General features: G+C 38.9%; 5 protein-coding genes, 2 long non-coding RNA genes, 2 other non-coding genes and 4 pseudogenes across 25 annotated transcripts; 11 read left to right on the plus strand and 2 right to left on the minus strand.

Moving 5' to 3' along the window:
* The first annotated feature begins 9,510 nt into the window (after positions 1–9,510).
* Positions 9,511–9,989, plus strand: LOC143661505 (superoxide dismutase [Cu-Zn]-like; annotated as a pseudogene).
* A 96,607-nt stretch (positions 9,990–106,596) lies between these two features.
* On the plus strand, positions 106,597–107,105 carry LOC143661096 (thioredoxin domain-containing protein 17 pseudogene; annotated as a pseudogene).
* A 9,638-nt stretch (positions 107,106–116,743) lies between these two features.
* PPM1B (protein phosphatase, Mg2+/Mn2+ dependent 1B) lies at positions 116,744–264,446 on the plus strand. 11 transcript variants are annotated; one of them, XR_013164240.1, is made up of 8 exons: positions 197,805–198,289; positions 203,485–204,344; positions 212,438–212,555; positions 214,178–214,289; positions 214,675–214,732; positions 236,225–236,331; positions 250,094–250,177; positions 264,225–264,339. XR_013164240.1 is itself a non-coding variant. In XM_077134123.1 (7 exons), the coding sequence occupies exons 3-7, from the start codon at positions 203,499–203,501 to the stop codon at positions 223,690–223,692; spliced, it is 1,440 nt and encodes a 479-aa protein (XP_076990238.1). In that variant the 5' UTR covers positions 116,744–117,243; positions 117,774–118,066; positions 203,485–203,498; the 3' UTR covers positions 223,693–225,253. The 11 variants fall into 11 exon arrangements, 10 of the variants coding, with proteins under 10 accessions (XP_076990238.1, XP_076990241.1, XP_076990237.1 ...); XM_077134123.1 differs by lacking the exons at positions 197,805–198,289; positions 236,225–236,331; positions 250,094–250,177; positions 264,225–264,339 and adding exons at positions 116,744–117,243; positions 117,774–118,066; positions 223,387–225,253; XM_077134127.1 differs by lacking the exon at positions 250,094–250,177 and having other exon boundaries at positions 197,803–198,289; positions 264,225–264,446.
* LOC143661875 (U6 spliceosomal RNA) lies at positions 132,270–132,371 on the minus strand. Its single transcript, XR_013164910.1, has one exon. It is a non-coding gene; the product is annotated as a U6 spliceosomal RNA (small nuclear RNA).
* A 2,234-nt stretch (positions 264,447–266,680) lies between the features above and the next one.
* LOC143660767 (dnaJ homolog subfamily A member 1 pseudogene) lies at positions 266,681–274,340 on the plus strand (annotated as a pseudogene).
* Positions 274,341–278,425: 4,085 nt separating this feature from the next.
* On the plus strand, positions 278,426–341,929 carry SLC3A1 (solute carrier family 3 member 1). The gene is made up of 10 exons (XM_077134121.1): positions 278,426–280,908; positions 284,137–284,316; positions 284,455–284,609; positions 288,547–288,672; positions 328,306–328,425; positions 330,361–330,485; positions 331,793–331,988; positions 333,204–333,371; positions 334,811–334,927; positions 340,905–341,929. The coding sequence occupies exons 1-10, from the start codon at positions 280,479–280,481 to the stop codon at positions 341,343–341,345; spliced, it is 2,058 nt and encodes a 685-aa protein (XP_076990236.1). The 5' UTR covers positions 278,426–280,478; the 3' UTR covers positions 341,346–341,929.
* On the minus strand, positions 341,928–417,083 carry PREPL (prolyl endopeptidase like). Of its 4 annotated transcripts, none has more exons than XM_077134118.1 (15): positions 416,526–417,083; positions 414,754–415,282; positions 399,899–400,021; positions 399,205–399,271; positions 398,433–398,636; positions 397,091–397,226; positions 363,341–363,557; positions 362,526–362,711; positions 351,238–351,435; positions 350,118–350,293; positions 348,700–348,916; positions 344,827–344,976; positions 344,322–344,445; positions 342,504–342,577; positions 341,928–342,134 (listed from the first exon to the last, which is right to left on the minus strand). In XM_077134118.1, the coding sequence occupies exons 2-15, from the start codon at positions 414,970–414,972 to the stop codon at positions 342,045–342,047; spliced, it is 2,181 nt and encodes a 726-aa protein (XP_076990233.1). In that variant the 5' UTR covers positions 414,973–415,282; positions 416,526–417,083; the 3' UTR covers positions 341,928–342,044. The 4 variants fall into 4 exon arrangements, with proteins under 4 accessions (XP_076990233.1, XP_076990232.1, XP_076990234.1 ...); XM_077134117.1 differs by having other exon boundaries at positions 398,433–398,639; positions 416,526–417,082; XM_077134119.1 differs by having other exon boundaries at positions 398,433–398,639; positions 414,754–414,853; positions 416,526–417,081.
* Positions 389,270–414,840, plus strand: LOC143660769 (uncharacterized). 2 transcript variants are annotated; one of them, XR_013164244.1, is made up of 3 exons: positions 389,270–389,441; positions 398,406–398,479; positions 414,820–414,840. It is a non-coding gene; the product is annotated as an uncharacterized LOC143660769 (long non-coding RNA). The 2 variants fall into 2 exon arrangements; XR_013164243.1 differs by lacking the exon at positions 414,820–414,840 and adding an exon at positions 404,513–405,222 and having other exon boundaries at positions 389,271–389,441.
* Positions 416,192–958,364, plus strand: CAMKMT (calmodulin-lysine N-methyltransferase). 3 transcript variants are annotated; one of them, XM_077134132.1, is made up of 11 exons: positions 416,193–417,303; positions 427,925–428,097; positions 439,875–439,939; positions 823,497–823,557; positions 825,460–825,514; positions 826,582–826,645; positions 835,256–835,322; positions 891,470–891,544; positions 900,094–900,157; positions 910,928–911,059; positions 916,561–917,163. In XM_077134132.1, exons 1-11 carry the CDS (start codon positions 417,166–417,168, stop codon positions 916,636–916,638), a joined length of 972 nt encoding a protein of 323 aa, XP_076990247.1. In that variant the 5' UTR covers positions 416,193–417,165; the 3' UTR covers positions 916,639–917,163. The 3 variants fall into 3 exon arrangements, with proteins under 3 accessions (XP_076990248.1, XP_076990247.1, XP_076990249.1); XM_077134133.1 differs by lacking the exon at positions 910,928–911,059 and having other exon boundaries at positions 416,192–417,303; XM_077134134.1 differs by lacking the exons at positions 910,928–911,059; positions 916,561–917,163 and adding an exon at positions 958,284–958,364.
* LOC143661652 (large ribosomal subunit protein eL39-like) lies at positions 932,646–933,771 on the plus strand (annotated as a pseudogene).
* A 100,469-nt stretch (positions 958,365–1,058,833) lies between the features above and the next one.
* On the plus strand, positions 1,058,834–1,059,024 carry LOC143661815 (U2 spliceosomal RNA). Its single transcript, XR_013164861.1, has one exon. It is a non-coding gene; the product is annotated as a U2 spliceosomal RNA (small nuclear RNA).
* Positions 1,059,025–1,063,244: 4,220 nt separating this feature from the next.
* Positions 1,063,245–1,079,153, plus strand: LOC143661506 (uncharacterized). Its single transcript, XR_013164645.1, has 3 exons — positions 1,063,245–1,063,384; positions 1,067,772–1,067,918; positions 1,078,181–1,079,153. It is a non-coding gene; the product is annotated as an uncharacterized LOC143661506 (long non-coding RNA).
* An 18,518-nt stretch (positions 1,079,154–1,097,671) lies between these two features.
* SIX3 (SIX homeobox 3) lies at positions 1,097,672–1,100,538 on the plus strand. Its single transcript, XM_077135086.1, has 2 exons — positions 1,097,672–1,098,477; positions 1,100,346–1,100,538. Exons 1-2 carry the CDS (start codon positions 1,097,672–1,097,674, stop codon positions 1,100,536–1,100,538), a joined length of 999 nt encoding a protein of 332 aa, XP_076991201.1.
* The last annotated feature ends 52,895 nt before the right edge of the window (positions 1,100,539–1,153,433 follow it).

Below are 1,153,433 nucleotides of genomic sequence, written 5' to 3' on the forward strand. Positions count from 1 at the left end.
TGTACAGTGTGCAGAGATTAGCTCATTTAACTGTTCGCCACAGGATCTCAGGAAATGTGAAGAAAATTCCACCTTTGAGTGACTATTAGATGCCTGAGGCTAATGGGAGTTTGGAGAAGAGACAGTTAGGTAGCTAAGGGGGAAACACTGGAGAAGGTACAGGGATATTCTCCAGTCTGCCTTGCCCACCAGCTCCAGGAGCTCTCATTACTCAGATGCTGATATTCATCTCTGGGTCTTTATGGTCAATTGGCTCTTATCATTCCTCTTTTACAAGGGAAGAATCTGGAAGCAGGGAGGAGCTGGGATTTAGTAATTTCCTCAGTCAGGGTCATATAAGGAGAGGCAGTGCCTTGATATAAATCCTTCCCTTCCCCATGCGTGTCCTGCAGTGCCACCAGAAAATAAACTCTGTCTACAACGTCATCTAAGCCTTTACCTGAATCAATCATCTCATAAGGAAAACAATCTCAAACGTGAAAACAGACCTTAGTCCAAGAGCTTGGAGCCATTATTTTTTTCTATCTTTACTGGGTGCAATGTTTTTGTATACTGGGGAAAGTGTTTGGGGCAAAGGGGGATTGAGGAAGGGCAGAGGCAAACACAGGAAACAGGACTCTTGTTAACTTGTCTGCAGAGACTGTGTTATGAATATTACCAACAGGATGTCCCCAGGGAGAAATTCTTATGAGAAGCCCATGTTGGTCCTTTACAAATTCTAAATGCCATGGCCAGTTTGTAGAACCAACCTGGAGGCCCAGTGTCAAAATGTCTCAGGGAGTTCCCATTCCTCCTTGCTTGAAAGTGGCATCCAGAACTTCTGATTACAGCTGTTTTGAATAAGGACAGTGGTTTCATTACCCATCCAGGCAGTTTCAGGAAACGAGATTTCTGTTCCTTTATTCCTTCTGTGCCATATCATTGAACCAACTGGCCTTCCCTTGGATGTCTCTCCTCATCTCTTCTACCATGTCTTTAAAAGGCTAATGAGAGATGGAATATAGAGAACATGAAGTCAGCCTAAATCTGAGAGAGAATCTGTGTTGCTCTACACAGTAACCGAGCAGCATTGTATAAATTCACTCTAAGAGCCTCAGTTTCCCATGCATAAAATGCAAATAATAAAAATCACTTTATGGAGTTATTGTGAGGGTTAGAGTCAAAGTCTAGGGGACTGAGGCATGGTTGGTGTTCAGTAAGCACAAGTTGATATAACAAAGTTTCCAGTATGCTGGACTTCTACTTAAATCTCTCCTATACAAAATATCTTATCACTTACATCAATTAAGATACTTTCAGCTAGAGGCAACAGAAAATCCAGCCGAGAATGATTTAAACAATAAAGAACATATATCACCTACTTAGCAGGAAATCCAAAGGTAGCTTCAGGTTTGGCTGATCCATAGTTTACCATTGTCATCAAGGACACACGTTCTTTGACCTCTCTGTTCTGCATTTTCAACCTGTTGACTTTGTTCCCAGGTAGCTCCCTCATAGTTTCATGATGGTGGCCACAGTTCCAGGTGTCACATGAAAACAAAAATCCCTTACAGATTTAATTTTGTCTTCCAGAAAGACATGCTAAGGTCCTAACCCCCAATCCTGTGAATATGGACCTATTTGAAACTAGATCTTTGAAGATGTCTTAAAGACCAAACTGGATTAGAGTGGGTCCTAATCCAATATGACTGGTATCCTTATAAAAGCAGAGGAAACTTGGACATAGTCAGTAGAAGACAGAGGCAGAGATGAGTTATACCATAAGCCAAGGAACATCATGGATTGCTGGCCACCCCAGAACCCTACAGATGTCAAAGAGAGCATGGCCCTACGAACACTGATTCATTTGGACTTCTAGCCTCTAGAACTGTGAGGCAACAAATTCCTGTTTAAGCCAACTAGTCTGTGGCTTTATTACTGCAGCCCTGACAAACAAAGACAACCTCTAACAGTAGGTGAGGACTCTCTTCCTGTGTATGCCTTTTTTAAAAAAGAAATCTTTCTGAAACCCTCCATCTAGCAGACTTCCAATCTCAGCTTATTGCCTAAAATTGGCTCATGTGTTATGTTTAGCAAAGGGGAATAGGATTACTACAACTGGTTTGTTTCAATCAGATTTTATTCCTGAAGCAGGGAGGATGGTTATTGAGTGGGCAGCCAGCCAATTGTCTGTTCTACTATTTGTTTGGCAACATCCAACAAGCATTTACTGAGTACCTACTGTGTGCTCAGGCTTTGGGAGTACTCAAGGGACATTAGGGGTATAAAACTTTACTGTCAAACACTGCAACTACAGAACCTACATGCTGGAGAGCTTTACACACAGAAAAGAGGAGACCTAAACTTAATTCCCAGCTGTGAAATTCTCTGTGGTGCTCTGGAAATGTCCTCTGAAGCAAGGTGCTAAAAGACAAGGCCCAGGTGCCTGGGTCAGCTTCATAAAGCATTTATGGCCTGGAAACTGCTGTCTTGGAAGCAGGGCTTGCCAAGGAGATGAGGGAGCTCCCCCGTGCTTTCAGCTGACAATCAACCTCCAAATATGATTCCAGAATTACTAGCTTTGATTCTGTGAGAAAGGAGCACATCAAAGCCAGAATCCTATGAATTAAAAACGTTGACTAATCAAGCTAATTATAGTTCAGTCGTCTGAATTTTCACATAGTGAGCTGAGTTCTTATAAAAGACTTCTCTTGGGCAGGAGGCTTTGATGATGAAACAGCTATTTATGTCCCAGTCCCAGTCTTCCTCACTCTGGCCGAAGGATCCTCACTGGAGTGCCTTTTGCCCATTCAAACCCCTCTAGGTTCCACTCCAGGCTTCTTTTTCTTTTTTTTATTAATTTTTAAAAAATATAACAACAAACAAACATTCTTAACATATAATCATTCCATTCTACATATATAATCAGTAATTCACAATATCATCACATAGTTGCATATTCATCATCATGATCATTTCTTAGAATATTTGCATCAGTTCAGAAAAAGAAATAAAAAGACAATAGAAAAAAATTCATACATACTATACCCCTTACCCCTCCCTTTCATAAATCACTAGCATTTTAATCTACTAAACTTATTTTAACATTTGTTCCCCTATTATTTATTTTTATTCTGTATGTTTTACTTGTCTGTTGATAAGGTAGATAAAAGGAGCATCAGAAACAAGATTTTCACAATCACACAGTCACATTGTGAAAGTTATATCATTATACGATCATCTTCAAGAAACATGGCTACTGAAACACAGCTCTACATTTTCAGGCTGTTCCCTCCAGCCTCTCCATTACATCTTGACTAACAAGGTGATATCTATTTAATGAGTAAGAATAGCCTCCAGGATAACCTCTCAACTCCGTTTGGAATCTCTCAGCCATTGACACTTTATTTTTTCTCATTTTGCTCTTCCCCCTTTTGGTCAAGAAGGTTTTCTCAATCCCTTGATGCTGAGTCCCAGCTCATTCTAGGATTTCTGTCCCATGTTGCCAGGAAGGAGTCATGGCCCACGTAGACAGGGGAAGGGCAGTGAGTTTGCTTGTTGTGTTGGCTAGAGAGAGAGGCCACATCTGAGCAAGTAAAGAGGTTCTCTTGGGGGTGACTCTTCGGCCTAATTTTCAGTAGGCTTGACCTATCCTTTGCGGGGTTAAGTTTTATATGAACAAACCCCAAGATAGGGGGCTCAGCCTATTGCTTTGGTTGTCCCCACTGCTTGTGAGAATATCAAGAATTCTCCACTTGGGGAAGTTGAATTTTCTCCCTTTCTCACCATTCCCCCAAGGCCACTGCAGATTTCTTGATAACTGAGGCAAGCTCAGTTGAGACAGATTATGAAGCTGTTGGGTGCAAGATTTGAAAAATCTAACCAGTGCGTCAGTATATCAGGAAGGCATTTTCTCATTTTTTCAATTTTATTTCAAATTTTAAAATACTTAGGCAATTTACATAACCTAATTATACTTTAGGGAGAACCTTCTCTCCTAATGCATTTCAGTTATCAGATGCAAAGTGGTATAATAAATTTTAATCACTGTTTGGATGTTCTTTGCTTAGAGTTAATAATACAGCCTAAGTTAAATCTTTGATAAGCTAGAGTAAGTGAACTCTTGAATGTAAGGTAGCTCTTTCACAAGAAGAGAATTCACTCACTTTGAGTGCCAGTTGGGCACTAAAAAAAAAAAAATGATGTAAGTACAGATCTACAAAGGGGGGCAATTTTACCCATCATGGGAAATTTGGCAATGTCTGGAGAAATTTTTGTGTCATAACTGAGGGGTGTGGGAGAAAGTGCTACTGGCATCTAGTGCTTAGAGGCCAGGAATGCCGCTAAACATTCTTCAATGCACAGACCCCACAACAAAGAATTATCAACCTAAATGTCAATAGTGCTGAGACTGAGAAACCCTGTGTTAAAAGGAGAAGGTTTTCTACTTAACAGTTTTCATCCATTCAAAGCAACAGCATCTTGACTTGAATGGTGTTACCTGCCACCAAAAGACGTATTTAGGCATACTCCTTTACATTTAACATTTCTGAAAGAGACCTGGGAATAATCAAACAGATTAAATCCATGCTAATCATAGTATCAAGTCTTAAGGAAGATGATTAATCCCTCCTAGTCACCATGCTTGCTCTTCAGGTGTAGTGATGATGTCTGTTGATAAATGCACAAGCCCGTTGGATGGCATTCTTCCTGGTGGATAATTAAAAGAAGCAGGTATATAGGACGTGATTCATTCATTATGTTTCTGTCCCCAAACTACCTCTTTACAAAGGAAGTTTTGAGTAGTTTCTAATATATATTTTATAATATGTATGGAACAGTGAGGTTTAAAATCATGCAAGACCTAGGTAAAAGCAGTATTTAAAATACTCAAGCATCAACACTACCATTTTTATGTATCACAAATCTTAGATCAGTCATTAAACACTTAACACCTGTTCCAGCTAGTCTGGTTCCAGCACAGGTGATCTCAAACCTAGCAGCCTCTAGAAACTACTAATGGGCAGTATCCACACATGGCCAACTCTAATAAAACTTTTTTGTTTTGTTTTCTCTCTGACTGTATACCATTGTTAGCTGCCCTTTGGATCCAAGATCCTTAGACTACCTAACTAGAACAATCCTGGACTGTGAACAATCCAGGGGGGTTGTACTGAATAGTGTTTAAAAAGTAGCAACCCTATTCTGGATTCTCCTTTAACTAAGCATGACTATCATATCCCTGGTCCTTAGTGACCTCTTGCCCTGTCCCTGTTCCTCTTGACAAGGATCTGTGCTATTGCGAGCACCTGGTACCCCAGGCTGCTGTTCCTGTCCCCAAGGTGAGTGAGTCTGTCACAGAAGATGAGAAATTCAATGTTGAGGAAAGCAAACCTCACTGAGAATATGCATGATTCACTTCATCTAGAGGAAGGGCCTCATTCAGCAGTAGGTCTCCATCAGAGAAGCTTCTCTCCAGAAGTCTACTGGCCTTTCCAGATGGTGATGGCAGCTCCCTGGCTTAGCTGATTTAGCCCTTGTCTGACTGCTTGTGGAGGATACTTGATCATTTCAGCTTCTTGGTAATAAGTGGCCTTATCCTGCCAAGCCTTTATCTATTCTTGTACCCTTTCTCATGGGATTTCTTCCTGTCCAAAACTGAGCTATTATGGAAGAAAATCAGGCCATCACCCCATAAAGACTTGACGTCTCCAGATCTCTCCCCAAATTCAACGACCCCTACTTTTAACAGAAATGCAGGCAGATGCACACACAGATCTCGAAACACAAGTGTACAAGTACAGTCTCAAATACAGCCCTAGCTTTCTACCTTTGTGTCTCTCTTCACTTCTCAACAGAGAACAAAGGGATTGCTGTGGGGGCAGACACATTCCACATTCCCAGTTTACAGAATTCATTTTTATCTAGAACCACATTTAGAAATATATGAGCAATTCTCCTAGAGTTAATAGGAGGAAGATGGGAAGACGTGTGTGTATGTGCATCCATCTTCCTAGTAATGTGTGACTCGGTTTAATATTTAAAATGGTCTCATGTTCTCTGTGCACATGCTGACTGTCTGCTGGGAGAGGTGGTGAGGAGGGGGTGCAAGCATCAGTGGGAAAGCTAACCTAGGATTAAAAATTAATCGTCCTCAATATGCTAATTAGATCATTGTAGGCAGATGGTTTTGCGTTTAAATATGATTTCACATTTAACTTTCTTTAAGGAGATTTAAACTATTAGTCTCCAATGGGTAACGTATGAACTTCCATTTTGGCTTTAATTCTACCTCATCACAAATAGAATTATAGGGCTGGAAAACCTCTACGAATCATCTTGCAAACAACCACACCCAAAGTCAACCAAGGCAACAGGGATCCCTAACACACTTTTTTTTTTAAGACTTCTAATTTAAGATATTCCATAGTCAGTCTCCTTTGGGAGTAAATTCTGGTGTTCTACTTTTCTATTCTGTCAGCCTGTACTGTTTTTCTCTTTCCCTGCTCCGTGCAGCTCTATAGACAGAGAAATTCCCCAAGGCCTCATCAACTTCAGTCTCAGCCTTAACATCCGCATGGGGCCTGCAGTCCCATTCTTTGGCTGTGAAGTGGGGAATCCTGAATCAAGCCAGAGCTCTGGGCCAAAGGATGAGGAGAGTAAGCAGGGAGAGCCTTGCCCAGTGAGGGTGTAGAATTTGGGGATTTGGGCCGGAAGGAAATAACCCAACTCCAGAGCCTGGCCCCACAAGAACTTCTGGTCTATTCACAATTCACAAAGCCGAAATGGAAAAGAAAGCCTGGGCAAATAATGGGTGTCAAATTTGGAAGGTAGTATGTGGAATGGAGAGGTTTAGGGTGGCAGCAATAATGTAGGGATTATATCTAGCAGGGTTGTGGTTCTGGAAGAGCTGAATATTGATGGCGGGTATCAGTAAATGGATGAGAGTACAGAGAAGAGTGTTTTCTTTCAGAGAAAGAAACTCTCAGGAGTTAGGCAAGGTATCAGGGCCTCTTCTAGTTTGCTAGCTGCTAGAATGTAATATACTAGAAACAGAATGGCTTTTAAAAAGGGGAATTTAATAAGTTACTGGTTTACAGTTCTAAGGCCAAGAAAATGTCCCAATTGAAGCAAATCTATAAAAATGTCCAAATTAAGGCACCAACAAGAGGTTACCTTCACTCAAGAAAGTTCAATGATGTTCCAGGTTTCTCAACTGGAATGGCAAATGGCGAACATAGCGAGGTGGTCTAGCTTCCTCTCCAGGCCTCTTGATTCACGAAGCTCCCCCAGGGGTGTTCTCCTTCATCTCCAAAGGTCCCTGGCTGGTGGACTTGGTAGTTCTCGTGTCCCTGCTGCTCTCATCAATCTCAAGCTTTCTCCAAAATGCTTCCTCTTTTAAAGGATTCTGGTAAAGTACTCAAGACCCACCTGAACTGGGTAGAGTCACATCTCCCTCTATTCAAAAGTTAATACCCACAATTGGGTGAGTCACATCTCCATGGAGATAACCTAATTAAGTTTCCAACTTAGAAATGGTTGCTCCCACAAGATTGATTAGGATTAAAACATGGCTTTTCCAAAAAATGTTTATTTGGTACAAAGTTTATATTTTGACTAGTGCATTTCCTAATATAACTTATATGGACAGGTTAATTGAACACCATAAGTACATAGAACTTTGAATAGGGCATGAGATTTTGTAGTGTGTCCAAAGTGATGACCCAATAAATCCCAGAGTGATTTGAACAGTAAATAAAAAAGTATTTGCAAAGTCCCTTGGGGGAATGATGAGAAAGGGGGAAAATTCAACTTCCCCACTTGCAGAATTCCTGATATTCTCACAAGCAGTGGGGACAACAAAAGCAATAGGCTGAGCCCTCAATTTTGGGGTTAGTTCATATGAAATAGCCACACAAAGGATAGGCTAAGCTTACTTAAAATTAGGCCTAAGAGTTTCCCCCAGGGATCCTCTTTTGTTTCTCAAATGTGGCCTATCTCTCTCTCAACCGACAGGGCAAGCAAACTCACCGCCCTCTCCCTTTCTACATGGGACATGACTCCCAGGGGTGTAAACCTCCCAGGCAACATGGGACAGAAATTTTAGAATGAGCTGGGACTCAGCATCAAGGGACTGAGAAAAACTTCTTGACTGGGGGAAGAGAGAAATGGACAAAATAAAGTGTCAATGGCTAAGAGATTTTAAATAGAGTTGAGAGGTTATCCTGGAGGATATTATATAGATAACCCCTTTTAGATTAAGGTGTATTAGAGAAGCTGGAGGGAAGTGCCTGAAACTGTAGAGTTGTGTTCCAGTAGCCATGTTTCTTGAAGATGATTGTATAATGATATAGCTCCCGTAATGTGACTATGTGATTATGAAAACCTTGTGTCTGATGCTCCTTTTATTTATAGTATGGACAGATGAGTAAAACACATGGATTAAAAATAAATTTTAAAAAATTAATAGAAGAAAAAAACAAAAAAAACATGGCTTTTCTAGGGCACATAAATCCTTTCAAGCTGGCACAGGGCCCTAGATAAGCAAGCTGGGGATCAGAATAGTCCTAAAATTCTATAGGGAGAGTAGAGTCTATTCTAGAGGTCATGTCAACACAGTTCTCCTCATCTTGTCCACTGTCTCTGAGCAGCTTTTCACAGCTTTGGAGTTCATGACCACCTTGATGACTTCCTGTTTTACCTCTCCAGTCTAGACCCCTTTCCCGTACTGCAGACCTTCATATGCAGCTGCCCACTGGACCCCTCTACTTACATATCCAAAGAAACATTTCAGCTCACGCAATCTGTTCCTCTTCCTCTGTTCCTTGTCTCAAGGAAGGGAGTCATTCTTGACTCTTCCCTCTCACACACCTTAGTTTTTCATCAAACCCAGTGGCACCTGTCTTCTAAATAATTCCTAATTCTCTCCTTCTTACCTCATAGTCAGATCCTTTGCCAGTCCTTTCTCCTAAATTGTTCTTTGATTTTATCTCTTTGCTTAAAATCCTTCAATGGTTCCCATTGTTCTCAAGATAAAATGCAATACTTAGCATGACTTAAAGGCCTACATCTATCTGTTTATCTTCATCTCTTGCTTCCTCCTACCTTCATCTTTCAGCCATATTGAACTTCTCAAAGGTCCTGGAAGAAGCTGTGCTTTTTCTAGACTCCACTGCTGTGTACCAGGGGTTCTTATTCTCTTCATCTGAGTAACTTTCATTTTTTGGAATTCAACCCATACTATCATATCTTCCAGGAATCCTTCTCTGAACCCTTCCAGTCTGGGTAGGTGTCCTTCCCATATGCTCCCACAACCCTCTGAGTCTCCTTTTAGTCTCATCCCTGTTACTGCATTAGGTCCATTATTTTGTGTCTTCCCAATTAGAACGTGGACTCTGAGGTCCTCCTTTTGTCTGCAATGGGAAGACTGGGTTTTGGAATTGCCCAGATCTGTGTTTAAAAATGAAGTAAGAGGCACTGGTGTCTCCCGCATCTTCCGTCCCCGCCAAGTGTTGGGCCTTCCCGGGAGTCATGGTGACCAAGGCCGTGTGTGTGCTGAAGGGTAAAGTCCCGGTGCAGGGCACCATTGAGTTCAAGCAGGAGAGAACCAGGCCAGTCATAGTGTCCGGAACCATCACGGGATTGACTGAAGGCCTCCATGGATTCCATGTCTATCAGTTTGGGGTAATACACAAGGCTGTACCAGTGCAGGTCCTCATTTTAATCCTGAATCCAAAAAACATGGTGGGCCAAAGGATGAAGAGAGGCACGTTGGAGATCTGGGAAATGTGACTGCTGGTAAAAATGATATGGTCAAGGTGGCTTTTAAAGATTCTATGATTACACTGTTTAGAGAGTATTCCATCATTGGCCGCACATTGGTGGTTCATGAGAAAGAGGATGACTTGGGCAAAGGTGGAAATGAAGAAAGTACAAAGACAGGGAATGCTGGAAGTTGTCTGGCTTGTGGTATAATTGGGATTGCCCAATAAACATTCCCTAGGATGCAGTCTGAGACCTAACTCATCAGTTATCTTACTAGCTGTAGAAATTTACCTTGATAAACATTAAACACTGTAATCTTAACATTTGTGTGACTTTTTTTTAATTGCTTTAAGTACTTGTGAGAACTGATTTGTTGGAAGATTTGTATATTTTATAAAACTCGTGTTCAGTTTGTTCAATTAAAATGCCTTTGTTTTAATTATCTCTGTATTTTGCCAAACTTAATCACACATAGGTATTAAACTTGTCTGAATTTCTTCAATTCTCATTGAAATCTGAATAAACAAATACTCCATGTGGCATTATATTTTGAGCCTATTTGAAATTCTAATTTGGCTGATATTTAGTATAGACCTTGAATGGAAAAGGTTTAGTAATATGTTAACAGTTATTAACTATTTCACAGTGCTCTTTGGAAACAGCATCAAAATGTATAAATTTTTCATAGCTGGTCTTAGATCAAACTGAACTTTACCAGTTTGATCTTAAATAGCTTTTCCCACTTAACAACTTAGTATTTTGACTCTTGCGAAGTAAGTTTATTTTTAAAAGATGTTATGGTTTAAGAGGACCCCTTGATAATGCAATGAAATGGTCAAAGATAAGCTGTAGTTTCCGCTAAAAATGAGATTTACCTACCTGCTAAAGTGGCATGCATTCCACTTTTGTACACTTGTGAATATTTATAATAAAAGTGGAGGTTGGCACAATCCTTCAGATTAGCCTGTTAAAGCAATTAACAACAGCACTGTAACATGGAATCAAGGAAATGTTTATGGGATATCTCGTCAGTAAAAAATAATTGATTTACAAAATTAAGTTATTCAAACCTGAAACAGATACCACTGCAGAGGTCAGAAATCCTAATTAAGTTTGTAGATAGAATATTATATACTAAAAGTAGTGAGATACCATCATGGAAAACTTTATCCAGTCCAATAATTTTTTTGTGGATGGTATATGATGTTTGAGAAACTGTTTAAGTAGAGAAAAGGACATGGGAAAGGTGAGGAATATTATTTTCAAAGGGAAAGCTGTATAATGAACATGGTAAATGCATTAAATAAAAACAAAAAAAATTGATTTATATACTCAAAAAAAAAAATGAAATAAGATACCCTGAGAAAGAATTTTATCATGTCAGGATCTCTGTCTCAACAACTATTAAATAATATCACTTCCTCATAGGCTTTCCTGAGGATTAAATGTGATAATAATATCAAGCACTTAACATTGAGCCTGACACATTGTAGAGGCTCAATAAATGTTGGCTGAATGAAGTGCAGGGAGAGAATCTCCACATAGGCTTATGGGCTTATGGTCAGTTGTGAGAGAGGCCTGTGTAGGGCCCCACAGCCTTGGACACCAGGCAGAGGGACTGCAGGGCTGAGTAGAGTAAAGGTCAGTCTGTCTAGAGAGGGAGCACTAACTCTGATCAGGAAGGAGACAACCACCAGAGCTTGAGGTCAAACTGACATCAGGGCTGAGTAAGACAGACAATGAATGCAGGAGGTCTCAGTAAGATCGCATGGGCAGTTGAGGGCTTTTACTGGAGATCCTGCTCAAAGGAAGAGACTTTGCCAAGTGCTTTAGGCTGGCATTGGGTATTACTGAGCAGATTCTAGATAACAGTTCACATTCTTAACTCGAGAGCTGGAAAAACTCCTATGTCTGGCCCCACCTCCAGAAGTTTGGTTTCAAGTGCTCTGAGGTAGACCTAGGATTTGGGCACTTTTAAAAAACTCCTCAGAGAATTCTCATGCATCACTTTACAAGGAAGACAGGCCAGTCCAGAGGGAGGCAGGGGTCGCTGTACCTCACTGGATCCCTGACTCCATTCTATCTGAGCCTAACCAAAAGAATGATGGTGGGGAAGAGTCTGCTGCTCCCTAACCTGCCCGTTGAGTGTTGGCTTAGCACCAGGCCTGGCCCATCCACAGAGCGCATGGTAGGGAGCTGGGGAAAACAAGGGTAGAAAAAATGAGACAGGAGGGACACATTCTCCCTGTTTTTAAAATCCCAGCCTGCCTCGGCAGCCCCTCCCTGGAGGAGACTAGCTGCTATTTGGGAGGAGGGAGGTCCCTTGGGTGGTCTCGGGGTGGCTAGACACCTGTTTTTTGTATATTGTCACTCAAATGGCAAAGGAAGAAGCCAGTGGGGAGCTGCCATTTGCATCTCCTGAGGAACAGTTAGAGATGGCGTCTTAGAACTCACGGCCATATGAAGAATTCAGGAAATTTTTGTAAGATAAGAAATGAACCCCCAGCCAGCTGTAGGGAACTCTTAGTTTGAAGAAGTCATAAAAGAAGACTGAGAAAAAAAAGAAAGGAGGAGCTTTTATTTAAAAATTAGAATCAGCTGACATTTATTTGATACTTGTTTAGTTTGCTACTCTGTGGATTTCTATAATCTGTATATCTGTTCTTTAAAAGGGTAATCGCGGACTTCCTGGAAGATGGCGGCTTAGTAAGACGCGCGGATCTTAGTTTCTTCTCCAGGACACCTACTAGGGGAGTAGAAACGATACAGAAAGCGCCCAAAGCCACAACAGAGATAAAAAAGACAGCGTACCCCATCCTGGAACGGCTGGCTGGCTGAGAGAAGCAGCTCGGGTGAGATCGCCGAGGCGCGCGGGCCTTACCGGGCGGGGTGGCAAGCGGCTGGAGTTACTCCCTTTCCCCTTCCCGGGCCGGCTGGGAGAATTGGAGAGGCGGTCCCCTGAAACCAAGGCGACTGGCGCCCACACCACGCGCAGCCCCCGGACCAACTGAGAGAATTGGATCGGAAACCCCCAGGCCGCGGAGAACGGTGACCCCGTGACTCCCGGGGAACGTGCACTCTCTCGGGCGGGCCGCTGCCGCTGGCGCCCTCCCGCCACGCGTGTTGCCCAGGGCCGACTAGGAAATTCGGACGGGCTCTTTCCCGGGCTGCGGCGACCAGCAACCCTCCCTGCGTTCGGACCGCGGGCCGGCTCAAGCCGCTTCGGCTAGCGAACCCCCAGGACGGCGAGAGTTTTCCAAAGTTTAAGGTCCCACAGCACCTTTTACTGGTGGGACCCGCAGACAAACGTGTGCCACGAGCGCCACCTACTGGGCAGGATAAGAAAAACAGAACCCAGAGATTTCACAGAAAAATATTACAACCTTGCTGGGTCCAACACCAAGAGAAATCTGAATAAATGCGCAGACGCCAGCAGCAGAAGATAACTGTCCACGCTCAAAAGACTGAGAATATGGCTCAGTCAAAGGAACAAACCAATAGCTCAAATGAGACACAAGAGCTGAGACAACTAATGCTGAATATACGAACAGAAATGGAAAACCTCTTCAAAAATGAAATCGATAAATTGAGGGAGGACATGAAGAAGACATGGGCTGAACATAAAGAAGAAATAGAAAAACTGAAAAAACAAATCGCAGAACTTATGGAAGTGAAGGATAAAGTAGCAAACATAGAAAAAATAATGGATAGCTACAATGATAGATTTAAAGAGACAGAAGATAGAATTAGTGATTTGGAGGATGGAACATCTGAATTCCAAAAAGAAACAGAAACTATAGGGAAAAGAATGGAAAAATTTGAACAGGGTATCAGGGAACTCAAGGACAATATGAACCGCACAAATATACGTGTTGTGGGTGTCCCAGAAGGAGAAGAGAAGGGAAAAGGAGGAGAAAAACTAATGGAAGAAATTATCACTGAAAATTTCCCAACTCTTATGAAAGACCTAAAATTACAGATCCAAGAAGTGCAGCGCACCCCAAAGAGATTAGACCCAAATAGGCGTTCTCCAAGACACTTACTAGTTAGAATGTCAGAGGTCAAAGAGAAAGAGAAGATCTTGAAAGCAGCAAGAGAAAAACAATCCATTACATACAAGGGAAACCCAATAAGACTTTGTGTAGATTTCTCAGCAGAAACCATGGAAGCTAGAAGACAGTGGGATGATATATTTAAAATACTAAAAGAGAAAAACTGCCAACCAAGACTCCTATATCCAGCAAAATTATCCTTCAAAAATGAGGGAGAAATTAAAACATTCTCAGACAAAAAGTCACTGAAAGAATTTGTGACCAAGAGACCAGCTCTGCAAGAAATACTAAAGGGAGCACTAGAGTCAGATACAAAAAGACAGAAGAGAAAGATATGGAGTAAAGTGTAGAAAGAAGGAAAATCAGATATGATATATACAATACAAAAGGCAAAATGTTAGAGGAAAATATTATCCAAACAGTAATAACACTAAATGTCAATGGACTGAATTCCCCAATCAAAAGACATAGATTGGCAGAATGGATTAAAAAACAGGATCCTTCGATATGCTGTCTACAGGAAACACATCTTAGACCCAAAGATAAACATAGGTTGAAAGTGAAAGGTTGGGAAAAGATATTTCATGCAAATAACAACCAGAAAAGAGCAGGAGTGGCTATACTAATATCCAACAAATTAGACTTCAAATGTAAAACAGTTAAAAGAGACAAAGAAGGACACTATATACTAATAAAAGGAACAATTAAACAAGAAGACATAACAATCATAAATATTTACGCACCGAATCAGAATGCCCCAAAATACGTGAGGAATATACTGCAAACACTGAAAAGGGAAATAGACTCATATACCATAATAGTTGGAGACTTCAACTCACCACTCTCATCAAGGGACAGAACATCTAGACAGAGGATCAACAAAGAAATAGAGAATCTGAATATTACTATAAATGAACTAGACTTAATAGACATTTATAGGACATTACATCCCACAACAGCAGGATACACCTTTTTCTCAAGTGCTCATGGATCATTCTCAAAGATAGACCATATGCTGGGTCACAAAGCAAGTCTTAACAAATTTAAAAAGATTGAAATCTTACACAACACTTTCTCGGACCATAAAGGAATGATGTTGGAAATCAATAATAGGCAGAGTGCCAGAAAATTCACAAATACGTGGAGGCTCAACAACACACTCCTAAACAACGACTGGGTCAAAGAAGAAATTGCAAGAGAAATTAGCAAATACCTCGAGGCGAATGAAAATGAAAACACAACATATCAAAACTTATGGGACGCAGCAAAGGCAGTGCTAAGAGGGAAATTTATTGCTCTAAATGCCTATATCAGAAAAGAAGAAAAGGCAAAAATTCAGGAATTAACTATCCATTTGGAAGAACTGGAGAAAGAACAGCAAGCTAACCCCAAAGCAAGCAAAAGGAAAGAAATAACAAAGATTAGAGCACAAATAAATGAAATTGAAAACATGAAAACAATAGAGAAAATCAATAAGGCCAGAAGTTGGTTCTATGAGAAAATCAATAAGATTGATGGGCCCTTAGCAAGACTGACAAAAAGAAGAAGAGAGAGGATGCAAATAAATAAGATCAGAAATGGAAGAGGAGACATAACTACTGACCTCACAGAAATAAAGGAGGTAATAACAGGATACTATGAACAACTTTACGCTAATAAATACAACAATTTAGAGGAAATGGACGGGTTCCTGGAAAGACATGAACAACCAACTTTGACTCAAGAAGACATAGATGACCTCAACAAACCAATCACAAGTAAAGAAATTGAATTAGTCATTCAAAAGCTTCCTAAAAAGAAAAGTCCAGGACCAGATGGCTTCACATGTGAATTCTACCAAACGTTCCAGAAAGAATTAGTACCAATTCTCTTCAAACTCTTCCAAAAAATCGAAGTGGAGGGAAAACTACCTAATTCATTCTATGAAGCCAACATCACCCTCATACCAAAACCAGGCAAAGATATTACAAAAAAAGAAAACTACAGACCAATCTCTCTAATGAATACAGATGCAAAAATCCTCAATAAAATTCTAGCAAATCATATCCAACAACACATTAAAAGAATTATACATCATGACCAAGTAGGATTCATCCCAGGTATGCAAGGATGGTTCAACATAAGAAAATCAATTAATGTAATACACCATATCAACAAATCAAAGCAGAAAAATCACATGATCATCTCAATTGATGCAGAGAAGGCATTCGACAAGATTCAACATCCTTTCCTGTTGAAAACACTTCAAAAGATAGGAATACAAGGGAACTTCCTTAAAATGATAGAGGGAATATATGAAAAACCCACAGCTAATATCATCCTCAATGGGGAAAAATTGAAAACTTTCCCCCTAAGATCAGGAACAAGACAAGGATGTCCACTATCACCACTATTATTCAACATTGTGTTGGAGGTTCTAGCCAGAGCAATTAGACAAGAAAAAGAAATACAAGGCATCAAAATTGGAAAGGAAGAAGTAAAACTATCACTGTTTGCAGACGATATGATACTATACGTCGAAAACCCGGAAAAATCCACAACAAAACTACTAGAGCTAATAAATGAGTACAGCAAAGTAGCAGGTTACAAGATCAACATTCAAAAATCTGTAGCATTTCTATACACTAGTAATGAACAAGCTGAGGGGGAAATCAAGAAACGAATCCCATTTACAATTGCAACTAAAAGAATAAAATACCTAGGAATAAATTTAACTAAAGAGACAAAAAACCTATATAAAGAAAACTACAAAAAACTGCTAAAAGAAATCACAGAAGACCTAAATAGATGGAAGGGCATACCGTGTTCATGGATTGGAAGACTAAATATAGTTAAGATGTCAATCCTACCTAAATTGATTTACAGATTCAATGCAATACCAATCAAAATCCCAACAACTTATTTTTCAGAAATAGAAAAACCAATAAGCAAATTTATCTGGAAGGGCAGGGTGCCCCGAATTGCTAAAAACATCTTGAGGAAAAAAAACGAAGCTGGAGGTCTCGCGCTGCCTGACTTTAAGGCATATTATGAAGCCACAGTGGTCAAAACAGCATGGTATTGGCATAAAGATAGATATATCGACCAATGGAATCGAATAGAGTGCTCAGATATAGACCCTCTCATCTATGGACATTTGATCTTTGATAAGGCAGTCAAGCCAACTCACCTGGGACAGAGCAGTCTCTTCAATAAATGGTGCCTAGAGAACTGGATATCCATATGCAAAAGAATGAAAGAAGACCCATCTCTCACACCCTATACAAAAGTTAACTCAAAATGGATCAAAGATCTAAACATTAGGTCTAAGACCATAAAACAGTTAGAGGAAAATGTTGGGAGATATCTTATGGATCTTACAACTGGAGGCGGTTTTATGGACCTTAAACCTAAAGCAAGAGCACTGAAGAAGGAAATAAATAAATGGGAACTCCTCAAAATTAAACACTTTTGTGCATCAAAGAACTTCATCAAGAAAGTAGAAAGACAGCCTTCACAATGGGAGACAATATTTGGAAATGATATATCAGATAAAGGTCTAGTATCCAGAATTTATAAAGAGATTGTTCATCTCAACAACAAAAAGACAGCCAACCCAATTACAAAATGGGAAAAAGACTTGAACAGACACCTCTCAGAAGAGGAAATACGGATGGCCAAGAGGCACATGAAGAGATGCTCAATGTCCCTGGCCATTAGAGAAATGCAAATCAAAACCACAATGAGATATCATCTCACACCCACCAGAATGGCCATTATCAACAAAACAGAAAATGACAAGTGCTGGAGAGGATGCGGAGAAAGAGGCACACTTATCCACTGTTGGTGGGAATGTCAAAGGGTGCAACCACTGTGGAAGGCAGTTTGGCGGTTCCTCAAAAAGCTGAATATAGAATTGCCATACGACCCAGCAATACCATTGCTAGGTATCTACTCAAAGGACTTAAGGGCAAAGACACAAACGGACATTTGCACACCAATGTTTATAGCAGCATTATTTACAATTGCAAAGAGATGGAAACAGCCAAAATCTCCATCAACAGAAGAGTGGCTAAACAAACTGTGGTATATACATACGATGGAATATTATGCAGCTTTAAGACAAGATAAACTTATGAACCATGTAATAACATGGATGGACCTAGAGAATATTATGCTGAGTGAATCCAGCCAAAAACTAAAGGACAAATACTGTATGGTCCCACTGATGTGAACGGACATTCGAGAATAAACTTGAAATATGTCATTGGTAACAGAGTTCAGCAGGAGTTAGAAACAGGGTAAGACAATGGGTAATTGAAGCTGAAGGGATACAGACTGTGCAACAGGACTAGATACAAAAACTCAAAAATGGACAGCACAATAATACCTAATTGTAAAGTAATCATGTTAAAACACTGAATGAAGCTGCATCTGAGCTATAGGTTTTTGTTTTGTTTTGTTTTGTTTTGTTTTGATTTTACTATTATTACTTTTATTTTTTTCTCTATATTAACATTCTATATCTTTTTCGGTTATGTTGCTAGTTCTTCTAAACCAATGCAAATGTACTAAGAAATGATGATCATGCATCTATGTGATGATGTTAAGAATTAATGATTGCATGTGTAGAATGGTATGATCTCTAAATGTTGGGTTAATTTCTTTTTTTCCGTTAATTAAAAAAAAAAAAAAAAGAGAAGGGATAATTGGAGATGAAGGGATACAGACTGTACAACGGGACTGGATATAAAAACTCAGAAATGGACAGCACAATACTACCCAATTGTAATGCAATTATGTTAAAACACTGAATGAAGCTGCATGTGAGGTATAGGTTTTTTGTTTTTGTTTTTTTTGTTTTTTTTTCTTTCTATTATTGTTTTAATTCTTATTCTGTTGTCTTTTTATTTCTTTTCCTAAATTGATGCAAATGTACTAAGATATGATGAATATGCAACTATGTGATGTTATTAAGAATTACCGATTGTACATGTAGATTGGAATGATTTCTAATTGTTTTGTTAATTCTTTTTTTAATTAATAAAAAAAAAAAAAAAAAAGGGTAATCGCAATTATAACAACTACTATAGTCCACAAGGGGTAGACCACCAAGATGTGGCATCATGAAGTGACTTTTAATAAAAGCCACCCTTTATTTCTTCACCCAGGTCCTCACTGAATCTATCCAATGCAAACAGCCTCTTTCTCAACCCTGGCCTGGAAGGGAATAAGAAAGGGCCGTGGATTAGTTTAGTAAGAAGAACCAAATGGCATCTCCTTCCATTGACTTTCAGTGCAGAGGCATGGCCCAAGGGAAGGAGAGCAGATGAAATGAAGCCAGTAACAAATGGCAAGTGATCTACCTGTTCCTGTCCTTTGCGTGTCCCCATCTCCGCAGCCCTGAGCCCACCCTCACCACCCTTCACCTACACACACCTACACCCCTTCCTACCTTATGCTGAAATCAGTGCTGACCAAAATTAGTTTTTGTGTCAACAAAACATTTCTTAAAAGAATGTAGGAAATTTTGGAAAGTGGTTCATGATCTTCCTGAAACTCACCTAATTGTAAAAAGACCTGAAATTAAAGGGACTTCTGTTCCCTATGGGCAGAGAAGCAACATAAACTATTTTAGTTCAGTCATCTCTTCCATTTTGGAAATTAACAGCTCAAGTCTCTATTGATTTAACATGCTGTCCCTGTGAGGCAGTGGGGGTTTCACACAAGTAATGAGGACAGACCGTTCTGTGATTATTTAACCCTTCCTGGCCTTTATTTTTTTGTTTGATTTTTCTCTTAAATGAAAATAACTCCAAAATATGGAAGAATCTATTAGAGGGAACAAGTCCAACATCTGCATTTCCTCTCGTACTTTAAAAATATCTTGAATTAGGCGGTGCAAGTGTAGCTCGGTGGTACAATTCTCACCTGCCAGGTGGGAGACCCAGGTTCATTTCTCAGACCCAGCACCTCCAAAAAAAAACCCAAAATTATATTGAAATATACTGTAGAAATAAATGAATTTCGGTCCTTAGCTTTGCAAAATGCTTCTGAATCATAGATATTCTTGTCAACGAGCAGGCTCCACAGTGCTTTAGGACAATAAACAAATGTCTGGGTAGGGAAGGGAGAGAGGGATGAATATGCTCAACTTTCTTTCTTGGGTGTCTGCCTCTTTGTCTTAGAGTAGTCTGGAGCAGTGCTTCTTGTGATGATATCAGCTTGCTGTGGTTCTACATTATGGCAATGGCCTAAATTAGGCACCATGACTTCAGAGTAGGGATAAGGAGGAGGAGGAAAGGAGGCCAGAGCTGCAGTTTAAAGTACAATAAATGGAGCAATTATCAGGATGGATCAATTGCTGGATACAAAATTCATTCATTGGGGACGATTTTTCCCTTTGTTTTGAAGAAGGGAGAAGCAAAGTCCTTTATGCTGCCTGGTTATAAGAGCAGAGAAAAGTCCTCCAAATTATGAGAAACAATGAAAAAAAAAGAGAAATCTTATTACTCAGGTCATTTGGCAAATGTTCAATGAGCATCTACTTTGTGAAGGGGCCTGGGCTGGGCCAGGTGCTGGGCCACCCCTGCTGTGGACTGGGAAATGGGGAGGTCAGTGCAGCATCCTGGCTGGTGCCATGCTTAGACAATAGCCTCCTTTCACAAAATTTGTCTGTAGAATTCTCCTCCCGGCCCCTCCCTTGTCTGGAGATCATCCCTGCGTGGCCTTCAGGTTTTGCTCCTATGGCTCCCAGCCTGGACCCTTCCCTTTCATTTCTCCCTCCCCAAATGTATCTGTCCTAGTTCCTTCTCCCACTTAAGCACTGAATGTGATGGTAGAAGGACCGCTGGTTCTGCCCTTACTAAGTAAAATTTGGTAAGTCATTTTACTTCTCTCAGGCTCATTTTTTAAACAATAAATAAGAGTAGTAGTACTTATCCTCTGTTTTGAGGGTTAAGTGAAATAACGACAGTGAAAATAATTATAGCTAATTTTCATTGAGGATGTAGCCCCTGCCGACACTGTGCTCAATGCTTTATGTACAATATCCCAGTTCATCCTTCCAAAGTCAGCACTGCAGGTATTCTCATCCCATTGACAGGTGAGGAAACACAGAGATTAAGTAACTTCCCCCAAGTCACACTGTGAGTTTGGCAGTGGTGCCAGGATTTGAAACCAGTTCTGTCTTACCCCAGAGTCCCTGCCAGTAAGCACAATGCCACACTGCCTCTGAAATGCCCCTGTAAAAGGCTATAGTCAACCTAAGATAATTTTATTAGAATCACAGCTAATACATAGTACCATTCATTATCAGACAGATTTGAATGTGCCAAAGATCATGCTATTTGCAAATAAAAAATGCAGGGCATTAATTCCTATAGAGCCTTGGGCTTGTGCAGGGGAAAGAAACCTTTTAAATGATTGTGGCTAAGGACTCTCAAATTTCACTTCTTGGAGGCCCCATACCAAGCTCCACTTTTACCTGTTTTAAAATGAATTCTTTCGTTATGATTTCTAGGTAACATTTTGCCTGCAGAATGGTTCTAAGGCTTATTCTTTTATAAGTCACTCACTATTATTTTACAGTAGCCTTTTTTTGTGTCACTTTATTGAGGCTTTTAAAAGATAAATGAGACTCAAGTTTTCCTGACTTCAGGTCCAGGGCTCTCCTAGCTCTTCAGTCCTTTCTCTTGCCATGGTGTGTCCAATGTAGTAAAAGATTGAGGATATTAGAAAAATTATTTTAAAAAGGGACTTTTTCAAAGAAAAATCTTAAGAAGGCAAATAGATCTGGTTAATTTAAAGGCAGTGAAAGACTCGACCCATGCAAACTAATGAAGTTTGGTAATAAAAATTAAAAATATGTGCATCGTTCAAGGGGAGATTTAGAAACTCTGGCAGTGGTGACTGTTATGAAGTTGTCTCTGATAGGAACAAGCAAAAAAACACAATTCCACGAGATGCTTAAATTCACTCATTCACTCATCATTTACAGAACATTTACTGTATGCCAGGCACTGTACTAGACAAAGGAACCACCAAGGTGAGTAAGACACTGTCTCTGCCCTCACAGGTCTCAAGGACTGGAATCACCAGTGAGAAAGCAGAGGCGTTAGTGCAGTGAGAGCAGCGATAGAGGTTTACCAAGAGCCTGGGGGCACTTAGAGAAGAGACATCTCAACCAACCATTGGTGGGGAGACTTCTTGGAAGATGTAACCTACCTAAGAAGACTTTGATACTATGGGAGCTTGACATAGGAGCCTTGTTCTGGTCTTAGGTTGAATAGAATTTAGTATCTTTCTGCTTTTTCTCATGAGGTAGAGATGGGCCATCCAGCAAGTCTACTTGACCATAAGCCACAAACTGATCAAAACCCCAACCACATTGCCTCCTGGTTATTGCTCACTAGAAGTTCTGCTTTCAATTACTATAGTTTCTTTAGATTATTTCTCCTCATGAAGATGAAAGCAGTTATTTCTCAGTATCATAGCAAGGTGGCATTTTCCTTGGTAATCACTTAGATCTCACTTCCTCTGGATGATTTTGAAATAGGTATGTGCTGTGGTAGCCATAGTATGTACCTATTGGATATTTGGGGAAAAAATAAGAAGAAATTAAACTGCACTAGTTATAGGAGACTAAGTTGCTGAAACTAATGGGCCAAAACTACAATGGCACATATCCAATAGAAGTTTATCACTCATGAAACAGGGTGAATGTTCCAAATCAGCAACAGCTCTCTTCCACGTGGGGAATCTGGCCCCAACCTCCCTCTGCCTGAGGTTCTGCTTTCATAAGATCTTGATGCATCTCAACGTCAGGTCAGAAGAAGAGAAAAGAAAGTGTGGATACTTTCTTCTTGTATTTTGTTGGCCAAAATTAGTCACATGGCAATATATAGCTGCAGGGAGGGGTGGGAAAAAGTAATTCCAGGTTGAACCGTAGCTCTATTTCTATGGCTGAGGAAGAATTTGGTAGGCAACTATCTATCTCCTTCCCATAAAATGAAAGAAAGGAATCATCCTAGAAAATCTAAGTTAGAAAGCTACTAATAAGAATGCCTCTCAGCTCCAGAACATTTTATAATTAATTGCCTGGTAATAGCAGTACTTGATCATATCTGCCCTTTTTAAAAGCTTCCAATAATGTCCAAAATGGGACTACAACCAGATGGTTGCATATTGCCTACGTTTGTTAAAACCTTGATTAGTTTATAAACATTTAAGGAATCTGACAAACAGAAAAGTCATGGGAAGCTGTCAGATTTTCCCAATCAGAGCAATTTAATTATATCAACAAATATATTCCAATGCTTTTCCTATACTCAATACTTTGGGGCAATATAAAAAATGACGATGTCATTAATATACATATAATCTACAATTATGACTGTAACAGAAGTGATATAACCCAATGATACAATGATGCTATTGAATGTCTAATAGATTTTGCAGAAACAGCTGCTGTAGATATGGTCATGTTGTCATTGAAACATTCTGAGACACTAATTTAAATATGTTACATTACATTGTGCATTGAAAATACTATATCTTTTCTTCTTTTTTTGTTTTTAGTCTTGATAGACTGTAAGTTTTGAAGCACCTGAAAAATCTTTCATACTAAAATAAGAGTCCATCAAGGTAAGTCATGAAACATAGAGGGCCCAGTCTCTCCAGAACACCAGCTAGTTCCATCTTCTTACCCTACATTATCGACAGCCCCTTCCAACATGAAAAAGTTAGAACGGGCATAGCCCAGCTACCCCTACAGAGTGGGAGAAAAGTCAAAGGTGATAGTGGACTTATACAGAGAAGGTAGGGTTTAACAAACCAGTATGATTGTTGAATCATTATACTGATGTTTCTTTTAGTCTCCAGTATCTTAGAACAGCTAGAAGTAAAAGCCTAAAGTTGTGGAATTGTAACCCATACCAAACTCTGAAATCTGTTCTGCAGCTAATTGTTGTGCTGTGCTTTGAAATTTATTGCTTTTTTGTATATACGTTATTTTTCACACAAAAAGAAAAAAATGTCAATTGTGATGATAAAAAACAATATTTATTCCTTCTAACCTCCAATGTTCTGGAGCAGCTAGAAGAAAAAATCTGAGATGATGATATGGTAGCCCATGACAAATTCTGGGATCTCTCCTGTAACCACCTGTTGAAGAATGCTTTGAAAACTATTGTTTTTTTCTTTCTTTGCTTTGTATATATGTTATATTATACAATAAAAAAAAGTTAAAAAAAATAAGAGTGCATCTAGGATGACAGTGAATAGTGCTATGCATTAAGTAGCCAACAGATAATTGTTTAATTCATAATTGATTGATAAGCACCTTAAGTTAGTTCCTGGAGTAACTGTGTGGTAGGCAGAGTTCTAAAGATTGCACCCCAAGATTTCCTCATCTGGTTACTCATTCAAACATGCATATAAGTAGCACTGTGAGGGGATTTTTGCAGATATAATTAAAGGCCCGAATTATTTGACCTTAAGATATGGAGATTATCTGGGTACGCCCTTCAAATGCAGAGTTTTTTCTGGCTGTAGTAGAAGAAGGGGTCAAAGAAATTCAAAATATGAGAAGGACTCAAGGTATGGTTGCAGGCTTTGAAGATGGAGGGAAACTCATGGGAAAGGAGAGTGTCCTTTAGGAACAGAGAGTGGTCCCCAAATGTCAGCCAGCAAGGAAATGGCTCTGAGACATATGGCCACAAGGAACTGAGTCTGCCAACAACCTGCACGAGCCTCCTGATGAGAGCCCACCCTGGCCCACAGCTTGATTCTGACCTTGTGAACTCTAAGCAGAGAGACCAGCCAAGCCTGCCCAGACTTCTGGTTTACAAAACTGAGAGCTAATAAATTAATGTTGTTTTGAGCAGCTGCCTTTGAGGTAATTTGCTACTTAGCAACAGAAAACTAATACAAATGAATACCTGAATTCAATTTAAGCAGAGATAATATAAACTTCAAAGCCCAGTTTGAATTCTCCATGAAAACTTTCCTGATCACTCCAGAGGGATCTTTTTCTGCTCTCTAAATCTATGAGAATTAAGTTTGTTTGTTTTTTAATCATTCTGGAGTCAGTAATTACATACTGTCTCAGTCTCTGTGCACACCGATTTGTTTTATCCCCCCTAGATAGTAAGTTCCTTGATGGCAAAAACCAAGTTTTTACAGTTTCTGTTTCTAAGGGGGGTGAGGAGGGGGGAGGGATAGAAAAAGGTAGTGTGAAAGCCAGATATTTAAGAATTTCCTATCAACAAAAGCAAATGAAACATTCTTGAGAAAGAGTAAATGGTTATAATTTTAATAAATAAGAACCTGGGAAAACATTCAGTTTCTAAGATCAAGGTTAAAGTTCTTTGAGGGCCAGCCTGACGAACACAACATCTCTGCATAATAGGCAAACAGGACTGACTAGTCTGACTCATGAGAGTATAATTGAGACTCTTCCAGTTTGAGTCTGTTTTATTCTTAGTACTAGTTGTTATTCCATAAGCATAGCTTCACCCAGTCCCTGTTTGTTGCTGAGGCAGTGACCATGGCAGGGTTTTAAAGCCTGGTTTACAGATTACAGTGTTCTTTTCTCAGGAAATCACATGAAAGGAGAGTCCTACTAGCTTCCAGATCCAATATCCCTTATTTCTGAGGAGCTCCCTAATGCACAAGTAGTTCTAACGTGAGTGGATTTTGGCCATTCGCCTTGGTGCGTGAGCCACTAATTCAAATCATTAACATTCTGAAAGTGTTTAGCACACTTTATATACCTCTAAGCTGATTCTGTAATGTGTTGGCAATGACTTCATATAGTTTTGGGGGAAGAATTCTGAGAGCTGGCTCCAGGACAGAGAATTCATTTCTCCTTCTTATTCCTACATAAGTAGGAAAGGAAAAATTGGTCCCCTTTAAGGGGCTACGCAGTGCCAGAAGGAGTAATAATTCCTAAAATAGAACAATTTTGTTTGGGACCACACTTTAACCTGAGATTAGAATGCCTGGCTTTAGAAAACTGTCTTGATACTCAGTGGTGATTTGACCTGTCAAGTTTCAGAAAATAAATCAAATGTGAGGCTTATTTTCTTCAGTTAAAAAATATTTTAAAACTTACTAGCAATAATTTTTCTGGATTCCTCAACCTCATGGGTGCGGCAATGGTTTCTCAGTTTTAGGCAGAACTATCCACCCCTTTTCTAGTTTTGCACTAATTTAGGAAGACTCCTGAATTTCTCCTATTCCCCACCACCCCGCTCAAGTAGTGGACAAATCCAGGATATTCTACCTCCAAAATCTTTCAAAGCCATTCTCGTTTCTCCATCGTTACTCCCACTGCCGTGCCTCCCAGCTTTCTCCCCAGCCAACTGCAGCTAGGATGACTTTCCCAAAGTCTAAATCTAATCATGGCATTCACTGTTTTCCTTAAAATCCCCTGTCCCCTTTACCATCAGCTATACTTCAGACTCCTAATCAGACCTGGTGGCCATACCTTAGCCTACTTCACCAAACTTACCTCCTACTTTCCCCCACGTCCATTACTTCTTCAATATTTCTCTTGGACTGTCCCCAAGAGAATTACCATTTATTAAAATTACAGATTCCCAGACCCTGCTGAAGTCTATAGAATCAGAAACCATAGCGTAGGAGTGAGAAAATTTCCTTTATTAACAAGGTCTGTGGTGATTTTCAGGCAACGTAAAGTTCAACAGCTACTGGTAGCCTTTCCAAACTAGTTCTTCAATGTCCCCGATTCTCTTCCCCTTATGCCTTTTTTTTTGGTACTACATGACTTGCACCCACACACTCTTTTTTTTTCTTTTTTTTAGCCTGGCTGAGTCCAGACTGCATGCCTGCAATAGTTCTATATCCTCTGAGAGAGTCATCTATGGCAAGCCTTCCCTGACTATGCCAAGTGAAGACTAGATAGTACGTGACCCTTAGCGTTTATTGCTACAAGTTGTTATTGTTGCTGCTGTTCCATTGTCTGTCTCTGCCACTAGGTGAGCTGTTTACAAATGGAATGTTCCAGAACCTTGCTGGAAGGTAATGTTCCCTATAAGTGTGTGTAAGCGCATGAAAAAAATTTACAAATGCCTAATTTTAAGATTTTGTCCTATTAAGAATGCACAATATTATATAAAAGAGAAAAATAAAGGGGGGGGGGTCTTAATTCAGGAAGTTTGCTTTTCTCTGGTTGACGGCTGTGGGTTATAACTTGTAGCATCAATACTTCCAATAACTCTTATTGGTAGATTTCGGTCTTATACATGGAAAGACCTGCTTCTCTGAACTTATTGCTTCGTGACATGTCTGAGCTCTGCTTATACGGAATTGGAGAGATCTGAGTTCAAATCCCAGCTCTGCCCATTAATAGCTAGCTGTGTGAATTTGAGTAAGTTGATCAATTTCTCTGAGTCTACTTTCTCAACTAGGACAGTCAGAAAAGACTTTTCACAAATACCCAAAGGAAATAATAATATGCATAACACCTTTGGTTCATAGCAAGTAGTGATAAAGATGCCAGTTCCTTACCATGTATGTTACTGGGTTTTAGTTGTATTTTATTAGGTATTGAGGATGGAAGAGGAATGCAAAAAGAAAAAAAAGAAAGAAAGAAGAAAAAGAAAATACCTTCTAATTAAAGAAATAGTGTTTTGACAGAGCATACAATGTATTGAGAATATAGACAAACTAATAGATCTACCTCATTAACTCTTATAGGAAAAAAAGAAACTCATTCTACAGTTATAGACTGCCCTAATTTTAAGCCAAGTACATAGCTACCTGGAATAGAGATTACATTTTACATTCTCCCCTGCAGTTAGATGTGACCATGTGCTTAAGTTTCCAGGAGTGGTATTTGAATGGTTATAGTGTGAAAAAATTCCAGGAACTATTCTTTAAGAGAGGAGGCATGTTCTTCCCCTTGTTTTCTCTTTCCTGCTGAAGGAATTGGATTTAATGGTTGGAGTGAGAAGAGTTCTTTCGGGTCTTAATGTAGAAGCTGCATGTTGAGAATGAAGAAGCAGCAAAAAAAAGGGGACAGGTCTCTGATGATGACACTGTCATTGCACCAGCCCTAAGTCGTCTGTTTATTTGAGAGACAAATAAACTTCTATCTTTCTAAATCCACTGTTGTTTGGGAGGAGTGGGAGAGTGTTCCTTTATTTACAGCTGAAGTCAATCCTCACTAATACAAACTATCACTAATTTACAGAACCTTAAATCGTCTTTGAGGGTTCTTTTGTTTGTTTGTTTGTTTTTTGCATGGGTAGGCTGAGCCACTGTCATACCACCCCGTCTTTGAGTTTTTACTGAAGAAAGGTTTATGTCACAATGATGAGTGAAAACAAAGTAAGAGACAAAATTGTGTATGCAAAAAAATACATGAATGATTTATAGGAAGGAAATATACCAAACTATTAACTTGTTGGTTTAAAGGATAGTAAAATAATGGGTGGGCTTTTTCCTTGTTTTATATTTGTCTGTACTTCCCCATCTTTTTAATAAAAAAAATTTCCAATCTTTTTTATTGGGCATACATTTGAGCTCAATTGGTAGTAACCTCTGTACACACTATTTTTAAAATCTTTGCATAATTCTCTATATCTATAGGAGAGAACAACATTGTAACTAAGAATATGACTGAAGAGTCAGCTAGTCCTGGGTTTAATACTGCTTCCTGACTGTGTGAACTTGGGTAAATTGTTTCTTTGCACCTCAGTTTCTTTATCTATAAACTGAGGACGATAATTTTACCTACTTCATGGGATGATAGCCTGAATTAATAAAAGATAATGGAAAAAAAAAAGAAGATAATGGAAATAAAAATCACTTAGCACCATGCATATAGTAAGACATCAGTAAATGCTCCACGGTATTATTAATCTGTTTGTATATGTTGACAGGTGTCCTTGCTAGCATTTTCTTTAGCCACATAATGTCATTATTTTATTGCTTGGTTAGCTATGCCCTTATTACTGGAAATTTATGTTGTTTTTACTGTTTCATTAGTAGATGTGTTAGACTCAAATTGTCTAAAAGGAGAGGTTCTCTTAGGTGGGAAGCTTTCTCAATAACAGTTAAGGTGGCCCTATCTGTAAAATGACGGTAAGAGAACTACAGTATTTAAAATCAAGACTGTCTCAGAAAATCTGGACCATTATCTCTACTAATGATTTAGCAAGTGTTTAATGACAAATGACATGGTATCCCAATATTTGTTAGTTTGTTTTAAATTAAAAATAGTTTTGATGGGAGCAGAAAAACTGTTTACAAAGAAGTAAGAGAATAGGCTGGCAGTCTGTGTGTGTGTGTGTGTGTGTGTGTGTGTGTGTGAGTGCATGTGAGTGTGTGTGTGTGATGGGAGAGGGGCTGGGGTGATAATTGAGGGAAGGTCTTCAGGATTAGTCTGAAAAATTGGGGGTTGATACAAAAAAACACTTATCTGGAATAAATGATCAATTCAAGCAGTGAGTTTTTCAGTTTTCTCTAATATCCCCTTAAGTGTGGTCAAAAATTTATTTTTTGGGGAAATTATATTTCAACAGAAGTGCAAAGTAATACATGTACAATGATGAAAGCAAAATCATAAAAGAAATCTCTAAAATCATAAAAGAAACCCTAGAATGAGCTGAGAATTAACATCAAGGGATTGAGAGAACCTTCTCGACCAAAGGAGGAAGAGTGAAATGAGACTAAGTGTCAATGACTGAGAGATTCCAAACAGAGTTGAGAGGTTATCCTAGAGGTTGTTCTTATGCAATAAGTAGATATCACCTTGTTGTTCAAGATGTAGTGGAGAGGCTGGAGGGAACTGCCTGAAAATGTAGAGCTGTGTTCCAGTAGCCATGTTTCTTGATGATGATTGAACAATGATATAGCTTTCACAATGAGACTCTGTGGATGTGAAAACCTTGTGTCTGATGCTCCTTTTATCTACTTTATCAACAGAAGAGTAGAACATATGGAATAAAAATAAATAATAGGGGGAACAAATGGTAAAATAAATTTAGTTTGAAATGCTAGTGGTAAATGAAAGCGAGGGTAAGGGGTATGGTATGTATAATCTTTTTTTCCTCTGTTATTGTTTTATTTCTTTTTCTGTTGTCTTTTTATTTCTTTTTCTAAATCGATGCAAATGTTCTAAGAAATGATGAATATGCAACTATGTGATGATATTAAGAATTACTGATTGTATATGTAGAATGGAATATCTTATTGTTTTGTATGTTTGTTGTTAATTTTTTTAATTAATAAAAAAACAACAAAAATAAATAAATAAATACCAGCTGAGTGGAAAAAAAAAAAGAAATCTCAAGAGAGCTAAAAGTAACACAAGGAAAGAAATCAGCACATATTTTGTTCAAGTTTTGTACCTTTATAAAAGTATAAAGGCTGCAGAAAAAGTGGGAAAAACAGGCAGATACTGACGGCACCAAGCTAGAGGTAGTTCAAATAGAGCTGAGAGAAGCTTAAGGGAAAACATAAAAATATTGTGAAGTGTTTTTATGACTGTTTTTGTTGTGAAATATAATATATACACAGGGAAAAAAAGAAAGAAAAAGCAATAATCTTAAAAGTACATTTTAACAAGTAGTTACAGAACAGATTTCAGGGTTTGTTACAAGTTACTATTCCACCCTCTCAGATTTTTCCTTCTAGCTCCTCCAAAACACTAGAGGCTAGAAGAAATATCAGTGTAGTGATGCAGTAGTCATACTTATTTGTTAAATTCTATTTTCTCTGTTATAACTCCTCCTTCTCCTTTACTCCTTCTAATATATAGGCATCTTTGGGAAATGCCCCTCCTAACTTTTTCATGTTTAGAAGGGGTGTTAACAATAAAGGATAGGGGGATGTAATTAGTTGATGGTCTTGGACAGGCTGGGCCCTTTGGGTTTCATGATTCATCTGGCCTAGGAATCCCTCTGGAGGTTATAGGTTTCAAGAAAGTAAACGTAGTACATGCAGCTTTTATAGAGTCTCAGTTACAGTCCGCAACGCTCTTAAGGGTTTACAGGAATGATGTTGTTTGGGGTTTGGCAAACCAAGGTAATTAGCAATACCTAGCAGAAGCTCACATAAGAGTGGCCTCCAGAATAGCCTCACAACTCTATTTGAACTCTCTTAGCTACCAATGCCTTACTTTGTCATATTTCTTTTCCCCGTTTGGGTCAAGAAGGTATTATTGATCTCCCAGTGCCAGGGCCAGACCCATCCCTGGGAGTCATGTCCCATATTGTCAGGGAGACTTTCACCCTAAATATCATTTCCCATGTAGAGTGGAGGGTACTGATTTTCATTGCAGAGTTGGGCTAAGAAAGAGAGAGGCCACATTTGAGCACCAAAAGAGGTTTCCTGGAAGCAACTCTTAGGCCTTATTATAGGTAGTCTTAGCTTCTTCAGTACAGAAATAAGTTTCAAAAGGACAGGCCTCAAAATCAAGGGCTTGGCCTATTTTCTTGGGAGTCCTTTATGTTTAAGAGGGTACCAGGGGCTGTTGAAGAAGTCTGGAGAGAAATCTAGATGTTTCCATGTCCTTTTCTAGCTAAGAGACAAACCCTGAACATCATTAGCCTTCTTGAACCAGGATATCTTTACCCGGATGCCTTAGTTTGGGCATTTTCATGGACTTGCCTTAATTTGGGCATTTTCACAGCCTTAGAACTGTAAACTTGCAACTTAATAAATTCCTCTTTTTAAAAGACATTCCATTTCTGGTATATTACATTTCAGCAGCTGTTACAAACTAAAACATCACCTTTCTTGAGGAAAGGTGTCTTTTGCTGGCTGCTTTAGTTTGGACATTTTTCTGGCCTTTGACCCTGTATTAGATTATATTTTTAAATCCATTCTGCCAATCTGTATCTTTTGATTAGTGAATTTACTCCATAACTTTTAAAGTTATTACTGTAAAAGCAGTTCTTGAATCTACCACTTATCCTTTAATTTTTATTTGTCAAATCTATGTATTCTTTTCCCTCTGTCTCTTTTTATCTTTTAAATTCCCCTTACTAGTACTCTTCAATTCTGTGCCCTCCTCCAGACCTCCCTCTCCTGTCTTTTTTTTTTTTTTCTTCCAGCTGACAGGACTCCATTTAGAATTTCTTTTAGGACAAGTCTCTTGTTGACCAGTTCTCTCAGTCTTTGTCTTTGAAGGTTTTTCTCTCTCCCTCAGTTTTGAAGGACAACTTGGCTGGATAAAGAATTCTTGACTGGAAACCTTTTTCATTCAAGATCTTAAATATATCATGCCACTGTCTTTTTACCTCCATGGTGACTGTTGAGTTGTCTGAACTATCTTATGTGGTTTCCCTTGAATGTAGTGATTCACTTTTCTCTTGCTACTTTCAAAACTTTCTGCTTGTTTTCACCTTTTGACAATCTGATTTGTATGTGTCCTTCAGTAGGCCTGTTTGAATTTATCCTATTTGAAGTTTGTTGGGATTCTTTGATTTGCATATTTGCATCTTGTATATGGGTTGGGAAGTTTTCCCTCATTATCTCTTCAACTAACCTTCCTAGCCCTTTACTCTTCTTTTCTTCTTCTGGAACACTGATGATTCTTATATCTGTGCACTTTACATTGTCCATCATTTCCCTGAAATCCACTGCCATTTTTTTCCATCTTTCTTGCCATTTGTTCTTTTGTGTGCTCAAAATCAGTTGTCCTATCTTCTAGCTTGCTTATTCTTCCTTTCACTTCCTTGAATCTGGTATCGTGTGTCTCTGTAATTTCTAATTTGCCTATGGTATCTTTCATTTCTGTGAGATCTGCTATTTTTCTGTTTATTCTTTCAAATTCTTCTTTAGCTCTTCTAATGTCTTCTTAATATCCTTTATGTAATTATGAAAGCATTTATTAGTTATTCCAAATTCTATGTCCCCTCTGGCAATTATATTTTGTCATTTGCCTGGGCCATGTCTACCTGAATCTTCACATGCTTTGCGATTTTCTGTTGTGTTTGGAGCATTTGATTATCTTAAGTTATTTTTGCAAGTTAATTTCCTCCACTAATCTTAGGTTTTGTATTTGGTTGGATTTGCAATGAAGATTTCTTTTTGCACTTGCTATGGCAGTAATTCCTTGCCAAACCAAGGGCCAGATCTCATGGCAGGAATGCAATTCTACTTGAGGGTCTATTAAAAGCTAGGTAGGGTGCATGGGTAGTTTAGTAGCCAACACCCACCTGCCACATAGAATAGCCAGGCTCAACTGCAGGGCCATGCACCAACCCCCCCCCACACACACACACAAAAACCACTTCAACAGTAGTAAACCCTGAAGCCAGAAAGAGACACCCCAAGATATATTGGGAATGAGCTCAGGCTGATGCCCAAAGAAGGAAAAATAAACAAAAAAACAACTAGGTAGAAAAGGAGTTTGCCAGACTGCACTTACCACTTCTTCCCAGAAGATGATGGTCTTGAGCCACCTCTTCCCCTCAGATCTGCCCTCCCCCCTACTGTGGCAGCCATTTGAGTGAAACAGCACGCACAGCAGAGGGGCTGTTTCCAGTGTGCAATGGAATGGGTGGTCCTGGTGCATTGGATAGGGCAGCTGGTCACAGCACCCAGTGGGGCAGCTAGTCACAGTGTCTGGCAACCAGTGGAGCCACCCTTCATGGCACCCAATCAGCTGGCTATTTGAGGCACCCGACAGGATTGCTGATCTCAGTGCCTGGCAGAGCAACACTTCATGGCAGGAGAATAGGTGCCCCATGGGTGCAGTGGCTACAGAGTTGTGCCAGGAAATTTCACCAGTCAGCAGCTGGGGCAAGTTGGACCAGAGGGCTGGTCCACTCCCTTGGACCCATGCTTCCCTGTGTACCACCTCATGCCCCATTCTTCCCATCCAATCTCACCCCTTCTCTTGTTCAGAACTTCCCTGGGAAGTGTAGAAAATCAATTCTGATTGCTCACACTCTGGGACTGCAGTCTTAGTCAATTTTCCTGTCCCCTTTCTTTTTGTTCCATGGAGTAGAGGGAAATTCAGCTTACCCTACTCTGCTAGCTTCCTAGAAGTCTAGCATATATATTTTGTAAACAATGGAAAAAATTCCCATTTTTATTCGTTGAATACCAATAAATCCTTACTTTCCACAAAGAGATAAATAGGTCTGTTTCTACTTTTTTTAAAAAATATTTTTATTGTAAACAACAAACAAACATACATTCTTGACATACAAATATTCTTGACATGGTTACAATCAATGACTCACAATATCATCACATAATTGTGTATTCATCACCATGATCATTTTTTTTGAACATTTTCATCTCTCCAGCAAAAGAAATAAAAAAGAAAAAAAAACTCATACATGCCATACCCCTTACCCCTTCCTCTCATTGACCACTAATATTTCAATCTACTTAATTTATTTTAACTTTTGTTCCCCTTTATTATCTGTTTATTTTTTTTCCATATTTTTTACTCATCTGTCCATACCATAGATAAAAGGAGCATTGGACACAAGGTTTTCAGAATTACACAGTCACATTGTAAATACTATATCATTATACAGTCATCTTTAAGAAACACAGCTACTGGAACACAGCTCTACAGTTTCAGGTACTTCCCTCTAGTCACTCTAATACACCATAAACTAAAAAGAGAAATCTATATAATGCCTAAGAATAACTTCCAGGATAAACTCTTGACTCTATTTGAAATCTCTCAGCCACTGACACTTTATTTTGTCTTATTTATTTCTTCCCCCTTTTGGTCAAGAAGGTTTTCTCAATCCCTTGATGCTGAGTCCCAGCTCATCCTAGGATTTCTGTCCCACATTGCCTGGGAGGTTTACTCCCCTGGGAGTCATGTCCCACATACAGGGGGGAAGGCAGTGAGTTTGCTTGCCATGTTGACTGAGAGAGAGAAAGGCCATATTTGAGGAAAAAAAGAGGTTCTCTGGGGGTGACTCTTAGGCCTAATTTCCCTCTAGCCTATCCTCTGCAGGGATAAGTTTCATAGGGGCAAACCCCAAGATTGAGGGCTTCAGCCTATTGATTTGGTGTCCCCACTGCTTGCAAGAATATCAGGAATTCTCCAGGTGAGGAAGTTTAATTTTTTCCCCTGTCTTCCTATTACCCCAAGGGGACTTTGCAAATACTTCTTTATTCACTGTCCAGATCACTCTGGGTCTGTTTCTACTTTTATCAAGTGATAATCTGGATAGCTAGAAAACTACACTTATTTTAACCAGATCCTAAAATAAATTAGTTTTGTGGCAGAGTAGTATTCACCCAATATTCCATATGCTCCCCTATATTAACCAGTCTCCTTTGTAATCAGGTTAGGGCTGATTCCCAGTAGGCAGTGAGCACAAGTGAAATGTTTATGCCTCTTCTGGTCCAAGGCACAAAAGAGTGGGTAAAGTGGGTCTACAGTAGAATCTACTGGTGATTCTACTGAAATCACTGTTTGAAATGGTGGTTTCACCAGAGTCGGAACCCAGACTCCTGAGTCAACAAACAGGAGAGAGCTTCACCAAACTTCTTTGGACTTTGTGGTAGTTAGATTCAGTTGTCAACTTGGCCAGGTGAAGGCACCTAGTTCTGTTGCTGCGGACATGAACCAATGGTACATGAACCTCATCTGTTGCTCATTACATCTGCAGTTGGCTAGGAGGCATGCCTGCTGCAATGAATGACGTTTGACTTATTTGGCTGGTGCTTAAATGAGAGAGCTGAACGTAGCACAGCCCAAGCAGCTCGGTATACCTCATCTCAGCACTCACAGCTCAGCCCAGGCCTTTGGCGATGCAGAAAGTAATCACCCCGGGGAAAGTTTTTGGAACCCAGAGGCCTGGAGAGAAAGCCAGCAGAGATTACCCTGAGCCTTCCCATGTAAGAAAGAACCTCAGATGAAAGTTAGCTGCCTTTCCTCTGGAGAACTAACGAAATAAATCCCCTTTTATTAAAAGCCAATCCGTCTCTGGTGTGTTGCATTCTGGCAGCTAGCAAACTAGAACAGATTTTGGTACCTGAGTAGTGGGGTGCTGCTGTGGTTTGCAAATACCAAACATGTTGGAACGGCTTTTTAAATGGATAAGGGGAAAGTTTTGGATAAGGGGAATGGATAAGGGGAAAGTTTTGGATAAGGGGAATGGATAAGGGGAAAGTTGTGAGGTGCTTGATGGAGAAGGCCTAAAATGCTTTGAAGAGACTGTTGGTAGAAATGTGGACTCTAAAGATACCTCTGACCAGGGTCTATACAGAAATAAGATGTGTCATTACAGACTGGAAGGAAGGCGATACTTGTTTTAAAACGGCAGATAATCTGGCAAAGTTGGAAGGCTTTGGTTGGAAGGCAGATTTAAAAACCATTCTGATCCTGGTATATTGCATTCCAGCAGCTAGCAAACTAGAACAGACTTTGAGTGAAAAAGAAATAAACTTCTGTTGTGTTGTCACTGAGATTTTCAGATTTATTTTGTTATTGCAACCTGGAATAGCCTATCCTGACCAACATAGTTTTCCTGGGAGCAGGAATGAAGATGTGTTTGTTTTGAAGATATGAAGAAGACTTATGTGTGTGCATGTGTGTAGTGCCAGAGCTTCAGAGCTTGTGAATAAGTTATGAGATACCAAGATATTGATCCCCCATCTGCTGGGATCAGTGGGTAGGTCCTGGAGAGTGGGAGCCTCTAGGAATCTCAACTCAGGTCATGAGCAGCCTCTTCTGTTTACCCAGTGTGCCAGACACATGTTGTTTTCTATGTATGCAATGGTTGTAAAAAAGGTTGAGATGTACGTTTATTCACTACAAGTAATTATATTTATTTTTATGAGTTTCCCCCAATTTATAGCATATAGGGGATATTTATTGAGAATTTAATCAAATGCCAAAGCACTCTTCTGAATGTTTTCTATGTCTTAACTCGTTACATTCTCACAAAAATCCTTCAAAGTAGATACTCTAAATATCCCAGTTTACAGATGAAGGGTCCAAGACACAAATTAAAGACCTGCCCAAGATTACGCAGATGGTAAATGGTAGAGTCAGAATTTGAATCCAGGCAACCTGACTCCAGTCTTTCCAGAGCAGCACTTTGTAGTCATTGCTAATTTCATGCAATTTTTCAAATCTATGAATTTTATTGTTGGATTTTATTTGCTTCCCTTCCACCAACACCACACCCCCCATGTCCAGCAGATAGTGGCTGCATTGTTTCCTCTTTTTTGCTTTGAGGAGTGACTGTTTTGGGTGATGAACATTAAAATCCTTGCCCCCTCAAATGCTGTACTTCAAAACATGAGTACACATGGTGAGAACTGAAGACCAGTGCTTTAATTCCACTCAATTCAATATAACAATGTCTTTATTTAGTAACTACTGTGTGTCAGGCTTTGTGTTATGTGCAGGGAACATGGAAGAAACTAAAATGAGGCTATTCTCTGCAGGACCAAGCCACCATTACTGAGGGGTGTATGGTATTTCCTCAGATGTGCTAGAGAGACAAAGGGGTTAAGAACCATGGTGGTTTAGCTCTATCATAAACTACTAATGTGGAGCTAAGAAAATCTAATGATCTTTCCTGACCTTTTCAGGCCAATATCATAGAACAGCAATTCTCAAACATTTTGTCCTCAAAGACCTTTTAAATTTTTAAAAGTTATTTAGGACCTGAAAGAATTTTTGTTTGTATGTATTATATCTATTCACATTTCTGAATTAGGAATTAAAACTGAGAATAAAAAAAGTATTCATTCATTTAAAATAACAGTAAAGTCACTGCATGTAAATATAAATATTTTTCATGAAAAATAATAGTTTCCAAAACAAAAAAGATTTGGTGAGAGGAGGAGCATTGACTTTCTTTTTTTTTTTTTTAATCTTTTTAATGCCATGCATAATAGAAGACAGGTGGGCTTTCATATTTGCTTCTGCATTCAATCTGTTGTAATATGTTGTTTTGAGGGAAATATATTAAGAAAATATGGCTTCACATAGATAGGTAGTTGAGAAGGGAGGAGAATTTAATAGTCTTTTCAGGTAATTGTATATCTTCTTCTTTGATATTACGACAAAACTTGACAATTTGTAGTTTCTTAAAAGTTATTTATGGTCTGCAATCTGAACTTTTCATACTCTGTTACATTAAACTCCATTTATCTATTTTGTTTTTCACCCATGCATGATTTTATAACATTATACATTGGTCATTGGGAAATTGGTTCATTGATTTATGCAGCTCTTCTAAATGTTTACGCATTTCATTATACAAAACCAAGAAAGATCTCTAAATACTGGAAAACTGTGAATTCCACAGTGGAAGAGATGGATTTTCCAGAATTCTAATTTTTACTTGAAAAGTTCCAATTTTATCACTAACAACAAGCGCCATCAGTTTTGCTTTGAAATGGCTGGCCTACTTTGTTCATTTTCAAGAAAATATCTGCCAAGTAACCAAGTTTGAATAACAATAATTTTGTCCACATTTTTCTTTTTAGGGAATAATAGTATTCCATGAAAAAAAGGCAGCTAATTCAGTGTGCAACCCAAACCACAAGTGATTTTCCTGAGGACTCCCCCTTTATTTTGGTATGCATACAAGGGCTTTATGCGACTTTCATTTTGTCATGCAGAATATTAAAAAGACATGCACTCAAGGGTCAAGATTTAACGAAATTAAGAATTTTTACTGCTTCACTAAGGACTTTCTTAAGTGAAACTGTCATTTTAAATTTTATTTATTTGTTTGTTGTTTGTTTATATACTGCAAGTGCTTGCCAGTGAGCAATATAATGAAACTTACTACAATTTGATACAAATGCCTTTTTTTTGTGTTAGGCCACCACAATTTTACCCACCATTGTTTTTGCACCATAAGTACAAATGTCAACACAGTAAAAAAGGCAAATAGTATCTTGGTATTATTAGAAAAATAGGTTTGACGTCACATATGTCCTGAAAGCATTTTGTTGATGCTCCATTACCACACTTTGAGAACCATTATCACAGAAGATTACCATGATGCCTCAATATCTGAAACAGAGTGCTGGGGTGGATCACTAATTAATATTTTAAATAGGTTAACCACACAAAATCACAGCCATAAGAAGACAAAATTTTAGTACTAATTTAGTTTTTCTAATGAACGTGCTTAAAATCAAACAGGGTCAAAAAGCTTAGAGACTGAAAAGTTAGATTAGTTATTTCCAATTTTGTTTTCAGGTATTAGAAGATCTATTAGTGGGATAAGCTTTCTCTCTCTCTCTATTTATTTATTCTCTAACAGTTAATTCAATTATAGGAAGAAAAAAAAACATGGAAGGTATTTTAGAGAGATCGCTCATAGATGGGAGGACTGATTGATGAGAGGAGTAACCTAAATCACACAGAAGCTGGAACAAGCACCCAGATTTCTGTTTCCTGATGTAGAATGCATTTCAGACCCCAGGATATTATTACAATGCCCCTTTCACTTTTGAGCAAAAAATTTCAATGAGCATACCAAATGCATTCAAACTGATGTCAGCTTAAGAGGTAAAAAGAAAATATCTACAAAAACAAGTACAAAACCTACCATTTTTCTCAGAACCTTGTGACCCATTACAGAAATAAATAGGAAACTGCAGAAAAACTGAGCAGAATAAAAGAGGAAAAATACAATTCACCTTCTGGTTTTAACACTAAACCATTTATAGACGGTCTTATAAATGTAGTCATACCTCTCGTATAGGCTTTTACCAAATCTTTTGAAAACTGTTAATGAAAGTAGAAAACACAAAATGTAGAACAAGCATTTTGGTAGTTCTATTGGGCTAATAAATATCATACCCATTCATTGTCACATACATTGTTGTGGACAGCTTGGTGCTTTACTCAAAAATGTTTTGGTTCCAATGCTTATCAATGCTAGACAGAACTATAGTAATGTCTCAGATTTGTATACTAACCGTGACTTTCAACGTGCTTTCACATTTTTACATCTGATCCTCAGAACAACCCTGTGAAATCAATAGGGTATGTATTATTAGCCCCATTTTGCAGATAGAAAACTATTTTTAGGAAAGTAGGACAAGGTAATATTATCATCTTCATTTTATGAATGAGGAGATTTATTTTACGCTAGCAATATGCTATAAATAGCTGCAGGAGTGAATTTAAGTCTGTAGCTGGTACATGAAATTTTATAAACTATTTAAAACTAGGGAACAGTATGTGCAGCTGGGACACTTATGGAAGTGACAGATTTATTGCTGTTTTTTATAATTATTACACTTCCATAAACTACTTCTAGAAAGGCTGACCCTGGACCATCAACTCCTGGTATTCATCCTAGAGAATGACCGACACGGCTGCCCCGTGCACAACTCCAGGGTTGTTTGTATGGAGGCGACACCATGGATTCCCATAGCATACCAGTGTGAGTGGTGGGTATACCATGGAATCGGTAAAGTCGAGTCTTGTACCTAAATCAGAGACTCTTTGTAAATAGCACAGGCAGGAATCAGGCAAATCGCAAGGCCCATCACAAAGCCCACTTCTATGAAATCTTCTCCAACAATTTCTCCTGTCCTATCCATCTATTATCTGCATTATATTTTGGTATTCATTTATATTCCATTTATGACTAAGATTATTTATTTAGCTATTCTTCCATGCTTCATCTTGACTTGTGTATGTCTGACCTCTTTCAAAAGACTATAAGTCTTTGAGGGCAGAAACCATGCTGTGGACATTTTTATACCCCGAAGTTTCTTATGCATAGTGATAAGTACAGTCATCAGTAATTCAATTAACTTGGTAATTTGCCTTCAACAATTGTAAGTACAGTAAGAATATACAGGTAAATCCTGAATATCAGTTATTTCATTATTTTTCCTTTTTAATTTTTTATATTTCCTTTTTAATTTGTTAATTCACTTGTATTTCATGTATGTAGCTTTCTGATATTTGAATCATCCTTAAATCTAAAATCTTAATTATTCCTACTCATTCTCTCAAGTCTCTGTTCCAGACCTCACAATTTTACTTCTTTCATTGTGGGTCAGTTACCCTTGTAAACTACATGGATTTTCTACCATTTGTTCACAGTGAATCCTATTTTTTGATCAATGATTGATCCCTATGAAAGATCAAAAATATATATATAAATTCTGTTAACAATATTATTACATTTCAAAGCCAACTACCTGTAGAACAAATACTTAGTTATTCAAAGCTATATCTGAATTTTGTTTTCTAAGAAAAAAGATATTAGACAGCTCATAATTCCAAAGAGTTAATCTGAAAGTCAGGACTCTAAGGAAAGATCTAAAGTAATGTAAATAAATATTTTTAAAAGTTGTATCATGTAAGGATTGACTTTAGCTGCTTGTAATAGAAACTTGACAAGTAGTAGCTTAACCAAGTAAGATTTTAATGTTTTCAAATAATATGATATCTAGAAGCAGGTAGGCTTGCTGTCTTTCACATGACCAAGTACAAAGCACCCAGTTAAATTTCAATTTCAGATAACATAATTTTTTAGTATAAGTATGTCCTATGTACACATTTTCTCTGGCAACTCTAGAAGCTTGTCTGGGGCTGGTGCAACTGCTCAGCGATGTCTGTAAGCTCCCTCTAGTTTCCTACCCACTACCTTTCTGTGTGGCTTTTGTCATCATGGTGGCAAGCTGGATGTTCTTCTATCTTCAGGTCATCAAATCCGTGTCCAGGCAGGGGAAATAGAAATGCAAAAGGACAAAAATCCTAAGCCAGCTGACCCTGACCTTTCGAATCAAGAAAACAAAAGCTTCTTTGGAAGGTCCATCCAGTAGACCTGCGCTTACATTTTATGTGCCAGGAGTGGCAGCCCTAGCTACAGAGGTGACCAGGGAAATTAATATTTTTAATTGGGTACTATGCCACCCTGAACAATCTAGGTTTCCATTAGAAAGGAGGAATAGGAGCATAGACATGTGGGAGACAATTTTCAATATCTGCAATGCAAGGTAACAGCAATTTTTAATGTCCATTTTGAATTTTATGTTGACCATACAAAATGTTCTGTGAACTTTACAAGGTGAAAAAAAACCCAAATATAGAATTTCCAGTGTTAATCTGAACTATTCTCAGAGTCCACCAACTTCCTGAGAAATTGCAACCAATAGTTTAAGGACAGACTTGGCCCTAGAAAGTTAATGAGGAAAACTAAGGATTTGCTTGTTGGTATAGCCCAAAAGTAGAAGTGAGAACTGGGTTTCTTGGAACCATAGCCCAAAGGCTATTTCTGGAAAGGTGTGTCTTGACTTAACTATACATAATGACTATGCTAATTTGGTAAAGCTTATTAAAGGAAATTCATTTAAAATATCAATAGTAAATCCCATCTCCATTGGCCCAAAACTCTAAGACCTGATAATGCCCTTTCTTTCTACACAGTTTTACAATGAGGCTTTGTCTCTGATCTCAATCTATTCTGTGCATGATTTTCTTACCAATAAACAATTTACTAACACTAGACATCAGCATCTTTCTCTAACCTCTTAAAAACAATTAGCATCAAATTATTTCTTTTCTTGTGGAAATGGAAAAGGAAATCACTAACAAATTGTTCTCAATTACAAGATTGGTAGTGTTTTTTCCTATTCAATAATGGTTTTATGAATACTACCTGTTCTTTTTTTCCTAATTAAACAAGCAGAAGTTTCATAATTTTGCACCAATAACAAAGCCAGTTCTTCATCTAATTTAGCCCTATTAAAAGTAGTATCATGTGGTGATCTCTGTGGATTTCATTTTTCTGCATCAGTATAGAAGTATATGTAAAATGAGAATTGTCACCAAGATGAATACATTTCCAACATTATTACATTAAAGATAAATTCTCAGAGAAAAATATTTAGTTTTGCTAAGCTTTTTCACTTTGTTTTGGCTATGCAATTTGACTGTCTTTATTAAGAGAATAATTATTTGTTCTCTAGTTAAAATAAAAGATTTATGTCTAATTGAATAAACAGGCTAATTGTTTTGTCAGGGAATAAGGAAAATGAACATTTCCTCCATTTATGGAGTGGAATAGTTTTTTTAAGCTCCACAGAAGATATCATTCAGATAAGGTCACGCCAAATAGAAGTTTCGCTCATTGGATTAAAAATAGATCAGCTCAGTGACTCAGCAGTTGCCCACTGAGAACATCCTAATTCTTCCTTGAACTACATCACCATGGAGTGCTCATGTGGCTTTAAGGGGATTAGTTTATTCAGCTATTAGAAATAAGATCATAGTATATCTAGGACATTCTGTGAGATAGAATGGCACTGAGAGTATTATGGGTCAAATTCTGGTTAAGAATATGTAAGCACGTATTCAAAATGACGATTTAAGTTCCTTTTAATAAACTGACAGTAAGATTATGGCTAAAGTGAAAGTACATGGTAGAATCAGGTTACTGAGAGTACTTGATTCTGCTCTGATTTCTAGAGAAATGCCTGCTTTTTTCAATCCAAGCACCTTCCTTCCTTGACTCCCCTCCCCCTGCTACCTGGGAAATTCAGGGGAATATTATTTCACGTCTCATTATTTTACTTATTTCATTGTGGGTTCTTCCCCTCTAAGTACAGCAGAGTATAAAAAAAATAGGTGAGTTGATAAGTTTTCTAAGCATTATTTAAAGATCTATTAAATAAATAAAGTATTACTTAGTAACCACTATTGAGGTATATTTGAATATGCCCTCTATTTATATATTTCTTTGAAACATAATTTTCATAACTTCCAAGAGGGAAGAGACACATCTATTTTTCTTTAGGACCCAGCACCAGGCTCTTGTCTGGCACTAGTCTATTAATGGATTGAACCTCAGTAACTTCACAATTACTCCTAAGTTCTTGAGAGCCTGCTATGTGACCATCTACTATAGTCAGTGAACAAAATAGATGAAGAACTCAGACATTTGCATTCTAATATGGGGTGGGTGGTGGAGATAGACAATAGAAAAATAAATACATATATTAGAGAGTGAAAATGCCTAAGAATAAAAATTAAGTAGGGGACAGGGACAGAGGGTGATGGAGGATTGCTATTTTAGGTAGGATGGTCAGGGAAGGCCTCCATGAGAAGGTGCCATTTGATCAGACACTTGGAAGAAAATGAGGAAACCAGCCAAAGGAGTCTGCCAGGAATAGCATTCTAGGCAAAGGAAATAAGTGGAAAAGCCTGATACTGTTTGGTGAGTTCAAGGAATAAGAATGAGGCAAGTATCTCTGCGGGAACAGAGTGAGCAAAGGGCAGAAGAGCCAGAGGAGATAAAAAGGGCTGACTCCTGTAGAATTTTGTAGTCTGTGGTTGGAAATGGATTGTTATGCATCTATTCCTCCTCCTGCCTGTATGCCTTCCAATACTGGAAAAGCTAGAGAAATTTAAAACCTAATTTCCCTGACTCCTTGCAGCTTGGGTCTATTGTGCTTTAGGTTTTGCCAAATAGCCATGCAAAACTTGAATTTACAACTGAATGGGGAGAGAGTTGATGTGAAAGGCATCTGGTTTGATGATGCAGGTCATAATGAAAACAAAGCTCTGGCACCAATAGTTCTGGAAGTGGCTTTTTGATACCCAAATTGTAGCTAAAGTGGTATGTTCCTGGGACTATCAGCTTCCTGATCCCAGGTCCTCAAGTTATCATTGAGGTTGTGTGATAGTGGAAGATGTTTTCTTGTCTCTCCACCTTCTTTATTGTGGCTCAAGCAGCAGCTTCTTGGTGGTCCAACTCTATGATGTTCTGGGATTTCTTACTGGAGGCACAACCTAGAATTTACACCACCAGCCCTTTCAATAGTTGTGTAAGCACCTAATTCTCATATTCTAGTCTATTTCATTTACTATCAATTTACCACCATGTACTAGAAGAGTGGCTTTAGTTATCTTAAATGAATCCCAATTTATTCATAGGTGATGTAAGAATTTTGGATTTTATTTCATCCAAGGGAAGCTATCTGAGGAAATGACTCTAAAAGGTACATATTAATGTACAAAGGCCCTGCTTTTTAGGAGAGAGCTTGGAGAGAAAAATAAATAACTTCAAGAAGCCTGTAGCTGGAGCATAGAATAAGAGAGAGGGTGGTTCAATGATCTGGGAAATAGGTAAGGGTCAGACAATCATTGGCAAAGTCAAGATGTTTACTAGGAACAATAGGAAATAAATATGGGAGGAGGAGATAATCACATTTGCTTGCATTTGAAAATATCATTCTGGCTTGGTGGAAGAAGGGATTGGACATGGACCTGAGAAGATGAAGATATATCAGTGAGGAAAATATTGAAGTTTCTCAGGAGATACATGATGAAATTTTGGACTAGAGGGGTGGTGTGCTGGTTTGAAGCTGTTAGGTACTCCAGAAAAGCCATGTCCTTTTTCTTGATCCAGTCTTGTGGGGGCAACCATGTTTCTTTTAATCCTGATTCAATATTGTGGGTTGGAAACTTTGATTAGATTGTTTCATGGAGATGTGACACACCCAGTTGTGGGTGTGAGCTTTTGATTAGATGGAGATGTGATTCCACCCATTCATGGTGGGTCTTGATTAGTTTACTGGAGTCCTTTAAAAGAAGAAACATTTTAGAGAAAGCTCAGAGACGAAGACAAGATATATGAAGATGCTTGAAGTGTCAACAGAGAGAGCAAACACCTAGACACAGACATGTGTAGATATAGAGCCAAACATATGTCGCTATGTGCTTTCCCATGAGATGCTAAGCAAGCTAGAATCCAGAGTTGTGTCCTGGAGGAGCTAAGTGAAGGCTTGCAGATGCTTAGAGAAGAAACCACTGGCATCAGAAGCTGGAAGTAATAGAACCAGGAACACAGATCAGCAGACAGGTACTTTGCCAAAGTACCAGCTAGGTACGCTGCCATATGACAGACATTGGCCTTCCTTGAGTCAAGATATCCTTCTATGGATGCCTTAGTTTGGACACGTACATAGCCTTAGAATTATAAACTTGTAACTTAATAAATTCCCTTTTTAAAAAGCTGTTCCTCTTCAGGTATATTACATTCTGGGAGAATTTTAGCAAACTAAAACAGATGGTAATCAGAAAACTTGATGCTTGAGGAATTTTGACAAAACCTGGTGATGGACTAGACTTGGGGGAGAAGGAGAGAAAAGTATTCAGGTTAACTCCTTGGTCTCTAATTTTCCAGCTGGATGGAAAGTGGTGACATTCACTGAGACAGAAAACCCTGAAGGAATACAGGGTTAAATCCAAAAAGGAATTTGGGACTAAAGTAACTAAGAATTTCAAGGGGCAAAATTGGGATTTTCTTCAGCAAGACTGGAACCAGGGGATTAAATAATTGCATCAGGATACATTCTCTCTCTCTCCATTCCTCAGACAGGGTTTCTCTCCAGGCTTCAAGGACTGTTGTCACCATTGTCCAATACACCATCTAACAGCTTGGTAACCTTTTTATACAGCAGAAAAGTTCAAAGTTTGCATTCTGACTGGCTCAGCTTGAATCACAAGCCCATTTCTGAACCCATCACTGTAGTCAGAGAGAAAGAATCCTTAATTGGTCAGGCGTGGAGTATGTGTTCATTCCTCTAGTGGTGGGAGAGGTAGGAGAGCTTTACCCGAACCTCGTGAAAAGGATCTCCCACAACAGAGAGACTCTGTTACTGGAAGATGTAGGAGGGAAAAGTAGGTAAGCCATAACAACTGATGTCCAGACCAGTTAATCCCCTACCACTCAGTGCTAAGCTCCTTGAGGGTTGGTGCCATGTCATACTTTAGAGTCTCAATGCCCAGCAAAGTACTTGGTACTTAATAGGTTGTGCCAGTTTGAAGCTATTGTGTACCCCAGAAAAGCCATGTCCATTAATCTTCATTCAATGTTGCTGGATGGAATCTCTTTGATTGTTTCCATGGAGGTGCAACCCACTGAATTGTGGGTGGTAACTGTTGATTAGATGATTTCCATGGAGATGTGTCTCCACCCCTTCAAGGTGGGGTTGCTTGCTGGAGCCCTTTAAGAGGGAACCATTTTGGAAAAAGCTTTAGCGTCACCAAAATCAACAGAGCCCATACAGGCAGAGACCTTTGGAGATGCAGATGGAAGGTGTCCCCGGGGAAGCCTTATGAAATAAGGAGGGAAAGCTAACAGACACTCACTGTGTGCCTTCCCAGCTGAGAGAGGTGTCCAGAACCCAAAGACCCCAGCAGATGCCAGCCACATGCCTTCCCAGCAGACAGAGCTGTTCTGGGCCGCATCAGCCTTTCCTGACTGAAGGTAACCTCTTGTTGGTACCTTAATTTGGGCATTTTCACAACTGTAAACTTGCAGCTTAATAAATTCCCTTTGTAAAGGCTGGTCCATTTCTGATATATTGCATTCTGGCAGGTTTTACAAACTAAAACATAGGTGTTCAATAAATGTTTGTTGGCTGAATAAATATCATAAGCAAAGGTTCAGTAGTCCCAAAGCTAGAGCAGGAAATAGAGAGTAACAGTGCAACATATGATGTAGATCTAGGTTAGGGCCATGTAGGAGGGAGGCTTCTATGCAAAGCTGTGTATCACTCTGTAGGCAGTATGGAATAACTAAAAGTTCATGGGCAGGGAAATCATATGATCAGAGCTATACCTTAGGAGGACCAACCTAGCAACAGTGTCTGGAATGACCTGGTGGTGGGACCTAGCCTAGATGGGAAGAGCTTTCTTATAGAAGGCTATGGCAGTCATTTAGGTTAGAGCAGTGGCTCTTGACTGGAAGTGATTTTTTTCCCTCCAGGGGGATAATTGGCAATATGTGGGGACATATTTGATTTTCACAACTGAGGGGGTGCTACTAGCATCTAGTGGGTAGAAGCCAGGGATGCTGCTAAACATCTTACAATGCACGAAACTGCCCCAACAACAAAGAATTATCCAGTCCAAAATGCCAATAGTGCTCTGCTTGAGAAACTCTTGATGAGAGGTCATTGGTATAACTAATGAGGATAGAAAGGATAGGGCAGACTTGAGCGGCGCTATGGAAATAAACTACACAGGATTTTGAGAATGACTAAATATGTAGAGAAAAGGAAAAGGAGGAACTGAAAAATCATTTCAAGATTCAGAACAGATAACTGGGAAAATGATATCAGTAACAGGGACAGAAAAGTCAAAAGAAGGACCAAATTTTAAAAGGGGAATGACGAATTGTTGTTGTTTTTTTTTTTTACTTTTTTTATTATCATTTTTTTTTTTTTTTTTTTTTAAAGGAAAGACAGAGAGAAGGAAGGAAGGATAGAAGGAAGGAAGGAAGGAAGAAAGGGAAACATTTTTAAACATTTTCTTGTTTTATTGTATTCTGTTTCTCCGTTTTTTGTTACATGGGCTGGGGCCGGGAATCGAACCGAGGTCCTCCGGCATAGCAGGCAAGCACTTTGCCCGCTGAGCCACCGCGGCCCGCCCTATTATCATTTTTTAAATGCCAAAAACACATAACAAATGCAAACATTCCTATTTTGATCATTCTGTTCTACATATATAATCAGTAATTCACAATATCATCACATAGTTGCGTATCATCATCATGATCATTGATGAATTGGTTTTGAGTTTGAGATATCAATTGGATATCTTAGTGCAATTCCAGAGGCAGTTGAAAATCGACTTGTGGAGTCCAGCAAGAAGCTAAGACCAGAGATGAAGATTTTAGGAGACATTTGCACTGAGATGTTGGTTAAAGAAAGGGGAATAGATGAGAGTGCCAAAAAAGAGCAAAGAAGATAACAGATCTGAGAACAGAAGTTTGAAAGACTGGGAGGGAAATGCAAAGGTCTATTACTATAAAACTTAGTGACCTTTATAAAATCATATTTTTTAAAAAATCATTTTATTTTTCAGAATATTTCTCTACTTTACCAATCAGTTTCTCCAAAGTACAGTATTAAATAGACTACCTCCCTAACTGCTCCTAAACTCAAATCTCTATCAAAGAGCCTTTTGTTCTCTAGCTCTCGCTTTTAAATAACTGTTTCATGGTTTTAGATAATGAGGTTGAATTTACATGTATGGGAATGGTTAGAAGTGAAGGCAATTTATTAATGGGTTTATAAGTAATACTGCCAAAGTGAAGGTGAACATGATTGAAAGGGGTTGTATGGGGCCATGTATCCCAGAGATTAACACTGCAAATATAAAAAAGTTATTGCATGAACTACTTGGAAGGTATGACTCTTGTATAAAGAGTCAATAATAGAAGGGGAGAAGGGTATAGGAGGAAAACTGCTATTGCATGCTATGGCTTATATTTAACAGGAAAACATCAACAGTACCACAACTGCAATACTGGGGGTAAATAATTGGAGGGGGGTGAGGGACAAGAGTTAAGGGGAGGTTTGAATTTTCTATTTGATGAGGGTGTGTTTATCAGTTATTTTTCTCTTGGGAGCAATGAAAATTGTCTAAAATTGAGAGTGTTGATGATTGTACAAATAAGTGAGGATAATGTGAAACATGGATTGTTTACTTTAGACATGATCCATGATGCCCAATGGATGGAGGTGACTGAAGGATGCATTGACTGAAAAGTAGAAGGTGAACTGTGGCATAGACACATGATGGAATATTGTGGCTACAGAAAGGAATGAAGTCATGAGGCATGCAATGAGGTGAATGAATCTTGGGGACATTATGTGGTGCAAAATAAGCCAGAAACAAAAGAACAAATATTGTATGGTTTCTTATAGGAAATACTTATAAGAAAATTGGGGCCTAGATTGTAAGCTCTTATAGCAGCCACATTTAGTCTGGACTTGTAAATGTTATTTCTAGATCTTCAGATGCTGGGCTATATATATATATATATATATATATATATATATATATAACCTGGTACATCCCTGGAATTTTGGATATCTGTGTGACACCTAAGACTTAGAGTTGGAGTTCTGTAGTTCTGAAAGTCAGCATTGCTACATTCAACAGCTGTTAAAGAAAATGAAGAAGAGAACAGGCTTCAATTAGAAATTAGAAGAAAACTGATCTGGTTGAGACTAAGGTAAATCAGAATACAGTATAAAGGATAACATTGTCTGTATTTTAGAACTTCACTACTCTATGAGACCAAAGGAAGAGAGTTTTATTTTGTCCAAAACCTAAATTTTCTGAGGCACTTAACCTAACTTAACCTGTTTGGATAGATGATTTAAACAACCCAAACACAAGAAGCCCAGAATGGGAATGAGGGTTTGTAATTCTCTACAGCTTAACGTAATACCTGGATACACTCCAAAGTATGTTGGGCAGATCATTAAAAAGTATTGGCAAAGTTCCTTGAGGGACTGGAGAAAAAATATGGAATTATTAAACTTTCCCACCAGGGAGGCCCCTGATACTGTCTCAAACATTAGGGACTTCCAAGCCAATAGGCCAAGCCCTCGATTATGAGGCTTGCACTTATGAAGCTTATTTCTGTAGTGGAGAAGCTAAGTATACTTATAGTTATGCCTTAAAGGTACTTCCAGAAAACCTCTTTTGTTGCTCAGGTGTGGTCTGTCTCTCTCTAAGTCTAACTCTGCAAGTAAAATAATTTCCCTCCCCGCTATGTGGAACATGACATCCAGGGGTGAAATGACTCCAGGGAATGAGCCTGGCCCTGGTACTAAGGGATCAACAATGTCTTCCTGACCAAAAATGGTAAAAGTAATGGAACAAAATAAGGAATCAGTGGCTAAGAGAGTTGAAATAGAGTCGAGAGGCTATTCTGGAGGCTACTCTCACATGAGCTTCAGTTAGATATAACTAATTACCACAGTTTGCCAACCCCCAACCAAAACCATTCCTGTTACCCCTATAGAACACCTAGGGCTCTAGCTGACATCCTATGAAACTTTCCCACACTGCTATTACTTTTCAGAAACCTACAACCCCAAGATGGTTCCCAGGTCAGATAAGTCCTGAGACCCAGAGAGGTAAGCCTCTCCAGAACATCAACTAGTTCCACACCCCTATACCACATTATCAAAACACACCTTTCCAACATGAAAAAGTTAGAATGGGCATGCCCAAATACCCATAGAGATTGGGAGAAGGATCAAAAGAGAAATAGGAGGTATTACAGAGAAGTTAGGATTTAACAATGAGTATGACTGTTGAATTATTATACTGATATTTCATTTAGTCTAGTGTCTTTAAGCAGCTAGAAAGAAAAACCTGAAATTGTGGAAATGTAACACATGCCAAACTGTGAAATCTGTAACTACTTGTTGCAATGAACATCGAAATTTATTGCTTATTTATATATATGTTATATTTCCTTCCATCTCTCAAGGGACTTTGCCATTGTATTAGTTAGGGTTCTCTACAGAAACAGAATCAACAGGGAACACTCACAAATATAAAATTTATAAAAGTGTCTCACATGACCACGGGAACGCAGAGTCCAAAATCCGCCAGGCAGGCTGTGAAACCGATGATTCCGATTGAGGGTCTGGATGAACTCCACAGGAGAGGCTCGCCAGCCAAAGCAGGAAGAGAACCTGTCTTCTGAATCTTCCTTAAAAGGCTTTCAGTGATTAGATTGAGGATCACTCATTGCAGAAGACACTCCCCTTCGCTGATTACAAATGGAATCAGCTGTGGATGCAGCTGACATGATCGTGATCTAATTCTATGAAATGTCCTCATTGCAACAGACAGGCCAGCACTTGCCCAACCAGACAGACAGTTACCACCACTTGGCCAAGTTGACACATGAACCTGACCATGACAGTCCACCCCTTGTCAACTTGGCAGCTATATAAATCACTTTAAACCATATCTAATTTCTAAATAAAAAAACATTAAAACACACATTTCTTTTTTTCTTTCACCTAACAATACACAACTGTCCTGCATATAACTGGAAACACATTAACTCTCTCTCCAGAATAGGGTGCAAGTCCTTGGGTAATATTCATTCTAAAACTTGATATCTTACAACTTAAATAGTGTAACAGGAACAAAACAGTATCACAGTCCTTGTTTCTGTAACTGATCACATGGTCGTAGTTCATATTTATCACTACCTTATTCCACTACCCATTCCATGTTCCCTTTACCCTCAGCAAGCACTTCAGCTGGCCGTGGTTCTTTTTCTGGTGCAGTGACCCAAACCTTCATTCCTGAAGTTCCAGAGCCATTGGTAGTCCTACCTGGATTGGGTTGTCACAGTTTTCCATTGATTAATCACAGGGCATGGTAGAACTAAAAGACTCCCTAGGGGATCTCCTATATTCCAAGAAAACTCTTCTTTACCTCCATTGTGTAGTTGCAGTCCTACTTCCCCCTGATAGTCAGGGTTGATCACCCCAGACAATAATGTAATCCCCATCTTGGCTTGTTGATCCAGAGGCATAAGCAGTCCAAAGTGACCGGGTGGCAGTCTTAGATTACAGTTCAATGGAATTGTTGTTTCTCCTAGTAGAAGCACTTCCCCTTTTGGAACTAAAACCTGTAGACCAGCAGAACACAGGGCTCAGGGACGGGAAACAAAAATTTTCCTAGTGGATCACTAAGGGTAATAGTGAGTGGTGCCACTCACATTTCCACCCCTTGGCTGTTGGGCCCAAGGATCCTGGCTATGGGAGAAATAGCACCATACAACAGATGCTAATTCAGAGCATATACAGCTTCCTGGAAAATATTACTCCAGCCCTTCAAGGTATTGCCACCTAGTTGGCACCGTAATTGAGTTTTCAAAAGGCCATTCTGCCATTCTATCAATCCAGCTGCTTCTGGATGATGGGGAACATGGAAAGACCAGAGAATCCCATGAGCATGTGCCCATCCCTGCACTTCATTTGTTGTGAAGTGTGTTCCTTGATCAGAAGCAATGCTACATGGAATACCATGACAATGGATATGGCATTCTATAAGTTCACAGATGGCAGTTTTGGCAGAAGCATTGTGTGCAGGGAAAGCAAACCCATATCCAGAGTATGTGTCTATTCCAGTTACAACAAATCGCTGCCCCTTCCATAAAGGGAGTGGTCCAGTATAATCAACCTGCCACATGTAGCTGGCTGGTCACCTCGGGGAATGGTGCCATATCGGGGGCTGAGTGTGGGTCTCTGCTGCTGGCAGATTGGGCACTCAGCAGTGGCTGTAGCCAAGTCAGCCTTGGTGAGTGGAAGTCCATGTTGCTCAGCCCATGCCTAACCTCCATCCCTACCACCATGACCACTTTGTTCATGAGCCCATTGGGCAATGACAGGAGTTTCTGGGGAGAGAGGCTGACTGGTATCCATAAAACAGGTCATCTTATCCACTTGATTATTAAAACTTTCCTCTGCTGAAATCACCCTCTGGTGCACATTCACATGGGACACAAATGTCTTCATGTTTTTAGCCCACTCAGAAAGGTCTATCCACATACTTCTTCCCCAGACCTCTTTGTCACCAATTTTCCAATTATGTTTCCAAGTCTCTGACCATCCAGCTAAACCATTAGCAACAGCCCATGAGTCCGTATACAAACACACCTCTGGCCAGTTTTCCTTCCAAGCAAAATGAACAACCAGGTGCACTGCTCAAAGTTCAGCCCACTGGGAGGATTTCCCCTCACCACTGTCCTTCAAGGACACCGCAGAAAGGGGTTGTAGTGCTGCAGTTGTCCACTTTCAGGTGGTACCAGCGTATCGTGCTGAACCATCTGTAAACCAGGCCCGAGTTTTCTCTTCCTCAGTCAATTCACTGTAAGGAACTCCCCAAGAGGCCATAGCTCTGGTCTGGTCAGAAAGAGAAGGTAATGTGGCAGGAGTGGAGACCATGGGCATTTGGGCCGCTTCTTCAAGTAACTTATTTGTGCCTTCAGGATCTGCTCTGGCCCTATCTCGTATATACCATTTCCATTTTACAATAGAGTGCTGCTGTGCACACCCAGCTTTATGGCTTGGTGGGTCAGACAACACCCAGCTCATGATAGGCGACTCAGGTCTCATGGTAACTTGGTGGCCCACGATTAAGCATTCAGTCTCTACTAAGGCCCAAAGGCAGGCCAAAAGCTGTTTCTCGAAAGGAGAATAGTTATCTGCAGCAGGTGGTAAGGACTTGCTCCAAAATCCTAAGGGTCTGCATTGCTATTCTCCTGCCAAAGGCTCCAGACAGCATCTTTATTTGCAACTGACACTTCCAGCACCATTGGATATGCTGGATCATATGGCCCAAGTAGCAGAGCAGCTTGTACAGCAGCCTGGATATGTCACAGAGCCTCCTCTTGTTCAGGTCCCCACTCAAAATTAGCATATTTTCTGCTCACTCAATAAATGGGCCAGAATAGCACACCCAAATGAGGGATATGTTGTCGCCAAAATCCGAAGATCAACTAGGCATTGGGCCTCTTTTTTTGGTCATAGGAGGGGTCAGATGCAGCAACTTATTCTTCACCTTAGAAGGGAGATCTCGACATGCCCCACACCACTGGACACCTAGAAATTTCACTGAGGTAGAAGGCCCCTGCATTTTTGTTGGATTTATCTCCCATCCTCTGATATGCAAACACCTTACCAGTAAGTCTAGAGTAGTTGCTACTTCTTGCTCACTAGGTCCAATCAACATGATATTATCAATATAATGGAACAGTGTGATGTCTTGTGGGGGGGAGAAATGATCAAGGTCCCTGAGGACAAGATTATGACATAGGGCTAGAGGGTTGATATACCCCTGAGGTAGGACAGTGAAAGTATATTGCTGACCTTGCCAGATGAAAGCAAACTGTTTCTGGTGGTCCTTACTAATAGCTATTGAGAAAAAAGTATTTGCCAAATCAATAGCTGCATGCCAGGTACCAGGGGATGTACTGATTTGCTCAAGCAATGATACCACATCTGGAACACAACTGCAATTGGAGTTACCACCTGGTTGAGCTTACAATAACCCACTGTCATCCTCCAAGACCCATCTGTTTTCTGCACAGGCCAAATAGGAGAGTTGAATGGAGATGTGGTGGGATCACCACCCCTGCATCCTTCAAGTCCTTAAGAGTGGCAGTAATCTCTGCAATCCCTCCAGGAATCTGGTATTGCTTCTGATTTACTATTTTGCTAGGTAGGGGAAGTTCTTGTGGCTTCTACTTTGCCTTTCCTACCATAATAGCTCTCACTGCACAAGTTAGAGAGGCAATGTGGGGATTCTGCCAGTTACTCAGTATGTCTATACAAATTATACATTCTGGAACTGGGGAATTAACTACAGAATGGGTCCAGGGGCCCACTGGACCCACTGTGAGATGGACCTGAGCTAAAATCCATTGATCACCTGGCCTCCATAAGCCCCCACTCTGACTGGTGGACCAGAGTGATGTTTTGGGTTCCCTGGAATTAATGTCACTTCTGAACTAGTGTCTAATAATCCCCAAAATATCTGATCAATTCCTTTTCCCCAATGCACAGTTACCCTGGTAAGAGACCTTCAGTCTCCTTGGGGAAGGCTTGGAGGAAGATTAACAGTATAAATTTGTGGCAGTGTAACAGGGTCTCCCCCAAAGGGACCTGGCTTCCCCTTCATTCAAGGGGCTCTGGGTCTGTAAACCGTCTCAAGTCTGGAAATTGATTAAGGGGCCGTGACTCTGTGTTTTTGTAATTCAGATTAGACTTCTGTTCACTTGACCTAGAACTCTTTTGTTTGTAAAGCTTGAACAAGAATTTAGTAGACTGCCCTTCTATTGTGTTTCTAGGTTCCCCATGACTTACTAGCCAATGCCACAAATCTCTGCATGCCATATAATTTTGATACCTGCTTTGAGTTTGCTATCTATTATAATAGCCACATCTACCCTGTCTTTGGCGATTAAGTGCTGCCGCCTGGCTTCTGCCAACTCGGGATCCTGTCATCCCCATTGTGTTTAAGGATTCCAGCTTAGTGACAGCAGTTCCTACAGTAATATCTGACCTACAGAGAAGTGCAACCACAGAGCTCTTCAGGGATGATGGCACTAGTCTCACAAATTTATTTCTCACTGTTCTGGTAAAAGGTGCATCCTCTGGACATTCCTGGGATGTAAGAGCAGGCCTTGCATGATAAATCCACTCTCACATTCCAATCTCTCTAAGCCTCTGGATCCCCTCATCTCTATTATACCAGGGCAGTTCTGGCATTTCAACCTCAGGTAATGTCAGCCACCTTTTGATCCATGTTTCAACCAACCATCCAAACAAACTTTAATACCTTTTCTAACCCCTTGAGCTATAACATTCAATGCAGAATCTGTGCTTAGTTGGCCCATATCAATAAATTCAGCCTGATCCAGCCTTTATTCCTCCCACCATTATCCCACACCCTTAAAATCCATTGCCACACGTATTCCCCTGATTTCTGTCTACACAAATTGGAAAATTCACATGGTTCTTTTGGAGTATAACATACCTCCTCATGTGTGATACTTTGTATCTCACCTTTAGGGGCCTGTTGGGACTTTAGTCTAGTTATAGGTCTGGAAGAAAAAAACCATGCAACATTGAGATTTCAGTTTGCATTGCAAACTTGCTACTCTAATAATAAGATTCTGAGTCTGATTTTCAGAGATCTCAAGTCTACAGCTACAGGAAATAAGATTTTCCTTCAGGATTCTCATAGGAACTTGTACATCTGTCAGACGGTGCATAAGCTTCTCATTTGAAGCCTTAAGCCCATCCCTTTCAATCCTTAATGTAGCCAGTGTATCTAACAACAACCAGCCAACATGTCTATACCTCTTATTTCCGCAAAACTCTGTGAAGATGTCAAAAACATTATCACCCAGAGCCTGTCTTCGTACAAGTGAAGTATGAGGAGAATCAAATGGTGACATTTTGACTATCTCTTTTGCCAACTCACTCCATGGATTGGGAGTGTCATTCTGATTATGGGAATCAGAGTCCTTAGTGCCTTTGAGTCCAGTCAGAGTAGAAAACCATTCATAAAAACCCATTTTTAAGATTCTTTTTCTTAAGAACCACTCCTAGTACCAAGATCTATTAGTTAGGGTTCTCTAGAGAAACAGAATCAACAGGAAACACTCGCAAATACAAAATTTATAAAAGTATCTCACGTGACCACGGGAACACAGAGTCCAAAATCTGCAGGGCAGGCTGTGAAGCCGACGATTCTGATGGAGGGTCTGGACGAACTCCACAGGAGAGGTTCTCCAGCCAAAGCAGGAAGAGAGCCTGTCTCTTCTGAATCCTCCTTAAAAGGCTTCCTGTGATTAGACTGAGCACCACTCATTGCAGAAGACACTCCCCTTCGCTGATTACAAATGGAATCAGCTGTGGATGCAGCTGACGTGATCATGATCTAATTCTATGAAATGTCCTCATTGCAACAGACAGGCCAGCACTTGCCCAACCAGACAGACAGTTACCACCACTTGGCCAAGTTGACACATGAACCTGACCATGACAGCCATCTAGGTTAGCTTTTTTGGGGGTGGTGGGGGGTGGTGCATGGTCCGGGAATGAACCTGGGTATCCCACATGAAAGGTGGGCATTCTAACCACTGAACTACACTTGCACCCTATATGTTATATTTTACAATACAAAACATTAAAAAAATGAAGTAACTGTTTTATTAAATTCTTCAAATCCTCTTATAAATCTCAAACATATTCTCAAGGTTGGCTCAATAGAACAGTGTTTTAAAAAGCATTGTCTTTCTTGTATTCTGTGACAATCTTAAGCATTTAAGAAGTATGTAGAAATTATTTTCAAGGTTGGCCCTCTGCAAAATTGGGAAGTAGGTTATTTGATTTTAGAACGTAACAAGCCTCTGGCTACTTTGCTCTCCACAGAGGAAATAGTGTGAGTTTATAGCTCAGCTCTGCCACTAGTAAGCTATATGACCTTTGGGATTTTCTTTCTCCTTCTCTCATTTTTAAAACTTTTAATTGAATTATACCATGCCTACCAAAACTGCATGTTTTGTCAGAGACTAATATAAACATTGCCCTAAAATCCAGCCCATTGTAATTTATTACCCATATCTTCTGTGTACATTTGAAAGATTTCATAAGCAAAGTTCACAGGATTACAGATGGTTTTTCTTTGAATTTTCACGTTTTTATTTTGAAAAATCTACCAAAAGTTAAAAAAAAATAGTACAATGTACCCTTCACCTACATTCACCTATCATTATGTTTTGTGATATTTGCTGGCTTTCTCTATCTATCTGTCTTTCTGTCTGTCTACATATCCATCTATCTATCTATCCAACCATCCATCCATCCATCCATCCATGTATCCATCCATCCATCTATCTAATCTGTCCGTCTGCCTACCTATCTACCTGTCTTTATTTTTTGCTAAACCATTTCAAACTAAGTTGTAGATATGATGAAACATTACCCCTAAATATTTAGTATATACCACCTAAAAACAAGGACATTCTGCTCCATAGCCACAATATCCTTATCTCATGGAAGAAATTAAAGATTGAAACAGTAGTATCTAATATGGGGTACATGTTCAATTTTTTAAGATTTTTGCCCAAATGCCCCTTAAAACAGCACCCTCCCAACCTAGGATTCAATCAGTGTTTACATCTTTCTAATATCCTTTAATTTAGAAAATTTCTTTGCCTATTTTGGTCTTGTGACATTTGTATTTCTGAAAATTACAAGCAAGTTGTCTGGTATAATGTACCACAATCTGGATTTGCCTGTTTCCTCCTGATTAGTTTTAGGTTCAAGACTTTGGCAATACACTCTACAGATGATCACTTCGTTTGTATCACAGTTCAGTGATCACTTTAATACTGAGAGAGGCTCAAATGTCAGTTCCTGGCATTACTAGTGATGTTAAATTTGATCCCTTAGTTAAGGTCATGTCTGTCAGATCTCTTCTTTGTAAAAGTAGCTTTTTACCTTTTTAGTTAATAAGTATTCCACAGGTTCATACTTTGAGACCTTGTAATTAGCTTTTCCCCCAACAACTCTTCACCCAATGGTTTCAGCATTGATTAATGTTCCTGTCTTTATCAATTATAATATTAGTGATTACAAAATGGTGCTTGTATCATTCAATCAGTAGCTTCTAGCGTTCTTCTAGAAAAATGAACTTTTATTTCATCTGTTCCCTTGTGTTAAAAAAAATTGATATCACTAAAAACTTGTGGATTTTTTAAAAATTCAGTATATTTAATCTATTATATTCTCTTTGATACTCTATATTGGCTAAAGGGAGCTTCCTCAAGACTGTTCCTTTGCCTTTGAGCACCTGCTCTTGTATCTATATGATGTTACATGCTCACCTTGTGCATTCTCACCTTGTGCAACCAATCAGCTATTTCTCCAAGGAGCTGAAGAGAGTTCAAATAGAGTTGAGAGGCTATTCTGGAGGCTACTCTCACAAGAGCTTCAGCTACATGTTGGTAATTACCATGATTTACCAAACCCCAAGCAAAACCATTCCTGTTAACTCTATAGAACACCAGGGATCTGAAGTTTCACATGACTATGATTACTTTCCAGAAACCTACAATCTCCAGATGGTTCCTAGGCCAGATAAATCCTGAAACTCAGAGAAGCCAGCCTCTCCAGAACATCAACTAGTTCCATCTCACTATCCCATATTATCAACATTCCTTTCTAACATCAAAAAGTTAGAATGGGCATGGCCCAAATACCCCTAAAGATTGGGAGAAAGTTCAAAGGAGAAAGAGGAGTTATAACAGAGAAGATAGGATTCAACAACGGAGTTTAGAATATGGAAACTGTAGGTATATTCATTTTTACTTGAGTATCATTACTTCTAGGTCCTTATAGTGGGCAGATGCAGGAAATAGATATGAGTATAGATATAAATTCTAAGATCAAATCCATACCATGGGGTTCTTCCTTATGGAAGTCTTCCCATTCTATTTTTGTATCCCCCTTTTCCCACAGTGAGAACTCTGATTCTCAACAATACAAGTAAATTTCTGCATGCAAAGTAGCTTCAGAATTGTTATACCAATCCTATTACCAGCAGTCAAATTACCAAGTGATGTTCAAGGTTTCTTTGTAGTTCCTTAGGATATGTCCCACTAAGAATATACGGTCAGAGCTGTTTCAAAGCTAATTTAATTAATTCTTCTTCTTTCTGTATGGTTGTGTTATCAACTTGATACACAGTAGAGTTCCTTGGCTTTCAATTTTAGGGTATTCTCATTTATCTTTTCTTATTTAATATTGTATTTTGAATATGTAAAAATACACTTGGTTCAAAAGTGAAAATTATATAAAAATATATTCACAGAAGTCTATATTGCTATTTATATATATATAATTGCTGTCTGTATTGCTTTTACCCCATTCCCACTCGCCCTCCATGTAGGTAACCTTTTTTCATTAATTTCTGATTTATATTTCTTGTGTTTCCTTTTGGAAAGCTAAGCATGTATTTAAGATTCCCTCTTCTTTCTCATATAAAAGTACAAACTGTGACTACCTAATCATACCTTGCTTTTTCACTTGTGTCCTAGAAATCATTCTATGCCACTCCATTGAGCTCTCCCTCACTTTTTTACATAGTACTCCCTGTGTGACGATCTCATCATTTAGTCACCCATTCTCTTAATTTGTTATTTACAAATAATGTTGCAATAATGCATTTGTGCATATATTGTTACATATTTCTGGAGTGTATCTAAAAGGCACATTTTTAAAAATATTTTTTATTGTGAAATATAACATATGTACAAAGCAAAGAAAGAAAGAGCAATAATTTTCAAAGTACACTTCAACAAGAAGCTGCAGAAGAGATTTCAGAGTTTGCTATAGGTCACCATTTCACTATTTCAGATTTTTCCTTCTAGTTGCTTAAACCACTGGAGGCTAGAAAGAACATCAACATACTGACTCAATAGTCATACTCGTTTGTTAAATTCTATTCTCTCAGTTATTACTCCTCCTTCTCCTTTGATCCTTCTCCCAGTCTATAGGGATGATGTTGAGAAGGGGTGTCGATACTAAAGGATAGGAGGACATAATTAACTGATAATCTTGGAGAGGCTGGTCCCTCTCGGTTTCAGAATTTATCTGACCTAGGAATCCTATGAAAATTATAGGTTCCAGGAAAGCAAACTTAGTGTATGAAAGTTTTATAGAGTCTCAGTTTGAGCCCTAGGTATTCTTTTTTTTTCTTTTTTAATTTTTATTAATAAAACCAATCAACATACAAACATGAGCATTCTTAACATATGAGCATTCCATACTTGGTGTGCAATCAATGGCTCACAGTATCACGTAGTTGTATATTCATCACCATGATCATTTCTCAGAATATTTACATCACTCCAGAAAAAGAAAAAAGAAAAACTCATCTCTACCATACCCCTTATCCCCCCTTTCATTGACCACTAGTATTTCTGTTAACCCAATTTATTTTAACATTTGCTCCCCCTATTATTTATTTATTTATTATTGTTTTGCATGGGCAGGCACCGAGAACTGAACCCGGGTCTCTGGCATGGCAGGTGAGAACTCTGCCTGCTGAGCCACTGTGGCCCACCCTTATTTATTTATTTTTAATCCATATTTTTTACTCATCTGTCCATATGATAGATAAAAGGAGCATCAGAGCAAAGTTTTCACAATCACACAGTCACTTTCAGAAAGCTTTATCATTATACAATCATCTTAAAGAAAAATGGCTACTGGAACAAAGCTCTACAGTTTCAGGCACTTCCCTCTAGTCTCTCTAGTACACCTTAAGTTAAAAGGGGTTATCTATATAACGCTTAAAAATAACCTCCAGGATAACCTCTCGACTCCATTTGAAATCTCTCAGGCACTGACACTTATTTTGTCTCATTTCTCTCTATCCCCTTTCAGTCGAGAAGGTTTTCTCAATCCCTTGATGCTGAGTCCCAGCTCATTCTAGGATTTCTGTCCCATGTTGCCAGGGAGGTTTATACCCCTGGGAGTCGTGTCCCATGTAGAGACGGGGGTGCTGTGAGTTTGTTTGCCATATTGACTGAGAGATAGGCCACATCTGAGCAACAAAAGAGGTTCTCTAGGCGTGAGTCTAAGGCTTAATTTTAAGGGAGCTTAGCCTATCCGTGGCGGAATAAGTTTCATATGAAAAAACCCCAAGATTGAGGGTTCGGACTATTGATTTTGTTGTCCTCACTGCTTGCGAAAATATCAGGCCTTCTCGAAATGGGGAAGTTTAATTTTCCCCCATTCTCACCATTCCCCCAAGAGGACTTTGCAAATACTTTTTTTATTCACTGTTCAAATCACTCTGGGATTTATCAGGGCAGCACTCTGGACAAACCTACAAAATCTCATGCCCTACTCAAGGTTCCATGTGCTTATGGTGTTAATTAAACTGTTCATATAAATTATATTAGGAGTTGCCCAGTCAAAATATAAATTTTGTACCAAATAAAAATTTTTTGCTTTAGTCTCACACATAAGTTGAACTTTTAAAATATGAATTATCATTTGTTTTCAACACCCTGCAATACTGACATTCCTTTGTTCTTCCTCATACAAAAACATTTTTTCAATTAATACATTTAGTCACTATCATTGTACACTCTAGGCATTCCTAGATTATACCATCTCAGTCTTTATTGTCTATCTTTCCTTCTGGTTTCATTTGTGCCCCCAGGCCTCCTCCCTCTATCATTATCACATTCAGCTTCATTCAGTATACTAACGTTGTACTACAGTTAGGTAGTATTGTGCTATCCATTTCTGAATTTTTACAATCAGTCCTGTTGCACAATCTGTATCCCTTCAGCTCCAATTACCCAATATCTACCCTATTTCTATCTCCTGATGGCCTCTGTTCTTAACTGAAATTCTCCAAGTTCATTCATTAATGTTAGTTCATATTAGTGAGAGAGACCATACAGTATTTGTCCTTTTGTTTCTGGCTAATCTCACTCAGCATAAAGTCCTCAAGTTCCATCCATGTTGTTTTATACTTCATAACTTTTTTCTATCTTACAGCTGCATTTTATTCCATTGTATGTGTATACCACAGCTTGTTTAGCCACTTGTCTGTTGATGGACATTTGGGCTGTTTTCATCTCTTGGCAATTGTAAATAAGGGTGCTATAAACATTGGTGTGCAAATGTCTGTTTGTGTCCTTGCCCCCGTATTTTCTGAGTAGATACCTAGCAGTGGTATTGCCAGATCATTCTATACTTAGCTTCCTGAGGAACTGCCAAACTGCCTTCCACAGCGGTTGTACCTTTTGACATCAGGAAATCAGGAAAAGGCTTCTTTTAAGGCAGAAAGTCATTAAGGTCATGCTTACTATATAAATATTATCTAACTTTATCCTACTTCAGTTTTAATTTCTATTGATACTTTTACCATTGCAAATCGAATGCATTTTCTTAGTGAAAAAAAGTGTTCTGTTTTCTTTTAGATCCATAAGAGAGTTTCAGGAAGCAAGGAGGGCCAGAGGTTCCCAAACAAGGGCTCAGGCAGACTTAACGTCTGAAGGGCTCAGAGGCTTTTTGATTTAGTTGAAACATTGACAAAGCAGAAGAATTCGCATAAAAATCCAGATTTCCTGCTCTTTTTGAGAAGATGTTCACGACTCGAGCTGACTTTAGTCCCCGGAGACCCTCATGCCCAGGGGCCCCTGCTCCTTGAAGTGACAGTTTGACACCGCTACGCACCCCACCCCACCCCCCCACCCCCCCACACCCCACCCAGGGCAGCCCTGAGCACAGGCCTAAGGAGTTGGTTTCCACTTTAGCACCGGACGACTTGGGGGATTTGTTTGAAATGTCAGTTCCTGAGCTCTAATCCCAGAGGTTCTGACCCAGTAAATCTAGATCGAGGCCCAGGAAACTGCATTTTATTTAGAAGCCCTTCAAACAGTAGTCAGGAAAAGGTACCAATTTCTAAATGTAGCATCTCTGTCAAAGTCTCCTGAAGAACTTTTAAAACATACAGATTCCTGGATCCCCCTCTCAGAAATCTTGAGTCTGCATAGAATCCCTGAGTCTCTCTTTTCGACAAGGTACCAGGTGACTCTGACACTGCTGGTCCAGAGATCTCAGAAACCTGTCACAGACTCTCCCATTTGGTGTAGGTAAGAGGATGAAGTGGAAGGCCATTTGAGGGCATCTTTTACATTTTTAAATATTAATATACTTTGATCCTGAAATCCTACTTCTAAGAATTGTCTGATGGAAACACTAGCACATGTGCTTAAAGACAGGAGCTTACGCTCATGGCAGTACTGTGTGTACCAGAAAAAAATGTCGAAACAAGCTAAATGTTTATAAACCAGAACCCTGCTTAAAAATAATTAGCTATAGATCTAGGTGAGTGCACATGGAAACGTACTCAAGGAGCACTGTTAAATGAGAAAAGCAAGTTACAGAATTTCATATGTCATTCCCATTTATACAAGAAATACATTTATACAATTCTAGTATATGGGAAAACAACCTGTAGGAATTTACTATAAAGAAACAGTAATTTTTGTCTCAGGGAGGAAAATCAGAAAATTTTCACCTTTCACAATGAATATTTTGGTGTTTTAATATTTTACAAAGAACATGCATTACATCTTCAGGCATAAAAATAATAATTTTTAATATAAAGAAAGCAGCCCCTCTTGCTTCCAGGAAACATGATATCTAAGTAGCCTATTACCATCCAAGCACCTGCCTCTGGCTGAGATAGGATGGATGCCTGTCTGATTTTTATGAGCAGTCTGGAATAGCAAAGTCATAGGGTCCCCCTTTCAAATCTTGCTTTCTGGTATCTGAGATCTCACTTTTATTCCCTCAGCTTGCTCTGTCTGTTGAAGGGCAAATACCCCCACAGGAAGCATTTAAAAATGAATTGTTTTTAGCTAGATATCGCCCAGTTACCAAATCATTTCCTGGTTGGAAGAAGAGAGGCAGAAAAGGGAAGGGAGTGACTGAGCTCTAAGAGCAGAGAGGTGGCATGAGGTCGCCACCAAAGGAGGAAGAAAGGACTGAACTGGGGCCAGAGGTTGGTGGTGCTTCCCTGACTGCCGAGGCCTCCTTTCAACAGTATATGCCAGACAATCAGTGGTACGTAGGAGTTCAGCATATTTTCTCACCCACGCAACCTTTCTGGGAAGAAAAAAACAGATACTTGCGAATATGTTCTAGCTAAAAGGAAAAAAAGGATTAAGAAAACTGCATCACCTGAGATACAAGAAACAGTTATAAACAAAAATTCAATAAAATATATTAAATTAAAATAATTGTTTGCAGTTTTTTTAATTAATGGACTTGCTAAGAAAAGAGTAGAGGCATAATGTAAAATAAAGTTTAATAACAATCTGGAACTAAAACACTAGAGGACATTAACCAACTGTAAAAAGGGGTCAGGAAAGAGAAACAAAATCATATTTAAAGGACTGGTCTTGTTTGTATCTATAATTATTGATAAATTCGCTTGTAAATAATTTATTGTAAATAATGCTGCTATAAACATTGGTGTGCAAATGTCCGTTTGTGTCCTTGGCCTCGTGTTTTCTGAGTAGATACCTAGCAATGGTATTGCCAGATCATATGGCAATTCTATACTTAGCTTCCTGAGGAACTGCCAAACTGCCTTCCACAGCGGTTGTACCTTTTGACATTCCCACCAATAGTGGATAAGTGTGCCTCTTTCTCTACATCCTCTCCAGCACTTGTCCTTTCTGTTTTATTGATAATGGCCATCCTGGTGGGTGTGAGATGATATTTCATAATGGTTTTGATTTGCATTTCCCTAATAGCCAGGGAAGTTGAGCATTTTTTCATGTGCCTTTTAACCATTTGTATTTCCTCTTCTAAGAAGTGTCTGTTCATGTCTTTTGCCCATTTCGTAAAATTGAATACAAAATGGAAAAACATGATTGAATATTAAAGTTAAAAATGAAATACTAATAAATAGAAATTTAATGAAAAATTCCAGATTGCCAGGGAAGAAAAAAAAATGAGAAAATTTGCTCAATTCAACAAAAGGCAGAAATGGAAATATGCACACAAAAAAGCATTTGAAATAGAAAACATAAACTAAGATGGCAGGAACATGTCTAGACCTGTTAACAACCACTATAATTGTGAATAGGCTAAACAACTCTATTAAAAGACAGAGAGTCTCATCCTGGGTAAATAGAGACAATCCAAATAACAAGTGGTTTATACAAAACCCACTTAAATCACATGACATAGGGTGAATGGGTGGTTCAGTGGTAGAACACTTGCCCATCACGAGGGAGACCCAGGCTCAATTCTGGGCCCATGCACCCACCCATCCCCCCCAAAAAAGACAAATCACATGATGTAAAGGATTAAACAAAGATAAACCAGGCAAATACAAAATGAAGACTGTTGTGGCAATATTAATATGAGATAGAAGAGAATTCAAGGGTAAAAAGTATTAAATGGGGCAAGAGGGATATTTTATGTTGCTAGAATAATTGACTAAGAAGACATGAAAATCGCTTTATGTCTGAACAAGATAGCATTAAAATATACAGAGCAAAATCTATTGAAAATATCTAGTGCTATTGGCCACCATTGGTTTTTAAGAATGAGGTTGAAGCTGATTGAAAGCTTTGCATACAAAGCTGGAAAGTTAAAACTGGTGGGATGCACTGTGGCACACCAGGTGGGGGAGGCGGAGGGACTGAAATACAAAATCTGTAGTCTCCTCACTGTGAAGATTTAATTACTTCAGAGTTTCCAGGCTAGAGAGTATAAGCCTGACTATGCTATTTTGATTAAAGTATTTTTGAGTGGGATGGGGTGTGTGGGGAGGCTGGGTGGGTGGGGGAGAGGGGAGCTCACAGTTCAATATGCACTTTCACTTAATTCCCTGTTTTCAGCACAGTTGTTTCCCTTATGCGTCTCACTACCTGGAATCGCTGAGACCAAAATCTTTCCGGTTCCATTTCTTCAAAATTTTATTCCTGAGAGGATTGTGTGATCATGTGGTTTTCAGTAAGGAAAAGGGGTGTGCAGGATGCTGCTGTGGCAGAGGAGACCGGAGGAGTAAATGTAGAGGTGAGAATGGAGAATGCAGATGGGGGAGGCTTTCAGCAGGTGAATTGAAAATGATGGGCACAGGAACCAATAGCTGTGGTCGGCATTTGTCTTTTGTAATGTGTGAGAGATTATGTGGCTGCTTATGCAGTTGTGTGTGTGTGTGCGTGTGTGTGTGTGTGTGTGTGTGTGTGTGTGTGTGTGTGTGAATAGGGGTAACCCAACATCTGAAAACCTTACTTGGAAAAACTTCCATTACGGAAATCAGAAGGAACATGGATATACCCCTTGCTCATTATCTGGAATCTAGGCATGAACCTGTAACTCATCAAACCAAATTGGATTTTACTTCCATGATTTTGAGTCCTGAGGAGGAATGCAGAGACTGTGAGTGAGCATTCACTTCCAGCAATGCAGAGTCGGCATTGACTGGTGAGCATCAACTTGGGCACACCATGAGAAGACCAGCCCGATGTTGTGGTCTTGGCAGTCTCACCTGGCCAAGCCCTCAGTAGTCCCTTCCAGTTTATTGAGTATGGTTAATCAGCATTTGTTTTTGCAGTCTGTACTACCCAATGTTCTTTCAAAAAATAGTATTTTTGCTTGAGTTAGACAGAATTGGTTTCTGTTATTTCCCACCAAGAAATACCCTGACCTCTACAATGTGAAAAAGCATTGTATAAAACTCTGACTTCACTCCTTTAAGGAAACCTAGAGTAAAAATCAACATTATCTTTGATAGTTCTGAGTTTAGAATGTTTGTTTGTTTTTTTAATGTGTCTTTGATACACTGTGCAAAGGCTGATCCATGTGGGAGCTCAAGATTTATACAGGTTACAGATAGGAAAGAATTTATTGGCATGTTTAACTGTGGTGAGTCCTGGCAAGGCTTACTTAGCTCAGCCCATCCTAGGCCTCATAGATAAATTTCTGCATATGCTTGCAGACAGATCATTGTTATCTAATTGCAACGAGACTACACATTTGTAAGCATAGTTATTATCATAACTCTCTGCAGAATGTAGCATTATGAACTAGTGACAGAGTGAAAAATGATGTCCAAATCCTAGTTGCTAGATCCAGATGATTTGGCTTGTTAGAAGCGGGTTTTGCAATCACATTAGGTAATTGTGCTGGAATTTCAAAGTGACATGGGTTGTGTTCATTAATACAATAGTTGTGGTAACAGAAAAACGCTAAAATTTCAGTGTCTTATTGCAATAAAAATTAAATTTCTCTCTTGGTTAAATTCCAATTGGTGTTTGGCAGATGTCCTTCTGTAAAGCGAGGCAGGCTCCCAGATTTCTTCCAGCCCATGGTCTGCCAGCCTCTGGAGGCTTGGAGTCCTTTGCTTCCACTGTCAGAAGGGAAAGATCATGCATATGGTCTTGTTTCTTTTTTTTTTTTTTTTTCAAATTACATGATTTATTGAATCCATTTTAAATACACAGTATGAAGCAAGGGAAAAGAGAATGTAGTAGGTTATTATAGTTAAGATAAGTTGCTAGCAGGGTGGATGGGACATCTGAATTTTGTGCTATGCAAAGTTCCTATGACTATGTCTCTCTGCCACATCAACCTTCTTTGTTGTTGGTGTGGTTGAATAAAGGGGCTCTGGAGATGGAAGGACTGGCATAAGCTACCTCTGTTAGAGAGATGCCGGGCAAGCATTTTCTGGGTACTAGCTGTAGCTCATCAAAAACTAGGAAGATTTTGACCGACAGATTTGATGTGCTCCATATCACTTCTGCCGGCATTCCGTCAGCTAGAATTCAGACCATACCAATTTCGAAGGGAGGCTGAGAAATATGTGTGACCAGTAAGAAAATGAAACAAGTTTGATAAGCAGCCAACCTTTTGCTCCCACAGAGGCTAGGCTATAAAAGGTTTTGTAAACCCTCACTTGGGACTATCTGCAACAATTTGAGGGATTGTAGATAGAAGTTGCAGTCACTAAACATCCCCAATTTATGTTTTCTGTTGTCTTTGGTTGGGTTAGCCTCACTGTTGGAAACTTTTACTAGAATTAAATATATGATTCATTTACAATAGTATTGTCATGGTCAGGTTCATGTGTCAACTTGGCCAAGTGGTGGTACCTGGTTGTCTGGTTGGGCAAGTGCTGGCCTGTCTGTTGCAATGAGGACATTTCATAGAATTAGATCATGATCACGTCAGCTGCATCCACAGCTGATTCCATTGTAATCAGCCAAGGGGAGTGTCTTCTGCAATGAGTGATGCTTAATCTAATCACGGGAAGCCTTTTAGGAGGATTCAGAAGAGATAGATTCTATTCTTGCTTTGACTGGCGAGCCTCTCCTGTGGAGTTCGTCCAGACCCTCCATCGGAGTCGTTGGCTTCACAGCCTGCCCTGCGGATTTTGGACTCTGTGTTCCCGTGGTCACGTGAGACACTTTTATAAATTTTATATTTGCAAGTGTTCCCTGTTGATTCTGTTTCTCTAGAGAACCCTAACTAATAGATCTTGGTACCAGGAGTGGTTCTTAAGAAACAGAATCTTAAAATGGGTTTTTATGAATGGTTTTCTACTCTGACTGGACTCAAAGACATTAAGGACTCCCATAATCAGAATGACTCTCCCAATCCATGGAATGAGTTGGCAAAAGAGATAGTCAAATTAACACCATTCGATTCTCCTAATGCTTCACTTGTACGAAGCCATGCTCTGGGGGATGATGTTTTTGACACCTTTACAGAGTTTTGTAGAAGTAAGAGGTATAGAGATGTTGGCTGGTTGTTGTTAAATACACTGGCTACATTAAGGAGTGAAAGGGATGGGCTTAAGTCTTCAACAAAAAGCTTCAGCGCCGTCTGAGAGATGTAGACATTTCTATGAGTATCCTGAAGGAAAATCTTATTTCCTGTAGCTGTAGACTTGAGGTCTCTGAAAATCAGACTCAGAATCTTATTGTCAGAGTAGCAACTTTACAACATAAACTAGACTCTCAATCTTGCATGGTGTCTGCCATTAAAGTGAGAGGATTGATTGGAAAGGAGTGGGACCCTGAAAAATGGAATGGTAACATATGGATTGATAATGATGTCGGAGGTGAGGTTGAAACCCTAGATCATACTGAGTCTTCTCTAGATAACCCTGTAATAATTTGCCCTGAGGACATAACTGCCCCACCTCCAACCTGCCTTGAGGAGTTGGCCACCCAACCTCCTCCTGAAGGGATGAGCCCTAGAGTGACTAATCCTGTTTCACCAGATGAAACTGCAAATGAAGGCCCAGAAGCAAATGGCTTGGAAGATATTTCTAATTCTTTTCATGACCCACCACCACCACCCCTCATTTCTTCCAGACCTATAACTAGACTAAAATCCCAACCGGCCCCTAAAGGTGAGGTACAAAGTATCACACATGAGGACGTATGTTATACTCCAAAACAGCTGTGTGAATTTTCCAATTTATATAGGCAGAAATCAGGGGAATGTGTGTGGCAATGGATTTTAAGGGTGTGGGATAACGGTGGGAGGAATAAAGGCTGGATCAGGCTGAATTTATTGATATGAGCCAACTAAGCACAGATACTGCATTCAATGTTATAGTTCGAGGGGTTAGAAAAGGTATTAAAGTTTATTTGGATGGTTGCTTGAAACATGGATCAAAAGGTGGCTGACATTACCTGAGGTTGAAATGCCAGAACTGCCCTGGTATAATGTAGATGAGGGGATCCAGAAACTTAGAGAGATTGGAATGTGAGAGTGGATTTATCATGCAAAGCCTGCTCTTACACCCCAGAAGGTCCAGAGGATGCACCTTTTATCAGAACAGTGAGAAATAAATTTGTGAGACTAGCACCATCATCCCTAAAGAGCTCTGAGGTTGGACTTCTCTGTAGGTCAGATAGTACTGTAGGAACTGCTATCACTAAGCTGGAATCCTTAAACATAATGGGGATGACAGGATCCCGAGTTGGCAGAAGCCAGGCAGCAGCACTTAATCACCAAAGATAGGGTAGACGTAGCTATTATAATAGACAGAAAACTCAAAGCAGGCATCAAAATTATATGGCATGCAGAGATTTGTGGCATTGGCTAGTAAATCATGGGGAATCTAGAAACACAATAGAAGGGCAGTCTACCAAATTCTTGTTCAAGCTTTACAAACAAAAGAGTTCTAGGTCAAGTGAACAGAAGTCTAATCTGAATTACAAAAACATAGAGTCACGGCCCCTTAATCAATTTCCAGACTTGAGACCGTTTACAGACACAAGGCCTCTTGAATGAAGGGGAGGCCAGGTCCCTTTGGGGGAGAACCCTGTTACACTGCCACAAATTTATACTGTTAATCTTCCTCCAAGCCTTCCCCAAGGAGACTGAAGGCCTCTTACTAGGGTAACAGTGCATTGGGGAAAAGGAATTGATCAGATATTTTGGGGATTATTAGACACTGGCTCAGAAGTGACATTAATTCCAGGGGACCCAAAATATCACTCTGGTCCACCAGAGCAAGCCAGGTGATCAATGGAGTTTTGGCTCAGGTCAATCTCACAGTGGGTCCAGTGAGCCCCTGGACCCATTTTGTAGTTATTTCCCCAGTTCCAGAATGTATAATTGGTATAGACATACTGAGTAACTGGCAGAATCCCCACGTTGGTTCTCTAACTCATGCAGTGAGGGCTATTATGGTGGGAAAGGCCAAGTGGAAGCCACTAGAACTGCCCCTACCTAGCAAAATAGTAAATCAGAAGCAATTCTGATTTACTAGAGGGATTCCTAGAGGGATTGCAGAGATTACTGCCACTCTTAAGGACTTGAAGGTTGCAGGGGTGGTAATTCCCACTACATCTCCATTCAACTCTCCTATTTGACCTGTGCAGAAAACAGATGGGTCTTGGAGGATGACAATGGATTATTTTAAGCTCAATCAGGTGGTAACTCCAATTGCAGCTGCTGTTCCAGATGTAGTATTATTGCTTGAGCATATCAATACATCCTCTGGTACCTGGTATGCAGCTATTGATCTGGCAAATGTTTTTTTCTCAATAGCTATTAGTCAGGACCACCAAAAACAGTTTGCTTTCAGCTGGCAAGGTCAACAATATACTTTCACTGTCCTACCTCAGGGGTATATCAACCCTCTAGCCCTATGTCATAATCTTGTCCGCAGGGACCTTGATCATTTCTCCCTCCCACAAGACATCACACTGGTCCATTATATTGAAGATATCATGTTGATTGGACCTAGTGAGCAAGAAGTAGCAACTACTCTAGACTTACTGGGATATCTGATATGATGTCCCTCCCATATCAGAGGATGGGAGATAAATCCAACAAAAATGCAGGGGCCTTCTACCTCAGTGAAATTTCTAGGTGTCCAGTGGTGTGGGGCATGTCGAGATTTCCCTTCTAAGGTGAAGGATAAGTTGCTGCATCTGACCCCTCCTACGACCAAAAAAGAGGCACAACGCCTAGTTGCTTTCTTTGGATTTTGGCGACAACATATCCCTCATTTGGGTGTGCTATTCTGGCCCATTTATCGAGTGAGCAGAAAGCTGCTAATTTTGAGTAGGGTCCTGAACAAGAGGAGGCTCTGGACAGGTTCAGGCTGCTGTACAAGCTGCTATGCCACTTGGGCTGTATGATCCAGCATATCCAATGGTGCTGGAAGTGTCAGTCGCAAATATAGATGCTGTCTAGAGCCTTTGGCAGGCCCCTGTAGGAGAATCACAATGCAGACCCTTAGAATTTTGGAGCCAAGTCTTACCACCTACTGCAGATAACTATTCTCCTTTTGAGAAACAGCTTTTGGCCTGCCTTTGGGCCTTAGTAGACTGAACGCTTAACCTGGGCCACCAAGTTACCATGAGACCTGGGTTGCTTATCATGAGCTGGTTGTTGGCTGACCCATCAAGCCATAAAATTGGGCGTGCACAGCAGCACTCTATTGTAAAATGGAAATGGTATATATGAGATAGAGCCAGAGCAGGTCCTGAAGGCACAAATAAGTTACTTGAAGAAGCGGCCCAAATGCCCATGGTCTCCACTCCTGCCACATTACCTTCTCTTTCCCAGACCAGAGCTATGGCCTGTTGGGGAGTTCCTTACAGTGAATTGATTGAGGAAGAGAAAACTTGGGCCTGGTTTACAGATGGTTCAGCACAATATGCAGGTACCACCTGAAAGTGGACAGCTGCAGCACTACAATCCCTTTCTGGGGTGTCCTTGAAGGACAGTGGTGAGGGGAAATCCTCCCAGTGGGAAGAACTTTGAGCAGTGCACCTGGTTGTTCATTTTGCTTGGAAGGAAAACTGGCCAGAGGTGTGTTTGTATACAGACTCATGGGCTGTTGCTAATGGTTTGGCTGAATGGTCAAGGACCTGGAAAGACCATAATTGGAAAATTGGTTCAAAGAGGTCTGGGGAAAAAGAATGTGGATAGACCTTTCTGAGTGGGCTAAAAACATGAAAATATTTGTGTCCCATGTGAATGTGCACCAGAGGGTGATTTCAGCAGAGGAAGGTTTTAATAATCAAGTGGATAAGATGACCTGTTTTATGGATACCAGTCAGCCTCTTTCCCCAGCAACTCCTGTTTTGCCCAATGGGCTCATGAACAAAGTGGTCATGGTGGTAGGGATGGAGGTTATGCATGGGTTCAGCAATATGGACTTCCAGTCACCAAGGCTGACTTGGCTACAGCCACTGCTAAGTGCCCAATCTGCCAGCAGCAGAGACCCACACTCAGCCCCCAATATGGCACCACTCCCCAAGGTGACCAGCCAGCTACATGTGGCAGGTTGATTACACTGGACCACTCCCTTCATGGAAGGGGTAGCGATTTGTTATAACTGGAATAGACACGTTCTCTGGATATGGGTTTGCTTTCCCTGCACACAATGCTTCTGCCAAAACTGCCATCCGTGAGCTTACCAAATGCCTTATCCATCGTTGTGGTATTCCACGTAGCATTGCTTCTGATCAAGGAACACACTTCACAGCAAATGAAGTGGAGAATGGGCACATGCTCATGGGATTCTCTGGTCTTTCCATGTTCCCCATCATCCAGAAGCAGCTGGATTGATACAATGGTGGAATGGCCTTTTGAAAACTCAGTTACGGTGCCAACTAGGTGGCAATACCTTGAAGGGCTAGAGTAATATTTTCCAGGAAGCTGTATATGCTCTGAATCAGTGTCCGCTGTATGGTGCTGTTTCTCCCATAGCCAAGATCCATGGGTCCAGGAACCAAGGGATGGAAATGGGAGTGGTACCACCCGTATTACCCCTAGTGATCCACTAGGAAAATTTTTGCTTCCTGTCCCTGAGACCCTAAGCTCTGGTAGTCTACAGGTTTTAGTTCCAAAAGGGGGAGTGTTTCCACTAGGAGAAACAACAATGATTCCACTGAATTGGAAGTTAAGTCAGCCACCTGGTCACTTTGGGTTACTCATGCCCCTGGAGCAACAAGCCAAGAAGGGGACTGCATTATTGTCTGGGGTGATTGACCCTAACTCTCAGGAGAAAGTAAGACTGCAAGTACATAATGGAGGTAAAGAAGAGTTTTCTTGGAATATAGGAAATCCCCTAGGGCGTCTTTTAGTACTACCATGCCCTGTGATTAAAATCAATGGAAAACTGCAAACAACCCAATCCAGGCAGGACCACCAATGGGTCTGAAACTTCAGGAATGAAGGTTTGGGTCACCACACCAGAAAAAGAACCATGGCCAGCTGAAGTGCTTGCTGAGGGTAAAGGGAACATGGAATGGGTAGTGGAAGAAGGTAGTGATAAACATGAACTTCAACCACATGATCAGTTACAGAAACAAGGACTGTAATGCTGTTTTGTTCATGTTACACTATTTAAGTTGTAAGATATCAAGTTTAGGAATGTATGTTGCCCAAGGATTTGTGCCCTATTCTGGAGAGATTTAATGCATTTCCAATTATATTCAGGACAGTTGAGCATTGTTAGGTAAAAAAAAAATGTGCGTTTTATTGTTTTTATTTGGAAATTGGGTATGGTTTAAAGTGATATGTATAGCTGCCAAGTTGACAAGGGTGGACTGTCATGGTCAGGTAATGTGTCAACTTGGCCAAGTGGTGGTACCTGTCTGTCTGGTTGGGCAAGTGCTGGCCTGACTGTTGCAATGAAGACATTTCATAGAATTAGATCATGATCATGTCAGCTGCATCCACAGCTGATTCCATTTGTAATCAGCCAAAGGGGAGTGTCTTCTGCAATGAGTGATGCTTAATCTAATCATGGGAAGCCTTTTTTTTTACATGGGCAGCCACCGGAAATCGAACCTGGGTCCTCTGGCATTGCAGGCAGGCATTCCTGCCTGCTGAGCCACCATGGCCCACCCCACGGGAAGCCTTTTAAGGAGGATTCAGAAGAGACAGATTCTATTCCTGCTTTCAGCTGGTGAGCCTCTCCTATGGAGTTCGTCCATACCCTCCATCGGAGTCGTCGGCTTCATAGCCTGCCCTGCGGATTTTAGACTTTGCATTCCCATGGTCATGTGAGACACTTTTATAAATTTTATATTTGCGAGTGTTACCTGTTGATTCTGTTTCTCTAGAGAACCGTAACTAGTACACGTATCTATAATAGCAAAAGAATAAAAGATCTATGAATAAATTTGAATAAGGATGTGAAAGACTTGTACACTGAAAACTACAAAATATTACAGAAAAAAAAGGAAACACCTAAATAAATGGAAAAACATCCCAGGTTCATGGTTTGGAAGACTTAACATTGTTGAGACATCAGTATTACCCAAAGCAATTTTCAGAGCCCTGATCAAAATCCCAGCAGCCTTTTTTTGCAGAAATGGAAAAGCCAATATTCACATTCATGTGGAACTGCAAGAGGGCCCAATAGCCAAAACAATTGAAAAAGAACAAAATTAAATATCTCACACTTCCCAATTTCAAAACTTACTACAAAGCTACATAATCAAAACAGTGATACACTGGTATAAAGACAGACATATAGACCATCGGAATATAATTGAGAGTCCAGAGATAAACTCTCACATCTACAGCTAATTAAGTTGTATAGGGTGCCAAGTGCATTCAATGGGGAAATAATTAGTCTTTTCAACAAATGATGTTGGGAAAACTGGGTAAACATATAAAAGAATGAAATTTGACTCTACCTCACACCACACACAAAAATGAACTCAAAATAGATCAACAACCTAAATATGAGAGCTGAAATCTTAAAAATTTTAGAAGAAAACAGAGAGAAAAATCTTTAGGACCTTGTATTTGGCCACGGGCTCTCAGATATGACATCAAAAGCATAAGCAACAAAAGTTAAAAATAGAGAAATTGGACTTCATAAAAACTGAAACCTTTTGTACATCAAAGGACATTATCAAGAAAGTGAAAAAGATAACCTAGAGAATGGGAGAAAATAGTTGAAAACCATATATCTAATATGGCTTTAATATCCAGAATATGTAAAGAACAGCTACAACTCAACAACAAAAAGACAAACAACCCAATCAAAAAATGGACAAAGGATTTGAACAGATATTTCTCACAACTCAACAACAAAAAGACAAACAACCCAATCAAAAAATGGACAAAGGATTTGAACAGATATTTCTCACAACTCAACAACAAAAAGACAAACAACCCAATCAAAAAATGGACAAAGGATTTGAACAGATATTTCTCCAAAGAAGATATACAGACAACCAATAATCACATGAAAAGATGCTCAACATCATTAATCATTAGGGAAATGCAAATCAAAAACACAGTGAGTTACCACTTCACATCCAGTAGGATAGCTTTTTTTTTTTTAATGGAAAATAAATGTTGTCAAAGATATATAAAAATTGGAACCTTCCTGCATTGCTGGTGGGAATGTAAAATGGTATAGCCACTGTACAAGACAATTTGGAGATTCCTCAATAAGCTAAGCATAGAATTACCACATGACTTGGTACTTTTATCCCTAGGTATATCCCCAAAGGAATTAAAATCAGGGACTTGACTAAGGTGTACTATGGAGGCTAGAGGGAAGTACCTGAAACAGTACTGAACACCGTACCTGAAGCTGTGTTCCAGTAACCATGTTTCATGAAGATGATAGTATAATGATACAGCTTTTTCAATGTGACTGTGTGATTGTGAAAACCTTGTGTCTGATGCTCCTTTTATGTATGGTATGGACAGATGATTAAAAACAAATAAATAATAGGGGGAACAAATGTTAAAAAAATAATAGATAGATACATGGGGAAAAATGTACCTATTGTAAATTAGGACTATGGTTAACAATAATACTTTAATATTCTTTCATTAACAGTTAACAAATGTACCACACCAGTACTATCGGTCAGTGGGTGGGGAGGGAGAGGGATAAGGGGTATGGGAAGATTTGGGTTTTATTTTTAATTTTTATTTTCTTTCTGGAGTAACAAAAATGTTCCAAAATTGATCATGGGGATGTATGCACAACTAAGTGATGATACTGTGAGCCAGTGATTGTATACTTCAGATGGTCTGTATGGTGTGTAAGTGTATCTCAATAAAACTGTATTTAGAAAAAAAAAATCAGGGACTTGAACAGATATTTAAACACCAATGTTCATGGAAGCATTATTCACAATAACCAAAATGTGGAAGCAACCCAAGTGTCCATCAAAAAATGAATGGATAAACAAGATGTGGTATATACATGCAATGGAATATTATTCAGTCATTATTAGGAATGAAGTTCAGATATACACTATGTCATGGGTGAACCCTGAAGATGTTGTACTAAGTGAAAGAAGCCTGACACAAAAGGACAAATATCATATGACTCCACTTATATGTAATGTCTAGAATAAGCACATTTATAAAGATGGAAATTAGATTTGAGGTTATAGCATCTAGGGGAAGGAAAGACAAGAACTTGTTGCCTAAAGGGTAGAGTTTCTATTTTGGGTGATGAAAAATCTTGTAACCTAGATAGTAGTGTTGTTACCATGACATTGTAGGTGTAATTAATCCACTGTATTATACACTTTAAAATAGCAGATTTGAAGATACACATATATATGTATACAACTGCAACTAAAAAAAAATATGTTGATGAGAACCATATTTCACAGCACCTCTGCAAGATTATTTCAAAAGCTTAGAATTCTTTAGAACTGTTAGTCACCTAATTATAAGGAGTGTGATTGGTTTTATGAAGAAGCTGTGCTTAGCAATGTGCAAATATTAATGTTTCTCTATTCTTCATCACCAAATTCAGTTAAACTTCCACGCCCAGGTTAAAACTCATGTTATATCCAGTTACGCCTAAATAATAAAAGTCCTATGGTCCTTTCAGACATTAAGGGGTCTAATCCAGGTTTCCAGAAATACATATTCCTAGGAGGAAAGGGACACAGGATTGGTGAGCATCCAAAAGGCTGGAAGAAAATTGGTGAACCCCCACTTGGGGTTTTACCCAGAAAAAATTACTGAAAAAATCATTTTAATGTGTTGCTGTGTGGCACATTACAAAGGACCTCCTGAAGCCTAAAATGAAGTGAAAACAGAAATCCTAAGAGATGAGTGCTGAAGCTGACTTAACCTAAAGTTTTCTGAAGACCCCTGGAGACCTTGAGATTTACGCTGATGGTTGCACAAGATTTGGGGATAACAGCCAGGACCTACCCAAGGTAGAGAGTCTTCTAGAAGACCCTGATAAAGTTGGGACACTAAAGATCTTAAAGAACAATAAACTTATCACTCAGAAGTGTATACCAAGAAATCTTGTCTGTCTTGAACTTGGCTCTGGGTGAAGGGATTAAGATAGAAAAATCTCCCCTGAGGATTTATTACAGTAAACTACCCCCAAGGTGGATTCTCAGTCTAAAACCATGCTCCCCATGGGGCATGAAGATCTCAAATTATCATTGAACTTGAAGTCTTCCCAGATGGGTAGTTCCTTCAGGCAACAGGCAGAAGCAAGTACGAATCTGGTCTGAAGAACTGCAGTTTCAGCCTGGACCTCAAAGACTTCCCTCTGATAAAATGCCAAGGCCATTAATTCAGCTCACACTCAAAAATCTAGCAATACGAGGAAATAAAACAGAAAGAAAAAGCAAAAATAGCAGAAACAGAAAGCAAAATCAGACCTGCAAAGACCTTCAGATATTGCCATTATCAGACCCACCCTAAAATTGCTATGTTTAATATATTTAAAGAAATAAAAGAGTAACTTGAAAACATAAGCAAAGAACAAAAGACTATAAAAACAGTTAAGCAGATATGATAAAGAAACTAACAATTTCTAGAAGTGAAGATTTTAGTAACTGAAATTGACAATTCAATGGATGGATTAAACATCAGAATAGAAACAGCCAGAGAAAGAGTTTATGGAAGAGGCCAGGCCAGGGTGATAATCACATAACTCTAGTCTCATAGAAAGCAATTTCAAAATTCCAAACATGTTCAAAGCTAAGCTTTCTCCCCTGCTCTAGCTCGGACCTGCTTCAGGTATGCGAGCATGAGGTTGAGGAGGCGGCATTGTCAGCTGCTTCTCTCTTCCCACACTAACTCTCTGCTTGTTAGCTGCTGTTTCTGATCTCTCTACTGCTAGCTATGCCAGGGGGAAAGAGGATTAAGGGGAAAGGGCAACAGTTTTGTATGCCTGGAATTGTGTCATATGGCATCAGTGTCCTCTGGGTATGGAGAATATCCAAGAGTCTCTTTCCAGATTTTCTCTAAGAAGTTCCCCTCTCCCTCCACATGTCCTATCTTTAGCTCCTTCAAAGAGTTCAACTCTTCTCTTGCCCTGACTGCTTTTTTACTCCCCAATTTTATTGAGATATATTCGCACCCTACACAAACCATTCAAAATATTCAATCACTGGCTCACAGTATCATCACATGGTGTGCATACATCCCCATGACCAATTATAGAGCATTTTCATTACTCTAGGACAGAAATAAGAATGAAAAAATAAAACCCAAATCCTCCCATACCCCTTATTCCCCTCTATTGTTGACCCATAGTATTGGTATAATAAATTTGTTACTATTCATGAAAGAATATTAAAATATTACTGTTAACTATAGTCCATAGTTTGCAATACCTGTGTTTTTTCCATATACCTCTCTATTATTTTTTTGACATTGGTAGTAGTTCGTGCAAGAACTTATTTACATATGCGACTTTAAATAACCACCTTCAACCAAATTCACCTACAATACGGCACTATTTCTTATATTCCAAATAACGATCTACCGACACCTCTATCCTTTCCCAAACATTAAGTTCAACCTCGTTAACAATTCTGTACATATTAAGTAACTGTTTCCCCTTCTCTAGCTTTTATCTATCGCTAGGTACATTATATTTTAATTTTAAGACTTTGAGTTTACATGTTCTAATTAGTTTTACATTAGTGAAATCATACAATATCTGTCCTTTTGTGTCTGGGCTTATTTCACTCAGCACTACGCCCTGATTGCTTTGGATGACTCCTTCAAACCTGGCTTCTGGTGGTTCCTCCACCCTTTTTTGTTGGTGGTGTAAGATACTTTTCAGATGATCCCAGGCCAGTCCACTTTGTGGATTTCACTTTGTTCCCTGGGACAAACTCCACTTTGCTCACTAAAAGTGAAAGTCCAGTTTATGCCCAATGTGGTTCCGTAGGCAAGTGGGGCTTTGGCCACACTCTCCAGCCTTTATCCTTGAACAAGATCAGACTCATGTCCTTGTTCCTGAAACTCCAGGAGATTACTCCTTAAAGGTACCCTTGAAGTATCTGTCATTAGGCTTGAGGTCTAGGAAGTACTCCTTCCTTTCTGTCCCCATGTGAAGGTACGGGAGGGGAAAGCACTTTCCAAAGAAATCCTCATTCTCCCAGTCACTGTGACCTCAACTTCCTTATATTTTCAAGGTCAGTGGTGGGTTCATGAAAGCCAGAAGTGTTGACAATCTCTTAGCAGATCTAGAGTAACTGTGGGAGTACTGTTTTCAAGTTTGGGGTTCCCAGAGGAAACTAGGCAAAAAAGTGCCATTTGAGCATCTTGTTTCATTGAATTTTTATCCCAAATACTTGATATCAGTGTTTTAAATAATGCTCTAATTCCTTTTATGTCAAAAATTCAAGACTGAAAATGCAAACCACAGAGGGAGAAAGGACATTATTTGCAATGCATATTACAGAGAGCTTATTTCAGAATATATAAAGAATTCATACAAATCAATAGAAAAATGGGAAAATCTTGAACAAGGACTTCACAAAGAGATGTCCAATAAATATAAAAATGTGCTCAACCTCATTGGTTAGTAAGGAAAAGACAATTAAAACCTCAATGAGATATGTCATTACACACCTACCAGAACAGCTAATATTAAAGACAAAAAAGACCAACTATTTATGAAAATATGGAACAGCTGGAATTTTCCTATACCCATGGGATAGAAGTATAAATGGATACCATCACATAAGAAAACTGCTTAGCAGTGGCTATTAAATCTGACCCAGCAATTTCATTCCTAGGTATTTACACAATAGGACATATATATGGTACCCTAAAAGATACGTTCATGAATGCTCATAAAAGCATTATTCATTATAGCCTAAAACTGGAAACAATCCAAATATCTATAAATGATAGAATAGATAAATTGTGATATGCTTATAAAATGGAATACTACACAGGAATCAAAATAAAGGAACTACTGCTACATACAACAATGTAGATGAGTCTCACATGAGGAAAAGAAGCTGGACAAAAAAGTATCCATGCTATACAATTTACATAAAGTTCAAAAAACAGTCAAGAAAGTGATTTCCTTTGGGGAGGAGGGAGGTGACAGTGATTGGCAGTAGACAGAAAAGGGCCTGTGGAGTGTTGGTCATGGCCAATTCCATGCCCGGTGGAGTGGTTACATGGTGTGTTCATTTTGTGATAATTCACTGAGCTGTGCATTTATGATTTATGCATATTTCTGTACATATTTTATGTTTCAATAGAAAAGTTAGTTTTAAAAGGCAAAACAAAAGCAACAGACAACAAAAATGAAACAACCTCTCTATCAAAAGACAAAGACCAAATATGGGCTAGAAATGTATAAAGAACACTGGTACTGAGTTTGTGTTGAAGCCTTCCTAAATTTATGACATTGAGCAAATCACTTGATTGCTCTGAGCTTCAGTTTCCTCATCTGTGAAATAGGGACGATTTCATAATACTGCTTCAGAGGATTGTTGTAAAGATCAAATGAGACAACGTGTGTAAATGTGCTTTGAGAACTCTAACAAACACTGGTTATAATAACTGTCTTATAAAGTATATTAAAATGACCAAAAATTTCAAGACCTGTTTTCCTTTTATAAACTGCTCTTTTTTTGAGAAATCATATAACTGAGAATCAGGTAACAGAGGTCTCCCATACTGTTTAATCCACATGAGTCACCAACAGATGTATTTTATAGCCACAGACACGTGAGTCTACAAAATAAATTTAGAAGATTTTCACAGCAACAAAATATTAGCATCCCAACCTGACTGATTTATCTGAATGGACAAGTGTAGGAAATACTCTTTTAATCTGGATGTCTCAGTCACAACTATTTTGGTTGCAAACAAAAGAAACCAGGTTAAGCTAGTTGATCTTTTTCTTTTCTTTTTTGTATGCTGTATGGCAGGCGCCATATTTCATTCTTTTTCCATGTGAGTATCCCATTGTTGCAGCACCATTTGTTGAATTTCTGTTTGTTTTTCTTTCTTTCTTTGCTTGTTTGTTTTGGGAAGTGCATGGACCAGGAATCAAACCCCGGTCTCCCTCATGGTAGATGAGAATTCTACCACTGAACTACCCTTGCACCCCCCAAGTTAGGCTAATTTAAGCAAAAAAGAATATGGAGATGTCTCACAGAACTCAAGGGCTTCTGGAATCAGACACTATTAGTCTGGAAGAGCTCAGGCAGAACTTGTTCCCTCTCTCAGCCCAGCTTCTTTCAGGGTGTGTGCTTCATTCTTCTCTCGTGTCAGACTGGTTCTTTCCTTTTCTGAGCACAGAATGGGGAAAGGTGGCCCTTTCACAATTCTGAGTTGACAGCCTTTCCTCTTGAAGGACCAGCATTGGTTAATGCTTTTTGACTGCAATAGTAATGTTAAATAGTCACAGTTTCTGTGACTCAAATCAGCTATCCCACGAGAAAATCGGTTTGACCTGGCTTGGGAAGAATGGCCACCCCAGCCTGACCAACTGGCCAGAGGCACAGTGTCATTTAGTACAAATGTGACTCTTCGGGACCCATCCCTCTGGGCAAGGGAAGAAGTCCTCAGAAGAAAAGAGTTGGTAAAGAGCTGAGAAGAGCCTCATAGAAACTTTTCTTGCAATTCCCTATAGATTTTAACTGTAGTAGTTGCACCATTCAATTTGCTTGCCTCCTGTGCCCTTCCCCTTTGAAAGTTTTTTCCACAGCTCTGATAAGAATAGTTTATCAATCGCACAACCCTTGCTATCCTGGCATAGCTGATTGTGCCAAGGGTTAGCATATTACCCAACATAGATAAATCATATTTTCTTTGCCAGAAATTTGGAAAGAGGATGTGAGGCCTCGGCCAGTACCGTGGGCCTGGGTTTCTAAGACCATAGAAGGTTGCTATGGGTATGCTAAGACACACACAAGCAAGGGAAATTGGCCCATACCCACACAATAAGATGGAAGCAGCTGGCAAAGAATTGGTGAAAAGCCGTTAGAAAAAGAGATAATGACTGGTTTCTGGCTTTCCAATTCTCAACTCTAGTCCTCTCTGGCCTTAATCACCAATCTGCAGTCAGGTTCCATGAAATCCTCCTGTCTGCTTATTATAGATCCCAATCTAGTTAAGCCAACTTTAATAGATTTATGTTCACTGTACCAGAGGATGTGAATGAATTTGAAAACATCTGTGCCCCGTAACTACCTCTTGTACATCACACAGACATGAAATCTTTCTCTTTGAGCTCTGGCTGCAGTTGTCCAAAAACAATGGCTAGTATTAGATTTATCTATAAACAATCAATGAGACATTACTGTGTGCCTACTATGTTAAGCATAAAAAGCAATAACAAAGAAATGTGACACATGGTTTTAGCCCCAGGAACTGCAATCTAGTTGAGAAGAGAATATATAACACACCTAAAACAATTAGAGACCAGCACAAAAGGTATGTAATTAAATATTAAATTGTATGGCACAGAAACATCACTATTGCAGTTAAAAAGAAAGAGGGTGAGATCTCTGAGGCGGAGATGAAATGGGAGGGGTTCCTTAGTGAACTGGAGAATAGAGTTCAGTTTGCTAATGGGTGGGAAATTTGCTTAAAAACAGTCCTTTTATCTCTGATTACTAACTTCTAGGTAGTGTTGAGTTCCGTTGTAATGTTGGGAAATTATAAAAGCATACTGCTTTAATTGAAGTTATTCTTTGCTCTAATCCTCTACCTTTTCAACGCACAAACCACTTTCATTCACTTCAACTTGATGTAAGATTAGGTTTCCTGGGGCCAGTCAGCTACTTGTCTTTCTTGGTGAAGTATTTTGCAACAAACATTAACACTTGTATCTAATACCTCATGCTAGTTATTCTATGTTAATCTATGATGGTGATTAATGGCAAACTATAATACAGTAGTCTAAATATGAACAAACACGTGCAATCGAAATACACAGAAGTGCTTTACTTTATGATATAATCACCCTACAATAAGTAAACAGAATTAATACCATGAAGTTACAGTAAAAGAAGATTGTTACGGTTATATATATATATATAATAGTTGTATACAATCTTCTAAAATATTAAAAAATGCAACTGGGGGAATGAAACAAACAAATACATATATTCTTTTATGGTGTATTATAAAATTACGGAAATTCTAGAATTGCCCTATATAATTAATGAACAATGACCCTTATTTGGTGTTACCTGGCAATTGTATTAGCTTAGTATTAAAAATACCAAAATAGATGTCCTATGTGGGTAGATGACTATATAATAAGTTTGAAAATTATATGTAATTCCTTATTTACAACCACTTGTGTTACAAAATAATACAATGAAAACCATACTTTAAAAGATGGCTTTTATGTTAAAATAAATTTAGAGTGAAATGCTGGTGATCGGTGAGGGGGAGGGAGAGGGGGTACGGTATGTATGAATTTTTTTCTGTTTTCTTTTTATTTCTTTTTCTGAATAGATGCAAATGTTCCAAGACATGATCATGATGATGAATATGCAACTATGTGATGATATTGTGAATTGCTGATTATATACATAGAACAGAATGATCAAAAGTTACGAATGTTTGTGTTTGTTTGGTGTGTTTTTTTTTGTATTAAAAAAGAGATGGCTTTTAAAATTTTTTAAATTTTTACCTCTATAGCTCTTTACTATTTCAAACTGAGCCTTAAAGGGTAGTGATGTAAACAAGAGAAATCTATTTAGAGTATTTATTTTCACAACCCATTTGATCTATTGTTCATCCTTTAAAAAATGATGTTCTGAAAAAGAATTTTCTCTTTTTTTATTGTGAAATATGTATACAAAAAGGCAACAAATTTCAAAGTACGTTTTAACAGGTAGTTATAGAACAGATTTCAAGGTTTGGTATGGGCTACATTCCACAATTTCAGATTTTTCCTTCTAGCTGCTCCAAGACACTGGAGACTGAAAAGAATTATCAATATAGTGATTCAGTAGTCATACTCATTGTTAAACCCTAACTTCTCTGTTATAACTCCTACTTTTCCTGTATGGGAGAGAGGGATAGAACTGGTTGATGTTCTCAGAGAGACTGGCACCTCTGGGTTTCAGGACTTAGCTGGTGTAGGTACCATCTTAAGGTTTTAGGTTAAGATAATCTACTTTGACTCATTAGTGTCTTATTTGATCTTTTCGCTTCAAAGATAGTTATTAGTGTTTTTTCTAATTGTTTTTTTCAGAATATTATGATTTTATTTATCATTTATTGTTTATTTTTTTAGAATGAACATATGCCAAAAATTTACTGATTCCCACATTTTTTAATGAGGGAACCAGCAAAATGGTAAAGCTTGTCCAAAATGTATCTCCCCCTACCTTTCTGTTTTTGACTTTTTATTTTGGAATACTTTCAAACTTACAGGAGAGTTTCAAAAATAACATAAACCCCATACCGAGAACTCCAACATACTCCAACTACCCCAAATACACAGATACATCAATTTTAACATTTTGCCACATTTGCTTTATTAGTCTATTTGCCTCTCTCTCTCTCACTCTCTGTCTCTACCTACCTACCTAGCTACCTATCATCAATCCTTTTCTGAATATTTGAGTACTGTACACATCATGCTCCTTGAACACAATGCTGCTATGTACATTTCCTAAAAACAAAGTTATGTAACCACCTTAAGTACATTTTTAAGAAATTTAAAAATTATTCAAGATGTACAGACCATATTCAATTTTTTCTATATCCCAATAAAGTCCCTTAAAACCTTTTCTCCTCCCTTATTAGGTCCCATCAAGGACGATGTATTGGATTTACTTGTCATTGCCTCTTTAGTTGCTCTTCCTTTTTTAAATTGTGGGAACAGATTTATAACATAAACTTTCCTATCACAGTCACTCCCAAGCATAACATTCAGTGGGATTAATCATATTCACAAAATTGCAGTACCCTCACTACCTTTCATTTCTAAGACTTTCCCATCTCCCCAGACAGAAACCCTGCACCCATTATGCATTAACTCCCCATTGACCCTGCCCCCCACCCTGGCAACTGGTACTTTTATTCCTGCTCTATAAACTTGCATATTCTCCAATATTTTGGGGCTTACATTTAACATCCTAAATCTACAACAGTTTTCTTTGCTTTGATACCAATTTAAATTCAATAGTATGCACAAACTATGTTCCTATATCCCCTGGTCCTCCACCATTATGTAATTGTCACAGATTACATGTTTATACATCTTAAAATCCAAAACCACTCATTTAATATTATATTTTATGAATTTTCCTTTTAGATCCTGTAAGAAGTAAAAAATGGAGTTACAAATCAAAAATACAGTAGCCCTAATATATATGTTTACCTATGTCTTACTCTTACCAGTTATCTTTATATCTTTATGCTGCTTCAATCTATTGTCTATTGTCCTTTCCTTTCAACCTGCAGAACTCTCTTTAGCATCTCTTGTAGGTCTGGGGTAGACCTACAAGAGAACTTCTGAACTTCTGGGAAGTTCATCCTCGGCTTTTGTTTATCTAGGAATGTCTTAATCTTTTCCTCACTTTTTTTTTTTTTGGCTTTTATAAAGGGCATTTATTAAGTTACAAGTTACAATTCTAAGGCCATGAAAATGTCCTAAGTAGGGCATCAGCAAGAGGATACCTTCAGTCAAGAAAGGCTGAGTACATCTAGGATTTCTCTGTCACTTGGGAAGGCACATGGCAACATCTGCTGTCCTCTCCTGGCTTCTGGTCTCGAATGGCTCTCTCAGTTTCTGGTATCTCTTTCAGCATCTCCAAATGTCTGTGTTCTCTTCAAAATGTCCCTCCCTTAAAGGACTCCAGTTAGCAGATTAAGACCCACTTTGAATGGGTGGGGGTCATATCTCCATGCAAACAACCTACTCAAAAGTTCCCACCCCACAATAGCTCTGCCACCACATCATTGTATTAAAACAGCATGACTTTTCTGGGGTACATAGTAGTTTAAACTGGCACATATTACTTTGAGACTCTTGGGGTAGCACTGTCCATGTGAATAGGATAGGAATCTTATTTTTTAAGTTCCTTCCATTCAATAGCAACTAGATATTGAAAGTTAGGGTGAAGAGGGATGCAAAAATGCATTTTGAGGCGGGCCACGGTGGCTTAGCAGGCAGAGTTCTCACCTGCCATGATGGACACCCAGGTTCAAATCCTGATGCCTGCCCATGCCAAAAAAAAAAAAAAAAAAAAAAACATTTTGGAGATTTAGGACTGAAAACTTGCATGCAGTCAGGGGTTACTCTCAAGTTAGCCCTGAGATGCCTTCATCCCATATAGATGAGTTTACTTGCTTTAGGATTTCCTTTGTGATGCCAAGAGGCCTTGATTTAGTAGGGGCCTCAAGACAAAGTGTAAATACTATTTGGGTTTACTAGTTTTAAAGTGGCCCCCAGGGAGTGAAAAGATCCCTCCCTAGAAGTGTAACTGAGAAATTAGAATTTAAGGGATGTTTTTGATTACTAAATTATACAGATATTCCTTTTTGCATTCTGGTATATTGGAGTAGACGGAGGGAAATACCTGAAATCTCTAAATTGTAATCCAACTGCCTTGATCTCTGACAATGATTGTATAGCCCCTGTGATTGTAAAACTCTTGTGGCTAACCTTCATTTGTCCCCATTTATCCAGATTCTCAACTTTAGAGTCTTGTAATCGCTAAAGACAGCTTCTAATGTTTATTAATGAAGGGTCTTGAGTCAGCCCAGAACTAACCCACCCCAAGTCCAAAGTTATCTTGATAACCAAAACTGGATCTAACCAAAATGGGTCTGCCTGAAATGCTCAGTAGCTTCCACTTTAACCTACAAGCCTCATTATAATACTAAAATTATACCCATCTTCTTCTCTGAAAATCTATGAGAATTACTGCAGTTCACGGAGACAAATTTTGGGCAGATAGGCCATCTCATCTCCTGCTACGTGCCTGGTAATAAGCTTTTTCTCTCTTTGAAACCCCTGTTGTCTCAGGAATTGATTATTTGAACGCATGGGGCAAAAGAATCCACACCCATTGTCTGGTAACAGAAGTGAGAGTGAGACCTTCAGGGCCAATGAGAAATTAATGGGATACCAGAATGTCTCCAAGCTTACAATGGAGAGGGTTTAGTGAAGGCTTTAGTTTGGGCTTTATCGTCAACTCCTATACCTAGGCAAGTCCAGGTGGAGGTAGGCTCAGAATGGCAGTTTAGAACAGAGTAAGTGGTTTTATTATTTAATTAAGAAGTTAATAATTTTACCTGCCACGTTGAGTGTCACTCGAGGCTCCTCTATGTCGATGTTCGGATCTGAAGTCAGCAGAGCCATAAGCAGCCTCGGGTACCTTCAGTCTTCTTCATTTGCCTGAGCAGGGCTTTAGGGCCTGTCCCACCCCCTCCCCCACTCCCCAACTTGGAAGTCGATGCAGTCCCTGGGCCCAATATCATGCTGATGGCACCTGGGGCAAGGCCCAGTGGATCCTGGGATCGAGGGTCATTTTGAGGTTTCTGGCACTCTCTCTGCTTGTGGCCATCTAAACCACAGTTGAAGCAAGGTCCTTGAGGCCGGGAGCCATCATTCAGGTGACCTTACGGGGAAGGGTGCCTTTAATAATGACTGCAGTAAGCCAAGAGCCTGTTCTCTGGTCTTTTGCTTACCTCTGTTGATCTTCACCTCCTCCTTGGCCTTGTCTTGATTGCCAAAGACAGAAAAGGCAGTTTTATAGGTCATTAGTTGGAGTTTACAGGCCCATGGAGAGCTTTTGCAGCTTACTGTGAATGTCAGGGGCAGACTGGCTGACGAACAAAATCTGACTTTTCCAGGAATCCAGGCTTACATGAGTATATTTTGTAGGGTTTCCACTAACATCCCCTGGAGTAGTGCTGGGTTTTCTTCATTCTCCTGAGTGATCTCCCTTAGCTTATTACAATTAACTTGCTTGGTGGTAAATTTTCTCATGCCTTTTAGCAAAGGGGATTATTAAAAAGATTTCTTAATGATCTTTCATTTTTCTCATGCTTTTTTCCAAAGGGGATCATTTAAAAATCTTTTCCTTTAGTGGAAATTGAGACATGGGCATAACACAAGCAACAATTCCTTCTCATGTCCTTGTCTTTATAGCAAATTATAAATAACTGGGCACAGGGAATCTTTGATTACTTTTCCTGTCTTTTACACACTGGAGGATGGTATTGTAATTGAAAGTCCATTGCAGGTGCATCTTCTTCTTCTTCTTTTTTTTTTTTAGCTTATATTAACCGTTGGCATTTCCTCTTTTCTTTGGAAAAGGAAAAAGTAGATCTTATGGATACAGGTCAGGGACTCTAACCCCACCCTTGTCCAGAGGAATTCCGGATCATGCTCTTGAGAAGCTGGGGACTGAAACCCCATACCTTCCTGAGAGATATCTGGACCTGTGCTTCTGGGGCATTTCCAAACACAGGTCACGGGCTCTAACTTTGCCCTGCCTCTCCACTGGCCCAGTGCTTTGGGAGCATGGAGAGTGAAGTCACTGGGTGTTTCTGGAACATTCTTCCCTGGAAAATGTCTAGAGCTATGCTCCAGAGAGTAGGAAGGCCCCATCCAAAAGAAGTCTAGAACCATGCTCCTGGGAATAACTTTGTCCTCTAAGTTTCCTGTTCCCTAAGGGCTAAAAAGCAAGCATGCTCTGGAAGGGGAGCTTTACATTCAGTTGCAGAGGGTCTCAATAGAGACAAAACAATTAGGACCTGATGAGGAGACACTCCCATTGGAAAGTACCTAATTCCCGTGGGAATAAACCAGAGGTGACTCGCTACAGTATTAAACAACTTGTTTGGTGCAAGAATCCTTAGCCCAGAATCCTGTGTTACAAAAGATACAGGTTTCAGAAGGCACTGAAAGCTAGACAGAGGAGAAGGGAGATTCTCACGGAAGTAGGGGAGAGGACCAATGTCAAAGAGGTAAAAAGAGGAACAGATTCAGCAGAAGGAAGGGTCTGGGTCCTCAGAGGGGAGGAAAAGAGAGAGTGTGGGAATGTCTCGGAAAGCTGAAGGAGAGAAAGATGGGGATTTGATATGGCTCCTATTTGACTCCTGCACAACATGGGGAGAAGCCCCCAGTGAGGTCCCAAAGGACGATATCACCTGCTGCCCTTAGCCTCCTGGGATTGGCATAGTATGGAGATGGGGTTTCTGCTACCTCCAAGGAGGGAGCGGTGGTTCAGGGTGAATTGACTTTATATCCTGGGGGAGCCGCATTTGAGCCCCTAGATTAAGCCAAATGAGTGCGGAAATCTTGGAGAGCTGAGGAGATAGAAAGAGAGAGAGAGAGTGAGAGAGAGAGAGATGCAGGGGATGAGAGCCAAGTGAGAAGAAACAAGTGAAAGCATGTGGCCGAGCTTCCTGATCAATAGCTATGACTTACCATTCCAGACAGTCAGAGAGAAGTGTCTCTTGACTGGCTCTCTAAAATAGGTTGCTGAATTTTGGCTCCCAGGTTTTTGGCCATACTGTGAGAAAGAATGCAAGGGCACAGTGCAGCATAGAGTAAGAAGGCAGAAAATTTATTGAGAACACAGTGAGAGGAGATGCAGGCCCTCTTGCAAAGGCTGAAGTGAGAAAGATGAGACACCCCCTCAATTTTTTTTTTTTTTTTGCATGGGCAGGCACCGGGAATCGAACACCCCTCACTTTTTTTTTTAAAAAAAAACATTGTCATGGTTAGGGACACGTGTCAACTTGGCCAAGTTGTGGTACCTGTTTATCTGATAGGGCAAGCACTGACCTGTCTGTTGCAGTGAGGACATTTCATAGGATTAGGTCATGATCACGTCAGCTGCATCCACAGCTGATTCCATTTGTAATCAGCCAAAGGGGAGTGTCTTCTGCAATTAGTGATGCTAAATCTAATCATGGGAAACCTTTTAAGGAGGACTCAGAGGAGACAGTTTCCATTCCTGCTTTGGCTGGTGAGCCTCTCCTGCAGAGTTCATCCAGACTATCCATCAGAGTCTCGGCTTCACAGCCTGCCCTGTGGATTTTGGACTCTGCATTCCTGTGGTCACGTAAGACACTTTTATAAATTTCATATTTGCAAGTGTTCCCTGTTGATTCTGTTTCTCTAGAGAACCCTAACTAATACAGACATCAACATATATAATCAGTAATTCACAATATCATCACTTAGTTGCGTATTCATCATTTCTTAGAACATTTGCATTAATTCAGAAAAAGAAATAAAGACAATAGAAAAAGAAATAAAATGAACACAGGAAAGAAAAAAAAAAGATTATACCTACCATACCCCTTACCCCTCGCTTTCATTGATCACTAGCATTTCAAACTAATTTTATTTTAGTATTTGTTCCCCCTATTGTTTATTGTTATTCCATATGTTCTACTCCTTTGTTGACAAGGTAGATAAAAGGAGCATCAGACACAAGGTTTTCACAATCACACAGTCACACTGTGAAAGCTATATCATTATTCAGTCATCCTCAAGAAACATGGCTACTGGAACACAGCTCTACATTTTCAGGCAGTTCCCTCCAGCCTCTCCATTACATCTTGAATAACAAGATGATATCTACTTGATGCATAAGAATAACCTCCAGGATAACCTCTCAACTCTGTTTGGAATCTCTCAGCCATTAATACTTTGTCTCATTTCACTCTTCTCCCTTTTGGTCCAGGTTTTCTCAATCCCTTGATGCTAAGTCTCAGCTCATTCTAGGGTTTTTCTCAATCCCTTGATGCTGAGTCTCAGCTCATTCCAGGATCTCTGTCCCACGTTGCCAGGAAGGTCCACACCCCTGGGAGTCATGTCCCATGCAGAGAGGGGGAGGGTGGTGAGACTGCTCGTCGTGTTGGCTGGAGAGAGAGGCCACATCTGAGCAACAAAAGAGGCTCTCTTGGGGGTGACTCTTAGGCCTAAATTTTAAGTAGACTTGACCTATCCTTTGTGGGGTTAAGTTTCATATGAACAAACCCCAAGACTGGGGGCTCAGCCTATAGCTTTGGTTGTCTACACTGCTTGTGAGAATATCAAGAATTCAACTTGGGGAAGTTGAATTTCTCCCCACTCTCACCATTCCCAGAAGGGGGCTTGCAAATACTTTTCCACTCACTGATCAAATCACTCTGGGATTCATCGGAGCATCACTCTGGCCAAACCAACAAAATCTCATGTCCTACCTGAGATTCCACGTACTTATGACATTCAAGCAAACTATCTATATAAGTTATATTAGGAAATACACTAGTCAAAGTATAAATTTTGTAACAAACATTTTTTGCTTTTGTCTCACACATAAGGTGACATTTTAAAATATTAATTACCATCTATTTTCAGCACCCTGCAATAATGACATTCCTTTGTTCTTCCTCATGCAAAAACATTTTTAAAATTTGTACATTATACATTTCACTATTATTATACACTCTAGTCATTCCTAGATTATACCATCTCGATCTTTAACATCTATCTTTCTTTCTGATTTCATTTATATCCCCAGCCCTCCTCCCTCTATCATTCTCACATGCAGCTTCATTCAGTGTTTTAACATAATTGTATTACAGTTAGGTAGTATTGTGCTGTCCATTTCTGAGTTTTTGTATCCAGTCCTGTTGCACAGTCTGTATCCCTTCAGCTCCAATTACCCAATATCTTACCCTATTTCTATCTCCTGATGGTCTCTGTTACCAAAAAAATATTCCAAGTTACCCCCTCACTTTTTTTTTCTTGTCCTAATACTTTTTTTTTATTACAATATTCAAAAAACTGGGTATGCAAGTTTATGGGAATCTCCAGACACCTTCTTCAATCTTAGGAATGTGCCATCTCAAGACTGTATGTTTAAACTATAGTTCATATGTAAAGAAAAAAAGAAAATGCAATTTCTTCATAAACATTCTGTCTCTTACTACCAATCACATATTCTTTTGTAAACCCTGAAAAATATCCCTGTAAAGCAAATAATATATATATATATATATATGTATATATATATATATATATACATATATATATATTGTGGGTGTGCATAGATATGTAAAGTGTTCGTAGTTCCCCTTCCCCAAAGATCAGCTGCTCTCCTTAATCATCTGTATTAGTGTCAACAAACAGCCACACTCACATGTCACTTTGAGAATTCAAACCATAACCATGAAATCCAAACAAGCAGAAGGGCAAGCGGAAAAAGCACTCTGTGGATGGCACATCTGAAGGGGAAATTACCCGAATATTTGCCTTTATGATTTGCCAATTCCCTCTCTTGCAAACTGCCTTTCAAGGAAATTCTTTATTGCAAGCACAGTCCCAAACGCACTGGCCAGGTTTCCTTCACCCTGATCCTGCCTGGCAGTTAGGGAGGCACTCCCACCCCCTCACTTTTGAAAGGTAGTTTCGCTAGATATAAAATTCTTGGTTGGCAATATTTTGCTTTCGACACTTTAAATATGTCACCCCACTGCCTTCTTGCCTCCACCGAGTCCGATGAAAAATCTGCACTTATCTTATTGGGGGTCCCTTGTACATGACATGTTGCTTCTCTCTCTTGTGGCTTTCAGAATTCTTTATCTTTGGCATTTGACAGTTGGTGATTATAATATGATGCCATATAGGTGTATTTGGGTTTGTCCTATTTGTTGAGTATCTTGGACATATCTCTCATTACATTTGGGAAGTTTTTGGCCATCATTTCTTTGAATATTCTCTTTGCCTCTTTCTCTCTTTTTTCTCCTTTTGGGGCTTACATAATGCATATATCAGTGCACTTGATGGTGTCCCACAGGTTCCTCAGGCTCTGTTCACTTCTCTTCATTCTTTCTTCTTTCTGCTTCTCAGACTGAAAGATTTCAGTTGTCTTATCTTCAAGTTCTTTCTTCTGCCAGATTCAATTTTGCTATTGAACCTCTTTAGGGAAATTTTAATTTCTCTTACTGTGGTCTTTAGCTCTGGCTCTTTTTCATAATTTCCACCTCTCAATTGGTATTCTTCATATGGTATTCATCTGTAACTTTCCTGATTTCCTTTAGTTCTTTGTCCATGTCTTCCTTTAGCACTTTGAACATATTTAAGACCCTTTCTAAAAAGTCTTGTCTTTTATGTCCCAGGTTTAGTCCTCCTCATTGATAGTTTCTAATGCTTTATTCATCTCCTTTGCCTGGGCCCCTGCTTCCTATTTCTTTGTGTATCTTGTAACCTTTTGTTGAAACCTGAACATTTTGATATTTTAATATGTTTTTGCTGGAAGTTAAACTGTGTCATCTGTTCCTTAAGCTTGTATCCAACTAATGTTATGACAGAGCTTTCTTTGTATGCCAGCAACTAACAAAAATAAGAAGAATGAGGAGGAGAAGGAGAAAAAGAAGAAGAGAAGGGATGAGAAGGAAAAGGTAGGGGGAGGGGAAGTAAGAGAAGAAGGAGAAAGGAAAAAAAGAAAATACCCTTCCAGTCTTTGCAGATTAACCTATGAAATTGCTCTCTTCAGGGTTTATCCACACACTGAGTATAAAGAATATCTCCATGCCAAAGCAAAGGGGCTTCTGTGATCCTTTCTGTATCTTGTCTTGTGCATTTGTGTGTGACCATAAGAATTCCTGCTAACCCAGTTTCAAATATGTCTTCTTCCCTAGAAAACAGTTTCGTAAGACCCCAGCAGTGCACTGTAAGGCTTAGAGCCAGCAATCCTTTGCCCCGGGCAGCCACGACTGGATTGCTTGTCCACGGTGTTCTGTAGGAGAGCTCTATCACCTGACTCCTACCTACAGAACAAAGGATGGAATGGTAAGTTTCTGAGCCCAGCACCCATCTAACTAGGCCAGATGTACATGTTCCCAGTGTGTGCATGAAGGTTGGGCTGTCCCCGCTGGACCCGGGACTGGTGGCCTGCTAGGGGCATGTGGGCCTGCCCTTCACCAGGCTGGTGAGGGGTGGGGGAAGGGACAATGAGGGTGCATTAAGAAACTACTGCTTTTATGTGCCTTTTTCTTGAAGTCACTCTGCTACTGCAGTCCTTTAACTGTTTTCTGGAGCTTTAAGAAAGATGCTTCTGCCAGTTCTTGCCGGTTGTTCAAGCTTCTGATGGTGGGACAGAACCCTGCCATCTTGATCAGTGTGGACTAAAGTATATCACTTAAAAAACACTTTAAATGTTTAAAAGTACTTCTTAAAAAGCAGTTAAATGTTTAAAAGCACTTGTACTAGAAGTTTGACTATGCTTTCATGCAATTAATTTGGAATTGTATTCTATTTTTTTTTAAACTTTTTGTATTTTAAGGATACAATGCTGGCAGAAATATAATCTCAAAGAAACTGAAAACATTAAGATAAAAATGGCCATTTAAAATAATAATGATTTTGTTTTAAGTCGTTTTTAGAAATGTTTTTTTTAGTGATCATTTTACTCAAAATGAAGGTACACAGATACTATTTTTCAAAACACAATCCAAAAGTAAAATGTAATGTAAGACTGCAATCTGGACTTTCTGCTTTACATTTGAGTTGCAACACAATGTTCAACAAAAATTTCTATTTGGGAAAGTATACCAACCTGGAGAGTACCCCATTTCAGACAAAAAGATTGGGGCTTAAGGGAAAGAAATCAGCATTTATTAAGCTTCTACTCTATGCTAAGCATTTTTTGTAGTGTCTTATAGTAGCTTTTACTTCACAAAGTATGTATGATCTCCCTTTTATGTAGCAGAAAATTAACTCATAGCAAGTTGTCCTAGTTGTGAAGTAATTTGTCCAAGTTGTCCTAGCTAGCAATTGTTGGAACACATTCAGTTTCCTGTGAATTCATCCTTTTTTCTTCACCCTGCAGTGCCACTTTCATGTGTAAGCAAATCAAATAAGTTAAATTTCAAAATCTCTTAGAATCGCAGGACAGAATCTTCTTTTTTTTTTTGTAAACAAGAGAAACTGAAAAATGTCTTTCTATGAAGTTTTTATCATCATTAAAACTCTGTTTCTGGAATTGCCAATCTCTTCAAAATGTTAACATCATAAAAAAAAGGAGGAACTGTTTTATAGTAAAAGGATATAAAGAGATATTACAATTAAATGCAATGTATGAAAGCCTGATAGGATTCTGGTTAGGAAAAACAGACATTCTTGGAATAATTGAAGGAAAGTTGAAAAAAGACTGGATATTAGATCATATTATGAAATTGCTATAAATTTAATGGCTATGATAATTATACTTATGTAGGAGAAAGTTTTATTCTTAGAGATGCATGCTGGGGCAGTGTTGTGGTTTTGTAACTTATTTTCAAATGATTCAGCAACAAAATAAAATAAGGATAGATAGATAACTGGAGAATGGTGAAATAAATATGGTAAAAGGAAAACAACTGTTATATCTAACTGGAGGATTCATTAACCTTTTCTTGTAATTTCTCTTATGTACGAAAATGTTCATAATAAAAAGTTTGGAGGGAGGATAAAAAACCTAATCTGTAAATTTGTTTGACTCCAACTTTTTTTAAGATTATAAAACTTTTTTCAACATTATAAAAGTTATGTAAATTGAACAGTTTAACTTTGATCAGCTGTCCTACCAATTCAAATTAGTTTTATTAAAAGAAGTTTAATTCATTTGGTGAGTGTCTACCAAGTTGAGAGCATTGTATTTATGCAATGCCGGTTCTAAAGTGCTGTAGCAAACAATTGCTCTAGTTTGCTAGCTGCCAGAATGCAATATACCAGAAACGGAATGGCTTTTAAAAGGGGAATTTAATAAGTTGCTAGTTTACAGTTCTAAGGCCAAGAAAATGTCCCAATTAAAACAAGTCTATAGAACTGTCCAATCTAAGGCATCCAGGGAAAGATATCTTGGTTCAAGAAGGCCGATGAAGTTCAAGGTTTCTCTCTCAAATGAGAAGGCACATGGTGAACATAATCAGGGCTTCTCTCTCAGCTGGAAGGTCACATGGTGAACACAGCCTCATCTGCTAGCTTTCTCTCCTGGCTTCCTTTCACGAAGCTCCCCGGGAGGCATTTTTCTTCTTCATCTCCAAAGGTTGCTGGCTGATGGACTGTGCTTCTCGTGGCTATATTGTTCCACTCTGCCCTCTCTGAATCGCTTTTTCTCCTAAATGTTTCCTGTTTTACAGGATATCAGAAACTAATCAAGACCCACCCAAATGGGTGGAGACACGCCTCCAGCTAATCCAGTTTAACAACCACTCTTGATTAAATCACATCTCCAGGGAGATGATCTAATTACAGTTTCAAACATACAATGCTGAATAGGGATTAGAAGAAACAGCTGCCTTTACAAAATGGGATTAGGATTAAACCATGGCTTTTTTAGGGGACATACATTCTTTCAAACCAGTGCAACAATGATCCAGCATTTTGGGTTAGATTAGCACATGATAAGAGATTAGGATAATAAAATAACCAACAAGTGCTGAGGAGTTTAAGAGAAATGGGAGATCCCTGAGGGCTGCTGTAGTCGCAGTTTGAGTTTATCCTTTATAAATGAGGAAGACTTGAATAGAATCTTTTCATGTTCTTATTGGCCATTCATACATTCTCTTTGGAGAAATGTTTACCCAGGTCTTTTGCTCATTTTTAAAGTGGGTCATTTGTCATTTTGTTGTTGAATTGTAGGTATTCTTTATATATTCTGGACACACATCCCTTATCAAATTTGCAAATATTTTCTCCCATTCTCTAGGGGGCTAGTAACTTTTCTTTCTAGGAAGTGTTAGATCCTTTTGGTGTGAGATGTGGTCTGGACTAATATGGTAGATAGTAACTAGTGCCAGTTAATAAAACAGGCCCATGGAAAGGCTGATCTGGGTTCCTCCTTGAGAGGCTCCCAGTATATGAGTGAGAAGGTGACTTCTTTGCACATTGCACTTATCTAGGCAGACCATGACCTCTTCGAAGTCATATAAAATTAAGGCCTACTTGAAACCTACCAAGGTATTAAGGGTTATGATATTCTGATATTCATAAACTAAAATTAATGTGTTATTAGAGTTTCATGAGCAATTATTCAGTGTTCTAGGAATCCTGGATGCACACAAAGCTCTATGGCACATGTGCATATAATGTTGGTAGAAACTCCTGCAATTTTTCAGAAAGGACACTTTTATCAGTGCTTTATTTGTATTATTTTAGATCAGTTGTGGTTTTCAAAAGTTGCTGTTCTTACTTCCATGCTCAGTTAAACTTTATCATTATCAGTTTGCTATCAGGTTTTGGTTAACTTATAATATGCATCAATATATATTTGCATCAACAGTGTTCCAATATGGAACTTTCCAGTACTTAGATTTTTAAGATGTGCATTAATATATATTTGCATCAACAGTGTTCTAGTATGGAATTTTCCAATGCTTAGATTTTAAGACATGCTCACATTGTTCAAATATAAATATGTCACACTAGAATTGCAAAAATAGATGCACATATAATATCCCCAAATATGCCCCTTTCTGCCTAAAGCTGTCATTGGTAAAAATAGTCTGAGACCACTTGCTCTTTCCATTTACCTGTTATTAACAAATGGCTGAGTTTTTTCTTTTTTTGACAAAACAGTGAAGTCTAATTTATGCAGGATAAATTTGACAAATACTATGATCTATTAAAATGCCCATCTGTTTACATTTCTTTCATGTAGTAGAAAATCATTTATCTGAGAATCAAGATATTGATGGTCTCCAGACAACAGAATTCCTGTAAAAGTATTAGTTTAATGATTATCCATTTTTTTTTATTAATTAACGGAAAAAAAGAAATTAACCCAGCATTTAGAAATCATACCATTCTACATATGCAATCAGTAATTCTTAACATCATCACATAGATGCATGATCATCCTTTCTTAGTACATTTGCATCGGTTTAGAAGAACTAGCAACACAACAGAAAAAGATATAGAATTTTAATATAGAGAAAAAAAATAAAAGTAATAATAATAGTAAAAACAAACAAACAAACAAACAAACAAAAACCTATAGCTCAGATGCAGCTTCATTCAGTGTTTTAACATGATTACTTTACAATTAGGTATTATTGTGCTGTCCATTTTTGAGTTTTTGTATCTAGTCCTGTTGCACAGTCTGTATCCCTTCAGCTCCAATTACCCATTATCTTACCCTGTTTCTAACTCCTGCTGGACTCTGTTACCAATGACATATTCCAAGGTTATTCTCGAATGTCCATTCACATCAGTGGGACCATACAGTATTTGTCCTTTAGTTTTTGGCTGGACTCACTCAGCATAATGTTCTCTAGGTCCATCCATGTTATTACATGCTTCATAAGTTTATCCTGTCTTAAACCTGCATAATATTCCATCGTATGTATATACCACGGTTTGTTTAGCCATTCTTCTGTTGATGGACATTTTGGCTGTTTCCATCTATTTGCAATTGTAAATAACGCTGCTATAAACATTGGTGTGCAAATGTCCGTTTGTGTCTTTGCCCTTAAGTCCTTTGAGTAGATACCCAGCAATGGTATTGCTGAGTCGTGTGGCAATTCTATATTCAGCTTTTGGAGGAACCGCCAAACTGCCTTCCACAGTGGTTGCACCATTTGACATTCCCACCAACAGTGGATAAGTGTGCCTTTTTCTCCGCATCCTCTCCAGCACTTGTCATTTTCTGTTTTGTTGATAATGGCCATTCTGGTGGGTGTGAGATGATATCTCATTATGGTTTTGATTTGCATTTCTCTAATGGCCAGGGACATTGAGCATCTCTTCATGTGCCTTTTGGCCATTTGTATTTCCTCTTCTGGTAGGTGTCTGTTCAAGTCTTTTTCCCATTTTGTAATTGGGTTGGCTGTCTTTTTGTTGTTGAGTTGAACAATCTCTTTATAAATTCTGGATACTAGACCTTTATCTGATATGTCATTTCCAAATATTATCTCCCATTGTGTAAGCTGTCTTTCTACTTTCTTGATGAAGTTCTTTGATGCACAAAAGTGTTTAATTTTGAGGAGTTCCCATTTATTTATTTCCTTCTTCAGCACTCTTGCTTTAGGTTTAAGGTCCATAAAACCGCCTCCAATTGTAAGTTTCATAAGATATCTCCCAACATTTTCCTCTAACTGTTTTATGGTCTTAGACCTAATGTTTAGATCTTTGATCCATTTTGAGTTAACTTTTGTATAGGGTGTGAGAGATGGGTCTTCTTTCATTCTTTTGCATATGGATATCCAGTTCTCTAGGCACCATTTATTGAAGAGACTGTTCTGTCCCAGGTGAGTTGGCTTGACTGCCTTATCAAAGATCAAATGTCCATAGATGAGAGGGTCTATATCTGAGCACTCTATTCGATTCCATTGGTCGATATATCTATCTTTATGCCAATACCATGCTGTTTTGACCACTGTGGCTTCATAATATGCCTTAAAGTCAGGCAGCGCGAGACCTCCAGCTTCGTTTTTTTTCCTCAAGATGTTTTTAGCAATTTGGGGCACCCTGCCCTTCCAGATTAATTTGCTTATTGGTTTTTCTATTTCTGAAAAATAAGTTGTTGGGGTTTTGATTGGTATTGCATTGAATCTGTAGATCAATTTAGGTAGGATTGACATTTTAACTATATTTAGTCTTCCAATCCATGAACACAGTATGCCCTTCCATCTATTTAGGTCTTCTGTGATTTCTTTTAGCAGTTTTTTGTAGTTTTCTTTACATAGGTTTTTTGTCTCTTTAGTTAAATTTATTCCTAGGTATTTTATTCTTTTAGTTGCGATTGTAAATGGGATTCGTTTCTTGATTTCCTCCTCACCTTGTTCATTACTAGTGTATAGAAATGCTACAGATTTTTGAATGTTGATCTTGTAACCTGCTACTTTGCTGTACTCATTTATTAGCTCTAGTAGTTTTGCTGTGGATTTTTCCGGGTTTTCGACGTATAGTATCATATCGTCTGCAAACAGTGATAGTTTTACTTCTTCCTTTCCAATTTTGATGCCTTGTATTTCTTTTTCTTGTCTAATTGCTCTGGCTAGAATGTCCAACACAATGTTGAATAATAGTGGTGATAGTGGACATCCTTGTCTTGTTCCTGATCTTAGGGGGAATGATTATCCATTTTAAAAATCAATCCATCAGAGTAATATAAAAACTACTCGCTATAATGATGGCTAGAACTGACATTATGATCTACTTTGGATGCAAACAATGGCTTAATTTTTCTCAGTAACAACTATTCGAAAGTGTTAAATGCAATTTTATAACTAAGTATATATGTTACACATAAATGTGTAAATGTATATGAATATTTACTATTTGCATATGCATATATATGGATAAAATTATAAACATGTCCTTTTTCCCTCCACTATGCATTTTAGAATATCTAAACTCCAGAAAATTAGTTGCTCTGGAACATGTTAGGCCACAAAATTTCAGGGTGAGTGAACTCTCCTTATTTTATATTATTTGAGCTTACAATTGTAGATACAGTTATGAGGGGGGACCTTAAATGATGCTGTTGATAGACTGGTGTAAAACACACTAAGCATATGTTTGACCCAGGTAATTTTTTTTTTTTTTTGTATGCTGTATGGTGGTGTCACATTTCATTATTTTTCCATGTGAGTATCCCAGTATTGCAGCACCATTTGTCTATTTTGCTTGTGTGTTTGTTTTTCGGGAAGTGCATGGACCGGGAATCAAACCCGGGTCTCCTGCATGGCAGGCGAGAATTCTACCACTGAACTATGCTTGTATCCCCCATGGAATATTTTTTGAAAACCTGAATGTAATTTCCTAACCTTTAAAAGCTAAGAAGTTAACATAGGAATCACATTTGACAGTTTTCTTTAAAAAGAAATAAAAGAAAAGAAACATTCTTGCCTCACTGATCCCCCATTCACTACTGGGCCAAATCTGTGAATCAACTGGTGCTTTATCTTGGTACCTGTGCTGGTTTGAAAGGAAGTATGCCCCCTAAGAAAAGCCATGTTTTGATATAAATCCCATTTCTAAAAGGTAGAATAATCCTTATTCAATACTGTATATTTGAAACTGTAATGAGATCATCTCCCTAGTTGATGTGATTTAGTTAAGAATGGTTGTTAAACTGGATTAGGGGATGACATGTCTCCACCCATTGAGTGGGTCTTGATTAGTTTCTGAAGTCCTATAAAAGGAGAATGAGAGACTCAGAGGGAGCAGAGAATGCTGCAGCACCACGAAGCAGACAGTCCTTCAGCCAGCGATCTTTGGAGATGAAGAAGGAAGATGCCTCCCGGGGAGCTTCATGAAACAGGAAGCCAGGAGAGAAATCTAGCAGATGACGCCGTGTTCGCCATGTGCCCTTCCAGCTGAGAGAGAAGCCCTGACTGTGTTTGCCATGTGCCTTCTCACTTGAGAGAGAAACCCTGAACTTTATCGGCCTTCTTGAACCAAGGTATCTTTCCCTAGATGCCTTTGATTGGACATTTCTTTAGACTTGTTTTAATCGGGACATTTTCTAGGCCTTAGAACTGTAAACTTGCAACTTATTAAATTCCCCTTGTTAAAAGCCATTCCGTTTCTGGTATATTGCATTCCAGCAGCTAGCAAACTAGAACAGTACCCATATTCCCTGACACTGGAAATGACAGTCAATTGCCTTTTTTTTTTTTTTTTTCTTATGTGCTGTATAGCAGGGATCACATTTCATTCATTTTCTATGGAAGTTTTCCATTATTGCAGCACTATTTGTTGAATTTTGTTTTTTTAGGTTTTTGTTTGTTTGTTGGGGAAATGTGTGGGCCAGGAATTGAATCCAGGTCTCCTGTATGGCAGGTGAAAGTTCTACCACTGAACTGCCTTTGCACTCCCTCTATTGTTTTTTTTTTTTTGCATGGGCAGGCACCGGGAATCAAACCCGGTTCACAGCATGGCAGGTGAGAATTCTGCCACTGAGCCACCGTCACACCGCACCCTCAATTGCTTTTTAATATCATGTTAGTGCTGTACATTTTAAAAATATATATTCACTAGATTTATTCATTTATTTCCTGGCTTCTGTAGGCTTATGACTTTGAGATTTCTGGGATAATTTATAGAGGCTCTGAGACATTTATGGAATTTCACCCACTGTATCATCCTCTAGGCTCAGGGACATGTAAAGATATGTGTTTCATATTCAAAATACTACCTCTATATTTTTAAGAATTTCCAGCCAAAATTGAATTCTATTCGAGTATAATTTCATTTGTTAGCTGATGATATCAAGCTCTTAAAAAATACATTACTTTGCGGTGCAAGGGTAGCTCAGTGGTAGAATTCTCACCTACTATGCAGGAAATCCGGTTTTGATTCCTGGTCCATGCATTTCCCCCAAAACAAATAAACAGAACAAAAAAAAATGCAACAAATGGTACTGCAGTAACAATGAGTAATTCATGGGATACTCACACGGAAAAATAATAAAATGTGACCCTACATACCAGCATGCAATATATATATATGTATATATATATATATATATATATATTACCTTGGCATTTCTCCAACTATACTCTGTGGAACCCCAGAAGATGGTGACTGGAGAACAAACTGTTCTCTGGTCAATTAAGCCTGGATAGCACTGAATGATACTTGCCCCTGTTGAATATTCCTAATACATGGTTGCATAGTGAAGGCTCTGAGAAGTTTTGACGCAGCTTTGCTTAATCGTTAGTCAAACAAACACACTTATTTGACAGAGGAAGATTTTTTACTGAAAAAATTATTCCCTGAAAAATCTTCACTTGGAAAATGCCTCTCATCCAACAATCCATTCACTATCCATCCATCCATCCACTCATTCAACAAGTATTTACTGTGCCTACTAAGTGCTAGATGCTGTGAACAAGACAGAGATGGCCATGACAAATACTTTCAATTTATATGTCACTTCTCATGAGAGCTATGTCAAAGCATTTTGTAACCAAGAAATCAGGATTTAAGATATGATTTTGATTAGTGAATCATATTCCTTTTTGCTTTCTGGGATATTGGAGTAGACAGAGGGGAATACCTGAAATCCCTGAACTAGAATCCAGCTACCCTGATATCTGAAATGATTATAAAAGCTTTTATCTTGTGCCTTTGTGACTGCAAGAGCGGTTACACCCTTTATCTGGTCATTTTCTTGTAGGGCAAAGGCCCTAATGCTACTGAAGAATTTGAGGTCAGCCATTAACTAGCTTCAGCCAGACATCTGTAAATTGTATCAGCTAGACACTGCAATTGAGAGATAACTTGTCTGCCTTCGTTTTGGCTTCTACTTTTACTATTGAAGTGATAGTGCTGCCTCCCCTCCTTTCAGCTTATGCTCTCCTATTGAAATGATACTGTCTCCTTTTCCGCTTTGAACTTATTTGAAATCACCTCATCTCCCCTTGCTAAAATCCTTAAAAACCTTGAACCCCCTAAACTTGGGGAGACAGATTTTGGGCCACTAGGCCATCTGCTCTCCTACTACACGTGTAGTAAATAAAGTCTTTCTCTCTTTGAAAGCCCAGTGTCTCAGGAATTGGTTACTGAGCGCCTCCGGCAAAAGAATCTATGGCTTTTATCTGGTAACAATTATATGCACTTTTTTTTTTTGTCTTAACATTGATGGTGACTTTGTTAATGGAGAGAAAGAAAAATTTGGAAGGAAACATTGATAAAACTGACTATATATGAGGAATTGTAGAGGAGGCTAAATGAGGAAATTGTGATGCCTTGGCAGAGGCAATAAACTTTAACAGAGAACTTTCCAGGAGAAGAAATTTGGTTTGAGGCAGATATAGAGAGTAGGATGGTTTTGGCTACAAGTAGTAGAAAATCTAACCAAAAGAAGCATATAATACCAGGGAAATTATCTCAATGAGAAATTCAGGGGTAGTGATTCAGTGGTTATTTAATTCAGTGGCTTGACAGTCACATCAGTGATTAAGGCCCTTTCTATATGTCTATTCTTCCATGCATAGTATGTTGGTTTTTGTCCCTAAACTTGTCCCTTCTTGGGTACAAGATGGCTACCACAGCTTCAAGCATCATATCTTTACAAAATAATAATAATGGCTGAAATTTACAGAGCACTTTTAATAGGCCAGACACTGTTCTACTTTACATAGATTAACTCATTTGATCCTCACAACAACAATATAAGCAAAATGTTGAGAATTGTTTAAGCTATGTGATAGGTACATGGGGTTCATTATATCATACTACTATCTATATTCATGTATGTCTGAACATTTCCCTAATAAAAGATTTGAAAAAAAATGTAACCAATTACAGAGCCTTTGGAAACTCTCTCTCTCACAATGAAGGAGTGCCCCCAACCCCTCTGCAACCTCCAACCCTTGCATATTTGAACCCAACCTCAGAATTTGGGACAAATTCTGGCCCTAGGGCTCAATATAGAAGGCCCTAGCTTGGCCCTCCACAGTTCAATTCCCAGCCATTTCTACTGTTGGTCTCCTGGCTTCCTCTCCTGACACCATTTCTACTTAGCCTCAGAGCCTGAATTTCTTACCCCTGAGACCTAATTTTCCTTGTCCTGATATGATGCTTGTCCTCAGACCATATTTTAAGAGTAGTTGATTAAGGTCTCCAGACTGTTCCCATGCCAGATAAGCCCTGAAACCCAGAAGTACCAGCCTTTCAAAGAACATCAACCAGTTTCTTTCCTCTACCCCATAAGGTCAAGACCCCTTTCCAGCACAAAGAAGTTAAGACTGTCATTGCTCAGATATCCTTGAAGATTGAATGATCAAATAAGAGGGAGGAGGTGTAACTGAGAAATTCGAATTTAACAAACGATTATGACCACTAAATCATTATATACATATTTCTCTGTAGTTTCTAGTGTATTAGAATAACCTGAAATTGTTAAACTGTAATCCAGTAGCTTTGATCTTTGATAATGATTTTATAACTATATAGCTTTTATCATGTGACTGGGTGATTGTAAAAACCTTGTGATGATACTCCTTTTATCCAGTGTATGGGTAGGTAAGTAATAAAATGAAGACATGCATGAAAAAAACTAACAACAGTTTGGAAATATGGGAAATATACCCCTGTGTAAACTATGGACAATAATTACAGTGCTACTTTAATAATCTTTCATCATTGTAACAAATGTTAAATTTGTTACTGTTAAAAAATAGCAGAATTACACAAAAAGTGTTATCATCAACTATAACAAGCTTTCTGCACCAATGCAAGTGGTGGTGTTGGGGTGGTATATGGGAATCCTGTATTTTACACATAATTTTTCTGCAAAACCACAACTTCTCTAATAAAAAAATTTTTAATTGAAAAAGAAGAACTGGCCTTCCTGAGAAAGCTTGACCCCACTGCACGTGGAGCCCAGCACCACAGCAGCCGAACCCAAGGACTCCTCTCACAGTCCCACAGCAAAATTCCGAGATGGCCCACTATGAGGAGGTACGCATGTGGGCTTCGAGGAGCTCAACCAGGCCTTGGAGCAACACAATGGCAAGATCATATCTGCCTACTTTACTGGTTCTAAGGACGCTGGAGGGAAAAGCTGATGCCTGGAATGTGTACAGGCTTAACCAGTTGTGCGAGAGGGGCTGAAACATATCAGCGAAGGATGTGTGTTTATCTACTGCCAAGTAGAAGAAAGACCTTATTGGAAAGATCCAAATAATGACCAGAAAAACCTGAAAGTAGCTTCAGTGCCTACACTACTAAAATACAGGACTCCTCAAAAACTGGTAGAATTTGAGTGTCTTCAGGCCAGCCTTGTGGAGATGCTTTTCTCTGATTCCATTTGATGATGGCAATTGTACCTTGATTTCCTGACCTTGCTACAGTATAAATAAAACTGTGTAATTGCTTTGATTCATGTTAGCAATAAATAATGGCGGTATTAAAAAAAAAACCCTAACATATGTCTAAACAAGAGTGTTATTAAAATGTTTATGAACCTCAAAAAAAAGCTGTTGATTTAGGAATTTCTCCTAAATATTTCCATTATTTGCTTTGATAACTTGAAATTTCTTTCAAGTTATCTAAATGCTGCGTTCTCTATTATTTGCCAGAAACATATGCCCTTTATCCAAGAGACACTAAATAAACCCTTTAAACTAACAACCATCAAATTCTGCATGTCCCTTTCACTGTGAGTTTTTCTCACAACTTTATCCCTACATATTTGTTCTTAGAATAATAAACTTGTGACTTTACTCCAATATTCATCTCCCTGATGTCTGTTCCATCCTGAGGGTCTGTTTAGAGCCTTAAGATTAGTATCTTCAATGACAGGAGAAACAAGAGCTTTCAGACAACAAGAAAGGAGTCGTTGCCAATGTGGAAGGAAAATAAGTGAAAGTACCACAGTTTCCTTTAGATTTTTGAAGCATGAACAAGCCTACCATATTATATGACCAAATGGAAATTCTAAGAAGCAAAGATGAAATGTTGGCAGAAATGTAGAACTTATTGTAAAAAGAAAGCAAATCATAATAAAGTGAATGAATAATGTAAATGAATTTAGGCATAAACACACAACTGCATATTGATCACTTAAATGACTGTTATTAGAAGTTTCCACAATCAAGTACATGTAAACATTTTGTTTATTTTCCAGAGTTTATAGCTGGGCTCCAAGTGAAAAGTTTTTCTGATGCTGTCCACTACGGTGTGACCTTAACCTCAATTATCTCATGTACACAATACTTACTTAAAAACATGAAAGATATGGCTCCAAGACAGCCAGCTTTGCACCCCAGGCTGAGCAGATTGCATGCAGGATGGTGTCAACTTCCTCTCTTAGGAGAAAGTGGAGTTGGGATACAGGCCCAGCCTTGGGGTGGTGGCACTGAGGAAAGGGAAAACAGAGTGAACAACTTGAGCTCTTCTGAGCCTCTGCCCTGTGTAGTGCACAACAGAATAAATATTGTTACCCCTAAAACATTTTATTTTTCATAGATCCTGTGGATTCTTTTTTATAATAATGTTTTTAAATACATGGAATATATAAAATAAAATTCATAAGATTATAAAGGAAACCAATTACTATGAAATACAGTTATAAAACTTAAAAACACAAATATTTGCTATAGTAATATGGAGGAAGATTAGATAAAGAAGGAGGGTGGGGGAAGTGACCCTAAACCCCATAACAGAAAGTTCTTTTTGGCATACCCCCCCCCCCCCACCACCACCACTTAGCCCTCATTCAGGTGGGCTGAAAAAGAACCAATGAAAAGTGCAATTTAACAATCCCTTATTAGCATAGCCAGAGGGGGAAAGGCCTCTCCATGTCCTTATAATGGAAGGATCCCAGCCTCAAACTGCTTCTCCTCCTTTGGAGAAACGTCTGTGCTCAACTTTGACAGGATACCTTCACTATGCATTAAAGTTTTGAGCCGAGCATAGTGGCTGGTCTTTGGATTCTTTGGCTGTATGCACTGACTCGTCCTTGAGTTCTTTCCTGCGGCTGAGTCAAGAACCTTCACGGCGTCAGCCCCTGATCAGGGTCTAGACTTCTCTGAGAATTCCCACAGTTCTCCATTATCCAGGCAAAAATTCCTGTTTCTCCAGCATCCCGTAGAGAATTTCCAGAGCTTTATGGCATCCAGGCTAGAACTCCCAGGGTTCTCTGGCATCGAGTTTCTTAAACCATTTGGCTGTACAACCTGGCTAGTCCTTGAATTCTTTCATGAGACTGAATCGAGAACATCATGGAGCCAGCCCTTGGTTGAGGTCTGTTTCTCTGAGAACTCAAGAAGCTGTCCGGCTTCAATATATGTGAATCTTTATTAATGCTCTCACCTAGCATATAAGAAGATCTAGGGGCAGATCTAACAATTCCTATAATTTCAAAATAGTGATGAGTGTAAATGAGATTTCAAGAGATTTGCAAAAACTCTACTGTGGTATTTCTGTTGATGATATTACTGTGGCTTGTTGTCTCCATTTGTAGTTGAAAGAAATGTTAACTTTTCAGGTAGTAGATAGTAAAAATAGATGGTTAATACTTTTTTTCCCCATCTAAATTCATAACCCCCTGAATTCAATTAATAGATTACCATTGGACTCTATGGGCCCCAGGTTAAGAACAACTCATCCAATGTGTGTACGTGTGAGTGTACATGCTTGCAGAGAAGGTAGAAGATTGGAACAGTAAAATTACCAAAATATTTAAAACATGAGTTAGAGTAGGATAAGTTCTCTAGGATTGGAGCAGCAAAGTGCTACAGGGATTAAAAGGATGCTAAACCTTGATTTTGAGGCTTGCCCTTATGAAACTTATTTCTATAGCAGAGAACCTAAGTCTACCTATAATTATGCCTAAGAGTTGCTTCCAGGAAACCTTTTTGGTTGCTCAGATGTCCTCTCTTTCTCTGTAAGCCCAACTCTACAAGTAAAATCATTACCCTTCTTCCTAATTGGGACATGATGTCCAAGGGTGGAAGTCTTCCTGGCAGTGTGGGACACAACTACTGGAATGGGCCTGACCCTAACTCTGTGGGATCAACAATGCCTTCTGGACTAAAAGCGGGAAAAGAAATGTAACAAAATAAGGTATCAATGGCTAAGAAAGCTCAAATAGAGTCAAGAAGCTGTTCTGGAAACTACTCTTATGAAAGCTTCAGCTAGATATTGCTAATTGTCATAGTTTGCCATACACCAACTAACATCATTCCCATTAACCCTAAAGAATGCCCAGGACTCTGAGACTTAACAAAAGTTTCATGAACTAAGTTTACTTTCCTGAAACTTACAACCTCCAGAAGGTTTCTAGGCCAGGTAAGTCCTGTAACCCAGAGAGACCAGCCTCTCCAAGAAATCAACTAGTTCCATTCCCTTATACTATATTGTTGACATCTCTTTTCAACATGAAAAAGTTAGAATGGACATAGCCCAAAGACCCCTATAGACTGGGAGTAGGATCAAAGGAGAAAGAGGGGCTACAACAGAGAAGACAGGATTTAACAAACGAGTATGACTGTTGAATCACTATATTGATATTTTTTTTAGCTTCCAGTGTTTTGGAGCAGCTAGAAGGAAAACCCTGAAAATGTGAAATGGTAACCCATGCCAAACTTTGCTATCTGTTCTGTAATTGTTGAAATGTACTTTTGAAAATTATTGCTTTTTTTTGTATGTATGTTATATTTCACAATAAAGACAAGAAAACAAAACAAAACAAATATGTTAGGAGCCCCTGTCGTAGCCCAATTGTGCTGTCATCCTTTGTGGTGGGTTGAGTCCACCACAGCAGTGTCCCAACAACAGACAGGTTCTTAGTCTTAATCTGTAAAACTAACTCAATAGGACCTTTTGAAGTCGTTATTATTAAAGGTGTAGCCAAACTGAAAAAAATAATAATAAAAACACCCTTTGGAGCCAAATCCATGCCAGGCTAAAAAAAGGGTAAATGGGAAATTAGAAAAGGTTTAAAAGAGGTAAATGGAATAAAGAAAGTGAGGCAGGCATTTTACTTTCTGGATCATCTTTCTCTCTTCTCCTACACCTCCCCCACCATTAATTCATTAAAATGACTAAAGCTGGTTTACCTTTGGAGCTAGCCTTAACTGGAGTATGATTTAGGGCTGTTCTAAAACATCTTGGGACCCTGAAGAGGTTTTCTTTATGTGGGTTATATCTATAAACATTTATTGTATTAGAAATTAAAATAGAGCAAATTTCAAAACATTTATTAATTCAGAAAATTAACAACAATAAACCCATTACATTTTCACATAAATAATTTTTCCGTGTGAAGCATATTTTTCAAAATAAAAAATTAGTGAGGTGGGAAACATTGTTTTACATTTTTGCAAATCTCCTTAATATCTGGTTTAATGAAGAGGTTGGATTCTGGTATCTGCTTTTGCATTTAATATTTTGCTACAGAACATGCCATGTAGGCCTTGGACAGCTTCACCGTATACTTTTCAGAGAATGAATGTGAAATAAACAAATAACATCTTAGTATTATTGGGAAAATCATTTTGACCCTGTAAAACCTCAGGAATCCTCAGACTGTAGTTTGAAAACTATTGATTTAGGATTTTCTTCTAAATATTTCCCTTCTTTGCTTTTGTGCCTTGAAATTTCTTTAACTACAGAGAAAGACTAGTTGCATAACTAGAAATAAATGGTTTAAAATTCAAATATGTGTGTGTTAGATATCTACTGTTGTTTCTACATTATCCAGCTGTCCCTTCGCCTTTTTCCATCCTGCCCTGTTACCTGGATAGGCACAATCAGCAGGTCTTCTAGCTTCCAGTTGGGTTAGACAGTGGCTATTACCAGCTAAGCCAGTGGTTCTCAAAGTGTGATCCCTGAACTTGCATCATCAGCATTACCTGGGAGCTGTTAGAAATGCAAATTCTAAGACCCCATTGTACTGAATTAGAACTCTGGGGGTGGGGCCCAGCAACCTGTGTTTTAACCAGCCCTGCAGGTGACTGTGATGCTTAGTAAAATTTGAGAACCTCTGCTCTAAGCAAATCATGGCGCCACAGTTCTCTAATTTCACGGGGCTTCCCTGCAACTAGGGATAGCCATGTGATTCTTTCATGCCCAATTGTCTTGAATTTGGACATCTTATCTGAAACTGTAGCAACCTTCCTGAAATAGTGAGGTGACAAGATAATTTTAGATACACTGGCCCAGAAACCATTGCCTGCCTCCAGAATTATGTACAAAACATACACCCCCCATCCCACCCCACATTTATTTAAGCAACACTGTTTTGGTTTTCAACTAATCATACCAAACATATTTCATACCAAACATTTGACAAGGACTTGAAAAAAAGATTTTTTTCCTCTGCTAAAGATAAATATTTTAAACTTTATTTTAGTATTGAAATAAGTATTAACAAATATGAAGTAGAGGGCAAAATTCTTATTGTAGTCTTACTTCATGTATGGCCCACTTCTTGCTAAATCCCAGGAGAACCTGGGATAAAAATTTAATTTCCTCAGTCCTAAAGAGTCTTCCTCTGGAATTATTTGAGAAGCACTTCTGAGGGAAACTATTTTGTGGTTTCATGAAAGTCAGTGTTGAACATTTCCAAGGACATAGTAAGGATCGAGTTATTTCAAAGGCAGAGTGTCACCTCCTAGTACCTGGGTGGCAGTGGATGTTTAATAAATATTTATAGATTTGTACTGGTTCCATTTTTTTAATTGAAGAAAAAGATTTATTAGCCAAACATTTCCAGTGATTAAGAAGTGGATGAGACAGAAGCTGAATCAGACTACGTGGAGTTTGACATTGAAGCTCCTTGTCAGCAAGAATACAGCGACTGGCATGTAACAGGCAGGTAAAAATGTTGAATGAATACATGCACCTTTTGGTATATGACTGTACTGGTTTGAATCTTATGTACCCCAGAAAAGCCTTGTTCTTCTAATCCTGATTCAATATTGTAGAATGGGACCTTTTGTTTAGGTTGTTTTCATGGAGATGTAACATGCCCAATTGTGGTGTGACCTTTTGATTAGAGGAGATGTGACTCTGCCTATTTAAGGTGGGCCATGATTAGTTTACTGGAGTCCTTAAAAGAGCTGATATGGAAATATTGAGGAGAAAGCTTAGACAGAGAGGTTTGAAACTGCAGAGATATGCCAGGAACTGAGAGAGATGACAGAGGCTGATCAGGAACTGAGCCCAGCAGAAGTAGCCATGTGCCTTTCCACGTGATGCTAAGCTAAGAGAGGAAACCCCCAGAGCAGCTAAGTCAAGACCCACAGACAGCTAAAGAGAAAGTCATGGAAATCAGAAGCTAAAGGCAAGCGAACCGGGAACAAGGACCAACAGATGCCGGCCACATACCTTCCCATGTTACAGTTATTGGCTTTTCTTTGGAGACAAGATATCCTTCTCTGGATACCTTAGTTTGGGCATCTTTATGCCCTTAGAACTGTAAACTTGTACCTTGATAAATCCCCTTCATAAATGCTGATCGATTTCTGATATATTGCATTCCATTAGTCTCTCACAGGACATGTTCAAGCCTTAACCTCTGGTCTGGCAGATGTGAACTCATTTGTAAATCTTATTAAGATGAAGCCAAATTGCATCAGGGTGGGTCTTAATCCAACATGCCTGGAGTCCTTATTAGCAAGGGAATTTTGGACATGGATGTTCTAGCCACAGGAGAAAACAGAGTTTACCATGTGATGGAGTAAAGATTGATTGCCAGCAAACCACTACCAGAATGCTACAGACTTCAGAGAAGGCACAGCCTGCCAGTACCTTAATTTTAGACTTTTAGCCTCCAAACTGAGTCAATAAATTCTTGCTGTTTAAGCCAACCAGTTTGTGGTATTTTGTTATAGCAGCCCTGCAAACTAAGACTCAGAGAGCTTAGTTATTAACCAGTTCAAATCACACTGCTAGCTAATAGCAGATGCCACTATGAAGGTATGCAATAATGTTTATGACATATTCTATGTTTATGATGTACTCAATAATAGTAAATTAGGGCCCTAATGATGGAGTTTTGTAGATGTTTATGACCCAGATGAATATTTGAAGGCATAGGTAAACGGGGCCATTGAATAAAAATCTCCTCAAGGTAGGGAGAATAAACCAAGAGACAGGCAGAGAGAAGATTCTGGGAAATGATGAGGTGATAGGTATGAAAGATGATTCCTGATGGTTAAGAAAAGATGGATTCATGGGCATAGATGGAAGATTTACAGCTCAATGTTTTTCAACTTTAGCACAATAGAATCACTTGGAGTGCTTGTTTAAATACAGGTGTCTGTGTATGTGTGCGTGTGCGTGCGTGTGTGTTTGATTCAGTAGATCAGGCATGAGACTGTGAATTTGGTCTTCTATGAAGTCTCAAGTTATGCTGCTGCTGCTGATTTTCGGACCACTTTGAGAATACTGCATGGACTGAGCTTGGAAGAGAGATATGCAGAGGTTGAATTGCAAACTGAGTGTGGACCAAGGGGAGAAAGAGAAATGAGGCAAAGTAAAGTCTCAGTGGTTGAGAGATTTCAAACAGAGTTGAGAGGTTATCCTAGAGGTTATTCGTATCATTATATAGATATCCCTTTTTAGTTTATGGTGTATTGGAATGACTGGAGGGAAGTACCTGAAACTGTTGAACTGTGTTCCAGTAGCCTTGATTCTTGAAGACAACTCTAACTATACAGCTTTTACAATGTGACTATGTAATAGTGAGAACCTTGTGTCTGATGCTCCTATAATCCAGAGTATGGATAGATGAGTTAAAAAAAAAAACAGGATGAAAAATAAATAAATAATGGGGGCAGGGATAAAGGGTAAAAAACTGGGTAGATTGAAATACTGGTGGTCAATGAGAGGGAGGGTAAGGGATATGGGATGCATGAGTTTTTTCTTTTTCTTTTGTTTTCTGGAATGAGGCAAATGTTCTAAAAATGATCGTGGTGATGAATATACAACTATGTGATGATATTGTGCTCCATTGATTGTATAATAAGGTTGGATTGTATGTGTGTGAAGATTTCTTAATGAAAAATATTAAAAAAGCAAAAACAAAAACAAACTGAGTGTGAAGAGGGTAGATGGTTGAGATTGGGGGCTATGGAAGAGAGAGGACAGTATGAAAGTCCAAGACCGTTTACATCCCTTTGGCAAAAATTTTCCTTTTAAAATTATAAATGGTTGATCATGTTTGGGCCTTCTTTAATGATTTAGTGCTTCAATCAAATAAAGCATAAAGGAAAGTTAAACATCTGTTCAGTTCCTGTTGATTCTCCGCACCTAGAACGGTACTCAATACATCTTTTTTTCTAATGGGTTGAAAGAGTGAATGGTATGCAATCAGTAGTGTTCTGCTTAGCAATTAGGCACAAATAGAAAATGCAAAGTTGTGTTTTGTAAGAGTTTTGGGGTAAACCAAGGGATAGGGAGAAGGAAATCAAGCAGGTCAAGAAATTGCTCAGATGCCCTTCTGAAGTTCTTTGACTTCTCAAGACAAGGGTCCAAGTTGTCTCTATTAAAAAAAATATGTATATATCATTTGCATGGTTCTGTTTTGGAAGCTGGGGCATCTGACTGCCTTCCCCTTAAATAAGGTGTGTTAGGGAAAAGAATATGAATTAAGGAAATGTATTCTATAAATCAGTTAAGAAGTATTTCCTGAGAACTGCATGATACTGTACTGATAATAAAAGGGATAAAGGAAAGGTGAGATCTAAATATGTCTGTTTCTTTATCTTCTTTATTTTTTTCTTCCCAACATGAGAAAGGTAATGCAGAAGAGTGAAACTGAATTTTAGTTTATGCCTCCCCCCAATACCCTGTGCCAGAGGATCTCAAACACTAGCGTTCATGAAATCACCTGGGGAACTAGTTAAAAATTTTTATTTCTGCGACTTGTTGCTGGAGTCCCCGATTCTGTAGGCATGGGTGGTTCTGAGGCTGGTGGTTAGCCACCATGCTGCTAGAAACACCATCCTTAGGCAAACTTGAAAAGGGGAAAAAAATCTGAATTAGAAACAAGTATTTCTGCCTTATCACCAAGATAGGGCAAATTGTCCTATTCCTAAATTTGCTCTTCTCTCCCAAACTTGGCTAGCTTCTAAACTGAATAGCACTCTACTGAGTCTTAGATTGTTTGCCCAAACCAATTTACACCCAAATATGAGTGAGGTTTAAATCGTCTTTCAGGGAATTTGCAATTTAAAAAAGGTAAGTATTAAAATTTCTCCATTACACTTTAGTTTTCTTGGGGGAATGGGTGGGTGGGTGGATTAAACTGTATGCACCTTCTAGTCTAATTCCATTGCTGAAGGAATCAAGTCCACTTCGTCATCTGGCTGTTGAACTGCTATCATTCATTCAAGGCACACCCTATATCTTTATGACGCCTTCCTTGGTAAACCTATCCATAGAGAAGAACCTCTATGTCACCGCCATCCCTTGCACATATCTGAATTATAGTACAAACCATCTTGTATTGGGGTACCTAACCCTTGCACATATCTGAATTATAGTACAAACCATCTTGTATTGGGGTACCTAATTTATGTTTTATCCCTAGCTCTGTGTACAGTGCCTGGAGATTAGCAGGTGTGCAGGAACCGTGGAATGAATGAATGAATGTCAGAGACGTGGTCCGGGAATTTTTTTTTTTTTCCTTTTTAAAAAGTCAATGCTGATTGAGAACAAAATATGAAAATAAGCTGAATGCCAGACAGTAATGGGCTAGAAAGAATAAAAATAATCCCTAACAGCATAGAAACCTCCTGAGGGATCAACTGTCCCGTTTTCTTAAAATGCTTTGCAGCTTCACTCCCTCCTCTGTCGCTTCTGGCGACAGGTCAGGCAGGTATCCCGGTTCAGAGGTTCTCATTGGTCGGCGATGATTTCATTTTAGGGAACATCCGGGCTTTTCCCCACCCCGTAACACCTCCCCCCCCGCAGGCCCTGCCCCTGGAGTTTCCCTTTTCCGCGGGAGGCCCGCCCACTCGCTAAAGAAAACCACCACCCCTCTCTAGACTGCTTCTTATCATCGCCTGTGCTGTCCCTTCCAGTCTCTACTCCTGAGAGGCGTTAATAACCTCCAATGAGAGCCTAGGAGGACTTTGTCAGCCAATCAGTAGCCAAGCCCTGCAATTCCGGTGGGACTAGACCTCACCTATAACTGGACAGCCCTTTGGGTCCTTTATGTCGCGTGTTTTACGCAAGGCTTAAGGTAAAAAATAAGGGGGCACGGTCCTCACAGAATAGGAAAGATCCGCACAGAGTCTCTGGGTTGGACTGTTTTCGAAGACTGACCAATCGTAATTCGGATAGTTGCCCGCCTTTTGCGAGCTCGTTTGAAAAAAGCCGGTGTGACGGACTTGGAAATTGGCTCAGTGACGGACATGTAAAGTAAACCAATGACTGAGGGTTCGGGCCACTCTTTGGGCCAATAAGAAGAGGAAATCGTCAGAGTTCGGAGCGCAGGTGGGTGTTATTTGATTGAAGGAGCCCTCTACTTATGGTTGGTGGTGTGGATTGGTCCATGACGTCCGGGAGGGTATGGCTGAGGCGGGCCTGAAAGAAGTAAATGGTAAGGAAAGGTTGGGTCTCACTCAGTGGGCGGTGTTTGATGGATAGATGACCTTGCCAATTACAGGTGGTCATTGACACCAAATGGGAAATTAGGATCTCAGAGGCGGGGCAAGGTGGGCGGGGAAAGCTAAGCACGGAGGTACAGAAGGCCGTCGAAATGGGCGGGAGACTGATGACTGACAGGTGCCCCAGCAAACCGGATGCACCAAAGGACGTGCGGCGTTCCTCCCCCCGATGGGTGGGTGTTGGGGGCGGGGCTCGCTGAGGGGCGGGGAAGAACGAGAGTGCGGGGTGGAGGTTGTAGAAGGAGGCCAGCGGCTGCTGCTCAATGGCGGAAAAGCCGCCGGTTCTCTGACTTACTGGCCCCCCTAGCAGTTGCGGGGGAGTTTCCTGCCGTCGCGGCTGGACTTTCTGTTTCTCAGGGCTCGGTGGTTGGAAGATGCTTCAGAGAGACGAGGTTGCGGCGGAGGAGGTGGCGGCGGCGGACTCGGCGGCGGCGCTAGGGTGGAGAGAAGGCGGCAGCGGCGGCGGCGGCGGCGGCGTGCGGGGCCCAACGGTGTAAACAGCTCCGGAGGCGGCGGCCGAGGCCCCGAGGGCTGGCCGCGGCGGAGGCAGGGTCGCGCCTCGGTTGGAAACCTGGGCTGAGTGCAGCAGGGGAACTTTGCGCTTGGCGCGAGCGAGACGCCCTAGTTCTCGCCTGCCTCTCCCGCCCCAGGTAAGGCCGCTTGGCGTCCGGGGCGGAGGGGAAACGGTTCCCGGCCACCGCCGAGGTCCGGGGGTTGTTTTCGTGGCGCCGCCGAGCGATGGTCACGGCCTCTGACTTTTCTAATCCTTGCCTGATCCCCGTCCTGCCGCCGAACCTGGGGGAGCGGAACGCCGCCCGTGGCACCTGGGTAGGCCCTTTTCGCAGCCGCCGCCTTAGCTGTCCTGAAGACTTGGGAGAGGCGCCGAGCAAGGCATGTTAGTTTGCTCGAGCGCCGTGAAATGAACTGCTTCTTCCTTTTCTCTGCCTTAGTCTGTAAGTGTCCCTTTCACACGAAAGCATTGGGGCTACCTCAGGCCTTAACTCTTTCTTGCCTAGTGCTTGTCCTATTTGAGAACACTACCTTTCTCTATTTGTTTCCTCATTGGCTTCTGTCCGACCCTGCGCTTCACTTCCTTGTTAAATCTTGCTCTTCTGTCTATACTGCTCATCCTCGCCTTCGTCCTTAATGGCTTTAAATCTTTTCTCTTTCTTTTCAGGGCTTCTCTTCTCTCCCTCCCCCAGCAGCGTCCTTTTCGGATGTCATTCTTTTAAACAGTGAGGTTAAGGAAAGCTGGTGTCTTTACTGTTAGTTCGTGACGAATGCCGTACTCCAGTCTATTAAGACGCCCATTAAAGAGTGGCCTGGCCAGCTTTATTTGGCAGACCACTTTATCCCTAATATAATTGAGCCTAACGTCCTTTAAAAGAAATAAATTGTATTATTAAAGGTAGAATATGAAAATATTGGAAGGCTTTTTAAAGTGAGGTGTTTCAGTGAGGGTTAAAAATAGTTGTTTCTTCATTTTTAAGTTGCACGACTTTTAATATCAGATTTAGCAAATTGAGAACATTTGCCCTTTTGCGGCCCAGACTCATCAGTATTCAAGTTGGTCTAAAAACGCCTTGAAAACTTTAAAAGAAGACATATGAGCAGCTAGGAAATTGTTTTGATGAAGTCTTAAAGACCTTTTAAAATAGACTTCACGTGTTTAATGTATCAAAGTAAAGTTGGTAGCAGTTTTGTAAAAGGGTTATTTAGGAATTTGAGTAGTCCTTAGCATTTTATGTTGTTTTAGGAAAATTTCTTTTTTCTGTCACATTTACAACTCCGTCATGTGAGAATTATTGAGGTTTATTGTGGGATTAACGCAGGAACTCACTTTATTTGAGCTACTGCATGGATGTCAAAGTGGTAAATTGTTCAGGGTGGACAGTACGTTCTAGGAGATGGAGAAACATGCCATCCACACGTGAATGCCGATAGACATTATTTCATTTACTTTCTCTGTTGTGCAATGGCGAAGTTCCTATTGTTGGCCTACTTTTAAATAGAGCATTTCTAAATAAATAATGAGGCAAGTTATTCTGATTATTACATTAGTCATTTCCAAGAGTACAGACTTTTTTTTTCTCCCTAATATAGTTGAAGTTATAGGAAAGTGTAACTTTTTAAAGAAATGTTTTTGTAGGTCTTCAAATGGACAATATGTGGTTTAAATAGAACTTTAAAAACTTAGTATTTAGAATAGATTTTTTGGTCAACACCTTTTCTTTCAGGAATAATCCTGTTTTATAAATGTGCCTTCTCTCAATGCCGTCTTTGTCCTTTTTTTTAATGGTTGTGTTTTTCCCTGTTCATTTGTTTTTTGCTCTGAGAGGCATATCACAGTTACTGCTGTGGTTCTTTGTGTTGTATTATCTGCTTGAAGTAGTATATTATTCAAACCTTCATACCTATTAAGAGTTCCCCAGTTTTTCGGTTTTTTTTTTTTTTTTTTACTTTATCCTTTTAATTTTTTAGTGTGATGATTCTTAGATGTGACTGTCAGAGCTTTTGACACCTGCTTTCTCACACTGGCTAGCTGATTTCTACGAAGACCCCAGTAATAGATGGAAGCCTTTTTTAGTTTGTTTAATAGTCATGTTAGTAGATACTGTTTTTATATTAGTAATTCAATATTACTAAATCCCTAAGATTACATTAACTAAAGGGATAGTGTGATGTCTAAATAGCTGTACATTTAAAAAACCCTGATTCACAAGTTGACGAATTCAGAAAAAGTGGCTCTTTTTGAAAGTTACAATATTTTCCTGTAACTTAGATCATTTGTGGAGTCCTGAATAAAAATGTGATTGCCTGTCTGTTGGCATTCTGGGAAGAGTAGAATTTGCTATGCTACATTGCTTAGTGATTGTGAAGATTCATCAAAAACTGTTTGAGTTAGTAGTGAAAGAATTGTGAACTCTTTCCAGGTAAACCACCTCTCATAATTGGGTTGGTAAATGTTTCTTATATTGTGCACAGTACTGGGAGTGAATGTTTTTTTTTTCCCTGTACCTACTGGTTCTACTTAATATATTACTTGTGCTATATGATTATCTATATATTATATAAAACTATCTTAATTTTTGTGACAATACCAGCATAGAAAGTAGTAAGAATATAATTCTACCTCTACAGTCCTTCATAAGATATTAATAAAGTGAATAAAATGGACTTATTAAAGTACAGCACTTGAAAGATTTTATTTTGCCTGTGAAGCATGCCTTTCACTGTTCACTGATTTAAGCAGAAATTACTTGGCAGACAACTAATAGACTAATAATAAATTTTTTTTTCAATTCCAAAGTTCTAGTAGCAAAATTTCCTAAGTAATAGTTGAAGTATAAAACCAATTAGTGGTAAGAGAATTTTCTGGAAAATGGTGTTTCTGGATTTTCAGTGATTTTTCACATTGTATTTGATTATTTTTTTTCCGTAGTGAACTCATTTCTGAATTTGAAATGAATACTGATATTTATATTAACAACTTTAAAGTTTTATTTTAGGTCGTATTTTACACATCATATCTGCAGTGTTGTCGATTAAAAAAACTGATTAGTGATTTGGTAAAACGATACGATTCCTAGAAATGGGATAGAGCCCACCTGTGTAATCTTCCCATTTCACTATCCTGTACAAAAACTAAACAGTGAAGATAAGGTAGGGTAGGTTTTGGGAAAATTTATTTTTTGTGTTTTTTCTTGACTTCCATAAACTTTTTAAAATGACAGAGTTTGGGTGGGCAACAGTGGCTTAGTGCCAGAGACCTGGGTTCGATTCCTGGAGCCTGCCCATGTCAAAAAAAAGACAGAGGTTGCCATCATCTTCTAGCAGCTGATCTAATAAGAATGGATGAAGAAGAAAGAGCTCATTGAACTTCATAATCTGTCTTTATTTCATCCTTGTTTTTGTTGGTGATGCTTGCTTGAATCAATGCATCAATTTAAAATAATAACCTTTGGTCTTTTAGGCCAAGTTTAGTATATTGGAATGATTTCTGATTAGCTATTTTGGAACCTTTTCTCAAATAATATTTTTCTACTGTGATTTAACCTATTTGTGCAAATGTAGCTTAAGAAGATTAGGATAGAATTTTCAACATCCCATGTATATTCTCCCCATGCAGGAGATTGCTATTTGTAGTAACTTGAGTAATGTGACTATTAGTTGGTTTAATGTTATATAAAAAGAACCCTTTACCAAATTGTTAATGATGTGAAGTTTTCCAAAAGTATAGTGTTAACAGAGTTTTCAAACTATTTGAAAATTTTTTTTTAATTGATACCTCTTTTAGTCTCCAGTATTTTAGAGCAGCTAGAAGTAAAAACCTGAAATTGTGGAATTGTAACCCATGTCAAACCCTGAAATATGTTCTACAACTAATGTGGTGCTGTGCTTTGAAATTTATGTCTTCTTTTGTGTATATGTTATTTTTCCCCCCAAAAATAAGGAAGAAAACGCAATTGCGATGATAAAAAAATATTTAAAGCCTCTATATTGTGGAGCAGCTAGAAGGAAAAATATAAGAGGATTGTATGGTAGCTAATGAAAAACTCTGAGATCTGTCCTGTAACTACTTATTGAAGAGTGCTTTGAAAACGATTACCTTTTTATTTCTTTGATTTGTATATATGTTATACTCTACAATAAAAAAAAAAAGTTAAAAAAAAAGAAGCAGAGAGAAACAAGTGCTAGAGAAAATGCAAAGAAAGAGATGTACCTATTCACTGTTGGTAGGGAAATGGGAGGTGTAGCCTCTTGGAGGGAAGCGTGGCGGTTCCACAGGAGGCCAGAGGTGGGTTTGTCATATGATACTGAAAACCTGATGCTCAGCATATACCCGGAAGAACTGACTGTGGGGACATGAATGGACGTCTGCACACTGGTGTTTCTGGTGACATTGTTCAGGTTCCACAGTGAATGAAGGTGACCGAAGGGTACAGAGATTGAGGAATGGAAGGGGGAAATATGGTGTATACATACAATGGACTACTGAGTGCACAAGAAGGAATGAAGTTGTGAAGCATGCAATTAGATAAATGAACCCTAAGAGCTGTATGCAGAATGAAATGTCAGGGACAGAAACAAATATTATCATGCCTCAATCATGTGAACTAACTTTAATATAAAAATTCAGTGAACTAAAGTCGAGGGTATTGCTTTTCAGGTTGGGGCGTATTGTAAAGAGTCCTAGATTGTAAGTTTTTACATCAGTCACATACATTTAGGAGGTGTAACTGTTAATTCTAAATTCTGAGATACTGGGCTGTTTGTATATAACATGGTCTTTTCAAGAAACTTCAGGTGTATATTTGACACCTGAGACTCAAAGGTAGCGCTCTGAAGCTAGGAAAGTCAGCAGTACCCATACAGAAACTGTTTAAAAAGCTGAAAAAGTGATCAGACGTTGAGTAGAGATATGAATGAAGCTGATCTGGATATGACTAAGGTATATCAGCAGACTGGGTAAAAGATATCGTCCACATTTTACAACTTCAATTTCTGTGCGAGACTAGAAGGAGAGATGTTCATTTGGTGCAAAATTTATACCTTGGATAGTGTACTTCCTAATCCAACTTGTATGGACAGTTTATTCAACACCACAAGCACATGTAATCCTGAATGGGGCATGAAATCCTGCTCGATAGTCCAGGTTAGTGTGATGCTCCAATAAACCCCAAAGGACCTGGACAGTGAGCAAAAGAAGTATTTAACAAGTCCCCCTGGGGGAACGGAGAGGAAGGAGAAAGTATTCAGCTTCCTCATTTGGAGAACCTCTAACACTTTTGCCAACATTGGAGACCACCAAATCACAAGGCTGAGCCCTCGATCCTGGGATTCGTCTCTACAGCACTTAGACTCACAAAGGACAGGCCAAGCCCACCCAAGATTAGGCCCAAGATATTTGAAGATTTTGAGATTGACTTTTTAGTAGCATCTAGCATCCTAGGAAACATAAATACCATGTGGCACCTCATATATTTAGTTTTTCATTCAAATTTCGAGGTGATTTATTTCATTCCTTCAATTAGTTAATTAATATTTTTATTAGAGAAGTTGTAAGTTTACTGAAAAATCATGCGTATAAAAGTTACTAAATACTAACCTATTATTAACACCTGGCATTTATGTACATTTGCTACAATTGATGAAAGAACGTTTTTATAATTGTACAATTTACTGTAGTCCACAGTTTACTCTAGGGTTCATGGTTTGTATTGTACATTTCTGTGGATATCTGTTTTTAAATTTTGATTCTAGTAACATATTTACAATCTGCATTCAGACATGTTTCAGTGCTACCATCATCATCATCCATTACCAAAAGTTGTCCATCATCCCAAATAGAAACTGTACAATTTAAGCATTAACACCCTATTCCCTACCCTCACACCTGCTCTCTGGTAACCTATATTCTAGTTTCTAACCCTATGAATTTGTTTATTCTAATTATTTCACATTAGTGAGATCATAGAATAATTGTCCTTTTGGGCCTGGCTTATTTCACTCAAAATGACATCTTCAAGGTTCATTCATGTTATTTGTGTAACAGAACTTTTTAACATTTTTTATGATCAAATAACACACCATTGTACACCATTGTATATATACCACATTTGTTTATCCATTTATGTGTTGATGAAACTTCGGTTGCTTCCATCTTTTAGCAATTGTGAATAATGCCACTATGAACATTGGTGTGCAAATAATTCTTCAAGTTCCTGCTTTCAGTTCTTTTGGGTATATGCCTAGAAATGGGATTGCTGGATATAGATCCTTCAGTTTTGAGGTTAGATTTCCAATGTGAGGTAATCTTTTCTTCCCCCCCTGTATGCTGTATGGCAGGGCCACATTTCATTATTTTTCCATATGAGTATCCTGTCATTGCAGCACCACTTGTTTAATTTTTGTTTGTTTGTTGTAATTGTTTGTTATTTGGGAAGTGCATGATCTGGGAATTGAACCTGGGTCTCCTCCATGGCAGGCAAGAATTCTACCACTGAATTACCCTTGCACCCCTGAGATACTCCTTTTTAATGTAAGTGTTTAGAGAGCTGTGACTTTCTCATTGTCTTTGCTGCATTCCATAAATTTTTGTGTGTTGTGTTTTCATTTTCACTTGTCTCAAGATATTTGATAATTCCCCTTGTAATTTTTTCTTTAACCTGTTGGTTGTTTGAGTACATTGTTTAATTTTCACATATTTGTGCGTTTTCCATTTCTCACTCTAATAGATTTCTAGTTCCATTCCATTGTGGTTGGAGAAAACACATTGTGTGATTTTAATATTTTTTAATTTATTGAGACTTATTTGTGACCCAACATACAGTCTCTCCTGGAGAAGGATCCATGTGTGCTAGAGACAAATGTGTTTTCTGCTGCTGTTGTATGACGTGTTCTTGATACATTCGGTTTAGAATATCGTTCAAGTCTTCTGTTGTTACCTTATTAGTCTTCTGTCTAGGTATTAGATCCATTATTTATTTATTTATTTTGGTGTTTGGTTTTTACATGGGCAGGCACCGGAAATCGAACCTGGGTCCTCTGGCATGGCAGGTGAGCATTCTTGCCTGCTGAGCCACGGTGGCCCACCCTCGATCCATTATTGAAAGTGATATATTAACATCTCCTACTCTTAAATGTCAAATGACGGCATTTCTGCCGTCAAATCTGTCACTCTTTGCTTCATGTGTTTTAGGGCTCAGCTGTCAGGTGCATCTATATTTATAATTATTTCTTTATCTTTAATTGATCTCTTTATCATTACATAACCACCTTTCTCCCTTTAACAGTTTATCTGATATTAGTATAACTACCCCAGCTCTCTGTTGGTTACTGCTTGCATGGTATACTTTTTCTGATCCTTTCTGTTTCAACCTGCTTGTGTCTGAATTTGAACAATCTCTTGTAAACAGCATAGAGTTGAGTTGAGTCCTACTTTTTTTATCCATTCAGCCAATCTCCGTCTTTTGAGGGGTGAGTTTAAGCTATTTACATTTAAAGTAACTACTAATAATGCAGGACTTTCGCCTGCCATTTTGCTGTTTAGAATTTTCAAGTCTTATATATTTTTTGACCCTCAATTTTTCCATTAATGCTTACTTCCATATTTATTTCATTTTGGTTTTTAGTATTGTACCATATTGTGTCCCTTCTCATTTCTTTCTGGACATATTTTTCATATTTTCTTTGTGGTGACCATGGAGTTAAAATGTAGCATCCTAAATATTTAACAATCATTTTTTATTTGATACCAACTTAACTTCAGTAGCATTCACAAACACACTGTTCCTATATTCTCTGTCCTCTTATTTTTTTTGTTAGTTGTTATAAATATCTTCATATACTGTATGTCTAAAACCATAGATTAGACATTACCTTTTTAAAAATTATTTTATTTTATTTTTATTTATTTATTTTTTTGCACGGGCAGGCACGGGGAATCAAACCCAGGTCTCTGGCATGGCGGTGAAAGCTCTGCCACTGAGCCACCATTATCCGCCCTAATCATTACTTTTTATTATTTGCATTTTAACGCTTGTAAGATGTAAGAAGTGGAGTTATGTATGAAAACTTTAATACAGTAGTACTGGCGTTTATAATTACCAAAATGGTTACCTTTACTTTTTTTTTTATGCTACTTTGATCCACTGTGGAGTGTTCTTTCCTTTCAGTCTGAAGAGCTCCCTTCAGCGTTGCTTGTAGGGCGGGTCTAGTGATGAACTTCCCTCATCTTCTGTTTGTCTTGGAATGTCTTAATTTCTTCTTTATTTTTTTGCATGGGCCAGGAATCAAACCTGCATCTCCCACATGGTAGGTGAACATTATACCATTGAACCACTGATTTTATATTATATGTTATTATATATATTATATCACTGGATTATATCACTGAATATAAAATTGGTAGGCAGCATTTATTTTCTTTCAACACTAAAGTATTTCAACCTAGTGCCTCCTTGCCCCTGTGGATTCTGTTGAGAAACTGGCCTTAATATGATTGAAACATAACAAGTTGCTTTTATCTTGCAGCTGTCAGAGCTCTCCTTATGTTTTGGATTTGACAGTTTGACCACTGTGTCTGGATGTATTTTTCTTCAAGATTATCCTGTTCGGTGTTTGATGGGCTTCCTGAATGTGCATGTTGAGTCTTTTGCCAAATTTGGAAAGTTTTATGTTATTATTTCTTTGGATATTCTTTCTGCTTTTTTATCTTTCTCTCCCTCTGGGACTTCCTACCTCTGTGTTGGTACTTGATGATATCACATAGGTCTCTTAGGCTTCTTTTGCTTTTTCTAATTCTTTTTTTTTTCTTTCTCATCCTCAGCCTGACTCAGTTTCACTGATTATTCTGTCAGCTCCAGTCCACTGTTAAAACCGTCCTGGAATTATTATGTTTCAGTTATTGTGGTAGTCTTAAGTAGTTTTGGTTTCTTTTAAAATTTTCTCATTACTGAGATTCTGATATTGTTCATTTAATGTTGTCCAGATATCCTGCAGTTCTTTGTCTGTATTTCCCTCATCTGCTTGAGTATACTGAAGATCATTTTTCTTAAGTCTTAGTCTGGTATGCCCACAGTTTGGTTTTCTGGCTTTTTGTTCAGAAAGATTAGAGAGAATATCTCACTTCCTTTGGATGAGCCAATATTTCCTGTTTCTTTGTCTTTGTAATATTTTGTTGTACACTTTACCTTTTACTATTTTGAAATATCATCTCTGGGATTTAGTTGCACAACTGTTTATTTTTTAAGTTTTTAGCCAGTAATATGACAGATTTTCTTGAGTACCAAGAGCTAACAAACCAATCAATCAAATGCGAAATGCCAAGTACAGGGTCCTCCTGTCTTGTTGGCCTGGGTCTTTTCCTGGACTTGAGCTTGCTAGTGTCTTAGGAGTTCCTTGTTTACAGGAATTTGACTATTGCTCCTCAGGAAACAGACCTTCTCTCTCCCTTGGGTCCTCCACCTCAGGAATTAAAGCACATAAGCCTTTGCCCCAGGCCCACTCAATTGTTTCTTACATAGCTTTCCCTGTCTCGAACTATTTTTGCTTAGAAGGCAAATTCTGGGAGGGTCTGCAAGCTGGAGAGGAATTCCTAAATTGTTCTTTGTCAGCTGGAACAAGGTCAGGGACCCACAGAGGGAATACTTTTGTTGTCTCTCTACTGCCTTGGGAAATGGCAGAGGGGCCAGTATAAGTGCCAGGAGCTTGTCCTGTGGCTTTTTGAAGTTGGTTTTTCTTTATTCTGCACTTGTCCAGTAAATGTAAAGTTTTTAACTTTAAAAAACTTTAACTAGTTTTTCTGTAATTTTGAGGAAGGATACTATCTTTAAGTTCTCCTTTGTTGTTTTTTGCCTGAGGCAAGTTGGAACAATGAGCTGCCCTTCTAGTCTGGCACTGCAGCTATCTGAAGTAGCAAAACAAAAGCAGTGATTAGACTGTACTCTTCTGGATCTTGGGGAACTAGGTTTTTATATCCCACCCTGGCACCTGCAAGCTGCACCAAGGGCAGTGTTGAGTATCTCATTGCTGCTGCCTGCCTTGAGAGCTGGGAGATGGGTGATGGTGGTCAATACTCAGAGTACAGTTCACTAATATTTACTGCTATTTACCAGCTCTTTTCTCCTCTTCCCTAGATATTGCAGTATTCTCCTAGACTCTGGGATTTTTAAATAGTTGATTCAGACTGTTCATGCTTGTTTAATAATTGTTCTGGTAGAGGGACTGATTGCTGGAGCCTCCCTGATCCACTGTCTTCCCACAATCCTGTCAAAATTTAATTTTTTCCCCCAAATTTAATTTTAATAGCAAACATTTTGCTTCTGGATTATGGGATGTCATGACATAGAAGAGTTCTCAATTTTATTTTTCCTTTATCTTAAAAAAATTTTTTTTTTAAATTTCTGCTCTAATCTTTGTTATTTCTATCCTTTTGCTTGCTTTGGGGTTAGTTTGCTGTTCTTTCTCCAGTTCTTCCAAGTGGACAGTTAATTCCTGAATTTTTGCCTTTTCTTCTTTTCTGATATAGGCATTTAGGGCAATAAATTTCCCTCTTAGCACTGCCTTTGCTGCATCCCATAGGTTTTGATATGTTGTGTTTTCATTTTCATTCGCCTCGAGATATTTACTAATTTCTCTTGCAATTTCTTCCTTGACCCACTCGTTGTTTAAGAGTGTGTTGTTGAGCCTCCCCGTATTTGTGAATTTTCTGGCACTCCGCCTATTATTGATTTCCGACTTCGTTCCTTTATGATCCGAGAAAGTGTTGTGTATGATTTCAATCTTTTTAAATTTGTTGAGACTTGCTTTGTGACCCAGCATATGGTCTATCTTTGAGAATGATCCATGAGCACTTGAGAAAAAGGTGTATCCTGCTGTTTTGGGATGTAATGTCCTATAAATGTCTGTTAAGTCTAGCTCATTTATAGTAATATTCAGATTCTCTATTTCTTTATTGATCCTCTGTCTAGATGTTCTGTCCATTGATGAGAGTGGTGAATTGAAGTCTCCAACTATTATGGTAGATGTGTCTATTTCCCTTTTCAGTGATTGCAGTGTATTCCTCATGTATTTTGGGGCATTCCGGTTCGGTGCATAAATATTTATGATTGTTATGTCTTCTTGTTTAATTGTTCCTTTTATTAGTAGATAGTGTCCTTCTTTGTCTCTTTTAACTGTTTTACATTTGAAGTCTAATTTGTTGGATATTAGTATAGCTACTCCTGCTCTTTTCTGGTTGTTATTTGCATGAAATATCTTTTCCCAACATTTCACTTTCAACCTATGTTTATCTTTGGGTCTAAGATGTGTTTCCTGTAGACAGCATATAGAAGGATCCTGTTTTTTAATCCATTCTGCCAGTCTATGCCTTTTGATTGGGGAATTCAGTCCATTAACATTTAGTGTTATTACTGTTTGGATAATATTTTCCTCTACCATTTTGCCTTTTGTATTATATATATCATATCTGATTTTCCTTCTTTCTACACTCTTCCCCATACCTCTCTCTTCTGTCTTTTCGTATCTGACTCTAGTGCTCCCTTTAGTATTTCTTGCAGAGCTGGTCTCTTGGTCACAAATTCTCTCAGTGACTTTTTGTCTGAAAATGTTTTAATTTCTCCCTCATTTTTGAAGGACAATTTTGCTGGATATAGGAGTCTTGGTTGGCAGTTTTTCTCTTTAAGTAATTTAAATATGTCATCCCACTGTCTTCTAGGTTCCAGGGTTTCTGCTGAGAAATCTACATATACTCTTATTGGGTTTCCCTTGTATGTGATGGATTGTTTTTCTCTTGCTGCTTTCAAGATCCTGTCTTTCTCTTTGACCTCTGACATTCTAACTAGTAGGTGGCTTGGAGAACGCCTATTTGGGTCTATTCTCTTTGGGGTACGCTGCACTTCTTGGATCTGTAATTTTAGGTCTTTCATAAGAGTTGGGAAATTTTCAGTGATAATTTCTTCCATTAGTTTTTCTCCTCCTTTTCCCTTCTCTTCTCCTTCTGGGACACCCACAACATGTATATTTGTGCGCTTCATATTGTCATTCAGTTCCCTGATCCCCTGTTCAAATTTTTCCATTCTTTTCCCTATAGTTGCTGTTTCTTTTTGGAATTCAGATGTTCCATCCTCCAATTCACTAATTCCAGCTTCTGTCTCTTTAAATCCACCATCGTAGGTATCCATTGTTTTTTCCAGCTTTTCTACTTTGTCCTTCACTCCCATAAGTTCTGTGATTTGTTTTTTCAGATTTTCTATTTCTTCTTTTTGTTCAGCCCATGTCTTCTTCATGTCCTCCCTCAATTTATTGATTTGGTTTTTGAAGAAGTTTTCCATTTCTGTTCGTATATTCAGCATTAGTTGTCTCAGCTCCTGTATCTCATTTGAACTATTGGTTTGTTCCTTTGACTGGGCCATATCTTCAATTTTCCGAGTGTGATCCGTTAATTTCTGCTGGCGTCTGGGCATTTAATCAGATTTCCCTGGGTGTGGGACCCAGCAGGTTGAAAGATTTTTCTGTGAAATCTCTGGGCTCTGTTTTTCTTATCCTGCCCAATAGGTGGCACTCGTGGCGCTCGTCTGTCTGTTGGTCCCACCAGTAAAAGATGCTGTGGCTCCTTTAACTTTGGAAAACTCTCGCTGTAGGGGAGGGTCGCCAGCCGAAGCGGCTTGGGGGAGTGCCAATCCGAATCTCCCAGCCGGCCCGGGGCACCAAGCGTGGTGGGGGGGCGCCGGCCTCCGCGGCTTGGGGGAGTGCCTATCCACCGTTCCCAGCCAGACCGGGAAGCCACGTGTTTGGAAAGGACCCTGGTCGCCGGTCTCCACGGCTTGGGAGATCTCCGATCCAATTCTCCCAGCTGGTTCGGGGGGCCGCGCGTGGGGTGGGCGCGCCAGCCGCCGCGGCTTGAGGGGACCGCCTGTCCAATTCTCCCAGCCGGCCCGGGAAGGAGGGAGGGAGGGACTCCGGCCGCCTGCCACCCCGGCCCGGGGAAGCGCGTGCCCCTCGGTAATCTCACTGCAGCGGGTTCTCCCAGCCAGTCAGCCATTCCAGAATGGGGTACGCTGTCTTCTTGGTCTCTGTCGTGGCTCCGGGAGCTGTTCTGTACCGTTTCTACTTCCCTAGTAGCTGTTCTGGAGGAGGAACTAAGACCCGCGCTTCTTACTAAGCCGCCATCTTCTCTGAAAGTCTGCCCATTTTTAAATTGGGTTGTTTGTTTTCTTGTTGTTGTGTTGTCAAGTTCTTTACATATTTGGAATATTTCATCCTTTTTGGGTATATGATTTGTCTTCTTCCTAACTTTATTACAAAAAAACTCAAACCCTCAGGTTAGCCTGGAGGCCCAGACTCTTGGCCAGGTTCTGCAGGTCACTGTACTTGAAGGAGTCCAGCTCCTCTAGGGAGGGGACGGTCATCGCGATCTGCAAACCAGACGACCAGGCAGTCTCAGTCAGCACTCCCTACAGCACAGTTCAAAACTCTGGTGCCACTCTAGGCGTTGACCAAAAAAAATTTTTTTTTTTTTATTATCTAGTATAACATACAAAGCACAGAAATAAAAAAGCAGTAGGTTTGAAAGCACTCTTCAAAAGGTGATTACAGGATAGATCCCAGAGTTTGTCATGGGCTATTGTATTATTCTCTCATATGTTTCTTTCTAGCTGCTGCAAAATATAGAAGGCTAAAAGGCTTAAATCCTTTTTTATCATCACAATCAATCTTTTTTTCCTTCCTTTTTTGTGAACAATAATTTGTATACAAAAAAGCTATAAATTTCAAAACACAGCACCACAATTAGTTGTAGAACATATTTCAGACTTTGACATGGGTTACAATTTCACAATTTTAGGTTTTTACTTCTAGCTTCTCTAAGATACTGGAGACTAAAAGAGATACCATTTTAGTGATTCAGCATTCATATTCATTTGTTAAGTCCTGTCTTCTATGTATAATTCCACCATCACCTTTGCTCTTTCCATACCTTTCTTTGGGGTTTTTTGGGCTATGGAAATTCTAAATTTTTGATATTGGAAGGGTCTTTCACTAATACGGGGTAGGGAGATGGAACTATATGATGTTCAGGAGGGGCTGGGCTTGGGGACCCATCTGGAGGTTGTAGGTTTCTGGCAAGTTACTCTAGTGCCTGGAACCCTTGTGGAATATTATATATTGCCCTAGGTGTTCTTTAGGATTGGCTGGAATGGTCCTGGTTGGGGGTTGACAAGTGATGATAGGTAGCAAGGTCTACGTGTAGATTGCGTAAGAGAATTTCCTTTATCTTTTATCACAGCTAACAATATCTTGATATTGCTTGGTGTGCATAGTTCTTTTTTTTAAAGGAAATTTATTAAGTTGAAAAATATGAAACGCTTCATAAATTTACCTGTCATCCTTGCACAGGGGCCATGCTTATCTTCTCTGTATCATTCCCCAGTTTCGTATGCTGCTGAAGTGAGCACGGCATGCATAGCTTTTATAATGATATCTTTTGTAATAAGTTGTTAAACTTCAAGAGCTGAGTAGCTTGTCAATTGTAGTATCTTAATTTGTTCAAAATTAGACATACATTTAACATGGTTTATAACATTTATAAAACAGTTTACCAATTTAAAGCTTTTATGGCTCACCAAATAGTTTAATGTTAACTTGCCAAAAATAAATGGATTGAGTTTTCTTTAGGACTATTTTGAAATACCAGGATTATATTTATTAGCTTTGATAACTTGTTTGTTGGAAAATTAAAGTTTTTAAAGTTTAAAATCACATCACTAGTTGGGGAACATGATTTTTATCCTTGTGAGTGAAAGACAGTTCAGTATAATATGGTCTGATATTTAGGGAGGAGAGACAAAGATTTAAAGCCTTCTTCTGGATATGAAGGAACTTGTCTTAATCTTAGAGATAGGACCAGTTAGTGGTAGTGATATAGAGGGGATAAGACCTGTCTCTAGTTTTGCTGTGATTTTTGTTTATATGGAATGTCTTCCACCTCAAAATAGGTAGTGAATGAAAAGTACATTTATATGATTGAAATATGAAAAACTTCACTCATGAGAAACTTAAAATGTGCTTATAGTATTAAGGATCATCAAATAAATAAGGTGAATAGGTTTTATTTGATATGTGATGCATACTTGAGCCTTGAAGAAAGGGTATACAAAGTCATTTGTGAATTTATGAAGGATTTCAAAGCACTTTTAACCTTGAGAATAAGTCACTGGTTCTTAAATATAGTTGTGTTTTACTTTCTTAATAAAGTCATGTAAAAACACTTCTAACATTGAAAGGGGATAGTTAATAGATGTTCTGTGAGTAGGAGTAGAAGCTTTCATATTATTCATTGGTACTTAACCTATCTTGGCAAAGAGTTTTTCTTTTTCCCTTTCTAATTAAAGCAATCAGCTGAGTTAAGGAAATTTCTTAATCTACTGAACACAAGTGGCCTCTCTTACTCCCTTACAAAGAAGAAATAATCCAGAGCAATGCCAAATGATAGCATCTTTCGGGGATCCAGTTTAAATATGGGAGCCTCTCTGTTATTTTTACTTATCTAGGTTGTCAACCTACTGAGGAGTAAAGAATTCAGTATAGTTTAAAAGTATTTAGTCTGCAGCTACCCAACCATTATTCGTATACTCACTGGATGTTTTCTGTATGCAAGGCACCATTTCAGGCTGGAGTCTGAACAAAATAGACAAAATCCTTGTCCTCCTAGAACATAATATTCTGATAACATTCTTCTTTAATTTACATCATAGCTGTGCTCTCTTTGTGGATGGCTTAAAAAATTATGAGTGGAAAATTTGGAATGTATGTTGTTTTACTACACTGTGCTTAGAAGCTGTGATTAAAGCTTTTATTTTTAACAAGTGGAAGGAAATGTGAAGAGGAAGGAAGAAGAGGGAAATATGGTAGTACCTGAAAAAAGGATGAGTTAATAGTAAAAGGTGATCTTCAAAAAGTTATAACTAGAACTACCATGTGACCCAATAGTCCCACTTTAGGTATATTCCAAATAATTGAAAGCAGTCTTCAAATACATATTTTTACACTGATGCTTGTAATAGCGTTATTCGTAATAACCAAAAGTGGAAATAACCCATATGTCCATTACAGATGAATGGGTAAACAAACGTGGTGTATACATGCAATGGAATATTGAATCCTAGAATGTAATGAAGTTCTGATACATGTAACAGTGTGGATGAACCTTGAAGGCATCATGCTGAATGAAATAAGCACAAAGGAATAGATACCGTGTGATTACAATTGAATGAGATCACTATATGCAAACAATAAAGACAGAATAGATTGTGGGTTGGGTTGGGGGAGAGTTGGGGGAGTTAATGCATAATGGGTTTCTGTTTGGCAGGATGTGAAAGTTTTGGTAATGGATGGTGGTGCTGAGGGTAGCATATCATTGTGGATGTGATTAATTCCACTGAATTTTATGCTTGAGAGTTGTTGAGATGGGAAAATTCGTGTTTCCACAACTGAAAAAAAAAGGGAAGAAAGAAACTTAAGAGATAACAGTTAATGCAGTATATGATCCTGAATTGGATTGAATAATGGGAAGAATGTCCAAAAGAATGTTATCGGGACATGAATGGAAAAAAAAAAAAAGAATAGATTGCTTTATATCAATGTTAAATTTCCTGAATTTGTTGGTGGTACTTAAGGTGGTTCTGTATGTAACCTTATTCTTAGAGAAAGTACATGAAAATATTAAATGTTCATGGTGCATGATGTATACAAACTACTTTCAAATGTTTAGAAAATAAAGTATGATACAGCAAATGTGACAAAATCTTGTAAGATGGTAAGTATGGGTATATCTGTGGGGGGGTTATGTTGGAGTTGTCTGTGTGGGTTTTTTTGTAACTTTCCTGTTTGAAATTATTTTAAATAAAAATCCTATTAGCAAAAAAGATTAAAAGATGAGCCAGTGAGAGAAAGAGAGCTCTGCATTGGGCATGAAGGAAGATGGGAACATTAGGTGTTTCTATAAGTCTGACCTTCAGCTAATGAGTTCTTGAAAGGGAGGGAGCATGAGAATGTGGAACAATGGAAGGAGGAGAAACAAGACTTTAGGAAGTTTGGGTTAGATAACTTGGACTGTGCCTGTAAAATATGTATTTTTATTTGTTTGAAAATGTCCCGATTGCTGTTTCTATTTTTATGTTGGTATAGCTGAAAGAGAAGTGGTAGATCAGTAGAGTTGTGACTGCTATTTAAGTTCTATGTTTATTTGAAAACCCTGAAGAAGAGGGCTGTTGGAGTCAATCTGTCTTTTGGTTTATTGTGTTCAAATTGGTCTGTGTATTTATCTGCTTCCCTCAGTTCCATAGTTGTATTATTTGAAGTTGTGCCTTTGTTTTTCCTGCTTTATAAATTTCTGCATGAGGCTGTCCTATTGCATTTAGATTTGAAGCAGGTACTGAGTTTATACTTTCTGTTCTGTAACTTTCCTAGTTTGGTAAAGATGTATTTTCCTGAGTTTACATAAACATTGCACACTTAGGATGAGCATGAGGTATCTTTAATCTTTTTGCTTTTATGACCTTTTGCTTTCATTTGAGTCATTGAGCCAGAGTCACGTGTGATTGCTGTGGTGTTTTGAGTTTTGCAAAGGACTTGTTTTTTTCAATGCCCTGTTATAAAAATGAACATTAGTTCCATTCATTACCTAAGGTGCCTCATTTATTGCACCCAAATGAGCCTTCAGTTTACTAGTTTTACTTTATTTTTGTAACTATTTTATCACTTTATTAGAATGCTGATGTACAAAACTTGAACTTTTGAATATAAATTTACTACTGTAATTCAGACCACACAGTCTCATTAAGCTGTTTGTTTAACATTTGCCTACCCTTGAGTGCCCATATTTTAGAGATATAAAAGCAAAACCAAAAACAACCTTACTTGGGTTTCGTAAATTAGCTCTTGTATCTGGTTTTGCTTGTATAATTTAAAGCTTTTAAAGCTTTGGTGTTTTGTTGGTCCTAAGCTTAAACTTAGTTTCATTTCTTTCTATTAGACTGTTTTGAATAAAAAATGGAAGTGAAGTGGTAACTTTTAGCTAAATGTGTGATCATTTTTGCTAAATCTATGATCATTTTTTGTTATACCCCCTGCTTAAAAAAATATCTAACTCCAATTTGTAGGGAAAGTTGAAGTTTGTTAGGATTAGTGATGATTTAGATTGCATTACTGCCCTTACCCCTATAACTTGAGTCTTTTCCTCTGATAAGTTTGTATTTTAATTTAAGTTCATGTTATATGTGCTTCTCCTGAGCTTATTCTGTAGTTGTTGTTGGAGCAGTTATAGGTTTACAGAAATTCATGCAAAAGTAGCGTTCCCATAACTCCCCTTTCACACATAGGGTTTTCTATCTTATTAACAATTTGCGTTAGTGTGGTGCCTTTGTTACAGTTCATGAAATAATATTATAACAATGCTATTAACTTGAGCTCACTGTTTACATTAGGGTTCACTCTGTATTGTACAGTTCTTTGTGTTTGTGTGTCTATGTGTGGTAACATATGCAACCTTTTTTTCCCTCTTTGAATGTACAGTTGAGTGGTGTTAATTACATATGCAAAGTTGTGTCTGCATCACTTTCATCCATTGCCAAAACTTTTCCATCACCCCAAACAGAAAGTCCGTACCAATTAAATTTTAACTCTCCATTCTCTTCCTTCACTTGGCTCCCAGTCACCTGTATTCTAGTTCCGACTTTATGAATATATATATTCTCTCTCTTTCATATAAGTGAGATCATACAATATTTGTCCTTTTGTGTCTGGCTTCTTTCACTCAATCTGATGTCTCTAAGGTTCATTCTTGTTGAGGCATGCATAAGAACTTCACCCCCCCCCCCCCTTTTTTTTTTGGCATGGACAGGCACTGGGAATCAAACCTGGGTCCCTGGCATAGCGGATAAGAACTCTGCCTGCAGAGCCACCAAGGCCCACCCAGAATTTCATCCCTTTTTACAGCCAAATAATATTCTATTGTATGTATATACCGCATTTTGTTTATCCATTCATCTATTCATGGAATTGGATTGCATTCACCTTTTGATGATTGTGTATAAGGCTGCTTTGAGCTTCGGTGTGCAAATGTTTATTCAAATTCCTGCTTTCACTTCTTTTGGTTATATACCTAGAAGTGGAATGGCCGGGTCATTATGGTAATTCTTTATGCAACTTTCTGAGAAGTTGTCAAAATTTTTCCACAGTGGCTGCACCATTTAACATTCCTACCAACAGTTGAATTGAGTGTTCCTATTTTTCCACATCCCGTCAAACACTTATAGTTTTCCTTTTTTGAATAGTAGTCATTCTAGTGTGTGTGCTTACATTTTTTATTGTGAAATATAACATATAAACCAAAAAGTGATGAATTTCAAAGGGCATTTTAACAAGTAGTTATAGAAAAATATCAAAGTATGGTATGGGTTACACTTCTCCAATTTCGGGTTTTTCCTTTTTTTTAAATAGCTATCAATATAATGATTCAGGAGTCATACTCATTTGTTAAATCCTAATTTCTCTGTTACAACGGCTCCTCCTTTGATCCTTTTTTCAATCTTTAGGGATATTTGGGTAATGATCATTCTAACTTCTTCATGTTGAAAAGGGTTGTTGACATTATGGAGTAGGGGGATTGAACTGGTTGATGCTCTTGAAGAGACTTGTACCTCTGGGTTTCAGGACATTTCTGGCCTTGGAACCATCTGGAGGTTTTAGGTTTCTGCCAAATAAACTTAGTGAGTGAAACTTTTATTGAGTCTCAGATAGGGCCCTGGTATTCTTTAAGGTTTACAGAAATACTGTTGATTGGGGCTTGGCATACCATAGCATTTAGCAGTGTCAAGCTGAACTTGAGTTCAGAGTTGCCTCCAGAATAGCCTCTGCATTCTATCTGAACTGTTTAGCCATTCTTATTTTGTTACATTTCTTTTCCCCCTTTTGGTCACGTGGGCATTGTTGGTCCCATGGTGCCGGGATCAGGCTTATCTCTGGGAATCATGTTCCATGTTGCCAGGGAGACTTGTTTCATATATTAGGAGGGTAATGATTTTACTTGTAGAGCTGGGCTTAGAGAGAGAGGGGCCACATCTGAACAATGAAAGAGGTTCTCTGGAAGTAACCCTTAGGCATAATTGTAGAAAACCTTAGCTTTTCTGCTACAGAGGTAAGTTTCATAAGAGCAAGGACTTGGCCTATTAACTTAGGAGTCCTTAATATTTGAGAATATGAGGGATTTCCCAGGTGGGAAAGTTTAATAGTTTCATTTTGTATCTCCAGTTTTCAGGGGACTTTGCCAGTAGTTTTTAATTATCTACCCAACGTACCCTGGAGTGTATCTGGGTAGTACATTAAGCTGTACAGAATTGCAAGACCTCGTATAGGCTCCATGTGTTTAGTTTGTTTAACTGATGGCCGGACAGGTTAAGTTAGAGTGTGTACTACAGAAAATTTAGGTTTGAGACAAAATAAACCTTTCTTCCTTTGGCCTCATATAGTAGGTGAAGTTGTGAAATATAGACAGTATTATTCTTTTTTTTCATGATCATCATTTTTTTTTATTAATTAAAGAAAAAAACAGAAATTAACCCAACATTTAGAAATCATTCCATTCGACAGTATTATTCTTTACCCCTTATTCTGATAAAGTCCTTTGATGCACAAAAGTTTTTAATTTTGATGAAGTCTGATTTATCTATTTTTTCTTTTGTTGCTTGTGTTTTTGGTAAAAAGTCTAATAACTCCCTGCCTAGCACAGTCTTGTGTTTATTTTTAAAATATTTTTTGTTATTATTGTGAAATACGGCAGATACACAAAAAAGCAATTTCAAAATACATTGTAACGTGGTTATAGAACAGATTTCAGTTTCCTGTCAGTTACAATTCTACAATTTCATGTTTTTCTTTCTAGCTGCTTCAAGATACTGCAGACTAAAAGAAATATTGATATACTGATTAAGCAGTCATACTCATTTGTTAAATCTTAACCTTCTCTATTGTAACTCCTCGTTCTCCTCTGATCCTCCTCCCAATCATTAGGGGTATGTAGGCTATGCCCAGTCTAACATTTTCATGTTGGAAAGGCGTGTCAATAATGTGGGAGAGGAGGGTAGAACTAGTTGATTGATGTTCTTGGAAAGGCTGAGCATTGTTTCTTTTTTTTTTTTTTTGATCTGTATTATATATTCACACGTCATGTAATCATCCAAAGCATAAAGTCACTGGTTCACAATATCATCATATAACTGTTCATTTATCATCACAATCGACTTTTTTCCTTTTTTGTGTAAAATTATATATATAAAAAGCAATAAATTTCAAAGCACTTTGGAACAATTAGTTGCAGAACAGATTTCAGAGTTTGGTGTTGGTTACAGTTCCACAATTTTCGGTTTTTGCTTCTAGCTGCTCTAAGGTTTTAGAGACTAAAAGAAATATCAGTATAACGATTCAGCAATCATACTCATTTGTTAAGCTCTACCTTCTCTGTATAACTCCTCCATCACCTTTGATCTTTCTTCCACTCCTTCCTATGCTCATTCTAACTCTTTCATGTTGAAAGGGCTGTTGTAATATGGGATAGGGGGATGGAAATAGTTGATGTTCTGTAGAGGCTAGCCCCTCAGCGTTTCAGGACTTATCTGGTTCAGGGACCCATCTGGAGGTTGTAGGTTTCTAGAAAATTACCCTAGTGCATGGAACCTTTGTAGAATCTTCTATAACTCCCTATGTGTTCTTCAGGATTGGCAGTGATGGTTTTGGTTGGGGCTTGGCTAGTTATGATAGGTAGCAATTTCTAACTGAAGTTTCTGCAAGAGGGGCCTCCAGAGTAGCTTCTTGACTCTATCTGAACTCTCTCAGCCACTGATACTTTATAAGTTACACTTCTTTTCTCCCTTTTGGTCAGGATGATATTGTTGATCCCACGGTTCCAGGGCCAGGCTCATCCCTAAGGGTCATCTCCCATGCTGCCAGAGAGACCTTTACTCCTGGATGTCATGTCCCAGTTAGTGGGGAGGGTAATGATTTCACTTGTAAAGTTGGGCTTAGAGAGAGGCCACATCTGAGCAACAAAAGGGGTCCTCTGGAAGTAACTAAAGTAACTCTTTAGGCATACCTACATAGGTAGGCTAAGCTTCTCTGCTACATAAATATACTTCACAAGAGCAAGCCTCAAGATCACAGGCTTGGCTTATTGACTTTGGGAGTCCCTAATGTTTGAGACAGGGGTAATGTTTGAGACAGGGGTTTCCCTAATGATAAAGTTTAACAGTTCCTACATTTTTTCTCCAGCCCTCACGGTATTTTGCCGATACTTTTTAATTAATGACTCAACATACTCTAGGATGTATCAGGGCATTGCATTAAGCTATTCAGAGTTATAAGCTCTTTTTCCCTATTCTGGGTTCCTTGTGTTTGGTTGTTTAAATGATCTATCCAGACAGATTGAGTTAGAATACCCAGCCAGGCCAGCAGGATATTCTATGCAGGCTAAGGCAGGCTGGTGGCACCCCACAGTGGCAGTTCAATGCACACTCTGCATTGAGCTCTATTGTGCACCTGCATTGAGATCTCTTGTGCACATAGGTTACTACAGCAAAAGAAGGTATTTGCTACAAAAGAATGCAAGCTAAATTTCTGCTAGTAGATAGGTACCAGTTTTTCCTCCTGCAGTTTCTGAAGTGAAGTCCATAGTTAGCCTGGGTATAAGTACCCACAGAGTCATACATACCCCCTTTGGATGGGGGTGGTGGTGGTGGTGGGTGATTTCCTGGTTTGTTTTCATATACAACTTGCCATTTTGTGTATAAACTGTGTCTAATACTTAAATTTTGGGTGATGTCAATACCCCAGGGACGTAGAACTCCCAACCAACATATAAGATAGTAGATTACCCATGAGTTTAATTAGGGGTTTATGGACAAAAATGTTCCCCAGTGGCGGCTGGTTGGGAAATGAAAGTCTGCGCTCCGCCCAAATCCAAGAGAGGAAAAGAACAAAACCTTTTATTTTGAAATAAAATTTAAGACTTACAGGAAAGTTGCAAAAATAATAAATAATACCTAGAACTCCACAGTACCCCATACACAGATATCCAGATTTACCATCTGTTAGCATTGTCACACTTGTTCCTTGATCTTTCCATCCATCCATTTTCTAAACATTTTAGAGTAGGTTACATGCATCACGGTGCTGTAATAATACTTGCATGTAATTTCCTTTGGACAAAGATGCTCAGTTATGTAACCACCTTAAACATAGATATCTGGTTAAAGACATTTGACATTGATCTAAACCTAGTCCATATTCCAGTTTTTCACAGATCTCAGTAATATCCAATTAGGCATTTTCTTCTGGGTTATTAGTAGATCCACTTCGTGATCCTGCATTTTTAAGAGGACTGAAAATGGTCTAAACAAGGTTGAAATAATTGTTCTATTTAATCAGTTGTCAGATATTTTGGCTAAAAATGTTTGGGAGGTGCTAGATAGGTCATTTTAGTGATTTATGAGTATACTTGAAAGATGGTCAGAAGGGCTGCTAAATCGTAATAATATTAAAGGAGTATGTTTTTAGGTCTTAACTTTATTATTATTTGAGAGTAATACCCCAGTCTTGATAAAATTCTTCACAGTTACATATATGAATGAAACTGTTCTATATCCACTGTCCTAGGTGAGAATTATTCTGTTTCACAAAATGTGCCTGAGGCATTTTCTCAATGATTTAAATGTTTCTGAATTATTGCTAGTCTGAGCTTTTGGGTAATGCTGTAGGATGCATGACACTGTTTATAATTACATTTTAAGTATAAGTAGCCTTTATACCGGGAGTAGGTTTTGTTTCTGGAAAAAGCTACAAAAGTAGGGTCATGAATTGGAAATACAGACTGAAGTCATACCAGTTGAATTTGAGTTTCTGCTCCACTACTCCATAGATGGATAGTAAAACAAGTTGCTTAATGTTTCCAAACTTCAGTTTCCTCGTTTGTAAAGTAAGGATGATAATAGTATATTTCATAAAGTTGTTGGATTGAGGCAATCCATGTGAAGTTGTTAGCATAGGGCCTGGCACTTTTGGTAACATTTATTATTATTACTACTCTTGTGCCACAACTAAATGATACATGGTGTGTTGAAAAGAATACTCAAATTAGGGAGCAGAAGACCTTGTTTGAAGTTTCCAATCAACCTTTTCATGATTCTGTGATTTGTGAGTTACTTATTTTTTCTCAGATTCAGTAGCCTTAATCTATAATGTTACATTTTTACATGATTTGAGGCAGAGGATGGACCATGTGGTATCCTTTGGTCCTTCGACTTTGAGATCAAGATTCAATTCTAAGATTCTAGTTTTCTACCAGAGTATAAACAGATAAGGACAAAAGCTGTGTTAGTTTTGTATGCTGATTTATCTATGTACCTGTATTGGGCTCTATAAATATTTCTTGGGGGAACTTTCCCGTGGGACCATTACCTTTTAATGTGAGAACAGGAGTAGAAGGGAGTATATGGGGAAATATTTAAAATTCTGTATCGAGTCTTTGATATTTGTTAAAAGGAACTGCAAATGTTTTTTTTCTTTTCTTTTTTAATGAGATTTTATTGAGATATATTTACACAGCATAGAAGCAGTCCAAAGTATACAATCATTGATTCACACATCATCACATGGCTGTGCATATAGTCCCATGATCAAATGGAGAACATTTTCATTACTCCAGAACAGAAATAAAAATTAAAAAGAAAACCCTAATCCTCCCATACTTGCTATCCCACCATATTATTGACCCATGCTTGTTTACGTGGTGTTATATTTGAAAGAATATTAAAATATTACTATTAACTGTACTCCATAATTTTCAATGGTACCTTTTTTCCCCATGCATTTCTCTATTATTAATGTTTACATTGGCTCTAGTTCATAAAATAACTTTTTTATATTTGTACAGTTAATCACAGACATTATCCACCAGAAGATTCACTCACTGTTCTATGTTCCCATGATTTAACCTCCACCTGTCCTTCTGATGACATACATGACCCTTCTGGTGATAGACATGACTCTGAACTTCCCCTTTCTACCACACTCACACATCATTCAGCACTGTTCATTATTTTCATGATAACGTGCTACTGTCGTCTTTGTCCATTTCCAAACATGTAAGTTCACCCGAGTTAAACATTCTGCATGTATTAAGCAACTGCTCCTCATTCTATAATCTAGTAACCTATAGTCTATATTTTACGTCTCTGAGTTTCCATATTATAATTCGTATCAGTGAGATCATAAAATATTTGTGCTTTTGTGTCTGACTTATTTCACTTAACATAATGTCCTCAAAGTTTATCAGTGTTGTTGCATGCTTCAGAACTTCATTCCTTCTTACTGCTGAAAAACATTCCATTGTATGTATATGTCACATTTTGTTTATCCATTCATCTGTTGTTGGACACTTGGTCTGTTTCCATCTTTTGGCAGTTGTGGATAACATTGCTGTGAACATCAGTCTGTTTGCGTCCCTGCTTTCAGATCTTCCAGGTATATCCTAAGTAATAGGATTGCCATGTTGTAAGGCAGCTCTGCACTTAGCTTCCTGGGGAACCGTCAAACTGTCCTCCACAGTTCTTCAGCAGTGGATAAGTGTCCCAGTTTCTCCACATCTTCTCCAACATTTGTAGTTCCCTATTTGTTTAATAACAGCCATTCTAGTAGGTGTTTGATGATAATCTTGTAGTTTTGATTTACATTTCCCTATTAATAGTGAAGGAGAGCATCTTTTCATGTCTCTCTTAGCCATCTGTATTTCTTCTTTGGAGAAATGCCTATTCATGTTCTTTGTCCCATTCTTAAATTGGGTTGTTTGTCCTTTGATTGTTGAGTTGTAGGATTTCTTTTTATATACTAGATATCAGACCGTTATCTGACTTGTGTTTTCCAATATTTTCTCCCATTGAGTTGGTTGCCTTTTTTGACAAAGTTGTCCTTTAAAGCACTGAAGTATTCAATTTTGAGGAGGTTCATAATCATTTGTGATTGTTATTTCTTCCTGGTGGATTGCCCTTTTATTAGTACGTAGTGTCCTTCCTTGTCTCTTATGGCGTCTTTATATTTAAAGTCTAATTTATCTGTTAGCATAGCTACTCCTGCTTTCTTTTAGTTACAGTTTGCGTTGAAGCTCTTTCTCCATCATTGCACTTTCATTCAAACTGTGTCCTTGTGTCTGAGATGCATCTCTTCTAAACAGCATAGTAAGTAGATTATGCTTTTTTGATCCATTCTGTCTGTATCTTTTAATTGGTGAGTTTAGTCCATTAATATTCAAAGTAATTAATGTGAAAGTGGTTCTTGACTCTACCATCTTGTCCTTTAGTTTTTATTTGTCGGATCTATGTATTATTTTCCTTCTCTCTCTCTTTTCCTTTAAAATACCTTTACTCATATTCTTCAATTCTGTGTCTTCCTCTAGACCTCTCTCCTGTCTTTTTTTTTTTTTTATCAGTTGACAGTGATCCCTTTACTATTTCTTGTAAGGCTGGTCTCTTGTTGACTAATTCTGTCAGTCTGTTTTTGTCTTTGAAGATTTTAATCTCCCCCTCAAGTTTGAAGGATGACTTGGCTGGATAAAGAATTCTTGGTTGAAAGCCTTTTTCATTAAGGATCTTAAAAATATACCACCGCTTTTTTGCTTCCATGGTGCCTGTTGAGTAGTCTGAAGTCAGTCTTATGTGTTTTCCCTTGTATGTAGTAGATTGCTTTTCTCATGCTGCTTTCAGGACTTTCCGTTTCCCTTCAACACCTGATAGTCTGATTAGTATGTGTCTTGGAGTGGGCCTGTTTGGATTTATTCTATTTGGAGTTTGTTGGGCCTCTTTGATTTGCTTATTCATGTCTTTTATAAGGGTTGAAAAGTTTTCTCCAATTATATCTGCAACTAACTTTCCCTATGTTTTACTCTTCTCTTCTTCTGGGACATGAATGATTCTTATAATTGTATGCCTCTTGTTGTCTGTCATTTCCCTAAGATTCAGTTGCATTTTTTCCCATCTTTCTTGCCATCTGTTCTTTTGTGCACTCTAGTTCTGTTCTATCTTCTAGCTCACTTTTTCTTCATTCTGCTTCTTTGGATCTGCTATTATGTGTCTCCAGTATATTTTTAATTTGGTCTGGAGTATCTCTCATTTCTGTGAGAGCTGCCATTTCTCTATTTAACCTCCTGAATTCTTTATGCTCTTCTAGTGTCTTCCTAATATCGTTTATATCTTTATAAATATCCCTTGGGTAGTTTCATATTCTGTGTCCCCTCTGGGATTTTGATTTGGTTGTTTGGCTGGACCATTTCTGCTTGGATCTTCATGTGCCTTGTGATGTTCTGTTGTGTTTGGGGCATTTGATTATCTTGATATGGTTACTTGCAAGTTGGCTTCCTTCACTCTTCTAGAGTTTTGTATTTACTTAGTTTTTGCTGAATGTTTCCTTTTGTGCTTTGTCAGTTATTCTCTGCCAAATCGAGGTCCAGATCTCATGTAGGGGATACAACTCAACTTAAGGGTCTATTAGAAGCTAGGCTAGGGTGCATGGGTACTCCAGTGGCAGAATGACTGCCCACTACGTGGGAGACCCAGGCTTGACTCCCAACTGGTCTGGCCAGCAGATGGCATGCTCGAGTCTTCTCTTCCCTCTGACCCGCCCGTACTAGCAACTGGAGGCTGATGTGCTTAGCAGAGGTGCTGTTCTGCCAGGGGTAGTGGGCTGGCGGGTCTCTGCCAGGGGGACGGGGGAGTTGACCAGCGCATTGGGCCTGCCACATGCTGCAACTGCAGGCCTTCTATTCCTGCATCTGACCGGGTGATCACTTCCTGTTAGGAGATTTTTGATGACTGCTTTAGTCTCTTTACTTGTGATTGGTTTGTTGAAGTCCTCCATTTCTTGAGTCAGTGTAGGTTGTTCATATGTTTGTAGGAAATTGTCCATTTCATCCAAGTTGTCTAGCTTGTTGTCATAGAGTTGTTGTGATCTTTTTTACTTCTTTTGAGGTCCATGTTTCTGATTTTATGTATTTGCAGCTTCTCTCTTTCTGTCTTTGTCAATATAGCTAAGGGTATGTCAATTTTACTGATCTTCTCAAAGAACCAACTTTTGGTTTTAATGAACTCTATTTTTTAAAAATTCTCCATTTCACTAATTTCGGCTCTCATCTTTGTTACTCTCGCTTGCTTCGGGATTAGTTTGCTGTTCTTTCTCTAGTTTCCGTTATTGTTCAGTTAGGTCATTGATTTTAGCTCTTTCCTCCTTTTTAATGTTGGCATTTAGGGCTATAAATTTCCCTCTAACCACTGCCTTCACTGCAAACTGTAAGTTTTTTTTTAATGCAGTTTTATTAAATCAGTGGTTCACAGTATCATCATATAGCTGTACATTCATCACAGTGCATCCCATAAGTTTTGATACATTGTGGTTTTGTTTTCATTTGTCTCGAGATATTTACTGATTTCTCTTGCAGTTTCTTCTTTGACCCAGTAATTGTTTGAGTGTTTTGTTTAGCCTTTATATGTATTTGTGTATTTTTTTGTTTTCTGTTTGTTACTGATTTCCAATTTTGTTCCATTATGATCAGAGAAAGTACTTTGTATAATTTCACTGTTTTTAAGTCTGTTAAGCCCTGTTTTGTGCCCTAGCACATGGTCTGTCCTTGAGAATGTTCTGTGAGCACTTGAGAAGAATGTATATTCTGTAGAAGAATGTGTATCCTGCTGTTTGGGGATGCAATATTCTGTTTATTTCTGTAAGTTCTAGTTCATTTACCATATTATGTAGATTCTCTGTTTCTTTATTGATCCTCTTTGTAGTTTTTCTATCTACTGGAGAGAGTAATGTGTTGAAGTTTCCCACTATTATGGTAGAGTTGTCTAATACTCCCTTCAGTTTTGCCAGTGTTTGCTTCATGTACTTTGGGGCACCTTGATTAGGAGCATAGATATTTATGATTGTTATTTCTTCTTGTTTAACTTGCCCCTTTTATTACTATATAGTTTCCTTTTTAAAAAAAATCTGAAAAAAAAGTCTGATAACATTTTTGTATTTAAAGTCTATTTTGACTGATAATAGAATGGCTACCCCAACTTTCTTTTGGTTACTTCTTGCGTGGAATATCTTCTTCCTTTTAGTTTCAACCTATTTGCATTTTTGAGTCTAAGACTGGTCTCTTGTAGACAGCATGTAGAGGGATCATATTTTTTAATCAGTTGTGCCCATGTGTGTCTTTTGATTGGGGAGTTTAATCTGTTGACATTTTAAGGTTATTAATGTAAAGGCAGTTCTTGATTCAACCATCCTTTCCTTTGGTTTTTATTTGTCAGATTTTACTCTCTCTCTATTTATCCTTTAAAAAGAGGATAAAAATAACCCTTACAGCTAGAAAAAAAAGAAAAATCATAGAACTGTAACCCCTACCAGACTTTAGAGACTGTTGTATAACTGCTTGCTGGGATGTATGTGGAAATTTATTGTTTTTTTGTATATGTTATTTTTCATAATAAATTAAAAATTGCCCTTACTACTATTCTTCAATTTTGTGCCCTCCTCTGGACCACTCTCTCCTGTCTTTTCTTCTGGCAGGATCCCTGTTAGTAGTTCTTGTAGAGCCCGTCTCTTACTAACACACTCTTTCAATTTCTTTTATGTGTCAATATTTTAAGTTCTCCCTCATATTTGAAGGGCCGCTTTGCTGGATAGAGAAATCTTGGCTGTCAATTCTTCTCTTTCAGTATCTTATATATATCGTAGCACTGCCTGCTGGCCTCCAAACTATCTGGGTGAGAAATCAGCACTTAGTCTTATTTGGCTTTCCTTGTATGTGGTGAATAGCTTTTCTTTTGCTGCTTTCAGAATTTTCTCCTTTTCTTTGGCATTTAACCATCTGATTACTATGTGTCTTGGAGCAAATCTGTTTGAATTTATTCTATTTGGAGTACATTGGGCTTCTTGGATTTGCATATTTTTGTCTTTTAGAAGGGTTGGAAAATTTTCAGCCATTAATTCTTCAAATATCCTTCCTGGCCCTTTTTCCTTCTCTTCTCCTTTTGGGACACCCACAATGTGTATGTATGTGTGCTTTGTGTTGTCAGTCATTTCCCTGAGACCCTGTTCAAATTTTAATAAAGCATTCTTTATTGGTGATGCTGCTGCATATTGGGAGGCACAAAGTGTTTTACTGCTAATGGTATTGTTTGGCCATTGAGTTTAGGTAGCAGGCAACTGGTCTTCACAGAAAAGGAATATTTTCTTTTTTCTTTTGTGATTACCAGGTACTCCATGGTATGATAATTTTATTATGCAGATAGATTTCCCCTTCAAATTTGTACTTTTGAATTTTCTGAGTTCTTTTTACAAGATGAATCTAGAGAGGGGTCAGCAAACTAAGGCACATCAGACAGATTTAGCTACAGCTTGTCTTTGTAAATAAACATTTACTGGAACATGACCAAACTCATTTGTTTACATATTTTCTATGACTGCTTTTCCACTGCTGTTGCAGAGTTGAGTAGTTGTGACCAAAAAACTATATGGTCCTCCAAGCCAAAAATATTTACTGTCTTTCCTTTTAAAGAGGCAGTTTGCTGACCCCTAATCTAGGATGTTTGTGTTGCTCCCTTTTTCTTTATGTAGTAGTTTGAAATTGATGTTTATGTATTTGATATTTATATAATTAGTGTTTATATGTAGTTTCTCCCGTGCCCTGATGTTATTCAAAGCATATCTGCTTTTAACATGATCGAAACTGCAGTTAGTGGTTGTTATGTCTCCAAAATTATAAACTATACCCTGATAGTATTATATATGGAATACAAAATCATGTTAAAAACAGAGAAATATTTCAGTCAAAAGGTAATAAAGATGAACCATTAAATTACCTCTTTTAATCTCCACTATTTTAGAGCAGCTAGAAGTAAAAACCTAAAATTGTGGAATTATAGCCCATGTCAAACTCTGAAATCTGTTCTACATCTAATTGTGGTACTGTGCTTTGAAATTTATAGTGTATATATATATAGTATTTATAGTATATATATATATTTATAGTGTGTATATAGGATTTTTTGTATATTTGTTACTTTTCACTAAAAAAAACGTTGATTGTGATGCTAAAAAATTATTTAAGCCCTCTAGCCTCCTATATTCTGGAGCAGCTGGAAGGAAAAATTTTGAGAGAAAAATTTGTATGGTAGCCCATGACAAACTCTGGGATCTGCCTGTAACTACTTGCTGAAGAGTGCTTTGAAAACTATTGCTCTTTTATTTCTGTGCTTGGTATATATGTTATACTTACTGTACAGTAAAAAAAAGTTATAAAAAAAGGTTATAAAGAGTAATGAACACCAAAGTATCTTCAACCCAGCTTAGTTTGGGATATAGAACATTAAAGTACGGTTGAAGCCCCTCTATAACCTTCCTGGATTCCATTTCTTTCCTTTTTCTTCCACTATCCTGAAATTTGTACCTATCCTCTTATATGATTTCCATGTATCTGTCTCTAAATAATGTGGTATTAAGTGACTATGTAACACCTGTTACAAAATTTGCTTTTTTCCCTTAATGTTTTTTGCAGAGTTCTTGCTGAAACATGTAGCTCTGTTCTTTTCCTGTTATATAGTATTCCGTTGTATGGTTATAAGACAGTCTAGACTTCTGATTGGATGTTTTGATTAGTTTTGTAATTACAGGCCATTCTAAGATATAATTTTGCAACACTTATTGTGTATATGTATGAGAATTTCTCTAGTGTACATAGCTAGGCATGAAATTGCTGAATTATAGGCTATTCCCATCTTTCAACCTGCTTAGTTACTTTCACTCTTCCAAAGTGGCTGTACTGATTTAGTCTCCCACCAGTGGTATATAAAAGTTCCTATTGCTCTGTATTAGTACTGTGTAATATAAGTATAATGTAGGCTTTGTATGGGCAATTTGAAATTTTCTGGTAGCCACGTTATAAAAAACCAAACAGATGAAATTAATTTTAGTAATATATTTTATTTAACCCATTTTAGTGTATCTAAAATATTTTAATATGTGAGCAATAAAAGTTAATGAGATATATTGCATTCTTTTTTTCATATTAAATCTTAGAAGTTTGGTGTGTATTTTGTACTTACAGTACATCTCAATTTGGACTTCCCGCATTTCAGATGTTTATTTAATAGCCATATGTGGCTGGTGACTATTGGGCAGAACAGAATGGCACTTTATCCTTCTTCTTATTTGATGTGGTTCTTGACCAGTCTAATGAGAAAGAAATGGTATTTCATTGTGAGTTTAAATTTGCATTTCCTATTAATATTTCGTGTTTGTTGTTTGTATATTGCTTATCATATGATTTTTCTTTTGCCATTTGAATGTCTGCTTTTGTGTGTTTGCTACTGTTTTGCCCTGTCTTCTTTTTTTGTCAATTGTGTTTTTAAGAGTTTTTAGATGGATAGAGTTTTAGAGTTTTTAATTTCACATTAATTATATGATATGTCTCTAAAATGATGACACTAATTAAAGATTTAACATAAAAGCAGTTCTAAAATTATCTTAAGTATATTTGGATTAAAGTAAATTCTTAAAATTGGATGCTTAGAAGTATCAATAGTATTTAAATGGTAATAAAGGGGGGATGAGTGTGATAGCTTATACTTACTCCTGGTACACAATCCTTTGTATGTGTTTCTTTTTCCTCCGTACATTCATCCCTTTGCTCAGCATAGTTTTGCTCCTTCTTTCTATAACCCTAAGACCAAGCACCTCTAAGGAGAGCTAGGCTAAGTGGATTCTGGCCTAGAGCCAGAGCTGTTCTTAAAAAAGGCTATAGGATCAGACTGAGGTGGGGTGGGGGTGGGGGTTGAATTCTTCATGTGGGGCACCAGGAAACAAACCCAGTGATAGAAAATCATTAGTGTGTCCTCTGCTCTAAGTCGGCAAAATTGGTTGGGTGCTTTAAATGTGAACCACCAAAAGTAGAATTGCTAGAAATCAAGGTCTGCTTGTACTTAGTACACGTTAAAGTATATGATAGGAAAAAAAAATAGATTTTTAGGTTTTTACCAGCGTAAAGTTTCTGGGAATGTTGGAATGCTTGACTAGTAAATCCTTTCTTGAAGTATTGTCTTGTTTTAATTACATGTATTTTATTCAGTACTTGCTGGGTACTCAGGTAAAGAGTGAGTGTAGGAGATTAGGAGGACAACAGTATTAAAAGGAATATGGATATAGGTGGTTAAAGGGTGGGATGAAAAGTTGGAAATGGCATCAAGGAGAAGGTATTATTTCATAGGCAGCTTAAAGGTTTTGGGTCATTAAATAAGAGCAGATAGGAAAAATTGACTGAGATAGGAATGAGAATATTCTGCTTAAGGACCTATGCAGGTTAGAGAGTAAATTCAGACTGAATGTTTTAAATTTAATGTCCTTTGGGGAGTGGGAAGACACTACACCTTTTTGGGACAGTTAAGGTATGTTTTAGGGAAACCAAGCAGGTCATAATTTGCCCAGTAGGTTAGAGGACGAAGAGACAGAAGTTAGGGAGACCAGTGATGATGTGCATCATTAGGGTAGTGGTGGGAAGTGCAGTCCAAGAACAGTAGGATGAGAGACATTTAAAAGGGTGATTTGATAGAAATAGTAAGTATAAAGTTTGAATATATATCAAAGAATATTTATGGTTTCTAGCCTGGTTACTAGAAGAGGGATGCTGTTTTTAATAAAATTAGGCAGATTGGAATATGAAGGTAGTTAGGGTACAGAGATGAAGCTTGTGGATATGTTTTTATTGAAGATATATGTAGAACAGCCTAAGCTTAATGATTAAAATCTAGACTAAAATTCATCTGTAAAGTCAGTTTACAAGTGATAGCTGAAGCAATTTGAGATTTGATCAGAAGGCAGAATGTTATGGTTTGAAGGCTAATCGCTGTTTTGGTAATCCCTTTGTTCCTTGAATTAAGGAGGTTGAAGGAAAAAAGAATAAACACTAATGGTTGTGAGTATTTTGAAAGTCAGTGTGGTGTAAAGCGTTTAAGATAGGAGTTAATAGTATGAAGTACCATAAAGTACCTTTGCCGATTTGAAACTGGTTTGTTCCCCAGAAAAGCCATGTACTTTAATCGTCATTCAATATTGCTGGGTGGGGTCTTTTTGATAAAGTTGTTTCCTTGGAGATGTGACTCCACCCATTCAAGGTCAGTCTTGACTAGTTTACTGGAATCCTTTAAAAGAGGAAACATTTTGGAGAAAGCTCAAAGCTCATAGGCCACAGAGAGAGCCTATGTAGACTTTTGGAGATTGAACACAACAGAAATAGCCCAGGTGCTAAGCAAGGACTAACCAGAACCTGAAGAGAAGAAATCTCCAGCCCTGGCAGATGCTAAACTAAGAGGCGAAACCCAGAGTTTTGTCCCAGAGCAGCTAAGTGAATGCCCATTGGTGCTTAGAGAGGAAACAACTAGCATCAGAAGCTGGAAGCAGTGAAACCAGGAACAAGGACCAGCAGACACCAGCCACGAGCCTTCCCCAGATCACCCTTCTTTGAGCCAAGATACATTTCTCTGGATGCCTTAGTTAGGCATTTTTTTTAGGGAATACGTGGTCCGGGACTCGAACCCGGGCCTCCCTCATGGAAGGCAACCATTTTACCACTGAACCACCTGTGTACCCCAAGTTAGGACATATTTATGGCCTTAGAACTGGCAACTTAAAATTTAAAAGATATTCCATTTCTGGCTTATTGCTTTCCAGCAGCTTTAACGAACGAATGTAGTACCTTACATTGAAGAGACTCCTTTTTAAGACCAGATTGGATATGGGCTAATTCTACTGAGCTGGGCATTACTATTTGAATTGTTTGCCAGGAACTGTGGTGTTTCATATACTGAAGTGGTCATATATATATATATATTTTTTTTTTAACTTTTTTTTGGTGTCATATAACATATATACAATGCAAAGAAAGAAAAAAGCAATAGTTTTCAAAGCACTCTTTAACAGGTAGTTACAGGACAGATCCCAGAGTTTGTCATGGACTATCATACGATCTTCTCAGATTTTTCCTTTTAGCTGTTCCAGAATATAGGAGGCTAGAAGGCATGAATATTTTTTTTTATCACCACAGTCAACTTTTTTTCCTTCTTTTTTGTGTGAAAAAGTATACAAAAAAGCAATAAATTTCAAATCACAACAACGCAGTTAGATGTAGAACATATTTCAGAGCTTGACATGGGTTACAGTTCCACAATTTTAGATTTTTACTTCTAGCTGGAGACTAAAAGAGATATCAATTTAACGATTCAGCAATTATATTCATTTGTTAAATCCTATCTTCTCTGTATAACTCCACCATTACCTTTGGTCTTTCTGTTCCTCTCTCCAGGGGTATTTGGGCCATGGGTCATTCTAAGTTTTTCATGTAGAAAGGGTCTGTCACTAATATGGGGTAGGAGATGGAACTATCTGATGTTCTGGAGAGGCTGGGCCCTCTAGGTTTCAGGACTTATCTGGTCCAGGGACCCTTCTGGAGGTTATAGATCTATAAAATTACACCAGTGTGCGGAACCCTTGTGGAATCTTACATATTGCCCTAGGCGTTCTTTAAGATTGGCTGGAATGGTCCTGGTTGGGATTGGCAGGTTATGATAGATGGCAGGGTCTAACTGAAGCTTGTATAAGAGCAACTTCTTCCATAGTAGCCTCTTGACTCTATTTGAACTCTCTCTGTCACTGATACTTTATTAGTTATGCTTTCCCCCCTTTCGGTCAGGATGGAATTGTTGATCCCACAGTGCCAGGGCCAGATTCTTCCCTGGGAGTCATCTCCTATGTCACCAGGGAGACTTTCACCCCTGGATGTCATGTCCCATGTAGTGGGGAGGGCAGTGATTGAAGTGGCCATATATTATATCATGAGAAATGTTCTCTATATAAAACATTCTAGATATTTTGGTATGATCATGTTCCAGGGTAATGTAAATTCACTTTTATGAGAATTGTGACTGTGACTATATTATAGTATAGTTTTGTTCTGTCCCAGCTTACTAACTGCTCATAAAAATAGCACTAAAATTATTAGACAATAAACTTGTGAATTTCCTCTAAAAGCCTTATGAAACCTTTGCTGTCTGATTCCTTTCTTAATTTGATTTTTGTAATTTGTAACTATTTGGGAGCAGGGGAGAGGACAGAACAATTAGAAACCAAACTATGTAGCCCTGGACTTATTTTATTCTCATTGCTCATTGAAAAACTATTGGAATTAGGAAGAACAATTGTTTTCTTTTTTGAGATTCTTTGCTGAGGTTAAGTAAGTGAGCTCTTTTAATAATGTTTGAAATCAATATCTGTAATAAAATGATCAAGCATAAAATCATCTCAAAGGCCAAAGGTCACTCTAGTCCTTGTTTCATTATCCATGTAGTCAAATACAAATATAAGCATGAACTCCTTTTGATTTCAGCAACATTTGCTTTAGAAATATAGTGTTACGGTCAAGAGAAAAAAAATTCCCTTTTGTTTTTGGGTGCATGGTCCAGGAATCGAACCCCAGACCTGTATGTAAGGCAAGCATTATACCACTGAACCACCCATGCACTTCCTTTTTTTTTTTTTTTTTTTTTTTTTTTGCGTGGGTTGGCACTGGGAATTGAACCTGAGTCTCCGGCATGGCAGGCAAGAACTCTGCCTGCTGAGCCGCTGTGGCTTGTCTCTCCTTGTGTTTTAATAGACATGTGCCAGTAGATAATAAGTTCTTTACACAGGCCTAAATTACTTTCTTTAGGCTTTGCCTTATTTTTGCTCCAAATCTGTTATTAGGCTTCAAAGTTTAAAAAAGCCATGGAAGCCATAAAGAGGAATGTACTGAAGATGAATGCAACAATGTGGATGGATCCCAGAAACATGCTAAATGAAAAAAGCCAGGCACAAAGGAGTATGGATTTCCCAATTCCATTTACTTTGAATTCTAGAAAAGGCAAAACTACTCTAACAGAAAGCACAACAGTGGTTGTCCAAGTCTGGAGGTCATAGGGAGAGTCATAGGGAGATTGACTTTAAGAGGGCATGAAGAAGCTATTGGGAGTGACTGAAGGAAATGTTCTTGATTGTGGTGGTAGTTACACAAGTGTATACATTTGCCATAATCTGTCAAACTGTATACATAATATGGATACTTTTATTATATGTTAAAGTCAGGGAGTCTTCATCTACAAGGAAAAGTTGGACAGCAAAATAGGACTTTATGTATTGAGTTCACACCTAATAATGTGAATTTTTCATAATTAATTGAACTTTCTTTTTTGGCAATAAAGCTGTCTAATGCTGCTGATACCCCTTCATGTCTCTGACAGGGAGTTATACTTAAGAGAGGATAATTCATTAAATGCAGTGATTTTACTGCATTTCAAATAAGCAGGCAGGATTTTTAGTTCATCCTCCAGAACAACTACTAAATAACCAGAAACAGTACAGAACAGCTCCTGGGGCCATGTTAGTAACCAGACACACAGCGTACCCCAGTCTGGACCAGCTGGACCGGCTGTGAGCCCCCCCAGAACCGTGAGTTCCCCAAGCCATAGCGGCCGGCGCCCCTCCCCCCACAGGCTGCTTCCCAGAGGGAAAAGGAAAGAGAGTTTACCGGCAGCAGGGGCTGAGCCCATCCAAATGCCAATGGTAGAATTAATTAACAAATTCTGACTACTAACAATAGGCCCCCAGCTCAGGTGAACCTGGTCAAAGTGGAGGTCGCTCATTTTTGTCCCAGCGCCAAGGGGCAGGGCTGACGGAAAAAGAAAAAAAAAAGTAGGAAACAGAGGTTTTTGTGGCTGTGTTTCTACAAAGGCTTGACTGCCTATGGATACAGCGGCAGGGCTTCTCAGGCTGCAACTGCTCCAGGCATAGGCAGAAACAAGCTCGTTTGAGGTCTTGTCTGGAGCCTGTGCCTTCCCCAGGGGAGGGGAGAAACCCAACTCAGGTGGAACCCCTCCCTTGAGGAATTCAGACACCAGGGCTTGGTAATTTGAAGCCATTAAAACCAACTTACAACCCAACCTTTCCTCTGTCTCCACCACGCCCCAGCAGGGAGAGTCTGCCAAAGTTAAAGGTACAGCAGCATCTTATGCTGGTGGGACCTGCAGGCAGACAAGCACCACATACTGGGCAGGATAAGAAAAACAGAGCCCAGAGACTTCACAGGAAAGTCTTTCAAATTGCTGGGTCTTACCCTCAGGGAAAACTGATGCAGGTGACACTTTTCTCCTGATAGGAGGCCAGTTTGGTCTGGGAAAATCCGGTTGGGGTCTGTAATAATAAGTAGACCCTCCTAAGGGTGGGGAGAAATAGGCACCATACAAGCAGGGCAAGAAACAAGAAAACAAGAACTGAAAAATTCTCCTCTCTTAAACAAAACTTAAGCTGGAGGTCCAGAAAAAGCTGAACTGAATGCCAGTGAACAGATAGACAACAAATTCATCCAGCAAGAAAACCCTAGGTAAAAGAAGTGAAAGCAATCTCCATAACAAACTAATTAAGGTAATTAAATGCCTAGATGCCAGCAAAAAAGAACAAATCACACTAGGAAAATTGAAGATATGGCCCAGTCAAAGGAACAAACCAACAATTCAAATGAGATACAGGAGCTAGAACAATTCAGAATATATGAACAGACATGGAAAACCTCATCAAAAAGCAAATCAGTGAATTGAGGGATGATATAAAGAAGGCAAGGAATGAACAAAAAGAAAAAATTAAAGGCTGAAAAAACAAATCACAGAACTTATGGGAATGAAAGGCACGGTAGAAGTGATGAAAAAAACAATGGACACCTACAACGGTAGATTTCGAGAGACAGAACATAGGATTACTAAACTGGAGGACGGAACATCTGAAATCTGGCAAGAAAAAGGAACTGTGGGGAAAAAAAATGGAAAGATATGAGCAGGGACTCAGGGAATTGAAAGACAATATGAAACACATGAATATACATGTTGTGGGTGTCCCAGAAGGAGAAGAGAAGGGAAAAGGAGGAGAAAACTAATGGAGGAAATTATAACTGAAAATTTCCCAACTCTTATGAAAGACTTAAAATTACAGATCCAAGAAGTGCAGTGTACCCCAAAGAGAATAAATCCAAATAGATGTACTCCACGACATTTACTAATCAGAATGTCAGAGGTCAAAGAGAAAGAGAGAATCTTGAAAGCAGCAAGAGAAAAGCAGTCCATCAAGTATAAGGGAAGCCCAATAAGACTATGTGTAGATCTCTCGGCAGAAACCATGGAGGCAAGAAGACAGTGGGATGATATATTTAAATTATTAAAAAGAAAAACTGCCAACCAAGAATTCTGTAGCCAGCAAAATTGTCCTTCAAAAATGAGGGAGAAATTAAAACATTTTCAGACAAAAAAATTACCGAGAGAATTTGTGACCAAGAGACCAGCTCTGCAAGAAATACTAAAGAAAGCACTAGAGACAGATATGTAAAGACAGAAGAGAGAGGTGTGGAGAAGAGTGTAGAAAGGAAGAGTATGAGTAAAGGTAAAAAGAAGGAAAATTAGATATGACATATAAAATCCAGAAGGCAAAATAGTAGAAGAAAGTACTACTCATGCAGTAATAACACTAATGTTAATGGATTAAACTCCCCAATCAAAAGACATAGACTGGCAGAATGGACTAAAAAACAGGATCCATCTATATGCTTTCTCTGCTCAAAGGACATGAGGGCAAGGACACAAATGGGCATTTACACACCAATGTTTATAGCAGCATTATTTACAATTACAAAGAGATGGTAATTGTAAAGTGTGCATCAACAGACGGGTGGCTAAACAAACTGTGGCATATATATACGATGAAATATTATGCAGCTGTAAGACAGATTAATAAGTTCTGAAGTATGTAACACCATGGATGGACCTTAAGGACATTATGCTGAGTGTGATTAGCCAAAACAAAAGGACACATACTGTATGGTCTCACTGATATGAACTGACATTAGTGAATAAACTTGGAATATTTTGTTGGTAACAGAGACCATCAGAAGATAGCAATAGGATAAGATATTGGGTAATTGGAGCTGAAGGGATACAGATTGTGCAACAAAACTGAATATAAAAACTCAGAAATGGACAGCACAATACTCCCTAACTATAATACAATTATGTTAAAAAACTGAATGAAGCTGAATGTGAGAATGATAGAAGGAGGAGGCCTGGGGGCATAAATGAAATCACAAAGAAAGATAGACGATAAAGATTGAGATGGTGTAGTCTAGGAATGCCTAGAGTGTATAATGATAGTGACTAAATGTACAAATTTAAAAAATGTTTTTGTGTGAGGAAGAACACAGGAATGTCATTATTGCAGGGTGGTGAAAATAGATGGTAATTAATATTTTAAAATTTCAACTTATGTGTGAGACTAAAGCAAAAAATGTTTATTTAGTACAAAATTTATATTTTGACTAGTGCATCTCCTAATATAACTTATGTAGATGGTTGAACAACATAAGTACATGGAACCTTGGGTAGGACATGAGATTTTGTTGGTTTGTCCAGAATGATGCTCCAATGAATCCCAGAGTGATTTGATCAGTGAGCGGAAAAGTATTTGCAAAATCCCCTTCGGGGAATGGTGAGGAAGGGGGAAAATTCAACCTCCCCAAGTTGAATTCTGTGGACAGAATTTTAGCTGACTATATAGATACCTGTCTACTTATTTTTTTTCCTTTTTTTTTTTTTTAATTTTTTATTAGTTAAAAAAAATGACAAGAAACACATTCTTAATATATGCTCATTCCATTCTAAATATATAATCAGTAACTCACAATATCATCACCTAGTTGCATATTTCTCATCATGATCATTTCTTAGAACATTTGCATCAATTCAGAAAAAGAAATAAAAAGACAATAGAAAAATAAAACGAAAACGGAAAAAAAATTTTTTTATAATACCATACCCCTTACCCATCCTCACAAGCAGTGTGGACTACCAAAGCCATAGGCTGAGCCCCCAGCCTTGGGGCTTGTTCGTATGAAACTTAACCCCACAAAGGATAGGTCAAGCCTGCTTAAAATTAGAGTCATCCCCAAGAGAACCTTGTTTGTTGCTCAGATGTGACCTCTCTCTCCAGCCAACACAATAAGCAAACTCACCACCCTCCCCGTCTAGTGGACATGACTCCCAGTGGTGTGGACCTTCCTGGCAACGTGGGACAGAAATCCCAGAATGAGCTGAGACTCAGCATCAAGGGGTTGAGAAAACCTTGACCAAAAGGGGAAAGACTGAAATGAGACAAAATAAAGTGTCAATGGCTGAGAGATTTCAGAGTTGAGAGGTTATCCTGGAGGATTAAATTTAATTCTTAAGCATTAAATAGATATTAACGTTGTTAGTCAAGATGTAATGGAGAGGCTGGAGGGAACTGCCTGAAAATGTAAAGCTGTGTTCCAGTAGCCGTATTTCTTGAAGATAATTGTATAATGATACAGCTTTCACCTTGTGACTGTGTGATTGTGAAGACCTTGTGTCTGATGCTCCTTTTATCTACCTTGTCAACAGATGAGTAGAACATATGGAATAAAACTAAATAATAGGGGGAACAAATGTTACAATAAATTTAGTTTGAAATGCTAGTGATCAATGAAAGGGATTGGTAAGGGGTATGGTATGTAAAAAAATTTTTTTTTCTGTTTTCATTTTATTTTTCTGTTGTCTTTTTCTTTTTCTGAATTAATGCAAATGTTCTAAGAAATGATCATGATGAGGAATATGCAACTAGGTGATGATATTGTGAATTACTGATTATATATTTAGAATGGAATGAGCATATATTAAGAATGTTTGTGTTTCTTGTAATTTTTTTAACTAATAAAAAATTTAAAAAGAAACAAAAAGGAAAAAAAATAAGCAGGCAGGTATCTATATAGTCAGCTAAAATGTACTTATAATGTAGTTAATTATTTTTTGTTTCTTCCAGATTTGCTGGCTACAGGAGTTGTTGAAAAGACTTCTCAAATTATTTTTTAAAGGATATTTAAATATAGTTGAACCTAATTGAAAAAACTTGAGGATCATGATGTTGTTTTCTATAGGGCAGTCATTTTCAATGTCAGATATTTTGTTGATATGTCAATGCAGAAAGTTGGTCTTGGGACATAAATTATAAAATTTTTTTGGCTGTTGAAATAAGTCTGATTTCATTTATGTATTAGGTTGGTTTTGCTAGATTAACCTATGACTTATGGATTATAATGAGAACGATAGATAATACGTTAGAGCACTTACTCTAAGTCAGACATTGACCTAAGCTGTTGACCTGCACTGTATCATTCAGTTATTACAAAGATGTAGATGCCCTTATCACTTCTGTCTTTAAGATGAATACAGCAAGACTTTGAGAAATTAAATGATTAATCTGGAATTACACAAAAAATGATAGAGCTGGCATTTGAATCTATTTCATGCCAAAATCCATATTTTCTCTTTTAATGTTAAAAAAAGAAAATGTCATCTAGGGAGGAAGGGTTGGGATTTGAAAGAGAGGAGCATACTTAGGTTTCTGCGGATTCTATGACCTATAATATATAATAATTGGATCTTTGATAATATATAGTCTGCTGTTTCTAGCTTTTGACATCCCATGATGGCAGGCTGCAAGGATCTGAGCTAATAGTCATACTTACCTGTCTGACTCTGCTTTCATTAGCCACTTCTTTATCTTTCTTATCTTCAGCCCTCACATCCTAGATTTTTATCAGTTGTTATGTCATTGTCTCAAGTCAGGTTTTTCTGGAGGACCTCATGGTAACAGTATTCCCTTTGTTCTTTCGTGTTTGTTTGTAACATTTTACACCCTTAATAACTTGAAGATCAGTGTAGCTGGATGCAAAACCTGTGACAAATATTCTTTCCTTGCATATCTTAAATATTACTGTCTTCTGGCATAGAGAGCTTTACTGTCAAAGTTTGACAATCTGATTTTCTTTCCCACATATGTAAGGTGGTTTTTCTGTCTGGATGCCAAAGGATTTTTCTTTTTTTTAAGCCTAATAATTTAACTGGGTTGTCTTAGTGTTCCTTCTAGGTCAGTTTTTCCCAGGTACGTAGTGTACCTTTTCAATATGTAGTTTTGGGTGGTTTTATTTCAGGAAAGCTTTCTTGACTTGTAGTTTTTTAGTATTCTGTCACATTGCTTTAGTTTTCTTCTGTGAATTTCTCTTACATTTATTTATATTGGCATGGGCAGCCTCCAGAGATTGAACCCGGGTCTCTGGCAGGTGAGAATTCTGCCACTAAGCTACAGTTGCGTCACTGTTCTGTTATATTTAATGTTGAATCTATTTTGCAATGATTTGAAAAAATCTTAATTCTTTCCTTTTTCTTCCTTGATTACCTATTTTCTGAGTTTTCTAATTCTAGTTTGTTTTTCTTTCATAACTTTGTTTTTAATTTCTTTTGGCTTGTTTTGAAATACTAAGTTATAAATTTCATCTATTTAATTGGCATTTATTTTTCTGGTACACTTTCTTTGACTGTAGGGACTTTATTTCCTTATTTTATTCTTTTAAAAAATTATATTTAATTATTTTTTGTAATTATTTTTATATTTATATTTTATAATATAGTATATAATTTATGTATATATTTAACTTATATAATTATAATTTATAATTTATATATTTAGATTTTATAATTATTTTGTATAGACCTTGATATCTTTTGTTGGTCATTTTTATGGAAAATTGGTTTTCTCGAACTTGAGGCAAGTGTGGTGGACACTGTCTTTTGCAATTTTATTTCTTTTCCTGGCAGTTTTTCATCACTCTGAGAGTTTATCTGGCAAGGGTGCTTTTATTTGTTAGTTTTCAGTGTTGTAGGGTCCATATTGCTCCAGCACTATCTCATCAGTTGGATCTTGCAGAATCCCTTCCCAGTTTTGGCTATTATTAGATTGGCCTATCATATTTTCCAGTAACTTGCTATTGGTGGTTTTGGGGCTTCTCTTATTTCAGGATCTTCAGACGCTTAATTGCTTGCTGTATGCTATCTCTCGCACAGATACTTAAAACACTCGGGACTTACAGCTGTTAGTGGTTTATAGGGGAAAACTTTGTTATCTAAATGTGGAAGATTTTGTCCATGGGTCTTTTTTGGGGTGGGGGGGGGGAGGTTGTGCTCAGTGGTATTAAACTGTGATGCCATCTTCTCAGAATTCTTCCTATGTGCATGTCCCTAACTACTTTACTGTATTTTCTGCTGGGTAGTATAATGAAATCAATCCATTTCAGTGAAGAATACCAAAGGTCTGCCCTAGAATTTCCTTCTCACGTGGTTCTGGTAGAAAATAACTATGTAAAGTAGGATAAATAAGACAAAACTAATGCTTTATTTACTCATTAAAGGCTTAGCCACCAGAATCAAGTGCAGCTGGATACTGCATATACGTTTTAAATGTTAGGTAGGCCTGAATGGTCTAGAACCAAAGGGGGGGGGTGTCAAAGGCCTGCTTTCTTTACTACCACCTTACAAAGCCCAAATCTGCGGCTTCTTTATCACTTAAATATAACATAAGACATTTCTACCAGCCCCAGAAGAAAGAGAGAATTGGCAAGAGACCTTTTTGACCCAATTGTGAGGTGCAGGGAGTATGGATTGTTGGTTAAGAGATCTGACTTTGGAATTGGACTATGTGAAAATAGTGTCATAGTTTTACCACTTGACTATGTATCCTTGGTAAATTTCTTAACCTGTTTATATTCGCTCATCTGTAAAGTGGTGACTACAATAGTACCTTACAGCATTGTTGTGAGGATTAAATGAGTTAATGCATGTAAATATGTAGAATAATTCCTTCTACATAAGAAGCATATAGTGAATTGCTGCTCTAGTAATTATCCAGTGGTCATTCTATGTGATAGGACAGTGCCCTATTAGCAGCATTTGACGTAGTTGATCATTTCTTCCTTTGTAAAAAATACTTTTCCTTTTTCTTCAAGTGTACCATATTCCCTTTTTCTTTCTACAACTCTGGTTGCTGTTTTTTAATCTCCTTTATTACTCCTTTCTCCTGTCCTTACCTTTAAATGTTGGAGTGTTTTAGACCTTAATTCTTCGTCCTCTTTTTTTTTTTTAACTTACACTCATTCTCATTCTCAGGGGGTTTAATTACCATCTGTCTTAATGTGCTAGGGTTACTGTTATAAAGTACCACAAACCAGTTGGTTTAAACGATAGGAATCTAGAGTCTCGATGTTTTGGAGGCTAGTAGTCTGAAATAAATGTGTTGGCAGTCATGCTTTCTTTTTTTGTTTTTCCAGTTACAACTCCTGAATATATGTGACTGCTTTAAGAATTTACAATCTAGGAACCCTTACAGTAGGCCTCAACCTGATAACCCATGCTCTCGACTTCATACTTTCTCTTAAAGGGGAGAATGCCTTCTGTGTCTCTCCCTTGAATCCTGGTGGTCGTGGGCAGTCCATGATGTTCCTTCATTTGTGGCGGCATAATTCAGTTTCTTTCTTTGTCACATGGCTCTCTTTCTCTCTGTCTCTGACCACATTTTTTTCTGCTTGTAAGGACGCTAGTCATGCTGGATTAAGGCCCTGTCCTATTTCATTTTCAACCTTAACTAATAACATTTTCAAAGATCTTATTTACAGATAAATTCACATTCATAGAGCTAGGGGGTTGGTTAGAACTTGAACTTGTCTTTTTGGGAGACACAATTCAACCTCAAAGTGAAGTATTTGAATCTGAGACTAGAAGCCATAACATAAATTAATCAAATTATATGCTGTTTCTTTCTTTCTTTTTTTGCTATTGGATTTCAGACTTTTAGTATTTTGGCTAATTTGAACATAACAGACCAGTACAGCTATTTCAGATCTGTAATTACTGTTTGTTATCAGCAAGCATTTTTTCTTTAAATTTGCTTTGTACTAGAGCTCTTCATTTCTAAATGCCATTTTATTAGCTTTAGAAATGATTTTTTTTTTAATCCAGGGAAACGTAATTTATGTTTATAGTGGAAGGCAATTAGAAAATGAGGTTAATTTAACTTTTTTTTTTAGTGGTCATTTGAGTGTAGTTCAAAGATTTTTTCATATTTAGCATTTTTTAAAAATCAAAGAAACATGCATTCAGCCTAAAACAAAAACCATTCATATAGAAAGTTTTATAATGAAAAAACAAAGTAGCCTTCCCAGAAAAAAAAAGCATTTCTGAGAATATCTGTTGGCTTTTCTAGAAATTACTTCTATTATCTTTATAGTGTTTATATAACTATTTACCTCTATTATCTTTAAAGTGTTTATATAACTATCTAATGATTTTTTCTCCCTCATTTTTGAAGGACAATTTTGCTGGATATAGAATTCTTGGTTGGCAGTTTTTCTCTTTTAGTAATTTAAATATATCATCCCACTGTCTTCTTGCCTCCATGGTTTCTGCTGAGAAATCTACACATAGTCTTATTGGGTTTCCCTTGTTTGTGATGGCTTGTTTTTCTCTTGCTGCTTTCAAGATCCTCTCTTTCTCTTTGACCTCTGACATTCTAACTATAAGTGTCTTGGAGAACGCCTATTTGGATCTATTCTCTTTGGGGTGCGCTGCACTTCTTGGATCTGTAATTTTAGGTCTTTCATAAGAGTTGGGAAATTTTCAGTGATAATTTCTTCCATTAGTTTTTCTCCTCCTTTTCCCTTCTCTTCTCCTCCGGGACACCCACAACATGTATATTTGTGCGCTTCATATTATCATTCAATTCCCTGAGCCCCTGCTCAAATTTTTCCATTCTTTTCCCTATAGTTTCTGTTTCTTTTTGGATTTCAGATGTTCCATCCTCCAGTTCACTAATTCTAACCTCTGTCTCTTGAAATCTACCATTGTAGGTTTCCATTGTTTTTTTTTTGTCTCTTCTACTGTATCTTTCATTCCCATAAGTTCTGTGATTTGTTTTTTCAGACTTTCCATTTCTTCTTTTTGTTCATCCCTTGCCTTCTTCATGTCCTCCCTCAATTTATTGATTTGGTTTTTGAAAAGGTTTTCCATTTCTATTCATATATTCAGAATTAGTTGTCTCAGCTCCTGTATCTCATTTGAACTATTCTTCAATTTTCCTGGTGTGATTTGTTATTTTTTGCTGGTTTGTGGACATTTAATCAGATTTCCCTGAGTGTGAGACCCAGCAGGTTGAAAGACTTTCCTGTGAAGTCTCTGGGCTCTGTTTTTCTTATCTTGCCCAGTATGTGGCGCTTGTCTGTCTGCGGGTCCCACCAGCAAAAGATGTTGTGGCTCCTTTAACTTTGGAAGGCTCTCCCTGCTGTGTGTGTGGTGGAGACAGAGGAAAGGTTGTAGGCTGGTTTTAATGGCTTCAAATTGCGAAGTCCTGGGATCTGAATTCCTTGAGAGAGGGATTCCACCTGAGTTGCATTTCACCCCTCCCGTGGGGAAGGTTCAGGTGGTAGAGAGCCCTGAAAGCAGCCTGTTTCTGTGTTTGGGGCAGTTGCAACCTGTGTAATCCCGGCGCTGAGCCCAGAGGCACCAAGCCTCCATAGAAACAGCCGCAGAAGGCTCTGTTTCGCCCCCTTTCCTCTTTTTCAGTTAGCCCAATAGGCGACTTCCGCCTTGATCAGTTTCGCCTGAGCTGGGGGCCTATTTTTAGTAGTAAGAATTTGTTTATTAATGCCACTATTGGTGTTTGGTTGAACTCAGTCCCTGCTACTGTTGGAGACTCTTTCCTTTCCCTCCGGGTAGCCGCCTGTGGGGGAGGGGCGCCGGTCGCCGGCCTCCACGGCTGGGGGATCTCGCTGATCTGAGACTCGTAGCCGGTCTGGGAAGCTGCCCGCGAGGGAGGGGTGCCGGCTGCTGCGGCTTGGGAAACTTGCCTCTCCGAGACTCTCAGCCGGCCCGGGAAGGAGGGAGGGAGGGGCGCCGGCAGCCAGCCGCCGCGGCCTAGGGAAGCGCGCGCCGCTCGGGGATCTCACCGCAGCAGAGTCTCGCAGTCGGACCAGCCAGTCCAGACTGGGGTGTGCTGTGTGTCCGGTCTCTGTCGTGGCTCCGGGAGCTGTTCTGTACTGTTTCTGGTTATTTAGTAGTTGTTCTGGAGGTGGAACTGAGACACACGCACCTTACTAAGCCGCCATCTTGGCCCCGATCCGTCTATCTAATGATTTTTTCAATTGCACATTATTTGATTTTCCAGTATAGAGCTTCAAAGGAATTTTCTGTGATTTAGTTTTGTTGATGAGAAGTCTCATGCCATTTGGATTCTTGTTTTGTGCAGTTAACTTTACAGTCCCATTCTTAGCCCCCTGAAACTTCTAAGAGCTTCTCTTAATTCTTGGTGTTCTGGAAGTTCACAGTGATCTATGTAAACATGGGTTCGTCCCCCACCCCTCTGCTTCCCCCTTTGCAAGTGGTAGACCTTTAGAGATTGAGTATTTGCAACCTCAGCTCTGATAACTAATTTTTCTCATATTATTTCTTTGATAATTTCTTCTCTTCTGTTTTTTGTTCTCTGTTTTGGAATACTTTTTGGTTGGGATGTGTACTTCCTAGGTTGAACTTACGTGATGTTCACATTTCCTTTTTATTTGCTATACAGTTTGGGTTTGGCTTATTTAAACTTCCAAAAATCATCTGGCAGGGTTTTTCTTGAGGTGGCATTGAGGCAGTCATATTCTATTTTGATAGGATCCTACTTTTGTTTTATAGAAGCAGTATACATTATTTTTTGTTATTATTGTTTCTGTGAGGATTCTGCTTACTGGCTTTCTAAAAGTTTTCTTTCGTTGTTGAAGTTCTCTTTACAGTTGGACCCCACCCTAGACTGAATTCCAAAATTTTTATTCTCTATGGAGTCTCTTGTTTGTGTTTTTGGGGTGCAGGGAAGGAGGGTGTAGGGGAATTCTACTTTTGGGGCAGTTTTTCCTGTTTGGTTTCCTAAACGTTTATTGGATTTAAAAAATTTTTGTCATTTTTAATTTCTGGTGCATTTCTTTTCTCTGAGTTTTTTTCTATAGCATTTATTCTTGTTTTATAAATACGGTACTATTTTCTCTTAAGGATATTTTAGTTTCTTCTAGTCCTGTATTCTTTCTGATTCCTTTTAGCTTGTTTGATTTATTCTGTTTTTCGTGTACAGTATTTTCCTTCGATATAAGGTAGTCCTTCGATGTCTGTTCATGTAAAGTTTATGATGGATGCTTTATGTGGATAGAGACTGTCATCTGGTAGGGTCATTAAGGAGACCTGACCATTTTGTGGGGTATTTCTGTGTCAGTAATCTGGACGTGTTTTTCTCAGGGACTATTGAATTTCCTCAGATTGAAATCTTAACTATTGTCTGCTTGAAGAATGTTAAGATTTCTTTGAGTTGAGTTGGGAAAGAGGGCTGAGGGTTTTAGCATTCATTATGCAGATTTGTAGCTTAATCCCCAATTTTCAGTAAGCGTTCTTACTCTTGGTTTTACCTAAGAATGGTATCTCTAGGTCTATAGCCTTTCTTTTCTAGTTCAGCCTTTTCAGAATAAACCTCCAGTCTTTTACTATGTGTCAGGTTTTAATATATGCCCGCAAATTCTTTTTTTAATCTTCCCCTTTAAGAAGTGGATTCTGTGTTCCTCCTTTTGAATCTGAACTGGCCTTTAGTGGCTTGCTTGTAACCACTATGCAGTTGAAGTGACACTTTGTGACCTTGGAGGTTACATCAGAAAAGGCCATGTCACTTCTGCATGGTTCCCTCGGGACATTCCTTCTGGGGGAAATCAGTTGCTATGTATTAAGTCTGGCTACTGCAAGATCGTCATAATGGAAGGGCCATATATAGGTGCTCCAGGAAACAGTTCCAGCTGGATTACCAACCAACAGCCAGCATCACCTGCCAATCATGTGAGTGAGCCTTGAGATGACTATCTCCCCAGCCAGTATCTGTGCAATGATATGAGAAACCTCAAGTAAGAACTGTCTAGATGAGACTTTACGATTTTTCAGATCCACAAAATCATTAGAAAAATAAAATGTTTGTCTTAAGTTATTGAATTTTGGGATAATTCGGTATGAAACAAAGTAACTTGGATGCCAACATAAGGGAGAAACAGTTGAGAAGGTGAAGTAAGAGATCTGTAACCATATTTTCACCCATTTCTAAAGTTTTCAGCTCTAACTTGCCTTCTCATGCCTCCAGCTTCTGTCTAAAGTACTATGTCACAAATTGCCAATTACCATTTGTTTCTATGCTTTCCAGTTTCCAAAATTTTTGTAGACATCTTTCATCTGCTATCATCTTCTCTTCTTTTCTCTTAGACAGTCTTTGTCACTTACAGTTTCTGTTTTTTATACTTTAATTTTTAGCCTGGTTTTGTAAGAGAGTGTAGAGAAATTCATGTGCTTAACTTCCTAGGTGCGATAGTTATTATACATTTCTACACTGCTTTGTATTTCACGTTTTTCTCTCATTCCAAATCAAATATTCTTTGGAGTAAGGATTTGCCAAATGAAATTTATTGACGAATGATATTTTGAGATATGTTATCTGCAGAACAGGCATTTGTTTTGAGAAAAGGACGTTTTTAATGGTTTTCGTATGAAAAGTATAGTTTAAAAAGTTATGTAGCAGTATGGACTTATCCAATGAGTTTAAGAGTGACTTTACAAGATATTTTGTCAGTATTGATAGTTTTTCTTTAATTTTAATCTCTTCTGGTCATTGAAATTATGGAATCATGTAAAAAATTTGGAAGATACAGGAAAGCATCGAGAAGAGAACGACAACAGTTTATAATCTCCCCACGTAAAAGTAGCTAACATTTTAGGTTCATCAATTAAAAAAAGATTCTTTTCTGTGATCAACATTTGCCAAGTAAGTTCAGGTTACAAGAGATATGATGAAAATATACAGACCTTTTCCTAAAACAGCTAAGATAGATAGGCCAGCAGTATACACTTAAGTTTTGTTTTTGAGTATTGTTTGTCTTCTACTTTATATTTGTTTTGCTTATCATTCCAAAGTTTACCAAGGTGATTAACAGCTTTCTTTCTTTTTGGCTTTTACAATGGAAATTTATTAACTTGCAATTTACAGTTCTTACTTAGGCCATGAAAGTGTGCAACTTATGGTATCAACAGGATGATACCTGACTTCAAAGATAGGCTGTGGCATCTGGAATACCTCTGTCACATGGGAAGGCATATACATGGGCAATGCCTGTTGGTCTGCTTAACAGCTTTTTTTTTTTTTTATGTGGGTAGGCACCAGGAATCGAACCTGGGTCTCTGGCATGGACAGCTTTGCTTTGATTAATATTGGTATGGAATATCTTTTCCATCCTTTTACTTTTTACCTATAGGTGTCTTTACATTTGAAAGTGCATTTCTTGGAAGATAGAGGAATAGGATAGGTCAAGTTTACCCCTGCTCTAAGGAACAGCTAGAGAAGGGACCGAAAGGTGACTGGGATGGTGATTCCAGGATTTAAGTCACCGGGGAGGGTTTCTACACCACAAAGGGAATCCCTGGTTACAAAAGCAGAAGAATAGAGATGCAGAGAACCGGAGACCATACAGCTAGTGCAAACAGCCTAATGTGCCCTTTTCGAAACTGAAGCCAGGAGCCCTCAGGAGTACATGGAGAGGGAGACTGGGAAAAGGGAATAAAAATAAAATATATATAAAAATATGAAGATCAGAACTAAAATATGGATAAATGCCATTATGAAGAGTCTTAATAACTGTGCATTGTATGCAAAATGGAACAAAGGACTTGATGCTCAGTGAGTTTTGAAACTTGGATGAAATTCAAATGGAAGGAGTGATCTGATTGATCATTAGTTTGCCGAGGGTAGAAAAAGAGATGTGACCACATAGTATCTACAGAAAAATAACGGTTTGCTTGTTCTATTTTGTCTGTGTTTGTTTTAATAATGTTGCCCTGCAACTATGATTTCTTTTATATACTATTCTCTATACATGCCAATTTATTCAGGTGGTTTAACTTCCCAGCACTTTCCTGAGAGCAGCAGCCACATCTTTGTTTTGAAGACTTGAGAGTGTGTTGAGCACTACTGTGAGGATACTGTAGAAGATAGAGACCATTTCATACTGCTCAGCAGTATGATAGGCTTTTGGAAGAAAGACTTGATGATGGTTGTTAGATAGAAGAGAGACACTACAGTCATATGGGAGAAAGGCCAAAGCTTTTCTCAACCCCAAATTTGTCCCTAATCTCACAACAGTGGAGAGGGTCAACCCATATGAGGCCATGATGGCAGATACTGGAATGAGGAGGACACAGTACCACTGACAAAAAGCAGACTTTCATAAAGGGATGCATCAGCACAACAAGTTTCAGCCGAGCTTGGATCTCACAGAAGTAATGATGAATTTCTCATGATGCACAGTAGGAGAGATTCAGGGTATATATGACGTGGATCAAAGCATTGAGCAGAACACTAAGCCCGATGCCAGCCATCATGGAAGCACAGACAGTAGGGCTCATGAGAACTGAGTAATGGGAGAGGATGTCATATAACCACATAGTGGTCATAAGCCATGATGCCAAGAGAAGGCACTGTTCTCCCATAAGGGTCATGAAGAGGAAGAACTGAATTCCAAAGTTAAAGGAAATTTTGTTCCTTCCAGACAAGAAGTTATTGGCTATCTTGGGGACAAAAGTGAAGCTATTATATAAGAGATCCACAAAGGAAAGTTGGCTGAGAAGGAAGTACATAGGTGTATGGAGTCAAGAATCCAACAAAATGAAATTATCATCATGATATTGCCAACAGAAGCCACAAGGAATACCAGGAAGATGGATGTGAAGAGGAACTTCACTGTTGTAAAACAGCCCCAGGAGAATAAAGTCTGTTCCAGTGGACCCGTTGCTCCATCTCTCCATCCTTTCTTTCTGATTCGTTACCCTGGATAGAGTGGACAAAAATCTTTAGTCCTACCATCCATCCAGTTTGGTCCTACTCTCGTTTTACAGTGTGCCCATCTCCATTTTCTCCCTTAGTCTTGCAATTATATATATTATGTGTTTTGACTGTATTCATTTCTAAGTCTTTACTACACCATAATTTCATTGCTATTACATCAGTGTTACGTGTGTTTATTTATAATAGATTTATTTAAGATATCAAGATATTATGTTTCAGTATTTTAAGAAAATATGTTTATACCTCTTGAAATTTTGATGCTTTTATTATGTGAAATTTGATTTAGAGAATAGAAAATTCATATATCAGTATATAATCTCTCTCTTTCTCCACATATTGGTTCTGCATTATCGGAAGGCTCTTGATATGATAAACAATACCAACAGACAGAAACAAATATTGATGTTAGTGAACTATTCGAGTCAGGGATTTTGGTGATGTTTTTCATCTGTGCTGTGATCCAGTAGAGTTCAGTAGAATGCGGGGAAACATTCAGAGCCTATCCAAGAAGATCAGTAACCCGGTTACCCAGACACAGGCAGTATTGATGAGATCAAGTACAGGCATATTCAATAACTTTAGCAGAAGGTAATTCAAAAACTAAGCACGCTGGAAGCTACTTTTATGCAAGCTTAAATTGGCTAGTGCTGATTGCCTCGGTTTGCCAATCCCCAACCAACATCACTCCTGTTAACTCTTAACAACACGTAGGGCTCGAACTGAGACTTTATAAATGTTTCATGCACTAAGTTTGCTTTCTTGGAACCTATAATTTACAGAAGGTTCCTAGGCCAGATAAATCCTGAAACCTAGAGGACCAGCAACTCCAGGAATATCAGCTAATTACATTCTCCTATCCTTTGGTGTTGGTGCCCTTTCTCAACATGAAAAAGCCAGAACAGGCATTGCCTGAAGATTCCTATAGATTTGGAGAAGGATCAAAGGAGAAGGAGGAGTTATGACAAAGAAAATAGAATTTAACAAATGAGTATGACTGCTGAATCACTATATTGACATTTCTTCTAGCCGCCAGTGTTTTGGAATTGCTAGAACGAAAAATCTGAAATAGTGGAATAATAAGCAATGACCAACTCTGGAATCTGTTCTGTAACTGTTTAAGTGTACTTTGAAAACACATTACTTTTGCTGAAGCTCTTCGCTGCTTTGAATTCATGTTCATGAATTCTAAATTGTGTTCAAAGGGATAATTTTTTTCAAAATTAGGTTTTATAAATTTATATCACAGAACTCTTAAATAAAAACAATTAAAGTGTAAAATATATAGTATTTAAAATGTGCGTGATTCTAGCTTCAAGTTTTTATTTTTATTGATAATTTTGAAAATTCTGTACTTACTTAAGCTACTGAAGAATTTTCTTAAAAGTTAGTCAACTCATTTAATAAAAGCAGTGCCTTACTCAGGAAAAAGAAGTGCATTTCTTACATGCAGCATATAGTTGGTTCTTTTTTTTCTTTTTCTTTTTCTTCTAATCTGACAATTTCTGTGATTTAATTGAGGTATTTATACCATTTAGACATTTAGAACTTTTTTGGGGGGGGTGGGGAGGGATGCATGGTCTAGGAATTGAACCTGGGTCTCCCACATGGAAGGCAGACATTCTAACCACTAAACTACCCGTGGCACCCTAGAACATTTTATATGATTGTTGATGTGGTTAGGTTGCCTCCATTTGTATTAATGTAATATTTTAAATTATTTTCTTTGTTGGCTTGTAGCTATGATGCCTTGTTACTTTAGGTTTTATAAACATGTGTCTTTAATTTACCTAGTCTGCCTTCATGTGATAGTTTTACCACTTCACCTTTATCCTCAGAACCTTACTTACTAGTATGCTTCCAGTTCTTCCCACCTGACATTTATATTGTTGTCTCACATTTTACTTGTTTTACCTGATTTAAACTACACTCTAGATTGTTGGTTTTGTTTAAAAAGTCAGTTATCCTTCGAAATTATTTATCCATGTAGTTACTGTTTCCAGTGTTCTTTTATACTGTTTTCTAGATTCAGATTTCTATTATAATTTTCTCTTATCCTTAAGAGAACTTTAACATTTTTTGTTGTATATGAGCTGCTCAGTTTGAAATTTTCAGCTTTCATATATGTAAAGCCTTTATATCATCTTTGTTTTTGAAAGTTGTCCTCACTGAAAAAAAATTAGGTTGACTTTAATTTTAGTACTTTAAAGATGTTGTTCTTCCATCTTTCATTTGCATTGTTTTTGACAGATAAATCTGTTGCCCTTACCTTTGTTTCTCTACTTAATGAATCTTTCCCCCCTTCTGTGGCTGCTTTTAAGATTTTCTCTTTGTTACTAGATTTTAACAATTTGAATCTGATGTGCTTTAGTGTAGTTTTCTTCCTGTTTCTTATGCTCAGAGTTTCATTGATTTTGGGTCTGTGAGTTTATGGTTTTCATAAAATTTGGAAATATTTCTGACAACCATTTCTTCAAAATTTTTTTTCCATATGCCTCTCCTCTGGGGACTTCCGTTTCATTCATACTAGGCAACTCAAAGTTTTTCCACAGCTTATGGATTCATTTATTCTATATAAATTCATTTTTTCTGTGTTTCATTATAGATAGTTTCTTCTGTTAGGTTCTCAAGCTTACCTGTCTTTTCTTGTAGTGTCTAATATGCTGGAAATTTGATCCAGTACATTTTTTGTTTTAGGGTTTCATCCTTTTTTTTTATTAATTAAAATTTAAAAAATTAACAACAAAACATTAAGATATCATTCCATTCTACATATACAATAAGTAATCCTTAATATCATCACATAGTTGCATATTCATCGTTTCTTAGAACATTTGCATCGATTTAGAAAAAGAAATTAAAAGACGAGAAAAAGAAAACGATAACAGAGAAAAAAAAGATTATACATACCATACCCCTTACCCCTCGCTTTCATTTACCACTAGCATTTCAAACTAAATTTATTTTAACATTTGTTCCCCCTATTATTTATTTTTATTCCATATGTTCTACTCTTCTGTTGATATAGTAGCTAAAAGGAGCATTAGACACAAGGTTTTCACATTCACAGAGTCTCATTGTGAAAGCAATATCATTGTTCAATCATCATCAAGAAACATGGCTACTGGAACACAGCACTACATTTTCAGGCTGTTCCCTCCAGCCTCTCCATTACATCTTGAATAACAAGGTGATATCTACTTAATGCCTAAGAATAACCGCCAGGATAGCCTCTTGACTCTGTTTGGAATCTCTCAGCCATTGACACTTTATTTTGCTTCATTTCGCTCTTGTCCCTTTTGGTTGAGAAGGTTTTCTCAGTCCCTTGATGCTGAGTATCAGCTCATTCTAGGGTTTTTCTGAATTCCTTGATGCTGAGTCTCAGTTCATTCTAGGATTTCTGTCTCACATTGCCAGGAAGGTCCACACCCCTGGGAGTCATTTCCCACGCAGACAGGGGGAGGGTGGTGAGGTTGCTTGTTGTGCTGACTGGAGAGAGAGGCTACATCTGAGCAACAAAAGAGGCTCTCTTGGGGGTGACTCTTAGACCTAAATTTTAAATAGACTTGACCTATCTTTTGTGGGGTTAAGTTTCATATGAACAAACCCGAAGGCTGGGGGCTCAGCCTATAGCTTTGGTTGTCCACACTGCTTGTGAGAATATCAAGAATTCAACTTGGGGGTGTTGAATTTCTCCCTGCTCTCACCATTCCCCAAAGGGGGCTTGCAAATACTTTTCCACTCACTGATCAAATCACTCTGGGATTCATCGGGGCATCACTCTGGACAAACCAAGAAAATCTCATGTCCTCCTGAGATTCCAAGTACTTAGGACGTTCACTCAAACTATGTACATAAGTTATATTAGGAAATGCTCTAGTGAAAATCTAAATTTTGTAACAAATAGTTTTTGCTTTAGTCTCACACATAAGGTGACATTTTAAAGTAGTAATTACCATCTATTTTCAGCACCCTGCAATAATGACATTCCTTTGTTCTTCCTCATGCCAAAACATTTTTAAAATTTGTACATTGTACATTTCACTATTATTATACACTCTAGGCATTCCTAGATTATACCATCTCGATCTTTAACATCTATCTTTCTTTCTGATTTCATTTATGTCCTCAGCCCTCCTCCCTCTATCATTCTCACATGCAGCTTCATTCAGTGTTTTAACATAATTGTATTACAGTTAGGTAGTATTGTGCTGTCCATTTCTGAGTTTTTGTATCCAGTCCTGTTGCACAGTCTGTATCCCTTCAGCTCCAGTTACCCAATATCTTACCCTGTTTCTATTTCCTGATGGTCTCTGTTATGAACAAAATATTCCAAGTTTATTCACTAATGTCAGTTCATATCAGTGAGACCATACAGTATTTGTCCTTTAGTTTTTGGCTAGTCTCACTCAGCATAATGTTCTCAAGGTCCATCCATGTTGTTACATCATAAGTTTATTCTGTCTAAAGCTGCATAATACTCCATCATATGTATATACCACAGTTTGTTTAGCCACTTGTCTCTTGATGGACATTTTGGCTGTTTCCCTCTCTTTGCAGTTGTAAATAATGCTGCTATAAACATTGATGTGTAAAGGTCTGTTTGTGTCTTTGCCCTTATGTCCTTTGAGTAGATACCTAGCAGTGGTATTGCTGGGTCATATGGCAATTCTATATTCAGCTTTTTGAGGAACTGCCAAACTGCCTTCCACAGTGGTTGCACCATTTGACATTCCCACCAACAGTGAATAAGTGTGCCTCTTTCTCCACATCTTTTCCAGCACTTGTCATTTTCTGTTTTGTTGATAATGGCCATTCTGGTGGGTGTGAGATGATATCTCATTGTGGTTTTGATTTGCATTTCTCTAATGGCCAGGGACATTGAGCATCTCTTCATGTGCCTTTGGCCATTTGTATTTCCTCTTCTGAGAGGTGTCTGTTCAAGTCTTTTTCCCATTTTGTAATTGGATTGGCTGTCTTTTTGTTGTTGAGTTGAACAATCTCTTTATAAATTCTGGATACTAGACCTTTATCTGATACGTCATTTCCAAATATTGTCTCCCATTGTGTAGACTGTCTTTTTACCTTCTTGATGAAGTTCTTTGATGCAGAATGTGTTTAATTTTGAGGAGCTCCCATTTCTTTCTTTCTTTTTTCAGTGCTCTTGCTTTAGGTGTAAGGTCTATAAAACCGACTCCAATGATAAGATTTATAAGGTATCTCCCTACGTTTTCCTCTGGTTTATGGTCTTAGACCTAATGTTTAGATTTTTGATCCATTTTGAGTTAACTTTTGTATAGGGTGTGAGATATGGGTCCTCTTTCATTCTTTTGCATATGGATATCCAGTTCTCTAGGCACCATTTATTGAAGAGACTGTTCTGTCCCAAGTGGGTTGGCTTGACTGCCTTATCAAAGATCAAATGTCCATAGATGAGAGGGTCTATATCTGAACACTTTGTTCGATTCCATTGGTCAATATATCTATCTTTATGCCAGTACCATGCTGTTTTGACCACTGTGACTTCATAATATGCCTTAAAGTCAGGCAGCGCGAGACCTCCAGGTTTGTTTTTTTTCCTCAAGATACTTTTAGCAATTCGGGGCACCCTGCCCTTCCAGATAAATTTGCTAATTGGTTTTTCTATTTCTGAAAAGTAAGTTGTTGGGATTTTGATTGGTATTGCATTGAATCTGTAAATGAATTTAGGTAGAATTGACATCTTTACTATATTTAGTCTTCCAATCCATGAACAGGGTATGCCCTCCATCTATTTAGGTCTTCTGTGATTTCTTTTACCAGTTTCTTGTAGTTTACTTTGTATAGGTCTTTTGTCTCTGTAGCTAAATTTATTCCTAAGTATTTTATTCTTTTAGTTGCAGTTGTAAATGGAATTCGTTTCTTGATTTCCCCCTCAGATTGTTCATTACTAGTGTATAGAAACACTACAGATTTTTGAATGTTGATCTTGTAACCTGCCACTTTGCTGTACTTGTTTTTCGCTCTAGTAGTTTTGCTGTGGATTTTTCAGGGTTTTTGACATATAGTATCATATCATCTGCAAACAGTGATAGTTTTACTTCTTCCTTTCCAATTTTGATGCCTTGTATTTCTTTTTCTTGTCTAATTGCTCTGGCTAGAACTTCCAACACGATGTCGAATAACAGTGGTGATAGTGGACATCCTTGTCTTGTTCCTGATCTTAGGGGCAAAGTTTTCAGTTTTTCCCCATTGAGGATGATATTAGGTGTGGGTTTTTCATATATTCCCTTTGTCATTTTAACGAAGTTCCCTTGTATTCCTATCCTTTGAAGTGTTTTCACCAGGAAAGGATGTTGAATTTTGTCAAATGCCTTCTCTGCATCAATTGAGATGATCATGTGATTTTTCTGCTTTGATTTGTTGATATGGTATATTACATTAATTGATTTTCTTATGTTGAACCATCCTTGCATAACTGGGATGAATCCTACTTGGTCAAGATAAATAATTCTTTTAATGTGTTGCTGGATTCGATTTGCTTGAATTTTGTTGAGGATTTTTGCATCTATATTCATTAGAGAGATTGGTCTGTAGTTTTCTTTTTTTGTAATATCTTTGCCTGGTTTTGGTATGAGGGTGACGTTGGCTTCATAGAATGAATTAAGTAGCTTTCCCTCCACTTCAATTTTTTTGAAGAGTTTGAGAAGGGTTGGTACTAATTCTTTCTGGAATGTTTGGTAGAATTCACATGTGAAGCCGTCTGGTCCTGGACTTTCCTTTTTAATGACTGATTCAATTTCTTTACTTGTGATTGGTTTGTTGAGGTCATCTTATTTCTTCTTGAGTCAAGGTTGGTTGTTCATGCCCTACTAGGAAGTTGTCCATTTCATCTACATTTTTGTAGCATAAAGTTGTTCATAGTATCCTATTATTACCTCCTTTATTTCTGTGGGGTAAGTGGTTATGTCTCCTCTTCCATTTCTGATCTTATTTATTTGCGTCCTCTCTCTTCTTCTTTTTGTCAATCTTGCTAAGGGCCCATCAGTCTTACTGATTTTCTCACAGAACCAACTTCTGGTTTTATTGATTTTCTCAGTTGTTTTCATGTTCTCAATTATATTTATTTCTACTCTAATCTTTGTTATTTCTTTCCTTTTGCTTGCTTTGGGGTTAGTTTGCTGTTCTTTCTCCAGTTCTTCCAAGTGGACAGTTAATTCCTAAATTTTTGCCCTTTCTTCTTTTTTGATATAGGCATTTAGGGCAATAAGTTTCCCTCTTAGCACTGCCTTTGCTCATCCCACAAGTTTTGATATGTTGTGTGTTCATTTTCATTTGCCTCGAGATATTTACTGATTTCTCTTGTAATTTCTTCCTTGACCCACTGGTTGTTTAAGAGTGTGCTGTTGAGCCTCCAGGTATTTGTGAATTTTCTGGCACCCTGCCTATTGGTTGATTTCCAGCTTCATTCCTTTATGATCTGAGAAGGCGTTTTGTATGATTTCAATCTTTTTAAATTTGTTGAGACTTGCTTTGTGACCCAGCATATGGTCTATCTTTGAGAATGATCCATGAGCACTTGAGAAAAAGGTGTATCCTGCTGTTGTGGGGTGTGATGTCCTGTAAATGTCTGTTCAGTCTAGCTCATTTATTGTAATATTAAAATTCTCTGTTTCTTTATTGATCCTCTGTTTAGATGTTCTGTCCATCGATGAGAGTGGGCAATTGAAGTCTCCAACTATTATGGTGGTAGGTGTGTCTGTTTCCCTTTTCAGTGTTCACAGTGTTTGCCTCATGTATTTTGGGGCATTCTGGTTCGGTGCATAAATATTTATGATTGTTATGTTTTCTTGTTGAATTGTTCCTTTTATTAGTACATAGTGTCCTTCTTTATCTCTTTTAAATGTTTTACATTTGAAGTCTAATTTGTTGGATATTAGTATAGCTACTCCTGATCTTTTCTGGTTGTTATTTACATGGAATATCTTTTCCCAACCTTTCACTTTCAACCTATGTTTATCTTTGGGTCTAAGATGTGTTTCCTATAGACAGCATATAGAAGGATCCTGTTTTTTAATCCATTCTGCCAGTCTATGTCTTTTGATTGCGGAGTTTAATCCATTAGCATTTTTTTTTTTTTGTTTTTTTTGTTTTTTTTTTTGTTTTTAAAGGAAAGACAGAGAGAAGGAAGGAAGGATAGAAGGAAGGAAGGAAGGAAGAAAGGGAAACATTTTCTTGTTTTTTTTTTTATTGTATTCTGTTTCTCCGTATTTGTTACATGGGCTGGGGCCGGGAATCGAACCGAGGTCCTCCGGCATAGCAGGCAAGCACTTTGCCCGCTGAGCCACCGCGGCCCGCCCAATCCATTAGCATTTAGTGTTATCACTGTTTGGGTAGTACTTTCCTCTGCCATTTTGCCTTTTGTATTTTATATGTCATATCTAATTTTCCGTCTTTCTACACTTTTCTCCACACCTCTCTCTTCTGTCTTCATATCTGTCTCTAGTGCTCCCTTTAGTATTTCTTGCAGAGCTGGTTTCTTGGTCACAAATTCTCTCAGTGATTTTTTTGTCTGAAAATGTTTTAATTTCTCTGTCATTTTTGAAGGACAATTTTGCTGGGTATAGAATTCTTGGTTGGCAGTTTTTCTCTTTTAGTAATTTAAATATATCATCCCACTGCCTTCTCGCCTCCATGGTTTCTGCTGAGAAATCTACACATAGTCTTATTGGGTTTCCCTTGTATGTGATGGATTGCATTTCTCTTGCTGCTTTCAAGATCCTCTCTTTCTCTTTGACCTCTGACATTCTAACTAGTAAGTGTCTTGGAGAACGTCTGTTTGGATCTATTCTCTTTGGGGTGCGCTGCACTTCTTGGATCTGTAATTTTAAGTCTTTCATAAGAGTTTGGAAATTTTCAGTGATAATTTCTTCCATTAGTTTTTCTCCTCCTTTTCCCTTCTCTTCTCCTTCTGGGACACCCACAACACGTATATTTGTGCTCTTCAAATTATCATTCAATTCCCTTAGTCCCTGCTCATATTTATCGGATTTCAGATGTTCCATCCTCCAGTTCACTACTCCTAATCTCTGTTTCTTGAAATCTACCCTTGTAGGTTTCCATTGTTTTTCTATGTCTTCTACTGTACCTTTCCTATAAAGTTCTGTGATTTGTTTTTTCAGACTTTCAGTTTCTTCTTTTTGTTCATTCCTTGCCTTCTTGATATCCTCCCTCAATTCATTGATTTGGTTTTTGATGAGGTTTTCCATGTCTGTTAGTATATTCTGAATTAATTGTTTCAGCTCCCGTATCTAATGTGAACTATTGGTTTGTTCCTTTGACTGGGCCATATCTTCAATTTTCCTGGTGTGATTTGTTATTTTTTGCTGGTGTCTAGACATTTAATTACCTTAATTATTTTATTCTGGAGATTGCTTTCACTTATCTTGCCTAGGGTTTTCTTGCTAGATGAGTTTGTTGTCTATCTGTTCTTTGACCTTCAGTTCTGCTTTTTCTGGGCCTCTAGCTTAGGTTTTGTTTAAGAGAGGAGAATTTTTCAGTTCTTGTTTTCTTGTTATTTGCCCTGCTTTAAAGTGCCTTTTCCCTCCCCACCCTTAGGAGGGTCTGCATAGGTATTAATAGACTCCAACTGGGTTTTCCCGGACTAGACTGGCCTCCTATCAGGGGGAAGGAATCACCTGCATCAGTTTTCCCTGAGGGTGAGACCCAGCAGGTTAACAGACTTTCCTGTGAAGTCTCTGGGCTCTGTTTTTCTTATCCTGCCCAGTATGTGGCACTTGTCTGCCTGTGGGTCCCACCAGCAAAAGATGTTGTGGTTCCTTTAACTTTGGAAGACTCTCCTTGCTCGGGGAGTGGTGGAGACAGAGGAGAGGTTATAACTAGGCTGATTTTAATGGCTTCAAATTGCCAAGCCCTGGGTTCTGAATTCCTTGAGAGAGGGATTCCACCTGAGTTGGGCTTCACCCCTCCCTCTGGGAAGGCACAGGCGGGAGACAGCCCTGAAAGCAGTCCGTTTCTACCTATGCCTGGGGCACTTGCAGCCCGAGTAGTCCCGCCACTGAATCCAGAGGCAGCCAAGCCTCCATAGAAACAGCCACAAAAACCTCCATTTCTTCCCGTTTCCTCTTTTTCGGTTAGCCTGATAAGTGACCTCCGCCTTGACCAGGTTCGCCTGAGCTGGGGACCTATTTTTAGTAGTAAGAATTTGTTTATTAATGCCACAATTGGTGTTTGGTTGGACTCAGTCCCTGCTGCTGTTAGAGTGTCTTTCCTTTCCCTCTGGGAAGCCGCCTGTTGGGAAGGGGCGCCGGGCACCGGCCACTGCGATTTGGGGAACTCACGGTTCTGGGGAGACTCGCAGCTGGTCCAGACTGGGGTACGCTGTGTGTCTGGTCACTGTCATGGCTCTGGGAGGTGTTCTGTACTGTTTCTTGTTATTTAGGAGTTCTGGAGGACGAACTAAAATGCACACATTGCTAAGCCACCGTCTTGGCCCCTCCTCCTCCAGTGCATTTTTCATTTCATACACTATAAATGTTATCTCAAGTTAATTTTGGGTTTCTTATATATCTTCCAGTTTGCTATTTAATTTTTTTAGCATGAGGAATGTAATACAATAAGTGTTGGAAAATTTCTTCTGTAAAGGATCAGTTACTAAATATTTTTGATGTTGTGCGCCAAATGGGCTTTGTTGTGACTTACCAATTTTGCTGATTTTGGTAGAGTCATTTGTCAGCTTGGGCAGGTGAAGGCACCTAGTTCTCTTGCTGTGGACATAAGCCAATGGTACATGAAACTCATCTGTTGCTGATTTACATTGACAGTGGGATAGGAGGGGTGCCTGCTGTAATGAATGACATTTGACTTAATTGGCTGGTGCTTAAATGAGAGAGCTCAAGGTAACCCAGTTCAAGCAGGTCAGCATACCTTATCTCAGCACTCGCAGCTCAGCCCAATCCTTTGGAGATGCAGAAAGAAGTCACCCCGGGAAAGGTTGTTGGAACCCAGAGGCCTGGAGAGAAGGCCAGCAGAGATTACCCTGAGCCTTCCCATGTAAGAAAAAACCTCAGATGAAAGTTAGCTGCCTTTCCTCTGAAGAACTAACAAAATAAATCCCCTTTTTTAAAAAGCCAATCCGTCTCTGGTGTGTTGCATTCTGGCAGCTAGCAAACTAGAACACTGATGTAGTGCATAGAACAGTCGGTGTGATTTGGAGCTTCATCTTTCTAACCTTGTGTCCTTTGTAAAATGTGGATATTTCTTTTTAACCAGTTAAGGATATGTAAGGAGAGCTTATATAAAATACTTGATACAGATGCTCAAAACTGTTGCTATTGGAGTTCTTTTTTTTTTTTTTGAAGTATTTTGAAATTAACTTAGAAATAAAGTATTAAAAATGTATGCAATAAATAATTCAGTGTATCAGAGGGATAGATGGATAGCGAACAAGTTTATAAGCTTCCTAGTCCCCTTATTGTCCTCTCCAGAGGCGAATATTTGTTACTAACTTCTTTTAGAGTTTCCAGAAATATTCTGCTTATGTAATAATATATATGTGAGTTTGTATACTTATTTTAAAAAGAAAAAGTACACAATTTAAAACTTTCCAAATTTTTTAGAAAAGTTCACATATACACATAGGGCTTTAATTCATTCTTCTAAGGATGACACTGTATACTATTGAATATGAAGTATAACTTTTTTTTTTAACCGGTTCTTGACTAATAGTGGATAATAATCTTGACTATTAATGTTCTTTCTAGTCTCTGGGCATTATAGATAATGCTGCAGAGAATATTTCTTTCCTTCTGTACACCTTTGAGTACTTCTGTAGTATGTTGGATAAATTTCTTAGAAGTGAAATTGCCAAAGAGGTTTAAGCCTGTGCTGCCCAGTATAGTAGTCATGAGGCTATTGAGCATTTTCAGTGTGGCTGATTTGAGTTTAGATGTGCTCTAAGTGAAAAAAAAAAAAAGCACTGGATTTCAAAGACACTACAAAAATAAATCTTATTAATATTTTAAATACTGATTTCATGTTGATGTTATAACATTTAGATTATTCTTGATGATACAAAACATTATTAAAATTAATTTGATTTGTTTCCTCACTTTTTAAAATTTGATCACTTGAAAATAAAATTTGTAAGTTGTTTGCATTATGTTTCCATTGGAGAGAACTAGCCTAGCATTTTAGGTGTTCATGGACATTGTCAGTTAAGCCTCTAAAGAGTTTGAATTAAATTTCAATCCTAATGCGATCTGTGATTTTTCTGTTAACCTACAATTTTGCTAATAAAATTGTATTCCTAATGACTCTGCTAACACTATTATGTATTTACACTTTAACTAGTATTTCTTGACTATTTCTTGACTTTAAATAGGTGGAATATCATATTATGGATTATAAGCCATTTGTATTCCTTCCTTCCTTCCTTCCTTCCTTCCTTCTTCCCTCCCTCCCTCCCTCCCTCCCTCTCTCTGTCTCTCTTTCTTCCTTTCTGTCTGTCTTTCTTTCTTTCTTTCTTTCTGTCTTTCTGTCTTTCTGTCTTTCTGTCTTTCTGTCTTCCTTCCTTCCTTCCTTTCCTTCCTTTCCTTCCTTTCCTTCCTTTCCTTCCTTTCCTTCTTTCGCATGGGCCAGGAATCAAACCTGGGTCTCCTACCTGGCAGGAATACTGAACCAGCCAAGTGCCCTTGTATATTTTTTTGATTCCTTACAACTTTTCAGTGACTTTGCCCATGTTTTCCCTATAACGTTGACAATTGATTTTTATTGTAGTATCATGTACATATATAAAATTTTCTGTTTTAACCATTTTTATGTACACAATTTAGTAATGTTAATTACTTGTATAGAATGCTACCATCATCACCTTCCATTACTAAATCTTTATTACCCAAAACAGAAACTCTCCATCCATTAAGCAGTAACTCCCTATTTCCCTACCCTAACCCATGATAACCTATAATCTACTTTCAGTCTCTGTGAATTTATTTATTCTAAGTATTTCATATAAATGGACTTCCATGGACTTATCTTTTGTCCATTTTATAATTGGGTGCTTTGTCTTCTGTTCTTGAGTTGTAGGATTTCTTGATATAGACTGGATATCAAACCCTTATCAGATATATGGTTTTCAAATATTCTCTCCCACTGAGTTGGTTGCCTCTTTAACTTCTGACAAAAGTCCTTTGAAGCATAGAAGTAAGTGTTCGTTCTTGAGGAGTTCCCATTATCTATTTTTACTTTTGTTGCTTGTGCTTTGTGGTCTAAGAAGCTACCTCCTATCACTAGGTCTTGATGATGATTCTCTATTTTCTGCTAGTTTTATGGTACTGGCTCTTATATTTAGTCATTGATCTACTTTGAGTTAATTTTTGTATGAGTGTGTGTGTGTGTCCTAGTTTGCTCGCTGACAATGCAATCTACCAGACTTTTAAAAAGGGGAATTTAATAAGTTGTTTGTTTACAGTTCTAAGACCGTGAAAATCTCCAAATTAAAGCAAGTCTATAAAAATGTCCAAATTAAGACACCATCAAGAGGTTGCCTTCACTCAAGAAAGGCCAGTGAAGTTCATGAAACAATGAAGTTTCTTGCTCAACTGAAAAGGCACGTGGCAAACATGGTGACATCTGCTGACTTTCTTCCCAGGAATCTTCTTTCATGAAGCTCCCCTAGGGGCGTTTTCCTTCATCTCCAAAGATCTCTGGCTATGTGGGCTCTTATGGTTCTTGTGACTCTGCTCTCTTGCTCTCCCATCATTCTGAAGCTTTCTCCAAAATGCTTCCTCTTTTAAAGGAATCCAGTAAACTAATCAGGACCCACCTGGAATGGGTGGGGTCACATCTCCCTCTAATGAAGGTTAGTACCCACAATTGGGCAAGCCCTACATCTCTGTGGAGATAACCTAATCAAGTGCCCAACATATAGCATTGAATAGGGATTAAAAGAAACATACTCACACAAGATTGGTTCCGGATTAAAACATGGACTTTTCTAGGGTACATAATCCTTTCAAGCCAGGACAAGGAGTGAAGTGTATCCTCTTTTATTCCTTTGGCTGTGCATACCCATTTTTCCCAGCCCCATATGGAAAATACTATGCTGTCCCCGTCCATTGGATTTGGGGGTCTTGTAGAAAATGACCACAGATCTGAGGTCTGTCCCCAAACTCTATTTGATTTTATTGATCAGTATGTTTTCTTTGTGCCAGTATCATGCTCTTTTGACCACTGTGGCATTATAGTCTACTTTAAATCAGAAAGTTTTAAGTCCTTCTACTTCATTCTTCTTTTTAAGGATGTTTTTGCCTATTCAAGGCCCCTTTCCCTTCCAAATAAATATGATAACTAGCCTTTTTAAATCTGTAAAGTAGGTTGCTGGAATTTTGATTGGTATTGCATTGAATTTATGTATTAATTTGGGTAGAATTGACATTTTAATGATATTTAGTCTTCCTATCACTGAACATGGAATGTCTTTACACCTATTTAGGTCTTTTAGCAGGGTTTTGTAATTTTCTCTACAGTGGTCCTTTACATCCTTGGTGAAGTTTATTCCTAGATACTCGATTATTTTAGTTGCTATTGTGAATGGAATTTTTGTCTTAATTGCCTCCTCAGTTGGGTCCTAGTGTATAGAAACACTGTTGATTTTTGTAAATTAATCTTGTGTTTTGAAACTTTGCTGAATTTGTTTATTCACTCAAGTAGCTTTGGTTTAGATTTCTCAGGATTTTCTAGATATAGGATAATGTCATCTGCAAATAATGAGTGTTACTTCTTCCTTTCCAATTTGGATGCCGTTTTTTTTTTCTTGCCTAATTGCTGTAGCTAGAACTTCTAGCACAATGCCAAATAACAGTCGTAAACCTTGGTTGTGGATGGTTAATTCAGTCTCTACTTGTGATTGGTTTGTTGAGTCTGTATAGGTTGCTTATGTATTTCTAGGAAATTGTCCATTCCATCTAAGTTGTCTGTTTTGTTGGTGTACAGTTGTTTATAGTATCCTCTTTTTTTTTTTTTTTTTCATTTTATTTCTTCAGGGTCCCTGGTAATGCCCCCCCACCCCATGTTTTATTTGTATCTTCTCTCTTTTTTATTTTGTCAGTCTAGCTAAAAGTTGTTCAGTTTGCTGATCTCAAATAACCAGCTTTTGGTTTTATTGATTCTATTGTTCTTTGTGTTGTTGTTCCCCAGTTCATTTATTTCTGATTTAATATTTGTTATTTCTTTTCCTCTACTTGCTTTAGGGTTACTTGCTACTCTTTGTCTAGTTTCTCCGACTGTTCAGTTAGCTCTTTCTTCCTTTTTAAAGTAGGTGTTCAGAGCTATAAATTTCCCTCTCAGCATCACCTTTGCTGCGTCTCATAGATTTTGATATGTTATATTGTTTTCATTCGTCTCCAGGTATTTACTGATTTCTCTTGTGATTTCTTTAACTCACTGATTGTTTAAGAGTGTGTTGTTTAACCTCTATATGTTTGTGAAAGTTCCAGTTCTTTAGTGGTTATGGTTTCCAGCTTCATTCCATTATTGCCATAGGAGGTGCTCAGAATTATTTCTATCTTTTAAAAATTAAGACCTGTTTTGTGTCCCAGCATGTGGTCTATTCTGGAAAAATGTTCCATGTACAGTTGAGAAGACTGTATATCTTGGTGTTTTGGAATGTAATAATCTAATGTGTCTGTTAGGTCTAACTCATTTATCATACTGTTTAGGGTCTTTGTTTCTTTATTGGTCTTCTATATGGTTGTTCTATCTATAGAAGAAAATGGTGTATTGAAGTCTCCCACTAGTATTGTAGAAATGTCTATCCCTTCATTTTTCCCAGCATTTGCTTTATGCACTTTGAAGCTCCTTGATTGGGTGCATACACATTTATGATTGTTATTTCTTCTCGGTGAATTGTCCCTTTTATTAATGTAGAATTTCCTTCCTTATCTCTTGTAACATCTTTGTATTTAAAGTCTGTTTTGTCTGATGTTGTTATAGCTATCGTTGCTTTCTTTCTTTTTTGTGTAGTAATTTTTAAATTTTTATTTATTAAAAAAAATTTTTTTAAACATACATGCAGACACAAACATTCTTACCATATGATCATTCCATTCTTGGTATAAATTCAGTAACTCACAATATCATTACATAATTGTATATTCATCACCATGATCATTTCTTAGAACATTTGCATCAATTCAAAAAAAGGAAAAAAGAAAAAAACTCATGCATACAATACCCCTTACTCTTCCCTCCGGTTGATTGCTAGTATTTCCATCTACCCAATATATTTTCCCCTATTTTATGTCTGTACCCCTTACCACTCCCTTTCATTGATCACTAGCATTTCAATCTACTAAATTTATTTAACATTTGTTCCCCCTATTATTTACTTATTTTTAATCCATATGTTTTACTTATCTGTCCATACTGCAGATAAAAGGAGCATCAGACATAAGGTTTTCACAATCACACAGTCACATTGCGAAAGCTATATCATTATATAATCATCTTCAAGAAACATGGCTCCTGGAACACAGCTCTACATTTTCAGGCACTTCCCTCCAACCTCTCCAATATATCTTAACTGAAAAGGTGATATCTACATAATGTGTAAGAATAACCTCCAGGATAACCTCTCGACTCTGTTTGAAATCTCTCAGCCATTGACACTTAATTTTATCTCATTTCTTGCTTCCCCCTCCTTTGTAAGCTCCGGCCTCTCCCCTGCTTTCTTTTGGTTACTTAGGTGGAATATCATTTTCCATCCTTTCACTTTCAACCTATTTGTATTCTTGGGTCTAAAAGCAGTCTCTTATAAACAGTGTATAGGTGAATCATATTTTAAAATCCATTCTGCCAATCTGTCTTTTAATTGGGGAGTTGAACCATTAACATTCAGAGTTATTACTGTAAAGGCAGTTCTTCATTCAACCATCTTATCCTTTGCTTCTTATTTGTCAGATTTTTTTTTTCTGTTTCTTTGTCTTTTGTGACCCTTACTAATGCTTTTCAGTTCTGTGCCGTAGTCCAGAACTTTCCTGTCTTTTTTTTTTCAGATGACAGAACTCCCTTTAGTATTAACCAGGTGTCTTGTTAACTAATTCTCTCAGCATTTGTTTATCTGTGAAAATTTTAAACTCTCTCTCACTTTTGAAGGACTGCTTTGCTGATAAAGAATCTTGGCTAGCAATTTTTCTCTTTCAGAATCATAAATACATCATATCACTGCCTTTTCTCCTCATGGTTCCCGATGTGTAGTTAACCCTTAGTCTTATGTGACTTCCCTTGAATTTGGTGATTCACTTTTCTTTTGCTGTTTTCAGGATTCTCCTTTTCTTCAGCATTTGACAGTCTGATTCGTATGTGTGTTGGAGTGGGTCTGTTTGGATTTATTCTGTTTGGAGTTTGTTGTGCTTTTATTTGCAAATTAATGTAGTTGAATAATGGTTGTGAAATTTTACCCAATTATGTCCTCAAATAATGTTCATAATAAGCCTTTACTCTTCTCTTCTCCTTCTGAAACTCCAATCATTCTCATATTTGTGTACTTCCTATTGTCAGTTCCCTACGATCTAGTTCAAGTTTTCCTATCTTTTTGCCATTTGTTCTTTTGTGCATTGGAATTCAGTTTTTCTGATCTTTAGTTTACTTATTTTTTCGCTTGCCTGTTCAAATCTGCTCTTGTGTGTCTCTAGTATATTTGTAATTTGATCTACAGTATCTTTTATTTCCATAAGACCTGTTTTTTTTCTTTTTAGTCTTTCAGAGTCTTCTTTATACACTTCTGTTGTCTTGATATCCTTTATATCTTTAACCAACCCATTGAATTTATTTATTTGAACATCTTTGATTAGTAGTTCCAAATTCTGTGTGCTCTGATTTTTGCTGGCCAGCCAAGACTTGGGTTTGTTTTAGGGCACTGTTTTGATAGATGGGTCATCTGTATTTTTCAGCTAAAACTCAAAGTTTAAATCAGTTCCAGTGGGCCTGGGATAGGGTCGGGAGAGGCTCTGAAAAGTCCTGTAATTCCCCTGCACTTGACAGCCTGCCCAGTAAATGTTGGTGACTTAATCATCCACAGAGGTTACCTGTCTCTTGGAGCCCAGACAGTGATGAAGCGGGGCTGAAACTGTGGGGATCTTGTGCACTCACTTTGCCAGGCAAAATCTGACTCAGTGTGGGACTCTTCTATTTGTCCCAATCTGTATCTGTTTCCCACGCAAGGATTGGGCCTCCAACTGCTGTTTCCCTCAGTGGGGGATGGATATTAGGACCCAAGTCTAGAGGCACAGTCTTTGTATACGTTTTCTCAAACTCTTTGTCCGTCACTGACTTGGGCCTTGAAATGTCCTCTCCTGTGCCCCAGGTCTCCACATAGTGGATTTGGGTAGTCTCTGCCTGGTTCCTTGATGCTTTTAGGGAAGATTTTGTGGTCCTCCTTAGTTCTCCATTTTGGAAAATCCTCCTTACTGTTCTTTTGTATTCTGCCCTACCCAGTGGCTTAAGTCCCACTGTGAGACTTAGTGGATTTTGTTCTCTGTGTATGAATGTAGGTGGGGATCTGTCTCACTGCTGTGAGAGATTTTATAGCCTGTGCCACTGGTGAAAAGTGGGAGGAGTGCTGCCTCTCACCTAGCTGTGTAGGACTGAGTGAGGGGGAGGGGAGAGGATGGCTGGATCCAAAACGTAAGTTTCCTACCATATTTTTCTTTTCCTTTGATTCTGCATTTGTGGAGTATTTCTCTAGTCTCTACCTTCCTCCACAGTTCTGAATGAGCGAGAAATTGTTCTCCTTTTCACTGAATTTCTGGGAAGTGGTTTTTAGCAGCTGTTTATGTCGCCATGTTTATGATGTCACTTCTGTATTATTATTTTAATGTATGTTGGATTGGTGCTAGTGCTTGGTTGAGGATATTTACAACTGCATTCATTAGGGGTATTGAGCTATATATGTATATATTTTTTCTTGTAAGATCTTTATCTGGCTTTGGTATTAGAATGGTGCTTGGCCTTATGAGTTGGAAAGTATTTTTAATTGTTTAGAAGCGTTTGGACAGGGCTGGTGTTACTTCTTGGAATGTCTGGTAAAATTCACTTTGTAGGGTATTTGATAACTGATTCAATCTCTCAACTTGTTATTGGGCTTTTTGAAATCATCTATTTTTTCTTGAATCATTGTAGGCAGTTTGTTTCTAGAAACACAGGTTATCTAATTGTGGATAATTTCTTTTTCATTGCATTTGCTGCTAGTCTTTTTTTTTTTTTTTTTTTTTTTTGATTGGTTCAGGGTGGTTCCTTAGTTTTAGTACATTAAAATCATGTAATCCAATTTATCTCTTGCATCACTTTCAGAAACAGTGCAACTGGAAGTTTTTTTGCCATTGCTGTGGACATTTCTAAAAAGCAAAAGCAGGTTTTGTGTATGGGTGTTCCTGCACTTTCAAAATATAAGGAAAAGGCACAGGTACCACAGTTCTCTTAAAGATGGCTATATTTTGACACATTGTAAAAAAACAATAAAAATAGCCTTTAAGAGTCTCAGTAAAGGTTATAACAGGACAGATTTCACCTTCTGATTGCTTGCTGACTTCTTAGATCACCTGATCACCTGATTAGAAGCCTGTTTTCATTGCTTTTTTGCTAACTGCTATTGATACTTTCTAAGCTATACATTTTAAACTTCTGTAAAAGGTATTACAAGGTTTTTTATGTAATTTAATTTTGTGCTGAATATTCTTCAAGGAATTTTTAAATAATACAGTATTTCAAATGAATCTTCATTTCACTTTTTGGTGTCTCTTTGTTGCCAGGTGGGTTTTTAAATTGTAGTACTTGGTGTCCGTGTGCCTCCAGTTTCTAATGACTTGAGGGTTGTGGGCTTCTTGTTATCTGTATTTCCTCCAAGGTCCTCAGGCAGTTCTTTAAAAATGTGCAGTATCAGCAAAAATATTGATGTAAGGAGCTCCAGTGGCTTATCTCTAAGAATGTAGAGAATGAACCAAATGGGAACCACAGAAAATGACGGTTTTATGCTGGGTGGACATGACCTGAGTTAGTCTCAGAACTGTGTTTGCCTCTTCCGTGGGTCCTGCAGGTCTAGTAACATCCATGGGGCTCTTATAAAGTTAGTGTCCAGGGCAGCAGAAGAGATGAGGCAAAAAATATTTTTAATGTGGTGTTCAAAAATTTTAAACATTGAATGAAAGTATGACCACAGACTGTACAGAAGCTGGTCCCAGTGAATCTCCTGCTTCCAATTTGGAGACAATGATTTCCGATCTCTATACTAGAAGTGACAGAAAGGAACTCTCCTTTTTTACCGAACTGAACATAGAGGAAATAAATTTTCAGGAAAAAAGATTTTGGCCAAAAGCCTTCAGGGAATTGGAAGTCGGGAGTCAACTTCTGCCCGACTCCACCTGAAGTACATCTGTGCTTCATTGGCTTTCCTTTTTTTATTGTGGTAGTGATTGACCTCATCTCAAAGCCCTCACTTCCCTCTGCCTCAGAACATATTGCTTATCGGAGTTGTCACTATCTCCCTGAAACACTGGATGGATATGTTGGTCCTGGAGGCCCTAACCACCCTTCCAGTGTCTTGAGTCTTCCCTGTGCCACTCTTTGTGCCATCTCAGGGATGGACACATTCTAACTTTTATTTCCACAATAACTCACACAGGAGAGAAACCATATATTTGTAATCAGTGTGAAGGGGCCACCAGTCATCCAACAAACTTTAGTCAACAGAAGCAGATCATTCTGGAGAAAACACACAGGATTATCATCTATGTAGGAAAGTCTTTGGTCAAAGCTTTTGTGTTAATATAAGAACATTAATTCTTGAGGGAAAACATATGCATAACCTTAGATGGCATGAGAGATTATACTGTTTTTTATACTAAATATAATAAATGTGGAAATTTGGGCCCACAGCCCTAAACTTTAAACTAATCACTGAATTCACACATGGAAGTATATCTATGTCAGTGTAATTAACGTGGAAATGTCTTCATTATAGTTTATCCTTAACATAAGAAAACTCTGCTTGAAGGAACCCTATGTTTGTAATCATTCTGTGGGTGACTTCACATCAACTCCAGTCTTGATATGAATAAGAAAATTCAGAGTAGAAATAATCAGTAAAACAGGAAATCAGGCAGGAAATTCTTTATACCATTTAGAGGTGATCATAGAAGAATAATAGGTTATCAGTACTGGATGTTATTCCATGAAATAAACATAGAAAATCCTTACTCTAAACTAACTTAGATTTCCTGACTGCGCAAGCAATGGAAATTGGTTTAAACAGTGGGACTGTTTGGCTTATGCTTATGAATCTGAGAGAAGAGCCACATCAAATCATCAACAATGTGATGGTTTCTTCCCAAGGACTGCCATTCTGGGCCTGGCTGTTAGCAACAGTTGATGCTTGTCACTTCTGTCACGTGGTAATGTACAGGGTGGCCTCTCCTAGTTTCTCTGTTCTCTTTCAGATTTTATTGATTTTTGGCTTTTTGCTTCCCATGTCTTTTTCTCTGAATTTCATTCCACTTGTAGGGGACTCAGGGGTCGGCTGTCCCTTGCTTGAGGTGGCCTCATCAGAAAGTTCTGCATGCAGTGGGTTCATACCCGCCGGAATGGATTGTTTGATAGCATGTTTTTCTGGGGTACATACAGCTCCAATCCACCAGAGTAACACATATAGAATATTTGATATATCAACTATAAAACCCTTTTAGTGTATGAAAGTCTGAATGAAAATCTTCATTGGTTTTTAATTTTTTAGGCACAATTGCATTTCTTAAATGTGACTGTAACAATGCTAAATCACAGTGAAAAACTGGACATGACTCCCAGGGGTATAAATCTCCCTGGGAATGTGGGCCCTGACTCCCAGGGATGAGCTGGGTTCTGGCATCATGGGAATGAGAAAGCCTTCTTGACCAAAAAGGGGAAGAGAAAAATGAGACCAAATAAAATTTCAGTGACTGAGAGATTTCAGAGTTGGAAGGTTATCTTGGAGGTTATTCTTACACTTTATATAGAATACTCCTTTTTAGTTCATGATGTATTGGAGTGGCTAGTGAAACTATGGAGCTAGTAGCTTTGATTCTTGAAGAAGGTTGTATAACTATATAGCTTATACAATGTGTGTGATTGTGAAAACCTTGTGTCTGATGTTCCTTTTACCCAGGGTGTGGACGGATGAGTAAAAAAATATGTAAGGATAGTAAATAAATAAATAATAGGGAGATAAAAGGTAAAAATTGGGTGGGTTGAAATACTGTGGGTCAGTGAGAGGAGGGAGGGTAAGGGGTATGCATGGCTTTCTTTTCTTTTTTATTTCTTTTTCTGGAATGATGCAAATGTTCCAAAAGTGATTATGGTGAAGAATACACAACTATGTGATGATATTGTGAGCCATCAATTGTATGATGTGCTTGGACTGTCCGTGTGTGGATATTTCTCTATAAAAATATTTTTAAAAACTTTGATTGAGACAATAATGTGTATGCTTTTTAGGCCATTTTGTTTTATTGATTGATGATTTTTATTTAAAAATCCACAAGATCAGAAATCCAAATTGTGTTTGTGGTGGCATGAAATTTTTATTGATGAAACAGAAAAACTTATGCTACTGAGAAAAAAAATAGAGCTTTTAAAAGGAATGCTGGGGCGGGCCGCGGTGGCTCAGCGGGCAGGAGTGCTTGCCTGCCGTGCCGGGGGGCCCCGGTTCGATTCCCGGCCCCAGCCCATGTAGAAAGCAGGCAAACAGACAAAATATAATAAAACAAGAAAATGTTTAAAAATGTTTCCCTTTCTTCCTCCCTTCCTTCCTTCTATCCTTCCTTCCTTCTCTGTCTTTCCTTCCCTTCCTCCCTCTCTCTTTAAAAAAAAAAAAAAAAAAGGAATGCTAACTCTAAAAAAAAAAAATAGTAGAATTACAAAAAATGTGTTATCATGAAATTTACCAAATTTTGCACACCAGTGCAACTATTGATGTGGGTGTTTTTTTGCAAATTTTAAATTTTATGTGTGATTGTTTTGTAAATCCATAACTTATCTAATACTTTTTTTTTTTTTTTTTGCATGGGCAGGCACCAGGAATCAAACCTGGGTCTCGGGCATGGCAGGCGAGAACTCTGCCTGCTGAGCCACTGTGTCCCGTCCTCTAATACTTTTTTTTTTTTAATATACATTTAGCTATATTTATTAAATTAAAACCAGGATTTTTCACATATCCACTCACCCATAAGAAAACAGCAACAATAACTACAACAAACTCTAAAATGATAGCAAATCTTCCTCATTGGTATTTTTTAAACTTTTGTGGCAAACAAACAAATCAATAGACCATAGACCAACAACATAGACCAAATAGACCAACAAACAAACAATAAATGTTCATAGGTGGGAAACAAATAGTGTTTGAAATGATGAAATACTAATGCTTATGAGGTATAAAATGCAAAAAAAATGGAAGCAAATTATTTATGCATGCCAGAAGAATGAAAAAAGAGCAATTAGGGAAGGAATAAAATTCCCCCAAAGGATAAAAAGCTATAACAGTGAACCAGAGATCTGATTTAAAAATTCACAACAAAATGTGATCCCTGATTCTCTAGTAAATGTTGATTCAGCATAGCTAAACATCATTGCGTTTTGGGAATATCCAGGGTAAGAACTTCAGGGAAAAATTATCAGCTAGCATGAATATCAGTTTTGAAACTGAGTGCACTATTGCCACCATTAACTGCCCTGCTCTTATTTGAGTGAAAAACTGCATCTTGTAACAACACTCAACTCTCTGTGAAGCTAGCATGAAAGTTGGTTTTGGAAACTGAGTGTAGTACAGTCACCACTACCAACCCTGCTGATATTTGCATGAAAAGTGTCATTTTAGTAAACACTCACCTAATTCTCTTAGAAACTAGCCTGAAAATCAGTTTTGAAATCTCTGTGCGATATTTCCAACATTAACTGTCCTGCTGTTTTTTTTTTTTTAAAAAAATTAACTAACACAACATTTATAAAAAACAAAAAATATATATAGCATTTAGGTTGATGGACTTTTTGAGTGTTCCAACTTAAGAATCCTATGTTTTTAAATAATAGATGAATTTATATTGTTAATATGTTAATCCATTTGATCTGAGTTTTGTCATTGTTTTGGGTGCTTTCTGTGTTTAATGTTTTAGTTTGCTAGGGCTGCTACAACAAATGAGATATACCAGTTGGCTTAAACAATAAGAATTTACTGTTGCACAGTTTTGGAGGCTAGAATTCCATAATCAAGATTTTGATGGACCATGCTGTCTCCGAAGTCTGTAGCATTTTGATGTGGCTTACTGCCAGTCAGTCTCTGCCTCCTTCATATGATAATCTATCTTCTTCTGTCTCCTCCTGTGACTTCTACTCCTTTTGCTCAAGGGTCTGATTCTCTGTCTATGTTTCTTCTCCAGTCATACTGAATTAAGGTTTTCCTGATTCAGTTTGGTCTCATCTCAGTAGGACCTTTGAAGATTCCATTTACTAATGAGTTCACATCTACAGGACCGGGTTAGGACTTGACCATGTCTTATGGTGGACATGATTCAGTCTGCAACAAATGTTTTAAGAAATTAAATATATTACTGTCTTATTTTCTTTTCTTTAATTTTGATATGTGTTCTTTTCCTGTAATTTATATATTTTGCAAACCATTACTCCTATAACTTTATAATAGAGTGAATTCTGTATATTTTAATAGAATCTGAGAGGTGAGGAAATTAGTGTACTTCTAATATGTCCCCACATTATCTTGACCATCTGATTTTGGTCATCCTCCTCTTCTTTTTTATTACTTTTGTTTTGAAATGATGTCAGACTTACAGGAAAGCTGCAAAAAATAATACAAAAAACAATACATAGAACTCCAGTATAACTCCTCACTTGAATACCCAGATTTATCAACTTTTAGCATTTTGTGACATTATATTATATCATTTCTATCTGTCTTATCTAATAAACATTTGAGAGTAGGTTGTGTAACACTAACGCTGAATACTTCCAGGTACATTTTCTGAGAAAAAGGTCACTCACTATGTAGTCACCTTAAGTACCAGTTCAAGAAATGTAATGTTGATACAAAGCATGCAGTGCATATTCCAATTTTTATAGTTCTCCCAATAATGCCCTTGTTTTTTTTACTTTCATTTTAGTAACTTAGATAAAAACGGAAATTTCCCCCTTTAACCATATTCATATATATAATAATTTTGAGATGATAATTACGATCACAATGTTGGGTAATATCACCATCATCCATTACCAAGACTTTCCCATCACCCCCACTCGAAATTCTCTACCAGTTTTGCTTTAAATTCCTCCTACCCCTTCCCTAGTCCCTGGTAACCTGTATTCTAATTTCTCACCATATGAATTTGCTTATACAAATTATTTCATACCTGTGGTGTTATACAATATTTGTTTGGTTTTTGGCTTATTTGGCTCAATATGTCTTCAGGGTTCATCTGTGTTGTTGCATATATCAGAACTTTGTTCTTTTTCACAGCTGCGTAATATTTCATTGTATGTATATAACACATTTTGCTTATCCACTCCATATTTTAACAGAGGTGAATAAAGATACTATGAACATTAGTGTGCAAATGTCTGTTCAAGTCTCTGCTTTCAGTTCATTTAAGTGTATACTAAGAAGTGGGATTGCTGGGAAACATGGTGTATTAGTTTGTTAAAGCTGTTGGATAGCAGTATACCAGAAATGGAATGATTTTTAAGAAGGAAATTTATTAAGTTGCAAGTTTACAGTTCTAAGGCCGTGAAAATGTCCAAATTAAGGCACCGATAAGAGGTTCCCTCCCTCAAGAAGGGCTGATGTCTTCTTGACACCTTTGTTAGCTGGGAAGGGTTATGGTAACATCACCAAAGGTCTCTGACTAAGTGGGCTTAGAAGCTTTTTCTAAAATGATTTCCTCTTAAAGGACTCTGATAAGAAACCCCACCTTGAATGGATAGAGACTGCCTTCATGGAAACCACCTAATCAACAGGTCCCACCACAGCTGTGTAGGTCACATCTCCATAGAAACAGTGTAATCAAAAGGATCCCACCCAGCAATGATGAATGAGGATTAAAGAGCATAGCTTCTCTGGGATACCCAGCAGTTTTAAAATGGCACACATGGTAATTAACTTTCTGAGGAAACACCAAACTGTTTTCCACAGTGGCTGCCTCATTTCATATTCCCACCAACAGTGAATGAACATTTGTCTCTCTATATCATCTCCAACACTTGTTATGTATTTATTTTTTAAATAGTAGCCAATTTTAGTTGTTGTGAAGTGGTATCTCAATGTGGGCTTTTTTTAAAAGTCTGAATTTTTTTTTTTTTTGGTTTGCATTAGGTTTATTTTTTCCCTGTATACTACCCCATCATCAACACAATGCACTAGCTTTATACATTTGTTAAAATTCGTAAAACAACTTCTTATACTTGTACTGTTAATCCCATTCCATCCAATACAGGTTTACTGTGTTATACAATCCCATGTTTTATCTTCTTTCATTCTAGTTACATATATGGCCCAAAACTTCCCCTTTCAACAACATCCATGTACATAATTCAGCACTATTATCTTTACCACTTTTTAATTAATATACTTGTCACTATTTAATAGCTTTAGACAAATCTGACTGTTGTCCCCCATGAAATAAATCCACATGCTTATGCTACCTCTTATCTTCATTTTTTTGCTATGCATTCAGTAATGTATTAGTTATTGTTTCTAATTGATGGTTATTCATGTTTACCACCAATTCTTCTGTAGTTACCTCTTGTTTAGCTGGAATTTGTTCTCCTATTTTATTTACTAATAAATAAACAATTATTAGAATAAAATTGCAGTCTTGTATGTGTGTTTATGTAGTGAGATATAAAATACTTGTCTTAGTCTTTGCTTCCTTGAAGTGTTCAGACAGAAGTGACTGAATTTCAGTTTGGGGGACTGAGACTAGCCTGATATATTTACTTCCCTCTTCTGCTGTAAGTGGTTTTATTTAGAGTATTAGGAATCGAGGGTTTGGATCCCTATGGAATTCTTTGTTTACCTTTAACGTCCAATAACTTTAATAGATTGTGCTATTTTCCATGAACCCACATTGTGAATATGCTTTCCCCATGCTTTTAAAAATTTTAGCAACCTTTTAAAATGGTTATATAATACTTCTCCCTGTAGGTCATGGTTTCTCAACCGCTCTATTGACAGTTTGGATCATTAATTCTTGTTGTGGAGGCTGCCCTGTGCATGGTAGGATGTTTAATAGCATCCATGCTCCTTACTGACCAGAGGCCAGTGACACTCTTCCCGCTTAGTCCCCCAGGTAATGATAACCACAATGTAAAAATGTCTTGAGGTTGCCAGATGGCCTCTTAGATGTGAAATCCTCTTTGGCTGACAGTCACTGCTGTGGATTTACTCCACATGCAAGTTATTTTTATCTTCAATATAAAAAGCTCTGTAAAGAACGTGATCATACACAGTTTTTTCTCTTTTGATCTGTTGCTATTATGGTGAATTTTATCACCGATTTCCAAATATAGAACTATTTTTGTACTGCTGTTTTGTTATAGAGGATTATTTTTTAATATAGTAATACTATTAGTATTTTTGACATTTTGGCATAATACAGTAATATTTGCTTGCAATTTAAGTTGTTTCTTTTAGGTAACTTCTCAGAGATAGAAGCACCAGCTCAGAGTTTCTGAATTATTATGTTATCTTGGTTTTTTTAGAATAAATTTCTAGGCCACATTAGCGTAATTGGCAAAATCGTAGGTGGCTAGGTTTCCCATAGCCAGTTTAACCCTTGCTGTTTCCAACACTTTGATAGGAATGATGCTTACCTCTGACTTAAAATTTTTTTATTAAACTTTTTATTTTGGAATAATTTTAGATACATAGGGAAGATGCCAAAATAGTGCAGAGAGTTTCCGTATACCCCTCACCCAGCTCCTAGTTTTCTTTAAATTAACCTACATGACCGTGGTATGTTTGTCATAAGTAGGGAACCAAGATTGGAACTATTCTTTTAACTAAACTACAGATTTTGTTTAGATTTCGCCAGTTTTTCTGGTAATGTCCTTTCTTTTCTTTCAGGGTTTAGTATAGGATACTACATTGTTCAGTCTAGGATACTACGTTACATGGCCATATATGTTACTACTACATTTAGTAGTACTCTTGCCTTTTGAACCCTAAACATTTATTTAGTGATTTTTGATTTTTGAAAAGAAGAAAACATGTTAATGCATTTGTCTGTGTTGTACAGAATTTAGGGATACAGGCTGTAGACTAGTCTTGCTTATATCCTTACTCATCACTTAACATTATATGATCAGATACGCAGGTGACACCAGTTATCTATAAAATATAAATACTAATAGTGCTAACCTTACTAAGTTGTAATTGGAATTAAATATGATATAATACATGTTTGTCTATTAGTACAGTGCCTGTCATATAGAGCTCATGGAAAAATTAGACATTATTATTATTACTATTTTAATTAAAAAACCATAGCATACTAGTTTTCAAAAACCCTTAGGGAAAATCTTATCTGTGGTCCTGAGACATGCCTAATGGCACCTTGTCTTTTTGATAGGAAGCAGATGGTTCTGACAGATTGTTCTAATAAACAAGATTTGTGCACTTGAGATAGCATGCCACTTGTAAGGGGAAGGAGAATTTGACGAAATCTGATGTCATTTGGTAAAAATATTATGTTTACAGATTCTTGGTCTGTGTATACAGATTCTTGGTCAAAGGTCTCTTTGATACTTGTTTGCTTTTTTGATATTTGTTTTTCTATAAGGTAAAATTTAAATGAGTTAATGTTCATAAAGCATTTAAAATAATACCTGGCACATAGTAAATTCTGTAGAGGTATTTCCTTATTGTACAATGTCTCAAATAAGATGAAAGAATATTATGATTAGATGTTATAGTGATTCCTTAGAGCAAAACTTAAATAATAAGAGATAGGAGGATTATTAACCCTCTCAGATTAGTCACCTGGTTCCCTCTGCAGGGGGTTATTTTCAGATCAGACTTCTTTGCAGTCTGCTATATCATGCTATTTATTTATAGCTCTATCTATTTATTTTTTAGTCTTTTTAAAAAATATTTTTATAGAGAAAACAACATACAAACACAAACATTTGTAACATACAAATATTCCGTACGTGGTGTACAATCAATGGCTCACAACATCATCTCATAGTTGTGTGTTCATCACCATGATCATTTTTTTAGAACATTTGCATCACTCCAGAAAAAGAAATAAAAAAAACCTCATAGATTCTATAGACCTTACCCTTCCCTCTCATTGACCATTATTGACCCAATTTATTTTAACCTTTGTTCCCCCTATTATTTGTTTATTTTTGTTATCCTTATTTTTTACTCATCTGTCCCTAGATAAAGGGAGCATCAGATACAAGGTTTTTACAATCACACAGTCACATTGTAAAAACTCTATCATTATATACAATCATTTTCAAGAAACAAGACTACTGGAACGCAGCTCTACAGTTTCAGGCACTTCCCTCTAGCCACTCAAATACACCACAAATTGAAAGGGAATATCTCTAATGCTTAAGAATAAACTCCAGGATAACCTCTTGATTCTGAAATCTCTTAGCCACTGACACTTGATTTTTCTCATTTCTCTCTTCTCCCTTTTGCTCAAGACGTTTTCTCAATCCCTTGATGCCGGGTCCTAGCTCATCCCAGGATTTCTGTCCTATGTTGCTGGGAGATTTATACCCCTGGAAGTCATTTCCCACGTAGGGGTGGGGAGGGCAGTGAGTTCACTTGCCATGTCAGCTTAGAGAGAGAGGCCACATCTAAGCAACAAAACAGGTTCTCTGGGGGTAACTCTGATTTTAAGTAGGCTTAGACTTCCTTTGCGGAAATAAGTTTCATTGGGGCGAACCCAAGGGCTTGGCCTGTTGATTTGGTTGTCCCCACCGCTTACAAGAGTATCAGAAATTCTCCAAATAGAGAAGTTGAATCTTTCCCCCTTTCTCCCAATTCCCCTCAGGAGATTTTGCAAATACTTCTTTATTCACTGTCCAAATCACACTAACCTGGACAAACCAAGAAAGTTTCGTGCCCTACTCAAGATTCCCTGTACTTATGGTGTTCAGCTAAATTGACCATACAAGTTAAATTAGGAAATGCGCTACCCGTAATATAAATTTTGCACCAAATAAACATCTCTCCCTTTAGTCTCACACAGAAGTTGGAGTTTTAACATATGGATGATAACATCCTTTACCTAGTCTTCTGATATACCTTAGTCCTATCCCCAGCTTCATTCATATTTCTATTCGATGTCTGACCACTGTTTCAACTTCTAAAACAGTTTCTCTGTGGGGTACTGCTGACTTTCATAGCTTCAGGGCTGTTAGACTCTGAGTCTCAGGTGTCACATAAATACCGAAAGTTTCTAGGAAAGATCATACGAACAGCTCGGTATCTCAGAATTTAGAATTAACAGTTACACCTCCTGAATGTATGTGACTGCTGTAAGAGCTTGCAATCTAGGACCCTTTATAATAGGCTCCAACCTGATAACCCATGCTCTTGACTTTAGTTCACCAAATTTTTATATTATAGTTAGTCCATATAACTGAGGCATGATAATATTTGTCTTTTTGTTCCTGACATTTCATTGAACATATAGCTCTTAAGTTTCATTCATCTAGTTGCATGCCTCACAACTTCATACTTTCTTGCAGCAGCTCAGTAGTCTTTCAAAATTGCTGTTTTTTTTTAAAAAAATAAACATGTATGTAGTTATTAGAACAGTATTATATATAACTTACACATAAATATAAAATTTATGTGATCTGTAAATAGGGTATGTATATAAAATTGATGCTTCACAAACTCTGAAATCTGTTCTACAACTAATTGTACTGTGCTTTGACATTTATTGTTTTTTTGTGTATATGTTATTTTTCATGAAAAAGAAAAAAAGCAGATTGTGATGGTAAAAAAATATTTATTCCTGTTAGCTTCCAATGTTCTGAAGTAGCTAGAAGGAAAAACCTGAGATGATGGTATGGTAGCCCATGACATACTCTGGGATCTGTCCTGTAACTACTTGTTCAAGAATGCTTTGAAAACTATTGCTTTTTTCTTTCTTTACTTTGTATATAATAACTAGGTGGTTCATAAGGTTTTTATAAATGGGGACATAGGATTTTGAAAAGTCAGGTAAAGAGAGATACTTAAATCTAAATGTAAGCCTGTTGATCTGGACTAGTGTCACAAAATGTGATTCTTAGATCACCAGATGTGCTTTTTTGAAAGGTCCTATCCAAGAGTTACCGAAAGTCTTTGGAAGTAAGGATGGGTCTATTAGACTCTCCATTTTTGAGCAAATATTAACAGCATTTTATAGTGTTCACTATTTTTCAACTACTTCACATTTACTCTTTGTTCACAAAAACCCTGTAAAGTAGGTACTATTATTACTATACCCGTTTGACGAAGGAGGAATTTGAAGAACAGGTAATTAAGGAACTTGGCCAATGTCACGTAGCTGGTGAGTGTTAGGGCTAAGGGTTTGGATTTAAGTAGGAAGCATACCAGGTCATTGTAATTTTTACATGCACCCTTGAGAACCACTATTCCAGGATAAGTTATTTGAATGTGGAAAAGTTTTATTCTACCTTAATAGCAAAGTTGGGTGGGGGTAGTAGGGTGTTGCTGTTGCATAGTATAGTACTTACAGTTAAAAACACAGACAAAAACTTAAAAACCCAAGGTGTTTTTTAAGTTTTTGTCAGCTGTCACTGAGCAGAAATTGTCTGAGTGCTATTTTATGAATTATTCTTTAGCTCTATATTATTATCTTAAAAAAAATACAATTCAAGTAATAAGTTTGCAATTTTCAATTTGATGTATGATAAGACCTTGATTAATTAAGCCAAAGGTTTATTTGGAGCGTTTTTGTTTTAATTGAATTTTGGGCTTGTCTTCAGGATCACTAGGCAAAAAAATTTTAATTTCAATACTTGTTTTTGGAAAGCATTCTAAAATATATTACTATACTTTTCTACTTAAGTACGTTGAATAAGATGTTGCACCATTCTGAGTATTCTCATTGTTTAGTCTATTGAACCATGACTTATCTTGTAAATTGAGTTTAAAAAAAATTCTTAACTAAGCTAATTATCTTAGTTTTCCTTTCCCCTAGAACAGTGTTTCTCAACATTGGCTGCACATTGGAATCACCAGAGGGACTTTTAAAAAATGCTGTCATATTTCTGCCACCTCCAGAGATTCAAATTTAATTGGTCTGGTGATTCTAATGTGCTAGAGTTGAGAAGCCACTGTTGTAGAAGAAGGATGCAGGGGAAAAAAATTCTTGATTTTTGGGTTCCATTAAATTTTAAATTTGTAAAATATACTGGAGCTAAGCATTAGTAGAGAATAGGTGGAATATTGTAGATAAAGTTTTTATCAAAATTAAATAATTAAACACCCTCATTTTTTTTCTTTCAGATTCATTACTAAACATGGGTGCATTTTTAGATAAGCCCAAAACTGAGAAACATAATGCTCATGGTGCTGGGAATGGTTTACGTTATGGCCTGAGCAGCATGCAAGGATGGAGAGTGGAAATGGAAGATGCACACACAGCTGTTGTAGGTATTCCTCACGGCTTGGAAGACTGGTCATTTTTTGCAGTTTATGATGGTCATGCTGGATCCCGAGTGGCAAATTTCTGCTCAACACATTTATTAGAACACATCACTAATAATGAAGACTTTAGGGCGACTGGAAAATCAGGATCTGCTCTTGAGCCTTCAGTGGAAAATGTCAAGAATGGTATAAGAACTGGCTTTTTAAAAATTGATGAATACATGCGTAATTTTTCAGACCTCAGAAATGGGATGGACAGGAGTGGTTCAACTGCAGTAGGAGTTATGATTTCACCTAAACATATTTACTTTATCAACTGTGGTGATTCACGTGCTGTTTTATATAGGAGTGGACAAGTCTGCTTTTCTACCCAGGATCACAAACCTTGCAATCCAAGGGAGAAGGAGCGAATCCAAAATGCAGGAGGCAGCGTAATGATACAGCGTGTTAATGGTTCATTAGCAGTGTCTCGTGCTCTAGGGGACTATGATTACAAGTGTGTTGATGGCAAGGGCCCAACAGAACAACTTGTTTCACCAGAGCCTGAGGTTTATGAAATTTTAAGAGCAGAAGAGGATGAATTTATCATCTTGGCATGTGATGGGATCTGGGATGTTATGAGTAATGAGGAGCTCTGTGAATTTGTTAAATCTAGGCTTGAGGTATCTGCTGACCTGGAAAATGTGTGCAATTGGGTAGTGGACACTTGTTTACATAAGGTATGTAAATTTTTTCCTTATAGTTAAAATGTCCTATTGATTTGAAAAGGCATGGTAAGTAAAATGAAACAAACTTAATTTTTGTGTATGCAGATTTTATTGAGATAAATTCACATATCATATATTCCATCCAAAGTATGCAGTCGGTGTCTAATAGTATCATCACTAGTTGTGCAGTCATCATTACACTCAATTTTAGACTGTTTTCCATTAGGGAACACTTGTATATTTTTATTATTTTCTTCACCAGAATTGAATGCCATCTGCATTGCTCTCATCCTTGTCATTTGAAAATTAGGTTCAGTGAGTTTGTGGTGTTTGCTGTCTCTTAAGTACTTTATTAGCCTTTTTTAAAATTCAGATTCACGATATTGACTATAGCCATCTTATGCCTGATTATTAAGCAGCTTGATAAAAGATATATGATAAATCAGACATACTAAAAGATCTGTAGCCATAGAAAATACCAGAAGATATGCCAGAAATCTAGACTATTGTAGTTTGGGAATTTAGTTCTGAGCCTCCTAGCAGCTAAGACAAAAACTGAAATAAAGGTGCATTGTATATTTCTCATTGTCTAATAAAAGAAGTTTTTTCTTGGCAATAATATCTAAAAGGAATTTATATGTCACTTTGTATGTAATGTAATACTGTAAGACAAAATACCTTATATGGTACTTTTGAAGAAGATAAAAAAAATTGTTTTCATAGATTATAAAAAATTAGAGGTTGTAAGTTTACAGAAAAATGTAGAAAATACAGCATTCCCATGTCAGCCCTTCTCCTCTATCACTAACAATATGTATTAGTTTGATACCTTTATTACAGTTGACAAAAGGATATTATAATTGTAGCGTTAACTACAGTCCATAGGTTACATGAGGATGTAGCCAAAGGCTTTTATAAAATGTAATATTGTGACAAATTCCTGTGGAACACTTAAGTTTAATTTAAATTTTTAATTTCCTATGAATGTTAACTTGATACATTGATAGAAAAATATCCAGAGTAACCAATAATTAGCAATTCCCTTGATGGTCTTTAAAAAATTGATTTGTTTCGTGTGGGTTTCTGATGGCAATGTCTACTTCTTTTCCACAGACTGGAATGATACAGCTTCAAAAAAGAGAAACTTTAAGGGCTGGTTGCCAGTGGGGATCTTTTTCTGAAAGGATTTTAATGATAATACCTCTAGCTCTGCTGATTTTTATTTTATTTTATTTTTCATTTTTAAGAGCAGTTTATATTTTACTTCTCAGGATGAGTTAAGTACAGATGATTGTCGGTGATCAAATAATAAGTGGTACTAAAAATTTCTTTCTCTTTAGACACTAAAATGCAGTGATTGTGATCTGTGGCTTATTTAGATGGAAGCAGGGATAGATTTTTTGCTTGGCTACCAAATGAGAGCAGTATTTTCTCCCTGATATAAAAGTAATAAATGCTTATAATTGAGAAAAAGGAAATCTACAAAATATAGAAAATTTGCCACTTACCCAAGTTGGCTACTTTCATTATTTTGCCTGCCTTTGAATGTGTTTGGCTTTTTTGTTGGTTTGCTTTGTTTTTGTTTTTGTTTTTGTTTTTTGGGGTGCATGGGCCAAGTATTGAACCCCTGTCTCCTGCATGGCAGGCAAACAATCTGCCACTGAACCACCTGAGCACCCCTTTGTTTTTTAATAAAAAAGATCATTTTACTTGTTCTGCAACTTGCTTTTTTCATTCAACATTATATTATAGAAAGATCTCCATGTTTGTAAGTGTTGATCTACATTCTTTTTTGTAATTGTGTACCATTCCATTGAATGAATGCCATGTAGTTTTGAGGGACTAGCCCAAAATTGTTTGTACTTTGGAGTAAGGAGAGAAGTTTGTCAAGTGGGTAAACTGTACTCTCCCTTTTTTTAAAAGGATATTAGTTTTCAGTACTTTTGACCTCATTCCTTTGAATGGGATTTAAATTATTATGGTGTCATATCTTTGCTCAGTAGCTTTTTTGTTCACTGTCAGTGGTGTTAAAAGATTCTAGATGGAAAGAGTTCTGACTTCTCTGAAATGAGGAATTTATAAAATAACAGGAACAAGTTTGGGACATGCAATTCCTTCTATTTTTGTTCCTCTGAATGGAGCTGCATTCAAATTATAATGAGTTTTGAGAAGCTTAGCTAGTTATTTTGTGTAGAAACATTACAGATCATTATGAATACTTTGAGCCATTAGAAGTCACTTTTGTAATTAAAGAAACCTTTTTTCATTTTTGTAGAGAAAAGGGTAACAGTGTTATAAAAAAGAATGTGCTTATACCTTATACTTAAAAAACAGAATGCCTTAGTAGTTTACAGAGCACTTTTTTTTAACAGAGTTTTATTGACATACCATACAATACTGTCCATCCAAAGTTTACAATCAGTGGCTCTTAACTTGCCACAATCAATTTTAAATGTCTTTATAGCTCCAAAAAGAAAAACCCCATGCTCCTTTATATAACCCCCTATTAATAACACTTAGCTTCAGTGTGGTACCTTTGTTACAACTGGTGGAAGAATGTTAAGATACTACTGTTAACTATAGTCTAAAAGTTTGCATTTGGTGCATTTTTTCCCACTATATCACCCTATAGTAACATCTTGGTAGTAGTGATATGCATTTGTTCTGATTAATGGAAGAACATTCTTGTATTTAAACTGTTAACCACCCTCATCATTCACAACAGGGTTCACTTTTTTATACAGGCCCTTGTTTCATCCTCTGGCTTTCCTTCTAGTGATATACACTACCCTAAACTTCCTCTTTCAACCACTATCACATACAAGATACAGCACTGTTACTTACACACCCAATAATGTGCCACCATCACCTCTCTGTTTCCAAACATTTGCAGTTACCCTTATTAAATGATATTGTACGAATTAAGTATCAGTTCCTCATTTTCTACCCTCATTCTATCTTCTTGTAACCTATATTCCAGATATTAATTCCACAAGTTAGTTCAAGTTAGTGAGATCATACCATATTTGCCCTTTTGTGTCTGGCTTATTTCACTCAACATAATGTTCTCCAGATTCATCCATGTTATCTCATGCATCAGGACTTCATTCCTTCTCACAGGCAGATAATATTCCATCATATGTATATGCCACAGTTTGTTTATCCAGTCATCGGTTGATGGAAACTTGGGTTACTTCCATCTTCTGGCAGTTGTAAGTAATGCTGTTATGAACATTGGTGTGCAAATGTCTTTTCACATTCCTGCTTTTGTTTCTTCTAAGTATATACACAGTAGCGGGATTGCCAGATCATATGGCAGTTCTATATTTAGCTTCCTAAAGAACCACCAAAACGCCTTCCATGATGGCTGTACCATTATACAATCCCACCAGCAGTGAATAAGTTTTCCTATTTCTCCATAACCTTTCCAACACCTGTAGTTTTCTGTTTGTTTAATAGTGGCTATTCTGTAGGTGTGAAATGATAATCTCATTGTAGTTTTGATTTGCATTTCCCTAGTAGCTAGTGATGTTGAACATCTGTTCATTTGCTTTTTTTTTTTTTTTTTTTTTTTAGCATGAGCACCAGGAATCGAACCCAGGTCTCTGGCATGGCAGACGAGAACTCTGCCTGCTGAGCCACCGTGGCCCACCCTTCATTTGCTTTTTAGCCATTTGTATTTCCTCATGGGAAAAATGTCTATTCATGTTTTTGCCCATTTTTAAAGTAGGTTGTTTGTCTTTTTATTGTGTTATGGGAGTTCTTTATATATTCTGGTTATCAAACCTTTATCAGATATGGTTTTAAAATATCTTCTCCCATTAAGTATACTGCCTTTTCACCTTTTTGCCAGTCATTTGGAGCACAAGTATTCAATTTCGATGAGGTCCCATTTATCTGTTTTCTTTTGCTTGTGTTTTGGGTGTAAGATCTTACAAATCATTTCCTACTTCAGAATCTTGAAGATGCTTCCCTACCTTTTCTTTTAGGAGTTTTATGGTAATGGCTCTTATGTTTGGGTCTGTCATCCATTTTGAGTTAATTTTGTATAGGGTGTGAGATAAGAGGTCCTCGTTCATTCTTTTGAATATGGATATCTAATTATCCCAGCACCATTTATTGAAGAGACTGTTCTGTCTCAGTTGAGTGGACTTGGGAGCCTTGTCAAAAATCAACTGACCATAGATTTTATAATCTATTTCAGAATTCTCAGTTCGATTCTGTTGATCCCTTTGTCTTTCTTTATGCCATTGCCATGCTGTTTTGAGCACTGTAACTTTGCAATATGCTTTAAAGCCACAAAGTGTATGTCCTCCTGCTTCATTATTCTTTTTAAAGATGTATTTTGCTATTCAAGTTCCCTTAACTTCCAAATAAATTTAATAATTGGCTTTTCTTTTTCTGTAAAGTAGTCTGTTGGAATTTTGACTCCAACCTTCTTTCAATCCATTTATATCTTTGGGTCTAAAATGAATCTCCTTGTTGACAGCATATAGATGTATCATTTTTTTTTGTCCATTTTGCCAGTCATTGTCTTTTGATTGTAGAGTTTACTCCATTAACGTTCAATATTACTACTGTAAAGGAAGTACTTATTTCAACCATTTTATCCTCTGACTTTTACCATATCTTATTTTTTCTCTTTTTAACCTTGAAATCGCCCTTACTGACAATCTACATTTTTACACTCTCCTCCAAGTCTCTCCTGTCTCTTCTTTTCAGCCTACTGAAACCCCCTTTAGTATTTCTTGTCGGTCAAGTCTCCTGCTAACAAAATTCTTGCAGCTTCTTTTTACATGTGAATGATTTAAACTTCCCCTTAATTTTGAAGGACAGCTTTGCCGGATAAAGAATTCTTGCCTGACAATTTTTCTCTTTCAATGTCTTAAATATATCATACTACTGCCTTTTTACATCCATAGTTTCAGATGAGAAATCGGTGCTTAGTCTTAATTAGCTTCCCTGGTATGTGGTGGATCACTTTTCTTTTGCTGCTTTCAGAATTCTCTCTGTCTGTCTTTGGCATCTGATAGTCTTATTAGTCTGTGTCTTGGAGTGGGTCTTTTCAGATTTATTCTGTTTGGAGTACATTGTGTCTCTTGCATATGCATATTTATGTCTTTTGTAAGGGGAGGTTTTTGACCGTTATTTCCTTAAATATTCTTTCTGGCCCTTTCCCCTTTTCTTTTCCTTGTGGAACACCCATAATGTGAATGTATGCTTTGTGTTGTCAGTCATTTCCCGGAGGCGCTGCTCAAATTTTTCCATTCATTTCTCTATGTACTGTTTGAATTTGGATGTACTGTCTTTTAGCTCACTGATCTTTTCTTCAGCTGCTGCGTGTAGTGTCTTTTAATTTTATCTGTTGCACCTTTCATTCACATAAGTTCTGTTATTTTTCTTTGTGTACCTTCAAATTATTCTGTACACTCACCCAGTGTCTTCTAATATCCCTCATCTTTTTAACCATTTTCTTGAATTGGTTTAGGAGATTTGTTTGATTAGCTCGATTCTTTGTCTACTCCACCTTTTTAATTTGTTGCTTACTGTGGGCCGTATTTTCCACAGTATGGTTTTTGCTGACATTTGGGCATCTGATTCTCTTGATGGGCTTATTCTGAGGGCCAGTTTTTCTCTTTTGTATAAGATTTTGTTGTTTGGTTTATGTTGAGGCTCTTCTTAAACAGTTGGTTCATCAGCATTTCCCAGACAGAACTGTCCAGGAGGCACAGACCAGAACCAAAGAACCCTTGAAAAGGGTCAGGAAAGACTCCAAAAAGCCTTTTTTTCCCTTCCATGCCACCAGGGTGCACTTTCTGGCCTGGCCAGGAGATGGCGCTCTTTTGGCAACCTATTCCTCTCAGCTTTACCAAGGTAGGCTCTTATGTTTACATATCCTTAGTTATGCCTGGGGTACTGCTGCTTTGACCTATCTATTACTGCTCTAATTCCTTAGAGTATTATTACTGTGTTACTGTCAAAATTAAAAGGTAAAAAGAAAAAATAACCAGTCTTATAATATAGATGCTAATTATTTTAGTTGCCCAAGTTGTTTTTATTTTTTAAAAAACATTTCTTTTAATTCTCTAGGTATATTGAGAAATTCATACTCATTATGCAAAGATTATGTGTGTCTAGCGAAGTGAAGTGACATAAAGGGGAGGACCTTCTTCACTTGCTATATATAAACTACTGAAAAACATTCGTAGGTTGTATTTGTGGAGGGAAAAGTCATATTTATATAGAAATAAATGCAGCATCATTGAAATCACTCATCCTGGGGTATAAATGTAAATTATTTCCTTTAATTTCTTTGGAAGCTTTGTAAACTTCTTTAATTTTATTTTCCAGTGGAAGAATCTGTAATTTATAAGTTATAAACATTGAGTGGACATTTTATATATATTAATTAGGAAATATTAAACAATGCTCATGCTGTTGTTACCAGGATAAAAAATGGTTAAAATTAACTGGATTTCTAGAAAGGTTTTAGTTCTACTTATTTGTGAAATTGCCTTTCAAAAGATCATTATTATAGTGATTTTTTATTATTATTATTTTTTCCAATGGGCAGGCACCAGGAACCAAACCCGGGTCTCTGGCATGGCAGGCAAGAACTCTGCCACTGAGCTACTGAGCCACTATGGCCCATACGTATAATGATTTTTGATTCTTGAATATCTGTGGTATAATTTTAAATTTTTCTCCACCCTAATATATATGGTAAATGCCTGTGATTCCTGAGGAATATATTAATTCCTTTTTTTTTTTTTTTTTTTTGCTTTTTGCTTTTTGCAGCTGTACATGTTTATACAACCAAATGCAATATTCCTAATAAGTCATTATGGAAGTTTTGGTAGGTTTCAAGAAGGAATGAAAATAGTTTGGGTTAATTTATACATCCTAGTTTTCCACATATTTGAGAAGCTGGTTTTATACCGTAATGGTTCTTTCTATCAAGGCACGAGAGTCTGTGGAAAGAGTGTGTGTGTGTGTTTAAGCTTTTTAAAATGTAACATCCACTGTCTTTGAACCTTGATTTATTGAGTGGTAACTGAAGTTCTTCAAGGCCTGTCTGCCCTCTTGGCTGCATCCTAGATGTTTGTGTAGATTCTAGAAAGGTGGAAGTCTCAACCAAGCAAGCCTTCCTAGATTATGGCTATTATGACCAAAAAAGTTTGAATGGGTGTGTCCTGACTTCTTTCATTGTGGTTGGCAAACTTCATTGTCAGATAAAATAGCCTACCTACTCCACTGGGCTGGTGAAAAGAAAAAGTGTTTGAAAAAATTAACTGTCTACAAAAACAGTTTCTTTGAGTTTTGTTGAAGTAACATAACTATAGAAAAAATGAAGTTCTTATTGCTTGTAACTTTTTAATTTATTGCTCATAAAAAAAGCAGTATATAGGTTATACTTCCAGTTTAATATAGATCATTTGTGAGAATGTTAATTAAAAGGCAGCAGTAAAATTTGTACTTAAATTAGCATTTTCCACTGCTGTCAAAACCATGAAACTATTTTGATTTTGTATAATCGTCATATCTGACCAGTTATAGCTTACCTATCTATTTACGTGCAATTTGATGCTGTACCCGCAAAACAGTTTCAAATTTAACTCTTTTCTTCTATGTTTGTAGTTCACTTTAGCTGTTTGGGTATCCTGCTGGTCTACATTTTTCAGCTATGTTAAATTCAATAGAGTTTTGTAATGCATTGTGCTGATGCAGGTTAATTAGCTGGAAAAAATTTGTACATGTGATTGGGAGGATGTTTTCAGTTTAAGCCACTCTGGGACCATGTAATCTTGAGTGGGAAACGGTTGGAGAAGTTTAATATATGAGAAGCTGTCTTTATTTCTCAGACCGTGAAATGGTGGTAGCTAAGAAGAATAGAACCAAAAAAATCAAAAGATAAGATTGACCCATACTTAGAGACCATGTTTCATCAGGTTTGTATTTATTCTTTGGAATCGGAATGTATGTGTTGATTGTGAACATTTTGAATGATTAAACTGCATTGCTTAAAGTAATTCTTTTGAAGTAAATATAGAAAGTTGGTAGACTATAGAAATTTTTTTTTTCCTTTTTCCTTCTTTAATATACAGGGAAGTCGAGATAACATGAGTATTGTACTTGTTTGCTTTTCAAATGCCCCAAAAGTCTCAGATGAAGCAGTGAAAAAAGATTCAGAGTTGGATAAGCACTTGGAATCACGGGTTGAAGGTATGAAAGTTGTTTTTTTATTTAGGAGGAAAAATGTTCTTCCTTGTTTATCAAATAATTCTCTTTAAATTTCCATAGTAAAAATATTCTAAAACCAGGCCTTACAAACAAGCATCTGTCTGCCTAATATTTACCATCCCATCTTGGACCTAGGTTTGGGGATTTACTGGGCAGGAAGAAGAGAAGACAATTATACCATCAAAGAGATACACAGTCTGAAGATAGTCTGTTAAAACTTACCCCCTACTCCCTGGTCCCTCTTCTTTCCCTGATTACGTTCCTGTTAGTAAGTGAAGAAATCTAGTGAAATTTGTCTCAGGTTGTCATAAACACCAGGTGCTGTAATTCTTAATCCACCATTCTCTCTTCTCAAGTTAAGCATCAGAATTCATTGCCATATATCTTTCTGTCTTACTGATAGAATTAGCTTTGATGTTGCGTAAGGTGGTTGATGGTAACTTATTTATTTATTTATTTTTTTACATGGGCAGGCACCAGGAATCGAACCCGGGTCCTCTGGCATGGCAGGCGAGCACTCTTGCCTGTTGAGCCACCGTGGCCCGCCCAACTTATTTTTATTTTGCAATATTACAAAGAGCCCTCAGGTACAAGTACCCTTTACCTAGGTTCCCCATTTAGTTATGTTTGTCTAGAGGTATGATGCCCTACTACCCATTAATACAACAAGTAACAGACCCCATCCAAATATACCCAGTTGTCCTGCTAATGTTTTTTATAGGTGTAGGATCCAATACAAGAGTGTTTGCTGCATTTAGCTGGCATGCATCTTTACCCTCCTTCAGTATGAAACCATTTTATAGTCTTATGTTACCTTCACTTTGTTTTTCAAAAGTACGGGTTACTTGGAGGAAAGGTCCCTAAATTTAGATTGGCTGGAGTTTACTTTTGTTAAGATTCAGATTATGCATTAGCAGGAGTAGCACATATGTGGTGCTAGGCTCTTCTCAGCACATCACATCAGGAGGCATGAAATGTGGATTTGTCCCCTTAGTGGTAATTTTAACTGTTATTACCTGTGCTAGGTTCTGTCTTTCAGGTACCTCCATTAAAAGAGTAATTAATAAGTATGTTATTAATAATAGGTATTCTGTGGAGAGATACTTTGAGATTAGCTATTTATTTCTTATCAAATTTCTACCTATCAGTTTTCTTTCTTTTTTTTAACATGGGCGGGCACCAGGAATTGAACCGGGTCTCCGGCATGGCAGGCAAGAACTCTGCCACTGAACCACTGTTGCCCGCCCTCTACCTATCAGTTTTAAAATCCACTGCTGATTCTTACCTGAATCAGTTACTACTAGGGTGATAGTCAGTGGTGATTTTTCTAATTCAGTCATTCCTTCTATATTTATTAGCGTTTTACTGTAAGGAAAAACTTTCTTATTTTTAAATTTATATATATGAGCATGGACTTAACAGATTCCTGTTATTTTCATTGTGTTATAATCTGTTACTGTTATTTTGATGCTCATTTTGTCCTAGATTTGGCCAGTGAACACCTTTTCAAGCTTACTCCATTGACTCTTTGACCTGTACCCATCATCTTTGAGCACCTTATTTCTTTTTTCTTACCTGGTAATATTTGTTTTTTAAACTTACAGAAATTATGGAGAAGTCTGGTGAAGAAGGTATGCCTGATCTTGCACATGTCATGCGCATCTTATCTGCAGAAAATATCCCAAATTTGCCTCCTGGTGGAGGTCTTGCTGGCAAGTAAGTGGAACAAAAAGAACTACTTTTGAGTTCTTTGGTAATTAAATCATTTTGGATAAGAAAATACATTAGTCCTCTAAGGATGAAGTGTACTGATGATTCTTACAGTAGAAAAGAACTCTAAAACTTTGTTGCAAAAAGATTTTTAGAAAAGAAATTATTTGCTGCACTATTTGAAGGTGAAGGTACTTCTTTCCTTGCTAAATAAAAAAATGGATTGTGTAGGATCACATTCTGAGTGGAATCTAGAAATGGTTTTGTGTACATATTTAATTTGGCAGTGAACTTTTGAGTATATTCAAGATGAAGTATTATTTCAAATAATACTCCACAATTAATAATTGTATGCAGTTTAATTAAGCTTAACATAACTTTTTTTTTTTAGGCGCAATGTCATTGAAGCTGTTTATAGTAGACTGAATCCACATAGAGAAAGTGATGTGGTAAGTTTCGTTTCCTAAGCATTTAAAATAATTTTATGATGTAAATACTAAATCGGTTTATAGTCACATAATAAAATCTATAATAAATTATTGCTCCTTTTTATTTGAAGTAATACGTTAAATTTAAAGGAAATGTTTTGAAATGGAGGTAGAGATAATATTCTTTGTGGTTGGTCTGTTGTCACTTTTGGTCATTAAAAGCCCTTTTTATTTGCATTATTCTTCTTCCCTGTTTGTCTGCCTTTCCTTCTTCTTTCCTTTAAATCTTAATTTTGAAGCAAAAGTATGCTTTGAAATATCTCATTTTCTTCTAGAGCAGGCTGCTATCATCAGTGGAAGTTAGTGGTTAGTGATAGTGAATGAGTTAGTGTTTCGAAGACTATACCCTCCAGTGCCTTTGTGTGCCCAGTTGAATATCTGGAAATAATCCTTTCTAATTGAAATAAAAATACTTTCCAAAAATATTATGGAGATATAAAATATTATATATTTTTTCCAAAAAAATAGGTGAGTTTTGAACTGAGATAATCACTTTCATTGTAGCCTGCTGTGCTTTATCAAGCAAAATCCTATCCGCATACCTTTTATAATTAAGCCATCCTTAGAAATACTGATTTGCTGCCAACTACTCATCTGCATAGAATATATATTTTTTTGGTACCATTACCAGGAAACAATTCAGTGTCTTTTATTTTGAATTGCCCCAAATTTCAAAGTCAGTAGCAATTATGTATTTTTTCTTGGGTTTTGAAATGTATGCTTCAAAGTTTTAAGGTAGCCAAACTTAGCAGTGAAAATCTTACAGAAGAAATAGGCACACTGTCCAAGTCTCCAGTTCCTCTTGGCAGGTTTTGAGAGATACAGCAGTTACTGGGTAGAAATTATATATCATCTGAATTGTGTTGCTTTCCAAGATTTATTACTGCATAACAAGGTCTTATAATTTCTTTCTTCTTAGTAATAAAATGTGAAAAGGAATATTGTACAGTTAATAAACACAGTTTTAGTGAGTTGAATAAAAATGATGCTGTATATTGCTAATAATAGCATTTATATCTTGGTGTAGAGCAGTGATTCTGAGTCTTTTGTGGCAGGTGGCTCAAAGTATTAAAAATTATCCCTAAGACAAGGAGAATTAATAAAATAAAGATATGTTGTGGTAACATTCAGAAAGCAAATGAGTATAGATGTTGACATGACTAAAAAGGCTGTGGTGATTTGGAAGGTAAAGTGTCTCCTACTTCTTCAGATAGAGTATGGGTCCCACCACCAAATTTGGAAGAAATAAGCCCTCGAAAGATATTGATTTATTATCAGCCATAGAAACACTTCATTTCCTCATGTGTTTCAAAATGGGGCCCTGGTGTTATTTAAAGCAGTACTGTAATCATTTCCCAAAAACTGTATCTTTATTATACCTTGCTGAATTTCTTAGTCCCTCAAGAAAGTAAGCTGCTTTTACTCCAAACAAGATTTTGACATTTTTAAAAACTCTAAGTTTCTGTTTAATATAGACCAAGGAAGACTTTTATTTTTTAATCTTTTTAAAATAGAAAAGAATTATACATTGTAGCTACATAAAGAGTGAATGAACAGGCAACAGAACCATGAAACTGAGGGGAAATGTGCAGTATATAAAGCTTGCCTTAAATAGATTATTATATAGCTGTTCAAGTTAAGGATTTTTGTGTTTGTACAGTGTCATATATAGTTTTCTGTTAATGTCAGCAGGTCAAACCCTAACAGTCTACCCTGTGGTGAGTTGATAGGGGAGGAGACTACAAAAACCTGGTCCCAACCCTACTGTTAATGTAGCTTACAATGTAGTTTTACAAGTTAAACAATAAAAATGCTTCATGTAATTTAATAAAGAATAAAAGAATTGACAATATGGAATGTGATTAATTGCCATGTGAATTGTACAGTGATTGCTGTGGAAGTTCAGTTAAGGACAGAAAGTTAGGAAAGATTTTCAGAATAAAAATGGGACTTGAAAAATGATTTAAATAGCAAAAATGGGATGAGGAGGATGCCATTTCAAATGAATGGGAAGCAAGAACAAAGTATAAGATATATCTGAAAGGAGGGACATAGTTTTGATTGGAGCAGAAAGTGCTATTGTGAAAAATAAGAATTTGTACTTCTTTCAGAAGTGAAAGGCCCAGAATAATATTTTGGGAAATAATACTCTACCCTTTCAGGTAATAACTACCTTAGAACTGTAATGACAAGTAGCAGAAATGTACAAAAAAAAATTATAGAGAAGCAGACTTCAGAAAAAAATTGACATAATTAAAATTTTATCTCTTAAGTTACCCAGTATAGCAGTGAGTTAGGCAGATATGCTCCATAAATGCTTCTTGACTTAATTAGATCTCTGCAGTATGGGAGGTGTTGTCAGGAAGTATAGTGGCAAGAGCTGGTAGTTAACTTGCAGAATGGGGAATATGAAAGTGTGATAGTGTTCTAGTTTGCTAGCTGCTGAAATGCAACACACCAGAGACGGATTGGCTTTTAATAAAAGGGGATTTATTTTGTTAGTTCTTCAGAGGAAAGGCAGCTAACTTTCCACTGAGGTTCTTTCTTATGTGGAAGGCACAGGATGGTCTCTGCTGGTCTTCTCTCCAGGCCCCTGGGTTCCAACATCTTTCCCCGGGGTGACTTCTTTTCTGCATCTCCAAAGGCCTGGGCTGAGCTGCAAGTGCTGAGATGAGGAATGCCGAGCTGCTTCGCAGTGCTATGTTGCGATCTCTCATTTAAGCACCAGCCAATTAAGTCAAACATCACTCATTGCAGCAGACACGCCTCCTAGCTGACTGCAGATGTAATTGGCAACAGATGAGGTTCACGTACCATTGGCTTATGTCCGCAGCAACAAGACTAGGTATGCTCACCTGGCCAAGTTGACAACTGAATCTAACTAACACAGATAGAAATACAGAAGAGGAGAAAGTTGGCAGGTACTATAAAAATTAAGTAGTGTTAGCTTAGATATAAAATTAAAAATAATGCTAATTAGAGTTCAAGATTTATTTAGAACCCTAAAACTACTACTTTATATCAGGGAGTAACTAGAGGTTGTTGTGCTGTGAATACTTGTAAGTAGTATCGTTGGAAATAGAGATTCATTTAATTTTCTTATATTTAAAAAATATCTTTGGAAAGTAAATGTATTTTGAAAATATTAGTTGAGTATAAGTCAGAAATTAAACCATTTAAAATATACTCAAAGTTCACTAATATTTAGGGGAATCTTAAGTTGTTTGCTATATTTGGTTTTTACTTCCGCTTTTTGGAATATGTTCAGTTTTCTTAATGCAGGCAATATTGATAATTTCTCAGTTTTTAATATAAAAACCTGTGGAAGTGAATCTAGCAGGTATTCTTAATCAAGGGGTTTATGAATCCTCAGAAGTTATTTGAAAATTTATGTATGAACTTACACATTCTTTAATCATGAGTAGGTCGTGGTTTTCATGTTTCTCAAAGTATTCTGTGATCCCCAAAAATAATTGCTCAGAGAAATTCCCCCATCTACCATAAAATCTCTAGGAAAAATAAAACTACATATTTCTATAAGTAGTTCTTATATTAGGTAGGGCTATCATTCTTTTAAAATACTAACTTGTGCTTTGTATTTCCAATAAGAATATAAATTCTTTGAGATTTAGGACATCTGATTTATTTGTGACTTGTCTCATCATCTATAACAATGGCTGGCATATGGTGAAAGCGCAGTAAATTTGTCACATAAGAAATATATACATTTATTAATGTCCTAGTAGTTGATATAAGATTCTGAGTCATATTTTAAAAAATAATTTGTAGTTGCTAATTGATAAAAGTCTATATTTTTAGAGCTTTATATTTTCCATGCAAAAAATGTAAAGTTTTCCCTTGCAGGAAGACTCATAATGCTTTTGAATTAGTATACCACTGCTCAAGCCATATGAGTTGAGTTTTCAAGGGTAAAGAGCAAACTCACATTTACCTAGTTCCTACTTGTGCTGAGCCCTTGATATATATTTTCAGATGTAATCTCCTCAGTACCCTTCTTTTACAGCTGAAACTAAGAATCAGAGAGTAAAGTAGGTTGTCCAGGTTACAAAGCTCAAAAAATTTTACAGTCAGAATTTGAATTCGGGTCAGGCTAACTCCAAGACCTAGTCTCTCTACATTGTTCTTTGCTGTCTGTCTAATATTTAGAACTTCTGTATTATAGTCACATCCCCACTTCTATCCACCATCCAAAAAAAATTATTTTCATTCTTTTATGAATCTCGTGTTTACTGGTCTTAAAATACTGTTTTTGATGAGGAATATTTTACATAATTGTTGACACTAAGTTGTCAGCCCATTTCCTTATCGGTTATTTTTCACTTCAATGTATTTTTAAATTTCTCCTAATACATAAAAGACTTTTTAAGATATTTGGATTTGTTTTGTGATTTGAGGTTGGAGAGACAGAAATGATTAGGCTCTTTTTAATCCTGAAAGAATCTTCATATTCTTGTTATGCGTTATTAAATTTTATATACAGTCCTCTTTTTAAAATTTTACCCCAAATAAATAAATACAATAGACATAGCTGCTTTTACATTTTTATACCACTGTTTTAGGACTTTGTGAATACTAGTTTTTGTAAGTTGTTCTTTGTTTGCTTTTTATTCACTCGTCAAAGTTTAATGGAGAAGACTTATACTGTTTGTACCTGTACTAACTTTAGTCACTTTTATTATAGTATGATTCAGCATACCACTTCTCTTAACTGTGTGACTTTGACCATTTAAATGACTGTCTAAAATTATTCCCCGATACATTAAACTTCACATAATCCTTGCAAGTAACCTTTAATTTATTGGATTCATTGTGACATTGTTAATTAAATTCTATCTCATGAAATCACATGTGAAAACTTTTAGTTCCAAAAATTATTTTTAACTGATAGGGCAAGGCATAGGGCTCCACATAAAATGCAACAAATATTTATATTAGCATTCTCTACTTTTTCTCTGTTTTTAATAATTATTCAAATAATTTTGCATATATGGCAGCTGCATTGAAAAAAACTGCCGCTGCAAATAAACATTAGCTGATTAAATTTTATATTTTAAATGTGCTTAGAATTCCCCCCCTCTTTGGGGGGATTTATCTGTATTTCAACATCTAATATATTTCTATGTCTAAATATCACCTGGTGGAGGTGATATTTTCATAGTAAGAGTTGAGTGGTTGATAATTTTTAAGCTGTAGTCTAAGATAGACGATAGAACTTCTAAACAACAGCAAAATAACTGGGGAGAAAAAGTTCTAAATTCTCATCTTAGTAATTTCCTTTGACTTATTTTACAGGAAAAGTGAGAACATCCTGTCTGATTTTTTTATCAATATATAATTTTATTGATCTTTGAAGTATCCAGGAAATGTATTATCAGCACTTAAATATGAAATACTCTGATCTAGTTCTACATTAATTTTCACTAATACTTCTTTAGTAAGTGCCCTATTTATTTGGAGTTCTCAACTGTGCAAAACAGTCATCATAGGAGCATTCAGATACATGTGTTCCGATTTCATAGATCTGTGATCAGTAAATGTATACAAAGTTACTAGTACTAGCAGTTTTCCTTTTCTACATGGTAGAATATAGAAAGGAATATGACATCATCTTTACTCTCAAGGAGCTTACTGTCTTAATTGGAGAGACTTGCAAACAGTTGGAAAATGCAGTTACTTGCTATAATATATGTGTAAACATGGTGTGCTTTATTAACCTTATGAATTTGTGGAAAGAAAGTACAGCTAGGTAGTAGATTCCTCTTCTGATACTGATGAAAACCCATGAGAGAATTGTGTAACAGTATTTTGAAGACTCATATGAAATGTCTAGGGAAGAGGTTCCATCCATCCATTGTCTATCAGCATACATTTAAAGAAAATGTAATTTGCCAAAAATTAAATGACTTTTAAAATGCTTTTTGGTACTGTGTCTCTATGATGCCAGTCATTGTAAATCCACCCTTATTTTATTGCAGATTTGATTTTAGTGTACTCTTTAAAGAGCAAGTATTCCTCTCCAACCACCACTACTACAACAATTCACAGAAATAGAGATGATTCCTATAATATTAAAGGTTGCAGATTGAGAGTGATAGTTCTTTATTTGTTGAATCCTCCAAAATTGACTCAAATACAACAAATATAGCAACCTTTGTTCCAACCTTATCACTGATCAGTAAGTTCAAGTGAGTAGAATTATACTGTTAAGTCTATAGATCAGTTCGTTCTCAGCCTTAGCTGCATGTCAAAATCATCTGTCAAGCTTTAAAAAAATAATCCACACCCACTGAATCTATCTTGAGAAGGAACTTTGGCATCTATGTAATTTTAAAAGTTCACGGGTTATTCTGATGAAATCAGGGTTGATGACTTTTCGTTGTAAAGTTTCAGACAACTAACTGCCCATTTGAAGTAGATATTGTTTTGATGTCCTGGAATTTTTTTTATTTTTTTTTTTAAGAAAGAGAGGTTTGGTTTTTTTTTTCTTTCCCTTTTCCCTTCTTTCTTGACTACATTAAACGATATTTGCGATATACCTTTGAGGCAGAGAAAATTTATTTTGGAAGACCTGATTAGGAAGACCTGAGGTTTTATTCTTTGAGTGCACTGATCTCATTGTTCCATCTTAACCCTTCCTGAATAGATCCAAATGAAAAATTTTAGGTATAGAGAAATCTTTATTTCATACAGGAAGAAAGATAGGGAAAAAAAAAAAAGAAAATCGTAATAGTACATTTAATTGGTTTCTTACATGATAAAATTTGTAAATTAAAAATTATTTTTGTCAGTTAGTATGCTTCCTGTATAAAATTGGAAAATATGGAATATATAAAGAAATTAAAGAATCCTATAACCTCACCACCCATTATCATTAATTTATTGCTTTATTTTCTTTATTTCTAGGCATTTTACATATAAAATCCTAAAATGAACAGATGCACAGACATATTCATCACAAAAATCACCTGCTATACACACAGTATCATCATTTCTTGATTTTTTTGCCATGAGGGCACTTTTTATTTTTTCATCATTCAGGTGCTCTCATTTTTCTAATGAACATTTCAGTTTAATATGTGGTTATATTAGTGTTTGAGGCAAAAATTGTAATCATCTCAAAAGATTATTAAGATCGTCTGTATAAGATTTTTAATACGTTTTTCAATATTTTATGATGAAAATGGCCAAAAAAATTGAAAAGTTGAAATAATCATAGTGAACACCTGTACTCTGTCTGCCTAGATTCAGTTATTAACATTTTGCCATATTTGCTTTATCAGTGTGTGTGTGTGTGTGTGTGTTCCCCCCTCCCCCTTTGGTTGAACCATTTGAAAGTAAATTGTAGACGTCATAATATTTCACCTCTAAATATCTTAACATGTAGTTCTAAGACTCGACATTTTTCTGCATAACCGTAATACCATTATCATATCTAAGAAAATTAATACTAAATTCTATAATATCTAATATTGAGTCCAGATTTCCCCAGATGTCTCTAGAATGGCTATTATAATTGTTATTTTGAACCACTGTCTAATCAGATTGTCTTTTAGATTTTTTAAATCAAGCAGCAACCACTTTTCTTTAGTTTTTCTTGCACTGACTTTTTGGGAGTCTGAGTCACTTATTTATAAATTATCCCATGTCCTGGATTCATGATTTTTTCCTCATGATTTCCTTTAACTGATCTTCTTCCCTGTTTTTCCTGTAAACTGAAAATTAGCTTTATTAGATGCATATTAAACATTTTTAGCAAGAACACAGGATATGGCTTATATACTTCATAATTCATCATCAGTCATATCAGAAGGCACATAATGTAAGATTTTAGTCTCCTAGGTTAGTTTATTAGGTTTTAGTCTAGGTTAACTGTAACCAGCTTGAATTATTAGAGCTTGTTCTGTTGGTAAGATAAAGTAGCTACTATTATAGAAACCTACAAATTTTCCAAAATTTGATAAAACATAAAGGGATTCAGGAGTTTACATATCTTATTCTAATGTTTGAAATAATTTTCCTATCTAGAGATACTTTTATGAAGATATTTAAAGGCAAAAAAAATTTTTTTTATCCACAGAAGAATTAAAATAGCCCAAAAATCAGTTTAAACTAATGTAGTTCTACATTTTGTATATGCTCTCCTACCTATTGAGGAACTAATGTTCTGATGGCCTGCTTTTCTTTCCTTTTCCTATTGCTTTAAGCACTAATTTCCTTTTGCTCTAAATCATTATGGTCGTTGTCGTTTGTGTGGTGGTGTTTTTTTTTGACGTAAGCCAGTTTAGGAAATGAGTGTATTCCTGTTGATTTCCAAAAGCACAATAAATTTCAGATTAAACTTAATGTGGAAGTATGAGATAAGATGTAAAATAGTTAATGATAATTTGTTTACTAAAAATAACTTGTGGAGATATGATAATATGGAAGTTTTTATTGACACAGGTAAGAGTGGATGCTTATTTAATAAAATGTATTCATGCTTAGACTTATAATACTCATTATAGAGAAATGAGTGCTTTGCTGTAATATGTTATGAAATACATGTGATATCCTAGTTTGTCTACTGACACTGGGGTCTTAAATCTTAAAAAAAGGCCTCCGATGAAGCAGAGGAAAGTGGATCACAGGGAAAATTGGTGGAAGCTCTCAGGCAAATGAGAATTAATCATAGGGGAAACTACCGACAACTTCTGGAGGAGATGCTGACTAGTTACAGGCTAGCTAAAGTAGAGGGAGAAGAAAGCCCTGCTGAACCAGCTGCTACAGCTACTTCTTCGAACAATGATGCTGGAAACCCAGTGACAATGCAGGAAAGCCATACTGAATCAAAAAATGATCTTGCTGAATTAGAGAGCTCTAATGAAGATTCAGGGACAAAGATGAGTGGTGAAAAAATATGACTTTCTTTTTTGGTAATATTTTTGTCATCTTTGATTTGGTGGTTTTTATGTAGGAAGTATGATATATGCATTTATATATAACCGTTTTGTTACTTAAATCTTGGAAAACTAGTTTATTATATTCATATAGCCTTGTTTTTAACAAAGGCCTTCTTTGCATACACCTTTATCAGATAGTTTAAAGTTGACTATTTACAGTATTTTGAATTTAATAAAATTATATATTATTTCATATGTATGCCAAAATCAGGGTACCAGTTATTAAAAGTCAGTCAAGTTCATACAAAACAGGATTAGAGATTACTGATTATAGATTGTTATATTGTGGAAAAAAATTGTTAAAAAATTTGCTGCTTCACATTATTTCACATATTAGTACACTCATAGATAGATTTGTAATTAATTTGTGTTTTCTTTAATAATTTTAGTTCTTCAAAGAATGGCTGAATCTGGCCTGTAATTTTTTTCCAATATGATAATTTGTGTGTTGTTTGACTTGTTTATATTTTACACCTTTGTAGTTTTATTTTTAGAAGTTGTGAGACATTGGATGTGTGGTTTTCTTTTCTCTGTATTCTTTATGAAATATAATTTTTGAAAATTCTGTGTATTATTCATACAGCTTTGGTTTGTATATTCTGTATAGCCTAAGTACACACATCAAAATGTATGTCAACCAAGTGTTTAGAATGAAATGATAAGTGTTTAAGTCCCAATAAAGCATGTGATGTGGAATAATCTATGCATGTTGTACTTATTTTTAAAATTAATTATTTTAAACAACTAAGTTCGGTATATTGCAGAAAAAAACATTAGATTTCATTTGTTCTTTATAAAATTTTTAAAACTTTTGCCTTGGCTTTTTTCATTAGCTAAAAGGAAAACTTTTTATGTAAAAATGGAAAAGTCTAAGCTGATACTATTTAAAGGCTTACTCAAAGTAAGTCTGTTCTATTTCTTATTGCCTTTTCATGGTAGAAAATATTAATCCTTGAAAAGTATAGGCACACATAGATACGTGAGAAAGTTACCATGATGAGCATTTTAAAGATTGTAAAATCAGTTTGGCTACTTATTATTCATCACTTATTATAAATATAAGAATTGTGGGCTATTAATGGCAGATGTGAATTTTGATTTTGTTAAAAAAAATTTTTTTAAATACGAATGGTCACATGGGAAAATATTTTTTAAAACAATTATTTTGTGACTGTAAAACATTGACTTTTCATGTCTATATTTTATATAGTGTTTTGTTTAAATAAGTTGATTAAGTAGGTTGACACTGTCGAAACTTTGGATGTAGTTGATATTTTGATCTGTTTCTCCAAAGCCAGGATGATTTTAAGTGATTTGAGAAAGAGGAAGGCATTTGGTGGAGAGTAATCTATCTATTTTAGATAGATAATGCACACATACACAATGTACAAAACATTCATCTCTCTGTAAAAGTACCTTTTTCAAACAAAGAAAGGAAGGTAATTTTGTTCATCTGATTTTGTTTTCTTTTAAAATTCAATCCAACCTGGAATGTAGTCTAGGTAAATAATAATATTCTTCCTTTTCTCTTCCTGTAGGGTGCTGGAGATCTAGAAGACCCATGGTAGCCTTATAAACCTTCTAAAATGCTTTTGATTCTGAAAATTGGGGGAAAAAACTTTTAATCACAATTTTCTTCAGTACAAGGGGAAAATATTCTTGTGGATTCCCAGTGTTTTGTGATATGAGCAGAATATCATTAGCATTTCCCATCTTTGTTCATAATTTGTGTTTTTTGATCATTGCCACTTGTAGCATTGCCTGTACTACAGTATTTTTTGCTAACCTCAGGCATACCAGTTACATCTGTATTGAACTTTTGGCCTTAGAAACCAACTGGAGTTACTTCACCACAAATCAGTGAATGTGCCTGAGGTGCATGGAAATAGTTAGTTGTATTCCAAAGATACATTTTTTTTTAAACACACATATGACACACACAGCATATAAGCATGTAAGAGTAAAGAATTGTATGAGGTACTCCTTTTTTTAATTCACCAAGTTGGAAGCCTTTTGCAGCTCTGTGGCTTAGAATTTCATTTGAGCAATTTACTATAGGGTATGTATTTATTAATTGATATTTAATTTTTTCAATTTTACCTGTATTACCAAACTGGTTCTCCAATAATATCCAAATTGTAATGTTGCCTTGCTTCAAGATAAAGTGTATTTGGCAATAATATTATAAACCCTTATGAATTGTATGCATGTATTTACTGTATCGTTCAATTTTTACAAGAAAACCTTTGAAACCAAATGGATTAATTTATGCCTTTTTTTTGTTGTTGGTGTTTTTGCTTGGGTGCATGGTCCAGGAATCAGACCCAGGTCTCCTGCATGAAAGATGAGCATTCTACCACTGAACCACCTGTGCACCCTAATTTATGGCTATTTATAATTTGCTTTGACATCTCACTGCTGCAAATTTCTTCAAATGATGAAATTTGTCTTTATAATGTAAATTGTGATTTTTGTTTTACGTGTGGGTTTCTATAGTTTATTTTTTTCAGCTTTTAAAATTCAGACAAGTTTTGTGTAGTTTGATAGAATTTTTAATTGTTTACATTATTTTGAAAGCTCAGAATATCACAGTGAAATCACTATAAATACAATTAAAATTCTCTAGATCTAGAGAAATATTACAGAGATATTTTCATGGGTTCAGTGACTTTTCATTTTATAACATTGGGCACGGTACACAGTGGCTGTCACATATAAGGTACTTAACAATTATTAGTTTAATTCTATTTTTACAATAACCTTGATTTCTTGAATTCTTTTGAGTTTTGCATGTATTAAATTCAATTAATGCTAACATGAAGACTAAAGTATCTCAAAGAAGCTTTTGGGATAGGAGAAGAAACGAATGTATCCATTTGTACATGGTTTACATGTTGTGGATGCTTTGTAAACATTTTCCTATGTGTTTAAACTGTGTTTCAGCAGGATGTAATTGCCCTTGTGTGTAGTTAAAATAATGAGTCATCCTCTGGTCCTGTGTGAAATGAAATTCATGGTATTTTCTGTAACATTTTCCTCAAGCTGTTTCTGGAGAGCCATTTAAACACAGAGAGCTTTCCTGATCATTTGATTCATTGTGCACCTGATTTTTGATCTAAAAGAAATTACCACAATATATTTTATTTATTCTTTAGATTTTAGCCTTGTAAGTTGAAGTGCTTCACATGATGATGTTAAAAGCTATTTGTCCCTTTATTGGGTATGGGAGGGTGGGGTTGAATGGTAGGGAATGAAGAATGCAAAGTGGTTTATTGTTCAAACTGTCCAGTTCTGATGCAACCCTGTACTGATAGTACCTTCCTGGTATGATATTGTAATGTTTCATACAATGCAGTGAACATAACCAACTTGTTATCTAAATAAAGAATTGATTTAAAAAAACAGTGTGATATACTACTTGGTATGATTTAAAAAATAAAAATATGATTGTGAATGTTTTAAACATTTTATGTAGTTTACATACTTATGCTGAAATTTTTCATACAAAACTTGTAGATGAATTGTAAATTCCAAGAAAAACTTATACTGCATAGGACACTGACTAATACCCCTTTGTCGGTCCAAAAACAGTTTTTACACTATTCTTTAAAAACTCTTTCAGGGACTTGAGTGGCCCTTGAAATACAAATAATGTATGAATTAGCAAGAAAAATTCATGTTGGTGTCTATTCTGAATTCCCTAGTCTAGCTGCTTTCAAAACATTTTGGTCTCAGGACCTGTTTTATACTCTTAGAAATGGAGGTGATCCCCAAAGAACTTTTTGTTTATATGGGTTCTATGTGTGATATTTATTGTATTTGAAATGAAAACATAAATTTTGCATACTAATCTGATTCATTAGGAATAATAAACCCATTATATATTAACCTAAATAACATGATTTCATGAAAATTGTATTCCAAAAAAAAGTGATTAATGTGAATAGTGGCATAGGTGTATATTTTTGTAGCTCTCTTTAAGGTTGAGCTAGATTGTCTACTTGTATTCACTTGGTTACAATTTGGTGCTTTAGTTGAAGTATATGAAAAAAATCCAGCCTCACACAAATACGTACCTGTAAAAGAGAGGAGCGTTTAATTTAGCTTCAGGTAATTGTGAATGTTCCTTTTTGGTACAGTATCAAAAGTAGACAACAAGTAGTTTTTTGAAGGTTAATGCGATGTGAAAGCTGCAGTCTTACAATGGACTTTTCTTTAAAATTCATTGGTCTGTCTTGCATAAATGGGTCTTTAACCTTTCCTTGATTTTGTAACATGCAGCAGTCATTTGGAAAATAACTGGTTTGTTGGATTATGCAGTTCTTCCAAATATTGACATTAAGACTATATTTTTAAAAATTTGTTAGTATGAGTAATCTTGTCAGCAATCTTTTAAGTATTGGAAATCTTTTTGGGGCACTTAAGGTGATGAATGTATATTTTTCTAAATGTTAATTTTCCTTTGAAAACATTTTTATTTTGGGCAACAAATATTGTTGATTGCTTTCCACGAGTAACAGGCTCACTTCATCATTTGAGATAAAATATCTGCTGGATAAACATGATCTGTCAGTTACTGCTTCAAGTAAAAATGGCTGGTTTAGTGTGCATCTCACGAGTGGTTTCCTGGAGACAACCATCAAACTTGAATATGTATCAGAATCAGTATCCTCATTTCATCATATAGTATATTAAAAAGATGTCTACTTAAGGGTAGGAGTTTAATGTAAATACTTCGTACTACTCTTATCAAGGACATTCTTAAGTGAAATTGTGTTGTTGTGGTCCCCCTGCCCCCCCACTCCCCTGTGGGTGTATGACAGTGAAGATACAATGGTAACTAATAACAGTTTGGCGCCACTGTCTTGATTACTGCTAAAATGCCTCTAGTTTTGCTCACCATTTCTTTTGTACAGTCTGTTTGAAGATGAACGTCTTAAAAAAGAAAATAGTTTTCACCTCAGAGACCTCCTGAATACTTCTCGGAAGCCCCCCAGACTGCTCTTGTCCTTTTGGACCACTCCATTGTGTGAATATCCCAGTGTAATGATAAATATATCTTAAGACGCAGGTCTGAGATAAAACTTACTCAGGATGCTAGTGGTGTGATTGTCACTGTTCACTGTAATTTTAGGAGCAAGTTAAAGTGGAATCTTTTAATATTCTGTTTTTTTCCCCAGAAAATTTATGTGATGTATGCCTACTTGGGAAACCCATGATTTAAGGTTAGACTTCACAAATGGCATTTGTTTTTTATGTTACGTATATTCAGATCATTATAGTTTTTTATTAAGTTGTCTTCAGTTATCAGTCTCTGGTTAGATTTGTGTTATTTCTTTGAAAAGGTCTAACTCAGAATTGAATCTTTTAATTAGTATTTAAATAAAATCATTTTACCATAACAGATAACATAACACATCAGTTTCGCTGGATAAAGCCAGGAGTTTTACTCATTTTTTAAAATAAGTGGGTCAGAATCTTATGCTCCTGTTTTTTTTTTTTCCACATGGACAAGCACCGGGAAACAAACCCGTTATCTCTGGCACGCCAGGCGAAAATTCTGCCTGCTGAGCCACTGTGGCCTGCCCTCCAGTCTTTTTTTTAGGGTTTTCAATACTCTGAACCTTTAATAGGGTTGGGGAAAAGAGCCCACTAGTTGCTATTTGTTGTTTGCCCAGTTATGAGTCTTGGTGGTTAAGAATTTCGTTTATTACTTGAGTCTTTGGTTTTAAATGTTTTGTCTTTTCGGATAGCCAGAAGTGACTGTAACTAATTTCCCCTTAAGTCAACTTTTTTTTTTTTTTTTTTTTCTAGATGATGAGGATTCAGTTGGGTTTTGATGTCTTCATAGTGCTTTCAGGTCCTCAAACCTTAACCTGTACAACAAATACAGTAACAAAATAGAATACCCATTTAAAAGCTTTGGTTATTTGGCTCTTTTAAGATTTAATTGAAATGTCAAGTTGCATATTAAATTTATTTTTTAAGTAACATCTCATTTTGAAGCAGAGAATCTTTGTAACATGCCTCCAAGTTTTCTTCACCATTTATCAATCTGAATTCAGTTTTTGTCAGTACTTTCTTCATACGAAATTTCTAGAATACATTGGCAGTTACACTGTCATTAATAAAAGTTAGAATGTACTGGTCTTATATATGAAAATGACAGTATTGCCATCTTCCTTGATGTCCTTTTTTTTTTTTGCAAGACCACAAAATGTCTTTTAATAACAAGGAAAATAGTATCATTGTAGGAAAATATTTCTATAATATTATTAGCCCAACATGTGAGCCAGAAATTAGAGAGCCTTGCTAGTTCCAAACTAAGCTGCCAGAAATGTTTGATGGAATGAGATCATGCGTAAATAAGTATTCTGACATTTATTCTGGACAAAGCTTTTGCTTTCCAAACAACAAATTAGTCATCCAGAAATCAAATGTGTTTCTAAAAGAGTCTTTGAAAATGCACAGTTGAGCCAGAGCAATACTGTATCTTGCCTGAGTCAAACTGAATTTTTATTCAGATCGTTACTGAAATTAACCAAGACTCTATCAGATTTCTTTTGCTAACCAAATCTTATTCTTTCTTGGCCTTAATTTAGATAACATTTTAAAAATGATATCTGCCTCAAATTTACATTCTTTCTTCCAAGTTACTTTCATTTGCATTTTGAAATTAGTCTGTTTTAAGTAATAAGTGAAAATATTTGATAAAGTTTTCTTTTGGAACACATTTTCTTTTGGGTAGCTAAGTTGTATAGTGAAAAGTAGCATAATGCACTTTTTTCTGCATATTCAATTTCCAGGTGTTCAGAAAATCCTTGTATTTAGAAGATATTAGAGTGCTAGTATAGTTGTACATATTAATCATATTCACTAGAACTATGATTTCATTTCAAAACAATTCTAAAAGTAACTTGTTTCACCAGAATAATTTAGTGGTCATTGTAGCAGTTCCCCCTTAGTCTTTTTAAAATGGTAAATTGCTTTAGCAGCCATTTTCTATTCAGTTTAGAGATTCTGTAAGCCCAAAGCCCAGGTATTTACTTTTGCCCTTTGTTTATGTTACGTTATGATCTAGAAGTAAAACAGTCTAGATACTAATACATAATAAGTTGCTTCTTCAGGCAGCATTACCACCTTTTTGTTGCTGTCTTTATTGGGTATATTGTTTTCTGCCTCTTATTTTCTATTTTAGTTTTATTCTCCAAATTCTTATACTAGCTATGTACAATTGCTTTTTTTCTAGATATAACTGGTAGATACGCTCTTCTAATTCAGTGTGAGGGGTGAATAATCTTGGTCTTAAGAGGTTAGTTGTATTTCTGCTGTCTTAACAGTATCTAAATGCTAGTGGGACATTTTTATATATGGATAGACTCATAGGTTTGGGATTACTTATATTCTTTTCTTGACTAATAGCCCTATTCTGTAATTTTGGCAACAGTGACTTCTTTAGTGAATAAATCTGTACAACAAATTTACCTTTTGATTCTTTTCACGTGATATCACCTGTAATGAAAATATTTAGGCATGTATTTGAGGTGAAGACGACCAGAACGTTTCAAGAGTTATTCTCTTTGTGGGTCTGTTGCCTTCTTTCTCTCCTAGGTGGTTACGTTTTTTTTTTACTTGTATAGCCACTATGCATTTCATGCTTTATTCCTAAGTCTATAAGGCATGAAATGCAATTTTTTGTGACAAAATCCAGCAGTAAGGTGATTCAGAGGACTAAGGAGTTTATTCTAATAACATTTTGCCTACAAATAAGTGTCTTAGTGAACTGATACAAATATATTTGTACTTAAAATTTACTATTAAAATTGATCTTATGTTGGCTGTAATTGATATTAGCTCTATTGAAGTATACTCCTGAATCAGAAGTTAATGGATTTAATTAATTCTGAGTTACAGTTTTTTTAGGAACCTACGAAACTTATCATGAAGCTTCATATTTTTAAATTACATATGCTATGAAATAACCTAACAGTCTTAAGAATTTTCCTGTAGTTCAAGCCTTTTCTTTCTAAAATGTTAAAATTATCAGAGAAAAGTGCTGGGGTACCACTTTTCAACCTCCTGCTGACCAGACTAGTTCTGCTTTTTTTTCTTTTGTATATATTAGAAAAGTTAGAAAATCACTAGACTCAGAGAACATGTAAATGTCTACGCAAATGAAACTGGACAATTACTCTCTTACAAGAAAGGAAGCTAAAGAATATACTGGTTGGCTCAGCTGTGAACAATATTTACAGTTTTTTATTTGGTGATATGCCCAAGTATTGTGATTTAGACATTTGGAAGGTGAGAGATCAGAAATGGGATTGGGGCATTTCACCATCTCATTTAGTTACCACCCTCCTATATAAACCCCTACAGTGTTTGCTTATTTTGAATTTTGGCAGAGGGTATTATGAGGAAGGGAGGGTGTTATCCTCAACCTCATGTTTGAATTCATCTGCTCACATTATGATCTCTACATCCCCCTCTTTTAAAACAAGCAGTAGTTGAATGAATGAAAGTATAAATGATGTATCATATTGTCTGACCACATTTATGTTATATTTTCCTCATTCAGAGACATTTAGGTTGTGTGCAATTTTTTACTATTACGAAAACATCTGTGATGAATAATTTGGCACATGTCCTCTGAACACACGTACAGTGTTTCTTTAGATTTGATTTCTATTTACCGAGAAATAAAATTACTGAATGAGTCTTGGGGAAATGCACATCTTCAACTTCACGCCGCCTCCACCAGCAGCATATGCAGAAGTTTGAGTTCTCCATTCCTCCCCAGCCTCAAAAACACTTGACATTGTCAGACTTTAAATTGACTGGTTAGATGAATATGAAATAGTATTTCATATAATTTGCATTTCTGATTACATGTGAGAGAACATCTTTCCCTACATATTTTAGCTGTTAGAATTTCCTCTGGAATGTTTACATCCTTTTCCCATTTTCTTTTGTTTGATTTTTTGTCATTTATTTGTAGTTTTTTGTTTATTTTTAAAGATATAATTGACATACTAATCCAGTTGTGTTTTGAAAACCTCTCAATTGACTTTTTCTTTTATATTTGTATGGTCTTTTGTTATTTATCAGTCTTTTTCTAATATGATTTTTGCTGTTTTTCTTATGTTCCCATACCGAGTTTATATATTCTCTAATGTTTTCTCCCAGGAGTTTTAAAGTTGTCTTCCTATCTTTCAAGCATACATATTTTTAAATAAAACTTAAATTTACATCTATATACAGTGTATATTTTTTATATACAGATAGCTAGTTATGACAACACCTTGTCGTGCTTGACAACAATTGTGTATGTATATACAGCTATTTATACATATATGTGTGTCCATTGTCTTTTTGTCTAAACCTATGCAAATATCACGCTATTTTAATTACTGTAGCCTCGTAAGTGTTGATACCCAGTAGGCATGCATTGTAGTTCATCTTAATGTAAATCTAGTTCCTTTTCATTAAAATACAGTTAATCTAAATCCTTTCTGATTTGTAACAGTCTGCGTCTACTTTGGTTTTCAGTAGTAGAAATAGTTCACCCTGTGATAACATGTATATTCCTGTTACACATTTACATTTTAAATTAATGCATAACACATCACTTAATTATTTTATATTTTTATAAACTGTAACTACTTTCCCCTTCCCTATAAAACTGGATCAGCAGCAGAGCCATGCCAACATATATTGGAGCCTGAGGCAAAAGGGAAATTCAATAATACTGATAGTCTTTATTTAAAATTCTTCTATTTTGTCATTATCTACACTTTGCATTTGTTTTGTTTTTTAAAAAATGTTGCACAAATATTTTCCTTGATTACTGAGTTGTCACCTTAAATTTTCTTCCCAAGGCAAATGGAAACCTGCCTCACCCTAGGTTCAACCCATAAGTATGCTAATTCCTGGGCCTTTGAAGTGACTCCCTGTTACAACAGTTCTGATTTAAAGCAGATGTTTCTAAGGAGGAATAATCTCTTTGTCTACTAGTACCCTTTAGTGTAAAATAGTTTTTCTGCAATGGTTTGGTGAAATAAAGGAAGAGCTGGACTAAGAAGAAAGAGTTCTTTGCTCCAGCAGCTTCCCAGTTGCTACAGGCTACCTTAGTCAGTGGGTCAGCTTTTGGTACTTTAAAAATATTAGTGTTGAGAAAAAACAAGTTCCAAAATGCTGTTTATATAAAGTTTAAATCCCCCAAATCTATTCCAAATGTCCTTTCCCCCCCTACATTTTAATGTTTTTGAAATTGGGAACCCTTGTAGATCAATTGTTAAGATAAGCATCTTACAACTCCCGATGCTAGGCAGTTGCTATTAATATTTTAGTTACGTAATTGGCTTTTTAATATTTTTTGAGACTACATATGTTAAGTTTAAAGGCTGCTTAAAATGTCTTCAAAATGATTATGCGATAATTTACCAACGAAACGAAGTTATTGTGTAAGCAAAAAGCACAAAGCAAAAAACTCAAAAAACATTTATCGAGATTAATAAAAAGTCTAAGTCTTAAAGTCTTATTTTAGTAAGTATAAATTCTAAATGTTGATAAAATAGTTTCATTGTTTAATTGGCAGCATTATTTTCCTGAATGGTACTTAAAATAATGGCATATCAGTGTTGATGAAATATGTATGATTTATTTATCCAGAATATGTATTTATAAAATATACATGGGAATAATACACAGTGCCACTGGATAATAGTTCAGAGGAATTGGGGAGAATGAGATTAAGAAATAAAACAACAAAAAGGAATGATAGCAAAATAGTAACACCTGTTAAATCTGGATTCCGAGTAAGGATGTCTATTATATTCTCTTCTGTAATTTTCTGTGTTTGAATTTTTCACAAAATTTTGATTTGTGTAACAAGATACAGAAACAAAATGAAATCAGTAGTCCTGAATTGCCTCCAGGAAGATGATACCAATTTGTAATCTCAACAGTGTATAAGAATTCCTATGATTTGCTTTCTCACAGTGTTGCCCATTGCCATTCTGGTGGGTAAAACTTAGTAATTAATGTGCTTTTCTTGATTTAATGTCCAATTATTTATATACTGTGATATTGGATATTGTCTAGTTATATGTCTTTTTTTTTAATTAAAGGCTGTTTATATATGTTGCTTATTTTACTCTTAATCCATTTATGTTTTTGCTTATTGATTTGTGAGAGCTTCTTAACATTTAGGAAATGAACCACCATTCTTTCATGTCACAACTTATTTCCCCCAGTTCAACGTTTGATTTTCAATTTTTTTCTTTTTTTAATAAAGGATATTGAGGAATGAGGATAAGAACAAAGGGCAGCTAAACGTACCGAAATGTCCCAATTTCTTGAAAAACTACAAGCTCAAAATCATAGTTCTTTTCCCCAAATCTTATGTTATGCTTCTTTTTCTGTGTTTCTTGCTTACACAACTCTTTGTTTCTGTGCCAGCTTTCCTACAGGCAGAATAAGGGCTTTTTACTTGCTATGATTGGAGAGGACTAGAGAAGGCTTTGATTCTCTGATCTGAAGAGTTGTAGACAGAATTTTGCCCTCCATATATCTTGTTAAATAGAATATGGTGGAGTTTGTTTTGAGGTACAGTTTACAGTAAACTGTAAAGATGTTAAACGTACAGTTTGATGAGTTGAGAACTGCTTGTTTCGTTTTTTTACATTCAAAAGTTTTAGAATGTTATTATTTTCCTTAACAGTTTCAACCTTCAGTTCCATACATAGACAATTTTTTCACATTCTGAGTAAGTAAATATTTATATTTTCTTCTACCACATTGGTCTTTTCTATTAGAAATATTTAATACAACTGATACCTTGGGGTATTGCTATGGGGCAAACATGATGTTACAAAAACATAATGTTAACATTGTTCCATAACTTCCACGAGTATCCCCTGACACCAGCTATTATATTATCCAACTTTGCTCATCTATTTGGGCATTTGAAATGTCCTTTATTATATATTCTTGTATATTTCTGTCTTTTTAAGGGCAGTCAATTTAATTGGTATGTGTTGTACATCATCATATCTTAATTAACATAGTTTTGTTATACATTTTATTATCTGATAGATAAAGTGCCCAGACTACTTTATAAAAAATTGTGTTTATTCATCCAGATAAACTTCTGAATAATTTGGTCAATGTTTCCATGCCAAATAAAATATGTTGACTAAATTGCTCCATACGTGGATTAATCTGGGGGTTGTTGGTATCATTAGCAAAGGTAAGTTCCATTCCAGGAATAAGCTACATCTTTCTGTTTATGCCTTTTGTATGCCCTTTACAGTGTGTAGCTTTCTGCATATGGTGTACATATTTCTGATTAGTTCCTTGTTATTTTATATTTCTTATTGCTGTTAAGAGTAAACTTTCTTCCCTCAATATATTTTTATTTCATACCTTCTTAGTAGACGACTGGCTTTGCTCATTTATAAAAATTCATTTCAATTTCTATCCTTTCCACCAGATGGCAGTCGTGGGCACAATCATTTGTAAACCTGCTGAGAGCTCTGGTGACAAGAAAGGCTGTGGCTGGCAGACCTCCCAAGTCCCCAAAAGTACCAGGACAAAAAGGTTTTTGTTTTTTTTTTTAATCTGAAAGAAAAATGAACCCAAAATTATGTAATTACAGTATTTATACTGCTATTAACCTTTAATCATATAGTGATTAGTGGAGGCAGAGAAGAACTGTCACTGTATCCTTCAAAATCATATTTTTCCCTGTCCATGTGATCAACACCTGTGGCTTCTTGGCAGTGCTTTTGGTTTTATTCCAGGGACTCTCATGTTTAAAGACAGGCTTTAATCTGTCATTGTTGTTTCTCTTCTCCTAAAAGCACCATTTAAATCATAATTTGCTGGATTTTTAAATGTTTGTGTAAGAACGTTTTTCAACTCTTGGTTGAGATGTTTTTTATCATTCACAGGTTTCCTCTAAAATGAGGTAAAATGTTAATAGGAAGGAAAGTAGGCATTGAAACTGGCCTATTCCATATGAATATAAATCTTAATAATCCCCTTAAGTTAGATAATTTTAAGCTTAGTTTAGAGAACTTTGAAAATTTAGAGAGCTTGGTTAGGGTTATAAAGTGGCAGGAAAAAAAAACCCACATCATATTTTGGACAACAGTATCACCTAAATAAGCTCTCTTCTTGTACTTTTATTATGAACCTATTTGTTAATCAATTTTGCTTTTCTAATTAAGGAATTATATAACAACTGTAACTATACAGTGAGTGTGCATATTCCCTTTCTGAAAGTTTATATTTCCACTCCACTGTTGAAAAGCACAAGAAGGTATGGCAAACAAAAATACAAACACCTGCTCAGTCCTTGAACACAGAGGTATGCCAAGGCTAATTCTTGTTTTTCCCAATAACAATTGAAATAAATGTTTTAGAAGTCCATGTAGCAAAAATCTTGAAGTAGTAGTTAATCTTTTTTAAGGAAAGCCCTGGGAAAAATTTCATTTTTGGATCTATGGATAATTTCATGGTATGATTTTGTGAAATAGCACATTTCTTTAATGTGTTGCATGGAATTTATTCATATTTTGTTGTATGTCTGAGAATGAATGTTGAAATAGATTTATCAGAATTTCACCATGTAGTAGTTATGCCTGGAACTTACTTGTAGTGTTTTAAGACATTCCCTCAACTAAGAGATAATTGGAATTGGTTAGACATAGGTTCATGCCGTGTGTTTCAGAATACTTAGGGATAACCTGAATTTTTTGTTTGTTGGTTGGTTGGTTTTTGCTTTTTTTTTTTTTGCATGGGCAGGCACTGAGAATCAAACCCAGGTTTCTGGCATGGCAGGTGAAAACTCTGCCTGATGAGCCACTGCAGCCCTAACCTAAATTTTTTTTAAAGTGATACTATAGGCTAAATGCATCTGAAAGGTTGGTTGTGCAGAATTACTCTATGAAAAGGGAAAATTTTCTTTCTAATAACCTATGCTTTTATTTTGTAAATGTGTTTTTCTAGGGCTTTTAACTTTTTCTAGATGGGATGCACATCAGTCTGGCAGCTAAGATAGAATGTTGTCTAGTGTAGAGTACTAGCCTACACCAACAGTACTAGCCTATACCACACTGGGAAATGTCTTTCACTATTAAAAACTTATATCAATGCTAATTGTGCTAACACACACCCAACAAACCTAAATAAACTACATGTTCTAAACTGATTTGACATGAAAAAACAATACACAATACTCCTTGTCCATTTGAGAGATGAGTGGCTGATAAATCAAGCTCTCTGAATAATTTGTAGCTTATTACCCCCCAAAGTTTTAACATAATAGTACTGAAGAATTGTCACTTCTACGTTCTTCAAAAATGGAGCAAAAAATTTTGTGACTATATTTTATTTATGGAATCTCAAAATTGAAAAACTGAATGCCAGATGGTCCTGTAGTAACTGCAAGTCTGGCTCCCCAGGGACTGGAATCCACTTCCATCTTTGGACTATTGTAGTTCTCTCTGTTTCTTCCCCTAATTTGTCTTATTAGCCTTTGGGGCCTAACATTTAACCATAGATGTATGATGATTCCCAGTATCTTCTCTTTTCTGTCCCCACTTACTTCACTCATCACATGTTGTCTGCAAGTGTGCTCTTGTTTTCTAGATCTTCCATAAGGTATACATCCCAGATCTGAACATTTACAGATAGAAGAACTGTCACTCCTTTGTTCTACTTAGTATTCTTCTCTTCTGTTTAACACTCAAATATTGAAATAGCTTTTTTGACACCCACATGCATTTTGAGGTTAGTTATTTTTACTTTTAAGACTGCTTTTAAGCAGTCTTTCCCCAACGCACATGTATGCATGTGGTGTTTTGTTTAGCCTATTTTGGAGAATCATCATTTGCTCCTATTAAAGTTTTCTTGTGTTAGAGTCATTAAATTTTTAAATGCTTTTGGATTCATGTAAATCTTTTTCTTTTTGGTCACTTTAAATTTTGAAATGTAAACCGTCTACATGGATAAATAAATATACTGAATGAAATAAGTCTTAGAACAGGGCCCCATAGTAGGCTTCAGAAACTTATCTTCAGATAGATACAAATTGACCCATTTATCAACACTCCTTGGGAAAGAGTTATTAATTTACTAATCCATGTATCTGCCCATATATCTCTAAGAACTTTGCAAGGAATGTGAAATCCCCATGATATTCCTTGTGAGGTCCTGCATTTCCCAAATAAGTTTAGTCAAGACCTTTTGAGTTCATGAGTTTAAGTCTGATCTTGTTATTCTTAGTGACCAATGTTTTCTTATCTAAGAATTTAAAACACGGTATCATTATAAGGATCTATTTTCGACCCTTTCCTAAGGTCAGTATCAAGTTGTCAACATCTTTTGTCTCTTCCAAAAATTGGAATGGCACTCTGGCCTGCCCTCCCCCACATCACCTTCATTCCACACTTCTGAATTACTTACAGTGGGCTGCTCAGAAATATACTTAGATTTTCTGCATGGTTTCTTGTTTTCCATCAGCAAGAAATAGGAAATTAATTGTTTTTTTTTGGTCATATCATTTTTGTGTAACTCCGCTTATTTGAAGTTTTCACTTTGACTCTAATTCCCATAAAATCCATGCAAATATCTGATATTCATTTTGCTAATGTTGTTTCTTGCAAGAGTAATACATTTTTGACATTGTGATCTTGTATTTTTTTTCTGTGCAAACTGGTGGTTTTCTTATTGTTGTTGTTTTATTCTTTTTTAGGCACACGTCCTATTTTGTATATATGTTGTGTTTCAGTTTAAAAAATAATAAAAAAATAACCCTGACCTGATGCATTAAATAAAAACAACCAAACTACAACTTGATCTACAACCTAGGGGCCAAGTGCAACAGTCCCAGGTTGTATAGTGCAAGATATTGCCTCATCCAGCAAGTGGCAGGAAAGTGTTCTTATTGCAATAAAATTAGTTTATTTATATTGCAGTGAATTATCTGACAGTTGGAAGTAAAGTGACTTGAACGGAGTGCTTTTGGGGGCAAGTGCATTTTTCTACTTTATCAAAGATGCTACGTGGTCTAGTGGCAGCCATGTAGTGCTGAATTTGGTCTGGATAAGGAGATAGTATGGCATCTTTATTTACATTTTTCCCTATCTGCTTTATATACTCTTTACTTTAAAACATGTAAAAAAAAAAAAAAAAAAAAAAAAAAAAGATGGCACTGTAGGAGTGTGGCAGAGGAACTGAACAGCACATAGGCAAACTTAAAGGAACCCCCACCTTGGCACTGTATCCATCAGTTCAGATTTCTTGGTAATACACTTGTTTATACCCTTCCAGTCTTATTTACTTGACTTCCTCAGTTACTCGGGCTCAAAAATAGCAAGTAAGAACGAAATAGTGTAAAGAAAGGGAATGCCCCAAATGTAGGTAACTTTAAATTTCTGCTGATATATGTATTTTATATAGTGTATATATAGATAGAATATTTATTTGTACACATCTCTATATGTATATTATGCTTCAATAAAAATTTATTTTTAAAAAAAGAATCTTGACTGATGCAGTAACCTTCATATATATTTATTTATATTTGTATGAAGTTTCTGTATTCACAAAACACATGAAAATAATTGAATAGAATTTTACCACATGTAGAAATTATGCTTTGGAAAGTGTAAAATAAATTACATGCTGTATGAAAAACTCACTTTCAGAGATGTGGGGTACCTTAAAGGTATAGGCAGTATTTTAGTTATAGTAAGCTAAAAACTGCTGTAACAAACAGACCCAAACTGTTAATGGTTCAGACATAACAGAAGTTTATTACTTGTTTCGGTGACTGATCAGAGTGGGTGTTTTAGATCATTGGACTCCCTCTTCCATGTGGTAATTCAGGTCTCAGGCTCTTTCCACCTTGTGGCTATGTCATCACTCAACCCATGTCTTCATTTGCGTTCAACCAGCAGAATGGGAGAGAGAAGAGAGCATGGGAAAGGGCTTCTCTGCTTCTTAGGATGGTGCTTCTGACAGTGGTGTACTTCACTTTTATTGACAATTTAATTCATGAGAACTAGTCATGTGGCCACACATTTCTGTGTAAGGGAGGCATGGGCCAAGAAATTATAATCCCTGTTTGGGCAGTTACATCCCAGCTGCAACTCAATTACTGTGGAAGATAGCAAGCACAAGTGTGAGGACAATTGGCCATCTCTACCACAGGCAATCATTTTCCAGAGCAGGTGAACTGAGTTTGCTGTTTGGGACAGATGTGTCATGTGTATTAAGGTCCTATGGACAGAGAAAACTAACAATTGTTTCAAACACAAGTCAACAATGAGATACCTCCATATACTCACCAGAACTGCTAAAGTTAAGAAGACTGACAAAACAAAATGTTGATGAGGATGTATGACTACTGGAGCTATCAGCATCATTGGTGGAAGTATAAATAATACAACTACTTTGGAAAAAGTTTTGGAGGTTTCTCATAAAACTAAACATGCACTTACCTTATGACCCAGCAGTTTCATTCCTAGTTATTTACCTAAGAGAAATGAAAATATATGTTCACAAAAAGTCTTGTACAAGAATGGTCATAGCATATAAATATCCTAAAAATGATCAAGGTGATGAATGCACAATTATGTGACAATATTGTGAGTCATTGATTATACCATTTGTGGGCTGTGTGTGTGTGAAGATTTCTCAGTAAAAATGTTTAAAAATATATATATGTTGAAGTCTCCAGTGTCTTGAAGCAGTTAGAAAGTAAACCTAAAATTGTGGAATTATAAACCCATACCAAACTGTGAAATCTGTTCTGTAACTAATTGTTGCAGTGTGCTTTGAAATTTCTTGCTTTTTTTTGTATATATGTTATTTTTCACATTTTTTATTGATATATTGAAGAAAAACCAAACATAACAAACAAAAAGAATGCTCATAGCAGCTTTATTCATAAAAGCTGCAAATGAGATACAGCCTAGGTATCCATCAGTAGGAGAATGAATAAACCATGGTATACGACAGAATGCCATTCAGCAATAAAAAGGAAAGAAGCACTGAAATATGCAACAACGAGGAGGCGTCTTAAAACATCCAAAGAACTCCAAGCAGAATCAACACAAGATGATCACATCATAATCAAATTGTGAAAAAACAGTAATAAAATACCTAAGGGAGTTAGGACAAAAAAAGACAAATATATTCAGAGGAACAAAGCTAAGAGTGGCAAATTTCTCATCAGAACCTATACAAACCTGGAGACAATGAAAAGATATCTTTAAAATATTGGTGGAAAAAATCTGTTGACCTAAAATTCTTTACTCAGTAAAATAAACTTTCACAAGTTAAGGCAATGGGCAGGCCATGGTGGCTCAGCAGGCAGAGTTCTCGCCTGCCGTTCTGGAGACCCAGGTTCGATTACTGGTGCCTGCCCATGTAAAAAAAGGCGAACTAAAGACTTTCAGACAAAGAAAAGCTTAGAGAATCGTTTGTCAGCAGATCTGCAGTACACGAAAAGTTAAAGGAAGTTCTTTGCACAGAAGGAAAATTATGCCAGATTCAAATGTGTTTACAAAGGAAAGATCACCACAATTGATAAATATATTAATAATAAAACTTTTTTTTTCTCATTTTAAACTTATTTTAAAGATCCACTATTTTTTTCCAGCTGATAACATGGAAGGTGGTGAAGAATAGAGAAAGAATGTCCCTGCTACACCAGAAACACTTAAGAAAAAGCAAAGGAATTTCACAGAATGAAGGTCAAGTGCCTGAAGATTGTGGAGTGATGTATTGCTTTGGGGTACCTGAACCTGATGTCAGTGGATGAACTGATATATAAGCAAGCATGGTTATGGCAAAATCAAAAGGAAGTGAATTGCCCTGACTAGTACCTTTTTTTTTGCATGGTCTCTTGGTAAATATGGTATCTGCATGGAGGACCTAATTCATGAGATCTGTATTGTTGGGAAATGCTTCAGAGAAGCAAAAGACTTACTGTGGCCCTTCAAATGATTTGAGATGGAATGAAGAAGACGACCACTCATTTTGTAGAAGGGGGAACTGCTAGCCACAGGGAAGACTAGATCAATGGACTTATTAGATAGATGAACTATTATGTCCACCATGCAGTGTAGTCAATTGATAAACAGTGATTGCTTTCACATTGGAAAAAAAAAGTTGGGGGGTAATTCATTGCTCAAAATAAACTGTGTTGTGGGGTTTATAGCATATTTAGAAGTGAAATATTTGACAACAGTGACACTAAGAATAGGAAAGGTGAAATTGAAGTATTGCAATATATGTGAAGTATAATTTTTTGAAGGTAGAGTGTGATAAGGTCAAGATGTATTTTGTAAAACTCATAGTAACTGTGCTAGTTTGAAAGGATGTATGTCTCCTAGAAAAGCCATGTTTTAATCTAAATCCCATTTCATAAAGGTAGAATAATCCCTATTCAATACTGTATGTTTAAAACTGTAATCAGATCATCTCCCTGGGGATGTGATTTAATCAAGAGTGGTTGTTAAACTGGATTAGGTGATGACATGTCTCCACCCAATTTGGGTGGGTCTTGATTAATTACTAGAGTCCTATAAAAGAGGGAACATTTTGAAGAATGAAGGAGATTTGGAGAGAGCAGAGAATGCTACAGCACCACTAAGCAGAGAGTCCACAGGCCAGCGACCTTTGGAGATGAAGAAGGAAAACGCCTCCGGAGGAGCTTCATAAAACCAGAAGCCAGGAGAGAAAGCTAGCAGATGACACCATGTTTGCCATGTGCCCTTCCAGCTGAGAGAAGCCCTGACTGTGTTTGCCATATGCCTTCTTACTTGAGAGAGAAACCCTGAACTTCATCGGTCTTCTTGAACCAAGGTATCTTCCTGGATGGCTGCCTTTGATTGGACATGTCTATAGACTTGTTTTAATTGGGACATTTTCTCGGCCTTAGAACTGTAAACTAGCAACTTACTAAATTCTCCTTTTTAAAAATCATTCCATTTCTGTTATATTGCATTCTGGCAGCTAGCGAACTAGAACAGTAACCAGTTTAAAAGAAAAGAGGTATAGTTATAAAGTCACTTAATGTAGATGAAATGAAATCTTAAAAACTCAATCCACAGACATGCAGGGAGAACACCGATAGTGTTGGACGCAGAAATTGTGTGATGCATCTGTAAGCCAAGGAATACTGAGGATTGCCAGTAGCCCCCAGAAGCTAGAAGAGGCAAGAAAGGATTCTCACTCAGAGCCTTCAAAGATAGCATGGCCCTGCCAACATCTTGATTTTGGACTTGTAGCCTTCAGAAGTGTTATAAAGACTTTCTGAGCCTCAAATTGGATTCTTCATATTCATCTGATTCCCATGTGAAGAATATTTTGAGGAAATGAACAATCTCTTCAAAGATGTAAACTGCCAAAGCTCACTCTAGAAAAAACAAATAACATAAATATCTTTATTTCATTCCATTCTTTTTGCCTCAGAGTAATATTTAGTTCATCCTTCTTAAATAGAATTCATCACATGCTATGGTTTATGATTGCCTGTGTAAAGACAGTTTCTTGAAAATAAGAAATGTCTGCTTCATCTCCATATTCCAGTGTCTACTGGAGATTACCATGTATTAATTAATTAGTTCCTGTTAAATTGAACAGATTAAAAAATCTTGGGCGGGCCACGGTGGCTTAGCAGGCAAGAATGCTTCCCTGCCATGCCAGAGGACCCGGGTTCAATTCCCGGTGCCTGCCCAAGTTAAAAAAAAAAAAAAAAAAAAACTTACCTTTTTTTTGTGGTAAAAGGGGTGGATTTAATTCTACTCTTATTAAACTTTATATGGATATGTGATCAGCTCCAAATAACCTTTTCTATATTGCAGAAAAGGAATTCATAATTGTGCTGATTTGAAAGGATTATGTAATTTAGAAAAGCCATGTTTTAATCCTGATCCAGTTTTGTGGGAGCACCCTTTCTTTTAATCCGTATTCAACAGTGCAGGTTAGAATATATTGATTAGATTATTTTTGGGTGTGGTTTGATTGGTTTACTGGAGTCATTTAAAAGAGGAAGCATTTTGGAAAAAGCTTAAGAGCCCAGGAGAGCCCATGCAGCCAGAGACCTTTGGAGATAAAAGAATATGCTCCTGGGGAGGCCTTCATGAAACAAGCTGGGGAGTATGTTGTTGTATCAATTAAACAAAAAAAATGAAGCTGAGTGAGAAAGCTAGCAGACAAGGCCAAGTCCACCATGTGACTTTCCGGCAGAGAGAGAAACCCTGAACGTCATCAACTTTCATGAACCAAGATATCTTTCCGTGGATGCCTTAGATTGGACATTTCTGTCTCCTTGCTTTAATTTGGACATTTTCACGGCTTTAGAACTATAAACTTGTAACTTATTAAATCCCCCCTTTTAAAAGCTCTTCTGTTTCTGGTATATCATTCCGGCAGTTAGCAAACTAGAACAATAATTAATTGGCTAGCTCTATATCTCTTAAATAATTGAATCTGTAGATTTTATACTAATTATTCAGAGTCTTCCATAAAATTGAAGAGCAGGGTGCATTTCTCAGACCAGTTTATGAAAATGCCATTACCTTGATACAAGATCAAAGTCATTACAAAAAAATTACTGAGCAGTGTTTCTCATGAATATTGTTGCAATAATCATTAATAACATTTCAGCAAATTTAATCTAGCAAAACACAAAATGAATATTGCATCATGAACAACTGGAGTTCTTTCCAAAAATAAAAAATTGTTTTTTTGAAAATCAGTTGATGTAATTCAATACATTAAGGGAGTATAAAAAGAAAACCCCTATCAATCTCATTAGATTCCAAAAAAAATTTGGCAAAATTCAGGACCCATTCATGATAGAAATTCCTACCAAACTTAAAATGGTATTTGCTCAGCCTGATAAAATGTATGTAACACCTAAAGCTAACATCTTTTTTAATAGTTAAGACTGAACACTTTACTTCTAATGTAGAGAACAAGGCAAAGATATTCAGTCTTACCGCTTGTATTCCATTGTACAATTTATAGCCAGTGCAATAAGGTGAACAAACAAAAAAGACAAAAATGAGATACAAATTGGAGAGAGAGATGCATAAAATTGTCTTTATTTGTAGATGATGTCATTGTGTAAGTATGAAGTCTTAAGGAAATCTATAAGTGAGCTAGTATAACTAATAAGTTTGCAAAGAATTCAAGTTCAGCATACCAGAAATAATTTATTTCTATGATAATTGAAATTAAGAAAGCCATCATAATATTTGCAATAGCATAAAAAAACGTGAAATACTTGTAAATAAATTTAACAAAATATGTGCAAGCCCTGAACACTGTGAACTATAAATCATTCAGAGAAATTTTTAAAAACCTAAATTAATGGAGAGAAATACCATATTCTTGGATTGGAACACTCAATTTTGTTAGGATTTTAATTATTTCCAAATTGAATTATAAATTAAGTGTAATCCTAATCAAAATCCTAGCAACCTTTTTTTTGTGTGGAGTTTGATTAAACTGATTTATATAGAAATGCAAATGAATTAGACTAGCCAAAACAACCTTTATAAAGAAGGATGAAGTTGGAGGATTCATACTACCTGATTGCTACACCTGCTTAGAAAGCTACATTACTCAAGATAATGTAATTTTGGTGTCAAGCTATATATGTCAATGGAACAGAACAGTAAGTCCAGAAATAAACCCACATGTATATGGCCACTTGACTTGAAAAGGTGACAAAGTATTTCAGTGAGGGAAGGGAATATCTTTTCAATGAATGTTTCTGAAACAAATGGATAACCATGGAAAACAAATCAACATTGACACCCTTACCTTATGCCACACAATTTATCTTGTAATGAATCACAGACATATAAATATAAGACCTAAAACTAAAATTTCTAGATTTAAATGTTGGAGGAAATCTTTGTGACCTTGAGTTAGGCAAAGTTCACATAAGGCACAGAAAGCATAAACAGTTAAAAAAAAATTCATGAATTGGACTTCAACAAAATTGAAAACTTCTCTTGAAGACATACTTCAGAAAAAGAAAAGACAAGATTTAGGAAAAGCATATCTGATAGATGGACTCATTTAGAATGCAAGAAGGACTCTTACATTGCAGTAATAAAAAGTAAGTGACAATTAAAAAATGGGTAAAATATTTAAAAATTGCGTGATTCACTAAAGAAGATATACAAATGGCCAGAAAGCACTAATGCTCTTCCCGGTGCCTGCCCATGCAAAAAGGAAAAAAAAAAGCCCTAATACTCATCATTGTGCTGGTTTGAAACTGTTGTATACCCCAGAAAAGCCATGTTCTTTAATCCTTTTTCAATATTGTTGGGTGGAATCTTTTTTTTTTTTTTTTGTATGCCGTATGGCGGGGTCACATTTCATTCTTTTTCCATGTAAGTATCCCATTATTACAGCACCATTTGTTGTATTTGTTGGTTGGTTTGGTTGGTTTATTTGGGAAGTGCAGAGGCCGGGAATTGAATCTGGGTCTCCCACATGGCAGGCAAGAATTCTACCATTGAACTACCATTGCATCCCTGGGTGGGATGTTTTTGATTAAGTTGTTTCCCTGGAGATGAGACCCAATTGTGGGTGGGGCTTTTTGATTAAGTAGCTTCCATAGAGATGTGTCAACACCCATTTAAGGTGGGTTTGCCTACAGGAGTCCTTTAAAAGGGAACCATTTTGGAAAAAACTTCAGAGCCGACATGAAACCCAGACATTTGGAGATGCTGAAGGAGAATGCCCTCAGGGAAGCTGCTTGAAATGGAAAGCCCAAAACCCAGCAGATGTCATTCACAAGCCTTCCCAGCTGACAGGTGTTAGGACCCATTGGCCTTTTGTTTTTTGGAGTTATAGTATCTGTCCCTGGATGCCTTAGTTTGGTCATTTGAATGGCCTTAGAACTGTAAATTTGCAACTTAATAATTTTCTTTTAGAGAAGCTGTTCCATTTCTGGTATATTGCATTCTGACAGCATTAACAAAACAGTCATTAAAGAAATGCGAGTTGTAATGCCATTAACGCTTCCACTGGAATGGCCAAGTTCACAAAAACTGCCATTGCCAAGTGTCAGTGAGAATGAGGAGCAAATAGAACTCTCACACATTGCTCCTGGGAAGCTAAAAAGTTTCCATTTCTTAAAAACTTAAATATATACTAATCCTGTTACCCAGCAATTCTTCAGTATTTGCCCAAGAGAAATAAAAACACAAATAAAATACCCAGAAACAACCCCAAAATCCATTAACTGATGAGTAGATAAGTCACGTCTATTCAATGTGTGCCATTCTACAACAAAAATGAACGAGCTCCTAATTTATTCAACATGGATGAATCTTATCAGCATTATGCTAAATGAAAAAAGCCAAACAAAAGACTATATACTCTATGGTTCCATTTATGTGAAATTGTAGAAAAGGCGAAATTACACTGACAGGCTGCATATTAGCCTGTAAAAGGCTGAGTAAGGGGGATGGAATAGACTACAAAGGGGCATAAGGGGAATTTTGGAAGTAATAGAATTGGTTTTTTTATCATGAATATGGCAGTTATGTGACTGTCTTCATTTGTCAAAATTTATCAAATTTTACAACCTTAATTGGTAAATTTTGTATTCCTCGTTAAGCTTGACCAAAAAAAAGAGTAAACGTGTTCATTTAAATGGTGGGTTTATGGGTGTTTGCTGTAAAATCCTTCCTGTTGTGTGTTTCATAATTTTTGTTGAAAACATTCCAAAATTATGAACTTGAGATGACTATCACAAGAAAAGATGCTCCAAATTTTATGTCCTGAGTTACTTTTCACATCAGTGACACTATGCAACCTGCTCAAGGGTAAGTACCATCAGGAATTTCCTATTTATGTATTTATTTAGTATTTATGTGTATATGTGTATATATATATTTGCTATGTTTAATTTGTTTAATATTCTCTTGTACAAATGCTAGGGTAGTGGGGTAGGATTGAAGAGAAATGCTAGCAGAAAATGGTTTGCAAAGTAATCAACTTAAAAGGGCTGAGTAATATGATACTCTTGGTTATAAATTGATCAAGGCAACTCTATTTCATTATTCCCTTCTGCAGCCCTCACCCAACAATCAGGAAGACTTATTAATAGAACATAAAGTGTTGTGAAAGTAATTAATACTTACTTGAAATCTGGAGGAAGATGCCCATAGTTGATTTTCTCTTCTCAAGAGCCAAGGTTCTGTAATTTTGTAGAATAGTTCCTGTTACAAGGCATCCCTAACTAATGCAACACTTTCATTACTGTGTATAAGGAGTAGAGTGCCTTCATTTTAATTGGGACTTTTCTTGTTTATAATTTTAACTATGACATTTCAATGTCACTCAAAACTTACATGTTAGTTGCTGTGTTTGTATAGTCAAATAACATCAGTACTTGTCTGAAGACAATACTGAGTGATTAATAAAGTGTTCATTAGGAAGCCCCTGTATTGTAAATTAGAAAACACATATCCTGGGACTCTGTGTGATTAACTGGTATACGAAAATATCTTATTTCCAGAAGGTGTGAAGATACTAGCCCCATATAGCTTATGGAATGTTTCACATATTAGGTTGTGAATTTGGTTAATAATCAAAGGGTAGTTTTAGTAAAATTTGGGGAGTAGGTTTTACTTTGTCTCTCCTTTTTTAGATTATGCTTTTTAATATTTAGCAAGTAATCTAAAATGACCACTGTTCTTGTTAAAAGATTCTAATAAATCAAACTCACCCCTATTGAAGATTTTTCTGTCCACAATGTTTTACTCTTTGTTGTAAGGAGAAGATAAGGGCATGGCTAATATTAATGGCCAGAATTAATGCTATTTGTGGTGGGCCCTATAGTTCAATTATTTTTCCTGACTTAGAGCACAGTGACTAATTAAGAACTTCCAAATTATCAGTTGTGATTTAGATAAAAGAAACTATTATTTAATAGAATATGGAAGAGCTAAGGGTCCTTGTCCTCATGGTCTTATTTTTCGTGTTAAACATATATATTTTAAAAGGTGGAAATAGAAAAAATAGAAACAAAAAGGTCATTATGCTCTATTGTTTCTAGTCTCTTCTGCCAAAGAATACTAATATGTAGTTCTTATTTAGTGAGAGAAGTTTTGAGCTGCTTCTTGGAATAAATGAGAATAGAAGAATTACCTCCAAGAAGGTAATTTTGTGAGGAATGATTTGAGAAGTTCTCTTTAGTTCTGTAAATGTAATGAGTAGGTCCCATTGTCCTGAGAGATGAGCCTGAAAAAATAATAGTAGTTGTGATTATAGTTAATAATATTATCAATAACAGCTTTTATCAATTACATAGGCCTCACTAATCAAAACTTTTTGTTGGGGAGGAAGCTGACCAATTTTTCAAGAGATGTTGGAATCCTCATGACAACCCTGTGAAGTAAGTGTAACAGTTGAAAAAGCTAAGATCCAAAGTGTTGAGTAACTTACCAAAGACCATTACATAGCTTGGAAGTTGGGAGGGCTAGATCTGTATTGGTTGGTGTGAGGGTGGTGGGGATGCGGGGTTGAGTGATGGGTTGGGACTCAAAGAGAGGCAGAAATAAATGTCTGGAATGAGGCCTTCATAGTCTGCAACAAAGGGGTGGTGAGACTCGCTCATTGGCTGGAAGAGGTCTGATTTAGAGATATTAAGACAAGTAAGATTGGGAATGGAGTTTAGGCCTAAATTGTAGCTTAGACTTTTAGGCTAAGATATTTGGATTTTGTCTTTCTTTGCCATTGAAAGCTTTTGAGTTGAGATATGATGTGGATGAAATTTTATTATTAGATCTAGGAAGATTAATGGTCTGACAGTACAGTATGAAGGGGCTTTATCAAAAACAAACATTCAAATGGTTTTATGTACATAACTACATGTGGGAAAAGCAGTTTGCTTAAAATATGACATTTTGTATCTTTTCTTCCTAATATATTGGCATTTCTTCCTTTAACATATGTTCTCAGGTTTTAGAGATGTTTCATCATTCTCAGCCCACTGCTTAGGTCAGTTCTAATAATAATATTTCACAGGGTAGTATTTATTTTGACTTTATTGGGACTATGGCTTGGTGGGTGCTGTGATGCTCCGAGCTGCAGCCATGAAGTTGATCCTGTGTAATACACCCAGCAACCTGACCAGGCTGAATATTTCCTGGCTTTGAATTAGTCCTAGCCAAGAAAGATTTTTGTAAGTTCTGCACTTATAAGGGAATGTCCAATAAAGGTCAGGGAGTTGTAATGCCTCCCTCAGGGATACTGTGTCTGGCCTGGGAATTGAGGAATTCACTCAACATTGGAGAACTCACATTTCCACTGCTGTAGAGTGCAGAGACTAATGTTTGTGTCCCCGTACAGCACATTTTCACATGGTGTTCTCAGATTATTGATAGCATTTTTAAAGTTGCGCATGACTCTGTGATTCGCACAGTTTGAATTTGAAGGGAGACTGTTTATGGTGGTACACTGTCAGTATTACTAATGAGAAGTTTTCCATTGCAGCTCAGTATGCCTGAATTTGATATGTTTGTCACAGGATGGGTAACTTGTAGTTAGCTTTTGGGTGATTTTTTTCAATAACATTTTGTTATCAAGATATGTCATTATTTCTCATGATTCTGGACTCGTTTTTGAGAACAAAGTCTTGAGGAGTGAGGACAGCCTATGGTTAAAATCCTTTATCAGTCAACCTATTACTCTTGGATTCAATTACGTTGTGGGTCAGTGATATCATATCAAGACCTAATTGTGCTTGTATTTATTCTTGCATGTATTTTCTTTTGTTTTGTAATGGGTGGAGGATTTGCCCTTAGGAAGGAACAGTGATGAAGTGTTGACTCCTATGATATACAGTGTCTCTATTAAAAACAAGTACACTTAGCCTGAATTTATCAATATGTGAAGGGATAGAAAGGGAAATAATTCAGACATACTCCCAGTCCTTAGGGAGGTTATTCATTGCCTACTAGGTTATAGACAACAAACAAGTAAAAATTAAACAGAATAATTATAATATGTGGTAAATGGTGAAAATGAGAGAATGGGTGCTGTGTTTGAGAATAGTGGTAGGAGGGTGAAAAGGTGTGTTAAATTCTCAATGGTTTCTTTAGGGCTTATAATACACATGCTTAATTTATCATGGTCTACCTTCCAATCTTCTATCACTTCAAGTATAGAAGTGTACAGTTACAGTAGTATCTTCCATTTACCACCTCCCATACTTCATGCTGTTCTTGTCATGTATTTTACTGTAATGAGAGAGTTAGCCAACTGTACAGTTGGCAGGAGCACAGTACACCCAAGATCACACTCATGTCTAAAATCAAGTTCAGGGCATTCCCAAAACTACCCTCAGATTTGATAATTAGTTATAAGTACTCACAGAACTCACTAAAAGGTTTTATTTTCATGGTTATGATTTGTTATAGGGAAGGATACTGATTAAAAATTAAAGGAAGAGAAGCATTGAGCAGAGACCAGGAGGGCACCAAAGGTGGAGTTTCCAGTTGTCCTTTCCTGTAGAGTCAGAACAGCATTACTCTCCTAATATAGATGTGTCCTAATACACATGAAATATTGCCAACAAGGTAAACTCACTTCAACCTTATTAGCCAGAGTTTTTTTTTTTAACTTTTTTTATTAATTAAAAAAAATTAACAAAACATTTAGAAATCATTCCATTCTACATATATAATCAGTAATTCTTAATATCATCACATAGTTGCATATTCATCATTTCTTAGTACATTTGCATCGATTTAGAAAAAGAAATAAAAAGACAACAGAAAAAGAAATAAAATGATAATAGAGAAAAAAAAACTATACGTACCATACCCCTTACCCCTCGCTTTCATTTACCACTATTTCAAACTGAATTTATTTTAACATTTGTTCCCATTATTTATTTTTATTCCATATGTTCTACTCTTCTGTTGATATAGTTGCTAAAAAGAGCATCAGACATAAGGTTTTCACATTCACAGAGTCTCATTGTGAAAGCTATATCATTGTTCAATCATCATCAAGAAACATGGCTACTGGAACACAGTACTACATTTTCAGGCAGTTCCCTCCAGCCTCTCCGCTACATCTTGAACAACAAGGTGATATCTACTTAATGCGTAAGAATAACCTCCAGGACTCTGTTTGGAATCTCTCAACTATTGACACTCTGTCTCATTTTACTCTTCCCCCTTTTGGTGGAGAAGGTTCTCTCAATCCCTTGATGTTAATTCTCAGCTCATTCTAGGGTTTTTCTCAGTCCTTTGATGCTGAGTCTCAGCTCATTCCAGGATCTTTGTCCCACAGTTGCCAGGAAGGTTCACACCCCTGGGAGTCATGTCCCACGCAGAGAGGGGGAGGGTGGTGAGACTGCTCGTCATATTGGCTGGAGAGAGAGGCCACATCTTAGCAACAAAAGATAGCCAGAGTTTTTATTGGGGCTCAAACATGTAGGAACAATTGAACTGCCCACTTAGCTTGTTGGTTTCCAGCCCATCAGAAGGTCAAGCTGCGTGACTCACAGCCTTCACCTTCCGTTTTTCTCGGGCTGACCCAAGGTCCCAGCCCTAAGTCACATTTGTTGGAGTGGCTCAGAGTCCCCACTCTAAATCACAGTTTTACTATCTGCCTTGTCCAAGGAAAACAAAGACATTCCTATCAGGTGTGACATTCTAAGGGTTTAGAGATTACCTCTAAGTGGGGGGAAAAGGCCAGACCACTTTTTTGGCAAGAATGAATTCTTTACTACATAACATCTTATAAAACCCACCATATATTGTAATTATTTTTTGCTTTAAACAACCATTTTTCCTTTAAATAAATTGAAAAGTGAGAAAAAATGTTTTACCTTTGCCCACCATTTGCTATTTCTGGTTTACTTCATTCTTTTTTTTTAATAGCAGTTTGTTTTGGTTTGTAAGCTGCCAGAATGTGATATACCAGAAATGGAAGGCTTTTAAAAAGGGAATTTAATAAGTTGCAAATTTATAGTTCTAAAGCTGCGAAAATGTCCAAATTAAGGCATTGAGGGAAAGATACCTGAATTGCAAAGAAAGGGCTGTTGAAGTTCAGTGTTCTCAGCTGGGCGGGCACATGGCGACATCTGCTAACTTTCTCTCCTCATTTCGTAAAGCTTCTCTGGGGGCATTTTCCTTCTCCTCCAAAGGTCTTTGGCTGCATAGGCTCTGTTGGTTCTGGTGGCCCTCACAGTTTTTCCAAAATGGTTCCCTCTTAAAGGGCTCCAGTAAGCAACCCACCTTGAATGGATGGAGACACATCTCCATGGAAACCATCTAATCAAAAGTTACCACCCACAGTTTGGGAGGTCACATCTCCATGAAACAATCAAAAAGAGATCACACCCAGCATTATTGAATGAAGATTAAAGGACATGGCTTTTCTGGGGTACATAATAGCTTCAAACGGGCATACAGTTTTATTGAGATAAATTCACACACCATACTATCCATCTAAAGTATACATTCAATGTCTTCTAGTAAGTTCAGAGAGTTGTGCATTCATCACCACAATCAATTGTAGAACATAGTCATCCTCAAGAGGGTTTACTAACTTACAGTGAAAGCTTATAAGGGAACATACAGTCCCATGTTTTATCCTCTGGCTTTCCTTCTGGTGACATACATCACCCTAAACTTACCCTTTCAACCGCAGTCGCACCCATATATTATCACTGCTAATTACACTCATCATATTGTGCTACCATCACCTCTGTACATTTCTAAACATTTGCAATCAACCTATTCTGCACAAATTAAGAATTTACTCTCCATTCTCTGCCCTCATTCTATCTACTGGTAACCTATGTTCTATATATTAACACCATGAGTTTACTAGTCATATTTAGCTTATATTTTTGAGGTAATATAATACTTGTCCTTTTGTATCTGACTTACTTCACTCAACATAATGTCCTCAAGGTTCATGCATGTAGTCACATGCTTCATGACTTCATTTCTTTTTATAATTGCATTATATTCCATTGTATGTATATATCACAGTTTGTTTATCCATTCTTTAGTTGATGGAAACCTGGGTTCTTTCCGTCTTTTGGCAATTATGAATACCATTGGCACGCAAATGTCTGTTGGCATTCCCGCTTTCAGTTCTTCTGAGTATATACCTGATAGTGGGATTGCCAGATCATATGGCAGTTCTATACTTAGCTTTCTGAGGAACAGCCAAACTATCTTCCACTGTGGGTGTATCATTGTACATTCTTGCCAACCATGAATAAGTCCTATTTCTCTACATCCAGTTTTCTCTTTTGTTAATAGTGGTTATTCTAGTAAGTGTGAAATGAAATCACATTATAGTTTTGATTTATATTTCCCTAATATCTAGTGATGTTGAATATCTTTTCATGTGCTTTTCAGCCATTTGTATTGCCTCTCTGGACAAATGTCCATTCGTGTCTTTTGCCCATTTTTAAATTGGGTTGTTTGTATTTCTGTCATTGGGTTGTAGGATCTCTTTATATATCCTGGTATTAAACTCTTATCGAATCTGTGGTTTCCAAGTATTTTCTACAATTGGTGAGACTGCCGTTTTACCCTATTAAAGTCCTTTGAAATACCAAAATATTCAATTTTGAGGAAGACCCATTTATCTGTTTTTTCGCTCATTGCTTGTGCTTTGGGTATAAGGTCTAAGAAACTACCTCCTACAAGATTTGAAGATGCTTCTCTATGCTTTCTTCTAGGAGGTCTATGGTTCTGGCTTTAATATTTGAGTCTTTGATCCATCTTGAGTTAATTTTTCTGTAGGGTGTGAGATAAAGGTCCTCTTTCATTCTTTCTGATATAGATATCCAGTTCTCCCAGTACCATTTATTGAAGAGTCTGTTCTATCCCAGTTAGGTGGGCTTGGCAGCCTTGTCAAAAATCAATTGAATGCAGATGTGAGTGTCTACTGAAATTTCGATTCTGTTCCATTGGTCAATATATCTTATCTTTATGCCAAATACCATGCTGTTTTTTTTTTTTTTTTTTTTTTTTTACCACTGTAGCTTTGTAATATGCTTTAAAGTCAAGAAGTGAGAGTCCTCCAACCTCATTTTTCTTTTTCAAGATGTGTTTGGCTATTTGGGGCCCCTTCCCTTCCAAGTAAATTTGGTAATTGGCTTTTCCATTTCTGCAAAGTAAGCTGTTGGAATTTTGATTGGAATTGCATTCAATCTGTATATGATTTTGGGTAGAATTGACATCTTAACAATATTTAGTGTCTTTCCATTTATTTAGGTCTTTTTTATTTCTTTTAGTATTGTTTTTGGTTTTCTGAAACTTGATTAAGTTTATTCCTAGATATCTGATACTTGGTTAAGTATATTCCTAGGTATTTGATTTTTTAAATTGCTACTGTAAATGAAACCTTTCCCCTTAATTCCTTGTCACCTTGCTCATTACTAGTTATTACTAGTGTATAGAAACACTGCTGATTTTGGGGTCTTAATTTTCTATTCTGCCACTTTGCTGAACTTGTTTATTAGGTCTAGTAGATTTGTTGTAGATTTTTTAGTATTTTCAATGTATCATCTGCAAATAGTGAAAGTTTTAATACTTCTTTTCTGATGTGAATGCTTTCTATTTCTTTTTCTTGCCTCATTGCCCTAGCTAGAACTTCTAGCACAATATTGAATCACTGGGCCTCCTTGTCTTGTTGTCGATCTCAATGGGAAAGCTTTCAATTTTTCAGCATTGAGTATGATGTTAGCTGTGGGTTTTTCATATATTCCCTTTATCATGTTGAGAAAGTTTCTATTCCTGTCTTTCATAGTGTTTTAATCAAGAAAGGTTGCTGGATTTTCTCAAATGCCTTTTCTGCATCAATGAAGACAATTATGTGGTTCTTTTCTTGTGATTAGTTAATGTAGGTAATTTATTGCATTAATTGATTTTCTTATGTTGCATACCCTTGTATACCTGGGATAAAACTCACTTGATCTGGTTTATAATTCTTTTAATATGCAGTTAGATTTAATTTGCCAGTGTTTTGTTGAGGATCTTTGCATCCATATTTATTTGAGAGATTGGTCTGTATTTTTCCATTCTTGCAGTGTCTTATCTGGTTTTCTTATTAGGGTAATGTTGTTTTCATAGATTGAGTTACACGGCATTCCCTCCTCTTCACTCTTTTGGAAGAGTCTGAGTAGGATTGGTATTAGTTCTTGGAATAATTGGTAGAAATCACCTGTGAAGTCATCTTGTCCTGGGCTTTTCTTTGTTGAGAGGATTTTTATAACTGTTTCAGTGTCTTGTGATTGGTTTGTTGAGTTCTTCTGTTTCTTTTGGAGTCAGTGTATCTTGTTTATGTTTTTAGAAAATTGTCCATTTCATCTAAGTTGTCTAGTTTGTTGGCATACAATTGTTCATAGTATTCCCTTATGATCTTTTTTCTTTCTGTGGGGTCAATGGTAATGTTTCTCCCCCCCAACGCCCTCCCATATCAGATTTTATTTGTTTGCATCTTTTCTCTTTTTTATTTGTTTTCTCTGATATGGGAGAGCCAACTTTTAGTTTTATTGATTCTCACTATTGGTTTTTTTTTTTTTGTTCTCAATTTCATTTATTTCTGACTGCTCTAATCGTTGGTATTCTTCTTTAGGATTAGTTTGCTGCTCTTTTTCTAGTTCATCCAGATGTTCTGTTAGTTCTTTGATTTTATCCTTTCTTCCTTTTCAATATAGGCAGTTAGGCCTATAAATTTCCCCTAGCACTTAAGTCCCTTGAGGGATGGGAGAAAAAATATGAGACTATTAAACTTTACTGTGTCAAACTTTAGGGACACCCAAATCAGTAGACCATGCCCTTGATCTTTAGGCTTACTCTGGTGAAACTTATGTATGTAGCAGAGAAGCTTAGCCTACTGATAGAGATACCTAAGATTTACTTCTGGAGGACCTCTTTTGTTTCTCAGATGTGATCTCATTCTTTCTAAGCCCAGCTATGCAAGTGAAATCATTGCCCTACCCCAACATGGAGCATGACATCCAGGGATTAAAGTCTCCCAGGTGACGTGGGAGATGACTCCCAGAATCCGGCCATGGCACTGTGGGATCAACAATTCCATCCTGACCAAAAGGGGGAAAAGAAGTGTAACTAATAAAAGTTATCAGTGGCAGAGAGAGTTCAAATAGAGTTGAGAGGCTACTCTGGAGGTTGTTCTTATGCAAGCTTCAGGTAGACCTTGCTACCTATCATAACCTGCCAACCCCTAATCAGAACCATTCCAGCCAATCCTAAAGAACACCTAGGGCAATATATAAGATTCCACAAGGGTTCCATGCACTAGTGTAATTTTCTAGAGACCTACAACCTCCAGATGGGTCCCTGGTCCAGATAAGTCCTGAAATCTAGTGGGCCTAGCCTCTCCAGAACATCAGGTAGTTCCATCTTCCCATCCCATATTAGCTATGGGCCCTTCCAACATGAAAAAGTTAGAATGGCCATAGCCCAAACATCCCTAAAGAGAGGGATAGAAAGATCAAAGGTGAGGGTGGAGTTATGCAGTGAAGACAGGATTTAACAAATGAATATGATTGCTGGATCATTAAATTGGTATCTCTTTTAGTCTCCAGGATCTTAGAGCAGCTAGAACTAAAAATCTAAAATTGTGGAATAGTAACCTATGTCAAACTCTGAAATACATTCTACATCTAATTGTGGTGTTGTGCTTTAAAATTTATTGCTTTTTTGTATATATGTTATTTTCCACCAAAAAAAAGAAGGAAAAAATGTCAGTTGTGATAAAAAAAATATTTAAGCCTTCTATCCTCCAATATTCTGGAGCAGCTAGAAGGAAAAATATGAGAGGATCATATGATAGCCATGCCAAACTGTGGTATCTGTCCTGTAACTACTTGTTGAAGAGTGCTTTAAAAATTATTGCTTCTTTATTTCTTTGCTTTGTATATATGTTATATTATACAATAAAAAAGTTAAATAAAAGATTTCCCCTACCACTGCCTTCACTGTATCCCATACATTTTTATTTTATTTTGCTTTTTATTTATTTTTATTTTCATTTTTTATATGCTGTGTGGTGGCAGTCACATTTCATTCTTGTTCCATGGAACTATCCCATTATTGCAGCACCATTTGTTGAATTTTGAGGGGGAGTGTTTAGGTGGGGAACTGTTTGGGCCAGTAATTGAACCTGGTTCTCTCACATGGCAGGTGAGAATTCTACCACTGAACTACCCTTGCACCCCTATCCCATAAATTTTGATATATTGTATTCTTGTTTTCATTTTTCTCAAAATATTTACTGATTTCTCTTGCAGTTTCTTATTTGACTCAGTAATTGTGGGTCAAATTTATCTCCATAAATTTGTGCATTTTCCAGTCCTCTGCCTATTGTTGATTTCCTTCTTGATTCCATTATGATCAGAGAAAGTGCTTTGTATAATTTCATTCTTTTAAAATTTGTTGAGACCTGTTTTGTGCCCCAATATGTGGCTATCCTGGAAAATGATCCATGTGTACTTGAGAAGAATGTATATATCCTATTGTTTTGGGGTGCATTGTTCTGTATATGTCTGTTAGGTCTATTTCATTTATCAAATTATTCTGTTTCTTTATTGATTCTCTTCTGTCTGTTGATGTGAGTGGTATATTGACGTCTCCAACTATTGTTGTAAATGCATCTATTTCTCCCTCAGCTTTGCTAGTGTTTGCCTCCTATATTTTGGGGCACCCTGGTTAGGTGTATACATATTTATGATTGTTATTCATTCTTGGTGGAGTGCCTGTTTTATTAATATGTATGTCCTTTTTTTCTCTTAAAACTGCTTTGCATTTAAAGTCTATTTTGTCTGACAATAGTATAGCTACCCCAGTATTTTTTTTTATCATGTTTATGTAGAATATTTTTCTCCAGCCTTTCGCTTTCACCCTATTTGTATCTTGAGGTCTTAGGTGAGTCTCTTGTAGACAACCTATAAATAGCTCATTTTTTATATCCATTCTGCTAATCTATATCTTTTGATTGGAGAGTTTAATCTATTATTCATTGTTATTACTGTAATGACAGTACTTACTTCAACTATTTTATCCTTTGGCTTTTATATCTCATATCTTATTTTGTCTCTTTTTATACCCTTTTAGTTACCTTTGCTGATATTCTTCATTTCTATAGTCTTCTCCATGTCTCTCTCTCCTGGTCTTTCAGCCTGCAGAACTCTCTTTAGTAATTCTTGTAGGGCAGGTCTCCTGTTAATAAACTCTGTCTGCGTCTGCTCATCTGTGAATATCTTAAAATCTCCTTCATTTTTGAAGGACAGTTTTGCTGGATAGAGATTCTTGGCTGGCAGTTTTTCGCTTTCAGTATCTTGAGTATATCCAACCACTGCCTTCTTGCCTCCACGGTCTCTGATGAGAAACCAACACCCAGTCTCACTGGGCAAACCTTGCTTATACTGAATCACTTTTCTGTTGCTACTTGCAGAATTCTCTTTATCTTTGGCATTTGACTTTCTGATTAGTGTATGTTTTGGAGTAAGTCTATTTGGAAATTTATTCAGTTTGGATTACGTTGTGCTTCTTAGACATGGATACCAGCACCTTTCATATGAGTCAGGAAGTTCTTGGCAGTTATTTAATCAAATATTCCTTCTGCCCCTTTTCCCTTCTCTTCTCTTTCTGAAACACCCATGACATGAATGTTTGTGCACTTCATGTTGTCATCACTTCCCAGAGACCCTGCTCAATTGTCTTCTCTATCTGTTCCTTTGTGTGTCCAAATTTGGGTGCTCTGTCACCTAGCTCACTGTTTGTTTCTTCTGCCTCATCAAATCTGCTGTTTTGTGCTTCTAGTGTATTTTGATTTCATCTGTTGTGCCTTTCGTTCCTGTAAAATCTATTTTTATTTGCATGCTTTCAAATTCTTCTTTGTGCTTACCTATTTGTCTTCTGAATATCCTTCATATCTTTTTGCCTCTCCTTGAATTGATTTAGGAGAATTGTTTTAACATCTTCATTTAGTTGTTTCAGATTCTGTATCTCTTCTGACTTTTTTATTTGCTCCTTTGACTGGAACATATCTTCCTCTTTCTTAATAAGACTTGCTAGTTTTTGCTGCATCTGAGCATTGGATTATCTTGCTAGTTTTTGCTGCATCTGAGCATTGGATTATCTTGGTGAGTTTACTCTGAAGGTTAGAGTCTCTCTCGTGAGAGTTTTTTTGTTGATTAGTCTGGTGTTAGTGTTCTTTTCTGACACTTGATTCGTCAATATTACCCAACCATTGCTGAGCCTGGAACCCTTGTAGAGGGCACATATCATTTCCGCAGGACTCTGGGCAAGAGTCAGGTAAAAAGCCTTTCATTTTTCTCCCCAAGGGTGCACTTTCCTGGCCTGCCCAGTGTATGGCCCTGCTCACCTAAAAGCTTTTTAGACCTCTTTCTAGAGGTGCACCTTCCTCACCAGCAGATGGTGCTCTTTGGCAACCTATTCCCCTCAGAAGGCTGTCTGTTCTTAGCGGTGGACTCCAGGCAGCGGCACAGTCACACAGGATCAGGTTAATTGAATCTGCCAGCCGCCACAGTTCAGATTTGTCATCCAAAAACTGGAAAAGCGCTAGACCAGGTCCTGTCCTGTTCTTGGGAAAGTGGGCCTCCACTGCCCTTTCAGTCTGCCTCTGCCCTCTAGCCAGGGATCAGAGACCCCAAAGCTTTCTGTTCCAGCAGTGCAGGATGGGCAGATTTGCTGGGGCTGAGGGGAGTTAGACATGATCTCTCACTACAGCTTCTCCATCTCTTCGTCTCCTACTTTCCTGGGTGTGGGACAGCATTCTCCAGAGCTCCAGACCTTTGCTCCGTGCAGTTTCTGCCTCTTCCCTCAGTGTTTTTCTGGGACAGAAGTAAGCCCACCCTCCCCCTAATCAGCCAGCTTGGATTTGATTCATTCCTTTTTAAATTTAAGTTTCTATTTTCTTTCAGTCTGAAGAAGTTCCTTTAGTATTTCTTATGGTACAGGCCTGCTATAAACAAATTCTCTTGGATTTTGTTTGCCTGGAATGTTCATTTCTGAAATGTATTTTCACTGGACAAGGACTTGTTGATTTGCAGTATATATATATTTTTGATTTCTGCAACTTAAAGGTGTCATTCCATTATTTCTGAAGAGAAGTCAGCATTTATTCATACCATTGGTCCCTGTGTGTAATTGTCTTTGAATTTTTTCTTCCAGCTGTTCTTTTAGTATTTTTCTCTTTTTCACTCGTTTGTGGTAAATTGATTATACCAAGTCTTTGAGTAGTTTACTTTTGTTTATCTTTCTTGGAATTTGAGTTTCTTGGACCTGTAAGTTTAGAGTTCCTACCAAATCTGGAAAAATTTTGGCCACTGTTTCTTCAAATAACTTTTCAGTTTCTCCTTTGGAGACTCCAATTATGTGAAGGTCACATTGCCTGATAAGTGTTTCACTGGTCACTAGTTACCTTTTTTCTCTAGTCTTTTTTATATCTGTGATTCAGTTGGGATAGTTTACATTACTATATCTTCAGATCCACTGACCTTTAACTCTGAAATGACTAATCTGCTGTTAAGGCCACCCAGCAACTTAAAACATTTTGGATATTCTGTTTTACAATTCTAGATGTTTTGTTCTATTCTTTTAATGTATTCCATATGCTCCTCATTATGTTCATGTTTTTTTTGAATCTTTGAACACATATGTCCCAGCATTTAAGTCATCTGAGTATGTTTCTATTGATGGATTTTTCCCCTGGTTTTGGGTCACCTTTTCCAGCTTCTTGGCATGTATAATAATTTTTTTGTGGGAGACCAGGCATCAAGTACGTTGTTTTCGAGTATTTAGATAGGTTGTTTTCCTTTAAAAGTATTAAGCTGTTTGGGATGATCTAGCTAAGAAAATTTTTATACATAGTGTTGGAGAGGCTGCCTGGAGTCAGGATTTGCTGAATTTGAAGATAAAACTTTGTCATTCCAGGTTCTTTATAATTCTCACACTTAAGATTATCAAATGTTTAGGCAGCAAATGACCCTCCACAAGGTCACGCTTGCTTCACAAAGTCTTTCCAAAAATAATAAGGCTTCTAAGTTGCCTCACTGGAAGCCCAAAGTGGACAAGGTCTTATCTCAACAGTACTTACTATTTGTAGCTTTATGTAATGGAGGAATGTCGATAATATAGGAAACCTACAGTGCTTTTAAAAGTCTTGTATAAATCAAAACATTTCTAGTTTGAACTGAAAAGGCCAGTGATAGTTTGAAATGAAAGAATCTTTGAAACCTGAACTACCGCAGGCAGGAAATAGGCTAATACTACTTGTGCAAAACCCAGCTATTTCTCATGGGAAAGAAAGCATGACTCAGAGCTAGGAACCAAAAGCCCAGAGTTTGGGGCCAAGAGCCATGGAGAATTATTCCCTAGAAGTATGATTAAGCTCTCGTCAAGGAATTTTTATATACAGATGATATCTGTGTGCTTCCTATATTCTCTTTTGAATGGGAGTTTCTATAGCAATTATCCTGTGCCTGTCTCACCATTATATGTTGGGTGTCAAAGGGTCATATAACTTTTCTCTTTAGTTCACTGGTCTTAGCTCAAAAGAAACTGTACTGAAAGACCTATATTTGAGGAATCACACCTGAGGAGCCTCAGCCACATGTACATCAGATTTAGATGAAGAAATCCTGAAACTCCAGACTGAGCGTGTTGCCATCTTGGAATCAGAATTTGCGAAGTTTTATGTAAGGGGTCGAGTGTATTTTGTGTATAGGAGTGATGAGGAATTGCTTTGGATAGAAGGAAAACTGTTGCAGATGGTCTTTGTGAAAAATGACCATGGTGATATTTCTAGCCTTTCGTGCTCTTCCATAACACTGCCACTCCCTCGCAAGAGTGGAGTCTTAATTTTCCTCCACTTCATCGTGGGTGGGCTTGGGACTTACCTAAAAAAGAACAGTGGGAAGGATTCTGAGACTGGTTCACAAAAGGGCATAGTTTCTGCCTTTGTTTCTTTCTCTTGGGACACTCACATTTGAAACCTAGCCTGCATGCTGTGAGGAATCCCAAACCAGTCATCATAGTGAGACTGCATGGAGAAGTCCACATGGAAAGAAGTGAGATACCATCACTCCACCCCGAACCAACCCACAATACTCCACCCACAGCTGTCTTCCAGCATCAGCTTACAGATTTGTAAATGAATAAGCCTTTAGATGCCTCTAGCATTTATCCTTTGAGTATTTCATCTGAGGCCTCAAACATCATGTGTCAGAAACAAGCTATCCCTGATGTCCAAATACCTGATCCACAGAATCTGAAAACATAACTTTTTTTATGCCACCTAGTTCTAGAGTGATTTTTTCTTAATTAGATAAGTGAGATTTTTAGAAAAACATAGTAGGAATTTTGGACAATGCTGAATCCCTAACTTCTCTGTCTTCCTGTACATTTTATCCATAGGAAAAGAAAACAGCTAAAAAGAGAGAAGCAAGCCTGCCCTGATCAAGATAGTGGAGTGAGATGTTTCAGGGCTCTGTCCCCTGCAGAAGCTTTGAACAACTAGCAAGAACTGGCAGAAACCTCTTTCTCAAAACTCCAGAAAACAATTCAAGGACTGTAGTAACATGGTATAGTTACTAGGTTCAGCTGTCAACTTGGCATATGATGGTGCCCAGTTGTTCTGTTACTGTGCACTTAAATCATCAGCATGTGAAATCCATCCATGGCTGATTACATATGTGGTCAACTAAGGGGAGCGCCTTCCATAGAGTGGCCTTTAATTTAATTAGCTGGAGGCTTAAAAGAGCTCAGCAGCTCAGAGCTCAGCTGGCTCAAAACCATATGTTTGTAGATGCACTAGGAAAGCCATTTGAAGCTGGAAGCTGGAGGGAAGGTCAGCAGACATGCCATGTGCCTTTCCTCTGAAGAACTGTAAATTTGTAACTAAATAAATCCCCTTTATAAAAGCCAGTCCATCTCTGGTGTATTGTATTCTGGCAGTTTTAGCAAACTAAAACACAGGCGAGCTCCAAATCACGAAAAAGGTCCTTAAAAAGTGATAGCATTTCCCCCATTCCTTACCAACCTGGCATGGAGCTGGCCCGCACTTCCAGTAGGGTCCCTGATCCTATTTCTGGAGGGAGTAGGGTAAACCTCATGCACGTACTGGGAGCATGTATGTCTGGCTCATTCAGTCTGGTGGTGACTTGAGGGACTTGCTACCTAGACATTGCTTGCTTGAGATCGCCTATAGAACACTGTGAGTGACCAGTCAAGTCAGGCCTGCCTGTAGCAAGGGATAGCTGGCCGTAAGATACACAAGCGTGGTACCCTGAACCATAAGAAAACTGTTTGCTAAGGAAGAGGTGACATTCATATCTGTGTAAACATTTGAATTCTTGGGGCCACGTATGAATCCTCAAGGTAATTCACATGTTCAGAAAGCATCAAGGCAGCTCCTAGGCTTTGGCCTCAAGCTATAATATAAATTTATTGTATGGATGATCTCAGAAGGAAAACATTCATAAAGATTAATCTTCTAAGGCTAGGAATGATGTTTTCTTTTTCTGTTATTTTTTATTAGCTCCTTGCTTTCAAGAAAAGTTCTGTCATGGCACTGGCTGGATTCAAGCTTAAGGAAAAGACACCTGAGAGTCCGAATTCCAGTGGTAACATTAAAATACCAGAATTTCCAGGTTGCAACAAAAGATTATATAATATACAAAGAAACAGGATATGATGGCCCTATAAAGGAGAAGATGAAAGCATTAGAAACCATTGAGGAGGTGGACCCAAACTGGCACATAACAGATAAAGACTTTTTAAAAGTGGGACTAAATATGTTCAAAGAACTAAAAGAAAAGGTGGAGTAAGAACTAAAGATATCAGGAAAAAGATAGGTAACCACAAAGAGAATATCAATGGAATGATGGGAGTTATGAAAAGGAACAGAAAACATGGTTAGAAAAACCATATTCTTTTCCTAATCCACTCTTGTGAGATAAGACCACTGTTTAGGGTGAAACTTGATTAGATTACTTCCAGAGAGATTGATCCACTCAGTTTTGGATGTGGCCTTTTGATTAGGCCGAGATATGACTTTGCCCATGCAAGGTGGGTCTTGATTACTAGAGTCCTTTTAAAAGGGAAACATTTTGGAGAAAACTTAGAAGTGATATAGACATGGACATTTGGAGATGCTCAGAGTGATGACAGAGAGAGCAGATGCCTGGACACAGACGTCTGGAGATGCAGAGTCCAGCAGACATCGACATGTGCCTTCCTATGAGATGCTAAGCAAGCTGGAACTCAGAAGGATCCCCAGGGACTGAGAGAGCCGTTTGAACCAGAAGCCTGGAGAGGATGCAGACACCAGCCACGTGCTTTCCCTGTGACAGACATTGGCCTTTTTTGAGTCAAGTTAACCTTTCTCTGGATGCCTTAGTTTGGATATTTTTAATGCTTTAAAGCTCTAAACTTGTCACTTAATAGATACCCTTTATAAAAGCCAACCCATTTCTGGTATATTGCATTCTTGCAGCTTTAGCAAACCTATATAAAACAGGTCTAAAGGACTTATACATAGAAACTACAAAACTTTACTACAAGAAATCAAAGAAGATCTGAATAAATGGAAAAACATTCCATCCTCATGGAATGGAAAACTAAATATTTTTTTTAACATTTTTATTGTGAAATGTTCCTTCTAGTTGCTCTAAGATACTAGAGATTAAAAGAAATATCAGTGTATTGATTCAGCAGTCATTATCATTTGTTAAATTCTCTCTTGTCTGTTATAACTCTTCCTTTTCCTTTGATCCTTATTCCAGTCTTTAGGCGTATTTGGGCTATGCCCATTCTAACTTTTTCATGTTGGAAAGGGGTGTCAATAATACGGGATACGGAACTTTCCAGAACGCTCAGTGAGAGGTGGAGGAGCGGTGGGTGCCTGAGCTGCACACAGCGACGCGCTCCTTCCCGCTCCCCCTCACCGGCCTAGGCCCGCTCATCGGCTGTAGAAAATGGTGAAAGAAACCACTTACTATGATGTTTTGGGGGTCAAACCCAATGCCACCCAGGAAGAGTTGAAAAAGGCTTACAGGAAACTTGCCTTGAAATACCACCCTGATAAGAATCCAAATGAAGGCGAGAAGTTTAAACAGATTTCGCAAGCTTATGAAGTGCTCTCTGATGCCAAGAAAAGAGAATTATATGACAAAGGAGGAGAACAGGCCATTAAAGAGTGTGGAGCAGGAGGGGGTTTTGGCTCCCCTATGGACATCTTTGATATGTTTTTTGGAGGTGGTGGAAGGATGCAGAGAGAAAGGAGAGGTAAAAATGTTGTACATCAGCTCTCAGTAACCTTAGAAGATTTATATAATGGTGCAACTAGAAAACTAGCTCTGCAAAAGAATGTGATTTGCGACAAATGTGAAGGCCGAGGTGGTAAAAAAGGAGCGGTAGAGTGCTGTCCCAATTGCCTAGGTACTGGAACGCAAATAAGAATTCATCAGATAGGACCTGGAATGGTTCAGCAAATTCAGTCTGTCTGCATGGAGTGCCAGGGCCATGAGGAACGGATCAGTCCTAAAGACAGATGTAAAAGTTGCAATGGAAGGAAGATAGTTCGAGAGAAGAAGATTCTAGAAGTTCATATTGACAAAGGCATGAAAGATGGCCAAAAGATAACATTCCATGGTGAAGGAGACCAAGAGCCAGGACTGGAGCCAGGAGATATTATCATTGTTTTAGATCAGAAGGATCATGGTGTTTTTACTCGACAAGGAGAAGACCTTTTCATGTGTATGGACATACAGCTTGTTGAAGCATTGTGTGGCTTCTAAAACCAATATCCACACTTGACAACCGAACCATAGTCATCACTTCTCATCCAGGTCAGATTGTCAAGCATGGAGATATCAAGTGTGTACTAAATGAAGGCATGCCAATTTATCGTAGGCCGTATGAAAAGGGTCGCCTAATCATTGAATTTAAGGTAAATTTTCCTGAGAATGGCTTTCTCTCTCCTGATAAACTGTCTTTGCTGGAAAAACTCCTACCAGAGCGGAAAGAAGTAGAAGAAACTGATGAAATGGATCAGGTAGAACTGGTGGACTTTGATCCCAATCAGGAAAGACGACACCATTACAATGGAGAAGCATATGAGGAGGATGAACATCACCCTAGAGGTGGTGTTCAGTGTCAAACCTCTTAGTTGGGGCCAGTGAATAACACTACTGGCACCTTATATATGCAGTAGTGAATAAGTGAAGGACTGTAACCATAATATGCTCACTACTTGCTATTGTTTTTTGTTATAATATTCAGCTATAATAGTGTTTTAAAAGTTAAAATGAAGAATAATCTCAAATATAAAAGCTAAAAATAAATAAATAAATAATACGGGATGGGGGATAGAACTAGTTGTGTTCTTAAAGAGGCTGGCCTCACAGTGTTTCAGGTCTTATCTGGCCTAGGAACTGTGCTGGTTTGAAATGATATATGTACCCTAGAAAAGTCATGTTTTTAATCCTAATCACATTTTGTAAAGGCAACTGTTTCTTCTAATCCCTATTCAGTATTGTATGTTTGAAACTAATTAGATCATCTCCCTGGAGGTGTGGTTTAATCAAGAGTGGTTGTTAAACTGGATTAGCTGGAGGCATGTCTCCACCCATTTGGGTGGGTCTTGATTAGTTTCTGAAGTCCTATAAAAGAGGAAACATTTTGGAGAATGAGAGAGATTCAGAGAGAGCAGAGCAGAACTACATAGCCATGAGCAGCAGAGTTCACTAGACAGCAACCTTTGGAGATGAAGAAGGAAAATACCTCCCGGGGAGCTTCATGGTTCTTCATGTCCCCTTCCAGATGAGAGAGAGGAACCCTGACCGTGTTTACCATGTGCCTTTCCAGAGGAGAGAGAAACTCTGTGTCTGCCATGTGCCCTTCCAGCTGAGAGAGAAACCCTGACCATGTTCACCATGTGCCTTTCCACTCGAGAGAGAAACCCTGAACTTCATCAGCCTTCTTGAATCAAAGTATCTTTTCCTGGATGCCTTAGATTGGACATTTCTATAGACTTGCTTTAATTGAGACATTTCCATGGCCTAAGAACTGTTAAATGCAACTTATTAAATTCCCCTTTTCAAAAGCCATTCCGTTTCAGGTATATTGCATTCCGGCAGCTAGCAAACTAGAACACCTCATGACTGGAAGGCCAAATATTGTTATGATATGTATTCTATACAAAATAATTTACAGATTCAGTGCAATCCCAATAAAAATTCTAACAGCCTGCGTTGTAGAAATGAAAAAGCCAATTATCAAATTTATTTGGAAGGGTAAGGGTCCCCAAATACCCTAAAACATCTTGAAAAAGAAGAACAAAGTTCAGGACTCATACTTCCTGACTTTGAAGCTTATTACAAAGCTACAATGGTCAAAACAGCATAGTACTGTTACAAGGATAGACACATAGACTAAAAGAATTGAATTGTGAGTTCAGAAATAGACCCTAACATTATGGCCAATTGATTTTTGACAGATCCAGTCAGTTGGGAAAGAATCATCTTTTTAAAAAATTGTCCTGGGAGCCCTGGATATCCATATGCAAAGAATGAAGGAAGTCTCCTATCTCACACTGTATACAAAAATTAACTTTAAAAATAGATCAGAGACCTAAATATAAGAACCAAGACTATAAAACTGCTAGGAGAAAATGTAGGGAAGCATCTTCCAGATCTTGTATTAGGGAATAGTGTCTTAGACCTTACAATCAAAGCACAAGCAGCAAAACTGAAAATAGATGTGTGGCAACCTCATCAAAATTAGATGCTTTTTTGCAACAAAGGACCTTTTCATGAAAATGAAAAGACCACCTATTCAATGGCAGAATATATGTCAAAACCATATATATGATTATGGTTTAATATCCAAAATATATAAAGAAATCCTACAACTCAATAATAAAAAGACAACCCAGTTTAAAAATGGGGAAAAGAATTGAATAGACCTGTCTCCGAAGAGAATATGCAAATGGGTAAAAACACTTGAAAAAGGTGCTCAATATCATTAGGTATTAGAGAAATGCAAATCAAAACCATAATGAAGGAGTTACTTCTGGAGAACCTCTTTTGTTGCTCAGATGTGGCCTTGCTCTCTCTAAGTCCAACTCTGCAAGTGAAATCATTGCCCTCCCTTCTATGTGGGACATGACGTCCAGGGGTGAAAATCTCCCTGGCGACACAGGAGATGACTACCAGGGATGTGTCCGGCCCTGGCACTGTGGGATCAACAATTCCATCCTGACCAAAAGGGGGGAAAGAAGGTAATTAATGAAGTATCAGTGGCAGAGAGAGTTCAAATAGAATTGAGAGGCTACTCTGTAGGTCACCCTTATAGCAAGCTTCAGTTAGACATGGCTACCTATCATAACTTGCCAAACCCCAACCAAAATTATTCCAACCAATCCTAAAGAACACCTAGGGCAATATATAAGATTCTACAAAGGTTCTATGCACTAGGGTAACTTTCCAGAAACCTACAACTTCCTGATGGACCAGATAAGTCCTGAAACCTAGAGGGCCCAGCCTCTCCAGAACATCAGATAGTTCCATCCCCCTACCCTATTTTATTGACAACCCCTTCCAAATGAAAAAGTTAGAATGGCCATAGCCCAAGGACTACCTAAAGAGTGGGACAGAGAAGGTAGGGTTTAACAAATGAGTATGATTGCTGAATCATTAAATTGGTACCTGTTTTGGTCTCCAGTATCTAAGAGTGGCTAGAAGTAAAAACTTAAAATTGTGGAATTACAAGCCATACCAAACTCTGAAATCTGTTCTACAACTAATTGTTGTGCTGTGCTTTGAAATTTATTGCTTTTTTTGTGTACATGTTATTTTTCATGCCCACAAAATTTGGTTGTTATGATAAAAAATATATATTCCTTCTAGCCTCCAATGTTCTGGACCAGCTAGAAGGAAAAATCTGAGATGATGGTATGGTAGCCCATGAGACTCTAGGATCTGTCCTGTAATTACTTCTTGAAGGGTGCTTTGAAAACCATTGCCTTTATCTTTCCTTGCTTTGTATATATGTTATATTATACAATAAAAAAGTAATAATAAAAAAAAAAACCACAATGAGATACCATTTCACACGCAATAGAATGGCTGCTACTACACAAATGGAAATAACATGTTGGAGAGGATATGGAGAAGTAGGCATGTGAAATGACATAGCCGCTATGAAAGACTGATGGTTTCTCAGAAAGCTAAGTATAGAGATATGTTGTAGTTCTCTGTATGGGGTTCATATTATTTTTGTAACTGTTGTTAAGAAAGTTTGAAAATTTTTCAAAATAATATGTTTAAAATTTAAAAAGAAAAGAGAGAGGTAGAAGAAGAGAATGAAAAGGTTGGGTTATCGCACATCAGAGTAAATGACCATGTCTGGAATTGCTCTTGGGGTTTAAAAATTTCCTTTGTTTTTGTTTTTAATAACATTAACTTTATAGAGCAGAAACTATATTACATTAGACCATTTCTTACATCCCTCCCTATTACCTGCCAAAGTTATTAAACTACATCTCTTGTACATGCAAATAATTGTAATATAGTTAATATTCTCTGTTATGGTTTGGGTTCATGTGTCAACCTGGTGATGATGCCCAGTTGTTTGGTCAAGCAAGCACTGGCCTAACCCTTACTGCAAAGACATTTTATGGATGGTTAATAAACCAGAAGGCTGGTTTATTAAATCATCAGCACATTGATTGCATCCATGGCTGATTACATCTGCAAGTTGGCCAAGGGGAGTATCTTTCACAAATTAGCGATGTTTAATCAACTGAAGACTTTAAAGGAAAAGTTAGAAAAGAAAATCTGTCTTTCCACTTCAGCTAGCCAGCCTCTCGGGAATTCATTAAGACCTTCATCAGAGCTGTCAGCTTACACCTGCCCTATGGAATTTGGACTTGTGCATCCCCACAGTTGCATGAAACTCCTTTATAAAATCTCCTATTTACAGACATCTCTTGTAGGTTCTGTTTCCTTAGAGAACCCTGACTTACACGTTCTCCTTTTCAATTTTAACATTATTTCAAAGAAACATTTCTAGGATCAATACAATGCACATACGTAGAAATTAAAAATTGCAGTTTAGATTTTGATTATGTGGCCTGAGATTTACCATCTGCTTAGAAGGTCTAGATGGACGCCTATGCTGATTTGAATCTGTTATGTACCCCAGAAAAGCCATGACCTTTAATCCTCATTAAATATTACTGGGTGGTATCTTTTTATTGTTTCCATGGAGATATGACCCACCCAATTGTGGGTGGTAAATTTTCATTCAGTGTTTCCAATGGAGATATGTCTCCACTCATTCAAGGTGGGGTTGTTTACCTGAGCCCTTTGGGAAGAGACCATTTTGGGAAAAGCTCAAGAGCCACCAGAACTGACAGAGGCCACAGAAGAGACAGAACCCCTGAGAAGCCATTGAAGAGGTCTGGAGTGAAATCTAGCAGACATCATCATGTGCCTTTCCAGCTAAGAGAGAAACTATGAACGTCATTGGACTTCTTGAACCAAGGTATCTCCCTGGATGCCTTTGATTTTATATTTTTGTAGTCTTGCTTTAATTTGGACATTTTCATGGCCTTATAACTCTAAACTTGCAACTTAATAAATTCCCCTTTTTAAAAGCCATTTCGTTTTTTGTATATCACATTCCAGCAGCCTTTGCAAACTGAAACAACTCCTAATTCAGGTTACCTAAGTTAATTTTTTTCCAATTGAAAGAGTAATGCATATTTATTCATAAAAAGATGAATATAAATATAGAAAGTTAAAAGAACAAATGAGTACCACCCATAATCATACATCCCAGAAGTAAATACTCTGAACAGATTTTTTAATAGTACTTGCAAATATATATAAAAAATTTTCACTTATTTTAGATAATTTCATTATATCCTGCATTTTCCACTCAACATGACAATGTGAGATTTTTCCCATTAATTAAAACATCTTTGAAAATACATTGAATAACTATCTAATATTCCATCACGATTGTACAATAATTTATTTAGCTTATCTCTTATCATTGAACATTTAGGTTGTTTTCAGTGTCTGCTCTTCTAAATAGTAATGTAATTAATAAATGTTTTTGTACATTAAGTTTCACCTATCTGAAATTATTTCCTTAAGATAAAATTTTGGAAGTAGAATATATAAATTAAAAGCTATGAACATCCACTCCCCTCTCCCGCCTTTCTTTATTACAAAAGTCACAAGGCTGCAGGCAAAAAATTCAGTCAGAATACTTAGTGAAAAGTTCAGTGTCCATCTTCTCATTTTCTTTTTCTGTCTCCAGTCAACCACTAGTTGAAAATTTAATATACATACTTAGATGTGTGTGCCATTTTTCATACAATGATTATTATACATTCTGTTCTGAAACTTTGTTCCCGACTTTACACTGTATTTCAGATTCATTCTTTGTAGGAACTTTGTGGTATTCCATGGCAGACATGCCATAATTAAATGATTATCTGCTGTTGCATATTTAGGTTGTTTTCAGTTTTGTTGCAGTGGACATCCTTGTGCATATATATATTTTTGGTGGTTGTATCACCAAGATAGATTTTTAGCAGTAGAATTTCTGAGTAAACAGTCATGTGATTTATGCAGTCTTGATATAGACTCCTAAACTGTTCTACATAGAGGTTGCATTAGTTACACTCCCATTACAATTTATGAGGATGTTGGTTACCTGTATATTTTTTGACATTGGTATTATCAAACATTCTTATTTTTGCCAAAATGATAATTTAAAAATGGTAAGTCTTTTAATTTTTGGACTATATTTATTTAATTCTGAGTGAAATTTGCATTTTATGTTGTTATCACGTATTTTTTCCTGCAAACTACTTGTTTATACCTACTTGTTCTCTTTTCTGTTGTTCTCTGTTAATTTGTAAAAAGCATCCATTTCTATATTATGGAAATTAATTTGTCATAAATGATACAAATCTTTTTCCTAGCTTGTCACTTGCCTTTTTGTGGATTGTTCTCTTTTTAATTTTTTGGAATCAAATTTATCAATCTTTTCCTTTATGGGGCCTAAGTTTTATGTTATACTTAGAACAGCTTCTCAGCTCCCTGTCTGGAAATATTGTGGTTTCATTTTGTACTTTTAAATCTAATCTAAAACTTATTTTGGCATAAGAAATAAGGTAATATTTTTCAGAAAATATTAGAGCTCATGATACACATTGCCAAATTCTTTTCTAGAATGATTGTATCAATTCATACTGGGCTCTTGCCAACACTGTGATCTTTTTAAACATCTTTGCCAATGTGGTTGAAAACGCCTACTTCTTTCCTTGATATTAATGAGTTGACTTGTGAGAATTATCTGTTTATATTACTTTTTTCTGTTTTCTACTGACAGTTGTGTTTTTGAATTGATATTAAGAAATACTGTTATGTATATGTAATGCCTAACCATTTACACATACCTTTAATATCAAAGAATATGTGTTTGACATATCACAAATATATTTCTCAGTTTATCATATGTCCTTCAGTTAGTATGATTTGTGATATAATAAATTAAAAAATCTTATTTGATGAATCTAAGCAATCTTCTTTTGTAATTTTTTTTGTTGTTTTAAAAGTCCTTTCACCAGAGATCAGATAATGACTACAGGTTGTTTTTTGCTTGTTTGTTTATTTGTTGTCATTGTTTTCTCAGTTTTTTATTTAGAAAAAAAACCTACGGAGACTCTTTGAGAATAGTGTAACGAACAAATAAATACCCTTCACCCATATTCATGAATTGTTAACATTCTGTCACATTAGCATCTCTCATGCACACACCCATAGACATGCACACACACACTTTTCTGAACCATCTGAAAGTTAGTTGCAGATATGACACTTTCATCTTTAAATGCTTCTGTATGTGTCTAAGTACAAGAACTTTCCTTTATATAACTGCTATACATTATCAAACCCAGGAACTATAACCATTATTGAACTGTTATCTAATATACAATCAGTATTCAAATTTCCCCATGCCCCATTAATGTCCTTGTAGCTGTTTACTTTTTTAATTATTATTTTTTATTGTGGTCACATATATCCAGGTTGTCTTTTTAAAAAAGCCTCCAGTTTGCATGCCCTAAAAGCTCAAAGTATTATTGCTGTTCTTGTTTTTTTTTTTTTTACTTTTTAAAAAAATTTTTTTAATTAAAAAAAATTACAGAAACACAAACATTCCCAATATGTGATCATTCCATTCTACATATATAATCAGTAATTCACAATATAATCATATAGCTGCAGATTCATCATCCTGATCATTTCTTAGAACATTTGCATCAATTCAGAAAAAGAAACAAAAACAACAGAAAAATAAAATGAAAACAGGAAAAAAAACCACACACACCATACACCTCACTCCTCCCTTTTATTGATCACTAACATTTCAAACTAAATTTATTTTAACATTTGTTCCCCCTATTATTTATTTATATTCCATATGTTCTACTCATCTGTTGACAAGGTAGATCAAAGGAGCATCAGACGCAAGCTTTTCACAATCAATCAGTCACACTGTGAAAGCTACACCATTATACAATCATCATCAAGAATCATGGCTACTGGAACACAGCTCCACATCCTCAGGCAGTTCCCTCCAGCCTCTCCATTTCCTCTTAGATAACAAAGTGATAATTACTTAATGCATAAGAATAACCTCCAGGATAACCTCTCGACTCTGGAATCTCTCAGCCATTGACACTTTGTCTGATTTCACTCTTCCCCTTTTTGGTGTAGAGGATTTTCTCAATCCCTTGATGCTAGGTCTCAGCTCATTCTAGGGTTTTTCTCAATCCGTTGATGCTAAGTCTCAGCTCATTCTACGATTTCTTCCCACATTGCCAGGAAGGTCCACACCCCTGGGAGTCATGTCCCACGTAGACAGGGGGAGGGTGGTGAGACTGCTCGTCATGTTGACCAGAGAGAGAGGCCACATCTGAGCAACAAAAGAGGCTCTCTTGGGGGTCACTCTTAGGCCTAATTTTAAGTAGACTTGACCTATCCTTTGTGTGGTTAAGTTTCATATGAACAAACCCCAAGACTGGGGGCTCAGCCTATAGCTTAGGTTGTCCACACTGCTTGTGAGAATATCAAGAATTCAACTTGGGGAAGTTGAATTTCTCCCTGTTCTCACCATTCCCCGAAGGGGGCTTTGCAAATACTTTTCCGCTCACTGATCAAATCACTCTGGGATTCATTGGAGCATCACTCTGGACAAACCAACAAAATCTCATGTCTTACCCAAGGTTCCAAGTACTTATGGTGTTCAATCAAACTATCTACATAAGTTATATTAGGAAATGCACTAGTCAAAATATAAATTTTGTACCAAATATACATTTTTTGCTTTAGTCTCACACATAAGTTGAAAATTTAAAATATTAATTACCATCTATTTTCACCACCCTGCGATAATGACATTCCTTTGTTCTTCCTCACGCAAAAACATTTTTTAAATTTGTACATTTAGTCACTATCATTATACACTCTAGGCATTCCTAGATTATACCATCTCAATCTTTATCATCTATCTTTCTTTGTGATTTCATTTATGCCCCCAGGCCTCCTCCTTCTATCATTCTCACATTCAGCTTCATTCAGTTTTTTAACATAATTGTATTATAGTTAGGGAGTATTGTGCTGTCCATTTCTGAGTTTTTATATTCAGTTTTGTTGCACAATCTGTATCCCTTCAGCTCCAATTACCCAATATCTTATCCTATTGCTATCATCTGATGGTCTCTGTTACCAACAAAATATTCCAAGTTTATTCACTAATGTCAGTTCATATCAGTGAGACCATACAGTATGTGTCCTTTTGTTTTGGCTAATCACACTCAGCATAATGTCCTTAAGGTCCATCCATGGTGTTACATACTTCAGAACTTATTAATCTGTCTTATAGCTGCATAATATTCCATCGTATATATATATGCCACAGATTGTTTAGCCACCCATCTGTTGATGGACATTTTACAATTACCATCTCTTGGTAATTGTAAATAATGCTGCTCTAAACATTGGTGTGCAAATGTCCATTTGTGTCCTTGCCCTCATGTCCTTTGAGTAAAGACAGCATATAGATGGGTCCCATTCCCTAATCCATTCTGCCAGTCCATGTCTCCCAATTGGGAAGCTTAATCTGTCAACATCAGTGTTCTTACTGCCTGGGCTTTTTGCCTTTTGGCTTTTATATGTCCTTTTAATTTTCCTTCTTTTTACCTTTACTCATGGTCTTCCTTTCTACACTCTTCTCCACACCTCTCTCTTCTGCCTTCGTATCTGTCTCTAGTGCTCCCTTTAGTATTTCTTGCAGAGCTGGTCTGTTGGTCACAAATTCTCTCTCAGTGAGTTTTTGTCTGAAAATGTTTTAATTTCTCCCTCATTTTTGAAGGACAGTTTTGCTGGATATAGAATTCTTGGTTGGCAGTTTTTCTCTTAATAATTTAAATATATCATCCCACTGTCTTCTTGCCTCCATGGTTTCTGTTGAGAAATCTACACATAGTCTTATTGGGCTTCCCTTGTACTTGATGGACTGCTTTTCTCTTGCTGCTTTCAAGATTCTCTCTTTGTCTTTGACCTCTGACATTCTGATTAGTAAATGTCTTGGAGTACATCTATTTGGATCTATTCTCTTTGGGGTACGCTGCATTTCTTGGATCTGAAATTTTAAGTCTTTCATAAGAGTTGGGAAATTTTCAGTGATCATTTCCTCCATTAGTTTTTCTCCTCCTTTTCCCTTCTCTTCTCCTTCTGGGACACCCACAACACGTATATTCGTGTGTTTCATATTGTCCTTCAATTCCCTGAGTCCCTGCTCATATTTTTCCATTTTTTTCCCTATAGTTTCTTTTTCTTGCCAGATTTCAGATGTTCCATTCTCCAGTTCACTAATCCTATATTCTGTTTCTCGAAATCTACCATTGTAGGTTTCCATCGTTTTTTTCATCTCTTCTACTGTGCCTTTCATTTCCGTAAGTTCTGTGATTTGTTTTTTAAGACTTCCAATTTCTTCTTTTTGTTCATTCCTTGCCTTCTTTATATCCTCCCTCAATTCATTGATTTGATTTTTGATGAGGTTTTCCATGTCTGTTCGTATATTCTGAATTAAATGTTTCAGCTCCTGTATCTCATTTGAATTGTTGGTTTGTTCCTTTGACTGGGCCATATCTTCAATTTTCCTAGTGTGATTTGTTATTTTTTGCTGGTGTCTAGGCATTTAATTACCTTAATTAGTTTATTCTGGAGATTGCTTGCACTTCTTTTACTTAGGGTTTTCTTGTTGGATAAATATGTTGTCTCTCTGTTCTTTGACATTCAGTTCAGCTTTTTCTGGACCTCTAGCTTAGGTTTTGTTTAACAGTGGAGAATTTTCAGTTCTTGTTTTTTTGTTTCTTGCCCTGCTTGTATGGTGCCTTTTTCCCCCCACCCTGAGGAGGGTCTATGTAGGTATTATAGACCCCAGCTCGGTTTTCCCAGACCAAACTGGCCTCCTATGAGAAGGAAAGATTCACCTGCATTGGTTTTCCCTGAGGGTGAGACCCAGCAGGTTGACAGACTTTCCTGTGAAGTCTCTGGGCTCTCTTTTTCTTATCTTGCCCAGTATGTGGTGCTTGTCTGCCTGCAGGTCCTACCAGCATATGATGCTGTACCTTTAACTTTGGCTGGGGGCATGGTAGAGACAGAGGAGAAGTTGTAGGCTGGTTTTAATGGCTTCAAATTACCAAGTCCTGGTGTCTGAATTCCTTGAGAGAGGGATTCCACCTGAGTTGGGCTTCACCCCTCCCCTGGGGAAGGCAGAGGGTCCAGATGAGCCCTCAAAACGAGTTTGTTTCTGCCTATGCCTGGGGCAGTTGTAGCCTGAGGAGCCCTGCCGCTGTATACAAAGGCAGTCTAGCCTTTGTAGAAACACAGCCACAAAAACCTCTGTTTCCTTATCTTTTTTTCCTTTTTCCGTCAGCCCTGCCCCCTTGGCACTGGGGCAAAAATGAGCGACCTCCACTTTGACCGGGTTCACCTGAGCTGGGGGCCTATTTTTAGTAGTCAGAGTTAGTTAATTAACGCCACAATTGGTGTTTGGTTGGGTTCAGCCCTGCTGCTGGTAAAGTCTTTTTTCTTTCCCCTCTGGGAAGCAGCCTGTGGGGGAGGGGCGCCGGCTGCTACGGCTTGGGGAAGTCACGGTTCTGGGGGTGCTCGCAGCCGGTCCAGCTGGTCCAGACTTGGGTACGCTGTGTGTCTGGTCACTGACGTGGCCCCAGGAGCTGTTCTGTATTGTTTCTGGTTATTTACTAGTTGTTCTGGAGGACGAACTAAAACGTGCACATTGCTAAGTCACCATCTTGGCCCGGAAGTGTTCTTGTTATTTTCAATGAAATATAGAGAAGCCAGGGGAACAGTTCTTCCATGAAGGCATTTTGCTATCATGTGGAGTTTCTCTGCATTTTTATCAGTGCATACTTAGAATTCAAAGGTGTTATACTTAAAAATAGAATTTATAATTAAAAATAATTTTAATCTATGGGTGATTTTTTCCCCCCACGTACTAGCTGAATTTCAAGAATTAGCTCCTGTTTTAAGAAGTACTGTTTCATTGGAGAGAGAAAGCAGTATCAAGGTGCAAAAGTTACATTCTTTTGATTTTTTTTAAATAAACATTTGCCTAATTAGTAATGATGTGAGCCAATACTTACAGGATACAACCAATGAGCCAGTAATTGAGTTTTACTCATTTAAGAAAAGAATAGTATGTTGGAGAAATCAAATAACTCATTCCTCTGTATAATGAGTCTCTAAGTCACTTTACAAAAGGTCATCAATATTAGAGACCCAGATAATTTTCCCCATTCAAAAGCAAAAAATGGAAATGTCTTGTTAATTGATCAATTGATTCATATGTGTATATAAGTGCCTCCAATTAAATGAAATCTAATCTAATGTGAATCTTCACATTCTTTTCAGACTTGCATAGTCCTCTAGGAAGAGCACACCTAACTATAATGGAATTTCTTCAGGGTTGCAAATGTTGACTTTTATACTTGTGAATGATTGAATAACTCTAGTGCTCATATTAAATACTGTGTGCTTATAGGAAATCTTGAACTTTCTAAACATGGTATTCCCCCAACCTTCTGAAAGTGCTTTCAAGAATATGTAGGCTTCTTGCTTTTCTGAAAATAGGAAACAAGGTTAAAGGTACCTGGGGTAGAACTGAGAATACAGATGTACATTTATTGGTTTAACTTGAACTGAGATAAAATAAAAATAGTTTCAATAACAGAGAATATATTTACTTGCCTCTTGGAGGCTTCTCTATTGTTTTTTCTCTTGGGTTTGTCGGAAGAGAGGAGGACCTCAAAATCAAAAACAAAGGAAAGTTATTTGCCCTTGAAAAATTGAGTAGGTGTTTCTTTTTCTTATACTTAGCTGACAAGAGAATTCTTTATGAGCTCTTTCACCTTTACCCTTTATTCCTTGACTGGACTTTGTCCAGCCAGGTTTCTTTATAAACCATGGAAAGCTAATTACACAACCAAGCATTTCAGCAAGCTACCTTTCCACCTCAGATACTGCAGGAAGGTACTCGGAAGGGACAAGACATTGAGGAATGGCAGGGAGCAAAAGCAAGACAGATTCTATCCAAATGAGTATGAAGGGATGCCGGACAAATGAAGGGTGTGTCCAAAATGAAGACAACCTGGAAAAGGGCCCAGATCCAGACAGCCTAACAGATGACCTGCAGCGCAGCACCGTGGACCTCCTCAGCCCCATGGAGCCTGACCTCAAGATTATCCAGCCCTTTGCAGGAATGCCCAAGGAGGTGCTGCTTCAGTTCTCAGGGCAGGCCCGCTACCGGGTGCCTCGGGAGGTCCTCTTCTGGCTCACTGTGGCTTCTGTGCTCATTCTCATTGGGGCTACCATAGCCATCATTGCCCTCTCTCCAAAGTGCCTTGACTGGTGGCAGATAGGGCCCATGTACCAGATCTACCCGAGATCTTTCAAAGACAGCGACAAGGATGGGAATGGAGACCTGAAAGGTACGTTCCTGGTGGGGGTGGTTCAGGAAAGGAGTAAGAATAAGGTTGGTTTACGGCTCTTATTTCCTGAAATAGAATTGCACCTGGATTGGGCACATTTCAGTATGACTGGTCACTTCACTTGCTCAGTGGAACCCAGGAAGGAGTAAGGATGAAGTTGGTTTACAGCTCTCATTCCCTGAAATAGAATTTTACCTGATTTAGCACATTCCAGTATGACTGGTCACTCCTCTTGCTCAGTGGAACCCAGCAGTCTTCCACATGATAAAAGACAATTGCTCAAGGCCTGTGAATCAAGAGTTATTTAATTTACTGCCTACTAAACATATATGTATGGTTGTTTGACCATCAGTTCTAACTTCTTACGTGGAACAGTCTTCCCCCTAAAATTTGCTTTCTTCTTCTGTGCAATTTATAATTGAATATCTCAGAGTAACAGTTTAGAATTATTTTTTTTCCAAGTGTATGATATGACTAGTTCGGTAAACTGTGTTACCTGGCTAAGAGTTTTTTATTAATGATAAGGTGTAAATAATATTTTAGAAAAAAAAGTGGTAGTTTAAAAGGTATAGGCAGGATCTTTGAAGTTTAAATTCTGAGAATTGAAGAGAAGAGAAAAAGGCATAACTGTGTTGGTCATTAATTGAATTAAGGATTATTTCAAATTATGTCTACTTTAACAGAAAATAGAAGTGAAACTTATTTTTTTACATTAAATGAATAACTTCTTGGTGAGTCATTGACAGTATTTTTATAATTTGTCGTTTAAACCAAAACTCTTTTAAGAGTGGATTTATGCCAGACAGCAGACATAAACCAGAAGGAGGTATGGTCACCTTAATTAAGAGAACAATATAGACATAAAAAATAAACTAACAAGGTAGGTTTTGATAATGATAATTGGTTTGAAAGAAAATAAAATAGGATGATGCGATAGAGTCTAGAAAGTAGAAATAGACTGAATCCTTAAAATATTATAAATGAACCCTTGATCCATTTATCCTTAATAACTGATAATAAAGTCTTTTCTTTTTCACATTCATATTACCTCCTCCTCCTCCTCCTCTTCTTCCTATATCTTTCGGCATCTTCACAACTTGAAGTACTATCTGTGCTTCAAAGTACAGCTCAAACTCATTTCCTTCATTAGTCGTTACTTAACCTTCCTAATCAGAGAGTCGTCTTCCCCTCTCCTGAGTCCCTGTGGCCCCTGCCATCCTCTGGTACTACTCTGTCACTTAGCTGGATGTCTCTTCCTGCTGCAATATGATCCTTCAGGGTGTGAAACGTCTTATAGGGCTTTCTCACCGCGTATAGCACCCACTTCCTTTTACACAGTAAGTGTTAGCAAAACTGACTAAAATTCCCAAATCCATGGGTACGTGCCCCAGTTCTTCTTGGCCTTCCCTATGTAATCTTTCTAGTTATACCTGAAATTGTAAACATGGCAGCTTCTAACCAGCAGGCTTATTTTGCCCTTCCCAAATAACTTTTCCTTAAGATATTGGTTACTTCTGATGGTCAGTAGTATTTGTCTCTGATATTGAGATGGGTTGTTGTTATTCACAGGTTTCAGTTTGCTTTTATCCTGGCCTCTCTCCACTAGAGTGTGGGGCTGGGAGCTCTTGTTACTTTCCATCTGTCTAGCTCCCTTTGTTTCTTTGATAGTCTTAAAATATATGGTATTGCCTTGCTGGTTTAAGCCAAAAGACTTTTGTTGACTGTTGAGGCTCTGTAAGGTCTTGTAGCCATTGTATGGGGGAAATGAGGCCCAAAGAGGCCCAAACTAAGCAGCCTGTCCTAGGGGAAGACCTGGGAGCCCAGGTGCCATTGTGTTGATTCCAGTAGCCTCCAGCCTGCTGTGTGGTTTCTGACCGCTCTGACTGTAGGAAGCCTTAAGGGAGGTCGCAAAATAATTACTGGAGATTGAATGCTAACCTCAACACTAAATCTGCATTTAGGACCTTGAACTAGAAGCAGAACACACATTATCTCTAATTATCCTACAAGCTTCCAAGAACAAAGAGTGTCATTTCCATATCTCTTCTCTGCCAAGTCTAGGATTTTCTTCTGAATAAATTCTTGGTATTCTGTGTAAGTGAATAAGGGAAAAGGTCCAAATTTAGCTAGTTCAAAGGCAGTATGATAGTGTAACTGAAGGCCTCTGGAATTTTGGCATGAACCTACTCTCTTCATCTCTTGAGCTCCATCCCTGGTCCCAACACCCTTACAGGATCATTCCTCGTTTCCAGACAGGCCCTGTCTGTGTCCAGTCACAAGGTTTCCTTTCCCTAGAACCCTTTCCTTTCCCTAGAAGCCTTTTTCTCTGTCTTCCCTATTGCCCACACCCTCCTGTGACCTGCTCTGTCACTGCCCTCGGGCTGCAGCCTCCAGCCCTCCTCAGCTTCCCCTGCCCCAGGCAGTCAGGGACCCTTAAGGCACTTGCAGCAGCTCTTCTGGGGTACTTCCCCTGGGGCCCTCATCACCCCTTCCTGCCCACTTGCGCTTCTAGATCCTGCTGTCCAGTAGAAATAGAACACGAGCCATACATGTAATTGTAAATTTTCTAGTAGCTGCATTAAAGTAAAAAAGAAACAGGTGAAATTAATTTTAAATAGTATGTTTTGTTTTATAGCTAAAATATCATTGCAATGTATAATTGATATTAAAAAAATAACAATGAAATATTTTACATTCTTTTTTTGATGTGGGGTACTAGGCCATCAAGATCTGGTATGCGTTTTTTACTCAGAGTGCATTTCAGTTTGGACTGGTCACACTTCCAGTGTTTTTTAGCCACATATGGTTAGTGGCTGCCGTACTGGACAGCGCAGCCCAGACCATATGACCTGAGGGACCATAGTTATTTCCCTGTGCACCTCGCCACTTAGCCCAGCACCTGACCTACAGCCGGTGCTCAAACACCATGTGTAATGTAAGTTAACCATACTCTAGTCTTGGTTTTAAATATAAAATGGGATCAAGTGGCAGATTGATTTTTTTAAGTATTATGCACCTATGTTAAAGGCTACAGTTTACTGGTTATTAAAAGACTAATTTGATGTTATTTATAGAGATAGACCTTTTATTTGCATTTTACTCAGATTCAACAAAATTCCAAGTGTTTCTGATGTCAATATAAATGCCTCTATTGCAGGCCTGTTAGTTTTATATTTTAATCCTTTGATTTAAAAGGGGTTCATTCATAACCTCAATGTTTTTCTTCAGGTATTCAAGATAAACTGGACTACATCACAAATTTAAATATAAAAACTATTTGGATTACTTCATTTTATAAATCATCCCTTAAAGATTTCCGACATGGTGTTGAAGATTTTCGAGAAATTGATCCCATTTTTGGAACAATGAAAGATTTTGAGAATCTTGTTGCAGCTATACATGATAAAGGTAAATTAAATGGAAGGTGGGTGGAGGGTGAAAAAAGCACTTCTCCAAATGCTGACCTAAAGCATTTTTTTCCTTAGCTGCCATGTATTGATTTTAAGATAATCTTTTTCTAACATTTGAAATGTCTTCACTCATAAGGTTTAAAGTTAATAATCGATTTCATACCAAACCACACCAGTGATAAACATGCTTGGTTTCAATTGAGTCGGAACCAGACAGGGAAATATGCTGATTATTATATCTGGCATGACTGTACACATGAAAATGGCAGACTCATACCACCCAACAACTGGGTAAGTGCCAATTTACCTGATTTACAAGGGAAAGTGGGCAGATTTTAAGTAATAAGTTGTTTTTTAGTAAAGCCTTTTTAAGGAAAAAAATAGTAATGGATTATTTTATGGGAAGGAAAAAAGTTTCCCAAAGAAATAGAAATAAGAACTACTGATGTCATTTAGAGTTCTGATTTCATTGTAGAGCTGATATGTCCTAGCAAATTAAAGCCCATATTCTCCATTTGCCTCTTTCCCTCCTTACCTCACTTCCCACCCTGTCCAACTTAGATTCCAGGTCCATAACTTGCTTTGCTACCATCTAAATCCTTTTGCCTTTCTGACTTTGACCCTTCTGTCCAGCAACAACAACAAGGAGCCCAGACATCTGCTTTCTCTTTGCCTGAACCTTGGTATGTGGACCTCTGGAGACATCACATAGTCATTGTCCCCCCTCCCCGAACTGAGCTCTGCCATCTTCTTAGGAATTTTAGTAAATCTAGCTGATCAATTTGCCTGCCCTCCTTTTCCTCAAAGCTCTTCCTGCGTCCTCCCTATTTTACCACTCGCAGCTTCAAACTCTGATAGAACAAGAAACCATCAAATCTGCCTACCGTCTTCCTACTCTCTTCTTGGACAATAGAGGCCATCTCCCTCCTGTCCAGGGTTACCACATTTAGCAAATACAAATTCAGGCCATCCAGTTAAATCTAAAGTTTAGATAAGCAGTGAATAGCTCCTCTTGACCTTCTTCATATACATTTGAACGTGCAGTCTCCTGGGCATCAACTTTTTCAATGACCCAAGCATTCAAACTGCACATGTTACAAAGTTCACTGTGTGCTCTTCTCCCCTACCTCCCCTATCCCAGGTTCAGTGTTTGGTACCACCATCCAGCTTGGCGAATAGGCCGTCACTGTCGATTCCACCTCTTTAATTTTTCCTCTCCTATCCACCCACTTGTTAAAATGAGAATGATAGTAGCAAACATTTACTAACTGCTTACTATGTGCTTCACTCTGTGCTAAATGTTGTATATTCATTAATTCATTTAATCCACCCCATGATCCAGTGAATAAGGTTTTAATCCTTGTTTTTCAGATAAATAGATCGAGGCACAGAAACCTTAAGCACCTTGTCCAAGGTCACACAGCTAGTACATGAAAAAGTTAAGAACTGGTTCTAGTCAGTCCAACTCACAATCTGCTCTTAATAGTTGCCACTCATACTTTAAACCAAATCATCTCTTACCGATATGACTGCAGCAGCCACCTCTCTTGGCATCAGTTTTTCCTTCCTTCTATCAGTTCTTGACTACAGCCAAGATTTTTTTTTAACTGTGATATTTGATATGTAGAAACATATACAAAATATATGATGAATGAATAAGTGTCTTATGGCATAACCATAAATGGAAAACCACTCAGCAATAAAAAGGAAAGAACTAATGACACATGCAACAACATAGATGACTCTCACAGTAAGTATACAGAGTGAAAGAAGCCAGACAAAAACGATGCCATTTATATGAAATTCTAGAAAACACAAACTATTCTTATAGTGGTAGGAAGTATATCAATGGTTATTTAGGGAATGAAGGGAGTGGAAAGGGGTGGTAGGAAGTGATTACAAAAAGACATGAGGATGCTTTTTGGGGTGATGGATATGTTCATTATGTTGATTATAGTGATGGTTTTCATGGGTTTATACCTGTGTCAAAACTGATGAAATTGTACATCTTAAATATGTGTAGTTTATTGTATGCCAATTATACATCAATAAAGCCGTTTAAAATATATGTACTATATATCTCAGCTAGGAATGATACAGTAAGCTCCAACAAACCCACCCTCACATTAAGATCATGAAGCTTCCCCATGTAGCTGAGACCCTGGGGCCTCCTCCTGTGCCCCTTCCAGAGGCCTTTGCCTGGAAGTCACCACTAGCTTGAATTTTGTTTATTTCCAGGTCCTTACTTTTTGTTTTGTTTATATCAAAGACGCTATGTCTTTTTTAAAATTTAATTAGAAAAATAAATAAATAAATGAAAATTTAATTATAGTTTCTTGTTTTTAACTTTATGAGAGCGTCATGCTAACTGTAGAGTCTTCCATAACTAACTTCTTTCAGTCATTGACTCTAAGATTCATTCATGTAGTTTGGATAGCTCTAGTACATACATTTTCCCTGTTACACTAGATTCCATCATGAGAATGGCCCATGATTTTATCTGTTGATTCATTGGTTGATGGGCGGTGGGTTGTTTTCAGATGTTTTGCTGTTACTGACAATGCCTTTGGGAAAGTGTCTTATTAATCTGTTTCTCCCGGGTATGTCTGCAAGAGCTTAGTTACTAGGAGATTTGCTGGGTACAGGAAACCACATGTCCTACTCTCTCTAAGGTAATGCCAAATTGATTATCAGCATGGTTATACAAATGTATACTCCTCTCCAGCAGTATAAAAATGTATATTCTGGCGGGCCGCGGTGGCTCAGCGGGCAAGAGTGCTTGCCTGCCATGCCGGAGGACCCCGGTTCGATTCCCGGCCCCAGCCCATGTAAAAAACAAACAAACAAACAAAATATAATAAAATAAGAAAATGTTTAAAGATGTTTCCCTTTCTTCCTCCCTTCCTTCCTTCCATCCTTCCTTCCTTCTCTGTCTTTCTTTCCTTCCCTTCCTCCCTCTCTTTAAAAAAAAAAAAAAAAAAAAAAAAAAAAAAAAAAAAATGTATATTCTCACTAATTCCTAGTACTGCTAGACTTTGTGATTTTTTCCTATTTGTATCCTATGATATCACTTGAGGTCTTAATCTTATATTAACCTAATTATTAGTGATGTTGAACATTTATTCTTTGTGCTTCCTTTTCTATGAAACAGCTGTTGATGATTTCTTTCCCCAATTTTCTTTTGGATTGTTTGTCCATTTGAAATTGCTTTTTGGAGTTCTGGGTTCCAATTCTTAGTTGATTATATGCACTGTAATGATCTCATCCTGGTTTATGTGCAGGTGGGGTGTGTGATGAACTGGGGAGAGCGTGTTTCCTCTAAAGGTAGCAGCTAGCGCTCAGCTTCAGCCATCTGTCGCCATGTAGAAATATATGCCCAGTGTACACCTGGTCTTCAAATTAAAAATAAATAAATAAAAATGTCTCTCTCTGTGTGTGCATTTGTGTGTTTGCAAAATCTCCCAATTTTAAAATGCTGTCCAGGTAATTCTCTTTAGCATGAAATAAGCAAAAGTCTGAGGAACTCCAATAATCAAGGGACTGCAGAGAAGACTGAGAAGGAATGGCTAGAGATAGAGGAGGGCAGCAAGAAGAGTGGTAACGGAGCCAGAGGAATGAGTATTTCTAGAAGAAACTCAGTAACAGTGTCAAACGCTGCAGAGAAGCCGCCCCTAGGCCTTGGCTTAGAGGCTTTTGCTTGTTTTTGTTCTACTGCTAGGGATATCCATACTCAAAATTTGCTAGATTTTTTTTTTTTCCTGAGAACAAATAGAATTTTGGAGTTAACGATTCTAATCATAATATTCTGAGGGTACAGTTTAAATATTCAGTCTGTCTAGATTGAAGTCCAAGACCAGTGGTATATTTTTCTCCCAAATTGGCGATCATTTGCTTTTCTTCATAAGCAGGAGTCCAGAGTCTGGACAGAAAGTTCAAGAGAATATGTTAGAAATGTATGCTCCTTAAATTGGCCTTATCCCTAATTTGAGAGCTTTGTTCTGGTGTTGTGGTTATTTGAACTGGATCTGCAGTACAAATACATCACAATCATATTTATAGGACAGCAAGCCAAGGGTGGCATTTTAGGGAGTTAATTTAGGCTAGTGTTTGCCCTCGGAGGAAAGCTGCATGCCCAGGGACCAGGGATGGTGATTATCATTTCTTTGTGGGTAGTACTATCGTGCGAATAATGTTAAGTGACTGATGTGTTGTCTTCTCTGTTTGCCAGTTAAGTGTATATGGAAACTCCAGTTGGCACTTTGATGAAGTGCGAAAGCAATGTTATTTTCACCAGTTTATGAAAGAACAACCTGATTTGAATTTCCGCAATCCTGCTGTTCAAGAAGAAATAAAAGTGAGTATTAGACACCCACATAGACTTTTCTCTATCACATGGAGGCTTAATTGGTTATTTTAAATACTCATTTATGTTGAAGAGTAATTGTGCAGACATAATCAAGTAGTGCAATTAAATTCCAGGATTAAAGTGTCTGATGCAAATACAAATACTCAGACTTGTTGGCAGCTCCTTCTTCCGTCTAACCCAGAATAATGAAAATGGGAGGGGGGCAGAATCACCTGCTACCTTGACTCCCAGTTGCCCCTCTGCTGATGGCAAGGAGCTGGGACAGTGAAGTGGGTGTGAACGTGGGCTCCAGCCTTGGCCCTGTGTCAGCGCAGCTCCTCTGCTGGCTGCAGTGGGCTGCAGGCAACTATGTGCTTTTTTCTGTCTCAGATCCCTCATGGAGGAAACAGTTGATAGAAATAGCTGTCTCATAGGGCTGGTTGGAGGATTAGTTGATATAATCCAGGCACAACAATTCTGTTTCCATTCAATAAATATTTGTCATCTGTGAATGAAAGAAGCCCTGCCCTCAAGGAGTGTCCAGTATACTGAAGGGAAGGCCGATAAATAACAATTAAAAGGGTGAGGGGGCATCTGAGGGCTCTTTTGTATGGGGTGTTTAGGAAAGACCAACCTGTGACAAGGCGCTGTTTAAGCAATGACCTAAAGTGTGAAACAGAACCATGTGAATATTTGGTGGGTGTGCTTAGGGTGGTGCGGATGGGGGTGGGAATTTGAGAGAAAGGAAAAGTAAATGCAAAGATCTTGAGGCGAGATTATGTTTCATGTGTTTCAGGAACAACATGGAAGCCAGGGCTTAAAGTGACCAGATTTTGCAAACAAAATTAGGAATAAAAATTAAATAGGAAAAAAAATAAAAGTAGGATATCTAGTTACATTTTAATTTCAGATAATAAGTAATGCAATATTTGGGACATTCTTGTACTAAAAAACTGGCTGTTCCTTAACTGAAATTAAAATGTAACTGTGTGTCCTATATTTTATCTGGCAATCCTACCAGTGCTGAGGGAAGTCAGGGAGCTGAGGTCTGAGAAGTAAGGGTGGGGCCTGATCATACAGGGCCTTGGATGCTATTGTCAAGGGTCCACACTGAGCCACTAAAGATCCCTCTGTGGAGAGGCTGCAGGTGGTGGTGGAGGGAAGCAGAGGGATGAGCAGGGGACTACCATAGCCACCCAGGAGGGTTCTGACAGTTGACACGTGGCGGCAACTTCCTAATAATATCTATGGTAGTTAGATTCAGGTGTCAACTTGGCCAGGTGAAGGTGCCTAGTTCTATTGCTGTGGACGTGAGCCAGTGGCATGTGAACCTCATCTGTTGCTGATTACATCCGCAGTTAGCTAAGAGGCGTGCCTGCTGCAATGAATGATGTTTGATTTAATTGGCTGGTGCTTAAGTGAGAGAGCTCAGTAGCACAGCCCAAGCAGCTCAGTATACCTCTTCTCGGCACTCAGCTCAGCCCAGGCCTTTGGAGATGCAGAAAGGAATCACCCCAGGAAAAGTCGTTGGAACCCAGAGGCCTGGAGAGAAGGCCAGCAGAGACCACCCTGTGCCTTCCCATGTAAGAAAGAACCTCAGTTGAAAGTTAGCTGCCTTTCCTCTGAAGAACTATAACTAAATAAATCCCCTTTTATTAAAAGCCAATCCAACTCTGGTGTGTTGCATTCCGGCACTAGCAAACTACAACAACATCTGATAGGTGAGTCACAATAATAATAAATATTAGCTGTGCCGTTTTTAGGATTCTTGCTGCTGCTGTGGCTATAGTGGAGAAGAGTTCAGATGATAGGATAGTACTCTGAGGTGAGTAGGCAGGAGAGGGTCTGGACAGAACAGATAGCTGGAGTTCCCTTCTGTAGTTTGCAATGTCAGCTAGATACAGAGAATGAGGGCTGCTATGCCCAGGTCACTGAGGATACCTAGACCCCTTTGTTTTTGTTTTGTTTTAGTTTTAAAATAGCAGCTTTATTAAAGAGACAGAATTCATATACCATAAAATTCACCCCTTTATATTATACAATTCAGTGGTTTTTAGTATATTTACAGAGTTGTACAACCATCACCACTATCCAATTTCAGAACGTTTTCATCACCCTAAAAAGAAACCTTGCACCCATTCTATCAGCGATCACTCCTCATTGCCCTCTACCCCCAGCAACTCCTAATCTGTTCTCTACTTCTATGTACTTATCTTTTCTGGACATTTCATACAAATGCAGTCATTTATTATGTGTCCTTTTGTGACTGGCTTCTTTCATTTAGTTTAATGTTTTTAGGGTATATCCGTGTCATAGTATGTATCAGTACTTGATTCCTTTTTATCAATGAATAATCCATTATATAGACAAACCACATTTTATTGATCTACTCATCAGCTGATGGGACATTTGGGCTGCTTCCACAACTTAGAGTGTTATGAATAATGCTATGAACATTTGTGTACAAGTTGTTATGTAAACACATATATTCAGTTTTCTTGCGTATATACCTATAAATGGAATTTCTGGGTTATAGTACCTGTGTTTGACATTTTGAGAAATGCCAGACTGTTTTTGATAGTGGTTGCAGCATTTTACATTCCTACCAGCAATGTATGAGGGTTCCAATTTCTCTACTTCCTCACCAACATTTATTGTTTTTTTGATTATAGCCATCCTTATGGGTATGAAGTTGTATCTCACTGTGGTTTTGATTTGCATTTCCCTGATGGCTAATGATGTTGAGAATCTATTCATGTGCTTATTGGCCATTAGTGTGTCTTCTTTGGATAATTGTCTATTTAAATCCTTTGACCACTTCTAAATTAGGTTATTTGTCTTTTCATTGTTTAGTTGTAAGAATTCTTTATGTATTTTGGATATACTATTTGCAAATACTTTCTCCCATTTTGTGGGTTGTCTTGTCACATTCTTGATGGTGTCCTTTAAAGTGCAAAAGGTTTTGTTTTGATTAAGTCCAATATATCTATTTTATTAGTTGTGCTTTTGAGTATCATATCTAAGAAACTGTTGGCTAATCCAAAGTCATGAAGATTCATATCTATATTTTCTTCTAAGAGTTCTGTAGTTTTAACTTCTCAGTTTAGATTTCTGATCCATTTTGAGTTAATTTTTGTGTATTGTGTGAGGGAGGGGTCCAACTTTTTATTCTTTTGCATGTGGATCCAGTTTTCCCAGCACCATTTGTTAAAAGGATTATTCTTCCTCCCAGCTTTGTTGAAAATCAATTGGCCATAAATGTTATGTGCTTGTTTCTAGACTCAGTTCTGTTCCAATGATCAATACCTCTCTCCTTATGTGAGTACCACATTGTCTTGATTACTGTAAGTTTGAAATAAGTTTTTAAGTTAGGAAGTGTGAGTCCTCCAACTTTGTTCTTCTTTTTCAAGATTGTTTTTAGCTATTCTTATGTCCGAGATTGTCGTATGAATTTTAAGATCTACTTGTCAGTTTCTTCAAAGAAGCCAGCTGAGATGTTGATAGGAGTTGGATTGAATTTGTGAATCAGTTTGGGAGTTATTGCCATCTTAACAATCTTGTCTATCCCATCCATGAAAATGGAATATCTTGCCATTTATTTAGGTCTTTAATTTCTTCCAACAATGTGTTTTAGTTTTCAGTATATATGTCTTATCTTCTTTGGTTAAATATATTTCTAGAGATTCCTTAGTTTTTTTTTTTTTTCAGGCCTTCAAAAGGTATTTATTGAGCACCTACCATGTGCCAAGCATGGTGCATGCTGGGGATGTAGGTAGCTATGTACTATCCTCATGGAACTTACAGCTTAGATAGAAAAACAGATTTTAAATAATTTTTCTCTTAAACAATGCTAAAACTGCAGCTCTGATAGTAGTGGAGGGATTTGAGTGGGATTCCTTAGTTTTAAGACTGTTTTTATTGTATTCATTTGCAGTTCTCTAGAATTTAGATGAATTGCTTTGGGATATGTTATAGAAGTAGGAACTTTTGAGAGAGGGCAGCTTTGTCTCTGGGGAGAAGGGATGACATGTTTAGCAGACTAAGAAAGGGTTAGTTTTAGACTTTTTCAATGGAGTTGTAGACTCCTCTTCTCTATCACTGAAGATCATTTATACACACATGCTCTCTCTCTCTCATACGTATGCATAAACACACACACACACACAAGTAACTTTCTTTATTCTCAGTGCTTTACCTGCAGTCTCTCACTTAATGCTCAGAACAGCTTAACTTATGAGTTTTTGTGACCATTTCATACAGAGAAGGAAAGCCAGACCTAGAGAGGTGAAGCGACCCACGTTGGGTGTGTTGAACTCAGAATCCAAAGTTCATGCTCTTAACTATAACTCCACACCTGCTTTCAAGCAAACTAGCTCTCTTTGGGCTCTGCTTTTCCTACACAGCTTTTACAAGGAGGTTTTCAGTTAGAGATTTATTAATGTGAGTATAAACTAGTCGGTTCATCAGGTAGTAGATTTCCCTAGCTTCTTGTGGAAACAATGATGGACTGTCTGACGTTGTTTAGACAAACTTGATAAATTTTACCAAAATGTGCCAGCCAACAAATTATTTACTTTTTTTTACTAACCCAGCAGTTTCCTGTAGGCATGCAAGTAGTGGAGTATGTAAATAGGAGCCTTATTTACTAGTCCTCCAGGATGAAATCCCTCTTGGGATGAATCATTACTGTCTCTGATTGAAAGATTAGATATTAATTGCATGGTTGGTTTAGAAGATTTACTATTAGAAGTTAATATGAAAGGTTGAGAAGTTGGGAGGGAAGGCTCTTTATTCCTGTAAATGGACCTTTTGCGTGAAGGTTATGTCCAACCCAACCACCCCAGGAGAGCTTATCTCTGCATATAGCTAAGCAGGTTAATAATTTGCAAGCCAGAGAGTTTGTGGGTAGGAGGCATCTGGAATGACTTCTGGTTTACATGCCAACTTGCACTCACTGAGCCTGAGCTTTCTTCCTCCTTACTCTCATCAGATTTCAGTTCATCTGTACAGAGTAATGACTTGGCCTTTTCACTGGGAGGCTGGGAACTCACAGGGCATCCAGCACAGGGCACTCTCCCCACTTCTCCTCTCATTCCTTCCCTTTGCATTGGCCATCAGAAGATTTGGTTCTGCACTGAACTGCTTGGGACTTCACTGCTTTCAGCGGGGGAGTCAGGAAACTTTCTTGGAGGAGGTAGGGACTTAACATTTGTACAGTATTTTGTAATTTTCCAGTCATTTTGGTTTTTTATTTCCCCTCATAACCCTTATTTGACAAATGAGGGTACTGAGGCCCAGAGGGATGAAAGTGGCCCATTGGGTCAGCAGTCTGCTTTAGAAACCAACTCTGTGCTCAGTGACAATAACTGCACAATTTATGAAGCACCTCAGGTGCTTTATTATAACTGTTCACTCATGTAACAATCCATACTGCATACTGACCACATGCCAGGTATGGTAGTTAGTAAGATGGTTGTGGCTGTTATGGGCTTATAGTTTGAGGGGGTGGTAGACAATTAAACAGACAATCACAGTAAAGTGTGCTGGGTGGTCGGGACTGTGCAAAGTGTGGGGAGCTGTAGGAGCACATAGGGCAGGCGTTTAACTTGGGACATAGAATGGGGAGGTCAGGGAAGGCATTTCAGAGGAAGCTGTGATACCTGATGGATGAGTAGGAAGGAGCCAAGTGAAGGGGCATGGGTGGGAGCAGAGAGAAAGCATGTCTCATGGCACATTGGAGGTGCTGGGAGACATCTAGAATGACTGGGCCATGCACATGGAAAGGTGGAGCCACCCAATAAGATTGGAGAGGTCATCAGAGGCCTAATCGCAAGCAGCCCTGAAGCCACTGTTTAAGATTTGGATTTCAAAGGTCTTAATCAGGAAAACAACTTTTTATTTGCATTCTGAAAAATCACTGTGGTTGTGGAGAAAGGGGTTTGTGTGTAGGGCAGGTTTGGAGGTAGAAGAACCAGGGAAGAGGGTGGTACATTAATCAGGAAAGAAGTGCTGGTGGCTTAGACCAGGAAGAGGAGCATGGAGATGCAGAGAAATCATGAGGACTTAACCCCAAGTTTCAGATTTGATGTTGGCTGAGTGGTGGTGTAGTTTACTCAACTGGGAGACACAGGACGGGGAAGGTGGGTGCCTTTGTTATATCAAGTTTGAGTCACCTATGGATAGTTAGATATAAGGATATGGAGCTCAGAGAACAGTATGGTCTGGATATAAAACTTAGGGGTTTCTTGACTCATGGGCAATGCCTACAGGGGCCAGGAAGGTAACATCAGCAAGAGAGATAGGCTGGCTGAGGACTGTGGCAGATGAGCAAGGGGTCAACAGCAACTTCTCTCTAGCCTATTTTTGTCATGTGGAAATGAGGTCCAGGTGTTGGTAGATCTTACAATTTAAAAAAATAGAGGGAGGCAACATAGTGCAGTGGGTAGCACAAGGGGTAAGAATGTTGTAGGGTTCTAGTCCCAGTGTCACCACTTACTAAGTATAAAACCTTGGTCAAGTTACTTCATCCCCTGACCCTCAGTTCCCTCTCAGTAAAACAGAAACAATAATGGGACATAAATCATAGAGTTGCTCGAAGATTAAATGGGTTAATATTTGTAAAGCACTTAGGACAACATGCTCCATATTATATTAGAACTTACTAAATATGAATAAATGGCTGGATAAATACTATTGTGAAATAAAATGAACAAAGGGGGTAAGGTGGACCCCTGAGGAATACTCACATATAAAGGACTTCAGAGTAGACAGGAATGGCAAACCAGGAGGGGAGTATCATGGAATTAAGGGTACTAGTATTTCTAAAAAGGTTAGTCAACGGGGTCAAACATTGCAAGAGGTGAAGAAATATCAAGACTCTTGACGCGTTCGCTGATTTTAGCAACATAACCACATTTAATCTTCAGAGACCCTGCAGCCTTGCTGTGAGAATTACTTTATTGACCAGGGAATCAAGGTTTGGCAATTATCAAGTGGATACCTCAACTTGTGCAGCTGGACAGTGTGGGGGACAAGGTGATCTCCAGATGGGATAGGTTCTGAAGCCTGGAGGAGTTAGCAGAGAATTTTACCAAGAGTAGGGTCAGTTTTCATTCTATTTATTGCCTGTAAAAGGAATAGAACCTCTGAAATATCCTATTCTTTCTCATTCCTTCTTCAGATGGACAACCTGGGGTTTATGTCTTATCAAGAGGATCTCTTATATATCATCACATGTTAGAGCTTTTCTATGTCCCATATTTGGCTTTTAGATAAAAAGGCCCAGCAACTTTAGCTATCTCAGAAGTACAGGCTTGCCTCAAGGTGGAATTTTAATATCATTAATGTGGATGCAATTCCTTTTTTACTCAGAGCAGAGAGTTGTTTTAGGAGAAAAGAACTGAAAGGTTCCTGGTGGAAAAACGAGGACTATGTGATGTCATGGGAGTTAGAAAGGGATCGGGGGCGCGGTGTGCGACCCCTGGGGTCTCATGGCACTTGCAAGGGCCACCCAGATCTGGTACAGCCAGGCTCTGGGCCCATTTCCACAGCAGGCGCCCTGGAAGGTTTGATGGAAGTAAAGAGAAGGTTAACAGTTAAAATCCAGAGCTCTGTTTTCTCACTTGGTTGAGAGAATAAATAGCAGGAAGCAAATACGTGTGAAGAACAAAGTTTGGATTATCTGGGTGAAAACCTCAGTATTTAAAACAACTCTCAGAAACTAACCATCCAGTTTTTGCTGCTTTGTCTCATCAGACAGTGGTAATATCTCTGACTGGATTAAATAGAAAACTCCTGCCAGAGCCATAAACTGCTTAGAATAACCATTTTTTGTTCTTTAATTTCAGGTCAGTGTTTAGCAATGCTGAGACCTTGAGGTGAATGAGGGCTCCTTGAAGAAAATGACTAGTTTTAGTCTGGAAAATTAGTGTCCAAATGCCTAATGTTTGCAATATCATGGTGTTGAATGTTTTTCCATATTTTTTTTTTTTTTCTGACCCACTGCCCCAGTCCCTGAGCCTGCCCTGGCCCCAGTGGGCTGTGCACCCCTGTTCGCAGCCTTTGGTTTCTCTCTACTCCGTGTACTTCGCTGGTTCAGAGTTCAGCACAAGCTGCACGGGGGGGGGTTTGCCTTTGGTTAAGTGATCCCCACGAAACCCTCCTTCTTGTTCAAACTTTCCCTTAGAAACCCTCTCCAATCTATGTAAATCATTATCATTTCCATTGCTTGCTGTTCCTACTCACCCTTTCTTTCTTGCTAAATTAGTGGTCCTGCACCTCTACCCTCCTATTACTCAGTCTGTCAATTCTTTCTACTTTCAAACACGACCCTTAATTGTTCCCCACTCATTACCCCTGTATCTTTCCCTACATGTGTGCCCAGAATTTCTTTTTTTTTTTTTTTTAATTTTTTTTTTATTAATTAAAAAAAGAATTAACAAAACAATTAGAAATCATTCCAATCTACATGTATAATCAGTAATTCTTAATAACATCACATAGTTGCATATTCATCATTTCTTAGTACATTTGCATCGATTTAGAAAAAGAAATAAAAAGACAACAGAATAAGAATTAAAGCAATAATAGAAAGAAAAAAAAACAAAAAAAACAAAAACAAAAAACCTATACCTCACATGCAGCTTCATTCAGTGTTTTAACATAATTGCATTACAATTGGGTAGTATTGTGCTGTCCATTTCTGAGTTTTTATATCCAGTCCCGTTGTACAGTCTGTATCCCTTCATCTCCAATTATCCCTTCTCTTTTTTTTTTTTTTTAATTAACGGAAAAAAAGAAATTAACCCAACATTTAGAGATCATACCATTCTACACATGCAATCATTAATTCTTAACATCATCACATAGATGCATGATCATCATTTCTTACTACATTTGCGTTGGTTTAGAAGAACTAGCAACATAACCGAAAAAGATATAGAATGTTAATATAGAGAAAAAAATAAAAGTAATAATAGTAAAATCAAAACAAAACAAAACAAAACAAAACAAAAACCTATAGCTCAGATGCAGCTTCATTCAGTGTTTTAACATGATTACTTTACAATTAGGTATTATTGTGCTGTCCATTTTTGAGTTTTTGTATCTAGTCCTGTTGCACAATCTGTATCCCTTCAGCTTCAATTACCCATTGTCTTACCCTGTTTCTAACTCCTGCTGAACTCTGTTACCAATGACATATTTCAAGTTTATTCTCGAATGTCCGTTCACATCAGTGGGACCATACAGTATTTGTCCTTTAGTTTTTGGCTGGATTCACTCAGCATAATATTCTCTAGGTCCATCCATGTTATTACATGGTTCATAAGTTTATCTTGTCTTAAAGCTGCATAATATTCCATCGTATGTATATACCACAGTTTGTTTAGCCACTCTTCTGTTGATGGAGATTTTGGCTGTTTCCATCTCTTTGCAATTGTAAATAATGCTGCTATAAACATTGGTGTGCAAATGTCCGTTTGTGTCTTTGCCCTTAAGTCCTTTGAGTAGATACCTAGCAATGGTATTGCTGGGTCGTATGGCAATTCTATATTCAGCTTTTTGAGGAACCGCCAAACTGCCTTCCACAGTGGTTGCACCCTTTGACATTCCCACCAACAGTGGATAAGTGTGCCTCTTTCTCCGCATCCTCTCCAGCACTTGTCATTTTCTGTTTTGTTGATAATGGCCATTCTGGTGGGTGTGAGATGATATCTCATTGTGGTTTTGATTTGCATTTCTCTAATGGCCAGGGACATTGAGCATCTCTTCATGTGCCTCTTGGCCATCCGTATTTCCTCTTCTGAGAGGTGTCTGTTCAAGTCTTTTTCCCATTTTGTAATTGGGTTGGCTGTCTTTTTGTTGTTGAGATGAACAATCTCTTTATAAATTCTGGATACTAGACCTTTATCTGATATATCATTTCCAAATATTGTCTCCCATTGTGAAGGCTGTCTTTCTACTTTCTTGATGAAGTTCTTTGATGCACAAAAGTGTTTAATTTTGAGGAGTTCCCATTTATTTATTTCCTTCTTCAGTGCTCTTGCTTTAGGTTTAAGGTCCATAAAACCGCCTCCAGTTGTAAGATCCATAAGATATCTCCCAACATTTTCCTCTAACTGTTTTATGGTCTTAGACCTAATGTTTAGATCTTTGATCCATTTTGAGTTAACTTTTGTATAGGGTGTGAGAGATGGGTCTTCTTTCATTCTTTTGCATATGGATATCCAGTTCTCTAGGCACCATTTATTGAAGAGACTGCTCTGTCCCAGGTGAGTTGGCTTGACTGCCTTATCAAAGATCAAATGTCCATAGATGAGAGGGTCTATATCTGAGCACTCTATTCGATTCCATTGGTCGATATATCTATCTTTATGCCAATACCATGCTGTTTTGACCACTGTGGCTTCATAATATGCCTTAAAGTCAGGCAGCGCGAGACCTCCAGCTTCGTTTTTTTTCCTCAAGATGTTTTTAGCAATTCGGGGCACCCTGCCCTTCCAGATAAATTTGCTTATTGGTTTTTCTATTTCTGAAAAATAAGTTGTTGGGATTTTGATTGGTATTGCATTGAATCTGTAAATCAATTTAGGTAGGATTGACATCTTAACTATATTTAGTCTTCCAATCCATGAACACGGTATGCCCTTCCATCTATTTAGGTCTTCTGTGATTTCTTTTAGCAGTTTTTTGTAGTTTTCTTTATATAGGTTTTTTGTCTCTTTAGTTAAATTTATTCCTAGGTATTTTATTCTTTTAGTTGCAATTGTAAATGGGATTCGTTTCTTGATTTCCCCCTCAGCTTGTTCATTACTAGTGTATAGAAATGCTACAGATTTTTGAATGTTGATCTTGTAACCTGCTACTTTGCTGTACTCATTTATTAGCTCTAGTAGTTTTGTTGTGGATTTTTCCGGGTTTTCGACGTATAGTATCATATCGTCTGCAAACAGTGATAGTTTTACTTCTTCCTTTCCAATTTTGATGCCTTGTATTTCTTTTTCTTGTCTAATTGCTCTGGCTAGAACCTCCAACACAATGTTGAATAATAGTGGTGATAGTGGACATCCTTGTCTTGTTCCTGATCTTAGGGGGAAAGTTTTCAATTTTTCCCCATTGAGGATGATATTAGCTGTGGGTTTTTTTTGTTTTTTTTTTTAAACATTTTCTTATTTTATTATATTTTGTTGTTTGTTTGTTTTTTACATGGGCTGGGGCCGGGAATCGAACCGGGGTCCTCCGGCATAGCAGGCAAGCACTCTTGCCCGCTGAGCCACCGCGGCCCGCCCTAGCTGTGGGTTTTTCATATATTCCCTCTATCATTTTAAGGAAGTTCCCTTGTATTCCTATCTTTTGAAGTGTTTTCAACAGGAAAGGATGTTGAATCTTGTCGAATGCCTTCTCTGCATCAATTGAGATGATCATGTGATTTTTCTGCTTTGATTTGTTGTTATGGTGTATTACATTAATTGATTTTCTTATGTTGAACCATCCTTGCATACCTGGGATGAATCCTACTTGGTCATGATGTATAATTCTTTTAATGTGTTGTTGGATACGATTTGCTAGAATTTTATTGAGGATTTTTGCATCTGTATTCATTAGAGAGATTGGTCTGTAGTTTTCTTTTTTTGTAATATCTTTGCCTGGTTTTGGTATGAGGGTGATGTTGGCTTCATAGAATGAATTAGGTAGTTTTCCCTCCACTTCGATTTTTTGGAAGAGTTTGAAGAGAATTGGTACTAATTCTTTCTGGAACGTTTGGTAGAATTCACATGTGAAGCCATCTGGTCCTGGACTTTTCTTTTTAGGAAGCTTTTGAATGACTAATTCAATTTCTTTACTTGTGATTGGTTTGTTGAGGTCATCTATGTCTTCTTGAGTCAAAGTTGGTTGTTCATGTCTTTCCAGGAACCCGTCCATTTCCTCTAAATTGTTGTATTTATTAGCGTAAAGTTGTTCATAGTATCCTGTTATTACCTCCTTTATTTCTGTGAGGTCAGTAGTTATGTCTCCTCTTCCATTTCTGATCTTATTTATTTGCATCCTCTCTCTTCTTCTTTTTGTCAATCTTGCTAAGGGCCCATCAATCTTATTGATTTTCTCATAGAACCAACTTCTGGCCTTATTGATTTTCTCTATTGTTTTCATGTTTTCAATTTCATTTATTTGTGCTCTAATCTTTGTTATTTCTTTCCTTTTGCTTGCTTTGGGGTTAGCTTGCTGTTCTTTCTCCAGTTCTTCCAAATGGATAGTTAATTCCTGAATTTTTGCCTTTTCTTCTTTTCTGATATAGGCATTTAGAGCAATAAATTTCCCTCTTAGCACTGCCTTTGCTGCGTCCCATAAGTTTTGATATGCTGTGTTTTCATTTTCATTCGCCTCGAGGTATTTGCTAATTTCTCTTGCAATTTCTTCTTTGACCCAGTCGTTGTTTAGGAGTGTGTTGTTGAGCCTCCACGTATTTGTGAATTTTCTGGCACTCTGCCTATTATTGATTTCCAACATCATTCCTTTATGGTCCGAGAAACTGTTGTGTAAGATTTCAATCTTTTTAAATTTGTTAAGACTTGCTTTGTGACCCAGCATATGGTCTATCTTTGAGAATGATCCATGAGCACTTGAGAAAAAGGTGTATCCTGCTGTTGTGGGATGTAATGTCCTATAAATGTCTATTAAGTCTAGTTCATTTATAGTAATATTCAGATTCTCTATTTCTTTATTGATCCTCTGTCTAGATGTTCTGTCCCTTGATGAGAGTGGTGAGTTGAAGTCTCCAACTATTATGGTATATGAGTCTATTTCCCTTTTCAGTGTTTGCAGTATATTCCTCACGTATTTTGGGGCATTCTGATTCGGTGCGTAAATATTTATGATTGTTATGTCTTCTTGTTTAATTGTTCCTTTTATTAGTATATAGTGTCCTTCTTTGTCTCTTTTAACTGTTTTACATTTGAAGTCTAATTTGTTGGATGTTAGTATAGCCACTCCTGCTCTTTTCTGGTTGTTATTTGCATGAAATATCTTTTCCCAACCTTTCACTTTCAACCTATGTTTATCTTTGGGTCTAAGATGTGTTTCCTGTAGACAGCATATAGAAGGATCATGTTTTTTAATCCATTCTGCCAATCTATGTCTTTTGATTGGGGAATTCAGTCCATTGACATTTAGTGTTATTACTGTTTGGATAATATTTTCCTCTAACATTTTGCCTTTTGTATTATATATATCATATCTGATTTTCCTTCTTTCTACACTTTACTCCATATCTCTCTCTTCTGTCTTTTTGTATCTGACTCTAGTGCTCCCTTTAGTATTTCTTGCAGAGCTGGTCTCTTGGTCACAAATTCTTTCAGTGACTTTTTGTCTGAGAATGTTTTAATTTCTCCCTCATTTTTGAAGGATAATTTTGCTGGATATAGGAGTCTTGGTTGGCAGTTTTTCTCTTTTAGTAATTTAAATATATCATCCCACTGTCTTCTAGCTTCCATGGTTTCTGCTGAGAAATTTACACAAAGTCTTATTGGGTTTCCCTTGTATGTAATGGATTGTTTTTCTCTTGCTGCTTTCAAGATCTTCTCTTTCTCTTTGACCTCTGACATTCTAACTAGTAAGTGTCTTGGAGAACGCCTATTTGGGTCTAATCTCTTTGGGGTGCGCTGCACTTCTTGGATCTGTAATTTTAGGTCTTTCATAAGAGTTGGGAAATTTTCAGTGATAATTTCTTCCATTAGTTTTTCTCCTCCTTTTCCCTTCTCTTCTCCTTCTGGGACACCCACAACACGTATATTTGTGCGGTTCATATTGTCCTTGAGTTCCCTGATACCCTGTTCAAATTTTTCCATTCTTTTCCCTATAGTTTCTGTTTCTTTTTGGAATTCAGATGTTCCATCCTCCAAATCACTAATTCTATCTTCTGTCTCTTTAAATCTATCATTGTAGCTATCCATTATTTTTTCTATGTTTGCTACTTTATCCTTCACTTCCATAAGTTCTGCGATTTGTTTTTTCAGTTTTTCTATTTCTTCTTTATGTTCAGCCCATGTCCTCTTCATGTCCTCCCTCAATTTATCGATTTCATTTTTGAAGAGGTTTTCCATTTCTGTTCGTATATTCAGCATTAGTTGTCTCAGCTCTTGTGTCTCATTTGAGCTATTGGTTTGTTCCTTTGACTGAGCCATATTCTCAATCTTTTGAGCGTGGACAGTTATCTTCTGCTGCTGGCGTCTGGGCATTTATTCAGATTTCTCTTGGTGTTGGACCCAGCAAGGTTGTAATATTTTTCTGTGAAATCTCTGGGTTCTGTTTTTCTTATCCTGCCCAGTAGGTGGCGCTCGTGGCACACGTTTGTCTGCGGGTCCCACCAGTAAAAGGTGCTGTGGGACCTTAAACTTTGGAAAACTCTCGCCGTCCTGGGGGTTCGCTAGCTGAAGCGGCTTGAGCCGGCCCGGGGTCCGAACGCAGGGAGGGTGTCCGAACGTAGGGAGGGTTGCTGGTCGCCGCAGCCAGGGAAAGAGCCCGTCCGAATTTCCTAGTCGGCCCTGGGCAACAAGCGTGGCGGGAGGGCGCCAGCGGCAGCGGCCCGCCCGAGAGAGTGCACGTTCCCCGGGAGTCACGGGGTCACCGTTCTCCGCGGCCTGGGGGTTTCCGATCCAATTCTCTCAGTTGGTCCGGGGGCTGCGCGTGGTGTGGGCGCCAGTCGCCTTGGTTTCAGGGGACCACCTCTCCAATTCTCCCAGCCGGCCCGGGAAGGGGGAAGGGAGTAACTCCAGCCGCTTTCCACCCCGCCCGGTAAGGCCCGCGCGCCTCGGCGATCTCACCCGAGCTGCTTCTCTCAGCCAGCCAGCCGTTCCAGGATGGGGTACGCTGTCTTTTTTATCTCTGTTGTGGCTTTGGGCGCTTTCTGTATCGTTTCTACTCCCCTAGTAGGTGTCCTGGAGAAGAAACTAAGATCCGCGCGTCTTACTAAGCCGCCATCTTCCAGGAAGTCCATTTTTCCATATTTTTGTTAAAGGCTGTTTGGATGGTTAACATCAATTCCTACTGTGCCCCAACTCTGATCCTCTCCCAGTGTTCTTTCTGGCAAAGAATAGCACCTGGAAGTGGTCCCATATTGTGTGAGACCTGAAACAAAAATTGGGAGACCTTCTTAAAACAAAAAAAGTTCAAAATTAGGTACACAAATCAATAGGCCAAGCCCTCAGTCTTGGGGTCTGTTCATATGAAACTTATCCTTACAAGGATGGGCTAAGCCTACTTGAAATTGGGCCTAGGAGTCACCCCCAGAGAACCTCTTTTGTGGCTCAGATGTGGCCTATCTTTCTCTCAGCCAACACACAAGCACACTCACAACCCTCCCCCTGTCTACGTGGGACATGACTCCCAGGGGTGTAAACCTCCCTGGCAATGTGGGGCAGAAGTCCTAGAATGAGCTGAGACTCAGCTTCAAGAGATGGAGAAAACCTTCTTGACTGAAAGGGGGAAGAGAGAAATGAGACAAAATAAAGTGTCAATGGCTGTTGAAACAGTCAAGAGGTTATACTGGAGGTTATTCTTATGCATTATATAGATATCCCCTTTTCAGTCTAAGGTATATTAGAGAGGGTAGAGGGAAGTGCCTGAAATTGTAGAGCTGTGTTCCAATAGCCATGTTCCTTGAAGATGACTGTATAATGATACAGCTTTTGCAGTGTGGCTGTGTGATTGTGAAAACCTTGTGTCTGATGCTCCTTTTATCTGCAGTAGAGACAGATGAGTAAAACATGGATTGAAAATAAATAAACAATAGGGGGAACAAATGTTAAAAAAAAAAAAGATGAATACATGTGGAAAATGTACCTGTTGTAAACCATGGACTATGGTTAACAGTTTTATATATATATATATATATATGTATGTATGTATGTATTTTTCAGTTGTAGTTTATTCCTATTCCTGTTTTAATGAACACTTTTTGAATCAAATAAATGTAATTTCATCTACTTAAGTATATTCTCCCTAAATTTATGCAAGTTTACCAATAAAATAATCTAGCATCATATATAATAGATTTTTTTAACTTCTTTATTGTATAGTATAACGTATATACAAAGCAAAGAAATAAAAAAGCAATGGTTTTCAAAGCACTCTTCAACAAGTGGTTACAGGACAGATCCTAGAGTTTGTCATGGGCTGCCATACGATCCTCTCATATTTTTCGTTCTAGCTGCTCCAGAACATAGGAGGCTAGAGGGCTTAAATACTTTTATCATCACAATTGACTTTTTTCCCTTCTTTTTTTGTGAACAATAACATATATACAAAAAAGCTATAAATTTCAAAGCACAGCACCACAATTAGTTGTAGACCATATTTCAGACTTTGACATGGGTTACAGTTTCACAATTTTAGGTTTTTACTTCTAGCTTCTCTAAGATACTGGAAACTAAAAGAGATATCATTTTAGTGATTCAGCATTCATATTCATTTGTTAAGTCCTGTCTTCTATGTATAATTCCACCATCACCTTTGCTCTTTCCATACCTCTCTTTGGGGTTTTTTGGGCTATGGAAATTCTGAATTTTTGATATTGGAAGGGTCTGTCACTAATATGGGGTAGGGAGATGGAACTATCTGATTTCTCGAGAGGCTGGACTAGGTTTCAGGACTTATCTGGACCGGGGACCCATCTGGAGGTTGTAGGTTTCTGGCAAGTTACTCTAGTGCCTGGAACCCTTGTGGTATCTTATATATTGCCCTAGGTGTTCTTTAGGATTGGCTGGAATGGTCCTTGGGGGTTGGCAGTTTATGATAGGTAGCAAGGTCCACCTGAAGCTTGCATAAGAGCAACCTCTCCACTCTATTTGAACTCTCTGTGCCACTGATACTCTATTAATTACACCTCTTTTCCCCCTTTTGGTTAGGATGGAATTGTTGATCCTATGGTGCCAGGTCTGGATTCATCCCTGGGAGTCATCTCCCGTGTCACCAGGGAGACTTTCACCCCTGAATGTCATGTCCCAACGATTTCACTTGCAGAGTTGGTCTTAGAGAGACTGAGGCCACATCTGAGCAACAACAGAGGTCCTTCAGAAGTAATTCTTGGGCATGCCTATAAGTAGTCTAAGCTTCTCTGCTATCTACATAAGTTTCACAAAAGTAAGCCTCATGATCGAGGGCATGGCCTATTGATTTGGGTATCCCTAAAGTTTGACACAGTGTCAGGGGATTCCCTGATGGTAAGGTTTAATAGTTCCATATTCTTTCTCCTCTCCGTCAGGAGACTTTGCCAGTTCTTTTTTTTTAATACAGTTTTATTGAGATATACTCACACAGCATGCAAAACACCTGGTGTATGCAATCACTGTCTCACAGTAGCATCACATAGTAGTGCATACATCCCCATGATCAATTTTGGAACATTTTTATTACTCCAGAAAGGAAATAAAAATAAAAATAAAGCCCAAATCCTCCTATACCCCTTATCCGTCCCCCCCACCACCCATTGACCCATAATATTGGTTTGGTACATTTGTTAACTGTTAATGAAAAGAATATTAAAATATTACTGTTAACCATAGTCCATAGTTTACAATAGGTACCTTTCCCTCCTTGTACCCATCTATTATTATTTTTTAATTTTCTATTATTTTATTATTTGTATATTATTTTTTAGCATTTGTTCCACCTATTATTTATTTATTCTTAATCCATATGTTTTACTCATCTGTCCATACTGTAGATAAAATGAGTATCAGACACAAGGTTTTCACAATCACACAGTCACATTGTAAACATTATATCTTTGTACAATCATCTTCAAGAATCAAAGCTACTGGAAAACAGCTCTATAGTTTCAGGCACTTTCCTTTAGCCACTCCAAATACACCATAAACTATATAACGCGTAAGAAAAAACTCTGGGACAACCTCTCAACTCTTTGAAATCTCTTAGCCACTGACACTTTTATTTTGTCTCATTTCTCTCTTCCCCCTTTCAGTTGAGATAGTTTTCTCAATCCCTTGATACTGAGTCCCAGCTCATTCTAGGATTTCTGTCCTACATTGCCAGGGAGGTTTACACCCCTGGGAGTCATGTCCCATGTAGAGAGGGGGAGTTGCCAAAACTTTTTGATTATCTGCTTCATATACTCTAGGATGTTTCCAGGCATTAGAATAATCTATACAGGATTAAAGGACTTCTTTCTTACTCTGGGCTTCCTGTTTCAGTTGTTTAAATGAGCTATACAGATAGGTTGAATTAGATAATGCACTACAGAAAATTTCAGTTCCAGATCAAATAAACCTTTCTTTCATTGGTCTCAAAGAGTATGTGTGGTTCTAAAATATAGACACTGTCTTCCTTACCCATGTGTTCTGAATTACTTTAACCCCAACCTGTTTGGCTTCGTTCTTATCTCTAAATATCAGGCTATATATATAAAACAGCCTCTCAAAATCCAGAAATAATAATCACCACTCCAGAATTAATGTGTCTGGTCTAAAAGCTAGGCCCCTGTTTTCTTATAAGCATTTTCTAAAGGTGACCATACCATTGTTGCTTTTTTGTTTCTGGCTTATTTTGTCTCACCAAATGTCCCACATTTTCATTCACATCATTGTATGTCTCACGACATTGTTCCTTTTTGTAGCAGCACAACCTTTGCTTATAAGTATGCATCATTGTTCTCCAATCTACTTCTCCATCAGTGCATCCTTCAGCCACCTGCATTCACTGGGTCTCATGTAGAAGGCCCAAAGTCCACAGTCCTTCAACATTCTCAATTTTAGATAATTTCTTTGTTCCCAAGAGACAGAAAACCAATAAGCACACCCTTGCCAAATAGGAAATCTAAACCTCCTCTTAACTCTTGTCCCTCATCCTATTATTTACCTGTGCCATTGCTTCGGTAGTGCTGATGGTTTCCTTTTGAACATAGCGCACAGCATGCAATAGCAGTTTTCCCCTGTACCCTGGATTTAAACCCTCTTTATACAAAAATCATATCTTTGAAGTAATTCTTACGAGAACTCATTCATATTTCTAGTGTGAGTCGGTGGGACACATAGGTCTATACAACCCCTTTCATTTTTGTTCATCTTCAATATGGTAATATTACTTCTAGACCCCTAGAGAATCACCTTTGTTCCTATCTATTCCCTTACACTGGAGTTCAACCTCATTAGCTAATGGTTCACCCATCTCTAGCTTCTATGTATCTCTAAGTCTCCTATGTTCTGTATTATAAGCCTCTGATTATACCTTTATGCTGGTCATAAAAGTGGAATCATATAGTATCTATCATTTTATGTCTGGCTAACTTCACTCAGCATTATGTCCTCAAGGCTCATCCATTTTGTCATGTGCTTCAGGACATCATTTTGTATTGCTGCTGCATAATATTCCATCGTATGTATATACCACATTTTGTTGATCCACTTGTTATGTTGATGGGCATTTGGTTTGTTTCCATCTATTAGCAATTGTGAATAATGCTGCTATGAACATCGGTGTGCAAATGGGTCATAGGGCAGCTCAATATTTAGTTTCCTAAGGAACCACCTAACAGTCTTCCATAATGGCTGCATCATTATACACTCCCACCAGCAGTGCATAAGTGTCCCAGTTTCTCCACATCCTCTCCAACATTTATAGTTTCCTGTTTGTTTAAAAGCAGTCATTCTTATAGGTGTGAGGTGTTATCTCATTGTAGTCTTGATCTGCATTTCCCTTATAGCTAATGACAATGAGCATCTCTTCATGTGCTTTTGAGCCATCTGAATTTGCTCTTCTGAAAAATGCCTATGCATAACTTTAGCCCATTTTATAATTGGATTGTTTGTTCTTTTGTTGTTGAGTTGTATGATTATTTGTATATATAGGAAATCAAACCTTTGTCTGATATGTGATTTCCAAATATTTTCTCCCATTGAGTTGGCTGCCTTTTCACCTTTTTGACAGTCTTCTGAGGTGCAGAAGCATTTGATTTTGAGGAGTTCCCATTTATCTATTTTTTCTTTTGTTGCTTGTGCTTTGGGTGTAAAGTTTAGGAAGTACCTCCTATTACTAGGTCTTGAAGATGTTCCACTATATTTTCTTCTAGAAGCTTTATGGTGCTAGTTCTTATATTTAGGTGTTTGATCCACTTTGAGTTAATTTTTTGCATAGGGTGTAAGATAGGGGTCCTCTTTCATTCTTTTGGCTATTGATAGCCAGTTCTTCCGTGCCCAATTATTGAAAAGACTAATTTGTCCCAGTTCAGATGATTTGGAGGCCTTGTCAAAAGTCAGTTGACCATAGATTTGGTGGACTATTTCTGCACTCTCGATTCGATTCCGTTGGTCAATGCTTCTGTCTTTGTGCCAGTAACATGCGTTTTGACCATTGTGGCTTTATATTAGGTTTTAAAGTCAGGGAGTGTTAATCCTCCCACTTTGTTCTTCTTTGTTAGGATGCTTTTAGCTATTCGGGGTCTCTTTACCTTCCAGCTGAATTTGGTAGTTAGCTTTTCCAAATCTTCAAAGTAGGTTATTGGAATTTTGATTGGTACTGTGTTGAATCTGTAGATCAACTTGGGGAGAATTGACATCTTAACTATATTTAGCCTTCTTATCCATGAGCAGCGAATGTCTTTCAGATCTCCTTTGATTTCTTTTAGCAATGTTATATAGTTTTCTGTGTACAAGTCCTTTACGTCCCTAGTTAAGTTCATTGCTAAGTATTTGATTCCTTTAGCTGCTATTTTGAATGGAATGTTTTTCCTTAACTGACTCCTCAGCTAGCTCGTTGCTTGTGTAAAGAAATGTTACTGATTTTTGCACATTAATTTTATATCCCACCACCTTGCTGAATTTGTCTATTAGCTCAAATAACTTTGCTGTAGATTTCTCAGGATCATCCAAGTATAGTATCATGTCATCTGCAAATAATGAGAGTTTTACTTCTTCCTTTCCAATTTGGATGCCTTTTATTTCTTTGTCCTGCCTGATTGCTCTAGGTACAACTAGCACAATGTTGAATAAGAGTGGTGACAGCAGGTATCCTTGTCTTATACCTGATCTTATGGGGAAGGCTTTCAGTTTCTCTCTGTTGAGTACGATGCTGGCTATCAGTTTTTCATATATTCCTTTATCATATTGAGGTCGTTACTGTTGATTCCTATCTTTTGGAGTATTTTTATCAGAAAAGAATACTGAATTTTGTTGAATGCTTTTTCAGCATCAATTGAGATGATCATGTGATACTCCCCTTTTGATTTGTTAATGTGCTGTATTACATTAATTGATTTCCTTGTAATGAACCACTTGCATTCCTGGTATAAATCCCACTTGGTCATGGTGTATAATTCTTTTAATGTGCTGTTGGATTCGATTTGCTAATATTTTATTGAGAGTTTTTGCATCCATGTTCATTAGGGAGATTGGCCTGTAGTTTTTTTCCTTTCTTATAGCATCTTTACCTGGTTTTGATATTAAAATGATATTAGCTTCATAAAATGAGTTAGGTAGAGTTCCTTTTTCCTAAATTTTTTGGAAAACTTTGAGCAGAATTGGTGTCGGTTCTTTCTGGAAAGTTTGATAAAATTCCCTTGTGAAGCCATCTGGCCCTGGGCTTTTCTTTGTAGGAAGATTTTGATGACTGATTGAATCTCTTTACTTGTGATTGGTTTGTTGAGATCTTCTATTTCTTCCTGAGTCAGTGTAGCTTGTTTGTGTGTCCCCAGGAATTTGTCCATTTCATCTAAGTTGTCTAAATTTTTTGGCATATAGTTGTTCATAGTAGCCTCTTATGATTCCTCTTATTTCTTCAAGGTCTGTGGCAACGCACCCCTTCTCATTTCTGGTTTTGTTTATTTACATCCTCTCTCTTCTTTTCTTTGTCAGCCTTACTAGTGGCCCATCAATTTTACTGAGTTTCTCAAAGAACCAACTTTTGGTTTTATTGATTCTTTCTACGTTCTTTTGGTTTCCCATTCATTTATCTCTGCTTTAATCTTTGTTATTTTTCTTCCCCTATTTGCTTTGGGGTTAGTTTGCTGTACTTTCTCAAGTTCCTCCAGGTTTGCTGTTAAGTCCTCAATTTTTGCTCTTGTTTTTTTTTTAATATAGACATTTAAGGCAATAAATTTCCCTTTCAACACAGCCTTTGCACATCCCATAAGTTCTGATATATTGTATTTTTGTTTTCATTCATCTCCAGATAGCTACTGATTTCTCCAGCAATTTCTTCTTTGACTCACTGGTTGTTTAAGACAATGTTATTTAATCTCCATATATTTGTGAATGTTTTCATTCTTTGTTGGTTATTGAGATCCAGGTTCATCCCATTGTGATTAGAGAAAGTGCTTTGAATAATTTCAATATTTTTAAATGTATAAAGACTTGTTTTGTGCCCCAGCATGTCATCTACCCTGGAGAATGTTCCATTAGCCCTAGAGAAGAATGTATAACCTTGTGCTTTGGAGTACGATGTAGTATATATGTCTTTTAGGTCTAATTCATTTATCAAGTTATTGAACTTTTCTATTTACTTGTTGATCTTCTGTCTGGTTGTTCTATCTGTAGAGGAGAGTGGTGTGTTGACATCTTCTACTATTATTGTTGAAACATCTATCACTCCTTTCAGTTTTGCCAATGTCTGTCTCATATAATTTGGTGTTCCTTGATTGGGAGCATAAACGTTTATGCTTGTTATATCTTCTTGGTGAATTGACCCTTTACTTAGTATTTAGTGTCCTTCTTTGTCTCTTATAATGTCTTTACATTTAAAGTCTATTTTGTCTGATATTAGTATAGCTACTCCTGCTTTCTTTTGGTTAGAACTTGCGAAGAAGATCTTTTTCCATCCTTTCATTTTCAATCGAAGAAGATCTTTTTCCATCCTTTCATTTTCAATCGAAGAAGATCTTTTTCCATCCTTTCATTTTCAATCTATTTGTATCCTTGTGTCTAAGATGAGTCTCTTATAAGCAGCATATAGCTGGATTATATTTCTTAATCCATCCTGCTAATCTATATCTTTTAATTGGTAAGTTTAGCCCATTAACATCCAAAGTTGTTACTGAAAAGGCATTTCTTGATTCCACCATCTTATCTTTTTAATTTTGTCAGATCTATATATCCTTTTCCCTCTTTCTTTTTGTATTATTTAAATTACCCTTAGTGGTACTCTTTAATTCTGTGCCCTCCTCCAGACGTCTCTCTCCTGTCTTTTTTTCAGCTGGCAGAACTCCTTCTAGTATTTCTTTTAGGACTGGTCTCTTGTTGACAAATTCTTTCAAGACTTCTTTGTCTGTGAAAGCTTTAATCTCTCCCTCAGTTTTGAAGGACAGTTTGACTGGGTACAAAATTTTGGCTGGAAGTCTTTCTCTTTCAGGATCTTGAATATATCATACCATTGCCTTCTTGCCTCCCGGGTGCTAGTTGAATAGTCTGAGCTCAGTCTTACTTGATTTCCCTTGTGTGTAGTAGATTGTTTTTCTCTTGCTACTTTCAGGATTTTCTGCTTCTCTTCAACACTTGACAGACTGATTATAAGTGCCTTGTGGAAGGGCTATTTGAATTTATTCTGTTTGGAGTTCTTTGGGCTTCTTTGACTTGTATATTTATGTCCTTTATGAGAGTTGGGAAGTTTTCCCCCATTATATCCTCAATTACTCTTCCTACCCCTTTACTCCTTTCTTCTCCTTCTGAGACACCAGTGATTCTTATATATGTGTGCTTTGTTTTGTCTATCATTTCCCTGAGTTCCCATTCAATTTTTTCCATCTTTTTTGCCATTTGCTGTTTTGAGTCTTCGAAGTCAATTATCCTGTCCTCTATATCACTTACTCTTTTTTCTCTCTCTTCAAATCTGGTGCTGTGTGCCTCTAGTATGTTTTTTATTTGGCCAACAGAGTCTTTAATCTCTGTGATTTCTACCATTTTTCTATTCTTTCAAATTCATTTTTGTGCTCTTCTGTCTTCTTGATGTCCTTTATGTCATTTGCTATCCCACTTATTTTATTAAGTAGAGTTCTGTGATCATCTTTGATTAGTTGTTTCAACGTCTGTGTTCAGGAGGTGTGCAGGAGAGGTGGGTTGGGCTGTACTTGGGGTAGGGGTGTGGGGCAGGTACTTGCACTGGGAGCTGGTGGGGTGGGGGCGCCTGGAGCATGGGGAATGGGAGCACGTTATGGGGTTCAGGTATGTGGGGTGTGGGGCTGCGCCGGTGAGGGTAGTGCACCCAAAGGACACGGCCTGGTTTACTTCCTAGTCCTGCGCTCCAGTCCGTGCACTCCTGGGGGCTGCATGGCTTCAAGCCTCTGCGCCAGGCTTCAGCTTTCTGCCTCCCAACTCCTTGGCTGCATGTGGTGCAGAAAGCTCTACCAGGTCAGCTGCACTCCCGACTCGCTGCCTCAGTCACCCTCCTGTCCCCTCTCCAACCTTTCCGTGAAGCAGGGCTAGTCTCGAGCCACTCTAGTCAGCCATCTTCCCCAAAGTCTCAAATGTTGCAGAAACACCCAGCTTGTCTAAGCCACAAAAAGTAGACACATACTGAGGTGCTGAAGACAGCTCTGTCTTGGTTTCAAAGCACTTGGAATGAAGTAGCCTCTGTCCTCCCTTGGAAATTGTGTGTCATCTACAAGTTTGTTTAAACTTTCTCAGTCTTCACCCAAGTCACTGATCAACACAGCTTCAGAGCAAAAGGCTGTGCCACCACTCCAGCTATTAACAGTAATATTTTAATATTCTTTCATTAACAGTTAACAAATGTACCACACCAGTACTATTGGTCAGTGGCGGGGAGGGAGAGGGATAAGGGGTATGGGAGGATTTGGGTTTTATTTTTTTATTTTTATATCCTTTCTGGAGTAATGAAAATGTTCCAAAATTGATCATAAGGATGTATGCACAACCACGTGATGATACTGTGAGCCAGTGATTGTATACTTCAGATGGTCTGTATGGTGTGTGAATGTACCTCAATAAAACTATATTAAAAAAAGATTAGGTACAGAAAAATGAACGGGTATTTAGAATGAGAAAAGAAGGGGCTTGCAAGAGACCTGTGCAGGTGAGAGGCTTTGAGTCTTAAGCTTGGTTAGCTTCATGGTAAGTCTGCCCTTGACACCACCGAGACCCAGTTCTACAATTGAGGAGCCTTTGTGTGGCCTTCAGGGCCCTGTATGAATCACTCTAGCAACCTCCCTAGCCAATTCTCAAACCACCTGCCCTTCACTTCCTCCTCTCTTTCTGTGCTGACCTCCCCAGGGCAAATCCTGCTGTTTCACCCTCTTGTATTACCCTGGTCTTCTCGTTTAAACTTTGATCTCATTTTATGATTTAAATATTTTTGTATCACTCATTGATTGTCAAGCTGGAGATTCTAAAAATCCAAGTGAACTAGGACTGTTTGTTGTATTTTGTGCATGGTTGTGATTCCTGTGCTTAGCTAAGTGCCCTGTGTAGTAGGTATTTATTCAATGAATGAATGAAGTGTTTATTGAATGAATAAATTAGTAAGAAGTAAAAGTGTTACTAAGAACAAGTGTGTGGTTTTATGTCCCAAAGAAAAAAAATAAAACCTGTTTGGGTCAATTATTTCACACCAAAATTTTCCAGCAAGAGTCCTGCTCTCAGGTTTGAAAAATTTGTTCAAACTTTGCCATTCAAATCTCAGCTTTTCTTATAGGGAATTGACATTGGCACTATTTACCCTTGCATTTAGCCTATAGAAACCTTTGAGACCCTTGAATTGCTTGCCCAGCACATTAGAGACCCCTGCATTCTATAAGTAAATACAAAAATACGCTTCAAATCAAACAGGTGATTTGGGGGATAATTGCCATTTTGAGTCATCCATGCCTCTTTTTCTTTCCATAGAGGAAAAATAGCTGCTTAACACTAGTACTTTAAATTTTAGGCAGTTCTGTGCTGTGATAAATACATTCCTGAAGAATCTTCCATTCAGTGGATCCAAATCCACACATGCAGAAATATAATAGGGTTTATGAGAAAAGTAGATAAGGTTGCTAGATTTAGCGATAAATAAACAAACAACTAAATAAAACTAAATAAAATTACACAAGATCCAATTAAATTTGAATCTCATATAAACAAGGAGAAATTTTTCTCACTGGCACATATTTATAGTAAAATATAATACTAATACTAATACTATACTATACTAAAATTAACACCAGAAAATTATTTATTGTTTATCTGAATCTCAAATTTAACTGGGAAAACTGTTTATTATCTTACAACCTAGAAGTAGATTTAGAGGTAATTCACCCAAAACCTATGCAGTTTTGTAACTAAAGCATTAGTAAAAATGACTACTGGCCCCTGGAGAGATAACTTGGACAGCCCAGGGAGGCTGCTCAGCATGGCTGAAGTTTTTGCAGTGGATATTAGAAATACAAACAACAAAAAACAAATAAGACCCACAATGGAATGCAAATGCTGGCAGCCCTTTAATTAGAGCAGGGCTGGTAGATGCTAAAATAGGGAAAAGGAGTTCTGATCTGGTGGGACTGCTAAGTGGGCATGGGGAGGCTGTGCAACCAATTTTGAATTGAGAGGTATTCAGAGCTGGGGAGGAGGTGTGTACCTCTGTGAGGTGAGGGAAGGGCCTGATGCAGACCTTGTTTTAAATTTTCTTAAAACATAGCTGAAATGACCCTAGCTGATGGTGCAACAGTTAAAAACTGAGATTTTTTGCTTTTCTTAAATTGGGTTATAATTTCCTTGCATTCCCTGACTTTCTTGCCTAGAAAAAAACATGAACCAACGTGACTTCTGCTTAAATAATTTCCTTATTTACCAATCACACATGAGTTTATTTGCATTACCAAACATCCATTATAAGCAGAACCTTACTTGATTCACTTATTTTGCAATGGCTGGTCTTTCCTAGTCTGGGTTCCACCCCAACCAGTGGTTTATTATGAAGGAGAGCTCCAGTCCCTCTTTGTCACTCTTCTCAGTAGGGAGGCTCAACATATAGGTTGTGGCAGTTGGGGGTAGGGATGAGCCAAAATGAAAGTGGGGAGAGCCACTGTCCCTTTACTCAGGTGCAGGAGTAGGCCCAGCTGAGAGGGGTTGGATGAGATGCTTGAGGCCCAGTCCCTAGGCTTTTCAAGGTCACCTGGTTCTCAGCTGCTCAGTACAGGCCAAGTCCTCCCCTTCCTCCATGCTTGATGCTGTCCCACATAGTCCAGAATGCTCTTCTCAGTCTCACTCCCTGATGACGTCCCACCTGACCCTCTTTCACTTCAAAATTTTTTAAGATTTATATTGTAGCATGTATCAGTTTTTTATTTCTTCTTATGGCTAAATAATATTTCATTGTATGGGTTTAACACATTTTATTTATCCATTCATCTACTGATGGACATTTGGGTTGTTTTCAGTATTTGACTATTATAAATAAAGCTTCTATAGACATTAATGTACAAGTTTTTGCATGGACATATGGTCTCATTGCTCTTGGGTATATACCTAGAAGTAAAATTGCTTGATCATATGGTAGCTTTATGTTTAACTTTTGAGGAATTTCTGGATTGTACAGTTTATTCTTCACATATCAAATCCTTTAAAAATGAAATCAGACCATAGTGTTTCCTGTGTAAAACCATGCATGGGCTTCCCATCACCTACACACAAATCTTACCTCTTTTCTATGACCTACAAAGCTTGACATAATGAAGCCAACCTCACCTCCTTCCACTCGCACTTACTCACTCTAGCCTCATTGCCAGCTTTGTATTCCTCAAGGAACCTGTTGATTTCCACAGCTGTTCTGTCTACCTGGAATGTTCTTCTAACAGACCTTCTTCTGGCTCCGTCCCTCATTTCTTATTTTCTCTGCTGAAGTGTTACCTCTTCAGTGTAAACTAGCTTTCTAGCCTCTCTGCCACATCCCATTACTCAATCTCTTTATCCTTCGTTTTCTGGTTACATATTTTGTAGGGCTCCAGGCAAAATGCAAATGTAGGGACCCTTGAAAATGATGAAAACTAAGAAAAATATGAAGATGTTAAAACGAAGGGCAGAGCATTAAATTAGGCTTGGGTCCCTTCTGAGCATGGCATCCTGATTGAGTGCACGACTCAGATACCCAGGAAGCAGGCCCTGCATCTGTGACTACCTGAATTAAAGGAAATCCAATTTTATCATTCCCTTTCCTCTTTTCTCATGTTTTGTTATTTATTTATTTATTGTATAATATAACATATTTGCAAGGCAAAGAAAGAAAAAAGCAATAGTTTTCAAAGCACTCTTCAACAAGTAATTACAGGAAAGATCCCAGAGTTGGGGCTACCATACCCATCATCTCAGATTTTTCCGTCTAGCTCCTCCAGAACATTGGAGGCTAGAAGGAATAAATATTTTTTATCACAATCAGCTTTTTTTTCTTTATCATGAAAAATAACATATATACAAAAAAGCAAGTTTCAAAGCACAGCACAGCAATTAGTTGTAGAGCAAATCTCAGAGTTTGCTATGGGTTATAATTCCGCAATTTTAGATTTTTTTTTCTTTTTTCTTTTGCATGGGAATGCACCGGGAATCAAACCCATGTCTCTGGCATAGCAGATGAGAACTCTGCCGGCTGAGCCACCATGGTTCACCCCCCAATTTTAGATTTTTACTTCTGAAATATTGGATACTAAAAAAACTATCAACATAATGATTCAGCAATCATACTCGTTTGTTAAACTGTACCTTCTCTGTATAACTCCACCATCATCTTTGGTCTTTATCCTACTCTTTAGGAGTATTTGGGCTATGGCCTCTCTAACTTTTTCATATTGGAAAGGGCTGTCAGTAATATGGGGTAGGGAGATGGAACTAGATGATGTTCTGGAGAGGCTGGGCCCTCTAGGTTTCAGGACTTTTTTGGTCCAGTAACCCATCTGGAGGTTGTAGGTTTTGGAAAGTTACCCTAGTGCATGGAACATTTGTATAATCTTATATATATATTGCCCTAGGTGTTTTTTAGGATTGGCTGGAATGGTTTTGGTTGGGGTTTGGCAAGTTATGATAGTAGCAGTGTCTAACTGAAGCTTGCATAAGATTGACCTCCAGAGTAGCCTCTCAGCTCTATTTGAACTCTCTCAGTCAGATGACTTATTTGTTGCACTTCCCCCCCCCCCCCCCCTTTGGTCAGGATAGCATTGTTGATCCCACGATACCAGGGCCAAATTCATCCTTGGGAGTCATCTTCCATGCTGCCAGGGACTTTAACCCATGGATGTCATGTCCCACATAGGGTGTTGGGCAATAATTTCACTCGCAGAGTTGAGCATAGAGAGAGTGAGGCCACATCTGAGCAACAAAAGAGGTCCTCCAAAAGTAACTCTTAGGCATAACTATAGGTAGGCTAAGTATCTCCACTACCTACATAAGCTTCACAAGAGCAAACCTCAAGATCAAGGGCTTGACCTATTGATTTGGGTGACCCTAATGTTTGACACAGTATCCCCTGGTAAAATTTAATAGTTCTACATTTTTTCTCTCATCGCTCAAGGGACTTTGCCAATACTTTTTGATTATCTGCCTAATATATTCCAGGATATATCCAGGCTTTACATTAAGCTATACAAAATTAAACACCCTCATTCTTATTCTGGGCTCCCTGTGTTTCAGTTGTTTAAATGAGCTATACAAACAGGTTGAGTTAGATTATGTGCTACAGAAAATTTAGGTTCCAAACAAAATAAACCTTTCTTCCTTTTGTCTCAAAGAGTAGGTGAAGTCCTAAAATATAAACAATGTTTTCCTTATCCCTGTTCTGAATTACCTTAATCCCAACATGATCAGCTTCATTCTTATCTCTAAATACCAGGTTATACATATATTAAAGTCTCTCAAAATCCAGAAATAATAATTACCACTCCAGACTAAATGTGACTGCTATAAAAGCTTACAGCCTAGGCCCCTGTTATAAGGATTTTCTAAAGGAGACCATACAATATTTGCTCTTTTTTTCTGGCTTATTTTGCCTCACCAAACGTCCCACAGGCTCATTCACAATGTTGTATGCCTTACAACTTTGTTCCTTTTTGTTGCAGCACAATATTTGATCATATGTATGCACCATCGTTTGCCAATCTACTTTTCCGTCAGTGCGTCCTTCAGCCACCTGCATTCATTAGGCATTATGTACAATGCCCAAAGTCCATAGTCCATCAACACTCTCAATTTTAGATAATTTCATTGTTCCCAAGTGAAAGGTAACCAATAAAAAGACCCTCACCAAATAAGAAATCTAAACCTCCTCTAAACTCTTGTCTCTCCCATTATTTACCCTTGGTGTTGCTGTTGTACTGCTGATGTTTTCCTGTTAAACAGCCCATAGCATACACTAGCAGCTTTCCCCCTGTACCCTGGACTTAAACACTCTTTGTACCAGAATCATACCTTTGAAGCAGTTCATGCAGGAACTTATTTATATTTGTAGTGTTAATCAGTGGGATACGTAGGTCTACACAACCCCTTTCAATCAGGTTCACCTTCAATATGGTCATATTACTTATAGACCTGCTAGAGAACTTCCTTCACTTCTATCTATTCCTTTACATTTGAGTTCAACCTCATTAGCTAACCATTCACCCACCTCTAGCTTCCGTGTATCTCTAGGTCCCCTATATTCTGTATTATAAACCCGATTTTACCTTTACCTTTTTATGGTGATAAAAGTAGAGTCAAACACTATCTGTTCTTTTGTATCTGGCTCATTTCACTCAAATTATGTCCTCAAGGCTCTTCCATCTTGTCATGTGCTTCAGGACGTCATTTTGTCTTACTGCTGCATAATATTCCATCATATATATATATATATATATATATATATATATATATATATAGTGGTGTGTATATATACCACAATTTGTTAAGCCACTCGTTTGTTGAAGGACATTTGAATTGTTTCCATCTTTTGGTGATTATGAATAATGCTGCTATGAACATCAGTGTGTAAATGTCTGTGTCATTGCTTTCAGCTCTTCTGGGTATATACCAAGTAGTACTATTGCTGGGACAAAGGGCAACTTGGTATTTAGTTTCCTAAGGAACCACCAAGCTGTCTTCCATAACAGTCGTACTATTGTACATTCCCACCAGCAGTGCATAAGTATCCCAGTATCTCCACATCCTCTCCAACATTTATAGTTTCCTGTTTGTTTAATAGCCATTCTTAACAGGTGTGAGGTGGTATCTTGTTGTAGTCCTGATCTGCATTTCCCTTATAGCTAACGAAAATGAGCATCTCTTCATGTGCTTTTGAGCCATCTGTATTTGCTCTTCAGAAAAATGCCTATTCATATCTTTAGCCCATTTTATAATTGGGTTGTTTGTTCTTTAGTTGAGTTGTGTGACTTCTTTATGTATACAGGATATAAACCTTTGTCCACTGTGTGATTTCCAAATATTTTCTCCCATTGAGTTGGCTGCCTCTTCAGCTTTTTGATAAAGTCTTTTTTTGGGTGCATGGTCCGGAAATCAAACCTGGGTCTCCCTCATGAAAGGCAAGCATTCTATCACTGAACCACCTGTACACCCTGACTAGGTGCAGAAACATTTGATTTTTGAGGAGTTCCCAATTATCTATTTTTTCTTTTGTTGCTCGGGCTTTGAGTATAAAGTTTAAAAGCTACCTCCTATTACTAGGTCTTGAAGATGTTTCCCTACATTTTCTTCTAGAAGCTTTCTGCTATAGTTCTTATATCTAGGTGTTTGATCCACTTTGAGTTAATTTTTGTATAGGGTGTAAGTAAGGGCCCTCCATTTTTTTTTTTTTTTTTTTTTTTTGGCTATTGATGTCCAGTTCTCCCATGCCAATTTATAGAAAAGATTATTTTGTCCCAGTTCAGTAGATTTGGGGATCTTGTCAAAAATCAGTTGACCATAGATTTGGTAGTCTATTTCTGTACTCTTGATTCAATTCCATTGGTCAGTACTTCTATCTTTGTGCCAGTACCATGCTTTTTTGACCATTGTGGCTTTATAATAAGTTTTAAAGCCAGGAAGAGTTAATCCTCCCACTTCGTTCTTCTTTTTAAGGATGCTTTTAGCTATTTGGGGTCTCTTTCCCTTCCAGATGAATTTGGTAAGTAGCTCTTCTAAGTCTTCAAAGTGGGTTTTTGGAATTTTGATTGGTACTGCATTGAATCTGACATCTTAACTATAGTTAACCTTCCCATCCATGAGCAGGGAATGTCTTTACACCTATTGAGATCTTCTTTGATTTCTTTTAGCAATGTTATGTAGTTTTCTCTGTACAAGTCCCTTATGTCCCTGGTCAAGTTCATTCCTAGATACTTCATTCTTTTAGTTGCTATTTTGAATGGATTTTTTTCTAACTCCTCAGTTAGATCATTGCTTGTGTATAGAAACGTTACTGATTTTTGCACATTAATTTTATATCCTGCCACCTTGCTGAATTTGTTGATTAGTTCAAGTAACTTTATTGTAGATGTCTCAGGATTTTCCAAGTATAGTATCATGTCATCTTCAAATAATGAACGTTTACTTCCTCCTTTCCAGTTTGGATACTGTTCTAGTTTGCTAGCTGCCAGAATGCAGTACACTAGTAATGGAATAGCTTTTAAAAGGGGAGAATTTATGAAGTTGCTAGTTAACAGTTCTAAGGCCATGAAAATGCCCCAATTAAAGCAAGTCTGAAAAATGTCCAAATTAAGGCACCAACAAGAGGTTACCTTCACTCAAGAAAGGCTGATGAAGTTCAAGGTTTCTCTTTCAACTGGAAAGGCAGATGGCGATGTCCACTAGCTTCCCATCCAGGCTTCTTGTTTCATGAAGCTCCCCCAGGGGTGTTCATCTCCAAAGGTCTCTGACTATGTGAGGGCTCTCAGCCTCGTGGGTTTCTCAATTTTTCCAAAATGCTTCCTCTTTTAAAGGATTCCAGTAAACTAATCAAGACCCTTCAGGAATGGGTGGAGTCACACCTTCCTCTAATCCAAGGTTAATACCCACAACTGGGTGAGCCACATCTCTGTGGAGATAACCCAATCAATTTTTCAACCTATATTATTGAATAAGGATTAAAGAAATGGTTGCTCCCACAAGATGGATTAGGATTAGAACATGGATTTTGTAGGGTACATAAATCCTCTCAAACTGGCACAGATGCCTTTTATTTCTTTTTCTTGCCTGCTTATTGTAGCTAGAATTTAGTACAACGTTGAGAATAATAGTGGCGACAGAGTGCATTCTTATCTCATTCCTCACCTTAGGGGAAGCTTTCAGTCTCTTTCTACTGAGTACAATGCTGGCTATCAGTTTTTCATATATGCCTTTTATCATATTGAGGAAGTTACCTTTGATTCCTATCTTTTGAAGTGTTTTTATGAGAAAAGGATGTTGAATTTGTTGAATGCTTTTGCAGCACCAGTCAAGATGATCATGTGATTTTTCCTTTTGATTTTTTAATGTGCTGTAGTACATTAATTGATTTTCTTGTGTTGAACCATCCTTGCATTCCTGGTATAAACTCTACTTGGTCATGGTGTATAATTCTTTTAATGTGTTGTTGGATTCAATTAGTTAGTATTAGGTGACAATTTTTGCATCTATATTCATCAGGGAGATTGGCCTGTAGTTTCCTTTCTTATAGCATCTTTACCCAGTTTTGGTTTTTAAATGATGTTAGCTTCATAAAATGAGTTAGGTAGTATTTTTCCTTTTTTTTTTTTTTGGAAAAGTTTGAGCAGGACTGGTGTTAGTTCTTTTTGGAATGTTTCATAAAATTCCCTTGTGAAGCCATCTGGCCCTGGGCTTTTCTTTGTAGGAAGATTTTTGATGACTGATTGAATCTCTTTACTTGTGATTAGTTTGTTGAGATCTTCTATTTCATATTGAGCCAGTGTAACTTGTGTATGTGTGTTTCCAAGAATTTGACCATTTCAACTAAGTTTTCTAGTTTGTTGGCATATAGTTGTTCATGGTATTTTCTTATGATTTATTTTATTTCTTCAGGGTCTGTGGTAATGCACTCCTTCTAATTTCTGACTTTGTATATTTGCATCCTCTCTCTTTTTTCCTTTGTCAGTTTTGCTAGTGGCACATATCTGTTATATTGATTTTCTCAAAGAACCAACTTCACGTTTTATTGATTCTTTCTGTTGTTCTTTTGTTCTCCAATTCACTGAAATCTGCTTTAATCTTTGCTATTTCTCTTTTTCTATTTGCTTTGGGTTTAATTTGCTGTTCTTTCTCAAGTTCCTCCAGGTAAGCAGTTAAGTCCTCTACTTTTGCTCTTTCTTGTTTTAGAATATAGGCACTTAGGGCAATAAATTTCCCTCTCAGCACAGCCTTTGCCACATCCCATAAATTCTGATATGTTGTATTTTTGGTTTCATTCGTCTCCAGATAGCTACTGATTTCTCTAGCAATTTCTTCTTTGACCCACTGGTTGTTTAAGACTGTGTTATTTACTGTCCATATATTTGTGAAAATTCTTGTTCTTTGTTGGTTATTGATATCCAGCTTCATTCCATTGTGATCAGAGAAAGTGCTTTGAATAATTTCAGTGTTTTGAAATGTATAAAGACCTGTTTTCTGCCCCAGCATATGATCTATTCTGGAGAATGTTCCATGAGCACAAGAGAAGAATTTATATCCTGGTGTTTTGGGATGTAATGCCCTATATATGTCTGTTATGTCTAATTAATTTATCAAGTTGATTAACATCTCTATTTCTTTGTTGATCCTCTACCTGGTTGTTCTATCTATAGAGGAGAGTGATGTATTTAAGTCTCCTACTATTATTTTTGAAACATCGACGGGTCCCTTCAGTTTTGCCAGTGTCTTTGGAGCTCCTTGATTGGGAGCATAAATATTTATGATTGTTATTTCTTCTTGGTGAATGGTTCCTTTTATTAATATATAGTGTCCTTCTGTGTCTCCTATGATGTCTTTACAATTAAGTCTATTTTGTCCGATATTAGTATAGCTACTCCTGCTTTCTTTTGGTTACAATTGCATGGAATATCTTTTTCCATCCTTTCACTTTCAATCTATTTGTATCCTTATGTCCAAGATGAGTCTCATGTAAGCAGCATATAGCTGGATTATATTTCTTAATCCATTCTGCCAAACTGTATCTTTTAATTGGTAAATCCATTAACATTCAAAGTTATTACTGGAAAGGCATTTCTTGAATCTACCATTTTATCCTTTGGATTTTATTTGTCAGATCTATATATTTTTTTCCCTCTTTCTCTTTTTATCCTTTAAACTTAAAGGATACCCTTACTGGTACTCTTCAATTCTGTGCCCTCCTTCAGACCTCCCTCTCCTGTCTTTTTTTTTTTCAACTGGTAGAATTCCCCTTAGTATTTCTTGTCGGGCCAATCTCTTGTTGATAAATTTTCAAGATTTGTTTGTGAAAATTTAAATCTCTTGGCAGTTTTGAAGGACAGTTTGGTTGGGTACAGAATTCTTGGGTGGAAGTCTTTCTCTTTCAGGATCTTATATATATCATACCACTGCCTTCTCACCTCCATAGTGCCAGCTGAGTAGTCTGAATTCAGTCTTATGTGGTTTCCCTTGTATGTAGTAGATTTTCTCTTGCCACTTCTTAAACATTTGACAGTCTGATTAGTATGTGTCATGGGGTATGCCTGTTTAGATTTATTCTATTTGGACTTCATTGGCCTTCTTTGATTTGCATATTTATGTCTTTATAAGTGTTGGGAAGTTTTCCCCCATTATATCCTCAACTAATTTTCCTAGACCTTTACTCTTCTCTTCTCCTTCTGGACACCAGTAATTCTTATATTTGTGCATTTTTTTTTTGTCCATCTTTTCCATGAGATCCAATTCAAATTTTTCCATCTTTTTTTTTACCATTTGCTGTTTTCAGTGTTTGAAATCAGTTATCCTGTCCTCTAATTTGCTTATTCTTTCTTCTGCCTCTTCACATCTGCTGTGGTGTCTCAAGTGTATTTCTTATTTGGTCTATAGCATATTTAATCTCTGTGATATCTGCTATTTTTTCTATTTGTTCTCCCAAATTTCTCTTTATACTCTTCTAGTGTCTTCTTGATCTCCTTTATGTCATTAGCCATCCCATTTATTTTATTTAGTAGAGTTTTATGAACATCTTTGATGTTGTTCCAACGTCTGTGTCTCCTCCAGTGTTTTAATTTGGTCATTAGACTGGGATATACCTGTCTGCATCATGATATGCTCAGTGATCTTCTATGTCTTTGAGGGATGTAAATATCTTGATAGGTTTACTTTGTAAGTTGATTTTCTTCAGTGTCTAAAGCTTTGTTGGATGTGGAACAGGATGTGGGGTGTGGGGCAGGGCACAACAGTGTGGTGATGCATTGCAGTCAGGTATAGGCACAGGTTGGGGATGCTATGCTGGTGCCTGTGAGCATGGGTTGCAGGTTTTGGGGTTGTGGAGGTGTGGTGCAAAGCCAAGGGTATGGGGTGCAGTTCAGGCAGACCTTGAGGCACAGGAGCAGGCTGTAGTGTGGGAGACACAGAGGTGGAGTGTGATGTGAGGCATTTGGAGAGGCTGAGTGAATGCATGGGGGCTGTTGTGTAGGTAGGATGTGGTTGCATGGAGCATGGGGGTCGTGGTTATTACGGTACAGGGTAGGTGGCACAGAGGTCAGAGCATGGGGGGCAGGGTGCAGGTATGTCCTTGTGCGGTGGATGGGGAGGTCCAGAGGGCCCTGGATGCAAATGTGGGAGTGTGTAGGAGTGGGCACAGGTCACTGGGGTTGGGAGATGTGGGTTGGGGTAGTGTGGTGGTGTCAGGTGGGTGGTGCCCTGGCGTGGGTGTGCAGGTGTGGTGGGGATTGGAGCAGGTGTGCAAGGTTGGGCTATGTAGAGGATGTGGCTGTGCAGGTGCATGGGTCTGGGGGGCGAGGCCCTGGTGTGTGATGGTCTAGGGGGCAGGGCCCTTATTTGTACATGTGCAAAGGTCGGGGTGGTCTGGTGTTGCATTTGCATGGGCTAGGGGTGAGTATGGCCCAGCTGTACAAATCAGCACTTGCCCAGAGCTGGGGGCATGACTGGGTGCTATGCATGCAAGGGTCTGGGAGGGCTGTAAACTGATGTACACATGTGCAGAGCTCAAAGGGGACAGGGAAGGCTTGTGTGACTGTATGCCTGGGGGTGGGTGATGCCTGGGTATAAAGATAATTGCCCACAGCTTTTTTGTGCTGGCGACTGACTATAAAGGGCAGGGAGGGGAAGATGGATCTCGGGAGGGGTGGGGCTAGACTGCGCTTGTGCAGAAGAGGTGGATTGGGCTGGAGGCGGGTTGGGCTGAGGTGGATGTGCATGCGCTTGGGGTGTGAGGTGGATACACTTGAGTGCAGTGGGTGGTGGCAGTGCCGGGCACTTGGAGCATGGGGGGTTGGGTGACAGGGTTCAGGTGCATGGGGTGTGGGGTGAGTCACAGGTTGTGGGGCTGCGCCAGTGAGGGTAGCACATTCAAGGAACAGGGCTTGGCTTACTTCCTAGTCCCTGTCTCCCCATGAGGGCTTCAAGCTTCCATTTGGAAAGCGGCATTTTAAGCTGTTTGCACCAGCTAGGCTAGTCTACAGTTCTCTGCATCTCAGTTCTTCAGCTCTTGCAACCAGGACCTCCCTATGTGGTACAGACCCTCCCAGGTCACTTACACCCTGGAGTGTCTCAGGTGATCTCAGTTACCTTCTTGTCCCTTCTGTAGCTGTTCTTGGAGCAGGGCTGAACTTGACTTATCCTATTCCACCATCTTCCTAGAACTCCAGTTTTGCCATATTTTTAGACTTAGGAGCTGCCTTATACATCCCCATCTCTGAATTTCTCTTTTCTTCTTCCCTCTCTTTCCTTGAAGGCCCCTAGTCTATTTGTCCACCCCTTCAGATGAGTCTTCATCTACCCATCCTTTGGATTCAGTAAAAGCTTGGGAATCAGGGCATGGCACTTTTCTCTGTAGCAGGTGGATAGGGGGAGGCTGAACAGAGTAGACTAAATTCTCTCCAGCAGGGGTGTGTTGGGAGAGTGGGTAAGGGGTAGAAAGAAAACCAGGGATAGTCACATGATTATTTTGATCCCCATCACACACCTTTGCTAAGACTACCTATAACAAGGCCTATGAATTGTTTCCAGGAAATCTCTTTGCTCAGATGTGGCCTCTCTCTCTAAGCCCAACTCTGCAAGGAAAATCATTATCCTCACTGCTATGTGGGACATGACATTTAGGGGTGAAAGTTTTGCTGACAATGTCAGGTGTGACTCCCAGGTATGAGTCTGGCCCTGGTACTGTGGGATGGATAATGTCTTCCAGACAAAAATGGGGAAAAAGAAGTGTAATAAAATAAACATCAGTGGCCAAGAGAAATAAAAAAGAGTCAAGAGACTATTCTGGAGGCTGCTCTTATACACACTTCAGTTAGATAGTGCTAATTGCCATGGTTTGCTAAACCCCAAGCAATATCACTCCTGTAGACCCTTTAGAACACCTATGGCCCAAACTGAGACTCTATAAAGGTTTCATGCACTAAGTTTGCTTTCTAGAAAGCTATAATTCTGCAGGGTTCCTAGGCCAGATAAACCCTGAAACCCAGAGGGACCAGCTTCTCCAAGATTATCAATTGATTACATCCCTCTCTCCTACAGTGCTGACACCCTTTCTCAACATGAAAAAGTCAGAATGGGCATTGCTTAAAGATCTCTATAGATGGAAGAAGGATCAGAGGAGAAGGAGAACATAGAGAAAATAGGATTTAACAAACATGTGTGGTTGCTGAATCACTATGCTAATATTCCTTCTAGCCTCCAGTGTTTTGGAGCAACTAGAAAGAAAAATCTGAGATGGTGGAATGGTAGCTAGTATATGACAAACCCTGTTCTGTAACTGCTTTTTGAAGTGTGCTTTGAAAATTACTGCTTTTTCTTTCTTTGCTTTGTTTTTTGTTATATTTTACAATAAGGATCATTTAAAAAGTTTTGTCATCAAAGGATAAAATGAAATGTATGAGAACCTGTATTTTTAGGTTTAACTAGTTTAACTTGGGAATGGTTTCTTTCTGAAGTTAAAATCAGTAGAATAATGACTTCTTAGAATAATATAGAGTTGATCTAACATTTGCTTCTGAGTTTAACTATCACAACTTCATTAATCTTCCTCGTTATTTGCTTGGTTGATGGTCCTTCTGTTTTCTCTCTACTTCCTTTCATATTAACTCCCGACTGGAAATCCTTCAGTACCTAACAATGAAATATTTAATGATTAAACAAACAATTGATTGTTTTCTCTCAATTTGGAGTGACCTTCAAAAAGGAATTAGGCCTGAGAGAGATGAGATATATTCCCAGTTTCTCTGATTCAGATCTTTTGTTATAATTTCATTCTTTTGAGTGAATTCTCTAAATTTTGGGAACATGCTCATAAAAGATATTACAAATAGAACATTCAAAATTCAAATATGAGTGAAGTGTGGGAGTCTATAAGTACAATTACTTGAGAATTCATTATACTTCAACATTTCTGTGCTTAGTAGATAAAAAAACACTATGTGGATACTGTGCTTGTTTTACATGCAGATTACTGTTTTATGATGTAAAGTCATTAACAGACAAGACTCTAATTAGAAATTGTGATAAAATTGTATAGTTAATGTAACCAGGCATTTTGCTTCTTTGTGTTTAGGAAATTATACAGTTCTGGCTTGGAAAAGGTGTTGATGGCTTTAGTTTTGATGCTGTTAAATTTCTTCTAGAAGCAAAGCATCTGAGAAACGAGGCCCAAGTGAATAACACCCAAAGCCCGGTAAAGTTTTGTTTTAAACATTTTTTTTCTTCGTTTTAAAATGTCATCAGAGTGTTTCCTTTTTTTAGCCCGGGATACCAGTTACTAGGGATGAGCTCTGTTCTGCGTAAAGGATGTGCTTTGAATCATTTTCTTCTGGAAGTACAGAAGAGTTTCAAATGCATTTGTCCAGATGTTTCTTTCTACTGGTTCCCTACAGAGCGAGGCCTCCTTTAGGGAGTTCTGCAAGGGACAAACGTTCTGAGGACATGGACAGGGTGAACTCCACCAAGAGCTGTAACAGAGGACATCTGCTTACTGTAGTCTACTTAAGCTGGACTGAGGAGACCTCAATTGCCCAGGTGCTCACCTAGTCATTAAAGGACACACAGATGGAAGGGAAGGGAATCACATTAGCCCAGTCTCTCTAGTATGCGGTGTGCTACTGACTTACATTTCATTTCTCTCTCTCAACATCCAATTAGAGAGTTTCATTATCCCCATTTAGCAAAGGTTAGAGAGGTAAATTTATCATCCGATCAAGCTGCAGAATCAGGGCTCTTTGGACTTCCTTCCACTAGGGGTACTCAACCTTCCCCCCACATTTCATATGAGAGATGATGCTCACTCGTCAGCTGATTCCTCTGGATTACTACCATTTTGCGGTCATTTTACTTTCAAAGGCCAAGTAGACAGTAATCCTGAAATGTGTTCCAAAATGATGGAGTTGTATGTTTACATAATGGAATGTTACATATCAGTGAAAACAGTTGAACTATAGTAACACATAGCAACATGAGTGAAACTTAGCTATGTCATGTTTAGTGGGGAAAAAATCACACAGCATGATGCCCTGTTTATCAAGTTAAACAAATACATTGATTATCATATGGTTAAATATTTTGTCAAGCTTCTGATTTCTGCCCTGAGTAATAGGTTGAGTACTTATCAGTTAACTATCTATCTTTAGCTGCATGCATGGGCCAATGATGACAACTTGTCATGATTCAAAGTTTATGATTAAGCCAATTTTTTTTTTTGCACATTTCCAATATAGAGGAAAAGTGAAGGAAAAAAAAAAAAGGTAATATATTATTCTGTTGGCCCAAAGAGAAGAAGTATGTAAATGTTCTTGCTAATTAGATGTCACAAGGCAGGCATAAGTTTCCAGCCATTCCAGATGTTCAGAGCAATGAATTCTGTGCACTACCCAAGAAGAACTTAACGAAGTTGTAATTTTTGGGGGGGCTGGGGGGAAGAACAGATTTCAAGAAGTTTACTTAAAAATAGTGGGCCCAGCTTAATGGAAAAGTGTCTCAGGTTTGGATGGTCCAGTTATGTCCCAATCCACAGTTTACAACCTTGGCTTGTATGAGATGTATGCATTTGCTTTGAGTTCAAGGAGATTACTGTAACCTTAGGAAGGCATAGAAATGAGTTGCAAGAAAAATTACTGAAATCCTGGGAAACTATAACAGTTAAGAGAAGACGACAGGGGTAGTGGAAAAACAAATTCAAATGCAGGATATTAATGTTTTTGTAACCAGACTAAGTACAAGTATAATAATGAACTCTAATCATGCAGCAACGTGTCTGAAGCATTTAGAACAATATTAGATTGGGTTTTTGATGTTAAATTTCTCAAATGTTTAAATACATTTGTAATCAGCATTTACATGGGAAAGTTTAATTTGCTGAAATGGATAAGTAGTAGTTAAATCAGAGAAATGCTGTTTAATAGATTTATGATGTTAATGATATAAGCATGAAAATAAGTATTAATAGTCATGAGTGTTCTTCTCCATACCCAAAATCTCTTGAGCATGGAAGGTCCTATGACCATCTTTGAGCATGTGTCTCAGACTGAGTGCTTTGAAGATACAGTCTATATTTATGTAAAGCCAGTGGGCATTTGACATGTGGAATGATGGTGACCATGCTGTCCTCTTTCCAAAGGACATGGCCACACAATACTCGGAACTGTATCATGACTTCACCACCACTCAGGTGGGACTGCACGACATTCTCCGGAGCTTCCGAAAGGTGATGGACCAATACAGCAGCGAGCCTGGGAGATATAGGTAACCACAAGACACATTTTTATTCTTCTTCGGTGCAGCATATGATCTGCACATTATCCTTTACAACCAGTCATACTCAGAGGTCAAAGGTATAATTTAACAGTGCTGAATAATTATAGTTTATTATAGCTTGGGTTTGCCAGGCCCTTGTATATTCCCTCATTTTGCTAAACTTTGCTAATTTTCAGTTTTAGTTATAGTACTTATTTCACAGAAAATGATGTGAAAATGAAATTATTTGAAAAGATAATATATTTGCAAAATATTAGCCATTAATTATTATTGTTATCATTATTATTTGACCTGTAGTGTCCTTGTATACCATGAATCCAAATGTTTAAACTTAAGCTGTCAGTAGAGCACAATGGTGAGGAAAATAGCTTTATCAGATAGACCTGAGTTGGTTCTTGCTCTACAGATGTATTTGGGCCAGTTAATTAACAAAACTCGCAGTTTCCTCACCAAAGGTGTAGCAAAACCCTTCAAAGCTTTTGTGAGATTAAATAATGTATGCTAAGCACTTAAAACAATGTCTGGCACATAATAAACACTCAATAAATTTAGCTAATATTATTCTTATATAGGTCACCAGATAGAATCAATAGGAGTTAAAGAAACTTCCCCTCTTTAAAGTAGATTCTCTGATTACTATCCCCAATTTACAAATGAAGCTCTGAATGTGTAGGAAATGGTCACATAGGTAGTGATGGCAGAAATGGGATTTGAACTGAGATATCTGAGTTCCAAGGACTGTTCCTTACCTAACAGTTAAAGCCAGTATTAATGAGGGTCATTTCAGGCAAACATATCTTGCGCAGAGAGGATATGTTTTTCAGTAATTAAGAGTACAGCCCAACAATAAAATGAGACTCTATAAGGACTCAAATTAAGGAGAAATTCTGATAGGGGGAAACCTCTCACCTTATATATAACTATACAATAAATTCTAAGTGAAGTGATGAGAATTGCCAAAACAACACTTCATAAAAATTACTGATATTTAATCAGGTTTAGAAAGAAGAGAACAATATTGATTGCAATCCCAATGTGTTTCTTTACTCTTTAAGTATTTGAGCTAGTATTTTCCTAATCTTTGGCTTTATTGCAATGAGAAATTATCCAGGCAGCCCAGCATGACATTTCTCATTCACCTGGCTTGAGTATGCTTTCTAGTGAGCCCTGGCCCAATACAATAAATATTTGTGTATTCAGCCCCCACATCTTTGTAAGTCAGATATAAACAGCTGCAAGGTGCTTTCTGTCTTTTGACAAGCCCCAAGGACAATGAACTCTGCCAACTCTTCCAGGTTCATGGGGACTGAAGCCAGTGGGGAGAGCATTGACAGGACCATGATGTACTATGGGATGCCTTTTATCCAAGAAGCAGATTTCCCTTTCAACAATTACCTCACCAAGTTAGATACCCCTTCTGGGAAGAGTGTGTTTGCGGTTATCAAGGCCTGGATGGAAAACATGCCAGAAGGAAAATGGCCCAATTGGATGGTAAGCCCTAGTATCCAGCTTGGCAGATCTGGTGATGTGCTAGTTGAATAGTCACCACTAAAACAAGTACATTTGCTCTAAAGACCTTCAACTCTCCCTTCTCTAATGATCATTTAGTGAGCCAGGCCTGTCCCAGTTTCCCACCAGGTTCTTGTCATTAAGAGAGACTGTCCACACAATTGATTGGCTATTTAATGAGTATTTGTCTATGCTTAAGAATTCTACTAGACTTAGCAGATCATAATTCTTCCCCACATACCTGAGAGTTTATGATCTCAATGGGAATAAAGAGGATGTCAGATATAGAAAGGGAAATAGCATTACAGGTTGGTACATAAAAAGTTTTGTGTGTGTGTGTTGGTGGGGGGGAGAATGCATGCAAAAGTCATTTAAAATACAGATTCTAGAAGACTCCCTCCCCTTTCTGCCCTGCATCCTTCAAGACTGAGACTAAATGTAACTTCCTAGTTGACTGATGAAAGCCTAACACTTTTGAGGACTGGCAATGAGAATAAAAAATATAGTACTTACTATACACCTGTTATTGTAAACCGACCTTCTCACTGCCATGCCCAACAGGATTCTTTGTCCTTATCTGATCTTTCTGTCTCTGGGCTTGGAAGTATGGGTTAGTAAGAGGCCAAAATTAGACCCCTTAATAAGTATTAGTATAAGTTCTGTTGCTTAAGTACCGAAGAAACAGCAGATTAAACAACATCCAAGTTTTTTCACAAAAAAGCAACCCCCCCTTTATTTTCTATTACAAGTCCTAAACTCTTGAATAACTCTGCAATCTCTTGAACCCCTCCATTTCTCTCAATCTTTAACATTTTATGCTGTTACTCTGGTCTCAGTCTTTAGGTGTCAGCTAATTGTCAACAGGAAGCTTTCTGGAGTCCCCAAATGAGCCAGTGGGCCTACCTAATATATGCTCTAACAGCATCTCTTCACTCCCTTTCTTAAAATTCCATACACTTACATCATGTTTGCTTTTCCTGCAAGACTGCTAACTCCTCAAGGGCAGAGGCAGATCTTAGAATCCTAGCACCCAGGATGTACTGGTACTATGTACCTCACCCTAGGTGCACGCTAAGTGAAAACCATGAAAAGGGTCAGGTGCTTGTTGGCAGTGCTGTTACTGACCTGCAATCCAACCATTTACCAAAGACATACCTTCTCTTGATTGCGAGTTCTTTAACAATATCTGCTTTGCAGACTGGTGGGCCAGACATTGCCCGGCTGACTTCTCGTTTGGGGAAAGAGTACATCAATGTCATGAACATGCTTGTTTTAACACTCCCTGGGACTCCCATAACTTACTATGGGGAAGAAATAGGAATGGAAAACATTATAGTCACAGATGTCAATGAAAGTTATGATGTGGTAAGTTTAATACAGCTACCAAGCATTTATAGCTGTTCAAAACCAAGTATTTTTTTTCTCCCCAACTGAAAGATTTTACAGTTTCTATTGTGCTGTTCATTATGCTGATTTGCTTTTTTTCCCTACTGTCAGACAATAAGAAATAAGCATTCTGAGTTTTCTTGGGCAGAATCCAGGAGTCTGCATTTTAAAGATGTCTTGCTGAGTCTTATGCACACTAAAGTTTGAGAACTAGCATTCTGAGCTCAGATATTATTCATTGCCCTCTCCCTGAAAGATGGAGGGTTAAGAACATTTACTTCTTTAGTTCATCTGTCCTGCTATAACTCATTTTGACTACAGCACAAAGGTTCTTCCTTTTAAGTTATTAAATGTAATACAGTCTTAGACTTGAGAGGTTTTTATTTTATTTTGGTCTGAGGCTATGGCGGTCACTACTATGTTGCTAGGTAGTGGACTGACCTTGAACCTTTAATTTATATATTTAGCTTTTAATTGTGTGAGATCTGCTTTTCATATCTGGTGAAGCTGAAACTTTTTCTAGTCCAGCTCTTAAATTTGTGTGTGTATACTCATGTACAATAACCAGGTTGGATAAATGAGGATACAATTCAGGCTCATGTGTACATAGCTATGTTCTTGAATTCATCATCACTGTATCACAGTAGAATGAAGAACTTCAGAAGAATTGGTAATCGCACATTGTGAAATGCTACAGTATTCATTTTTAGAGAAAAAAGCAAAGATTCCAAGCATGTATCAAAGTTCAGCTAGTATAGTTTATTCAAACTCAAGATGTTAACTGTTTTCCAATTAAATTGTGAAACTGGTTTATGTGGCAGCCTTTTCGTTGTGAATGCCGATGAATATAAGCATTAGCTAACAAATACAGGGAATTAAATAACTACGCAGTATATTCAGGACTAAGTAACCTAACTTATTTTTAAACTTTTTTTATTAATTAAAAAAATTAACAAAACATTAAGATATCATTCCATTCTACATATACAATCAGTAATTCTTAATATCACATAGTTGCATATTCATCATTTCTTAGAACATTTGCATCAATTTAGAAAAAGAAATAAAAAGACAACAGAAAAAGAAATAAAACGATAACAGAGAAAAAAAAAGATTATACATACCATACCCCTTACCCCTTGCTTTCATTTACCACTAGCATTTCAAACTGAATTTATTTTAACATTTGTTCCCCCTATTATTTATTTTTATTCCATATGTTCTACTCTTCTGTTGATATAGTAGCTAAAAGGAGCATCAGACACAAGGTTTTCACATTCACAGTCTCGTTGTGAAAGCTATATCATTGTTCAATCATCATCAAGAAACATAGCTACTGGAACACAGCTCCACATTTTCAGGCACAGTAACCTAACTTTTAATAACCACTGTTTTCTCTTTATGGTCTTCTGACATAGACTACTCTTCTCTCAAAGTCACCAATGCAGTGGGACAACAGCTCAAATGCTGGTTTTTCTGAAGGCAATCATACCTGGTTACCCCCCAATTCAGATTATCAAACTGTGAATGTTGATGTAAGTATTGGTGAAAAACTTGTTGATTTTAGAAACAGGAAGTGGGTTTTTATACTGAAACATACTAACCATGAGTGTGTCTAAAACATTAACTGATCACAGAGACTTCTGCGGTTTTCATTTTGTAAGATGTTTGTAAATCATTTTTGTAAAAATACACATTGGTACACAGGTTTACCATCTGAAGCATCACTTGTCATTGTACATCCTCTTTTTTGTGTATACACAAGTATATACTGTTCATTGAAATGACTTTTACCAAGACCTTTCAGCTATGAAGATGAACATTTTAAGCAAGTTTTTCAACAAGCCCAGCTACTCTTCCTTCCTCCTCTCAAATGAAGGATGGAGGGAAAGGAAGGGTTAAATAAATATAGATCTAGTAAAATAATAAAATAAATCTGGGGTAATGTGGACTTGAGAGCAAGGCTATTTACCTGAAGAGACCAAAGACATGACTAATCCCTCAAGTAGCTGTTCTAGAACAGCACACCCTTTGGTTTTTGTCTATAATGTTTTCTGTTGGTGATCAGACAAATACCCTAAATAGAAATGTATAAATTCCAGCCAAGTGCTAAATTATGTTCCTCTCCTAGACCAAAAAAAATAAATAAATGCAATGGCTTCTAGTGAGTAAAAAGAGATTCCATTGCCATGCAGTAGCAGAAAAAAAATTTCACTGTAAAACACAATCTGAATCAATTTTAGGGAAGAAAAACTATTGACATCACATGAGGGTTCTTAAAAAATATCTAATTCTACCCCTATCCTAATCTAAATATTTTGAAAAATCTCACCAGTTTACTCTGATGTAGAATGCTATGCAAACCCTTCTGTTCCCACAATGTTCCCCAAGCAAAACTGAGAATTCCTGAATTGTATAAGCTCATCATTTTATTTTTATACTAAACTAAATCCTTTTATTTGAGTAAGTTTTTTTTTTAATAATTAAAAAAAAATTTTAAACATAGTGACATATAAACATAAACATTCTTACCATATGATCATTCCATTCTTGGTATATAATCAGTAACTCACAATATCATCAAATAGTTGTATATTCATCACCATGATCATTTCTTAGAACATTTGCATCAATTCAGAAAAATAAAAAGAAAAAAGAAAAAAAACTCATACATACTGTACCCCTTACACCTCCCTCTCATTGATGGCTAGTATTTCCATCTACCCAATATATTTTAGCTTTTGTTTCCCCTATTTTTTCTATACCCCTTACCACTCCCTTTCATTGATCACTAGCATTTCAATCTACTAAATTTATTTTAATATTTGTTCCCCCATTATTTATTTATTTTTAATCTATGTTTTACTCATCTGTCCATACTGTAGATAGAAGGAATATCAGACACAAAGTTTTCACAATCACATAGTCACATTGTGAAAGCTTTATCATTATACAATCATCTTCAAGAAACCTGGCTACTGGAACACAGCTCTACATTTTTAGGTACTTCCCTCCAGCCTCTCCAATATACCTTAACTAAAAAGGTGATATCTATATAATGTGTAAGAATAACCTCCAGGATAAGCTCTCGACTCTGTTTGAAATCTCTCAGCCATTGACACTTAATTTTGTCTCATTTTTCTCTTCCCTCTTTTGTAAGATCATCATTTTATATATTTGTAGGTCCTTGACAGTACAGAATGTATGTTTAGCATTTGTGTTTCAGAGTACATACACCTACTAAATTTCATTATGTCAAAAGTGCTCCCATAGATCAATGTGAATCCAATATATATAAGAAATACTACATAAAAATACATGCCAGTGAAGATGGAAAAATTTAAGTGCAAATGAAAACAATGACAAATTTTTCTTCTATCAGATTAGCAAAGTCTTTAAAAATGATAAGTAATGCTTAGAGCGATCCTAAATCATAATTGTAAATCTCAAGCAATGCTATTTTAATAAGATACATTCAGGATAGCCCTAGAAAAGGAATGATGCCATCAAGAATTGAGAATTTAAATAATTTCTAAAAGATGAAGAAGAGAGGATAAGCATTACAGAGAAAGAAGAGCACAGATACCAGAGTATAAATACACAGAGAAAACAGCTCCAACAGGCATGAGCCCTACAGGGACTGCTGCAATTGGCTGCAGCAGAGCTGCCCTGTGAACATCCAAGGCTGTTTGCTGATCTCGAGCATTGAAATGAGTGGAACAAGGCCCGGAGCGGTGTCAACTCCCATAAGAACAGCAGCAGCGGAAGGAAAAGAGCAGTTGATTCTATCGATGCCCCTGGATGAGTCACTGTGGACTGACTGCTCCCAGAGCTTTTACTAACTGCTCCCAGAGCTTTAATAACTGCTCCCAGAGCTTTACTAACTGCTCCCAGACCTTTTCTAACAGAGAAGCCTGAAAAGGAGGGCAGGACCCCAGGTAACTTATGACCACCAGAGTAGGAAAAGAACCTCTACATCTCAAAGACAAACCACCCCCATGTCTAACTTGTCTCACAGTTACTAGAGGCAGGCAACTGAAGATAGGCAAACAATATCAAAACAAAAGTGTCTCGATCACCAAAAATCGATCTGTTTTTGAGAAAAATCAAGGCCATAAAAAGACACCATCTCAAACAGAACACTACAGAAACTAGAGAAAATATAGCAGATATTGTCTTCAATATAAATATATGTACTCAGTAGATTACTGTTTTATGTAGTCCCTTATCTCTTTAAAGAAATGATTAGATACCTTAGAAATTTAAAATATTATCAAAATGAAATAGACCAAATAGAAGTGCTAATTAGTATACTGGAAAATTGAACCAGATTTACCCCAGAATCCACTGAAAAAAGGCAAAGAACTTAATGTAAAATAAAATTTTTGATATGTGAAGAGTAGATACAGCAATTCCAACATGCAACAAAAAGGAATTGCAGAAGACAAGAGACTGGATGGAATCATGTAATCAAAGAATAAAGGAAACCCAGATAAAGGAAGACATAGTTAACACTTTGCAATAATAAGTATAAAAGAGAACCCTAAAAACATTCAGAAAGAAATCAAACCTAAAAATAGCCTGCCTGAAAAAAAGGAATAAGAATCTGATTAACGTCAGATTTTTCAACGGATACTAAAACACATCAGAGCTTTATCATCAGAGTTGTGATGGAATCAGTTCCAAACCTAGTATTCTCTAGTTACTCAAACTTGCATTCAAGAGTAAGAGCAAAATAGAGATGGGGAAATCTATGTGCAGTTCCTTTCTGAATAATCAGGAAACTCCAGCAAAACTGAAAATAAACCTAAAATTTGGAAGACATGTACAAAAAATAGCAAGGAAAGGAACCAACAAAACTTCAGGATAAATAATTCTTGATATACAATATAAAATAAGATATTCTAGAACAAAAATCTTACTGCTTTATTTCCATATAGGACGTGGTGGCAGAGTAGGTTTGTGTGTGTGAGACAGAAAGCAGGCTTAAATGTTTTACACTTTTACAGGGGATAGAAAAAAGCCATAATGGGCTCTAGATTTGAGCTTTCCAATAAAGTAGTCATTAGCCACTGTGACAATTAAAAATTAATTACATTAAATAGTTCCTCTGTGTTGTGACATTTCAGGTGCTCCTGAGGTAGTAGCTATCATATTGAACAACACGATTTTAGATACTGAGAAGATATAGTTTAAAATGGTCATCAAAATTTTAAGCATATCTATTTAGAAGAACAAACATACGTGTATAATTTTCAAGCAGTGTTAGAAGAGAAAAAATTTACAGAAAGAAAACCAATCCAAAAAAAGGCTAAAAGGAAGAAAAGATAAAATAAGGCTGCAGAGATTATGTCTAAACACATGGTAATCAGAAATATGAATGGATTCAATTCACCTATTAAAAGATAAAAATTCTCAGATTAGGTAACAAGAAAAAAAAAAACAATCCAGGAAAATGCTTACAGAAAGTTTGTAGCCTAGTTATATACTATCAAAACAAAAAATGCATATAGTGTTTTTACCTGGAACTCCATGCCTAGAAATTTATCCTACATATATACTTGGCACATGTCCACAATGATAATATATGCAAGGGTCTCCAGTACAGCATTGTTTTTAACAGAAACGGTAAATAATCTAAATATTTTATTAATAGAAAACCAGTTAATTATGGTTAATCTATACAGTGGATTAGTATGCATGTTTTAAAAAGAAGAGAGAGCTCTATATATATGTATTGATATGAGACCATTTCTAAGATGTATTAAATAAGAAAAAAGAGTATGCTACATGCTAGTAATATGACATCATTTAAAATGTATACTTGTTTGCATAAGCATAAAATGTATCATTTCATATGAAACATAAAAATGAAATAATACAGAAATGGTAACAGCGTCTGTCTCTGGGGGGAAACTGGGAAATTAGGGGAGGGTGCTGAAGAATACCTACTTTTTTAGTACTTGAATTTTATAATGCGTGCATTTATTTCCTAGTAAAAAAAATAAAGTTACAAAATAGCAGGTGTTTAAATATTTAATAGCAGACAAAATAGAATTCAATATGAAAAGCATTATATGAGACAAAGGCAATTTTATAAAATTAAAAAAAGAACATTCAACTAAAAATTATGAATCTTTATGCATGTAATAGCTTCAAAATATATAAAACAAATACTTTGGGAAATGCAGAGAAACTGAGAAATGCACAACTACAGAGAGAGAGAGACAAACATATTTTTAGGAATTAATAAATCAAGTAGACAAAAGCAATAGCTAACACTTTTGGGCACTTCTTATGTGAATGGTACTGAGAGATGTGCTTTACATGCATTATCTAAGGCTATAGCAATAATAACTTTGACAAGTCATATACATGGGTACCATAAATACGTTTGTACCTGATAAACAGAGAATAAGCATTTTTGCACTCATTAGATATCCATTAAAGATCACATATTACACACCCACCCCAAACAACAACGACGACGACATCAACAAGAACAACTACTACACCCACCCTATTCCCACATCCACTTACATGGCTGGCAAGAGTACAATGAAATGAAGATTATCACTGAGTTGGCATCAACTCTTAGGAAGAATAACCTGGCATTATGTATCTGGTGTTCCATATTCTTTGAACTAGTAATTTTCTGTTTGATAATCTACCCTAGAGAAATAATCCAAAATACAAGGGTGGGGTGGGAAGAGAATATTAAGAACTTAAAACTGTTAGAAACTTGAATGTTGAAAGGGAATGGTTAAGCATGGTATAACCATTCAACAAAATACTGTTTTTCCTTAAAATGACATTTATGGAAGAAGGGAAAGCTCCTTAAATGCTAAAGGAAAAAAAAACTGAGATAAGTACATTAAGTTATGGATGTTTTTATACAGCTGTAAAATAAATCCAAGTTTTCTTTAGTGGACAATATTACTTTTTGTACAAAAAAAAATTTCTTGCACTTTTTGCAACTTTCTGTTCCATCACTATGTAAGAAATATAACTGCTGAAGTTACAAGATCTTTGCACAATAGCAATGTATACAGTGTTCTACAAGAGAATAAATAAGCCCAAATTCATCAGAAGTTCTTAAGGTCCCATGGCGATAGTAGCTGCTTTTTCCCCAGGCATTTGGCCGCACAATATTGCACAGTGACTTTATTTAAGCAAGCTAAATATCCACTAACTTAGACATGGACATTTGTTTTGGGATTCCTAAAGGAGTCAAATCTGACTGAGATATAGCAGAACACTGTACAGAATGCAATGGCTCTCAGACAAGTTGAAACCCTGAATTTGCAATTTCTATCAGTATTTATATAAATTCTTATTTACTTATTAATACTTATAATTTGGTATATCAATACTTACAATTTTGTATTTATTTTATGGGACAAAATTTAAAGCAAGTTTTTTGGGAAATAATTTTTTATTGGATATTAAAATATTTTTAAAAACATTCTTTGAATCAAAACATTAAAGTACATACTCTCACTTTTAAAACAGGTTCAGAAGACTCAGTCCAAATCAACTTTGAAGTTATATCAAGAATTAAGTTTACTGCATGCCAATGAGCTGCTTCTCAGCAGGGGCTGGTTTTGCCATGTGTGGAATGACAGCAATTTTGTTGTGTACACAAGAGAGCTGGATGGCACAGACAGAGTCTTTACCATGGTTCTGAATTTTGGAGAATCAACATCAAGGGTAAATCTACAGGAAATGATTCCCGGACTTCCCTCAAAAGCAAGCATACGGTTAAGTACCAGTACTGCCAACCAAGGCAGTCATGTTGAAACGAGTGCCATTTTACTGGACAAAGGAGAAGGACTCATCCTTGACTACAAAACGAAGACTCTCCTTCATCAAACAGAGCTCAGAGAGAGATGTTTTGTGTCCAGTCGGGCATGCTATTCCAGTGTATTAAATATACTGTATAGCTCATGTTAGGCACCTCTCTGAAAGAGATGAAGACACTGGCATTCAGTTTTAGTATAAGCCTTTGTAGTAGCTTCATGTATAGTTTGTTGCTGGGTAAGCTTGATGAAGAACAGTAATTAATTCTTAGATAGTTCTATAGTTTGAATGTAACTGCTTTAGGAAAGGTTCTCAAGTGTTTTAAAAGAATAATAAAATTTTTAAGAGAAAATTATCACTTGCAGCAACTTGTAACTTTACTGAGATAGCATCAATAAGAGAGAACTAGACCACCTTAGGATCCCAGATAATTTAAAAGATCTAATTACTATAATGCAGTCACAGAAGCGAGAGGATGATCCACTGCTACAGGGTCTAAAAATGTTCACTGGCAAAAAAGGCAGGGCATTAATTTGTGGACTGTTTGAACAAAATCTTACAGAAAAAAAACTGGTTGGGAGGGAGGACCCAGAGTCCTGTTGACACCAATCCCTCCCTTTTCTCCTATTCCTATGTGTCTTACCTTCAAAGGTACATGACTTGAAAACTTCTTTCATAGGTTAAAGGCATGTGTATCAGTGGACAGAACACTAAGCAAGTGAGATGTAGACTAAGCAAAATTTAAAAATTGTTTAATAACTGAAAAATCTCACTCTTGTTAATCCAGTTGGAAATAAGAACTATTTCATAGCAATAGAAATGGGTTTCTGATTCCCAGATGAATGTGGTGTTTCAGAATTTTAGATATTTCTTAAGATCCTCAAAAACATTGGTGCTGTCAAGTCCAAGCTCCTCATATAGGAATTTGATTTGAGATGTAATCTAAAAAAAACACATTTTAATAATTAGATAGATGGCCTATGTGGTAAAATTCCATTGCTTAAGTCTCTTTGTATTCATTTAATCCCCAAATCAGCAGTTTACAGTAAAGGTACTTTTATTCAGGGCAGAGACAGAAGGCTCAACAACTAAGATTGAATTACTTCTTTTAACAGAGGCTCACTTATCCTATAAGGGAGAGCCTTTTCTTTTGATTGACTCGGTTCTCCTCCTTCTATCTGCTTGGCCTCGGCCATAGGCCTGATAGTTGTGAAGTAGTTCTGCCATCAACTCTGCTACAATCACTGAAATGTTGAGAATAACACATCTCTACTTGGGCATCTGTCACCTAAGGGGGGCTGCATAACATACCTTCTTGTGGGAATCCTCAATCACATGGTTACCTCCAGGTTGAATATCTAGAATAATATTGGGCATCTGATAACCTAAAAGAATCACATATGAAACACAATTAGAACATTTCTGGTTCAAGATGGTAGACTGAGATCTATTTATCCCTTCTCCTTCCCAATACTCTGTGAATATAATTGTAAAGAAATAAAGGCCTAAATCATGAACACCTACAACAATGAGATCAAAGGGGGCAAGCAGAAGATAAAACTTATGAAAGAGGGAAAGCAGGAGGACCAGTGGCCGAGGAAGCAGAATAGAGACTACAGTTCCCAGAGTACACATGGAGAACTCTGAGACCTGCAAGGGTAGCCAATTGGCCCTGTGGAATCTGAGAGCCTCTGACCTGGAAATACCAATTACAGCAAAGGGTAGGAGTGAGACATGGAGCTAAACGTGGGGAGAATGTCTGAAAATTTGTATATAGATCCTTAGCACTCCTGAGCCAGGATATCTTGGCATGCTGTTTCAAGGAACAAAGGAAAAGTTCTTGTCTAATAAAATGGGAAGAATTACCTGGAGAAAACTTAAGTAACTAGTTTGGATACTGAAGCTCCTGAGTAAAAACCTCACAATCTCTCTTTCAGAGGTTCTCATGAATAATGGCTCAATAAATATTACTGAATGAATTTTGACTGTGGGATAGTGCATCTCCATGATTAGATTTGATATTTGTAATTTACTTTTTCCTAAGTTGTGCCCTGCACACCTTTAAAAAAAAATTTTTTTTTATTTTTAAATTTAAAAAAAATGACAAGAAACACATTCTTAACATGTGATCATTCTGTTCTACATATATAATCAGTAATTCACAATATCATCACATAGTTGCATAATAACCATCCTGATTATTTCTTAGAAATTTTGCATCAATTCAGAAAAAGAAAAAGAAAACAGAAAAAGAAATAAAACAAAAACAGAAAAAATATATATATACCATACCCCTTACCCCTCCCTTAAAAAAAATTTATTAAAAAAATTAAGAACAAAAACATTAACATATAATTCCGTTCTACATATATATTCAGTAATTCTCCATATCCTCACATAATTGCACATTCATTTCTAGAACATTTTCATCAATTCAGAAAAAGAAATAAAAAGACAACAGAAAAAGAAATAAAATGATAACAGAAAAAAAAAGATGATACATATCATACCCCTTACCCCTCTCTTTCATTTATCACTAGCATTTCAAACTAAATTTATTTTAACATTTGTTCCCCCTATTACTTATTTTTATTCCACATGTTCTACTCGTCTGTTGACATGGTAGATAAAAGGAGCATCAGACACAAGGTTTTCACAATCACACAGTCACACTGTGAAAGCTATCTCATTATTCAGTCATCATCAAGAAACGTGGCTACTGGAACACAGCTGTGCTCTTTCAGGCAGTTCCCTCCAGCCTCTCCATTACATCTTGAATAACAAGGTGGTAGCTACTTAATATGTAAGAGTAACCTCCAGGATAACCTCTTGACTCTGTTTGGAATCTCTCAGCCATTGACACTTTGTCTCATTTCACACTTCCCCCTTTTGGTCGAGAAGGTTTTCTCAATCCCTTGATCCTGCACACCTTTTTAAAAAACTACTTTGAAAAAGAGATGAGTTATAATTATTGTATATGCTCCAACTGGGGAGTCAACATAGGGAAAAACAATTATTTGTCCTAAATCATGATGATTTGGTCTGTAGCATAAAATATATTACTCTGAGAAATATGCTGAGGGTGGCAGTCCATTTAGCCATGTTCCCTGCTTCTAGGTAGTCTCCTACCTTCACCTGTGTTCTTAGCATGCTCAGTGATGGCTTCCTTGAGTTTCTCAGAATACTTCACAATTCCTTTCAGAGGTACACGTTCATCATTTTCATAAGCTGTGATGTGAATTGAAGGATAATGCTAAAAGAAAATAGGATTTATGTTATTTATTATGGTTTCTTCATGCAAGATAATCATGTCCAATTTTCTCCCTAGGTGCTAGAAGTTTTTTCAATTTTCATTTGACATTCTTGAGCAATCTATAGTATCATAACACTAGAATACGTTTTTAGCCTTTTCTTGACTAGAGACTATGACCTGATCTAATTTATTAATTATGGCTTGATAACTTTATTCCCTTGAAATATTAAATTGAAACAAACACAGAGTGTGTGCAGAGATGGTGCTGAAAAGATGTTTGGGTATTACAAGTATAAACTATTTAAAACCCTACTCATTCCTGCCTCAGCTCATATGCTAAGAATCACTTCAGGACAGTATATTGTAACTGTCTTTTACTACCTGAGGCTTAATATTTTGATAGGGGCAGTAACGTTTTATGTAGTTCTTGTGTTTTTCATCAGATGAAGGATTCCCCCATTCTTCTAATTCTTCTAGTGTCAGAGGAAGTGTAGTGTCCATCATGGTGTTGAGAACATCCAAGAAGGGTGCCTAAAAAAACAAAGGGGGCCAAAGAAACATACTACGATTAAGAAGTTGGTAAAATGAGTTTCAGAAAAAATACTACATTTTATGAATATATATATATATATGTTGCCATGAGGAAAGAGAGCTCAAGGAGCCATGCAGATTCTCAGGAACTTAATAAGGGACTGTAATGTACACTGACGTTTAAGTGTTAAGACTCCTTAAATGACACTTCTATAATGAGAAAGGGTATATCTTTTTTTTTATTTTTTATTTATGATACATAACCACATACAAACACAAACATTCTTATCATATGATCATTCTGTTCTTGTTATATAATCAATAACTCACACTATCATCACATAGTTGTATGTTCATCATCATGATCATTTCTTAGAACATCCACATCAATTCAGAAAAAGCAATAAAAAAAAACAAAAAAATTCATACATACCACGCCCCTTACCCCTCCACTTCACCAATCACCAGCATTTCCATCTACTAAATTTATTTTAACATTTGCTCTCCCTATTATTTATTTATTTTTAATCTATATGTTTTACTTGAATGTCGGTAAGGCAGACAAAAGGAGCATCAGACACAAGGCTCTCACAACCACACAGTCACACTGCGACAGCCATATCATCATACAATTATCTTTAAGAAACGTGGCCAATGGAGCATAGCTCCACATTTTCAGGCAGTTCCCTCCAGCCTCTCCATTACACCTTAATTAAACAGGTGATATCTATTCAATGCGTAAGAATAACCTCCAGGATAACCTCTAGACTCTATTTGGAATCTCTCAGCCATTGACACCTTATTTTGTCTCATTTTACTATTCCCCCTTTTGGTCGAGAAGATTTTCACAATCCCTTGATGCTGAGTTCCAATTCAATCTAGGATTTCTGTCCCACATTGCCAGGAAGGTCCACACCCCTGGGAGTCATGTCCCATGTAGAGAAGGGGAGGGTGGTGAGTTTGCTTGCTGTGTAGGCCGAGAGAGAGAGGCTGAATCTGAGCAACAGAAGAGGTTCTCTTGGGGGTGACTTTTAGGCCTAATTTTAAGTAGGTTTAGCCTATCCTTTGCAGGATTAAGTTTCATATGAAAAAACTCCAAGATTGGAGGCTTGGCCTATTGCTTTGGCTATCCCCACTGCCTGTGAGAGTATCAAGAATTTTCCACTTGGGGAAGTTGAATTTTCCTCCTTTCTCACCATTCCCCCTAGGGAATTCTGCAAATACTTCCCTATTCACTGTTTAAATTGCTCTGGGATTTATCTGGGCATCACTCTAGACAAACCTAAAAAATCCCATGCCCTATGCAAGGTTCCAAGTACCAAGGTGTTCGATTAAGCTGTCCACATAAATTATATTAGGAAATGCACTAGTCAAAATATAAATTTTGTACCAAATAAACATTTTTTGCTTGTCTCACGTATACATTAAAGCTTTAAAATATTAATTACCATCTATTTTCAATATCCTGAATTATTGACATTTCTTTATTCTTCCTCCTGCAGAAACATTTTTAAATTTGCACATTTAGTCACTATCATTATACACTGTAGGCATTCCTAGATTATACCATCTCAGTCTTTATTGTCTATCTTTCCTTCTGATTTCATTTGTGCCCCCAGGCCTCCTCCCTCTATCATTCTCATATTCAGCTTCATTCAGTGTTCTAATATTATTGTATTACAGTTAGGTAGTATTGTGCTATCCATTTCTGAATTTTTACAATCAGTCCTGTTGCACAATCTGCATCCCTTCAGCTCCAGTTACCCAATATCTACCCTATTTCTATCTCCTGATGGCCTCTGTTACCAACTGAAATTCTCCAAGTTCATTTGCTAATGTCAGTTCATATCAGTGAGACCATATAGTATTTGTCCTTTTGTTTCTGGTTAATCTCACTCAGCATAATGTCCTTAAGGTCCATCCATGGAGCAAGGGTATATCTTTTAATCTCACAATTCTTTGTTTTTAGTTTGGTATCTTTTATTTATATATATATATATATGTGTGTGTGTGTGTGTGTGTGTGGATAAAAAATATATATATATATTTCTATATATATATATATTTCTCTTATAAAAGAAATGCTAATTGGAGAAAATCTGGAAAATACTCAGGTTGAAAGAAGGAAAAAAAATTACCCATTGGACCATAAATCAGTGTTAGAACATTTAACAGACTGGAGGCCTCTTCTTTTTACTTAGCCTTATATTTCTCTGTTAGCATGATCTCAGTTTTGTCTCATTTTAGTATTAAGCAAGTATAGTGAACATCTGCCATTCTTTTTGGCTGCCTAGCATCTGAACTGCTCTTCTACATTTAGAAAATCCCCAACACTGAGACAGAGCCTGCCTCTCACCTTGGAGTAGTTATATGCCAGATACATCCTTTCTCAGCTTTCCCTGCAGTTCAGGAGTAGCCACATGATTTAGATCAGCCAATGAGATGCATCTGCCCCAAACATTGAATGGGGAGTTAGTGACTCAAAATAGGAACTATAGAAAATTTATTCTGGCAAAACTGGTGGAGCTAGAGCCTCTAGAAGCAGCAGTGGCAGTGTGAGGCATCTTATACCCAAGGGTAGCAGCAGTGATAGTTTCAGTGGGCCATGTTTTGGTGTATTTTGGACATGCTTCTGGTTGTTGGTTCTACATTCACTCTTACCTAATTAATACCCTTTAAATAAATATCTTTGCTGCTTTAAATCAGTCAGAGTTGGTTTTGGGTACTTAAAATTAGGAACTCTGACTGATTCTTGAATCCCCAAATACTGGATATTTAGATTGTTTCCAATTCTTCATTATTATAAGCAATCTTATACATTTCTATTTATTCTCACATTTCTATTTATTCTCCAGCTGAAATTCTTGGAGTATTTCTATAAGTCAAAGGTTAGTTCCACTTTATTTCTATTGTAAATAATCCTCCCATTATTATCTTTGTGTACAAAGTATCTTTACTCCATCTATTTGTTTTTAATAGAATTAGAGAATTAGAATTATTCAAAATTTATTACTTAATACAAGCCCACAATGTATAAAAAGCCCCCTTAAAATAACACCTGAAAATAATTTATTCTTTCTCATCCTAATCATTTTTTCCCAGAGTATCTAACCACAAAGCAGGAAAATGGTGAAAATAAACCAGTTGCTATAATCTAACCTCATAATATTAGACATAAGACTACAGCATTCTTCAGAAACAGGGTAAGATATTTTAATTAAAGTACAGAAAAACTACTATACCTCTAAAGATCATTAAGAATGGAGGGCCTAAAAATAGGGAGCCCCTAAATCCACTTCTGAAATGATGATAGGCCAAGATTGTCAAAGTAAGAGTCAAAGGATTCAGTGCATTCCAAAGTCACAGTATATGCTTGATGTGACTTCCTAGAACTAGTGAGTCACAGGCTTCAACTTTTTTCCTACCAACTTTAAATGTTCTAACAAGTAAAAAATGATCAGTGGGAGCAGTCATTAATATCTTTAGGTGGAAATCCTTAAAAATTAATAAAGAAAATTTTCAGGAAAGAACAAATGAAGGGTAAAGAGTTGGATTAGAAAACATTACAAGTTCTCCTAGAGCAACAATTCAGTGTTTAAAACTTTTTAAAAGCTTTCTAACACTTTCATGTCATGTTAATAAGCGGCAAGAGAAATTTTTTTCTTAGAAAAGCCTAAAGCTTTGTATCTCCCCCTTTAACCAGGAGAAACAGAGTGTACTCACCTCTAAAGTCACAGCTCTCAGGAGCTCTGGATTAGAATTACACAATGCTCCCACAAGCACCCCTCCAGCACTGAAAGCAGCCAAGGTTGTTAGACTTGGCTGAGAAAAGCCTTGGCCATGAAGTGTCTTGATGCAAGCCTCTAAGTCAGCAAGGCCATTGAGCTTTTTAGTTAGTCGGCCATCCGTGTGCCACTGGAGGCCTAACTCACCACCACCCCTGAAATTAAAGGGCAAAGAAGTTTTAGAGGGTGAAATAAAATATTAATGATATAAATCAGGGTCAGCAAACTACAACCTTTAGACCAACTCTACCTGGAGCTAGACATTTGAGCTAAGAATGTCGTTTATACATTTTTAAAGGATGGGAGGGGGAAGAAAAAGAATATGAGACAGAGACTACATGTGGCCTGCACAGCCTAAAATTTTTACTATCTAGCTCTTTATAGGAAAAGTTTGCCAACCCTTATGTAGACAATAAAAAAACTGATGCAACAAATGTTTTGAGCTTCTGCCTACTATTCATCAGGCATTGTGCTAAGTGCAAAGCTTAAAAATAAAAATGAGAAAAATTCACCTGCCTGAAAAAAAATTATAATTTTTTGGGAAGGAAAATAGTTACCTAGCAATATATTTACTGCTTTAGTACTAGTATCTTTAAGATAGTAAAGAAGCAGAGGAAAGAACATCCATCTATGAAGTTGAGTGTTCGTACAGGGTCAGAATTACAAACCATGCTTAAAAAGGACGTGATTTCTAATCTGAATCTTGAAGGATGAAGATAAGTTCTTAGAAAGGGAAGGAATAGGAAGGCATCAAGATGCAAACAGAAGACATGGCATGTACAAGAGGTTAGAAAACGTGTTATTTGAAAGGATATAGCAAGGCTGATAATATAATCTATGTTGGCTGAAGTGTAGGGCATGTTTGGAGGAGTGATGGCAGGTTGCACTACTGAGGTAAGCCACATCATTAGGCTGCTGAAGATTATACTAAGGACTTTGGATTTCATTGTGAAGATGAGGTGGTGAAGGATTTTAAGCAGGGACATAAGATAATATTTGTGTTTGGAAAGAGATAAAATAAAATGAAAGTTAGATTGGAAAAAAAGGAACCAGCTTAAAAGGCTGCTTTAGAAAAACCTAAACTCAAGAGAGTCCAAAGGAAATAATGCTATTAAGTAGGTACAGAGATTGACACATTAATTTAAAAATCCTAGAAATCTACCCTGTTACTTTTTAGATCAACTTATCTGTTACTGAATCAAATTCCACAAGAACACATTCCATTAAATTTAGAAACACACGGATTTGATAATACAAATGAGAAAATAAGCTTTTGATCCCTGATATACTGTTATTTTGGGTATCTACTGCAATGCTCTAATGCTTATTATATGCCAGGTAAATGTGCTAACTCACCGAACATGGCAATATGCTAATATCCATCCATCATCTACCAACACCCGCCTTTCAGGCCTGAAATTCATTTTCAAATCCATTCCATAAGCTCCATATACATGTACTAAGAGAGGTTTCTTCTGCAAATCTTCAGAATCCGTTTTGTGGAAAATGGTCATTGGTACTAGTTTTCCATCCTGGAAATGTAGTATTACTAGCTATGTAAAGAAGAGTCTTTAAAAAACAGTTTTATCCCCAAATTAAAATACATTGAAGAATGCTTTTCTTTCTCTTTCTTCAGTGGACTACTTATCAATATTGAGCACAGACTTCTTTTAAGATAAAGGAGGTATGAGTTATGGTTAAAAATACATGGTCCTTATTTTCATCTCCCTGACCTAATTATTAACTAGAAAATAGCAGCAAGACTCTGGCTTGAAAACATTTTACCAAATGCAGCTTTTCATGACAGTAATGTGATTTTAAAGAGTTCTTCATTACCTACTATTACTGTAATTTTTTTCTTTCTAAACAAGCCAAAATATGGCTCAAGATTAGAAACCCTAGCATAAGCATTCTTCCTATACCTAAGGGCTACATATTGGCATTTCTCATCTGACTATTTACAATTTCACTGACTAAAGAAGTCTTAACAGCTCAGTTTTTGTGTTCCATAGTCAGGATTCTCAACCATTAGGACCTAAAACCTCTTACCTTGTGACGTCCACCCACATCTTCTTCAACGTTCTTTGCCTATTTAACTTTTATTTTAAAAATAGTTAAAGGTGGTTTAGTCTAGTTCACTCTTAATCAATTGCTTACCACCTTCACAATTTTTGTAATAACTGCATACCAATTTTCACTATTCTCTTTAAGTCAACTTTTAAATGAAAATTGAAAAACTGTGTGAAGTCAAAGGTTTGGTGTGGTTATAAATTTTCTAATGCATGTTAAAATATTTGAGTATTAAAGTTGAGGAAAAAAACCCAGGTAATCGCCCTAAAGCCACTTGGGTCTTACTGTGGTATTTGAAATACATTTTGGGGAACTGTGCTAATGCAAGCCCAGGAACTGCACAATACCTTGCAAACAGTATGCTTTTAGTAAATGTGGGTTGAAAATGGAGATTGCAAAGACTTACCTTGCTTTTGGCTTCTAGACGTAAAACACGACTAGTCTTTGTGATTGGGTCTTCATGCCCAGTTTCCTCAAAGAGTTTACCTTCTGCAAACTTATATGTATAATATTTGGGGGGGCGTATTGGAGAACAAAGCTGAAAGGGGCAGTTCTTTGGGTCAGAATTTGTATCCATTATGAATCCACAGGCCCAAGGAGGGAGCTAAAGAAATAAAATAGCTATTTTTACTCTTTACCTAGATTCTGAATATCATTAATTACATTTCTGAGTCCATCCAATATCACATAATGCCTCATTTAAGAATTACTTTGTCAACAAAATATATTCCAAGTAAAATAATCAAACACTATATTTATGATTTAGGAAAAATGGAAAATGACTTATTATGATTTGAGATTTACATGAAAAGTCCTCTAACAAAAGGTTTATTTGGGGGTATAAACTTGGGCAATGAAATGCAAAATGGTTGAGAATAAGTGCAAATCAAATGGTAATTCTGGAACCCAGTGACATTGCCAAGATTTCTGTTTTCCGAGACCATGAAATCCCTCACATGTGTCTTTAACAATTTACCCACCAGTTCTTATCCTGTTGCCTGGACAGCACAGTGATGACAGTTATTATTCCAGGGCTACAAATGGGCTCAGCATCACTAAAGCATTTATAATCTGTTTCTAACTTGAGCTCCCAGGCTAACCATTGTGCAGAACAAAACCTTTCCTGGCACATCCACTCTGAGAGACTCACAGCTATTATCCCTAAGATTCTTAACTTTAAGAACGAAGGAAAGGAATCAAAATTTATTCTCTTAAAGCAGCAGGGTCCAGCTTCAAGCCTTCTACTAACATCCCTCTTACACCCCTTTTAAAGAACTCTGGTAAGCAGGCTGACAGAGTGTTAGAAATGGTACTGAGGGTCAGAACATTAAAGAAAATTGCCTTCCTTTTTCCTGTGTAATTGTAGAAATAGCAAATTTCTTAGAAAATCAGGTCCTGGCACAGCAATGCCACTGGTAGGCACTATTCAAAAAGGTAGATGGGGGATGAGTGCATAAAACATAACCATTTAACCTGGAGAAAATACAGCCAAAGAGCTTATGTCCACAGAGCAAATTTCTTCTAATTAATCCGAAGTATCTATTTTCCTGATGCTCTAATAAGGACACAAATTTGCAACGTGTCTTTAGAAGAGTTCCTAATTTATTCTCCTTAGATTGGGGATTATATTAAGGGATAATTTATCAACTTAAATTTAAGTCATAATTGGAGAGAAAAATGTAATCATGAAAGTTGAGAAACCTGGTGGACAAGTGAGAAAAGTGGACAAACTGAGAAAAAAACTGAGAATTGCTACTGATCTTGAAACCAGGCCTCAAAGTCAGGATACAAAGTTTCTTAACCTACAGAGGTATATGTTTGCTTGCCCTTTGGTGAGACTTTTATGACTATTACCATGTAGTAAGTGTTCTTAGCTTTGGACCAAGTGGTTCTAATAAATCAAAAAGTCTTTGGATGTATTTCTAAAACTATTAAAGACCAAGCTTAAAATTTTAATCACAACAAAAATGGTTCCAAGGCTATCAACTTTTTAATTTGTCCAACTGATATAGAAAGAAGTACTAACTATCTCAATGGTATCTTAAGACACAAGTCCTACTGAGATAAGCCTATGATATCATCTGCACACTGTTTCGAGTGAGACGGCCTGGCATTATCATCAGTGTATAAAAATTTCAAAATAAGTTGGCCAGGTGACATGCAGACATTCCCTAAATATGTGACAGAAACAGGGTTCAGCATTAGCACTTGGTAGCAAACTACAGTTATTGCATTAAAAGAATGATGAAGACATAATATACTGAAAGAAAATTAGCTTGAGTATGCAAGCTCCTCCAAATGAAATCCAAGTCAGCACAAAATGAAAATATCACAACTTGCTTAGATTTTAAATATCATAATACTGTTTCGTGGGAAAAAAATACTCCCAGGAAATGCTGATAGGATGATCAAGGATAGGAGGGAAGTACATGATGGGTTTTACATTTCTATTGCTAAGACTTGGTTTAAAAAGAACTTTTAGTCAAGTGCTACTGTGGAGAGATGTTACATATAGAAATACTTTGTAACCCACTCACGGCTTGGCTTAAAGATTTTGTCCATTGTGTATGGCACTGTTTATGCATGTTAATCAGTGTGGTGATCTGGTTCATGAAGGAAAAGCTCTGATCTATAAAATTTTCAAAAGGCACCTGGTATAAATAGAGTAAATTCCTTTTGTTGATAACCTAGAACACGATACAAGGCCTAAAAGGTACTACAGGTTGAGAAGTGGCAGGGAATGAAGAGGTAGAGGATACAAAATAAAGACAGGATGTTTGTTCTAATGAAAGTTCAAAACCATAGAAAATAAGACATATCTTTAAAATAGGACTATTTTAAAAAATATAAAAGGTGATATTACTTGGAAGTCAAATTATATTATAGCAAACTTCCCATGACATTCCTAATTTTCTTTACCTAGAATTTTGTGATAATAATGCATTGCTATAAATTACATAGTCTTTCTCATCCCTGGTCATATGGGCTATAATAAGAATAGATGTTCTACCAGTTTCCTGGATAAAGAGGTCTGAATGTGGCATGAATTAGTAAATGAAAATAAACACTTTCAATCCAGCAGATGAAAACACTAAGGAAATACCTGAAGTCAATCACCACTCTCATTTTAGGACCTGTAAACAGTCTTCTAAGAGACCTGATATTACATTTGGTAATTAATTTCAGAGTAGCTAGAAATTTTCAGTTGTTTTAGGCCCTCAATATTTCTTTATACCACTATAATAGTCTCAAAACCAATCTCCCTGCCCTTTATCTCTTCTTGCTTTGTTCTGCCTAACATGATTGCCAGATAACCTCTCCTCAAATCACTGTTCAGCTCAAAAACTGCAAGTTATGCAAAAAGCTCTCACCTTGACAAAGAACATCAAATCACAGCTTCAAATCTTTCCCTAGAGATTTATTCTTCACCTATAGAGCTGAATTATCAGCAGTTTCTTGAACATTTTCTGTACTTTTCTAGCATGGAGCTGTTTTATGGACTTATTCATCCTAAAATATTCCTCTCCCCACCTGTGAAAATCCTAGGTATCGTCTTTGATTCATCTCAAATTCTACTTACTCCATAAAAACGTTCCTGAGCTCTCTTCCTCTGCTCTGAGTCCCACAGCACTTTTTATGTTTTTGTATCACCTTTACCTTAATCTCTGTGTAACCTGTATCCTCAAGGACAGAATATTTTGTCCTGTATACTCCATAATGCCCACCACAGTACTTTATATGGGCATACCTCTTTTTCTTTATTGGAGAAGTTGGGGGTTTACAGAACAATTGTGCATAAAATACAGGATTCTCATACATCACCATACCATCAGCACCTTGCATTGGTATGGAATACTTGCCACAATTGACAGCACACTTTTATAATTGTACTGTTAACTAAATCCATGTTTAAACATAGGGTTCACTGTATAGTATAGTTCCATGGATTTTTAAAAAAGTTTTTATTCTGTTACCATATATACAATCTAATATATCCTCTTTTTATCACAATTAGATATATATTTCAGGACTGTTAATTGCATTCACAATGTTGTGCTGTCATCACCACCATTCTTTACCGAAACTTCATTATTCCAAATAGGAACCCTGTAAACTTAAAAAAAACTTTTTTTGAACCTTGTAAATTTTAAGCCTTAATTTCCCATTCCCTATCCCCATCTTGACCCCAGATGACCTGTATTCTAGATTCTGAATCTATGAATTTGCCTATTCTAATTATTTCATGTCAGTGAGATAATATATTTTATCCTTTTGTGTTTGGCTTATTTCACTTAAGATGTTTTTGAGATTCATCCATGTTATCTCATGTATGAATAGGACTTCACTGCATTTTAAGGCTGAATAAAATTCCATTTTATGCATATACCACATTTTATTTATCCATGCACTGGTTGATGGACACTTGGGTTACTTTCACCTTTTGGCAATTGTGAATAATGCTATAAATATCGGTGTGTAAATATCTGTTTAAGTTCCTGCTTCCAGTTCTTTTGTATATACCTAGTAGTAGGATGAGGATCATATGGTAACTCTAATTTAGCTTTTTGAGGAACTGTCAAACTGTCTTGCACAGTGGCTGCACTATTTTACATTGCCACCAGCAATGACTGAGTGTTCCTATTTCTCTGCATCCTCTCCAACATGTTATTTTCCATTTTTTATTAATAGCAGCCATTCTAATGGGTGTGAAATATCTCATTATGGTTTTGATTTCCATTTTCCTGATGGCTAATGATGTTCAGAATGTTTTCATGCGTTTTCTGGCCATTTATATATCTTCTTTGGAGAAGATATTCAAATTTATATCTTGAAGAAGATATTTAAATCTATTCAAATCTATTCCCATTTTTAAACTGGGTTGTCTTTTTGTTAAATTGAAAGATTTCTTTATACATTTTGTACATTAAACCTTTATTGGATATGTGGTTTCTAAATATTTTCTCCCATTGTGTAAGTTGTTTTACTTTCATGAAAAAGTTTTTTGAGATGCAAAAAAGTTTTAAATTTTGATGAGGTCCCATTTATCTATTTTTTTTCTTTTGTTGCTTATGCTTTGGGTATAAAGTCTAAGAAACCATTGCCTAAACATTGCCTAACCATCTATGTTTCTTCTAGGAATCTGATACTTCTGGCTTTTATAATTTGGTCTTTGATCATTTGAGTTGATTTTTGTATACAGTGTGAGGTAGGAGTCCTTTTTTTTTTTTTTTGCAAATGGAGATCCAGTCTTCTCACACAATTGTTGAAGAGCCTATTCTTCCCCAATTGAGTGATCTTTGCCAGCCTTTCAATCAGTTGGTCAAAAATGTGAGGGTTTATTTCTGAGCTCTCAATTCTATTCCACTGGTCTATATGTCTGTCTTTATGCCAGTATCATGTTGTTTTGCTTAATGAGGCTTTGTAAAAAACTTTAAGATTGGAGGATATAGGTCCTACAACTTCATTCTTCTTTTTCAAGATGGCTTTAGTTATTCAGAACTGTGTACCCTTTCATGTAAATTTGATGATAGGCTTTTCCATTTCTGCAAAGAAGCCTGTTTAGAATTTTGATTTGGATTGTTTTAAATCTGTAAATTGCTTCTTCTTCAAGATGTTTTTTTGGCTATCTGGGGCCCCTAATCCTTGGCTTTTCTATTTCTGCAATGTAGGCATTTGTAATTTTGATTAAGATTATGTTGAATCTGCAAATTATTTGGGGTAGATGACATCTAAATGATATTTAGTCTTCCAATTCATAAATATAAAATGTCCTTTCATTTACTTAGGTCTCCTTTAAGTTCTTTTAGCAATGTTTTGTAGTTTTCTGTCCACAAGTCCTAAAAAGTCCTTTACATTCTTGTTAGTTTTAGTCCTAGATATTTGATTCTTTCAGTTGCTTTTGTGAATGGAATTTTTTCCTTGATTTCCTCTTCTGATTCTATGCTGTATATAGAAATACTACTAATTTTTGGGTGTTGATCTTGTACCCCACCATGCTGCTGAAATAATTGATTAGCTTTAAGAGTATTGTGGATTTTTTCATGATCTTCTTTATATAGGATCATATTAAATCAAATAGGGACAGTTTTACTTCTTTCTTTTCAATTTGTGTGCCTTTAGTTTCTTTTTCTTTCCTAATTGCTCTGGCAAGAACTTCCAGTTCTTTGTTTCTAATTTTAGAGGAAAAGCTTTTAGTCTTTCACCATCACGTAGGATGTTAGCTGTGGGCTTTTCATATATGCCCCTTTTATCACACTAAGGATGTTTCCTTCACTTCCTAGTTTCTAAGGGTTCTTTTTAATGAAGAAGTGGTGCTGGATTTTGAAAAAAATCCTTTTCTGCATCTACTAACATGATCATGTGTCCCCCCCCCCCCCTTATTCTGTTAATGTGGTGTAACTTATTAACTGACTTTCTTATGCTGAACCAACCTTGCATACCAGGGATAAACTGCACTTTATCATGGTGTATAATTCTTTTAATATGTTGTTGGATTTGGTTTCCTAGTATTTTGTTGAGGATCTCTGCATCTATATTCATTAAGAGATAATGGTCTTTTTTTGGTCTTTTATTTTCTCATAGTATATAATAAATATAAAAGACCAACATAAAAGACCAAAATAAAAATAAAAGACCTATAAATTGATCTTTTATCTAATTTTCTCATGCTGACTTTGGCATGAGGGTGATGTTGGCCTTGTAGAATGAATTAGGGAGTGTTCTTTCATCTTCAATTTTTTAGGAGAGCTTGAGGAAAAATGGAGTTAAGCATTCTTGGAGTGTCTGGTAGAATTATCATGTGAAGCCATGTGGTCCTGAGCTTTTCTTTATTGGGCTGTTTTTGACTACTGATTCAATCTCTTTACTAATAATTGGTTTGTTGAGATCTTCTATTTGTTCTTGAGTCAATATATGTAGATTGTGTTTCTAAAGATTGTGCATTTCATGTTGGTTACCTAATTTATTGGCATATAGTTGTTCATAATATCTTCTTATAGTCCTTTTTATTTCAGCAGGGGTAGTAATAATCTTCTTATAGTCCTTTTCATTTCAGCAGGGGTAGTAATAATGTCTCCCTTTTATATTTCTGATTTTAATTATTTGTATCCTCTTTTTTTTCTTTGTCAGTCTCATGAAAGGTTTGTCAATTTTTATTGATCTTTTCAAAGAACTAACTTTTGGTTCTGTTGATGCTATTCTTTTTCTATTTCATTTATCTCCCCACAATCTTTGTTATTTCCTACCTTTGCTCACTTTGGGTTTAGTTTGCTATTCTTTTTTCCAGTTCTTCTATTTTTGAGGCTAGGCCTCTGATTTGAAGTCTTTCCTCTTTTTAAAAATGTAAGCATTTAGAACTATAAATTTCCCTCTCAGCAGTGCCTTCGCTGCATCCCATTAACTTTTTGTATGCTGTATCTTCATTTGCCTCAAGATATTTCCTAATTTCACTTTTAACCCACTGGTTACTTAAGCATATGTTGTTTAGTTTACAATTGTGAATTTTCCATTACTCCCTCTGTTACTGACTTCTGGCTTCATTCCGTTGTGGTCGGAGAATATATACTGTATTATTTCAATATTTCTGAATTTATTGAGACTTGTTTTGTGACCAACATATGGTCTATCCTGGGGAATGATCTAGGACAATGTGCTAGAAAAGAACACATATTCTGTTTTTGTTGGGTACAGTGTTCTACATAACTGTTAGGTTTAGTTGGTTCAGAATATCATTCAAGTCTTGTACTTTCTTACTGATTTCCTGAATAGATGTTCTATCCATTATGGAGAGTGGTGTATTAAAGTCTCCTAAAATTAATGTAGAACTGTCATTTTCTCCCTTCATATCTGTCAGTATCTGCTTCATATATTTTGGTGTTTGGCTCTTAGGTGCATATATATATTTATAATTGTTATATCTTTCAGTTCAATTATCCCCTTTATCAGTATATGACCATCTTTGTCCCTCATAACTGTTTTTTTTTAAACATTTTTATTGTGAAATATAACATATACACAAAGAAAAGAAAGAAAAAGGAATAGTTTTCAAAGAACACTTCAACAAGTAGTTACAGATTTTAGAATCTGTTCTGGGTTACCATTCCACTATTTCAGTTTTTTCCTTCTAGGTGCTCCAAAATTCTGGAAGCTAGAAGAAATTACAATATAGTGTTTCAACAGCCATACTCTGTTAAATCCTATTTTCTCTTTTATAACTCCTCCTTCTCCTTTGATCCTTTTCCAAATCTTTAGGGATCTTTAGACAATACTTGCTCTGATTTTTTCATGTTGAGAAGGGGTACTGACCCTAAAGGATAGGGGGATGTAATTAGTTGATAATCTTGGAGAGGCTGATAACTCTGGGTGGAGAGGCTGATAACTCTGGGTTTCTGGATTTATCGGGTCTAGGAATCCTGTGAAAATTATAGCCTCTAGAGGCTATTCTGGAGGTCACTCTTACACAAGCTTCAGTTAAATAGTGCTTATTACCATGGTTTGCTAAACCCCAATCAACATCACTCTTAATTCTTAAGAACACCTAAGGCTTGAACTGAGACTCCATAAAAGTTTCATGCACTAAGTTTACATGTCATCACCTAATCCAGTTTAACAACCACTCTTGATTAAGTCACATCTACAGGGAGATGATCTGATTACGGTTTCAAACATACAGTATTGAATAGGGATTATTCTGCCTTTACAAAATGGGATTTTGATTAAAACATGGCTTTTCTAGGGTCCATACATCCTTTCAACCCAGCATAGGCAGGCTCTGGTAATTGAACCCAGGTCTCTGGCATGGCAGGCAAGAATTCTGCCACTGAGCCACTGTTGTACTGCCCCATCTTGTGAACTTTTAAGATCATTTTTTGAAAGGCTTTGTTCAGTAAGTCTATATTCTTATCTTTTTCATTGCTGCCTTCTCAAAGTTCATCCTTTCCCTTTGGATGGGCCTTCACTTTGTTTCTCTTTTACTCTTTCGTTCTGCACTGTTAATGCTGGGATTTACTCCCCAAGATGTGTGCTTCTTGATTTTGTAACAAACTGGTGATAAGACAGAGATTTCCTGAGCCTTCAGCCCTCCTATCAGGAAGGTCTGTCCAAGGCAAATTTAGTGTACAGGATGTTCCCTGTCTTTCTGGGTCTCTATCTTGTCCTGGGCTTTTGCTTGAAGTTGTTTACAGGAGTTTGGTTGTCCTCTCTGTTTCCCAGGAGATAGACCTCCTCTCCTGGTATTTGAAGCCAGCAGGCCTATGCCCCAGACTGTTGCTTCTCTTGTTTTTTTATACTCCTTTTATTGTCTCAAGCTGCTTTTGTTTGGGAGAAGGGGCACACCAGAGAGGACATTCCCAATTCAGTCTTTCCCAGTCAAACAGGACAAAGAACCAACAAAGGGAACACAGACTGGCTCCAAAGTGCCCTGGAAGGGATTAGGAAGGATGCCAAGAACTTACCTGACAGTTCCTCAATGTAATAATTCACACTGAATAGCAATGAATTATATATTGGAAGTGTTAAAAGAGGACATTTTAGGTTATGTAAATGTTACTACAATAAGAATTAAAAAAAAAAAAACCATAGGACTGTACAACATAGTGAACACTATTGTAAACAAAGGATTATAGCTCATAGTACAATTATAAAAATGTTCATTTGTGAATTGTAACAAATGTGCCACACTAATGCATGGTATTAATATTAGAGTGGTATCTTTGAACTATGTATTTTATGCATGATTTTTCTGAAAACCTACAACTCTTCTCATAAAAAGAAGAAAAAAAAGAAAAGGAAAAAAATTATCACAGCCACCCCAATTTCAGCATCCACCATCCTAATCAGTCAGAAGCCAGCAATACGTAGGGAAGAAGCTCGACCAGCAAAAAGATTATGATTCACTGAAGGCTCAGATGATGGTTATCACATTTTAGCAATTAAGTAGTTTTTTTTAACTTTCAAGATTGTATAATATTATATACATATTAGTTTTCAACATATACTCTTCAACAAGTAGTTACAGGACAGATCCCAGAGTTTCTTATGGGCTACCATATCATCATCTCAGATTTTTCCTTCTAGCTGCTCCAGAACACTGGCAGCCAGAAGGAATATATATTTTTTTATCATCTTATTTGACTTTTGTGTGTGTGTGTGAAAAATTATATATATATATATAAAAGCAATAATTTTCAAAGCATAGCACAAGAATTATTTGTAGAACAGATGGGGTTACAATGCACAATTTTAAGTGTTTACCTCTAGCTGCTGGAGACTAAAAGAAATATCAATATAATGATTCAGCAATAATATTCATTTGTTAAGCCCTACATTCTCTGTATAACTTCACTATCACCTTTGATCTTTCTCTCACTTTCTTGGGGTATTTGGGCTATGTCCATTCTAACTTTTTCATGTTGGAAGGGGCTGTCAATAACATGGGATAGGTAGATGGAACTAGCTGATATTTTGAAGAGGCTGGCCCCTCTAGGTTTCAGGACTTATCTGGTCTAGGGACCCACCTGGAGGATGTAGGTTTCTGGAAAGTTACCCTAGCGCACTGAACATTTGCAGAATCTTATATATTGCTCTAGGTGTTCTTTAGGATTGGGGGTTTTGATTGGGGTTTGGCAAGTTATGATTGGTAGCAATGCCTAACTAAAGCTTGTGTAAGAGTGACCTCCAGAGTAGCCTCTCGACTCTATTTGAACTCTCTGAGCCACTGATAAAGAAACCAAGGTTTGCCCCTTCCCTATCTGTTCTAGTTTGCTAGCTGCCAGAATGCAACACACCAGAGACGGATTGGCTTTTAATAAAAGGGGATTTATTTTGTTGGTTCTTCAGAGGAAAGGCAGCTAACTTTCCACTGAGGTTCTTTCTTACGTGGAAAGCACAAGATGGTCTCTGCTGGTCTTCTCTCCAGGCCCCTGGGTTCCAACAACTTTCCCCGGGGTGACTTCTTTCTGCATCTCCAAAGGCCTGGGCTGAGCTGCTAGTGCTGAGATGAGGAATGCTGAGCTGCTTAGCAGTGCTACGTTGCAATCTCCCATTTAAGCACCAGCCAATTAAGTCAAACGTCACTCATTGCAGCAGACACACCTCCTAGCTGACTGCAGATGTAACTGGCAACAGATGAGGTTCACGCACCATTGGCTTATGTCCGCAGCAACAAGACCAGGTATGCTCACCTGGCCAAGTTGACAACTGAATCTAACTAACACACTATCTTTCACAGGTAAAAAAAACTGGCAATAAGCAGACGATGCAGATAAAAGCATGCAGTGGCAGAAACACTAGGGGCATGATTTTTGTTCCTACTGTGGATGTGGGATGGAGGTACAAAAAGCAGTGTGTAGGCAGCAGCTGCCAAGTTGGCTTGAGTTATTGCTATTCCTAAAGTTGTAGAGATATTTGATATGTAGAGATGTGTAGAAAGACAAAGATAATGGCATTTAACCCTGCCTCTGAAATCCATGCTATAAGACAGTATGTTAAGTAAAACTGCATTAAAAGCAAGATCCTCCAAGTACTTCTAAAATAAACTTTAATTTGATACAGACCCAGTATGCTAAATTCCATTTAAATTAAACTGGCTTTAAGAAAAAGTACATACATTGCTATTATTAAAATTTTAATGTTCTATTAAGCTAAACTACATATGCATTCTGATTAATAGGACTGTCTTTTGAAAATTAAACATACCTTTAGAGACCGAACTGAATCATCTGCCAGACCAATCACATTGACATAAAGCAGATTGCTGTGCTTCAGGAACAGAACACAGTGATCCTTAAACATGTCCAAATCTACAACTTTGGTATTTCTCTTCATGGTGAAAAATAAATCCCAATTCATAATAGCAGGTGTATCAGCTGCTGTTCTCATTAGCTGTATGGAAAGGAGAGATCTAGGTAATAAAACATGAAGCCTACAACATCTAGAGATAAAACCATTCAAAATTAGACCACGCATGCACCTCTTAAATTTTTCACTTAGAGCTGAAGGAACTAACTTTGCACTAGGGATAAGTGTGACCACTACCATGTGAATGAGCTGGTGGCATACTAGATAGTGAGGCAGTGTTACTCAATTTAAGTGATAGCCAATGGACATATGAATGAGAGAGGACTGACTGGCAGGTGACCTGCAGATGTATTTGTGAAACTCACTGAGACCAACAGAACTGCCCAGCTGAGAGCAGTCCAAATTGATAACTCATAATTATGAGATTATAAAAGTTTGTTCTTTTAAGAACAAAATAGAATAATATCTATTGATTACTGATAAAATCAGGTTAGAGTTAGCATTGGTTACTAACTTTTTAGGTACAATTAAAAGTATTAAGAGGTATCAGCTCTAAGGGGAAATGGGATTTGATTATACATAGAAAGGTGGCATCAATTTCCACACTTACTAAAAGCCTACAAAACAATGAACTCTTAGAGAAAGAAAGGCTGTTGATCCAAGTGTGACACTTCTCAACAGCCCAAATAAGAACAAAGAGAATCCAGGATTACCTTGAATTCTGTAGGCTCGCCAACATTGGTGAGAATGTATAATTCATCATCTCTGTGTTCAATGTAGTAAAGTACTCCAAGGATTCGCTTCTGGATAAGTACTGGTGGGTCCCATGGGCTCAGTCCATCTATCAACCACACTTCAGAAGTGGTCTTGTTCATAATATTTATGGTGAGGAAACGACTGTCTTTTGTAAGATAAAGGAAAACAAAAAAGCTATATATAAAGAGAAAGAGAATGAAATATGAAAACCCAGTGAATTTCAAATAAATGCTACTTTGTTAATGACAATATCTCAGAGATGGTCAGTACACATGTTAAATTATAATGCAGAGAGAAAATAAAAACAATTAGTGAATACTGCTTGTAAATTTAAAAAATTGATTAAAAAATTTTAAAAATCATTTTTTCTCTAACGTTTTATCATGAACATTTTACAAGCATGCAGAAAAATTATTTTTTGATGCATTACAAGGTAAACTGCAGACACTGACTCTCAGTCACATTAATAAGATTATAACGCTCTCTCTCTTTTTTTTTTTTTGCTGACAAGAGGAAACAAATTTCCTAGAAGAGGTATGAAATAATTGGAAAGAGTACTCAGAATTTACACTTATTTTGGTCTTCCTCTCTGTTTATGTTGGATTTCTTATTTTTCCAAGTTTTTGCAACAAAATAAAATAAGAAAAACTACTCATCTCACTAACCTAACACATAAACCTAACACATAAACCATTTTAATTTTTCTATTTTCTTTCTAAGATTTACTTATATTTCATGCAAATCTTTAAACAGATACAATTATAATGGAGTTGCAATTTTGGATTCTGCATTTGTATACATAATATCAATATTTCCCCTCATATTAGTTACACAGTCTTCATGATTATTATTTTTAATGGTTAACCAATATTCTATCAGGTCAAATTACCACTCTTGAAAATTTAAATTTTAATGTTTCATTGTAGTAAACAATATAAGCATGCAACATCTTCATAAAGACAGTTTCTCTCTTCCCCACTTATACAATGATTTTTTTAAGAGAAATTCTTAGGAATGGAAATAGTAAAGATTAAGAGCATTTTTATGATTCTTGATAAATAACTGAGTAATAGTCAAAGTGCATTATTCTTATTCACACTGATAGAGTGAATTGTTTCAAATGTTATGTTTACATTTTTCCTTATTATAAAAACAATTCACACTGAAAAATAAAAAAAAGAAAGACAGCTCTGAATTCTATGACCTAGTGATAAGCACTGTTAACTTTCTGGCAAAATTTCTTCTATACTGGATCACATTACCATATTTCTTTGCCAACAGTACTACTTTTGTGACATGTCTGTCTTTCGTCAGTTTTAAACTTGGGATATAGTTTAAATTATTGGTTTGTAAACAGCTCCTTATAAATGAAGGCTATTAACTTGCCCTTTAACTTTCAACCCATTGTTTTCATCTGAATTTTAGTTTATTTTTAATGTTGTTTTTTTTTTTTAGTTAAATTGATATTTGAGGTAATCAAGACTACTACCACTATCCTTCGTGTTTTTTTTTTCTACTGACTTTTTGCTTTGGAAAAAGCTGAAAAAAAAAAGCTATGTAAAATACACTCATAATTTAAAAGTCCTATTTTTTTTCAGTAGAAACTTTAAATTAGGAATGTAGCCTGTTAGATGGTATGAAGAGATGAAAAAATTTTTTTCCATATAGCCAATTTACCCTGCAGCATTAAATAAACAACCATTCATTTTTCATTAGTTTGTATGCTTATCATATAACACATTTTCATACATAATAGAGTATATTTTAGGGTTATCTATTTTAGCTCCCATTAATTGTGTGCATTTTTTAACTGTAGTAGCTTCATATGTTTTAATGTATGCCTACAGGGCAAGTTCCTTACCCCACTTGCTTTTTTTTTTTTGCATGGGCAGGCACTGGGAATTGAACCTGGGTCTCCAGCATGGCAGGCGAGAACTCTGCCTGCTGAGCCACTATGGCCCGACCCTACTTGGCTTTTTATTTTCAACATTTTCTTGACTACTTTTATCTATCTATTTTTTGTTTGATGATGCCACAGGTAATCAAGACATAATTACTTGGTCAGCAGATATGTGGTATGGGGAAGTCAGAATACAAGGGCTCACTTTTTTCACAGAAAGTGAAGTTAAGGAATATAAAGGGCTAGATGCTAATACTTTTGGATTTATTTCTACAGATAATGATTTTTAAACAAAGTATATTTCCCTCTGATTATGAAAATAATGATTATAAAACATAAGGAAATAAAAATATAGAAAAAAATCACTTGCACTCTGGTAAATATATATAGCCTTTTAATCTTTTTAAAATATGCATTTTTCCCTGACATATATAGATACCATACTATATATTCCATTTTTCACCTAGCACAATACATTTTTGAATTAGTTTTAATTTATATTTTAGTAGCAACTTTACATTCTTATATGCATTGGTAAGAGTTCAATGGGGGTGGGGTGGGGTGATGGGTGGTCTAAGGATTAGAGGAAGATGGTAGGGTAGAAAGCTCCAGAAATCAGTTCCTCCACCAAAACAACTATTGAACTAGCAGGAACTATCTGAATCAACTACTTGAATCAACAACCAGAGCGAAGCAGGAGGAAGAGTCATGTAAAATTGTGATAAAGACCTATGAGTTTCACCCTCCCTGTAGCAGCTACCATCCTATCTCCCCCAGCCTTAGGGCCCATGGTAGTTGAATTTGGAGCTCTAGATCTTGGTTCAGCTGGTTGGTGCCATGGTGGGACATCAAGAACTATTCCTCTAAACTCCAGGGATATGTGGTCTGATCCCAGGTCATTACCTTTGATCAGCTACTTTAGAAAGATGGAGGCCAGCTCTGAGGGTGTTGTTCCAACCCTCTTTGGGTAAAGGTGGTGGTGGAATCTTAAAGACAGTAACCTTCCTCAAAACTAAGGTAGCCTTGCTGGCCCTTCCCCTACCCCCTTTCACAATACAGAATAGAGCCTGCTTGCACTCTCATTGTGGGTCCCTGGCCACAAGGTTCCAGAGGAAGCAGAGTAGTCCCTAAATACATACTAGAGTGCATATGTCAGAGCCAGTCTATTCGGGGGAAATCTGAGAGACTGAGCTGGGGAACAAGTCTTGGACTAGTCTTCTCAGAGTTTGTCCTGAGGGCAGAGAAGCAGCTTGCAGACAGCTAGGATGGTGTTAGACATAAGGAACTTGAAACAACCTGGGGCAAAGGACCACCTGTATGAAGTCACTTGAAAGTGCATCCAGGAAGGTGAGAAAGACTGTTGCAAAGGAGTGGGGGGTTGTTCACTCAAACTCCTATGGACTGTAAACAGGGAACTCCTGGTGACTATGATGAGCATAGGCCCAGGAAAAGCAGGCGTCCTAGCTCCAGCTCCACAGAGACAGAGAGGACTCTGCACTTCCCTTTTGCCTTGGGCAGATCTGTTTAATAGGAGGGCTGTACTTTGAAGGAGAACATCTGCCAAAGCACAGCCAATGTGCAAAAAGAGTGAAAGATTATTTTTGCCTTGGTTGGTTTGTTCTGAATACTTCCTGGCAGTCACAAAAATCTGTCCTATTACTGGCTAGATAAAAACTTAAGAGACATCCAGGGATTAATTCCAGAGTTAACACTTTAAAATATTAATATATAATGTACAAAAGATTACTAGATAAAGAAACAAGAAATGATGGTCTATCCAAAAGAACAAAATAAAAATCCAGAAACCATCAATGAAGAGGAAGAGACTTTGGACTAACTGGATAGAGACTTTAAAATAATGATCCTTAAAATCTGCTCAAGCAGATAAAGGAAAACACAGAGAAATACCTAAAGGATATAAGGAAAACAGTGAATGAACAATATGGGACTATCTCCAGATAAATACTGGAGTTGAAGAATGCAATAAGTGACATGAAAATTCAGACGGTTTCAGCAGCAGATTAGAGGTAGCAGAAGAATCAGTAAACTTGAAGACCAGACAACTGAAATCATTCAGGCTGAGGCGTAAAAAGATAAAAGAATAAAAAAGAAGGACCAGAACCTAAAAGACCCATGGGACACCATCAATCATACCAATATATACATTTTGGGAGTTCCAGAAGGAGAAGAAAGAGAGAGAAGGGCTGTGTCAGTTTGAAAATATTATGTACTCCAGAAAAGCCATGTTTTAATCGTGATCCAATCTCATGGGAGCAGCCATTTCTTTAAATCTCTATTCAGTACTGTAGGTTGGAAACAGTACTGTGAGCTTAAGTTATGTCCACAGAGATGTCACACACCCAGTTGTGGATACTAACTTTTGATTAAGATAGAGATGTGACTCCAACTATTTCAGGTGGGTTAGTTTACAGGAATCCTTTAAAAGAGGAAATATTTTGGAGAGAGTTAAAAATGACAGAGCCGATAGAAACTACAGAGCAGAGCCTAGAGAAATGACAGAAGCCTCAGAGCCGACAGAAATTTCACAGAAGAGCTGACACAATGTGGACATGTGGAGAACAGAGACATGAATGTTTCGAGATGCTTAGAGCCCAACAGACTCTGCCATGAGATATTAAGCAAGCCAAAACCTGGAGAGAGGCAAAGGAAGTCAGGAGATGTTAGTGAGTCCCAGAGAAGTAAAGTGAGGAACCTCCACAGGAACAGAGACTGACAGCAGTGGAGCCCAGGAGCCAGGGACCAGTGTGTCTTCACAGCTGACAGGTATTGCAGATGCACTGGCCTTCCTGGAATTAAGGATGCTTTTCCCTAGATGCCTTAGTTTGGACATTTCCATGGACTTAGAACTGTAAACTTGTAAGTTACTAAATTTCTCTTTATAAAAGCTGTTTCAGTATTGAGATATCACATACCAGCAGCTTGCAAACTAACACAGGGGCAGAAGGAGTATTCAAAGAAATACTAGCAGAAAATGTCCTAAATTTAACAAAAGACATGCATATGCACATTCAAGAAGCCCAACAAACACCAAACAGGATAAATTAAAAAAGAACCATGCCAAGACACATGGTAATCAAATTGTCCAATGCCAGGATCAAGAAGATTGTTCTGAAAGCTGCAAGAGAAAAGCAACCTACGTTATGTATAAAGGAGTCTCAATTGAGAGACAATTTCCCATGAGGAATCATGGAGCGAAGAAGGCAGTGGTATGAAATATTTGAAGTGCTGAAAGAAGACGACTGTCAAGCAAGAATTTTATATCTGACAAGACTTAGTTACAAAAATGAGGGACAATGTGAGATATTCCCAGACAAACAAAAGCTGAGGGAATGTGTCAACACTAAACTTACCCTACAAGCAATGCTAAAGGAAATTCTTCAAACTGAAAGGAAAGGACACCAAACAGTGGATCAAAAGCAGCATTATGAAATAAAGACTTTTGATAAAGGTAACCATATGGGTAATTATAAATGCCAGTACTATTGTATTATACTGTATGCTATGTAACTCCACTTCTTGCTTCATACAGGTGCTAAAATGCAACTGTATAAACATTACGATAGATTGATGGTTTTGGACACACAATGTACAAAGATATATTATACAACGTACTAAAAATGGGGGGATGCAAGGGCAGAGGAACACTGTATGTGTGTATTACTGATAATAAGTTGGTATCAAATCAAAATATGACTGGATGTAAGCAACACGGCGACATAAGACATCCTGAGAAAAAGCTTCCTCAGAGATTGAGCAAATTAAAATAATATATATCCCACTTGCTTAGTACTCTGGAGGAGGGTAGAGAATGGATAAAAACTCCTCAAATGCTGAATCGAAGAAACAAATCTTAGCTCTGAGAATTCTGTCTAGGAACAATGGTTAATTCCTGTTTCTCCTCCTCCTCACTCAGTTCACGTGGCTTGGGATTCACACAGATGCAGAATGGCCTGGCTCCCTCCCACAGTAGAGACTGTAGGCCAACTCACAGCAGAGAGTTAGAACTCCACACATATCCAGGCAGGAACATAAATCTGCAGAGATCCAAAGTGGAACACAAGTTGCTAAAGGCCCCAGGGGAGGGCGAGAACAAGAGAAAGACAGCCATAGAATGGGATGGTAAGAAATGTGACCTCATTCAATCCAATTTCAGTTGGCTGGACCACCTAAAGGCAAAACAGACTTTTCTTAAGTGACCCACCTTTCTGGATTAAATCCATCTGGCTTCTTGGGGGAGGATACCCTTGGGGAAGAAACAGGAGGCAGGAAAACCTCACAGAAAAGAAAAAGAAAAAAGGTGGGGGTGGGGGAAGGGAAAACTGTAAGATAGGATGGGCCCCAGAACTGAAAAGTATAAGGAAAATGGGACACTGACTGAGAGAGAGAATTTAAACAAATCATAGGTACTGGGGAGAAAAGCTTGCACAAAAACAAACAGAACAAATCTAGATTCTCAGAGAAGGAACATAGGAAAGGAAGTCCTCTTGTGGAGGTGAAACAACTGCAGAAAAATACAATGTTAAAAACTGTACCACACTTTAGGGAAAGAACCAGATGAAGAACAGATAGGAAAAGCTAAACCAGTTAAACAGGATATTCTAAAGGTCTAGGAGAAGTCAAACCAAGCATCAAAGAAGAGCCTTCACAGAAAGCCAACCAGCAACAAAACGCCAGACAAGAGGAAAATGGACTTCAGAGATAACTGATCAAGATAATCAGATGCCTAGACATCAGCAAAAAAAGCATAGGCCATACCCAAAACCAAGAAGATATGGCTCAATCAAGGGAACATATTAAAACTTAATCTCTAAGGAGACTCAGAAGTTGGAACAACTAATTAAAGATGTTCAAAAAAATCTCTTAATTCAAGGAGATGAAGGAAAATATGCAAAAAGAGATAAAGGATATTAAGAAGACAAAGAGTGAGCATAAAGAAGAATTTGAAAGTATAAAAAGAAACAAATTATGGGGATGAAAGGCATAATAGCAGAGATTAAAAATACATTAGAGGGCGGGCAACTGTGGCTCAGTGACAGAGTTCTTGCCTGCCATGCCAGAGACTTGCCCATGAGAAAAACAAAAAACAAAAAACAAAACCCCAAAACATCAGAAGGGTGGTGTGATGGCAGGTCAGTGACAGAATTCTCACCTACCATGCCAGAGACCCGGGTTCGGTTCCTGGTGCCTGCCCACGTTTAAAAAATATATGTATATATATATGTGTGTGTATATATATATAAGAAGCATAAACAGCAGATTTGAACAGGCAGAAGAAAAGAATCAGTTGACTAGAAGACAGGAGAATTGAAATCATACAATCAGAAGAACAGATAGAGTAAAGAATAAAAAAATTGAGCAGTGTCTCAAGGATTTGTGTGACAGCACAAAGAACACACATGTATGCATCATGGGTGTCCCAAAAGGAGAAGAGAAGGGGAAAGGGACAGAAAGGCTATCTGAGTAAATAATGGCCCAAAATTTTCCAATTATCATGAAAGACATAAATATACATGTCTGATAAGGGTAACACACTCCAAACAGAATAAATCCTAGACTACTCTGAGACACATACTATCAGAATATTGAATGTCAAAGATAAAGAGAGAATTCTGAAAACAGCAAGAGAAAAGAGATTCATCACATAGGAAGGGTCCTAAAAAAGACTAAGTGCCTATTTTTCTTTAGAAACCATGAGGTGAGATGGCAGTGGTACGACATATTTAAGGTATTGAAAGAGAAAAACTGCCAGCCCCCAATTTTTTATCTGGCAAGACTGTCCTTCAAAACAGAGGAAGAGTTTAAAGTATTCACAGATAAAGAAAACCTGAGAGAATTTGTCAACAAGAGATCTGCTAAACAAGAATTATTAAAGGGAGTTCTTCAGGTTGAAAGAAAAAGACAGGAGAGAATGGCTTGGACTAGTGCTCAGAAATGAAAACCATAAGGTTAAGTAAAAGGTAAATGCAAAATCCGAAAAGTACTATATCCTCAAGATACAACTCTACTCTTTAATTCATATAAGAATCAGAATACATGGGTGGGCCATGGTGGCTCAGCAGGCAGAGTTCTTGCCAGCCATGCTGGAGACCCAGGTTCGATTCCTGGTGCCCGCCCATGCCAAAAAAAAAAAAAAGAAAAAAGAATCAGAAAACAATTGAACAAAAAAAGGCATATTTCTTGATAATGGACAGGCAAGATATGTGTTAAACTGGGACCAAACAACATAAAGAGGGAAACAGAGTGATATGGGGGCAGAGAATGTTTATGCTATTGAAGCTAAGTTGGTATCTTTTCAGATTGGTAGGTTATAGATGTAGGTTGTGTCATAGAAACCTCAGGGTAACCACAAAGAAAGGATTCAGAAAATACACAGAAACAAAAATAAGAAAGGGATCAGTCAGATACAACACAAAATGTCTACTATAGGGAAAAAGAGGCTGCAAATAAAGGAAAAGAGAAAGAGAACAAAAAAGGTACGACACAAAAAAACTAAAACATAAAATGGCTGAAGTACAGTCTTTACAGTCATAATCACTGAATGTTAATGGATGAAATGCCCCAATCAAAAGACAGATTGGCAGAAAGGATTAAAAAGCATGATCAAACTATATGTTGTTTATAAAATACTCACGGTAGACCCAAAGACACAGCAGGTTGAAAGTGAAAGGATGAAAAAGATATTCCATGAAAATTGTAACCAAAACAGAGCTAGGATAACTATACTAATATTGGACAAAATAGACTTTAAGTCAAAAGCTGCTGTAGAAGGACATTATATATTAATAAAAGGAAAAATCCACCAAGAAGAAATAACAATAATAAATATTTAGGCACCTAACCACAGTGCCCCAAAATATAAGAGGAAAACACCAGCAGAAAAATTCCCTTCACTGAAGGGAGAAATAGACACCTTTAAAATAATAGTTGGAGACTTTCCAATATACCACTCTCATCAACAGACAGAACATCTAGGCAGAAGATGAATAAGGAAAAAGAGAACTTAAAAATATGACAAATGAACTAGACCTAACAGACACATATAAGACATTGTACCCCAAAACAGCAGGATATGCATTCTTCTCAAGTGCGCATGGATCATTATCCAGGCTTGACCACATGTTGGGTTACAAAACAAATCTCAATAAATTAGAAAGATTGAAATCACATAAAGTATCCTCTTTGATTATAAAAGAAGTGATTGTTTGAAGCTATATTTACCCCAGAAAAGATCATGCCGTTAAAGCTAACCCATTCCCATCTGTGTGGACCCATTGTGAGTAGGATCGTAAATTGAGATGTGGCATACTTCATTCTTAATCCTCTTACGGGAGTCCTATATAAGAGATGGAACTCAGAGAAGCATACAGAGAAGCTGAGAGAGGAAAAAAAAGAGAAGCTGAGAGAGAGGACACAGAGAAAAACCACAAAAATAGAAAGGAAGCCACTGAAGCTAGAAGCTGGAAGCAATAAAAACCAGGAGAGAAGGGAGAGACCAGCAGATTTGGTCAAGTGCCTGGCCATGTGAGAGAGGAGATGAGGATTGCTGGTTGCTGGTCTTTGGGGAGGAGTATTGTCTTGTTGATGCCTTGACTTGGACATTTTCATAGCTTCAGAACTGTGAACTTGTAAGTTAATAAATCCCCATTGTAAAAGCCAAACCATTTCTGGTACATTGCAATTCTTCAGCTTTAGCAAACTAAACACAGAATGAAGCTGAAAATCAATAAAGATCTAGAAAATCTGCAAATACATGGAAGTTAAATAATACACACAAACAAGCAGTAGGTCAAAGAAGAAACTGTAAGGGAAATCAATAAATATCTTCAGATGAATGAATACAAGTACATAACATATAAGAACTTATGGGAGGCAGTGAATGCAGGCTTGAGAGGGAAATTTACATGTCTAAAAGCTTCCTTGAAAAAAGGAGGAGCTAAAATCAAACACCTAACTGCACAACTGGAAGAACTAGAAGGAAAACCCCAGCAAACTAAATCCAGAAGCAAGCAGACTGATTTCTTTAACAACATCAATAAAATCGACAAACCCTCAGGTAGACTTATACAAAGAAAAAAGACAGAAGACACAAATAAACAGAATCAGAAATGAGAGGGGGTCATTACTAATTAACCTACAGAAATAAACAGTATTATAAGAGGATACCATGAACAACTATATGCCAACAAATTAGACAATCTAGATGAAATGGACAAATTTCTAGAAACAATCTACAGTGACTCTACAAGAAACAGAAGACTTCAAGAGACCAATACAAGCAGAGGTTGAATCTGTCATCAAAAACTTCCCAACAAAGAAAAGCCCCATCAAAAGGCTTCTCAGGTGAATTCTACTAATCCTTTCAAGAAGAATTAATCCCAATCCTGCTCAAACACTTCCAAAACACTGAACATGAGGGCACACTACCCAACTCAAACTATGAGGCCAGCATCACACTAATACCAAATACAAAGATAGTACAAGAAACGAAAAATTAAAAAAAAAAAAATTACGGACCAATTTTTCTTCTGAACAGAGGTGCAAAATTCATCAACAAAATACTTGCAAATCAAATCCAAAAGGACATCAAAAGAATTTTAGAACATGATCAAGTGGATTTTATCCCAGGTAGACAAAGGGTGTTAACTTAAAATCAATTAATGTAGCACATCACATCAACAAAACGAAGGGATAAAAACATATGATCGGGTGGAACAATGGTGGCTCAGTGGAAGAATTCTCGTCCGCCATGCGGAGACCTGGGTTTGATTTCTGGAGCCTGCCCATGCCAAAAACAAACAAACAAACAAACAAAATACATCATAATCTCAACTGACTGAGACAAATCATCTGTCAAAAATTCAACATCCTACAATTGAAATGATCTCAAATTGACAGTGTTGATGGACTGTTGACTTTTGGACATTATACATTTTCTAGTTTGCAAGCTGCCAGAATGTGATATGCCAGAAACAGAATGGCTTTTAAAAAGGGGAATTTATTAAGTTGCAAGTTTGCAATTCTAAGGTTGTGAAAATGTCCAAATCAAGGCACCAACAAGAGGTTACCTTCACTCAAGAAAGTCCAGTGAAGTTCAGGGATTCTGTCAGCTGGAACGGCACATGGCGAAGTCTGCTACCTTTTTCTCCTAGCTTTTTGTTTCATGAAGGTCCCCTGGGGAGGGGACCTTCATTTGTTGGGAAGTTTTTGATGACAGATTCAACCTCTGCTTGTTTTGGTCTCTTGAAGTCTTCTGTTTCTTGTAGAGTCACTGTAGATTGTTTCTAGAAATTTGTCCATTTCATCTAGATTGTCTAATTTGTTGGCATATAGTTGTTCATGGTATCCTCTTATAATACTTCTTCATCTCCAAAGGTCTCTGGCTATGTGGGTTCTCGTGGCTCTAAAGTTTTTTCTAAAATGGTTCCCTCTTAAAGGGATTCAGTAAGCAACCCCACCTTGAATGGGTGGAGACACATCTCCATGGAAAGAATCAGAAAGGTCCCACCCAGCAATACTGAATGAGGATTAAAGAACACAGCTTTTCTGGGGTACACCAGAGATTCAAACTGTCACATACATGATGCCCAATGAATGAGGTGGCTGAGGGATGCACTGACTGAGTAGACTGGTGAATAATGATGTATACATATGACCAAATATTGTGCTGCTACAAAAAGGAATGAACTTGTGAGGCATGCAACATTGTGAATGAACCTGTGGAACATTTGGTGAGGCAAAATAAGCTAGAAACAGAAGAGCAAATATTGTATGTTCTCATTTAGAAAAGACCTAGGTTGTAAGCTCTAATAATAGTCACATTTAGTCTGGAGCTGTAATTGTCATTTCTGGATTCTGATAAGCTGTTTTTTTTAAAAAAAACTTTTTTTTTTTATCGTATAATATACATACAAAGCAAAGAAAGAAAAAAGCAATAGTTTTCAAAGCACTCTTCAACAGAGTTTGTCATGGGCTATCATACGATCCTCTCATATTTTTCCTTCTAGTACCGGAGGCTAGAAGGCATAGATTTTTTTTTATCATGACAATCCACTTTTTTTCTTTTTTGTGAAAAATAACATATATACATAAAAGCAATAAATTTTAAAGCACAGCACCACAATTAGTTGTAGAACATATTTCAGAGTTTGACATGGGTTACAATCCTACATTTTCGGTTTTTACTTCTAGCTGCTCTAAGATACTGGAGACTAAAAGAGGTATCAATTTAATGATCCAGCAATCATATTTATTTGTTAAATCCTTTCTTCACTGTATAACTCCACCATTACCTTTGATCTTTCTGTCTCTCTCTTTAGCAGTGTCTGGGCTATGGCCATTCTAACTTTTTCATGTTGGAAGGGTCTGTCACTAATATGGGGTAGCGAAATGGAACTACTTGATGTTATGGAGATGGTAGGCCCTCTAGGCTTCTTGATTTATCTGGTTCAGGGACCCATCTGGAGTTTATAGGTTTCTTGGAAAGTTACTCTAGTGCATGGAACCCTTGTGGAATCTTATATATTGCCTTAGGTGTTCTTTAGGATTGGCTGGAATGGTCCTGGTTGGGGGTTGGCAGGTTATAATAGACAGCAATGTCTAACTGAAGCTTGCATAAGAGCAACCTCCGGAGTAGCCTCTCAACTGTATTTCGACTCTCTCTGCCACTGATACTTTATTTTTACATTTCTTTTCCCCCTTTTTGTCAGGATGGAATTGTTAATCCCATGGTGCCAGGGCCAGACTCATCCCTGGGAGTCATCTCCCATGGAGAGGCTGTTTTATATATGTATAACCTGGTATTTAGAGATAAGAATGAAGCTGATTAGGTCAAGATTAAGGAATTCCAAATACGGGGGGGGGGGGGGGGGTAAGAAAGACATTGTCTGTATTTTAGAACCTCATCTACTCTTTGAGACCAAAAGAAGAAAGGGTTATTTTGTCCAGAACTTAAATTTTCTTTAACACATAATCTAACTCAACCTGTCTCAATAGCTCCTTAAACAATCCAAGCACAGGGCGCCCAGAACAAGAATGAGGGCCTTTAATCCTGTATGGCTTAACGTAATGCCAGGATATACCCCAGAGTATATCAAGCAGATAATCAAAAAATATTGGCAAGGTCTCTTGATGGATTGGAGAAAACATATGGAAGTATTAAACTTTACCATTGGGAAAATCCCTGATACTATGTCAAACATCAGGGACATCCAAAATAATAGGCCAAGCCCTTGATCTTGAGGATTGCTCTTGTGAAGCTTATGCAGGTAGCGGAGCTTAGCCCACCTAAAGGTATGCCTAAGAGTTACTTCATGAAGGCCTCTTTTGTTGCTCAGTTGTGGCCTCATTGTCTCCAAGCCCAACTCTGCAAGTGAAATCATTGACCTATACTCTACGTGGGACATGACATCCACGGGTAAAAGTCTCCCTGGTGGTGTGGGAGATGACTCCCAGGGATGAGCCTGGCCATGGCACTGTGGGATCACAATGCCATCCTGACCAAAAGGGGAAAAGAAGTATAACAAATAAGGTTATCAGTAGCTGAAAGAGTTCAAATAGAGTTGAGAGGCTACTCAGGAGGTCACTCTTACGCAAGCTTCAGTTAGACATTTCCACCTATCATAGCTTGCCAACCCCCAACCAAAACCATTCCTGACAATCTTAAAGAAAACCTTGGGCTAAAGGTTCCATGCATTGAGAGTAACTTTCCAGAAACCTACACCCTCCAGGTGGGCCCCTGGACTAGATAAGTCCTGAAATGCAGAGGGACCAGCCTCTCCAGAACATCAGCTAGTTCCATCTCCGTATCCCACATTATTGATAGCCCCTTCCAACATGAAAAAGCTAGAATGGGCATAGCCCAATTATCCTAAAGAGTGGGAGAAAGATCAAAGATGATGATGGAGTTATACAGAGAAGGTAGGGTTTAACAAATTAGTATGACTGCTGACTTATTATATTGATATTTTAGTCTCCAGTATCTTAGAGCAGCTAGAAATAAAAACCTAAAATTATGGAACTGTAACCTATACCAAACTCTGAAATCTGTTCTACAGCTAATTGTAGCAATGTGCTTTGAAATTTGTTGCTTTTTTTGCATATAAGCTATTTTTCACCAAAAAAAGAGAAAAAAGTTGATTGTGATGATGAATTCACAGCTATATGATGACATTGTGAACCACTAATTGTACACTTTGGATGATTACATACATGGTATGTGAATATGTATCAAAAAAAAAAGTGTTACCCACTACTGAGATTGTTCAGCCCCTGGTGTGTTTGTACTGACTTGTGTCTGGTGGTAGCTTGTATTAAAAATGTGCATAGAAAGCAGGCATTTTATGATAAAGTTGTTGTGCAGCACCTGTTCTGTGCAGAACTCAGAGGAAAACCCAGATTCAGTAATTAACAATACTGAAAAAAAAAAAGTAACTAGTCTTTGTTCAAATGACAGTGGTACTATCTCTCTTTTGTGGTCTTTAAGACTTTTATTGCCCTAAAATTCCATTTTATTGGGAATCGATTTTCATCCTGATCTTTCCTACTATGAAGTTTCCAAATAAAATTTTGTATTTCAAGAGTGAAGGAAAAGAGATACTTCCTGGAAGATGGCGGCTTAGTAAGACGCGCGGATCTTAGTTTCTTCTCCAGGACACCTACTAGGGGAGTAGAAACGATACAGAAAGCGCCCAAAGCCACAACAGAGATAAAAAAGGCAGCGTACCCCATCCTGGAACGGCTGGCTGGCTGAGAGAAACAGCTCGGGTGAGATTGCCGAGGCGCGCGGGCCTTACCGGGCGGGGTGGCAAGCGGCCGGAGTTACTCCCTTCCCCCTTCCCGGGCCGGCTGGGAGAATTGGAGAGGCGGTCCCCTGAAACCAAGGCAACTGGCGCCCACACCACGCGCAGCCCCCGGACCAACTGAGAGAATTGGATCGGAAACCCCCAGGCCGCGGAGAACGGTGACGGGTGGGGGAGGCCCCTTCCAAACCCGTGACTCCCGGGGAACGTGCACTCTCTCGGGCGGGCCGCTGCCGCTGGCGCCCTCCCGCCACGCTTGTTGCCCAGGGCCGACTAGGAAATTCGGACGGGCTCTTTCCCTGGCTGCGGCGACCAGCAACCCTCCCTGCGTTCGGACCCCGGGCCGGCTCAAGCCGTTTCGGCTAGCGAACCCCCCGGAAGGCGAGAGTTTTCCAAAGTTTAAGGTCCCACAGCACCTTTTACTGGTGGGACCCGCAGACAAACGTGTGCCACGAGCGCCACCTACTGGGCAGGATAAGAAAAACAGAACCCAGAGATTTCACAGAAAAATATTACAACCTTGCTGGGTCCAACACCAAGAAAAATCTGAATAAATGCCCAGACGCCAGCAGCAGAAGATAACTGTCCACGCTCAAAAGATTGAGAATATGGCCCAGTCAAAGGAACAAACCAATAGCTCAAATGAGACACAAGAGCTGAGACAACTAATCCTGAATATACGAACAGAAATGGAAAACCTCTTCAAAAATGAAATCGATAAATTGAGGGAGGACATGAAGAGGACATGGGCTGAACATAAAGAAGAAATAGAAAAACTGAAAAAACAAATCGCAGAACTTATGGAAGTGAAGGATAAAGTAGCAAACATAGAAAAAATAATGGATAGCTACAATGATAGATTTAAAGAGACAGAAGATAGAATTAGTGATTTGGAGGATGGAACATCTGAATCCCAAAAAGAAACAGAAACTATCGGGAAAAGAATGGAAAAATTTGAACAGGGTATCAGGGAACTCAAGGACAATATGAACCGCACAAATATACGTGTTGTGGGTGTCCCAGAAGGAGAAGAGAAGGGAAAAGGAGGAGAAAAACTAATGGAAGAAATTTTCACTGAAAATTTCCCAACTCTTATGAAAGACCTAAAATTACAGATCCAAGAAGTGCAGCGCACCCCAAAGAGATTAGACCCAAATAGGCGTTCTCCAAGACACTTACTAGTTAGAATGTCAGAGGTCAAAGAGAAAGAGAAGATCTTGAAAGCAGCAAGAGAAAAACAATCCATTACATACAAGGGAAACCCAATAAGACTTTGTGTAGATTTCTCAGCAGAAACCATGGAAGCTAGAAGACAGTGGGATGATATATTTAAAATACTAAAAGAGAAAAACTGCCAACCAAGACTCCTATATCCAGCAAAATTATCCTTCAAAAATGAGGGAGAAATTAAAACATTCTCAGACAAAAAGTCACTGAAAGAATTTGTGACCAAGAGACCAGCTCTGCAAGAAATACTAAAGGGAGCACTAGAGTCAGATACAAAAAGACAGAAGAGAGAGATATGGAAAAGAGTGTAGAAAGAAGGAAAATCAGATGTGATATATATAATACAAAAGGCAAAATGTTAGAGGAAAATATTATCCAAACAGTAATAACACTAAATGTCAATGGACTGAATTCCCCAATCAAAAGACATAGATTGGCAGAATGGATTAAAAAACAGGATCCTTCTATATGCTGTCTACAGGAAACACATCTTAGACCCAAAGATAAACACAGGTTGAAAGTGAAAGGTTGGGAAAAGATATTTCATGCAAATAACAACCAGAAAAGAGCAGGAGTGGCTATACTAATATCCAACAAATTAGACTTCAAATGTAAAACAGTTAAAAGAGACAAAGAAGGACACTATATACTAATAAAAGGAACAATTAAACAAGAAGACATAACAATCATAAATATTTACGCACCGAATCAGAATGCCCCAAAATACGTGAGGAATATACTGCAAACACTGAAAAGGGAAATAGACTCATATACCATAATAGTTGGAGACTTCAACTCACCACTCTCATCAAGGGACAGAACATCTAGACAGAGGATCAACAAAGAAATAGAGAATCTGAATATTACTATAAATGAACTAGACTTAATAGACATTTATAGGACATTACATCCCACAACAGCAGGATACACCTTTTTCTCAAGTGCTCATGGATCATTCTCAAAGATAGACCATATGCTGGGTCACAAAGCAAGTCTTAACAAATTTAAAAAGATTGAAATCTTACACAACACTTTCTCGGACCATAAAGGAATGATGTTGGAAATCAATAATAGGCAGAGTGCCAGAAAATTCACAAATACGTGGAGGCTCAACAACACACTCCTAAACAACGACTGGGTCAAAGAAGAAATTGCAAGAGAAATTAGCAAATACCTCGAGGCGAATGAAAATGAAAACACAACATATCAAAACTTATGGGACGCAGCAAAGGCAGTGCTAAGAGGGAAATTTATTGCTCTAAATGCCTATATCAGAAAAGAAGAAAAGGCAAAAATTCAGGAATTAACTATCCATTTGGAAGAACTGGAGAAAGAACAGCAAGCTAACCCCAAAGCAAGCAAAAGGAAAGAAATAACAAAGATTAGAGCACAAATAAATGAAATTGAAAACATGAAAACAATAGAGAAAATCAATAAGGCCAGAAGTTGGTTCTATGAGAAAATCAATAAGATTGATGGGCCCTTAGCAAGATTGACAAAAAGAAGAAGAGAGAGGATGCAAATAAATAAGATCAGAAATGGAAGAGGAGACATAACTACTGACCTCACAGAAATAAAGGAGGTAATAACAGGATACTATGAACAACTTTACGCTAATAAATACAACAATTTAGAGGAAATGGACGGGTTCCTGGAAAGACATGAACAACCAACTTTGACTCAAGAAGACATAGATGACCTCAACAAACCAATCACAAGTAAAGAAATTGAATTAGTCATTCAAAAGCTTCCTAAAAAGAAAAGTCCAGGACCAGATGGCTTCACATGTGAATTCTACCAAACGTTCCAGAAAGAATTAGTACCAATTCTCTTCAAACTCTTCAAAAAAATCGAAGTGGAGGGAAAACTACCTAATTCATTCTATGAAGCCAACATCACCCTCATACCAAAACCAGGCAAAGATATTACAAAAAAAGAAAACTACAGACCAATCTCTCTAATGAATACAGATGCAAAAATCCTCAATAAAATTCTAGCAAATCGTATCCAACAACACATTAAAAGAATTATACATCATGACCAAGTAGGATTCATCCCAGGTATGCAAGGATGGTTCAACATAAGAAAATCAATTAATGTAATACACCACATCAACAAATCAAAGCAGAAAAATCACATGATCATCTCAATTGATGCAGAGAAGGCATTCGACAAGATTCAACATCCTTTCCTGTTGAAAACACTTCAAAAGATAGGAATACAAGGGAACTTCCTTAAAATGATAGAGGGAATATATGAAAAACCCACAGCTAATATCATCCTCAATGGGGAAAAATTGAAAACTTTCCCCCTAAGATCAGGAACAAGACAAGGATGTCCACTATCACCACTATTATTCAACATTGTGTTGGAGGTTCTAGCCAGAGCAATTAGACAAGAAAAAGAAATACAAGGCATCAAAATTGGAAAGGAAGAAGTAAAACTATCACTGTTTGCAGACGATATGATACTATACGTCGAAAACCCGGAAAAATCCACAACAAAACTACTAGAGCTAATAAATGAGTACAGCAAAGTAGCAGGTTACAAGATCAACATTCAAAAATCTGTAGCATTTCTATACACTAGTAAGGAACAAGCTGAGGGGGAAATCAAGAAACGAATCCCATTTACAATTGCAACTAAAAGAATAAAATACCTAGGAATAAATTTAACTAAAGAGACAGAAAACCTATATAAAGAAAACTACAAAAAACTGCTAAAAGAAATCACAGAAGACCTAAATAGATGGAAGGGCATACCGTGTTCATGGATTGGAAGACTAAATATAGTTAAGATGTCAATCCTACCTAAATTGATTTACAGATTCAATGCAATACCAATCAAAATCCCAACAACTTATTTTTCAGAAATAGAAAAACCAATAAGCAAATTTATCTGGAAGGGCAGGGTGCCCCGAATTGCTAAAAACATCTTGAGGAAAAAAAACGAAGCTGGAGGTCTCGCGCTGCCTGACTTTAAGGCATATTATGAAGCCACAGTGGTCAAAACAGCATGGTATTGGCATAAAGATAGATATATCGACCAATGGAATCGAATAGAGTGCTCAGATATAGACCCTCTCATCTATGGACATTTGATCTTTGATAAGGCAGTCAAGCCAACTCACCTGGGACAGAACAGTCTCTTCAATAAATGGTGCCTAGAGAACTGGATATCCATATGCAAAAGAATGAAAGAAGACCCATCTCTCACACCCTATACAAAAGTTAACTCAAAATGGATCAAAGATCTAAACATTAGGTCTAAGACCATAAAACAGTTAGAGGAAAATGTAGGGAGATATCTTATGGATCTTACAACTGGAGGCGGTTTTATGGACCTTAAACCTAAAGCAAGAGCACTGAAGAAGGAAATAAATAAATGGGAACTCCTCAAAATTAAACACTTTTGTGCATCAAAGAACTTCATCAAGAAAGTAGAAAGACAGCCTTCACAATGGGAGACAATATTTGGAAATGATATATCAGATAAAGGTCTAGTATCCAGAATTTATAAAGAGATTGTTCATCTCAACAACAAAAAGACAGCCAACCCAATTACAAAATGGGAAAAAGACTTGAACAGACACCTCTCAGAAGAGGAAATACGGATGGCCAAGAGGCACATGAAGAGATGCTCAATGTCCCTGGCCATTAGAGAAATGCAAATCAAAACCACAATGAGATATCATCTCACACCCACCAGAATGGCCATTATCAACAAAACAGAAAATGACAAGTGCTGGAGAGGATGCGGAGAAAGAGGCACACTTATCCACTGTTGGTGGGAATGTCAAAGGGTGCAACCACTGTGGAAGGCAGTTTGGCGGTTCCTCAAAAAGCTGAATATAGAATTGCCATACGACCCAGCAATACCATTGCTAGGTATCTACTCAAAGGACTTAAGAGCAAAGACACAAACGGACATTTGCACACCAATGTTTATAGCAGCATTATTTACAATTGCAAAGAGATGGAAACAGCCAAAATCTCCATCAACAGAAGAGTGGCTAAACAAACTGTGGTATATACATACGATGGAATATTATGCAGCTTTAAGACAAGATAAACTTATGAACCATGTAATAACATGGATGGACCTAGAGAATATTATGCTGAGTGAATCCAGCCAAAAACTAAAGGACAAATACTGTATGGTCCCACTGATGTGAACGGACATTCGAGAATAAACTTGAAATATGTCATTGGTAACAGAGTTCAGCAGGAGTTAGAAACAGGGTAAGACAATGGGTAATTGAAGCTGAAGGGATACAGACTGTGCAACAGGACTAGATACAAAAACTCAAAAATGGACAGCACAATAATACCCAATTGTAAAGTAATCATGTTAAAACACTGAATGAAGCTGCATTTGAGCTATAGGTTTTTGTTTTGTTTTGTGTTGTTTTGTTTTGATTTTACTATTATTACTTTTATTTTTTCTCTATATTAACATTCTATATCTTTTTCGGTTATGTTGCTAGTTCTTCTAAACTAATGCAAATGTACTAAGAAACGATGATCATGCAGCTATGTGATGATGTTAAGAATTAATGATTGCATGTGTAGAATGGTATGATCTCTAAATGTTGGGTTAATTTCTTTTTTTCTGTTAATTAAAAAAAAAAGAGAGAAGGGATAATTGGAGATGAAGGGATACAGACTGTACAACGGGACTGTATATAAAAACTCAGAAATGGACAGCACAATACTACCCAATTGTAATGCAATTATGTTAAAACACTGAATGAAGCTGCATGTGAGGTATAGGTTTTTTGTTTTTGTTTTTTTTGTTTTTTTTTTCTTTCTATTATTGTTTTAATTCTTATTCTGTTGTCTTTTTATTTCTTTTTCTAAATCGATGCAAATGTACTAAGAAATGATGAATATGCAACTATGTGATGTTATTAAGAATTACTGATTGTACATGTACATTGAAATGATTTCTAATTGTTTTGTTAATTCTTTTTTTAATTAATAAAAAAAAAATTGTAAAAAAAAAAAAAAAGAGTGAAGGAAAAAAAATGGAAAATAACAAGTGTTGGAGAGGATGCAGAGCAATAGGAATACTCATTCATTGTTGGTGTTAATATAAAATAGTGCAGCTGCTATGGAAGACAGTTTGGTGGTTCCTCAGAAAGTTAATTATAGAATTACCATGTGACCCAGCAATCTCACTTCTATGAAAATACCCAAAATATTTGAAAGCAGGGACTTGAACAGATATTTATACAGCAAGGTTGACAGCACCTTTAATCACAATTGCAAAAGATAAAAGCAACCTAAGAGTCCATCAACCGAGGAATGGATAAGTAAAATACACATGCAATGATATATTATTCACCTATTAAAAGGAATGAAGTTCTGATACATGTGACACCATGAATGAACATTGAAGACATCATGTTGAGTGATAGAAGTCAGACACAAAAGGACAAATATATGGACTCACCGATACGTAAGAATTAGAATAAGCAAACTCATAGTCAGAATACAGATTACCAGGGGACAGGATTGGGGTAAGGAATGAAGAGTTAATGCTTAAATTGTAGTTTCTACTTCAGTTAATCATATAATTTTGGTAATGGGTGGTGGTAATGGGAGCCCAACATTGTGAATGTCATTAACAGTACTGACTTATGATGTACTATAGTTAATAGTACAATTATAAAAATGTTTTTTTATGAATTGTAACAAATGTACCATATTAATGCAAGGTTTTAACAACAGGGTGGTAATATAGGAACTCTGCATTTTACTTATGATTTTCCTATAAACCTACAACGCTTCTAATTAAAAAAAAGAATTCAAAGGTTAAAAAGGTGCTCAACAGTCATCACTTGACTTGGGAGTGATTTTGTTTAGTGACTTAAAAATCAGGTCTCTTAATTCCATCTACACCCTTCCCTTTAGAATCTACACTGTAGTTACTGCTCTCCTGAGAATGCGTGACTTAAGTGGCTTTGGAAATGCTTTGAAATGCAAGAATTAAATTCAAAACATATCAATCCTTAAGAATAGAATAGCAGGTATTTTCCTTGAAAATAATTTTCAGAGGTACTCTATCAAAACAGAAAACTAGCTTTGAACATCTGAATCTACTGACATCCTGGAAACAAAACTAGCTAGTTGGGCCTCTTTCTGGCTGTAATTACAACAATACCTTTTTCAGAATCAGGTATCCCAAACTGGGTTAAGAGGGAAGAAGTGAACTGAAATTTCAATGTTAATTTGGTGAATTTTACCTGTAAGAACAGAAAACTATGAAACCTGGGGAATCAAAGTAAACACAGAGTAAAGAGCTTCTCTGTTTTTATAAGCTCTGTGAAGACTTTAACTCCATTTTTTTCTTCAGGTTTTCTGCTTTTCCTTTTTTGATCTTCCCCTTTGGATCTGGGGCTGTTTGTAAAGTATTCTGAATCTATAAACTAGTTTGTGCTGAAGATAATTTCTGAACGCCAAACTTTAATTATAGTTAGAGCACCTTAAGGGCAGGAAAGCATGCTAGAAGTCACATACTTTCTAAGAATCCTAAACATATATATGATACCTCACAATCTTAGAATTTACTCATCTAAGGACAGTAACAGTATAAGGCAAGCAAGCACTTTATTCAAAGGTATAACTCAATAGGCCAACTTTAAGGTTTATTTACAAGATGGAAAATAGTTTATATTCATAAGCCACTGATGTATTATTAGCTAAAACTGTCATCTCCAAAAGGTATCTTTGACAAACATAAAATAGTGGAGTAATATGAATAGTTTTGGCTTTTGTTTTTAAATCGAAACAGTCATACCTGCAATGACAACAGTACTGAATCAGGAATCAGGAAACAGGGTTCAAATGTAGTTCTATGTCCTGGATTAAAATAATTTTCACCAGATATTGTGAATTACTGATTATATATATAGAATGGAATGATCATATGGTAAGAATGTTTGTGTTTGTATGTTGGCACATTTAATAAATAAAATTATTTAAAAAATTAATTTTCACCAGACCTCTATTTCTTTTTTTTTTTTTTTTTTTTTTTTAGAGAGAGGAAGGAAGGGAAGGAAAGACAGAGAGAAGGAAGGAAGGATGGAAGGAAGGAAGGGAGGAAGAAAGGGAAACATCTTTAAACATTTTCTTGTTTTATTATATTTTGTTTGTTTGTTTGTTTTTTACATGGGCTGGGGCCGGGAATCGAACCGGGGTCCTCCGGCATGGCAGGCAAGCACTCTTGCCCGCTGAGCCACTGCGGCCCGCCCCACAGACCTCTATTTCTTAATATAAAATGGGGTTTGTACAAGATTTTCTTTAAGGTCCTTTCCAGCTCAGAGATTTCATGAAATGAAAAGTTAATTTTTTGTTCTTCACAGTTATAGAAGAACAAAACAAATCTATCAACTTCACAGTTATAGATTTGGGGTAAAATCTCATTTTCCTTCTGCAAAATCCACACACTGTTCAAACCACACTGTTAAATGACTTCTAAGATGATAGACCCTGATGTGGAGGCAAAATTTGTTTTTCATAAATTATTTGGAAAAGTATATCTAAGTAAGTCAGATAAATTTACCAATTTTTCTTCCCAAGCACAGACAAGTGGTAATATGAAGCAGGCATGAGCCCTGGAAATTACAAGGAATTAGAATTAGCTTTAAGGAGGAATTATCAAAGTAATGGGGAAAGTAGATTTTAAAGATCACTGAATACCATGGCTCAAACCAAATTAACTTAAAATTTAGATAACCTACATGAAATGAGTAGCAAATTCTGTACTTTTAACACCCAAGTTACTCTAGTTTCAATTTAGAAGAGGTTTATAAGAGGCAAGTCTGTTAAGTGTTTAATTAACAACTCTCATGTGTCACAGTCCAGAGAATATCAGTAACGCTGCATATGCAGGCTAATGTTTGATTTGTATTCTCTCTCAAGTTTGAACATAACCAGACTCCATCCAATTCTTAATACGAACAACTAATGAAAAAACAATTATGGTCATCCTAAACTATTATACCTGATTTCAAACTCAAATCAATACCTTAAGTCACCAAATTTCAACAGTTGAAGTAACTGAAATTTGGGGCAAGAAAAGTATTTTAGGTTTAGAGTAAACTGATATTTTGCTTCTCTGTTGTTAAATAAAACACTGTCCTAAGTGTTCTCTTTCTTTTTAATTTTTATTGTGGCAACATATACACAAAATAAAATTTCCCATTTTAATCCCTTTCAAGTATGCAATTCACAATGTTGTGCTAATCATCAAGACCATCAATTACCACAACTTTTCTGTCACCACAAACAGAAACTGTGCACCCATTAAGCATTAGCTCCCTATTCCCTAACACCTGATATCTGTAATCTGTTTTCTTTCTCTATGAATTTGCACATTCCAGTTACTTCATATGAGAGAACATACAAAATATGTCCTTTTGCGTCTGGCTCATTTCACTCCACATGATGTATTCAAGTTTCACCCATTTCGTTGCATTTATCAGAATTTTATTCCTTTTTATGGCTAAATAAAATTCCTTTGTGTGTGTGTGTGTGTGTGTGTGTGTGTATCACATTTTGCTTATCCATTCATCCATGGCTGGACACTTAGATAAGTGTTATTTCTTATGCTGAATTTTGTGCTTGACTGGCATCTTAATTTCCTAAGGCTACTGTATTAAAATACCACAAACCAGGTTGTTTAAAAGAACAAAAATTTATACAATTCAACCCATAATAGTTCACCCTCATCATTTTCTTCTAAGATTTTATCAGAAGCACCTTTAATATTTATATTTCTGGCAACAGTATCTTCCAGGCAATCTAGGCTTTTACTATCAAGCACATCAAACCTTTTCCAACCTCTATCCATTATCCAATCCCCAAACCACTTCCATGTTTTTAGCTATTTGTTACAGCAGCGCTCCACTTCCTGGTAACAAAAACTGTCTTAGTTTCCTAGTGCTGCTGAAACAAAGTACCACAAACTATGGCATAAATCAACAGAAACTTATTGTTTTACAGTTTTGGAGTCTAGAAGTCTGAAATCAAGGCACTGGCAGGACAACGCTCACATTGAAGTCTTTAGGGAAGAATCTGTTCTAGGTCTCTTTCCAGCCTTTTGGCAGTAATCAGCAATCCTTGGCATTCTTTGGCTTGTGGCGTAATGCAATCTCTGTCCCTGTAATCACATGTTGTCTTCTCTCTGTGTGTCTGTGTTCAAATTTCTTTTCTTATAAAGATACCAGCCATAGTGGGTTAAGGACCCACTCTACTCCAGGATGACCTAATTTTAACTTAACTAATCCATTTGCAATGGTTCTATTTCAATATAAGGTCACAGTCACAATTTGGGGGACACAATTCAACCCATCACAACTGGTTAATAAATTTCTCTAAGCAGAATGCTTTATATTTAACACAAATCAAAAAACATTTACTATATGCCTATCCTGTAATGGAAAAGGTATCATGGGTGTGAAATCAAAATGATTACTAAGAAGGAATCCCAATTTTCAGAGGCTAATAATCTTCATGGAGACCAGTTTTATTTAGTTAAGTGCCTGTTAAAATACATTTTTTATTCACTGTGTCCATCATTTCCTTTTACAACCCCCTTTGTAACATGCTATAAGAAATTAATCTTTGAATCATTTTAATATAGAAGTGCAAGGAATTTCTCTATCAATTCAGCTAAAACTCATTCTGTGGCTAAAGCCTTCAAAAAGAGAAGAGTAAAACAGATGTCCTGTAATCAATTTTTAAAAAAGAGTAAATAGCTTTTGGGCAGGTGTCATAGGTTCATGTGTCAAGTTGGCCAAGTGGTGCTACCTGTTTGTCTGGTTGGGCAAGTTCTGGTCTGTCTGTTGCAATGAGGACATTTCATAGAATTAGAGCATGGATCATCCACAGCTGATTCCATTTGTAATCAGCCAAGGGGAGTGTCTTTTGCAATGAGTGATGCTCAATCTAATCACTGGAAGCCTTTGAAGAAGGATTCAGAAGAGACAGGCTCTCTTCCTGCTTCAGCTGGTGAGCCTCTCCTGTGGAGTTCGTCCAGACCCTCCATCAGAATTGTCGGCTTCACAGCCTGCCCTGCGGATTTTGGACTCTGCATTCCCACGGTCATGTGAGACACTTTTATAAGTTTTATATTTGCGAGTGTTGCCTGTTGATTCTGTTTCTCTAGAGAACCCTAACTAATACATCTTGGTACCAGGAGTGGCTCTTAAGAAACAGAATCTTAAAAATGAGTTTTTATGAATGGTTTTCTACTCTGACTGGACTCAAAGGCACTAAGGACTCTGATTCCCATAATCAGAATGACAGTCCCAATCCATGGAGTGAGTTGGCAAAAGAGATAGTCCAAATATCACCCTTCAGTTCTCCTAATGCTTCACTTGTACGAAGCCAGGCTCTGGGGGATAATGTTTTTGACACCTTTACAGAGTTTTGTGGAAATAAGAAGTTTAGAGATGTTGGCTGGTTGTTGTTAGATACACTAGCTACATTAAGGAGTGAACGGGTTGGGCTTAAGGCTTCAAATGAGAAGCCTAAGCATTGTCTGACAGACGTAGACGTTTCTATGAGTATCCTGAAGGAAAATCTTATTTCCGTAGCTGTAGACTTGAGATCTCTGAAAATCAGACTCAGAATCTTATTGTTAGAGTAGCAACTTTACAACGTAAACTGAAATCTCAATGTTGCATGGTGTCTGCCATTAAAGTGAGGGCACTGATTGGAAAGGAGTGAGACCCTGAAAAATGGGATGTAGGAGCCAAGGGTTAAAACAAGACCTGCAGAATTTGTTGGGAGCAGCTGGTGTTAAAATGGCAGCAAGAAATTGAGGAGACAGTTATTTGCTTAATGGAAAACAGTATGGGAGAAAGAGAATGTTTGTATTGTCTTAGCCCCAGGTTCTTTGTGGTCATCTTAAGTAAGCACTCTGTATTCTTACCAGGTGCATGTGTACTCTTTGTCATGTGAACCCTGCAGTATATAAGCAGGAACCAGTTAAGAATAAAGTTGTCTGATGTCTCTGGTCTGTTATCGCTGAGCTTCAGACCCCCTGAACCCGTCTGTCTTTCATTCTTTCTTTCTCATCATTCCTTAATATCCTTAGAGCTCTGTTTCATAGGAAGCAACAATGGGATGGTGACATACGGATTGATAATGATGTTGGGGGTGAGGCTGAAACCCTAGATCATGCTGAGTCTTCTCTAGATAACCCTGTAATAGTTTGCCCTGAGGATACAGCCATCCCACCTCCAGCCTGCCTTGAGGAGTTGGCTACCCAACCTCCTCCTGAAGGGATTAGCTCTAGTGATTAATCCTGTTTCACCAGATGAAACTTCAAATGAGGCCCTGAAGCAAATGGCTTGGAAGATATCTCTAATTCTTTTCATGACCCGCCCCCCCCCCCCCCATTTCTTCCAGACCTATAACTAGACTAAAGTCCCAACAGGCCCCTAAAGGTGAGGTACAAAGTATCACACATGAGGAGGTATGTTATACTCCAAAAGAACCTTGTGAGTTTTCCAGTTTATATAGACAGAAACCAGGGAAATATGTGTGGCAATGGATTTTAAGGGTGTGGGATAATGGTGGGAGGAATATAGGGCTGGATCAGACTGAATTTAGTGATATGGGCTCACTAAGCAGAGATTCTGCATTCAGTGTTATAGCTCGAGGAGTTAGAAAAGGTATTAACAGTTTGTTTGGATGGTTGGTTGAAACATGGATCAAAAGGTGGCTGACATTACCTGAGGTTGAAATGCCAGAACTGCCCTGGTATAATGTAGATGAGGGGATCCACAGGCTTAGAGAGATTGGAAAGTTATGAGTGGATTTATCATGCAAAGCCTGTTCTTAGACCCCAGGAATGTCTGGAGGATGCACCATTCACCAGAACAGTGAGATATAAATTTGTGAGACTAGCACCAATATCCCTGAAGAGCTCTGTAGTTGCACTTCTCTGTAGGTCAGATATTACTGTAGGAACTGCTGTCACTGAGCTGGAATCCTTAAACACAATGGAGATGATGGGATCCTGAGTTGGCAGAAGCCAGGTGGCAGTGCTTAATCACCAAAGACAGGGTAGATGTGGCTATTATAATAGACAGCAAACTCAAAGCAGGTGTCAAAATTATATAGCATGCAGAGATTTGTGGTATTGGCTAGTAAATCACGGGGTACCTAGAAATACAATAGAAGGGCAGTCTACTAAATTCTTGTTCGAGCTGTACAAACAAAAGAGTTCTAGGTCAAGTGAACAGAAGTCTAACCTGAATTACAAAAACACAAGTCACGGCCCCTTAATCAATTTCCAGACTTGAGACAGTTTACAGACCCAGAGCCCCTTGAATGAAGGGGAGGCCAGGTCCCTATGGGAGAGAACCCTGTTACACTGCCACAAATTTATACTGTTAATCTTCCTCCAAGCCTTCCCCAAGGTCCTAATGGCCTTTTATCAGGGTAACTGTGCACTGGGGAAAAGGAAATGATCAGATATTTTGGGGATTCTTATACACTGATTCAGAACTGACATTTATTGCAGGGACTCAATACGTCACTCTGGTCCACCAGTCAGAGTGGGGGCTTATGAAGGCCAGGTGATCAATGGAGTTTTAGCTCAGGTCCATCTCACAGTGGGTCCAGTGGGCCCCCGGACCCATTCTGCAGTTATTTTCCCAGTTCCAGAATGTATAACTGGTATAGACATACTGAGCAACTGGCAGAATCCCCACACTGGCTCTCTAACTTGTGCAGTGAGGGCTATTATGGTGGGAAGGCCAAGTGGAAGCCACTAGAACTGCCCCTACATAGCAAAATAGTAAATCAGAAGCAATACCGGATTCCTGGAGGGATTGCAGAGATTACTGCCACTCTTAAGGACTTGAAGGATGCAGGGGTGGTGATTCCCACCACATCCCCATTCAACTCTCCTATTTGGCCTGTGCAGAAAACAGATGGGTCTTGGAGGATGACAGTGGATTACTGTAAGCTCAACCAGGTGGTTAACTCCAATGACAGCTGCTGTTCCAGATGTGATATCATTGCTTGAGCAAATCAATACATCCCCTGGTAACTGGTATGCAGCTATTGATCTGGCAAATGCTTTTTTCTCAATAGCTATTAGTGAGGACCACTAGAAACAGTTTGCTTTCAGCTGGCAAGGTCAGCAATATACTTTCACTGTCCTACCTCAGAACAGTATATCAACTCTCCAGCCCTGTGTCATAATCTTGTCCGCAGGGACCTTGATCATTTCTCTCTCCCACAAGACATCACACTGGTCCATTATATTGATGATATCATGTTGATTGGACCTAGTGAGCAAGAAGTAGCAACTACTCTAGACTTACTGGTAAGGCATTGGCGTGTCAAAGGATGGGAGAAAAATTCAACAAAAATACAGGGGCCTTCCACCTCAGTGAAATTTCTAGGTGTCCAGTGGTGTGGGGCATGTCAAGATATTCCTTCTAAGGTGAAGGGTAAGTTGCTGCATCTGGCCCTTCCTACAACTAAAAAAGAGGCACAATGCCTAGTTGATCTCTCTGGATTTTGGTGACAACATACTCCTCATTTGGGTGTGCTACTCTGGCCCATTTATCGAGTGACTAGAAAAGCTGCTAATTTTGAGTGGGGACGTGAACAAGAGGAGGCTCTGTGACAGGTCCAGGCTGCTGTACAAGCTGCTCTGCCACTTGGGCTGTACGATCCAGTAGATCCAAGGGTGCTGGAATTGTCAGTGGCAAATAGAGATGCTGTCTGGAGCCTTTGGCAGGCCCCTATAGGAGAATCACAACACAGACCCTTAGGATTTTGGAGCAAAGCCTTACCATCTGCTGTAGATAACTACTCTCCTTTCGAGAAACAGCTTCTGGCCTACTACTGGGTCTTAGTAGAGATTGAATGCTTAACCATGGGCCACCAAGTTACCGTGAGACCTGAGTTGCCTATCATGAGCTGGGTGCTGTTGAACCTACCAAGCCATAAAGTTGGGCACACGCAGCAGCACTCTACTGTAAAATGGAAATGGTATATATGAGATAGAGCCAGAGCAGGTCCTGAAGGCACAAGTAAGTTACATGAAGAAGTGGCCCAAATGCCCATGGTCTCCACTACTGCCACATTACCTTCTCTTTCCCAGGCCAGAGCTAAGGCCTCTTGGGGAGTTCCTTATAGCGAACTGAATAAGAGAAAACTCAGGCCTGGTTTGCAGATGTTTCAGCATGATATGCAGGTAGCACCCAAAAGTGGACAGCTGCAGCACTACAACCCCTTTCTGGGGTGTCCTTGAAGGACAGTGGTGAGGGGAAACCCTCCCAGTGGGCATAACTTCGAGCAGTGCACCTGGTTGTTCATTTTGCTTGGAAGGAAAACTGGCCAGAGGTGCATTTGTATAGTGACTCATGGGTTGTTGCTAATGGTTTGGCTGGATGGTCAGGGACTTGGAAAGACCAAAATTGGAAAATTGGTGACAAAGAGGTCTGGGGAAGAAGTATGTGGATAGACCTTTCTGAGTGGGCTAAAACCATGAACATATCTGTGTCCCATGTGAATACCCACCAGAGGGTGACTTCAGCAAAGGAAGGTTTTAATAATCAAGTGGATAAGATGAGCTGTTCTGTGGATACCAGTCAGCCTGTTTCCCCAGCAACTGCTGTCAATGCCCAGTAGGCTCATGAACAAAGTGGCCATGGTGGTAGGGATGGAGATAAGGCATGGGCTCAGCAACATGGACTTCCACTCACCAAAGCTGACTTGGCTACAGCCACTGCTGAGTGCCCAATCTGCCAGCAGCAGAGATCTACATTCAGCCCTTGATATGGCACCATTCCCCGAGTTGACCAGTCAGCTACATGGTGACAGGTCGATTACACTGGACCACTCCCTTCATGGAAGGGGCAGCGGTTTGTTGTAACTGGAATAGACACATTCTCTGGATATGGGTTTGCTTTCCCTGCACACAATGCTTCTGCCCAAACTACCATCCGTGGGCTTACAGAATGCCTTATCCGTCATGGTATTCCACATAGCATTGCTTCTGATCAAGGAACACACTTCACAGCAAATGAAGTGCAGGAATGGGCACATGCTCATGGAATTCTCTGGTCTTACCATGTTCCCCATCATCCAGAAGCAGCTGGAGTGATAGAACGGTGGAATGGCCTTTTGAAAACTCAATTACAGTGCAACTAGGTGGCAATACCTTGAAAGGCAGGGGTAATGTTCTCCAGGAAGCTGTATATGCTCTGAATCAGTGTCCGTTGTATGGTGCTGTTTCTCTCATAGCCAGGATCCATGGGTCCAGGAACCAAGGGATGGAAATAGGAGTGGCACCACTTACTATTACCCCTAGTGATCCACTAGGAAAGTTTTTGCTTCCTGTCCCTGTGACCCTGAGCTCTGCTGGTCTATAGGTTTTAGTTCCAAAAGGGTGAGTGCTTCCACCAGGAGAAACAACAATAATTTCATTGAACTGGAATCTAAGACTGCCACCTGGTCACTTTGGGCTACTCATGCCCCTGGATCAACAAGCCAAGAAGGGGATTGCATTATTGTCTGGGGTGACTGACCGTGACTATCAGGGGAAAATAGGACTATAACTATACAATGGAGGTAAAGAAGAGTTTTCTTGGAATATAGGAGATCTATTAGGGAGTCTTTTAGTACTGCCATGCCCTGTGATTAAAATCAATGGAAAACTGCAACAACCCAATCCAGACAGGACTACCAATGGCTCTGAAATTTCAGGAATGAAGGTTTGAGTCACTGCACCAGGCAAAGAACCATGGCCAGCTGAAGTGCTTGCTGAGGGTAAAGGGAACATGGAATGGGTAGTGGAAGAAGGCAGAAGGTAGTGATAAATATGAACTCCTACTATGTGATCAGTTACAGAAACAAGGACTGTGATTTTTTGTCCCTGTTATACTATTTAAGTTGTAACATATCAAGTTTAAGAATGAATATTACCCAAGGACTTGCACCCTATTCTGGAGAGAGTTAATGTGTTTCCAGTTATATGCAGGACAGTTGAGTATTGTTAGGTGAAGGAAAAAAATGTGTATTTTAATGTTTTTTTATTTAGAAATTAGGTATGGTTTAAGGTGATGTGTATAGCTGCCAAGTTGACAAGGGGTGGACTGTCATGGTCAGGTTCATGTGTCAACTTGGCCAAGTGGTGGATACCTGTTTGTCTGGTTGGGCAAGTGCTGGCCTGTCTGTTGCAATGAGGACATTTCATAGAATTAGATCATGATCACATTAGCTGCATCCACAAATGATTCCATTTGTAATCAGCCAAGGGGAGTGTCTTCTGCAATGCGTGATGCTCAGTCTAATCACTGAAACCCTTTTAAGGATGATTCAGAATAGACAGGTTCTCTTTCTCCTTCGGCTATCAAGCCTCTCTTGTGGAGTTCATCCAGACCCTCCATTGGAATTGTTGGCTTCACAGCCTGCCCTGTGGATTTTGGACTCTGTGTTCCTGCAGTCACATGAGACACTTTTATAAATTTTATATTTGTGAGTGTTCCCTGTTGATTCTGACTCTCTAGAGAACCCTAACTAATACAGTGGGCCATGGTGGCTCGCTCAGCAGTTCGATTCCCAGTGCCGGCCCATGTAAAAAAAAAAAAGTAAACAGCTTTTTATTGCTGAAGAATTTTTTTAAAAAGATCACTGAATGACTATTCAGGAAGTTAGAGTATATTCACTGTGAAAAACATAATGTTATGTTTTTAACAGATAATTATGTTTAACAGATAATGTTGTGTTATCTCCCTCAAGAGAAGTCTAAAGAGAATAGATGTAATAGGAGATGGGTGTTTGTTTTCATTTCTTAAGAGATTAACAGGTGCTTATTTTACTGTATGGCATGAAACATGTCACACTCTCTCTAAGAGACATTTTGCCTTAAGAAAGATTTTAATAGTTTCCAAATAAGATCAGTTACATTACAGAAAGAGAATCAAGAACAACAGAAGAACAAGGGATACAGGGTGATTCTGGTTATGCAGAATCTTTTTTTCTTCACCTGCCGTCTAATATACTGTCTATGGTAAACTATTAAGCAAAAGCTCTTCAAAAACATAAGACAATTATATGTAGTGGAAAGAAAATTAAACTGGGGGCAAGACCAATTGGCCTCTATTTTTAGCTCTGCCATGAACTGACTACATAATGTCAAGTATGTCACTTAACTCTGAGCCTCAGTATTTTCATGTATAAATTAGACCAGAACTGTCCAACATAAATACCATGAGTGCCACATGTGTAACTTAAAAATTTTTAGTAGATACATTAATAAAGTAAAAAAAAAAAATTTTTTTTAATTTAATTCATTATACCTAAAATGTAATCATTTCAACATGTAATCAATATAAAAATTACTAACAATGAGATATTTTACATTCTTTTTTTTGGGTATTAAGTCTTCAAAATTTGGTGTGTATTTTACACCTATAGCATTTCAAATTGGACTAACCACAATTCAGGTGCTCAATAGCCATATGTGGCTTAGTGGAAATTGCCTAATAAGATGATATGTGACTAGTTCACATTTTCATTGAAATAATTTGTTCAGACCTAAAGTTTAGGACTAAGATTACACGTAAATTGTACTGGCTGTTATAAAGATTATATTTTATACTTAGAGAAAAGAATAATTTAAGATCAAATCAGAGTATAAAAAGGATATGTAAAACTCAAAAAGTTATTTAGACATATAATATACCCTCTCGAGAAAAAGATTTAATTACATTATTACAGTACCTTGGATCTTTTTCTGTGTAAAAACGTTCATTACGTTTGTTATCACCAAAAGTGGCACGATATACATCATGACAGCGAAGATTTCTCTGGAAGGTATAGAATAAAACATCTTCGTCTTCTTCATCCTTTACCCATTCTGTAAGGAAATAGTTGAAGAATTATACATAGCCACTTTCTTACAGAGTAAAAAATTTTAAAAAAGGCACAGCAATTGTATTTCTGAGTGCAATAAGAAATGAGAGGTATATTTACCTGGAAATTTAAGTAAGACAGATTTACCTGTAATTAACCTGTATTATGTATAGGCTACAGAGCTTTTGAGAGAATAAAAGACTACATTTTCAGTTCTAAGTTTTTAAATGGTTATCAATTTTGTGGACATCAAGTTTCCAAAAAAAAAAAAGAGCTGAATGTACAATATTTAAGAAAGACTTTCATAAAGTCAAATTTGGTTTTAGGAAATGAATTATGTTTAAATCTACAGAAATACTTGATTACTTTTTCTCATGTCTAAATCTTTTCAATTTATCTTCAAGCCACTGATATCTCAGACCACCAAAAACACTATTATGCTGGTACTTTCTTGATCTCATTAGAAGCTGTCAAGGGAAGTTTTCACACATTTACATCATGACTGCCACCTGGCTGACAGTGACTGTAGAACATCAATGTATAATATGCATCCTGATTTTAGAGAGATTAAAACATACAAAAGGTATGTCTCAGAACCAATTAAATAGGGTATAATTTCAATTCATTGATAAAGTATTTAGTTAAACAATGAGGAAAATGATGGCAAAACTGAAATGGGAGGATAAAGCATGAACATCTATACCACTAAGCAATAAATGTTAAAATTAAAGTTGGTCCTATTATTAAAAATTTCACAACGTCCACTCATGAATAAATTTAGTTTGGCATGTTCCTAAGTTCCTTGATAGCATCTTTGAGCAATGTGCTGTAATAGCTCTGTAAGATAACTTGAAGTTAAAAACAAACCCAAGCTTAACATGTTAAAAGTTAAACTTAAAAATTTTAAATGTGAAGCTATAATTTACATGCAAAACATTTATTCTAAGTAATAAGAGAAATTAGCAAAGAATTGACTCTGATAGTAATATTTTTTTAATGTGAACATTATTTAAAAGTTAGCCCACTTGAATATATAATTAAAAGGAAAGACTCCTGAATAAGATGCACATGGAAACCGTGTAAGATGTGGATCAGGCCATTCGCCTTCTAATTCATGCATAGGGATAAGTAAATATGTTTCAGAAAGTGTGGGCAATTCTTCTACTATTTTTCTTTTCAACAGAGAAGACTGTTTCGGTTGGTAACTTACCAAAACTGGACACATTTGGGAAGGAAGCTTCCACTACAGGCTGATCGGTGAGTTTCACAATTACACAGGTAGACGCTTCAGAATCCTCGGTTCTTATCTTGGCAGCCACATATTTTTCATCTGGGGCAACTCTGATGCAATCAATGAAGGGCTGGTCTAATTTAAGTTCCTCCAAGTTGAATAAAACTTCATAATTATCATTGTCTGCTACATACATAAAGAAAAAAATGAAAGCAATAATTCCACAAGATGTTCTTTAAAATTAGCATTCCTCTTATGTAAGAGACCAGATTTTGACTTCTTTTAGCAATGATGGCAGCTTGATTTGTACATTAACCAGCACCAGTTATTTAATAATGTCCTATGCTATTCAACATTATTCTGTGCATTAACTTATGGGATATTGTTTGATATAACTATAGTCTAGTATTTATAAATGTTTATAAATGATATAGAACTTGAAAGTAAGAAAATATAAATGAAACTGAATACTATGGGTAAAGTGCCTAGTAGAGTATCTGAGACATAGTGGATGCTTAAGAAATGCTGATTCCCACCTCCATTCTCCCTACCACAGCTTTTGTGTGCAGTTGTTAATTATATATATCTTAAGCAAACGCAGATATTAAAAACTACTCATTTAAAAACAAAGAAAATTTGGAAATCCTTTAAAAAATATTTTCTATATCTTTGAAAAATTGCTATTATATTTCCAATAAAAATGTGAAATCTGTAAAATCAGAGGATGTTAAAAAGTAAAATTGTGGTATACCTTCTTCATCTTTTGAACGAACCAAGCAGCACCCTTCTTGGTAATAAACAAAACCACCATGTTTAACCTAATAATGAAAATAAATAAATGGTTCATTTGATAATTGATTTAACATAATTTAATTTAAATATAACATAAATTGTCTGACTAAAGGAGAAATGAGATCTCTTAAAAAAAAGCAGATCTGTTGAAGTATATATATGAACACATGAAATATAAAATGATGACTTTTACAACATAGCTATTTTCATTCAACTACGTATGCAACTTTCATTTATAAACTGTGGTTTTGTTTTGCAATCTTATTGAAAAAGTTTTTACATGTATGTTATTTGAGTTTCAACTGAATATTTATGACCGTGTTAACCACAAAATATTTAAACAAATAACCGATTTTCATGGCATTATGCTAAAGTGAATTTCCTTTTATAAAATAATATGCAGAAGGAGCAATCAAAAGCTTTTCAAATAATAAAGAAATATGAATTCATTTCATTTGAACTTCCCTTTGGAATTATTAAAAAAATTTTTATCAGAATTGGTTGTTTCTGAAATCCAGAATTAATATATTACACTTGGAAATTAATCTTAGTTTTGATCTTTATAATTTATTCTAAGATCACACACTACTTATTTTCTGTGCTTTAAATTTTTCAACATATTTTAATATCAGGTTTGTTTTTTTCTATCCTACCTCTGCATTGATGATTTCGTATTCTTCTTGTGGCTGTGTTTCTAATTTTGTTCTCACTTTTTCAAATGCATCCATGTTTTCTGAAAGTGATTTTTTGTTTTCTTGTTTAATAGGCAGAAGATCCTAGAAAAAGTTTTATTGGTATGATCAAAATATTTCAAATTATGGAATAAACCATTGCTTGTTCATTTCCTTTTCATACAAGTACTACAATTTTGTCTATATCTAAAGGTACTAAGAAACATTATGTATTTCACTGATTTTGAATGTTCTTTCCCAAGCTTATCCACAAAATGATCTCTTCTTTTTCATGATGTAAACAAAGAAGACAGGGTACTTGATGGTTATTTTGTCATTTTACATAGATGAGTCATTAAGATACAGAAGTACTAAGAAGCTCTGGAGAATATTCAGAAATTTATGAAAGGTTTATACAGAACTAAGCAGGAGAAGCATGGTACAAGGATAACTCAGTGGCAGAATTCTTGCCTGCCACGCGAAAGACTTGGGTTCGATTCCCAGAGCCTGCACATGCCAAAAACAAAAACAAAACAAAAACACCAAAACTAAGCAGGAAAAGAAATCCTATGAATGTTACTATTTAATGGTCAGGGGTGAGACATAGAGAAAAGGAAAATTAAATGTCTAGTGAGATTTTTTAAGAATAAAATACCTCTAAAAAGAAGGGAAATGTCGAAGGAGGAAGTGGACATTATCTTTATTAATACATGTTATTATTTTACACACAGCAAGAGTTTTCAGAAATTTGTGCTACTTTACATGCTCAATATTAAAATTTTCTTCTCTTATTGGGATAAGTAGTCCCAAAATGGAACTGAAAAGGTGAATTAATGCCTTATAAAACAGAGCTTCCTTTCCATTTTCTTTAAGGAAAAACAAATGTATTTACCTTATAAAAGGAAGAATAAATAAAAATAATAGAAAATGAATGAATGAGTAGAATATCTAAAAAGGTTAGAGCCTTAGGTGGCCTCCAGTAAGCATATAAATACCATATGAATCATTAAAATTTTAATAAGGCAAAATTTCATTTGTCAAATTGAAAAAAAGTGTTCAATAATTCAATACTCCATTGGTTTGCCTTTCAAGCAAAAAAATTCTAGCCAGGATTTTCAATTTTGGCTTTCTGCCAAAGATGACAACTGTATAATAATTTGTGCCAGCGGGGGAACTAAGTCTTACGCTTCCAACAGCTGCTAAATATTTACTGCACAAGTGTGCCCATGTTACTCCAACTAACACTGTAGAGAATGTAAGTTATAAATATAGTTTATATCACAAAGAGTTTATAATCTAAAATTAAACATAAGAATAAAATAGAAATATCACCCAAACAAATTAAATGGAAAAACAAATATTTTTGCAAAGCTTTTTCAAAATTTTGAGACTTTTTAGAATACTTTATGATTTGGCTTAGATTCAAATTAACAGCAATGGCTGTTACAGTAGTCTTGCTCATTCAGCATCTACTTCAAACATATAATTTTTTTGAGTAATTATTTGAGTTCAAATTCCAACCCCAAATTTTAGAGGCTCATGTTTATTTTTTTACTCACACTTTAGTACTGCTACAAAATTTAGGGTTGCTCTATAGAGGGGTGGGGCAAAACATCTACATCAGTAATTGCCTATTATTACACAAAACTACAATGTTCTAGTCTACCAAAGCTGCCAGAATGCAACAACCAGAGATGGATTGGCTTTTAATAAAAGGGGATTAACTTAGTTAAAAACGTTTAGTTCTTCAGAGGAAAGGCAGCTAACTTTCAACTGAGGTTCTTTCTTACATGGGAAGGCACAGGGTGATCTCTGCTGGCCTTCTCTCCAGGCCTCTGGGTTCCAACAACTTTCCCCAGCGTGATTCCTTTCTGCATCTCCAAAGGCCTGGGCTGAGCTTCAAGTGCTGAGATGAGGTATGCTGAGCTGCTTGGGCTGTGCTACATTGAGCTCTCTCATTTAAGCACCAGCCAATTAAATCAAACATCAGTCATTGTAGCAGGCATGCCTCCTAGCCGACTGCAGATTCAATCAGCAACAGATGAGCTTCACATGCCATTGGCTCATGTCCACAGCAAAAGAACTAGGCACCTTCACCTGGCCAAACTGACACCTGAACCTAACTACCACAGAGAATAAAAACTCTATCCTGAAATTATAATATGGCAATAGAAATTGCCCATTCCTTTCCAGATACTGACTTCTCTCTTCTGTAGTCACCACTGAACTTTTGAAACAGAGTCAGGATAGCTATTAAAATATCTCTCTCTAAACCTTCTTAACCAAAAGGGGGAAAAGTGAAATGAAACAAAGTGTCAATGGCTGAGAGATTCCAAACAGAGTCCAGAGGTTGTCCTGGAGGTTATTCTTACGCATTAAGCAGATATCATCTTGTTATTCAAGATGTAATGGAGAGGCTGGAGGGAACTGCCTGAAAATGCAGAGCTGTGTTCCAGTAGCCATGTTTCTCGAAAATGATTGAATAATGATAAAGCTGTCACAATGTGACTGTGTGATTGTGAAAACCTTATCTCTGATGCTCCTTTTCTCTACCTTGTCAAGAAATGAGTAGAACATATGGAATAAAAATAAATAATAGGGGGAACAAATGTTAAAATAAATTTAGTTTGAAACGCTAGTGACAAATGAAAGTGAGGGGTAAAGGGTATGGTATGTATAATCTTTTTTTTTCTGTTATTGTTTTATTTCTTTTTCTGTTGTCTTTTTATTTCTTTTTCTGAATTGATGCAAATGTTCTAAGAAATGATGAATATGCAACTATGTGATGATATCGAGAATTACTGAATATATATGTAGAACAGAAAAAAAAATCTCTCTCTGCTATCCTGCAGCTCCTAGTACATTCTAGGTCAAGGAACTAGATCTGTCACTTTTAAATACCCACTCATACTGACAGCCATGGCCAAAGGCAACACAGTCTGGATCCAATACTTGTTCTCTTAAATTTACTTTATATTCGCAATGAATTTTTTAATTGAGGTCACCTGAAACAAAAAAATCTTTCAAGCAATAGGACTTTGACTGCCCTGATGAAATGAAAGCAGAATTCAAGAGTTTGATAAATAATTCCCCAAAAGGAATTATTCCCTGGGAAACAGATTTCACATAATACTCGTAAAGTACCTCAACAACATCCACAGGGTATTTCAAACTTTCGTTTCAATCCTGGCTAGCATTATCATTAGAGTACACATCTAAATCCATCCATTTTAGCTAAGCATCTTAATACTTTAACAGTTTACTTGTTTCAAGGACATATATACTACTTAATGAAGGTGTGGTGAGGATGGCTTTAACTTTAATCTGATTTAAAGTCACATGCACAACACCATTACATTAGTGGAAAAACTGAAGCACTGTTTCTCATTTTTCAAGTGACCTACTACAAAACCATTTTAACATGAAAGCTGTTCTAAAGTAGAAGGATAAAAATGGAATATGTAAACTTCATTATGGCAAAAGTACTGAACTCTAAAGATAGAAAAATGGTGAAGTAGAAAGACACTGGACAGCCTTTCAGTCAAGATAGTGCCATTAATAAACGGCTAGTTCCAAGTCTGAGTCAAGGAGAGTACAAGATAGGCTTGGGACACCTTACGCCACAAAGCAAGGATAGATTAATGAAAAATGTAAAAGGGACAATGTAAAGGGGTTCCTTTGGGAACACATTTGTCCCACATTTGTGATAATTGAGCTTCAAAAAGAATGAGTGTAATGGACTATAATACACTGAAAAACATAAACATTTACAAGTAATAATTATAAAACAAGCAAAAAACCCCAAACCAAAATAAAAAGAGGAAATGAAAAAAAAAAAAAGAAAAAAATTCTTTTTACAGAATGCCTGCTAGTTAAAGCAGAAAAGCAAAACAGAATTAGAAAGTCACCATTTAGTAACTTTCAGTGAATAGCTGATTTGAGTAAAGATCATCAATGGTTACATTTAGGTGAAAGAACACTGGGTAATGCAATATTTGCACAGTAACAAAGTATCACATTACATGTGTGCAGAAGGAATAATGTCCCTTTAATAACGGAAAGAACTAGCAGTTATCATCTTACCCAAAATTATCAAACTTAGCATCACTAATAAGGTACAAGCTGACATTATTTGTCTCCCAATACAAAGTAATAGAAGCATTTCAACTTAAGAAGTGAGACAAACTAAGAGTAAATCTAAAGGAAGTACAAGAAAGGAAGTAAATTAATTTGTTCCTATGAAATATATAACAAAGAAACTAAAGAGAGAATCAATATGATAAAGAATCTGGCTCTTTGAAAAACATACTTAAAAAGGCAAGCAAATGTATAGTAAGATGATTAAAAAAAAGAAAGGACATGAATATTAGCAGTGAAAAAGGTGGCATAATTATAGATATCATAAAGATTTAAAAATTACAATAGATCTCACAAGCAGTGTGGACAACCAAAGCTATAGGCTGAGCCCCCAGTCTTGGGGTTTGTTCATATGAAACTTAACCCTACAAAGGACAGGTCAAATCTACTTAAAATTAGGCCTAAGAGATACCCCCAAGAGAACCTCTTTTGTTGCTCATATCTGGTCTCTCTCTCCAGTCAACACAACAAGCGAACTCACCACCCTCCCCCGTGTCTACGTGGGACATGACTCCCAGGCGTGCGGACCTTCCTGGCAACATGGGACAGAAATCCTAGAATGAGCTGAGACTCGGCATCAAGGGATTGAGAAAAAAACCTAGAATAAGATGAGACTCAGCACCAAGGGATTGAGAAAACCTTCTTCACCAAAAGGGGAAGAGTGAAATGAGACAAAGTGTCAATGGCTGAGAGATTCCAAGCAGAGTCCAGAGGTTATCCTGGAGGTTATTCTTATGCATTAAGTTGATATCACCTTGTTATTCAAGATGTCATGGAGAGGCTGGAGGGAACTGTCTGAAAATGTAGAGCTGTGTTCCTGTAGCTATGTTTCTTGATGATGATTGAATAATGATACAGCTTTCACAAAGTGACTGTGTGATTGTGAAGACCTTCTGATGCTCCTTTTATCTACCTTGTCAACAGATGATAGAACATATGGAATAAAAATAAATAATAGGGGGAACAAATGTTAAAATAAATTTAGCTTGAAATGCTAGTGATCAATGGAAGGGAGGGGTAAGGGGTATGGTATATATAATTTTTTTTCTGTTTTCGTTTTATTTCTTTTTATGAATAGATGCAAATGTTTCAAGAAATGATTATGATGATGAATATGCAACCATGTGATGATATTGTGAATTACTGATTATATATGTAGAACAGAATGATCAAATAGGAATATTTGCATTTGCTTTGTGTTTTTTGGTATTTAAAAAAAAAAAGAAAAAAAAGAAACGAAAAGTAAAAAAAAAATTACAATAGAGTCTTTAGGACAATACATTTTAAAATATAGATGAAATGGATGATTTTGCAGAAAAAAAGTCACCAAATTGACTTAAGAAACAGAAAAGCTGGATAAATCAGTAACTATTCAAGAAACTCAACTGGAATTGTCTCCCCTTTTTCAGAGAGCCACCAAGCCCTGATGCTTTCAAAGGTGGCTTTCTGTATTTTCAAGGAACACAAAATCTTTTCATATGCAAACTATTTAAAAAGAAAAGAAAACTATTCAACTAATTTTATCAACTATCACAACTTTTAGCACCAAAACTGGACAATGACAATATATTTTACTTAAAAATATGGATATAAAAAATCTTAAAATAAAATGTGATAAATCAATGAATTTCGAAAAAGCTAAAGCGAGAACAACAATAATCTACTGTGACCAGTAGGATTTATCCTAAGGATGAAAGGACTGTGCAACAACAGGAGAAAAATTCATCAATATAATCTAACAAAGATGAAGGAGATTAATGTTACAGAAAAAAAAAAGAAAGAAAAAGAATAGAAATGCAGGGAAGAAAAACAATAGAAAATAATCAACTTACTTTTTTGTGATAAAAACTTAAATTAGGAACAGAAGAGACTTCCTCGATATGATAAATGGTTTTTGTATCGTCTTACACAAGGGACAAATTAAATCTGTAACTGACATAACTGAATTGTATTCATATTAGTACGCAACATATTTGGTATCTGAGAACATTTAACAGGTTTAAACATTTTAAAATTATATTCATTTAAAATATCTAGTTATATTTGCTGTTAATTTATTGTTATTCATGCCACTGTTACAAGAAGGAAAGCAATTAATATATATATGAAGCTTTTTTTTTTAAAAAAGAAGAATAAAAATTAGAAAGGAAAGTTGCCCTTATTTAGATGATATGACTACACTGAAATCAAGGATATTCAAACAACTTATAAATTCCACAGCATTCATTTTATACCAGTAGAAAATATATAGAAAATCAGATTTCATTCAAAGAGTAACAAAAACTCTAAGATAGCCAGGTATATATAACAAAAGATAAGCAATATCTTGAAGGAGAAAAATATAATACTTAATTGAAGAACACTGAAAATGTAATGAAAGGATGTATACATTCTATGTGTGTGTGTAAATATAGCATGCACTGGATTAAAAAGACTCAATATTTTTAAAAAGGTTATTTCTCCAAATAGCCTATAGACTCAAATATATTACAGGGTTTTATAGCATTTGACAGGATGATTCTCAAATTTATACTGAAGAGCAAGGTCAAAGAATAGTTAAAACAATATGGATGAAAACTCAGGAAGACTCATGCATACATAGAAATATGTACTATAGAGAAGTAGCATGAAGAAGGAAAGATCAGTCAATAAATTGTGCTGGGACAAGTGATTATTCACAATGAAGAAAAATAAAATTAGAACTCTATTTCACATCACAAAAATAAATTCCAAGTGGAATAAAGTCTCACATGTGAATTTTGACTAAACATAACAACATACAAACACGAACATTCTTAACATACGAACATTCCATTCTTGGTACATAATCAATGACTCACAATATCATCACATAGTTGTATATTCATCACCATGATAATTTCTTAGAACATTTGCATCACTCCAGAAAAAGAAATAAAAAGAAAAAAGAAAAAACTCATAATACTATACCCCATACCCCCCCTCATTGACTGTTTTGGAACAGTTTTAAATAGGGAAGGGACATGATCATTTACATTTTAAGATCACTCTTTTCTTTTGTATGGAAAGTGAGTCAGAAGGGAACAAGAGAACAAGCAAGAAGCCTGGCTAGGAGGTTTTACCAGTAGTCTAGAAAGAACTGACAGTAGTCCAGTTGTGAGTGATGACTATGGAGATGGAGAAATGGGGACAGATACAATATATATTTTGGAGGTCAATGAATTATTTCCTAATGCATGATATACACACCACTGGTAGTACATGCAATTTTGGGTATATGAACATTTTATTAGAAAGACTATATCTCACACAGAAAATATGGTTTACTGAATATTAATACTTAGGATGAGACAAGTTTGAGTATAATAAAATAATTATGCAAATAACAGCCTATGTGGTATAGCAACAAGGCAAAAATCATAAGGCTAGTTTGGGATACACTGTTAATGGATGCAATGGCAGGAAAAAGGAACAGGAATGTTTTAGTTTCCTAGGCTGCTAAATGCAATTACCATGAAATGGTTTGGTTTGAACAATGGGAATTTATTTGCTTATGGTTAGAGTTTGGGAAAATGTACAACTCAAGGCATCATCAAAGCAATGTTTTCTTCTTGAAGACCACTGCTCTTCTGCCACACACATAGTAGCATCTGCTGCTCCTTCCCTTCTCTTCCTGGTTTCATTGATTTCAGTTTTGCTTCCATGGTTTTCTTTCTCTCTCTTCATATTTATTCTATTTATAAAAGACTCCAACAAGAGAATTAAGACCATCCTAAATGAGGTGGGTTACACTTAATTGAAGTACCCTTGTCAAAAAATCTTACTCAAACATATGGATTAAAAATAAATAAATAATAGGGGGAACAAATGTTAAAATAAATTTAGTAGATTGAAATGCTAGTGATCAATGAAAGGGAGTGATAGGGGTATAGAAAAAATAGGGGAAACAAAGGCTAAAATATATGGGGTAGATGGAAATACTAGCAATCAATGAGAGGGAGAAGTCAGGGGTATGGTATGTATGAGTTTTCTTCTTTTTTCTTTTTCCGAATTGATGCAAATGTTCTAAGAAATGATCACAGTGGTGAATATACAACTGTGATGATACTGTTGAGTTACTGATTATATACCAAGATTGGAATGATCATATGGTAAGGATAAGGATGTTCGTGTTTGTATGTTGTTATGTTTAAAAAAAAAAATCTTACTCACAATGGGTCCACACCCCCAGAAATGGCTTAACTTTAAGAACATGTCTTTTTGGGGTACACACAGCTTTGAACCATCACTTTCTACCTTCTGAACTCCCAAAAGATATGTTCTTTCCATATACAGAAATATTCATTCCATTACAATAATTCAAAAGCCTTAATTCATTTCAGTAACAATACTAAGTACAAATTATCATCAAAATCTATAATAGGTGTGGTTTGTCCTGGGGCAACATTCCCCTCAATCTATGGACCTGTGAAACAAGTTATGTGCTTCCGGTATGCAAAGGGGGTACAGGCATAGAATAAACATTCCCATCACTATAGGGAAAAACTAGAATCAAATAGGGGTCACAGATCCCAAACAACTCCAAAACTCTGCAGGGCATAGATGTCAAGGTCTGAGAATCATCTATCGAAGAATGTTTAGTCCTGTGGCAGCCCCAACCTTTCCAAGTGCTTGCACAAAGGCAATGTTCTCCCCAAACACTGGTGTGAAGAGTCCATCCCCTTTTAAGCATCAGGATGGCAACCAGCTCTCCTGGAAAGCTGGGGCACAGGTTCCATATTCATCCAGCACTGGGGTCGTGGCCAAACTCTCCTGCAACTCTCTAGGCATCTGAGAAAACTGAGATGGATAGCACTCTTCCTGGGCAATGGGGAGGAATTCCTGCCCTCTCCAAGTGCTGGAGCAAACTCAACCTTTCCACACATGTGGGTGGGCTTATTTTCTTGGTCCGAGAATATATCTTCAGTTCAGACCTTAACTTCCATGATCCTACCTTTGAAGTAATTTTTTCTTTCAATCTGTCCCTTTTAGTCTAGGCTGGGAGTGGCTCCATTCATACAGCTCTTGCAAAAAACTAATCAGTCTTATATCTAGTACAAAGGGGTGAAAACCAACAGAAGGTAAGATTTCCACAGATTCTTTCTGGATAATTACATCTCCAATCCTTACTTGCACTGAAATGGCTGACTGGATAAAAGTTCAGTCAAGCCTTCACATGGAGGGTTCAGTTAAACCCTCACATGGAGCACTAATGTCTTGAGACTCACTTTCTATAAGCTCAAAATTTTGCAGATCATTACTTCCTAGTTTCTTTGTATGTAGGAGATCAGCTCTCAGCTTTTTTCTTTCCTCCAACATTTTACTATAAGTGGCAAAGAGAAACCAAGCTGTACTTCCCTCACTTAATTTGGAAATCTCAGCTAAATATCCAAGTTCGTCACTCTCAAGTTCTGCCTTTCATGTGGCACTAGAAGTCAATTTTGCCAAGATCGCTACCATGATAAAACAAGGGTCACCTTTCTTCCAGTACTCTATGACACATTCATCATTTTTCTAAGGCCTCATTGTAAGTGCCTTCAGGATCATTTCTATCAACAGTTTCTTCAAAACAATGTAGGCCTTTTCTATCAAGTGCCTAATAATTCTTCCTGAGTCTACTTTATTACCCAATTCCAAAGCTATTTCCACATTTTTGGTATTTGCATTAGCAGCACCCGCCACCTGGTACCAAAATCTATCTTTGTTTCATAGGCTGCTACAAGTAGATACCATGAAATGGTTTGGCTTGAATGATGGGAATTTATTTGCTTACAGTAAGAATCTGGGAAAATGTTCAAATCAAGGTATCACGAAGGTGATGCTTTCTTCTTGAACACTGGCTGCCAATGATCCTTGGATTCACATGGCAAGGCACATGGCAGTATCTGCTGCTCTCTCTCTTCTCTTCCGGGTTTTGGTGATTTCAGCTTCTTGCTTCTGTGGCTTTCTTTTCCTCTCTCTCTCTATTCTTTTGTTTATAAAGGACACCAGCAGGAGGATTAAGACTTATTCTGAATGAGGTGGGTCACACCTTAACTGAAGTAGGCTCCTCAAAGTCCTACTTACAAGAGGTCCACACCCACAGGAGTGGGTTCACTTTAAGAACATGACTTTATGGGGTACAGACAGCTTCAAATCATCACAAGGAAGAATAAAAAATGATTTCCTGTGCTCTAGCTTGAACAACTGAGAATACAACAATGAGTTAAAGAAAAGTTGAGTTGGGGGTTGGCAGGGCGGTGCTGGTGTATAAACTTCAATTTTGGAGTTTGAGAAGGCAGTGATATTAATAACTGGAAATTGTTAAGTAGCAGCAGAATATTGAGTCTGTAGCTCATAGGAGGGTCTAAGGCTAAAGATAATAATTGGTAGTGTGCTGGTTCAAAGCTGTTAGGTATCCCAGAAAAGGCCATGTTCTTTTTTTTTTTTAATTTTTATTAATAAAACCAATCAAACATCCTTAACATCCTGTATGAACATTCCACACTTGGTGTGCAATCAATGGCTCATAATATCATTACAAAGTTGTATATTCATCACCATGATCATTTCTCAGAATATCTACATCACTCCAGAAAAAGAAATAAAAAGAAAAAAGAACAAACTCATACATAGCATACCCTTTACTGTTCCTCTCATTGACCCAATTTATTTCCCTCCACCCGATTTATTTTAACATTTGTTCTCCCTATTATTTATTTATTTTTAATCCATATTTTTTACTCTTCTGTCCATACCATACATAAAAGGAGCATCAGAACAAGGTTTTCACAATCACACAGTCACTTTGCGAAAGCTATATCGTTATATAATCATCTTCAAGAAACATGGCTACTGGAACACAGCTCAACAGTTGCAGGCACGTCCCTCTAGTCTCTCTAAAACCTTAGTTTAAGGTCAATACACCTTAAACTAAAAAGGGGTTATCTATATAATGCATAAGAATAACCTCCAGGATAACCTCTCAACTCTATTTGAAATCTCTCAGCCACTGACACTTTGTCTCATTTCTCCCTTTCCCCTTTTAGTAGAGAAGGTTTTCTCAATCCATTGATGCTGAGTCCCAGCTAAGGCCATGTTCTTTTACTCCATCCCTGTGGGTGCAGACCTTTTGGTCAGGTTATTTCAACTGAGATGTGGCACAGCCCATTCAAGGTGGGCTTAATCCTTTTACTGGAGTCCTTTGTGAGAGGAAAAAAGAAAAGGCCCAGAGAGAGAGTTTGGAGAGAAAAGGCCCAGAGAAGCAAGCAAGAACCCATAGAAACCAAAAGGGTCACTGAAGCCAGAAGGTGAAAGCAACAAAATCCTGGAGAGAAGAACCGGAAGCTAGCCATGTACCTTCCCACATGACAGAGGTGTCCCAGATGCCAGCAGTCTTTCTTCGGAGATGGTATCTTCCTGTTGATGTCTTAATTTGGTCATTTCCATGGCCTCTGAATTGTAACTTGTAAGCTAATAAATCCCCATTGTTAAAAGCCAGGCCATTTCTGGTATATTGTATTTTGGCAGCTTTAGCAAACTGAAACAATTGGTATGGTACTTAAATCCATGGGAAAGATAAAATTACTTACAGAGAAATTAAAGAGAAAAGGACCAGGGTAAGTCCTGAGAAACTTCAACATTTAGAGGTCATATAGAAAAGCTAGCAAAGGAGACAGAGAGGTCAGTAAGGTAGGAGGCGAAGAAAACATAGTAGACTCAAGAAGCTAAAAAAAGAAGAGCATTATAAGGAGGAAATGTTAAGTGTGTCAAAACTGCAGAGAGAACCTTAGGAAGAGGAAAGAGAAGTGTCCATTGGGTTGAAGTGTGTGACACGGACAGAGGTTTCTATGACGGGTGGAAGCCAGACTCAAGCAGATTAAAGAGTAAATGGAATGTGATGAAATAACAAAATAACAAAGAAATGTGCCTATAAGGCAGTCCCATATTATGGAATATTACCAAAGAAAGCCCATCCATCTCTGGTATGTTGCATTCTTGAGTAAACTAAAACACTGGCCTTCTTGAATTTTCCTTTCAGTTTTCCCTTCTTTCCTTCTTTTCTGACAATGCTTGGAACTATTAGTGATAACTAGTGATTCTAACAAATCACTGCCAGTTTAGGGAATGTTTATCTACCAACCCATTGAACTACTCCAGTAACTGCACACTTTGTAATTGTAGAAAAAGGCAACTGTCACATGTTTAACCAAAGAACTTAGTCTCCTCTCTTTTCTTTTTATATCTAGTTCAAATTATCAGGGTCAAAGATTTTAGGAATTATTTTTGTAGGGAGAGCAGAGCAGGATGCTGTGGAAGAGCAAAACACACCCTAATAAAGAAATGTGGCATTTGGTTCAATGCTAGATTTTGAATATCACTAGCTGGCAGATGAATGTAATGGACTAAGTTCATCTCATCACCTGGCTAATATAAAATGGGAAGCTAAGATGGACTTGTCAATAAGAACTTAAGAATTAAATGAATTGTTTGGTCTGAGCCAACAACATTTGATCACCAAATGTTTCACCAAATGTTTCCAATTTTTAAATTCAAGTCCACCGTCAGTGGCGGGCTGAAAATGTCAGAATTATCTGATAAATTTAAAAAATAAAACAGGCCTCAACCATAGAGATTCTGATCCAGAGATCTGTGGTGGAATCCAGAGATTTGCTCTTCTACAAAGCTCTCCAGGATTTCTGATAAATACAGCTAGATGGTGGAAGTTGGTACTAGAGTCTCACATTTATATAAGATAATTGGTTGTTAAAGTAACAAGGTAAAGAATCATGAACTCTTAATACTCTGAGGACTTTCAGAGTGCACCACATTGAAATTCCCTATTTTTTTCACCGAGAAAAATCAGAGTCGGGATTAGTTCACAGTCACACCAGTCAAGATTTCCTGCCTTCCAGCATTTCTACTGTAATAGTCTGCCTTTTCTCATTCTTTAATTAACTTATATAAATAGGTCTGTAAGTACATATATTTTAATTTGCCTAAAAGCACTAACTACTTTTTCTATTTTTTGTATCTCTAAGAGTGGTTAGAATCATAAGATGGAACTCAGTGGATGCTTGCTAAAAGGAAGACCTGCATCCACAGGTCTCTTCATAGCTACAGTGTTATCTTTATAAAGCTTCTCTAGGTCCCAGTATTCATAAAGGCTAGAAACCACAGCTTTTAGATCATATTTCTCACAGAGGAAATGAAAGCAGGACCACTTTATCAGGTAAAAAAATTATTAAAAGAGCTATTTTTCTTGGAGTCACGAGTCAAGTTAAAGTTTTTAGGAAGTGGGAAATGATGAAAGAGAATCAAAAAGTTGCTTCAGGAACAAATGGAGGGAAAAAATAGTCAACCTCCTGTTTAGAGCGCATGCTAGCTTCACAGCTGTTACCCTGAGGGTAATTACTGCTTACTATTTATAAACTAGGATTAAGATAAGAGTCCAAGATGATAAGATGTTCTAACACAATGCAAAAGAAAATAAACTCGAAGTCTAAAATTTAGTCCAATGGGCAATATTGAAAATTTTATCTTTCTAAAGCAGAATAAAGTTGCACAAAACAAAAAAGGCAAAGATGAAATAAAGAATTTCTAAGTTAGTCAGATAAAGTGTTAAACTAATCCAAGACAGTTTAAAAAGGAAAATAATTTGAGACTAAAATGTACTGAGAAAAAGTCTAGGGATTAATAGATAAAAGATTAAAAGAAAAAAAAGTAACAAATAAGTCTGAGCTAAAAGAAATGTAAAACAAATAAAAACTAGAAAAACTGCATTAAATTTAAAAACTAATTTAAAAATTTTTTAAATTAAATTTAATTTAAAAGTTTTTAAAAAAAGGAAGGCAAAAAAGACTTAAAAATTATTTTTCAACCAAACAAGACCCGATATGAAAATATTAAAATTATAAAATGTTAAAACAGCACAAAAATACCATCGTCAAATATAATTTAAAGAACAAAGGGAACATAAGCAAAACATAGGGGAGATATATCAAAAGCATGCAGCATGAATTGATAGTCTTATCTCAAGTAAGTAAGAAGATGACTTTATCATTTATCATCCTAACCAGGACACTTTTGAGAGGAAAGGGGACACTGTTTATACACAGGGACAACAGGTGTGGATTGGGACTGCCCCAGGCAAACTAAGATATGGTCATTCTACATGTAAAGGCAACAGGGTCCTCACAGGTACAGCCATGCCCACAGCTTGGGGTCTGGCATAAGTACTATACTCTGAGTGTCTTCCTGAAGGATCCAAGTGATAAAAAATGCAAGTGCTTTTTCCATTTGTTTACAGAGAATAACACACAATTACATGGCTTTTACTGAAGTTTACTAATTTGGGATTCATAAAACAATTAGCATATTATTAGATTAATTAAGGGCTAAAATCTGGTATTTTAAGAATTTTAGAGAGCTGAATTACACTTTGAAATGCACTGGGCACACTAACGAATTCCTAAGGTGAATCAATTTTTATAAATCTACATTTTAATATGTTACATTAGTGCTATACAGATTATATCTGTATTTCTTTTACACGTATATTGGATTATGAAAATTGCAACTAAAAATTAAAAATATCAAACTAAAATAACAGAAAATTAGTAACACTATTATCTTATGCATCATTTTTTTAAACTAAAATTACTCTTAATGGCCTACAAACAGGTTAACTTAAAAGTTCATACCTTACAGGAGAAGGTCCGACTTGGGATGTTTCTTGCTAACTCTGATATCTTGTATTTATTCTGCAGACACTTGGTTAGACGGTATTTTCTCAACTTTATTCTATTGTAATAATGAGCAGCGATGTTACAGTGATTCAAATGCTGTTTCTGCATGCATTTCCCAAGGTAAGGAATACTAAACTTCAGAGTGTGGAGAAATAATTTGGTCTTCTGCTGCATTTTACCAAAATCCCTGGTTTATGCTCCCTTTGGGGCTCTCAGCACATGAATGATTTCACAGGTATGATAGACAGCAGAGGGTTCTCAGCATCTAAGATTGGCAGTTCTCATCCCTCCCCTTGAGGGCCAAGCACCTCTTAGGTTATGAGTAACTGCAGACAGCTGATAACTTAGGTGAAAACTTGTATAAATGAAAGTTTCATTCAAATCATATGTCTTGGCAGATGTGACTTAAGTATCTCATCTGTAAAGTGAATCCTATTGGGTTCAAACTATGCAGCAGCACTGATTCTGGTACACATAGGGCAAACTAAAACAAACAAACAAACAAAAAAAACAAAATAAAAATCTGCAAAGAAGAACACAGACTTAATGGGATATCTCAGGAACTCGCAAGGCTTTAAAAGACAAAATGGCTTTGCTCTTAATAATTCTGAACATATCTTTGGAATGCAAATGCAGGATGAATTGGAAAAAGCCTCATTACTTAACAAGGTGCGGTGGGGGTAGGAGATTAATATTTGTTGAGTGCTTGCCAAGTGCCAAATACTCTAATTTAGACTTCAAAAGGACTTGATAAAGTATCTATTATGCTTATTTTACAGTTGAGGAAATTGTGGCTCTGGTAGGTTTAAGCAACAGGTAAGTAGTATAGCAAAAAGCCCAATCTGGTTTGGCTCCAAATCTTGGACATAAGGAACTATTAGATTTTAACGTTAAGAAGGCATTTAATTCTTTAATTAAAGAAAATACAACACAAACCCTTCAGGATGCAGAAATACAATATGAGACCACCTCAACTTTCTGCTGGGTGGTTGGTTCTACCTAACCACGTTAGCTATTAAGCAGTTAAAAGTCAGAGGGACCTCGTTCGGGTCTTGACTCTTGCACGTACCACCTATATCTCTGGGTCTCAGTTTCTACATCTGCACAACTGAAACAATGGCACAATATACAGGATTGTCGTTGTTAAATAAAAAAAAAGTGACAACTTACGTTAAGATCTCAACACAGTGCCTGGCATGTGGTAACCACTCAATAAAAGGTGCCGAGGCACGTTGTGAAGGTCATCATAGAAGTCTTTCTCAAAATGCCCCTAGGTATCAAAGCTAGAATACTGCGTCAGATTTACCACAGATCTGACCTGCTCCGACCCTCTCCCCCCAGCGCCGGCCCCACCTCCCAACAATTTCCTAGGTGTCGCAGCCAAATAACGGGCGGGTGGGACTGGGAAGCAGCAGCCAGGACAAGAGGACAAAAGGTTCTATATAACACAGGGGACTGCAAGGGCGCCGCAGCCTCGATCCAACCATTGTTCACCCGCAGGGATGAGACAGAATGCAGGGCCAGGGGCTGGGTAGAGAAACAGGTGTTTCCAAAAGAACTACTGATTTTCCCGGTGTAACTCTCCACCACAGGAATGAGGCGATCTGAGTAAACAGGGAATGGTACCTGGTGCCACGCCTCAAAAACCAAGAACCAGGGGACTGAGGGGTGGCTGGGTGGGGGGAAGAAAAGAAGGCAGGAGACCCCAAGCATATCCCCATACGTACGTAAACAGAAAGAGTCAACCCGGCTCTGGACACAGAAACGAGTGAAGGCAGGCCCGAAATGTCGTAGCTCTCAGCAGAAGGACCACAGAAACCACCTCAGCCGTGTCCAGCCGAAGTCTGCGTTCTGCAGCCGGCAGAATGATAACCTAGCCAGAGCCGCCCAGAGCAGGTTTGCAGCACGCCGGCCTACGTAACCGCAATCTAACACGAGAGCTAAGCAGATTTCGCCATCTTTATTGTGGCCAGCAATAGGCTTTTCTCCTTCTGGGTTCTTTAGCCTTCAGGGTTATGAACCTTTTGGGTCCTCTCTAGCTTTGTGAGTTCTAGATGATGCAGAAGAAAAGGTAAGAACGAGTGGCGGCGTCCCACCAGCTCTGCTACAGCGCCCGCATTCTCTGGTTCGCCCTCACTCAAGATGGCTACCAGCGAAAATGGTGCAATGACGAAATCAACTCTGCCTTAGTTGCCAAGGAGACACGAATACCGGAAATGCGGAAATCGGGGAGGGTACGCACTCCGGGGCCGCGGTGGAGAGTGGGAGAAAACCAAGCGCACAGGTCCTAACAGGGAAGAAGCGGGAAGGTCCTGGCAGGGGAGAATTGTGACGGTAGCAGCTCCGGGTATTGGGCGCTCCAGTGGGATGGAGTCGCGTGCTGTGGAGGTTCGGGCGGACCAGGCTGAGCCAACCCCAGGCGGAGGCCAGGCAAGCGGCAGTCCCCCTCGGGAGCTCGCAGTCTCCGCGCCCTTAGCAGCCGCCCGGTGGAAGCTCCTGCGACAGGTAACGGAGACCCCGCTCGCCTTACCTTTGCCTCTGGCCACTTCCCTCGTCGGTGCGGGGCAAGCGACGGTAGCGGCTGCCTTTCCTTGGCAGCTCTAGGAGTTTCTTCACAGTGTTGCCGGGAGCCACCTGAGAAGCGGCCCTTTCCTTCACCTAAACGTTCGTTTCCTTGCTTCAGCTTCTTTTCTTTCTTTCTTTTTAAAAATCCGTATGAGAGATGAACAACCAAAAGGGAGGGAACAGATTGGGTAGCGGTTGGGGGCAGCGATGACTGAGTCCTGGGAAACTCTGTTCGAAATAGAAAATGCCCTTTTATATAATTTGTCTGCCTCTCGGGGACTTTTCCCATTGCTTGTCAGTCTGAGCGGGACCGCCGCTCCCCCACTGATACCACTCTTCTTTCCTGCTTTTGTTTTGCTGTCTCCCCCAACTTGCTAATTGTTTCTAAACTCACGACCTGATTCTAGTTATCGACTGCACGTCTGCTCCCTCCGGCCCGAAGGCTCTCGGAGGTCAGCGTAAGTTGAATGAGTTCGGACTTGTGAAGTTGGACATGTTGCCTGACTTGCTTCCGTGTAACGGAGAGAGCGTGAGGAAAGTGGGACGATATCTCTCTCACTGGGATGTGGAAGTTAATGAAATATTTATCTTGTGTGCGACGGGATCTGCGAGATTCTCGGTATCCAAGGTGGGCTAGTCAGAGTGAGGGGGTGGGTTTGTTATTTGAATGAGTGTAACTTCTAGTATACCAAATTGCTGCTGTTGCCGTGGCAGGTTTGACGGAAATTTCTGCTTTGTGATAACTGTGATTACAGAAACACATTGCTTGAAATGAAATATCTTAATTGTTTTTACACATTGGCGTTGTGCCCGTGCCTGAGGCTTCCTGCTGAAAACTTTACTCAACAATCATACATAAAATACAGGATTCCCATATACCACCCTAGCACCTTGCATTGGTGTGGTACATTTGTTACAACTGATGAAAGCACATTTTTATAATTGAACTTGCCCATGGTTTAACTTAGAGTTCACTATTTCTGTACTGCAGTTTCATGGATTAAAAAAAAAAGTTTCAGTCTGTTATCATGTATCCAACCAAGTGCTACCATCAGTACCGTCCATTACCAAAACATTTCCACTGTTTCAAATAGGAACTCTACATTTTAAGCCTTAATTCCCTATTCCCCATCCCCACCCTGTCCCCAGGTGACCTATATTCTAGATTCTGAGTCTATGAGTTTGCTATCTGTTTCTGACAGTTTTATTTCAAGAAGCATTTCCCAGCTATTGCCACATTACTTGAGATTGTGCTTTTAGTACTTTGGGGGTTACTTTGTTTGCAATTTTCTGGAATCAACTTTTCATATAGCGGTGTTCTAGTGCTGTCATGTCATGTTAAGTAAGATCGTTTCTTTGCTGATGCAATGACAGTCTTTCCAGAGCTTTTGTGATCTTGTTTTGCTAGTAATATTAAAATGGTATTATATACAATAAAATATATGTCCTCAGAGATCATTTGCACAGACTATATATAGTTAAGTAAACCTCAGATCAATTAAAGTTGTATTATCAAAGTACTATGTTAAGGCCTTAAGTTAATCAGATTTCATTATACAATATTTATTTTGCTATCTTCTTTTGCTGTTCAGTGACATTACTTCAGTGATTTTGAGTATCATAAAAACTCTAGTTGACCAGCACTTAATTTCATTCTAAATCACCACAGGTTTCAGAACAAGGACATGTTTCAGCTATGGTTGTCATTTGAATTCCACCACGGTTTGGCATTCTAATGCTTTGGTATACATGTATCCCCTACTTAAAATCTTCTTATCTTTTTATGTGCTTGGTGAATGACGGCTCATTCTTCAGACCTCCATTTTAGTCTCCTCTCTGTACACAGTGTAGCCCTTCCCATATTGTATTATTATCATTTGATCAGAGTCTCTCTTTCTTCCTGGAAAAAGATGATGTTTTATTAATCTCTACCCTTTGCACCAAGCACAGAGTCTGGCCACTTGGTTTTTAGTAAATATTAAGTGTTTGGAAAGTCTGAGAGTAAGAACAGTCTTTGTGGCCCATAGCACCTAGTTCGTAGTGTATTGTATTAGTTAACTATTGTTGAGTGACAACAGCCACAACATCACATCTTCCTGCGTGGGCCATGGAGTGAGACCTACTGGCTTTGGGGAACTGACCTTGCTCTGTCTTTTTTCCATGTGAGTAAAACGTTCCATCCAGTGTAACACCTGCAAACTGTAGAGTGGGGTGGTTCGCTTAGGATTGAGTTCCTGGTGGTAGACACTGTTACTTTGTTGCCACCCTCATGTGGTGAGACTCTACCTCTGGAGGTCATAATATAGTTGTCTCTCTTTCTGATTGACAATATTAATAATATATCAAATATATTAAACATTTTCAGGCTCAGTAACTACTATATTTTTAATGAATGGATCATTCATATCCAATATGTCATCAAAAAATGGAAAACTGAGTCTATTATATGCGGTATATATTATATGCAGTAGAGTCTAATATATACAGTAGACGGGAGAAAAGGAAGCTGATTTTATAATCTGGATGTTTTAGATTTGATGAGGGAGGACTCTAATTTTTGCATTTTGAGGAAAAGTACCCCAAATCCTTAATCCCAGAAAAACAATTACTTTCCTTATGAGTGACCAAAATTGTTCCCAGAGCAAGATGCTATATGATAGAAGACTATTACTCATATTGATTAATTGAAAAAGTTTGTTGAAGAGTCTAAAGTGAATCTATAGTCTGAGTACCAAATCCTTATAGATATTCATTATTAGTGCTCCAAATTTCTACAGTTGGCTTCCCCACACCTAAATTAGTGGTGATTTTTGAAGCAACTTACATTTGTCAAATCTTCACAAAACAGTCAATTTAATTTTTATGGAAGTAATAACTCTCTTTTAGCATTATTTCATTAGTTTTTGTAGTGTTTAATTAATGCAAATAACCAGAGCAACTGGTATGAAAGGATTTGGGAAGTAGCACAATTAACTTGGCACACGACTCAACAGGGAAGGTAAGAATCATACATTGGTCACTAGCTTTCAACTAGCTTTCAGCTCCCATGTGCCAGGTCAGAATATTTAATAAAAGATACAGAGAGTGCCTGTGAATCTAGAGTCAGTTAAGAGAGCTGCTATTATGTTTTGTGCAGTATTTAGGACTACTGATTATATTGTAGAATATGACAAATAATAATTAGAGAGACGACGTCTTAGAAATGGTTGTGTGGTGCAGTTGTAGACCTTTCATTGAGAATTGTGGTTTGCATGGCTGCTGAAAGCTAGTGGCCAATGCTCTAATTAATTGTATTCTATCTTTGAAAAGCTTATGGGAAATGTCAAGCATATGTAAACGTGGAGAGAATAGTATAATTGTATGATAACCATTAAGGTTCAAAAAGTTTTAATTCCTGAGAAATTTGTTTGACCTGTATTTATCCACTGCTCCCTCAAGCTTATTTTGAAACAAATCTCACTGTATCTTTTTTCTATAAGTATTTCAGTATTACTTAAAAAGATATTAAGAAATATAATCACAATACCATATAGCACCGAGAAAAATGCCTTGATTCCATGAAATAGGTGATCAGTTTTCAAATTTTTCCCATTGTCGCATGATTTTTGTCAACAGTTTGATGATTTTGAAACAGGCTCCAAACAGGGTCCAAACATTGTTATTGGTTGATAAGTTCTTTAAGTCTTTTCAGTTGTTAGTGCCTCTGCATGTCTTTTTTCCCCCACTTCTTGCTATTTATTGGGAGAAACTGGGATTTTTTTGTCCTTTAGAGTTTCACATAATTGGAATATTGCTCATTGCACCTGATGGTATTGTTGAGTGTGTTTCTCTGTCCTATGTATTTTCTGTTCTTATAATGGGTAGATATTGAGACTTGCTCAGATTCAGATTTTTTTTTATTGTGAAAAATAATGTATATATACAAAAAAGCAATAAATTTCAAAGCACACTGCAACTATTAGTTATAGAACAGATTTCAGAGTTTGGTATGGGTTACAGTTCCACAACTTTAGGTTTTTCCGTCTAGCTGCTCCAAAACACTGGAGACTAAAAGAAGTATCAATATAATGATTCATTAGTCATACTTGTTCATTAAATCTTATCTTCTCTGTTATAGTTCCACCTTCTCCTTTGATCTTTTCTCCCAGTCTTTTTGGGTATTTGGGCCCTGCCCATTCTAACTTTTTCATGTTGGAAAGGGCTGTCAATAGTATGGAATAGGGGGATGGAACTAGTTGATGTTCTGGAGCGGCTGGCACCTCTGGATTCTAGGACTTGTCTGGACTAGGAACCCATCTAGAGGTTGTAGGCTTCTGGAAAGTAGTCATAGTACATGGAACCTTTGTAGAATCTCAGATAGAGCCCTAGGTGTTCTTTAGGGTTGGCAGGAATGGTTTTGATTGGGGTTTGGCACACCATGGTAAATAGCAAAATCTAGCTAAAGCTTCCTAAGAGTAGCTTCCAGAATAGCCTCTGGACTCTGAACTCTTTCAGCCACTGATACCTTATTTTGTTACAATTATTTTCCCCCATTTGGTCAGGAAGGCATTGTCCATCCCATGGTGCCAGGTCCAGGCTCATCCATGGGAATGAGCCTGAGGTCCTTCTGGAAGTAACTCTTAGGCATAACTACAGGAAGGCTTAGCTTCTTCACTACAGAAATAAGCTTCACAAGAGTAAGTCTCAAGATCAAGGGCTTGAGCTTTTAACTTGGAAGTCCCTAATGTTTGAGACAGTATTAGGGATTTCCCCGGTGGTAAATTTAATAGTTCCGTATTTTTTCTCCCTCCTTCAAGGGACTTTGCCAAAACTTTTAAATTGTCTGCTCAACATACTCTGAGATGTATCCAGGTGTTACGTTAAGCTATACAGAATTATAAGCCCTCATTCCCATTCTGGGCTCCATGTGTTTGGGTTGTTTAAATGACCTATCCAGACAGGTTGAGTTAGTTTTATGTGCTACAGAAAGTTTAGGTTTTGGGCAAAATAAACTTCTTTCTTTGGTTTTATAGACTAGGTGAAGTTCTAAAATACAGTGTCCTCCTTACCCCTGATTTACCTTAGTCCCAACCTGATCAGCTTCATTCTAATCTCTAATTGGAGACTGATTTCTTTTTCAATTTCTTTAACAGTTGTTTTATGCGGCAACACTGACTTTTAGACCTGTAGTACTCTTACTCTGAGTGTCACACAGGTACCCAAAATTCCAGGAAAATACCAGGTTATGAGTATATAGTATAGCCTCTTAATATCAACAGATTCAGATTTGATGTTTTTGTTTTGTTGGTCAGGATGGTAGTGGTAGTACTTTCATCAATATTCACTGTGGTATGTTTATTTTTTCTATTGATGGTGATTGCCTAGGTCTGTGAATTCACTAGGGGATTGAAAAATGGTGATATTCTAATTTTGTCCCTTTCCCTTATTACTTGGGATACTCTCATTTTTTATTTGGTTATTTTTAGTTACAGTTTATATAGGAAAGACAGCTATGTACTTGATTCTTTTTCCTTATTTACTAGTTTTCAAAATAATAAGTTGGTTTTTTAACATACTTCAGGGGTGATCAATGGGATATTTTTAAAATGTCATTATGAACTAATAATGTGTTTCAGTTTCATTGCATTATCTTTGTTAATGCTCACCTTGTCCCATCTTTGACCAGTAGGTCCCTTTTCAGATAGACTCAGAGTCCTTTTGATATCATAAGTTTTTGTAACTTTCTTGTTTTCTTGTGTGCAGTATTACCAGGCTCATCCTGTACAAGTCCCGCCATTTCTCCAAGGGGTCCTAATTTATTTAAATGGAAAATGTAATTTAGATACAGCAATGTGGGTACCAGGTGTGCTCATCGTTACTATTTTGGTTATTATTTCTAGGCTTTCTAAAGGTCAGAACTAGGAAATATCTGTATAGTTTTTTAAAATAAAGTACATTATTACTTTATATTTTACTTGCATTCAGATTTAGAACTTCCGGTTTTTTGCTTAACCTCAATCTTACAGCTGTGTCTCCTTTTTTCTGTTCTTAAAAATCTGGTTTTCATCAATAAAATAATTTATTTGATTTATTCTAAAACACATACATATATACACACAACAGGCTCAGGAGAACATACCAACACTTCTACCAACAATATGGTTAGTGGAAATAGTTTTGTTCCCCCAGTTCTCTTTATATTGTGCTATATCCCACTAGAAAGGTATAGTGAAATTACTGTATTTAAAAATCATTCAGGTTTAGTGTGGAGTGGTAATTGTTAGTTCTGGATTTTGAGAGGCTATTTCATATATGTATAACCTGGTATTTAGGGATAAGACCAAAGGCAATCAAGTCAGAATTAAGATAACTCAGAATACAGGGGTAAGGAATACATTGCCTATATTTTAGAACTTCATCTCATCTTTGAGACCAAAGGAAGAAAGGTTTATTTTGTCCTGAACCTAAATTTTCAATAGGACATAATCTAACTCAGCCTGTCTGGATAGATCATTTAAACTATCCAAACACAGGGAGCCCAGAATAAGAGTGAGACCTTTAATCCTGTATAGTTTAATGTAATACCTGGATACATCACAGAGCATATTAAGCAGATAATCAAAAAGTATTAACAAAGTTCCTTGAGGGATGGAAGTACTAAACTTTACCACCAAGTGAACCCCTGATACTGTGTCAGATATTAGGGACACCCAAATCAACAGGCCAAGCCCTTGATCTTCTCTTCTAAAGCTTATATATGTAGCAGAGAAGCTTAGCTTACCCATGGGTGTGCCTAAAAGTCCCCTCCAGAGGACCTCTTTTGTTGCTCAGATGTGACCACACTCTGTTTAAGCCCAACTCTGCAAGTGAAATCATTGCCCTTCGCCCTATGTGGGGCATGACATCCAGGGGTGAAAGTCTCCCTGGCAGCCTGGGAGATGACTCCCAGCAATGAATCCAGCCCTGACACCATGGGATCAACAATGCCATCCTGACCAAAAGGGGGAAAAGAAGTGTAACTAATAAAGTATCAGTGACTGGGAGAATTCAAATAGAATAGAGAGGCTGCTCAGGAGGTCACTCTTATGCAAGCTTCAGTTAGACATTGTTACCTATCATAACTTGCTAAATCCTAACCAAAACCATTCTAGTCAATCATAAAGAGCACCTATGGCAATATATAAGATTCTACAAAGGTTCCATGCACTAGGGTAACTTTTCAGAAACCTACAACCTGCAGATAGGTCCCTGGACCAGATAAGTCTTGAAATGCAAAGGGACCAGCCTTTCTGAAAGAACTAGTTCCATCCCCCCAGCCCATATTCTCAACAGCCCCTTCCAACATGAAAAAAGTTAGAATGGGCATAGCCCAGATATCTCTAAAGAGTGAGAGGAAGATTAAAGGTGATTGTGGTAGTTAGATTCAGTTGTCAACTTGGCCAGGTGAAGGTGCCTAGTTCTATTGCTGTGGATGAGCCAATGGTAGTGACCCTCATCTGTTGCTCATTACATCTGCAGTCGGCTAGGAGATGTGCCTGCTGCAATGAATGATGTTGATTTAATTGGCTGGTGCTTAAATGAGAGAGCTCAGTGTAGCACAGCCCAAGCAGCTCAGCATACCTCATCTCAGCACTTGCAGCTCAGCCCAGGCCTTTGGAGATGCAGAAAGAAATCACCCCAGGGAAAGTTGTTGGAACCCAGAGGCCTGGAGAGAAGGCCATCAGAGATCACCCTGTGCCTTCCCACTAAGAAGACATCAGTTGAAAGTGAGCTGCCTTTCCTCTGAAGAACTAATGAAATAAATCCCCTTTTATTAAAAGCCAATCCATGTCTGGTATGTTGCATTCTGGCAGCTAACAAACTAGAACAGTGATGGTGGAGTTATACAGAGAAGTAGGTTGGGTTTAACAAATGAGTATGAGTGCTGAGTCAGTATATTGATATTCTTTTAGTCTCCAGTACCTTAGAGCAGGTAGAAATAAAAACCTAAAATTGTGGAATTGTAACCCATATAAACTCTGAAATCTGTTCTACAACTAATTGTTGCCATGTGCTTTGAAATTTATTGCTTTTTTTCTTTGCTTTGTATATATATTATGAAATAAAAAAACTTAAAAAAGAAGAGTACATAGAGAAGATAGGATTTAACAAATGAGTATAACTGCTGAATCAATACATTGATATTTCTTTTGATCTCCAGTGTCTTGGAGCAGCTAGAAGAAAAAATGAAAAATCGTGGAGCTGTAACCCATCCCAAATTTATAAATCTGTTGTATGATTACTTGTTAAAATGTACTTGGAAATTTATTGCTTTTTGTATGTAGGTTATTTTTCACAATTAAGAAAAATTAAATCATTTGGAATAGTTCTATATATGTGTTTGTGTTATCAACTGGATATGCCCTTTTTATTTATTTTCTAATTATGTTTTTATTATTGATTTATAGCATATTTCATTGACATTAGAAAACATTCTCAGTGATTTCAGTTCTTTGAAATTTGAAACTAGCATTTGATCAATTTTTGCTAATGTGATATTTGTGCTTAAAAAGAATGTTTGTTCTATAGTTCTTAGATGCAGTGTTCTATATATACATATATATATCCATTAGATAAAGTTTACTAATCATATTGTTCAAGTCTTCTATATCCTTCCTGAGTTTTTGTATGCGTATGTCATTGATGACTGAGAGGGAGATGTTAAACTCTTTTACCATAATTGTGGACTTTTTTTTTGTTTCTCTTTGTAGTTCTATAAACTTTTGCTTTATATTTTTAAGTTCTAAGTAATTAGGTACATACAAATTTAGAATTGTTGTATCTTCCTGGTGAATTGGACCTTTTACCATACTGATGTATTATTGTTTCATCTCTAGTAATGCATTTTTTTAACCTCAAAATCTGAAATTATTATATATACCTCAGTTTTTTTAGTTGATATTTGCATGCTTTGGATTTTTTTACCCTTTACTTCTGTTCCCTTTGTTTTTTGGTAGCAGCTTTATTGAGATATAGTTAACCAATTTGCACAAATCATTCCAAGAGTATTATTCTTTGACAGTAAATCCACAAGGTTGTGCAACCATCTTCATTAAACAATTGTTTTCCTAATATTATTATTATTATTTTAATTAGAGAAGCTGTAGGTTTACAGAAAAATCATGTAAAAAATACAGCATTCCCATATACCCCCTTATTGCATTAGTGTGTCCTTTGTTACTATTGATGAAAGAATATTAACATAGTGCTAATAACTGTAGTCCATAGTTTACATTAGGTGTATTTTTCCCCATATACAACTGTATTATTAACACTTTGTATTAGTGACATACATTTGTAATAATTCGTGAAAGAACATTTTTATACTTCTGCCATTAACCCCGGTACTGCCATCACAAAAGGGTTCACTCTGTTGCATCGTACTGTTTTATCTTCTAACTTTCATTCTGGTGACATGCAGGACCCAAAACTTTCCTTCAACCACATTCACATAATTTAGTGATGTTAATTAAACCCACAATAATGTGCTCCCATCACCATTTGTATTGCTTGCTTTTTGTTCACAGCCCTGTTCCAGCCCAGCACAACCCCAAGACCAAAAAATATGCCAGACAGACCATTCGACATGGGCTTTAATTAAGTACCTACCGAAGGGAGAATAATTCTTCCTAATGGTGGCCTGTTGGGAAATGGAAGTCTGCATCCCACCCAAAACCAAGAGAGAGGGAAGAAGTGTGGCAAGAAATGTGTCAAGAGACCAGCTTACAAAGTTTAAGAGTCCTTGAGATTTGGTTACAACAGGGTTTTAGCAGACTCGCTTGAGATTTGGTTTAGCAGAATTTCATTAGAGTAGGTTACCAACAGTGATTAGGAAAGGGGAGTTTCGCATTCTTTGATCTTGAATGTCTGTCCTGATTATGTAGGCAGCTGCTTGCAGTGACTTGCTCTCAAAATGGAGGAGGGGTGGGTACCCGTGCCCTGGGGTCTTTACAAACACATTGTTTTGTTTCAATTTTATAAATCTAATCTGGCAATCTTAATTTTATAACTGGAGCATTTAATACATTTACCTTTAGTGTTATTACTGTTCCATTTGCTCCTTTCTGTCTCTTGGATTGATTAATTTTTATTCATTTTTCCTCTTGTTTAGAATGGAAGCTGTTCTTTTACTATTTCTTTAGTTAATCATGAAAATACAGGGATCTTTAGACCTCTTAACAAAATTTACCTACCCCCCCCCAATTTATATCCTCCTTTGTCATGTATTTTAATTCAGTTTTTAAACACTAAAATGTTATTACTGTGTTGTATCATCAAGGTTCATTTGGATTTATCCACGTTTTTTCCCTTTTTGTTGATCTTCCTTAACTTTTAACTTTTCATCTGAGATAGTTTTCCTTCTGCCTGAAGAATTCCCCTTAGTATTTCATTTAATATGGGCCTGCTAATGACCAATTCTCTTAGTTTCTATTTTTCTGAGAATGTTTTTATTTTTATTCTTGAAGGAAGATTTTACTGGACTTAGTATTAATTTATCATATGTTTATATAATATAACCACAATATTTGATTTTGTTTCAAAGGTTTTGAAGCAGAACCACCTGGATGATAGTCTGCAACGTGTATCTGTAAGAAGATTTGAATCATTTAATCTGTTTTCAGTGACGGAAGCCAAAGAAAGGGAAATTGAAGAAGATATTGGTGCATGGGTCCAGTATACAAGTGTCTTCTATCCTGAATACAGTATCTCCTTAAGGTAACCATCCTTCTAGTTGAGATATTTTTAAAGTATTTTTTTGTTATAGAAGAAAAACAATCTAATCAGAATTTCATGATTCATTTTATTGCATTTATAGTCAGTCTTTTTCAGAATTTAGGTTTTGCAACTTTATGTTAGGGAATCCTATGGTTTGAATTGGATCTTGCTGTATTGTCATAATTTAAAAAAACTTCTCAGGAATGGAGCGGCATTTGAGGATAAAGTGGGTTGCAAATCAGAGAATTCATGTAATCATTCTCTCATAGCATTTGATTATGAAACAAAATCAAATTATTTTTGAGGCACAGAATACTGAAAGTGAAAATAAGATTTTCCTAAACTACTCTTCAGGTAGTAGTTATCTGAAAAACCAAGCTTTGGTATTTTTTTCATTCATGTTTTGTCACTTTCAGAATAAAACCTTAAGAATAGCAGGAGAAAATTCAGCTGAAAACACTCATATTGTGAGAAGAACACAGACAGTTCTGATTTTAAAAATTATCAGAGAAGAGGTGAGAGAGTTGCAAACTGCAGTAACAAGAAACCACCTTTACTGAATTAATTTTCTCTCATTGTTATATTCTAACATGGTGCAGTATTACTGTAGGTGTTTGATTTTATAAAATCTGCCTTTTCTGACAGGATTTCACATTTTGAAAAGAAGGGAGGAGCAGATTTACAGTAACTGTAAGAAGAGCAAGGAACATATTTTAAATGGAAATGTGACTGAATGAGGTTTAAGTGAGCCTAGGAATAATTTTAAGAAAAATTTTTCACAAAGGGTGTCTATTTATAGTATATGTTTCTTGAACTATTTTAGTTTAAAATACCTAAGCTTTAGAAGATACCATGATAACTAAAAATTTGAGATTTGGATAAAAATTGTTAAAGGTAGGCAGGAAAAGAATTAGGATCTGGTATCATAATATTGTTTTATTGAAAGCTCTAAGGAGAAGATAACTTAGGGATTTGTGAACTTGCCTGTAAATTCATTATGTGATTTTAATTAGAATACCACAACTGTCTAGCATTCTAATGGAGGTTTTCAGTTTGGCCCTTGGTTAGGAAGGAAAACAAAGCGTGTTAAATGCTTACTATGTAGCCAGGTGCAAAACTAGGTTCTTTGCTATACTATTTCATGTAATCCTTACAACAAGTCTGTGATGTATGAATAAAGATGATTAAACAGTGAGAATGATCTTTATAGGGAAATTAAAGAGAAGGAAGACCAGAGTGATCCAGTAGGGGTCGTTAGGTATGAAGTTCTAAAACTTAGTTTCTACACCCATTGGTGAAAAGGGGCTCAGTATAAATTGTAGTAACAATAGTTTGTTGATGTCTTTAAGTCCTGGTTAGGGTTACCCAGGTTGAATGTGAATCTTCTGTTCTTGAACTCTTTCAAAATAAGATTGATTATCCACCTCCTGGTGGAGAGGATCTTGGTCTAGCATTATCTGGAGCCTAGGCTATAGAGTAAACTGAGATGCCTCTCCAGTGGCATGGTTCTTTGTGATATGTTCATTTTTAAAAGAATAAGTAAAAGTATATGTATATAAATATAATATTGAATCTCAAATTATGGAGAATAAAGTACTAAGGAAAATTTTGACCTCAATGGTCACCAACATTTTTTCCCTATTTTTTCAAACTATCTTTTGGGGATCGAATCATATCCCCCACAAAGGGTGTGTTCAGGTCCCAGACCCTGGCCTTGTGAATGTGAACCCATTTGTAAACAGGACCTTTGAAAATATTATTAGTTAAAGAGTGCCTAAACTGAATGGTGGTGGGCCTTAATCCAATATGGCTGAAGTCCTTAAAAGGAAATTGGATACAGAAGACACAAGGAACAGCAGAAGCTGGAAGTCAGTGGAAACCAGAAGAGAAAGGATAAGATACTATTGTGTGCATTGCCATGTGACAGAAAAGCCAAGGAACTCCCAAGATTGCTGGCTAGCCAGAAAATACCAACCCTGGGAGGATGCAAGCCTCTGAAACCTCTTCAATAACTCTCTGTTGTTAAGCCAGCCCATTGTATGCTATTCTTTTAAACAGCTAAGAAACTAAAACAGTATCTGTCCACATTAATAATTCAAAATAACAATAGTATGAACATAAAATAGAATTCTAGATCTGAAAGTGATCGTAGAATAAATAATAAATCATAAATAATAAAAATAATCATAACATTAATAATGGCAGACTTTGAGTCCTACTATGTAAAAACTGTTCCAAGTTCTTTACGTTAGCATTTTTAATCTTCACAACAAACTTATGGGATCAATACTGTTATTATCTCATGTTACAAATGAGGAAAGTAAAGCACAGAGAAGTTAAATAACTTGATTGAGGTTGCACAGCTGGCAAATGATTGTGCCTATATTCACACCTGGTCTGGTTATACAGCCTGTACTTTTTTTTTTAAATTTTAGTTTGAAATAATTATAAACTCACAGGAAGCTACAAAAGTAAGAGTTCCATATACTCTTCACCTAGCTGTCCCTATTGTTAACATCTTATGTAATGGCAGTCATGGCCTGCACATTTTTCTGCACTATCCTGCCTGAATCATAGCCACTGATTAATTTTGCAAATGAAGGAATTGAAGCATATTTTAGCTAATTTCCTTACTGGTTATTCTGAGCATTCTATTTCTTCCTCCATAATCTTGTTACAGCAAAGCAAATTGCTGAAATTGTTTAGATAGGGGAGGGTTTCTGCCAAGAATAGTTTATTTCATTCTGTTGCCGATTTTGTTCATATTGATGTCTTATATGTTAACCACTTTTGCTTGTTTTCTGTCCAACTTGCATCTCTATTCTTGTTCCTTTAATTTCTCGTATCAGTTCTTTTCCCAACATGTTTCCATGTCCTTTCTTTAGATACCTTTATCTATTTTCTTTAGTGTTGTTTGAGTTGTGTGTTCTAAGATTCTTTTTAAATTCTTACAGCAGCCAGTAGTGGTGGTTTAAAACATAGTTTTGAAATGAAGTGGAGAACCATCAACTTCATCTATATATTTTTCACATGGACAGGCACCGGGAAGCGAAGCCGGGTTTCCAGCATGGCAGGCGAGAACTCTGCCTGCTGAGCCACTGTCACCCACCCTTCCTTTATCTATATTTTTTGAAGTTGGCAAATCAGTAGTATGAAATGATTTTTAAAACGTGATGAATAGTTTTAAACAAATTCAAACTAATGAATATTTAAATAATGCCTTCTTTACAAATAGAAGGAAGTAGGACATACTATCCTGAAGGAACTTAAATTCATGAAAAGTTAAATAATAAAAATAAATAAGAAAAGTCTACAGTCCTATTCAAGAACTTGCCAGCTATTGAAAAATTAATTTCCAAATGAGTGGAAGACTTCAGATCTTTTCAGAGTTCAGAGATAGTGTTTTTTGAAAGGACTTGAGGGGCAGGAGTTTTAACTGAATCTGAATGTATCTGAAAATCTGAGAGAAAGGAAGAAGTCATTCTAAAGACAAAGTCACTAGAAATTATGTGGGGTGAGAACCTGCAAGGCAGACTGTCAGGGGCTAGTGAAAAGGTCATCATAATCTCTAGGGTGTGGAATAATTTTCAGAGCATGTTTATGGTAACTGCTTCAGGGTTTTAGGAAGGGTTGAGCATTGGTATGTTACGGGTCCTTCACAGATCGTAAATATAAACCTATTTTCACTTTCTTAGTTCTAATCACCTAAGATCACTTACCACAACTACTAATCAATACTTATTATCAATCTTTGTTATAGTTTTATCCATCTTAAACTTATTGTACATTTTGATCTCTGTCTCTAAAGTTTTTTAGACTTGAAACAAATACCCTAAGAGGATAAATAACTAGTTATTTGTGAATTCAAAGTACATAGTCATATATATACACACACTCGTATATGCAAGTAGTGGCCTAAATTAAAACTATGATATTATTTTCTATCAGCCTTGGAAGAAGACACTTAAAATTAAGAAATAAATAATTTCCCATAATGACCTTTCATCAGAAGTAAAAGTCTGGACAGTGTAAAAATTCAATTATAAAATCCCTAAAATCTGTTGTCATTGCTGTGTATCTGTGTATGGTCAACTCTTTGTTCCAAAATAATGATTGAGCTAGGAAATTAAAATCCAGAATATGACTCCTTTTTTTTTTTTAATTTATTAAACATAACAGCATACAAACACAAACATTCTTACGATATGATCATTCCATTCTTGATATCTAATCAGTAACAAGTATGACTCTTAATACATTCCTTGGCAAAATCTTATCTTTCTGGTCACATATGTTAGATTTTAGAACTTTGTAGAAGAGGCTCTTGCTGTTAACTAGATGCCTGTGTGGAAAACTAAGATGTATCAAGAGATCTTTAAATCTTTAAAAAAAATTTCCTCACCCTATCTTGCAATTTGTTACTGTATAAACTTCATGCATATATACTAGAAATTGTTCCCTGCCCCTCGAATCTCAATTTTAGTGCAGTAGACATTTGCATAGTATGGTAGCTTTAAAATATTTAGAAAAAGCACCTGAGTTATTTATTTATAAATAATTGCATATCTGTGATGTAGAAAAAGCTGAGAGGACTGAACTATCTTCCTCTCTTTGGTAATTGCTGAATTAGAAGGTGGCACTCTTGATTTTCAGGTTGTCCTGGGATCTTAGAAAGGGCAAGAACTCAAGAATGACTTTGTCTTTAACTGTGGTACAGCTATAGGAAAATGCACTATATGCTTATGCAATTAGATATGTGGTAGATTCTCCTTATACGTGTGGCATATCATAGGTACCTGTTTAGAGTTCAGCAAGGCTGACATCTGAGTTAAATATGAACATGGAATTTATATTTAAAAGTATAGTTTTAATGGTAATTAGTGATAGTAACAGCAGTAGTAAGTATTAAAACAGCATTTTTTCTCTTGGGTTTAATCTTGTCTTTTAGAAGGAACTATATAGGACCTTTAAAAGGTGTACAGTCTCTGTAGAATATTAAAAAATACCCACTACATTATTTTTTCATGCAGCTTAAATTTTGTAGATATGGGCCAGTTATAACTTAGTTTTCTGATTTGTTTTAAACTCTAATCATGATTGTTTATGTAGTTCACCTACATATTAATATATTGAAGTGTTTCAGCTTACTGTTCCCTCAAACATTTTTTCAGATTTTCACATAAATTACATGGAGAAACCTCCTACTAATTTCCCATAGGTAGGAAATATAATTTGTGTGGTGACTGTGTGTATTTCCTTAACTGGATATGACTGAAAAAATAATCTCTGTTTATTTTTGAAAGAGCTCCAAGGCAAGTTGCATCTAGCATTAAGTTTTTTTTTAAACTTTTTTATTGTATAGTATAACATATATACAAAGCAAAGAAATAAAAAAGCAATAGTTTTCAAAGCACTCTTCAACCAGTAGTTACAGGACAGATCCCAGAGTTTGTCGTGAGCTAACATACAGTCCTCTCTGGTTTTTCCTTCTAGTTGCTCCAGAATATAGGAGGCTAAATATTTTATCATTACAATAAACTTTTTCCCCATCTTTTTTAGTGAAGAATAACATATATATATATAAGCAATAGATTTCAAAGCGCAGCACCACAGTTAGTTGTAGAACTTATTTCAGAGTTGACATGGATTACAATTCCACAATTTTAGGTTTTTACTTCTAGTTGCTCTAAGATACTGGAAACAAAGAAATATCAATTTAATGATTCAGCATTTATATTCATTTGTTAAATCCTACTTTCACTGTATAACTCCAGCGTCACCTTTGATCTTTTCTTTAGGGGTATTTGGGCTATGGCCATTCTACATTTTTCATATTGCAAGGGTCTATCACTAATACGGGTAGCGAGATGGAACTATGTGATGTTCTGGAGAGGCTGGGCCCTCTAGGTTTCAGGGCTTATCTGGACCAAGGACCCATCTGGAGGTTATAGGTTTCTGGAAAGTTACTCTAGTGCATGGAACCCTTGTGGAATCATATATTGCCCTACGTGTTCTTTAGGATTGGCTGGAATGGTCCTGGTTAGGGTTTGGCAGGTTATGGTAGGTAGCAAGGTCTAACTGAAGCTTGCGTAAGAGCAACCTCCAGAGTAGCCTCTCGACTCTGTTTGAACTCTCTCTGCCACTGATACTTCATTATTAGTTACACTTCTTTTCCCCTTTTTGGTCAGAATGGGATTGTTGATACCATGGTGCCAGGGCCAGAGTCATCCCTGGGAGTCATCTCTCACGTGGCTTTCACCTTGGATGTCATGTCCCATGTAATGGGGAGGACAGTGATTTCACTTGCAGAGTTGGACTTAAGAGTGAGGCCACAACTGAGGAACAAAAAGAGGTCATTTCAGAAGTAACTCTTAGGCATGCCTATAGGTAGTCTAAGCTTCTCCACTACCTACGTAAGCTTCACGCTAGTAAGCATCAGGAATGAGGGCATGGCCTATTGATTTCGGTGTCCCTAAAGTTTGACACAGTATCAGGGGATTCTCTGATGGTAAGGTTTAATAGATCCATATTCTTTCTCCCATCCCTCAAGGAGATACTTTTTGATTATCTGCTCAATATTTTATATTAAGGCGGTAATGCTAGGATGTATCCAGGCATTACAATAATCTATACAGGATTAAAGACCTCTTTCTAATACGGCTGCCTGTGCTTCAGTTGTTCAAATGATCTATACAGATAGGTTGAATAGGATTATGCACTACAGAAAATTTCAATTCCAGACCAAGTAAACCTTTCTTCCTTTGGTTTAAAAGAGTATGTGTGGTTCTGAAATATAGACACTGTCTTCCTTACCTAGCATTAAATGTTTTAAATCTTTCCTTCCTAAAAGTCCTCCTCATTGTGCTTCTGTAGCCATTTAGGGTCCATTCTACTTTCCGGCTTACTTTTATTTTTGCACCAGTTTTCTTTATGACTGAAATAAAGTTCACCATTTTAACTATTTTAAAGTGTTAGATTTGGTGTTTTCTTTTTCTTTTTTTTAGTATATTTACAATGTTCTGAATTCATCACCACCATCTAATTCTAAAACATTTTCATCACCCCCAAAATATAACCTACACTCATTAGTAGTCGTTCCCTTTCTTTCTTCCACCTTCCAGTCTCTGGCAATGATTAATCTACTTTCTGTCTCTATGGTTTTTGCCTGTTCTGGACATTTCATATAAATGGAATCATGATATGTGGCCTTTTATGTCTGGCTTCTGTCACTCAGCATAATTTTTTTTTCTTTCTTTGTATGGGCAGGCACCTGGAATCAAACCCGGTCCTCCAGCATGGCAGGCAAGAAGTCTGCCTGCTGAGCTTCCATGGCCCTCCCAGCATAATGTTTTTTGATTTTTTTTTTTTTTCATGGGCAGGCACTGGTAATCGAACCCGGGTCTCTGGCGTGGCAGGCAAGAACTCTCCCTGCTGAGCCACTGTGGCCCACCCCAGCATAATGTTTTAAGGTTCATCCATGTTGTGGTATATGTCAATCCTTCATTCCTTTTTTATGGCTGAATAATATTCAACTGTATAGATATACCATATTTTGTTTATCCAGTCATCTGTTGATAGATATTTGGGTTGTTTCTACTTTTTAGCTATTATGAATTAGGCTGCTATGAACATTCTTGTACAATTTTTTGCGTGAATGGATGTTTTCAGTTTTCTTGGGTACATATATATACCTAGGAGTCACATGGCAACTGTTTCTCTTTGAGGAATTGCCAAACCATTTTCCACAGTTACCGTACCATTTTATATTCCTACTAGCAATGTGTGAGGTTTACAATTTCTCTACACCCTTGCCAGTCCATGTTATTTTCCATTTTTTATTATAGTCATTCTAGTAGGTGTAAAGTGGTATCTCATGGTGGTTTTGATTTGCATTTTCCTAATAACTAATGATGCTGAAGTTTTTTTCATGTACTTATAGCCATTTTATATCTTTTTTGGAGAAAATCTATTCAAATCCTTTGCTCATTTTTAGTTGGGTGGTTTATCTTTTGCTGTTGAGTTGTGAAAGTTCTTTATATATTGTGCATACTAGACCTTTATGATGTATGATTTGCAAATATTTTCCCCATCCTGCAGGTTATCTTTTTAGTTTTTGTTATTGTCCTTTGATGTACAAAAGTTTTAAAATTTGAGAAAGTCTATTTTATCTATTTTTTTCCTTTGTTGCTAGTGCTTTTGGTGTCATTTACCTCTAACTTACTTTTAACCTCTAGTTTCAATTTCTTGGTACCTCAGGCTTCACATTTTTCCTCTAGTAGTTTTATTTTCCCCCCTCTGCTTATAATCTTCTGCCTCAGTGACTTCTTTTGTAGTCCTTGCTCCACAGGCCACTCTTGGGAAAGTCAAAGGCCCTTAGTTCTCAGTTCTAGAATTGCTTTAAGTGCTTATGAAAAAAAAATTGGTTGGCTCTGGGGAGAAGAGTCTGGCTTTTGGTAATTGAAGACTTGGGAAACAACTTAAACTTTCGGAGTTTAGAAAGAGGATGGAGTGAACTTTTTGTTCTCTGGTTATGTTGGCGAGAAAAGTCTTCATTGTTATTTTAATTACCGGTAACATGCCAAGACTCAAGTGTGTAAGGATTAGGTTTGAAAAACTCCCTTCCTTGTAAGCATTACTGTCTAACCATATAGTCCAGGCAGAACCTAGGCAAACAGTTGAAAGATTGAGGGTAGATAAGCTCTTATCAGGTTGACACTTGGATAAAGTAGATAACACCTTGAACAAAGAATGGTCAGTTTGGAACTAATGGGAGGCAACTTGAAGCCGGGTAGTCAACCGGAATTTTTACCATACTGCATTCATAGCAGTTTTTCTATAATTGGCACTAGTTCTTATACTTTTGGAATCAGTGATTGTTGACATTTTTCTTTCATGAGATACCATCTTTTAGACTTTCTATACTTCATGGATAAGTGATTTTCATTTTTGTGATTATTCTAGAAGTATAGCATTACTTTTCTGTTTCTCCACCTTCTACCCCATCTTAAAATGCCGTAGGGTACATTTTCTGGTTTTTTGCTTCAGGAATAATGCTTTTCAAGAATGGTAAGGTGTGCTTCAGTGATAACTCTGAAAATCACACCTTTTATCTTAAATAGTACTTTTTTAACATCATTTTGTTTATATTTTTCCAGTTTCTGCTTTCTAGAAATATTTAACTTTTTGCAAAATATGGGTACCTTTTTGTCTGTGCTTGTCTTGGATTTAATTCCAAATGCTTATTTTATCCTGATGTGTGTATGTGTGTGTGTGTATGCATGTTAGTGAGTGAGAGAGAGATTACGTGCTTGCAGGCTTGCAAGAAAATAAGAAAGATTATTTCTTTATTAAAATCTAGGTAATACATAAAGTATTTCAACTTTTAGGAATATATTCTAAAGAAATATTGAAAAATGGGCTTAATGATTGTGGTAGTTAGATTCAGGTGTCAGCTTGGCCAGGTGATGATGCCTTGTTGTTCTGTTTCTGTGGACTTAAATCATGAGTATGCAAAATTCATCTATGGCTGATTACATTTGTGGTGGGTTAAGGGTTATGCCTTCTACAGTGAGTGAGGTTTAATTTAATTAGCTGGAGGCTTAAAAGAGAGAGGTCAGAAGAGAGCTCAGCAGCTCAGCATCCCTTATCTCAGCACTTACAGCTAAGCCTAGGCATTTGGAGATGCAGATAGGAATTGCCCTGGGGAAAGCCGTAGGAACCCAGAAGTCAGGAGAGAAGGCCAGCAGATGTTGCCATGTGCCTTCCCATGTGGCAGAGAACCTCAGATGAAAGCTAGTTGCCTTTCCTCTGAAGAACTATAAATTTTTAACTAAATAAATCCCCTTACTAAAATCCGATCTGTCTCTGGTGTGTTGTATTCTGGCAGCGTTAGCAAGCTAAAACCTTGGTATTTCCACAAAGATATTCATTGCAGCAATCTGTATAATAGCAAAAACTGGGCACAATCTAAAAATTCAACATCATGTGTTGATTCTGTAAATTATGGTGCAATCGTTCATTGTAATACTTGGCAGCCATTAAAAACATGTTATAGGAGATAGCATGTTGATGTGGGAAACTGTTCATAATATGTTAAAAAATATAACTGTGGACAGCAAGATCTCAGTTATTTAATGAGAGATGCACAAGCATAGAACAAGATTTGAAAGTTGTATACAAATATATTAACTTTGGTTATGAGCATACTGTTTTTCTGCTTTTATTTTTTGCATTTTTTAGAGTTTTCTTGAAGAAACCTCATATTCTTCTTCTTCTTATTATTATTATTTGCATAGGCAGGCACCAGGAATTGAACCCAGGTCTCTGGCATGGCAGGCAAGAACTCTGCCTGCTGAACCACTGTGGCCGCTCTCATATTATTTTTATATTTATGAAAAAAATTCTTTTTTTAGTTCTATGCTATATTACTGATCATTTTTAATAGCTTCATCATGTATTTTAGATGTTATATGCTTTTTTCTTGTTCCTCTCATATCACAGCATACTATAGTTTTCCGTAGTATTAGTGTAAATAGTCCCTTCTATACCTACACTCTTGAATATACAAAAAAATACCGAATTGTTTTATTAATGATGATGAAGGTTTGGTTTATGGGTGGTAACTTCATTTAATTAGGTTATGATACTGTAGAGCTCAATCTTTATTTGTTCATTTGTGATTGCACATAACTTTTTGCAATTCTACTTAGTTACTCTCTCAAAGAATTGGGTTTCTATAATAGAAACCTGGAAAAGGTAATACAGTTTACATATATCTCATTATTATGCTTACCATTTATGATGTCTTTAGACAAAGTTAAAGTAGCGTTGATAGAAATAAATTTTATTCTGAATTATCAATCATTATTATAAACCTTTTTAGCATCCTAAAGAACTACAGATGTAAGTTACACAAGGGGTAATGGAGAAGATAGTAGATGAATTAGCACCAGTTTTTCATTACCACTTGAAAAGTAACTCAAACCCTATGACCTATGGACACTTGGTTTCATTTATATAGGAAGAATTGTATATTTGTATAAATATTTGTATATATTTGTACAATATTTGTATAAATAATAAAATATCAGTACTCAAATATTTAATGGCTGCTAAGTTAAGAGAGATTAGAATTACAGGAAATAGAATTAAGATTACTGGGTGAAAGTTACAAAACTTAGCCCACTAATAGAACTACCTAGATAAGGAATTCACAGACCTGAAGGCTGATTCGTGTTTATTGGTTTGAATTTATGTGTTATTCAGTGTTGTTCTGGAGGGGTAATAGTTTACCTTTCTTTCTGACTTTGAGATTCTCTAAGTGCAAGTTTTCTTTCTTTTGTCTTATTTAAGAATTCACCTTACCTTTCTATAACTAAAACTATTTAAAAACCAGTTGTACTTTAAAATGTATATTAATTATCAAGAAATGTCATTACATTAAATATTCAGATGCCTGTATTGTTATTTCTTTTGTTTCTCTTTCTAGTGGGCTGGAATTATTTTTAAAATATAACATAGAGGCTGGCAACAGTGGCTCAATGGCAGAATTCTCGCCTGCCATGCTAGAGATCTGGGTTTGATTCCCGGAGCCTGCCCATGCAAAAAAAAAAAAAAATATATATATATATATATAAATATATATATATATATATATATAAACATGAAAGGGTTTATTAATATTGATCATATCACAGTACACATTTTCATCTTTTTTTAAGAATTAAGAAATGTTAATATTTCAAAATCATTAAAGAAAATGCTTTATTTCTTTCTAGGCGTAATAGTGGACCTTTGAATGTTGAAGATGTTCTTACCAGCTTCGACAATACTGGAAATGTTTGTAAGTTATATGCTCACTGTTTAGAAATATATCATTTTAAAAAATGAATTTATAATTGGTGATTTTTCTCATTAATGTTTATTATACTCATTTGTGTATATAGATAGTAAAGAAACTTACTGTCTTTAGCTGCAAAATAAGCCTCATATAAGAGGCAGCTACTAAATGGGAAAGAGGACTTTTTAACCTTGCAGTTGCATGTATTGTGTGTGTGTGTGTGTGTGTGTGTGTGTGTGTGACAGAATGTAGGTCAGAAGGAACACTGAACTCTCTAGGACTGCCTTTTTGTTTCATGTTTCCATTTTGATCTTCTCAGTTAATCCAGCTAAGGACTGTCTCTTCCTTCTTTGCTATATTTTGGATGCTTTCTTTCCTACTCCCTGCTTCTTTTCTCTTTCACTATAGAACACACCCAGGACATGTTTCCTTGGTGCTTTAATACCAGAGGGTTTTTTTTTTTTTAATGTAGTATGCAATATTATGGAATATGTATTGACTTTTCATCTAAGTCTCTGATTAAGTGGTTATAGATTGCTCCACTGATTATGTAGTTTGACCTACCTTTCAATGGAGGTATTTACTATTTATTTAAACATTATTATTTAATTCTTAGTTCAGTTCACTTCACCCACTGTTTTTTGGGTGTCTGTGATAAGTACTAAAAATACAAAGATGATGTTCTGTAGTCAGCTTAGAGAGACAAACCACTTAGTTATAAAATAATGTATGATAAAAAAAACCAGCCATAAAAAAAAAAAAAAATCAGCCGAGAATAACTTTATACCACTGAGTTAGAAAGCATGCTGTGATAGGACCTATCTACTCCTTCATATTTGGTTGCATAGGGTATTTCTTGTAAGGTAGTGAATTATCAGTGAGAAATTACAATTTTAAATATAGCACTCAAACGCTTTTTTTTTTCACAAAGGAAAATTCAGGACTGCAACTACTTATCTTAAATAACCTGCTTTGTCTCCAATGTGGCTTTATAAATGCTCTCTAATTTTAGATCTGCATAGAATAATGTCCAGTAATACTGAGGCCATAATTTTATTCTTGTGCCCATTATTATGGCAAGCTGTTTTTTTAAAACTTTTTTATTGTGAAATATAACATATATACAGAAAAGCAATGAATTTCAAAGTACACTTTAGCCAGTAGTTTTAGAATAAATTCTAAGCATGGTATGGGTTACAGTTCTACCATTTGCAGTGTTTCATTCTAGCTGCTCTGAGATACTAGAGACTAAAAAGAAGTAACAATATAATGAATCAGTAGTCATACTCACTTGTTAAATATTACATTCTCTAATATAATTCCTCCTTCTCCTTTGATTCTTCTTCCCCTGTTTAGGGATTTTTGGGCAATGGCCATTCTAACTTCTTCATGTTGAAAAGGGATGTTGACAGTATGGGATAGGGGGAAGCAAGTGATTAATGCTCTTGCATAGACTGGTAACTCTGAGTTTCAGGGCTTTTCTGGTTAGGAACCATCTGCAGGTTATATAGGTTTCTGAAAAATAAACTTAGTGAGACTTTTGTGGAGTCTCAGATAGAGGATACTCTTTAGGGTTTATAGGAATGCTGTTGGTTGGGGCTTGGCATACCATGGCAATTAGCAATATCTAGGTGAAGCTTGCATAAGAGTAACCTCTAGAATAGCCTCTCGATTCTGTTTGAAATCTCTCAGCCACTGATATCTTATTTTGTTGCATTTCTTTTGGTCAGGTAGCTATTGTTAATCCATGGTGTCAGGGCCAGGTTGACCCCTGGGAGTCATGTCCCATGCTGCAACGTCATGTCCCACATAAGGGGGAGGGTAATGATTTTCCTTGCAGAGTTTGCCTTAGAGAGAGAGAGAGGCCACATCTAAGCAAGGAAATAGGTTCTCTGGAAGTAACTCTTAGGTATTACTGTAAGTCAGCTTAGCTTCTCCATTACAGATATATTTTATAAGCGTAAGCCCTCAAGATCAAGAGCATGGGCTATTAACTTAGGGGTCACTAATGTTTGAGAGAATATCAAGGATTTCCCAGGTGAGAAAGTTTTGATAGTTCCAGATTTTTTCTCCAGTTCCTCCAGGGACTTTGTATGGCAAGCTTTTGATTATATAGAAAAGTATTTATGTATTTTTGTCACTAAGATCCTAATATAATAAATGTCCTAACATAATCCTAATATATTTAAAATAATGTACATTTCTTTTTCATGGATAGTTGACAGGCTTACCTTTTAGTTTCTGTGTATTGACACTTGCTGAATTCTTTTCTGTTAAGGCATAGCTCATATATTTATTGGGGAGACCTTCTTTAATTTCAGGTTAATTGTTAAATATCATTGAATCAGCTTATGCATATGTGTTTTAGGAACATGATCTTAGAATTTTAAATGTGGAATTTTTGATTCAGTAATATAAAAATCAAGTATTGTTCCTAGTGCTCCAGTATGAACTAGGGCCACTAGCTGGCAGCATTATGTAAAATAAAAATAATTTCCCAAAATCTAAATTATTATTTTGTACACTAATAACTATTTTATCTTATCCTCCTATAAAATATTTTCCCCGTCAACTTGTCCCACAACCCCAGTATGTCATTGCATGAACAAATGGAGAAATTGCATGCTAAGAGTATTTTTTTTCACCATTGTCTGTTGTTTGGTAGAAAAGTTTTAGGCTTTGGAATAAGACCCACATACATTTGAATCCTGGCTCTGAAATTCATCTTATATCATATTCATGAACCTTGATTTTGTTCATCTCTTAGGACAGAATATAATGTGTATAAAGTGTGTAACACACAGAATTCCTCATAGTTGACACTCCATAAATGGAAGCAATTTATTAATTATTACTGATGATGAATATACCTAAAACTTGCAGTTTTTTTCTAATAAAGGAGCAGTTCTTCTGATGTTTTAAAATAAACTCAGATCAGATTGCCAAAATAGTAATTTATTAAAATTTTTTGTCATAATAGATTTTTTAAAATCTGAATATATTGCCAAATAGAAATGATTACAAAAATAAGGACGACCTTTTAAAACATGTTATTTGATGTAATTTTTATATTATTCTGTTTTTATTTTAAAAGAAAAGCATATATCAGTGTTTCCTTAATGATAAATTGTTGATGTTCTATTCCAATAAGATAAATATTGATTATAATTTTTATATAATCTATTCTGAGGTACAAATGTTATTAGATTGAATTTATGACTAGAAAACCCAGCAGAGGGCGCCACAATCATAATTCTGTCTCAGCCCAGGGTAGTTGGTTGGTATAAATAACTTGAGTAATAACCCTCAGCTATCACCCTGTAAACATATAAAGAATATATTTGAACATTTTCTTTTGACTTATTTCTAGTATGTTTAATATATTCACCAACTCGTTAATTTGAAGAAGAGATTTTCCTGACTAATTTTTGAACCCAGTTAGATTTTTTGCTTTTAATATTAGTTTAATTTTCTATACGTTTACTGTAATTAAAGGAATATTTATGGTCTTAACCTTCATAGAGAGTGAAAGTTCTATGCAAGAATATCAGTTCCTAAATAGCCACTGTGGTAGTACACCAAAGGATAATTAAAATGAGGGAAAAAAGTTTCTATTAGTATGAGAGAACCAATGGATGGAACTACTCATTTATTGTAGGCATTAGTTACTTCCTATTACTGTTACTTACTGATAATAGAAAAAATAACAATAAAAATTTTTTATAGTCACAAAAACATGGTGTGTATATATAGTGAACAATATATTCATGGTGTAGTAAGCTATTACTTTCATTTTAAAAACCAGATAATGATTGTATTTGTTGTAAAGTTTTGAACATGAAAGACTCCATTTTATTTGTTCATGTGTGAACCAAAAAAATATGGAAAAATCTCTTTAATTTTAGAGAATAAATGAAACCTTTAGATGGTTTCTTATTTACTGATATATTAAGAAAATAGTCTTTGTATTTGCCTTTATTATTCAGAAGTGTTTATAACCTGAAAAGTGTTTTATGTTTTTGAAGTATAATCCTTTCACTGTGTGAATTCCTTTGAATACTGTAGGATTCTTATTGCATAATGGTTCATTACTGTGTAGTATATAACCCCAACTCTTATTTTATATATTTATATCTGCTATTTTGAAAAACAAATTTTTTTTTTTTTTTTTTACATGAGCAGGCACACAGGAATCGAACCCGGGTCCTCTGGCATGGCAGGCAAGCATTCTTGCCTGCTGAGCCACCGTGGCCCGCCCAAAACAAATTATTTTGAAAGTCAAGTTCCCATTTTTGCTTACTTTTGGTTGTAGGTAGGGATATTTCATTATTTGTTTTCTAGTCCTTAGGAGCCTACTTCTAAGGTATCCATCTGCTCTGTGGAGAGGTTGTTGCACCTACTGATTCATCATGCCTAAAAAGGGATGCTGTCAAGCTACCTAGGGAAAAGCGTCTGTTTCATGTAACACGCCACTCAGATACCTTGAGTAAGAAGGGAGTATCCTATGTGAGCCGCAGAGATTCCTTCCAGCTAGTGTCCTGACTTCTGGTCAGAGAAGCCCTGCTACTCCATGTCTCTTCCAAAGTCATTTTCTCTTTCTCCAAAGTCATCTCTTTGTTATACCCAAATTGATTTTTTTAAAATGCGGTTCTTCCCAAGACTTACTTGATCTAAATTTAGATATCATTCCATACAATTTTTTTTAATACTTATCAAATCTAACCAGTCATTGAGGGTATAGTAGCTTCATTTTCACTTTTGTAGCACAGCATGCTTTGTTTGATAGCATGAATAGATGAGTTAATACTGCTCACATAGTTTACTGTATACAGTATATACAATACAGAATATATAAAGTTTTAAACGATGGGAAGGCAATAGTGTCGGTCAGGATTCTTGGCTAATATTGCAGTTTAGATGTGGAAAATCTGTTTTCCCATTTTTTGAAATTTATTTTCCCTGGCTGAACTCTATGACAGGATGCTGTGGTAGTTGATGTCTTATGGTCTCCTAATGAAATTTGTGGACACTCTATCTTCTTCTCTTACATGTGATTTTTTTTTTCCAGCAAAGCCTAAGGCTGACCCTGATTTTTTTTTTTTTCCTGACACCTCACATTAATCCTTGGAGGTGGTACTGTTCAACTATTTAGATTTTACAGAATCTCAGGTTAGGAATTCAGATTCATCTGGCTTTTATTGAAGTGTACTGCATGCCAGGGGCCCTGCTAGGTGCTTCGCCCAAACCTTATCTCCCGCGGTAAGTTTCGTGATCTCAGTTTTACATTTGAGGTACATGAGGTCCCCTGAAAGTGATGAGCTTGGGATGGCAATGCCAGAGTGTCTGTCTGGCTGCACTGCTCCTTTCTGCCCCAGCAGCAGAGCTGGGTGTTCCAGCCTTCAGACTGGCTGGAAGACTGGTTTAGAAACCAGCCATGGTCTGACCCTGATTTTTAATCCACAGAGCTATAGTCTTCTGCCTCTAAATCCTTCCCTGTAGTCTGGTGGCAGAACATGTTTTGTGACGTATCAAAAACTGAGGCTAGTAATCAAATATTGCTTCAGGAAAAATGCTCATTAAAATAATATTTTCACTTTCTGTCTGTACTTGGGAAACCAAAGGTAACAGTCTTTTAGGAAGCATAGTCTAAAGTTTTAGTTTTTCTGTTTCATGTTACTGTGTTACATAGTTAGCATCCAATCCATAATTTGGTGGAATCATCAAAGCTGCAGGAATATCAACTTGAATTTAAAAACAATTTCCTTATTTAAATAGATGTATATGTATATATGTATATATATGCATTGTGTATGTATATATATGTATTGCATATATATATATTCATACAAAACATATACACACATTGTATATATTATATATACATATGTATTTGTATATGTATGTATAATGTATGTATGTGTGGTAGCGTGTGTATATATATGTGTGTGTGTTTATATACACTTAGTTAAAAAAATGAGAAATTTGGGGCTTTTTCTGGATCATTACACTATATTTAACTTTGAGAGGTCAAGGAAGGAGAATGGGATATGGAGTTCAGGTTTTGGTTCTGCCGTTTACTAGCTGTGCCATCTTAGGCAAGTCTTTGAACAAATCATAACTCCTTAAGTAAAATTGAGAAACAATCAATTTGTAGTATGGTGAATATAATATTAGATAATATGAAAATGCTATGTAAATATCAAACAATGTTTGCATTAGTTATTATTGTTAATATCAATATCATCTCTCACTTATTCTTGTACTTTTTCAATATCTTTGATATTTGAAAATAATATAGGAAATATTTGTGGTAGGTACCATGCTGTTTTAGTATTTTACATGATTTTATGTCAAAATATAGCAAAAAACTACACAATTTAAACTGTGTGATACTAGTGTAGAAGTATGCATATAAATCAATATTTTAGAATAGACAGTTCAGAAATATAATCTGGGAATTTATCATGTGATGAAAATGGCATTTCAGTAAAAGACAAAGGGTGGATTTTTCAATAAATAGTATTGCTACTATAGGCTAGGAATTTAGAGAAAATAATAGCTGACTCTCTCCTTTATATTATATATCAAAATAAATTTAAGATGGATTAAAAATTTATTTAAAGAAGCATAATTCTCCTAGATGTTTCAGATGAATAATTCTATATTATTGAGAGAAGGCAAAATTCATAATACTGAAAAAAAGAAAGGCCCTTTAAAGAAGCATAATTCTCCTAGATGTTTCAGATGAATAATTCTATATTATTGAGAGAAGGCAAAATTCATAATACTGAAAAAAAGGAAGGCCCTTCTAAACATGACCCAAGTCCCATAAATCACATGAATTAATAGAGAGACTAAATAAAGATTTAAAGACACTTTGTGGGCGGGCCACAGTGGCTCAGCAGGTAGAGTTCTCACCTGCCATATTGGAGACCTGGGTTCGATTCCCAGTGCCTGTCCATGTAAAAAAAAACAAAACAAAAAAACCCCACTTTGTTCTAAAAGCAGCCTCAAAAAAGTTGAAAAAAATGACAAAGTGGTAATTTTTATGACATATGCAAAGATGTATTTTCTTTATTATCTAAGAGCTCCCACAAATCATGAACAGAAAGACAATCTACAAATTTTTAAGGGAAAAAAAATAGCCGAAATGAGGATGAAATATTTCAGAAAGGAAATACCAAAGCTCTATAAACATATGAAATGAATACTAGTAATCAAGGAAATGCAGCTAAAACAGCAGATATAAGTTCTGTTTATCACATTGGCAAAGATGAGAAAAGGTAAGCAATAATCAGTCAATTCTAGAGAAATGGGCATTTTCATATACTATTGGTGTCAAGAGTAAATTGATTCTGGGCCACGGTGGCTCAGCAGGCAGGAATGCTTGACTGCGATACCAGAGGACCCAGGGTTCGATTCCTGGTGCCTGCCCATTTAAAAAAAAAAAAAAAAAAAAGAGTAAATTGATTCTGTTTTTCCAGAGGTAGTCTGGCAATGTCTTTCATAATTTTAAGTATCTATACCTTTGACTAATAATTCCCTTTTTAAAAAATAATGAAATAAGTATGTAAAGCTATAAAAAAGGGATTCGTTGCAGTACAATGAAAAATTGTAAATATTTAATTTTAGAAATTGGTTAATTATGGATAATCCATGCAATGGAATGCTGTATAGCTGTTCAAGATTTCCCAAACGTATTAAGGTTTTTAGAAAGTAGTACAGGAAATAAGATTTTATTTCTATAATATACATACTCCTGTAAGTGTGTGTGTGTGTATAGGTATGCTTATGCATAGAAGTACATTGTTGTTCACAATGATTTTGTTAGGGATATTGATTGGGTTTATGGGCGATTTTCACTGTCTTCTTTTTTTCTCAATACTGTTCAAGTTTGTTATGGCGTATATTACTTTTTTTTTATTTATTTTATTTTATTTTTTACATGGGCAGGCACTCATAATCGAATCTGGGTCTCCAGCATGGCAGGCAGAAACTGCCTGCTGAGCCACTGTGGCTCGCCCTTTTCTTTTTTTTTTTCATGTATTACTTTTATAACTAGAAAAAAATAAATGTTATTTTCATTTTGAAAAAATGTATATTCTTTAGCTTCCAAATTGAGTATTAATTTTTTGGACAGAAAGCTGAGATTTTCTCAAATTACCTAAGAAAGCACTCTGGGAAAAAAATGGCAATTCATTTTTCTAGTGAATAAATATAAAATATTTTATTTTTAAATAACACTTTTCTGAAAGGAACCGACAGCATCTTATAAGCTTCCAATACACTTAAGAGGCAAGAAGTCAAAAATCAAATCACTCTAGCCCCATATTAGGTGGGGAGAGTATAGAGATGTTGAAAAGGCATTCAGTGGCAGAATATTGACCTTTGGGTGTAGATAATTTATAAGCTCTGTTAAAAAGATAAATTTACAAGGTGAATCAACACATTATATGATTGGTATCATAGGTAATGCTTAAAAGCCCTGAGATTATAGGGGGCTCCAAAGCCAGTGGAGAGCTGGTGGTATCTAACATTGGCTCTGATTTTGGCTTCTCAACCCCTCTTCAGGATCATAGTGTACAATGTAGCCTTTGATTTCTAGTTCCATGTTGGAAAACATTTCCAAGGTTAAATAGAGGATAGTTTTTCTAGCCATGCATCTCGCCAACAGACTTCCTAGCTATGTAGTTGTCAGGGTAGTGTTTCTTTTTATTGTATTGGCTAAGCCATAAACAGAATACTTTGCATTTGTTATTACTTCTTAACCAGGGAAGGAAGATCTCTCCTCTCAATTCATTTTTTAAAAAATTTTTATTAATAAAACCAATCAACATGTAATATGAACATTCTTTTTTTCATCACATAGTTGTGTATTCATCAGCATGCTCATTTCTTCGAACATTTGCATCAATTCAGAAAAAGAAATAAAAACAAAAAATTCATACATACCATACCCCTTACCCCTCCCTTTCATTGAGCACCAGCATTTCAATCTACTAAATTTATTTTAACATTTGTTCCCCTATTATTTATTTATTTTTAATCCATATGTTTTACTCATCTGTCCGTACGATAGATAAAAGAAACATCAGACACAAGGTTTTCACAATCAAACAGTCACACTGTAAAAGCTCTATCATTATACAATCATCTTCAAGAAACGTGGCTACTGGAACACAGCTCTACATTTTCAGGCAGTTCCCTCCAACCTCTCTGTTAACACCTTAACTAAAAAGGTGATAACTATTTAATGCGTAAGAATAACCTCCAGGATAACCTCTGGACTGTGAAATCTCTCAGCCGTTGACACTTTATTTTGTCTCATTTCTCTCTTCCCCCTTTCAGTCAAGGAGGTTTTCTCAATCCCCTTGTGCTGAGTCCCAGCTCATTCTAGGATTTCTGTCCCACGTTGCCAGGAAGGTCCACACCTCTGGGAGTCATGTCCCACATAGAGAGGGGGAGGAGAGTGAGGTTGCTTGTTGTGCTGGCTGAGAGAGAGAGACCACATCTGAGCAACAAAATGGTTCTCTTGGGAGTGACCCTTAGGCCTAATTTTAAGTAGGCTTAGCCTATTTTTTGTGGGGTTAAGTTTCATATGAATAAACAAAAAGATTGGGGGCTCAGCCTATTGCCTTGGTTGTCCCCACTGCTTGCGAGAATATCAAGAATTCTTCACTTGGGAAATTGAATTTTCCCCCTTTCTCACCATTCCCCCAAGGGGACTTTGCAAATACTTTTTTATTCACTGTTCAAATCCTTCTGTGATTTATCAAGGCATCACTCTGGACAAACCTAGAAAATCTCATGCCCTACTTAAAGGTCCATGTACTTGTGGTGTTCGGTTAAGCTGTCCACATAAGTTACATTAGGAAATGTACCAGTCAAAATATGAATTTTGTACCAAATAAATATTTTTTGTTTTAGTCTCACACATAAGTTAAAGTTTTAAAATATTAATTACCATATATTTTCAACACCCTGCATTATTGACATTCCTTTGTTCTTCCTCATGTAAAACATTTTTAAATTTGTACTTAGTTACTATCATTATACACTCTAGGCATTCCTAGATTATACCATCTTAGTCTTTATTGTCTATCTTTCCTTCTGATTTCATTTGTGCCCCCAGGCCTCCTTCCTCTATCATTCTCATATTCATCTTCATTCAGTGTTTTAACGTTACTGTATTACAGTTAGGTAGTATTTGCTATCCATTTCTGAATTTTTACAATCAGTTCCATTGCACAATCTGTATCCCTTCAGTTCCAAGTACCCAATATCTACCCTATTTCTATCTCCTGATGGCCTCTGTTCTTAACTGAAATTCTCCAAGTTCATTCATTAATGTTAGTTCATATCATTGAGACCATACAGTATTTGTCCTTTTGTTTCTGGCTAATCTCACTCAGCATAATGTCCTTAAGGTCCATCCATGTTGTTACATACTTCATAACTTTATTCTGTCTTACAGCTGTATAATATTCCATTATATGGGTATACCACACCTTGTTTAGCCACTTGTCTTTTGGGCTGTTTCCATCTCTTGGCAATTGTAAATAATACCGCTATAAATATTGGTGTGCAAATGCCCATTTGTGTCTTTGCCCTCATGCCCTCTGAGTAGATAACTAGCAGTGGTATTGCTAGGTCATGTGGCAAGTCTATACTTAGCTTCCTGAGAAACTGCCAAATAGCCTTCCACAGCAGTTGTATGATTTGACATTCCCACCAACAATGGATAAGTGTACCTCTTTCTCCATATCCTCTCCAGCACTTGTCGTTTTCTGTTTTTTTTTGATAATGGCCATTCTGGTGGGTGTGAGATGATATCTTATTGTGATTTTGATTTGTATTTCCCTAATAGCCAGGGAAGTTGAGTATCTGTTCATGTGCCTTTTGGCCATTTTTATTTCCTCTTCTGAAAAGTGTCTGTTCAAGTCTTTTGCCCAATTTGTAATTGGGTTGTTTGTCTTTTTGTTGTTGAGTTGAACAATCTCTTTATAAATTCTGGATACTAGACCTTTGTCTGATACATTGTTTCCAAATATTGTCTCCCACTATGTAGGCTGTCTTTTTACTTTCTTGACAAAGTTCTTTGATGCACAAAAGTGTTTAATTTTGAGGGCTTCCCATTTAATTATTTCTTTCTCTAATGCTTGTGCTTTGGGTGTAAGGTCTAGGAAACCACCTCCTATTATAAGATTTATAAGATATTTCGCTACATTTTCTTCTATCAGTTTTATGGTCTTAGATCTAATGTTTAGGTCTTTGCTCCATTTTGAGTTTATTTTTGTATAGAGTGTGAGATATGAATCCTCTTTCATTCCTTTGCATGTGGATATCCAGTTCTCTAGGCACCATTTATTGAAGAGACTGTTCTGGCTGAGGTGAGTTGGCTTGACTACTGCCTTATCAAACATCAGTTGTCCATCGATGAGAGGGTCCATATCTGAACACTCTTTTGATTCCATTGGTCAGTATATCTGTCTTTATGCAAGTACCAGGCTGTTTTGACCACTGTACCTTCATAATATACCTTAAAGACAGGTAGCATGAGTGCTCCAACTTTATTTTTCTTTCTTAGGATACTTTTAGCTATTCGGGGCACCCTGCCCTTCCAGATAAAATTGGTTATTGGTTTTTCTATTTCTGAAAAGTAAGTTTTTGGGATTTTAATTGGTATTGCATTGAATCTGTAAATCAATTTAAACAGAATTGACATCTTAAACTATATTTAATCTTCCAATCTGTGAACACGGTATGCCCTTCCATTTATTTAGGTCTTCTGTGATTTCTTTTACAATTTCTTATAGTTTTCTCTGTATAGGTGTTTTGTTTCATTAGTTGAATTTATTCCTAAATATTTTATTCTTTTGGTTGCAATTGTAAATGAAATTTTTTTCATGATTTTCCCCTCAGATTGTTCATTATTAGTGTATAGAAACACTACAGATTTTTGAGTGTTGATCTAGTAACCTGCCACTTTGCTGTACTCATTTATTAGCTCTAGTAGTTTTGCTGTGGATTTTTCGGGGTTTTCGACATAAGGTATCGTATTGTCTGCAAACAGTGAGAATTTTACTTCTTCCTTTCCGATTTTGATGCCTTGTATTTCTTTTTCTTGTCTAACTGCTCTGGCTGGAACTTCCAACACAGTGTTGACTAACAGTGGTGATAGTGGACATCCTTGTCTTGTTCCTGATCTTAGGGGGAAAGTTTTCAGTTTTTCTCCATTGAGGATGATGTTAGCTGTGGGTTTTTCATATGTTCCTTTTATCATGTTGAGAAAGTTCCCTTCTATTCCTATCCTTTGAAGTGTTTTCAACAGGAAAGGATGTTGACTTTTATCAAATGCCTTTTCTGTATCAATCGAGATGATCATATGGTTTTTCTGCTTTGATTTGTTGATATGGTATATTACATTAATTGATTTTCTTATACTGAACCATCCTTGCATACTTGGGATGAATCCTACTTGGTCATGGTATATAATTCTTTTAATATGCTGCTGGATTCGATTTGCAGGAATTTTGTTCAGGATTTTTGCACCTATATTCATAAGAGAGATTGGTCTTTAGTTTTCTTTTTTTTGTAATATCTTTGTGTGGCTTTGGTATCAGGGCGATGTTGGCTTCACAGAAAGAGTTAGGTAGCTTTCCCTCGTCTTCAATTTTTTTTGAAGAGTTTGATCAAGACTGGTACTAATTCTTCCTTGACTGCTTGGTAGAATTCACATGTGAAGCCATCTGGGCCTGGACTTTTCTTTTTGGGGAGCTTCTTAATGACTGATTCAGTTTCTTTACTTGTAATTGGTTTGTTGAGGTTGTCTATTTCTTCTCGAGTCAATGTTGGTTGTTCATGCCTTTCTAGGAAGTTGTCCATTTCATCTACATTGTCGAGTTTATTAGCATAAAGTTGTTCATAGTGTCCTCTGGTTACTTCCTTTATTTTTGTGAGGTCAGTGATTATGTCTCCTCTTCCATTTCTGATTTTATTTATTTGCATCCTCTCTCTTCTTCTTTTTGTCACCCTCACTAAGGGCCCATCAATCTTACTGATTTTCTCATAGAACCAACTTCTGGTTTGTTGATTTTTCTCGACTGTTTTCATGTTCTCAATTTCATTTATTTCTGCTCTAATATTCATTATTTCTTTCTTTTTGCTTGCTTTGGGTTTAGTTTGCTGTTCTTTCTCTAGTTCTTCCAAGTGGACAGTTAATTCCTCGATTTTTGCTTTTTCTTCTTTTCTGATATAGGTATTTAGGGCAATAAATTTCCCTCTTAATAATACTTTTGCTGCATCCCATAAATTTGATATGGTGTGTTTTCATTTTCATTTGCCTCGAGATATTTACTGATTTCTCTTGTAATTTCTTCTTTGACCCATTGGTTGTTTAAGAGTGTGTTGTTGAGCCTCCGTGTATTTGTGAATTTCTTGGCACTGTGCCTATTATTGATATCCAACTTTATTCTTTCATGATCTGAGAAAGTGTTTTGTATGATTTCAGTCTTTTTAAATTTATTGAGTCTTGCTTAGTGACCCAGCATATGTTCTGTCCTTGAGAATGATCCCTGAACACTTGAGAAGAAGGTATATCCTGCTGTTGTGGGGTGTAATGTTCTATAAATGTCTGTTAAATCTAGCTCATTTATTCTATTATTCAACTTCTCTGTTTCTTTATTGATCCTCTGTCTAGGTGTTCTGACCATTGATGAGAGTGGGGAATTGAAGTTTCCAACAATTATGGTAGATGTGTCTATTTCTCTTTTCAGTGTTTGCCTCATGTATTTTGGAGCATTCTGGCTTGGTGCATAAATATTTATGATTGTTATGTCTTCTAGTTGAATTGTTCCTTTCATTAATGCATAGTGTCCTTCTTTGTTCAGCTAAGCTGGGGCCTATTTTTAGTAGTCAGAATTTGTTAATTAATTCCAGAATTGGAGTTTTGTTGACTCTGCACCTGCTGCTGGTAAAGTCTCTTTCCTTTCCTCTCTGGGAAGCAGCCTGTGGGGCAGGGTGCTGGCTGTGGTGGCTTGGGGCACTGTTCTAGGTGGGCTCGCAGCCAGTCCAGACTGGGGTACACTGTGTGCCCGGTCACTGACATGGCCCCAGCAGTTGTTCCGTACTGTTCCTGGCTATTTATTAGCTGCTCTGGAGGATGAACTAAATCCCACACCTTGCTAAGCTGCCATCTTGGTCAAGACATCTCAATTCATTTTTTTAAATTTTATTTGAAATAAGAAATTATAGTATTGGAAGAGGTTATCTTTGATAATAGAAAGTTGCTGCTGTTGTGAGAAAAGATTGAAATCAACAGGATAACGCTTTCTGATTCATAACAGGTATTAATTAGTGCTTCAGTCAATGTAATAATACTGAAAGGTAGCTCATGCCTTTGTCATAAACCTCCTGATTTCTCTCTCAAATGTCCTAAGGTTCCTCATTTAGGTACTTCTAAGTTTTTGCAGAAAATATGACAAGCAAGTCTTTTTTTCTCCTGATTAAGTACTGGGTAGTATTCTTTTCTCTATTTTCTTTTAAATAGCTGATATTTCTTTTGCATCCCCTGTAGTAGTCAGGGACTTTCTTAATATTGTCCCATTTAATCCTCTTGACAGCTTTTCAGGGAATGAGGAAACTGATAGCCAGAAAAATAAAGGTAACTTGCCTAAAGATTCATATTTAGTAAATGGTTGCATGGAAATTTACAACTATTCTATATTTCTTGCAGATGGCATTTCCCAAAAATGGTGACAATGAATTATAAAAGTTCATGTTGGAATTCAACCTTAAAATGGTAACTTGGATGGCTAGAAAATAACTTTGGCAAATGGAAAAGAATTCTGTTCAGCAGATTGTGTCTCAGAAGAGATTGATTAAAGGTCACTGGGAAATGGGTTCTCTAGGGTTTCTGAAAGGTAGATTGCAATCTAATGGAGTGGGGATTTGGGATAAGGATAAGGGAGAAAGAATGCATTTTCTTTTAATAGTCTAAAATCAGATGTGGGTTTTGAGGGTTTTTTTTGAGAAATGCTGCTTTCTGCAGCAACAATACAATAATAATAATGACTTTTATTTTTATATAGCTCTTTTGCTAACATACTCAATATACTTCTCAAGTTTATGGCTATTGTCATATTTAAAAATTAATTGCATATACATAAGCCACACAAAAAAGCTTGACTATAAGTATATTCCTGTTTTTGTCAAAGTTGTTTGAATTGTGGACATCCTTTCCATGTTTAGATATCTGTATAGCCTATGTGTATTGCACTATGCTTGTGAATTCTTGATGTAAGCATAGTATTTGATGATTGAATGAATTTAGTCTCAGAACGAACACCTTCTGAGACTGAACTACAGGGATCATGCTTTTATAAATATTGCAGAGTGTAAGTTGTAAGTCTGGGTTCCACCACACCTTTCATTCAGAAATTAAGTGATGTCAATTGCAGGGACTCCTGAAAAATGGCAGTGATACAGAAGTCTGGCCCCCAACAAACAAAGGTATTATGTACCTTGACTTTTCTGTTCTCCTCCCTCATCCTTCACCCTTCACCCTTCACCTTCTTCTCCTGGCCCTGAATCTGGATATATTTGTGTTATATCCTGGGGAAGTTGGGACAGTTCATAGAAGGAATGGGAAAATGTTTCATATAATTTTATCGTGTGGATGTCTGAAAATGTAGGTGTATTATCTATATTGTAGATGCTTGCATGCTTATAAACTGTTTAGCTTATTGTGTTAACAGATGGAGTCTACTCCTGGCTATAAATTCATGTCTATCTGAAGCCTTTGCCTATCAGTTTGTTGGGGGCCAGACTTCTGTATCACTGCCATTTTTCAGGAGTCCCTGCAATTGACATCACTTAATTTCTGAATGAAAGGTGTGGTGGAACCCATTCTTACAACTTACACTCTGCAATATTTATAAAAGCATGATCCCTGTAGTTCAGTCTCAGAAGGTGTTCGTTCTAAATTTCATGCAAAAACAGTATTTTCAAATAACTTGAGTCTTTACCTCTCTTGACTAAATGTAATGAAGGCAATGGTCTTTAGAAATTTTTCTTAACATTCCTTTTTTTTTCCTTCTCCCATCCACTACCATCCCACGTTGCTGACTGGTTCTGCACCTGTAAATACATACAAACAAAAATCTCAGGGAACAGTTCTAACTCTTTAGTCTGTCGTAAGATGATATTTGTCATCCTTTTTTTCTCCCTTACATTCTGATGTCTCCATCACTATTCTGAGGAACTAGCCTTGTCAAGACAAGATCTTCTTTGGAGGGCGTGCGCCTGGTGTGGACAGAGTGGAGGAAAGGGAAAAGAAGATGGAAGCAGATTGGTTTTTTTTAGTTAGTATACAGCCTTATTTCTCTGGCATGAACTCCGTTTATACTTGTCATTCTTAGCGTAATTATTAATACCTCCTTTCACTCTCAAGGTTCCTGATCATGTGCATGTCTATTTTTAGAAGACAAGGACAAGAAAAGATTAGAAGTATACATTAATTATTTATATACAGTTATACCTCTTTATCCCACCATAGTACCTTGTATAAGCCCTGGCCTATGGGGCATTCTATAAGTATGTATTGATTCATTTGAATCCTTAGTCACACTCCACATGAATCCATTCATTCTACACAAGTGTTTTTGTATTTGATATACTATTCTTCATAACAGTGCCTTGATCTCAGTTTCAGATAGCATGGCACGGAATCCATAACGAATGGATTAAATACTGAATTCAGAACACACATGTTTTGTTTAGTTAATGCAGTAATTGAAAATTTTTGAATTACTGCCAACATTAAAAATAAGTAAAATTCATAAAAAAAACCTAAATTTCCAGTTTTTCTTAAAAAAAATAAGTCCTAGCAGCCTGAGTCTGAGCCCATATGGTAATGATCATCTGGAACTGAACAGGATCTCTATTTTTTGCCTTGGTCCTTACCACTCCATGTATGGACATTTGAGTTTGTAACTGTTATGTTATTTGGAAGCATTTAAGGCATGTTTGTTATACAAATTTAAGGTGTATATGTTTTTTTGTTTTTTGTTTGTTAAATTTAGTTTTATTAAAATTATGTATCTCTATTCATCAAATAGCATAGTTGACAAGACTCAAAGACAAGCGACATTGGGAAAAGATATTTGTATCATATGTAAGTGACAAATAATTAGTATTCCAAATATATTTAGAATGACAGTAAAAAACAATAACCCAATAGAAGAATAAAGACAAGAATAGGCATTTTACGGAAAAGGATATATATTAAAAAGACACTCAACTTCTTTAGTTTTCCTTTAGTAATCAGGAAAATATAAAGTAAGAACACAATATACCATTTCACACCCAACAAAATGGCAAAATTTAAAAGTCAGCCAACATCAAATGTTGATTTTGATGATAGTGGAAATTATTGTACACCAAAGGTTGAAGGTAAATTTTTACAACCACTTAAAGAAGATAATTTGGTAACATTTAGTAAAATTGGACCTGTGTATATATATACTTGAACTTGCACCTGTACACCATAAAAATGATGTACAATAATTTTGTAGCAGAATTGTTGTGATTGTAGGACAGAGAGAAAGAGATAAAATTACTTGAATCTCCATCAACAGGGAAATGGATAAATAAAATATGTTCTATCATACATTGGAATCTATAATGATAAAAATAAATGAATTAGGACAGGCTACAGTAAGTAGCTCAGCAGGCACAGTTCTTGCCTGCCATGTTGGAGACCTGGGTTCGATTCCCAGTGCCTGCCCATGCAAAAAAAAGAATTACAGCTACATAAATTAACATAGATAAATCTGAAAAAACATGTTTTTTAAAAATTTATTTATTAAAAAAATTTAATAAATGAAATAAAAATTAACATAGATAATCAGTAATTCACAGTATCATCACTTAGTTGCATATTCATCATTTCTTAGAACATTTGCATCCATTCAGAAAAAGAAATAAAAAGACAATAGAAAAAAGAAATAAAACAAAAAAGAAAAAAAAATACCTACCATACCCCTTACCCCTTGCTTTCACTGATCACTAGCATTTCAAACTGAATTTATTTTAGCATTTGTTCCCCCATTATTTATTTTTATTCTATATGTTCTACTCATTTGTTGACAAGGTAGATAAAAGGAGCATCAGACACAAAGTTTTCACAATCACACAGTCACATTGTGGAAGCTATATCATTATTCAATCATCCGCAAGAAACATGACTACTGGAACACAGCTCTACATTTTCAGGCGGTTCCTTTCAGCCTCTCCATTACATCCTGAATAACAAGGTGATATCTACTCAATGCTAAGAATAACCTCCAGGATAACCTCTCAACTCTGTTTGGAATCTCTCAGCCATTGACACTTTGTCTCATTTCGCTCTGCCCCCTTTAGGTTGAGAAGGTTTTCTCAATCCCTTGATGCTGAGTTTCAGCTCATTCTAGGGTTTTTCTCAACCCCTTGATGCTGAGTCTCCACTCATTCCAAGATCTCTGTCCCACGTTGCCAGGAAGGTCCACACCCCTGGGAGTCATGTCCCACGTAGACGGGGGGGTGGGGTGGGGTGGTGAGGTTGCTTGTTGTGTTGGCTGGAGAGAGAGGCCACATCTGAGCAACAAAAGAGGCTCTCTTGGGGGTGACTCTTAGGCCTAAATTTTAAGTAGACTTGACCTATCCTTTGTGGGGTTAAGTTTCATATGAACTAACCCCAGGACTGGGGGCTCAGCCTATAGCTTTGGTTGTCCACCCTGCCTGTGAGAATATCAAGAATTCAACATGGGGAAGTTGAATATCTCCCCATTCTCACCATTCCCCGAAGGGGGCTTTGCAATACTTTTCCGCTCACTGATTGAATCACTCTGTATTCATCAGGGCATCACTCTGGACAAACCAACAAAATCTCATGTCCTACCTGAGATTCCAAGTACTTATGGTGTTCAATCAAACTATCTACATAAGTTATATTAGGAAATGCAAGGCATATATGTTTTACCAGATTACTTGATTATCTTTTTAAAGAAGAGTCAATTCTTATCAGTTGTTTTCTTTACCCAAGCTAATTAAATAAAATACTTGTAAATTCTTTTGGAGGTAGCCATTTTTTAAAACATTTTTTAATTGTGGAATACACATATATTTCAAAGCAGTAGATTCAAAGTACATTGTAACAAGTACTTAAAGATCAGATTTCAGAGTTTGGTATGGGTTACAATTTTAGGTTTTTCCTTCTAGCTGCTCCAAGATACTAGAGACTAAAACAAATATCAATATAGTGATTCAGCAGTCACATTCATTTATTAAATCCTGTCTTCTCTGTTATAACTCTTCTTTCTCCTTTGATCCTTCTCCTAATCTTTGGGTATTTGGGCTATGCCCATTCTAACTTTTTATGTTGGAAAGGGTTGTTGATAGTATGGGATAACGGGATGGAACTGGTTGATGTTCTTAGAGAAGCTATTCCCTCTGGGTTCTAGGACTTATCTGGCATAGGAACTCATCTGAAGTTGTAGGTTTCTGGAAAGTAATTTTAGTGCATAAACCTTTTATGAAATCTCAGATAGAACCCTAGATATTCTTTAGGGTTAATAGGAATGGTTTTGATTGGAGTTTGTCAAACTGTGGTAATTAGCAATATCTGGCTGAAGCTTGTGTAAGAGTAGCCTCCAGAATAACCTCTTGACTCTATTTGAACTCTTTTAGCCACTGATACCTTATTTTGTTATAATTATTTTCCCTTTTTGATCAGGAAAGCATTGTTGACCCCATAGTAACAGGGCCAACCTCATCCCTGGGAATCATGTCCCACATTGCCAGGGAGACTTTCACCCCTGGATGTCATGTCTCATAGAGGGGGGAGGGTAATGATTTTACTTGCATAGTTGGGCTTAGAGAGAGAGAGAGAGAGACCACATATATGCAACAAAAGAGGTTTCCTGGAAGTAACTCTTAGGCATAACTTTTGGTAGGCTTAGCTCCTCTGCTCTATAAACAAGCTTTACAAGAGCAAGCCTCAAGATCAAGGACTTAGCTTATTAACTTGGGAGTCGCTAATATTTGAGATTGTAGCAGGGGTTTCCCCAGGGGTAAAGCTTTAGAGTTCCATATTTTTTCTCCTTGTCCCTTAAGGGACTTTTCCAATACTTTTTAATTATTTCATTAAGCTATGCAGAATTACAGGCTGAAGGTAAGCCATTTTTAATTCGATAGGTTAATCATTAATCTTTGGGAAATGTTTTATTCCTATACCATCTAAGGATGACACCAACTCTTAACAGATATTTATGTTATTCTCTTTAATAAATTTTTAAATTAAATTATTTGTATTAAAGCTGGCAATGTTTTAAACATTTTCAACAGCCAGTATCTTTAAGAAAACCTATTTTTGAAATTGTATCAAGTTGATTATGAACTGTATTAAAAAATGAAATTGAAAACCAATGTAGAACTAGAAAAGAAAAATATTTGTGAGTTAATGGTCTGTGGGGATGTATATGTGCATGTGTGTATATATAAAACAGTTAACTTGATGTTATCTGCCTCTTCTTGTTTATAGATTGGAAAAGAAAGAACATTTTCAACAAGTTTTTTTTTAAGTGCCTATTATGTGCTGTCCTGCATTTTCAGTTCTCAAATGATTTCTCAACTTTGGCTGAACTACTACAAAGGAATAAACCATTCTTTCTACATATTTTGAAGATACTACTGTGTATTAAAATCTGGGTAAATATCTCAGTGACTGATGCATCCAGGTACTTGGATGATTTCTGTGAACTATGTCTTAAATTTTACCAACAAAATCCCTTGAGCATAATTTACTCTTATTTCCCCTCAAAAATGTTTGCAAAAACTTGAGATTGCCATATGCCCTTGCCATTTGCCAGCTCAGTGCTTCAACAATGAAGAATTCACCCTGCTCACAAGTTTTAGAATATTGGCTAGAAAGTGGCATGAGTTTTATAACTATGTTAAATATCATTTTAATGTCATTAATGTGTTGTCTCAGGATGTGATTTTATTTGTACATTTTAAAGACTTACCATAATTTCAGTTAAAATTATCTGTATGTAGACCATCAGTTTCAACTTATTGAAGTCTTTTTTTGAAGGCTTCTGCCCTATCCAGTCTAGTCTCTAGGCCTGCTGCAAACTTTTCATCTTGAGAGCTTGCTTCATATCATCCTGAGAATTCTTTTTATCTCTTTTGTTGTTGTTAGATCTTATTATTTCTCAAATCCCATGACTTCTTATTTGTTTACTCTGTTATTTTGGAGGATCTTTCTCTTGGTTTACTCCAGGAGCTTCCTGAGAAAGTAAGGGGAAGTAATTTTTTGCGATAACTTTGGTTGGATATAAAATGACAGAATTTGAAGTTATTTCCTGTACATAATTTTATAGAAGTGATAGTGATGCTTTTGAGAAGTCCAGTGCTATTCTAATTCTTTATTCTTTCTGTGAAAAAAATGAAGCCTTAAGCACGTAGCAGCCTGCAGTGTGACTGGAGCACAGACAAAGTTCAACAGACCCCCTTAGGGGGAAGAATATATCATTCTCTCTGGAACTCGATGAAAACTTCCCTTGTTTCTAATGTTATAAAATTTTGGATACAATATCTTGCTGTGTTTCTATTTGCAACCATTGTACTGGACATTTGGTAGGAACTTTTAAATGAATAAGTCTTATTTTCCAGTAATGGTAAATTTTCTTGAATTATTTCATTAATGATCCACCCCCACCCATCTTGTTTTTCTCTATTGTTTCTTTCTGTAACTTCTGTTTTTGACTGTTGAACTTCCTAGACAGATTCTCCAATTACCTTATCTTTTCTTCTATTTTACATCTTTTTTATTTTTGCTTTACTCTCAGGGATATTTCCAGAACTTTATCTTTCAACTTTTTTGTTGATCTTTTCGTTTCTATTTTTATGTTTTTTAATGTCCCCGGTCTTTTTTTTTCCTTTTCTTATGGCTCTCCCCCCAAACAGTAGCATTCTTTTTGTATTTCTCATTGCTTCTCTTAGTTTTTGAAGATATACTCAAAGATTTTTTTTCCTTCTTCTTAATGGTCTCCCCTCCAAGTTAGTTTTTTTCATTTGTAATATTTAACCTCTGTCTTTTGTGGTGGAGACTTTCATAAAATACCTGGTGATATTTTTAAGAGTTGTGTATACTGCAAAACTAATTGGAAGCTACAGTGATATACCAGCTTGTTGATTATGGGTTCACTGTAGGATGATCTGGTAGGCTATATGTCCGTATGTTTAGGTGTTTCTCTTGGGCTGGTCAGTTTCCCAGAGAAAACTCCTTTGAGTCTTATGCTTTGAGGAGACTCTATACCTTAGCTGCTGGCATTTTTGTGAGGTGGTTAAGAAGAGTCTCAGTGTTCAATTACTCAGTGTCCCATTTAACAAGTATTTTACTTTCCCCATCACTACCCTCTGCCAACTACATGAGTACCCACTAGTGTAGTGACCCTATGATTTATATTCTTTGGAGATTAAATCAGAAGACTGAATAGTAGAGTGATAGTTACCCAGTTGTTTAGAGTGGGAGAGTAGAGTTCAAGGTCTACCTGATTCTTAAATAGATTTTCAACAAATCCTCCTGTGTGAAGCCCTTCTTCACCTCCACTACAGAGATGTAAATCTGGTTGCTTCTTACTTGATTTAGGATTCAGATTTTCCTGTTGTCTTCTTGTGCCTTCATGAACCTTCATTTTGTTTTAAAAAATTCATTTATTTTCATTTTAGTTTGATTATCAGGAAAGTAATGGAAGCTAATATGTAGATTTACCCTACTATTTTTTTTTGGGGGGGGGTGCTGTATGTTCTGGGAATCGAACCCAGGTCTCTTGTACCCTACTATTTTTAACTGGAAGTATATATGTACATATAAACACATGCACACATGTATCAATCTCCCATAAATGCCATAAAAACTTCAAAAATAATTTAACAAAATTTTTAAAATTTAAGTAGACCGTATATGGTTCTTGTCAAATCTTCACTAGAAAAATATTTCCAGTTAAATGGATTGAGGTGAATCACCAAAACTTTGCATAATTTAGAAAGTCTTTCTTCTTTCATCTCTCTTTGTTAAATTCCTCCTTAACTTTCTAGATTCAACCCAAATATCACTTCTTTTATAAAGCCTTTCCTTACCCTCCTAAGCTATACAGTTCCATGGTCCTGCCTGTATTTCCTGTAGACTTTTTAAAAATATATCATTAAATCATATATTGTATTATAATTATGTCTAAATCACTCATTAGACTATAACGTTATATGGGACAGAAATGGTGTTTTGTCTGCATAGTGCCTGGCAAATAGTAAATAATAAATGTATTTTGGATTAGTGAACTTGATATTTTAAAAAGGAACCCAAGCTTTAAAATAATTAGGATATGATTGTTTTATTAAAAAATGTTCACTGTACAAAATAATTTTTTTTTTAGGATTCCTTTAAATAGCTTGTCTCTAATGGATTTAAAATGTCATTACATGCTTTTTTTTTGGAAGAATGCATTTAGACCTATCCTTTTGCATTTTTGTACTTATATATATAGACATACACACATTCTGTATTGTTCTTCTTTAGTAAAGAATGTTAATCATATTTGAAAAGAAGTATTATCTTGTTACACATTGGTGGTGTTTTTCCCTCCAAATATCTTTTGCTAGGAGAGCACTAAGTGGCTATTCACTTTTTTTTTTTTTTAATCAGTACAGTGTATTTTAAGCAGCAAATTCCAAATACATTCAAATAGCATGTCCTGTTCCTCATGAATTGCTATTTCTCTGCTTAAATTTTCCACTCGGACCACCAGCAATCTCTTAAGTACTTTTCCTACCAGCTAATGCTAGCTTTTAAAAATCTACTTAATGTTACTCTTTTCTTTCCCTTTGTTGCCTCTGTCACTTAATATACCTCTATTTCTGTCTGATATTGTTCTTTCTCAAGGTCCTTTTATGCTTTTAGGATGATCTTGCCTAGTCTCTTTTCATACTGTCTTAGGTGCTTTGATTCTGGTGTTTCTTCATTGCAAAGAGCTTAGTGGAGGGAGGATGTGAATATTATGGGTAACTTCTTTTTTCTTTAACCTGTCATGTACAATATTAAAAAGAATTCAAATCTGGTGGTTACTATATAACCAGTGTTCCAGAAAAGATTTTGAGGAACTTTTAGAGCTGTTCATGAAAACAGAACTAAGATGGGATTTATTTAAATTTCATAGATAAGGAAAAAAAAGAGACTGCCAAACTTTGTCAGTTGTTGAAATTGAATAATGTGTAATGGGGCTTAATTATTTTGTATACTCCTTTTTCTTGTGTATATTACATTTTTTTCAAATATGAGTTAAAAAAATTGAAGTATGATTTTTCATCCTTTTACCCAGTGATCTTATTTTTGTTATCTGTCCTCTAATATGTAAAGACACACATGTAAGGATGTTAATGATAACCTGATTTGGATTGGAAAGGAAGATGACTTAGAAATAGTCTGACAGCTCTATTCTCATCATTACCAGAATTGTTGGATAAATGATGTCAAATCCTTGCAATGGGTTATTGTGCAGCAATTAAAAAGAATGAATTCAATTACACGTACTTGGGAGGGAAGTCCAGGATGCATTATTAGGTAAAGAGAAACAAGTTGAGTAATGTATATAAAGTGATTTAATTTTTATAAAAAGAGAACTCCATATGCAGAAAGCTGTAAAAGCATATATACCAAATTATCAGTACTGTTTGTTTCAGGGAAGTGGTACTTGAAAGGGATAGGATAGAAGGAAAAATTAACTTTTTATATATTATTCTATGTGTTGTTTTATTGTTTCAACTATGTTTTATTTTTCGGAAAATGTAATAAAAATTTTTAATAAGTGTAAAAAAAATACAAAGCAAATGTCAGTTCATCCAGGATAATGAGAATATTTTTGAAGTTTTAAAGGAAGGAAAAGTGATATGGATAGAAAACAAATGATTAATTATATCACTATTTGTCTTCGGGAACAAAAAAAAATGAGATATCTCATGCCTGTGGAACATAAATTGAACTTTGACTCTCTTCCCAAACTTCCAACAGGAATTTTCTGGTGACAATTAGAAGGAATTTGGCCTTCTATATGTTAATTCAAGTAGCCCATAGTAATTTGACTGTGCTAGAAATGTATTTTTTGTTATGGTAATTGAACCAATCTATTTTATAAATAAAGATACCCCATTTTCAATGGACCACAAATAACTTAGAACTGTGGGGTATCTATTTATATTAGTTAAGATTCTTTGGTTATAAACCACACAAACTTAGATGAAAACAAATGTATTGGGAAGATACTAAGTAGGTAATAGAATTCAGGTTTCATTTGATAATTGGGCATTTTGCTTTGTGTTTTAGTATACCTCTGTATTTCTTGCTTTTAATTATTTATCGCACCAAAAATTTCTAGCCAAGCATCTTTGTCATCTTGCCTTTTATGAGTTAAATTTGTCTTTCAAAAAATTAGCATTTATTAAAAGGGAAACTGTATATAGCATCTATTGCTTAAATTGTGCCCTAGCAAATGGTGAATTTGGAGTTTTAGTGTGATTTATTATAAAAGGTATGATCATTCAAATCCTTAAGGATAATTTCAACCTATATGTATTATTTTAGAATTGTCACCAGTTTTTTCCATTGACCTAAAATCACATCTGTATCTTTTTGTGCATGTGTGTGTTTAGCAGACGTTTTGGTCCTTTTTGTATTTTATCTAAAATTTTTGTTTCTTGTTTTATTGTCCTAGGGGCATTATATGTAATTTTTTTTAATATTAAACTATAAACATTATAATTTATAAACAAAACTTAACTTTCATGCCTTATGTTTCATACCTAAGGGTTATATTTATACCTTTGTTATTTTTTATGTTCTTTCTGTCTGTGTAACTGGAGCACGTTGATTTTACATTATTATGATCTTTTCAAATCTATGAAAGAAGTTCTTCCAGAGATTTCTCTCATACCCTTTAAAATTAACACACTAATTTGCCATATTTTTCAATTGTCTTTTTTTCCACAATAGACTCTCTTAAGAGGATTAACTTTTAAAATTATTATTATTATAATAAATGCCAGTTTAAAGTTTGTCATTTTGGGAAACATAAAATCCTTCCCAATGTATCATATAGGATATACATGCATTAAAATAGGGTATTGTTCTAGTTTGCTAGTTGCCAGAATGCAACACACCAGAGACGGATTGGCTTTTAATAAAAGGGGATTTATTTTGTTGGTTCTTCATAGGAAAGGCAGCTAACTTTCCACTGAGGTTCTTTCTTACGTGGAAGGCACAGGATGGTCTCTGCTGGGCTTCTCTCCAGGCCCCTGGGTTCCAACAACTTTCCCCGGGTTGACTTCTTTCTGCATCTCCAAAGGCCTGGGCTGAGCTGCTAGCGCCGAGATGAGGAATGCCCAGCTGCTTGGCTGTGCAACATTGCGCTCTCTCATTTAAGCACCAGCCAATTAAGTCAAACGTCACTCACTGCAGCAGACACGCCTCCTAGCTGACTGCAGATGTAATTAGCAACAGATGAGGTTCAGGTACCATTGGCTTATGTCCGCAGCGACAAGACTAGGTATGCTCACCTGGCCAAGTTGACAACTGAATCTAACTAACACAGGTATATTGCACATAAAATAGAATCTGACTTATTTTTCTCCTTTCCCTCCTTTGGCACCAAATTTCAACTATTGGTGGTATGGCTGAGAGTTCAAGTGGCATGTTCAGGGCTGAACTTTCTACCTGACCTTTCTTCTTCTTTGTTCCTTACATGCATCAGAACTTCATTCCATTTTACAATTGAATAATATTCCATTGTATGTATATACCACATTTTATTTTTCCATTATGTTGATGGACATTTGTCTTGCTTTCATCTTTTGGCAATTGTGAATAATACTACTATGATCACTGATGTGCAAATATCCATTTGAGTCCCTGCTTTCAGTTCTTTTGGGTATATAAATAGAAGTGGAATTGTAGGTCAGTAGATAAAACTTTGATGAGAAGTAGGATATTAACAATCTCAGTTTCTTTCCAGAAAATACTAATTCATTTTTTTTCTTTTTACTTTACTTTTTTCTATTGTGAAGTATAACATATATACAAAACAATAAATTTCCAAGTACATTTTAACAAGTAGTTATAGAACAGATTTTAAAGTTTGATATGGGTTGCATTTTCATAATTTTTCATTTTCTTTCTAGTTGCTCCAAGACACTGGAGACCAAAAGAAATATCAATATAATGATTTAGCAGTTATGCTCATTTGTTAAATCCTGTCTTCTCTGTTACACTCCTGTTTCTCTTTTTTCTTTTTTTGTGAAAAATAATATATATACAAAAAGAGTAATAAATTTCAAAGCACATCACAACAATTAGTTGTAGAACAAATTTCAGAGTTTGGTATAGGTTACAATTCAACAATTTTAGGTTTTTACTTCTAGCTGTTTTAAGGTTCTGGAGATTAAAAGAAATATCAATGTAATGATTCAGCACTCATATTCATTTGTTAAACCCTGTCTTTTCTGTATAACTTCCTCATCAATTGTGATCTTTTTCCCACTCTTTAGGGGTATTTGGGCTATGCCCATTCTAACTTTTTCATGTTGCAAGGGGCTTCAATAATATAGGTAGGTGAATGGAACTTGCTGATGTTCTGGAGAGGCTGGCCCCTCTGCATTTCACAACTTATCTGGTCTAGGGGTCCATCTGGAGGCTGTAGGTTTCTGGAAAGTTACCCTAGTGCATGAAACCTTTGTAGAACCTTATTTAATGCCCTAATTAATTTTAAGTGATAAATAGAACAGGTGTATAGTTACCTTTACAGTGGGAAATCCAGCAGATATCACCTTAGCCAAATAATGAAAGCCGTCATCACTGCAGCTGAAACAAATCAACATTATTTGCCTCTTGTTATGATGCACTGAGATTATAGCATCACTCCTGTGACATTTACAAGGAAAATTAGACAAACCCAAACTGGGAACATTTTTCAAAGTAACTGGATTATATTCTTTAAAAATGTCAAAGTTGTTGAAGAGAGGAAAAGACTGAAGACTTGTTCTAGATTGAAGGAGGAGACTAAAGAACATAACTAAATGTAATGTGATCATGGATTGGATCCTGGAGCTATAAAAGACATTATTGGAACAATAGAAGAAATTTGATTGAGATTTGAGAATTAGAAGGTAATAATGTATCAGTGTTTATTTACTTATTTTGGTGGTTATTTTTGTGGTTATATAGGAAGGTGTTGTTTTATTTTATTCATAGCACTTATTGTTACCTGTGATTATCCTCTTATTTCTTAATACTTGGGTCTCTCTGCTGAAAAGAAGCTGTGTGAGAGTAGAGGCCTTTTCTGTACTGCATCCTTATTCTAAAACTTCCTAAAACAGTACCTGATATCTGATGGACTTCCAGTAAATAGTTGTTGAATCAATGAGTACCTGTGGGGGAAAAAAAAAAAAAATGAGTACCTGTGAAATCTGACCTATGTTAACCAACTGGGTCATGTAACTAGCTGGGTATTTTAAGATGGGGCAAAGGGCATTTTATATGTTTTTAATACATTTTACTTATATTTAATAATTTATAAAATTTATTACTAAAGTTTTAAATTTTTCTAAAATAAGAAAATTGCGGAATTTGATTTCTAATGAGAAAAAGAGATAAAGTGGTATGGGTTGTTTTGTAGAAGTGGAAGGGGAAGGTGTTAATGGGAGGGAAAAGAGAAATAAAAGTGTGTAACATAACCTAAAGGAGATTATGGGGATTGCTTGGACTAATATTTTGTTAAGGATTCTGCACTTATGTTCATGAGGGACATTAGTGTGTAGTTTTCATGTAATATCCTTTTGTTTTGTTTTAGCATAAGAAGAGTTTTAATCTGTTTCCTAGTTTGTGTTTAATTATATTCTTTCTTCCTTAACTATTCGATGGAATTCATTATTCAATCATCTGGGTTTGCACTTTTCTTTGTGGGAACATTTACAATTACAATTCAGTTATTTACATATATATGTATATATTTATTCTTGAGTGAGCTTTGGTAGTTTGTATCTTTCAAGATATTTGTCCATTTCATATAAATTGCCAAATTTTTGGCATAGAAACTATTTAGTCTATCCCCGTTATTGAGACTTGTTGTATGGTCTATCGTGTATCGTCTGCTTTGGTGTGTACTTGAAAAGAATGTGTATCCTGCTGTTCTTGGATGAAATGTTGTATAAGTATCAATTTGGCCAAGTTGGTTGATGGTGTTGTATGTTTGCTGTATCTTTATTGATTTTCTATCTAGTTCTTTTAATTTCTGAGAGGAGTGTTGAAATTTTCAACTATAATTGTGGATTTATCTGTTTTTTTCTTTTGGTTTGTTATATTTACTCAATGTATTTTAGAGCTTTGTTATTAAGTATATGTACATATACCTTTAGGATTGTTTTGTCTTTTTGAATTAATCCTTTTATCATTATGAAATGACTCTCTTTATCCCTAGGGATATTCCTTGTCCTGAAATCTGCTTTGTCTCATAACTATAGTTGTCTCATAACTAGTTGTCTCGTAAGTACCCCAGCCAATTTTTTTTCCCTCATGGGCTGCCTTTAAAATTTTCTCTTTCTCATTAGTTTTCAGCAGTGCAGGTACGATGTGTCTTAGTGGGGTTTCCTTTACATTTCCTTTAGGTATATTCCTCAATGCTTAGATGTGTTGAGCTTTTATATCTGTAGTTTTCAACTAATATGGAAAATTTTCTGCTATCCTTTCTTCTCTTTCTATTCAGGATTCCACTCCAGTTATACCTCTGTTAGAGTGCTTGATATTGTCCTACAGATCACTGATGGACTATACATTTTTTTCCCCAAATTTTCCTCTCTGTACTTCATTTTAGGTAGTTTTTATTGCTAGGACTTCAATTTCACTAATATTTTCTTCTGTAGTTTCTACTCTGAGTTAATCATGTTTGGGATATTTTTTCAGTTCAGATACTATATTTTTCATTTCTACAAGCTCCATTTCGGACTTTTCTGTGTCTTCCACTTCTCTGCTCTTCATACTTATGCTTTCCTCTACTGTTCCAACCCAGCACAGCCCTAAGACCAAAGAATATCGTAGGCAGAGAGTTACCCATGAGCTTTAATTAGGGATTTAAGAACAGGAGAAGATTATTCCCAATGGCAGCCAGTTGGGAAATGGAAATCCATGCGAGCAAAAGGAGTGATAAGGAAACAACTTATAAAGTTCAGCAGAGTCTTGTAATATTTGGTTACAGTGGGATTTCACCATAGTCTCATGAGATTTTGTTACTATGGAGTCTCAAAAGATTTGATAACCAACTGATTATGGAGCAGAGTTTTAATGTTTTGACTGTAACACTCCCCTTTTGAGGGAATCTGTTGACCTTTTATGTCTGTATTCTGGTCTCACAGGCTACTCACGTGCGTAATTTCATTTTTTCCTAAAGGAGGAGTCCCAGCCCCTGGGTTGCTACAGTCCACTCCCACGCAGCAGTTTGCATTCACCATAGAACAGACACTGCATCCATATTCCACAAAAGTATAAGAGACAACAAAACATTGGGATGTCCTCACACAGAAATAACATTCCCACAAAGTGATGTCACTATGGCCAATAAAGGGAATTAAACTGTTCTCCTGATACTTGATAAAACCTGTGATTTCCATCTTAAATGAGAAGATTTTTTTCTAGATTCTTTTGATGTGCTCAATTCTGCCAGGCCAGCAGGATATTCTGCTTTGCAGGAGTTACAGTCCAAGGAAGGCTGGTGATATCTGACAATGGCAATTCAGTGCACACTCAGCATCAAGATTTATTGTGCATGTAGGTTACTGCAGAAGCCTACTGTGGAAAGGTATTTACTGTGATGCTAAGAGTGAAAAGAAAGATGTTTGTGGGGAACTATGAGAGGCAAATTTTGCTTCTCTTTTCCATTGATATACAGAAGTGTTCTACCAGAATTGTCATGGACAATGTGACTGAAGTGATAAAAAAGGATCCTTGGGCATTGCAGCAAACAGGAGGGGCAGGTGTCCACAACTTCTTTCAGTTATCTGGTAATGGCAGCTGAAATTGTGCCAGTCTCCACAGAGTCTGGTACCTTAGTGTCCTGTCTTTCTGTGCGTCCATTTAGCAGCCATGTGTGATGTTGGCTTTAGGCTACAAACTTGTCAAAGCATCTGCTTCAATATTGCCAAGTAAAGAATCAGTGTTATGGGCAGAAACATGAAACACAGTTAACTTTCACTTGTGCCAGGCAGTCCAGATATCTTCCTACATCTCCTTTCCCCATAAAGGGTGGCCAACAGCAGTCCATTACTCTTGCTTCCACATGGTCATCTACATGTTGGCCCTGGTACTATTTGTGCTGCCCACGTTTCAGCACAAATAGTTAATGCATTTCTTAGTTCATGAATAATGACTGTCAATACAGCCTTTAAATCCATCCCTTTGGCTTCTTTGTGTAGTCCCACTTCCCCACCATGTAGTATCTGTACTAAGTTGCATGGCTACTGCTTTCCAGGTGGCAGGCTGCCCATATGCTGATCCATTCCTATACCATGCAGACCCAGGTTTACTGCCATATCCATCAACAGTGGGTAGAGACAGCTACCTTGAAAGGATCATCAAGGAGGGGCAAGTGTTGTAGGAAACTGGGCTCAGTATATTATGCTTTTCTGCACTTAAGGGGCTGTTGTTGAAAGTGCTGCACTACAGCAAATAAATTTTCCATTTCTTTAATGTGCTTGATTGTGCACTGCCAGAGTGAGGCTTAGTGGCAGCATGAAGTATCCACCCCAAAACAGTGGATGGCTAGTCTTAATTTCACAGGGCATTTCTGAGTCCTTCAGCTTGAAGTAAGGTATTATAAGCAGCACATAGTTGTTTTTTCTAAAGGGCTGTATTGTAGTTCATACCAAAAGCTGATGGGAACTCGTTTTGCCTCTTATCTTTGCCACAAGCCCCACCCAAGGCCAATGTCAGTACTGGCCACATCTAATTCTCAAGGCATTTCTGGGTCCCCCCACCTCCTACCCCACAAAGCCTGAGCCTGTGAGATAACCCATTTGACTTTTTCAAAAGCAGCCTGCTATGAAACATCCATTTCCATGTTCTTCCTTTTCTATCTAGGGCATACCAAAGTTTTTGAACCTGCACTAAATGGGGAGTATAAATGGTCTCCAGTACTAACAAACCAAGGAAAACCATGAGCTGCTCAGGAGTATATGGGGTGGGATAATTTTGCACTTTTTCATCAACAGTAGAGGGAATAGTCTTAGTCTTACCCAACCAAACAGTACCCCAGAATTTGACACGGCATCCAGGCCCTTGTAATTTGTCTGATTTATTGCCCATCCTAAGCGCTTGAGGCGGGCCACAGTGGTTTTAGTGATGGTTTCCAGTTCTGCAAGAGAGTTACTGGTTAGCATAACATCATCAATATAATAAAAAGAAGTGACCCCTGCCAGAGGTTTCCATATTTTTAAATCTTGGGCTACCAAACCATGGCATAGTGGGATTATGAAGATATTCTTGCAGTAGCATGGTAAATGTCCATTGTAATTTTTCTGACCTGAGGGCAATGCTAGCTGGAGTAATCTAAAGAAATCCTAAAACAGACATTAGCTATAGAGGTAAGGAGGACATTGTTTGTATTTTAGAACTTTACCTACTCTAGAGACCACAAAGGAAGAGATTTATTTTGTCCAAAACCTAAATTTTCTATAGCAGATAATCTAACTCAAATCTGCCTGGATAGATCATTTAAACAACTGAACACAGGAAGCCCAGAAAGGGAATGAGGGTTTGTAATCCTGTATAGTTTAATATAGTACCTGGATACATCCCAGAGTATGTTGAGCAGATCATTAAAAAGTATTGGCGAAGTCCCTTGAAGAATGGGATTAAAAATGTGAACCTATTAAATTTTACCACCAGGGAAACTCCTGATACTGTCTCAAACATTCAGGACAAAAAGTCTTGATCTTGAGGCTTGTGCTCTTATGAAGCTTATTTCTGTAGCAGAGAAACTAAGCTTACCCATAGTTATGCCTAAAAATTATTCCTAGGGCACCTCTTTTGTTGCTCAATGACGTCTCTCTCTGAGCCCAACTCTGCAAGTGAAATTATTACCCTTCTCCCTCTTATGTGGGACAAGACATCTAGGGGTGAAATTCTCCCTAGCAATGTGAGATGTGATTCCTAGGGATGCGCTTGGCACTGGCAACATGGGATAAATAATGCCTTCCTGACCAAAAGGAGGAAAAGAATTGTAACAAATAAGGTATTAGTTAGTGGCTAAAAGAGTTCAAATAGAGTTGAGAGGGTACTTTACATGTTACTCTTATGCATGCTTCAGCTAGGTATTGCTAGTTATTATGGTTTGCCAAACCCCAATTTTTGTAGTTTGCAAACTGCTGGAATGTGATATATGAGAAACAGAATGGCTTTTGTAAGGGAGAATTTATTAAGTTGTAAGTTTACAGTTTTAAGGTCCTGAAAATGTCCAAATTAAAGCAAGTCTATAAAAATGTCCAAATTAAGCCAACAACAAGAGATTACCTTCACTCAGGAAAGGTTGATGAAGTTCAGCATCTCTCTCAATTGGAAAGGCACACGGTGAACATGGCAACATTTGCTGGCTTTCTCTCCAGGCTTCTTGTTTCATGAAGCTCCCCAAGTGGCATATTCTTTCTTCCTCTCCGAAGGTCTCTGGCTGTGTGGGCTCTGTGGCTCTTTCCTAAATGTGTCCTCTTTTAAAGGATTCCAGTAAACCAATCAAGACCCATTTGGAATGGGTAGATTCACATCTCTTTCTAATCAAAGGTTAATACCTACAATTGGGTGTGCCATGTCTCTGTGGATATAATCTAATCAAACTTCCAACCTACAGTATTGACTAGGGATTAAAAGAAATGGCTGCCTCCACAAGATGGATCAGGATTAAAACATGGCTTTTCTAGGGCACATATTCCTTTCAAACTGGCATACCTACCCAAACCGTTCCTGTCAACCCTTAAGAACATCTAGGGCTCTATCTGAGATTCTACACAGGTTTCATGTACTCCGGTTACTTTCCAGAAACCTACAACCTCCAGATGGTTCCTAGGCCAAATAAGTCCTGAAACCCAGAGGGACCAGCCTTTCCAGAACATTAACTAGTTCCATTCTCTCTCCTATATTATCAACACCCCTTTCCAACATGAAAAAGTTAGAATGGGCATAGCCCAAATATTCTCCCTAAAGATTGGGAGATAGATCAAAGGAGCAGGTGGGGTTATAACAGACAAGGTAGAATTTAACAAAGGAGTATAATTGTTGAATCATTGCAATTCGTCTAGCATATCCAATGGGGAACAGCATGTGTTACATCTGCCACGTTGGGCCAAGTTTCTCTACATTGAGTTATAAGCCAGTTTAACAACAAATTGGATTCTGGCCTGGCAGCCCGAGTTTTAGGTACACTAGTGGAGGGAGAGGTGTGTATTAATGGAGATTAATGTGCTAATTTGTCTTCCTGAAAGTAACTCCCTCTGCACCAGTGTCCCAAAGATATAATAGCCAATTCGGCAGGAATTCTTTAGGCTTTTGTCTGTAGTGATTCCAAGTTACTCGTAATTTAGCAGTGGTTTAGTCCTACAGTGTAACTAAGATGTTTTGGGTGGTGGGGTGTTAGTACCGGAGCAGCCCCAGTTGCATGGCACCCTCAGAGTCACCCTTCCCCACTGAGACTTGAGGGCGATGAATATGTTTTTGACTTGACTTATTGTTGGACCAGTGGATAAACAAGCTTCTTCTCATTTTCAGTATCCCAGTCAGACTTGGGCTCATCATCATCTGAAGAGAAATCAACAGGGTCCCATGTTCTAGGGTCCCAGCCAGGGAAAGTCAGGATACACCTTACTTGTTCCTTGGGCAGTTTATGCCCTCTTTAGCATACTAGAATTCCAATATTTCTAAGTTCTTTTCTACATTGCATAGCATCCTTCAAATCTGCCTGGGCCATATGCAAGTCCCTTTCTGAGTTCTTCTAGGTGATAAACTGAAGCTTTAGTGGCCAGGGCTCCTTCTGTGGCTGACCGCACAGCTCCTAACAGGGCCATGTGACAGTCGAGGCAGCCTTGACAACTCTCCTTTTCCTTATGAAATCGCCTGCAAGAGAACTAGCCATTCAGCTGGGGATATTTGGCATCCCTGTTCTCCCTCAGTGGTCCCCATTTGTTTAGGAAGGTTGCCACCCTCCCCATACAGACAACAGAGGCAATTCGGGCTTTCCCCCATGGATTCTCCCCATTCATTGACAGAGGCCAATTTGGAATTTCCCCTCCAGAGTCTCCCTTCCCAAGACTCATGTTCTGCATAGCCTGAGGCTTCTTGGTCTCCAGTCTGGCTTGCCAAACATCCAACCCAGCACGACCCTATGACCAAAGAATACACTATGCGGAGAGTTAACCATGAGGTTTTTTCCCCATGAGTTTTAATTAAGGACTTAGAAACAGGAGAAGATTTTTCCGGATGGTGGCCGATCAGGAAATCGGAGTCAGTGATCTGCACACACAAAGAAGGAGTGCCAAGGGAACAGCTAATAAAGTTCAGCAAAGTCTTATGAGGTTTGGTTACAACAGAGCCTCAGGAGAGTTGGTTACCAATAGTGGTTGGGGGAAGTTGGTTAGCAATAGTGATTAGGGGAGGAGGGTTTTAATGATTTGACAATACATCCTTTCCCCCCTTGAGGGGTTCTGTTGACCTTTAGTGTCTGTGTTCTGGTCATGTAGTCTGTTATGAGCTTAAGGCTTCATTTTTTATTCCTAAAGCAGCATGTCCCAACCCCTGGGTTGCCATATTGTATGTTCTTGAACATGCAAAGCATGTTGTAAATATGCTCTTTTGACATCTTTGCTAATTCCATCATTTTTCATTTTTGGTTCATTTTCTGTTAATTTTTTTTCCTCCTGATTCTAGGTCATATCTTCATACTTCTTTGCGTATTTAGTGATTTTTTATGAGATGCCAGACTACAAATTTTATGCTATTTTCTAGGTTTTGTCCTGTTACTTTAAATGTATTGTATTTTGTTCTGGCATACAGTTAAATTAATGAGAATCAGGTGAATCCCTTTGAGGTTTTCTTTTTTAACTCTTTTAGGGTAAGATCCAGAGTTGCCTTTAATTCTAGGGTTAATTTAGCCTCATTTCTTTTTGTTTGTTTTTTTTGTTTTAATTTTAGTCTTTGTTCCCCCATTATTATTTTTTATCCGCATTTTTTGCTTATCTGTCCATATCATAGATAAAAGGGCATCAGACACAAGGTTTTTACAATCACACAGTTACATTGTGGAAGCTGTGTCACTATACAATCGTCTTCAAGAAGCATGGCTACGGGAACACAGCTCTACAGTTTCAGGCACTTCCCTCTAGCCACTCTAATACACCATAAACTAAAAAGGAGATTTCTATGTCGTACGTAAGAATAACCTCCAGAATAGCCTCTCAACTGTTTGAAATCTCTCAGCCATTGACACTTTGTTTTGTCTCATTTTCCTCTTTTGGTAAAGAAGGTTTTCTTAATCCTTCATGCTGAGTCCCAGCTCATTCTAGGATTTCTCTCCCACATTGCCAGGACGGTTTACACCCTTGGATGTCCCACATAGGAGAAGGGCAGTGAGTTTGCTTGCTCTGTTGGCCGAGAGAGAGAGAGTCCACATCTGAGCAACAAAAGAGGTTCTCTGGTTAGGCCTAATTTTAAGTAGGCTTAGCCTATCCTTTGGGGGGATGAGTTTCATAGGAACAAACCACAAGATTGAGGGCTCGGCCTATTGATTTGGTTGTCCCCATTACTTGTAAGAGTATCAGGAATTCTCCAAATGGTAAAGTTGAATTTTCCCCTTTTCTTGCCATTCCTCCAGGGGGGTTTTGCAAATACTTCTTTATTCACTGTTCAGATCACTCTGGTATTTATCGGGGCATCACACTAACCCAGACAAACCTACAAAATCTCATGCCCTATTCAAGGTTCCATGTACTTATGGTGTTCAATTAAACTGTCCATATAAGTTAAATTAGAAACTGCACTAGTCAAAATATAAATTTTGTACCAAACATTTCTTGCTTTAGTCTCACATAGAAGTTTTAAAATATGTAATACCCTTTTGAGTATTTTAGTCAATGTCCCATGTATTACAAGGTCTTTTCATTCTGTTATGTGTGATCAGGAACTATTCCTACCCCTGTGTGTCTTGATACTTGCTCTGCACACTTTTTAATGATGTTTTATTTCTCAGTCTTCAGATAATTTCTTCTGATACATTATTGGTTCTCAGCCATGGAATTCATGAGACCCCTCTGTACAATTCTAGAGCTTTCTTTCTCTGTGCAGCTCCCTCTTCTCTGGTCCTTTTGTTCCACACATTCTAGCTGCTTTAGCCTTCCCTAATCTGTCTCCTCAGTTCAATGTCAAAAGACATTTTCACTGAGTATGGAATTCTAGGTTGCAATTTTGTCACTCCCCCACTTCTTTCAGTACTTTAAAGATGTTGCAGTGTTGTTTTCTGGCTTGCATAATTCCAGATGAGAAGATGAAACCAAAGCTGTAACTTTTTTTTTTTTTTTTTGCATGGGCAGGCACTGGGAATCGAACCCAGGTTCTCAGGCGTGGCAGACAAGAACTACCTGCTGAGCCACTGTGGCCCACCCCAAAGCTGTAACTTTTAATTTTGTCTTTCTGTATGAACTAATCCTTTTTCTTCTGGCTGCCTTCAAGATTTTCTCTTCATGTTTGGTTTTTAGCATTTGACTGTGATGTGCCTAGGTGTGTTTTTCTTTTTCATTATCCTGCTTGAGGTTCTCTTTCTTAGATATCTCCTTGTGGCTCAGGTACATTTACGCTTTCATATCACGTGGGGTTAAATAATTTGCAAATTAAGTATTAGCCCATTTTATCTCTTTTTGCAACTTCACTCAAACCTCTGCTTGATTTTTGAAGTAGATGTTCAATGTGTTATAAAGAAGCAATTTGGATTTTGTAACAAGGTTGTATTTGGCTGGCTACATATTTTAAAACACAATAGAAGACTTGTTTATATTGTGATAAAAGAATAAAATTATACACTATAATTTCAGATGATAATATAAAAAATTTTCTCTTTAATTCTGGTATACCCATTATCGATACAGTTTAATAAAATAATTCATCTGTAAAATTGCCTGAATATTTTCCCTTTGTTGTCAAAATGCAAAGAACCAATATGATGGAAGTACATATAAGGACTGGTTTTGTTTGTTTATTCTTTCAGTGATTCAGTTAACAAATATTTAGTGTGCAAGACACTCTGTTAGGTCCTGGGATCCAAAGAGAAATAATATCTGCACCCTATTCTGAAATGGTTTATAATATAGTGGGAGTAGACAGGTTACCTGATAAATTATAATATTATGATATTGTAGTAGTTGTATGAGAGAACCGCTGTGGAAGCACAGAGAAGTGCTGAGAATTGTATACATTTCTTAGTTCATTTTCTTTACGTGTTTTGTTTTGTTTCATTTTATACCAAGTTCTATAAAAAAAATCTGAGTTGTTAGCAGCATGTTTTAGCAGTTTCTTATGTGTAAGCAGAGGAGCAGAATATAAAAAAACAGGGATCCAGTAATAATATGTGTGTCCTGAAAAACTTAAGTAATTAATTTAGTGTAATGTGTAAATGGAAATGTGTTCAGTTCTATAGACAAGTGAATACCAGTCAGGTATCAGTACACTTCATGAGCCTCTTAAGGATACTTCAATCCAGTGTCATTGGAGGATACTCTTAAAAATGAGAGCTACAGGTAACTTTGAAGTTTCAAGTCCATTTAAAATCCAAAATAGATTTTTAGAACTGTCAGTTCACCTAAATGGAACCATACTGTAATTTAATCAAAGCAATATTTCAGTGCCTATTTAATATGCCAAAAGACTAATACAGTAATTTAGAAAAATTACTTCATTATGAAGTGGAGGATTGTTGAGGTAAGGTAATTGTATGAAACTAATAGAGGTAGCAGTATACCCAGAGATAAGAGTTTGAAGAGATTAAAAATAAGAGCTGTTTCTAAAGATTAGTGAATTTTAGCTCCCCCCTCCAGAAGAGTGAAGCACTTATTTTTGTGTGTGTGAAATATATCATTATATATCATGCTAATTTTAAAAAGAAATTTGATAGTTCTAAAATATTGAATAACTTTTGGCTGAGATTTTCCTATTGGAGTTATACATCTTATCAAAGAAAACGTAGTCTGTCAAATACCCTCCTTGAGTATTGAGTTATCAGAAATGGCCTTTACGGTCAGACTCATTAGTTTTTACTTGTTAGACCTTCTAAGATTAGGAAATTGGATTGTTTTGTTTTGTAAAGATGCTTCTCTTATTTGATTAAATATAATTAGCACATCTCTGTAAATGGTTACATATATAATACTCCTTTGGGCATCCTGGTTGGTTGGCATAGGGTTGTTCTTAATATTCTGGCTGAGAGTTCATTCCTTTATTTAGCCATTGCTTGAGTGATACTGTGTGTCAAGTACTAGGTTAGGGGATACAAAGTAATATTTGGTCATGAGCCATACAATTAATAGATTTTAGAACTTTCTAAATATATTTCTTTATCTGATTTATCCCTGACTGGAAACATAGTACAGGGGCCATAGTAATATTTTAGTTTTTTAGGTATAGGATGCCTAGTAGCGAAGCTTAGGGTGAAATTGTGTTGGTAGTTTTTTGGCTAAATGTTGGCAGGATAACTTGAATGTTGCATCCTTGCTGTATCTCTGGGAAACTCTCTTAGTTTGCCAGAAGCAACTCCTTAAAGAGGAGTATCATGGCTATTTCCTGAGTGCCCTTGAGGAAATTTTTTTCCCTCCATGTATTAGTTGTATATCAATAAATAACAAATTACCCCAAAACTTAGAAGCTTGAAAACACAAGCGTTTGTTATCTAACAAAGTTTCTGAGGGTTAGGAACCTAAGAGTGGATGGTTCCCATGATTCTGACGCTGGGTCTCACAAGATTCTAGTCAAGCTGTCAGTGAGAGCTGCTGTCTCCTCAAACTTGACTGGTCTTCCAGGCTCACTCAAATGGTTGTTGGCAGGCTTAAGGTACTCGCCATGTGAGTGTCTCCATAGGGCTGCTTTATGGCAGAACCAGAGATTTGAGAAAGAGCTGCAATCTTTTATAACCTAATCTCAGAAGTGACATGCCCTATGTCATACAGAACAACCCTGATACACCGAGAGAGGGGGATGCATCAGGGTGCAAATATCAGGACGCAAGGATCACTGGGGGCTATTTCGGAGACTGGCTACCATCCATATCATTGTCAGTGGTTAGCTGGTTAGCTGTAAGTCTCAGAACCGTATTTGAATTGTCTAACATTTAAATTAAGCTAGCTAAAGGAGGTAGGTATGAATGAAAAAATTGGGGGCATTATTTTTTATTTTAGATATGTATCAGATCATGTGGTGTGTAAGGTCTGTTATACACAGCTGAATTTCAAAAAAGATGAAAATGTAAGGAAGGAGATATTTAGCAGGGTTACTTAATTTAAAGAAAATGCTTGCTTATTAATTTTGCCTTGTGGGTCTCAAGTCTAATTTATTTTACATTGGTTGGTAGAGTAATTTCTCAGTTTGCTTCGTAAGATGGATTGACATTTAATCTTTTATGACAATATGTAGTTAAAAATCAATCTCGCCAATCCTATAATAATTAATTAGTTGTTCCCACTATCTCCAAACTATGGTGATAGTGGTGCAAATTAAAAGTATTGCATGGATAAATTAGCAGTTATACTTTCTAACTTTGGGTCTTTTCTTTGGCCTTTAAATGGGTCACCTTTTATAACATCTGAATTTCTAATGTAAACAGAACAAATTGTGTGTGTATATATATGCACGTGTGTGAAATCTATAATGAAATCACAGTTTAGAGAAGGAATTATACGTTTAAAGTCTTCAATTTTGTGAAAACAATGATTCCATATTTCTTCAAGTGGCTGCCATAGAATGGAAATTGAAATCCCTGGGTGGGAAGTGTGCTACAAATCATAGTATTCCTTTTCAAAGTATTTTGCATCCCCTTATATGTATATTCAGTACTTCATTTCTAACCCTTACACGTTGAATCATGCTGTGATTCATAATAGTGTGTTATGTTTTAAATTCAAATATTGTTTTTAAAGGGAAATTGCTACTAATGTTGGCTAAGCTGCACGTAATAGTTTAGTAAATGGTTGTAGGTTTGATTCTTCTCATGTCAGTCTCAATGTGAACTTATATTATTCAAAATCCTTTCAAGACATGGAATAATTGTTTCATTTAACTAAATGTTTTACCAAATAATATCGATTTATAAAATATGGTTGAGTTTAGGACATTTATTATTTAAAGAGAAAGATAATAAGCTCATAGCTATGTAATTAAATGTTAATGAATATCTTTTGACTGTCCCTGAACTTGGAGAGAGTGAGGCAATTTAGTATCTTTTTTGGGGGGGAGGGTTTTATAAAATCTTCCACATCTTTACTTAAAAGGTCCAGTCTTTTTTTTTTTTTTTTTTTTAGAAATTAAAATAATTTTTTTAATTAGTTAAAATAAAATTACAGGAAAGAAACAAACATTCCCAACACACACATTCAGCAATTCACATCATTACATAGTTGCATGTTCATCATCATGATCATTTCCCAGAACATTTGCATCGATTCAGAAGAAGAAATAAAAAGACAACAGAAAAATAAAACAAAAACAGAAAAAAAATTATACATACCCCTTACCCCTCCCTTTCATTGATCACTGACATTTCAAACTAAATTTATTTTAACATTTGGCCCCCTATTATTTATTTTTATTCCATATGTTCTACTCATTTGTTGACAAGGTAGATAAAAGGAGCATCAGACACAAGGTTTTCACAATCACAGTCACATTGTGAAAGCTATATCATTATACAATCATCATCAAGAAACATGGCTACTGGAACACAGCTCTGCATTTTCAGGCAGTTCCCTCCAGCCTCTCCATTACATCTTGGTTAACAAGGTGATATCTACTTAATGCGTAAGAATAACCTCCAGGATAACCTCTGGACTCTGTTTGGAATTTCTCAGCCATTGACACTTTGTCTCATTTCACTCTTCTCCCTTTTGTTCGAGAAGGTTTTCTCAATCCCTTGATGCTGAATCTCAGCTCATTCTGGGAATTCTGTCCTAGGTTGCCAGAAAGATCCACACCCCTGGGAGTCATGTCCCATGTAGACAGGGGGAGAGTGGCGAGTTTGCTTGCTGGAGAGAGAGGGCACATCTGAGCAACAAAAAATGTTCTCTTGTGGGTGACTCTTAGGCCTAATTTTAAGTAGGCTTGACCTATTCCCTGTGGGGTTAAGTTTCATATGAACAAACCCCAAGACTGGGGGCTCAGCCTGTAGCTTTGGTTGTCCACACTGCTTGTGAGAATATCAAGAATTCAACTTGTGGAAGTTGAGTTTTCCCCTGTTCTCACCATTCCCTGAAGGGGACTTTGCAAATGCTTTTCCGCTCACTGATCAAATCACTCTGGGATTCATCAGGGCATCACCTGGACAAACCAACAAAATCTCATGTCCGATACAAAGTTCCATGTACTGAAGGTGTTCAACCAACTATCTACATAAGTTATATTAGGAGATGCACTAGTCAAAGTATAAATTTGTACCAAATATTTTTTGCTTTAGTCTCACACATAAGTTGAAATTTTAAAATATTAATTGCCATCTATTTTCAGCACACTGCAGTAAGAACATTCTTTTGTTCTTCCTCATGCAAAAACATTTTTTAAATTTGTACATTTAGTCTCTATCATTATATACTCTAGGCATTCCTAGATTATACCATCTCAGTCTTTATTGTCTATCTTTCTTTGTGATTTCATTCAAGAATCAAGGCTAGTGGAACACAGCTCAACAGTTTCAGGTACTTTGCTCCAGTCATTCTAATACATCATAAACTGAAAAGGGCTATCAAATAATGCATAAGAATAACCTCCAGGATAACCTCTTGACTCTGAAATCTCTCAGTCACTGGAACTTTATTTTGTCTCATTTCTTTCTTCTCCCTTTTGGTCAAGAAGACTTTGCCAATCCCATAATACTGTCCCAGCTCATCCCTGGAGTTCTGTCCCACGTTGCCAGGGAGATTTATACCCCCCTGGAAGTCACGTTCCACGTAGGAGGGAGTGCAGTGAGTTCACATGCTAAGTTGACTTAGAGGGAGAGGCCACACTGAGCAACAAAAGTAGATCTCTGGGGGTGACTCTTAGGCCTAATTTTAAGTAGCCTTTCCTTTGCAGAAATAAGTTTCATAGGGGCGAACCCCAGATCAAGGGCTCGGCCTATTGATTTGGTTATCCCCACTTGCTTGTGAGAATATCAGAAATTCTCCACATGGGGAAGTTAATTATTTCCTCCTTTCTCCATAGTCCCCTGTTCTAGTTTGCTAGCTGCCAGAATGCAACACATCAGAGATGGATTGGCTTTTAATAAAAGGGGATTTATTTCATTAGTTCTTCAGAGGAAAGGCAGCTCACTTTCAACTGGGGTTTTCTTACTTGGGAAGGCACAGTGTGATCTCTGCTGGCCTTCTCTCCAGGCCTCTGGGTTCCAACAACTTTCCCTGGGGTGATTTCTTTCTGCATCTCCAAAGCCTGGGCTGAGCTGCAAGTGCTGAGATGAGGTGTGCTGAGCTGCTTGGACTGTGCTACGTTGCGCTCTCTTATTTAAGCACCAGCCAATTAAATCAAACATCATTCATTGCAGCAGGCACACCTCCTAGCCAACTGCAAATGTAATCAGCAACAGATGAGGTTCATTTACCATTGGCTCATGTCCGCAGCAACAGAACTAGTTGACAACTGAATCTAACTGGCCAAGTTGACAACTGAACCTAACTACCACATCCCCCGAGGGGATTTTGCAAATATTTCTTTATTCTCTGCCAGATTTACTCTGGGGTATATCAGGGCATCACGCTAACCTGGACAAATCAACAAAATCTCATGCCCTATTCAAGATTCCATGTACTTATGGTGTTCAACTAAACTGACCATACCAGTTAAGAAATGCACTACCCAAAATATAAATTTTGCACCAAATGAACATCTCTTCCTTTAGCTCACACAGAAATTGAAGTTTTAAAATATAGATATCATCCTTTAGCCTGTATTGTGATATACCTTACTCCTATCCAGATCAACTTCATTCATATCTCTACTTGAAGTTTGATCACTATTTTAAACAAGACCTTTATGGAGTACTGCTGACTTTCATAGCTTCGGAGCTCTAACTCTTGAGTCTCAGGTATCACATAAATACCCACAGTTCCTGGGAATGACCAGTTTATAAACAAACAGCTCAGTATCTCAGAATTTTGAAATAAGTTACACTTCCTGAATATATGTATCAGATTGGGGCCTATGATTCATGCTTCTGTTGTCCTAAGAAGTTTTTGCCTGTCCTAAAGCCATAAAAATTTCTCCAGTGTTTTCTTCTAGCAGTTTTATAGTTTTGACTTTTACATTTTATATTTGGTCTTTGGTCCAGTTTGAATTATTATTTATATATGGTATGAAGTATATTATATATGTATATGTATAAAACATGTATATGCTAAAATTTTTTTGTTTTTTGCTACTTTTTTTTGCACATGGATATTGAGTTGTTCTAGCACCATTTATTGAAAAATCTATCTTTTCTGCATTCAATTACTGTTACATTCTTTTTGAAAATCGCTTGACCATATATGCATAGGTCTATTTCTAGACACATCTTCACTGTTCTCTCTTTATGCCAGTACCATACTCTCTTGATTATTGTTGCTTCATAGTGAATCTGGAAGTAGGTAATGTAAGCTCTCCAACTTGTTTTTCTTCAAAATTGTTTTGATTCTTCTAGAATCTTTGCCTTTACATATACATTTAAGAATCAGCTTGTCAATTTCTACTAATAAGCTTATGGAATTTTGGTTGGGATAATATTGAATCTGTCATAGTAAATTTTGTAACCATGTTTGAATGTAATGGTAGTGAAAAATCCAAGTTATATATCAAAACCTAATAAAAATGTAGAATTTATGAAAATCATTAGCATAGTGTCTGGTGATGATAGTACATGTGCTGGTTTGAAAGAATGTATGTACCCTACAAAAGCCATGGTTTAATCCTAATCCCATTTTGTAAAGGCAGCCGTTTCTTCTAATCCCTATTCAGTACTGTATGTTTGAAGCTCTACTTTCAAATTATATCATCTCCCTGGAAATGTGACTCAACCAAAAGTGGTTGTTAAGCTGGATTAGGTAGAGACGTGTCTCCACCCATTTGGGTGGGTCTTGATTAGTTTACTGGAATCCTATAAAAGAGGAAACATTTTGGAGAATGAGAGAGATTTCTGAGAGAGCAGAGAATGACATAGCTACGAGAAGCAGAGTCTACCAGCAGTGACCTTTGGAGATGAAGAAGGAAAATGTCTCCTGGGGAGCTTCATGAAACAGGAAGCCAGGAGAGAAAGCTAGCAGATGACGCCGTGTTCACCATGTGCCTTTCCAGCTGAGAGAGCAGCCCTGACTATGTTCTCCATGTGCCTTCTCACTTGAGAGAGAAACCCTGAACTTCCTCAGCCTTTGTGAACCAAGGTATCTTTCTCTGGATGCCTTTGATTGGACATTTCTATAGACTTGCTTTAATTGGTACATTTTCTTGGCCTTAGAACTGTAAACTAGCAACTTATTAAATTCCCCTTTTAAAAAGCCATTCTGTTTCTGGTATATTGCATTTCAGCAGCTAGCAAACGTGAACAATACATTTAATGCCTTCCTTTCCCTTATTAATAAACATTTTAATCTTAAAATATTAAAGCTTAAATGGATCTTGAATCTTAAGTGAATTTATCAATTTAAATGAAAGCATGACTTCACATAACAGTCCTCATTATTTTAGATTCTTTGATAATTATCTTTGAGGTACTGCTAAAATTTGAGTGGTTATAAAACATTTGAGTATTGCCTCTTTAATATTTAATCTCTTGAACTAATTGGCCTTGATGCTCCATTGATTAACGTCTTTATCCAAGCACATTGGCTGGACTCATTTTGAGTTTATCATGTCTCTGCAGTGCAAATCAATAGCTTACAAATGTTCTTGTTTAATTTTAACAGATTTTTCATTCATTTCATCATCCTAACAGAGTTATTTGTCTAATAAGAAGGCAATTTTATTAGAATTCATTTTTCTTTCTTTTACTGATGCTGAGAAGTATCAGTACTTTTGTAAATGAGGTCTACCAAGTTTCTGTTTTACTCTTCTTACTGAATTTATAAATCTGTAAGCAGTTTTATGCATTTTATGAGGTTCAGGAAATAGCCCCAAACAAAATTTTTTTTTTCATGACTGGTAATAACTTTTTAAAATGCAAAGATTCCCATAGTCATCAGACACAATGGATGATATTACACCACTCTCCATCTTCTTTTAATTTGTGTTTTTACCATTTGAGGAAGACTCATCCCATGCCAATGATCGACCAAGTTTAGGTGAATGCTCAGGATAGGAAAATTTTTTGAATTTTTTTTTATTGTGAAAAATAACATATACCGAAAAGCAATAAATTTCAAAGCACACTGCAACAATTAGTTGTAGAACAGATTTCAGATTTTGGTATGGATTGCAATCCCACAATTTTAGGTTTTTACTTTTGGCTGCTCTAAGACACTAAAATATCAATATAATGATTCAACATTCATACTCATTTGTTTAATCCTACCTTCTTTGTTATAACTACACCTTTTCCTGTGATCTTTCTCCTAATCTCTAGGGGTATTTGGGCTAAACCCATTCTAACTTTTTCATGATGGAAAGGACTGTCATTAATATGGGATAGTGGGATGGAACTAGTTTGTGTTCTGGAGAGTCTGGCCCCTCTGGGTTTCAGGACTTATCTGGTCTAGGAACTTAACTGGAGTTTGTAGCATGGAAACTTTGAGGAATCTCAGATAAAGCCCCAGATAGTCTTTAGGGTTGGCGGGAATGGTTTTGATTGAAGCTTGGCAAACCATGGTTAATAGCAACATCTCGTTGAAGCTTGCATAAAAGTAGCCTCTGGACTCTTTTTGAACTCGCTCAGCCACGGATACCTTATTTGGTACAGTTCTTTCCCTTCTTTTGGTCAGCAAGGCATCATCCATCCCACAATGCCAGGATCAAGTTCAACCCTGGGAGTCATATCATTATGCAATTATTTTAGGTAATACTATATAGAGATTTATTAGTTGTATAGGTCAAACATGAGTTTAGCAATGATAGTCTGTAGTTTAAATCTCTGGCTTCTATTTCAGAATTTCCAAGGATCATGCTGAGGTGTGTAAAATAAAAGGTAATCTGCCTGCAGTTTGCATTTTATGCATAAATTATGCAATCAAGTTTCAGGCCATTTTCTAATTAATATTCATTATTGCTATCATGATTTTTTTTTAGTCTGAGGACCAAACTGACACTTTTTTCCCAGTTGTGAGAGAGGGAATATGTATGTAGAGAGAAAGAATATACAAAACCTGGGAGCAGTGAGGTGCACTCAGAACACTTCCTGGATTATTTCTAGGCTCTTGCAGGTGGTATGGAGAATTCAGAATTAAAAGCATATAATTCATTTTTTAAAATATTAGTTTGTTGGTGATGTGCCCAGGCTATCATTCAGGATACAGTATATTCTATTTTGTAGCCTACAGTCTGCTGGTAGAAGTGTACCTTTTTTCCCATTGAGTAAAGTGTTTTTGAAGATTGTCTAAGAGATTACCTGTCATCTCATTATCTTTGTTAATAACTTCCAGAGTTTTTTGCTATTGTCCATTACAGTGGTCAAGAGGATAACAAAGAAGGTGCTCAAGCTTTATTTAGAAAGAAGGTTGATTGTCAGCTGTTGACTATGTCTGCCATATATTGGCTGGGAACATTTGTGGGGTAGTAATGACTAGAATTAAAAATTTCTTGAGCAATGACTTTAAATGTTTAGTTTGTGGAAGACAGTTTGATGTTAGAGCAATATTGAATATCAAATGAATAAAACCATAGAAAATAGAACCCCATTAAGGTACATGACTCATGTTTCCCCAGAATAGTTTAAATATTCTCCTATTATAATTCTTTTAGTCAGTTTTCTTGAAGGTTTTGAGAAGGAATTTTTCCTTGTATAAAACTTGAAAAATTTTTGGCAATATGAAGTACCTTTATCTACAGGTTTGATAAGAACATCAATGGACTTTTCTTTAAAAGATAAACAAGAAAAAATTGTGAAAATTGAAATTATGAAATGATGCTTTCTCACCTAGGAGGGCTGTTTTAGAAATTTGTAAATAGCAATTTTTCTTTAATGAATAAACGTATGTTCAAATTTTTTCAGTAACATGTTATTTCTTAAGGCACATGACTCAGTTATATTTTTTAGTACAACATGGATAAGAATATTTTGAATATATAGAAATCTTTTTTCTGATTTATCACCATCTCTGTTATCTGTACCATCAGAGTTTTTGGATGTAAATAATAGGAAAAGACACTGACTAACACATAGATATAGAATTTATTGGAAGGATGTTAGGCAATCCAGAGTCTCTGGAGAAGGCTGGAAAGTGGGTCTGAGAAATGACCAGGAAACGAGGCAGGCTTGGCCCAGGAACCTCTGCCCAGATCAATCCACAGGATCAGTGTTGTTAGATTACTGCTTTTGGCACATATCACTGATACCACCACTGGACTTAATGGTACTTCTGCTATTGCTACTTTAAACAGTTTGTCATCTGTCTCTGCACTTTGAAATCCAAGAATGGAATGTAATTGACTGAGAGAGCAAAGGTTCACAGAGTGAAAGTTTCTAGTCTTCAAATTTTGGAGGTCATTAAGTATATTGTAGGAGCCACTCTCATTTCTATTTCTTGGTTCCCAGGCTTGTGTATTCTGGCTAAGGGAGAAAAAAGTGCAATATATTAGTCACTGATTTGAAGCATAAATTTTATCTTGTAGGTCAGTCTCTTACTCTCAGAAAGTATTGTCACTCAACTGACATGGTAATAGAGACCAGTTCAACTTTTCCAAGAGGTAGCAGGGAATTCCCTTGGTTATCAGCTCTTTGCTTTACTTTTTTCATTGTAAAGTGAGTTCTTTTTTCAGAGTCAATGATATAGGGCACCAAATATCCATTATACCTTCATTCTCAGCTTTTCTTTCTTTCCGTCTCATCTTTACTTTACATCCTTGATATGCAGTGGTAATAAAAGTATTATAACTTTTTTTTTTAGCATTCCTGAAGAGGAATAGTATTTCTACTAGTTTTCCTGATTTGAATGGAATTATCCTAGGAGTAATAATAGATGTGAGGAAAGGAGATGCTCAGGTTAAGAATCAAAGATCAGTTTAAGAATCAAAGATCAGGTTAAGAATTAAAGATCCTTTAAGACTCTTAGCACCAATAGCATTTCAAAGATCTGTTCCCTGAGTCCTCTTTTCTTCTATTTTCCTGTCTTGCAGAGCTAATATCTTGTAGAAATGTCATTTTATAAATAATTCTGTGTATATTATCATACTGAATTGTAATTTTATTTGATATATTTGTCTGCCCCACTGACTCCTAGAAAACAAGAACCCATTTTTAATTTGTCATTGAAGTTTCTGCACCTATCCTTGGGACATAGTAAGAGCTCACTTTTTAAAATTAAAGTAACTTATACATATGATGAACATACAAGAATTTGAAAGACATAATGAAAATCACCTGTCCCCTTTCCCACCTGGTCCTACTCCTGGTCCTGCTTCTGAGATGCCAAAACATCAACTTTTCTAAGTATTTCTTCTTGTGGTTATTTTGGTTATTTTGGTATCTCTTTTAAAATATGCTTATCCTAATATTAATTCATTGGTTTTAGACATTTCTTCATTTTCACTTGCTCTGTTCTCTTTTTTTGAAACTCCTATTAATCCAGTGTTGGATATCCTTGATTTATCCTTTATTTCTTAGCTTTCTCTAACATTTTCTCTTTGTCTTCTATATGGTTACTGCAAAAAAATAAAACAATATGAAAAGGTATACAGTGAAAAGTAAGTTCCCATACCTGATTCCTTGCATCTTAGTCCCCTGAGGTAACCCTATATTATTATTATTTTTTAAATCTTTCTAGTCCATGTATGTTGTGGTAGATATTGTATACCAAACTTCATGTGGTGTTCTTCCTGGGCCTACAGCCAAATTATAATTTCCCAGCTTCCCTTGCTGTTATATGCAGCTATGTGACTAGACAATGGAATGTGAGTGGAAACGACATGTGCTATCTCTGGATGAAGGCTTTCAAGGAGTGGTTATGTCTTCTCTTTTTCCTTTCTGTCAGGAAGATGCAGAAATTAATGAGTCCTCTAAGGAGTGATAGAACCATGAAATAGAAGGAACCTGGCTCCCCAATCAATGCTTGGTAGAAAGCAGCTCACTTAGAGAAGCTTTAATCTGTCACTGGTTGGGAAATGAACTTCTGTTGTATTACATTCTTTGGTCTCATGGTGAAACCACCTGATAGTACCTAATCTGCAATTTATGTGTGTTTCTTTTCTTTAGCTTCTATTCTTTAGAATAGATTATTAATCTCAAATAATTCTTCTATAATATTTTCTTGTCATACATTTAGGTGTTATTTTATATATGCAGCATCTTGAATCTTTCTAAGACTATCATATGTTTTTGTTTTTGTTTTATTTTCCAAATTCTCTTTTCTCCTAGCTCAATTTTTTTGGGTGTGTTTACATTTCAGTTTTTCTATATTTTTTGATCCTTAGCCATCCAGTCATATGTAACAAAGAGAAAAGAGAAACTGCTTGAGAGCTCTGGGGATATATGGGTGGGGTTTTAATTTAGATTAATCAAGGGAAGAACTAATATCTGATTAGCGGGGTCTTTCCTCTGTGGTGGTTCACTTTTTCTGTTGGGTAGACACATGGCTGGTAGAGGATTCAACCCCCTTGTATTCAGACCTTCAGTTAGTCCCCCTATTTTTATCTCTTGTTTTCCTCCTATTCCCTAATATCTGGTGCTTCCAAATCTGGAAATACTAGGATTCTGATGGGTATATTTTCATTGCCTCCGCAACCTCTAGTTATGGGTTCCTTTGCCTCACTTCACAGTTGTCTTTCTTCCATCCGCTTTTCATCTTCCAGAGATTTATAGCTGTCTTTTGCCCAACCACGTAACCTTCCTCTTCCTCTTTGCTATTGTGGGTTTGTACCTTTTGACCTCTCTGTTATCATTTTATTGGGTCCGTTAGAGGGAGGGAAGATAACTCTGAGCCATCATTGTGCCATATTCTGTTGTTGACTGCTGCTGCACTTTTATGTGTGTGTTTTGCAGCTTGTGTGTCAGTCAGCTCCACTTAAGAAGTTGAGGGCAAAATGGGGACAAAATAAAATTTTTAGGGATTGGGTTTTTAAAAATTAGTGATATAGAGCATTTTAAAAGGCCGTTAATTACAAATATATATTCCTTTTGAAAAATAGTATTTTCTCACACTTTCATGTTAACTCAGAGTTAGAGCACATTCAATACCATGACTGAAATTTAAGGGTGAAAGTACTGCTCTGTTTTCAAACTGCACAGACTCCATTAGAGATTCTGATTCAGAATCTGTGACCAATTTCCATTCTCTTCTCTCCTTATAAAATTGCTAATTTAAAGGGTGCACTGCATATTATATCTTATATGCCTTGACTTGCAGTAAATATTTAGTTGCATCCAATGTTAAAAACTTAACATACATTTCAAGGGAAATTTTAAACAAAATTTCTAATTAAATTGTACAGTCTTATAAAGATAAAATAAAGGATACTTGTATTTAAATTTTAAATGAATTTTAGAAAACTATCAGCTATATATATTATAAATTAGTCTTCTATTAAAATTGCTTTTGTGCTGTTGAATAATCAGAGAAAAACTTCCCTTATGTATATGTCACTTCTTTTGGGCCTTTGCCTATGATCACCTAAATATTATTTTAATTTTTAACTTTAACTTCCTTCTAGAAACAGAAATCCTTTCAAAAATGGACATAAAAAATTAATGTCCTTGAAGAATCCTTTGTCCTTTCTCATAGCTTTTAAAGTCATTCTTTTCTTTTATTACAAATTTTGGCTTTTATTTGTTCTGCTTTACAATTCTTTTCATTTGTTCTTTCTTCATCTTTCCCTTTTATAAAGTAATAGTTGTAATAATAAAGCTAGGAAATATAACTATCCTTATATAGGCAGGTGTACTTGATCTCATAAAAAGGTATTCAACCTTAAGTTGATAAAGAAAATAACATTTGTGTTTTTATAATGACTTCAACCCAGACTCATATTATTTAGAAAAAATAAAAAATAATATAAAATAAAAGAAAACTAATTGTAGGTAATAAGCAGAGTTTTAAATGAACATGACTTCATTTTACCAAAAGACAACAATATTGCAAATATGGCTAAGAAGAGACTAATAATCTGTCTATCTGGTGCCTCCTAGCCATTGTTATAACATCTATTTTGGTAGAGATTTACTTACATTGTGAGAAGAAGAATATCATGACCAAAAGAAGAGAACAGAGATTGCAAATTATCATAGAGATATAAAGACAAGGTCATTATAGACTCTTTGATAGTTAATAGAGCAATCAAAAAACAATGACATTTGATATGAACTATTTTGATTGCAGAAAAACCTGTGACTCATTTTCACATTCATACATCTACGAGAGAAATTTCAGGTTTATAAGATTGACCCTTCAATTACTCATTTTTGTAACATACAATGAGTAAATGATGTTACATTTTTCAAAGGGCAAAAGAACTCTTAAATCAAAACCCATATGTATAAAAAGGAGATTATTTCAGGGAGACTGATTCAGTTCTCTCACTGGTTCAATCTAGGATTGAATCCATTACGCAGAAAATTTAATAGCTTTGTCCATAGCTTTAAGAAAAAAAGTGAGAATCATTTTACCAAGTAATTTGCTTTACAAGAGTAATTTGAAATTATGCCAACTCTAAAAACATAGTTCAAATTTTTTTTGAAAATTTTAGTGTGGATATAAAATAGAATTAGCTAAAGGCAGAGGTAAATCAACATTATTGGTGAAAGGAAAATATGCATATAGAAGGAGTTGCTTGATTGTAAAATAAATATTTCAGTTTCAGTGGAAACATAAATTTGTATTTCTACCATTGAGAATCATTAATTACCTAGCAATTAAGAAAATCTAATTACCAAGCAATTAAGAATATCTGGGAAAATATTTGATATTGGGAGAATGGTAAAAATTTATATTCATACAGATTATAATCAAATACATTCTCAAGATCAGTTGTCTGGTAACACTGAAGAGCTCTTGTGATTCAAGTTATCAGATTACCACCAAACATCACCAAATTAAGATAGTTAAAACAGTTTGGTTGATGATGAATTCCAGACATATGTAAGTAGGAAATAAATGAACATGACATAAAAATATTGTCTACAAAATATTAACAGTTAGGTTTCAAGTGTAAATTAACACCAAGCCCAAGATGCCAATAAATAGCTGCTACAAAGTACACTAGATTCGTATTATAACAGGTCCAAACTAGACTGTATCTTTTCCTACTTGATAAAAGGGTTTGTGATAGGGCTTGTAAATGTAGCTAATTCTTTCAGTAAGCACAGCCTAAGACTTTCTTCCACATGTTTTGCTTAAGTACATAAAGCCCGATTTCCTCAGGCATCATACCAGGTTAGAGGTGTAGAGCACATTAACCATAATAAAGTTCACAGGCTCTTAGAACTAACTACCTACACGTAATAGGATCTCAGCTAATATACCCCTGAAATATTCCTGGGAGCCCCCAGGAGTATCACACATGCTCATACACAAGGGCTCTTTCACTTGGTATTCCTAGGCTGTTAGGAATTAGATGGGCATCTTCTGTTTCTTGCTCTGCTCCTTCTGGAGATATACTGAATCTCTACTGTAGTAGCGTACAAGGTGTAGTGGTTGGTGAACCAGGGGAGCACATGTTTCCCCCTTTTGTATTTCATTTTGTTAGAGGGGTTCTGAAACAGCGCTGCTTGCGTCTCTTTATTCAAACAGTTGTTTCATTTTTTTTTCAACATTGGACATGAATCCCATGGAGGTGGCTCATAAGCCATTGTACTATAAACATCACTCTTCTGGTCCAGTAATTCTTTACTGGTATGTATGGTTTCCTCATTCCTCACCCCTTTTTTATCTATTTACTTTTAGAATGAATTTTTTCTTTAAAGGTTCTTCAACAACCTCTCCCCACCCCCATGCATTCTTTTTGGCTCTATTTTACTAATGTATTAGAAATGCCAACAACAGACAGAGCTTGAGTTCTTACCTAAGAGACCCCTCCCTCATCTACCATAGAAAATATGTTTTAGAAGGTCAGGTGCCAGCCTTCTGTCCTTGTGATTAGACAAGATGTAATTCTCTTTACTCCTGCTATTAGGAAAAATTCTGTTAGCTCACATAATGGTTGAGCCTGTCCTGTGCATATTCCTCCTGTTAACCTTGCTCTTATTATCTTGCTGCTTAATTTTTATATTAGTTTTCTTTTCTCAAAAAAGGATTTAGTGGCTTTGGCTGGTGTAATGGAGCCAAAAATGTGGAGGATAGGATTCCAAATTCAAGTTTTTAAAAGTATTATAGACTTTCAAGGATATCAGAGTTATGAATAGCAGGCATTTGTTCCTGTGAAATATACTCTGCCTGTTGTTACTGATCCATCTGAACTAGGGTTAAATGGTGGAGTCTAGATTAGACTCGTCTTTGAATAATTTTGCCTTTTCCTGCTCTTTCCCCATCTGGTGGGGCTTTAGGACTGTTTTGAGTCTAAACAATGGATTTGAAATACTGTATAGATTGTAGGAATCTTTGTTCTAGTGACATTGAATTTAAGGTACATTATGGAGTACCTTAAATTCAATGGAGCTACATTATAGAGTCCTTTGAGCTCTGCTACCAAAGTAGGTCCTGTCAGATAGGATCACCTGACCATCCCAGAAGTGTCTGAATCCCAGTTAGATTCAAGCTGGCAACTTAGCCCTGCAAGCTGTGCAGCTGCCTTTAAGGCGATGTGGAATGTGTTGGCTCTGTGACTCAAGAGATTTCATTAAAAACTTTTCCGTATCTTATGGATGGAATATTATTGTTTGTTGTTCATTCAAACTGATATTTCTAGAAATACATTATATTCCAAATACAGCTTTTTAATTTTGTTGTTATTGGTTTTTTAAAATCAGAAATAGTCTGAGCCAGACCTTATCTCTGCCTCTTGCTTTGTCTATTTTACTAAATTTACTTTACTATACTTTCTCATCCTCTACTACAGTGGAGCTACACATTACTTACTGGGTTCCTCAAAAATGGAATGCCTAAGACTAAAGAATAAAATTTACCACAGCTAGCGTAGGTGCTGCCTTAATATAATTAGGTAGGCTGTCTTGGTGATCTTGTTAAATAGAGCCTGTGATAGATATCATGTATGATATGTGTACATGTATGTGGGTATAGGTGTGTGTGTGTAATATATACATATATATGTTAATATAAAATTGCCTAGATAATAAAACTAATAAATCACCACTGGAGAAACTTTCCATAAAGTGCAAGCATTTTTTGGGGAATTGTTACTTGAAGGTTAAAGCTGGTCTTCAAGGGTGGTTTGAGATTCTCACGTTGTCTGATCAAGTCAGAGTATTCCATCGAGAACAAAGGTACTCATTGTGGAGGCTGAGGAATAACCTGCCTTGTAGTCTCTGCTGTTACAAAAGAATCTGCTCCAACAACATATGATCTCCATCAAACATAAAGTTAGGGCCTAGAATCACACCCTTCATTTTCTTTTTTTTCTCCTTTAGCAGCCTTAAAGAGTTTTCACCAAATTGCAAACTGAAATCAGATAATAATGTTTGTTTCTGAGCTTTCAAAAGAAGCTGTTTATTTTAGTAGGCAATTTTCATGTGTGATGAAGTGAAATGTTGAGAAGGCAGCCTCTCATCAGTGGACAAACAATGCCTAAGAATTTAGCTAATGGCCCCCCTTCAGTGCAGAGAATAGATGGGAGCAATTGTACTTGCAGACTAGACCCAGAGCTACTCGTTTGGCTGCTAGGTGTTAATGCAAATTTGTTCTTCAGCTCATTCAGCCCTGGGGCTCCCATCCTTTGATTTAATTAAATGTAATTGGTTACATTGCTCCTCCCAGGCCCCTGAGGTGTTTTTGTTTATTGCTTACTCTTTGCAATAAAGCTTCAATTCATGGCACAAAATGCTGGATAAATAAGGGTCTTTTTTTTTTTCCTGTTAGATTTGCAGGGAGATTATTCCCTTCAAATAGTTTGGCTTTACTGTTAAAAGCAAATGACCAGTGAAATAAACTCATTGGGTGGCAAATGTAGCATATCCAGAAGCAAGGAATTAAGTAGGATAAATTACATGAGATTAAAGAAAATAAATGAAATTGTAATGTTAAATTAGTAAAGATTTGCAAGAACTATCAACACTGTAAATAAATAAGGCTTTAATAAGAAAGATTATCATTGTGTAGCACATTATTTAAAAGAACTTTAAAATGCAAACTATGAAATAGTCTGTAAATTCATTTTAATCATGTAGAAATCTCTTACTTATAAATATGCAGGTGACATTGTTGGGGACAAAAGCAAGAATGATGTTGACTTAAATTAGGTCACCACAATTAACCTATTCCTTTTTAATGAAAGATTTTGTCCTTCTGAATAAGTGTGTGTTTTCTTTTTTCTACCTGAAGATACCGTAAATATTTTTTGGTAAAGTAATTTTTTTACTCTTTTGTTTTCATTTTAATTTGCAAATTGGGATAAATTATATTTGTATTTAATTTCTGAGGAGGAGCTCAGAAATTTAGGAAAATTAAGAAAATGCCATTAGGACCTGCCAATTCAGTTTTAAGTACCAAACTGTATAAATGACTTTTCCCCTTTTTGTCTCTCTGTGTTGGGTAAATGTCCTGCCAGAAACTGCTATTTATTAGAAGTATTGCATGGTTAGTTCCTTGATTGTTTTCATCTTTTTCCTGGTTCTTTACTTTTCTCTTTTTTTACTGTAGAGGTTTAAGAGAGTGAATCAATGACATCGTTAATGCAAAAGGCTTTCTAAATCTTGCTGTGTCACAGGTGCAACTCATGTATCTTCTGATGGAAAAAAATGAAAAATCCATGAAAAACATAGGTATTCGCAGTGTAATAGAAAGCTTCAATTCCTTACAATAAGATTGCTTTGCAGGGCCACGATGGCTCAGCAGGTTAAGAGTGCTTGCTTGCCATGCCCGAGGACCCGGGTTCGTTTTCCGGTGCCTGTCCATGTAAAAAAAAAAAAAAAAATTACATAAACTGAGCAATAATAAAATATAATTAAAAAAAAAAAGATTGCTTTGCAGGAATTTCTTTCTAGGCTCCTCTCACATTCTATTGCCAAAGTACTGGGCTTTCGTATTGTGCTGTCAGAGATTTAGGCCTTTCTTCTAGTGGATGCCCATGATGAAAACACAGTGGATAATTATAATCGAAAACACTCTCCTTGGGAGGTGGGGGACTGGCTGCTCTATGGTATATGTTCAGAGAAGTTCCACATTCATATCTTGGAAATGAACTGTTAAAAAGGCTGTGCTTCACTTTCAGAGTGTGTTTTATTAGCCCATAATCAGCTCAAGTTTAGGTAGAAAACCCAATCATGGCCTTATGTCCAAAAACCTTGGATGGAAGGTAACAGACAGGCTTTCCTTTGGGAATTTCATCTGATTTTACAGATGAATTAACCTCTTGCCTAGTTTACATGAAGGAATCATAGTTCAGAATAACTCTTAACCCACATACAAGCAAATAGACATAATGCGGTTGAAATGGAGGATTTCATTTGTAAATGGAAATGTAATGTCATAGACAGAAGGGAGGGAAATGTACCAGTTGTCTTTTAAATGAAACCAGATACTCTTCTCCTGTACTTGAGTGATTTTCCTCCCTGTGCACTGGTAATAATAAGCCCATTGCCCGTCCCCTGACTGTGACTCTCCTGAATCCACAGCTTTGATTGGAAACTCAACCCCTGACTGGCCATGGGAGCACTGATTACCGAGGCACCCCACACACTTCCCTGATAAACATTTGGCAGATCAGGAAGTACTGAAAAGCGATGCCCCTGGTTCTCAGAAGAGGGTACTGGTGGGAGAAGAAATAGAACATTTTCCCCCTCGCAGCTGCCAGAGAGTGATTATGTCAAATGGGTTTTCAAGGAGCCACAGAGTAATTACAGGGTAACTTCTTGACATTATTTTCCCATATTTGACTCAGCACATGATGATGATTAATTGATGTGCATTGTTTTATGGCTCTCTGAAACTTTGTTTGACACTTTAGAGGTCAGACCAAGTCTTCATTTAGATAACAGCAAATTTGTCTTAAATTTTAACATGTTAACTCTCCCTCTATAATAGACTCAGCTGATTTCCTATAGACTAACTACTTTTGTCTTCTGGTGGCTAATAGATACTGTAGTTGGGCTGCCTTTTTCATGTAGATTATTTTTCCTTATCAAATCATATGCTTTCAAAGTAGCATTTTACTCTTTTATTAAGATGTTACTGTTAATTTCGGGGGTTATTGTGTGGGAGTTATTTGAGCTAAATCATGAAGAGTGCTTAATACCTGGTGCAAGGCAAATGTTCAGAAAATGTCAGCTATGTTAAAATATGACATGGTTGTCATTAAACCGTAAAAGGGTATTTCTCTTTTATACTATCTCACTAGTGTTGTGGTTCATTTAACAGGGACAAATCTGTCACACTGCTTATTTTCTTCTGAAGTTATGTTAAATTAGAACTGGACTATCTGTTGGTTTCTATCTCTTTATTGCTTTTATTTAAAATAGTTGGAAATATTTAAATACAATGGACTTGAAATATATTTGTAGTTACATGCCTTCTCCAAGCCATATCTTATAGATGAATGTCTATATTAACTGATTCCCAGGAAGTAATTGATTCAGGTAGGCTGAGAACTGGGCATTCATGACTGATGTAATAGAAGCTAAGGAAGCTTAATTTAGAATAATAAGTAATATAGTGGAGTCTTTATTGTCTTACTGAATTTGTAAATTTTAAATGTATTTTCTTTCTAATTAAAGTTGTTAGAGATATGAGAAGTGTTTAGAAGTTTAGGTTCTCATAAGTTTGTATATTAAAAGAAGTTTCATAGAATGTTTTTTATGAGAAAAATGAAAGTATCAGATATTTTGAGAACATTTTATACTTAGCCTAGATTTTAAAAATCAAGTCTTAAGTTTCATTTTAGCTTGCTTTTGTTCCATATAAAATAATTTCAATTTGCTGACTCCAAACTGCTCACTAAAAAATAATTCTGTGCAGATAAATGTCATTTGAATGACTTTGGTATGGCATAAACGCTAATATTTAATTAATTTTTGAAAACAGGATATGCTATTTTTATGTAAGTGATCTATCCTGTCACTAAGTAAATAAATATTGTATATGTGTAAATATAGCTTATACAAGTGAGTGCTTTTGGGGAGATTTTTTTTTTAATTTTCAGGTATCAATTTTTCATTCAAATGTATTTTTTTTTTATAAATTTAAGGGAGCTATCTCATAATCACATATCTTGCCATAATGGAACTCTTCCATGTCCTTTTACATACCAGATGCATTCATTTGTGTGTCAGTCTCATGAGCTGTGCATGTGTGTTTTTGTAAATAAATGATATAGGTGAACTGTTTATTGGCCATGTTGCTTCTGTGTCAACTAGATATATCATCAACATTCCAGGTACAAAAGATGTTTAACCAGTTCAATTGAATAGTCTTTTTTTTTTTTTGTCTCCACACATGTTTCATGAAGAAAAGATGTTGCTCCCATATAACAGAAGGATGGTAGTCTGGGGTTTGTGGAGCCATCTTTATTATGTGTGTGTGTCAAGTGAGAAGAGACCAAGTATTCAACTGTGGGCACGTTGTTATGAGGCATTTAAAAAATTTTGTTGGTGTTGGTTGGGGTCTCCACTGATAGGATATTTTATAGGAATGACTATTCCTAAAAATTAGGAATTTTTTCAAGTTTATAGGATGCTCATTGTTGAATTTATTTCATGTATTGCAAATAACGGATGGCCCAGCAATAGGTTTAACTTTCTGTAAGAATTTGTTCCTTCTATGAGTAAAAAAATCTTTGTCTTTCAATATTAACACATCTTAGGACATTTTGATGAGGTTTGATTCCCTCTAAAATAATATTCTCACTGGCAATCTGTGCTGCATACCTCTTACCAACTTACCTTGCTTGGTTTCCCTAAACCATCAGTTTTCTCTCTGTACTAAAGCCCTATCTTAGGCTTGTTGATACTTATTCTCTACTAGAATGATTGTAATGATAGCAGATTGAAATGGACCACTTATTTAAAATACTGTGATACATAGCCAACTCTATATTCTTGTATACATACCCAGCTTACAATTATTCCTTTATTTAAATGTTCTACATCTCTTGTGCTCCCTAGAATTACTTTATTCTTTCTTATGAAGTCTGCTATAAGATCTTTGAGAATGATGTTTCCTTTTCTTTCTGTGAACTTATTTAAATGTATTTTTTAAATTTGAGATGGTGAATAGATACAAAATGACATTTATAACATATATACGAGATAGAAATTAACAGGACAACATATACCCATGAATCCACTGCGCTGAGTAAATGAATTATCCAAGGCTGTAAAAGGGGGCATTTGTATGGATAATTGAGGAGTAAATTGATCATGTGTACAAATGGGTTGGAAACAGAAAAAATAGAAATGGACACAAGTCCCAAGCTCAGCTAGTAAAGCATACCTTTCTTTTCATAAAGTTTTTGGCCACAGCAGCTAGGCAGCAGGCTTTCAGGTTAAGTATGACAGATATAGGCAGACTAGCCAACATTTCAAACACTGAAAAAAATTGCAAGCATTTTCCTCAGTATTCCACATACCCAAATGAGTATTTAGTTAATGCTGTTTATTTTGATAGTGGTGATATAATTATGGATGATCATTTTAACCCCTGCGTTTCTAGTTCCTGTCTCTATAAACTTTTTTTTTAACTACTTGTTTTAGATTCCTGGGCTACTCAAACAAATACCATGAAATGGTTTGGTTTAAAGAATGAGAATGTATTTGCTCTCATGGTTTTGAGGTTAGGAAAAAGTCCAAATCAAGACATTATCAAGATGATGCTTTCTCCCTGAGGGCTGTGACATTCTGGGTCTGTCTGCTGGTGATCCTTGTTCCTCAGCTTCTGACATGGCAAGGCACATGGTGGCATCTCCTGGTCTCTCCCTTCTGTTTGGGGTTCTGTTGGTGTTCATCTTCTGTATGCTCCCTCTGGCTTTCTCTCTCTCTCTCTGTCTGAATTTCATTCCACTTATAATGGATTCTAGTAATAGGATTAAGACCCATACTGACTGAGGTAGGTCTCACCTTAACTGAAGTAACCTCATCAAAAGTTTCTACTTACAGTGGGTTTAAACCCATAGGAATGGGTTAGGTTAAGAAGATGTCTTTCCGGGGTACATATAGCTTCAAACCATCACACCACTTAATACTTATATGTATATTTCCTAAGCATAAGGAAGTTCACTTGTATAACGACATTAAATATGATTATTGAATTCAAGAAATTTAACATTGATATGAAGCATGCAGTCTACATTTCAATATTTCACTTGTCCCAATAATACCCTTTTGGACATTTTCTCCATGATTAAATCCAGTCCAGGATCATGTAGTGCACTTAATTGTCATTTTCTCTTTTTCAAAAATTGTGGTAACATATATACAACATAAAGTTTCCAACTTAATCATTTGCAAGTATACAATCCAGTGGCATTAATCACATTTACAGTGTTGTGCTGCACTCACCATGATCCATTACCAGAACTTTTCCATATTCCAAACAGAGTCCCTGTGCCATTATGCACTACTTCCCATTCCTCTCCCCTCTTGGTAACCTGTACTCTACTTTCTCTCTGTGAATTTGCATGTTCTATTTATTTCAAATAAGTGGAATCCATAGATCTGTCCTTTCCTGTCTGGCTTTTTCACTCAACATAATGTCCTCAAGGTTCATCCATTGTTGTCTCATGTATCAGATGTCATTTATTTTTACAGTTGAATAATATTCCATTGTGTGTGTGTGTGTGTGTGTATCTATCTCACATTTTGTTTATATATTCATTGTTTGACAGATTGGGTTGCTTCCACCTATTGGCTATTGTGAATAGTGCTGCTATTAATATTAAAGTACAGCTATAAATTGGAATCTCTGCTTCCAATTCTTTTGGTTTACCTAGACGTAAGAGTGCCAGGTCATTTAGTGATTCTATTTAACATTTTAAGGAACCACCAAACTATTTTCTACAGTGTCTACACCATATTAAATTCCCACCAACAATGTACAAGGGTTCCAATTTCTCCTCATTCCGTGTTCTGTTCTTTTATTAATTGCCATCCTAGTGGATGAAAGATAATATCTCACTGTGATTTTGATTTGCATTTCCCTAATGACTATGATGTTGATGATCTTTTCATGTACTTTTGGCCATACATGTATCTTCTTTGGAGAGCTGTCTATTCAAATCCTGTACTGATTTTTAAAATTGATTTGCATTCTTTTACATGTTGATTAGTAGGAGTTCTTTGTATATTCTGGATATTAAACCCTTATCAGATAATGATCTTCAAATATATTTTCCCATTATGTAGGTTATCTTCTCACTTTCTTGATAATGTCCTTGATGCATATAAGTTTTAATTTGGATGAAGCCTCATTTATCTATTTTTTTTTTACTGTTGTGAAGTCTAATAATCCATTGCCCAATTCACAATCCTGAAGATATTTATGTTTACTTTTAAGAGTTTTTATAGTCTTAGCTCTTTTATTTAGGTTGTTGATCCACTTTGAATTTTTTTTTTTTGTATTTGATATCAGGTTTCACTTTCGTACATTTGCATGTGAATATCCAGTTGTCCCAGCCACAATGTGACGACACTAGTGTTTCCCGTTGAGTGGACCTGGCACCCTGCTCAAAAGTCAGTTGGTCATAGAGTGTGGTTTTTTTTCTGAGCCCTCAATTCTATTCCGTTGATCTATATGTTTGTGCTTGTGCCAGTACTATACTGTTTTGATTACTAAGTTTTAAAGTCAGAAAGTGTGAGTCTCAAACTTCCTTCTTTTTAAAGATGGTTTTGGCTTTTCAGGGTCCTTGGTGTTCACTGTGAATTTAATGATTACTTTGATTGGAATTGTGTAGAATCTGTAAGTGATGTTGGCATCTTAATTATTGACGTTTTAATTATTGAAGTTTTCCAATTCATGATCATGGGGTAACTTTCCATTTATTTAGATCTTCTTTAATTTCTTGCAATGATTTATAGTTTTCCATGTACAAGTCCTTTTTATCCTTGGTTAAATATATTTCTAGATTTTTTATTCCTTTAGTTACTATTGTAAATTGAATTGTTGATTTTTTTTTTTTTTTGGATTGTCATTGGTGGTGTATAGAAATGCCATGGATTTTTCTATGTTGATCGTATATCTCACCATGATGCAAGTTAATGAGCGCTAGTAGCTCTCTTGGGGATTCTTTGGGATCATCTCTATATAGGATCATGTCTTGTATGACTAGGTATTTTCATTTCCTTGCTGCTAAAACAAGTACCATACAATAGGATGGATTAACAACGGAAATTTATTGGTTTGCAGTTTCTGAGACTGGAAAGCTGCTTTCCCCCAGAGTTGGATCTCTTCTGATTGGCCAGCATATTTGGGATTCCTTGTCTTTTCTGTCACATGGCAATGCACATGGTGGCATTTTCTCCTTTCTCTTCTGGCTTCCATTGACTTTCAACTCTGGCCATCCCTATAGCTTCTCTCTCTGTGGCCTTCTCTATACAGCCTCCTGAAACAGGCTTAAGGTCCATCCTGATTCTTATGGGCCTCACCTTAACTGAAGTGATCCTTATCCAAAGGTTCTATATACAACGGGTTCACAACCTAGGAATGGATTAAGTTTAAGAATATGTTTTGCAGGGGTAATACCTCCCAGTCACCACAATAGGGAAAGTTTTACCTTTTCCTTTCCAATTTAGATACCTTTTTATTTCTTTTTCTTGCTTAATTGCCATGGCTATCACCAGTACAATGTTGATATATTAAAGACAATCTCATGGCAGGACGTTAATTCCTTTTCTTACATCATATATTAACTCCACTAATTTCTGTATATTTTTTCAATTCCTTCTTTCTATTCCCTAACTCTATATCCCATTAGTTCTTTCTAACCAATTGCCAAGAAACTGTTCTGATCTTCTCCCTTATCCCTCTTCCCCACATTCAATTGATTCATCAATTAAGTTCAGTCAGTATTGCTTTCTTAATCTCTGGAATCCACCCACTTATCGATCCCCATTGCTACCCAATTTTTCACTATGCTTATTCTCTTCCATTCTATACTTGGTAGCAAGAGTGAAAATGTTTCTAAAACAGATTTGATCATGCCACCTTTATTAGCTCAGTAGTCCTTTAGGGATTAAGTTCTCTCTTTGGCATAGGATTTAAAAGGCCTTTCATAATTCAGACCTTCCTACCCTCTAGCCTCACCTTGTTTCCTACCTGGGAGGCTCTAACTCAAGCCTCACTAAATAGATTTCAGTTGTGGCAACTCACTAAGCCCTCTTGCACTTTTGGGCCTTGGCTTGTACTGTTGCCTGACCTAGATAAACTTCCTTCCATCCTCAGATTAACTTCTGCTTTTACGGGTATTGTTTAGAGTTCCCTGACTCTGAAAAGACTTCTCTGACCTACCCCAAATCCTGCTCAAAACGCCTCCTGGATACTCAGAATGTGTTGATATTACCTCTTGTTTTGTCTCCCTTGTTAGACCATAAATTACTCGTGGGTAGTGCTGTGTCTTGCTTGCCATGTATCCTAGAGCCTAACGCTGTTTCTGGCACACAGTGTGCACTCAGTAAATATTTGCTGAATTAATTCATTTTTCAAGTGACTTAATCTTACTAAAATCTTCCAAAATATTAGTTTTCACATGAACAAAAAGCATCACATATGAACTTAAGGTAGTTACATTAAACTAAATATAATTCTAATCGTTTAAGGGACCACTTTAAACTCAGGAACTTTCACTTTCTTTTTCTTTTTTTATTCCTAAAATGGCTCAAAGTAGTGTTTGGACATTATTTCAGGTTCTACAGCCTCTATTTGTAGCTATAATATCCTCTTTTCCTTTCTCTTCTATCATACTGAACTCTGTTACATTTAAAATATTTTTTTTAATCTTTTAAGAGCATGGATTTAGTGTCATATTGCCTTGTTCACATTCTACCTCCATAATTCACTATCTGTATGACCTTGAACACATTTACTCAACCTCTCTAAACCTGTTTCCGTATCTGTAAAAGTGGGAATAATATGCTTTCATTTTTAAGTGGTTGTGAAACTAAATGAGACCATGAATGTAAAGCATTTTGGATAGAGCCTGGCACATAATAAGTGCTCAGTAATTATCATTTTAAAACTACATATATATATATATCAGACTTTGGCATTTTGGTTTAGTGTTGAATTTGACATAAAACCACTCAGTATTCCCACTATTGCAGGACTCTGTATATTTGGTTCACTGGGCATTATCTTGAGGGAAAAAAAGAAAGTAGGTATGAATAAAAAGTCACCTTCACTACCTAAATAATGACTCAAAGCACTTGTCTCTGTATCTCATATTGCAAACTATACCTTTACATTTCATCTTTCTCTTCTGTTAAGTCATTTATGAGAATCTGTGGAACTGGTATTGCCATGCACCTGAGGGCAGGGAAAAGGCTTTGAAATGGTTACCCTCCAAGATGGAAGGGCTGGAAGCCCTTTAGGATTCCTGACAGGCTTCACCCACTTGTTCCCCCAGTAAACATGAGCCCTCTCTCATCTGACAAGAGATAACAGGAAATACAAATATCGTTATCCTCTTAGGCCAAAACAATGCTGAAATTTTCAAAAAGAACATTACTAATGGCTTGAAGAAAAACAAATCAGAAAAGCATGGACATAAGGGAAGTTAATAAAAATGACTATCTACCCCTGCTTTGACAGCCCTAGATCCACTGTCATTCCTCATACCTGATTAAGTAGACAACTTTCCTCCAGTAACCCTGGTTGGTTCTTTGTTAGGAAATGGACAAGAGCGGGAGTCTGAGTCCCTTTGACCAGGTGGAACTAGGTAGTTAATGAATTCAGAAGTTGAAGAAAGAAATACAGCTAGGTAAACATTAACCTATCAATAAAAATGTCACGCACTGGCACCTACTGCTATCAGATGCTCTTTCTTTAAGAAGGATAAAGATCCATTTTCCCAGCTACGCTTTGGTATTCCTTTTTTTTTGTATGCACAATTCTGTGAATACTTGCTAATAAGTGGTATGTTTGGTCAAATTTGGTATTCCTTAATAAAATGTATACTGTGAAAAAAAGGAACCAGTAGTCTTCAGTGTCAAAAATATAGGGTCGGAAGATTAAGTCTTATATATATCAAGGAAGTAAGATTTTAAAAAAATAAATAAAATTAAACACTCAGATATGAAATTAAAATGGTATATTGTAAACTCCGTAACTATCAAAATCCACTTGTAATATTACCTTTCATTTTATCTGCTATGAAATGAAGGCTTTCAAAAAGTTAAATCTTCTATATATCTGAAATAACACTATAAATTCCCCCAATTTTATTTTTATTTCTTTGGTGAAAATCTAAGATGTCATGTTTTCTGGCTTCTAATACAATATAAGAAACATAATTTGTCCATTTCCTTGATGTTTAAAAATCACTGATATGAATATGCATTATCTTCTTGTTGACTGTAATTATATAATCCTGAGAGCATATTTAGGGCATTTGGACACTGTCCTAAATCAAAGGTTGGCAAACTAAGGACTGTTTTTCTACATGGGCAGGCACTGAGAAATGAACCCGGGTCTCTGGCATGGCAGGCAAGAACTCTGCCTGATGAGCCACCATGGCCCTCCCAAATTAAAGACTTTTGACCAAATCTGGCCCTTGCCCTGTACTGCCTATGGTTTTTTGTTTGTTTGTTTTTTAAATTTTTATTGATAAAACAACGTACAAGCACATCCATTCTTTTTTTTTTTTTTTTTTTTTTTTAAGTTGAGCACCCAGAATCAAAACTTTATTTTGGGGGTGAACTTGACATAATCTTTAATTTTTTTAAATATATAATTTAAAAGATAATGCTAGTTTGTCTGGCAGTTTCCTTACAATGTGACCACTTAAATTTTGCAATATTAAATCTTACATTTTTTTTAGCAAAGCTGAATAGTTTTATTCGTTCTTCCGGCAACTTTTGTAGTTTGCATTTTCGTTCATTCAGTTTTTCAAGGTCTTCATTAAGATGCCTCTGAACAGTTTTTACACGCATATTGTAATACATAATTTTTTTCATTGTTGTGGTATCTGCCAGTTCCTTGATTTGCTTTGCTGACACATCAAATGTGTCAAGTCTTTGAAGGCATGGCAAGTGATACAACACATGTGTAGAATAATTACACAGCAGACAAACTGGATTGGTTTTATACTGAGGATCATTCAGACAGAAATCCTTTAAGCGACGCAGTCTGGTCAAGTTAGTGAGGTCCTTGAAAGAACAAATTTGGTTACCAGAAATGTTTAATCTTTCCAGGTGTTCATTGGGGTCAAGACATCGACCAATGCTGTTTATTAGATTTCCAGCAAGGTTGAGATCATTTAAGTTCTTCAAAGTCTGCAAGCCCTCAATATTCCTAATTGCATTGTGGTTCAGCCAAAGAACCTCTAATTTAGTTAATTTCTCTAAATTTTCTATTTTGGAAATTTTATTATAATATAAATACAGTTTTTCCAAATGTCTACATTCTTGAAGACCTCCAATTTTCTCTATGCAGCATTCAGCAATCCAAAGTTCTTTAAGTACTGCACAAGTCTCTAATCCTGAAATTTCTTTAATATCTTGAGCAACAATTGTGAGACTTTTAAAATTAGGAAATAACGATAATCCAACCATATGGGGATACCCTGAGAAAAACATCTCCAGTTTTGAAATATCTGATCCTTCTTGTCCAACCACCTCATAAGATAAACCATTACATAAACATAGTTCTTTAATTATTTCCTCTTGGTTTAGGTTTTCACATTCAATCATCTTCTATTAAGAGTAACGGTCATAATAATGTATCCGATCGTAGACGGAGGATGGATGCCCGGGCGATCCCAGTCGGCTCAAAGCCCACGCCGACCTCCTCAAATCTGTCCTGCAGCAGCGGGCCCCACCCCCTCGCGGGCCCCGGGCCGGGAGCGCCCCACATCCATTCTTAACACACAAACATTCCATACATGGTGTACAATCAGTGGCTCACAATATCATCACATAGTTGTATATTCATCAGCATGATCATTTTTTTAGAACATTTGCATCACTCCAGAAAAAGGAACAAAAAGAAAAAAAGAAAAAACTCATACACACCATTCCCCTTACCCCTCCCTCTCATTTCCCACTAGTCATCTATCCAATATATATATTTTTTAATTTTAATATTTATTCCCCCTATTATTTATTTTTAATCCATATGTTTTACTCATCTGTCCATACCATAAATAAAAGGAGCATCAGACACAAAGTTTTCACAATCACACAGTCACATTACAAAAGGTGTATCATTATATAATCATCTTCAAGAAGCATGGCTTCTGCAACACAGCTCTACACAGCTACTTACCTCTAGCCTATTACACTTTAAAATAAAAAGGGGACATCTATATAATGCACAAGAATAACCTCCAGGATAACCTCTCGACTCTGAAATCTCAGCCACTGACACCTTATTTTACCTCATTTCCCTCTTCCCCCTTTTGATCCAGAAGGTTTTTCTCAATCCCTTGATGCTAACTCTCAGCTCATTCTAGGATTTCTGTCCCATGTTGCCAAGGAGGTTTACACCCCTGGGAGTCATGTCCCACGTAGAGATGGGGAGGGTGGTGAGTTTGTTTACTGGCCTTTTGTTTTTGTATGGCCCTTGAATTAGAATGGATTTTAGATTGTGGAAGTTTTGAGAAGGGAGCACGGGTGATTCAGCGGTAGAATGCTTGCTTTCTGTGCTTTTCATGCTGGAGACCTGGGTTCGATTCCCAGACCATGCACCTAAAATAGTCTTGGGAAAAAAATTTCAAAAAGAATAGGTGATGGAGCTACATGTGGCCTTCTCTGGCCCTTTACAGAAAAAGTAAGTTGAAGCCTGTCAGAAATGATCCCAGCTCCATAGGCCTTGTAAATTATTATATCTCCTTTCTTTTTCTGCTCTTAGGAGGCAGAGACTCTGGAGTGAGAGTTGAGTTTAGGACCTAGATTTATCATATGCTATCTCTATGCCCTTGGACACTTTTTATTTAAACTCTCTGAGCCTTTATCATCCATAAAATGGGAATATACATACTAACTTCATAGGATTGCTAGGAAAATAAATGAGGTGCCATAGTAAACATTTAATAAATGAAAGCCATTCTTATCAACACACTACATTAGATAGAGATCACCTTTAAAGAAGAGGATGCACAACTTTATGAACTAAGAAGGCAGAATTCAAGTAATTTTGTTTTTAACTTTCTAAAATAAAAATAAAGTCCTTTCCCTACATGAACGAAAACATCTTGAACTTTCTTTAACCTTAATATTAAACATTCTCAATTATTAAGCAGTAAACTAAACTAAAAGGTAAAAACATACCATTGTGTAGCCATGACAGTCAAGCAACTTCTGAATTCAGGAACCCAGTGATAAAGTCACTACCGGGGGCCAGAGTCTAGTTTTGATTCACTTGGATCACCTTTATGTCATTATACATTTTATGACATCGAAGCAAAACATGGCATAATTTCAGGCACTGAATCATTATCAAACTGAGTTGCAATTAAGGATAAGAACACCATTAAGTTTAGGTAATGCTTGCAAATGTAAGTAGTGCCTTTCTGTTCTTCAGGAACATGTCATTTAGGAGGTTTGAACAGTTCTCCTAAATGTAGACGGTAAGTGCCGTGCTTGAAATTTTTTTGGATGCATGCCCAACAATAAATGATCCACAATGATCTGAGGACAGCACTCCCATCCAAGAACTTAATCAGATTAATGTTGTATTTGTTTTATAAAAATGAAGTACATTAAGCCTGAGAATACCCAATTTACATACTAAATGGTTGCTAGGGACCAAAAGTACTAGTGATTTTTATAAAACTGAAGCTACAAAATTATCTATTGTTTTGAAATCTGTTGGTAAATAGCAGTGAAATGTAAAATAATAAACAAATGTTAATTAGTAGCATTTATATATGTATATTCACTGGATGGTGTACAGATTCAAAAGGATCGATGTTCATATTCCAAAACATATATGTCCCAGAGACAACATGATGCCATTATGTGAACTTGGAAATAACAGTGAACTTATTTGTATTGTTTAATAATTGATTTGACCTCAAATCGTGATTAGCATTTTAGTCTAATTTTTTCATTTGGAGGTCTTGTTTAAAATATACAAACATACCTGGAAAATAGTAAATTAGAAGTCTAGGTTTCTGTCATTTTTATTGGAAACTATTAGCAATCTTTATCTAAAGAGGGGAGGAGCGTTTTCACAGAATAACTGAATTTCACCAAATCCTTAAAGCAGGAGATTTAACAGCCTGCTATGATATTGTCTGATGGATTTTAATATCTACACCAAACTTCATATACTTCATTCAGCAAAGTTGTATTTACTGTGCTTTGTGGGGGGTGGGACACAAATGAATAAGACAAAGTCACTGACCTGTAGGAGGTTTCATTTTCCTAAGAAAACTGGCAGGTAAGCAGATAATTACAGTAGGACAAGGGTTACAATTAAGGCATGAATACAGTGCTCTGGGCACAAAGAGAGGCCAGCCACCAGTATGCTCTAGGACACAGAGCAAGTGATGGTTCATGATTCCTGTCACTTAAGAAGAAAGAATGACATGTTCAAGGAACAGTGAGAGCAAAGGATAGAGGAGGGGTGTTGAAATCTGTAGGTGTATAGATATATTCCTTTGGCTTAAAGAAAGGGCCCAAATTTCATTTAAATCAAGTGAGACTTGTAAAAATTTAGGTCACCTTGAATTAGGTTAAATATTTTTATGCAGAAGCTCAATTTTAATAACTTGCCTCTGTTATATTCAGTAAATGCTAGATAAGGAAGGATGTGAGTTCAAAAAACTGACTAAAAGAAAAAATCAGAAAATGTGATTTTACTTTATTAAACATGGACTTTTAAATTCTAAAAAGTAAATTGAATTCAGATTTGGATATTAATTTCTATAGACCTTAGAAATATCCATAGTAGAAAAGCAAGAATCTTGGATACCTCTAGGCAAACTTAGAATGAATATAGATATGTATAATGAAAGAATTAATTTGATAAAAACACTCAGAAAAACTAGGAATAGAAGGAAACCTCCTCAACATGATAAAGGACATATCTGAAAAACCTACAACTAATATCATACTCAATGGCAAAGGGCTGAAAAGTTTTCTCTTAATATAAGGACCAAGACAAGGATGCTTGCTTTCACTGCTGCTATTCGACATTGTACTGGAAGTGATAGCCACAGTAATTAAGCAAGAAAAAGAAATAAAGGGGCATATAAATTGGAAAAGAAAAGTAAAACTTTCCCTATTGTGGTGACTGGGAGGTATTACCCCAGCAAAACATATTCTTAAACTTAATCCATTCCTAGGTTGTGAACCCGTTGTATATAGAACCTTTGGATAAGGATCACTTCAGTTAAGGTGAGGCCCATAAGAATCAGGATGGACCTTAAGCCTGTTTCAGGAGGCTGTATAGAGAAGGCCACAGAGAGAGAAGCTATAGGGATGGCCAGAGTTGAAAGTCAATGGAAGCCAGAAGAGAAAGGAGAAAATGCCGCCATGTGCATTGCCATGTGACAGAAAAGACAAGGAATCCCAAATATGCTGGCCAATCAGAAGAGATCCAACTCTGGGGGAAAGTAAACTTCCAGCCTCAGAAACTGTAAACCAATAAATTTCCGTTGTTAATCCATCCTATTGTATGGTACTTGTTTTAGCAGCAAGGAAATGAAAATACCTAGTCATACAAGACATGATCCTATATAGAGATGATCCCAAAGAATCCCCAAGAGATCTACTAGAGCTCATTAATTTGCATCATGGAGGGGTATGAGAGCAACATGGAAAAATCCGTGATGTTTCTATTTACCATCAATGAATAATCCAAAAAAGAAATCAAGAAAACAATTCAATTTACAATAGCAATTAAAGGAATAAAATATCTAGAAATAAATTTAACCAAAGATATAAAGGACTTTGTATTAGTATGTTAATGCAAAATACCAGAAATGGAATGGTTTTTAAAAAGGGAATTTAATAAATTATGGGTTTATAGTTCTAAGGCCATAAATATCTCCGAACTAAAGCATCCAGAGAAAGAAACCTTGGCTCAAGGAAGCCATGTGGCTGACATTTGCTGGTCCTTGTTCCTGGTTCATTACTTCCAGCTTCTGATGCCAGTGGTTTCCTCTCTAAGTGTCTGTGGGCCTTCACTGTGGGACACAACTCTTGAGTTTTGACTTGCTCAGCATCTCATCAGAAAGCTCATAGCGATATCTGCTGGGCTCTACCTATGTCTGGGCACCTGCTCTCTCTGTTGGCAATTCAGACATCTCCAAACATTCATGTATCTGTCAGCTCTGAAGCAACTGTTCTCCGAGCATCTGCATCTGAGGTTTCTTCAAAGTGTTTCCCCTTTTAAAGGACTCCAGTAAACCAATCAAGATCCACCTTGAATGGATAAAGTCACATCTCCACCTGACCAAAAGGCCACACCCACAATTGGGCATGCCACATCTTTGGAATATAATCTGATCACAAGGCCACACCCACAGCTGGGAGCACTACATCTCCATGGAGATAATCTAATCAAAAGGGTTTCTGCCCTACAGTGTTGAATCAGAGTTAAAGGACATGGCTTTTCTGGAGTACACAACACTTTCAAGTAGCATAGACTTGTACATGGAAAACAGAATCATTGCTGAAAGAAATTAAAGATCTAAATAAATGGAAAGCTATCCCATGCTCATAAATTGGAAAACTCCAATTAAGATGTCAGTAATTTAAATGCCAACACGATTTATGGATTTCCACACAATCGGAATCAAAATTCCAGTAGTCTTCTTTGCAAAAATGGAAAAGATGATCATCAAATTCATATCGAAGACCAAAGGACCCTGAAAAGCCAAAACCATCTTAAAACAGAAGGAAGGTTGAAGACTCACACTTTCTGAATTTAAAACTTATTGCAAAGCTATAGTAATCAAAACAGTGTAATATTGGCACAAGGACAGACATACAGACCAATGGAATACAATTGAGAATTCAGATATAAACCCATACATCTATGGCCAATTGACATTTGAACAGGATGCCAATCCACTCAATGGGGAAGCAATAATTTCTTCAGATTGTGCTAGAACAACTAAAGACATAACAAAGAATGACCTATAGATGTAATCGTTCTTGCCTTTCTATACCTGTTGTACACTGAGCCATAGTTTTCTATTCATTTTTATTTATGGGAGCTTTTTATACTTGAAATAATGTAGAGACAAGGAATGTAAGCTATGTTTCCTTTTTTATTTTTATTTTTTCTTCCCACAACTTGCTATGTGCAGCTGTATACAGGGGATAGTCACCAAAAGAGATTGCCCTATAACATTTTAAAGAACAGATGTTGGACTGGTCTTGAAGTTGACCCTTGAGAAGCAGCTCCCTTGCTGCTGGTAGCAGCCCCAAACTGATGAAGAGCATCAACTGAGTCTGTTCTGAATATTCACCTCTACCCAAGACAGCATCCAATCTAAGGGAAGAAGGAACTATGCAGATGAGGCAAATGAGGGAAAAGGCATGTGTAACCCACCTTTCAGTTGCCTTGCAAAACCATCAGTAGCCCTAGTGGTGGGCAGGTCAGCAGTCCAATACCTTTGGTTATAATTTCCCATTGAGTTGCTGTAGAATTTATTTTGCTTTGATTAATTCAGTGCCGAGGTTTTTAGGAGTATGGTACTGTTGGAGTTTCTTCACAGAACAGGCTTGGAACCTATGCTTTCAAGCATCTAAGTGTCATCTCTTATCACTAAGTAATGTGTTTCTAAATATTTTCTAAACAGGTCAAACTCTTTGACACCTCCTTGCATTTCAGTATGTTAACCTCTTCCTTGAAGGTTCTTCTCTCAATTCTCTGACCGTCTTCTACTTATCTTTCTAGATACAGCTGAAATGTCATGTTCTTATTAAAGCCTTTCCAAATTCCTTCAGGCCAGTGGTTCCTTCCCTTTGTTCCTACAGTACTCTGTTTATCCTCGTATCTTAACACTTGGCATGTACTGTAATTTTTACTCTATATGTCTGTCACCCCTCTATCTGGCATACTTCTGGAGCAGGGGTTGTTTTTATATCCTTAATATTGGGCACAAATCTTGACTTATAACAGGTGTTCAATAAATGTTTGAATGAATGAATAAAATATACCACCTCGTGTTTGAGAAGTGCTTGAGTTCTTTTAACCAGCCTTTTCTTTTGTGCTGCTTTTCTTTATCTTCTTCCCTGTCACATGTTCTCCTGTCCTACTTGGTAGATTTTAGAGCTTAGGAAATATGTGTTTGAAGATTTAAAATATAGTGCTTTGAACTCCTTAGAGGAATAGTCTATGAATAAATAATTAGACTCATTTCACATCAAAATCTAAAGTGTGAAAAAATGTTCGCTATCATTTGGTGCTTTATTCACTTGTATGGTAATCTAATGGCATATCCATTGTTATCACTGAACTATACTGAAATATTTTACTCTCGGGGCTTTTCATCTGACAAAAGGAGATTTTTGAAATGAAAAAACATAGTTCCTTTTCCTGGTGTGCAAAAGGACAATTTATTAGTTTTGTAACGCATGGGTTAATATTACCTTGTTTTACATTGAACATTACTTGAAAAAATTACTATTAATATCACTACAGCATGTATGTATATAAATCCTGTCATCTTTGGGGTATGTAAATCAGGAATGTTGCTGAAGAACTACTTAGCATTTTCTTGGGGGTGAAGTGCTTAGTTTTGGAATTTAATTGTAGGTTTTACATTTAAGCTGTTCAGCATTACTCTTATAAAGGTTCTATAAATTTCTTGCTTTGTAGTTTAACAGGTTTAGTCACCACAGTTGAAAGGCATCATCCTCATAATGAAGCCAGAAAACAATAAAGGTTGATCATGCCGGGCTGGCTGGCTGTGACATTGAACAATAGAGCTTGACTTCTTCATGTCTGTTAAATTAGACTACGGGGTGTGCTTATCTTGCTGCAATGATATTGAATTGTAACAAGAAAATGTTATGTGTGCAACTCTGCAATGAGGGTGGCATCCATTCTTGTTTCATCTGTATGACAAAAGCTTTAAAACACTATTGAAGCTGCCTAGTGAACTAGAAGTCTAATGTCACGGACTAGGCATAATACAGAAACAAAAATAATTTTAAAAGTGCAAAGGTTTTTAAATATCCTGTAAAATTTTATCTATTACCTCTTTCTTTAAAAGGCCTAAGGCAGCTCAGGAAGAGTATGTTGAAAAAATTCAATTTTTGAAGAGGACTTTGAAGGAGATAAAGGATATGACTTCAGGGAGAAATGCGAAGATTATTGTGTTATATAGGTGACAGATTTATTCTAAACTTTTCTACGCTTTTCTTGATACAGTTCAATTTTCCAAATGGATGAAATGCCTACTATGTTCCCAGCACTGTTATATCATAGAGAGTTGTGTTTTTTTAATGTGATTCAGTTCTGTCCTCAAGGAATTTAGTACCTTTCTTGAGGAGATAAAAAGTAAATTCATAAAATAATACCTTAGAATTGTTGAATGTATGAATAATGGTATTTTAAGCTGTCAAGATCATTTAAAATTTTTTTATTCTGTTATATGTACATTCCCAGATGTGTCATGTGAATATTTGATAGGCATCTTCTTTGAATATTTAAGTCATTGCTAAAAATATTGAAAAATCAAGGCCAAGGTCAGAGGCAAGAAAGCCTTCTTATGCTTCCTATGCTTGTTCTTACCATATACTTGTTCTTTACTCTTGAATGCTGCATCTTTTAAATGTGTATAAACTATGCACTTAATAGTCTTTTGAATGTTATCATGGATGTAGAGCTATATATAAATACACACACACACAGACACACAAACACACACTCATTTACTTTTCTAAAAACAGCATTTCCACATTCTCATTTCCTTTTTCTCTCCCATTTGTCATGATTTCTCAGAATGGTTCCTGAAAGAGAATGCCAGATACAATCTGTAAATACAGTTACATGGTGGAATGCACATTGCCCTGCCTGGAGATATAGACTCCCTCATGCCTCACCGTGCCCCCTCTGCTGACATCCTAATCCATCCCCAATCCTAGTCCATAACTATAACGCCAGTTATCTTCTGTGCTTACCAGTATCTTGTTATGTTTACGTGTTTAGCTATTTGTTGTACGAGGGAGAAATATTACTCAAAGGAAAGAAATCTGTACATATTAAGCTTTTAGTCATGGTTCACCAAGATAAATTCTCTTGTAAAAGCTACGCATAATAATGGACAATTCACTTATTTCCTTAGTCTCTTTATCATCCTTTAGGTGTCCCTTGCTTGGGGGTTGTCATGTTTCAATAAAAGTCTCGTCTTCACTGTTAACAGTGAATTGTTTCTCCCTACTTCTAAGCCATCATCAGTTTCTCCCATTCCTTATGTATTTAACCTTTGTTTGGATCGTGTGGTGGTTTGGAGCTATGAAAGTACTTAAAATTAACTCATTCCTGTATGTGTGAACCCATTGTGAGTAGGATTTTTTTATGAAGTTATGTCAGTTAAGGTGTAGCCCAACTCAAACAGCATGAGTCCTAATCCTATTACTGGATTCCTTTAAAAGCAGAATGAATTTCAGACAGATAAAGAGAAAGCCAAAGGAATCAAGAGCTGAAGGTCACCATAACCCAGAAGAGAAGAGAAGGAAGAGGTCAGAAGAGGCTGCTATGTGTTTTTGCTGTGTGACAAAGGAGCCAAGGACCAAGGATCACTGAAGTCAGTTCCAGAACACCAGCCTTTGGGAAGAAAGGATGATCTCATTGATGCCTTGATTTGGACTTTTCTTAATCAAGGGAAGAGAAGCCTCAAAACGGTGAACAAACAAATTCCCTTTGTTTGAGCCAACTCATTGCATGATATTTTCTTGAGCAGCAAAGGAAACTAAAACAGAGCATTTTACATTTGATGATTTAGTACTTAATTTTGTATTATTTTGTACTATGTTTGTGTGTTTGTTTAGGTCAGATTGTGAGAATATACAATGGCTATTTGATCAGATGGTGGATAAAGATGTTTTTCTCAGAGATGACAAAAATTTTACAAAGAAAGTAAGCTGTAGGAATGAGAGTGGATTTAAAATATCCTAATATTCCAAAAAGTATAGAAATTAGTAAATGGGTGAATGGGTGAATGGAATTGTTAATATGTGCTTAATTCTAATCAACATCTTGAAGTTCATCATTTTACTACTTCCCTTTTCTACTTAGCATTCATGCAGACAGTCTGTACTTGGTTATCCATGTATTCTTTATTTAATGCAACTCATATTCCTGACAAATCTATGTAAACAAAATTTTGGTGCATTGAACCATTCAGACATGAGTAAATAATCAATTCTAACAAATATTTGTTTAAAATTGGATTTTTATTTAGTGGGTGTTTGATAGTCTATACATTTACTTGTTATATAAGCATGTTCAGAATTGGAAAGCTCTTAATGCTTAGAGTACACTCCCTTAATTTTCAGAGGAAACTGAGATTGAATGTGGCTAAGAAATTTGACGTAGAACATAAGTATGAAGATGAGGACTAAATCCTGTATCTTATAACTCATCATTGAGTGTGCTTTCCAATAAAATAATTGATTTCTCTCATTCTTTTCTTATTTTGTATAACTTTTATAATATCTCTAAGAGTAGGAACTGTAATTTCTCTCCTCCATTCCAAATATCTATAACATTAATGCCATGCAGTAGTTTTGAATAAATAAACTTGGAAGAAATTTAATTACCTTGTGGATATATGTGGATGTTATCAGTCATAAAGGGAGAGATTTTGATGCAATAACAAACACCTACCCCCCCAATCTCAGTGGCTTATAACACCAACATTTCTTTTATATTACATGTTTATCTTGGATTTACTGTGGCTCTGTTCTATATTGTCTTCAGTCTGAGACCCTGGATGATAAAGCAACTTCTAGAATAGTTGTGGCAAATGGAAAAGAGCCATGGCGACCCATGTATTGACTCTTAAAAGCTTTTATCCACATCTTATTAGCCAGAGTAATTTATATGCGAAGCCTGCTGTCCGTAGAATGGAAAAATATAACCCTTCTCTAGGTAGAAGGAGCAAATATATATTTTTTAATATTGAAAAAAAAAAATTACCGTGACCTCAGCTACAAAGTGTTGAGTAATTCCTACTCTTCAGGTCATGGTCCACTATCATCATTGGTTTCTTCACAGACACTTTCTTTGTTTTTATGTGTTGTCATAAAATATCAGGTGTGTATTTTAAATTTATCTAAGTGACATTATGCCAGAGATGGTATTCTGTTTCTTGATTTTTCAAGGTTTACCCATATTGCTGCATTTCCATCTAGTTTGTTGCATCTGATGCATGCATATAGACCATGATGAGCATCCACCATACTTTACCTATCCACTCCTCTAGATTGCCTTCCATTATCTGCCGCTATAAATGATGCTGAATCAGAATTTCTTTGGGATATATACCTGGTAGTAGGATTGCTGGATCAAGGGGCAGACATATAATTAATTTAGCTAATTAAGTATTGCTCTGTAAACATTTCACTTATTTATCAGCTCTATTAATTCTTGATGTTATTGGAGTTTAACAGTTATGTAGTATATCTTTTAAATTAACATGAATAACTCTGTAAATCAATCAAGTCCACTCAACTAAGAAGACACATGTAAATAATGTTACATGTAATTCAGTCTATAAGGAAATTTTTCATTAATGATTATCTGTAAGCATATGTTAGGAACTATTCTCATAAATTTTGTATTTCTGTAAAACTCAATGAGTGGATAAAAAATGTAGTATGTTCATTCAATTGAATTTTATTCAGCAATAAAAAGGATGAAGTTCTGATAACATATTACAATCTGGATGAACCTCAAAATGTTATGCTAAGTATAAGAAGCCAGTCACAAAGGACCACATATTATATCATATCATTTATATGAAATGTCCAGAATAGGCAAATCTGTAGAGAGAGAGTAGATTTGCGGTTGCCTGGGGCCAGGGCTTGGGGAAGTTGAGGGGAGTGAAGGGTGATGGTTAAAGGGTTTCTTCTTGGGAAAATTAAAATATTCTAAAATGATTGTGAACAGCTCTGTCAATATACTAAAATCCATTGAATTGTACACTGTAAGTGAGTGGACTTTATGGTATGTAAATTTTTTTTATCAGTAAAGCTATCAAAGCAAAACCTCAAACAGATCATTTTCCAAAAGCAGGCTAGAAGTGAATTAAAGTCTGACCCCTTAGTATTCTTCTCTTGTGGAAAGAATGGGAATCATTTTCTCCCCCTATGGGAACTTGAAGGGGAAGAGTCAGGTCAGTTTTGTCCCCAAGGCACTCTCCTCAAGTTATTTGAAAATTAACTCATGCATGTTATTTCAACAATCTTTGCACTAATATACCACAGCCATGATCCTTGTTTAATTGTTTACAACTATCTCCGGGATATTTTTTATTTGCATAATCTACCACCTGTTCCCAGAAATATCCCATTTCTGCTGTACCCTCAATTTGAAATAATTAGAAACATCGGAGGTATTTTCCTATTTTTTTCTTACTTATCTTACCCAGACTTTTATCATATCATATAATATCATCTTAAAATTACTATTTTTAACTTTTTTATTTTGAAATACTTTCAAAATTACAGGATAGATATAAAAATAATACAAACCCCATACAGAGAACTCCAATTGACCCTCCACAATCCCAGGCAACCAGATCCACCAATTTTAATAATTTGTCATCTTTACCGTATCATTCTATCTATCCAATTTTCTGTCTTTCTATAGTAAGCATAACATTCATTAGAATTTATGACATTCACAATGAAACATTTCCCATCTCACCAAACAAAACCCTACACCCATTATTCATTAGCTCCCCATTCTCCCAGCCCATGACCACCTGTATTCCACTTTCTGTCTTTTATGAGTTTGCATATTCTCTGAAATTTTCTTTGTAGTTATTGTAGGGCTAAATTTAATACCCTAAGTCTATAACATCCTTGTTTGCTTTGATAACTTCAATTGTATACATAAACTATGTTTGTATATCCGTTCTTCCCTCCTTTATGTAGTTCTTGCCACAAGTTACATGTCTACACATTGCTTTAGTTTGCTCGGTTGCTTAAAGCAAATACCACGAAATGGTTCAGCTTGAACAATGATAATTTATTTATTTTCTATAATTTCCCTACCAAAAAAAGAAAGACAATATGATTTAACAATGTAATAAAGGAACTTCTTGGGAGTGGGTAAGGCTTTGAGGTTCAGTTTCAAGCTGAGAAAATATTCAAATGAGACATTATCAAGGCGATGCTTTCTTCCCAAAGAACAGCTTCCAGCAATCTTTGGTTCCTCTGTCACATGGCAAGGCACATGGCAGCATCTGCTAGTTTTTCTCTCTCTTCTCTTCTGGGTATTGTTGCTTTCAGTTTCTTACTTCCATGGTTTTCTCTCCCCGTGTCTGAATTTCATTCTCTTATAAAGAACTCCAGTGTGAGAATTAAGTCCCATCCTGAATGAGGTTGGCCACACCTTAACTGAAGTAACCTCATCAAAACATCCTACTTACAATGGGCTTACACCCACAGGAATGCATCAGATTTAAGAACATGTTTTTCTGTGGTACATAAGCTTTAAACCACCATGCACATTATGAGTCCAAAAGTACTGATTTAAAATAACATATTGTACATTTGCCTTTAATATCCTGTAAGAAGTAAAACATGTTACAAACAAAAAATATGATAGCACTACCATTTATATTTACTCCTGTTGTTAACTTTACTGATAAAACTTATTTCTTCATGTAGCTTTATTCTGTCATTGTGCCGGTCTGAATCTGTGGTGGACCCCAGAAAAGCCATGCCTTTTGATCCTCATTCAATATTGCTGGGTGGGAGCATTTTGATTATTTCTGTGAAGATGTGACCCACCCAGTTGTGGGTGGTAACTTTTGATTAGATGATTTCCATGGAGGTGTGTCTCCACCCACTGAAGGTGGAGTTGCTTACTGGAATTCTTTAAAAGAGGAAACATTTGGGAGAGAGTCCCTTTTGGTAGAGCCACGAGAAAGCCAGCAGATGCCACCATGTTCACCATGTGCCCTTCCAGCTGAGAGAGAAATGTTGAACGTCGTCAGCCTTCTTGAACCAAGGTATCTTTCCCCGGGTGCCTTAAATTGGACATTTCTATAGACTTGTTTTAATTGGGATATTTTCTCGGCCTTAGAACTGTAAACTAGCAACTTGTTAAATTCCCCTTGTTAAAAGCCATTCCGTTTCTGGTATGTTGCATTCTGGCAGCTAGCAAACCTTTCATCTATTATCCTTTCCTTTCAATGTGCAGAACTCTTTAGCTTCTCTTGTAGGGCCAATTTAGTGGTGATGAACTCCCTCAGCTTTTTGTTTATCAGAGAATGTCTTAAACTCTCCCTCAGTTTTGAAAGACAGTTTAGCAGGATAGCAAATTCTTGGTTGGCAGTTTTTGCTTTCAGCACTTTAAGTATGTCCTTCCACTGCCTTCTTGCTTCCATGGTTTTTGATGAGAAATCAGCGTTTAATCTTATTGAGGCTGTCTTGAGTGTGACATGTTTCTTCTCCCTTGTGGCTTTCAAAATTCTCTATCATTGGCGATCAACAATTTGATTATAATATGCTGTGGTGTGGATTTAGTTGGGTATATCATATTTGGAGTTCATTGAGCATTGTGATTATCAATGTCTTTCAATACCTTTGGGAAAATTCCAGCTATTATTTCTTTGAATAGTCTCTCTGCCCCTTTCTTTCATGTGGGACTACCATAATACACTTATCGTTATGCTTTATGGTGTCCCACAGGTTGCTCAGTCTCTGTTCTCTTTCATTCTTTCTCCCTTCTGCTCCTCAGATGATGATTTCAATTGTTTCTTGATTCCACCATCTTATCTTTTTTATTCTATTTGTCAGATCTATATATTCTTTTCCTTCTTTCTCTTTGTATTCTTTAAATTACTCTTAGTGTACTCTTCAATTCTGTGCCCTCCTCCAGACCTCCCTCTCCTATCTTTTTTTTTTTTTCAGCTGGCAGAACTCCTTTTAGGATTTCTTGTGGGGCCAGTCTCTTGTTGACAAATTCTTTCAGGACTTCTTTGTCTGTGAAAGCTTTTATCTCTCCCTTAATTTTAAGGGACAATTTGGCTGGATACAGAATTCTTGGCTGGAAGTCTTTCTCTTTCAGGATGTTGAATATATCATACCACTGCCTTCTCACCTCCAGGGTGCTAGTTGAGTAGTCTGAACTCAGTCTTATTTGAGTTCCCTTGTATGTAATAGATTGTTTTTCTCTTGCTGCTTCCAGGATTTCTGCTTCTCTTCAACATTTGACAGACTGATTAATATGTGCCTTGGGGAAGGCCTATTTGGATTGATTCTGTTTGGAGTTATTTGGGTTTCTTTGACTTGTATATTTATGTCCTTTATGAGGGCTGGGAAGTTTTCCCCCATTATATCCTCAACTACTCTTCCTAGCCCTTTACTCCTCTCTTCTCCTTCTGGGATACCAGTGATTCTTATATTTGTGTGCTTTGTTTTGTCTATCATTTCCCTGAGTTCCATTCAATTTTTTCCATCTTTTTTGCCATTTGCTGTTTTTTGAAGTCAATTATCCTGTCCTCTATATCACTTATTCTTTCTTCTGTCTCTTCAGATCTGGTGTTATGTGCCTCTAGTATGCTTTTTATTTGGTCAATAGAGTCTAATCTCTGTTATTTCTGCTATTTTTCTATTTATTCTTTCAAATTCCTCTTTGTGCCCTTCTACTGTCTTCTTGATCTCCTTTATGTCATTTGCTATCCCACCTTTTAAGTAGAGTAGTATGAACATCTTTGATTAGTTGTTCCAACATCTGTCTCCTCAGCTGTTTTAGTTTGGTCATTAGGCAGGGCTACATCTGTTTTCATTGTGATATATACTTGATGATCTTCTGCTGTCTTCATTGCATGTAAATATCTTGATTGATTTACTTTGGTAGTTGATTTCTGTCAGTAGTCTAAGGCCTTGTGTAAGCAGGATGGTTGTACAGCAGGGAGCAGGACACGGGGTGGAGCACTCAGTATGGTCATTTGTCTCAGGGCAGATATGGACACAGGTTGGGGTGGTTTGCTGGTGCTTATGAATGTGGGCACCCAGCAAGCAGAAAGGATGTAGCTGTGAGGGTGCACTGGTCTGGGAATCCTGGTATGTGCAGGTCTAAGGCATGGGGCCCTTTGTGCGCATGTGTAAAGCTATGGCAGCAGGTCAGCATTATACCTTTGTGGATTGGGGGCAGATGTAACCTGGCTGTGCAGGTCGGCACTTTCTCCGAACTGGGAAGTGAGGCTGAGTGCTGTGCACATGCGCAGTTCTAGGACTGTTGTAATGTGCAGTTCCCAGAGCTGAATGATGTGATTGAGGGCCTGTGTGCAAGCATGGGCCCGGGAGTGCCATAAATGGATGTGCTGAGCTCAGGGAGGGAGGCTGTGCAACACTATGGGTGGTAGGGTGTGGTGGGGGTAGCCTAGGTATGGAGGTTAGTGCCCTCAACCTTTATGCACTGGTAACAGCCTGCAGGGAACAGGGAGAGGGAGTTAGTGTTTGGGAGGGGTGTAGGAGAGGTGAATTGGGCTGTGCTTGGGGTGGGGGTACCTGGAGCGCAGAGAATGGAAGTGGATGAGTGGGTTCAGGTGCATGGGATGTCGTCACAGGGCTGCACTGGTGAGGGTAGCGTGCCCAAGGAATGTGGCCTGGCTTACTTTCTAGTCCTGTGTACCCGTTCATGCACTCCTACTGGTTCCACCACTCTGCACATCCATGCCAGGCTCCAGCTTTCTGCCTCTCAGTTCTTTGGCCTCTGCAACCAGGGCTGCCACATGTTGTGCAGAAGGCTCTTCCAGATCAGCCGCACTCCCGAATTGCTGCCTCAGTCGCCCTCCTGTCCCTTCTCTAACTTTTCCATGGAGCAGGGCTAATCTCGAGCTACTCTAATCGGCCATCTTCCCAGAGTCTGATTTCAGACTTACCGTCACATTCTCTGATTCTTTCTTTTGCCAGTGCCAATCTGCTCTTATTACCCCTTTAGGGAATTTTAAAATTTTGTTAACTGTGGTTTTCTGCTCTGTTTGGCTCCTTTTCATAATTTATATTTCTCTGTTGATACTCTCTTTGTGTTCATCTGTCATTTTACTGATTTCCTTTAGTTCTTTGTCTGTTTTTCTTTTACCTCTTTGAACATATTTAGGTCCATTTTTGAAATGTTTTTGGTATGTCTGAGGTCTGGTCCTTTTAATTGATCATTTCTAACACTTCAATCTTCTCCTTTACCTGGGCAATTACTTCCTGTTTCTTATTATGTTTTGAAATCTTTGTTGAAAGCCTGAACATTTCCATATTTGAATGTGTTATTTCTGGAATTTATAATCTGAGGCATCTCTTCCTTAAGCTTATATCCAGTTAGTATTATGACAAGCTTTCCCTAAGTGCTAGGAGCTAACAACAGCAACAAAACAAAAAAGAAAGAAAAAAAGAAACAACTTTCCTTATAGTTACAGATTGAGCCATGTGAGTGCACTCCGTCAGAGCTTACTGAAACAATGAGTTTAGAAGATAGCTCCAGGCCAAAGCATAGGGGCCTCTCTGATCCTTTCTGTGCATGCATCTTTTCTTAGACATGCATGTGTGTCCTAGGAATTCCTCCATGTACATGGGTACTAATGTCCCCTCTTCCTTAAGAAATGGTTTATCACTGTCCTGGGCATGCCTTGTGTGTCCTACAGCCTGCAGTCCCTCTCCCCAGGCAGGCATGATGTGACTGCTCTTCCACAGTATTCTGTAGGAGAGCTTTGTGAGTTGCCGTCTAAATGCAGGGCAAGTTCTGGAATGGTGGGCCTGTGATGAGTATCCTGGTTCAGGCTTTCAATCTGCCACCAGTCAAATTGTGCCAGACATACATGCTCCCAGTGTGTGCATGAGGGTTACTCTGCTGCCTCTGAAACCAAGACCAGGGACCCACACTAGGTGCATGGGCTGGTTCTGCACTGACCTAATCAGGGTGCAGGGGGGAATCAGCGAGGGGACCTCAAGATCCTACCACTTTTTTTTTTAATAAGAGAATTTATAGGTATATAGAAAAATCATGCAGAAAGTAGAGTTCCCATGTACTCCCCTCACAAAACACACAGTTTTCCTTTTTTTTTTTTTTTATTAATTAACGGAAAAAAGAAAAAAAAGAAATTAACCCAACATTTAGAAGTCATACCATTCTACGTATGCAATCAGTAATTCTTAACATCATCACATAGATGCATGATCATCGTTTCTTAGTACATTTGCATCGGTTTAGAAGAACTAGCAACACAACAGAAAAAGATATAGAATGTTAATATAGAGAAAAAAAATAAAAGTAATAATAATAGTAAAAACAAACAAACAAAAAAACAAAAAAAAACCAGACAGACAAAAACAAACAAAAAACAAAACAACAACAACAACAAAAAAAAAAACCTATAGCTCAGATGCAGCTTCATTCAGTGTTTTAACATGATTACTTTACAATTAGGTATTATTGTGTTGTCCATTTTAGAGTTTTTGTATCTAGTCCTGTTGCACAGTCTGTATCCCTTCAGCTCCAATTACCCATTATCTTACCCTGTTTCTAACTCCTGCTGGACTCTGTTACCAATGACATATTCCAAGTTTATTCTCCAATGTCGGTTCACATAAGTGGGACCATATAGTATTTGTCTTTTAGTTTTTGGCTAGTTCACTCAGCATAATGTTCTCTAGGTCCATCCATGTTATTACGTGCTTCATAAGTTTATCCTGTCTTAAAGCTGCATAATATTCCATCGCATGTATATACCACAGTTGGTTTAGCCACTCATCTGTTGATGGACATTTTGGCTATTTCCATGTCTTTGCAATTGTAAATAACGCTGCTATAAACATTGATGTGCAAATGTCCGTTTGTGTCTTTGCCCTTAAGTCCTTTGAGTAGATTCCCAGCAATGGTATTACTGGGTCGTATGGCAATTCTATATTCAGCTTTTTGAGGAACCGCCAAACTGCCTTCCACAGTGGTTGCACCATTTGACATTCCCACCAACAGTGGATAAGTGTGCCTCTTTCTCCGCATCCTCTCCAGCACTTGTCATTTTCTGTTTTGTTGATAATGGCCATTCTGGTGGGTGTGAGATGATATCTCATTGTGGTTTTGATTTGCATTTCTCTAATGGCCAGGGACATTGAGCATCTCTTCATGTGCCTTTTGGCCATTTGTATTTCCTCTTCTGAGAGGTGTCTGTTCAAGTCTTTTTCCCATTTTGTAATTGGGTTGGCTGTCTTTTTGTTGTTGAGTTGAACAATCTCTTTATAAATTCTGGATACTAGACCTTTATCTGATATGTTATTTCCAAATATTGTCTCCCATTTTGTAGGCTGTCTTTCTACCTTCTTGATGAAGTTCTTTGATGCACAAAAGTGTTTAATTTTGAGGAGCTCCCATTTATTTATTTCCTTCTTCAGTGCTCTTGCTTTAGGTTTAAGGTCCATAAAACCGCCTCCAATTGTAAGTTTCATAAGATATCTCCCTACATTTTCCTCTAACTGTTTTATGGTCTTAGACCTAATGTTTAGATCTTTAATCCATTTTGAGTTAACTTTTGTATAGGGTGTGAGACATGGGTCTTCTTTCATTCTTTTGCATATGGATATCCAGTTCTCTAGGCTCCATTTATTGAAGAGACTGTTCTGTCCCAGGTGAGTTGGCTTGACTGCCTTATCAAAGATCAAATGTCCATAGATGAGAGGGTCTATATCTGAGCACTCTATTCGATTCCATTGGTCGATATATCTATCTTTATGCCAATACCATGCTGTTTGACCACTGTGGCTTCATAATATGCCTTAAAGTCAGGCAGTGCGAGACCTCCAGCTTCGTTTTTTTTCCTCAAGATGTTTTTAGCAATTCGGGGCACCCTGCCCTTCCAGATAAATTTGCTTATTGGTTTTTCTAATTCTGAAAAATAAGTTGTTGGGATTTTGATTGGTATTGCATTGAATCTGTAAATCAATTTAGGTAGGATTGACATCTTAACTATATTTAGTCTTCCAATCCATGAACACGGTATGCCCTTCCATCTATTTAGGTCTTCTTTGATTTCTTTTAACAGTTTTTTGTAGTTTTCTTTATATAGATTTTTTTGTCTCTTTAGTTAAATTTATTCCTAGGTATTTTATTCTTTTAGTTGCAATTGTAAATGGGATTCGTTTCTTGATTTCCCCCTCACTTGTTCATTACTAGTGTATAGAAATGCTACAGATTTTTGAATGTTGATCTTGTAACCTGCTACTTTGCTGTACTCATTTATTAGCTCTAGTAGTTTTGTTGTGGATTTTTCCAGGTTTTCGATGTATAGTATCATATCGTCTGCAAACAGTGATAGTTTTACTTCTTCCTTTCCAATTTTGATGCCTTGTATTTCTTTTTCTTGTCTAATTGCTCTAGCTAGAACCTACAACACAATGTTGAATAATAGTGGTGATAGTGGACATCCTTGTCTTGTTCCTGACCTTAGGGGGAAAGTTTTCAATTTTTCCCCATCGAGGATGATATTAGCTGTGGGTTTTTCATATATTCCCTCTATCATTTTAAGGAAGTTCCCTTGTATTCCTATCTTTTGAAGTGTTTTCAACAGGAAAGGATGTTGAATCTTGTCAAATGCCTTCTCTGCATCAATTGAGATGATCATGTGATTTTTCTGCTTTGATTTGTTGATATGGTGTATTACATTAATTGATTTTCTTATGTTGAACCATCCTTGCATACCTGGGATGAATCCTACTTGGTCATGATGTATAACTCTTTTAATGTGTTGTTGGATACGATTTGCTAGAATTTTATTGAGGATTTTTGCATCTGTATTCATTAGAGAGATTGTTCTGTAGTTTTCTTTTTTTGTAATATCTTTGCCTGGTTTTGGTATGAGGGTGATGTTGGCTTCATAGAATGAATTAGGTAGTTTTCCCTCCACTTCAATTTTTTTGAAGAGTTTGAGCAGAGTTGGTACTAATTCTTTCTGGAATGTTTGGTAGAATTCACATGTGAAGCCGTCTGGTCCTGGACTTTTCTTTTTAGGAAGCTTTTGAATGACTTATTCAATTTCTTTACTTGTGATTGGTTTGTTGAGGTCATCTATGTCTTTTTGAGTCAAAGTTGGTTGTTCATGTCTTTCCAGGAACACGTCCATTTCATCTAAATTGTTGTATTTATTAGCTTAAAGTTGCTCATAGTATCCTGTTATTACCTCCTTTATTTCTGTGAGGTCAGTAGTTATGTCTCCTCGTCCATTTCTGATCTTATTTATTTGCATCCTCTCTCTTCTTCTTTTTGTCAATCTTGATAAGGGCCCATCAATCTTATTAATTTTCTCATAGAACCAACTTCTGGTCTTATTGATTTTCTCTATTGTTTTCATGTTTTCAATTTCATTTATTTCTGCTCTGATCTTTGTTATTTCTTTCCTTTTGCTTGCTTTGGGATTAGTTTGCTGTTCTTTCTCCAGTTCTTCCAAGTGGACAGTTAATTCCTGCATTTTTGCCTTTTCTTCTTTTCTGATATAGGCATTTAGGGCAATAAATTTCCCTCTTAGCACTGCCTTTGCTGCGTCCCATAAGTTTTGATATGTTGTGTCTTCATTTTCATTCACCTCTAGGTATTTACTAATTTCTCTTGCAATTTCTTCTTTGACCCACTCATTGTTTAAGAGTGTGTTGTTGAGCCTCCATGTATTTGTGAATTTTCTGGCACTCTGCCTATTATTGATTTCCAACTTCATTCCTTTATGATCCGAGAAAGTGTTGTGTATGATTTCAATCTTTTTAAATTTGTTAAGACTTGCTTTGTGACCCAGCATATGGTCTATCTTTGAGAACGATCCATGAGCACTTATAAAAAAGGTGTATCCTGCTGTTGTGGGATGTAATGTCCTATAAATGTCTGTTAAGTCAAGCTCATTTATAGTAATATTCAGATTCTCTATTTCTTTATTGATCCTCTGTCTAGATGTTCTGTCCATTGATGAGAGTGGTGAATTGAAATCTCCAACTATTATGGTATATGTGTCTATTTCCCTTTTCAGTGTTTGCAGTGTATTCCTCACGTATTTTGGGGCATTCTGGTTCGGTGCGTAAATATTTATGATTGTTATGTCTTCTTGTTTAATTGTTCCTTTTATTAGTAGATAGTGTCCTTCTTTGTCTCTTTTAACTGTTTTACATTTGAAGTCTAATTTGTTGGATATTAGTATAGCCACTCCTGCTCTTTCCTGGTTGTTATTTGCATGAAATATCTTTTCCCAACCTTTCACTTTCAACCTATATTTATCTTTGGGTCTAAGATGTGTTTCCTGTAGACAGCATATAGAAGGATCCTGTTTTTTAATCCATTCTGCCAGTCTATGTCTTTTGATTGGGGAATTCAGTCCATTAACATTTAGAGTTATTACTGTTTGGATAATATTTTCCTCTACCATTTTGCCTTTTGTATTATATATATCATATCTGACTTTCCTTCTTTCTACACTCTTCTCCATGCCTCTCTCTTCTGTCTTTTTGTATCTGACTCTAGTGCTCCTTTTAGTATTTCTTGCAGAGCTGGTCTCTTGGTCACAAATTCTCTCAGTGACTTTTTGTCTGAGAATGTTTTAATTTCTCCCTCATTTTTGAAGGACAATTTTTCTGGATATAGGAGTCTTGGTTGGCAGTTTTTCTCTTTTAGTAACTTAAATATATCATCCCACTGTCTTCTAGCTTCCATGGTTTCTGCTGAGAAATCTACACATAGTCTTATTGGGTTTCCCTTGTATATGATGGATTGTTTTTCTCTTGCTACTTTCAAGATCCTCTCTTTCTCTTTGACCTCTGACATTCTAACTAGTAAGTGTCTTGGAGAACGCCTATTTGGGTCTAATCTCTTTGGGGTGCGCTGCACTTCTTGGATCTGTAATTTTAGGTCTTTCATAAGAGTTGGGAAATTTTCAGTGATAATTTCTTCCATTAGTTTTTCTCCTCCTTTTCCCTTCTCTTCTCCTTCTGGGACACCCACAACACGTATATTTGTGCGGTTCATATTGTCCTTGAGTTCCCTGATACCCTGTTCAAATTTCTCCATTCTTTTCCCTATAGTTTCTGTTTCTTTTTGGAATTCAGATGTTCCATCCTCCAAATCACTAATTCTATCTTCTGTCTCTTTAAATCTATCATTGTAGGTATCCATTGTTTTTTCCATCTTTTCTACTTTATCCTTCACTTCCATAAGTTCTGTGATTTGTTTTTTCAGTTTTTCTATTTCTTCTTTTTGTTCAGCCCATGTCTTCTTCATGTCCTCCCTCAGTTTATCGATTTCGTTTTTGAAGGTTTTCCATTTCTGTTCGTATATTCAGCATTAGTTGTCTCAGCTCCTGTATCTCATTTGAACTATTGGTTTGTTCCTTTGACTAGACCATATTTTCAATTTTCTGAGTGTGATCCGTTATCTTCTGCTGGCGTCTGGGCATTTAGTCAGATTTCCCTGGGTGCTGGACCCAACAATTTGGAAGATTTTTCTGTGAAATCTCTGTGTTCTGTTTTTCTTATCCTGCCCAGTAGGTGGCGCTCATGGCAAACGTTTGTCTGCAGGTCCCACCAGTAATAGGTGCTGTGGGTCCTTTAACTTTGGAAAACTCTCGCCTTCGGGGAGGTTCGCCAGCCGAAGCATCTTGGAAGAGTGCCCGCCGGCCCAGGGTCCGAACGCGGGGAGGGTCGCCAGCTGCTGCAGCCCAGGAGAGCGCCCGTCCGAATTTCCTAGTCGGCCCGGGGCGCCAAGCGTGGCGGGAGGGCGCCAGCCACCGCGGCCCGCCTGGGAGAGTGCACCGTTCCCGGGGAGTCACGTGTTTGGAAGGGCCCCCCCCCCCCCGTCACCGTTCTCCGCGGCCTGGGGATTTCCGATCCAATTCTCTCAGTTGGTTCGGGGGCCGCGCGTGGTGTGGGCGCCAGCTGCCGCGGCTTGAGGGGACCACCTGTCCAATTCTCCCAGCCGACCTGGGAACGGGGAAGGGAGGAACTCCGGCCGCTTGCTGCCCCGCCCGGTGAAGCCCACACCCCTCGGCGATCTCACCAGAGCGGGTTCTCTCAGCCAGTCAGCCGTTCCAGGATGGGGTACGTTGTCTTTTTGATCTCTGTCGTGGCTCTGGGAGCTGTTCTGTATCGTTTCTACTCCCCTAGTAGCTGTTCTGGAGGAGAAACTAAGATCCGCGCGTCTTACTAAGCCGCCATCTTCTCCGGAAGTCTCCAGTTTTCCTTTTTAACACTTTGTATTAGTGTGGTACCTTTGTTAAAATTGATGTAGCAGTATTAGTATAATTTTACTATTAACTATTGTCTATAATTTACATTGAGGATCACTATTTGTGTTTTACAGTTGTGGTTTTTTAAAAAAATTTTTATTCTCGTAACGTATATACAACCTAAAATTTCCTATTTTAACTACATTCAAATATACAATTTCATTGGTGTTAATTACATTCACAGTGTTGTGCTACCATCACCACCATCCATCACCAAAACTTTTCCATCACTCCACACAGAAAGTCTGTGCCAATTAAGCATTTACTTCTCCTTCTTTGTCCCACCCTGGCCCTAGATAACCTGTATTCTAGTCTCTCACTATGAATTTGTATACTCTAATTATTTTATATAAGTGAGATCATAAATATTTGCCTTTTTGTGTGTGGCTTTTTTCACTCCACATAATGTCTTCAGGGTTTTTCTATGTTTTCATATTTATCAGAGCTTTATCCCTTTTTTAGCTTAATAATATTCTATTACATGTATGTATCACATTTAATTTATCCATTTTTCTGTTGTTGGACACTTGAGTTGCTTCCAACCATTGGCAGTTGTGAATAATGCTGCTGCGAACATCTGTGTGCAAATATGTTTGAGTCCCTGCTTTCAATTCTTTTGAGTATATACCTAGAAGTGGGATTGTGGGATATTATGTGTGATAGATTCAGTTGTAAACTTGGCCAGGTGAAGGTACCTAGTTCTGTTGCTGTGGACATGAGCCAATGGTACGTGAACCTCATCTGTTGCTGATTACATCTGCTGTCAGCTAGGAGGTGTGCCTGCTGCAATGAATGATGTTTGATTTAATTGGCTGGTGCTTAAAAAAGAGAGCACAATGTAGCACAGCCCAAGCGGCTCAGCATACCTCATCTCAGCACTTGCAGCTCAGCCCAGGCCTTTGGGGATGCAGAAAGAAATCACCACAGGGAAAGTTGTTGGAACCCAGAGGTCTGGAGAGAAGGCCAGCAGCAATCACCCTGTTCCTTCCCACATAAGAAAGAACCGCAATTGAAAGTTAGCTGCCTTTCCTCTGAAGAACTAATGGAATAAATCTCCTTTTATTAAAAACCAATCCATCTCTGGTGTGTTGCATTCTGGCAGCTAGCAAACTAGAGCATTATGGTAAATCTATACCTAGCTTTCCAAGGAACTGCCAAACTGTTTTTCATTGCATCTGCACTATTTTACATTGTCACCAACAATGAATGAATGTTCTATTTCTCCACATTCTGTCCAACACTTGTTATTTCCCCCCTTTAAAAAAAAAATGGTGCTATTCTAGTGGGTGTTATGTGGTATCTCATTATGGTTTTATGTGCATTTCCCTAATGGCTAATGATGATGACCATCTTTTCATGAGCTTAATGGCTATTTGTCTCTCTTCTTTGGAGAAATGTCTTTTTCAAGTCTTTTGCCCATTTTTAAATTGGATTGTTTATCTTTCTTGATTTTAAATTTACCCTATTACTTTCAAATAGACTTTTTTTTTTTTACTGATTTGGTGCTTGCCCTTTGAAATATTTTCTGGAGCTCTGAGAAAGATGTTTCTGCTTGTTCTTTGTTCAGAGCTTCTGTGGGAGAATGGAATCCTGAATCTTCTCATTCTACTATCTTATCAAGGTAGACCTTAAAATTATTTTTAATTTGAAGAATTTGAAGAATTCTTTCATGAATGAAAGGTATGCTTCCTTTCATTCATTAGACTTTACCTTGCCCAAAAAGAGAGAATTATTTCTTTCCTCGATATTTTGGAAATGATAGGATTGGCAGATTTGTGTTAATTGCAGTCATTCAAAAACAGTAAAGAAATTTCTTCTTTCAACAAGTATTAACAGACATTTGACAAAACACTTGTGGGTAAAGGAATTTTTATGTTTTATATTTTTAACTTAATAGATTATAGGATGGGGTTTTCTACTACTAATTTTTCTCCTTTGGGGGCTGGAATGTTAAGTTCTGATTTTTACTTTGTTTTATAAATTCCATTTCATAGTCACCATTGCATATGTTTTTGTCAAATAAGTTAAACTATGGTTGTATTTAAGTATCAAAAAAACATGATACCTAAGGAGGTGCTCAAGTGACTTGAATTCTTCAGCTTGAGATGTGTCAGCTTTAGGGATCAAGTTGTGAAGAGAAAGCCATCACACACACTTCATCAACACTGTGGAATGAGGGACCAATGCGTTTATTGAGCAGTAGATTTCCAGTAAGCATATAAACTAATTGGTGGGTGAACATGCCCCAGGAGCAAAGATTTTAAGGTCATAGCAGGCTCAGTGAATAATGCTGACTTACACTGTGTCTCACTGATAGCTGATCTTACCAATGAGCAGTTTAGAGGCATTCAAGCCTGAACTCTCTTCCATGTGCCTTGAATGGCATGTCATTGGTCACTGTTTCTGACATCCTTTATGTTTGTCCAGTCAGCTTTAAATCTTTAGGTTGAGCTTCAGAATACTCAGGAAAGAAAAGAGAAACAATTATTTTCAGTCATTGAGTTTTGAAGATCTTACGTTAATTATGCCAAACATTGCTGGTTTGTCAACAAATAGGAACATTAAAAGGGGGAACTAAACATTTCAACTTGTTTACACATAGTTTGCAGTGATTAAGAATATTTTATGTACATTAACATTTTTAGACACACTTAGGCATTTTCATTTATAGTTTCAAGAATAATATCTTCTAATTAAAGTCATTTTCAGTTTTAGGGAATAAATATTTGAAGACATTCACTTTTAATTAGTATGCTCTTTTTTATCCTTTGAAAAAATAGGGATAACAAGTGCAATTCATTATTTCTGTGTGAAGCCTAGAGCAGCTTGGGATATGAGAACTATTTCAGTGGAACAAAACACAATATTATAGCTCTAGTAATACTAAATTTTTTTTAAAATTTAAATAATTGTGGGCTTTGAGATTTGGGGATTTTCTCCCATTTAGATCTAAAAGGTTATTTGGGAATTAAAAATGTGCTTTTACTTAGTTTTTCAACTCTCTGTGCTCTCTGACCTGTTGAAATTTTGCAGGAAGTGCCCAATCAAAGGATTTGAGGAAGCAGTACTGAACATTCTTTGCAAGTGTTCTGAGAAAATGAAAGAGACTACGCTAGTATTCTTGTTTGTGACACAAATTTCAAAACTTATCTCTCATATAAACAAAATAAGTAAAAATCAGAAAGGATGCCAACTCCCTAAATCTTCTAGAATCTTATGTGTTAAAAAAAATTTAATCTAGCAAAAGAAACACATTTAGTTTCTAGGCATAGTGCCATGGGTGGCATTCTTTTGTTGAAGTAGAGATTGGAAGTAGAATGGTTGTTTTTTCATAAGTTACACACATTATAGTAGACACAATGTAGAATTAGTATAAATTTAGTGTCTTATACACTAATGATTAGAAAAATCATTACACTAATTCTAGTTTTGAAAATTAAAAACAAACTAAAAAGGTTTTTGTTTCTTGGAGGGCTATACTCTTTCCACATGGCTGCTGAAATATGCTCCACTGTACTGTCACAACCTTGCCTTTCAGATTAAGATGTAATAATCAGTCTGGATCTAATATAGAATTAATTTTGAGTCAGTTGTCTCTATTAAGACAAAGCAATATTAGAGTTTTTAAAAATGGAAGCAATCATTTATGAAAACCTGACTGCAATCAAAAGCACTATTATTCTCTAACTTCATTATTCAGTAAGCATTATTCTCTTTTATTAAATTTATTCTCATGAAATATATTTATCTTTTATTATAACTTTTCTATTTCAGATGGATAGATATGTGATAAAACAAGCTTAGTAAAATGTTACTGGCAGAATCCAGTTGGTGGGTATAGTGTTCTCTGCAAAATTCCTTCCAGTTGGCTATATATTTGAAATTTTTCACAATAAAAGTTTTTGGGGAAAAAATTTCCAGTTTGGCTGTCATAGCAAACCAGGCAAAAGAACTTACTCCATTAAAAAAAAGTATCAGATATTTTAATTTTCTTTTACAATTTTTAAGCATAATGATATAAATATAATGTAATTTATATATTGATAGTGTTCCATATTTAACCAATTAGCAAAACAAAAACTGATCCTTGTAAATCTGCACACTTTATGCCATTCAGCTTTTGATTAGTGGTTTAAAAAGCTAATTTGGGGCATCAAATTACATCAAGATAAAACTTTTATCCAGAATAATCAAGAGAAGTCTTTTCATTTTCCATTTTGTTAAAGGAACTATAATGAAATAAAGTGTTTGGAGAGTTTCAGGAAGAAAGTATTGATGTTCTGAGAATCTGAGTTAATCTGAAAGAGAATAAATTTTCTTTCCATTTATTTACAGTGTTCCTTGGGGTGCCAACAGCATCAGTATATAGTGATTATTACGCATTTAACTAGGCATAGGGCTTATTATATCAGATTTTAGAGAGGATTTTTTTTTAACCTTTAATAAATATAACAGCTGCTATTTTTTGGTGATTTTCTTTCTTTTCATCTCTTTTCTTTACTTGTGCCTGATGCATTGGTAACTCATAGAAGCAATGCTGAAAGATAGTATGTGTGTGCCCCCCACCCCTTCTTTTAATCAACATTGATATTCCTGCTCTGAAATCTTTCTTTGCAAACTTAGCTTAAAAATTTTTAAGCTTGCTGAAATATTGAAGTTTGTTTTACCTTCACCAACATTGGAGTCTATGAGTTTGCAAGTCATTATACCTTTGTTATTCCAAGGAAAGAATCAAGAGATTAGTTTTGTTTTTAACCTGATGAGTATTATAGTCTCTTTTCACATGACTCTGTTAGTAGTCCCTTGTTTATTAATAAAGATAAATGAAAAAAAATCATTAACTTGGCCCTTGCATTTATTAGATATATTTACAAATCATCTGTGACCAGTTTAGTTACTATCTCTTTGCTATCCTGTAGCTGTTATTGCATGCCTTTGGGGTTATGATATCATGCTGGGGAAGAATGGTTCAGCTGCCGGTTTTATGTGCCTTTTTGTAGTTGTTCACAATATCCCATGCTAAATTATATGGTGAATTATTATACATTAGCTAGTTAAAAAGATGTCTAATTGATTCACTACACAAAATATCAGAGACTGTATGCTGCAGGAGTGATGCTTCCAGTTAACAACCTATCATGCATTCATAGGAACTGCAATGCTTGCTCACATACTGGCAATAATGTCTAATTTGGTGTGCCCTGTGTTATAATTCAATCATTTAATATTAAAAATAGATAGGACTATAGGGAGCAAAACCACATACAAACCCATAAACATATATATGTACATGTTTTCTCATACTCGCATATATATTCAATGAGTTTTTTGTCTTACCTGCCATTAAAACTTGTATTAGTGAGTTGAAAATAGAAAATATGTATTAGCTTTAGGGTAAAATAAAATAGGTTTTGATTTAGTTCAAGTGAACCATCTCATTTAAAATTAGCCCAGGGGTCTTGTAAAGAATGCAAGTAATCTAAACATAATAATGCACACATTGCCCAATTGCTTTTGTGTATGATACAGGCTCAGTGCTGTAGTGCTTTGACAGCCCATTACTGAATGTAATGAACAGCTATTTTTAAACAGAAGAAATTCAAGTTGACAGCTTGGCAATAAAACTCAACTAGTTAGACAATTTTGTCATCTTTAGTATAGAGAATGGATTTAGTTTGGTTTAAGAAATTTGTACCATGTAGTGTATAGGGGAAACATTTTTATTAAAAAATATTTTTTTATCCTTTTAGGGGACATATTTTACTGTTAAGGTATGGAATGAGCTTTTAATGCATATTTTAATGAGTTACTGAAACATCATCTCTAGAACCTAGGTTTAAAATCAAATTTCCCCTTTGTCTTTCTTGCCATAAGTGAAATATTCAGTCTTTAAAATGATTATACAAAATGTTTTTCAGAACTGGTCTTTAGTCTTTCAAGGATTAAAGGAAGTAGCATTTTAGAAATAAGGGAGTCTTTGGAAATGGATATAAAGCTTGAGGCAGTTTTGTCTTCATGAAAGTAATAATTAGAATAACATGGAAGATGAGAGGGAAGATATCTGACTATTTAGAGAAATTATTTTTTCAGGGTTAAGGAGATGGTAGTATCTGCTTTGACAATTGTTGGAAAAGTAAATTTGAGAAACCTATTCTGCAATTCTTTAAAAAAATTGATATTTTTAAAGCTTATATTATAAAAAATGTTAAGGTAAATCGGTGAATTATTTCTTCTGTTTGTTTACAGCAAAAATTGTCTGAGAAAACTAACTTCTATTCTCTCTAAGGCCAGCTAATTGCCAGGACTTTTAACATAGAAACCTAAGGTTGTGATCTGAAAAAAAAAAATAGCAATACATTATTCATTTTGTAAACAATGAAATTTGAATGAGTTGAGTAAGAATACTGAGAGGTGCTTTTCCTAATATCTAGTCATGCTTCTGGTCCAAGCAATAGAAACTAAGTTGATAGCAGTAGTGGAAAACTAAATATTGACCCCCTTCCAAATTCCTTACAAGCTCCTTATGAACACATAACCAGAAGCCTCTGTGTGAGAGACTTCCTCACTTCTGCTTTCAGAGCACCAATTCTGATTTTCAAGAGGCTGATGACGTGAGTGATGGGTTTGCTTAGGGAATGTGCTTTAAATTAAGAGAAAGAAGGCAAGTCATCTTTAGTAGCCAGTATACTTTTCTATTTCTGATCTATTTCACTAATCTTTTGGAAGACATGTAATGGCCCCAAATCCAATATAGCAATAATCTGCATACAAAAGTCAAGCATTTTTGTAGAGGCTTTCATGAGGAGGTTATTATATACTCTTTAGAACTGCATTATATCAGTGAATCAAAAGAATTTCCTGACGTGAAAGAATTGATGCACTGATATAAAAATTTTATTTTACAGTACTACCTAGAGAGTATGTTGTTCTTCTAACGGAAAATAGCCTATTTGTGGCAACATTGCCATCAGTCTGTGTCATAAACTCTGAACTCTTGATTTTGTTGTGAAGTTGCTACCAGAGCTCTACCAACACTGGCTGACAATGGGGCCAGGCTCTGAGCTGGGTCCGTTATCTTGTCGTTAAAGGAATTTAAAGATGAGCCACGCAAGCAGTAGCATACACAAAAGTTTGTTGAAAGGAGAGTAAACGGTGAGAGTGTACGCTGCGCACGTCATGAGACTACAGCACCCAGATGACTAGGGGTGAGTTTATATATGTGGCTTGTCACTAAATTGGTGAGCATAAAGCTAGGTGTAGAGGTTTCCCAACTTAACAGTGGAAATTTCCAGTTCCCCCCTGAGGGGACTCCTCCTTTCTTCCTCTCTTCATTTTTCTGTACCTTTTCTGAGAACTCGGGCAAAAAATCCTCATACCTAGTGTACTGGCCTTGAGGTTAAGCAGTTTCCTACAGAGCTTGTCTTACTGGCAGACTGCAGCTCAGAATTTGATTTAACCTTTTGACTCCCTTGCAGGGTCAACAGATGCCTCTGGCCTAGACTGACCTATTTTAGCCTTCTTGAAATCTTGGTTTATACTTGGATAAGAGGACCTTGTATGAGTTGGAAAGGCATCACGTTTGCCCTGCTTCTGTACAGCATCATGGGACACTAGTCCAAGTGCCTGAATGGTATTTTCACTTTTCTTGATCACAGAATAATTTGAGGAGGTACCTATGGTAGCTAAGTGTTAGATTAATAAAATAATTTATTGTATTTGGCAATATTATTCATGGAAAGGAAACTACTGGCAAGGTGAAAGCAGAATCGATGATGCCAAACCAAGCCTAGACACACATGTTTTAGAAGGAGGTTTGGCTCTGAAGATGGACAAATAAAAGAAGTCACCAGTGATTCCAGTGGATGCTCTGGAAGCTATATTATTTGGCTTCGTTTTTGTTTTTACTCACACTTTGATCTATACTTTCCCGTGTGAGAAGTACTAGGAAAGGAGAAAAATTGTGTTGTCATGATACACTGTGGAGGGCTTGAGGAAAATGTGATATGACACTGGTTTGCCTAAGAAGGTTTCCAATGCAGTTATCATCCAGTGTCACTTATCTGTAAAATCATAAAAATGATACCTAACTAACAAAAATGTGTTAAGTCCCAGGGTTAGTACAAGAATCAAATGAGTTAATATATTTAAAATTTTTAGAACAGTGGGTTGACATATAGATAGTGCTTAATAAATGTAATCTATTGTTGTTAGTTCAAAATTCATTTTCCACTTACACTTACATTTTGTAGATATTTTTATTAATTTCAGAATCCATTGTGGGGTGAATGCTTTGTATTAAAGAACTGGATTCTTATCCTTAATCACAAGTTAAAGTTACTGGAAATCCTACCTTTGAAAAAAGAAAGTCAAAGTGAGAATTCAGCCCAATTTGATTAATATTTATCAGTCATAAATACTCAGTAGCATAGAATGAGATTTAAAAATATTTCAATCATGGCTTTTGCCCTTCTAGTAAACGCCTTGACAATAGGGAATATGCCATATGTGATATGCTGCTATCTTTGTAACCTAAATGGTGCCTTGTATAATTCAAGTATTTGTTGAATGAAAGTCGGTCAACATGAATCGTAACATATTGCTGTACATATTAGATACTCTATCAGTGTAATTTGAGTGAAAGGATATGAATATTTATATATGTGTGTATGTGTTGTGTGTGTGTGTGTCTTAGTTTACAAAAGCTGCTATCACAAATACTACAAATTGTTTTTGGCTTAACAGCAGGAATTTATTGGTTCACAGATTTGAGATAGAAGTCCAAAATCATAATAGTGGCAAGGTTTGATTTCTCTGTGAATCTATAGTTTTCTGTGGCTGGCTTGCCACAATTCTTGGGGCTCCTTGGTTTGTGTCTCTGCCTCCCGACACATACGGTTTCTTTCTCCTATGTCTGCTTTTCCTGTTTCCACTGACTTCCTACTTCTGGCTCGTCCATGTGGCATTCTCGGACTGTGTCCAAACTTTCTTCTGCTTATAAAGGACTCTAGTAAAACAGAGTAAGACCTACTCTCGTTCAAGTTCACAGCTTAACTAAAAAATAATATCTTCAAAAGGTCCTGTTTACATTGAGTTCATGCCTACGGGGATGCAGATTAAGATTAAAAATATGTATTTGGTAGGATATGTAATTCCACCTACCAGAATATGTGAATAGGTATTCTTACCCTCTAATTCTCAAATTTGTTTCATAAATATATACATTCTTGGGAAAGAAGCAGCAATAAGACCTTGGATGAAAGAGTTTAACTGAAGCCAAGTTTACATTTTCTATATGTCTAACCCCACCCCACCCCCTGCTTTTTGGGGGGTCGGAAAGGATGATAGAAATCACCATCAATACCTTTCATTTTTTTCCCCATAGGTGGTGAATACCTAGGAAGATAGGATGCATTAAAAAGTTAATATTTTGGCCAAGGCAGCCTACCCGTTTTTGTGTTTGGGACCTTGATTACAAATGGAGCAGAAATCCTCATGATAAATGTTTTTCTTTTCAACTTTTTGGATAATCAGTAATCAGTCATCCAATTTTAAGACTTCTCTTTCTCCAGCCCAAGTATATTTTCTTCAAACAAGTATCTGGGATGCTAACTCATTCAAGTAAGCATATCTGCTGTATCATTAGAAAAAATTCTATTTAAAATACTTAGTGAAATACAGTATTAAACTAATTATTGCTTTAGGTTGCAGTGATCAACATTCACCATGAAGACTTTTAAATGTGATTATAATTATATTTGTTTTTGCTTATGAATGCATGTTTTGAGTAGGCAGTACAATTATACAATTGAAAGTTCTAAATGTACAAAGAGTATATACTATGGAAGTTCTCCTGCCGGTTTTTGTCCTTTCAACACAGTTCCCCTCCCTAGAGGCAACCACAATAACCAGAGAGAAATTTTACACATGCAAACAAAAGCATAAAAATATATATTGGTATCCTTAAAGATGGGAGATGACTTTCCTTTTTTTTTTTTTTTTTGTAAATTTATCACTTTCTGGAGGGCTAAGAGATGATCATAAAGGCCTTCTGAGAGTACCACCTTACTTTAAATTTCTTAAAAGTATGTAGTATATAAGAGGTTTTGAAAATAGGAATAAGTAAAAAGAGAAACCAAAAATGGATTAGAAAAATCTTAGTAAACATTTTCTTCTTTTGAAAGTTCTATTTATTCTCAGTATAGAAATTCCAGATATTATAAAGTTGAGAAAGCTATTTTCCTTTGTGGTTTACGAAAAGATAACACAGTCTCCCTGGAAAAGGCAACAACAATTTACACTAAGATTCCCTTGAAGGCATGGAGAAGAATCTCCATGAAGGTATAAAGAAGACAATGGTATAAAAAAGAGCACGCCCCATTTTGGAGTCAGATTAATCTGGGTTTGGAGACCAGCCTGAGGAATTAGTGGCTATGTTGCCTTTAAGCAGTGCCTGAGTCATCCCAAGACACTCTAATTTGGGAGTGTATTTCAGAGGATTAAATAAGATGATGTAAGTGAAGAAATGTCTGACACAAAGTACCTACTCAATGAATGTTAGCTCTTCTCTTTACCGATTCCACCATTATATTTCAAATTAAAAGGTCTACTTTTGTGGAATTGTGGTGTACAGTCTTCCTGAATTCATTTCAGAATTGAGAACAGCATTCAAAAGAAAGTTCTTATATGATCATTCATCTTGTAAGGATGCAAGCATAAGAATTTTGTTTTACTCAACAACAACCAGCATTTGTACAGTGCTTTAACAGATTAAAAAAGTTAACTCCCATTCTCTCTCTAATTTCTCTCTCTCAGAGAGATAAGAGAAATGGATGAAAGGAGATTACATATGAATAGTCCTATAGCAATATTTGATAGGTTAAATTATTTGAAAGCTTTGTTTTCTTCCTTTTCTTCCCAGTTGGAGTACTATGAGGCTTCCAAAGACCACAGTGATGGACATAAAGAGGAAGAATAGATGGGGTATAACAATTCTAAAATGGAATATTAACTTCCTGAGTATAAAAATAGGATAAATAGTGAAGTAAAAATAATATTTCCTGAATTTTAAGTGGCAGATAAACTGAAAATTCCCCGCCAGTTTTGAGTTTCAGTCATACTCACTCTCGTGGGATCTGGGCTAGTCATCCCACCTTTGCACTTCTTAGATTCCTTCTAAGTAAAAAAAGAAAAAGATTCAGGAATAGTACCCTTTTCAGATTCTCCCAGAATTATAGCTGTAAGCGCTATGTAGATTCATAAAAATAGTTTTGAAGACAAGCTTTAGAATTTCAATAGTTATTGTATATCAAAACAGCTACAGAATCACTTTATTTTCATTTTAAAGATTTACAATTAAAGAGATTTTATGTATTCCTCAATACCTGATTCTATACAAGCCCATTACAGCGTTTAAACACACAGTAAATCCCTTCTTATTATGGGGTTTTGTGCACATTAAATGCCTGGTTGTTATAGATTGTTGTTTTTCTTGTTACCATTAAATGTAACATTTCCCTAGGTGATGAAATGTATTATTATTGGGAACATTTATTTTAGTGTGTGTTCTGTATTTTAAAAGAGAAAGGTATTTAAACAGCAAAGACATAGCTGTTATGAAATTTATTTTTATAAGTAGCTTGCAGCAGAAATCAGAGCAGTGCTTTAACATTACAGTTAAAAAAATCATTTAATCATCACATTTCTTGTTGGCTAATAAGGTGCTAAGTGACATTTTTCCCCCTTGCAATAGGCTATTCTTGATATGCTCCCTAAGTGGACCTAAGAGTACTAGTATATTTTTTGTTAGCAAGCCTTGATAGCAAAGTGCTGAAAGTTCAGGGGGCATTTGTCTCCCTTTTCACAATTCATTTAAGTACCAGTCTTGCTGGAGCTTTAACTGGAGCAGACAGCCATACAAATGACTTGAGATAAAATGAAAATAATGGACTGAGCTGGTTGCTGGGGATGGTAGTTATGCTGAACGCACATCAATAAGCCTGGAGTGTGATTCTATGCTAATGCAAGCCTGATGGATCAGCTTTCTCTTTTAGCCTGGAGGACCATTAAGCTCTAGAAGCTGGGTCAAACTGATAGAGTTCGCAAATATGGCCCTTTGGTTAGCAGCAGTGAATTGACTGTGATTCCTAATGTGTGAAACCAACATTGCTTAAAAACTCTCCATGATCAGGACATAGATCAGAAAGGAGATGATAGATTCTGCTTTAATTTACATAATCGAAGCTTCTCCTTTTTTTCTACCTATAGATAGCATAAAAAGAAAAAAGCCCCAAACACTATAATGACTCCTGAATATTAATCTTGAATTACTGCAGATAATTTCCTTAAAATGTGAATAACTTGTTTCAAAAGGAAAGAGTGTAATTGAAAGATTTTCTGTGTTATTTCTCTGCAATTAAACTGTAGACACAGTTATTCAAATTAGGTAATAAGGATTATGGGGATTTGAAAATGTACAAAAATTTGTAAAAATTGTTAATATTTTTAGTCATTGAGTTCAAACACTAAAATTTTTTTGCCTATGTTAAGTTAGATTTTAATGTGTGAGGTTTTAAATAAATATGAATTTATAGTTATGCCCGAATAATAGGGAACATGATCATTTCTGCTTTTATCTCTCAAATAAGTAGAGAAAATGAAATAATTTGTTTCATAGCAAAAATTAAAATGAATAACACTAAAATGTAAAATATCCAGAAACATTGTTTACTTTTATGGAGCACAAATACTAAGAGGCCTCTGATGGTATAGAGAAGAGGGTCTTCTATTCCCTTACCCTACTTTTTCTTCTTTTTCCCTACTTCCTTTTTAAAGAAAAATAAATAAATATTTTATTGGCACAGTTGTAGTTTACAGAAAAGTCACGCAGAAAATGCAGTTCCAATATGCCTCCCAACCTATTATTAGCTCTTTTCATTAGTGTAGTACCTTTGTTAAAATTGATGAAAGAATATTATTATAAATATACTATAATCACAGGTTTGTAATAAGGTTTAGTGTATATATATTGTACAATCCTAATTTCTAAAAAAAAAGTTGTTTATTCTAGTAACATATATACAGCCTAAAGTTCCCCTTTTTAACTTATTTGAGAAAGATATAATATAATATCAGGCAATAATATAATATCAGGCAGAGATATGTTTTTGAAGGGGACATTTCTTTACCTGGAAATTCACTCTGACCTGTGCCAGAGCTTGGAGAGCAGATAGGATCCTTTTTCTTTAAAAAATTTCTGAATGCAAAGGAAATGATAAGGAAACTTTTGTTGAAAACTAAATGCTTTTGTGTACCTTGTACTATAGACTGACTTCTCTGTGATAAAACTAATAAAATTCTATATGCATGGATTTTTTTCTGATTAATGTGTTAGTTCTCTTCTAAGCACTTGGCCCATTTTTTTCTTTTTTTATTGTGAAAAATAACATGTGTTAAAAAAGCAATAAATTTCAAAGCACACCTCAAAATCTATAACAATGTTATAGAACAGATTTCAGAGTTTGTAACAGGTTACAGTTCCACAATTTTAGATTTTTCCTTCTAGCTGCTCCAAGACATTGGACACTGAAAGCATATCAATATAATGATTCAGCAGTCATATTCTTTTGTTAAATCCTATCTTCTCTGTTATAACTCCACTTTCTCCTTTGATCCTTCTCCCAATCTTTAGGGGCATTTGGGCTATGCCCATTCTAACTTTTTCATGTTGGAAAGGGCTGTCAATAATATGGGATATGGGGATGGAACTAGTTGATGTTCTGGAGAGACTGGCCCCTCTGGGTTTCAGGATTTATCTGTCCTAGGAACCTATCTGGAGGTTTCTGGAGAATATTCATAATGCATGGAACCTTTGTTGAATCTCAGAGCCCTAGATGTCCTTGAGGGTTGTTGGCAGGAATGGTTTTTGGTTGGGGTTTGGCAAAACCATGGTAAATAGAGATATCTAGCCAGAGCTTGCATAAGAGTACCCTCCAGAATAGCTTTTTGACTCTATTTGAAATACCTTCTTTTCTTTTCTTTTTTTTACATGGGCAGGCTCCAGAAATCAAACCCAGATCTCCAGCATGACAGGCAAGAATTCTGCCACTGAGCCACCGTTGCACCACCTTCATACCTTATTTTGTTACAATTTTTTTTACCCGTTTTGGTCAGGAAGTCGTTGTTGATCCCATGGTGTGAAGGCCAGGCTTATGTCTTGGAGTCATATCCCACCTTGCCAGGGAGACTTTCACCCCTAGATGACTTGACTCATGTTTAAACTTATTCCTAGAAGAGGAAACTAAAGCAAAGAATGTTAAATAACTTGTCCAGTTATATAGCTAGTAAATGGGTGTGCAGCCAAAAAGGCAGTTTGAATGCACAGTCAAAATTTTTAATCACTGTTACTGTTTGGGAACCTGAAGAAAATTGTTCAGCTGACAGTGTGTTGCTATATTAAAATGGAAGTTCTAGGAGGTCAGTGTTTGTCTTGTTCCTCTCAATTGTTAGCACTGAATCCGGCCTAAGTTAGTGTCTCTACTAAGAGAGTGTCCAATAAATATTTGTTGCATGAATGAATGTACATGAATATTACATGTGTAAATCCAAATAATGTTTCATATCAAATTCTTTTATGATTTTATTTTGCTCCTTCTGATTTGCTAGTATATGACTTGAATATAATTCAGCAACAGTCATAATGGCAGTATGATTAATTACTAAGGGTAGGAAAAGTGTAGGGCCAGAATTCCTTGGTCTCTGCTTGACTGTGGTTAGGTGGTAGCCTGTTGTGCTTTGTTGCTCAGTTCCACAACCTGTCTGTCCCAGCTGTGTGGGATATTTCAGTGGATCACATCTAAATGAGTTCATATTGTTTACTTACATAATACTTTATACCCTTGTATTCTGAAAGGTAAGCAGTTTTCTTCCGAAAGAGAATTTACAAATAAGTAGAATGTAGTCTGGCTCTAAGAACATTGGGAGAAAAGTATGGTAGCAGAGTCTTGCATAGTTTCACTTACAATTGTGTTTCCTTTCTCACCATATCTTTGGAGAAGATGTCTAATAACATCATTCCATAAGTACCAAGGTGATATTAAATAGTTGAGTGAAAGGAGGGCTTTTCACATTGCTGTTTTTTTAGAAGATAAAAACAAAACAAAAACATTTTTTTAAAATACAATGCACATATGTGGAAAATTTGAACAATAAAGGAAAGAATAAATAAAAAAGTAAAAATAATTCATACTCTCATCATCCAAAATAATTCATATTCTCATCACCAAAAGGTATTAATTTTCCATTAACATTTTGGTATTTATCCTTCCAGATAACTCTCTCTCTATATATATAGATAATTGTGTATAATTTTAACCAAAGAAGTTTATATCATACATATCACTGGATAACCTGCATTTTTTACTGAAAATATGTTTTTTTTATGGCAGTGAATACTACAAGAACATCATTATCATTTTTGATGTGACTGCATAATATTCTGTTATTTGGATTTATTATTATTTTATTGGCTCCTAATAATAGACCTAAATTCCTTTTTTCCTTTAATTTTGGATATTTCAAACAAAACTTCAATGAATACATACATAAATATATATGTAGTTTAAATTCCAATGCTGGGTCACAGGTTTTTGAGTGTGAGTTTTGTTTTTGTTTTTATTTTGGTCATAGTATAATCTGATATATTGAGATTTTAAATTGTACAAAAAACTTATTAACATCCTTGTATTTATTGCTTAAGGAATATCTGTGTGCAAGAGGAACATTATATGAATGAGTAGAAAATGACTTATATCTTGTGGGTATTTTTAGAAAAATGCTTCTTTCATCTCTTAATATAGATGTTTTATTTCCATCTTCTTTTGTTTTTTTCTTCTTGAAGTTTGGTGATGAAACTAGGTTATTCATTCTGTATATTTTCCGTGGAATCTGAATTTTGCTGATTGTATCCCCATTGTCATTATCATTAGCCTCTTGTTTTCTGTATTCCCTGTAACTTGATCATTGGCTCTAGAGATGATGCCATTTCCAGTTGATTTTCCTGTTTTTTTGTATGGCTACCTCTCAGGGAGTGTTATTCTTCTCTGCAAGGAGGTGCACAATGTCTGGCTGAATTTATTTTTGATATCTGCAGCCATTATTAATTAATGCCACCAGCCCCTATGTTAGTCTTTTCAGTGATTTTGGTTATTGTTCTATTTCCTGGATCTGTATAACAAACTACCCTCAAATTCAGTGACTTAATATAAAAACAAGTTTAATATAGTTCATGAATTCTTCAGGTCAGAGATTCAGGCAGGGCTCAACTGCTCCTCTTTTGCTTCATCTGGTGTTGATTGAGGTTAATAGTATTCCACTGATGGATGGGGTGGTCTGGAGCACCCAGGTTGGCTTTATTCATGTCTGGTGCCTTGGTTGGGGTGTCTGGAAGGCTGAACTCAGTTGAGACTCAGCCTCAGTGCCTGCATTTGGTTTGTTTGACATGGTAGTTCTCAGGTTAGTCAGGCTTCTCCCAGGTAGAAACCACATGGTCTTTTTCAACTTAGCCTCATGGTCTTTTTAAACTTAGTCTCACAGCCTCACTTCCACTACTTTCTGTGATTACAATGAGTCGTAAGACTAGCCCAGATTCAAGGGAATTTGATTTCTGCCTTGATGGGGTGGGTAAAGGTTAGAATGTAGAAGAGCATGTGAGCTGGAAGATATTGTTGCAGTCGTCTTTGGAAAATTCAGTTAGTCGTATTTGTCTAAAACTCATTTTCTGGTAGTTTTCTTAGGAAGAGTTCACAAGAACATTATTCCCTAAGTTCTTGAATGTCTATGATAGTTTGAAGGCTTTGTATTGAATGTAATTTTTGCTGGGTTAAAATCATTGATTAGAACATTTTTTTTCATTGAATATCTTAATTGTGTTACTCATTGATTTATGGCATAAAATTTTGCTTTTGAAGTCTAAATCAATTTGATTTTCTTCCCCCTATAAATGACTTGGCCATTTTTTCTGGCTATCCAAAGAATATATATTCGGTGTGCTCTTTCCATATATATATATATAGTTTTAAATGTTTGTGTGTGTGTTTAAATTTCAGGAACATTTACTTGAATTATAGCTTTAGCATTTGTTTTTGTCCATAACTTTTAGTTTTCATCCTCAGGGGCTCATATTATATGTACATTGGATCTTCTTTGTGCCCTCTATGTGTGGTATTTGTCTTGTATCATTATCTCTTTTTTCATTTCTTTTTGACTTAAGCAATTTCTTCCTTTTCACTATATTTCTCCTAAGGCATTATCAGTTATGTTTGTTTTCCCTTGTATTTCTTATGGCGTAATTTTCATTTTTGAAATTATTTTTTCTTTTACTTCTATTTTTTCTTGTTTTATCACTTTATTTCTAAGTTCTGTAATTCTGATTTATGTTCTTAAATATATTTTATTATTTTCTTTATTTTAGTTTGTCTTAAAATATTAACGCATTCCATCTGATTAGTGGGCATGTTTTTTTATTATCTGTAGATATTATCTACCTTATTTTTTTCCCTCTCTCTCTAAAAATAACTTTCCTTGGGATTCAACTATAATTCCTTTTTTGTGGATTGTTTTATGTGAAAATAGTTTTCTGGAAAATTGAAGTGAAAGAGTCAGTCAAAATCTTTCTTCTAGCTTTGTAGCTGGAGAACTCTCAATTCTATTTTTTTTTAAAAAAATTTCTTCATAATTTATGAGATTTCCTGCTTCTTATTTTCTTTCATTTTTATGGCTCTCCTCTTTCCTTCAGCCCTATTGTCTTAACCTCCTAAATTTGGAGTCCACTCTAAACCATTTCTTCTCCATGGGTGTGGTTTTAGACCTAACTGAAAACCTTTTGCACTGTCAACCTGCCAGTTGGAATGGGCAACAGCCTCTCATTTTCAGTGCTATTCTCAAATCACCCCTCTGTACTTTCCAGAGTAGTAACTTTTAGCAATTTGGTATTGTCAGTGGTTTGTTCCCACTTCTTTGTATTTTGTCATTCATGGGGATACCTTGTCAAGTAGCTTTATTTTAGATGTGTCCATGGATTCTTTTTCTGTTTAAAAAGTGTGCTACTCATTTTCTAATTTAACTTTTATGGGCAATTTATTTTAACACCATAATTACATGGAATCTTGAATAGGGTGTGAGATCTTATTGGTTTGTACAGGTTAGTGTGATGCCCCCATATATCCCAAAGTAATTTGGGTAAAGAATAAAAAAGTATTTTCAAAGCCCCTTTGGGGGACTGGGGAGAAAGAAGGAAATATTAAACTTTCCCATTTGGGGAATTCCTGATATTCTCACAAGCAGTGGGAACAACCAAATCAACAGGCTGAGCCCTTGATCTTGGGATTCGCCACTATGAGGCTTATTCCTGCAAAGGAGAAGATAAGCCTACTTACAATTATGCCTATGAGTCACCCCTAGAGAACCTCTTTTGTTGCTCAGATGTGGCCTCTCTCTTTAAGCCAACTTGGCAGGTGAACTCACTGCCTTCCCTCCTATGTGGGAATTTACTTTTAGGGCTATAAATCTCTCTAGCCACATGAGACCTGAATCCCAGGGATGAGCTGGCATCATGGGATTGTTCTTGACCAAATGGGGAAAGAGAAAAATGAGACAAAATAGAGTTTCCGTGGCTGAGAGATTTCAAACAGAGTTGAGAGGTTATCCTGGAAGTTATTCTTATGGATTATATAGATATCCCTTTTCAGTTTATGGTGTACTTAAACTTCTAGTGGCTAGAAGGAAGTACCTGAAACTGTTCCAATAGCCTTAATTCTTGAAGATGACTGTATAACTATATAACTTTTACAGTGTGAACATGGGATTGTGCAAACGGTGTGTCTGATGCTCCTTTTATCCAGGATATGGACAGATGAGTAAGAAAATTAAAGATAAAAATTAAATAAACAATGGTGGTGGTGGGGTAAAGGGTAAGAAAAATGGGTAGATTGAAATACTGGTCGTCAGTGAGAGGGAGGGGTAATTAAGGATGGACAAAGGTATGTAAAAAATTTAAAGATAATGGTCAATAACCAAGAGAGCCTAGGTTAAGGTAATAATTAAGACATTAACTGGAGAAACTGAGGTGTAATAGGATAATACAAATGAATAGAGTTCTTGGCATAATATAGGTTTTTCAGGAGAGTTTAGTAAGGTAAATGGGAATTGGTTTTAGCTGGTATGTTTTGTTTTAACACATATATACATATGTATACATATATATACATATGTATACATATATACACACATACATATAAAATGCATATATGTGTATTTATGTGTATATGTGTATGTTAGAGCTAATAAATAGAAGGAAATAAGTAAGAAAAATATGATCTAAATAAACAAGGGGTCATATCAAGATAGGTATTCTTTAATTATTTTATTATGGATCCTCAAAGCAAGGGGATCATTTGGATGACAAAGGAAGAAAGTTAATATATTTATTCTGTGGGTAGCCATTGTGTTTTCACATAGTTTTAGAAAAGTAAACTTTAAAGCAACCCAGTGTGTGTGAAAAAAATAAAATAATAAAAGAGAAAAGAAAAGAAAGCAACAACAACAGCAACAACCTGGTGTAGTAGGTGTTATTATCCCTACTTTGTAGGCATTCAGAAGCAAATTGTCTTATTAGATAGGACATGGGCTTGAGAGTCAGGTAGTCAAATGGAGTAAGTGTAACCACTTAATAGCTGTGTGACTTTTATCAAATTACTTCTGAGTCTTGGCTCTCTCATCTTTAAATATAGATAAAAGTAGTACCTTACGTCAAGTGGTGTTATGACAGTTAAAAGCGATGATATCATAGTAATCCATAAATGGTAGCTATTGCTACCATTATGTGAGAGTGAATCTCACAATTTCTTTAAAGTTATACAACTAGTAAGTTGTAGAATCAGAATTTGAATTTGTGTATCAGCCTTCAAAACCCTCTTTGTGCTAAAATATAATCTCTAAAAATATAATACAAATATTCCGTATCTTCCCTTTCATTTTAACAAATACTTATACACCATACAGGGAAGCCAGGTCCTGAGGATACAAAAATTAAAACGTGGTTCCTGTCATGTAGGATCTTAAAATTTTAGAAAGAGCAGGATGCAGGTATAGGAAAGAAGATACTACTTTCTTGAAATCATGCAAGCCAGAAAACAGCATTCAAGAACCTGATTTTTAATAGAAATGGCTGAGAGTGGAATCCAAATTGAACAGTATTTGGCAATAGAGCCAAAGGAAATAAGAGATACAGTTAAAAATGGAAGAAGAGACAGGAAATATAAATTATGAGGCCATATTTTTAAAAAACTTTTATAAACATACATAAAAAAAGAGGGAAAATTTTGAAAGATACAAGTGGTATGCCCAAGGTGGAGCTAGAGATGTTGGTGCTTATTATACAGGTGGCTCCCAAAGGGAAGAGAACCTTTGGATAGCCCATTATTTTAAAGAAGAATTGTAGCCAAAAAGCCTCTCGCATAATCTCATTTTCATTTTGATTTACTAGAGGCATATTGTGGGTGAATCTACAGTACTCTTCAAAATGCAACATCATTTATACTCAGAGGAATATTTTAAGGAGGAAATAGAATGTGAATGTAATCTGCCCACCTGTGTAAATCTCCCTTAGAATTGAAGCTTCAGGATATCCTTGGAAACATTTTCTTTTGTTTCTTATTATGTAAACTACGGTAACTGAAATGTTACTGAATTTGATTTTTGTGTAAAATAGGATAAAATCACTGTTTAAAAAAAAGAATGAGATTACCTTGCTTGATGATTATTTAAAGAAAAGGCTTCTTCGTAATGTATTTAAGAAATCTAAAATGCCTTTGTAATCAGGGTAGCACTGTAGTTCTTTGGTGTTTGAGTTGATATTGTAATTTAACACTGCATCCACAAAGAAAATTACAGTTTTTAGACTGCTTATTCCAAGTGCTTTCAAAATGAAGACATCACAAAAGTGGTGAAAATATGTTGTTGAAAAAAAGTGGAGAATCTTAATTCCTTAAAGCTCAAGAATATTTTAAGTTCAAATGATCCCTCTCATTATCAATATTGGGGGCATCCTCTACAGGTTTGCATATTGTAATGCATTCTTAAACTGGATTAGATAATAACTTTGTAGCATAAACAATTTACACTTTCTAGCTTCTAGAATCCTTTTCTTTTCTTTTTTTTTTTTTGAAAGAGAAAAAAATCTTTACTGAAAGAAAAAAGTCCCAACACCTAGAATTCTATACCTGATAGAAATATTTTTCAAAAATGAGACAAAACAAAGGCCTTATCAGATATACAGAAGTTTTAAGTATTCATCAACAGCAGACCTTCACTACAAAATGTGTTAAAGAACGTCTTTCTTTTTTTTGTTTTTTTACTGATTAACAAACGAAACATTAAGATATCATTCCATTCTACATATACAATCAGTAATTCTTAATATCATCACATAGTTGCATATTCATCATTTCTTAGAACATTTGCATCTATTTAGAAAAAGAAATAAAAAGACAACAGAAAAAGAAATAAAACGATAATAGAGAAAAAAAAGATTATACATACTGTACCCCTTACCCCTCACTTTCATTTACCACTAGCATTTCAAACTAAATTTATTTTAACATTTGTTCCCCCTATTATTTATTTTTATTCCATATGTTCTACTCTTCTGTTGATATAGTAGCTAAAAGGAGCATCAGATACAAGGTTTTCACATTCACAGAGTCTCATTGTGAAAACTATATCATTGTTCAATCATCATCAAGAAACATGGCTACTGGAACACAGCACTACATTTTCAGGCAGTTCCCTCCAGCCTCTCCGCTACATCTTGAACAACAAGGTGATATCTACTTAATGCATAAGAATAACCTCCAGGATGACCTCTCAACTCTGTTTGGAATCTCTCAGCCATTGACATTTAGTCTCATTTCACTCTTCCCCCTTTGGTCGAGAAGGTTCTCTCAATCCCTTGATGTTAATTCTCAGCTCATTCTAGGGTTTTTCTCAGTCCCTTGATGCTAAGTCTCAGCTCATTCCAGGATCTCTGTCCCACATTGCCAGGAAGGTCCATACCCCTGGGAGTCATGTCCCATGCAGAGTCATGTCCCACGCAGGTGGTGAGACTGCTCGTCATGTTGGCTGGGGAGAGAGGCCACATCTGAGCAACAAAAGAGGCTCTCTTGGGGGTGACTCTGAGGCCTAAATTTTAAGTAGACTTGACCTATCCTTTGTGGGGTTAAGTTTCATATGAACAAACCCCAAGACTGGGGGCTCAGCCTATAGCTTTGGTTGTCCACACTGCTTGTGAGAATATCAAGAATTCAACTTGGGGAAGTTGAATTTCTCCCCACTCTCACCATTCCCCGAAGGGGGCTTGCAAATACTTTTCCAGTCACTGATCAAATCACTCTGGGATTCATCGGGGCATCACTCTGAACAAACCAACAAAATCTCATGTCCTATCTGTGATTCCAAGTACTTACGACGTTCAATCAAACTATCTACATGAGTTATATTAGGAAGTGCTCTAGTCAAAATATAAATTTTGTAACAAATAAACATTTTTTGCTTTAGTCTTACACATAAGGTGACATTTTAAAGTATTAATTATCATCTATTTTCAGCACCCTGCAGTAATGACATTCCTTTGTTCTTCCTCATGCCAAAACATTTTTAAAATTTGTACATTGTACATTTCACTATTATTATACACTCTAGGCATTCCTAGATTATACCATCTCGATCTTTAACATCTATTTTTCTTTCTGATTTCATTTATGTCCCCAGCCCTCCTCCCTCTATCATTCTCACATGCAGCTTCATTCAGTGTTTTAACATAATTACATTACAGTTAGGTAGTATTGTGCTGTCCATTTCTGAGTTTTTGTATCCAGTCCTGTTGCACAGTCTGTATCCCTTCAGCTCCAATTACCCAATATCTTACCCTATTTCTATCTCCTGATGGTGTCTGTTACCAACGACATATTCCAAGTTTATTCACTAATATCAGTTCTTATCAGTGAGACCATACAGTATTTGTCCTTTAGTTTTTGGCTAGTCTCACTCTGTATAATATTCTCAAGGTCCATCCATGTTATTACATGCTTCAAAAGTTTATTCTGTCTTAAAGCTGCATAATATTCCATCGTATGTATATACCAGTTTGTTTAGCCACTCGTCTGTTGATGGACATTTTGGCTGTTTCCATCTCTTTGCAATTGTAAATAATGCTGCTATAAATATTGGTGTGCAAGTGTCCATTTGTGTCTTTGCCCTTAAGTCCTCTGAGTAGATACCCGGCAATGGTATTGCTGGGTCATATGGCAATTCTATATTCAGCTTTTTGAGGAACCGCCAAACTGCCTTCCACAGTGGTTGCACCATTTGGAATCCTTTTCTTGCTATGAAATGTGTTGACTTTATAATATGATGACATTAATCTATATTAAGAATATAAATGAAATTTAAAATCTTATCACATTCAGGTTTTTATAATATTTTATGCATTTTAAAGTATTTTGAGTGACCTAATTTGATAAAATAAATGATCTTGTGAAAAAATGCTTAGCATCAGGTGTTCCATGTAGCAGTTGCTCAATTTTTTCTTGGATTTAAATTAAATTATATCTATAGTTGCTTAATGGAAAGAACACTTAATTTGTAACTCACAGATGTGGTGGCCTTGGGAAAGTCATGTGATTTTCCTGTCCTTGAGTTTCCTTATCTGTAAAATGAAGATAATACCTCATGGAGTTGGTCTAAGGATTAATGTTTATGAATAAAAACCACTAGCACATGACAAATGATGGGTATAAACTATATAACAAGGGGCTTATTATTGAATTAATAAAAGAAAAAATATGATAAAATTATGTATTATCAAAGATAGCTCACAGTCATGGGCACTGAGGAGATATTACAGTGAGAATAAAGAAATTCATAAAATTTTCAAAATTATGTCAATGAAATTTGATAAACTGAAACTGTATACTATATATACAGTATATGTGGTATACTGTATGTCTATATCTGTCTCTATATCACTCTTTTTTAAACATAGTAAAAGTCCAATTTGATATAGTTCATTAATGAGTTAAAAATGTTAAGATTTGACCTAATAATGCACATATACATGGTCTTGGAGCAAGCCCTTGATGCCATCATAAAATGTGAAGAAGGCTAGGGTAAAGGGTGTAACGTGTTTACCCTGAGAGCCAGTGGACATTTAAGGTTCAGTGTATTATTTTCAGTACAATGGTAGTTTATATGCAAATATATATTAAATACATTTGCTTAACCCTATTACAAATAAAAAACATTTTTTAACCATTTCTAACAATTCGATGTCAACTATTTAAACAATTTCTAAACTACCTTGGTTTAGAAATTGTAGAAGTAATTTGAATTTGAAGAGCCTAGATCATAATGACTCAAACAATTTAAAAATAACTTCTGTGGGTAGCTGGGAAAAAAAACTTAAAAAAAACAAACTCTGAAGCATAGATTTAAGATAAAGCCCAGGTATCTGGAATTCTTAGGTGCTTGTATTTTTGATTTTGCCTATTTAGGTTCTTCTATTTCTCTGCTTTGTCTCGCTGTCATTTTTGACCAAGAAAGGAATTGAAAGTCCATTAGAGCTTTTTCAGTAGCACAGAATTGTCAGATGAAGAAGATGGGGGCAGGCCAGAAATGCAAAAATAAATTAAGGTGATAATCCTAAATCAGGACTCTCAGCATATTCATGATGATGTAGGTATGGTCTAAAGCATTGCCAGAGGTGAAAGATGTTAGGTGAAATCTCAGAATTAATGGCACCTCACACAGAGGGAGAGACAGCACTTCCTGCGTGTACAGCCGTAAGTTGCAAGCACAGCCTATATTTAAGGCTATAGTGACTATTTATTTCAATGGTGCTAAAAAAATCTTTGTACACCCCATGGATTTAATATTTAAAATTAAAAGCACTGCATAATAAATATTTTATAAGAATCTGTGATTTCATATATGTGACTAAATCTGAATGATATTCAAAAACACACCCTACATTTTTTTCTATAAGAGCATGAGAATCTCTGGATATTTGGCTTACTTTTTCAATATTCATCTGCTTAATATTTCAGGAATACTCAAAAAATTGAATAATAATTATATTTGCTTTTTCATGGCCTCAAATATGGTCTTGTTTTGTCTCCTTGTTTTGTCCTGATTCTACTTTTTTTTTTTCTGTTGTTTCTTGTAATCACTGGTAGAGAGGCTTAGAGTTTAGCATTTGGATTATCTTGCTGTTGAATTCAAATTGTTGATGACTGGCACATGTACAGCAGTATGGTGGGATAGTTTTTATTTTCCTGGTACTAGTGCTACTTGACTCTGACTGAAGGGTTTTCTCTTATAAGATTTCCTTTGGTATGTAAGCCTACTTTATCCTGGCTTCAAAATATGCTGAAATCCTTTACTTCTGCCGTTGGTTATAATAGTTTTTATTTTTTAACATTTAAAATACTCTCAAATCTTTAACATAATAAAAGTATTGATTATTTTAATTAATTAGTGTGGCTAGAACAAGCACAAAGGAAAGCCTTTTATTTTGTCATTTGGTGTTTGCAATAAAAAGATATAAAAATTCATAGATTTTCTTTTCCAAGAAAATTATGCTGGCCTATTTGGTAATGCTGCTACCTGTACAGCTTTGAATTTACAAATCTATAACAGCAAACATCTTTAAAATTGTAATACCTTGTTTAAAATTACCTAAAAATGCCACAAGAGAATGACAGATTTATGGTGATGTCATTATAGAGTATTAAAAATCTATAGAGAGTGTAGTAATTGTGGTAATTTGTTTTCTACACTCTATAAACACTTCCCTTAATTTCTTCCCTTGCGGTGAGTCTCAGCAGAATACCTCTCTTTTGTGGCTTTATCGGTACAGCATCACACTAAATGGCATCAGGTTAGCGATTGGGGAATGACTTTGTGAAACTGTGTTTATGTGGAAGTGAATTAGCAGAGTTCAAGGCTATATGTTTTCTATCTCAAATCACCTAGCAACTTTAGATTCAGGTAGAAGTTGGAGTTTATTTTACCAACCATGAAAATGCTTTTAAACTGTCTTTGAGGTAAATCTGTAGCAAAAGTGAGGCCACCTGCTGTTAGGAAAAGTGCTTACACATTCAGCACATTTCTGTCCCCAATAGAGGGTACTGCTGAGTAAAACACCGCCGTTATTGTTTAGATCCTATAGGTGGCAGCAGTTCCTGCAATTTCAGAGCATAACAATGGCTTGATTTATAGGTCTGGGAATAAAGCTGTCATGAACTTATGGGCTCTTTATACTGTAAGGGCTCTTCTTTGAAATGTGATACATGAGAAAATTAGCATTAGTTTTCTGTTTCTCTTTTAAGATTTAAGTAGCTTATCTTTTTTTTTTAAGTTCCATTTTGTATTTTAAATTGTGTCCCCAACAAGGGTTAAAAGCCATAATTTCATGGTGTTACATTATGAAATATAAATCTTTAGGTAATCTGAGGGAAGAACATAAAGGAAACTTTTTTTTTCTTTTTCTTTCCCCTTCTCCCCAGCCCCAATTACAAGACAAATCCATTGTTAATTTTGACTGCTGCTGCATTCTTGAGGAGGAAATCCTAGTTGCTGTACAAGCATAATTTTCTTATGTTTAGGAGACTGAGTGGTTCATAATTTGAACATTGCCATTCAAGTTCTAGGAGGCTTTGAACCAACTTGTAGCACCTATAAAAGAGTGATTTTGTAATTGTTTTTAATTAAGCAGATCCCTTTTCAACTCTTGTCCTTGGGCTGGTCATTTGTACATGCCCGTGTGCTCTCTCTCTCACTGTCTGTCTCTCTCTCTTTCACACACACACACCAAATTCTCGTCTGTGGGCTGGTCACTTGTGTGCACATGCTCTCTCTCCATTTCTCTCTCTCACACACACTCCTAAACAGATTCTTCCATGTTGTGTAAAAGGATGGACATTCATTCAATTGTGATGGTCAAAGTGATTATTTAATTTTTTTTTTCTTGACAATTATTTAATTCCAGGAGTTTCAAAATCCTAAATAAAACTTTAATTTTGGTTCAAGTAAAAATAGAATTAAGCTGACCTCTAGGAAATATTTATTTAGAAATTCAGCAACTTGTCTTATAGTTCAAATTAGTTATCCAGAAACTTTGAAGTGATAATTTATTCAAATTAATAAGAAAATATGGGAATTCTTTCTTTCTTTAATTTAGGAAAGAATAGAATCTATTTATTATGCTAAATAGTAGAGTAGTAAACTAACAGCAATTTATGAGTGTCCTAATTTGTTTTGAAAGGAATAGGTTAAATATTATTAACCTATTAACCTAAACATTATTAACCTATTCTGGTATTAGTCTGTTTTTATTATGTAAATACATTTTTAAACTCTATTGAATCTTACTTTTGGGAACTAATCTATTTCTATTAAGTAAATACTTACTAAACGCTTTTAAATAAAAACATAAATATTTATATGCACTATACATTCACAGATATGTATATCTGCATTTCTGGGGGCATACAAGATGTATGCCCATACTTCTCTATCATCCATATATCAACATTTATTCAACTTATGTTCATACTGATGTAAATTTCATAAAGCATAATGAGTGTTATATATACCTCCATATCCCATTTGTTGGAAAGGAAATACATTAAAACTTTGAAAGTTTGGTAGGAACCTTCCGTTCTCTTAATAGTTACATTGTACATTGTCTGCTACTTAAACCTATGTTGTTTTTAAAAGAGAACAAAAATATAAATCAATTTATTTTTGAGTACTTTCAATGATAATATGTTCATGTAACATCTGTTTTTGAACGCACGTTAAAAATGTAATTATGAGCATTTGTTTATTTTATCCTTGCTGTTCTTTTTAGCACGTTTAGAATAGCTAGCAGGATAGCAAAAAATCAATCATTTAAGGCAAGTTTCCTTAGGTGGTCTGCGTCATTGTGCAATTTTTAAAAAATTATTTCAGTCAGCTTATACCATGATACCACAAAATAAAATCCATATTATTTCAGACAGCTTATACCATGATACCACAGAATAAAATCCATATTTTCTTTGAAATTTTCTTCCACAACCTTATGTTAACATTGATCCCAGATTATGTTAGTTTGGTATGGAAATTGTGAACATCTAAGGGTGATCATTTTGCTCTAGCTTGTAAATTTTACAAAGTATTTTAATAAAATGATGTTCTCCAATGAACTTTTATTGCTATTTAACAAGATAAGTCCTAATGTTGAAGTTTATTTTACTTTCTATAAGTAAAATCTTTTTGATGAATGAAAAAACTTTTGATGAATCAAATACCATGAGTACATGCATTGTTTTAAGTAACTGAAATGTTTTGGATTTAAAAAACAAAGCAAAAAATATTTTAGACATCATTAATGTGAAAAAAAACTGAGATATTTGGTTAAGCTTGAATGGTTTAGACTCATTTAAGCCCAAGTTTTAGTGTTTCTTTCAATTATAACTAAAATTCTTGCTGATGTATTTACAAATTATAGGCATTTTATTTCTACATATTTAATATTAGTAAATATTACCTGAAACATACCCTCAGAAACTGTTGACATGTTTGAAAGAACAGGTTAAGACTAACACACATATTTTGAGAGGAGTTTTAGTGCTTAGAGAATAGAGTAGACTGCTATGAAAAGACTTTTAAGAAAGGGAGCATAGTACTTGATATTTCTGAATCTGAGAAAGCAGTAGATGCCCGAAACTCTAGATTCTAGGTAATGGTTGGTGAATAGACTTTTCTGGTTAATTGAATTTTCCATAAGTACCTCCTGTACACATGATCAATTGTCTAAGTACTAAAATATAAGATAAACTTAACTTTGAACAGATACTAAAACTAATTGCTTCAAAAAATTATTTGGAAGGCATATTGGAATCTTTAGTCTGAGAAACTGTCACGAGCATCTATTGCAATCCAATCCATTGGTGTAATAATTGGATATTATTTGAGCTTTCTAGTTGCTTTGGTTCCGGATAAGTGAGAGTCTGGTAATAATAATTCTATAAATTTAAGTGTGAATATTTGTTTAAACAACTCAAGTTATACAAACATTTAGCTAGAATATTAGTATGTAAACATAGTTCTATTTTGAATAACATTTAAAATACCACATCTTCAAGCAACTTTTCTTCAGGTGCCTACCTACAAATTCTTGATCTTAGAAATGGCCTTATGATTCACCATGCGTGGGCTCTGTTCTTCTCACAGGGCAAAATCCATAATGGTTGTTATTAATGGACATGTTTCATTCTGTATCGGGGAGAAAGGTACTGGGGAAGGTAGATTAGTGTTCTAGCACACGTAAGGATTGCTTTATCCCTTCTCCCATGTCCCACAAAAGGGGCCTCTTGAGCTAGGAGCACATAAAGCATGGCTCTGCTTAAAATTAACATTTCCTACAAGGACACCAACTGTATCATAAATAATTATGATGTCAATGATGTTATGGCTTTGAGTATTCTCGAATCAAATCAATAGGATATAGTATGCATGCTGTCAGTAAAACATATGCTTGGCACTGTGTTTTAGTTTGTTAAAACTGCTGGAATGCAATATATCAGAAATGGAGCAGCTTTTAAGAGGGGAATTAATCAAGTTGCAAGTTTACAGTTCTAAGGCCATAAGCTAAGGCATCAGAGAAAGATACACTAGCTCAGGAAAGGCTGATCTGGGAAGGCACATGACTGGCGTCTGCTGGTCCTTGTTTCCGGTTTGTTGTTTCCAGCTTCTGATGCCAGTGGTTTCCTCTCTTAAGTATCTGTGGACCTTCATTTAGATCCTCCAGGACACAACTCTGGGTTCTGGCTTGCTTAGCATCTCATAGGAAGGCACATGTCAACGTTTGCTGGGCTCTTTCTGTTGGCACTCCAAGCATCTCCAAACATCTGTGTCTCTGTCAGCCCTGAAGCAACTGTTCTCCAAACGTCTGCATCTGAGGTTTCTTCAAAATGTTTCCCTTTTTAAAGGGCTCTAGTAAACTAATCAAGACCCATAATCAAGACCCACCTTGAATGGGTGGAGTCACATCTCCATCTAAGCAAAGGCCACACCCACAATTGGGCATGTCACATCTCCATGGACATATCTAACCAAAGGTCACATCCACAACTGGGTGTGTCACATCTCCATGGAAACAATTCAGTCAAAGTTTCCCACCCTAAACAATAGGTCTGGTCCCACAAGATTGGATCAGGATTAAAACATGGCTTTTCTTGGGTATGTAACAATTTCAAACTGGCACACACTGTATGAAAATATAGTGACGTTTCCTGCAACTAACATTTTCCCCTTCAGGTATGACTGACCAGCCCCATTTACTCTATAAACTAAATGGATATGTCATCTTCAGTCAGTAATGGAAGACCAAAGTTGAATGAATAATTTAGCTTCTTTACTGAACACTTAAAGTCAACTTGCCATTCAGTTTCAGTACTTTTTCTTATTCTCTCTTATGTTCTTTCATTGGACAATGATGAGATCAAAATTAATTACTCATGTATTCAATCAATCACAGTTGAGCTTTACTATTTTCAAGATTTGGGATCCAGCATTCCCTGTTCTCAAGTTCCTGATAGTTAAATGAACCCTACCAACCTTCAGGTTTCTTCACCCAATAAATGTAATATATGAAACATAGGCAATATGTATACGAAGTCTGTATATGAGTAATTATAATTAGTAGTTGGATAATCCCAAATTGGAATCCTAAATTCTTGACTTCTAACTTTAGACCATTGTACTTCTACAGTTTGCTTGTTAGAATTTACCAGTAAAAATTCAGAGCAAAGAACATATGAAAGCTGAGATTCTTTCATACTGTAGCTGAAATTCTTAGGAGAAACAATGCTGTTGCAGTTGTTTTAATAATAAAAACAATTATAGGGGGTGCAAGGGTAGTTCAGTGGAAGAATTCTCACCTGCCATGTGGGAGACCCAGGTTCAATTCCCTGTCCATGCACCTCCCCAAAAAACAAGCAACCAAACAAAGAAACAAAAAACAAACAAAAATTCAACAAAGTGGTGCTGCAGTAATGGGATGTGCACATGGAAAAATAATGAAATATGATCCCACCATACAGTATACAAAAAAAAATTATATGAGAAACTATTCATTTTAAAAACTGATATTCAAGTAAAATTGGGCTTTAATCAAAAGAGTGGTAACCTCTGATATCCTATTGCATTCTAAAATTATAGGAATTTTGTGATTCTCCCTTGATTTTTTTTTTTCATCATGGGCAGACTCCGGAAATCAAATCTCCCTTGATTTTTATGGATGATATGAAGGAAACTTATGAATATTTCATGAGACTTTAGAAGTATATACTACCAGCAATTATCATTAAAAAATATGTTCTAAGAGAAGTCTGAGTAATTGCCTCTTTTAATCAAGTATTTCCTTGAAAAATCTCTAAGGGACTGAAGCTAGTTTCTAAGAATCAAGAGTTTGCTCCTCAAGCAGTGCCATGAGCCTTCAATCCAAAACACCTCATACTCTTACCCCATATCTTCTCTATAGAAATTTTTTCACTTAATAGATAAAGTCCTAATGGGAGAAACATACTCTAGAGTAATCTGAGATTATCCAGGGAAATAGGGGAGGTACTATTAGCAGGGCAGAAACAAACAAACAAAAAAGATAGGTAGAACCAAAAACTTTCTGTGGAAATTGACAAATGATTCTAATGTTTATATAGAAATACAAAGGATCAATAATAGTCAAGATCATCTTGCGGAAAAATAAGAAAGTTATAAGATTTAGGCTGCCAATTATCAAGTTTTGTTATAGTACTATACTAAGACACTAACATATTTGTGTAAGAATTGGCATCACGCTAATGAAATAGGCCCACATATATATGGAAATCCTATTTTTATAACATAGTTGGCACTGCAAAACAATAGGGTTAGATGGTATTTTCAATAAAACGTTCCAAGCCAATATAGAAAAAAATCAGAATCCCCTACCTCACACCATACACAAATATCATTTCCAGGTGGATTAGAAATATGAATGTGAAGAGTAAAACAGCAAAGCTTCTGGAAGAATATCTTTATGATCCTGAGGTAGGCAAAGATTTCTTAAACAAGAATGAAAAATATACCAAACAGGAAAATAATGATAAAGTGGTTTACATTATAATTAGGTACTTCTGTTATTGAAGGGCTTTGTTTAGACAGGGAGCAGACAAGTTTCACAGTAGGAGAAGATATTTGCAATGCATATAACTGACTAAGGACTTGTTTCCATAACCAAATTCCTATAAATCAACATGAAAAAGAATGGCAAACTAGTTTAATAAATGTAAATGATATGAACAGTCATTTCACAAACATGATATCCAAGTGGCCAATAAACATGGGAAAAGACACTGAACCTAAATAGTCACCAGGGAAAGGCAAATCAAAGCTGTAATGGGATACCAATACTCCTAATTGTCTGGCTAAAATTAAAAAGACTGAAAAAGCCAAGTGTTGGTGAGGATATGGAGCAATTAACTCTTAACATACTGCTGATGGAAGTGGTAAAACCACTTAGTGAAACTGTTTGATGGTATCTACTAAAGCTGACCATAAGCAAACCCTGTTACCTGGCAATTCCACTCTTAAATAGCAGACCTATGGAAATGTGTGTATATGTGCACCAAAAGACATATGCAAGAATGTTCGTAGGATTTTTCATAATAGCTAAAACCTGAAAACAACCCAAATGTTCATCAAAGTTAGAAAAGAAAAATAAATTGTGGTGTTTTCATATAATGAAATGACTATAAAAGCAAAGAAAATGAATCTACTACTTCACAACATCCTGGATGAATCTCACAATGTTGGGCAAGATGCCAGACTCAACATAATATATACTGTATGATTTCATTTATAGAAAGCTCAAATGATGGTAAAACTAATCTATGGTGTGAAAAGTCAGGATAATGGTTACCTTTGGGGAGGAGAGAGAGGGCACAATGGAAGCTTCAGGGGTGCTGGTAATAATTCCATTTCTTCACCTGGGTGGGAATTATGTATGCTCACTTTGTAATAATTCTTTCAGTGTTTCTTTGCTTTTCTGTATGTATGTATGTTGTACTTTAGCAAAACAGTCTAATAAAAAAGAAAGGTGATAGGGGTTTCTTTCGAACTTTTCAAAGTAAAGAAGGAAAATAGGCCAGAAAGTGATAAAAAGCCGTGGAGTTTTTTTGTTTGTTTGTTTGTTATTAGATTTGGGTGAGGTGGTTCACAGATGAGGTAAACAAATGTTTTCTCTTAGCCACAAGTTCATAGCATGTACTGAAGTTATTTACAGAATGCTGCAATACCACCAGGTCCTGTGGGCTGTGGTTATTTACCTATGTGGGTTAGTGATTATATACCTGAGTATTGTTAAAAGTCAGGACCTTCAGTCATAGTGCTTTAAGCTATGGAATTTGGGGTACATGTTGCACAGCACAGGCATCACATCCTCCAGAAAGCCATCCTTGACTCCTCATTTTGGGTCAGGCCCTTTATACTAACATAATACTAACCCTTGACTTACTCTCAAGACTCTGTCCGCTTCTTTTTTTTTTTTTTTTTTTTATTAACGGAAAGAGAAAAAAAAAAGAAATTAACACAACATTTAGAAATCATACCATTCTACATATGCACTCAGTAATTCTTAACATCATCACATAGATGCATGATCATCGTTTCTTAGTACATTTGCATCGGTTTAGAGGAACTAGCAACACAACAGAAAAAGATATAAAATGTTAATATAGAGAAAAGAAATGAAAGTAGTAATAATAGTAAAAAAAAAAAAAAAAAAAAAAAACCAAAAAAGCCCCTTATACCTCAGATGCAGCTTCATTCAGTGTTTTAACATGATTACTTTACAATTAGGTATTATTGTGCTGTCCATTTTTGAGTTTTTGTATCTAGTCCTGTTGCACAGTCTGTATCCCTTCAGCTCCAATTACCCATTGTCTTACCCTGTTTCTAACTCCTGCTGGACTCTGTTACCAATGACATATTTCAAGTTTATTCTCGAATGTCCGTTCACATCAGTGGGACCATACAGTATTTGTCCTTTAGTTTTTGGCTGGACTCACTCAGCATAATATTCTCTAGGTCCATCCATGTTATTACATGCTTCATAAGTTTATCTTGTCTTAAAGCTGCATAATATTCCATTGTATGTATATACCACAGTTTGTTTAGCCATTCTTCTGTTGATGGACATTTTGGCTGTTTCCATCTCTTTGCAATTGTAAATAACGCTGCTATAAACATTGGTGTGCAAATGTCTGTTTGTGTCTTTGCCCTTAAGTCCTTTGAGTAGATACCTAGCAATGGTATTGCTGGGTCGTATGGCAATTCTATATTCAGCTTTTTGAGGAACCGCCAAACTGCCTTCCACAGTGGTTGCACCATTTGACATTCCCACCAACAGTGGATAAGTGTGCCTCTTTCTCCGCATCCTCTCCAGCACTTGTCATTTTCTGTTTTGTTGATAATGGCCATTCTGGTGGGTGTGAGATGGTATCTCATTGTGGTTTTGATTTGCATTTCTCTAATGGCCAGGGACATTGAGCATCTCTTCATGTGCCTCTTGGCCATCCGTATTTCCTCTTCTGGTAGGTGTCTGTTCAAGTCTTTTTCCATTTTGTAATTGGGTTGGCTGTCTTTTTGTTGTTGAGTTGAACAATCTCTTTATAAATTCTGGATACTAGACCTTTATCTGATATGTTATTTCCAAATATTATCTCCCATTGTGTAGGCTGTTTTTCTACTTTCTTGATGAAGTTCTTTGATGCACAAAAGTGTTTAATTTTGAGGAGCTCCCATTTCTTTCTTTCTTTCTTCAGTGCTCTTGCTTTAGGTTTAAGATCCATAAAACCGCCTCCAGTTGTAAGATCCATAAGATATCTCCCTACATTTTCCTCTAACTGTTTTATGGTCTTAGACCTAATGTTTAGATCTTTGATCCATTTTGAGTTAACTTTTGTATAAGGTGTGAGATACGGGTCTTCTTTCATTCTTTTACATATGGATATCCAGTTCTCTAGGCACCATTTATTGAAGAGACTGTTCTGTCCCAGGTGAGTTGGCTTGACTGCCTTATCAAAGATCAAATGTCCATAGATGAGAGGGTCTATATCTGAGCACTCTATTCGATTCCATTGGTCGATATATCTATCTTTATGCCAATACCATGCTGTTTTGACCACTGTGGCTTCATAATATGCCTTAAAGTTCAGCATCGCGAGACCTCCAGCTTCGTTTTTTTTCCTCAAGATGTTTTTAGCAATTCGGGGCAACCTGCCCTTCCAGATAAATTTGCTTATTGGTTTTTCTAATTCTGAAAAATAAGTTGTTGGGATTTTGATTGGTATTGCATTGAATCTGTAGATCAGTTTAGGTAGGATTGACATCTTAATTATATTTAGTCTTACTGTCAGCTTCTTGAGGGACTTACATTGTATGTCTTGCTTATAACTCAAATCCAAGTGCTTAGCACAGTGCCTGGTCCTGGATATAATGTATGCATGAAGAAATGTTTACAAGCCAGATGTCCATAACATGAAAGTTCCTATGTTTAACACTTTTGTAGATAGAATTGATCATTTTGAAATACAAATTCCTGTTTGCATTGAAAATTAGGATGAGCAACTTTTTTTTTTTGCATGGGTAGGCATCAGAATTTGAACCTGGGTCTCCGGCTTGGCAGATGAGAACTCTGCTTGCTGAGCCACCGTGGCCTGCCCAGGATGAGGGATTTTGAACCCTTTTTTTAGGCACTTGCCTTTTGTTGTTATAGGTAAGTTTTAAAATAAAGTACAAACTTGAAAAACCTGATTCTTTCTGGTTCTGTAACAAATCACTTTTCTCAAAGTAACAGTGAGCTTTTCTTCAAAGTCTGTGGTTACTGTATTTAAAATGTGAAATTAGTTCTTTTTCCTGATTAGTATTAGAGCTTAGTGATGTCTTGAAATTGTTCTTGAATCATTTACAGCTAATAAAGTACTTTATAGTAAAGTCATTATGGGTAATAGTTTCACAAATATTTTGAGTTTTTGATATTTCCCTTTTTGTATAAAGTAAGAATATGGACTATGTTGTAATTATAATCAAATAGAGAAACCAGGCTTGAATTTCATATATTTTTTTTAACATTGGTGTGCATTTGTCAATTTAACTGTGTTTTTAAAAAATATTTTGACTTTGGATTCATTAGAACAGATGTCTGTATCTTACCACAAGTATAAACTGTTTAATTTAATGACAATGCTAAAATCAGACAACTAGAATGAAGACAAGTGAAATTCTGCCTTTTTTATTGGGTGTTGTGTGAAGGTAATCATAGATACAATCTGTGTCCTGGGACAAGAAATGTGAAATGGATGCATATCTCTAATTTCATCCTTTTATGCCTCCCAATGGATAAACAGAAGACTATAAGGCCCTTTAATTTAAAAATTCTCACAGTTCTCAATACATGGGTCCAGAATACGGTTTCATTTGTCAAAGGCTTTGACATCATGTTTTCCGCAATGCAGTAATTCTGCTTCAGCAGGTGGATTTTTATATTCATGGCCTAAAGGCCAGATTCCAAATGTTGCTTGGTACTTTTCTTTATATCTTAGCATACTTGATTTTTTAGGTGGTTTCTGTTTTATATTCACAGTAGCTTTGTAAAGGTTTCTTTAGTATGTAAGAGAACTCTAAAATTCAAGGTTTTTTGGATATAACTTTAGATATATTTTAGACCTATAGATGACTGGAATGAAATTTTTGTCTCATATCAGTATTAATGGCATTAGATCGCTGAAAAACTTTTTAAATCAGTTTCCTATCTTTAGGGCTATGACGTGTAAATTTGCCAATATATAATTGAATACTATTTGTGTTATTTTAAGAACTTATTTGGAAAGTGATGTTCAACTGTGATGCTGTGAAAAATGGAGTCAGGTTATTTTAAAAGCTCAAGGATATTTATTTAAAATTATAAAAGCCTTAGTTTATTAGATATATTTAAAATATTTCTTAGTATCTCATTATTTTGATTTATTTTTCTAAATTTATGCTGATTTCACTAGGCATTGTTTTCTTATTTTGTACTATTTCATTTAATTTTACAAATTTTTTATTCTTTCTCTAGTCTAATAGTTTACAAATTTCTTTGTCCATGGAATACTATATATTTTGATGTTATAAGAACTTCAAACTGAATTCATGAGATACAATAGTGTTCAAGATTACAATACTAATGCTTGGTCTAAAGATAGAAAAACAGACAAGCATAAACTTCACATCTGAGTTAGTTGCTATGAGAAGATGTGATTCTTATGGTTTTAAAACTTTATCACAAAATGGAAAAAATAATTGTAACAAATTAGCAAATTTGAGTCATTTTATAAAGAACCACACAATTTTAATTCAAGATGAAGTTAAAAAAAAAGCTTTCACTGAAAACAGTGTTTTATGTCTTATCACGTATTCATTTAATATAAGAACAGTGTTATGTAGTTGGATCTTCATACCAATTACAGCATCCATTTATATTATATTTTGCTTTTGTTGTAGAGAAATATGAAAATCCTTTTTCATGCCAATATGTGGTATCAAAAGGGAAAAAGAAACCAACTATTTTGCAATAGTTAGGTGTTCTTGAATTAGACTATTCTGAAAGTGTCTAATTATTTAATTTTCAACAGTTCTCTTCTCATTTTCTAGAAACTAAAGGCTCTATTTGTCTTTATTTTGAAGTACTTTGATAATTTGTTCATTTGAGTTCAAATATTTATTTTATAGAACTATAAGTTTTGTTTAAAATTTACTTCTTTCAGCCCTGAATCTACTGGAAATATTTTACTCTCCAGAAAATATTGACTAATATTCTAAATATATGATGAAATTATAAGATAAGGTCTATAATGTATGTCAGGAGCCCCAAAGAGATAGAATGCATCCAGACAGCAGTGGCTGGCCAGAACTGATCAGGCTTGATGTGCAGGGCTGTGGCATGTTTTCCTGCCCTAGGATCTCATGAAATTCCTGGGACTTTGAGACACAATTTTTAAGAAAAACTATTTCTTAAAGACAGATTATTTCATAATAATAATAACAGTCATGTGAGTATTTTTAGGTTAGGTGATATAGCATAGTGATTTAAGAAAATGAACACTAGAACCATACTCTCTGTGGCCAGCTACTGCTCTGTGACTCAGCTTCCTCATCTTTAAAATGGGGTTGTTGTGAGGATAAAACGAAATAATATATATCAGGCACATTTAAACATGCCTTTCACATAGCAAATACTCTGTAAATGTTGTTGTTATTGTTATTGTTCAATATATACCTCACATGAATGTGAAAATTCAATATTAGATGAGAAAAATTTTGCTTTCATTTAAAAAGTCGCGACTCACCTATTAATATCTCTCAGAACATGTGATCTAACTCCTGTTCTGAGAGCAGTATTTTAGGTTTATTTTTCCCTATTCCAGCCTAATAATTAAATAAGACCTAAATTCAGTTGTACTGTCTTCTTTGCAAAATGCTTAAAATTGAACAAACAGGAGTATGAAGAGAAAGAGAACAGTGAAATCACTTAAGAATTAGTAAATGCAGAAAAGGCAGAAGCTGTGGTTAGATCTCAACCATTGCCATTTTTTTTTTTTTTTTTTTTTGAGATTTCCGCAGTGGCATGCCAAGGGCTGGTGGGAATCATGAGGGCTATTTTGGGGCAATAAAGATGGTAAAGAATTTTTGGGGGGGCATGGGCAGGCACCAGGAATCAAACCTGGGTCTCCAGCATGGCAGGTGAGTGTTCTGCCACTGAGCCACCATTGCACTGCCCTGAAAGTTGATGTCTTTTTTCCATGTACTGGCAATTTTTTTAAATGCCAGTGATAAAATGCTCCTTCCTACCCACTGAGGTAGACCACTTCTACATATCCTGACCTTTGGAATACTATTGATTTTCAAAATATTTTTTGAAAATGAAGAATATATCAAATAGGTTTACAAAAATTATGGAATATTTTAAATGATTTTATTTAATAAATCAACTATTTTAGTACAAAAAGCAATGCAGTGAGTTATTCATAGACTGCATAATTTATAAAAATAATTTGTAGTGCTCTACAGATGATACTGTTTGAAAATACAGCAGGATTCATGTGATAAGTCTTTCAGCCGTGTCAATATATCTCTTGTGACTATACATATGACTTCTTTTTTTATTATCTTTGTGACTATGAGGCCGGGACCATATGCCTTTCTTGCTGCTTCCTTTTACTCATTGTACCCCTTACCCATACCAGAATGGGACCTAACAGTAAGTTATTGCCTTAAATGCACTTTAAGAATAAAGCAGTCTTTAAAACCATCATCAGATTTATGACAAAACCCTGGAGAGCATGAAATTCAGAAAATACTTTCATTCGTTCTTTCTTTTTTATAATTAATAAAGAAGCCAGACTTGATTCTACTAACATTGATTCATCATCTTAAATCCAGATTTAAGCTGACCAAACTTCTTGAATGTGATGTACTAGTTAGTAGTTTGAATACTACACATGTGATACTGTTATCATCTAGATCTTAATTATGATTTATTGTTCACTTGATTTTGAAGAACAGAGGGGACAAGGTAGGGATTAAGCAGAAACCTCACAGACTGTAGGAGGGTTAATGAAATGTTGTCTGTAAAGTATGTGAGTTATTTGTATACAGAATACCGACACATGGGAATAAAGAAGGATATTTGCCACTTCTGGCATTTATTTGAAATGTTTACAGAAGCAGACCATCATTGAAAATGAAGCTCAGTCTATGATTAATAGTTTTATTTCCTCTTAAGAATATCAGCTTTTATAATTTTAGATTGTATTTTTTAAAATTTTACTATTTTTGATGGCCAGGATTTTTATCTAATGTGGATAGTATTAAATTTTAAAGTTGTTAAGGTATTCAAGGTTTCTAAATGATTCTTATTTCCAGATAATAATAAGAATGTAAAAAATGTTTTAGAAATTTAAAAAAAAAAGGACACTAATCATGGTAAGCACTGTAACTAGTGTGTTTTTCATCTGGAAGTAAATTTGGCCAGCGTGACAGAAGGCAAAAGCAGTAATCAACAATTGTGATGACATGTATTGACTCATCTTCCTTGGACCCAGTTTTACCGTTGGTGTTGGCCAGAGGGTTGGCCTTTCTTTACTGCTTGGTCTAGCGTCAGTGCCAATCAGTGATGACTGTGCAATTCACTGACAAAATACTTTTTTATTTAGCATTTATCAGCACTTACAGTGGGATATCAGCTTTCAAGATGGGATGCAGATTTTTATAGAATGCATAATAGTCTTTCTCTTAAGACACTTTCTCTTCCTTAAGGATTTACTGTATGCTTCTTTGAAATATGCTTCTTTGATTTTATTTACTAGGGCTAAGTTAACTGATCTTTTTGGATCATACTGTATTTTAATTTTTTTTGCTATATTAAGTAAAGGTCAACAAAAAGAAAAAAAATGGATAATGACTGTAGATAAAGTCATCTATGTGGGGTAACGTAGGCCTAATAAACAAATATTCCTATTCATTTAAAAATAACAAAACTTCTTTTGTTTTTTTAAGTTTTAGTTCTCAACTTCTCTTTCAACCCCTTTTGAAAACCTGTTTTTTTTCCTCTCTCTCTTTTTTTTGAGTCTACAAACTCAAAAGTATGTGCCCTTATTTTCTTTTGTTTTGCAAGGAAACTCAACTATCAATGATAAAAATAATAATAATAATAATAATGATTTTTGCTTTGTTGTTGTTCTTCATGAGATTTTTCCCAGGGCAAGTTGGAGAAGACATTTTCATGACCTGCTTTTTACCTGCTGTCATTGACTTTTCCTTCTTGAAGTATGACTGAGCTTTTGACAGCTCTTTCTTTGGTAATTCATAGAAGAAAGAGCCTTCAGGAAAAAATATTTGTACTTGATTTTAAGGGGTAACTAAATTTCTTTGTTGTGTGTTTTTTGGAATTGTATTAAAGAAAATTGTGAAATTGTAATGACTAAGTGCACATTTTTGAAGGTTTTTACTTTGTTTATTTCCTTCATAAAAAAACAAGCAAACAAGTGACTGTTAACCCTAATTTATTTTTACTCTTCAAGTGACATTACTTTTAACTGGCTACATTTGGATAATAAAAGCCATGGATTTTAAACCACTTAGTAATTTGGTTTCATTTTTAACACAAATAACACCTTTTCATCCATTTTATATAAACTTCAAACAACATATGTTTTAACTTACTGCCAAATAAGAAGAAATGTGTTACATTAAAGTGCATGTTGTTTGCTTGCGCATTTGGAAATACCATTCATTTTATAGCAATTTTGAGTTATTTTTCTGTCACTTTGTATTCCTATTCAAAGAGACATACAGAAACCCTCACTCAAAACAACTCCCTTAGGGTTTACTCCTGGTTGTCAGGAGACATGAGCAGGAGGCACCGGTATACAAGCTCAGGTCATGGAAATGTCAACTCTTGGTGACTTGCATTTATTGTTATCCTTTGAATTGTACCCTCTTGAAATTCTTTAAATGGTATTTTAATGAATTAGAGAGAGAGACAGAGAGACTCTCATTCTGTAGGATTTACAGTGCACTGTTGTCTTTAAATTTAAAATGTGTGTTGCCAAGGGATAATAATCATATAGCATATGAAATGTCATAACATCAAAGTCTAGAAGTGGAAATTTCTTCTTTGTTAAGATGTGATTCAAAGTGTTGGATTAATCTTAAATTAATGAAGTGAAACATGTATATTAGAGAAATTCAGAGCATAAAGTCACTGGACCAAAGAATAGGACACATAGCTACAATAGTATTTTACCTCTAATTAACTATACTATGTGACTTTAAGCAAGCCATTTTATTTTTAGAGCCACAGGTGCTCAAGTTCTTTTTAACCATAAATTTTTTTTTAGAAATTAAAAAAAAAAACAACTAATCATGGTAAGCAATGTAACTAGTGTGTTTTTCTTCTGAAAGTAAATTTGGCCAATATGACCTATATCTGGGGCCAGGGGGGGTATCAAAAAACAGCTGATAATATGAATTTTTTTCTTTATATTACTTATGAGCGGCAACAAGTTCAATTTAGCAACCATAAACAAAAGGTGGATTAATATTTCTATCGAAGGAAAGACAGCATAGCAGTTACAGTAGTGGGTGTAACCCTGTTTTTTTAATTGGCAGCTTCTGTATTTTCCTGTGATTTGTAAAGTTTGTTAAAGAGTGATTTAAATTCTATCTAGGGTACTGCAGCAGATATTTATGTGGCAAGGATGTGGGATGTTTTATAACCTGAGTGCCCAGTTTGCCAGGTTACTTTCTGCACTGCCTCCTTGTCTTTCTTCTTCTCTATCTAGAATTACTGAAGAGTGTCACAGGACAAGATGTGGAGGAATAATATAATACAGCTCTTCTGGAGCTTCTTTGTCATTCTAAGACAACAGTGCACTGTAAAGATCACTTCTTACAAACAGACAGAAATAATTTGAAAGTCATTTTCCTTTAGGACCCTAACTTGTCCCAAAAGAATGTGGTTTCTTTTGAAGTATACAAATTAGAGTTACCTAAAACATACTGTTGTAGTTTGCTAGCTGCTGGAATGCAATATACCAGAAACAGAATGGCTTTTAAAATGGGGAATTTAATAAGTTGCTAGTTTACAGTTCTAAGGCCGATAAGATGTTCTAATTAAAACAAGTCTATAGAAATGTCCAATCTAAGGCATCCAAGAAAAGATACCTTGATTCAAGAAGGCCACTAAAGTTCAGGATTTCTTTCTCAAGTGGAAAGGCACACGGCGAACACGGTCAGAGTTTTTCTCTTCTCTGGAAAGGCACTTGGCGAGCATGGCGTCATCTGCTAGCTTTCTCTCCTGGCTTCCTGTTTCATGAAACTCCCCAGAAGGTGTTTTCCTTCTTCATCAACAAAGGTCACTGGCTGGTGGACTCTCTGCTTCTCGTGGCTATGTCATTCTTTGTTCTCTCAAAATCTTTCTCCAAAATTCCCTCTTTTATAGGATTCCAGTAAAGTTATCATGACCCACCTAGAATGGGTGGAGACATGTCTCCACCTAATTCTGTTTAACAACCACTCTTGATTGAGTTACATCTCCAGGGAGGTGATATAATTAAAGCTTCACACATACAGTACTGAATAGGGATTAGAAGAAACAGCTGCCTTTACAAAATAGGATTAGGATTAAAACATGGCTTTTCTAGGGTACATAAATCCTTTCGAACTGGCACACATACTCAGTATAGGAAAGGGAGACTCCTTTATGGCAGAAAAGGTTTGGATAAATTTATGATTATTAAATTAGAAATTTTAAACCATCTCTAGGAAACTTTCTCTGACTACACCCTCCTGTACCTGCTGGGTTAGGTGTCCTTTTGTGAAGCTTTTATAATCAATACTCTGTATTTCTCTTAGCACATCATCACTAGTTGATGTCCTCCTTGAAGGGACTGTATCTTATTTGACTTAAGTGTCTCATACCTGACACATAATAGTTGTTCAGGAAATATCTGTTGAATGAATATCATCAAGTGTAGAGTGATGATGGATAGACCCAAAGTATGTCCATGTCCATAGTAATCAAAATGAGCAATACATTTAAGTTTGAAAATAGTCTTACTATTTTTTCATTAAGAAACAAATGCCTCTGGCAGTCTTCCATAAAAATTAATGTTTATTATTTTTTGAGAGCTAAATAGAAGAAAGTATATATTGAGGGTTACATGTTAAAATTGTATGTAAAGTTTTTTTTTTTTTTTTTTTTTTAAAAGACAGAGAGAAGGAAGGAAGGATAGAAGGAAGGAAGAGAGGAAGAAAGGGAAACATCTTTTAAACATTTTCTTGTTTTATTGTATTTTGTTTCTCCGTTTTCGTTACATGGGCTGGGGCCGGGAATCGAACCGAGGTCCTCCGGCATAGCAGGCAAGCACTTTGCCCGCTGAGCCACCGCGGCCCGCCCAATATGTAAAGTTTTTTAATTAAAATTTTATATTACAATTTTACAACATGTAAAAAAAATAAAATATATTGTCAAAAATGTTGTCACTTTATTCTGGTAACGACTTTGCTTTGGGGATTTTAAAAACAGTTATAGTGATCATTTCAATACTGTCTTTTTTTGGTGGTCAGGCGGTCGGTCATAAGCAATTCTCACTCACTCCTAATTGCTGGCCAGTTATGTGATTAGCAAGGCATATTTGGACCCAGACTGAAATATCTGGTCAGACTCCATTCTTTTTCAGCGGTTACAGTGTATTTCAAGCAGTAGCCTAAAAGATCTCATTCCCCATTGATTGTGACCCCACAAAGGAAACTACTAGTGAACAAGGCCAGCCAAACGTTTTGCTCTTATTCTGTTGAACTGCTGTTGATTAGATCCAGCTTCACTTTTCTTGATGATTAAATTAGACTTCTTCCATATATAATCACATGCTTTTGGTAAAATCTCTTCCTTTCTTTCGTAATATCTATAACTCAGAGTTAAAGACATGAATTGTACAGTTTTTCCCTCCTGCTTTCAGAATAAGGCCATGATTGCTTTGGGTCGTGACCAAGTTTATAATTTTTTAAATGCCTCCACATTTGACATTTTTCAAATTTCTCTTCTAAAAGTCTTAAGTACAATTTTATACCATCCTTTATATTGATTGATCTAAAGATTTTACTATGAATTTAACCAACATCATTATGCTTTTCCTCTGGATTAAATCAAGTCTTTTAAAATGAATTGATCCCTTACTGTCCTTTAACAATAAAGAGTATTTTTCAGTCATCTTTTTTGAGACACTATTGCTGAAAAATGTAAGACTTGAGGAGAACATCTTTTTTCTAGTGAGTGAGGGTTAAAGGTAAATACTCCCTACTGATTCAACAAAACAGAGGCAGCCTGCTTTATTATATGTGTATAGGAAGAACTCAGTGAAAATATGGTCATATTTCATGTGTGTTTCATAGAATAGCAGCATTTTCCACTTTTGACTAATACAGCCTTTAGAGCACATCCTGTGGTGACTTGTACATTGCCATATGCCCTGCAGGCACTCTGTAAATATCAACTGATGATGAGAGATGAATATCCTTGCTTTTCAGTTGACTCATGAGATAACCAAGTCTTTTAAGTAGAGTTAATTAATATCTGGTGGCCTTCTACATTCCTAATGAAACATGACTTTGAATTCTCTCTTCATCCCAGATAAATTTATAAAGTCACAAAAGTAATGTTCCTGTTTTGGACTTGAGAAATGATGTTTAGATGAGTAATGGTAACCCATGGTAATGTAAATTCTTAGTTCTATCTGCCATTTTTTAAGTCTCATGGGTTGGCATCTGGGGGCACTGATATACTTATTTATTTGTGAGACCCTTCAGTGATTCTGACAGCATTATTTCTTGGAATCATTTTTGGCATGTTTAGTGCAAAAGTGGATTTACAAGCTAAGAAATTATCTGCTAGCCAAAGAACCTTAGTCATTTTCAGGTTTAGGAATTTTTAATTGGAAAAGGGGAATATTTCCATTTATTGTTTATAGCTACAGTACATTTGTTATGTTTCCTTTGTTAAAAATGAGACAAAATAGGGTGGTGCAATGGTGGCTAAGTGGCAGAATTCTCGCCTGCCATACTGGAGACCCAGATTCAATTCCCAGAGCCTGCCCATGCCAAAAAAAAAAAAAAAAAAGAGACAAGATATGAATAAGAATCAAATATAGTTTTAGCATCTCCAAAATAAATTAGAAGGCTGATTTCATACATATTTTAAAATCATGGTTTAAATTTTATTAGTTGATCATTTCACCTCTGATAATTTAGGGGATGTTGAGAGATAATTAGATACCTCTGTTTTACTGGAATACCTTGCCTCTGTTTTTCATAATCAGAAAAATAAATTATAATAGTATTATACACTGTTCATTTTTCATAATTGGAAAAAATGATATTGTGTTGGTCAAGGATGGACAAAAAGTACTTTGGAGAAGAAATAAAAAGTAGATGAATAAAGTTCAGTGTGAGGGAAAGGATAGATTTGGGGAATTCATTCTTTTGTATTAATTTTTAAACTCAATTTAAGCTAATTGCATGTTTTCCTTGATTTGAAATCTCACAAACAGTTCTGGCTTTCTGTAGTTAATTTTATTAATTTTTAAAACTCCCTAGCTCCCCTCTTGTATCTCCTTTTGCCCTCTATTTTCTGCCCCTCTTTTTCTTCTTCCTTCCTCTTTTTACTATAGACCTGATGATGGCTCCACCCCTGAGAGGTTTAAACCTAATCCATTTTGGTTGTCAGGTTGCATTAATTTCTCCTCACAGTAGCTCACCCCTATCCCATTTGTTTCCATTGTTGCTGTTACAACTCTAATCACAGCCTCATCTTTCACCTTCACAATATTGTGTGGCCATCACCACCATCCATTATCAAAACTTTTTCATCACCCCAAATAGAAACTCTATCTATTTAAAGTAACTCCCCATTTCCCTCACCCTGTCCTGATAACCTGTAATCTACTGTGACTTTGCTCGCCATGAATTTGCTTATTCTAGGTATTTCATGTAAGTGAAATCATACAATGTTTGTGCTATTGAGTCTGGCTTATTTCACTCAATATGATGTCTTTGAGGTTTATTCATATTATAGCATGTATCAGAACTTCATTCCTTCATACAACAGACTAATATTCCATTGTATGTATATATCATTTGTTCATCTGTTCATCAGTTGATGGATTTTTGGGTTGCTTCCATCTTTTTGGTTGTTGTGAAAAATGCTGTTATGAATATTCGTGTACAAGTGTCTGTTTGGGTCCCTGTTTTAAGTTTTTTGGGGTATATACCTAGAAGAGGAATTATCAAGTCATATGGTAATTCTGTGTTTAAAATATTGAGGAACCACAACTGTTTTCCACAGTGGCTGTACCATTTTACATTCCCACCAACATTGTTCAAGTGCTCTTATTTCTCTGCATCCTTACTAACACTTGTTATTTTCTTTTTTTTTTTTAATGGTATCTCATTGAGATTTTGATTTGCATTTCCCTAGTGGCTAATGATGTTTAGTATGTTTTCAGGTGCTTATTGGCCACTTGTATGTCTTTGGAGAAATGTTCATTTAAGTCCTTTGTCCATTTTCCAATTGAGTTATTTGTCTTTTTGTTGCTGAGTTGTAGGAGGTTTTTATATATTCTGGATATTAAACCCTTATCAGATATGTGATTTCTAAATGTTCTCTCCCATTCTGTAGGTTGTCTTTTCACTTTCTTCATAATGTTCTTTTTATGCATAAATATTTTTAAGTTTGATGAAGTCCAAATTATCTATTGTTTCTTTTGTTGCTCATGCTTTTGTTGTCATAATCCATCTTTTAATGTCTATTTTAAAAGATTTCTTCCATGAAGCCTTCTCTAATTCCCCTAGAACTCTTCCTCCTCAGACCCTTTTTTAAAATAATCTTTTAATGACTCATTACTCCATGCTTTGTATTATGACTGTGTGTATGTGCCTATTTGCCTACAGGGCTGTTAAATCCTCCATGGACAGAACATGTCTGATTTAGCTCCATGGTCCACAAAGTGGCACAGTATCTTGCCCATTGAGATTTTCTTCATCCATCCACCCATCCATCCATCCATCCATCCATGCATCTATTTTAGTGTCTACTATAAGTCAGTTACTATTGTAGGAATTGAGATAAAACTGTGAACCAAACAGATAAAGGATCTGCTCTATCAAAGCTTATGTACAGTAAAGAAACATTGGCAATAAAAGGAAAACAATGGAAATATTTTTATTATGTCAGCTGGTAATAAGTGCTGCAAAGAAATATAAAGCAGAATAAGGAAACCAGGGGAACCTAGGTTTGGTGAGGTAGGTGTTGCCATTTTATATAGGATGGTCAAGAAAGGTTACTCTACCAAGGTGGCTTTTAACAGAGCTCCAAAAGGAGTGAGGGGCAGTCATGCTTTAAAATATTTCACGGATGGTTCAGTGGTAGAATACTTACCTGCCATGAGGGAGACTTGGGTTTGATTCCTGGCCCATGCACCCCGCCACCCTACCACCCTGTTCTAGTTTGCTAGCTGCTGGAATGCAATATACCAGAAACGGAATGGTTTTTAAAAGGGAGAATTTAATGAGTTGCTAGTTTACAGTTCTATGGCCGAGAAAATGTCCCAATTAAAGCAAGTCTATAGAAATGTCCAATCTAAGTCATCCATCCATGGAAAGATACCTTTGTTCAAGGAAGCTGATGAAATTCAGGGTTTTTCTCTCAAATGAGAAGTCACATGGCAGACAAAATCAGGGCTTCTCTCTCAGCTGGAAGGGCACATGGTGAACACAGCGTCATCTGCTAGCTTTCTCTCCTGGCTTCCAGTTTCATGAAGCTACCTGGGAGGCGTTTTCCTTCTTCATCTCCAAAGGTCGCTGGCTGGTGGACTTCTCTGCTTTGTGGTGCTGCAACATTCTCAGCTCTCTCTGAATCTCCCATTCCCCAAACGTTTCCTCTTTTATAGAACTCCAATAAACCAATCAAGATCCACCCAAATGGGTGGAGACATGTCGTCACCTAATCCAGTTTAACAACCTCTCTTGACTAAATCACATCATCCAGGGAGATGATCTGATTACAGTTTCAAGCATACAGTATTGAATAGGGATTATTCTACCTTTATGAAATGGGATTTTAATTAAAACATGGCTTTTCTAGGGAGCATACATCCTTTCAAACCAGCACACCCCTCCCCCAAATTATGTTTTTAAATTATTCCTGTGAGCCTTGGGAGGTTTATCTGGGGTACAACATGGTGGTTCTAGGTTCTATATGGTAAGTTGTTGAAGATAGTTCCCTTAAATTCCGTGAATGTTTTTGCCTTGTCTCTGTGTTAAAGCTGCTGGCTTTCTTCTTGAAAGAGTTCAAACTCTCTGTTTTAGGAGCATGCATTTTATTTGTTCCTTTTCCTAGGAAGTTGTTGAAGATAGGTTAATGTTAATAAGCCTTTGGACAGAGTCCTAGACTTGGTAATGTAGATATTGAGTTTATTTTGTTCTCTGAGTAACAAAATCCCATTCTTGTGGGAAAAAAAATTTTCTTAGATGTAGAAAAATATATCTGAAAGTTGTATACCAAATTTTTAACAATGTTTGGCTAGAGGGCCTTTTCATTTTTAAATTTTGCATACCTCTATATTATTTGAATTTATTTTGAAGAACATGCATTATTCCTATAATTTAAAAAAAAATCAAGGAAGCAGACAAACAGAGAGAGATAGAATCTGAAGAGTTATAGACAGTCAGAGAAGGATGAGAAAGAAGAATGGCCATCAGAACTGGATCCCGACATAAAGATCAATGCAATACTTGTCAGTTGTGGGGGCAAGGCAGCATTTTCTTGCCAGAAGTGAAACTGAGAGAACAGAACAGGAGTGAATAAATGGAGGCCTATGTGAGGAAGGGAATGGGACCACAGAGTGGCATGGTATGATTTAGTAAGATTAGAAAGGTAAGGAGATTCATTGTGGAGATAGTCCAAAATAAAGATGTCAGCATTTTGTGGCAAGAGTTTTGTGCTTGTTTCCTTTAAATAAATTTTGACTCTGTACAACTCTTGGGAGTTCTAGTATGTGTTTCAATTGGAGACATCAACCACAGTGAGCTTTTATTATGATGATGATCATTATCATTACTATTTATCAGAAAATGAATAATACTTAACCTCTTTAAAACAGCTTCAATACAGTGACATGACTTCAGGTTGTAGAATAGGCCTAGCTAGATCAGCATTTAGAAATGTAGTTATTCATTTTCTCAGTTTGAGTGATGACTCATGTAAAATTTATTTTTTAATAGTCTATTATGAGGTTAGGTTCTTACACCTAGAAATCAAGGCTTAGGAATCTATTTATTAACTAACGGAGGAGGTTGATTAATCTTCTGCTAACTAAACATCTGAAACTACATCAATATACATAGACAGAAACATTTTTTATATAAGGTTAAGATATATATGGCTAAATATATTCTAGTAGTATCACTTAGGAGATGCTTGTTCCTTTGTCGTATTTCTTTGGCAAAAGCTAGCAGTTCTGTTAGCATTGGTTTTGATGATAAAATTCAGTAATTCAAGAGGTTGGCTTATTCAACTAAACAACCGCACTTTATGCAATGCTGGACCAACTGTGAGGGGTCTGTTTTCTTGAGACCTGGAAAGCTGTTCTGTTTGCTAAACAAAGGAATTGTTGATTTCAGTGATTTAATTCCCCTTTTGGCTAAAGGCTGCTGAATGAAAACAGTGCTTATTTGGGAAGGAATCTGTTGCTAAGGCAACTGATATCTCCTTAATTATTGGCCAATATTCCCATATGAGATTGGTCTCTTTTGATTGTTAGAAATAACCAAATTATCCTGAGCACTTTCAAGACTTGAATTTGGTGGTGATAGTGAGGGGTGGGGAAAGGGTTTCTTTCATGTATATGATCAGAAATGTCCTATTTGGGTTTGCTTAGTGAAGGTATTATGTTTGTACTGTGAGACATTTTATTACTTAAGAACAGTTTATTGCTTAAAACTGAATATGCCCTTCTTAAATTTCTTTTTAGTAATTGAATTCTTTGCTGTCCATAAGAATGTAATGCATATACTTGGTCATTTATCCTCAAGAATGGGCAGAAATAAGAAACTTGTGTTATTGAGTAATTATGCTAACAAGGACTGCCTTCAGAGCTGTTTACCGCCATGTGAAGTCCTTTTCTTATGTGACATTCTTTTCTTGAATGTATCTAGTTGTGTAGATGCTGACCTTGAAGAGTGACCTCTTTTTGTTTATTGCTATGTGGGATCACAAGACCCATAGTTTCTTGTCTCCTGACGATACAGTTGTTTGATCACTTAAAATTAATTGAAGCTTTGACTATAGTCAGGCTTGAGTTCTAGTGTATTTCTATCATACTTATTTTGTAAATGTTCTCTAGTGTGAAGGACATACTAAGAAATTAGTATGGTTCTCACATAATGAGAGTTTGTCTTTATAATTTTATTGTATTTCTTTTAAAATACATATTGTGGATCATAGAGATCACATATTATCTCAAGTCCTTAAAATAAAGCAGGAATTCACAGTTCTTTGGTTCTTGTCCTCTGACAAGGCTGCCGAGCATTGATGAATTCTTCTAATATTACTCAGGGTATCCCAGACCTTCCAGTTGAGTGAATTTGAGGTTCTGAAATGTGACTGTTTGTGATTTCTCTTCTATAGAACCATGTGGATTTTGCAGGATACTCATGTGAAAGGCTTTGGAAGACAGTAGTCCTGGTAAAATTTGCTTTGTGATACTTTTAGATGACCATTGTCCTTACTCAGGAATAGTCTTCCATGTTCCATTTATAGGGATACCATTGGCTTTACATCTTGCATTTAATTGTATATAAAAAACTTTGTACTATTTGTTGAAACAATACTTGAGTTGGATTTCTTGTGCATATTTATTATCTACTCTAGACTTGCAGCATTTCGCCCTTCATTTTGAATAGCTTTGAAAGTAAATATGAGTAAGAGTTGTTTGGTGAAAAGGTTAAAATACATGAACAGGAACAATAGCCTACATCACCGTTGACTAAAAACATAAGAATAATATCACAGAATATGAATTCAAAGTGGTTGCTGTTCCTAAATGTTTCTTCAGTATCATTAATCTAGTTCACAAGTGGGTTTTGGAGTATCTGTTTACATTCTTCCACCTAAGTCTCCAAATTTTATCGTATACATTTAATCAATGAGGCATTTTGAATTAGCCTCTTTTTTTATAATTCTTTTGAGTTTATATCTTTTTAAAATATGTTGAAGTCTGGACTATCAGATTTGGTCCTTTGAGAAACATTTTGTGCTTTATTTTTCAATGCCATAATTTTAATACATTTTTGAAAGATATTTGTTTTAGGCATCCGATTTTTGAGATTACTTTTTCTTGGATTATTATAGGAAAAAATAACTTTCTGAGATTGTGCAAAGAGATTTTTATTCTGTATATGATTAGATCATACAAACTTGACTTCAGTTCTTGCATATGTTAAATTCTATGCATATAATCCATTAGTTTGATTTGTCACATAATAATCAATTTCATTTACCAACAAAAATTTGACATTTCCTCATTTTCTTAAATTCAGTGATGATCAAAGATGTAGAAAAAAATAAATATTTTGTTAGCATTTTCTTAGCTTTATTTATGAAAAGAATATCTTTATTATCTGATTGTTTTGTTTTAGGGGGACTTGTACTTAGTACTAACTTTCAATTTGCATAACATATATATTAAATGTGAATACTTTATATACATATATATGGCAAAACTTAATCTTTATATGCATATATATGACAGTGTTCTTTTTCTTTCTATGAATGTAGTATTGTGGTTCCCTTCCCTCCTCCTCCACCCCATCTAAGCCTAGTCTTTGGTCAGTATTTTACTTACCTTTGTCTATAACCTTGTGTGATATCTTTCTTTTGAGGAAGCATTGGCACTCTGTTGCTACTAGACCCTTTAATTAGATAAGATAGAGCTGTTGTATCTTATACATATGTTATATGTTATGGGTGTGTAGCAGCAAATGTAAAAGAACAAAGGAGAAATATTCCATCACAATTTTGAAAGAGTCTATTTACAGTGCTACATATTTCTAACAAAATCTAGAACTGTAATTTGGAACAGGAGTGAAGAAAGAAACTTGTGTTTTTAGAATGTAGTCAACATGGCACATCTTGTTCCATCTTTCTCGATACTTTCTCCAACTGATAGAATAACCTCTACTTAAGTTTTAGACCAACCAAGGATTTTACAAATTGAAAAACCGGTTGTGCTCAGGGGATATTTTTTTGCAATTCAGTTAAAATGTATAAATTGGGTCATACACTAGAAAATATAAAAATTATATAAGTTTTGTCTCAGGTAAAATTATCAAATCAATACACATTTATCTTTGGTGTTTCCCAGTTTCCCAGTCCTACCTCAGCATTTGAATTGTCTTTTTCCTTCCATAAATCCTTCCCTGCGTTCTTGTGCCACCCCCTGACTGGTGGCAGTCCTCTTCTCCATCACTCCCCCCACCTCCCCCGCCAGCCTATTCTGCTTTCTGCAATCCAAGCCTTTCCTATTTCCCATACCCTTCCACTTCTTCCATTTCCTTTAAAAATTCCCAGTCCTTTATTTTAATCCCTTTTGTTTCCTTCTTTTAGGAATGAATCTGATACACAAATCATCATTAAAGTGGTAATTGACGATAATATGTTACCCTTTTCTGGTTTGTCACGTTAATTGGAATTTTAACTTATTTTTTGATGGAGAAACTTTCAAAGCATACCACGTTGGTGACTGGACCTGGGTTCAGATACTATTTCAAGTTGGTTAACTATTTATTTTGAAGGAAAAAAGAATACTGACAACCTAGTATGCATATCTACTTTCAAAATTTAATAATTTAAGTATGAGATTTCAAATGTCCGTTACGGAAAAAGGAATTTACAAGAGAGAAGGTAAAATTTTACTCAATATTTATCATCCATAGAGAAAAAAACTCTAATTCCATATTCTTAGCCAGTTCAATGAAAATATTGTATACAAATAATATACATAGCTTGAGGAGATAGGAAGCATTTCTTTTTTTATTCACCTGATTATCTTTAGTCTTTGTTGTGATAACTGTTGATTTGCCCTGTGCTATAATTCTCTGTCAGAGTTGTTTAGCATGCATTACAGGTAAATTCTCATTTGTTAAATTATAAGGGGGATATTTTTGTTCTGTTTATGTTATTTTTCTTACAAGAAATTGCAACAAAGAAAGAACAAAAGTCTATTTATAAAAAAGTCCATTTCCTTTAAATAAAGGAAATTCCATCCCTATATTCCATCTGTTTGTTATTGTAATGACCCAAAATTTTTCAGATATTTACCTCCCCCACCCCAAAATGCTTTGTGTCACTCAGGTTTGGCCCAAGAACAAGCAGCGGAAGTACTTCTGACCTAATATTGTTAGAAATTCTGCATAGCAAAATGAAAATTTGTAAGAGTATAAAGGAAGGCAAGAGGGAAGAAGATATAAAATATAAGATAAAATGTTTTTATGTAAAACATTCGTGGTCCATTGTTTAATCAGATTACTGAATATAAAGCGACTGCAAGCCAGGATAAATTTAAGTTCTAAGATATGTAAAAATGTTAGCAATATCAGGCTTCAGAGAAAAAAGAGAAATTACAACAGACTTGAGTTGTCAGAGAAGTTTTTGGCTGAATGTTGATAGAATTATATTTCCTTTTTTTTGTATGCTGTATGGCAGAGTCATATTTCATTCATTTTCCATGTGAGTATCCCGTTATTGCAGCACCATTTGTTGTTGAATTTTTGTGTTTGTTTGTTTGTTTTTGTTGCTTTCTTTATTTGTTTGGGAAGAGCATGGACTGGGAATCGAACCCAGGCCTCCCACATGGCAAGTGAGACTTCTACCACTGAACTACCCTTGCACTCCCCTGTATTTCCTTTTATGTAAGGAAAGAGGACCTTTGAGATGGAAATGTCAAAATGTTCCCATCAGAATTCTCAGGCCAAAGGTGATATATGCAATACTGAGAAAAAAATAGAGGGGGGGGAAAAGATTAGCTTTGAGCTTCTTCACTGGTCCACATGAAACCTGTCCATCCAGTGCAGTGGACAGGTCCCTCCTGTTTTTAGGCACTTCAGAGCTCATACGGGCTACACTCAGTCGGTCAGAGGGCCATAGTACTTAGTCCAAGCTTAATTTAGGGCACTCCCTTTGGTTTCATAATGTTGTATTGGCTCAAATTTCAGTTATTAATAAATGTTTTTAGATTTGACTATTCCCTCAAAATTAACTTTTGATGAAATTGGCTCACCTTACATTCCATAAAAGTGAATATTTGGCTTTTGATCAATGTAGTTTGTTTGTTTGTCTAACAGCCACTTAATGGATGCATATTATGTGCTTCTTTCTGATTTTTGACTTAGGATTTTTTCAATTTCCTATCTCTATATTTCTTATAGAGGCAGAATTGAAGCGGCCACAAAGCACTTGCTGTGAAACAGTTATAATTATTACTGAATACGTGTTTTTAAAGTCATATATACCCTTTATCAAAAAATTTTTGAGCCCATACTATGTTCAAAGTATTATGCTAGGTTAGGGGATAACGAACTTTTTCTAAAAGAGACAGTAAATATTTTAGGCTTTACAGGCCATACAATCTCGATCGCAAATATTCAGTGCTGCCATTGTAACATAACAGTAGCTATAGACAGTACGTAATTGAAAAGGTATAGCTGTGTTTTAGCAAAATTTTATTTACTAACATGAGCAGGCAGCCTGCAGGCCAGATGTATTAGTTAGGGTTCTCTAGAGAAACAGAATCAACAGGGAACACTTGCAAATATAAAATTTATAAAAGTGTCTCACGTGACCGCAGGAACGCAGAGTCCAAATCCACAGGGTAGGCTGTGAAGCCGATGACTCCGATGGAGGGTCTAGATGAACTCCTCAGGAGAGGCTCACCAGCCAAAGCAGGAATGGGGCCTGTCTCCTCTGAGTCCTCCTTAAAAGGCTTCCGGTGATTAGATTTAGCATCACTAATTGTAGAAGACACTCCCCTTTGGTTGATTACAAATGGAAACAGCTGTGGATGCAGCCGATGTGATCATGACCTAATCGTATAAAATGTCCTCACTGCAACAGACAGGCCAGTACTTGCCCAATCAGATAAAGAGCTACCACAACTTGGCCAAGTTGACACATGTCCCTAACCATGACACCATAGTTTGCCAATCTTTGTAGTAGGCGATAGGGATACAAAACTGTATATGATGTGATCTCAGCCTTTGAGACATTTATAGTTTAGCTAAGGAGACAGACATATGAAGGATAGTTTCAATATGTTAATAAATGTTAAGGTATATACAGGGTACTCTGAAGCACAGAAGAAGGACACTCAGCCTAATTTGCAGATTCAAAGAAGGCTTTTTTTTTTTTTTAACAATCATAAATATTTATTTACCTAGTCAGAATGCCACCAAAATATATGTGGCAAACTGAAGAGAGAAATTGACACCTCTACAATAATAGTTGTACAATACTACAATAATAGTAGTACACCACTCTCATCAATAGAACATCTAGGTGGAAGATCAATAAGGAAACAAATAACTTGATAATATGATAAATGAACTAGACCTAACTGACATATACAGAACATTGGACCCCAAACAGCAGGATATACATTTTTTTTCAGGTGTGCATGAAACATTCTCCAGGATAGACCACATGTTGATTCACAAAACAGGTCTCAATAAATCTAAAAAATTGAAATTCTGCCAAGCATCTTCTCTGACCATAATGGAATGTAGCTGGAAATCAGTAACAAGTAGAGAACTGGAAAAGATACAGTTCACATCATATAAAACTTTCCTTCTAAGATAGGGAACAAGACAGGAATGTCCACCGTCACCACCGTCACTCACCACTATGCTAGAAGTTCCAGCCAGAACAACCAGGCAAGAGAAAAAAACAAAAGGCATCAAAATTGAAAACTAAGAAGCAAAACTCTCACTTTTCAGATAACATGATCTATTTAGAAGTCCTGAAAAATCTATGACAAAGCTACTAGAACTAATAAATGAGTTCAGCAAAGCGGCGAAACACAAGATCAACACCCAAAAATCAGTAGTGTTTCTGTATGCTAGTAATGAGCAAGATGAAGAGGAAATCAAGAAAAAATAATCCATTTAAAATAGCAACCAAAAGAATCAAACATCCGGGGAAAAATCCAACCAAGGATGTAAAGGATCTATATTTAGAAAACTATAAAACATTGCCAAAAGAAATTAGAGACCTAAATAAATGGAAGGATACTTCATATTCATAGATTAGAAGACAAAATATTGTAAAGATGTCAATTCTACTCAAATTGATCCACAGACTCAATACAACACCAATCAAAACTTCAACAGCCTACTTTGAAGACATGGAAAAAGCCAATAATCAAATTTATCCGGAAGGTTAAGAGGCCCCGAATAGCCTAGAACACCCTGAAAAAGAAGAACTAAGTTGGAGGACTCATGTCTCCTGAGTCCAAGACATACTACAAACCCACACCCGTCAAAACAACATGGTACTGGCACAAAGACAGACACATTCACCAATGGAACTGTATTGAGAGTTTGATTCCAATTAGGGTTTAATATCCAGACTATACAAAGTAGTCCTACAACTCAACAATAAAATGACAGCCCAGTTTTAAAAAGGGAAAAAAGACTTTAAATAGACATTTTTTCCAAAGAGGAAATACAAATGGCCAAAGTACATGAATAAAATAGCGTAGCTACAATGAAATATCATTTCACATCTAAAAGAATGGCCGCTATTATAAACAAAGGAAAAAAGCACAAGTGTTGGAGAGGGTATGGAGAAATAAAGACACCCATTCACTGCTGGTGGAAATGTAAAATGTACAGCCACTGTGGAAAGCAGTCTGGCAGTTCCTCAGGAAGCTAAGTATAGAATTGCCGCACGATCTGGAATCCTGCTACTAGGTATATACTCTTAAGAACTGGAAACAGTAGTTAAAACAGACATTCACATACTGATATTCATAATGGCATTATTTACAGTTGCCAATAAATGGAAACAGCCCAAATGTCCACCAACTGACGAATGAACAAACAAAACATGATATATACATGTGATAAAATACCATTCAGCTGCAAGAAGAAATGAAGTCTTGATACGTGTTACAATGCTAATGAACCTTGAGGACCTTGAATGAAATAAGCCGGCACAAAAGGACAAATATTGAATGATCTCATTTGAACTAAATATAATGAGCAAACCCAAGGAGTTAATGTCTAGAATATAGGTTACTCAAAAATAGAATGAGGGTAGAGAGTGGGGAGTTGATGCTTAATTTGTGCCAGAATTTTTAAAAAGGTTGAAGGTAAATGTTTGGAAATGAGAGGTAATGGTCTTACATTATTGTGAGTTTTAGTTAATAGTTCTGTAAATGGTGTGTGTGATTGTGGTTTAATCAAAGAAGGCTTTTTGAAGAAGGTGAAGGAAGGATAAGAGTTAACCAAATGAAGCAAGGTAGGAAGATAAAGGGACCAACATGAACAGTGACACTAGTTGGAGTTGAATGGTAGCAGACATGTACTAAAACGTCAAGAGCCATTTGTAGAGTAAAAGAGATAGGATTGGAGACAGAGCCAAGTCATGGGAGAGCTGGACCCAGGAGCTTATGGTGCCAGGTTTGAAAATATTGAATTGCAGGTGCTTCTGGGACTGCCAAAGAGACACATCTAGCAGGGTGTTCGAATGCACAGTCTTGATGTAGATTGAAAATCACTAGCTGTTACATGATAGCTAAAGCCATGAGCACGGATGTGAGTGCCCTGGGACTGGATAGAAAGCAGAGGGAAATGGACAAAGGAGAGAGCCGTGGTAAACAATCAATGTTTAGGCAGTAGGAACAGGAAGCCAACTCCAAGGAAGAGTCAGAGCGTTAAGAGAGAGACTTAGTGGAGACCACTGCCTAATTGCCAAATATACTCATCAAGGTAGTGTGAGGCAAAGCTGCCATAACAGCAAAAACCAGAAACAAATAAGAAACACTGAAATCTCAGACAAATAAAGGTTTATTTCTTTTTGCACAAATTTCTATTCAGGTATGGCAAATCACCTCCCGTCCTTTAGCTACACCATCTGGAACTTGCAGGCCTTGAGTAAGCCCCAGCAACATTAGCAGGAAAAGAATGAGATGAAGAAGGAACAGTTCTTGATTGCTTTGTTCTGAACTGCCTGGGTAAGAACTTGTCACATGGGCCCAACCTAAACATGAGGCAGGCTGGGAACTGCAGAGGACTCAGGGAACACTAACAGTCTCTGTCTTATCTGGAAAGTAATGGGTTTCAAGAAGTATCAGTATGGTGGAGAGGTCCACTTTAGGAAATAATTTAATACATTTTAAGAAATGTGAGACTGTTTCAGGTAGGGATACCATTTCTAAACAAGAAGTTGTATATTTCCTTCTATTCAGACTATGTGGACATCTCTAGAAAATTTTATTTTCCCAAATTCATTTTTTTCTAATAAGCATCTCTGTTTTTTCCCCAGGAAACTTTTTTTTTTTTTTAATGTCAAAGGGAGCTTTGTGAATAGAAGAGGAGAAGCAGAGATGATCTTACTGCTAAAATAGGAGTTTGTTCTCTGCTTAGACAATGGAAAGTGACTCATGGGTCAATTTTGTATTTTTCAGGGTTGACATCTTAGATTGCCAAGATTTATTCTTTATCCCTTACCCAGCAGGTTTAAATGTATGATTTCAAGGAAAGTTCTCGATATTATAAGATTTGTAGAATTTTATTTTTTCAATGGTGCATTAGTTAAAAAATACCCTAATTTATTTTTTTAAAAATCTCTGAGCTAGTAGCAAAAAGATTGGATTCTAGTTTAGACCACCCTGAAATAGAAAAGAAAATAGAAAATATTGGAATCCATCACATGTAACAAGGGAAAGTACTGTTTCTTAAAACTTTTCTTTCAGTTACAGGGTGTGTGAGTGTGTATGTGTGTGTGTGTGTGTGTGTGTGTGTACTTGTTCTATATAAAACACATTTCTTACTATGGGTCATGGTCAAAAAAAAGGTTTTAAAACACTAGATTAGATATTTTTCTTGAATTTAAGGATGTAGGTCAACACTGCTTTTGACTGTGGACCAGCCACATCCCTCAGGCTGGAAGCCAGTGCTGAGTGAAAGAGGGCAAAAGGGATAGGAAACATTGGAACCAGGAAAGGGGAGGAAGAGACCTCTGCCCTTGAAGAGACTAGAGAATTTAGGTAGAAGGAGTTATAGGTGTCAAGAAGGAAAATGATTCCAGTCTTTTGGAGAACAGCCTGTAAAAGGGAAGACATCTAGGCAAAGTATCCATGGGCTTTGCTGGCTGTTTTGGTAATCTCTTGCTGCATAACGAACTACTCCAATATTTAGTGGATTAAAGCAACATTGTATTTTACTCATGATTTTGTGTGTTAGAAATTCCAGCAGGGCTCAAGGGGTCACTTTTCTTATAGCATTGTGATTTCTAGGAATTCACATTTCTTACAAGGCCGCTGGCTTCCAGTAGTGAGTGTTTCTAGAGACAGGATGAGGAAGCTGCCACTATATTAGGGCATGGGCTTAGAAACTGGCATAGTGTCACTCCAGAATCCTATTGATCAAAGGAGTTACAGATCCCACCCAAATTCAAGGGGAGGGGAAATAGACCCCACCTCTCTAACAAGATCAATGTACTACATTGGCTATCTAGTGATTATTTTAGATTTGTTCTAAAATAACCTAGTAAAGTTTTTTGCTGCTTCTGCTTTTGTTATTAAGATCAGAAATAATTACTTTGTTAGCTCTTCTATTTTAAACTTTTTTTTTTTACTTATTTCCTTTTTGCTTTTCATTCTTTTTAATTAAAATTTTGACATCATTGTGGATTCATATACAGTGGTACTAAATAATACATAGAGATCCTGTGTACCCTTTACATAATTTTCCCCAGTGGTAAGAACTTGCAAAACAATAGTACAATATTACAATCAGGACGTTGATATTTATGCAATCCATCAATTTTATTCAGATTTCACATGTACTTGTATGTGTGTGTGTTTAGTTCTTCATAATTTTATCACATGTTGGTATGTGTATGTTTATCCACCACCAGTCAAGATACAAAACAGTTCCATCACTACAAGTATCCCTGTTGTAATCACACCTACCTTCTCCGTCCCTAACCTCTGACAATCACTAATTTTTTTTGCCACCTCTATAATTTGTCACTTCAAAAATGTTGTATAGATAGAATCATACAACATGTAACTTTTTGGGATTGCCTTTTTTCACTCAGCATAATTCTCTTGAGATTCATCCATGTGGTTGCATGCCTCAATATTTTTTTTCTTTAATTGTTGAGTAGTACTCCATGGTATGGATATACCACAGTCTGTTTAACCATTCACCCATTGAAGCATATGTGGGTCATTTCCAGATTTTAGCTATTATGAATAAAGCTGCTATGAACATTCATGTACAGATTTTTGTCTGAACACAAGATTTTATTTTTCTGGGATAAGTGCTCAATAATATAATTGCTGGACTGTTGGATATTTGCATTTTAATTTTATAGGAAAAATCTAAATCATTTTCCTGGGTGGCTATACCATATTTTATTCCCAGTGTATGAGTGATACAGTTTGTCTGCATCTTTGCCGACATTGGGCATTGTCACTATTTTTTCTTTCAACTGCACTGATAGGCATATACTGATATCTCATGATTTTAATTTGCATTTCCTTAATAGCTAATGATGTTGAAGATCTTTTCATATGCTTATTTATCATCTGTATATTATCTTTGATGAAATGTTTGTTCATGCCTTTTGTCCATTTTCTAATTGGATTGTTTGTTTTTCTACTGTTGAGTTTTGAGAGTTCTTTATATGCTCTATATAGCTGTCATTTGATGACTATGTGGTTTGAAAATATTTTCTCCCTGTCTGTAGCATATCTTTTCACCCTCTTAATTGGGTCTTTTGCAGAGAAAAGTTTTTAATTTAGATAAGGTCCAATTTTTCTTTTTTATTTTTCCCGTGGGTTGTACTTTTGGTCCCAAGTGTAAGAACTCTTCTTTTGGCCGTGCTCTGGAAAATTGTTCTCCTACGCTTTTATCTAAAAGTTTTGTAGTGGGTAGGCCATGTTGGTTCAGCAGGCAGAGTTCTTGCCTGCCATGCTGGAAACTGGGTTCAATTCCTGGTGCCTGCCCATGCAAAAAAACATATATATATATATACATATATATATATATATAAAGTTTTATAGTTTACGTCTTACATTACACTTGTGATCCATTTTGAGTTAATTTTTTATAAGGTGTGAGGTTTTAATTTGACCAAAGAATGTCCAGTTGCCTCCCTTTAAGTTTTCAAATATAGGTTTTTTGTTTTTTGCTATTTTTTTAAATATCCAGCTTGTCTCAGTTATATTAGGGAGAAATAAGGAGTTTTGAACTATGCTTGAAGAAAGAAGGAACAGAAAATGATCAGTCACTACATGGTTATACAATGAATATATTAAATAAGGAAAGTTGGAATTCAAAGAGAAAGTGTTGAGGATTACTTGTGTATATTAGCCCTCCTACAGAATAGATATATTTCTATTCAAGAATTTTTCTCATTCCTTAAGGATTTTGTAATATAAAGGGGTGATTCTCTTCCTGCTATATGAGACAATTTTCAGACATATTAATTTAAATGTAGTCTTTTTTTTTCTTAAATTGTTCCTGAATCTGTTTGTTTTTTGACATTTGGGATTAACAGTGTAATATATTCTTTGTTTATTTGCTAGGCTTGAAATTATGTTAAAATGCTGATTATGCTCTGGTCCGGTATAAACCCCATTTCTCACTGCAGGGCAACTATAAATACAGTTACCACAAACCTGGAATTTTAGTGTTAATGAATAATAACATGAGGTATTTCTCATAGTATAAATATAGTTTAAGAAATTCATATCTTTTTACCAAATTGTGTTTCTGTAATAAGTATGCTTTACTGACTAATTTTCCTCCAAAATTAACTCTGTTTAAACCATTCTTGCTTTTTGTCACATTTCAAAATGTGTTAGCTAATATTACTTTAAATAATCAAGGTATCATTTTATCTTGCAAATTTATGCTGATCAAGAAATCTTCAGATTTGAAATGTTTGTAAAAATGACTATGTGACAGAATGGCAAACATACTCTTTAAAATGTTTTAATTTTTAAAGCTCACAAGACATTTGGAAAGGTAGTACCTACAAGGAAAACATTATCTTCAATCTTATTTACCTTTTGATTTTGGAATTTGTAAAATTTGCTCACGCTTTTTTTAAAAAAATTTGAATATATGGTTCCTTATCACCAGAAAGGAATAAAAATTTTGAAGACAGTTTGGAGCTGAATAGAAGTTATTAATGAGCTTAGCTTTGACTAAAATGACAGATTAATGGCTAAATTTACTTCTATAGCAAGTCTGTTAACTTCTAGCTTGCTTCAGTAAATTCTTTTTGTCATTACAAATTGAAGGCAAAAGACAAAGTCATTTTAATTTCATTTTTGAAATTCAGACTTTAAATCTTCAGTGACCTTCACTCAGAACCAGGACTGGTTATACTTCTTTGGAGCACTTAATTTTTTAAAAAAGAACATTATGAATCATATAACATACATCTTCTTTTTGACTGCAAAAAATCACTGAACCGAATTTGTGGTCTACCTTATTTGGCGTGCTATAGCATTTTGTAAGTTTTTTTTTGTAGCTAGCCTGATTCCATCTCATTTTTCTCTTATGCCCATTTTCTCTTTGCTCTAATTTCCTCATTATTTTAGTAATCATGCTGTGATAATACTAAGAATATTAATAACAATTTATATTTATTGATGTTAATAACAATTTATATGTTATGTCAGGTTTAATGTTTATCAACCCTTCACGAAAGGTATTCTCATTATCCCTGTCTTAGTGGTGAATGGTAGAGCAGTGCTACTCAAAGGACTGGTCTGCAATAATATAAAGAGCTTGTGCCAGAATTAAATCAACGCACTTCTTCCTTCATCAAGAAAGTCATGCTACTAAGTATCAGCCGAACTGAACAGTGTGTTTAATGACATTAGTTAATTTACATTTTGATGCAAGAAGCTTAACTAGTCACAGACTAATAACAAGCAGTTCATTCCCAGCCTAGAGGCCAAATTTTGAGTAGCACTATCCCAGAACTATGTTTCTCAAACTATCTGTGGTGAAGGACCTTTGCATTTGTGTTTCTTGGTAACTAATCAACACTTGTGTACTGATACTTTTGTAAAATATAATAAAAGTTTTGTGTTAATGTCAAAAGTTTCTATGTATTTTCTGTAATTGTCTTGTCTTAGACCAGTAACAAACAATTTGAATAGTCGCATTGAGCAGACCATTCTTTGAGTAGCACCGGTATAGAGTATGTTAATTAGTGCATGAATTGTGATTCTAGATCCTAGTAAGAGTTACAGTGTCTTATTTAGTATTAATATATGAGGGCTTGACTAATTTGCATAAGTGAAACCCTATGGCCACATCAGTAGGAGTTAACAGAGTGAACACCTGGGCATTAATCCTATCTATGATTGGCAAGTTATATTTAACCAATTTGCAAGAGGCCTGTGACAGTACAAGACTGAAGGGACAGTAAACCTATAGGGGAAACAGTTACAGGAAGGGAATTCCCCACTACAGAGGTAAAGAACCCTGAGCTTTCACGCATCAAGGACTTGTTCCCCTATAGGAAGGCATGTTGTTCCTCTGCTTTTCTTATCCGTAAAGGTTGAGCACCTTGCTGAAAGCTCAGGACTTCACCCTGATGAGAGCTCTTAAACAGAATCCCATCCATAGTGGAAAGGGAAAGGGGAACATCTATAACTAAAAGGGACTATTCTAGACAACCACCTCAAAGTTAAAATACTTTTTACCTTATCCCAAAGGAATATGTGTGTCTGGTATCTGTAGTACTAGATTTGGTCTAGATAGATTGAATAATGTTGTATTTGACAAGTTTTTCTTAAATCCAATAATCCTGTAATAAATGTAACAAATCTGGGAAGGCTATTATGTTAAAGTCAGTGCAGCAAATGTGGTGTGGTTCCCTGTAGGTCTTAATACGCCTGTAGCTTTGATGTGAGAACATTGAAGCATAGGGCATGGCAGGAGCAAATGAGTGACAGGACTCATAGCCTAATTCTTCTTCTTTCTTTTTTTTTTTTTTTTACATGGGCAGGCACCGGGAATCGAACCCGGATCCTCTGGCATGGCAGGTGAGAACTCTACCTGCTGAGCCATCGTGGCCTGCCCTCTTCTTCCTTTTTTTTTAACTTTTAATTTAGAAGTAATTTTAGCCTTAAACTTTGCAAAAAGAGTAAAGAGAATTCCTAAATATCCTTTCCCAGTTTCTATTAATATCTTTGATAACTATGGAATAATAATAACATGACATTAACATTGATATAATACTATTATGTATCTCCAGACCTTATTCACATTTCCTGATTTTACCACTAATGCCCTTTTTCTGGTTCATGATTCAATCCAGGATCACACATTGCATTATTTTTCAGGTTTCTTTAATCTCTTCAAATCTGTGATAGTTCTTCAGTCTTCCCTTGTCTTTCATGACCTTGACACCTTGAAGAGTATTGTTCAGTTATTTTGTGTGTTTCACTCAATTTGAGTTTGTCTGATGCTTTCTTATGATCATATTGAGGTTATAAAGTTTTGACTAGAATACCACAGAAGTGATATAACCCTTCTCAGTGCATCACATAGCCCTGAGGGGGCACACGATATCACTATGACATTATTGGTGATTGGTGATTATTATTTGGTTAAGGTAGTGTCTCTTAGGTTCTCCACTGTAAAGCTGCTATTTTTTTCCCTTTGTAATTAATAAGCATCTTGTGGGAAGATACTTCGATACTATGCAAATATCCAGTTTTTCATCATCCTTTTCCCTTCAGTTTTAGGTATCCACTGATTCTGTGCCCTGCATTCTTAATCATTACATTGTACCTTTGCAAATTGTCTCAAAGTGAAAAGACTTTTCACGTCACTTTGGGCCCAGAAATCTGTCTCCTAAACCCATCTGGGGCTCTTGTTCTAGATGTTCCTTGCTGCTGGATTGCTCTTCCCAGATTTCTGGTTCCCTCTCTTCAAACCTTTGCAGGGGTTTGACCTTCTCAATGAGGCCTCCTTGACCACTCTATTTAATAATACTGCAAACCACCTTCTCTAATCTCCTCTTTTCCCCACCCATGCTCCTCACACCCCTTGCCCTGTTCCTCTTTTTCTTATTTTCATAGTACTTATCTTCACTACTACACAGTTTTCTTACTTAGGCTCTGCCTTTTGCTTCTCCTTGTAATTACATAACTTAGAACAGTGAGAAATGAATGATAGCATTCTTAGAATTTTCTCTGCTTGTGGGCAGAGAAAGGAATGCCCAGTAAAGTTGTTCTTCCCCTCTGACCTTCCTTAAGTCAGCCTTCCCATTGTGGTAACTGCTGCAACCACTTTCCTAGGAATTCAGACTCCAGGGTGCCACTGTCTTACAAAAAAACTCATCAATTGCTTGTACAGCAAACAAAACTTCTTTTTTATTTTGTCTTTCTGGTTTTTTTCTTCAGGGAGACAATGGTATAGTGGTTGAAAACAAGCGCGTAAGGTTATTAGTTCCTTTTGTTAACCAACATTTGACATTGGACAAATAACCTGTCAGCATCTATTGACTTTATAAACAGAGGCTAATGATTTATCTCATTTTGACAATATACCTCTTCTTCTGACCTATGTATACCTAAATTTGAAGAACATTTTTCCTACCTTTTCATTAATACTAGCCTTTCAAGAGTCTCCTACCTTTTTGTACTGTCTCAATTTCTGGGATGTATATAAACTACAATGAAATAAAGCTGTTTTGGAAAATGATATATTTGTGTAAAATTTTGAGAGGCGTGATACATAGCCAGCTTCACATGGATTCCATTACACTAGCTTAAAATTAAATTTTTCTTTTAGCCTTTATATTTTTAGTTATTTTTCTTAAAATAAAGTAAATGCAAACAAACATGCTTCCTTTCTCAAAACATTTAAAACATGTCAAAATTCATAGACTCTTTGAGAGACTTAGAATGATATGGTAAATGCTATCCTCCATCTGCTTCTGTGGAGGAAGTTTAAAGAAAAAAACCTGTTTAATTATATTTGGTGTTAATGTTATTCACAAGAAGTCATGCATTTTCATGTAATAAAAGACATTATGATGAGAGTTTTGGGAACTTGTTATATGTGTTTATTTTCATGGTTGGTGCTGGCCATTGATCATAATGCCCAAGGCAAGCACAAGGAGAGATGGCCTCAAGCAGCTCTTCTGTTGGGTCCACCTCCCGACAGTCAGCTCGCCCCACTGCCTGGTCTCTGCTTGTCCACACCCCTTGTTCTCCACATAGAATTGGATGGGGGCCAGAGGCAAGGCAGACCAGAGCATGAGAGTGTGACTAGTGCATAGTAGTGATTCAGTAATTGTTGGTTGAATGAATGAATGAACAAGCTATCTTTCCAAGTTTACCATGACTGCTAGAAAGGTCAGAACTAAATTTAATATTCAGTTGTAGTGACTAGGATAGATGTCTAATGTACTTTATCTCATTTTGAACGGCTTTTAAAATTTTGATTATTCTGTTTTACATTTCCTCAATATCATATGCTTCCTTTCTCCCCCTCATATTTAGACTATGAGACTTAAGGATTGGTTTCAAATGCATGGCAGACATGCAAGGAGGGCTCCTATTGGAACTACGGAGCAATTTCAACAGCTGTGCCTTCCTTTAATAGCAACTTGTAGCTCTTTTCCTTTTTCCTGTCTTAGGTAGGCGCTCTGGAAAGGACATATTCTAATCACTGTGACCTTGCCTTACTCTGACAGTGTAAAGCAGAGTATCATAAAAGCTGGGGTAGACATTTTCCCCAGTTTCCAGAACAGAAGAGAAATGGTTAAAAAGAAAAATCCGACAGCACTTAGAGAAATCAGAGGGTAAATGATTATGTAGAGGCCAGCAGGCAAGCACCAGTAGAGGAGGAGTAAAAGCTGAGACGTTATCCAGATCTAGGACTGATAGCCAAAAGGAACAAATGTTTTTAGGAGTAAGATAAAATATCAATATTTGTGCCAGGTATTGTACCCAAAATACCTTTGACTGGACCTTAGTGACTGACTCTATAGTTGACATAATGGTGACCCAGTGAAATGAGGCATTTTTAGGGTAACATGGCCCATAATGTCCAATTATTTTGAAGGTGTCCGTTCTAAGAATTAGAAAGTAGAAGAGCCGTAGTTTGTGGAGTTGCTGGTTGGTAGTAGGTAGAAAGGTGAAAGAGGGAGTACTCTTGGTCAAAGTTGTCTAATTCCAAAGCAAATGATGTCAAGATAAGAAGAAAGGCAAAGGAAGAAATGAGATTATAAATGCCATAAGAGCAGGGATTTTTACTGTCTTATTCATTGCTTTGTGCCCAGCTCCTAGAATAGGGCCTGACACATGGTTGATACTTAATAAATAATTATGAATGCCTATATTAATAGCAGAAATTTCTGACAGCTCAAGTGCAAGGCCAATTATATGCAAGGGTTATTGCCATAGTGATGATATTCATGCTTAGATTCCTTCCCAAATCCTTCCAGAATATTTTAAGATAATTAAATATATATTAAAGGAATATGTTGAGTAAATTTAAATTTTTGCTTTATGGGATGGGACAAGGAATGGGTTAGTATATTTATAAGGAAGGAAACTGTTGGGTATGAGGCCTGTAGAGCTTCTGAGAACTTGGGTAGCCATGCAAACTATTCACTTATCTGTATCAGCTCAATTGACAAATAATGCTGACCCAGTGTACCTTTATGTCTCACTTTCCATGTAACTCTAAGGAGTGGCTTGGGAAAGACAGAATGTCCTAGGATTAACATCATAATATCTTCCCCAAAGATTATACCTAGATGTAAATGGGACCTCACCTGGGGTTTGAATTTTCACAAGAGGATATTTGATCTACTGCCAGATTAGTTCCTCAGATGCGTCTTTGATGTCTGAGAAACTTTCTTTAATAGATGCTTTTAGGCACTCTAAGAAAGGTTTTAAGAGGTCCTTTGGATTTGGGTATAGGCTTGTGATACAGGGCCAAAATGCTAAGGACCTGACAGAAGTGGCCCTTCAGGCTCCCTTGAGGGATATCAACAACCTCTATGGAATATTTTAGAACACATGGGTTTAGGGGAGGTACATGAAAACTGGCCTTTCACTCACCTGTCAGTCACAGAGGTCTTATTTTCCTCTAGGGAAAACCCGAAATTGAGGGCACTCCTCAATTACATGAATAAAAGATAAGACCCTGAAAAACTAGAGAAATAATAACACCACTGATTGAGTGAATTTGGGAGGTGAGACTGGCTTGGGAGGAAGTATGGTTATTTTAGTTTTTAGAAATTCAGAATTAAAAGTGACAAGATTACACATGAAAATGTGCAGTAGATAGCTGGAAGAACAGATGGACGCTTAGGTGAGAAGATGAAGTCGAGGTAGCTTGCTCTCTGTTTTATTCTAGTTCCAACTCCTCTGGGAAAGCAATGAACTAGAGATACTGGATTTAGCCTGTGGGTACATGGGTTTTTAGGCTGTGCACCTATTCGTAGTCTAATAACATCAGAACACTGATGCAACAAATATGAAATGGTGAGAGCACAAAGCAGTGGCTTCTATTTATTAAAAACATCAAAAGAACAAGAGTCACAGATAAGCAATTTTCTTTTTTCCTTTGTTATTTTTTTCTCGACAGCTTGTCATTATGACTAACGTTCTATCAGGAAATATAGGCTCAAAGCCAAACAGAAATCTTTCATTGTTTATGGTGAAAAACAGAGGCTCATACGAACCACCAAATGTTCCACTAATCCACTAATTGTAAATCTTTACAATTACTTTGGGATATTGAAGGGCCTTGAATCATCATTATATGAATTAAATTATTATTTAGTTTACACTAAAATTTCTTTCACTGTTCTTATTAGACTCATGCAGTAAATAAATTAAGTACCTTTCCCACTGGGAGTTTTTAGAAACACTTAATAAAGTAAATGCCACAGTGTTGGGTCAGAGGGGATCCATGGAATTGAATTATTTTTAGCATGCATTTCTAGTTTAATTTTTGTTGGTTTCTTTTGATGTGGGCTTGAGTTTTAGACAGATAGTATGGTTCAGGGAGCAGAGCACATGGGTGAGAGAGAGATTTGGGTATAGTGTCTAATGCTTATAAACAAGAGGGACCTTCTTTTTCTCAAAGGTTAAAAATTTTAGTTTTTTAGAATTGCCTCTCTGAATTTCTAAATATCTGAATAGCTGGACAGCTAAGACACATACTGTTAACTCATTCCCCATGAATGTTTGGGAAAATTCTATATGCTTAAGTCTTAACTATATTGCCTTTCATGAAAAATATCATAAGGTACTATTTAAAAAAATAAATGAACCTACTTAATAACAATACAATTATTGTAAATATTGTTTAATCTTTACAATTACTTTGGGATATTGAAGGGCCTTGAATCATCATTATATGAATTAAATTATTATTATTGTATCATGAATGTGCATAAGTGTTTGTTAATTGTATTTTGGATTAATAGAGCCCTAAACAAATAAAACCATAGCCATATTCTTTTGAGTAACTAATAACAGTTGCCAAAGAAACCAAAAGATATTTTAAAAAATATTTTTCTGAGTGAACACAAAGCAAAAATGCATCATAGGAGATGCATTGTGTCTGGAAACAATCTATGTCTGGAGAGAAGTCTTCAATTTTGATTAATATACTCTCTGAGCAACTTAAGAATTAATGAAATATGAAATAACAGCAATAATTGTTTGTTGCCTAGTTGTTCAACAGACTCTTACAATTTTTCTGTGGTATAATTTTATGGGTATAGTATTTTATTCTGGAGAAGAAAAACCCAGAAGATATTTTTCTCTTTGCACAGAACTATATATAATACCTCTGTGTACACTGTCTCAACAGGGAGTGTGCGCTCCTCATTTTGACTTGCAGTGCTTAGTAAGTGCTGTCCAGCTTTTTGCAATCTCTAGGTAATCAAAGTATTGAAAGGTGTAATGGGGAACTGTGCTGGTTTGAAAGGAAGTATGCCCCCTAAGAAAAGCCATGTTTTAATATAAATCCCATCTCTTAAAGGTAGAATAATCTCTATTCAATACTGTATATCTGAAACTGTAATGAGATCATCTCCCTGGTTGATGTGATTTAGTTAAGAATGGTTGTTAAACTGGATTAGGGGATGACATGTCTCCACCCATTTGAGTGGGTCTTGATTAGTTTCTGAAGTCCTGTGGAAGGGGAAACATTTTGGAGGGAGAGATTCAGAGAGACTCAGAGAGAGCAGAGAATGCTGCAGCACCACGAAGCAGAGAGTCCACCAGCCAGTGACTGTTGGAGATGAGGAAGGGAGATGCCTCCCAGGGAGCTTCATGAAATAGGAGGCCAGGAGAGGAAGCTAACGGATGATGCCGTGTTTGCCATGTGCCCTTCCAGCTGAGAGAGAGGCCCTGACTGTGTTCGCCGTGTGCCTTCTCACTTGAGAGAGAAACCCTGAACTTCATGGGCCTTCTTGAACCAAGGTATCTTTCCCTAGATGCCTTTGATTGGCCATTTCTTTAGACTTGTTTTAATTGGGACATTTTCTCGGCCTTAGAACTATAAACTAGCAACTCATTAAGTTCCCCTTTTAAAAGCCGTTCCGTTTCTGGTATATTGCATTCCAGCAGCTAGCAAACTAGAACAGGAACTAAGTGGAAAACGGCAGTATACTAAGTTTTAGGCCAAATGGGTAACCCTAAGAGAAGGATTGTGACAACCATAAATATTTCAATTCTCAAGGCCCTGATGCTACTATGTGAGAACAATTTAGCTAGAAAGATCATCAACAATTAGGTGACATCTCTATCACACCTATTACTGAGTTGAAATTTCACTGACATGAATAATAAGGGGTCTTGTTTGACATTTAACAGTTTAATTAATTTGTTTCCCAAAGTGAATGATGTTTTACACTGATTTTTCAATACTCTATCTCTATACACTTGAATTTTTTTCTTCTGCTTTTCTTAGGGAAAATGTTTGGTTTTCCTTTTCACTTAGCAAATTACCTAGCCACCTTGGTTCTGATGCCAGCTAGTGTTTATTGGGACTTGGGGAATGGGGATAGGGTTGGAAAAATCAGGAGAGTGCTGCCAATCTTCAACTATTCAGTGTTGGAGGAGAGAGATAATGTAGGATTTGAAAAAGGAAAATGATAATGAAGGATTAGGAAAAGAAAAAAGAAAACACTTTGTTGTTGTTGTTGTTATGCTAAAATATGTCTTGTCTCTTTGTTCACTCTAGTCATGGAAGATCAAGGGGCCATTATGTGTAGTCACGCCTGGCAGGTGTCATAACTATTTGCACTCTTCCTCCATGTTACCAACTTTATTGGCTTCTGTATTTTTCAAAATAAAGCACATAATGTTTGCTAAAGGTCACTTTTAAAACAGCTGCTGTGAAAGTAGGAGGAATAATCCAATGTGGCAATAGAAAGTATGAATCTACTGTGTATTCTGGCAGACAAAAATAGACTTAAAAAAAAATTGGTCAGGTCAATTATTTACTCTAATTGCCTCTATACAAATCTCAAAATCCTCTACCTTAAGGTACTCCTCATTGCAAAGAGTGTTTAAAAATCCAAGGATTTGTGAGAAACCTGCTTCTCAACTACTTTAACCTGTGGGACATGAGAGTAAATGATACACAGATATTCTCCAGAGTACAGGTGTCCTTAACTGTCTGATTGTGATATATAGTTTTGATGGATGGAGCTTAGCTGGGTAAATGTGCCCAGATGAAATTGAGTGAGTGCATGTTCGTGACAAATATGATTGGTGAGAATGTTTTAGAACATGTCATGTTGAAGAGACAACACTGAAGCACTGCGGGCTGAATGCAGAAAAGGAAAGATAGGCTCCAGCTTTGGGGGAAAAGTAGTCTAGTGCACACCTCACGTGTGATAATTCTTTTCTTGTTATTTGTCCTTATTTTATCATGGTGTCTAAAGAATAAAACAGGTGCCACCGCTTTTCTGAGCCTTTTTTGTGATGTTTCTTATTGTGAAATATAGCATATATACATTTAAAAATGCAATGATTTTCAAAGTACATGCCAACAAGCAGCTGCAGAACAGATGTCATAGTTTGATATGACTTACCATTCTACAGTTTCATGTTTTTACTTTTAGCTGCTCCAAAACACTAGTGGTTAAAAGAAGTATCAATACAGTGATTTAGCAGTCATACTCATTTGTTAAATCCTGTCTTCTCTGTTATAACTCCTCCCTCTCCTTTGATCCTTCTCCCACTCTATAAGGATCTCTGGACTTATGCCCTTTCTAACTTCTTCATGCTGAAAAGGGGTGTCAGTGATATAGGATAGGGGAATGAAACTAGTTAATATTTCTGGAGAGGCTAGCCCCTCCAGGCTTATCTGGCCCAGGAACCCTCTGGAGGTAACAGGTTTCAGGAAAGTAAACTTAGTGCATGAACTTTTATAGATTCTCAGTTAGAGCTGTAGATGCACTTGAGGGTTAACAGGCATGATGTTGTTTGGGGTTGGGCCAATCATGTTCTGAGCCGTTTTTTAAAAGCAATTTTATTGCGGTATATTCATATACCATACAGTCCATCCAAAGTGTACAATCAATGGCTTTTAGTATATTCACATCGTTCTGCATTCATCACCACAATCAATTTTAGAACATTTTCATTACTCCAAAAAGAAAAATCCCATCTCTCTCAGAAGTTACTGCTCAATACCTCTCTCTTCCCCTATCCCTACATAACCACTAAACTATTTCTGTGTCTATAGATTTATTTATATTTAAATTATATATAAATGGAAACATACAATATGTAGTATTTTGTGTCTGGTTTGTTTCATTTAGCATAATATTTTAAAGAAGTTATAATTTTTTGATTAGAGAAGTTGTAGGTTTACAGAAAAGTCATGTAAAAACGACAGTGTTCCCATATATTTTGATACTTTGCATTAGTGTAGAACTTTTGTTACAATTGAAAAAAAAATTAAAATAGTACTATTAACTATAGTTCATAGTTTGCATTAGGTGTATTTTTCCCATATACCATCCTACTGTTAACACCTTATATTAATGTTGTACGTTTGTTATAATTCATGAAAGAACATTCTTTTTCCATTGATCCACAACAGTTCTCACTGTTTTGTAAGTTCCATGTTTTCTCTTTCTGAGCCTTTTTAGAGCAAAATATGATGAAAATTATATGGAACTGACATTTAACTATTAAAACTCCAGGATGAATAAACTCTTAATACTGTCACAAAGCACCATGAGCTACTTCAGCAAAATAGAGTGCTAGGAAAGTTGAAATTGCTCCTATTGTGTGTCTCAAGCTTGTTAAAGCTGTTCCAGACCCATGGTGAAATAGATTGCTTCCTTCCACTGATGGAAATTGAACTGTTTTTCCCCCCATACATGTGTTTATAAATAAACCAGGACATACATTCTTTCTTTAGAACATATTTTGAAGCAGAGTTGTGTGTTTGTGGACAGCATTGTATATATCACTTAAATATTTCTTTTTTTCAAAACAGATAGCTGATTTCAAGTTCTTAATTTTGAACCTGTATAATTTTCATCCTGATTTTTCCTTCCTCTGAACTGGAAGGTCATCCAATCAATGAAAATACCTTATATAGTCACTTTTATTGAGTACTTTTTCCTCTCTCCTTTAATTCATGCTTAACAAAATTCATGCTTAAAAAAATTTAACAAATAATTAAATTTTTTAATTTCTTAAAAAATTATTTTAAGAATAATTTGCTAAAGATGATTAACCATAGTCTTAGGTGAGTTCTTTCCACCACAAAGACTTCAGAAATCAAAGAGGAGAATCAGGATGGCATGGTGAAAAACAAAAAGTCAGCTTTGATATAGGGTACAGGAAGCATACGGTTGCTAAATCCTGCTACGATGTGCCAGGCTTTATGCTTAGGACTCAGTATGCATTATCTAATTTAGTTCTGACAACTGACTGAGGTAGTTACCATTGTGTTATCTCCAATTTGTATGTGAGGAAATGGAAGCATTCTTAATCAGTGTGCAGTGCTTCCTTTCATCAGTGTTCTAGCATTAACAATTAGCTTGTACCATTATAGGTTAGTTACTTAGACTCTTTGGGAAACAATTTCTTATCTTTTAAGTGATAATCATGGTGTCTCTTATTTCAAATGCAACATAGTACAGTGGAAAAAGCACCTGACTTAAAGTCTGAGAATATGAATTAAAGCCTGACTGTATTACTTCTTAGCAATGGATTACTCATCTAGTCTCTTTAAAGTTACTCAGCATGTGCTGTGGAATAATAATTATCAGCCTAGCTTATCTCCACAAGGTTGTTTGAGGGCCAAACTGAAAGTGAGATAATGTAGGTGAATGCACTTTGTGATGAACCATATAGATCTGCATTTATTCTATGCTCAACTTATGGTAGGTACTGTTAGAAAGCATGCTGCACTTTATCTTATTTATTTCTCACAATAGCTTTACCTGGTAAGTACTATTATTATCCCAATTTTATTGATGAGACTGCTGAAGCACAGAGAGGTTAGGCAACTTGGCTAGCATTTTATTGCCAGAAAGTGGTCGAGCCACTTGATTTGAACCTAATGATCTGTTTTCAGTACCCATGCTTTCAACCACTGTATATATAGCCTTTAATAAAGATAAGTTATGTTTTTCTGGGGGCAGAAAAAAGGTGAGAACCACTAGTGTAGCTAAAGGAATGTTCTCTGTTATCTTCCCATTTGTTATTTCATCCCCAACTCCTTTGTAAAGTTGTATTTGTGATTTATTTTTACGCTTGCTAATCTAGTTTTAGCTGTACTTTGGGGGAAGGAGGGAAGCATTTTTTTAGTTTTGAGACTAGTCCAGAATAATCAGGAGGAGACAGGTTTGCCTGAGGCAGGGTGGGGCATGAAAGCACTAATCAAGGGAAGTGGGGTGGTGGGTGGTAGCATTAATTCTGCATGGTTTTTGTAATTAACAAATCATCCCAAACTTAGTAATGTAAAATAACAATTGTTTCATTATGCTCTCATATTCTGCCAGTTAGGAATTTGGGAAGGGCTCAGTGAAGACTGAGATGACAGGGACAAGAACAGCTGGGGCTGGAGATTCACTTCCAAGATGGATTTCTTTGCTCACGTGAATGGCATCTGGCCTGGGAGGATTTGAAGGCTGGCCAACTAGATGTCAACAGGAGCACTTACATGTGGCTTCTCCATATCGCTTGGGCTTCCCAAAGCGTGGTGGCTAGGTTCTGAGAGGGAGCATCCAATGAGAGAGTATCTGGAAAGTGAGCCTTCCAAGAGTACTGAGCAGAAGCTATGGCCTTTACTGACTTAGCCTTGAAAGTCACATATCACTGCTTTTACTGAACTCTCTTCAAAGCAGCCACAAGCTTGCCTAAGAGGAGGAGATACAGATCTCACCTTTTGATGGGGGAGCTATTATAGAATTTTGAAGTCATATTTTGAAGACCACTACAGTTTTCCCTTTAGCTACAAATTATTTATAGTCCTCCCTCAAGCAGAATATATTCACCAGCTCTCCTATGCTCCCCAAAGTCTCATCCCATCATGACAACAATTTGAAGTTTAGGGTCTCAGCATCCAAATCAGAATCCAATGCAGATGAGGCTCCTCAGATATACAGTTCCTTGAGTATGGTTCTTCTCTATCTGAAGACATGTGAGCTAAAGAGAGAAGTTACCCCCACCCCAATTACCCCTCATACAATGGTGGGACAGGCATCTGATACTTGTTATAGATATTTCCATTCCAAAGGGGGGGAAACAGGAAGCATATGGCAATCATTGGTCCATAGCAATCCTGCTTGGCACATGTTCCTAGTTCCATAATTAGGGCTTAGTCCTACTCCCTGAAAGTTTCATGGCCCTTGACTCTACCCTATGAGCCCCTGGGTTCCATTCTCTGAGTTATCCTTTCTTTACTATGAGAAACAGCCTGTGTTTATAACTTGTAATAAGTTAAGGGTCCAAAGAGCCTTTTTTGATTTTATACTTGGGCTCCTTGCAAGGCCACTATGGAGATGCTTAGAAGCCCTATTTTTTTTGTTAGGGGAGGTGTTTAAACATGGCCTTAAGATCTTTAGAAGTTCTTTTGTCTGTCTGAAAGAGTTTTGCAGAAACACTGTGGGCTTCATCATCATCGTGAGATTTTTCTTCTTTTTTTTTAAAAATTTTTTATTAATTAAAAAAAAATTACAAGTAGGAAACACAAACATTCCCAACACATACACTCAGCAATTCACAATATCATCACATAGTTGCATATTCATCATCATGATCATTTCCCAGAACATTTGCATCAATTCAAAAAAGAAATAAAAAGACAACAGAAAAATAAAACAAAAACAGAAAAAAAATTTTTACATACCATGCCCCTTACCCCTCCCTTTCAATGATCCTTAGCATTTCAAACTAAATTTATTTTAACATTTGTTCCCCCTATTACTTATTTTTAGTCCATATATTCTACTCAACTGTTGACGAGGTACATAAAAGGACATCAGACACAGGTTTTCCAATCACACAGTCACATTGTGAAAGCTATATCATTATACAATCATCATCAAGAAACATGGCTACTGGAACACAGCTCTACATTTTCAGGCAGTTCCCTCCAGCCTCTCCATTACATCTTGGATAACAAGGTGATATCTACTTAATGTGTAAGAATACCCTCCAGGATAACCTCTCGAGTTTGTTTGGAATCTCTCAGCCATTGACACTTTGTCTCACTTCGCTCTTCCCTCTTTTGGTCGAGAAGGTTTTCTCAATCCCTTGATACTGGGTCTCAGCTCATTCTAGAGTTTTTCTCAATCCCTTGATGCTGAATCTCAGCTCATTCAGGGATTTCTGTCCCATGTTGCCAGGAAGATCCACACCCCTGGGAGTCATGTCCCATGTAGACAGGGGGAGGGTGGTGAGTCTGCTTGCTGTGTTGGCTGGAGAGAGAGGCCACATCTGAGCAACAAAAGAGGTTCTCTTAGGGGTGACTCTTAGGCCTAATTTCAAGTAGGCTTGACCTATCCCCTGTGGGGTTAAGTTTCATATGAACAAACCCCAAAACTGGGGGCTCAGCCTATAGCTTTGGTTGCCCATACTGCTTGTGAGATTATCAAGAATTCAACTTGGGGAAGCTGAGTTTTCCCCCATTCTCACTATTCCCTGAAGGGGACTTTGCAAATACTTTTCCACTCACTGATCAAATCACTCTGGGATTCATCAGGGCATCACCTGGACAAACCAACAAAATCTCATGTCCTATACAAAGTTCCATGTACTGAAAATGTTCAACCAACTATCTACATAAGTTATATTAGGAGATGCACTAGTCGAAGTATAAATTTGTACCAAATAAACATTTTTTGCTTTAGTCTCACACATAAGTTGAAATTTTAAAATATTAATTACCATCTATTTTCAGCACACTGCAGTAATAACATTCTTTTGTTCTTCCTCATGCAAAAACATTTTTTAAATTTGTACTTTTAGTCACTATCATTATACACTCTAGGCATTCCTAGATTATACCATCTCAATCTTTATCATCTATCTTTCTTTCTGATTTCATTTATGCTCCAGCCCTCCTCCCTCTATCATTCTCATATGCAGCTTCATTCAGTGTTTTAACATAATTGTATTACAGTTAGGTAGTATTGTGCTGTCCATTTCTGAGTTTTTATATTCCATCCTGTTGCACAATCTGTATCCCTTCAGCTCCAATTACCCAATATCTTACCCTATTTCTATCTCCTGATGGTCTCTGTTACCAATGAAATATTCCAAGTTTATTCATAATGTCAGTTCATATCAGTGAGACTATACAGTATTTGTCCTTTTGTTTCTGGCTAATCACACTCAGCCTAATGTCCTTAAGGTCCATTGATGTTGTTACATACTTCATAACTTTATTCTGTCTTACAGCTGCATAATATTCCATCTTATGTAAATGCCACAGTGTGTTTAGCCAACCTTCTGTTGATGGACATTTTGGCTGCTTCCATCTCTTGGTAAATGTAAATAATGCTGCTATAAACATTGGTGTGTAAATGTCCATTTGTGTCCTTGGCCTCGTGTCCTTTGAGTAGAGACAGCATATAGATGGGTCCTGTTTTTTAGTCCATTCTGCCAGACTATGTCTTTTGATTGGAGAGTTTAATCCATTAACATTCAATGTTATTACTGCATGGGTAGTACTTTCTTCTACTATTTTGCCTTCTAGATTTTATGTGTCATATCTAATTTTCCTTCTTTTTACCTTTACTCATAGTCTTCCTTTCTACACTCTTCTCCACACCTCTCTCTTCTGTCTTTGTATCTGTCTCTAGTGCTTCCTTTAGTATTTTTTGCAGAGCTGGTCTCTTGGTCACAAATTCTCTCAGTGACTTTTTGTCTGAAAATGTTTTAATTTCTCCCTCATTTTTGAAGGACAATTTTGCTGGATATAGAATTCTTGGTTGGCAGTTTTTCTCTTTTAGTGATTTAAATATATCATCCCACTGTCTTCTCGCCTCCATGGCTTCTGCTGAGAGATCTGCGCGTAGTCTTACTGGGCTTCCCTTGTATGTAATGGATTGCTTTTCTCTTGCTTCTTTCAAGATTCTCTCTTTCTCTTTGACCTCTGACATTCTGATTAGTAAATGTCTTGGAGTACGTCTATTTGGATCTATTCTCTTTGGGGTACGCTGCACTTCTTGGATCTGTAATTTTAAGTCTTTCATAAGAGTTGGGAAATTTTCAGTGATTATTTCCTCCATTAGTTTTTCTCCTCCTTTTCCCTTCTCTTCTCCTTCTGGGATACCGACAACATGTATATTCACGTGCTTCATATTGTCTTTCAATTCCCTGAGTCCCTGCTCATATTTTTCCGTTTTTTTCCTTATATTTTCTTTTTCTTGTCGGATTTCAGATGTTCCGTCCTCCAGTTCACTAATCCTATGTTCTGTCTCTCGAAATCTACCATTGTAGGTTTCCACTGTTTTTTTCATGTCTTCTACTGTGTCTTTCATTCCCATAAGTTCTGTGATTTGTTTTTTCAGACTTTCAATTTCTTCTTTTAGTTCATTCCTTGCCTTCTTTATATCCTCCCTCAATTCATTGATTTGGTTTTTGATGAAGTTTTCCATGTCTGTTCGTATATTCTGAATTAATTGTTTCAGCTCCTGTATGTCATTTGAATTGTTGGTTTGTTCCTTTGACTGGGCCATATCTTCAATTTTCCTAGTGTGATTTGTTATTTCTTGCTGGCGTCTAGGCATTTAATTACCTGAATTAGTTTATTCTGGAGATTGCTTGCACTTCTTTTACCTAGGGTTTTCTTGCTGGATGAATTTGTTGTCTATCTCTGTTCTTTAACATTCAGTTCAGCTTTATCTGGACCTCTAGCTTATGTTTTGTTTAACAGAGGAGAATTTTTCAGTTCTTGTTTTCTTGTTTCTTGCCCTGCTTGTATGGTGCCTTTCCCCCCCCCCACCCTTAGGAGGGTCTACTTAGATATTATAGACCCCAGATGGATTTTCCCAGACCAAACTGACCTCCTATCAGGAGGAAAGAGTCACCTGCATCAGTTTTCCCTGAGGGTGAAACCCAGCAGGTTGAAAGACTTTCCTGTGAAGTCTCTGGACTCTGTTTTTCTTATCCTGCCCAGTATGTGGTGCTTGTCTTCCTGCAGGTCCCACCAGCGTAAGATGATGTGGTACCTTTAACTTTGGCCGACTCTCCCTGCTGGGGGCGTGGTGGAGACAGAGGAGAAGTTGTAGGCTGGTTTTAATGGCTTCAAATTACCAAGCGCTGGTGTCTGAATTCTGAGGGAGGGATTCCACCTGAGTTGGGCTTAACCCCTCCCCTGGGGAAGGCACAGGCTCCAGAAAAACCCCAAAAGAGCTCACTTCTGCTTATGCCTGGGGCAGTTGCAGCCTGAGAAGTCCTGCCACTATATCCAAAGGCAGTCAAGTCTTTGTAGAAACACAGCCACAAAAACCTCTGTTTCCTTCTTTCCCCCCCCCCCCCCTTTTTCAATCAGCCCTGCCCTCTTGGCACCGGGGCAAAAATGAGCAAACTCCGCTTTGACCAGGTTCACCTAAGCTGGGAGCCTATTTTTAGTTGTCAGAATTTGTTCATTAATTCCACAATTGGCGTTTTATTGTGCTCAGTCCCTGCTGCTGGTAAAGTTCCTTTCCTTTCCCCACTGGGAAGTAGCCTGTGGAGGAGGGGCGCCAGCTGCCCCAGCTTTGGGAACTCACGGTTTTGTGGGGGCTCACAGCTGGTCCAGCTGGTCCAGACAGGGGTACGCTGTGCGTCCAGTCACTGACGTGGCCCCAGGAGCTGTTCTGTACTGGTTCAGGTTATTTAGTAGTTGTTCTGGAGGACGAACTAAAATGCACACATTGTTAAGCCACCATCTTGACCCGGGTGAGATTTTTCTTGATAGCATCTTACATTTGATATTTACTTTGAATATATTTCTCATGTTGAGAATTGTGTGCTGTCGAGAGAGACTGAAAAGGATAAAACAGACTTAGTTTTTCAACCCAATAAATTCTGTATCCTTTAATATTCCTTCTAAATTTTGCTTGAAAACTGAATAGTTTATTCTTTAAGTTATCTCTCTCCTCTCACATTTTATTTTAGGCGACAAAAAGCAGCCAGGTAGCACTTTCAGTATTCTGCCTGGAAATCTCCTTAGCTAGATCAGCAAATTCACTGGTACAGCAAATTCAATGCACATTTCTATTTTCCATGCTACCACAGGCCACAAAACTGCCTAACTTTAAGCCACTATAAACCAGAGTCTTCTTTCTTCCAGGTTCCAGTAACGTTTTTCTTACATTCTTCCTTTAAGCCCTCACTGTTAGCCTCTAAATCCTGTCCCCAAACCAATGCCCTATGCCATGTGTTTTAAGTTTTGTTATAGCAGCACCACACTTCTGGTAAACAAATTTGATCTTTACTGTGTTAAAAAATCATACCACCTTACTGGTGTAAAACTGGAATCATTTGATTATGCTCACAGATTCTGTGGGTCAAGAATTTTGGGAGGACATAGGAGGAATGGTTCTTCTCTGCTCCATGATGTCTGGGGCCACAGTGGGTAAGACTTTAATGGTTGAGGGGTGGAGGATCAACATCTAAGATGGCTTCTTTGCTCTCATACCTGTTACCTGTTCTGGGATGACTCAAAGGCTGGTTTAGTTGGGACTGTTGAATGGAGAACCTGTATGTGAACTCTCCATGGGGTTGTGTTCTGATAGGGAGTGGCCCAAGAGGGGACCTCTAAGAGCAAGCATTCCAAGGGAATCAGGCAGAAGGGTTTTGACCTGCTCTAACCTAGCCTTAGGAGTCACATTACTTCCATCAAACTCAACTGGTTGAAGAAGTCATAAGTCTGCCCAGATTCAAGAGAAAGGGATATAGAATTCTCCTCTTGATAAGAGGAGTATCAAAGAATTTTGGATTAATGTTTTAAAAAAACCACAGTGTGCAGTAAAATTCAGGGGTAATATAATCTGGCTCTGTAGTCCAATAACTTCTCCACAGTTTCCCCATCCCATATCCAGTGTCTCCCTCCAGGGCCTATCTTTGAGGTTTCAAGATACTATTTTATTAAGCATGAGAGCATTTTCATCCAAAATTGATGTTATTATTGCCTAATGGTCTTCTCAGTTTTCTCTTTTTCCTTTTTCTTCCCTTTTCCTCCTTCTTCTTTCTTCTTATTCTCTTGTTCTTTCCTCTACTTCTCTTCCTCCCACCTTCTCCCTCATCTTATTCCTCATCATCAAACATCCTTTAATATCTGTTTGCTTTCTGGTACTGTTGTTAGCGCCCAAGACAATCTGAAATTTATAACATGTATCAAGCTGTAAAATCTATAAAGAGGATAAGAACATAATGGGGAAAATAAATAGAATGAAAGGCTAGAATGAATGTAAGTATTTTCATACTGTGAGTCCACTGTATCAGTAAGGAGTAAAACTGAAGGAAATTCTAATAAAATAATATATAGTCTGTTGTTTTAACTTCCAGAAAGATAAAGTACAAGATACTATTTGGACTCCCCAGTTCCCCAAGGTAGCCAATACAGAATATATCTAGTATAAATGAGAGAAGAAAAACTGCTAATCTCATACAGATTTTCTTGCACTGTCAGTGGAGCTTACTTAAAATGTGAATGGACTTCAAAAAGGTGTATTGGTCAGAAAAACCTGTGAGTATTCCATGAGTATAGAGAAAAACAAGTTTATTCTACCCATTTCTTAAGCTCTTCATAGAGTTAGTTGTCAATCGTGCATGCTATTGGAGGGCTATAGTGATATGGTTACTCAGAACTCCTTGTTTTGGACTCCATGAGGGTTATGCTTTGCTTGCCTTATATTACTTGAGTCTACACTAATTTCTAGTTTAAGGAATAAACCAGGACCTTGTCTGTATAGCAGGTAAGTAATTGGTAATCAGCTTAATGTTTATAACTTTAACCTAATAATCTACTAAGTGGACAATGCCTTTGCATAAAATAGAAAGAATTTTAAAATTGGGATATGAAATACTGTACCTGTGAAATTGAACAAGAATTTCAAAATAGCTTTTTTTTTTAGTAACTCAAATATCTTCTCTCAGATTTACTAAAAAATCCATAATAATTCAAAATGTATTATAAAATTATTGCCTTGAGGTCCTTATGCCATGTATACTCATTAACACCTAGCATGTGCCCTACTCTGACACTTTTAAGGCACTCATGATATTACTTATATTGCTTTCCCTATTAGACTGGAAGTTTCATGGGGACATTAGGCCTATCTTGTTTATTTCTGTATATTCGGCATCTGTAAGTATTTGGTGAATAAATGAACTAAACACCAGAGCTTGAGAATTCTCTCCTTTACCTAGTTATTAGCACTTCATGTTACTGGAAGGTTCTTTATTTTTGCAGTTAGCCATGCATTACTTTATGCTCCAGGAATATTTTATATATCCCTCTGTTAGCACTTATCTCATTATATTGAAATTATTGACTTATTACCTGGGCATGACAGTAGATCGGAGACCTCTGATGTCCTATTCATCATTAGTCCACCAGGCCTGCCACAATGTTGGGAATTCAGCAAATGTTTGTGGAATGATTGACCGAATGAATGAATTTTTTCTGCCTCTTTCCAAACAAAGACATTATACATTCTAAGATCTTTTCTTTTTCACTTTAAGCAATCTAAAAGCCTCTGCATGAATGCAAAGTATCATAATAAAATAACCAATTTAGCTTGTTAAACATCCCTTTGTATTATTTTCATTAAATATTCATTTAAAACTTTTTATTTTATATGAGAACAAATGAGATTAAGATATTCAGCATACATTAGTAGTTATAGTAATAGTAGTAACAGTACTGGAAATATTTTTAGGCATTTAAACAGATGTCTCCAGTTAGATGACACAAAATATATATTAATTAAATTATTATTAAAACTGTCCATGGTTAGCTTGTTGATGACTGAAATCCAACTGTAACCATTATAAAAGTATCCTAATAAATACTAAAAAGATAATTCCTCCTTTTGGAAGTGTTGGTATACATTATCACAGGAAAAAAATATAATTATTTACATTTTTTGAGTGTCAAGTGCTTTATATCATCCATACAATCCTTATCATAATCTTTTGAGGTAGAATTATTGTTCTCTTTATAGATGAGAAACTGAGGCTGAGAGAGGATAATTCATTTGTCTGATGTCAACAGCTAATAAGTAGTCAAGCTAGGATTCATACTGAGTTAATCAGGCCTCAAAGCCTGTTGTCTTAAGCAATATGCCACTTCCCCAAGATTTCAAAGTGAAATTTTGTCCCCCCCCCCAAAAAAAAAGTTTTGTCCCAGTAAATTGAATACAAACGCAAATAATCTTATAAAATTAATAGCTACTGCCTTAGAAAATGTATGATGCTAAGGACATTCCCAGGTAATTTTCTCTTTTTTTTTTCTATATGTATAGATATAACTCCCCCAAATATTTTTTATATAATATCTTTATTAAGATATGATTCACGTAATATACAATTCACCCATTTAAAGTGTATAATTCTATGTTTTTTAGTATATTCACCAGATTGTGCAAACATCACCACAAAAAATTTTAAACATTTTTATCACCCAGAAGAAACCCCTTACACATTAGCATTCACTTCCCATTTTCCCCCAATACCCACAGCCCTAGGCAACCATCTCAAATCATTTTTAATGTCATAAAATATTTAAAAATTATTTGTACTTAGAGACAATCATCAAACTTTAGTAAGCAGCTGTATTCTGAATTTGTGCAGCCATTTATGAATTATTTTAAAAACTGTAGTCAGAGCAGTTTCTGCTCTGAAAATTATAGAAATTTACAGTGGAAAGATCTTTAAAGTTTATTTATGTAACCAGCCAGTTGAAAAGGATCTAGTAAGAAGCATTCTCAATCTCCTCAGCTGAATTTATTCTTTACCTTTTTGGTGGCTGTCTTAGATATAAGCATTTTCCTCTTTGTTCATAGTTTTCTCCTCTCTTAACATACACGGTCATTTCTTAAATTACAATGAGCCAGGCTATACATTTTAGAATTTTAAAAGAAAATAGTATTTCTTTCATTCTTATTTATATGTAATTAAAAAAACTTTTTACAATAGAAAAAATTTAAAATATACAATATAGGGAGCATAATATATAATATATAAAACTCCTATATAGCTATCCATTTCCCAACTATCAATACATGGCCAATTTCTTTTCATGTGTCCCTCCACCCATTGCTACCCTCCCCAACTGAACTATTTCAAATTATTTCACAGACATATCATTCATTTATACATATTTCAGTAAGCATCTTAAAAGGTACAGAAAACAAAGCCATTATCGTATCTTAAAAGTTGCCAGTTATCCTTTAATATCATCAAATATCTAATCATTGTTCAAATTTCCCCAATTGTCTCAATTTTCTTTTTGAATCAGGATCCAAACAAAATCTGCACTTTACGTTTTTAATGTATGGTTTCTTTTCCCTTGTTTTCCGCCTTCTACTTACCTTTTAGAAACTGGTTTGTTTGTCTTGTTTCTCACATTCACGATTTGAGCACTGCATCCCTGTAGTATTGTTTAATATGTCTTCCTCCTGTATATTGATAGTTAGCTCAAGAAATTTCATATGATTCAGGTTCATTATTTTGGCAGAAATATTTCATTGTTGGTCCTGTGCATTATTGTCATTTCATCCAAGTATCTGACCATTTCTGTTTTTTGATGTTAGTGGCCATTATTTTATTTGAGGGTTGTAAAATACATTCTAATCCATTTGTAGTTTATTTATTAGCTAGAATACTTTTATAAAGAAAAATTTTCCCTTATCAATAACAAGTACAGTTTGTACAGGAAAGACAGATTAAATGCTTGATTATTTTCACCCCTTTACCAGCTTTCTGAATAATAAATTGTTTCTCTAGCATTCTCTAAAGGCAACCAGGTTTTGTTTTGTTTGTTTTTTTGGTATCACTATGAGCTTATAGATTTTTCACATATTTGATGTGTTTCAATCCATTCCAGTTATTATTCTATTGATGTTCAAATTTGAAAATGAACATAAAATTTTAAAATATGATCAGTTAAGAGTAATTGCATTACAGGTCATTTCCCCATAAAATTTATTTAAATAATTGGCCCAGTGTAGTTACATGTGATATTTTAAAGAATATACCTAATACATAAGGTGGGTTAAAGCTACTCCAGGGCTTGCTTTATGCATATACACTTAAAGAAATGTATTTGTGTGTATCTCTAAGACTATGTTATGATATCCTAAGGAAAAATTGCATGTCATGTTCATATTTAACCTTTGTAAAAGAGATCTGACTCACTTGCTTTGGGCTAGGATTGTTCCTGAGGTGATGGCCATTCTGCAGCTGCCCTTCTGGACCTTAAAAATGGACACGGCTTCTTTTGCATAAGTTCTTCTGCTCTGACCACAGGATGGTAGCTGGGCTAATGCTCAGTGATTTGTCAGGCTTACCTGCATTTTCATGACATTCCTAGCAAAGAAATTTGTCCTAAGTGTCAAATTGCTGATTTTTCTAGTGACTGAAAGGTTTCATGGGGACCTCTGTTGTTATTTACATGTATATGGAGAAAATTGCAATCTGCGAGTAATTTGAGAAATTTCAACAGTTTCAGCAGTAGTGATCTAGAAATTGAATGGATTTCAAATACGATATTCCAGTGCAGCGCTGCATATATAATGTATGTGCAGCATATGCTGAGGTCTTTTTCAAAACATTTACATTAAACCTGTCAGGTATTTATGAATAGCAAAAATTAATTTCCCCTAGTTCTGTCATCAGTTAGAGAAATGGATTTTAGCATAGAAGACTGTCAGTGTTTCCACCATACCAGAACAGCTCACTTCAGTGTCATAGTATTACACCAGGTGGCCTTCTAAGAGTCAGCTTAATGTGATTTCAAATGATAGGGTAGAGAATGTGAAGGAAATTAAAATAGTATCATACTTATGATTTAAAAGCAAGTTAATTACAAGGCCTTGTTAATAAACAAAGAAAACTTCAGAATGTATTATCTGTTATACAGCATATCAATAACAAGCGTGATGCTTTGAAAACAAAACAAAACAAAAATCTACCACTATGTGATTTTGAGATGACTTTAGAATATTTAATTAAATTGTTGACAAATGTGTTAGTCTACTAATGGCCTTATACCATTTTGAAAGAATTTATAGATATTAATTTTAGCTCTTAAGGCATTTGTAAAAAAAAAAAAAAGGCACTGTTTAACTGAAAAGATTAACTACATTTTTGACATATTATCTAGAAAATCACTGATCATGTGTTTGATGTGAATGACTACAAAACCACTATACTTCGTCAACATTCAGTCAATGCTTTTTCCCCAACTGGATAATTTTTAAGGTTCTTAAAGGGTCAAAGCACATGCAGTATCACTATTACTAAAATAGACCCATTTCATCTGATGAATGATTTAATATTTTTTGATGGTCTGTGGGTGACGTGTCTCCCTGCTGGTCCTGTCTTATATATTAGAGAGAAAGAAAGGGAGAGGGCATCTTAATGCATTTTAAGAAAGAAATAGTTTAATAGTGGGATGACCTTAGTGGGAACAAGAAAAGGACTTTCATCATTTTTCATATTATCTTGCTGGGTGCACAATATAAGTGTTTGTATAAAGAACAGAGACTGAGATGGATGTTTTTAACTATATGACTTATGAAAATCTCATTTTCTCATTTTAGTTACATGGCAAACTGAGGATAGATTCCTCCCTCTCTGAATTATACTATTAGGTAGTTAATAAACCTATTCTTTTAAAGATTTTCCAAGGAATTTTAATAGTTTTTGTTCCTCTGATTTTAAGGGTAAGAATCAAGTTCAATTCTTAACAGGTCTCTTTTTAAATAATGGGTCCAACACGACAGGGTTACATGAAGTTCAAATCCCAGAAATACATGGCTCTACTTACATAATGTTTTAGGTGGTTTTCCTTTTTAAAATTGCCCTGTTTAATATACCATGGAATAATTTGAGACTGCACAACCCCATTATAAAGGATTTCTTAAGGTTCTTTAAATGTCCTGGCTGATAGCCCACAGCTAACACTGCTGTGCTGATGTGGATACAAGGAATTTCATTTGAATGAGAAAGACAGCTGCCATTATATTCACACGTAGTTTTAGCATTATTAATCACAGGAGCCAGTGCTTTGGTTCCAGTTGTATATCCCCTTTTCCATAGGGCTTTATGATTATTGTTTATTTAACATCATGTATATCTGCTTTAAGTAAAATAAATAATGACATCACAAATCTCTTTGGTACAAATCTGTACCTGTTTTACCTGAGGTTTTCTATGATACTACACTTATTTTTCCCTTCAGTTACATACAGGTTTCCTTTCAGAAAAATAAGCCAGGTGTTTTTAAGTGCTTTTAAAAAGAATAAAATTTCCACATTAAAACTTATGTGTGTGTGTGGGGGGGTTGTAACAGTGTTAAAGTGCTATGTCACAATTCTAAGGCATCTTCTAGAGGAGATTGAGCATTAGAAAATAAAGGCAGGAAAATAATTTAGGGACCAGTCAACTAAATTAGAACAAATGTTATGTCATAGTAATTGAGGATTAGGACTATTGATTCTGTTTCCTTGTAGTGCTTTCCAAGGACTATATACAGTATGCAGCATTTATGTGTGTGGTCTGAATGTCTCCTCGATTATCTAGTGTCATTTTTATCAATATTTTAATCAATTAGTCATTAAAAATGCTACTTTCCAGTGTAGAGAAGGCCTATTTGCTTTGAAGTGTCAATATGGTGGAACAATAAAACGTCTTGTTGATCAAAGAATGTACAAATGTCTAAGATCACAGCTATTGATATTACCACATGTTGACAAAAACACTGGCATGATAAATCAAAAGGAAGTAAACCTGATGATGTGTTTGTGTACAAACAGAAAATAAATTAATAAAATACGACCCGTGGGTTGGAATAAATCTAGAAATTCCTTGGTCAGAAGCAAACTGATGACATTCTAGACTTCTGGACCAAGATTTCTTTTCCTTTTAAGATGTGTTTTATTGAGCTTTCAGAGGGGGAAACTGTTAAATGCTGGTATAATATTTAGTAGATATTCAAATTCAGGTACAAATGGTTGACATTTTGGACAAGGTAGTTTTAGTAAGTGTGCTCTCTGTGCATTTCTGGTTTATCTTCCTAACTAAGCTCTTTGTCCAATAAAGGATTAAGACTCCACCTTGAATTGGGTGGGTCACATCTCCATGGAAACAACCTAATCAAAAGGTCTCACCCACAACAGGTCTGCCCCCACAAGAATGGATTAAAAGGACATAGTCTTTTCTGGGGTACATAATATTAAAACCAGCACAATTTGTGTAGATAAATTTAAAATGTTGGTTTTCCACCTAACATCTCACATCCCCTTTATGTATGTTTTATATCTACTGTTTTGCCACACCTCTCCCCTTATGTTGTAAACTCCTTAAAGATAGAGATTTCAAGTCAGTATATAGTAGTCTGGGTTCGCCAAAGAAACAGAACCAACAGATACAAAAATGTAAATATTATGAGATTTATTATAGGAATTGTCTCACTGTGGCAATTGGCAAGTGCAAATTCTGTAGGGCGGGCCACAAGTTGGGTACTCCAGAGAAAATTTTTGATGAACATCTCAGGAGAAGTTGGCTGGCCGAAGTAGAAATGGCAATTCTTCTTTCTGACTGCCAAAGTCATCAGTTCTCCATCGAGGCCTTCAAGTGATTGGTTGGGATTTCCCTGATTGCTAGTGGCAATCTCCTTTGTGGATTATAGATGTAATCAGCCATAGATGCAATCAATTTACTGATTATTTAAATCCACAAAACATGTCCCATTAACAATCAGGCCAATGCTTTGCTTGACCCAACAACTGGACAACATATCCTAGCCAAGTTAATGATGTGAACTTAACCATCACAGTACACATTAGATTTCATTTTATATATGGTAAGTAATAATTAAAATTAATTAACAAATTAATTGTAGGAGACTACAAAGTTGAGAAAGATATGCACAAACTATTTAACTTTCAGATTTTATGTGGCTTTAAACAAAGCAGAGAGAAGAGTAATTGGAAGAACATGACATTAGAAAGACACTCCTAGAGGATCCCTTTCAGGAAGATATAAGAAGAGGAAGGCAAAAATGAAAAGTGCTAATAGTTAATTTTCTGTAGGGTGATCACAAAATTTATCATCCAAATTTAGACATTGTAAGGTCCTGTTAATAATATGTCAGAACAACAAATGGATGTCGTGAACAAAGTGGGACCTATGGTTACTCATTTTTCTGTGAATATGTTCTTCTCTTGCTGATAACTTATTTTCATCCTAAAGAGGCAGGCTCCATATGTGATGACTGATTCTCTGTCTGTAAGCCATTTGGTCTGTTGGTTTTCATTTGCTATTTTTTATTACACTAATGTGAACAATTTGCTCAGTACATTCTGGTGACTGTCCTATCCCTGGGGATGGATTGGTCTCTCCTTCAAATCTGATTCTGAGTGTCCTCATTGGGAAATGATCTTTGCTTCCATGCCTTGGGAATTCCTTGGTTACATGCACACATGCACACAGACATACCCCACACCCACACAAGAATTATCTATTTATATATACACACTTTTTAATGTTTTTTAATTGTAACTTCAATCTTACAGAAAAGTCACTTTACTTGTACTGGTGTACCCTTTACTCCTGCACTAAGTATTTATATTTTGCCCCTTTATTTTCCCTCTCTTTCTCTCTGTGTATGTCAGTATTTATAATTTACATGTATAATTTTTTCAGAACCATTTAAGAGTAAGTTGCAGACGTGATATCTCTTTACCCCTAAGTACATCTGAGTACAAAGATCAAAATCAGGAAATTTAAGACTGATATAAAACTGTTATCTAATTTATAATCCATATTCAGATTTCATCTAAGGTCTCAAATATAGCTGTTTTTTTCCACTCCAATATCCAATCCAGAATCATGCCATTTCATTTCATTTTCATGTTCATTTAATCGTCTTTAATCCAGAACAGTTCTCAGCCTCTTTGTCTCTTTTGACCTTGATATTTCTTAATTGTACAGGACAGTTATTTTGTTGAAGGGCCTTTGGGTTTGTCTTCTTTTTCCCCATGATCAGACTCAGGTTATACATTCTTGGCAGGCATATCATAGAAGTAATATGTCCTTACTGGTGCATCATATCAGGATACATGATATTGTTCTATCATTGGTGATGTTGACTCTGATCTTTGGTTTTGCAGGGTTTTCCACTATACAGTTACTGTTTTTCCTTTTGTAATTAGTAAGTAATTGTAGGGAAATGCTTTGAATCTATTTAATTATACTATACCTCATCAAAATTTCACCTGCCAGTTTTAGCAAATATTGATGAACCCTGCCTGAATCAGTTATTACTATAATGGTTGCCAAATGTTGATTCACTCTATAAATCATTCCTTCTAAATTTATTAGTTAGCATTATATGGTAAAGAAAAGCTTTCCCTTTCCTCCTGGTATATATGTATGTACGTATGTATGTATGTATGTATACATGGATTTATTTTCATATGGACTCAGATCTTTTTTTTGTTCTATGAGTTTGTTGGTTTCAAATTGTTATGTACCCCCAGAAAAGCCATGTTCTTTCAATCCAGTCTTGTGGGGGCAGACCTATTGTTGGGTGAGATCTTTTGATTAGGTTGTTTCCATGGAAATGTGATCCACCCAGTTGTAGGTGGGACCTCTTGATTAGGTTGTTTCTATGGAGATGTGACCCTGCCCATCCAGTGTGGGTCTTAATTAGCCTACTGGAGTCCTTTAAAAGGAGAGCATTTTGGAGAAAGTTCAGACACAGACATTTGGAGTTATTTGGAGAACCAACATGGAAAGCTACTGGAATCAAAAGCTGAAAGCAATGCAATCTGGGAGGAAAGGACCAGGAGATGCTAACCACATGCCTTCCCAGCTCACAGAGAAACCCCAGGCTTTCTGGAGTGAAGGTATTCTCTTATTGATGCCTTAATTTGGACATTTTTATGGCCTTAGAACTGTAAACTTGCAACTTAATAAATCCCCTTTGTGAAAGCCAATCAATTTCTTGTATATTACATTCTGGCAGCTACAGCAAACTAAAACAATGTGTCAAAATTTATTGTTTTCATTTTTTATTCTGATGCTGATATTGTTCCAGATTTGGTTAGTGGGAATTCCTGCAAGCTGGCTTCTTTGTGCTTTTGATATATAACTATCATTCTTTGTGTGTGTGTGTGTGTGTGTGTGTGTGTATTTATTTATTTATTTATTAAAATTTTCTGACATAAGGTATTCCAGGCTCATCTTGTACTTCCCATCCCCCAGTCATGAATTCAGCCATTCCTCCAAGGAATCCTCAGTCTTTTTAGTGTAAAATGGTAATTAGAAACTCAGATGTGGGTTCCAGATGTGCTCATTGCTGCTGGGATGTTATTGCCCTCTAGGAGGTTAAAAATTTAAGTTTATGTATATGAATTCATACTGATATATCTCCAGTTCTAATCCAATACTACAGTGTTCATTTTTGCTTTCCCTTTTTATATTTGTAACTCTGTCCTTTATCAGTGAAAAACGTGGCTCCCATTATCTTCAATATATTTACTCCTTTGCTGACTCTTAGCATGTATGGAAAGTAGTTTCAGAATTCCTAACCCATAAACACTGCAAAACACAAACCTACTAACTAGAGTTCAATATTTTCTTACCATTGTTTTTGTCTTTAGACTGTGGGTGTAAAGTCAAAATATTGTGTAAAAAGTTACCTGAGTTAGTTCTTACTCAGGTATTTGTCTGAAATACAGTTAAGTTCATTTATTTCTGCTTCTGTTCCATTTTAAGTTTTTTCTGCCACATCCTTATTGGTTTCGTACTATTTTATTTTGTTCTATGTAAACCATTATTATGTTCCAAAAGTCAGAACTTTGCAAAAAGATATATTCAGAGAAGTGTCATTGTCTAACCTCACCACCATCAACACCACACTTGCACCTCATTCCCATCTGCTCTTTCTAAATATCTTATCTCTGATTAATCCTCCCTGTATTTCTCTTGAAAAAAAAAAAGCAGATGTGTATATTTTCTTATTTTATCTTCTATCATACACGAAAGGTACTTACTAAATATGCTACTGCACTCTGCTTTTTATGCTTAACTATATTACCCTGGAAATCACTCCATATCAGTTGATAGAGAGCTTTCTCATTCTTTTTCATAGTTATGTATTGCTTCATTGTATATACCATGGTTTATTTACCCATTCTCTTATGTGTGAACATTTAGATTGTTTCCATGTTTTGCACTTAACAGACAATGCTGTAATGAATAACCTTGAACTATATATTTTTATATTGTTCAAGGGGTTTTATTAGGATGAATGCTTAGAATTGCAATTGCTGGGTCAAAAGGTAAATGCAAGTATAGTTTTGTTAGATATTGTCAAATTCCCTTTTATAAGGGTTGGACCAATTTGCATTCTCATCAACAATATGTCAGAGCACCTGTTTCCCCACAGCCTTGCTACCAGAATGTTTTGTCAAACTTTAAAATTTTGCAATCCAATCGGTTAGAAAAGGTATCTCAATAAAGTCTTTTTTTTTTTTTTTTACATGGGCAGGCACCGGAAATCGAACCCGGGTCCTCTGGCATGGCAGGCAAGTCTTCTTGCCTGCTGAGCCACCGTGGCCTGCCCTCAATAAGGTTTTGATATACACATATTACGAGTGAAGTTGAACTTCTTGTCAGATATTTAAAGAGAATTCATAGATATAGATAGATGGATTAATGTGCATATGTGTATCTATGCTTCAGTGTTTTGATAATTGCCTATTATTTCTTTGTCTATTTTCTAGTCAAGTGTTCTGGTCTCTTCTTCTCCCTCAATTTTTGAGTGCTTTACCTTTGTTGAATGTTGCAGATGTTGTCTATCAATTTAATATGACTTTGACCTTGCTTATGTGTTTTGTGTTTGCTTGTGTGTTTTTTCTTGTTATGCAAGACGTTTTATTTAATTTTTGTTAACTTTTATGTACTCGTCTATTTATTAATTTTTTCTTTTATCACATGTGGACTTTTGAGTCATTGTCTTTCTCTACTCCCAGGTTTTATAGGATTTTACCTATTTTTTCTTAAAGTATTACATAGTTTCATTTTTTACATTTAGAGTTTATTCTTGTGAATATTAAGATATGTGTCTAATTTTATCTTTTTTCAAAGGGCTCTCCATTTATTCGCGCACCACTGACTAAGAAGTCCATCTTTGTTCCAATGATTTGACTTATTATCTGTAATATATACTAAATTTCCGTATATGGGTCTATTTCTGGAGCTTTCATTCTATTCCATTGGTCTGTCTATATTCATGTGCCAGCACCACAATGCTTTAGTTATGGAAATTTTTTAGTATCATTTATAATTTTTTATGCAGTTGCTGGCATTTTCCTCTTCCTGGTATGTTTACTACCGGTATGACTAGTCTCACTTCATAGCTTTTCTTTTACAGTGTTTTCCTGGCTATTGCTTGTTATTTTTCTGTATGAAATTTATTATCACCTGTCTAGTTTTATTAAAACTTATTGGTATTGTATTGAGAATGCATTAAATTTATAAATTAACTTAGAACAGACACCTTATAAATTGAGTTATTATATCTAAAAACAAGATGTCTTTCCATTTGTTCACCTACATGAGTTTTTCAGAGATGTTCCAAATTTTTCTAATGTAGATTTTGTGTATCTTTCATAGAGTGTATCCGTTAGTATTTTTTTTTTTTTGGTTGCTTTCATAAAGGATGTTCCTCTATCATTATAATCTTTTTTTTTTTATTAACGGACAGAAAAAAAAAGAAATTAACACAACATTTAGAAATCTTACCATTCTACATATGCACTCAGTAATTCTTAACATCATCACATAGATGCATGATCATCGTTTCTTAGTACATTTGCATCGGTTTAGAGGAACTAGCAACACAACAGAAAAAGATATAAAATGTTAATATAGAGAAAAGAAATAAAAGTAGTAATAATAGTAAAAAAAACAAACAAACAACAACAACAACAACAAAAAAAAACCCTATAGCTCAGATGCAGCTTCATTCAGTGTTTTAACATGATTAATTTACAATTAGGTATTATTGTGCTGTCCATTTTTGAGTTTTTGTATCTAGTCCTGTTGCACAGTCTGTATCCCTTCAGCTTCAATTACCCATTGTCTTACTCTGTTTCTAACTCCTGCTGGACTCTGTTACCAATGACATATTTCAAGTTTATTCTCGAATGTCCGTTCACATCAGTGGGACCATATAGTATTTGTCTTTTAGTTTTTGGCTGGACTCACTCAGCATAATGTTCTCTAGGTCCATCCATGTTATTACATGTTTCATAAGTTTATCTTGTCTTAAAGCTGCATAATATTCCATCGTACGTATATACCACAGTTTGTTTAGCCATTCTTCTATTGATGGACATTTTGGCTGTTTCCATCTCTTTGCAATTGCAAATAACGCTGCCACAAACATTGGTGTGCAAATGTCCGTTTGTGTCTTTGCCCTTAAGTCCTTTGAGTAGATACCTAGCAATGGTATTGCTGGGTCGTATGGCAATTCTATATTCAGCTTTTTGAGGAACCGCCAAACTGCCTTCCACAGTGGTTGCACCATTTGACATTCCCACCAACAGTGGATAAGTGTGCCTCTTTCTCCGCATCCTCTCCAGCACTTGTCATTTTCTGTTTTGTTGATAATGGCCATTCTGGTGGGTGTGAGATGATATCTCATTGTGGTTTTGATTTGCATTTCTCTAATGGCCAGGGACATTGAGCATCTCTTCATGTGCCTCTTGGCCATCGTATTTCCTCTTCTGAGAGGTGTCTGTTCAAGTCTTTTTCCCATTTTGTAATTGGGTTGGCTGTCTTTTTGTTGTTGAGTTGAACAATCTCTTTATAAATTCTGGATACTAGACCTTTATCTGATATGTCATTTCCAAATATTGTCTCCCATTGTGTAGGCTGTCTTTCTACTTTCTTGATGAAGTTCTTCGATGCACAAAAGTGTTTAATTTTGAGGAGCTCCCATTTATTTATTTCTTTCTTCAGTGCTCTTGCTTTAGGTTTAAGGTCCATAAAACCGCCTCCAGTTGTAAGATTCATAAGATATCTCCCTACATTTTCCTCTAACTGTTTTATGGTGTTAGACCTAATGTTTAGATCTTTGATCCATTTTGAGTTAACTTTTGTATAGGGTGTGAGATACGGGTCTTCTTTCATTCTTTTACATATGGATATCCAGTTCTCTAGGCACCATTTATTGAAGAGACTGTTCTGTCCCAGGTGAGTTGGCTTGACTGCCTTATCAAAGATCAAATGTCCATAGATGAGAGGGTCTATATCTGAGCACTCTATTCGATTCCATTGGTCGATATATCTATCTTTATGCCAATACCATGCTGTTTTGACCACTGTGGCTTCATAATATGCCTTAAAGTCAGGCAGTGCGAGACCTCCAGCTTCGTTTTTTTTCCTCAAGATGTTTTTAGCAATTCAGGCAACCTGCCCTTCCAGATAAATTTGCTTATTGGTTTTTCTAATTCTGAAAAATAAGTTGTTGGGATTTTGATTGGTATTGCATTGAATCTGTAGATCAGTTTAGGTAGGATTGACATCTTAATTATATTTTGTCTTCTAATCCATGAACACGGTATGCCCTTCCATCTATTTAGGTCTTCTGTGATTTCTTTTAGCAGTTTTTTGTAGTTTTCTTTATATAGGTTTTTTGTCTCTTTGGTTAAATTTATTCCTAGGTATTTTATTCTTTTAGTTGCAATTGTAAATGGGATTCGTTTCTTGATTTCCCCCTCAGCTTGTTCATTACTAGTGTATAGAAAAGCTACAGATTTTTGAATGTTGATCTTGTAGCCTGCTACTTTGCTGTACTCATTTATTAGCTCTAGTAATTTTGTTGTGGATTTTTCTGGGTTTTCTACGTATAGTATCATATCGTCTGCAAACAGTGATAGTTTTACTTCTTCCTCTCCAATTTTGATGCCTTGTATTTCTTTTTCTTGTCTAATTGCTCTGGCTAGAACTTCCAACAAAATGTTGAATAATAGTGGTGATAGTGGACATCCTTGTCTTGTTCCTGATCTTAGGGGGAAAGTTTTCAATTTTTCCCCATTGAGGATGATATTAACTGTGGGTTTTTCATATATTCCCTCTATCATTTTAAGGAAGTTCCCTTGTATTCCTATCTTTTGAAGTGTTTTCAACAGGAAAGGATGTTGAATCTTGTCAAATGCCTTCTCTGCATCAATTGAGATGATCATGTGATTTTTCTGCTTTGATTTGTTGATGTGGTGTATTACATTAATTGATTTTCTTATGTTGAACATCCTTGCATACCTGGGATGAATCCTACTTAGTCATGATGTATAATTCTTTTAATGTGTTGTTGGATACGATTTGCTAGAATTTTATTGAGGATTTTTGCATCTGTATTCATTAGAGAGATTGGTCTGTAGTTTTCTTTTTTTGTAATATCTTTGCCTGGTTTTGGTATGAGGGTGATGTTGGCTTCATAGAATGAATTAGGTAGTTTTCCCTCCACTTCGATTATGTTGAAGAGTTTGAGGAGAGTTGGTACTAATTCTTTCTGGAATGTTTGATAGAATTCACATGTGAAGCTGTCTGGTCCTGGACTTTTCTTTTTAGGGAGCTTCTGAATGACTAATTCAATCTCTTTACTTGTGATTGGTTTGTTGAGGTCATCTATTTCTTCTTGAGTCAAAGTTGGTTGTTCGTGTCTTTCCAGGAACCCGTCCATTTCATCTAAATTGTTGTATTTATTAGCGTAAAGTTGTTCATAATATCCTGTTATTACCTCCTTTATTTCTGTGAGGTCAGTAGTTATGTCTCCTCGTCCATTTCTGATCTTATTTATTTGCATCCTCTCTCTTCTTCTTTTTGTCAATCTTGCTAAGGGCACATCAATCTTATTGATTTTCTCATAGAACCAACTTCTGGTCTTATTGATTTTCTCTATTGTTTTCATGTTTTCAATTTCATTTATTTCTGCTCTAATCTTTGTTATTTCTTTCCTTTTGCTTGCTTTGGGATTAGTTTGCTGTTCTTTCTCCAGTTCTTCCAAGTGGACAGTTAATTCCTGCATTTTTGCGTTTTCTTCTTTTCTGATAAAGGCATTTAGGGCAATAAATTTCCCTCTTAGCACTGCCTTTGCTGTGTCCCATAAGTTTTGATATGTTGTGTCTTCATTTTCATTCGCCTCTAGGTATTTACTAATTTCTCTTGCAATTTCTTCTTTGACCCAGTTGTTGTTTAAGAGTGTGTTGTTGATAGAGTTCCAAGATGGCGTCTTAGTAAGATACATGCGTCTTAGTTCCTCCGACTCCAAATCAACTAATAGGTGAACAGAAACAGTACAAAACAACTCCCGGGGCTACAGCAGGGAATGGACACACAGCGTAACCAAGTCTGGGCTGGCTAGTCTGACTGCGAAACTCAGCTGCGGGCTGGCTGAGAGACTCGGAGAGACAAGCTTCCCAGCCAAGGTGGCCGGCGCCACACTTTTGCGGGCGGCTTCGAGTCCGCGACTACAAGTCTCAAATCAGAGGGCTATCCAAAGTCTGGGCTGGCAAGACTGTTTGCGAGACTTGGCTGCGGCGAGACCCCCGAGCGGCCGCAGCGGCGCCGGTCCGAGCTAATCCCTCCCTCCTTCCGGGGCTGGCTGAGAGACTCGGAGAGACAAGCTTCCCAGCCAAGGTGGCCGGCGCCACACTTTTGCAGGCGGCTTCAAGTCCGCGACTACAAGTCTCGGATCAGAGGGCTATCCAAAGTCTGGGCTGGCAAGTCTGATTGCGAGACGTGGCTGCGGCGAGACCCCCGAGCGGCCGCAGCTGCGGCGGTCCGAGCTAATCCCTCCCTCCTTCCCGGGCCGGCTGAGAGTATCGGAGAAGTAAGTTCCCCAAGCCAAGGCAGGCGGCGCCCTTCTTTTGCGGGCGGCTTCGAGTCTCGGCTTTAAGTCCGCGGCTACGAGTCCCGGATCAGAGGGCTATCCAAAGTCTGGGCTGGCTAGACTGACTGCGAGACTCGGCTGCAGTGAGACCCCCGAGCAGCGTGCGATCTCCCGATCAGCGGCAGCTGCGGTGGTCCGAGCTACTCCCTCCCCCCTTTCCAGGCCGGCTGAGAGTATTGGAGAAGCAAGTTTCCCAAGCCGAGGCAGGTGGCACCCCTCTTTTGCGGGCGGCTTCGAGTCTCTGCTTCGAGTCCGCGGATACGAGTCTCAGATAGGAGGGCTATCCAAGCCGCGGAAGCCCCCCCCCCACGGGAGGCTTCCTGGTCCGGTGGGGAATCCCCCAGGCCCGCTGCGGCCCGCAACCAGCCACAGGGTCCCCTCAAGCTGCGGCAGCTGACGCCCCCACCACGCGCGGCCCCTGAACCAACGGAGAGATTTGGATCCGAAAGCCCCAGGCCACAGAGATCGGTGACTGGGGGAGACCCATTCCAAACACTTGAGACAAACGTGTGCCACGTGCGCCACGTACTGGGCAAGATAAGAAAAACAGATCCCAGAGATTTCACAGAAAAATCTTACAACCTTGCTGAGTCCAACACCCAGAGAAATCTGAATAAATGCCCAGATGCCAGCAGCAGAAGATAACTGTCCATGCTCAAAAGATTGAGAATATGGCCCAGTCAAAGGAACAAACCAATAGCTCAAATGAGACACAAGAGCTGAGACAACTAATCCTGAATATACGAACAGAAATGGAAAACCTCTTCAAAAATGAAATCGATAAATTGAGGGAGGACATGAAGAGGACATGGGCTGAACATAAAGAAGAAATAGAAAAACTGAAAAAACAAATCGCAGAACTTATGGAAGTGAAGGATAAAGTAGCAAACATAGAAAAAATAATGGATAGTTACAATGATAGATTTAAAGAGACAGAAGATAGAATTAGTGATTTGGAGGATGGAACATCTGAATTCCAAAAAGAAACAGAAACTATAGGGAAAAGAATGGAGAAATTTGAACAGGGTATCAGGGAACTCAAGGACAATATGAACCGCACAAATATACGTGTTGTGGGTGTCCCAGAAGGAGAAGAGAAGGGAAAAGGAGGAGAAAAACTAATGGAAGAAATTTTCACTGAAAATTTCCCAACTCTTACGAAAGACCTAAAATTACAGATCCAAGAAGTGCAGCGCACCCCAAAGAGATTAGACCCAAATAGGCGTTCTCCAAGACACTTACTAGTTAGAATGTCAGAGGTCAAAGAGAAAGAGAGGATCTTGAAAGCAGCGAGAGAGAAGCAATCCATCACATACAAGGGAAACCCAATAAGACTATGTGTAGATTTCTCAGCAGAAACCATGGAAGCTAGAAGACAGTGGGATGATATATTTAAAATACTAAAAGAGAAAAACTGCCAACCAAGACTCCTATATCCAGCAAAATTATCCTTCAAAAATGAGGGAGAAATTAAAGCATTCTCAGACAAAAAGTCACTGAAAGAATTTGTGACCAAGAGACCAGCTCTGCAAGAAATACTAAAGGGAGCATTAGAGTCAGATACAAAAAGACAGAAGAGAGAGATATGGAAAAGAGTGTAGAAAGAAGGAAAATCAGATATGATATATATAATACAAAAGGCAAAATGTTAGAGGAAAATATTATCCAAACAGTAATAACACTAAATGTCAATGGACTGAATTCCCCAATCAAAAGACATAGATTGGCAGAATGGATTAAAAAACAGGATCCTTCTATATGCTGTCTACAGGAAACACATCTTAGACCCAAAGATAAACATAGGTTGAAAGTGAAAGGTTGGGAAAAGATATTTCATGCAAATAACAACCAGAAAAGAGCAGGAGTGGCTATACTAATATCCAACAAATTAGACTTCAAATGTAAAGCAGTTAAAAGAGACAAAGAAGGACACTATATACTAATAAAAGGAACAATTAAACAAGAAGACATAACAATCATATTTACGCACCGAACCAGAATGCCCCAAAATACGTGAGGAATACACTGCAAACACTGAAAAGGGAAATAGACTCATATACTATAATAGTTGGAGACTTCAACTCACCACTCTCATCAAGGGACAGAACATCTAGACAGAAGATCAACAAAGAAATAGAGAATCTGAATATTACTATAAATGAACTAGACTTAATAGACATTTATAGGACATTACATCCCACAACAGCAGGATACACCTTTTTCTCAAGTGCTCATGGATCATTCTCAAAAATAGACCATATGCTGGGTCACAAAGCAAGTCTTAACAAATTTAAAAAGATTTCTCGGACCATAAAGGAATGATGTTGGAAATCAATAATAGGCAGAGTGCCAGAAAATTCACAAATACGTGGAGGCTCAACAACACACTCCTAAACAACGAGTGGGTCAAAGAAGAAATTGCTAGAGAAATTAGCAAATACCTCGAGGCGAATGAAAATGAAAACACAACATATCAAAACTTATGGGACGCAGCAAAGGCAGTGCTAAGAGGGAAATTTATTGCTCTAAATGCCTATATCAGAAAAGAAGAAAAGGCAAAAATTCAGGAATTAACTATCCATTTGGAAGAACTGGAGAAAGAACAGCAAGCTAACCCCAAAGCAAGCAAAAGGAAAGAAATAACAAAGATTAGAGCACAAATAAATGAAATTGAAAACATGAAAACAATAGAGAAAATCAATAAGGCCAGAAGTTGGTTCTATGAGAAAATCAATAAGATTGATGGGCCCTTAGCAAGATTGACAAAAAGAAGAAGAGAGAGGATGCAAATAAATAAGATCAGAAATGGAAGAGGAGACATAACTACTGACCTCACAGAAATAAAGGAGGTAATAACAGGATACTATGAACAACTTTACGCTAATAAATACAACAATTTAGAGGAAATGGACGGGTTCCTGGAAAGACATGAACAACCAACTCTGACTCAAGAAGAGATAGATGATCTCAACAAACCAATCACAAGTAAAGAAATCGAAGCAGTCATTCAAAAGCTTCCTAAAAAGAAAAGTCCAGGACCAGACGGCTTCACATGTGAATTCTATCAAACATTCCAGAAAGAATTAGTACCAACTCTCCTCAAACTCTTCAAAAAAATCGAAGTGGAGGGAAAACTACCTAACTCATTCTATGAAGCCAACATTACCCTCATACCAAAACCAGGCAAAGATATTACAAGAAAAGAAAACTACAGGCCGATCTCTCTAATGAATATTGATGCAAAAATCCTCAATAAAATTCTAGCAAATCGTATCCAACAACACATTAAAAGAATTATTCATCATGACCAAGTAGGATTCATCCCAGGTATGCAAGGATGGTTCAACATAAGAAAATCAATTAATGTAATACACCACATCAACAAATCAAAGCAGAAAAATCACATGATCATCTCAATTGATGCAGAGAAGGCATTTGACAAGATTCAACATCCTTTCCTGTTGAAAACACTTCAAAGGATAGGAATACAAGGGAACTTCCTTAAAATGATAGAGGGAATATATGAAAAACCCACAGCTAATATCATCCTTAATTGGGAAAAATTGAAAACGTTCCCCCTAAGATCAGGAACAAGACAAGGATGTCCACTATCACCACTATTATTCAACATTGTGTTGGAGGTTCTAGCCAGAGCAATTAGACAAGAAAAAGAAATACAAGGCATCAAAATTGGAAAGGAAGAAGTAAAACTATCACTGTTTGCAGACAATATGATACTATACGTCGAAAACCCGGAAAAATCCACAACAAAACTACTAGAGCTAATAAATGAGTACAGCAAAGTAGCAGGTTACAAGATCAACATTCAAAAATCTGTAGCATTTCTATACACTAGCAATGAACAAGCAGAGGGGGAAATCAAGAAACGAATCCCATTTACAATTGCAACTAAAAGAATAAAATACCTAGGAATAAATTTAACTAAAGAGACAAAAGACCTATACAAAGAAAACTACAAAAAACTGCTAAAAGAAATCACAGAAGACCTAAACAGATGGAAGGGCATACCGTGTTCATGGATTGGAAGACTAAATATAGTTAAGATGTCAATCCTACCTAAATTGATTTACAGATTCAATGCAATACCAATCAAAATCCCAACAACTTATTTTTCAGAAATAGAAAAACCAATAAGCAAATTTATCTGGAAGGGCAGGGTGCCCCGAATTGCTAAAAACATCTTGAGGAAAAAAACCGAAGCTGGAGGTCTTGCGCTGCCAGACTTTAAGGCATATTATGAAGCCACAGTGGTCAAAACAGCATGGTATTGGCATAAAGATAGATATATCGACCAATGGAATCGAATAGAGTGCTCAGATATAGACCCTCTCATCTATGGTCATTTGATCTTTGATAAGGGAGTCAAGCCAACTCACCTGGGACAGAACAGTCTCTTCAATAAATGGTGCCTAGAGAACTGGATATCCATATGCAAAAGAATGAAAGAAGACCCATATCTCACACCCTATACAAAAGTTAACTCAAAATGGATCAAAGATCTAAACGTTAGGTCTAAGACCATAAAGCAGTTAGAGGAAAATGTTGGGAGATATCTTATGAATCTTACAATTGGAGGCGGTTTTATGGACCTTACACCTAAAGCAAGAGCACTGAAGAAGGAAATAAATAAATGGGAGCTCCTCAAAATTAAACACTTTTGTGCATCAAAGAACTTCATCAAGAAAGTAGAAAGACAGCCTACACAATGGGAATCAATATTTGGAAACGACATATCAGATAAAGGTCTAGTATCCAGAATTTATAAAGAGATTGTTCAACTCAACAACAAAAAGACAGCCAACCCAATTACAAAATGGAAAAAGACTTGAACAGACACCTACCAGAAGAGGAAATACGGATGGCCAAGAGGCACATGAAGAGATGCTCAATGTCCCTGGCCATTAGAGAAATGCAAATCAAAACCACAATGAGATACCATCTCACACCCACCAGAATGGCCATTATCAACAAAACAGAAAATGACAAGTGCTGGAGAGGATGCGGAGAAAGAGGCACACTTATCCACTGTTGGTGGGAATGTCAAATGGTGCAACCACTGTGGAAGGCAGTTTGGCGGTTCCTCAAAAAGCTGAATATAGAATTGCCATACGACCCAGCAATACCATTGCTAGGTATCTACTCAAAGGACTTAAGGGCAAAGACACAAACAGACATTTGCACACCAATGTTTATAGCAGCGTTATTTACAATTGCAAAGAGATGGAAACAGCCAAAATGTCCATCAACAGACGAGTGGCTAAACAAACTGTGGTATATACGTACGATGGAATATTATGCAGCGTTAAGACAGGATAAACTTATGAAGCATGTAATAGCATGGATGGACCTAGAAAACATTATGCTGAGTGAGTCTTGCCAAAAGCTAAAAGACAAATATTGTATGGTCCCAATGATGTGAATCGACACTCGAGAATAAACTTGGAATATGTCATTGGTAACAGGGTTCAGCAGGAGTTAGAAACAGGGTAAGATAATGGGTAATCGGAGCTGATGGAATACAGACGGTGCAATAGGACTAGATACAAAAACTCAAAAATGGACAGTACAATAATACCTAATTGTAAAGTAATCATGTTAAAATACTGAACGAAGCTGCATCCGAGCTATAGGTTTTTGTTTTGTTTTGTTTTGTTTGTTTTGTTCTTATTATTATTACTTTTAGCTTTTTCTCTATATTAACATTCTATATCTTTTTCTGTTATAATGCTAGTTCTTCTAAACCGATGCAACTGTACTAAGAAACGATGATCATGCATCTATGTGATGATGTTAAGAATTACTGATTGCATATGTAGAATGGTATGACGTCTAAAAAAAAAAAAAATGGTCAGCACAATACTGCCTAATTGTAATGTAATTATCTTGGAACGCTGAATGAAGCTGCATCTGATCTATAGTTTTTTTTTGTTTGTTTTGTTTTTTTTTTCTCTTATATATTTTTGTACTTTTTTTTTTATGTGTGTTTTCTCTCTGCGTTATCACTTTATTTCTTTTTCTGTTGTAGTGCTATTTCTTTCTCTAAATCGATGCATATGTACTGAGAAATGATGACCATACACCTATGTGATGATATTAAGAATTACTGATTGCATATGTAGAATGGATTGATTTCTATTGTTGTGTTAGTTAAGTTTTTAAATTAATAAAAAAAAAAAAAAAAAAAGAGTGTGTTGTTGAGCCTGCATGTATTTGTGAATTTTCTGGCACTCCGCCTATTATTGATTTCCAACTTCATTCCTTTATGATCCGAGAAAGTGTTGTGTATGATTTCAATCTTTTTAAATTTGTTAAGACTTGCTTTGTGACCCAGCATATGGTCTATCTTTGAGAATGATCCATGAGCACTTGAAAAAAAGGTGTATCCTGCTGTTGTGGGATGTAATGTCCTACAAATGTCTGTTAAGTCAAGCTCATTTATAGTAATATTCAGATTCTCTATTTCTTTATTGATCCTCTGTCTAGATGTTCTGTCCATTGATGAGAGTGGTGAATTGAAATCTCCAACTATTATGGTATATGTGTCTATTTCCCTTTTCAGTGTTTGCAGTGTATTCCTCACGTATTTTGGGGCATTCTGGTTCGGTGCATAAATATTTATGATTGTTATGTCTTCTTGTTTAATTGTTCCTTTTATTAGTATATAGTGTCCTTCTTTTTCTCTTTTAACTGTTTTACATTTGAAGTCTAATTTGTTGGATATTAGTATAGCCACTCCTGCTCTTTCCTGGTTGTTATTTGCATGAAATATCTTTTCCCAACCTTTCACTTTCAACCTATATTTATCTTTGGGTCTAAGATGTGTTTCCTGTAGACAGCATATAGAAGGATCCTGTTTTTTAATCCATTCTGCCAGTCTATGTCTTTTGATTGGGGAATTCAGTCCATTAACATTTAGTGTTATTACTGTTTGGATAATATTTTCCTCTACCATTTTGCCTTTTGTATTATATATATCATATCTGACTTTCCTTCTTTCTACACTCTTCTCCATGCCTCTCTCTTCTGTCTTTTTGTATCTGACTCTAGTGCTCCCTTTAGTATTTCTTGCAGAGCTGGTCTCTTGGTCACAAATTCTCTCAGTGACTTTTTGTCTGAGAATGTTTTAATTTCTCCCTCATTTTTGAAGGACAATTTTGCTGGATATAGGAGTCTTGGTTGGCAGTTTTTCTTTTTTAGTAATTTAAATATATCATCCCACTGTCTTCTAGCTTCCATGGTTTCTGCTGAGAAATCTACACATAGTCTTATTGGGTTTCCCTTGTATGTGATGGATTGCTTCTCTCTCGCTGCTTTCAAGATCCTCTCTTTCTCTTTGACCTCTGACATTCTAACTAGTAAGTGTCTTGGAGAACGCCTATTTGGGTCTAATCTCTTTGGGGTGCGCTGCACTTATTGGATCTGTAATTTTAGGTCTTTCATAAGAGTTGGGAAATTTTCAGTGATAATTTCTTCCATTAGTTTTTCTCCTCCTTTTCCCTTCTCTTCTCCTTCTGGGACACCCACAACACGTATATTTGTGCGGTTCACATTGTCCTTGAGTTCCCTGATACCCTGTTCAAATTTTTCCATTCTTTTCCGGATAGTTTCTGTTTCCTTTTGGAATTCAGATGTTCCATCCTCCAAATCACTAATTCTATCTTCTGTCTCTTTAAATCTATCATTGTAGGTATCCATTGTTTTTTCCATCTTTTCTACTTTATCCTTCACTTCCATAAGTTCTGTGATTTGTTTTTTCAGTTTTTCTATTTCTTCTTTTTGATCAGCCCATGTCTTCTTCATGTCCTCCCTCAATTTATCGATTTCGTTTTTGAAGAGGTTTTCCATTTCTGTTCGTATATTCAGCATTAGTTGTTTCAGCTACTGTATCTCATTTGAACTATTGGTTTGTTCCTTTGACTGGGCCATATTTTCAGTTTTCTGAGCGTGATCCGTTATCTTCTGCTGGCGTCTGGGCATTTAGTCAGATTTCCCTGGGTGTTGGACCCCACAGTTTGAAAGATTTTTCTGTGAAATCTCTGTGTTCTGTTTTTCTTATCCTGCCCAGTAGGTGGCGCTCGTGGCACACGTTTGTCTACGGGTTCCACCAGTGAAAGTTGCTGTGGGTCCTTTAACTCTGGAAAATTCTCGCCGTAGGGGAGGTTCGGCAGCCGAAGCGTCTTGGAAGAGTGCCAGACGGCCCAGGGTTCCAAACGTGGGGAGGGTCGCCGGCCACCGCAGCACGGGAGAGCGTCTGGCCGAATTACCTAGTCGGCCCGGGGCGCCAAGCATGGTGGGAGGGCGCCAGCTGTCACAGCCCGGGAGAGTGCACTGTTCCCAGCTGGACTGGGGAGTCACGTGTTTGGAAGGGACCCCCCGGTCACTGTTCTCTGCAGTCTGGGGATTTCCGACCGAACTCTCTCAGTTGGTCTGGGGGGCCTCGCGTGGTAGGGGCGCCAGCCGCCGTGGCCCAAGGGGACCGCCTGTCCAGTTCTGCCAGTTGGCCTTGGAAGGAGGAAGGGAGGGTCTCCGGCCACTTGCCATCCCACCCAGGAAAGCCCGCGCCCCTCGGTGATCTCACCGGAGCTGATTCTCCCAGACAGTCAGCCGTTCCAGGATGGGGTATGCCGTCCCTTTGATCTCCGTCGTGGCTCTGGGAGCTGCTCTGTATTGTCACCACTCCCCCAGTAGCTGTTCCGGAGGACGAAAGGTGAGGGTGGCAAGGCTGTGGAGGCCGGTGGCGGAGGAGCCAGTGAAGGCGGAAGAAGGGAGAGGAGGGCGGGCGGGTCGGCTGCTGCGGGGCGTGGGCGCCGCGCGGCGGGCCGGCGGCCAAAGAAAGAGGGGAGAGGAGGGCGGGCGGGTCGGCTGCTGCGGGGGTGGGCGCCGCGCGGCGGGCTGGCGGACAAAGAAAGAGTGTATCATTATAATCATGAACTGGTCATTATGTGTATATTTTAAGGCTATAATTTATGTATATAATTTTATATCCTGCCATCTTACTGAATTATTTTACTGTTTAAGCATACGTTATATTTTTACTAAGACAGTTGCTTTAGAACAGCTACTAAAAGTAGCTATGAAAATAATAAACTCAAACCTGAATCTTTCCTGTGTGCACAAATTATTGTCAGATACTGTTGGGTGTTTAAGAAGGCACGTAACTTCTTTCATGTCATTTGGTGTGTGTTCATCAAGTATAAGGCAGTCATTATACAAATATATTTTTCTATACAGCTTTCAAAGATCAACTTGAAAATCAGAACAAATACTTATTGAGCTTTTACCATGCATAAACACTGCTAGGCATTTGGGGTTACAAAAAAAAGAGGAATATAACAACAAAGTCCACTCAAGGAGCAAGCTTCAGGCCTAACTACTCATAACATACATGAGTATGTGTATACACACACACACACACACAAACACACTCACATATATATGACTGCCTAGCAGTTCAAGGCATTACATAGAAAGAGTTAAATGGGTTAGTTGCAAGGTAAGAAGTCAGAGGAAGGTAGAATTGGATGAATAGGTCATAGAACATGGAAGATCTGCCAGGCTTAGAGGAGGGACAGTATTCAGAGAAATCACAACCTTGGTTTTGAGGTAACAGTTATAGGATGCATAAAGCAGAGAGAAATAAAGTCATTCCAGCATGACTTTGTCTGATGAGCTGTGTGTGGGAGACAGAATTGATTGGAAACATGGACTAATGGTCAGATGGTGCCCTGGGTGCCAGGTAAGAGCTTGGACTTTCCTTTCATCCTTTCTTCCTCACCATCGTTAGCGTTTAATAAACACACTTTTCTTTCTTTTTATAGAAGAGAACATAATTTAAGTACCATACAGTTTCTCTTATGCAAATCTTACTAGTTGGTAAATAAGGGAATTGTGCTGGTTTGAAACTATTGTGTACCCCAGAAAAGCCCTGTTCTTAAAATCCTAATCCATACTTGTGGGATTACCTATTGTTTGGGTTGGATTTTTTTTATTAACTTGTTTCCATGGAGATGTGACTCACTTAATTGTGGGTGGGACCTTTAGGTTAGATGGTTTCCATGGAGATGTATCTCCTCCCATTCAAGGTGGGTCTTAATCTCCTTACTGAAGTCCTTTAGAGGGAACAATTTTTGAAAAAGCTTTACAGCCAACACAGATAAGTTTGGCGATGCAGAGAGAAAATGCTCTTGGGGAAGCAGTTTGGAACTAGAAACCAGAGGACCAGCGGATGCCAGCCACATGCCTTCCCAGCTGACAGAGGTGTTCTAGACGCCATCAACCTTTCTTGAGTCAAAGTATTATTCTCTGGCTGTCTTAGTTTGGACATTTTTATGACCTAAGAACTGTAAACTTGTAACTTAATATAATTCCCTTTATAAAAGCCAACCCATTTCAGGTATATTGCATTTCTAGCAGTATTAACAAACTAAAATAGGAATGAAGTAGATATAACTTGTGGAAATTGTGTGGTTTTTATGATCTTATCATTATTTAAATTAATGTTTAGAAGCAGTTAAGGGCAAAATTTTGCACACCAGTGTTAGTAGCAGCACTATTCACAATAGTAAAAAGTGGAAGCAACCCAAGTGTTCATCAGTGGGTGAATGATTTACCAGGAGCAAGGTGAGAAGAGGAAGATATAGCCTAATGGGTGAGTAGTTTTGTTTGAGGTGATGAAAAAGGAGAAATAATGTATTCAGTAATGGTAGCGAAATATTGTCAACAAAATTAATACTACTGAATCATATTCTTGAATGTGGTTAAAAGGGAAATGTGCATTGCATATGTTACTACAATAAGAAGTTTAAAAAAAGAAAAAGAAAACCTTAGCACTTAAGGAACACCTTAAGAAAAAGCTGAAAAATCTACTAGGTACCCTCCTTTAGCACACATAGTAGCTAACTTAGTGCCCTTATGAACATCTATTCTTTTTTTTTTTTTTAATTTTTAAATTTTTTTTAAAATACCAAAAAACACCAAACACCAACATTCTTAGCTTTTGATCATTCTGTTCTACGTATATAATCAGTAGTTCACAATATAATCACATAGTTGCATAGTCATCATCATGATCATTTCTTGGAACATTTGCATCTATTCAGAAAAAGAAATAAAAAGAAAACAGAAAAAAATTAATACATACCATACCCCTTACCCCTCCCTTTCATTGATCACTAGCATTTCAATCTAAATTTATTTTAACATTTTTAACGTCTGTTCTTCCACTGTGATAAACCAGCTGGGGTAGCTGTCAGAACAGATGAAGACGCTGCAGAGACGTTTCCCCTGTATTAAAACATTGACTTATGCCTGCCATGCCTGAGACCTGGGTTCAATTCTCCGTGCTTGCCCATGCAAAAAACAAAACAAAACAAAACAAAAAACAATGACTTAATAAAGAAGACTATATTCTGGATCATTCATACTTTTAATTTTAATGCAAGTGGTCTCTTTAGAATCATATGCCTTCAGGAATCTATAAGGTAGAAGCATAAGCCCCAAGGTTTAAAGCTGCTAAGAATTGACTGACTGTGGGGCCAAATATAAATATCAGTATGGATTAACTGTGCCAGTATTTTTTATTAGGATTGTTGTTATTTTCATTTATGCTTTGGTTAAGTTTTGAATGGTCTTACCCAGCCTATTTTTCCTATAAGCCCTGTTATTTTTTAGTGAATAATTTTGCAGACTGCTAAAGTTTTCAGGAAGGACTAATGGTTGGTTTGATAAAGCAGAAAAATTCTAATATTCACCAAATATTTATAAAGCATAGGTGATCTAATGCAGTAAACATATACTTAATTTCTCTTCAATTGTGTCTTCAGTTATGTGAATTCAGTCTAACCTTTTATCTAATTAGTCCAATTAGTCCAAAATTTTATCTAATTAACCTTCTTTATTTGTTGACAGATGAGTTTTCACATGAAAATCTAGGTAGGTTAATAATCTGTTCAATTTAGCAGTTTTTTAGTTCCTGTTCCTTTGGTCAAACCAAAGCCACCAAGGAAGGCCAAATGAAGTTTATGAGATACCTTACTTGCTAGACTCAATTTTTAGGCCATACCATATACTCTTGGGGAAAATGGCTTGAAATAGGTATGTTTGGGACAAATCTTAATGTTTTAAATTTAGTTCTCCCCAAAGGGAGGGGTACAAGAAAACAATTTCAATTTTGGTATTACATTAAATACATCCCATATTTATCCCTAAAATAGTCAATATAATTCTCTTCTTATTTAAAAGATGATTTTGTGCTTACTTGGACATTTGGAAAACTTAGCACTGAATATCAAGGATTATTCTATTGCTGGTTCAGAAATGCCTGTTTATACAAATCAGGAAGGATTTCCAGCTGCTTGAGCCTTGTTTTTCTTTTACTTTTTAAGCTGGCAAAGTCAATGGTTAAAGGACAAAAATTCTAAATTGAGTTACAAATGAATACAGTGTTAATTAAGCCGGGTCATTGTCTTTACAGTGGAGTTAGTACTTTGGAAGTCGGATTTCGCTTGCTGTTTAGTCAAACTGCCTAAGGCTGCAACTGCTTCCCTATTAGGTTACTGGCTATGGGGAGATGTCATTGTTTGCTGCTGTAGCTAGGCTTTCTGTTAAAAATCACAGCATGAGGCTTAAACTGCTGCAACCATTATCCAGTGCTAACATGTCACTAAAGGTCTGTTAATAGAACAAGAGGAAAAATATCAATCTTTAATTTTAGAACAGCTGAGTAACCTGTAGCACCTGTTCATTTTCTCTCATCAATCCACTTAAAACAAGACTAGAGTGATCCTTTGATGGGTAGGCTATAAAATCCTAATACCATTTTTTTTCTTTCTCTTTTTTCTTGCCACAGGAAAATTTAGAATTTAAGAAGAATGAATAAAAAAAACTACAAATTTCTTTGAAATTTTTATATACAAGGTAGAATGATCTAATGTAATCAAAGGATAACTAGGCTATTATAAGTAATTTTTAAAAGAATAGTTTTCTTTAATTTTCTGAAACACATTTTGTAAAAAGCTAACCGTTAGGGTCAAAAAGATCAAATTTTCTGTAAAGAGCAGAAACTCTTTCAAGCTTTACTTAACAACCAACATACCTATTCAAATATAGTGAACAGAATTAGAACTCTGCAGCTGCTAGCTTTCTCTTAGGTAGAGCTTAAAGGCACCATCACAATATGGGGCAAAATTAAAGAAGGCCTATGTGGCCTGCTCTCGGGAGAGGCAATCCGTAAACCTCCATTAGCAATGCGACTTCCAAACATTCCTTGTGATGGAAGATCAAGGATTACCTGATTAGCAAATAAACATATAATAATGATTATATTATGTTATTATATTATATAATAATAAAAGCAACATGCAATTTAGTAAACCTTTACAGTCTCAAAGTATATCCATCTTTGATTTTGTTAAATTTAAAAATAAATTAATACTCTGAACCTGTCACTGTCCTAGGTATTAATACATGTATCCTGTTCTCCCCCATGGAACTTGTGATCTATTATTGATCCTCTGGATAAAAACTTTTTCCAGAGTTAAAACACATACCATTTTGCTTTCTGTTTCTTTGCAGGTGAGGAAATTGAGACACAGGGAGATTGTGACACGTAATATCACAAGATAAATAGTCGAACAAGGATTAGGAGAGCCTTTGACTTCTAGTTTAGGGCTTTTGTTTTTTTTTTAATCTATCAAGATGAAGAAGGCACCAAAGAGGTGGAGGGGCTTATGAAGGCACACTTTTAATGAACACTTTGGGAAACAATAAGAGAGTGGAGTAAAAATATGGAAGCATTTGGTTCAAAGATTAATTCTGAGGGAAATCCAGAGACCAGATATAATAATTTTTAAGTACTGTCAAAAAAAAAAAGATGGCATTAAAATAACAAATTACATGTTTCAGAGAGAGAATTATATTTTTGTCTGTAATGTTCTTGGGCATCTGATCTCATTCTTTTGTATTTGGATATGGAAAATACCTTAGACTGCTTGGACACACACATACACACCTTTGACCAATTTTACATCTGAAATCTGACATTTAGCTCTAAAATCTCCTTCTTAGCCCAAAGCTGCTGTTGTCCTTGTCCTGGGCATTCCAACTTCGGGCATTTCTTCAGTGGTCACTTTTGTAATACCTCTCTCCTGAAGTCCACACCAGAGCAGGTTCAGCCTCATTCTGCCACGACCGTTTCCATCACCACAAGTACTTGATCTGTTTCACGTTTTATGGAATCGATAAATCTCATCCCTAAAGAGTCCAGCAGGCCTTTGATTCCTGACCTGACATTTGCTAATGCTATTCCTGATGACCTGCCACTACGGATCTGCAGCTCTGCACTCTGTGTTTGACAACACTCATAATATGAATCAATATTCAGCATTCAGTAAGTGAGCTGGGGAGTCATTTCACTGCTGCAAAAGGCTGCATTGCCCCTGGGCAGCTGTCAGAAATGGGTAGTTATTAATAGCCCTCTCTTTTCACTTAGCATAGTCAGTAGGGGTCAGGCATGAAATGATTTAATCAGTTTATGATATCTGTGACAGAGCACTTAAAATGTAATCACAAAATTTAGGTAGAAGTGTCCCTGGGCTGTTGTAATATTTTTCTCACTTAATTTTCCCTAATGCTGATACGGTATAGTGCACACTGAGACTGACCATACAACAAAATGACATGCCTTGATGATTTCTCCCTCTGTAAACTTGCCTCGTTAGTGGGATTTTTTTTCTTTGAAATATAGACTGTAAATCTGTAAGGGTAAGGGTAAATCCTTTAGGCTTGTGGCTGGTCTAACTTTGCAAAATGGGTCTGGTGCTGAGGGGTATTGTGGGTGGAAAAGAAGAAAACCTGATTGGGCAGAAGAGGCTCAAGCTCATAAGTTTCCTTCAGTATCCCCCAAAGAAAATGTGAATGCAGTAGAATTCAGAGGACATTGTTAAGGTATGAAAACCTCCACTGGAACAGTATTGGTCATCTTACCGAGTCCTTAGGCAGCCACTTGGAAATTAGTTCAGCAGAAGAGTAAAAGCTGTTCTGGGATGGTGGTTGGGAGGACAGTGCCTCATCAGCGAGTGATAAGAGTTCAAGTAGGAAGAATGGGCAGAAGAAAGATTAACCTAAAACTGAAAGGACACAGAATGAAATCATTACAGATTTAATGGCTTGCAATACATGGAACAAGATTGGTACAATGGTCAGGGCTTGAAATCGAAAGATCCAGGTTCAAATCCCATCTCTATAACTCAGTTTCCTCATTTGAAATAATATCCATTTAAATAGGGTTGTTAGGAGTATTAAATGAGACCCTAAGTGTCTGGCATATAAGAGGTATTCAAAAGATATTACTTCTCCTTCTCTCTTTCCTTAGCCCTAGAGGCCTAAATTTTGTTAATTCTAACACAAGAGGGAGAATCAGTTTGAACTGAAGTTCAGGTGGACAGGGATCATTACTGCAGCTGTGCCTGAATGTCCCTCCTACAATCCAGTCCCTGCCACTGACATGCTTGGCCTTGGCCACCAGAGGCACACTGATCACTCTTACACTCCTAATGAAGGAGTAGGAAAAAGCCTTAGCTTAGAATGTTTTCCTGCAATGTTAGGAAAATGGAAGAAAAAGAAAAAAAGCATGGAAATATGCTGAATTTAGATTTGTGATTCTAATGTTAATGTTTGCCGCCAACAAGCTTAGTTCTTCATTCAGCAGATATTTACTCAGTATCTTACTATAAACTTCCTATGCATTGGCATAATTTAAGGGGACAACCAACTCCAGATAGCCTCCTTCCTTATTTCTGACTTTGTTGAATAGAATGAATGTTAAACAAAGCATGCCACTTTTAGTCCTATTCTGGAGTTTTTCTGTAACTCTGGAGACTTCGTAACTCATCCTTGCCCAAGACTTATTTCTCTAAATTCTTCTCCTATTTTTCTAAGCGAGGAAGCCATGGTCATACATGAAACTACAAGCCTAGATAGCAGGTGTCTCCTGAGATATAGAGAATTCTAGCATGGTGCCTCAGATTCCTGGCCCCTTCTTCCAGTTACTCAGTCAGTGCTAATCCAGGTATTGCAGTGAACAGATTTCGCAGATGTAATTAAGACCCCAAGTCAGTTGACCTTAAAGCAGGGAGATTATACAAGTGGACCTGACCTAATCATATAAGTCATTTAAATCTGGTCAAAGACAGAGGAAGTCAGAAATTGGAAACATGAGAAAGATTTGACATGTCATTGCTGGCTTGATGGTGGAGGGGCCCACATGGCAAAGAATGTGAGCAACATACAGGAGCTGAAAGTAGACCCTAAATGACAACCAGCAAAGAAATGGACCTCAGTATATAACCACAAAGAACTGAATTCAGTCTATAAGGAAAAAAGAACTTGGAAGTGGATTTTTCACCAGATCCTCCAGATGAGAACTAAGTCTGGACAACACTTTGATTTAGCCTTGTGATATCCTGAGCAAAGAACTCAGTCATTCCATGGCAGACTTCTGACGTACAGAACCGTAACCAAATAAATAGGTGTTGCTTTAGGCTTCTGAATTTGTGGTAATTTGTCATACAGCAATAAAAAATAATACCTCTCCTCTCTTTGGTTTTTGCCTATTCCACATTAGTTTCCTCCTAGGTCAAAGAAAACATGATCTCCTGTTTCTGTTTTCATATCCTGTATCCTTTACTGGATCATCCATTAAGTTCTTCTTTCTGCTGGGGAAAAATGTTCTCAGTTCATTTGCAGAAAGAGATGATTGCAATCTTCTGAAACTATTGAATGGCTAAGGCTTTCCCACTTTAGTTTACCAGCTTTGTCCACTTCTTTAGGCCCTCTTTGATGACTAATCACATAGGCACCCCCAGGGAAAGTTCTCTGCCAGAATACTGTGATTACAGTTTTCTAATCCTAAAAGCATGGAAAATGTACACTGAGTGGCAAATATAATTCACCCCAAGGGAAGAGAAGAATCCTTCTCTCACAGCAGGAAGACTGTGCTAAGGTACTTGCCACAATCTCATGAACAACTCATATATTTTAAAAACAATTCTTGGAAGAGGATTAGTATCTTTTGGTTTATTGGCTTATCTTAAGGAACCCAAGAACCTCAAGCTCCAGTATAACCATGTCTGATGTGATCTCTGTCAACTCCACCCCATCCTGGGCTTTCATCCTACGAAACCAGAATGAGTTTTCCTGAACTCTGAAGTTTTGTTCCAGACCGTGCCTCTATCATGTTAAAAGTCATGGCCTTGTGTGGAGAGCATCTCCACTCTGTCCTTCCCTAACTTGGTGTATAGTTCTAATTTATTTTTAGATTCTAGGATTTTCTAAATATGAGAGGATTGTGCTGATCCTCCTGAATTGGAAGCAACATTAGAAAGTGGGGAGAGAATGGAAAGGGAAGCTATAGGGGAAGGGGGTATGTATATGGAGGGCAGAAGGGACCTAGTCACATAAATGCCCTGCCAAAACAGACAACATCAAGGCAAAGAACCCATCTGTATATGTATTTTTAACACTGATGGCTATGTAAGATCACATTTTCATATAAAATTTATATATGGAAATTTTCATATATAGAAATTATGAATTAATTAAATCAGTTATGGAATGTCTACTATAATGCTAACAGTAAGCTGGGCACTTGAGAAGACTGAACACAGGGAGTTTACAGGCTTCTCTTACATCTTTTTTCTGTCTCCATGTGGTGGACATGGGAGAAGTCACTGTTAACACATAATAGCCATTGATATTTATATACATTTATTCATGGTCTTCTGAACCAAAGTAGTTCTCTAAGAGCTTGTGGTGCCTGGATGAATCAGATTCTGTCGTTGCCTCTTTCTCACTTGTATTGTATTTTGAGATTAAGCCAGAAGCATATTGCCTTGTACTTTGATTGAGGAGACACAATAACACTTGGTGAAAGTAAGGAGTATTGTGAGATATAAAAGGAACTGTGGTTATTCTATATATATTCTTTTTTTATCCCTATCTTTCCATTATGATTTATTTTATTTCAGAGACTGTTTTTTAAAACAGTCCAATTAAATGAAAAATTCAAATTGGGATTTTACATCAGTTTTTGGAATTAAAAAGATTTAATTATTTTTATAAATGTTTCATGTGTGTTTGGAAACCAAGAGTCTTCTCCAGTTGTTTTGTATCATTGTTTATGTTTTTCCTTTAGATCAAGGTTGATAATTTTGTTAATTGTGAAGATGTTATATATTTTCACGAGTTTTATATATTTTTTGTCTATCTCACAGGATGTGACTTGAGGCTAAAAATTTAAATTATCTATCCGTTGATAATTTAAAGCCAATTGTTTTTTAAAGCAGTTTCTTCAGTGCTCTATTTTGTAAAAAAAGAAAAAAAAAACAATGTCACATCTGCGCTACTTAGCCACACAATTTCAGGTGGTATTCTAGAGTCTGGAGTAGAGTACACACCAGTAATCTAGTCACAAGACTACATAGTCCTATTTTGGGGGGCAGAAACCTATATCTGCAAGATCTTTATTCTCTCTTAGATTCCTGAGACTGGATGCACAGGGCCATGCAGTTGGTAGGTATGCCTTATATATCAAATTAATTAAATTCATAAAGTTACTCCAGAAACCTGACCATGAAAATCTTAAACTCCTATTGTTCAGATTGACTCTAAGTATATGGTAAATTCATAATTTTGGAAGGGTTGGAAGTTCTAAAGGGAGTTGTGTATTTTGCCCTTGATGCTCCCTGGGCCATTAACGGTAGGCCTTGAAGCTCCTGCAGCTTTATGCATAAGAAAGAAAGATGTCAAATTTGCCTTCTTGAGTAGTTTTATCAGGATCACCTGTGATTCCATTTTAACATTCAGTTGCAAGATTTCCTGGCAAAAAGATGCTGGAATACAGCCAGTCCATTAGCTTTGAGGCCCTGCTTTCTTCAAAAACCCCTCGGCTGGGCTCTAAACCAAAGAATGCCTTTTAAAGGGCAGCATTGGAAAAGATTTATTGAAATCTCATGTCACTATTGGCATATTTGCATAGAAGAATAAGGATCACTATTAGTACAGTAAACTTTGGGACATCACAGTGGGACAGTAAGTGCTGTTGCACTTGTTACTTCATTTGATCTTCTTAGCCCTGGGAATAAATGATTATTCCCATTTTACATTAGGGAAAACTGAGGCCTATAAATGACTTAGCTTAAATACTTATTAAGAATTTTTCCTTAGTGGTACATTGGCATTTATATCAAAAGCAGTTTAGGGCAAAGTGTAATTTCTAACATACTTACAGATATATGTACACAGTGGTACACACATGTATTTTGTCTGTAGTCATTACTACTTTTGAATGTTTTTCATACAATTCAAAAGAAAAGGTAAGAAGAACTGAAATTTTACTTCTGGCTTTCCTATTTCATTTTGGGCTTGGGATGCAAACTGAGCCAAGTCGCTTACCTATCTAGGGCTTGCCATTCTCCTCTCAGAATAGATAATTTTACTTGGTCATCTTTACAGTCCATAATAACTCAAAAATTCTGGGATTCTGTGCAAGTGGGGTCCTTCCACACAAAATACTGTAGTAATGCTCAGAATCTGATGTGAGATGTGAGGCAACCACTCTCCTTCATATTTCTTGTTTCTTGAGCATTTACTTATTACATGCTAGGAACCCTAAACAATTTAAGTTCTTTTAATTCTTAGAACTGCCCTGCTAATGTTATCCTCATTTTAGAGATGAAGAAACCAAGGCACAGAGAGCCTACATAGTTAGTCCAAGGCCACATAGTATACAGTGATAGAGTGGAGATGTGAAAACAGGTCTGTTTGCTCACGTGCTGGTTTGAAACTGTTGTATACCACAGAAAAACCATGTTCCTTAATCCTATTTCAATATTGTTGGGTAGGATCACTTTGATTAAGTTGTTTCCATGGAGATGTGTCTCCACCCATTCAAGGTGGGTCGCTTCTTGGAGGGAATCATTTTGGGAAAAGCTCAGAGCTGACACAGACAGATAAGGTTGGAGATGCAGAAAGAAAACACCCTTGGGGAAGCTGTTTGAAACTAGAAACCGAAGGACCAGTAGATGCCAACCATGTGCCTTCCCAGCTGACAGAGGTGTCCTGGACACCATCAGCCTTTCTTGAGTCAAGGTATCTCTGGATGCCTTGGTTTGGACATTTTTATGACCTTAGAACTGTAAACTTATAACTTAATAAATCCCCTTTATAAAAGCAACCATTTCTGGTATATTCATTTCTGGCAGCATTAGCAAATCAAAACAGCCCACTAACCTGCCTCTTAACCATTGTGATCCTTTGTCTTTCATTATTCAGCCTTGGGAACAGAATAAGCTTATGTAGTAGGAAAGAAGAATTTTCACTGATAGTCATTAGAAAAAACTGCAGTGATTTTAGGAGAAGGGGATAAATATTTTAGCAGAAAAGAAGAGACTAGTTGGAAAGAAAGTAAGAGATGACTACTTCTTTTAGTCTACTTTTTGCATCCCTGTTATGAGGAATATTAATGGATTGCCATTGTTGGTAATATGAATATTAATATTGAATGGAAATTGCTGTCAAGCCTTCCATAAATGTTCAGCTTTATCTTTGTGTGTATGGTCAAGACTGGTTTTCTTTTCCATTCCTCTAGAGGGTATTCAGTGTGGACGACCTGATGTCTTATAGCAATTTCTTTCACATACAAAGCATATATAATTTGTCATACAGACAGGGACACATTTGAGAGTGAAAGATGGGGCTATTAATAATTATGTTAGGACAATAGACATAAAATCAGGAATTTCCCAGGCCATACAGTTACATGGGCTTAGGAGAATGGGTTTGTAATTCTTATTCTGGTTAACTAGACGGTAGTTTTCAGACATTTAGCCTGAAAATTAAAGTTCTTTTCAGGACTCATTCAAATTTATTAAATCATCATGGCAAGCAATTTTGGGGCAATGTCTGTGTACCAGGTTCTGCTTGGCATGAGGTATGCGTGGGATAAAATGATGCTTAACCAAAGAATTCAAAGTCATAATGCTCTCTTGTCACAGAAATTAAATAACAGATATGTGCTATGATTTAAAGTTTTGTGGCACATCAGAATCCTTTGTTGAAAAATGTGTAGCACCTTCAGCACTATTTAAGGCACTATTCAAGTACCTGTAATTGACCAGCACAAATACTACACTACTGACTCTGTTGATGGTTGACCCAGAAGGTTACCTGTATAGATAGTACCTGAACCTTCCTCATATTATACTCTGTTCTCTAATACAAGTGCTGCGATTTGGGGGTAACTACCTATAAGTACTCCTAAGAAAAGACAAGTTGACTTTTAACCTTCAATATATATTTTTATCCATTAAAAGAACATGACATCTTTTTTGTTCAGGGTGATACATGATTTTTTTCTTGTTGTTAGAAATGCACTCAGAATAGTTTTTCCTTTTTCTGGGGCTTACCAAAGTTGGATGGCAAGATTCTCAAGAGTTGTATCATTTTTTTTTCTATATTCAAATAAATGATACAATTATTCTCACGGTTCTCATAGTTTCTAACTCTAATTTTGCACTAAAATAAAAGAATAATTTACCAAATGAAGATATTAAAATGAGGCTGTTGGCATAGTTCAGGTAAAAACATCACTGGTTTAAATGAAGAATACTGGTAGTGGAGATGGAGAGAAAGGAAATTGATTAGAGAGAAGCTAAGAAAGAAGAATTGTAAGGATTTTGGTGACTGAGTTGTGGTATGAGGAACAACTTGGAATCAGGTGTGAATCCCAGGTTTCTGCCTTGTTATAGGAAAAAGAACAGATTAGAATTGGGGTAGGGAGGAAGGTGGATTTAATTTTATATATGTTGAGTATGCTGTAGATGTAGAATGGTCAGAAGAGGTCCCCCAGTAGGTCTTTGACTATTCAGAAGGTCTGGTCATCAGAAGAGAGGTCTCAGCTGGAGAAATGGATTTGGGAGTTTTCTTCAAATAAATGTGTGCTGAAGCCATGAAAGTGGGTGAGGTTAGTTAAAAAGAAGAAAAGAGAGAGAATAAAATAGAGTTCAGAATGGTTTCCTGGTGATTGCTTATTTGAAGGGTGGTGTTCTAGTTTGCTAGCTGCTGGAATACAATATACCAGAAATGGAATGGCTTTTAAAATGGGGAATTTAATAAGTTGCTAGATTACAGTTCTAAGCCCAAGAAAAAGTCCCAATTAAAACAAGTCTATAGAAATGTCCTATCTAAGACATCCAGGGAAAGATACCTTGGTTCAAAAAGACCAATGAAATTCAGGGTTTCTCTCTCAAGTGAGAAAACACATGGTGTTTCTCGCTCATATGGAAAGGCATGTGGCGAACACGGCGTCATCTGCTGGCTTTCTCTCCTGGTTTCCTGTTTCATGAAGCTCCCTGGGAGGTGTTTTCCTTCTTCATCTCCTAAGGTCACTTGGCTGGTAGACTCTCTGCTTCTTGTGGCTATATCATTCTCTGCTCTCTCAGAAATCTCTCACAGTCTCCAAAATGTTCCCTCTTTTATAGGATTCCAGTAAACTAATCAAGACCCACCCAAATGGGTGGAGACACATCTCCACCTAACCCAGTTTAACAACCACTCTTGATTGAGTTACAGCTTCAGGGAGATGATCTAATTACAAATTCAAACATACAGTATTTAATAGGAATTATTCTGCTTCTGCAAAATGGGATTTTGATTAAAACATGGCTCTTCTAGGGTACATACATCCTTTCAAACCAGCACATGCAAGTAGTAGAAAAAATCCATGCAAAATAGACTGAAAAGTAATAACCAGAGATGAGGAAAACCAGGAAAAGGAATTGTCATAGAAATCAAGGGAGAAGAAACTTTCAAGAGTGAGAGAGTGGTCAACCATGTCAAATCCTACATAGCTGTTGGTTGGGATCAGAACAGAAAAGTATCCATTGAATTTAGCAACAAAGAGGTCATTATTGATTTCGGCCAGAGAGACTTCCAGGGATTTATAAGGAGTAGCAGCCAGATTGTACTGGGTTGAGGAATGAATGGGAGGAAAGGAAGTGTAGCTTGTCTGTAAAGGAGAATCAAGACTTGTGACAGTAGGAAGGGGAGTGCCAGAGGTGGCACCTTCATTGCAACGTGAAAGGCTTTTAAAAAATAGAAGTTAAGAGAATGTAAATTTATTTCAGGAAAGAATACACAGAAAACATTTTCCCCCTGTGAATGCAACAGTACACAGAAGTTATCTTTTATACTCTCAATTATGTGGTTTGCCTTGCCTCTTTTTACTGAGGAAATGTCTTGTTTATAACTTTATCTAGCTATAGCATTAGTTCAGAATTAATTATAATGTAGTTTGCCAGTATTATTTGTCATAGAAATGTCCAGTAGAAATGATAATGTAATAACTGCCATTGTATCCTCTTTCTGGCATCAGTTGAATCTTATAACTCTGAGGGCAGATAGCATTGAAATACAAGCATTTGAAGCATTTTCTGTTTTTGTTTCTGTTTTTTGGCCTGTGTCTAAATGCCAGTACATTCCTTCATTTGGTGAAATAAGACTAATACCTGGAAGCAATAGCTAATAGTACTTGATACAGTACTTAATTTTGTGGTACTGACTATGACTATAAGGCTATCCTGTTTTGAAGAAGGGAAATATTAGCTCGATGGTTGGTGATGCTGCTCCTGATCTTGAGCTGACCTGCTTGGAATACTTTTAATAAGTCCATTATTTCTGTCTTTCCTTCGCCTCTTCCACCCTCTTCCATCATGTGTGTAAAATTGAAGCTATAGCAATAGTAATAATGTCATTAGGAAAAACTTGTGAAATTCATCCAGATGGAAACATTTCTAAATCATTAAAACAATGGTTAGTACCATATTTCTGAGTCCATTTACTTGTTAACAACAGGCTTTATGTGGAGAGACTACTTTTATAAAGGCACTTTTTCCCCCTGTAATACAAGAGGCCCGTTAGAGCATCTCTCTTTTTTTTTTTTTTAATATTTTTTATCACAAACGACAAACCGACATACCAACATTCTTGACATGCAATCATTCTTGACATGGTTAAAATCATTGTCTCAATATCATCACATAGTTGTGTATTCATCACCTTGATCATCTTTTTGGACATTTGCATCTCTCCAGCAAAAGAAAAAGAAAAAAATTCATACATGCCATTCCCCTTTCATTGACCACTAGTATTTCAATCTACTCAATTTATTTTAACTTTTGTTCCCCCTATTATTTGTTTACTTTTATCCATATTTTTTATTCAACTATCCATATCATAGATAAAAGAAGCATCAGACACAAGATTTTCACAATCACACAGTCACACTGTGAAAGCTATATCATTATACAATCATTTTCAAGAAACATGGCTACTGGAACACAGCTCTACAGTTTCAGGAACTTCCCTCTAGCCACTCCACTACACCATAAACTAAAAAGAGGATATCTATATAATGCATAAAAATAACCTCCAGGATAACCTCTTGACTCTGCTTGAAATCTCTCAGCCACTGACATTTTATTTTGTCTCATTTCTCTCTTCCGCCTTTCAGTCAAGAAAGTTTTCTCCATCCCTTGAGAGTGAGTCCCAGCTCATTCTAGGACTTCTGTCCCACGTTGCCAGGGAGGTTTATGCCCTTGAAAGTCATGTCCCATGTAGAGAGGGGGAAGGCAGTGAGTTGGCTTGCCAGATGGCTGAAAGAGAAATAGGACACATCTGAGCACCAAAAGAGGTTCTCTAGGAGTGACTCTTAGGCCTAATTTTAAAGGCATGTTTGTTTTCTAGATTTTTCCATCCCATGTGGTTATTTTTTAGATATGAAGGATAGACAAAGGAATAAGTTAAGAATTAGATTAGCCATTACTTTCTGCTCTATATTAATTTAGATTAGCCATTACTTTCTGCTCTATATTAATTTAGGTTGCTTCCCCACCTGTCAGTCAATTAAAACACCTGTTGGCACGACCCTTCCTGGGATTCTGCCTGAGTTTTTAAGGAAAACTTAAGTGAAATGTTTCTCCTTGGGATGATCAGCTACAATAGTTTTGTCAGTCAGGTTTTTTTAAGAGTCTGCTTCTGTCATAGATTCCTTGTTGCTTGTTTAGACTTTGGGATGGCTGTTTATCTACATGGAAGGAGATGGAGAATGCTTTTTATCTTCTTACCCTTGAAGGATGTTTCCTAAGGAAGAAGTCAGTCCTCATTCGACAAGGTTCAGAGAGACTCATTAAGTAATTCTCAGGATCTACACCAGATGATTCTTCAAAAGCTTAGACTGCTAAAGCCATCCAACTTGGAAACTGATTAGAGGCACAACCTAGTAACTTCATTGCTCTAATTAGGACACACAGTTCACAGAATCATAAAATTATACTTTTGGAAGGAGCTGTGCAGTCATTTACTCCAGCTCCCTCCTCCCCCACCAATGTAGGAACCTCTCCTTTAGCACCTCTGACAGAATTATGAGCATCTTCACTAAGAAGTACTCTCCTTTTGAGGCAGTGCGCTGTTGAACTGTTGGATGTGTGAGAAAGTGTTCCTCATAATGACCCTAAATGTGCCTGCTATATTATACACTCTTTGGTCTCTCTCTAGAGCACCACCCTATTTTCATGAGAGTACTTTGAGTAGGATGACAATTTTCATATCTTTTCTATGACTTTGTTTCTTCAGACTAAGGATTCCATTCTGCAAAACCACTTTTTTTTTAATAGTCTTCTGATTTTTCACCTTTTTCTGAAAGCTATCAAATCTTTCATTTCTTGAAAGGTGTCTTGCAAAACAACCCAATATAGCAGGTTATTACCTCTGTGGATCTGAACCCTCCATAAACTACTCTACCTGAAGCCTAATAAGGAACAGGTGAGAGCCTCTAGCACAGCACCTGAAACAGTGAAGGCACTCAAATGTTGCTTGAGTTAGAAATACATAATTGGTTCATGAGTATGTACTCTGTGGCTGTTGAAAATCACCTTTTACATTTGAATGGCTAGCAAGCTAATTTTCCTCTACTTTGTACATGATATTTGTTTGAATTTTTATTTTAAAATGAATACATTTCTTTTTTTAATTAATTAATTTTTTATTCAACATACAAACACAAAAGTTCTTACCATATGATCACTCCATTCTTGTTATATAATCAGTAACTCACAATATCATCACATAGTTGTATATTCATCATTGTGATCATTTCTTCGAACATTTGCATCAATTCAGAAAAAAAACAAAAAGAAAAAAACTCATACATACCATACCCCTTATCCCCCCTCACTGACTGCATGTATTTCCATCTACCCAATACATTTTAGTCTTTGTTTCCCCTGTTTTTTTCTATACCCCTTACCACTCCCTTTCATTGATCACTAGCATTTCAATCTACTAACTTTATTTGAACATTTGTTCCCCCTATTATTTATTTTTAATCCATATGTTTTACTCATCTATCCATAAGGTAGATAAAAGGAGCATCAGACACAAGGTTTTCACAATCACACAGTCACATTCGAAAGCTATGTCATTATACAATCATCTTCAAGAAACATGACTACTGGAACACAGCTCTACATTTTCAGGCAGTTCCCTCCAGCCTCTCCATTACACCTTAACTAAAAGGATGATATCTATATAATGGGTAAGAATAACTTTCAGGATAACCTCTTAACTCTGTTTGGAATCTCTCAGCCGTTGACACTATTTTATCTCATTTTGCTCTTCCTCCTTTTGGTCGAGAAGGTTTTCTCAATCCCTTGATGCTGAGTCCCAGCTCATTCTAGGATTTCTAGATCCCATGTTGCCAGGAAGGTCCAACCCTTGGGAACCACGTCCCACATAGAGAGGGGGAGGGCAGTGAGTCTGCTTGTCTTGTTGGCTGAGAGAGAGAGAGGCAACATCTGAGCACCAAAAGAGGTTCTCTGAGGGTGATACTTAGGCATAATTTTAAGTAGGCTTTACCTATCCTTTGAGGGGTTAAGTTTCATATGAGCAAACCCCCAAGATTGAGGGGTCCACCTATTGCTTTGGTTGTCCCCACTGCTTGTGAGAATTTCAAGAATTCTCCACTTGGAGAAGTTGAGTTTTCCCCCTTTCTCACCATTTTGCCAAGGGGGCTTTGCAAATAATTTTTTATTCACTGTTCAAATCACTCTGGGATTTATCGGGGCATCACTCTGGAGAAACCTACAAAATCTCATGCCCTACTCAAGGTTCTATGTACTTATGGTGTTCTAAGCTGTTTAAGCTGTCTACGTAAGTTATATTACACTAGTCAAAATATAAATTTTGTACCAAATAAACATTTTTGCTTTAGTATCACACATAAGTTAAAATTTTAAAATATTAATTACCATCTGTTTTTCAACACCCTGCAGTATAGACATTCCTTTGTTCTTCCTCATGCAAAAACATTTTTAAATTTGTACATTTAGTTACTATCATTATACACTCTAGGCATTCCTAGATTATACCATCTCAGTCTTTATCATCTGTCTTTCCTTCTGATTTCATTTGTGCCCCCAGGCTTCCTCCCTCTATCATTCTCACATTCATCTTCATTCAGTGTTCTAACATTATTGTGCTACAATCAGGTAGTATTGTGCTGTCCATTTCTGAATTTTTACAATCAGTCCTGTTGCACAATCTATATCCCTTCAGCTCCAATTACCCAATATCTACCCTATTTCTATTTCCTAATGACCTCTGTTCTTAGCTGAAATTCTCCACGTTCATTCATTAATGTTAATTCATAACAGTGAGACCATACAGTATTTGTACTTTTGTTTCTGGCTAATCTCACTCAGCATAATGTCCTTAAGGTCCGTCCATGTTGTTACATTCTTCATAACTTTATTCTGTCTTACAGCTGCATAATATTCCATCATATGTATAAAGCACAGCTTGTTTAGCCACTCTTCTGTTGATGGTCATTTGGGCTGTTTCCATCTCTTGGCAATTGTAAATAATGCTGCTATAAACATTGGTGTGCAAATGTCCATTTGTGTCCTTGCCCTCATGTCCTCTGAGTTGATACCTAGCAATGGTATTGGTGGGTCATATGGCAATTCTATACTTAGCTTCCTGAGGAACTGCCAAACTGCCTTCCAGAGTGGTTGTACCATTTGACATTCCCACCAATAGTGGATACGTGTGCCTCTTTTTCCACATCCTCTCCAGCACTTGTTGTTTTCTGTTTTATTGATAATGGCCATTCTGGTAGGTGTGAGGTGATATCTCATTGTGGTTTTGATTTGCATTTCCCTAATAGCCAGTGAAGTTGAGCATCTGTTCATGTGCCTTTGGGCCATTTGTATTTCCTCTTCTAGAAGTGTCTGTTCAAATCTTTTGCCCATTTTGTAATTGGGTTGTCTGTCTTTTTGTTGTTGAAATGAACAATCACTTTATATATTCTGAATGCTAGACCTTTATCTGATATATAATTTCCAATGTCTCCCATTGTGTAGGCTGTCTTTTTACTTTCTTGACAAAGTTCTTTGATGCACAAAAGTGTTTAATTTTGAGGAGTTCCCATTTCTTTCTTTCTTTCTCCATTGTTTGTCTTTGGGTGTAAGGTCTAGGAAACCACCTCCTATTATAAGATTTATAAGATATTTCCCTACACTTTCATCTAACAGTTTTATGGTCTTAGAGCTAATGTTTAGGTCTTTGATCCATTTTGAGTTAATTTTTGTATAGGGTGTAAGATGTGGATCCTCTTTCATTCTTTTGCATGTGGATATCCAGTTCTCTAGGCACCATTAATTGCAGAGACTGTTCTGTCCCAGGTGAGTTGGCTTGACTGTCTTATCAAAAATGAATTGTCCATAAATAAGAAGGTCTATATCGGAACACTCTATTCGATTCCATTGATCAGTATATCTATCTTTCTGCCAGTACCATGCTGTTTTGATCACTGTAGCTTTGTAATATGCCTTTAAATCAGGTAGTGTGAGACATCTGACTTCATTTTTCTTTCTCAGGATATTTTTAGCTATTCAGGGCACCCTTCCCTTCCAGATAAATTTGGTTATTGGTTTTTCTATTTCTGAAAAGTAAGTTTTTGGGATTTTAATTGGTATTGCATTGAATCTGTAAATCAGTTTGGGTAGAATTGACATCTTAACTATATTTAGTCTTCCAGTCCATGAAAATGGTATTCCCTTTCATTTATTTAGGTCTTCTGTAATTTCTTTTAACAATTTCTTGCAGTTTTCGTTGTTTAGGTCTTTTGTATCTTTAGTTAAATTTATTCCTAAAAATTTTATTCTTTTAGTTGTAATTGTAAATGGGATTTTTTTTCTTGATTTCCCCCTCAGATTGTTCATTACTAGTGTATAAAACACTACAGATTTTTGAGTGTTGCTCTTGTAACCTGCCACTTTGCTGTACTCATTTATTAGCTCTAGTTATTTTGCTGTGGATTTTCTGGGGTTTTCTATGTATAGTATCATATCATCTGCAAACAGAGTTTTACTTCTTCCTTTCCAATTTTAATGCCTTGTATTTCTTTTTCTTGTCTAATTGCTGTGCTAGAATGTCTAACACAATGTTGAATAACAGAGGTGTGGTAGTTAGATTCAGGTATCAACTTGGCTAGGTGAAAATGCCTAGTTCTATTACTGTGGACATGAGCCAATGGCATGTGAACCTCATCTGTTGCTGATTACATCTGCAGATGGCTAGGAGGCATGCCTGCTACAATGAAGGATGTTTGATTTAATTGGCTGCTGCTTAAATGAGAGAGCTCAACATAGCACAGCCCAAGCAGCTCAGCATACCTCATCTCAGCACTTGCAGCTCAGCCCAGGCCCTTTGAGATGAAGAAAGAAATCACCCCAGGAAAAGTTGTTGGAACCCAGAGGCCTGGAGAGAAGGCCAGCAAAAATCACCCTGTGACTTCCCGTTTAAGAACGAACCTCAGTTGAAAGTTAGCTGCTCTTCCTCTGAAGAACTATACATTTTTAATGAAATAAATCCCCTTTTATTAAAAGCCAATCTACCTCTGTTGTGTTGCATTCTGGCAGGTAGCAAACTAGAACAAGTAGTGATAGTAGACATCCTTGCCTTGTTCCTGATCGTAGGGGAAAATTTTTCAGTTTTTCCCCATTGAGGATGATGTTAGCTATGAGTTTTTCATATATTCCCTTTATCATGTTGACAAAGTTCCCTTCTATTCCTATCCTTTGAAGTGTTTTCAACAAGAAAGGATGTTGAATTTTGTCAGATGCCTTTTCTGCATCAATGGAGATGATCATGTGGTTTTTCTGCTTTGATTTGTTGATATGGTGTATTACATTAATTGATTTTCTTATGTTGAACCATCCTTGCATACCTGGGATGAATCCTACTTGATCATGGTGCATAATTCTTTTAGTGTGGAGCTAGATTCGATTTGCAAGAATTTTGTTGAGGATTTTTGCATCTATATTCAATAAAGAGATTTTTCTGTAGTTTTCTTTTCTTGTAATATCTTTGTGTGGCTTTGGTTTGAGGGTGACATTTGCTTCATAGAATGAATTAGGTAGCTTTCCTTCCTCATCAATTTTTTTTGAAGAGCTTGAACAGGATTGGTACTAATTCTTTCTTAACTGTTTGGTAGAATTCACATGTGAAGCCATCTGGTCCTGGGCTTTTCTTTTTGGGGAGCTTCTTAATGACTGATTCAATTTCTTTACTTGTGACTGGTTTGTTGAGGTTGTCTATTTCTTCTCATTTCAATGTTGGTTGTTCATGCCTTTCTAGGAAGTTGTCCATTTCATCTACACTGTCGGGTTTATTAACATAAAGTTGTTCATAATGTCCTCTCATCAATTCCTTTATATCTGTGGGGTCAGATTCTGGTTTTGTTGATATTCTTGATTGTTTTCTTTCATTTATTTCTGCTCTGATCTTCATTATTTCTTTCCTTTCGCTTGCTTTGAGGTTAGTTTGCTGTTCTTTCTCTAGTTCTTCCAAGCAAACAGTTAATTCCTTGATTTTTCCTGTTTCTTCTTCTTTTTTTTTTTTTTACATGGGCAGGCACCAGGAATCGAACCCAGGTCCTCTGGCATCACAGGCAAGCATTCCTGCCTGCTGAGCCACCATGGCCTGCCCTGTTTCTTCTTTTTTGATACAGGCATTTAGGGTAATAATTTTTCCTCTTAACACTGCCTTTGCTGCATCCCATAAATTTTGATATGTTGTGTTTTCATTTTCATTTGCCTCAAGATATTTACTGATTTCTCTTGTAATTTCTTCCTTGACCCACTGGTTGTTTAAGAGTGTGTTATTGAGCCTCCATATATTTGTGAATTTTCTGGCACTCTGCTTATTATTGATTACCAAATTCATTCCTTTATGATCTGAGAAAGTGTTTTGTATGATTTCAGTCATTTAAAATTTATTGAGACTTGCTTTGTGACGCAGCATATGGTCTATCCTTGAGAATGATCCCTGAGCACTTGAGAAGAAGGTATATCCTGCTGTTGTGGGGTGTAATGTTCTACAAATGTGTGTTAAGTCTAGCTCATTTATTGTATTATTCAACTTCTCTGTTTCTTTATTGATCCTCTGTCTAGATGTTCTGTCCATTGACAAGAGTGGGGAATCGAAGTCTCCAACTATTATGGTAGATGTGTCTATTTCTCTTTTCAGTGTTTGCCTCATGTATTTTGGAGCATTCTGACTCAGTGCATAAATATTTATGATTGTTATGTCTTCTAGTTGAATTGTTCCCTTCATTAATACATAGTGTCCTTCTTTGTCTCTTTTAACTGTTTTACATTTGAAATCTAATTTGTTGTATATTAGTATAGCTACTCCTGCTCTTTTCTGATTGCTATTTGCATGGAATATCTTTTCCCAACCTTTCACTTTCAACCTACATCTATCCTTGGGTCTAAGATGCGTTTCCGGTAGACAGCATATAGATAGGTCCTGTTTTTTAATCCATTCTGCTAATCTATGTCTTTTGATTGGCGAGTTTAATTCATTAACATTTAGTGTTATTACTGTACGGGCAGTACTTTCTTCTACCATTTGCCTTTTGGATTTTTTATTGTCATATCTCATTTTTCTTCTTTTTATCTTTACTTAAAATCTTCATTTCTACACTCTTCTCCACACCTCTCTCTCCTGTCTTTTCCTATCTGTCTCTAGTGCTCCCTTAAGTATTTCTTGCAGAGCTGGTCTCTTGGTCACAAATTCTCTCAGTGATTTTTTGCCTAAAAACTGTTTTAATTTCCCCCTCATTTTTGAAAAACAATTTTGCTGGATATAGAATTCTTGGTTGGCAGTTTTTCTCTTTCCTTAACTTAAATATATCATCCCACTGTCTTCTTGCCTCCATGGTTTCTGCTGAGAAATCTATGCATAGTCTTATTAGGCTTCCCTTATATATGATCGATTGCTTTACTCTTTCTGCTTTCAAGATTCTTTCTTTTTCTTTGATATCTGACATTCAGATTAATAAGTGTTTTGGAATACATCTATTTGGATCTATTCTGTTTGGGGCACGCTGCACTGCTTTGATGTGTAATTTTCAGTGTTTCCTAAGAGTTGGGAAATTTTCCGTGATAATTTCCTCCATTAGTTTTTCTCCTCCTTTTCCCTTCTCTTCTCCTTCTGGGACACCCACAACACATATATTCATGTGCTTCATGTTGTCATTCAATTCTCTGAGTGCTTGTTCATATTTTTCCATTCTTTTCCCTATATTTTCTCTTGCTTGTCAGATTTCAGATGTCCCATCCTCCAGTTCCCTAATCCTACCTTCTGCCTCTTGAAATCTGACATTGTAGGTTTCCATTGTTTTTTTCATCTCTTCTACTGTGCCTTTCATTCCCATAAGTTCTGTGATTTGTTTTTTTCAGACTTTCAATTTTTTATTTTTGTTCATTCCTTGCCTTCTTTATATCCTCCCTCAGCTCATTGATTTGATTTTTGATGAGGTTTTCCATGTCTGTTTGAACATTCTGAATTAATTGTTTTAACTCCTGTATCTCATTTGAATTGTTGGTTTGTTCCTTTGACTGGGCCATATCTTCAATTTTCCTAGCATGATGTTATTTTTTGCTGGCATCTAGGCATTTAATTACCTTAATTAGTTTATTGTGGAGATTTTCACTTTTTTTCCTTAGAATTTTATTGCTGGATGACTTTGTTGTCTATCTGTTCTTTGACATTCAGCTCAGCTTATTCTAGACCTCTAGCTTAGGTTTTATTTAACAGAGCAGAAACAGTTCTGGTTTTCTTGTTTCTTGCTCAGCCTGTATGCTGTTTTCTTCCCCACTCCCTAGGAGAGTCTACTTAGGTATTATAAACCCCAGTCCGATTTTCCCAGACCAAACTTACATCCTCTCAGGAGGAAAGAGTCAACTGCATCAGTTTTCCCTGAGGGTGAGACCCAGTAGATTGAAAGGCTTTCCTGTGAATACTCTGGGCACTCCGTTTTTCTTATCCTGCCCAGTATGTGGTGCTTGTCTGCCTGCAGATCGCACCAGCATAAGGTGATGTGGTACCTTTAACTTCAGCGACTCTGTCTGCTGGGGTGTGGTTGAGACAGAAGACAGGTTGTAGGCCTGCTTTAATCACTTCAGTTTTCCAGACCCTGGGGTCTGAATCCACGAGCTGGGCTGCACCCCTCTCCTGGGGAAGGCACAGACTCCAGACAAACACTCAAACAAGCTTAATTCTACCTATGCCTGGGTAGTTGGAGCCTGAGAAACCTTGCAGCTGTATCCAAAGAGTAGTCAAGGCATCGAAACACAGCCATGGAAAAGAAAAAGAAAAATCCTTTTCAGAGCAGGGCCCCTTCCGTGGGTTTGCCAATCAAAAGCTCAAGTTAGTATGTTGCTTTGTGTGTCTCCAGGTCTATGTACCCCCTCCTTTCCTTCAGGGCCCAGATCCTTTCAAGTATTATGTGCTGTCCAATCCAAAAAACCTCTGGTTTTTTTTTTTCCTTTTTTCTTTTTTTGTCAGCCCTGCCCCTTCTGTGCCTGGGCAAAAACCAGCAAGGTCAGCTTTTACTGGAGGTTCAGCTGAAGTGGGGGCCTATTTTTAGTAGTCAGAATTTTTAATTAATTCCACAATTGGAATTTGGCTGTGCCCAGCCCCTGCTGCTGGGAAAGTCCCTTTCCTTTCCTCTCTGAGAAACAGCCTGTTGGGTAGGGACGCTGGCTGCCACAGCTTGGGGACTCACTGTTCTGGGTGGGCCCGCAGCTGGTCCAGTTTGTCCAGACTGGGGTACGCTGTTTGTCTGGTCACTGATGTTGCCCCAGCAGTTGTTCTGTACTGTTCCTGGCTATTTACTAGCTGTTTTGGAGGACAAACTAAATCTCACACCTCACTAAGCCACCATCTCGGCCCCTGTATCTAAATACCTTTCTTTATATGTCTGTCACTTGAATTTTTATAATATATAAATATCAAAGTCAATCCAAATTATCATTCATCATCCAGATTATTAATTATTCCTGTTTTGGTTATTGGAGAATGTGATGTTTGCTTTGAATTCTCTTTCCTAGCTGTTGATAAAATTTTTGAATAGGATAGATCTGAGTACCACTAGGAAAATTAATATCCACTAACTCTCTTGGTTTGTTGTTCTTGATCTTGTCCATAAGAATGTCTCCTGAGTCTTAGATAAATGCCTTCTTGAAATCAAGAGATACTTAGGCATTCTCCTGACAGCCTATTTATCTGTCAAAAATAAAATAAAATAAAATGGACTAGATGAGCTTGGTATACTTTTATTTATTGTCTAACCTTGCAAAGTTGAATTCACTTGAATTGACATCATGCTGCTTTCTTACTATTTTAAATCTTAGCTTGGGCTTTAAATCCTTTTTTTTTGATTATTGTTCTATCCTTTCCAGAGAGAAAATTAAATCAGACCAAAAAAAAAAAAATGAATTGATAAGTACTGTCTCCTTATTGTCATTCTTTATTATTGCATCACATACCCTGAATACTGATCCTGTTACATTCTTTTCATCCAAATTACTGTTTTGTAATCTTCGTGGATTTTTTTTTTCTTCTTGCAAGCCTTGGCATTTGGATGCTCCTCATCTCTACTACATCTTGCCCAAAACTCAATTTTACATCTAGATTTAGAAATAAATCATCTTTATTCTTCATCTGACTAGGTGATTTGTAATATGCATACTCTTATAAGACTGCCATTGCTGTTTTCCTTTCTTAATCTCTACTTTTCTTTACTCTTTCCTCTTCTGTTGAATTTATGGTTGAGTACCTTTTTAGTGCAGTCTTCAAAATTGTGGTAACATATATATATAAAACATAAAATTTACTATTTTAACTGTTTTAAGTGTATAATTCAGTGGCATTAATTAATTTCAAATAGTGTGCTACCATCAATGTCTTCCTTTACTTAAACTTTTTTATCATCCCAAACCAAAACTTTTTACCCATTAAGCAATAACTTCCCATATTCCACTCTCCCCAGGCCTTGGTGGCTTCTAACTTACTTTCTGTCTCTGTGTATTTGCTTATTCTAGATATTTCACCTTAGTGAAAGCATACACTATTCTGCCCTTTTGCATCTGGCTTATTTCACTTAGCATAATGTTTTCAAGGTTCATCCATGTTGTAGCATGCATCAGAACCTCAGCCTTTTATTGCTGAATAGTATTCTGTTGTATGGATATACCACATTTTATTTATCCATTCATTTGTCATTGGACATTTTGGTTACTTCCACCTTCTGGTGAAAGTGACTAATGTTTCTATGAACATTGGTGTATAAGTATCTAAGTCTCTGCTCTCAATTATTTGGGGTATATACCCAAGAGTGGAGTTGCTGGGTCATATTGTAATTCTATGTTTGACTTAGACTTCCAGACTGTTTTCCAGAGTGGCTGCAACATTTTACATTTCTACAGCAATGAATGAGATTTCCAATTTCTCTACATCCTCACCAATGCTTATTTTCTGTTTTTATTATTATTATTTTATTTAAAAAATAATGATTTTTTATTATTTTTATTATTAAATATTTTTTATTATTATTAAAAGCCACCCTAGTGGATATGAAGTAGTATCTCATTGTGGTTTTGGTTTGTATTTCTGATGAATACCTTTTTACATATAATTTAATTATTACTCATCTTTTATGGATTGGTATATGGGTATTGACTTTCTCTTCCCTATTGCTCTCTCCTGAGATGGCCTGGTAACCTCTCTGTCTGAATCATACCTGTAGTCCTAATATTTGATTTAAAAATTGACCTTTTTATTCCTTTTTACTACCATTTTCTCTCAATCCCCTCAGCCAGTTCTTTTGTCAAACATGTTCTGCCACCTTTGTAAGAGGTCAGTTATATCCCTCAACAGAAGTTTTTCAATTTGCTAGTTTGTGCTATAGATAGACCAAAGGCAATATATAAGATCTAGGACAAATGGCAGTTTAGGCATTGATGCTCCATAAAGTCTAGTTACGTTGGGCCCACCTACTCCTTTGTGACAAACAGTAATGTAGATTTTATGCTGCTAAATGGACAAGGAAGCGGATTATCTGGTAAGTCTCGAGAATATGAACAACTTAGAAAAGTCTAGGAAATCACCAAGGATCAATTAAGGAAGTAAGTTGTGGACACAGCTGGAGAGTATAAGAGAAACAGCTGAGCTTCCTTACAAAGTGATGGTCGTGGTGGTGAAGTTGCTTGTATATAGAATAAAAATACAAGATCAACTTGATGCTTATAAACTGGTAAAGGGTTTAGATAGGAGTATCCTGCTGTGAGCTTTGTAACTTGCCACTTAGCTGAGTACTTTGAGTTGAGATTCTTCCAGTACATTGAGTTAATGAGGGGCTAACACCCCCTGCACTCTTTCCCACACCACCCTGTGTTATGAATCAGAATTTCAGATCCTGGGCACTTGTACAACTAACTAATTCTGTTTTTTCTTGATGCTGTACACAGTTTTTCTCTCTATTCCTTTCTTTTCTAATCCATTTTCTTACTAGTAAAATTATTACACCAGTAGCACAATCATTAACAATAACACCTAACACTTTTTGAGCTTTCATTACCTGCCAATTATAAGTATTAACTCATTTAATCCTCATAATAATCTTGTGATGTAGGTACTATTATTTCTTTTTCATAGATGAGGGAACTGAGGCTTAAAGAGATTGGGTAACTTGCTGTTATGGTTAGGTTCATATGTCAACTTGGCCTGGTGATGGTGCCCAACTGTCTGGTCAAGCAAGCACTGGCCTAACTGTTACTGTAATGACATTTCATTGTTGGTTAATAAACCAGAAAGCTAGTTTATTAAATCATCAGCACACTGATTGCATCCATGGCTGATTATATCTGCAATTGGCCAAGGGAAGTGCCTTTCACAATCATGGCATTTAATCTAATCATGCAGGCTTTAAAGGAGAAGTCAGAAAGGAGAATCTCTCTCTCTTCACTTCAGCTAGCCAGCCTCTTCTGGGGGGATTCATTGAAGACCTTCATTGGAGCTGTCAGCTTGCAGCCTACTCTGCAGAATTTGGACATATGCATTCCCACAGTTGCATGAGACACTTTTATAAAATCTTATATTTACAGATATCTCCTGTTGGTTCTGTTTCCCTAGAGAAACCTGATTAATACACTTACCATGGCCATACAGCTAGTAAGTTGGGATTTTCATTTGTCTCCAAAGCCATATTCTTAATACTATAGTCCAACCTGCCTGTCCTGCTTAAGAAGACCTACACCTGTCAGAACTTGTGGAGGTGGTGGTGGTGGCATAGTGACAAACTGATAACTAAGTATGCATTTCACACTTTAGAAGGTTTTTTTTTCATTTTAACAGACACTATATCTAAACAACAATCCTGCGCTATAACTTATTGCTCCTATTTTACCGAAGAGAAAATAAGTTAAATCTCACGAATAATTTTTTTCAGAGAATTTTTTATTAAAATATTTCCATAATCCTACTTAGAGGTATTTTACTCTTAACTCTGGGATATGTTTTCCAGAAATGTACATATACTTTTTAAAAAAGAATTACACTATGTGTACTCTTTTTATAACCTGTCTTTTTAACTTCAAAATATACTGTAGTTTAATGTGGGTAAATATTCTTTTATAATATTTTAATAGTTATATTTTTCATTGTATAGGTATTATCCTTTGTACTCCTGATACCAACTCACAGGGAAAGAAAGGGAAAAGTGATAATAAAAAGGGAGACTATAGAATCAATGTCTTCACATTATTAATACATTTGAGGTTCAAAGTACATTCCTTGATTAGAGCTTTCTTTGTTGTGAATAAACACCTACAAATCCTATAAAGTTGATAAATACTATTTTTTTTCTCTCTATGCAAATTTTCACCATTATCTGTAAATTAATCTTGTGTACTAAAGTACCCTACTGATTATTGTCAAGGTAGTACAAGAAGGAATCATTGTCCAGGAGGGCTGTCCCAGAGCTGTCCATTGTTTCTTCACTTGATTTTCTTGGTGTCAGAGGCATGTATGTTCTTCATTTTCTATACTAGATTGTAGATTCTTTGGGGAAGGCATCTTTCTTATCTTTGTATCTCTCACATTTCCTAGCATAGAGCTGGTCAGGGGCCATTCCAAGTGGCTTAGCTTTAATTTCTGTTCATTTATATGGCAGGTAGTCTAATGACAATGTCTTCCAACATTTTTTTAATCCATATATTGGATCAAGAATGCTTAGAAAAAGAAGCAGAACTTCTTTTAAAATAAAATTAACTAGTCCAATAAACCAGTGTGATATATTAGAAAAAGAATATTGGGTTGCAATAAGAAAATATGTCTATAGATTCACAGTGCCTGCCCATGCCAAAAAAAAGTCTATAAAGCTTTGTCACTAACTTGCTGAGAGAACTTGGGAAAGTCCTTTGACTTTTCTGTGTCTCAATTTCCTCTTCTTGAAAATGAAATTATTACATGAAAAGATTTTTAGATGATTTTTTAGACCCAACATGAAAGATTCCGCACTTTAATATTGCCTGATCTGTACTTACTTTATGAAAAATAAAGGAGAAAAAAAAAGCTTTAAGAATAAATAACTACTAAAATTGTTCTTCCGAGCCTTGGCTGCACATTGAATCACCTGGGGAGCTTTAAAAATAAAAACAAAACTGATGCCTGGATCTCACCCCACAGAATCTTATTTAACAGTTTAACTGACCCCAGTGTATCCTAGATATGTAATTTAAAAAAAAACAAAAAGACAGAAATTAAACTATGCAAATGACTCTAATGTATAGCCCAAACCACCGTTTTAAAAGCTCTCCTTCTTGTCTTAAGTGTTTAAAATTTAGTCATTGCACAGGTGTTACTATTGTAACCATAAAAATAAATAGGACTCCTGGATTTTCTAAAATTAGTGATGCTATATCAGCACGTTTCACACAGAAGTGGTTTGCCGTACAGTATTGTTTTGTCATGCAACAACATGTGTTTGGGTGCACATGTGTCTGTATATGGCCCATAAATCAGTTGGATAAATTAGATGGGCCTAAAAAGGAGTTGAGGATTACAATTTATCTCTACCAGCTCTTGAATATTTCATGTCAAACATTTGCAAAGCTCAAGTATAGTATTATGATCCACTCATAACCATTACAAGACTGGCACATCTCTATACAGCAGTGGCCATTGCCGAGGCTACTGTACTACTCTGGCATGAATCGTAATAAATTGGGATCCCCCTGGACATAATGAACAGTAATATAATTTTGTAGTTATTCTCCTAGTATGATGAAGCAGCAAGCCAAATTGAGTTCCTAGATAAATTTTGACATATGGGTCTTATTCCTAAGGAAAAAGAGCTGTTGTTATTCTGGCTTTGTTCCAGAATTCTGCAGCAATCCACATGGTGGCTTATTGTTATAGTACAAAAAGGTACTACAAGTATATTTTCATGAAAAAGAACAAATTGCTAAGTTCAATTAGTCCTTTTGGGGCGGAACTTGGAATTTCTTTTCGGTCTGGCTGCTGGGTCCTACATGAGCTATAGTTTGACTCGCTTGGGAGCAGTCTTAAAGAACTGTAAATCACAAGGCCACTGTGGGGATTTCTAGATGATGGGAGAAAGAGCAAACAGCCCACTTCGCCGTAGCAGCGAAACATGATGTTAACTTTTTTTTAAATCAGTGGTAGGAAAACAGGTTAAGAAGTTGTGGCAGAATCAACAAATCTAGGCCTTTCAACTGGCAGTCTCAGAACTCTGCTTGATCTTTAAGTAAACTCATTTTAGGGAATTGTATAAGGGCAATCACTCAGAAGATGCTTTTAATTTTAAAAATTAAGAAACTGAAAATATACATGCAAAAATTGACTCTGTTATAATAAGAATTAATATTAATGTGTCTATAAGAAGTACCCTGATCTGTATTTCTGTACAATTTCTCCAGATGGCAAGAGTCTATGCTGCACACCTAAGGACAGCACAAAGCATTGGAGTGTGATTGTTAAGCCAAATTCAGAAGTTTGAAGGAGAAGGACAGCTACCATGGCAAATTCTGTTTATAAGAGTTTCCAGTTGATCACAAGATTACCATGTGTGTTTGTGAAGAGAATGAAATCTTGTGTTCTCGTCTGAAATTACTGGGATGATATAATGTATGAATCCTAGTAGTTATTTTTCCTCTGCAGCTCTTTTAGTAGTACTGGTTCAGACTTAGGTTATGCAAAGAACTCTGATTGTCCTAATTAATATTAATTCAACCCTTTTGTCATGCTTATGAGACATATGCAATCCAACTATCAGTCAGTGGCATATTAAAATGCTCTCCACAGGACCACAGAGCTGTGAGTGACCCAGTGTGGACATGTTTGCCTAGCAAGAATACTTTTATTTTTGCCCTGAGTACTCCACAGAAAAACAGCTATCAATTGGGATGGAAAAATTATGTTCATTTGGTAGTCTTGAAGCATTAAACTTCTCTACCACGTAAATCCTTGTAATAGAGTCATGGAAGGGATACCGCACACATGTACTTTTGAGTAACAGTCATTCATTCAGCAGACATTTATTGAGCACTTAACTTAGCACTGGGGACACTGGTGAATGAGACAAAATACCATTCTTGCCCTCACAGAATCTATAAGCAAGTCAGGGAGACCAATATTAATTAATTTTTTAATTGCAATGGTGATAAATGTTGCTGTTAGAGCTTATAATAAGAAAGTCTAATTACTGGGATCGAAGTGGAATAAGCAAGGGATACCTCCTGAGATATCTGTTAAATTTAAATCTAAAGGATACATTGGAGACAGAGGTGAAAGGGGTTAGGAATAAGTTATTCTAGACAGCAGGAAGAACGTATACAAAACCCTTGAGGTAGGCAGGAGATTAGTTCTAAAGTAACGGTTTAAAAAGGCCACTGAGTTTGGAGAGGAAAGAGAAGGGCCCAGATTGTGCTGAACCTTATGGGCCATAGCACAGTTTTGTCTTTATCCTAAAAGCCATGAGATGGCATTGAAGGGTGTAAACCTGGGAAAATGACATGCACAGCCTACTACTTAGAGTGGACAAAGACTGGGATAAGAAAGGGGTATGGATTCTGAGAGATAGAGGCCCAGATCAGCACCATGACCTTGTGTGAGGGCTGTAGCATTCAAGATACAATTACAAGATAGAATGGTTGGGTCTTGGCCTAGATGTGATGATGTGGATTGAAATGCCAGTCTCTAGGGCAGCCTTAGAATTTCATCTAACTGCTATGGTCATCTTACCTCAGTTTCTGGATTATTTTGGGTAATGCTAAACAGGTAGAGCTCCAAATTAAGTATGTTCTGAAAGACTGTCTCATGAATAAAAATTGCCACTGTCCTGTGGTTTTTATTCATGGAACAATTGTACCTAGAGACAACTCAGTAGGAAAACTATTAATAATCGGTGATAATGTCATATCACTGCTTCAAAATAAATGTTTTTCATTTTCAATAGCTCTAAGTTCAGTTACTTGCAATATTTCTGCTTACTTGGTAGAGATCTACAAATCAAGATGCAAATATCATACTTCTTTCACAGCTTATTATAGGAATAGCTATTTTCTTGGAGTTATTTCACTAAATTTGCATTTGTAATCCAATGGAATATATTTATTTCAAATGATTCTCAGAGTCATTTTCATTTTTTTCCTATTTGATAAATGAATTTTGCTTAATAATCTTACATTCCCAATCTATATATTATTACTATTATAACCCTCCCTCAGTAGTTCTATAAAACCCCTTCCAACTCTCAAATTCCATTGTTTTTCTATTTTCCATGTCTTTCTTAGTCTCTCTCATCCTGTTACTTGTCTGTTTCCCATCTGTCTCTGTGGGGGGTGGTGGCTGGTACTGTAGATGCGGGTTAGGGTGTTTAGGAAATGTAGTTATCAAGAGAAAGTAAAAATTTGGGGCCCAGTCATTACCATTTTTTCCCTCAGTTTCCTCTCTGTACTTTAGCATCATGTGCAGTTATTTCTTATTTAGTCTTCAAATAAAATACTCTTTGTTGCAATGACAATTTTTCTCTAGTATAGGGCAGAATGGCCTGAAGATCAGTCTGATGATGTGGATTTCATAGCAATTGGAAGGTTTTATTTGCATGTAGGTTAACAGTTGTTGGTTAACTTTAAAAAAAAAAGTTGCCATTTTGATCAAGGAGAATTTTTTTTGTAACTAGGATTATTCATTTATCAGGTATTAACTTAGAAGTATTTTTTCTCTAATACCAAATTCAGAGGGATGCTACATAGTTAAATTTTTTTCTTTTTAACTGGATTATCCCCATATCAGGTATTTTGTAAAGCCAGGATAAATGTGTTTAAGAGAAAATATCCATCTTATAAGTAGTATTTTTCCCAAATACAATGAGGCCCGTTCAAATGAATATTTGAAATAGAAATAATCCTAATGATAGATCTAATGCACTCTGTATCAGACCCACTGAGTTCCTTTAAACCTTATTCAATATATGCCTGATTAATAAATAATCCTGTTAAATGAATAAAACCCCAGTGTGCCAAATGGAGACATACAAAGCAATCATGATCAGACTTGTTATGGGAGAATGATAGATGAATAAATCTACTGTGCAATTAATTTATGACTGAACTATGATGAAATCCCTGTGGCAATACTAAATCTGTTAGAGGAATAGATTTATCATCTTCTTTCAAACAATTGCATTCCAAGAATTTAACAAAATACTATTATCTTAGTCTCATAATGGAGCAATCGACTCATTTACATAGGGGAAGAAAGTTCTCTGCAGTCAGATCTATGTAAGTATATATTGTTATTGATACTAACCCAAACTGGAGCAATGTATTATGGAAACTACAAATGCTGATGGCTATTCTTACCTGTTTCTGCTTCTTCAACCTTGATCAAAGTTGCCTAATTTAGTTAGTTGTGAAAATTTCTACTTTTTGAAAGATTAAATGCAAAAACCAAACAGGCCAACAAAAACTGGCCACAGGCTATTTTGAAAACAATCTGTACTACCCTGTAATGTGATCCCATTTAGGTTTTGAAAGCACAAATTTGCAGACCCTATTTTAAGAAGATCATCAAGGATTGGTCAGATGTCAAAGTATTGTTTCATATTTTAGCTTCAAAATACTGTTTACAGTATTTTAGTGCTGTTGTATTTTTAGACAGGCACTTGTTAATACAAATAATCATTCTGAACTAGATATTAGATCATCTGAGTTTCATGAGTGCTTAGATTGAGAACAAGGCAGGGTCTCAAGAGACAGTGGGACCAACAAACAAAACTGTTTATTGCAATCTTTGAGCAGAACTGGAGTTGATGGTTAAAATTCAGACCTAATGGATTTAAGAGATATGATCTGAATAGGAAAGGTAGATTTATGTAGTGATATGGAAAGATGTAGTCTTTACCCAGAGTGTTTTTTTTTTTCCCAGAAGAATGAAGATTTTGTAGAGGGCAGAAGACAAGGGGATCTCCTTAAGATTCCCAAGAAGAAAGAATTTGTCCCATTAGGATAACAATTAAGGTTTTACTATGTGTTCAAATAAACACACACAGACTTAGGTCTATGCAAACCAAATGAAAAACACATCTTAATTTAAATCTAGTCTCTTTATTTCACAGTTTTACCTGAATATCATAAATTGTTTTAATATATCACTATGTAATAATTCTGTGTATTCTCTCATTTCTAAGGATTAACAACAAAGTACTTTATAAACCTACATGAATATAGTAATGGGAGTCATTTATTTGCACAGTTATTCATAACTGATATTACGTGTCTGGCATTGTTCTAAGGCATTCTTTGACATGATTTAAGATATGATTAAAAAACAAATGAAAGCTGAACTTATACTTATGGAGGTAACATTAATTTAGGAAAGAACTCATTAGAAAATTGTTTCTGACATTTTACTCATTCATGAATTACTTTCATGAATTATTGCCAAATCCAAATTCTTCTGCTATTTTTAAATATTCTTTTTGATTCACTGTTTTTTATTTAAATAAGTTTATTTTAAAAGTCTTATATCATTACTAAAAGTGAGAGTTAATTTCACTTCTTATAAATAGAAAATATAAAATAACATTACAGCTATTAAAATAAAAAGTGCTTATCCATCTTGTATACCACTAGCAGTATATATCCCACTTTGGAAAACTCCAAAGTAGAAGGAACTGAGATATATGGAGAATACAAAATCAATTACACATAATCTAGGCCTTTAGTGAGCCTAAGTCTAATAGATGAGTAAGATAAGACATTACTTTGCAATAGCACACCTAAAGTGAACAAATATGTGGGGAAATTCAGAGGTGGATTTGAGGTGGTTTGAGGTGGTGGGGAGTTAGGGGCAAGATTTCATAAGGAGGTATATTTGAGAAAAAACCTTGAAGGACCAGAAAGGTTCTGACATGTATAGATGAAGGGAAAGCAGAAGCAAAGGTGAGGTTATTAGGAAAGTAAAGGGGATGTTTGACCAACAGCCAACCTAATTCATCCTGGCTGAAATAAGGAAACAGTGGGAAATAAGACTTGGAGGTCATGAAAGTCCATGCCAGCTTGCTGTATATGTGTCAAATATTTTCCCCCATCTATCATGTCTTTTAACCTTCTTTATGCTGTTTTCCTTTAAGACTTCTGGCTTTTGCCTTGAAAAGACTGTTTCTACCATAAGATTATAAAAATATCCTCAAACTTTCTTCAAATATTGTATACATTTAAAAAATATGATTCCCATCTGGAAGTCAGTTTGTGTATGATGATATGAGGTAAGATTCCAATTTTAATTTTTTCTATATGGTTACCATAGGCCTTGACTATTGTTGCTAGATTAATTCTTATAACTATTCCTGTAATTTGTGTTCTTTTTTCTGCATGGCCTCACATAGCACAAAACCCTTATAGGATCTTATTTAATATTCAGTCATCTATTTATCTTTCCAACAAGTATTTGTTGAATACATGTTAAGTATGAATCAGACTCTAAGGTAGCCATAAGGTAGCTCCTTTCTGGGGACCTATTATCCCCAGATCTTGGAGCTCTGAGCGTACCTGTGGAAAACTTGAACCTAGAGAGGGCATAGATGTTGGAACAGGGCTCACAGAATATGAGAATGGATAAGATCAAGAGCATTGATAGACATGAGGAGAGGCTGAAGCAAAGGAAGGTGCAGGTAATTTGAAGCGAAGAGAATAGAAGTTATGGTACTTGTGCTTAGTGGTCTCATATATTTCAGTAAATTGGGAAGCAGTTGTCTGCTGAAAATGAAGTAGGGGTAAATCTGAATTGTGAAGAGTATTTGTTGTGCGAAAAATAGAAAGCTTGTTTGACTAACTAAACGGCTAGCATGATTGTGATCACTGGTCAAAGTTAATGTGTGATTTTGTGACTTACATATCAGAGTTAAGTGATACCAAGCACTTAACAACCATATGAGCAGGGGAGGAGAATGTGATCAGTTCAGTGAGCTTATCCAGGCCTGAGGGGTAGGATGTTAGGATTAGTGAGAAAGAGGGTCAAGAATAATAATTGTACTGTTACTCTTGAATACTTATAGTCTTAGTGCTTATGATTTGTTCAGAAATAGCCTTATGCCTAGTTTTAGAAATGCAACTCAAAAGATAATCATTGACACCTAAATGGCCCCACTGGACCTGTTTTCAAGTTTATTTCTAAAAGATTTACTTTCTTGGACCATTTCTTAATACCATTTCCTCAAAGGTCTGCTATTCAAATCTGTAATAGCTTTCTGTAAGCATTCTAGTTAAATGAGTCCACGGAAATGCCGTAAGTTCCCAGATGCTTTAAAAAAAATACATTTTGTTATAATGACAAAAGTAGTAAGACTTATTAAAAATATCTTTTTTAAATTATAGTTTTATATAAATTCAGTATATGAATAATACTTGAAGGTAAATTAACATTAAGAAGGAAACACCATAATATAACATACTTTAACATTTACCAAAGAGAATGTTTTTAAAGAAAATACCATTATATAATAATAATGAGGCTAATAATTTCATATGGAAATAATACTGCATTAATTTGATGTATTCATACTAACAGTGAATATGATATTTTAAATTTTGCTGTCACATAATTATGCTGCTACTTTATGAAATGTTATACTGTCACCTAGAAAAACCCTTCTTTGAGTGTAGATCCTTGATCTTCAGCTTTGGTGGCAGATTGTAATGTGTCACTGAAGTATTTTTAAGTGAAGAGGAGGAAAAAAATCCTGGCTGAGTCATAAGGCTGAGGAATTCTTTCTTTCCTAATTCTCTACTGGAGCAAGGCTCTCTAGGATAACACTGACCTTTAGTAAATAATTAAAATAGCTTCCTAGTTCTAAGAGCAAGCTGGGTAATTAGGTGTGTTGGGGTTGGAATTGAGGAGATATCTTAAAGTTGGGAGTCATATTCTTCATAGTTGTTGCCTTTAAAAAGAAAAAAACATTCAAAGAGGAAGTGAGACTAGAAGGATTTGAAGACCAAATGTACTAGTCAGTGAACGGTAGTATTAAAAACTATGAATAATTATTTGATGCAGCCCTCTTAACTCTGGCTCAGTTATCTGTATATAAAGAAGTATGTTTCTGTAAGAAAGATGACCACATATTAGAGTAGCTGATTAAAAGTGAAAGAGTTGACTCGATGCATTGAAATAAATAATGCCTCAGAGTTTACTCAATTGTGAAAATGAAACGAAAATATAAAGCTACATTTTGACTGAAGTTTGCTAACACTTCAAGAATCAGGATGAAGTGACAGTGGGATCATAATACGAAAAAGCATACCTATTTCTTACCAAGATATTTTACAGCTGTCACTGGCAATGTGTTTTCTTAAACTGATATCAGCTACTATTTATACACTTAAAATTTCTGGTCAGATTAGGGTGGAAGGTTGTAGTACCCACGAATATAAAATAGTATAATAATGTTCTATTCTTTTTGGAACAAATTTGTTACATGAAATGTCAGATGAGTCATTTTGCTCATGTCAGATATTTGAAAGTAATGGAAAGATGCCAATGCGGAAGCCCAGTAATTCATGCACTGGTGTAATGGAGCAAATGAAATGCAAAGCTCTTGTTCAGGTCCAATTTCAGCACCAAACGCTTACCTGTCAGTCAGCAAAATTGTCCCTGAATAAAAATGAACCCCATCTGAGAGGCAAGGCATTTTAATATACATCACATTCTTTGATGCTATTGCAAGGTAGAGCTGCATGGAAAGAAAGAGAATGCTGCTAAAAGACTTTTAACAGCAACCCCTGAGCATGCTGAAAATCTTGCTCGCACTGCTGCCCATAAAAGGTTTTTGGTTTGCCCATTCTCTCCTGAACTATTGACAAACTCTTTAGCATTGCTCCCTCCCTCCCCTCTATATCTCTTATCTGTATGGAAAGGCGACTGATTTATCCCAGACAGTGAGAGATTTGGCTACTCAGGGATGTGAAGACCAGGTAACTTTATTGCTGTCTGGGTGCATGTATTTATGGAAGTGACAATTAAAAGTGTGCGTTGCACAAATAGAAAGTCAGACATACCCTTGTAGAAATGATTATTATGGCCCAAGTGACTGCCATTCTTTTGAAAAGCCTTTCATTTGGAATCAGTTCCCACTTTTCTATATGAGCAAGTATCTTACAGAAATGAGGTGTCCTGTCTTTTTTTAGACCCAGTTCCTTGTGGTTTTTAAAAAGCAAATGGGAAAGTTAAGGATTTGCGTGCTTGAGTGCCCATGCACCCAGGGCTTCCAGTACCCTTCCTCTAGGAGTCATGATTTGTTCTACCTTTGAAATGTCTGTTTTCCATTTCTGTGTTTTAAGACTCTAAGTGCTTATAGGAACCCAAGCAGCTATTGAAAACCAGTAATGACTAGTTCTTCTAAATGTTAATGATTGAGAATGAACTAGCAATCAGAGCTCAAAAATAAAGTGTGCTGTATTAGAAACGATAATAATTAAATCAAGCCAAGGTGCCCCATACTTATGACTGTACTAATGCTTAAAAAATTATGCATACAGAGAAAATTTACATAAATCTTCTTTCAATGATGTATGTATCAAAAAAAGGAAAAGAAAAACCTTGGTCACAGGATTGAATTTATTTTAATCCCCTGGTTCAAGTGGTCCTAGAAATAATCATACTTGTATCAATCTATATTGCATGACTTTTGTAAGACGTGAAAATAGTGTTTTTCACTAAATTGTCACTTATTATTGGTCATTTAGGGCCACTAACATACAAAAAATTCTCAGCTACAGTGTCAAAAGAATAGGGACAATTTGATGTTTTCTTTTGATGCTGTTTGTTGATATCTAGACCACTGTAGCTTGATTGCCTAACATTAAACCTATAATAACAGTGCAATCATAGCAGTATCATCATGAATGTTGTTACAATAGAAGCAACATTTACACGGCTTCAGAATGGTAATTATCAAACTTTTTGTCATGAAGCACTTATTTGCTAGCATTGATCTGCCCCGGTCAGTTGTTAGCTCTTCTCATCTGAGGTGTATTGATTGTATAATCAGTAGATAGAGGCTGTGGGCAGAAGAAATTCAGTGTTGTTGGGCAAATTATCAGCTTCTTGCTTGTTGACCTGGACCCTGCTGGTTGTACCTTAGACACTGGTGGGATTATTACTCATTTCAGTGACCCTACTTTACAACAGAGCACTTTGTATTATTATAAAAGATAAATGCCATCCTTCTTGCTGTGGTTCTGGGTGACTACATAAATGTCAGAATATAGCTAATCTGAAAACTAGGCAGTGCAAGTATGTTTCAGATGAGATTAAAAGAAGTTTTTAGAGACTTTACTTTTTCTAGATTTGACTCTACACATGAATATAATGATAAAAGCCTATTGTAACTAATTGGTGATAATAGTGGGACCTTACAGGTATATAGCTCTTTATCACATACAAAGGGTAGTTACAAGAAGTCAGTTAAGATAGTAGGACCAATAATATCCTTTTACTGATAAGAACACAGAGGCCTAGATTAAACTAAACAAAGGCCTAAAATAACAGGAGCCCACAGAGCTAGGAATTAAGTCTATTTCCTCTGAATATAAGTCAAGCTATTATCATGTTCTATTCCTCTGCCTTATTAGATTTTCTGGACTGACTATTAAATATGGATGTATTGAAAGATCTTTCTGACCCTACATGGAAGCATGGAAAGAATGTCTTTAGGCTATTTTTATATTCAAGTCACCCACAGATATATTTATTTGTTTTTAAACCTGAAAGTATTAACAGATCCTTTCTCTCTGAAAAGAAAAGGGTGTATTTAGAGGGTGTGCCTTGTTAGCAGTGCAATGCCATAAAAACATCCACATGTTAGAACTGATAATTCAAATCTTCAAATAGCAACATAGGAGAAAGGATACCTACACAAAGTTATACATCTCTAAATCTACTGAGTTGTATTTGGCATGCTGTCTCACTCTTTCTTTCTGACCTTATAAAGGTCAATCATTAACCAGCTCATTGTATTTTTTTTAAAATATTTTTAGTGTGAAATATTACATATATGCAAAAATAATAAATTTTAAAGTACATTGTAACAAGTAGTTATAGAGCAGATTTCAGAGTTTGGTATGGGTTACAGTTCCACAATTTTAGGTTTTTCCTCCTAACTGCTCCAAGACACTGGAAATCAAAAGAAATATCATTATAATGATTCAGCAGTCGCACTCATTTGTTAAATCCTATGTTCTCTGTTACAACTCCTTCTTTTCCTTTGATTCTTCTGTCAGTCTTTAAGGGTAAATGGGCTATGCCTCTTCTAACTTTTTCACGTTGAAAGGGGTGTCGATAATATAGGTAGAGGGATGGAAGTAGTTGAAGTTCTTGGAGAGGCTGGCCCTTCAGGGTTTCAGGACTTATCTAGCCTAGGAACCCATCTAGAGGTTGTGGGTTTCTGGAACATAATCTTAGTGTGTGAAACTTCTGTAGAATCTCATATCGAGCCCTCCATGTTCTTTAGGGATTACAGGAATGGTTTTGGTTGAGGTTTGACAAACCGTGGTAATTGGCAATGTCTACCTGAAGCTTGTGTAAGAGTACCCTACAAAATAGCCTCTTGACTCTATTTGAACTCTCTTAGCCGCTAATACCTCATTTTGTTATGTTTCTTTTTTCCCTTTTAGTCATGAAGGCATTGTTGATCCCATGGTGTGAGGGGCAGGCTCATCCCTGGGAATCATGTCTCATGTTGCCAGGGAGACTTTCACCCCTGGATGTCATGTCTCACATAGTGGGGAGGGTAATGATTATCCTTGCATATTTGGGCTTAGAGAGAGAGAGAGGCCACATCTGAGCAACAAAAGAGGTTTTCTGGAAGTAACTCTTAGGCATAACTATTGGTAGACTTAGCTTCTCTGCTATGGAAATAAACTTCATTAGAGGCAAGCCTCAAGATCAAGGGCTTGGCCTATTGTTTTGGGAGTCCCTAATGTTTGAGACAGTATCAGGGGTTTCCCTGGTGATAAAGCTTAATAGTTCCATATTTTTTCTCCTGTCCTCAAGGGACTTTGCCTATACTTTTTTTTTTAACTTTGTTTATTGTAAAATATAATATATATACATAACAAAGAAAGAAAAAAGCAATAATTTTCAAAGTACACTTCAACAAGTACTTACAGAACAGATCCCAGAGTTTGTCATGGGCTACTATTTCACCTTCTCAGATTTTTCCTTCTTATTGCTCCTAAGCATTGGAAGCTAGAAAGAATATTAGTATAGTGACTCAGCAGTGATACTCATTTGCCAAATCCTATTCTCTCTGTTATACCTCCTCCTTCTCCTTTGATCCTTCTCCAAAACTATAGGGGCCTTTGGGCAATGCCCATTCTGACTCCTTTATATTGAGAAGGGATGTCTACACTAAATGATAGGGGAATGTAGTTAATTGAAAATCCTGGAGAGGCTGGTCCCTCTGGGTTTTAGAATTTATCTGACCTAGGCCCTCCGGGAGTTATAGGTTACAGGAAAGCAAGGTTAGTGCATGAAGCCTTCATCAAGTCTCAGTTCAAGCCCTAGGTGTTCTCAAGTGTCAACAAGAGTGATGTTGGTTGGGGTTTAGCAAACCATGGCAATTAGCACTATGTAACTGAAGCTTGCGTAAGAGTAGCCTCCTGAATAACCTCTCAACTCCATTTGATCTCCCTTGGCCACCGATGCCTTATTTTATTACACCTCTTTTCGACTCCTTGGTCTGGAAGGTGTTGTTAATTCTATAGTGCTAGGACCAGACTCATCCCTGGGAGATATGCCCCATACCACCAGGGAGACCTTCAGCCCTGAATGTCATGTGTCCTGTAGGAGGGAGGGCAATGACTTTACTTGCAGGGTTGGGCCTGGAGAGAGAGAGAGGACGCATCTGAGCAACAAAGAGGTTTCCTGGAAGCAACTCCTAGGCCTCCCCATGGGCAGTCTTAGCTTCTCCCCTACAGAAACAAACTATCTTGTAATCTATCTAGTGGTGGTCTAGAGTACATCCAGATTTTCTAGAGTATCCAGCCAGATTTGCTTTGTTATTAAGTATAATTGAGACCTGATCTCCTCTTCTGTTAGTTTAACTGTTATTACATATAGTCATGCTAACCTACCAGGGCTGCAGCACTCCATTTCTGGGTCCCAGTTGTCACAGAGTTACTCGAAGTCCCAAGGAAATACCAGCTGATATATATATAGCTCATCATCTCAGCATCCAGAAGTATATTTACAACTTCAGACCAAGTGTGGCTACTATAAGGGCTTACAATCTAGGCTCCAGTTTCTTATAGGTATTTTCCGAAAGAGACCTTAATGTATTTGTTCTTTTGTTTCTGGCTTATGTTGTACAACACATTATCCTCAAGGTTTATTCAGTTCATTTTGTGCCTCTCAACATCCTTCCTTTCTGTAGTCACACCATGTTCTATCATATAAATGTATCACAGTTTTCCATTCTGCTTCTCAGTCATTTTACCTTTTGGCTCCCTCCGTCTACTGGGCATCGTGGATAATGTCTTTATCAGGTTACAATAATGCAGTCATGCTGTATCTATCCTTTTGTGTCTAACTTATTTCACTCAGCTTTTAGTCCTCAAGATTCATCCATGTTGTCATCTGCTTCAGCACCTCATTTTGTCTTACTGTTGCATGATATTCCATTGTATGTATATACCACATTTTGTTTATCCACTCATCTGTTGATGAGTACTTAGATTGTTTCCATCTTTTGGCAATTGTGAGTAGTGCCACTATGAACATCAGCATGCAAGTGTCTCTTTGTGTCATTGCTTTCAGCTTTTCTGAGTATATACCCAGTATTGGTATTTCCAGGTCATAGGGCAACTCAATATTTAGTTTCCTGAGGAATTGCCAAACTGTTTTCCACAGCTCTGCACAACTTTATATTCCCACCAACAGTGAGTAAGTGTTCCAGTTTCTCCACATCCTCTCCAATATTTGTGGTTTTCTGTTTGTTTAAGAGCATCCATTCTTATAAGTGAGGTGATATCTCATTGTTGTCTTTATTTGCATTTCCCTGATAGCTAGTGAAAATGAGCATCTCTTCATGTGCTTTTTAGCATGTGTATTTACTCCTCAGAAAAGTGCATATCCTCTGACCATTTTATAACTGGGTTGCTTATTCTTTTGTTGTTGAGCTATATAATTTCTTTATGTACATAGAATATCAAGCCTTCTTCCAATATGTGGCTTCCAGATATCTTCTTCCATTGAGTTGGCTGCCTCTTCACCTTTTTGACAAAGTCCTTTGAGACAGAGAAGCTCTTGATCTCAAGGAGTTCCCATTTGTCTACTCTTTCTTTCGCTGCTTGTGCTTTAGGTGTAAAGTTTAAGAAACAACTTTCTATGACTAGATCTTGAAGATGTTTCCCTGCATTTTCTTCTAGAAGTTTTATGGTACTGGCTCCTACATTTAGGTCTCTAATCTATTTTGAATTCATTTTTGTATAAATGTAAGATAGGGGTCCTCTTTCATTATTTTGGCTATTGATATCCAATTCTCCCATGCCCGTTTGTTGAAAAGACTATTCTGTCCCAGTTCAGTGGATTTGGGGACCTTGTCAAAGATCAATTGTTCATATTTTTGATGGCCTGTCTCCACACTCTTGACTCTGTTTTATTGGTCGATGCTTCTGTCTTTGTGCCAGTACCATGCTGTTTGACCACTGTGGCTTTATAGTAAGCTTTAAAAGCAGGAATTGATAGTCCTCCCACTTTGCTCTTGTTTTTTAGGATATCTTTAGCTATTCAGGGTCTCTTTCCCTCCCCAGTAAATTTGATAACTAGTTTTTCCAAGTCTTCAAAGTAGATTGTTGGAATTTTGACTGGTATTGGCATAAAATCTGTAGTTCAATTTGGATAAAACTGACATCTTAATGACATTCAACCTTCCTATTCATGAGCATTGTGCTGATTTGAAACTACTATGTATGCCAGAAAAGCCATGTATTTTTCATGATCCAATCTTGTGGGGGCAGCCATTTGTTTTAATCCTGAATCAATATTGTAGGGTGGAAACTTTTGATTAGATTATTTACATCAAGATGCATCATGCCCACTTAGGTGTGACCTTTTGATTAGGTGGAGATGTGACTCTGCCCATTTAAGATGGGTCTTGATTAGTTTGGTAATTTTCTGTATACAAGTCATTGACATCTCTGGTTAGGCTTATTCTTAAATACCTGATTCTTTTGGTCATTATTTGGAATGGAATATTTTCCTTTATTGTCTCTTCAGATAGGTCATTGCTTGTATATAGAAACATTTCTTTGTTTTGTGCATTAATTTTGTATCTAGCCACTTTGCTGAATTTGTTTATTAGCTCAAATAGCTTTGTCATAGATTTCTCAGGGTTTTCTAAGTATAGGATCATGTCATCTGCCAATAATGAAAGTTTTATTTCTTCCTTCCCAATGTGGATGCTTTTTATTTCTTTCTCCTGTCTATCTCTCCATCAGCTCAGCATCCTACTACAATGTTGAATAATAGGGGTAACAATAGACATACTTGTCTCATTCCCAATCTTAGGGAGAATGCTCTCAGTCTCTCACCATTGAGTATGATGCTGGTTATAGATTTTTCATATACACCCTTTATGATACTGAGAAAGTTTCCTTCAATTCCTTCCTTCTGAATTGTATTATCAGTAAAGGATGCAGAATTTTGTCTAATGTTTCTTCAGCATCAATGGAGATGATTATGTGATTTTTCCCTTTTGATTTTTAATGTGCTGTATTACGTTGATTGATTTTCTTGTGTTGAACCATCCTTGCTTTCCTGGTATAAACCCCACTTGATCGTTATTTATAATTCTTTTACTGTGTCATTGGATTCTATTTGCTAGTATTTTGTTGAGAATTTCTGCATCTATGTTCATTAGGGAGATTGGTCTGTAGTTTTCCTTTCTTGAAGTGTCTTTATCTGGTTTTGGTATTAACATGATGTTAGCTTCATATGCCAGTTTGGAAGGATTTATGTACCCAGAAATGCCATGCCATAATCCTAATACAATCTTGTGGGAGCAACCGTTTATTTTAATCCCTAGTCACTAATGTTGGTAGGGGTCCTTTGATTAGATTATTCCCATGGAGATGTGATGTGCTCAGTTGTGGTATTAACTTTGATTAGATGGAGATGTGACTCCATCCATTCCAGGGTGGATTATTTTACTGGAATCCTTTAAAAGAGGAAACATTTTGGAGAGAGTCCCTTTTCGAATGACTTAGATTGTGTCCCAGCATATGATCTATCCTGGAGAATGTTGCATGTGCTCTAGAGAAGAATAATTATCCTGGTGTTTTGGGTGTAATGATTTATATATGTCTACTAGGTCAAATTCATTTATCACATTGTTTGTGTTCTCTATTTCCTTGTTGATTCTCTATCTGGTTGTTCTATCTAAAATGGAGAATGGGTATTGAAGTCTCCCACTTTTATTGTTGAAACATCTATACCTCTCTTCAGTTTTTTGCCAATGTTTGCCTCATGTTTAGAGCTCCTGATTGGAGACATAGACATTTGTAATATTATTCTCTCTTGATCAATTGTCCCTTTTATTAATATGTAGTGTCCTTCTTTATCTCGTATGATGACACCGTTACATTTAAAGTCTATTTTAGCTGCTATTATTATAACTAGTCCTGCTCTCTTTTTGTTACAACTTGCACAGAACATCTTTTTCCATCCTTTTACTTTCAGTCTAATTGTGTCCTTGAGTCTAAGACGCATCTCTTGTAAACAGCATATAGATGGATTATATTTTTTAATCTATTATGCCAATCTGCATCTTTTAATTGGTAGGTTTAGCCCATTAATGTTCAAAGTTATTACTGTAAAAGCAGTTCTTGAATCTACCTATAGAAATTGGATGCCCGGCCTTTACTTCAAACCCAGCCTATTAAAAAGGAAAACATCCAAAGTCATCACTTCTGTTCATCCACATTCAACTCTATTTCCTTCACCATTCTTCAGTGCCTAAGTGAGAAACCTTGGAATTAGTTTTACTTTTCTTATCATTTTTGTCTAGTTTTTCATGGTATGGTATTTTTCTTTTTCTTTTTTTTAATATTTTTATTGACAAATCTTCCATACATAAATTCTGTACATGTTGTACAATCAGTGGCTCACAATATCATCACATAGTTGTATATTCATCACTATGATCATTTTTTAGAACACTTGCATCTTCCAGAAAAAATAAATAAAAATAGAAAAACTCATTTATACCATACTCCCTACCCCTCCCTCTCATTGACCACTAATATTTCAATCAACCCAATTTATTTTACCCTTAATCCTCTCTATTATGTATTTATTTTTATCCCTTTTTTTTTTTTTTACTCATCTGTCCATATCCTGGATAAAAGGAGCATCAGGCACAAGGTTTTGACAATCACACAGTTACATTGTAAAAGTTATATTTTATATCTTTATACAATCGTCTTTGAAAATCAAGGCTACTGGAACACAGGTCAACTGTTTCAGGCACTTCCCTCCAGTCATTCCAATGTGCCATAAACGTGAAAGGGATATCTATATAATGCATAAGAATAATCTCCAGGATAACCTCTCGACTCCATTTGAAATCTCTCAGCCACTGAAACTTTATTTTGTCTCATTTTTCTCTTTGATATTTTTCTTTTAAGAATTTTTCTTTTAACTATAGAATTTAGTTCCTTTTGCTTCTCACTATCACATTCTCATTACCTTACCCCTCATTTCTATATCATTGTCTTAGTTTGATTTTTCTGTTAAACTTCAATCACTTCCCTTAATTTTCTGTACTCTTGCCAGGTAAATCTCTTGACATCTCTTTTTTTTTTTTCCCCTGTTACCCTTCAAAGGGAAGAGAATCTAGCCCTTACTGAGGCTACTCTGGTAGGTACTTTCATACATATCTCATTTAATTCTGTGACATAAGTTTCATTAACCCCATTCTCATGTTCAATAAAAACTAAGGCTCCCAAAGTAATAGAATTGGAATTTGTATCTAATTCTGTGATTCCAAATCCAATCTTCTCTTTGTTCTCCTTTGCAAAAACTTACAGTGAACCCTGTTAACCAACATAGGATAACTCATTTTATTTCTTAGCTTTATTGTGTTTTGCAGATGATGTTTCTTTACAAATTAAAGGTTTGTGGCAACTCTGCATCAAGACTCTATTGATACCATTTTTCAAACAGCATGTCCTCATTTTATGTCTCCCTGTCACATTTTGGTAATTATCACAGTATTTTGCCATATTTGTTATGATGGTCTGTGAGTAGTGATCTTTGTGATAGTTGTGCTTGTTTGGGGTGGCACAAACGATGCCCATATAAGATGGCAAATTTAATCGATAAATGTGTGTGTTCTGACTGCTCCACTGACAGGCTGTTCCCCATCTCTCTCCCTCTTCTCAGGCATCTGAGAAGATTGTAAGATCTCTGAAAATAGGCCATTTAATAATATTATGTAATCATTATAATATAATATTGAAATTAGGCCTCTAAGTATTCAGGTGCAAGGAAATATTGCACATCTCTCACTTTAAATTAATAACTAGAAATGATTAAGCTTAGTGAGGAAGGCATGTCAAAAGCCAATACAGGCCAAAAGCCATGCTGTTTATGCCAGTTAGGCAAGTTGTGAATGCAAAGGAGAAGTTCTTGAAGGAAATTAAATGCTACTCCAGTAAAGAGATGAATAATAAGGAAGCAAAAAAGCCTGATTGTTGATATGGAGAATGTTCTTTCTTGGATAGAAGACCAAACCAGCCACAACATTCCCTTAAGCCAAAGCATAATCCAGAGCAAGACCCTAACTCTCTTCAATTCTGAGACGACTAAGAGAGGTGATGAAGCTTCAGAAGAAAAGTTTGAAACTAGCAGAGGCTGTTTCATGAGGTTTAGGGAAAGAAACCATCTCCATAACATAAAAGTGCGAGGTGAATGGACTAGATAAGTCCTGAAACCTAGAGGGCCCAGCCTCTCCAGAACATGAGATAGTTCCATCTCCTTACCCCATATTAGTGAAAAACCCTTCCAACATGAAAAAGTTAGAATGGCTGTAGCCCAAACACCCCTAAAGAGACGGATAGACAGATCAAAGGTGATGGTGGAGTTATACAGAGAAGATAGGATTTAACAAATGACTATGATTGCTGAATCATTAAATTGATATCTCTTTTAGTCTCCAGTATCTTAGAGCATCTAGAAGTAAAAACCTAAATTTGTGGAATTGTAACCATGCCAAACTCTGAAATATGTTCTACAAATAATTGTGGTGCTGTGCTTTGAAATTTATTGCTTTTTGTCTATATGTCATTTTTCACAAAAAAAAAAAAAAAGGAAAAAAAAGTCAATCAAGGTGATAACTATTTAAGCCTTTTAGCCTTCTGTATTTTGGAGCAGCTAGAAGGAAAAATCAGAGAGGATCATATGGTAGCCCATGACAAACTCTGGGATCTGTCCTGTAACTACTTGTTGAAAAGTGCTTTGAAAACTATTACTTCTTTTTTCTTCTTTGCTTTGTATATATGTTATACTATAGAATAAAAAATTAAAAAAAAAAAAGGCAGGTGCCTGGAGTGATGACATCTGCCAGTCTGTATTGATGGACTGTTAAGCTGTTTCAAAACTTTTGCTGTTTTAACTTAGGTTGCATTATATCTACAGATTTACTCACATGTTTAAATATATTTGTACTTCTTGAAGTGGAAGGAAAAAAAAGTGCAAGGTGAAGTAGCAAGTGCTGATGTAGAAACTGCAGCAAGTTATCCTGAAGATCTAGCTAAGATAATTGATGAAGTTGGGTACAATAAATAACGGATTTTCAATGTAGATGAAGCAGGCTTCTATCAGAAGAAGATGCTATCTAGGATTTTCATAGCTGGAGAGAATTCAGTGCCTGGCTTCAAAGGATAGGCTGATTCTCTTGTTTGGGGCTGTTGCATCTGGTGACTTTAAGGGCTAATGCATCCCACCTTAAGTTGAAGCTAATGCTCATTTATCATTCTGAAAATCCTAGGGCCCTGAAGAGTTATGCTAAATCTATTCTGTCTATGCTCTATAAATGCAACAACAAAGCCTGGATGATAGCACATCTGTTTACAATATGGATGTTGAATATTTGGAAATTTCAGAAAAGATTCCTTTCAAAATTTCTACTACTCAGAAAAGATTTCTTTCAAAATATTACTGATCACTGACAACGCACCTTGTCACCCAAGAGCTCTGATGCAGATGGATATAAACAATGAGATTAATGTTTTCATGACTGCTGATACAACATCCATTGTGTAGCCCATGGAACAAAGAGTCATTCTGAGTTTAAAGCTTATTGTTTAAGAAATACATTTCATGAGGCTATGGCTGCCATAGGTAGTGATTCTTCTGATAGATCTGGGCAAAGTAAATTGAAAACTTTCTGGAAAAGTTTCACCACTTTAGAACATTAAGAACATTCAGGATTCATGGGAGGAGGTCAAAATATCAACATTAACAGGAATTTGGAAGAAGTAGATTCCATCCCTCATGGATGACTTTGAGGTATTTAAAACTTTCAGTGGAGGAAGTAGCTGCAGAAATGGTGGAAATAGCAAGAAAACTAGAATTAGAAGTGGACCCTGAAGATGTGACTGAATTGACTGTGGGTGAGCAAAGAAAGTGATTTCTTAAGATGGAATATACTCCTAATGAAGAGACTGTGAACATTGCTGAAATGACAACAAAGGGTTTAGAATATTGCATAAACACAGCTGATAAAACAGTGACAGGGTTTGAGAGGTTTAACTTCAATTTTGAAAGAAGTTCTATGGGTTCCACTATGGGTAAAATGCTGTCCAACATTCACATGCTACAGAGAAATCTTTTGTGAAAGGAAGAGTTAATCAATGCAGCAAAATTCATTGTTGTCTTATTTTAAGAAATTGTCCATTGCCACCTCAATCATCAGCAACTACCACCATGATCAGTCAGCAGCCATCAACATCAAGACAAGACCCTCCACCAGCAAAAAATTATGACTTGCTGAAGGTTCAGATGGTGCTTAGTATTTTTTAGTAATAAACTATATGCCTTAATTTAAAAATAGCTTTTTAGACACAATGCTATTGCACACTTAATAGACTATAGTATAGTATAAATATAACTTCTAAATGCACTGGGACATGAAAATTCATGTTACTCACTTTATTGAGATATTTGCTTTATTACAATAGCCTGGAACCAAACCCATAATACATCTGAGGTATGCCTGTAACATTCAGTCCCAGCATTTCTGGTCTTCAAAGCCCTTTAAAATCTGCTCCCCTCCCTCAAACCAGGCCTTTTCTACTCCCTCCCTATGCCCAAGCTAAATTCCTATATTTCCACGTGTTCTGGAATGAGTCCCTTCTCTACTGTTAAGGCCTGTTATCTCAAAGACTCTGATACACTGCAAACTAAGTTTTGTCCTTGTGTCTTTTCACATGGTAGTTCTCCCCTAGAATTGTCTCATTTCTGCCTAGACATCATTTAAGCATCTCTCACTATGTCCCAAACTGAAGTAGGCCCTCTGAGTGGTAAAATAGTATAGTGAATAAGAGCTTAGGCTTTGCAATAAGACAAGAATTTAAGTCTCTTCTCTGGTAGTAATCAGTTTTGTTACCTATTATTTAATTACTTCGAGCCTCAATTTCTTTCTGTATAATAGAGGCAATTATATTGTCTTACATCATAGGGTTGTAAGGATTAAAAGAGCTAATGTGTATAAAGAATTTAGCAAAATACTTGACACAGATTCTCAAATGGTAGCCATAATTATTTCTATTGATAGTTCATGAAATGTTTAGTTATCCTCAGTGATGTTTATATCTCACGTAAATATTTTATAAAATTACACAGTGAGATTATAGATTTAGATGCCTCCTCTCAACTTATTGCCCCTAGGGCAAATGGAAGTAGTGGTATTTTTATTTATGAGTTGTGGAATGTACTGGGGATCTGAGAATTACCGTGTATTCATCATGTGAATACGTGGTCCACATCAAAATCATTTTTATCCTCAAAAGAAGTTCTATTATAAAATTAAGTCCTATCTCTAGAAACACTCTCACTGATAATTTATGGTTACTTTTAAATGCTCTGTAAGTGTTAAATAGAATGTTGAATGAAAATGTGAAATTAAATGAAAATTAACCTGATACTGTGCATTATGGGGATACTTACAGAATACAACAATTTTTAGACTTCAAATTAAAGTCAATAATATTTACAAATGTCTGCTATATGTGAAGCATAGTATTCCATTCTATAAGGCAACTAAAGATAAGCGAGATAGAGTTCCTTCCCTGGATACCCTGTGATCTAAAGAAGGAAATTGGATATGTTCATGAAACAAATGGGAAAAAAAAAAAAAGTGAAAAGACTTGTTAACTAGAACTGAGCACTAATAATGCCCAGCTTTTTAAAAAAGGGAGCAAATTATACTTCCTATCAGCCAAAAAAGTTAATTTTGATATCTTTAAAGATTCTGTGCTAGTTGAAGTCATTGAACGATCAATTAGTCACCGCATAGGGAAAGCAGGAGGCACTGAGCAGTCACTATCTTCGCTTTGCAAAGAGCAAATTGTACCAAATTGATTTGATTTCCTTCTTCCAGGGATTGATAGTTTATACAGACACTGAGGAAGCAGGATATGTAATTTATCTGAACTTCAGTAAGGATTTTGATTCAGTAATACATGACATTTTAGCACTAAGTCAAAGAATGTGGACCAGTTCAGACCATGTTCTTATAGGAAAGAGCCTACTTCATTAATGGGGCACATTTGAAAAAATCTTGTCAAGGACTCATTAGCATTTGACTCTTGTTCTATAAATGCATATTCAAAAGCTAGAGTTATTCTGAGTTTCTATCTGTGTCATGGATAAATAATTGAAAATACACTCATATGTTGACACAAAAGCCTTAATGCAAATACTTCAGAAGATTATTATAGGTTAAATGAAGTGATCTTAAACCATAAAAACAAACCAATTATATACTCTGAAGTTCGATAGGAGCAAATTCAAAATAACATCCTATGGCAATCATGAGGAGTATCAAGGTACAAGATGGTACAAGTATCAAAGGTACAGGATGTTAGCAGCCTGGCTATAAATATGACAAAGACTTGGCAGTCAGAGTGGAACTCAACCCATGTATCACTGAGCAATTCTGTTATTATTTATAAGCAACACATAATATTAGGGCATGAAAAGAACAATGTGATTTCCAAACATGAGGAACCCAGAAGTCATCACTCTATTGTAGTTTGTTTTAAACATAACTCTGATTATGTTTAATTATTTCTAATTTTATTTTCTAATTTTACACTGCAAGGACGCTAGAGAGCTTAGAGGAAAGCATTCTTAATAAGTTAAGAAGATGAATAGATGTTTCTTTGAAGTTCAGACTAAAGAGGAGAGACCCCTCTTCAAATCATATAGTTATTTCATGTCATAGTCACTTATTGAGTAGCAGCTGTACGTCAGATTGTCATAAGTTTTTTGAGTGATTGTTTTTGTTTATAAATTTTTACATAGAAAATAAAGCAAATGAGCATAAATAAAGCTAGAGTTTGGTTTAGCAAAGCTTTTATATTGAGTTCAATAAATACAGAAACATGTCATCAAAGAGATTCTGCAATAGTTTTACTTGAAAACAATTTAGATAGTTGTCGCATGCTTTGATTTAATCCAGTGATTCCCAAATTGACAGAATGTGAAGAGGGACTGGGTAGGATTTTTTACAACAGTTTTATTAAGGTATAATTGACCTAATATAAGTTGTACATATTTCAAGTCTACAGTTTGATGTCTTGACGTATGAATATACTTTTGAAACCATCATCACAATCCAGGTAATGAGCATATTCATCACCCTCAAAAACTTCCTCATGCCCTTTATAATTTTTCCTTTCACCTTTCCCTAGGCAACTTTTATCTGCTCTCTGTTATCAAAAATTCGTTGCATTTTAGAAAATTTTATGTATATAGAATCAAGCAGTTTGTACTCTTTTTTACTTGGCTTCTTTGACTCAGCATAATTATATGAGTTCTTCCATTTTGTAGTATACTTCAGTAGTTCATTACTTTTTTATCATTGAGTAGTATTCCATTGTATGGATATAAACAATTTACTTATCCATTTACCTGTTGGTGGATATTTAGGTTATTTCCAGTTATTCTAGTTTGCTAGCTGTCAGAATGTGATATACCAGAAATGGAATAGCTTTTAAAAAGGGGAATTTATTAAGTTGCAATTTTACGGTTCTAAGGCATGAAAATGTCCCAATTAAGACAAGTTTATAGAAATGTCCAAATTAAGGCACTAGCAATAGGTTACCTTCACTCAAGAAAGGCCGATGGAGTTCAGGGTTTCTCTCTCAACTGGAAAGGCACATGGCAAACATGGCGACATCTACTAGCTTCCTCTCCAGGCCTCTTGCTTCATGAAGCTCCTCCAGGGGTGTTCTTCTTCATCTCCAAAGGTCACTGGTGGTGGACTCTGCCTTGTGGCTCTCTTCATTCTGAAAAGGAACTCTCTCCAAAATGCTTCCTCTTTTAAAGGATTCCAGTAAAGTAATCAAGACCCACATGCAATGGGTAGAGTCACATCTCAAGGGATTCCATAACCATCAGTAGGTGTTTGAGTCCAGTTTTTCTGCCATAAGAATTGGATAGCAGTCATCTTCTCTCATGAGCCCCAGACTAAAGAGATGTCCTGTTTTGGGCAATGTTATATGCCTAAGAACCCCTTTGGATCTGCCTTTCCTGGAACTCCTGGAGAGAGTTGTGTTCATCCTTGGCCCTGAGAAAGGATGGCAGTAGCCTTAGACAAAGACTTATGTGCAAGATGGGGGCCAAGATGGCGGCTTAGTAAGGTGCACGCGTCTTAGTTCCTCCTCCAGAACAACTACTAAATAACCAGAAACAGTGCAGAACAGCTCCCGGAGCCACGACAGAGACCGGACACATGGTGTACCCCAGCCTGGACTGGCTGGACCCGCTGCGAGACTCTGTTGCGGTGAGCTCCCCGAGCAGCGCGTGCTTCCTCGGGCCACGGCGGCTAGCGGCCGGTGCCCCTCCCTCCCTCCTTCCCAGACCAGCTGAGAGTCTCCGATCAGCGAATTCCCCAAGCCACGGTGACCGGCGCACCTCCCCCACGGGCGGCTTCCCGGTCCGGCGGCGGGTCTTGATCAGCGAATTCCCCAAGCCGCAGCAGCCAGCAACCGGAGCCCCTCCCCCACAGGTGGCTTCCTGGTCCGGCGGCAGGTCTCGATCAGCGAATTTCCCAAGCCGCGGCGGCTGGCAATCGGCACCCCTCCCCCATGGGCGGCTTCCCGGTCTGGCGGCGGGTCTCAATCAGCGAATTCCCCAAGCCGCTGCAGCCGGTGACCGACGCCCCTCCCCCACAGGCGGCTACCCAGAGGGAAAGGAAAGTCTCCAACAGTAGCGGGGACTGAGCCCAACCAACCACCAATAGTGGCATTAATGGACAAATTCTGACTACTAGAAGTAGGCCCCCAGCTCAGGCGAAACTGATCAAGGCGGAAGTCGCCTATTGGGCTAACTGAAAAAGAGGAAAGGGGGCGAAACAGAGCCTTCTGCAGCTGTTTCTACAGAGGCTTGGTTGCCTCTGGGCTCAGCGCCGGGATTACACAAGTTGCAACTGCCCCAAATGCAGAAACAGGCTACTTTCAAGGCTCTCTACCACCTGACCCTTCCCCAGGGGAGGGGTGAAATGCAACTCAGGTGGAATCCCTCCCTCAAAGAATTCAGATCCCAGGACTTTGCAATTTGAAGCCATTAAAACCAGCCTACAACCTTTCCTCTGCCTCCACCACGCACACAGCAGGGAGAGCCTTCCAAAGTTAAAGGAGCCACAACATCTTTTGCTGGTGGGACCAGCAGACAGACAAGCGCCACACTGGGCAGGATAAGAAAAACAGAGCCCAGGACTTCACAGGAAATTCTTTCAACCTGCTGGGTCTCACACTCAGGGAAATCTGATTAAATGTCCAGACGCCAGCAAAAAATAACAAATCACACCAGGAAAATTGAAGATATGGCCCAGTCAAAGGAACAAACCAATAGTTCAAATGAGATACAGGAGCTGAGACAACTAATTCTGAATATACGAACAGAAATGGAAAACCTCTTCAAAAACCAAATCAACAAATTGAGGGAGGACATGAAGAAGGCATGGGCTGAACAAAAAGAAGAAATGGAAAGTCTGAAAAAACAAATCACAGAATTTATGGGAATGAAAGATACAGTAGAAGAGATGAAAAAAACAATGGAAACCTACAGTGATAGATTTCAAGAGACAGAGGTTAGAATTAGTGAACTGGAGAATGGAACATCTGAAATCCAAAAAGAAACAGAAACTATAGGGAAAAGAATGGAAAAATTTGAGCAGGGGATCAGGGAATTGAATGATAATGTGAAGCGCACAAATATACATGTTGTGGGTGTCCCAGAAGGAGAAGAGAAGGGAAAGGGAGGAGAAAAACTAATGGAAGAAATTATCACTGAAAATTTCCCAACTCTTATGAAAGACCTAAAATTACAGATCCAAGAAGTGTAGCGCACCCCAAAGAAAATAGATCCAAATAGGCGTTCTCCAAGACACTTACTAGTTAGAATGTCAGAGGTCAAAGAGAAAGAGAGGATCTTGAAAGCAGCAAGAGAAAAACAATCCATCACATACAAGGGAAACCCAATAAGACTATGTGTAGATTTCTCAGCAGAAGCCATGGAGGCAAGAAGACAGTGGGATGATATATTTAAATTACTAAAAGAGAAAAACTGCCAACCAAGAATTCTATATCCAGCAAAATTGTCCTTCAAAAATGAGGGAGAAATTAAAACATTTACAGACAAAAAGTCACTGAGAGAATTTGTGACCAAGAGACCAGCTCTGCAAGAAATACTAAAGGGAGCACTAGAGTCAGATACGAAAAGACAGAAGAGAGAGGTGTGGAGAAGAGTGTAGAAAGAAGAAAAATCAGATCTGATATATATAATACAAAAGACAAAATGGTAGAGGAAAATATTTCCCAAACAGTAATAACACAAAATGTTAATGGACGGAATTCCCCAATCAAAAGACATAGACCGTCAGAATGGATTAAAAAACAGGATCCTTCTTTATGCTGTCTACAGGAAACACATCTTAGATCCAAAGATAAACATAGGCTGAAAGTGAAATGTTGGGAAAAGATATTTCATGCAAATAACAACCAGAAAAGAGCAGGAGTAGCTATACTAATATCCAACAAATTAGACTTCAAATGTAAAACAGTTAAAAGAGACAAAGAAGGATACTATCTACTAATAAAAGGAACAATTAAACAAGAAGACAAAACAATCATAAATATTTATGCACCAAATCAGAATGCCCCAAAATACATGAGGAATACACTGCAATCACTGAAAAGGGAAATAGACGCATCTACCATAATAGTTGGAGACTTCAATTCGCCACTCTCATCAATGGACAGAACATCTAGACAGAGGATCAATAAAGAAACAGAGAATTTGAATATTACAACAAATGAGCTAGACTTAACAGACATTTATAGGACATTACACCCCACAAGAGCAATATACACCTTTTTCTCAAGTGCTCATGGATCATTCTCAAAGATAGACCATATGCTGGGTCACAAAGCAAGTCTCAACAAATTTAAAAAGATTGAAATCATACACAACACTTTCTCAGATCATAAAGGAATGAAGTTGGAAATCAATAATAGGCAGAGTGCCAGAAAATTCACAAATACAGGGAGGCTCAACAACACACTCTTAAACAACCAGTGGGTCAAGGAAGAAATTGCAAGAGAAATTAGTAAATATCTCGAGGCGAATGAAAATGAAAACACAACATATCAAAACCTATGGGACGCAGCAAAGGCAGTGCTAAGAGGGAAATTTATTGCCCTAAATGCCTATATCAAAAAAGAAGAAAGGGCAAAAATTCAGGAATTAATTGTCCACTTGGAAGAACTGGAGAAAGAACAGCAAACTAACCCCAAAGCAAGCAAAAGGAAAGAAATAACAAAGATTAGAGCAGAAATAAATGAAATTGAGAACATGAAAACAATAGAGAAAATCAATAAGACCAGAAGTTGGTTCTATGAGGAAATCAACAAGATTGATGGGTCCTTAGCAAGATTGACAAAAAGAAGAAGAGAGAGGACGCAAATAAATAAGATCAGAAATGGAAGAGGAGACATAACCACTGACCTCACAGAAATAAAGGAGGTAATAACAGGATACTATGAACAACTTTACGCTAATAAATACAACAATGTAGATGAAATGGACAAGTTCCTAGAAAGGCATGAACAACCAGCTTTGACTCAAGAAGAAATAGATGATCTCAACAAACCAATCACAAGTAAAGAAATTGAATCAGTCATTCAAAAGCTTCCCAAAAAGAAAAGTCCAGGACCAGACGGCTTCACATGTGAATTCTACCAAACATTCCAGAAAGAATTAGTACCAACTCTCCTCAAACTCTTCAAAAAAATCGAAGTGGAGGGAAAGCTACCTAATTCATTCTATGAAGCCAACATCACCTTCATACCAAAACCAGGCAAAGATATTACAAAAAAAGAAAACTACAGACCAATCTCTCTAATGAATATAGATGCAAAAATCCTCAACAAAATTCTAGATAATCGAATCCAGCAACACATTAAAAGAATTATACATCATGACCAAGTAGGATTCATCCCAGGTATGCAAGGATTCATCCCAGGTATGCAACATAAGAAAATCACTTAATGTAATACACCATATCAACAAATCAAAGCAGAAAAATCACATGATCATCTCAATTGATGCAGAGAAGGCATTTGACAAGATTCAACATCCTTTCCTGTTGAAAACATTTCAAAAGATAGGAATACAAGGGAACTTCCTTAAAATGATAGAGGGAATATATAAAAAACCCACAGCTAATATCATCCTCAATGGGGAAAAATTGAAAACTTTCCCCCTAAGATCAGGAACAAGACAAGGATGTCCACTATCACCACTATTATTCAACAACATGTTGGAGGTTCTAGCCAGAACAATTAGACAAGAAAAAGAAATACAAGGCATCAAAATTGGAAAGGAAGAAGTAAAACTATCACTGTTTGCAGACGATATGATACTATACGTCAAAAACCCAGAAAAATCCACAACAAAACTACTAGAGCTAATAAATGAGTACAGCAAAGTAGCAGGTTACAAGATCAACATTCAAAAATCTGTAGCATTTCTATACACTAGCAATGAACAAGCTGAGGGGGAAATCAAGAAACAAATTCCATTTACAATTGCAACTAAAAGAATAAAATACCTAGGAATAAATTTAACTGAAGAGACAAAAGACCTATCAAAGAAAACTACAAAAAACTGTTAAAAGAAGTCACAGAAGACCTAAATAGATGGAAGGGCATACCGTGTTCATGGATTGGAAGACTAAATATAGTTAAGATGTCAATCCTACCTAAATTGATTTACAGATTCAATGCAATACCAATCAAAATCCCAACAACTTATTTTTCAGAAATAGAAAAACCAATAAGCACATTTATCTGGAAGGGCAGGGTGCCCCGAATTGCTAAAAGTATCTTGAGAAAAAAAAACGAAGCTCGAGGTCTCGCGATGCCGGACTTTAAGGCATATTATGAAGCCACAGTGGTCAAAACAGCATGGTATTGGCATAAAGATAGATATATCGACCAATGGAATCGAATAGAGTGCTCAGATATAGACCCTCTCATCTATGAACATTTGATCTTTGATAAGGCAGTCAAGCCAAGTCACCTGGGACAGAACAGTCTCTTCAATAAATGGTGCCTAGAGAACTGGATATCCATACGCAAAAGAATGAAAGAGGACCCGTATCTCACACCCTATACAAAAGTTAACTCAAAATGGATCAAAGATCTAAACATTAGGTCTAAGACCATAAAACAATTAGAGGAAAATGTAAGGAGATATCTTATGAGTCCTACAATTGGAGGCAGTTTTATGGACCTTAAACCTAAAGCAAGAGCACTGAAGAAAGAAAGAAAGAAATGGGAGCTTCTCAAAATTAAACACTTTCGTGCATCAAAGAACTTCATCAAGAAAGTAGAAAGACAGCCTACACAATGGGAGACAATATTTGGAAACAACATATTGGATAAAGTTCTAGTATCCAGAATTTATAAAGAGATTGTTCAACTCAACAACAAAAAGACAGCCAACCCAATCACAAAATGGGAAAAAGACTTGAACAGACACCTCTCAGAAGAGGAAATACAAATGGCCAAAAGACACATGAAGAGATGCTCAATGTCCCTGGCCATTAGAGAAATGCAAATCAAAACCACAATGAGATATCATCTCACACCCACCAGAATGGCCATTATCAACAAAACAGAAAATGACAAGTGCTGCAGAGGATGTGGAGAAAGAGGCACACTTATCCACTGTTGGTGGGAATGTCAAATGGTGCAACCACTGTGGAAGGCAGTTTGGCAGTTCCTCAAAAAGCTGAATATAGAATTGCCATAGGACCCAGCAATACCACTGCTAAGTATCTACTCAGAGGACTTAAGGGCAAAGACACAAACAGACATTTGCACACCAATGTTTATAGCAGCATTATTTACAATTGCAAAGAGATGGAAACAGCCAAAATGTCCATCAACAGACGAGTGGCTAAACAAACTGTGGTATATACATACGATGGAATTTTATGCAGCTTTAAGACAGAATAAACTTATGAAGCATGTAATAACATGGATGGACCTAGAGAACATTATGCTGAGTGAGACTAGCCAAAAACTAAAGGACAAATACTGTATGGTCCCACTGATGTGAACTGACTAATTTAGAGAATAAACCTGGAATATGTCATCAGTAACAGAGACCATCGGGAGTTAGAAACAGGGTAAGACAATGGGTAATTGGAGCTGAAGGGTTACAGACGGTGCAACAGGACTGGATACAAAAACTCAGAAATGGACAGCACAATACTACCTAGTTGTAATGTAATTATGTTAAAACACTGAATGAAGCTGCACCTGAGGTATAGTTTTTTTGTTTTTTTATTTTTTATTTCTTTATTTTTATTTTTTTCTCTCTATTATCATTTTTTTCTTTTTCTGTTGTCTTTCTATTTCTCTTTCTAAATCAACGCAAAGGTACTAAGAAATGATGAATATGCATCTATGTGATATTAAGAATTATTGATTGTATATGTAGAATGGAATGATTTCTAAATGTTGTGTTAGTTAATATTTTTAATTAATAAAAAAAAAGAAGACTTATGTGTAGGTGGCTGTCTTTTCTTGAGTGCTCATCTTTCCAATCCCAGTATGTTCCCCATCCTACAGAGTAAGCCAAGCCCCTTCTAGACCTCAAGGTCATGTCCTTCAATGGCACCTAGTATCATCCTGTCCTGTGCCAGCATAGCCCTTGTGGACTGTGTGTGTTCCATGGGTCTCTGGGAGGGTGGCAGTTCCACCCAGGGGTCACCAGCAAAGATACACCTGCCTTGCCCTGCCTTGGTCCTCTGCCTCCTGAGACATGGCCAGAGATGGGACTGTGTGTCACTCCCTACTATTCTTGTGTTTGGCCCCATAATCCCTTTCTTCAGAGCCTTTACTGTTGCTTTTGCTGAATCTCAACATGGTGAGCCCTCAAGGAGTCAGCCAACTCCTCCCCCTGCTGGTCTCACCTTAACTCTCAGCCATCAGATCACTCTTGTGGCCTACCACCAGGAAGAGGATGTTGAAGGGTTTCACTTTCTCCAGAGCCTCCTGATGCCCACAGGTGATACTTTTAACATTCTGAGGTATCAAGCAGCAGGAGGCCTCCAGCAAGTTCCGGTAATAGGAGCAGGTCACTGACCTCAGCAACGAAGAAGAAATCCAGAATTGTTTTAAGTCCTATGTTGAGGACAGAAGAGGACCAGGGAATTTGGGTGGCTAAAAAAAAAAAGAACTGAGGTAGAGAATCAAAAGACCAATTCTTGGTCAGCTGTGTGACAGGGAAGTGGCTTCCTCTATCTGCTGTCCTATCTGTATACTAAAGGGCTTGTTTGTTTGTTCAGCAAGTATTTATAAGCACTACCTGTGCCTATGCTAGGCAGTGGGCTACGATAATGAATTAAAACAGATACAAAGAAAAAAAATGTTAATACCCACAATTGGACAAGTCACATCTCCATTGAGATAATCTAATCAAACCTCCAACATACAGTATTGAATAAGGTTTAAAAGAAATGGTTGCTCCCACAAGATTGGATCAGGATTAAAACATGGCTTTTCTATGGTACAGAATCCCTTCAAACCAGTCACCAGTTTTTTATTATAAAACCTGTTGTGAGCACTTTTAAAGACATATGCCTTTGTTTCTCTGGGGTAAATACCTTGGTGTGGAATGGCTGGATGATATGGTAAATATGTTTAACTTTTTAAGAAAATGCCAATGTGTTTTCCAAATTGGTTGTTTCATTTTACATTCCCATCTGCAGTACAGAAGATTTCTGCCAGCACTTGTTAATATGGTGAGTCTTTTAAATTTTATTAATTTAATAGGCAAGTAGTGGTATCTCATTGTGGTTTTAATTTCAATTTCTCAGAACATCAGTGGTTTTGAGAACTTTTTCATGTGCTTTTTTGCCATCCATTTATCTTCTTGATGAAGTGTCTTTAATATTTTATCTGTTTTCTAATTGACTCATTTGTTTTCTTATTGAGTTTTAAGAGTTCTTTTTATATTCTGAATACAAGTGCTTTATCAGATATAACCTGCACATATCATCTCCCTTTCCATCACTTGCCTTTTCATTTTCAAGGATGAAGTTCAGTTTATCACTTTTTTACTTTTATAGATTATACTGCTCATGCTTTCCATGTAATATCTAATCTCTTTGCTAATCCAAGGTCACAAAGATATTCTCCTTTGTTTGTAGAAGCTTCAAAGTTTTGACAGTTAGATCTTTGATTCATGTATGAATTAATTTTTTTTTTTGTATATGGTATGAGCTATGGATCAAGGTTCTTATTTTGTCCATGGATATCTAATTGTTTCAGAATCATTTGTTGAAAAGACTATCCTTTCTCCAACTGAACTGCCACTGCTTCCTTGTCAAAACTCAGTTGTCCATATGTGGGTGGGTCTATTTTTGAACTCTTTATTTAGCCCTATTTATTTGTCCATCGTTACATTGAAATCACATTCTCCCAAATATTGTAGTATTATAATACTATAGTTTAACTAGGTAAAGTTAGGCCTCCCATTTTGATTCTTTTTTTCAAAGATATTTCATCTATTCTAGGTCTTTTACATTTCTACACGAATTTTAGAATTAGCTTGTCAAGTTCTATGGCAAAGGCTGCCAGGATTTTAAATGAGATAGCACTGAATTTATAGATCATTTGAAGAAAATTTACATCTTAGCAATATTGAGTCTTCTGACCTATGGCCGTGCCATAGCTCTCCATTAATTTAAATATTAAATTTCTCTCAGCAGGGTTTTGCAGTTTTAACTTTACAGATCTTACACATTCTTTTGTCAGATTTGTCCCTAAGTATTTTATATCTTTTAAGCTATGGTAATTTTTTTTAATTTTAGTTTCCAGTACTTCATTGCTATTATATAGAAATACAGTTGACTTTTGTACATTGACTCTGTATCCTGCATCCATACTAAACTCACTTTTTAGTTCTAAAAGTGAGTTTAGTTTAGCTTTTTAAATAGATTCCCATAGAATTTCCTCCATAGGTAATCAAGCTGTCTGTTAGAAATTAGTTTTATTTCTTCCTTTCACTTTCCTTTCCCTCCCCCACCCCCAGGGCCTTTCTGATCTGGCTAGAACCTCCAGTATAGTATTGAATAAAACTGCTGACAGAGGCTGAATTTATTCCTTTTAAATTTATCAAGATTTGTTTTATGGCCTACAATGTTGTCTAGCATGGTAAAGTGTCCATTGGCATTTTAAAAGACTATATATTTGACTCTAGTAGGGTAGTGTATTCCACAAATATCAATTAGTTTAAGTTGGTTGTTCATGAGGTATACTGGCCTGTATTTTTCTCATGTCTTCATCTGTTTCTTTTTTGTATCAAGGTAATGTTCTCCTCACAGAGATAGGAAGTATTCTTTAGTTTTCTGGAAGTGTTTGAGAAGAATTGCTGTTATTTCTCCTTCAGGTTTTGGTAGAATTCACCAGTGAAGCCATTTGGACCTGCAGTTATCTTTGTGGGAAAGCTTTTCTTTCTTTTTTTTAAACACTAAAAATTAATTTTCTTCAATAGATAACAGGTTTTTCAGTTTATCTATTTCTTCTTGAGTGAACTTTGGTAGTTTTTCTTTCAAGGAGTTTATATTTCATCTAAGTTGTTGAATTTGTTGACATTCCTTAATTTATTATCCTTTTAATATCTGTAGAATCTATAGTGATATCACCTTTCTCAGTCCTAATATTAGTAATTTGTCCCTTTCTCTTTTTTTTCCTATCAGCCTGGTTAAAGGCTTATCAATTTTATCTTCTCAAAGAATCAGCTTTTAGTTTTCATTGATTTTTTTTTTTCTATTTCTATTTCATTGACTTCTGCTCTGATCTTTTTCTTCTGTTCATTTGATCTTTTTCTTTTGCTGGTTTCTTAAAGATGATGTCATTTATTTTGTCTTCTTTTTTCTTATATGAGCTTTTAATGCTACCAATTCTACTTTAAGTACTTCTTTAGTAGCTTGCAAAAAAGTCTTTATAAGCTGTGCGTACATGTACATTCAGTTTAAAATACTTTCTATTTTCCATATTGATATTTTGTTTGACCCATTGGTTATTAAAAATGTTATGGTTTCCAAATATTTGATGGATTTGTAGCTCTCTTTCTGTTATTGATCTCTGATTTAATTACATATGATCAATTTTTCAATGGTTAAATCCTTTTAAATTTATCAAGATTTGTTTTATGGCCTACAATGTTGTCTAGCATGGTAAAGTGTCCATTGGCATTTTAAAAGACTATATATTTGACTCTAGTAGGGTAGTGTATTCCACAAATATCAATTAGTTTAAGTTGGTTGTTACTTGTTGTTCAGATCTTCTATGTCATTACTAATTTCTGTCTACTTGTTATATCAATTCTAACGTTGACATCTCCAACTATAATTGGAGATTTGTCTATTTTTCTTTTTAGTTCTATCATTTTTGTCTTTGTATATCTAAAAGCTGTGTCAAGTACGTGAATGTTTTATGTTGTTATGTGCTTTTGATGAATTGACCCTTTTTTATTGTGAAGTGTTCTTCTTTATCTCTAGTAATATTCTTTGCTCTGAAATCTACTTTATCTTATATTGGTATAGGCACTCCAGCTTTCTTTTAATTAGTGTTAGCATGGGATATCATTTTCCATTCTTTCACTTTTAGCCTATTTATATCTTTATATTTAAGGAGATACACATTTGGGTTTGCTTTTTCATACAGTCTGACAGGCTGCTAGCTAGAATGTTTAGGGCATTTATATGTACTGTAAAATTTTGGTATAGTTAATTTTTAAATCTACCTTTTTATAATTAGTTCTGTATTTGTTCCATTTATTCTTTGTTTCTTTTCTTATACCTTCCTTTGGATTAACTGAATATTTCTTGTGATTCTATTTGATCTCCTTTGACTTATTAGTTATAATTCTTTCATTATTTTAGTGATTGTTTTAGCTTTATAGTATACATCATTTTCTTAGCAGTCTACTTACTAACATATGATGGTATAAATTATATATGTTAATTACTACTTAACATATGGTAGTGTAAGTTATAAGAACCATACGATAACATACTTCCATTTCCCCCCCTCTAGATCTTACTGCTATTTTCATGCATTTTACTTATACAGATATTATAAACCTCACACTACATTCTTATTTTTGTTTAGAAATTATCTTTTAAAGATATTTAAATACTATAACCTATTATGTTGTATTTCCTGTGCTCCTCATTCCTTTATGTTGATCTGTATTTCCATCTGGTTTCCTTTCTTCTGCCTGAAGGACTTCCTTTAACATTTCTTCCAACATGGATCTGCTGGTGATGAATCCTTTTAGCTTTTGTGTGTCTGAAAAAGTGATCATTTTGCTTTCTTTAAAAAAAAATGTGTTGTGGTAACATCACATACAGCTTCCTATTTTAATTTTTTCATGTACAAATCAGTGGTATCAATTATAGTTATAATATTGTGCTATCTTTACCACCGTATGTTAACTAAAACTTTTCATTACCCCAAACAGAAACTCTATGCTTGTTAAGCAATCACAGCTTTTTTTGAAAGACATTTCCACTAGGTATAAAATTTTATTTTGATAGGTGTTTTCATTCAGTACTTTAAAGATGTTACTCCTCTGTTTCCTTTCTTGCATTGCTCCTACTGAGAAATATGCTGTCATCCTTATATTTGTATTTTTATGCATAATAGGTCTTTTTATCTCCGACTGCTTTTAAGATTTTCTCTTTATAATCAGTTTTGAGCAATTTGATATTGTTGTGCTGTGGTTTGTTGTAGTTTTCTTCATGTTTATTCTACTTAGGGTTTGTTGAGCATCTTCAATCTGTGGCTTTATAGTTTTCATCATATTTGTAAAATTTTTGGCCTTTATGTCTTCAAATATTTTTTCTGTTCCCCTCTTGTTTCCCCCTCCTTGGAGACTTCAATTACATGTATATTAGGCCACTTGAAGTTGTCTCAAAATTTTCTGGTTCTCTTTTCATTTTTTTTAAATTCTATTTTCTTTGTTTTTCATTTTGAATACTTTATATTATTATGTGATCAAGTGCTCTAATCTTTTCTTTTGTAATGTCTAAACTTTTAATCCCATCCAGTGTGTCCATAATCTCAGGATTATATAGACATACTGTAGTTTTCATTTTCAGATATTTGACTTAAATCTTTTATTTTCTATGTCTCCACTTAATATGTTCTATCTTTCCTCTGGCTATTACAACATTTCAAACAAAGTTATCATAAATGTTTTAATGTCCTTTTCTGCTAATTCTACCACCTTTATCAGTTTCAACTGACTCATTTTTGTCTAAATGTAAAATATATTTCCTGCCTCTTTGCATGCTGTTTCAGTTTGCTAAAGCTGCTGAAATGCAATATACCAGAAATGGGTTGGCTTTTATAATGGGAATTTATTAGTTTGCAAATTTACAGTTCTAAGCCCATGAAAATGTCCCAGTTAAGGCATCAACACAGCCCTACCTTCTCTGAAGAAAGGCTGCTGGCATCCAGGGTTCCTCCATCAGATTGTAAAGCATATAGCTAGTATCTGCTGGTCCTTTTCTCCCAGGTTTCACTGCTTTCAGCTTCTGGTTTCAGTGGGTTTCTCAGCTCCTCGAGAGGCTTTTCTCTAAGCTTCTCTGGGTGTTTCTCTCTAAGATGTCTCTCAGTGTTCTGTGCTTTATCCTCTCATAAATGACTCCTGTAAAGGATTAAGACCCACTTTGAATTGATCTTAATCCTCATCCCACATCTCAATTGAAGCAACCTAATCAAAAGGTCCCACCCACAATAGGTCTGCAACCACAAGAATGGATTTAAAGAAGCGTTTTCTGGGGTACATAACAGCTCCAAACTACCACAGTTTTACTTTCTTCCTTTCCAATTTGGATGCTTTTTATTTCTTTTTCTTGCCTAGTTCCTCTGGCTAGGACTTGTAGCACAATGTCGAATAGCAGTGGTGACAGTCGGCATCCTTGTCTTGTTCCTGATCTCAGAGGGGAAGCAGTCAGTCTCTCACCATTGAGTGTGATGTTAGTTGTAGGGTTTTCATATATGCCCTTTATCATGTTGAGGAAGTTAATGAAAACTTATTTTTGACTCACAAAAGCTAAGTTTTACAAAAATAATGATGGAGGAATTTGGGAGAGAAAATGAAGGTCCAGTTTCCTTGTGGAATTGGTTGAAAGTTTTCTTCAACATTATGATAGACACTTTTTTTTTTAGTTCTATTACTTCCTACTGGTCCTCTTCAGTGAATTAATGAATAGCCCGACATGTGTGATTTAAATTATACAGTACTTTTAATCTATGAACGCTATTTAAAATTTTAACATAAAATAGAAATATAATGACATAGGAGGGAGTTTTATACCATACTGAAATTCAGGCTTAGAAGAATCTAATTGATAACAAGCTTGGGACCCTTAAAATCAGAAATTCTTTGTGTCTTGTCTTAGAAACTTAATTGTTAATGCCTTTAGGTGGTGAAGTGACGGGGAGAGAATATAAGGAAACAAGAAGAAGGAACAGAAAATCATATTTCAAAATATGAGTTTAAGAAAAGCTCCTTCCTCTTCACAGGTGTTCAGTACATATGCCAAACTTTTTATTTGCAAGTTGCTAATTGGCCTTGCATGATTGGATTGAATAATTACACATTCCAGTAAAAAGCCATTAAATACCTAAGAAAAATGTATGCATTTTTGTTTGTAGGGTTCTTCCATTTGCTATATCTTTTCTTTTTTTTTTTTTTATTGGGCAGGCACCAGGAATTGAACCCGGGTCTCTGGCATTTGCTATGTCTTTTAAATTTTGACCAATCATAAATGTAATAGTAACATAGAGAGTAGAATCCTACTTTCTTTTTTCCTTTTGTGGATCCTAACAAAAGCAAATTCTTGATCTTTGTTTACTAAACAAGTAGCTTCAATATTTAAAATGGAATGGGAAAAATACTTAAAAATAGTGAGAATTGCCTGACTCTGAGAAGCATTGTGACTCTGTTTCAAATTCTTTTGTTCTCCATTTTTCAGACATTTTAACAATAACTTATAATCTATTTACAAATGGAAAGTAACACTTCATAGTACCTGGCAGTTTTCAAAGCTGGATTATATCTGTCCTTGTCTGTTGGGCTCTAACAACATTATTGTAAGATTTTCTTCTGACCATCTGGCAGTTCTTAGGAACCTATCTCTCTCAACATTTCATAGCTAATGCACCGGTTACAGCTAATCCTTTCAATGAATGAGCTGGAAAATGTAGTACATCACTATCATATTCTTTTAGAGCCCATTTAATCTATGCCCTATCATTATTTTGTTTAATAGGGTCATTATCATCTATGGGAATGAAAAGTAATTTGTCAGAATCATTTCTTAAAATTTAAAGATCACTCTGTGAATTTTTTTAAATAAAGGAAACCAGAGATTTTTTTTTAAAGAATGTCAAACGTTCATTAAAAATCTCAGAAATGGGAATGAATCTAGGGCATAGGATCAACAAATTTGTAGACATTATTTTTCAACCTGTGTTCTAAAATATCTAGTCTAGCCAAGCTTGGTTTGGGCTGGCAATATTCCCCACCAAGGTCAATAAAATGGCAACATTTATACTTCCTTATTGTTTGCTTAAGGAAGCTAGGAAGAGATTCATTCCAGCATGGAAATTTTATGAATTTTCCTTTAAAACAATTTAGTACTCTATGGACTTTGAATAACTAATGCTTTTTCAAATACTGTATTTTATGATTTACTGATAAAAGTCATGGAACATGCATGGTCATCTCATTTTAACCTGTGCTTTACTTTATGGGAAAAAAAAAAAGCTTTTTTGGAAAGGCTTTTGTTAGACAGGCTTTTATTTATTTCCATGGTCTGAAATTTGCATTTATCATTGAATTGAAGTGTAAAAAAAAGTTAAAAGTATTGATTCTTTTCTCAGATTCAGAATTCAAAACTCTGTTCACAATACCCTGTCCTCAGCTTCACCACTCCTTTACACATCACCACAAGAACAAGTGTTTGGCAGAAATCTTTTCTCCCTAAATGTTTTGTGCTTTCATATTTAAGTACTTCAACTTGGGCAAATTTTTCTCCCCCCAGTCAGTTAAAATTCTCTCTCTCTCCCTTTCCCCATGCCCCCCCCTTACACACACAAACACACACACATACACACACACACACTTTCCCTTGGTTGTAAGATGAAATTAATTTGTTATTCCTAAGTTTCTTGGTATCAATTGATATTCTAAATCTTCAAAGAGTTTTAGGGTGACATCTTGGAAATCTTTTCTCTTTCCTTTCTATCATATGGGGATTAAAACTACCCTAGTTATAGTACAATGTTGAATAGAGTACAATGCTGAATTGACTCAGGAAATTATGTAAGGTTTAGCTAACAATTTAGCTAACTAATTCTGTAAATTAGAGTCCCTCTGGACCATGAGCTCCTCCTTTAACACTCTAGTCTTCTTCCAATGGCCTGACTTCTGTCCTGCCTTAAATTTATGTAGGCGTAATATCTACCTCCAAATTAAGTAGTACATCTGACTGTATTTTGACACCCTAATAAAATATTAGCTATGTCATTATTTTTTTAGTCATAAAACTGGAAGAAACCTCAAGATAACCTAATACAGTTTCCTTTACTAGAGAGTATGTTTCCAGAAAGAGGAAAGCTATAATCTCTCTACCGAAGCATTTCTTTTTTGTGTGTGTGGGCAGGCTCCAGGAATCAAACCTAGGTCTCTGGCATGGCAGGTGAGAGCTCTGCCACTGAGCCACCGTTGCCTACCCGCTATCATTTACTTTTATTGTCAAACACTTCCAACTCTGTTTTACTAGTCTCTAAATTTCGTTTTCCTTATTTGTTTTTTTCTTGCTCTAAAACATTGAATACTTTTTTTTAGTTCTTTTCTAAACTAGAGGATTTAAACTCATTATTAAACATTTCTCCCATTTTCTTAGTTACTTTTTAATTTTTCCTAATTCAGTATGACAGTTTGGAAAACACACAAACCTAAAAGGAGAATAAAATCCATCCCACATCCAGAGTTTATAACTTAGTATATGTCCTTGATTCTTTTTTTGCTATATTCTATATGTATTAGTTATTTTTTTTACAAAAATTGTTTCATACTGCACACACATTCTATTTTTGTGATTGCTTTTGATAACTTGCCAGCCAATTTTTATAATAAGCATTCTTCCATTCACTATTTTAATGACTATATAATATTCCACAGTGTGTAACATTCCGTAGTATAAATGCACCATAACCCAACATGGTTCTTTTCAACATTTCTCGTAAGAAAACAAGTACAAAAAAGCTGAAGTAGTTTTCAGTAAGTACACAACTTAGAACAGACGCCTCATCATTTAGATTTTACAACTAACAGTTTATTAAACTTTCTTTACATGTTTGTCTAACAAGACATCTCTCTACCCACCTATCAATGTGCTTTGTTTTTTAATGTATTTCAAAGTAAGATGCAGATGTTAGTATATTCTCCGTTCCCCATTGTTAAATCAGAATTCAATATTTGCTTGGTACCCAGTCTGTATTTTTAAAATTGTTTGACTTTTAAATTGTTTTCCAAATTTTAATTAATTTGGAACTGATCCATTAATATAATTGGATCAGTTATATTGCCATTTAACAAAGCACCTCCAAACTCAGTGACTTAAAACAGCAAACATTTATTTAATGTTCATCAAGAAACTGGGTAGTTTTTCAGCTAATGTCACTGTCATGCGGCCACAGTCATTTGGTAGTTTTACTGGGGCTAGATGGTGCGAGATGGCTTCGCTCAACAAGTTTCCAGAATTGGCATTGCGTTATATCAACTTATACATACACATACCAAATAGCCCTCTTAATTATATAAAATGTTTTTCTTCCCACAGTTTCTCTTGGACATTTTTTAATTTAAATTCATTTCAATTCAGAATAACTTTTTGAGATGCTGGCAAGATTCATTGTAATGACTCTTTGAGTACCTATTGGCTAGGCACTGAAAAGAATGCAAAGAAAAGAAATACAAGATATGGTGTTTGCTCTTCAGGAACTTACATTCTAGTTTGGGAGACAAAATCCACAAAAAAATAGCCAAATTATAAGACCTTGTATGACTAGAAAATTGCTTACCTCTTTCCCATTTGTGGAGGACAGGCTGTGTGTAATTACTTGACCTCTAGCAAGTATTAAGTAAATAATTATTTAGTGACTGCCATTGAATTTCATAGAAGGGCTGAGTGAAAGCCCTGTAGACCCTTAAGGTTCTTATTAAGGAGCTTGGACTTAATTTGGACCTTAGGAACAATTTATGAAGACTAAGGAAAAGTATAATAGCTTTAGTTATCATTTACTTGAAATGTATTATTTTGTACTATGGTTAGAAATCATCATCTTGTTCAACATGAACACAGTACTCTTTGCTGAAATATTTGCCTCCTGAGCCTGTAACAAAGGAGTTTGCCTACATTAATGAGATGTCTCATCTACTCAGTTGAAGGCCTTAAAGGGAGAACTGATTATTTTGGTAGTCAGAAAGAGGTATTTCTGTCTACTTCAGTGAGCCAGCTTCTCCTGGGGAATCCATTGAAACCTTCATTGGAGTTCCCAACTTGTACCCCTGCCCTACAGAATTTGGACTTGCTAATCCCCACAGTCATGTGAGACAATTTCTATTAAAAATCTCTTAATATTTACACATATCTATATGTGTATATATATGTGTGTGTGTGTGTGTGTGTGTGTGTGTGTGTGTGTACATTATTCTGTTTCTGTGGAGAACTCTGACTAATACAGAGTACAGAGTTTGGTACTGAGAGTGGTTCTTGAGAAACATCTTAAGGATGAGATTTCTGAGCTGGTTCTGGGGTTTCTGGAATTGATTCTCTAATTTGGTTAGATTAAAAGGCACTAATGACTATTTCCAGTGATCAAGATGGCACCAATAGGCAATGGCAATAGAGATTGAATTGGCAATAGAGATATGCAAAATATTACCAATGAATACTGTTATTCAAATGCTTATAAGAGGCAAGGCTCTGGGTGACAGTGTACTTGGCACCTCGACATAGTTTTATGGAGTTAAAATGTATAATGATGTTGACAGCTCTTGAACTGGGTGTTGTCTGACCCACCAAGCCATAAAGTTGGGCATCCATAGCAGTACTCCATCACTGAATGAAAGTGTAAGAATGAAAGTAGAGGAGATCAGTCTTGAGCAGGCCCTGAAGGTATAAGTGACTTACATGAGGAAGTGGCCCAAATGCCCATGGCTCCCACTCCTGCCATATTGTCTTCTCCTTCCAAGACCACAACTGTGGCCTTTTGGGGAGTTCCCTATGATCAGATGACTGAAGAAGAGAACTTAGGCCTGGTTTGCAGACAGTTCTGTATAATGTACAGGTACTACTCAAAAATGGGCAGCTGCAGCACTACATTCCTTCCTAGGACTTCCATGAGGAACAGTGGTGAAGGAAAATCTTCCCAGTGGGCAGAAGTTTGAGCAATGTACCTGGTTGTTCATTTTGCTTGGAAGGAGAAATGACTAGAGGTGCATGTTGATTCATGGTCTCATGGCGGGGACTTGGAAGGAATATGATAGGAAAACTGGTGACAAAGGAGTCTTGGAGAGGTATGTGGATAGACCTTTTTGAAATTAGTATACCATGTGGCTACTCAGAGAGTGACCTCAGCAGAGGAGGATTTTAATCAGGTGGGTAGAAATGGCCTATTTTTTTGATGCTAGTTGGCTTCTTTTCCCAGTAATTCTTGTCGTTGCTCAGTGGGCTCATGAACAAAGTGGCCATGGTGGTAAGGATGGAGGTTATTCATGAGCTCAGCAACATGGACTTCCACTCACCAAGGCTGACCTAGCTGCAGCCTATCTGCTAACAACAGAGACTGACATTCAGTCCCTAATATGGCACCATTCCCCAAGGTGATTAGTCTGCTGTCTGGTGGTAGGTTGATTACATTGGACCACTTTCATCATGAAAGGGGCAGCATTTTGTCCTTACTGAGATAAACACACACACACAGATTTGCCTTCCCTATATGTGATGCTTCTGCCAAAACTATGATCCATAGACCTAAAGAATGCCTTATCCACCATAGTGGTATTTCATACAGCATTGCTTCTGATCAAGGAACCCACTTCACAGCAAATGAGGTGTAGAAATGGTATATTGTATTCTGGCAGCATTTAGCAAACTAATACACAACTCAGTTTCCCATTTTAACCATTTTCAACTGTATAATTCAGTAGCATTAATTACATTTACAATATTGTGCTACTATCACTAATATCAGTTAACCCAACTTTTCATCATCTCGAACAGAAACTCTGTACCTATTAGGCAATAACTCCTTCTTCCCCTCCATACTCCCACTTAGCCTCTGTTAACCTGTAATATACTATCTGTCTGTGAATTTTTTTTCTTTTAGGTATTCTATATAAGTGCAATTATAACACTATATATCTTTTTGTGCCTGGCTTATTTGACTCAACGTGATGTCTTCAAGGATGTAGTGTATAGCAGAACTTCATTCTTTTTTATGACTGAATAATATTCCATCATGTATATATATCACATTTTATCTACTCATCAGTTAAGGGACCCTTAGGTTGCTTCTGCCTTCTGGCTATTGTGAATAATTTTGCTATATAAATATGGGTGTACAGATATTGTTCAAGTCTCTGCTCTTGGGTATATGCCAGGAAGTGTCATTGACAGGTCATATGGTAATTCTGTTTTCAACTGTCAAACTGATTTCCACAGTGACTGCACCATAGAAGGTTCTTAATATGGCCCTCAAGATGACTCTGAAAATCTGGTCTTTTATAGCTTATCTTTAATAGTTTACTGTAGCTGTTTCTAAGCAGTGCCTTTTTTTCTTTTTTCTTTAATTTTCAGGACCATCCTGAAGCTTTTCTTGAAGCTCAGCTTGCTAATGTATATTCTGAATTTGTCAGTATTAGTAGCTCATAATTAAAGTTGCAATTTGACATGCAGTACCTCTTACTGTTCTTGTAACAGTTCTGTGGTTTCAAAAAGTTATTTTGGTAGCAGTTCCTTTATGATCTGAAGGAACATTTTGCCTCAATAGGAAATTCATTCTGTGCAGACGAAGCTGCAAATTCCCATGACATGACAGGCTCATCTGTCAAAGAATATTTTTTATTCCCATTTACCTCTTTGATTACATTCATAATGTCCCAGTAATGCTGATGAGATCATTCCAACTCTTAAGAACATCTTCCTCATGTTTCCTACCATGTCTAACAACAAAAAGGTTTAACTCACAATGGAAATGGTAGATAATTCTCTAATTTTCTCTTTGGGAAGCTAGTTTTTGGAAAACTAGTTGATATACGAATTTTAAAAAAATATTTTTAAACTCAGCAGTACCTGTGTCCTGTGTTTATTCCTTAAGTGAGCAGTAAGTTGATCCTACATGTGTCACATTTGTGTATACTGTATGTTCTAATAGTAAGTCACATGAAAGCTCCAGTGATTTACCCGGGAAAGGTATTTTGTTTGTCAATACTACCAGCAATTTATTTAAAAAACAGAAATACTATGAATTAATAATAATACCTGTTTTAGTTCAATATGGTGTTTTAGTTACTGTAATGAGAAAATAGGTAAACACTAGGCTATAGTGATTTAAGTACAGAAATGTGTAATTGATGCAATTAGATGCCTAACTTGCATTTTAAATGAAGTCTGTATTTGAGCATATGTAAGTAATTATAATTTGAAAATATTCTGACTTCCATTTTGTCCAAATTATAGTATCATGTATATGTTCAGTATTTTGTTTTTGTTTTTTACAATTTTTTATTATGAAAAATGTAAAACATCCTCAAAAGTAAAGAGAATATACAATGAACTCAAAGTACCCACCACCTTCTTCAGTATTCAAATCCTGGCCGATTTTGTTTCATTTATATCACCTTCCGCCAACAACTGGATTACATAAAATCATATACCAAATACCATATCATTTCATCCTTAAATACTTTCATCCATAAATTTTTTAAAATAATATATCTAAAAAATATTTAACACTACCAAATATACAAAGAGTTCAATTTCTCTTCCCTTCTGATTGCCTCATTTTTAACATTTTTTGAAAATCTGTATAAAAACAGAGTACATACATTGCATTTCGTTAATGTTTCCTTAATATCTTAAACTTAGGTTTCTTACCCCGCCCACTTTTATTTTCTTATCAGTCCTTTGTGAAAGAAACTGGGTCATTTGTCCTGTAGAATTTCCCGTATTTTGGATTTGCTGATTATACCACCTTAGGGATAGTATTAGTTTCAGTTATCTTATTTTTAGATTATCTTTCATCATTTATCTTTAATTCAAATCAACATGTCTTCAGGTCTCTATCAAGTAAAGTCCAATCCAAAAATATAACCTTTCCTGTCTTGCCATACCCATCATGTCTGAAGGTGTTTTAGAAGAGAAAATTATATATAAAAAGCATGTTTTCCCACTTTTCCCTAGACATTGATAAAAGATTAATCAATTTAAAAATTTAAATTATTCTTTTTGTGTGTGTGTGACTCTAGCATACTATTTATTTCTTTGTGATAAGTGATTTTTTTATTAATTTAAAAAAAATTAACACAACATTTAGAAATCATTCCATTCTACATATGCAATCAGTAATTCTTAATATCATCACATAGATGTGTGATCATCATTTCTTAGTACATTTGCATCGATTTAGGAAAAGTACTAGCAAAACAACAGAAAAAGATATAGAATGATAATATAGAGAAAAAAATAAAAATAATAAAATTTATTCTCGAATGTCGGTTCACATCAGTGGGACCATACAGTATTTGTCCTTTAGTTTTTGGCTAGTCTCACTCAGCATAATGTTCTCTAGGTCCATCCATGTTATTACATGCTTCATAAGTTTATTCTGTCTTAAAGCTGCATAAAATTCCATCGTATGTATATACCACAGTTTGTTTAGCCACTCGTCTGTTGATGGACATTTTGGCTGTTTCCATCTCTTTGCAATTGTAAATAATGCTGCTATAAACATTGGTGTGCAAATGTCTGTTTGTGTCTTTGCCCTTAAGTCCTCTGAGTAGATACCTAGCAGTGGTATTGCTGGGTCATATGCCAATTCTATATTCAGCTTTTTGAGGAACCGCCAAACTGCCTTCCACAGTGGTTGCACCATTTGACATTCCCACCAACAGTGGATAAGTGTGCCTCTTTCTCCACATCCTCTGCAGCACTTGTCATTTTCTGTTTTGTTGATAATGGCCATTCTGGTGGGTGTGGGATGATAGCGCATTGTGGTTTTGATTTGCATTTTTCTAATGGCCAGGGACATTGAGCATCTCTTCATGTGTCTTTTGGCCATTTGTATTTCCTCTTCTGAGAGGTGTCTGTTCAAGTCTTTTTCCCATTTTGTGATTGGGTTGGCTGTCTTTTTGTTGTTGAGTTGAACAATCTCTTTATAAATTCAGGATACTAGATCTTTATCTGATATGTCGCTCCCAAATATTGTCTCCCATTGTGTAGGCTGTCTTTCTACTTTCTTGATGAAGTTCTTTGATGCACAAAAGTGTTTAATTTTTTTTTTCTTATTTACATATGAATTTATTTATGTTATTAATAGCCTTTTTATTTTGGAAAACATTTTACATTTAGAGAAAAGTATCAAAGAGAGTCCCATATGCCGTTCTACTATATGCCCTTCAACCTGTCTCTCCCCTGTAAAGTTCCCCTTTTTGCCTCTTTCCAAACTCTGTTCTTTGGACTTGAGTCACAAAGCCCAGTGTGCCCGTTGATTTTAAATGCTTCTTTTGCCCCAGCAGTCAGTGCTGAGTTAGAACCTATAAATTACAACCCTAGTGCAGCAATCATGGAGTTCCTAGCCAACGCTTTAACTATGAGACAGAGTTCATAAAAGAAAAGAGGCATTTGCGATAGTAAAAAAGAATTTTCTTTAACAGTTAAAGATATTGTTGAGATTTGCTGTGAGCTGGCATTAAATTCTTATAGATGTACTCTAAGTTACTATTACACAAAAGGGAAAATGTGAAATTTCTGTTGACTGTCTATGGACAGGATGTGAGGTATGGACTCTGTGATATCTTTTAATTCATGCTATGAGGTATTGCTTCCATTTTTCAGGTAAGAAAATTAAGGTTCCCAGAAGTTAAGTAGTCACACAGCTGGTGAGGAAAAGAAGAGTGTTTTATAAAGAAGTCCCTGAGTTCCACAATCGTAAATTCTTCCCTTATAACATGTAGACTTCCTTCCTTCATGGTAGGAAGAAGAGTAAATAGGATAGTATGCCTGGAAAAGAATCTCTCAGCCTCCTTACATGCATTTAACACCTCAACTCAGACTTTTCATTCCAGGCAAAGTGACCTTCACAGGACTCCTCCATTCCTGCCTCCAGTATTTCCGCCTGCCTCTTTCTTTCTGTTTGGAATGAAGTTTCATGAAAACTTCATCTAATCTCCCTAGACTAGTCCCACTTGACCCCAAACAGTGTATTCTTCCCCACCACTGCTGAAAGCTTAATTGGGTCTGTAGAGACATGTGTTCCTCACAAATATGTGCCCTCTTCTGTGGATCTGTGTATGCATGCATCTGTTCATCCAGTGAATATTTTTTGAAGGTTGTATTATGTTTAACCACTCTATGAAGTTCTGTGGAGAATGTGGATTTGAATAAGACAGGGTCTCCACTCTCACAGAGCTCATGGTACCAGGAAAGAAGAAGGCATGCAAGCAAAGAGGATTGCAAATATTAAAACAGAGCAAATGCTTACTGCAAAGGAAGGTGTGTTAGCCAGGGTTCTCTGAGAAACAGAACCAGTAGGAGAGATCTGTAAATATGAGATTTATGGGAATGAAAGAGTCCCAAATCCTCAGGGTGGGCTGTGAAGCTGACAGCTTCAGTGAAGGGTCTGGATGAACTCCACAGGACAGGCTTGCTAGCTGAAGAAGCAGTGAGTCTCTTTTCTTCCTTAAAAGCCTTCAGCTGACTGGATTATCTTGCGGGAGACATTTCTTGGTTGAGCACAGATGTAATCAACCACAGATGCAATCAACTGACTGGTGCTTTAATCACCCAGCTATGAAATATCCTTGCAGCAATGGTCAGGCTGGTGGTTGCCTGACCAGACAACTGGGCATAATCATTTGGCCAACTTGTCCCAGAACTTAACCATCACAGAAGGGGATGGATAGGGGTGGCTTCTCAGAAGAGGTGGGGCACTTTGAAGCTGAGAAGGGCTCGCAGAGTTGGAGAGGGGCAAAGGCAATGTGGGAAGGCCAGTTGGAGAAGCACCATGGTGGCGGGCTGGGGTGGGCAGAGCTAAGAAGGTAAACACGGCAAGGTTGTGGAGGCCAAATAATGGTCATATAGTGGTGAAGGCCATGGCACATGCGTTCTTGCATGCACAGATGTGCCAGGAAACATGCAGATAAAAAATGGTGGACATATAGTTGGGGTTACATGAAAGAACACTTAGGATTCCATGCAAGCACATGTGATCTTACTGTGGAGGCAATGGGAGTCCATTGCTGATTCCTGAGAAGGGATGTGAGGTCCATTTCAGAAGTCTACCTTGGTGGTGATATGACTGGTAATGCAGAAGAAGAGGTAGATGACTGCTTTTCACTGCGTGTTCTTATGTCATTCATCCATCGTTTGTCTTGGTTGTCCCTTTTAAGGAGGCTGCTGTGGGCTGACCTCATGCCCATCTCCATTTCCTTGCTCTGTGGCAGGCCCCTTCCGCTATCACCTTGCCTTGCAGAGAATCCAATACCTGCTGTTGTGGGGCTGACAGTTGTCAGAGACTAGAACCACAAAGCTTCTAGATTGTACCAGAACTTAAAAGGGTGGGTCATGCAAAGAGGCTACACAGTTTTGCCAGGTAGCTTGCTTGGTTTCTGTGCAAAGAACTGCCTGGGGCTGGCTCCCTAAATGACTGTCTTCAGATGCCCTAGCCAGGGACTGACAGTGCTGGTCTTTGGGATAGGATGCCTCCAGACACACTCCCAGGCGCTTGTGGAAGAGCTTTGGAAACTCCACTGATAGTGTATCTTTGAAAAGCCTTCATCTCAGCCTGACCCTCCTTCACACAGGAAGATACTAAGCCGAGTCCTGGCTGGCATTTCCCAGAGGCCGTGGTTCTTCAGTCCAAGTCTCCTTCAGTGCCCGGCTCCTTTCTTACTGCCTTTGGCTCTCGCTGCGAAGCCGAGCAACTTGTGGCGGCGCCGCCGCGCCCGGCCCGCTCGCTGCCTCCCTGCGGCCGCCCGGCCCCGCGCCCCGGCGTCCGCGGCTGAGGAGGGCCCGGCGCCCCGGAGCCGCCGAGCGCCGCCCCCGGGCCGCCCCCGCCGCCGCGAGTCCCCGACAGGCGCGGGCGCTGGAAAGTTTCGGGCGCGCAATGGCGGCCGGAGGGCGCTGCGGCGGCGGGCGGGGGCGCGGGCCAAAAGTGTTTAATTTTGAGGAGCTCCCATTTCTTTCTTTCTTTCTTCAGTGCTCTTGCTTTAGGTTTCAGGTCCATAAAACCACCTCCAATTGTAAGTTTCATAAGATATCTCCCTACATTTTCCTCTAACTGTTTTATGGTCTTAGACCTAATGTTTAGATCTTTGATCCATTTTGAGTTAACTTTTGTATAGGGTGTGAGATACGGGTCCTCTTTCATTCTTTTGCATATGGATATCCAGTTCTCTAGGCACCATTTATTGAAGAGACTGTTCTGTCCCAAGTGACTTGGTTTGACTACCTTATCAAAGATCAAATGTCCATAGATGAGAGGGTCTGTATCTGAGCACTCTATTCGATTCCATTGGTCGATATATCTATCTTTATGCCAATACCATGCTGTTTTGACCACTGTGGCTTCATAATATGCCTTAAAGTCCAACAGCGTGAGACCTCCTGCTTTGTTTTTTTTCCTGAAGATACTTTTAGCAATTCGGGGCACCCTGCCCTTCCAGATAAATTTGCTTATTGGTTTTTCTATTTCTGAAAAATAAGTTGGGATTTTGATTGGTATTGCATTGAATCTGTAAATCAATTTAGGTAGGATTGACATCTTAAGTATATTTAGTCTTCCAATCCATGAACACGGTATGCCCTTCCATCTATTTAGGTCTTCTGTGACTTCTTTTAACAGTTTTTTGTAGTTTTCTTTGTATAGGTCTTTTGTCTCTTCAGTTAAATTTATTCCTAGGTATTTTATTCTTTTAGTTGCAATTGTAAATGGAATTTGTTTCTTGATTTCCCCCTCAGCTTGTTCATTGCTAGTGTATAGAAATGCTACAGATTTTTGAATGTTGATCTTGTAACCTGCTACTTTGCTGTACTCATTTATTAGCTCTAGTAGTTTTGTTGTGGATTTTTCTGGGTTTTTGACGTATAGTATCATATCGTCTGCAAACAGTGATAGTTTTACTTCTTCCTTTCCAATTTTGATGCCTTGTATTTCTTTTTCTTGTCTAATTGCTCTGGCTAGAACCTCCAACACGATGTTGAATAATAGTGGTGATAGTGGACATCCTTGTCTTGTTCCTGATCTTAGGGGGAAAGTTTTCAATTTTTCCCCATTGAGGATGATATTAGCTGTGGGTTTTTTATATATTGCCTCTATCATTTTAAGGAAGTTCCCTTGTATTCCTATCTTTTGAAGTGTTTTCAACAGGAAAGGATGTTGAATCTTGTCAAATGCCTTCTCTGCATCAATTGAGATGATCATGTGATTTTTCTGCTTTGATTTGTTGATATGGTGTATTACATTAAGTGATTTTCTTATGTTGCATACCTGGGATGAATCCTTGCATACCTGGGATGAATCCTACTTGGTCATGATGTATAATTCTTTTAATGTGTTGCTGGATTCGATTATCTAGAATTTTGTTGAGGATTTTTGCATCTATATTCATTAGAGAGATTGGTCTGTAGTTTTCTTTTTTTGTAATATCTTTGCCTGGTTTTGGTATGAGGGTGATGTTGGCTTCATAGAATGAATTAGGTAGCTTTCCCTCCACTTCGATTTTTTTGAAGAGTTTGAGCAGAGTTGGTACTAATTCTTTCTGGAATGTTTGGTAGAATACACATGTGAAGCCGTCTGGTCCTGGACTTTTCTTTTTGGGAAGCTTTTGAATGACTGATTCAATTTCTTTACTTGTGATTGGTTTGTTGAGGTCATCTATTTCTTCTTGAGTCAAAGCTGGTTGTTCATGCCTTTCTAGGAACTTGTCCATTTCATCTACATTGTTGTATTTATTAGCGTAAAGTTGTTCATAGTATCCTGTTATTACCTCCTTTATTTCTGTGAGGTCAGTGGTTATGTCTCCTCTTCCATTTCTGATCTTATTTATTTGCGTCCTCTCTCTTCTTCTTTTTGTCAATCTTGCTAAGGGCCCATCAATCTTGTTGATTTCCTCATAGAACCAACTTCTGGTCTTATTGATTTTCTCTATTGTTTTCATGTTCTCAATTTCATTTATTTCTGCTCTAATCTTTGTTATTTCTTTCCTTTTGCTTGCTTTGGGGTTAGTTTGCTGTTCTTTCTCCAGTTCTTCCAAGTGGACAATTAATTCCTGAATTTTTGCCCTTTCTTCTTTTTTGATATAGGCATTTAGGGCAATAAATTTCCCTCTTAGCACTGCCTTTGCTGCGTCCCATAGGTTTTGATATGTTGTGTTTTCATTTTCATTCGCCTCGAGATATTTACTAATTTCTCTTGCAATTTCTTCCTTGACCCACTGGTTGTTTAAGAGTGTGTTGTTGAGCCTCCCTGTATTTGTGAATTTTCTGGCACTCTGCCTATTATTGATTTCCAACTTCATTCCTTTATGATCTGAGAAAGTGTTGTGTATGATTTCAATCTTTTTAAATTTGTTGAGACTTGCTTTGTGACCCAGCATATGGTCTATCTTTGAGAATGATCCATGAGCACTTGAGAAAAAGGTGTATATTGCTCTTGTGGGGTGTAATGTCCTATAAATGTCTGTTAAGTCTAGCTCATTTGTTGTAATATTCAAATTCTCTGTTTCTTTATTGATCCTCTGTCTAGATGTTCTGTCCATTGATGAGAGTGGCGAATTGAAGTCTCCAACTATTATGGTAGATGCGTCTATTTCCCTTTTCAGTGATTGCAGTGTATTCCTCATGTATTTTGGGGCATTCTGATTTGGTGCATAAATATTTATGATTGTTATGTCTTCTTGTTTAATTGTTCCTTTTATTAGTAGATAGTATCCTTCTTTGTCTCTTTTAACTGTTTTACATTTGAAGTCTAATTTGTTGGATATTAGTATAGCTACTCCTGCTCTTTTCTGGTTGTTATTTGCATGAAATATCTTTTCCCAACATTTCACTTTCAGCCTATGTTTATCTTTGGATCTAAGATGTGTTTCCTGTAGACAGCATAAAGAAGGATCCTGTTTTTTAATCCATTCTGACGGTCTATGTCTTTTGATTGGGGAATTCCGTCCATTAACATTTTGTGTTATTACTGTTTGGGAAATATTTTCCTCTACCATTTTGTCTTTTGTATTATATATATCAGATCTGATTTTTCTTCTTTCTACACTCTTCTCCACACCTCTCTCTTCTGTCTTTTCGTATCTGACTCTAGTGCTCCCTTTAGTATTTCTTGCAGAGCTGGTCTCTTGGTCACAAATTCTCTCAGTGACTTTTTGTCTGTAAATGTTTTAATTTCTCCCTCATTTTTGAAGGACAATTTTGCTGGATATAGAATTCTTGGTTGGCAGTTTTTCTCTTTTAGTAATTTAAATATATCATCCCACTGTCTTCTTGCCTCCATGGTTTCTGCTGAGAAATCTACACATAGTCTTATTGGGTTTCCCTTGTATGCGACAGATTGTTTTTCTCTTGCTGCTTTCAAGATCCTCTCTTTCTCTTTGACCTCTGACATTCTAACTAGTAAGTGTCTTGGAGAACACCTATTTGGGTCTGTTCTCTTTGGGGTGCACTGCACTTCTTGGATCTGTAATTTTAGGTCTTTCATAAGAGTTGGGAAATTTTCAGTGATAATTTCTTCCATTAGTTTTTCTCCTCCTTTTCCCTTCTCTTCTCCTTCTGGGACACCCACAACACGTATATTTGTGCGCTTCACATTATCATTCAATTCCCTGAGCCCCTGCTCAAATTTTTCCATTCTTTTCCCTATAGTTTCTGTTTCTTTTTGGAATTCAGATGTTCCATCCTCCAGTTCACTAATTCTAGCCTCTGTCTCTTTAAATCTACCATTGTAGGTTTCCACTGTTTTTTCCATCTTATCTTATTTGTCCTTCAATCCCATAAGTTCTGTGATTTGTTTTTTCAGACTTTCCATTTCTTCTTTTTGTTCAGCCCTTGGCTTCTTCATGTCCTCCCTCAATTTATTGATTTGGTTTTTGAAGAGGTTTTCCATTTCTGTTTGTATATTCAGAATTAGTTGTCTCAGCTCCTGTATCTCATTTGAGCTATTGGTTTGTTCCTTTGACTGGGCCATATCTTCAATTTTCCTGGTGTGATGCGTTATTTTTTGCTGGTGTCTGGGCATTTAATCAGATTTCCCTGGGTGTGGGACCCAGCAGGTTGAAAGGCTTTCCTGTGAAGTCTCTGGGCTGTTTTTCTTATCCTGCCCAGTATGTGGTGCTCGTCTGTCTGCGGGTCCCATCAGTAAAAGACACTGTGGTTCCTTTAACTTTGGACGGCTCTCGCTGTGGGGGAGGGTAGCCAGCCGACGTGGCTTGGGGGAGTGCCGATCCAAAGCTCCCAGCCGGCCCGGGAAGCTGCGCATGGGAGGGGCACCAGCCGCCGCGGCTTTGGGGAGTGCCAATCCAAATCTCCCAGCCAGCCCGGGAAGCCTCGCGTGGCAGGGGGCGCCGGCTGCTGCGGCTTGGGGGGTGCCGATCCAAATCTCCGAGCTGGCCCAGGAAGGAGGGAGGGAGGGGTTCCGGCCACCAGCCGCCACGGCCCGGGGAAGCGCGCGCCTCTTGGGGACCTCACCGCAGCGGACTCTCTTAGCCGGTTCAGCCGTTCCAGAATGGGGTACGCTGTGTTTCTGTTCTCTGTCGTGGCTCCGGGAGCTGTTCTGTACTGTTTCTATTTCTTTAGGAGCTATTCTGGAGGAGGAACTAAGATCCGCGCGTCTTACTAAGCCGCCATCTTCTCCGGAAGTCTAAATTATTCTTGTGAGAGGCCTAGAGTAGCACTGAGTTGTACTATGGCCATTTTAAGCCCTGTGGATGATAGTCTTAGCAAGAGATTCCTAATATGGTCAAAATTTCTTAAATTAGTAAGTGCATATGAAACATTGTATCTTTATAGAATTCTTTATAGATATCGTAAAATTTCTTCTGCCAGACTAATTCCCTTCTCCTTTAACTGTTCTAATTTAGCATTTCTCTACTTGCTTAATAGAGGAGAAAGGGCTCACTTCCAGAAGGGTGGATCAGACTTGCCCATAAGGCCTTCATTCTGCTCCCTTCCTTCTTCCTACCCCTGCTAAATTGAGAATTATTGTTGTAGTGAACCATGGTTACTGATAGAATTATAAAATATTCCTCAGATGTGCTAGAGTGGAAAAAGATTGAAAACCATAGCTGATAATCTATTTATGTAAGCCCCTCATGAGAAAGTTGCTACATAAGGTCCAATATACCTAGTTGACTTTTAAAGATTAGTAGATTAGATTAGATTAAAAATGAGAGTACATTTCTGGTGTCTGACTAGGGAAATGTGTTTATTACATGGGGATTTATTGAGCATCTACTTGCTATTGCATTATCTAGTTTCTGAGGGAGAAAGCAGAATTTAAAATGGCTCCTGGGAGCTTATATTCTAGTTTAGGAGAAAAGGCATGTAGACATAAAAGCTTCAAAAAAGATGAAAGATATTTCATTAAGCATTAATGGGATTTGGCGTGATAAAGTCTGTAAGAAGCAGAATGAGGCCAAGGATAAGGGCCAAAGGATTTCTAAGGAAATTTGGTCCTCTCTTGTTGGGGAAGTGGTAATTTTGTCATATTAATGATTCTTTCCCAAATCTCTTTAAGTTTCCTCTATATTTGTGGTTCACATTAGAAAATTTCCCAAATTACTAAAATCTACAACTTTGGTCAAAAGCTGTTGGTCCAACCAAAATAGTGTAACTCTCTGAATTAAATCAGAAGGCTACACTTGTGACATAATTGCTAAAAATATCTTAAAGTAAAAATAGCACAGAAGTAAGCCCCAATTTTGTTATTATTTAAGTGAAGGTGAAAAAATACACAACAATAGTTCTTTAAAAGAACAACAGAACTTTCTACATTGGGGATTCTATGGAGAATTGATGAAAACTATGTAACCCTTTCCCCAGAAAAAATGTTTGTATTTACATAGAGAATGTTGCATATACTTTCGGGGATTCATGGACCCTTTGAAGCTGGTCCATGTACTCCATACTGGAATCGTGGCATGTAAGAATAAAACTGAACTAAACTTTCTAATCCCCCTCAAGTGATGAAGGGCAGATACAGGTACAATTTTTAGCATTAGGCTAGAATGACAGAAACAAAGTGGGTCCAAGAAACAAGGTTAGTGGGCAAAATAAGTAGGAAAAAATAGGGCTATCAGGGCGAAGAAGGAGGAGGTTAGGAAGAGAGGTGGTTCATGGGTACTATCTGAGGCTAAGCTTGTCTATGGGTAGGCTAAATCCATTGAAAAAATCTATTTTAGATACTTTAAAAGCAATATGTAGGGGGTACAACTGTAGTTCAGTAGTAGAATTCTCGCCTGCCATGTGGAAGACCCAGGTTCAATTCCCAGCCCATGCACTTACTAAAAACAAAGGAAAAAACAAACAAACAACAAAAATTCAACAAATGGTGCCACAGTAATGGGATACTCACATGGAAAAAGAATGAAATATGACCCTTGCCATACAGCATTAAAAAAAAAAGGAGAGACAATATGTGGCAATTTTGACTAAAACTAATAGTGAAAAATGATACTGCAAAGTAAATTACACTATTCCTAGGAATTATTTCTTAATTTGAAGAACTCATGTTCTGAATTACCCACAAAAGAGAATGTAAATGATTCTTTAGCACTGTAAGTCTGGGTTACTTTAAAATAAACTGTGTGTATGATGCCTCAGTAGGCATCATATGTGATTTTAAAAGCCTTTTATTTTATTTTTATACTCTAGAATTGTTGGAAACCTCACAGGATGCTGCTGACATTAAAATAATAAAAACTGATAATATTAGACAAAAGAGAACATTAGTTCATGGGAATGATCATTCAGGAAACAGAACAACCAGCTATGCTCCTACTTTAAAGGGAATATATGTCAACATGTGTTATCAATACTTAAAGGCTTTCAGAAATGTTCTTGCATCTGCCCTACCAATCAATAAAGATAGCATCACATTCACATCGTAGTTTTAGTTGCAGAAATTATTTATTTATTGACTAAATGCAGTACTGTGTTAAAGCAGAGGAGAGTTAACTTTAGCAAGTACCAATTACAGTAAGAATTTAGGTAGTGGTAATTTTTGTTATCTCTGAATAATATTACAGCTATATATATCCTTACTCTTAGAACAAAATACTTTTTTAGTACTTAGGCATCTTTGGTAATACAACACAACATTTTATTCATTCCGATTATAAGGCCCATGATTAGAAAGTATCTTACTTGCAACTGGATCAGCCCACCAAAAATTCAGTAACAACCTTGTTCAAATACAGAGGAAATGTTGATCCAGGAATTCAAACTCAAAGTTAATTAAGTAACATGTTTTTCTGAGCTCATAACAGGGATTAGTAAGCAATATTAAAACTCATTGAATTTGTTATCAGTGAGACTACTTTATTTTCTTTTTTTTTTTTTTTAACGTGGGCAGGCACCGGGAATCGAACCCAGGTCCTTGGGCATGGCAGGCAAGCACTCTTACCTGCTGGACTACTTTATTTTCATTATTGTTGGGCCCACTTTTCAAACTCCATCCTACTTACTTTCTCTCTCACTCATTAATTTCATTGTGTTTTTTGTTTGTGTGTTTGTTTTTTAAGAATAACAATACTTATTCAAGCCTATTGTAGTTACAAACCAAGTTAAAGACTGTTGTGTGGCATTAAAATGTTTGCATTATTTGCCATTGTGCTTCTGAAAATCTAGTTTCCATTTTGTCCCGATACCAAAGATTACAAATGTAGCTGAAAATATTTTAGATCCTTGGATGCTAGTGGAAAATTTCAAGTTCATAGACTTAGATACTAACTATCAATCTTTTTGTTCTCTCTCTCTCTGTTCCTCCCTTCCCCCCTCCCTTCTTTCTTCTTCCTCCCCTTCCTACCTTCCTTCATTTTCCTTTTTTTCTTTTTGTCTGTTTTACACCAAGAAGCACAAATCCTTTTTGAAAGCAGCTTTATTGATATATATTCACAAACCATAAGTCTATCCAAAGTGTACAATCAATGGCTTTTAGTTTAGTCCCAGAGTTGTGTATTTCTCACCACAATGAATTTTAGAACATTTTTACATTTTCAGTACTTCAAACAGAAAAACCTCATACCCCTTAGCAGTCACCTCTCAATCCTTCTATCTTTCCCCAGCCCTTTATAACCACTAATTTCATTCTGTCTCTATAAATTTATTTATTTTACATTTTATAGAATGGAGCCATATAATATGTTTACTTTGTGTCTATTTCCTTCACTTAGCATAATGTTTTTATTATATTATCTTTTTAATTAGACGTGTTAGGTTTACTGGAAAGTCATGTAAAAAATACAAAGTTCCCATATACCCTCCTATTATTGGCACAACTTATGAAAGAATATTAAAATATTACTGTTAACTATAACCCATAGTTTACATTAAGTGTATTTTCCCATATACTACCTCTTATTAACCTTGTAATAGTGTTATATATTTGTTATAATTCATGAAAGAGCATTTTTATATTTATACTATTAACCAGAGACCATCATCCACAACAGGGTTCCCTGAATTATACAGTCCCATGTTTTATCTTCTAACTTTGTTTCTGGTAATTTACATGACTCAAAACTTCCCCTTTTGACCACATTCACCAACATACTACAGCACTGTTAATTATACTCACAGTAATGTGCTACTATCACTGCTATCAATTTCCAAACATTTACAATCAACTAAATAGAAATTCTACACAAATTAAGCCTTAGCTCCCCTTTCTAGACTCCTATTCTATCCACTAGAAACCTATATTTTAGATTTTAGTTCTGAGTTTGCTTATTATAATTAGTTCATATCAGTGAAATCATACAGCATTTGTCCTTTGTGTCTGGCTTATTTCACTCAACATCACAAGTTTCAGCTGTGTTGTCACATGCTTCAAGACTTCATTCCTTCTTACAGTTGAATAATGTTCCACAATATGTATTTACCACATTTTGTTTATCCGTTTATCGGTTGATGGACACTTGGGTTGCTTCCTTCTTTTGGCTATTGTGAATAATGCCACTATGGCCATCCATGTGCAAATGTCCATTCAAGTCCCTGCCTTCAGTTCTTCTGGGTGTATACCTACCATCGGGATTGTTTCATCATACAGCAATTCTGTACTTGTTTCTTGTGGAACCACCAAGCTGTCTTCCACAGCAGCTGCGCTATTTTACATTCCCACCAGCAGTGAATAAACGTTTCTATTTCTCCACATCCTCTCCAACACTTTAGTTTTCTGTTTTTTTAAATAGTGGCCAAATTCTAGCCTAAATCAAGTTTTTCTACATATAAGAATAGATTTTCTTTGCCACTCTACTATCTCCACTGTCTGCATAAAATTTTTTTCCAGACATATATGGCATTGAGGGTAATAGTGAAAAGCAAAAGTATAAGGATATACAAAATCCATGGTTTTTCTTTTAAATTTACATGAGATTTTAATGAGGTTGGTTGAAAGCAATATAAGACATTTTAATTCATGCCTTTATTTTTAATTTAGATGATTAGCATTTGAGTACCTCCTGAATACAGTTCAGTCCAGCTGGTGCACAGCAGAACTCTAATAATGGTTGTTAAAATATTGGAATATTTCTATACTGGCTGAGTACCCCACCTCTCATGTTCTAGAATTCCCGAGCTTTCCTCTAGAGCTCTCCAGATCTCCATATTATCCAGCAAATAAAAGAAAAATGTCTGGCACACAGCAAGAGGCCTTTAGGAACCTAATCTAATATCAGGGCCAGCCTACATTCTCATTGGTCAGGACCCTATTCTGTACCAGTTTAAAAATATTTCTAAGTCACTATTGGCTATATGCAAGGCACTGTGTTTAACTCATTAGGAATAAAAAGGTGACTAAGTCATACCCTCTGCTCCTAAGGGGCTTACAGATGAGTCAGTAGGAATAATTATAATAACAGCTGACATTTATTGAGCACTTATCAGAAACCAGGCATTGTTCTAAGTGCTTTTCATATATCAGCTCATTTAACCCTCTTGATATCTTTAGGAGTTTATTTTTTCTCTTCTAAGATGAGAAAACCGAGGCATAGAAAGATTATGTAATTTTCCAAGGTCATACAAATAAGTGGCGGGCTGTCATACATATCAGGCAATCTCATTCCTTAAAGGACGCTGGAGAATGCATTTAGTGTTCTAATTTGTCACAGTCATATACTCCCTTTCGTTCTCAGTTCCATCAGCTGTAGAAGAGGAAGCTGAATTACATGATCTTTAACAGTCTGAAAAACCTGTGATTCTATAGAAATGACAAGATGAATATAAGCATAATCATAATCCAAGGCAAAATATGGCAGGGTCTGTAAAAGAAATAAATGGAGAGTGTATTGGGGGTTACACAATAGTCTGGTTCCTCAAAATATATAATGCTCTTCTTTTTCCCATCCCTTCTTTTCAATTAAAATACTTTTGAGTAAGCCAAAATCATAGATAAGTTCTTCAAAAATGGTGACATTTGAACTAGATATTGAAGGTGAAAAAATGGGAGAGAGCATGTTTGGCAAAGGGGACAACATGAATAAGTTTTACTGGGAAAGTGTGACATGGGTTGGGGGAACTTGAGTGTCTTCTCTGTTGCAGAACTGTGTTAAGTGCTAGGAACACAAAGTTGACTAAACTACACTCACCCTCTAGTGAGGAGACAGAAGTAAATAAAAAATGGTAAAGGTGTGACTTGGAAGATCATGCATGGTATACTTTCATCCAGTTAATATTCACTGGACACCTACCATTCACAAGGTACATTTGAGATGCTGGAAATATACCAGAGACCCAAACAGAAGAAAATCTCTACCTTCATGGAGCTTATTTTCTTATGGGCAAGAAAAGCAGAAAATAAATAAATGAAAGTATGACAGATGGTAAGTGCAATGGAGAAAAACAAGGCAGGGAAAGGAATAGTAGGGTACCCTGGAGTTGGGAAGCACAGATTGCAATTTTAAATAAAGAGGTCAAAAATACCTCAGTGAGCAGACATTTGAATAAAATACTGAAAGCCATGAAATAAGCCCTGTGGTAATTGTTTGGATGTGGTAGCCAAGGAAAAGTAAGAATGCAAGGTCACTCCTGGGTTTCCACCTTGTGTAGCTGGATGAATGGTGATGCCATTCACTGAAAGAGAAAATTTTGGATGTATGTAGGTGAGATGATGAATATGGCTTGGAGTGTATTATTTTTTTGGGGGGGGGGGCAGTGGGCTGGATATATAGACTTGGGAGTTCTTAGCATGTAGTCTAAAGAGGATATTGATCCTCTCTTGTCATTATTTTAAAGTGCTATAATGTATTTCAAACATACCCTGAGATAATTCATCATATACAGATTTATTTTAGACCTTTTAAAAAATGTGCATTTATCTACAAGCAATCATTCCCCATGGAAGAAGAGCTATAGTGACTACTTTGTTCCTTTGTTGTCTCTAATTCTAATATTCCATGACCCAGATACTTTTTTTTTTTACTTTTGTCATTTGATTTCTATGACAAGCCAGTGTATCATATACACTAATAGAACAACCTTCAACAATATTTTTTTTGATTCACCAGAAAAGGTGATGATTTCTTGATCATAAGCAGTGATGTTTCTTGTCCTCAGCTCACCCTCATTATTACTATACATTTGAGCAAACTAAGATATCCTCTGAAATGAGTCACCTCATTCTGGGGTTCAACTGACTGAAGAATTGCCTTATTTTCATTGGAAAAGCTTAATTAGATTAGGTTGGCCTTTCTGGACTTTATGTGTTGCTGCACACAGGAGTTAAAAACCTTGATCTATACATATCACATAAATCAGGAGAAAATAAATGAAAGCAGAAATGAACTCATGTTTCTGTATGCAGCTGCTTTGATGAAGACATTTCAAATATGAACCAGAAAACCAGAAGCATAAAACTAAGGAGATAATAGCCAGTGAAGGGAAGAAGTGATTAATTCAGATCAGGAAAAAGCTGCAGAGTTCAAAGAGACTATGATGAAATTATTAGGGGCTGTTGGAGATGTAATCCATATCTCCTTGTCACATGTGTCCTTATGTGATAATGCTGTGAATGTCATGGGAGAAAATTAATGCCTTACAAAATAAACATGTTTAAACCTTATGGAAAATACCCACAGAAGAGACTGATATATGTACATTCAGAGATGGACACGTTTGTCTCTACAGAGAAACTCATCAGCTACATGGTGAGAGCAGCTGACAATCAGGAAACCCAAACTCACCTTCTAATAGAATCTTTTATTAATATTGACCTTAATTGTGGCTCTATAGTAGTTTTTATCTTATTCATTTATGTAATGTTCTTTGTAACATGATGATACACCTCAATGATGGTGGAATTGGAAACAAAATACATCCTAAACGTATACTCTATAGGCTAACAGAAGACCCAAGGTAAGCTATCCTCTGCTCTTGGATAAAAGTAAAAAGAGTTATCCAATTTTCTTAAAAAAAAAAAAAAAAAAAGACCTTGTTTAGCTGTTTTGTAAAATTGTTTGGGGAATTCTTTATTACTATAGCATTTTAATCTTCAAGATGGGAGGCTTGAATGTGGGATGTTTCTCTAATTTTTCCCAATATTTTATATTGCTGCCTGGGCTCCTTGAGCAATATTTTCTTGAAGTTACCTGAAGTTGCACCAGGTCACAGCCTTACCTGATGTATGTGTGTGGCTGGGGAAAACCACTTAAATAAAAAGAATATTGTCTTTAAAAATTACAATGCAGTTTTCTTGAGTGTTCATGGTTTTCTGAGGAAGGTAGATGACATAGGGAAAATTAATTATTTTGTTCTGATTGAGGATTGAATTACTGTTACAATACCAATTCTTTGTATATAGGCAACAAATAAATGTGTGATACTGAAATGCAAAAATGGGATAAAGGTATCATATAAAAAGAAGCATATATGGCAGAAGATCCCAAATATCAAACTTTTCTTTATTCAGACATCATGAAAGCATAGCTGTCCTTTTTATCTCATTCCTGTTTCTCCCATGCAATGCATTATATACACTTCCATTAGCAAAACTGCTTTTATTGGATGAAATTTTATTTAAAAGTAAAAAAAAAAAAAAAAAAGATGTTCTCTGCTTCAAGCAGCAGGTGTGTTTTTAATCTTTAATAGGTCACCTTCCCAAGTGCAAGCAGGCAAGCTGTTATTGATCAAAGAGGTTTTGTTGGGTAGCTCTCAGATTATTGAGTGACAAACTTTATTGAATTTGACTTAACAGAAGTCAGAAGACAGCTGAAGCATAAGAGCTTGCACTGCCATCAGAGTCATTTTACGACAGCTAGGGAGCAAAGCTCAGAGATGGATACTGAGCTCTTTGCTGGCCCTTGGAGATTAACTGAACAGCCTTCCTACCAATTCCCAAGCCTGTCAGCAGAACCAATTAGATTTTCAACCAGTAGACAAGAAGGGTGGCACTTGGGGACCTTTTTGCTTTAGGTCGAAGGCTTTTCAGACTGCGATGAGATGACATTGATGATGACACGTTGAGCATTGGTTGGTTTTAAGACAAGTTAAATTAGCAGTCTTGAAATGATTCCAACTGTCTCCTGACTTCTCACTGTTGCCATATTCAGTGGATCCTGTCAGGAGCAAGTTGATGACTTAATAGTCTTTCTTGAGTGGATTTGAGCACTTTGGCTGTGTGTTTATGTGTAGTTGTCATGCTTAAAATATTCATATGAAGGTTTGAAATATTTATTTGAAAGCGCCTTTTGCAGAGTTCAGCAGTAAGGCTCTCAGTGCTTCTACCTATTTTTTTTTTTTGCCTCTCTAAGCAGTTATTTTGTACAACAGCCTTTTATTCTATTTCATATATAATTGATGACAATGTTTCATGTAGTTACTGATAACTTCATTTATGGTAAGGTTACAAAAGCCTTTTAGGCATCCTGCTTCTCTACCAAACTGCTGTAAATTCAGATCTACTTCACATAATAGTTTGGGAACCATTGGGGATTAGGAAGGGCACCAGTATGTTCACTCCATTACCTTTGATCCAAGAAGACTGAGGCAGCATTTAATGGAAGGGATGTATATAAGGATGGAAACATGGATGTGATACTAATGCAATTAAGATTGTCATGAATGATGGAAACAGTATATCTTTGAGAAACTTCAATTTTGACCTTGCAAAAGATATACAGAATACTTATTTGAGGTATTGAAAATACCATTATTAAAGACTGCATTGGCCCTTAAAGATTACAAGATAGTCTTAAATCCGCTAACCACAGGAAATTATTATGGCTGCATTCTGCATTGCATAGACGATTGAGATTTCAAATGTTAAGTTTTCAACATTGAGCAGTTACCTGGCCTATAACGCATATACGAAAATTTGCAATTCATTGTACCTAGCTCTTTGACATTTTTATAAGTAAGAATTATTTTAGCTGATTATATTTTTATAGCTGTATACATATGCACCTAAGTCTCTTGTTTTAGTTTGTTAAGCTGCCAGAGTGCTATATGCCAGAAACAGAATGGCTTTTAAAAAAGGAATTTATGGGTGAGCCACGGTGGCTCAATGGCGGAGTTCTCTTCTGCCATGCCGGAGACCTGGGTTCAATTGCCAGTGCCTGCCCATGCAAAAAAAAAAGAGAGGAATTTATTAAGTTGCAAGTTTATAGTTCTAAGGCCATAGAAATGTCCAAACTAAGGTGTCCATAAAAAGATACCTTAACTCCAAACAAAGGGCCAATGAAGTTCAGGGTTTCTCTCTCAGCTGGGATAGCACATGGCACTATCTGCTAGCTTTCTTTCCTCATTTCATAAGACTTCCCCAAGGGCATTTTCCTACTACCTTTCCAAAGATCTATGGTTGTGTGGGCTCTAAAGCTTTTTCCAAAATGGTTCCCTCTTAAAGGGCTTCAGTAAGTAACCCCACCTTGAATGGATAGAGACGCCATCTACATGTAAGCCATCTAATCAAAAGTTATTTCCCACAATTGGGTGGGTCACATCTCCATGGAAACAACCAAAAAGCTCCCACCCAACAATAATGAATGAGGATTAAATAACTTGGCTTTTTTGAAATACACAACAGATTCAAACTGGCACATTGGATAATAAATATATACATATATACACATAAGTATATGCAGAGGTGTGCCAGTGGCACTTTGATTGGGTGGTTTGATCAGGTTTCCATGGAGATGCATCTCCACCCATTCAAGGTGGGTTTGCTTATTGGAGCCCTTTAAGAGGAAAGCATTTTGGAAAAGTTTTAGACCCAACAGAGCCCACACAGCCAGAGACCTTTGAAGGTGAAGAAGGAAAACACCTCCAGGGGAGCCTCATGAAACAAGAAACCAAGAGAGAAAGCTAGCAGACTTCGTCATGTGCCCTTCCAGCTGAGAGAGAAACCCTGAACTTCATCAGCCTTTCTTGAGTGAAGGTAACCTCTTGTTGGTGCGTTAATTTGGACATTTTCATAGCCTCAGAACTGTAACCTTGCAACTTTAAATTAATTCCCCCTTTTAAAAGCCATTTTGTTTCTGATATTTTGCATTCTTGCAGCTTGAAAGCTAGAGCATCCATATTTGTAGCAAAGTTCTATAATATCTAGTTATAGTTCAGTACTATTACTTGCCAGTGGCCAATCCTTTAAAAGGGGTCAGGATGAAATTATTTTTTATGTATAAATTCTTTTAGACTAATAAAGAATACTTTTTGATGAACTAGACTTCAAATTTCATAGCTGTCACCTTAGTGACCTATAGTACTAAGTTCAGGGTTTATTTTTGCAGAGTTGGGTTCACAAACAGGGCATCTTTGGTGTAGGTATTTAATATGGGGTTGGTAATCTGATTGTAGTGATTTGAAGCTGTATGTACACCCCCCAAAAAACATAATCCTAAATTTAATCCATTTCTATGCATATGGACACGTTGTATGTAAAAAATAAAAATAAAATAAAAGCCACAGAAAGCAAGAAGCTGAAATGGGATCCAGGACAGAAAGAAGAGACTAGCAGATGCCACCATTTGTCTTGCCATGTGGCAGATGAGCCAAGGATCACCAGCAGCTGGTCTTTGGAAAGAGAGCATCACCTTTATGATGCCTTGATTTGGAGATTTTCATAGCTTCAAAACTGTAAGCTAATAAACTCTCATTATTTAAGCTAGCCCATTTCATGCATTTGCTTGGAGAAGCCTAGGAATATGTTTTGGTACCAGGAGAGGGTGCTGCTATTGCAAATACCAAAAATGCAGAAACAACTTTGGAATTAGGTAATAGGTAGGAGCTGGATGAATTGTGAGGTGCTTGATACAAAAGGCCTAGATTGCTTTGAAGAGGCTGTTGGCAGAAATATGGATGTTAAAGGTGCTTCTGATGAGGAGAAATAATGCATGTGTTATTGAAAACTGGGGATAAGAAAATTCATGTTTTAAAATGGCAGAGACCTTGGCAAAGTTGATGTCCGATGAAAGGCAAAACATAAAAGTGATGAGCTTGGATATTAAGGAGACTTCCAAGCTAAGTACGGAAAGTACAACTTTGTTTCTCCTTGAAGCTTCTAGTAAAATGTAAGAGGAAAGTGATAAGCTGAGAACTGAATTCCTGGGCACAAAGAAACCAGAAATTGATGGTTTGGAAAATTATGAGTTTCTGGAAAATGAGTCACCAGAGAATAGTGCTCTATATTACAGCTTAACTGAACATGGAACCAGTCAGCCATTTCAGTGCAACTCAGGATTGGAGGTGCAGTTATCCAGGAAGGATCTGTGGAAAGTTCTACTGTCTGATGATTTTGACCCCTGTATACTACATGCAAAACCTACAGATTTGCAAGATCTATATGAACAAACCACCACCAGCCTGGACTAAAAGGGACAGAAAAGGGACAGACTGAAGGAAAAATCACTTCCAGGTCAGAACCATGGATGCTGAGGCCTGGACCAAAGACATCTTCTTGGGCCAAGATCCTTCCCATGTTGTGTGGAAAGAGCAGTTCTGCCTTAGCACTTGGAGAGGATGGGCCTTCTACTTCATTGTTCAGGAACAGTGCTACCACCCCATTTTTCTCAGAGGATGGAACCTATTCTCCAGGGAATATGGAGAATCTGACCATCATTCTAGTGTTCTGAGAGGGTTGAACCTGTGCCTGGGGAATTGCAGTTAGTCTGGCCATTGCCCAGTGCTTGGCGAATGCTTCATCCAAGCATTTGAAAAGGCCCAGAGGACAAAACATTGTTGCACAGATGACTCAAACCTTGAAATCTAATGGAATTTGCCCTACATGGTTTATAACTATGCTGGTCCCTCCATTGTATATTGGAAGTGGATAACTTGTTCTCTAGGTTTCACATGTTCACAGATGGAGGGGAATTGTTCCCTAGGACAGTCCACACCCATAATCAGTTTTGATGGGGCTTAGTAGTATTGTTAGTGAAATGATTAAGACTTTTTGGATATTGTGATGGAATGAATGTGTTTTGCATATAGAAAGAACACGTCTTTTGTGGGGTCCAGATGGGGAAATGTGGTGGTTTGAAGCTGTATGTGCCTCAGGAAAAAAGTTCTTAAATTTAATCCCTTCCTACGGACGTGAAGCTATTATAAGTAAAAAAAAAAAAAATACCGTAAAATAACAGGCATGGTGGGGGAGAAAAAAAAAAACCTGGAACCCAGAACAAAAGAAAGAGACCAGGAAACACAGCCATGTGATTTTCTGTGTAGCAAAGGAGCCAAAGATCACCAGGGGTCTTTAAGAAAAAGCATCACCTTAATGATGCCTTGATTTGGACCTTTTCATGGCTGCAAAATGTAAGCTAATACATTAAGCCAACCCATTTCATATTATTGGTTTGGTGCAACCTAGGAAACTAAAACAGACCATATGGTTTCATAAGTATACATTGCTCTGGATTATAACTGTAATAAGTAGGAAATAAATCTGCCAACATCAGATCATGTTTTCAAATGTATTCTCCTAGATACTTTTTATTGCATATTTGTTTGGTCAGAACCCCCATGTACCTGTCACCCAGTTTCCAACAAGACACAACGTGTGGCTAATCTTGCCCATCAAAAACCCCATTCACCTTTCTTGTATCACGTTGAAGCAAATCCAAGAATCACTTAATTTCATCCATAAATATTTTAGTATTTATCCTTAGTGAGTAATATAACCAAAATTATCATTTGCATGTATAAAAAAATTTAACAATGATTTCTTAATATCATCAAAGATTTAGTCTGTATTCAAATGATATGGTTGTTATTAAAAATTGCCAATAGTTAAAATTTGGATATGTTTGCTTCCTTTTTTCCTCTCAACTCTTATTTTCCATCCCTCAAAACTATTATCATATTTTTCTTTGATACTTACTCTTGATTTTTTTTCTCATCCAGCCAAGCCAGGACCCTAGAGTTGGCATTTCAATCACATTCTCATCAGTGCCTTTAATTCTTTCACTCCTTGAGTCTCTTCTAGGTTTATTCATCTAATCACCAACTCCATATAAAACTAACAGTTGATTTTCTCTGCTCCTGGCTGCTAAAAGAAATTGTGCTGATGATGCCATTACACATTTATGATTCCCAGCCTCAGGTGGCCCCTTGGTACTACTTGGTGGTCATTACCCATCCCCTGAAAGACCTATTTCAAATTCATGCCTCATTCCTCAGATCCCCAATTCTTCAAGCACAGTAGATGGCCTGGATTTCTGTTTCTTTAAGAAAGGACGATAGTCATGAGTTATTTCAAATGTCTTTCCATTATCCTAAATTCAACATGTCTTTACTGATGTTTTCCTCTCCTCTGTTTCAAAGGGAAAAGTTTCTTCCTTCCAACAAGATTAATTTTTAAGACTCTGGGCCCTGGAGCTAGATTGCCTGGTTTGTAATCCATCCCTGCTTGCTGTGTGACTTTAGGCAAATTCTTCAACTCCTCTATGCTTAAGTTTCCTCATCTGTAAAAGGAGAATTCTAATAGTTCTTGTTTTCTAGGGTTGCTAAGAGGATTAAGTCACTAATATATGTAAAATTCTTATAACAAAAAACACAATAAGTATTAGGTATTGTTGCCATAACCATCATCATTATTATCTTCCAAGGCTAATTGTGTTTCTGCTCCCCCCGCTGCCTTCCTGAGTTGTACCTTTAATATCTCCTTCTCTTTCAGATTCTTTCATCAGCCCACAGAAATTTCCCTCATTTTTCAAAAATGTTCTTTTGTCTTTGCACATAAAATCTTAGGAGTCTGACCACAACTTAGTACTGTGTGAAATTGATCAAATTACTTAACACTTCTATTCATTTTCCTTCTCTGTAAAATGAAAATAATGCTAACACCTTCTTTATAAGATTTTTGTGAAAATTAAATGAGTTTAGGTAAAGTAAGCAAAACAATCAATAATGGCATTAATAGCTGTTATCTTATTTAATACCAATTTTATACCAATTATAATCTCTTCATTCTTGCTCCATTTCCACTGGCATTGTCCTTATTAACTTTGTCTAGACAACTAGATTTCTTTTTCTAATATTGTGTCAGTCCTCTCTTTGGAAACTTTGGTTCATGGTTGTTCATATGATAAATGTCCCAACAATTTAGCATGGCATTCAAGACACTTGACAAACTAATCCCTATCTATCTTTACAGCCTTGTCTCTGGCTATTTCCCACCTCATCTCTCATGCATCAGTATACCAGCCACCAACTACTAGTCATTCCCCAAACAAAGCACTTTCATAGTACTTGGTATATACTCCATTATTGGAGTTATCATCTTATATTAGGTTATTGCCTAATAAAGTCCATTGAAGACAGGGACCAAATCAAATTTATTTTTTTTCTTGGAGCCCAATAGAATATTTTGTGCATAAGTAGGTGTTCTAATATTTTTTTATAGTGAATGAGTGAATAACAGTAACTTTTAAGTCAATTGTAATATAATAGAATGTTTTTTATTTTTATAGTTGACAAGTCTAAAGCCAATGTCTCCTTTATTTACACTCCCACATACCTTATGTAATTATAAATACGCTTGTAAATTCAAGGCTATTTAGTCCAAAATTACATAAGAACTTGGCAATGGCACAAGGAAAAGGAATAAGTAATATACGTTTACAATTTGAAAGTGCATTTTATTCAAGACACTTAAATTCATATTCTAGATCATTGGTCTCTGGTTTACCTTTTCTCTAGCATTTATTGAGTGTCTTCTATGTTCTGACCTTTTTAAAGCCTAGGATAAAACAAAAATAAATCTACCCTCGGACAGTTTACAATGTAATGGAGACAAGAGAAGAGTCAAAAACAAAACAAAATAATTAGGGATTATGATAGGTAACATAAGACAAATGGAACAGGAAAGGCTCCTTTAGATAAGGTGGTCAGGGAAGTGCTGTCTGAGGAAATGACATTTGAATGAGACCTAAAGGATGAGAATGGGTGAGTCAAATAAAAATCTGGGGGCAAGTATTCTAGGGAGAGGAAACAAGTAGAGAGGCCTTGGAAGAAGGACATTGTTTGGTCTGTTTGAAGAGGAAACAAGCAAGGCTAAAGTGTAGCAGCAGGAAGGGTGAAAATGATTCAAGATGTGAAGTTGGGGAGAAAAGTTGAGGCCAGAATCATACAGGGCCCTGTAAGCCTTGGTAAAAGGTATGGATTTTATTAAGTACAATGGGAGGCCATAGGAAACTTTTAAGTAGTGGAATGACATGACCTGATTTGTGTCTTATAAAGACTATTCTTTCTGCTCCATGAAGAACAGATTGTTAGGAGAATAAGAAGGAAATGGAGAAAAGTTGATAAAAGGCCATTGCATTATTCTAAATGAGAGATGATGGTGAATGGTGGTGGCAGTAGTAATGGAATGAAATAAGTGAATTCTACACGTGTTTTTTGGAGGTAAAAGTCAGGATTTGGTAACTGATTGGATGTGGGGGTGGGGAGGATAAGAAAAGAATCAAGTGTTACTTCTCAGTTATTGGCTAGAGCAATAAGGTGGAGGCTGGGTTATTTAGATGATTCAGTTGTTGTAAAGTCAACAATCTCCAGGTAAAATCAGGTATAATCCAAGATTATTCTTTTTGGTTTCAAAATGGCCTATGTTTCTCAGCAGAGGAAAACTTACACTTATTTATGTCTGGTACATTTTAAAAATATGAAATAATAATATAAAGTGACTTTATAGAGGTAAAATTTATAGACAATAATATGCACCCATTTCAAATATTCGTTTCAATGAGTTTTAACAAATTTGTATACCTATGTAATCATTACTCCAATAAAGTTATAAAATATTTCTATCACTCTAAAAAGTTTCCTTATGTCTCTTTGCAGTCAACCCAAGTCCAGCCCCAGGAACTATGGATCTGTTTATTGTCACTATAGTTTAGTCTTGCCTATTCTAGAATTCCATATAAATGGTATAATGTTGTATATAGTATTTTGTGAATGGCTTTTTTCCCGATATAATTGTTTTCTGAGCTCCACCCATGCTGTTGTTTCTATTAGTCTTTATTTTAGAATAGTATACTATTTTATGAGTGTACCACCACAATTGTTTATCCATTTTCCTGTTGATATACATTTGAGTTGTTTCCAATGTGAGGCTGTTGTGAATAAAGCTGGTAGAAACATTTTTATACAAGACTTTTTATGAGTGTAGGTTTTCATCACTCATAGGTAATTATCTAGGAATAGAATGGTTGGGTCTTATGGTAGGCGTATGTTTAACCAATCTGTTTTCCAAAATGGTCATACTAGTTTACATTTCCACCAGCAGTGTATGGTCACCAACACTGGGTATGGGGGTCAGTCTTTTTAATTTTAATCATTGTTATAACTCTGTTAAGGTATCTCATTATGATTTTGATTTGCATTACCCTGATAATTGCTGGTGAATATCTTTACATGTACTTATTGACCATTTGCATATCTTTTTCTGAGATCAGCCGAGAGCATGTGTGTTCAGGCTGGTATGGCCATGGACTTCTTTTTTAAACGTATCTTCTTTTACGAAGTCTATGTTTAAATCTTTTGTGTTTTTTTTTTCTTTTTAATGAATTCCATGAGCTCCTCATATAAGTTCTTTGTATAAGAATACAAGTTCTTTGTTCAATATATGTATTACAAACATTTTTCCCCGTGGCTTACCTTTTTATTTTTAATACTATCTTTTGAAGGGGAGAAAGTCTGAATTTTTATGAATTTTATGTTTTGTTTTGTTTTTATCGTTAGTGCTTTTTATATCCTAACAAATATGACACCAAAATCGTGAAGATTTTTCTCCTATTTTCTTTCTTAGATTTCTTTTTTTTTCCCCCACATGGTGTGAGGTGAGAGTCAAGGTTTATTTTTTCCTCACTGATATCCAGTTGTTCCAGCACCATTTGTTGTAAAAATTGTCTTTCTCCCATTGAATTGCCTTGGCATTTTTGTTGAAAATCAGTTGACTATGAAAAAGGTCTCTTCCTGTACTCTCTATTCTGTTCTATTCTCCCTATGTGTCTTCTTTATATCTATCTTTGTGCTATTACCATATTGTCTTGACTACATATAGATTTATAAGTTGTGAAATTAAGTAGTATAAGTCATCCAATTTTGTTCTCTTTTTCAAAATTGTTTTGGATATTCTAGTCCTTTGCATTTCCATGTAAATGCTGAATCAGCTTGACAGTCTCTACTAATAGCCAGCTGGGATTTTGAATTGGGATTGCATTGAATCCATCACAAATCTGGGGTGAAGTGACATCTTAACAATTGTGAGTCTTTCAATCCATAATCATATATCACTCCATTTGTTTAGGTCCTCTTTAAGTTTCCATCAGTAATTCTTTGTAGTTTTCAGTGAATAGGTCTTGCATATCTATACTGATATTATTCATAAATATTCCTAAATATATGTATATTAGTAATAAGTACACTCATTACTAAATACTTTATGTTTTTTTGCGTTATTGTTAATGGTATATTTTTATTTCATTTTCCAATGTCAATGGTTTATTGTTAACATATAGAAATACAATTTATTTTTGTATATTGACCTTGTATCCCATGATATTACTAAAATCACCAATAGTTCAAATAGTATTTTTTTATGATTTCTTGGAATTTCCTATAAACAAGATTATGTCTTCCATAAACAAAGGCAGTTTTACTTCTTTAGTCTGTATGCCTTTGTTTATTTATGCTTTTATTATCCTTTTAATGTCTGTAAATTTGTAGCTCTGTCCCTATTTCATTCCTGACATTGGTAATAGCGTCTTAAAATGGAAGCATAGGTCATTGATTTTTTTTTATTTCAGATACTTTAATGGGAATATAAAAAATACATATAGTCAATTAAAAGTAAACTTAAAAACCAATACCTTTGTAAAATTGCATTCTTTTCTAAGTCATATCATGAAAATAATTTAGAAAATGAAGAGCCAGGAATTTTGTAAAGTGATTCATAATTTTTTAAAGTTCTGGGTTTGTGGGGGAGAGAGAATAAAATGCAGGTGATGAAACCATAATTAATTTGTGTGTCTCCCCCGTTTTTGCTAAATATTTTGGTAATTTATGATCTACTGAACATTTGCCATGCTATTTTCCCTGTGTTTGGTATGTGGTTGAGTGTGTGTATGTGTGTTTATGCATAGGAGTGCTTTACTTTTGTCCTGGGTCATTGATTTTAAGCCTTTCTTTTTTCTTATGTAATATTCAAAGTGACAAATTTCTCTCTAAGCATTACACATCCTACAAATTTTGATATGTTGTGTTTTAATTATTCAGTTCAAAGTATTTTCTAATTTTTCTTGTGTTTTATTCTTTGACCTATGAATTATTTAGCAGTATGTTATTTAATTTCCAAATAGTTGAGGATTTTCCAGACATCTTTTAATTATTGATTTCCAACCTAATTTTAATTAGGTCAGAGATTGTATTCTGAATGAGTTCAATCTTTTAAATTCAGACAGCTTTGTTTCATATAGCATAATATGGTCTATCTTAGTAAATGTTCCATGTGTACTTGGAAAAAAAAGTGTTTTCTGCTATTGTTCAATGTACTATTCTACAAATGTCAGTTAAATTAAGTTGTCTGATAGTCTTATTCTCATCTTCTTTACCCTACTAATTTTTGGTCTATATTTTCTTTAAATTGCTAAGAGAGGAGTGGTGAAATTTCGAGTAATAATCATGTATTTTTCCTTCATTTCTGTCTGTCTTTGCATTATATATTTTGACACTCTTATATTAGTTACATACACATTTAAAACTGTTGTGTTTTCAGTGAATTAAACCCCTTTATAGTTATGAAATGTCCCTCTTTATCCTGAACTATATCCCATGTTTGATATTAGTATAGCCACTCTAACTTTTTTTTTCATGGGCAGGCACTGGAAATTGAACCTGAGTCTACAGGATGGCAGGCTAGAACTCTGCCTGCTGAGCCACCATGGCCTACCCTTTTATTTTCTCACATCTTTATGATTAGTGTTTACACAATATATCTGTTTGCATCCTTTTGCTTTTAACTTATCCGTCTCTTTGTATTTTATGTGCATTTCTTTTGGACAGTCATACAGTTGGATCATTGATTTTTTGCTAGTCACACAACTTCTGCTTTTTAATTAGAATGGATTTAATTATTTATGGTTGTAATTATTGGTATGGCTGTGTTGAAGTTTACTATCTTGCTATTTGTTTTCTATTTGTCCTGTGTGTTCTTTGTTCTTTTTCACCTCTTGCCTTCTTTTGGATTAATTATTTTTATTATTCCATCTTTCCCACTATTGGACTAGTAGTTTTATTTCTTTCTTTAAAAATGTAGTTGTTCAAGGTTTCATATCTACCTTCAAATATTATACTGCTTTACATATAATATTAGAACCATCAAGAATGTACTTCCACTTCCTCACCCTCTCCTTCATGCTATTGCTGTCATACATTTATTTCAACAGGCAAGTCTCATAATACATTGTTATTCTTTTTGCTTTAACAGCTAATTGTCTTTTTTTTAGCTAATTGTCTTTTAAAGCAATTTAAAAACAAGAGAAAAATGTTTATATTTACCCATAATATTCTTAATTCTCTTGTGTACTTCTGAGTTTCTATGCATTGTCGCTTTCCTTTCATTTGAAGACCTCTTAATCATTTCTTGTTGTGCAGGTTTACTGGCAACAACTTTCTCATCTTTTTTTTTTTGTTCAGGAAGTGTTTTTACTTTTCCTTCATTGTTGAAGTATATTTTCATTAGCTATAGAATTTTAGGTTGATGACATTTTGTCTTTAACATTTTTCTTTGGATAAAGAATTTTTAGTAATAGATTCTTAGATATGACACCAAAAGCACAAGTGAAAAAGAAGCAATAGATAAACTCAATTTCATAATTTAAAACTTTGTACATCAAAGAACATCATGAAAATTGAAAAGACAACTTATAGAATGGGAGAAAATGGTTGCATACCTAATATTGGATAAGGGCTTAATATACAGACTGTATAAAGAAACTTCACAATGGAACAACAAAAAGACAAACCTATTAAAATGGGCATAGGAAATGTGGCAACATGTTAATATTAGTGGATCTGGGTATCTGGGTAGGGAGAGGTATATTGAAGTACTCTGTATGTGGGTTTTGTTTTGATTTTTGTTTTTTTTGTAACTGTCCTGTGAGTTTGAAAGCATTTCAAAATAAAAAGTTAAATTAAGAATGGAAAAGGACTTAACCAGACATATTTCAAAAAAAGGTATACTAATGGTTAATAAGCATATGAGAAGATACTCAACATCATTAGTCATTAAAGAAATGCAAATCCAAACCACAGTAAGATACCACTTCTCACCCACAAGGATGGCTATTTTATATATAAACAGAAAATAAGTATTGGAGAGGCTGCAGAGAAGTTGGAACTGTAGTGCATTGTTGGTGAGAATGTAAAATAGAGTAGGCACTGTGGAAAGCAAAATGATGTTTCCTCATAAAAGTTAAATGTAGAATTGCCATATGACCCAGCAATTCCACTTCTAGATATATATCAAGTAAAGTAAAATCAGGGTCTCAGATAAATACTTGTACACCAGTGTTTATAACAGCATTATTCCCAACAGTCAAAAAGTGGGAAAAAACTCAAATGTCCATCAACAAATGATTGGCTGAATAAAATGTGGTACATATACACATGATATATTATTCAGCCATAAGAAAGAATGACATACTGCAATGTGGTATAACCTTTAAACATTATGCTTAGTGAAATATGCAAGGCACCTACGAACAAATATTGTATAATATCACTTATAAGAGATGTCTAGAAATAGCAAATCCATAGAAACAGAAAGTAGATTAGGCATTACCAGATAAGGGGAGGGAAGAAAGGGGAGTGGATGTTTGATGAATATGGAATGTATGTAAATAAAATTAATAAAAAATTTAAAACATAAGACTTGCAGTTTTTTTTCTTTAACACTTTAAGGATATCTTTCTGTTGCCTCCTGCCTTGTCTTGTTTCTGATGAAAGATCAATAGTAATTCTTATCTTTGTCTTCCTGAATGTATTATGTCTTTTTGGGATTTTTTTGCTTTTTTTTTTAACTGTTTTAAGATTTTTTCTTTATCACTGTTTTTCAATAAGCTGATTATGACATGTGCCTTAGTATGATTTTCTTTATATTTGTTCTGCATTTGTAGTTAACTGGCTTCATGGATCTGTGGGTTTACAATTGCATCAAATTTTTGGCTTATTATTTCTTTGAACATATTTTGCCCCATCTCTCTCTTTTCCCATTTTGGGACTTAAATTACATGGATGTTGGACTACATAAGATGATTCCACATGTCACTGAGGCTCTGTTTGGGTTGTGTAGCTTTTTTTTGCCTAAACTTTTTTTCTCTCCTTCAGTTTGGTTATCTTCTAATACTATGTCTTTAGTTCACTTATCCTTCTTCTGTCTGAATCTAATATTAAGCCTGTCCAGTGAATTTTAATTTCAATTATTATATTGGGGTTTTTTGGCTCTAAAAATTCATTTGGTTTGTTTATATATGTATATAGATATAGATATAGATGCATATTTCTATTTCTCTACTCATTATATTTGTTTTCCTTTAATCCTGTAATATGTTTGTAGTATCTTTTTATAATTCCTTGTTCTACTAATTCCATCAACCTTGTCATTTTGGGTCTGTTTCTACTGGTCAGTTTTTCTCCTGTTGTTTGGATATAATTTTCTCATTCTTTAGAATAAGTTATCTCCTTCTAGTTATCTAGTAAGTTATTGATGACGCAAGATATTGTGAGCATAACATTGTTGAGGGTCTGAGTTTTGCTTTCTCTTGGTAGGCAGTTAAGCTACTTGTAGATCTTAATTCTGTCAAAGCTTTTTAAAACTTTGTTGGTTGCTGTGTGTGTATAGTGGCCTTTAACTAATAGCTAGTTTTATACTACTACTAAGGCCTTACCTTTTGAGGTCTTTACTGAATGCTGCTATTATTCAGTGATATCTCTCCCCTATGGCTAGATGGAACTGACACATTTTCTAGCCTGGTGCTCATTGCCAAGCCTCATGGGGTCTCATTCTATGGATGCACAGCTGAATACTCACTGAAAGATTTAAGAATTTGTGAAAATTTCAACCTATGCCTAGCTTCCTCCTCTCTAGTAATATTCCCTATGGATTCAAACCTTCTCAGCCTCCCTCTAACTCCTCAAATCAGCAAGTCAGCCATGTTCTACTTGGGATGATCTTTTTTTTTCCAAAGAGAGGAAAAGTTTATTGTTAGGCATGAAGCAGGAGATCAGATGGCCTATTGACCCCAAAATCTGTTTCCCTGAACTGCAGTAATTCTGACAGTTTTATAGTATCAAAAGATGGGCAGGTTTTAGGATAATGGGCACACTGGTTCTAGATGATGTAATTAGAGGTGATCTAATTATCGAGCATGCTCAGACTGATTACATGCTTAGTTACAGAACATCTGTAAGAAGATGGCAGCCTTAATATGATGGGCATGATTTTTAGTGTTATAATGAGCTATAAGTGAACTGTAGGGTAATGTTTAAGTTACTACGCATGGCAGGCGGGCCCATTTTGGTTAGATCCAGTTTCTGTTATCAAAATAATTTTGGAATTGGGGTGGGTTAGTTCTGGGCTGACCCGACACCCTTCGTTAATAAACATTAGGGGCTGTCTTTAGTGATCACAAGACTCTAAAGTCAAAAAACTGGATAAATGGGGACAGGTGAAGGTTAGTCACAAGGTTTTTGCAACCACAAGGGCATATGATAAAGGCTATACATCATTATCAGAGATCAAGGCAGCTGGATTACAGTTCAGAGATTTCAGGTATTTCCCTCTGTCTACTCCAAAATACCAGAAAACAAAAAGGAATATCTATATAATGATTCAACAACCATAATCATCCCTTAAATCCTAACTTCTAGGACACAATACCTCCCTCTTTCTTTTTTTTTTTTTTAAGAGTCTTTTATTTATTTATTATTTAATTTTCTTACATGGGCAGGCACCAGAAATCAAACCCAGGTCTCCGGCATGGCAGGCGAGGACTCTACCACTGAGACACCGCAGCCCTCCTCCCTCTCTTTTGATAATTATCTCTCAATCTTGAGGGATATCTGGGCACAAGTCTTCTAACTTTTTCATGTTGAAAAAAAAAAAGCAGCATTGACATTATAGGGCAGAGGGATAAAACTGGTTGTTGTTCTTGGAGAGACTGGTACTTCTGGGTTTCAGACCTTATTTGGCATTGGGACAATCTGGAGGCTTTAAGTCTCTCAGTTTTAACTACATCAGCTTCATTCACATCTCTAATCAGAGTTTGATCTCTTTTTCAGTTTCTTTAACAGTTGCTGTATGGAGTAATGGTGACTTTCAGAGCGGGGGAACTAACTCTGAGTCTTAGGTGTCACACAGATACTTAAAGGTCCAGGAAACTACCAGGTTATATAAAGAGCAAAGGATCTCAGAATTCAGAAATATCAGTTAAAGCTTGAGAGTAAATGTGACTGTTGTAAGAGCTTAAAATCTAAACCTTAATTTTCTTATAAGCATTTTTAAATTAAGCTACTTTCAGAAATAAAAATATTTGACGGTTGTTGTATATTGACAAACCATAGCAGAGGTTTTATCCTGTTTCACCTTTACACATTTACCAGATTTATATTAATTAACAGATAGAATATAATTTATATATTTGTCTTCTCTTTTAAAGTCCTTTTTTGTTGCAGATGACACTCTGACTTATAGCTGACAACATATACTTTTAAAGAAGCATTAGAGCAAAGTAGTGTAACTGACAAGTAAATTTGATTGCTTCCATGATTGGTAGCTTTTTCTAAGGATAACTAAAATAGGGTGATCTTTTTAAGACTTACTCATTTTTTTCCTTTCTCTCAGAGATCACAGTTCTATACTGCCAGTTGTCCAATAGCTAGAACAATTGTTTCATATATTTTGTTCAATTTTCAAGTTGTATATGGTTAGAAGTCAAATTTGGTACCAGTTTTCAGTCATTGCTAGAAGCAAAAGCATTCTAATTCCCTTTAAAGGGCAACAGTTTATTGTTTAGAAATTAATTTATAAATCATCCCACAGTGATATATTACTTGCAATATGGTAGCAATGCTAGGATTTGTGGATGCAAAGGGATAAATCTTGCTTCCTGTTCTCAAGGAACTCAAGGGCTATTAAATAAGACAAACATGTAATATAAACAACTACAAAGTTGTATGGGAGTCCAACAATGAGTATAAGTAACTGTGTGCTGTAGGAATCAAGGTATTAGTGAAGAAATCAGTCTATTTTTGTAAGTAATCCATAGATTTGGGATTGGCAGAAAGAGCCTTTCAAGCAGAGAGAAAAATTAATGCAAAGGTACAAAGGTGTAAAATAGCACAACATGTTTATGAAGCTAATTTCATTAACTAATTATTCATTTAATAGAATATGGCTTTAGCATCTACTGGGTGCTTACGCAATGTGCTAAGCATTGGAAATACAAAGCATGAGTAAGATATTCTTGATTCCTGACTTCATAGAGCTTACAGGCTAGAAGTTCAGTGTGAATGGTGCATAAGGTGCCCAGATGTAGGTAGTATTGGTTGGTGAGGTGGCAGGAATGGCAGGTGGAAGGTAGATGGGAAGTGTAGTCTTAAGGAGTGCACTAAGAGTGAGTCATTGTCCTGAAAGCCACTGTCCTCCAAACTTTTTTTAACTATGTATCTCTCCTATAAAAATTTACACCAATAAATGAATGCATATTCATTTATTTAAAAGTTATGTACATGTACTATTCTACTTATATATTATATACATTATAAAGTGCACAAAGAGAAATTTAAATGGGATAATATAAAATCAGTAGACATTCTAGCATTCTCTTCCTTCGTTCTGTGCCTCATCTTGCACATCTTGGGTTCACATGTCTCCCTTCGTAGACCAGTAGGCAGTGGTAAGCTTTTAACATTTTTATGCAGGAAAATAAAATCATCAGAATTCTGTTTATATAGATTGTGAATATGAACTTTATTCTAATTATGCTGAATAATGCTTTTAAAAGCAAAGGAAATGCTGGACTAATATTATTCCTTCTGGTCCCAGGATTATGTAGCTCAGGCTGCTTCTTTGAAGAGGTTAGACATCTAATCTAGTGTTGCTCATTTGTTGCGTTATTAAGATACAATACACTAGACTGGCCAAAGTGACTTAAAGTGATAGAATATCAAATGTGGAGGTAGCATTCTCTGGAGTGAAATTAACTTGGTTACATCCAACCCATTACAGGCAAGATAGCAGATACAATCTCACTGAAGTTTCCTATATAGGTATTTCAGTGGGGTAGGTCTCTGTTTTCATAGATATACTGTACTTTTAACATTTACCCTCCCCTCCTGCAAAGAAGACATTTTGTATGTATCTGTGCCTCCCAAATGGAAGTGGCAAATCTGACACTTTTTAAAAATTCTAAATAAACTTTGGCAAATTACTTTTTCATTTACTTCTATTATGCTCAGATGGACAAACAGCTAGGCAAGAAACTGGACCAAGGAAGCAGTAACTGAAGTCCAAGATATCAGGGGTTCAGGTCCTAGTAGCCAAACCAGAGTTAGCGCAGCTAAGGACTATGGGCCAGAGCCAGGAGCCAGATAGTTTAGGAGGATAACAACAAGAAAGACAAAATTATCAGATTTGGGAGCTCCCAAACTGGAGAGTCTGAATTACCAGTCAGAATCCAGGAGATCTCTGAGAGCTTACTTGTTTTGTAGCAAATGCACCTTTCCCTTGCTTGCATTTTACCTAACATATCTCAAACAACTAAGGAAATATCACAAAAGCTGAGAATATCCTCCACTGTGATATCACTTGGCAATAGATAGAGCAGTACTCCAAGTTGACAGACATATTGTGGCAGATAAGAGGGACAAATCAAATCACCAAAGTATCTGACACACTCTTGCGGAAGCTGTCTTTAAGGTAGGTGGGGTGTGCACAAAGACCAAAATGGGCCATGGCCAGGGGCACCAGTGGAATGGTTAATGGGAGTCATTTAGCTATCATTCATTTTTCAGTTCAAATTACTTTGAAATACTTTGTTAGTTCAGAATGTGTTTGCTTAAGTCATTTCAGCAGTAATACTTTTCTCCAGGAGGCAATTAGGTATTCTTCATTTTTTACAGCTTTTGCATAATGGCTGAGAAATCTGCAATTGCACACGCAAAGCACAAATAAACACCAGATTATCATATTAAAATCCTTATTAGTCTGTCAGAAGAGTTTGGGTTTCTTTTCACGGAATGCTTTATTTTGTTTTTTTTATTATCCATTTTAAAAAATAATTTCCCCCCCATGTTTCTTTAGTTTTCAAGGAATCTTTCCGGTCTCCATTTTTATTTGGAGACTCTATTTTTCTCTTCTTGACCTACCCCCTCCACCACCATGTTAAATTTAACATTAAAAATGCAAATTTCCCTTTAAAATCTTAAAAATATGTATAACTTTTACTTTGTTTTTTTTCTGAGCTATCTAAATGGACTCTTATTCAAGCTGCACTCCTACTTCAGACCTGACTGCAGTGTCAGGAAGCCTATCAGTAATCCTAAACCCCAAATGACGGTGGCTACTTAAAATAATATTAAGTCACCCATTTATTTACAGAGTTTCTTCTTTTGTATATGAGAATACAGCAAAACAAAGTGTTCTTAAATTTACATATACATTTATGTGTTTATATGTGAAGCTGTGTATACTTTGTTGTTCAACTGTGGCCTCATCTCCTGGAAAGTAGAAACTGTATCTTTAATACGCAATTTCTTCTCTTCTGTTTATTTCAGCATTCAGGGCAGTGTTTTCAAAGCTAGGCTGTCAGTGAACATTGTTAATTTCTATTTGAAATAGGGTGTTTTCCCCAAGATAGGAGGAGAATACGCAGAACATCCCCCATATGAAATCTAAAAGGCTACCTACCTCTATTGCAGTTATTATTGCAGGCTAAATGCTGGATGAAAGAAACCGAAGTTACTTCAGTGTGTTATGAGAAGTTACTGAGTATAAAATCCTGTCATCTGCTTTATCTGAAAAGCCTTCTAGTGAAAATCCGAGGCAAACTGTTGTGTTTCTTTTAATTCCTCATAGATAATGTTTGTTAATCCTTCAAATGGAGCCAAGACCTCTCAAAAAAAAAAAAAGAAAAAAGAAAGAAAATGCTCTTCTAAAATAAAATTGTGGGGTGCAATATAATTTGTGATTTTTTTTAATTAGAAAAAAATTCACGCAGCCTCTTTAGTTACTTGACTCCCCATTTCTTAACTGTATAGGTTCTCATGGGAAATGTTGTATGGTCCACAAGGAAGGTAGATTAATAGGAGACATCATCCATTCTTTCAGATACCGTCAGATTAATTGCCTCTGACATTTCCCTGACCTTGCCTGCTCCAGCACATGTGATCATTGACAGAAGCATTGCACTGCCGGTTTTGCTTTCTTAGCTGGCAGAGAGGTAGAACCAATACATTGTAACCACTGGCAAGACCAAACCCTAAATGGTGGCGAACATTATTTCTGGGTTGTCTGAACTGCCAAGATAGTACTCCAAATGGTTTGTTCCATGGCAGGTTTGACCTTTTCATTATATCCTGAATTATGTTTATTTATTTTGTCTTTTTGACATGAAGCAAACACGATACTAGAAAACTAATCAAGACTGGTTCTTTGGTATTTAAGAAATATTGCAATCAAAACTAGATAGGCTGAGATATCATCTCACACCCACCAGAATGGCCATTATCAACAAAACAGAAAATGACAAGTGCTGGAGAGGATGCGGAGAAAGAGGCACACTTATCCACTGTTGGTGGGAATGTCAAATGGTGCAACCACTGTGGAAGGCAGTTTGGCGGTTCCTCAAAAAGCTGAATATAGAATTGCCATACGACCCAGCAATACCATTGCTGGGTATATACTCAAAGGACTTAAGAGCAAAGACACAAACGGACATTTGCACACCAATGTTTATAGCAGCGTTATTTACAATTGCAAAGAGATGGAAACAGCCAAAATGTCCATCAACAGACGAGTGGCTAAACAAATTGTGGTATATACATACGATGGAATATTATGCAGCTTTAAGACAGGATAAACTTATTAAGCATGTAATAACATGGATGGACCTAGAGAACATTATGCTGAGTGAGACTAGCCAAAAACTAAAGGACAAATACTGTATGGTCCCACTGATGTGAACCGACATTGGAGAATAAACTTGGAATATGTCATTGGTAACAGAGTCCAGCAGGAGTTGGAAACAGGGTAAGATAATGGGTAATTGGAGCTGAAGGGATACAGACTGTGCAACAGGACTAGATACAAAAACTCAAAAATGGACAGCACAATAATACCTAATTGTAAAGTAATTATGTTAAAACACTGAATGAAGCTGCATCTGAGCTATAGGTTTTTTTTTTTTACTATTATTACTACTTTTATTTTTTTCTCTATATTAACATTCTATATCTTTTTCTGTTGTGTTGCTAGTTCTTCTAAACCGATGCAAATGTACTAAGAAACGATGATCATGCATCTACGTGATGATGTTAAGAATTACTGATTGCATATATAGAATGGTATGATTTCTAAATGTTGGGTTAATTTCTTTTTTCCGTTAATTAATAAAAAAAAATCTAGATAGGCTAAGTATATTGGAATATTAATTTAAGGGAGAACATCTGATTGAAATGACTGGTTGGAGGGCCAGCTCATTGTTCTTTGTGTTCACCTGAACTCCCAGGGTATTAACCAAGGTGGTGGATATAACTAGATTATGGTTTGCCTGTTGGACAGAGAGCAGAAACCAATTTTCAGACTTTCCAGGAGGTTTCTTGAGTTTAGCATAGTGGTTAAGAGCACAGATGCTGGGGCTGGATTTCATGGGTTTAATTCACAACTTTGCCATTTCTAGCTGGGTAACCTTGGGCAAATTACTTAATCCTGTGTTTCAGTTTCCTCATCCATAAAATGGGGATAATAATGGTACGTACTTCATTAAGTTGTAATAGGCTATATGAATTACTTGATAGATGTAAAAGCATTTAGGAAAGTATGTGGCTCATAGAAAGCACTATGCAAGTATAGCTGTAGCAGTGGTGTGGTTTATATATGACATGCATGTCATTAGGACCACTTTCAATACCAGCTCCTCTCTTCTCTAGTTGGATATTTGGATATTGATCATTTCCTAAGCTCTCTGTTCAACGCCACCCTGTTAAATTAATCCTGTGTAGGGGAGGGTAGATCACTCAAATGTAAGCTTAGTTTTTCTGTTTGTAGCCAATCAGTCCTCAATAATTCAAATGGAGATTATCAATTTTGAGGACTGCCCATGGGAGTATATGTGAATCCTGGGCAATTTTGTTCTGTTCAACCTATTTCTAAGGGTACCTCACTTGATAGAAGTGGATTGGGTGCTCAGGGAATACAAATTAATTTTATTAATTGCCCAAGGACATCAGGGTTACTTAAAAGCATATAGAGAATTTGTAAATATTTGGGATTTGCTCATGTTTTAGATTCACTGAACAGCTGTCCCTCCATCCTCCTCAGTCTCCCAGAGAGTGCATGACAATTTATTGCAGTCTTGGCTTTTTGCCCTGCAGTAGGTGCCTACCAGATACCCAGTGAGTACCCATTTCCCTCCTGTTTGAAAACTAAGCTTTCTTTGTGGAATACATATCCCTCCACTTAATACCTGGGTTCTGAATATTCACAGTAAGCAACAGACAATTTAAAAGTCATTTTACTATTGATGTGTCATCAATCAGGACTAAGACTAACAATAATATGACTTTCAATAAAATAGAATAGAAACAGTACTTAAAATAGAAGCATCATAAATGAAATGAACAGTGGTTTTTAATATTTTTTAAATGCCATTTGTAAGAATGTAATACAAAAAAAAAAACTCCTGTGATTTTGTTCCCATTTTATGTGGAGTTTTGTTTTGAAAGGTACCATTTTGACTATTTGAGAGCCTAAACTCTACTGCCTGTTCATCCTCCAGGTGCAAAACCTAGGAATGTAAGTAAATACACACTGGATAGCACACTTGTTAAGAGCATGGGCTTTGGAATTTCACTACCTAGCTTTATATCCTGGCTTTGCCACTCACTAGGTATATGACTTGGGCGAGTTACCTAACCTCTGTAAATCTATTTCTTCATTCATAAAATGCAGGTACCTACCTCATAGAACTGTTGCAAGGATTAAATGAATTGACAATACATGTGCACACAATACATACCACACAGAGCCTGATTCTTAGCAGCGGTAGCTAACTTGTACTACTGCTACTTCTATTGCTATTGCTCTAATAATACCATTATTCAGCTCAGGTTTCTGTTGCTACCAGAATCACCAAGAAGTATTGGCTGAGCAATAGGGTTGTTTCCTGTGATATTCAAAGATTAGAGATAGGCGGGCCGCGGTGGCTCAGCGGGCAAGAGTGCTTGCCTGCCGTGCCGGAGGACCCCGGTTCGATTCCCGGCCCCAGCCCATGTAAAAAAAAAAAAAACAAACAAAACAAAAACAAAATATAATAAAACAAGAAAATGTTTAAAAAATGTTTCCCTTTCTTCCTCCCTTCCTTCCTTCCATCCTTCCTTCCTTCTCTGTCTTTCCTTCCTTTCCTCCCTCTCTCTAAAAAAAAAAAAAAAAAAAGATTAGAGATATTCCCAAGCTTCCTTTAATATCCCAATATCAATTCATCAACCATGAGTTTTTCCAAAGCATTTTTGAAGTTCTAAACAAATACAGCCCCAGTGACACCTCTTGGAGTAATGAATTTCATAAGCCTATCCTGTGCTGTAGAAAGCTCACAGAGGATGATATCAAGGCTGCTTGTTCTAGTTTCATGGAGTTGTGCCTCTCTCCTTTTTATGTTGTGGATTTGGTGAGCATATCATTTTGCAACTTTTTCAAACACACTGATAGTGACTTATAAATTCCAATTGTCCCCTTTATCTCACACATTATCTTTTAAATCTAAGGAGTCTTTCAATAATGATATTAAAATTATAAATATCTTTGTAAATGTCAGCTTTTTTCCCAGTAAGATCACATGTGAAAATAAGATGGTAGTTATTTCTCCATCATCATTTCTAATTTTTATAGAGTCTAGTATAATCTTTTCTTCTAATGTTGCTCCTTTTCAAAGGATTAGAGGGAAAGATAGTCTTATGAGGCCATTCAGTTTAGTCCCTTACTTAGGCAAAAATGCCTTTCCAAGTATTTGAAACAGCAGTTTTTCCCAGCCAAGAAGATAACATAACCCTAATCTAGCAAAACCAACCCCAAACCTAAGTCACTAGACTCAGACACATATATCTGACAATCATTTGTTGTTTTTGTTATGGAGTCAAGTTCTGTTGTTCAGAGTTTTGTAAAATTACATTTTTAACTGATCCCAGACATGAACCAGAGTTTTAGACGAGAAATGCCATCTTTGTACCAATATTACCTACCACTTTTCCCATCACCGACTGGGCTATCCTTGCCTGTCTTGCAATCAGGCATCCTAAAATTTGGATGAAAGACTTCTTTGCCTATTATACTTAAAGGCTTGTGTTGTTTTCAGACCTCTTTCTTTAATAGTTTGCTTTATCATGCAGATATAGTATAATGGCAATGATCCGGTATTTTGTATTTTTTCTGCCTCCTGGACAAAAATAACTAATGGAAAATATTTGTTATCTTTGTTGGCTAAAAAATTATCAGAGTACCAGTGGGAATAATGTCCATAGATAGTATAGGCAGGTCTTGGAAACAGATAGGAACAAACCTAAAAGATAAAGAATGGGCAGAGAGAAAATAAAGGTGTCAAGGAAATAGAGCCTCATCTGGTGGGAAGGAATAAAATGCCCTTGAATTGCCTCCTGTGTGTCCACTGGTGCCAAAAGGCAGCTGTGTTGAGTCTAAGTTGAGTGTCTTCCTCATCTTCAGTTTCCTGGGCCTGAAAAGGGTACAGGTCTTTCAAACACATTTACTGTAATTTAGGGAATGAGTGTGATCTAGGTATGTGAAAAGAAGACTGATCGTCAGAGAGCATTCCTTCTGCTTCCCTGCACTATGTGTCTGTGATTATGTGTGTGACTTTGTAAGAAGTCGCTGACACAAATCCTCTTGTTTGTGAAATAAGGCATGCCCTGATCACAGTGTTGGCAAGCCTGATGAGTGTGTCTGGAGTACTCTGGAAGAGAATTGTTGGGGGCAGGGGACGCCCTTGGGCCCTGTCTTCCCAGAGTACAAAAAAAAGTGACACTGTGGGACACAGCTGCTTTGGGGCTTACAGAGCGATGGGTGAAAGACTTCCATTAGTGCACGAAACGGTTAATTTTTCTTTGCCTGAATAAACATAAAACATACAATTACCCATGGATGACTCTCAAGCAAAAGGCTCGTGTTGAGTGTCTGCTGTGTTCACGGCATGGTTGTGAGCCTGCTGGGTTGTAAGGTAAGTATACCTAATCCTTCCTCTGGAGGCACTGACAGTAAAATGGACAGAAGAGAGAGACAGGCAGAAAACACAATCATAGAGCCTTATGGATATAAATAACTATTAATATATCAGTCAGCAACATACCTTACTACTTTTATTTTTGTTTAGCATCCATCATAGTTTTTCAAAGTACTCCCAATTATGTTATTTCACATAAGTATATTGAAGGTGGAATGTCCATTTAACTCCATTTAACATTTTTGTAGGCTATTTAATATCCTTTAGGAAACAATAAAGAAAATAAAATATTTCAGTCAAGTAGATTATGGAGATTGTGACAGATGGGGGAATTCAAATTACTCATTTTATTGGAAACTCAAAGACATTATGGAACAGTTGGATAAAACAAGATAAGGTATAGAATTACATGCTAAGTTATAAGAAATGGGGCTATTTTGAGTTATTCAAAGGAGAGAAATATTGTTATGAGCTAGAGAAGTAAAGGAGAGCATGATGGAGATAAGAGAGTTTGAGCCAGTTACACGTCGGGAAGGATCTAGGTGAGTAAAGATGAGATGAGAGCTTTCAAGCTAAAGGAAATACTGACTTGCAAAATTCTTTTATAAGTTTTAATAGAGAAAGCCGTACTCCTCCTTTATTACTTATTGGGAAGGAGTAAAATATTTTCAAAGGAATTTTTAAAATTATAGAAATTCTATTTTGTATTTTTCTCAGAAAGAATTAAATAACTTTTTATTATGAGTAACCTTTCTATCCAGAAATGTTTCTGCATTCAAACCTCATCGTGATACTGTAGTTACCCCTTTCCCCCCATGGGTCTGGAAAGATAAGATACTAGTATCAAACCTGAGATCAATTTAATGTTTCTATTTATATTAATATAATATCGATTCCTATTAATACAATATGATAAAACAGACTACTGATGTTGGCAAAGTGTTGAGGTGGTAGTATTGACTAAATATTATCTCTGCCCATGGCAAGAGAGTCGCAGCAATCTTCTCATATAGTGAATTACCCCTGATAACAAAAGGAGCATCTTCTTATTTCTTCTCCCTAAGTCAATGCATAAATGTAGGCAGGGATGTTTTTAGCTAACATGACTATGATCATCTATGTGCCGTTATTTAATTGTACATAGAGATCAAATTGTACCAGTGCAGAGGCATATGAATCCAATCTCAAGCTGTCACGAAGAATGTCAGTCATGTTCAGTAAATCGCCCCCTTAGTGTCATAATGTATAATTCTTTAATTTAAGGCTTGAAAAACTATGAAAGAAATACTGTGTGATATTTCAAGAAAAAAAAACCATCCTGTTTAAAATACCTTTTGTCTTTTGGGGGGGGGGGGTTTGGAAATAAAAATGGACCTTACAACATGTAAGTCTATACATTGATTTTATCAAGGTGCTCAAATGAAGTGGTATTAAAGTGAAGCCATTAACTAGGCCCATGTATTCTTTAAAAAACTATCACATGTTTTCAAATTATGCATCTAATTTAATGTATCTTACCACATAGAAGTTTTGATGTAGTTTCCTTTCTCAATCAGTTCTAAGGAGTCCAAAGTGATTATCAAAGCTGAAAAGGCTTTTTGTATTTTCTTCAAATGTTGCAGCCATGTATGTGAATAACAAGGCTGATGAATTTGCTGTTGTATTTAGTTGACACTTAAATTCAAAACGTAAACTGAAGTTTCTTTTCATTTTTTGTACTATTAACATTATTCTGTTTTTGGTTAGATTGGGTGAAAATTGTTCACTAGTGTCGTTTTTTATAATTAGCCTTTTATATCTTGGAGTTTTGGGTAAGCAAGTAAATATTTTAAATGTAATTGGTGCAATTACTCTATGTGCATTGAACAACTTTATATTGAGCTTCATGTCATGTCACATTTTTATGCTAGTGGGATTTTTATGATTTTTTTTAATTATATGTGGTATTCTTCTGAAATATATAATTACCAGCTCAGCCCTGAGTTGGAGAAGCAAGAGTTCTGTCGTTCTGTAAAACAGACTTGTATTGAAAGATAGAAAAAAGCTTGCTTTCTTCCAACATTCTTGCCCCATCGACAAAAGTAGCTCATGTCTGAATGTTAATGTTACTTTTACATTTTTGCACAATTCCAGCATCATATCCTTCCAGCAAATGACCCGAGCTTAGTCCAGGTTAGATTTTGTAGAAACCAGAAGGCTAGGGGAAGAGGGTGGAAGGTGGTGGTGATTACAAGGTTAGGGGTAAAAATGGAAGGAAACAAGAATAATATAACCATTAGCTAAGCATGAACGTCTCACCTTCTCCCCCTCACCAAACGTCAATGCCCATTTTACCTTCGTGGCATCACATAGCATGGAGAAACTTTAAGATGGCATATTTGCTCCAGCCCTACCTTTTCTCAAAAAGCCCAGCAGCAAATTCAGGCCATATAAAAACCACAGCAGAGGCGCATGTGGCAAGGGTTGGCATAAAAGTGAGCACAAAGAGAAGGGGGGAAAATAGTGTAGGCTTTGACCCAGGAATTTAGGAGTGGTTTTGGAATGTTTAGTCAGAAAAGAAGTGTTAAACAAAAACAAAATGAGTGGGGAAAGGTCCTCATTAACAAAATCCATTTGCAAAAATATCTAAAAAGAATTAAAGTGGAGATTTAGTAGAAATGATGAAAATTCTGGCCTTCTTACTAATACTCTCTTCGAAAGGCTAGGAAGACTGACTGTGAAAAGGACAGTGTCTCAGTGAAGGGTTAGAAAAAAATTTTTCTTTGCTCAGTGTTGAGCCATTCTGTTATATTAGATTGTAAACATTATAGCAATACTTTTGACTATAACCTTACATGTGTTCCCATTGCATGTTTAAGAATTTTTCTACTTTAAAAAGAGATTGAGAACCAGACTGAGAAGAAAACTGATTGTAGAACAGTTCGAGGGCTTCACATGCTGATCAACATCAATTTTGATATTATATTCTGCTTAAATTATGATGAAATCATTGGAGGCATCAGAACAAAAGGCAAATCATAGGGAAACTATTATCAGTTTAGCATTTCCAGTTTGTATGATTAGATCAGAATGGCAATATCGTGGATTTCAACTTTGTTTCCTGTTTGCCTATAACCTTACAAAGTTAAACTTTGCTAGAAATCTTTTTTTTTTTCAGAGATGGTATTAAATTCTATAATGGTCCTGAAGGTCATCTCTATAGAATGGCTAAGAGAAAGAAAAACATCATCAGATTTCCAGCAATCCCATCTAGTGTTTCTGAAGCTGAATCTGGTACTGGCTGCAATAAAGCCTGGCAGATAATTTAAACTTCTCACTACCTAGATGTATGACATTATTTCAAAATCCCTCCCTCAACTCCGTGTACTCTATAGTGAGGTGAATATTTGCTCATTCTCCTTTTAAGCTAGCCTCGAAATCTTTCATCAAGAAATTGTCTAGGCGCGGCGCCCACGCCGCGCAGCAGCCGACCCGCCCGCCCTCCTCTCCCCTCTCTCTTTGTCCGCCGGCCCGCCATGCGGCGCCCACGCCCCGCAGCAGCCGACCCGCCCGCCCTCCTCTCCCCTCTCTCTTTGTCCGCCGGCCCACCGCACGGCACCCACGCCCCACAGCAGCCGACCCGCCCGCCCTCCTCTTCTGCCTTCACCGGCTCCTCCGCCACCGGCCTCCACAGCCTTGCCACCCTCACCTTTCCTCCTCCAGAACAGCTACTGGGGGAGTGGAGACGATGCAGAGCAGCTCCCGGAGCCACGACGGAGATCGGGGGGACGGCGTGCCCCATCGTGGAGCGGCTGACTGTCTGGGAGAACCAGCTCCGGTGGGATCGCCGAGGGGCGCGGGCTTTCCTGGGTGGGACGGCGGGCGGCTGGAGTCCCTCCCTTCCTCCTTCCTGGGCCGGCTGGCAGAGTTGGACAGGCGGTCCCCTTGGGCCGCGGCGGCTGGGGCCCCCACCACGCGGGGCCCCCCGGACCAACTGGGAGAGTTCGGTCGGAGGTCCCCAGACTGTGGAGAACGGTGACGGGGGGGGGTCCCTTCCAGGCACGTGGCTCCCCGGACCGGCTGGGAACGGTGCACTCTCCCGGGCTGCGGCAGCTGGCGCCCTCCCGCCGCACTTGGCACCCCGGGCCGACTGGATAGTTCGGCCGGACGCTCTCCCGTGCTGCGGTGGCCGGCGACCCTCCCTGCGTTCGGAGCCCTGGGCCGGCTGGCACTCTTCCAAGGCGCTTCGGCTGCCGGGCCTTCCCTACAGTGAGAGTTTTCCGGAGTTGGAGGACCCACGGCAGCTTTCGCTGGTGGAACCCGTAGACAGATGTGTGCCACGAGTGCCACCTGCTGGGCAGGATAAGAAAAACAGAACACAGAGATTTCACAGAAAAATCTTTCAACCTGTGGGGTCCAACACCCAGGGAAATCTGACTAAATGCCCAGACGCCAGCAGAAGATAACGGATCACGCTCAGAAAACTGAAAATATGGCCCAGTCAAAGGAACAAACCAATAGTTCAAATGAGATACAGGAGCTGAAACAACTAATGCTGAATATACAAGCAGACAAGGAAAACCTCTTCAAAAACGAAATCGATAAATTGAGGGAGGACATGAAGAAGACATGGGCTGATCAAAAAGAAGAAATAGAAAAACTGAAAAAACAAATCACAGAGCTTATGGAAGTGAAGGATAAAGTAGAAAAGATGGAAAAAACAATGGATACCTACAATGACAGATTTAAAGAGACAGAAGATAGAATTAGTGATTTGGAGGATGGAACATCTGAATTCCAAAAAGAAACAGAAACTATCCGGAAAAGAATGGAAAAATTTGAACAGGGTATCAGGAACTCAAGGACAATGTGAACCGCACAAATATACGTGTTGTGGGTGTCCCAGAAGGAGAAGAGAAGGGAAAAGGAGGAGAAAAACTAATGGAAGAAATTATCACAGAAAATTTCCCAACTCTTATGAAAGACCTAAAATTACAGATCCAAGAAGTGCAGCGCACCCCAAAGAGATGAGACCCAAATAGGCGTTCCCCAAGACACTTACTAGTTAGAATGTCAGAGGTCAAAGAGAAAGAGAGGATCTTGAAAGCAGCGAGAGAGAAGCAATCCATCACATACAAGGGAACCCAATAAGACTATGTGTAGATTTCTCAGCAGAAACCATGGAAGCTAGAAGACAGTGGGATGATATATTTAAGTTACTAAAAGAGAAAAACTGCCAACCAAGACTTCTATATCCAGCAAAATTGTCCTTCAAAAATGAGGGAGAAATTAAAACATTCTCAGACAAAAAGTCACTGAGAGAATTTGTGACCAAGAGACCAGCTCTGCAAGAAATACTAAAGGAAGCACTAGAGTCAGATACAAAAAGACAGAAGAGAGAGGCATGGAGAAGAGTGTAGAAAGAAGGAAAGTCAGATATGATATATATAATACAAAAGGCAAAATGGTAGAGGAAAATATTATCCAAACAGTAATAACTCTAAATGTTAATGGACTGGATTCCCCAATCAAAAGACATAGACTGGCAGAATGGATTAAAAAACAGGATCCTTCTATATGCTGTCTACAGGAAACACATCTTAGACCCAAAGATAAATATAGGTTGAAAGTGAAAGGTTGGGAAAAGATATTTCATGCAAATAACAACCAGAAAAGAGCAGGAGTGGCTATACTAATATCCAACAAATTAGACTTCAAATGTAAAACAGTTAAAAGAGACAAAGAAGGACACTATATACTAATAAAAGGAACAATTAAACAAGAAGACATAACAATCATAAATATTTACGCACCGAACCAGAATGCCCCAAAATACATGAGGAATACACTGCAAACACTGAAAAGGGAAATAGACACATATACCATAATAGTTGGAGACTTCAATTCACCACTCTCATCAATGGACAGAACATCTAGACAAAGGATCAATAAAGAAATAGAGAATCTGAATATTACTATAAATGAGCTTGACTTAACAGACATTTATAGGACATTACATCCCACAACAGCAGGATACACCTTTTTTTCAAGTGCTCATGGATCATTCTCAAAGATAGACCATATGCTGGGTCACAAAGCAAGTCTTAACAAATTTAAAAAGATTGAAATCATACACAACACTTTCTCAGATCATAAAGGAATGAAGTTGGAAATCAATAATAGGCGGAGTGCCAGAAAATTCACAAATACATGGAGGCTCAACAACACACTCTTAAACAACAACTGGGTCAAAGAAGAAATTGCAAGAGAAATTAGTAAATACCTAGAGGCGAATGAAACTGAAGACACAACATATCAAAACTTATGGGACGCAGCAAAGGCAGTGCTAAGAGGGAAATTTATTGCCCTAAATGCCTTTATCAGAAAAGAAGAAAACGCAAAAATGCAGGAATTAACTGTCCACTTGGAAGAACTGGAGAAAGAACAGCAAACTAATCCCAAAGCAAGCAAAAGGAAAGAAATAACAAAGATGAGAGCAGAAATAAATGAAATTGAAAACATGAAAACAATAGAGAAAATCAATAAGGCCAGAAGTTGGTTCTATGAGAAAATCAACAAGATTGATGGGCCCTTAGCAAGATTGACAAAAAGAAGAAGAGAGAGGATGCAAATAAATAAGATCAGAAATGGAAGAGGAGACATAACTACTGACCTCACAGAAATAAAGGCGGTAATAACAGGATATTATGAACAACTTTACGCTAATAAATACAGCAATTTAGATGAAATGGACGGGTTCCTGGAAAGACATGAACAACCAACTTTGACTCAAGAAGAAATAGATGACCTCAACAAACCAATCACAAGTAAAGAGATTGAATTAATCATTCAGAAGCTCCCTAAAAAGAAAAGTCCAGGACCAGACGGCTTCACATGTGAATTCTATCAAACATTCCAGAAAGAATTAATACCAACTCTCCTCAAACTCTTCAACATAATCGAAGTGGAGGTAAAACTACCTAATTCATTCTATGAAGCCAACATCACCCTCATACCAAAACCAGGCAAAGATATTACAAAAAAAGAAAACTACAGACCAATCTCTCTAATGAATACAGATGCAAAAATCCTCAATAAAATTCTAGCAAATCGTATCCAACAACACATTAAAAGAATGATACATCATGACCAAGTAGGATTCATCCCAGGTATGCAAGGATGGTTCAACATAAGAAAATCAATTAATGTAATACACCACATCAACAAATCAAAGCAGAAAAATCACATGATCATCTCAATTGATGCAGAGAAGGCATTTGACAAGATTCAACATCCTTTCCTGTTGAAAACACTTCAAAAGATAGGAATACAAGGGAACTTCCTTAAAATGATAGAGGGAATATATGAAAAACCCACAGCTAATATCATCCTCAATGGGGAAAAATTGAAAACTTTCCCCCTAAGATCAGGAACAAGACAAGGATGTCCACTATCACCACTATTATTCAACATTGTGTTGGAAGTTCTAGCCAGAGCAATTAGACAAGAAAAAGAAATACAAGGCATCAAAATTGGAAAGGAAGAAGTAAAACTATCACTGTTTGCAGACGATATGATACTATACGTAGAAAACCCAGAAAAATCCACAACAAAATTACTAGAGCTAATAAATGAGTATAGCAAAGTAGCAGGCTACAAGATCAACATTCAAAAATCTGTAGCTTTTCTATACACTAGTAATGAACAAGCTGAGGGGGAAATCAAGAAACGAATCCCATTTACAATCGCAACTAAAAGAATAAAATACCTAGGAATAAATTTAACCAAAGAGACAAAAAACCTATATAAAGAAAACTACAAAAAACTGCTAAAAGAAATCACAGAAGACCTAAATAGATGGAAGGGCATACCGTGTTCATGGATTGGAAGACAAAATATAATTAAGATGTCAATCCTACCTAAACTGATCTACAGATTCAATGCAATACCAATCAAAATCCCAACAACTTATTTTTCAGAATTAGAAAAACCAATAAGCAAATTTATCTGGAAGGGCAGGTTGCCCGAATTGCTAAAAACATCTTGAGGAAAAAAAACGAAGCTGGAGGTCTAGCGATGCCGGACTTTAAGGCATATTATGAAGCCACAGTGGTCAAAACAGCATGGTATTGGCATAAAGATAGATATATCGACCAATGGAATCGAATAGAGTGCTCAGATATAGACCCTCTCATCTATGGACATTTGATCTTTGATAAGGCAGTCAAGCCAAGTCACCTGGGACAGAACAGTCTCTTCAATAAATGGTGCCTAGAGAACTGGATATCCATATGTAAAAGAATGAAAGAAGACCCGTATCTCATACCTTATACAAAAGTTAACTCAAAATGGATCAAAGATCTAAACATTAGGTCTAAGACCATAAAGCAGTTAGAGGAAAATGTAGGGAGATATCTTATGAATCTTACAGCTGGAGGCGGTTTTATGGACCTTAAACCTAAAGCAAGAGCACTGAAGAAAGAGATAAATAAATGGGAGCTCCTCAAAATTAAACACTTTTGTGCATCAAAGAACTTCATCAAGAAAGTAGAAAGACAGCCTACACAATGGGAGACAATATTTGGAAATGACGTATCAGATAAATGTCTAGTATCCAGAATTTATAAAGAGATTGTTCAACTCAACAACAAAAAGACAGCCAACCCAATTACAAAATGGGAAAAAGACTTGAACAGACACCTACCAGAAGAGGAAATACGGATGGCCAAGAGGCACATGAAGAGATGCTCAATGTCCCTGTCCATTAGAGAAATGCAAATCAAAACCACAATGAGATATCATCTCACACCCACCAGAATGGCCATTATCAACAAAACAGAAAATGACAAGTGCTGGAGAGGATGCGGAGAAAGAGGCACACTTATCCACTGTTGGTGGGAATGTCAAATGGTGCAACCACTGTGGAAGGCAGTTTGGTGGTTCCTCAAAAAGCTGGATATAGAATTGCCATACGACCCAGCAATACCATTGCTAGGTATCTACTCAAAGGACTTAAGGGCAAAGACACAAATGGACATTTGCACACCAATGTTTATAGCAGCGTTATTTACAATTGCAAAGAGATGGAAACAGCCAAAATGTCCATCAACAGAAGAATGGCTAAACAAACTGTGGTATATACATATGATGGAATATTATGCAGCTTTAAGACAAGATAAACTTATGAAACATGTAATAACATGGATGGACCTAGAGAATATTATGCTGAGTGAGTCCAGCCAAAAACTAAAGGACAAATACTGTATGGTCCCACTGATGTGAACGGACATTCGAGAATAAACTTGAAATATGTCATTGGTAACAGAGTCCAGCAGGAGTTAGAAACAGGGTAAGACAATGGGTAATTGAAGCTGAAGGGATACAGACTGTGCAACAGAACTAGATACAAAAACTCAAAAATGGACAGCACAATAATACCTAATTGTAAATTAATCATGTTAAAACACTGAATGAAGCTGCATCTGAGCTATAGGGTTTTTTTTTGTTTTTTTTTTGTTTGTTTGTTTGTTTGTTTTACTATTATTACTACTTTTATTTCTTTTCTCTATATTAACATTTTATATCTTTTTCTGTTGTGTTGCTAGTTCCTCTAAACCGATGCAAATGTACTAAGAAATGATGATCATGCATCTATGTGATGATGTTAGGAATTGCTGAGTGCATATGTAGAATGGTATGATTTCTGAATGTTGTGTTAATTTCTTTTTTTTTCTTTCTGTTAATTAAAAAAAAAAAGAAAGAAAAAAAGAAATTGTCTACCTTTTTTCCTAAAACTTTGGAATCTCAATACCTTACCATTACTATAACTCAGAGGAACTTTATTCACATTACTTTAAAGGAAATCAAAATCAAGGGCCAAGCTCAGGGAAGATATAGTTGTGCTTTTTTAAAGAGCTGTCTCTCATGGCAAACTGATATGGCAAACTAAACATGGTTAGTGTTTTAGATGAAAGAAGGATGAGGACCAATAGGTCTGTGATATTAATTTTCCAGCTGAAATGTGAGAGACACATGTAAAGACTATTAGGGAAAATATCTTTCTTGGTTATTTTTCCTTCAAACGCTGTATTTTGCAAGTATCAAGTTCTTTTTTCTTTTTTTCTTTTTTTTTTTTTGTATGCTGTGTGGTGGGGGTCACATTTCATTCTTTTCCCACATGAATATCCCATTACTGCAGCACCAATTTTTGTTTGTTTTTTTGTTTGCTTGTTTGTTTTTTGTTTGGGGGAAGTGCATGGGCCGGGTCTCAAGTTCTTTTATATGTAATTGTAATGAAAAGCCCATCTACACATATCATATAACTACTTCATGTCTTACTATAAAAGTAAATGATGTTTCCTTTAGGTTATAGGTCAGGAAGATTCTCACAGCTTTTACCTTAATAGAAAGAGCCTGAGCTTTGGGGTCAAACAAACCTGAGTCTCAGACCTGCATTTTATTTTATTTTATTTTTGGCATGGGCAGCCTCAGGGAATCGAACCCGGGTCTCTGGCATGGCAGGTGAGCATTCTGTCAGATCTGCATTTTACAAGCCAGTTTTACCTTGAATAAATAAGAATTTTAAGCTAGGAGAAGTAGAGAACAGTATCAAGTACTGCAAGTAATTCAAGTAGAAAGTTGGGAAAACATTGGTGAAATCAAGAAGGGAAGTTTAATGCAGAGGTGAAGATAGAACACAGTCCTTTAAATGAATTAGGAAGTATAGGCAGCAGTATGATAGCTGAACCTAAATAAGTTGTCCTAAAAAAAAAATCTTTAAGAACTTGTGGAGACTGTACGAGGTTTCAATTTTTTTTTTTTGCATTAAAAAAATTTAATGCAAACTTAAGCTTCATGGTCCTCCTCAGGACCCTGGAAGAGGCCCAATGTCAAGGGTCATGAGGCTTATACTTCCTTAGCTTCACCATAAACCCTTCTCTCTCTGACAGCTTTAGATTTCATTTTGCTTATTACGGTGGTTCAAGGGTGTGGTTCTTGATTCAAATGTGGACTTTAATGTCTTTCTAACTCTAGAATTTTAGATACAGTTACTTTGTTTCTTTGAGCTTTAATTTCTCATTTGTAAAATAGAAGTAGTCTAAGTATCTTCCTAATAGAATTCTTGTAAAGATTAAATCAGAAAGTATCTCAAAACCCATAGCAGAATTCCTCGCACAACGTGAGTGCTGAGGAAATGGTAGGCACGATGGTAATTTTATTATTGTGGGTTTTTTTAATCATCAATTAATTCCACAAATCACAGGATAGGGAAGAGACGCTTCTGGTATTGCATTTTACTTTTGTCTTTGGTCCTATTCTATTTATAAGTTTTTATTACTGACTTGATAAAAATATACAAGAATGCTCATCAAATATAGAGATAATACAAAAAATGCATTAGTGGGCAGAATCGGAATCCTAGATAAGAAAGTGAGTAAAGGTTTGAATATAATAAGATTACGTTTAAAAGCTATAAATATCAAGTCTGAAACTAGATCCCTCAGAACTGACTATTCTAGAACAGGATAAATGCAATGTAGTTTTTAAAAAAATTTTTTATTAATTTTAAATTTAAAAAATATGACAACAAAGAAGCACAAACATTCTTAATATATAATCATTCCATTCTACATATATAATCAGTAATTCACAATATCATCACATAGTTGCATATTCATCATCATGATCATTTCTTAGAACATTTGCCTCAATTCAGAAAAAGAAATAAAAGACAACAGAAAAAGAAATAAAATGAAAACAGAAAAAAAAATTATACATACCACACCATCGCCCCTTCCCCCATTGATCACCAGCATTTCAGACCAAATTTATTTTAACATTTGTTCCCATTATTCAATTTTATTCCATATGTTCTACTCATCTGTTGACAAGGTAGATAAAAGGAGCATCAGACACAAGATTTTCACAATCACACAGTCACATTGTGAAAGCTATATCATTATACAATCATCTTCAAGAAACATGCATCTTGAATAACAAGGTGATATCTACTTAATGCATAAGAATAACCTCCAGGATAGCCTCTCGACTCTGGAATCTCTCAGCCATTGACACTTTGTCTCCTTTCACTCTTCCCCCTTTTGGTCGAGAAGGTTTTCTCAAACCCTTGATGCTGAGTCTCTGCTCATTCTAGGATTTCTGCCCCACGTTGCCAGGAAGGTCCACACTCCTGGGAGTCACATCCCATGTAGACAGAGGGAGGGTGGTGAGTTTGCTTGTTGTGTTGGCTGGAGAGAGAGGCTACATCTGAGCTACAAAAGAGGCTCTCTTGGGGGTGACTCTTAGGCCTAATTTTAAGTATGCTTGACCTATCTTTTGTGGGGTTAAGTTTCATATGAACAAACCCCAAGACTGGGGGCTCAGCCTATAGCTTTGGTTGTCCACACTGCTTGTGAGAATATCAAGAATTCAACTTGGGGAAGTTGAATTTTCCCCCATTCTCACCAATCCCCAAAGGGGATTTTGCAAATACTTTTCCACTCACTGATTGAATCACTCTGGGATTCATTGGGGCATCACTCTGGACAAACCAACAAAATCTCATATCCTACTCAAGGTTCCATGTACTTATGTTGTTCAACCAACTATCTGCATAAGTTATATTAGGAGATGCACTAGTCGAAATAAAAATTTTGTACCAAATAAACATTTTTTGCTTTAGTCTCACACATAAGTTGAAATTTTAAAATATTAGTTACCATCTATTTTCAACACCCTGCAGTAATAGCATTCCTTTGTTCTTCCTCATGCAAAAACATTTTTTAAATTTGTACATTTAGTCACTATCATTATATACTCTAGGCATTCCTAGATTATACCATTTCAATGTTTATCATCTATTTTTCTTTGTGATTTCATTTATGCCTTCAGTCCTCCTCCCTCTATTATTCTCACATTCAGCTTCATTCAGTGTTTTAACATAATTGAATTACAGTTAGGTAGTATTGTGCTGTCCATTTCTGAGTTTTTATATTCAGTCCTGTTGCACAATCTGTATCCCTTCAGCTCCAATTACCCAATATCTTACCCTATTTCTATCTCCTGATGGTCTCTGTTACCAATGAAATATTCCAAGTTTGTTCACTAATGTCAGTTCATATCAGTGAGACCGTACTGTATTTGTCCTTTTGTTTTTGGCTAATCTCACTCAGCATAATGTCCTTAAGGTCCATCTATGTTGTTACATACTTCGTAACTTTATTCTGTCTTACAGCTGCATAATATTCCATCGTATGTATATGCCACAGTTTGTTTAGCCACCCATCTGTTGATGGACATTTTGACTGTTTCCATTTCTTGGTAAATGTAAATAATGTTGCCATAAACATTGGTGTTGAAATGTCCGTTTGTGTCCTTCTCCTCATGTCCTTTGAGTAGAGACAGCATATAGATGGGTCCTGCCTTTTAATCCATTCTGCCAGTCTATGTCTTTTGATTGGGGAGTTTAATCCATTAACATTTAGTGTTATTACTGCACGGGTAGTACTTTCTGCTACAGTTTTGCCTTCTGGATTTTATATGTCATATCTAATTTTCCTTCTTTTTACCTTTACTCATAGTCTTCCTCTCTATACTCTTCTCCACACCTCTCTCTTCTGTCTTTTCATGTCTGTCTCTAGTGCTCCCTTTAGTACTTCTTGCAGAGCTGGTCTCTTGTTCACAAATTCGCTCAGTGATTTTTTGTCTGAAAATGTTTTAATTTCTCCCTCACTTTTGAAGGACGATTTTGCTGGATATAGAATACTTGGTTGGCAGTTTTTCTCTTTTAATAATTTAAATATTTCATCCCACTGTCTTCTCACCTCCATGGTTTTTGCTGAGAGATCTGCGCATAGTCTTACTGGGCTTCCCTTGTATGTAATGGATTGCTTTGCTCTTGCTTCTTTCAAGATTCTCTCTTTCTCTTTGACCTCTGACATTCTGATTAGTAAATGTCTTGGAGTTTGTCTATTTGGATCTATTCTCTTTGGGGTATGCTGCACTTCTTGGATCTGTAATTTTAAGTCTTTCATAAGAGTTGGGAAATTTTCCGTGATAATTTCCTCCATTAGTTTTTCTCCTCTTTTTTGCTCCTCTTCTCCTTCTGGGACACCCACAACATGTATATTCATGCACTTCCTATTGTCCTTCAATTCCCCGATTCCCTGCTCATATTTTTCCATTTTTTTCTCTATATTTTCTTTTTCTTGTCGAATTTCAGATGTTCCATCCTCCAGTTCACTAATCCTATGTTCTGTCTCTCAAAATCTACCATTGTAGGTTTCCATTGTTTTTTCATCTCTTCTACTGTATCTTTCATTCCCATAAGTTCTGTGATTTGTTTTTTCAGACTTTCGATTTCTTCTTTTTGTTCATTCCTTGCCTTCTTTATATCCTCCCTCAATTCATTGATTTGGTGTTTGATGAAGTTTTCCATGTCTGTTCATATATTCTGAATTAATTTGTTTCAACTCGTGTATGTTATTTGAAGTGTTGGTTTGTTCCTTTGACTGGGCCATATCTTCAGTTTTCCTAGTTGATTTGTTATTTTTTGCTGGTGTCTAGACATTTAATTACCTTAATTAGTTTATTCTGGAGATTGCTTTCACTTCTTTTACCTAGGGTTTTCTTGTTGGATGAATTTGTTGTCTATCTGTTCTTTGACATTCAGTTCAGCTTTATCTGGACCTGTAGCTTATGTTTTGTTTAACAGAGGAGAATTTTTCAGTTCTTGTTTCTTGCCCTGCTTGTATGGTGCCTTTTCCCCCCACCCTTAGGAGGGTCTACTTAGGTATTATAGACTCTAGCCAGATTTTCCCAGACCAAACTGGCCTCCTATCAGGAGGATAGAGTTACCTGCATCAGTTTTCCCTGAGGGTGAGACCCAGCAGGTTGGAAGACTTTCCTGTGAAGTCTCTGGACTCTGTTTTTCTTATCCTGCCCAGTTTGTGGTGCTTGTCTGCCTGCAGGTCCCACCAGCATAAGGTGATGTAGTACCTTTAACTTTGGTGGACTCTCCCTGCTGGGGACGTGGTGGAGACAGAGGAGAGGTTGTAGGCAGGTTTTAATGGCTTCAAATTACCAAGCCCTGATGTCGGAATTCCTTGAGGGAGGAATTCCACCTGAGTTGGGCTTCACCCTGCCCTGGGGAAGGCACAGGCTCCAGACAAGCCCTCAAACGAGCTTGTTTCTGCCTATGCCTGGAGCAGTTGCAGCCTGAGAAGCCTTACTGCTGTATCCAAAAGCAGTCAAGCCTTTGTAGAAACACAGGCACAAAAACCTCTGTTTCCTTTTTTTTTTTTTTTCTTTTTCTGTCAGCCTTGCCCCCTTGGCTCTGGGGCAAAAATGAGCAACCTCCACTTTGACCAGGTTCACCTGAGCTGGGGGCCTATTTTTAGTAGTCAGAATTTGTTAATTAATTCCACAATTCGTGTTTGGTTGTGCTCAGTCCCTGCTGCTGGTGAAGTCTCTTTCTTTTCCCCTCTGGGAAGCAGCCTGTGGGGGAGGGGTGCCAGCCGCCATGGCTTGGGAAACTCACAGTTCTGGAGGGATTCGCAGCCGATCCACCTGGTCCAGGCTGGGGTACGCTGTGTGTCCGGTCACTGACGTGACCCCAGGAGCTGTTCTGTACTGTTTCTAGTTATTTAGTAGCTGTTCTGGAGGACGAACTAAAATGTGCACATTGTTAAGCTGCCATCTTGGCCTGGCTGCAGTGTAGTTTTAAAACAGCATGGGTAGGGCAGTGCGATGGTGGCTCAGTGGCAGAATTCTCTCCTGCCATGTCGGAGATTCAGGTTCGAGTCCCAGTGCCTACCCATGCAAGAAAAAAAAACAGAATGGGTAAAAATATTGAGGGGTTTTAGGTGACAATCCAAGTCAAAAAGTATTGCTGTTCTAGCTCTATCAATCAAAGTATTATATTTCAAAACCTTTCTTTACTACTTTGCCTGGTTAGATCATAGAGTATTGTCTTCAGTTCTCAGGGCCACACCTTAAGAGAGCATTGATAAGCACTTTCAAAGTTTCATGCCAATTCCAGGTCATTGACAAAAAACATTAAATACCTTGAGCTACATTTGTTTATGATGTGTTTAAGAGGTAAAGCTGACTGTACCCATCAAAATAAAAAACATATCCTTTGACCAGCATTCCACTTCTGAGAATCTATCCAATAGAAATAGTCTTGTTAAGTGTACATGAATAGAAGTAGGGGCCAGGTTAGTGCAGGACCATAAAAATAATAGTGCAAGTTAAAACTGCAAAGCGACCTTAATCAATGGGGAAAATTATAATTGTTTTTGACTTTGAAATTTTTTTGTCAAAAACATTAAAAACTTACTGTTGATTAAAAATATATAGGGAAATGGAATAATAGCTAAACTAATATTTTAGTTCACTGTAATTTAAAACATTAGAACCATTGAGTTTTAAATGTTTATTCTAAAGAACTTATCAGGAGTAGTTTGAACATAGAAAATATGAAGCAGCATCTTTTCTATGCCATGGCAAATTATTGTTCTCCTTCCTGAGTTTGAATCAGCTTCCAAGATTTAATCCTTTGCATTCTCAATGTCATGAAATATCTCCAAGAGTATCTTTAATGTGAAATTTAATGTCACTTTCTCTGGAACATCTTCATTCTTTCTGTCACAGCCACCATCCTCATTTATGTTAAGTTTGCCTTCACTAAATTCCTCTGACTGCATACTTAGAGCCTCTCAAATGACAGCAATTGTCAGCATTCCAATGGCCAGTTATTTCTCATCTATGTAATTTCATTTGCATTCAATTCAAATTTCACTTCTACACATATTACTTTTCTTTTGTTTGTTTATTTGTTTCCTTGTGAACATTTATAATTTTACAAGGAGGGAAGTCCATTCCCCAAATCTTCCATCTGTAACTCATCAGATAGAACCATCTTACCCAGCCACCTCCAGCTAGCTGTAGGAGAGGCTGAAAAATTATTCTGATGAAAGAAGGCAAGGAAAAAGGAGACTATGGATGATATCGGTAGCCAATCTACAATGTCTGCCACACCAAGAAATACAGTTTTCATCAGTTGTAGGGGATTTGGTCTTTATTTTTTTAATACTTATTGCTATTAACTAATTATAGTTAGTGTATAAATAAGAAGTGCTTTATTTTCTAGTTATTTATTTATACCTACATTTTGTAATGAAGTTTAAAAAGCCTTATATTTTTTTCCTAATTTGAGAAACAACTATTTTGACTACAAATCTATGGTGGCATAAAAGTTCAGAAATTTAGGGGAAAAAACTAAAAACCCATATCTAATACCATATGCCAAAACAGATTACAAATGTGTTAAATATTTCATGAAACTGCAGAAAAATAAAAACCTGCTGTTATGAATCTCTTTCTTGATTATTAGAAACAGTAGATATAATAAAAGAAAAAGTCATTCACTTCTAACTATATAAAAATATAAAACTTTTTGTGCCAGAAAAATCCAACAGGGAAGTGACAGACTGGGAAACTTTGCAGCAAATAAGAAGATAAAGGGTTAATATAAATAGTATGTTACATAAACAATTTATAGGACAATTAAGACTTTAATGGCTAAATGGGCAAAGGATGTGACAAGACAAGATATAAAAGGGCTCTATGTTTGTTAAGCAAACGTATGAGAAAATGGTCAGTAATCCTTAAAAAGTGCAATTTAAACTGCAGTGTAATTAATAAATTATTACATTGCTGATAGTGCTATAAATAGGTACAATCCTTTTGGAAAAAATCTTGGCAAATATATCCAGAGCTATAAAAATATTCATACAATTAATATTTCTGAAATATAGCCTAACTGTATAGTCCAAAAGAAAGAAAAAGCTGTGTTTTTGAACCTCTTAATTGCAGAATCATTTGTAATAGTGAAAAATTGGGAGCAATATATTTGTTCAACAGAGGAATGATTGACTAAATTATGATGCCAAGTCTTGTCAGAATACACAGCCATCAAAAGGTACAATAATGGAGACCATGGCAAATACTTATGTTTTAAATTATGTTTTTTTAAAGATAGTATATATGATTGTATCTATGTAAAATTAAAAAGCATACATATATGGATGGAGGTGGCCTAAGGGTACAACCACTGAGGGAGGGATGGGAGAAGAGTGGTATATATATACCATGGACTACTGGGTCACCACAAGAAGGAATGAAGTTGTGAGGCATGCAACTAGGTGAATGAACCTTAAGGATTGTATGTTGAGTGAAATGTCAGAAACAGAAAGACAAATATTATCATGCCTCATTCATATGGACTATCTATAATATACAAACTCAGTGAATTGAAGTCAAGTGCATGGGTTATCAGCGCAGGTACTAGATTGTAAACTCTTACAGGAGTCACCAGTATTCAGGAGTTATTTCTAAATTCTGAGATACTGAGCTGTTTCTGTACAACCTGGTCGGTCCCGGGAACTTCGAGATTTAAGTGACACCTGAGACTCAGAGTTAGAGCTGTGAAGCCATGAAAGTCAGCATCGCCCCTAGAGGAACTGAAATAGGGATCAGGCTTCGACTAGAGATATGAACGAAGCTGATCTGGATAGGACTAATGTAAATCAGAATGAAGAATAAAGGATAATATGATCCATATTTTAAAACTTCAACTTCTGTGTGAGACCAAAGGGAGAGTTGTTCATTTGGTGCAAAATTTATATTTTGGGTAGTGCATTACCTAATTTAACTTGTACGGTCAGTTTCGTTGAACACCACAAGTAAAGGGGATCTTGAATAGGGTGTGAGATCTTGTTGGTTTTTCCAGGTTAGTGTGATACCCTGATACATCCCAGAGTAATTTGGGCAGTGAATAAAGAAGTATTTGCAGAGTCCCCTTGGGGAACTGGGGAGAAGGGAGGAATTCCATTTGGGGAATTCCTGTCAATCTCGCAAGCAGTGAGGACAATCAAGTCAATAAACTGAGCCCTCAGTTTGGGGGGTTGCCCCTATGAAACTTATTCCTGCAAAGGAGAAACTAAGCCTACTTATTATGCCTAAGAGTCACCCCCAAAGAACCTCTTTTGTTGCTCAGATGTGGCCTCTCTCTTTAAGCCAACATGGCCAGTGAAGTCACTGCCCACTCCCCTACATGGAATATGGGGTGTAAATCTCCCTAGGAACATGGGAAAGGAATCCCAACATGAGCCAGGACCCAGCATCATGGGATTGATAAAGCCTTCTTGACCAAAAGGAGGAAGAGAAGATTGAGACAAAATTAAGCTTCAGTGGCCGAGAGATTTCAAACAGAACAGGAAGTTATCCTGGAGGTTATTCTTATGCATTATATAGATATCCCTTTTTAGTTTATGGTGTATTGGAGTGGCTGGAGAAGAGTACCTGAAACTGTTGAGCTGTGTTCTAGTAGCCTTGATTCTTGAAGATGATTGTATAATGATATGGTTTTTACAGTGTGACTGTGTGATTGTGAAAACCTTGTGTCTGATGCTCCTTTTATCCAGGGTATGGACAGATGTGTAAAAAAATATTGATAAGTAAATAAATAATGGGGGATAAGGGATAAAATAAATTGGGCAGATTGAAATACTAGTGTTCAATTAAAGGGATGGGTAAGGGGTATGGGATGTATGAGTTTTTTTCTTTTTATTTCTTCTTTTGGAATGATGCAAATGTTCTAAAAATGATCATGGTGATGAATACACAACTATATGATGATATTGTAAGCCATTGGTTGTACAACATGCATAGACTGTATGTGTGAAGATTTCTCAATAAAAATATTTTTTTTAAAAAAAACATGCGTATGGGAAAAGTCAGCAGCAATGAGATGATAGCAGGTGTACAAGGTGTTAGGGAGCATGGAGCTGTTTTAAGGTGATATAACTGAGTCATTTCCCTATCATTTTCCAAACTTTCTTACAATTAAAAAATATTTGAACATATTCAACTTACTATTTGGTCTAAAATCCCCTTGTACTTCTTGCATGTTAATGACATCATTAGGAGAATAAGAGAATTTAATGAGCTTTCTCGGGGGGAAAAATGCACACAGTAATATTGTAAATCACACCAGATGTTTTTCTTTCCTAAATATGCCTTGTACTAAGTGGTAGGATTATTCTGGTATGAAAAGGTGACATTTGAAGAAAGCTTTTTAATATATTATATGTGCATTGAATGATTGATGTTGATATTTTTGACTGGTGAAGTAATTATTTTAATCCCATCTCATCATTCACTTTAGTTTGGGTTTTGTGGCTGAGATTTTAAAGCCACATTTTCAAAGATAATAACTTACCCATAGACTGGAGAAAAATACCTTTACTTTCACCATGACAAATAAACTCTTTTGACTTTGCAGTTATGACTTAACAGTGTGGATTTAATACCAGCTGATCAATGCAGTTGATACTATTTCAGCAATATTTTTATTTGCATTCTTATAATGAAGACTTGCCCTTCCCTTCTCAGAGGCAGAGTTTATAAGAACTGTAAAAACATGATCATTAGCCCTGCTCCCTGTTAATGATGAGGTATGCCTAGTGCATTTCCCAGGCTTGCCAGACTGCCCACTGACCCTGAGGGAACACAAGCGGCAGATTCTTTGGAGGTGTGAGAAATAACCAGGTATGACAACCCCTCTGGGCCCTCCACTGCCAAGGCTTGATGTGATTATGCCTCTGTGGTTGACTAGGCTTTGAATTCACTAGTCTACATTCACTACCTGAAGATTAAAATTGGATGATAGTACATCTTGCTGCCCCCCACTCCTCCAACTTACACACACATGCGCACGCACACACACACAGGCTTATGTGTGAAACAACCAACTCAGCTCCTTTAGGAGAAAAGGAGTCTAGTGGAGTGGGTGTGGGAGTGATGATGAAAAGACGTTAATCGCTGTCTCCAAAGTAAAGACTAGACAATGGAGATCCCTGCAAAGTAGAGCTGGACAATTGACATCTACTGGCTCCCTAGTGAAATACAGTCCGCACTCAGTTATTCAGGGGCTGATCATCCAAAGTGTGGATTATCCGGGCCATATGCTTCTCCTCCTTTGCCATCTGGCTGGTCACCTGCTTCTCTGCTTTTGAACAGGGAGAATACGCAAAATACCTCAGTCCATTTCTGCCAAACTGCTTCCATTACCTGTATCAAATCATCTCTTTAAGCTTATTCAGCACTCGCTGATTAATGTTACTGAAATCTGGTCACTTGTCATATTCTGATTCCTCATGGGACACATTGGTTTGTTTCTACTGTACAAATCATACGTTCATTGATCTTTGCTTCATTAGAGTCCTTTAGTCATCTTTTGTACATTTTTCATTTCAAATAGCTAGCGAGCCCCTTTGAGGCAAGGAACATCTCCACTGGCTTTACTATTCTCTCCAGCTGGCCCAAAGTGCTACTCTTCTCAAGGTAGGAAAGAAGGCAAGTGTTGTTAGTTGACTAAGTACTATTCATCATGATTTCAACCTGATAAGTCATGAGGAATTCCTAATAGTGACAAGTTATAAGCAAGAAATGCCATTTGCTGTAAAAATCAACCTAAAGAAAATCCCAGACTTTTAGAATTGGAAGGAACTTTAGACATAATTTTACTTTGCTGAGCACAGAGAAGTAACTTGTCTTTGATGTTCCGAGCATTTGGAGCAGAGCCATGACTAGAATTCAGGTTCTAGAGCCCATTTCTGTTATACTTCAGATTTCCAAGAATTCTGTCAAAATGAAGGAATGCAAAAGGTATGCAGGGAAAGAGTGGTTTAGATTAGGTTGCTAGGAAAAGGAGTCTATACTAGTGACAGTTAACCAAATTACCTGAGAAAACATTTATTTCCCTTTTATGTAAATTAATTTTCTGGGGTTAGAGATACCATCAGAAAATAACAATTTTTCGGACTTATTTTTATTCATTTTAAGAATCTAACACAAAAATTTTGAAAAGACCTCATCCAAGTGCCTAGAATAAATCTGGCACATACCTTGCTGAATGAAAGAATGAAACCAAAGCTTCCTCATTTTCTGAGGGCTTGGGAGTATTCTTTAGTTCCAGTATTATTAAGCCTATTTATTAAAAATATTCAAGTCTTTCTCTGAATCATAAGTTTCTCGGTTTTGCTATGTATTTTTAATTGACTCTGGACAAATAGTTCAGCCACAAATTACTGTGAACTTACTAAGTACCCGTTCGTGGATCGGTATAAACTACCAGAGAAAGCTAGTGCCTTGCCACTTTCAAATGCAGTGTCCATTGAACATTTTATAATCTTAGCCTGAACATTTCAGATGTTAGTGGAAATTTCCAAGTGAATTTCAGACACCAGATAACATTTCTAATTCCTGTTAGAAAAAGAAAAATTGATGTAATTTCACAGAGTAATTAGATTTAGAATTTTATAATTCATGAACCTTTGCACGAAGGCAAAATTGATTTATGTTGGTTTCCTTAAAAGGTTTTTTTTTTATTAGAGAAGTTGTAGGTTTAGAAAACAATCATGCATAAAATACAGGATTCCCATACACCACCCCACCACCAACACTTGCATTGGTGTAGAAAATTAATTACAATTGATGATGACACATTTTGTAATTCAACTATTTTTTAACAGTAGTTACATTTGTTACAATTGATGAAAGAATTTAAAGTAGTACTAAAACTATTGTCAATAGTTTACATAGAGGTATTTTCCCCCATATTCCAGACCTATTTTTTTTTCCATGCGTGTCTATTACTCATCTACCCATACACTGGTAAAAGGTTGTGTCAGTCACATGGTTTTCACAATCACATGGTCACATGATAAAAGCTATATAGTTATATAATCATTGTCAAAGATCAAGGCTACAGGATTATACCTCAGTAATTTCAGGTATTTCCTTCTGGCTTTTCTGATACACCAGAAACTACAAAGAAATATCTATATGAGTCAGTAGTGGGTTTTTTTTTTTATAGTAGCCATTCTAGTGGGTATGGTATCTTGTGGTTTTGATTTGCAATTGCCTAATGGCTAATGATATTGAACATCTTTTCTTGTGTTTTTAGCTTTCTGAGGAACCATCAAATTGTCTTCCACAGCAGCTGCCCCATTTTACATTGCCGTCAGCAATGAATGAGTGTTCCTATTTCTCTACACCTCTCTAGCACTTGTTACTTTCTTTTTTTAAAAAAAAAGCAGTTATTTTAATGGGTGTGAAATGGTATCTCATTGTACTTTTTTTTTTTACTTTTTTATTGTATTGTACAACATATATACAAAGTAAAGAAATAAAAAAAGCAAAAGTTTTCAAAGCCCTCTTCAACAAGTAGCTACAGGATAGAAACTTTAAACATTAAAAGTTTTTAATAGTAGTTAAATAATAAATGTTCATTGTGGAAAAATTAGACAATACAGGTAAACATAAAAAAGAAGACAGAAAAAAAATCAATCAGTAACCCCAGAAGCCAAGGATTAACTATTAACAATTTATTATATACCCTTCTAGGACTTTTCCTATGCATAGCATGGGTTATACACTGCACACTACTTTAAAGCTTGATTTTTTCATATTGCTTGAGTAATTCTCAATGTCAACTATTTCTAGGAATCATTCTTAATGGTTGCAGGATATTCTGTTACATATATGTACTCTAATTTGTTTAGTATTTTCACAATTAAAGGCATTACTATGGTGAGCTTCCTTATTTATACATCTTGTCATGGGTTCAATGATATTCTTAGACTGGATTCTTAGGAGTACAATTGCAAATTAAAATTATACTCAGTTTTAAAGGCGGAAAATATAAATTTTTAGCTGTCAGTGAGATTCCCTTCACATAGACTTTGAAATTCTAAATTTTAGAGACTAAGATGTTTGTTAAGACAATACTTTGGTTCTTCATGTCAATGATGAACACGTTCCTTTTATTATACATTAATGCGGTGGTAATTGATAATCTCCCAAACACATTATTTTAGATAGTTTTTAAATATGTAAATGCTTTTAAATGCTGGTGTTCTCTTAGTAATTAAAAAAAAACTTACATTGATTGTTTTCCTCATTTTCTAAGCTTGGATACATTGTTTGGCTGGTTGACACAAGGTAGTTTCTTGCTGGAGGCAAAATGTCATTGGGCATGCACTAATCACACCCCCTCACCCCTCAATTGTACTCATTTTCAAGTTGATTATCTAAATAATAAGGTGTTGTCTTTTAAATTAAGTGAAAGTGATACATTATAGGTATTTTTCAATAATTTGAATATCTCCTAAATAGGTGTTGCATTATCTATCTGCAAATGAGAATAAGGATTATTCAAGCAAAGTCACTCTATTAGAGTATTTAAAGTAAGCAGCATAAAGGTTTTCTCCAGTTTTGTATGCAATGAGATATGAGAGCAGTGCTATCCAATTAGGACAAGAGGAGACACAAAGGGACACAAGGGAGAGAGGCCATGCTTATTGAGTGTGTTCAACTTGATGACATTACGGTTTTCTGATAAAGTCTGCAATAACGTTTATCTTTTTATATTTAATTTAATGGCCTTGGAATCTGGAAAAGCCAGCAGAAGAAACTTATTTTATCATGTGGCAAACATCACCCTCTTCTGATTCAATTTTTTGTGTGTTGACATGAAATTAAAAATAGGTCAAAAAGACTTTTGATTACAGTTTTGTTAATTTAAGTGGGGAGGAGGGCAGGTAAAACAATTTCTTTTAAGTGCTATTATATAGAAAATAATTACAAACAAGCCAAAATAGATTAGAGCATTATGAGAACACTGAAGATTGTTTTATGAAATGAGTTATTTCTAAAGTATTAGAGGAGTGTAATGATGAAAACTATTTCAGACTTGAAACCAAGTGGTCTGTGCTTAAAGTAAAGGAATGTAATTTATTTGAAATATTTTCATTTGTCTTTTATGTGACACTGTGATAGAAGAGGCAGATTTATGTTTTACTAAATCATTCATTCATAAGTCAATAAATTTAAATTTTTATCAAAAAGAATGAATTTTTCTTAAAAATTAACAAAAACAAGAGTCCCTTTATAGGTATGTCTGAAAGGCAACATTTCTCAAAAAGATTTATTCCCCCCTAGGGGCAAAAAAAAGTGAACAAAAACAATAGTTTCCTAGTCATTGTCTCTGGAAGGCCTGTGAGTAATAGTAAGAGAGTAGATAATAAATATAAATTCAGGGGCCTTGTTGCCCATGGCTGCATGACTGCAGTGAACTGAATACAGAAACACTGATAATTGTTGTAATCTATGCAAGCTATTTCTCCCTTCTTCATTCCACTATGAGAGTTGCTCTGAGTTTCACTGAGCTCTCTCTAAAACCCATTAAGCTCTCTAATTATAATACTAAAGAAGGCCTCCAGAAAAGACCTTTTTGTTTTTTTTGCCACTAGCACTCCTTCTACCAGACTCTCACCATCACCTCCCAAAATAGGACAAAAAATCTCTAGTGTGAGCAGAAAAAGCCTCCTGACAAAAAGTGTTCCTATTTTAAATGACATAAAATATTTAAACTTACATCCAACACAATTTGGTGGCTTTCAGCTGCAGTACATAAATACCTCCTTGTCACAGCCAGCAGAAGGTAAACGTCCTCTTATACACTAACACCACAAGCGGTCTCGAGAAGCAACTGAACGAGCCTGGCTAGTTATTGTCAGGAAGAACCACAAAATAAAAAGGATTGATTTTGACAGAGACATTTTGACATCCAGCTGGGTCACACGGTGTATTTAACAGGTTAACTCTCTCCAGATATCTGAGGATACAGGCAATTTCTAATTTGTTCTAATGTACTAATCAGGTTGCTGCCCCACCCCAAATCCAATTAGTGTGAGGGCCATGTGAAGGTCATCCTGAGATAGAGGTCAGGACCTCTCAGAGAGGAGTTTTAGAGGAAGATTCAGGCCCCTTTCTATCTCGAGGTGTCTGTTTCAACTAAAGAAGTGAAAAAAAATGTCAAAACAGGGTACACATTATTGATTTATTGTGCATATATACGTATGACAAATCAATCAGTATTAAACCTGCACATACAAAGTGAAATGACTGCATGTCTGATGTAACTAATTTTAAGAGAGCATTAAAAATCTTAAAATAGATTAATGTGAATACCATGAATCTGAAGTCCAGACCAAACTGACGCCTCTACCCTTCCCGTAAAAGGGCATAGAAGATCACAAATTTAGCTAGGGTAGGTCACTATTTCATTAAAACCGGAAAGCATGTCAGTTTCTGTTGTTCACAATTTATCTTTGCCAGCTATATGTTTCCTTCTTTGTAGATTCTTAGAACAAACCATCTTATTTCTGTAATATAGAGTAACTAACTATGGATTCTCAAGCTTTTCTATCAACCCAAGAAAATTAGTTTATGTCTTTTAGAATCAGAGCCCCAGAGAGCATCGCAAGTTCCACATTACTCTGAGGTCTTAAGTTTTAGTTTAAACTTCTGTGCATGGTAGTCTTCTCCATACCCTGTTTTTATACAAAATAATGGCCTCATCCTTAATCTTTGCGTAAATTTGATTCTTCAGAAAAAGGTACCCTGTTTGAGTCACTGGTGTTGCAAAACCTGGCACACCATTATGTATCCCTCATGGTGTGTACCACTGTCTGAAATGCTGGGACTAAGGGATATATTTCCCTTTTTTTCCTTGAGATCATCTCTATTAGGTTGGATTACTAGAAGGCTATCCACATGACTAATCAGGGGTAACTATCTAGAATAGATGGTGTTAGGCACAGAGTCGTTAAGGAATCCACACGAGACAGCAAGTCAAAGCTTAACGAATTTATTGTAGAGAGAGAAAACAGGCAGGCAGGAGCCAGCAAAAGGAAAGAAAAATGGCTCCCCCTCTTTGTGTTATAAAGGGAAAGTGACACCGAGAGAGGAGGGTGCCCACTAGGTGGTATGTTCTCCCTTGATTGGATGGGGGCTTGTTGACTTAGGGTATGATAGATTGCTGAGGTATTCTGTGTAGCTGCATGTATTGGGTAGGATGAGGCACTGGTAGGGGAGGAAACAGATTATGACTATTTCTAGTAATCTGGGATGTCTTCACTCGTCTGGAAGATACAACCCCAGCGAGTATGGCAATTGGTTCATGTGACCTGCCAAGGACACTGAGAAGGGGGGCTAAAGGGGCTCGGCATTAAGAGTTCCTTTTGCTCTTAGAATTATTTTCTGAGACCTAACAGATGAGGCTCCCAGAAGAAAGTTATTCATGAAGTGCTATTCTTCCAAAGAACCCTATTGTTGCTTTTAATTGATCATATAGTCCCCTTAAACATATTAGAATATATTAGAAATATACTAGAGGGTATTATGCTGATCAGTTAATTCATGATCACTGGAGGCCTGTGCATGTACAAGGGTCTAGGCCTGTAGGACTTAAAGGTTTGATTTAAAGAGCAATATTGGGGGGGTGCTACTGGCCAGGGATGGGGGCCAAGGATTCCAGTCCTATCTCTCCCATTACCAGCAAACATTCATGCAGTGAAAAATCTGTTATTTGAGCTGAGACCTTAATTCCATTTTACATTTAAGCATGAATTATTTTTTGCACAGTTTTACTCCCCTGAATTTTTCATAAATGAAGCTACCTATAAATCAAAGGAAAATCATATTTTGTTTTGCTCAGAACTTTACTATTCCAGAGAAGCATGCCAGTTGACAGCAAAGCTACTTGTAGTTGAGGCTCCAGTATAAAACACCTTTATCATTCTGTCATTGTCACTGTTCTATTCTATATATAGGCACAAGCATCCAACTACTCCTTAGTCTTCTAGTATTACCTTGCCTGAGTATTTACATATTAATATACATGTTATTTATTATGAGTTATTTTCCTGTTTTAGTGCCCTGTTTATTATAGAATAGTTATTCTAGAAAGGGGGCATTGGGTGTGTTACAGTTGAAAACCACTGCCGTAAGTGGTGGCTTCACTGGTTGGATATTACAGTTGCTTCTTTGCGCAGTTTCATTCTTACCCTCTGAAGAATTTCTTTACAAAAATATGAGTTAATGTGAAGACCTTCACCAAGTTAACAAAGTGGTTAAAACACGTACGTCAACGTCAGACAGACTTTAATTCACATTTTAGCTTTGGTCCTTACAACTGTTTGACCCAAGACAATCTATTTACTTCTTCTGGCAGACTCTGTTTCTCAATTGTAAAGGAAGATACCTTTTGAAACTCCTTCAACAGGTTACTATTGCTTTTGTTCTCCTCATCACTCTTAATGAAAAGAGTCTCACGACAGATTACTCTAATTGTCTTCAGAGTCCAGATCCCTGAGGAAGATTATGCCCTGTAAAGAGCTAGTCTATTTCATTCCAGACAGTGGGAGCCATTTCATCTGTGCAGTTTTACTCTTTACTTAGACTGCTAGGGAACACGGAGCAAAGTACTCATGTTTAATTGCTGTGGCTTTCCTCAAACAGGGCTTCTTAATAGAGTTTGCCTCCACTCCATTACCTCTTCAATTTCCCTTACTACTAAATTTTAGACTTTCATCCTGTGTTGTTAGTTACTTGTCTTTTTGTTCTTGAGCTTTTGTGGTAAATTGTTTCAAATCCTTTTGAAAGTAGATGGAACATTTTTTAAATGAGAAATAAATAAGGCCCCATTTTCTTTATGGCACTTTATAGTATTTTTTTCTCTAAGTGGCAAAAGTTCATTTTTTCCCTTAAATAATTGTGTATGTTGATGATAGTATTAGTAGGATCTTTATTGTATCACTTATTTGGGGAAATATGACAATATTAAGACGACATCTTGCCCAAAATACCCATCTGTAGAGTTAATTCAATGCAAGTCATTTTATTTAAATTTTCTAAAATCAGAAGCTGTATCTTGCTATATGTTGCCATACAACAGTGGTTCTCAAAATTTTTGGTATCAGGATCCCTTTATACTCTTAAACATTATTGAGGTCCTAGAGAACTTTTATTTATGTGAGTTACATTTATCATCTTAGAAAATTAAAACTGAGATTTTTTAAAATAAATGAATAATGGGCGGGCCATGGTGGCTTACTGGCAGAGTTCTCACCTGCCATGCCAGAGACCCTGGTTCAATTCCCAGTGCCTACCCATGTAAAAATAAATAAACAAATAAATAAATAAAAATAAAAGAATAAAAAATAAAATATTAAATTTATTATATATTAACAGAATGTATTTTTATGAAAAATAATTCTTTTCAAAAAACAACAAAATATATTAGAAAAGTGGCATTCTTTTTTCAAGCCTCCTTAATGTCTCTCTTTATGGGAGACAGCTGGATTCTCATATCTGCTGCTTTCAATCTGTTTACTATCATCCTTCAAGCCTCATGAAAGAATGAGAGTAAAAAAGGCAGACATGTACAGTTGTTTTTATTAATATTATTCTTGTTGTTAAAATAGCTTGGACCTTATAAACTCCCCTGAGGGACTCTCAAAAACCCTGGGCCACACTTTGAGAACTGCTACTATAGAACTTAAGTAAAGAAAATGTCAACATAAGAAATAGAAGTAATATTTTGCACACATTTTAATTCTTAGTGATTTCAGTAAGAACTAAGTTTTTTTTAATGTGCCCTTCTCCCAAAGTTTATAGAAACATTAAAGTCAAACTATGGTGATGAAAATGTTTAGATTTTTCTTTCGAAATCTAACCAATGTATTTTGAAATAGACTAGCAATACTTGGAATCAGTGTTAGGTTTTTGGTAATAGACCCTTTTCTAAAAAAATGTTTTTATTGAAAAGTCTTCACACACGGACAGTCCATACATAGAGTATATAATCTTTGGCTCACAATATCATCACATAGTTATGTATTCATCACCATGATCATTTTCAGGACATTTGTATCACTCCAGACAAAGAGATAAAAAGAAAAAAGAAAAAAATTCATACAGCTCATACCCCTTACCCTCCCCCAATTGAACACTATTATTTCAATCTACCTAATTTTTTACACTTCATCCCCGCTTATTATTTATTTATTTTTTATCCTTATTTTTTTACTCATTTGTCCATACCCTGGATAAAAGGAGCTTCAGAAATAGGGTTTTCACAATCACATGGTCACATTGTAAAAGCTATATAGTTACACAGTCATCTTCAAGAATCAAGGCTACTGGAACACAGTTCAACAGTTTCAGGTACTTCCCTCCAGCCATTCCAATACACCACAAACTAAGGGATCTCTATATAATGCCTAAGAATAACCTCCGGGATAACCTCTCGACTCTGTTTGAAATCTCTCAGCCACTGAGACTTTGTCTCACTTCTCTCTTCCCTGTTTTGGTAAAGAAGGCTTTCTCAATCGCTTGATGCAGGGTCCCGGCTCATCCTGGAAGTCCTGTCCCACATTACCAGGGAGATTTACACCCCTGGGAGTCATGTCTCACATGGGGGGAGGGCAAGGAGTTCACCTGCCAAGTTAGCTTAGAGAGAGAGTTGGTAATAGACTTTTTAAAATGTTTGTATCAAACAGAGATGATCCTTTTAGTTGTAGCATATAGGAAGACAGATTTTTTTACCCTTCCAATCTATAATAGTAAAGCTCCGTTTATTAAACCATTATTTTTATTTGTATGTGTTGCTTGTTATATCATCTTTATACCATTCAATAACTAGAGTAAAGCAAATTGATTTCTCTTATTCCTGCCGTGAAGTGGTTCATAGTGAAAGGTAGGTGGCTTACCTAATTTGCAGAGTGGCATTAGGTTCAGAATCAGTTAGTATAGAAGAACAATGCATTTTATTTTATTCTATTTTATTTTTTCTTCATTTAAGTAATAGCAATAGTTGTGAGTGGGATTTAAGCTTTCATATTGCTATAAGGATACTCTAGTGATACCAGCTTTGATTTCAAAGGATGATGGAATCTCCATTACAGTGTGATTTTGCCAGTTCTGGCAATTACTTGTTTTTTCTGTTTCTCTTTCAATGAAAAAACAATCCTAAATTCTCAATTATTTCAACAGGAGAGAATGGAGGCTGCAAACATATAATGTGCCCAACAGTGGTGTTAGTTAGGTTGAGGCTCTTTTGAAGTGGCAGAGGTGATAAACAGAGTTTTCTGTTTCGTAGACATATCCCAAATCTCTTTAGGTTTTAGATGGGTGGTGGTAAGATAAAGAAAAGTCAAGACATGTCAACTCCTAGCAGTGTTCCCAGTTAGGTCCTGTGAAGAGTCACCTTCCTACACAGCATCATATTTTTCATTGAAGATAAGATTGTGCTTTTGCCTGGAAAATAGCATATAGATAGAAAGACAGGCAGACAGACTTGCCCAAGAATTTTCAAAATTGTCAGTGAAGTAGCATAGACTTTCAGAGTTAGAAAGGAATTTTAAAGATCTATCAACACCCCCCAACCCGTGTTGAAGCTATTCACAGTATCTTAGATAAGTGGTTTTTCTAGCTTTGCTTGAACACTTCCAATGATAGAAACCTCATTTTGATTCCTAAGGCATGCTCTTGGATTTTAGACAGCCTCAATTATTGGAAAGCTCTTTGCCAATTCACTTGAGAATGTTTCCCTGGAACTTCAATCTGTGGGCTCTCTGGAGTCAACTGAACAAATACCCTTTCCCACACTATAGTTCTTCAAACATTTGAAGACAGCTCTCATTTCTCACTCTGGTACCTGTGTGAACCATCTCTTCTCCAGACTCTATTCTTTAGCTGAAAATTTTATCAGCCCCTTTCCTACCCTCATTCTCGCTTCTGTTCGCCTGCTCCAATTTTCAGTGCCCAACTTAAAAGTCTGATATCCAGAATGACATTCAGTACTCCAGATGCTTAATGACCATTATAGAGGAAAGTGGGACCATCTACTCCCTTTGTTGCCATTATCAGCTAATGGAACTGAAGATCTTCTAGCTTCTTTGGCAATACCATCATATGATTCATACTTGCACTTGCTCTCAATGGAAAGTATGTCTTTGTCATGTCAACTACCGTTAAGCTAATTTTCCTTACCTGTATTTTTGCAATCATACATGAATATTCAAAACTCATTTGGGGGCATGGGGAATAACTTTATTTTGATATAATTTTAATTGTACAGAAAGATTTCAAGAATAGTTCAAAGGATTCCCATATATCCTCTAGCCAGATTCAATTGTTAACACTTTACCCCAATTGCTTTATCATTCACTATATAGATAGATTGATACAGATATAAATACAGATATGAATTCAGTTATATTAACTTTTATACAGTTATATATTAACTTTTATCTGAACAATTTGAGTTTAAGTTGCAGACATCATGCCTCTTTACTCTAAATATTTTGTACTTACCAAGAACAAGGATAGTTTCTTAAATAGCTGTGGCACAGTGGTTCAGTGGTAGAATGCTTGCCTGCCACGGAGACACCTGGGACAGATTCCCGGCCCATACACCCCCAAAACAGAAACCAACCAAACAAAAAATAGCTATGGTATAGTTACAAAATCAGGAAATTTAACATTGATATAATACTATTATCTAACTCAAAATCCATATTCAGATTTCACCAATTATCCTTGATAACCTTTTTTTTTCTTATGGGCCCAGGATCATGCATTTCATTGGGTGCCTGCCTGATTTTTCCATCTTAGAATAGATGGTCCATATGGCATTGATTCACAAGCATTCAAATACTATCTTCAAGCAAAAGAAAAATAAATAAATAGATCTGTTACTCTTTGAGTTTCCCCTTCCATCTAATCCAGTTTAGCATCTGACTGTAGATGTCTCAATGTAAACATTAGAGGGCAATAACTTTCCAAAGCTTCTTCAATCTTTCTCCATTCAAGTTCCGTTTCATAAGCTTTGAGTCCAGTGAGCCTTTTTTCTTCCTTCAGACATACCATGACCTTTAGGTTGATTTCTCTACTTGCCCACAGGCATACTGTAAGCATTCTTGCTCCATGTCTACACCCATGGAGTTTCCTTGCCAGTAATGTCCTGTTCTTTCCCCTCTTCAGCCATCAAACTCTCTTTTATTCCTCAAGGTGCCACCTTATTCATGAGTGCTTCCATTCATTCATATAACAAATATATATTGATCCCCTTCTATGTGACAGGTATTGTCCTTAGGTGTTGGGGAATAGGCGGCACAGCAATGGGCAAATCAGACAAATACCCTTGCCTCATGAAGCTTTCATTCTAGTGGAGGGAGACAGTCAATAGCTAAGTGTAATAAAATTTACAGTAAATTAGGTGGTGATAAGTCTAAGGAGAAAAAAATAGGCAAGAGAGATAAGGAGTGATGGGTGGTGGGTGCTGCCGTTTAAATAGGGTGGTTAGAGAAGACCACATCAATCATTCCTGCATCAAAGCCTTTGAACTCTGTTTTCTCTAAATTCTTCATTCTGTAAAGTAGTTTATCTCAATTAAATAGTTGAGTCCTAATTTTTTCACGACAGTCTGTTTTTTAAAAGCAGCTGAATGGAAAGTGTGTGGGCTTTGAAATTACACAAAGGTTTGAATCTGGATTTAGCTGCCCACTGACTCTGGATAAATTATATAAACACATCAAGTCTACAATTTTGTGATCTATAAAATGAATCAGCAACCCCTTATATGTTTGTTAAAGAGGATTAAATGAAATAGCACATGTAAAGTACCTAGCATTTCTTGACACACAGAGGCCTTTCACAAATGTTAGTAATCCTCTTATTGCCTCCCCTATGTGGAATGCTTCTTTGGTCTCACCCACTGTGGCTAGCACAGTGCTGAATACAGCATAGCAATGAATAGTTCCCTAATGGCCCTTACCTTCTAACTAGTTCATTTCTAATTTCAACTGATTCCTCTCCTTCCCAAAGAGACCATATTGACTAATGATCTATCCCTAGTCTCTCCATTCCTTAACCTCATCTCCTCCATTGTTCTTTTCCTCCCCACTATCTTATATAACAACTAAGTCTTACTGTAAACTTTGTCATCACCATTAGCTGCCCTACCACGGAAATCTCCAGGCCAACCATCTCATTCTCTGATCTCTACCATTTTTCCTGCCATTCAATTACAGTGATAACTCCACTTCAACAACATGTAAATTCTCTGGACCACCACTCCATTGACTCTGCATATTTTTCATTGTCTGTTATTCTCTTCTAGTCCCCATCTCACTCAAGTCCTCATTTCTCTTGTTATATATTTATGCTTATTACAATATAATTCATCTTCAACATACACCTTCTATACTCCTTTCTCTCTCTCACTTCAGCAAACTCATCTGGCCCTAATTAAACTCTGGACCTGCACCACAGCAGTGATGTGGCAGTGAACCATGCTGACTGGTGCAGCTTTGAATTTATGACCACAGATCTCAAGTGCACACTTGAGAAATCCTACGACATATCCTTGGTAAATGTACTCCAACAGAGCCTGCACATTACTCCTATCATCCTCAGCTGATGACTGGGCCAATATTTCACTGAGAAAATAGAAACAATTACATTAACTACTTCATCTTCCCATCACCAAGTCCCCTCGCCTACCTGTATCTGTAATTGTCTTCGCTTCCTTCCCTTCAGTAATACTGCTTATGCCTGTCTAAGGCTCCACCTATGCTGTGGAGCCCAGCTCTCTTCACCAGCTTAAGTATTTTGCTCCTACGATTATTCCTTTGTTCCTTCATTACCAGATTTCCCCCTCTGCTAGTTGACTCCCATCAGCATAAAAACGTGTGGTAATATCACACTCATCTTAAGAAAAGGAAAGACAGGGAAAGAGAGACAGACAGACAGACAGATAGACATATAGACAGAGATACCTCTCTGGGCTCCATAGCCCCCTCTAGCTACTATCTTATTTCTTTGCTCCCCTCATAGCAAAATGCCTCAAAAGAGTTGTCTATACTGTTCTACTACCTAATCCCAATTCATTCTTCTTTTTCTTTACTTTTTAATTTTTCAATACTTATACAAAAGAGCATATAAAATACAGATGTTTAGTTTAAAGAATAGGGTCAGCAGTGCTTTTAATAACTCTTATATGCCTTCGCAAGTTGCACACCCCTCCTTCCACTGCTGAAATAACCACTATCCTGAATTCTATGCCATCATTCTCTTATTTTTTCTTATAGTTATATTATGTACTTATCTCTAAATAATATAGTTTTTGTTTTGTTTTGCCTGTTTTTGAACTTCAGCTCTTACTATATATTCTTGTATGGCTTGCTTCATCACCTTTAGATTTAAAAAAGTAATATCCATATTGTATATAATTCATTTCTTTTCACTGAGGTCTAGTATTCTACTTTATCATTATATTGCACTTTATTTTTCTATTTTATTGTTTATAGATACTTGGGTCACTTCTGGATTTTTGCTGTTACTGACAATACTACCATATACATTCCTGTATTTGTCTCCTGGTTGTGTGGAAAATTTCTATAGGGTTATACCTATACTGTGGAGTGGGATTACTGAGTCAATTTTGCTAGGTATCACCAAATTATTTTCCAAAGGGGTTGTATCCATTTATACTACTGCTAAGTACTGAATGAAAGTTTTTGTTCCTCCATATGTTTGCCAAGACTTGGTATTATCTGATTGTTTAAACTTTTTCTAAGTCTGGTACTTAAGGTCAAGTATCTTATTATGACTTTAATCTGTAATTCCATATTTACTAACCAGCTCCTTTTCCATGGTTATGGGCTTTCAGATTTCCTTTTCTGTGAATTGCCTACTGTTGTTTGACTCACTTTTCTACTGGGTTAACTCTCTTTTTCTTAATGGTTAAGAAAAACCCTTAGCTGCCTAGGGAATGCTTGCAGTGTTGCTAAATGCCTCTATCTTGCTCAAAATTTGTATGCAGTTTTTTAAATGTCCTGTTATTACTAATTAGCTGCTTTGTAGTCTCCTTTAAGAGTGAGATGTATGATGAAGTTATTTTGAAACAATATTACATCAAAACTCAAACTCAGTGTCTTCTCATGCTCCAATACCAAGTCTCCTTTCTTTTCCATCAAAATTCTACTTAAATCTACACCTTTTCTGGCATCAGTTAGTCCCCTTCATCTTCAGTCCTATTTATGACACACATGTATTTTTCTGGGATGTGCATAACAACCTCAAACATCTTAATCATAAAGCCTAACTCAGTTGGGTATTAGGAATACAGAATAAAAATTAAAGTAAAATATTTGTATATTTGTTCTAGTTTACTTAGAGCAGTGTTTCTCAACAGTGGGCATACTGATTTTTTGGTCTGGATAATTCTTACAGGGCACTGCCCTCTGCATCAACGGTTTTTTAGCAGCATGTCTGGCCTGTACCCACTAGATGCCAGTAGCACCTCCTCACCCACCTTGTGACAACAAAAATGTCTCCAGACATTGCTTGGGGCAGAATCACCTCTGGTTGAGAACCTCTCATTTAGGGATATTTCATGCTTAACCCTAGTTTTCATGGAGTGTGTGTGTGTGTGTGTGTGTGCGTGTGTGTGTGAAATATCAATTTGTTTGGGCCTTTAAATTTCAATCCCCAAATCTTTTATACTCTCTCCATTTTTTTCCTGTGATATCTCTTGTCTCACAGCTAAAAGATGGGGTTTATATTTTCATAAATATTCTTTACTAATCCTCAGCCACATATCTCCATGACAAAAGAAAGTTCCCACCAAACACAGAGGCAGACCCCAAGACAGACTTGAGATCCTTTTCCTGTCCTGCAAATATTAATCTCACCATAGGATGGTGATAGTTACTGTGATTAATATACTTTTAACTATGATGCAATTACGGAAAATCTTGCCAAAATTGCTAAAACTAAAACTTGACCTGCACTGACAGGATGAAAATGCAATACCATTCTCTCTGACCTGCCCCATCCCCCACACTCCCCAAATAGTCTTGCTGCTTAATGAGTAAGAGTAGTTTAAGCTGCAATTATTTCCTCTTACACTGGCTGTCCTTTTCACCCTGATTACTCTTTGGATGTATAATGGGGAGATGGCTGCTTGCTGGCTGGTGAGGAGGTCTGGTGAATGGCAGCAATACATACTTATTTGGAAAGAGTGCATTCCACTCTCAGAACAACCTGCCCGAACTGAATGCGGCTCACAAGTGGAGTGGGTAGAGCTTTTTACAATTTTATTTGAAATGCCACTTTTCTAGTTTCTGTGGCTAAAACAGTAAATAATTTTGTGGGTTTTTTTTTTTTTCAGCTGCTCTTAGCTTGACATTTGCTGAGCCCCTCTTGAATTTACTTTTGCAGAATAAGGCAACCATTTGTACCATTAGGCTACTGCTCCTTTTTAGTTGAGTTTAGGAATCGTCTTCTCCAGTTCAGTCTCTTTCTGCATGAGTAGAGTGCCTATTCATTCAAAGGGAACACCATAACGGAGCCAAAGAATATGTCCTGGAAGTGTAGAGGGCATTGTGTCTATGTTCCCCAGTTGTAGAAATTCAGAGTTGCTTTATTGGCCAGACTATCAGTGGAGCTCTGAGCTACTGGATACTTTTGTACATTTATAGTTTTGCATTAATTGAGATAAATAATAACAACCCTGAGGCATTGTAAGATCTACAAGTGCCTTTTGACTCATTAAAAAAAATAATAAGCCTGAACAATAAAATATTTTGTATATTTGAGGGTTAGAGGAGTTTTATTTGTAGCTACATTTTTTAAAAGTAGTAGTCCATGTAAATAGATATTTCCTAATCACTAAAAAAAATAAATAAATCCCTCAGTTATCTGTACTTTTTAGCAACCTCAGATACCTAGAACAGTGCTGAAACAAGGAGCAATGATCTCAATTAATTGTGTGTTTTGTTGTAACAAAAGAACACCTCCATATACATAATCTTGTTAAAAACCTGGCATGATGAGAAAGAATGCATTGGGCAGTGAATTGTTGGCTTGCTAATCAAAAGGAAAACAGAGGGAGTGGTTACCTAATACGTACAGAATTTCTAATGAGGTTGAATTAAAATGTTTGGGAATGGATGGAGATGAGGGTAGCTTGTTTGGGGGATTATAAGAAACAGTGCTGTACTGTGGGTGAATTTGTTTGAAAGGGGTTGTTTAGAATTATGTTTGTCACTGATTAACACAACAAATACAAATAAGTTCATGCATGAACTACTGCAAATGTAACTTGTACAAACAGTTAATAAAAGAGTGGTATGGTATGGGGGAAAATTACCTATGGCAAGCTACGGACTATAGTTAACAGTAGTACCTTAATATTCTTTCATCAATAGTAGCAGGTGTACCACACCAAAACTAGGGGTCAGTAATAGGGGATGGCAGGTAAGTGATATGGGGTGTTTTGGGTTTTCTTTTTTGTGTCTATCGAATATTTTTCTTCTTGAAGCAATGAAAGTGATCTAAAATTGAGTGTGATGCTGAGTGCACAACTAAGTGATGATACTGTGAGATGCTGATTGTGTATTTTTGATGAAATATATGGTATGTAAATATATCTCAATAAAATTACAGATTAAAAAGAAAAGGAAAAGAGGGGTCTGATTAGATGGTAGTAGTTATAAAAATGAAGGCAAAAAACCTAGAAAGGTAGGAGATTGACAGAGGAGCCAGGTAAGATGAGCAGGAAGGAAAGCAGGAAACAGAATATGAAAAGAGACAGGAAGACAGTAGAGACTGTAGAGAAGCAAAGATTTAATCACTGAAGTGAGAAATGAGAATAACATTTACAAAGAAATTGAGAAAGATGGACCACTTCTCCAGAGTAGCAGCAAACAGCTCAGCAGAGCCGAGCAGCCTCCTAGGACACCTGCCTCTAAGGGCACCAGTGCCCATGGCTCCAGGACCTCAGAGCTCTTTGCTTTACACCAGCCCAGCCAGTACTGATCTTCATAGTCAACCCACTTCCAAACGAATGAAGAGGAGTTTGAAACATGTTTGCTGCTCTTTGATAGAACATTTTCAAGCACCAAAAATTTGTATTGCCTAAAGTAAAAAAGAAGTTAATGGAATTTTCCCAATAATGGAAGCTTTTATGGAATCACTCATTCTCTGACAAGGCTTACTAAATTTGACATTACTATCCTGAATTTATCAGGGTAATTTATCATTACTCTACTGTGCTGTGTGTAAGAGTCAACTAGAATATAATCAACTCCTTATTACTTAAGATGTGAGGAGAAGTTGACAATCCAAATTGGTATGTAAGCCACTGTGATTTATTCTTGATTATTTACATTTGTATTTTGGTATTTGAGACCTACTGATTTGCATTATCTGGTTGCCCATTTGTCTCCTTCACTAGACTATTGGGCTCCTGGATTGCAGGGACCATCTTAGTATCCAAAAATTTGAGCGCAGTGTCTGGCAGATAGTTGGGGTTCAACAAATTATTAAATATATGATTGATGAAATAGATTTATCTGATCTGAGAAATCACTGTGAATAAACTAATGAAAACACATTCAGTAAATGTTGGAAGGCTTAACTGCTTAACTCTGACTGCTGAGAAGCCCCCAACCTCAACCAAACTGCCCTACTGTAAATCTTTTCCCAGAACAAGGAAGTAGTTAAGTGTTCAGGTGTCAAAATGCTACCCTGCTGGGCTGCAGGCCTCATACAAAGTTATGTTACATTGAGTTTGAAATGCTAACAAAGCAAGTAATTAAGCTGGGTAAATGCTACCTTGCTTGAAAGCAAGATTTGAAGCTGATAAACCAAAATGCTGATAATTAAGAGTTGATTATGCAGCTTTGTTGTTTCTCTACCCTGCTAATAGCCTCTCATTCTTGGAGTGTAATGATTTCTTCCTCACAAGAGGAGGAAAAAAACCCAACCAACTATCAATCTTCCCCACCTCTTCTCTCCTATTCTGAGTAAGGTGTGACTGCCTCCGTTCCTAAACTAAATCCTCCACCTGTGGTCTTGATCCCGTTGTCTTTCTCTTCTCTCCTTTGCATCTTTTAGCTCAGCCTCTCCACTAATTTCTTTCTTTCTGTTTACAAACATGCTCAGAAGTTACCACCCTTTAAGAACAAGAACAAAAACTAAAAAAGCAAGCTAGCAAATGAGAGCCCAAGAATTCTTCCTTGTCCTACTGTTCCCTTAAGCATCTCCTTTCTTTCTCTTCTACATTCCCTAACCTCTTGGAAAAGGAGTCTGCATTCTTTGTCCCCTCAGCTTGATGCCAATTACTTCTTAGTTCCTTAAAGTCTTCTAGCTTCAGCATTCTAATGAAACTCCGAAGTTATCAATATATTCATTTTCCTTGATTTCTGCAGCATTTCACGTTGTTGACTTGACTCCTTTTCTAGAAATATGACCTTTTGTAATTTCCATGATGGTTTTCCCTGGTGATTTTCTTCCCTCTTCTCTCCATTCTTTCCCTCTCACCTTTCTTTCCTTTCTTCCTTCCTTTCTTTTTGGTAAGAGAGGAGAAGAAAGAAACTAATACTTATTGACCTCTAAAATTAACTGTATGCCAGGCATTATGCCAAGTTTTCAAACATTATCTCCTTTCATCCTAGCTCTACAATAATAGATATCATTTTATTAATAGTGAAACTGTGGCTCAGAGAGGTAAAGTAATTCATTCAAGGTTACACAGCTTGTGTCTTTCTTTTCCCTGTGGGAAAGCATTCTCCTAAATTTTATTCTTAGGCTTATTACCTCTGTCGCTCTCTGTGTCCCTGTCTCTGTTTCTCTCTACACCCCATTCTCTCTCTCTCTTTTTTTTTTTAACATGGGCAGGCACCGGGAATCGAACCCGGGTCCTCTGGCATGGCAGGCAAGCATTCTTGCCTGCTGAGCCACCGTGGCCCGCCCCCCATCCTCTTTTTACTGATCTGCTCCTACAGTTTCAACAATAATCCCTATATGGATTTATATTTCAAATTTATATCCAAAATTTAACCTTGGTAATGAATCTAATTTCATATTTCCAGTAGATCCACTGAATATGTCTTTAATCCATTTGACTAATGTGTATATATTTTTAAAAAGATCATTATCACAATCCTGTCAGTCATGCCCCCCTAATACTTTTTATTCCTGTTCCAAATTTGTTGTCCCTATAGAAGTCCTGTAATAAGATGGATTAGAGACTTGGGTTGGCTTCAAATCTGAGGTTAGCCACTCGTGGACTTGGATTTTGACCTCATTGAGTCAAAACTTCTTCAGCTGTGGGAGTGAGCCTAATGTGCAAGATATTTTAATCATTAAATTAAATAGTATTTACATATAACCCAACACAGTGTCCAACATTTAGTAGATGCTAAGTGATCATTCTTTCTTCTTTTTAATTTCATCTTTCTACCTTTCTAGTTCACTAGCCTTCTTCCTTCTAATAAGGATTTTCTCTCTCAAAACTTAGCCTCTTGCAGGAAGTAAGCCACTGTATTTTAGCATTCTGTTTTATTTAATAATGCCTTCAATTCTATATACTAGTCTGAGGGATAGTGATTTTGCTCAAAGTTGACCCTTCATATTTGTGCTTGGGATTTTATTTGACTTTTAGAATTCCTAAAAAATCTTGGAGGGGATTTCCTTCTCCTAAACTGCCTCATCAAGATTGTCTTCTACAAAAACAATTGTAACCTGCAAGGTTTATTTAGCCAAATATTTTTAAAAGGACTGCTATGAAATCACTAGAATGACATTTCCATGATTAAGAGCCATTGAGGGATTAATAGAGAAGTAGAATGAGTTTATTCATTACTGTATTTTGAAGGTTACAAGTTTTAACAGGGACAAATGCAGCCAGCAAACATCCTGTCTTCTCCAACTTCCTCATCGACTGTCTGCACTCTGGGGAGCTGTCCAGAGTAGCCAGGCCTCGTCCAGCTGAATTGAAGATAGAAATCCACATATGGATCCTGTTCTTATCTAGTTGGGTTGCTGGGTCTCAGAAAACCCATTAACAGTAACAACAACAAAAAGCCTTTATGGGTAGTTTGGGGAAAGATTTTCATAACTAGACATAGAAAAATTAGACTTGTTTTGGAGCACTTCAGGTTTTTACATTTTGGAGGAATAAGTAAATATGTCATAAAAATGGAGAAGAACCATATTAGTTCTCCATCTCATATTAAATATCCAGGTATAGCCATTTAAATAATTCTGCAAACTTAACTGAGCCCTCCCTGACAGCACGACCATCCTTGGTCATACACTCCAGGTTTGAGCTAATGGTTGAGAAAGGTCTAAGTTGGCCAATCTGTCCGAACACTTCGATTGGGTTTGTTACTCCTGTCTCATTCTTGAAATATGTAATCAAAGTCTAAAGAGCAATTGCTTGGGTTTTCTTCCATTTCTTTCCCACAGTAAGGTTTTACTCAGCAAAAACAGACCACACTACTCAATCAGTAACTTAACAGTTCACAGTTTTCTTTCTAATGTTTATACTTGTCTTATTTTTCTCTCAAGAGTAAGAATGAGAATGCTTGTATATTTCTTCTAAAATACAACATAGAGAAACTAATACCCATGGCTGCCATGGTTAGTGTTGACCTTACATTTTCCAACATATTCAATACATTTTCTTCTCTTCATAGCCTCCTTTTCCATCTGTGATGGTTAGGTTCTTGCATCAACTTGGCCAGGTGATGGTGCCCGTTATCTAGTCAGGCAAGCACGGGCCCAACCATTACTGTGAGGACATTTTGTGGACTTAAATCATCAGTCAGTTGATTGTGTCTAGAGCCGATTACATTGATGATCAACTAAGGGTAGTGTCTTCTACATTGAGAGAATACAATCAGTTCAATTCAATACAATCAGCTGGATTTAATCCAACCAGTTTGATGTGATCTAATCAGTTGATTTTGATCCAATCAGCTGGATATAAGCCAATCAGTTGAAGATTTTTAAGAGAGATTTGACAATTTCAGCAGTCAGAAGAGAGAACTTTCATCTCTACTTCAGCCAGCCAGCCTCTCCTGGGGAATTCATCAAAGCCCTTCATTGTTGTTGCCAACTCACAGCCTGTCCTATGGAATTTGGAGTCCCCACAGTTGCATGCAACACTTTTATAAAACCTCATTTTTACAGATATCTCCTGCTGGTTCTGTTTCCATAGAGATCCCTGACTATGACACCAATCTTTTCTCAATCTTTCTCTCATAAGTCCTAAAAGATGTCAATCTCAGGTATTCTGCGGTTATGTCTTGTTAAAATGGCAGATTCTGCTACTTACTTTTCTTTACCAATAATTAAATAACTTGCCTCAATTCCTTTTTGTCTCATCCTGTTTGAGAATTCTACTTCCATGATTTCCACGTTGAGTTAAAAACTGCCAGTAATTCCACAGCAAACTGTTTTTTAAGTTGGCTTGGTCTCAATAGAACATTGACAGCATCCCCCTTCCACTCCTTTCTGAATCGGATTCCCCAAGCTCTTCTGAATACATTATTCTGGTTTCCTCTGAGCTGGCTATCAATTTTGGGTCAAGGAGCTCAAACCAAAAGTGCAAATTCAAAAACTTGAACTCAGGCTTTTGGGGGGTGAGTGGTAATGGTGGTGAATACTCTTTAAGAACATTATAAATATTTACTTGTCTATTCTCTTGTGTCTCCTGCCTCAGAAGCCCAAGATAATAAAATTAAATTGTATAAATATGGCTCAAAGAAGTTCGGCAGTTACTATATTTGATATTGGATTGCTGCCATGCTCTCAGCCATCTCACTTCTTTTCTCCACTCTGCGTACATACCTCAGAGTAGAGGTTTCAAAAGTAAATGCATTGAATGTTCTAAGAAATGATAAATATACAACTATGTGATGATATTAAGAATTACTGATTATGTATGTAGAATGGAATGATATCTTAATGTTTTGTTTGTTTGTTGTTAATTTTTTTAAATTAATAAATTAAAAAAGCAAAAAAAAAAAAAAAGTAAATGCATTGACAAAATGAAAGGAACAGACTTTGAACTTCAAAGTGAAGTAACCAACACTGATTACCAGTCCCGCCGCTAGATGGTTTGTTAATAAAGCAATGCCTCATTCCCAAGGGGAAAGAAATGCAATTGGTGTTAAACTCTAGGCATGGAAGTTCCTATTTAAGGAAAAGTAAATGCATATAGCATGCACCATGGCAGAAAACTAATTTTAATGTTAACAATGACTTGAGTATTCTTGTAGTTATGACAAAACATTCCAGCCTTCATTGTTATTAGAAGTAAACAAGGTGTGCTATTTCAGTACCAATTTAGCAATACCTCTGTTCTATTATCAGCAACATGCACAGTTGGTTCATGGCAGAATGCAAGCCACTCTTGTCTGTGAATAAGCATCAGGCTGACTGTGCAGGATGATAATTGCTCTGCCTGCACTTCCTTTGGCACCTACTGATCTCTGCTAAGTGGTTAGTAAAACATTTTTGAAGGAATGTCAAGCACTTCTAAAAATTTGAAGGACTTAGTTTTTGATTGTTCTTTTCTTGTTTAAGTTTGAGGAAAGTTCACACAAAGCCATTCCACCACTGCCATTACTCCTAGCAAATGTCTTAAATAGTAGGCTGCCAGTGTGTCCATGCTTGGCATCTTTTAATCAATCATGTTTTCTTTTGCATCATACCATGGCACTGTGGCTGTGTTGGGATATCAAGTGGCTGACTTCAAATGGGTGGCAAATTCACTAAAGTGAAAATGATTGTGATAGCTCCCTCGTTCCTGCCCCTCCCCCGCAGTGTATGTAAAACTGACTTTTAAAGTGTTTAGTGGATAATGGATCATGTAAGGTCAGTACTAGCCATGGCGGCCATGGCTATTATTTTCCCTTTTCATGGGAGGGTGCTCAGCAAAATGAGATTGTCACACTCTTTTTTTTTGAGAGGACGGCGACAGACAGTTAAAAGCCTCTTCATGTAAGGATGTTATTTCATAAAGACACCAGCCCTGGATTATCCCCTTCACTTTAAACTTCTGCCAGCTTGTACAAAGAGATAAAACAAAATAGCCGTGGTCCCAGGGGTGGGAAGTGCTGGCCAGCTCTGCCTGGGTCCTCAAGCTTTCATTGTGATTAGTCACATGTGAGGAAAATTCACTTAGGCTGAGAGTTAAATTTAATACCAGTTATGCCCATGCTGTTCATATCACAACCATTTTCACATGATGCCACTTAATTCCCTAAGAAGCAGGAAGGTAAATCGGTGGCTGACCAGCAAAGGTGTCATAATGCATTAAGACCAGGGCTCGCTGCAGGGGATAATGGTTCTGATTGCTGTTGACTCATGTCTCCGCCAACTGCTTCATGTAAAATAAGTGACATTTAAAAGACATCAAGATGTGCGAAGAGGTAAGAGAGAGAAAAAGAAAAAGAGGAGGGTAAAAAGTATGCGCTGGCAAACTTGCCACCGGAACGTGCAGTTTCTTTTCTACCCTAAGTCGCAAGAAATGATAACTCGACATGCCATGGGTGACCTGCACTACGCTTTTAACTTCCTGTCTTGTGTTTTTAGAGAAAAATCTGTAAAATTGCTTCTGGGAACAACTCCAACATGTTATCATTTATTTCCAATTTAATTTTTTTTTTAACTTTTATTCTTTTGCCCTCACATATCGGGCTATTCATCTATTTAAAAGCTTTAGGGCTGAATCAAGTTAGGCAGTGGTAGACAACAAGAGGCAGTCTACTTTCTGAAGGCCCATTTATGTCTATTTTTATAAAGAGAATCAAATTCCAGTTTACAGTAAGCATATGCTTCAGTTGACATCTGTTTCTAAGACTTGGATGCTTTGTTTGCATAACAGTCACCAATAAATGGCCTTGTTTTAAGTCTGCTCACTGAGTTGTATGTGGGTTGTTCAGCTGGGGATTTGAGTTGCAGCTGATCCCCTACCGTTCATAGCTGATAGGAACAGGGAAAATCCGAGAAACCCAGTCCTATTTATTAATGCAGATTTTAACATTCTCAATGAACCACTTATCCCATGTGATTCTGCAACCAAATCCTTATTTGCGCAGCAGCGGAGGGGGTGTTCTTCAAAGTGCTGAATTGAAGCTGTTTTCCTTTTTTTTCTTTTTTTGGAGGGAGAGGGGAATGGGGAGGAAGGAGAGAGAGCAAGGGTCCTTTCCTTGGCCAGTCTCTGGTAATTCAGGGTACAGTGAATTGAGTCTTTAAACAGAGCATCATAAACTGAGCTTATGTTTAATGAATTTATTGCAAACTAAGAGTATCAGATGTTTTTAGAGCTCTAAATGTAGGCCTTTTTTGTGCAAAGTCTTGATGATTTTGATTCAGTACTACTGAAATATCAATTTAGAGTTTGATAGAACAAGAATTGTTTTTCCTTCATATATCTGATTTTGTTTCATTTTAATGCATATCTGATTCCACATGCATGGGAAACAGGCCCAATATTCAGATGTTTCAAAACATCCATGTGATAGTCTTTGTGATTGTTATTGTTCATTAAAGGAGTTGCTACACATCTTAAGCTGCTTCAAATACAAAGCTAATGCCCCTAGTCTTCATTAGTCTGCTCTTTCTTTGCCTGCCCTCTGAAATGCATGCCCCCAGGTAAAAGTGTTAAAAGTTCAAGGATAGGGTCTGTGTGCCCTACAAGGTAAACCTGTAATAAAGAGCTTTCCTTTAATTCTCATTTTTACTTAGAAGAAACCTAGCTTTAACGTATTTGAAAATATAGTGTTCACTGACTTTAGCATGCTAAACATTTCCCCCTGAATTTTTGCATAATATTCAGTAGAAGTCTATGAAATGTGTAATATTTTTCAAGAGGATTTACATATCAACTCTTCCTCGTGGAATCAACAACAGTAGCATGAAATGTATCTGCTCCATTTACTGTTATCCAGTGCTCCTACTTTCTTTTTCCTTCTAATTTTTATATATGGTAAAAATTTCATTGAAGAGAGATTTTAGATGACAGGGCTGTAATTTTAAACCCAATAGAAGAGGTGTAAGCAATTTGAGCTTAGCTGAAGCATAATCTTAGGTTGTCAAGAAGAAACCCATTCTCCCTATGCTAATCAATCAGTGTATCAACCAACCAATCATCTCTTCAGCTTAGCATATATCCTAAGGTTTGATATATCTATTAACTGCCCATCATGCAGCTGGTCTCTGGATGATGAGATTCCCCCTATCTTGGCGTTTGGCGGCAGACGAATGAGCTATCACAGCCTCTGATAAATACCAAAGTGGAGATTTCAATCCCATTCCTGAGTGCAGAGACAATCCAGAAATGTTGAAAATATTCTTAGAGGAGAATATGCAGAAAATTACATTTTTCAGCATCACAATGTGTGTGAAAATTGTATATACTACATGAATCCCCTTCCTAGACACAACAATGTAAAATAAAATTACTCTTTTATTATGATTGGAATGCGGGTAATCAAAAGAATTGTTGGAATCAGCTACAAACTCTTAATTGCAAGACAGATTACATGGAGACATTTGAATAAGTAAAAATAATGACTGTTTAGATGATAAATTTTCTGAAAACAAACAGAAGCCCAATTATATAAAGCAAAGCACATGATCACTGTAATTCTGGGGAAAGGAGGCACTATTTCAAAATTGTATATTGCTTCCTGGCCTCAATTCAGAGGTTCTGATATCAGGTGAGCTAGATGTATCTATGGTCTCTTCTGCTAGCCAATGTTGGGGCAAGATAAGGAAGCAGTTTTTCTATAAAACTGTTTATTGAAAAATGAAGCCCAAAGGGACTTAAATTGCTAAGAGTCTGTGAATATTTTGAAACCTGAAAGAAGTGATTCAATTATTTAAATACTGAATTTACCCTGAGGGGTTAAATCTCTCCAGAAGTAATGATGCACACTCAAATCTTATATCTCTCACTTTGAAAAGAGAACTGAGGTGAAGTACTGTTCCCAGCTCAGCCACTAACTAGCTATGTGCTAGGTATGCCGCTTAATTCTTTAGGCCTTACGTCTTCATTCATAAAGTGAAGTTTCTCTGAAGCATCTAAAGAAAGTAACTAGTTAGTCTCATGAAATGTAAAACATTATTTCATATTCTTCTAAAAGCTTGTGTGTGTGTCAATTATGGTGTGAATTTAGATTTCTTCTGTAGTATTTGCTCAGCTGGAATCTCTCCAGGTGCTACTGGGCAACCTGAATGGATGAAAAATGTATTCTTACCTAAATAAATTCCTCTGGGTATGGAGGCATTGTTTCAATCATTTGTTGAGGTGGGGCCAAGGAGGAGGAAGGATGGCGTTCACCATAACATGAACTCTTTGCTGCTGGAGAGAAAAGGAAATCTGTCCTGAAAGCCCATAGCTACCCTGACGCCTTCTCTGCTCTAGACAGTTCAGCCCATGCACTTTGATCTCAACTGAAGAACACTTGTGCGCCCTGGTGTGAAAGGACTGGTAACAGTATATCAGCTCTAGAATTTTTCCATTTTTCCCAATAGAAAGATAATTGTGGTATCAAGTGCAGAGTAATGGTTTAGCTTAAATAGTGTATTTTGAAGACCCTTCTCAGGGAGTTGTGATTCTCAGAGAAAACACTTTGCTGTGTAGGTTAAGGTTACAAACTTTACCATAGCAAAGAGGAGGCACCAAAAAAAAAAAAAAAGCCGTACAGGGAATCCTTTTCTCTATCTCAAGTCACACAAAAGGCCCATTCTGAGACTTATACCAGGCTCTTGTATTAGACATATGCATACTTGTAGAGATCCACAGACAAGCCCCAGATATGAGCACCCATGCCATGGGCTCTACTGGATGACGCTAAAGGATCAATTTGAAGAAGGATGGCCTACTGAATGTGGAGCCTTCCTTGCTCTCCTGGAAGCTCATAGCATATACCTTTCAGGTTCGGGACAGCCTACTCCCCAGAGCATCTAATCTGTCTGTGGGTGATAGTAGTGCCAGCACTGCAGATTGTGTATATAGATAAGAAAACCAGTGGGAATGGATTGAGTACAATTAGAAACTTATCCATGCAAGAATTGACCTCTGATTACATTTGCAGGTAGAATCAGGGCTTGAATAGATAGATTTTATAAACCTCAGCAAAGGAGGAGGATTCACTTTTTGTTGTTGTTAGTTCCAGGTTTAGAGCAGTTTGCTACCTGAAGAATATAACATGTCTTTACATGCATCATGTAAACGTGCTAAAGAATAGTGAGAGAACCAAAGAGCATCCTGTCCTCAGGGAGTTTATGTTCAAAGACAATATAAAATAGATCAAAGTAGCTTTATGAAAATTCGAAGGTGGTATCAGCAAAATTTCTTTATCAATACATGATGGGTTTTGGCCTTTTAAAGGAAAGTTTTATTTCCTATTATAAATTATTTTATATGGAAAAAGGGTGGTAAAACTGGATTGAAATGAAAAATAGGAGAGATGAGATGAATAGAGGGGAAAATGAAGGAATCAAGAGAATGACGAATGTAAAGGACAAAGTAAGGGACTCCCTTCTCCATTGCTAGGCTCTTCTGTTCTGTGGGCCCTGTCTACATTTTAGGGAGGGAATTCCTTCAGCTTAGAATGTATTGGGGCTGAAGAAGGAGTGCTCACCCAAATGTCAGGCACCGAGGGTCGACCACCAGGGATGAGTCCATTTGTGTAGCTGGAGAGAACCTTCCCATAGGCATCTTTCCCAACTTGTTTTTGGAGCAACCACCATTAATCAGTACAAAACCTGTGAGTCTCTGCAGGATTCTGGAAGCATTGTGCCCAGCCATTAAGGAGCAGAGCAGAGGAGGGAAGAAAGCAGGCACAGAGGAGAGAGTCCACAGCAAATCCTTTATCAACCCTCTAAAAAGGTGAAAAAATAATGACCCCTAACTTCTTTGTGGTTCTTAATTCATGCTGCCACAAGATTGGTATATGGTCCATATCACACTGTGATATAAAAGTATTAATTGAACAGGAGTGATCAGAATTTCTATGTGAATAATAACTAAGAAATAATATTCCTCTTGGCTCAACAATGGATGTAGGGAACCAAGGCTTCACTTGGCTACTCTGTATTTACAGTTTCCCTGATGGGTTCAGTTTCGTTTTGTTTTTTTTTCATAAACCCTGAGGTATATGCATTTTTGTGTCCTGTTTTATCTCTTAAATCTGATATGAATTTCTTCATATCAGTAACTTAAGAAGGAGAAAGAAAATTAAGGGAAGGAAAGATATCATAGATGCTAGTATATTGTCTGTCCTTTAGCTTCAATTTGTGACTTCCTTGCAAACATCTTCATCAACCTCGTCTTGTATAGCAATCCTTCCATAAAAAAAAAAAAAGAAAAACAATCCATGGGTTGATACATGCATGATACAAGTAACATACCAATATCAGCTTCTGAGTTTTGACAATTGTAAGATGCTAACACTGGGGGAAACTGGGTGAGGAGTATACAGGAACTCACTGTACTATCTTTGCAACTTTTCTGTATATTTAAAATCATTCAAAAATGAAAGTTTATTTTAAAACAAACTCACATATGTTTGTTTTGAAATTAACATGTTTAAGAAAAATGAAAGTCCTCCACTCTACATTTATGGAAGCATTTTCTCAATGTTTTTGCAAATGAATGTTCACCCTGAGAAGCTGATGGCTAACCCTACACTCATGTACCATTAGATTGATTCCTAATTGATCATGCTAAGATGCTCACTTACCCAAAATTGAATCAGAAAAAGGGAAGGATTTACAATCTGACTTCTTGGAATACACCCCCCACCCCGCAACTAAAATAAAATCATTTTTTAGCATGTGTACTAGCCAAAGCATATACACTGAAAGTTGCTTTAAAGTTTGTGTTTTCCATTAGACTTGCCATGTGGTGTATTACTGTTCATGTAAAAGTGTCTAATGGTTACGGTAAAATTAGAGGCTGTCCAAACAAACTGAAAATCCTAAAACTTTCTCTCCAAAGTGAAATAATTCTTGGCTACCCTGGTAAACAGTTTGACATGTGTTTAAACATAATTCAGTTTTTAAAAATCAGATTGCCTTTTCTTAAAGGTGTGTCTAATGAAGTGTGTGACTATATAATAGAGGAGACAGTGCTTGATTTTTAATTTTTATGTTAAATAGTTTCCACTGCATTATATGCCCAATTGAATCTTTTAAAATAAGAAGTTATTATAAAAATGCCTATCTGTATCACTGTGCTTACCACATTGTTTTACTTGGGTTTTTGTGTCCATCTTTTCCCCGAAGAAAGAACTTCTTTAGAGTAGGGATCTTGGCGTAAGTATCAAGCCCAGGGAAGGATACAGTAAGGACTCAGTAGATATTTGTTTGAATGAAGGACGAAAATCACATTTGAATGAATTACTTCCATCTTGAAGGGAACCAAATAACTACCTCTTGATTTGCTCTTTTCACTGCTTGGTTTTAGGATGGTCTCCCAGTTTGAAATGGTTTTTATCATTACTATCATTCAGCTAGTATACTAACCTTTCAAATCTGTAAAAGTATTTAAAAGGAAGAGAAATTGTTAGTGTTTCGAAACCTATTATAATGCATTTTCAAATATGTCAGACACATCTTTGTTAAAATTAAACCAGGGATTGGTTTTGAGCGAATAGCCCTATATCCTTACAGATGCTGTGGATGGATGCATCTAAGCTGCTTATTATATTGATGGGTTTTGCTGCTCTGCAGCAAATGAAAACAGGCAGCTGCTTCCTCCATCAAAGCAAAAAGCAGCCTGAGTTTTTATTAACTGAGTGTTCATTTCTTCTATTGCCAAAATTCTTACACAAAACAAAAGAGCAGTTTTAGCACATTATTGCTTAACTAGACATGAACAACTGACAGCAAGTGATAAGCCTGTCTGCTTTTCAGAACTGGTAATCATTTTTGGAATAGATGTTTTAATATAGTTGAATATAAATTTTGTAATTTACATCTACAATGGTACGTAAATTTATAGATCCAGTTTTTTTGCGGGAGAATGAAAGCTATAATCACAAAAGGCTTTTCCCAGTGTTGTTTAATTTTTAATGACTATTTGAAAACTGGGGAAGAAAAATGAAATGAAATTCATTTCTTTGAAAAATAAATAAAAAAGATGTTAAAGACAATCATACAAGTTTGTTGGAGCCATTTGTAGATGGCGCTGACAGAGCAAGATGCTGTGTTTCAGCCAGGATGTGCTTAGCTCCACATTTCCACATTAGTTGTAGCAAGCTGCCAAGTTTGTGCAGCAGCAGAAATTTCTGGAGAACAGACCATTATGTTTCCTTCATATCAATGAATAATGATGAGTAGGGAGCAGGGGAGGATGGGAAGGACAAGCCCTGTCCATTTTGCACAGCTGAGATTCTCAGTCAGCTCTCATACACATTGTTTTTGTTTTGTTTTGTTTTGTTTAGCAATCTGAATATCATTTACTTTCAAATGGAATGGCAGAGAGGGGTTTGTTTAAAGTGAGTTTAGACTGAAGCTCAGTGAGATGCTGCCTTCTTGACCAAATCAATTTGCTGAGTGTTGTTCTACCTTTTAGAATTTGCTGATAGCAATTACTGCTGTATGAACAAGACAAGCCCACCTCCTCCTCTTCCTTCTACCTTCCCCAGGCAGAAATGATTCTCTTCTCAAGGCCTAAGAGGGGAAAGGAACTTGAAATGAAGGCACCTTCCAAAGTGCACTGTTGATTAGTTTTGTTTCCTAGCAAGTCTAATATGGGGCTATTTAATGAATGTACCCTGATTTTGCACCTGTAATGCGCACCTCCTGAATACCCTTTCTGTCCAGAGAGGCTTTCATAAACTTCCAGAGTCTGTGCTCCACAGGGAATACACTGCCTGTCAATTTGTTTGGAATTCAGCCACAGCGTTTACCTAGAAGTGAGATGAGGCCCACTCCAAGGCAGGAAGCTGCTTTCAAAATCAAATTCAGAGGAGGAACTTCGTCCGTCTTATTTTGGTGTGCCAGTGTAACACATTTGTGTCTCTTTTGGGAAGATGGCTCAATCTTTAAAATAGGGAACAATAATAACAATAATGATAATCTCTAATATTTTCTTCTTTTTTCCACTCCATTCATCTGTTAGTTAAACTTCTGTGGCTGGGGTTCTCTCCAGGGTGAACAGGTTGGTAAAAGAAGCATATATTACTGCTGTTTCATGACTTTTCAAGACACAACACAGTCCTGTTTCAAAAGAAAAGAAGATGATCACAAAAAATAACAGCCTGATCACCCCTGCCCTGAGGATACCCAAACACAGCAAGGCCTTGAGGGAAAGCATTAGTTCTGTAATAAAACTGGCAGTGAAAGCCTGCCTTTTATTTTTCTTTCTTCCTTTCTCCCCACCCCCCACCCCTGTTTAACCATGGGAAGGATGTGTGCTGTGTTTCTGGGAAAATCCATACTATGCCTTCCCTCCTGCAAGGAGTACTCTGTTCTGATTTTCCAAGTTCACCTTTCCTAGAAATGATTGTTCTTACTTTCTGACATCTTGTCTGACCAGTGGAGCTGGAACATTTTCTCCCCTAGGCCCAGAGAGCTCACGTCAGGAGATGTTCTCCCTGTGCTTTGAGACTTCAGGAAAATTTCTTCCTCCCAACAGGTAGTTTTGTTACCGGACAAAGGCTGTGGATTCTTTTGCCCAACATGCTCAATAACCAATTCTTGAGACACCAGGGTTTCACAGACTGAAAGAGTTTATTAACAGGTGCATAGTAGGACAGCAGATGGCCTATCAGCCCAAAATCTGTTCCCCCAAACTACAGTAATTCTGACAGTTTTATTAGAGAAAAAGATGGGCAGGGTTTAGGATACTGAGCACAATGGCCTCAGATGATGTATTTGGAGGTGATCTGATTATTGGGCATGTGCAGATTGAGTGCATGCTTAGTCTCAGGCAAGAAAATGGAGGAATATTATAATGAGCTATATGTTTAAATCTAAGCTACTGCACATGTCAGGTGGGCCCATTTTGGTTATATCCAATCTCAGTTATCAACATATATTAGCATAACTAGCTTGGGGTGAGTTAGTTCAGGGCTGTCATTAATAAACATCAGGGGCTGTCTTTAGTGAGTATAAGACTCTAAAGTCGAAAAACTGGATAACTGGGTATGAATGAAGCTTAGTCCCAAAGTTTTTACAATCACAGAGGTAAAATATAAAGGCTATGCAATCATTATCAGAGATCAAGGCAGCTGGATTACAGTTTAGAGATTTGAGGTTTTTCCCTCTGTCTACTCCAATATACCAGAAAGTAAAAGGAATAGCTATATAATAATTCAGTAGTCAAAATCATCCCTTAAATCCTGATTTCTCAGTTACAGTCTGTTATCGAGAGGAGAAAGGAAGGTGTTCGAAGAAAAAATTACAGCACATATCTGAGAACTGTGCTCAGTATTGGAGAGGGAAAATTGGACTTGAGGAGGCTTTTATCAACATGCAGAATTAATTAAATAAAAAAACTATGGCAACTAGAAATATAGATGTAAAGCAGTTCTTTTCTGATGTCATGGGATTTATGACAGTTCTGTTATAATTAAAATAGACATATAAAGAAGATTTGGCTTCTAGGACCATTTTGAATTGCATCTAAAATATTTCCAGGTGAGGAGATTTAAATCTGAGGATATAGTACAAATAAAATATTTTAACCAGTCTTATTTCTTTAAAATGTCTTGGGCCTAGGGTGGTGTGACAGTGGCTCAGTAGCAGAATTCTCACCTGCCATGCCAGAGACCCGGGTTCAATCCTGGTGCCTGCCTATGCAAAAAAAAAAAAAAACAATCATGAGTTGAAAGCGACCATAGAAATCAACTAGACCCTTACATTTTATTTTCCAAGCTAAGGCATATGATTTGTTCAAAAACCAAAATTGGTTATTGATAGAGTCAGAACTAGAACCTAATTCTCTTGATTTCAGTACTGGCTACCATGTGGGGATAATACAGAGTAGTGATTATGAAACTTGGCTCTAAAGGGAGCTTATGTGGGTCAAATCCTAGCTATGCCACTTAAGCTGTCTGTGCTTCAGTGCACCTCATTGTGCCCCTTAGCTGGTCATTATGTCATATACAATGACAACATATACCTTATAGTGTTGTTTTAAGGATTAATTGAGATAATCCATGTAAAATATATAGCCCATCTGCCAAGTAGTAGGTGTTCAATAAATGATGCTGCAGTTAATAGTAGTAGTAATAATAATAATAGCAAACACTAATAGAGCACTTACTAGGCACTTTTCAAATTCATTTAATCCTCACATCTATATTATAAGGTAGAAAGTATTACTACTACCAGTTGAGGGTATTGAGACAAAGCAAGGTTCAGTGACTTGCTAAGGTCACAACCTAAGTCATGACTCCCTCTCCCTTACCACCCCATTACCTAATTAACGAGTATGTCTTGTCAGTGTACCTTCCAAGTATATCTCAGATCTTTCTATATTGCTTCATCTTCACTAATCATTATCCCCAAGCCCCACTATTAGCTTACCTAGATAATTTTTGTAGCCTACTCTCCCCACCTCCTCTTGCTCCTTTTCAAATCTTTTCTCTTTAGAGTACCCTGACTTATCTTCTAAAATATAAATACAAATCATGCCTATAGGATCTGGCTTCTAACCACCCTCCAGTCTCATGTTGTGCCACGCTTTTTCTTTCTTATTTATTCTACAGCTCCAAGAGCCTTATTTCCATCCCTAGCACATCAAGCTCTTCTCCTTCAGAGCTGTACCTCATGGAGTTCCCATTCTGTGGACCATTCCTTCCCCCCTAATTCCCCACCCACCCACCCACCCCTGACCCCTTCTTCCTCCTTCATTTGGCTTTTCATCCTCTGGGGCTCATCTTATATGCCAGTTATGCAGGTAATGTTCCTTGATAGATTCCTCCCAACCTCTCCCAACCAGGTGACCCCCTGTCATATGCTCTCATAAGTACTCTGTATTTTTCTTACATAGTATTTATTATAATAAGGTACATTTTTTGTATACTTATTTATTTAATGTCTTCCTCTTCAATTAAGCTGAAGCTCCAGTTACCATGCTGTCTCATTCTTGCTGATCCACAGGGCCTGAAATAGTGTAAGTACCCAATAAATATCTGTGGAGCATTCCATAGTCTTCATAGATTTCCATTCTGGGTTGACACATCAGAAATGTGAGTTGGGGTTAAAGAAAAGAGCTACAGTACAATCTGTTTTAGTTCGCTAATGCTGCTGGACTGCAATATATCAGAAATGGATTGGCTTTTATAACTGGCATTTATTAAGTAAGAAGTTTACAGTTCTAAGGCCATAAAAATGTCTAAACTAAGGCACCCAGAAAAAGATACCTTGACTCAAGAAAAGTTGATGGGTGTCCAGAACCTCTGTCAGTTGGGAAGGCACATGGCTGGCATCTGCTGGTCCTTTGGCTTCTCGTTTCAAACAGCTTCCCGCAGGGCATTTTCTTTCTGCATCTCCAAACATCTCTGTCTGTGTCTGCTCTGAGCTTTTTTTTCCAAAATGGTTCCCTCTTAAAGGACTCCAGTAAGCAGATTAACACCCACCTTAAATTGGCAGAGACTCATCTCTATGAAAACCATCTAATCAAAATGTTCCACCCACATTTAAGTGGGTCACATCTCCATGAAAACAACTTAATCCAAAAGATCCTACCTAACAATAGGTCTTCCCCCACAAGATTGGATTAGGATAAGGAACATGGCTTTTCTGGATACACAACAGTTTCATACCTGCACACAGTCCAAGAGGCTTATTTGCCCATTCCAGCATGAGTAGCTTTCCCGTTTAGTAACACCCACCAGTACATTTCTTCTTTTAAAAGTTTCAGTGGTGGATAACTGGCCTCTCCACTTGTGTCCCAGATTTGAGAGAGGCTTTACTTTTGACTCCTGTATGATGAATATGATCAGTTAGTTTGAGAAGGGTGAAGAAAGATTCTATGTGGGTGGATATAAGCTGTTCACAGAAAAGCCATATCTCTGCTGCTAGAGCTGGGTGTTTCACCATGGGGAAAGTAGAAACAGTCAGTGTGAGAGGAGGAATCCAGTAGTGCTGCTTGTTTGATGCTGCCTGTTCAAGGGCTTTGGACTTTCCTCTAAAGAACTGTGGGGAAGCAGAAATGGAAGTAATTTACTAGGCCCCATACTTAGCTGGATACTCATGTCTCTTAACCCCTATATACAGTCACTTAATTTTAGGATTTATTCAGCCTCCACATTAATAATGGATATTTTATTTGTTTCTACATTGGCCACAAAACTTGTCATTTAAAATAATTCTAAACTAGCGACTTTACTAGTAACAACAAAAAAATGGCTGTATACATTGAATAGATCACACTGACAACTTTCCTCTTCTCTATTGCTATAGAGACAACTGATTTTTCATGTTTTAGTGTTGACTGGCTACAGACTTTCCTGAAGTCCAGCAAGTTCAATGGGCTCAGCTCTGACAGAAGCATCTGCAGGGAACCAAGCCTTTGAAAGAAAACAGGATGAAACCAAATGTCCATGGAAACCCAAGTAGAATATTGCATCCGTCCTTTTCTAAACAGAGTTCTTGTTCAGCAAATGTTTTTATGGAAGCCCAGTGTCTGAGGGAGGTCTTTTCTCCTGTGAAATAAACTCAGTTGATTTATACAGAAAGCACTAAGGAATAGGAAACTGCATGCCTCTGAATAACTTTTAAAGAGTGTCTTAATTCATGATATTTGTTTTAGAGACAAGTTGTCTAGAATAAACCATTAATTAAACTATTTTGTGCTTATTTTTGGATCAATTATTTAGCAGTTCTAAATGCCACTTTGGGCATTATGCTCTGCCTCATCTGGTGAGGCCAAGAATGTAGCAGAAGTGCCTTTAATTGATTGATTAATAGAGTAATATTATTAGTAGAGCATAAAAACCAGGGGACCTCACCAGGAGGTCCTTGGCTTGTATAGCCTTCTAAAAGTTAGTTGCATCACTTTTCCAATGAGTTTTCCTCAATTCCATGAAGTGCTATTAGTCCTTATTCTTCTATAGTGTGTTCTGAAACCCCATCACTCAGAGATATGAGTATAGTTACTATGTGTCTTGGATTCCAGAACTATCCCACAGTTATATTCAGAAGGTTATACATTTCTGAGTTTCAGTTAAAGATGGAGATTGAACACATGCATTTAATTAAATCCCTTCAGAAACCCCACTAAAGCACTGGAAAGGAATGTTTTTGAGGCATAAACCTATAAGGATGATAGAATGAGAGAGTATACTACTACAACAACGTAATTTTGGAAGTTGGAAAGCAAATCAATGAAAAGTCATTGACTTAGCAGATGTGAAAAAGCTAGATTCCAAGCCAGCAGTTAGAAAAGTTGAAAAACAACCTAGTTTATGCTTCTGAAACCCCAAAAGACTCAGGTTTGGTAACACCAGTTACTTCTAAAAGTAGGAATTGAAGGGGGCTAAAATAAGGAGGTTTGATAGAAAGTTGTTTAAGAAACAGTTACATCTTCATTGCAGGTTGCTGGGCAACTACCCCTCTACACCAGCAGAAGATAAGAGATTTATTCTCTGGATGGAGTTAAACAGAGGGCTTTTAAATTATGTGACATGAGCCACAGTTGAAAGCAGCAAGTTTATACCAAAAGCAGGGTGGGGAATTAAGTGAACATGTGCAGACTGAATGCTGACGCCCACCCCTACCCCCAACACACAGGCTCACGGAAGTCTTCACTTCCAGTCTGCATCTTCCTACATTTACATTTAAGCAAACAGCAAAAATTAGCAGAAACCCGAGGAAAGCTTTTAATATGACAGATAAAACCAATAAAGAGAAAAAGATACTTGAAGAAAACAGACTAAGTAAGGACAAGAAAACTTAAACTATAATTAATACTCTCAAAGAATTAAGAGAAGATGTATTGTTCATCAAGCAGGAATAGGATGCTCTAAAAAGGAATAAGAAGGACCAAGGCCAAGAACCATGGCATAAATCCAAAGAACAATAGAAGGCTGGACAATAAATTTGAGGAACTCTCTAAGAAAGTAGAAAAAATAAGAGAGGGATGGAAATCAGGAGAGAGAAGATAAGAAAATTAAGGTTGGGGACCTCTCCAGGTAGGTGCTGCGGTGGCTGCTGCTTGAGGCAGCTCTGGGCAGGACGCAGTCCTGGAGCCTCTACTCAGCCCCATTTTGGCATTGAAATGCCTAAGAAAGCTGTTTCTATGAGCAAGGATAAAAGCCCTAGCAAGGAATCAGAGACCACTCCTTCTTCTGGTCCAGCGGCAGTTGATCCTAAAAGTTGTGTCACCAAAGTCATCCATGCTAGATCTGTCTCCAAGCAAAATGCTGTAACAGATTTGACATCTGAAGCCATAAATGTGGTTATTGCATCACCTCCCTAAGGAGAGACTAATGCTGAGCTCTGTCAGCACCTTTCCAAGGTCTTAGAATTCAGGAAAAGTAATGTGGTTTTGGATGAGGCTAGTAAATCTCATGCGAGGTTGGTGAAGCTTTCAGCCTTCACAACTCCAGAAGAGATCTTGGAGAAATTTAAAAAACAAGCTGAAAACAAATAGAAGCCAGAATGAAAAATATATCCTTGAGAAACTTTTTACTGTTAACAGTGAGGAGGAAAACATATAAAATGCTCATGTAAATAGAAAAACATATTTAAATGCACAGAAAAACATGGAAATGTATTTTTTAAATTAAGAACAAGATTAAAAAAGAAGTCAAAATTCAAGAAGTACCATACATTGACTACAGGGTTTTAAATCCCTGACCCAAAACAGCTTGGAGCATATAACTATGACTTCATGGCACTGCAAAATCACAGAACTGAAAAGGATATTCAAAATGACCTCATTTCACCCCTTTTATTTTATGAAGGTGCTTCTGATATCCAGAGGCTGAGAGACTCAATCAAGATCACACTGTGCAAAATGGTGACTAGAACTCAGATCCTTTGATTCCTAGTTGAATGCCATTTATCCTTATTATAAATTAAAATCATATTATTTCCACTCATGCTTTACTTGTTTAGAATATTTCTGAAATTCTGGGGATTGCCTTCTAATCCGATTTATAAGTGGCAAAAGAAAACCTGTCACACTGCTTTGTAGTCTAATCTCATATTTAAAAATGCCTATCTAAATGCAAAAAAACTATATTGAGCCTTTTATGAAAATGTAAATTAAAATAATCAAGGGAAAAAAAGAAAATTGGAGGATGAGTTCAGGATGTTCAACATCCAAATAAGAGTTCCAGAGAAAGAGAATAGAGAAAAATGGAGGTAAGGAAATCATCAACGAAATAATTCAAGAAACTTTCCAAGAACTGAAGAACATGGAGTTTCCAGATTGAAATTACCCACTGAGTCATGCAAAATCTCAAACATTTACCTACCATACACCCTTTCTCAAGAACCTACTGGAATGTGTGCTGTACTAAGATATGGGAATAAACCAAGAAAGATTACGACAGAGGAGATAGAAAACAAGAGATCCAATGCAAAAGAGGGGCAAAGGAAAGCCCAGGATCACAGTGAAGGCTGTCAATTCCAGGATATCAGCTGTGCACCAGGCATTGATGGCATTCAGTCCAGACTAGGGCAGTTCAGGAGAGATTTCCTTAAGAGGCTGATAAAATACCAGATTTAAATTAATCCCCTCAGGACAGCTGGCAGAGTTTGAGATGAAATAAAAACTGAGCAAATGAGGAAAACAAAACAATTGTAAAGTCCAGGGAAAACAAAAAATCATACATGAAAATAAGTCAGTCATACTTACTACATGGCTCAGTTCTATTTTATGGTCATAATAAAAATCAACAGTAAGAACTGATCTTACCAAAATTACAATATATCTATAATAGGAAGATGGGGCAGGACTGTGATGTGTGGTATGGGGAAGGAAGTAGAGATGAAAAGCAAAAAATGCTTATCTTCCATAATGGAATAGAGTGGAGTCAAAGTTTGCCAAAGCTGAAAACTCATGGAGTAGCAATGCATACATATTATATAGTAATATGGAAATAATTACTGGAAGAGTCAACTACAACTGTTAAGAGTAGTTTCTGAGAGTGGAGAAAAATAGGGGAGGGACTGTCTTGGTTAAGGATACTATTGTTTGCCTTAACCATCTTCACAGAACTTGACTCTTTAAACTATGTGCAAGCATAACTTCTTTGAAAATAAAGACTTTTTTAAAAAGACTGTAACATTTCCACAAATAGAAATCAGATTCTTTTTAATAGAAGCTTTATTGGGATATAATTCATGCTTCAGATAATTTACCTTTTTAAAGTGTACACTTTTGGGGTTTTAGCATCTTCACTATTGTGCAACCATCACCACAATCAATTTTAGAGTGTTTTATCACCCCCAAAAGAAACCCTATGCCCATTAGCAGTCAAGCAATCTACATTCTGCCTCTATGGATTTGCCTCTTCTAGATATTTCATATGAGTGAAATCATATAATATGTAGTCCTGTATGACTGGCTTCTTTCATTTAGTGTAATGTTTTCAAGTTGCATCCATGTTGTAGCATGTACCAGTACTTCATTTCTCTTTATGGCAGAATAATATTGCATTATATGAACATACCACATTTATCCATTCATCATTTAATGGACATTTGGTTTGTTTCCACTTTGGGGCTACTAGGAGTAATGCTGTGATGAACATTATGTTAAGTTTTGTGTGGATATATATTTTCGTTTCCTGGGGTATATACATAGGAATCATAGAGTCACATGGTAACTCTTGGTTTAACTTTTTGAGGAACTGTTAAACTGTTTTCTAAAGTGACTGCCCCATTTTACATTGCCATCAGCAGTGTATGAGGGTTCCAATTTCTCCACCTCCTTGCCTACATTTGTTATTCTCTGACCTCTTGGGTATAGCCGTCCTAGTGAGTACGTAGTAAGACCTCATTGTGGTTTTAATTTGCATTGAGATAACTTTTTTAAAGTTTAACGGTTAGCAAAAATAAAATAGATTGACAAAACCATATCTTGAGAAGGCTTTGAGAAAAATGAACCCTCTTTTGGGTGTTATAACTTGGTATAAATTTTATGGAGGACTGTTTTGTGAAATATACCAAAATGTGAAACATGCTTACCCTTTGACCTGAGATTCCATTGCTAGGTATTTAACCTAAGGATTAAATAAAATATGTAGGAAAAAAATGTGTCATTATTGCATTACTGTTTATAACCTAAATGTCTAACAAGTGAAAACTATTTCAGTCTATTATGATGTTTGCATAGAATACCTAGGCAGCCATTAATGATGCAGGTGTATTTTTAGTCATGGTGAGCTATCCACCACATGTTGAGTGGGGCAAAATCAGATTATTGTACACCTGTCTGAGATCACATTTGTGCAAAATATTTTTATGTCTAGAAAGATCTTTAGAATAATGTCCAAAATGTTACAGTAATTATAACTTAATGGTAGAATTTTAGATGATTTTTTTTACCTTGTTCTTCGTATTTTTTGTACTTAATTTACTTTAAAATCTGCCTCTATAATCTGTTGAGAAAATTATAAAACTACTTTTTAAAATATTGTGCATTTTAGAAGATACATTTTTGTACTTAAGGCTTGAATTTTAGTTAAATATCCTTCCCCTATCATTTTTTTGAAACCTCGCACCTATCTACTAAAGGCATAAAAAATTCATCATTATGGTGATCATATCCACTGATTGGATATCCACAGTATTGGTGTAGAATACTGTCTTATTGCTCTTCCTTCAGAGGTTTTTATTATGTACTTTCTAGTCTTCATAGAGTTCTTTTCACATGAAGGTGTCTGTGGTACTAGGTACTAGTACTTAGTACTAGGTACTAGGTACTATTCCTGACTAGGACTTTGGAGTTGTGCCTGAGCTTGTGTGCAGGAGCAGGTCAGAATGGTTCTCTACATGTTCTTCTTTTTGGATAATTTTTTGAGGTTCACATATTCTCTGTTCTACTCTTCCGTTTCCCTTTACAGACAATAACAACAAAACATCAAAAATAATAGCTAACTTTCTTTTTGTGTGAGCTTGTTATGGGTTAGGACCTGTTCTAAGCACATTGTGTGCAGTTTACTCATTTGAGCCTCACAACAACTCTGTGAGATTGGGTACTGCTAGCGTTATATTTTACAGATGAGGAACTGAAAGCACAGAAAGGCTAAGTAACCTGCCCAAGGTCACTCAGCTAGAGAATGACAGAGCTGGGACTAGAGTCCAGAGAGTGGTTCCAAAGTACCTATGATCTTAACCCCAGTGCCCCCCTAACTCTCCTCATAAATCTGACTCCAAAACGCTTCCTGTGGTTTTCCTGTTTTCTTCCTCAACGCTTTTATTTTTAGCATAAAAAACATGAAGGCTGCAGTGATGCATATGACTGATTGGATTTTCCTGCATATGATGGAGTAATTTCTTTGCTTGCTCATCTATCTACCCATTGCATCTCTTACTTACGTCCTATTTCTTTGGCATTTTCTTCTCTAAAGTGTTTGGATTTCTTACTCTTCAAAGTTGGAAATGCACTGAGGGGAAATATAGCCTTTTAGGTGTTTCAGTGTTGCATCAAGACCTATCAGCCAAATACGTAGTGCTAAGGCAGAGAACATTTGTCGATCTTTCCTAGGATTGCATGACATTCTCAACCTCAGGCAATGCAGGATGCCTGATGCCCTGCCTGATCTTTGGGTCTCACCATTTTGGAAAAAAACATAATTTTTACAAATCTGTAGTTTTTTCTTATTATAAGAACAACATATGATTATTTATAAAAAATTTGGAAAATACAAAGTATAAAGAAAAAAATTAAAAGGACTCATAATCCTACCATTTAGTGATAACTACGTAGAAGCTATATTTTCCGAATATTTTTTGTCTTCCCTTAAGCAATTCAAATCCATTCACAAATATTGTGTAAGTCTCCTAAATAAATTATTTATAGATGACAATTTTAGAAAATACCCATTCATGGAATTTAGTGGGCAGGATTATTGTTAAAATTTACAATGTGTTAAAGTTGGTGAAATTAAAATGTCTTAATTTTATACCCAAATTTGATTATTTCAATTGAAGAAAGGAAATAATTATACATGTTAAAAACATGAACATTAATATGGAACCAAACAAAAAGGTATAATGACCTAAATGGTTTTATTTGCTCCTATAAGTGATTTTTACATGAATTTTTGCCTAACATTGACTGAATACATAGTATGTCTTCAACTGATCCTTATTGTCTAAAAAATGATACATGTATGCAAGATTAAGATCTACCTCAAATGCCGTTAAAATTTAACTTGTGATATTTGTAACTTTTGTTGTCATTGTTTTTGCTGTGATTGAAATTTAGTAAAATTTATTTTGAATATTTTCTATTTTCCTGGGGGAAGGGATTATAAATTTCACCATTATAAAAACAACAACAAAAGAAAACTCATGGTATGACATTACAAGTAATAGCTATGTTAAGTTTGAGTGAAGTTGAAATAGCTTGAACTGAACATTATTTTAAAAAGCCATTTCTTATGAGAAGGACTTCTATAATTAAAAAGTCTGTCCTGTTGTGTTTTCTAGGCATCTGGCCATCTGAAGAGATTTTGGCTTACTACTGCCTCAAGCACAGTAATATGTTCAGGTACAGAGCTGCACTTAAAAGATACATTTTAGTCCATTATATGTGTTGTATTTACATATTAAAGATTCCTTTGATTACACTCTTCAAATTAAATTGTTAAAAGCAAAACAAGAAAAGGAAATAAGGGAAAGAAAAAAATGGTTCACAGCGAAAACATGTTGCTTCTGAAAAAGAAATCCAAATAGCCTTTGGGTACTAGTATTGCACAGCAAGATTTTTGCTATATGTCAAAGGCTTTTGATTTCCACTCGAGGCATTTTATTTCACTTTGATTTTGGGGAAACAGAAGTGAAGCTCCAATCAATCCTTACTGATTGTGAAGGTCGGAAAAGAAAAAAAAAACAGTGAAGATATTCTTTAAACTTCTGCTAGAGAAGTCATTGTAGAATATTTGATAAATACCCCACAGCTATTAAAGATGCCATCCCACCCCTGGTTTTAGAGGTATTTTTATATATTTAGCAATTTATATTTATAAACTGTAAATTACTGTTATAGATTGAAGCTATGAAAATAAATGTTTTGAACTGTTAGTGGGCATTATTATAGAGCAAATCCATGCATGGAATTTAAGAAATTTAAAATGAACCCTTTTTATTTAAAAAAATTTAAAGATGTTTGTTAGACCTAGAAAATACGGGATTTTTCATTTTAATTCTCATTTTATATAAGTCATCCGATAATACTTTCTGAATGACCCATTAAGATTCCAGATAGACCATTAGGGATCATGACGTGTTTTAACAATATGTATTTCCAATATTGGGTCAATAATATGTATTTTTTTAAGCTCCATGGTCCATATTTACCAGCCTGTTATTTCTTTGAATAACTAACTACTCATTAAGTCTGTATTGAAAGATGCATGTCCTTGTTTGTCTTCTCCTTTCCTTTGCTTTCTTTCCACAGCAACCCCCGCTTCTAGTTCTGCTATTTTTCTCCCCCTACGGTAATAAACTTCCCAAACTGGGAAGAAGAAACAGTCCTATGAGTCGCAGGATATAAAATAAGAACAGGGCAATTTTGAATTTGGGCTGCAGAGCTGCCCTGGAAGTCTGGCCTATGCTCAGCTTGCTGTGCTTAAGCTTGACTGGAGCTCAGTGACCAGTGGGCCAGGGAGAGAATGTCACACGTTGAGGGCTGATATTTTGGCACAAAGGGGAAGGTAAGTGCAGAGTGCCACACTAGCCTGTCAGGTTTAACTCTGAGCCACTTTACTTTTGAGAGGTGAAGTCAGAGCCGGGTCTTAACTTTAGCCGGCATTTGCTGGCTTAACCATATTATGTTCCCGCATTGTTTATTCACCGTGTTGTATTGGGGTCAATTGTGATTTAAGTGTTAATTGCTAAATGCTCTTTGTGTAATTGTTCTTTATGGGGGTGGTTTAGGTTTCCAAAATGTTTCAGTTTGTTTTAGAATTAAAAAAAAAAATCAGGATTGCATTTATTTGTGTGTGTGTTGTGTGTATGCGACCATAATATACACACTCATATATATTTTTCGTTTACTTGTCTAACTGTTTTTGAAGGAATGAATGTGGATTAACAGTGTTATCCTTTCCTAACAATTATCTTTCGCTACTCTAGCTAGTTTAGTTCTAAAAGACAGCGCCATTGACAAGGGAAAAAAAGGGAACCTTCTCAGATTTTTCAGCTCAGCGGTGGTAATGTTGCAGTGAACACTAATGAGAGAACCCCCACTGATTTGCCTGCTTTGTGACTTTTCTATTTCATAATTATTTTTAAAACGCAAAACGACATGCGGTAGCCTAGTCATGTCTCTACAACTTCCTGGTAGCGCCGTTCTTACTGCAGATGGCAATTTGTTCTTGTAACATATATATCTCTCCGACCATTTTCATCTAATTTGTATGGGTTCTACCATTTCTTTTCTCTCTTTCAGAGACCTTGCTGTGTGTGAGCTAGGGGGTGGCATGACATGCTTGGCTGGGCTCATGGTAGGTCTTTTCTCAATTCCAATCCCATTCAGAGGGAGGAACAAAAGGAAAAATGTTCCAGGGCCTCCAACTGCTGGGTCAGAGAACTGTCAACAGCATCAGCTGCGGTCAAGCTGCCGGGTCTTGAGAGACCTTCTAGATTGACTTACTTTCGGATCATATTGATTTTATGGTTGCCTCGATGAGCAGAAACATTTTACCTCAGTGTAGTCAATATCGCTTGTTGTGACATTCCAGGCCTCGCACGGTCTTTCTTTGCCTTAGCAAAAGCGTTTTTTTTTCTTTTTCTTTTTTTTTTCAGATTATAGTCCCATTTGCTAAGATACAGGAATAGCCTGGCGAATCACAGTTGGAGCACCATGATATAGCTGCTAATGTTTTGCCTGCATTATTACACCAACAAACATGATCCAGAGCGCTCAGTAATTAGATTCTTTTGAATTAGATTGGCCATTCAGGAACGTTGTTCCCCATTCTCTGGGTTCTGAGTCATGTATTCAGGAGATATTATGTAGCAGCACAGTGCATTAGACAAGTTTTTATGTCTCTACAAATAAAAGCATATTGTTACACTGATTGGCATTTGACAAACCTGTCGCTCTTATACAATGTGTCGAGGTTACAGCCCAATGTGCGAGCATGTCAAAGCTCACAAAAAAATTACCCTCACAAAGCCATCTGCCTGCAATGCAAAGTTATATGAAGGGCATCAGGCAGTCAGACAGAAGCAAGCTGAAAGGCAGAGTGACAGCCTTGTATGATGGCTCTACTAGATAAACAGAAGCCCACAAATGAAAGCCTCTCAGAATACCATCATCCGCTGTCACAATGCAATTACCGAACAGAATGATAGCAAGATAGAGGCTCCCGCAAATGGAATGATAAAAGTATTGACTGATTTGATTGAATGATTAAAATAATGCAGACATAAAATGAAAAAAGATTGAAGATTGTTACAGAGAAATAGGTGAGGAAGCATGATACTGAAGGCTTGTCACTCCTGTCTTCACTTCCACACAGACAAGCATATTTGCTCATTGTTTGCTGTGCTCCCTTTTTTTTTTCAGGTTGCTATTTCTGCAGATGTCAAAGAAGTTCTGTTAACTGATGGGAATGAAAAGGCCATCAGAAGTATCCTTATTCAGATAGAAAACGCGTTTGTTGTGCTCATTCCTTTTCCCCGGCTGAGTAACAATTGATATAAAGGAAGACAGCATGGGGTATTAAAAAAGAGGTCTCCCCCCCCATAAGTAATTAAGAAGAAGTAGAAATATATGGAATTAGTTGCATACAACTATGTGTCTTTTTTTTTCTTTCAATGGATTTTTATATTCCCTTCTCATTACAGGAGCCTACATTTTGTGGGCTGTGTAAGGTAATATGAAATTTGTTCCAAAATAATTTTCAAGCATTCTTTTTCCTTTATTTCCATTGATATTTGCCTTTATGAAATCAAATATTTAACATTTATTGTATTGGATAATGTTTGCAAAAATTAACTTCCAGCTTCATTTTTGAGATTGTATTTTATACAAGTGATATTTTATCTACCATGTAATATTATATCTACTCTAGTTGCTGAGGACTTACCTACACTCCCCACTGGAAACAGCTATCAGTTTTTCATTATTTGCTTTTATTTAGAATTCTAAAACCTATCTCTCTTCTTTTCGGCTATGCCATTATATTTCAAACCCCATTATATTAGATTATGCTTTACTAACATGTACACAGAGTTAATGAAAATTGAACTGTACTTTAACTAAGAAAGCAAGCATGATTTGTGGCTACTTTAGCAATCGAGTTGATTTGTTCATGGACCGTTAACAGCCTTTAGAAATTGAGAGGAAAAGTGGAAGATATGTTTGCTTTGGACTTTTTGGTATGCCTTACATTTATATGATGATGTAGGCAATCTACTTATCTAAATTTTAGGTCTCTAAAATGCCAAAGCAGCTTTGATTTTTTTGTGTGTGATATCTTACATAAAACCTGTTTTGGATTTTCTTTGTCAAAACTCTGCTATATAATATTTGAAAAAATAAAATAAAATCTGCAGCCGCTCCATCAGCCTGCTCAAACAGGAGAAAGAAGCACAGAAGCTAATTTTGTTCCGCAGCGCTTGTGTGCTCTACAGAGCCCCACCCAGCTAATTGCTTGACAGAGTTAGAAAAAAAAAATTCAGGAAGGAAAAACAGCCAATCATGATCTTGGCCTTTCACACAAGGGAAAGAGATCACAAAAGGTGCTTCCTTTTTTAAAATGCAGGATTTTAATCATGATCTTGAGACTGTCGCAAGTTTTTCAAAATATTCCTGAAGATGAGCTGATATTGTTTCATTCACTCTGCTCTATTCTGAGTGATTCCGTGCACTGTATCATTTCACTGTGCTCCTCCTCCACATGTCAGGGAAAAGAGAGAACAAGAGCAAAAGGAAGTCAGGTATGCTAGCACACCCAAAGGGATGTTTTAGAGGGGTATAAAGCAGGATTGTTGTGTCATTATAGCCACAGTGACCTGAGGTTTTTCTCAAGTCAGCAGGTGTCTCATTTAATGTCAGAAACCAATGAGAATTTTTATCAAACTATGGGAAGCATGTGTAGTCGATATGTAAATTCAATTGTACTAAAATTATTATTGAGCTAAACTATAGAGCTTCCAAAGAAGGGAAGCAACGCTAATGTCATTAATTAACACACCTTTGCTTTAAACAGCGTAGATGCCATGCCAGCTCTTGAAATCAGAGAGGAAATCTCAGATTCTGTATTCATTCTGCCGGCCTTTCAAAGAAATGATTGGTACAGCCCCCTCCCAAGAAAATGGATTTTTAACATTTGGTCCTCAGAAGCTCAGCCCTGAGAGTGCTTTATTGTGCTGGGTTTTACAATGGGTTTAATATAGCGGGGTGCCAAAGGGCAGGAGGGGAAGAACTTTACAATGTAGATAAAGTAGGTCCTTTCAGGAAGCAGACCAAAACTGGTAGTGTTTTATTTCATCTCTTAAGACTTTCCTGATTGAGTTCAGTTTTATCATGCAGTTGTTCTATGTTTGTGAGCCTTTTTCTGTTGTAACTAGATCTAATTTTTTTAATTAATAGAAAAGAGCAGGCATAAAGCCTTAAAAATTGGCAATGTATTTTCCCTGCTTTTAATACTAATGTTATTCTTGATTTGCTAACAGAGCTTACAATTGGCATTCGTCGTAATCTGTTTTACTGAGTGCGGTTAATATGAATGATTTTTTCTTTCTATTTTAGTGCCCACTTTCTGTAAGAATAACTAATTCACTGAATCACATACTGTTGATGCATATAGATCGAAACAAACTCATTTAAAAATTACTGTTTACATCTTTCCTTTAAAATTTTAGGAAGCCTAAATTATATAGCAGTTGTAGGATATTATCCAAAAATTACTTTCGAAAAAGTAAAAGTGGATGTCAACAAAAAGGAGGGAGAAACATTGCCAGAAACCAGAAAATCTCTAAGCAAAGCTGCTAATTATTCTTAATGGGCAGGATGAGCACATTAAGAAACAAATGAATACATCAGTGAAATGTAATTGAAAATCGACCTGGCAATTGCACATCACATCTGAGTATTGGCCTGTGTATTATTCTCATTTTAAAAATTATTTTTCTTGTTTTTGACATCAGAATTTAATGAATCCAACTGAGACTTACTTCCTAGTCTCTTGAGTTTATAAGATTCTGATATTTACCTTTTTTTTTTTTAAAAAAAAGCATTTTCTGATTTTCCTTTTAATCTTCTCTGTAATTTCTGTTTTGGAATATGTGAGGCAATGAATAGATAAGTTCTGAATCTTTATATCATAGAAGCATATCAGTCAGTTATGAGGTTATTTATTATCTCCTGAAAAGGTTTCAAATGGATTGGCTATATCTTCCATTGACCCTGGAAAGCTAGATGTTCATCTGAGATTTATTAAACAGGGATATCTGAAAAGAGATTAAGACTTGAAGTATAAATGAGTGTATTAAGTCCTAAATATTTTGAGTCATAGCTAATTTTCCCTGAAGGTTCTCCTTGGTCTTTAAACGTACACTGCTAGGTCTAACCCAGGAGCATGTCAGAGCCCCCCTCCCTGACAGCTCCCCTTCCATAAAGGTGCCATTTTATCTGTACCCTAAGAGAACAAAGGATAGATTTGAAAATGGAATCCTTTGGTTCATTGAGTTATCCAGTTATTCTGAAATAGTGCGAAACGTGTTCCTTTTACTTGTCTTCTCCTTTTAGTATAATAGAGAGAAAAATCTCCAAGTGCCTACAGCTAATACTCAATAAGGGTTTATAGCTGATGATTACAGAGATGAATGAGGGAGGGAATTAGTATACTGAGTGATTATTGGTGCTAAGCCTCTTCCAAATAGAAGGACGACATCTAATAGCGAGTGACCCTCTCTGACTACAATCACTAGTTCACCTAGCACAAGTACCCTGAACTCCACTCATCCTTAGTGAACATCAAGTGCATTATTTGCGAAACATGCCAAAGTTTGGTGATGTAAACCCCTGGTTTAACATTATTTAGCCAACAGAATCCCTAACTTGAGTAATTAATGAATGAAACTTCCTGTGGACCATGGATTCTGTGCTGTAGACTGTTCAGAACTTGGGAATCTCAGGCCATCATCCTGTGTCCAGGCCTCTTTTTCCAATACCCATGTCATCTGTATTTCTGTCTACTGGATGACCCATAAGTGAACTCTATGTACCTCGTGTTAGGTAGCAGCCCAACAAATATCTCTTAAAATGAATTCAACCCAGCATTAATTGCACACCGTTTCAGGTGCTAAATACACAGCACTGGACAAGGTGAACACAGCCCCTGTCCTTATGGAGCTGACATTACAGAGAGAGAATTGGTTGGCATCTGGTAATGATTAATGCTCTGAAGTTGTGAAAACATCATCCCTAAGGCCATTGAGTAAGGAATAGAGCAGGGTAAATGAGTACAGTTCTTGTTAGCTGATTAATTACAAGACAGTCAGATGCCACAGAAGTTATTAGTGGGGACAACTGGCATTGTTAATAAGGATTGGACTATTTGCTGTCCTTCCCAAAAAGGGTATTTGTAAATGATGGGAAGTGATAACAATTATTAGTATAATATAACATAGTATAGTATAATATAATATAAATCACTTTGAATGAACAGTATACCTTTAAAAATTTTTTGAAGTTCCAACAGTGATTTTGTTATCTAGGAGCCAAATTTTAACCTAAAACACATTTTTCAGTATGTAACAGAAATCGTTGAAAACACAGAGTTTACCTTGGCTAGAGTATATTTATACATGTGAAAGACTCTGGGAAACTATAGAACAGATGTTCTCTGATTCCTCCCAGGTATTTTAAATTCTGTAATATAAATACATAGTTAGTTCTGAGCAGCAGGGAAAAAATTAAACTTAACTGCCAAACCTCATTTTAGTTACACCTATCAGCATCTCTATCTCACCAAAGCTTTTGCCTGCACAATTCAAAAAGGTAATGAATTCACGTGACTGAGGCACTACTGTGTGTCAGATCAATTATATGTGAAGGAAGCTCCATTAAGCTTCCTAACAACCATATAAAATAACTTGTTATTCCTATTTTGGAGATACGGCTCAGAAAGGTTAATTTACCAAAGGCCACTCGGCTACTAAGTATTGGAAAGAGGACTAGAAGCCAGATTCATTTTACTTCAAAATTTATGTTTTTTTCTCATTAAACCATTCAGACTCACCAAAAACAAGAATGATTTAGTTAGTGTCTTGCATTTCCTCAACACCTTCTGGATAGAGAGGCCTCTTGTCCATAAATGTGACAGTGTTGATTAATGGGGAGTTCACAGCACCTTTACATCATCCTCTCAGTTCATTCAAGAAATAAGCACATTTAAGGATATTTTGCAGACTTAAATTAGCAAATGTTGCTACATCAAACATTTGAAAAAAACCTCTGGAGGTCAAAATGAAACAGGATTTATATTATAGTCTCATTTTTGATACTACAATGAAATAAAGGTAACATAAACCAAGAAAGGAATGCATTGTGACTCATAATGATACTACCTTACAGATAGTGACTTGCTTAAAGAACAGTGTCAATTCTCAAAGTATATATCCAACCACTGATAATTTGATGATCGCTAATATAAGTGAGGTTAATATTTTAATAATATTTTATAAATATACGTATATTAAGACATCCGATAAAATGTGTGTATAAATTAGTTACTATTACACAAAAACATATCTTTTAAGACTAACTGAAACACAATTAAAATGGAACCCCACTTTATTTGAGAAGAAAATCTGGAGATGGAATCCTGGTTTCCTTTTAGCCACAAGCACATAACCCTGTAGCTATGAAAGTCTAGTTGCCCAGACAAGAAGGTTGGAGGTGACTGCTCTGTACCCATTTAATCAGATAACATAAAGGCTTTCTTTGCACCCCTGCACCTCCCACTGAAGTTTTGCAGAAGCTGGGTGCAGTTCAGAAAATACGATTTGGTCCATCGTGTTGAATACCATCCTGGACATATTGACTCAGTTTGATTGGATTTCTTTATTACCCTGCGGTGACACTGAAGAATGACAGAATCTTCTATTGAACACAACGCCATCCATGTGAATCACCTCAAACTTTGACCTAAAGTAAAGGACGGGGAGCAGGCTATCAGAATATGTCTCTTAAGGTAATATTTTAAACTGCAATTATTGCTTTATCTCTTTGCCCTTGCTTTATTATAATAAGCACAAAATATCTTCCTTGCCCAGTTCTAAAAATAAAGCAGCCTAAATACTGTGAGTTTTTTCTTTTAAAAAATTGCTTTTGGAATATAAATATATATGCTTGCTTCAGCCTGACCACCTGGAGTCACAGGTTTATAAATTGTATAAAAGTATATAGTGTTAAGATGTTTACTAAAAATTATTAATAGATTTTCAGAGTTATATAATTTAACTTCCCTGTGACTATTTTATAAAAAGTATTACCTCCACTAACAAAATAATATGTTTTGCTTGATAGATTAGTCATGTACTCATATGCGCTACAGGTGAACTGGGAGCATTGTGATATACAATTGGATACCATGGAAACGCCAGGGAGGGTGTGGCCAGAGTGTGGGGTGCTTAATCAAAACCAGTTGTCAGTTGACTCTACTAATTTTGTTCTTCTCAGAATGAAGATGTCAGCTGTCCTTTTCTGTAAGACATTTCATTTAGAAGACTTTCCTGAAATACTTTTTTCCTGAAATAGACAGAACTGTGGGCTGATTGTGTCATTTTAGTTAATCAAAACAAGTAGGCAAATTAGTCTCTTTTATTTTTTTAATGAATATAATTTAACGGTATTTAATTTGCATACAGGAAAGTTCACCCGGGGGAAAAAAAAAGTCTGCATTATAGCACTTTTGTAAACCTCAACAAAGGAAACCTAATTGATTTTCCTGCCCACTCCTGGGGGAAGAAAGCTATCACAGTACCTGCTTATTCACTCAGAGAAGAAATGGGTGTGTCTGGTGGTTCAAACAGAGATTTGGGTTAAAAAGTCCTGTGGCTCTGTTCTGGCAGGGAGATGGTGGCCAATGCTTGCTTTGAGCATTCAGGAAATTTGCTTTTCTGAGCAATGGGGGAACATCGCTTGTCTACTTGGTTTCCTCCCCATGGGACCAATTTAGTTCAGCTTGCCGCCTTCACTGGAATTGTTTTATTATTTATTTATTAATTTTTTGTTTATTTAAACCTGCCTTTTTTCAAAAGAGGGATTTTGTGGTTTCTTACAGTGATACATAGAATATGCCATATAAAATAAATCAGAAAATAAGGGTAAGTGGAAACTTAAAGGCCAGAAAAATATGATAAAAAATAGGAGTAGAGGTCAGGACAGAAAATATGTCATAAGAGCTCTTGTGATTGTTAGAGGTAGTCTCTGAGTTGCACAGGGGCCAGAGCAAAGAGAGAAAGAGGAACATTTATAAGATCTGTAGCATTCAGATATTGAAGCAGAAGTAGTTGATCGGAAATCCAGCTTTCCCTAGTTTTGAAACCTTACATAATTCTCTCACAGGCCTCATAAAGATGGTACTGCGTGATATAATGGACCATCTCCTCAACAACATCCTTTTAATAAGTATTGCTTTTTTGTACAAGTCCTTACATGCCAACAGATGGCCAAAGACCAAAGCATGGGTCTATAAAGGCAATTCTTCAAGGGACCTTCTACTAAATTGACTTTTTTTTTCTCAGAAATTCATTTTCCCTCCAAATGTTTCTCCATCTTTCTCTTCCTATTTGCTCTCAAGTCTTCCCCTGCTGCTCATCTCCACCCTTCCTAGTAGTATTTAGAAGACTGGAGATACTTTGACGTGGAAAGTTTCAGAAACCTGCTGTTGCACTCCCCACTGACTGGAAGAGGCTTGCCTTTGGACCCCTCGTTCTTTTATGGAGTAGTCTCCTCCTAGCTAGCACCCATAAAGCTGGCCTTGCCATGGCACTACTGAATGTACATTTCACTGACAAAACTGTAGCCCAGGGAAAAGAAAGAGCTTCCCTGTGGTAGAGAATTTAGAATTTGGTGATGGGGTGAGGCTAAGACCCTTCTCCTCCTGTCTCATACCCTACCATTCTTCCCTTTTAATGGTACAAGAAGAGCACTGTGTTTCCGTGTTTTTTTGTTTGTTTGTTTGTTTTTACAGGGAGAGACAGTTGATAATCATTGCAGAAACTTTTTCTTTTGGGGATGGAAAGCAGATTTCTGTAGGTTAAAAGTCACTCAAGAAAATTATTGCATAGGTATTGCCTTTAAAAAGTTTTATTGTGGAAACATATATATGTAACAAAATTTGCCATTTTTTGAGTGTACAATTCAGTGGCATTAATTACATTCACAGTGTTGTGCAAACAATACAAAAACTCTTTTACCCATTGGTCTAGTTTGCTAGCTGCTGGAATGCAACACACCAGAGACAGATTGGCTTTCAATAAAAGGGGATTTATTTAGTTAACGTACAGTTCTTCAGAGGAAAGGCAGCTAACTTTCGACTGAGGTTCTTTCTTACGTGGGAAGGCACAAGGTGTTCTCTGCTGGTCTTCTCTCTGGGTTCTGGGTTGGAACCCAGGACTCTGGATTCCAACAACTTTTCCCGGGGTGATTCCTTTCTGCATCTCCAAAGGCCTGGGCTGAGCTATGAGTACCGGTATAAGGTATGCTGAGCTGCTTGGGCTGTGCTATGTTGAGCTCTCTCATTTAAGCACCAGCCAATTAACTCAAACATCATTCATTGCAGCAGGCATGCCTCCTAGCTGACTGCAGATGTAATCAGGAACAGTTGAGGTTCACATGCCATCGGCTCATGTCCACAGCAATATAACTAGGCATCTTCACCTGACCAAGTTGACAACTGAATCTAACTACCACACCTATTAAGCACTAACTCCCCATCCTCTCTTCCCCATAGCGCTTGGTAACTTCTAACCTACTCTATGTCTCTATGAATTTGCCTTTTCCAGGTATTTCATATAAGTAGCATTATAGAAGATGTATCCTTTTGTGTCTGGCTTATTTCACTTAGCATAATGATTTCAAGTTTCATCCATGTTTGTAGCATCTATCAGAACTTCATTCCTATTTATGGCTGAATAATATTCCATTATATGTATATACTACCTTTTGTTTATCCATTCATCTGTTGATTGGTTGCAGAAGCTTTCTTAACTCTGTCCTTTAGATGTGAAAGAACTGATCACAAGGAATCAGAAAGCTGGTGTGTTTAAGACTCGGAAAATATCAAGCTGGTAAGTTATCTTTTTGCATGAAAATGCTCAACTCAGTGCTATGAATGATTATTTAGAATAGTAATAGTTAATATTTATTGAGCACTTACTGTGTGTCAGACACTGTTATAAGGACTTTATAAGTATTATCACATTTAATGTTCACAAGAACCCTTTGAGGCAGGTGCTTCTATTATTCTGAATTAATAGGTGAGAAACTAAAGATAAGTATATTGAATATGGTGGATGGTTTAAGGGTTGGGATTATACTGTATGAAGTAGAAGTGCAGCCTGGAGCTTTCTCAGGAATGACTTTGTTCTACTGATTCTCAACCGGGGGTAATTTTTCAGTGCCTGGAGATATTTTTAACAGTCATGACTGGGGTGCGGGGTGGGTAGGGGCCAAGACTGCTGCTAAACCTCCTGCAATGCACAGGATATCCCACGACGACAAAGAATTATCTGGCCCAGAATAGCAATAATGCCATGATCGAAAACCCCTGCGCTGTTCCGTGTATCCATTCCCTTGGAGATTCTATCAGCCCTTACTCAAGCTAGGTGAAATGCTTACTTCACCAAAACAGTGATGTTTTCTATGAGGCTTCTTCTTTTTTTTTTTTTTTAACCCTGCTGGTATATACATAGAAGAATACGTAATTATTTAGTAGTTTTCACTTGGGATATCTGTATTTATGCATGCTTTCTTTTCTGCATTTAACCAAAGATATTAGAAGAAAAATTCCTTTTCAATTAATTATTTTATTTATTACTTTTAACTTCCTTTCCTTTGATAGTTTGAGTTTTCCCTACATTCAAGACATTCCCCCAATCCACCCCAGTAGCCCAGTTTAAGGAAAGAAAATGTGGACAAACAGCTAGAATGCTTAAAAACTAAAGTGATTGACGTCTTGGGATAAGCTATGAAATAATAAGAACTTTTTTATCTTATATTAATGACTGAATGTAATCAAATATCCATATATGTATTTTTTTAACCCTGCGTTGGAACTCCATCAGGGTACACCGATGGAGCAGGGGGCCGTGTGCTCTGTGTATCTCTCAGTGAACAAACCAGCTCTGCTTCCCGGAAAACCTTCCGCAGGGCCGGAGGAAGAGCAGGTCTGCCCTTACCTCGGCGTCCTTCCTTCTCCCAGCAGCCCTGACCCCACAGTGCCGACTGCCCATACCCTTGGAAAGAGGACTTCAGTTTTGATCAGGATTTTCAACCTGGTCTTTTAGTTATCAATCAAAAGCACATTTTCTGTGTTGTTCTCATTTACATTTGTTTAATGCTTAAGGTCATTTGTGACCATTTGAGTGTATTTCGGCATATGGAATCAGGGAATAATAGATTTCAGCTTCATGCTGTGAAGATAGATTGTGTTTTTACAAGAACATAATGTTGTTTACTGGGTGTTAATAATCACTAATTAATAAACATACCTAGACTTCTAAAATGTTGCATTCTAGGAATAAAAATGTCAAGTGTTTAACTTAGAAGTGCTGGTATTTGCTGTCATCTCTAGATAAAATAAACAAAGTTGCTTAAAAAAGTAAAATGTTGCTTTTCAACATAGGACATATCTAAAATGCTTAATACATGGCCTTCGCTCCTTTTCTTCTGTTCTCAAAAGTTCTGTTTCTGAACACATTGTTATCTGGCCATATAGCCTGTATGTCAGTGGACATACAGGAGCCTCCGGTTGAGGAAGTTTTAGTGTTTTTATCTCATATTAATTGTGGTCAGTATCTTCCCTTTTTTTAAATTTTTTATTTTTTTTTAAACATACAAACACAAACATTCTTACCATATGATCATTCCATTCTTGGTATATAATCAAGAATTCACAATATCATCACATAGTTGTATATTCATCACCATGATCATTTCTTAGAACATTTGCATCAATAGTGTCTTCCCTTTTAACTACTGCAAGCATTTTGTCCAAAGTTTATTAAAGCACTTGCCCAGAACACAGGTGGATGAGTCAGTCCTTAAAAGCCTTGATCTTTTATTAAGGAGCTACTTGACCACTTAACCTTCAAGATGCTAAAAGGAAACTGCTAGCTGATGTTGTAATAATCAGCCTCCCCCTTCTATCCGCTGCTTTCCCATCCATAACTAGTACAATGTGATGAACGCATTAGCTCCACAAGAGAAGAAACAACAGGAAACCATTTACAAAAGAGCTAAAATTATAGTTCAATATTATTTTTTAGTGCCTCAATGCCTATGCAGAATTTCTCCTCCAAATTAGTGGAATAACAGCAGCGACAGATAACTAAGAGGTATTTACCATAGCTACAAAGCCCGCATATGAGCCAAATATTTCTTCTATTAAAAAGTACGTCAAAGCATGACCTGAAGTTTGTAAGACCTGAATGTCCTATGACTTAATTTGTGGAGAGGATGTAAAACTGGAAAGGAAAGTCATATTATGAGAAAAGTGAGCTTGGGAAATGAATGGTGTTCTTAAAAAAGAATGAAAAGCCACCCAGAAATTGGACTGGCACCCTAAACTCCTTTTCCCGCTGCTCTTACAGTCTTCGCAGGACTGAGCAGCATTCCTCCCACTGCCGACTCTTCCTACCTGGCTGATAGGGTAGACCCAGGTTTTGTGGGTCCTGAAACTTACTTTAAGGGCCGTCTTTAAGAAGAGGCAAATTTTACGAAATAGGACCGTGTGAGCACATTTCTATGGACTCTTCACAGGGAAAAGGTTGTGCGGGTGAGGGGTCATGATACTTCAGCTTCATTGGCCTTGCAGTAAATGCACCTCTGCTTTCATAACCACCACCATCCTTGCCTGGAATAACTTCCTTTCCTAATGTCCCAAACTTTCTTATGCCCGCTGATCTATTTTAGTTCTGACTGTTGCTAAATATAACAGATATGTTTATGAATGCCTAGGAGCTTTAATCCAGGCCAAGACCTAGGATCCACATGTATGAAGTGTTATATCCTTTATATCCCAAATATCTTAATATGTTCATTCGTTTATCTGTCCAACCAGCCATCCATTCATATAATGAATACATCCAAAGTACTCTGCCTTTGAGAATATAAATATGGAGTTAGCAAGAGGAAATAACTCTTGAACAAAGGAATCCGTGTTACCAAATATAGCCAGAGATTGATGAAAGAGCAAGGATATTTACAGCATCTCAGTTATTGGGCTTATCAGAAGCTGTCTTCAAAACTGTGACTGTCTGAAAAAGAAGCATTCAGAGCTTTTGACATCTACATATTTCTAGATCTTCCAGAATTAGTGAATGGCGTTATTCTTTGATTAATATTAGTTTAAAAGTTACAGTTAAGAAAAAAGCAATTAAATTTTCCCTGCTGTGATATTAAAAGTATATTTCTACTTAAGGAAAGAGTTTTTCTTTGTGTGAAAACTGCTAGTGACATTTAGGCCAGTGGCTTTTATTTTTCTTGATTAACCGTTAATTTGAGTAAACCATGGAGCTTACCGTAACATTTAAGACTTTTTATAAAAACACAAAATTTACCTTTATACAGGCCCCTAGGATTGACTCTTGGTCCCATTTTCCTATAGGTTTTTTTTTTTTTTTAAGATTTACGTCTTCTCTTAGGCCCAGTTTCCTTTAGAGTTTAAATTGGGGATTTGGGAAAATGACTGAAAAATTCACATTCCCACGAAATGGGACCAAGTTGCTGATTTTCTGGGTCTTCTGCAACATGGCCTCACTCTCCTCGCCCAGCCTCCCCAGCACACGCCTCCTCTTCACTCTCCTCCTGTCACACTTGGTCTTTCCTGTCCCTGGTCTTTGCCAGTCTTGTTCTTCTCCTCTATGTCCACGTAAATCCTATCTTGTAAGGTGGCCCAATCACCATTTCCTCCTGCCTTCTCAACATGTTTCAGCCTACTAGAATTTTTTCTTTCTCTTAACTTCTGTTGGCTGAGAAAAGAACCACAGTTTAACATATATTCTTTTATTGTTTCAAGTGTGTTGGTTTGATTCCATGCTCATTCATTCATTTCTTGGTTTATTCATTTGTTGACAAATATTTTGGAGACCTTTTATGTGCCAATTACTGTTCTAGGTGCTTGAGGTATAGTGGAAAACAAGACTGACAAAAAATCTGTGTCTTCTTGTGGTTTATGTTCTAGGGAGGGAAAGAGATTTTTCTTGAAGGCAAGGATTCTACATCATATGTTTTTGTATTAACTGAAGCAATTAGTACACTTTATGCTGGTATATGAAGGCTTTTAAGATTTGTATTTTGGAGCACATTTTGAAACACATGAATCCATAAGCTTGTGGAACCAATTTTTGGGTAGAAGAAAATCAAGCTCTAGAGATTCAGATATCAGTTTATAAATTAGGTAGCTGACTTTCATTTCAGTACAGGCTTCTTCTATCAGGCATGCACATGCAGTGTCTGTGGACAAACTGAGTGTAGAAGTAGGTATTTATCTGTCCTTTGTCAGATCGAAGAGGAAGATTAGTAGAAGATAACTGAGATTAGGAAACTGAGGGCTTTCTTCAAGGAATTTTCAGGTAAAACATATGTGTTATTAAGTTTTGCTAGAAGCATAGTAACAGAATCTTGAGAACTGCAGGACTTCTAGAGATGCTACAGGACTGTTTCCTTCTTTGCAATCTTGGATATGAGAAAATGAAATTACTTTCTATTACTGATATAAAGTTGTTGATTTCCTTCGCAAGTTTGTAGAGAGTTTATGTTCCTACTATTTAGTATTTTAAACTAAAGAAACCAACTCCTCCAAGAATGTTATCCAGTTTCAGATATTTTGATAGCGTTCTCTCTTTTTTTTTTTTTGGTATTAAAATTAACCAGATTTTAAAATTTGGGGAGACTGTTACTTTTTTATTAAGACCTTCTAAAAGCTGCAGCAAATTAAAAACTAAGGTTTTTTTCTTCCAAGATAAAATGGTGTTGATTCTGGGCATGCCAAGACCTGCTCTTCACCAAGATCAAAACCTCATTACACAAAATAGGCCAGGTTTGTATTTATAGCCAAGTGTGTGTGTTAGCGTGCTGAACCCTGTGAAAGTGTCTTCTCATTTTAAGGGGAGCATCACTCCTTCACAGAATCTTATATGACAGAAGTTACATATCAAAATACTGATGTCTTCATTTCCAAAGAAGTTCTTCCCTTAAAAATAGGCAAGAGGAAATCTTAAAAAGTGTTTTTTTCGAAAGCAGCCACATAATAGTTCCTTGCTTAACAATAATAATACTTTTGCTTTAATAATAAGCATTATTTCATTTTCAATTCTTTGTTATTATATACAAGGCTGCAGTGATCACATAAATTGCACATTTGCAAGAATATCCACAGTACAGATTTTCAAAAATAAACTTTTGTCTACTCCTATGCCCTTACAAAACTGTCACTTAAGTATAGTTTTGCAGTATATTTTCATGTCTAAGACTAGCCTCTTGCCATTATTCCTTTATTTTTGGAGTTTTCTAAGCTTCTGTGGATTTATTATATTGACATTTTACTGATCAAAATAAGTTTATAAATTAATTCACTGACTTGATATTTTTATAACTTTGAGTCTTCCTATTTAAGAATACAGTGCTTTGTTCTTTTTTGTTGTTGCCCTACAGTCATATGTATTTTTTTTAAAGTTTTATCTTAGTAACATATATAAAACAAAGTTTTCTCTTTAACCACATTCAAATACATAAGTTAATGGTATTAATATATTCACAAAGTTGTGTTACCGTAACCACCATCCATCCAGTTTTGGCAAGACTTTTCCCTCACCCCAAACAGAAATTCCGTACTAGTTAAGCATTTACTCCCATTCCCTATCCCTACCCTAGCCCCTGGTAACCTACGTTCTAGTTTCTGAATCTATAAAATTGCTTATTCTGATTATTTCATGTCAGTAAGATCATAGAGTATTTGTTCTTTTGTGTCTGGCTTAAAGTCATCCTAGGGGGTGTGAAGTGGTAGCTCATTGTGGTTTTAATGCATTTCTCTAACAATTAATGACGCTGAACAGCTTTTCATGTGCTAGTTGATCATTTGTAATCTTCTTTGGAGAAATGTCTATTCAAGTTCACCCATTTTTAAATGGGATTGTCTTTTTGTAGTTAAATTGTAGCAGTTCTTTATATATTCTGGATATTTAAATCCTTATCAGATAAATAATTTGCAATTTTTTCTCCCATTATGTAGTTTTTTTCACATTTTCGTAATGTCCTTTGTACAAAAGTTTTAATTCTTATGAAGTTCAATTTTTTTTTTTATTTTGATGCTTATGTTTTGAATGTCATTTCAATGAATCCAGTGCTAAATCAGAGGTCATGAAGATATTTCTCAATGTTTTCTTCTAAGTTTCATAGTTTCAGCTTTATTTTATTATTATTATTGCTATAATTGTTATTATTTTGCATGGGCAGGCGCTAAAAATCAAACCCGGATCTCAGGCGTGGCAGGTGAGAATTCTACCACTGAACCACCATTGCACTGCCCAGTTTCAGCTTTATTTTTAGGTCATCAGTACATTTTGAGCTAATTTTTATTTATGGAGTCCGTAGGGGTTCAACTCCATTCTTTTGCATGTCGTTTTCCAGTTGTCCCAGCACCATTTGTTAAAGAGATTATTTTTTCCCTATTAAACTCCAGTCAGAAATCAATTGGCCATAGATGTCTGGGTTTATTTCTGGACTCTCAATCCTACCTCATTGGTCTATATGTCAGTCTTTATGACAGTACACACTATTTTCATTATTGTGGCTTTGTAGTAAGTTTTGAAATAAGGAAGTGTGATTCCTCCAACTTTTTCCTTTTCAATATTATTTTGGCTATTCAGAGCCCCTTTCAGTTCCATATGTATTTTTGGGTCAGCTTTTCAAGCTATTATTTTTTTGTTTAACACATGTTTAACTAGCCAGCTTGACAAGTTCTTATTTTTTATAATACCTTGTCGGTTTATTCTCTTGGGTTTTCAAAATAACACTTTTGCATTCTTCATGATTTTATACCCCTATTTTTCTTTCCCTTGTATAATTTTATTAGATAAAATTATAGAATGTTATTAAATAATGGGCTTTTTCAGTTTGACTTCGTTAAGAATGCTCTAATGTTTCACCATTAAGTATGCATTAGCTCTTGAGTTTAGATATATAATGATATTTTTAATCCTGTTAAGGAACTTTTTAATTGATTTCTATTTTAAGATACTTTATCATAAATAAATATGGAACTTTAGCAGATCCCTTTTGTGGAATCTATGGTGATGATCACATTATTTTGCCTATTTCACCTATCACTACGATGAATCATATTAATAGTTTCCTAATATTAAAACAAAAATACATTTCTGATATGAACCTCACGTCATCATATTAAGTTTAGCCTAATATGCTGTTTTATTTTAATAAGATATATGTTTTTTTAAATAACAGCTTTATTGAAAGATAGTTCACATCATATAATTCACCCATTTTCATGTACAATTCAGTACTTTTCAGTATATTCACAAGTTGTGCAACACTCACCACAACTTTAGAATGTTTCTTCACCCTTAAAGAAACATTATACCCATAAGAAGTCATGTGCCATTTCTCCCCAACCTGCCCCTCCCTTCCACCAGTAGGCAAACACTAATTACTTTCTTTCTCTGTAGATTACTTATTATGGACACTTTATATAAATGGAATCATAACATGTGGTATTTTGTGTCTGGCATCTTTCACTTGACAACGTTTTCAAGGTTCATTCATATGGTAGCATATTTCAGTACTTCATCTCTTTGTATGGGTGAATAATATTCCATTATATGGATACATCATATTTATCTGTTCAGTGGTTGATAGGTATTTATTTAGGCTTTTTTTGGCTGTTATAAATAATGCTGCTATGAACATTAGTGTACAACTTTTTGTATAGACATATATTTTCATTTCTCTTGGGCATATATAGTTATATGGTCATGTGGTAACTCTATATTTAAACTTTGTGGCCCTTCCAGACTGTTTTCCAAAGCCACTGCATAATTTAACATTCCATGCAGTGTTTGGTATTTTCTGGATTATTTTTGCATGAGTAGTCATCAGTAAAATTGGTCCACAATTTTTGTTAATTGTGCCATCTTTGCCAGATTTTAAGATCACTGATATGCTGGCTTCTTAAAAGAATTTGGAAGTTTTCCTTATCTTTTGAACCATCTCTTATATGAGTCACTCTAAGTTGCTAGCATAATGCTAAAGCAGAACAATTTTACCCCCTTATTTTGTGATTGTTTGAGCTGGCAAAAAAGAGCAAAATTCCTGTACCAAAATGCACTATGATTGTATGTATTATCAGTTTGAAAAACACAGTAAGAAAAAGCAATGAAAACACCAAAAAGCAATAATTAATTTTTAAATTTTATATAAAATATATATGGTTGCAATTTCTAATCCATTAACTCTAATTTTTATTGTCACTTTATTTTGTTACCATGTAAGTTAATCAACTGTCATAATCATAGAAACAGGGATATTTTAAATGGAAAATATTATTAGTAAAATAATTAGTACCTTTCATTCCAAGACCACAAAACCCTTTACAAGTCCCCCTTTCCCGGTGTAGAGTATACCAGTCACCATTATGAGGGTCCTGGCTGTTAGGCAACTCTATCTTCCCATTGGACCCTGAAATAAGTTTTATTACAGGCAAAAATACAGAGCCAGAGGGTGGAATAGGTTTAAAACTAGCCCAGAAACATTGAAGTGATAAACTGGAGCCATGGTTTACAAAGTATCAGACATTCGGAGGGCTTGTTATTGTTAACAGCACAGATGTTTGGCCCCATCCTGTGAGAGACAAGGGTGAAGTCAGGGATTTTGCATTTCAATCAGGTTCCCAAGTACCAATGCTGGGGGCCTGAAGATTGCGCTTTGAGAATCACTAAACTAGGGTTTTCTCTAAGAGTTTTTCACTAAATTCAGTAGTATTTCTTAGTTATAAAGTTGTCCAGATTTCTATTCCTTAAAACCAATTCAACCCGCCCTAATGATGTATTTACGAAGAAAGGAAAGAAGGATCAAGTCTCGGCTGCTGTAGTTAATCAAATTGTAGGACTTCTGAGGTAAAGAGTTTATTAAAGCTTCACTTTCCCTTCACCTGTCTCCAAGCCTTATTTCTAGTCAGGAATATAAATTAAGTTCATTTCAGGACAAAATCAGCAAAGTTGGTCAAGTAATCAGTTTCAAGGGATTTATATAAATGAAATCCAGTTTTGGTTAATCTTTGAAGTTGCTTACTTATCTGGAATGGACCCTCTAAAATTTCTCTTTTGAAAATAAGGAAATTTGATGTCTATAACTACAGTCTAGACCTAAGACTATAGATGACCTAAATCCCAATCCATTCAGGTAGAGATCATGGAACAGGGTTTTTCTCAGTGACTCTTGACCTATCCTCATCAAAATCACCTGTAGTGCTTATTTTTAAAACATAGGTTCCTGGGCCTCGGACGCCCTGCGTTGAGGCTCAAGAATTAAAATTACCAACCTCTGGTGTCGCTAATATACCTGGACCGTGGGCCACACTTTGATGAGCCCATTCTATTCCTCAGTTGTTGCTCATTTTCATATAGTAACTGAAAACCCAAAGGTGAATCTGTGGATAGCTTGTTGTTTGTCCTCTGGACAGGTATTTTTTTTACTTTCCACATGAGGGCTTTATCCCCCAATTTGGACTCTGAATTTCCATGGAATCATCTTAAGGAAGATATGAGTGACAATGGGAAAGGAAAAGTTATACAGACAAGAGAACAGTTCTGATTAATTTCTTGACTACCTCACAGCCATCACTTGTTGGAATTTGACAAGAGTCACACATCCAAGGTGAGAGAGGCCCTAGGGATAATCCAGCAGTGGTTCTCAATCAGAGGTGAGCTATAAGCCCACCCCCACACCCCCACACACTCTGTTTGTAACTGTATGGGACTTTTTGGGGGGGAGGGGGACGTTTGTCATAATGACTAAGGAGTATTACTAGTTTCAGAAAGAATAGAGGTGTAAACAACCTATAATTCAAGGGACAGTCCTATACAATAAAGAATTAACCTGGCCAATGCCAATACTACCCCAGTTGAGAAATGCTAATCTTAAATTAGGTAAGGAAATACAGATCCAGAAGTATTGCTAGGATCTCTTGTAGCATTGCCTTGTTTTTCTGGACTTTTCTGACTCTGTTTATTTGCACTCTTTAAATTAAGGCATGGAATTAATTTTGTTAAATAATATTTTACACCTAAAACATTTCCTTATATCATCCACTATTCTAGTCGAACTTATATTATTCAGTTCAATGCAATAACATATGATGTAGTGTCTGCTATGTGGAGGAACTATCATGGGCTCATTCAAAGTTACAAAGATGAATAAGAGGGAGGTGTTCTTGCCTAAGAAGTTCAAAATATCTAAAGGAGAAATAGACACTGTTCTAGTTTGCTAGCTGCTGGAATGCAATATACCAAAACGGAATGGCTTTTAAAAAGGGGAATTTAATGAGTTGCTAGTTTACAGTTCTAAGGCCAAGAAAATGTCCCAATTAAAACAAGTCTATAGAAATGCCCAATCGAAGGCATCAAGGGAAAGATACCTTGGTTCAAGAAGGCCGATGAAGTTCAGGGTCTCTCTCTCAAGTGAGACGGCACATGGTGAACACAGTCAGGGCTTCTCTCTCAGCTGGAAGGGCTGGAAAGGCACATGGCAAATATGGTGTCATCTGCTACCTTTCTCTCCTGGCTTCCTATTTCATGAAGCTCCCAGGGAGGCGGTTTCCTTCTTCATCTCCAAAGGTTGCTGGCTCATGGACTCTCTGCATCTCATGGCTTCATCGTTCTGCTCTCTCTGAATCTCTTTTCCCAAAGCGTTTCCTCTTTTATAGGACTCCAATAAACCAATCAAGACCCACCCAAATGGGAGGAGACATGCCGTCCCTTAATCCAGTTTAACAACCACTCTTGACTAAATCACATCAACCAGGGAGATGATCTCATTACAGTTTCAAATATACAGTATTGAATAGGGATTATTCTACCTTTATGAAATGGGATTTATATTAAAACATGGCTTTTCTTAGGGGGCATATATCCTTTCAAACCAGCACAGACACCCAGGGAGCAAAATATAAAACAGGGTCTTCTGTGATTGAGGTAATCATGGTCTGTTAGTATTAAGAAAAGATAATTCAAGGTGGAGGGATCCTGGAAAGTTCCATAAAGGAGGTGGCTCTTGAGCTTTAGCTTTAGCAAATGAAAGGCAAAGGAAGAAGTAGTTAAAACTGGAAGTAGGGACCCCATATATACAAAGCAGGGGGGAAATAATGAAAGCCTTAGATGTAGATAATATGTATTCAAGCAAATGTAATGACATGGTCTGATAAGTGGGGAAATACTAAAGAGAGTCCATGAAGAAAAAGACCATCAAGAATGGGGCCACTTTGCAGCAACTCAGGAAGCCAATTGCAGGAGCTGAGATCATTGATGAATGTAGAAACTCCCCTAGAATGAGCTCATTCCTGGAGGATGATGATTGGACAAATGTGAAAGCTGCTGTGAGACCTCCAGGGAACACGGTAGAGTAGGATGCTCCAGAACCCACTCCTCCTCCAAAACAGCTAGCAGACAGGCAGGAACTTTCTGAAGCGTCTGTTCTGGGGCTCAGGAGGCGATGGGAGTACTGTACAGAATCCAGGGAAGAGCAAGAGGAAAAGGCTGAGAAACTGCAGTAAAGAACTGTGAGTAGCTACCTCCATGGCAGCTGCCAGCACCCATCACCCACTCCCAAGGCAGGCCGCCTTCGAGTCCAGTGTCAGGCTGGCTGCTGTAGATGGAGAAGGGCATGGAAGTTCTCTTCCCCAAGAATGTGGGGAATTATGCCACAGTTGGGCACTGGTTATGGTATTTGTTCAGCAAATTTGTATAATAAGGTCCTGGCTCTGAGCTGCTCTTTAAGCCCACCCTAGACAGAGATGGCTTGCACCCATTGTTTCAACCTCAGCACCAACAGGGGAGGAAACAGTGGAGATTTAAAGACATGCCTCCTTAGGGTGGCAGGTTTTCTGTAGGGCACCATCTGCTGGGCAGGCTGGGAAGGCGCAGCTTGGAAAGTCATTGCAAAGACTTTTGGTGTTTTTCCTGACCCTCTCTTCAGGGCTCTTTGGAGCTGGTCTGTACCCCCTTTGTGGGGTCCCTGGTCCTTCTTTGGCTGGGAAATTCCTCTCCAGTCTGACCCTCATCCCAGAATTTGCCCTCCAGGCCAAAGCAACTAAATGCAACTAAAAAATTATTTTTAAAATGCAGAGGCAAATAAGACAAACAGAACAGATCAAGATTCAAGATTCCCAGAGAAGGAACAGAGGAAAGAAGTTTTCTCCTGGGGGTGAAAAAATTGTGTAAATAGTACAGTCGTAAAAACTGTACCATATATCCAGGGCAAGAATCAGACAAAAGTGAGATGAAAAAATCTGATCAAATAAATTAGGGCAATTCTAAAGGTCTAGAATAAGTAAAAGCAAGTGTCAAAGTAGAGCCTTAACACAAAGCCAATCAACAATAAAGCCCTAGGCAAGAGAGAGAAACTGACCTATAGAGTAAACTCATCAAGATAATCAGATGCCTAGATGTCAGCAAAAAATTACAACCCACACTAAGAAACAGGAAACTATGGCTTAGCCAAAGGAACAAATTAAAACTTCAGGAGACACAGAATTTGGACAAATAATCAAAGATATTCAAACAAATCTACTAAATCGATTAAAGGGAATAACGAAAATATGGCTAAAGATATAGTGCTGAGCATAAAGACAAATTTTAAAGTATAAAAAGAAATGTAAAAGAATTTATGGTAATGAAAAGTATAATAGAAGAGATTAAAAATACACCAGAGACATCCAACCACAGATATGAACAGACAGAAATAAGAATGAACTAGAAGGCAGGACAATCACAATCTTGCAGAAGAACAGATAAAGAAAAGAATTGAGCCTGGTGTCAGGGATTTTAAGCATGAAATACACAAACATACACCTCATGGGTGTCTCAGAAGGAGAAGAGAAGGGAAAAGGGCCAGGAAGAATATTTGAGGAAATAATGGCTGGAAATTTTCCAACTCTTATGAAAGACATAAATATACATGTCCAAGAAGCACAACATACTCCAAGCAAAATGAATCCCAATAGAACTAGTATGAAACAAACTCAAACTAATTAGAATGTGAAAGGCCAAAGATAAAGAGAGTATCCTGAAAGCAGGCAGAGAAAAGTGATTTGTCACATATGAGAGAACCACATAAGACTGAGTTCCAATTTCTCATCAGAAACCATGGAGGCAAAAAGACAATGGTATGTTATATTTAAGGTATGGAAAGGAGAAAAACTGCTAGCCAAGAATTCTTTGTCCAGCAAAACTGTCTTTCACAATTAGGGAGAGTTTAAAATATTTACAGATAAACAGAAACTGAGAGAGTCCATCAACAAGAGATCTGCCCTACAAGAAATACCAAAACGAGTTCTGCAAGCTGAATGGAAAAGACAGGAAATGGAGGTTTGGAGTAGAGTGTAAAACTGAAGATTATCAGTAAGGGTAACTAAGAAGGTAAAAAGAGAGACAAAAATAAGGTATGACATATAAAAACCAAAGGATAAAATGGTTGAAGTATTGCCTTTGCAGTAATAACATTGAATATTAATAGATTAAACTCCCCAATCAAATCTGCTGCAGATTGCTGAGGGTCAGGCAGGTTGTAGAGCAATTCCAGGAACTGTTGTGATAAAGGTCATCTTGCAAGAGCAGGTGAAGCAGTGAGAATAGATTGCTCCCACAAGAATGTTGGTGGCAGGGAGAAATAGAGAAATAATATGCTACTAAAGGGAAACCAACTTGAAGGAAGAGTTGACCATGTTGACAAACAAGTCAATATAACCAAGAAAGAAGAAATAGATGAAAATATGAAAAGGGGAATGGTTGATGGGGCAAGGACTTAGAGTGTTGCTTCTCAAAGTATGGTCCTCAAATCAGCAGAATCAGATTTGGGAACATGTTGGAAGTTAGAAATGCAGATTTTCAAGCCCCACCCCAGACCTACTAAATCCAAAGCTCTGGGCTTGAAGACCAGAAATGAATGTATGTGTATGTGTGTGTTTTCATTTTAACCATTTTTACATGTACACTAAGGTTACTTGATATGTAACTTTAGTTACAATCAGAATTTACACTACCATCACCACTCTACATTACTCTGAACAGAAGCTCTGAGAACAAAACGGAGCTACCTATTTGTTCTAGTTTGCTAGCTGCCGGAATGCAACACACCAGAGACAGATTGGCTTTTAATAAAAGGGGATTTATTTTGTTACTTCTTCAGAGGAGAGGCAGCTAACTTTCCACTGAGGTTCTTTCTTACATGGAAGGCAGAGGATGGTCTCTACTGGTCTTCTCTCCAGGCCTCTGGGTTCCAACAACTTCCCCCGGGGACTTCTTTCTGCATCTCCAAAGGCCTGGGCTGAACTGCAAGTGCTGAGATGAGGAATGCCAAGCTGCTAGGCTGTGCTGTGTTGCACTCTCTCATTTAAGCACCAGCCAATTAAGTCAAACATCACTCATTGCAGCAGACAACACCTCCTAGCCAACTGCAGATGTAATTAGCAACAGATGAGGTTCACGTGCCATTGGCTTATGTCCGCAGCAACAAGACTAGGTATGCTCACCTGGCCAAGTTGACAACTGAATCTAACTAACACACTATTTATTAAGAAATAATACTTCATTTCCTCTACTTCCTGGCTTCTATAACCTCTACTCCACTTTCTGTTTCTAGGAATATGTTATTCTAGAAATGTTGTATAAAAGGAATCATGCGATATTTGTCCTTTTGTATCTGGCTTATTTCATTCAACATAAGCTTTCAAGGTTCATCTGTGTTGTAGCATGTTTCAGAACTTCGTTCTTTCTTATGGCTGAATATATTCCATTTGTGTATGTACCACATTTTGTTTATCAGTTCATTTGTTGATGGATATTTGGGTTGCCTCAACCTTTTGGCTATTGGGAATGATATTCTATAAACATTGGTATAATATTTGAGTCCCTGTTTTCAATAATTTGGGGTATATACCTAGAAGTGGAATTGCCAGATCATAAATGGTGATTCTGTATTTAACTTTTTTTTGATGTACACAGCTGAATTTATTCCCAGAGCCATAGTTGCTTTCAATATAGATAGTTGTCAGTTGACTAACAGTTGAAATTCACTTATTAGTTGGGTGTTGCTTACTCAAAACCCACACGTGATTCCTGATTAGTAATTAGGTCCCCAGACCAACCAATAAAAACCAGTTTAAGCCACTATGTAATAGACTGTAAGACTTTTTTGACATCATTTAACATCACATATTTAATATTACAAAAATGCAATTTTCAATTTCAAAAACAAACATACATAATTTCAAAGTACAAGGTTTCCCCAAAAGTGGCCTCTAAAGGGATTGCTCCTATAATCTATTGGTAGGTAAAAAATGATCCCAAAACATGGTGACTCAAAGCAATGTTTTGCTATATCTTACAGTTTTGTGGGTCAGAGATTTGGGCAGATTCTTTTCACTTATAGAATCTTTGCTTGAGAACTTTTAATTGAAAATGAGTTTTTAAAATGATATTGTTCTAGTTTGCTAGCTGCCGGAATGCAACACACCAGAGGCGGATTGGCTTTTAATAAAAGGGGATTTATTTTGTTGGTTCTTCAGAGGAAAGGCAGCTAACTTTCTACTGAGGTTCTTTCTTACGTGGGAAGGCACAGGATGGTCTCTGTTGGCCTTCTCTACAGGCCCCTGGATTCCAACAACTTTCCCCGGGGTGACTTCTTTCTGCATCTCCAAAGGCCTGGGCTGAGCTGCAAGTGCTGAGATGAGGAATGCCGAGCTGCTTAGGCTGTGCTATGTTGTGGACTCTCATTTAAGCACCAGCCAATTAAGTCAAACGTCCCTCATTATAGCAGGCACGCCTCCTAGCTGACTGCAGATGTAAATCAGCAACAGATGAGGTTCGCGTACCATTAACTCATGTCCATAGCAACAAAACTAGGTATGTTCACCTGGCCAAGTTGACAACTGAATCTAACTACCGCAGATATAAACCATAATAAGTAAGATGGGAAGGAAAGCAATAGTTTCTGTTTCGGATGTTTGTCTGTTTCTTGTGCTGTTGGTGGAGCTCACTCAGTGGTCAGGTGGCAGGTTTGGAGGACCCGAGGTGGCTCACTCACATGTACAGGTGCCTTGGCAGGATTGGCTGAAAGGCTGGGCTCAGTGGGGACTGTCTGCCAGAGCACCTATATGTGTCTTCCCAGCATGGTGGCTGCAGGGTGGTTTGACTTCTTACATGGCCACTCAAACCCCCAAGAATGAGTATTCCAGGGAACAAGATAGAGCCACACAGCCTTTTCTGACTTAGCCTTGACAGTTACTCAGCACCACTTATATCCCACTCCACCATCTGAGGAGTCACAGACCAACCCAGAGGGTCCAGTTCTTCATGAAATGTGAGTCAAAGGATTTGAGGTTAAGTTTTATAATTACCAGAGGAATGCACTCCATTGGTGGACACAGGCATATGTACCAAAGCACAAGAACTAGCTCATTCTATATATTTTGGCTCCTAACTAAAGGGGCCTCTAAAGTTGCTTGTAGGAAGAAAGGTAGCTACCCCAACTGGGCAGAGTTTCTAAACTCTCCTAGTTCCTTTTCTACTCAAATGTGCCAATTGTTGGTAAAATGTCTTAAAGAAACACCTAGCTTCAGATGTTTTTTGTTTGTTTGTTTGAATTTTTTATTGTAAAAAACGTTTTAAAAACTGTTAAATTTCAAAGTACATTTTTAACAAGAAGTTTTAGAAAAATTTCAAAGTATGGTATGGGTTACAGTTCCACCATTTCAGGTGTTTCCTTCTAGCTGCTCTAAGACACCGGAGACTAAAAAGAAATATCATTATAATGATTCAGTAGTTAAATCCTATCTTTTCTGATACAACTGCTCCTTCTCCTTTGACCCTCCTCCCAGTCTTTAGGGATATTTGGGCAATGATACTTCTAACTTTTCTTCATGTTGAAAAGGGATGTCGACTACTAGGTTGGGGATGCAACTGGTTGATGCACTTGAGAGACCGGTAACTCTAGGTTTCAGGGTTTGTCTGGCCTAGGAACCATCTGGAGGTTCTGGGTTCCTGAAAAATAAACTTAGTAAGTGAAACTTTTATAGAGTTTCAGATAACACCCTGGGAATACTGTTACTTGGGGCTTGGCAAACCTATATTTAACTTCTAGAGGGACCATCAAACTTTTTCGCAGTGGCCTTGCCATGTTACATTCCTACTAACAATGTACAAGGGTTCCCATTTCTCCTCATCCTACCCAACACTTTTTTTCCATTTTTAAAGTAACAGCCATCTAGTGTGTTTGAGGAAGTATCTCATTGTGGTTTTGATTTGCATTTTCCTGGTGACAAATGATATTGGCTATCTTTTCATGTGCTTATTAGTCATTTGTATCTCATCATCTTTAGAAATATGTCTGTTCAAGTACTTTGCCCATTTTTTCCCTTTTTAAACTTCTTTTATTCTATAGTATAACAAATATACAAAGCAAAGAAATAAAAAAGCAATGGTTTTCAAAGCACTCTTAGAAAAGTGGTTACAGGACAGATCCCAGAGTCTGTCATAAGCTACCATATGATCCGCTCCAATTTTTCCTTCTTGCTGCTCCAGGATAGAGGAGGCTAAAGGACTTAAATATTTTTTTATCATCACAATTGACTTTTTTCCTTCTTTTTTTGTGAAAAATAACATATATACAAAAAAGCTATTAATTTCAAAACAGAGCACCACAATTAGTTGTAGAACATATTTCAGACTTTGACATAGGTTACAGTTTCACAATTTTAGTTTTTACTTCTAGGTGTTCTAAAATACTGGAGACTAAAAGAGATACCAATTTGATGTTTCAGCATTCATATTCGTTTGTTAAATCTTATTTTCTATGTATAACTCCACCACCACCTTTGATCTTTCCATACCTCTCTTTGGGGGTATTTGGGCTATGGCAATTCTTAATTTTTATATTGGAAGGGCTTGTCACTAATATGGGATAGGGAGATGAAACTATCTGGTGTTCTGGAGAGGCTGGGTTAGGTTTCAGGACTTATCTGGACCAGGGACACATCTGGAGGTTGTAGGTTTCTGGAAAGCTACTCTAGTTCATGGAACCCTTGTGGAATCTTATATATTGCCCTAGGTGTTCTTTAGGACTGGCTGGAATAGTCCTGGTTGGGGGTTGGGGGGTTATGATGGGTAGCAAGGTCTACCTGAAGCTTGCATAAGAGCAACCGCCAGAGTAGCCTCTTGACTCTATTTGAATGCTCTCTGCCACTCATACTTTATCAACTACACTTCTTTTCCCCCTTTTGGTCAGGATGGAATTGTTGATCCCATGGTACCAGGTGTGGATTCATCCCTGGGACTCATCTTCCACGTCGCCAGGGAGACTTTCACCCCTGGATGTCATTCCCACATAGAGGGGAGGGCAATGACTTCACTTGCAGAGTTGGGCTTAGAGAGACTGAGGGCAACAACAGAGGTCCTCCAGAAGTAACTCATAGGCATGCCTATAGGTAGTCTGAGCTTCTATGGTACCTACATAAGCTTCACAAGAGTAAGCCTCATGATCAAGGCCATGGCCTATTGATTTGGGTGTCCCTAAAGTTTGACACAGTATCAGGGTATTCCCTAATGATAAGGTTTAACAGTTCCATATTCTTGCACCCTTCCCTTTGAGGACTTTGCCAATACTTTTTTATTATCTGGTTAATATACTCTAGAATGTTTGCAGGCATTGCAATAATCTATGCAGGATTAAAGGACCTCTTTCTTATTCTGTGTCCCCTGTAGTTCAGTTGTTCAAATGAGCAATACAGATAGATTGAATTAGATTATGCGCTACAGAAAATTTCAGTTCCAGATCAAATAAACCTTTCTTCCATTGGTCCAAAGAGTATGTGTGGTTCTAAAATATAGACACTGTCTTCCTTACCTCTATGTTCTGAATTACTTTAACCCCAAATTGTTTGTCTTCATTCTTATCTCTAAATATCAGGTTATATATATAAAACAGCCTCTCAAAATCCAGAAATAATAATCACCACTCCAGACTTAATGTGTCTGCTCTAAAAGCTTACAGTCTAGGCCCCTGTTCTCTTATCGGCATTTTCTAAAGGTGACCATACCATTGTTGTTCTTTTGTTTCTGGCTTATTTTGCTCACCAAATGTCCCACATTCTCATTTACATTGTTGCATGCCTCACGACTTTGTTCCTTTTTGTAGAAGCACAACCTTCGTTCATAAATATACACCATCGTTCGCCAGTCTACTTCTCCATCAGTGCATCCTTCAGCCACCTGCATTCATCAGGCATCATGTAGAAGGCCCAAAATCCACAGTCCTTCAACATTCTCAATTTTAGATAATTTCATTGTTCCCAAGACATAGAAAACCAATAAGCACACCCTTGCCAAATAGGAAATCTAAACCTCCTCTTAACTCTTGTCCCTCACCTCATTATCTACCTCTGCTGTTGCAGTGGTAGTGCTGATGGTTTCCTTTTGAACATAGCTCATAACATGCAATAGCAGTTTTCCCCCTGTACCCTGGACTTAAGCACTCTTTATACAAGAATCATATCTTTGAAGTAATTCTTACGAGAACTCATCAATATTTCTAGTGTGAATCAGTGGGATACGTAGGTCTATATGAACCCTTTCAATCTTGTTCATCTTCAATATGGTAATATTACTTCTAGACTCACTAGAGAATCACCTTCGCTCCCATCTATTCCCTTACATTGGAGTTCAACGTCATTAGCTAATGGTTCACCCATCTCTAATTTCTATGTAGCTCTAAGTCCTCTATTTTCTGTATTATAAGCCTCTGATTATACCTTCATGCTGGTCATAAAAGTGGAATCATACAATATCTGTCCTTTTGTGTCTGGCTAGTTTCACTCAGCCTTATGTCCTCAAGGCTCATCCATCTTGTCATGTGCTTCAGGACATCATTTTGTCTTACTGCTACATAATATTCCATTGTATGTATATACCACATTTTGTTGATCCACTCCTCTGTTGATGGGCATTTGGTTTGTTTCCATCTTTTGGCAATTGTGAATAATGCTGCTATGAACATCGGTGTGCAAATGTCTGTTTGTGTTGTTGCTTTCAGCTCTTCTGGGTATATACAAAATTAGAGCTATTGCTGGGTCATAGGGCAACTTGATATTTAGTTTCTTAAGGAACCACCAAACAGTCTTCCATACTGGCTGCAGCATTATACATTCCCACCAGCAGTGCATAAGGATCCAATTTCTCCACATCTTCTCCAACATTTATAGTTTCCTTTTCATTTAATAGCAGCCATTCTTATAGATGTGAGCTATCTCATTGTAGTCTTGATCTGCATTTCCCTTATAGCCAATGAAAATGAGCATCTCTTCATGGGCTTTTGAGCCATCTGTATTTGCTCTTCAGAAAAATGCCTAACCATATCTTTAGCCCATTCTTTTGTTGTTGAGTTGTATGATTTCTTTGTATATACAGGAAATCAAAGCTTTGTCTGATATGTGATTTCCAAATATTTTCTCCCATTGAGTTGGCTGCCTCTTCAAGTTTTTGTCAAAGTCTTTTGAGGTGCAGAAGCATTTGATTTTGAGGAGTTCCCATTTATCTAATTTTTCTTTTGTTGTTTGTGCTTTGGGTATAAAGTTTAGGAAGCTACCTACTATTGCTATGTCTTGAAGATGTTTCCCTATGTTTTCTTCCAGAAGCTTTATGGTGCTTGTTCTGATATTTAGGTGTTTGATACACTTTGAGTTAATTTTTGTGTAGGATGTAAGATAGGGATCCTCTTTCATTCTCTTGGCTATTGATACCCAGTTCTTCCATGCCCAATTATTGAAAAGACTATTTTGTCCACTTCAGAGGATTTGGGGGCCTTATCAAAAATCAATTGACCATAGATTTGGTGATCTATTTCTACACTCTCGATTTTATTCCATTGGTCAATGCTTCTGTCTTTATACCAGTACCATGCTATTTTGGCCACTGTGGCTTTATAATAGGTTTTAAAGTCAGGGAGTGTTAATCCTCCCACTTCATTCCTCTTTCTTAGGATGCTTTTAGGTATTTGGGGTCTCTTTCCCTTCCAGATGAATTTGGTAGTTAGCTTTTCCAAATCTTTAAAGTATGTTGGGTTGGAATTTTTATTGGTACTGTGTTGAATCTCTAGATCAATTTGGGTAGAATTGACATCTTTAACTATATTTAGCCTTCCTATCCATGAGCAGGGAATATCTTTCCACCTATTTAGATCTCCTTTGATTTATTTTAGCAATGTTATGTATTTTTCTGTGTACAAATCCTTTACATCCCTAGCTAAATTCATTTCTAAATATTTGGTTCTTTTAGTTGCTATTTTGAATGTAATTTTTTCCTTAACTAACTCCTCCACTAAGTCATTGCTTGTATATAGAAATGTTACTTATTTGTATGCATTAATTTATATCCTGCCACCTTGCTGAATTTGTTTATTAGCTCAAGCAACTTTGCTGTAGATTTCTCAGAATCTTCCAAGTATAGTTATCATATCATCTGCAAATAATGAGAGTTTTACTTCTTCCTTTCCAATTTGGATGCCTTTTATTTCTTTGTCCTGCCTGATTGCTCTAGCTAGAACTTCTAGCATAATGTTGAATAGTCGTGGTGACAGTGGGCATCCTTGTCTTGTACCTAATCTTAGGAGGAAAGCTTTCAGTCTCTCTCCATTGACTACGATGCTGGCTATCATTTTTCATATATTCCCTTTATTGTATTAAGGTAGTTACCTTTGATTCCTATCTTTTGGAGTGTTTTATCAGAAAAGGATGCTGTATTTTGTCAAATACTTTTTCAGCATCAATTGAAATGATCATGTGATTTTTCCCTTTCAATTTGTTAATGTGCTGTATTACATTAATTGATTTTCTTGTGTTGAACTATCCTTGCATTCCTGGTATAAGCCCCACTTGGTCATGGTGTATAATTCTTTTATATCATGCTGGTGGATTCGATTTGCTAACATTTTATTGAGAATTTTTGCATTTATGTTCATTAAGGAAATTGACTTGTAGTTTTCCTTTCTTATAGCATCTTTACCCAGTTTTGGTATTAAAATGGTATTAGCTTCATAGAATGAGTTAGGTAGAGTTCCTTTTTCTTCAATTTTTTGGAAAAGTTTGAGCAGGATTGGTGTTAGTTCTTTCAGGAATGTTTGATAAAATTCCCCTGTGAAGCTGTCTGACCTGGGCTTTTCTTTATAGGAAGATTTTTTTTTAATTATTAATTTAAAAAATTTAACAACAAACAAAAACATTAACATATGATCATTCCATTCTACATATATAATCAGTAATTCACAATATCATCACATAGTTGCATATTCATCATCAAGATCATTTCTTAGAACATTTGCATCAATTCAGAAAAAGAAACAAAAAGACAACAGAAAAAGAAATAAAACGAAAACAGAATAAAAAGATTATACATACCATACCCCTTACCCTTCCCTTTCATTGATCACTAGCATTTCAAACTAAATTTATTTTAAAATTTGTTCCCCCTATTATTTGTTTTTATTCCATATGTTCTACTCGTCTGTTGCAGGGTAGATAAAAGGAGCATCAGACACAAGGTTTTCACAATCACACAGTCACATTGTGAAAGTTATATCATTATTCAATCATCATCAAGAAACATGGCTACTGGAACACAGCTCTACATTTGCAGGCAGTTCCCTCCAGCCTCTCCATTACATTTTGACTAACAAGGTGATATCTACTTACTGCGTAAGAATAACCTCCAGGATAACCTCTGGACTCTGTTTGGAATCTCTCAGCCATTGACACTTTGTCTCATTTCACTCTTCCCCCTTTTGGTCAAGAAGGTTTTCTCAATCCCATGATGCTGAGTCTCAGCATCTCTAGGATTTCTGTCCTACGTTGCCAGGAAGGGCCACACCCCTGGGAGTCATGTCCCATGTAGACGGGGGGGGGGGGGGGTGGTGAGTTTGCTTGTTGTATTGGCTGGAGAGAGAGGCCACATCTGAGCAACAAAAGAGGCTCTCTTGGGGTTGGCTCTTAGGCCTAAATTTTAAGTAGGCTTGACCTATCCTTTGTGGGGTTAAGTTTCATATGAACAAACCCCAAGACTGGGGCCTCAGCCTATAGCTTTGGGTGTCTACACTGCTTGTGAGAATATCAAGAATTCAACTTGGGGAAGTTGAATTTCTCCCCGTTCTCACCATTCCCTGAAGGGGACTTTGCAAACACTTTTCCACTCACTGATAGAATCACTCTGGGATTCATTGGGGCATCACTCTGGACAAACCAACAAAATCTTATGTCCTACCCAAGGTTCCAAGTACTTATGGTGTTGTAGGAAGATTTTTGATGACTGATTGAATCTCTTTACTTGTGATTGGTTTGTTGAGCTTTTCTATTTCTTCCTGAGTCAGTGTAGCTTGTTTGTGTGTCTCTAGGAATTTGTCCATTTCATCTAAGTTGTCTAGTTTGTTGGCATATAGTTGTTCATAGTATCTTTTTATGATTTCTTTTATTTCTTCAGGGTCTGTGGTAATGCACCCCTTCTCATTTCTGATTTTGTTTATTTGCATCCTCTCTCTTTTTTTCTTTGTCAGTCTTGCTAGTGGCCCATCAATTTTATTGATTTTCTCAAAGAACCAACTTTTGGTTTTATTGATTCTTTCTACTGTTCTTTTGTTCTCCCACTCATTTATCTCTGCTTAAGTCTTTGTTATTTCTCTTCTCCTGTTTGCTTTGGGGTTAGTTTGCTGTACTTTCTCAAGTTCCTCCAGGTTTGCTCTTAAGTCCTCAATTTTTGCTCTTTCTTGTTTTTTAATATAGGCATTTAGGGCAATAAATTTCCCTCTCAGCACAGCTTTTGCCGCATCCCATAAGTTCTAACAATTTGTATTCTCATTTTCATTCATCTCCAGTTAGCTACTGATTACTCTAGCAATTTCTTCTTTGACCCACTGGTTGTTTAAGAGTGTGTTATTTAATCTCTGTATATTTGTAAATGTTCTCATTCTTTGGTGGTTATTGAGATCCAGTTTCATTCCATTGTGATCAGAGAAAGTGCTTTGAATAATTTCAATATTTTTATATTTATAAATACCTGTTTTGTGCCCCAGCATGTGATCTATCCTGGAGAATGTTCCACAAGCACGAAAGAAGAATGTATAACCTTGTGCTTTGGGGTGCAATGACCTATATATGTCTGTTAGGTCTAATTCATTTATCAAGTTATTTAACTTCTCTATTTCCTTGTTGACCCTCTGTCTGGTTGTTCTATCTATAGAGGAGAGTGGTGTATTGAAGTCTCCTACTATCATTGTTGAAACATCTATCACTCCCTTCAGTTTTGCCAATGTACTTTGGAGCTCCTTGAGTGGGATCATAAACATTTATGATTGTTGTATCTTCTTGGTGAATTGACCCTTTAATTAGTATGTAGTGTCCTTCTTTGTCTCTTATGATGTCTTTACATTTAAAATCTATTTTGCCAGATATTATTATGGCTACTCCTGCTTTGTTTGGTTACAACTTGTGTGAAAAATCTTTTTCCATCCTTTCACTTTCAATCTATTTGTATCCTTGTGTCTAAGATGGGTCTCTTATAAGCAGCATATAGCTGCATTATGATTCTTAATTCATTCTGCCAATTTTTGTCTTTTAATTTTAAGGTAAGTTTAGTCCATTAACATTCAAAGTTATTACTGAAAATGCATTTCTTGATTCCACCATCTTTTTAATTTTATTTGTCAGATCCATATATTCTTTTCCCCCTTTCTCTTTGTATTCTTTAAATTACCCTTAGTGGTACTCTTCAATTCTGTGCCCTCTTCCAGACCTCCTTCTCCTGTCTTTTTTTTTTTTTTTCGGCCAGCAGAACTCCTTTTAATATTTCTTGTAGGGCCAGTCTCTTGTTGACAAATTCTTCCAGGACTTCTTTATCTGTGAAAACTTTAATCTCCCCCTCAATTTTGAAAGACAGAGTTTGGCTGGGTACAGAATTCTTGACTGGAAGTCTTTCTCTTTCAGGATGTTGAATATATCATACCACTGCCTTCTTGCCTCCAGGGTGCTAGTTGAATAGTCTGAACTCAGTTTTATTGATTTCTTTTGCATGTAATAGGTTATTTTACTTTTGCTGATTTCAGGATTTTCTGCCTCTTTTCAACATTTGACAGACTGATTAGTATGTCCTTGAGGAAGGCCTATTTGGATTTATTCTTTTTGGAGCTCTTTGGGCTTCTTTGACTTGTATATTTATGTCCTTTATGAGGATTGGGAAGTTTTTCCCTATTATATCCTCAACTACTCTTCCTAGCCCTTTACTCCTCTCTTCTTCTGGGACACCAGTGGTTCTTATATTTGTGTGCTTTGTTTTGTCTATCATTTCCCTGAGTTCCCACTCCATTTTTTTCTATCTTTTTTGCCACTTGCTGTTTTGAGTCTTCGAAGTCAATTATCCTGTCCTCTATATCACTTATTCTTCCTTCTGTCTCTTCAAATCTGGTGTTGTGTGACTCTAGTATGTTTTTTGTTTGGTCAATAGAGTCTTTAATTTCTGTGATAGCTGCTATTTTTCTATTTATTCTTTCAAATTCCTCTTTATGCTCTTCTACTGTCTTCTTGGTCTCCTTTATGTCATTTGCTATCCACTTATTTTACTAAGTAGAGTTGTGTGAACATCTTTGATTAGTTGTTCCAACATCTGTGATTCCTCTGGTGTTTTAATTTTGTCATTAGGCAGGGCTATATCTATCTGCATTGTGATATGCTTAGTGATCTTCTGCTGTCTTCGTGGCATGTAAATAATATCTTGATTGATTTACTTTGGGAGTTGATTTCTTTGAGTAGTCCTCAGGCCTTGTCTTTGTGAAATGATTGTATAGCAGGGAGCAGGGCATGGGGTGGGTACTCAGTGCGGTGATTTGTTTCATGGCAGGTATAGGAGCAGATTGGGGATGTTTCACTGAAGCTTGTGAACATGGGCAACCAGCAGCCAGGGAGGATGTAGTTGTGTGGGTGCACTGGTCTGGGGAGTGTAAGCCAGGTGTGCACTGGTCTAAGGCACGGGGCCCTCTATGTGCATGCATAGAGCTATGGCAGTGGGTTAGTGTTATGCCTTTGTGGATTGGGGGCATATGTGACCCGGCTGCACAAGTCAGCATTCTCTCAGAGCCAGGAAATGTGTCTGAGGGCTCTGCACATGCACAGTTCTAGGACTGCTATGAAGTACGGTTCCCAGAACTGAATGACATGATTGAGGGCCCGTGCATATGCATGTGCCTGGGAGTGCCATAATGGGAGGCACAGAACTCAGGGTTGGCAGGGCGAGGCTGTGCAACACTATGGGTGGGGGCGGGTAGCCTAGGTTTGGAGTTTAGTGCCCGCAGCCTTTATGCACTGGCAACAGCCTCAGGGAATAGGGAGAGGGAGATAGTGCTCAGGAGGGATTCAGGAGAGGTGGGTTGGGCTGCACTTGGGGTGGGGGTGGGGGGTAGGTACATGCACTGGGGGCTGGTGGGGTGCAGGTGTCTGGAGCATGGAGAATGGGAGTGGATGACAGGGTTTGGGTGCATGGGGTGTGGGGAAGTTGCCAGTCATGGGGCTATGCCGGTGAGGGTAGCATGCCCCAAGGAACACGGCCTGGCTTACTTCCTAGTCCTGTGCTCCCGACCATGCATTCCTGTGGGCTCTGTGGCTCCACGCCTCTGAGCCAGGTTCCAGCTTTCTGCCTCTCAGTTCCTCAGCCTCTGCAACCAGAGCTGCTGCATGTGGTGTAGAAGGCTCTTCCAGGTCAGCCACACTCCTGAATCATCACCTCTGTCACCCCCCTCTCCCTTCTCTAACTTTTCTGTGGAGCAGGGCTAAGCTCAAGCTAGACTATTTGGCCATCTTCCTGGAAGTCACTTTGCCCATTTTTAAACTGGTTCTTTGTCTTTTTGTCTGAGTTGTAGCAGTTCTTAATATATTTTGCATATTAAACCCTTATCAGATATGATTTCCAAACATTTCCCCCTATTCTGTTGGTTGTCTTTTCACTTTCTTGATAATGTCCTTTATTCAAAAGTCTTACTTTTATGAAATCCAATTTACCTATTTTTCTTTTGTCTCTCATGCTTTTGATGTCATATTTGAGAAATCATTGCCAAATCCAAGGTCATGAAGGTTTTTCCCCTTTGCTTTCTTCTAAGCATTTTATAGTTTCAGCTCTTGTGTTTAGGTCCTTAACACTTTTTTTTTTTTTTATTAATTAAAAAAAGAATTAACAAAACAATTAGAAATCATTTCAATCTACATGTACAATCAGTAATTCTTAATAACATCACATAGTTGCATATTCATCATTTCTTAGTACATTTGCATCGATTTAGAAAAAGAAATAAAAAGACAACAGAATAAGAATTAAAACAATAATAGAAAGAAAAAAAAAACAAAAAAAACAAAAACAAAAAACCTATACCTCACATGCAGCTTCATTCAGTGTTTTAACATAATTGCATTACAATTGGGTAGTATTGTGCTGTCCATTTCTGAGTTTTTATATCCAGTCCCGTTGTACAGTCTGTATCCCTTCATCTCCAATTATCCCTTCTCTTTTTTTTTTTTTTTTTAATTAACGGAAAAAAAGAAATTAACCCAACATTTAGAGATCATACCATTCTACACATGCAATCATTAATTCTTAACATCATCACATAGCTGCATGATCATCATTTCTTAGTACATTTGCATTGGTTTAGAAGAACTAGCAACATAACCGAAAAAGATATAGAATGTTAATATAGAGAGAAAAATAAAAGTAATAATAGTAAAATCAAAACAAAACAAAACAAAACAAAACAAAAACCTATAGCTCAGATGCAGCTTCATTCAGTGTTTTAACATGATTACTTTACAATTAGGTATTATTGTGCTGTCCATTTTTGAGTTTTTGTATCTAGTCCTGTTGCACAGTCTGTATCCCTTCAGCTTCAATTACCCATTGTCTTACCCTGTTTCTAACTCCTGCTGAACTCTGTTACCAATGACATATTTCAAGTTTATTCTCGAATGTCCGTTCACATCAGTGGGACCATACAGTATTTGTCCTTTAGTTTTTGGCTGGATTCACTCAGCATAATATTCTCTAGGTCCATCCATGTTATTACATGGTTCATAAGTTTATCTTGTCTTAAAGCTGCATAATATTCCATCGTATGTATATACCACAGTTTGTTTAGCCACTCTTCTGTTGATGGAGATTTTGGCTGTTTCCATCTCTTTGCAATTGTAAATAATGCTGCTATAAACATTGGTGTGCAAATGTCCGTTTGTGTCTTTGCCCTTAAGTCCTTTGAGTAGATACCTAGCAATGGTATTGCTGGGTCGTATGGCAGTTCTATATTCAGCTTTTTGAGGAACCGCCAAACTGCCTTCCACAGTGGTTGCACCCTTTGACATTCCCACCAACAGTGGATAAGTGTGCCTCTTTCTCCGCATCCTCTCCAGCACTTGTCATTTTCTGTTTTGTTGATAATGGCCATTCTGGTGGGTGTGAGATGATATCTCATTGTGGTTTTGATTTGCATTTCTCTAATGGCCAGGGATATTGAGCATCTCTTCATGTGCCTCTTGGCCATCCGTATTTCCTCTTCTGAGAGGTGTCTGTTCAAGTCTTTTTCCCATTTTGTAATTGGGTTGGCTGTCTTTTTGTTGTTGAGATGAACAATCTCTTTATAAATTCTGGATACTAGACCTTTATCTGATATATCATTTCCAAATATTGTCTCCCATTGTGAAGGCTGTCTTTCTACTTTCTTGATGAAGTTCTTTGATGCACAAAAGTGTTTAATTTTGAGGAGTTCCCATTTATTTATTTCCTTCTTCAGTGCTCTTGCTTTAGGTTTAAGGTCCATAAAACCGCCTCCAGTTGTAAGATCCAGAAGATATCTCCCTACATTTTCCTCTAACTGTTTTATGGTCTTAGACCTAATGTTTAGATCTTTGATCCATTTTGAGTTAACTTTTGTATAGGGTGTGAGAGATGGGTCTTCTTTCATTCTTTTGCATATGGATATCCAGTTCTCTAGGCACCATTTATTGAAGAGACTGCTCTGTCCCAGGTGAGTTGGCTTGACTGCCTTATCAAAGATCAAATGTCCATAGATGAGAGGGTCTATATCTGAGCACTCTATTCGATTCCATTGGTCGATATATCTATCTTTATGCCAATACCATGCTGTTTTGACCACTGTGGCTTCATAATATGCCTTAAAGTCAGGCAGCGCGAGACCTCCAGCTTCGTTTTTTTTCCTCAAGATGTTTTTAGCAATTCGGGGCACCCTGCCCTTCCAGATAAATTTGCTTATTGGTTTTTCTATTTCGGAAAAATAAGTTGTTGGAACTTTAATTGGTATTGCATTGAATCTGTAAATCAATTTAGGTAGGATTGACTACTTAACTATATTTGGTCTTCCAATCCATGAACATAGTATGCCCTTCCATCTATTTAGGTCTTCTGTGATTTTTTTTTGTGGTTTTCTTTATATAGGTTTTTTGTCTCTTTAGTTAAATTTATTCCTAGGTATTTTATTCTTTTAGTTGCAATTGTGAATGGGATTCGTTTCTTGATTTCCCCCTCAGCTTGTTCCTTACTAGTGTATAGAAATGCTACAGATTTTTGAATGTTGATCTTGTAACCTGCTACTTTGCTGTACTCATTTATTAGCTCTAGTAGTTTTGTTGTGGATTTTTCCGGGTTTTCGACGTATAGTATCATATCGTCTGCAAACAGTGATAGTTTTACTTCTTCCTTTCCAATTTTGATGCCTTGTATTTCTTTTTCTTGTCTAATTGCTCTGGCTAGAACCTCCAACACAATGTTGAATAATAGTGGTGATAGTGGACATCCTTGTCTTGTTCCTGATCTTAGGGGGAAAGTTTTCAATGTTTCCCCATTGAGGATGATATTAGCTGTGGGTTTTTCATATATTCCCTCTATCATTTTAAGGAAGTTCCCTTGTATTCCTATCTTTTGAAGTGTTTTCAACAGGAAAGGATGTTGAATCTTGTCGAATGCCTTCTCTGCATCAATTGAGATGATCATGTGATTTTTCTGCTTTGATTTGTTGATATGGTGTATTACATTAATTGATTTTCTTATGTTGAACCATCCTTGCATACCTGGGATGAATCCTACTTGGTCATGATGTATAATTCTTTTAATGTGTTGTTGGATACGATTTGCTAGAATTTTATTGAGGATTTTTGCATCTGTATTCATTAGAGAGATTGGTCTGTAGTTTTCTTTTTTTGTAATATCTTTGCCTGGTTTTGGTATGAGGGTGATGTTGGCTTCATAGAATGAATTAGGTAGTTTTCCCTCCACTTCGATTTTTTTGAAGAGTTTGAAGAGAATTGGTACTAATTCTTTCTGGAACGTTTGGTAGAATTCACATGTGAAGCCATCTGGTCCTGGACTTTTCTTTTTAGGAAGCTTTTGAATGACTAATTCAATTTCTTTACTTGTGATTGGTTTGTTGAGGTCATCTATGTCTTCTTGAGTCAAAGTTGGTTGTTCATGTCTTTCCAGGAACCCGTCCATTTCCTCTAAATTGTTGTATTTATTAGCGTAAAGTTGTTCATAGTATCCTGTTATTACCTCCTTTATTTCTGTGAGGTCAGTAGTTATGTCTCCTCTTCCATTTCTGATCTTATTTATTTGCATCCTCTCTCTTCTTCTTTTTGTCAATCTTGCTAAGGGCCCATCAATCTTATTGATTTTCTCATAGAACCAACTTCTGGCCTTATTGATTTTCTCTATTGTTTTCATGTTTTCAATTTCATTTATTTGTGCTCTAATCTTTGTTATTTCTTTCCTTTTGCTTGCTTTGGGGTTAGCTTGCTGTTCTTTCTCCAGTTCTTCCAAATGGATAGTTAATTCCTGAATTTTTGCCTTTTCTTCTTTTCTGATATAGGCATTTAGAGCAATAAATTTCCCTCTTAGCACTGCCTTTGCTGCGTCCCATAAGTTTTGATATGTTGTGTTTTCATTTTCGTTCGCCTCGAGGTATTTGCTAATTTCTCTTGCAATTTCTTCTTTGACCCAGTCGTTGTTTAGGAGTGTGTTGTTGAGCCTCCACGTATTTGTGAATTTTCTGGCACTCTGCCTATTATTGATTTCCAACATCATTCCTTTATGGTCTGAGAAAGTGTTGTGTAAGATTTCAATCTTTTTAAATTTGTTAAGACTTGCTTTGTGACCCAGCATATGGTCTATCTTTGAGAATGATCCATGAGCACTTGAGAAAAAGGTGTATCCTGCTGTTGTGGGATGTAATGTCCTATAAATGTCTATTAAGTCTAGTTCATTTATAGTAATATTCAGATTCTCTATTTCTTTGTTGATCCTCTGTCTAGATGTTCTGTCCCTTGATGAGAGTGGTGAGTTGAAGTCTCCAACTATTATGGTATATGAGTCTATTTCCCTTTTCAGTGTTTGCAGTATATTCCTCACGTATTTTGGGGCATTCTGATTCGGTGCGTAAATATTTATGATTGTTATGTCTTCTTGTTTAATTGTTCCTTTTATTAGTATATAGTGTCCTTCTTTGTCTCTTTTAACTGTTTTACATTTGAAGTCTAATTTGTTGGATATTAGTATAGCCACTCCTGCTCTTTTCTGGTTGTTATTTGCATGAAATATCTTTTCCCAACCTTTCACTTTCAACCTATGTTTATCTTTGGGTCTAAGATGTGTTTCCTGTAGACAGCATATAGAAGGATCCTGTTTTTTAATCCATTCTGCCAATCTATGTCTTTTGATTGGGGAATTCAGTCCATTGACATTTAGTGTTATTACTGTTTGGATAATATTTTCCTCTAACATTTTGCCTTTTGTATTATATATATCATATCTGATTTTCCTTCTTTCTACACTCTTTTCCATATCTCTCTCTTCTGTCTTTTTGTATCTGACTCTAGTGCTCCCTTTAGTATTTCTTGCAGAGCTGGTCTCTTGGTCACAAATTCTTTCAGTGACTTTTTGTCTGAGAATGTTTTAATTTCTCCCTCATTTTTGAAGGATAATTTTGCTGGATATAGGAGTCTTGGTTGGCAGTTTTTCTCTTTTAGTATTTTAAATATATTATCCCACTGTCTTCTAGCTTCCATGGTTTCTGCTGAGAAATCTACACAAAGTCTTATTGGGTTTCCCTTGTATGTAATGGATTGTTTTTCTCTTGCTGCTTTCAAGATCTTCTCTTTCTCTTTGACCTCTGACATTCTAACTAGTAAGTGTCTTGGAGAACGCCTATTTGGGTCTAATCTCTTTGGGGTGCGCTGCACTTCTTGGATCTGTAATTTTAGGTCTTTCATAAGAGTTGGGAAATTTTCAGTGAAAATTTCTTCCATTAGTTTTTCTCCTCCTTTTCCCTTCTCTTCTCCTTCTGGGACACCCACAACACGTATATTTGTGCGGTTCATATTGTCCTTGAGTTCCCTGATACCCTGTTCAAATTTTTCCATTCTTTTCCCGATAGTTTCTGTTTCTTTTTGGAATTCAGATGTTCCATCCTCCAAATCACTAATTCTATCTTCTGTCTCTTTAAATCTATCATTGTAGCTATCCATTATTTTTTCTATGTTTGCTACTTTATCCTTCACTTCCATAAGTTCTGCGATTTGTTTTTTCAGTTTTTCTATTTCTTCTTTATGTTCAGCCCATGTCCTCTTCATGTCCTCCCTCAATTTATCGATTTCATTTTTGAAGAGGTTTTCCATTTCTGTTCGTATATTCAGGATTAGTTGTCTCAGCTCTTGTGTCTCATTTGAGCTATTGGTTTGTTCCTTTGACTGGGCCATATTCTCAATCTTTTGAGCGTGGACAGTTATCTTCTGCTGCTGGCGTCTGGGCATTTATTCAGATTTCTCTTGGTGTTGGACCCAGCAAGGTTGTAATATTTTTCTGTGAAATCTCTGGGTTCTGTTTTTCTTATCCTGCCCAGTAGGTGGCGCTCGTGGCACACGTTTGTCTGCGGGTCCCACCAGTAAAAGGTGCTGTGGGACCTTAAACTTTGGACAACTCTCGCAGTCCTGGGGGTTCGCTATCCGAAGCGGCTTGAGCCGGCCCTCGGTCCGAACGCAGGGAGGGTTGCTGGTCGCCGCAGCCAGGGAAAGAGCCCGTCCGAATTTCCTAGTCGGCCCTGGGCAACAAGCGTGGCGGGAGGGCGCCAGCGGCAGCGGCCCGCCCGAGAGAGTGCACGTTCCCCGGGAGTCACGGGTTTGGAAGGGGCCTCCCCCACCCGTCACCGTTCTCCGCGGCCTGGGGGTTTCCGATCCAATTCTCTCAGTTGGTCCGGGGGCTGCGCGTGGTGTGGGCGCCAGTCGCCTTGGTTTCAGGGGACCACCTCTCCAATTCTCCCAGCCGGCCCGGGAAGGGGGAAGGGAGTAACTCCGGCCGCTTGCCACCCCGCCCGGTAAGGCCCGCGCGCCTCGGCGATCTCACCCGAGCTGCTTCTCTCAGCCAGCCAGCCGTTCCAGGATGGGGTACGCTGTCTTTTTTATCTCTGTTGTGGCTTTGGGCGCTTTCTGTATCGTTTCTACTCCCCTAGTAGGTGTCCTGGAGAAGAAACTAAGATCCGCGCGTCTTACTAAGCCGCCATCTTCCAGGAACGGTCCTTAACACTTTTGATTTAATATTTGTATATGGTGTGAGGTAGGGGTCCAACTTCATTCTTTTGCATATTGACATCCAGTTTTTTTCTGTACTACTTATTTAAGAAACTATTCTTTCCCCATTTTAATGTACTGGCATTCTTGAGGAAAATCAGTAAGCCATAGATGTATGGGTTCATTTCTAGATGCTAAATTCTATTCCACTGTTCTATATGTCTGTCTTTATGCCAGTGCCATGCTGTTTAGATTACTTTGATTTTATAGTTAGTTTTGAAATCAAGAACTGTGAGACTTTTAATTTTTGTCTTCTTTTTCAAGAATGATCTGACTGTTTGTGGCCCATTGTGATTCCATATGATTTTGAGGATCAGATTTTCCATTTCTGCAAAAAGGCTGCTAGAATTTTTATAGGGATTGCTTTGAATTTGTAGGTCCTTTTGGGTATTATTAAAATATTAACAATATTTAGTCTTCCAAACCATGAACACAGAATATCTTACCTCTTATTTAGGTCTTTGTTAATTTATTCTCATGGGGTTTTGTAGTTTTCAGTATTCAAGGCTTTCATCTCTTTGGCTAAATTTATTCTTAGATATTTTATTCTTTTAGGAGCTATTATAAATGGAATTTTTCTTTAGTTTCCATTTTAGATTGTTCATTACTGGTGCATGAAAATACAGCTGATTTTTACATATTAGTCATGTACCTTACAACTTGGCTAAATTTATTCATTAGCTCTAATAGTTTTCCTGTGGATTCCTTGGGATTTTCTATATATTTATAGAATCATGTCACCTGTAATTAGAACGTCTTGCACCTTCTTTTTCCAGTTTGTGTGACTTTTCTTTCTTTCTTTCACCTAATTGCTCTGGTTAGAACTTCCAATACAATGAGAAGCAATGGTGAAAGCAGGCATTCTTGTCTGGTTCCTGATCTTAGGGAAAAGTTTTCAGTCTTTCATCATTGACTGTAAAGTTAGGTATGGATGTTTTGTAAATGTCCTTACCAAGTTGAGGAAGTTCCCTTCTATTCCTATTTCTCTGAGTGTTTTTACCATGAAAGTGTATAGTATTTTGTCAAATGCCTTTTCTGCAGCAATTGAAATAGTCATGGATTTTCTTTTCTTCCATTCTATTAATGTGATACTTATATTAATTTTTTTATATTAAATTATCCTTGGAATCCTGGGATAAATCCCACTTGGCCATCACATATAAACCCTTTAAATTGCTGTTAGATTTAATTTGCTAGTATTTTCTTGAAGATTTTTGCATCTGTATTCATAAGGAAATTGGTCTGCAATTTTCTTCTCTTGTGATGTCTTTATCTGGCTTTGATATCAGGGTAATTCTACCCTCATAGAATGAGTTAGGAAGTGTTCCCTCCTCTTTGAATTTTTTGGAAGAATTTGAGGAGTATTGTTGTTAATTCTTCTTGGAATCTTTGGTAGAATTCACCAATAAAGCCATATAGTCCTGGAAGTTTCTCTGTTGGGAGGCTCAAGTTGCTGATTCAATTTCTTGGTTTAAGTCTTTCAAGATCCTCTCTTTCTTCTTGTGTCAGTTTAAGTAATTTGAGTTAGTTTAGGTATGCTCCTAGGAACTTATTCATTTCATCTAGATTATGATTTTTTAGTGTATAGTTGTTCCTAGAATTCTCTTATAACCTTTAATTTCTATAAAATCTCTAGTAATATCTATAATTTCTGATTTTAGTTATTTGCATCTTCTCTTTTTTCAGTTGTCAGTCTAGCTAACAATTTTATTTGTCAATTTTATTGCTCACTTTGTCCATTTTATTGTCAATTTTATTGATCTTTTTAAAGAACCAACTTTTGGTTTTATTCTTTCAATTATTTTTTTATTCTCTAATTCATTATTCTCCACTCTGATCCTTGTTATTTCTTTCCTTCTATAGCTTTAGGTTTAGTTTGTTCTTCTTGTTCTAGTTCCTCCAGATGCAAAGTTAGGTTATTGATTTGAGATCTTCTTTTTTAAAAAAATAATAAGCCATTTACAGCTATACATTTCCCTCTTAGCACTACCTTTGCTATGTCCCATAAGTTTGGAATCTTATTTATGTTTTCATTCATCTCTAGGAATTTTCTAGTTTTTCTTGTGATTTCTTCTTTGATCTATTGGTTGTTTAAGAGCATGTTGTTCAAATTTCATGTATTTGTGAATTTTCTAGTTCTCTATTATTGATTTCTAGCTTCCAGATTCTATTGTGGTTGGAGAAGATGTATTGTACAATATTGTATTGGTTTCCTAAAACTGCCAGAATGCAATATACCAGAAATGGGATGGCATTTATATTACAAGTTTACAGGTCTAAGACCAGAAAAATGTCCAAGCTAAGGCATCCAGAAAACGATACCCTGTCTTAAGAAAGGCCAGTGTCCATCACATGGGAAGGCATGTGGCTGGCATCTGCTGGTCCTTGTTCCTGGTTCCATTGCTTCCAGCTTCTGATGGCAATGGTTTCCTTTCTAAGCATTTGTGAGCCTTCACTTAGTTTCCCTGGGACACAACTCTGGGTTCTGGCTTGCTTAGCCTCTAATGGGAAGGCCCATGGAGATGTCTGCTGGGCTCTGCCTATGTCTAGGCATCTGCTCTTTCAGTCAGCACTCTAAGCATCTCCAAGCATCCATGTCTCTATCACTCTGAAGCAATTGTTCTTCAAGCATCTTCAGTGGCTCTGAACTCTCTCCAAAATATTCCTCTTTTAAGGGACTACAGTAAATGAATCAAGGCCCACTGTGAATGGGCAGAGTCATGTCTCCATCTAATCAAAAAGCCACACTTACAGTTGGGTGTGTCACATCTCCATGGAAGTATTCTAAGCAAAAGGTCACAAACCACAACTGGATGTGTCCCATCTCCATGGAAATGATCCAAAGTTTCTGGCCCCACAAGATTGGCTCAGGATTAAAACATGGCTTTTCTGGAGTACATAATAGTTTCAAACCAGCACATTCCACCCTCTGGACCCCAGAAAAGACATGTTATTTCCATATACAAAATACATTCACTCCATCACATCACAATAGCCTTAAACAATTCCAGTAACAATACAAATACCAAACAAAGTAAAAAACAGTACAAAAGCTCATCAAAGTCAGTTAAGACATGGTCCTAAGGCAAAAAATTCTCCTCTGGCTCTGGACCTGTGAAACTCAGAACTAGTTATCTGCTGCCAGTATACAAAGGAGGGACAGTCATAGGATGCATGTTTCCATTGCCATAGAGTGAAATTGAAAAGGTAAACAGAGGAAACTAGACCCAAACAGTTCTGAAAATCTGCAGGGCAAACTCCATTAGTTTTCAAACTCTGAGAGTCATTCATCCTCAGACCTTCAGAATGTGGCATTTCCACTCTTTCCAAGGGCCTATGCAGCGCCCTGATCTCTCGAAACACTGGGGTAAGAGTTGCAACACTGAGGCACATTGGGAAGACCACCTTTCTCTCAGCACCACCCTCTCCAAGCTTCAAGGCAACACCTAGAATCTCTACCATCTCTGGGGCTCACGCTCAACTCCTCCAGAGCAATGGGGTGGCAGCCAGGTTCCCCCAATCCCTTGTTTATGCACTCCACCCTCTCTGAGGCCTGCAGTGGCAAAACTCTTCCTGAGCATGGAAGCAGAAGACCTGCCCTCTGCCTTCAGGGGAAACTCACCCTCTCAAAGTGTATGGGTGGGTCCACTCTCCTGGCCCGAGGTTTCCTGGCTTCAGACCTTCACTTCCATAGTTCTGCCTCTGCAGTTATTTTTTCCTCAAGTTGTCCCTTTTCTGTCCTTTTAGTCCAGACTGACAGTGGTTCCATTTATACAGATCCCACAACACCCTTGTTGGTTTTCTAGGCAATATACTGGGATCACACCCATCAGACAATAGGACTTTCCACAAAACTTTTCTAGATAACTCCATCACCATTCCTCACTTGTCCTGTAATGACTGACTGCTTCCATGTTTAGTTAAATCTTCATGTGGGTCCCTGTTCACTGAAATCTCACTTTCTGAAAGCCCAGAATTTTCCAGACTACTAGTTTGTTTGTTTTTTGTACCCAACTTTAGTTTTCAACTTATTTCTTTCTTGTTGCATTTTACTATAAAGCTGCAAGGAGAAGCCAGGCTGCATTTTCCACATTTTGTTTGGAAGTTTCTTCGGCTAAGTACTCTGGCTCACCACTTTAAAATTCGAACTTCCATCCAACATCAGTACTCAATTTGGCCAAATTATCTGCCATTTTAAAACAAGGGTCACCTTCCTTCCAGTTTGCAATGACACATTCCTCATTTCTGTCTAAAGCCTTTTTGGTTGTGTCTGTAGAGTCCACATTTCTGCCAACAGTTTCCTCAAACTATTGTAGGCCTTCTCTCTATCAAAGTCCTCACAATTCTTGCGAAATCTCTCGTAACCCATTTAAATAGCTGTTCCAACATGTTTGGTATTTGTGAATCACAGCACCCCACTTCTCTGGTACCAAACCATATTAGTCAGGGTTCTCTAGAGAAACAGAACAAACAGGAGATATCTGTAAATGTAAGATTTATAAAAGTGTCTCACGCATCTGTGAAAATGTAAGAGTCCCAAATCTGTAGGCAGTCTGCAAGGGTGGCAACTTTGATGAAGGGTCTCAACAAACTTCACAGGAGAGGCTTGCTGACTGAAGAAGAAATGAAAACTTTCTCTTCTCCCTTAAAAGTCTTCAACAGATCAGATCAAATACAACTGATTGGAAAAAATGGAGGGACAAATGGTAAATTGGAGAATAGTTTGGAAGGACAGAAATGATTCCCTAGTTTAGGTAAACATGGTAAATTACTTGATGAGTCCTTTGTAAGGGTGAGCTGCACCAACATAGATTGTAAGGAGTGAGATGAAAGAAACTATGGGAAAGGCTACTGGAGGCCACTGCAAGGGAGAATGTTTATACTGCCAATGCAAAGAAAAATTCTACCTTTTCTACCTCCAGTATGACAGCCTATTTTTTAATAACTCATTTGCAAATATGATCAAGAATTTATCAGTACACTACTTTTGCAAATGTGCATGGGATTGCCTTTTTAATAGCAGAGTTAAAAACTGGCTCACTCCCTAGGAACCAGAGGTCTGCAAATATAATGGTAAGAAATATCAATTGTGGTAAGTTCTGTAGTGTAAATAACTAGGAGTAAATATCTAGAAGTAAATACCTAAGAGTTTGGCTAGATCATTTAATAGGTAAATATTTATTTTTTCAAAGAAACTGCCAAACTGTTTTCCAAAGTGGTTTCACTTTTTTACATACATCCCCATCAGCAGTGTAGAAGAGTTCCTGTTCCTTTCTTTTCTTTTTTTTTTTTTTTAACATGGGCAGGCACCAGGAATCGAACCCGGGTCCTCGGGCTTGGCAGGCAAGCATTCTTACCTGCTGAGCCACTGTGGCCCGCTCAGTTCCTGTTCCTTTACATCCTAACTGTTTCGGTTTGCTAAAGCTGCCAGAATGCAGTATACCAGAAATGGATTGGATTTTACAATGGGAGTTTATTAGCTTGCAAATTTTCAGTTCTAAGGCCATGAAAATATCCCAATTAAGGCATCAACAGGATGATACCTGGACCGTGAAGAAAGGCTGCTGGCATCTGGGACACCTCTGTCATATAGGAAAGCACATGGCTGGCATCTGCTGATCCTTAGCTCCTGAGTTCCATTGCTTTCAGCTTCTGATTCCAGTAGCCTTCTCTCTGAGCATCTGTGGATCTTTTAGCTCCTCCAGGGTTTTCTCTCTCAGCTCTCTCTGGGTGTTTCTCTCTGAGCTCTTTGGGCGATTTCTGTCTTTTATCCTCAATAAAGGGCTCCAATAAAGGATTAAGACCCACCTTAAACTGGGTGGGCCACTTGTCAATTGAAACAATCTAATCAAAAGTCCCACCCACAACAGGTCTGCCCCAACAGGAATGGATTAAAAGAACATGGCCTTTTCTGGGGTACGTAAAACAGCTTCAAACTAGCGTACTAACCAGCACTTAATATGGTCAGTCTTTTTAATGACAGCCATTCTAATAGGTGTGTAGTGGTGTCGTTCAGGTTTTAATTTATATTTACCTAATGACTAATGATGCTATATATCTTTTCATGTGCTAGTCATATGTATTCATATATATTCAAAGAATGCTTTGCCCTTTGTTTGAATTGGGTTACTTGTTATTACTTAAATACTATGAGAGTTTTTAAAATGTTTTGGATATAAGTCCTTTATCAATTATATGCTCTGCAAATATTTTCTCTCAGTCCGTGGCTCATCTTTTCATTTTCCTAACAGCATCTTTCAAAGCAAAGAAGTTTTAAATTTTGGTGGAGTCTAATTTATCAATTTGTTCTTTTATAGATCATGCTTCTTGTGTTGTAGATTTTCTCTTGTATTTTCATCTAGTAGTTTTATAGCTTTAAGTTTTACATTTGGGTTTATGATCCATTTTGAGTTAATTTTTGCAAGATATGGATTGAGATTCTCTTTTTTCTTTTTTGGTGGGGGGAGGGGTTCCACATCTGGATATCCAGTTTTTACAATAACATTTGTGGAAACACTACCCTTTCTCCACTGAATTGCCTCTATTTATTTGGGTCTCATTTAATACTCTCATCTTTTTCCAGATTTATCCCTAAGTATTTCTTGTTTTTTGATGCTATTATAAATGGTGTTTTTTTTTTTGAAATCCAATCTCCAATTGTTTCTTGCTTGTATAAAGAAATTCAATTGATTTTTGTACATTGATCTTGTATCCTGCAACCTTGCTAAACTCACGTTTTAGTTCTGATAGCTTTTTTGTAAATCTTGTTTTATATTACATAGATGATCATGTTGCTGGTAATAAAGCAATTTTTATTCTTCTCTTGCGATATGGATGTTCTTTCTCCTTATTGTCTAATTGCCCTGTTAATAGAACCTTAGTACAATGATGAATAGAAGTAGCAAGAACAGAGATCCTTGTTTTATTCCTCGATCAAAGGGGAAAAGCTTTCAGTCTTTCACATTTAAGTATGATGTTAGCTGTAGATTTTTTTTACAGATGACCTTTATGAAGTTGAGGAAGTTCCCTTATATTCTTAGGTTTCTGAGAATTTTTATCAGGAATAAGTGTTGAACTTTGTCAAAGGCATTTTCTGTGACTACTGAGATAATCATATGTTTTTTCTTCTTTTGTTTTTGTTTGAATTCTGTTAATCAGTACTTGAATGTTAAACCAGCCTTACATTCCTCTTCCTGGTCATGATGTATCTTCCTCCATATGTATATGTCGTGCTTGTATGTATATATGATACGCTCTTATGTCCTCTTAATAACTGTAGAGTCTGCACTGATATGCCTCTCCCATTTGTGATATTGGTGATTTGTGTCTTTCCTTTTTTCCCCTGCTCAGTCTGGCTAGAAGTTTATCAATTTTATTGATATTCTCCAAGAACCAGTGTTTGGTGTCATTGATTTTTCTCTTTCCTATTTCATTAATTTCTGCTTTAATCTTTATTACTTCCTTTTTTCTGATTATGTTGTGTTTAATTTTCTCTTCTTGTTTGTTTAGTTGCAAACTGAGTTACTTGATTTGAGACCTTTCTACTTTTTTGAATATAAGCATTTAATGCTATGTGTTTCTCTGCTTTAATGGTACCCCACACATTTTCATTTTCATTCAGTTAAAAATACTTTCCAATTTCCATTTTAATGTCTACTTTGGCCCATGAAGGGTATTGTTTCCATTCTGATTTCTTCTTTGGTCCTTTAGAAGTCTATTATTTATTTTCCAAGTATTTGGGAACCTTACAGAGATTATTAATTTCTAATTTAATTCCATCGTCATCAGAGGACATATGTTTTGTATGACATGAATCCTTTTAGATTTATTGAAACTTATTTTATGATACAGGGTGCTTTTCCTGGTAAATGGTCTGTATCTATTTTAAAAGAATATGTGTTGTTGTTGGGTGGACTATTCTATAAATATCAGTTTAGTTAGGGTGATTAATAGTGTTATTAAAATCATCCATAGCCTTGCTTATTTTCTATAGTACCTGTTCTATCAAGTGAGGAGTACTGAAATATCTGACTGTAATTGTGATTTTGTCTATGCATTGTTGCAGTCTGTGCATTTTTGCTTCCTGTACTTCAATGCTGTGTTATTTGGTACATAAACATATAGGATTGCTGTCTGCTTCTTGAATTAGCCCTTTAACATTATAAAATCATTCTTTTTATCCCTAGTAATATTCTTTAGTCTGAAATCTGTCTGATATTAATATAGCCACTCTAGCCTTCTCACAAGTGTTAGCTTGGTATGTATTTTTCTGCTTTTAAATTATAAACTATTGTGTCTTTATATTTAAAATTCATTTATTGTAAGCAACATTACTTGGGTCTTGCTTTTTTATTCAATATGACACTCTCTGCCTTTTAATTGGGGTATTTAGACCATTTTCATTTAATGCATCTATGTTTTGATTAGATTTAAATTTGTCATTTTGATATTTGTTTTGTTTTTACCATGTTCTTTGTTCCTCTTCTTTTTTTTTCTGCCTTATCTTGAATTACATGACTGTATTTTATATTCTATCTTATCTCCTTTGTTGGATTCTGAGCTATAATTGTTTGTTTTGTTATTTTAGTGGTTTTTAGGTTTTATAGCATTCATCTTTAACTTATCATAGTCTATCCTAAATGATATTATACCATTTTGTGTATAGTTTAAGAATGTTATAGTAGTATTCTTCTATTTCTCCCCCTCAGTCTCTATGCTGTTATCATGTATTTTGCTTATACTTATGCTATAAACCCAACAGTATTTGTTATTACTTTGTATTGCTAGTCAGTTATGTTTTAAGACATTTAAATAATGAAAAACTTGTATATTTACTCCTGTAGTTGCCATTTTCAGTTCTCATTCTTTTGTGTAGATCCATATTTCCACCTGGTATCATTTCCATTCTCCCTGAAATGCTTCCTTTAATATTTCTTATAGTACAGTTCTGCTGGTGATTGCTTCTTTAAACTTCTATACATCTGAAAACATCTAGTTTACCTTCTCTTTTAATTTTTTTATTGTGAGATATAACATATATACCAAAAAGAGCAATACATTTTTAAAGTACCTTTTAACAAGTACTTACAGAACAGATTTCAAAGTTTGGTGTGGGCTACAGTTCCACAATTTTAAGTTCCTCCTTCTAGCTGCTACAAGACACAGGAGGCTAAACAGATATATAATATAATGATTCAGCAGTCATGCTCATTTTTAAATCCTAATTTCTCTGTTATAACTCCTTCTCCTTTGAGCCTTCTCCCAATCTTTAAGGATATTTGGGCCATGCCCATTCTAATGTTTTCATGTTAAAAAAAAAGGGTGTCAGCAATATGGATTAGGGTCATGGATCTGGTTTATGTTCTTGGAGAGGCTGGGACCTCTGGGTTGCAGGACTTACCTGGCCTAGGAACCATCCGAAGGTTTTGGGTTTCTGAAAAGTAAGCTTGGGGGGTGAAACTTCTGTAGAATCTCAGAGCCCTGAGCGTTCTTTAGGATTAACAGGAATGATGTAGGTTAGGGTTTGGCAAATTGTGACAATTAGCAATGTCTAGCTTAAACTTGCTTAAGAATAGCCTCCAGAATAGCCTCTCGAGTCCTTTTGAGCTCTGATACCTTATTTTGTTACATTTCTTTTCCTGCTTTGGTCTGGAAGGCATTGTTAATCCCACAGTGCCAGGGTCAGTCTCATTCCTGGGAGTCATGTCCCACACTGTCAGGGAGACTTTCAGCCCTGAATGTCATGTCCCACATAGGTGTGGAGGTAATGATTTTCCTTGCAGAGTTGGGCTTAGAGAGAGAGAGAGAGAGGCCACATTTGACCAACAAAAGAAGTTTCCTGGAAGCAAGTCTTAGGCATAATTATAAGTAGTCTTAGCTTCTCTGCTACAAAAATAGGTTTAGTAAGGGCAAGCCTCAAAATCAAGGTTTTGGCCTATTTTCTTGGGAGTCCCTAATGTTTGAGAGGGCACCAGGGATTTCCCAGGTGGAAAAGTTTAGTATTTCCATATTTTTCTCCCTCAAGGGACTCAACCAATATTTTTTAATTATCAACCCATCGTAGCCTGGGATGTACCCAGATATTATATAAAGTTATACAGAATTTACAAGGTCTGTTCCCGTTCCAGGCTCCATGTATTTGGGTTGTTTAAATGAGCAATCCAGGCAGGCTGATTTAGGTTGTGTTATAGAAAATTTAGGTTCTTAACACAATAAATCTCTCTGCCTTTGGTCTTATAAAGTAGATGAAAGCTCTAGAACACATACACTATCATCCTTTACCCTGTATTTAGAGTTACCTGAATTCTAACCAAATTGGCTTCATTTTTATCTCGAATTGAAGCCTGACCTCTTTTTCAGTTACTTTAACAGTTGTTGTATGTAGCAATACTGACTTTCAGAGTTGCGAAACTCCAGCTGTGAGTCTTAGGTGTCACAGAGGTACCCAAATTTCCAGGGAAGTACCAGCTTATAACATAAAGCACAGCATCTCAGAATCTAGAAATACATTTACAGCTCCGGACTAAATGTGACTGCTATAAGAGTTTACAATCAAGGCTTCAATTTTCTTATAAGTATTTTCAAAAAGAGACCATACCATATTTGTTCTTTTTTTTCCTGGCTTATTTTGCACAGCACAGTGTTCCCAAGGTTCACTCACTGTGTTGCATGCCTCACAACTTAGTTCCTTTTTGTAGACACACAATATTCCATCATGTGTATACATCACACTGTGTCATTCTGCTTCTCAGTCATTGTACTACTCAGCCCCCTCATCTATTGGGCATCATGGATAATGTCCAACATTTAAAATCCTTGTCTTATACTGTCCTCTCTTAGTTGTACAATCATCAGCACTCTCAATTTTAGGCCATTTTCATTGGTCAAAAAAGACAACTGATAAACACAGCATCACTAAATATCAAATCTATGTCTCCCCTTATTACTTGTCCCTCCACCCCAATTATTCACCCCTGTTGTGGCTGTAGAACTGTTGATGTCTTCTTGTTATCTATAGACCATAGAATGCAATATGGGTTTTCCCCCAAACCCTGCTATTGATTCTTTGTACAAGATCAAACCTTTGAAGTAGTTCATGCAAAATTTACTTATAATTGTGGAGTTAACTGGTGGGTTATATGACTTATACAACCCCTTCAATCCTTCTATATGACAATGTTATTATTTACCCCACTAATGAACTACCTAACTTCTATCCATTCCCTTACAGTTAAGTTCAACCTCATAGAGTAACTGTTTACCCATCTCTAGCATCTGTGTACCTCTAAGTCCCCTATATTCTACATTGGAAGACTCTGAGTTTGCCTTTACCAGAGTCATAATAGCAAAATCATACAATATCTATCCTTTTTTTGTTTGGCTTATTTCACTCAGCATTATGTCCTCAGGTTTCAACTATGTTTTCATATACTTCAAGACCTCATATAGTCTTACTGCTGCATAATATTCCATTGTATGTATATACCACATTTTCTGTGTCTACTCATCTACTAATGGGCCCCTGGATTGTTTCCATCTTTTGGAAATTGTAAATAATGCTCCTGTGAACATCAGTATGCAAATGTCTGTTTGTGTCACTGCTTTCAGCTCTTCTGGTATATACCAAGTCTTGGTATTGCCAGGTCAATAGGGCAAATCGATATTTCGTTTTTGAAGAATCACCAAAGGATCTTCCATAGTGGCTATACCATTATACATTCCCACCAGCAATGAATACGTGTTCCATTTTCTCCACATCCTCTCTAACATTTGTAGTTTTCTGTTTGTTTAATAGCAGCTTTTCTTATAGGTGGGAGGTGCTACCTCATTGTAGTCTTGATTTGTATTTCCCTTATAGCTAATGAAGATGAGCATCTCTTCCTGTGCTTTTTAGCCATTTGTATTTCATGTCCTTTGCCCATTTTATAATTGTGTTGTTTGTTCTATTGCTGTTGAGTAGTATAATTTCTTTATGTACAGGGGACATCAAACCTTTTTATTTAGGTAGTTTCCAAATATTTTCTCCATTGAGAAATGGTGCCTCTTCACCTTTTTGACAAAGTCCTTTGAAGTACAAAAGCTTTTGATCTTGAGGAGTTCCCATTTACTGTTTTTTCTTTAGTTGCTTGTGCTTTAGATATAAAGTTTAAGAAGCTACCTCCTATTACTAAGTCTTGAAGATGTTTCCCTACATTTTCTTCTAGGACGCTTATGGTACTGTCTCTTATATTTAGGTCTTTGATCCATTTTGAATTAATTTTTGCATAGGCTATAAGGTAGGTGTCCTCTTTCCTTCTTTTGGCTATGGATATCCAGTTCTCCCATGCCCAATTATTGAAAAGACTATTCTATTTCCGTGGATTTGGGTGCCTTGTCAAAGATCAATTTATCATATATTTGGTGTCTATCTCCACACTCCCAATTTGATTCCATTGGTCAATATTTCTGTCTTTGTACCAGCACCATGCTGTCTTGACCACTGTGGCTTTATGATAAAGCATTAAAGGCAGTAAGTGTTAGTCTTCCCACTTGTTCTTTTTTTTTTTTTTTTAGGATATTTTTAGCTATTCAAGGTCTCTGTTTCTTTCTAAATAAATTTTGATAACTAGCTTTTCCAAGTCATCAAAGTAGGTTGTTGAAATTTTGGTTGGTATTACATTAAATCTATAGATCAGTTTGGATAGAACTGACATCTTAATGACATTCATTTGTCCTATGCATGAGCACAGAATGTCTTTCCACCTATTTAGATCTTCTTTGATTTCTTTTAGCAATGTTTTATAGTTTTCTGTGTACAAGTCCTTAACATCCCTGGCTAATTTTGTTCCTAGATACCTGATTCTTTTATTTGCTATTTTGAATGGATCTTTTTCTTTAGTTATGTCTTCAGTTAGAGCTGTTCTTGAGTCTACCATCTTATCATTTTGTTTTTATTTGTCAGATTGATATATTATTTTCCCTCACTCTCTTTTTATCCTTTAAGTTACCCTTACTGATACTCTTCAGTTCAGGGCCCTCCTTCAGACCTCCCTTTCCTGTCTCTCTCTTTTTTTTCAGCTGACAGAATTCCCTTTAGTATTTCTTGTAGGGCAGGTCTCTTGTTGACAAATTCTCGTAACCTTTGTTTTTGTCTGAGAAGATTTTATTCTTTCTCTCAATTTTGAAGAACTTGGCTGAACAAAGCATTCTTGGCTTGAAGTCTTTCTCATTCAGGATCTTAAATTTATAATACCCCTGCCTTCTCACCTCCATGGTGCCTATTGAGTAATCCAAATTCAGTCTTACGTGGTTTCCCTTGTATGCAGTGAATTGCTTTTCTCTTCCTGCTTTCAGGACTTTATGCTTCTCTTCAACATTTGACAATCTGATTAGTATGTGTCTTGGAGTAGGCCTACTTGGATTTATTCTATTTGGAGTGCATTGAACTCCTTTTATTTGCATATTTATGTCTTTTATAATAGTTGGGACGTTTTCCCTCATTATCTCCTCAACTAAGCTTCCCAGCCCTTTACTCTTCTCTTCTCCTTCTGGGACGCTGATGATTGTAATATTTGTGCTCTTCATGTTATCAGTCATTTCCCTGAAATCCCCTTCCATTTTTTCCATCTTTCTTGCCATTTGTTCTTTTGTGCTCTCAAGTTAAATTGTCCTGTGTTATAACTCGCTTATTCTTTCTTTCACTTCTTCAAATCATTATTGTATGTCTCTACTATATTTTAATTTCATCTACAATATATTTCATCTCTGTAAGATATGGTATTTTTCTATTTATTCTTTCAAATTATTCTTTATGCTCTTCCAGTGTCTTCTTGATGGCCTTTATGTCCATATGAACATCCTTGACTAGTTGTTCCAAATTTCACGTCCCCTTTGGTGTTTTAATTTGTGCATTTGGCTGGGCCATATCTGCCTGATTCTTCACGTGCTTTGTGATCTTCTGTTGCATTCAGGGCATTTGATTATCTTGGTAAGTTTGCATTGAAGATCCCCTTTTGCACTGCTTTGCCAGTAATTCCCTACCAAACTTCCCCGAGGCCGTGCACGTCTACTTGAGGCTTCCCAATAGATGGCGCTGTCGAGCCACCTCTTCCCCTGGGGCCTGCCTCTCCCGACAGTGGTAGTTGTCTGAGCAAGATGGAGACCCTGTGTAATCCCAACCAGGGCCACTGATCTCACTTTGTGCGCTGAGAACCGCCAACCCTGGGGTGAGGGGTGAACAGTGTGCACCTCCGCAGAGACTCTGCTTATGGGCCCGATGGGTTTGGTAGCCCCAGCTCCTGTTTGGGATGATCTTGGGCTGTAGGGAAGGGTATTTCAACCTGGCAGCTGGTCCTAGCATGTGACAGGAAGCTGGTCCTGATGTGCGACAGGGCAGCTGATCCCAGCGCACAGCGTGGCAGCCGATCATCACAGTGCCTGGTGCGGCACCCAGCAGGGCGGCCGGTTACACTTTTGGGTTCCCAATAGGAGCTTCCAGCTACGGAGCTGCGTGGGAAAATCCCCCGAGCTAGCTGCGGGGACCGGCTGTAGTGGAGGGACAGTGTTCCTTCGGACCTATACTTACCTGCATGCTGTCATTTTCCCCTGGGGGGGTCATACCTGAGCTCACTCACCCCATTATCTCCATCTCAGTTTCTGCACTTTTTCGTCCAGGCGTTCCCTACATAACGTGGAAGACCTTCTCTGGTCACTTGCACCCTGGAACAGTCCTGTTCTTTTTTCTGTCCCTTTTCTTGTTCCATGGAGCAGGAGTGAACTCAGTCTGTCCCTATTCCGCTACCTTCCCGAAGTCTACCTTCTTTTTTAAATATTATTTTGCAAGGTATGCAATTCTAGTTTGGTAGATTTTTGTTGTTGTTGCTTTTTTAAAGAAGTTGCTCCACCGTCTTCTCATTTACAAGAAATATGCCATTATCTATCATCTTTATCTTTTTATCTCTGTACACAATAGATCTTTTATCTCTGGTTACTTTTAAGATTGTATCTTTATCACCACCTCTGGGTAATTTGATTGTAATGTACATTGTAGTTTTCTTCATGTTTCTTGTGCTTGGAGTTTGTTTAAATTCTTGACCTGTGGGTTAATAGTTCTTATTACATTTAGAAAATTTTCAGCATTATTCCTTCAAATATTTTTGATACCTTCCTCCTTTCTTCTGTCTTTCAGAGCTTCCAATTACACATAGATTAGAGGACTTAAATTTGTTCCTCAGCTCATTAATGTTCTTTTAATTTATTTTTTCTCATTTGTGTTTCTCCTGCTATGTTTCAAGCTCACTAATTTTTTCTTCTGTAATGTCTCATATGTTTTTAATCCTGTGCAGTGTAATTTTCCTCTCAGACATTGTAGCTTTCATCTCTAGAAGTTTGATTTGAGACATTTTTGTATTTTCTATGTCTCTGCTTGACTTTCTCAATATATGGAATACCATTATGGTAACCAATACCCTTGTCTTCTAATTCTAACACCTGTGTGAGTTCTAGATTGGATTCAATTTGTTTGATTTTTCTCCTCCTCATGGGTTATAGTATTTCAGTTCCTTGTATGTCTGGTAATCTTTGATTGGATGCCAAATTTATCTTTTGGAATCTGGATGTTTTTGTATTCCTATAAATGTTCTTGAGCTTTGTTCTGAGGCAAGTTAAGTTACTTTGAAATAGTTTGATCCTTTGCGTCTTTCTTTAATATTTATTAGGCGGAACCAGAGTAGCATTTCATCTAATTATTTTCTCTACTGAGACAAGAGACTCCTGAGGACTCTGCCCAATACCTAGTGACTTATGAGGTGTTCTAGTCAGGCTGCTGGAAACTGACACTGTGTCTTGCCTTGTGCGAGCACTAGGCCCAGTCCTCTCAGATGATCCTTTTCACAACCTTGAATGGTTTCCTCACACACACACACCAATCAGTACTCTGTGGATAGTTCAGGGGGCCATTCCCATATCTCTGAAGTTCTCTCTCTGTGCTTCTGTCCTATTCAGTACTCTGTCCTGGCAACTATAACTGCCTTGGTTTCCTCAAACTCTCAGCTCCATCTCCTTGACTTGAGAATTCCACCTGGCTCCATCCCAGCAGTGAATTGAACTCCTTTGATTTGTATATTTATGTCTTTTATAATAGTTGGGAAGTTTTCCCTCATTATCTCCTCAACTAAGCTTCCCAGCCCTTTACTCTTCTCTTCTCCTTCTGGGATGCTGATGATTCTTTTGTACTCACAAGTCAAATTGTCCTGTGTTGTAACTCACTTATTCTTTCTTCCACTTCTTCAAATCATTATTGTGTCTCTACCAGATTTTGATTTCATCTACAATATATTTCATCTCTGTGAGATATGGTATTTTTCTATTTATTCTTTCAAATTATTCTTTATGCTCTTCCAGTATCTTCTTCATAGCCTTGATAACCTTTATGTCCATATGAACATCCTTGACTAGTTGTTCCAAATTTCATGTCCCCTCTGTATAGTAAGTCTCAGGGCAGTAGACTTACATCATTTGCTTCTCCTCTGTCAGTCATCACTGTCTTTTGTTGCCAATGTGCGAAGTCTTGAAACCTGCTGTTTTATATATTTTGTCTAGAGTTTTTGGTTATTTCAGGCAGAAAGCTAAATCAAATCCTTGTTACTCCATCTTCATCTGAAGCAGAAGTCCTTATAAAGTATTTTAGGTAGCTTTTATATCTACTTAATCTATACGTTTTATTCAGAGAACAGCTCAGTAATGGGAAACTTTATTTCTTCAGTGCCTTCTTTGTATCAGGCATTATGCTAGGTACATTTATACACTACTTATGCATATAACAGATGTTTATTGAGAACCTGTTATGTGCCAGGGAGTGTTCTAGGCATTAGAAATACATCAGTGTACAAAATAGATTTAAAAAAAAAATCTCTATCCCTATGGTGCTTACGTTCTAGGGGGCAAAAAAGCAAAACAAAAAAGCAACAAAATGAATCATTTAGGTATATAGCACATTAGAAGGTAAAAAGGGCTATAGACAAATTAAAAGTGGGATAAGGGGATTCAGAAATGCTCCGTGGAAATGCGTGAATGCAATTTTAAATCAGATGGTCATGGGAAGCTATCGTGAGAAGGTAAGACATTTGAACATACACCTGAAGGAGGTGAGGGAGTGAGCCATAGTGATATCCTGAGGACGAGCATTCCAGACAGAGAAGACCTTGTATAAAGGACTTAAGGCAGAAGCATGCTGAGCATATTCTTATACGGAAACCAGAGTTTCTAAAGCAGAGAGAACTAGAGGGTAACTGGGCCCAGATTGTACAGGGTCCTGTAGGTCATTATAAAGACTTTGGCTTTACTCTGAGTAAAGGGAAGAACCATTACAGGTTATTAAGTAGAGAAGGCTCATCATTTGATATGTGTCTTAAAAGGATCACTTTGGCTACTTTCTTGAGCAGAGACTATAGGGTGACAAGTGGAAACAGATGAATAAGTAAACTAGGCAATAATTCCAAGGAGAAGTGATGGTAGCTTAGATGAGGATGGGGGCAGTACAGATGGACAGAAATGGTTGGAAGTAACTGCATTTCTTAAAATATGTGATGTAGGTGTTAAAGAAAGAGAAGAGTTAGGGATCTAGTCAAGTTTTTTACCTGAGCAACTGGAAAGATGGAATTGTATTAACAGAAATGAGAAAGACTGAATAAAGTAGATTGGGAGAAAGAAGATCAGGAATTTAATTTTGGACATGTTAAGTTTGAGATGTCTGTTCGATATCAAGAGGAAACAACAACAAAAAAGCCAGTTATAAGAATTTGGAGTTCATGGGAGAAAGTCAGGCTGGCAGGTCAAGTAAGCTGGAAACTAAGAACTAAACTGAATTTAATAATGTAGAAATCATTGGTGAGTTTGACAACCACATCTGTGGTGTGTGGTGAGGACAAAGGCTTGATTGAAGTGAAATTAAGAGAAGAATCGGAAGAAGAGATTTTAGACAACTTTTTCAAGAAGTTTTTTTTGCACAGAAGAAATGGAAATGTGGAGCAGTAACTGGAGATAAAGATGTAGTCAAGAGAGGATATTGTTTAAATACTCATGGAAATGATCCAGTAGAGCAGAAAAAACTGATAATGAAGGAGAGAGAGAGGAGAATTGCTAGAGCCATGTGTAAGAGTTGACAAAAAGGGATGGATGATATATAAGAAAAAGTGCTGGATTGAGGTAGGAGTATGCTGATAACAGGCAGGAAGGCAGAGTATGAGATGCAGGTGTTGTTAGGAGCGTAAGTGTGGTGGTGGGAGTTTATGAAATGTATCTGGTTCTGCAATTTTGACAGTGAATGAAGAAGCCAGATCATCAACTGAAAGTGAGAATGAGGGAGGAGATGTTAGAATAGTGAAAGGAGAAAAGAAAATGCAAAATAGTGAACCAGGATGGTGGGAGAGTAAATGGACAAGGAAAATGTAAGTATAACTGCCAAATATCATTAAGAGCCCACTTGAGGTTCATGGTCATGAATATGCAGTGTAGGCTGTCAGATTGTGTGTTTTTTCAAGCCACATGTAGGTGAACAGGTACAGTTAGGGAGCAGACAGAGAGCTAGATTTAGGAAATATGAAGATGTAAGAGAGGGAAAAGGGAGTTGAGGGTATATGCATGGGAGTAATTAAAATGCTGGCTTTTGGAATTTTAGCTGGGCTAGGAGGAAGGTAAATATTAGGAAAGAGAGACAGTGACAATGAATTGTAGGCCAGTGGGGTGAAAAGAAGGACTGGAATCAGAGTACAAGGAGAAATGAGCTATGCAGTATAGGAGGAGGTGGTCAGAGGGTGGGATGGAGTTGCAGTTATTGGTGAACACAAGGTCTAGAACAGTGCTGCTCAATGACCAGGCCACACACTGATGCCAGTCTTTTACTAACTGGTGTTCATGGTCTATAGTAAAGTAAATCCAAAAATGGAAAGTAAATGTTTAGAGATACTGCTGTGACATCCAAGCACTTGATTAGTGGACTTGTATTTGAAATATCTTTATTTTTTGTTTTCATTTTCCTATCAACATATTATTGCATTTTCCAAAAGTATTGGTCTACGACAGATAACAAACAGCAACTGAATCTCCTCTACAGTTGAAGCACTTCTGTAGCTTGTATGACCATATTTGTAGTGGCTGGGGGTGGGATAGAGGGCAAAATCATTGGAGGAGAGAAATTTTTAAAGAACTCCTTGAATATTGAAACCACCATCCCCTCTAAACTTCTGAGATAGACAGTCCCCAATTACCCAACTGCAGGAGCCTCATTCTCATCGTATGTTACGTGGACAGGACAACTCCAGAATACATTGTGGATAGTGCCCCTAAAATGTTCAGGAAGGTGGCCATTCTGATCCCCATTATACCGAGGAGAAAAACAGGTTAAATAGTTTCTCGAGTTCATGCCGAAGGGAAAGAGCCAAGATTTGAATCTAGTTTTGTCTGTCACTCCAGCACTGTGTTCAGTCTATAACACCACTCCCTCTCACGTGCTTACATTTATGGGACAGCACAGCCATAATAGGGGAAAACACCCTTTGGGAATGTGTTGTGGCCCATGTGATCAAGCTGAGCATGTCAATTTCTTTAAGAATCCCAACCTGTTACAGATAAAGCCTAGACCCCTGTCTTTCCTGTTTGACTTTGTTGAACCCAGAGGCTGAAGCGCCTCAAGAATCCAATATCCAATGACACTACAGGATTTCCTGTACTTTCTATTCTTGTGTTTTAGTAATTATGTATGTATTAAAAACATCTTTTTTTATTGTGAAAAATAACATGTATACAAAAAAGCAATACATTTCAAAGCACACAATGACAATTAGCTATAGAACAGATTTTAGAGTTTGGTACGGGTTACTGTTCCACAATTTTAGGTTTTTCCTTCTAGTTGCTCCCAGACACTGGAGACTAAAAGAAATATCAACATAATGATTGAGCAGTTATACTCAATTGTTAAATCCAATCTGCTCTGTTATAAATCCTCCTTCTCATTTGATCTTTCTTCCACTCTTTGGAGGTATTGGGCTCTGCCCATTCTAATTTTTTCATGTTGAAAAGGGCTGTTGATAATAGAGGATAGGGGGATAGAACTAGTTGATGTTCTAGAGAGAATAGCCCCATGGGGTTTCAAGGCTTATCTGGCCTAGGAACCCATCTGGAGGTTGTCAGTTTCTGGAAGGTAATTATAGTGCATAGAACCTTTGTAGAATCTCAGATAAAGCCCTAAATGTTCTTTAGGGTTGGCAGGAATGGTTTTGGTTGGGTTTGGCAAACCGTGATAATTAGCAATATCTAGCTGAAGCTTAGGTAAGAGTAACCTCCAGAGTAGCCTCTCAACTCTATTTGAACTCTCTCAGCCACTGATACCTTACTTGTTACAATTCTTTCCCCCACTTTTGGTCAGAAAGGCACTGTCAATCCCACAGTGCCAGGGCAGACTCATCTCTGGGAATCATATCTCACATTGCCAAGGAGACTTTCCCTCCTGGATGTCATGTCCCACGTAGTAGGGAGGGTAATGATTTTACTTGCAGAGTTGGGTAAAGGCATCTTCTTAATGATGGTTCTTGGACTGGTAAGATTATGAGTAATTTTAATCCTTTTCCCTGTTTCCCAAAATTTGGATAATGGTCACATTACTTTTATGATTGGATAAAGTCTAATATAGATCTTTATTTTAGCCATGTTGTCCATGGAGGAACTCATCAAGCCTCGTAGGTCTCTGATGAGGGCTGAGCAGGCTCACTCCCCGACTGAGTATGAGCCCCAGCTGCACTGGAAGCTGCAGTGTTTCCAGAAACATTGGTATCTGTTGTTTTCCACTCTCCTCAGCTACATGGAGTTTCTGTGGAATCCAAAACCAATGTGAGCATTAATGACTTAGGGATTTCTGACTTCCCTTCATTTCTTAGCCCTCCAGTGAACCTAGACAAGAACAGCCGTATCAAATTCTAAAGCCCGTCCATGAGTCACAGGGCCTATGAGCACTGGAGGAAGGCCACTTCCTCAGGGAAGCCCTCCCTCATGCACCCAATCTGTGTGCTTGCAGAATGCAGAATATGCAGGCCACTCCACTGGGATTACAGGTCTGCCTGTCTGCGTGGCCTGCTGAGCTGCCTCCGTGATGGCTTGGGTCATGGCACAGCACAAATCTGACCGATGCTCAATTTGTATAGGCATCTTGGTGGTAATGTGCTTAATCTTGTCTTACCTTCAGAAATTCACTAGGCCTCATGTGCATTAATATATGTGAAGAGAACTTTTAGAGTTATTAAAATAAAACTTTATATTCAAACACATGACTTTTCATTCAGGGAAGATATAGAAGAAATAAAGAACTCACCAAGAAAAGCAAATGTAACTGACTAGGGTAGGATATGATCACAGAGTTCAGCTTTGAATAGCAATTGAATAGAATAGGAGCAAAATTTTACTTTGAAAATAGTACTGCAAATCACCATTTTGGTGTGATAGAGGGAGGAATCATTAAGATACTCTAAAATGGTAAAATGCTAATCACAGTTACTACTTGAGAGTAACTTGAAACCTCTGGTTGTCTTCATTAGTATAACTGGAGTTTTCAAATACATGTTATTAATTATTGTTGTTAATGTGGAGTTTAAAACCTGATCCTCTTAAGTATCAGAATGGGTAGACTTAAAAATATGCCTAAAACAAAACTGCCGAATTATAGTTGGCTAGTCTTTTTTTTTAACATGGGCAGGCACCAGAAATCGAACCCGGGTCCTCGGGCTTGGCAGGCAAGCATTCTTACCTGCTGAGCCACCATGGCCCGCCCATAGTTGGCTATTCTTTTATTCTCTTCTTCTGTCTTGCCAGATTGCTTACTTCATTTCATAAGAAATGCAACTGATATACATTAAGGCAGGATAAATGTACACTGAGTCTCACGTAATTTATTTCCAGTCAGCTAGAGGATTTTTTTTGTTTGTTTCAATATGTTCCTCATTGGTGCTAAGGGTCTAGAATAATTTTAATGACTACAGTAAAGATAAGGTATTTCTCTCTAGTTTGTCTACAACCCTGTAAAAACTAACAAAAGCTTAGCTATTGTATTTAAATAGAGAAATCATCTTCTTCCAGATTTGAAGGCTAAATAAAATATGGAATACAGAGTTGAATCCATAGTTTTATATTATACCTTTTGCTATAATTTGTATATATCTGTTAAATAATTTCAAGTGCCGCAAAAATAATGTTCATAGCTCAAAATCAAAAGTTTAAAAAAAAAACCCTAAATATAATTTTTAAAATCTTTTTTTCCTCAAGCATTTTACGATGGGATAATGAGACAGATGTCTCTCAACTGGAAGGACATTTTGACATTGTTATGTGTGCTGACTGGTAAGTACATAAAAATCATAAAACTCCTGTTAGAAAAAATTGCTTTGCTGGAGTAATTGGGTTGTGCTGCTTTGCTGACGGCCAAGCAGAGTCAACAAATGAAGCACAAAGCCACCTTAACCTCAACAAATTAATATTCATCTCCATGTGACAGTTATAAGGTAGTCTTCTATCACGCAGTAACTTCTACCACATTATTTCCCAAAGATTGATTTTGAGAAGCATTTCCATTTTCTGGAATTGCCTCTGTTTCATGCTTGACGTATCAGTAAATGGACGACTTAGGCAAATTGCAAATAATTATGGCTCAGAGAGGAATAGTGTGGAGGAAAAGGAGTTTATCAACACAAACAGTTCAATTAGCTTACTTCTTAGGAAAGAGCTGACTATTGATATAAGGAAATATGTGTGTGCATATATATGTGTATGTATATACATATACACTGAAGCAAATAAACATGTTTGTAGAACATCTTTAGGGAAATATCTTTCTTAAAATGTTTATCTGCTATCTAATATTTTCAGTGTATTCAATAATGGTATTTAATGATGCATAAATAAAAACTATAAAATTGCATTTTATTCTTATGTAAATAATAATAAAATCTGCCATGTCAGCTTTTTCAAAATAATTTACATTACTTTGTTTTTTTAAATCCAGGCTACTTATTTGTTAATGAAAGTCTGATCCTAAGTTACAAGATAAATATGTGTCAAAACTTAATTATTTCAACTCACCTATTTTCTTTATGAATGTTGAGTAATAATTAGTTCAACATTTGGGGAACATGGACAATTCACAAGTATTTTCCATATTGTTATGAGTACGATCTTATTTGTAATTTTATCAAGCTGTTTCTTATGACACTTGGGATTTGAAAACACAGCAAATTCAGATTCTAAAAAGTTCTAGTATATTGGTAAACCCAATCATAAGATCCAGAACTCAGAGAAGACTTTCCCTAAAGGAGTAGATTAAATGGACTTCAATTTTCATGAAGTATTTTTTGTTGTTGTTTTAATAAGATTTTCAATGGGTAAGTTTTCTACCTAAGTCAGTAGAATTAGGGTTGGGTTTTTTTTCTTCTGAAAATACTCCTCAATAAAAGCTAAATATTTTGTCTTACTTTTAGCTGATATTTTCTATTTCTTCATGGCCCTTTAATTCTCTTTACACGCAATTTCAGAAACCTTATTCCCAAAAAAACAGATTTCTGACTTATCATCAATATTGTTGCATTCCTCAACTAATAAAATATAAGGAGCTAAAGCCTCACCATATGATCTAAGCCAAGTGATTTAGTAAATGCCTTTCCTCACCAAATATGGGAAAGGATCCTCCAGGTTTCATTGCACAGATGAAGATAATGCTGGCAGGATTAGATCAGATTAAGCATGAAAGTCAGATCAGAGAGCAGTGGAACGAGGGAAGGAGGGCAGCGACTCCTTGCAGGGTTAGAGGGTCGCACACGAATGGGCACCCGATTATGTGGGGAAAATCAGGTCTGGCCAAGAGATTTAGAGTTAAATTTGTCCTTCACACAAATATCAAAACAACCTGGCTTTATCATATCTTGTATTATGGGCAGTCACAGCATGTCATCCTATTTGTACCAGAGAGACAAGCAAAGGAAGATTTAAGCTCTTTTCTGATTAAAGTTCTCAGGTTAAAAATAGCTGCACAACATGTTAGAAAAATAGTCTTTTTTCCCTGGCCAACAACAGGGTCACATACAAATGATATATATAATGCATATTCAGTTTAAGGTTTCATTATAAAAATAGAACAGAATATAGTTGTGTGTGTGTGTGTGTGTGTACATACAAGTAGCTATGTGAAAATTTATGGAGTCAACAAACTAAATACACCAAGCTTCATTTTATAAATGACTTTTCTGTGCATGAATTACAGGGTTTTTTGTTTTTTCACTTGTGTCGTAAGTGCCACGAAGTCAGCCTGTTTATAATTTCCCATTTGTATATGTGAAACATTAAGCTACTCTCACTGCAATGCTGATATTATTTCTAAAAGAAACGCTTTCCTAAAAATTCTTTGGTCTCGCTTCATATTTTCAGGGATGGGTAAGTTGCTTAGAAACTTAGAAAGTACAGTAATGTTTATAATATACATGTTGTGCATATAGCAGGGAAGCACGGGATTCCATGAGTTCTTTATGTCTTGTTAGTTTGGTGTTTCTCTGGTAAAATCTTCTTGAGACAGACCATGGTGCATTTTTTAGAATGTCATAGAGGAGGAGAAAAAAGCCCTTTGTAGACACCACGTCCAAGATGAAACCCAAAATATGTGCTAGAAATAGGTGCCACACATAAAAAGATCAAGGTAAGTCTCACACCATCCTTTAGTCGTTGTCAGTAAATAAGATCTGGATTAGGCTACAGGAATGTGAAGCAAGAGTTGGAGTTTGAACATTAGATACATGGATTAAATTTTTATTGAAGCATATCCAGCAAGGGTGGCATTGTCTGATTCCCTGAACAGCTAACCAGTGGTACTGCTTGATCCCATTTAAATGAAAACAAGCTCTATTTACAAACCTATTCCAAACCCACATGGCAATTCAAGCAAAATGTACATGATTATAACAAGCAGGGTTCTGTTTATGTTCTTAAGTCATTCATATAGTCATATATTTACATTCAAACATCCACAAACCTGTGGGCAGTGGGGAAAATAACTTATTTCTCAGAAGGTACAGTCTCTTAGTTCACATATAAATTTAGTAGATCAACTAGATTATAAAATAAAGAAGCAAACTGTGAAAGCTAGTCATTATTTCACCATTCAGCATTTTTGACAATGAAAGACAGTTTCATGGTTCAACAGTCCTAAATAACTTGTAAAATGTCAACTTTGAAGTGAAGGAAAAATCGAGGTACAGCTATATCTGCAAAAGGATGCTGTTGACAAACATTAAAATATTAGAATGTTTAACCACAGATGGAGGAGAAAAGCATGCCTATTAAAAACCTCAGTTGGCTTGTATAAGGTTAAATTTAATGTAAGGATTCCTTCCTGCTGGGAAGTGCATCCTGGTCATTGATGAATTTAGAATAGCATGCGATTATTAATTTTAAACCTGTCTTTCCAGACCCCTGTTCAATCACAATAAAATCTAAGGGTCCAGAAGTTAGATGTTTTTATCTAATTAGAAAAAGTCAGGTCTGGTGAAGAGATTTAGAGTTAAATTTTCATTCAGTGTTTGTCAGCTCTCCAGTTTATTGTAACCCTGCAAAAAAAAAAAAAAAGGAAGGAAGGAAGGAAGGAAGGAAGGGAGGGAGGGAGGGAGGGAGGAAGGGAGAAAAGACTCTGAACTCTTGGAATCTCTAGAAGCTTGGAAAACCTGCCTTAAATACCACCCATTACCTATCATATTGATCCAGGTATGCAGGACGACGAGCACATCTGTGGCCTGCAGCCAGGACTTTGGAAAGAAACGGGGGAAGTACATCAGCCTAGAGCACCCACCTTGCTTGCTCTCTCAGCATTTTTACACTGATTATACAATGGATGATTGGTGGTTTTGTCGTTTTTATCCTTTTCACTTTATGCTACATGATGAAAACGTTTGATTTTTAAGCTGTTTTCTTGAAAATGTTAATTTGTTTCTCAAAATGGAAATACTCTAGGCTCTAGAATTGTTTTTTCTTCCAGAAGCTGTGATCATGGGTAGCTCTAAATCCCAACTCACTAGCCTTTACACTTGAAAAGTCTTTAGCCCAAATATAGTCAGTACTTTCCACTCATATATGAGGAGATTCGGAGGATACATGGATTGCCCAAGATTTTACAACCTAAAGGGTAGAGCCAAGTAAGATCAGAGTAAGGTGTCAGTCCCAGCTGCCACATCAGTTGGTAAGCTAAAAGAGGTCATTCTACTGCTGAAAGTTAAATCTAAAAGAGCAAAATTAACATAGCACATTTCACCTTGAAAATTAGAGGACCTCTTTTCTGCAGATACTGAGAAAAAGAAATGTTTCCTTGTTCTCTGTGCTTATTAATTTCCCTATGAGGACATAAGGATGCTTTGTGTCTTCATAAAACTCTGACTGATTTCCCAAGGTAAGTGATGAAAATGGTACAGCACCTTTCCTTTGTCAGAAAATCTATGATTCAGATCAATGGAACAAAGCTAGCGCTGATTCCATAAGTGAATTATATAGAGGTGTATGTGTGTGCATGTGTGCATACACACGCACTACCATGTATGTGTGTGTGTAATGGCCAAACTAGACCTAAATGTCGATGCATTTTGATCAGTACCTGAAGGGAGAGTTGAAATCGTATCTTCATCCCAATCACTGACCCACTCAGCCTTTTTTAATAGATCCACTTAAGCTACTGCTGTTCTCTGAGCCCATTAGGACTTATTTAAGGGGTGAATTTTCAGGAGATTATATATCACTCCTACTAAAGCACATGAAATTGTTCATGTGACATAGCCTACAAAGCCTTATAAATTCTGCATTTGAGCTAAGCAGAAAAGTGAGCTTGCTTGAAATAAAGATCTATTAGAGAACCACAAGACATGCTTTTGGGAAATTTGATTTGGAATGATGAGGTAAACAAACATTACTTTTTACATAGTTGTGTTTGGAATATGTGCTGTGTGTTAAACTGCATTTTCCAATGAGCTGTGATGTTAATGTCTTTGTCACCATCGCCAACATTAAATAGAAATAGTACTTACAGTCATGTTTGTAGGCTCAGCTTTTAAGTGCTGTTGATTTTTTTCTAACAATTTTACCAGCTCTTAGGATGTGCAAGTGTAAACCGAGATTGGTACTTTGCTTAATGCTGTGTATCCCAACCAGCCACATTTCCTATTAGCCTGAGTAACGAACAGAGGTATTTTCAAAAGTGATAGCCATCTTTAAAACGACAAAAACAGAACACTTATTATAAAACTTAAGGTAGTGTTACCTCATTGAAGAATAAGATATATAGTCCTAAAGAGCAATTTTTAAAAGACTGGATTACTATTTTATTTCTTTCTCATCAATCCTACTTAATTCAACTTAGTGCCTAATATTTATATAGTTTTAATTAGATGCATTCAGTGGTCCAAGATTTAAGCATATAGTTTTATGGAAAGATAAAATTTTCCCATGGGTAATAGGTTATCCTGATTGATGGATAAAAGGGGTTAGGTTCCCATTCTAGACATGGTTTCTGGTCATCTGAATAGGATTCTTTTGCCTTTGCTCAAATCATCCTTCCATAAAAGAGGAACCTTCCACTGTACATGCCGTGGTGACCAACGAAACCCAAGCACTGCCTTCTTGGAAACTTCTCGTGAAGTGCTCTCCCTCCTCCTCTTTCTCAAAGGAGAGACTAATCAAACTGGAAGGGAACCTGACCTGGTGAAACATCCTACCTAAATGCTGATTCATTCTTAATAGCATCTAGTAAAATAATATTTTACTAGATATTTATGTGGAGTAGTAACTCCACATAAGCTCCTCGATTCCGAGGACCGTGTCAACCTGCCAGTGAGGCAATCAGGAAGTAAACATTTATTGAGCGCCATCTGTGTGTGTATACTGTGCTGGAAATAGTGATGTGTAAATAAATACAACATGGAAGCTCCTGAGGGATGGGAACTTTGTCTTATTAATAGCTTATCCCAATGCCTAAATAGTGCCTAGTATAGTAGTAGGTGCTCAATAAATATTTGTCAACTTAAGATATATTATTAGTTTATCCACAAGTGCCACACAAGTGGGCCTTTACTGACAAAGAAACTGAGGCCTCATGTGAAGTGACTTGCCCAGGGTGACGTAACAGAAAGGGCAGAATCTAAGCTCTAATAAACCTTGAATCACACTTGCCCCTTGTCTGAAGTGCGGCCCCACACAGCTTCCTCTGAAGGCAGACAGCAGCCTTCCTGCTGACAGCTGATACCCTTAGAGAAGGAGGCAGTGCCCTCAAGTGGGTGGTGCTTACTCATATGGGCAGTTCCAGTTTGATTAGTCTCTCCTTTGAGAAAGAGGAGGAGGGAGAGCACTTCACGAGAAGTTTCCAAAAAGGCAGTGCTTGAGTTTTGTTGGTCACCACAGCATGTACAGTGGAAGGTTCCTCTTTTATGGAAGGATGATATGAGCAAAGGAAAAAGAATCCTATTCAGATGACCAGAAACCATGTCTAGAATGGGAACCTAACCCCTTTTATCCATCAATCAGGATAACCTATTACCCATGGGAAAATTTTATCTTTCCATAAAACTATGGGCAGTGTGAGGAGGGGGAGGCAACATCAGAGGGTCCACACCAATCCACAGCATTACAAATGGGAGCAGGGGGCCTCACGTAGGCCCCTTATGTATTGGCTGATGCACAAGGCTGCCAGGTGTTCTAGCCCAAGGTGTAAGGGAGCACCCACAAAAGGGAACCCCAAGTTGCTTTCCAAACGAAATGCATTTGGAATTGTGGATTGGGTTAAGATGTCATTTCAGAACCTGTTCTGGGACAGTGCAACAGTGGCTCTGTGGCAGAATTCTCGCCTACCAGGTTGGATTCCTGGGGCCTGCCCATGGAAACGACAACCACAAAAACAACAGTTCTGTCCCTACTTTTTTTTTTTTTTAATCATTGTGAATTTTTATTAAGTGGAAGACAGTCCTTGTTTCTCCTTTGTTTTGCAAAACCACCACCTAGCAGTTATCAGTCTAAAGCTGAACACGCGTCTCACTCTCATGGATGTGCAGTGTCATTGAAATGTCTGCTCCCACAGCATCGCCCTCTCTGCCAACCCTGTTGTCTGCCATGCCCTCAGCTGTTTTTCAAATTTTGTGGAAGAGGCAAAGAAACATGGGAGATGCTCCTTGCCTTCAAGGAGTTTAGAGTCCGAGTGGAAGGGCAGCTGTGGGACATAGGCAACTGGGAGAAGGGCCAGATGCTCTCCTGTGTGCTGCTGGGCTCAGAGAATGAAGACCTCACTGTGGGCTCAAGTAATCAGGAATGGCCCTCGTGACAAACCTTTCCTAACTCGTCCTCTGCTAGCCTGCCGCACCCACCTATGTCTTTCCTCTGCCCCTCTTCACTCTCTTGGGAGAAGGGATGGAGCAGTGGGCTCAGGGCATGGACCCTGAAGCTATACTGTGCAGTCGTGAGTCCCAGCTCTGACGCTTGTGAGGTGTGTGATGCTTAGCAAGTTTACTTAACCTCTCTAGGTCTCCATTTCCTTAGCTGTAAAATTTAATTAATGATAATAATTACCTCATAGGTATGGTATGAGGATTAAATGAGATAATCCATGAAAAGCTCTTAAGGCGGCTGGCACCTAGCACTCAACTCAGTAAATGTTAACAGTTTTGTTATTGAAATTTGTGTTCGTCTCTGACATCTGTGCTTTAATCTGTGTGCTATCCAGCCCATCTCCCCGTTATATTGTAAACGCCATAAGGACAGGCAGAGTCTTCTCCTTTGTCTCTTTATGCTCTCTCAATGCTGTACATATGGTTGTCATCTCATGACTAATAGCCAGACATTGTGGATTTTTCAAGGACTATTCAGATTTCAATAGTTTAGCTGCATTTTATGAACTCCAAGATTCATATTTATCTGATTATTTATCCTAATATGGGATTCAGGAAAAAAAATAGTGGTCCCCACCAATGGGTATTGCCAATAGATTCTAGCAGAGCTGCCCTTTTCTGACCACTTTAAGACTCACATGATGTCTGGCAGCCAGCTCTTCTCTGTGTGCCTTCAACTCTGGACGCTCTCATCCCACCCTGCTCCCACCCCGCCCAAGTATGGCTAAGTTAACTAACTTGCCACCTGCTAGGAACTAACCCAAACGCTGAGGTCTGGGACCTGCAAGCCCTAGCTGAGGAAATTTTGCCCCAGCCTTCCAAGATGAGGCTTGGTAAAGACTGAGCCAGACTGAACCAACCAACCAGGGTGACAGAGCAACAGCAGAAGTCAAAAGACCAGAGAAGAAAAATGAACAGACACAGTGGAACTGGTGGTAAATCAATATGGACGTCAAGGGAGAGAAATCCAGAGTTGCCATGGTCTCCGTGACCCTAAGCCTGTTCTTTGTTTTTGTAGCTGTTTACTTCTAGGTCACTGGTTTAGTCCAACCTCAGTGCTGTTCTTTATAACCAAAAACCGTTAGCACCTGAAATCTGCTCAGTGGTTTGTTTTTGGAAGGCAGCCCCAAAGCATGCTTGGTGGGAAGAGGACACAGGTTTAGGGGAGCCTAGGAGTTAATGACCGGAAGCAGGGAGTACTTCATCTCAACCAAACTGTTTCCCCAGACAGAAGTTTAGAAACTGTCCGTTTTACCAACATGACCCAGTCATGTGTGAATCCTGGCTCATTGCACGTTAACAACTTGGCTTTAGTTGGATAAAGCTGACCACAATATCTTTTTTTCCCCCAATGAAACATTTGAATGAAAAGAAACAATTTCTCTTTTTAAGCATTGGGTAAACATGTGTAATTAGCCTTGTACTTATCTCCATTAGTATCATTAGGATTGAAAACCCAGTGTAATCTGGATTCTGCTCTCTTCTCAATGTCAGCCTGTTTCTGGACCAGTACAGAGCCAGCCTTGTTGAGGCAATAAAGAGATTACTCCAGCCCAGGGTGAGTATGTTTCTATTTTCTCCTGAATACTGGCTTCAGAATAATTAGTCTGTGCACAAAGATGGAGAAAGTAATGGAATGGCAGGATTAATGTCATGTAATACTTATTATGTCCAACTTCAATTGGGTCTTCTGATCTATCAGATTCTTTCCTAATCATAACTAGGAAACTTCTTACCCTTGGCCTTCTGATAAGAAACACAGTGGGAAGTAAAATAAATGAAACTGCTTCAAAGATAGTGTGAGATTATTTTATCAAAGCATTTCTTGAGTCATTTTCTTTGATAACAATATCTTCATATTAAAGTAGAAGTATGATATTGAAAGTTTTCTGTTGACTTCTGTCATTTGTAATCCCTTCAGTGGTAACCTTTGTCAAGTGGTAACCTTTGTCATTGGTTATTTATTGTGATTTTTTCTTTTTATTTCTGTTTATATTAAAGGAAAAGGACTTCGGATGAATCTGTATATTAAAAGTTCTTTGCTTTAAAAGGAAGCCATTATTTTCATATTATAAACATTATGTCACAATGAAGCCAAGCATGGCACAAAATATTGTGCACATTTTTACATTTATATATCCATTTATGCCTGTGAGTAAATTACAGAGTTTGTATCCACTTTTATTTTGTTGGGCTGTTATACTAAGCTAGGAGGTCCTGCAGCCTAAATGGAGAGTTAATATACATCTATTTAAAGTAAGAAAACGAGTTTAAAGCTCAGGCATTAAAAAAAAAATCTCATAAGTGTATAAGACTCTTGCTGTGCAACAGAAATTTAAAATAGGTTAACAATGTGATCTCAGCCAGGAACTCACATATATCTGGGAAAAGACTGCAAATATAGGTATGTGTGCGTGTGTATACATGTTTGCATATGTATGTATATAGGGGGTGTGGGTATGAAGTGTTTCTAAAGTTTGTTTCTAAAGTCTTTTAAAAGGTTTGCTCTAGTTTCCTGATCTCAGTGAAATTTATAGACTAACACCTTTCAATCTTTCTTTTAAGTCTTTTGTGCTTTGAAGATTCCCAGAGCAATTTGATAATCATTCTTTGCTTTATACACTGTTGCTTTTTATTTTGCCATCTGTATATAGCACAGAAACTTTAAACAGGCCTCTCTGAGGAGTAACCACAGCTTTTTAAGTGGTAATCAACTAAATTAAATTGGCCTTTGCAGTTCCCCTGTGAGGTGGGTAGTGAGTCTTGAGGGAAGGAAGGGGCATGCTCCAAGCTACTAATGGCTGCTGACACGGCTGAATGAGCGACCCAAGTTGAGGGTAGAAGGAATCTGGGGCCTCTTCACCCCACCTCTCTCTCCCTACTAGCCTTGGGTAATTCCTGTGAGAATTTGCAAGTGCAGGATTTTCAGAAAGGGCAGTGACATTCCTATCCAGGAAAGGCCTGCATGGAAATGTATTATACATAAACATGGTGCTTTCAAGGACTCCTGGATCTCACACTGCACAAACAGTACTTCACTCAGCACCAGCACCATCCAAAAGTTATTTGTGGCAAATACTCCATTTTGTAGTAACCTTGGAAATGGGAAACTGCCCCAGCTAAATGCCAATTGGACTGGAATCTCCAGCAGCTCTCCTGTACTCTCTATTAAACCCTGAACCATGTTCCTCCCTTGTCTGAAGTGAGTCTCCTCACACAGGCCCCCTCTGAAGGAGGGTAGCAGTCCTATTAATAGCTGATACTCCTCACAGAGAAGGATGAGGCAGGACCCAGGAGGTCCTCATGCAATGGGACCCATGCAATGTGAGGAGTGGAGAGACAAAATCAGAGGGGTCCACACCAACCCACAGTAGTAGAAATGGGAGCAGGTGGCCTAACTTGTGTCCCTTACAAGATGCTGTTGCACGAGGCTGCCAGGTATTCCAGCCTAAGGGGTAAGGGGAAACCCACAAGAGGTGAGCTTCAAGTTGTGAATGGTGTGTGGACATATCAAAATTACCACCCAGGAATCTGATCTCCGTCCAAAGGTCTGGAGGGCAGAGCACTCCGCTCCCTGGTCCTCTCCCCAGATGGACCTGGAAAGGGTCACTTGGACTTGGGAGTGAATGGCAGCAGTTCTACCTCCTGTACCAGTGGGCAGGAAGGGTTCCCACAGATTGGGTTTAACCAGAGGCAAAACTGGACTCTTTTCTTTTTAAGTCCCAGTGCTGGCAGTTCTACTCATAGGCTGAGTATACATGTTATGGAAGCCACAATCCAAGGCTAAGATAATGCTAAAAGTTTTATTGCTACAATTAGAGATGGTTTTAATGTTCTCTTCAACCCTGCCAACTCCTCCCTGGTGTTGTAGCCCAGAGGCTGAAGGTGGCACAGGGCCCCAGAAGAAAACAGCGTCAGGAGCTGCATTAGTAGATCTTGAGTTCTCATGGATTCAAGTCTCAGCAAATTTCAGTGCAAATACAGCAAGTTCTCTGTGTTCTCAGCAAATGATGTACATTAGCCAACTGCTTTAAGTTCATAGGAAGGCCCCAGTTTCTGAAGGTGAAACATAGTGGGTGGAAAGACTTCAGAAAACAAGACCCAAATCTGCTCTAATTACCTAGCCTCCCTGAGCCTGCGTTTCCTCACCTGTAAAAAGGCAGGAATAAACAGAGGAGGTGCTCCATAATGACAGCTAATTCTCTCTCATTACTGTATCAGCTTTTCAAGGTTAATATACATGAGACACTTGTCTTAAGGGACCCTGTCATGGCTGATGGGAGGCCTGAGTGACAGAAGGCCCTGTTTTGCACGGAGGCTCTGAATCACCTCCCCTTAGCCCTGCTTTCCCAGTGATGGGAAAGTGAGGGAATTCACACATGCTCCTGTAGCTCTCTGTCAGTGCTAAAAACCCTAGGTCCTCCTTGCAGAGCGAAGGCATGCTTGGGCTTTGCAGACAGAAAGCCGAAGTTCGTATCTGAGCTTTACTAGAGTCACCTCTCTAAGCCTTAGTTTCTCATCTATGAAATGGGGAGTAAACAAGCAAATGCATTATAAAGCTGTGAATCAAAATTAGCTCTTAGCACTTCGTGGAAGAACTAGGGAGACTCTTGACTGTGGTGAATATAGAATATAGGGGGCTCTTTCCATACATCTTCCTTGAAAAATTGCTGATGGGAGGGGGAATCTACCATTTTCTTGACCTGGACTTTGACAATTTCTGCAACAACTAGTCCTGTTGCTTCTTTGCTGCACACGCCCTGAATTTCCACAGTAAGCCCTCCACTGGGCCTGGGAAGATGGGTGAAAATGATACATTTTTTACTACCAGAAGTCTCCACTGGCTAAGGTAAGAGAAAGAGTACTACTATGGCAAGAATGGAATAATTGCAACATGAAGATTCACATGTCAAGCTGTGGAAAAAAATTCTGCCCTTTTTGGGGAATGTGATTCCTTGATTTCTGGGAAGGGCTATCTGCAGCCAGAGGGTCCAGAAGCGAAGAAGAGAGGTGGAGAGGAGTTTCTCTGCCTTTCAGGTTTTATTGTGGGATCATGAATGAAGGGAGGCAGGCCCCTGGAGAGCTTAACCACCAAGATAGGCTCCTGGCTTAGCCCAGGGACCATGTTTAGATTCTCGGCCAAACACGGCCAAACACACACCTGTGCCTAGGAAGTTCATTACAGGAAGCCCCAAGTTTCAGCAGGAAATATCTGCCATCTGAACGAAATGGAAGCTTTCCTCAACTTGCTGGTTTAGAGGAAGTGTAAAATCAGTTGAATCCGCCAGAATGCTATAAGGGACTCTCTAGCAAAGTTAAAAGATAAAAATAAAAGAACTGATACTAAAAAGGAATGAAATCAGCAAATTTTACTCATTTCAAAATGCATTGTAGCCCCCTTTATCTCCAGTGAGTAGCTCCTTGTTGCTGATGATTGATAGGGTGCCTCCCTGTCATTGGGTTCCCTAAAGTCTGTGACAACAGCCATGTTCAATATCAGAGGATCCAAGTGTAATTTAAAATGTGATCACAGCAGTCTGCAAGTTGAACTTTAGTCCAGAAATGACAACCAAAAAAAAATAGTATCTAATAATGTTCCTCTGAATTAGCTTGGAGTTCACAGGGGAGTCAGGCCAGCTGGGCAGTGTTCAGTTTACGCAAGGAGATGAGGAGATGGATTGGGATACACTGTGGACAGCTCTCCAGCTTGTTACTGCTGCCAACCAACTGTCAAGAGTTCAACAATCTAACTGTGAAATTCGTTTAACCTTCTTCAGAAACTGGCCCGAACTGACTGCCAAATTCCTGTAGTCCCGCCTATATAAACCTATATAGGGCTATAAATGTAAATCATGGACTCATTTTAAAAGAGCATTTTTATTTTTACTGATAAATGTCCTCATTTAAAAAAAAATCTAACATCTCTACACACATCTGTACAAACGTCAGTTTTTGCTTGTCTCGGGAAGGTTGCCCTGAGTGAGTGTAGGCTCAGTGTGGTGAACAGAGATGGTGCTAAAAGACACCTGGGTTCTTATGTGCTTGCTGGGTCTGATGCCCAGCAAATCCTCACCTGTTCTTGGTGGAAAGCTATGTCTGGCTATACTAGGTCAGCCAGTTGTAGGAGTGCTCTTAAAACATCAGTTGTAGGAATGGAGAACTTCCGGATGGTTTCAAGACCCTCAGAGCAGGGGCTGCAGCCCTAAGGAGTCCTAAAGCTCATCTGGTCTTTGTCAGCACGTGCAGCTCTGTATGCTCAGAGAATACCAAGACACAAGGCATGGAGTCTGCCCCCAAGGATAGGAGAGATGCAATGCACACACACCCGGGAGGAACTATAGTGGACAGTACAGGATGGCTTGGAACCACACAGCATCTAATCATATAACATCTGGTGTATTTTTGTGTTTTTTTTTTTTCCTAATTTACATCTCCAGTAGAATGGGAGATCCTCAAGGTTTGGACTCTGACTTTATTCATGAAACATTGTTGAGCAACTCCTGTGTTCCTAGCAGTGTGCTGAGGAATAAGGGGGTTAGGGGTATAAATATGAATAAAGAGCACTGGGAGAATCTCATAGTTTGGCAGGGCAGATTGATACATTACAAGTATTACAATGCATGGTGGGTCCTAGGAAAGAGGAACCAGAAGAGAGCAGAGAGTAAAGAGTGCTGAAGGCCTGAGTAAGTCTAGAAAGGTTTCCCTCAAGGCAGTTGCAGTGAATTTGGCCTTAGTGAGAAGAGCATTCTAAGCCTCAGAGAAAAGGGAAGGAAGGAGCATCCCTCACAGAGGGAACAGTGCTTATATGTGTAGAGCATGAAAAAGCAGGATGTGTTTGGGGACCCAAACAGTTTGCCCCGGCTGGAATGTAAGAGTGTGTGTGCGATTTGGGAGTAAGGCCAGGGAAGGACAAGAGATAAGGTTAGAGTTCATTTAGGTTACCAGTTTATAAAAGGCCAAGAACACTGAGATGAGGAGATGAGGCTTTATCATCTGGGTAGTGGAGAGCCACTGAAGGCTGGCTGAGAGAGAGAGAGAGAGAGATGTAGCAAAGGAAGCATCTCAGAAACCAGGTGTTATGGATTGAAATGCACCCCCCCCCAAAAAAAAAGGCTTGTTCAAGTCCTACACCTCAGTCCTATGAATATGAACTTGTTGTAAATAGGATCTTCAAAGATGTTATTAGTTAAGATGAGGCCAAACTGGATTAGGGTGGGTCCTGATCCAATATAACTGGTGTCCTTACCAGGAGAGGAAATTGGACATGGACAGAAATAGAGACAGAGAGAAAGACAGCCAGGCGACTAAGGCAGAGATTGAGTTAAGCCACCAATAGCCAAGAAATGCCATGCATTGCCAGCTGCCCACCAGAAGTGGGGGGGGGGCATGGAACAGATTCTCCCCTTTAAGAGGAGGCGTGGTCCTCCTGCCTCCTTGATGCTGGCCTTCTAGCCTCCAGAACCATGAGACAGTACATCTCTGTCATTTAAGTCAACAGTCTGTGGTGCTTGGTCATGGTAGCCCTGGCAAATAAGGAAATAGAAAATAAGTATAAGCTTAACACTTGTCATTAGTATTTACGAGTTGGTTGCCTAGAAATGAAAAAGGAATAAAAGCTTCTCATTAGCATAGCATATGCCTTTTAAAAGAAATTTGATGCATACTTATTTTTTCCAGAAGTACAAACCCTTTAAAAATGAATATAGATTATTCTAGCAAAATAACAATTGAGCTCACAATGTAAACAAAGTCATTGTTGTTTAGTGAAACTTCTCCTTTCTCCTCTCTCTAGCGATAAATGAATTCGTTCAAATTTCTGCTCATCAGTCAAAATTTTACATCCAATTGAATGTTCATTCTGAGATTAAGATGATTCTGTGATTGTGACTACTTAGAAAGTTGTGCTTTGATAAATTGAAAATAATTTTTCTAAAGTGATGGGCTAATTTGAAATCTATATCCTTTTTCTTGTTTTGATTTTTTGCAGCCTAAATTGTAGGGCATAGTTCTCTGTACCAGATGAAATATCCTGCTGCACTAGGGGTACTGGGCTTTCTGAAACCATTCATTATGAGGTGCTGTAGTAGGTAGGACTCAGTAGGTGTTTATGGAATGAATGGATGATGTACTATTTTCACCCCTAAATATTATCCCGTATCTCAGAGGTGTTGTGCTGGTTTGCAATGATGTATGTACCCTAGAAAAGCCATGTTTTAATCCTAATCTCATTTTGTAAAGGCAGCCATTTCTTCTAATCCCTATTCAGTATTGTATGTTTGAAACTGTAATTAGATCATTTCCCTGGAGATGTGATTTAATCAATAGTGGTTGTTAAACTGGATTAGCTAGAGGCGTGTCTCCACCCATTAGAGTGGGGTCTTGATTAGTTTACTGGAATCCTATAAAAGAGGAAACATTTTGGAGAAAGAGAGATTGAGAGAGAGCAGAATGACGCAGCCATGAGAAGCAGAGTCCACCAGCCAGCGACTTTTGGAGATGAAGAAGGAAAATGCCTCCCAGGGAGCTGGAGAGGAGGCTAGCAGATGATGCCATGTTCACCATGTGCCCTTCCAGCCAAGAGGGAAACCCTGATCCTGTTCGCTGTGTGGCTTTCCACTTGAGAGAGAAACCCTGAGCTTCATCAACCTTCTTGAATCAAGGTATATTTCCCTAGATGCCTTAGACTGGACATTTCTATAGACTTGCTTTAACTGGGACATTTTCTCAATCTTGGAACTGTAAACTAATAATTTATTAAATTTCCATTTTTAAAAGCCATTCCATTTCTGCCATATTGGATTCCAGCAGCCAGCAAACTAGAATAGGTATCTGTATACAATGAAATGAAAAACAACATAAAGCTCATAATTGAGTAACAATGGATTACAATTACTGCTCACTGTTTATCCGTCTTGTGGGTACAATATTATGCAAAATATGCTCCTCTTTGAAATCCTGTCCTAGCAGCTGACTCCATAAAAGCTTCTTGGGACAAATCTGTTAAAAAGAATAAATAGAATGTGGCTTTTGACTTTCCAAAGACTTATTCAGCATTGAGATTTAATTTTTTCTCTCAACAAATATCTATTGAGTACCTATTATAGGCTAGGCCTTGAGAAAATGCAGTGACTAAAATATCTGCAGACCCTGATGTCACGGAGGGCACATTCCAGCCAGAAGAGGTGGGCAATAACAAATAAGGATGTAATGTGGGTCGCCCCAAGTGGGGTGTAGAGTGATGGTGGGTGCTGCTTTAGATTGGGTAGTTAGGGAAGGACAGCAAGCTGAGATCTGAAGGAGGAAACACATGCCTGCAGGCAGAGCAGTCCTCCCTGCTTAGCTGCAGACCCTTCGAGCTCACAGCAACCCACGTGGGGGCAGGGGTGGGTCAAGGGGGCATGTGCTTCTGGAAGGCAAACATAATCTTAACCCCAGAAACCAGTAGCCCTGTAAAAATCTGCGATATGTACCTTAGATAAATAACTTTTAAAAATGACTGTTGGGCGGGCCAAGGTGGCCCATTCTTGCCTGCCATGCCAGAGGACCTGGGTTCGATTCCCGGTGCCTGCCCATGTAAAAAAAAAAAATGACTCTTTAATTGTATGACAATTTTTGTAGGTGACTTTAAAATAAGATAACTTCTATTATGCAAAAACCAAGAATGGCATCCAGCTCTGAGAAATGATTAGAATGACCTACTAGTATTCTTTCTTTTTTTTATGGAAACTTATGCTCCCCTGATGAGACCATATCTAGTTTCACATCAAAATGAATTTTTGCTACTAAGTTTTGAAACTAGCAATTAATATCAGAAAAGCAGATGGAAACTTAAGTGTGTAGTGGCATGATTGGTGCTACTGTAATTATGTGCCTGAGTGTGCATATATCTATGTAAACACAGTAGGAAAACACACTTGAAGTCCAGAACCAGTGTATCAGTGCATTTTCTTGCAGGTACATGGGGGGCAGGAGAGAGGGAGAGAGAATTGATAGAATTTATATGGCATTGTTAGGTAATGTGGATTTTTCTGATGTTACATTTGCATAACCTATTTATTTTTCAAATTATTTCTCATCCGTGGTCTCATTTGGTCTTCACAACTTGCTGGTTTAAAAAAAAGAAGATGCTCTATTCCTTCCATTTGATGGATAAAAAACTCAGTGGGTCAGCTAAAGTTTTTATCTGCAAAATGAGATCAGAACTATGTCATCTTCAAGAAAACCCATCTAGCTCAACAATTCTATGATAGTTTTTTGATTGACACAACTGTTTAATGGTGAAGTTTCCCTTTATGTCCAGAACCCTTTCTACCACACAGTTCCTCAAACTCCTCAAACCCTTCTCAATATAATAAATCATCTTTAAAACATTGTGCCTACCTTATAAAGTTGTTGAAAAGAGTGTTGAAGTGATTAAAGGGTGGGTTTGTGAGGTGCCTAGCCTAATGGTAGCTATTATTATTGCCGTCACTATTATTGATAAAGAGACTGCCTGGTGTAGTGAAAAGAGCATTGGCGTTCGAGTCAGGTGGATAAGCTCTTAATCCTACTAATTGTGTCACCTTGAGCCAACTCTTCAACGTCTCTAAGCATTAGTTTCCTCCCTGTAAAATGGGGTTGGTAATACTGTAGGGGTAGCTTGAAGATTAAAGGAGATAGAAATTATTCATAATACCAAAAGGTAGAAGCAACCCAAGTATCATCAACAGTTTGAATAAACAAAATGTTTATCACAATGGAATATTATTCAACTGTAAAAAGGAATGGATTTACTTTGAAGACATCATATTGAGTGAAATAAACCAGACACAAAAGGACTACTGTATAATTTCACTTACCTGAAATACCTAGAATAAGCAAATTCATAGTGATACAAGGTAGATTAGAGGTTACCAGAGACATGGGGTGGTGAGTGGGATGGAGGGGAATGGGGAGTTACTCTTAATCTTAATGAGTACAGTGTTTCTGTTTAGGGTGATGAAAAGTTTTGGTAATGGATTGTGGTGATGATAACACAAAATTGTGAAGGTAATCAACGTCAATGAGTTGCACTCTTGAAAGTGATTAACATGGGAAATTTTGAGTTCTATGTATGTGTACTACAATTAAAAGTTTAAAAAAAATTAGAGGAGACAGTGTCTGAAACATTCCATATGCTCAGTAAATGGTTGGTAGTTGTGAATGATACACCATCTTTCATAAGAAACTGAGATATATTTTTGCAATTTCCTCAAAACCTGAAGTGGTATAGCATAGATATGAAGTGCCTTGAAATAAACAGAAGCATAGAGATAGCTTAAAAAAACAAGAAAAAGGATTCTGAAGTTTGGCCATCCTGTGCACATCGAGGAGAGGGAGGAAAAATCTCCATGCACCCCAGTAGTTAGCGAGCAATCATCCTGAAGTCTCATGTCAGATGGTCTTCTGAAATCAGGTATATACTTTATTCAAGTCCTCTCATTCTCCCCACTACAACAATCTCATAAGATTGTGCAGTTTATTTTTGATAGCCTGTTTACCCTCACTGCACCTCTTTCTTTGAAAAGCAGTCATCTGAGTACCGTGAGGATCTGTTTTGCTATAATAATGACCATTATGAGAGATTCAGTGAAGTTGAAAACCAAGATCTTGTAACCTTGTCTTTGTCAGCATGGTCACAGAAAAGGCTGGTGGCAGGACTGAAATGTGCAAATTTTTCAATAGGGATTGTGGATTTTGGTTGCTTGTCTCTATGGAGGATTCCTTGGTATTGAATTTTATAGGGTACACTAAAGTGCATGTATGTGCACCTGTTACCACATACCTGGGAGCTGTGTTGTGTATGTGTCCTCACCTGTCAAGGAGTCACGAGGTGGGTGGCACTGCCCTGGACCAGGCACTAAAATCTAGCCAACAGTTTAAACCATTAGGCTCAGTGAGGTTTGTAATGTACAAAACAAATCTTTCAGTCATGTTTTCTTAATTTTCTCCTGGCAAAATATTAATAGCATTATTTATTACCAAGAACTATGAAATGATGTAGAAGTATGTTGACTTTTGAAAAGTTATATGCAAAACAGATCTGATTTCGTTTATTATATGTATTGTTTTTAAAGGCTAAGACATGGCAACTGGCCATTTGAATGTAAAAATACATACATATTTTTCTTATTTGAGGAATATCTATCCCCGAAACAACTCTCATTTTGAATGACCATCCTATGTGAATGTCTCGAGAACAATTGGATTTTTCTGCCTGAGAACAGTGCATTAAATGCTTTGACCAATGTCTGTTGTGTTTGGTTGGCTTCCAGTTTTAAAATGTGTAAATTTCCTTTCAATGTTCTAGGGGAAAGCAATGGTATTCGCCCCACGCCGAGGGAATACTTTAAACCAGTTTTGCAATCTAGCTGAAAAAGCTGGTTTCTCTACCCAAAGACATGAAAATTATGATGAACACATTTCAGACTTCCACTCCAAGGTTAGTTTTCTGCTTGTGTTAGATAACACTTTAATCCGCATTGCATTTTGAAGAGATCATGGTCTTTTTGGCAGGTAACCTAAATATTTGATTAAAGTACTCCTTAGGTGTGCTACTTCTGAACAGCTATTTGTATCTGATTATTTTGTGTGGTAAAGCCATCTTTTATCTTTGCATATCTAGAAGGATTTTACAGAAACCATTCTTGTTTACTCCTTTTTCTGAAACAAACTAATCTTTTCATTCATAATAGACTAATTTATAGGATGCAGGGGAGGTAGCATAGAATGAATGATAAACAAGCATTTATATTTTAATGAAAAGCCTCCAGCTTTTAAGTAGGTTAAATGCTTAGCTGCACTGAAATAAATGAAGGGGAATGTCTAATTGTATCATGTTGGACTGTAAATCTTTATCTCTACTTGCTTTATGACTGGGTCAGTTGGCAGTTTGAGACTGTTAAATCTCAGACAGAATTTCACAGTTGTGGGGTTATATGTCAGATTGAGGCTCTACAAGATTTAGGTCAAAAGCACTTATCTGAGAGTGATTTCTAAGCCTACTCACATAAAGCAATGTTATCAGCCTTTTTATTATTTATAGTTGTGGAGCAATATAGGACACCGAGAAGCAAGTGTTCTGCCAAAAACTTTTGAGGAATCTCATGTTTGCTAAGACATGTCACAGTTACTAGTATAACATGTATTACTAATGTAATTTTGTGCCTTAACAGAAATTTCCCTTTGCTGAGCTCATCTGACCTTGACAAGAGACTTTGAGTTGCCATGATTTTATAAGTTGCTACTGCAGAAAAATAAAGGCCTGACCTTAATTTTCTCCCAGAAAAATATTAATAGCATTATTTATTACCCAGGGCTATGGTATAATGTAGAAATGTGTTGACTTTTGAAACATTTATGCAAAACAGTTCTGATCTTCTAGGCAAGAGAAAGGAAATTCTCACTTTCTGGAAACACCTTCACTTCTTCAGGTTCCCAGGGCTTCATTTAGGCTCTGGAGGGAAAAATGTTGATTTCTGAACTGAAGGAGTTAAATCACTTCCTCTCACTGGTGGATCAGGCCCATCGCTTACAATCAGAAAAATAAAAATAGAATGGCTCTGAGGGTTTTACCTGGTGGGGAACGGTCTCCTCACCAAGAGAAGAGGTCTTCTCTCCAGGCTCCCACTGGAGCTGCAGAGTCAGCTGATGGCGGCTTCAAAGCAATGTCCTTCCCAGAACAGCAAATGCTTTTCGTTTCTCGATGGCAGCTCAGGAGAGCAAAGGCATGGGCTTTTCCACTAGCAGATGGTGGACATTATGCCTGATAGCCTGGTCTCCTCCCTGCAAGACCTGAAGTGCCCTGGGGCAGACCCACTTCTCTATTGTCTAGAACTTTAGGCCCCAGCACCTAAAGTGGACAGCAATTTTGCCTTTTTCTTTCCAACTTTGTATTCTGTCCTGCTAAGGCATAGCGCGTTCCACAGATCGCTGCCCAGGCCTCTTGCATTTGTATTGTACACCACACTCACAGTTAGTGCTCCATAAATAATCACTGCTAAGCTGATTTGTCCCCCCCCCCCCAAAAAAATTAGTTTCCTTAAATAATGAAGTGACCTTAATTTTTATCTCTTCATCCCTGCTGAAAAAGTCAAATTTCACTCCTTGCAGCACTGGGCTAAGAAATAGTTCTCCTCTTTTCCTTGTTTCACCGGGTTGGGGGGTGGAGATTGTATTTTGTTCCTAAGAAATAGAACATTGTCTGAATACTCTGGAGAGTTGGGGACTCTTGGTAATAGGTATGGCTCATAAACATGCATCCTTGAGAAGTGCTTTTAGTGATTAGAACTATTTCAGCAGGTTTGATATTTTACTGTTTCTAGCAAAAGAATGCCTCCTGTATGCTACATCATGCCCAGCTCCCCTGCTCCAGGAGCAGGGACAGCTGTGTGCCGACCAGCCGGAGATACCCGCGGTGACCCAACCCTGGCTCACTAGTGGAGTCCTTTGCCCGGAAAGGGTCACCTGAGGCCTGACAGCGAAGCCAAAGCCGGAGGGTGTGGGGAGAGTCCCAGCTCCTCTCCAAGCCCATGTGCTCTTCACCTGGGCGGCAGCCAGCACCCCTGCCACCCGCGCCCCTTCCTTTGCTGCTCTGGGGTGTGGGGTGCATGGAGGGGCCTCGCAGCCGCCGGGAACCTCCACGCTGATGGCTTTTGTTTGCCGCCCACGTTCAGCCAGGCTTAAAAGTTTTCCATCTTGAGCAGCAGTCGGCTTTCTTCCTCTCCAGCTCTGGTCAAGCCTCCATCGTCCCTGGGACGAGGCTGCTCCCAAATGGAGGAACCGCGTTTTCCTTCAGGCTGCGTGTTATCCTCTTAGCCCTACTGTGTTGGAATAGAGCGTAACCAGCTGGAGGACTGTAAGACGCCTGATAATGCCGCTCTTTTCCGCTGTCCCGTCTTAATCTTGTTACACAAATGGTTGTGAAGAGATTCATGAATTTTAATTTTGCCCTCTGCATTAGTGCCTCACGTCACTCATACACAGCTGCCTTCTATGCCGAGTTTTTTCACCCCTCCTTTTACAACAGGGGGAAAAATTAGTTACAATCTTGGCAGTAGTGCAAGGTTTGAAAAAAAAAAAAAAAGAACCCTACAGATTTAGGCAACCACCCATGAAGCTGATTAACAGTCGGTGATCAGGAGGAACAGCTTTGCCTCTTAAACTTTTCACCTCTCATTGTTAACTGTGAAATTTTATTTCCGTTAAAAAGCAAGCCTGTAATCAAAACGCTGCCAGTCTGCACTTTTCTGCCAGGGCTTTTGTTAAACTGTGCCACACCATGCGACCAGCGCGCTCGGGCTCCGGGCAGCCAGAGGTGTAGTATGGTTTTAAAATATTGGCTTTCGGTTCATCCAGGCAACGGGAAGAAAAAATAAAACACTTCCCTCTCCTCTCCAACCTCCTGTTCCCCTCCAGGGTAGGAATCGACTGCGTTGCCTGATGGCGTGCCTCAAACCCTTTAGGAGGTGGGATAGCAAATTGTTTAGTGAGGTGGAGTGACCTAGGGATTACAGCTGGCTCGAAATTAGTTCATAAAAATATTCTCATTCATGCAAATATTCCTTAAAAAATAATTTTACTTTTTTAAAAAAAAATTTTTTTAACTTTTGCAAAACCACTAAGCGCCCATTTTATTTTCTTAGTAATGAAAACAGGCTTGCACTGGGCTGTGAAGTCAGTACATTGTGTTAAAAGCACAGCCATATTGCACTTCTGCTTATCTATTCAAAATGCCACATTACAAGTGGCTGGTGCTTATAATCTGTGTGGTGTGCTGTTGATAATTGTGGATACTGTAAAGGGTAAACAGTCTGAACTCCACTCCCGCTGCTGCTGCTCACGCCATAAGGCTGAGCGTGGTACAGCCAATTGTGAAGTAAGGCATAATGCTACTACTAATAGCAGCTGTATAATTCAGTTCAGTCCTCGAAGACCCAGTTTTAACCTATGAAATTGAAAATTGTTTTATTCACAATTTGCTTTTTATTCTTTTTTTTCCCCAAGGAGCTTTTATTTCTTAAAATTATAATTCTAAATTGGGCAAAGAAATACAGACTAGTAAATGGAATTATTCTTAAACCCATAACATTCCCCCATCAAAGCAAGTATTTCCTAACAGCTTTGTAGGTGTTCAAGTGCCCTCACAGGACAGACCTGATTTAGAAACGAGCAGGTGTGGCTTATAGGGGCACACTGGGGGACCGCCGTCTCTTCCCCTTTGTGGGAAGAGCCCGCAGCCGTGTCAAGGCTGGCCCCTGGCCCCTGCCAGCAGCGACACCTCTGCTTTGGCCTCCAGAGGTCAGCACAGAATCCAAGTAAAAAGTGATTGCTAGCCCATATTTACAGAAGAATTATTTATCCCACATATTACCTCAGGGACTTTATAAAGAGCTCATTTGAGTCTCTGTATATTAGTGCACTGTGAGTGAGTAGGTCAGCTGACGCATGCTGAGTAATCAACTTTCCCTTATCCCCAATCCCTGAGGAAAGAATTTAGTGAGTTTGGCCCCTCTTCCCTCCGAAAAATATTTCCGTGAGTCCCTCCATCACTAGGGCAACGTATTTACAGTAAGTACATCCCGATTAGTGGGTTCGGGTTTATCTTCACATTTTAAAAAATGAGATAAAGGAGTGACTTTGAAGGACCTGTGTTTAGGATTATCACTGTCACTAATTTGGTGGCAACAAAAACCCATGAGGATCTTTTAAACAGAGAAGGAATCATCTGTAAACAGAACAAATTCCATCTAAGAAAACGGACTGAAGTCGCTTTAATGATCGCAGCACCCTCAGCTCTTAGGAAAGTGGATTAGAAAGTAAAGACTGGATTGGCTTTCTGTTGCCCAGTGGAAAAGGGAAAGCGGGTTCTTCACTCCTGCCTTTAAGAGTGACGGCATGTCACAGTTTGGGAGTGTGATTCAGAAGAAGCATGCGCTGAGCAAATATTCAAGTTAACATGCCTCAGACCAAGTAATCGAAGAAGCTGTGAGGTTGGAGTCATTCATTTAGCTTTGCGGAGAGGAAAGATGTTTGACTTGAAACAATAAAGGAATTGGTTTCATGTGTAATTAAAATAAATATTTATTTCTGATCCTTATAAATTGAAAAATGGATTAACAAATGGCTCAAAGGCACCAATTTGGTGACATTCTCAAAAAATATCAATTTGTCTTTATAATTAGTAAATCACTCTTTGCTAGCTAGAGTAAATACAAATACAATTGTCAAAATTATTCTGGTCACTTGAGGAAAAGTCTACATTAGATTGAAGACTGTTTGGATTTTAAAATCTGTCACGGTAAGGCCCTCAGAACATCATCGAAGCAGTTATCGAATGCTGCTGCTTTATTTGCTAGAATCTGTTCTCAGAGAAAATAATTTTTGCATTACATATCATTAATATGAAAATCCCTAAGAAGCTGCTGGAGAGCCTTGGAAATGTCTTAGGACCCACAAACCTTTCCATTGTGCCCACGTTTTGCTGCAGTCTCCAAAATGGGTGCTGATCTGAAATGCCTCCCTGCCCTAATCCCTGGCGGGGCCGAGAGGACCGAGAGCAGAAAGTTCTGTGCCAAATGGCTGGGGTGGGGTGGGGGTGGGGGGACATGCAGGAGCCCCCCAGCTCCCCCTTCAGTGAAGTGCCTCAGTTCAGAGAAGTCACAAATCCAGATGGGATATTTATGAAAAAACACTCTACCAGCCCCCCCTCCAGAAATGACCCCTAGCTAGATGCACAGTACCATCTTGTCAGTGCCACTGAGAACTAATTTGAATGGTTTTTCTGTGATTTTTTCCCCAGAACTATATATATATATATTCTTAGATATCTATCTATCTATATAGATATGTATCTAAGAAGACATCGTTATATGCAATTAAAGTTGACAGGTAAATCTTCTTAATCTGAGTCCACTCACCTCATTTTTCTACTATTGTTTTCAGTTGAAAAAAGAAAACCAGGACATTTATGAAGAAAACCTTCATTACCCACTTCTGCTTATGTTAACCAAAAATGTATAGAAGAGTATGCTCCTTAGAAGAAGAAAGCGTCAAGTGCACCGTGGGCTATGTTCACAGTAACAGAATCCGTGATGGGTCTGCCATACAGCAAGCCACAGGCTGCCTGGTTGCAGAGCTCCCAGTGCCCGGGCTCCCACGGCCCTGCACCCTCCCACACGGGGGTCCTGGAGCCCACCCGTCCTCACCCACATTATTCCTTGGCCACCCTTGCCCGGCTCCCCAGCTCCTGCTCTCCTCAGCCTGCTTGCTGCCCTTCCTGCACCAAACCTTTGTTTGTCTTTAAAAACTTACAAGCAGCCTGTCCAAGTTTTGAATCTGACTCGCGAGCAACCTGAATATTTCTCCCTCTAATTGAGGCAGAATTTCTTTTGGTGATTGCCGCCTCAGTCCCCCTTTTATTTAAGATTTTTTATTTTGTTCTCTTTTTGGTGGTGGTCATTTTAAATCTGTAAACCGAAATCATGATTGTTGCCTGGTTAAAAAAGATAATAATAAAGCAGATGTTTCTGATCTTCCTCAAGTAAATTATATTGAATCTGCCTGATCTGTCTCTTCTACCCCCTTCCCCCCATATCTCTCTCATTCTCCCCCCTCCCCCCTTTTAAACAGGATGTTTTTTTTCCCTATAAATGTATAAGAAATGACTACATCAGTCCAAAGCCTCATAAACTGACCGTTTGTCCTCTGGACACAATAGCGTGGCCAGCCCTCTGCTCCTCCTCTCCAATTATGTGTGATTAGTCTCAGTGTGTTGTGTCAAGGAGGGGGAGTGTGCTGAGTGCTTATTATCTGTTTAGGTACAAGAAGAGCACATTTAGGCTGTGACTATGAATGAAAAGTGAGCCTTTATCGGGGCTCAAATCTAACTGCTGCTGTTCTCCAGGCCTATTTCAAAGCAGGTCCTTTCCAGAAAAATTCTGAATAAATGCTTGATAAACTAGATTCCAGCAAGGGGGATAAAAAAGAATTCACACAATTATCTTATTTAAAATAAGTACATATATTGTTATATGCTGTGGCTCAAGTGTATAGTAAAAAAACAACATTTAATAGGTCCTACCTAGGATTAAGAGAATGAATTTTCTGCAGGGAAACCAAGCACATCCTTGCCTTCGTGCTTCCGCTGGATGCTCTAATGCCTTTTGTAGAAATTCAGATGTTTATCTGTAAGGAATCATCTGTGCCCACTTTAGCAGTAATGTCATTAGTAGGTTAGCTATATATCCTCACACGTCTCGAGTAGAGGCAAAGCATATTTTTAGTGATACAATTAAAATGATAGGTTGGAAACTGGGGATGCATCCTTTTGCATGTTAAACAAACTTAGCTGTCATAAAAACAGCGACTCTCAAATGTCTTCTCTGCTCACTTCTATCATCAAACAAATTTTTCACCATCAGTTTGCATGTCCTTGTATTCACCACTTTTTCTGCTCCATTAGAGCACCTAGATGGATCTCAGAAGGCATAGGTCAAGTCGCAGTTAGATCATACATTTCTTTCTCACAAAAACTTGAATTGCAATGCCAAGTGATGGGCTAACATCACAATAACAGCAATTTATTCCTCTTTGGATAAAACAGCAGTCTATTCTCAGCACCAGATAAAGACCAGGGCAATGCAAACCAGCCATTTAGCCGAGTAGTTCAGCTAGTGGCAGCTCTCCTTTGGTGATTGTATAGGTCGCACACTGGCTTCACATGTTCTTGTTTAAAAATTAGAATTTAGTATGTTTCATAAGGCAGGGTAGATAGTTCCACTTATACTGGCGAAGATACAGCAAAAATTATTTATTCCGTAAAACCTGCATCTAAATCTGCCAGACAAAGAAAAACCCATTCGCTGCAGTAGCACCTAAGATAGGCTATTCTTTTTTTTTATTATTTCCTCTTAAATATTCAATAGCAGGACCATGAGAATAGTTCCATTTCTTCCCATGAAACTACCTGAATTGCCAGGAATTCAATTTGCATTTGTGTGTGATGGGTTTAGAAACCCAGAGTTTATTTCTATAGGGAGAAATTGTATTTTAAAAAGTAAACTAGTAGGGTTTTGTTTTGTTGTGTTTTTAGTATTCGAGAAGAGTATATATAGCTACCTAAGTTTGGAAAAGGATTTCAGAATTGAGCTGTTTCTATCAAGGGATACCCAGTACAGAAATCTATTACTGTGGGACCAAAACCTAGGGACTCTCCTGTGAAATGTTAGGAGCTTCGTCAGTCTGCTGTTTCTGGGATCCTCACCTGGAAATATCCCTAGTCCAGGCTTTTTGGAAGTTTGTAGGAAACTGCCACATATTATTGAATATGTGAAAGTGTTTTACTTTATTTTCTCAAATCGTAATGTAATGCCAATATCGAGAAAGGAAAAATATGACTGCTTAAAAGGATCAGACATTTACATTCCTTTTGAACTTTGTGATTAAGAATTATTTCTATGCAGCCGTGTTGGGTTGTATAATTGCAGTTAAAATCTATAAGCCATTCCATGGTTGTCTATGTAATTATACCTGCGTTTGTTTCAAAAGGAAGCCTGTTAGGGAATCATAAGAATTATTTTGATATGCTTTTTCCCTGCGTACACATATCTTCTGATTTTCCTTTGTTGAACTAAGTAGATTTGGTTGGATGCAAAAATGTTTCTAGTATCACCAGTGGTGGAGTCTAAGGCGGTGATATGAACAGCCACAAACAAGTTGGTTATAAGAAATACATTTTATTTTATAGCAAGACATATGCTGTGAATTGGAATAAAAGTGCTAGAAAAGACTACCTAAGAGGTTGATGCTATTTTGTATAAATCGTGTATTTTGTTGGCTTTTTGACTGAGCATGAAAATGTAACTTCCATTAGGGAAGGGTAATTTAGGTGCTCAGTATTCAGCAGAAAACTTGTCGGGGCCATAAAAGCTTTTCTGGCTGATTCCTCGGGTATTTTCAGAGAAGAGCTGCCCGCCCCTTGCTGATTTTCCCTTTGGCTTCAGTATGGGCTGAATTTACCACTGCATACCTGTTGAATCAATTTGGGGGATCCAGCAGTTAACTGAGTGAATGGAAGGATTAGTGGCCCTCTGGAGCCCTATTTCAACAGCCAGGTGTCTGTCCTAAACTAGTTAACTGCTTTTGACAGTTGAAGAACCTGGTTTTAATACCATAGGCAGGAGGTGCTGTGTTTTGTTTTGTTTTGTTTCTCCCCCCTATCAAAGCGGAGCATACCTTCTCCTAAGGGTTGGAATTTTTTTAATAGGAAAAAAAGTGCCCCCCTTCCATCAACCCAACTTCCGTGGAGTCTATCTTTGTGCTTAGTCAGCATTTGACTTGTTTTTCAACCTCTGCCCGGAAATTCAGTGGCATTGTCTTGTAAGACCCTTGCACTGGGCTCTGGGAGGTGGGGCAGGCTGCCCACAACAGGGGAGCAAATCAATGTATGTGTGGACATCTGTACACACACTCACAGGAAAGATGAAGCTGCTGTTTAGAGCCTAGATCTGGGATCCAGACCCCAGATTCCAGGTATCTCCCCCACCCCCCACCCACAGATCAAAAAAAAATTAAAAAAAATCTCCTGAGTCCAGATGGTAGGAAATACCATAATAATGCTGAATGGATTCCATGGAGAAAAGATGGATTTGAAAGCCAGACCGGGGTCTCCTTAGATACCGAATTTAGACAGAGGGTAAATGTATTTTCCTGGTGGACTATTTCCAGCGTGCCAGTGTGTTGGTGTTTACCAGATCATGCTACTTTTAATTCTCAGATTTCATTTTACCCAGAGATGTTGCTGCCTAGGCTTCAGCCAAATACTTACTGTGTTTTCTTCCTTGGAAGTCTGTGCATTTGGAATCTGTTTGCCTTTTTTGTCCCCCTGACTTTTCAATTAATAAAATTTTTAATAGATAAAACAGATCATACTGTGACTTTTAAAATGTCAACAAGCTCGTAAACAGAAATGTAATAAAATGGCTAATAGGAGATTCAATAGTTAATAGAGGGCCTGAAGTGTGAGCAAATACAGTAGCTGTATATTGGAAACCATGCAAGTGAAGATGGCTTTAGTATTACAAACTGAGGAAGAAAATTGTTTTTAATTAGCACCTTCATAAGAACTGCTGATTAATACTGTTTTGTTTGGTGAAAAGCTTTCAGCTGAGTAATTTGTACAGCCATTACAACAGTTTTGTTAGAGCAGGACTCCTGTTGTTAAACACAAACAGCAGATGATAATGGTGGAAGATGAGTTTGTCATGTAACAATTTACCTTATTGAAAAAAGCTTTATATAAAACCCAATACAGTAGGTACCAGCAGAAATCACATATTTTAAATCCTTCCAAAATTGCGGTGTGCCATGCTTGTGGAGCTTCCTCCTCCCCCCCAGGGACTGGAAGCAGATTTTATATCATTTATAAAATTATATACACAATTTAAAGGTGGTATAGCATGGACAGACCACTTTCTCTGCAGTGGTTTACATCAGCGCAGTAAAGTGGTTGTGTATTCAAACACTTCCTAACTACACAAAGCAGATTGGAAAATGGAAGCCTAATTAAATAATGTGACTCAGATGTAAATTTGCATTGGGACTAGATGTAAGAAAATAAGAACTGGTGTCTCTGCTTTAGGTGGGTTTATATACAAAGTATCTTTTAAAAAAAAAATGTCTCTTCAGGGAAGTTTAACCTTTTGTTTTTTTTTTTCTATTTAAACCTCTGTGGGTATTTTCAACTGACCAAGGAAAACAGTGTCCATCCAATGAGACCTGAGCAGGGAGGGAATAAGAAACCAATTTCATCAAACAGATATGGCACTAGCCAGAACACGGGAACTTTAAAAAAAATAAATAAAATGCAATGGTAAAGCATATTTGCATTAAAATATTACACTAACCAAGGCTGGTAAGAACTGTAAATTATTGAAGTAGTGTGATAAAGCATGAGGTTCCTTTTTTTTTTTTTAGACAGGCCTTCGGGGTAATAACAAGGGTTGAGGCTCACGACAGTGCCAAATAAGCTTTAGACAGCATAATAGTCTGCAAAGAAAGCCACAGAGGACTAATGTGAAGGAAGAGCTGTCCACCACATGCAGCAAAAATCACCAAAGGTCATTTTATGGTAGCAATTGTGACATAAAATTGGTGGTCATGCTACATGTCTAATACTCAGCACAGCTTTATAAATGATGGGCCCCTAGCGATGGCTGTCATTAAGTGCTTTCATCATAATAAACTTTAAACTGTTGGCTTTATGAATCGCCAGCTAGCTTCAGCTGTTCGTTGGATGGAGCTTGCAGTGCCTTAAGTGTGACAAGACCTATTAGGAATTGCAACCATGTTTCAAGCGTACTTGGCTTTCCCACTCCTGGGGTGATTGCTGCCTATTAAACGGCGTCTGGGAAGATTTTCCTCCAGCAATCTCTGATCAAGAGCTTTTTTGGGCTTTGACCTGCATTTCCTTCAAGACTTTCTCCGAGGAGTTTTATAAGAGCAAAACTCCAGAGGATTTATAGCCACTTCTGATTAATACCTTTCCAGTTTTTCTAGCAACTCTCCCACTGCTGCATAGAGGAAAGCTTTCATTGTTCCTGAGGTGCTTATTTGTGACCTTTTCTCTGCTTCCTGATTCCCTCGAATGGAACCAAGTGGTTCTCAGTGGAACCAAGACAGTTGGTGAAGTTGTTACAGCTGGAGAGACTGGGAGGGAAAGAGGGAGGCTTTTATATTTTTTAAAGAATTACACGCGGAGCAGCCTGGCCCCGCCCATTTAAATGTCCCCTGTGACGTCAGCCGCCAGCCGCGGTACCCAGCGAATTCTTAATGCGTCCTCGCGGTAAACTGAGCGTCCGCAGAGAGATTTCATTATTCAAATTACATTTTCATTAACCTTTAGCATGGGAAGTCTTTTAGTTTGCATAAATCTTACAGTGGCTGACGGTCGTCCTACTGATGTGAATAACAGATGTTCGGGGAAGAGCTCTTCTAAAACCCAGGGAATTTGATTTGCAAGGGCTAAATAAATACATAGTTTGGACCCACTTGGCACGAACTTTAATTACTTCTCATTGTTTTTCCAAACTTGGACGTCTTCACCAGCGCCGCCGGCGCCCCCTTCGGTTTTCTTCAACTTGACTCATATGTTTTGCAGATGGGAAAAGCGTTCAAAGTCTAAGACCTTGTCTTAATAAATCTTATTAGTCTTTCTTTTAAGCTATGTCCTGAAGATAGTTAAGGGAATGCGGACAATTAAATTACCAAACCTCAGAGGGATTAGATTGGAGTCAGCAGGGAACACCTGGGGATTGTAGGGCAGCGCGGAGCTTTCCGAATGGCAGGACTCTGGCCCGGAAGAGCGGGGTTTCGTGGGTGTGGTATCCCGAGCACAAACTCGTCTTACCAGATTAAATATTGCAGGGTAAACTGTCTATTTCTTCCCCGGGGGTGGGTTTCTGGGGCTGTCAAAGTGAACAGGAAAACCATTAGCGAGTGTGTCAAGCTGAAGGGAAAACAAGAGTTGGGGGCTTGTGCCTTTTCCCATACAAAGGCATCGCCCATCCAGCGGGCCGGGCAGCCAAGGCTGGACAAGTGCGTTTTGAGACACTGCCCAGGTGCAAGGGGTGGGGGCGGGCGGTCTGCAGAATGCCCCAGAACAAAGGCGCCTCCAGGGGCCTGTGCAGAGGTCACCTGCTGCCTCCAGGGCAGATTAAGGAGGACTGGAGAGGGCATTTGGAGGAAATGGCACTGTGCTGCTTTGGGAAATCAATTCGTCCCACCCTTAATAGGGCATTTTGCAACACCCCCCCCCCCCCCCCACTTTCTTTGGGAGTCCGAGGCAAAATGTGCTTCCGGGTCTCTCAAAATCAGTTATTAACAAGCCCCTGTTTGAAGAGGCGGCACCTTTCCCTGCCTCTGCTCCTTCAATAGCTTGTGCCCCCTGAGAATCTCTTTCTGCTCTCCGACATCTCACTTCCCTTTTCTCTCTTCTTTGGGCCCTCCCGCCCCTCTCTACCCAGGCTTCTTTCATAATTAGGCTGAAAGTGGAACTTTCCCCCACTCCCTTACTTTGAGATTTCTTTTTTCCCAGTGACCTGGGCTGCACTTTGCCCCCACTCCCTGCCTGCCAATCTCGGCAGGGTTAGGGCCTCTCTCTTTCCATTCTTGCAGGCTCCCCCTCCTTGAGAGCTCCTGGAGGGCCAGCCTCCCAGAATCCAAGCTCCTTCCAGCACAGCAGCCCCCCTGCAGAGGAAGGAAGAGCCCGCCTCCGAATGAATGGCTGGTAAGGAGGTTTTTAATTTGTCTGGAGCTACAAGAAAAAAGCCCCAGAGCGGCGTCCCAGGCTCTCCTTGTTTGGCGTCCCCTTTGCCTCCAGGCGGGCACCAGCACCTCACCTCCCTAGCCTGCCCCGTGGTGAAAATCTGGCCAAGGGATCTAAAAATGGTGATCTGTGGTGCGAAAATCGCTTAGTGAACCTAGAATGAGGACGCTGCCTTATAAATTAAATTGCTCCTGATTGTTTGCAGCTGGTGTGAGAAGTTTGGAAGTTTAACACCGGGTTAGCAGGGTCGGGGAGAAAGAGCTCAGCCCATCACTGTCTGGATTTGCAGAGTGCTGCTCAGGGCTGGGCTCCCCTTGGGCTGGGGAGAATGTCATCCTGCCGTTCCCAGCCCCGAAGACGGTACATTTAAAAGCTTTGCCCGCTTGACCTGGGTCGCTACCTCCAGGTGCATTAGCCTTCGTTTCCCTGCACAGGCTTCATTTTTAGGACCAGAGGCCGCGGCTCTGACCTGGCCTACGTTTTGAGTAGAAGGCTCGCTCTTTCTCTCTCATTTTTTCTTTGGCCCAATCACTTAAATCAGCAGCATCTCATGGCGCTGAGAGAATGAGAAGGGAGCAGCACATGGCTCACCGGTTCTCCGGCTTCCCTGTCTCCACAGGTGCTGCTCGCCAGCCCTCTGCAGGCCCCTGTCAGACCACAGCCTAGAATCTGGGCCCGAAGCCAGAGGACCCGGGCCCCAAGCCTGCTTCTTTCCTGGCTCTTAGTGTTTTTTCCTCACTTCACAGCCAGGCGCTGCTTCTCATCCCTCCCTTCAGCCTCCCCAGCCCACCCCAACAGACTAGAGAAACCACAGGAGGGTGACACTATCCTCAGTCTGAATATAAAATGAAGGGTTTATCTGGCTCTGTCCTTGTGATAGACTGGGGGGGGGGGGGGGGAAATGGCAACAATATTTTGCAACCCCTCCCATCAAGAAATGGAGCCTACTTCTCTTCCCCTTGCGTCTGGGCTCGGCCATGTGATGTGCTTTGGCCAAATGAGTAAATGTGAGTATAAGCAGAGGTTCAAAAATCATCTGCACGTTAGGGTTTGCCCCCCCTTGATGCTTTTGGAGCCTGGCTATTGCATGAAAAAGCCAGGGCTCTCATGCTAGATCTGGAGACCTGTGGCCAGCGCCCCAGCCTTGTGAGGGAAGGCATGGGGACCAGCAGCCCCGGCCCACCTGGCAGCTGACTGCAGCTACCTGAGCAGGCCAGGTGAGGTCAGCCCAGATTAAAGTGCCTACTCACAGGCTCCTTAGCTAACCTGGTTTTGTTTTAAGCAACAAAGTTTTGGGGTGGTTAACCATAGATAACTGATACAAAACAGTCCTTTGATCTATTCACTCTGAGAATCTTTCTGCATCTTTAAGGGTGCCCTGAGGTGGCAAATATTTGATATAATGTTTTGTCCAAAATGGGTTTGAGTTACATAGTAACTAGCATTTTGAAAACACACAAATAGGATGCAGGTCCCACAGGCCTTGCTTCCGGTTGGGAAAACCAGCCTGTAAACAACTACAAATCATTGTCAGGAAGAGGGAAACAAGAGCAAAGGGGCTGCCGGAGAAAGAACGATGGCCTCGGATTCAGAACGCCTAGATGTGTTACCCTGGGCTGCACCAGTCAGGCACTGGTAATTTTAGGCAAGCCACCTAATCTCTTTGGGCATCAGTTTTCTTCTATAAAATAGGAGAATTGAACTAGATAATTTAATTCCCCATTTCATGCTAAATGCTGAAGTATTCAAGATAAAAACATTCCATTATCACGGCCAGAGATTTTGGTCACCACAGGGAGTTAGAAATCTCTGGCACTGCCAAGAAAGAGTTGTCAGACCTTAGCTTGGCCCTAGAGAAAACCTAGTACTTCTCAGGGGAGTTTTCCTGGGGGAGGGGCGAGAGGGCCTGCCCAGACCGTGGTGTTTGAGCTTGCTCTGCTCCAAGCTGAATGCTGGGGGAAGAGAGGAGCGTTGGGGACCCAAGTTTCTCCATTTTTATTCACTTATCCAAGAACTATCTATTGTGTGCTGGTCATCCCTGTAGATATGGGGGTATAAGAGGGAACAAGAAAGACCCCATTCCATGCTGGAGAAAGCTCCCCCTGAGAGGTTCTCAGCGGGGAGAAGGAGCTGGTCATGCGGGGCCATCAGTGGGGTGGGAGCTCGGCGGAGGACCCACAGGCGGCGCCACCCTTGGGTGGGCAGGAGCTTGGTGCAGGAGTAGTGAGAGGGAGGCCGGGTGTGCTGGGGACCTCGTGAGTAGGAGCAAGAAGGAGCCTGCCAGCACGGGATTTAGTGCGGTTGGATTTTACCTGGAGTCTGATGAACAGCCATTGAAGGGTTCAGGGTAGTTATTATGAGACAGACATTTCTTTCAAGATCACTCTGAATGCTGGATGGAGAGCAGATTAGAGGAAGTACGGAGACAGAAGTCCACTGAGATGTAGTGGTTCGGGTGAAAGAAAGTGATTCTTGGACTGGGGACATGAGTGACAATGGGGAAAAAGGAGCAAACTGATTTGCAGGATGTGTCTGACCTAGAATGAAGAGGCTCTGCTGGTGTGAAAGGATGATCTGAGGATAGCTCCCTGGGTGGGGAGGAAGGAACGTGAGTAGAGAACTCTGGCAACCCAGAGGAAGTAAAGGGGCCCCTTGAACTCCAGAAGGGAACAGAAACAGGAGAATCCAAGTGTTAACAAGCCCCTCCTCAGCTTCACCGTGTGCCCTAGGGCCAGGAGGGCTGCCCCCTGCCCACTGCACAGGCCCAGCCCCCAGCCTGCCCACACTCCGCTTATCACCTAGCAGGGAGACAGCACGTGTCCTCCAATAAGACAGCTCCAAGGAAAAGGACTTGAAAGGGTTGTTTGAGTTCAAAAGAAGGAGCAATTACCTCATAGAAGAGGAGGCAGCAGTGAATTAGGCCTTGGAAGTCGTGGAATCAGGAGGGGAGGCCCACGGGGCACCACAGACCACGCGCACAGAGGTAGGCTGCAGGGGATGCTTCGCTTGGCAGGACCAGGGGGGTGAAACGAGGTGAAGAGGTTTTCATTCACTCACCGGCAGACATTTCTCACAGCCCGTCGGATGCGGGCGCTCAGGGGCCGCCGTGACTATGGCCGACCTGGTCCCTGATCTCATGGACCCAGGGAGAAAGGCAGTGAACACAGGAACAAATCAGCCTGGGTTCACATCGGGACAGGTGCAGCAAGACAAAGCTCGGTAGTTAGTATTTTAGGAAGTGAGTGTCCTTCGGACACGAGGTCAAGGAAGTTCTAAAGAGGCACATTTTGGTTTGAAACCTAAATGACGATAGAGGACCAGCCTCTAGGATTGAAGGAAGAGCCCTGGGGGCAGAGGCCCCAGCAACTGCAAAGGCAGGAGCGGGTGGAGCACAGCGCCAGGGCTGGGGGGAGGCCGGCCCTTGGAGGCCATGGAGGAGGGGTTGGGTTTTACTTCAGGGGTAGCCACTGGAGGCCCTCCAGGAGAAGAGTCTGCTTCCACTCTGGCTGCCATGGGGAGATTGGAGGGTGCAGGAGAGGAGGAAAAGGCCCACTGAGAGTCCGTCAGAGTCATTCAGGCCAGAGGTGATGGCAGCAGAGAAGACACAGGGGAGCAACAGAAGGCTGGACTTCCCAGAGGCAGGAGGGAGCTGCGGAGGCCTCAGAGGGTCGGGAGTGACAAGGCTCCTGCACTTGAAGACTGCACATGGATGCCCCGTCCCCGGTCTGTCTTTGGGGGGAGTGCCGAGTGCATGACCTTCCCTGGCGCTCTGAGGGGCGAGTCCATATGTTCTGCTGGGCCTCGGAAGGCCCAAAGGCCTGTGTGCTGGCCCGTGGGGTGTCCTCGCCCCGGCACATGGCAGGCACTTGGCATGTACGGATGGAGGGATGGCAAGGCTGGAGGGAGGCACCTGGACAAAAGCTGGCCAACGATACCTCTCTGGCCCCATGTCTACCCTCTTTTCAGATCTCCATTTGGGAATTGGCAAAAAAGTCGCAAACCTCCCAACAGCAGCTCTAAAATTTGTCCTCAAAGATCACATTTCCTACTCTCAAGGAACTCTTTAAAGGACAGAAAACCACAAATGAGGATTGGTGGGACTCAAAGGGAAATAGTAGCAGCAACTCACGCTCATTGAGTGCTTACTATGTTCCAGGCATTTTGCTAAGCAGCCCTTTATGTTCATTAACTCATCTAATCTTCACAACAGCCCTTCACTCAGCCCCCTCCTCACAGAGTCAGAAAACAAGGCTCAGAGAGGTCAGGTGACCTGTCCGAGGAGAGGTCAACTGGGCTGCCTGATGAACACTTCCCTTGTACCACTTCAGGTATGGAAATGATGGGCCAGATGGCCACTGTGCCTGTGATTCCCCTCGCCCCAAAGAAAGGCCTGTCTACACAGGTTTATAGGTAAATTCAAATGCAACAGAAAAGAAGGTTGACATCACCAGTACTTGGTGTGAGGCTGGTAGAGTTGTCTGAGCAAATGAAGAGTTGAGAGTTGTGTCTACGCAAGGGGCCCTTAGCCTTGTGGCAGTGATGCCCATGAGTGGGTCAGGTGCCAGACAGTCCACTACACCAGATGCAAACACATCTGGCCACAGCCACAGAGAGATTGGGGGTCAGCCACCTGTCAAAAGTTATGCACCAGCCTTCATGCCCTGCCTCACACATGGCGCATGCATGCATGCACGCGCGTACACACACACAACACACATACTCACAAATCCTGCCTCAGAAGGAGCTTTCCCTGAACTTTTTAGACCTGTGACATCCTGAGATCCCCGATGGATGGGTGGCCCTGTGGCTGGGTCTCTCAGGTCACTTCAGATGTTGCCTCTACATTTGGCCTTGGTTTTCAACCTCTGGGGTGGATGATGGGAGCTTGGTTAGAATTCTTCAGGTGATATTAAGTGTTGTAGGCTCCAGCAGCTGCTCCGACAGGAGGTCACTTGGGACCTGCTCAAGTGGGCTGAGATTTGGGCCTCAGCCCAGAAGACATCGCTTCTCCATGTTCCATCCCTTGTTGCATTGGCAAGGTAGAAACCAAGTTGTTGTTTTTTGTGTGTGTGAAATACAACATGTATACAAAAAAAGCAGTAAATTTCCAAGTACATTTTAACAAGTAGTTACAGAATGGATTTTAAAGTTTAGTATGGGTACATAATTTTTCATTTTTCCTTCTAGCTACTCCAAGATACTGGAGACCAACAGAAAATAATGATATGATTCGGCAGTCATATTCATTCATTAAATCCTATATTCTGTTATCCTCCCCTTCTCTTTAAATAACATATATTTAATTATATATTTAAATAACATAAAAGCATTACATTGCAAAGTACATCACAACATTTAGTTGCAGAACAGATTTCAGAGATTGGTATGGGTTACAATTCCACAATTTTAGGTTTTTATTTCTAGCTGCTCTAAGGTACTGGAGGCGAAACCAAGTTTTTGACAGAGAAATCAAGCATGTCAGGGTGATTCACCCCCTTACAGGATAATTAAGCTGCTCGGAATCATCTCTGCTATATGTAAAGATGATGAAAATAAGGAAAGCAGAAGAGATGAGGAAATAAAGCCAGCACATCCATGCATCAGGACTGACTGTGCTCTTGGAGAGGACAGAGCCAAAGATGGGCCTTCACCGAGAAGCCAGGGGTGGAAAGGAAACCAAGAGTTACTTGACATGCTGTGAGTCGGGCCAAGAAAATGACACATGTGATCCAAGGAGAGACTATTCTCGGTTGATTCTGACTTTCAGGGAAGAGGAGCCCACACACACCCCTTCTCGCAGGGGCCTGTTGCCTGGCTGCCTGGTTGCCAGGTAGAGAAGGAAGAGACAGGAGTCTCTGTTCCCTTCACAGCGCGCTCCGCGTCACTGGAGCCTTTTTGTTTTGTTTTGTTTTAATCAAGCACATTTAGACATTTCTTCCTCGTAGAGATTCTCTTTGAAGAAGGAAAGAAGGAACTTGGGTGGCCTTGGAGGCAGTGCACAGGTCTCAGAGGGCCTTTAGATGTAGCCAAAGACTGCAAGCCCCTGGGGTGAGGGGGCCCTGTACCCCCAAAGACTCAGAATTGACAGATTTCAGCCGGCTGCTTATTACTTCCTGGAACTTTTTTTTTTTTAAGGTAGAACTAAACAATGCTTTCAGTGTCAACCAAATATTCAAGATTTCCATTTTTCTATCTTTGATACTGGCAGCAACAGCTGCTAACCTGACATCACCAACCTGGGAATCCCCCTCAGGTTTGCTCCCAGAGGCCTCTGCAGAGGGGCTTAGAGGGGAGAGATGTTTACTCAGCTCCCTCCACCCCAAATTAAATATTCAAATTGGGTTTGTTCTGAGGCATTGTTAAGGCCTGAGCCTTAATTTCACGGAAATGGCATTGTCCCCCCCAATAAAGGTTTCATTAGGCAAGTCCACAAACTTCCCGCATTGTCCTCTGGAGGAAACAATCTGGGTGACAGCCTAGCCGTCATAATCCTCCCCTGCCCAGATTTATGGTGACAAAAGACTCCTAATACAGAAAATGTTCGGGGGGAGGAGAAACACTTCCCAAACAAGGAGCCTCTCCCTTCCAGGCCAGGTAACAAAGGGTCGGGAGGAATTGGGGAGGGGGGTCTCCTGGCCGCCTGCCGCTTAAGCCCGTGGCCGGTAGATTAACTGCAGCTCTGACTGAGTGTTTAGAAAGGCAAGTTACATGGCAGAGCAAACAAAATTCAGGCCGGGCTTTACACATGGTAATCCCAAATTTAATAAGGGGTCAGCTCTGGGAAGCCGGTGAGGGCCGCGGAGGTGCGGGGCCTATTGTTCCCAGCCAGGCCGCCGCCACCGGCCCTCCGGCCACAAGGGCTCGGCCAGGGACAAGCCACGGCTTTGCTGTTCCAAACAAAGTCCCTGCGGAAGGCCTGGGGGGTCGGAGGCCATGGGGGCGTGCTGTGGGCGAAGCAGAGGCTGCAGGCCAAGGTGGTGGGGGGCCCAGGGGGTGGGGCCCCGAGGCGGTGGGGGGGCCCGAGATGGTGGGGCCTAAGAGGCCTGGACGTGCCTAGGCGGAGCTGGGACCTCCAGGGTGGAGCTTAGGTGAGGTTGCATTTGGGGCGTGTCATTCCTCAACCTGTAATTGACTGAAGGGATGTTTCACTTGTGCCCATCTTTATGGCCATGCATTCATTCAGCAGGTATTTACTGAATACCTGCTGTGTGCCAGACATTATGTTCAGGTGCCTGGGACACCAAAGCAGACAAGAAACAGACGTGGTCCCGCTCCACATGTTACCATCTGAGATAAGTGCCAGAAAGGAGGGGGACTGTTCCCTGAGCCCACGCAGCAGAGGCATTTAACTGAGCCACGGAGAACAGGGGAGACTTGACTGAAGAAATGAGGCTGGAGCTGCAATCTGCAGGGTGGGGAAGGGGTGAGCCAGGCTGAGGGTGGGAGCGGGGGAGGGGGGGGAGCAGCCCGGGTGGCATTGGGGAGCAGCCCGGGTTCCGTGGAGAGTGAGGGGACGGTGCAGACAACGAAGCAGGACTCACTCACTCTGCCTCTTTGGGACCACAAACCCGCCCAGAGAGAAGTTCAGGAAAACCAGACCCTAGTCCACGTGTGCCACTGTAAGAGGCTGGCAGTCGGTGACCAGCAACTTCCTGGGAGACCCTAACCTCAGGGGGACTCCCTGGATTAGCAGCACGAAGCTGCTGAAAGAAGGAGCAATTAAAATAGGAAAAGCAATCTGACCTCCTCCTGGGTTGAGGTGGTGAGCCCAGGACATACATTTGCCTCCCAGCCTTCCAGAGATCTTGCCAAAATAAAAGTTTTAGAATTCCAAAAGGACAAACCCAAAATATGAAAGAGAGGGAGGACGCCCAACAAATACCAGATGTAAACTGATTTCTGGAATGTGGAGCGCATGGGGAGCAGTTATTAAACAGCTAAAGAAAGCCGCGCGTGGACGGCTGTAAGAGGGGGCAAGAGAGGAGGGGAGCCCATTCACCCCGGACCTCAGAAAGGCCGGGAAAGCCCATCAAGGAAGGCATATACACTCTTGCACTGTAAATCCACTCTCACGGTCCTTTCGTATCCAACATTAAGAGAACCAAGGAGGCATATGAAGAGAATGAGGAAAAGCGTGAGCACGAAAGAAATATACAAAAATAAACACACAGAAAAATCTCCTAGGGAAACCAAGCAGCAAAAGATAATTTCAAAAAAAATTTTTGATTCTGTGGGGTTGAGAAGATAATACATTCATAAAAATGTGATTTTGATAACAAGAATCAGCTTTTGGAGATTAAAATGCAATCGATGAAAGAAAATAGAAAAACTAAAAGGTTGTTGAAAATTCACAAAGCATAGCGCAGAAAGCAAGAAAGAGAAAATACTAAAGGCAGGAATTGCGGGGTGGGGGGCAGTGGCAACAAGGGATCAATCCAATATATAACTAAAAGGAATCTTGGGAAGAAAATCAGAAATTAAAAGGGAGAGAAATATCAAGGAAAGTACAGAAGAAAATTTCCCATGGCTGCAGGAAGAATGGCCCTAACCTAAAAGGGGCTGCCGAGTATCCAGCAGGATGAATGAAAAAGGCCCACAAGTAGACACAGGGTGGGCTGGGTGAAATTTCAAAACTCTAAATATAAAGAGTGATTGGAAAAGCATCCAAAGAGAAAGATCAGGTCACCTACAAAGGAACGACAGAATGGCTTCAGCCTGCTCGGCGTCACTGGACGAGAGGAGGTATCGGCGCTGTGCCTTCACATTTCTAATGAAGTTGCTTTCAGTCTAGAATTCTATACTCAAACTGTCAGTTGACTGGAGGACAATGTAAGGATTTTCAGACAAACAGGAGTTTAGAAAGCTTACCAGCAGCCTGCCCTTTCTTAGGCAGTTACCTAAGGCTACACTCCAACAAACTGGTATAAGATGGGAAAAGGAAGAAGATCTGGTATCCAACCCAAGACAGCAGGAGGGGCAAGTCTCAAGGCAGTTTGCAGCAGCTAGAGACCAACCAACCCATTTGGGAGCAGGGCCCCGGAGATCTCCGGGGAGGAGGGGAGAAGACAGTGCTCAGTAGGTTAAATAATGTAACTGATAGACTTAATATAACAAAGGTAGATTGCATAACAGAAAATAAAGACAATTGGAGACTCCAAGGGAAAAAATAAACAAGAAAGTCAAGGTCTGAATGTGAGGCAGGCTAAAAGTAGCATCATCTTAAGCAAATGAGAGAGTATAAGAAATGAGAACCCATTTGATTTGCTACTAGAAACTTTCTCCTGTAAGAAGCCCAGGGATGGTGATGCTGTACTTGTCGAGCAGGAAATGTAATCCTAACATCACTACTATTATTAAATAATGATTACATAATGATAACAATAAAGTAAATACAATTAATTTTCCATTTTAAGAGTCAACCTTTAGACAAGATTCAGAACATTAGGCTGTGTGGCAGGACAGAATATAAATTCTAATGATCTTAATAAATGTAAAAGTAAAAATGTAGTGGCTGAAGGTGAGACATGGAAAGGGAAAGAAAAGGTAAAAGAAATAATAGTATACTAGTAATAATATTCTCAAGTTACAAAGTGGGGAGTTAAAAGGAACTGTTAAAAGTTGATGGATCACTCTCTCTCTTGCTTCCTCTGCCATTTTTGACTCTCAGCCTTGCCATTTCTTCCTACAAGACTTTTAGAATCAAGTGATCCCTGGCAAAGAAACAGAACCAGAATTGTCCCATCCCATAATGGGTTCAAATGAAAACTGGCAATAAAATCAGGTACAACTCCAAGACGAGGCATTGGGAGAGAACCACGCTGGGTCTATAGGAAATGGCACATGCGATGGCACACATTTTTATGCTCTATGACGGCCACTAATCCCTTACCCTATCAGTTTGAAAACGTCACCCTTTCCGAACATTTAGACTTATTTTATTGGGAAAATAACAGTTTTTTTCTTTGTTTTTATACTTCTGCATAACAGGTTGGTTCAGTAAAAACTACATGAGAACTTTTGTTTGAAAAAAGTTGATGAATCGTTAAATACAAGTTTAACCATTTTATTAAAGTTATAACAGTAAACAATAGAAGAATGGAAAATGACAATTATTGAACACTGAAATTCTCTCACATTGGGAATCCTACAGTTATCATCTAAAAAGCTGATATATGAAGAAACAGAGATACAAGTACATTAGAGTTTTAGAGGGGTGTTCTAGTTTGCTAGCTGCCAGAATGCAAAATACCAGGAAGGGAATGACTTTTAGAAAGGGGAATTTAATAAGTTACAAGTTTACAGTTCTAAGGCTGAGAAACTGTCCCAATTAAAACAAGTCTATAGAAATGTTCAATTTAAGGTACCCAGGGAAAGATACCTTGGTTCAAGAAGGCCAATGACGTTCCACGTTTCTCTCTCAGCTGGAAGGGCACATGGCGAACATGGCGGCATCTGCTGGCTTTCTTGTGGCTCTACCAAAGGGACTGTCTCCAAAATGTTTCCTCTTTTAAAGAATTCCGGTAAGCAACTCCACCTTCATTAGGTGGAGACACACCTCCATGGAAATAATCCAATCAAAAGTTACCACCCACAATTGGGTGGGTCACATCTCCATGAGAACAATCAGAATGCTCCCACCCAGCAATATTGAATGAGGATGAAAGGACATGGCTTTTCTGGGGTCCACCACAGATTCAAACGAGCAGAGCGGGTGTCTCCCTAAGGTTGCCAGATAAAATACAAGATTATGCAGTATTTGAGACATAGTAAGCTGCTCATCTGAAATTAAAAATAAATTTTTTAAAATCTGTCAACTCTTGATCCAGCAGAAGATCTAGACACCAAACAGACCACAGAGGTTGTTTCTGGGTAGTGGGCCTCAGGCAAGAGAAGCTGTAGCATTTCCATCATAAGCATCTGCATACATGCACTATTTGATCTTTAACTATATGCATATAATATTGTGATAAGAATTTTAAAATATTTCAAATGTGTTCAGTGCATGTAAGGGATAAAAAAAAATCCCTTATTTTGAATATATAGAAAGAGGTATGTAATTTTATTAATAGCACATCAGCATTATCCTATTCTACTCGACACATTTTAAACAAGTACTTAAAGAATATGAGTTTGAGAGGATTCCATGTTGCAAGCATTTCAGGCCCCTACATGTGCTGGGTACTTGGCTAAGCATGTGTCAGATGCTGTGGGGTTCCTGTCCTCTGGGAACTTGGAATTTAGTGGAGGAGACAGGACATATGTCGTGCAGAACAGCTAATCCTCTAAGGAAGCAGTAATAGAAGCCAAATGATGAAAAAGGTGATGGGTGTGAAATGCACAGGGACTCAGCTGGGGGAAGAGGACGAAGGCAGGGCAGGGCTGGTGATGAGGCTAGGACACAGTGGAGGAGGAGTGCAGTTTGGAAAAGGAAGAGGGAGGAATTCAGCCTGCTTGGAAAGTTTCTTGTTTTAAACTAGACCTTAGCAAAGACCCCCTATCGCTCCCCCATTATGCACCTCAAGAAGCATCCCCCCTTAGTGGGCCCTCAACGTTTCTCGATCCATTGTTAAATGTCTGGGAATCCTTCCTAAGTGATGAGTGGGTGGTCAGAAGACAACAGGGAATCACTGCTCTTGTCAGGTCTAGGCCAACTTTGGCCTCAGCCTCTGCCAGCTCTGGGGAAAGTCCTTCCCTGACAAATAAATGCCATATGCTGAGCTTTGGATCCTGATTTGAAAAACCATATGTAAAAGCATATTTATGGGACAAATTAGGACATTTGAACATCAGTTCCATATTTGATGCTATTAAGAGACTGCTGTCAATTTTCTGGGTGTGATGGAACTATGGTTATGCTTTTTCTGGAGCCGTTGTCTTTTAGAAATATATTCTGAAATACCTATGAATGGCATGATATGATGTCTGAGATGTGCTTTTGTATAATCCAATGTTGGGGGGACGGGGAAGGGTGAAGCAGTATTGGCTATGAATTGATAATGGTTGCAGCTGGATGATAGGGACATGGGGGTTCCTTATACTCTTCTTTTTATTTTAGATTATGATTGAAATTTTAAATAACGAAATTCCCCATTAGTATTCCTTTCTCACTCTATATATGAGGTAAACTTATGTAAGATACTGACTGTTATAAATGGAGCCGCAGCTGGACAACAGGAGACCAGCTCTGCCGTGAAACAGATGTGGGATATTGGGCAAACCATTTAACTTCTCTGAGCTTCAATTTCACCATGAATCTTAAAGATGTGGGCCAGAGAAGTAGGCTACTACAGATACACTGTCCTGGGAACAGTGCAGCACAGGGCAAAGTGTGTGGGCTCCAGGGCCAGCTTAACTGCTGGTCCTGCCATCCGTGGATTATGTGACCGTGGCCAAGTTGCCTAGTGGCCTTGTGCCTCAGTTTCCTCATCTATAAAATGACAGGATAATGCCAGTACCCATCTCAGAGTTATGGTGAGGACTAAGTAGTATGTGTCAAGTACTTACAACCACTGGCTAGCATATAATTATGCTAGCCAACATTAATACCAGTTTTGTTTTAACTAATGGTCTCTTCCATCAAAATACTGTGATTTGAGAACATGTAGCATCATTGTTAATGTCAACAGACTTTTCATGTTTAGAAATTGGGAGCTGAGGGCTTTGGTCTTTAATAATAATTCCCCCACTTGCAAGGTAATTGTTCCTTTCACAACTCATGCACATGTCTTCTTACAACAGGACCTCATAACTCTGGGGAACTGGTAATAAAACTGTGCATTTGAACTGCTCTTCACAGAGATCAATGCATCTGAACCCAGGGCAGGTCGTTTGGGCCCCACCCCATACCGAGGCCGGCAAGGTGGGCACCTGCCCACGCCGAGAAAAGGAAACCTTCACTCCCAGGCAGTAGGTGACTCGCACAAGATCACACATGAACAGATGATGTAACTGAAAGATCCTGACTCCGAGCCTAGAAATCTTTCCAGAAGGAAACCTCTCTATATTCTGAAAAGGATTTTGTCTTTATGCGTGTGTTGGGTTCCCAGAGAACTGAACCCAGAACCTGGTCTGGAATTCTGCAGATGTCCTGTAACCGAGGATGCAGCTGGTCTTTATCTAGAAAGGGATCCCCTTCTCCGTTATTGTAAGTCTCTAGGGTCACTGCTACATCACAGAGGGGGGAAAGGAGAGGAGCCTGTAGTCAGAGACACCCCAGTTTCCATTCTCCCCTCTGACACCTGACAGGCTTTATGACCTTGGGAAAATCACAGTCTACAGGTCTCTCAAAAATGGGGGTAAGCATAACCACAGGGTAAGGAAGCTGTCAGAATTAGTAATGGCACACAGGCATTCAAGAAATAGTAGGATTCAAAAACAAAGCAAAAAACCCCTTCCTCCAAAAGGCAGTGTGGCTGCGGGACCCAGCACCTGCTTTCAGGTGTGTTCCTGGAGGTTGCTAACTCGCAGAAAGCAGCAGGCCAGGCCCACAGGTGACGTGAAGTCACAAAACATATAGTCTCACCTTGGGTACCTGCTGTTTTTAATGACTAAATGTTTTGTTTTGTTTTTCCTCCCAATACAGTCAATTTAGCAAATACCAGAGCTAGTAATTCATTTAAAAACCTGTTCAGCCTCTGCTTACAGAAACTGCCATTTCCCCCCTCGGGAATGAGTTTTTAGTTATGTTTTTAAAATTAGCTGGCGCTTGAATTTCATTTTCCATCCAAGCTTGCCCCTTATCTGTAAGGTCACAGAAACAGGTAGGCCGCGGGACAGTCCAATCCCAGATATTAGGCTCTTGGAATTAAAAGCCGAAATAAGTAAATAAAGAGAGAAAGCCCAGGGATTTCTCACAGCAGACAGCGGGTCCCCAGCGTGACGCGCAGCCGGGCTTCCTCGTGAGTGCCCCTTGCCTTGCATTTTGGGGGTGAAGGCCGAGGAAGAGGAGGGAGAAGCCTCATGCCCCGTATGGGCGAGGTCTGCGGCTTGGCCGCCCAGCGATGGGAGTGAATGAGAATGCATCCTGCAGGAAGACGGAAACACCCCAGTGCTGGTTGTCCGCCTCCAATCACAGGCCCGCAGTGAACGGAATGGCCGGCCCGGCCCGAGGAGGTCGCCGCGGCCCCCCGAGCCCGGCCACAGGCCCGGCGCCTCCCTTTTATCACCAAGTCACTGCCTCTCCCGTCCCCTCCGCCCTGCTAGAGAAGGAGCATTAATTAGAGCGGTAAACAAGCCGGCCCCCATTCTATTTCAGGGCTGCAGGCCACGGAGAGATAACTTGGGCTCCAGAGAAGAGGGATTTTCAGTTAATTTATGGAATCCACCGTCACCGGCCCCGAGCGGGCAGCGCCCGCGGAGCGGGGCCACTGCAGCAGCCCGAGCCTTTGTCTAGTGCGTCTCTCGCCCGGAACACCTTCATTTGTCTATGCGAATGCTTATGAAGGTTTGGGGGGCTCCTTGTCCTTTTCCATTTGCCGACGCAGGCCTTTGGGGGTTCTCAGTCGGGGACTGGGGACCCCGCCTCCCCCACGCGGGACACCGGGCGCCGGCGAGGGCAGGGGGCTGCGGCCCGGGCAACGTTTGGGGGCCCCCGCGGCCCACGGGCACCGCCCCCTCCTCCCCCGTGTTCCCGCCCGGGGAAGGCGGCCCCGGCCCGGGCGCCCTCGGTCTCCCTCTCCCGCTTCCCGGAGCGCCTGGGTCGGGGCGCCCGGCCTTCCCTGGAGCAGCCCAGCCGGGCCCGGGGCAGCCTCGGCCGCGCACCCGGAGCCGCCCGCCCCTTTCGGGCCTCGGCCGCCGGAGCGCGGCGCGGCCTCGCGCGTGTCTCCGGGGAGGGGCGGCCTGAGCGCGGCTCACTCCCAGCCGAGCCCCGGAATTCCTCCGGCCAGGGGGGCTCACACCGAAATGGTCGTTTCCGTAAGATGACAGACCGTCCCGGGGCGGGAAAGAAACCCAAACACACCTCTGTCGTCTTTGTCATTTCACAGGTAAACCTTCGTACAAAACAACAAAAAAGCACCAACCACGCAGGACCGCCTTGCCCACGTTTCCAGTCAGCCTGCTTTTCCGGGTGGCACAGCCAGGCATCATGTCGACAAACTAATGGTGGAGAATTAGTTGCACATTAAAGACTTAAATTATGTTTGCAGCACGTTGTCATAAAATGATACAGGACACTAGGAAAAGCAATGGAAATGAGTTGAAGTCACTGGAACAGCAGACGGACATCGGCCCGCTTGGCGGGGCTCGGGCACCGAAGGCGGAACGACCCTCCCCGAAGGCGCGGGGAGGGGCCCGCAGGCCTGCAGCGGGCGGCGCGGGTGCCCGGGAGCGGTCCCTGCCCGGGAGCGGTGCGGCGTGCCAAGGGTTAAGGGCCGGGCTGGCCGCCCTCCCCCGGCTCCCCTCCCCCGGCTCCCCTCCCCCGGGTGGTGGCAGGCCCACCGAGCGGCCCCGGAAAGTTTTGAATCCGGCGAGGCTGCAGCATTTCGCGGGCTTGAGCTCCTTAGAAAGCCCCCGGGGCCCCCGAGGGCCGACTGGCGGGGAAGGGGTGGGGGTGGGGGTGGGGGGCCGGCGCGCCGGGTTCTGGACACGCTAATTGCCGGGATTCGGTTTCCCGGGTACGAAGGAATGCATTACCTGCAGCCAAGGAGGCATGGGCTCTCGGGAAGGCCCCGAGAGGAAGCTGAATGCCCCCCGAGAATTCCAGCCCCAGCCCCAGGTTTATACCCACACCCCCAGCCCATGCTGAGCCCCTAATCGCTGGGCCATTGTCAGGGCTGCTGTCCAATCAGCCCCTGAATGGCGCAACTTCACAATGCCGGGTATGAATTAAAGAGGGACAAATGTGGATGCAGACTTTTTTTGGCAACAATACCTAACTGAGCCTTTCAGACAGGACAACGGATGCACAAAAGCTCGACGGAAATTGGAGTAACTTTTGGAGGCCCTTGGAGCTCCCGTCAATAAGCGTTAGCTGCGTAATGGCTGCATCGGGCTTCCCCCCACCCCCGTCCACCCCCCCCAGTCCACTCCCCCCCCTTTCTGTGAGACGGAACAATTGTTCGCGGGGTGGGGGAAAATTGTCATAAAAATTGAGCGTTTTGTAGTCCTTGTCTTGGAAACAGTGGCTCTCTGTCGAAATCGGCCAAATGGATTTGTCTCCTCTTTGTGGGAGTTGTGGGTTTTTGGTCATTATTTAGCTCGCGGTAAAATAGCGACAATGTCCCGTCTCCTCCCGCTGCCCACCCCCAAAAGAACAGAATAGCTTCTCGAGCCATACAAATGTCAGGTCTCTGTTTTAAAATTTAGCTTTGTTTACCCAACAGAATGGAATTCATTACTGTGTAAAAGTGGTTCCATTTTCTGATCTTTTTATTCAAAATGTTGAGAGTATCAAAAAGCTCATTCGAAGGTCACAGGTTTATGTATCTGTTCTCTTAAGTGTTTTAGAAATTCATATGGAGGACACAAAAGGTGGAAAATGTGAAAACATACTGTTCATTGTTTATCCTAACCTTGCCATGGTTATTAGATAAATGAGTGTAGGGAGAAAAAATGGCATTAAAAGCCATTGTGAACTGGGAATTTTTCCCCCCCAAGACTGTTAATTTTAGCCCTTGATCTGTAAAGGTCAATTTCTAATTCTTTTTACTGTGCAGTTTATATAACTTCTGCATTTCAAGTCTATAAAAAGCTTTTGCAGACTTTTCATAATGTAAGTAGCAATTTATTTCATTATGATTTGAATTTTTTATGTAATTCCTATGGACATTTTTGAGGAAATTGTCAGGCTTAAAAGCTGTAGTGCTTTTCATTTTGGGGGGTGGTGTGGACTTTTTTTTTTTTTTTCTCCGATCCATTCTCGCTGGATAATTTAAAATTAGTAAGATTAATCAGTTCAGTGATTTAAAAGACCACACTTAGGCTGGAGCAAGGACTGAGGCAAAATCATTTTATTTTCTTTTTTATTAGTAAATGATTTAAAAGGTCTTTTCAACTAGTTATCTGAAGCCGATATTTAACTGTTACTTATTCCACTAATTTCTATCTTTTGTTAGAAGAACTTTCCAGCCTAAATCTCCTCGCTCTGTCCCATGCTAATTGCAGCTTACATTATATAAATGGCTTTGTAAAGAAAACTATAACTCTGAGCCTTGAAAGTTGCCTGTTTCTATTTGCTCAGACTTGGTGCACTTGTTTGGAGAGGGTCATTGCAGGGAAAGCTGTGTAGCCGGTAAGAATGTCCTGGATAACAAGCTTAAACAGAACCTTTTGTTGTGCCTAGTATTCTCAGGACTCCAAAATGAGGCCTCCTTTTTCTAACTGCGGCCTGAAGTGGTTCATTACTGCTGTTCCCTCCGCCAGGCCAGGCCCCAGCCATCCCCACTACTGAAGGTCTGTAACTTCCTTAAAAAGGAAGAAGGAAAACATGGCCCAGAAAGGTCTTGTTAGCACTTCCTATGTGAAATTAGCAGCTTTCTAAAAGGTACAACTCCAATTACCTCACATTGTGGAGGCAAGCACAGACTCAACAATACGCACAGCCTAGCAAGTGACATTCTGTCTTTCTAGAGTTACTTCCCTAATTAGGAATGAAGAAGCCCTATTCTGCTGAGTGCATCTATTTACAGTGACCACAATGCTCTAACTTGAGCATCCTTCTCAAAGACCAGTGTTAAAAAACACAAGTGCTCTTTTCGCTGAGCTGGCGATGGCAGGGCGACACATTCCTAACGGTTACGCCCTCGGGAGAGAGAAAAAAAAAAAGTGTAGCCGCTTTGGCAGGATTGTTAACACTTCAGGATTCATTTTCCACAATGACGCCCCTGCCCAGAGAGCTCTGGGAATTACAGTGGACAAAGGGGAGGCATTCTTAGGAGGGTCTAATGATGGAATAAAAAGAAAAATATTTATTGCTTTTGACAGTTCCACAAGGGGCAAAAATCCTTGTCGTAGCTAAAGTTTCCCTAGCTGTTGGAGGAAAGGCAGTTCACAGGGACTCAAACAGTTCCAATTCCTTTGTTAGGAAGCCGAGTCCCAGGGCCAAGCTGGGAAATTAAAGATTAAGTTCATTAAGGTAAGATAATTGTGCGGAGGCATTGTTGTTGATACAGGTGGAGCGACTGGGGGCTGGGGTGGGAAGCCTATTTACTTGTCGGGACCAGCCATTAAACGGGCTTAGCGGAAGGGCAGCGCGAGCGGGGTGATTATTTGCCTGATGGCTGACCTATGGTTTCAGAGTTTCAGTCATCAATAGGCTCCCCCCACCCCCACCCCAAAGGGCGGCCGGGGCTCCCCGCCGGGAGGCAGGTGGAAGGAAAGGCAACGCTAGATCCCTTCCTGCCCTCTGGGAAGGCTGACCTCCCTCCCCTCCCCAACACCCAGTTCCCAGCTAAAGTTCCTTTCCACCACCACCCTGGCCGGGCAGAGGGGACAAAGCTCTCCCACCTGGGGTCTTCCTAGACCCTCACAGGATACCCTTTTTAAAAGACATCTCACTCGCTCTCTTAAGTAGGGTCTGCTGGTTGAGTTTGCAATCGAGATGCTTCTCAACCCTTTCCTTCTCCAGTGTTACTCACCTCCTCAGAAACTGACTACGGGGGAAATCTTGGCTGTCTAGCTTTCAATCCTTTCTTCTGGAAACAGAAACAAGAAAAAACCCTGATGCACCCCCACCCCCTCCTCTGTACCTTCTACCACCCACACTGACACACCCTCTCTGCTTCATTGTTGCAAACTATAATTTGACTTGGTTAGGAAGACTGCCTTCTGCTCCCCAATTTGGAGACCCTTAAATGCTAAGATCTTTAAAAAGCAGGGGGAAAAAAGCCAACCCAAAACTTTAAGGCAGTTTGGTTGAGTCCTAGGGAGCCAGGGGGGCTCCATCCCTGGGAGGTGTCTGAAGGGAGAACGTGGGCAGGGAGGTCCCCGCGTGTGGTCACGTGGCTGAGCACGGATCTGGTTCCTTCTTCAAGCAAATCAGCAAGCCTCCCTTCTTTTCCCCCAGGTCTTGGGCAGGCTTTGAGGAGAGAAGTCTGCCTTTACTTTTGGTGGGACCAGTGGGTCATCATCTCTGGTGCTTCCATTCATTTCCCTGTTTCTGCTGGGGAGCTGAGAAATGCTGTTAAACTTGGAGATACCTTTGATCACAGGAATCTCGAAAGAGAATCGCTTGTGCTTGATGATTTGCATGATGGGGTCACTTTGTACACAAAAACTCACCTGCTATCCTTTCTCTCCCCTGTGCCCTCCCTCCAGCCCCCTTCTGAGTAAAATAAACAGTGCCGTAATCATTTTGATAAATAGAACTCTTTTTAAAACCTCCTGATCATGGGGAAAGCTCTGGGAAGACCCTAGGATTTAGTTAGTGTTGGTGTGAGAAAAAAGACAATTTTAGAGACTTAAAAAATATATATATATGTACGTGTGAACGCATGGTGAGATGTCAGGAGCTGAGGATAAACATGTTTCGGTGCATTCTGATGGTATCGTGTTCCTGGACTTATTTTTGTGGAAAGGAAAGGATACCTAAGATTGTTGGTTTCTTTTAGCCTGCCAGGATTCTCTAATGTAGAATGGAACCGTAAAATGGAGAGTCCTTTAGTTATTTTCGTAGATTATATCAGAGAAGTTTTTGAATTCAAACATTTTCAGCATAATTTGCATCTCTGTTTGGGCAGAACTTGAAATAATTCTGAAGTAAGCAGGCAACATTTACCAAACTTCTGGGTGTTTTTCTCCTCTTGGGCTTATGTCAGGATTTCTTTTTATTTATTTCTATAAAGTGTCCTTTGTCCTTGGGAATGTTGAATAGACTTCTTTCAGAAGTTATCAGAGACCGGTCTGATAAATCAGACGAGAAATTAGGAACATCTGAGTTATTTTCTAAGATGGGTTAATGAAGAGATGAGGATTTGCATTTTCTTTTAAAGACCTAATGAGCAAGTAAAACAGATGAGGGAGGAAGGCTCCTAGGCTGTCACACTGTGATTTACCAAAAAGCAGAAAGGAAAATTTGTTACAAACAAGATTCCAACTTGCCGCTGCCGAGGAATGTGAAAACTTGTTGAGTACAAGTGTGTAAAAAAAAAAAGAGAGAGAGAAAAGAAAACCAGTAGCCTCTTCCAAATAAAAATATAGCTTGGAACCTTTGTATAAAGTCCTTAGAATATTTGTGTACATGTACACATTTATCTCCATACATGGGTCTTTAGAGGGAAAAAAAAACAACCCTCAATAATCAGAGGGGAAAACATTTATATTTTCAACCCTACTGAATTGAGATTGTTAAAACCTTTTGGCTTTTTCTTTACTGCTGTAAAAAATAAAAATGAAAAAGGCTGTCATCACATTGTCATAAAAGGAAGTAGGGAGGGCTCGTTTTAGAAATTATTTGTAAGTCTGAGGTCCTTAGAAATGCCACGTTGCATCTGGAGCTGTGATTAAAGTTGTGACAGGATGGGCGTCCAGGAATGGCCGAGTCAGTCTTCTCACACTCGGGACATTTCTCAAGTGGGGAAGCAGCCCAGAAACACCTCCACCTTCGGCTCCCGGCGCGCGCGCGGGCTCTCTCCCGGCCCTGCCCCCCTGCCTCTGCCATGGGATGGGGGGCGTGGGGGGCAGCAAACAGGAACCACGGGGCGGGGTGGGGGGTGGCGATTCAGAAAAGCCCTCCAAATATTTCTCACGAAGCAATGAGTGCTTTAAATAATTCGAATCACTTACATGACAATTTCTGGAAATTCTGTTGGAACTTTAAAAGTTTATTCAATAATGATTTTTCAAAAACTTCCTATTTGTTAAAAAAAAAAGTTTTGTAGGCTCCATTCTACTTTAGAGTTGATATGTAAATTTGAGAATGTCTCATGTTGAATTTTAATGAAAACTATTAGGTTGACATTCCTTAATATCTCTATTTTTTAAGGTGAAATCTATGTAAATAGATTATTTCTACAAAAATAATCATCTTAAAGTGTACAATGCAGTGGTGTTTAGTAGTCACAGTGTTGATTCTGTGTATTTTTAGTTTTTCGTTTTAACTAGAACAGTTGTAGGTTTGCAGAAGAAACATGCAGAGAGTAGCGTTCCCCGTACATCCGTTTCATAGACAGTTTTCCCTGTTATTAACGCTGCTTCAGTGGGGTGCCTTGTTACAGGTGGTGAAACAATGTTTTTATAATTGTATTATTAACTATAGTCCATAGTTTACATTAGAGTTCACTGTTTGTGTCGGACAGTCCTCTAAAAAGAATTTTATTCTAATAACATATATAGGATCTAAACTTCTGCTTTTAACTACATTCAAGTATATGTTTCAGTAGTGTTAATTACATTCACAGTAGTTTTTTTTTATTATAATTTCTCTCAATGGCAGAATCACTGACAAGTCTTTGTAGAAGAGTTACTAAATACTGGTAGTCATTCAACAAACATTTATTGAGCAAATTGTTACAAGGGTAACACTCTGCTAATCCCCATTAGGGGTTTTAAACATGAAAAGGAAAGGTCATGCCTTCAAGAAATTTTGTTATCTAGAAGGAAAGTTACCTAAAACTAAAACTTTAGTTTTATATAGAGGGAGAGTTGCGTTAAAGCCACCCAACTTTAGACAGTGGGGATTTATTGATTTTATTATTAAACTTTGTTCAGCTCCACAAAAAGCATCAGGGTACTGCTGAATAGTTCTCGTAATTAGACTACAAAGGGTTGGAATGTTTACTGTACCCTTTTTCTTTGGGTGATTTTATTTCCTCTGACATGTTTTAAAGTTTTTAAAACTTGCAGTACGTAAACTGAACTTTGTTCAACCACGTTCATTTTGATGGGCATTTTGTCTTGCTTGGATAGATCTATTATTTCAGCGTGAAATTTTCAGTGTGGCTTTTTCACAGCTTCTATGGTTATAAAAAGTGTCTGTCTCCATGGGATGTAAATTACTTAACTTAGCTGGAAAAGCTATGCATGTTTTAAAGGCAGATGGTGACTTTAAGGCAAATGGTCCCATACACTAGGTGAGTAATAAAATGATGAAACCAAGCATGTGTTTAGCCAAAACTAGATTTTAAAGATTAAAAACTGGGGTGGGTGGGTGCATGGGTACTTCAGTGGTAGAATTTTATCACCTGCTATGCTGGAGATCCAGCTTCAATTCCCGGCCCTTGCACTTCCCAAAACAAACAAACAAGCAAAGGAAGAAAGAAAAAACAAACAAATAAAAATTCAACAAAATGGTGCTGCGAGGATGGGATATTCACATGGAAAAAGAATGAAATGTGACCCCACCATACAGCATACAAAAAAAATTATAAAGATTAAAAATATTGAACGGTAAAAAGAAATCACATGATCTATCTCTTAAAATACATACCTTTCTTTTATGAAAAATGTTTCTGCTTCAAATAAAATCTCTGTTTTGATGGTAGTGATGGTGATGGTGGTTAGAGGGCAGGGGGCTGGCGCAGGAGAAATGTGACGGAGGAGTTGCCACAACAAGGGCAGGTTATGGAGCTTTCTGTGATCAGCTCGTGAAGAGTCTTCTTTGGCCTCGGATGTAGGAAAAATATAACAAATCCACAAATATTTATCGAGTCCCCTTTCAGCAGAGGCAGGGTAGAACTTCATTTCGAGAAAAAAAGCAGCAGTCAAAAGATCAGCTATTTAGAGTTTGATTGTTATGGGTTTTCACCTACATCTGCCCCTCCCTAGCTATGTACCTGGTAGGCAAGTTATTCATCTGCTTTGAGCCTCGTTTTCCTCATCTGTAAAGCAGTGACAGCAGAGCTGCCTGGCCCGGATCCTGCGAGGGTCACCAGCAGCACAATGCTAATCGTGACGCTCTGGGCTTGATAAAATTAGTAAATGCTGAGTTAAATAAACATGCCAGTCCCGTTTGCCATGCCTTTCAACCGGAGAACAAAGTGTGACATGCTACCAGGGAACATCAAGTATCTTTTGGTGTGGATCTTGCAAGCCATAAACCATCCAACTGATTTATCATACTGTGTGTGATTTCTAGAAAGATAATTTTTAAAGCCATCTATGCAGGGAGGGAGGTGGCAGAATTAGTATCTTGAATGGGAATGTCTAGAATCTGGAGCTTTAACCATTGAATTTCACCTCTTGCTGCCTCTGAAAGCTCATAAGTATACCCTGAAAAATTATTTCAGTTTGCCATAGGCCTGGAAGCACCAAGTTCTACCTGAAATGTGTCAAAATGTTGTATATTGCTAAAATGATAAAAACAATTGGAATCACCACATTTAATTAAAATGTTGCTCCACTGTCACCTTACATGATCTTTACTTATAGAGAATTTGCTATTTGTTGGGATATTTTATTATTAAAGGAAAATCCTACTGTTTGGCCAATGCCTAACACTAACTTAGGGAAGAGAAGTGACAATCTGCCAGGGGTGGAGAGAGGCGATTGCTTCATTAGGAGCATGTCTCTTATAGCAGAAGGAGTGATTGCAGGGGACACAGAAAGACCACCTGGTCTCTGAAATCCTCCCCAGCCTGCTCCCTGCTGTTCAAATATTTTAACAATAGATCTGGTTGCAATGCAACTACTTTTGGAAAAAGGAACACTAAAGTATGAGTTAAAAAAAAAAAAAAAAAGGTGTAAAATGCCCAATACCCAGCTCTTTTCTGAAATTGAGGGAGGGAAGCTTGAGGGTTACAACACCGGAAGATGGAAATCTATCTTTATTGAATTTATAATTTGGTAAAGTCGACCCTAAATCAGAGGAAAACTGGTCTCTCTCCTTGGGTAGTCTCAAGCTTCACCCTGACAAACTGATATCGTCTCTGTTTTCTTGTCCAGGGGATGATTAGGTACAAGAGCAGTCTCTGTTGTAGCACGACAGCAAATTCAAGAGTTTACAGGAGCCCTTGGAGAAAAGTTGGAATAGCTTCAAGGGCTCCTGCTTGGTGTGGCCGCCATCTTAGATTAGATCCAGCACATCCTGCCTGGGTTACTCTGCTCAACCAACCTTCTCACATGACTCTTCCGAGGCTTGGGGGAGTCTCCTTTATCATGTAGCCTCTTTCCCTCCATCATCAGTCACTCTGGTCCCATCCACCTCCTCCACACCTCTGTTGATGCAACTTGCGTCTCCCCTTCCACATCCATTGGTGAGGTGCTCCTGTATGACCACTTAGAGCCAGATGCCCTGGACTCACTTCTCTGTGTGATTTTCATTCTCCCTCCCAGCCCAGTGCATCCTGGGGTGGTGGCTCCGTCATCTCCACCATCTTCCCACCTAAGGTTTTGTCCCAGCTCCAGTGGGTGAATGTTCTGCACTTTCTTTCCTGGCCTGCAGGACAGCCCCATGAGAGAGGGTGCTAAGGCATCTCGACTTCATGTCTGACCTTCCCAACAGGAGCTACTCACCCTGTGCTTCCACCACTCCTCCCACCTAAAGGTCCTTCCTCCAACTTCCCCTAGCCAAATTCTACTCAAGTAATACCTCCTCTGTGACATGTTCCCTCATCCTTTCAGTGCCTTCTCTGGATAATAGTCATTTTTATAGTGAATGATAGTCCACATTTGTATGACATTTAATAGTTTACCAAGTGCTGACAGTTCTATTAACTGCTTCGATCAAGTCCGTAGGACAAGCACTGTTATTAAGTCATCTTTTTGTCAGATGTAAGAATTGGAGCTCGGTAGGCTCACTCAACACAACGCTGGGGACTTTGGCCTCAAAACAGAATTTTGTGGCTGTGGTGCACTACAGCCCATGATGCCACGTGCTTCCCCTCCACCGTACCCTCTTGCTTTATCCCCACAGCTGGAATGGTCCCTAAGTCACCATGCTGATAAACACGTCTCCCTTGCTAGAGTATGAACACTGAGGACAGGGGCTGTGTCATGGCCATCTTCATCCTTCCCTTAGTGTGCAGTGTCGGGTGCATCATAGGCCCTTGGGCAGTGTTGTTGAGTGAGCAAGTGAATTAATGGATCCTTGGTGGAAAGGGAGGTAAAAGAGGGGGAGAAAAATAGCCAAGAGAGGACTCATGGTACCTTCTTGTTCTGCATGGATGGTCACCCACCTCCTCTCTTGCCCGAAACGTCATTTCTCACGTCTTCTCCCCTGTTCTGGGGCATCCCAGCTCATAGCATGTGCACACTCCATTTTCATGACCACTTGGCCTCTCTGCCTCCATGACTGGACTGCAGGTTCCCCGAGGTCAGGCACCAGGTCTGTTCCCCCAGCACCAAGCACAGAGCCCTGCACAGAACAGATGCTCAGTACATATTTATCAGCTGAACGAAATTGGGAATGAACGCACCTCAGGAAGTTGCTTTTCCTCCTTTACCCATAAATGGTTGGAAGGTTTGTCAGACAGAATGCAGGACCCTTAGTGACATTTGAATTTCAGGTAAACATTGAATAATTTTCTTTAGTGGAACGGATGCTTATATTAAAAGTTATCCATTGTTGGTCCAAAATCCAATGTAACTGGGCACCCTGTATTTTTAGTTACTAAATTGGCAACCCTAATCAGAAGGTATTTCTGATTACTTAGTGTAGTATCATCAAAAGCCTTAGAAAGTCTGAAGAAAGAGTAGGAAGATGGTTTTGCCAGAGCTGAATTGTTAACTACATTTTAAACTTAAAAATGCAAATGAGGAGGGGCATTTTTCTATAAGAGGAAAATAAGCCTATACCTGCAATAACTTAATTCTCACTCAAAATTGCAATTACGTCTGTTTCTTCTGTTTTCAAAATATTTCAAGTGTCTACTTTGACCTTGGCTAATCCTGGCACCCAAGCCGTTCACTCAGGGTGCACTTGTGACAAATGCGACATTCCCTAAGGGCTGACACACACGGGACCCTGCTCACTAGCAGGCCAACCCGCCCTGATGTTTGCATGGCATTCCAGTCATGTTTCTGAAAGTTCTTCTGAGCTTGACTATTCTATAACCCAGAACTTCCTGCTCTGAAATTTAGGAGCCTGACTCACTTCCCAGTACACCTGATTTTAATTGTAGCACAAGTAGGAGACACGCTCTAACCTCCCCCCAGGTACCCCCCTGAGTTCACCTGAGAGCCTGGGATCAGTTCTCATTGCTGGGTGTACCTGATACCTATGGAAATGAGGAGGGGAAGGGACCAAGGCAGGAGCAGTGGCCTTGAACAGGGTGGGGCTGCTGGGGCTGGGAAACCGGGGGACCGAGGCCAGACAAGGGGTGTGGGGTGGCTGCCAGAAAGAACCAAGAGAGGAAATGGGAATCTCTCATTTGATGATTATTTGTATGGTTATCCTCCTAAGTACTGAATTATAACACCCCCCTACTGCTTTTCTAACTCATCTAATTTAATCTTGCCAGGATGCAATTACTTACGTGTCTGCCGACTTGGGGATTTTTTTTTTTTAAACAAAACATTAGCTTTTCAGATTTAGAAGCAGCTGGGCTGATGAAAAGCCCAATGTTGCAGGGGGAGTGGGGGCAGGCAGGAGGTAGTGGCGGTCTTGTGAATTCTTGTGAACGAAGTGACCAAGAGGCTAGACCCATGAGGAATGGGGCTGCCAAGTAGCTCACAGACGCTTTCAAAAGTCTGGGGTTCCACCCGGATAGTGGTGGGGCAGGAGAAGGTCAGAGAGGCCACACAGCTTGGAATGTCCAAGCAACATCTGGCATCCTGGGCTCAGTTTCCCTCATGCTCAAAGTAGGGAGAGCAAGCTCCTTTACCACTCGCCAGGTTGCGGGGACGGTGTGAGGCCTGAGAGAGGCATACGTAGGAAGACAGATATCATTCAAAGTCAAGTTGGAGTAGGCCCACAGGGAACAGGGCTGAGGACACCTTCCAGGGACGTTTGTGGGGTGGGGAAGGCTGGAATGGATGGTGGTACCATACAGGTTGAGTGATTCCTCCCCTGCGGAAGAGGAAATGGAATTTGCCTCATGACCTTCTAAGAACCCAGCTTTACTTCTTTGCCTGCCAGTCACACGAGGGACCTGGTGGGACCTGGCCACGGCAGGCCAGGCAGCATAGGGGAAATCAGCCTGCCCTGTGGGACTCGTCACAAAATCCACAAACTTCCTCAACACTGGGGCTCAGGCTGCAACAGCACTCCATGGCATTCTCGTCAGGTGCGCCCCCATCTATTCCCTAGAGGTGGGGTACCCCACCTCTGAAGGGAGGAGTTAGATGGGGTAAAGTAGCCTCAGGTTGTATTTTAGAATATATGACTGAAAAACAATCATTTTGCTATCAGGAGATACCTGAGAGGAGGTCCGTGGATATTTCATCCTCTGATTACAGCCACTTATGGGATTATATAGAAGGCTTGACATGTGAGCTGCCCTCTGGCCATCCAGTCAGCAGGGAAGGGGCTGAGGGAGGGGCTGGGAGAGGAGATGTCAAGAAGAGATGGCAGGTCAGGGTTGGTGGGGACTGGCAAGCCCCCTCCCCATGGCAGGGGCCTCCTGGAAGGCACACAAAGACCATCTAGAGACTTTGGAACCCTCAGGAAGATCCAGAGATGGACCAGCAACCAACCATCCAAAAGCATGAAGTCAAAACCTTCCACGGCACCCTTCCCAGACCTCGGGGTCCCCTCCCAGGCAGGACACTCTCTGACCAGATCAACAAGGTATGATTAGTTTGGAAGGGTCTCAAAAATCACACAAGGGGACTTTGTAATCCCTACTTCCCTCTTTGTGGAAAGTTGTGCATTGGGCGGGTTTCCTAGGAATGGTGGTTTTGGGCTTTGTGCTTTGCTGATGACATGTGGGGTGGGAAGAGCTGAGCTGGCAGTGAAGGGGGCCTATGAGCAAGTGGAGTCTTTGGCTGGGGGGCCACTAGGGGACGGTGGGGAGAGGACCCTGAGAACTCGGCTGTGAGCAGAAGCAGGCCTGGGTGCGGACGGGATGGGTCCTTCCTCCCTGGACTTCCGCTCCTCTTCCCCGCAGCCGGGGCCTCTCCCTGCTCCCTGCCATTTGTGCATCGATGTGGGGATGGCCAGAGCGGAACCAGCGTGCTGGCCTCATGTATAATCCGATAATTGGCTGTAATCCGTGTATGAAATATTTGGAGATCTGCCTCCCCATTAACTCCTACTTGAAGAACAATCACGTCTCCACACACAGGCCTTGGGGCCAGGTTCACCCCTCACGTCTCTGAAACTCCTTCCACAGCTTTGGCTCCACCAAGGGTTTTTGTAATTGCCCACACCCTGTTTGTTACATTTTTAACTTACCACAAATAACTTTAAACATCCATATTCAAAGCGAAGGCCCTTCGATGATGTCTTTTGAGCAAATGTGGAAGTAAAATTCTCAGAAAGGATAGAAAGGGTCTCTGTAGGGTGGAGTCTGCCTGGCCTCCACGGGACCCGACGAGGGTTTTGCCAGGAATCCTGGGCATGGGGGTAACATATCCGGGTGGGGGTGAGGGGTTCGTGGGGGTTTGTGAAACAACAGCAATGCCTCCGGTTGCCATGGAAACGGCACCCGGAGGTTGTTTAGATGTGGGAGGGCAAAGGTGGGAGGCCTGATCCTCTTTCCAGGACGGAGCGAGAATGAGCCAAGGACAGGCATGTGTGTGGAGAGCCTGGCTCGGCGCTCCCGGGAGGTCAGCCCACTTCTCTGGGCGCTGGCCTCTGAGCATGCTCAGAATTGTCTGCTCCAAAGGTGGGAAACCGCTGAAGGGGAGGACGGACAAAAAGTGAGAATAAGAGGGACGAGAGACTCTCTTGGGTATTCAGTGCTGGTGATTCCTGCACAAAGGAAGCTTTTCAGCCCTTCGAGGGCCCCACAGGGCAGAATGAAGCTGTCTGAGGCAGGACCAGTCCCAGAGAGATTTGATTCAGGCTGGGATTTTGTGTTAAGTGCAATGCTGCATCCTTGAGTTCAACGATCTATTCATTCAGGCAGGGCTGGCTCTACAAACAAGGTGCTTACATACCGGATATGTTTTATGGGATACCAAAGGTGTCCCCAAATATCCCTCCAGCAGTATGTCACCAGGCCTGAAGTCCCACCATTTGAGTTCCCTGCTTTCCAAAACATAAGCCCCAACATAAGCCCCTCTTGGGCTCTTCCTTTCCGTTGCAAGTGCTCCCAGGAGGAATCCCACACTGAGTCCCTGCAACTCAGCATGGACTAGGGTGTCACGTGCTTTGTAAGGACTCAGGGAAGCTGGATTAGAGGGAGTTGGCTGAAAGGATGCAGATGACAGCTGGGACATTCCAAAGGCAAACTCTTCAATCTTCCCAGTTTTCAGGCACCCGCCAAGGCTCTGATGGGCAGCATTTGCTACGGGTCCCTGCCACTCCTCTTTCCTGCCATGCTTGGTGACCTGCTGTCTCATAAGGTGGAGGGGTGGGTTCTCTGAAAGGAGGCAGTTTCCTACATGAGATGTGTTGATTTTTTTTTGCATGGGCAGGCACCGGGAATCGAACCCGGGTCTCCAGCATGGCAGGCAAAAACTGCCTGCTGAGCCACTGTGGCCCACCCGGGATGTACTGATTTTAAGATCCTCAGCATTGGAAGGTTAAAAAAAAAAAAAGTTGCTCCTCTGGTACCTCTTTCCAAATGCTGTCCCTTATTTCTCCCAGTCGGACGGGACGTTCCCTGTGAGTAGGGCTGCCAGATTAAATACAGGATGCCCTGTTAACTTTGGACTTCAGATAAACAAAGAATGATTTTTTTTTTTAGTATAAGATTGTCTCAGATGTTATTATTATTCATTGTTCTCCTGAAATTTAAATTCAACTGGCATCCTGTGTTTTTATTTGCTAAATTTGGCAATCCTACCTGTGAGCAGCTGGGAATTCAGGGCCCTGCCTTGCCTTCCTTCAATATGGGGCTTCTGAAAAGATCAGTAAGGGTCTGTCTCTTTCTCTCCACATATATGGAAGTTCTCGAGTCAAACACACCTGCATTCTATCCTGACCCACTATTTACTGGCTGCATGAACCTGGGCAAGTGTACCCCAGAAAAGCCATGTCCCCTAATCCTCATTCAAGGGACTGGAATCTTTTTTATTGTTTCCATGGAGATGTGACCCACCCAATTGTGGGTGGAAACTTTTGGTTAGATGGTTTCCATGGGATGTATCTCCACCCATTCAAGGTGGGGTTGTTCACTGGAGCCTTTAAGAGGGAACTATTTTGGAAAAAGCTTGAGAGCCACGAGAGCCACCAGAACCGACAGAGCCCATATAGCCAGAGACCTTTGGAGATGAAGAAGGAAAATGTTCCCGAAGGAGCTTCATGCAACTACAAGCCGGGAGAGAAAGCTAGCAGATGTTGCCATGTGCCCTCCTAGCTGAGAGAGAAACCCTGAACTTCATCAGCCTTTTTTGAGTGAAGGTAACCTTTTGTTGGTGCCTTAATTTGGACATTTTCCCGGCCTTAGAACTGTAAACTTTCAACTTAACGAATCCCCCTTTTTAAGAGCCATTCCATTTCTGGTATATTGCATTCCAGCAGCTTACTAACTAGAACAGCAAGTGACTCCATCTCTTTGAGCCTCAATTCCCTCAAGTAACATGGGGATGACATTAAGTCCTCATGAGCCACAGCGAGGATTGAATGAAGTACTCTACGGAGAGGGCCAGGTTCAGTCCTGGGAGCCCAACACGATAAAACCGGCTCACAGCTCTGAGCCAGGGCTCTCCCCTCACACACAGGCCCCCTTGTGCACAGGTGCCATCTGGTTTTGACCCTTTCCTACCCACGTGCACACATGGCCCAGCCTCAAGTGTCAAATGAGCTCTCACACCACAGCATTTGTGAGCAGACTTTACACGTGAGAACAGAAAAGGAACATCACAACATACCACACATCCAAGTTAAAACTCTTAGGAGACGTTTCTCTCCTCCCACATGACTCTGAGTTTCCACATCTGATGAGAAGCCCTCTTTCCCTCCTCCCTCCCGGAGGTTACACAAACCCCTCACCTTGTTGCATGGGACACCTAGCAGCCATCTTTGTTTTCCCCAAGATTGTCTCTTTAATTTTTTTTCATTAGATCGGTTGTAGGTTTTCAGAAACATCATTCAGCAAGCACAGAGTTCCCACACACATAGTTTACCCTATTAATATTTTGCACTGGTGTGTGTAACTTTATTATAACTCATGAAACAATCTTATTATAATTATGCTATTTACTTAAGCCCACTATTTACATTAGGGTTCACTCTTTGTGTTGCACAGTTCTATGGGTCTCTGTGTGTGGTGTGTGGGTGACTTATATACAACCTAAAGTTTCCCTGTTTTTCTCATTTCGAATATACAGTTCAAGGGTGTTAATTACATATGCAAAGTTGTGCCTCCATTCCCATCATCCATTGCCAAAACTTCTCCATCACCCACTCAACCCCCTGTTACCTGTATCCTAGCATCTGACTCTATGAATATATATATTCTGCTTATTTCATATAAGTAACAGCCACCTTTTGCTCTTGAGAGTTCCCTTCCTGCCTTATCCTCTGTTCCATATTGTTTTGCACCATATCTCCTCCGCACCGTGGGCTCTCCGCAGGAGGTATTCTGGGCAACACTCCCTCCTGCTCAGCCTCACTCTGTGCTGGGGCCGGAGACTCCACACATGTGAAACTCACTCACTTTACTCCTTGTACAACCCTCTAAGGCCGGTGCTGTTAGTATCCCATTCACAGATGAGGAAACTAGGGCTCAGGGAGGGTTAAATGATCAAGAAGAATATTTAAAGAACTCATACAAACCAATAAGGAAACAATCAACAATCCAATAGGCAAATGGTCAGCGGATCATAATAGGCAACTCACAATGGAGGAGACCTGGACAATAAACAAAAAAAGTCCTCACCTCTCAGGGGAATTGCAGTTAGAACGAGAATAAGATCTCACTTGTCATGCTCCTCAGTTTGGCCAAACAGTTCATGGGTCTGACAGCGCGTGCTGGCGAGGGTGTGGGGGAGCCGGGGTGCGTGGGAATGGAAGCGGACATGCGCACGCGAGACAGCGAGTTCCCAGGACCCGTACCTGTCACGTGCCCTGAGGCTGGAGACCGACTCATGGAGTTCCCAAGGAAGGGGTCTAGGGATAGGTACGGAAGGAGGCGCCTGCCTCTAGGGCAGAGGCTGGAAACTACAGCGCAGACTTTTACCGCCTGCTTTTGTTCTGTGCGGGAGACAACAATAGCGCTGACATTTTTATAGGGTAGAAACAAAAGTCAAAAGAAGAAAAATGTTTTGTGACACATGAAAAGGACATGGAATACAGAGTCCAGTGTCTTAAATGAAGTTGTACCGGAACACAGCCACACTCATTCATTTACACACTGTCTGCGGCTTCTTCCACGCTAACGGCATTGTTGAATAGTTACAGCAGGCCAGCAGAGCCTAAAAAATATTTACTATCTGGTCCTTTGCAGAAAAAGTCTGCCAACCCCTGCTCTAAGGGATGGGAAAACAAACAATGGCTCACTTTCAGAGCTGAATACCAGACAGAAGTTACATATGCCACAGGAATAAATCTCAGAATGTATTGAGAAGGAGAAAAATAGGAATTTTCAAAAAGATCCATAAAACATGATATCATTCATGTAAATTTTTAAGCCCAGAAGGCAGTATATGTTATTTATGGATACTTACACATGTAGTACATGTTTTTTTCTTAAGAAAATGCCTTGGAATAATAAACACCAACTTCAAGAAACTGATTACCTTTGGAGAAGAAGGAAGAGGAAGAGATGAGAGGATAAAGTTTTAGCTAATGGTTAACATTTCATTTCTTCTTTAAAAAAGGGGGGAGTAGTATGAAGTAGATATGATACAGTGTTTGTCTTTAAGAGTAGTGATTAATACTTAAGTACCTGTTATATAGAGATGTAACGATTACATATAAATACCTATTAGCCATTTTCTGAAATGTTTCATAACAAAAGACATTTTGGGGAAGAGAAAATAGAAATTAAACAAGTCACTCAAGAGCAATGAGCTCAAAAGAGGCAGGGGTTGGATTTGAACTTGGTGTGTCTGAATCCAGAGATAATCCTTTAACCACACATCTTTGTCTCCTTTAATTCACGCTCAATAAATGGTCCTTCTCTCTCTGCCTGTCCTACGAGTTTACAAATCAGAGTAGAAGTGAGGACCCTGCAGGAACCGCAGCGGTCGGGCAGTTTGGCTGAGCCAGGCTTTCCCGAGCTGCGTTAGTTACCAGAGAGGACTCAGGCCTGTCCCCGGTAGCTCACGGACATCCCTGGGGACCGTGGGGACGGCAAACTGCGTGTGGCGACATGCCGAAATGTAGCCTTGACCTGGCAGTAGGAATGGTCTGGAGACCCTGCCCAGGGTCAGATGGAGGACACGGGCGCCATGTGAATCGTTTCACTCGGCGGCGCCGTCCACGGTTCCATAAGTTTTGTTTTCCGAGTCGTCACTGAACGAGAAAGCCCTCCCCCTCCCCTCCCCCTCCCCTCCCCCTCCCCTCCCCTCCCCTCCCCCTCCCCCTCCCCCTCCCCTCCCCTCCCCTCCCCCTCTCCCCTCCCCTTTTCCCTCTCCCCCTCTCTCCCTCCCCCTCAGAGCAGCACTCGCCCTCCACAGCCCTCCTCCACCCTCCACAGCTCTCCTCCACCCTCCTCCACCCTCCTCCACCCTCCCTCTCTGAACCCGGGCGGCCAGGCAGGAACGGCGCCCTCTAGCGGCAGGCTCGCCCGGGCACGGTGCGCAGCACAGCGCCCCCCCCTCCCCCAGCCTGTCCTCCCCGCCCAGGTGGTCGGCCCGGCGCGGGGGAGCCAGGTCACCCCAACTCTCCTGGGCCTCTCACCACCAAAAATGCCATCTCTTTTGTCTGCCTTGTCCATCCGATCCACCCTTTAAAGCCCACCTCTTCCAGGAGGCCGCCCACATCCCCGGGCCTCCGAGGCCTCTGGTCCCTGAACTCCTTCCAGGCTTGGTCCCCAGCACTCTCCCAGGTGCCCGGCGCAGAGCGTTGTTAGTTGCCCTCTCTCCTGTGAGTTTGATCTCCCAAAAGGATGGGAATGATCTCGGCTCAAAGGTTGGGCCTCCTGGTGGACTTCCCCACCATGCCTCTCACCGGGTTTGTAAACCGATGAATGAATGAATGAAGCAAATTTGAAGACGCTCCCCGAGGTCTCCTCCTAAGGTGGGAGAGAGCCCCAAACTAGATGGGAGGAAAGTCGGCCCTATCCTCCAACCCCAAGGGGGCTTTTGGGGGTCGGGGCCCTCAGCCCTGGGGAGGAGAGACTGCTTGCCTGGTCGCTGGCCTTGAAGGGGCTGGAGAGAGAGGGAGGGAGGGGCAGGAGCCCCTGGGGGGACATTAGCACTGGCCTCCCCTCATTATGTTTTTGTTTATTTTTCTGTTTTTGTCCAATTCCCTCAGACAATGCCCCACACTGCCTGAGAAATGTGAAAACAGCTGAAGAAGAGCTAAAGCACAAGGGAAAAATAAGGAAAAGCCGGTAAACAAAGAGAGAATTCACCTTTCACTGGCTTGCAAAGTCCTCGGTTGGGGAATGAAGTTAAGACACAAAAGCTTTGCAACAACAACATTGTGGGGGAAGGCAGGGGAGGGAAGCCAAATAGCCATTAAAGCAATTAAGAAAAGATTAAGGTCACTTGTGGTGGGGGGAGAAGGACCCATTAATCAATAGGCCAGAAATTGCAGTAGGCTGCAACGTTGAAACTAGGAGAGCCGCAGAAGGGCAGGCACACCTCAGCCAAGCCGCGGGAGGAAGCCTCCAGCAGACACATTATATTCATCTACCGGACTTGGGGATAAAACCGTTCTTAAAGGAACTCCTTCCTTTCAATCTGCTCAGGGGTGCATCCCAGGGGTGGGGGAGTGGGGGCGCCATATTGATCTCAAGGCAAATTCTAAAGCACTGCAGTGTAAAGAAAAATTCATGATAAGGCAGGATGCCAGTGTTACTGGGATGGGAGGGGCAACGCGGCAGAAATCTGTAGTAGTATTAGGAAGGGTCTTAAAACTCCCCCTGGTAGGTGATATTATTGTTCACAAATATTTACTGCCCCTCCCTGGGGAAGGTCATATGTCCTGCCCTGCTCACAGCAAACTTAGCTGGATGACTGGCTTTGGCCAATGGAACAAGCACCCCTTCCCAGCAGAAGCCCTAAGAGCTGGCGCACAGTTTCCCATGTGCTTTTTCTTTTCTGCTCAACATCCCGGCAATGTTCTAGGTAGAGGTGATTTCCTCATTCTGGGTCCCAAAGTGGAGGCCAAGGTGGATAAAGACTCAGCTTCTCAGCAGAGGATGTACATGGTAAGCAAGAGGCAACCCTGAAAACTGGGGGGTGTTTGTTATGCAACCTGTCCTGATCGATTACATTTCCTTGCAACATGTGGCTGCTGCGGGGATCCTCCATTGATCCTCTGTGTCTACGGATGAGTTCCAAGACACTCCAATGGATGAGTTCTGGTATTAAACCCTCCCCCACCCATCCCAATCCCCTCTTAGATTCTGCCATTTCTCCGTGTACCCTAAGATCTTATCTAACTTGTTTTCTCACTATTGCCGTATGCGTGCTTTGTAGGGCAAGTGTCGGTGAAGGTCTCTCAGGTTAAAATATTTGTCACATTCTCTCTGGCACCTCCTCTGTGAAGCCATTTCTAATCACCCCCAGCTCAAAGCCATCTCTGGACCACTTTAGCTTATGAGCTGTTCCATTCTTGTTTTTATTTAGCTAATACATATGAGGTGCTTACTAAGTACCAGGCGCTGTTCTAGGACTTCATATATTACTGCGTTTAATTCTCATACAACTCTACAAGGTAGTGCTAATATTCCCATTTTACAGATGAGGAAATGTCGGCAAAAAGGGGGTAAGTGAATTCATAAAGCTAGAAGTGTAGAGAGAGGATTCAAACCCAGGCAGTTGAGCTCCCTGCTCTTAACCCTTACAGCACTCTCTTGCAAATGCCCCATTTTTATCTTGCTATCAAGAGTAAGGAACCCTGGAAGGAGGGGCCTCTTATAGGCCTCTGTTATCTTCCCTAGCATTTAGCCCCACAGCTGGTTCAGTAGCTCACAAAACATTAGTTAACTGATTAAAAATCCAGTGGATTGCTCCATCCGTTCCTTTGCCTCTAGGAAGAATAGAAGCAAAGCCATCTCAGAGAAAAAGTGTTTCCTAGAGTATCTGTGATATTCTAAGGGAGGCTTTTGAAGCTTAACTCGTGTATCTCCTGCTGCAACATCAACCCGTTTTCCTTTGTTTTAAGCTTCCTTAGAGATGGGGAGCATACTTCAGCTCTGCCTTATGAAAAGTTTAATATCAGAGGATCATTATTTTATTTATTCCTTATTTATTTGAATTCTGGTGGCTAATAAGGATCCATAAAATACAACATAGAATATAGAGAGTAGGAAAAGATTGTCAAACATATTGTTAAATTGAAAAAGCACATCGCAGAATGATGCATACAGTGTGATCTCTTTTATAAAATTAGCACACAAAAATGAGTCCACCCACAAATTTCTACAAGTATATATATACATATTTCTTACAATTCCAAATTTAAGATAGTGTTTGCTGCTAGGGTGGGGGGTAGGAAATAGCGCTAGAGAGAGAACAATGGGCATTTTAGCTTTATGACATGAAGATGAAGGAAATATAATAAAATGTTAGCAGTTTTCAATTTCGTACTGCAAGTTTCAGTTATAGTATTATTTTATATACTTTACGGAATTAAAAAAATTCTCAAATTAAAAAAATAGGAAAGGATTTGGAAGAACATCTCAAAGTTGTCTTTTCTTGCTCTAAGGAGCCACTAACCTGTCTCCGTGGGTTCTAACAACCGATAGAAAGAAGGAAGCCAGGTCGGTTGTATAACCAGCGATGTCATATGTGTCCCCAAGACGAGAACGGACGCAGGCTTTGGGGGAGCCAGGTTACCCTAGTCCTGAGAACCTGGGGAGCAGTGGGTGTTCCAGGCTGTGTGACAGGAGGGGCGTGCGGGCAGGCCAGGGGCTGGGAGTGTCCCGCGCTGTGTGCCTTGGAGGATGGGAGGTATGGCGCGCTCTTTTTATTTTTATTAGGAAAGTAGTAGGTTTACAGAACACCTGTGCACACATACAGGATTCCCGTACACCACCTCACCACCAGCACATTACATTGCTGTGGAACACGTGTTGCAATTGCATAGCACTTTTTTTTTAAACTTTTTTTTATTGTATAGTGTAACATATATACAAAGCAAGGAAATAAAAAAGCAATGGGTTTCAAAGCACTCTTCAAAAAGTGGTTACAGGATAGATCCCAGAGTTTGTCATGGGCTATGATACAATTCTTTCATATTTTTCCTTTTAGCTGCTCCAAAATATAGGAGGCTAGAGGGCTTAAATATTTTTTATCATCACAATCGACTTTTTTTCCTTCTTTTTTTGGGGAACAATAACATATATACAGAAAAGCTATAAATTTCCAAGCACAGCACCATATTTAGTTGTAGAACATATTTCAGACTTTGACATAGGTTACAATTTCACAATTTTAGGTTTTTATTTCTAGCTACTCTAAAATACTGGAAATTAAAAGAGATATCATTTTAATGATTCAGCATTCATATTTATTTGTTAAGTCCTGTCTTCTATGTATAATTCCACCATCACCTTTGATCTTTCCATAGCTCTCAATAGGGTTGTTTGGGCTATGGCAATTCTAAATTTTAGATATTGGAAGGGTCTGTCACTAATATGGGGTAGGGAGATGGAACTATCTGATGTTCTGGAGAGGCTGGGCTAAGTTTCAGGACTCATCTGGACAAGGGACCCATCTGGAGGTGGTAGGTTTCTGGAAAGTTACTGTAGTACATGGAACCCTTGTGGAATCTTATAAATTTCCCTAGATGTTCTTTAGGATTGGCTGGAAGGGTCCTGGTTGGGGGTTGGCAGGTATGATAGGTAGCAAGGTCTACCATGTAAGAGCAACCTCCAGAGTAGCCTCTCGACTCTATTTGAACTCTCTCTGTCACTGATACTTTATTAATTACATTTCTTTCCCCGCTTTTGGTCAGGATGGAATTGTTGATCCCATGGTGCCAGGTCTGGATTCATCCCTGGGAGTCATCTCCCACGTCACCAGGGAGACTTTCACCCCTGGTTATCATGTCCCACGTAGGGAGGAGGGCAATGATTTCACTTGCAGAGTTGGGCTTAGAGAGACTGAGGCCACATCTAAGCAACAACAGAGTCCTCCAGAAGTAACTCTTAGGCATGCCTATAGGTAGTCTAAGCTTCTATGCTACCTACATAAGCTTCTCAAGAGTAAGCCTCATCGAGGCCATGGCCTATTGATTTGGGTGTCCCTAAAGTTTGACACAGTATCAGGGGATTCCCTGATGGTAAGGTTTAATAGTTCCATATTCTTTCTCCCCTCCCTTAGGGGACTTTGCCAATATTTTTTGATTATCTGGTTAATATACTCTAGGATGTTTCCAGGCATTACAATAATCTATAAAGGATTAAAAGACCTCTGGATTAAAGGACCACTTTCTCATTCTGTGCTCTCTGTTTCAGTTGTTCAAATGAGCTATTCAGATAAGTTGAATTAGATTATGTACTACAAAAAATTTCCAGTTCCAGATCAAATAAATCTTTCTTCCATTGGTCTCATAGAGTATGTGTGGTTCTAAAATATAGACACTGTCTTCCTTACCCCTGCGTTCTGAATTACTTTAACCCTAACCTGTTTGGTTTCACTCTTATCTCTAAATATCATGTTATATATATATAAAACAGCTTCTCGAAATCCAGAAATAAGAATCACCACTCTGAACTTAATGTGTCTGTTCTAAAAGCTTATAATCTAGGCTCCTGTTTTCTTATAAGCATCTTCTAAAGGTGACCATACCATTGTTGTTCTTTTGTTTCTGGCTTTTTTTGTCTCACCAAATGTCCCACCTGTTCATTCATATCATTGCATGCCTTACGATTTTGTTCCTTTTTGTAGCAGCACAACCTTCGTTCATAAGTATACACCATCGTTCGCCAATCTGCTTCTCCGTCAGTGCATCCTTCAGCCACCTGCATTCATCAGGCATCAGGTAGAGGGCCCAAAGTCCACAGTCTATCAACAGTCTCAATTTTAGATAATTTTGTTGTTCCCAAGACACAGAAAACCAGTAAACACACCCTCACCAAATAGGAAATCTAAACCTCCTCTTAACTCTTGTCCCTCACCCCATTATTTACCTCTTGGATAGCACATTTTTATAGCTGTAGTATTAATAGTTCTGCTACCAATTAAAGTCAGTCATTTAACATACTGACATATGTTGCTGTAGTACAGTTCCACAGGTTCGTTTTTAAATTTTTATTTTGTTATCATATATGCAATCTAAAATTTCCCCCTTTCATCACATCCAGATGTATAGTTCGGTGTTGTTAATTGCCTGCACGGTATTGCGCTACCATCACCACCATCCATTGCCAAAATATTTTCATCATTCCAAATGGGAACCCTGTATACTTTAAGCCTTAACTCCCCATTCCCATTGTCTACCCCAGCCCCCAGTCATTTATATTCTAGATTCTGACTATATGAGTTTGCTTATTCTAATTGTTTCAAATCAGTGAGATCATGCAATATTTGTCCTTTTGAGTCTGGCTCATTTCACTCAGCATGATGTCTTCAGGGTTCATCCATGTGGTCATATGTATCAGAACTCCTTTTGCAAGTGAATAATATTCCATTATGTGTATCATTCCATTATATATATATATATCACTTTTTATTTATCCATTCATTGGTTGATGGACCTTTGTTTCCATCTTCTGGAAATTGCAAATAATGCCACTATGAACATCAGTGTGCAGGATATTTGTTCAAGTTCCTGGTTTCGATTCTTTGGGGTATATACCTAGCCATGGAATTGCAGGGTCATATGGCATGTCTATACTTAGTTTTCTGAAAAAAACACCAGACTGTCTTCCACAGTGGCTGAACCATTTTACATTGTGACCCGCAATGTATGAGTGTTCCTATTTCTCTGCATTCTCTCCAACACTTATTTTTTGCTTTTTTTTTTAAAATAGCAACCATTCTAATGGGTGTGAAATGGTATCTTATTGTGCTTTTCATTTGCATTTTCCTAATGGCTAATGATGTTGGACATCTTTTCCTGTGCTTTCTGAACATTTGTATATCTTCTTTAGAGAAATGTCTATTCAAGTCTTTTACCCATTTTTAAATTGGGCTGTTTGTCTTTTTTTTCACACGGGCAGGCACCGGGAACCGAACCCAGGTCCTCTGACATGGCAGGCAAGCATTATTGCCTGCTGAGCCACTGTGGCCCTGTTTGTCTTTTTTTGTTGTTAAGTTGAAGCATTTCTTTATTCTGGATAATAACCTTAATCAGATATGTGGTTTCCAAATATTTTCTCCCATAGTGTAGGTTGTCATTTTACTCTCATGTTAAAGTCCTTTGAAACACAAAACTTTAAAATTTTCATGAGGTCCCATTGATGTATTTTTTTGTTGTTGCTTGTGCTTTGGATGTAAAGTCTGACAAACCATTAACGCAAGGTTCTAAAGGTGCTTTCTTAGGTTTTCTTCTAGGAGTTTATTAGTTCTAGCTCATCTATTTAGGTCTTTGAGCTCTATCTATTTAGGCAAAGTTTGCATTGATTTTTATATGTGATGTGAAATAGAAGTCCTTTTTTTCTTTTTTTGGGAAATGGAGATCCAGCTTTCCCAATACCATTAGTTTAAGAGACTCTTTCCCAATTGAGAGGTCTCTGCCCCCTTGTCAAAAATCAGCTGGCCATAAATGCAAAGGTAGATTTCTGAGTTCTCAGTTACATTCTGTTGGTCTGTATGCCTGTCCTTGTGCAAGTACCATGCTGTTTTGATTACCATGACTTTGTAGTAAGTTTTAAGATTAGGAAGTATGTGTCCTCCAACTTCATTCTTCTTTTTCAAGATGGTTTCAGCTATTCCGGGCCCTTACTCTTCTGTACGAATTTAATGAATGGCTTTCCCATTTCTACAAAGAAGGTTTTGGGATTTTTATTGGCATTGCATTGAATTTATAAATTGCTTTGGGTAGGATTGACATCTTAATCCATTGATATCTTCCAAACCGTGAACATGGAATATGCTTCCATTTACATAGTTCTTCTTTCAGCATTGTTTTTTTTAATTTTAATTTTAATTTTTTATTGATATATATTATATGTTCACATACCATGCAATCATCCAAAGTGTACAATAAACTTTTAGCATTGTTTCATAGTTTTCTATGTATACATCCTTTACATCCTTGGTTTGAGATTTATTTCTATATGCTTGATTCTTTTAGTTGCTATTGTGAATGCATTTTTTTTCTTAATTTCTTCTTCTAATTGTTCATTGCTTATGTATAAAAGCACTACTGATTTCAGGGTGTTGAACTTGTACCCTGCCACTTGACTGAATTCATTTATTAGCTTTAGGAGCTTTGTTGTGTATTTTTCAGGATTTTCTGTAAATAAGATTTTATCATCTGCCATAGGGAAAGTTGTGCTGCTTCTTTTCCCATTTGGATAACTTTTGTGTCTTTTTCTTGCCTAACTTCTCTAGCACAATGTGGATAACAGTGGTAACGATGGACATCCTTGTCTTGTTCCTGATCTTAGAGGGAAAGCTTTCAGTCTTTCACCATTGAGTAGGACGCTAGCTGTGGGCTTTTCATATATGTCCTTTATGAAGTTGAGGAAGTTTCCTTCTATCCCTAGTGTTCTAAGTGTTTTTATTAAGAAGTGGTACTGGACTTTGTCACTGCCTTTCCTGCATCAATTGAGATGATCTCTGTTTCCTCTTTCATTCTGTTAATGTGATACATTACATTAATTAATTTTCTTATGTTGACCCAACCTTGCATACCAGGGATAAATCCCACTTGATTATGGTGTATACTTCTTTTAATGTGCTATTGGATCTAGTTTGCTAATATTCTGTTGAAGATTTTTGCTTCTATACTCATAAGAGATATTGGTCTATAGTTTTCTTTCCTTGTGGTATCTTTACTGACTTTGTATGAGGGTGACATTGACCTTGTAGAGTGAGTTAGGGAGTGTTCCCTCCTCTTTTTGGAAGAGTTTAAATGAAATTGGAGTTAAGTCTTCTTGATAGGATACAATTGATTTGATAGAATTCCCCATGAAGTCACCTGGTCCTGGGCTTTTCTTTGTTGGAATTTTTTTTTAAGTTTTAAAAAGTTATTATAAAAATTCATCACTCTTTAAATTAACAACAAAGAGTATAAGATTCCATTAAATGGTAGCCTCTAATCCTTCTTTTTTCATCATAATTGTCTTTCATTTTTTGTGTATGTGAAAAATAACGTATATTTGAAAAAGTGATACATTTCAAAGCACATCGCAACAATTAGTTGTAGAACAGATTTCAGAGTTTGGTATGGGTTACAATTCCACAATTTAATATTTTTACTTCCAGTGGCTCTAAGATACTGGAGACTAAAAACTATATCAATATAATGATTCAGCACTCATACTCATTTGTTAAAACCCACGTTCTCTGTATAATTCCACCATCACCCTTGATCCTTCTCCCACTTTTTAGGGGTGTTTGGGCTCTGCCCATTCTAACTTTTTCATGTTGGAAAGGGCTGTCAATAATATGGGATAGGAAGAGGGAACTAGCTGATGTTCTGGAGAGGCTGGCCCCTCTGCATTTCAGTACTTATCATCTGGCCCAGGGACCCAACTGGAGGTTGTAGGTTTCTGGAAAGTTACCCTAGTGCATGGAACCTTTGTAGAGTCTTATATGATACCCTAGGTGTTCTTTAGGATTGGCAGGGATGGTTTTGGTTGGAGTTTGACAAGCTATGACAAGTAGCAGTGTCTAACTGAAGCATGCATCAGAGTGACCTCCAGAGTAGCTTCTCGACTCTATTTGAACTTTCTCAGCCACTGATACCTTATTTGTTACACTTCTTTCCCCCCTTTTGTTCAGGATGCCATTGTTTATCCCACGGTACCAGGGCCATGTTGGGAGTTTTTTGATTTACTGATTCAATCTCTTAACTAGTAATGGTTTGTTGAGAGCTTTGTTTCTTGTTAAGTCGATGTAGGTAGTTTGTTTCTGAGACTCTGTCAATTTCACCTAGATTGTCTAAGCTATTGGTGTACAGTTAATATCCTCTTAAAGTTCTTTTCATTTCAGCAAGTTCAGTAGTAGCGTCCCTCTTTTCGTTTCTGATTTGAGTTATTTGTATCCTCTCTCTTTTTCCTTTGTCAGTCAAGCTAAAGGTTTGTCAATTTTATTGATTCTTTCAAAGAAGCAGCATTTAATTTTGTTGATTTGTTGTTTTTTGTTTTCTAGTTTTATTTCTAGTTTTCTATTTCATTTATCTCTGCTCTAATCTTTCTTATTTTCTTCCTTCTGCTAGGTTTTGGTTTAGTTTCTCTTCTTTTTTCTACATCTTCCAGTTTAAAGTTAGGTCTCTGATTTGAAGTCTTTCTTCTTTTTTAATGTAAGCATTTATAGCTATAAATTTCCCTCTCAGTACTGCCTTCACTGCATCCCATAAGTTTCGGTATGTTGCATTTTCATTTTCATTCACCTCAAGATATTTTCTGATTTTGCTTCTAATTTTCTCTTTAACCCACTGCTGTTTAAAAGGGTGATGTTTAAGTTCCATATATTTGTGAATTTTTCACTTCTCCCTCTATTATTGCTTTCTAGCTTCATTCTTTGGTGGTTGGAGAGCATACATTGTGGATTTAATATTTCTTAATTTATAGAGATTTGTTTTGTGACCTAATATATGGTCTATCCTGGAGGATGATCCATATATAATAGAGAATAATGTGTTTTCTGTTGTTGTTGGGTGAAGTGTTCCCTATATGTCTGTGAGATACAGTTGGTTTAGGGTGTCGTTCAAATCTGCATTTCTTTACTGATCTTCTGACTAGATGGTCTATTCATTATTTAGAGTGGTATATTAAAGAATCTACTATTAATGCACAACTGTCAATTTCTCCCTTCAAATTTGTTAGTATTTGCTTCATATATTTTGGGACTCTGTTGTTAGCTACATATATCTATAACTGTTACATTTTCTCATTGAATTGTCTCCTTTACCAGTATATAATGACCATCATTGTCCTTTGTAACTGTTCTTGACTTAAAGTCTATGTTATCTGATAATAGTTAGTCACCCTAGCTCTCTTTTGGTTCCTACTTGCATGGTATATTTTTTTGCCGAGCCTTTCACTTTTGGCCTGTTTGTATCTTTGAATTTAAGGTAAGTTTCCTGCAGATAGCATATAGCTGTCATGCTTTTAAATCTATTCTTCCAGTCTCTGCCTTTTGGCGAGAGAGTTTAATCCATTCACATTTAAATACAAGACTTTCTTCTGCCATTTTGCTATTTAGCCTTTGTATGTCTTATACCTTTTGTGTGCCTTACTTCCATTCATTCTTACTTTTATACTTATTTGATTTTTTTGTGTTGTACTATATTGAGTGCCTTCTCACTTCTATGTGTGTGTGTGTGTATGTGTGTTTATCTACTTTCCTTGTGGAAAATTTAACCATGGGGCTAAAATTATAACATCCTAAATATATAACAGCCAAATTTTGTTTGATAACAAGCTTAATTTCAGTAGCATGCACGTATACTTTTCCTATACCCCTCTGTCCCTTCACTTTTTTTTTGTACTTATTACCACTCATATCTTTGTACATTATATATCCCAAAACATAGGTTTGTCATTACTTTTTAAGCATTTGCTTTTTCGTACCTGTAGGAAGTAAGAAGTACAGTTACTTACCAAACAATATACTACAATAGTACTGACATTTATAATTACCTGAATGGTTACCTTTACCGCAGGTCTTTATTTCTTCCTGCCACTTTGGACACCTGCCCAGTGTCCTTTCCTTCCAGTCTCAAGAACTTCTTTTAGCATTGCTTATCAGGTGAGTCTAGTGGTGATAAGTGCCCTCAGCTTTCATTTGTCTGAGAATGCCTTAATCTCTCCCTCATTTTTTCTTCTTTTTGGGTGCATGGTTCGGGAATCGAACCCGGGTCTCCCGCATGGAAGGCGAGCATTCTTCTGCTGAACCACCCATGCACCCTCTCCCTCAGTTTTAAAAGAAAGTCTTACTGGACATAATCTTCTTGGATGGCAGTTGTTTTCTTTCAGCACCTTAAATATTTCACCCCACTCCTTTCATGCCTCCATGGTTTCTGAAGAGAAATCAGAGCTCAATATACTTGGGACTCCCTTGTACATAACAGGTTGCTCTTGTTTTGCAGCTTTCCGAACTTCCTCCTTGTCCTTTGCATTCAATAGTGTGATCAATATATGACGGGGTGTTTTTCTCTTCATGTTTATCCTTTTTGGCATTCCCTGGGCTTCTTGGATGTGCATATTCATGCCTTTTGCAAAGTTTGGGATGATCTCTGTCCTTATTTCATTGACTATTCCTTCTGACCCTTTTTTTCTTTCTTCTCCTCCTGACACACCCATAATGCATATACCAGTGCACCTGATGGTGTCCCCGAGGGGTCTTAGGCTATTTTCACATTTAATATTTCTTTTTTCTTTCTGCTCCTCAGCCTGATTTATTTCAAGTGTATCGTCTCCAAGTTCACTGATTCTTTCTTCTGCCAGGTCCAATCTGCTCTTGAAACTCTCCTGGGCATTTTTCATTCTGGTTATTGTGGTCTTCAAAATTTCTATCTCTTTACTCAGACTGTCATGTTGCTCATTCACTGTTTACCTGGTGCCTTTTATTTTTTTTCTCTATATTTTCCTTCATCTCCTTGATCATTTTTAAGATCATATTTTTAAAGGCTTTGTTCAGTTTGTCCATATTTTCATCTTCTTTGGTATTTCCTGGATCTTTATCCTCTTCTTTTGGATAGGCCATCATTTCTTGTTCCTTTGTTTGTCTTGTATTATTTTATTGCATATTGTACTTTTTTTTTTGTATACTGTATGGCAGGGTCACGTTTCATTATTTTTCCATGTGAGTATCCTGTTATTCCAGCACCATTTGTTGAATTTTTGTTTTTTTTTGGTTGGTTTGTTGGTTGGTTAGTTTGGGAGATGCAGGGATGGAAAATTGAACCCGGGTCTCCCTCATGGCAGGTGAGAATTCTACCACTGAACTACCCTTGCATCCTCCATAGTGTACACTTTAACATTTTAAAATGTTAACTGTGGGATTTATTCCCTGGGATGTCTGTTTCTTGATTTTGTGACCAGCTGGTGGTAAGACAGAGATTTCCTGAGCCTGCAGCCCTCCTATCAGGAAGGTCTGCCCAGGGGAACACAGTGCAGGGTGTTCCCTGTCTTGTCCTGGGCTTCGGCCGGCTAGTTGTTTTGGGTTCCTCTCCTCTGTCCCCTGTTTCCCAGGGAACAGGCCTCCTTTCCTGGGTATATGAAGCCGGCAGGCCTTTGCCCCAGGCTAGTTTCTGTAGCTTCTTACGCTCCTTTCTTTGTCTCAAGCTGCTGTTACCTGGAGGGCAGATCCTTGGAGGGGGGGCGCAAGCCAGAGAGGCCCCTCCCACGGAAGTCTTTCCCGGCCTAAGCAGGGCCAGGGACCCACAGAGAGGGTACAGACCGGCTCCACGAGCCCTGCGGAGGGGATCAGGAAAGGCAGCAAGAGCTTCTGTGATGGTTCTTCAAAGCTGAGCTTTCCTGGTCTACCCAGACTATGCAGCCCCTCAACTCACTGTCCCGTGCAACTCCGAGGAAGTACAGGCTCTGTAATTCTCCTCTCCCCCGGCCCCTCTCTGGGACAGATAGAAACAATTGCTGCCATCAGAGCTGGCCCCCCCCCCGCCCCAAATCCAAATTTGCAAATCAAAAGCTCTGATCAGGGGTGGGCTATGCCCACCCCTGGTCTTAGGAAAGAGGATTTTTACATCCCGTCTGTTACCAGCAAGTTAGCCAGGGGCTGGACCCATGGTAGCCTGCCGTGAGAGTGGGGAATAGGCTCCGCAAGCCACCATGCAGAGAGCAGTTTACTCTTCTTTACGGTAATTTACCAGCCTCTTCTGCCTTCTTCCCTGGATGCTGTCGAGTGTTCTGAGGGCCTCCGGACTTTCCTAAGAGTGTGTCAGGCAGTCCCTGCCCGCTGTTTTGGTGGAAGGACTGAGCCCTGGGGCTTCCTACTCCAACATCTTCCCACAGCACTCCTGCATTTGCCTAGCTCTTTACCAAGACCTTGTTGTAAAAAAGACTTGGGCCACAGCTCTGTAAGTGAAATCATTGCCCTCCCCCCTACATAGGACATGAGGATCCAGGGGTGAAGGTGTCCATGGTGGCATGGGAGATGACTGCCAGGGATGAGTCCGGCCCTGGCACCGTGGGATCAACGATTCCATCCTGACCAAAATGGGGGAGAAGAAGTGTAACTAATAAAGTATCAGGGGTTGGGAGAGTTCAAATAGAGTCAAGAGGCTACTCTGGAGGTCATTCTTACACAAGCTTCAATTAGACATTGCTACCTATTAAAATCTCCCAAACCCCAACTAAAACCATTCCAGCCAATCCTAAAGGACACCTAGGGAAATATGTAAGCTTCTTCAAAGGCTCCATGTATTACAATAACTTTCCAGAAACCTACAACCTTCAGATGGGTCCCTAGGTCAGATTAAGTCCTGATATGCAGAGGGCCCAGCCTCTCCAGAACATCAACTAGTTCCATTCTCCTATCCCATATTATTGACTGCCCCTTTCAACATGAAAATTAGAGCGGGCATAGCCCAAATACCCCTAAAGAATGGGATAGAAAGATCAAAAGGTGATGGTGGAGTTATACAGAGAAGGTAGGGTTTAACAAATGAGTATGATTCCTGAATCATTAAATTGATATTTCTTTTAGTCTCCGGGATCTTAGAGCAGCCAGAAGTAAAAATCTAAAATTGTGGAATTACAACCATACCAAACTTTGAAATATATTCTACAACGAATTGTTGTGCTGTGTTTTGAAATTTATTGCTTTTTTTGTAGACACGTTTATTTTTCACAAAAAAGAAAAAAAAAGTCGATCGTGATGATAAAAAATATTTATTCCTTCTAGTCTCCTATATTCTGGAGCAGCTAGAAGGAAAAATATGAGAGGATCGTATGGTAGCCTATGACAAACTCTGGGATCTGTCCTATAATTACTTGTTGAAGAGTGCTTTGAAAACTGCTGCTTTTCTTCTTTCTTTGCTTTGTATATATGTTATACTATATAATGAAAAAAAAGTTTAAAAAAAAAAGGAAGACTCAGGCGGGGGCACCCTCAGTCCGGCTGCCGTGTGCTACAATGAGCACCTCCGTGGCAGCCCGGCCATCGGCCAGTGTGACCACTTTTTAAAAACAGCATCACGTGAAGGCCCAGTTCTCTGCTGTCCTGACCCAGGGGTGGGTTTTCAAGCCCCTGGAGAAATAAACCAACTGTGTATCCTTAGAGGAAATAAACACAAAGTACACCCGCCCTTGGCTGAGGCTGTGTCAAATGCAGGAGGTGGCGAGCTGGGATGTCACCAACGTCTTCCTCCCCCTGGGGGTAGTGGCAGTCCCGTTGCCAGCGGGCTTGGCTGTGTCCTCTCCGGATGGCCAGCCCCCCTCCTCTTGAGGTCAGCCCGCAGGACCCACTGCCCGGAAAGGGTTTCCTCGGAAGGGGGTTGGAAGTGGCCCCAGCCCACAGACACACGGGGACACAGGTGGTGGGCCCTCCAGTCCGGCCTGGAAAATGTTTAAGGCAGTGTAACCAGATAGCCAGCCCCAGCTCGCCAGAAAAGAATTCTGTAATGTTTGCCTGCACCACCCGTGCTTCCTGGTGTGCCCTCTGGATGCACTGCTTGGGAAGCAAACTCCACAGTGACCCCGAGGGGTAAGCTCGCCATGCACAAGTGGCCAGCGTTGCTCTCAGCAGAGCTGCTCTGGTCCCCTCCCTGATGGCAACAGTCAGCAAAGAGGCCAACCCCCTCTGCAGCCCTCTCCTAGCTGATTATAATGAAATATTCCGTCCCCGTGTGTGCCATCGTTCAGAGCAAGAATTCTGGAGTCAGATCCCAGGCCTGCCCCCTATTAGGTGGCAAGTTCCCTTTACTAGTTCAGCTGCAGCTTCTTTATCTGTGCAGTGGAGGGAATAACAAGAATGGGCTTGCTTCGCTGGGTTGTTGTGCAAAAACTGCCTCAGTGTGCCTGGGCTAATGACCAACCGCAGCCACTGCTATTATTACTTGTGTTGGGGGGTGGCAGTTCTCCCATCACGTCCTTCCTTCTGCTTGCTCTCCGCCAGGCAGATCGCAAGTCCTTTGTGACTTGACTCTCCAGGCCTTGAAGGGTTTTAATTGATTTGCTACTGAGAGACCAGTTGTTCCACCTTCTCGTGACAACACCAGCTCACACATATCTTGCTTCAGTCTACACCTCAGGGCAGTCCCCCGGGTCTGATGGGTTCTGGGGTTCTGGGGTGGGGTGGGGTGGGGTGGGGCTATTAGCACCCCAGGCCCCTGGCCCTGCTGCTGGCTTCTGGGAAGGGCTGTCCCTTCTTCTGCCCCCGACCCCCACCCCCACCCCCACCCCCATCCCTGCCATCTCCAAGGGAGAGTGAAAATTGGGATTCAGCTAATCCTGAGATTGTGGCCTTGAGAAGCCTTCTCTCAACTCTCGCTTTCGGAAAAAGGGCCTGCGAGCTGAGAAGGGCTGGTCTGGGGATTGGTCAAGTTGCATGGAAGTGAATTTCTGAGGTGATAGGAGAGAACCGTGGGCCTCTACAAAGAGGAGGATGAGAAGGGCTGCTGGCGGTTGCGGGCAGCGCCCAGGGACCCTGGCTAAGCTCCCTGTGACGCAGCTGCGCCCTCATTTGCATACTAGCACCGAGGGCTGCTGGGAGCCACACTCTGTGGATTATCCAGGGCTGAGAGTAATCCCAAAATTCATGAGCGGAGGCTCCAGGAATAAAAGAGAGAGAGGCTAGGCGAGTAGGGGGAAGGGGTGCTGGCTACAGGCAAGCATTTAATATTCATGTTCCAGTGCAAAGATTTTTTAACTTTTGGGTCTTGGGACCCCTTTTTACTCTTAAAAAGTATGGAGGAGCCCAAATTACTTGATTGTGTGGGTTGTACAATTGATATTAGGATTAGTAGAAATTAAAACAGAAATCTTTAAAATATTTATGAACCCACTCATTTAAAAAGAACCATAATAAATTAAAATTACAATACATTAATTACATCAGCATAAATACCATATTCTTTATGAAAAATAACTATATTTTCCAAAGGGGAAAGAAAGAGTTATTGAGAAGGGCGGCATTATTTTGCATTGCTGCAAATCTCTTCAGTGTCTAGTTTAATAGAAGTCGGCTGCATCCCTGTGTCTGCCCTGCATTCAGTCTTTTCTGATATCACATGTCATGCAGCCTCTGGAAACCTCCAGTATATACTCCTGAGAGAATGAGAGTGGGAAAGGCCGATAACATCTGAGCATTATTATGAAAATGGTTTTGACCTCAGGGACCACCTGAAAGGATCTCAGGGATCCCCAAGGAGTCTCCAAATGATACTTTGGAGACTGCTGTCCCAGTAAGCCCTGGAAATAACTCTAAGATTCTAAAAGTTTCTTGTAACTTTGTAGCTTCTGCCTCCTTATTCCCATCCTAACCCTGGCCTGGAACCTGGAGCTTTTATGGATTAAAAACCCTACTATGCCCCAGGTGCTGTGCTAAATGCTTGAGATGCAAAGAAGAAAAGGTCAAAGGCTCTGAGCTGCCTGTAGGGCAGCTGGACAAGACCGTGTCCCCCACGCTCAGAGGAGGCTTCCCTCAGCCATGGCACAAGTGCAGAAGTGAGGCCTTGGCTGGTGGTAGAGATGAGACGGACAGAGAGAGAGAGAGAGACCTGCACACACACGGTCACGGAGCCGGTACCTGCTGCCCTGTCGAATTGCTGCCACTGCAGAGGCTGAAATAATCAGAGAAATCGTCATGCAGGAGGTAAGATTAAAGGCCTTCCTAGCACTTCCAGGTGGAAGTAAGGGCAGGGGTGGTGGTGGTGCCAAGGGAACAGGTGGGGACTTGGGGGAGGCCCCCGGGGGGCTGCCACTTTCTTAAGGGTTGGAATACTGGGCTCTGTGGATTGGCAGAGCCCCACTGGTATTTCCTAGATAGAGAGCTCCCAAACCCTGCCCTGACGTTGACTTCTGGGTGATGAGGATTCTAAGGACTCGAGACCCCAGCAGGAGGTCAGGCAGGACCGCCGCCCTCCTTGGGACTTTCTCCCCTTCTTCTCAGGCCCACTTAGCACACGCCCGCCGCCCCTGCCTCGCTGGGAAGCTGGGAACCCTCACGGAAGGGAAATTGAGGAGTTGGGATTATCATGGGGTCAGATGCATGTTCCTAAATTCCTGCAGCTGAAGGAAATTTTGATAATGTAGCTTCCCAGCTGACTTGGATTAAAATCTAAGCGAGGAATGAGTTTCTGAATGTTGAGCGGCAGATACCTCTGCTTGCCCTTTCTCCTCCCCCACCTGCTCTGTGAATGAGCTGGCCCTCACTGGGTCTCCATTTACTCAGCTGTAAAATGGGAGACTGAGATCAGCTGACCTTGTCCCAAATGCCAGCCCTTTGACCAGCCTCAGCATGATCAACGTTTTAAAAATAGAGTTTACTGGGCCCTGGTCTCTGAAGGTTCCGATTGGGATGGGCCCTGGAAAGTTGTTTTATGTTTTCCAAAAGGTTCTCCTGCTCAGGTGGGGTTTGGGAACTGCAGAAGAAGATGCCATCCAGGATTTTTGTTAGCTGCCCCAATACAAGGTTTGAGGACATATAAATCAATCCTTAAATGCATCAATAAAGCTCTGTATTTAAAGGGGCCTCTTTTATTTTCCTGGACTTTTGAAGCAAACACCATGAAATGGATCAGGGTCAACAGTGGAAATTTATTCACTCGGTTTAAGGCTGGGAAAAAGTCCAAATTAAGGCATCATCAAGACGATGTTTTCTCCTTGAAGACTGTGACATTCTGGGGCTGGCTGCTGGTGATGCTTGGTCCTTAGTTTGTCACATGGCAAGGCACATGGTGCTGTGGCTTGGTCTCTCCCTTCTCTTCTGGGTTATGTTGCTATTGACCTTCTGGCTGCTCCCTCTGTATCTCTGCAGTGGGAAGCAGCAAGAGTCCATCTGTCCCACTGTGGGGCACTGGGGAGTCTCTGAGAGGGTGGTTTAAGGATATGAATGTCAGGTTCAGACATAAGAAGCTTTGAACCATTGCTCAGGGGTCAGCCCCATGTAATGGAGGAAGTAACAGTGGTGATTGGGATTCCGTAGCACCCCCAACGACACTCCAAGCGCAGGGATGATGCCTTGGTTCGACCCTCCCAGTGTGCTGCAGTGGGAAGAGAGTCATTCCAGCACTGGGACCCCAGGAGGGTGGATGTCTTGGCCAACTTCCTGAACCAATCAGGAGCAGGACCAATACTAGAACCCAAACTGGTTGAGCCTAGCAGCTCATCCACTGCCCACAGGCCTCAGTTTCCCTACCTGTAAAATGGAGACAAAAGTCTATTTCTAAAGTAATAGATTTTTTCTTTATGAGCTCAGTCTGTGATCATATGGTTTTAGAACCATGATTTTATAAATATTGAAACCGAGACCAGAGATGTTAAGTGACTCATCTAAGTTTATACACTACGTATGCAAGATCCTGGTTTCAGCATCCAAGGCCAGTATTCTTTTCACTGCACTTACTTCCCTGGATGGTTTTTAAAAAAAGAGAGAGAGAGAGAAGAAAGAAAAAGATAGTTGAAAATGAAGCAGTTAGACAAAAGTAATCTTTAAATCCTCTCTAGCTCTGGAGTTTAGCAAATCTTGTTCAACATGTGCTAAGTGGGAAAGCTCTTGGCCATGATGTCCTAGGTGAAGTGTTTGCTGCAAGCTCTGTTGGCAAGGCAGCTCCCCTCTGCAATCATCTGCTGTGTCTCCCAGCAGAATGGAGACCCCAGGACACTGCTAAGAGTTACAGTGCTTTCCAAGGCTACATCTGGGAAAAGCTTGGCAACTTCTCTACAATAATAAAACAAACAGAAAATAGGATGCTACCTTACGCTGGTGAAATTGTAAACCTTTCCCCCATTGTCATTTCTCTCTCTGCTGCTGCATCCTTACATCCTCCAGAGCCAGGCAACCCCTAAGTAGAGAGAAGGCTCTGTAACAGGCCCCTTAGCATCTCCTGGGTGCCTGAGTGTCATACTATCAAATGAGTAGTCAGTGGATGTTTTAGTTTGTAAAAGCTGCCAGAATGCAATATAGCTGAAATGGAATGACTTTTAAAAAGGGGAATTTATTTCTCCTATCCCATATTATTGATAGCCCCTTCCAACATGAAAAAGTTAAAATGGGCATAGCACAAATACCCCTAAAGAGTGGGAGAAATATCAGAGGTAATGGTGGAGTTATACAGAGAAGGTAGGGTTTAACAAATGAGTATGAGTGCTGAATTATTACATTGATATTGATTTTAGTCTCCAGTATCTTAGAGCAGATAGAAGTAAAAACCTAAAATTGTGGAATTGTAACCCATTCCAAACTCTGAAATCTGTTCTACAACTAATTGCTGCAATGTTCCTTGAAACATATTGCTTTTTTGTATATATGTTATTTTTCAAAAGAAAAAAAAACTGTCAACTTTGATGATAAACGCATAGCTATATGATGGTATTGTGAACCATTGTATACTTTGGATAATTAAATGGCATGTGAATATATAATATATATCAATAAAAATTTTTTAACTAGGGGGGGATTTATTAAATTGCAAGGTTATAGTTCTAAGGCCATGAAAATGTCCAAATTAAGGCAAGGCTATAAAAATGTCCAAACTATGGCATCCAGAGAAAAACACCTCGGTTCAAGGAGGCCAATTATGTTCAGGGTTTCTCTCTCAGTCAGAAAGGCACATGGTGACATCTGCTACCTTTCTCTCTAGGCTTTGTCAACAGCTTCCCTGGGGCTCTGTCGGTTCTGGTAACTCTAAAACTTTCTCCAAAATGGTTCCCTTTTGAAGGGCTCCAGGAAGCAGCCCCACCTTGAATAGGTGGAGACACATCTCTATGGAAACCACCTAATCAAAAGTTACTACCACAATCAGGTGGGTCCCATCGTCATGGAAACAATCAGAGAAAGGTCCCACCTAGCAATACTGAAAGAAAATGAAAGGACATGGCTTTTCTGGGTTACAGAACAGAGTCAGACCGGCACAGTGGTACACAAAGGAGTAAAATAACATATTATATCAAAGAGTAATCAGATCAATCAATCAAGGTGGGGAGGGAGGCATTAATGAATTAGGAGTCAAATGGGAGAGGATGGGGAGCTGAAGGTAGGATGAGACCGAATGAAAATCCATTCTCCATAAGTCAACAGCCTTCTCTGTGGAGGTTCGGGCCAGTGTGGACAACAGCATGCAGATGAGGGGGGCGGGGACGCTATCCTCACCAGCTGGAGAGAGACACTGTGCTGTGGAACTAGATAAGAAAGAACAGAGAAAGAGAGAAACAGATCAACGGAACAGTGGGGGCTATTTGCTTTGCTTCTGCATTCTCCCTTCTTTAGGTCTGTGGTCTCTGATTAGCACTGAGGCTTGCTGAGTGATTTAACAAAATTTGTTTTTCAGGTGGTGGTGGGGGAAAAGTGGTAAACTTAGTAACAAAGCAGCTCCAAACTTCCCATAAACCTGTCACAGAAAGCCAGCCGGGCCTCAAGGAGGGAGTCACAAGGGTGTTTTTGAAAGCTGAGCTCTGCAGGGAAGCTGCTAAAATGCCTGTATTCCGAATGCTTCCTGCTACAGGCTGGCCCGGCCTAGCCCAGAGGGACTGTGCCAGAGGAGCCAGGCAGGGAGGTGAGGGTGCAACCTGGGCGGGAGGTGGCAGCAGTGGCCTGAGCCTTGGGCAGTATTCTGAGCCCAGACCCTCAGAGAAGGGCCAGGCTAGGACTGGGGAGGCCCAGGACCATTGGCCTAAGTTTCTGGAGATTTGCTTGTGATTGCGCCTGCTTGTTTTACAAAGGAGGAGACTTGCCCCCATGGCTTACAGAGGTCCCAGGGCTGGCTAAGGATACAGCTGATCCACTGTCCACATCTACCTCTTCACACACATGAGTGATTCTTCAGACACTATTACCTGGGAGCAGAGATAAGCCAAATATGGCCATGGTACAGAGAAACTAGGCCTCTCAGAAACTGCTACAGAGGGGTAAATTGGTAACCTTTGGTGGGAGATTAATTTGGCAATATATAGCAAAAGTCTTGAATAAATATATCTGCTTTGTCCCAGCAATTGTGTTTCAAAGAATATATTCTCAAGAAATGATCAAATAGTGCTCAGAAATGCATGTCCAAGGATGCTTATACAGCAGGAGAACTCTGGAGAAGCCCTAAGCATCCACTGATGGAACTGATTAATAAATGAGGGAACAACCATGCCTCGGAGTAGAATGTACCCATTCAAAAGGCTGCTGTAGGCCCGTTGTTGGGGATTGACTCATGTCACCACAGAAGATATGTCCAGGTCCTAAACCTTGGGCCTCTGGGTGTGAAACCATTTATAACTATGATCAAGGATGGCCAGCAGCCAACCCCAGAATGCCACATTCTTCAAGGGAAAAGCACCATTTTCCTGACTCCTCAATTTTGGACTTCTTCTAGCTGCAAAACCACGAGCAAATAAATCCCTGTTGCTTAAGTCAACCCATTATATGGTATTTGTTTTAGCAGCTGGAAAACGAAAACACCCATATAGATTGATATGGACATAGAGTCACAGCATGTTTAATTTAAAATGCCAGGTTGCAAAAGAACATTGCCTAATATGACTCCTTTTTTTTTTTTTGTAAATAAACATCACACACGTGCCTAAAAACAGTCTAAAAGGATATACATCGACATGTGGACAGTAGCCATTGAGCACGGTGGGGTTGCAGGAGACTGTGTTTTTTTTTTTTTTTTTTTGCTCATTTGTACTTTCTAAATTTAATTTCATTAAAAATATTTACTTGTGCAATATTTTTAAAGGTTGAAGTGGGAAAACTGGGTCTACTGGTCAGGCTGTAGCTCGGTTGTTTCTCTTTGATTGCTCTAGGCATGCCAGTGCAAGAAGGAAGTAAGAGAAGAAGTGGGCAGTCACCTTTAGACTCTAACAGATCCTCATCCTCATGTGGGGAGAGAAGCTGTACCAGGGAGCATAAGTTTTCCGCCAACACTCACCCTGGTTGGGGAGAAGAGTGATCAAAGTTCTGTCAGCACTATAGACAGAGACAGAAACATGGGAGAAGAGGAGAGAAGTTTCCTCTCTCACCAGCAACACTACACCTGTTGGAAAGAAAAGACTGAAGTTTGTCCTTGAGACATGACCTTACCCATCTCCTGCCTCGGGTCAGGATCCTCTCTAAGCACTCCTGTTCTGGATTTCAACATCTGACTTGACTCGGAAAGACCTTCTCAAGGCTTTCTTCCTACTTGTAGACCAACTCAGACTTGCCTGTCCATCTCCCTAGGAGGGTCCTTTCCTGAAATAGGAGTTCTGAAATTGCTTGCTGGGAGTCCCCACATGATTCACTCAAGGCCTCCGGAAGGGACAGTGGTCCTTGGTTCTTCCTGAAATGCTGAGTAACTGGATGAAAGACTGGGGAGAGCTGACCAGAGAGAAGGCATTTGGCTGTAGGGCTGAACTTTTGCCACCAGAGCCAAGTTTTGTAAATGACTTGCCCATTCTCTCCTTTAAGCAGCGAGACAAGAGAGAAAATTAAGTAAGAATCGCTAATACCAACCAGAGGGCTCTCTCATATTTCAGAATATGGCCTGAGTTAATAGGTCATCTGACAATAGATGACGTATTTTGGGTTCTGTTCACTTTTTTGGGGAACTGAGCTCTGCTTTAGCCCCTCTGAAAGAGCAAATTTAGATGGCCATGATTTGTCTTATGTTATCCTTCCCTCTCTCCAGCTGCCACTGGCTAGACCATGGGTCAGCACCTGACTTAACAGAAGCTTATATAAGCTGGTGAGTGCAATTCTCCCTTGCATTTGCAAACTAAGAGTATTTGATAGTAGGCATTTGAGATAAAGGCCACATAGCATGGTAGCTGGATTAATGCTAGGACAAACCCAAGCCATATGCTAGACAAAATTGCAAGGTGGGGTGAGGAGAAGGACCAGCAGAAGCAGAACAAGATAATGTTCAAAGAGAATAAAACAGACCAGGAGAGGCTAAAAACAAGAAAAAAAAATGAGAAGGAGAGGAGGAGGATGGAAGGAGAGAAAAAGAGAAGGAGAGAGAGAAAGAAAGAAAAAAATTTAGGCCCCCTGCAGCTTTCTCATGTTCCCTTATCCTTTTAATCATCATCCCTTTCTTTAAGTTTCTGTTTCTAGTAACCATTGAGCTCTGATTCAAACTATAACCCTGTCCAATAAGACAGGAGGGATAATTTGACAGGGATGAAATCTACCATGGGACATGCCCCATTAAATGGAACAGGCAATTGAGAGACAGAGCCAGTTGCAAGCAAACAAAATCAAGGGCAGTTTACGCATGGAAATTTGGGCAGATGAGCAACTGGCATCTGAAAAGAGAATTGACAGAGAACTAGGTCCCTGGACAAGAAAGGGCAGTAAAGAAAAACAAAACTGGCAAAGTCAAACAACCATTCTAATTCTGGAAACACTGGGGTAGGGATTCACTTAAACGAATCTATGACAGGGCTCTGTGCAGCTGCATTGGTCGCACACCCATGAAGCCAGCCCTGCCTGGATCTTAAATTCCCCTTCCTGCCACCCCCTCTTCCAAAAGCCCCTCTCTTCTGTTGTATCTCTCTTTTAAGGGGTCCCCACCCTTCCTTGATTCTTAACCTCCTCTGGCTATTCATGTCCTTTCCTCATAGTCAATCTTCTAGAAAGTACTGTCTACAACATGTACTGATGCCACTCCCAATTACTCCTCTCTCCATGGCAACCTGCTTCCCACTCTCAGTCTCCCTTCCTTCCACTGAAATACTCTACCAGTGGATTGGAGGATCTGTTGCCAAGCTCAACTCCTGGTCCCCATCCCATATCACCATCTCTTCTCTTCAAAACTCTCTCCTGGGTAGACTAACAAATTAAAAAAGAGAGAAGAAACAAATAAATAAATCAGAAATGAGAGCAGGGACATTACTACTTATCCCATAGAAATAAAAACAATCATGAGTATACCATGAACAACTTTATGTCAACAAATTAGACAACCTAGATGAAATGGACAAATTTCTAGAAGCACACAAACAACCTACTTGACTCTTGAGGAAACTGAAGATCTCAACAGACCAATTAAAAGTAAAGAGATTGAATCAATCATCAAAAATTTCCCCCAAAAGGAAAACCTAGAACCAGATGGCTTTACCGGTGAATTCTATCAAATATTCCAAAAAGAATTAGTACCATTCTTGCTCAAACTCTTCAAGAAAAAATTGAAAAGGAGGGAACACTACCTAACTCATTCAATGAAGCCAACATCACCCTAATACCAAAGGCAGATAAAGATACTATAGGAAAAGAAAATTACAGACCAATTTCTCTTATGAATATAAATGCAAAAATCCTCATAAAGATACTTGCAAACTGAATCCAACAGCATATTAAAAGAATTGTACACCGTGATCAAGTGGGTTTTTATCCCAGGTATGCAAAGGTGGTTCAACATAAGAAAGTCAATTAATGTAATATTCCACATTAGCAAAGTGAAGGGGAAAAAAACACATGATCATCTCAACTGACACAGAAAATGCATTTGACAAAATCCAGCATCCTGTCTTAATAAAAACATTTAGAAAATTAGGAGTAGAAAGAAATTTTCTCTACATGATAAAGGACATATATGAAAAAACCACAGCTAACATCATACTCAATGGTGAGAGACTGAAAGCTTTCCCTCTAAAATCAGGAACAGGATAAGGATGCCCACTGTCCCTATTATTATTCAAAATTGTGCTAGAAGTTCTAGCTAGAGAAGCTAGGCAAGAAAAAGAAATAAAAGTTACCCAAATTGGAAAGAAGAAGTAAAAACTTCACTATTTGTGCAGATGACAGGATCCTATATAAAATCCTAAAAAATCTACAACAAAGTTACTAGAGCTAATAAACGAATTCAGCAGTGGTGGAGTACAAGGTCAGCACGCAAAAATCATTAGTGTTTCTATACGCTAGTAATGAGCAATCTGAGGAGGAAATCAAGGAAAAATTCAATTTACAATAGCAACTAAAAATGAAATATCTAGGAATAAATTTAACTACGATGTAAAGGACTTATACATGGAAAACTTTAAAACATTGCTAAAAGAAATCAAAGATCTACATAAATGGATGGACATTTCAAGCTCATGGATTGGAAGACTAAATATTGCTGAGCTGTCAATTCTACTGAAAATGGTTTACAAATTCCATGCAATCTCAATCAAAAGTCCAACAGACTACTTTGCAGAAATGGAAAAGCCAATTGTCAGATTTATTTGGAAGGGTAAGGGGCCCCAAATAGCCAAAAACATATTGAAAAAGAAGATTGAAATTAGAGGACTCATACTTCCTAACTTGAAAGCATATTACAAAGCTCTAATTGTCAAAAGAGCATGGTACTGGAACAAAGATAGACATATGGGTGAATGGAATTGAGAGTTCAGAAATAGACCCTATGTCATGGCAAATTGATTTTTGACAAGGCTGCCAAGTCCATTCAATGGAAAAGAATAGTCTCTTCAACAAATGGGGTTAGGAGAACTGGATATCTATATGCAAATGAATGAAGGAGGAGCCCTATCTCACACCATATACAAAAAGTAATTCAAAATGGATCAAAGACCTAAATATAAGAACCAGGATTTTAAAGCTCCTAGAAGAAAATATAGGGAAGCATCTTTAGGATCTTATGTTAGACAGTGGTTTCTTAGACTTTACACCCAAAACACAAGTTACAAAAGAAAAAACAGAAGAATCCTCATCAAAATTAAAAACTTTTGTGCATCAAAGGACATTATCATGAAAGTGAAAAGACAACCTACTCAATGGGAGAAAATATTTGGAACCACATCCAATAAGGGTTTAACATGTAGTATATAAGAAGAAACTCTACAACTCAGCAACAAAAAGGCAACCCAATTTAAAAATGAGCAAAAAACGTTAATAGACATTTCTCCAAAGAGGATATACAGCTGACTAAAAAGTACAATGAAAGATGCTCTACAGCATTAATTATTAGGAAAATGCAAATCAAACCCACAATGAGATACCATTTCACATTCATTAGAATGGCTACTATTAAAATAAAACAGAAAATTAGAAGTGTTGGAGAGACTGTAGAGGAGTAGGAACACTCATTCATTGCTGATGGGAATGTAAAACAGTGCGGCCACTGTGGAAGACGGTGTGGTGGTTACTTAGAAAGCTAGTTATCGAGTTACTATATGACCTGGCAATCCCTCTAGTAGGTATATACCCAAAAGGATTGAATCAGTATTTGCATACTGATGTTCATAGCGGCCTTATTTACAATTGCTAAAAGATAGATGTAACTCAAGTGTCCCTCACTTATGAATGGATAAGCAAAATGTGGTATATACATTCAGCAGAATAGTATTCAGTCATAAAAAGTAATGAAGGCCTAATATATGTGATCACATGGATGAACCTTGAAGACATCATCTTGAATGAAAAAAGCCAGACACAAAAAGACAGATATTGAATGATCTTACCAATATGAAATAATTAGAATAAGCAAATAGAGTCAGAAACTAGAATACAAATTATCAGAGACTGGGATGGCGTTAAAAATGAATGAACTTGAGTAGGGCATGAAATTTTGTTGGTTTGTCCAGAGTGATGCCCCAATAAATCTCAGAGTGATTTGAACAGTGAATAAAAAAGTATTTGCAGGGTGGGCCACGGTGGCTCAGCGGCAAGAACGCTTGCCTGCCATGCCAGAGGATCCGGGTTCGATTCCTGGTACCTGCCCATGTAAAAAAAAAGTATTTGCAAAGTCCCCTTTGGGGAATGGTGAGAAAAGGGGAAAATTCAACTTTCCCAAGTTGAATTCTTGATATTCTCACAAGCAGTGGGGACAATCAAAGCAATAGGCTGATTGCTATTGGGATTTGTTCATATGAAACTTAACCTCTCAAAGGATAGGTCAAGCCTACTTAAAATTAGGCTTAAGAGTCACCCACAAGAGAACCTCTTTTGTTGCTCAGATGTGGCTTTTCTCTCTCAGCCAATACAACAAGCAAACTCACTGCCCTCCCCCTGTCTATGTGGGACATGACTACCAGGGGTGTGGACCTTCCTGGCAACATGGGACAGAAATTCTAGAATAAGCTGAGACTCAGCATCAAGGGATTGAGAAAACCTTCTCGACCAAAATGGGGAAGAGTGAAAAGAGACAAAATAAAGTGTCAATGGCTGAGAGATTCCAAACAGAGTCGAGAGGTTATCCTGGAGGTTATTCTTATGCATTAAATAGACATCACCTTGTTAGTCAAGATGTAGTGGACAGGCTGGAGGGAACTGCCTAAAAATGTACAGCTGTGTTCCAGTAGCCATGTTTCTTGAAGATGATTGTAAAATGATATAACTTTCACAATGTGACTGTGTGATTGTGAAAACCTTGTGTCTGATGCTCCTTTTGTCTATCTTCTCAACAGATGAGTAGAACATACAGAATAAAAATAAATAATAGGCGGAACAAATGTTAAATGTTAAAAAAGAACTGTACAACACAGTGAACCCTATTGTAAACAATGGACCATAGTTAATAGTATAATTATAAAAATGTTCTTTCATGAAATATAACAAGTACACCACCCTAATGCAAAGTGTTAATCATAGGGTGATACGCTGGTTAAAAAAAAAATACACCCTAATGTAAACAATGGACTTCAGTTAATGCTACAATTTTAGTATTTTTCATCAATTGTCACAGAGGTACCACACTAATGAAAAGTGTTAAAATGGGGCTGGTCCATATATGGAAACACTGTGCTTTTTGCATTATTTTTCTGTGAAGCTAGAGTCTATTTAATTAGAAACAATTTTAAGAGAAAGACAAAAACCTCTTTCTTGGCTTTCTGTCTTCCTTTCTGACCACTTCACAATAGTCTCCTATGTTGATTCATGTTCTATTTTCAAACTTTTAAACATTAGTGTTCTCTTAGTTTTTTAGCTTTCTTCCTTTTCCAACCTATACATTCTCCCCAGGCAATGTCACCGAAGGCCATAGCGTCATTCCCTCTGTGAATACTCACGACTCCTGAATGTACTCACCATCCTAGATCCGTGACCAGAGCACCAGACTTGCATAGCATGCTCTTTCCTGGACATCTGCACCTGCATGTCCCACGAGCACCTCAGATCCTGTAAGTATCTCCTATGAAACCTGAATGGCCTCTTATATTCCTTTCTCTGTAGCAACCTAGTTGCCCAGTCATATCCCATAAACTAAGTGTTCATTCAGGACCCATCTTTCCTCTAGCCCAAGCACTTATCAAGTCAACTCTACCTTCTCAACTCTCCAGTACTTCAATGATCTCCCCACTTCCAAGCTTCTCCCACTCAATCTCTCCCCAACACTTCAGCTAAAGTGGTCATGCAAAAGTACAGATCCAAATCCAGCCATCTCACTCCTCAGTTCACCAGGAGAGAGCCCAAGGTCTCTGCTTGGCAGACAGTCCCCTTCTTCCGCTGCCTCCTGCCTCCATCTCCAGCCTTGTCCTTGTCACCCCCTGGGAACGCAGCATGATCCAGCCCAACTGAATTTTCAGAGCTCCTGCAAATGCCCTGTGCTTTACCATGCACAGGCTATTTCTGCTCCTCTGGGTATCATTTCCAACTCTCCCTCCCCACACTCTTTCTACAACTTGCCCTGTCCCGAAAACACCCTGGCACCAGCTGAACATCTGCTCGTTTTAAAGGCTCAGCACCAGCACTGGCTCATAGACTCTACTTCCCAAATTCTTGCTCAATTAGCATTAGAATGCTTTCCACACTGGGGGCTGGTAGTTTGCATGTCTTCCTCTCTAAGACAAGGAAAACTCCTTGATAATAATCAATATTATTGATTTTTGTAGCCATAGTGCCTAGCACAGTATCTGACTCCTAACAGTCACTCAGTAAATATCTGATGAAAGAATCAGAAAGCCAACCCAGTTATAAGAGTCTGCAGCGGGCTAGCAGCAAGTGGGGACTTTATCTGACTCTTAGCACGTGGATCAGTCTTGATCCTATTTTCAGAGGCTAAGTTTGCAGGAAGACACCCAGCCAGGAGGAGAGGTGAGTACAGGTAACAGTGAACTTTTCTAAGTGAAGGAGCATCCGTGGCCACACATGGGCAGCCAGATTCTTGGCCTCAGGTGGACAAGCTGAGCAGGTGAAGGGTCAGGTTTGTGTCCCAGCTGGAAATGGAAGGGGAAATATGTATGTATATGTCCTTATTTACATAAAAATGCTAAGGGATAATTTTATTCATTAACATAATGCTAAAACTGCTAATTATAACGTTGGGTCGAATAAATAGCTTATACAAAAACCCTATGTACAGATCATTGCTTTCTCAGCATTTTGTTTCCCTTCTTTTATTAGTTTACCCCAGACCCTTTATTATGAAATATATACACAAAAAAAGCAATAAATTTCGAAGTATATTGTAACAAGTAGTTATAGAACATATTTCAGAGTTTGGTATGGGTTACTGTTCCACAATTTCAAGTGTTTCCTTCTAACTGCTCCAAAACACTGGAGACTAAAAGAAATATCAGTAGAATGATGGAGCAGTCACTCATTTGTTAAATCCTATCTTCTCTGTTATAACTCCTCTTTCTGCTTTCATCTTTCTCCCAATCTTTAGGGATATTTGGGCTCTGCCCTTTCTAGCTTTTTTCATGTTGGAAAGGGATATCGACAATACGGGATAGGAGGATGGAACTAGTTGATGTTCTGGGAGAGGCTGGCCCCTCTGGGTTTCAGGACTTATCTGGCCCAGGAGCCCATCTGGAGTTTGTAGGTTTCTGGAAAGTAATCTAGGTATGTGAAACTTTTGTAGAATCTCAGATGGAACCCTAGGTTTCTTTAGGATTAACAGGAATGTTTTGCTTAGGGTTTGGCAAACCGTGGTAATTAGCAATATCTAGCTAAAGCTTGTACAAGAGTAACCTCCACTGTAGCCACTCAACTCTATTTGAGCTCGCTCAACCACTGATATCTTATTTTATTATATTTCTTTTCCTCTTTTGGTCAGGAAGACCAGGGCCAGGCTCGTCTCTGGGAGTCATGTCCCACGTTGCCAGGAGACTTTTACCCCTGGATGTCATGTCCCATATGAGGAAGACGGTAATGATTTTCCTTGCAGAGTTGGACTCAGAGCGAGAGAGGCCACATGTGAGCAACAAATGAGGTTTTCTGGAAGTAGCTGTTAGGCATAATTACAGGTAGGCTTAGGTTTTCCACTATAGAAAGAAATGTCATAAAAGCAAGCCTCAAGATCAACGGCTTGGTCTATTGCCTTGGGAGTTCCTAATGTTTGAGACAGCATCAGGGGTTTCCCTGGTAGTAAAGCTTAATAGTTCCATATTTTACCCCCGTCCCTCAAGGAACTTTGCCAATACTTTTTAAGAACCTGCCCAACATACTCTGGGATGCATCCAGATATTACCTTAAGCTATACAGAATTACAAGCCCTCATTCTCATTAGGGTTGTTTAAATGATCGATCCAGACAGGTTAGGTTAGATCTTGTGCTACAGAAAAGTTAGGTTTTGGACAAAACGATCCTCTCTTCCTTTGGTCTCATACAGTAGGTGACGTTCTAAAACCCAGACAATGTCATCCTTACCCCTCTATTCTGATTTACCTCAGTCCTGACCTGATGAGATTTGTTTTTGTCTCTAATTGAAGCCTTATCTCTTTTTCAGTTCCTTTAACAGTTGTACGTAGCAATGCTGACTTTCAGGGCTGCAGAACTCCAGCTCTGAGACTCAGGTATCACACAGGCAGCCAAAGTTCCAGGGAGATACCAGGTTACACACATAGAGCACAGCATCTCAAAATCTAGAAATAACATTGACAGCTCTGGACTAAATGTGACAGCTGTAAGAGCTCACAATCTAAGCCCCAATTTTCTTATAGGTATTTTCTAAAAGAGACCATATGATATTTCTTCTTTGTGGGTAATTTTGACCACATAATATCCTCAAGTTTCATGCACCTCGTTACGTGCCTCACGATTTCATTCCTTTCTGTAGCTGCACAACATTCCATCATCTGTAGACACCACAGTTTGCCATCTACTTCTCAGTCATGTATCCTTCAGCCACCTCCATCCATTGGGCATCATGGACAACGTCCAGAGTCAACAATCCATGTCTCACGCTATCCTTAGTTGTGCAATCATCGACACTCTCGTTTTTAGACAATTTTCAATGCTCCAAAGAGAAAAAAAAAACCAAAAAATGATAAACACACGCTCACCAAATAGAAAGTCCAAATGTCCCCCTTAACTCTTGTCCTTCCTCCCCCAATTATTTACCGCTGGTATTGCTGTGGTCTTGTTATCTTCCTTTTAAATATAGACCATGGCATGCAATAGTAGTTTCCCCCCTGCACTCCTCTATTATTGACTCTTTGTACAAGATTCATACTTTTGAAGTAGTTCATGCAAGAACTTATTTATATTTGTAGTATTAATCAGGATACATGGCTCTATGCAACCCCTTTCAATCATGCCCACCTTAAAATGGTAATATTACTTCTAGACCCACTAATGAACTGCCTTCACTTCTATCCATTCCCTTACATTTAAGTTCAACCTCATTAGCTATCTGTTCGTCCATCTCTAGCTTCTGAGTATCTCTAGGCCAGACCCTCTATTTTAAAAGATAACATCTGTCAAACAAGTGGCATTTAAAGTAACTACACTCCCAGTGTTATTAGAGACACAGAGCTGCCAATCAAGTTTCTGACCACCAAGAAATGCCACATGGAGTTGCTCTATCTGAGCCCAAAGTAAAGAAGTTGATGTTTTCTCTGCTTATGGTGGTGATATGCAGGATTTTTAAAGATTGAAATGTTGAAAATATGGAAATAACTCTGGGTGCCCTTTACTAAGAGTTTTGTTGGCCTCTCTGGAAACCTCAGATGGCAAAAAACTGTAAGAGATGTCTGAATTCACTAGCAGCACGTGCCACCAGTGTGTGCACTCGTGAACACAGGAAGACACCACTGGAGTTTTGATCGTGACTTTCCCAGGTAAAGTGGCTCTCAGCCTCTCCCTGTGCTCTGCTGCCTACAGACCCAGACCATCCTCCTCGCTGGTCTTGCCCCTTTTGCTTGCTTGCTTTCTTTTTTACTTATCAGCTTTATTGAGATATAATTCAAAAACCAGACAGTTCACCCATTTAACCATTAAAATATTCAGTGGTTTTAGTATACTCTCAGATGTGCAGCCAACACCACAATTAATTTTAGAACATTTACATCATCCCCCCAAAGAAACTCTATACCCTTTAGCTATCATCTGCCTAACCCCTCCCCACCATCACTACCTCCACTCCCAGTCCTAGACATCCACATTCCTTGAAATTTCATGTACATGGAACCATACACCATGTGGCATTTGCGACTGGCTTCTTTCACTCAGCATAATAATGTTTTCAAGGTTGATCCATCCATGCTGTAGTATGCAGTAGTACTCTCTTCCTTTTTAGAGCCCTATAATAATCCACCATATGGATATATCACAGGTGGTTCATCCAATCATTAGTTCATGCACATTTGGGGTGTTTTTAGCTCTGGCTACCATGAATAGTGCTGTTAGGTGTCCCTATCCTCCCCTGCCTCCCACAGCCCCACAGGGCCACGTGCACTCTAGTTGCTTGATGAATGTTAGTTGAATTACTGCATCCCTTCTATTCAACTGCAGCTACAGAGCTTCCCTAGGGCAAAGTATAAAATCCCCTTCTGATACCCCTGGGGGCCTCTGAGTCCTTTCCTCCAACAAAGAGGTACAAAAAATGGCCAAGCAGTGCTAGTGAGTTAAGAGAAAGACTCCAAGGACAGCTACAGCTGGGTTCTGTCCAAACCCTGGGGAGCTGGGATGCAGCAAGAGAGGGAGCGACCTGCCATCTCATCATCTCTGCACCAGTTTGAAGAGTGAAATGCATAATTATATGTTCAGATGCTTCCATAGGCACATGAGAGTAAATTCCTTGGCAGATGCTGTTCCTATCAATAGGGAGAAGTTCCCAAGGTCCCTCTGCCATGTAGCCGGCTCCTGCCACTCAGGCGTTCCCATGCCCTAGACGCCCCTCCATCATGGGCCTGCCCATTTGGGCCTCTTCCTCTCTGCTGTCCAGCACAGCCTCCTGCCATTTCACCTAGGTTGGGCCTGATGGGGAGCAGTGGGGTGGGGCTGGCAGCAGCTTTTCTACAGAATATGGAAACACCATTGGCCAAGGTGCTACTGAGACCATGCCTCGTCCTGGCTAACTGGAGACATTAAACTGGGAGACGGGACCCAGGGCTCTGCTTCATGTCCTGCATTAACTCTCTGTGCATTCCCGAAATTCACTTAATTAGCTGTGAGGCCTTGGTTTCCCCACCCAGGGGCAATCTGGGTAAGGGTAATCCCTTTCCTACTTGGTCCTTGTACTTCACGTACAGGGCTGGAGAAAAACACAAGGCCACGCCAACTCACTTTCAGCTTCTAACCACAAATCTCAAGTGGGCACTCAACACCATTCAGACATCCTGACATGTTTCCCCAAGATATTCCTTCTCCCCTCCGAGACCGTGATTCCCTACTCTGATCTCTCCACAAATCTCCAACCCTCATGACTCTCAGCTAATAGGGTATTCTTTTTATTTCCCTGAGAAAATAGAAGCATCACAAGAGAACTACCTTTTCTTCTATCACCAAATCAAGTACCTTACTCTCAGAGGCATCATTGGCTTTACCTTGCCCTGATCCCTTGTCCCTGGTTTCTAAGGCCAACCCTCTACGATGGTGACCAGCTGTCTGGGTTTGCTTGGAACTGAGGGGTCTCCTGTGGAGTGGTACTGTCAGTGATAAAACTGGAAAGTCCCCACCAACCCCAGCACGGCTTGGTCTTCTTACCCTCCACTGCACACTGGATTTGGCCTCCTCTTGCTCTTAGGCACTCAGCTCCTATAATTATGTCCTCTCTCTTTCCTGCACCACCATTTCTTCTTTCTCTTCTGCATGTGTCTCATCAGCACGTAAACATGCTATGAATTTACCCATCTTAAAAAAAAAAATCCTTCCTACCCTCACACTCCCTCTGCTGTTGCCCTGTTTGTCTTTATACTAACTGGCAGTTGGCCAGGTTCATTTCTCAGCGAAGTGTCTCTCTCCATATACGGTTCTCCCGACACCCACCATTCAGAGTAAATGGCTGCATGTCATGGACCTTTATCCTTCCTCATAATGTGAGCCAAACCTTCACCTGCTAAGTCCATGGGAGCTGAGGGCCCTAGGATTGGGGTGATCTGGTTATTGGCAGCCCCTTGTCCTCACCCCCACTCTGAGTTTCTGGACAGCAGGGACCTTGCACTGCTCATGTTTTCATCCCTTGTACCTAGAACATTGCCGGGAATTATAGGGACACAATAAATGTTCATGGAGTGAATGAATGACCAAACACGTGAGTGAATTATAAGCCCAGTTCAAGTCCCTCCTCCACAGAGCCTCCCCTGTCCACTTCAGCCATGGAAGCCGTGCCCTCCTCTGAAGTCCCGACATACTTCCTGCCTGGGCCAGGTGGTAGATGCTTTGCCACATTCCATGTTGCATGCTCCCTTTTATAGTGTGGCCATTCATCTCCTGTAAGGCGCTGTTGGTCTCGTCCCTTCCCCATAAAGCTTGCTAGTTCCCTGTAGGCAGCTTATACCCTCTGCACCATCAGACATTCAATAACTATATATCGGATGCATTAGTCAGTTGGCATAAATTAGAAGTGGAGCACGATGCCAGAACCGGAGCACGATTCCAGGTGTGGTGAGGCATTCAGGCAAAAGACATGACCTCCTTTTTCTAGGAGCACAATAAAAGAATGAGGGGTTTATGGGGCAGGGGTATGGATTCTTTGCAGAAGAAAAGGAAATGTCTTCATATAGCTCATGATGGCAGGGGCATGGTTATTCACTTAGGTTGGAATGCATGATGTGCGAATAAAACTGTTTAAAAGTGAACAGAGAAACACAGTGCTGGAGAAAATGTGGAGAAAGATGTGCCTATTCGCTGTTGGTAGGGAAACTGAGAGGTGCAGCCCCTCTGGAAGGCAATGTGGTGGCTCCACAGGAGGCCAGGAATGGGGTTGCCACGTATATACCTGGAGGAACTGAGTATGGGGACACAAATGAACATTTGCATGCTGGTGTTTGTGGATGCACACCGGATGGAGGAGGCCAGGTATAACGACCAAAGAATTACAGGAAGAACTGTGGTGTACACATACAATGGACGACTGAGCGGCTACAAGAAGGAATGAGGTTGTGAGCCATGCAACTAGGTGAATGGACCTCAAGGACAGTATGTTGAATGAAATGGCAGGAACAGACAAATATTATCATGCCTCACTCATACAGACTAACTATAATATACAAACTGGGAGAATTGAAGTTGAGAGCATGGGTTATCAGGTTGGGGCCTATTGTAAAGGTTCCTAGGTTGTAAGCTCTTACAACAGTCACATATATTTAGGAGTTGTAAATGATATTTCTAAATTCTGAGATTCTGAGCTATTTGTATATGACCTGGTCATTCCATGAAACTTTGGGTATTTATGTGACACCTGAGACTCTGAGTTAGAACATTGAAGCCATAAAGTTAGCATTACCCTGTACAGCAATGGTTAAAAAGGCTGAAAAAGTGATCAGACTTTGACTAGAGATACGAACAAAGATGATCTGGATACAACTAAGGTAAATCAGAATACAGAGTAAAGGATGTATGGTGCATATTTAAAAACTGCTAGTAAGACCAAAACAGATATGTGTATTTGGTGCAAAATTTGTGTTTTGGGTAGCACGTTGTCTAACAACTTGATTGGTCAGTTTACTTGAATACCATAATTACCTGAAATCTTGAATTGGATGTGAGGTGTTGTTGGTTTGTACAGGTTAGAGTGATGCCCCAATATATCCCAGAATAATTTGGGCAGATAATAAAAAAGTATTTGCAGGGTTCACTTGGGGAACTGGGGGAGAAAGGGGGAAATGTTGAACTTCCCCATCTGGGGAATTCCTGGTGTTTTTGCAAGCAATGATGACAATTATTTCAGTGGGTTTGAGCCCTCAATTTTTGGGTTCATCCCTATGAAACTTATTCCTGCAGAGGAGAAGCTAAGCCTACTCATAATTGTGCTGAAAGGTTACCCCCAGAGAGCCTCTTTTGTGACTCAGATGTGGCCTCTCTCTCTCTAGGCCAACTCAGCAGGTGAATTCACTGCACTCTGCCCTATGTGGGACATGACTCCTGGAATGAGCCAGGACTTGGCATCATGGGACTGAGAAAGCCTTCTTGACCAAAAGAGGGAAGAGAGAAATGAGACAAAATTTCAGTGGCTGAGAGATTACAGAGTTCGGAGGTTATCCTGGAGGTTATTCTTATGCATTATATAGATATCCCTTTTTAATTTATGGTATATTAGAGTGGCTGGAGTGGAAATACTTAAAACTGTTGAGCTGTGTTCCAGTAGCCTTGATTCTTGAAGACGATTGTGTAAAGATATAACTTTTACAGTGTGACCGTGTGATTGTGGAAACTTTATGTCTGATGCTCCTAATATCTGAGGTATGGACAGATGAGTAAAAAAAAAAATTAAGGATAAAAGATAACTAAATAACAGGGAGGATAAAAGGTAAAAATTGGGTGGATTGAAATACTGGTGGTCAGTGAGAGAGAGGAGATGAGGGTATGGGATGTATGAGTTTTTTCTTTTTATTTCTTTTTCTGGAGTGATGCAAATATTCTAAAGGTAATTGTGGTGATGGATACACAACTCTGTGATGATATGCTAGAGCCACTGATTGTATACTTTCGATGGAAAGTATTGTGTGAGGGTGTCTCAATAAAAATGTATTTAAAAAAATAAGAATGAGGGATTAAATAAAAGAATAACAGAAGCTTTTTGCTACCACATGGGGAGCCCCTCTTCAGTTCTCCCCAACACTGGCTCAGGAAAGATAGGTGTTTGGGACTCCAGGAGAGAGTCAGTAGCCAGAAATGAAAAATCACTGAGAAATGTCTGGAAGTGGGTTCATACGGGCTGCCTGGTATACCTGGTGAGAAGTAAATCTGGCCCCAGGGTGCCTCACCTGGATGGACCTGCTTTTATGCACTGACCCCCCAAACCCTCTTTTTCATGTGTCTGGAATGTTTAGTGGGTAGAACAGGAGATTTCCCACCAAGGAAACATTTCAGCCCCTGCCCAATTAGGTTGGTTGTCTCTACTTCTGATGTCTTAAACAAATCCACCCTCCCACACATCGTCTCCCCACTCCACCCCCACCAGTTCCAAAGGAAAACCTACCCAGTCACTCCGGTACCAGCCTCTGGCAGCCCTTTAACCCTCCCCTTTCACCCGGCATTTTTCTCCTTCACCTGCAGCCCTAGCAGAAACATGGAAGTCAATTTGTGCGGCTGGTGCAAGCATTTTAGCATATTGAGCGGTCCAAATATTTAAATATCTATGATATAGGAAGCGTGGAGAACATTAAAAACCATTTTCTCCCTGCTGATTGCAAGAGAGGAAATCCACACATCCCTGCACTCCTGCACAGTTGCAAAACTGCTGGCCTAATCATATTGCCTATGTAAAGTACCTCTCCCGCCTCCTCTAGCCTGGCTTTAGGTTGCATTTACTGTAAACAAAGATGTATTTTGGGGGGCAGTTGGATTGAGTTTATTGTTTATGTAAATCTCTCAGAATGTGACATGGCAAGATAGCTTCCTATGTTGTGTTGATCCACATTTTAGGCCAACAGCCAAAGTATTTTATCTTTTCCTTCATTATAGTGATCTTCCAATTAGCCGTGGTCTGTAATACCCTGATTTTGGTGGCAGTGGTTTGGACAGGGTTGTTTGATAGTTCTGCTCGAGAGGCAAAATAAGGGGCCTTATTATAGGAGTGCAGAGGTTGTGCAGGAGCTGAGTTCTGTTGCAAAGTTTGCCGATAAGGGGAAAACCGGCCCTTAAGCGTCCATTCTGTTCTGTATATTAACACTTCTAATCTGCACTGCTGATAAAACTGCAAGCCATTTGCCTTTGGAGGAATTAGTTCTGCCTCACTTGTGTAACCAGGCGATGGTGATTAACCTTTAAACTGTCCAATATTCCCAGCAGCCTCCTGCTCCAGATTAGAAACTATTTAGTTATGACCAACTAAATTAACAACACTCCTTCCTCTGAAGAATGAGATTTGGAAGGTGGATGCATTTTAAGGTGGAATTGTGTTTTGAATTGGCCATCCATCCTTCTAAGGTGCTTATTTCCTTGTCATTAAAGTCCAGGCTGCCACATCGGAGATGGAAGCGGGCATGGGGATGGGGATGGGGGGGGGAGGGGGAACACAGTGGAAGGGGGAGGGGGACCGGCGGTCCCGGTTGGGTTTGCAGATCCGGGGTTTCATGAGCACAAAGGAAACCTGTCTAAGGTTTAGATTTCCTTCCCTGTTATCATTCCTGGTTAAAAGGGGGCTTTAGCTCTTCCACCGGACCCAGGCAGTGCTCACAGTGGAATTGTCCCTAATGGGAAGATTAATGAATAAAGCAAGTAGCTCCCTTACCACCCTACTTCCAATTTCTCCCTGGAGGTGAACGTCGGAGAAAGATGCTTACTAACTTTCATGTCGCAGACGCGCGGATCTGCCCGCCACGGTGGGTCTGCCCGCTAGACTGCAGGCGTCGCACCGTCCCGGGCAGCGCTCCCCTATCTGCCCATTTCCAACGAGTGATTTATCAGTTGAAACATACCCTCGGCAGTGAGGGCCGGCAATTATGTAATTGTGTCCCGGGCTTAAATCCCCAAACGGCTGGTCCTCCCTGGACAACAAATAAAATGGCACAACAACCCTCATCCCCACCCCACCCCCGCGACTCCCCCACCCCAATCCTAGCAGAGACCTTTTCTCTTTTACCAGTTTCGTATTAGTGGCCTCCTTAAAAACTGCTAATCTAGATACTGCATTAGCAGGATGTCAGTCAAGCCGCGGTCCTCGGCAAAGCCTTCTTCATATACCAATTTAAATCATTCATGGTCTTTTCTTTGGCATTATTCAAACGATCATAATAATTTTCTTGTGCCCACAGCACAAAAAAATCAATTATTTCCCCACAAAGACTTGAAAGTACTTAGCGAGTGCGGCAAGAAAAGCTGAGGGTGATATCAAATTGAAATTGCACTCATTACATACAACACAATTAGTTGCCACTAGCCTGGCCGGGCTTTAATTCTGAATGGCATATCTTTATTATTACAGAAACAAGCATGCAAATGGCATTGTTCGGGATTTGCCGAAATCAATAGGATATAGTGCTGTGTGTTTGGTGGGCAGTGTCACTCACGCTGCTGTGGATGCGAGATAATGTGTGTGTTTGAATTAATGAAGGGAGCAGGCAACATCATAAGTGACACCCAAATAAAAGAAATGGGTACATGATATTTGTAATTATTCTACTTGTGCTTTTGTTGTAAATACTTGTGCTTTTTGTTTTTTAATCAAAGGATTAATTGCATTTTAATAAGGCATTATGATTTGCAGAGCTTTAGTTAATTAAAACTTGTAGTATATAATTATGAAGTGATGCTGAGATTTTCTAAAGATCACCCATATGTTTAGAATATGTATAATTTTTCTGTTAAGCAGTTGCAACCTCCCCCTCCCCCTCCCTTTGCTCTTTCTCCTGGTACCCCCCACCCCCCCCAAGAGAAGACAGGGGTGACTTATATGAGATGTTGGTGAATTGACAATGCCAGGTGGATTTTTCTAAGTGGGAACTAGAACCCAATTTAAGTATCGCACAAATTGAATAGCTCTGAAGCAGCACTCATGTGATAAACTGTGATAGAAAACTTTCTTGTTGGCACTTGCCTTCCAGTTAATCCTCCTGAGATGCCACACTGTAGAGGTTTGGGGAGCTGATGGGGGGTTTTGAGTGCAACCGCTGAGACTTCAGACCTGGGTGGGGTGGAGCCATTGAGACTCTCTGGGGCTGGGACAAAACCCCCAGCAGCCCAAGCTTGTGCTCTGTGGCACACAAGCAATTATTTGGATGGAGATGGGAAGAGGGGATGCTGAAAGTCAAGGGAGCTTGGAATTCCTTAGTGTTGACACATTAGTAATTCACAGTAGAATCTGGCCCAGAGACATGTAATCGCAATTTCCTGTAGGTGTGTATTATGCAAAGGCTGATGGATTAATTTCTAGATAGATGGAATCGAGCTAAGGGAAAACATTATTAAAAAGTTTTAAAATCTTAATGTAACATTTTGAAGTTTGCTTGGGGGAATAAATTAGTTTTATTTCACTCTCCCAGTTTTCCATTTTCTCTGGGATCAGGAGTTTTAGTCACCTTTGCAGAGAGAGGAATCTGTTTGTGGGGAGCTTAGGCTGACCCAAAGTGGCCCTCGAGCAGCAGGCAGAAGCAGTAGCTTGTAGCTAGTCCTCAGAAACAGACTTCAAAACCCAGGACTCCGGCTATCTTACAGGACCTGAGTGGTCTGGGCATCCGGTGGCTAATTTTTCCCTCTCTCTAAACACCCAGACATTGCAATGAGGAATTCCAAGCATCTCTAACCCCCACCCCTACCCCAAGGCAAAATGGCAAAGCATGAAGTTGAAGGGAAGAGGATTTGGGGAGACTGACAGAAACATCTTGGGATGCCCCAAACCTGGTTTTCCAGGCCGCCCACATAGGTCTCCTAAGTAGGATGGGCCAAAGCTGATTTAAAATCTATTATTATTTGGCTGGTCATGGCTTCCTATTTAAACTCTGAAAACCTAGAGCTCGAAAAGGTGGTTCATTCAAAGCTTGCTAAAATATTTGCTCAGCAGCACAATGGCGTGTGATGGAAAATAAACTCTTGTGGCTTCCTTCATCCTATCAGCCGCGGCCTGCAGCAGGGAAAGAATGAGGGAAGGTCACTCAATTATGTGTGGTAATCACCGTAAGCATATTATCTGAGACACAGATGTCTTCTATGACCCCACACGACATGGCTATTAACCTTGGAGCAATATAAAAATGGAGTGGGCTCAGCGGGGAGGAGTGTAGGTAAACCAGACCTACAGTCTAGCCTTGTCCACAGGCTCAGAAAAAAAGTTCTGGACACAAAGACTATTTTCAGAAGCCCACCCAGCACCCTGACCCCTGCTCACCATGGCCCAGTCCCTTCACCAGACCCCTTCCCGGAGACCTCTCTGTAGACCTGGTCATGTGCGTAAGGACTTGCCTCACCTGAACGTGAGACTGACGATATCTTGGACACACAATGGCCCTGGACTGCTACTTCCTGTTAGCCAGAGAAAAGGAGAGAGGGAAAAACCGTTTGGGTGCTGGTGTGTGTCTTTACAGAAGTTCCCCTGCAGTGTCGGGTGTTAGTGGGGAGGGAAAACAATGGGGTCACTCAGGCACATCAAGAGACGTGAACTACTGGGAGTTGGGATCGTTCTACCTCATATCGAGCCCTGATTCTTGATCTTTCTGGAGAAATTCATGCCAGAGCCTGGCACGGGGCTGCGCCTGAGAATGATGTTCCGTGAATGCTGTTGATGGGTTGTTAATGGCCCAGGTGCACACATGTTTGGCTGAGTCCCGTGTGTGTGCTGAGACCCTGGCTGTGGCATTCAAAAACAAGGAAACATGGCTCCGCTCCCCCGGAGTTTAAGCCTATGGGTGGGTCACATGAGGCCTTGAACACAAATGAGTGTAAAAAAATGTAAGACAGATGATGGGATAGGCCAAGAAGCTGGGAAAATATCCTGGAGAAAATGACTGAGCTGAGATGCACAAGCTGGTATTAACAACTATCATTTTTGTCAACTTCCTGGGAACAGGGCACCATCCTAGGCACTTAGCTTGTATATAGTTTAATTCTTATAACCTTGCAGGCAGCATTGGCCCCACCGAGAACTTGAAACTCAGATGAGCAAAGCTACTTGCCTGCGGTCTCCCAGCTGGGGAATGGGAGAACTGAGATTAGAGGTAGAACTGGACTCATCTGACTCCAAAGCCAGACCCCACCAAAAAAGGGGGGATCTACTTGCCTGTGGGGCAGGAGGGAGCAGCATCGCAGGTGAAGGGAGGCCTGCAAAGAAGGGGGGAGGACGCTCCCTAGAGGGTGCATGGGCAGCCAGGGGCTCAAGCTCACCTGAGCAGGAGGCTAGCGAGGTGGGCAAACCCAGCCTGGGGACCGAGTGGCCCCTGCCAACGGCTCTGGCTTCATCCTGTCAGCAACAGGAGGGGCAGCATGGACAGCAGGGGTTTCTGAAAGGTGTCGCTTTGAGTTGTTGGGGCAAATGGATTGGAGGGGCTGAGGATCAGAGACCTGAAACCAGCTAGGAATCGACTTCAGTGAGTGGCGGTGCAGAATGGTGATGCAAGGCCCACGGTGGACAGGAAGGGGTGGGTGTCCCAGGGGTTGGAGAGGGACCAGGAGGACGGCGCCTGAAGAGCTGGGAAAGGGGAGAACTCCGAACACCTCATCCTTCCCTCACCACAACCCCCACAGTGAACACTACCTTCGCTTTTTGCAAGAAATAAATTGAGGTTCAAAAGATGAAGTCCCTTGCCCAAAGTTGAACCTTCTCATTTTGTCCAAGTCGGATCTTGAACCGAGTCTCTGGCCCGACCCCCGATGCCCTCACCCACCCCCCGCGCCACATAGAGATGGTGTGCGGGGCAGCAGATGACTCCGGAAGGCATTGCAGTCCCTCCTTACCCGCACTTACGTGTGTCTCCTCCCTTGTTTCCTTTCCCTCACCTTCCCCAATGAAAAAGAAGTTCAGCGGTGTATTATCAAAATGCAAGTGGTCACCGCAGCTGCTTTTATATTTTTAAGCTGTTATGAGAAGGTGACTGTGCCAAATGAACGACAGAAGAGACAGTATTGTAATATATCTATGTATATAGATATATAAACCAGAAATAGCTTAACCTGACGGTTAAGGGCACGTGTTTTAGCAGGTGTGACGTGACCACAGGAAGTATGAGTTATAAATGACCTTATTGTGTAATATTTTACAAAGTCTTAGGAGAGGAGACTGAGTGTCTTTTCCCCCATCCTCCTCCACCACCCCTCACCTTCCTAACAGAGCCACTCGTTCTCAGGGGTCCACCCTGCTCTAGGAGACGTTCTCCTTCCTGGGGAGGGGGCTGTGGGGACAGCCCCAAAGGGTGAACCATGATTAGTCTAGGCTAGTCCTGATGGAGTCCTTAGGCATGGTCAGAGGCTGTGATCTGGGCCAATGAAATGTGGACATGTGTGCCAGGAGCCTTCTAGAAATGTTTCCTCTACCAGAGATCCCCCAACCCGCCCTGCCCAGAAGAAATGGTCTCTTCTTCCTCTATAATTTGTCACATCTGGATGTAATGTCTCCAACTACTGCAACCATCTCATGACCATGAGCAGGACAAACCTGACAACACATACCCAGCCACGGCAGAGCTGAAAGGTGGAAAGACCCCGTGGTCACTGACCAAAGTATGGATTGGTCCTGCGACTGGACTCCGTGGGGGATGTGATCATTTCAAATCTCCCTAATGCATAAGTCACTTTGAGATGGGATTTCTGATACCTGCAGCTGAATGCATCCTAAGCTATAAAACAGTAAACTCAGGGTTTACATTTTATCTTGCCATCCTTGATTCTCTAGTGTAGTGGCCACGAGCATGGACTCTGTAGCTAAATGTCCTAGGTTTAAATCCCTACTTTACCACTGACTAGCTGTGGGAACTTGAATAATTTGCTTATCTCTCTGTGCTTCAATCTTCCTAGCTGTGAAGTGTGGAGAATAATATCACCTCCCGCATAGGGTTCCTGGGGAACTAAATGAGTTGTTGCATATAAAGCATTTGAAAGAGTCCCTAGCAGAATAATTACTATTCTCATTGTTATTATTGCTATTGTTATCTATGAGTAAACAGCAGTTTTGACAGCTCTCCCAAAGGCCATGCACACGTTTATCCTACAGCTAGCTGGCCATTAGGAGGGAGTAGATCTGAATGGCCCACCCCACCCCACCCCCAGCCCCCAGTGTTGCTCTGCCTGGAATGCAGGCCCTTCTCTAGGCCTTCTCAGTCTTCCTCTTGCTTGGGTCTCCCTGCTCCCATCTGAGCAACATGTCCAGCCGCCTCCTGTTCCCTGCTCAGCTCTAGAAGGACCAGCCCCAGGGGCCCAGGAGCAGAAGTCCAGAGATAGCCAGTGCTCTGAGTCACAAGACCAAGGCTGGGCTCAAGGAGGCAGGTGACCCTGAGTGGCCTGGATGGGAAAGAATAAAGTAAGCCTGGATCCTTGATTCTCTATGTGGGACTCTAAGGAGATGAGAAGCAGCAAGCATCTGGGGGGTGAACTGAGGGAGGGCCCATCTCTGGAGGAAGCGCCAGAGGCAAGAGCAGCAGAAGACACAGAGACATTGGCTTTGCCCTCAGAACTCTGGGGAAGGAACATGGCAGCCCTTGCTCCAAAACCCTCTCTTATAACTCTAGAGAAGCACTGGGGGTGACTCAGGAAGGAGGGGAGAATGAGAAGATAGCCTGAGCAGATGGGGGGTGGGAGTCGAAGAGGCAAGTCTGGAGGTAGAGATGTGTGCATGTGTGTGTTTGTGTGTGTGTGTGTGTGTGTGTGTGTATGGCAGGAATGTGTCTTACTTTCCCCATCTGCATCAAGGGGGTAAGAAAAATGCCTATCTCTCTTACATTATGAGGATTTTATCAAAAACAAATGCAATAATGCATTAAAAAGCCCTTTGAAAAGAAGAAAACCTTCAAGGAAGTTGTTACTAGTGTGCCTTTCCAAGAAAGATGTTGTTTGGGCCTAGCCTCATGGTGACAGAAAAACATCTGCACTTGTAGTGTGATAAAAACACAACCCTGGATGCGGCACTTCCAGCTGCCAGTGGTGGGAGGCATAGAAAGACATTGGAAGGAGACCTTGACTTTGATTCTCCAAACCAGCTCCTTTGGAGAAGTGCTCGTGTCTGCAGGCAGGGCCCTGGAATGCGAGGCTGAACTATAACTCTCAGGAAACCCAACTGCACAGAAGGGAAAGCAGGCTCCAGCTATGACTTCAGGGAGGGGGCTGAGTGGGGACAAGGCCCACTGAAACAGAGAGGCTGCCTGATAAACTGTATATTTGGTAGAGGGACAAGGAGGAGATAAAAGATTAAAAAATGTAATAGAAGATTTGCTTACACTTCTTGGAATGGTAATTAAATGTATTTATAGTTATGGAAAATTTGGGGAAGGGAGCAAAAGCAATTTAAATGCAGTTTTCACAGGGCAACTGCAAATGGCTTGCTTCAGTGGTGCCTCTGAAGGTTAACAGGATGGCAGAGAGGTCGGACTGAAGTGCATATGATAAGTGACAAGTGTTAACATGGCAAATCATGTATTTAAAATTACTCTGAGCTTTATCAAATGTTTCCTCTCAAAATAAACTATCCTGGAAGGAAAGGTTAACTGAGAGAAGAGTATTACTCTCATGTTTCCTTGATGACCAGCAGGGGGGAAAGGGAAGGAGTTCTATAATGTAGGCTATGGGAATAAATAGGTTGTTATGTTATTAACAGTAAAGAAACAAAAATATCCCAAACTTACACTGCACTAGGAGGAAAGGCAAAGGAAATGTCCTTTCTCCTCTTATTCTTTCCTGTCTCCATTAGTCAAGCAGTTTCCCAGTCTACCTATGGAGCGGAAAAGGGACACCTGGCAAACGAGAGGTCCATGAAGAAGCACAGCATGTGACCAGAGCTGGAGCAAACCCCTAAGGGTCCGTCTCTCCCAGGACTGTGGCCTTGACTGGGGTCAGGGGTGAGATGGGCAACTGAGCAGAGCAGAAGCATCCCCCAGCCCAGCCTCACCCATGGGTCAGTTAGGGACTTTTCATCAGGATCTGGCCTGGCCCCCTCTCTTTCCCATGGCCTCCACTTCCTCCAACTTATTGGTGTGAAACCACAATTGATTGTGTGGAACAGTGGAGGTGGTCTCAGTGAATTCACAAACAAATCAGGGTTGGTTTTTTTTTTTTGTCATTATTTTTTAATATTGTTCTGGAAGTGCTGGCCCACACAATAAGACATGAAAAAGGAAACAAAGTTATCATTATTTGTATGTGACCTGTTTGCTCACTTGGAAGAAAAACAGGAAGGGAATCAACTGAAAAACTATTACAGTGCAGTAATGTGACTGACTACAAAATTAATGTAAAGAAATGTATAGCCCTTCTAAATAGAATCAGCAAATAGTTAGACAGGATAAAGAAAGAAATTATACTTAAGAATATATTGACCAGGAATGTTCAAGAGCTGGATAATTTAAAATGCTACCAAATAACAACATAAATCAAAAAAGGCTTGGACAAAGGAAACCATATTCTTTTACAGAAAGATTCAACATCATAAAGATATTAATGTCTCCTAAATTGATCTATAAATTCCAATGTGCTTTTTGTATATTTGTTTGAGTAGAGAAAGGAGAATTAGACAAGCTGAAACTAAATTTCACAAATAAATAAGCAAGAATAGCCAGAAAAATTTAAAAAGGAGGAGTAATGAAAGAGAACCACGCCAGCCAGAGACTGAAATATATTGTAAAGCTACAGAATGAAAGCAGTATGTTATTGGCACATGAATATACAGATCAGTGGGACTACAGATAAAAATTAATTTGTATTCCTATCTTAAATCTTATACCAAAAGTGACTACTGCTAGACCAAAGATAAAACCATTAAAATTGAACTTTAAAAGAGCAAGAAGGAAAAATAGGAGACCTTTTAATGATTTCAGAGTGGAGAAACCATCTTTGAATATGCCATAAACCCCAGAAATCTTAGAAAATATTAATATTTTTATGCAAAAATGAAAGTTTATGCACAGGGGAAAACACCATAAGCCATGTCAAAAACACATACAAAAATTGAAAAGTGAGAAGAAAAATACAACTCATATCACCTAAGAAATGACTAATTTTCATAACATTTTAAGTATGGCATTAGAAGTAAATGAGAATAACAGAAGAGGAAATATAAATTGCTTTTAAAAGTGAAAAGAGGCCTAATTTCTTTCATAAGGAGAGAAATATGAAATAAAACCATAATGAAGTGAACTCTACAATGCTGACGGGATTAAACTTGATACAATATAATCTTTATGAAGAGTGGTTTGGCAATGTCTATCAAAGTATAAATGAATATCACCTTTGATTCAGGATTAACATCTAGAAATTTATTCTACTGATTTACCTGCACATGTACATAAAAGAATATTTATTGAAGCATATTTTTAATAGCAAAAATGGAAAAAATATATATGCCCATCAATATGATGTTGGTTAATGTTCTACGTACGTGTAATGCTATGAAACAATCTCCAAAATAGATTTATAAGTTAAAAAAGAAGAAGAGTTCATCACATTCAACAACAAGGATGAATCCAAAAAATATAATATTGAACAAAAAAAACAAGACACAAAAGAAAACATATGATTCCGTTTATAAAAAGTTTAAATCCAAGCAAATTTAAACTTTAATTTAGAGAGGTATTCAGAGGCGGCAAAACTATTGAGAAAAGCAAGGAAATGAATATCACAAAAATCAGGATAATGGTTCCCTCCCAGGGAGGAAGGGACTGTGTGACTAAAGAGTGGCAAACAAGAGGTTTCTGGGGTGCTGGGGATGTCTTGTTTCTTGATCTCAGGTGGTGGTTACACAGGTAGATATATTTGAATTATTAACCAAACTCCACATATATGTTTTGCACATATATTTTATATGTGCATGTTATTTTTTCAAATAGTTCTTTATTTTTCTTCTTAAAAACTACATGCAATCTTCTAAGAAATGATCATGGTGATGAACGTACAACTATGTGATGATATTGTGAGCCACTGATTGTACACCATATATGGACTGTTCATATGTTAAGAATGTTTGTGTTTGTATGTTGTTTCGTTTTGTCAATAAAAATATTATTTTTTAAAAAAAGGAATGCACTGAGTGCCACTGTTCCGTTTTAGACAGGGGCTACTCAATGATCTTGTGTGTTTATCAAGAGCACATACTTCACTCCTCTCAGCTGTGAGGGTTGCTGATGAAAGGGCTATAGAGTGCAGAGGTATTTTTCTAGAGAGGTTTTCATTTGTGTGAACCGGAAGCTTGGCATATGAATGAATAACAACTATGTTACAAATATAATATATCTTAAAACACTTGCAAACTCCAGTTTTTGTGTAAATATGTTTGCCTTTTATTGAAGTGATCACATATCCCAAGAATTTTAAATTCTTTTGACACCACAATTTAATGGTTGCTACTGACTGGCTTAGGTTCAATACTATGAGGTGTCAAGATGAATTCTTGCCAGTGGCTATTTAGACTAATGTTTAGAACTAGCTTGGAATCTTCTATTTTTAGTCATGTTATATACAAGGTCCTCTGTAATGTAACTCTTTTATGTACTTCAAAATCTGACTTTGTGTTCCCTCGTTTAGGATGAAAATGAATGTGGGAAGAATACTTCAATAATTTTAGAAAGTTTTGCATAACAATATTGTACATTACATTTTTATTTTAATATTAATCCCAGTATAATAAAACAACTGCTGCCTGTTGCTCTCAAAAAAAAAAACTTACATGCAAAAGAATGTACCTAGTATGATAGCATTCATTTTTAAAAATGAACACATACATATATGCCTGTAAATACATACAAATAACTATGAAAGGAAAGGCATAGAAGTGATAGTGGTGCTTGCCTCTAGAGAACTGAGTCACTTGAGGACAGAAATGGAAGGAAGACCTGCTTTTCATTGTACCTTTTAGCGCCTTTTGAATGTTTAACAATACATGTATTACCTTTTCAAAAAAAAAATACAAAAACATTTAAAGCATTGAATCAGCTTTAAAATGCTGATCAAATTAAAGATAAGGAAGAAAAATTTAAATGAACTTTTAGGGAACAGAGATTGAAAACACAATGTACTATGATGCTAGGAAAAATAGTCACAAAAACAATCTAATGCTTAGGGCATTTCAGGGAGAGAACCCATTCCAGCAAGTTTCAATAGAAAGGGGATTTCTTACAGGATAACATAATAGCAAACAGAATCATTGCACTCAAGAAACAGACTCTAGGTTGGGTTTTTGGAAACAATTCCCAAGGCCTGTCTGAGCTGGCCTCCCAGTAGCTGCTGCCTCTCAGGTGTCACCATGATGAGGGAGCTGCCGCAGGAACGGGCACCACCAGCAGGGCGGCCCTGTGCCCTGCCCCTCCGTTTCCTCAAGGTTTGAGACCAGGCTGAGTCCCCTGCTTATGCTGCCACAGAACCCAAATGCCTCCACCTCTGTGCTTGCCAGCAGTCACAGCAGGAGCGTGGCCTCTGCCTCACACCTCTAGCCAGATCCCACCTGAGGGCATCTCATGGACAGACTAGACCCTGTTGGGAACCCTGGTGCAAGGGAGTCTGGGAAATATACCAATACAGTTTCTCAATATATAATAAAGTTGAAATATCACCTACCCCAGGACTGAGCAATTCCTCCTCAAAATAAATATTCTAAAGAAATTCTCACATGTTTGCACAAGGAACTATTTACAAGAAAGTTTATTAGTAACAGTGAATGTCATATGTTCGTTTATTCAGTGGATATTTTATGGCAATTAAAGATCTGAACTAGAATGAAATGTGCTAAAATTAATCTTGAAATAATATTGAAAAAGCATTTTGCAGAATTATCTATACAGTAAGATATCATTTATTTAAGATTTTTAAAACCACAAGAAATGCTATATATTGGCCAGGGAGATATACATATGTAGCATGGATGGAAATTATAAAACACCAAATTCAGGTTAGTGTTGCCTCTGGAGAGGAGGAAGGGGATGGGATCAGAGAAAAGCACACAGGATTGCTCAGTTGATGTGCATTTCTGTATTTCTTCATAAAACATCTGAGGCAAACACAGCAAAATGTTCACATCCAATGACGCTTAATAGTAAGCACACTGATGAGAGTATCATTATTTTGTACAACTGTATGTTTTAAATATCTCATAATAAAAATTAAGAATTTATGAATAGTCATAAAAATAATAAAAATACAATATGCAGTTTTCAGACTATCAGCGAAAACAAGAGTGAAGATAAAACTTCGTCACTCTAACAGAAGACATAAAAGGAGCAGAAGAAAGAAACCAAGGTGAATAAGATACAGAAAAAAAGGAAAATAAAAAGAACAGAAATAATTGCATGTCAGAAGTCACCATAAATATAAATGACTAAAGTTACCCATAAAAAGCCTAAGACAATCATCTTAGATTTTTAATGTTCACACTAGATTTTTAAAATGCTTGGAAGTACAGCTCAAGCCAAAATGAAAGAAATACTGAAACCAAATGAATGGCAAAAGGTATACAAGGCAATTACTAACCAAAATGATTATATGAGACAAAATATAATTTAAGGGGAAAAGCATTGTGCTGGTTTGAGACTGGTATGTACCCCAGAAAAGCCACGTTCTTTTTCCTAATCCAATCTTGTGGGGGGCAGACTTATCATTTGGGTGGGATCTTTTTTATTTAGTTGTTTCCATGGAGATGTAACCCACCCAATTGTGGGTGGGACCTTTTGAATAGGTTGTTCCCATGGAAATGTAACTCTGCTCATTGGGTCTTAAGCCACTTACTGGAGTCCTTTAAGAGAGAACCATTTTGGAAAAAGCTCAGAGCTGACGCAGAAATGTTTGGAGATGCAGAAAGAAAATGCCCTTGGGAAAAGCTGTTTGAAACCAGAAGCCAAAGGACCAATAGATGCCAGCTACATGCCTTCTCAGCTGATAGAGATGTTCTGGACACCATTGGCCTTTTTGAGTCAAGGTATCTTTCTCTGGAAGCCTTAGTTTGGACATTTTATAGCCTCAGAACTGTAAACGTGTAACTTAATAAATCCCCTTTATAAAAGCCAACCCATTTCTGATATATCACATTCTGGCAGCATTAGCAAACTAAAGTAAGCATAAATAGAGATAAAATAAGATACTGCAAAATGAAAAGAACTGTCTGTAAAGGCATAATTATCATGCCTAATGATATCTAAAAATATACAAAATAAAAACTGACATACTTACAGGAATAATTTTTAAATCCAAAATTACTATTACTATTATCTTGATCAGATTAATGGTTCAAGCAGAAAATAGGGAGGATATATAAATAATAATATTGGCTGGTAAAAGGGAATATAACTGCAAATGCAACAGAAGTTTTTAAATCATAAAATAAGCTTTAGACATATGCCCTTAAATTTGAAATCTTAGATTAATGGGCTATTATCAAAACTGATTCAAGGAAAATCGATCACTTTGAGAGACTTGTAATCAATATAACCAAGTTGAATCAGTACTTAAATCCATTTTTGAAACAAACTCTTCCAAAGGATAGAAAATTCTGAAAAGCTACTAACTCATTGTTTAAAGCTAATGCAACCTTGGTACTAAACATGGATGAGGATAATGTGATAAGAGAAAATTGTATGGCAATCTTACTTGTGAAATAGATATAAAATACTAAATCAAATCCAGGAATATTAAAAGCAATACTATGTCTTGACCAAGCAAAATTTATCCCAGGAATTAAAGTATCATTCACTTTTGGAAGATATATCAATGTAATTTATCACTTACCAGCTTAAAGGAGACAAATTATGATCATTTCAGCAGATGCAAAAAATACTTGATAAAATACAATAGTCTCCCATCTGAAAAAAAAGACAGACAGAAAGAAGAGAAGATGCTTAGTCAATAAAAAATAGAAGGGAAATTGTTTAATCTGATAAAGGGTATCTTCCAAATAATTTACAATATTTCACTTAATGTTTAAAGCTTAGCAGGATTTCCTTTGAAATCAAGAATAAGACATGACTGCTCATTATCACTTCATTTTACACAACATTATACTGGAGACCCTACAGAATGCAACAAAACAAGGGAAAATTAGATTTAAGAAAGGAAAGAGAAAAATTATTATTTGCAGACAACATAATTATCTATATAGAAAATCTGAAGAGTCCAAACCTTAGAACTAATCAGAGCATTTGGCAAGGCTCCTGGGTATACCAACAACGCACAAAAATCAATAGCATTTGAGACACTGGTAATAACCCACTAAGCAAGATTCAATATTCGGTGTAATTCTAAACACAATTCCAATAAGAAGTTTTTGGTTCTTTCCTCTTTTTTCAAATTGTGGGAACATATTACAACATAAATTTCCTGTATCAACCACTCCCAAGGGTACCGTTCAATGGTGTGATGATGGTTGGGAGGGTTTATGGACCCCAGAAAATTATGTTCTTAAAAATTAATCCATTCCTGTGGGTGTGGGCCCATTGTAAGTAGGGCATTTGGTGAGTATTGCAGGTAGAATCCTTGGCGAGTAGGATCTTAAGATGTGACCCATCTCATTCAGGATGTGTTTTAATCCTCTTACAAGAGTCTTATATGGGAGGATGAAATTCATAGAAACACACAAAAGCTGAGGGAGAAAGTCACAGGAACAGAGAGGAAGCCACTGAAGCCAGAAGCTGGAAGCAATGAAACCCGGAAGAGAAGGGAATGACCAGCACATGCCACCATGTGACTTGCCATCTGATATAGGAGTCCAAGATTGCCTGAAGCCTGTTTTCAGGAAGTAGATATCATTTTGATGATGCCTTGACTTTTCTATGGCTTTAGAAGTGTAATCTTGTAAGTTGTTAATAAATCTCCATTGTAAAAGCCAACCCATTTCTGTTATATTGCATTTCAGCAGCTTAAACAGACCAAATCAGATGGGATGAATCATATTCATGATACTGCTATACCCTCACCACCTCCCATTACTAAACCTTTCCCATCTTCCCAAACAGAAATCCTACACCTATTTTGCATTAACTCCCCATTTCCCCTGTCCAGCACCGCTGGCAACCTGTACTCTAAATGCTGGCTCTATGAGCTTGCATATTCTCTGATATTTTCTTGGTAGTTTCCATGGAGCTTAAATTTAACATTCTAAATCTTTAACAATCTTGTTTGCTTTGATAACAACTTAACATCAACAGTATACACAAATTGTCGTCCTGTAACCCTCCATCCCCTTGCCTTTATACAGTTCTTGTCACAAATTGCATATGTATATATTGGGTCCAAAACCACCAATTTATCGTTATATTTTATTCATTTGCCTTTTAGATCTTATAGGAAATAAAAAGTAAAGTTTACCAAAAAAACAATTGTTCTGGCATTTATATTTACTCATGTCATTAACCTCACCGGAGATGCAGGTTCAATCTATTGACTACTGTCTTTTCCTTTCAACTTGCAGAACTCTCTTTAGCATCTCTTATAGCACCAGTCCAGTGGTGTTGAACTCTTTCACTTTTTTTTTTTTCTGGGGATGTCCTAATATCACCCTCATATATATATTTTTTAAACATTTTTTTATTGTGAAATATAAAATATATACAAAAAGCAATAACTGTCAAAGCATAGTGAAACAAGTAGTTATAAAACAGATTTCAGAGTTTGGTATGAGTTGCAGTTCCACAGTTTTAGGTGTTTCCTTCTAGCTACTCCAAGAACTGGAGACTGAAAGATTCAGCAGTCATACTCATTTGTTAAATCCTATCTTCTCTGTTGAGTTATATAACTCCTCCTTCTCCTTTGATCTTTCTCCCAATCTTTTTTTTAGCTTTTTTATTGTATAATATAACGTATATACAAATCAAACAAAGAAAAAAAACAATAGTTTTCAAAGCACTCTTCAACAAGTAGCTACAGGACAGATTCCAGAAAAATTTGTCATGAGCTACTATACCATCATCTCAGATATTTCCTTCTAACTGCTCCAGAACAATGAAAGCTAGAAGAAATCATATATATGTTTTTATCATCACTTTTCTTTTCTTTTTTGTGAAAAATAACATACATGCAAAAAAGCAATAAATTTCAATGCACAGTGCAAAAATTAATTATAGAACAGATTTCAGAGTCTGGGATGGATTACAACTCCACAATTTTAGGTTTTTATTTCTAGCTGCTCTAAGATACCAGAGACTAAAAGAAATATCAATATAATGATTCAGCAATCATACTCATTTGTTACACCCTACCTTCTCTGTATTAACTCCGCTTTTCGTCCATGTTTTTCTTTAGCAATTTGAGCATATTTCGGGCAATTTAAAAAAAAGTGTTTTAAAAGGTATGTACCAGTTCTGGTCATCCTCATTGATGACTTCTAATGGTTTTTAGTATTCCGCCATCACCTTTAATTTTTCTCCCTCATTTTTGAAAGACAGTTTTGCTGGATATAGACTTCCTGGTTGGAATTCTTTTGCTATCAGCACTTTAAATATGTTATCCTACTGCCCTCTTGCCCCCATGGTTTCCAATGAGAAACTGGTACTTAGTCTTATTGAAGATCCCTTGTACATGATATGTTGCTTTCAGAATTTTCTTTATCTTTGGTAGTTGATGGTTGATTATAATATGCTACAGTGTGCATCTATCTGCGTTTATCCTGTTTGGAGTCTGTTGAGTAGCTTGGATGTGCATGTCTTCCATTAAATTTGGTAAGTTTTCAGCCATTATTCCTTTGAATATTCCCTTTGTTAGTTTCTCTCTTTCTTCCTCTTCTGGGATTCCTGTAATGCATGTATCAGTAAGCTTGGAAGCATCTCACATGTTTCTCATCATATGCTCACTTTTCTTCATTCTTTCTTCCTTCTGCTTCCCAGACTGGATGATTTCAACTGTCTTATTTTCAAGCTCACTGATTCCTTTTCTAGCTCCAATCTGCTGTTGAACCCCTCTAGAGAATTTTTCATTTCTGTGACTACGGTCTTTAACCCTGTTTGTTCCTTTTCATAATTTCCATCTCTTTACTGATATTCTCTTTGTGCTCATCTATTATTTTTCCTGATTCCCTTAAGCTTTTCGTCCATGTTTTTCTTTAGCAATTTGAGCATATTTAGGGCAATTTAAAAAAAAAGTGTTTTAAAAGGTATGTACCAGTTCTGGTCATCCTCATTGATGACTTCTAATGGTTTAGTATTCTCCTTTGCTTGGGCCCTTCCTTCCTGTTTCTTTGTATGTTTTGTAACCTTTTGTGAAAACCTGGACATTTTTATATTTTGATGTGTTTTCACTGTAATTTAGACTCTAAGGTGTCTGTTCCTTAAGCTTGCATCCATCTAGTATCAAGACAGAGCTTTCCTTGATTACCATGAGCTTATTAAAAAATAAGGGAAAAAAGAAAACATCCTACCAATTTGATTGGCCTGTGTGAGTGCTCTCCTTCAGAGATTATCCATACAATGAGTTTAGAGAACAACTCCAGGCCAAAGTGTAGGGGTCTCCCTGATCCTTTCAGCACATATGTCTTGTCTTGGGCATGGGCATGTGGCCCTAGGAATTCCCCCATTTATATGAATCCAAATGTCCCCTCTTCCTTAAGGAACAGTTTTGTCATGGTCCTGGGCACTGAACTGTATGTGTCACCGCCAGCAATCCTTTACTCCAGCAGCGTGATTTGACTGCTTTTGCACAGGATTCTGTAACAGAGTTTTGTGGACTGCCTTCTACATGCAGGGCAAATTCTGGGCCAGCAAACAACCAGATAAATTGGGCCAGACATACATGCTCCCACTATATGTATGAGGATTACTCTCTCCCTCTGGAGCAGGGACCAGGGATCCATGCTGTGGGTGCAGGCTGGCTCTGCACCAAGCCATGGGGGTGGGGGGTGCATACAGGGTGTCACAAGAGACTACCACTTCAAGTAACATTTTCTTGATTTGGTGCTCACGCTGTTACTGCAGTCCTTTGGCTGTTTTCTGAAGCTCTGAGAAGGATGCTTTTTTTTTTTCTTTTTTTGCCAATTCTCGCTGGTTGTTTAAAGTTTCTGTAGGGAGATGGAGCCCTGAAGTGTCTCATTCCGCCGTCTTCAATGGGGTGGAACTGTCCAATAGGATGTTTCTCATAGCCTTATCTGATTCTAAAATTCATACGTAAGATTAGAGGCTTATCAGTAACCAAGATAAATCTAAAAGAAAACAAAGATAAAGGATTTGCTTCATGAACTTTCAAGACATATTATGAAGTTGGCAATTCACCAAAAGTCAATTTATCAAATGGTCAATTCAAAGAATGTCAATTTGCCAAAAGACAATATGCTGAAGGGTTAATTCCTCAAATGACTGATTCACAGAACCAGATAATACTGAGAAACCATAAATATATTCTAAGAAATGTTCTTCTTGACTTTAGTTATAAGAATTCTAAGCAAGAATATATCCTATGTCGTAAATACAGTCAAAGATGTATTCAAGTCTATATACATCAAGGATATATTTTTATGAATATAATCAATGACTTCATAACAATATAGTCTTCATTAATATTTATTATAAGTGATATATTTGAGAAAAGTTTAAATATGTACATGAAAATATTCAAGACTATATTTAACATGTTCAGGGATATATTCTTCATAATTTATCTTTGGTAAATTAAAGATTCCTTTCATGCTGTTAAGAAAAATGTAGTTTAGAATAAACACATCAAATCTATTTTTAAATATATTCTCAAGAAGAATATTGTCATATTGTTAATATATTCAAGAAGGCTATTTATTAAATTATTTGGAAAATAAAGGGAAAGGCTGAAAATACTAATTTGAAAAAATTGGTAAACATAATAAATTTAACAAATTAGACATTGGTGGATTGACTTAAAAATTGGCTTTCACAGATACAAAGAACTACATATTGTGTGATCCCATTTATCTGAAATGTCTAGAAAAGGCCAACTGCGAGCAACAAAGGAACAAAGGGCAGATGAGTTGTTACCTCGGGCTGCGGGGTAGGAGTGGGGATTAACTGCAAAAGAGAATAAAGGAACTTTACCAGGTGATGCAAATGTTATAAAACTAGATAATGGTGATAATTACACAACTCTATGAATTTCCCTGCAATGGGTGAATTTTATGGTATGTAAATCGTAACTCAATAAAACTCTTAAAAATGGAAAAAAAATCTGCTTTCATCGAATTGATTGCTAACAAGTTAATCTAGAACTATCATAATAGAAATAGAGTAATTAAGACAGCGTGGCATTGGTGCAGTCGTAGATGGAAACAATGGAGTAGAATAGGAAGCTCAGAAACAGACTCAGATATGTGTAGGACCTTGATATATTACAGAGATAGCACTGAAAAGTAAGTAAGGAAAGAATGGACTATTCGATAATTGGTGTTTCACAACTTGACTAACCAGACAGAAAAAATAAAATTTAATATCTATTTTATACAACATCCATAATTGCATTCCAGACTTTTTAAAGAGTTAAACATTAAAAATAAATTTTAAAACTATTTGAGGAAAATACATTCTTGGCCCCAAGGAAAGGCATGATTTCTTTAAAGGATACACACACACAAGGGAACATAAAGGAGGGGGCTGAAAAAATAAAAGTCAAACTGGAAAACTTTGTTTTCATCAAAGACACCATAAACAAAATTAATAGTCAAGCAATAGACTGGGAGAAGGAATTTACATCACATATAACAAAAGATTACCATTCAGAATTAAGAACTACAACCAAATAGAAAAATGTCTAATTCACTTCAGAAGAAGCCCGAATAGCCTAAAAACACATTTTTAAAAGGCTCAACCTCGCTATAACCAAAGCATGCTAATTAAGATCACAATGAGAGCTCATTTCACACACAAAGATTAGCAGAAAATAAATTCTGATTTTGAAAAGGATACGGGAAATAGGAATTCTCACACAATGCTGGTGGGGATATAAACTTTGAAGATCAATGTGGCAATATCTCGCACAACATAAACCGTGCATGCCTGATAGACCCATCCCCAGTTAAATACCCTAGAAAAACACCGGCACATCTGTTCAAGGAGATGTTGCAAGAATATTCATTCCAGCATTGTTTGTAATAGCAAAAAATTGGGAACAATCCAAATGTGCTTTAGTAGAGAAAGGAATAAATAAATTGTGCTATGTATATTCAACAAACTACTATAAAAGGGTTAGAATGAATGGACTGTATTTAAATGTATCAACATGGATAGATCTAGAAAAAAAATGTAGGGGAAAAAAAAAGGATTACAGACCATTACAGAGCATATGATTTCATTAAGGTGAATTAGGGAAAAAATGAAGCGATATTATGATACTGTTTATGGCTACATGTATGTAGTAAAACATAGTTGTTTGTGGTTGTATTTTTAGGATATTTTGGAAGCAAATAACAGAAGTCCTGGTGATGAAGAGATTTATTATCATCACATAACACAAAATCTGTAAGTAGGGCAGTTTTAAGGTATTTAATTCGGCACGTTAAATATGTCACCCAGGATTTAGGTTTCTTTCAGTAACCTTAAATGTATTCTTCTCAACCTAACCTCTCGCTTGGGCACAATATGACACAATTCCAGGTACCATCGGCAGACACAACAGCATCCTATGAAAGAGAAAAGACCACTTACTTTCTCGTACATCTCTATAATAAGGCAAAGCTCCCTTAACCAAATCACTCAGTAGATGTCCCTCATACTTCCATTGTCCCAGGCCAATCACAAGGGAAATGGAGAAGCCAAGTCTGGCTTAGATCCCTGAGACATGTGGGAGGAAAAGTGGGCACCAGAACAGAACTGGGGCTCTGCATCAAGGTAGGGAGAAGGTTTATGTGGTAGGTAATTATATCAGTCGGGGTTCATGAAACAAAATCTACACTAGGTATTCTATGTGGGGAAATAGATGTTCGTGAAATTTCTGGAGAGCTAGAGGAACGGGCCATGGGGTGAGCCATTAAGGATGATTCCTATAACACCACAGTCCAGTTGCTATTTCCTGTTACTGAAAAAAGAAAGGGAAGCCACCAAGAAGCCACCAGGGAGCTATTGAGTTCCAGGGATCAGGAAGCTTATATGGGGAAGCCACTGCCATAGCCACAACAGACTAATCAGTAGATACAGTCCAGCTGCCACCACTTTTGTAAATATCTTCCATTACTCTCACCCCTCTAATGGATACTGGACAGTGGCATCTCCAGGAACTTGTTTGCCAACAGAAAAGAGCCAAAAACACCCGGAAGGTAGGCTTTACTTTACTACTATCTTCCAAATGTCACATTTAAGTGCTCCTAGTTGATAGGACCTAATATTTATCCAAACCCTAACTACAAGAGATTCTTGGATATTTAGTTTTCAACTTTGCAGTCTCTCCATTACTGGAAGTTATGCTAGAAGGAGTTGAGAATGAAGGCTGTGTATCAATTGACTAGACTTCACAGCAACAAAGAACATCTGCTACAGACTGCCCCTTTGGCTACCCATACATTCTATCCATGACTACCCATAAGGAGTCAACTTAAAATCTCGCTCAGTTACAGCATCCAGGTCCAGCTCCAGGATCTCTGGTGATGTCTATTTTTCAGTATGATGTATATTTTTGTCCATCAGGTTCCAGTGTGGTGGGACCAGATGCTACAGTCCAGTTGTGTTTGGAGTGGGGCGCAGGTGGGTAGATTGAAAGACATTTGCAAAGGTGGAGATGTCTGAACTCTCTAATGGCCATGCAGTTGCAAATATAGTCAAGTGACAAAAGGCTAAAACATATTATCCATCTCCAAAACACCCAAAATACAATGAAAACTCCCACTGATAAAAGATTAAAAAAGAAAAAGGGTGGGGGAAACACACATGCATGCAAACATAGAAATCATTGTTCCATGGTCCCCAGCACATATATTCTTCTGGCCTCTCTGTGTCAAAAATGTTGCAAATTCCTTTGCACCTGGCTAATCTAACAGCCCCTGGTCTGATCTTTTAGAGGATTTCCTTTTTCCTTCATCCTCCTGGCCCCATCTGAGGTGGGCTTTAAGGAGAATACTCTCTATTGGGACTGCACGGCTTTCAGAGCATGTTACTGCTGGGGCAAGTTCAGGAGTTAAGGGATTGCCTTAGAGACTGAACAGTCACAGGTTGTTGCGGGTGGACTTGACATTTCTTTGGCAAAACAGTTCCCTTAGCAGATTCCCTGTCTGCTGCCAGTGAACTCCACGGGGTAATAACCGTGTGCGCCAAAATCTTATTCGGACACAATCTTTGCTTCTGAAAATCCTTGCCCCTAGCCATGTCCAGTCCCTGTCCTTAAGGCAATTCTAGGTAGAATTGACAAACGGCCCTGTTCTGTCAGGAGACTTGGAGGACGTCTGAAGCTCCAGTGTTGCTCCAGCTCAGTCTTCCTCTTTTCTCCGCTTTAGGACTATTCTCGGCTTGTAGAACGTCACCAAGAACAGTAAGAAGGAGCCACACACTCACCAAGACTCTGAATTTCTCCCTAGCTCTGCAGCCTCAGTGGGCTTGTAGTCTGTGTCCCAAGGACCCACGGCACAAATGAGGCCACTTGGCAAGACTCAAAGGGTCTCCAAATCCCCAGCCTCCTTTATCTTACCACCTCCACTCAGCCAGCTCCACAACTTAAAGTCTGATACTTGCAGCATCAGCATCTGTGAGCAAAAATAAAGGGAAATAATCTTTGAACAGGGCCTAGAAAACACACACAAAGTACAAAAACATGCACTGAATACAAACCGAATTCGTCATAGTAGTTGTCTTTGGGGAGGATAGGACTGGGAAGAGACAGAAGAATTTATTTGTAAAATTCATATCATTCTATAATGACCTGAATAAGTAAATCATTTTATAATGATTACAAGTAAATAATATGTAATCGTTGTTATATTACCCTCCGTGCTTTTATGTTTTATTTTTTATTTAAGATTTCAAAGAGATGGCAGGGAAGGTATAGATGAAAACTCAGCAAAGTTATTAGTCTGGCACCATAGGCAAGGGTCTGATGGCTAAGAAGTTCCCAAGGAGTGGTCTCCTACAGCTAAGCAAAAGGCAGGCTTGGGATCAGAACTATTCCAGCCCATGGCCAAGTTCTGTCTCCATCCTCTGCTCTGCTCATCTAAACCTTAGTTCCTCTTCCAGGCCCTGATGAAGTCCCTTCCTCCAGGAAGCCGTCCCTGACTATTCCAGCCTACCCTCATCTCTCCTTCTCCTGAACTATCAACCCTAAAGGCCACTACTCACTAATGTGTTGGTAATTCTTTATTTCATGATTTTTAGATGACTCAAAACAGTGAGGTCCAAAGCCCATCAGTGTGACATGTTGACAGAGACTGCATGGTAAATGCATAGTCTTGATTAGCTGGGGAACACTTGGGAGGGTCACCGACTCTGAGTGAGTCTGCGTCTTTACAAGCCCCCACCAGTGAGTCTCTCTCTCTCTGAACCTCAGCCCATTAATGGAAGACAGCCTCAAATGTCACCCTGGCTGACAGTGTGCAGTTGGCAAAAATGGGCCCATTTGCCACAATTCAGCAGATCTGGCTCTCAGCTCGGATGAGCCCTGATCCCTTGGAACGCATTTTCCTTTTGTGTGATGTATGTAAAACCCTCCTAATGTGAGGATCCTTGGAGAGAGCTCACACTGCCCGACTAAGTGTTTTTTAAAGAATCAAGCTCTTACGTTTTAAAATTACACCGAGGTGGTATTGTTCAAATATGTAAGACTGACTATTCCCGAAAGCGGCAACACCAGGATACAATGCACTAATTTTACCCCACTTTGACTTAGAAAATATAATCGGTACTTACAAAAATTGTAAATACTAAAGAATCAAGGGAATAGGATTATTCTAAAATAGGGCACTAATACATCAAGCAAAATAGCTTTTGCTAGTCTTAACTGAGGGCCATTATCTATCAGAGAAGCTATACCTCTGGCCTGGATAATGTAAAGAAACACAAATGACGGAAGAGGTCCGTGCCAATATTTCTGGGAGAGGGGAGAGAGGAAAGAGTCCCCATCCAAAGACAGAAACTTTGGAAAAGTTCAGTGATTCACAAGGTAGATAAACAGCTCCAAGCATGCCCCAGAGGGACCAAATCCTGCCTGGTTCAATCACAGTCATTTCCATAAAGTTTTCACCCCTCTCCTCTCCAAATTGCTGCGACTGCCTTAAGTCCAAGACTTTCTCACTTACCTTCTGGTGGTGGTATCCAACCGTTGTCTCCCCAGCCAAAGTACAGTCCCCTCTGGGTAGAAATTGTGTTCTATTTTCTTCCCCACATCAGCTCACATCCTGCTGCTTCCCAGCACAGCAGATGGATGGATACTCAGGAGCCGTGAGCTCAGGGCCCAGCCTACTTTCTCCCTGTCTGTTGAAAATGAAAGTATTTTGAGACGATGTGACCCGCAGTCCTGGTGGGGCTAACATGCTGTCTTTTGGCATATGTGCAGGTTCGGAGGACAGCTTCATTTGGAACCTAATTCAAGAGTGGAAAGGTGGGATATTTTAGATATAAAATATTTCAGCTGGCAAGCATGCTTAAGGTACGTACATCTAAAGTTCAGTGTTCAGAAGACACTAATTTGATTACAGGGATGAAGTCTGGTAGAAAGTTTTGACACAAGAGTAGGAAGAAAGATCCTCGATGACTTTCTTGGAAACTATGGACAAGAGGGTATTTGGTAATGACCAAGCAATCTGCATTGACTCCTTTTTCACTGGTGTCCTCACTTCTTAGGGCACCAGGTTTTATAGGGCTCCCCAGGGGCCACCAGTTCCATGCCCCTGCCTCTGACTAGGGCCGATTCTGGTGGAAGCTGGTATCCTTCATACATTTTTGGGCTTCTTATCTTTTGTGCGATTCTCAGTGGAGGAGCACAAAATGAGTAAAAGAAATTTCCATTTTATTACATATATATTTTTTCTTCTTCACACCAAATTCAGGTCATTTTCATCCCAGGTACCACAGACCCAATCTTAAGACCTATAGGTTTTCTTTTAAAGAATCTATGAAAATGTTAAAGGCCTTAAATCATGTTTATTGCCTCTTGATTCTAAAAGAAAACCACAAATTCAAAATCAATATATACTAAATTAAATATATACAATATGTCATATTTTTGTCATTTGTCAATGTCAAATTTACCTTCAATAAAAATACCACCTTTGAAAAAAATAAATTAAAAATATCACATTTGAAAATAATTTGTAAATTAGATTTTGTTCTTTCTCAAAATTCCTGGGTAGGCACCACACTGCCAGAAAATAAGTGCCAATTATGACAACGAGTGCTGTTAGACAAATAATTGTAAAAGCAAAATTTTAAAACTATAATAAACATAATGTGAAAATTGTGTCATACACAAAACACAATCCACTTATTTAGTGTGAATACGAGCGCATTTTAATATGTCCGCCATGATGTGAGGTGGGCTCCAGACTAACATTGCCTATTAGCCATTGTCTTAGTTTGCAAGAGCTGTTATAACAAATACCATAAAATGAGTTGGTGTCAACATGAATTTATTACCTCACAGTTTTAGAGGACAGGAGTCCCACATGCTGCATGGGTGGTGCTTTCTCTCAGAGTCCATAGAGTTCCGGGGATGGCAGTCCGCAGACACGTGGTGATCGGCTCCACTCTCTCCTCCTGTGACTTTCCCTGACTTCTGGGTCTGGTTGCTACTGACTTCCTGCTTCTTTATCAGGCCTCCAGTAATGTGGATTAAGGCACACCTGGATTCAGATGGGCCACACCTAAGGAGGAGCTTAGGAGATCCTATTCACAGATGAGTCTGGGTCTTAACTGACAGCCCATCCTCAAGAGGTCCTATTTACAAATGGGTTCACATCCTTGGGAATGCAGATGGAGGTGAAGAGCATGTCCTTTCTTGGGGTGTATAATTCGATCTACCACATCTATTTAGTTTCCCAGATGGTCAGGTGATCCTTGGTCTTTGGCTTTTTTGTCACATGCAATGTCGATGTTTTCTGCTTTCTCCTGCATGTTCTGTTGACTTCTGGTTTCTTGCTTTTCCTGGGTGTCTCTCTCCGTGGTCTTCTTTAGAAAACCTCTGATAATAGGATTAAGACCCACCCTGATTCTGTTGGGCCATGACCCTATTTACAATGGGTTCACATCCATAGGAATGGATTAAGGTCATGCTTTTTGGGTTGCAAGCAGCAACAAACCACCACCACAGCCATGATGGTTTTTGGATGGCCAGTGAGTCCAGTTTGGGCTCTACTAAAAATTTCTTCCTCAGTTTCCATGAAAGACTAACATTCCATTTTTTTTTTTAATATTTTTATTGAGATACAGTCACACACGTACAGTCCATTCAAAGTATACAATCAATGGCTCACAATATCATCACATAGTTGTGTATTCATCACCATGATTATTTTTAGAACATTTGCATCACTCTGGAAAAAGAAATAAAAAGAAAAAACTCGTACATTCCATACCCTTTACCCCTCCCTCTCATTGACCCATAGTATTTCAATCTACCCAATTTTTTTTTTATCCCTCACCCCCATTATTTATTTAATTTTTGTCCTTGTTTTCATTGTCTATACCCTGGATAAACACGGCATCAGACACAAGGTTTTCTCAATCACACAGTCACATTGTAAAAGCTATATAGTTATACAATCATTTTCAAGAATCAAGGCTACTAGAATACAGTTCAATAGCTCAAGTACTTCCCTCTAGCCACTGCAATACACCATAAACTAAAAAGAAAATCTATATAATGCATAGGAATAACCTCCAGGATAACCTCCGAACTCTATAATCTTTCAGTCACTGAAACTTTATTTTGTCTCGTTTCTCCCTTCCCCCTTTTGGTCAAGAAGGCTTTTTCAACCCCAAGATGCCAATTCCCAGCTCATCCCGGGAGTCCAGTCCCATATTGGACATTACACCCCTAGAGTTATGTCCCACATAGGAGGGAGGGCATGAGTTCACCTGCCAAGTTGGCTTAAAGAGAGAGAGGCTATATCTGAGCAACAAACGAGTTTCTCTGGGGATGACTCTTAGGTATAATTGTAAGTAGACTTAGCTTCTCCTTTGCAGGAATAGCTTTCATGGGCGTGAACCCCAAGATCAAGGGCTCAGCCTATTGAATTGGTTGTCCCCACTTCTTACAAGAATATCAGGAATTCCATAGATGGGGAATTCAACATTTCCTCCCTGCTTCCAAGTCCCCCAAGGGCACTTTGCAAATACTTTTTTATTCTCTGCTCAAATTACCCTAGGATGAGTACTCTGCTCAGATTACTCTAGGTATCAGGACACCACACTAACCTGTACAAACCAACAAGATCTTATGCCTTATTCAAGATTCCATATAATTATGGTGTTCGAATAAACTGACCATGCAAGTTAAATTAGATAATATGGTACCCAAAATATAAATTTTGCACCAGATTATATGCAAATAGCTCAGTATCTCTAAATTTAGAAATAACCGTTACAACTCCAGAATGAATGTGACTGCTCTAAGAGCTCACAATCTAGGATCCTTTACAATAGGCCCCAGCCCATGCTCTCAGCCTCCATTCTCTGAGTTTGTATATTATAGTTAGTCCATATGAGTAAGGCATGATAATATTTGTCTTTTTGTTTCTGACATTTCATTCAACATACTGTCCTCAGTTCACCTAGTTGCATACCTCACAACTTCATTCCTTCTTGTAGCTGCTCAATAGTCCATTGTATATACACACCACAGTTCCCCCTTCCATTCCTCAGTCGTTGCCGCTTAGGCCCTGTGTTAGTTTGCAAGCTGCCAGAACGCGATATACCAGAACTGGAGTGGCTTTTATAAAGGTACAAGTTACAGTTCGAAGGAAGTGAAAGTGTCTAAATTAAGGGACCAATAAGAGTTTACCTTCACTCAAGAAAGGCTGATTTCTCTGATTACCGCCTCTGTCAGCTGGGTAGTCACGGGGCTGGCATCTGCTGGTCCCTTGCTCATGAGCTCCATTGCTTTCGGTCTCTGTTCCTGTGGAGATTCCTCACTTTACTTCTCTGGGGCTCGCTTTCATCTCTTGGCTTCCCTTGGCTTTCTTCAGGTTCTGGCTTAACATCTCATGGCAACGTCTGCTGGGCCCCAACTATATCCAAACATCTGTGACTCTGTTCTCCATGTGTCCACACCTGCGTCAGCTCCAGTGTGACATTTCTGTCAGCTCTGAGGATTCTGTCGTTTCTAACTTTCTCCAAAATATTTCTTCTTTGAAATGATTCCAGGAAACTATATCAAGGCCCATCCAGAATGGGTGGAGTCATATCTCCATCTAATCAAAAGTTAATACACACAGTTGGGTATGCCATATCTCCGAGGAGATAATCTAATCAAAATATTCCAACCTACAGTACTGAATTTGAATTAAAAGAAACGGTTGCTCCCATAAGATTGGATCAGGATTAAAATATGGCTTTTCTGGGGTACATAATATCTTCAAACCAGCATAGGCCCCCCCATCCCTTGTGAATCCGAACACTGACGCCAGAAACACCAGAGTGCAAATGTCCATTTGTGTCACCCCCACAGTTCCTCCTTGTATATACCTAGCAGTGAAGTTGCAGGATCATATGGCAGCCCCACCTCTAGTCTCCTGGGAACCACCACACTGCCCTCCAGAGGGGCTACACCTCTCAGCTTCTCTACAGCAGTGAATAGGTGTATCTCTTTCACCACATTTTCTCTAGCACTTGTTTTTCTCTGTTCATTTTTGAACAGTTTTATTCACACATCATACAATCCAACCTAAGTAAAAAATCAGTGTTCCTGGTATAATCACATAGCCATGCCTTAATCACCACAATCTATATGAAGATGTTTCCTTTTCTTTCTCAAAGAATCCTGTACCCCTCCCCCATATCCCCCACATGTTGACATTTTGTTTTGGTCTAATGTCTTTGTTACATTCAATGGAAGCATATTACAATATTACTGTTGACTATAGACCCTAGCTTGCATTAATATTTTTTCATGTATACCATGCCATTTTCAACACCTTGCAATGTTGACATTCATTTGTTCTCCCGTGTTTTAGGTTGTAAACTGCTGAAATGCAATATACCAGAACTGGAATAGCATTTTAAAAAAGGAATTCAATAAGTTACAAGTTTCCAGTTTTAGGCCTATAGAAATGTCCAAACTAAGACATCCAGGGACGGATACCTTAATTCAAGGAAGGCCGATGGGTCAGAAACACTTCTATCAGCTGGGTAGCTGGTATCTGCTGGTCCCTTGCTCCTGGCTCCATTTTCTTTCAGCCTCTGTTCCTGTGGGGATTCCTTTCCAGGGCTGGCTTTCATCTCTTAGCTTCCCTTGGCTCTCTCCAGGTTTTGGCTTGCTTAACATCTCACGGCGATGCCAGCTGGGCTCCAAGCATCTCCAAACATCCGTGTCTCTGTTCTCCAAGTATGGGCATCTGTGTCAGCTCTACTCTGAAGTGCCTGTTGACTCTCTCTCTCTCTGTTGGCTCTGAGGCTTGTGTCATTTCTGAAACTCTCCAAAGGGTTTTCTCTTTTAAAGAATTCCAGAGAACTAACGAAGACCTACCTGGAATAGGTGGAGTCACATCTCCATCTAATTACAGTCATACTCACAATTGTGTGGCTCACATCTCCATGGAGATAATCTAAAGTTTTCAACCTACAATATTGAATTAGGATTAAAAGAAACGGCTGCCTCCATAAAATTGAATCAGGATTAAAACATGGCTTTTCTGGGGTACATAATACTTTCAAACTGGCACATCCCTCATGCAAAAACATTCTTATATTTGTACATTTAATCACCATCATTGTCTATTCTAGGCATTCCTAAATTACACCATCTCGGTCTTTATCCTCTGTCTTTCCTTCTGTGTCCTACGTGCCCCAGCCCTTCTCCCACAACCGTAATCACATTCGGTTTCATTCAGTGTGTTTATATTATTGTGCTACCATTGGGTAGTATTGTGCTATCCATAACTGAGTATTTACAATCAGTTTTGTGGCATAATCTCTATTCCTTCAGCATGAAGTGCCCGATCTCTACCTTTTTTCTATTTCTTGATAACCTGTGTTCTTAACTTCAACTCTCAAAGTTCACTCATTAATGTTGGTTCATATTAGTGAAACCATACAGTATTGTCCTTTTGTTTCTGGCTTATTTCACTCAGTATAATGTCTTCAAGTTTCCTCCACATTATTACATGCTTCATGACTTTATTCTGACTTACAGCTGTGTAATATTCCATCATATGTACATACCACAGCTTGTTTAACCACTCGTCTGCTGATGGACATTTGGGCTGTTTCCATCTCTTGGTAATTGTAAATAATGCTGCTATAAACATCAGTGCACAGACGTCTGTTTGTGTCTTTGCCCTTATGTCCTCTGAATACATACCTTGTCATGGGATTGCTGGATCATATGGTAAATCTATACTTAGCTTCTGGATGAACCATTAAACTGCCTTCCAGAGTAACTGCATCATTTGACATTCCCACCAACAGTGGATAAGTGTGCCTTCTTCTCCACATCCTCTCCAGCACTTGTCATTTTCTGTTTGTTTTTTTTTTTTAAATGGCCATTCTAGTGGGTGTGAGATGACATCTCATTGTGGTTTCGATTTGCATTTGCCTAATAGTCAATGAGGTTGAGCATCTTTTCATGTGCCTTTTAGCCATTTGTATTTTCTCTTCTGAGAAGACTCTTCATGTCCTTTGTCCATTTTTTAATTGGGTTGTCTTTTATTGTTGTGTTGTAGAGTCTCTTTATATATTCTGGATATTAAACCCTTATCTGCGATATGGTTTTCAAATAGTTAATTTATTTTTAAAACAAATACAAAATAGTATTTATGTAGCCCATGCCATCCTCTTGGGCACTCGATCATTTCTTAATTCGATTGGGTGTTTCTCATCCTTTCTCTGAGATGGTAAGGTTCTAGAGGTAGAGTAAGCAGCTTCTTTTTTGTGTGTGAGTTACGGGGCTGGAAACTGAGCTACGTACTTAATTGGTACTCAGTAAATACTCACCGATTGAATGAATGAATGTAAATGACAGAAATCTTGATGATACTCTTGATTCAAAGCTGTGCAGGGCCACACTGGTTTTCAACCTCTATTTCCCAGGTAGAAAATCAAGATACATAACTGATTACAGTGGAGGTGCTCAGGGTGAGGTAGGGTGGAGGTGCTTCTACCTGTGTCCTTGGAGTAAGAAGTTGAGTGCAAGTCACAAGATACTCCTTCCCCAGGAGGAACAATTCCCACCCACTTACCTTTCCTCTTGACACCTATCCCCAAACCATTAACGGTCATTGTCCTCTTATCACCCTCCCTGCTTCCTGAATAAGACCACAGGTAAAGACTGAAACTGAGTGTGGTTTGGGTCCAAATCCTAGCTCAGACACCAGCTGTGTGACCTTGGGCAAATTACTTAACTCCTCTGACCCTTAGTTTCCTTCTCTGCTAAATGGGATTGATAATATTTACTTCACAAGGTATAAACTAAATAAGATAATGTATTTGAAATACCTTGCACAAAGTAGATGCTCGGTACATGTTGTATGTCTTCATGCAACTTAGCTATGGCTTCCAGTTCTGGTTCTCCTGCTCTCCTCTGTCCTGGCTTCCTGTGATTCTTGCTGAGCACACTATTTAGTCAGTGGTCGTTTAAGTAATTACTGCATGCCATCAAGAAATGTTTATTTATATATTTCCTCATATATTTGTTGCCCCTTACAAATAGAATTTAAGATAGCGTTTAGATTTTTTTCCATTTTCCAAAGAACTCTCAGTGCCCAAACCGTAAGAATAATTTGTCGCAGCAATGTGTTGCCCTTGCCTTGACAATTGCTCTTATCAGTGTCCTTTTTTTCTCTATTTCAGAAGTGACACAATAGCAGATATGCATGAGTTCTCAAAGAACAGTGAGGGTCCTCACAGAGCTCAAGTTGGGAGGCTAAGCAAATGTCCTCAGTATATAGAATGATATTCCCGTGACACTTACAAGTAGGAAATGAACTGGACACCAGATGAAGTGAGAGATGTGCGAGAGGAGAGAAGCTTGCTTCCAAAGGCAGCAGACAAAAGTGCCTCCAGCCAGGCAGAACCGGGCAGATGACTCTAGAGATAGGATGTGTGTGGGTGGTTAACCACCCACCCCCTACGTCTACCATCAACCCTGAGACCAACCCCTTGATGACTCTGAACTCTCCAGGACAAAATCAGTTTGCTGGAACTTTCTCTCTCTTTTTTTTCCCTTCCTTTTCCCTTTTCCTTTTTCTTTTTTTTCTTTTTCCTGAATGGGGGGGAGTGGTGGTGAGGATCCCAGTCCTTGAAATCTCTAGCAGCTTTCTGGGGATCGTTGATTCTTTCTTGACTTAGCAAACATGCACAGAGTGACTAACGCGTGAAGTAGGCAGATCCGGGCCACCCAAATAGGCGTCCTCAAAAGTGGCAAAGCGACCCTTGAGGGCTTGGAGGAAAAGTCTTGTCTTCTACTTTTGTCTTCATCCATTTTCTTTCTCTTTTTCAGATGCTTTGGTGAATATGGAAAAAGCATAATATGGTCTCTGTGCCTTAAAGAGCTTACTTTCTGGTTGGAGATACGCGACATAGACAAGAAACAGTTTTGAAAAAGAACAGAAGAGGCCACCTGATGTGTAAGTACCAAAACAAAAGGTGTTCTTCCCCAAATGACACTAAGAGCCTGGAAGAGAAATATAACTAAGTACAAAATCAGTTTTATCGGTAAGGGTTCAGTGCAGCAGATAGAACTTACTCCAGAGGAAGGGACTTAATGAAGGAAATTAGGTGTTTATAAGGAGTGGGCTCTAGACTTGTAGGAATGCCTCTGAGAATATCAGAGAGCACCCTACCAGGGGAGCTACTAGCTCTACTACTTCTGAGGCTGTCGCTGTTGGAAAAAAGAACCTGTCACTGCTTCTACTACTGTAACAATATTTGGACATCTAGGAAGATAGAAGCAGATACTGGACACCGCCGCAGAGAAACACCGCCTGTCCACAATCAGAGATTCAATACCTGAAGCAGCAAAACGAATAGCAAGATGCCTCGAGTTCATTTCCAACTTCTAAGTCTTTTGTGAATGTATCTAATCAGCAGAATCTAACTCAAGTCCAAGTCTTGTGTGAGTCTATCTAATGAGGCAGAATTCCTGGCTGGTGATGAAGAAAGGTGAGCAGGCGCTATGAAGAAGGATAGTTTAATTGGACTGGACTAGAGTAGACATATTGGGACATTCTTTTTCTCCGGTTCTTAAAATATACCCTTTGACTTTTCCCTGGTTCTTAAACTCTACCGCTATAATAATCACTGATATGATTTTCCTGGTTTAATATTTTTGGAATCAGTATGTATTCTAGGGGATATAAAGATGGGCATTCTCAGGATTATGAGTAGGTGTGGTTGTTGGCATATCTTTCCTTGGATTTGTTTCTCAACAGTTTGCTATATCAGCATCAACACTGAAGCTAGAAGGAAATAGGGAAATGCTTTAAAAAGTTGGAGGAAATTTATTTCCACCTAGAATTCTACAGCTACCCAAACTACCAATCAAGCATGAATGTAGAATAAAAGATATTTTCAATTACACAAGAGCTCAAAAAAATTGCCTCCCTCCCTTACCTTACCTATATTTTTTCTATGAAGCTTCTGAAGGGATAAATGAAGAAAGAGGAAGACACTGGATGTCCAAAACAGAGAATTCAATACATGGAAAAAGCTAAGGAAGCCTCCGGGATAATCATAAGGAAAGCTCCCAGATCAATATCTGCAGTAGTGGCCAAGGTCACACCAGTACAGATAGAGAGCTACTATGAAAATGGAGATCAGTAGGGAAAAATAAAATAAAATTCGGGATCTTTGGACATATTTAGAGGAGATTTACAACTGAAAGCATTTGGGGATGAATTAGTGATGATTATATAGAAAATTAAGCAAAAGAGAGAGAACTTTACTGAATTAATTCTACTGAAAACACAGACAGGAAATACAAGAGAGGAAATATATCCATAGAATACATCTAACTTCACAGTAAGTAATAGTGTCATAATCATAATAATGTAAACACTAAATATCGACCCCATCAAAACATGAGCATGGGGCGGGCCACGGTGGCTCAGCAGGTAAGAACACTTGCCTGCCATGCCCGAGGACCTGGGTTCGATTCCCGGTGCCTGCCCATGTAAAAAAAGAAAAAACATGACCATGGGGAGCAGAGAAAATGTTGGTGGGGAGGGGGCACGTATGAACTGGGGAGAGGGGGAGAGGTGTGAGACAGCCAAATCCTCATCTTCTTTCATAGGAAGTAGACAGAGCCTAAAATTGGAAAACAAAGAAATAAACAGCATAAGCGTGTTATTTAGATATATGGAAGTGAACCATAGAAGAAACTGCTAAAACATTTGCCATTGTTGCATCTGAAGAATGTGAAAAGGGAGTTGGGAGCAAGCCTTGTAGAATCACATTTTTTAACTTTTCAACTATATACATGCATAGCTTGGATAAAAATGTTTCACAAGAGTCAAGCTTGGTTTTCTGATCACAGTTTTCCTATCACCACCTCCCCTCAAATTCTCAGAGGCATCTTAGCTACTGGCTGGCTGTTTGCCTCAGAACATAGCCTCTGCTCACAAAATGGGTGGCACAGACGCTGCTGAATTCTGCTTTTGGTGCAAAATCAGAAGCTTCAGGAGTCTCTTAACCTCAGCTTGTCCTGCATGACCAAAGGAAGACAAAAATGGCATGGTGAGGGGAGCCTACACTTAGTAGCAAATATTTAAAGAGCTTCTTTGGTCATGTTATGCCCTAACCAGGGACAAAGCCACTTAACTGCATTATAAATGTGGGAGACATAACACAATCTGGAGATAAGTTTGGATCTATGGCTTAAAAATATGCATTCTATCTCTTTGGAGCAGGCTGCGAAAATAATGGGTAATGGCTCAAGGTAACCAACAAATGGAACTGCTTTGGAGAGAAAAAGAAAAACCATCTCCCAGCTGTGTTCGATCTCACCAGACCTCCCTTGAGCTGTGTGGCTTTTGGAAGTGAGGGGATAGTCATTACTGTTCAGGAGGGAGGGAAAGCCATTTGTTCAATATCAGAAATTTAGAAAGGTTTCATTTTCCAAGCTCCCAGCCACTAATGTATTAAGTTCTCTGGAAAATTCTCTTCACCATTTTCTGTGATTTATTTTTTCTTTCTAAGCAGCATAAAGCCCCTACAGAAGGCAAAAACATTTCCTTGTCTGAATTACTGCCACCATGAAATAGATTGAAAAAATATATCATTTTATATCAACCAGTAGCATCCCTGTCCACGGAGGGTGTCTCCTAAAGCCATCAAAGATAGTATCAGAGTATTAATCATTTCTGGAACAGTGAGAGCCCCAACACCAGCCAGCACCCACAAAGGCTGCAACCCCACGGCCAGCGGCAGCTGCCCATGACAGACGCCTGCTCAGATTCAATCTCGCAGCTCTGTGACTGAGAGCACGTGCCGGCTGGCTCCTGCTATTTGGCTAAAGGGCTGCTGCCAGGACTGCGGCTGAGTGGACCCTGACAGCCCACCCACCCCCCTCCAAACAGAACACACAAAGCCCTGGCCATTGCTAACTGCCGGGAGGACAGGGGACAGCAAGAGAAGGACTCTTACGATTGTGGCAAACACATCCCCATGGTCCACGTGTGCTCTAAATATACATGAACAAATACTCCCATTTGCACACTTAAATAATGCAGGCTGGCCCTATGTGGCTCAATGCAACACAGGGGTTAGTAGCACAGTTTTAAAATGAGGCTGGATTCAACGTTCAGTTATCATTTTCTAGCAGTGTGACCTCAGAGAAGTCACTTAATTTCTTGAAGCCTCTGTTCTCTCATCAGTACAAGGGGATGGGACAATGCTGGGACCCACCTCCCGGGGTCCTGTAAGGGTTACATGAGGCCGTTTCAAGGCTCCAGCCCAATGACTTGTACGTAAAAAACATTCCACTGGTGTTAGCTACTGTTAGCGATGATAATAAGTTGAAACTTACCAATGGGTTCATTTAGTCACCACTTGATAAATGTGTCTTTTTGATGGTGCTAATGACTAAGGACTGTTTCTGAAAACAGCCCATCGAAAACCTCGGGGAAGAGGGAGGGGCTCCTGGTACATTTAAGCATCTATTTGCAGATCACTAGGTAATTGAGAGAAAGGTGGGAGCTGAGGTAGAGAGAGGTTCTGAAAGAAATTAATTACATTAACTCCAAGGAGATAAGGTGTAACTTAGTGGACAAATAAGGTTTGCCTTCTAAAAATTCCTTTTATCCCCAGCTCTAGGAGAATGTCGAGAGTTTACGGAGAAGGGACTGTATGAATGCAGTGAACCCGACTGTCTGTGATCTTTCTGCAGGGTAATTTTCTCCTGTAAATAATGGTTTGGCAGCAAAAAGTCTTACCAACAGGTCCCTGGGGTGGCTTTGATGGGGCCTTCCTTGGTGCCCTCGCTGCAAGCTTCTCCCAGAGCCTGCCCGCCTGCAGCTCCCGGTGAGCGAGAGCCCCAGCGTGAGAGCGCCACATGGGCTGCTTCTCTCCTTTGGGGAAAGGTCTTCACATCCCACTTTCCCTGCTTCACACTGGTCCCAGAGAAGGTTCTGGGAGGGCTCCCCTCCCCGCAATTGCTCCCAAGCCTGCACCACTGTGCCACCTTGCCTGCCCACAGTAGGTGCCAGAGCCCAGGGCCAGCCAGGTAAGGTGAGAGATTTTCTTTTCAGGGCCAGCTAACAAAATGGACTCTAAAGAGTCTGGGCAGCCCCTGGCAGAAGGAGGGAGTTATTTATCAGCAAGCCCCGTGTGTACTTCCTGAAACCTCTTGCACCCCTTTTACTTGTGGGATCCATACACCCACACACTCTGTGGGGTAGGTGCTGCTGGTCCTGTTTTATGGGTAAGGTGAGGTGACACAGACTAATCATGGTCGTGCCACCTCTCAGCCTCCTGCCCCAAGGCTCTTTCACCACAGGGGGCCCGATATGGAACCAGTCCCTTTCCCATCAAAGGCCCTGCGGGCAAGTCCACGCCAGGCCTGGGAGTGTGAAGTGATTGCACATTCAGTTCCTGCCATCAAGCAGTCCACCGGCTGAAACAGAACACACGTACATTCAAGGATAGTTATAGACCTTCATTAAGCGCACATCAGGGCCTCCTGTAAATGCGGTGTCCCGGGCACGCGGTGTGCAGCTGAGCAGAGCCCCGGCCACCCTCGGGAGCTTCCACTCTAAGTTATCCAAACAAGACCCCATGGGCAAGAGTCCTCAGGCGGTGGGCTTTACAGGGGCACAGCGGGGCTTCCGGAGGCTGGGATGTCAGCTTCAGGGGGCAGTGCCATCTGAGCTGGCTTTGAGGAACTGCCAAGTGAGAGAAGCCTGAGGGGTTCCGGGTGAGCAGGGGTTGTGGCTCCATTCGGCAGCCAGCGAGAGCAGGAGACCAACTTTCCAGGTCTGGAAGATTCCCGAGAGGAACAAGCGGATGGCGAGTGAGGTAAGGGGGGTGGGGTCAGACGGTGGAGGGCCGTGGGGGACAGCTACGCTGTTTGACTGTCCTCCTGTGGGCAGGGAGGGGACTGTGAAATTTGCCAGCAAGGGGGAAGAACAGGCAAGCGCGGGAAGGTGGTGGGCGCAGCGAGTCCAGACAGCGGGCGATGGGGTGCTGGCCAAGGGCCCAGCAGAGCCGAGTAAAGGAGAGGGCATACGTACAGCTGAGTTTACAGTTCATGCTGAAGAGCCGGGCTCTGGGGTCCGACGGGCCCTGGGGCACGTAAGGGCGCTGTCCCGTGCAGACCGCATGGGCACCTGGCGCTGGGGCCGCAGCACACTGCAGGCGGGATGAAGCCTGCGGAGCGCCAAGGACGGCGCCTGGCAAGTGGGGGCTGGGACGGTGCTGCTTCCGTGATTGCGCTTATTTGTATCAATGTAGGGGCGAAGGAGAGGGAGGCCTTATGGCATTTGCCTCTGAGTCTATGAGATTGAGAGGTAGGAATGGTGTGACAGGATGAGAGTGGGAGCAAAGGTGGACAGCTCAGGGTGCCCTGTGGGAGGTGGGGTGAGGCCCGGCCTTCCTGAGACCAGAGGCCTGGGGGTGTCTCTGCAGGTAGAAGCCCTTCTTGGGGCTTGTATCCCACCTGCCTCCAGCTTCTATAGATCGGGCTCGTTTCCCAAAGGGAATGAGCAGGTGGTTGCTTGGGGCGGGGGGAAGGGGGCAGATCTAATTTTGCAGAGAAAAGATCCCACCCTTTCTTATTCTTGGGCTGGGAGGTGGGCAGTGAGGAAGGGGTCGAAGGACCCTGGAAGGGCTTCCCCACGTGCAGAGGCAGCTGGGGCGCCAGGCTGAGGGCTGCCCCTGTGAGAATCAGTTTCAAATATGAGGTTGATTTTATTTTCCCTGGTTGCAATTAACCGAGAAAAAATATTTCAAAGCTGTATAATTAAAGGCCGGCATTTTATTAGGTTTTTAAACTAGTCGCTATGAAATTTGCTCCTGCCATTGGTAATTACAACGTACATCTTAATATCCCCCTGCTTGCCAGCCCCGAGATAACAGTGCTGTGTGCGCTGCATTTGGCTCTGCAGAGAAGGTAAAATCCTTATCTTATCTCCATCTGCACACAACAACCAGCCTCTCTTCCAATTCAACCCTAATCTTCTTAGTAAATAATACTGATATTTTTCACCATAACAAAATGGAGCTGGTGCCAGATTCTCACTGATAACACCTCTCGTTTACACACCATTCTCTGTCAAAATCTGCCCGATTTTTCTTAATCTCTTTAACTTATCAAAAAAAAATGCTTTTTACATTCGGCCATAGTAAGTTCTTTTCTACCAAATAATAATATTATAAATAAATCCCTTTGCCTACAGCTGACTCATTGAAAAGATACTCAGCCTCCTCATTTCCTTCATGAATAGAAATTGTTCAGCTCTTCAATTTTCCTCCAAGTTTGGGGTCTGCACCAAGTGATTTGTTCCCGGGCAGGGCCTGAGCCATCTCTGCATCTTGCCGGGGTTGCGCCGTCCAGGACCTGCACACTTGCTCTCTATTTTCATTGTCCTGACCATGGTGCACCCCCCCCACCATTGCCCCGCCCCCCCCAACACCTCCAACCTGGCTGCCCAGGGAAAATGCAGAGACTTCAGGCAAATCCTGGCAGGCTCTTCCCCAGCCTAGGGACCCCCACCCCCCCAAACACACACACACACACACACACACACACACACACACACACACACACGGGGTCAGGTTTCTGCTCAGAGCCCCATGTTTGCAGCAACTGGGGCTTACTGCCTCCCCCTGCTGCCTTTCAATGAGAGTCTCAGAATTATTGCACAGACCAGGGGAGAGAAAACTGAGAAGTGTCCATCATACAGCATGTTTGTATTGAGCACTTACTGTTTTCCCATTCCTGGCTTAGCCTGCAGGGATTCTGGAGATGGGAAAGCCTAGTTGCAGTCCTCCCGGAGTGCATGGCCTGTGCAGTAGGCCCTCTCCAGGCAGGAAGAAAACATCCAACTAGGAGGATTGGGGCTTAAGGAATTCAAGATGTTATAGGAAAAGTAGGATCGGGGCAAGGAGGTTGAGATTGAACCCTTGGAAGCCTTTTGAATATTTATGTTATCGCTAAGATAAAACAGAGAGAAGACAGTAACAAAGACACTATCAATAACATTTTACATAGTCCAAATTAATCGTAATTGGCACTGTACTGGGAGATTCCAATTTCCATTTCCAATTTCCTTGTTCACTGGAAACTTTCTATGATTTCCCTCTCCTGCAGTTTCCGTAATATGCTTGTAAATTTGCTTTGCTTTGTTGCAAATAATGCACATCTAAGAGGGATTTTATTTTCTATGCTTCTCCTCCTTCCAAGTAAGTGTCCAATGCCTTCCCGTTCTGTGACTCCCCAGTCATTGGCAGCTGTCTTCTATCTACGGGGCCCTGGCTCCTCTGTGGTGGGGGTTCTCCTTCCTTCCCCAAGACCCCAAGGAATCCAGATGCTAGAGAAAGCAAAGGCTGGGGGTGCCCTGTATTTTCTCCACCCTGCATGGCTCCTAAATCCCTGGGACTGCAGGATGTGGGTTCTGCTCTCAAAAACTTCTGCCAAAGCATGTGGTCCTGGCTGCGCTGCCCTACGTCCCTCCTGCCTTCCACCAAGCCTTGGGGAGGTAGCCCGAGGGCTGTTTTTCTTCCTTTATTTCCTTTAGCTTTCCCAAAGCAGCATTGAAAATCCTGCCTTTTACTCTCATTCATCTGCCCTATATGTCTTTTTTATTTCTAATACCCAAACTCCTTTGTTGCAGGAGGGTATAGCTAATAAGAGCGTGGGCTTTGGACCCAGACAGGCCTGGGTTTTAGTCCTGGCTCTGTCCCTTGCTAGTTGTGTGACTTTGGGCAAATGATTTAACCTCTCTGGCCCTCAATTTCCTTATCTCTAAAATAGATATAGGGTGCATGGGTAGTTCAGTGGTTAGAATGCCTGCCTTCCATGCGGGAGACCCAGGTTCGATTTCCAGACCATGCACCAAAAAAATAAAATAAAATAGATATAACAGTAGAACCTATCTCATAGGGCATATGTAAAATATCTCATAATTTGATATGACACTCTATATAAAGTACTTGGATCATAGTAAAGGCTCAATAAATGGCAGCTATGGTTGATAATAATATTTAATGGAACTCAAGGGAGACAGTGGGGAAGTCCTTGGCTGGTAAGAGAGCAGCTCATTGAAGACCTGCAGATACTTCAAGGAGGACATCTTCAGAAACTCAGCATCAGCCGGATCCACTGGCCTCCTGGGAGCAGCAGGAAAGGCACAGACATTAGTTCAATAAACAACTGTCTGCCCTCGTTAATAATAATAAAGATTAAAAACTGTGCAAAATGAGGTTTTTAAAAAGAAGTGCTTCCTAACCATGCTCAGAGGTTAATTTAACCAAATGCTCATCTGCAAAGCCCTCCAAGGTCTTGGGGCTGCTGTGTGCATGGACCTAGAAGCAATTTAGGTGCAAAACCCACTACAAAGAAGTGGGTCTCTGTGCCAGACCCAGCTCCTTCCCCTTCTTCACAGGACACTCACCATCCAGCCCACTATCCTGGTGGTTTCACTTCCGCACCCGGCACTTGCTCCCAACCCTTCTGGGGTTTCCACCCCCTCCCAGTTACACCCCTGGGTTTAAGCCCTAGATAATCTAAGGTGGTCAGTCACTCACCAGTAGGTGCATTTGGACTTGTTGCAAGGGCTTCCTCTACCCCAGGCATTGCGCTAGACTCTTTTCACCCTATCATCTCCTTTAGTCTTCCAACAAGACTATTGTTGGCAGGTACTATTATTATTTCTTTTACACTTAAGAAAACTGGAGCTCAGGAAGGTTAAATAATTTGCCCAAAGTAATGGCGCTAGTAATTGGTACAAGCAGGTTCAAAGCCAGTTTCCTACAGCAGAGACAGAGCGAATTCCTATGTGAGGAATAAAAACAAACAAGGATATAAACTTAGTTGAAGAGATAACATTTGTCTACTTTCAGAATGGCTTTTTACTAGAAAACGATACTCAAATCAAAAGCTTGCTTGCTTTGTCTCTCTTTTTCTTTCTTTCCTACTTTCTCTCTCTTTACTTTTTTCCTTCCCTTTCTTTCCTCCCTCCCTCCCTCCCTTTCTTCCTTTCTTTTTCTTTTCATGGGAAAAATCCTCAGGCCACTCAGGCCATGAGAAAGGCACTCAAGGAAGGCCTTGGCAACTCTTCGGGAACCCTGTGGCAGGACCGTCTGTCAGGGGAAAAGTCTGTCTTCCCGACTGCGGCCAGACTTGGCTTCCCTGGAGAGAATTCCCATCTCATCCTTCATAGGTTTAGGAACCCACAATGGTTCCTTCTTTGTTGCTTACTGGACCCACCCCTCAGCCTGCCTTTCAGAGAAGCTCTCCACCTGAGATCTGTCTCCTCCCCAAGCATCCACTGGCCTCACTGTGTCCCCCCACCTCCATCCTCACCATTGACCCTCTTTGACCCCAGCCATCAGCACCCTACCTCCCTCTTGACTCAGGCCTCCCCTGGTCCTCTCTGGAGATTAATTTTCATATTGAAGGCCCTGCCGTGCCCCATGGACTGGAGAGAAGACTTTCAGATCTTCTCAAACCGCCACAGCCTCTCCTCCCCCCTCTGGTCACCATGGCGTTTGGTAGCCCACTGGAAGCTATGTGATGTTTTCTCCCACTCTAAGGGCCACTGGGGCATGGACTAGACCACAGGATCAAACTGGCCAGGCTCACAAGCTGTCTTAGACATCATGTCGTCCAATATCTCCTTTTATAGATGAGACATTGGAAGCCTGCAGAGTTGAAATAATGTTTTCTTGTTTTCCCCACGACTCCCTGCAGAAAGTGAGTCCATGGTAAATGCTCTGTAAGTACAGAGTGCTCTGTTTGGATGCAGCATTGCTCTATCACCTGATTATTAAATATATAGTGTAAGACTTTGTCAAGCACTTGTTTTAATTGACTGTGTTCACAATATATCCAATGTATAGAGGTGCTACTTAAAGAAAACCTGATATGATCACTTCCCAAACCAATGAATTATTCAGTGTAGAAAGCGGGGCTCCCTTCAATGACTTTTTTTTTTTTTGATAGGATTGGATTTTAACATTCTGAATTTCAACTGAACTTTTCGGCAACACACCAAATGGCAGAGAATAAAATCCCTTTGCCCCTTGCTTGCCTTACAAAGAAGCTGAGCCTCCACAGCAGCCACTGGTCCAACCACTTTGTCCCACCCGTCTTCACGCTCAGGATGGGTGGTGAAGGGGCAGGCAGAGGCGGGGCTGTGACTCCGGCAGCTCCGATGAGCAGTGTTTCCCGGGGAAAAGATGGGAAGCAGCTGGGGCAGAATCGTGGCGCGCTCAGCTGGCGTCCAGTGCTGCACCGCCGCTAGCTTCTCAGGCTGTGTGGCAGTGTGGTCACCTCCTCAGTGAGGCACAGGCCGGGAACGCTGCCCAGCACCTTCCTTGTGTTGCTGGGTGCGACGGTCTGCAGCTGTATGTATTCATCCCAGGAACACAGGTTCTTAGACCTGATGCATTCCTGCGGGTGTGGGCCCCTTGGAAGTAGGACCTTTTGATGAAGTTACGTCAGTTGAGTGTGTCCCACTGCGATCAGGTTGAGTCTTAATCCTATGACCACAGTCCTTCGTTAGAGATGAAATTCAGATGGAGAGAGAAAGCCATGGAAGCAAAGAAGCGGAAATGAACAAAACCCAGAAGAGAGGGGAGACCTGTAGAGGCGGCCGTGTGCCTTGCAGTGTGGCAGGGGAACCATGGATCACCAGCAGCTGGTCTTCTGGAAGACCAGGAAGAAGGCATCGCCCTGATGATGCCTCAATTTGGGCATTTTCCTGGCCTCAGAATCACAAGCGAATCAGTTTCAATGGTTTGACCTGACTCATCTCATGGTATGTACTTTGAGCACCCTGGAAGTGAAGGCACAATGGGTCATCCCAACGGTTCTCTCTGGCATCCTCTCCCTCCATTCTCTCTGTCTCTCTCATATTCTTCCCCATTCCCCCTCTCTTTTTCTCCCTCCCTCCCTCCCTCCCTCTCCCTGTCTGTGTGAACATGGGTGGAAGAGGAGAAATAGCCATGTAGGTGTTTAAAATAGATTTCCTTTCATTTGGGAGGCTCTTCAATATTCAGATGAAAAGACCCTGCCCCTTTAAGAAGCCGGGAGGTAAACGGTGGAAGCTCTTGTAAGGACTGATAAAGCAATCCTGAGAAAACTAATTGGAAGTAAACTGACGCAGGGACATAAAGTGCCTCTATTAATTCCCTGTCCTTCTCAATTATCCACCCTGGAAGAAAGCCTGTTCTATTGGGCCCAGGTGACCATAAATAGACCCCAGTGTTGACCTGATCGCGGTGCCAGCAGGGTGAGCTCCAAACTGAGAAATAAATCTGCCTCCAGAGGCCTCGCTGCCCTTTACAGGGACTGGAAACGACCTGGCAGTCTTTAGGGTCTGAAGCACACCTGGGAAACTCACCTGTCCGGGGCCGCCTTCGTTGCACAGCCTTCCCTCCCTCTGCTCACGCCCGCCTTCTGCAAACTTTTCAACCCCTGGAGTTCCTGCCACACGTGAGTGTTTTGCATATGCTGCCCCATGATCATTCCCTGCTACTTTGTGCGGTTGTATTTTATCTACTCAACTAGATCATAAGCTTAATTATAGTAACAGTGACCATTTATTAAGTGACTCTTATGGGTGGACACTGTACTTAGCACCTCATGTATATTTCCTCGTTTAATGCTCAAACAACCTAGAAGGTAAGATTTAGGTTCTCATTTTGCAGGTGAGAAAACTGGTGCTACATAGAAGCAAAGTAACTGTCTGGCCACTGCACTGTCCCACCTCCCCTGCAGGAGCAATGCCCAAGCCTTCTTCGCTGGTCTCCTACCTAGGGCCCTGCACTTGGCCCTCGCTGGCCAATGCCAACCGGCCACTGCCCTGTGTCTCTCCATGTCCAGGGGGTCTGAGCACAGGTTTGCAGGGGCTGAGACGTGTCTTCTCACCCCGCGCTGTGGAGCGCAGAGCCCTGTATCCTCTGCCCAGCTGCTGCCCCCCCCACACACTTGCCTGGGGCAGGTTAGGGTAGCAAGGGCCCAGGTGTGCCAGAAAAGCAGGCTGCGCTTGCGCAGAAGAAGCACTTTCCCCAACGTGAGCTGGGCAGTGGCTGGGTTGTTGCTGGTGCTTCCCTGGCGGCAGCTGCGGCCGCCCAGCGTGGAAAGGCTGCTGAGGGTGCTGGGGACACGCTCAGAGTCAACGGCAAAACCTCCCGAGCGCCCGATTTCCCTGCCAAGCATGGACCTGCCCTGCATGTGGCGGCTTTAATTGGACCCTCGTTTATTATTGTAATGAGGATCCCTTTTCTAAAGTGTTTTTTCTAGCCCTCATGTGGCTGAACTGTTATTTTTTCTCACTTGACATTTTTTTTTTTTGCCTATGAAATGTTTTGGATAAATATGTAGCTGAAATGGCTTGTTACTGACTGTGTACATTTTCAGCTGAATGAAAAGTAAAGAAATACAGCACTTCGCATATAAAATATTCTGTTAATGTTATATAATTTGGCTGGGGAGTATCATTTTGCTTTTATGAAAGGGTTTGGTGAAACCCTCAGGAATAGCAGATGGCTAACACATTGTAATTATCAGTTACTAAATATCACTTATACCATACTGATCTATTCATACAAGTATAACCACATTAAATGTGTATATAGATATATATAGCTAGATAGATATAGATATATTTCTTTAAAAGACAATATGGAATATGAGTGTTTGAAACAACACCAGGACTTAAGAAAAATCCAAGGAATTGTCTAAGGCGTAAGTGATACTGGAGCTCCTGTTTCAGGGCTGCAGGGCCCGGCCCCCCTCACAACCAGGGTGCCCTCTGCTCTGGCTTTTCCCGGGAGCTGGGCACTGCCGACACACAGCTGTTGGGGGCGGGAATGAGAGGAGGGGCTCCGGGTGGAGGTCAGCCTTTGAGCAGATGTTTTGAATTCTCTGCTTGGAAGCTGATGTACAGGACCAGCCACGACTGCCCTTCTCGGTGTAATTTCTGTTTGGCTGTGAGTCAGTGAGGACCCAGAGACCCCAGGACTCAGGGTCTGGTAGTGGCGCAAGCAGCAGGCTCTGAGGCACACGTGGGTTCTCTGCTCGATGCATGGTCCACAGTTGATTTCCATTCCCCCGAACACCTCCCCTTGAAGCACACAGCCTCCTGGCTCACCTGCTCTTTCCTGCCACTCTGTTCCCAGAGGATGAAGACCTGGTCCATGGAGCCCAAGCACCTCCCATGTTAGGAGAGTCGAGCCGTTGTATACCAGAAGTGCTTAATCATCAGTGGTTACTGCCTCGCCGTCAAGAACTGAAGGCACTTCAAAGCCACACTGTAGTGGTTTTAGACTGCCTGCTGGTTTGGGATTCAAAAAACCTAGGTTGGCAAGTAAGTTAACTCTTGGACCACTTCTTATCAATCAGGAGGGGCATCTTGGAGAACCTTCTTGAGGGATCTGAAATTGAGTCTGGATCTGAGAAAAGGGGAGCTGTGGCCAATTTGTGATGCCTGTCGTAGACGTGGGCCTGAGGGAAGACAACATTTTGTTGCATACTTGATAATCCAGCTCTACTCACCCTTAGATCTCACCTTGATTGTTACTGTCTCAAGAAAGCCTGCCCTGAAACCCTGGGATAAGACGGCACCCAGCATGAAGGGACTGAGAAAACCTTCTTGACCAAAAGGGGGAAGAGAGAAATGAGACAAAATAAAGTGTCAGTGGCTGACAGATTTCAAACAGAGTTGAGAGGTTATCCTGGAAGTTACTCTTATGCCTTATATAGAGATCCCTTAGTTTACAGTGTATTGGAGTGTCTGGAGGGAAGTACCTAAAACTGTTGAGCTGTGTTCCAGTGGCCTTGGTTCTTGAAGACGATTGTATAATGATATGGCTTTTACAGTGTGACCGTGTGATTGTGAAAACCTTGTGTCTGATGCTCCTTTTATCCAGGGTATGGACAGATGAGTAAAAAAGTAAGGATAAAAAGTAAATAAATAATAGGGGGGATAAAAGGTAAAATTTCAGGTAGATTGAGAGGGAGGGATAAGGTATATGGTATGTATGAGTTTTTTTCTTTTTTATTTCTTTTTCTGGAGTGATGCAAATGCTCTAAAAAATGATCATGGTGATGAACACACAACTATGTGATGATATTGTGAGCCATTGATTGTGCATCCTTGTATGGATCACAGAGCAGAGGGTGTGAGAGTACAGGCTCTAGGGCTAAACCATCAAGGTTTAAATTCTGACCTTGCACGTACTGGCTCTGTGATCTTAGGTAAATCATTCAATGTCCTTATGCCACAGTTCCTCATCTATAAAATGAGACCAATAATAGCACCCACCTCACAGGGTATCATGACTATTAAATAAGTTGATAGATTGAGATCACCTATAACAGTGTCAGAGTTAAATCCTCCTTAAGATTTATTTCCATGCTAGTGCAGTTCCCATTATTACTTGTTCTCCTGGCAGAGTTTTCTATCCTTAATTGCATTAGGACAGTTGTAATTTGACATTTTTAATATGAGTATTTGGTTAGTATCTGCTTCTGCTCAGTATCCCATGCCCACGTCTGGTACCTAGTGGGGGTTCAGTAAATATGCACTGGGCTGGTGGACTCATCCTGCACGGGAGGAAGAACCAATGGCTTCTGGGAGTATCCCAAGCTCCCCTCTGGATGCTTTTCTACTTCGATTTATGGTTGAGTCAACACTGATGCAAAGGAAAAAAAAGACAGTGGAGAAGTCATGAGGAAGGGGGGGATATAAAAGAGGAGGAAGAGTTTGGATGAGTGAATGAAAGAATTAAGGACAGAGAGGAGGGAAAAGGGACAAAAACAGGGATACCTCCTTTTAACATGCAGGAAATAGGAAGTATGAGAAAATTAAATCAGTGTGAAGAGGAAGGAAAAGGAATGAAAGGAAAGTTACCAAAATGCTGAAGGTAGGTGAACATGTTGATGGAGCCAAAGGTTATCGGTCCAAGGAACAAAGCAACCTGGAAGCCTCAAGCTACCCTCAGGATAGGTTTCCTGGGAAGGTCCTGCACAGGTGATGAGGCTGAGTCTGAAACCTGACTCCCCAGGTTCCAACTGAGCAGCCTTCGGCCAGCCACGTATCTGAGCCCTAGTTTTCTCACCAGTAAAACTGATTTTTTTTTAAAAAATGTTGTATCACTGAGATAACTCATGGAAAATGTTAAAAGTTTTGGCACACAGTAAGTTCTCAATAAATAGTAATAATCGCTAGGTGGCCTTAGGGCTTCTAATCCTTTCTGGTCCTATGGTCTGTTTTTTGTTTTTTGGTATTTTTCTGGAACTATGGTTTCATCACTCATTAGAAGCTGGGGAGTCCTGAGCATGTGTCCCTAGAGGTTGGCTTGCTCCAGCACCCTTTTACTGTGCTTGAAACACAGAGACACCAGATTGGATATCTGAGGCCACTGCTTCATCGGTCCTGAGGCCCATTCTTAGCATCTACTTCCCTGGTGCCTTCAGGCCTTCCCTCTCCCAGAGGCTGTGAACTGACCTTCAGATGGAAGGGCACCAGGGACAAGGGTGCAAATGAGCTCACAATTAGAAGGCACAGGCCCCTGCCCCGGCTCCTCCGCAGTCCCATTGGGGGACTTTGGGAGAATCTCTTCACCTTTCTGAGCCCCCTGTTCTGGGCTTTTCCAAACGAGAGAAGTAATGCTTGCTCTGATGTAGCTCCCCAGACCTCAAGGAAGATTTTGAAAACATTAGGCCCCCTTCCAATGCCCAAGGTATTTATTATTATGATAATTATTTGTCTCAAAACGATGATTTCAAGCCAGGATATAAAATCCTTCTGGAGGACCTTTTTTGTTTAAGGAATGGAAATGTCCTGACTGGTATTGGAAAAACAATAAGAAGGGGGCTCAGATTAGTGGCGAGAATAAATTCTCAGGGGAGATGTGCTTAGAGCAAAGCGGGTGGCCGGATGGTCTGAAAATGGTGAGACGGGATTGAACCTTTGCCCTTCTCTGAACTTCCTCCTTCAGCGACTGGACAGGAAGACAGGCTCCTGAAATACCAGTAAGAATGGTGTTTCTCATTCCTCTTCGGGCCAAACAAGGAAGCTGGGAAATCTTGCAAGGGCACGTTTTAGTTCAAAGGCCTCAAGTCCAAAGAGCAGAGTAAGTTCAACTGAAGTCAAGAACCAAGCCCTTTGCCGTGCAGATGGCCTAGACCTCGGTGTCTTCCCGAACACCCCCACTGCTGGCAAGGCTTCTGACTTTCACCAACTGAATCTGGACTACTAACGTTTTGGTTGACGTGAGGGTCTATCGAATCCGAAAGTAGTGGTTGGCTGGCAAATAATTTGTTTTGATATAAAGTTTATGAATAATTGAAATCATTCATCATTCAACCTTCTACTAATGAATGTTATGTAGTATAGAACTCTAGATGCTAGGGACTGAACAGATGTTAATGAAAATGTTGGGTTTTTCTCTGCTCAAGCGCTCACCATGAAATCTTTTTTGAAATGCAGAACCACCAAATTAGAGGGACTGTTTGGCTACTTTAAATTTATTTCATTTCCAAGTTACTTTATAGAAAGGCGATGATAGGTATAATTCAGCACCCCAGAAGTTTCTCTTTTGTACCTTCCCAGCCCCTTACTAAAAGGTGACGTCAATCACCGTAGATTCATTTTGCCTGTTCTTTTTTTATTTTAATACAATTTTATTGATATATATTATCTAGTCACATACCATGTAATCATCCAAAGTGTACAATCAGTGGTTCACAGTATCACCATATAGCTGTGCATTTGTCATCACAATCGACTTTTTTTTGTTTTTTGTGAAAAATAACATATATACAAAACAGCAATAAATTTCAAAGCACAGCACAACAATTAGTTGTAGAACAGATTTCAGAATTTGGTATGGGTTACAAACTGGAGACTCAAAGAAATATCAGTATTAACAGCTCTCATACGCATTTGTTAAATCTGACCTCTCTATATAACTCCACCGTCACCTTTGACCTTTCTTCCACTCTTTAGGTGAATTTGGGCTATGTCCATTCTAACCTTTTCATATTGGAAGGGGCTGTTGATAATATGGGATAGGCAGATGGAACTAGCTGATTTTCTGGAGGAGGCCAGGTCCCTCTGCATTTCAGGATTAATCTGGTTTAGGGACCCATTTGGAGGTTGTAGTCTTCTGGAAAGTAATCCTAGCACATGGAACCTTTGTAAAATCTCATACCCTAGGTGTTCTTTAGGGTTGGCAGGAATGGTTTGGGTTGGGGCTTGGCAAGTTATGATAAGTAGCAATGTTTAACTGAAGCTTGCATAAGAGTGACCTTCAGAGTAGCTTCTTGACTCTATTTGAAATCTCTCAGCCACTGATATTTTTTTGTTACACTTCTTTTTCCCTTTTTGGTCAGGATGGCATTGTCGATTCCAAGGTTCATTTTGCCTGTGCTTGACCTTCATATAAATGGAATCGTAAATGGAATCTTTTGTGTCTGGCTTCTTCACTCAACAATACATTGTTGGGTATATCAGTAGTTTGCTCTTTTTCATTGCTCTGAATATTATTGTACATGTCTTTTTGCTAGTACATGTCCTCATTTCTGTTGGGTACTGTGCCAGTTTGAAAGTATTCTGTACCCCAGAAAAGCCATATTCTAATTTTATAGGGCCAGACCTACCAAAGGGTGGAATCCTTTGATTACATTGTTTCCATGGAGATTGACCCACTCAGTTGTGGGTGTGGCATTATGATTAGATGTAGATGTGACTCCACCCATTCAAGCTGGACCTTGGTTAGTTTACTGGAGTCCTTTAAAAGGGGAAACATTTTGACGAGAGAGCCAGACAGAGTCAACACAAGAATCAGGCATTTGGAGATGCAGAAAGAAAATTTCCCTGGGAAGCTGTTTGAAACCAGAAGCCAAAGACCCCAGCAGAAGCCAGGCACATGCCTTCCCAGCTGACACAGCTGTTCCAAACCCATGGGCCTCTCGAGTCATGGTATCTTTCTCTGGATGCCTTAGTTTGGACATCTTTATGGCCTTAGAACTGTAAACTTATAAATTAATAAATTCCCTTTATAAAAACCATTCCATTTCTGGTGTATTGCATTCTGGCAGCTTTACCAAACCAAAACAGGTGTATATTTAATCTTAATCTTACCAAGTTAAAAAGAGTCTTTGTGGGCATTTGTTTCCAGCAATGCCTATACTCCTCATTGAAGGCAAATACCTTTGGATTCAACCTTTGCAAGTACCTTTGCAATCAACCATTCAGTTCAAAGACTTCCCTTGTTGTCTTCTACTCCGTTCTCCATAACTGAAACCACACAACCAGTGGCAGAGCCAAGAGTCACCCCCATGTTGGCTAACACTTAGTCTAGCTCTCTCATCACTACACCATAGCTACCTTCCAGTGAAACTTTCTTCCAGAATCTCTAGAACAAGTCCTGTTTCAACACATTGCATTTGGTGGCAGTTCAACTTAACCAGATAGTGAGGAGATAGATTGCTTGCTTTGGAGGTATGGTTCTTTCAGAAAACTCTCTTCTAGCTGTCTTGAGGGTTAGTGGGCTGTGGTCCCCACTTGGGCCTAGGAGTACAGAGTAGTGGCACAACCACAGGGACCAGGCCTGGGAGCAAATGAGGTGATCAAAAGAATAGATTTCCCTCCCTCAAGAGTGTTGCAGAACTGGTTTTTAAAAAAAAAATCCCAATGTACGTGCACTGCTACCCACCCCTCCTCACCCCAATCAGAACTGTTCTTCTGGCATACTGTTCTGTTCTCATCCTTTCAAAGATATTATGTGTTGCTCATTGAAAGGTGCCTGCTCTTTGAAAAGTACAATGTTCCGTGTAAATGCAGGGTGGTGGTGCAGTGATTGTTATTTCTGCAAGGGAAGAAGAGGAGGGGCCAGGGGAGCTGAGGTTTCTTCCCCAGCCCCATCCCCTCCCGCTGCGTCCGCTAACTGATCGGCAGGATGCCTCTGCTAGGTGTCCATAGAAGAGGCAGACCAGAAGTATTGTCTGAGGACATCACGAATAACGTAGGCAGAATGATTCAAAAAGAAATCAATGGTCCTAAAAATAGCAAAGAGACGTTCTCAGAATAATGTCTTAATGGGAAAAGGGGGATTGAATGATGTGTCTTATTGTAAAAAGTCAAGTGTTTTAAAAATGTCTGTAGAGAAAGATGAGCGATCAGCTTATAAAAAGAGGACAAAAGGGTCTGTTGGCTTCTAGGTTGCAGAAGCCTGGCCCCTGGACTCCAGCCTGGGGCAGGGTCCGCTGCCAGAGGACTGACCTTTCTCCTATTAGCTGCAACTTTTTCCTAGTACCTTGGGAGAAAGAGCTGTTGGTTAGAATGATGACAGTCTTCTGATAATAAAAATCAAATCACCCAAGAAATAAGGAACAGGCGGCCATGATAAGATTTATTCATGCACACACCTGCTCTAGTTTTGAGTGTTAGGTTCATTGAGTTGTGTTATATTGTGTTGTATTGAATTGTGTGTGTTTGGTTGGGTTTGACTGCATTGGGTTGAATTGGTGATTATCCTCTGTGTGGGGGTAAAGCAGATGGATATTCCCAATTTCAACCAAACGGAAAGGGATGTCTTCAAATTAGAATCCTGAAATGGTTCTGCCCCTTCCCAGTGGGTAACAGGCAAATCATTGGGTGCTGAATCCATAGCATGTGTTTTTCAGAGAATGTCATGCCTAGGCTAGGCTTGGTTTGGAGATGATCGATTCAAAGTTCCAGCTTGCAAGGGCTATTCAGGACTCTCTCTGGACTTGCTTACTTGGATGACTCAAAACCAGAGAAAAGGCTGGTGATGGTCTCCAGCAAGCGTTCTGATGAGACTCTTAGATTCTGCATGTATGCCCCACCCCACCACCAACACCTCCTCAGTGAGTCTCTATTGATCCATTGCAGGATCTGGGCTCAGTTTTATTACTGATTGTTGCTCTCAAGTTTTTCTAGCTATTACTCCTGAAGCTAATATTCTTACTGACAAATTTGCCAAAATAATGGATCTTTACAGGTATTAGTAACTTGATGACCAAATGGGTTGTAATTTTTTATTAGCAGGATGCGCAGTATGTGGCTGCTCATGTGGAGGGGCTGTTTAAGATACCACTTGGAAAGTCTCCATATCAATTAGGAAGCTTTCAGCATTAAGTAGCAGAAGAGAAGTAACGGCAGTTTAATCATAAACATGTTTATAACTTACTTAAAAGATATTCAGAGATTAATGGCCCAAAGGTTAGTTTAGCAGCTCAATAATGTCATCAGGGACTCATGTTCTTTTCATTATTCCACTGTCTTGAGCCTATTGACTTTTGTCCTCAAGCTTTTTTTTCTTTGCATGGGCAGGCATCGGGAATCAAACTCAGGTCTCTGGCATGGCAGGTGAGAATTCTGCCTGCTGAGCCACCGTGGCCTGCCCTGTCCTTAAGTTTTTTGCCTCATGTTTGCAAAATGGCTGCCACTATTCCTTAACACAAAAGCATAGCAGGACAGGCGGGAAATGGAAAAAAGAGTTTTCACCTTGAGCTACTCTTTTTTCGGGGAGGGAAATTTTTCCCCAGAAATCCCAACAGATTTCTCCCCATTTGATGATTAAGTTCATGTGTCAGCTTATCTATAGGTCATGGTGTCCAGTTATTTGGTCAAGCAAGCCCTGGCTGGATTGTTACTATGAGGGTATTTTGTAGATGGATTTGCACTATAATCACTTGACTGCATCTACAGCTGAGTGTATCTACAATCAGTAAAGGAAATTGCCCCCAGCAATGTAGGGAACCTCCTCATCCAATCAAATGGAGGTCTTAAAAGCCAGTATGAGGACTTGAGAAGTACTACAGATTTGAGAAGTCAGACAGAAGAATTTCTACTATGACATCAATGAGCCAGCTTCTCTAGGAGAACTCAACTTCACCCTCATCAGAGTTTCCAGCTTACATCCTGTCCTGTGAAATTTGGGCATGTGAATCTCCACAATCAGATGAGCTGATTTCTTTAATAAATTTCTTAATATTGTGTATATATTATATATACCTTGTTGGTTGTTTTTCTGTTTTTCTGACTAATACACGCCACCCCTCAAAGCATGGCAGGAGAACATAGAAAATCTTATGCTTCGTCTTGACATCCACAGCTACTAGTGTGGACCTAGAAAAATTCTCTGTGTTTCAGTTTCAGCCCCTCAAAACCATACCAGTAGCCTATCTCATAAGGTTGTTATGAGAATTCAATGAGTTGATATATATAAAGGTCTTAGAACATGACTAATATGTAGCACATATTCAAATTAGCTATTATTTTTAGTAACATCATTTTCATCCTTATGTCTTCAGTCAGAGGCCAGATCTGGAGCACATGCACAAGAGTCTCTCAATTCAGAAGCTGTGACATTGGACTCATCAGCAAGGATTTGAGTTTTTAAGAATCCCTTATTAACAACCCAATATCGCAAGCAAAGAATGCCTTATGCTTTTGACTTCTACCACTTCAGTTAAGGAATTTGCTGCTCAAATACTGTTCCTAGGTAGCAACTCATTGGGAAGCAGGCTGGAAGTCAGAGATGAAAGGTAGAACTCCGGGAGGCGTAAGGAGCTGAAGACCAGCTGGCGGTCAGAAGTCCTGCACCCAAACTTGCCCAACTTCACTGTTTTGTCCAGGGCGAAGGAAGTAATGAAAGGACAGGTTGTCACTGGCAAAGTGACTATCCTTAGCACAGTTACAAGGACAGTACAGTTCTAACCCTGACATTGATCCAGAAGATCAAAAGAGGCCAGCAAGAGCCAAAGGCTGGAGTCCCTGAATCCACATTTGTATAAGTCTTGTTGCGGCAACCACAGCAGAATGGTTTCATCATTTATCATTCTCCTGCCACCCCCACAGCACCTTAAATGGTATTAGACAGAGACATAATAGGTGGTCAGTATATGTTTGTTGCTCAATGTCCATATTCCTCTGAATGACAGCAGCTGGCTAGGATTTCTAAGGGGATAGCTAGTGCCTTAGAGGCAGCCACAGCGTATGAGGTGGCGGCTGCCCAGTTGGCACCCATCTTGATCTCTCAGGAGTCAAAGGGGAAGGGATAGCTAAGAAAACCAACAGGCCAGGTACTGTCCCAGGTCATCTGCTGACATAATTTTCTTATGCCTTAGAACCTTCCTATGAGCTAGGTGTCCTGGTCCCCAATTTCCAATAAGGAAACTGAGACTCAGAAAAGTAGCTATTTGACTAAGGTTTCAGAGCTGCTAAGTGGCATAGCCAAGATTTAACCTGGGTCTACTTGGCTCCAATATAGCCCTCTTCTATGTTGTTTCCTGCAGATGTTCTCTCCTCCCTGGGAGGAGAGGGAAGAAGTCTCAAATGAGACACTGGAATGCTGCACTGAAGTGGAAATCTGTGTTCCTGCACCAGGTAGCCATGTGTTTCTGCTCAGTCAGCCTGCCACATGGCAGCCAGCAGACAAGCTGTCCAGGAATCCCACAAACTCAGCTTTGGACTCTGCCTCCCAGACCCAGCCTCACCCTTAGCAATGGACAGGGACATGCCTCCAGTTGTTCACACATTAGACCGCACGTGTGACTAATGAGCTTGGCTCCCAGGGCTGCAAGATTAAAACCAGTCATCATCCCTGAAAGTGGACACTGAATTGCATTCCCAATGCCTTCTGCCTTCCCCAGGGCACAGCGTACAAGCTGATCTGGTGAGAGTGACTCTACCCACCGTGCAAGGAATTTAGAGAAACAGCAGGCCTAGGCCAGGCCCTGTGATTGGTTCCGTGAGAAGCTCGGGTTTTGAGACACTGCCTTCCCTCTTCCCTGGAGCAAATGAAAGAGTAGATCACCTTTGTGGTTTCTGCAACCATCTTGTGGCCATGAGGGGAGCCAACCTGAACCACGTAAACACACAGAGCAGGGTAAAGCAGAGAAATAAAGTCAAAGCCCAAATCAAACAGCATCTAAAGCCCACCCCCACTCCACCCCCACACTTTACATGAGTTAATAACTCTGAGTCATTTTTAAGTCAATTTGATTTGCTTCCTTTTCCCACTTGCAATCAAAAGCATCCGAACTGAGATACTGCTGCTACCCTGTGCACGTACCTCTGGGTTTCATCTCTCCTCCCTGGGAGGAGAGGGAGGAAGTCTCAAATGAGACACTGGAATGCTGCACTGAAGTGGAAATCTGTGTTCCTGCACCAGGTAGCCATCTGAAGGGTGAGTCATTTCTGGTTGCCAATGCCTGAGGAGGAAGCACACCTAACCTACTGGAAAATGGGGAGAAGGATGGGTTCCAGTTGAAGGGGCAGCAATTCTCTCTCTCTGTCTGTTACTGTAAACTCAAAAGAATGCAGTGCCCGTGGAGGGAGGTGGGGTGGAGCCTGTCACCTGGAACAGTCCAGGAACCCAGGAGCTGGTGGCCGATCTTTGGGGCTAGAGTTGTAGTTTCCTTAAGGTGGTGGGAAGCTTGTGAAGAAGAAAGGTAAGCTGGGTGTTTTAATTCCTTATACTTTCTCTGCCCATTTCCCTTTCATCCTTGTTTCAAATTTACTGAAGTCTTTGGAATGCTCCTTCCTGCCTCAGCTAGGCTGAGGGGTGGAGCATGAAGCTCTATGATGCATTGTACTCTTCACAAACTGGAGGGGTGCAAAACCCAAAACTACAGATTTCTTTGCAGATGTCCATTACACTCTGCCAATTACATGCATCCGCAGGTAATGGGGAGTGGGGGGCTGTTGGTCCTGACAAGCGCAGTCTGGGAAATAGGAGGCTTTTCTGCAGCAGATACCCAGCATCCAATGGAGAAGACTGGGAGGCAGCTGTGCTGGGAGTGGTGCCCGGATTTCTAGATCACAGTTTGGGTAGTGTGCTCCACGAGTGGCCTCCTGATCTGCCACCTCCCTGGTGGTGGTAGAAGGAGCAGCTCCCCAGGAGGGTCGGTTCTGGGAGACATGCCTGCAGGCCCAGGGCAGAGCCTGCTCCCGCAGCCTTTCCAGTGATTTCATGAGCACGTGCATAAAATGCATTTCTGGTTAAAATATCTAAAGTGGCTTCACCTACAGGGTGCAGCTCGACTCTGTCTAACTGAGGTTACAAAGGTGAGCATATTGTCCCTGCATCGAAGGGCAGAAGCATTCCCCAGGGCCCACATGGAATTCGGCAGGACAGAATTGGTGTTGCGAGGCCAGCTAGTAGCTTCTCCTTCCTGGATTAAATCCTTGAAGGTCTGGACTTTGCTAAGCAAAACTGCTCTCTCTTACATTAAATAATGACATTATGTGATGCATTTTACAGTTTGTGTGGCACTTCATCTACATCTCCTCCATTGGCCATCACAATCCTGTAATTCAGACAGAAAGAAGTAAGAAGTGAGCCTGATATTATAATCCTCATTTTATCAATTAAGAGGCCAGCATTCAAAGGGTATGATCCAAAGACCTCTGACAAATGTCTCCCCAGGGTTCCAAAATGTCAAATCTTTCAGTGTCTGCAGTTCCGCCAATAGCAGTGCATTCTTCTGGATTAAGCACTGATTGCTACTGAGGCGTCTTTTCAAATCAAATTCTCTAGGACCAAGGGACGCTTACCGAGTTCCTAATATGCCACTATTAATGAGTCTATGGCATTAGTTCTGATAAAAGGGATTTGGCTTCCATCTGATGTGATGAGAAGTTTGGGGTCATGGCTGTTCGTGATGGTAGCACAATACTGTGAATACGATTAATACCATCGTATTGTACACTTGGAAATGGTTAAAGTGGGAAATTTTAAATTGAATATATGTTACTACAATAAACAGTTTTGGAAAAGGGTAGGATGTGGCATCATAGAAGCAATCGATGCCTACGGAGTGCCCCGGGCATGAGTATGAGAACCTCCGGCAAGGGGAAAGGACAGGACGGAGTGACGGAGGCTGATTCCAGTTCTTAGATATTGTAGCTTTTCCAGTGGCCAACCCCACCATCACACATCGTTCCCTTCAGGATGGAAGAAAACCACAGATCTGTCCTAGGGCAGCCACTGCAGCTGGAGGAGTGAGGGGTGGGATCAAGGGTGTGAAACTGGCACCGGAGCTAGCCTCCTTCCTTTGCAAGGAAGCTTGGCAGGATCGGGTCCCTAGAAAACCACGTGTGGCCCAGGCCCTGCCAGGGACCCTGGAGCTAGAGCTGCAAAATTACCAGATAAAGAGACGACAGATAGGGAGGATTTACCCTGTCAGCAGTTTATTGGATGATATCCCCGTGCTCAGGCAAGGATATCAGTAGGAGCAACCTTGCCATCTCCAGCAGCCCTCACCCTTCCCACGAACTGCCAAGGAGCCGTGTCTCCACAGCCCCACGGCACTGCTGCCTCTGCCGCCCACCAGCGGGGCTGATGGGGGGAACCCACAGGAAGCCCCGTGCCGACCAGGAGACACTAAAGCAGGAAGATGCAACTGCAGAAGGCATGGTCGGACAGAAACTTCTTTCCTCCTTCAATTAATGTTTCCCAAAGGGGGCCCCAGGCTCAGGGGAGCTCACAAAGGAATCTGATAGGAAGACGTGACACCTCATCTTAAATCCTTCCATCGCCTTTGCTAAGGTTGATGGGAAGGTGGGGGAGTGAGTCTGATAAAGTCTGCTGTCCCCTCCAAGCAGGACTAATCAGACATGAAGTCTTGGCAAGAGAACATCACGTTATTGGAGAGCCAAAATGACATCACATCAATGGCATTTCATATCCTGTATACCCCATGCCTATCACCGCTCCAGGTGGCTGGCACCCTCCATGCACACGAGGGGCTTTCAGACCAGGATGTCTGTCCCCCATCACCCTGTGGCTGTCACTCCGCTGTATGCCGGGGACACATTTGTCACTACATGTAAAGACGCACACATTACAGCGCGGCCACGCTGGGGGGTGAAGCCTGCTTTGTACCACCCTCCTCGCCTGCCCAAGTGTCAGAAGGCCCCTTGCCCTGGACATGGGAGCCTGGGGCCACGGGGCTGTGCCACCCCAAACCCACACCCAGAGAACAGGGCAGGGCTTTCCATCTGAAGAGTTGTTCACATCAATAATGAATTTCAAATAATTTATTCACTTCAGGTGTAAGTGGTTGGCACACAATTCCTCACCGCCAGTTTGGGGAGATAATTGATTTCATATAGTTTAAAGATGGGGAGAAGAAACAAATGACAACTCATGCAGGTTTGGAGGCAATTGTGAATGCCATATCAGTTTAATTATAGCTCCATCTTTAGCTGACACGGGTTCTTTCCTATTCGAATTAAAATATCCAAGCAACTTGAAATGTAACAGTGATGAATTTTTCATGTTCTGCTCCCTGCTTTGCATCCTGGCTCAGGGCAATGTTACAAGCACACTTCGAGTTTTTTTTTCAATAGATAGTTAACGTGACACGCAGGAGTCATCTGCGTGACACTGATAACTCAGGGGAACAGCACAAAGTAAATGAGATGCATTAGTGTCTGGATGGGAACTGAAGATAGAAGTTCTCAGAACTTCTTGTTTAATTTATAGAAACGGATTTCCCTCCTGTGCTTAAGATTTCAAAATAGTAATCATATTCCAAAGAGGAGATGTTCCCACTCCAGGTACTAATATCAATATGTAAAAGAAAATCATTAACTAGATGTACCTCTCAGCAGCACCTATTATATGTCAACAAGCTAACTGAGGTGATAAAACAAACTGTTAGTGGAGACTTAATTACTAGCCATGGCGATTTGGGCAAGGACTGGGGATTCTGGATTCATTACCCTGGCACCAGAGGCTGCAGGAAGCAACCATCCGCCCGGAACGAACATTTTTAATAGGTGTTTTCCTTCCCTCTAAAAATCAGAGCACCAAAGGCCAATCAGAAACTTTTCAAATTTGTTCTTCGGGGATGGCAAGGGCAAGGTGGAGGGGAGGTTTGAAGAAAGGGAAATGAAGTCCTGTCTGCTGCCCTCCTCTCATCTGGTCAACTTGGGGGATGACTGAGAGCCTGTGGGGTCATTTTGTAAGTGATTTCTGTGCATTTAATTAGGTCAGATTCCTGGCCGGTGGCCACCTTTCAAGCTGGCACGCCTCGTCATTTATAATATGATGTAAAGCAGGGCCCTGCCCTCTGCAAAGGAAGTCAAGCTTGTTTTTCGATGGCCTAGCTGGCCCCCCAGCCTTTTCCCACCCCAGCAGGTCCTTTTGGGTGCCTTCTTTGCAGTAACGTCAGACTTTTTTCTCCTGTTCCTACTACCTTCATTCCCCAGGTATGAGCCTCAGCCAGGCTCTGGCATAAAATAGGTGTTCAATAAAAGGGTAGCTGCATGACGGACGCCAGTGGAGCTTGAACTTCACCTGGACGCTCCTTGTTCCATTGTCTAGGTAACAACTGCTTCAACCACACTAGCGCCACAGTGCATGGAATCCAAAGTCCTCTCACAAGATGTCTACACATTCTTGGAGGCGGGGGGACTTATCTTCTCAAGGGCAATTTACCCCCTTCCCCAGGTACTTGCCAGTGCCCCTTACTACTTTGACCCTGTAATGAAACTCTGGCCACCTTTACAGTTTTCCAAAGAAAAAAGTTACTCACACTAAGTATTTTTGAGTTAGGTTGACTTCCTTGAAATTGGGGGTCATGAAGTGATAGATTGAAATTCGGAGGGCTCCCAGGCGCCAACCCTCCACCAGTTTGCATCTCCACTCTGCTCACAGCTTTCTCTCTCCTTTCCAGTCTGCCTGGGGGTCTCTGACGTCTGCCCCCTCCATTATGCAGAAGAACTGGGCCGAGGTGGGGGGTGGTAGGGGACCACCTGTGGCAGACTGAATTATGGACACCCTCCTCTTAATCTCATGTCCCCTTTCCTGTGGGTGTGAACCCATTTTTAATAGGAGCATTAGAAGTTATTTTTGGTTGAGGTGTGGCCAACTGAAACCGAGAGATCGTCAATCCCCGCTCCTGGAGGATTTAGAAAGAAAAGACACCATAAGTCAGAAGGCATAGAGGCCACAGGGAGAAGCTGGAAGTCGGAGGAAGCAGGAAGTACAGATGCGTGCACAATAGATCACCAAGAAATGGGAGGCAGATGCAGCAAGCCAAGGAACCCCAAGTACTGGAGTAAACCAATGCCAGGACCCTATAGACTTGGGGAGAAAGCATGGCCTTGCTTTCGGACTTCTAGGCTCTGAAACCATAAGCCAATAAATTCCTGTTGTTAAGACCAAACCAGTCTGTATTATTTGTGACAGCAGCTCCGGCAAACTAAGGCACCATCCCTCCCAGCTTGGCAGGGACTGAGGAGTTTCTAAGGGTATGGGATTTTTTAGTCCTAAAACTGGGACAGGAAACCGGATGGTTAGTTACCTTAGGGAATGTGATTGTCCCAGCACCAGTTTCAATTCCTTGAAAGCACAGGCCATCGAGGAACTGACATTTTCTCCACTTGTCACACTGATGTCTTCCACCCCTGCTCACCTGGAAAGGCTCCTTATATGTAGATCACTGTTCTCAAGCCTAAGGGCACTTCAGAATCCCCTGGGGCTTGAAGTCTGAACCTCACGCCAGAACGATGAAATCAGAATCTCTGAGGATGGGACCTGGGTGGCAGGTCTGGAATCCCCAGATGGATTCCAATGTGCAGCCAAGATTGAGAACCAGTGCATAGGAGAAAGGATTTCAAGAAGCTGTTAAAGTTCGGCTTCCCTAAGCTATGTCTATTCAGCAGCCTGAACCATCTTGGAAACCACAAAGCAGTCTATGTTTTGGTAAAATGAACAATGTCAAACCATGTTGTGTTTCAGAAAAAAAAGTCTTGTGTTTCTTCTATCTGAATCCACTGATTGAAATTTTCAACCTCATTAAAACAGCTAAAGTGGTTTTATTGCTTCTTCCTTTTTTCTCCCTCCTTCTAGACGAAAGTCTTAGGCTTGCAACTTTCTTGGCAGGTGACTAGCACTGATTGACGTTTTAGGCAATCCCAATGCAAATGACATGCAACCCCAAGGCCCTGCCACCGAGTACCTTTTGTAAAGAGAGCTGATGGCTGGACTCAAAATAAGTATTCAGCAGCCTGGGTGACCTTGGGCAAGCCCAGATAAGCCTCTGTCCTGATTCTCCATCTGCAAGCCAAGTCTAAATCACCTTGTCAGTCTCTTCCTGCTTAGAACTTCTGAGTTCCTGGATACGTTAGGTCTCTTAGGCAATTCTGTGTAAGAGCCTAAAATCTGGGATACCTGACTTGGATTTTTTCAGCAAAGAGAAATGTTGACCGTTCTGTGTCTCTTTCTGAAAACTTGATTGAACAGCTTTTTGTGGATATAGATACAAAGAGAAGTTTCTAATAAAGTCCATTGAGTCTGTGTCTCTGAGCAGAGAGTTATAAGTCTCTCAAATGCTCTGTGCCTCAATTTCCTCACCAGGTACATTAGGATGCTAATAATGTCCCTGCCCCACCTGAAGGTGTGGGGTAGGGAGAAGGGCTGTGATGGGAATAAAGTTTTGTTTTTCATAAAGTAATTCCACAAACCTTTATTGCATCTTTAGGATGTGGAAAAACCCGAGTACGAAATGGTCCCTGCCTTCGATGGCTTACCAGCTAGTAGATATTTAGTAATAGCTAACAAAGGGCTCAGCCCAGTGGACTGGACTATAAACAGCTGAGATAGTGGTGCCATCGAAGGGAAGCTAATGCTGTCATGTGACCCCTGGACTGAATGAATTTAAAACAAGTGAAGAGCATAGCGTAGCTTACCCTTTGGCTGTCTTGGTAACATCCTTTACATAAGAAATATTTAATATTTACTAAGTGTCTAAAGAATCTGTGACACCTTATGACGTGGTTGGAGAGCATGTCTCTCACACTTCAAAACTCTTTTCTGGGACGTACGGTTGAAAGTATCTACAGTGGTGACCCGTGCCATTATGTCCGTCTCACAGCTGGGCAATTTCAGGCCAACAATAAGTAAAAGCAGGAGAGCTCCAGAGAGAAATCCTGATTTTCCAGGTCAGCATCCCTGGTTGCTTTTCTGTGCATCAAAAGAGAACATTCTCATCGCTTCTCGGCCTTTTGGCTAAGAGCAAGTGTAGTATCTGTTCTTATCCGTTTAATATCTGATGCGTCCTCTGTCCGAGGACAATATATTAAATGGATTTTTGGAGCAGGGAGATGGAAGAGGAGCTTGCTCCGTCCACTCCACGCATCGACCTGGTATTGCAGTGCTTCCAGGAACGGTGCACACACACACACAAAAATAAATAAATAAAGAGAACATTCTCTTTCCCAGCGTCCTTTTCCAATCCAAAGAGACCAGAAGACCCATAGCGCTATTAATTTGCCTTATCCCATCCCTCTTCCTTCAATATCCTGCCTCTTCTAGACACTCAGGCAACTTCTTGATGTTTAGGACTCAGCTCAAACATCTCCTACTCAGAAAGCTCCACCCAATCTGAATTCACCACCCTGGTTCCTCTCTATCAAATCGTTCTATTGCTTTTCCTCCATAGACCCACCACTACCTGAAATTATCTTACTCATTTATCGGTTTGTTGTCTTCTTTTCCCATTAACGTAGAACCTCTGTGAGAATATGCCTATGCTATGACAGTGACTAGTACATAGTAGGTGTTCAATGAATACTTGTTGAATTAATTAATACACTTGCACTCTTACTGAGTCACTGAAGAATGGAAGGCTAGTCCAAAGAAAATGGGAATGTGTTCCCAGCTCTTACAGCAAGGCAGGTCAGCTGCCATCGCTGTGCCTCAGCTTTCTTGACTGTGAAACTGGACGGCTACACCTACCAGTGCTTCTCAGAATAGAGAGGGTGAGAAGCAAATGAGAAAATGGTGGTGAAAGTACTTTGACAAGTGAAAATGCGAGTTAAGTGGGAGATGTTATTATCTTCCGCCATCTGCTTTACTTTAATCTTTTTTTCCTCCGTAAGCGGACCTATTGATTGTAGCTTGCTAGAGGAAGCTCTCACTGTCTAATTACTGCCCCAGCTCAGCCTGTCACTGTGTCCTCTGCAGTCAGCACATCCTGACACTGACCCCTGATGCCACAGCCCTTTGCAGATCAGACAGCCCTGGCACTCTGCGGCCAGCATGGTGGGGGCAGATCCCCTCGGCCGTGGGAGGGCTGCTCCTCTTTCCCAGGAGCCTGGAGTCCCAGCGAGGTGTCAGGCCGGCTGAGGAAGAGAAAGGGCATGGATACTGCAACAGCCAAAGGTGGTGGGAAGGTGACTTGTCCCTGGAGCCAGACAGGGATGTGTCATGCGATTATAGGACAGTTCTGAACATTCTTGAGCCATGGCTTCCAAGAGAATGATTCCTGCAGAAGTTTTCTGGCCTGGGGCATAATGAATGGGTGGGAGAAGGGGATGATTTGAGAAGTCATTTCTAATGTAGCGCAAGAATAGCTCCTTACCCTTAAATTGTAGAAAATGTCAAAGTTTCCAGGGTATTTTCATGTGCATTACCACACATGCCCCTCCCAACCCTCCTGTGATGAGATAGGGATGAGGTGTATAGTCTTCAGGACTGGGGCGTGGCTTTCCAAACAGGGAAGGGGTGGCACAGAGGAATTACAACACAGGTGCCCTAAGCCTCCGTCTAGACTGGCGGTGTGTCCCCTCCCGGGGCTGGCCCTGGCTGTAGACAAGTAACCTGAGTTGAAAATAGTCCTTGAGAGAAATTCCTGAAAGGTATCAGACTTTAAAAGTGCTCTTAAAGAAACAAATACTTTTGAGGTCAGCAAAGGAAATGGGGATGTGCTAGATAACATGTTGGTTTTTTATCTGTCATTTAGAAGAAAGAAAAGGACACATAAGCAAACAGAACAGGATATTTTTAAACTCTTAAATAAACCACTATTTTGTCTTGCGTTCAACACCAAAAGAAATTGATTTGACTAAGAAAGTGCCACACGGAAGGTGCTTGACAAATAAATGTTTTTTGAATGAACAGATGAATATTGGCCTGGATTATATATAGTCTTTTTCATCTTAATGGAGAAGAAAGCATTCTTTCACCAGATACAGATTCAGGAAATGCTCTAAAATTGGGGTACTGCTTTACTTTGTAGTTTAAAAGATCTTTCTGGTACAGTGTCACAATCGACTCTCAAACGTAGGACAGGTGAGGAGACTGAGGTTTGGAGAGATCAAGGGTTTGCCCCAGGTCAGAGAGCGGGTAGGTGACCACATTCACTTTTGGCAGGACGGTGGACTGGACATCCGGATCAGCCTTCCCAGTGACAACAGCTAAAAATTCTGGGTGGAAAAAAAATAGTGTTTTTGTAAATATATTGATGAATTGGAATAAAACTAAAGAATACTCAGAGGTCCAAAACAACATGAAAGTAAAATCCAAGGAAAGAAGTTCAGCCCTTGTAAGTCAGCCTTGGCCTTGAGGACATTTGCCAATTCAGGTAAACTTTGGTTTCAGTTTTCACAGCTTCACAGGGCAAGGAAGATAAGATAAAAGTCCAGTGTTTACCAAGGCGGAGAATACAGTAGAAATCCCAAATGCGTGAAGCTAAGATCCCAAATTGCTGCATCCTTGGTATAAAGATGAATGAGAAATGAACCAGATGCTGCTCCCACCTCAGGGGCTATAAGAAAAATTGCATGTATCCAACTTTGTTACTAAGTAAACAGTGAGAATTAGTCTAACAAATTTACAGCTAGAAGCCGGCACATCCGTGAATGTGTACTTCAAATACACACTTCCTGGGTGATCTGAGAAGCTTCAAGTTAAAGATTTGAGAACGTGCATCTTAGTTAGTATGGCCCCAGACACTTGGCGAAGAAAATACTATGTATCTGGAGGAACTTTAATCCAAACCTCAAAGAATTCCCACAGGCAACGTTTCCAAGATAAAAACTCACAGTGACAAATTACAAAACATTCAGGGAAGCAAAGCACCATGAGCAAGCGCCAGCAGACAACAGAAGTGGACCCACGAAGACATCGAATACCGAAATGATCAAATATAAAATAGTATGTTTAATACCCTTAAAGAGGTAAAGAAAAAGATTTAAAGTATGACTAAGAGGTAAGAGGCTATAGAAATGCCCCCAGCAGATTGGAAAAGGATTAAAATAGAAAACTTAGAAATAATATCTGTATAGATACATTGAAATTAAAAATTCAATAGATGGTTTCAGCAGCAGATTAGACACAACTGAAAAGAGGTTAATAAACTAGCATATAAATCTGAAAAAAATTATCCAGAATGCAAATCAAAATGACAGAAAGAGAGGAAAATGTGAAAGAAGTGTCGATACATGAAGGACAGAGGGAGTGTATCTTATATGTAAGAGGAGGGGTGAATAGGACAGAGGTGATATTTGATAACAATTTTCCAGAACCAATTCGCAGATTCTGAAAGCCCCAAAAAATCCCAAGCAGGATAAATAAAAAGCAAAACTAAATGGCAGAGCAATCCCCATAACTAGTATGACTTAGAGTGATGTCTGGACGCCTGACCTTTCATATCACACATTTCAGCGGGAGTGATTGACGAGGACTGGGTTCACGTACAAGCGTATTGTACCGAAACTTAGCGTCAGCTGGGAATTGTATAACATTAAGATGATTCATAAGATTGGGCTTAGAAGGGGAAGATGTTTCCCCAGAAAATCTAATGTGACCCTCACACACTGAGAAAGTGCCATTGCAACAATGTACGCCTTTGTGAAAATTGGAGTCCAGAAGCCTATACCTCTGTCTCTCTCTCTGCTGTGTGCCCTCACTATGCCGACTTCCCCATATCGTTTAGATAAGCAATCCTCATCTGAATCATCCAGGCGGTGTCCGTCTCTGGTTTTTCTATCAACCTGAACCTACTACTGGTTATACATAGTGGTTATGTACAGTAGTCACGTACACCCATACACCTCCCACTGCAACTGCAGAGAACAAAAATCAAGAGAAGAACTTGAAGGCAGCCAGAGATAGGGGTGGGGTTCCCGCATGAACCCACAACCCTCCAGTTTGGTGTATACCTGGAGGAACTGAGAGCTGGGACATGAATGAACATTTGCACACTGGTGATTGTGGCAGCAATGATTGAGATTTGCAATGCGTGGAGGTGGCCTAAGAGTACATGGACTAGGAAATGGAAGGGAAACTGTGGTGTATGCATACAGTGGACTATGAGCAGCTGTAAGAAGGAATGAAGCGGGGAGGCAAGCAACTAGGTGAATGAAACTTGAGAAAGCAGTTTGTTGAGTGAAATAAGCCAGAAATGAAAAGACATATTATAAGACTTCACTAATATGGCCTAACTATAATGTTCAAACTCTTGAAAATTGAATTTGAGAGCATAGGTTATCAGGTGAAGGCCTGTTGTAAAAGTTCCTAGATTGTGAGCTTTTACAGTAGCCCCATCTACTCCTGAGTTGTAACTGTTGTTTCTAAATTCTGAGGTGCTGAGCTCTTTGTGTATAACCTGTTCATTCCCTGGAATTTCAAGTATCCGTGTGACACCTGAGACTCAGAGCCAGCGTTCTACAGCTCAGCATGAACCCATACAGCAACTGTTAAAAATAATGAAAAAGTGATCAGACTTCAATTGGAGATATGAATGAAGCTGATCTGGGTAAGGCTAAGGTAAAACAGATTAAAGGGTAAAGAATGATATTGACTGTATTTTTTTTTTTTTGGCGGGGGGCGTGGTCTTGGAATCGAACCCGGGTCTCCCGCATGAGGGTGAGCATTCTACCACTGCACCACCCGTGCATCCTGACTATATTTCTAAACTTCAACTTCTATTTGAGACCAAAAGAAGAGATGTTTATTTGGTACAAAATTTATATTTTCAGTAGCACACTATCTAATTTAACTTGCACGGTTAGCTTATTTGGACACCATAATCACATGGAAACTTGAATAGGGAGCGAGAGCTTAGTGATTTATATAGGATGGTGTGATGCCCCAATATATCCCAGAGTAATCTGGGCAGAAGATTAAAAAGTATTTGCAAAGTCCCCTTGAAGGACTGGTGGAAAACGTGGAAATATTAAATTTCCCCACCTGTGGAAGACCTGACACACTCACAGGCACTGGGGCCTGCCAATTTGATCGGCCAGCCCTTTGATTTTGGGGCTTGCCCTTATGAAACTTATTTCTGCAGAGGAGAAGCCAGGCCTACTTATTTTTTGCCCCAGAGAACCTCTTTTGTTGCTCAGATGTGGCCTCTCGCTCTAAGTCAACTCTGCAGGTGAACTCACTGCCCTCCCTGCTATGTGGGACGTGACCCCCAGGGGTGTCACTCTCCATGGCACATGGGGATGAGCCTGGCCCTGGCAACATGGGAGTGAGAAAATCTTCTGGACCAAAAGGGGGAAGATAAATGAAACCAAAATTAAGTTTCAGTGGCTGAGAGTCAAGAGGTCATTCTGGGGGTTATTCTTAGACAGTATATAGATATCCCCTTAACAGTTTTTGGTGTGTTGGAGCAGCTAGAGGGAAATACCTGAAACTGTTGAACTGCCATCCAATAGCCTTGATTCTTAAAGATGATTGAATAACTATAGAACTTTTGAGGTGTGTGTTTGTGTGATTGTGAAAACCTTGTGACTGACAATCCCTTTATCCAGTGTATGGACAGAGGAGTAAAGGAAAAAAAAGAAAAAAAGAAACAATAGGGATGTATGGAGGGGTGGGATGTTTGGGTGCTCTTTTTTACTTATATTTTAATTTTTATTCTTTTTTATTCTTTTTTATTCTTTTTTTTGGAGTAATGAAAATGTTCAAAAATCTATTGTGATGATGAATGCACACCTATATGATGATACTGTGAACACTAATTGTACACTTTGGATGATTATATGGTACGTGACTATATAAAATACCTCAATTTTAAAAAAAGCAGCCGCAAGAAAAACATCATTCTCAAAGGAATGATAATTGGAGTAGCAACTGGCTTTCCAGTAGCAACAATGGAATCCAGAAGACAGTGTGAAAATATCTTTAAATATTTTATTTGAGAGAAAATAATTGGCAACCTAAAAATGTAAACTTAGAGAAATCTATTTCAATGCATTGTCCAAGAGACTGATGTTTCTACTAATAGACTTCAACTAAAGAAAATCAGAAAAATGCTTAGAACTGAAAGACAAAACACTACATTTCAAAAATTGTAGGAAGCAGCTAAATTAGTTCTTAGAAGGCAATGTCTCTGACTAAGTGATTATATTGAAAATGAGGAAACAAAAGCTGAGAACTGAGTTAAGCATCCGAGAAGCATTTAAGAAGATATTCCAAGCCAGGGCTCTCCCCTCAACCTGAGTCTTCTTCACAGTGTGAAATAATGTGTCTAAACATGCATGAAAGCACTTAGAGAGGTCCAATGTCCTCATGCATTGACCACACGGCAAGGCCATACAGCAAGAAATGACAGCGTGCTTTCATGCTCCCTGAGAGCTTGGTTCTGGGGACTAGGTGGCAAGGATGGATGGATGTAAGGGGAGCCTGGAGTCGGAGAATGGGGGCAGGAGCTGAACCCATCCTACTTGCCCTCACCCTCCTGGGGAAGAGCCCTGGGTTCTGCCAGTTGCTTGACCTGTCTGGGCCCAGGTGTCCCACTTTGCTGGAGGCTGCAGAGCTCCATGAGACTAGAGATGGGTGATTCAGAGAAGTACCGATTAAACGTGAGATAGAAAGATAAATGAGACACAGTCCCTGAGGGGCCAGATTCCTTTTCTAAGGTAAGGTCACACAGAAAAGAACCTAAACATCTCTCCACTGCACTCAGGAAAGCTTATCTCTCTGGCCCTCCCTAAATAAGTGTGTGACTTTACCGCATGCCTTTGGTTGCCATCCCCTGGTGGGTGGGAGCCACGCTGACATGACTCACAAAGCCTAGTGGCCGCATATGACAGGCACTTTCTATTTGCCTAACACCCCTCCCCTGGATGCCTCAGTCTTGGTTCTGATGCTGATTGGCTCTGTGACATCTGGAAAGAAATCATAGCACTTTCCTGGCTACCCCAGCCCACCCCTTCTCAGTCTGGCTGATGTGATAGATAGCAGAGTGGAAATGTGCTTTGGTGGGAAGGTGTTCTGAAAACACAAGCTGTTGACGATCATCAACGTCTGGACTCCTTTGGAAGCCTGGGAGAGAGCCCCGATTCTCTGCTGGCATCCCGCAAACACTCCTTCTCAGCCCCAATGATCTGATCTGGCAAATTGGGTAAGGAATGAATTTAGGTAAATTTAGTTTTGTAGGAACTTAGATAAGCCTCCGAGTTGTTTCGTTGCTGTTATTGTGCTTATTCGTTTTTTTTTCTTTTTTTGCTGTGCGCTTGATGTTGTTTTTCCCATGAAATTAAGGATTTGGATTAGAGCAGAGATTCTTAACCTTGATTTCACTTGAGAATCACCTGGGAAGCCATTAAACACGCTGAGGCCTGGGTCTCTCCTGGGCGGGTTGAATCAGAATCTCTGGAGTGGGGTCCTGACTTCGGTATTTTTTATAGGTTCCCCAGGGGGTTGTGAAGCATGGTGAGGACTGGAACCCCCAGGCTGGACGAGATCTGCCAACATATCGAGTTCTCTGACCCTGCAGGCTGCAGACCCTTAGGATGCAACACAGAAGAGTTGTCTGAGTCACGTCACATATGCCCTGAGCACAGTGCACTGACCTTGATCAATGGTCTGAGAGCTACTACTCCAGATTCCCCCAATTTCTACAAAACAGTCCACTGGTGCCCAAATCCAAATCAGAATCTTGGGCTATTGGACCATCCCAGTAGGTTAAGAAAGAGGAAGCCCAAATGAAAATTAAAACACCTACTATGTACCAGGCTCTTGCACAATACTTGCTAATACTCACAACCACCTTCAAGAAAACCATTTTTTTACATTTTTTTATTGTGTAATATAACATATATACAAAAAGCAATAAATTTAGAAGTACATTTTAACAAGTAGTTATAGAGCAAATTTCAAAGTATGGTACGGTTCCGCAATTTCAGATATTCCCTTCTAGCTGCTCTAAGACACTGGAGACTAAAAGAAATGTCAATATAATGATTCAGCTGTCATACTCATTTGTTAAATCCTGTCTTCTTGTTACAGCTCCTCCTTCTCCTTTGATCCCTCTCCCAATCTTTAGGGAATTTTAGGCAGTGAACTTTCTAACTTTTTCATGTTGATAAGGGGTGTTGACATTATGGGGTAGTGAGATGCAACTAATTGATCCTCTTGGAGAGACTATTAACTCTGGGTTTCAGGGCTTATCTGGCCTAGGAACCATCTAAAGATTTTAGGTTTCTGAAAAATAAACTTAGTGAGTGAAACTTTTGTAGGGTCTCAGACAGAGCCCTGGGTGTTCTTTAGGGTTAACAGGAATGATATTGACTGGGGTTTGGTAAACCATGGCAATTAACAATATCTAGATTAAGTTTGCATAAGAGTAGCCTACAGAATAGCCTCTCAACTCTATTTGAACTCTCTTAGCCACTGAGTCCTTATTTTGTTATATTTCTTTTCGCCCTTTTGGCCAGGTGGGCATTGTCAATTCTATGGTGCCAGGGCCAGGCTCATTCCTGGGAGTCATGCCCCACTTTGCCAGGGAGACTTACATCCTGAGCATCAAGACAACCACTCTTTTTTTTATTGATATATTTTATATATTCAGATATCATGTAATCATCCAAAGTGTACAATCAATGTTTCACAATATCATATAGCTGTGCATTTATCCTCACAATCGACTTTTTTTCTTTTTTTTGTGAAAAATAACATATATACAAAAAAGCAGTACATTTCACAGCACATCAGAACAATTAGTTGTAGAACAGATTTCAGAGTTTGGTATGGGTTACAATTCCACAATTTTAGGTTTTTACTTCTAGCTGCTCTAAGATACTAGAGATTAAAGGAAATATCAAAATACTGACTCAGCACTCATACTCATTTGTTAAACCTGACTTTCTCTGTATAACTCCGCCATCAACTTTGAGCTTTCTCCTACTCTTTAGGGATATTTGAGCTATGGCTGTTCTAACTTTTTCATGTTGGAAGGGGCTGTTGATCATATGGGATAGGAAGATGGAACTAGCTGATGTTCTGGAGAGGCTGGCCCCTCTGCACTTCAGGATTTATCTGGTCCAGGGACCCATCTGGAGGTAAGACAATGACTTTTTAAAAAAGAAGCAAGGGGCCCAGAAAGATTAAGCAACTTGGCCAAAGCAACACAACTGATGAGTTGGTGGGCTGAGGTTCAAGCTCAGGTCTGCCTGGATCCAAACCTCACATTCTTTCAGTTGCACCAACTTGGCCAAAGCTGAGGTCATGCCATGGGCCCGGCGAGGATGGGTCTACCTAAGGAAGAACCAATGGGGCTCAGTGGGACTCTTGGCTGTTGGAGGTCCCCAGAAAAACACCCTCTATCATGAGGGAGTTGGGCTCGAGGGTCCGCTCAGCTCCAGGCCTCCCTGAGCAGAGAAGACTGCCGTAGACTAACATCAGGCTGCCAGCCTCAGTTTGTATTTTTACAGTCCACTAATTAGGCCATTTTAACTAATTTGTTTGCATTTTGTATGAGCAAGTTGGGCTTTTGGATTGACTAATGTAATTGCAGCTGGTTTCTGCCAAATACAAATTACTCTGCCTGGTGTGGGCTAGAGAGAAAAGCAAATATTTAATAGACATCAATACCCTTGTCGCTTTCAGTGAAGCCTTTTTCCCCCGATGGAAAGTTGAAATAATTTCCCTAACATCTGATTGAATTTTCACATTCAGAATTACTTTTTAATCATTTTTTTTTTAATTATGGGGCAAATGCTTTAGTGGATTTCAGCTAAGGGTTATCGCCAATCCATTTACCCTTGAGTTCTTGAAACTCAGAGTTTTTCAGTTTCTTGTCCAGCCCCCCACCATCCTTTTCTGTTGGGCCACCCCAGCATCACCAAGCAATAGTGAAGCAAGAGTGAAGAAATAGAGGAAGGACTACTTCTTGATTCATGGATCCCCTGGAAGCTTGTTAGAAAGCAAACCCTCAGGTCTTACCCCAGACCTCCTGAATCAGAAAATCTGGGAGAGGAGCCCAGCAAGCTGTGTTTGAAAAAGGTTTGGGTAATTCTGATGAACACTGAACTTTGAGAACTGTTGGTCTAGTCCAACCATCTCATTCTATGGATGAGGAAATTGAGGCCCAAAAAGAGCCCATGCCTCGGTCATGGCAGGGACTGCATCTCTTTCACTCATGGTGTACCCCAACCCCCGCCCCCCAAGTTTAACACAGTGTCTGACTTGTGGCGAGCACTCTGGATGCATTTGCTGAATGAATGAATAATGGAATAAATGAGTCAGGCTAGAAACAAAAGCCCTTAATTCTGTTTACTCACCGGTGCTATCTCCTGCTCTAGGGAAGAGTGAAGAAATAGAGGAAGGACTACTTCTTGATTCTGGCTTTGATGGGGAACAATTAGGGCTTGAAACCACATTCTATTGCATGGCCCAGCCTCTAGGGGGTTGGCAATCTGCTCCTACAGGCTTCCTCTCAAGCCATACCCCAGCCAGGCTTAGCTGGCTCTAGCTCAGCGGATTGATCAGGCCCAAATCCCAGTAAGAATTGCTTCCTTTGCTCTCAAAGTTCTCAACATTGTCTGAGGCAGAACCAGTCTTCCTCTCCAGGGGCTTGATTCCCTGTCCAGTAATCTATGATCTCCTAGTGAACAGGGGGAAGGAAAGTGGAGACCTGAGTGGAGCTGCCACCTCCACCCTCATAGAAGCGTTGAGTTTAGGATTTCATGGCCTAGTATTAACATTATTTTCCTAATTTGTGGTCAGTTGTCCAAACCACAACTTCTTCTCTGAGAATGGGTTCCCACCACAGAAGGGATGAGCCCTCTGGGGTCCACCTTCTGGCCCCATGGGCCAACCAGTCTCTCCCTCCAAGAAGTTTGGAACTGGCCTGTAGAGAAACAAGTAGGGCTCTGCTAGTCACCGGAAGTGAGGAAATATAAGCCCGGGAAACTGAGGGAGCCCTGGGCTGCCATCCACACAAATAAGCAGAGAATGTCAGTCAACAGGGAGAAATGAATGAAGCAGAGAAGAAGCTGAGCGAGTGTGAGTGTGAGGGAGAGAATGGCAGCCTCTGCCCCTTAGGTCTCTTCCTTTCCTGGTCGCTGACCTTCCTGAAGGATCAGCCACTGCTGATCCCATTATTTGGTTCCCCGAGGTACACTTAACCTGACGTCACCCTTTATGGTGGTGCCAATTTGATTGGGTTTCTGTTACTTATAACCAAAAGGGGCCTCACCAAGTTGTCCTTTGAATCCATCCCAGAGCCCGGCACTGCCTAGCCATCCAGTAAGTGGGGAATGAATGAGCGATGCTTAGTCCAGGCAGTTGTCGGATGGCCATCCCCTGGCCCACGCTCGGCTGGCGGATAATGAATTACCCTGGCTCCTTCCAAGCGTACAGATTCCCAGGCCCACTCCTGAAGGTTCTGATTTTATCTACCATTGGACCCTAAGGATTTGTGTTCTTAGAATGCTTCCTAGGGCTTCCCATGGAGGGCTGAGGCAGCGCTTAGTTATTCCTGCAGACAGGTTCTTCCCTGTGTGTGTTCTTAAGTCAAAGAGCTATATTGGAAATGTTTGTGTTATTAACAAACAATTATTGGGCACCTACTAGGGACAGAGCAGTGTCCTAGATACTGAGGATATAGCAGTGAGCAAGATAGATGAGGGCCCTGCCACCATGGCTTTCCATTCCAGATGTAAAATACACAAGTAAACAAATAAATGAAGCAGATAATTTCTGACAGCAAGAAGTGCTGTGACAGCAATAAAACAGGGCAATGGAGTGACTTCATGAGCCAAGTTAGACGATGGGCTCCCCAGGGAAAGTCTCTGCAAGAAGGTGACATTTAAGCTTATTCAACAGGAAATGTGAGGGAAGGGCATTCCAGGCAGACAGAATAGCCAGTGCAAAGGCCTTAGGCAGGGGTGGACTTGGAGTGCTCAAAAACAGACACAAGGAATACATCATCTCAACCCACCTGTCTGGCTAGCTCATTTGAATGACCCTGACTCCTGCGGTCCAGAGTGGGAAGGAGGCCTTATAGTTCTGTGTAATGCCAGCACACAGCTTACACTGCAGTGGGCTGATAATTGGGAGGTGTTGCTGGAGCCCCTTGAGGGTCCGAAGGGAAAAACATATATGTATATACACATATATGGAATGATTGAACTTTCTCATCTTGGAAGTCCTGAGTACCATCTCAACCAAAGGAGATGCCCAGGAAAATGGACCAGGCCCTTGATTTTGAGGCTTGACCTTATGAACCTTGTTTCTGGTGGGGAGAGGCTAAGACTGTCCTTGGCAAGACCTGGGAGTTCTTTCCAGGTAGCCACTTTGTGGCCCACATGCGGCCTTTCTTTCTCTCTGGACCTAACCCTGCAAGGGAATTCTTTGTCCTCCCCACCCCCCACCCCGCATGGGACATGACATTCAGGGGTGAAGATCTCCCTAGAGGTATGGGGCATGGCTCCCAGGGATCAGTCTGGTCCTGGCACTGTGGAATCAACAGTACCTTCTGGACCAATGGGAGGAAAGCAGGCATTAAAAGATGCCTTATAAAATAAGGCATCACTGGCCAAGAGAGATCAAGTGGAGTTGAGTGGCTACTCTGGAGGCAACTCTTATGCAAGCTTCAGTTAGAGAGTGCTGATTGCCACGGTTTGCTAAACCCCAATCAGCATCACACCTGTTGATCTTGAGAATACCTAGAGATTGAACAGAGACTCTATAAAGCCTTCATGCACTAATGCTTTCCTGGAACCCCTAATTCTCGGAGGGTTCCTAGGTCAGATAAATCCTGAAACCCAGAGGGACCAGTCCCTCCAAGATTATCAATTAATTATATCCCACTACCCTTTAGTGTCAACGCCCCTTCTTAACATGAAAAAGTCAGAATGGGTGTTGCCCAGGGTTCTGTATAGATTGGGAGAGGGATCAGGGGAGAAGCAGGAGGTATAACAGAGAGAATAGGATTTGGCAAACAAGTATGACTGCTGAATCATTCTATTAATACTCCATCTAGCCTCCAGCGTTTAGGAGCAGCTAGAAGTAAAAATCTGAGGTTATGGAATGATAGCTTATGACAAACTCTGGGATCTGTTCTATAACTACTAGTTGATGGGTGCTTTTAAAATTAATACGTTTTTCTGTTTTTGTTTTGTATAACATTATATTTTATAATAAAACTGTGAAAATAAATAAAAATAAGCATTATTAATAAAGGCAAAGAACTACCAACAAACAAACAATCAAAAAACAGACAGAATGTCCATGTGGCTGGAGTGCCTGAGCAAAAGGGAGAAGGTTACTTGATAAAGTTGGAGGAGCAAGGAAGGGTCAAATCAGGCAGGGTCTTGGGGCAGGGAAGCAGCTTGGATTTTACTAATTGTATGGGAAGCCACTGAAGGGTTTGAAGTGCAGAACAGCATAATCAAATACATGTTTTTAAAAGATCACTCTAACTGCAGTGAGGAGAGTGCATGGTAAAGGAGCCAAAGTAGAAGTGAAGAGACAATTTACCTTCTGCAGGAGTCCAGGCAAGAGAACATGCTGTCTGCCTTATGATTATCGCAGTAGAGATGGAGATAAATGGGAGGGTCAGTAAATCCTCTGACGTAGAGACAAAGGGACCTGCTGATAGATTGAATGACATGGGTGGAAGGAAAGAGAAATCCATGTTTTGGGTCTTAGCAATTGTGTAAATGTTGATTACTGAGATGACAAAAACACAGAGGAGCAGGTTGGGGAGGAGGGAACCAAATGTTCTGTTTTGGAATGCTAATTTTCAAATATCCCTTAGGAAGCAAGGCTAAAAATTCTAGCAGATGCGGGATAAATGACTTGGTGCTCAGAGGAGAGATCAGGGCAAGGAAAATAACTTTGGGAATCAACAGCCTATAGATGGTGTCTAATGAAAACTATGAAACTGACTGAAGTTAACTAGGAAGGGGCCCAAGGACTGAGCTCTGGGAAATCCCAACAATAGTAGCCCAATAGATGAGGAGCAACCATCAAAGGAGGCTGAAAAGAAGCAGTCATAGAGGTAGGAGGAAAGCCAGGAGAATATAGCACAACAGAAGCCAAGGGAAAAAACAAAAACAAAAGTACTTCAGGAAGGTGAGAGGGATTAGCCATGCCCAAGGCAAAGCTGAGGGGTTGAGTGAGTTGAGGGTAGACAAATGACCCTTGGATTTGGCAACAGGGAGGTCACTGCTGCCCTTGAGAGGAGCAATCTCAGGGGAACAGTGAGGCAGTAGAGAGATTGTGACAACAACATCCTTAGCTTTTTGGAATTATATTGTGGTGAAGAGAGGCAGATCAGTGGACAATGACTGGAGGGGGTCATCAGTTTGAAGGAGGATTCTGATATGTTGGTGGTTTGGTTTGGTTGTTTTCACCAAAGTACGTAGGATGTTGCGGGGAATAATCAACAAAACCTCCTGTGTGAATGCCCCTCCCCAAGACCCTACTGTGGAAGGGGCAGGCAATCCATAAAGACCCTCACAGTATTTACTGCTCTTATTGGTATGACCCCTTCCCACACCCCTCCACTCCTGCATGGCAGACCCTCAGAAAGGTTCTTGCCCACACCTCCCAGATGGCATGCCATCTTGAGCTGCAGTACATATTAGGGTTGTCTGGGGGACATAATCCTTCAGCCCACCCTCTGCACAGAAACTTTCACAACTGAATCCCATTAGGTCTACAAATCCAATGCCATCTTGATCATATCCAGATGTTCAAGCTTCCCAGTCCATTTCCCAGGCCTTATCCAACACAGCCTCATCTGTAGATAACTCTTCCATTGAGGTACTTTGGAACTTGTGTCAGTAATTAGCACAGTTTCTATCTCTTCAGTGACCTCTCTGAAAGCTCTTCTTTTTCAACAGCAATGAAATTCACAAAAATTAACGATGTGAAAGTGTACAATTTAGTGATATTTAGTATATTCACAATGTTAGGAGACCATGAATTCCATCTAGTTACAAAACATTTTCATCACTCCCCAAAGGAGACCCCATGCCCGCTAAGTAATTACTCCCCATTTTCTCCTCCTCCCAGCTCCTGGCCAATGCTAATCTGCTTTCTGTCTCTATGGATTTACCTGTGGTGGACATTTCGTGTGAATGGAATTATACAATATGTGACCTATTTCCTCTCCTATTGTCTTACCTGACATGCCCTCTTCCTGGCTTACCTTGCAGCTTTCTCAGGTGGAGATTGTTTTTTTCTCCTGATGCCATGTACCACTGAGTCTAGAGGGCACTGAAGTCCTTCTTGTTCCTTTTGCAATTTCTAAACCACTCTCCTCTCCTCCTTCAAAAGGCTCTGTTTCTTTGACAATTTTGCCACCATGCTCTATCTCCCATTTCTCCCTCTTGTTGCTGTCTTCTTAATCACTGTCATGCATTCCAGATTCTATCCCTAACTTGCTCACTTCTTCTCCACACCATTGCCTGTCACCAGTCTTGGTGACTGTAGGTGGCCTCTCAGTATCTTGACCACCCTGAACTCCTCACTTCCATGGATCTTTTCCTTCATTCCATCCTAGCCTCCCATTCCATGGTCATACCATAGACCCTGCCAGTACCAGGAACGGCCCCACCTCCGGGATCTGGGCATCAAGGATCTCACTCTCTTATCCTTCTCGTTCTTGTATTCTCTAAAACTGCTTTGTTTCTCATTAAGACCTCCAATCCATTGATTGACCCCACTACTTTTTCCACTGTCCATTATCTTCCTCATTCCTTACTATTATTCTGTCAATTTAGATTCCATGACCTAACATTATTATTAGCCATTCCGATTGCACCTAAGTCCATTGCCCTTCTTTTCTTTTTTTTTTTTACATGTGCAGGCACCGGGAATCAAACCCGGGTCCTCAGGGTTGGCAGGCAAGCATTTTTACCTGCTGAGCCACCTTGGCCGCCCTGCCCTTCTTTTCTTCACTCACATTTGCCTGGCAAATTCCCAACCATGATTAAACCCAACTGCCCACCTACTCTGTGCTTGCTTAAGTCAAAGAATGTTGATGGGGGAATATTGTACTATGTGTGCTCCCTATCTTCCCCTTAAATGTACGACCACAATATTGCCCAGCCATCCCAATAAAATGTCCTAATATGATCATTTCCTCATTCCTTTCAATTTCTCTTTTGTTCTTAAACCTCCACCAAGCCCCCAAATTTTGGCTCATGATGTTGCTCCATACTTCATTAATACAGAGCTAATAGAAGTAATCAGTGGCGCCCCCTCATGCTCCCACCTGCTTGCACCTGTACTCATGCTCTGCCTTCCTGTCTGTTGCAATGGATGACGTGTCCTCATTCTTGTCAAAACTCAGTCTTTCCCTTGGGCTCTGGACCCTGTTGTCTGTTCACTTCTCAAAGAATTTGTCAGAGTGAAGAAGAGCCTAGAAGACAGGCCACGAGAGAGATGCAGCAGAGGAGTGTGTGAGATGCTACTTGACCTGTCTCAGGCTTGTGACCTAGAAGCTTACTGGGGAGCACCTTTTCTCCAGGGCGGTGGTAAAAGGCAGATGGTATGAAGGTAGTTGAAGAAAAGAAAAAATTCCCAGGGTGCTCAGGAGAGAAGGATCTGGTCAGGGAGAACCTGGAGTAAGGCTAAATAGATTCAGGCTAAACTACAAGATCCCTTGGGCCCTACCTGTGTTCTCTGCCCCCGGCATTCCCAAGCAATCACTCCTGCCTTTCAGTGGAAAATGTCACAGGTTTGCTCAGTAAACACTGGCAAGTCCACTATACAACCAGGGCTAAGCCGTGGCTCTGACCTCAAGGAGCTTACTATCTGGTGACAAAGGTGTTACAGAACATCGATGAGGTTCTTGACAGAGGGGGTGATGAGAGATGTGAAGATGTGGAGATGCTGCTGCAGGGAGCTCGAAAGGCAGAATTCAGGGAAAGGGTTGAAGGGAAAGGAGTGGGAAATATCTGACAGAGAGACCAGCGCAAGCAAAGGTCGGGAGGTGTACAGATGGACAGAGATGGCATTTTTACAGCCTCACTCTGCAGTGGGGGACAGATAGAGAGGTCCTGGATAGAGAATGTTGACCCCAGCCTTAGCCCTGGAGATGCCTTTGGGGGTGACAAAAGGCAGCAAACCGCACTCCACTCATGCTGGCCAGGGTTTCAGCGGGCCAAGAATATGAAGCCCTAAAGGGGCTTCAGTGGAGCTGTTCCTTACCAGTGCACTGAAACAGTTAAATAAAGGAAAGAATATCTAGAATTTATGAGAATATCTAAAAAAGCAACCTTGCATTAATTATTATACGCAGACTATAATTATGGATTAAAATGAAAGCTGTTTTATTTGTCAGGTAAGAAAACTGGATGCCAAGCATCCTCGCAGTTTCTTGAGTTCTGAAAGCTTCCCCCCTCCCCATCTCCATCCCCATTCTTCCCGAGCCCTCTCCTTGCACATGCACTACACACACTTACAGGCATAAACACATGCACTCACACACACACAACAGCCTATACAAGGATTCTCAATAGTCACAGATTTCATTGGGGATCCAACACCCAAGTCAGGTGTTGTTTTGATCATCAAATGAGTGACAATGGACTCTCCATTGATTTTGGAAAAAAACTATGCAAGCCTTTGGTTGTGGTTGTTGCTGTTAGAAGGAAAGGTAAAGTTGAACAGCCGATAATAAAAATAGGATTTGGCTATGTACTACATTTTGCCTTCTGTATCTGAAAACAGATTATAGGCATGTTATAAAGCAGCCATACAAATAAAGACATGACTTTTTCATTTCAAAAACCACCCCCAACCCTGTACTTGTTTAGTTTTACCTATTTATTTTTTACTTGTCTTTCAATGGGTTCTAAAAGTAGAACATTTTCCCGCTCAACTATCTGGTTTGTCTACTCAGCCCAATTTCCATGGACGGCTGGCACATCTTCTCCACTTCCAAGATATACCTCAGCCTGCTAAGAACAATTGGTCCAGACAAACTAGGCCTCTGCCCTCCTCCCTTGCTAGGCAGGCATTTAGCACTGTTAGTGCCTTACCACGCCTGGCCACTGGGGCACAAATTACTTCCCTTCTTCCTAACAGAGGTGTGAGAAAAGAAAAACGTTCTCAAAAGAGAACTCAAAACCACAGAGTAAAAAGCAAAACAAAACAAAAAAACAACCACAGAGTAAGCACAAAAAATGTAGAAATGGAGGAGTTCATGGTCTTTAGACTGCTGAGACTACCGACATCGCGTCCCTCTCTGTGGGCCCAAAGGCTTGTTGCTACTTGCTGGGGGGATCCCAGACAGCTGGGAGCCAGTGGGGACAGTTACCGCACCCAAGAGATAGGAAGCCAAGTCTAAGGGAGAAGAAAAGCCAAGGATGATGGTAGGTAACCATACCAAAAAAAAAAAAAGAAAAGAAAGAGAGCTTGGGAGGTGCCCCACCAAGGACTCTAGAAGCAGGTATCAAAATTAGAGCTTGGGTGGCCTCAAAGCATTGGGGGTAAAACCAAAACATCCCAGTTTTCAGCATCTGGCCAAAGATAAACCTAGCTGGCATGGGTTTGATGGCACCAGTTCTTTCCCTTGGTTTCAGGAGAACCCCCTCTCCCAAATCCTTTGACCTCTAAATATTGATTGTAGAATCAATGTTAATTGATTATGGTGTCTTCACTGGAGCACCTGAAAATCAGCAAATTCCCCCCAACCACATTGGCAAAGATTGATTTCCCACTGGAGTACACTCGGGGGTGTGGGTTGGGGGGAGGCCAGAGTCCCTTGAAAAACACAGCACCCGTTGAGCACGCATACCCAGGGGTTAGTGAGTGCCGCGAGGCCACTACCTCGAGAGCGGATGATGGCAGTGGGCAGGCATGTGGACAGGAAAACCGAATGGCAGTCCTTTCAGGTGAAGATGTGCGACTCCGAGCCATCTGGAAGACTGGCCCAGCACGCTATTAAGGGCTCTGCTAGCCAGAGACCTTGGATGTCTCTGAACTACTCCATTATGGCTGACATTTAGGGGCCAGGATTTATGATTCAGAATCAGGTAGGTTTAGGGGTAGAAGTCCTGGTGATTTTGATTCTGGGAGGAAAAAAAGCGAAGCTACCATGGAGAAGGCTAAGTGTGCAAGCGGATTACAAACCTGCATTGGGGGCTGTGGGGGACAGCATAGACTGGAGCAGCTGCCACCAACTTTACTAGAGTAACAGATTGCTCATACCTGGCATATTCTCTGAGTAGGAAAGGAAGTAGCAAACAGGGACTGAGAAGAGTAATAATACCAGCGAATTAGCTTATATCAGATGTTTTCTCCTTGGTTTCTGCTTGCCCGGGTCTGACAGGGGTAGCTTGTAATTAGTCTTTGCTTGCAGGTGTGTGGTTCCAAAGGCTTGTGGATTAAGGAGAAACTCTAGAATTTCCCAGTACCTGACAAGTTGCAACGTGAAAAGCTACACTTAGTCCATTAAAGATTTTTCACAGTGACATTTGAGTGCAGCTTGAGAAATATGCTGCCTTGCCATTTATCATTTTCAGGGCACGGGTGTCGGAAAGGAGGTTGCTATGAAGAACAAAACAAAATGGATTGCATGTGTAGAGGTGAGCTGGCGAATACTGATAAATGTACTTCACTGAATGTCAGCAAATGTCACTTGAGAAGCCATTTGCAGCTACCATAACAGCCTCCCAAACCCAACAAAGAGTAGCAAAAACAGGCAAAATGAACTGGGCGTCTTTGCTTCCGCATGAATAAGCAATCAGTCCTCTCAGAAGTTACACCAGAAAGTTGTTAAACTTGATAGAAGCAGCTTTTTCAACCATACTGATGCATGCTGTAGACTGCTACCGAGGGCTGGAGACCTTCCGAGGATGTCAGCGGCATGGCTCAGTGTCCCAAGTGGGTGCCTTCCTTTCGTGGGTGGAGAGTCTGGCCGTCTCTGAGGCAAACGTCTGGATTCTTCTATTCCCTTCCTCCCCTCCCCCACCCCTGCTTTCTGTTCTCATTGATTCCACAAATCCAAGGATATACCTTATATGCTATCTCAGGAGAAAACTCAACATCTGTCATCTTTGAGCCAGGCTTCCAGTCTCTCAACCAAGTAAAGGATTTTCGTGTATCCCTTGGTTAATGTGAAATTTTGAGTAACGGACTCAGCTTCTATTTCGTTCTCGGTGACCTGGCTAAGGCTTCGCCGATGTGATTTAGGATTTCTAGACGTGGGGGCCAAGTTTTCTTCAGGATTCAACTTGGGTGGAGACGTCCTCTCTTCCTCCGCAGCTAGGTGAGTCTCCGTGCTTTGCTGCAGAGAAGTAAATGGTAAAGAAGATCGTATTCTCAGAAAAACACTCCAAGGAAATGTGAGACTAATTAAAATAAAATTTCAGTCACTCTTTATTTCCTAATCTCTGGGGGTGGGGGTCCTTCTCCTCCTCAATACATACAAACAAGGTCATCCAATACTTTTTTCCTCCTTTATAACAAGAGACTTACCGAGTAGACTGAATTTGTCTGGCCTTTTAAATACACCACACACAAACATTCATACACAGACACTCGCACCAGCCCAGTGCCCAGGCTAATTGAGGTCAGCGCAGCGTTTGTAGAGAGAAGTTGTGGTATGGGCTACTATACAAGAAGTCCTTTGTGGGAAACACGTCCTAGATTCTGCCCCTGACTGTGCTAATGGACAGACTTCCCTCTCCACACTGTCCCACCATATGTTTAGCTGCGTACATTGGAACTGAACCCATTTTAGATCCAGGAAAAGATGGGCTCTCGGGAGAGCCGGCTTCCCCCAGATGAACTCTGAGGGACAGTCCTTGAAGGAAGGTCTGGGGCCTGGCTCCTCTTCAGCCACTCTCTGCAGAGTTTTTCACAATCTTTGGTGTTTCCTCCTTTTGAATTAGGTACTTCCCGTGGAAGGGTTTTACTTGGGTCTCAGGGACCTCGAAAGGCATCTGTTTATTATTGAAATGGAATTGCCCTCAGCGTGTTGACTTTCATGCTTAATTTAGAAAGACACAGTGGCTTGTTTAGATAAAAAGAAGAAGAAAAAGAAGAAAGTCCTGATCCCTGGAGCAGGGGTTGCAGTGAGGGCAGGTGGAAGAGCGTCTGCAGGGAGAAATGAGAGCTGAAATACTCTGCTCGGAGCAGATCTGTAACACTGCCTGGCAATACTTTACTCAGCTTTCTATACGGGTATAGATTTACCATCTTCCCAGTGTTATTTATTTTCCTGATTTTTGCCATTTTTAAAATTTGTGTTTAAAAGCTCAAACTAATAAGCACCTGCTCCCAGGGGAGAATTTTAAAAACCTGTTCATAAATTTCAATATCACCTGCAGGTGGGTTACCCCAGTCCCAGCCAGCCTGTAACTGCTGGACCCCAGAGCTAGTAAAAGACCTACCTTCCTATTGTTTTGTCTTCAAAGAATAAAACAAAAACAAAAAAACTAAAGCCTTGTTGTATAGACAAGGTTAGCCCATGCTGTCTCTCTCCTTCAGATGAGAAGAGGTGAGGCCAGGTTGGGTGAGCTGCTTTATCCATCTCCTAATTCGTGACAGTACCAGTTTTCCTTGTTAATAACCCAGAGACATTTTTTTTAGCAAACCTTTTCCTGCTCTGTGTATAAAAACCTAACAAGTCCTCTTTGACCATTTTGCTTGCCAGGATGTTTCAGACAAAACAGTAAATTGTTGCCATAAGAAAAAGGTTTGCTAAAAATACAAATCCCTTGGAATTGCAGTACTCTTCTTGCAAGAATGTGGACAGGACATGGATACAAGGAGCCTTTGCCCGTGTGCTGAGTAGGCTCCTACATCCATGCAAGGTGCCAGTAGGCATCACTTTTGGGTATCACCTGCAACCTCAAGCTGAGTCCCTTCATCTTTGGTGGGAAAAGAGGCAACATTAAGTGGGGAGAGAGATCAGGGAATTTTTAGGATAGCCTTAACTTTCCAGGGCAAGGTAGACCATCCTAAGAAGAAGTGTTTAGAGGTCCTTATTATCAGGCTTCAAAATATATTTCACTCCTTCATTCATTTAAGTAAGCACCTTTCAATGCCGACCTTATGTCAGAGCTGTCACTATATGTCAACTAGATACTAATTTTGCTTACACGTCATACTCCTCACCACCCTCCTTCTTTGCCAGTGAATCATACTCATCCTTCAAGACTCAGCTCAACCCCTCACTTCCTCCAGGAAACCTTCTCCCACCTCTCCCATGCTTCGTTCCTGTGTGCTTCCACACGGAACACCCTGGGAACCGAGCACTGTTCTGTGCGGTCCTGACCCATATATGTCCCTCGCCCCAACCTGATGATTGAGGCTGCTCATCTCACTCATCTCTGCAGCACTGAACTTCTCTCCCCTCGTCTGCTCTCTGAAATAAGAGTTAAGGCAACTGCAAGAGAACAAGTTATCTCTTGTCCACGTTGAGATTTCAATCATGGGGTTTAAATGTTTGGGAAACAGCCTTTCTTTCTTGGTTATTGGTAGTATCTGGAGGCCATTGGTAGGACACAATGAAGGAGAAAGATGGAGGCAAGAGAGGGGCGAGTGGGTGATCCATGTCGATAATTTGGGCACTCTTAGAAATGGAGGCAAATTCAGACTGATTGATTTGGCGTGAGTAAGAGGAATGGAATTATCCAAATAATTATGTAGATCCAGCCTTTGGTGGTGAAGTGTCACCTTCTTTGATCCACTTAGGCATTTAAAGCTATTTTCTCAACACCCCATCCCGATATATCCCAAGAGCCCACGTTGTTTTTGTTTTTTCCCTTTTTTTAGAGCTTCCAGCATTGAGGAACCCAAGCTTCTTAATACAGTGACTCGCTATTTCTCTATAGTAAAAGTTTGAAGTGTAGGAATGCTGTACTTTCCCCCCTTTATCTCTGCCCAGGTAGACACAGGGGAGAGAATGTCTACCGGCCACACACACACACACACACCACCTCACAACTAATTTTACTATTGGAAGCTGAGAGTCTGTGTGGAGTTACAAATGTTAATGATGACTTTTGATGGAGAGATTTTCTTTTATAAATCAGGGATTCAGGAACTGCCTTTCTTCCTCCTGATACTTGTTTATTTGTTTTTTCATATGGACCATTTAGAGAAGCCCCTTCCTTAGACATGCCCACTCTTTTTAATGCAAAGGATCCCCCAACCAGGCAGAACGTGTCATGTCCAACTCAAACACCAGGCCAGAAAAACCTGTGCTTCGAGTCCATTCTTAAATGCCCAGAGTCTAACAAGTTCATTTAACTACTATTTTTCCTGTTGAACAGCTTAACAAAGAAAACTCACTTAATTTAATTCAAAACATAACCCTTCCTTATTATCTCAAATGCTTTACTTCAGTCCCTGTAAAATGTATTTGGTCCCCCACCCAACCAGAATAAATATCTGGCCTCGATTTTAAGAAGAAAAAGATCTTAACATTTCTAAACGTAAGAAAGGTGAAAAGTTTTTCCCTCTCAAATAGGCACTCAGAAAAAAAATGTGTGTATTCATTTAATTCTATGTGAACAAATTGCCTTTTTTATTCAAAGGAAACGGTTTTTGAAATGTCAAATCTATATATGTGTGTTTCTAGAATTCATACACACGTATTCACCGTAGCTGTGGGATTTCCTACCAGGGGAATCTGCAATGGGAGAAGTATCCTGTCTAGCATTTAAGGAAATTTCATATTCAAACAAAGCAGTAGTACCCTCTCTATCCACTCACTCCCCCAGATGAAAACAATTAATTTGCATATGCTCATGACACAAATTAAAGACAAAGAGCCCCGCACCAACTGTGGTTTCTACGCAGCCCTTAGAGAGCTGCACAGCCCCAGCCCAGCACTGTTCCTGCTTCCAAATGAATCGTATTAAGCTCCATAACTAAAAATAGGGGTTCTGGCCCATTCCCGCTGTAGAATTACGTTTCCCCAATTAGAAACATCTCCTAATTTCTCCATAAGCTTCTACGCAAAAAGAACATATAGTTCCAAGGCGGGTGGGGGGAATGGAATACGTATATACTTTGCTTTTATTTTAATGGCCAAACATTGTAATGCTAGCTAAATAGAAATTCTTGTCTGCTAATAGGTCCCTTTAGTTTGTAATAAATAGGAATGCTAATGACTAAAATTTGGTATTTGGTATGCATTAGCTTTTGTGAGCTTTTCTTTACAGTCCTCATTGACATGCAATATGGCAAGCTTCCTTTGAAACATATTTATAAAATAACTACAGTATAATTAAACCAACAAAGCCATCTTTTAAGTTAGCTTAATAGCTCAGTTTTTTTTCAACTCAGTAAAAATTTATTTAAAAAGGAAAAATAGTTATGCCTCAATCCCACATATATTTTATTCTGTGCATCTAATATTTCCTTTGCATTTCCACAATCTATGCCTATCTAATTCTTTTTGACAACTATGATTATTAATAAAGTGCTCGTGAAAGATATGCTTCACAGCTTCTTCCACAAGAATGTGGGTTTTTTTTGTTGTTGTTGTTAATGGAAATTGTAACACATCTTGACAGACACAATATATAAGATGTGCTTTTTTCTTAATTGTTAATATTGCTGTGCTGAATACACAAGGAACAGATCAACAGATATGGCAGGTAATAATCAGACCGGATGGTATTTTATACAATGTAACTAAAAATATTTTAATAATATAAAAGCAATAGATAAATAAAAAGCGATTCTGTTTAACTTTGCTTCCGGCTTGTGAGCAATTCGGGGTGGTGGTTTGCTGCGGTGGCGTGTGTTCAGTAGAGAAGGAAGCAGCGCTGAGTGATCGGAACAGGGGCGGCACTGCGTCCTCGCAGCCGGGATCCTGCAAGCCTGTTTTCGTGCTCTCGGCCAGAGCGCGCAGAGCCCGGCTAATTCCGAATACCCGGTGGCTCAAGTTCATCCGGAGTTTTCCGCAGTCGTGCAAAGCATTCCCCTCTCCCCATGCTTCGCTGTTTCCCAAAAGGAAAAACTCAAAAGACACCAGGCGTCAGACTGGAACACTTCGAGAGGGCTCTGGCTGCTCCGCCGCCTCCCGGACCCCCGCCCGCTCCGCTCTGCCCCCGCGCCTCGCTCCCTTCTCCCCGAAACTCTGTCCTCTCGACGTCGGGGCTGCCGTTCCCCCAGCCCACCCCCCGCGCGGAGAATCAACACAGTTGACATCACTGTTATAATCTTTATTTAAAACTGTTTCCAAGGTTACAAATTACCGTGCCTCGTATGCAACAGGTCCCTCCGAAGCAGTATCATTACAGATTAACTGTAATGTGTAGGATTAGAATAAAAGCATAAGGGATTAGAGGGGAAAAGGTGGGGGGGGGAGACGCGCGAGAAATAACGCACGAGCGCATCTCGTCTGCGAGTCAGCCGTGGAGACCGTGGATTTGCCCGCGGGCCCGGCGCCGCGGACCCGGGTTGCCGAAACCACTTCTCTGCCCTGGCCCTGGTCCCCGAGCGGCCAAGGCCGGCGGATCCGAAAGGGCCAGAGCGGCCGGGGCTGCGGGGCAAGGCCTCCTAGGCTCCCGGGACTGGGAACCTGGTCCTCAGGCTCGGAGAGGGGCTGGACGGCCGCCGAGGCGGAGGGCGCTGGCGGCCCCACTGTCGAGCTGGGGACCGCAGGGCGCGCCGCGTCCGGGACGTGGTTCCGCTGCCCCGAGGCCACCGGGTTTATCCATGTTGTGGATCACATTCAAGGCCCAGGCTTGATGGGGCCCCTCATAGCTCCCTCGAATGGTCCCCACACCTCCGCCCCTGCCCTGTCCAGCTGGGCATAGGGCCGGGGACTGCCGGGGCGTGGGGTGAGCAGGGGCGCAGGTCGCGGGCGCCCTTCCGAGCCCAGCGTTTAGGCCTTCTCCGCCCGCCGACGCCACGCTCCCCATTGCGCCGCCTCGCCCTGCCGGGCCGGGCCCTGACCCTCTGATTCCTGAAAGGCCCCAGCGTTCCTCCCCCCCTCCCAGCCCCCGCCACTCCTTGCGAGGCTAGAACTCGCCGTGGGGACCCAGGTGGGCTCGGGTCTGCCCCGGGCCGGGGCCGCTGACGCAGCCCCCCAAGGCTGTTTGCGTGTGGCGGTGGACGGCGCCTGGCTGGAAAAACAAACAGGGCCGGGGCGCGCAGGTTCGGCGTGGGGGCCGGCTGGGGGATGGAAGGAAATGCGCGGTGTAGCCAGAACGCGGAACAAAGGCCTCTCGGGAGCCCCGTCACCCCGCGGTGACCCCGGGCCCGCCCCGCTGAGCCGCAGGGCTCCCGGCCTTCGCCTCCCGCGCAGGCCCCGCCGCTCCGCGGGCGCACGCCAGACGCGCCGGGGGCTCCCGGCCTCGGCCGCCGTCGCCCGGGCTCTCCGCTCAGGCAGAGCCCGCGGCCTGCCCCGAAGGCGGGAAGGACCCCAGGGCCGGCGTCTAAGCCTCACCCGCCACAAGAACCAAAAGAGCGAGGCCGAGGGCCGCCTCTACGCTGATGTCCTTCGCCAGCAAAACGGGTGAACTGCGGGGCGCACCGGAGCCACCGCGGCCAGCAGCCCCGGAGGGCCCGAGCTGGCTCCCAAGTGGACGGAACTGGGCGACCAACTCCGCGGCGGCTCCTGATTCCAAGAAAAGGGCCCCGGCTGAGAAGGCAGCGGGAGGGGCCTCTTGCAAACAGCTGTTCCTCATACATATTTCATTACACAATCAGATAATGCGTCCCACCACCTTCTCAATTATTCACAGATAAACATTTTCAAGACGTTTTGACATCTGTCTTAGTGCCTGCAATTAATTTAGTAATCACTGTAGTTAAAAATGTATGGGATTTTTGCCGTCGGAGCACCTTTTCTCCGGCGCGCGGGCCCAGCGTGGGGTTGCGGCTGGAAACAGGGGCCCTCCGGCGTGAAGGACACCTTGGGAGGTGAGATGGACTTTCAGTGCGTTGACACCGTTGGTGGAAGGAATTAAAGTGGTATTTGGTTATTTTATTTTACTTTATTGTTGAAGGTAATGGTTGTCCCCTGCTCACCCCATCCCGCCTCACCCCATCCCCTTTCCCACTCAACCCTGGTCGGGACAAGAATTTACAGCCCTTTGCCCAGGGCAGCAGAAATGGTTAGTTTCTTTCCAGACGACGGGTTTCTGCCGGGGAAGGCGCAGGCAGCTCTAGTCGGCTTAACTGGGGCCAGAAAGAGAGAAACCCCACACAACCCCCTGAGAATTCCTCACAACAAAAAACCTAACAACACAGCGAGGTCCACTCAAGAGGTAGCAAACCTCTGCGGTCTTGTCCTAAACCCTGTGTCCCGGGCAGAGGCTGCAAGCAGGGCGTTTGGTAAGGACTGAGAAAAATAAATTCGCTCCAGTGTCAGGTACTGCAGGCCGGGCATTTGCGGCTGTGAGAGAAGGAGCTGCTTTTCTGCTCGAATGATAAATGTGCAACACCCATAGTTCTGTACTTGCAAACAATTTTTAAAATCAGACAAGCAAATCTCGAATTTGAGGCATCTTGTAAAATTGGTAAGTGCTGGCAAGCATCTCCAACTCTAAAATGGTGATTGTTATTTATTAATGAAAGGCTCTAGGTAAGCCACCCCAAAGTGGGATCGGATAGATACCCCGTTGTAAACGAGTCTGCCTGTTGGCCTAGTGAATCTCAGCAACAGAGAATAAAGTTACTCTGCTTTTGAGAGTGATGGTCTCCTTATTCATTTCTCTCTCTTTCTGTCACGGTCCCTTTTCGTGGTGCCTCAGCAGGTGCACTCATTCCAGAATGAGGAAAAAACAAATCTGGAAAAAGAAAAATGGCTTTGCAAGACTGCCCTTCCGCAGCAAAGAAGGAGTGGCTGACTCTAAAGTGATTTTCACTCTCTGTTGTTCAAAATATCCACAATAACAAACTCTTGCTAAAATTTCTAGGTATTAGGGGGATCAAAAAAATAAAAAGGACAGTGTTTGGTCCTAAAAGGGAAAAATTCTTTCCTACCCACTCCTCGTCCCTTTCTAGGGCAACTACATGTGCTGAGACGTGTCCTCTGGCCACGGTTTCCGGGTGGTTCATTTCTTCCACCAGGCATCCCCTCATTTGCCCCTTGGAGGGTGGTCATGCGACTTGCTGCCCCAGAAAGACCCTTTCATTTTTTTGTCTAAACGAATCTTTCCCGGTCTTGCCCTCTACTTTCAAATGAGAGGGAGGCTCAGAAGAGGTGTCTAAAAAGAGAAAGTTGGGGAGGGAGGGGTGAAGTGGAAAGGAGGGCACATTGCTCCCAGCAAACCTGCTTCTTCTGTACGAAACCCCGTGGTGGCCTCTGTCCCGGGAACGCACGCTGGGATGGGGCAGGCGAATGGAGCCGGCTCTGGAAACAAGCCGTGCGCCCCCACTCAGGCCTTGTCCGCGGGGCCACTGGAAACCCTTCTAGGCAACACCCCCGGACCCCCTATCCCTCCCCATCTCCACATCCCTACCCTCCCATCGCGGCTCCCAGTTGGGCCCGAACTGCGAGCTCTGCCCTGGGGAGCAGGGAACAAGAACGTCCAAATATCTAACAAAGAAAATTAGTTTGGTAAACCAAATATTTCAGTTTGCTTTGGAGCTTCTTTTGCTGATTTACTTGAAATGCAGGGGATTGGAATAGATGTGGATTGTGGGAAAGTGCGGAGCTGTGCTGCCGGCTGTTTTCAAAGACTGAATTTCCGATGAGAGTAGTGAAAAGAGCTAACTGAGAGCCCTCCGTTTCATCAGGAATTAGGAATCTCCCGGGGGTGGGCGGAGGTCGCGTCTACACTCTCCGCCCAATTCTCCTTCACGACTCAACCTCCTAGACCAATAATAAACACACAATCCGGGTCAAAATGAAACTTTCCTGGACTTGCTCTCGCTCAGGTATCCCCAGCCGGGCTGAGAGGACGAAGAAAGGATTGGCTTTGGGGAGGATGAGGTGTTCTTTCTAGTCGCCAGCACTTGACCCCAAACCTTTCACCAGGTCGATTCCACACAGTTTTCCCCTCTGGAGCCAGGTTCCATCTAGCGCAAAGCCCTTGGCCTTGCGACTTGCAGGCAGCCTGATTGGACCCACGCTCCCCGCGTGTAGCTTCCTGTACTTCGGCCCCTGTGGCGGGGACATTGCGGCTTTTGTCTGCATCTGGATAACTGGGTATGCGGTGTGCACGCGAAAAATTCTGCGAGTGGGCACTTCTTTGTTCCCCATATTCTGTGAGGACACGCGATAGCGTTCCTTATTCCTCTGTGTGCATTCGGGTATAATCGCGTGTACCTTCGACTGCACATTCAGGTAGCTTGGCTTGAGCTTGAGCTCGAGCTCAGACGTGGGCAACTGTCTGAGTCTTCGTTGGAGGAGAAGGTGTGCAAGTGCAAACCGGGCTTTGGGTGGGGTACGGAGTTGATAAGGTTTCCCGGTCCCAGGGCTCTCTAGGCCTCTCTTACACCTTCATTGGCCCAACTTCTTAATCCCCCAGCAGAAGGCAGGGAGACCCTCCGACGACCCTCTGTCTCCCCTTTGGGAAAGGTCGGACCGTTGTCTGGGACCTCTCCTGGTGGACTGTGGCCAGGCCTGGCGGAATGTGGGGGGCAGGGGGACGCAGGGCGCCGGGGGCGTGAGGTTGCCTCCTGTTCGCGGCCGCACCCCCCAACCAGGCCACCCCGCGGCAGAGTGCACCCAGGGCTCTAGGGAGCCTGCAGGACACCCACAGTGGAAGTTAAGGACTTCAGGAAGAGAGAGCTGCGCATTTGGGGGCAAAAACTCTCCTTGGCCTCCCGGGAGCAGCCCTATTTGTAACTGGGAACTGGCCTGGGCCCGCCCCTCGGCCCCTCCTCCTGCCCCCCTCCGAGGCACCGCGCTCAGCCAGCTGCTGGAGAGCGCGTTCCGACCCCCGCACCCGTACCCCGGGGCCGCTCCATCCTTCAGGGACCCTGGAGCGGCCAGGAGCTTGGAACCGGGAGGAAGAAGACCAAGAAGGGTGGCCGAGACTGTCTCGGTGCTCTCTTGCTGTGTATCCCTCCGCCGGGAGTCGCCTTCAGTGCCCACGAACCTTCCCGACTCCGAGGTCCGTGGGGCCTCGGGAGTGCGGGGAGTGTGTGTGTGTGGGGGGGATGCGCACGTGTTCGCCTGCGGCTGCAAGCGCTGCCCCGAGGGATTATGTGGGGACTTGTGCGTTCCTTGGATCATATAGGTGTTTTTTCTTGTGGGTGTGAGAGAGAAAGATGTGGACTTGCAGCTAACTTCAGGTCAGTCTGTTCGTTCCTGAAGAGCGAGTTGTCAGTCGTCGGGTGGTCTGTCTCTCCTGCTCTTTCGCACAAAGTGAGGCTACCTCTTCCCCCTCCCCCATGTAGCCTGCGGGGCCCTGCCACACGGCCAAGGCCCCTGGGCTCTGAAGCCTGGCTGGCTGGGCCTTTGGTGTGCGCCCGGGTGTTCTGATCCGAAGGCCCAAGCTCCTGGAGTCGCCTACCCAGGGTTAAGCAGAAAAACCTAGGTAGGGAAGAGGGATCCAGAGAGCTGCCACAGAGCTGGGTGCAGCTCCAATCTTGGCCCCTTGGACCTACCAACCTGGCGTCCCATTGCCTATCCAGCCTGGGATCTGGATTGGCCGTGGGGGTGGGGGGGGGCGGGAAGGGGGCATGGCAAGACAATTGGGTTGGTAGAAGATGTAGCTGGAAATGGAAAGAGAGAATAAGAAACAAGACCGGATGGGTGAGAGTGCGCTGGGGATGGAGTTGGGGCTGCCTCGGAGAGCGCCGGCTTTTAGCCCTGCTATGAGGAGGTGCGCCATTGCCCTGCCCCCCCTCCGAAAATAAAGCTAATGATGTAGTAATTTAGGAGGGGGTGAGGGGCTGGGCGAGAGGAGGGAGGGTAGGAGAATGGGGGAATGCGCGCCCCAAGAGCGAAGGCAAACAGCTGTGGAGGCGCTGCCTGCGGCTCAGGCTTCCCAACAGGTTAGCTAGAAGGGGATCCACCCGGCATTTCGCAGGAAAGGGTGGGGGGAAGACAGCGAGAGGGGGAGAGAGCTTCACAAGAGGACAGAGGGAGGGAGGGAAAGAGAGATAGGAGCGAGAGAGCGCGCCGCGAGGTTTAAAAGGAGGCACTTACACTTCCTAATGAATATTTATCCGCCTCTGCTCCCTGCGCCCGGCTTCCCTTACCTTTCCGCAGGTAAGATCCTCCCTGCGCCCCAGCCCCGGGAGCCCTCCTGGATCCCCGAGTCATTCACCCGGCGCGGGCGGGCGGCGGGCAAGGAAGGCTCTTGGAAGCCGAGGACGGGAGGGGGGCTCCGCTTGGCGCTGGGCATGGGCGCCGGGGACCCTCACCCCGCACCCCCAAGGGCCGCTCTGGCCCCGGGCTGTGAGACCGCGTTTCGTAGACCACCTGTGTAGGATGGGTGTGAGTGCGCGTGTAAGTGTGTCTGCGAAAGAGGGAGAGAGCGCGCGAGAGTGTACGCCTGCGAGCGCGCGCGTCTCTGTGTCTTTCCCGCGCGCTCTGGGGACATTTTCCGACTTTTCGGACACCCTGGGTTTCTTGCCTTTGCCGTTCTTCTCCCTTTCCCTTACCCTCTCCTCTCGCCCCCTCCACCTCCACCTCCCCTTCCCCCTCCCCGACCGCCGAGACTCTCTCCTGCCGGCTATTGTACGACTGGCGCCGGCTCCTCTGGGCCGATCCCGGCTCTCATTTAAAAAAAAAAAGGGGGGGGGGGCGAGTAGTTGGGTTTCTACCGCAAACCCTCACACAATGGCCGCCGGGCCACGGAGTCCCGCCCCCGACCCCCCTTTCCGTCGGCTTCGCTTGGAAGGCGTAACCACGCTTTCCTTCTCACTTCTCCCCGCGACTTTGGGGTACTAGGGCCCAGACCAAGGTGACGGGGCCCGGGGGCACAGGGTGGAGCTTCACGGGGAACGCCCGCCAGCCGTCCTCGGCTGGAACCAAGAGCCCAAAGATCCCCAGGGAAAGGGCACCAGGTCCGAACCCCCCTCCTCCTGCCAACGCCTGGGTGCTAGGGGGGAAAGAAGGAGGGGGGGAAAGGAAGGGGTTCCGGGAGGGACTGAAGAGACAGGCAGAATTTCTTTAAACCGACTTACCCTGGCACCTGTTGAGAATCCACTGGGAGTCGTCCGGCTCCGGAGCTGCGCGAGGTGGACACACAAAACCAAAACTCGAAGTTGGAAAAAGAAAATGTTCTCGCTGGCCATGCTGGACGCAGCAGGTCAGGCTCGCAGGTCTGCGCTAGAGCCGGACAACTGTAGAGCCCACAGTGACTTTGCGGGATCACCCGCCACCCCTGCCCCTCTCGGGTCCCGAGGCCTGGACCTCCCAGCCCGCACTCAGGGCCCAGCACCTGCAGCTCCGCTAAGGCTGGGGCAGGCTTTCTAAGCTCTGCTCAGAAGTCAAGAGCAGCGGTACCGCCGCCTTCGCGCGGCCTTTCGTGCTGCGGCCGCTCCTTATTCTTGTGCCTCTGGCCTCTCCGGGCACCCAGGGACAAAGCCCCCGGAGCCCGACCGCTCTCTTCCCGCTAAATCCCCTTCGGGGTCAGTGAGCCACCAGCACCGGGCCGCGCGCCTCTCCTACCAGCCCTGTGACTCTTAAAGAGCCGCACACCCCCTCCCCCCCTCGCCACGCTGCTGCCCTGCGCTCTCCCGGACCCCCGCCTCTTCGCCCCTCTCCTCCGGATCAACCCCCCCCCCCATGCTGATGCCCGAGGCCCCATTGCCCCTACTGATGCCCGCGGACTCCCAGCCCCCTTCCCTCAACTCCTCCCCTGAGCTGTTGGTGGGCCTGGCCTGAGGGCCCCAGGGCCCCAGGACTGAGTTCTGGCCTCCTCCTCAGGCTCCTATTCTCTTCAAAAGCACCGATCCTTAGCTCAGCTCCCTACCTTAGCCCTTTGGGAGGGCCAAGTCCTGGGCACCCCCTTTGCCCAGCATCTGGATGACCCCCAAAGATTGTCAGTTTGGGATGGATTTAAGGGGTAGTGGGGTGGAGAAGGGGTGGGGCATGCCAGTGGAGCTGCAGTGGAGAAAGGGAATGAGCCATTAGATGGCTTTAGGAGACTCAGCTATCCACAGGGTCTACCTGGCCTGTTTGCTGAGTTTGAGGGCTGGTGGCCAGGTGCCACTCCTTGGCAAAAGTGGGCTGTCCTGGAATGAGGTCCTGGGTTTTAACAACCTGGACAGACTTGCATGTGTCTGAGGATTGTGGACATGTGTGTGTGTGGGGGGAGTGGGGGGTAGGCATGGGGGGGGGAGTCCGGAATTCAGAATTCAAAAGGCCTTATAAGATAACCCTTAAGGGCCCAAGCACTGAGTGGGCAAGGAGGGAATGAGACAGGTCTTTGAACTATGTCTTGTCCAGGGAAAAGGGCAGTTGTGTGTGTGTGTGTGTGTGTGTGTGTGTGTGTGTGTGTGTGTGTGTGTGAGGGAGAGTGCAGAAAGGGAAAGAAGTCTACTCTTTCTGAGAGCCGTAGCACAATTACCAATATGGCTCCTTATATTTGCTGGCCAACTGTGCCACTTGCCCCATCACAAAAAGGACAGGTAGATGGAAGCTTTGCCCGTTCCTGTCTTTCCTTCCAGATCTCTCTTCCTCTCGCCCAAGACCAATCTCACCGTAGCAGCCACCAGCCCCTGCACAGGGTGAACCTGCTTATGTGCTTTCTTCTGACTTCCAGAGACTGGGCAGAGCTAGAGAGAGGCTGGTTGAGTTGGGGGCGGGAGGTGGGGGGCTGAGGCTTGGATACACTGCCTTCCCTGTTGCCAACTGTCATAATATTTGACGGCACTTGGGTTCTGTGGATGGTGGAGGCAATGATAGTTTGGGGAGTTGAGCCCATCCATCGGTCCCCAAATGCAGCCCCTTCGGGCTGTCAGGAAAGGATCCACACTAAGGCTCCTCCTGGGCCATGGAGACCAGAGGAACTTGGCAACTGTGCAAAATGAAGAGGAAGATGGAAAGCTGACCTCCCCCTGGGCACCCACCCTCGGTCACTCCAGTACAGTCCCCTTGATGATAAGGAACTGGGGAGACTGATTTCAAATTGAAACTCTTTATAGAGGTTATGCACCCCCTGATCTGCTTGGAGGTTTCAAAAGCTGCACTCCACCCCCAATACATTTGGCTCACACGCCCAAGTCTCCCTGCCCCTCTCTCTTGGGTTTGGGTCTCCACAGCCGGCTTAGGTCGCTTTTGTGCCCACCCTCCTGGACCTAGCAGCGGGAGGTGCTGTGGTCCAAGGCAGAGCCAAAAATTCTCTTGTTTGAGAATGTGGGGGGCGGAGGGGCCTTCAGCGGGCGGCGGGACTCATTAGGCGGAGCGGGGGTGCCTAGAGGTGCGCGCTGTCAGCCGGGGAGGCCTCCTTTCAGCCGTCGGGGCGGCTTCATTAAGTGGCGCTAACAAGGCGTACAAATGCCGGGCCCAGCAGCTTTCTTGCAATGCCGGGGCCTTAGCAGGGCGCCGGGCTAATGAGGGTCACTCAAAGAGGCTGATCAAATATTCAAATTTCCCCGCACGCCGGGAACTTTTATGCGCGGTGAAAGTTGAGGCAACTGAGCTGTATTTACTGTCCCGGTGACAATTGCTCGAAGCGCTGGTCCCGAAGCTAAGGCAGGGAGCGGGGGCGCGGGGAAGGAGCAGTTGTTGTTGTTGTTGTTGTTTTTCATTCAAAGGAAATAATCAGGGTCCTTGAAGGGCTTCGCGGCCTCCCCGCCTGCGAGCTGCACTCTCCTGCGCCCTCCCCGGTCGCTGGCGCCAATCGCCTCAGTTTGCTACTTGCGGGGAGGCCCAGACCCCAGGCCACCCGGCCAGCTCCCACCCCCCGATATCCTGGGGGCCGGAAGAGGCGTTGCCCCCCAGGGCAAAGCTTTCCCGGGCCGGCAAGGCAGAGCGCGTGCAGCTGCCGGGTCCTCCCGGTCTCCCTCTCCTGCAGGCCTGCAGACCCCTTGGCTTTCCTTGTGACCCGGAACAGCAAGAAAGTGGGGGTCTCTCGGGCCCCTTTCCTAGTCGAGCTGAGACTTTTCCAGTGCCGGGGGTGAGGACTGAAGGATGTAAATAAATGCCCAGGAGATCCTAATTGTCAGGTCTGGGGAGGACACTACAGCCTAAACGCCCTCTTTTCTCCCTGCACCACCTGAACGCTGTCCTTTAGATCGCCCGGGCCGGGATTGAAGCGGGGACGGTGGCGACAATTTTGCTCCGCGCAGGTGACTTCCGTCTGTACCCGCCCCAAGCCTAGATCTCGGAGTCTGGGCGGCCGGCGGACAGAGGAGGCCCAGATGCCCCACGGACTAACTGCCCTCCCCGGTCTCCCTACTCTGAGATACTGCGGGTGCAGGTGCCCGATGCACGCCACCCCCTTCGGGGAGTCTCCTAGGATCGCCTCCTGGACGCTGCTACCCAACGCCTCGCTCCCAAGACAGAGGAGAAGGCGGCCTGGGCCAGGGAACCCGAGGCCCCTCTGCTCCTATTCCCTTACTCCCCAATGCCTAGCGCCTGGGAGTTCGGGAAGGGAAGCTCTGGGTTCCTACTCCTCTCTCACACCCACACGTTCAGCACCCCTAGTCCGAGCCCCTGCTGAGCTCGATCTCAGCCCCGCCCGGAGCGGGTCCCACTACCCGCCGCGAGGACCAGCCGTCCCACCTCCTTCCCCAGTTCTCGGGACTCTCAACTTACGAGCTCTGAACGGCGGGCGTGGTGCTTCGGGGGAAGAGCGGAGAGGTGCGGGCGGCGACCGCGCGGCGAGGTGGGCTGGGTGGGCGTCGTGAAGCTCGGCTCTGCCGGGAGGCGCTGACAGCTCGGGGCTGCTGCCGCCCCTCCGCGCCGGGCCGGTCCCCGCGCACAAAGCTGTGCGCCTTGTCGCCTCCTTGCACCCGGCTCTGCGCTCCTGAGCCGCGGCCGCCACCGGAGCAGGCGGGGTGCCGGGGTCCGCGGCCTCGCGGGCCGAAGCTGGGGAGCAGGGGTGCCGCCGAGCGGAGTCTCAGACCCACTTCCCTCAATTTCTTCCCGAATGGCCGGTTTTCAGTTCCAGCGCTTTCGGCAGAGCCCGCGGCACCTGCCCAGGCTCCCTCCGGGGCTGACCCGGCAGCAGAGAGGAGAGGCCTGGCTGCCCCCTCCCGGAGGCCGTGGGGCGCGGGGGTGGGGGTGGGTTCTGTGAGTGTGTGCGGGGACGGGGAGGGGACTTGCTGGGTTCACCCGCCCGCTCGGCGCCTCGGTCCCCGGCTCAGGGGGGATGCAGTTTCGGGGTCACGAGCTGCTTTCAAAAAGTTGAACACAATATTCGGAAACCCACCCGTAGGAATTCTCCCCCCACACGCGATACAATACCCACTCCCCTCCCCTTTTTCATTCCTTCCTCCCCCGCTTCCTCCTCCTGCCCTGTACCCCTCCCACCCCTCAGCCTATAATCCTTCCCCTATGAGAGAAAGGGATCGGGAAGAAAAGACGAAGTGTCTGGTTTTGTGTCCCCACGTTTGGGCTTTTTCTGGGCCGGTATGAACGGCTTTCCAGGGCCTCGCAGCTGAGCGGAAAAGGACTCAGGGTGAGGAGGAAGAAATATGGAGGGCAGAGACACCCGCAGTGGGGCTCGGTCGGTCTTCCCCTTGTGACTATTTCCCTGCCCGGTCTGGGGGCTTAGGGTCTGCCTCGGAGCCTCCCTGCGGCTGTCCCTCCGGGGCCCAGGACGCCTGGCGCGGAGGGAGTCGCGGCCGAAGCTGGGCCTGAGCGCGCGGTTTAGGGGGCTGGGACACTCACAGCCCCAGTCACGTCAGGTTTCACATTTAAATTCTCTCTCGATCTCTCCCCTCTCTCTCCTCACTCATTGAGATCTCCAAAGTGGTGCGGACCGGCGCCTCGCCCCCAGATCTGCATCGGAATGCAGAAAAGATCTTTAAAAAAAAAAAAAAGGAAAGTTTTGAATTCCTCAATGATTTTTCTTCTGGAAAGGCAGCTTAGGATAATTATTTCAGCTTTATTGAGGGCAGATTAGTTGAAGTCTGGACCCTGCGTTTCAATACGCGTTGTACACGGGCCGACAATGCGGGCATTGTTGGCTGCTGTGTGTGAATCCATTCAAAATATACACTTTTTAACACCAAACCGAGGCCTGTCTAAATATACACAGTGCGCGAGGGAAAGACGTCTCTGACCCGGACAAATCAGCGTAAATCACACTTCCATAGCTACAGAAGCCTCACAAAGGGAAGCCCGGCTCAAGATGCCGATTACATCTTCTTAAAAGCAACATACCTAAGAATAAATACTTATGCCCGGCTTGGGGGTGGTGGCTGGGTCAGAGGGAGGGCCCTCTAACATTCTATGAGCCTTTTGAGATCTGTTTTGGGCTTGCCATCGTACCTTCCCTAGAGAAATTAGCTAGTTCTTTTCTTTTCTCTTCTTTACGGTATGAGCAAGCAAGCAATTTCCAGGCCTGCTTCCACAGGACAGGCCTCCAAAGTTTGAGTGATCCTTTGGGGCCAGCGGGCAAGCCCGAAATTCCTTCTGATTGGTAGGGGGGACAGCGGGCATCTCCAGGCTCCCCAGGGACTAGAGGGTTCCCGCCGCCTGTTTCTCGGCTTCCTCACCTCCCCTGGGAGGCGGCTGAAGTCTGGGGGTGAAACAAAGAGGCTGGTTGCTTTTTAAGATGAAGAAAAGTATGCTGTTATTTCGACTGTTGTTATTAAAATAGAGGGTAACCGGGGAAATTGAGGCTCCTGGGGTGGGTCAAAGAGAAGCCGGAACGGATTCGGAGGGAGCTGGGGGGTGTGTGGCCGGCGAGCTCCGACCAAGGCGGCAGAGCGGCCTCCAGCACCCTGCGTCCTGGGCTCACGCTCCCGAGATCTCAGAGCGCGCGGAGGGAGCCAGGCGTCCCGCGGGGTCCCGGCTCCTGGGCGCCACGGCCGGGCCGGCCAGGGTCTACTCGCGCTGGGCCCCATGATCTCATCTCTCCTTTCTTCCGCGCCGCTATTAGTGCTCACATAGGCAGAAAGAGGCGGCCCGACGTGCACACCATGTGCAAACCGTGTCCGCTTGGCTGGCGCGCGGCCTTTCCTTGCCGGCCTGCCCTCCGGTCTTAGCGCGGCGTGAGGAGCCTCTCGCCTCCCAACAAAATTCCCCCCTCTAATTGATCATCCCATTCAACAACTCTGTGCCCACGGCTTTTCGAATTTCTGGATCAACTTCTTTGGGAGAAGAGCAGAAGGGGGACTCGGAGACAGCAAGAAAAGCAGAGGTGGGGGAGAGAGAAAGAGGAGAGGGAAGTGGCGAGATTAAGAGTTGCAAAGATTAAAAAAAAATTCACTTCTCCCCCCCTTCTCCCTCCTCCCCCCCCCCCCCCCCCCCCCCCCGCACTCTGGCTAAGTGGTAAAACCGTCCTTACGTTCTCGGTATTGATTGGCAGGGCTGACAGTGATTGGCAGCGGTTGCCGTGGCAACGCCACAACGACACTCCGCAGACCAATAGAAAAGCGAAACAAAATGTTTCAATGCAGCACTCACTGTGGATTTAGGGGAGATATTATGAGGCTGTTGTCATTAGGGCGATTGCTGTGGAATCGCTGAATCTTGACTCGGCGGTGGTTGGCTCTCGCTCTCCTCTCTCTCTCCCTCTCCCTGTCTCTGTCTCGGGCTCTCTCTGCGCGCGCGCACCGGGCCGCTCTCCTTCCTCCCTCTCTATGTGGCTGCGCGGGTGTGTGTGTGTGTGGATGTGTGTAGGGTGTGGGTGTCCCTTACGCCCTTCCTCCTCCCCCTCCTCCTCCTCCTGCTCCCCCCTCCTTTCCCTCACCTCCTCCCCCCTCTCCTCTCCCTCCTCCTGGTCCTCATCCTCCCTCTCCTCCTCTTCCTCCCCTCTCTCTTCCTCGCCCTGAATTTTCTCCTCTCCTCTCAGGTCAGTCCATGGTATTCCGCTCCCCCCTAGACCTCTATTCCTCCCACTTCTTGTTGCCAAACTTCGCCGAGTCGCACCACCGCTCCCTACTTCTGGCGAGTAGCGGCGGCGGGAACGGCGCGGGAGGCGGCGGCGAGGGAGGCGGCGGCGGCGGCGGGAACGGTGCGGGAGGCGGCGGTGCTGGCGGAGCAGGCGGCGGCGGCGGCGGCGGCGGCTCCAGGGCCCCCCCGGAAGAGTTGTCCATGTTCCAGCTGCCCACCCTCAACTTCTCGCCGGAGCAGGTGGCCAGCGTCTGCGAGACGCTGGAGGAGACGGGCGACATCGAGCGGCTGGGCCGCTTCCTCTGGTCGCTGCCCGTGGCCCCCGGGGCGTGCGAGGCCATCAACAAGCACGAGTCGATCCTGCGCGCGCGCGCCGTGGTCGCCTTCCACACGGGCAACTTCCGCGACCTCTACCACATCCTGGAGAACCACAAGTTCACCAAGGAGTCTCACGGCAAGCTGCAGGCCATGTGGCTCGAGGCGCACTACCAGGAGGCGGAGAAGCTGCGCGGCCGCCCGCTCGGCCCCGTGGACAAGTACCGCGTGCGCAAGAAGTTCCCGCTGCCGCGCACCATCTGGGACGGCGAGCAGAAGACGCATTGCTTCAAGGAGCGGACTCGGAGCCTGCTGCGGGAGTGGTACCTGCAGGACCCCTACCCCAACCCCAGCAAGAAACGCGAACTGGCGCAGGCCACCGGCCTCACTCCCACACAAGTAGGCAACTGGTTTAAGAACCGGCGGCAGCGCGACCGCGCCGCGGCGGCCAAGAACAGGTCAGTGGCGGGGCCCCGCGGCCGGGCTACCGCTTCCCCGGCCGGGGCGGGGGGAGAAGGTTGAAATGCGGCGGGCGGGGGAGAGTGGAGACGGCCGCCGAGCTCCCGAGGAGAAGCCGCGACCCCCTGGCCAGCCGCAGAAAGTTCCCACTTGTCCCGCGCGAGTAAGGTGGGCGGTCTGTGGGTTATTGATAGCTTTGCCGGAGAGGGGCTTTCCTCAGGGAGAAGGTTGTGTGTGCGGCACCGAGGGCCCACTGTCCCTGGCCCTAGCATATAGGAGCCTCCAGCCCTGCGCGGTACCGGCGCCGGCCTCTTCAGCCCCGGACCCAGCTCGGCACTCCTTCGCAGTCTGGAAAGGAAGGAAAGCGCTCCTTGCTATCTGGTTCTGGGTGACCACTCTTTATACTCATGCATTGCAAAAACAAGGGGGGTCGGATTCACGAACACGAGGGAGGGAAAACTGGACTGGGGTCCCTACCACAAAGAGAAAAAAGGCTGGCGGCCACCGCGCAGTGCCTGTCCTTCCCGTAGCATTGAGCATTGCCGGGTTGCCAGTAGGAGAGCCGGGCTGGGAGTGGAGGAGAGGCCTAGCTTGGGTGGATTAGGGGTCGGAGGGACGTGCTTGCCCTCCTCCTCCCCAATCGAGGGAGTGTCCTTTGGTCTGCTAAGAATGAAAGCTGGCAGGATCAGCCCTGCTGCCTACAAGTTGGCCATAAAGTCATAAAGTTGTGCTAGGTTTGACCATCAGCAGAGCTTGGAGGGCGGGCAGGAGGTAGAGAAAAAAAGAACTAGCAGTAAAGAGGGAAGGGAGAAAGGAGTGGTAGGGAAGGGGAAAAGAAGGATGTTGGGGGAAAGCCTGTGTCTCTGACCAATCTGGGAAGGCAGTGGGCCTGGTGGACTCCAGGGTGCTGGGCCCCAGTTGCTGACAGTTGCCTGTGGCTGGGGGCTGGGTTTGAGTTCCTGGAGTGGGTGTGTGCTTGGGTCCAGGTTGGCCCAGGCCTCAGTCCACGGCCCTCTCACCCTGCCTGTGGAACCCACTTTTCGTCTGGTGGGGGAGCGCCCAGAGGCCAGCACAGGCCTCCTTGCTGGGAGAACTCCAAGGCACTTGGTTCAGGCAGCTACCACCCGGTGAGGGAAAGAAGCAGCTGGAGACTGTTCTAGGCTCTCTCCTCTTCTCATTGCCTGCTTTGCCTCCTTTCTCTCTTCCTCTTCTTTCCCTACTTTTCTGCTCCCAGCTTCCCTGTTTTCCTCTTCTCCCTGCGCCTGTGCCCTGAGCAGGGAATCAGAGAGCAAAGCCTGCGGGGAGAGGAGGCTGGTAGGCAACCCGCAGCTCTGGGTGTGTGTTTGGGGGAGCCGGGGAAGGATGCACTGCGGGAACCCGACCGCTCCTGAGGCAGCCGGCGCAGTCTGAAGAGGCTCAGGGCCTGCGGGGGAGGACGCACCCGGTCCCTCCGCTACTTCTGCTCCTCCAGGGCTTAGCGTTCTCTGCTGCAGGCGCTCTGGGCTCCCCGGGCGGTCGGCCTCGGGTTCTACCTCTCCTCTGAGACCGGCCCGCATCTGGGAAGCCTTGGGAAGCTCTGGAGAGCTCTGGGGAGGAGATCCAAGAGCCAAGAAGCGAGCTGGGGGCGGCTCTGCGGAGCTCACAGAGCAGCCAGGTGCCTGGAGGTGGAGATGAGCGCAGAGAGCCGAGTCTGGGGCGGCGGCGAAAGGTGCAGGGTGGGAGAGGTCGGGGGAGCGCGCGAGGCTGCAGGCCCGGCTCCCACCGGCCGGCGCGGGTGCGGGGAGGCGGTTCGGCGGATCCGCGGCTGGGTGGAGCCGGGTGGCCGGGCCGCTGTTTCAGGGCGGGCGCCGCTCTCTGTCTCCCGCAGGCTCCAGCACCAGGCCATCGGGCCGAGCGGCATGCGCTCGCTGGCCGAGCCCGGCTGCCCCACGCACGGCTCGGCCGAGTCGCCGTCTACGGCGGCCAGCCCGACCACCAGCGTGTCCAGCCTGACGGAGCGCGCGGACACCGGCACCTCCATCCTCTCGGTAACCTCCAGCGACTCGGAATGTGATGTATGATAGCCAAGGCCTCCCACCCTCCTCCTCCTCCCTCTCCCCCCCCTCCTCCTCGCCCTCCTCCTCTTCCTCCTCTTCCTCCTCCACCCCCAGAACAAACCGAAATCAGGATACACAACCATGCACACGCACACATACACTCCCACCCCAGCCACAAATATATAAAAACCAAGAAAAAATAGCAAACTAACCGCAAACCATCAACAACCCCCCAACCACCATCTACCACCACGGCCACCCCAAAGGACCGCGACGCCAACAGACAGTCACAAACGCTGATGTTGCGGGCAGAAAACATAAAAGAGGTGACAATTGTATACTTTCTAGGACAAGCACGGCTTCTCCTTTCGGTTCCCACGGACCCGGCACCCCACCTGCATGACGATTTATTTGTATCTGGGAAAATATTCTCTCTAGTTAAAACGATTTAAAAAGAGTCGACTACACAAAAACCGACCACCACGACGACGAGACTACAAAAGCAAAACAGACAAAAAGAGAACAAAAATAAAACCGCCATCTCCGTTCCGAATTTGTACAAAAAAAGAGAACTCCTTTGAGAGGGAAATAGCAAATGTTCCTCGCCTTTTGTTGTTCTCTCTCTTTTTTCCTCTCTTGCTCTCTTTCTTTCTCTTTCTTCTCTCTGTTTTTAAGTCCAAGTATTGGTCAAACAAGATGCAATCTTCTGTTTTTTGTTCAGCAGACAATCATTTTCTTCGTAAGCACCTTTTTCTCTCCACTTCTGTCACTGCCTGAGTGGGTACTGGTTATAAATGTGGAAAAAGAATAGTTATGACTGTAACAGATTTTTATTTTTATTTCAAAATTTTATATGAATTATGTATATCTTAATGATCGGTCATTTTCCCAGTTTGTAATATATGTGTAGAAATTGCCTGTGTATGATATTGCTTTTTCTCCTCTTCCTTTCTCTTTCTTTCTCACTCTTCTCCCTCTCCTTCCCCACCCTCTCTTTCCCACTCACCTTTCTCTTTCCTTTTTGGGGTTCCCCTCCCACTCGGTATTCCTGGCGTTGACTTGGCAATCACTGCCTGGCATGGCGGGCTGGGTTTGGAAAAGGGACCCCAGTCGCTAGTGAAAGCGGAGAGTGAGATTGTAGTATTCTTATGCAAAAACTATTTCAAGTATTTCTTAGTTGCTTTGGAGGTATCTCTCACTCCCCGTAGGGCGCTTTTACTGTTATCTTAACTGCGTGTTTATCTATATGTAAAAACTTTCTAAAGCAAATACAGTATTCTCCATTTTCTTATCATTCCCACAGACTGGTGTTTTTGTCCACCTCTGCTGCCAGCTCCTGGATGGAGTGGCCGGGCCTTCGCTCTGCTGCCCGAGCTGGGACAGGGTTATACAATGGGCCTGAGCTTTTTGGGGGGGCTGGGGATGATGAGAGGGAGCCCTCCAGAAGACAGCCAAAAGCTGAATCCTGGGCCAAAATCCTCCCAGAGGGAGCGGGGAAGAGGGGGCCACAGCTGCTTGTGAGTTTCTCCCGTGGTAAGGTGCCATGCGGGGATCCCCGCCAGTCTCCCCTGGCCTGTAGATCCTGGGGTGTGTTTGGCATCCTTCCATTGTTGTTGCTTTGTTTTTTAAAAGGGGGAAACACATATTGTTGCCAAACCTAAGCATTCATCCCCAGCAGGCCTGACAGATTTCGTCTTCTGAGGGGGTGGGGGTGGGAGTTGGGGTGAAATGTAGCCCCTGTAGCGGGTGAGGAGGGTAAGGGAGAGGGGAGGCGAGGTTTAGGGTCTTAGAATCAGGCCCTAAACCTCCCCATCCCCTGGGTGGGAGTCCGTGAGACTGTGTGACCTGCCGTATGTATGGCTTTCGATTTGTGTCCCTGAAATTCCTTCCCATCTTTTGGAATCAGAGACTCTCCAGCCCCTAAGAGAGTTCAGAGTTAGTTTACACTTTAAGAGGAAAACCAAAAATTCACTGCCTCTTGCTAATCAGGTTCCTGCTGGCCCCAGGCCTCCCTGCCCGGCTCAGGCCCCCACAGTTTCCTGGGGTGGTGTGGTTGGCGGCGGCTCCGCCACTCTGGGCCAGGGCAGCCTGCGCACTCAGGGAGGAGCCAAAGAGGTAATTGCAGAAAACTTGCCTTCACTTGAAAGTCCAATTGCCAAAGCAAGGAGGATTAGGGAGAAACGTGCCTGGAATTTTGCACCCGTTTCCAAACTAATTTTGACTTCCGATTTCCTTTTGACCCCATCCCCTGCAGCGCTGTGGGGTTTACACCGGTTGAGCTGGGCAGAGAGGTGGCCAGGCCTGGAGGTGGGGAAGGTTCCCACGTGCTCCCTGAGCTAGAAGCAGGGCATCCAGCAGACATCGCCGGCTTCCGAGGCCAGGCCTGCGGTGTCAGAATCTTTGTGTGTTTACTGCCTGGGGAAATGAAGCTCACGATGCCAGATCTCAGGCAATCTCAGGCAAGACTGACCCCGATGGTAGGAATCTGGGGAAGGAGCTGCCTGGGTCCTTCCTAGCTTAAGCCTCTGTTCTGATGCACAGGATCATGTCTGGAATGAGGGGCTCTGTCACCTGCTCTCCTTGCTCAGTGGTTTGTCACCTATGTGCCCCACAGCTTGGTTCTGGAAACCCAAAGAAGTGGCTGCCTCAGAGGGTGTGGAGGGTCTGGACTGGGACCCCTACCCAGCCAACTAACTTGAATTGGTGGGTGGAAGGAAAGGGGATAGGACCATTGGAAAGTGACTCCTGGAAGGGCCAGGCTGGTGACAGCAGGAAACAGGTGCCTTTTTGTCTGGGGATATGGGATAAAACCATGGCATCAAAATGCTTCTCTCTCTCTTCATACCTAGCTGAGAAAAAAAGCTGGGGGCATCCAGTGCCCACTATTCCTCTTTTGCAGAAAACAAACTTAGATTCCATGGCTGACTTTAGCTTTGGGAGCTTGGCCCTGTTGGGTTTCACCAGCCTGTTGTCCCGTCTATCTTGAGAGCTATCATCTATTACACTCTCCCATCACTGTGTTTCTATCCAGCTTTGCACAAATACCAGTACTGCATTTTCCGACCTTGCAGATTCCCTGCAAAAGGAGCATGTGCGGTTTTTGTGGGTGATGTATATGTGTGCAGTTTTCAATACTGGGCCTCCGCCAGACAGTCAAGGTCTACGTGCAAGGTGTGTGTGTGTGCACGCGCATGCATGTGTGTGATGTTTGGTATAAATAGATGTACAGTGCATCAGTGTATGCCCAGTGTATGTTTTCATGTATATTGCCGATAGTGTAGATATCTGTGTGGTTTGGGCAGGTTGTATGTATCTTGCTCTGCAAGGAGTACATGTCAGGGTGGCTCCAATGCGAGGATGGGATGCTGTGTGTTCAGTGTCTTTCTGAGCAGTGGACATGTGTCTTTTGGGTCCTTGTTCGGTTATGGACATGTTTATTCTGGTCAGCCCACATACATGACTGCCAAGCTGCCCACCCCTAACGACCTCCCTGTCCTTTTAGGAAAGGGGCATCAAATGGGTGCATTCTCTGACTTGAGGACAGAGGGGGTGGGGCTCTTCAGCTTCACCAGCCCACCCTTTACCGTGATGCACCGCGGATACTTGCTGGATTTGTCCCTGTCCCCTTTAACCATCGGATTGGGGGGAAAGAGGTCCCTTTCTGACCAGATCCGGCCTTCTACGGGCTGCTGCCGGTTCTCTTCCCGGCCCCTCAAAGCTAAGGCCAAAGCCGCTATTGCCAAACTCCCCAGCTGTCCCAAAGGGCAGCAATCAGTGTCCCAGGGGCCACCTGGGCTGAGCTGAAGTCCCTCTTCCGCTTGAGGGGGTGGGGGTACCAAACACCTTAGCCACTGTACGCAGCCTCTACCGCCTAGGAAGGCTGAGGATTGTGCGCCTGCCGGGGGAGCGCGTGCACCGATGTGTGCTCTCGCGTGGGCCTCGTGCAGGCCGGATAAGCAGGCCCAAGTGTTAGCCATCCCTCACCTCTGTCGGCCGGATGGGCGGACTCTGTCCTTGCGTTGTACCAGAGCGCACAGCAACCTGCCGCCCCGTGCGCACCCCCTGCGCCCATCCGCCCGGGCGCCCCAGCCGCGCGCTCGGGCTCGGAGCCTTCCTAGTGGATGTGGTAGGCCTCTGTGAACCTAGGCCGCCTCCTCGAGGGTGTGAAGTGCTTGAGGAATAACAGCCCACCCATTTGGGTTTTTCTTTTCGTCCCTGCCTCCTTCAAAGAAAAGCAATGGCAACCTGTGCCGGAAACCTGAACGGACAGAATGGGATGTGTAACTGGGAACAGCGGTGCCTACGTCTTCGCTCCCTAGAAGCCGCTTGCCTGAGGAAAGATAGGGCAATTTACCCCTTCCGGCCGGCTCACCCTTCTCTCCTCGCCCCACCCGCCCTGCCCCAGCTCTGCAACCCCACCCGGGTCCTCTTCCTGCTCTCCTTCACGGATCCCGCGGAATCGACTGTCCAGCGCCAGCTTAGTCGATTATCCGCGGCGAGACGCACAGTTGATGGAAATGAAATGACCCGGAAGCGGGGATGCGGATCAATAGTGGGCTGGAGGCACAGGAGCTGGAGAGGTCCCGGCTGGGATTGGGGTTGGAGGGGGCGCGGCCAGAGGGCGTGGCCTGACTCGGGGCGTGGGGGCGGGCTCCCCGGTGCCAGGCGCTGGTCTAGGCGCGCCGAGCTGGGTGGGACGTGAAACCTAGTGGGGGCTGAGGCCGGAAACTTCATCTGAAAAGAGATCCGCCAGTCTGGCACATTCGGGACCCAGCCCATCGTCCAGGTCGCTGGAGCTCGTGGCCTGGTCCCAAGCCTGTGGCGCTTTGGGCGCGCTGGGCCTCTCGGATCAGAGGGCGTCCAGGTCTCCCTTTCCTGTCCTCCTCTGCCTTCGTGGTCGTCTCGGTCCCCGCCTGGGCCTTTGTGTGACTGTCACCTGGAGCGCCGGCTGCCGTCTCGGGGGCTTTCCCGGGTCCTCTCCTCCTCCCTCCGTTGCCCCCCAACCCTTGGGCGGAGGCGCCTGGCCCGCCAGGACGCGCACCACCGAGTCCTAGCTCTCAGGCCCGCTCAGCTTCCCATCGCTCGGGCCCTTTCCGGCCCCAGCTGAGCTGAGCCTCCTCCGCCCCAGTGCGCAGGCCTCGGCGGCTGTCTGGCCCGAGGGAGGGCGAGAGAAGGCGGGGGAGGGCGGGAGGGAACCGGGGAGGAGGGGAGCAGTGTTAGCCCGTCTCCGATTTCTCCGGTCAGCTGAGCACAACTTTCCATTCGAGTGTATTCATGCAGCGGCTGATTGAGCTCCGCTGTGCCAGGCGGGGCTCGGCGGGAGCGGGCACGCACAGCCTCACACAGACTACACGCACACACACACACACACACACACACACACACACACACACACGTCGTGCACACACACAGTTCATCCACATAAATCCCACCCCCCATGATAAATACACACCCACACTCCCTTACCTCCAAGTCATTTAATTATAATCCCAGTATAGCCTTTTTCCTCACACACCCACCTGCCCCCAGAGCCCTTCCCCAACACCCTTAAATCTGCTTCCCACCTCAACACCGGGCCTGCCTTTCTGATTCTACAGTGTCTACAGCAATCCTCAGATACAAACACAAAAGCCCTTCATCCTCCTTCCCTTCTGCAGGCACACGTCTCCAGAATGCACATACTCCTAACTGGAACAGATGCGCACACATATGCCCAACCTTATAAGCACATGCTCTTGCAGAGCCATCCAGAATCATTCCGCACTCGAAACACATGACTGCATAACACAGCACTGGGACATGGTGCACAAACTGCCATATGCAGTGGATTGGGGCTCACCAAAAGTTTGCACACAGGAAAGGGAGCCTATGAGCAACACAGTCAAATGCAGTCACTGCACACTCACCAAGACACTACAGCAGAGGCAATGCAGAGAGGAAGCCTTCAGGCACACACATACACACATATGAGCCACATAACAGAAAGACTGCCCAGAGGTACTCCAATCCCCAAACCACCTTAGGCACTCAAAGGGCTTTTCCAGTCACACACACACACGCGCGTGGCTAAGAGTCAAGTCAGGTAGAGAACTAGACAAGCATTTCAAAGAAATGTGCTTAGTCCTGGCGGGTGGTCAGGCTGAGAATAGAATTTTTCACTTTATAATCCACTCTCAAATGCCCAGGGTGTGCGGTTTTGGAGAGCAAGAAGGGTAGGGAGAGAAAGGAAGAGGGAAAGAAATAATGAAGAGAGGAAAAGGGCAGACGGGGCAGGAGCAAGAGCTAGAGAGAAAATGGGAGCAGCTCCTTCCCAGGCTCGGGCAGAGTGAAGATCAGATCTGGTGGGGAGAGGGGTGCCACTATAAACGCAGGAACAAATCAATCTCTGAGAAAGTGCCTAGGGGAAGCACTCTGACTTGTGGCTGGCTGGACCTGGAAAGTGAACCAAATACTGAAAGTATGCACAGCAGCCGGGGCCCCAAAGTGCCCATTCTCCCTGTGGACTGGGCAGTCCAGGCAGCTTCCTCTGCTCAGAAGAGGCCCAACCAAGAAAGCACCCAGCCACACATGCCACCCCTCCTTACACTTGGCAGCAGTCTCTCCCGCCACATTGCACACTTGCAGAGACCCCCCCCCCACAGCTCCATTCATGTAACACACCACCACCCACTAAATGCATGCACACACACACACCCCTCCGCCTCCCAAAGTGGACACTGATATTTCGCTCCCTTCTGCAGAGAGGCGAGCTCCCTCAGAGCACATAAACACAAGCACCTCTCGTCTTGTAGCAGTACATCCCCGCTTTTCACAACTAAGGCTATGACTCTCACTGGCTTATACATATCACACTTTCTTTTTTTTTTGCCTTGCTAAGGCAAGGGCCTTAGCCTGCAAGAGTCTAACCTGCAGGTGCTGAGGGCTTTATGGAATGTGCTGGCAAGAAAAGAAAGCACAGGGAAAGCCATATACACGTGTGCCTCTCCTGAGATTGTTCATAGCCCCGGCACGGACAGGTTACTCGCTGCAGGGGCCTCAGAGGGGAGGACCTCTCTGTGAGTGGATGGAAGAGCCTGTGGGGCTGGAGGGGCCGCAGACCAGTCAACCATGGGCTGTTCTCTTCCCCTTCGGAAAGGGGAGATATGGGACTTGGGAGAGTTCCCTGGGTCTTCTCAGGAACAGAAGAGGAAGATCTGACCGGCGGAGGCAAGACCCCGAGGTGAGAGAGCCGAGGTGAGAGAGCCGGGCTTTGTGCATGGGAGGCAGTCCTTTGCGGATCAGTCGGGGATCCTGTGTGCGTGGGAGGCAGTCATTTGGGGATCAGTAGGGGATCCTGTGTGCGTGGGAGACAGTCCTTTGGGGATCAGTTCGGGGATCCTGGGGCCGGATTCTGGGAAGATGCGGATCCCGCTCTGCGGGTGCGTGCTGGGGTTAGTGCCCGCGCCACCTCCCGGCCTTCGCGGGGCGCTCTTTCGTCGGACCTTTGTGCCCCCTTCTCTGGCTCGAAATCTTCCTTCTTTCAGGCCGCTGGGAGGCGCTGTGGCGGAGACCTCGGCCTCGTCCGGCCTGAGGTTCTTGTTCATCCCGCGGCGTCGCCCTTCCCCGCGCGGGGTCTCCGCAACGCTGGGTCGCCCTGGGCGTCCGCCGAGCCTGCGGCTGGGGGCCTCCTGGAATCCTCCCAGGCCGCCGATGGCTGTAGCTCGTTGGATCTGGAGATGAGTATTCACCATCGTAACTAATTCGGCACCATTATCAAACAAAAATTCGTAGCAGGGCTCCTTAGTGAACGAACGCGCTGCTATTGATGGCCTTGCGCGCCTCTGAATGCTGCATCCGCAAGGGCTCCTCGCCTGTCTGCCGGTCCCCGCCGCGCCAGGGACGAACGGGTGGGACAGACAGTCTTAGGTACACGTGTAGGCATACGGAATCTAGGCCCCGCTGGGTCCCCTCTGCTTCCTCTGGTCCATCTGAGTGGGTGTGGCCTCAGTCACACAAGGAAGGGAACCTGAGAGCTAGAGAGGGGCATGACTTGTCACTATCACACAGCCACCCTCTGCCTTTACCTCGCCACACCTACGCATCTGGTGCTCCCTCTCCAATCTGCCTCGTCCTTGGCTGCGGGCCACCTAGATGATACTTTCCTGAGATCCTTTCTTGAGTGCGGGCGATGAGGCAAATGCTAGAGAAAGGAGCTTGTGCGTCCAAGGGCACCCAGCCTCAGGTCCTGTCTTTCTGGGCGCACCTTCTCTCCCGAGTCCTGCATTTGGACCTTGCAGGGATGTAGTCCTGCCAGGAACGCGCCACCTAAGGGGACCCTACAGGAGAGTGGCACCCGGCAAAAGGCTGCGTGCGCAGCCCTTCCTACAAACCCCGAGGATTAGGGATTCACTTCAGCGAATTCCCCTCCCTGAGTGGATATGGCTCTGCTTGAACCACCAGTGCTTCCCGGTGGGATGGGACCTGCTGTGTGTATTTGGGTATGAAGTGTGTGCCTATGTGTGAATTTTGTTGAGTGTACAGTGAGATTATTTGTGTGGGTTCCAGTGAAATGCAGGAGAGAGATTTATGCTGTGCCTGTGAGACATCCACCTGCAGATAAGCCTGGGGTGATTGTGAGACTGACGTGTGCTTCTGGGTATAAAGCATCCAAGTTGGTCCAAAAATATCAACTAAGTTCCCTAAGAATTGAGGAGGAAGTGACAGACACAGTGAAACCCTGGGCCCCGCCCTCAGGTTGCTCACAGCCCAGTAGCTGGGACAAGTGAGGTGTCACAAACGGAAGACTTGCAGAGAGTATTGCAGCAAGTGGTAACTTTGCAATTAATTACAACTTTGAGGATGGGGACAGGAAAGGCTTCTCTGAAGAGATAGCTTTTGACCCAGAAATTTGAATTGGGCTGCGGGAGGAGAGTCTAGGCAAGATCTGCTGGAACAGCGGTGTGGAGGCCGTGTGCGGTTCCACCAGGCAGCAGCCATGGCCGGCGCCTGGGAAGCCTAAGGATTGGTGTTGAGAAGAAGCTGGTAACTGAGTTTGAGAAAAGGTGGAGTGGGTCTCGGCCACAGGATCAGGCAAATTGTGTGACCTTAATCTTGTGGCCCTAGAGAGCAGAGCTAGGCTTTCTGAAGCGCTCAAGCAGTCATATCCAGATCTGGGCTTAAGGACTTTGGGTGGAGAAAGCGCGGCTGCAGCCAGGAAGACCCGTTAGGGAGCTATTCCAGTGAGCAGGCGAGAAGTGAAGAGGGCCTGAGCCAAGGCAGCCGGAGCAGTTAATTTCCAAAGAGAAACAGCCAGGCGGTGATGACCATTTGGAAACCTAAGTGCACTCTGGAGATTTCAGTGTCTGCCCCCTCCTCATGGGTCCTTGACTTGGCTGCTGATCGCACCCGTGACCCCGGGTTCTCCGGAAGCATCATGCCCTTCGACCTCTTCTAAGGCGCAGCTGCGCTCCTTAGATGGGGCTGTCGGTGGACCCCTCGAGCCAACCAGACTGGCGCACCCCGTTTTGAAACCGCGGATGTCCACACTCAGGCTGGGAGTCGAGTGCGCCGGCTCTCCTCCCACGCCCACCCCTTTCTGCTCTAGTTCTACTCGTGCAGAAATACCTCTTCGCGCTGGGGTGGGGCAGACGGCGAGAGCTTGAGCCCGAGGGCCGGAGTCCCGGCGGGTCTCCAAGAAGTAGCTGGAATGAATGACCCACGGAGACCAGCCCACTGGGAACTGGGGCCCGCGCGAAGGGTCCTCGAGGTGGAGCAGGGGACCCAGGACGTGTGCGCGGCTGAGCGCGCCCCTCCACCCAGCAATCTCCAGCCCAGCCCCGCCGACTGGGTCCCTTCCGTGGGCGCAGCCACCTGCGGACCGTTTCCGCGCGTCCTCCTTCCAGCGGCTCCAATGTCAAAAAGCAGCCCAGGGCCCCGAATCTTCCGTTTCGGCCGTTAGGACATTTGGGAAGTGTTTGCTGGCGGCAGCTACACGTTCAGGCGGGGGAGGCATTCGTTTCAGAGTCGCGACGCAGCCGGGTCATCTCCTTCCGGGACAAACGACGCTTTAGAGACCCAGAGAAATCGAGTGAACTGAAGTCGAACTCGGGCCTCTCGCCCCCCTACTCTCCCCTTCCTGGGAACGTTCATTCCATTGCGCTTGCGGCCTCTCGCAACTGGTCCTTGAGAGCACCGAGAGCGCGCGAGAGCAGGGCGCGTCTGCGTCAGGGGGTGTCTGCGTGCACCGGATTTGTACGACCCCGCGCCCGCGCGTGTCTGCGGCGTGTGTGTGTGTGTGTGTGTGTGTGTGTGTGTGTGTGTGTGTGTGTGTGTGCGTGTCTGATAGGTATCAGGGGCAGGACAGAGGAGCCTCAGCTTTCAGACTCGTTGTGAATGGGAGCAGAAGTTTTGGAGGAGGGATGAAGGCAGACATCGTGGCTCTGTTCCCGCAGAAGTCTAGCAGTATGACCCCGGAGGCCGAGGGGGTGGTGAGGCAGAAGTGATCCGCGCCCTCGGAGAAGGGAGGATAGAGGATTGGGTAGAGGCGGGTCAGGGAATTTAGATTTCAGGGTTGCCTCGAGAAGTTTCCAGTTTAGGAGCTTTTATGGGCTGGAGACTCGGAAGATTCCTCTGCCCCGAGACCTGGTCCCGGGGCGCAGCCCTCCACTCCGCTGTAAGGTGGCGAGACGCACCTCTGCTTTGGCTGTGCGCACCTAGGCGGAAAGAAACAAACAGGCCCGAGGCTGGAGGCAACGCGCGGTCTGGGGCCATTGGCGAGTTTTTGCTGCCACCTCGCGGTGGCGGCGCGCAGCGCGCCAGTCTTTTAATCCGCAGGCTCTGGCGGCAGCCCTGCGGCCCCTCATGGTTATTCCCAGCTGCCAGTTGGCCCGGATAGCATCCTTCTTCTCTCAGAGGGGTCTGCACTGGGCCAAACGTTGTCTTATACCAAAGTCTACAGTTCTGCTTCTGTAAGACCTTCCACCTTGGCTCGTGGGATTTGGATTCACCTTTCTAGCTCTTCCCTCTTGCTTTAGGATCTGGTCTTATAGCAGTAGGCAGGCAATAGGTGCAATAGGGGTCTCAAGCTAAGACTTGCTTTTTTCCCTATACTATAAACTTCCTCTCCTGGAGATACCTTTGGGGCTCCTATTGAAGGGACGTTGATCTCTGCTTCCACATGACTGTGTGGCATGAATCTATGCCATCCAACCTAGCTCCCAGCCATCCTCTCTTCAGCCACTGGCTGAGCACCTGGCATGTGCAAAGCACTGTCGGGGACAGCCACATGGCTAACCCAGACACTGACCCTGAGCCCATAGGTGGGTGGAAGCAGAAAAATGCAAACACATACGTTATAATTTAAAAGGCCACAGGTGCATCAAAATACAAATAGGGAGTCTAGCAGAGGGCATTTGGAAAAGATCATGATGGATAAGTGTAAGTTTTCCAGACCAGTAAAGAGGGAAGGGAAATCCAGAAACTGGTAAGAGCATGCCTGAAGACACTGAATTGCAAAAGGGCGTTGGGTGCAGAGAGGAACAGCTAGTTTTGGGGGGCACTCTTAGGCTGATGGTGAAGACATTGCCTCACTCTGAACCATATAGGATGCCAAAGTTAAAAGGAGTCTTTGGAATCACTTCTTTCTCCATTTAAATAGGTAGGGAGACTGAAAACAGAATGGCTATGTCTCTGGCCTTAAGTACACAGATAGTTAGGAGGCCTGAGACTCTGTAGACTCCAAAATGGTGTCTGAGACAGTATGGGCTCCAATATTTAGGTGTTCCTGGTGCTAGAGAGAGGAGCGTGGGGGAACTATCACAGGCTCTGGTCCTTTTCTCAACTGTAGGTTTCCCTGCCTGGAATTCTCTCATGCAGTGTAAATACTGATCCCCAATCTCTTGCCTATAAACCCAAATCTCAAAAAGCTCTCAAAACCAATAGATTTTTGGTTTACTTTATTTAGTAAGTTTTCTGCCAAGACCATTTGGCAGCAAAATCTGACCTAAACTTATGTGAAGCTATTTATAACCTTTATTTATCCCATTTGGCATGGATATCAGATGTTTTGTTACAGAAATATTAATGTGTTTGGTTACAAGTACTGCCCCATGCTGACTAGGGATGGTTTGTGTGATATATGACATATATGCACCATTATGTTTAGTTTTATGAAGTCTCCAAAATTCTAAATTCCCAATGACTCTTAACCTCAAAGATTTTGGGAAAGAGATTGAGTCTGTATTGTCTGAGGATAAAGAGCTTCATGGTAGGCGAGGAGGTTGAGTAGAGTAAGAATTAAAATAATAGGGTGAGCCACGATGGCTCAGCAGGCAGAGTTCTCGCCTGCCATGCCAGAGACCCGGGTTCGATTCCCGGTGCCTGCCCATGCAAAAAAAAAAAAAAAAAAAAAAAAAATTAAAATAATATAAGTGGATAAACCATGAAGGGTAGAGTCTATAGGAAGGATTGGTCAAGTTGGCTAAGAGACAGGGTCACAGAGCCAGTCTAGCAATGATGGTGGCATCCAGGGGGAAGGGTCCTGATTTTTACATAAACTGGAGAAGGTACATGAATCCTGGCTCCTGGCATTAGGGGTGAGAGAAGGGAAAATTTATCTTTCTGATTGGCTTCCTTGCATCAATCTATTGGGTCTCTTGCCCACACCCAGACCCCCTCCAAATTTCTTCCCCTCACATATAAGCCCAGGGTAGCTTTATACAGAATATTCCTTGGTGAGGTGGGCCAGCTGGCTCCCAGCCTGAGACCAGTCCACAACAAATTGAGTGACATCTCATGCAATTCCAGGATTATCTCTAAGGAGGGATGAGTTCCCTGGAGGTTGCCCAGGCTTCCTGTGATCATTTGAGCCTAGCTCCAGTAGCATGACTGCTGTCCTGGCCAGCTTGGAGGAGCTGGGCTGGGCTATCTCTGGACCCTCTGGAGTGATCTTACAGGTGAGCCTCCAACCAGTCCTCGGACCCCATGAGCATGGATCCATCCTTCCTGCTTTTCAATGATCGGAGTCAGCATATCTGGAGCAAGATGGGCTTGGGACAGGGGGCCAAGCTCTTCTGCTCCCTGGCTGGGGAACCAGCTGGGAAACCGAGAACTGCTAAAAACAAACAAACAAAGAGAACAGAGAGCGGGTTGGGGGTGCAGCATTGGGATGAAGGTCTAGGATGGACATGAGTGTAGATCTTCTACTCATGTCTAGTCCAGAGACTTGAGCTGAGCGTGACCCTACCCCAATCAAGGCCCTTTGGGGGAGGGAAATTCCTCAACAACAGCTACAACAGAAATACAAAGTTTCCTTTTTACTCAATTGAGCTCTAGAACTCTTTCTCCTAAGTGGGGGAGGGAATGCTTAAGGCCTGAAAGAGTTTTTTGAAAAAATTGTAGTAAAATACACATGATAAAAAAGCCCCGATGTTAACCATTTTTAAGTACACGATTTGGTGGCATTTAGTAATTCACAATATCGTGCAGCCATCAACACTGTCTAGGTCCGGGACGTTTCATCATCCCGAAAGGGGACCCTGGAACCATTAAGCAGTTGCTGCCCACTCCCCTCTCCTCTCAGCTCCTGGCAACCACGAATCCACTTTCGGTCTCTATGCATTTGCCTATTCTGGACATTTTATATAAATAGAATCATGCAATACGTGGCCTTTTGTGTCTGGCTTCTTTTGCTTCATACTGTTTTCAAGGTTCATCCATTCATAACATATATCAGTACTTCATTCCTCGTTATGTCTGAGTAGTGTTATATTGTATGGGTAGACCATTTTTTTTTTTTTTTTTTTATAAGAGGGAGGAAGGGAAGGAAAGACAGAGAAAGAAGGAAGGATGTGAGGAAGAAAGGGAAACATTTTTAAACATTTTCTTGTTTTATTATATTTTGTTTGTTTGTTTGTTTTTTACATGGGCTGGGGCCGGGAATCGAACCGGGGTCCTCCGGCACGGCAGGCAAGCACTCTTGCCCGCTGAGCCACCGCGGCCCGCCCGGTAGACCATTTTTTATTTGCCCATTCATCCATTGACAAAGAGGGGGTTTTAAGAGGATGCCCAGGGGAGGGTTGAGGTTTAGGAGAGGACTGCTAGACTCCATGCAGAGAGTTACCCTTGTCTCCTGGTAACTGTTTTTAGCCATAGAAGGAAAGTCATCTGGGCTGGGTATACTTGGCTGTTGAAGTTTTCAGGTGCCTCTTTCCCACCCCACCCCATCCAGACATACCCTCTATTTCCCAATAAGTTCATTTAGAACAATTCTAACCTGATCCTGGATGAAAAAAAGAAGGGGGCTCGCACCACGTAGGACAGGAGATGAGGGCATCTGTGGCCATCAGAAGCCAGGGGTGATGTGTGATGGCAAAGTCCCAGCTGGAGCTCAGGGATGGCTCCTGGGGCAGCCTGGGATGAGACCTTCAGCACACAGAGAGCTGGGAGGAGCTGGTGCTCTGCTCCTCCCGTGTGGGTTTCCCACTCCTGCTTTCTCTTCCTGCTTCTAGCATCTTCCTTTAGCTGTTGGGTGGAGGGAATGATATGGCCTTCACCTTCAGTGAGAACAAGGGGCTTAGTTCAAGAAACTTCAAAATTGAAAAAATAAAAAAGGATCCCTTTCAAGACAGTCCGTCATCATTCAGCAGAGATTAGCTGTCTGACTAAACCACCTTCTTGGCTGGGGCCGGCTCTCGCTTTAATGTCGCCTCCTTCCCAAAGCCAGACTCTGCCCTTGCTGCCAACAGTCACTGGTGCCTTTTCTCCAGACCCAGGGGAGACTCGCCCCCCCTAGGCTGACAAGAAGGAAGGAAAGCTTTCTGGGTGTTAGGCAATGTCCTAGGTGCTTTCACCCATCTTATTTCTTTTAGTCCTCACAGAATTTTTGGGATCCCGTATATTTATCCCCAATAGTAGGGGCTATTGAGAGGTTGAAAAGATTTTAGGGTGATTGCTATCTCTCACCCTGAAGTCTCCTTGTAATAGGGTAAAGGGTTCCAGCCCACGCTTTCCTCTCTTCCTTCTCCCAGGAAGGTGGTAAGACTATAGGTCTGATGGTGGGGTGGGGGGAATCCCTTTAAGGGGGTGGCCAGGTGTCCTGGGCTTGAGGGGGTGTGCTTCCAGAAGGCCTCGCTTCAGAACAACTGTGGGAAGCACCTTTCCCCAAGACACCATCAGAGGCAAATAGAATGATGACAATCCCCCTGTCCCTCCAGGTGAGGTTACTCAATCCCCAGCAGAGCTCAGCTCTTCCTTCTGTGGAAGAACTTCCCCTTAGACCCTCACTGAGAAGTCAACTGTGTTGTTTTCAGTGTTTGTTTAAAGTATTAAAACACTACAAACTTGCAGAGATAGAAGCCTGGAACTGCACCCTCCTGGAGTATCTGGGCTCCTGAGTCACTGGAGAGCAGCTTAGAGACAGGGTGGGGCTGGTAACCTGAGCTGGAAGAGTGTCTTGGGATCCCTGAGTCCTTGCTGGCCTGCACAGAAGCAGAGCCTCTGGCAGGAAACAGGAAATGTGCAGGTGGGCCAAAAGGGAAGGCCGTGCTAGGGCAGGTGGACAAAGGACCGGCTTGGGCTGCGAGTTACAGTGCAGTGCGGAGAGCACCAGGCCAGCACAGTGCCCTCCTCAAGATGTCCTGGCCACCAGAGAGCCCAAGTCCTCATTCTGCCTGACCTCACAGTGATCTGGGCACATGCCTTACGGTCCCCATCCGACTGGGGCAGGGCTGTCTTGAATGCACCATTGCACTGCCCACAGCACCCAATACAAGACCTGGCATGGATTTGTGGAATTGATGAGTGAGTGAGCAAGTGACTAAGCAGGACCTCAGAGCCAGCCCACTGAAGAACGTGCTTAGAGAAACCAACCAAGTGCCCCACGGAGGACATGCTGGCCCTGTAGAGAGGACAGCCTGGGCAGGGCAGGGCAACCTGGTGCTGCCAGGAGGCCTCTTTGGGGTCAGATGAAAGGGAAGCAACCAGGTGGCCTGCAAGGAGGAGTTGTGCCATTAGCCATCTGGCTGGGCCAAGATGGAAGGGAGTGGGGCACACTTAAAGAGCCAAAAAGAAGGCTGTGTGCGTGCGTGTGTGCGTGTGGAGACGCTCAAGTAACTGGGACTGAGTCTTAGAACATCCTCTTCTTCTTCTTCTTTTTTTTTTTAAATATTAACTCACTGAAATAACAAATTCATTATGGTAACAGATAACATTTGATGTGAAAAATATATTTTACAGAGCAAAGCAAAATTAGTAGGAAAATTGGCCATTGTTTTGCATTTTTATAGATCTCTAATGTCTGACTTAATAGAAGAGAGAAGCAATCAGTCTATTGCCATGAGTTGTATTGAACAAAGTCTGTGAAGAAAATGTCTTCACACAGATATGTTGGTGGAAAAGGTCATATTTTTAACAGCCTTTTCAGATAATTACTTCTTTGATACTACACCAAAATTTGACAAGCAGTAGTTTCTTAAAAGTTGGTTGCAATATGGTATTTGAAGCTAGTGCTGATGACCTTTTCATACTCTGTTACTTGGTTTGTCTTGTACTGTGAGTGGATCTTTCACCCACATATGATTTGTGACATGGTACCTTGGCCAGTTGGAAAATATTGGCTTGTTGAGTTGCGCATATCTTCTGAGTATTGACACACTTCTTTATATAGTAGCAAGTTCACATTTGCTAATGTCACACTGACCTCATCAGAGAAGTCTGAGTACTGGGAAGCTGTCAGTCTCAAGGTGACAGATACAAGTTATCCAAAATTCTCATTTTTGCTTGAAAGCTCAGGATTTATCAACAAATATCATTCATTTTTCTTGAAGTGAAAGGCTCCCCTCATTCCTTTAAAAAATTTTTATTAATGAAATCAATCAACATACAGCACGATCTTTACATATGAACATTCCATACTTGGTGTGCAATCAGTGCCTCACAATCTCATCACATAGTTGTAGATTCATCACCATGATCATTTCTGAGAACATTTACATCACTCCAGAAAAAGAAATAAAAAGGAAAAAAGAACAAACTCATACATATCATACCCCTTACCTCTCCCTCTCGTTGACTACTAGTATTTCCTTCTACCCAGTTTATTTTAACATTTGTTCCCCCTGTTATTTATTTATTTTTAATACATGTTTTTTACTCAACTGTCCATACTGTAAATAAGAGGAGCATCAGAACAAGGTTTTCACAATCACACAGTCACTTGCGAAAGCTGTATCATTATACGATACACTCTGGTGGCAGGCAAGCCTGTTCCTGTCAGGTGAACCTAGAGTTTTGTATGTCATCCCTCTGAAAAATGTCCACACATGTGCCATGAGCCCAAGTCACCACCCTAATATATATGTGATTTGATTTTAGGAAAAGGGTGAGAATAGTCCTGGCTGGTTTGTGTTGGGGTCACATATGTGTGAGCATGCTTCTGAGGGATGCTGACCCACAGAGGTCAGACAGGTGTTAGAGAGGGGACCTGGGGGCGAATCCCACTCCTTCCATGTAATAGCTCTGCAATCCTGAGCTTTCTAAGTCTGGCTTCCTCAGCTGTAAAGCGGGTACAATGCATGTATCTTGCTAGGGCTGATTTCAGATTAATGGGCTAATGCTCATTTACAGCACCTGGCATAGAGGGTATGCTCAGTAGCTGCCCATAGTGGGTACCCAGTGTGGTACTGGCAGCTCTGAAATGGGGCAGGGGTGGGTGGGCTGGGGTCGAGAAGGCCTGGGAGGGGCTGTCTCCAGCCCATGGGCTCCTTCTATTGGGTCACGTGGTAGATGCTGGGCCCAGCTGAGTCCCTGATTCTGGGCTTCTCTGTTCAGTTTCAGGGTCTGCAGCTCCCGACTGCCCCCTCAGGGTGCTAGCCCCACCCAGAGCCTCCCAAGCACTGATTCTCCACTCCCCTATGATGTGGCCAAAGTGATGGGCTTTGAAGATTTGCAGCAGACACTGTCCGGGTCTCTACTTCAGAATCCCCCTCATCCTGGCTGCACTTCATCTCTTCCTTGGTTATTTGGTTCCATTTTTTTTTCCAATGCCAAGGGATGAGGGCAGGATGTAGCGCCCACCCATGCCCAGCACACTTGCTTTGCTTTTTTGTGCACCAGCAGAGACCTGGCTGTCTCTCCTTTACCCCTCCTGCTGCTTTTCCTTTATACCTATCTCTCTCCTGCTTGCAGGATGGACAGTAACTTGTCACTGGCTCCTCCAGCATCCCCTACTCGAGGTCTCCTTCCATTATGTCTGCCACTGGCCTTGGGATTTGGATATCAGTTCCCATATTAGAGATGAGAAAGTGAGGCAGAGAGATGGGAAGTCTCCTCGAGACTGAACACCAAAGCAATGTCAAGGTCAAAGCAGGCAGTCTCCTGTTGGAGGAAAGCGCATGTGGTAAACCTAGGAAACCAAAGATAAAGACCTAGTCCCTGGTATCTTGTTAAAACTTGTCTCAACTGTGACCCTATCTCTCACACACTTCTGGGGCGGCATTTCCCGAACTCACCTGACCCACTTGGGCGCTTATCAATCACAGTTCTGAGTCCCTAGTGAATCGGAATCGTCAGGTTCTCCAGGTGATTCTTCTGAACAGTAAGATTGGAATCCTCGTCTAAGACCTTGCCACTCAAAGTGGAGAGGGGCTGGGTTCCAGCAGCTTTGACATCACCTGGGGACGTGTTAGAAGTGCAGTCTCAGGTGGCACCTGCATTTTTAGAAGCTCCGAGGTGATTTGTACGCACAAAGGTGTCTCCATGTGTGTAATTCCCCATGGTGACATTGTATAAGGGAAAAAGAATTGGGCCTTCTAACTTTAGTCAGGTCATTCCATCAATCGGAGTTCTCACTTTTCTCCTCTGTGAATTGCTGGTAATAATATCTGACACTCGTGATGATCAGATTAGATGCTCAGCTGAGACCATTTCACTAAGTTTAGAAATAATGACTCTTCCTTTTGTCTGGCCTTTGTCCTTGGCTGTTGCTCCTAGGACTCCCCATCCTGTCTGTCTTCTCACAGGTGCTGGCCTTCCCACCCTGCCACAGTGTCCGGGCTGCCTGCCTGAGGGTGGGGCTCCTCGGCTCCTGCAGATAAACTCCAGGAGGAGAAGGTCAGCTTCAGGCGACCATCAGCTTGGCCAGGCCCGCGGCTCCTCCCCCACCCTCCCCCTTGGCCATGGAAAGCAGATGTTCCATCACTCAATGGACAGACGCTGCAGGAGAACTGGGAGAACAAACACAGAGTCCCATTGCCAGAGGGACAGCCCCACTGCCAGGGCCTCAGCCCAGAGAAACCGTGCTGGTCCCAGGAATAGATCACGTGGAAATTGGTCTGGGCAATGGGATGACTTCTTCAGGGTGCTTGGGGCTGGAGGGTGGCTGGACTGGGGCCAGCAGCAGGAACAGTGCAGGGATGAGGAAATGGCCCTGGAACAGAAGATGCAAGTGAATAAAAGGTATTCCCTGATCGGTTGGACAGACTTATATGGATGGAAAATAAGATGAGGATGCTGGCAACTTCCTTAGAATTTACAGTATTTCTTGGCTCCAGAGAATTCCTCCTCTATTTATCCAACAGAGATGCCCCAGCTGCTCTCAGAGCCCCTCGGTCTGCCCCTTTATTCATGAATGCTGTGTGTCCTAGACTTCCCTGCCTGCCCCCTTCAACTTTATACTCCATCCTGTTTGCTCTCATAAATGTTCTCCTGTGTTTCAGATCACATGTCCTATATATTTTTTTCCATCTCAGAAAGTAGGATCATTATTTTTGCATCACTTCACTGAGTTTTATTTTGTGGAAGGCAGAGGTAGGCATAATTAATGAGAATTTGTCAGATCCTGCTTTCCAACTCCTTGTAAATTTCCTACCCTGTCTCCCCAAGTACAAATATTCAATGTACAGCTTCGGTCAGTGACCCTGAGTTACACTGATTCCCATACAACCGCCAGTCACAATGCCTTCCAGGGGTGCACCCCATGGCTTTCTCGGACACACATGGGTATTTTAATGGGCTCACCCCTGAAAAGGGCAGACATCTTCTCTCTGTGATCTGATTTGAATGGGGGCACTTGGAAAAACAATCTTCCGAACAATCCCGCAAAGACCTATGGAGTTTTTTTAAAAATCGTACCTCTAAAGCCCATTCACTTAAAGTATATGAGGAATATAATGGGGTGGGACCTCCACAATTGAACCACCTGATCTCAAGGTGGGGCCACTGAAATCTGGGAGAGCCTTACCTGGCCAACCTGTATCCTTCAAAGCCCTGGGCGTGGCATCCCAGACCACGCTGCCCTTTTAACCCTAGGTCTGGGGCTGGATGAAGACTGGGATTGGTTAGAGGCCAAGGTTGAATTATCTGTTCAGGGGCTGGTAGGTTTTTCCCGGAGGACTCTCTACTCTTGGCTACCTCCTCTCTTCCTTCCCCTTCCTTCTCTTTCTTTTCCCAAGTCTCCACCCTCTGCACCATCCTCTTCTACCTTTTCCTGCCCTTCCTTATTCTGCCTTTCCTGAGAGCCCTGCCCAGGGCTCCCTCTTTCTGGCAGGTCCCTGCAGGCCGAGACTCAGCACCCCACATCCTCCTGCCTCCCCCCAATGTGTCTGCTTCCTTGCCTGGCTCCCCGGGGCTCTCGCCCGACTGGGTAGAACCAGGCACCTCCTGCTTTGTTTCCCATCCTTCAGAGCAGCTGCCTCACTGACTGCCACCAGCAGGGGGTCTAGGGGGTCCCTGCTCACACTCCTGCCGATTAGGAGGCGGCCGGGGGGTGGTGAGAGGTAGGGGGAGGCCTTCAGGAGCTGAGTGAGCTAAGCCAGTGCTGAGCAATATTCCCAGAATTTTAAACACTCGTTAAAGGCTTTGCTGTGTCTCACTTCAGTATGCATCATGCTCCAGTTACTGCTCGGAACCGCGGGGGCATCGGCCTGGGCAGCATTTATCAATATTTTAGCATGAGGAAGGCAAATGATGTTGAAACATTGAACTATATTTCCATCTGTTCACACTGAAATGGTACATGCTCAGCTCAGGCTATGGAATACCTACTCCCCAGCTGCCTTGGAAGCAGTGATACCCACTGGCCTGCCCTCTACCCCTGACTCAGTTTCTCCACCTGTCTTCTCACTCGGTCCCCAGTGTTCATACCTTGTGGACAAAACCCAAGGAGCTTGACCACGACTAGGTGTTGTGTTTGTTGGTAGAGCAGGGGTGGTGTCACCTCAAAGGATCTCAGAATGATAACCTGCTGTTACATGTGCCTTGCCCATCGAGTGACAGAGGAGAGTGGGGCCAAATGTGACGTGTCCTCTCTTGTCTCAGGGGACATCTTCCCCATCCCAGACATTGGCCTGGCTCAGGGCCTGTCAGTGACGGCCCTCCCTGCAAGAAGCTGACACACACAGCCTCAAGGATGGATGGTTGGACATGAAAAGGAATGCACGGGGCAGTGCAATGGAGGCTCAGTGGCAGAATTCTTGCCTGCCATGCCAGAGACCAGGGTTCATTTCCTGGTGCCTGCACATGCAAAAAAACCAAAACCAAAACCCAAACCAAACAAACGAAAAAAGGAATGCATGGTCCTAATGCAGTTGTATAACAAACAAAGCATTTATGTTATACTCCCATTTTCCTTGGAATAAAACAAAATTTATTGGCAGGAAAGAATCTTGACAAATACTGGCACTCAATAATCTCAAAGGATCTGAGAAGTTTTTAGGGCATGGAAAGTTGGGGTGGCTATTATGGGCTCTGAGTCCAGTCATCCCAGATGATTTAGGGGCAGGAGGTGGTCCTTACCAGATGGGAGCCCAAGATGCCAAACGTTCACAGGATCCAAGCAATACAGAACCTTCATGTCTTTGTCATAGTCCCAAAACAGAATAGGGAAACTGTTTTTTTCCCGCGTTTCTTCAAACGATCTGTTGGGGATTGACTCATGTCCCCTCCAAAAGGCGTGTTTAGATCCTAACCTCTGGATGTGTGCCTACTTGTAAATAGGACCTTTGAAGATGTTATTAGTTAAGGTGTGTCCAAACTGAATGAAGGTAGACTGTAATCCAACATGGCTGAAGGCCTAGTATGCAAAAGACACTGGACACACATACAAGAGCTGATTGCTGGCCAGCCAGAAAGCAACCAACCTCAGAAGGAAGTAAGCCTTCCCCTCTGAAACCATGAGACAACACATTCCCATTGTTTTATCAAACTCATTGTCTGATATTTTTCATAGCAGCTCAGGCAAAACTAAGACTCTTGTCTTTTTGCAATTTGTTTTCCCCTTGAGGTGTCCTGGGATATTTAGTTAAATTTGATTCATCTGCAGAAAAATGGAGATGGAATAGGGAAAGGCATGTGTGGAGAGGTAGATCTAGAGATATCAGCCCCCAGGAATTGGCCTGAAAAGGAAGGAAAGGTGGGCTGGCCTCCAACCTTGGGATCTGGTGCACGTCTTTTTATTTCTGACACCAACTGAGATGTTTTTCACCCAGGCCTCCAGCCTGGCCCCCAGCCAGCACTCTGGCCTCCAGCTGGCACCCCGGCTGCTGGTAACTTGCATTCTGGGAAAGGGCTTTCCACTGTGGCAATAGGAGCAGAGAGTGAGGGCCCAGGTCTCAGACAGGAGATTACGGGCTGAAAAAGCCGGAGAACCCACTGAGTTCATCCCTGCTTCTGCTTGCAGACAAGGTCATCCACACCTCATCCCAGCTGGAGGAGAAGCCAGCTTTCAAAGTCTTCAGATATGGATCCTCTCCCTTGTTGCAGTCAGGACAGGGGTGTAGAGGAGGGAAAAATATATGGTAAGATTTGAACACAAATATAAAAGTGCCAAATGACATCCCAAATAATCACCCCTGAAAATAAATCGAATGTCCTAATGAGTCAGAAGTCAAGGCCATTGGCTGCCATGCCTGGAGAATAAAACTCCTTGTAGACATTTGTGTCAGGGTAAGGTCGGAGGAAGCCAAAGTACCTGGCCCTGTAGGAATCCATGGGGCTGCCTAAATGATGTAAAAAGGATGACCTGTTAGGAAATAGAAAATATAATTTGTTTACTTCTATCAAGGAGGAGCCCCTTTCAATCCCCTGTATCTATAGGACTCTGGATTAATGTCCAAAATGTATTATAAGACTCAGCCTCTCCTCTCCTCCTTCCTTGACCATAGAAGGCAAGGTTGGGTAATGGGGAGGGGTCCTTTAGGAGATTTATCAAGCAAGTCCAGACAGGGGCATGGTAGTCCCTGGTCTAGGAAGACTTTGGCATCCCCCAGTGCACTGTCACATTAAGAAACTAGGCAAAACTCAAAGAAGGGCTGGCGAAAGACAGAAGGCACAGGGAACCAGAGAGTTGACTGTGGCTGACCTACCTAGTGAGCTGGAGTTGGGAGATAGCATGAATGATGACAGAGCTAAAGACCTCCTTCCCTCCCCACTAGCCCATGAAGCTATTAAACAGAGGGCAGTAAGGCAAGGCCGGGAAAGGCTACCATTTAGTGACCGCTTAGGCTGCACTGGGCGCTGTCCAAGGTGCTTTGCATGAATTATTTCTCATAGGGGGTCCAAGATACAAATATTATTAATCCTGTTTAACTAATGAGGGTCAGAGAGTTAAGTGACATGCCAAATGACATGGGTCACTGAGATGGTAAGTGGCACATCCAGAATTGGCACTTACATTTGCATACCTCTGAAACTCATGCTTCTTTTACATCACAGGCTGCATATAGCTCCAATGTCAAGGACAGAGGCTTGGGGGTGGGGGAGAAAGAGGTCAGGATATGACTTCCTGGAGGCCAGAGGGAGGGAGGCAACATGGTGTTGGAAAACTATCCTGCAAGGTTACTGAGATGAGGCTGATCCACAGCCTGGTGAGCCTGGAAGTGCAGAAGAAATAGCACAGAAACCAGAGGGGACCCCAGGAGGGCAAAAACAGCTGCAGAGTGAGTGCAGGTTGTCCTGAAACTAGAAGCACAAGCTCAAGCCCAAACCAAAACAGATCATCGTGTGGAGCCCAGATGTGGGACTGGTGGCCCCCAGCATTCCTGGGACTCAGCATGAGTGCAGGCAGCACTGCGGAGAATGAGAAGCGATGAGATGGGGAAGCCATTTATTTATTTCATGCGACAAGCTAATGCTGTTAGAATGGCAAGCTATTTACAGTGCTGGAGACTGAATAAATGCAAAGGTTTTTTAATCTGTGACCCTCTGCAGAGGCCCACACAGCTGTGGCAGGACCCCCTGTTTGCATGCCTGACTGCTGTGTGCATAACCCATGCCTGAAGGAGTCCCAGCTCAGAAGGTACGGAGGGAGATCGGGATCCAGCCAGCAACGCTGTCTATGGAAATGACAGAGGAGATAGAAACTGGAGTTTTGGAGAGAGGGTTGGTGGGGCTCTTTTGTCTTCTTGGAATAGAGACTCACACAGTTACTTTGGAAGCCGGGTTTCACAGTGAGACGCATGTGGAAATGAACACAAGAGTCTCGATCCTGTGAGAGCCCAACCAGGGCCCTAAGAAACTGGAGAAAGAATTGTTCAGAAACCAGAATGTGGTTCTGGATTGAAAGCATCTCTAAAGTGATGGTCATATGGCTCTCCCTTACCAGGTTTGCGTCCATAATTCAGCTCCACCATTAACATCACCAGGTATTTCTGCTGTGGACATTAGAGCCACCAGCTTCGGGCCCATAACAGTGTTTCAAATCTTGAAAATAAACTCTGGGCTCCAAAATAGGAAAGGAAAACTCAAAATTCACAATTAATACATACTTTACTAAAAGTCCAGTCATTTAATATCCATAAAGGATTTAAAATCAAATTTAAGCTAGAGTTTCACACTTTCCAAGATTTTCCGGATATCCTCAATAGTTGAGACATTAAAGTCAAGCACAAAGTAAATGTGCAAAGAATCTAGAACGAGGACATTTTAAGTAGGGAATTTAATGTGGATGTGGGAACATTTTGGTATGTTTGATATGCAGCTAATGAAGCTCTTCAAACTTGTCTGAAGGCGTCTCAGTTTATGTCAGTCAATTCATCAGTATTTACTGAGCACCTACTATGTACCAGGCCCTATTCTAGGAATTTGGACTACATCAGTGGACAAAACCAGTGAAAGTTCTGTGTTCTCATATCGGGGGAAAAGGATAATACAAAAGAAACGTAACAAATGAGCAAAACATGCAGTGCATTAGAAAGTAAAAAGCGTTGTAGAAAAAATTGAAAGTAGGGCAGGTAAGGGGACCCAGAGGGCTGGTGTGGGGTCAAACTGGGGCATAAAATAGGGTTGTCGCACTGAGGTGCGAAAGTGAGATCTGAGCAGGATTAAGGAGGTGAACCAAGTAAATATCTGGAAGAAAAGCATTCCAAGAAGAGAGAATACCTGGTCCTGAGCCCCCAAAGTACTCCTGGTGTGTCTGAGGGAGAGCAAGGAGCCCGGTGTGACTTGATGGGGAGCATTTGGAGAGGGGGTCACAGAAGAGATGCTGGAAGAGTATGTGGGTCCAGCAGGGCCCTACAGGCCACTATAAGGAATTGACCTGTGCTCTGAGCAACTGAAAGGTGAGAGCTGCCATTCACAGAGATGAGGGACACTCAGGGTGGAGGGGAATAGGGGGCAACCAGGAGTTCCGTTTGGGCATGTTGAGTCTGAGCAGCTATGAAACATACAGAAGAGAGGCTGGATAGTTGAACATGCAAGTAGGAGTCGGAGAAAGAGGTCTAGGCTGGAGAAGAAAAGAGTTGGGTGCTGGCATATTATATAGAGATTTCATTTAATGCCATGGGGCAGGATGTTCTCACTGAGGGATGGCGTGCAGAGAGAGAGAAGAGGCCAGGAAGCTTGGAGCCTGGGTCCTCCCATTTCTATGGGTCTGGGAGAAGAGGAGGACCCAGGAAAGGAGGCTGAGAAGGAGTGACCAGGCAACAGAAGGAAAACCAAGAGAGGGTTGTCTTGGAAGTCAAAAAGAGCATCAAGAAAAAGAACTATTGTGATGAACATGCAGTAAAGCATGTGCAAAGTTTAACAAAGCCTGGCATGCATTAGTAACTCAGCCAATGTAGATACTTGAATTATTGTATGGACAGCATTATGTCAGCACTAGGTGGGGAGAAGGGAGGTAGAAGGCTAGGTAGAGAAATGAAAAATGAGCTCTTTGCTAATCAGATCATCACAAGCAAGGATCAGCCATCAATCAGGATTTAATGGAGAGGGGACCTTGCTTAGCAACCATCAGATAAGAGCAATTCTCCTTCCACTCAGCCCTCAAGCCTTGTGAGAAGGTCCTCAGTTCAGGACCCAGAGCCCTTCTAGTTCTCTTCAATCCTCTGGCCATTCCCCCAGGTCGGGGATCTGCAGCCAGGACCCAACCCTGCACATGCTTGGGTCTGTGCCCCTACTTGGGCTCTCAAAGCACCTCTGTGGACCCCCTCTGACCCTGCCCTCTGACCTGGGCATCTGGTCCTGTGGCAAATCCGCTCACAGGCAGACCTGCACATCCTCTGATGTGACAGCTTCCTTGAGCTCCTGTTTGTCTCTGCCTGTCACCAGGGAGAAAATAGCTCCTGCTGGGTTCTCTAAAGGCCCATCAGCTTGGACTGTGACGCAGCCACAGAAGCCCAGGCTGGTGCAGACATTGAGAGCAGCTGAAACAAAGCAGGGTGAAGGTTCTGGCAGTCGATGGGCTTCTGAAGAATCGGTGATTCTCCACTGAGGCTGTCCCTGGAACTTGACTGCTGGGTGGTTCAGCGGAGTCATTTTGGGGACCCAGACAAGTGGGGAAATCATCAGTTTACTCGTCCCATAAGGCTGTGTGCTCTTTAGGGACAGTAGCTAGCTGTCTCCCATCCAAATGTCTTCAGTCACCAAGCTCAGTGCTCAATAAATGTCCTGCATGAGATGCTCAGAACCCAGGTATGAACGGGGCCTGTTGCTGCCACCTGAGCCTGCATCCTGCAATGCAAAAAAAATATCCCACAGGGGCAGTGATTTTCCTTCCCAGCTCTTGTTCCTGGGTCTATCCATTTGCTAGAGATGATCCCAGCATCAAGGGATCTTGACAGGTAAGAATCCATATTTTTAATGAGTCTTGGATGTGATTCTGATGTGCAACTAGATTTGGGATCCTCAAGTATTTACCAAGACCTTCTTACCCATGGAATTGCTCATTGTTCTGAAAGCCCAATTGTGAGTCCAGGTAGGACAGGTAGAGGATGAGTTTTAAAAAGTGCTAGGCAATTCCCTCTGTGCCCCCAAACTTCCTCATGTAATCTCCACATCCCACCTGAAATCCTACCATGGAGTATGTTTGAGCCTTTGTGGGCTATGTGGTGCCCTTTCCAGAACCTCTTAAAAGCAGCTCCCTTTGGAGAGCCCATGCTCTCTTCCTAAGCCTGAGGGCAGCTGAGGGCAAACCCTGCTCACCCTATTTGGCTCAGGATCTGTCCTGCTTGTGTCATGGGCTGTACCCCCAACCTGCCATGTCCTGGGAGCTCCAGGATCCTCCTGCTCTACTCTCGGTCCAGCCTGGGGCTGCCAGCTCTGAGATCCTGGAGCCCAGTCCTCTGAGAGGGTCAGGGTGGCATATCCTCCCTCCTGAGCCCATCTTCCTGCCGGTCTCCTACCCGGCCCAGCATTTAGGGCAAAGGTGCAGGGAGCCAGAGTGCCTGCCCCACTCCCCAGCTCTGTTGCCAGGGAGTGGCTCCATTGCCCAGCCCCCACCGTGCCAGGCCTCAGGATGAAAGGAAACCCCAGAATGGCAGTTTGGGATTATCTAGTGCCCTGGGCCAGACAGGCTCCCTGGGAGGATTAGTGACTTCCTCTGAAAAACCCACAGCCACTCCTTCAGACAGTCCCTCCTCTTCTAGGGAACTCCCACCCACTCTCCTAACCAAGCAGCCCAATGTACAAGGAGCTCCAGATCTGCAAAGGACAAGTTTATCTCAGGTGATGGGGAACTTACCACCTCCCAGAGCAACCTAATCCATCTCCGGTTTTCCTCAAACATCCTTCCTTGTCCTGACTCAGAAGCCCCCCTCCCTGCTGTGTTCTCCTTGGGTCATGGGGCACCCATGTGGGGCCACCGGAGCCTGCTCCTTCATCTAAGGGTAGTGGTGGCACCAAATAAACCTCTATCTAAGTACAGAAAGAGCACACTAGGCCTCTCTATAAAAATTCTGGAGTTACCGCTGTCTGTACAACTTCCCTTCAGACACTGAAGTTCCTTCCTTAATGGCAGCATAATTTCAGGCTGGTTGCCCCCACCCCCAGCAAGCTTCCAACTCCCCCCAGTGCTGTCCACTCAGACTGCCCCAAAGCAGAAAAGCGTTGGACCCCTAACTTGCTCTCCAAGCAATTGTCAACTCCATGCTCCCTTAAGCCATCACCCAGCCAGGTTTATACAATTGCTCCTTCTCCTTCACTGCACCCCTGCTAGCCCTGAGTGGAGATGCTGGGTGCTTCCTTGCAGCCCTTGAAATTCTGGACTCTCTCACATTTTTGTTGATGTCTCCCAGCAAGTGCTTGACCTGGAACCTCTTCTCCTAAGCCCAGGTAGTCCCCTTTTCCCCACCAGCATAAGGTTGGTCCAGCCTTCACCCCAGCCACTGGAGGATCATGCACAGTTGTCCATGTCAAAGGGCTGGCAGACCGGGTCTTTGGAATAGAACCCACAGCTACTTTGCTGTGCCTCTCTGAACCCTAGACCGTGTATTTTACTTACTGCCCAAAGAGCTTCTTCCTCTTCCCCTATAACATATCCTTGTCCTTATTGGTCCTTCCAATCAAACAGAACTCCTTCGGGGAAGGCTGGAAGCCTAGATCTTAGCCCTCTTTCTTTCTGCTCCCCGAGCTAGTACAGCCTGGCAAGCGATGGGTGCTTGGTGGGCATCCACTAAATAGTTGGGGAGCAGATGAGTGAAGAGTAGAGGCTGCTGCCGTCCACTTGCAGGCACCTGGGGACCTTCAGGTTGGGTGATATGAGAGCGTGCTGCGTGACTGCTCCTTTCGAGGCTGCACTCATTCATTCCCTGGGTTTTGCACACTGGACCACCTGGGTTCAAATCCAGGCTCTGCTGTTTGTAAAATGAGGCCAATACCTGCTTTTCAAAATGGTTATGATTCTTGGAGATAATGTTGGGGTTCAATAAATTGGGGTAATTGCTCCTGTTATTGTCATTTCTCTCTTTTTTTAATGTTATTGATCCAATGATGGGGTGAGTTATTTGTGGTGGGACTTTCAGTCTCTGTAGCTGTCTTAGTCTTTCCTAGGAAGATGGAATGATGTGTTTAAACCCAGCCTCTCAGGGACCAGCACCCCAGGCTTTTAGATTTGGTCTGCAAGAACACAGCTGCGTCCCACCGGGAAATGGCCCACTGCAGCTCAAATCCTCCCAGCATCCCTGGGAAACGTGGTTGAGGCTGGGAGCCTCCTGTGCTAAGGCCCAGTTTCACTTTCTTAGGTCGCAGGTGCCACCCTGGGACCGATGTCCTAAGGTTGGGAACTGGACCTCCCATCCCAGGAACATGCAAGGATGGCTCCTTTCATTCTTTTCACCTCCATCTGGGCGCTCTGCCCCGCAGAGTTCCCCCATCCATTTAACCTACGAGTCCACTTTACAAATGAGGAAACCAAGGCTGAGGGGGACTCTGGTTCTAGAATTCCGGACAAAAATTTGAGGTTAGCCAGAGTCACTGCAAGTTCACTTTTCCACCAGCAGTAGCAGCTCCCCTGTCCCTCCAAACTGAGAGGGGTGGGTGGGGAGAGGGTGCAGGAGAGGTGGCCCTTATGGTCCCAGAACTGCCAAGGGCTTTCTAAGGTTAGGTGAGGGGTTCAGCGGGAATCCTAGTGGTTCAAGGAGTAGCTGCTGGACTGGGACAGGATCTCGGCTAGCGTGGGACTAAGCAGCCCCAGTCCTGGTCCAGCACCTTTCCCAGGCCCTAGGCACACATAGCTCCTCAGTCTGGCCCTCGGGGATTCTGGTGACCGGCATATAGGCTGCTCCAGGCTCTCAGTTCTGTTTCCAGTGTGTCCGGAGCTTACTCTGCAACCTGGTCTGGAGTGAAGGAAATGTGGGGAGGTCAGAGGTAAGCAATGGTGAGGACCTCAGCCCCACTCTCACCCCACTGCACACCTCCCTAGAGGGGATGTCAGTGTTTTAGGCTTGCCTATTAAACCCATCAAGTTGGCAAGAGAAAGCAGAAGGGGGCGACTGCTGAGGCTCCTCTCTGTTCCCCACTCCTCTAGGTTTACACAATGGGGCAGGGGCTGGGCAAAGACAGGTCAAGGAACAAGAGAAGCCTAAATAAGCTCCATTGGGTTCAGAGGAGCCAAGCTGGCTCAGGTGTGAGAGAGGCCCCTCCTGTTTTCCAATCGCTCTCTTTCCCTCTCACCTGCCAGCGGCTCCCACACCCTTGGCCAGGTGAGACAAATGCAGGCCGATAGCCCGGGCTTGCTCGGCTGTGGACCTGGCTTCTCAAGCTCCGAGTCCTTCACTGTTGCTTTTGATTTGTTCTTACGAGATGGGCTGTTCCTCCCCACCAGAGCTACTGAAGTTCAGAGCCAATGGGGAGGAGAGAAGCACAGGGGCTGTGGAGCCCACGCTGATCCTTTGTGGAGACAAAGTTGTGGAGACAAAGGAGCCTTCCGGGGTCTGGGCCGGCTTGCCAGGGCCCCACAGCGCAGCCGGGCACATGGTGGGGTGTGGTTATGGGCTCTCTACTCATCCCCTTGGAACTTCAGTAGTAGCACGAGGGCAATCTCACCCATCTCATGCGTTTGTTAGGAAGAGTAAATTAAAAAAGCAAAACACTTCGCAAGCTCCTGGCACTTAGTAGGTGCTTAATAAGATAATAATAATTCACTCTGTAGTTATGTTGTATTCTGAGAGTCATCAGAGTTACTCTATGGCTTGTTCTCTGGGCACATACTTCCCTCCTGTGTGGGGTTTAGATGTGTTGCTGGGCCTAACTTCCCATTTCCATACCTGACATGTCTGTGCCATGTGGATCATGTTTTCCTCACCCTTTGTGGCAAACCTGCTTCTCCTCCTGAATCATTCAGTTTGGTTGGTGCCATCATCATCACACAATACTCAGCGTGGCCCTTCCTTGGCCCCTGCGTCCCACCGCTGAGCCAGCCGCCACTCCAGGGGCGCGCTCGCCTGCATCCACGGTGTGTACGGGTGCGTCCGGGCAGCACTCATCCCAGCGTGCGGTAACTTTTGTTTACAAGCCTGTCTCTCCCACGCAAGGAGGAGGGCTTGGGGTCATATCTTCTGCTTCTTTATAAGGTGAGAATCGAAGATGGATAGATGGTTGGGAAAAAGGATGTGGAAAAGGACAGTGAATTTTGGGTCTACAACACAGCTATCATTGCCTCTGAACTTTAATGACACCTTCCAGGGGTGATTAAAACGAACCCTCCAGCACCCCTTCTAGACCACTCAGGAAAATGGAGAGGGCACTGCTTCCCTCTACCAGGATGTGCTGCTTCTAGGCCCAGAAAGATTAGGCGACTTGCCTAATGACACAGCTCAAATAAAAGGATTAACATGTCTCAGTGCAGGACATTTAGGCATTGACACTGCCAGTTCCTCCCAGTTCTTAAACAAAGCTTCAGTGTGTTTCCCTGGCACCATCCAAAAAAGGGCGGGTGGATTGAGAAGACGGATGATGCAGTGGTCTGGGGGCTGCATTGAAAGTCACAGGATTGGGAGGTTTGTCTCAACACACACAGGAGAGGGGAATCAAAAATCAAAGCAAGTGCCAGCCAATCTCTGGTGCAGAGATGTGCTGGAAGGATTTGAACTGTTGTAGGGAAGCCTTGCCATTTGAAATCATCCCTCTCCTCTGGTGAGGCACCAACTCCCCCATTCCAGGCGCCAGGGGGAACCAGCTGCAGCCCTCAAGACCTTCAAAGAAGACACAGCCCACAGCCAGGGCCTCATCTCATAACTGGAGACACTGGGTGAACTGTGGACTGCTGCACTGAACTGAGCATCCTGAGAGAGGGAGACTTAGGGGGAATGAGCAAGGTTGGGGTAAGCTGGAAGAGGAGGGAGGAGAAATGTGCCAGGCAGAAATGACAAGGGCTGACAGGGTTGCAGAAAGAGGGTGCTGGTGTGGGGCCTTTGGGGCAAGGGTAGGAGTAAGAGTGATAATGGCCAGAATTTACTAAGCACCTAGTGTGTGTGTGTCAAACACCGATGTGCCCATTTTACAGATGTAGAGACTGAGGTTCAGGGAGGTTGAGTAAATTGCCCAAACACAGCGTGGCAGTATCAGGATTGGATCGCCAATCTCTCTGGTTCCAGACCCCAGGTTCTTTCCTCTTTGCCACACACAGAGCTTTGAGTTTTGGTCTGGGGACCACAGTGACAGTACCTATTTGCCTAGAGAAGGGAAAAAGAAGGAATTCTAGAGAGAGGCCATAGCTTCCAAGTTCCAGCTCTCTAAATGTACCTGCAGGCCCATTGCTTCAACTTAGTGGAAACTGTGGGATTTGGTCAAGAGAGCAGGTTTCTCTCCCCCAGGGACAGAGTGAACGGCCTCCCCATCTCTGTGCTTTATAAAATCATGACCACCTTCAAGCCCCACCCACTGTAGTCCTTAATAAGCCCTATGGTTCCTTATAGAGGTTGTAATGATAAGTTTTGATAGCAGCATTATCAGTGCTGATGCTCCTTTCGAACTGAGCTGGTGGCATTTTATGGGGTCTGAGCCACCCTCAGTGTCAGCAGCCCAGAGAACCATACGTGAATCTTTCCAACTCCTCAGGCGGCGCCATCGTGCCGGGCCCCTGCCCAGGCCCCGTCCCCACTGGTTTCCCCTCCTTAGTAGTCAGGTCTTCGATATCCCTGGGGACTTACATCTTCTCTCCTTCCCATTCTCCTCCTAATATCCTCGATTTGTTTGTGTCTTTATCATCAGCGTCCCTTCTCTCCAACTTTCCGTTGAAGGAAGCTCTGGATTCTCCTTGAAGATTAATCTCTCTGCTTGGAGCAGGGTTGTGACTCTGTGCTGAGCTCGTCTCTCTCGGTGCCCCCTCGGCAGACTGAATGTCATTCAATGATGCAGAGACCACAGAGGGCTGCAAAGGGAAGGAGAGCTGCTGAAACATAGTTATCAAAAATATTTGTAAAAAGCAGTGCTATGTACAACAGAGGAATTTGGTTTCCTTTTAAAAATTTTTTTTAATTTAATTTTAATTTTTTAGGTGCATGGCGCAGGAATCCAACCCGGGTCTCGAGCATGGAAGGGGAGAATTCTACCACTGAACCACCCGTGTACCCTTGGATTCCTTTTGATGTCTGGTTATAGCATCCATTCTGTTAAATAATAATTCTGAAAAACTATGCCCTCGCTTTAGTTTGTTGAGGGATATAAATTATTCTCAGGAGGAATATAATGAGCTGCACAGTTACTCTGACCTATTAAAAGGTGTTATCAGTTTAAAAAGAAAAAGTAGTGCTATAGTAAATAACATGTGCTTCTCCCTTCGTGGATTAAGTAATAAGTTCTACTGGCAGGACTAATAACCAGTGGAGTTTTGAAGCAGCGATGAGTGTAAACAATATCTTAAGATATCTGCTAACATCTCTAATGGGATTTGAAAATACCTATTATAACTGCTAATACCACAGCAGTCTGTTGCCAACCTTCATAATTAAAGAAAAAGCTAACATTCAGTTAGAGCTTAGTGGTGAGAAAGTTGTAAGTGTTTTCCCATCCGAATCCATGGACCCATTTGGATTATAAGGATTAGCCTCCTGTGGAGGGAGAGTCTACCCACCCCAAGCGAAAACCCTTGCTTTAGAGGAGGGTCTCAACCTACAGCCCCCCCAGACCGGCAGCCTCAGCATCTCCCGGAGCCTGCTAGAAATGTAAATTCTTCGCCTCTTCACCCCACTTGCTGAATCAGAAACCCTGGGTTGGAAGCTCAGCAATCTGCATTTTAATAAGTCCCCAGGTGGTTCTGATGCACGCTGCAGTTTGAGAACCACGGGCTTAGAGGGAGGCGGGACAGAATTTCTGACGGAGAATGCACAGCCAAGACGAGCCCTTATCACAGACATCCCAGAGAGTGGTCTCTGGCCAGCTCTGCTTCTCTCCTGGCTGACCCCGAGGTAGCGCGGTGGTGCGGGAGAAACCCGGGGAGACGCTTGCTAACGCTTAATGAAGTGCTGCCAAGCCGCTGGTGTCGCAAGTGCAGAATAACACAGAGCTGCAGGGACAGTGGCTGAGGCTTCATTCCGTTCTGTACATCAACAATAATTGGCCTTCTAATTATCTCCATAGAAGTGAGAAAACGTTCCGGGTTTATTAGCACCTTCATTAGCACTGGGAAATAATTAGACACCCTTAATAGCTTTCTAATGATCCCTGAAGGAGGGAACCATTTTCAAGGCGTCTGCCCGCCGTTAGTGGGGCGTTATGGAGCCTTTCGGACCTGGTCCCCCCAGAGTGGGGCGCTTGCAAATTCACCAGTGTTGGTGAGGATTTGGGGTCTCAGTTTGCTCGTGCTCCAGGAAAGCTGCTTGGTCTCTCGCGGTCCCTGCTTCTTCCCCCGGAGCAGCTGCAGCGCTCCTCCCCAAGGCTCGGCCACAGGGACGCTCGCCAGGGCAGGCGGGACGGGATGACTGTCTCTTCGAGACAGGGGGGAGCTTAGGGGATCCCATCTCTCCTCTGGCCCTACCTTTTTGAGGGACCTGGAACTGGTCATCCTGGCCCAGTCCGCTCTGGGAAAGATTGCTAAGATTTGTAACAAACCAATTGTCAGACCCCAAAGCACAGGCTTTGAAAGGCTGAAGGCATATTGATGAGCAGGACGGCGGTTTGTCCCTTGGCTGGGGGATGGCTTACTTTTGGGTCTTGGTTCCTGAAGCTCTGAGCTTTAGGTCTGAGTTTCAGGTGCATCCTAAGTGGAGAAAATGCGAGCCTACGTTTTTCCAGCAGGTGGCACCATAACTTTACCTTCAGCGCCCCCTTCGCGGCGGCGGGCAGCTCTGAGTTAGCAAATTAAGGATGTGAGTTTCCCGGGAAAGCTGGTTTCCCCTCCTTAGTATTCAGGTCTTCGATATCCCTGGGGACTCACATCTTCTCTCCTTCCCATTCTCCTCCTAACATCCTCGATTTGTTTGTATCTTTATCTGAGCATTACACACCATCCCTTGCAAACTTGTCAGAAATACTTACTGATGATCTTTCCAGACCTCCACCACCGAGCAAGAATTTGGGCAAGTCATAATTATGGCATCAGAAATTCAGAATCTGTCTTCCAAACACCTTCAGGCTCCTCGTAGAGATTTGCCATCCAGATCTAGAACTTCTAAACTTATCTGTATTCCCTACCTAAGAATAAGATGGCTTGCCTTCCTGACGTTCTCATCAGCAAGGAGAAGTCTAGCCTGGATGGAATTCTGAGCAGATTTTGGCAAGATGGAGATCCCGAACGATAAGTTGGGGAGCCTGTTTTTGCACACGTGTATGCCTTACTATATGAAGCAGAGCTGCTTTCTTTTCACAGAATTGCTAAGTTAAAAGGAGCTTGTACACCACCTAGTTCAATCGCTCACCCAGGGCAGGACTTCGCCTAGAGTTTAGAGATGGTGTTCACATCTCTTTTAAGCTCACTACAGCTCAGTGAGATATGCGGGTGAAGTGACTCGCCCAAGGAGTCACAACTGCTAACTGGCAAGCTGTGCACATGTCATGTGGCTTCAAGCTCGGCCCTCTTTCATGGCAGCACAGCTATGGCTCTGTCACCTTTGGCAGCCACGTACCGAATACCGCCCACGGTGCCACACTTGCTGCTCCGCTGTTTGAGAATTCTGATTTTAAGAAACCCTTTTCTTATTTTTCTGGATTTCCTCTGCTTCCGAGCAAACTACCCTGAAATACAGTGATTTAAAACAATAACACTGTCACTATATCTCACCCATTCTGTGGCTTAGGGATTCAGGGAGTGTGTGGCTGGCTGATTCTGCTCTCCCCTGTGGCACTGACAGGGGTCACCCAGAGACATTTAGTTGGCAGGTCTGAAGGGTCCGGTACAGCTTCTCTTGCGTGCCTGGCAGGGATGGAGGGCTGGGCTGGGACTGTCAGCCAGAGGGTCTCCATGTGGCCTCTCCAGGGCAGTTGAGCTTCTTACAGGGGGTCTCAGAGCTCCAGGATAAGTGTTCCAGTGAGCAAAGCAAAAGCTTCATGGCCTTTTAAGGCCAAGCCTTAGAAACCAGCAGGGTCACTTCTGGCATGTCCTACTTGTTGAAGCTGTCAGAGGCCTGCCTAGGTTCCAGGAGAGGGGACCTAATTTCCACCTCTTGATGGAAGAAAGGTCAACCAATCTGCCACCATGTTTTGAGACGACCCTTTTTTACTAGCCTTTTAGATGACTTTTTTTTACTAGCACTGCATGTATTTAACCGAATCCCTCTTTTCTATTCAAAACTCCTCTTTCTCTCAAGTTTCAAGATAGCTTCCTTGAACACCTCAGAACTGTACCCAATTCATGAAACGGTCCTTTGGAATGAGAAAAGAAACAACAGAACTTTCATTCATATTTTAATTTCATTTTAAAATTTTATATTTATTAACAAGTTTAATATTAGCTTATTATAAAGGTTAAAATGGGAGAGCTGGCACTTCTTCAGGTCCTGGTTTGGACACTCCATCTGCCATATTATGAGAGGAAAGCAATCATAACCTAATCGGAGCTGACAAGGTTAGGCCCCCTCCACCATTTGAAATATTAATTTGTACCTATTTTTATGGGTGTGCTGTTAAAAAATTAGGATATTATAAAATGCTATACATAATGTTCTACCTCAAGCACTTTCAATTTTTATATTGGTTTGTTTCATAATGTACTTATTATAATATACAATACATTTAAAATTCACATATGGGATATGCTTCAATATTTTTTCTGATGCAGATTATGAACAAAAAAGCTTAGAGACCAATGGAGTATATATCACAGACATCTATCCACCTTTCCATTAATTTAGCAAACATTTATTGAGCATGTGCTATGTGTAAGTTCTGCACTAAGCACACAATACAAAACAAGTAAGCTCTTTGCTCTCATGTCCTGGAATAGTTAAAAAGATGAGACATGTTAAAAAGTAGAATAAAGTGTACTGACAGAATTGTTTACAGAGTACTGTGGGGCACTCAAGGAAGAGTGGGTCAGTTGTACCCAGGGAGACGGCAAGGCGAGGCTTCGCAGAGGGGGCCACACGCGATCGGGGGTCAGGGTGGAAGGCTCGCCCCTCTAACCAGTCTGCAGCAGGCAGACTTTTCTCTACTTGCTCCAGCTCTTCTCTGGACCTGCTCCAGCTCTGCCGTGGCCTCCTCTGAGCACACAGATCAATTCTGCACGCAGTGTCCCAGGGAGCAGGGAAGGAGAGCATCTCCAACCGCCTTCTGGTGTCCCTGGAGCTGGACCACGCACATTTCACACTTTTGCAAAGTGGCGCCTCCTCGGCTCTTGATTAATGCTGTGCGACTGAATCACACTGGCCCTCTAGACTGCACCAGTTCATTAGCCTTTGGAAAACGGTTAGGACTCCTGTGCCCTCGCTCTCAGCCCAGTCTGTTTTCACCTGCCTTTGGTTTCCATGTCCCTTGTCCACCCATTCGAGTGGCTTTATGGGATCTTAGATTTGCTGTCATCCTCTTGATCCTTCACTCCCGAGAAGAAAGGTATCATCTGCCCATCTAGAGATGTCACCGTGACTCTCCAAATCACTTATAAAAATTAGGTAAAAATAGTCCTGGTTCTGAGCCAACAGACTGGGAGGGGAAGAAAGTCAGCCCCTTCCAATAACTCATCCCCCTTCATGAAGAAACAGGTTTGGATTTTTAAATGTCTTCTTCAGCTTCTGGACTCCTCCTGAGAGGGCCACCCTGACAAAAGCCTGCTGTAAAGGTTGGAGCATCTCTGGAAGCCACCTGAGCCAGGACAAGTTCATCCGGCGATCTGAGTGGTGGGAGTTTCTTCGTTCTGGAGCCCTGGCTGTGCTGTGACGTCCTTCTCCTGACATCTTTGCTGGTGACACCATGTACTGGGGAACATGCCTCTGCCTTGCTAAGCCCATTTCTTTGCCTTAGGCATATTTTGAACGGAGTCATGTAATTTTTCTGTACCTGCACAAAATAGGAATGGCCAGACCTAACCCCACACTGAAGGGAAATAAAGAATAAATGGAAATTACAAACATAAAAGAAGCATAGGCTTTTTTTTTTTTTTGAAATTGGAAAGGTATTTTTTTTGTTTGTTTTAGAATTAGATAATAATTGAATGTGCCAGAAAACCCAAGGGTCTAGTAGCTTAAGATAGCAGTTTATTTCTCTTTTACGTAATTGTCATAGGAAGTCTAGGGTTAAAATAGCTGGATCAAAATCCTGTGAGACTCAGGCTCCTTCTGTCTGGAGGCTCCACCAACTTCAACATGCTGCCTCATGTTCCAAGATGGCTGCGCAAGCTTCAGCCATCACATCTGTATTCCTGACAGCTCAGAGCAGGAAAGGAGAAGGAAGGGTGTATCCTCTCCCTTTAAGAACACTTCCAAAAAATAAAAATAAAAAAAATATATAAAATAAAATTTAAAAAATAAAAATTAAGTAAAGGGAAAGTAAAACAATAACAGAAATGTGATTTACACACAACTTTTAAAATATATACCTATAATGTAAATAAATAAATAAATAAATAAAAATTAAAAAAAAAAGAACACTTCCACAAAGTTGTGTACAGCAGTTCCACTTACATTCATTGGCCAAAACTTAGTTACATCTACATCTCTCTGCAAGGGAGGCTGGAAAATGTCGTACTCATTCTGGGCAGCCATGTGCCCAACTATACATTGCAGGTTCTATTACTAAGAAAGATGCAGAGATGGAGTAAAGGGGGTTATACTAGTCTATGCTGATATGGAAAGGGACAGTTCATTACAAGAAGGAAAATGGTACTACTTATAGCCCATCAAGCACAAACACAAAGTACAAAGGAGTGTGAAAGTAATTCTTTCCTTTTTTTTTTTTGCACTGGATTTCCTTCAGAGGGGCATCAGGAGAATTAATCTTCTCTGATCTTTTATCCTCTTCCCTCTTCAGTATTCCTCTACCTTTTTTACCCTCTGCCCTTCCCCCAAGATCCTAATTCTTTCTTTCCTTAGCCTCTGGCTCCAGCTGTCACCCCGGCCTAGGGAATGAAGGAAGACAACCCTGCCCAGCTCAGACACAGAGGGCATAGCAACAAAACAAACAGACCCATCTGCTGCTAGTACTGATGGCTTCTTAGAGCACAGTTCCAGTGCATACTATGCTAACCAAGTCTCTGTCATTTTTCTCTATCTCACAAAAGACCTGCCTTTGTATTTTCCCAACTTGGAAATAGAGTCACCCTCACCACTCAATTGTTGAGAGGTTAAATATCCATGTTTTGGTTTCCTGAGTTCTCTTTAGGAATCAGTGCCCCCAGTTTTCCTTGATGAGGTTACACATCATATGGCATCTGATTATAGCACATTCCAGAAGTTAATAGGCTATTTATAAAAAATGGGGAGGGCTGCAGAAACTTTGACCAAGAAGGTGCCAGGCTTGGGAAATTGGCTGGCAGGGATCAGAGCTAAGAAGTCAAGTGGCCTTGTTCTAAGATAACATTCCCTATTTGCCCTTGGTATCTGTATGGGGAGCCATCCCTGGAATTCTGCAGCGATTCAGCCTGGGTTAATTGAGTCCCTTCTCTTGGTGGAGGGAAGGGTGGGATAAAGGCATGTGGGATTCCATAGGGTTGAGGCTGGTGGAGTATAGCATCAGTCGGGTTGCTTTTGGTCTGGAATAACCCAATAACTCCAATAACAAACAAACAAACAAACCCAATAATTCCAAATAAACTCAATAAACCCAAATAAACCCGATATGCAGGGAATTCATTGGTTCAAATAAAACGTTCAGAGGGAGAACAATCTTCAAGTATGATTGAATCAGAGCTTTGGTTTAGTTTCTCTGATTGATCAAAATCCCGCCCTTCTCCCTATGTTGACCTTATCTTCATCCATTTCCCCCTCCTGGAGGCAAAATGGTTACAGCAATTCTAGAACACAATCTCATATTGCTCCGTCCAAAGGCAAAGAGAAGCAGTCTTCTCTTCTATTATTGAACAATATATACTTAACTTACACACTTCTCTATGATTAAACAAACCTGAACCAATCATGGCTGGGTGCAGGATGCCATGTTGATTTATGCCTGGACCAACCTTCAATCACTATCTGTGGCAAAATAAGTGGTATTAGGCTGCTTGTATTCAGATAGTCAGGACCCCAACCTGAAGCTGGGACTGAGGTCAGTCCCCTCCAAACCACATGGCTGCTATACAAAGGAGGGATGGTCCCCAAAGGTAAATCTGGGTGTTGCTGGGAAGACAGAAGGGAGAGTGAATGGTGTCCCTACCAGGATACCTTACTTCCGGGTTCTTCCAGAGTGAAAGGAATGTCAAGAGGGAAGGAAAAGTGTCCAGAGTAGCAGCTGAAGCGAGGTGCTGATCTGAGCAGCTGTGGGGGTGTGGATTAGAGGGTGGAGACACATGGGCACAGAACCAAGGAGAAGAGAACACGGAATATTGGAAGAGGCAGTTTTAAAAAAATCCTTTTTGAAGGTCTGGCAAAGTTTTAGCTGTGTTATGAGAAAAAGCGTAACGCTTATTGCCCAAAGTGGGCCAGTGTCAGCTCAGAAGTGGCTCTTGAAGCCACTGAGATAGAGTTAGTCAGTGAAAGAAGCTGGAGAGGGATAGAGTCAGGGTTCTGTGGTCCAGGCCGTACCCCACCAAGAGATTCTAACTCTAGTGCTAACCTTTGAACATCATGGGGCTACAGAAGGTGGCATTCTATGCAACTGTCTGAGGTCTGGAAATATGGCAACCCCAATGTAGAGAAACAGTTCTTAGAGGTGAATCTAGGGGCTTCCTGACCCCTACTCTATCCCATTCATTCTCCTCCTGGGTCCCCCTTTCTCACTTTCCTTTTAGTCCTCCTTCTACTTTTCTTTTTCTATTGTCTTCCCTTTCCTCCTCTTCTCTTCTTCTGCTATAGTCTCTATTTCTCTTCATTCCCTTTTCCCCTTCTCTGCTTCCATGACCTCTTCCCTCCATTTTCTTCCTTCTGATATTTCACAGCTATCCAGCTTTCTGAAAGCAACTCTAAATTGATTTTAATTATTGATGTTATTTAATTCCCAAAAGGTAAGTAATGTAGATTTGAGTCTGATAAAAAAAAATAATGATTATAAAGTGTGTAGGAAGGAGGGGACCCCACAGCCAGGACCACCGGCCTTCTGGGTGAATTGGGCAAGTCGCCTCACATCTCTAGACCTTAACTTTCTCAACTGTGAAGTGAGGGTCTAGGTTACATGGCTTCAGGGCTCTTCCAGGGATCTTTTAAGACATATGGGAAAGAAGTCTGGGGTGCCAGTCCCTCTGAATCTAACCTTGGCTTTTTTTTTTTTTAAATAATTACTAGCCTTAATTTTTAGTACAGTTTTAGATTTACAGAATAATGATCAGATATTATATAGAATACTATATATCCACTCGCATCCCCACCCCAGCCCTCCAATCCTAGCCTTTTCAGACTACCTTCTTTCACTTAGCAATATATATTTAAAATTCCTCCATGTCTTTTGTGGCTTGAGAGCTTATTGCTTTTTATCACTGAATATTCCATTGTATGGCCACAGTACAGTTTGTTTATTCATCTGCTTATTGAAGGACACATTGATCGCTTCCAGTTTTTGGCAATCATGAAAGAAGCTTCTATAAACCTTCACATGCAGGTTTCTGTGTGGACGTAAGTTTTCAATTCCATGGGGTACATACCAAGGAGCACAATTGCTGGGTCATATGGTAAGAGCAGGTTTAGCTCTGTAAGAACCTGCCAGACTGTTCTCCACGTGGCTGTGCCATTTGACATTCCCACTACCAGTGAGTGGGCGTGCTCGGGCACGCAGCCTCGCCTGCACTGGGTATGGTCAGTTTTTGGATTAACCCTGGGTTTTGCAGAAGGGGGTGTCATCTCTCTCCACGGGGGTAAGGAGTAATGAGTGCTAATTGCTAGCTCAGGTGTTCAGGCCTCAGCCGAGTTCATGCAGAGCACCGGCAGGTGCCACTGCGGGACTGAAACACCAGGCCAATGTATTGGGACTTACGAACAGGAGAAGTTCTCCAGTGGCAGCTGTCTGGACGTTTAGTGCTCTGCAAAGGGAACGGAAATGTACAAGGCAAAAAATGATTTCAGAATCATAGTATGAGGACATCAGGTCTCTGGTAAAATCATTAAAGGGGCCTAAGATCTGATGTTTTATTAAGATTACTGTTGAAGACTAAAATACAATTGATGCTTGTATTTACATTCTTCCCCCTCCAGGGAGACAGTTTACTTTCTGGACATTTGCCCTTGGCTAAAGCAGGTCTGTTATGGGCTCTTACGAGGGGCCCAGGCGTCAGGCCACCGCATTAGGGCAGTAACCAAACTGAAGGCCACTCTGCACACCCTGGAATAACACAGAGTCTTTATTTTATGAAAGAGTGTTCACTGCAAATGAAATCTCTTGGTGTCATATGGAAGCTCTTGGTGTCATACTTGCCAGAAAGCAAAACTCACTTTAAAATCCCAGGATAGCAGCATAAAGCTGGCAGTTTCTCTGTTTTTTTTTTTTAATCGCGTAGTTGTGAATTCATCACCATGATCATTTTTAGAATATTTGTATCACTCCAGAAAAAGAAACAAAAAGAAAAAAGAAAAAACTCATACGTCCTATAACCCTTACCCCTCCCTCTCATTCTTGACCACCAGTATTTCACTCTACCCAATTCCCCCCCCCACCGTTATTTATTTTTGTCCTTTTTATTTTATTTTTTCACTCATCTATCCATACCCTGGATAAAGGGAGCATCAAACACAAGGTTTCACAATCACACGGTCACATTATAAAGGAAGATTCTAATAATTGTTCTCCAGCCCAGTGTTTAGTGGAGTGGTGTGAGTGTTGCCAAAATGCATTTGCGTTCCAAAGAAACAACGCCCTTTTCCGAGTCATCCTGCTCAAGGGTTTTCTTCCATGGATGTCTGATTCTCTTCCTTACTGATCAGCTTTCCTCTGTCGCCTCCACGGAATAAGAGCCTATGGACAGTTTTCTCTCCTGTTGCTGTCAGGGGAACTGAAGTTCAGGGACCTTTGCTGACTTGCTCAAGTTCATGCAGGAAGGTTGGACAGAGGTGATTCCCCACGTAATCTCCCGGTTCCCTGCCTAATACTCTCTCCATGGGGCCATGCTGGGAAGACATGTGAAGGCTGATGTTTATGGGAGAACCAGAATCTTATCTTCTCCATTATTTTTAAGTGCTGTCCTCAGTTGACCTCTCCCCAAACTCTTTTCTTTCCTACCCTCCTCTCTTCCTATTCCAACACACCATAAAGAAAGGGGACTCTTAGGGTTCTTGAACAGGCTGCCACCCTCCCTGGCTTCCAGGGAGAGAGCATTCTCATGCAAAACACGAGTTCCAGAAGACTTCACTCTTCTGCAGTTCTTTGCTGCTTGCAAGTGGTCTGTTCCAGAGAAACATGGCACGTTAGAGCTGGAGAGGATGAGCTCTCCCTTACAAATGAGGAGCCAGATCCACTCATCTCTATATGTCAGGGCTTCTCCACCTAGCACATGCATCACATTTTTCTATTTTTTAAATTAGGCTACTGGTCTTCCAGAGAATTGAGGGTGAATGATGCTAGTTGGGGCTGGTGGTGCTGTGGAACTGAGTTAACTAGACTAAACTGCTGTCACAAATAGATCTCAAAACATGTTGGCTCAAGACACAAAATAAGTTTATTTCTCTCTCACTTGATCCAGGGCAGCTGATCCAGATTTGGGGGTAGGGGTGTGTGCAGTGCTCTGCTCCATGTAGTCATAGAGGGGCCCAGGCTAATGGTAGCTTTGCCATCTTCGATGCCTGACCGCCAGGGTGGCTGTAGTCGTGGCCATTCTAGCCTGGAGGGAGGGAAAAGGAGCCTGGAAAACACACGTGGAAGGGTTTGGCCCACATCATGTCTTCTCACATTCGTTCTGGGAGAACATGATTACAAGGCCACATCTAAGGGCAAGCAAGCCTTGGGAGATGTTGTTTAGTTGGCCAGGCAGACTACAGCCTAGTTATTAATGAAGGTAGGGAAAAAGATATTTCCATCCCTAAATCCTGTACTAAGCAGGTAGAGGTACTCAGTAAGTATTTACTGAGTGTGGAGGGAGAGGAATCAGTGTGTGGATGGATGGATGGATGGAGGATGGATGGATGGATAAGTAATGAAGTGATTCTCCTATGGCTTACACAGCTACATAGAGAATTTTTCTGCAACCCTCAGTGTTTTGCTGGTAGTGAAAGAGGTTACAGATACCCCCAGTGTTTCTCCATGATCCCAGAGAACATCTCCAAGTGAATGCATGGGAAAATAATTAACAATGGCCCCACTTGAATTAAATCCTTTAGATAGAATTGTGGAGCTACATTATAGATCTGCATTATAGATCTATATATACATATAGACTTACATATATATGTTTGTTGTGACATGCTTATTGGTGTGATTTTTAGCTTTGCAAATGGATTAGCCATGGTTTTCATTAGTAAATTGTTCTAGTGTGTTTTTTTTTCTTTAACAGCTCTTTTTGTTTGCACTTTGCTGTTGTCTTTGTTGTTTTTATTATTGCTTTTATAGAAACACAGAACATCAGTAAGGGATCTTTGCAAAAACTAAGTCTGGTTGGTAAGTTGTAGATGCAAAGTGCTTCAATATCCATTCCTTCCCTCTTCCACCACATCAGAATTGCGGGGTTTTAGTTGCACATGGCTGTCTTGACTAAAACCTACAGTCCATACCCTTCCTGGTAGTGCAAAGACATGACTAGCTTGTGGCCAATAAGATGTTGTATGGCACCTTTTCTTTGTTAAGAGATGGTGTGCAAATTGGCTTTTACCCTTTCATTCCTTCTTCCATCCTACACCATCACAGGGTTGAGGCCATGCATGGTGAAGCAATGAAACAGAAATTGCTTGGCTTTAGACCAACCCGAGGCTGCCTACCTAGACTTCATTGCGTGAGGGAAATAATCTTCTATCTTGTTTAAACCCTTCTGATTTGCATGTTTATCTTTTTTTTTTTTTGCCACTTGTAGCTTCACCTTGCCTTACTTAATACACCAAGCAACCGACGAGGAAACCGAGGTCCAAAGAAATGAAGTGGTCTTCACTATAGACTGTGGTGCATAGTGTAAGAGTGGTATGTCTTCGTGTATTCCTCACTGCAGAAAAACTGAGACAAGCTTCAAAACTCATAGCAGTAAAAACCAATAATAAAAAATATGGGTGCATGGTACTGCTAAACCCTTTATACACGTTCATTAAATCCTTTTCCTGGGATTTTTTTTTTACTGATCACAGAGGTAGGCTGCATTTCCCAGCTTCCCTTGCAGATGGATTGGCCATGTAACAAGTCTCATAGAGTATGAGTGCAAGTGACGTGCAGCACTTCCAAGCCTGCCCGCCCCCCTCCAAACCTCCCATTCCAGTCCTCCATGCTCCTTATCTACACAGCAACTAAATGCAGACGACCCCAAGGTCCTCTGCAGGGGAGCAGCCACCTGATGGTAGGATCCGCGGTCCGTGAGTTATTCCACGAGAAGCCACCTGCTTTCCAGAAACACACATATTGGACTGTTTTATAGGTTAGAAATAAGCTTATGTTTTGATGTTATCTATTACATTAATACATAATACAGCTGCTCTTCCTGCTCTTTGCCTCAGCTCCAGCGGGGTTGGAAGCTGGTCTTTGCTGGGTAGCTTTGGAGTGACATGGTCAGTACCTGTGGTGGGGTTTTCAGCCTGCCTGGTCCTGGTGATGAGGCACTTCTTTATTTGCTCCGTCCCCGGCCCCTCCTTGTCCTAGTCTCAGGGAGCGAGGTGCTGGCTGCTGAGCTGCCTAACTCCTGAGATTCTGTCTTGGATCCAGCCATTCTACGCTGTCACTTCCATCATCCTTCCTCTGATGCCTTGTCTTTGCTCCTACTTTGTCCTTCTCCCCATTTTTTTTTCCTATTTAATAATATTTGCATTCAGCAGAGAAAGTAGGGTTTAACAAATGAGTGTGATTGCAGAATCATTATGCTGATATTTCTTTTAGTCACCAATATCTCAGAGCAGCTGGTAGTAAAAATAAAAAATTGTGGAATTGTAACCCATACCAAAGTCTGAAATCTGTTCTACCACGAATTGTTGTGGTGTGCTTTGAAATTTATTGCTTTTTTGTATATGTGTTATTTGTTCACAAAAAAGAAAAAAACAGTAGATTGTTATGATAAACGCACAGCTATATGATTCCTAGGAGCCATTCATTGTACACTTTGGATGATTTACATGGTATGTGAATATAAAATATACATCAATAAAATTGCATTAAAATTAAAATATATATATTATTTGCCTTCAGGATAGTTGCCCAAATACTTCTTTGAAGAATAATAAGTAAATGATAAAGTCAATCTCGACTTTTTCATTTAAGGCTCCAAGCTGACATTAAAACCTTTCTTTTCAGAGTAAAAAGAAGTCTTCAGTCTGTTCCCATTTCCCCCGGTTTAAAAGCTTCCAGCCCTTTTGGGAACAACCGCAAAAATTCCTATTCACCTTCTGAGGAAACCTCTGGCTCCCAACTCATTTGCTAAGAGCCTTAACTGGCAGGTGCTGAGGCCAGTGGGAGAGCAGGCACTAGTTCTCAGCTCTGCCCACATCCCCAAGCCCCCCTGGTGTGGAAGTGGCCTGCCTGAGGAGGCCTGTCCCAGACATTCCTTTTAGTTATTTCAGGGGTATGCTGTTGGGATTTTGAGGTACGTTTATTTCCTTTAAGCTTCCATAGCAGTGCCCACACCTCCACAATGGCTGCCATTTCCTGGCATCCCTTCCCCAACCCCAGGGGAACTATCTTTGCTCTTGGGACCCGCATCTGCTGTTCCTAAGACTACACGAGTCACCTCTCCACGCCAGTGTGGAGGAAAGAGCACCCACTGACCCGGGAACTCAGGGAAGTCACAAGAAACAGAGCCCTGAGCCTCACTTCCTCCTTTGTCAAGTGAGGAGAATTACCTTGCTGCCCAACCTAGAGAATTGTGAAGACTGAACAATGAGAAGTCTGTGCAACCCTCGGCACTCTACAAAATACCCTATAAAGGCAAGAGGTGCTTCTATTATCTTGCTTTTAGAAACTCTTCAGCTTCAACCTTCTCTGCCCTTTAATTCCCAGGGCCTAGTTGATGCCCCCGACTCCCCCCCCCCCCCCCCCCCCAGGCGTTGGCTCTTCTCTGGAAAGGAGGAAGGAGTGACTCACACTCCCTGGTTCTCTGTTCTCTCTCCTAAGCCCGGTACACCCTTTGCCCACTAGCTCACTTCCGTAGGCTTGGCCCCGTGTTTTCTCATCAATTCAGGTGTCCTGGGGCCTCTTTGGCCAATCACTGCACCTCGGGACAGTAGATTAGTTTTTTGTTTTTTCCGTTTATTCTATTTTGAAACCGAAAGACTTACTTAGAACAGGTGGAGGCCAAGCGCTTGTACCGCCATCTCTGGGGGCAGGGAAGGAAGAAAGGGTTTCCAGGGGTGCCGGAGTGTGGGAGAGTTGGGGGAGCACCAGGATGGGCCAGCCTGTTCTGCTCTTTGGAAAGCAGGTTCTGGGCTTACCCCCTCCCTGACCTCCCCGCACCCCAGCCCTAAACCAGTTAATGGAATTACGGTCTATTCCACCTTCATGGGGGCAGACTACGCCCCCCCCCCCCCCATAGAGAACCCTGCCCTCACTCGCCAGCGATGGATTAGTGGGGGGGGGGGGGGGCAGAGAGTGTGTGTGGGGTGTCCCACCAACGACTTGGGTCTCAGCCCTTAGGGGCCCCCAGGCAGCTTCAACTTCCCAGCAGAGAGGCCGGGGCTCGGGATGGGGGGTCGCGAAGGAGGACGCAGCAGCAGGTCCATCCCGAGGCCCAGGGTTCCATCGTTACTCGACCGTGTGGCACATCAACCTGCTAGAGAGCGAGGGAGGAAACAGTCATTATCCGGATTTTTGCGGAGATAAGATAAACCTCCTTCCCGGGCCTCAGCTCTCACCGGCCCCGGCCTCAGCTCTCACCGGCCCCTGCCGCCGCTTCACCTTCTCGCTCTTGCGTTTTGCTTCCGCCTCGCGCTGCTGTGCGGGGGGCGCCCGGGAGCCCCGGGACAGGGCGCCGCTGGGATCCGGGGTCTCGCTCTCCACGCGGCGCGCCCCCGGGGAGGGGCCCACGCTCCCGGCCGCGGCAGCGCGCGTGACTGTGGGCGAGGCCCCAGACCCGGGTTCCCTCTACCCGCAGCGCTAGCGTCTTTGTACGGCGCCTGTGCGAATTAAACCGAAACCAGGTGTGTAAAGGGCCCGCCGCGTAGTAAGTGTTCAAGAGACGGTCTGATCTTTACTCTAGGGACGAAGAAGTAACACCGAGCAGCAGCCACGGCGCAGGGCACGTCCCCCGGGTAACGAATTGTGCCAACAGGAAGCTTTTAAGGGCAGACCGAGACGGGTCCTGGGAAAAACCCCGAAGGGAGAAAACCGAGGGCGGGCAGCTCCACGGGTCCGCCCTGGCTGGCTGCCGCTCTCGCTTTTCCTTCCCATCCCCTGACTCTCTTCGTAGGCTGTCTGGTGGCGAAGTCCGCCTCGCGGGCCGTACCCGCCTGGGTGACTTGGACAGGCAGAGGTGCAAGTCCCTCGCGCCAGGATGGCTCCGGGGGATGAAAGGGTGCGGGTCGCTCCATCGCCTGCAGCGCGTCCCCAGCGTCCTGGCTCCCAGGCCTCTGCCCTATAAAAGGGCCGCTGACTCCAAGGGCCAAGGGGGACAGGGGGCTGCCTAGCCCGTCGGTCCCCGGCCCGCCCCCTCCGGCCCCAGAGCTCCACGTAACTCCGAGCGGTAGCTTCTGGCACCCCTAGAAAGCCGGAGGCGCCGGGGTAATCGGGGGCTGCGGCCTTGAGCCCAGCGCCGGCGGGACAGCGCAGGCCTCGGCGACAGGAGGCAGGTGGAGCCGAGGGGTCCCTCCCCGCAGCCCGCCAGCGGCGAGACCCCGTACAGGCTACGCGGGAAGTAACTCGGCACTCCTGGTGGGCTGGGCCGCTTGATCGTTTTCCATTTAACTCTGGCAACCACCAGGGGCTGCAAATGTCTTCCAGAATCTCTCTCCCTGCATGTCCACCCTCGTGGCGGCCTCTCCGGTTCGGGGTCCCTCCAGGAAAGGAAGTCTGGGGGGGGGGGGGGGCGCTAACTGAAGGCATTCCTATGTCTCCCGAGGCGAGCCTTCTTCGGGTACTGAGACCCACTTAACTGCGGGGCGGCGCGGAGCAGGTATCTACCTGCCACTGGAAGTGTGGGAAACGGAGTGGAACCCTCACCCCACTGGAGAACACCCAGCTGCTTCCTCCACTCTTATCCCACCGCGCAACCAGGAGAAATCGTTTCCAAGTTCCAGCCGCAGAGGGACGCGCGGAGTTTCGAGAAGAGACCCTCACAAGGCACGCCCTGGCCTTTGAGCCATCGTCAGCACGCGAGGCCTTCACGCAGCAGGCTCGGCTTCGCCGCCCTAGGCCGGCCGAGGCGACCTGGGGACCCTCCTTCTGTCCCCTTCTGTCCCCAGCAGTGGCTCCTGGAAGAGGGATTTTCCACGCGGGTTTGAGTCTAGGCGGCGCGGGCCGAGGGGCTGGTCCTCTTCCAGCCCCAGGTGCATCCACTTAACAGCCAAGAGCGCCCAGGCCGTAGCTTGACTTTCTCCTCTCCCCATAGTGCACTGGGCACCCACCGACCCACGGGCACACCTATGTACTCCAAGATAGTCACTCTCCCACGGCAGGCCAACCCCGTCTACATACACGAGGCAGGCTTTCCACCCTCTGGCGGCCACACATTTTCTTACGTCTTCTCTCATCTCCTCCCGATACATCCTCAGGCATTGACAATCGTCTCTCTCTGCTTACTAAGCAGTCTTGAGAGGCGCCCACGAGACCAACGCTGCGGCATGAGTACCGGGTGCGGGATAGGAAAGGAAGGGATCCTGTCACGAGTCCACCTCAGTTCCGATCCTTCCCCACATGCCCTTCAACACAATACAGTCACTTCTGTCTCCTCCGGATCTGGGGCGGCTTCCGGAGGGGACGTGCGCACCAGTGAGATCGCCGAGGACGAATTCTCTGCACCCTGCCGCGGCGCCCCCAGCCCGCTGGTCCCTGCTTTCCTGAGAGGCGCAATGGTCTTTCCTACAAGGACAGGAGTGAACCAAGGACTGCGTAGCCCCTTGTTCTTTCCCCAGATCTCCCAGATTATATTTAACCTTTCCTTGTGCTGCGAGGCTATCACCACCTGCTCCGCAGGCGGCTGCCACCGCCTCGAGATGCGCCCCGGGGGAGGGACTGCAGGGTCCCTTGCGGCCTCATCGGAGTCCTGGCCAGGGCCGCGGAGTAAGGCCCTCCAGCGCCCGCCTGACTTCCGTAGCTCTCGGTGGTTTCTACTCTCCCTTTCTCGGGGTCGGCGGTCTGCCCCCGAGGACTGGGTTATGCCTTCTCCATTGGGTTCGCTCTCGCGGGCCGCGTGGCTACCGGGCCGGCTGGGAACAAATGAACGGCGTCTCTAAGCGGACGCGGTCAGGGGAGCGGAAAGGGAGACTCGGGATCTCCAATTGCTGTGTCCTTTCGGGGAGCGGGAACGAAAGTCAAGGTTTCGTCAGCGGCCGCGGGGCGGTGACGAGTCACTGGGAATCCTGTTCGGTAGAAGCCGGCCGGGGGAGGCTGCATCCACCGGGCAGCGTCTGTGCAAACTTACTTTAGTTCTCGGGTGCAGCTGGCGGGCTCTCGCCGCAGCCACCCGCCGCCGGTCGGATGCAGCCGAGCGTGGGGTGGAGGACCCGCTTGCACTGAGTAACGTAGGCACTGGGCGAGCAGCGGCTCGGATTTATTTTTAGAACTTTCTTCACAGTCTCTCCCCCGTTTAAGTAAACATTTTTGTCGTTGGCTTTCCAAGGGGGAGGAAAGAGGGAACTCCGCAACAAGTAGCACCGCTATCCCGGGATTCGCTCTACCGAATAGAGCCCTTGGTGGGCCACCCCGCCCCCTACTGGCCGGTGAGAGCTCCCGACAAATCCTAGCGATCCCACCTGGGCGGACAGAGAGAGGTGCAGCGGGTGGGACCCTTGTCCCGCTGCCGCCTGAGGCTGGGACCATCTCTTTCTGTGGCAACCAGAGAAGCCTTCCCGGTAAGTCGCGCTGCAAGGTCGAGAGCCCTGCCCCCAGCAGGTCGAAGGGCAGGGGCTGACGGCTGGCAGGTAACCAGTCTGGGGTGTGGGTATCCGTGCTTCTGGGGAGAAGCGGTGTATGTGTGTGTGTGTGTGTGTGTGTGTGTGGGCGCGTGTGTGTGTACACACTGGGGAGGGGCTCATTCGTGCAGGAATCTCGCATATATCTATATATATAGAAATATCTATATATGTATCTGTGCGAGAGTTTGTGCTGAGGACTTGTGTTTGTATGTCTGTGCAACTAGATTTGAAGGTCTGTGTGTGCGTGATTCTGTGTGTTTGTGTGCGTGTGGCTGCTATGTGTTGGGCTTTTGGTGTCATTTACAATGCCTGGCAGGTAACAGGCTCTCAATCATGAGGTCGAATAATGTTAAATGTGTAGGTTTGTGTCCTTGAGAAAGGTGGTACAGAGTTTGTTTGATGTGAGTGTGACTTTCAAAATGGTAGGGGGTGGCAGGTGCGATGACGCAGGACAGGCGTGCCTGTGTTTCTCCTTCCCCACCCAAGTAAACCCCGGGAAGAGCGGGTTCTGGCACCTCACGCGCTGGGGGGCACCAGGTTGCGCCCGCGAGGCTGGGCTGACTGCAGGCGTTTTCACGTGTCTCCCGAGCCTTTTCCGACCCTCAGGCAGTCGCTCCCGCTGCGTCTCCACAGCCGACATTGGTCAGGCCGCTCGGGCCCTACGAGCACAAACCAGGTCCCGAGAGAGGACCCGATTTGAACCCAAGATAAGGGTCGCCGGGAGAGGCCACGAGAGCTGCTGGAGCTGGAATTTCCTCTTGCGGGCCGAGGTCGGGGCGCTTGGTGCCGAGAGGACTCCAGCCAAGCGGCTCAGTCCCACCCTCCTGGGGACCCCCTCGCCCTCCACGCCTACACAGACTACAGGCGGGGCGTCTGCTGGCTCCCTGTTAGCCCGCGCTACGGCCTGCACCCACGCGCGTTTCCATTGGGAAGGAATTACCGGCATTTGGAAAGTGGGAGCGAAATGGTCTTCGGTGAGCGCCGATTTACGATAGAGGGAAAGCCTGTAAGGTCCCAGGGGACCAGAAAATCTAGGGGCCGGACCAGAGCTCCCGCCCCTCGATCCCGGCGGGTTCTAGCCCCGCAGGCCGCGTCCGCGGCGCCCTGTTTGGGAAGTGGAAGGTGCGCTTGCAGTCCCGGCGACCAAAAACCGAAAAGACTCAACTTCCCCGCTGAGCCTCTCCGCTTCGGATACGCCTGGACCGACTCAGACGCGTCGTCTACTGCGGGGGCCGGATCCCCCAGAGAGGAGGGGGGATTGCAGGTTAATCTACACCCGCAGCGTATTCAGCGGCGCCCGGACGCTCCCCGCGGCCCTGCGGCTTGACCCGCGACGCCTGCTTATTCCCACCCAGAACATGCGCCACCCGGGTGGGTTTCCGTGAATCCTTTCTGACTCCCCCCCACCCCGTAACGCCTCCTTCATCTCCACCCCAAACCTACCCAACTACCGGGCGCAGATCACCGCGGTAGAGGACCTCCGCGCCCTCGTCACGCTCCCCCCCAAGGCTGCGCGCCCGCAGCGTGTCTCAGCTGCCCAGGGGA

Source organism: Tamandua tetradactyla, chromosome 17 (assembly GCF_023851605.1).
Source record: "Tamandua tetradactyla isolate mTamTet1 chromosome 17, mTamTet1.pri, whole genome shotgun sequence".
NCBI lineage: Eukaryota > Metazoa > Chordata > Mammalia > Pilosa > Myrmecophagidae > Tamandua > Tamandua tetradactyla.

What these genes read in the sequence shown, in the direction of transcription:
- PPM1B (XM_077134126.1), top strand. Translation starts at nt 203,499, where the DNA reads ATGGGTGCATTTTTAGATAAGCCCAAAACTGAGAAACATAATGCTCAT. An exon ending in TGGACACTTGTTTACATAAG is followed by an intron (nt 204,345 to 212,437) that starts GTATGTAAATTT and finishes TTTAATATACAG; the next exon opens with GGAAGTCGAGATAACATGAG. An exon ending in CACATAGAGAAAGTGATGTG is followed by an intron (nt 214,733 to 223,386) that starts GTAAGTTTCGTT and finishes TCTTAAAAAAAG; the next exon opens with GCCTCCGATGAAGCAGAGGA.
- SLC3A1 (XM_077134121.1), top strand. Translation starts at nt 280,479, where the DNA reads ATGGCAGGGAGCAAAAGCAAGACAGATTCTATCCAAATGAGTATGAAG. An exon ending in TGAATAACACCCAAAGCCCG is followed by an intron (nt 328,426 to 330,360) that starts GTAAAGTTTTGT and finishes CTCTTTCCAAAG; the next exon opens with GACATGGCCACACAATACTC. An exon ending in TCAATGAAAGTTATGATGTG is followed by an intron (nt 333,372 to 334,810) that starts GTAAGTTTAATA and finishes CTTCTGACATAG; the next exon opens with ACTACTCTTCTCTCAAAGTC.
- PREPL (XM_077134117.1), bottom strand. Translation starts at nt 414,972, where the DNA reads ATGCAGCAGAAGACCAAATTATTTCTCCACACTCTGAAGTTTAGTATT. An exon ending in TGAGAGCTGTGACTTTAGAG is followed by an intron (nt 344,977 to 348,699) that starts GTGAGTACACTC and finishes TTGTTTTTTTAG; the next exon opens with GCACCCTTCTTGGATGTTCT. An exon ending in ATCAAAATATTAAGCCTCAG is followed by an intron (nt 344,446 to 344,826) that starts GTAGTAAAAGAC and finishes ATTTTCTTTTAG; the next exon opens with CATTATCCTTCAATTCACAT.
- CAMKMT (XM_077134132.1), top strand. Translation starts at nt 417,166, where the DNA reads ATGGAGTCGCGTGCTGTGGAGGTTCGGGCGGACCAGGCTGAGCCAACC. An exon ending in CATGCTTGGCTGGGCTCATG is followed by an intron (nt 825,515 to 826,581) that starts GTAGGTCTTTTC and finishes TTTTTTTTTCAG; the next exon opens with GTTGCTATTTCTGCAGATGT. An exon ending in AGAGATTACTCCAGCCCAGG is followed by an intron (nt 900,158 to 910,927) that starts GTGAGTATGTTT and finishes TCAATGTTCTAG; the next exon opens with GGGAAAGCAATGGTATTCGC.
- SIX3 (XM_077135086.1), top strand. Translation starts at nt 1,097,672, where the DNA reads ATGGTATTCCGCTCCCCCCTAGACCTCTATTCCTCCCACTTCTTGTTG. An exon ending in GCCGCGGCGGCCAAGAACAG is followed by an intron (nt 1,098,478 to 1,100,345) that starts GTCAGTGGCGGG and finishes TGTCTCCCGCAG; the next exon opens with GCTCCAGCACCAGGCCATCG.